This window comes from Rhyacophila brunnea, unplaced genomic scaffold (assembly GCF_057557595.1).
Source record: "Rhyacophila brunnea isolate RB1 unplaced genomic scaffold, BYU_Rbru_1.0 scaffold_1, whole genome shotgun sequence".
NCBI lineage: Eukaryota > Metazoa > Arthropoda > Insecta > Trichoptera > Rhyacophilidae > Rhyacophila > Rhyacophila brunnea.
The window spans coordinates 52,384,493-53,464,492 of record NW_028232751.1 but is presented as its reverse complement, the minus strand read 5'-3'; the positions used below and the strand labels follow the sequence as shown (position 1 = coordinate 53,464,492).

The window sequence follows — 1,080,000 nt, the reverse complement described above, 5'->3', positions numbered from 1 at the left end:
GAAGAATATTTTTCATAAAAAGCTATTATTGTTTTACTTCCGTTTTCTACAACCTATTTATGCGAAGCTCAATTTTATTATTATGATGCAACGAAGTCAAAGTGTAGGAACAGACACGACAGACCAGATATTATAATGCAACTTACCAATATTGTGCCTGATATCAAGAAGATATTATGCAATTCAAGGACTCAAAAGTGCTTTTTTTGGTTTATAGTACATTGTTTTGTATTTAAAAATAAATTAATAATGTGTTTTAATAACATTTTTTTTTAATTTTTACTAGTAGGAAGTACCTACCCAAGTACCCAACCTAAAAAATAAGCTAAGTGTTAAAATGTCCGGGTTTGCGAAGTGTTCCATTGCAGAAAAAGTTTGGGAAACCCTGTGGTAGGCAATCAACAATGGTGCAATATAAATTACAGAATCTTTCAATAGGTCGACACGTCATAGTGCACTAACCATGGCCGTTGCTCATTTCATGCTTTGTCGATCCATGTGTATAAAAAACGATAACATAATATTACCTACATTGAATTGATTTTCCGGTAATTGCTGGTACCTAAATCATAATATTATAACATAATTTTATATTGTACCTATGACAAATTTATTCATTTTATCAGAGTCCGTTACTGTTTTTGGGCCAACATTTCACTCGATATAATTATTATGTACATATATTATGTACACACAATTTTATTTTATACACTTGATTCTGGATATATTTACACTACATAATAATATGTAAGTACTCTAATATAATAATAAAACACACATTCTTACCATAATTATTATAAAATATGTGTTACTAATTGGCTGAATCAAAAGCTATCTACTCAAATCATGCCGGTCAGCAACTACATCTATCTCGGAGAACGTATTAAGTCAATTGACGTATGTATGGCAAGATTGCTCGCAGAATTAAACTGGCGTAAAGCGAATTTGGACAACTGAATAGTATCTTAAAAAGTGACCTCCCTTTGGGTTTTAAGTGTAAAGTGTGTGTAGGTGGTCATGATGTTGTGGATGACCAGGAGGTGTAGATGGAAAGTCTATATTTGGTGGTTGCTCCGATGGATGGAGGAGCGAGTTTTATTTGCAGCGTAAACAGTCAGTACCAGAGTATGTTACAGTAGTTATGTTACAATACTTATGATACTGTTCCGAGGTCCGATCTTGGTAGAATGGATGTTGTGCGGAGTTGTGCGATGTTGTGCGGAGCGATTCCGAGACTGAGATACTAACAGACCTGAAACTTATATTCGAGTGACGTGTCCAATGAATTATGATCCGCTATTTATTGATGTAAGTTATCATAATCAAAATAATATTATATTGAAAATAATATTTAGGAAATAATTATTGTAATTGAGTCAGCTAATATGGAGGAGAATCATTAGGTATATATAGAAATAGGTACCCAAACTTAGTAATAACGGAAATATATTTCCATTAAAAAAATCAGCTCACTGCTTGGAAATAAAATGTATTAATAATTAACATATTATAAGGATTAACAGGACTGCTTTTTTTTAGGGTTTGCGATATCTAGTTTACTTCCGTTGTCCTTGGACGTCACGTGCTTGATAACCAGAAATGACACGTGCAGATTTGCGAATTATATTTGAATTATAGATTGGTACATACTTACCTAATTAATTTATCCAAATATTTTTGCCGGTCACTCGCGACTTTTAAAAGTTGTCAGGTGTATTTTTAAATGTATCTGAAACCGTGGACTCGTAATACTGTCTATTGAAGTGGAGATGGCATTTCAATTAGTTTTAGTTGTATATATATTTTTAGTAATGTATCCATACAACACATTTCTTAGATAATGGAGTTATGAAATGATAATAAAAAATATTGTATTAAAAAAAATGGGGCTGTATTTTGGCGCTGCCTATGGGCGGCATTTTGTCTAGGGACGTCACTGGACATCACTTAAATATTGTATGTAACATTTAATTTAATGCCAAGTTAGGTCAGTATTTAAAGCAACTATGGTGTAATATTCCAGCGTTTTTACGAGAATTTTAAAGCTGTTTGCGGTGTCTAAAAATACCATATTTAATGTCATATGCCAGATCCGTATTTTGCAAGCTAGCTATGCCTGTTTAAAAATGCTAGATATGGCTAAAAAAAAAACGCAAAGTTGGCAACGATGATGCCAACTACCGCGGAAAATAAATAATGAATTCACAATCACATACCTACTGTTTCATACTGTTTATCGGAGTTATTTTAACAACATTTTCAATCGGCAGTTTTAATTAAATAATTAATCATACCTACTGCATTACGGAAAGCGACAATCACCACAGGAGCTCCGGCAGATCAGTGATGCCAACCGTACTATAATTATAGTACAATACCATAATTTTAGTTCCGCGAAAAATGTAAAATACTATAATTTTACCCCAAATATACCAAAATACTATAATTTTAAAGAATTCAAGACGAAAAATGTTCCTGTCCTATATATTTTTCAGAAATACTATAACTTTTACGCCTTTGAACTATAATCAGCATAAAAAAAGATGGCAACACTGCGGCAGACAGACGGTCCCGCCTTCACCATCCGGATATCAGGACTCAACATATTTTTATAATCTAATCACAATTTACATTATTGAAGTTATACTTTTTTTTGGCGCGTTTAGGAATAGAGATCAGAGTGTTTTTTTCGGGTGTAACCAGACGCGATGTAACACATATTTTTTTATAATTTATATTGCATTCGGGTTGCGTAATACTTTGAAATAGTTATCGTTATGTTACCCGGATTCAAATTTGTTTTTAACTTTCCTAACGTTATTCATAAAACTTTATTTATATTGGAGTGTATATTTATTTTTCATTGTAAAGATTGTGTATCAATATTTGAGGCTATATTTATAGTATTATTTATGAGTAAAATTATATATCAATAAGTAAATAAATTTTGTGAATGTTGAGTTGGTAAATAATTATTATTATGTTATATTCATTTCGGTCTCAAGGATACATGTTAAACCAGCGGCGCTCCAATAAGCGGCTCTTTTCCTGAGTGTGTAAGTTAACAAGATAATTAAAATAGTAATAATAAATAACATTAATAATTACGGAATGAAGCAATAAAATAATTTTAAACCAGCGACGCTCCATTAAGCGGCGCATTTTCTGAGTGTGTAACTTGACAAGATAATTAAAATAGTACTTACATAATATTAAATAATATTAACAATTACGGAATGAAGAAATAAATTAATTTTAAACCAGCGGAGCTCCAATAAGCGGCCCTTATTCTGAGGTGTAGTTTAACAAGATAATTAAAATAGTAATAGTAAATAATATTAATAAATACGGAATGAAGCAACAGGATAATTTTATTATGTACGTATCAAGTATTATTTATGAATAAAATTATACATCAATAAATAAATAAATTTTGTGAATATTGAGTTGGTAAACAATTTTAATTCATAATGGGCACTTCTGAATCGATTATAACCGCTGTATGGCAAAGATGAATTTTTGGTCCAATACAATAATTAAATTACAATAATTATCATGAGACACAGATGAATCGCGTACGTTTTCATCAACCGAATCCACTGTAATATTAATAGACTCAGATAACGGCTTATTTTATTTTGTTACGCCAAAGAAGTATAACTTCTAACGCGCGTGCATAAGTACAAACACCGATTTTTTTAACTGTCTGGCGTGCCGAGTAGTTTTTCATGGGGAAAATGGTTTTAAAGAATTCTATTAAAAATGATGATCTAGATACCGCTCACAGAACGTCGCACGCATATAGCTTTATCACCTTTGTAATTACGTCATACATTTCGTTCCACAATTTTGAAACGACTTGCCATAATTAGTACTAGGTACTGGCTTCTTCAAGTTTTTGTTTCTTATTTGGTGCAGGGATTTTTTTGGATAGAAATGAAATCAGATGAGGCATTCTCTCGATACAGTGGTGTCAAACATTGTAAATCGGTCAAAATCAGAGGTTCGCGGTGCGGCTTCCCCCCCGCCTGATGAGGTTAGTGCAATAATACTATTATATGTGACGCATAAAACCTAAGGACCATTATATGCAAATATATATTTACATTAAACGTAATGCTTATTCTTTAAGAGTATTTGTCTGCTATTTTTTTTACACAATGCTTTATGTCATTTATTATTATTATAGGTCTTTTTTCTCTTCAAACGCGTTTCATGGAAAATCTTCTCTCACGCCACTTGTGGTACGCGTGCTATATGCTCGCGACCACTGCTATATAATATCGTTTGTCGCAGCCTTTATTAATATCTACATTAAATTAATTACATATACAAATTAATTAGTATTGACTATAATCCATGGCCCTCACAAAGGGGGGGCTGACAGGGCTCTAGTGTACCGACCTCAGGAAGGGCCCGGCGTGGCGAGTCGACCAGACAAGTGATATAAACATACATCACAAATTTTCTCTAATAGTAAAGAAAAGTCGCTTGTGACGCTATTTTTCTTCAAGTTATTATTTAAAATTATGTGGTTGTACGATGCAAATTTTAATTGCGTATCGATACTCGCCAACTCCATAATTTAAATGGATGTATTAAAATATGCAAAAAAACACTAAATATACACATTAATTTTACCGCGAACACCATTTGGAATACGCTATTGTATCACACTGCCTTTATCTTTAGTGATAGGTTGGGGGGCGCCAAAGATCCTAGCCTGGGGGCCCGCTTCAGGATGAGGGGTCCATGCTATAATCTATAATATTGCACAACAATATTTCATAAGATAAGAGAGTCCCGACGAATAAATTGATAATATTATGGTCCTTCTTTAGTTTTTTCTTCTAAAGAATTTTTATTTTAAAAAGACAGGATCCTTAATTATAAATTTCTATCTTTATTATCAGTCATTGATACTTTTTCTTTCAATAACTAACTGTGCTTTATAAGTAGGTTATCCTTATCTTTTCCAAAGTAATCTTTGGTTTATTTTAGTTCAAGGCCGCGTCCATCCGCTGAGGGATTAGATATAATTGATTTAAAGTGGGCGAATGAAACGTTTGACGTTCACTTCTCGTTTAGTCTACGTGTCTTTTTGTTTTTCAAAATTCAATAGATTTCTTCAAAATATCGTTAGAATAACAAAAATGTACGAAATTCAACGATTGTGTTTAGTGAAAGCGTGTATATTGACATAATCTCACAAGTGTCTTTTAAAAAATCATGTAAAAAGTGACTTTTATTCATAACAAATAAACAAATATCATAATTTCTTCTTTTCCTGACCAAAATTTCAGTAGATCTACTGAAATTTCAGTAGACATGGCAACACTAAGTCGCGAGACTTTTCAAGAGAATAATTATCTACGTACTTACAAACCAAATCGTGTAAATTTTATTACATAATATACTATTGTAATATTATAGTGATTACGACTGTGTGTGTGTGTGTGCATGGTGTGCCGCGACTGATATTGCAAACTCTTCGAGTCACAATTATCATCGTTCCTTTTTTCGGGTCATTGACTTCGGTGACTCGCTTATTTAGTATGTGTGTGTTGCCATTCAATTAAATTACACTCTTCTACTAATTTACAATAGTTACATACATCGCCTCTCACACCGATCAATGAATAAACGCATAATCATTTAACAAAGTACTTATATAATTTTGAAAAACACTTTTGATAAAATATATTATAACAACCAATTGAAAAAATCTTTTTGAAAAAAGTAAGCCACCCGGCTGTCGCAATAATTAGTATGTCGCCTTGTAGCATAGAGGATAATTTGCGGACGGGGCGTAAACCCAAGAGATGCTGGTTTGATCCAGCCGGGGTGGCTTACTTTTTTAAAAAAAAAAAAATTCTATTGGTTATAATATATTTTCTAAGAATTGTTTTTCAAAATGATGTATGTTCAATAATTAGAATGGTACATTCTTAAATCTTGTGAATTATTCGTTGAATAAAAGAAATAGTTGCATAATCATTTATTTTACGTAGCTTAGACTGCTTAGCCTTAGCGAAGGCAACACCATTTTCCTCGGCTTGTAGGATCTCGGCGAAGTTACAGCTTACTTGGCAAGCCTTGCATGAAAATAGGTGTTCCATACTTTGCATTTTACCGCATTCCCAGGTTTGGTCATCAGAGAACCCCCACTTCACCATGTTGTCTCGGCCCTCGGGTGCGCCCTACCATGGTTTAGGGCTTTCCTTGTACGGTAGTACCTGAGTCTGGCTGCGGGCTTGGCTCATGGCTTTACCCAATCTTCGCGACCCTCACGTTCAACAAAATTACAAAGCTGTGACCCTGTGACGTCCCCCGAGGATATAAAACCATGTCCTGCTTATAAATAGTCGGCAGATAATGTAAGGAAATATATTAATATACAGCATATTGTGTAAAAAATAGTTTTATTTTATTTTGTCACTCCCACAAAATAAGGTTCCGTATGCGCTGCCTCTTCCCGTGGACTGGGTTTTAGTGAAACTTTGATCTTTCAATACGTTTCAAATGACACGTGGATAGATTTATTAAAATAACCCGATTTTCGGATTTGCCGCATTTCCGCAAAAAAGCAGTGTCTGCCGTGGCTCTCAACATAGGCCCGTTTCAGACGGGACACCGGTGTCGCGCTCGATATTATATAGGAGGCCTTTGTATTCGAATAAAGAGGCCTTTGTATTATGTTTATGAACGCGAATAAATTAGAACATAAAACTGGCTGCGGTAATAAAAACAAGGGTTTCGGCGGCTTGAGAATGTAGTGGCCGGCGGAAAAGAGTACCGGGCGCGCGTTGACTCATTCGCTCTGGAGCGTTCATAAACAAAATACAAAGGTCCCTTTATTCGAATACAAAGGCCTCCTTTGTTAATACGAGGGCGACACCGGTGTCCCGTCTGAAACGGGCCTTAAAGTGGGGCCACACCGGCAACAAGTCGCGCGACAACTCGTTAAATTTTACGATAATTATCATAATTGCTTAAGAAATTTTACGATAATTATCATGCTTATCGTAAAATTTAACGAGTTGTCGCGACTTGTTTTAGGTGTGGACCAGGCATTAGGTTCATATTATTACGAAAGCGAAAGAAGACGCAGGCAGGGCCTTTGACCGTTGCTAAGGCGGTGATTTTGATACAAATAATATCTAAAAGAGAGAATGTGAATATGCATCATATCAGCGCCGCATTTACTCTTGAAGGCATCCTGGGCTAATAGATATTGGGGCCCCAGAAAAATAAATAGCCTTCTTGCTTTTTTGCTGTATACATCTTTCAACCATGAATGATGCAAAAAGTAACACAGAAGTAACGTTTCCGATCCACATCTAACGGTAACGTGGAAAAATGTTACGATTGCTAATGTATATGAAAATATTTAAAATAGACAGAAAAGGTGTGATGATTGATTTAAATAATAAATTACCTTCTCCTCTGTATGTGTTAATGTGACGGTTGGGGGGGGGAGGGTAGCAGGTCGAATTCGCGACTTGCAAAAGTTTTGGAGCCATACACCACCTATAGTAACACGGAATACTGAAATGTCAACGTACCAGTTCCAGTTACATAATATATGATATAATAAAATGAGTTTATTGTTATGTGAGTATTGTGTTAAGTATGGATATTGTGTTTTGTTATAATATGAACCATGACGTCTTGTACATATGAGTAATTATTAGCGATGGTGCCCACAGAACGCGTCGAGCGGGTGAAGTCCGCGCATGCAGTGTTTATTCATAACCATAATCACACGTCTCTCGCCGCGCATTACCCTTCACCTATGTAATAAGCGGCCCATGGCGCACAAAACAATTACTTTTACAGCGTCTCTCATAACAAAGCAATAAAAATATTATATTATTTCGGGGTTGTAATAAATATTTACGACGACATTGTTCAACCAGCGAAATATAATGACACGGAATAAAATAAAACAATGACTTCTCTGTAATTAAATAATTGCTTTTCGCCCGTCAATCGATGACGCCTCGCGCCCGCCGCGCCTGTACGACAACGCTCACAACAGCCGAGTAAATTAGAGACCGTCGCGCCCCATTCACTGGTCACATCCAATGTATTTTCATATTATTGTCGTGCTATGACGTCAAAAGACGCCACACTGAACCCTGTGTGCGTTGAAATATAAGGCGCGCGAGGCGTTATGTTCTTCATACGCTGTGTATGCTCTATTGTATTCCTTGGTGATTCATCGCCCAAACTGAAGAAATGCGCGAGCGCGTCGCGCGCTCGATTGTATATGCTCGGCGCCTTATACATACTTATCTTAGACATTCTTCGTATCATTTTCCTCTTATCGCAGAGACTGTGTCAGATTATAAGACAGATTCAGAGCATATGTCTGGCTGAGTAATATTAGCGAATATATTATTAATATTATCTTGTCAACTTAATGCCAGACTAGCATTTTTAATAAACGCCTAGCTTGCAAAAGATGCATCTGGCACATGACATTAAATCTGGCATTGCTTGGTACCATATGCCAAATAAGAGGGGGACTGACAAGGCTCTAGCTCTGGGGCCCGGGCTTATGAGGTGCCCGGCGGGGCAGGTCAAGCAGTTAAGTGAAATAAACACACACCAAAAAATTTGCTCTAAGGCGTCGTGCACATAGAATCGGGCTTGCGGGGCGCTCGCGCATATTCAATGTGAATCATCGAAAATACAACGTAATCAAATACGCCAGCGCACACTGGATTTGACGACGCATTGTGCCCGCTCATGATTAATCGTTTTTCGGCTTCTCAACGATACGAATTAACGAAAATACAACGTAGTCCATTCATTGAACACGGCAAGTAAAATCACGCTTCGGAAGCGTCGTCGATAGACGGGCGAGAAGGCATTATTTAATAACAGTGAACTCTTTGTTTAGTTATTGCGTGTCCGATATTTCGCTGGTAGAATGATGTCATCGTGAATATTAATTACAAGCCCCGAGAAATTTAATAATATTTTTATTGCTTTGTTATGAGAGACGCTGGTGATAATAATTATGTTGTGCTTCTTGAGCCCCTTCTTACATAGGTGAAGGGTAATGCGCGGGTGGGAGGGGGCCTACTTCGTAGAGAGCGCACCGAGCGCCACTTTGGTGGGCTTTATGCCTAATAGTTAAAAAAAAAACACTTATTTGACGAGTAGAATTTTATTTTATAATTACTTTAAGTGTGTTTTTGACTATTAAAAATGACTTTTTATCCAATATAGCGAAGGGTCGCATGTTACTTGGCTATCACAAAAGGGTCGCGATCGGTGCTTCATAATATGATCCTGAGTGCCAACAAGTCAAGCGGATTTATTTAAAAATACCAAAATTTACTAAAAAAAAAATACATGGAATATGTACACGGAACCCTGGAGATCAACCATAGCGATACGTTGGGGGGCCCGCTTCTGGGTGTGGGGTCCTTGCTTGGTACCGTACAAATTTCTCATAATAAAGGAGGAATGTTACACCAGATTTGTTTGAAAATCGTTATGCTGGCATTTTGCATATTATCACTAGGGCCCGGATTTATAATGCTAGTGTATGTTTTATTAAGGTGTATGCACAGCCATGAGTTCCACAGAAATCCGTTTTGAAAGACGCAGAATCCAAAAATAAAATTTTATTGTGCATAAATGCATATTTGAGACGTTACGTTAGAGCATATTTGAGACATTAGTGCATATTTCATAAATAAATGCATATTTAGGGCTTTTGCATTTATAATTTTAGTTTTTTATCGAAATATTACTAAATTAGGTAGGTATATAGTTTAGATGCACTTGCATTTTTAATGGCATCCCCGAGCTGTGGATTTATCAGTAGTGAAGTCTACTCGGGCGGGCACATTTATTTAAATTTTGCGCAATCACCTTTGTGGACGTTGAAAGGTTTTTTTCCGCATATAAACAAAATACTGACAGATATGCGGAAAATTTTAATGCCAGAGCACAATATTGTAACTTTTTTTCGGAGAAAAAAAAAACAGTAAATATGTAGTATTTAGGAATAGTACCTACCTACCTAGTTAAGTGTGTCGTTTTAGTTTTAAAGTTGTGTATAGTTTAGGTACATTGCATTTCTTATTCAATTATGTGTACTTACTTGTAAACGAATTATTTTGAAAATTGTAATTGACTAACATATTGATTATTTGTGTTTTTTGTTATTGTATTATATTGATTGAGATTATTAATTTGTTATTCGATTTTTTATCAGTAATATTGGGTGAAGTGGGTACCTTTATAATTTTTAACTGCATATTTCTTTGGTTTTAGTGCATATTTTAATGATTTTAAGTGCATATGTGCATGCATATAATCATGTTTTTTCTTGCATATAAATCCGCTCCCTAATTATCACGTTTAACAAATAAATAATATTAACATATCATATAACCATGATATGTCGTTGAACAAGGGCAGTTCTTTCTGAATGTGATACTTGTATTACTATTATATAATAATATAATACTTAAAACCAATCTAATACTAGGAATGAGTAAAATGACACGTACCGTTAAATACAAATTTTAAACAATTAAAACTGTCAGAACAAATCCATTTAAACATGACGTGTTTTACACGAAAAAAATAAATCAACAATTTATTAAAACACATAAAATAATTTAAGTCAATATTAATTGTAAGCACATGCCTAGATTGCATTTTATAGAATTCATCCCCTGTGTAAATTCTAATTTTGATTTTCTACGCTTTAAATTTCAAAGAGCCAAATAAATTAAAGACAAAAATGGTTGTTGAAAATAAAATTAATTTAAAAGTTCTAAATTTAAAAAAAAAAGTTGTCCTCAACAATAAAAGACGAATGGCCACCCAGGGATTGTAATACCGGTATTCAATTATTTATCGATACCAAAATACCGGTTTCAAAAATCCAAAATATCGGTATTTCAGTGTTAAGAAAGCATACACGTTTAAAAATGATTATAATGTTTTTTTTTTCATTACTATTACTACGATTGTATATGTAATTTAGTCTAAGGATTGATGCTGCCAAAATGCAAATAATATAAGTATTGACTGAAACCAACAAAAGTTAAAAACAATAAAACAAAATCCCTCAAATATACTATAATTGTCGCGATGAATTAATATATTTCGAAAAAGAAAACATTCGTGGGAATTATTTCCATTTTTTTATAACTGTTGATCCAACGTTGATAGTACATCCAACAAACATTGAATTTGATAGAAATTTTCCTGTGCCTGGACTTTTAAAGACTTAAAAATTATCAGTTCTAAAATATTAAAGATCAACATAATAAATGTAGGTACGTTCCTTAGGTTGCTATAAAATAGAGTTTTAATAGATTTTAATAGCTATATTTATTGATAGGTATTTCTTTTATTTACTATATAATATGTTTTGACGAATATCGGTATTCAATAAGAAATGCCGAAATACCGGTATTGATAATATATTCATTCGGTATTGCAATCCCTAGCCACCGTATAATAATTAATTATATGCCTAAAATCTGTTATTACTTTATTAGTGTTATTCATTACTGTTGACAACTGAAAACTTGGTGTTGCGGTATCACACTGGTCGCTCCATTAGCAGGCCTTTAGACTCCATGGCCCAAATAGATAACACCAATACTCATACTTAAATGAATAAATACTTAAATTACATACTCTGATTACGACTACCAATGCTGTGCTCTTGTGCAGGATCCCATAGACTTCTCGTATACATAATATGCGGAACGCATTCTGACAATTGGAATGGGTTTTAGGGGTCACCAAGATATATAATGTCGATGTTGCCAGGCGATATTAGTGGTCAATTTTTTTTATTGAGGTTTTAATTTTTTTTCTTATAATCCACCAAAAATTGTTCTGAATTCTTCAATAAAACCAAGACCGAATCAGGGATTGATTGAAAATGCAATAATTGTATCATGCCATCGGCATGGTCGTAGAACGGTTCGTCCCATTTGAAAAAATAAAAATAGCGGGTAGTGCAATGTGATCAAAATTATCGATTCTTAGGATCCTCCTTGGCTTAAATTATTTTATTTAGTAGCATTTTTGTATAAAATCACCCAGATTGGTTTCTTTACTATATCTATGCATATGACATTAGTTTTAGTATTATGGTTAATCCAGAAACAGTGTAGGTTGTATATAGAGATAGGTGAATAAATTAAATAACGACAACCACTAACCACACGATGTACATATTTTTATTAAAAAAAAGAAACAACAAGTCAAGTGTTCAAACTGCTTTAAGTAAAGTATCATGATCACAGTTTTTACAAACACTACTTACACATTTGCACAATGATATACATGTCAAAGCCGATCTCTTATAACTACATGATAATATACGGCAGTTAGAATTATATTTGCATGGTTTAACTAAATAATTTGTTAAAGGTTCATTCGTGATTAATTGTCTTGGATACAAATTATTTTCTCGTAACTCATAGCCAAGTTGTAGGAAATTAATAGGCTCAAATAGTGGATCAGGTGAGTTTTTCCATAAATAAACTTGTGCTGAAGCCTTTAAATATTGTAAATACAATGAATCATATGTGCATATCACTCTAGACAAATTTAAACTAAATCCAATTAAGAAATAAATTTAAATCGAAGTTCATCCACTGTTGTTTTTTTGTTTATAAATTTTAAAGTTTGTAGTTTTAGTTTGTAGTAGTGTTTGTAAAAACTGTGATCATGATACTTTACTTAAAGCAGTTTGAACACTTGACTTGTTGTTTCTTTTTTTAATAAAAATATGTACATCGTGTGGTTAGTGGTTGTCGTTATTTAATTTATTCACCCATCTATATATGCAACCTACACTGTTTCTGGATTAACCATAATACTAAAACTAATGTCATATGCATAGATATAGTAAAGAAACCAATCTGGGTGATTTTATACAAAAATGCTACTAAATAAAATAATTTAAGCCAAGGAGGATCCTAAGAATCGATAATTTTGATCACATTGCACCACCCGCTATTTTTATTTTTTCAAATGGGACGAACCGTTCTACGACCATGCCGATGGCATGGTACAATTATTGCATTTTCAATCAATCCCTGATTCGGTCTTGGTTTTATTGAAGAATTCAGAACAATTTTTGGTGGGTTATAAGAAAAAAAATTAAAACCTCAATAAAAAAAAATTGACCACTAATATCGCCTGGCAACATCGACATTATATATCTTGGTGACCCCTAAAACCCATTCCAATTGTCAGAATGCGTTCCGCATATTATGTATACGAGAAGTCTATGGGATCCTTCACTATCTGTGAATAGGTGTAGTCAGTTTTATTAATATTATTATACTCAAAATTACAATAAAATAACATTATATTATTAAATAGGTACCTACCTCATAGATATAGTTTATAAAACCAATCTAATATTTTATGATAAGATATAATTTTATAAACTAACCCTCACATAGAAGCATAGATCCCCGATACACTTTAGCCGTGAATCGGCTTTCTGACGAATTTCCAAAAAAAGTGTTGCGTGGAAAAAGATGCGCACATTATCGTGCTGTGACTATTCACGAAAAACATTCAAAAATCCTTGCAGAGATTTGAAATATTTTACAACTACGAATACAGTACATATTAAAATACGTTTAGGCAGGGCTTTTTTTTCTAAATATAGGCGCCGGAACTTACTTGTCAAACTTTTTACCTGCTAAAGAAAATTATATTCAAATATTAATTAAAGCAACTTTTCCTATTGTCACCGACAGGTTTTTTCTGCCCCTGTGGGGGGCGCTCCCATAAGGAGTAGTGCCACCCAGCCGCTCGGTCTGACCCTGGTAGTCAATGCGCCACCGATGAAATGATGATGACCCTTGGCAAAGCTGAACAAAATATTTCATATGTTAAGTCCCGCAGTTTGCTCTGACAGGCTCCACGGCTTCTCAGAGTGAACTGTGGATGGTTAAGTCGGTCGCCACAGACCATGTAAATAAAGGTAATAGGTAATAGGTAATATGGTATAAGATTGAATTTTTTTTTTGTAATATAATATGTGAAGGGTAATTAAATTAAATATGATTTGTTGTAATGATAATGTATAGTGTAAATTGTAATATAATATTCATATGTAATGCAAAGGATAAAACAGTAATAAAGGGGGACTTATGGATGGGCGTTAATGGTATGTAATAATTTAGGTAGTTAAGATGTACGTAATATTAAGGTATATAGTTCGATGTCGCTACGCGTCGCACGTACACGGCACAATAATTGTTAACATATGCTCATAGGCCTGTTGCGAAAGCTCCCATTTGTACGTATGTGCAATCACAAAGCATAGCAACACGTAGGGCAATCATCGATCCGATTATAATCACGATCCCGCGTAATTAATTTTTCATATTAAATCCGATTTTAATATTCGCGGCCATTCCGCGCGCGGCGTTTCCGAATCGGTATTCTGGCAGCTTTTCTGCTCTCACATACGACGGCGTCTCTGTCGTATGTGTAGAAATCGATTTCGCGATACAAATTCGCTCGCTTTGCAGTGACAGAGCCCCTCTCGCTCGCGTGTATGACGGCATCACGCTCACGCGCGACGGGAGAATCGGATCAATGATTTTGGTCGATCAAGGAGACCACGTACTGGAATAAAGTGCGGGAAATCTTTGATCGGCTAGGTATGAGTATGTACTAAGCAATTATTACTGCCTATATGTTTGGTTGACGGAATAACATCCGTCAACTAGTCGTAAGTATGTGCCTGTGGCGACACCGAGCTATATTAGTTGTCAATGTAAGAAAGATTGCGCGACCAGTACATTTATATATTAGAATCAAGTAACTTCCCCGCTTGATATTGTTTAATATCAAGCTTTTATTTTGTAGTTAAATTAACAATCAACCGAGTTCATGTTTTTAGACTAACGTCAAGTAGGTATTCAGGCCGTCGGGGCGCCTCAAAGTTGAGCCCCCCAACGGTAGTTGGCCGAAGGATTGGTATGCGCTGTCGTAGGCCTGGTGCCGCAAATATGTCAATTAACCACTGGCATATGACGCCTTATCATCCAGGCTAACTTTGTGGTACTCTTGTTTCTGAGTGAGAGGTACCTTCGCGCCGCTAGGGCCCGTAAAGCCGGCCGCCGCGGGAACGCCCCTCCCTCAGCCATGAAGAGCGCCACCACGCGGGGGGTGTGCTGTATCGATAGGTAATTCAACCACAAATCCGTCGATGCCGCGCACGCCTTCGTAGGTGCGTTTTTCGTGGGGCTGGCCCAGAAACAATGCGGTACTGCTACATCAATTACGCGCTCTCGGTACTACTAGGTACTCGAAGTACGTACGTGACGCGTGAGCGACGCCGCCCACCGGCGAGCGTCGACTCGCGCCCATAATTTTACTTAGTCGGCCCTTACGTAGATGTCGCGGGTAATTAGTCATTGTACAATTTCCGCCACTCTCGTAAGGAAACCGTTAATTAATTTTGTCACCCGAAAAACGTTGAGCTAAGGGATGAAATCGGCCAGATTTGCATATAAACCCACTATTTTTAACTTCATTATCAGTCTTCGCTCGCATTTACGACCCTGAACCTGCGAAGGTCAGCGGCGTAATTTTATCCGCATTTTTATATACAAGTCGCCGAGACTTGTGAAGAGGTATTCGCCAAGGTACAAATACCTACTGGTCGGTACCCATACCTCGATACCTACTGTCACTTTGACAGATCGCGGGCGAAACGTCAATCATCGACTTAGCCGTTTTTCGCGTATTTTTTTTCCTTGATCATTGGACCCGGTCCTCAACCTTTCTTAACAAGGTCCCGTGCTCGCGCAATCTCGCTGGCGTTAGCGTAGTGTTAATAATAAGATATTAAATCCTAAGTTATAATAATAAGTGTTCTACTGACTTTCTTTTAATTAATTAAATTAGACATTTGATAAATATTGTGGTTATGGTTCTAATAAATTAGTATATAATATAGAACTTGGTGTTTCAATAACTATAATAAGTGCCTACCTGCTCTCCAAGAAATTGTATGTACCTCCACTCCAGGCCCGGAGCTAGCCGAGGATTCGGAGGCCTACACTATGCTACGAAGCACTTAAAAAATTAAACAAACAATTAAAGTTGTAAAAAATAAAATTGTAAAAACATCATATATTTTAATAAAGGTATATAGTGATTTCCATGGTCCCCACATTCCTAAAGGGGACCCCAGTCCAGGATCTTTGGCTGGCCCTCTACCTATCGCTAAAGTTAAAGGCAGAGTGACGCTCTATAGTATCGTTTTTCAAATGGTGTTCGAGGTAAAATTAAGGGTATTCAGTGTATCAACAAACATGAATTAAAAATGCAATTACACAACCACATATTTTAAAATGTTAATACGCCTGAAGGAAATTAGCACCACAGGCGATTTTTTTTACTATTAAAGCAAATTTGTAATTTGCTTTTATCTCACTTATCTGGTCAATTCTCCAAGCTAGAGCCCTGTCAGCCCCCCCTTTGTGGGGGTCATGGTAATTTCCAAAGTTCAGTCCAATTTTAGTCAGGCAAATCGTCTTGATTCCTGGTGTTAGAGTTTATGGCCCAATGTCTTCCACTGAGTTACCACAGATTAACGTATTTTGAAGGATCAAAAAGTGTCAAAGCTGGTCCGACGAGTTTGATGAACAAAAGTTCCGAAACAGGTTTGGTCTTCAACGAAGCTCTTGTTGAGGTAATAATTAGATTCATTTGCGAAAATTCGCGTTCACATTCACCTGAAAAAAAATGGTAGAAATAGAATTCAATCCATATACCTACCTATCAAACGCGATAGTTTTTCAGATGAAATGTCTTTTCATATTATTATGAGATGATTCAGGAAAAATAAACTCGTACTATAGAAGCGCGAACATTTTTTCGTCTAATTGCTTTTGAAACGTTAAAAATACTATGGAAAAAGGTGCCGGAACGCCGTTCCACCGCGTTACATTACAAAAAAGCCCTGCGTTTAGGTATATATTATTTTTATTTCACTGTGGCGTGTAAAACATAAATGCACTGTTTTGAAATCAACTAATTTTATTGCCATATTTGTAAAACTGTAGTATGGTAAAATGATAACGAAAAAAGTATTTTACAAAAAAAAAAGTACGTATTTATTTCATAATATATTGTCATAATATAATGACAATGATACTTTTTGTTAATCAGTTTTACCAAAGTATGTACATACCTACTTACTTTTCACTTATTTCTAAAAAAGATTTTTTTATTCGATGTAACAGTGTAGGAATCTTATCAGTTATTTACTTCACAATGGGTACACTATCAGTGACTTACATGTTTATTTTTTTTCCGCGGTGACAGCGGTTCTGAGTTCACTATCACTAATCTTAAATTAATAATTAATTTATATAAATAATTTCATCATTGAGTTAGATTTTTTTAAACAGACATAGAAACTGTTATCATTTGGTACATTATGCCGGTGATAGTGCAAATTATTCTTACTTAATGACTTTTCATATACTTACCAACTTAGGAAAAAATTTCTATCCTTGTTGTATGAGCTGTCAGTGTATTTATTAAGAGCGTACTTCAGTGAAACGGCAAATAATTTTCAACAGTAGGTGCGACGAAATTTCTCACTAGTCGCCAATCGGAGACCCACTGTCGAGGTGTCCGCACGTCGATTTGTTTTGTCATGGCGTCGGATGAAAATATTCTTAAATCGTGTAAAGATGACTAAAAAACTTTACGTATGTAATACAAAAGAAAACATGTCAATGAATATACTATTATTATTAGTAATATAACAATAAACATAACATTAAATGAACGCATGTTGGATTTTTATGACAAATTATATTTCGTTCGGCACGCGTCATTTGCACAATCCGCGCATCGCCTTGCCACGATCTTTTTAGACCATGCCTCAACTGAAGTATAGCCTTAATAAGTACATAATATGTTAGTTAAACAGTGTTATTATATGCATAGTGTACCTATTGTTGTACCTAACACAAATTGAATGATGTTCCAGTGGTTACATATAAATTGTACGTAAAACATTTCACCGTAGCACAGTTCTTTTATTAGATTCAATACGATTATTAATTCAACCTTCATGCGCTTTTAGCAAATTCATGAATTCAAGAATGAAAACCTAACCTAACAAATAATCCAGTAAGTATATCGGCTTTTTTCATAATTTGTTTCCTGCTGGCTACCTGTAAACCAGTGTTTCCCAAAGTGTGGTATGCGTACTACCCCCTGGGGTACACGAAGAGTTTGGTGGGAGTACGCGCTGCACCGGGCTTTGGCTGCGCCTGGTGGAACAAGCATTAATACGATATCAATACAACATCCATGCTGGAAGGTTTATCGCATGCGGAAGAAGAGCAATTGTTGGAATTAGCTTCAGACTGATTCTTGAAAGATGAATAGTGTGAGGAGTGTACTTTAACATCATTTTGGTTGCATTTCTAACTTCATATCTATATGAAGCTACTTTTTCAGCATTGTAGACATTAAGTCAAAAAAAAGGAACAGGCTTTTGGATGTGGACCGCATCTCAGATTAAAATTAACAAACAGGGAACCAAATTATGTATAATGATCTATCTCAACACAAACAATGTCATTCTTCTCATTGATTATAACGAATGTTATTTATAATATAACTCTTATGTACTTATTTATTTTATTTATATTTTATTATGAATGAACTTCATTTTTCGTTTATTATTATTTTGTTTATGTACTAAAAAAGTAAAAATAAATATATTTTGATTGTTATTAAAGTATATGCAGTTTTTTTTTGACGAGGGGTACTCAGTGTAACGAAAATTATAGAAGGGGTACACAGATGTCGAAAGTTTGGGACACACTGCTGTAAGCCGACAAGAACCGTATTTTATTTAGACATGAATTTTTATCTCAGTACTATACGGCCCAAAGTGGTTGGACGGTCTTTAATATACGGCCATATATTTCCGTTAAATATTTCACGGGGAAGTGTGATACGGCGAACTGCATACGTACAAGTTTCTGGACACAGTCATGTTCCAGTAATTATGTTTGCACTTATAATTTCATAACATTAGTTGACACCAAAATTTTAAGATTAATTGGCTTGGGTATAATTAGTTCCAAAATAACACAGCAGAGTTATCAGAATAAAAGAACCTTCACGTAGGAATAATTTATATTGTGCAGCAGTACGGAGAGTTTCAAGGTTTAATCGATTTCGGCAAAGTTATAGCGTGAACGAGAAGGCTGACAGTACATATTGCTTACCTCCTTTCAACAGGCACTATTTGTCATACTCAGTGCTGCCAACTGTCATTCTTAAAAATATGCCATACGGGGTAAGAAAATGAGCTAGTTGGCAGAAAAAATTCTTGATTTTCGAAAAATTAAAAAAAAACTAACATTTCAAAAAGTAAGTCATAATATTATTATGGACGTTGTTTCTATGACACCAAAAATATTGAAGAACTTTCGACAGTGATCTGACAATAGTATATATCTGCAGTTTTGGTGAATTCTGGGTTATTGGTGTATTTTGTACGAAATTTGGTGACGGATCGAATGGAAATATTATTTTTCTACGAAAAAAATCCTAAAGCGCTCAAATTTGACGCGGAAAATAGTGTCTATCTGCTCATTTATGAGGTGGAAGAAGTGTCTAGAAACTAAAAAAAATACTATCTGCATGATTTCCTTTATTATATGACATTACAATTTCCATAAATCTTCTTTAAATCACTGTTTTATTACTAATATTAAATCATTTCACTTGAAAAATAAAAATAATACTGATACCGACAAACACAGTTTTCTGTACTCCCTGGAAACTTGACTATATGTCAGATAGATACTATTGTCAGATCATCGTCGTTATTGTTTCTTATAACAAGTATAAATACAATTGAAAATGAATGCAAGTACCTACGAAATATGGACATCACTTAATTTGTGTATGTAACATTATTATTTGAACGTTACGTCAGGTCAGCTTGTTGATTTTAAAGCAACTATGGCAAGGGTAGCCAACCTTTTGTATACCATGCGCCAATTTTTTCACAGATGAGTTCAGTTGCGCTATACAACTCAAGCACATTTTCTACCTTCTTACGTTCACGGTTGGGGTTGGAAAATAGGGATAGGGGTAGGATCTGCTTCGGTTAGGGAAGGAAAAGGAATGACTCAATCACGCAATTAAATTAATTAATTTATGTCAGTTCAAAAAAAACACGTTTATTGGAGCACCAATCTACAATAGTCAGAAATGCAATGGCTCAGTGCTTAAAGGTCCAATGTCATAAATTGATCAAAGTGAGTTAATGCCAAGGTTGGTCTTAAAATCTTCCATAATAATATGTCGTAAAGACCTAAAAGGTCCAATGTCTACTAAGCATCAATAAGGAGATATTAAAAATCTATGGACCAAAGTCATTTTGAATCCTTAATAAAATTGTGTTGTAAAATGACCAATGTCTACATCAGTCCTTTTTGCATGGAACACATTTCTTTCTGGTAATCGATTTAAACGGAGAAGGTACATACTGTCTATGACCAATGTCACTTGTCAAAAGTTTCAAAAAATTTGTAAGGTGTTTGAAATCGACTTTGTTGTTTATTATCTCCATAAACGTCGAGATTTGTGCATCATGTCTTCCAGATCAAGACATTTAGTGGAACTATTAAGCAGAGATGGCACGTTCATATCTTATAAAAGTAATTGACAAAACTATTCAGGAAGTTAACATGTTCAATTTATATCTTAAATTTTCAAGCACTGCTTTCAAATGAATATGTCCACCGTAAGCAAAATATCATTGGCGAACCCGTTCCATGGCTTCGAATAAAGTGGATACAATACCGAAAAAATGATGCTGGCTGGATTTTTTTTATACATAATACTCATTCAATGATAAGTCATTTAAGGTCCTGAATGTTATGAGGTCGCGTACGGGCCGTAACCGGCAGACTAATATTTTGTCTCTTCACAATAAATCAATTTCTCTGCCGGCTTTAAAAGTAAGAGACCTGCTGTCTCTGTTGCCTTTCATTCATCCATGTAGTCACTATTTCTAAGAAGAAAATGTTGCTGAATTTTTGCCTAACAAAGATGAAGCTGATAGAGATGAAAATAAAGATTAATGTAGTTTTGTTCAGTGTTTAAGTATATTAGTATAACATCATACTACCTACCTGATTTTTTATTTCACAATAATTTTAATATTAATTGTACGGCATACATGATAGTCGATTTTTTCTTCTTGTTTATAAATTGGTTAATAAACCTCCTTAACGATTTTTTAAAAATATAATATAAAAGTCACTTTCATGTTTAATTTTCCTTTCCAAATAGAATTTTAACTGACATTGGACCTTTTAGTTTTATTTATATCCACTGTAGTTCACTGTCCTTCAAAAACTAGCTGTATACAAAAACGTCCAATGTCAATTCTAACGTTTTAACGGCCCACGTGCTCGTCGTGGGTCAAAATTGAGTTTTTATTGTATTTTCAAACCATGATCCTGGACACTCCTTAAATGTTGTAGATAATCTATTTATATAATTTTGAAGCCTTATTATCCTTTATAATTATTTTAAACATTTAATGACTGCATAAAGTATTTTTGTTACACAAAATAGTATTCTTTTAAACCTCTCGCTCTAATGTTTTAGAATATAGTCATATTTCGGTACATAACTGTGCAGTGGTGTTAAGATTTTTTAGGTTTAATAATTTTTAAACGCATTTATGAAACCATTAGTATAATTTATTATGAGATAATTTTTGTAAAATATTCACGATAAAAAATTATATTGATAATCTCTGTGATCCCAAATTTGACAAGAATTAGGCATTTTATTATTCAAAAAATCGGCAAAATTAACACATTTGAAGATGATTCTAAAGATACGTATTATAAGCTATGTCTTTGACCATTCAAGTGTGACAAACATTTTATGAATAATGATTGCTTTATAATAATTATTGCCCTAAGAATAAGGTAGTGTTTTTTTGAAAAACGCCATTTCTTTTGTCATTCCCCAGTGGTTAAACTACAACATACGGCCGTAGCCATAAATTGACAAACTATAATTGAAGTAGGGAGTAAAATGATATTGACGCGCGTGTTTGAACATGTACCGTTTAAAAAAAAAAAATCGGTTAGGTACATGTTCAAACACGCGCGTTACCATAATTTTACTCCCTACCTTAATTATAGTTTGTCAATTTATGGCTACGGCCATATGTTGTAGCTTAACCACTGGGGAATGACAAAAGAAATGGCGTATTTCAAAAAAACACTACCTTATTCTTAGGTCAATAATTATTATAAATCAAACAATATTCATAAGATGTTTATCACAATTGAATGTTCAAAAACATAGCTTATAATAAATATCTTTAGAATTATCTTCAAATGTGTTAATCTTGCCGATTTTTTGAATAATAAAATGCCTAATTCTTGTCAAATTTGGGATCACAGAGATTATCAATATAATTTTTTATCGTGAATATTTTACAAAAATTATCTCCTAATAAATTATACTAATGGTTTTATAAATGCGTTTAAAAATTAATAAACGTAAAAAATCTTAACACAACTGCACAGTTATGTACCGAAATATGACTATATTCTAAAACATTAGAGCGAGAGGTTTAAAAGAATACTATTTTATGTAACAAAAATACTTTATGCAGTCATCAAATGCTTAAAATAACTATAAAGGATAATAAGGCTTTAAAATAATATAAATAGATTATCTACAATGTTTAAGGAGTATCCAGGATCATGGTTTGAACATTCAATAAAAACTCAATTTTGACCTTCGACGAGCATGTCCCCCCTTAAATATAAAAAGTGCTCTAAACTGTTCACAAGATTGAAATGGAATACTTAAAAATGATACGTATAAAGTTTTTGTTTATTGTCAACAAAAAAAATATTTTCACAATCGGAGAAACTTTAAACTGCATTTGCCAATAATTGAGAATTATGACATTGGACCTTTAAGTATTGAGCCACTGAATGATCTCTTGGACAAGAGGGTGATCGCTGTCGTAGACCCCACCCCGCTGATGGTGCTACAGCTGCCGGAGAGTCTCGTTTGGTGAAGATAACTCTGGACCACAGTTGTAGGATGTGATGAGAGAGAGAGAGAGAGAGAGAGAGAGAGAGCTCTAAGCGAGGAGCGTTTGGATTTCGCCAGTCTTTCAATGTTTGGTATTAAATTTGCTACTGAGAGCAGCAAAGAATTCTTCAAATGTGAATCAGTTATTGTGACCTTGTTTTGCTTTTAATCAACATCATGGATGAAAATGCTTGTTCATATCTGTATGTCGATCCAAATCGACATATATAACTTTTTGAAAATTTTCTTAGCTCTGGGAAATGTTCACAGGGTAATGAACGCTAGAAATTAATTATGTCAGAAGCATTTTGATCTGGAAAAAGCTCTCTCTCTATCTCTCACACACACACACACTGTCCACATCCTACAATAATATGACGTGAACTAAGGACACTCAGGTGTTGAAAATATGAAGATGGATTCAGTTATGGTGCCTACTTCAAAAAAATAAATAGGCGCAAAGATGCAATGCGCCACTTGTCTACATCCAATGCAACAAGGTTTGGCCACCACTGAACTGTGGTGTAATATTCCAGCCTTTTTTACGAGAAAAATACTAAGTATATTTAACGCCGTATGCCAGATCCGTATTTTGTAAGCTATACGTGTTCAAAAATGCTAGATCTGGCAAGAAAAACGCTATAACATACAGTATATTATTATGGTGTGTAAATAATTAAACTGTTAAGTTGTCCTACCTCTCAAAATAGACACAGAAAATACATTAAGAAATATTGCCATCCATTAGAATTTATATTTGTGTTTAGTGGATGTAGCTCCGGTAGACATTGTGTGAATGAGGAAAATACCAGCCACGGCTGCTGCATAACAATTAAGCTAGACGACTCAATAAAACAAATTCCCGGAAGTGCTCGCATCATCATCGTTGGATGGTAAAAAAACAACGCTGATATTCGCGGCTCTGCGAGAAACCAACAAGAGAATCGATTTGCTAATCTACAACAAGGCATTGCGAGTATACATAATATTATGATCATACAACATAGTAAATATTAAAAATGTCTAGGCAAGTACATACAACATGTACAACTATATTATATTAACGACTATTGAGAACTGAACGAATATTCTACAATCGACAAATTTTAATAACAACGCACATCGAAGGAATATAATATATAAATACATAATTTTGAAAACACTTCTGAGGAAATATATTATAACTAGGCTTAGAATTTTTAGGTGGTAAAAAATGAATAATAGGTACCTTAAATATGTAGATATAATTGGAAAATATGTTATTAAAATTTCATAATTATGTGCTAGAAATTTAAGTAAGTATTACAATAAATCATATATATTTCAACAGTTCAATTTATTATTTATTCACAAAAAGAAAACGCTTTATTACAATAAATAATAAAATAATGCTTCAAATTTTCGAAAGTGAATCTTTGATCCTAGAAAAATTTTATCCATGGAACTTGGTTCTACAGATGTTATTATTGCGTATGTAAATAAAACTATTTCTGAAGTAGAAAAAATTGAAATATCTGAGGCATCTGATGGATTTTCCAAAACAGCTTTAATTATTCTGCAACGTTTGAAGTTCAGTATTTTTATTTAAAACACTGTTTAATTTTGTACTTATTTTTATTCCAATTGGTCCAGGAAAATTTTCTTATTTTAGCAGCAGTATTGTTTAAAATATTAATTTGATCCACTACTTAGTGACTTTGTAGATGTTTCTAACATTTATATTGTGTTTACTAGTGTTATTTTATTTATGTGAAAATATGTGCTTAAACCTAAAATATGTAAAAATATGTAATTATCCATAAATATTTAAAAATAGGTGCTAACAAATAGGGCTTAAATGCTTAAAATTGTCTGAAACAGATAGATATTTTTGATATTTTGTTGTGGGTCAACTCAAAAAAAAATTATTATAACCAAAAGAAAAAATCTTTTTAAAAAAAGTAAGACACCCCGCAGGAATAGAACCTGCATAAAGCCTTAAAAGCCCTAAATTGTAGGACGAATTGCAAAAATATATTTCATAAGAAATAAATATTAACTAGGCCGTTTTCGTTAAATATCCCTTATTTATTCGTCGTTTTGTAAAAAAACGTATAAATTGTATTCCCAAAATCCAAATTCCGATACTAACATTTTACGATACAACCTACTGGGACTTTGAGATCAAGAAATCGAGTCCCGGGATTGCATAAGTTCTCAATTTCAATATATATAATTTAGACATATTATTGAAAAAGTGATGAAGGCGCTCTCAATGTATTGTTTGAAAATCTAATCACATTATGTCAGATATGAACGAATATAATTATATATAGTTATATATTTTTATTTAATGGCAAACTCATTTTCAATTTGCATATTAAACTGCAGCCCTTTGGAGCGAAGGCTTTCAAGTAATTTGATTTTGTAATGTTCTTCGTCGCAGCTGATTGAAAGTGACATTCGCGATTGAAATTAACTACTACATACCTTCCTTCGCAAGGGAATTGAATTTACATTGTATTGATTTTTATATACATGCACATCAGTGGTTTTCTTGTGATATGTAATTTTCCACCACTCTAATAACTACCATTATGGGTGGAATGAAAATGCTCTCTGCACACAGATGTAGGTATAGGTATAGCGATGCAAAGAAGTGAAGAACACAACGTCGGTGTTTTGTAAAAAGGGCGAATTAACCAAAATGCTACTTTACAGGAGGAGGATTTTTAACTTTTGACATTTATTTCTTTTTTACCTGTAGATGATTATAAATATCTAACAAGTTTATAATAAAGCTTAGAAAGAATACTGTCATTATAATAGGTATTATTATATAATATTTTAAAAGGCCTAATATGTCACATTTGCTTTTTATTTTGTAATTTTAATTAATTTAATTTTAGTCGATTATCGTTTTTAAGTACTTTCATATGGAGATAAAAATTCGCCGTGTTTACACAACAAAGCTAGTGGGGTACATATTGTATTTTCATTAAAATCTCGATTTCGCCAAAATGGTTGATTCGCCCTTTTTACAAAACACCGACGACAAGTGATGCGCTTAAACTTGGAAGAAATTCTACAGGAAAACATTTAATAAGTAATGTTCTTGTAATTTAACGATTCTGTGGATTACACGGATATTGCACAACTATGCGTTTGTATTCGATTAGTTTTTGACGATATGCCTGCTTCAGAAGAATTATTAAGAGCATACATAAGTGAAACGGCAAATAATTTTCAACAATAGGTGAACGAAATTTCGCATTCATCACCAATCGCCGAGCGGCACTCGATGTGGGAATATGTCGATTTTTTTGTGAGTAAGAATATATTCTTATATCGTGGAAAGATGACTAAAAAACGTTATGAATGTACTCGAAAAAGAAAACTTGACAATGAATATATTATTATTATTACTAATATAACGATAAACATAACACTAAATGGACGCATGTTGAATTAGTATGGCAAATTATGTTCCGTTCGGCACGCGTCATTAGCACAATCCGCGCGTCGCATAGTTACGATCTTTTTAGACCATGCCTCAGCTGAGGTATAAGCCTTAACAGTTTTACCACTGAAGGAACGAACCAGAGGTGAACTTATATTAAATATTTTATACGACTTAAATGCATTAAATTTTAATGCATTTAAGTCGTATAAATCGTAGGTACTCGATTTCATAAACTAGTATCAGTAACGACTGACGGAGCTCCTGCTATGATTGGGCATCATGTTGAGTTAATTACTTTATGTAAAAATGATGAATCAATACCGACTTTTAACAGTTATCATTGCATTATACACCAGCAGGCGTTATGTTGAAAAGCGTTCACATGGATCACGTGACGGATGTTTCTTTTAAAAATGAATTCAATCCGTGGTAAAGCTTTATAAAGAAGGCAATTTCTATCAATATTAGAAGATTGTGAATCGGAAAATGGCGAACTTAGTCGGGCTAAGTTTTTGAAAAAATATGTTACCTGAAATTAAACAGTATTTAACAAAAAGGGGAACAGAATATTATCAATTAGATTACAAAACGTAGTTTCTTGATTTTGCTTTTCTCTGTGACATTACAGAATGATGGAAATATGGATTCGGATGAAAATAAAAAAAATAATCTAATATTTCTAATATTCGATATAGAAGTCAATTGTGAAACTATGTCGAAATTACAGTTAATGCGTACTTAATTTTTTTTTATAAGTGAAATATATAATAATTATATTATTGTCGTTTTAGATTTTTCTGCATCATTATTTTTCATATGTATAAAATAGCTGTTATCAAAATACATATTTCAATTATAAAAATTGGGTCTTTATTTGTTCTCGGGTGATATAATTACAAGCGATATCAGTCGATCGCCATACATAATTTTATCAACTAGTCGATCCTAGAAAAAAAGTGTGGCAACCCCTGGATAGTAGTTTAATGAATATCGGTGCGAGATAAATGAATTAATTACTTAGATGAAAGATTAGCAATGCCACTATATATTATTATATTATATTATGTAGAAACCTTCCAACCCACCCATGTTTTCTATAAGTACATAGGTACATGATATTTTAAAGTTTATACAATATACTAATTATTGTTGGGTAACAACTTTACACCGTGACATGTTTGCACAACAATCTTCGTTGTGCAAATTGTTTGATTTGAACTGATGTCATACGTATCTACCTATCCCAGCGATTTCCAAACTGGGGGGCGCGCCTCCCTGGGGAGGCGCGGACTGTTGCAAGGGGATGCGCTAAAAGTTTAACACAATAATGTAGCCACAGGTTTGCAGTTTGCAAGTGCATAGTTCATAAAACGGCAGCTAGTTATAAACTCTATAAAAACAGTCCTATAAAATTTAGGTTGTTTGCAAACCTGTATGAAGATATGGAAACTAATTTTATTAAACCTCATTTCTATACTATTGCGCATGCCCCCCACAAGAGGGGGGCTGACAGGGCTCCAGCCTCGCGTCCCGGTGTTGCGGATCGACCAGTTAAGTTAGATAAACGCATACCACAAATTTGTTCTATTAGTAAAAAAGGCGCTGTTTCAGTTATAAATTATTAACATTTTATAATATATGTGTCTGTGTGATACAATTTTATGTGATTGTGTGATGTGTGTGATTGATGATAATTCACATGTAAAATTTTATTTTATCATTATTTGTAGTGTATCTCTTGACTAATAAAAGTGGATATATGGAAACAAAAACCTTTGTTCAATTTTGGTTGAATCGAACTGAAGAATAATATAATACTTTGTCAAGGAAAGCAATGCAAGTAGGTAGGTACCTACTGCTACCATTCTTAACATACTTATGTGAAACGGAATTTTCTGCATTAGATGCAATGAAATCTATATATCGAGCCCGTTTAGTAGAAAAAAACACTGTGTAAAAATGTATTTAAGGGGGGACATGCTCGTCGAAGGTCAAAATTGAGTTTTTATTGTATTTTCAAACCATGATCCTGGACACTCCTTAAACGTTGTAGATAATCTATTTATATAATTTTGAAGCCTTATTATCCTTTATAGTTATTTTAAACATTTGATGACTGCATTAAGTATTTTTGTTACATAAAATAGTATTCTTTTAAACCTCTCGCTCTAATTTTTTAGAATATAGTCATATTTCGGTACATAACTGTGCAGTGGTGTTAAGATTTTTTACATTTATTAATTTTTAAACGCATTTATAAAACCATTAGTATAATTTATAACGACATAATTTTTGTAAAATATTCACGATAAAAAATTATATTGATAATCTCTGTGATCCCAAATTTGACAAGAATTAGGCATTTTATTATTCAAAAAATCGGCAAGATTAACACATTTGAAAATGATTCTAAAGATACTTATTATAAGCTATGTTTTTGACCATTCAAGTGTGATAAACATCTTATGAATAATGATTGCTTTATCATAATTATTGACCTAAGAATAAGGTAGTACATGTTCAAACACGCGCGTCAATATCATTTTACTCCCTACTTTAATTATAGTTTGTCAATTTATGGCTACGGCCGTATGTTGTAGCTTAACCACTGGGGAATGACAAAAGAAATGGCGTATTTCAAAAAAACACTACCTTATTCTTAGGTCAATAATTATTATAAAGCAATCATTATTCATAAGATTTTTATCAAACTTGAATGGTCAAAAACATAGCTTATAATAAGTATCTTTAGAATCATCTTCAAATGTGTTAATCTTGCCGATTTTTTGAATAATAAAATGCCTAATTCTTGTCAAATTTGGGATCACAGAGATTATCAATATAATTTTTTATCGTGAATATTTTACAAAAATTATGTCGTTATAAATTATACTAATGGTTTTATAAATGCGTTTAAAAATTAATAAATGTAAAAAATCTTAACACCACTGCACAGTTATGTACCGAAATATGACTATATTCTAAAAAATTAGAGCGAGAGGTTTAAAAGAATACTATTTTATGTAACAAAAAAACTTTATGCAGTCATCAAATGTTTAAATTAACTATAAAGGATAATAAGGCTTCAAAATAATTTAAATAGATTATCTACAACGTTTAAGGAGTGTCCAGGATCATGGTTTGAAAATACAATAAAAACTCAATTTTGACCTACGACGAGCACGTGGGCCGTTAATGAAATAAAAGGGGGGGGGGAGGCGCCAAGATTAGAGTTTTTTTAAAAAGGGAGGCGTAGTAACGTAAAGTTTGGAAACCACTGACCTATCCAATTAAACCCACACATTCATCCATGCCAATATTTCAGTGTGAATCAGTATTCGTAAGTAACGCTATGTTGCCATGCTCGGGAATTTTTCCAATAAAATATGGAATTTTCGATTGAATATAAATAATTCGGAACACCCCAATAATACCGGTATTCCAGTACCTATTTATCAATACCGAAATACCGGTTTTAAAAATCCAAAATACCGGAATTTTTGGTATTAAAAACCACACTCGTTTACGTTTTTGAAAATGAATTGTGTGTTATTTCTACATTACTTTATACTGTATTGCCTATTAAATTTAGTGTGTATGTTATGTGCTGCTAAAATGAAAATTTATATTGACTGAACCCAACAAAGTTGAAATGGTAATAAAAACAACAATTGATGGTAGACAATTGGAAGTATTGATATTTTCATTCGGTATTGCAATCCATAGTAGCAGGTAGCATGCATGCATAATGTGATATTCACAAACGCCATTTTTGAAAAATTATGTCAGCACTTTTCATATAGGTACTGCGTACAATTATGAAAGTATTAGGTGCATTCATAATACTTATATTTAAATAATGAACTATTCTTATTTATTCAACGAATAATTCAGTATATTTAAAAATGTAACTTTTTTTTATTGAACATACATATTTTGAAAACAAAGTAAAGTACATGGGTGCGAATCTCACAGGGGCGGGCTCGATTTCTGCTTTTTCAAAACGATCGTTTCTAATAGTTATGTTAAATATACAAGTAGTATATTTCTCTGTGGTGTTTTCAAATTATGTTTTTAAATATTTATTTTTTTCGACCATGTCCGATCCTAATAGGATCATATGGGCCTCCACAGATGAGAGGTTTGTATTAACAGATTTTGTTTTTACGAGAAATGGATATCAGCCACATGCTCAACCTATTAGGTCCATACCCTGACTCACACACAAATTGAAAAACAATATGTGTACTTGCCAGACCCAGGATTCGAACCTGAGACCCACGGCGTGATAGTCCAACGCTTAAACCGCGCTGCCACCTTGGGTATTTTAATATTATTGCACTGGAAATGATTGTATCAAAATAAGAAGGCCTGGAAAATTAAGGGTAGGAGGTTGCCAAACACCCCCCGTAATATAGCGGCGAAGATTTAATTTTATAAATAATCAGGAAAAATAATTATTAAATAGTGTTTTTAGGGAATAACTGTCGGCAATATTCCGCAACATTTTATTAATACTTATTTCGCAACGAGTCTAGTTATGTTGTCATAGAGTATAGACTATATCCGAGTAATTCCGAATAATAGCGAATACTACCCGAACTCATACTGCATAACATTTTTCAAGTTGCCATGCACGGTGCACCTATCTATAATGCTAGACCTCAGTTCTAGTCGGATCATACCGCGTTTGATAAAATGGGGTTAGCACCTGCAAATAATCAGGGACGGTTTAAGCAATTGCGAGGCCCAATTGGATTTCAGCCTTATATAATTATGGACCACGATTACTTAAGTATAATTTTATAATTTAAAAACGGCAATATTGACATTTTGATAATATAATAATTATTTTATCAGCAAATTAGGCATTATTATATAAAATTATAACTTCATTGCCTCTTCAGAAATCATTCATAAAATAACAGTGAGATTGTAAAAATGTTGGCTAAAAAACTGCTTCCCCTCGTAAAAGAAAGCATTGTGATCGATTATAAATGTATCCCAGCATGAGGATAACGATAAAAAACTACGAATAATTTGGATATAACATCTACCTACACGAAAATTAATTATTATTGACACACTATAATATGACGAGAAGTTTACTGACACAACCAACCGTAGTGGCGAATTTAGTGACCCGGATTCACCGACTGATTTTGAGAATCCCATAAATAATTAACAATTGAAGCTCATAGTTTCAAAAGCTCATAAAACGGTTTTTGAAAATGTTTGAGTTAGATATTTATTTAGATGGATATGTTTGTTAGGTACCTATATGATGGCCAAAGATTTAACTTTAAAAAATGCCAAAAACCGTCAATACTCAATGATCAAAAATTAGGGTAAATTTCAAAATCCTCTAAAATGGTTGGGTGTGCTTTTCAAATACCCCTAAAATCGATAAGCCAAAATACTCTTTAGAATGTATGAATTAAATAATAAATACATAAAGTTCACAGATTTAATAGACTAGGTAACTAAAATCGTTTTTCTTATTTTTCTCAGAACTACCTAAAATCGTTTTAGGGGGTTTTGAAACTAGGCGCTTCAATTATGTACATATGCGGATTCGATCCAGCACCTTGCTAATAATATTTTAGTTTAAATTAGCTTTGCGAAGAATTTCATCGGGCAGTATTTTATGTTCGTAAAACTCTGTTTTCGTTTTGGCTTTGAAAATCAATTTTATTATTATTAGTATTTTTCGTGAATCGTAAACCGTATTGATATAGTGTGCACTAAAATATGAAATGAAGTCCCGAGACGGCGACTAGCGTCCTGTGACGTCATGCGGTCCGTCTACGACTCGCAGGGCCTCAGAATTTATGTATTATCTATAATAAAGAATCTAACATTCTTAATTATTGTGTAAGTATATTCAATATTGAATAAATCACGCACACTCTAGTGCACGCCAAACAAGATCTAGGAAAGTTGTTCCTGGGACACTTTCGACACAACTTTTAAGAGCGTCTAACGTTCGTTACGCTACGACAGTTTCCCAAAGTGTGATAAGAGTTTGGTGGGGGTACGCGTTGCACTCGGCTTTGGCTGCGCCTGGTGCAACAAGCATTAATACTACATCAATACAACATCCATGCTAGAAGGTTTATCGCATGCGGAAGAAAGCAATTTTCTTGAAAAATAAATATAAGGAGTCTACTTTAACATTATTCTGGTTGCAAATGCAACATGTGTATCCAGTTTTAACAGAGGAAGTCCTGAAATTCATCTTGCCTTTTCCAACTTCATATCTATGTGAAGTTGCCTTTTCGGCATTATTTGTAGACACCAAGTCAAAAAAAAGGAACAGGCTTTTGGATGTGGAACCGCATCTCAAATTAAAATTAACAATCATGGAACCAAATTATGATAATCTGTCTCAACATAAACAATTTCATCCTTGTCATTGATTATAATAAATATTTATAATACAACTTTTATTTATATTTTATTATGAATGATATTTTTTTCGTTTATTATTATTTTGTTTATGTATTAAAAGGGAAAAAATAAATAAATTTTGATTGTTATTAAAGTATACATTTACATTTTTTTGACGAGGGGTCTCAATGTTACGAAAATTATAGAAGGGGTACACATATGTCGAAAGTTTGGGAAACACTGCGCTACGGTATACGCCTGCATAACGGGTGTGAAGACTTGACGAGTGGTGGAGGAAAAAGTAACTATTGAATAGAAATATATTATTTAAAAGTACAATATCGACCACAATAAAATTTGGCTAACGCCAGGTGACGGTTACTTTGCCTTATAATTTTATTTAGGCAGGTACGTTTATATTAATCGAATATAAAGCCGATCGACTTTCGATTGGTGAGATCAGTCAGATAAACGTAGAAAGGCATGGCCCCCATATCCTGAAACGGGCCCCCATGCTAGGATCTTTGGCGAGCCTCCCTACCTATCGCTAAAGATAAAGCCAGTGTGACGCTCTACAGTAGGTGTATCAAATCGTGTACTAGACAAAATTAATGTGTATATTTATTTAGTGTTTTTTTTTTTGATTTTAGTACATCAATTTGAATAATTATGGGGATGTCGAGTATCGATACGCAATTAAAAAGTAAATCGTACAACCACATAATTTTAAATAATAACAATATTTAGAACGGTATCGCCTTTTTTAATATTAGAGAGAATTTGTGATGTGTGTTTATATCAATTATCTGGCGACTCACGATGCCGGGCCCTTCCTGATCCCGGGCCCCCAGGCTAGAGCCCTGCCAGCCCCCCCTTTATGGGGGCCATGTAAGATAGGTATCAGAAATAATTCGAATGGGTAATTTATTTATTTAAAAAAGGCACATTGAGCACATAAATAATTATTAATTCTAGACGTTCACAACATGACATTCAGAATAAAAAGTACAAGTAAATAAAGTAAGTAGAGAAAAACAAGATAGAGAAAAAAACAAAGGAAAAAATAATTTTATAGAAGAAAACAAAATAATTCAAAAAAAAAAATACAAATTAAACAATAAAATAGAATTTTGAAAACATAATACATCGCTAAAAATGTCTACATCTCTAGGGAGTGCATTGACCAGGCGCACAGCCCTCGTTATTGGTGCCTGGTGAACCTGACATAAGGAATCAGCTTTCAGCCAAAATAGGCCATGGCTGCTGCGACCACGCATGTAATTGACGATTGAAATTAATCATTTTTTTATTAAATATAAAGTCTGTGTTCATTATTTTTAGTTAATTTAGTATAAAATATGGTTAACTATAATATTTTGTTTAAATTTGGTAGCCTTACTGAGAAGCAGCATGATGGTATAGCATAACGTTTCATAGTTAAGTTAATAATAATAAAATTGAGGTTTTACTGTGCGCTATACGCAAAAAACACGGCTTCATTTTGCCGAACAATACACACTCTTTTTACATTATTATTCTGAGCTTCCATACATGTTTCGAAAAAGGGGTAGTCCGTCATATGAAAAACTTTAGTGTAAGAATATTTTTTTTACTTATGAGTCCCCCCCCCCCCAGATTGGACAATGCATGACGTTCTTGGTCTCGTGAAGATTCCATTTCATCCAGTGATAGCCCTAGGTAAATTGCCGCCCTTCAGTAAACGTAGAATGCAACCGCCTATCATTTTTAGCCGCCCCCTATCATTTATCAAATTGTCTGAAAAATCGTCAGGTACTTACGTATTTTATTATTTATTTTTTAAACAGACAAATAACTCCCTTCACCAAATACATTTAAATTGACATACACCATCTACTGTAAATTATTATCAGACTATTTCCACTAAACCTTCTTTCAAACAGTGGTAGTTGTAGGCAGTGGCGGCTCGTCCATATGCACTGCGGAACTGCAGCACCCCCAAGCAAATTGAGAAACATGTAATATTATAATATACATAAATTTATGTATATTATATGAAAATATCAATATCATTTAAGCGTGAATTATGCTCGCCCGTGCACCGATACATCCAATTATTATCATACACCGTGGTACTGCGGTACTGTTTTCAAACGAATATGCTCGAATGGGCGCAGGAGGGGTGCGGGGAGCGGGTCACACAGCTGGAAGCTTAGTCGGTACTGCCGGCCTGACAGTATTTCGCCGTTTCTGCGTTCGTATGGGAGCACGCGCGCGACAGCGGAGGAAAGAAATATAGTTTTAATGATGTATTAACATTGTTAAAATTTATTTCTGCAAGCAATTTATGCAAAGTTCTTTATTTTAAGTACTTATTAATATAATTAATAACTTATATTTATTTTTGATGTTAATAGTAAAATATCTTTATCTTTAATCAACCACAGCACCCCCAGATATCTTATTCACGAGTCGCCACTGGTTGTAGGTATGTGGAGGTCTGTGGCACTGACAGGTTTGGTGGCACCCTTGTGAAAAATTCGCCTGTGCGATAAACCGCCATTAGAATATATGTAGGTATTAGGTATAATGGGTATTTCAATATAATCATAGTCATGTTGTCATGATTTTTATGGAGCGATATTTTTAAATTTAGATATCGGTACTTCCCAATGCAGACTTCCCAAACTGTTCTCAAAAAATTGTGATATTAATAATTGTATTCATTTGCCATCCCTAAGCAATACATCCTAACCCCACGGTACGTCACTGATTCCATTTGAAATACCTTCCTGTAAATATCATCCATTCATCGTCTGAGGATAATGCCATGTTTCTTATGTCATCATTTTTCTTCACTCCAAGTGATACGATAATAAATATGAATATTAATTGAAATCAATCGATAAACCTCGAGTCCCTAGTCGATCGGTAAAATCGCAAAGCTAGCGGCTGGACAAAGTGGTCCGAAAATAGGTGTGGCAATTTGCCCACGAGGCGCAGCGAGCACGCCGTTTTACTTCTTTCCGAGTTCCTGTTCTGCTCTGCTCTTTAACTCGGTGACTGGACCAGCTCGACTATACTCATGCCGGAGATGAGCAATTTCGTAGTATTTAGCTGCCTAGAATAACTGGGCGCCCGGCCACTTTTTATGTTACCTAGTTCACTACACACCAGTCTTTCGTTGATATTACATTTTTAGAATATTAATCATAATTCGATGTAAGCAGGGCTTTTTTTTTGAAAAATAAAGGTGCCGGAACGCACTTATTGCCAAACTTTTTAAGTGCTAAAGAAAATTATGTTCAAATATTATTTAAAGGAACTTTTCCTATGCCACGAAGCGGACGAAAAATTAAACAAACAAAAATTAATACACATAAACAAATAAAGTTGTAAAAAATTAAATTGTAAATACGTCATCATATATTTGAATAAACGTATATGGTGATTTCCATGGCCCCCACATACTGAAACGGTCCTCCAGTCCAGGATCTTTGGCGGACCCCCTACCTATCACTAAATTTAAAGGCAGTGTGACGCTATATAGTAGCGTTTTTCAAATGCTGTTCGAGATAAAATTAAGGGAATTCAGTGTATTAACAATCATTAACTAAAAAATACAATTACACACCCACATATTTAATGTTTATACGCATGAAGGCGTAATACTGATTTTTTCACGATTAGAGCAAATTTGTGATGTGCGTTTATCTCACTTATCTAGTCGATCTAGGCTAGAGCCCTGTCACCCCCCCCCCCCTTTGTGGTGGCAATGGTGATTTCCAAAGTTCAGTCCAATTCTCGTCTGGTAAATTGTCTCAATTCCTTTTATTAGTGATAGAGTATATGGCCGAATGTCTTCCACTGAGTAACCACCGATCAACGCATTTTGATAGGATCGAAAAGTGTCAAAGGTGGTCCGACGAGTTTGATGAACAAAAGTACCGAAACATTTGCGATACATTTGCGAAAATTCGCGTTCACATTCACTTGAAGAAATGATAATAGAATTCAATGCATATTTCAAACGAGATAATTTCTCAGGATGTTTTTTCATATGAGATGATTCAGAAAAATTAACTTGTACTATGTAAGCGCGAACATTGTTTCGTCTAATTGCTTTTGAAACATTGAAAATACCGTGAAAAAAGGTGCCGGAACGCCGTTCCACCGCGTTACATTACAAAAAAAGCCCTGGATGTAAGTATACAATGAAAAAAGTATCTAAGTACATCCTACATTTTTAGGTGCGGAAATATCTTTAATAATATATGCTAAGATAATATACTACAGCGATGGCGAACCGTTTTATGCTTACGTGCCAAAATATTCGTAATAATGGATGGCGTGATAATGGCTAATATTGGAGTTAATTATCAATTAGAAATTTACGGAAATACATTTTTTTTATTCCCGAAGTGCCGTCTCCATAAAGTGGCATAAAATAATAGTAAAAATAAAATTTCAAAAAAATTAAATGCCATGTTTATTATTATGCATTAATATGACACATATTGGCGAAACCTTCATTCAATGCGATGTTTGTTCGTTTACAAGCAGAAGATTTGACCAGTTAAAAGTTAAATACACAATATATTCATTAGAAAAACAATAATTTTCTTAACGGCCCACATGCTCAGCGTACGTCAAAATGGAGCTTTTATGCTATTTTCAAAGCATGATCCTGGACATTCCTTAAACGTTGTAGATAATCTATTTACATAACTTTGAAGCCTTATTATACTTTATATATATATATATATATATATATATTAAACATTTGATGACTGCGTAAAGTATTTTTATTACATAAAATAGTATTCTTTTAAACCTCTCGCTCATAGTATTTACAATAAAAAATTATAATGGTAATCTCTGTGATCCCAAATTTGACAAGAATTAGGCATTTTATTATTCAAAAAATGGGCAAGATTTACACATTTAAAGATAATTTTAAAGATACTCGTACTGATTAAGCTATGTCTTTGACCATTCAGATGTGATATCAAAGTTATTAGAGCTGTTTCACACGGACGACTTTATTCGCCGACGATCGATCGACAGCTATTTAAAGACGCCGTTGAAATCGCCCCGGGTGAAAGACATTTCCATATTTTGTTTTTTGTTATATTTTTATTAATTTGCGTTGGGTTCGGCGATACGATTTACGTAAATAAACAATGAACTAAATTGGTAAAATATTTTTCTTTTCGGAAATAATTAATATTCAGTGAACACATTTTTTTTTCAAAGTAAATTGAAGATCTTGGCATAAAAACATCAAATGTCCACTTTTTTCCATTTTCATTTTATTGCATTTCTATATTCCCTGTGTATGATTACATACAACTGTGCAAAGATATATTTTTAAAAAAAATCCTAAGTCCCTCAAATCTGCTCTCCAAAATATGCCACTTTTCTAAAAACAGCAATAGTCCAGGCATTTTTGTGTAAAAACAGCAAAGGTCCAGTAGTTCTACACTTTTATCACCAGGCGGCGTTAATAATGTTAGTATACATTCCATACAATTTAGTGTCTGAGCTGTCAAATTATCCTTGATTCTTTTAATTATTGATTTTTATAACGTTTTCTTATGATTTTTTTAATATTTTATCATGGATATTACTAGCATAGACATCTGAAACGTCTCGAAAGAGAAAAATTAACAACACCAAGCAACGTTTTTACCAAAACGGTGACTTTCATTATTGTTCAGTTGATAGTTCGGATCAGTTGAATAGGGTGGTATTGGATGCAATAAGTAAAATTCTAGGCCCTTCATTATAAAATCTAAAAAGACCGGAAAAGAGATTTTTTTAATATCAAATATAGGTTAAAACTTTGGCATTTTTCGGTAAAAATTTGTAGGCTAGTTAAAATGTACGGAATAGACCAGGATAGTAAGGGAGCAAGGGTGTAAGGGTGCTTTGCGAACATTTCAGTTTCTCTCTGGGCTGTGGGATAGATTTAATGTACCTAGTGAAGAAAAATCAAATGCAAGTCACGATTGCATTTAAAACAACATAATGGTGGATTAATTCCATTGAAAGGAGCTAAAAAAAATATATTTTAAAATGAGCTAAATATTTACAAAACTCAATAAATGCATCGTTTAATTTGTTGATAGTAAAGGTGTCAGACGAAGCTAATCGGTTTTCTTTTCATGGTGGAAATCCATTGTGTTAATGATTTATTTTAATAAAACACATTTTTTTAGTACTTATTCCACTTTTAATAAATAAATCTGGACAGGTTTCGTCCGCCTTATAGGGACATTTTCAACTGTTGAAAACAGTTGACAGAAAAACAGAGACGGACGAAACCGGTCCACATTTATTTATTTAAAGTGGAATAAGTAGATAATAAAAAATGTGTTTTATTAAATTAAATCAATAATAATAATATGAAACTAATCATTATTAACTCGCACATAATTAAAACATTTTTTTAAATATTTAATTCTTGATTTTTTACATACATTGAAGTCGTTTGTTAATAGGTAAATAATATGTTCAAACCTTATTAAAAGTTGTATTATGATTAAAAAATAACAGAAATATATATTCTTTATTTTATTTAATAAAATTATAGTTTTAGTCATACTATTTACATTTCGATCTTTTCAATTTTGCAATAAAAACAACAAATGTCCATAAATTGTGTAAAAACAGCAAATGTCACACTCATTCTTTTTTAAATATCTATTTAACCGAAATAAATTTAATAATTTTTTTACATTCATATAGTGCATATAAGGTTTCTCTATAATTCCTCATTGTTCAATTAATAAAATTTCTCTTGACAACCAAGATATTATGTTTTTACCCTCTCCTGAAAAAAAAGTGTTTTGTGACATTTGCTGTTTTTATGCCAAGATCTTCAATTGTAAACTGATTTATATACCTTGTAGAATAAAAAAAACAAAACTCTTAGGCCCGGAAATGGTAGGTAGGCACGTGATATCTTTGGTGTGACAGAGATTCTGTTTTAATTAAACAACAAACAAAGAAACACTAACGTTTTTCACCACAAAACATTATACTGCTTTCAATAACCAAACTTTATAAATGCCACAAACGCAAGCCATGAAATAATGAATTTTAAAAATGTATGGTAAGTGTATATAAAAATAATTACAAGATAAAAAGAACTTTTTATATACTTACCACGTTTTTAAATTTTCTGTTGAATCATATTAAACTTGACAATTCAATGTATTAATAAATACTTTTTTTGTCCTTGACAGAAATACTGAATAAATATAGAATACTGAAATGTCATTTTAACAGTTCATATTGATTTCCATAGTAACGCACGTATATATTAATAATTTAGTTGCTAGGACCCCCTTAGCAATAGTAGTGTTTTACTTTTTACGAATTTTTTTCCGAAATAACTTTCATACAAAACAGAATTAACTGAAAATGAATTCAATTCTGCTTAAAGATGGCTAAAAGTATTAAAAGAATGCATTGTCATCGTGTTCTGATATATTCTAAAAGTTTCAAATGTCTAGAAAGTTAGTTAAAAATCGATTGCAAGATTTGTATTGGACAAACAAGAAAAGATTTGTACTGGACAAACAAGAATACGAGTTAATAAAAACGTGGTAAAAATACAATAGCAATAGATTTTTGAGAAGAAGAGTTCTCCTTTAGATTTCGAATAAACGGATCGGATCTGATTTTACAATATGTAACAGATATGAAACAACTAAATTTAGTATAAAAAGGTAAGTACAACCCACTTCACATTATCAGGAAATTATTATCCTTAAATCACGTGAATAACACACTAATTTCTTATCTAGACCCCACTTTGTTGATTTTTTAACACTTTCATTTCGCTTTATGCATTCCCGAAAAGTCTTATTATCTTATTTGAATTAAGTATAATCTTATAATTGCTTTTTCAAAGATACCTATATATTTTTCAAAATCGTGTTTCGTATCCGACACCATACTTTTCCAAATCTTTATTTTTGTCTCAATATACATAGAAAACGTACATAATTCTGAAAACACTCATGATAAAATATAGCCAATAGAAAGAATTTTTAAGAAAAAGGAAGACACCCGGCAGTAATTGAACATGCGTCTCTCCGGTAACGCGCCCTGTGCATTACCACTATGCTACGACTGCCATGCTTAATTGCGACAAATTTTAACTATTCGGTTTTTGTATTCTAAATTAAAGAATTTATTACTTTAATTACTAACCGACGTCACGGATCTTTCCAATATTTTCTGTTGTAACTTACTTGAACTTGCTAATAATTTTAATTAACTATTTCTTTTACATAGTACTTATTATTAATTAGTATGAGTTGGTGCATCATTGAGGATCCATCATCCTGTGAAGTTTAACTAAGACTACCTGCCTAATCCGTGTAATAGTACACCATTGACTTATTGTCCAATCCAGTGCAATCGAAACAGCCGAAACAAGAAGTTTGAAATAGTTACAACAGTGACGTCCGGTTGGGGTAGGCAGATTGAGCGTCGCTTGGGGCAGCAGTTACTCGAAGGGCGACAAATTGAGGAGAATCATTAATTGTTATATATAGAAATAGCTACATAAACTTAGTACCTAATAACGAAAATATCTTTCCATAAAAAAATTCAGCTCACTGGTTGGAAACAAAATGTATTAATTAACATAAAATTTTAACTGGGCTGTATTTGTTTTGTAGGGTTCGCGATGTTTAGTTTACTTCCGTTACCCTGTGACGTCCATGGTGACCAGAAACGACACTTTCACGGGTGATAAAAAATACTGTATAAAAAGTGGGGCGTTATTTTGGCGTTGCCCAGGGGCGGCATTTTGTCTAGGGACGTCACTGGTTACAACGGTCACGAATAATTATGGTCTGAACTACAACGCTGCATCCAAATTGTACAAGTATAATAAAATACTATGTGTATAACAGGAGGTTAACAATAGATATACCTACATGACTGTTCGACTCAATAATCTCAACCCCTTTACTTATGGATTGCAATACCGAATGAAAATGTCAATACCGGTTTTTCGGTATTTTTAATTGAATACCGGTATTTCTTAAACATTAAAAAAAACAGTAGTAGGTACTTATCAATAAATATAGCTATTAAAATATTTTTTAAATATTATTTTATAGCAAAAACCTACATACCTACACATTGTATTATGTTGACATTTATATATATATATATTGATCATAATTATTGTAGAACTAGTGATTTTTTACAAATAATTTGAATATATTGATACTTTTAACTAAAGCCCTCAAAAGTTTATTAAGTGCAAATAAGTCCGGCTGCAGGAAAAGCTTCTTAAATTCAACGTTTGTACAGTCATCAATAATTATAGAATAATTAAACATTTTTTGTCACGGATATTTTATATTTCGAAATAATATTATGATAATTCATCGCGACAATTACGTATAGGTACTTATAAATATATTTGATGAAATTTGTTTTATTATTTTTTCACCTCTGTTGGATTCACTCTATATATTTGCATTTTAGCAGCACATAACTTATAATTCATTTTCAAAAAATTAAACGAGTGTGCTTTCTTAATACCGAAAATTCAAGTATTTTGGATTTTTAAAACCGGCATTTCGGTATTGATAAATACTGGAATACCGGTATTGCAATCCCTACCTTTACTAAGAAAAAAACAAAAGTAGAACTGTTACCAATATGCCGTATCCAAGAATCCAATTTATGTACACAGCTAATTAAACTTTAAATGAATATTTACAATTTACTTTACATTTACTATTAGTTTGTAACATTCTCTCAGCGAATAAATAATATTATTTTAATTGGTGTGCTTTATTCACTGTTAATTGGTTAGTATCTACACTCTACAGTCTACTTACCCGGCACAAATAAAAGAGAATTTATTGGAATAGTTCCAAGAAAGCTCCCGTTCTGTTCTCATAATTTACGTAAAATCAATAAGAATAGTTCATAATGTGTCGAATTTGTAGACCTATCCACACTGTGTACACTGGAATCATTCTACAGTGGCGCCAAGGGTACGGCAAAAGCGATAAGCAGTAATTTGTATTGGCATTGTTTGCTAAAACTTCTCTTCCAATGCTAGCAAATAATACCATGAATTCATTTTGTGTTCTTTTCATTCCTGAGGGGTCCGACTCCAAGGATATTCCCTTGTGTGCACGTCTAGTTGCAATGATAGAAATAATAAATTGAACAGCTAATATTTAATATATAATTTAATAATTATTCATATTGCGTCGGCTAGTGGTTGCGTTTTAGGCATACCCCTCGGACTGGATTCTACCTCTCCTACACGGCGAAGGATCGACAAGCGAGCAGTGGATTAATCACTGCTTTCAGACTCTAAATCAGGCATGCCAAACCCGCGGCCCAAATGAAGACTTTTTGCAGCCCAAGCCCCAATTGAAGTTTTCAGTTTTCTATATTTTGCATTTTGGTATTCATACAATAAAAAAAATCTCTTAAACTGACCATATATATATTCTATTTTGTGAAATTAGAAATTTCTTGTCTTGAATTTATTGTACTGCGTGGTAGGTAGGTACCTGTTTTTATGCTTATGCCGACTTCACACATACCGTACTTAATAGTGAAAATAAAGATTTTGTTAAATATTCGAATGAAGTCACAAAATTAATTAAAGAATTCGATACCAGATTCACATTTATGCAAAAGTGAGTAAATGTTCAAAATATTTTTAACTCCAGTTAACTCCACTTGGAACTACATATCGCTGCGAATCGTTCTTTTCGAAATTAAATGTAGTGAAAATGAAGTGTCGTAGCAGGTTGCTCGATGAAATCACGACCAATCAACTTCGATGCGCGTGGGCTAAATTACCAGTCAATATGAAAAAGATATCTAACTATACACAAAATATTTTGAATAAGTTCTTCGTTTTTTTTTTATATATGTGGCCCACCTAAGCTCAGTAATATTTTTTGGCCCACCAAACGATTTGGGTTGGGCACCCCTGCTCTAAATCTTACCTTTACTTCCAAATTACCGAGTAGATAAGCTTATTATGTCATTCAAATAATGCCCAGTTTTGATTTTCAATCGATTTCAATATCCCAAATTAGATTTTATCAAAACTAACAAAATTGGATATAATACATCATATTATTACACATATTTACTAGCCCATCGATGTGTAGGTACTACTCAAATATAGCCGACAGACACGAGTGAGTAGGAATGATACAGTCCTGAGTCATTATGCATCGCAAATCGATCTGTCATGTTGAAATGCAGGTCGCCCATCCCATTGCAATAATACTCCGGCTGGGGAGAGACGCCGCTCGTCAAAATTAACCTAGCTGGACAGCAAGCAATATTGTGTCATCGGACAATTATTCCGTAAAATTAATATGTCGTATCCACTGTGACTGATGTTTGGTTTATTATTGGTACCTACACACTTTATGTGGAAATGTAGACACGCTACGGCAGTGTTTCCAGATCCTTTTTTAACAGCGTTCCACTCAGTATTACCATATTTTTCACACAATTATTTATAGTGCATTTGAGAAACAAATATAATATAACGTGTTGTCTGCGGCATATTTATGGATTTTTGAAGTTATACTTCTTTTGGCGCGTTTAGTAGAGGGTAAAATTGAGAGCTGCGCGCGCACACCGTTACGAAAGTGCGACATGATGAAGTTAGCCGTGATCGGGGTATACCCAACGCGCGTGTGCGAAGCAGTCAGCTAGATGTATACAGACGCAAGGTAGTCAGCAATCAGCATAATACGTGGTTTTTTATTTTGTTTAATTGTGTAAAAATAATTTAACTGTATAAATAAATATCAATTTAATTTGATTATGCTTTTTTATCAAAACTTTATTCATTGCATTAAATATCTTTCTTCGATTATTTTATCGTAGTTTCTACTTATTTGTTTTTTTTTGGTTTGTTACGCCAAAAAAGTATAACTTCTAACGCGTGTACATAAGTAGGTACAAGCACTGATTTTTTTCTATGCTGACGCTGACTATTTCATTTGAGCGGATTGTAAAAATGTTATCTTCGAAGCCAGATCGATACTTACATACTTATTTACCGAGCGTCAAATTCCATCAAAACCTTATTTCAGAGCTTTATATTTTAGCTTTTGCTTTTACGCCGATCAAAAGTAAAATTGTGCTTTCAGACGTAGGTACTTCATAGCATTTTTCCGAAGTTCAAAATAAAAGTGTTTTTTGGCGCAAGTCACGAACGAAGACGAAGACCAATATACAAAAAATATAGTTTATATTATATTTTTATATTTTTTATTATATATTTTTATATTTATAGTTTACCACGTTTTTATTAGCTCGAATTTTCGTTTGTCCGGTTCAGATTTTTTCTTGTGTGTCCAGTATATTTTTTCCCCTTTTGTCCAAGATTTGTATTGGACGATTTTTAACTAACTTCCCGACTAGCTAGAAATTTGAAACTTTTAGAATATATCAGAACACGACGACAATGCATTCTTTTAATACTTTTAGCCATTTTTAAACAGAATTAAATTAATTTTCAGTTAATTAATTCTGTTTTGTATGGAAAGTTATTATTGTTGGTTGCTAAGGGGGTCCTAGCAACTAAATTATTAATATATACGTGCGTTACTATGGAAATCAATATGAAATGTCAAAATTACATTTCAGTATTCTATATTTATTCAGTATTTCTATTAAGTATAATAAAAAGTTTTTATTAATACATAAATTGTCAAGTTTATATGATTCAACAGAAAATTTAAAAACGTGGTACATAAAAAGTTCTTTTTATCTTGTAATTATTTATTAATATTTTTACTAAAAAACGTTTTGAAATTTTAATTTGTTTATTAATTCTTAAAATTTTCTCCCAAGCAACTATTACAGAAAAATATAAGATGCAGAATGGGACTAGAGGATTTAAAAAGGATTTAAAAAAATACTGGCATAAGTAACAGTTTACCATTTTCTATCAGGACATTGTAAACATCTTTCTGAAACGCTTTTAGTACAATTTTGAAAGGCGCTTTTCTTCGGTATGACATGAAAGACGCCCGTAAGGGTGTTTGTAATAATATTATGTGACAGGTGGTGAATAAAAACATGTGTACGTAACAGTATTATAAAGTCATAACAAAATTGCGTACTAAATAAGGGAAATGTCTTAAGATGTGGCTGTATATATATATCCACGAAATTGTTTTGACTGATATGGTGACTTATTTGATGTCTTTATGCTTAAACAAATAGGGAAGAACCGAGAACTTATGTGTAAAACCAAAAACTCTACAACTACAGAGTAGGTACCTGGTCCCTGCTGGGAACATTCTGAGCGTGTCCGGAAACTTGTACGTATTCAGTTCGCCGTATCACACGTCACCGTGCCATATTGTTTCGGAAATATATGGCCGTATAAAAGACCGTCCAACCGTCGTATAGTACTGACATAAAATTCATGTATAAATAAAACACGGTTCTTGTCGGTTTACACTTTACAGGACGCCAGCAGCAAACAAATTTTGAAAATAGCCGATATACTGGATTATTTGTTAGTTTAGATCGGGTTAGGTTAGGTTTTAATTCTTGAATTCATGAATGTTGACAAAATCAGCTATGAAAATTGAATTAATGTTCACATTGAATCTAATAAAATTAGAGACCGTGTAGTGTACGCCATACGGTCATCTCTTTTCGATAAGAAAGCTCACGGCCAACTGTGCTACGGTGAAATGTTTCATGTACAATTTACATGTAACCCATTCTGAGAGACCAGAACTATATTAAACCTATTAAATATTTACATTATCCAAGGAGATATCGTCAGTACCTTTATTATTTAGCAGGGGCCTTATGTTAGTACTTACGAGTTGTAGTCGCCCGGTCGACATGACGTCATATGACATCATTATGACGTACTACCGGAGTGATAATAGCATTCGAGAAAATAACGCTACTAAAATAGTGGCGTTATCCATTGTCCCCATACACAAATAGGTGTTTCAGCATAATAATATCTATGGTGAGCCGTGTGCGTTGGACGGCTTGCCTCGAGCGTGTATTGGCTGACGTCACAATTACGTCATGTCGTCGGGTGACTTCATATCACTAGTTAGAACATAGGGCTGCAGAGCAAGAATCCACGTCATGCTTTAAGAACCTGGGATTGCACAAGAGAAATAGCAGCTGATCTTCTATATTTTTATAAACTAATTATACTCATTGTGCACGTGTCCATTGCTCATGAGTGCAATTACTACAAATATAAACTATTTCCAATTATACACAGCATTTCAAGCCCCTCCTAAACAGAAAATATAAACATGCGTAGAATAATTCAATGAAATTGGCGTAAGTAATTTGTTTTGACGCGATTTAAAATAAATGCACGTGCATAAATAATATTGTTTCAAACTCATTGCACGACCACACCTGCAAACAGCGATTTCAAATTAAAATGGACAGAATAAAATTTACAAGTCATTAAAAATACAATTCCACTAGACTAGACCACACGTATCTATTTTCGACATTGACATTATAACGTAGTGTAGAGTTGTGTGCAATGCTTATTTGTTTACGGGCAAATGTATGTTGGTTGGAAAATAACGGACAGGTAGATATTAAAAATAGTTACGGATTGAAGTACGTGGGGCATTTCGAGCCTCCGCGATAGAAAATATATAAAATTTTAGTCAAACGATACCTTCAATATAGGTAACTTATCATGGCGTGCGGTGTCTTCTGAGATTAGGCATGCTCTTCCAAAGCATATTATTATATTCCAATTTTGAAATTCATTATTTCTAATGAAACTCGATGACAGATAATCAAAACAAATAGATGTAATACTCGTAGTACTGGCGTTCTTATTGAATTTATAAGTTGACAACGCTATATCAAACTAATGATGAACTGCTTTCAAAGCATGAAAAATATTCTACCAAATAGCAAGTCCCACACCATAGCACATTTGCTCCCATAGGAAGTACATAGTACTTCTAGTATTAATCGGGCGTATCACGGAACCTTACGTTTGGATGTGAAGCATCATTTTTTTATGACTGAGAATGTCTCAGAAGCAGTAACCCAAGACTAGGACCGCCATGCACTCAAATATGCTTTGACTGAATTTACATGACTTTAAGTTAAGGTACCCATGGGAGAGATGAGCACGTAGAGGCAATATTGAAAATTGTAGTAAGTAACAAATTAAAGCTAACACAAAACTGCCGAACATAGGGAGTAGTACAGGTCAGAGAGTACGTCATTAAATTACTATCAATACTTTGGAATAAATAATGCATCCTCTGCATCCACAGGAATATATACACCACACGACACTGGTAAGTACTGGTAGGTGAACAAACGACAAAATTTCGCAAACAACAGTCGTCATATATTCTAACAAAACGTCAAAACGATGACTAAATGACTACAAACTAAAAAAAACTATATGGAATCATCAAGTTCAGTGTTGATATATAAAAATTGTATATATTATGTAGGTATATTATAATAACTAATTCTAATAATTTTACATTCAAATTGAAGTCCTGAGAATGAAAACTGGACAAAGGCCAATTTTTTTTAAACTATTTCACTATTTAATAGTGAATTTTACAGGAGAGCCTATAAACTGATTTTTAAAAGATGTGTGATTCTATCATTCAAAAAGTGAATGTAACATGATAGTTAAAGTGGTTTTGAACAGTGGTTTTTTTTATATAAATTACCGAAAAATCGTTTTTAGACTTTTTAGTTTTTATCCAGTTTTCATTCTCAGGTCTTCAATTACTATTGGTACATATAAGTAACTGTCACCTATGTATAACTTTCTTATAATTAATAATACTTATATGTGATAAGATGTTTATTACCTACGTTTTTTGTATCCATCACTTAATTTAATGTGTATAATGTTGACATTGTTAATTCAAAAGGGAATGATATAAATTCGAATGAATTATTTTTATAAGTGTCCAAAAACACAAGTAAGTATTTACAGTACAACTTCATCACAGGACACTTAATCAAAGTGGACAAATCATATATTTTTGGGATTAGATTCCTTTGACTTTGATCGTCAACGTCACAAAAAAATCAGTAAAAGTTGTTATTTGACGAAATTTTACCCGAATATTTTTTTGGTTAGAGCGAGTGAGTCTAATTTCTCACATGATTAGTGAAGGCTCTAACTGAACTCAATATTATTTGTATCGTATACGTTATATACGACGTGTTAGAATTTCAAGCGTAAATAGTTGGTTTTAACGTCCGTTTTTTTTTCCATCGAATCGTACTTTCATCCTGGATACCAGACCTGATGGTTGGAGGTCGATTGGAGGACACGGACTCCGGTGGTTGGAGCGTCCGGTGCAGATACCCGGAGGCAAGGACTCCACAAGGGGGGGCTGACAGCGCTCTAGTCTGGCGTGGCCCGGCGTGGCGAGTCTACCAGATCGACCAAATAAGCGAGATAAACACATATCACAAACTTCCTTGAATAGCAAAAAAAGTCGCTTGTTCCGAACTCGTTATTTTACTATAACATTTAAATAAATAAAAAAATAAATCGCTAAAATTACACTGAATACCCTCAATTTTACCTCAATCACCATTTGGAAAATACTAATCCAGAGCATCACACCGCCTTTATGCTTAGCGATAGGTAGGGGGGCTGCAAAAGATACTAGCCTGGGGGCCCGCTTCAGGATGTGAGGGCCATGCCCGAAGGACAAGATAGGGGAAGGTGGACAAAGTTCTTGGAGGAAGCTAGGACCCGCACCTGGGTTGTTGGTCCACTTATGATGACGATGATGATTGTACTTTCAAATTAGAACAGCATTCTCATTTTGGTCCGCCGATAAAACAGTTATGTTCATTACAAATAAATACTAGCAATATAATTATGGATTATCGACTTTTATGTAGTAAGTATATCATTTTAATTTTGTAATTACAATTAGACATGGTAAAACACTTTTTAAATGTTTTATTATAGTTTTATTTATAGGTACATAATTCCACGATAATCATTATCAACCTATCCAATGCTGGATGAAAGCCTCCCCTAGCTACATCCACACTTCTCAGTCTCCAGTTCTTTGCTGCCATGTGCATCCACCGAACTCTATCCAGCGGGTTTTAAGAGCGTACTTCAGTGAAAAGGCAAATAATTTTCAACAGTAGGCGCGACGAAATTTCGCACTCGTCGCCAATCGGAGACAGACAGTCGAGCTGTGCGCACGTCGATTTGTTTTGTCATGGAGTCGGATGAAAATATTCTTAAATCGTGTAAAGATGACTAAAAAACTTTACGTATGTACTTGAAAAAGAAAACATGTCAATGAATATACTATTATTATTAGTAATATTACAATAAACATAACATTAAATGGACGCATGTTGGATTTATATGACAAATTATATTTCTTTCGGCAAGCGACATTTGCACAATCCGCGCATCGCCTAGCCACGATCTTTTTAGTTTTAGACCATGCCTCAACAACTGAGTATAGCCTTAAGGTCTTTATGTGGGCGTTTAGTGTACCTCGGTTACCACTGTATGACGACATTTGTGCACAGGTTGACCACTCGCCGAGCGACATTTCCAGTCCAAATTCCACAATATATAAATATAAATCTAACACAATATGTATAAATACAAAATTGGTGGTGGTGGTTTGGTTTTCTTTAAAACCCAATCGTGTTGTATGTTTTTCGCGGGTTTGAAAGTTGTAAATCATTACATATTGAATGAAAATATCTATACAATAATATGATATACGCATTTATGTTGTTAATTTTAGACGATAATATTATTGAAATACAGTCGAACTTGGTTATTACGATCACGGAAACAGCGAGATCTCGGATGTAATGAGTAAAAATTCGTTAACATTTTAGTTTATGATTTTCTGCATACATTTATTCACTTTTAAACGAGCTACTTCTTGGGTATACCGAGCAAAACTGTGAATGTGTCGATTGTTTTAAAACAACATTTTAAAACCTAAGCAATAAAATCCAACCGGGAAGTTAACCAGACCGATGCCGCCGGTATCGGATTACGGTTATGACACTAGTTAAGTGTCTAAGTACCAAATTGGTGTTTTCGCCGACAACGTTGAAAAAGTATCCACGCATATGGTTTAAAGTGCATTTAAAAAATCCAAGCCTTGTGAAATTAGCAGCTACCTACCAGCGCCGAAGACTCAGTTTTTCATTACAATAAACAACTTCTTTTGTAGTTTATGAATGCCATGCTTATTTCGGGATTTTTACGATGGTTTTCAGATTTTTTATGTTCTATGTTTAAATAGAACGTGGCGCGAAAAATGTTATATAACGATATTACGAGTAATGCTTATAACGAGAAAATTCATTCGGTCCCATCTTCCTCATAATAATCAAGTTCGAATGTATAAAAGTTTTTGTAAAAAGATGACTCACATATAAAATTGACAATCTCACCTATGGAATATAAATACATTTGTAAAACCTACATACATGCTTTTGGCTTTGCAGTTTCGATGTATATATTCCACGTCAGTCGGGAAATTCGATGGATAAATCCTTTGATGAACGTCATGTCTGTTTGTGACGTTGATGAGAAACTGATTACAATCCGAACGAGTGACGTAAATTGAACAAGCTCCCTTCATATAGAGCTAGCGGCGGAATAGTTTGGAAACATTATCTATTTTATTTGATCGTTTATTATGACATGGATAAGTGCTTAAACTTGATGAGCGTAAATTAGTTAAATAATTAAGTATACTACCTACTAGTGGCGAGGGGTGGAAGTAGGCTGTTAAGATTCGACATATATAGTGCACATTAAACTTTGTCAGCCACACGTATTTGTTTTAATAGAAATAATACTACTTACTATGTGTAGCTGTAGTTAGTGTTTGTTAGTTTTTTTCAATTCAATTAAACCCTGCCCAATCCAAGCCATAGTAGATAATAGTAAAAAAATATTCGGTTATCTATAAAATATCTAAAATTATGACACTAAACCATACGTAATTTTAGATGTTTTATAGATAGAATAATATTTTTTATCAATAGTATTACAGTTTGGAATATGCAGGGCTTAATGAATTAAAAAAAAAACTAACCAACACCAACCTTCTGTAATATATTGTATTCTTAACTCCCGAAATGTCTTCAGATTGATTTGAGCATATTATGTTTAAACGAACTGACAAATACATTATATTGTCATGTTTAAGAACCATTTTCAAAAAAGGACACTTACGAAATAAAAGTAGATAGTGAATTTTCGCAAAACATTTTTTTTTAATTCTTTTTACCATACGGAAAATTGTCCGCTTACAGTTACACAAACCACCAGACGCAGTGTTTGCCGTGCCGAAATATAGAAACCAGCCGGCGGGGTACTCCTACGTGGGGCATAACTATTCAAGGTAGTGTACTAAAACCTTCTCTGTATATCATTATAGTATCAGTAGTGTAGCAAGATTGTGGAAAAGTCGATTAAGCACTGAGTATAATAAATTGTACCTCCACAAAAATAACTTATTTTTATAAGTCTTCACCAGGTAAAAGCATATTCTGCCAAATACACCTTCACTACCCGTGCGCTCCTTGCCACGACAAAGCTATCTATTTAGTCACACTACAACAAATTTTAGGGCCGTATGTATGAGATTTTTTTTTTTTTTTTTATAAGCTATTTAACCGATTTTCCACCATATAGCGTATAGCACTATTTGTGACGTAAGCAATCTGACGTCACACGTCATTCAATATGGCTGCTTACTGTCACTTTCAAATGTCATTTTAATAATGCATTCATTACAACAAACGTTTGCTTGATGCCCTCATTCATTTTGTAGACTCTGTAAAAAATTTGCGAACCTTAAAAACAGTTCCTAGTCGTACTGTTTACAAAATACGTATAATTTTGATCCATAGTCTTTAATCTAGATAGTAGGATGGTATATAGATAGATAGTAGGATAAGATGGATTTACGTAAGATTACGATAAAATACGTCCGCTAAACGACCGCAAAGATATGTACCTACTGCTGTATCTGTATAATATTATACAGAGTTCATTACATTACATTCTAAACTAAATCCATTTCTGTCATTTCTTATTCAGTTTTGACATCTCATAATATAAGTGATTGAAGTGAAGTTAGTCATAATATAACTATGTATTGCCATCGAATGGAAATGTTTACCGGGAATACTCTATCGTTTCGTACAGTAAAATTATAAAATAAATGTGATAAAATAACTGATTTAGTATTTGGGAATCTCATTTTAAGTTCATAATAATTATTCATATAAAATTTATATGGTACCGTTCGCACACTTTCAGACACATTTACAATTTCAAATCAATGATCGGGGAATGAAATTTTATAAGTTTGCCATTATATGGACGCCATGACACATTATGATGTCACATCGTGACGTCGCTAACCAACAGATTACATTTGCACTCATGCATACAAATGAGCAGTATTTAGCCTATAAAGTATCTGGGAATCTCATGCATACGACCCTTAGTTAACAACGACTACTTACATAAAAATCAAACTTTTTTAATAATATTAGCGGTGCAATTAAGTAATATGGACTGCCGAGGAGGGTTGTTCCAAACAACGTTACGGAATACTACAATTTTATTCAGAGAAAACTATAAAATAATATGTAATATTATAATTTTACGCTCCTATGCCAAAAATACTATAATTTTGAATTCGAATTGAAATTCTTCCCTCGTAGCCCAGTGCATAAGGCGCTGGTATTTCACCCGGAAGCTCCGGGCTCGATTTCCTCAAGCCTGGAAGTTTTGCCACTGTAATTGGGCTTCGTGACCTGTTGTGGTGCTATAGAGATGGTGTTAGAGATGCTATATTTTTTATTCGTACTATAATCAGTATTAGTGCCAAATTTCGTTTTTCTACTATGTCCATATGAATTCTTTCTAATATTGGAGCATAAATAGATAATAATTTGTTATTGAGTCGTCCAAGCGTTAATATTATATTACGTTGTGATGAAAGATGGACGCCTGTCCTTGGGTAATCAATAATTACATTAATAACTCACTAGTGAGTACGTAGTCACGAAAACATAACGGAAAAACAAAACATCGAACTCATCCATTAGGAAAATTAAAACTGATGCAAAACAAACAGAATAACACCATTTAGATACGTTGGTATCTAGATAGTAAGAAAATTGTGAAAACACTGTTTTTCCACTTTATTTTTTGCAGCTTTAGTCCCTACTTATTTACTTACATTTACTTATTAAGCGAACTTGCACATAGCAACTCGACAGAACACGGGCAATACAGACAGTGACCCTTACTTTATACCAGCGATTTCCAAACTAAGGGGCGCGCCTCCCTGGGGATGCATGAAAAGTTTAACACAATAATATAGTCACAGGTTTGCAATTTGCAAGTGAATAGTTCATAAAACGGCAGCTAGTTATAAACTATATACAAAAACAGTCCTAAGGTTAGGTTGTTTGCAAAACCTGTATGAAGATATGGAGACTAATTGTATTATACCTCATTACTATACTATTGTGCGTTGCGGTTCGACTAGTTAAGTGAGATAAACACACACTACAAATTCGTTCTATTAGTAAAAAAAGTCGTCTGCGGCGCAGTTTTGGTTACACATTATTAACATTTTATAATCATGTGTCTGTATGATACAATTTGATGTGATTGTGTGATGTGTGTGATTGATGATAATTCAAATGTAGAGTTTTATTTTATAATTATTTGTAGTGTATTTCCTGACCAATAAAAATGGCTATATGGAAAGAAAAACGTTTGTTCAATTTTGGTTGAATCAAACTGAAGAATAATAATACTTTGTCAAGAAAAGCAATGCAAGTAGGTACTAACTGCTACCATTCGTAACATCATATTTATGCGAAACGGAAATTTCTGCATTCGATGCAATGAAATCCATATATCGAACCCGTTTAGTGGAAAAAAGCACATCCATCACATGAAAAATAAGTTAATTTAAAAATGAATACATATAGTAAAACCTTGTTTATGTTTTTAATTAAGTTTTATTTTCATTTTTTGAATTATTGACTATTTAAAATTGTGTGACTAAAAATGTATTTAATGAAATAAAGGGGGGGAGGCGCCAAGATAAGATTTTTTTAAGGGAGTAACGTAAGGTTTGGAAACCACTGCTTTATACCCCGCGGAGTCTCAGATTTTTCAGTAATCACAAAGACCGTAGAGTTTGCAATTAAATCGGCGCCGCCATACTTAATTTTGACTAAATGGGCCAAGAATTTCTCAGAATATTCTGCTTTCAATCAGTGGCGCAAAGGGGTTGGATTTCAGTCTCGCATAACAGCCTAGCCATTAAGTTACATGTAAATAATTGTACGCAAAAACATTTCACCGTAGCACAATTCGCCGTGAGCTTCCGTATCGGAAAAAAAAACATTAATTTAATTTCCATAGCTGATTTTGCCAAAATAATGAATTCATGAATGAAAACCTAACCCGACTTAACAAATAATCCAGTATATCTGCTATTTCCAAAATTTGTGTGCTGCTGACTTCCTGTAAAGTGTAAAACTAAAAAAAAACGTGTTTTATTTAGACATGAATTTATGTCAGTACTATAATTACGACCCAAAGAGATTGGGTGGTGTTCAGTATACGGCCATATATTTCCTATACAACATTTCACGGTGAAGTGTGATACGGCGAACTGCATACGTACAAGTTTCCGGACACGTAGCCATCACGGGTGTTTTGTACAATAGTATATTTGTTTTTCTGTACAACTGTTTTCATTGAATTTGCTTTAGCCAACCATATCAGCGATGATTATTGATTACGCTCCGTATAATTTCATCGCTCACTTTATTTTCAACTTTTACTTAGGTAACTACACAAATTCATTCTCATCTTCAAGAATACGACAGTCAAAATGTTTGGAAAATTTGGTTGTGGCTTTGGTTTTGTGTCTGGATTTTGAACTGTAGGTACTGCTAAAGACATTGCCTAACTCTGACTCTGCTTCAGATGATGTAGGTATGTCATTCATTTAAGAGCATACTTCAGTAAAACGGCAAATAATTTCCAACTATAGGTGCGACGAAATTTCGGACTCGCTGCCAGTCGGAGAGCGAAAGTAAGTCGAAAGGCTTCGGAGGAATTAATTCTTAAATTGTGTTAAGATGACTAAAAACTTTACCCATTTACTTGAAAAAGAAAACATGTCAATGAAAATAGTATTATTATTACTAATACGAGAAATAAGAAAAATTAATAAATTTCTATACAAAAAAATATTTCAATTAAACTAAGCAATTTCATATATTCGAATTCTCTTATTTATCTTACTTAGCCGAGGGTAGTCCCAGAAGTATCCGATATAACAAAGAAAACACAAACAAATTAGGAAAAAATATTTTTATTTCTCTACGTAGTCTCCTTTTGGGTCGATACACTTTTCCCAGCGATGTTTAATAGCTTCAATACCCTGTATATAGTGAAAATCGTCGAGCTCCTCAAAATAGCCACCAACCGCAGACTCCACCTCGTCATTGTTTGCAAATCTTTTACCACCGAGCCATTTTTTCAAGTTTGGAAACAGAAAATAATCCGAGAGGGCTAAATCTGGCGAATAGGGTGCGTGAGGAAGCAATTCGAAATTTAACTCATTGGTTTTGGCCATCGCGATAACGGATGTGTGAACTGATGAATTGTCCTGATGAAACGAAACTTTCTTTTTCGCCAAATGCGGTTGTTTTTTCTTGATTTCATCAATCAAACGCTGCAATAAGTTTGCATAATACACGCCGTTGATTGATTTTCCTTTCTGAAGATAATCAATGAAAATTACCCCACGCGCATTCCAAAAAACTGACGCTACGACCTTGCCTGCAGATGGAACTGTCTTCGCCTTCTTTGGAGCCGATCTCCCTTTTCAGTCGATCGTTTTAACTGTTCTTTCATCTCAGGTGTGAAGTGATGGACTCATGTTTTATCCATGTTTATGAATATACGTAAAAACTCTGCTTTATTGCTGTGAAACTTCGCCAAACACTCGATTGAAACTCCCCACGATACTGTTTTTGTTCCATTGTGAGTAATCGCGGCACCCACATTGCGCACAGCTTTCTCGTGTCCAAATTTTCAGTCAATATGTGATGTACAGCACTTTTTGAAATGCCTACCATGTCTACTAGCTCGCGCAATTTCAATCGACATTCATCCAATACCATTTTGTGGATCTTCGTCACCATTTCTCGCGTGGTCACCTCATTTGGTCGATCACTGCGATGTTCGTCTTGGTACGAGTAGCTCGTACAGCCTCGTTTAAACTCAGCCACCCAACATGTTACTGTTGTAAACAAATGAGCAGACACCCCCAGAGTAGAATCTAGCGCCGCTTTGATATTGGTTGGACTGAAGCCTTTCAAATGAAAGTATTGTATCACATAACTATGACCAATTGTTGTGTTTCCAAATGTTTCCAAATTCACTGAGAGCGTTCACTGTTGATGGCTGACAAATAATTACTGAACAACGTAGAGTCGTTAAACTCCAAAATTATGCTTTATATGGTTGGTACTTTCTATCATGGTCATTATTTTCAAACAACAACTGCTATCTATACGTCAGGTCGGGTACTTAAATAACATTAAATGGACGCATGTTGAATTTTTATGACAAATTATGTTTTTTTCTGCACGCGTCGTTTGCACAATCTTCGCGTCGCGTAGTCACGATCGTTTTAGACCGTGCCCCAGCTGAAGTATAGCTTTAAGGAAGCCAATGTAAAATAATAAAATTATATATTCAATGATGAGTAAGGAATTTGAATAAATTTTAGGACTTAAAAATGTTACCTTTTAAATCTGTTTGTGGGCGGTATTTTGCAATATCATCACCTCAGTACTACAACTAGATAACTCTGATTTAGTCATTGTAGGGAAAATGTAAACTTTACTTGATTAACATAAATCTAGGCTATAATTATTATTTAAAGTAATAATGGAAAGTTGTACTTGTCTAATTGGGAACAATAATTAAAGAATGTTCAATTATTAAAATGTATGAAAAATATTGTAGACATATTTATTTAATGCATGTATAGTTTTAAAGTTATCTAATATTTTCAAATACAAAATTAATACAGTTCCCATTAACTTCTGACTTACCTAGTTTTATCATTTTGTAGAGAAGGAAATAATGTACAATCATTCAAGTTATCTAGTTATAGTATTGAGGTGACGATATGGATACGGGTTGATTTAGTTAACCATACAGGGGAAGATAGTGAAGGCAAAATAAGTACAGGAAAATATTTATCTCTTGACTGACAAATCTGTTTCAGTGGTGTGCTATGTAATCTCTGTGTATGATCAAATCACGTCACCTTTCAAATCCTCAATAAATAGAGGGAAATTCAAATAGAGTTAATGATAACCAACCTTCGTGTAAAAGACAGTAGGTACCTATAAGAAGAAAGAACAATTAATACTGTTATATACATTATTACATTCTTGTCCGTGATAGTGATGACAACTGATAACTTTATTAAAACATACGATGGATAATTGACAGAATATGACAGACATACTTACCATGGAATGTCGCAATTAGATGTGATATCATTACCTCAATATCTATCATTTAATGTGGGAAATTTAATTAAAATTTCAAGTTGATATTGCACTAATTCCTGTGTGTTTGACATAATACTGAGAAATGTTTAGTCATCACTATACTATGTCTCCGAATAATTCTTGGTATAATTTGCGTAATTTCTCGCACGAGATTGTTGAAATTTTCATCATCCAGTTACAATCCTAGTTTATTGTTCATTCAGATATTTTCTTCTATTTGAAAGTTTGGAAAAACGAAAGAAAAAAAACACGGCACTTCGCGCCTCACATTAACCAATTGCATTAATTTTGGTAAATATGCATTTAGCGTTGATATTTCATACATTGATTTGTCAACGTTTAATGTTATCGTTGTCATAATATCCCAAAACTCTTCCTCAGAAAACCAAACACCTTCGTTTTTTATTGAATTAATAAACGAAGAATATACATATAATAATCGTTCTTTATTAGATAAAGGGCTCCGCAACCTTGGGCCCCTCAGGTGATGGTTACTTAAGCCCTGATGGCTAAAATTATTAAACATGGAACATGCTTTGCCTACTGATTCTCTGAATGCTGGTTGTCCAAATTCGAAAAATAATTTATTTGTCTAAGTAACCGAATCCAAAGGATTCAAACAATTTTCCTTTTCTGAAAATTAAAATTTTCAATTTAAATAGACAATATGGGTTTATGATAGCTGAAATAAGTTATGTAATTTTTAGAATGAATTTTGTCGATGTGACGAGCGAAGATCAAATCGATGCACGACCCACCACGAGTAGTTGAGATAGCTGGATTCGTTATCAGCAGAATTCCGAACGTTTCCTCCATGAAAGTGATGAAATGTTGATTTTCCTTTTTTAGGTTGTGTTTAAGGGCGGACGTGCTCAGCGTGGGTCAAAATGGAACTTTTTTTCTATTTTCAAAGCATGATCCTGGACATACCTTAAATGTTGTAGATTATCTATTTATATAATTTTGAAGCCTTATTATCCTTTATATTTATTTTAAACATTTGATGACTGCATACAGTATTTTTATTACATAAAATAGTATTCTTTTAAACCTCTCGCTCTAATGTTTTAGAATATACTCATATTTCAGTACATAAATGTGCAGTGGTGTTAAGATTTTTTACATTTATTAATTTTTAAACGCATTTATAAAACCATCAGTATAATTTATATTGACATTATTATAGTGAAATATTTACGATAAAAAATGATATTGATAATCTCTGTGATCCCAAATTTGACTAGAATTAGGCATTTTATTATTCAAAAAATGGGCAAGATTAACATATTTGAAGATAATTCTAAAGATACTAAGTATAAGCTATGTTTTTTACCATTCAAGTGTGATAAACATCCTATGAATAATGAGTGATTTATAATAATTATTGACCTAAGAATAAGGTAGTGTTTTTTTGAAATACGCCATTTCTTTTGGCATTCCCCAGTGGTTAAGCTAAAACATACGGCCGTAGCCATAAATTGACAAACTATAATTGAAGTAGGGAGGAAAATTATGTTAACGCGCGTGTTTGAACATGTACCGTTTTAAAAAAATTGGTTAGGTAGAGCTCCTTCTTGCATATGCAAGAAGGAGCTCTCCGCTATTTCTTCGGCGATATATCTTCCATTAATTATTTTCAACAGATGTAGGACTCAATGTCGAAGTACACACAGAAGTAGATGCTTTATCAGAATGAAGAGTGCATTTACGAGAAGAAGTTGAAGGAGGACAATGAGGACCGGGACAGTGGAACATTATGTTGCACTGTAAGCGAACTAGTTACTAGTGAACAATAATAAAATTAATGAAGTAAAGTAATAAAATAACAGACAAACAGTACGTCGCGCAGTATGCAGGTAACTGAACGATAAAATGAAAATAATAATAAAACAAAAATAAAATAGGTTTAGCGCGAGCAGGAGGGAAGAGCGTGACTTGCCGGCGTAAATTTTTGTAACGAATTTGCGTTGGAGATCATGAGTAAAACATGTTCCATGTTAAAAGTATAATCAAGGGGTTTCAAGATGATATTACTTGGCATAACCTGAAAAATAAAAGCGAAAATCTAAACTAATGTTTCTCAGCTGCAAAGTTAGTGAGTTAGATTAGAAGTAAGTATCAACATTTTACACAACGGGGTTAATTTGAGTTGGATTTTAATGCATTTCCCACATCTTATCTTGTTAAATATGAATTTAGCAGGGCTATTCAAAACCTGAGGGCTGGAGCCAAAACTTTTATCAGTTGCTCCGCTCCAGGGTCTGCTCCACTCCGGGTAAAAAGTTTTAATATGTATTATATGTATACAAATGTTAAAAAAAATAAAAAATAAGTAGTTTTGAAGTAAGGTTTATTATTCGTCCTTTTCATTATTAATTCTATCAAACAACATTTCTGACAGCAAATCGTTCTTTTATTATCTGCCTCTTCTCTCAAAAAATGTGAAGTTATTTATCACTCGGCAGTGTTGCCGTATATGAAATAATTCCAGTGTTGCAAAGTGTCAAATATAATATTTTCATTGGGTTTTCGGATTAAAATTTAATAATGAAAACGGAGCAAGGGAACACTACAAATTTTCGGTGCTCCGGGAAAAATCAAATTGCTTCATTGCTCCGTGCTCCTGCTCCGAGCTTCACTCCAACGCTTTGATAGTAATATAGATCAGGGCTGGGCAACCTTTTGCAAAACATGCGCCATTTTTTTCACAGACGAGTTCAGATGCGCCATACAACTCAAGCACCTTTTCTACCCTCTTACAAGACCGAGTGTGGTGCGGGGCGGATTTCGGTGGAGCGCGCTTAACTTCAATGTTCACGGTTGGGGTTGGAAAATAATTATGTCAGAAGCATTTTGATTCGTAAAAACTCATCAAATTTTATGTTCAATAATGAATTTGTTTTTAAATTAATCAGTTCCATTTGTATGTCAAAACATTTCACAGTGGCACAGTTCACCTTGAGCTTTCTTATCGGAAAAGGATGACCGTATACCTACTATACGGTCTCCAATTTATAAGATTGAATATGAACATTAATTCAATTTTCATAGCTGATTTTGGAAAAATTCATGAATTGAAGAATGAAAATCTATCCTGACAAATAATCCAGTATAACGGCTATTTTCATAATTTGTTTGCTGCTAACTTCCTGTAAAGTGTAAACCGACAAGAACCGTGTTTTCAATTAGTAAATATTTAGTAAAAATACATACACAATATGTGGTTAGGTACATGTAAATTGTACGTATTACATTTCACCGTAGCACTGTTCGCCGTAAGCTTTCTTATCGGAAAGAGATGACCGAATACAATACGGTCATCTCTATTTTCATTGCCGATTTTGGCAAAATTCATGAATTCAAGAATAAAAACCTAACTCAACAAATAATCCAGTATATCGGTTATTTTCAAAATGTGTATGCTGCTGGCTTCCTGTAAAGTGTAAACCGACAAAAACCGTGTTTTATTTAGACATGAATTTTATGTCAGTACCTACTATACGACCCTAAGAGGTTGGACGGTCTTTAATATGCGGTCTTATAATTCCGATACAACGTTTCACGGTGAAGTGTGATACGGCGAACTGCATACGTCCAAGTGTCCGGACACGAAAATCTACGGCTCTTGAAAAAAAAATATCATTGCTCTACTCATATTTGACTCTTCTGTGTCAAAAGTTTTCTGACCCCTCTGACCAATGTTTTCTTGAAGGTTGCCAATTTCTTAATTGGAAACAGAAAAAAATATTGTATGCCTTTCTTTTAATTTTCTCTACTCCTAATCCTGAACTCTTTGTTAAGTTATAAACCAAACACAATGTTTAGTACAATAGGTAGTAGATAATCTAGTAGGTACGAAAAACTGTAATGTTTGACAGTAAATAAACAAAATAAACAAAAATGTGGTGATTGATACACTTATGAAAAAAGGAACATGAAAGAATATTTCGGTGTTGTTTGAGCATAGGCTGATAACTGCTTTTTTGATAATTTAGAGTAAAAATTAGGTCACTATAGTATTATCTTCCATTTGGTAATAACCCGATAACTTATTTCATTTGAAATGGACAAAATGCTATGGTAATAATATGACGATATGTGAAGAAACGCAACGGTTAGTTTGGTCAAAACATAACCAAAGACCTTACCATAGTTTATAAGATTTATAAGCTATAGTTTATAAGAAGATAAGATAAGAAGTTATAGATAAGTGACATTATTTTACTAATTAGTAGAATAATTCACAATCTAATCATTGTGAGATTCTTCTTCAGTTATTTAATTTAAAATGTTTTCTCAACGTTAGATAAAAAAATGAATCGAGATTTATTTGGGCAATCAAAGCTAAAATTGCTCTCATGTAAACTCAACATTTTGCAGTTAACAGGTGATGTCCAAACAACTCCGATTTGATCAAAACGAGTTCTTATGTAAAGAGACAATTTGTGAGAAAGTGCGATGAATGATAATAATGTTATTTTTAATTACGTAAGTAATTTATTATTCAAAATACATCATTTTGAAAAACGTCAAATACCTATTAGAAAAAATCATAGAAAAACGATTGGACCAACTTTCACATCTTTTAATTTCCGTTCGAGTGCTCTAGTTTTAAAGCTATCGATCCGTCTATGATTCTTATAACTTCGTTTATCTGAGGTTCTTCAAATTCACATTACCGTTCCATTTTTAGCTTTGTCCATCGAAAAACGGTTTATTTCTGATGTTATGCGGCAGTACTATTCAGAAACGTGTCGATTTCATTTAGTTCAGTAGAGTGTGTAGTGTAGTGCTAGTTAACTCTGTAGGGAATCCAATCCCGGGATCCCGGACAATTTTTGATACCTAAGAATCCCGGGATTAGTAAACATAATCCCGAAACCTTCGGGATTGATTTTTTTATCAATCGCAATCAATTAGTATGTGTACAAAATGATTTTAGTGAAGTGTATGTACCTGCACATGTCACAGGGGGAATCACCGGATGCTCACGGATAATAAATAACCATTTTTTGTTGTCATCCGCAATCGTAAGAACATCAGAAAAATAATAAATTCGCCACTGACGTTCTGTCACGCGACGAGCGTCTAACCGATAGCGCCACGGACGTGCCGGCAGGCACTTGTTTCTACGCCGAATTTTATGAATGTTATTTTTTCTTAAATATTTTTTTTAAAAAATCTGTTATTTTTACATTATTATCAATATTACAATATTATTTAATCCATTAAGCCCATGTATTTCCAAGATTGAACGTAGACAATATTAACATTAAATGTCTTAAATAGTATAAATTATACAATACATTTTTGACCGATTTTATCAAGGCTATTTGTATAAATAAAAAAAATATTAACCATCGAAAAAAACGCCAATCCCGGGACCAGTCCCGGGATCGTCAAATTGTAATCCCGGGATCAATCTTTTGGCTCAGGATTGGATTCCCTAGTCGAGTGTAAGTACTGATACCGCCATTTTGCATGCATCGATGACGTATATGTGCGACGTAGAATAATAATTATCACTGTCCGAGATGCAAGCGGTTGCTTTGAGCTTGAACAGTTATAGTCAACTATTGCAACAGACCAAACATTATCGTTAAATCGTTAATCTGGGTCAAGCACAGAGCAAAGCCAAAGCAAGAGCAAAAGAGATATCTTAATAATATGCTGGTTTCTGCATTTATTGGAAAACTCTCTGTAAATTACCTTCAGCTAGTCATCCGGTAACATGACGCTGAACAAATAATACAAACTCCGAGAAACTGTACAAATAATTTTATGAAGGTTAAAAAAGCCGATGAGGTTTTAATTACCATTCATTATGTATTGAATTATTTTTATTCTATACATTCATTTTGAATGATCTGACATATTTGTCGCGTACTCAGTCGATCAGTAAGCCAAACAGTGATTGGCTAATATTATAAAGTCCATTTTACCATCCCTACGTTCGGTGCCCTAGTTTGTAGAGTCTCCTTTGAATAGAAATGAGCTTAAACTGATACTGAGGCTAAGAACAGGACACACAGTGGGTAAAAGATTTGATGTCCTCATGGGGAGAAGCGATTCGCAGCTCTGCGATGAATGTGATGTTTTGGAGGACATTATACATATAGCAGTACAATGCCCTACATATGAACGACACAGAGTAGAGTTGCGAATTGCAGGTATCTTTGAGAATTTCGACGAATTGAAAGGTGCCCTGGCGATGGGTAGGTTGGAAGAGCTTGGCAGAATTGTAAAGTTCTTTAACAGAGTTGGAGTGAGGGCCTGATCAGCGGATCCTCTTCTAGATAAGAAGAATCGATATGACAGCGGGTCGCAGTCAAAGCCTCGGTAAAATCGTAAATAAATATATATACATATAAATATGGTGTATCCACATTCCAATAATGTATGCAGCGTGAGTACGCGAGATAGCACGGGGTCAAGGAAAAAGCGAGTCGGAAACGTGTTATTTCCTGTCCCAATGCACAACGTCACTCCATCTGTTACTATGTATTATTATTTTATCTATTATCTGGATATACCATTATGATTTAAAATATGATAGCTAGTTGTGGGTACGATAAATCACGGGAAAATACGGAAATCCTGCATCCGTGCCACTCCAACAAAATGCATGTACATACAAGAAAATTTTGCGGTGAAGCAAACCACAAACTACGGGAAATTAGTACCCCTAAATCCTCTCATATTAAGGGAATCAATATTGGCTGCATGGGAGGAGCTTTACAGAAACCATGGGTTTGAATCTCTGAATAGATATCGCATCCACCCGTCTGATATTATACCTGACATGCATTTCTCTCCAATACCTATAAATATTTCGCTTTTAGACGTCTTCTTCGGCCATATCCGCCCCTTAGTTGGAACATATGGACACCACGCGGCACCTCCAATAATCCATGTCGCTCGCCAGTCTTCTTGCATCGATCCAAGTCAAACCAGAATCCCGTAGCTTCGCTGTATACACTCTATAGATGATATTTAGGAATACAATAGTAATATACCGGAATCCGGTCGACTTGAAGAACAGGCAAGCCAGGTTGAGGTTCTCTTCTGGCATCCGCATCACGTGGCCGAGCCAGGTCCAACGTCGCCTCTTCACTCAGCGTGATGAAAAGCTGCTTATTGCGTTCTCTTATCTCCTCGTTGCTCCTAAAGTCATACCACACCTAGTATCCGTCGTAAACATCTGCTTTCGAAGCTATAGTAGCTAAGTATACGGTTGCTCTGAGCTTTCGTAAGGTGCCATGTTTCGCTACCGTAAAGCAGCACCGTCATTATGCAAGCGTCGAATAGGTGGCACTTGGGTTTGACCGAGTACAATCGTACAACTGCCTTTAGTACCTATGCATAAAATATGTGAATGGAATCCACCGTATGATCAGAATAGTATATTCAAACCACTGGTATATTGATGAATGTCCTTTGCCAGTGAAACAGTACCTTTTGTTGATTATTAGTTAAGAATATTAGCTGCTACAGTTAATCATAAAAAAGACACAAATCAAAATAAGATGCCTTCTAATCTCCGTCAGTGGTTCAACAAAAGCACAACGTTACTTTTCAAGCTTTCAGAATTTCTATGGATAAAGACCAAACGATACAAATGGATGATCAAACAATGACGAAAATCCTCACGTTAAGTGGACCAAAAGTACGAGAAGACCACAACTGGTGGCAGCTAAATGATATCAAGGAAAACTGGTGAGTTCTGGGAGTCAATAACTAGGGAAGAGATCCAGACCGAGTAGAAAGAAAGACTGTTTGCGGGGGGGAGCTAACTCCAGACTAAGCTAGACTTTTCTAGTGTTGATATATCTTGTCCCTGATAATTATTTAAGATAACGCGAGCAACGTTTGTTAGTTTTCCCAAGGTGCTTTACTGACAAAGATGATACAAATTGGAAAGACAGTAATTGTGTTCAATAAAATTACTTGGGATATACTTGTAGATTCAATACAGATATTCCATTGTCTAGTGTGTGAAGGTGACTTTATATGGACGATCTTTTATAACTTCTTAAAATATTATATCATAGGAGAAATTCTAGGGGAGGTTCTGCAACAAAATGGATAATAAAAAACAAATTAGGATTTTACAATGGAATGCCAGAAGTATGAAGCAAAAAAAGAATGATATAGAACTTTACTCAATAAGACAAAAAATAACAATAACATTAATCTTGGGACTTGGCTGAGGTCTGAATTAGACTATCTGAAATTCAATGATTACACGATGTATCGAAAATACAGAGAAGATGGATACGGAGGAGTAGCGATTCTGGTGCATAAAACACTGGCGTCTAAAGAAGAAAGAAAGAAAGATGGAAGAGCTAGGCAAAATAATTATAAAGCTATTTAACAGAATAGGAGTGAGGACCTGATCGACGGATCCCCTTCTAGAAGAGAAGAGGCGATATGACAGTGAGTCGCAGTGAAAGCCTCGGTAAAATCACAAAAAAAAAAAAAATATTATATCATAATATAATATTATGATATATTTATTTACCTCACTCTGTAGGATACGTCCTTATACTTTTTGTATTGGTGTACCTATATTTAGTACTGTGATATATTTAAATATTGCTTTACTTATATGAAATCATTTAAATAGTACATATTTTTTGTCATTTCATAAATTTTAAATTATTCATGATCGCTTTTGACACAAATTCTGTGGGTATGTTGAGTAGGTACTTATATTCATATATTCTTAAAACAATAATGTCATAATTACATATTAAGGACGTGAATGTTTATAAATTGCGTTTTTCCGAAAGTGTTATGCAAAAGACAAAGCATTTAGGTACAGCTTTGAATTTGAAAAACAAAAACAAAAACAAAAACTTACGATTAGTTTAGAAGTCTGAAGAACGGTGATAAATAAATATATTAACAAATGTATGGTTAAATATTTCGCTTTAAGATCGATAACCACCGGTTTGCAATTTCAGACCTCTATCGAGAATTTGACGTCAAGCTGCATTCAGTTCTAATAATGTAATAACGTCAACAACAAAGCACTATAGCAGTACAGCATCGGCTACAATCTCCAATCTACATTGCCATTGATGAGGTGAATTTGTAATCCGCTCGGCCCTGTCCACGCTCCGCGCTGTCAAAGGCTGGCTGCACCGCCATTTAATGGAGTCCAAGGCTGGTTACATAGTGCGGAAGCGACACGCCAATCAAGAGATTAAATTATATTAAATTCGGCGCTAAATGAACGCAATTGACTTTGCCCACAATACATGGCCATGCGATCACCGTTCAATGCTTTACTAGGGATTGCAATACCGAAGGAATATATCAATACCGGTATTCCTCAATACATATTATAGAAAAAAACAGCTATCAATAAATATAACTAGGTATAAAAATCTATTTAAAACACTATTTTATAGCAACATACCTACATTTATTATGTTAACCTTTACGGATATGTGTTGATCATGTATTTTAGAACTGCTAATTTTTACAAATACTTCATAAGTCCGGGTGCAGGACAATCGCTCTCAAATTCGGTCTTGGTCTTTTAAACCTATCGCTCTAATGTTTTAGAATATAGTCATATTTCAGTACGTCCATGTGAAGTGGTGTCAAGATTTTTTATATTCATTAATTTTTAAAAGCATTTATAAAACCATTAGTAAAATTTATGTCGACATTATTATAGTGAAATATTTACAATAAAAAATTATATTGATAATCTCTGTGATCCCAAATTTGACAAGAATTAGGCATTTTATTATTCAAAAAATGGGCAAGATTTACACATTTAAAGATACTGATTATAAGCTATGTCTTTGACACATTCAAATGTGATAAACATTCTACAAATAATCTTTGCTTTATAATAATTATTGACCTAAGAAAAAGGTAGTATTTTTTTGAAATACACCATTTCTATTGGCATTTCCCAGTGGCTAAGCTACAACATACGGTCGTAGCCATAAATTGACAAACGATAAATAATTCGAAAATTCGATAAATAAAAACGAGTTGGTAAATAATTCAAACAATGATATGTTGTAAATTTACAATACGAGTAGACACTTCATACACAAAAATACATATTTTACGGTTTAGGATAATATTTGTCGTATATCCCATGTCAATTTATTTATTAGTGGTTTATAATAATTAAAGACAATAATAATTAATATGTTACATCACAAAAGCCAATATCATGTTTCAGTTAAACCATTAAATAGGATATGTTTTACTTTTGATTTGTAATAAATTATTATTGTTAACGAAAATAGTTGTACAGTCATCTGTTTAAGCAAAGATGGTCGAAATAGCGGTTTGCAAATTTTTTTCAAACAGGTTTTGAGATTTTTTTCTTCCAAAGTAGGTACATTCTGCAATAATATTTTGTTTTGTTATTTTTTGTTTTGTTACGCCAAAGAAGTATAACTTCTAACGCGCGTACATAAGTACACACACCGATTTTTTCTATTGGTTATATTTATATATGTTCTCAAAAGCGTTTTCAAAATTATATATTATGTTCAAGTACCTAAGTAATAAGTAGTTGAATTGGTAGGAAAACGCAGAAAAAATTTGTGGCCACTCTGTTAGAGTAAAAAATCATTTTGAAATGAAAAAAAAAATAATGACCGAAAAAAATTTTGAAATACCTAGTCTGTTAGATTAGGAAATTGTCTTTGTCTTACACCGAGTAAAAAGTTACACGATATAAGCATTTGAATTATAATCAATTTATTGACCGGAAAAACTCATTTCGTTTCTTTCGAATGTTGTTCTATATTTAAAGCCAGTGGTTACTATTTTCATAGTTGTTTACATCAGAATCAAACATTTCCTCGCATGTCATGCTGCTCTATTATTTATTCATATTTCTGACAACTTTTGGTATTGTATTCATTTTCTTTAGTCGATTTTATATTTCTTCTGCAAAATAAATTTTACTTCAGGTAGACACTGCCCGCCCACTGGGCGGCACAAATGTCAATTCTTTGTGGAAAGATATTGTATTAACTAAACTACATTCTATACTACCTATTCCAAATAATTTAATAATAACCAGAGCCAGTTTCGTTTCGGTTTAGAATTTAAACAATTTATTGTTTAGATCTTTTATTTGCCACATATATGTTCATTTAACATTAACTACTAACAAACGTGCATGTTTAAATATTATCCCTTGAGGGTAGGGTTACCATATCGTATTGAAATGGAGGAATTTTCCAGTTGTCCTGTTTTCAATTGAAATATATAATGTCCCTTACCTCGTTAACAATGAATCCGACCATGTCCGATCGTAATAGGATCATATGGGCCTCCACAGAGTGGAGGTTTGAATTATTAAGAGATTTTGTTTTTACGAGAAATGGATGTCAGCCTCTTACTCAACCTATTAGGTCCATACTCGACTCATACACAAATTGAAAAATAATACGTGTACTTGCCAGACCCAGGATTCTAACGTGGAAACCACGCTGCCATAGGCCAGTGATCGCGAACATCGCAGTGGCAGGCGAATTAATTTTGCATAGCAGGCAATCGTTTTGTTAAAAAAAAGATAATTATAATAATTTAAAAAATATTTTACAAATAAATAATATATTATATCTACATATTACATACTTAATATTTAAAAATAATGCCGACATAGCCATACATACGTATTTTCTTCAGTTTTTAATAATATTTTTGCCAATAATAGTTTACCAATCGATGCGCAAACGGAAACGACGAAATTCATGCATCAATGAAAGATCACATTGTATAAAAAATAGCAGGCAGATAAGAATAAGCATTAAGTTTAATTTAAATTCCATGGATCGGTCCTTAGGTTTTATGCATCACACATAATATTATTGCACTGACCGCATCAGGCGGCATGGGGAAGCCCCGATCGATTGATTGATTTAAAATCATTTTATAATCTTTGACGCCACTGTAATGAGAAAATTCCTCATCTGATTGGAGAAATTTGTACGTAAAGAGCCCAGTACAGTAATACTCAAGAACTCAAATCATGATTTTTTAGCTTTTTAATACAAACTACTTTTTCATCTTTTACCTATGAAAAACTGCTCGGCACGTCAGACAGTCAAAAAATAATATTTGGGAAAATTTGGCACGCGTATGTAAAAAGGTTCGCTAACCCTGCTATCGGCCGACGTTTAAGCCGCGCGGCCATCATGAGTGTTAACAGACACATTAATAAGTATTCATATTTTGTTCGTGGTGAGCACATAAATCGGAAGGAAAACCTACGTTGAAATTTTTTAAATTGAATCATATTTTTTTATTCAATGAAGAATAACTACATAATATTTAAGAATGTAGCATTCTTGTTCAAAACATATAATTTAGGATACCATAGAAACATAGCTTTTTAGGAATGCAACATTCAAACTTGTGTGTGTAAATAACAATAGTACTTGTAATTAAAAAAAATATAAATCAACAAGAACAAGTAGGTAGGTACGTTAATTTTTTTTTTAATCTTGACATTGTCTATGAATGTGAGAAGGTCATTTAGCAGTGGCGAAGGGTGGAGGTAGGCTGTTAAGTTCTGAGATAAATAGTGCATACTAAACTTTGTCAGTCAAACGTATTTGTTTTCATTGAACTAAGACTACAACGTGTAGATAGTGTTTGTTAGTTTTTAAAATCCAATTAAACCTTGCCAAATCTAAGCCATTGTAGATAATAATCTAAAAATATTCGTTCATTCATAAAATATCTAAAACTATATGTGCCATTAAACCATACATAATTTGAGATATTTTAAAGATAGAAGAATATTTTTAGAAGAATTTTAAAAAACTAACCAACACCATCGGTAATATGTATTCTTAATTCAACGTAAACAAATAAGTATGAATGAAAAAATGTGCACTGTTTTGTCCGATCGCCCATAAACTAGTATGGTTTAGTTTAGGCAGGGTTGAATTTTAAAAACTTATCAGCACCATCTGCAAATTGTATTCTTAGTTCAATGAAAATAAATAATGACAAAATTTAGTCTGTACTATTATGTCGAATCTTAACAGCCTACCTCCACACATCGCCATTGTTATTTAGTACTTAATGTTAATATCTTGATTCAAAATTAGAAACGATGGTTTTATCTAGACGACTTTATGGATGGATACCTCGCTTTTACTATCAAGGTTTCTACGACTTTGACATGCAAACTACTCTACTTGACGATCAGTCAAAGGAAATTTGTACCGGCTGAAAAAAATGCCGTATTGAAAACAATTCGTCTACCCGCATCGGGTGTTGCTAATTTGAAGTCGGCCAGGGCCTGTGACACCACCTTGAAAACCCCTGAAAATCTCTTTGTACCGTAAGGCGATGGCGATTCTGATGAATACTTAATTGTATTTATTAAGAAATGAGATCTGAAATTTATGGCCACATTTTTTATAAATTTCCCGTGGCAAAAGAAATGTCACATAGGACTGAGCTTCTGAGCATATACTTCTTCTTCACCGTGTCGGGCATGGCCCCCACAAGGAGCTGACAGGGCTCTAGCCTAGGGGCCCGGGCTCAGGAAGGGCCCGGCGTGACGAGTCGACGATAAGTGAGATAAACACAGACCACAAATTTGCGCTACGCTAACGCATATTGCTGAGATATAATCGTGCCGATTGCTTTCTCACTCGTACTTATGGTTCGTTTTTTTCCGGCCATGGTACCTATAATATGTATTCTTTGTTGTTTTAAGGGGGGACATGCTCGTCGAAGGTCAAAATTGAGTTTTTATTGTATATTCAAACCATGATCCTGGACACTCCTTAAACGTTGTAGGTGATCTATTTATATAATTTTGAAGCCTTATTATCCTTTATAGTTATTTTAAACATTTGATGACTGCATGAAGTATTTTTGTTACATAAAATAGTATTCTTTTAAACCTCTCGCTCTAATGTTTTAGAATATAGTCATATTTCGGTACATAACTGTGCAGTGGTGTTAAGATTTTTTACATTTATTAATTTTTAAACGCATTTATAAAACTATTAGCATAATTTATTACGAGATAATTTTTGTAAAATATTCACGATAAAAATTATATTGATAATCTCTGTGATCCCAAATTTGACAAGAATTAGGCATTTTATTATTCAAAAAATCGGCAAGATTAACACATTTCAAGATGATTCTAAAGATATTTATTATAAGCTATGTCTTTGACCATTCAAGTGTGATAAACATCTTATGAATAATGATTGCTTTATAATAATTATTGACCTAAGAATAAGGTAGTGTTTTTTTGAAATACGCCATTTCTTTTGTCATTCCCTAGTGGTTAAGCTACAACATACGGCCGTAGCCATAAATTGACAAACTATAATTGAAGTAGGGAGTAAAATGATATTGACGCGCGTGTTTGAACATGTACCGTTTAAAAAAAAATAAAAAAAAATTCGGTTAGGTACATGTTCAAACACGCGCGTTAACATAATTTTACTCCCTACTTTAATTATAGTTTGTCAATTTATGGCTACGGCCGTATGTTGTAGCTTAACCACTAGGGAATGACAAAAGAAATGGCGTATTTCAAAAAAACACTACCTTCTTCTTAGGTCAATAATTATTATAAAGCAATCATTATTCATAAGATGTTTATGACACTTGAATGGTCAAAGACATAGCTTATAATAAATATCTTTAAAATCATCTTCAAATGTGTTAATCTTGCCGATTTTTTGAATAATAAAATGCCTAATTCTTGTCAAATTTGGGATCACAGAGATTATCAAAATAATTTTTTATCGTGAATATTTTACAAAAATTATTTCGTAATAAATTATACTAATGGTTTTATAAATGCGTTTAAAAATTAATAAATGTAAAAAATCTTAACACTACTGCACAGTTCTGTACCGAAATATGACTATATTCTAAAACATTAGAGCGAGAGGTTTAAAAGAATACTATTTTATGTAACAAAAATACTTCATGCAGTCATCAAATGTTTAAAATAACTATAAAGGATAATAAGGCTTCAAAATTATATAAATAGATTATCTACAACGTTTAAGGAGTGTCCAGGATCATGGTTTGAAAATACAATAAAAACTCAATTTTGACCTTCGACGAGCATGTCCCCCCTTAATAATCATTAATACTTATTAAATATATAGGTACATGTAATAATAGTGTATACTTTTAATATACAGCTAAATAAACCTCAACAGGGACTTTGTAGGCTGAAATTGAAATCACATAACATTTCAACTGATTTAAATCATTTTTCTATCCATCTGGCAACCTTACTATCTAGTAATGTAATACGGAGTGGTATACTGAGCCTGTTAAAGGGCGACAGTTTGCCTGGTATGTCACTGTAGAGGTAGACTTTAGAGTGCATGTTATTTGACGCCACAATACGTCTGGACAGAGTAATATACTTAACCCGATTCCTCCCCCGCCCCTAGCCCAAGGGTGATAGTAGCGGGGGGGGTGAGGAGACTACCGGCCGTAGTCTAGATAGAGTAGCTAAGGTTGATTATGGTGACTACATTAATCGCGTGTCTAGTTCTTTAGCTAGTCACAAAGTAATGCGCTGCATGTTCTCAACGTACGTACTAACTGATTCCCCACACAATATCATGCGATATGTTATTATTATTTTGTGGTGATTGAATAAAATTGTCGTTTACCTTCGTGTTACAGCTCAATTGTGGTGGACGTCTTACTCTTCGTCAATAACTTATGACGCCGGATCGTGACTCAGATGAATTTAGACATGCCTCGTTCATGTATAAGTAATGTGACCAGACCAGAAAAGAAAGAAATTTGTGACCAAGATACAGAAATATTTGATGGGTATGTAGGAAGGTCAATACCCTACCATCCACATGACTCGGCAGGAAACCATTAATTTATAATTACAATGTATCTTGCAACATAATATTGTTGAAATAGAAAAATAAGCGATTTATGTGAATCAATCAATTTTTAACAGAAAGCTAATTTAGAAAAATAATTCAATAATTATATTAATCAATTATTTATAATTTACAAAACGATTTATCATGATATGCACAAAAATTGTTTATATGAAAATCAATTTTGCCTAATTATTAAAAACTGCTTAATTGTTCAAATAAAAATCAATTATTTATAAACGAGCCATGCATTACACAATAAACCTAATAAGCATGATTATCAAAATATTCAAGTAGTGATAACAGCATTTTCTATTGTATCGAATCACTATAAAAACACCCAGTACATGAAAACAATATTGTCAGTCAGTTATCAAAGATATAACCGTAAGGTTATCGTTGCGCTTTGCCCGATCGATCTCGCAATTCGTCAGAACGCATAACCGTGATTTCACTCATCAAAATTATAATCTGTAAATGTACCTGTAATAATTAAATTAATATTTATTTGGAAGGAGATAACAAAACCAGGGTTCATTTCATTCACGCATCACTCTTCTTATTATTGGAGTCAAACAAACCTACCCTGCCTGTTCCTTATATCATCTCCTAACAAAAAGTACATATTCACTTTTTTCTAATTACTTACATTACACCTCAAAAAGTGTCTGAATGGAACACTGGTAATGTTTCAACTGAGAGTCGTTGGGTGGAGTTGTTCAAACACTTTCGCGCCAATAATTTGGATCACAAAAATTTTCGTATAATAATTATTGAATATATTTTATGTCTGCCCGGCACTAATGCAACAGTAGAAAGGGTCTTCTCTCTTATGAATAAGTTGTAGACGATTGAAAAAACACAGTTGAAAGTAGATATCCTTAAAGCAACATTAATTATAAAAGTAAATTCGAAAAAATCCTGCCTAGAATTTCATTCGATTTTGAAATCAACACCAGATATATCTACTTAATAAACTTGTTCTTCAGAAAAATATAACATCAGATAAATTATCATGTATTCATACCTGTGTGTACTTTTCATTAATAAATAAAATAATATGTACTTATTATTAAAAAATATGCACGAACTCGAGCGTTGTATGCGCCTACTCAAACATACCTACCGATAATCTTCACATAAATAAATAAAATAGGTAGCCTTATATGACATGAAAAAACATTACTATCTTGTCAATTGTTGTATTGTATAAAAGTGTGAGGCGCCTAATATGGATAAGTACCTACCTTTTTTTAGGTGTCCCGGTTTGGGCGAAAAAATAAATGGTCACGTTATGTATAAGTGACTTGAAACAAAGCAAATTGTTAGAATTAACTATTTTTTCTTTTATTAAACGAATAATTCACAAGATTCAAGAATGTACCATTCCAATTATTGAACATACATAATTCTGAAAACACTCATGAGAAAATATAGCCAATAGAAAAAATCTTTTTCGAAATAAGTAAGACACTCGGCAGGAATCGAGCCTACGTCTCTTGGGTTTCGCGCCCTGTGCATTACCACTATGCTACGATTGCCATGCTTAATTGCGACAAATTTTAACCATTGGCCTGCTCATAAGCTCTCTCTAAATAGAGTTACGGTAGGCAATCGATTTTTGTATTCTAAATTACTAACCGACGTCACGGATCACTCCAATATTTTCTGTTGTAACTTACTTGAACTTGCTAATAATTTTGAATTAACTATTTCTTTTATTCAACGAATAATTCACTAGATTTAAGAATGTGACATTCCAATTATTGAACACACATAATTCTGAAAACACTTACCGTAACTCAATTTAGAGAGCGCTTATGAGCAGGTATCAATACGGCCAATAGTTAACATTTTTCTCAATTAAGTATGACAATCGTAGCATAGTGATAATGCACAGGGCGCGAAACCAAAGAGACGTAGGTTTCCTGCCAAGTGGCCTAATTTTTTTCGAAAAAGATTTTTTCTATTGGCTATATTTTCTCATGAGTGTTTTCAGAATTATGTTATATGTTAAATTATTAGAACTTAAAATAAATCTGCGACATCTATTCTATTGTATCCATTGATATACTACTGGATGAATCATATGCTTCTTAAAATGACGCCCGATTTTCAGCGACTCGGCCAGTGTTAAAACTTACTGTTTTAATATCAGCGGACTTAACTCGATATAAGCTCACTTAATATTTGTCTCGAAAACGACCTGGCAATAATTATGAGTAAGCCCGGTCTAGCTTGCATCTTACTCTAACTTGAGTCTAACTAATAGTCAGCGCATGACGACTTGCTCTGTCCGCTCAGACATGAATTTTTGGTTGCTTGCAAGCTTTGGGTTGCAGTACCCTTAGGGTCACTATTCCAAGAACGCAAATTTAGTTTTACAGCCAGGGCAATACGGGTGAAATTCGGGAATCCATGTTAACGGTCTTAACGCATTATACCTACAAGGAAATATTATAAGACGATATTCGTAATATCTTCTTTTGTGGTACATTTTTAAAATGACACTTGTATGGGAACTCCTCATCTAGTAGTATATCAATGATTGTATCTAATACACATTACAGCCAGCATTCTGCATGAATGATCTGACATAAGCAAATCAGTCAGATACAGTCGTGGACGTGGAGGTGAGGAAAGGACTTGAAAAAGGTGAAGGGGTGAATGGAATTCGTTCTTCCTGACTTAAGATTCAGATGTAGAGGCATAATTGCAGAAGAGACTCATAAGAGTCATAAGGTGTAGAAGCGGGACTTAAAATAGTAGGCGTATTCTTAACACAAATTTAACGCAGACACATTTTTGTTAGTTCTCTTAGTCCTCTTTCTTATGGACACATTTTATTAACGAAGTCAATTTTAACTTAGTTAGAGAACATGGGTAACTGTTCCTGATGCTTCACCTTCAAACGTAAGGCTTCGTAAAACGCTCAATTAAGAGTGTCGCGCAAGGAAGTTAATTTGGTGGTCCATGTTTATACTATCCCTGATGCGATCGCGTGTCCAAGAATTAATAGACGGTACCCACTACCAAGTATTCAGTTTTTTTCACAACAGGCATGAGTTGTGTGTTGATGCTGTCACCAGAGCTCGTGGTCGAAATTCCTCGTCTCGAGAATTCTAAAGACATAATGGAAAATTTTAATTATCGCTTCTCGAGATTTTTTTTCAGAATTTTCGAGATTCTCATTTCTCGAAAAATCATAAATAAGAATCTCCAGAATTCGAACTACCTTGAATATATGAAAAAATATGAAATTCGGAAACTGCGTTGCGTACAAAAAAACCTTAGGCATTGTTTCGGAACAGCAGGCCTAGGTAATAAAAGATTTCGTAGGGAAAAAATAAGCTTATTCATAAAAAAAAAATGCAATGACGAATTTTTGAAAATCAAATATTCTAGAATTCAAAAATTCAAAAATTCTCGAAAGTCCTGAGAAATCAAAGGCGCTGGCTGTCACCTAAATATAATCTTTTTTAACACTCTGGGTGTACCCAGTCCCGTCTTGGACAAAAAGTTACCTACAAAATAATTATAATAAAAATGTTAGCTAAAGCGAAGAATATGTTTTCAAAACGTTGAGTCTACTAACATGAAAAGCTAAAATATATAAAATATAAGTTCCAAGCTGCATAATACTTAAGAAGCACAGCAATAAATCCACTGCCGATACATTGATACAATGTATGAGCCTCCCCTCCTCTCTACAACGGGAGGAAAATTAAACCAATTGCCCCACCCTGATCACCGGGCAAACCTTTTAGCATTTTAATGGGAATTTTCTCACCCCTGTCTGGCCAAAGTAATAGCCTAAATTTGCAATACAAAATTCGCCATATTATTTGAAAATATACAGAACCGAACCCTACAGTACAAAAATGGTCTAGGGTTAGTCAATTTCAAAAAATATCTGTATTCAATACAATATTACGACGACACTCATCTGCGGGTTTCCAGTCTGCCCGTCGAGCTGGTTTCCAGGTTCAAATACTTGGGTGCCACGGTTGCCAACGATGATGGTATTTCTAGTGAGCTTGGAATCCGCGTGGGTATGGCAGGGAATGCATTCAACCAACTTGGAGTCGCATGGAGGTCAAGGATGTATTATGTGAGGACCAAATGTCGTTTGTTGATATCTGTGCTCCTGTATAGCTGTGAGACATGGCTAAGCTTCAAGAGTCTCGGCTTTTGAGCTTTGAGAATCGATGTCTCCGCCGAATCTTAGGGGTACACTGGTACGACCGCGTTACCCGAGCTCGTGAGCAGACACAGTAACCTTCGGTGATTCATGTTATCACGAAGAGACGCTTTACGTGGCTGGGACACGTGTTCCGGATGCCGCCAAAGAGTGCGACACTTCGTACCCTGTGGCACAGCCTCAAGGGTTCCATCGCCGTGGCCGGCCCTCCCTCACCCTTTTGCCTCACCAATTTGAGAAACCTATCCAAACACAAATGCCTGAACACAATTAATTATTTAAACCCAAGCCTGCATTACTATCGAGTGAAGTGCAGTTTTCATAGCAAAGTAGAACTCTTTAATCGTCGCCATTTTCTAAGAAATCGAAAAAAATACATAGTAACTACAGTTTTTTGTACAATGTTTATTATTTATTGTTTAACGGCATATTACGTATATTTGACTGTACTAGACTGTATGATTAATATCCAACATTCCACGGAATCAAGAATATGATAAAAATTACTTTTTTGCACAAATTGATTATTTTATGTTAATATGATAATAATAATTTTATATTTATATTATATTATCAGCCTTAGATAGTATGGAGGAAGCGACTTCCTGGAATCCGAATTACATTTAAGCAAATTAAAGAAACATGTTGGGTACAATGAAGGACAGTCTTTTATAATCAGTTATCTCCGTAGACCTCTTGCCGCTCCCTACTATGCCCATAGATACAATGTAAATTTCCAAAAAACATCCACTAAGTGACAATTTAAGTTCGCATCCACGTTAGCACTTCAGTCGAAAAGAAATGAAATGTCCATGGAATATACCTAATACTTATTGTAAAAAATTATAATATTCATGTTTTTTTTATTTTTCCGCCCCTTAGCAATGCCTACCCCCACAGGATGTCACTGTTTATAATATATAACGTTTGGGCACTGCAATTATTAGGTATATACCGAGTCCACGAACCCTTGCACCTATATAAGTACAATGTTATTATTATCATAGCAACATATTTATTTTATTTAAAATATTTTTTAATTAATGAAAAATACACACGATTGAAGAATGTATCATTCGTTATTGAACATAAGAAATTTAAAAATATATAAATATAGGTGCCAAACGGGACAAGAACCTGTATCCAATATCCTGACGTCGTGACTAGAAAAATCAGAAAAAAATGGTCGCCAATATTAACGAAATTTTAAAACATCCCGGACGAGTCTTTGGTTGACTGGTTGGTTGGTTGATTTTATTAGGTATGGTTCATGTGGCTTAATTGGTAAAGTATATTGGCTGGAATCCGATGGATGCTGGTTCGAGTCACGCTCGGTACAGATATTTTACCACGTTTTTATTAGCTCGTTTTCTTGTTTGCTCAGTACAAATTTTTCTTGTTTGACCAATATAAATCTTGTTTAACTAACTTCCCTACTAGCTAGACATTTTAAACTTTTATAATATACCAGAACACGATGACAATGCATTATTTTAATACTTTTAGCCATCTTTAAGCAGAATTAAATTCATTTTCAGTTAATTCTGTTTTGTATGGAAAGTTATTTCGGAAAAAAATCGTAAAAAGTAAAACACTATTATTCGTTGCTAAGGGGGTCCTAGCAACTAAATTATTAATATATACGTACGTTACTATAGAAATCAATGTGAAGTGTCAAAATTACATTTCAATATTCTATATTTATTCAGTATTTTTATCAAGTACAAAAAAAAGTATTTATTTACATAGAGTTGTCAAGTTTATATGATTCAACAGAAAATTTAAAAACGTGGTATATAAAAAGTTCTTTTTATCTTGTAATTATTTTTAAATAGGTATGTCTCTGAGGTGTTCCGAATTATGTATGTGGTGCCCCTTTTCTATCTCTAAAGGTCCTATGACTGGGGATCGTGGCTACCTTGAAATTTCATCATCTTGTGAGCGACCAAAACTTTCCATCCCTCTCGGTCCTCCGCTTCTTTAGAAAAGAGTGAAGTAAGCTCATTCACTTGGTCGCTTCAGAGCGCCAACGCTCTTCATCTGCTTCGCCTTTCTCGTAGGCTATCCAAAACCACCTCCGAGCTATCTCCCTAGTGTGCCACTTTAAATACTAATATGTGGAGACCGGATTATATGCATTTGCATATTTAGCCCATTCTCACCGGTTATTGCATCTTTTACTTAAAATCTAGTGGTGATGCATAGTTTTGCTATATTTTATACTTCGACGCCATCAAAGGTGTAGTAAATGACTTCGATAGTGCAGAAGCTGTGGCAGTTTGTCAGTCCAAGGAAGCATTTAAGGCTATACTTCAGCTGAGGCACGGTCTAAAACGGTCGTGACTATGCGACGCGAAGATTGTGCAAATGACGCGTGCAGAACAAAACATAATTTGTCATAAAAAGTCAACATGCGTCCATTTAATGTTATGTTTATTGTTCTATTACTAATAATAATAATAATAATATATTCATTGACATGTTTTCTTTTTCAAGTAAATGGGTAACGTTTTTTAAGTCATCCTTACACGATTTAAGTATTAATTCCACCGTCGCCATCACAAAATAAATTGACGTGTTCACAGCTCGACTTTCGCTCTCCGATTGCCAGCCAGTCCGAAATTTCGTCGCACCTATAGTTGAAAATTATTTGCCGTTTCACTAAAGTACCTACCGTCTTAATGTTTATAATGTCGACACTGTTAATTCAAAAGGGAATGATGTAATTTCGAATGAATTATTTTTACAAGTATCCAAAAACACTTAAGTATGTACAACTTTATCACATATATTTTTGGGATTAGATTGATTAGATTAGCACCTATAGTAGAAAAATATTTGCCGTTTCACTGAAGTACCGTCTTAACGATTCTAGTATTTTAACCTTTGTGTCAATTGATAGTTTTATTAATGGGACGGGTGAACTTTTGCCAGAAATAATAAGTGCTAACATAGCACCCAAATTCAAATACTGCCCGTTACTTCAGTGGATGTGGAACGGTCTTTTTCCACTTAATATTTTGAGTGATCGAACACACAATCTTACTACCGAACATTTGGAACGTTTACAAGAGTAACAAAATGTTAAATAATTGTTAATTAATAGGTAATTAATAATTATCGTCGATTTGATTTTGAAATTAAAAAAAACTAAAACTTAGTAAGTAGGTATCTCTTTATTATTTAATGTTGCATATTTTGACACTTTTCATGCATATTTTAAGCATTTTTCATGCATATTTCAAACTTTTTATGTTGCATAATATTATCCGGTCTCTACTAATATGCATACATGAAGAAATGTCATTTTTTTGTATAATTTATCTTTTGTATATTATTGTGTCTGTTCCATAATATAATATTATTTATAAAGTTGATTTACTCAACTTAGTTACGTGTGTACCTACTTGAATCTATGCAATCCTCATCTCCTCAATAAAATGTCATTCATTCATTGTATTTTAATTTTAATACGAATATACTCCCATATCTTTACGCGCAATTTGCGTCAAGGAAATGGCCAAAAGATAACCAGAAAAAAACAATTCTTATCGCGATTATTGTAACGGTATTCTAAATTTAAATAAAACACTACATCATTCATAATAATATAATGTTTTAATTTAAACTTTGCAGATAGTGAAGCAAAGTTTGTAAATGTATGTAATATTAATATATTGTTGTGGAAGAAATTGTAGGATTTTTGGACAAAGTGAATAATATATTATGTAGATACGATCTTATTTAATTATTCTCGTAAAACTAGTTTAGTTGCACATTTATGTTTCTAACGTGTCCACACACACAAGTTTTGTATAAAGTACCTAGATACATTAAAAATAAGTACTGAATAGAGTGAGAATAGACTGAGTTAAGATATATTGTGTAAATTTAAGAACTATCTATATTCCCACAATAACGTTATATTGTTACATTATTTTATGATGGTTCCATTGTCGAAATAGACGATCTAGAATCTAGATATTCTCACAGTGACCCTTGCCCATAGGGATTGCAATGCCGGTATTTCCTATTGAATACCGGTATTCGTGAAATATATGAAAAAAATAAAAATATAATAATTTCTTTAAAATATTAATGTTTTATAGCAAAATTATCTAAATAGGTACCTACATATAATTATTTAAACCTTTAAAATGATGTAAAGGTAATATACGGTAGAGATACCGATATTTAGAAATACCTAGTAGTTGAACTATTGGTACTTTCTTCTTCGAATGATCTTTCAATAACTTTATATTATAAAGTTGTTCTTCGACGCGTAGGTATATTGTGTCCCACTGATAACTTGCAATTTCTTTACTTTTATCCAGAAATAAGTAAAACTAAATACAATTTTGCTCACCGTTTCCACAAAATTATATTTTTTCATTATTTTATAAGCTACTCTTTAGTAGATAAACGTAAAAAAATTAGGCACAGACAAGTCCATTATAGAGCATAATTATTTTTCAATCATGAAATATTCGCCACTGATAATACAAATTAACGACGTAACCAGACAAAAATAATACAGTCTTCTTAAACCTTAAATGTTAATTAATACATTTTTTCCACTTTTAATACCGATTATATCGGTATTGTCTGATTTTTAAAATCGGTATTTCGGTATCGAAAAATACTGGAATACCGGTTTGGAAATACCGGTAATGCAATCCCTGTTCACTATTCAACCTATATATTGGACATGTAGTCAATATAAGGAGGACTTTTCTAGCAGACTCCATAGCGCTAAATTATGTTAAATACCTGATTTACAATATTGTTAATTAATTAAATCCAATAAAGTATTTTAATAATATAAACTCGTAAATTACTAATTTTAGATAATTATAACAACCTGGTTAAACCGTGCTATAACACTATGGCCGCCACAAGCAAAGTCGTCCACTCAGTCTGATAATCCGCACTTCTTCTCTAGTCGATCACTCCTGCGTTCGTAAGTCTCTTCGTGAGTCCATCAATCAAGCCATCGTCGTTTTGGATCATTAAATGTGAGACCCTCTGTCGATACTCTTTCATCCACGTGTCACGCGGCCGGCCCATCGCAGACGGGTTTTGATAATTTTGACAACGTCAGACTACCCAGACTTGTCGAAAAGTGTGTAGACCAAGGTATGCACAAAAACGAACCATAAGTGCGAGTGAGATAATATTTGGCACGCTCATATCTCCGTAATATGCGTTAGAGTAAGATAGAATTTCTACGGCTGAATTAAATATTTTTTGCACAAATTTATTGTTTTTGTGTTAAATATAAAGTTAGTGGTAATTATTTTCCGTTAATTTAGAAGACAATATGGTTAACTATGTTGTGCTTAAATTTGGTAGCCGTACTAAGAAGCAACATGATGGTATAATGTTTCATAGTTAAGTTATATAATAATAATGATATTGAGGTTATACTGTGCGTTTTACTCAAGAAACACGGCTTAATTTTGGCGAACAATACCCACTCTCTTTATATTATTACTCTTGAGGTGTAGACCTATTATTATAGCATTGACAGATGCCATTTCACAGATGGTAGATTTCAACAAGCATTTGCGTGATTATGTAGGTACTCAATCACACTAGTTGTGGGAATCACAATCAGTAACGTCTCGTGTGGCAGATTGAGCGTCACTTGGGGGCGGCAGTTACACAAAGGGCGGCAAATCGCGGAGAATTATTAGGTATACATAGAAAGCTACATAAACTTAGTAATAACGGAAATATCTTTCCATTAAAAAATTCAGCTCACTGGTTGGAAACAAAATATATTAATTAGGTACCTACTATAAAAGTCTTAACAGGGATTTTTTGTCGGATTCGCGATGTCTAGTTCACTTCCGTTGTCCTTGGACGTCACGTTCTTGGTGAACAGCAATGACACGTGCACACTTAATTTAAAAGTTATCTAAATATGTTTGCCAGTCACTCGCGAGTTTAGTCACACCTATCTAAAATCGTAGACTCGCAATATTATCTATTGAATCAGAGATGGTATTTAGGTACATTAGATTTAGTGGTCTAGGTACCTATTTCTTGTGAGTAATTTACCCATACATCACATTTCTTAGATATTGGAGTCATGAAAGGATGATAAAAGTACTGTATAAAAAAAATGTGGCGGCATTTTGTCTAGGGACGTCACTACACAATACGTCAGTGGTTCTAAACCTTTTTGAAGTCACGGTGCACTTTTGATCATAAGAAAAAATTGCGGTGCTCCAAAATCAAATGGTCAGAAAACAAAGAAAAATATATGGACATATCTTTTATTACAAAACAGATAACAATTATAACAGTCAAAGGAAAAAAATATTAAAGAAAAGATATAAACATATATGGAAAACTGTAACTAAAATGACCCTTAAGGTGATAGGTACATCAGTGAAACGGCAAATAATTTTCAACTATAGGCGCGACGAAATTTTGGACTCGCTGCCATTCGGAGAGAGAACGTCGAGCTGGAAACACGTCATTTTGTTTCGTGATGGCGACGGGCGTATTAATTCTTAAATCGTGTAAAGATGACTAAAAACGTTACCCATTAAAAAGAAAACATGTCAATGAATATATTATTATTGTTACTGATAGAACAATAAACCGAACATTAAATGGACACATATTGGATTTATATGACAAATTATATTTCGTTTGACATGCGTCATTTGCCGCACATCGCCTAGCCACGATCTTTTTAGACCGTGCCTCAACTGAGGTACCTTAACAAAATGGAATTTATTTGATGTGAAAATCAATTAATGTAAATACCTGAGCTTGTCGGATTTTGCAGATTTCAGAAATATTAGGTCGAATGTTTGATATAGCTACCCTCAATTTTTTGTTTAAATTCGTAATTTCTCATTTTTTAGTTTTTATATTAGTTATTGTTTAGAAACTGAGCTCACACAAATATGATGTTGAAAACTCTAACAAGATTTTCAGTGCCCTCGTGTAAAGAGCTGGATATTTCTCTTGGACAGAAATCCAAAATTCCTTCATAGTTATTTCAGACAATTTAATTTTTGGAGTAGGTACCTACGATCCGTTGACAAGGTGACCAATTCTTCTTCTCTTGGTATGAAAATTCACAACTCGATGTAGCAATCGTAGCAAATCGATTTCATATCCAGTCATAATTCTCTTTTTCTTTCAGGAAGGAAAGTAATATGCAATCTTTCCTTCCAATAAAGTTAAATGTTCTGTTATAGCCGAAATAATTCCATACGATCAATTCGGAAAAATCGAAATCACATTAGATCTCTCGTCGGCTTTCATAATTTCGCGAAGGACTTTTTCGGTTTTCACCATTTTGCGGATTTTTCTACTTTTGTCATTTTTTTCGCGGTGCACCGGCTAAGAACCACTGCAATACGTACTGATCTTTGTGTTTCTTGGCAATCTGGATGATTTAACTAATAAACAATAAGCACTGCAGTATATTTAGCTATCACTGTCTTTATGTCTACCAGATCAGATCTGGTTTACGATACAATATGAAATAATAGTAATTATGCGAATTTGCACTGATGTGAGGACACGTGTAGAATTGAATTTAGCAACACGCTCAGAATATATTTCTCTGGGCTGGCATTTAGTTATTTTGGGAGTAGTTGCTAGGTGGCGAAGTTGTAATGAATTCACCAGTTCAGTTTGTTAATCCAGCCTGCGGTCGTGAGACTATTTTTTTGTTGTCTCGATGCGGACTCATAACGGCGGTTTTAATGTTACATTGTGATATCACGGGAAGCCCTCAATCTTTTTTTGGCATTTACCCAAATTGTTTTGGACGGCTTATATTCTCGGGTCGGTGAAATCTCTGATGCTCGCTTACAAAATAATCCAATTAAGCCGAATTCTACTTACACGCTACACGCCGATATAAAAAGCGTGATAAATTATTCACCTTTAACAAACTGGGTGTCTATGTTGTAACTTGTGACATGAAGTCACCCGACGACATGACGTAATCGTGACGTAAGCTCAATACACGCATCGAGGCGAGCCGTCCAGGCACACGGCTCACCAGAGATATTATTATGCTGAAACACCTATTTGTGTATGGGGACAATAAATAACGCCAGTATTAGAGTAGCGTTAATTTCTCGAATGCTATTGACTCACTCCGGTAGTACGTCACAATGATGTCATATGACGTCATGTCGACCGCAACTCGCAAGTTACAACATAAGGCCCCTGGTCGCAAAATGATCCGTAATCCACCAGTGACCTAAACATACGACCGTATAATATGGTTTCTTAAGGCTATACTTCAGCTGAGGCATGGTCTCAAAAGATCGTGACTAGGCGATGCGCGGATTGTGCAAATGACGCGAGCCGAACGAAATATAATTTGTCATAAAAATTCAACATGCGTCCTTTTAATGTTATGTTTATTATTATATTCGTAATAATAATAGTATATTCATTGACATGTTTTCTTTTTCAAGTTGGTACATGCGGAACGTTTTTTAGTCATCTTTACACGATTTAAGAATATATTCCTCCGACGCCATCAGAAAACAAATTGACGTGCAAACAGGTCGACTATCGCTCTCCGACTGGCAACGCGGCCGAAATTACGTCCCAGTGTCCCACATACTGTTAAAAATTATTTTCTGTTTCACTTATGTACGCTCTTAACATTATTCATGTGGGTGCTACATTTAAGGCTATACCTCAGCTGAGGCATGGTCTAAAAAGATCGTAACTATGCGACGCGCGGATTGAGCTAATGACGCGTGCCGCAAGGAACATAATTTGTCACAAACATTCAACATGCGTCCATTTAGTTTTATGTTTTTTGTTATATGAGTAATAATAATAGGTAATAATATATTCATTGTCATGTTTTTTTCGAGTAAGTACAGGTTTAACGTTTTTAGTCATCGTTACACGATATAAGAATATATTGTTACGACGCCATCACAAAAAAAATCGAGGTACTGCCACCTCGAATGCCGCTCGGCGATTGGCGCCGAATGCGAAATTTCGTCTCACCTATTGTTGAAAATACTCACCCGCGCGCGTATTGTAATATTTTGATCCGATCTTATTCGAAAAAATAATTAACTCATGGAATTTTATACGTTATAAGGAAATACCTAGTAGGAATAAAAAATATATGATTAAGTATCGTTTTCATATCTTTACAACAAGAGGATTTAAAATATGCCGATTATTTGGTGTAAACAGTCATTTCGAAAAACGCTGAAGATTTGTTGATTAAATTAAAATTCTATGTACTTAGTTATTTTTCAAGAACATAGTTCAATCTTTCCAAATGATCATAGTTTATTGCATTCATTAGAGTATATTATTGTCTTCGTTTGGTGCATGTATATTTGTGATATGAATTGCGATTATTTGCCGTTTCACTTATGTATGCTCTAAATAGTCTAAATTGATCGCTGTTTTTTAGCATTATGTGCCAATAATATTAATTGGAATGCTTACATTTTTAAGTCATATTTTTGTTCATTTTACTATTATAATAAAACGAAACGAATGTGGGCGGATGTTTTTATAGCATTTTTTTTTTCATTAAATTTGTCCCAGAAAATACTAACTAAAAATACATTTTTATAATATACTTACCAACCTACCTATATAAGTAGTATAATGTTATTATGTGTGTTAGAAATTTATTAAAATTTATACATATGATTAATCTAAAATAGGACAGAAAAATATAATAATAAGGAAAGGGAAAAGATAAATGTATACATTTGAAATTAGATTAGTGTCAATTACTTTGGAGATAGCATGTTTAAATGGATCATGTGAATTGTTGAATGGACCAACGGTGGAGAAATACATATAATATAAATACGAGCGTCGAATTTCAATAGACTCAGTGACGTCCCGTGGGGGTAGGCAGATTGAGCGTCGCTTGGGGACGGCAGTTACCCAAAGGGCGGCAAACCGAGGAGAATTATTAGGTAAATATAGAAATAGCTACCTAAACTTAGTAATAACGGAAACAACTTTCCATTAAAAAATTCAGCTCACTGGTTTGAAACCAAATGTATTAATTAGGCACCTACTTACTATAAAAGTTTTAACAGGACTTTATTTTTTTTTGTCGGATTCGCGATGTCTAGGTTACTTCCGTTGTCCATGGACGTCACGTTCTTGGTGAACAGCAATGACACGACGTCCATACCTAATTTAAAAATTATCCAAACATGTTTGCCGGTCACTCGCCTATCTCTAATACCCTAATACTCCCCCTAATACACTAATACTTAATATTGTCTACAGATATGGGCTATTAAATTAAATTTAGTGGTATATATCTATTTTGTTAGTAATGTATCCATACAATACATTTCTTAGATATTGGACACATGAAAGGATGATAAAAAGTACTGTAAGTATAAAAAAATGTGGCGGCATTTTGGCACTGCCTAGGGGCAAATAGACTCAATGTGTAAATTGGCCCTGACAGATAATAATTATGATACTGTGGTAGGTACAAATTCTGTCCCTACTTAACACATTTTAGGCAATATTGCTTTGATGTAATGATATCTATATTGGTCTGGACTCTGGGCTAACAAGACTTGATGAACAATGACAGCTAATGATTCAGTATTTGGTTGACATCCTTATAATCGAAAAAAAACTGGGTGGTGTTCTCACACGGTCATGGTTACTGATCATGTTGAGAATCGCAGGTTTCGACAGTTAAAAGAGGCGTCCATCGAGCGCACCTCGCCTCCCACCTTCTTTCTGCGCTACTTTTTATCTATTTGGAATTTCAATTTGCTGAGAAAAAAAAAACCTTTCGCACATTCCAAACTACAATCTACTTCTACACGGAGGCAAGTAAACTTAAAGCAATGGTTGTGTGTGCTGCGTCTTGTGCACCTACCTCAGTAACTATAATAAGTAGCAGATAGTTCTTAATTATTCTTTCTGAAATACAATGTCAAAGAACATAGTATTAATAATTATATCATTCGTAATACATTACAATTATTAGTATTAAATGGCTTAGAATGAATGAGTCGTAAACGAAATCAAACCTTTAAAATATACTTTGGTGCTCTGTTGCAGTTTAAGGTACGTGGAGGCCACATGCGCTGACTGATTTCGAGAAACCTAAGTCAAAACTTATAGTAAAAACTTATAGTAAAAACAAAAACGTATTTTTTTTTCGTAAACATAGTCCCGCGTGATTTTTACAACGTTTTTATTAGCTCGTATTCTTGTTTGTCCGATGGTTGTTTGTCCAGTACAAATCTTGCAATAGATTTTTAACTAACTTCCCGGCTAGCTAGACATTTGAAACTTTTAGAATATATACTTTTAGCCATCTTTAAGCAATTGAATTCATTTTCAGTTAATTCTGTTTTGTATGGAAAGTTATTTCAGAAAAATCCGTAAAAAGTAAAAAATTATTAATTGGTTGCTAAGGGGGCGGTCCTAGCAACTAAATTATTAATATATACGTGCGTTACTATGGAAATCGAAATGAAATATCAAAATGACATTTCAGTATTCTATATTTGCTTGTTTTTTATTTACTTCATATCAAGTACGAGTTTGAGCATATTGAGCATAATAATTCAACAGAAAATTTAAAAACGTTATATATAAAAAGTTCTTTTTATCTTGTAATTATTACATACTTAAGTAATAAAATGTATTTATTTTATTTTAAAAATAAAGGACTAACATGACGGATGAGTTTGTTTTAATCGTGCTTAGAAGACTCACGTTTTATTCAAGACCCCGAAAAAAATATTGAAAATTCGATGAAAGTCAAAATATCGCATGTTTTAAGATACATACTGTCTAAGCAAACGTCAAATGGCTAAAACAAAATATGACTATTATAATTATAAAGACATTAAGTAGACGATTAATTTATTTTATTTTTTATGGTATGTAACAACATATTTTTTAGAATCGTCGATTAGTTGTCAAATAAATGTTGAGAGGCCGGTTGATAAAAGCGTTTAATAGTGTTTTAAAAAAAAGAATGACAATGTTGTAAAAGTAAAATCGATAATCTTTGTTTTTTATTGTGGACACAATTAATTTAATTACAATCTGACCGCACCGCACCTACTATTTTCTCCTCCGTAGAATTATTGCGTGATAGGTACTGATCGATCACACAGTCGGAACTAGGCACGTCATATGGAAAGATAAAGTATTGATACCTGATACCGATGTTATATCTAAAGAAAGTATCGATACTCGTATAATATCGGAAGAAAAATAGGTATCGAGTGGTTGCAGTTGCAAACAGCAATTGTCTCTTCTGTTGAAAATGAAGTTATTTATCACTCGGCAGTGTTACCATCAGCAAGGATTAACCTACTGCTGAATTAACGCTTTTCCAACTTGATTTAATTTTTCTTGATTTCGTGTGTTGTACTTGCATAACTTCACTATTCCCGATCTCATGGCTACCACTGAATGACTAGATTTCCATTTGTATAATATTATAATAAAATCAATTAATGTTTCTCAATAGAAATATTTTGCAAAATTATTACTATTAATTTTCATAATATAGATCAGTACTCCTCAAACAGGGGGGCACGGCCCCCTAAGGGGCTCTGGAGCTCCTGCTAGGGAGCCGCGAAATATTTAAGTATTTGAAAACGAAATCATAAAAACGTGATCACTGGACGATAATATTTCCCAAACTTAAATGAAGACCAAAGTACAATCGGTTAAGAACACAATTTGCTAAATCCTTAAAATATGATTATATATCTCAATAAGAATTCATTGATAGTAGATCAGATAATTCCCTTGAAGTCGAATTTTATGAAAGAAGTCTTGCAGAATTTTGGATGAGGCAACAGCAAGAATATCCATCAATCGCAAAATCAGCATTGTCAATCATAATTCCTTTTGCGACAACATACCTATGCAAAACACCATTTTTATCATTACTGGTAATAAAAAAATAAACATAGGTCGTGTTTTCGAACGGATACTTTGGAGCAACCCTGCGAATTAACATGTCACTGGATATTGATGTATTATGGTAAAACATGCAATCACACCCCTTTCATTAAATTGTTAGTAAAAATGTACCTATAATAATCATTATTGGTAAATAAAGTACTGTTGGTCACTAAAGACTAAAACTTTTGGGAAGGGGAGTCTTGGATTTTTTTCTGATTTTGGGGGCCGTGATATGAAAAAGTTTGAGAAGCACTGATATAGATCATTAATTGCGACATGTGATATTGATCTCTAACAACAATATCGATATTTCTTGAAATAGTGTTATGGTGATTTATTTCATTAGGAAGTCGAATTTATTTTATTGTTATTAGTTAGTATTGTACGAAAACTCTATAGATGTAAAAAAAACGTATCCTGAGTCACAGTATAAGGGAATAATATATACTTATACCAGTGGCGAAGGGTGGAGGTAGGCTATTAAGATTCGAAATAAATAGTGCACACTAAACTTTGTCAGTCAAACGTACTTGTTTCCATTGAACTAAGACTACAATGTGTAGATAGTTTTTGTTATTTTTAAATTTCAATTCAACCCTGCCTAATCCAATCCATAGTACCGGTAGACCCAGAAGTACCCGACCTGACGTATAGATAGCAGTGTTGTTTGAAAATAATAACCATGATAGAAAGTACCAACCTTATAAAGCCTAAGTTTGAAGTTTGACGACACTAAGTTGTTCAGTAATTATTTGTTAGCCATCAACGGTGAACGCTCTCAGTGAATTTGGAAACATGGAAAAAATTGGTCATAGTTATGTGATACAATACTTTCATTTGAAAGGCTTCAGTCCAACCAATATCAAAGCGGCGCTAGATTCTACTCTGGGGGTGTCTGCTCATTTGTTTACAACAGTAACATGTTGGGTGGCTGAGTTTAAACGAGGCTGTACGAGCTACCAAGACGAACATCGCAGTGGTCGACCAAATGAGGTGACCACGCCAGAAATGGTGACGAAGATCCACAAAATGGTATTGGATGAATGTTGATTGAAATTGCGCGAGCTAGTAGACATGGTAGGCATTTCAAAAAGTGCTGCATATTGACTGAAAATTTGGACATGAGAAAGCTGTGCGCAAGGTGGGTGCCGCAATTACTCACAATGGAACAAAAACAACATCGTGAGGAGTTTCAATCGAGTGTTTGGCGAAGTTTCACAGCAATAAAGCAGAGTTTTGCGTCTATTCATAACCATGGATGAAACATGGGTCTATCACTTCACACCTGAGACGAAAGAACAGTCAAAACAATCGACTGAAAGGGGAGAATCGGCGCTAAAGAAGGCGAAGACAGTTCCATCTGCAGGCAAGGTCATGGCGTCAGTTTTTTGGGATGCGCGTGGGGTAATTTTCATTGATTGTCTTCAGAAAGGAAAATCAATCGACGGCTTGAATTATGCAAACTTATTGCAGCATTTGAGAGATGAAATCAAGAAAAAATAACCGCAGTTGGCGAAAAATAAAGTTTCGTTTCATCAGGACAATCATCAGTTCACACATCCGTTATCGCGATGGCCAAAATCAATGAGTTAAAGTTCGAATTGCTTCTATTGCCCTATTCGCCAGATTTAGCCCCCTCGGATTATTTTCTGTTTCCAAACTTGAAAAAAGGGCTCGGTGGTAAAAGATTTGCCAACAATGAAGAGGTGGAGTCAGCGGTTGATGGCTATTTTGAGGAGCTTGACGATTCTCACTATAAACAGGGTATAGAAGCTATTGAACATTGCTGGGAAAAGTGTATCGACCTAAAAGGAGACTACGTAGAGAAATAAAAATATTTTTTCCTAAATTTTTTGTGTTTTCTTTGTTAGGTCGGTTACTTCTGGGACTACCCTCGTAGATGTATAGTCAAAAAATATTCGTTTATCTATAAAAAATCTAAAAATATGCCAATAAACGATTAAACCATACATCATTTTAGATATTTTGTAAAGAATATTTTTTATCGATTATGGTTTGGTAAGATAGGGCTTCATGTATTTAAAAAAAAACTAACCAACATTACTAAACATATGTATTCTAAAAGTGTACACTATGTATGTCGGATAACCTATAGCAGAGGGGGGCAAACTGCAGCCCGCGGGCCGCATGTGGCCCGCCGGGTATATTTTTGCGGCCCGCCATCATTAACTGTACTTCTGATTACGAATAACTTTTTAATAATTTAAAAAAAAAAATATTGACAATAGATTAAAATTTGTTTAGCAATAGTACGCGATCCATTTTCAATAGATATTATTAGTGTCCGACAGAGCTACAACTTGAGATTATTGATCTGCAGTGTGATACTGATTTAAGAGAATTGCATCGCCGTGAAGAAATCTCAAAATTTTACAATGCCCTTAATTCAGATAAATTCGACCAACTTAAAGATTATGCAAGAATCATCCTATCAACCCGGATCATCCTATCATGCAGAATCATCCTATCAACCTATATATAAGAACAAACATTTTCGATCATGAACCTCAATAAAAATTCTTTACGATCAAATATCTCCGATGCCCATTTACAAGCAGTTTTGAGAATATCAACTACAAAATTAACAACTGAATTTTAAAAAATGTACAACAGTTTCATTCTTCTCATTAATTTTTTTGTAATGTTTATTTTTCGTGATAATAAATAGTGTATATCTAAAAATGATATTTTACTTGCGGCCCGCCGCTCATTTTGAATTCTTGAATTTGGCCCTCCATCCAAAAAGTTTGCCCCCCCCCCCTGACCTATAGCATAGGTACCTAAACCTATTATGGTTATCTTGGGTAGGGTATAATTGAATTTTAAAAACTAACCAGCACCATCTGAAAATTGTATTATTAGTTCAATGAAAACAAATAAGTATGACTGACCCCTAGTGTGTCCTATTTATGTCGAATCTTAACAGCGCACAGCCATCCCTCGCCACTGGCAATTAAAGCAATATTTTAAAAGACAATAAATATAGGTGCAATAATTGATTTTTGGTGCCTACGTATTGTAGGTAAATGTTTATGGGTCTTGGCAAGATTTTTCCTTATCCGATCCAGCTTAGACACTACAGGAATTATTTTTATCGTCAAATAAAACTTGTAGAAAGTGAGGCGACATAAGGGGCCCAAGAAGCACAAAATAATTATTATTATCAGCGTCTCTCATAACAAAGCAATAAAAATATTATATTATTTCTCGGGGCTTGTAATTAATATTCACGATGACATCATTCTACCAGCAAAATATTGGACACGCAGCAAACTAAACAATGGGTACACTGTTATTAAATAATGCCTTCTCGCCCGTCTATCGACGACGTTTCCAGGAGCGTGATTTTGCTTGCCGTGTTCAATGAATGGACTACGTTGTATATTCGTTAATTCGTATCGCTGAGAAGCCAAAAAACGATGAATCATGGGGCAGGCGGACACAATGCGGCGTCAAATCCAGTGTGGGCTGGCGTATTTGATTACGTTGTATTTTCGATGATTTACGCGCCACTTGTGAAATTTTGCGCGAGAGCCCCACTCGCTGCGTTAAGTGGGTTTTACGCCTAAAACTCGCTGGATAGACGAACTCATAATATTCGGTGGCAATACGTGGCAGGAAAGAACTAGGGATCGAGAAAAGTGGAGGGAGTAGTGGATCGACCCCGGCTAATGATGATGATGAAATAAATAAATAATACCTCTCAATCTACATTATAATATTAGAAATGACTTAAACGACAAAATCTTGATTTTTAGATGAAACCTGTGGAATAAGTGTCAAAAATTAATGTCTATTAAAATACTATACAAAAATGGAATATTTTTTATTATACGGCTGATACTCGACATTTAAAGTATTTTAATTAACAATTCTAACGTAGAAGAATTTCATTGTTTCTGGTTCATTTAAATTCAACTGGTTCTGAAGTGACCGTCTTTGTCTACCGGTTCAGGAAAACTAGGTTACCTACGCTAGTTTCAAAGTATTTCGCTAGCAGCTAACTCACAGCCGAAAATTTTTGTTAAGCCTTTCACTTATTCGAACCAGCAGGGCATAGTGTTAGCGGCCTCGCACATATAAACCCAGGCAACCGCAATTCGTCAATTTATTATTACTACCTCCGTTGATATCCACAAAACACACATCTAATCACTTTATCACCCACTTTTACTTCAAGTTTTAAATTCTGGTTTTACACTGATAAGTTGTGTGCATGCGTCAAGCAGAGGCATTCGTTTCGCTGTCTACATGGTTCATCAAAGCATTCACTTCGTCAAGACTCAAGTCTAGTCTATGGTCAAATCATAGATAATACACGTAAGTGTACTTTGCATTACACAAATGATAAATATTCAGTGTTCCTATATGAATCTATAAACCATATGTCGAAATAAATACTGATATAAAACTGATTAGATCAACTTAAGTTAAAGCGATTTAAATTTAATATAATATTAGTGACTACTATCAAATTGCAATGGAAGTAACCGATACTGCTATGTTTCGTTAACTTTGTGATGTTCTTTGGAACAATATGACTAGACTAGCAAAGTAGGATTTTTTTACACCTAGTAGTGTCATGACGTACTTTCTGGTCTAAACTATGTATGCATCATTCGTTTTTAATTTGTTTGTATAATCTCTCTACGCATTTTTTAAATAATAATCCAACTATCTAATCTAATTGACTATTACTATAGACTTAAAGATTTTTTTTTCGACCATGTCCGATCCTAATAAGATCATAATATGGGCCTCCACGGAATGGAGGTTTGTTATAACAGATTTTGTTTTTACGAGAAATGGATGTCAGCCACTTGCGCAACCTATTAGATCCATACTCTAACTCATACACAAATTGAAAAACAATATGTGTACTTGCCAGACATAGGATTCGAACCTGGGACTCACGGCGATATTCTTTATTCACGTATAGGTAAATCATTCTACAATGGCACCATGTATTGAATTGCTTGCGACAATGCCTGTTTCAATGATAGCAAACAAAACCACTACAACTGCAAGCCGCATTTGCCGTACCCATGGTGCCACTGTAAAACGATTTACCTATATCTGAAAACTGTTTCGGTAACATAATATTGATGTAAACTGTCTGGAGAAGTGCCAGAGCATCTACCTGGGGTGCCCCTGCACTACCTACTTGTCATATCAAGGCCCCTATACCTATCGCTAAGGTTAATGGCAGTGTGATGCTCTGCAGCTACACAGTCTACAATTTGGAAACATTTGAAGAATATAACAGGCTCGTTAACTATGAAATGTTGCTGGTTGTCTGCGGGATTAGTATAATTTAATTGGATTTAAGTTACATATTGTATATTTGAGTAGGTACAGAAGCTTACGACAGATATATGACCCCATCTTCGAAAAGGGTATGTGGCGGTGTTGATGTAATCATGAACTCGATAAGGTGTTTGATGATTTTTTTTAGTCATGGCCTCCATATCCTGAAGCGGACCCCCAGGCCAGGATGTTTGGTTCCCCCACCCCCACCCATTGCTAAGGTTGAGGGATGTTCTACTACAATGTTCTTCAAGGGTATTCCATGTATTTTAGCTATTTTTTTATATTTATCTATAAATAATTATAAATAATAAGAAGCACTAATCGTGACCCCATTATGTGGTAGCCAAGTAACATGCGACCCTTCGCCATATTTGATAAGAAGCCATTTTTATTAGTTAGGAAACACAAAAATAATTTAGTATAAAATAAAATTCTACATTTAAATATATCAATCATTATATCACATCAAATTGCATCGTATATATAGCTACATATTTTTAAATGTTAATATTCTCCAAGAAAAACAGCGCCGCATGCGACTTTTTTACTATTAGAGTATATTTGTTGTGGTATGTGTTTATCACATTTAACTGCTCGACCCCACAAGCTAGAGACCTGTCAGCACCCCATATGGGAGCCATGGTTTTAGACGATATAGTAGACAAAGAAAACAAAATTCGAGCCACGACTTGGACACTGGTTTGATGATTGATTGTGAACGCTGTGACGGAGACCACAGGAATCAGCTTAAGGCGGCCAAGGTTCACCCCGAGCTGTAGCGTCATAAAATGATGAGAAGAATAGTTATTTACTGCGTGTAAACGATGATATTATTAGAGTTTTTAGGCGGTGTTACGTTGACTTTAAATGTGCGTGACCACTCAGTGATAGTTAGCAATCGCTATGTTGGTGATAGTACGAGTTAATGCAGTGAAATAGAGTTAAACCTAAAACCGGTGAATGGAGAGTCGTCGCCGGTTAGGTTATTCCACTGTTGCGAGTTCATCGTCACACTTTTTGGCTATTCGGTTACTGTCCGTGTTGTTAGTTAGTTTGTACAGGTATAGGTAACCAGTTACAGTCGAACTGTGCCCTTCCAAATCGACCTTGTGGCCAAGATTGTTTGATAAACCAAAACCGTCATTTCAAAATGTAATATTCTTTATTTTATAAAATAATATAATTTAAAAAAAATATAAATACATAATAGAAAAATCATAGTTTTTTATAGACCTTGTAGAATTCGTTACGGTAATGGGACGACTGGACTCCGGACAATTGGACGCCGCACTGTCGTTGACACGTATACAGAACGTAGCCGAGGTATTTTAATCAGTTTCTATCTACTACTTAGTAGTTTTAATTCATTTTACTCTTAACATAATGTATTCTTTATTGCGGATTGAGAATTACCATGCCTAAGGCTTTATATAAAATAAAAAACTTTTTTTTCGTTGGAACTTAAACATATGCACGATTAAATCATTATTTACGTCTGCATATTTACATTTCACCAACTATTACATCATAATATAATCATATAAGAGGCGATATGACAGCGAGTCGCAGTCAAAGCCTCGGTAAAATCACAAAAAAAAAAAAAAAATAATCATATAAATATAAATAATAATATTAAATATTTTTTTAAGTACCTATAAGTACCTAACGTCTATTTATTTTCAAATTCCGTGGCGTCCAGTTGTCCCGGTGCCAAATCGTCCTAGACCCTTCGTTACACACAACGTATACCTCTCCAAAACGAGTGCTCTGCTCTATCAATAAAATTAAGCAGCTGTATCAGTATATACCTAGATATATGTTCAGTTAATTTTTTCACTTTTATTTTCTGTGTTTCTGGAGTTTTTCAAAATTATGTTTTTTCTTCGTATCTAAAAAAAATACCATTGCCATTCCAAAAAGAAGCGTATTATGTGTCTCCCCAAATTCGAGTAATCTTAATATAGGTACTATAATAATAAATATGTAGTATGTACCTATTATACTTGAAAGTGTTAGCCATTCGCTCAATCCATCGGTCTCGTGCTTTAAATCCAAACAAACATTGGAAATAATAATATATTTATTTATGTAGAAATGAAGAAAGAAAAAAGAGTATTATGACATTACAGAGATTGGCCAATGCGCCATAACACGTAATAAATACAAAATATAAAAATGATTTAATTACAAATAACAATAAAGTAGAAAAGAAAGTATGTTGTAAATATTAAAGTAAAATGATAAAAATAATTACAAGTTTAACACATCCACGAATATTATATTATAAGCATAGTTCAGAAATGAATGTTCAGTTATGAATTTGATCCTGCAACAGTAAGTACATTTATTAAGCATATAAATATTAGATCTCATCGCCAGGTAGTAGCAGTCGCTGCCAAGGATTAATATTATACGCTTTTTGATTTAGAGCACTTCAAGTTGTTTCCAGTCTGGGGTTTTCTCTACCCTCCTAGCACTACCCTCTTAAACCACTAGCGGCTACCTCTTTCACACCATTCAATAAATGGAAAAAAAAACTTATTCAACAAGTAGCGACATAGCATTATAAGGATCTGTCCACCAAAAAAAATTGTAACCAGTTGTCAAAACAAGTTAAGTTACTAAAACTATCAGTCTGCCAAATTCCCAAATACCACCGTACGTTAGGGCGTTTTTGTGACATCTTGAGATGCTTATGGGACCTTAATCTTCCTTGTTTCGATATAAACCCTATTTCCCTTTCGATAATTCGTCAAATGATTATTTTCCGACTGCTTTCCTACAAGGCATGCTTACTTTTCACTCTCTTTAACCTCGCAGGTCTCGTCTGCTCTAGAAGCACTTTTGCCTGTTATCGCGAAGGATGGTTCCCAATCCTGGTGTCCTAATTAATTTGAATTTACATGCGCCTGACAATTACCTACGTGGTCGTAGCCATGATCTATTCTGGATCGGAACCGTTTCCTCGTGCCAAGCCTATCAGGCACCATTAGCGAGGGGTGCAAGACTAGTCAATGCGCTCCCCAAAGACATAGACATTTTCGGTGACGTGCTATGTAGTTTGTATTCGAAATTTTATTTTTCTGTATAAAATTGTATGTTTTTGGTTTTCAAAATTTTATTTTTCTCTATAAAATTGTACTTAAGTATGTTTTTATTATTATTATTATGTTATATAATATTCTCTTCTACTCTCTTATAAGGGTATTATTTGTTATAATGTAAATCTCATGCTGTGTACGTCTTGAATTTAGATTTGTTATGACCACAATGTTTTGTTTTCTTAAATAAATAAATACCAATATACAAAAATAGTTATGTATAATTAGTGCCAACGAACTGATTTATGTAATTTATATAAACATTCTGTTAGGGGAGGCTATAATGATAATAATGACATCTGTTTTTCATTGTAAATACGCCTGGTATCTGTAGAAGGTACATGAAACCATGAATATTTATTATATCATCATACATTATTCACCTGTGCCAGCTAGGTAAAACATAATATGAAAGTAGGTATATGTATTATGTAAAATAGTTGACTGAGTTGGCAGTTGGCCAATTTTAATCGTTTGAATAATTAGTTTTTTTTTAATGACGCATTCCTCCATTTCCTGCGTCAACTGTCACTTTTTCGCGAACTTATATGAAAATTTGACAGTCTATGTTCATCATCAGAATCAGCCGCAGACGATCGTGTTATTGGGTTACCAACCAGGACGCATAATGTCTAAAATTTTAGGAAGATTAAAAAAAACGTAGCCCTTGGTAAAATTTGATAGGAAAGATAAATTAATAAGAAAATTAAAAAAAACCGCCCTTTGACTCAGGATGAATACGGGGAATTTCAGGAGAGAAAATGGAATATACTTTGGCACAGTAAAAATGATAAAGATGAGCATAATATATTATGTTATTACAGTTCATAAATCAAAAAATGCTGAAAAGTTGCTTTTATTAACTAATATTTTTAACTGAATTGCTAATTACGATGATAGTGTTAGTTATTAGTTATCTTCGTATTCAATGCGGTATGTCGTTCAGTTATTACTATTTATTTCAATTAGCAACAATCATCATTTTCTACAAATAATTTACTATACTTATTGTAATCGAAGTAGGTATTAGAAATAACAAGCACTACGATCGAAGTTTGTAATGTCACGGTCTGCTTATAGTGGGCCTTGGATTTAATCTGAAATGTCAATAACAATAACAGACAAAATAAATTAATATCACTTGTTATTCATTCAACAATAAATATTTACACACTTTTGTAAAACACTACTCAGTATCAAACATGATAAGAGCACGATATCAATTCTCTATAGTTTCCCAAACTTTCGACACCTGTGTACCCCTTCTATAATTTTCGTAACACTGAGTACCCTTGACAAAAAAAATGCATATAGGTACCTACTTTAATAACAATCAAAATATATTTATTTTCTTTCCTTTTTTTTTTTTTTTTTTTTTTTTTTTCGACCATGTCCGATCCTGATAGGATCATATGGGCCTCCACAGAGTGGAGGTTTGTATTGACAGATTTTGTTTTTTTTACGAGAAATGGATGTCAGCCACTTGCTCAACCTATTAGGTCCATTCTCTCACTCATACACAAATTGAAAAATAATATGTGTACTTGTTAGATCCAGGATTCGAACCTGGAACCCACGACGCTACAGGCCGATGCTTAAGTCGCGCGGCCATCGTGGGGTTCGTATATTTCATGTGGGCCCAATCTCAATACTTACATAAATATGATAATATCGATAGCCGCCTTGTATATAGAATAGACCCACAATTTTTGTACTTGCCAGACCCAGGATTCGAACCTGGGACCCACGCCTTTGTAATCCAACGCTTATGCCGCGCAAACAATATAATAAGCGAAAAATAAAATTCATTCATATTAAAATATAACATTCATTATAATCAATGAGAAGGACGAAATCGTTTATGTTGAGAGGACAGGTAGATCATCGTAGTTTGGTTCCCTGTTTATTAATTTTAATCTGAGATGCGGTTCCACATTCAAAAGCCTGTTTCTTTTTTTGACTTAATATCTACAAATGCTGAAAAAGACACTTCACATAGATAATATGAAGTTGGAAAAGGCAAGATAAGATGTATTTCAGGACTTTATCTGTTAAAACTGTATATCTACATACACATGTTGCATTTGCAACCAGAATGAGTTTTCATATTATTTATTTATTTTTCAAGAATCCGTCTGAAGCTAATTCCAACAATTGCTCTTCTTCCGCATGCGATAAACCTTCTAGCATGAATGTTTTATTGGTGTCGTATTAACGCTTGTTGAACCAGGCGCATCCAAAGCCCGGTGCAGCGCGTACCCCCACCAATCTCTTCCCGTACCACACTTTGGGAAACACTGTTGAGTCTATACAAAAGTTGGTAACTGCCTAACGGTAAAAATTAGGTTTTTTTCTCAATTTGCTGATTAAATAATAATATTACCTACCGTCTCTCAACTTTTCGAAAGTTGGCCACTAGCTAAAAATGTACACGGAATTGAGAAAGGTGCGCGATGAAAACTAAATCAAAATGTACGCAAATCTAACCGTGTCATAAATTACCAACCAATATACAGAAATCGAAAACATTTATAATTATGCTCACGGCTTACTGTGTGAGTATGAGTCTAAAGCGCAAAATACATTATGGTGCATGTCGCAGACTATCACGTGACGTCACAGTAAGCTGCCGTTACGGGAAAAGAGTGTGTAATGTCGTTTTTCTTGGTGTTTAAAATGACTGATGTGACAGTCTGAATAATCAGACTGATGGTCCCATCCCGTAGCATATTTTGAACCTTTAAATTAAACGGAAATTGTCAGTTGGCAGAATCTGCCGAAATCACCAAAACAAAAATGAGGTCACGTCACGTTGAACCGCACTGCATTGACACCTGCATGACGTATAGAACGTTTTGAATCATTTTCTAGATGTCTACACTTTTTCAAATCATGTCAAAATCACGTTTTTTGTTTTTAGTGGTTGGCACTATGTATAAAAATATTGTCTATATCTATGGTCTGCAGGTTGAGCTCTGTTCAAAATATTATCTATGGATATAATATTGCAAGTAATTTTAACGTACGCACACGTAGAAACTGTTAAAATTAATTGAAATTAGCATGAATAATAATTCAAAATACTAATACATTAGAGTTGGCACTCTCTATAATTGAATTTAGAGAGGTGGTGATCGTTCAAAATATTCTACAAAATGACGAAATCATATACTAAATTTGTCGCCGTAACAGCATGACAGTGACGTGACATGCATCTCAATTTGATCACCACTTAAAAGTAACAAGGTTATGAGAGAGCGGAACATGCAGTTTCTCATTACTGAAAATGCAACATGCACCTCAGCGGTAATTTTATTTAACGCAGACGACGCAATTGATTCGTCAGACGACTTAAAAGAGGGCCTCGAAAAACGTAGATTCGGCATTAGTTATTTTGTAAAATATCTATTTTAGTGCACGTTGTTATTTTAAGCGAAATACATGTTATAAAAAAATAATGAAGGTGAAACAAAATTAAAAAGTCCTGAAAATATGGCTATCCAATGACCTTTTTTGTTACCTATCACAGCCTACTTTTCGTCAACAGGCGCTCTTCGCCATTTATTATTCTTCCTTTTCTTTTACCATGTCACGCCCCAGCGTTGAGGCATAAGGCAAGCACAAGTTTGCGCCACTTTTCTCGGTCCATTGCCAACTCTCACGCTTCCCGCCAAAACACACCTGCAGCGCTGTGAGGGGTGGGCAGGACGCGGACCATTGAGGCTATGCCACAAGGGTACAAAGTGTCGCATTCTCTGGCCACAAAGCGTCGCTTCGTGATTACCTCAATCACCAAGGGCTGCCGTTTCCGCCCACGAACTCGAATGTTTGTAACGCGGTCGTACCAATGTACCCTAAGATTCAGCGAAGACATCGATTCTCAAAACTTAAAAGTCGAGACTTTTGAAGCTTAGTAAGATGCCACGTCTCCCAGCCATACAGTAGCACAGGTAGCAAATGACATTTGTCCCTCACAAAATACAGCCTTGACCACCAAGTTGGTTGAATAAATACATACCCATGCGGATTCCAAATTCACTGGAAATATCACCATCGTCGGCAACTGAGGCACCTAAGTATTTGAACTTGGTTACCAGCACGATGGGCAGACTGAAAACACGCAGAGGAGTGTCAGCGTTTGGATAGGTAAGGATTTGGTCGTCGCCGCATTCAGATGAAGACCTACAGGTGTCTTCATATTATTACAATATCTAAAATTCATTCACCTTTCTGAAATTTTGTTATAGCACACGACTTCGCTTAGGACACAATACAATAAAATCAGATATACACTACACATTGGAAAAGTTTCAAATAGAAATGTTTTCTCGAAACAAAAAAATTACCAAACAGGTATGTACACTATCTCCGAACAAATTGCGAAACACCTCGTAACCGTCCATTTTGGTCGAGTGTAAAATGTTTTAACTGAAAAAAATATCCCACTTGAGTAGGCTTACAATAATTATGAAACTCTAAACCGGGACAGGAACGGGAGATGGGACAAAGAAGCAAATTTAACCACCTAAAATTATTTTATTATTAATAATATGTACAAAAGATGAATGTAGAAGGTCTGCAGCAGCACAAATTTAAATTATTTTATTTATTTATTGTACCAGTCGTACTCCTCGCTGGAATAAACTTATTTCTCACCCTTCCCCGCCAACTCATCACATATTACGCTACTACGGTCAATCATGACAATTTAAATTATTGAAAATTATTCATATGCAAAACTTCTTCTTCTTCGATGGCGCTACAGCTCAAGTCGAGCCCTAGCCTCCTTCACCGCCGTCCTCCAGCCGGAACGGTCCTCCGCACGTCTTTTCCAGTTCCTGATTTTGGCATCTTTTGTAATGTTATCACCACATCGTGTGCGTGGCTAACCCACTGGGTTTCCTTCGAGGATCTTCTTCTGTATCTGTGACTCTCATATAGTTATTAGACATTCTGGCAGTCATACGCGAAACAGTCGGGATAAAATGCCAAACCGGCCGGGACGTCGGGACCAATGTGTGAAACCGGGGCGTATGGTAAGCCTATACATGAGTAAACTTTATAATTTTATCACATTGGGCATTTTACATATTTTGCAGTCTTCATATTATGTGGATCAGAAGCAGTATTTAATAGCGAAGGGTGGAGGTATACTATTAAGACCCGATATAAATATTGTACCTACACTAAATTTTGTCAGTCATACGTATTTGTTTTCATTGAGCTAAGATTACAATGTGTAGATAGTGTTTGTTAGTTTTTAAAACTCAACTCAGCCTAACTAATGCAAACCGTAGTAGATAGATAATAGTAAAAAAAATCCTTTAGGTATCCATAAAATATTTAAAATTATGCCATTAAACCATTGATTTTAAATACTTTATAGATAGAAGAAAATGGTTTGGTTGACGTTTAGAGAGACGTAGAGTTTAATGAATTTTAACAAACTAACTAACAACATAAATATGTAATATGTACCTATTCTTAGTTCAACTAAAACAAATATGTATCTATGCACTATTTTAGTCGGATCGCCCATACCAAACCTAAACTATTATTTGGTTAGACAGGGTTTTATTGAATTTTTAAAATTAAACAGCATTATCTGAAATTTCTATTCTTAGTTCAATGAAAACAAATAATTATGACTGATAAAATATAGTGTGCACTGTTTATATCGAATCTTAACAGCCTACCTCCACCCCTCGCCATTGAGTGTTACCAACGGCCAGTAGGGAGAAAGGAGGGGTGGGGTAATTATCGTTTAATGCAAACATTTTTTGGGTCATACATAAAAATGCTTCTCAAACTTTTTCTTACCACGGCTCCCGAAATCAGAAAATAAAAATCCAAGGCTCCCGTCACCAAAAATTTTAGTAACCAACATAATTTACCATTAATTATTATAGGTATATTTTTATTAAATATAATAGAAAATTTCATTTACTAGCTTGTAAAGCAAAAATTTAAAAAAAAAACAACTTAAAATGTATTTCAGCTACAGCCTACAAACAATTTAATGAGAGGGGAATGATTGCATATTTTTACATAATAAATCAATATCCGGTACAATGTTTGAAATGATAATTCGAAGGTGTGACGATAAGAATGTTGTCGCAATTAGGTCAATATACGTTGTGTATTTTGTTTAACTTAAAAATCTAAGTAATTTATAAATATTAGTTTTTATTAGTATTTATCCATATCGGATAAAGTATTGCGATCGCGTGAAAATTCGACCTCGAGATTTTGACTGATTTGTATCAGGTATCGCCCAGTGATCACATTTTTATGATTATTTTTTCAAATACTGAAATATTTCGTAGCTCCCTGGCAGGAGCTCCAGGGCTCCATGGGGGGCCGCGCCTCCCAGTCTGACAAGTACTGCGTTAGAGCACATTAAATTATTTAAAACAACCACACTATGTGAATTTGTCCACAGTAGGTATGCTTGTCGCATGTTTGTTCTGGGTGAAAGGTGCTAACACATCTTATTATGTATGACAGTTACGAAGCCAAAACTATGACATGAATACGCATGGGAAAATATGTGATTCCTGGTAACAAACAGAATACCAAACTAACAATATAGATGGCTAATATTGAAGCTAGAGAATGCCGTGCGCTTGGTAAGTATGGCGTTTTCCTCGGTTACAATATGTAAATTGTACGTAAAACATTTCACCGTGGCACAGTTCGCCGTGAGCTTTCTTATCGGAAAGTGATGACTATACAGTATACTGTCTACAATTGATTATATTCAATGTGTAATTCAATTTTCATAGCTAATTTTGGCAAAATTCAAGAATGAAAACCTAACCTAACCTAACAAATTAATAATCTAGTATATCGGCTATTTTCAAAATTTGTTTGCTGCTGGCTTCCTGTAAAGTGTAACCGATCAGAACCGTGTTTTATTTAGACATGAATTTTATGTCAGTAGGTAGTTACTATACGACCCAAAGAGGTTGGACGGTCTTTAATATACGGCCATATATTTCCGATACAACATTTCACGGTGAAGTGTAATACGGCGAATTGCATACGTACAAGTTTCCGGACACCGTTTTCCTCGGCCACAGTTTTACCAAAACCGTGAAAATTTTAAGCCTTTTTCCTTTTCTGTCTTAACCGCTGCCAAGAAAACCTCTCTGGGTAACTTCTACCCGTTTTCTATCTTGCTGGCATGCTCAACGTTATCTTTACATCTCACTTCTGAAATGTCACATCTGAAGTGTCATCCTGTGTACACTGAAATGACCACCCGAAATGGGATATCTCACTGGTTTGCATATTGTTTGCTAGTTAAAAGGTTCCTGTTGTACCTATCTGAAAAGTCTGTTGTGGCTGAGATCTACATCTTCCATTCTCGATCAATGTGAAGTGTCGAATGATGACCGCAATCGACCAAAACTAAATGACCAACGCGCCTAACCACGAAAACTATCAATCATTGAATGATTCTAATATATATTCAAATTATTACCTGAATTACCTACATTAAAAACATATGAATTTTAAACATACATAACTTGAAAACACCTCAGATATTTACCGACTAGAAAAAATCATATATTTGAATAAAAATACGATGCTCGACGGGATATGACCCCGTATAACGACTGGTATCGCGCCAACTATGCATTAACCAATTATGCTATGAGCCTCCTATCCAATTACGATAATTTAAACTAGTAGATCATACATGACATGCTTATCTAATTGCGTTATTATTGACTATTGGTTTTTGTATATTAAATCAAGATTAATTACCTTAATTACTAACCGACGCCCGGCTCTCGCTAAATATTTTAGTTATAACTTCTACTTGAACTTGCTAACGTTCAAGTAGGCAGTGGCGGCTCGACGACTTTCTATGTGGTGGGGTTTAATCATTAATCATTAAATATACATACGTAACTACTTTCTCATAATATTGTACATTATGTATCAATCTACTTATAATAATATGATTTTATTAATAAGGAAATGAGTAATTTTTCAGAGTCAGTAATATGATTATCTGAGTCGTTATTTAATCACATCTAAAAAGCGTGCTTAAAAATATTAACGTAATTAATAATAATAATTATTATAGACTTTTTATAGACCATTATCAGTTTTGAACAACGACATACAGCGATCATTTTTACTCACCTATCGGTTATTTGATTTGCTCCCCAGTATGCTTCAGCTGGGGCACGGTCTAAAACGATCGTGACTACGCGACGCGAAGATTGTGCAAACGACACGTGCAGAACAAAACATAATTTATCATACAAATCCAACATGCGTTCATTTAATGTTATGTTTATTGTTCTATTACATGACTATGACATGTTTTCTTTTTCAAGTAAATGGGTAACGTTTTTTAGTCATCTTTACACGATTTAAGAATTAATTCCCTCTTCGCCATCACAAAACAAATTGACGTGTTCACAGATCGACTTTCGCTCTCCAATTGCCAGCGAGTCCGAAATTTCATCGCACCTATAGTTGAAAATTATTTGCCGTTTCACTGAAGTATGCTCTTAATGCATTCACATCCTTTGGAGAACGAGATTAGATTTGTATCGCAGTGATGGGATGGGACTGAGTCATCCATCCCGGTCAGCGAAAAATAAGCGCCATTGCTTTATTAATTTATATATAATGATAAAAATATCGGACGTGTATTTTTGACATGATAGCGATGTGGGGATGGTCCCTACGAACACTTAAGGTAAAGCCTACCCTGCAAGTAGGTATATAATTTTTTTAGTGGGTGATCTGAAGTGTTTTCTAGTAGGTACCAAATGTATGTTCAATATATATGGAATGTTTCATTCTCAAAATCTTGTGAATTATTCGTTAAATAAAAGAAATGGTTTATTAAAAATATGTAAGATATAAAAGGATTTTATTTTTTTATCAAGCAACAATTTTCATTACTGCTGATATTTTAAATTATTTTATAATTACATAATTACAATTAAACATTTCCATTATTACCAAAAGGAGTATCTATCTATATTCTATACGGAGTGAACGACCAGCATCTTTATGTGAAACTATCTTTAAACCGTATTGTAGAGCTTGTCGACCCGACTTCTTAACCTGGGGGTCGTGGCCCACTTTCGGGTCGCACACACTCAGCAGTTGTTCCCCGATTAGCTTTACTATCTCTGCTCTACTAAAAGAGAGCGATAACGACAACTTATCATAATATTATCTGCACATTGGTGTAGACATTTTCTGTCTATCGAAAAAAAACAACTTACTAATTATTTATAACATTGTAATGTCGAACTCGTTTATTGCGATCACGGAAATAGCGAAATCTCGGATGTAATGAGGAAATATTCGTTGATATTTTAGTTTATGATTTTTTTCTTTTATAACGAGCTATTTATCGGGTAAACCGAGCAAAAATATCGTCAAAAAACTGTTAATGTGTCGATCGTTTAAAAACATTTTCGACCCTAACAAATAAAATCCAACCGTGCAGGATGCCGCCGGGATCGGATTACGTTTATGACACTAGTTAAGTGGTGTTTTCGTCGACAACATTGAAAAAGTATCCACGCATATGGTTGAAATTGGATGTAAAAAATCCATGTTTTGTGAACAACTAAACAACTTCTTTTGTAGTTTATGAATGCCATGCTTGTTTCGGGGATTTTTATGATGGAACGAATGGAATAGAACGTGTCGCGAAAAATGTTATACATATAACGATATAACGAGTAGGTAATGTTAATAACGAGCAAATCCAGTCGGTCCCATCTTCCTCGTAATAACCAAGTTCGATTTTTTAAAACTATTTTTTTTAAGTAAGAAAGAAACGTTTGTTTGAACAGATAAAAAAATCATCTTATTAAGTTTGGAAAATAATACGGCATTATTACAATATTCACAGTGAAGACAAATTGAATTTTAGCAACCATAAGAAGAAAGCGACTAACCTTTTTTGATCGATGCATACAACGTTAAAATTTACACGACAGTGCATCTCATTTGTTACTGACTCCAGTGGATATTACCTACGGTTACATGATGTAAGACATTTCACTGTGGCATAGTTCGCCGTGAGCTTTCTATCGAAAAGAGATGATTGTATATTATACGGTCTCCAATTTTTATTAGATTCTATATGAACATTAATTCAATTTTCAAAGCTGATTTTGGCAAAGTTCATGAATTCATGAAAACCTAACCTAACTAATAATCCAATATATCGGCTATTTTAAAAATTTGTTTGGTGCTGGCTTCCTGTAAAGTGTAAACCGACAAGACCGTGTTTTATTTAGACATGAATTGTATGTCAGTACCTACTATACGACCGAATGGGACCAATCTCAGGAAATAAAAACAAGAATTGAGATCGCAAGGAGTGCCTTTCTCAAAATGTGACGCTTCCTTAGCAAACGAGACTTTACTAGGTCTGAGACTGCGTATGGTACGTGGTTATGTTCTCTCGATTCTTTTCTATGGTGTGGAAGAATAGATGCTAAACTAAGAAATGTCACGGAAGCTTTCGAGATATGGTTGTATTGACGCATCCTCAAAATTCCTTGGACTGACCGGGTGACAAATGTTAGCTAAGTTCTCAATCGAATAGGAAAGGACCGAGAAGTTCTGCGTAGTATCAAAACCAGAAAACTACAGTACCTCGGCCACATTATGAAAGGACAAAAGTACAGCATTCCCCAACTTGCCATTCAAGGAAAGATCAATCGTAAGCATAGCAGAGGACGACGCCGCGTTTTGTGGCTTAAGAACTTCCGTGATTGGTACAAGTGCAGCTCCACTGAACTGTTCTGGGTAGCAGACGGCAAATCTAAGATCGCCTTGATGGTGGCCGACCTCCGCTAGGGGATGGCACAATAAGAAGAAGACTACACGACACAGACATTTCATGGTGAAGTGTGATACGGCGAACTGCATACGTACAAGTTTCCGGACACGATTATCTACAGCAAAGCTATACAACTGTAAAGTCACCATAACACTGGCTGTAAAAACTGAATTGTTGCCGTACTGCTGTCAATCACAACTATATATACCTACTCATTGCAATACACTACCAGCTCCCGAAAGCTTTTACACAAAAATCACGTAAGTACAATATTATTATGAATAACATATTTTTTAGACCCCCAGAGAACATCCCGCAATTGGTGACGATTGGGGGGGGGTGTGACAATACATTCCTGGTAAAATTGTAGTAGTGTGAGGGTGTAACTGCTGCATATTAATATTTTTTATTAATTTAAATATCTCCTATTTATTACCACCTACATTTGATGGTAAACAGATCTCTTGCATTTGCTTTTTCTAAAACTGATTAATTAACCATGGACCTAATTATGTATCTTGTTCTATACAGATATGGCCAACAGGTAGAACGCAGCCGTATTCCTCGTTTACTATATTATTATAGCGTGCAATTGCGCAATGTTACGTGAAGAGTTACGTCGTAGGACAGGGATGGCGAGCCTATGACACGCGTGCGACTACTGGCACGCGAATGTTTTAAAAAGAAAAAGAAAAGTTTGAAAAAATAGATATAATTAAAATATATTTTTTTACACAAAGTTTTACAAATATCAACCTAATATATATTAAGTATATATGTAATATTAAAAATTCGCATTTTCTTCTGTTTTTAATAATATGTTTATCAATAACATTTATGAATCGACGCGCAAACGGAAACGACGAAATTCGTGCGTAAAAATGAGAGATTACATTGTCTAAAAATAAGCACTATAATTAATTTAAATTGCATAGATGGGTCCTTAGCGTTTATGCATCACATGTAATAATATTATAGCACTGACATCACCAGGCGGCAGGGGAAGCCGTGTCGCTAACCTCTGATTTTGATCGATTTACAATCATTTTACAATGCTTGAGACTACTGTAGCGAGAGGACGCCCCATCTGACCCGAGTAATTTTGACGTCAATTTGTGCGTAAATAACCAAACTAAGTAGGTATAGTAATACTCAACAACTCATGTACTTATAATTTTTGAACTCTTTTAATAGAATAACTATGTTTTCTTATTTTTCCTGCTCAAACTACTCGAAAAACTGCTCGGCACGTCAGACAGTTAAAAAATAATATTTGGGAAATTTTGGCACATGTACGTAAAAAGGTTCGCCAACCCTGTCGTAGGACGTACGTTGATATAATATTATGAGTATGTTTTTCTATAAAAAAAATATGAATCGACACTCGTGTTATACTCAACATATTATACCTACACGGCTGTTATACACAGCTCAAGTGCTTGTTTTCATTCGTATGGCTTTTAAAAAGTTTCCCACTAAATAAGAAATGTTGGATATGATTTCTATATACCTACAAAAGGACCAGAGGAGAGATATGGATATATTCAACGCTTATAATATTTGTATTTTTAATTTGAAATTTCCCTTCTTTTTGCTAGTACATTCATCTATTTACTATTACAACGGATGGAGCGGGGGAAAAGATTGGTCACGTAAATGTATTTATAGAGCTGTATGGATGAATTCTCATTTTTTTTATTTGTTATTACGTTATCACTGTTTAACAGCGGTTTCCAAACTTTATGTTAATACGCCTCCCCCCCTTTATTTCATTAATAATACAGACACCTTTTTAAATAGTCAACAATGTATCTACTAATACAAAAATGAAAAAAATACAAATAAACAACTTTTTTCTACTTACATTATAGGTACCTATTCATTTTTAAATTAATTTATTTTTCATGCGACGAATTTGCTTGTTTATTAGCACAATCAATTTCAATAGTAGTCAATCCAAATTCATCATCTCTCATTGACACATGGATTCTATCATAGACGCCACATCCTGAACTTTTTTTACTATTAATAAAATAATGTGAAAAGTGCATTAGCAAACTAACCAAGAACTCAGGAAATAGGTTTTTGTTTTCTTCAATATATCTGGCGTAGAAATCATTTAAAAGTGGAGACATTGCGAACTTATATTTTTTTTGTAATTTTGATTTCCAAATCTCCATTTTTTTATGAATGCCTTCACCTTGTCTTTAAAATCAGTGAATGCATTAGTTGTCCTTGCATTGATATATTCACTCATTTTTTTAAAGTTTTAAGTTTAACAAAATTATCGTTCCTAAACAAATTTGCCTCAAATTTAAACATTATGATTTGACCCTTTTATTTCATTTTTTTCACGAGATAGCCAGCGCGCTTCACAATAGTAGGTATAGAAGTCAGGTATTATAAAATTAGTATCCATATTTTCAGACAGGTTTGCAAACAACCGTTTATTTTGTAGGACTGTTTTTGTGTAGTTTATAACTAACGGCCATTTTATAAACTATGCATTTGCAAACTGCTGTGGCTACATTGATTGTGTTAAACTTTTCGCGCCTCCCAGTTTGGAAACCGCTGCTGTATAATTCACCAGCAAGTTTTAACCAGTAAGAAATTAAATACAAAAGAACTCATGGATATAACGTTCCAAATTCAATTCGAGGAAAATTTCTCCAAATGCATCTTTTTTCAATCTGAACTCTATAAAGAACACCCAGAACTATTATTGGACACACAATATGTGTACATTATGTAAGATGGCTACGTAAAAAGTGTGATAATAATTTTCTCAAACAACGATAATTATGATAAATGCAAAAGTTTGTATGATGAAAATTAGCTTTATGATCTTGTATGTCGAATAGATTTAACTAATCGTTTTGAATTTAGAACAAGACAACACGTCGTGGTGCAGTGCGTAATGCGCTGGCCTTCCATCCAGGAGCTCTAGGCTCGATTCCCATTGAGGATACAATATGTTTAGGTATGAGTTAAGTTTAAGGATTTTCTCAAAACCTGGGTTTTTGTGATTGTTCAAAATTACTAACAATCACCCTGTACTAATTTAATAAACAAGGACATGGCTATTTAATACTCGTAATAATTTAAAACAAAAACTTTAATGCTCATAATCAAATCATAAATCAATTCTCAGCCCAGTGTTAGCGAACCTTTTTACGTACGCATGCCAAAAATTCCCATATATTATTTTTCGACTGTCTGGCGTGCCGAGCAGTTTTTTCTGGGGAAAAAAATTAAAAAAAAGTTGTAATTTTTAAGAATTCTATTAAAAAAGTTTAAAAATTACAATTGAGTTCTTGAGATTCTATATTTCAATGTCTATCCGAAGGCATATCTCTTATTCTTTGAATATTTTTTCCCTTGTTTTGAAAATTTGATGAAACTTGAAATGAAAAAGAGATTGTGGGAGTATTTTAACCATGCTTCTTTTATAAATATTCCCCATAACTGAACGGTTTTCCATTTTTACTATCTGCTAGAATTGCTACTACTAGATCCGCCAAGTTTTTGTTTCTTATTTCGTTCAGCCATTTTTGTGGGTAGCAATGAAATTGTTTGTTACTGTATTACTTAGCTTGGTTTTTTACGCATAAATTGATACCATAATTGCTATAGTAGTCTCAAGCATTGTAAATCGAACAAAATCAGAGGTTCACGGTGCAGCTTCCTCCACCACCTGATGAGGTCAGTGCGATAATATTATGTGTGACGTATAAAGCCTAAGAACCGACCTATGCGATTTATATATTTACATTAAACGTAATGCTTATTGTTGCAGAGTATTTGCCTCTTATTTTTTATACAATGCGATCTGTCATTTATGCATGAGTTAAATGTTACTTGTTATGTACCTATTATTTTTTTTAATAATATTAAAAACCGACAAAAATACTTATGGCTATGCCGCCATTATTTTTTAATATTACTTATACATAAATATATTTATTTGTAAAACTTTTTTGTAAAAAAAATATTTTTTAAATTATCAGGTATTTTTTCCCTTCAATATAAAACATTCGCGTGTCATAGGCTCTCCACCACTGACTTAGCCACTGTTCATCTTCCCACCCTTCACTCTCGTATTCGTCCGGAGCCTCTAAACCTAAACGGTTTGTTGCGGTCTACATAGGTATCTAAAATGTTATCATGCCAACTATAATCGATTATTCCTGATCACAGCATTGGCCGCAGAGCACACATCAGAAGACGAAATAATCATCATAAAATTCTCGTCATAAAACAAAGAAACGCATGTCATCAGTCATCAAATTTAATTGACGAGGACTGATATAGTAGACTTCAGTGGCGTGCGGTCCATAATTTCTGTAAAAGCTTTGTATCCCAAAAATACTCAATACTGTACATATAGTATGTAATAATATTATGTAGGTTGTGCAAACGTATAATGGAATTTTACTTAAATTTATTTCTAATTGTATAATATTAATATTAAGTAATCATTTAAACAATATATCGGAATTTGTGTCGGAAAACCACACACTATACCTACCTACTGAATACTCCATCATCGGCTACCCGCCAAGATTCAATAAAATATTTCGACAAGTAATATAATAATTAATAATAATCGCAGAGAGAACTCACTATCCGAATGGGAATGGCTAGAGCAACATTTAACTCGATGCGGAGTGTCTGGGACTCACGATTGTACTCAGTCAAAACCAAATGCCACCTATTCGACGCTTGCATTCTGACTGTGCTGCTTTACGGTAGCGAATCATGGCACCTTACTAACTCTCAGGGAAAACGTATACTGAGCTTCGAAAATAGATGTTTGCGACGGATACTGGGTGTGCGGTGGTATGACTTTAGGAGCAATGAGGAGATAAGAGAACGCATCAAGCAGCCTCTCATCACGCTGCGAGTGAAGAGACGACGTTGGACCTGGCTCGGCCACGTGCTACGGATGCCAGAAGAGTATTTCAACTTGGCTTGCCTATTCTTCAAGCTAACCAGATTCCGGCGTCCTAGAAGGCCCCAAAATACTATCTATAGATTGCACACGGCGGAGCTACATGATGCTGGTTTGATCATGGAACGATGCAACAAGACTGGCGAGCGACAGGGATTCTTGGAGGCGCCTTATGGTGTCCATATGCTCCAACTAAGGGACGGATATGGCCGAAGAAGATATTTTTTCTAACAGCATCTATCTATATAGTATGCGAACCTGTTTTTATTGACGACAAAATTCAATTAGGTACCACAAGCAATGTTGTCAAATGCCACTGAGAAAAATATGCCAGATAGAGTAAGAAAATAAGCTAGTTGACAGAAAAAAAACATCTTGAAAATCGCACAATTTTGAACACTATTTTGCGTATATAATTAATTATTTCGTAACTAATAATTAATTTAAAATTTATCCAAATATGTTTGCTAGTTACTCGTTTTAGAAGTTGTCAGGCGTATTTTTAAATCTACCTATCTGAAATCGCAATATTGTCTATCGAGGCAGAAATGGCATGTAAATTAGATTAATTAGTGATATTGTTAGTAATGTATCCATACAACATACAACACATTTCTTAGATATTGGAGTCATGAAAGGGTGATAAAAAGTACTGTAAGTATAAAAAAAATGTGGCGGCAATTTGGCACTGCCTAGGGGCGGCATTTTGTCTCGGGCCGTAACTGGACCAGCATGTTGATTTCAATCAAATTAGTATAACATTCTTGTGAGAATTATCAAGCTCTTTGCGGTATCAAAAAACCCTAGATTTAAAGCTATACGCCAGATGCGTATTTTGAAAGATAGATCTAGCAAGAAAAACGCTAACTTGGCAACCATAGAGGTATTAAATTGAAAGAGGGGCAAGTAATCGGCTTTCTCATACAGCTGAATGAAGCAGGCCAACAATAGCCGATAACTTACGAAAAATAGCGACGCGATAAAAAAAATTCAGGGCATCACAGAGGATTTACTTTGGTCATTATAACGTACCCATATAATACAATGTTAACGTTCAAATGTTGCCACAAATTGATTACCAGCCCGCCCCACCATACTTTTTCGCCATACTAGCCGGCATCACCATACTTTCATATAACCTGCCGCCCCTAGTTGGCAACGATGAACAAAGTTCCACAGATTATACAAATTCAAAATGGCGATATTTATAAAATTTCAACAATGACAAGTACACATACATATTAACATAGATTATTAGACTATAATTTAAGCGTTTAAAGCAGCGATACTCAACCTGCGGCCCGCGGGGCACATGCGGCCCTTTAAGCTTTTATGTGCGGCCCGAAACACATTTATTATCATGAATTTCGTATATCTTGAGATTCGTTTCGACTTTGACGCACAGATCTGGTATAAGAGTTTTGCTATTGCACACGATTAATTTAAAAAACACGCATATTTTTTTAAATCTCAATAACGATTTGTAAAAAGGGGGGTTCATGATTTTTTTCGTCACACCAGTAGTGATGCGGCCCGCGTTACTTTACAAATATATGTATTTGGCCCGAAGAAAAAAAAGGTTGAGTATCATTGGTTTAAAGTGTACGAAAATCGATGGCGATGTCGGATAAAATAAACACAATATTGATAGTTCATTTGTAAATAACTTCAGTAGAGAACAAACAGATTTTTTTTAAACAACCGACATCGATTTCGCCTTAAGTCACGTAATATATTTTATAATATACTAAAAAAAACAGAATTTTATATTGTCTGTGAGCTTTTAAAATTATGTAGTTTTACATTTACTTAGTAATTACTAAGCTTAGGATTCTTTGGTATTTAAATATTTTTTTTAAGTGGCCCCACAACAAAATATCAAAAATATCTATGTTTCAGACAATTTTGAAACATTTAAAAACTATATTTAAACTCTATTTGTTAACAACTATTTTAAAGATGTATGGATAATTACATATTTTTACATATTTTAAGCACATATTATTTTCACATAAACACAAAATTAATTAACACGATAACACCAGTAACACACAATTGAAATGTTAGAATCATCTACAACGTCACTAGTAGAGCAAATTAATATTTTCAACAATACTGCTGCTAAAATAAGAAAATGTTCCTGGACCAATTGTAATAAAAATAAGTAGAAAATTAAATAGTGTTTTAAATAAAAATACTGGACTTCAAACGCTGCAGAATATTAAAGCTGTTTTGGAAAATCCATCAGATGCCTCAGATGTTTAAATTTTTTATATTTCAGAAATAGTTTCATTTACATACGCAATAATAACATTTGTAGAAGTGGAAAGAAGTTTTTCCACGTATAAAAATTTGCTAGGATCAAATCGTCAAAGATTCACTTTTCGAAAATTTGAAGCATTATTTTATTATTTATTGTAATAAAGCGTTTTCTGTTTGTGAATAAATAATAAATTAAACTGTTGAAATACGAGTATATATAATTTATTGTAATACTTACATAAATTTTTAGCACCTAAAAATCCTAAGCCTAGTAATTACCCATAACTCTACTATCCATGTAGGTATGTACTTTTATTTCCGGGTACGAATCGTTCAACTCCCTCCAACAGGCACTTCGTTACTGTATGATGTCCAAAACATTAATAATAATTCCCTCCAGGCCCCTTCGTTCAGTCGCCGGTACATCTTTATTAGAATTTTGTTCTATCGTTCACTACAGAAGTCTTCTTCGACGCGGATTGACTTTTTTGTTGGAGTCGAGTGTGGCCAGCCCACAGCCACGCGAGATTGTAATCCGCACTGCTTCGGTGACCTTGGCATCACTTCGTAGCAGAATGATTGATGAGCAACGACGGCATCGCTTTGTTAGAATAGCCCAGTGGTCTTCAAACTGTGTTCCGCAAAACACCAGGGTTCCATGGCACCTCTCTGGGGGTTCCGCGAGTCAAAAAAAAATCGTCAAATAGATCTAGACTTCGACTAATTGTGTAAAAAAATGTACTTAATTATTTTCAGATATATTTTTCTAAGGATGGGGTGGGGTTCCCCGAAAACAACTTATAATTCTAAGGGTTCCGTGAGTCGACAAAGTTTGAAGACCCCTGGAATAGCCGAACCGATAGAATCTGATAATTTAATTTTGCTACAAGCAGCGCTCCAACAAAACGAATAAAATAATACTGATAATGACGTCCACTGCATGATACTTAATTATATAAGTACTAACAAATACTCCCAGGTGGCAGTACCACCTGTCAACATTTCCATAAGTCTTCTCCATGTCTTCCTTTCTCTCATACGTTTCATCATCATCATCAGCCTGAATCTATCCACTGCTGGATGAAGGCCTTTCCAAGCTGATTCCACTTCTATCGGTCCTGTGCGTTGCGTTTCCACGTACTTCCGTAGAACTTTATCATTTCATCGATCTCTACCTTGCGAACGTTTTGTACCTCTTGGGTACCTCTGGATGACTAGATTTGTCCAACAATTGTCCTTTCTATGTGTACGTCTCATACGTTTACATGTATGCTTTGTCTTACTGTCTTTCTTCTAGTGTTGCAGACTCAATTTTTTGTCTGTGAGCTTCTGCATCAACCTTACGAAGTCTCCTGGGTTTTTCGCATATCATCGCTGAACTCGTTCATTTGTGAGGCTGCGACGCTGATATGTTTGATTGATTGTGTATATCGCCTAAGGATACAGTAGGGAACAGTTACCAATAAATCTCTTGGATAACACACTGATTTCTCGATGTACACTGGACATGCTATCACTGTACTGTAAGCATTTATCAAACTATTATGAGAGTGAAATTGGTTTTCTTTCACGACCCGATCAAAATAAACGATTCCAACGATTTTTCAAATTTTGAATTTGCGTTTTCTCTCCGTCTCGCCCTCTCTTACATATTTACATATGTTTCTCTCATACGGTACAAATAATTTAAGACAAATGTGTCGCTGCATTTCAAAATCAGCCAAATCCACCTTTAGGTATTTTTGACTTTTTTGTGAATTGTTGAAAAACTACTGCTTTCTAACATTTCTGCATTATCAAAATGTGGAATTTATTAATTTTAAATATTCTATACTCGAAATACTATAAACTTTCACCCTTGTGACTGTGTATTTGAGAAAACAAAAAGCTGTTTTCCTCCTATTCATCTATTATGGACTTAGCTGATTTTGAAATCTAGCGATACAAATATGGTTGGTTCACAATAATTATGGATCAAGTCCATCAAAATTGAGACATTTGGACCTAAAGTTAAAACTCCTTTTGTAAAATTCAGGAATGTTTTCACTGTATAAACATACCATATGTTGATAGTACATGTATCAATTTAAATAAATAGTCGAATCATAAAGTATATTCAGGCTTCATTAATATTAGCAAATACCTCTTTATACTGCTGAAGAAACTGTCGTAATGGACATGATTCACATTCAATGTTGATGTCTTATCAATACTAGTATTGCCATTTATGAGGAAAATTGTAGAGCTACGATTGTGACATTAACATACAATATTATAGAAATATGAAGGGGTGGACAAGTTCACGTATCTCGGATCCAGCCTAAATACCCAAAATAAGACAGCAGAGGAGATAAAAATCCACCTTATCTCCGGGAATAAATGCTGGCATGCCTGCAAGCGACTGGTGGGGTCGAAAATTCTAGGCCGAAGAAGTAAACTTCTAATTTATAAAACAATTATAAGGCCAGTGGTCACTTATGGCTGTAAGACTTGGTGCTTAACTCAAAACGAGGAAAACAAATTAGCTGTCTTCGAGCGCAAAATACTCCGCAAAATCTTTGGACCCACGTTGGAAAATGGGAACTACAGAATAAAAATGAACCACGAGTTGGAACAGCTGATTGAACAGCAAACAATCATAAGATACTGTAAGTCCCAAAGACTACGATGGGCGGGACATGTGGAGAGAATGCCTGAAGTTAGAGCGCCAAGAATCATGACGAAGTGGCTACCCCAACGGAAGAGACCCAGAAGCCGTCCAAGAAGGAGATGGGCTGACGCCGTAGAAGCGGACTGGGTTCATATAGGAAGACCCGGTAACTGGAGAAGTGTGGCGAGAGACCGGAGTGAGTGGAGAGCGGTTGTGGAGGAGGCCAAATCCCACCCCGGGATGTGGCGCCGTGGAAGAATTATAGAAATCTGTTTTATCTAGCCACTTAAAAAAATAAAATTCTTATTTTATGAAAATTGGACTTTATCCATAATTATTGTGAATCACCCATTTCACCCAATCCAAATCCAATAACAACCAATCATCCATAATTATTGTGAATAAGGCAATTTTTGATATACGAAACCGCCTTATAGGTGATCCATTTTTGTTAAAGTAAGAAGAGGAATGATAAAAATACAAAATATTTACCTGAATAGAATAACACTGCTTCTTCGAGCTCCACTCTTCTCTTCACGCAATGTCCGTGTTAGTGGAAAACCCGTGACACTAAATGAATATGTGCAATTATCAAGGGCATTGTAATGTTTTCTTCAATATTCTTGCGGACGACACAAACGGGTTTCTTCTTATCGTGCATTCCTTTAGCTGAGGTCAGCCATCCTCTGCTCATATATTCTATACACAATCCTCACAAAACTACTATTGGCCGCTACGGCAGCTATCGAAGGTAGTTTTGGATCGAAGTATTAGCACTAATTGTAACAATCGCAATAAGTTAGTTGTGAATGTTACAATAAGTGCTATGTTTCAACAGCACCTCTCTTAGGTGTGCTAAATTTTAGATCAAGATAGACAGTTTTGACTTTTTAGACGGCTAACTTATTGTAACAATTATACTTCAATACAAACATATGAAAAACTACCCTCGATAGCTGCCGATAGCAGTCTTGTGTATAGAATAAATGCGCTGCTACCCTTACCGTTGATCTTTTCTTGTATGACAAGTTGGAGAATGCTGTAGTTTTGTCGTCTCGTAATGTGGCCGAGGTACTGTAGTTTTTTTGGTTTTGACTCTACGCGGACTAAAAGGACACGTCGATCGACATGACGATCTTAATAATTACAACCGTCATGCCACGCGCATTCGATAACCACTTGTGGATGCGACAGATCGCAATAACTAGTAGCAATATCTGCATGCCAGTGGGTATGGATATGGGCTATGTACCCCGAAAAGTATGGAGGTTTGCGGAGTGAATAAGGCAGTCAGTTTTCCTGTAACTTACTACTGTAGGCTCGCCTAAAAAAATTAGCCAGGTCTCAAGTACCTAACTATTTTACTATAATATTATTACATGTATTAACAAATAAATATAAGAAGAGAAGTTATGTATGTTGACTTCGATATTATACCTTAAACATATTAACCATAAAGTCTAAAATAAAATTCTCATTTTCCTGGAAAAGACCTTTTTGCCCAATGATGTAATGTTGCAATCAGAGTTTTAATTCCGATCAGAACTTTAGATTCCAAAAATTTTCCTAAAACGTGACGCCGACAGGCTTGAGCAATATTTTGTTGCAGGTGTTAAAATGTTTTAGCTGCTTGCGTGAGGGTAGGGCCGCTAGGGTGAAAGAAAGAAAGAATTTGACTGTAGTAGAGATTTAATTTTTTCAGATGTTTTTTTCTGGCGTTTACTGGTGAACCTTCCTCTGGCTCTTTTCATTTTGGTAGTTTTCTTGCGTTTTGTGTGGCAGTAGTCTCGGCATCGTAAACCTATAATATAAGATTTGTTAGGATTATATTAGGCATTGTTAGAGTGTATTTCGTCATTGTTCTGGCAGAAGACACTGATTCGAAAAAATGACATATTGAGTTCTAAAGTACCAAAATGTTCCTTATTTCAAACTTTACCGTCTGGAAACCTTCTTAATAAATAAACAGTCTTTACTTTAAAGTCATCCTTTTTACGATTACTTAATAAACTCACATGATAGACCATTAGTTCAAACATTTTAACAACTTCAAAGTCAAATTACTCAATACTAGTATTCTCCAGTTAGTGTGTTCTGCCAGAACAGAGTTCGTTTATTCGTTGAATGTAAATGTTTTAGTTGGTGAGGGTGTAAAAATTGTATATGGTTTTCAAGATTTTTCGATGATTTTTTTATTAGCGTGTTAGTATATTCATTACCTTTCAAACGATATATCGCTGACCACTATGATGGTTGTAGGTAGTAGGCCCGGTGAACATAATGTATATTGTAGATTGTAGGTAGGTAATGCGAAGGTTACATAATATTATGACGATCGCTGCGCTAATAATATCTACTAAAAAGCTCACTCTATTGATCGAAAATATAGCTTTTAGGTGCATAATAAGTTTTATAATTATTATTTTGTTGTACCTGACAGAAAAAAGGGATGCCTCCACCAAAGGCAGACACACATATATGTTTTTTTTTTTCAAATATCAAATGGCGAATGGAGATAACCGCTTTAACTCCAGATCATTACACCAGTCAATTCTTGGCTGGACATGGTGGCTTCGCCGGCAGGCTCCTTGAGCTTGGTCTTGTTACTCTTACAACATGTCCATATGGCGGAGAAATACAGGATGCAAACCACCTCCTCTGGGAATGTCATAAAACGTATACGGAAAGGGAAGGGCTGCTCAAGTTGGCTTAACCAACTGTTGGGCCCATCGGTCCATGCGACCTGGTCGCCACAAAAAACCAAGTTTGTTGCATTTAGAAAATTTGCGTCATCAGACTGTCAACGTGAAGAAGTCTTCAGTTAGAATGTTCGGCACTTTTGTATTAGCTTTTGTTACGTACTACAATTTTTAGCATTGTCTCTACATGCTCATCTCCCCCATAGGTACTCTTAACTTACTTAAAGTCATGTAAATTCGGTCAAAGCACATTTGAGTGCATGGGGACTTCAGTCTTGGGTAACTGCTCCTGAGACATCCCCAGTCATAAAAAAAATGATGATTCACATCCAAACGTAGGTTTCCGTGATACGCCCGATTAAGACCGGGTGTGGTGCGGGGCGGATGTGGTTTGGGGGGCATCAACTTACATTATTATTTTGTTTTATTGAGATGAATAATATTCCAATATGTTTTTTATTTACATTCAAATCAGACTCTTTCGTTAAGTTATCATCATCAATGTGATTGACATCAATTAACAAATAGGTACCTACATGTTTTATTGCCAAAAAACCCATAAAAGGGGGTTAAATCTCGGGACTCCTTCATTTTCAGTCCAGAATTTCGGAATCAATAAATCGACAGGTATCATATTAATGCAAACCCTGAATGAAAGGCGTAATTGTCGTCGATCATGCATAGAAAAAAACCATAGACTTATACTGCGTACGAAACGTTAAGGCCCATATCTCAGCTGAGGCAAGGTCGAAAATAATTTGTCATACACATTCAACATGCGTCCATTTAATGTTATGGTTATTGTTATATTAGTAATGCTAATAACATATTCATTGACATGTTTCCTTTTTCGAGTACAGGCATAACGTTTTTTAGTCATCTTTACACGATATAAGAATATGTTCTTACGACGCCATCACAAAAAAATCAACACACTGCCACCTCGAATGCCGCTCGGCGATTGGCGACGAATGCGAAATTTCGTCTCACCTATTGTTGAAATTACTCACCCGCGCGCGTATTGTAATATTTTGATGTAACCGATCTTATTCCAAAAAAATAATTCGTTCATGGAATTCTATAATATGACGTAAGGAAATAGTAGGAATAAAAAATATATGATAACCGTTTTCATATCTTTACAACAAGATGTTTTAAAATATGCCATTTATTGTTATTTAGTGTAAACGATTGACATTTATGATTAAATTAAAATTCTAAAAAAATATATAAATAGTTATTTTGCAATAACCATAGTTCAATCTTTCCAAATGATCATTGCATTCATTAGACTTATAGTAGAGTATTGTCTTCATTTGGTGCATGTATATTTGTGATATGAATTGCGATTATTTGCCGTTTCAATTATGTATGCTCTTAACTCATACCTTCCGTAATTAAACCTTAACTGATAGTTACCTACCTATCTGTAATAGCGGTTTTCATTATTGAAATACGTCGATGAGTTATGTACGAAGTATTATTTATAGTTCGTTGGTAAAACACACCCCTTGTTTAGCATCAACCCCTTTATCCGCGGCATGTGGAAAGCGGAGTCAAGCCTCGCTGAACGTGCAATTATTTGCCTGTCCCTAAAAGCAAATAATTACATTCAACTCTGACGCAGTGTGCTCGCAAAACTTTATCCCATATCGAGAGAAATTTTGCAGAGGAAAATTATTATAGCGAAGCAATATTATTTATGTACTTTCCAATAAAATAATAAATGGGATTTTTTCAGTCTTTTCCATAACTTACGAAGAGGTGGTACTACAAGTCAGTGGCGAAGGGTGGAGGTAGGCTGTTAACATCCGACATAAATAGTGCACACTAAACTTTGTCAATCAAACGTATTTATTTTCATTGAACTAAGACAATATGTTGTACTACAATGTGTTGATAGTGTTTGTTAGTTTTTCAAATTCAATTAAACCTTGCATAATCCTAGCCATGGTAGATAATTGTCAAAAAATATAATGGGTTGGTTCGGCAGAACTAACCAATACTATCTGTAAAATATAATATTAATTCAACGAAAACAAATATGTATAATTGAAAAAGTAGGGACTATTTCTGTCGGATCGCCCATAGCATACCTAAACTACAGGTTCGGTTTAGGCAGGAGTTAATTGAATTTTAATAACTAACCAGCATCATCTGCAAATTGTATGCTTAGTTCAATAATTTGTATTCTTAGATCAATGAAAACAATTAAGTAAGACTGACCAGTGACGTCCCTAGATAAAATGCCGCCCCTAGGCAGCGCCAAAAGCCGCCTCATTTTTTATAATGTATTTTTATCATCCTTTCATGAGTCCAATAAATATCTAAGAAAAGTGTTGTATGGGGACATTATTAACAAAATATCAGACTAATTATTCGCAATCTGTACGTGTCGTTTCTGGTCACCAAGGAGGTCGAAAGGCAACGGAAGTAAACTAGATATCGCGAAACCGACAAAACCAGTGAGCTGAATTTTTTAATGGAAAGATTTTTTCGTTATTACTAAGTTTAAGTAGCTATTTTTATACATTTCAAATGATTATGCTCGATTTGCCGCCCTTCGAGTAACTGCCGCCCCCAAGCGACGCTTAATTTGCCTACCCCCACGGGACGTCACTGAGACTGACACAGTTGAATGTGCCCTATTTATGTCGGATGTTAACAGCCTACCTCGGAATGGGACAACTGGACGGTCTTTTTTCTTGAGTGTGTAATTTAACAAGATAATTAAGAGCTAGTCAAAGAATCTAGTTTATCACAAGTTTGGTTTTTGTTTTGTTACGCCAAAGAGTTATAACTTCTAACGCGCGTACATAAATAAGAACACACACCGATTTTACCAAGTACCTATAAGTACCTAACGTCTATTTATTTTCGAATTGCGTGGCGTCCAGTTGTCCCGGCGCCAAATTGTCCTAGACCCCCTACCTCCATCCTTCGTCACTGCTACAATCACATGGGATAAACTTAACTTGACTTTGGATCTTCCTTAATGTTTTGGGGCTCATCTACGCTAGGCATCATCCCCTTCGTCTCTATTTTTGGTCTCTGTTGAAGGTTTCTCTTGCTTCTACGTGGTGATGTGATTTATCCGGTCCTTGATGAGGGCCGGGAGATGCTCTGCCTCCAGGATCAGGTGTTGTTTTCTATTCGAATCCATTCTGTGGCGATGTGAGTTTCCCGGTTCTTGAGGAGGACCGGGAGAGGCTGCTGTCTTCAAGTTCAAGTGTTGTTTGTAGTAATAATTTTCAAATAATAAGCTTGACGCATTCTTCATTCGGCCACCGCACCTCTTCTTTGCTTCGCGACAGGAATCTTTTATCTTCTCTTCCGTTCCGTAGATGGCTCACGATGGATTATCGTCGGCGATGGTGGTTCTTCTTTCTTGGTTTTCTATTTTTAACTGAGTGAAAGTACATTTTTATTGTAGAAATGAAAACACTGAAAATGACACAGTTAATAATTAGATAATAACAAATAAACGTTATTATTATCTATCAATAATAATAATTTCTTTTCCTATCCCTACTTGGGGAATGGATGGTCAAAATAAATTTACAACTTCACCTACTAATTGGACAGGGGCTGATTTACATGTACTCTGTAAATCGCAAGATACGCAAGATACTACGCAAGAGTAGGAATCCGCGTTGACAAGGGGTCCCAAATTTAATGCATCATGTATTATATAATATAATATACTCGCATTAGACAAAAATAGTCGTCCCACAAATATTTCACTTTCTTTACAAATTTACATTTGAAACAATCTCACGAAGTTTTTGTGACTAGGTACGTAATTCGAAGTAACAAGATTTTTGTTACAAGTCGGTTCACAGGAAGCAAGCACCGCAATTTCCTAACTATCGACTCGTGTGGCACCAGACGACATGACGTAATTGTGACGTCAGCCAATACACGCTCGAGGCACAGTGCTCGCCGTAGATATTATTACGATGAAACACCTATATGTGTATGGTGACAATGAATAGCGCCGCTGCTGAGTAGCGTTATTTTCTCGAATGCTATTATCACTCCGGTAGTACGTCACAATGATGTCATATGACGTCATGTCGACCGGGCAGCTGGCACTCGCAAGTTCTAACATAGGGCCCCAGGTGGGAACCGCGATAATTTTCATAGCCCATCTTGGTAAAATACATGATTCAAGTAACCTAACCTGTACCTAACCGATTTTTTTTTTATTTTTTTTAAACGGTACATGTTCAAACACGCGCGTTAATATAATTTTACTCCCTACTTCAATTAAAGTTTGTCAATTTATGGCTACGGCCGTATGTTGTAACTTAACCACTGGGGGATGACAAAAGAAATGGCGTATTTCAAAAAAACACTACCTTATTCTTAGTTCAATAATTATTATAAAGCAATCATTATTCGTAAAATATTTATCACACTTGAATGGTCAAAAACATAGCTTATAATAAGTATCTTTAGAAATATCTTCAAATGTGTTAATCTTGCCAATTTTTTGAATAATAAAATGCCTAATTCTTGTAAAATTTGGGATCACAGAGATTATCAATATAATTTTTTATCGTAAATATTTTACTAAAATTATCTCGTCATTAATTATACTAATGGTTTTATAAATGCGTTTAATAATTAATAAATGTAAAAAAATCTTAACACCACTGCACATTCATGTACCGAAATATGACTATAATCTAAAACATTAGAGCGAGAGGTTTAAAAGAATACTATTTTATGTAATAAAAATACTGAATGCAGTCATCAAATACTTAAAATAAATATAAAGGATAATAAGGCTTCAAAATTATATAAATAGATTATCTACAACGTTTAAGGAATGTCCAGGATCATGGTTTGAAAATACAAAAAAACTCAATTTTAACCTACGACGAGCATGTCCCCCCTTAAAGAATTATTTGATTTATAAAATCTATTTTTATTTAAAGTTGTCAAAATAATGATCAGTTTGGTAGGTATGAAGTGTTTGAGACAGTAAAAAACATTTAATGGCTTTCTGTCTTCTAAATATCTCGAAGAGTATTAAATTTAGCTTCAATATATCTTTCTTTTGTCATTTACTTCTATCATGGACTTTTTATCTATGTCATTTTGTATTAAAAAAAGGCTCAAAAAAACACAAAAATCTATATTTGACATATTTTCTTGATTCCACTGATACACAAAATTAACTTAAAATATAAATGAGTAATAGAAGAATTATTCAATACCTAAATTTTTTTTAAAGATTCAGTTGAATTAAATGAATAATAAATGAGTTATATCAATTTTAGTAATCAGTGTGCTTTTTTAAGTGATGATGAAAAATTCACCGTCTCCAATGGGTTAAGATCTCCTGGAATAGGTATTGTATCATTTAAAACCAGACATCATTTACGTTATGATGAAAAGAGAATAACTATATATAATTTATATTCGCATATTAAATTTTGAAGCCAATTTACTTAACTTGGTTACCTATGCACTCTTTCAATCCAATCCAATCCAAAATCCAATTTCAATAATTTAATCAACAATCTTGATGAATTTTTGAAATGAAATTTCGATAATACCTAATACTACTTAACGTATTTATACAATAAAGTTAAAAAACTGAAAAATAGCCTCATAATATTCTTAATTGCTTGCTGTTTTAATGATATTTGAATGCACTCAATTGGAAATAATAAGTGTGTAGATTGAGTGAAAAGTGGAATAATTTAAATTATTAATTCGAGGAACCTATTAATAGGCTATCAACACCGGTTTGACGTCACGGCGGGGTCCCCACTCTTAATAATAATTAGTTATGTAATATAAGGCTTTTTATTTTCAATTTGTGTATTGTAAAAGCAAACAATTACAGTGTTATAAACGCACAAAACATAGACAACAACAGAAATACGTAGGTAATCGGTACATAGATAATCGGTAGGTATCCACCTTTTTTTTCGACCATGTCCGATCCTAATAGGATCATATGGGCCTCCACAGAGTAGAGGTTTGTATTAACAGATTTTGTTTTTTACGAGAAATGGATGTCAGCCACTTGCTCAACCTATTAGGTCCATACCCTGACTCACACACAAATTGAAAAACAATATGTGTACTTGCCAGACCCAGGATTCGAACCTGAGACCCGCGGCGTGATAGTCCAACGCTCAAGCCGTGCGACCACCGTGGGTGGCGCTACCAGTGGCGAAAGGTGACTTATGGAAAGATGTAAACTGTGTAAATCTGAGAAAAAGAGCACACTTGTCAAGCATACTTACGACGAATAAGAAGATAATACGATATTACTAGGTACTAATTAATAGGTACAAACTAATGACAACGACACACTAATTCAATGAAACTTCAAAAACTTACTGACGACATAAAATTGAGCGATGAGTTTAAATTACGTATTTTCAAAACATTTATACACATCAAAAATCATTAGATAATTTATTTTTTATTTTTAAAAACAGTCTATATGTATTTATTATCTAATTGTTAATTGTTTTGTAGAAATGTTTTTTTTAAATTATCTAAAATTATTGATTATTTTGGACAGTCGTCACAATATTATGCGCGAAGATTTTAGGCTCTGCGATAGGAGCCTACCATATTTCATACAATTCGATAGACTGACTGAGGTTACGTGACGTAAAGTCCATAGGAAAAAATATCACAATTCCTTCACACATAATCCGACATTTATTTACGTTAAGGCAGAAGATGGCGAGCTGTGGTATATATTTTTTTAAACCTTTGTAGATTGTTTTGTAATCTGTGTAATACATTCCTACATATACGACATCTCTCGTTGGCAAATAAAATTATTTTTATAGAATATTAAATACTCTTAATGATTATATAAATATGTCAATATGCAATTAAAAATATTTTTCTTAAGAAGGTAGGATTTAAATAATCGCCTAGTATGGAATCTTGGCCGTCTGGAGTCAGTAGCCCTATGTTACAACTTGTGATATGAAGTCACCCGACGACATGACGTAATTATGACGTAAGCCAATACACGCTCGAGGCAAGCCGCCCAACGCACACGGTTCACCATAGATATTATTATGCTAAAACACCTATTTGTGTATGGGGCCAATGGATAACGCCAGTATTTGAGTAGCGTTAATTTCTCGAATGCTATTATCACTCCGGTAGTACGTCACAATGATGTCATATGACATCATGTCGACCGGGCGACTTCAACTCGCAAGTTACAACATAAGGCCCCTGGAGCCGCTGCTACCTACCTACATAATAATATTAATACTTATAACTTCAATTAATAGTGTGTCTAATTGAAATATAAGTAAGTATTTATTTATTTACTTAATGAATATGTATGATTTAAGAATGTAGCATTTTTACTGAACATACATAATTCGGAAACATAGTTTTTAGTAAATATTGTACCTACCTACCTACTATAATGTCGAATCGGTATAAAATGTAATAAGTATAGTTAGTACCTACTTATATAAATTTCACTATAATTTTAAATTGAATATACAAAAATTCTATATCTTTTATTGATTGATACCACATAACAAATTAATAAATAGATTTCAGATAGTCTATAGGTTCAACACCACATTTTGACGCATGGTTTTGAATGTGTGAGAGTCCTACGAAAATGAAACAAACATTACAGACGTGCAATAGTGTGTGTTGCAACCTTCAAATACACCAATATTGAATGAATGTCAGTGCATAAACAGAGAGCAGTTGTCAGAACTAAGGACAAGTTTAGAATGACATATTCTTGACACGTGTTTAAGTTTATCCCATATTCTTCCACACTCGAGATCGGTTGCCTCTTCAAAGGCCCCTTTATTCGCATACAAAGGCCTCCTTATTATATACGAGTGCGACACCGGTGTCCCGTCTGAAACGGCCCTAATACAAGCCATACCAAGTTGAGACTCTCTATAGCAGTGTCTGCCAAATTGCGTGCCGCAAGAAGTCTCAGGGTGTGCCACGAAAGAAGAAGCCTCAAAACTGTTCATTTTAAATAATGCCTATTCATTTAAGTTTTCGTCAATTTTAAATAAATTCAACGTCCACATAGGTTTTCAAATAAATATTTGTCGCGTTCGTACAAAGTGGTCGATACGTCGTCTTTGAGAAATTAAACATTTTAAATTTAAGCCTGCAAGGAGCGAACGAAAATATCATTACAATTACAGGAAAATTAAAATCGTTCGCTGACAAGTCTTATTTAGACCTGTCCTGTGGACCAGAAGAGTTAAAAACTCACAGCTTGATTGTTTCCCAGGTATACGCTTCTTCAAACAAATTTTAATTTTTGCAAGTGCAGAGGACATTAGAACTCCTTTCTGCATCATTTTCCAAGTATTTTCCATCACTTGATTATCAAATTAATGTACCAGTGGGTAATCAATTCTTCAGATTCGCGGTACACACCTGACACAAACAAATGAGGAAATTTTAATATATCGAAAAACATTTCATGAGCTGTCAGTATTTTGGATATCGCTTTGGAGTCAACATTCTTGATTGGCTACAAAAGCAATTAAATCTCTGTCGCCGTTTGGATCGCCGTATCTTTGCGAATTTGGTTTTTCAACGCCCGTGGAAATGAAATTAAAAAAAAAACGACAGCGGTTACATAGATGAGGAGCTTAGATTATAGAAAAATATAGATGGAGCTATTGCATGTGTTTGTCCTTCAAAAGATGACGAACTTTTTCATACACTTGCCTCGCCCCCTTGACACTTCCTCCGCGACCTTTCCCCGGGTTATTCGAAAATATGTGTGACAGTGTGCGTGTCGTAGTGTTGCCAGATATCGAATATGTATTCCAATGTTATAATTTTACAAGCGATGTTTTTATAAATTATATTATGGCAACACTGGCGTGTTGGCTATGCACTTGGTAAAACATTACTCACTAAAATCGACTCATGCGGAGGGCTTGATGAGGAGTTACGTGTTTGTTTATCTAATTTAGAGTCGCATTTTGACAGAATTCTTTCTAAAAAACAATTGCATCCTTCTCACTAATAAAATTATTACCACCTATTATGTTATATAAAATATTTAAAAAAATATCACCAACACTATGATTTTCTTTATTCATATTAATAAGGTACATTTCCTTTTTATCGGCATTTTTATTTTGTGTGCCGCGGTATAGAATCTATAGCACGTGCCTGAGCTGAGTCTTACCCGTTGGGTATTTCAGTTCCCATTAATTCTGTCTTCCCTGTTCAATACCGTAGTAAAAGTGGTTACATGTAATGTGAACTTTCTTATCGGAAAGATATGACCGTATACTATACGGTTTCCAATTTTATTAGATTCAATATGAACATTAATTCAGTTTTCATAGATAATTTTGGCAAAATTCATGAATTCAAGAATGAAAACTTAACCTAATCTAATAAATAATCCAGTATACCGGATATTTTAAAAATTCGTTTGCTGCTGGCTCCCTGTAAGTATAAACCGACAAGATCCGTATTTTATTTAGACATGAATTTTATGTGAGTACTATACGACCAAAAGAGGTTGGACGGTCTTTAATATACGGCCATATATTTTCGATGCAACATAACGATACGGTGTGATACGGCTCTAAGAATCTGACTTCAAGAATCCCTCTCGTGGATAGCTTCTACCGTTTTCCGTTTAACGTTTTCTATCTTGATGTCATGCTCATCATTATCTTTACATCTGACTTCTGAAATGTCACCTTTGAAGTGTCCAACTGACATGACCACTACAGACATCCCATCTTAATATTTTGCATGTGCAATATTTCCATAAAACATAATATTATCACGGTGAAGTGTGATACGACGAACTCAGAACTGCATACGTACAACTTTCCGGACACGAGTAAAAGTATATCAATCTGAAAATATAACAGAAAAATATACCTACATATACCTAAAAATACTTATATAATATACACATATTGGTTACCATCAAGGTCGATTAGGCAATAATGCCAACCTAATTAAATTACTGGCAACTCAGGCAATAAATTGAAATGTGTGATTCATCGTATCATCTCCATAGTGTAAAGGAGCATGTGAAAATGTCGCGTAAAATAAGTTTTTCATGTTAAATTACTGCGTCATGTTCGTGTATGAAGGAGAGAGAACATGTCGGTGTGTCGCTTATTTCGTAACAATGAATGTCGAGTGAGTACCAGTCTTTCCCAAGCTTTTTTATACGGAGGAACCCTTGAAATGAATGGAAATCTAGCTGACTCATTGGGTCAAGGTAAAAAATCCGAAAACGATATACTTACCTATTTTTATTTCAGAATGTTTCCTATTGTTTACTTTATAATATCATAGTTATATTTATCATTCATAATACTTGTATAAATAAATATCCACTTATAGAGAAAAGATGACTGAAAATCTTAAAAAAGATTCATTTTCCCCACGCAGAATAGTACTATAAAAAGGTTACGTTACATGTTTATATAAATTTTTAGATTATATATTTCCCGAAAGGACCATTTTTTCGCCCCCGGCTTGATAAAGGGTGATGTGGGGTATAAGTAGTACGTACCTACCAATTGCACACACACAAAATAAATTCCTACATGGATACAATATTACTTAACTATAATAATGTCGTAATAGTAATAGTATTTTAGAATAATTATCAATGGCATATACCTATTCTCAACAGGCGTGCTACAAGCGATTGAGAATAAAAATAAAACGAAAATAATATAAGTACTAACATTACACCTATAAAGATAATTAATTTAAATCATTTAGAATAAAAAGTTAATAATGAATGACTATGTTCAATATATACTTAGTCAGAGTTTTAATTCTAACACTGGAAAAGAATTATTAATAATAGTAAGTAAGTGAAAACTTCAATTTGATTCGAAATCTATTGCATCAATATCACAAAATATTCTTTCATTACAGTTTTACAAATAATTATGTTTCGTCTTTAGCATTAGAACTCTAATAGTACCTAAATATCCCTAAGAAATCCTACTGTTTATTACAGCGGCGATTAGACGCGACAGCGCGGCGCAGATTACACAAACGGTCTAAACAATTAGGATGCTTAGGCCACGCGCACACTTTAACCACTTATGGGTAAGACATGATTGCATTTTGCGTTGAAAGCTTATTGATGTTCGATTCAAACGAACAGAAAATTTCTTCAATATGACGTCGAGGTCTTTCGGACATAAAAAAAAACTAATAAGTAAATATGACTATGCTTGTTTGCCGATTAACTAAGTACTTACATAATTCTTTCTCCATATTTTCCTTGATATAAAGTAGTTTTTGAGTCGAGATTCCGATATTTAGAGTGGCCAACGTGTATGTTGTTGTGATCGATTTTTTGCATAGAAGTATACGATGTACCTACCAAATTCGCATATTAAATTATCAAATGATAATTTTGAACCAATAGGCGTGTCATTTTATGTGTTTTGTGAGTATTTGTGTACATTTTTACTAGATACTGACAATTTTAACATTCTTTTTGATGTAACATTATTTAGTATTTAAATGAGCATACATCGCATTGACATGGTTTTTAACCAATAGGAATGTTTAATTTTATGTGTTTAAAACAAACAAATCTCATTATGGTGTGACTAAATATTGAAAAAAATCACAATTTGGTCACGTACGAGTAATATGTTTTAGATTTTGTAGGAATAGGTGGTTTAAAAGAGACTTACCTAGATAGAAAATTTTATTTATTAATATATATTAATAAATAAGGGTTTTAATACTATCGACCGAAGGTAATAATTGATGGGATTTTTATTTAAATTCTAATGGATTTAAGTTTTGTACTATTCCATTTGAGTCGTTTGTGCCCCGGGTTTCGCCTTTTGGCATCTTCAGGCACTGTGTACACTTGACTGTGTACTTTTAATCTTGTAAAATCCCCCATAACTCTTCAATTTCTACAGCGTATTATTGAACTGGGGGTGGTTATGTAATCATCCACGTTTATATTATTTCTACTCAATTTGATAAAACACTCATTTAGTGCAAACAACAGGACTGGCGCGTTTGCATTACCTGGCCATTAGATATAATTAACATGATATTTAAATATGGTAATTAAATATTAATTAACAGGTCAGCAGTGATTGTGTTAAAGTTACAAAGTCATATTCATGTTTCTCATTGTATCATTATGTCTTCGTTGCAGTTTTAATTTTTTTTAAACTTTTAATTTATGTAAAATCTGTTTAATTTATTAAAAATGTAAATCACGGAGCATACAAAAATAGATTGTTGTATAAAATTATTAATACTGCCGTGATCAATTTGTTAGTGCCATAACAGTGCAATAATTCTTTTAAGCATTAATTTTCTAAAAAATATTTAGTAACCCCACAGTATGAAAGTGAAATATTATATTATATTTATTAAAAAAAAAAAAAAAAAAAATTAACAACATTGCTGTGTTAAAATTTAAACCCAGTTTCGATAGTGGTTCTAATCCAAACGTATACGTTTTTTAAATTTCTATTATACTTCTGTAGCAGTCTTACTGATTCTTATTAGCCGCCGTAACGTAACCGTACTACGTGGAGAAGATTTTCACGTTAAAAAATATTCAACACAATAATTTCGGGCCAATATTAGAGAAGAACCGATAGCATTTTTTTATCATTTAAAAAAGTTGTCTCACTATAAAATTTCATACTGAATAATATTTTATAGCAATGTAATAATTGTTATAAATGGCTATAAATACTGTTTAAATTCAGATAAATATATAAGTAAGTACTTAACAGTTACTTATACCTATATATCAGTAGCGAAGGGTGGAGGTAGGCTGTTAATATCCGCCAAAATAGTGCACATTAAACTTTGTTGGGCATGCGTATTTGTTTTTATTGAACTAAGGCTACAATAATTTACAGATGATATTGGTTAGTTTTTAAAAATCAATTAAACCATGCTTAAACCAAAATAGTTTTGGAATATTTTGGGCGATACGACAAATTGTGCACACTTTTTCATTCATACTTATTGGGTTAAGTTGGATTAAGAATAAGTACATATTACACAATATTGATGGTTAATTTATTAAGCCCTGCCTTCTTATCTTTAATGGAAAGCGCCAACGCTCGAAATGGACCGGAGCGCACCGGAGCGCCGTTCCGGTTCGTGAAAAAATCGTGTAAAATTATCGCTCCGTCTCGTGGAAAAAAAATATGTTGACCGTCTGAGCTAGATAGGCCATATAATAAAAAAATCGAACACTTATTTTTTTTTAAATAGGTACACATAAAACTATGTACCTACTTACTTAAATATTTTCAGAAAATTTTACGATAAACTTTTCCATTTCGAGCACTGATGAAAACAAATACGTATGATTGACAAATTTTAGTGTGCACTAATTATGCGGATCTTAACAGCCTACCTCCACTCAGTGAGTGTACGTATGTCATTTTCGATTCTTGAATTCTTGATTATTGCTTCGTTTGTCACATGATAAAGTTAAAGCATACTTTTTACTTTCATGTAGTAAAAGTAGAGGTTATGTGCGAGTGAAAAGATATGAAGAGTCGAAAATTATGCCAAGATCGTTCGCCTCAGATTGACGCTTTGATGAAATTTTTGACATTATATTTAATCGGGTACCTAGAAAAAGTAATACAGAAACATTTTCCAATATTCAATTGAAGTTTATTCTTTATTCACCAAATTTAAAGGGAACAGAGATTTCGTTACAATATGTACTCGGTATGTGTGACAATCCAGTTCAATGCGAATCGGTGCATATAATTTTTAATTTTATGCAGAAGGTTAAAATTCAATTCTATCCATGGCATTCGCAATATCATTTATACTGAATAGGCGCTGACAGTTTTGGAGACCCGCTCACGAAATACAGCAAATTATGCATGTTGGCAGGATTTTTTTTTTTGTTGAATTTAATGCTGTTTACTTGTTTTTTTTCGTTGTCTTAAATAAAACGTGTATATAACAAACTAATCAACTTTAATAGACCTTGTAACTATTTTACACTTAAGTATTTGCAATTATATATAACTCCTAAATATTCGTATTACACATCAAACCATTTTAATTTAGTTTAAGAGGTACGTATAATCGGTATACTGTTTTAAGAATGAAAATATTTAATTGAATTTTGTCATCAACCAATAGGTATAACCTAGGCTCGAAATTGACCGGAGCGCACCGGAGCGCCGTTCCTGTTCGTGAAATCGGTAAAATTATCGCTCCGTCTTGTGGAAAAAATAATTTGACCGTCAGAGCTAGATAGGCCATATAATAGAAAATCTAACACACTTATTTTTATGAAATACACACAAAATTTGATAACTATGTCTTCTAACTATGATAACTACAGTTCATCAGAAAACTGTCGAGCGCTCCGGTTCGTAAACTTTTCCATTTCGAGCACTGGGTATAACCTATAATAAATAATTTGGGTTTAACTTTCTATTAAATTTCATCTTCAATGTATCCTATTATTATATTATTGTATAACGTTATTAAATTAACTAATTAAACAAAACAGTAAACATACAATGCTTTGCTTGTGGGTGGCAGATAAAGGAAAAATATAGAATTATACGATGCGGCGATGAAATACTTTGCCTGCCCAATTTTCAGACCTAATATGTTTAAAGACTGTTTGCATTTCATAGTCCAAGGTAGATATATATATATTAAACGAGTACATTTTAATATTTTCGCAAAATTATCGAGCGCTCCGGTTCGTAAAATTTTATATTTCGAGCTTTGACTTGTATTTATATTTTAACATAGCAGGATAGATATAAAAGGTTAGTCGCATTCTAAATTCTTACTATCCCGAAAGATCAATTTGTCGACAGCAAACCTAAACACGTGAAAAGGCCCCATTAGGATTTCCGGAAATAGAATTTGACAGGTCGGACTATCGTAACCGCCGGGAAAATGTTGACGTGTCGCTGTCATCGCAGAGAGAGAGCGAACTCATGTGCGGTAATTTGTACGAAAATATGTGTAGTACGAAAGCAAATTGGACGAAACCGCTAGCTAACCCGATTCAAAAATAATAGAAAAGTATTCAGACGAATTTATTAATTTAAGTATATTTTTTTGCACTATATTTTCGATATGCAAAAAGGTAATTAGTATTGAAATTTTATTTTCAAAAAATCTAGCGTTTCTTCTTGCCAATTAGCTTACTTTCGTACCCCGTCTGGCATGTTTTTGTCAACGACAGTTGGCAACACTATTAACGACTGCTGTCTGTCCCGAATTTGGACAATGTACGAATGTGCCGCATTCAACTGACGCACTGCAGAAGCCGATCGCACCAGATCTGTAGGTACTTTTATTCATATACAAATATATCAGAAAGACATTTATTATGTTTTTATTTTCAATTGTCTTTAAATAATTTAATGAAATTGTCTGATGGTTTTAGGTAACGTGGGTAACAAACACATTCTACGATATTTAGATGAAAGTTAAAGAAAAGATTTTTATGTTTTATGTTTTGTACCTAATTATTGTACGCTGCCAATAATATAAGCAACATTTCTCAACCCCATGTGACCTCCCACAGAACATGTCAACGGGCCACGAGTCCAGAATAAACTTTTCGGGAGTCATAAAATATTTAAAGTATGTATGTATATATATTATGAAAACCAATTCAAAAAGTAAATATAATTACAACAGAAAAATAAATTCATAAAACACGGCATTCATTTTTGGCATAAACTGCGTAAGTTATCCATCGTCAATATTTGTTTGCAAACAATTATTACAATATAATTACAAGTAAATAAATAAACAAATTTCTGCTTTTCCCGGACCTGAAGTTTTACAACAGAAATATTGAACATTGCGCATTAAGGTAATTTTCCATTTCACTGGTCACTATTATTGTTCTGGGCTGGAAGTTAGATGTAAACCAAATTAAAATAGATTTCTGAGTAGGTACTGAAATGGCGGGTACATTTCTACAACTCTAAGAAAGGGCTAATTTATGTTTTATTTCATATCCTACATATTATTGTTGAATCTAGATTGGATAATAATTGGGTTATTCATCTGCCGACGCATACAAACATCTACGAATTGGTCATTCCTATACCGGCTCGCCGATCGTCGCATCCAAATAACTATACGTTTCGAAGGTTACGCGCGGCTGTCGCTGGGTAGATGTGCGCGATCTTCATATGCATATTAATTTACGTTTAAACTGGGGTACCTAGTTCAAAGCTTATTGATGCTAGGCGGCCGAAGAAGCCGTTTGTGACTGATGCCGCCATATTTAGTGGCGTATTGAAAAATTAAAGTTGCAGCTGCTGTTAAAATCACAGAACAGTTAATAACATAGAAACGCGAAAAGTAGTCGCCAAGACCAAGACATTGGCGGCAGTTTTGGTTTATGACTATATGAGGGGAGAGCTGTTAAAAGCAAGAAATTCCAAGAGTCAATGAATATCCTCATATATTACCAATGCGTGTTGGCTTTACATAACAGACTTAAATGCATATTATTTATGATACATACGTAAATATTGAAAATAACATAAGTAATCACGTGTTTAAGTTTATCCCACATTCTTCCATATTTGAGAATCATAACTTCTTAAAATCATAATATTCAAATCCAATCATAACGCACTTTCCCTGTATTGCTTTGTTCCCTGGTATAATTATTATAATACTTATTGACCGGCAGACACAGCATTGCTGTCGACGTGCGTCGATGCAGGTCTTATTTGATTCAAAATGCATCGGATTAGAATCTCAAATTGATTTTATTTATCCAATTGGAGATTCTAATCGGATGCATTTGGAATCCAATAAGACCTGAGTCGACGCGGTCTAACTGCAATGCCGTGTGTCTGAACACTTTATTGAATTGCGAAATTTCTGCATTATTGTATCGTTATATTAGATACATAGGTACCAGTGGCGAAGGGCGGAGGTAGGCTGTTAATAAATGTATAACGTTGCCCAGCATGATAGAATGTAATGTTGACAGGGCTTCAGTTATCAGGTATTTGATTGGCATATTACCTACTTACCTATCACCAATATAAGTAGTTGTAGGTTCCAGTGGCGAAGGATGGAGGAAGGCTGTTAAGATCCACCATAAATGATGCACACTGAAATTTAACTACTAAGTAGTAGATAGAAACTGATTAAAATACCTCGTCTACGTTCCGTATAGGTACGTGGCTACGACAGTGCGGCGTCCAATTGTCCGGAGTCCAGTCGTCTCATTCCCGGTTAAACTTACACACGCGTCAAGAATACGTTTTACGTCGAATACTGAAAACTGCTCTCGGTTTATGCATTTACGCTCATTTAATGTTGGTGTATTACACACACTATTGCACGTGCATAATGCGTGCTTCATTTTCGTAGGACACTCACACATTCAAAACCCTGCATCTTAAGATACGGCGTATTGAATATAGCCTATCGGTATTCTATTTATTATCTGTTCTGTGAGTGTGACGTTATGTATTTATCAGTAGTAATATCGTATTGTCTTCTTATTTCTAGTAAGTATACCTGACAATTATGCTCTTTTTCTCCATATCCACAACCTATCTACCTTTTTTCAAAATTCACCCTTAGCCACTGGTACTTAGATGCATAATTAATATTCTTGCGATTTAATTACTTTGCATCGCAATCGCGTTGTATAGATACCTACACACTATTTAAAATTAGTTATTAATAGGAAATATTGAATTATTGATTCGTATGAGTTACTCAGGGTTGCACTGTATACCCCACCTATTGGTCGAATAGTGTGAGATAGTCCACTGCCGCTTTAGCATAGAGGACTGACAGGGTTTCATAAAACACAGTAACATTTAGTACTTAGATGAATATATTTTAATAAAAAGTGTCGCTAAAATAAATTCTATCAATTTTGTTTTTAAATCGATAGTTATTTTTTTCTATAGGAAACAGAACATGAGAATGAATGTGTCAAAAATTACTTACAAAAACTATATAATATAATATTATGTAGTGGTCGATGACTTCGGGCCTTGTCAGCATTAGTTCGACAGAGTAAGAATTAGCAAGTCATTTAAACTGTCGCACAATCGTCGTATCTACAGTCAGCATATTCTACACGCATGACATTATTCGACAGGCCAGCAGATTTCTCAATTGCAAATTTCATCAACAATGCCTCGCAATTTATCGAATATTCATGCATATAATTAGCGGGTTATAGTTGATGGGTTAGTCAGTCCAAATACCTATTAGCTCATTACGTGCGTCCAACGCATCTATTGCGTTGCCCATTAGATGGCCATTAGATATAATTAGCGTGTTATTTAAATGTGGTAATTAATTAGAATTAACCGGTCCGCAGTAAATGAGTATGAATCAATCATAATCTACGTCCGATCAGTAAGCTTTGTGTCGGTCGGTCCGCACAGCATTCTATTCCACCGAGTTCGGACATCGGAACAGTATCATAAGTATTGTAATATAACGCTCTTGTAACATACACTTGTATCGACTGTTACGCTACAAATAAAACTTGCGCCTCCATCCATCGGAGCAACCACCAAATCTCGACTTCTCATCTTTCCTCCTGACGACTCTCCAACACCTCCTGGTCATCCCCAATCACAGTGGCCTCGTCCCTCAACCACAAGACCTGCAATACATATTATTACAGAATTTAATAATAATCTTCCTAGACTAAATTTAATGTCCAATGATTAAAGTCTAGACTCTAGACCATTGTTTCTCAACCGGTGGTCCACAGAAACTTTCTGGCAGTACGCGAATTTTTGACGTCCAAACGATTATGCTAAACAATCTAATAAAATCTTTAAAACCTTGTGTTTTTGTTCTTAAAATAGATTAATGATTTTACGTAACGAAATCAACCGCGATTAGACGTTTCATTTGTGTTTATTGATTTTTTTTTATTTTGCACTAAATCGAAATTATCATCGTTATAAGCGTCATTGAAAATGTAGCCCAAGGCTGCAGACACACGGCATGGCAGTAGACGTGCGTCTACGCAGGGTTTTATTTGATTCCAATGCATGCAATTTGCATTCGGTTAGAATCACCAGTTGGATGTGTGTTATCCAATTGGTGATTCTAATCGGATGCAATTAGAATCAAATAGTACCTGCGCCGACGCACGTCGACTGCACTGCTGTGTGTCTGCGCCCTAAGTTGTATTTAACGCAGTGACGTCCCTATGCAATATTGCGCCCTTGTGCAGACTTAGAATGCCATCCCCTTTCTTTTTTAGTCTCAAAATGTATACAAAATTTCTCCATACCTACCTATTGAACTGTTCAACAGACAAATGCGACAAAAACAATTGTACATATCGTCTACTGAGATTTAGAGTATTTCTATGAAACCTACTCTCAAAAAACGGTGCTTTTAAGTAGGTACGTGGAGGTCTGAAGAGCTGAGAAGTATGGAGGCCATCTTTTGATTTTTTATAACTAAGACCGCGACCGCATCTTTCACTTCATGGAAACCGTCATTAATTTCAAAAGTACATAGTATCTAATGTTTACATAATAATGGATAGTTCAAATATCCTACATCCACTAAGCAACATTTTATCTTCGCTCGTAATCGGCGCTGCTGGTGAAAAAATGCCATCTTCACGGAGTCTATTGTGAAAAATTGTAAAATTTGTGTTATTTTATTTTGTTGTCCCCAAGCAACGAGCGACCTGCTTTCTCTCATGAGACGTCGCTGGTTTATTAAGGCTATACTTCAGTTGAGACCAGTGGCGGCCGGTGACAAGAATATGAGGGAGTGCAAAAAAGACTCACCTATTTATGCAAGAAGTCCATCCTCCGATCCTTGGATTTTGAAAACACGTCAATAACACGAATATTAAAGTCCGGTATTGACGATATCAATTGTTTTTCTATACTTAGCATCGCAAGAGCATTTAGCCTGCCTTGAGACATGGTATTTCTCAAAAATGACTTAACTCTCTTTAAAGTTGAGAAACAACGCTCACTTTCCACTGAAGTCATCGGAATTGTACAAATTATTTTTAATAGGGTAACACTTTCACTAAATACTTCCAGTAAATTATTATTAGTGAAAAGTTGAAGTATCGACAATGCTCCATCAGTAACGTAGAAATCTTCTCTACTGTATAAGACTATTAGTTCATTTTTAAGTTTAAATTTGTCAATAATGTCGTATAATGATGTTACCGTATTAAAATCTGTAGTTGGAAAATTTGTATGATAATCCCGGAACTTTTCACTAAAAAACAATTTGGCTATTACTAAATGACTTTTATATTCGAAACGATCTTTCGCTTGGTTCACTATAATGTCGCATACTTCATTGCATATCACAGAATGAGGTAAATCATTGGGACGACGTTTTTTCGATGGTTGAATTTGTGACATATGATTATTTTGACGAATACATTGTATAGCACGCGTAAAGTGTTCAATGTCCATATTTATCTCCAACACGTCCTTTGACCTCGATTGAAGTTGTTTAAAAAGTATATCACAGTTTGGCATAATTTTGGCAAAGAAATCTAACCAATAGTTAAAATTGTCTTCGTTTAAATACCGTAACAACATTCCAGCTTGATTAATGGTATCGGCGTCTAAATTTTCAGATTCTAAAATGTCTTCCATGCACTCTTTTAACTGATCTCGATAAGTATGGACAACAGTAACTGTTCTTATATTAAAATTCCACCTCGTTGTTGGTGCTGCTGGTATTTTTCTATGAACTATTTCTTTCAAGATATCAGTTCGCTTCGCAGACCTCGAAAAAAAAATTGGAAACGCTCGTAAATTAGCAAAAAAGTTTCGGACTATGGTGTTAGCTGAAACACTTCTTTCCATTATCAAATTCAATTGATGTGCATAGCAATGTATGAAGTGTGCGTGTGGATACGAAGCTTTTATCAAAGCCTGTACACCACCTAATCGGCCACTCATCACGGATGCGCCGTCATAACTCTGGCCAATTAGTTGTGCTTGTTTAATGTCGAGAAGTTCTAGTTCTTTCAAAATTTAAGATGCAATACCTGCCGCAGTGTGGTTTTTCGGCGTCATAAATTTCCAGAATCGTTCATGGATCTGTCCGCGTAGTTCATACCTTATGACCAAAACAAGTTGTTCTGTAGTAGATACGTCCGTTGTTTCATCTGCTTGTATAGCTACAAACTTGCTTTGTGATATTTCATTTTTAATTTCGTTACGGCACACCTCTAGAATCGAATCTAAAATGTCATTTTGAATCGTTTTTGATGTACCCTTAAAAACACTATTGCTCTCCAAATGCTGTTTCATGGCTATGTCAATTTCCGAGACAAAGTCAATAAGCCCTCGGTAAACACCTGGATTATTTGAATCTGCAGATTCATCATGTCCTCTAAGAGCTAATTCAAATGCACCACAGAACTTCACACAGTCAATCAATCTGGATAAAATATAACGATTTTTGTCGACACGTTTGTTAAATTTTTCACAGATAAACGGTACCCTGCATCCAATTGTGAACGTATATCTATTTCTCCCAAGACTGCAAATTGCATTTCATTTAAAATATGTTTTTCTGAACCACTGTGTTTTTTGATTTTTACTGACAGGTGGACCAAGTCTTGAATCCCATGGACCGTCCAGTTAACATCTCCGCCGAACAACAGACACGGAAAACAAAATAGGGTATTAAGAATATTACATCCGCAAAGCCATTGTGTTTTTGAGTACATTTGCACATTAAATTTCCGATTAACAATCTTCGTTTTCACTGTACACTTTTGAATTAAATTTATAGATGGCAAAGGACGGCCTGCCACTTTAATATCAATTTGTTTGGAAAAATCGTGACGATTGTCTTTAATATATGCAACCGAATACACGGTACTCATTGTAAATACTATTAAATCTATATTATAAACCCAACTGTCGAACGATCAACCCATAGACTATATCAACCAAACTAACAGTCGTGAATATGATTATATTTTTGACACAATATGCATCGACATGAAGTTCGTCATTTCATTATAATAATTAGGCTTCCAACTGTACCTCGACGCGTCGCCTGAGTTATATGTAGGAATATTCATATTGGTTAGTGAGGTTTGTGTATAAAAGTCCACATGACTAGTTTATGTGTGTGTGCTTTCGACCGGTACACTGTACTTGAAATGAAAAAAAGATGAAAAACATCGTTTCCAACTAAGACTCATGTAGTCTTATATAACTTTGGTGATTTTGATTCTACAAGCTTCATTTCTTTTGTCGTTGTGGTTGTCCGCTATAAATGTGTGCGTGTAAAATGTGCGTAAATTCAAGGAACACTTCGAATAATGCTCCTGGCGTGTCACATCGATGGAATTATTACGTGTGTATTGGTCGCGTCTCATCGACATTGTTTTTTCGACATTTGTGTGTATGGGTGACTGAGGCGAAGTGTTGAAGCGCTTGCGTTACCATTGTTCGAAAACGCACGGAATTTAAAATGAGTGATTTCGCATAAGTTTTCGATATCGCATTTTTCTGAATACATGGGGGTTTTATATTATATATTTGTATTTAATCTATGATGGGAGTGCACTGCACACTTTGCTCCTTTACTAGAGCCGTCCCTGGTTGAGACATGGTCTAAAAAGATCCTGGCTGGGCGATGCGCGGATTGTGCAGATGACGCGTGCCGAACGAAATATAATTTGTCATAAAAATCCAACATGCGTCCATTTAATGTTATGTTTATTGTTATATTACTAATAATAATAGTATATTCATTGACATGTTTTCTTTTTTAAGTACATACGTAAAGTTTTTTAGTCATATTTACACGATTTAAGAATATATTCATCCGACGCCATGACAAAACAAATCTACGTGCGGTCACCTCAACTGTCTCGGAAATTTCGTCGCACCTACTGTTGAAAATTATTTGCCGTTTCACTGACGTACGCTCTTAAATTATTGATGAGAAAAAAATATAAATTATTAGTTATAAACGATTATTTAACGGTGGAAGTAAAAATAGTAATAATAATTGGCAACCCTGCAGTTGGCGTGTGTACGCGTAGGCCCGGCCCGCTGGTTGGCAACAGAAAATATCTAACCACCACACACTCGAGCAGATGGTGTTTTCGGAACCACACAGACGATGATGTCTGTAGTGGTGCAAAATAGTAATCGCACGACACTATTCAAACCAGCACCACGCCCAACCATCGCGCTATTGGACGAACAGTTTAAAAATATATCTCCACCCTAACCTAAAAAAAGTTAACAACAATTTGACAATCAATATCTGCATTCCCCCAAACCAACTAACCAAGTGTGTTTCTACAAAATCTTTAATTATACAATCATACCTATTCATGTGAGGAATTTTATATACTTAGGTGTATCTATTTTTATCACAATAATGAACTTTCATACTTTTTGTAAGTACCTATACCTAATAATTGTTAAAAACACTAATACAAATTTAGGTACAAGCAGGGAACTCAGAAATAATGGGAACTGAAATACACAACGGGTAAGGCGATAGCAGGTAACCGACTCGAGTAAGGATGAATCCGGGTTGAACTTTCACACGTGTTAAGAATACGTTTTACGTCGAATACTAAAAACTGCTCTCGGTTTATGCATTTACACTCATTTAATCTTGGTGTATTACACACACTATTGCACGTGCATAATGCGTGCTTCATTTTCGTAGGGCACCCACACATTCAAAATCCTGCTTCACCATGCGGCGTATTGAATATTGCATATCGGTATTCTATTTATTTTCTGTTCTGTGTGTACAAGTCTGTTTACTGGAAGCCAGACGGGAACAGCGGCAATTTCATAGCCAATTTCGGCAAGAATTCACGATTTCAAGAATTTTAACTCAACCTAACCTAACAAAAAATCCAGTATATCGGCTATTTTCAAAATTTGTTTGCCGCTGGTAAGCCCTAAGGCCTAAACGGACAAGAACCCAAATGTTTAGTCAATGTATTTCGCCATGGATGGAAAACATGTGCAAACAACTTTCGGACAAGCAAGTGTGACCATATTTCGTGTTTCATCGGAAATAACGACGCATACCTAGTCTCGCGTTTTTATGTTTTAATCAAATTATAAATTTAGGTACATATTATTCTGTCCAAACTACATTTAGTTTGATAGCAATGTTTGCAATCGCAGACGTGTGATATACCCCGTTTACACTAGGGATTGCAATACCGGTATTTCAAAACCGGTATTAAATTATTAATCGATACCAAAATACCGGTTTCAGAAATCCAATATACCGGTATTTTTGGTATTAAAAAAAGCATACACATTTATGTTTTTCGAAATTGAAATTAATGTAATTTTGACATTACTTACTAGTTACTACTATATTGTTTTTTATATTTTATTTATAACTGTAATGCTGTCAAAATGCAAATATATTGACTGAAACTAAAAAAGGTTAAATAATATTGAAACAAAATCCGTCAAAAAATATACTCATAGACTAATAATTGTCGCGATGAATTAACATATTTCGAAAAAGATAACATTCGTGGCTAATATTTCCAATTATTTTATAACTATTTTTTTCTATAATATGTTTTGACGAATACCGGTATTGATATATTCATTTGGTATTGCAATCCCTAGTTTACACGTGCATGGATTTACTGTTGACAGTAAGAAAATGTATGGGTAAACATGTAGGTATCTATTATCGTGCAGTTGGCAAGATTGCGTGCATGAATCAAACGAGTTTGGAAGCTTCTGGTTTTTAACGCGTAAGTTAACCGTAAGTAGCCATAGTAACGTTTAACCTGCGCAGTAGATCGATAATGGCGAACCTGCCGGTAGAGAAACGAACTATGTTGGTACTTACTCATTTAGAGGTTAACCGATTTTCAATACGTCCTGTCAAATAGTACTATAAAATGACAACATCGCGCCTCGCTTACTCTTGAAGAATAAGATTAGAGAAACAGTCAGCACTTTTGCGTGTAAACAGTTATTGTTACGATAGTTTAAAATTAATAAGCACTATTGCCGACAGTAAATCCATGCACGTGTACAGGTGCTATTAGTCTCAAATAAATGATTGTGTTTAAGTTGGTACCTACATGTTTGATGTTTACAAACATTTTTACAATTCATTCACAGATAGATGTATCTACCTATTGTGGGCTGGATTAAGTTTACTATAAAATAGTGAATATCGGTATTGATGTCTGACAAGTATTTCGGGAAAAAAACTATACTTAAGTAGTAGGTACCTTCCCCATGGCCCCCCACACCCTGAGCGGACCCCCCTACCTATCACTAAGGTTAAGGGCAGAGTGATTTTTGACAATAGTGTTCCTCAAATGGTTTCCGCGTAAACCCAGAATTAGGGTGATTGTGTATTTTCAGCATTTTTTTAAATAAATCCAGTTGATTTATTGAGTTTTCGGCACCCATCATCATATTATTATGAAGCACTGATCGCGACCTCCTTTTGTAGTACCTACCTACCTAGCCAAGGAACATGCAACCCTATACCAGGAAATACACTTAAAATAAAATTCTACACGTGAATAATAATTATCATTTAATTACATCAATAACAATAATATGATTATAGGTATATATATATAAATCCAGCTATCATTGTTGCGTCCTTTTACAGAACCCACAGTATAGCGTCCATCTGAAAGACTTGATTTTTCGTAAATTTGAACAAAGTATATTCTTTTTGTCATTCATCTGACAACCGTGAGGTATTTAAATTTTTGAAAAACGTTTATATAAAAATATACAAAAATAAAAAACTACCTTTCAATGACCCGCTTATCGGAACTCCTTTCATATTAATACATTGGGGGGTCCTTCATATATTTTTTCATAGTGGGTAGCATGTCGTGCGTCCCACTTGTATATTTGGTTTGATTGTCCCAACAATCGGACGTCTTGCGATGTTGCCACTATTTCTCTACGTTTTTGTTTAATAGATTTAATAGGTATGTAGATAGGTTGATATTGAATGTTAAAGCGTTCTGGGAAGAGCGCTATGATCATGGCGCGTTATTATGAGTTTTCGGAGACTATTATTTAGAATAGAAAAATTGGAATGGTACTCTTTATTATGGTAAGTGATATGAGATATATTATGTATTGTTGGGTAGGTACTTTCCAACCTTTTTCAGTTCATTCTCCCGCCTCAATTTTCTTCCGTCTTTGCTGGAATACTTATTTTTAGGTCTCGTAGATCTTGATATTTTCTATATAGTATGTGGCAGTATCGAAGGATGGAGGTAGGCTGTAAGATTCGACATAAATTGTGTGCACTAAACTTTGTCAGTCATACGTATTTGTTTTCATTGAAATAAAACTAGAGATCGGTTGGTTTGTTTTTAAAATTCAATTAAACCCTGCGAAAACCAAGCCATAATAGATAATAGTCAATAAATACTAGTAAGTATATCTATAAAATATCTAAAATTATGCAATTAAGTCATACATAACTTTGGACATTTTATAGATATAAAAATATTTTTTTATCTATTATAATTTGGCTTAGGAAGGGCTTCATTAATTTTAACTAACATTAATTTTAACAATTAACCAACAGTATGTGTAATATGTATTCTGAATCCAACGAAAATAAATAAGTATGAATGAAAAAGTGTACACAGTATTATCGTATCGTCCAAAATATACCAAAACTATTTTGGTTTGGTTAGGCAGGGTTTAATTAATTTTTTAAACTAACCAACACCATCTGCAAATTGTAGCTTAGTTCAATAAAAACAAATACGTGTGACTAACAAAGTTTAATGTGGATTATTTATGGCAGGTCTTCACAGCCTACCTCCACACTTCGCTGCTGGAAGGTGGTAATTAAAATCCATAATTCTCTGATTCCCTTTACTGCTATACTTTGTGGATCCATAAAATTGTATAAGCAAATAGAAAGGGGAAGAAAGATAAGCAACAAAATTATTTTGAATAAATTCATATTATAACAACTGTTATAGTATTATAGTTACTACTTTAAATAATAACTATACCTAAATGAAGTTAGCTTGGTAGTTAGTAGAAATATTAGTTGATAAAAATAATAGGCACCCAATACGTACTTCAAAATAGTTACACAATTTAATAATTTAAAAAAAACAAGAACAATGTCTAAATAAAGTTAGGTTTTTGGTAGAAACACAATTATGACATTGTATAAGAAAAAAGTAACCCTATATATAATGGAAAATAGGTTAACAAAAACAAAAAACAAGAATTACCTATAAGTAACAAAATAAAGTTAAGATGGTTGATAAAAACATACGAGAATCAATAAAATAGCTGGTAATAACCTTTTGCAAAAAATTGCTAAACTCAATAAAGCATCTTTCCCTACCAACAATAAAAATAAAGATATTATATAATACTGTACAAAAACCTAATACTAAGTAGGTAGGAAAGGTTACCAAAATTCCAAAACAGTAAGTATCCGAAACAATAACGGGAATGCGATAAAATACTAATACTCACCTACCTACTTTACCATACATCGCGTCTGTCCCGAAGGTCACACATAGGAATGAGTAATGAATAAAAAATAATAATCATTGTTATTGCATCACCCGTACTGACATAAAAAGCTGGAATACAGCGTTGCCAACCGTAGGACGTACGACATGCGACACATTGTAAGCAAAATATTCAGGCACAAATATACACTCATGGCTAGTAGCGCCGTCAGCGACAAAACTGCAAACTACAAATACATATTTTGTTCCTATGAGGTAACAAAACTGCGTCTGGGCTATTTTCGTTTTTAGACTCTATGAGCGGTTGGGAGATGAGATAACGTAAAATTACATGAATTCAATTCTGCGTCCGTATATCGGACGCCGTATTACAGTTGGACGCAAGATTGAATGAAAGTGTCCTATTAGATGACGCAGTAATGATAGCGGGATATATATATATATATATAAATAATTGCATCGCACAGCATGTATTTTAAAATAAAAAATATTCCATGAGGAAAATATCACCGCAGGCGACTTTTTTTAATATTCGAGTAAATTTGTGATTTGTGTTTTTCTCACTTAACTGGTCGACCCGTCACACCAGCCCCCCCCCCCTTATGGGGTCCATGACCTATACATTTTTCGCTTTTAATTCTTCAAAATTATCGTATTTTGCGTATTGCTAAAAAATCTAAATTACAGTCAGTCTGATGGAAATAAAAAATCAGATAGGTATGTAGGTAGGTAATTTTTTTTTAAATTTAAATTAGATACTCACTTTTTAAATACCTTGGTAGTCGCTGACGAAACTGCCGGATCACCTGCTTCGTAGAAAATCGCCATTATAGGTAGGTAGGTAATAGGTATACTGTTCAGAAACTTCTCGTATAGGTATTAGGTTATTATTTTTACGAATCAAGATAAACGACAAGTAATCGCTCAGTAACGAGTCGTTGCCACAGCTGAATTCCATAACGTTTTTTAACCATGGATGACGAGCGATAAGCCTTATCGCAACATCTTTGTGAAAAAACAAGAAAGATAAAATTTATCCACATTTACCTCTACCTATATGAGTAGATATTTAGTATATATTTTATCCATTTGTAAACTGTATCTGCAGGCGACTAAATGTTAGCTTGTAGTCTACTATCGCTACTTGTCACAAAAGGTGTATCCAAACCAGTTAGTACCTAAATAATTATTGAGCCTCTTCACACCCACATCTAGAGTATCGTATCCGGAAACTTGTATCACACTTCACCGTGAAATGTTCTATCGGAAATATATGGCCGTATATTAAAGACCGTCCATCAGTGATGCCAACCGTACTATAATAGTACAATACTATCATTTTAATTCCGCGAAAAATGTAAAATACTATAATTTTACGCCAAATATACCAAAATATATAAAGGATTCAAGACGAAAAATGTTCCTGTACTATATATTTTTTTGAAATTCTATAATTTTTAAGCCATTGTACTATAATCAGCATTGCAAAAGATGGCAACACTACCGTCCATCCTCCTTGGGTCGTATAGTAGATACTGACATAAAATTTAGGTATTCTTCTTCTCTTTTCTTCTTCTTTTTCTTCTTCTTCTTCTTTTGCCATGTCCGCCCCTTAACTGGAGCATATAGACACCACGCGACGCCTCCAAGAATCCCTGTCGCTCGCCAGTCTTCTTGCTTCGTTCCAGGTCAAACCAGCATCCCGTAGCTCCGCCGTATACACTCTGTAGATTGTATTTAGCGGCCTTCCAGGACGCCGGAATCCGGTCGGCTTGAAGAACAGGCAAGCCAGGTTGAAGTTCTCTTCTGGCATCCGCAGCACGTGGCCGAGCCAGGTCCAACGTCGCCTCTTCACTTTCAGCGTGATGAGAGGCTGCTTGGTGCGTTCTCTTATCTCCTCGTTGCTCCTAAAGTCATACCACCGCACACCCAGTATTCGTCGCAAACATCTGTTTTCGAAGCTCAGTATACGGTTGCTCTGAGCCTTCGTAAGGTGCCATGATTCGCTACCGTTTCATTCATAAACTCAGGTATAATTAACAAAATAAGGTTCTTGTCGGTTTACTTACACTTTACGGTTTACAGTTTATCTGAAGCCAGCAGCAAACAAATTAATTTTGAAAATAGCCGATATAGGTACTGAATTATTTGTTAGGTTAGGTGTTCATTCATGAATTGTTGAATTTTGGCAAATCAGCTATTAAAATTGAATTAATGTTCATATTGAATCTAATAAAATTGGAGATCGTATAATAATATACGGTCATCTCTTTTCGATAAGAAAGCTCACGGCGAACTGTGGCACAGTGAAATATTTTACGTACAATTTACATGTAACCTAGCGTAGGTATCTATACGTTTTATAACTTTGCACTTATTTGCACTTTTTATTACACTGACACGTACCTACACCTCTTTGCCTGATTACCTCGCATACAATTAGATCAAATTATTTTGACTTGTATTAATATGATTATGCAGTAATAAATAAATAAATAGATAATTAATATTACTACTTATGTAAAAAAAAAAATATTTTTAGAATATATTTCAATATTAGATACATCATTCTCATCCTAGAGCCGGAGTGCAATGTTATGAAGCGTAGACCTACTCTACCACTGCACATAGAAACTTGGGCTGGGCTTAGCCTGTGTTACAGAGAAATAGATACAGGATGCGAATCACACCCTCTGAGAATGTCCCGAAGTCTGTACGGAAAGGGAAGAAATACTTGAGTCGGTCCAACCAGCTGCTGGACCGATCGGGCCGATTCAGTTGCCCGTTACAAAGGCCTTTTTTTAATATGTTAATGGTCTTCTTACTGCAGACGTGACTATCTCGTCACAAAGAATGTTCGTCAGATTTGAATTAGATATGTTTGCAATGTTTTCAATTATACGGAGTGCGGTCTCCATGTGGTTATCCTTACCCACCAGCCGTTATGACGGGTTCAGCGACTAACCATTGTAGTGGGCGTGAGCTCAAAAATATAATGCAGACGGGCGTTTTGTGCCTCTAAGTCTATAAGTCTCTAATAACTGAATTTTGGACAAAACTGTACACACATGTAGGTACGTGGTGGTGTTATCTACCTGTATTATTGTCACCAACTCTTATTCTTTTTCGTCCATATCCGCCCCTTAGTTGGAGCATATGGATACCACGCGGCGCCTCCAGGAATCCCTGTCGCTCGCCAGTCTTCTTGCTTCGTTCCAGGTCAAACCAGCATCCCGTAGCTCCGCCGTATACACTCTATAGATAGTATTTAATGTATTCCAGGACGCCGGAATCCGGTCGGCTTGAACAACAGGCTAGCCAGATTGAGGTTCTCTTCTGGGATCCGCAGCACGTGGCCGAGTCAGGTCCAACTTCGCATTTTTACTCTCAGCGTAATAAGAGGCTGCTTGGTGCGTTCTCTTATCTCCTCGTTGCTCCTAAATTCATACGACACCCAGTATCCGTCGCAAACATCTGTTTTCGAAGCTTGCGTAAGGTGCCATGATTCGCTACCGTAATGCAGCACCGTAAGAATGCAGCGTCGAATATGCGGCATTTGGTTTTGATAAACCACCCTACTTAAAATAGTTTTAACTTCATGACGAAAATATCTCTGGTTGTCCCATTTTTTTTTATGCTGAAGAGGACACTCTAAACCTACAAATCTTTAACCCCATAAATAACTATTTTTACACAAAATGTCTGAAATATGAATAGTCAATAGCACTGATTATTCATATTGTCGTCGTAGTATGTCAGCAGTGTGTGCTTACGTCCCATAAACCCAGTACGGAAATTGAAGTCCGCGGCTTATGGTTATCTATAACAGCGGCCCCCAACCCGTGGTCCGCAGAGTAATTTGAATATATTTGCAATTGCAAAGTTTCAGTATATTCTTATATTATTTTTTTGCAATTTTAGCCTTATTACGTCGTCAGTCTATATTCAATGTGAGAAGAAATAAATTGAATCGAGTGTTTAGTGAAAAGAACTTAAAATTTTTGATTCCATTTACAACCATATATTTGTGTGAAAAGACATTCTCATCAGTTACGGCAATTAAAGCCAAGTACCGCAGTCGGCTTGAAATACAAACAGCTCTCCGTGTTGCAGTAACGTCATTGGAACCAAGAATCCAACAGCTTGTTTCAAACAAGCAGCAACAAAGTTCACACTGATTATCTTTCTATTACCTGTAATCAATCTTTTATGCACCTCTATGTCGACATAGAATTCATATTAATTTCATAATTATTGTAGTGATTCTTTTTTAATAAAATTAAATTTTAAACGTTTTTTTACATTTGTCGTTAAGGACTTCAAATGTGCTAATTTTGCCCATTTTTTGAATAATAAAATGCCTAATTCTTGTCAAATTTGGGATCACAGAGATTATCAATATAATTTTTTATTGTAAATATTTCACTATAATAATGTCGACATAAATTATACTGATGGTTTTATAAATGTGTTTAAAAATTAATAAATATAAAAAATCTTAACACCACTGCACATTCATGTACTGAAATATGACTATATTCTAAAACATTAGAGCGAGAGGTTTAAAATAATACTATTTTATGTAATAAAAATACTTAATGCAGACATCAAATGTTTAAAATAAATATAAAGGTTTAATAAGGCTTCAAAATTATATAAATAGATTATCTACAACGTTTAAGGAATGTCCAGGATCATGATTTGAAAATGCAATTAAAGCTCCATTTTGACCTACGCTGAGCATGTCTCCCCTTAATAAGTTTATTTATTATAATTATTTTATCATTATATTTTTTTTTCTAGATGCCTTTATGGATACCTCGCATTTACTATCAAATGAAAATTGTGCCGGCTGAGAGAATATGCATTATTGAAAACTATTCTTCTACCCGCATCGGGTATTGCTAATTTGAATTCGGCCAGGGCCTATGAAACCGCCTTGCAAAACCCCGGAAAATTCTTTGACATATCGAATTTTTAACAAGTGTGGAAAAAATACGTGGTAGTGGTCCTCGGGATTCAAGATGTTGAGTTTAGTGGTCCGCGAGGTCCAAAAGGTTGTGGACCGCTGATATACTGCCTTAGAGCTATACCTAATGAGAACATACCTATGCCAAGTAGAAAACTTACATACAGTGATCGTAATTTGTTTCTCTCTGTACTTTGGGATGAAATTAACTACGATTATTTGGATTTAATAATACGTCGAAATATTTGGTATTTATTTGTCAATATAAATAATCAATACAGTTGAACGTTGTGAATAATAATTAAAGTCGACATATTTTGCCATTAATTATATTGATTCAGCGCTCAGTTCAATAAATTTGCTTTACTTGTGCCAACACAAGAGTTACCTATTTAACCTAGATATTCCATGCGAACTGAATGCAGCATTCGGAACCGCATTATAGGTAGGTTAGGTAGGTAAGATATGTAGCTATCGATAAGTAGGTATACCTACTCGGAATGCTACATTACTGTGGCTCGGTTGGAAATGTTGACTTAGCTGTCACACTCAACGTCTTACGACCAATGGCAGAAGATTCAAACTTCATATTATAAGTCCGTAAAATCAAACTTCTTTTCATAAGTGGAAACTATTACTTATCGGCTTATATTTTAATGCAAGCAGGTTTATTAAGCCAAGTTCAGATGACGAGCGTTGAACGCGCGTTTAGATAATTGCCGCCATACACCAGTAGCAAAGGCTGGAGGTAGGCTGTTAAGATCCGCCACAAATAATGCACATTAAAATCCTTTCAGCGCTGACGGCACAGCGTTTGTGTCCTCATTAGTTGGGCATTAAATATAATTAGCATGTTATTTAAATGTGGTAATTAAATAGTAATAAAATTCTCTGCGGTGAAGAAGTTGAACTTTGTTAGTCATACGTATTTGTTTTTATTGAACTAAGACTACAATATTATTTACAGATGGTTTTGGTTAGTTTTTAAAAATCAATTAAACCCTGCCTAAACCAAGCCATAATAGTTTTAGTATATTTTAGGCGATACAAATAAATTGTAGGTAGGTACACACTTTTTCATTCATACTCATTTGTTTTTGTTAGATTAAGAATACATACCTATTACACACAATTATTGTTGGTTCATTTTATTAAATTCATTAAACCCTGTCTCAACCAAACTATAATAGATGAAAAATAATATTATCTATATCTATCTATAAAATATTCAAAGTTATGCATGTATGATTTAATTGCATAATTTTAGATATTTTATAGATATCTATAGTATTGTTTTACTATTATCCATTACAGCTTCGTTTCGCAGGGTTTGATTGAATTTTAAAAACTAACCAGCACCATCTGTAAATTGTAGTCATATTTCTATGAAAACAAATACTGCTAAAACTTAGTGTACACTATTTGTGACGGATCTTAATAGCCTACCTCTACCCTTCGCCACTGCTGTACACATAGCGAACGATTTCCTTTGTCATAGTCTCAGTCAAATGGATGGAGAAAAATTGAAAACATTGTCATGTATCAACCCACTAAAGAGAAATGGATACCTACTTATAAATTTCACAGATCTTGACTTTCATTCTAGACGGGAAAAAGCTAAATTTCAATTCATAAAAACAGACTCTCATTCTGAATGCACGCTGAAAGAGAATTATTGTAAAAAATCACTCATATAACATAGAAGATTTTATTCTTATATTCCTCTTGTTAAACTTTAAATCTCACAAATAACTTCAAATTCTCGGGAATCGTATCCAATAACTTGAGAAATCACAACCTCTAACTCGGCTATACACATATATTCTATACACAAGACTGCTATCGGCAGCTATCGAGGGTAGTTTTTATTATGTTTGTATCGAAGTATTATAATTGTTACAATAAGTTAGCCGTCTAACCAGTCAAAAATGTAGGTAATATCTCGCTCTAAAATTTACCACACCCAAGAGAGGTGCTGTTAAAACATAGAACTTATTGTACCAATTAGGTACAACTAAATTATTGTAATAATGTTACAATAAGTGCCAATACTTCGATACAAAACTACCCTCGATAGCTGCCGATAGCAGTCTTATGTATAGAATAGATGCGCTCAAGTGCTTCAATCATAAAGGCATATAATTATTCTCTTGATCCAATTCCTCATGTTCTTTGTAGAAAACATACCGTTCGGCTTGCATATGAAAATAGTACTTATGGCAGACACACTGACAACTTACTAATTACTTCTAGGTAGAAGCAGTATTTTTGAAGTTATACTACTTTAGGCGCATTTGGAAATTCAGATCAGAGTGTATTTTGGCGTGCGACATAATAATAACACATTCGATTGGATTCGAACCAACGATTGTTCGATTATCAGCCGAACGCACAACCATTACGCCACAGAATGATACTGCAATCGTGACGATTATACAGTATAGTATTATGGTTTAGAATTGTTCCGTTGGCTAGGCAGCGAATCTATTATTGTCGGCCATTTGCGATTCCTTACGTAAACAAACTATTGAACGTCATAGTGGCAGTTGTTACTTTAAAAATAAAAACAACGATAAATAATTCTATAATTTAGTAGGTAATATAAGTTAAAGTGTATAGAAATAAACCAACAGCGTTCCAATAAGCAGTCATTTTTCTTGAGTGTGTAATTTAACAAGATAATTAAGAGCTAGTCGAGGAATCTAGTTTATCACAAGTTTTGTTTTTGTTTTGTTACGCCAAAGAAGTACAACTTCCAACGCGCGTACATAAGTACACATACCGATTTTTTTAACATCTTTGGAATAAATTCTTTTTTTAAATTGCTTTTCTGTAAAGTTACAAATTAAAATTGACTTAGCTTAGTCGATATTGTGAAAAAAATATTATTATGGATTATTTATACCTACACACGTGTAACGATCAATATTTACTCCTCAAGGTAGTACCTAAGTATTGTGTATTTACACAATAATAATAAATAATGACATGACACATAACATTAACGTAACTAACAATGTGACATCAGGACATCACTGTCAAACACCGCAATGACATCACACATGGTCACCACTATCACCCACAGTCGTTTGAGTGAAGACGACTGCAAAGTGCAAAAACGTATAGATACCTAATGTTCTTATTGGGTCATCGTCATCATGCTATTTCTTTCGACTGACAACGTTGTTGCAGCAAGTTGGTATAACCACTATAACCAATCATAATAATATTATAAATTATAACACGATCGGATTTGCACCACACTTATACATTAGGGGTCCAATAATTATTAAAACTCACATAATTATATGCATTATCATAGGTACATACCAGTAGCAAAGGGTGGAGGTAGACTGTTAATATATACGCCATAAATAGTACACATTACACTAGTCATACGTAGGATTTGTTTTGATTGAACTAAGCTACAATTTACAGATGGTATTGGTTAGGTTTTAAAAATCAATTAAAACCTGACTAAACCAAACCATAATGGTTTTGGTATATTTTGGGCGATACGACAAAATTGTGCACACTTTTTCATTCATACTTTTGTTTTTGTTGGTTCATTTTTTTTTAATCCATTAAGCCCTGCCTCACTAAACTATCTTCTTCTTCTTCCACCCTGTCACGACCCAGCATTGGGGCATAGGGCAAGCACAAGTTCGCCCCACTTCCCTCGGTCCATCGCCAGCTCCTGCGCCTCCTGCCATGTCTGACCCGCAGCACGTAGGTCAACACTATAATAGATAAAAAAATATTATTCTATCTATAAACTATTGAAAGTTATGTATGATTTAATTGCATAATTTTAGATATTTTATACATAGATAGGCGAATATTTATTGGCTATTATCTATTATGGCTTGGTTTTCGCATGGTTTAATTGAATTTTAAAAACTCCAACTCTTCTAATTTTAAAAACTCTTAAAATCAACACCATAATAATATGCAAATTGTAGTCTTATTTCAATGAAAACAAATACGTATGACTGACAAATTTTAGTGTGCACCATTTGTGGCGGATCCAGCCTACCTCCACCATTCGCCACTGATAGGTGTATATACTTATGTTATTTTGTTAAGAATAGCATAGGCAATAGATATTTTTAATTATTTTTTCATTTAATAAATACTGTATGAATTATCAGAAAGATTAAAGAATGTTTGATTATCGAAATTAAATACTTAGGTAATTTTGAAATACTATACCTACCTATTGTTTGATTGTTTAATTCAGAAATTTACCTATTAGAAATAATGTTGGACGCGTGGGTCTAACGATCCGTCTATGATAGGTGCGAATTTATTTCGGATGACGTTATCTATGGTACGAGTATTACCTTACTTACGATATTAAAATATTAAACTTTTCGATTGGCTGAAAATACCTCAGATAGGTATACGGAGTTATTACAAATGATTATCTATCAATGGGTTACGTAAAAGGATAGAAAACTCACCCGGGAAGCGAAAGATGTGTCAAGTTCGAGTCCCACTCGGTCCAATTTTTATCTATTATTCTTATTAACGAGAGGCAAAGCATCGAGGGCGTCGACAGCTTCAAATACCTGGGGGTACACATTACGGGAAATGGCATTTTTCAGAGAGAGCTCGCTATCCGAATAGGAATGACTGGCGCAACATTCAACTCAATGCGGAGTGTCTGGGACTCACGATTGTACTCGGTCAAAACCAAATGCCGCCTATTCGACGTTTGAATTCTGGCGGTGCTGCTTTACGGTAGCGAATTATGGCACCTTACGAAGGCTCAGAGCAACCGTATAGTTAGCTTCGAAAACAGATGTTTGCGACTTATACTGGGTGTACGGTGGTATGACTTTAGGAGCAACGAGGAGATAATAGAGCGCACCAAGCAGCCTCTCATCGCGCTGAGAGTGAAGAGGCGACGTTGGGCCTGGCTCGGCCTCGTGCTGAGGATGCCAGAAGAGAACCTCAACTTGGCTTGCCTGTTATTCAAGCCAACCGGAATCAGGGGTCCTGAAGGGCCGCTGAATACTATCTATACGGTGTATACGGCGGAGCTACGGGATGCTGGTTTGACATGGAACGATTCAAGAAGGCTGGCGAGCGACAGGGATTCTTAGAGGCGCCTCGTGGTGTCCATATGCTCCAACTAACGGGCGGATATGGCCAAAGAAGAAGAAGTATTATAGGTACTTAGTTTTCTGACGTTTTTCAAAATTATCTATTTTCAATTGTTATATTATAACATTCAACATCTAATACCTACAATTAACATCTTCTATTATTGACATTGAACGAAGTACGTATACTTATTAGATGTTGACATTGATATACTACGATGTTGATGCATAAAATGATTTTTAATTCGTTGCAATCCGTAAAAACAGTTTTCCCCTCGTCAAATAATTTATATTTCAGGCTACAGCGCTTCACCAATAATTAGTGGGCACTAGGCCATAACCCTTTTAGCCCTATTGTAAACCCATTATTTACACCCCCGTTTATAAAATATAAGCAGTCAATGTATAGTAGGCATATTATGTACTATTGTTTTATTAATTTGCATTTCTGCTTATTTAGTCACCCCATGACACATGTAGAGTATAATCCAATCCATTATTTCTCAATTCTTAACATTTCAGGTTCGTTGAAGGATATTAGGAGAATAAAGAGAGACTGGTAGATTTTTGGGTTTCCACCGTGTCCTTTCTCCTTCTTTCCTCGACGTTTCGGGCTCGTTGTAGAGGCCATTATCAAGAGTGATATTAAATTGTATGAAGAAGGACACACGGTGGAAACCCAAAAATCTACTACGATAAAAAACAACCGTAAAAGTCTCGAACATTATATAAAGAGAGACTGGTTGTAGCCTTCGACACACCAGAGCGGCCAGGTGAAAGAGCTTGCTGGGACAGCCTTCAATCTGCGACGAGAGAAGCCGATGACCGTAAGGAGTGGATTGTCTTGGTCGCTCAGAAATTTGCTGCATTTCGGAGTAGTCACGATCCTCAGTAACGCAAAGGTTTAGGTATTGTTAGATGCAGTAATGCGAAGGTAAATGCAATTGAGAAGGGGTTATGTAATTAACTCGAAAATCTGAGAACCAAATAAGAAGAAAGTAGGCACCTACACACCAGTGACGAGGAGTGGAGGTAGGCTGTTAAGATTCGACCTAAATATTGCACACTAAACTTTGTCAGTCATCGTTATTTATTGTCATTGCAGTATGAATACAATTTGCAGATAATACTGGTTAGTTTTCAAAATTAAATTAAACCCTGCCTAAACCAAACCATAATACTTTAGGTATGCTATGGGCAATTCGACAAAATAGTGCACACTTTTTCAGTCATAGTTATTTGTTTTCGTTGAATTAAGAATACATAACACATGTTATTATACCCTGCCTATCCAAACCATAACCGATAAAAATATTCTTGTATCTATAAAAAAACTAAAATAATGAATGATTCAATGGCATTATTTTATATATTTTATGAATAAACGAATATTTTTTTGAGTATTATCTATTATGCCTTGGATTAGGCAGGGTTTAATTAAACCATACTCTAAGTTCAATGAAAAACTATAAAAAGTTTAATGTGTAATATTTATGTCAGATCTTAACAGCGTACCTCCACCCTTCGCCACTGGTACACACGGTGATAATGCAATTAGGTACGTCTACCAGAGAATATAAGAAATATGTGGGAGTGTTTCAAGAAATATTTCACCAGTTTCTTTACGATATAAAATGATTGTAGGACTGAAATCGTCAACCTCACACAACCACCTTCTTATAATCATCATCTTATGTATGTTTTCCGGCATATTAAGAATGGTACCTAAAAAAATTGAAACACACAATTTCCATTCAGATTTCGAAATATTAGACACAGTAAAGTTGAACAGTACAATGAGTAACAGGCTAAAAGGTCTGGAACGGAGCATACATCCAGATCGAGCATCAGCCTTCGAAGTGTCTAATATAAAAGGATATTATGTCATTGGGTCACTGGATCCGAACAGACAAACATCTGAAACATCTTGATTTTAAAAAAAATGTCAACTTGTAGCTAGCCAAGATGTCGATTTCCGGGTGTATTTATAGCGGTGACAGGACAATAACCCCCCCGGATATAAACCCGTATCAATAATCCCCCGGACAAACTCCAGACAATTCCCCCATTTGAAAATATGTCGATATGTTAATAATAAAATATGATAAAGAAATCGTAAAGTAAATAAAATGAAAAAAATCGATTAGAAGTAAAATTCTGCTACGCTTTTCCATAGTGCTGGTGAACTTTTGTCTCTTGATAATTAGATGTTAATTTTTTTTTTTTTTGTCAAATTTATTTTAAAGCATTCTTGTGTCAAATAAACATTGATATTATAACTTATCCAGTATTTTTGTTGTGTCAATGAAATTTTGTTTAGAAATGGCCAATTCGTAGGTGTGTGTATGCGTTCTGGAGAAGCATGCAGCTTGTCGATTGCAACAGTAGATTTTTTTTCAAACTAAAAAGTCGCATTCGTCCAATCTGCGGAGCTCCATTTTTAGCAATCTGTGTTTTGTGTGAAGTATTCGACTCGTTGCAGGCGGACGAGTTTTGATGTGAGAGCCGGCTAAGAAGAAGAATTTTTAAGCAGAATTCTTTATATAATATAGAGGGTCTGGGCGTCGGTTCCGGAAACATTTTTCACCGTCATTCGGTTCGGAAAATAAATTTATATGCCTTTGGCGATTTTCAAATGTTGTATCCATGGAAGGTGCGGTGCATCCATGGGGACAATATTGCCGACCTCTATAAGTAGAGGTTAGAACAAATATAAATCAAAATCCAATTAAGTAAATGCTTAGTTAATTATATTTTGATAATAAAATACAACTTGGATAACAGTAGACCGTATTAATATCTAATATCTACCTATGCAATTTTATTATCTTTGACTTGAATAACAGCGGATTTTTGGAATGGCAATAAAACGTGAGACTGAATTATAATAATCCTTACGGAGAATCATATAAGATTTCGCCGCCCACATTTTGTTTAGTGGCCGACAAAACAGATTTATGTGTCCTCCATAACAGAGCTTCCCAATCGGTGAGTCGAGCGGTTGGGAAGTGTGCCGCAAGGTATTGCTGTACCGTTTGCGCCATTTTTATGGGAATCGCGGCTTATGCCGCCAGTGCTTGGTGCCCGCGGATTCCCAAAAGTGTCAAACTTAGAATCTCTCTTTTAAGAGGACAGCGCATCGCGCTTCTGTCCATTACCAAGGCCTACCGTACTACCTCAACTGACGCGCTCCCGGTCCTGGCCGGCATTCTCCCTCTTGACCTGCATATTCAGGTAAGCGGCGCTTCAATATTGCTCCTCAGGGGCGAGGAGGCCGAAGTTGGTGATTTTCACCTCGTCCCCCCCCCCTCGGCTAGCTGGCGAAGGAGTAGCATTATTGAGGCGCAGAATTAGACTCATGTCGCTCAATGCGGCCATTAAGACCTGGCAGCGAAAGTGGGACGAATCGACCAAGGGCCGGCACACATATACGTTTTTTCCAGACATTCAGTGGCGAATGGAGATAACCAAGTATTTGACTCCAGACCATTACACCAGTCAATTCGTGACTGGTCATGGTGGTTTCGCTGGCAGGCTCTTTGAGCTTGGACTTGTAAGCCATCTGACATGTCCATGCGGATGGGAGGTACAGGATGCCAATCACATCCTATGGGAGTGTCTGAGTATGTGCTCCGAACGGGAGGAAATGCTCAGGTCGGTCCAACCAGCTGTTGGACCCATCAGCCCGTCCGACCTGGATGCTACTAAGGCCAACTATCTTGCATTCAAAAAATTTGCGGCGTCTTACTACGGGCGTGAAGATCTCTTCACATAAATTTTGCTGCCTGTATGATTAGCTTCGTTCTTTGTTATATTAAAATAGTAGCTTCTTTTTCTTTAAAGTAAATTCCATGTGCTTTTTCTCTCCCTGGCACTTTGCATTAGAGTAAACTCAGTAAACTCAGTCAGAGCTCACTTTGAGCGTAGCAACCTAAGTCTTGGGCATCTTCTCCCAGGACACTCCCAGGCCAATTTTTAGATGCTTCACATCACCAATTGATGGGTCCCGTGATACTCTCGATTAAGACCGAGGGTGGTACGGGGCGGGTTTTGGTGGAGGGAATTTAACTTCAATTTACCGTTTGCCGTCCTAAGGCCAATTATGTTGCATTTAAAAAAATTGCGGCGTCTTACTGCGGGCGTTAAGATCTCTTCACATTTGCTGTTCGTATGATTAGCTTCATTATTTTTGTTATATTATATACACTAGAATCATTTTTATTTTTTAATTTCCCTGTGCTCTTCTCTCTCCGGCTCTTTGCATTAGAAAGTAACTTTAAACTCAGTCAGAGCTCACTTTGAGCGTAGCAACCTTAGTCCTGGGTATCTTCTCCTAGAGCATTCCCGGCCTAAAACTGAAATACATGCTTCACATTGCCAATGTAGGGCCACGTGATATGCTCGATTAAGACCGGGTGTGGTGCGTGGCGGGTTTTGGTTTGGAGGGATTAGCTTCAATGTACCCTTTGCCCCGCCTCCATGCTTGTTGCTGAAAAAGTAACCACGTTGAAGCGGACAAAACGTATGATGCTTGACGCCGCGTGAAAGACCTGGCAGCGAAGGTGGGACGAAACGACCAATGGCCGGTACACATATTTGTTTTTCCCTAATGTTAAATGGCGATTGTAGATAACCATGTTGACTCCAGTCCAGACCACAACACCAGTCAATTTTTGACAGGCCATGGTGGATGCGATGCCAAGCTCTTTGAGCTCGGACTTGTTATCCGTCCGACATGTCCATGCGGCGGAGAAAAACAGGTTGCGTTTCACATCCTCTGGGAATGTCCGAGAACGTGCTCCGAGAGGGAAGAGATGCTCAAGTCGGTCCAACCAGCTGTTGGGCCCATCAGACCATCCTAATTGGTTAGCACAAAGGCCAATTATGTTGCTTTTCATAAATTTGCGGCATCGTACTGCGGGCGTAAAGATCTCTTCACATAATTTTTACCGTCCGTTTTGCTAGATCCGTTTATTGCTACACTTAAACTAAATTCATTTTATCTACTTATCTAATTTCCATGTGCCTTTCTCTCCCTGGCACTTTGCTTTAGTTACAGTAACGAGTAACGCCAGAAGTACATCGGAAGACTATATTTTGAATAAAAATGGCGTCAGAATAGTGTGCACGCCTTCATACAAAATATAGGCTTCCGATGTGTTTCTGATGCATCACGACACGACACGTCAGTCTAGTGTGGTTGCGTCATAACTCATTAAACTCAGTCAAAGCTCACTAAGGCTAGGCCCACACTACGCGGAACGCCAATTTGCCGGCATGATGATCGATTGTATTGATCTGGTGGATTTGCGTTCCGCCCGCGACGGAATTTCCACGTAGTGTGGGCCTAGCCTTAGAGCGTAGCAACCTCGGTCTTGGGTATCTGCTCCCAGGACATTTCCAGGCAAAAAAACTGTACAGATGCCTCACATCGCTAACATAATGTACATCGTGATACGCTCGACTAAGCCCGATTGTGGTGCGGGGCGGTTGGTTTAAAGGGTCCTTATTTTTTTTTGTACCTACGTAGTAGTAAAATATACGTAAAATAAAAAAAAACTTTGATTGATATTGATTTATTAATAGAGAGGTTATCATTATTAAGATTTTGACACCAGCTTAAAATATAAGTAGGTATCTATATTCTACATTAAACATATTAAATGTTTCCCAAAGTCTGGCAATACTAGAGTCTATCTTCTAAAAGCTGGCGTTCACGTCACGTCGTTTGCGGACGGAAAAGATTGTGCCATCGCGTTCGACTGTTGCAAGTTTTCAATGGGAGGGAACGAGAGGGAATGCAGTGTTAAGATGCTGAAGCGGGGTGAAACCGCACGCCAGTTTATAGAAAGCAGACTCTAGGTAGGAACTAAATACTTTTATTTTAATTTAATTTATTTTATTTTATTTTATTTGTTTCTTTGTTAACCACCACAACAGGCCGTGCAGCCCAATTAATGTGGCAAAACTCCCAGGCTTGAGGAATTTACATACCTATTAGATTATGTAAATATTCTTTGACCTTACTAGGAATCGAACCCAGAGCTCCCGGATGGAAGGCCAGCGCCTTACGCACTGCACCAGCAGAGAGTGTAAGACTTAAGTAAGTACCTAATTAAAATTGCAAGAAACGATAATGCTGAATAAATTGTGCAACCATCGATTCGCGTTTTCATTTTTTTTTCGAAGCGGACGGACCATACATACAACGATCGTGCGAAAGGTTACATGTAAATTGTACGTAAAACATTTCACCGCGGCACAGTTCGCCGTGAGCTTTCTTATCGAAAAGAGATGACCGTATATCATACGGTCTCCAATTTTATTATATTCAATATAAACACTAATTCCATTTTCATAGCTGATTTTGGCAAAATTCATGAATTCAACAATGAAATTAGGTTAATCCAGTATATCGGCTATTTTCAAAATTTGTTCGCTGTAAAGTGTAAACCGACAAGAACCGTGTTTTATTTAGATATGAATTTTATTTTTATGTCAGTACTATACGACCCGAAGAGGTTGGACGGTCTTTAATATACGGTCATATATTTCTAATACAACATTTCACGGTGAAGTGTGATACGGCGAACTGCATACGTACAAGTTTCCAGACACGCGTGCGAATGGCATTGTAAGAGTTACCTCATTTTCAATAAATATATGTAGGTAGGTACCCATCAAATTTGATGATATTGTAAAATGTTTTAACTAATTCAAATCTACACCTTTACAACAGTTTGCAGTCATTGTTTGAGGAAATGGCCTCAGAGCATCACAGTGGATCACGCGTGCTAACATGAAATACCTATTACGTTGTTTTTGCTGTATTTTCGTATTAAGAGAAACATTTTTTTAACTACAAAGAATTGAATCTTGTTATTAGTTTGTGTACCTACCTAAAATACATATATTAATTTAAGGATTTGAAAAAGTTATTGTTTAGTTATTAAAGTGTTATACCCTAAGCGGGCCTAAACTAAGTTATTCTACAGCGTGCCTTAAAAATTTATAATTTGCTCTGTGCGTGGCGCGGAACAAGTTGGGAAGGACTGTTCAATGACACAAAACATGCTTTTTTCCAATATGCAAAATGATAAAAAAATATTCTTTATAAACAGACTTGAATGAGGAAGCCTTGCATAACCGCTTCAAGTATTATATTATGACCAAGGGGCACATCTGATACCTACTTATATCACATAAAAACATAACGTAAGTTCCTACGCCGTATTTTATAACTTATAACTTATAACACTTTATATATTTATATTTATAATAGGATAGTACCTAAGTGGTAATGCACAGGGCGCAAAACTGAGTGTTTTCAGAATTATGTATGCTCATTAATTAGAATAGTACATTCTTTAATCTTGTGAATTATTCCTTGAATACAAGAAATAGTTAACTAAGGATTTTTAATGTTTCGATTATGTTTTTAAACTAAGATGTCGATACTTTCTAATGAAGCGGTCACATCGTTTGCTTCGTGGAAAACTGCCACTGTGCTCAAAATATATCATCATCATCAGCCTGAATCTATCCACTGCTGGATGAAGGCCTCTTCAAGTTGCTTCCACTTCTCTCGGTCCTGTGCATTGCGTTGCCACGTACTTCCGCAGAACTTTATCATTTCATCGATCCAGCGGCCTCTAGGTCTACCTTGTGGACGTTTTGTACTTCTTGGATACCACTGGATGACTAGATTTGTCCAACGATTGTCTCTTCTTCGAGCTATGTGTCCAGCCCATCTCCATTTAAGGCTTTTAATAAACTCTATTACATCGCAAACCCTTGTCTGCTTCCTTATCCACTAATTCCTCTTTTTGTCCTTTCGCGTTATGCCCAGCATGCACCTCTCCATACCACGTTGTGCTACTCTAAGTTTCTGGATCTCTCTTTTACTTAGGGTCCATGTTTCACACGCATATGTCATCACGGGAAGCACACACTGGTTGAACACTTTGCGCTTTAGGCACAGTGGAAGGTCACTTTTGAAGACATTATTCAGGCGGCCAAAAGCACTCCAGCCTAGCTTTACTCTGCGAAAAATTTCATCAAATATACATCCATCTATAGATACTTGTTGTCCCAGATAGATGTAGCTTTTCACCTGTTCGAGCTGAGTGCCATTGATGAGGATCTCTTTTTGGCCTGCAAAGCAGTTGAACATGACTTTCGTCTTTGTTACATTTATTTTCAAACCTACTTTGTTGCTTACTTCAGCGAGTTCCTGCATTCTGCTTTGGAGGTCTTCTGAGTCTTGCGAGAAAATTACTATGTCATCGGCAAAGCGCAGATGACTCAGAGGTATGGAAAAATGCCAGCATTATCATTCTTCACAAAAAAGGTGACAGAGAAGACCTAGCAAATTATCATTCAATAAGTCTACTCCCTATTCTCTACAAGACGTTCACAAAAATTCTCTCAAACCGTCTGCAAAATGTACTAGACGAGAACCAACCGAGAGAACAAGCCGGATTTAGAGGAGGATACAGCACTATGGACCATATCCAAGTCGTCAGAGAAATCATAGAGCGGTACCAGGAATACAAACTGCCACTATGCATGGGTTTTATAGACTATGAGAAGGCGTTTGATTCGATAAAGAAATGTTCAATACTCGACGCACTCAGAAAACAAGGAATCCCTGGACGCTATATAAATATTTTCAATAATATATACAGTAGCGCAACAGCATCTGTAAATCTCCATAAACCATCGCGCAGATTTCCTATCAGCAAAGGAGTCCGACAAGGTGATACAATCTCACCTAAACTATTTACAGCTACCCTTGAAGACTTATTCAGGCAACTTGACTGGAATGACAAAGGGATCCCCATAAATGGAGAATACCTGAGTCAAAATATATAAAATGTTATATTCATCCCCTTTATTATGTGCCGGCCTTTGCAACCTGCCTTCCCCCACAATACGTCAATGGATACAACGCTGGCTTAATCTATGTCCTGTAGGGAGATATCAACTTAGTTATTACCACGTTTTTATTAGCTCGTATTCTTGTTTCTCCAGTACAAATCTTGCAATCGATTTTTAGCTAACTTCCCGACTAGCTAGACATTGGAAACTTTAAGAATATATCAGAACACGGTGACAATGCATTCTTTTAATACTTTTAGCCATCTTTAAGCAGAATTGAATTCATTTTCAGTTAATTCTGTTTTGTATAGAAGGTTATTTCGGAAAAAAATCGTAAAAAGTAAAACACTATTATTGGTTGCTAAGGGGGCCTAGCAACTAAATTATTAATATTTACGTGCGTTACTATGAAAATCAATATGAAATGTCAAAATGACAATTCAGTATTCTATATTTATTCAGTATTTCTATCAAGTACAAAAAAAGTACTTATTAATACATAGAATTGTCAAGTTTATATGATTCAACAGAAAATTTAAAAACGTGGTATGTAAAAAGTTCTTTATATCTTGTAATTATCGATCAATTCAATAATAGGCAAAAAAGACAACCCAAAAATTAGATGGGTAGATATTAATTATCTCCTTCTTGTGGTTGCGAGCTAAAAAGCGATGGAGAAAAGGATGAAGAGAATTTGTGGAAGAAGTCAGGCTCAGGGTATAATTATAAGTTATAACTAGGCTTAGGATTTTTAGGTGCCAAAAAATGAATAATAGATACGTAAAATATGTAGATATAATTGGAAAATATGTTATTATAATTTCATAATATGTGGTAAAAAACAAAAATAGGTGCTAAAAATTTAGGAAAGAGTATTCTACGATCAACCATATATATTTGAACAGTTTGATTTATTATTTATTGACAAATAGAAAACGCTTTATTACAATAAATAATAAAATAACGCTTCAAATTTTCGAAGGTTAATCTTTGACGATTTGATCCTAGCAAATTTTTATACATGGAAAAACTTCTTTCCACTTGGTTCGGCGTTCTAGAGATGTTATTATTGCGTATGTAAATGAAACTATTTCTGAAGTAATAAAAATTGAAACATCTGAGGCATCTGATGGATTTTCCAAAACAGCTTTAATATTCAGCAGCGTTTGAAGACCAGTATTTTTATTTAAAACACTATTTAATTTTGTACTTATTTTTATTTCAATTGGTCCGGAAGATTTTCATATTTTAGCAGCAGTATTATTGTTTAAAATATTAATTTGCTCCACTACTTAGTGACTTTGTAGATGATTCTACATTTCAATTGTGTTTACTACTTTACTAGAGTGTTATTGTGTAAATTAATTTTGTGTTTATGTGAAAATATGTGCTTAAACTTAAAATATGTAATTATTCAAAAATATAACAAAAATTGTCTGAAACAGATAGATATTTTTGATATTTTGTTGTGGGGCCACTCAAAAAAAATATTTAAATACCTAAGAATCCTAAACCTAGTTATAACATTTAAATGGGTGCTAGAACTACTAGGATTCATAAAATTCACGATCGGACCGAACAGTCCGCAATGAGTTCAATAAAATTAAAAATTTAGACCGAGAGCTTCCCCCCTTTCGTGTGTAGATTGACGTACTATGCGAACTAGCGCTCGACCTACTTCTGTTTGGTAACTAGGCAACATTAATTATTTACCTACCTATGTTTATTTTGAGGCGTAGGTAGGCTGAATGATGCGATGTCGCTTGTCCAATGACGTAAAACTTTTAGTAACTAATTTAATAATTTTTATCTTCCAATGTTTGCTTATTTGTATGCTAGAGTATCGGTACCTAGGGCGGCAGGTTATATGAAAATATGGTGAAGCAGGCAAGTATGGTGAAAATGTATGGTGAGGCAGGCTGGTAATCAATTTGCGGCAAAATTTCCACGTTAACATTATATTATATGGGTACGTTATAATGACCAAAGTAAGTTGTCGGCTATTGTTGGCCTGCTTCATTCAGTCGTATGAGAAAGCCGATTCTTTGCCCTCTTTCTATTTAATACCTCTATGATTGGTACTCATTAAACATAATAACAGATACTTAATGAGGAAACCGCATATCAATTCGATTGATGCTCATTTAAATTGTCACTACTTTTTCATTTAAAACACATCAAATTATTACATATTATTATCATGGCCCCCACAAGGGGGGGCTGACAGGGCTCAAGCCTAGGGGCCCGGACACAGGAAAGGCCCGGCGTGACGAGTCGACCGATAAGCGACAGATACCGACATAAACACAGACCACAAATTTGCTCTAATAGTAAAAAAAGTCGCCTGCGGCGCTATTTTAATTCGATAATTATTAATAATTAAAATATTTGATTGTAGGATGTAACTTTTAACTGTGTGCCGATACTCGACAACTTCACAATTCAAATAGATGTACATATTAAAAATACAAAAAATCGCTAAAAATACACCTTAGTTTTACCGCGTACCTACACCATGGAAAACGCTACTGTAGCGCGTCACACTGTCTTTACCCTTAGCGATAGGTAGGGGGGCCCGCCAAACTTCCTAGCCTGGGGGCCCGCTTCAGGATGTGGGGGCCATGATTATTATATTTAGGTAGATACATGAAAAACTCAAAATACTTAAAACGACGCATACTTTCTAGTACCTAGCAATCCGATTTTTACTCACTTAAATGCTCGCATTTCCCAAACAATAAATAACACTGGTAGGTTCAACACTGGTCAAAAACGATTTGATTTTTTGGTCATTCAGTGAATTTAGTAGATAATTCATGACTATATTTTGATACAATAAAGTCGATCACAACAACAAACACATGGTCCGATGCAGGAAACTCAGAAATAATGGGAACTGAAATACCTAACGGGTAAGGAGAAACAGGCAACCGATCTCGAGGTATGGAGGAATACGGGATAAATTTAAACACGTGTCAAGAATACGTCATACGTCGAATACTGACAACTGATCTCGGTTTATGCATTGACGCTCATTTAATATTGGTGTATTACACACACTATTGCACGTCTATAATGCGTGGTTCATTTTCGTAGGACACTCACACATTCAAAACCCTGCGTCAAAATTTACTGTATTGGTATATAGCCTATCGGAATTATATTTATTACCTGTTCTGTGGTCTGATGACTTTAAAATATGCAAGTACCTACATGAAAAGACACATACCTACTGGATTATACACGCAGAAGGTTGCTTAAAAATATAAATTTTTTAAATAAATTAGTACAGAAGTAAAGTGCGATACTTGTTCATATATTATTGTTTGGCCACTTTAAATGACATAAATGTACAAACAAACATCAATGTCAATAATTTTAATGACATAAGCAAAAATTATTTCAATAATTATACCTACATGCAAAACGTAGGTATCACAATTCCAAAACACAAATAATTGCTCACAGGAACTGGTGAAAAACAATTTCAAAATCTTCATAGAACTTTTAGCAATAGGTAAATCTTTAATTGTTTATGTGATGTTTTCTGGTTTTTTAAATCTTCAAATATAAAATGGAGAACCCTAAAATTGTCAATGATACTTATTTTATATACCTATTCGTCATCACTAACAGCTTCCATTCTCTAGTAGGTACCTAATAAAAGCATCTGAGTAGGTACTGGAAGCAGAAGCATATGAATAACTTAAAATTTTTTATCTACCTTCCTATTTTAATAAGCGTCGAATGTTTTTTTCTTCCTAGGTATATACTTAGGTACCTACCTAGTATATTAAAAAAATATACATTATAGGTACATGATACAATAATTTATTTCATGTATAAATCTTTTGCATGCCAACAGAATTTTCTCAAATAGGTACCATAGGTAGGTACTTGGCACGCATGCTATAGGTTCGCCACTATTATTTATAGTTGCCATTATGGCCCGACAATTTGTGAATTTTAAATGACAAATTTTCTATCTTCATGCACTAGTCCGAAACTTTATTCAAACGACAAAACCAAACACCAAACAGATCAACCACATTAACAAGATAGAAATGCGAAAGCCAGTCGCCATAGAGCCATAGGCCAATAGTTTGACGGCAGTTTTGGTTGACAATGAAAGGCAAGCCATTAAACTCAGGAAGTCCTTAAGCCCTCCGAATGTCCTCAAATATTAGATGAATAGGTGACAATATTGAATGTGAATTTCGTATTTATATCATATCAGTTATGCCGTATCAACGACTTATACCTAAGTAACTGTTTTTATTAAATTGTAATATAGTTTTTATTGTAATTATGTGTAAGTACTTATTAATAAGCCCATTCACAAATTTCGTAGCATTCGTCCTCATTTTAAATTTTGAATTATTTGTAGGTTAAGCAGATAGCTACCTACCAGTGGAGAAAGGTGGAGGTAGGCTGGTAAGATCCGCCATAAATAGTGTACATTTAACTTTGTCAGTCATAATCCTATTTATTATCATGGAACAAGACTACAATCAACAGATAGTGTTGGTTAGTTTTTAAAATTCAATTAAACCATAATAGATAATAATCAAAAAATACACGTAGGTGGGTACATCTATAAAATATCTAAAATTATGCAATTAAATCATGCATAACTTTGGGTATTTTATGGATAGAATAATATTTTTTTATATACATATTATAGTTTTGTTTAGCCACGGCTTAATGAATTTAACAAAAAAATAACCGACAATATGTCTACCTAATATGTATTCTTAATCAAACGAAAACAAATAAATATAAATGAAAAAGTGTGCACAATTTTGTCGTATCGCCCAAAATATACCAAAACTATTATGGTTTGGTTTAGGCAGGGTTAAATTTATTTTTAAAAACTAACCAACACCGTGATACGAGTGGTTCACAGGCATAGTGAACCAAGTCCATTCAGGTTATTTTTGAGTAAGCTATGATCAAACATAATAGTTGAGTATTTCTAATACTGTAAGGGCATGATTGCAATTCTGAAGTGTTATTTTGAGTACATTTAATTTGTTAGTGAGGGAAATCATACCCTTACAGAATAAGAAATACTCGAATATTATGTTTGAACCTAGCTTACTCAAAAATAACCAAAATGGACTTAGTTAAAATTGCTTGTGGAACAATCATTTATGTAAAATATTGTAGTCTTAGTTACATAAAAACAAACACGTATGACTAACAAAGTTTAATGTGCACTATTTATGGCGGATCTTAACAGCCTACTTCCACCCTTTCTTTACTGCTACCTATAACTACTTACATTGGTGATAGGTATGTGATAATATTATGCCAATCAAATACCTAATAACCGAAACTGAAGCCCTATTAACATTAAAAGCTTACAATATCATGCTGAGCAACGTCATACATTTCTCAAAAGTCCGCCAATTAATAAATGCTAGGAGATGGATGTCACAAGAATCTCGTTCACCGTGTTACAAAGGCAATCTTTTTGCATAACATTAAATGCTCTGAATTGATGAAAATACCCTCGCTCCAAACGCGGGCCGCTAGAACCGGTTTTCGCGCCGAAAAAAAATTGCAGCAACTCTTTGCCAACTCGATAGAATACCAATCCACCTAGATTCCACTGCGCAGCTTTGACTCCCAAAATATAAGATCAAGCCGCAGTGCAGCGGTCGCCAACAGACGGCGCACGCGTACATTTGCCGCCCAAAAAATGTTAATATTATAAATAATATAGTAAATGCACACATGGAGTGTTTCCATACATAAATGATGTAAAATTGGCCATGAAATTTAAACTTATCCGATTCGTCGGAACATGTCATCGTGGGTTTTTTTCATATCTATGACTCCATGCTTGGTTACTAGCTAAGAAAATCCACACCATATTTTTAGTATATAAATACATATTGTAACAAATGCACTTGCACAAATGTCTGCTTGAATCTCAACGCATATTACTGTCTATATAGTTTGTATGTCGTACTAATAGATTTTTGGGTTTCCACCGTCTGTACTTCTTCCTTCTTTCCTCGACGTTTCGGGCTCGTTGCAGAGGCCATTATCAAGAGATGGTATGATATTGATAATTGCCTCTGCAACGAGTCCGAAATGTCGAGGAAAGAAGGAAGAAGTACACATGGTGGAAATCCAAAAATCTATTACGATAAAAAACAACCGTGAAAGTCTCAAACATTATAGGTATAGCTTGGATGGTCCGGATCGCAAAAATTAGCGCGCTTTAATCAAAACATAAAACAAACTTCACGCGACTACCCGTCGCTACTTAGTAGGTATTTCCGATGAACGAATAAAAAATCCCGTACAGCCAAACATGTTTGTTTGTGAGCGCATTTGCAAATGTTTTGAATACAAAAAAACATGTCCCTTTTTGCAAAAATATTCCAATGTTTGAAAACAACGAACGAGTAGGTTGTACAATATGTAAGCAGTTTTAATACTTAAGGGCCCGCTGAAGAGCCCGCCGTTCAAATATAATTCAGTATAAAAAGGACCTCGGCGTCGTAACTACGTCAATTTAAATCGATCTTTTCGCAAAAATCACTAATCATCGGAGATTTTATTTCAAGAAATATTATTATTATTACTGATAATTTCTGCCGCGCGGAGAATTATTATTATTTTATGAACACCTGCGAGATGAAGCCGATCAGAAAACAGGGCTGTCAAAATAATATTAAGCATTCATATTTTTTAAATGTTAATTTCATCATGGTTTTTAATCAAACCTGTGCAAGTACGTACTGATAACTTGGGTGGATTTTGTAGCAAACATACTATTGATATATATACGGGTATATTATTATTATAACCCAATTCAAATTGAACACAGGTTGATACTCAAATACTATTATAGTATGTTTATGATTTCGAGAAAATAATACGATGGTATAATTAATCCATATCAATTATTTGAAAACATTACATTCGCACTTTGCACAAAATTACAAACACATTCGAAGTTTGCCGCACACGTACAGACCACGTGATATTTGTTTACGCAAAATCGTCGCTTTTCAAAATGGCGAATTTGATTACCAGATTTTACTGCGATGAATCAGTATGTTCCTTTTTGTCTTTTTTTATTCGTAGGTTTGTTTACTATGTACACCGAGAAATTTCCATTTATAAACTCGGAAACGATTTTTACAGAAGAGTTTTGGAATATAATGCAACCAAAACTGGAAAAAATTCTATCATGGGTGTTGACTTCCTGAATTAGCTAACCCCAGGATGCCACTACGTGAACCACAGTGGATATTAAGCCATTTCCACACTGGCAACCTCATTAAATTTTACGATACTTACCATAATTGCTTAATACTTTGGACGCGGAAGACGCACACGGTGCGTAATGACCAGGCGGCCGATCGATGTAATTAACGTGCATTTTAAAGGGGGCAATTAAAATCTCATTATCTAATCAGCAGCGAAAGCGTTAAGAAATTTTACAATAATTATCGTAAAATCTAACGAGGTTGCCAGCAAATTAACTTGTTGTCAGTGTGGACCCGGCATTAGATGCACAAAACTTAAATAATATATATTATAAATAAAAATTTAAAATTATAAATATATATTATGATTTATGTCTTCGACAGCCCTGATGAAATAAATGTGAAATATGAGTCGGATCTGTCACAGAGCAAATTTATTAACACAAACAACTTTGACACGACCTTTTTATATTAACTAGTAGACCAGATATTATGGACCACATGTTAAAAAATCATATTTTCAATTCTCAAGGCCAATTCTGTAGAACGTCCTCTTAAGGGCCCGCTGAAGAGGCCGCCGTTCAAATATAATTCAGTATAAAAAGGACTTCGGCGTCGTAACTACGTCAATTTAAATCGATCTTTTCGCAAAAATCACTAATCATCGGAGATTTTATTTCAAGAAATATTATTATTATTACTGATAATTTCTGCCGCGCGGAGAATTATTATTATTTTATGAACACCTGCGAGATGAAGCCGATCAGAAAACAGGGCTGTCAAAATAATATTAAGCATTCATATTTTTTAAATGTTAATTTCAGCAAGTACGTACTGATAACTTGGGTGGATTTTGTAGCAAACATACTATTGATATATATACGGGTATATTATTATTATAACCCAATTCAAATTGAACATAGGTTGATACTCAAATACTATTATAGTATGTTTATGATTTCGAGAAAATAATACGATGGTATAATTAATCCATATCAATTATTTGAAAACATTACATTCGCACTTTGCACAAAACTACAAACACATTCGAAGTTTGCCGCACACGTACAGACCACGTGATATTTGTTTACGCAAAATCGTCGCTTTTCAAAATGGCGAATTTGATTACCAGATTTTACTGCGATGAATCAGTATGTTCCTTTTTGTCTTTTTTTATTCGTAGGTTTGTTTACTATGTACACCGAGAAATTTCCATTTATAAACTCGGAAACGATTTTTACAGAAGAGTTTTGGAATATAATGCAACCAAAACTGGAAAAAATTCTATCATGGGTGTTGACTTCCTGAATTAGCTAACCCCAGGTCCATGCCAGTACGTGAACCACAGTGGATATTAAGCCATTTCCACACTGGCAACAAGTTGCTGGCAACCTCATTAAATTTTACGATACTTACCATAATTGCTTAAGAAATTTTACAATAATTATCGTAAAATCTAACGAGGTTGCCAGCAAATCAACTTGTTGCCAGTGTGGACCCGGCATTAGATGCACAAAACTTAAATAATATATATTATAAATAAAAATTTAAAATTATAAATATATATTATGATTTATGTCTTCGACAGCCCTGATGAAATAAATGTGAAATATGAGTCGGATCAGTCACAGAGCAAATTTATTAACACAAACAACTTTGACACGACCTTTTTATATTAGCTAGTAGACCAGATATTATGGACCACATGTTAAAAAATCATATTTTCAATTCTCAAGGCCAATTCTGTAGAACGTCCTCTTAAGTACGTACAGTGTTTATTCTTTTGATGGCAGGTGTACGTAGGATGGTTAGGTTTTTTAACTGTGGGCCAAAAAACTTATTTTCAGCAGTTTTAGTAATTCGGCGATTTTTTTTAATCTGACATTTTTGCTTAGTAAATAAGTGGTTGCTTTTTCATAAATTATGAAATCATTATGCATCATGGATAAGCACTTAATTCCGGGACGACCCGGCCACGGGCCAAGCCAGGACACTTGGCCACCTTTTTGTATCAGAGCATATTAAATCTACGTAAATGTTCGGATAGAATTTTTCTTAGAAATATTTTGGTACAACTTGGAACGGTTTGTATACCTACCTACAGTGTTTAATGTTCACCAAAGCGATGTCTATTATTGGTCTGGCTGAACTATGCATTAAAATATTAGGTTAATTATCATTCTTTTTCCTTTTACATCCCTGTAATTTGCGGTACCTAGTCATATGAGGTGCAAACCCCCCCTCCCCCTAACTCAGAATAGTAGATCGAATTAAAGGTAAAAGCAGGGAACATAGATTTTTCTGTGGGTAAAAGAGAATAGTGTCTCGGATGTACCCTATGGTAAGTTGTGTCTGTTTTAATGGAACTCACTAAATTTGTTATTTTAACCGAAGAATAACAACTGTGTTGTTAGTTCGTGACAATGCCAGTGCGTTTGCAATGAGAACAGGTTCTTCATTTATTTTCAACAGATGTGCAAAAAATCTCGGGGTGAATATCAATACCTACAAAAAAAAATACTCCTCACCTCTTACTTACATCAATTATTAATAACTGTCTCATTTTTTATTTACCTTTTTATGCAATATTATTTTACAATCCCGGGATTCCGGAACCCCATATTTTTTTTTAAACTAAATATGATATGACTAAACTTGACATGAGTAATAGGTACCTATCTGGTATATGGCGGCCGACCCTTCCTCAGACTGGGGCGGTGCTACAAAGACGATTTACACGAAGCACGAGTCACGAGGAGTCACGAGACGTGGCATGGACCGAGGAAAATGGCTCGACTTTGTGCTTGCACTATGCCCTAACACTGGGGTGCGACAGTGTAAAATAGTAAGTAAAAGTAATAATACCCATGTATAAAGAGAAGGTTCATATAAAATATATATATAGGTACGTACACAACTTTTAATAATGTTGAATTCTTATTATGATATTATAAGAAGGTACATTTGAAAAACGTCATAAACATAGGTCCTCGAAATCCTAGAAAAAAAACTTGGGCTGAGTGGGATTCGAGCTGACATCTTTTAATGTCCGGGTGAATACTCTTATTTATTAAGTTACCGATCCATCTATGACATTTTCAGAACCGATTGACGGGTGGATTGGAGGGGGTTTGCGAGGTCACGGCGCACTTGAAAATTGCGTCTTGCATCCTTTCATTTACTACTTATATTGAAATATCAAAATTCGCCGGTCAATTTTTGTTGTTGATAAAAATTAATGAAGGGGCCACAAAACGTTGATTTTCTTATCCGTAATTCCTGGTAATTCCCCCTCACACCAGAAAAACTAAATTATCTCGTCTCGAACCTACGATGTCCCTGTGAATGTTTATGACGAACCAACTCATTAAAGGACTCATACATACATCCGATTATTAGATCAGGGGTTATCTCTGTTAGAAGTAAATTTTTCTAACCGCCACTCGGTTCCACAGTAATGGTGATTTACAAAGTAGGGAAGTAACTTTACTTTAAGTACCTATATATTTTTTTTAAGTTACAGCAAGTCTTAAGCATATAATAATAATTACTTACCAAATACTTTATGTCAGACTTTTGCTAAGTTTGGCAGAACAAATCTTTATAAAACAACTTACTGTAGGCAAATCTATATGTTTATTTATACTTTGCATACCTACATAGAAGCATGAAGTCTGATGAAATTATATTTAATTAATTAAATTATTAAAATCCCCTACCGCCCACCATGTAAGCTGGAATGGCCCCGAGTAGGCAGTAGGGACCAGGTTGACCTGGATTAGATAGTTTAATTGTATTATTTGTATATCCAATTAAAGATTCCAATCGGTTGCATTTGGAATCAAGTAAGACATGTGTCGACGCACGCTAACTGCAGTGTCGTAATCACAGAACAGATAATAAATAGAATACCGATAGGCAATATTCAATACGCCGCATGGTGAAGCAGGCTTTTGAATGTGTGAGTGTCCTACGAAAATGAAGCACGCATTATGCACGTGCAATAGTGTGTGTAATACACCAACATTAAATGAGCGTAACTGCATAAACCGAGAGCAGTTTTTAGTATTCGACGTAAAACGTATTCTTAACACGTGTGAAAGTTTAACCCGGATTCTTCCTTACTCGAGTCGGTTACCTGCTATCGCCTTATCCGTTGTGTACCTATTTCAGTTCCCATTATTTCTGAGTTCCCTGGTCGTAATATTATGTCTGAGTCCTTAAATTGTGTTTTCCCAAAAGTGTTATTTATTGACATAGGTCAATATGGCTCTCAGATACAGGCATATGAGAAAAGAGTTAATTATTACAATATTCTTACCGGTCTGCGCCCATCCAAATAATTTATTGTGAGCTCGCGGAAACAGGATGACGCTAAAAATGTGCTCATTCGTGATGACCGTGAAAAGGTGCGAGTTTACAGCACTAGTATGACGTGTTCATTTCTCTCTCTCGGACATATTCTATTCTCTATTACTTCTTTGTCAATTAAAAAACCGGCGTATGTCGTTTCGTATCTTTTTCGTGTTTTTTAACCTTTTTACATTCGGGTTTAAAAAAACGCTATAAAAATATTATTTGTAAATTAATTCTTAACAACGAGGTATCGCAGAATACTTTTTTGATACACACAAGCAAGTGCCAAGTAGCAATAGTTTCTTTGATTCGATACATAATAATATAGATACCAAATACCTATGTAATAATACTTTCTTTAGATAGGTACTATAACAATACCAAGAATCGAAACTTTTTTATTAAAGACAAATAAGTAGGTGTTTTCCCAGTAATGATGCTTTATTTCGATACTACACCAATACGGCAGGGCTATTCTAACTAGGTAACTAGTTAACACGGTATCTTCTTCTTCTTCATTATACTTATCTACTTTTATTCGTACGGTTCCTATACCATTCATCCGAATGCGATGAAACTGTTGTGAGTTGTTGTGCGCACACCCGCGAAGGTTTCTGAATTTGTATCTACAACCATCTTCTTCTTATATTTGTATGCGTTACTATACCATTCATCCGATTGCGATGAAACTTTGGTGAATTGTTGTCCGCACACCCGCGAAGATTTCTGAATTAGTACAACCACCATCTTCTTCTTTTATTCGTATGCGTATGTCATTGAGCAGTTGAGGAGAGTGCTAATTGTAGCTATTTTTCTACTACTAAACGGGCTCGATATTTGGATTTCATTGCAGCTTATACAGAAAATCTCGTTTCGCATAAAAATGATGTTACGAATTCTAGTAGTAGTACTTGCATTGTTTTGCTTGACAAAGTATTATAGATACATATTCTTCACTTGGATTCAACCAAAAAATTTTTTTTTGTTTCAACAAAGTGATTATTCTATCAAAATTTTCCTCATCAATAAGTAGTCAATCCAAATTCATCATCTTATTCATCGACGAATGTGTTCTGTAGTCGGTGCTATGCCGTTTTAACACCCACTACACTTGCACTTACAATATTATGCACTTGCAAACTGTAAACGAGTGGTTACATTATTTTCTGTCCCACTTTTCGCGCCTCTTTTGAACAAATCCGCGCCTCAAAGTTTGAAAATCACAGCATTCTAAAGTAAAACATTAATTAAATTTTTATTATAAACTGTTTTTCGAAGTAAATGCAATATATACCGATATAATTATTTTATTATTATAATTTATATACCTAAGTAAGTAATAACTAAATCAATCCATTCCTTTCACAGTTTGTTAATCCCGCCCAGACTGACTATTCTACTAACGTTTACTGTAGCATTGAGATTTTCTATGTAGGAGTGTCCTGTAAAAAAATAGCATACAATAACATATTGCGTCTCACAAATAATTAACTACGCATATTCATGAACTCAGTAACATATTTAGATAATGGTCGCTGACCGCTGTGGCAGCGCATCTAATCAAGCCGTTAACCTACATTTTACAAAATTATCGCGCAATAGTCTAATTTCAGTAAAAAATACAGATCTGAACAATCCCTGTGAAATTATATTCTTATTAAGGCTATATATATACTACAGCTGAGGCATGGTCTAAAAAGATTGTGACTAGGCGATGCGCGGATTGTGCAAAAGACGCGAGCCGAACGAAATATAATTTGTCATAAAAATTCAACATGCGTCCTTTTAATGTTATGTTTATTATTATATTCGTAATAATAATACTTAGTATATTCATTGACATGTTTTCTTTTTCAAGTACATGCGGAACGTTTTTAGCACAGAACAGAAAATAAATAGAATACCGATAGGCTATATTCAATACGCCGTATCTTAAGATGCAGGGTTTTGAAGGTGTGAGTGTCCCTACGAAAATGAAGCACGCATTATGCACGTGCAATAGTGTGTGTAATACACCAACATTAAATGAGCGTAAATGCATAAACCGAGAACAGTTTTCAGTATTCGACGGAAAACGTATTCTTGACACGAGTGTAAGTTTAGCCCGAATTCTTCCTTACTCGAGTCGGTTACCTGCTATCGCCTTACCCGTTATGTATTATTTCTGAGTTCCCTGGTTTTTAGTCATCTTTACACGATTTAAGAATATATTCCTCCGACGCCATCACAAAACAAATTGACGTACTCACAGCTCGACTGTCAGTCAGTCTCCGATTGGCGACGACTGCGAAATTTCGTTCAACATACAACAACAACATACTGTTGAAAATTATTTGCCGTTTCGCTTCTGTACCTACGCTCTTAAGTATACATTTTTATTTATTTTTATCTTGCAATTACGTAACAATCTCGAAATAAATAGCAGCGGTAATTTATTCAATTATTGTAAAATAAAGTGAATCACAATAATTAATATCTCTGTTCCATATGAGTCTCCACTAGCAGTGACGTCCCTAGATAAAATGCCGCCCCTACGCAGCGCCAAAATTCCGCCTCATTTCTTTATACATTATTTCATACTTTCACGAGTCCAATATCCAAACTGAATACCACAACTCAGATATTATGTTTGATTCCAAATACCTATATTCAATCGGACCCAAGCAAGAATCACCTGGTGTACCTACGTCAATTTCTGATAGAATTTATAAATGTAGTTATATAAATGAAAAGGGAGTAAAGAGAAAAAGTAGATATCTAGTTATTTATTATCAATGGAAAATTATCAAAATTTTAAAGTAGGTAGGTAATCATATTATTGTTTTTGTAGAAGAAATTTGCTATGCGGAAACTGCAGCGTCGCGTATCTTAGCCCTTATTAATACGATGTCGCCTCCATGAATCTCATCCTGTCGTTTGCCAGTCTTCTTGTGTTGTGTCTACCCAGATCATGCCAGCTAGGGATTGCAATACCGGTATTTCAAAACCGGTACTTCAGTATTTATCAATACCGAAATACCGGTTTTAAAAATCCAAAATACCGCAATTTTCAGCACACTCGTTTACGTTTTTGAAAATTAATAATAAGTTATGTGCTGCTAAAATGCAAATATATCTACAGAGTGAATCCAAAAGAGGTGAAAAAATATTAAAACAAATTTCACCAAATATATTTATATAAGTAATTGTCGCGATGAATTATCATAATATTATTTCGAAATAGAAAACATCCGTGACAAAAATGTTCAATTATTCTATAATTATTGATAACTGTAGATATAAGCGTTGAATGTAAGAATCTTTTCCTGCAGCCGGATTTTGCACTTGATATTTTGAGAGTTTTTGTTAAAATTATCAATATATTCAAATTATTTCTAAAAAATCACTAGATCTACAATTATGATCAATACACATTTTAAATGTCAACATAATAAATGTAGGTTTTTGCCATAAAATAATATTTTTAAAGATTTTAATAGCTATATTTTTATTGATAAACACCTATTTCTGTTTTTTTAATGTTTAAGAAATACCGATATTAATACCGGTATTCAATAAGAAATACCGAAAAACCGGTACTCACATTTTCATTCGGTATTGTAATCCCTACTCACGACTGAAGATCGTGACAGGGATAATTTGGGGTCATCCGATAGATATAAATATATAGAACATCTCCATAAAGCACACAAAATAATGAATTACCTACCATTATGCCTGATTTTAGAGGTCATGTCAAACTTCAAATTGCAATTATTAGGTATACTTACCATGATTTCGAGACTTATGATATGATACGATATTATTTTCTCTGATTTTCTTTGCAACTATCTTCTTTTTTTTTTTCGACTATGTCCGATCCTAATTGGATCATATGGGCCTCCACAGAGTAGAGGCTTGTATTAACAGATTTTGTTTTTTTACAAGAAATGGATGTCAGCCACTTGCTCAACCTATTAGGTCCATACCCTGACTCACACACAAATTGAAAAACAATATGTGTACTTGCCAGACCCAGGATTCGAACCTGAGACCCACGGCGTGATAGTGTTATCACGATAATATCTATTACCTTACTCCTCGGGTTCAAACACAATAATTATTATTTTAACAGCTGCTACATTTACAAATAATTCATATCATAAAAGTAAAACCCAGCCATTTAACTCATATAGGTAGGTATATTTCAATTTTAATATTATGTAAGTTTATTGCTACATAGTGCTTTGTAAAATCTATCACGAGACTATTTATTTAAGAAAACAAAACATTGTGGACATAACAAATCTAAATTCAAGACGTACACAACAAGAGATTTTCATTATTTATCATGGCTGCGACCACATAGGTAATTGACAGGCGCATACCTTCCCTTACCCTATGGTCTATCTATAGGTATCTACATAACTAAATAAATGACGTTTCTCAGTCAACAATCAACGTTTTCTTTCTTGCCATTTCGTAATGTATTGATTTTTTTACAACTAGCGACAACAATGTCATCCAGTTCTATTTTGTATCTAAAGTTTTTTGATGAAAATCAATTCCAGGAATTAATACAATTTTATTCCAACAAAATAAATATGTTCGCATACTACACGTCATTCTCTATCGATTGCTATCGCGCTTGCGCAGCTCTTTGAAAATAGGGTTAGGTACAAAGCAAAATTGCTATCACTTCCATTCTGAAGATAACAATGAACACGATATAGCCTTAGCCGAATCGTTGTTCAATGTGGCGTAATATGATTGAATGACGTCACGCTTACGTAAAATAGTTTACAGTTAGTAGTTCGTGGTTATTGACAGTTGATCTCGACAACAATAAAAAATCTACCAAAAAGCTTGCTAACTTAGCGATACACTTGACCGCATGTTAGAACCCATTTTGTTTTTAAAAAATGTGACAATCTTTAGACGTAAATCGACTACCGACCTACATAGGTACATCTACCCGCAAACAAGGAATGACCAAACACATGGTAATGCCGACAGTGTTGGCAGTAATTTTGCAAATAATGTATTCGATTGGAATCAAGCAAAACCATTCCAATTCGATACAATTGGAATCAAGTAAGACCTGTGTATGTTGGTTCTAAGTAGACAAAGCTGATGTAGGTAGGTAGCTTATCTACTTATAGAGAAGTTACGGTCACAGAACAGGTAATAAATAGAATGTATGTAGACGTATGACGTATTCTTGTCACGCGTTTTTATCCCGTATTCTTCCTTACTTGACATCGGCTGCCTGCGTCTACTTACCCGTTAGGTATTTCAGTTCCCATTAACTACTTTAAGCGTTTTTGTTATATTTTTATTTAAAAAAATAAAGATTTGTTTCACGTATCAGAGAATTCTGTTCCCTTACTCACCCATTGGATCTGGAATTATAAATACGTCACTGATCATAGAGCAAAATGTATCATATAAACATTCACATATTATTAAGTAGTATATTATCATTTAGGTATTTTTAAAACTTACATTCGTAAAACATATGTAGATAATGATAATCTTGAATAAATATTATATTATGCAATTACCTAAATAAACGTTGGACATGTGGTGTTCCGTTCCAAGGTGAACCAAGTCCACTTTGAGTACTGTCACAGAATACGTATATAATATTTTTTTTCTATTAATTTATGACAATGCCTATGTAACAATTTTGCATTATACTTTTACAAGTGTATTCAGTTTTTTTTTAATAAGTTAGTGAAATATCGGAAAATCAATATTAGGTATGAAATATAATATTCCTTCCAAAATGTTGAAGAAAAACTTTATGATTAAGTACCTACCTATTTATTTTTATGGAATAATTAAATATTACTTACTAGGTAAGTGGCATTTACTAACTCAAAAGTTTCAAAAACCGGGCATAGTTCGTTTTAGAACTTAACACCCCAAATGTAGTTTTAACAGCAGCTGTCATTTTTAGAACGTTTTCTGGTCGTTGACATATTATTCAGTTCTGTGAACTGAACTCATATAGATAAGTAGGTATATAATATTTAAATAAATAAAATATATCGCGATAAATTTTATTTAGTCAGCAGTGGCCGGCAATCTACACTATACACTAAAGTTGAACAAAGTGTCACATAATTTTATAAGTATTGTACATTGCGTGGTGATGCATTAAAAATACTTTCTTTTATAGTGTTAACTGTCAATTCATGGTGGAACTGGATTGTATTATTTGATTAATTATTTGTAATTAAATAAAACACATTTTTTTTAGTACTTATTCCACTTTTTTATTCAATTTTTGTACCGGTTTCGTCCTCTTCATGGGACATTATCAATGTTGTTACTTTAAATGTCATTTATCAATTAATAATATCCCCTTGAAGAGGACGAAACCTTTACAAAAAATTAATTAAAAAGTGGCAACAAGTACTAAAAAATTGTGTTTTATTTAATTAATAATAATTAATCAAATAAGACTAAAATAGATTAATTTAAAACGTTGTTGGAAATCCATGTGACGAGATATCCGACATAGTGACCAAAATGACTGCTGTGTAATAATTATCATGAGTGTTTAATTATAGCATTATATGTATAGTTGTAATCTTGCATTGATTCCCAACCTTTTTACTTGGCAGATCCCCAAGACATTTTGTAAAATCTTTGAGTTACCTAGCTACCTACTCTACCTGTTTCGACAGTTAAATTACAAAATAAGTACCTATTACTTATACCTACTTATGTAAGGGCACACACAGCATTGCAGTGGATAAAAACGAATCCAATTGTTGATTCTAATCTGATGCAATTGGACTCAAATACGACCCTGCGTCGACACACGTCCACTGCAATGAATGTCGTGTGTCTGCGTGCAGCCTTACCCCACATGTGAACAAAATCTACAAAAATTGGTACCATCGCATGCGAAAAATTTCATCCACACGGAAGCTAATCTCATAAATTGTATGTTCGCAATCCTTTCTAAATGTTCCGCTCTTACAGGACAATGTACACGAAACAACACTGTCGATTATTGGGAAATGAGGAAATGAAGAAAAGACCTCAAAAGAAACCAATCGATTAGGAAGCATAGGTACAAGACAGATTTAGCTATAATACATGTCGTTAAACCAGTTGTGTCAGATAAGATATATAGAAGAAACCCTCAAGGGGACCAAAACTTTTCGGTTTCGATAAAAAAATCGGTACCCGGTTCAGAACCATCGTATACTTCAAAACATAAACAATAGGTATTAAGCTGGTTAAAAGTGGTTAACTATCGATATGTAATAATCAAAATTTGTACCTAATCAAGCAGTTAAATATTTTAAAATGTAAACAAGATAACTATACCTAGGTAGCTAATTAGTAATTACATAACGGATTTGCAAAAAGTGTATTAAATAAAATTGTTACTTGTCATCAAAATTGGCCACCGCTTCAAGTCTAGGCCGTGTCACCCAGTGGTTATGAATGATTTGTTAAGGGGGGCTGCTACAATAGGTTCGCATTTATACAAATGCCCTCAACCATTGGCAAAATAATACTAGGTATTACTTTATCGTCATAAGCACAGTTAGGTATAATTTTTTAAAGGAAAGCATTTATAGGTACATTAAATAAAATAATTAAAAAATATATATTTAAGAATGACTAGGAAAACTAACTTTATAACAATCAGGTAGGTACCTACTTACTTAAATGATTTTAGAATGTACCTAAGTATCATTATTTAGGTACTAAAAATATTAGATACTTAATTGAGGGAAATGTATAAAATGCATAGTGCAGTAAGTAGTTATAATACATGATAAGTCATGCTGTATCTCTTTAGCTATGTAATTATTACTTGTACGGTTTCTGCTAGCTAGACGAATCGAGTTGCAGCGCATACGTGATGCATGCGCAAAGGTTTGCCACCCATCAGAGGATTTCTGTTCAACATTCCATGCAAGTTCATGTCAGTACCATGAAGACTTGTCTGACTATATTCATTATTTGTATACAAACAGAATAATAATGTACCGACATCAAAACTTAATATTGAAGTAAATACAATTAGCAACTTGTTACCTACTTGTCGAAGATGTAATCTCCAATGGTTTCCTCGATTCACATTTAAAGTAACAACATAATTATTAATTTTTATAAAAACGCTAGGTAATATAATAATTAATAATAGGTACATTGCATTTACACCGTGGATGAATTATTGACAGTTAACACAATAAAATAAAATAAAGTTATATACCTAGGTAAGTAGTTATGAGGAAAGACTGTTCAATGTTGCCACCAAACTGGCCAATATAATATTTTATATTTATAATTTTTAACACTAGCAACTATTATCATGAACCAATGGTTATGAGGAAAGACTGTTCAATGTTGCCACCAAACTGGCCAATATAATATTTTATATTTATAATTTTTAACACTAGCAACTATTATCATGAACCAATGGTAACACTGATTTAGTAGCTGAATTATTCGAGTACCTAATTGCTATTCAAACTCGACGATTCCTCACGATGATCGTTGAATCTGGTAGATACGATATTTACCTTTAGAACAATAATATTAATTCAATTCAGATCGTCTTCGGGAAAGTAATTTAGATTTCCATTACTCGCGGCTTCATTTTTCTGATTCTAACAAACTGCTCTTCCCTTATCGTTACGGTGACCATTATTTTTTGTCCTTTAGGTAATTATATAGTACCTAACCTGCCAACCTACTGTAACCCAAAAATAAATAGGTTGTGTTAGGGTTATAGATCTCAAAACACCTTAAACAAAATAACGATATGGAGTAGGTAGGTTCAATATTATTACCGTCCTTTATTCTAGTCTAGGGGCGTCATTTGGATTTTAATTTCTTTCAAAAACTGGTAAGTGGTTATGTAGGTGGGTAGGTACCTACCTACCTATTTGGCATAATCGTAAAAATACTCAACTGAATTGAACTGAACACTATACTGAATTTACACATACCTACATAGACACAGAAAGAAAAGTTATAGCGACAAATTATTTTGATATGGATAGGTAGGTAGATACTGAAGACAAGCTAAAAATGACAAATAGAAGAATAAATCTGATGTGATTTCCGTCCAGATCGATATATTTTGTTTGGTTTAATTTCTATAGGTACTATAAGGATCAAGCCATACCATAACGACGCTACAATTCAATATCGTGCGTGTGCCTTGGTCCTAATAAAATTATCCCCACTACGGTGACGATCTATAAGGATCAAGCCATAGCATAACGACGCTACAATTCAACATCGTGCGTGTGCCTTGGCCCTAATAAAATTATCCCCACTACGGTGACGATAAGATAGCTTAAAAGAGGGGTTTTTTTTCAAATAAAACCTAAAATATTCCATGCTTAAATAAAGGACAGTCCTAATAAATTTAGAACGAATGGCCACCGTACATATACATAATTTGATCACGTCATTTTTGGAGGGAAATTCTCACTGGTAAAGACATGGTGACTGGATGCGATGACTCAGCATTAAATATGATATGCACTGATGCACTCTTCACTACCGCACTACCGTGATGCGGTGATGTCACACTATGTTATAATATGTAGGTACTTAGGTGGCCACTACCGAAGAAACTTTTGAACATCACTGTAAAAACTTATATCCAAGGAGGGACGGGACACTCACATCCGAATATTATTTAAAAAGATAATAATCCGAAATTCAAAAACATTTCTTGTTTGCACTGTACGGTCAGAAGATATCCGAAATTAGGCCAATCTGTTTGTTCACTTCACTAACAGAAAAACACGCATTGACGCAATCATTGTTGGTTTTGTAATCGCAAAAAAACTGCAGTAAGGAAACACTGTTTCATTATTTAATTATTAGCAGTAATATTTACAATTAATTAATACTGATCATTGTATTAAATTATTAATTTACAGTCAAGGACTGAATTAAAATACTACTTAATTGAAAACAATTATCATATAAATTATAAAAGTCGATTTATCTTCACACTTCTTTTTAAATCATGCACATTTTTTATTACATATGTATTTATTCATGCATTGTGGATCACTTCACGAGAGAATTTTTTGATGGTCTGACAAAATGGTAGGTAATTGCAACGCTATCACACAGCAGAGCCGGAATGATGGATTCAGCTTGGAGGTGCCTTTATCACGGTGTGGTTTGATGGAAGGCCGATGCCGATGATGATTGATGAATAGAAAGTGGCTCATCTTTTAGGCTGTCACGAATCTCCCGATATGATATAGAATTGACTAAAATGACAATTGATAATGCAGCGAATGGGTTAAATTATTAATTTGTCCAAGAAAAACAAAGGCTTCGCGACAATTCTACAAACAATTTATTCAAAAACAGAATATGGGCAAGTATAATATAGGTAGGTAGGTAACTACAAATTAATGTACGTTTACCCAACTTTATGTGTTTTAAATGAACAAAAAATACGATCATTAAAAAAATATATTTTTTAAAGCTGTCGTAGGCATAAACTCCTAAATAGACAAAACTACTCGCATACTGCGGCAAAATTGTTGGCCTTGAGCGAATATTTAACAAAAACTTGTCCGCGCATTTTAAATGCATAAAACTTCCTTATAATTCCCTAATATTCAATAATGATGAACATGATTCAAAGAATAATGTATCTTTCGTAGCAGTATTCTAATTTATTTTATATTGTGTTGTTAAAATGCATTTAAACGATTAGCAATTAATAACAGTCGACAATAATTACTAAATTTACAATTTCTGACAGCATAATAGGTAAGTACCTACCTTCACATTGACGATCCGGTCAATGCGTGGGTACGATTTTTACGCAATTGCGAAAATTCAGTAGGTAAGGAATAAATATAGAATAGGTACCTATTTTATTTTCGTATAGGTTAGGTACCTATAATAGTAAAGTTAAATCATCCAACGGTTATTTTTCTTAGAATTTTGCGGAAGGCTTCAGTGTGTAGTGTGAGGGAGAGAGCATGAACGGAAACGAGCTCGGTTTCTATTGGCTGAAAACGGACAGGGGTGGGGCTAGATAGTGCGACGGCGCAGAATGGCCGCGTCGTACGAACCTAAATTTTTTGAAACTAATTTTACCGACAAGCTTCAAGGTAAAGTGATGCAATCGTTAATTTTATCATTTAGTTTAGCCTATTTAGAAATGAAAACAAAGCGATCTCATTCTAACATACGGCAGCAATTTTTTTAAATTATCAAAGGTCTGCCCCATTGCGACAGCCAAGGAAACAAAATTAATGAGATGTATTGGCTGTACCTACCTAGGATAAGAATTTTTTCTTTAGGAAGTTGGCATTGATAACCGCCAGCGCGATATAATTATTGAAATTACCTATTTTATCCTTAAATTTCACAGCACGCCATACTTTTCGGATTGTTATAGGTAATATATTAGTATGCCAGAGGTAGGTACTTTATAGGCAGTTTAGTTGGATGCAATGTTTCATTAGCATTAACTATATTTTAATCAGCTGAATAATCCAGTGATTCGTAATGCATGTGTAAGGATTGTGATATCATGTTTAAAAATGTGGTTTGCGATAATTGAAAAATCACAATTAATAGAACTTCAATTACTTTAAAAGTATGGATAAAATGGCCAGTCGCAGGATGTATGTGGCTAGTACAAAATCAACTGTCAAAAATATTACTTCAGGAAGTGAGCATGTTGGGATATGGGTGGTACAAAAGATGCAGGTTTACTGAAAAATGCAGATAAAAAATCAATTCGCTTTTATTGAATAAATAATTCGCTACAAACGCAATACACAAACAGCAAAAAAGACCTTAAAATTAGTTATACACTATAAAATTCTGACAGGAAAAATTTATAAAATACATTGCTAGCAATACAATGTACCGCACTAATAAATTCGGTAGTTTATAGGGTCTCGCACGACATATAACTAAATCTAGAAGCCACGTTTTGTAGCCGAGTTCCACCGATGAAAAAAAACTTATAAAATATGAAACGAGGAAAACTGAGATCCAAGAAAAAAAGCGGCGGTCCAAGGTCAGAGCGCGAATACCGCCGAATTGTGGCGCGGCAGGCACTGTTGCTATGCCGGTGCGGCGCTGCCAGTATCGCTTCGAGGCCGCCGCAACGGTGAAGGGGCCCCATCAGGAGAGCTCCCCGCACTATCCGTTTGCTGCTGCATCTGAAAACTGAAAGAACATTTCGCATACAAGCGCGAAAGTAAAAAAAATCACAAGGCAATCGAATCATAGGCACCATTTAAATAGAAACAGTATTACAGCTATCACATGATCCGTACCATCCATAACGGCCAGCGAAACTTTGGACTAATTTCACTGCTGGTCCTTTACTACTACCGATGGAAGATGATGAGGCATCAATTGGGCGTGGTGTGGTGGTTGGTGGTAATTACTCGAGCCGTCCATATAGGAGAGAGAAAAAGACTGACTGGTCAAATCACAGTCAAGCCTAATTTTCTCTTTCCTACGCGAACGACTCTGGTCGAACGGCTTCCTGGCTGCACATCTTCAAAAGCACGCTGGAATGACTGCACTGGAACCAAATTTGCAATTATTTAAACGCACAGCAAAAATAAGCGTCAAATTTCATAAAAGCTTATCGAAGTAACTCGCGGATGCCCGCGAATGGTGTTGGTAACGACTGGCCGCGCCGATGAAAATTCCCGCTCAACGCGTCCAACTCGCACAGTTACGTAACTCGTGGAAGTCAAAAATAAAAACCGCGTGTGCGCGAAAACTATAACGAAACAATTCAATTCTAATGCAAATTAAAATCTAGTTAGTTTAATCCTGTTTCAGTACCAGAATAAATCAATATAAAGTACGAGAAAAAACTTTTTAAACAAGATGGCCGCTTTGGAACAATGCGGAAGTTGCAAAATTAGGTCGCGATTAAAATAACCGAAATAGTTATTTGATAATTCCAAATAAGCTTGAAAATGATTGCACTTGTTTTTCCGAAAAAGAAAACTTTGCAAAATATTCCGAGAACAGAATTATTGAGGATTGAAACAACTTTGTAAGAAGACTGGACTTCTATAGAATGCGAAGGCGGAGGTAGCGTGCGTTCGCGTCGGACTTTGCAATTTAAATGACGTCGCTTCGCAGAAACGGAAACGTTTCAAGCTGAAAGTGCTCCCTCCCCGCGCCACGGTCTTCCGCCCCGCGCAACTGCGCGCGCACTCATGGCCCTCATCGCACTCCGCAGTAGCGCGCGCCGCCCGACCCCCCGCCTCAACGCCGCGGCACTCCACATGCGGTGATGTAACCTCCGATCGATCCCCGCACCCCGCCAGATTTCTCGATGAAATTATTTGCCGACCGTACGCCTATGCGTTTGCCGCGGATTGTATTTACCAAAACATACAAATATTTCAATGCACACACATAGCGGCGTAATATACGATAGTATTAGAATAAAAGGCGTACGCGGGTTCTATTATTTTAGAAAGGGTACTTTTTACCAATTAAATTACGAGAAATTGTCACATTGCACAATGATAACGCTTTTATTTTGTTGTAATTAGTATGATGTTTTTATCAAAATGAAACATACACAAATACTTGCAACAAAGGATTTTAATATTACGATTATATTATGAATGTTTTAATAATTTTATATTATTGTGCTAGCACTTTTTTTCAATAAGTACTTGAAATTAACTTTACTGCACGTAATTTTGGTAATTTTTTAAAGATGTGTAATTATTAAAGTATGTAAGTATGTATCATTATTTTTTTTCAGTTTTATGTTGTATTAAAAATTATTATTATACTGATAAAACAAGTAAACTAAGCACTCCCGATGGACAGTTGTATAATTGAAAATAATGTTGGCCGTCTCTCGGTCTTGCGCTGCGCTACGACCAGTGCGACAAGAACTGAAACAAATTGTAAACTGGCCGAAGCGCTGAGATCAAAGTTGTTGGAGCCCCAGAAGCCGCGAGCGGAGTCGCCGAGTGGCGGAGGTGGCAAGCCAGAGGCAGGCGCACTTGCCATCGTTGCCGCAAGAGAAGGGACTCTCAAACCAACTAAATGCTCCACATTGTCGCCGCTATTTTTTCTATTCAAATAGACGTATGTACATTTAATTAATAAAACTTATTACTAATGCCGAATGACACCAAATAAGTATAATAATATATTAATATATCTATCAAACTGATGATAGTGGCAAAAAATATATTTTTCTAAAAAAAATCACTGATAAACAATTTTTTCAAAGCATTTTAATATTAAAATATGAATACGAATGATATGGTGATATTGCATTTTTTTTACATACATTACTTGGCACTGCAGACAATTTTATTATTCAGGTCCATGGCTGACTGCACAACTGTCATCCAGTTCTCTATCCCAAGCTCTCTCTCTCTCGCCAATCGGTCACACTCAGCCTCCATGCGTCGCTCTTGAAGTTCCTTAAAATGTCGTGACAAATATTAATTTTAAACATCTAAGGCGCGGCGCGCACACAAAGAAATGGTTTGGGGGGATCAATTTGGAAAAAAATAATAATATTTTTATCGATTTTTCAAGGGATTGGGTTAACAAAATCTACGAGGTGTTACTGCTTATAACTTCTCGTCGTTACAAACACTGAATACCGCACTTTTCCAGTTACCTACATTCCCCGTACTCAGACACTCCACACGGAGTGTATCGATAAACACCCAGTCTGCAGGTATGTGTAATGGTGTTCACGAATGGTGGTTATCGAATGGTGAGCAAACGGTGGATGCCATAGGGCCTAGATAATCGCACCCATTTATGGCTGTTGGCACTCAAGTCTTCCAGGTAACGATCTTCATCATCAGGTCCTGACGAAAACTAAGAAAACTGATATTCCATTTAGGTACCTACCTCAATAATTTGTATTTTTTTCGTTTCTAAGGGTACGGACCCGACCCCCCCTCCCGCCCCTCATGTGCGTGGAAAATAATAGACAAATCATAAAGCAATGCATCTATAGATATAATAATGATGCTTTTGCCAAGTACGTAGGTACCTAGTTGTCATTCAAAACTTAGTTAAAATAAAATAACATAAGCACAACAATATTTTTGTTGGTTTTCAAGCTAATTACGACTTATTTGATTTGTAGGTAAATATACAAACAGTTTTTCTTCAATATTTTGCCTGGTCTCTTAATAGGTTTGTACATGACGTAGTCCAATTTAATTTGTGTCAAAAATGGTGAGTGGGTGAATGTTTAATAATCAACAAGCTATTACTCAACTGCTGTTGATAATTATTTTCAAAAAGAATATTAAAAATATTATTGTGTAAGTATTATAAAACATCGCGAGCTGCAATTTCTAAACCAGAGTAAGTTGCGAGTTCTCTTTGTCACTTTGAAGCATGGTGGCACCGAATTTAGATGGCCTGTGTAAAAGAGAGGGGTGGAGAGAGGGGGGGCGATGGGCACGTGCGACGGTCGCTGACCCCCCCACGTGCCGCGGCCCTCGCCACGTGGAGCACCCGGCCCTTTCTCTGAACTCTACTCGACTCGCAGCTTTCTCCTCGAACCAATCGCACACTTTCATTTTCATCTCTCATTCCTGCGCAGTCCTAATACAGCGTCTTCCTCTAACCATCACAGATCAAATAAAATCTATTACTAATTTAATCCGCTGTTTCAAAAAACCGATGGCCAGCCATGGTATCGATAGTACCTATTATCAATTATTGATCAGCAATATTCGGAAAAAAAACACTTGAAGAGAATAGAAGAAATTGCTGTTCAAACAAAGTGGGTATCTCGTAAGCAATGTCAATATTGGTGTAATCATCATCATCATCAGCTGGGGTCATCCACTGCTGGATAAAGGCCTTCCCCAACTCCTCCTACTCTTCTCAGTCTCTAATTTTTCACGAGTTCGCTTATCCATCGGGCTGTAGGGCTTTTTTGTGGTCGTTTGGTGGCCCTTGTGTACCACTGCATTTGTCCAACGGTTGTTCACTCACTGAGCGATTTGTCCAGCCCATTGCCATTTCACCTACTTATCTACCTCTACCACATCAAGTATTCTTGTCTGCTTTATTATCCATTGGTGTATTTTGTGATCTTTCTACGTTATGCCAATTTCCATACCACGTTGCGCTACTCGTAATTGTTCATTATCTCTTATATGCATAGTCCATGTTTCACATACACACGGTGGCACAAATTGGTCCAACATTTTACGCTTAATAGCTACACTAATGATGATACTATTCAGGCGACGAAATGGCAAATGCACTCCATGCCAGTTTGGAACAATCTCCTTATACTTATATAAATATACCACTGTCAATTGACATTAATTTGTTGTCTGAAATAGACGTAGTTGTTGACCCACTCAACGAATGCCGTCGATAATGAATGGCACTCAATATTGGCAGAGTGAAGATAAATTAAAATAAAGAACTTTACATTGAAATTAAATATAATTAAATTAAATACTTTTTAAATAAATACTTACTTAGATACCCAAGTAGTAGATTGTGCAATAAGTAAGTAATAAGAAATAATTCAACGTAGGATATTTTGTGAGTCGCACAAATTTAATAATAGGTTATTTACATATTTTGTCATTAGTTCTAAATCTAGACAGACTGTACCTACTAAACTACATACTTTAGTATCAAAACATGATCAAAACCCATCAATGTAATAAATATAGCCTAAAATGCATGTTCTGTTGAAGAGATAATAGGGAATTAAATTTCCATAAATTATAAATATGGGAATTTTGTACAAAACATGTAAATTCTCAAATTAATAGCTGACGTAATTATATCAAAGTTTGGTATTGTTTGTTCACGGTTATTAGTTATATCGGAATCATAAATAAGTAAACTTGAACGCGAATGGTAAGATTCTGATGTCACTTTGGAGTCGATGTGTGCCACTCAAAGACACGACGCTGAAAAAACTTGAAACTGCGGATGTACTGACGCACAATAAGTAGATACCAGCTGGAAGATAAAGCTGCGGACGTCGGCGCGTTGTGGGGGATAAAAAAGGCAAAAGAAATATTAAAATACCTAATCAAATCTAGAAATGGGTGGTTCACAATAATTATGGATCAAGTCCATCAAAATCAATCCTGAGATATTTGGACCTAAAGTTAAAACTCCTTTTGTAAAATTCAGGAATGTTTTCACTGTACCTATATAAATACTTACTTACCATATTTTGATAGTACATGGATCAATTTAAATACATGATCAAAACATAAAGTATATTCAGGCTTAATTAATATTAGCAAATTAATGTTAGCAAATACCTCTTTAAACTGCTGAAGGAACTGTCAAAATGGACATGATTCACGTTCAATTTGATGTCTTATCAATACTAGTATTGCCAGTTATGCAGGAAATTATAGAGCTACTACAATTGTGATATTAACTCACTATATTATGGAAATCTGTTTTATCTATCCACTGAAACAAAAAAATCGAATTTTATGAAAATTGGACTTGATCCATAATTATTGTGACCAACCTGAATCATACGTAGTCTAACCACAATATGACGCGACTAATACATGAATAATTATCAACACAATATATTATTATTAAAGGGAAGATTTCCGGTAAATAAAGCCTTGTAAAAAGAAGAACGTCTTCGCCAAAGCCAGAGAAAGAAAACTAGGCGTGTGGAAGAATGACGAAAAATGCTTAAACCTACATATTATTCGCGAAATTACATCACGTATCCTCCTACATTTACTCCACCGAAGGCACAATATTCAAAGATTTAAAAATAATGTACTATTATTTTTTATAGTGTCTATACTTATCTAATTTTATTTAATGTCGTATATTTTTATGGCAATTCAGAAGTCCTGCTATTTTATAATAATTACTAAAGTACGTTATACGCTTAGGCTTCGGCCACATAGGCAGGTGCTTCGCTAGGCGCTATACTTGTCTACTAAAAACACTACTGCCACATTGCACGCTACGTGCTTAGGTACAAATTCATTTGACATTTGGGAGCGCTCAAGTCAACAACGATATTTGACTCTCAAAACTAACCAGAAAGCTACTTCTAACAGAGAATTTAAGTTTAAAATTTCAAAAGTCTCGAATTCGAACTTGCTACGTGCATACTGTCAATTCATCTCATGCGTCATTATTCATAACCTCAAAATATACGGTGTTTGACGTTTGTCATACTGAAGAAACATCCGCCATCTTGCAAAATCCATAGACAATGGCAAAATCACTAGGTGACACAATAAAAATAACCAACACGTTTGTTCGCCGGGAGACTCACGAGGTGATTCATATTCACGTAGCGAGGCGCGAAGCGTGCAGTGTGGCCATTGCGATAGTATAGTGTGCGTCCGTTCGCTAGGATTTGTCACCGTCACCTAGCACGTAGCCACCAAGCAAGGCACCTGCCTATGTGGTCTTAGCCTAAGAATCTATAATTATACCCAATTCTAATTTATAACTAATTACGAAATAAATTTTGCGACCCTACAGTCAAAATGCATCGTTCAAAATCAGGTTGGTATACGTATATTTTCGTAGGACAAGTTTTGGCATTAGTAAATTTATGTTTCAATATATTATCTAGTAACAAAAATATCCCTTGAGAAATTACCCCGGTTTCCCTAAAGGGGGCCCCAAATGTTAGAAGTGTCTGGCGAGAACGATCAAGGTCACGCGTAGCCGCTGGCAGGAGAAGGGGGAGGGGCGAGGGATTCCTTTACTCTAATGAATTTCGACACCCACCAAATAATTCCACAACAAAAATTAGATTTAGATGGCTATCCATAGCCGAAATTACGCGCGAAATTTTAATAATATCCGTCTGTTTTGTAGGTTTTTTTAAAATATCTTCAGGGTTGACAGCTCCACCAAAAGAAAACAGGGAACTTCAATAATTTGATTACGAATACGACATGGTCAAGCGCGCACACAATACAAAGGTTTGGGGGTCCATTTTTTTATCGCGGCGGTAGAGGGAAGGAGTTACAAATCTAACAGGTACCACTACATTTACCTCACCTACTATGTATAACTTCCCACCACTTCGACCACAGAATAGCCCACTTTTACAGGTACATTCCCCATACCCAGACACTCCGCCTTTTAGTCTAACGATGAACACTTGGCCTACGGGTACCATGGGTGTTCACTTACTACTAGTTTTTACGAAACGTGGTTAGTGTTTATTTGTGTCGACCGCACTTTCTTACAATTTAGATATTCCGCATCAGGATATTAAAGCAAACATTGGATGCAACAGACACTTTCACCAATTTATGAGGGTCCTAGCGAAAATATGAAGTAATAGTCCATTCACCACAGTAATTTGTATTTTTCCTGCCCCTTGTGTGCGCGTCTGAGTATGGTAGGTACCTACCTAGTCCATTGTAAATTTTGATTGGTAGGTACAGTAAAAACGAAACAATGATGCGGTTCGTCGATTGTATATGTACGTATACGTACGAATACGCGGTCATCGGATGCCAGGCATTTATCACGACTCCCCATACGCACTCACACTATCGACCGACCGCGTTATTGTTTCATTTTTACTGTACCTACTTGATAGTAAAAAAATGACCTAATTATTGTAGTCGGTCATGTCTGGTATAATATGTGAATATTAACAAGAAAACTGGTGGATACTATGACCGATCACCGCTGGCGGTTTAAGGTAAGTGGAAGTCCCAGGCGCTAACAGATTTCGAGCCCTTTAAAATATAAATTAAATCAGCTTTCATTAACTAAAAAAATAAACAATTGTGCTGGAAGGATTTTTTTACGCTTCATAGTGTAAAAAACTCTGTTTTGGATTTTTATTACGAAGCGAACGTCAATGGAAGATTTTTTATAAGTAGGTAGGTATTGCATGATACTGATTTCATAACAAAATGATCTTTAAATATTAATACTATATTGCATCGACTGAGGGCACCCACTGAGATCCTGCAAAGTGAATTAGAATTACCACATTGACTAGATATTTATTTTTTAATTCCCACATTTAAATAGCATGCTAATTATATCGTTAATGTCCAATGACATAAATATAATAATTTATTAGTTTTTGTATTAAATTTGTTCAAATTAGCAAACTGATGTATTAGTTTACATACGTATGTACCTACTCATATAGTTTTATTATTAATACTAGGTAATACACTGGTACGACCGCGTTACAAACACCCGAGTTCGTGAGCAGACACAGCAGCCTTCGGTGATTGAGGTTATCACGAGGAGACGCTATACGTGGCTGGGACACGATTCCGGATGCCGCCAAAGAGTGCGACACTTCGTACCCTTGTAGCACAGCCTCAAGGGTTCCGTCGCCGTGGCCGGCTCTCCCTAACCCTGCAGCGGTGCTACAGGAGCGACCTACGTGCTGCAGGTCTGACATGGCGGGAGGCGCAAGAGCTGGCGATGGACGGAGGGAAGTGGCGCGAACTTGTGCTTGCCCTGTGCCCCAATGTTGGGACGTGACAGGGTGGAAGAAGAATAAGAAGCATAATGCATATTATGCAACTGTCGTATTTTTTTAACAACTCATGATTTCCCACAAGCGGTATTTTTGAAAATAGAACGAAACAAAACGCTGTTCACTTTTGTACATAATATAAATTTTTGTCCGGCTGAATGTGTCGTTATTTGATTTCTCGCGCTAAACCTGCCGAGCATTCAAACAAAGAACAAAGTTTCAAATCGGTCGAGTTTTCCCGCGCATAGGCTTGTACCGCGCGTATTGATTTGCGGAGTGCGCGGGCGCAGTGTATCTGGGTCACACGTGCGGCTCTTCCCCCACTACCCGGCCTTGGCTTACTTCCCCCCGTTCCTTACCGCACCCTTCTACTAACCCCCCCCCCGCCATGGCTTCTCGCCTCTTCAACTCAGTATAGGCTTTGTGTGAAATCGGAAAATGTGGATAGAGGAAAGACGACTGACTACTTGCCCACCTTTCTAGCTTTGGGAAAATCCGAAAAACGGCGATATGAATATATCTACGAGTGTTGCCATCTGTTTTTATGTTGACTATACTTAGGGTCGCCATAAATGTCGATTGTTGTTATGGGAAAGTCGTGAATAATTAATTGAGAATATGGTTTTGATTTGGTTAGGGCAGTGGTTCTTAACCTTTTCGAAGTCACGGTGCACTTTTGATCATAAGAAAAAAATGCGGTGCACCAAAATCAAACGGTCAGAGAACAATGAAAAGTATGCGGACATAACTTACAAAATAATCAGATTACACACAGTCAAAGAAAAACATTTTAAGTAAGTAAATAAAAGACATACCTATACATTCGTTAGTTTTTCTCGTTTTTTAATTTTTTATATTAGTTATTGTTGAGAAACCGAGCTCACACAAATGTAATGTTGAAAACTGTAACAAGATTTTCAGTGCCCTCATGTAGAGAGCTGAGTGTCTAGCTTTAGTCTTGGACAGAAATCCAAAATTCCTCCATAGTTATGTATTTCAGAAAATTCAATTTTTAGTAGGTACGCTCCCGTTGACAATGTGACACGTTCTTCTTCTTCTTGGTACAAAAATTCACAACTCAATGTATCAATCGTAGCAAATGGATTTCGTGTCCAGTCATAATTTTCTATATGTCATCATCATCAGCCTGAATCTATCCACTGCTGGATGAAGGCCTCTTCAAGTTGCTTCCACTTCTCTCGGTCCTGTGCATTGCGTTGCCACGTACTTCCGCAGAACTTTATCATTTCATCGATCCAGCGGCCTCTAGGTCTACCTTGTGGACGTTTTGTACTTCTTGGATACCACTGGATGACTAGATTTGTCCAACGATTGTCTCTTCTTCGAGCTATGTGTCCAGCCCATCTCTATTTAAGGCTTTTAATAAACTCTATTACATCGCAAACCCTTGTCTGCTTCCTTATCCACTCATTCCTCTTTTTGTCCTTTCGCGTTATGCCCAGCATACACCTCTCCATACCACGTTGTGCTACTCTAAGTTTCTGGATCTCTCGTTTACTTAGGGTCCATGTTTCACACGCATATGTCATCACGGGAAGCACACACTGGTTGAACACTTTGCGCTTTAGGCACAGTGGAAGGTCACTTTTGAAGACATTATTCAGGCGGCCAAAAGCACTCCAGCCTAGCTTTACTCTGCGAACAATTTCATCAAATATACATCCATCTATAGATACTTGTTGTCCGAGATAGATGTAGCTTTTCACCTGTTCGAGCTGAGTGCCATTGATGAGGATCTCTTTTTGGCCTGCAAAGCAGTTGAACATGACTTTCGTCTTTATGTAATATGCCACATTTTTTCCCAATAAAGTTAAATGTTCTGTTATAGCGGAAATAATTCCCTCGGAAATGTTTTCGTTAAAGTCGATTCGGCAAAATCGCAATCATATTAGATCTTTCGTCGGCTTTCATAATTTCGCGAAGAACTTTTTCGTTTTTCATTATTTCGAAGATTTTCCTGTTTTTAACATTTTTTTTGCGGTGCACTTGCAACAAGCTAGCGGTGCACCAGTGCTGGATTAGTATGAGGCCTCAGTGCCAGCGTTCGGCGTAGCGTTGAGCGTTCTGCGCAACTCAAACGTATAATCGTATAAATGTATAACCAAAAAAAGACATTGTCTACGAACATTTTCACACACGGTTATACGTTTGAGTTGCGCAAAACGCTCAACGCTGCTCCGAACGCTGCCACTCAGGACGCACACTTAAGAGTTAAACGTTAAACAGATAAAAACTGCAAAACATATACTCATCGATTTGGTTATAAGTTAGTAAGTACCTATATAATAATTATAATCCTTGTAAGAATCGTGTAAAAAATAAATTTTAATTGAAAAGCATCAAATTGTGATAATTATGAACCCAACTAGTACTAATAACCTAGTATATATTTTTAATCTATGGTATACCAGTCGTATTTAAGGTACGCCACGAGGTAACTTGGGCTAGTTTTCGCTTGCATTTGGCGTTTGATATAAAAAAAATCAAAACGAGGAAAATTTTAGTATGCCAATAATTGCATTTTGTCGCGCTACTATAGTGTAAAGAATCGACAATAGGTAATTATGAAAAAATAACACAATCACGTTTTCCGATGTTCTCAGCGTTTAGGACTCTCAGATTAGCTTAAATTTCATGACCAACTATTTTGTAGTATTTTTGTATATAAACACTCCATCTGTTTATTTACGTACTAGGTACATTTATAACATTACTTTATGACGGTGTGTACAAATTTTTATAGTATTTTTGGTATAAAACAATGAAATCACTGCCATTTTATAGGCAGTGCTAGTGTAAAATATAGACGCGGGGAAAGGGGTGTTGTTCAGCAGATCATCCCTTAGTCCGGGAGCAAGGACATCAGCTGTAAGTGAACATACACACATTTGACATTAATAATTGTATCAGAACATGTCGGAAAGGAAATGTTCGTACTTACATATTTGATACAAGTTTCAAACAGTATTATTACAAGTACCTATACAACATACATTTTTTCGCCGCTGGAGTCTTTAGCAGGCTCAAGCAATATAGGTATGGCATAAATATTTATAAAATACACTTCAGATTTAAATCGATTGCTTAGTATAGTAGTTATCATTATGTTTTTAGATGGTCAAACTTTCCGCTTAAGGGTAAGCTCTACAGAACTGCCCTTGAGAATTGAAAATATGATTTTTTTGTATGTGGTCCGGAATTGTTGGTCTACTAGCAATATACAAAGGTCGCCGACAATGCTTGTGTCAAATGTAAATGGTCTCTAAATTAAATTTAAATCATAAACACGGTCGACGTGAAGACAGAATGGGGTGACCAAAAAATAATATCTTCTAATATAGGTAGGTACGTAAATGTTACTAAATTCAATTTGTTAATCAACTGTTTGGGAGAAAGTATTGCAACCAATATGATGGTGACATTTTCAATTATGTGGTTGCCACAATATAAACTTAATAATATATTAATAACTTTTTAACCTGAAATTGTCCGAGAATTAAACATACGAAGGATGTTGAAATGCATATCTACCTACATTTTTATTTCATGTGCTATCCAAAAAACATTAATAATGAATAGTGTTTATTTGTAATGTTTAGGACCTACGTATTAAAAATAATAGGTATTGTTTAATTCTAATGCATATTTTTTAAAACGTAGAATTTAGTGTCTGCCTATTATAAAAAGAAAGTGACTTTTTATTGACTGCGCAACTTCACTTTTATACTAGTGAAACAAGTGGTAGGTAGAACCATTATTGCATGTAAAGGCAATGGGCGAAATAATTTATATCATGAGTGCCTAAAAATAATTATTAACATACAGTCACTAAATATATTATTTTTTTATTAGACCATCCGACTGGCGGGCGACGCCAGGGCTGTCGACGCAATTAATTATATTGTACTTTTTAAATTTTATTTATAATATATTTTATTCAAGTTTTGTGCATCTAATGCCGGGTCCACACTGGCAACATGTCGCGCGACAACCTAGATAAATTTTACGATAATTATCATAATGGCTTAAGAAATTTTACGATAATTATCATACTTATCGTAAAATTTAACGAGGTTGCCGGCGACATGTTGCCAATGTGGACCCTGCATAATATCCACTGTGGTTCACGTAGTGGAATGGACCTGTTGTTTCTGGGGTCAACTAATTCAAGAAGTAAACACCCATGATAGAATTTTTCTAGTTTTAGTTGCATTATATTCCAAAACTCATTTTGGATTTTATAAATGGAAATTTCTTGGTGTACATAGTAAACAAACCTACGAATAAAAAAAGACAGGAAGGAACATACTGATTCATCGCCATAAAAACTGGCAACCAAATTCGCCATTTTGGAAAGCGATGACTTTGCGAAAACAAATATCGTGTGGTCTGCACGTGTGCGGTAAACTTAAATAGGTAATTTTGTGTATTTTATGTTTGTGTATCATGCATTGTTGGCCATATTTTCCGGTCTTTCTTGATTGCCGTGACACAATATGTTCCTTCCAGTCTTTTTTATTCATAGAAAAAAACAGTAAGTATGTTGTATTAGTTATATAACGTATTATGAATCTGTAATAAAATAATACACAATTAAAATATTTTCAAATTGAAAAAAACACATTTTCATAGCTTTGAGCCGTGCTCACTCATGAATGTCGGATATTCTTCATTTAGGTAAGTATATACAAATTTTGATGTTATCTTGAAAATTAAACAGGTATCTGACCTTTTCACTATATTATACATGTACCTACATGCAAATGTATTGTTTTCAAATAATTGATATGGATTATATATCATCGTATTATTTTCTCGAAATCATAAACATACTATAATAGTATTTGAGTATCAACCTACGCTCAATTTGAATTAGGTAATAATAATACTATGACGAAATTAACATTTTAAAAATATTAATGGATATAATATTTTGACAGCCCTGTTTTCTGATCGGCGGACACGTGCAGTTGTTTATCAAATAATAATGTGTAAGACGGCCGACAATGCCAATAATATATTTTTTTTTTTAAATAAAATCTCCGATGATTAGTGGTTTTTGCGAAAATATCGATTTAAATTAACGTCCTAACGACGCCGATGTCCTTTTGATACTAGATTATATTTCAATCTCCTCCTCTTGAGCCCCCTCTTAATATGTAAGTATGGACCATCATTATATTTAAATGGGTATTTATATCAATAAGTATGTCTAATTTTATGTGTTTCATTGGTTGAACGTTTTGTTGGTAAAGCCTCAATTACATTGAGCTTCTTTATGAGCTGTTTATTGGCGAATTTACAGTCTGCTTGTAAAGTCGCCCAGTGTAATCATCGAATAAGCTAATAAGCAGGTTGTAAACACTCTACCGAGAAACGCCCGCTTTTAAATTCGCCAATAAACAGCTCGTAAAGAAGCTCAATGTAATTGAGGCTTAAGTATGAAAAACATCGCGTGTGAAGACAAACTTTCTACACATATAAGAGGAAACATCACGTTTAAATGGTTATTCACCAGTTGTTTACATTTTAAGTGGTCAATGTTTCTGTTTTTAAGCTCCTATTTACACAAGTAATAATAGTTGATAGTTTTTTGAACTAGGTTTCTATGAATATTTACGTTTTCATTATTTATCATCTATCATCATAGATTATCATCAGTCATAACTTGTGTGCCTCATACTACGATAAGATGCTTGTATAGAAACAAACGTCGCATGTAAAATATTTCTCACCATTAAGTATTTTTACAAGATATTTTAAAATGGTTAAACCTTTTGCGTATTTAAGTAGGTACCTAGCATAAAAATATACAAGGGAATTAAATGTCAAGAATATATACATAGTGTGTTTTATTTTTTCCAAGAAAATATGGTCACCCATAAAGCGTGTCCGGAAAGTTGTTCGTGTGCAGTTCGCCGTATCACACTTCGCCGTGAAATGTTGTATCGGAAATATATGGCCGTATATTAATGACCGTCCAACCTCTTTGGGTCGTATAGTATAATTTATACCTACTGACATAAAATTCATGTCTAAATAAAATATGGTTCTTGTCGGTTTACACTTTACAGGAAACCAGCAGCAAACAATTTTTGAAAATAGCCGATATACTGGATTATTTGTCAGGTTATGTTGGGTTTTCATTTTTGAATTCATGAATTTTGCCAAAATCAGCTATGAAAATTGAATAATTAACGTTCATAATTGAATCTAATAAAATTGGAGACCGTATAGTAGGTATACGGTCATCTATTTCCGATAAGAAAGCTCACGGCGAACTGTGCCACGGTGAATTAATGTTTCACGTACAATTTACATTTTGTAACCAATATAAAGAGCGTGCTACAAGAGACAATCATTTTAGCCTCTAGCAGTGGTTCTCACGTGAAATTTAACTGTGGCCGCACAGTTGACATTGACAGTTTTATGGAAACGTCTGGTGGCCGGACCAAATTTCACTTTTATTGTGCTAAATTTTATTTACTAAAAACATGGATCAAAGACATTTGAACGTTTTTGTACATAGGTATCTATTTATTTAAAAATAATGCAAAATGGTAATTCCTCAATACTCCTTTTTTCCAATGCGAGCCGAATGGCTACTTTTAAGTTTCCAGCTGTCAACTGGCTTCGATATTTGTTTTTTATGAAGTGCATTACACTGAATGATCTTGATTCTTGGTCAACGTATAAATTCGACCACAATTTTTCAACCGTGGTATTATTAAAATGGTTTTTAAGTACTTGGTCATGACTCATTTCTGATAACGCATATATTTAACGTTAGCCCGTTAAATTAAATACCGAAAATGATGTTGGTGGCCGCAGAAAAATCCTCTGGTGGCCTCACATGAGAACCACAGCTAGAGCGAACCTGGCAATAATGGGGGCCCTAGAAGTGGACATCAAAACCTATCAGTACCTTTGGCCCACACTTATCGAAAACAGCTACTGCTATCAAAAGATAATAGGTAAGTTTAACATTTCAGATCACATTGGATTCAGATAGATGCCACAAACATAATTTATTGTTGGTATGTGTTACACCGAATGTGTGAAATTGCGTATTACATAAAATCGACAAAATTTTGCCTATTTCATTAAAAATGCAAGCCCGTTGCCTTATTCATGAATTAGGCAAAATATCTATCGAGTGCGTGAATTCGGCAGTAAATTTTCTGCCTAGTTCATGCATTAGGCGTAACATATGCACCATTTTCAATGTGATTGATAATATTATTACTATAATTACAAAGATTGTATAATAATACCACTACCAGGTAATTTCTTATAATATTATGTAAATATGTATGGCCTTGTGTACAAAATTATTGCTAACCAATTAAATGCCCGCGAAGATTGAAGATCAAACAAATTCTGCAATCTTATAATAATACATAATTGTAAATAATATAATATTAGCTGCCCGGAACTACTCCGTATGGGAGCAAATGTGTTGAGGTGTGGGATTCGCTATTTGGTAGTGGAAAAAAATGGTATGTAAGTATAATATTTCCTTTTAATAGTACTTACATAAACGTGGAATAATATGCTGTCCTAACCTACTCCACACGCTTGTTATAATATGAGCAATTTTTAAAAATATATATTATCTTGGGAAAAAATGTGAATGAAAATTGAAAATAAATTTAAAAAAAATTGAGGGCTATCAAGTTGTTCTGATATCATTATAGTCCGATCACTTCGATGTAGTCACAATATACGCAAGAAGTAAATATCTTCGAAGCAACTTTTCTTGAAATGTTGCTAGTGTCTGCAAGATGATCTGAGTCCTGGCTATGTCGCTGCTATTGGACTGCCGAGGACTCCCGTATGCGTGTTGCTTTTTGTTGTAACGTCTCCAGCTATCACCTTTTGTTGTTGTTCAACAGTTCCCGTTAGCTGTTGTTGTTGAGGTCTTACTGGTGCTATTGGTCTACTGGACACGAAAGCAGATCTTCTTCGTCGCTGTCGGGCATCAGCAGCAGCAGCTTGTGCATGCAAATTCATGTAGGAGAGTTGGGCCACATGTTTTATTTTGATGCAATTTAACGCACGAATAGAAAACTTGAGTTTTGGCTAAATATAATATATCGAATTTGATCAGATCAGTGATTTACTTTTCAACATTTTTGGTTTTGAAATCAACAAGCAATAGTGGAAATACGTTTTATGAATAACACTTTCTATTATACCTACCTAGGTACCTACACTTATGTCGAGTGATGTTACGTGTTTACTTACGAGTTTAATATATTTGATAATAGTTTGAAATATACTTACTTATTGTATAGTAAATAATACATGTTTTTGTTTTTATTTATACGGTATTGAAGAGGTAATACAATTTAATATAGACGTGCGATTTGAGTAATATATGAAAGTAATATTAATGTAATTAAGTATGACATAAAATTTATCACCTACGTCAGTTTGGCCAATCAGTAGCCATTATCAACTAAGTACATCCAACACTTGTATGTTTGATTAAAGTTACAAATTACCTAAATAATTTGAAACTCTGTGATTGAATTTGTCATGTCGTCCATGTGAATAAGTAACTGATAACTAGCTAGAATAGATATAATGAGCACTATTTTATTGTGGTTAATTATTTCGTAGCATTTAAACGAACCCTTGAAACAAACCATTTTTGGCTAATGTTGAAATAGCATTATCTATAGTAGGTACCTATGGAATTATTTAGGATTAATGAAAATTAATTAATGGAACTTAAACAGGGGATATTTCTACATGAAATATTTAAAAAAAACTATGCAGATCGATAAAGGGACAATAGTGATAAAAACAGATTTGCTCACGTTGCAATAATTGTACGATTTTGTTGAGAATTATTACAATTTACAGTTATTGAGACTTTCGCGTTCAATAAAATAAGGAAAACAAATGTTTGAATTTTAATTGGGCACTTACGTTAGCCGTATAAACATTATTTTTGTTCCTATTTTAAACTTAGTAGGTGGTACTAATGGAGGGTTCTCACAGCCCAGGGGCATAGAAAGTTTCAATCCGATCCTGGTTGTTAATACATACCGTAGGACGAATTGAATTTCTTTTTAAGTACCTACCCAAGTATTAACATTTCAGTGGATAATAAAGTGTTAGGTGAATTGTCTATGTTAATAAGCAAGGTAACAATGAAAGATAAAACTGCTAACAACCAATGTAACCAAAATAACAATGCAGACGCGGTCAGCGTAACCGACAAAATTCAAGGTTATGTCTGTTCAACAAAGCAATTAAACAATATTCATCCAAGTTACCAGAATGTACCTTTCTATAAGTATAGGTATTAGGTAGGTAGATGTAATATTTGTGTATAGTGGGTATCTCTCGACTTCTCCAACTGTGTTACGTGTGATGCGACAAGAAGTTACTGCCATTATAACTAATAATGTAATAACACCAGTGTTGCCATATTTTTAAAGTGGAATTATAGTACTTTGCCTCCAAAGTTATAGTATTTCGGCAAAAAATATAGTACGCATTGAATGACCAAAAAATTCCGCGTAAAGTGATTAAGGAGACCTTTTTTTTAGACAGAATACGGATGTAAAGTAATTAACGTCTCGTTTTTTTAGACGAAATTCAAATGTAAGGTGATTAACTTCACCTCTTTTTTTTAGACAAAAGGACTTTTGACAAAAAAACGCTTACCGATGAATTCAAGATATTTCATTTTAAACCAAATTTAACGGATTTTTTTACGTTTTTCAAGCATTTTTTCCAGGTTCTCCTTATTTTCTTATATTCCGAAATTATAGTCCTTTGCACCAATTTATGGTACGGATATATCGGAATTGTAGTATTTATTTGTATTTTTTCCCATATTCAAAATTATAGTATTTTGGGCGTACTATACCTGTTTTATATCGTACATAGTACGCGGGCCAAAATTATAGTACAGATACTATAATTATGGTACGGTTGGCAACACTGAATAACACTAATAACTAATTCCACACACACACAGTTCAACAACATGGCGCTGCGATCAGGTATTTTGTTGCAGCTCCCCTGAATTTGTAAATTTCATCATTGAATTTTGATAATATGGAAAAACGAACTTATTTAAAGTGTTATCCTATTTCCCTTGTAAGTCTATTGAAAATTCTTTAAAATTAGGTAAGTAAGTACATATTATGTTCTTATATTTTTCTTACACATTTGTTGAAATTTGTACTTCCCTAACTTATCTACGGTATATGCACACTTTTGTTAGAACGTTTTATCAACAATTAAAAAAACTGTGCTTGTGCAATAACAAAAAACATTCACCATTTCTGTGCAATAAAGAATTTTGGTAAGAAAGGGAAAATTAGAGCTCGGTCTCTGAATTTATGTACCTATACATAAACCGTGTGTGTACGCTCATTGCAAGAGAGGTCCGACAACTTGTAGGAGCACAGTGCAGGAGAGAAATATGCAAAAAGACGAAAAACAAATGAATGACGAAATGTACACCAGCAATAATGTTTGCAAAAAATGGTAATGGCATATCGTAAGATGAAACACTCAATCGCTAAATAAAGTCAGACATTCAGTGGTACCCAAGATGTACAAAAAATAACCAAAGAGCCACTCTAAATACCACTAGATTGATGAAATAATAAAGTTTACACAAATTATTATGATCCATGCTCAGGATGGGTGCAAAAAAAATGAAACACTTCATATCTTTTTTGTGAAGTCGTAAATCTTATGGAGAAATATGTTTTAATATTCTTTTGTTTTTTCAGAACGATTCAACAATATTTTATGAGCTGTACGGCCAAGCAGCTTAGAAGAAACGATGGTGGAAAGTGTTTTCCCTCAGGGAACAGCGTCCCTGGTGGAAACATGCTAGATTATTTTACTTACATCGTGGGGTTTATTATGTAGTAACGTGGTGTGTAGGTAAATGACGCAGGTCAAGCGTGTGTCTAAAATACATTGTTGTTTTCGATATTTTAACAAAATTACGTTGCTATTACCGTCACAATAAATATAAAACATCCCGGTACAATCATCATTTCGTACAAACATTATTATTGATGAACAAGATTAGTTGAAAACTAACGTAGACTGGCAATCATAAAATCGTTGAAGAAGATAAATATTTGAAATATATATTTTTTTTATATTTCAGTGTGTTACAGTTCCTTATCTTATCTGTGAATGTTACATTATTACAATATATTAATATAGAAGACATTCATCTGATCTTATCTTTATAAATTCTTCCATTATATGAAAATGTCATACTATCACCTAGGTAGGTAGGTACCTATCAACGATAGGTGATTTCAAAATTGCTGTGCGGGATTCTACACAGAAAAAGAATTTTTTACTTGCCACCTTACAATATCTATATTAACAAAAAATAAATCGGTGTGTGTACTTATGTACGCGAGTTAGAAGTTATACTTCTTTCGCGTAACAAAACAAAAACAAAACTTGTGATAAACTAGATTCTTTGACTAGCTCTTAATTATCTTGTTAAATTACACATTCAAGAAAAAGGACCGCTTATTGGAACGCCGTTGGTTTATTTCTATACACTTTAACTTACATTACTAAATTATATAATGGTTTCTCGTTGTTTTTAATTTTAAAGTACCAACTCTCACTCTGACGCTTAATAGTTTGTTTATGTAAGGAATTGCAAGTGGCCGACAATAATAAATTCGCTGCCTAGGCAACGGGAACAATTCTAAACTATAATATTGTCTCTGTTCTGGCAGAACACACTAACTGAAGAATACTAGTTTTGAGTAATTTGACTTTGAAGTTGTTAAAATGTTTGAAATGGTCTATCATGTGAGTTTATTAAGTAATCGTAAAAAGGATGACTTTAAAATAATGACTGTTTATTTATTAAGAAGGTTTCCCAGACGGTAAAGTTTTAAATAAGGAACATTTTGGTATAACTAACTCAATATGTCATTTTTTCGAATTAGTGTCTTCTGCCAGAACAGTGACGATATTATACTGTATAATCGTCACGATTGCAGTATCATACTGTGGCGTAAAGGTAGTGCGTTCGGCTGATAACCGAACAATCGGTGGTTCGAATCCAATCGAGTGCGTTTTTTTCGTGTGAAAAAATAAATTATGTGTTACATGTTACACGCCAAAAATACACACTGATTAGATTTCCCAAACGCGCCTAAAGAAGTATAACTTCAAAAATATAGTTTTCAAAAGGATAACTTTGTTTCTTTGTAACCGACAGTTTTTGTCAAATCGCAATTACGGACACATTTAAAAAATACTATTGTAATAAAATAATGGATATGTTTATACGGTATTTATTATACCTTTTCACAGATATTAACATAATGATTATACCAGTTAGATACGCACCTAAGTTGATTATTGAAAATGAAATTTATGGGGCCGAAAACATTGATCAAGAAAAATTCGGTCCTGACCCCAGAATATAAATAAATTAATACTCATATAGCTACAGACTGCGTCTTCGTAAGTTCACGAAAATAATAAGTAAGTAATTCATTAATATTTTACACAAAAGTCGTTCACAAGAATTCGTCAGAAAAATGTCTTATTTCTGTTACATAATAAAATTATTATTGTATAATACCGAATATCAAGGTAATCAATAACTATTCAGGTAATATTGGTGGTCTCTTAAATGAAAAGTAACCGAATCGTATTGTGCTAAAAGCATCGGTTAGTAAAGTTGTCCATAAAAAAATTGAGAACCACTTTAACTACATGTCATGATTAAAATTGGCAGTTTTGACATGGCAACAGTGTCTGTACAAGTGTATAGTAAAAAATATTCGCTAGCGCATTTTTAATTTCAAAAAGTCTATGTAGCCCACCTACGAGTGTGTTAAACTCGTAGGCATGTGTGTAGACTCAGCTCAGGTGTTTCCCAAACTGTAGAAAATATTAAATATTAGATAAAAAAACCTAATCCATTATTTTTATTCACACTGTTTAGGATATTTGAATAATATTTCGCAAAAGAATCTTATATATGATTTGGTTAATTTATTACTTAGTAACGCCGTAGCTACTTCATCGCAAATTAAGACATAGGTAACCTAACAGCCTAACCTCGTAATCCAGTACGTAAGGCGTTGGCCTTTAATCCAGGGGCCCTGAGGGGGCACAATATATTTATGCGATTTTCTCACAGCTTCAGTATTCGCGATTGTTTCTCTTCTATTACTAAATACGTTTCACTACACTACTATCATTGGGCCTCATGGCCGTTGTAATGTTAATGTCCAAAACGTTTGAATTAAAAATTAATGTTTTTGTAACCTACTTAACATTATTATAACGACAACAGTGCATACCTACCTACTTAGTTAACGATATTTACCTATAAAGAACATAATAATTGTGCAAATAATTGTGCAAAAAAAAACACAAGTATATATAGCTAGCGATAAACTACAAGAACGTAAGATGATCATAACTAGGCTTAGGATTTTTAGATGCTATAAATGAATAATAGGTACATAAAATATGTAGATATAATTGAAAAATATCTTACTTATTAAAATTTCATAATTAGGTGCTAAAAAATTAAATAAGTAAGTATTACAATAAACCATATACCCATATTTCAACAGTTTAATTTATTATTTATTCATAAATAGAAAATGCTTTATTACAATAAATAATAAAATAATGCTTCCAATTTTCGAAAGTGAATCTTTGACGATTTGATCTTAGCAAATTTTTATACATGGAAAAACTTCTTTCCACTTGGTTTTACAGATGTTATTATTGCGTATGTAAATTTAAATAAAAAAATATTTTTATTTAAAACACTATTTAATTTTGTACTTATTTTTATTCCAATTGGTTATAACAATTCTATGCATTAATAAAAACTTTTTATTGTACTTGATAGAAATACTGAATAAATATAGAATACTGAAATTTCATATTGATTTCCATAGTAATACGTGTATTAGTAATTTAGTTGCTAGGACCCGCTTAGCAACCAACAATAATAACTTTCCATACAAAACAGAATTCTGCTTTAAAATGGCTAAAAGTATTAAAAGAATGCATTTCCGTCGTGTTATGATATTATATTCTAAAAGTTTCAAATGTCTAGTTAGTCGGGAAATTAGTTAAAAATCTTCAATCGTCCAATACAAATCTTGGACAAACAAGAAAAAAAATGTACTGGAAACCAAGAAAAAATTTGTACCGGATAAACAAGAATACGAGCTAATAAAAACGTGGTAAAATGGACAAGTTGACAAAAAGCTACCATGTAGGTTTTATTTAGATTGTCGTTTTTCTTGCGTGATTTTTGTGTATCATACTTGTGTATCATGCTACTCGCGTGGATTTATAAACTTACCCTATTATTATAATTACCTACCTTTATCTCATCTATAAAAATATAAAATGTTAGACTATTTATACCTTCATTATATGACAATTGTTATTTGTCAAAAAATGATTGGGAAACGCTTCATTTTTACCAGAAGTTCGCATTATTGTCAAAATGAACTAGGTGGTCCAGAAAGAGTAAGTGTTTGGTTATTCTATATTTCTCATACATACATAGACCTATATATTGATACAAAATATTTATATGTGTATCTACCAGCTTAAATTACGACAATAATTTAGGAAGAAATTAGATAGAAATAAGGACACCAGGCATCCAGATATCTACGAATAAGATATGCTAATCATTTGAACAATACTGATTAAAATACAAAAGAGAAACCAACCACTAACGAACGCATAGCACATAAAAATTGTTGACGGTTTTTGAAAATAGACATCATATTTTAAGAATGCAACGAAAAAACAATCATTGGAAATATTTTAAATCTTGTCATCTCTGATGGTCTGATGGTCTCTGAGGTTTAACTAAAAATCTATTTAAAATATTTATGTTAGTTTAAACCACAAAGTAAAATTGAAAAACATACCTACGCAAAGCAATAAAATAGATTCATGGAAAGTACAAACCACTCTGAAACCCAATATTACGCCAGAAGGTATTCAAATAAAATACAATAGGTAGGGAAATAACAATCCTTGCGCAAAAATTCATAGAAATAAATAACCGTCCGGAAATTATCCTGTACTCAAACGAACGAAACCGATGCTAAATAAGTATAATATATGTATGTATGTGTAATATAATACTATAGTATTATGTTTTATTTAAATTAATATTCACAAATAATTTATTTAGTACAAATTGAATTGATTGATAAGTAAGTAGGTATTAGATAATTTACACATATTTAGACAGAAACAGTTTTATAGATAATGTCAATTAATAACTGACCCTATGATTATAATAGACAGCGTTATTTTAAAATATTGATAACGATGACGTTGTACGATAATAATAAGAATAACTAAGTGTTCTTTTGATAAAAGTATATATTTTATACCATTTATTTATCAGTTTTAGTTAAGTATTAATGTAAATATTTTAAAAATAGTTATTGAATCTCCATCAGCTATATTTTCACTAGGATATCAGGTACCAAATTGTAGATTTTCTTACGCAAACATGTACAGGACCTAGTTTTTATTATGTCGACTTTGTTAAACCAAGAACTTAAGTTGTAACGTTACGGGAGAGTAATTCACTAACCACTATATCAAAAATAGTTGTAAATTCTTCATAGAATAACTCTTGCTAACACACTTTTGGGACGCTGAAGATGAAGATTAGCAATATAATCAGACAAATAAATAACTCATTTTCAACAAAACTCCTCTGTCGGCCTTTTGGCTTAGGAGCCTCGATATATTAATTTAAATTATTAATAACCTCAACAGTAATCAAATACATTTTTGCAGAGACTTAATGGATAAATTGACATGACAGCAGAAAAGAAATACTTAACCATACATTTATTAATGTTATAGTAAGTACGCAACCGCTACAAAATTCTTACCTGTCAGTTGTAAGTTGTCGGAATACTCACGAGTGGCGCTGACTGTGGCAGAAAATCAGCTGAGTTTCAAACGCCCAAAAAGTCAAAGTTCTAATTTGAACTTTGATGAAGTCGAAATCTAAGAAGTGTGTGGATTGTAGAATAGCAGGTGATGATGACTACTGGTGGGTCCGAAGTCTGATGAGAAATGAGAAAACCGAATAAGCCGAGATCAGTTGAAGCGTTTCCTTGCGAATAAAATAAAATATACTACACAGTGCAAAGTGCCCAAGCCGCAGCGCAGAGTTTCACACAAGTACACATCGCGGAACGATTCGCGAGACGTGATATCTGAACCACACTGTATCGATAGAAAAAACTGTTTAATTTTACATACATGCATTCATCAAACAAACCAACACACTAAATACACACTGTAGATATGCCTTTTTTATAGTGTTTAATATTATCGATGTGTGGTGATGAATGCAAGCGAAAGTCATCTCAGATCTTTTGAGAAGTGTTCTATAGCAGTGCTCAGAACTCTACAGCGCAGGGGCTTTGAATTAAATGCGCAGAACATCTTCAGAGCCAAGTACATATTTCAGCGAAATTGTACCTTAAGCAGAAGTATTTTATGGTTAAGTTTCCCTGTATGTAATTCGTATTGCAATGCGGTAGTGATTCAACTCATTCGATAGCAACGATGTTTCAAATTTATAAAAGTTCGTAGGTACAGTAAAAGCAGCTACCTACCAACTACGAATAGTGTGAAATTATTATTAATTTAAAACGAATTAATATAATCTCAATAATAATAATAATATGTTAATTTGAACATTACGGTTATGAAAATATTTTTTCTAAACCTTAAATTAGGTACCCCACTAAACATTGTCCCCTGTTGAATAAGTTGGTACTTATGTTAGAAAATATTAGATACCTAGGGGACGTCCATATATGACGTCACAATAAAAAAATCTAAAAACACAATATTGGAGATCGGAGAGGGAATATAACAGTTCCAAGGGATTTTTTAAGAAAATTAATCAATATCTGTGTCGTTGAAAAGCAAGAAAGCATTTTACGAGCATGTTGCTGAATGCGTTGGTATTCTACGGCATTTTTCTATATGTCAATTGGATCTTTTAGCATCTAACAATGACTTGAAAATATCTACTGAGAGCTCTATCAATTCCATCTGAAAAAAACGACAGCGGGACTTATCATGTGTAAAGTACGCTCTATATCCCGATGGTTGCGCATCACCCCATTGATACTCTACGGGATTTTATTTTATTATAAATGTGTATGTAAAAACGCACTAAAATGCTGTAAAAATAATCTAACATTTTTTTATACTTAGATACCTACCTAATAAATAAAAATGTATAAGTATAATAATAAAAGGATTTTTTTTGTAAAATTTAGATTCAGTCAAAAGGTCGCATTTGAGAGCCTAAAAGGCCGCAGGTACGTCGCCCGTAGTCTAGACCCTAGAACATTGATGGCGAACCTATGGCACGCGTGTGATGATTTTGCATGTCACGCCAATGTTTTATTTTGAAGAAAAAACTTACCTATTAAAAAAAATACAAAATTTTTTATAAATAAATATATAAGTACATAATATTAAAAAATAATGGCGACATAGCGGTGTGTATTTTCTTCGATTTTTAATAAGTATTATTTTTAAGAAACAAACGATACGCAAACGGAAACGACGTAATGCAAATGGAGATCGAATTGTATAAAAAATAGTAGGCAAATACTAAAATAATTCAAGAATAAACATTCCGTTAGTAAAATTAAAGTAAATATATAATTTTATAGGTCGGTCTTTAGGCTTTGTACGTCACACATGATATTATCGCACTGACCTCATCAGGCGGTGGAAGAAGTCGCGTCATTAGCCTCCGATTTTGATCGATTTACAATCCTTGAGACCAATCAGGCAATTAAAATTAAAAATATTCAATCAACAAACCTGATGAAGTTTATCGGCAGTCATTCAAATACAAGCAGCTGATTGTTATTTTGCCTCAAACATAATCGCTAAAAATGGAAGAAGAATAGATATATAGAGGAACCTTGGTTAAAATGCTTCCAAAATCTCCTTGAACATGGAAAAAATTATTAAAAGATTATAAGATATATCTATACCTAAAGGCTAGAAACACGGGGAATAACATAATTATAACTTTTTCAATAGAACTTAAAAAAATATATGTTTTTCCCCATGAAAGACTGCTCGGCACGTCAGACAGTCGAAAAATAATATTTGGGAATTTTTGGCACGCGTACATAAAAAGGTTCGCCAACCCTGCCCGAAAGTGTGACATTATAATATGGACCCTAAGTATATTTTTTCATTTTATCGATTAATACGTAATACGACTAAATTTTTCAATTGAATTAAACTTACGTGGTACTACTTAATGAGTTCCATTAGGTAGGTGTTTTAAAAGTATATTTAAATCTCTATACATATATATAAAAATCTCGTGTCACGATGTTTGTGGTCACACTCCTCCGAAATGGCTCGACCGATTTTTATGAAAATTTTTATGTATATTTGTTAGGTATGAGAATAGGTCAACAAGTATATTTCATACCGCTAGGTGATTAGGGTATCTCTATCCAGAAAAAATTTTCTTTTATTTTTTTGAAAATTTCTTTTTGTATTTTTTTTATTATTTTGCATGAAAAAATGCCTATAACCCCAAATTTTTACCCTCCTACCCCCACCAACCCATTTTTAATCGCGATTTTATTATTTTTCTATGAACAAATTTTACCGTCGTTCGTATTTCAAACAGAATGAAATTATTTACGTTGTTGAATGACAGATGGCGCTACGTCCGAGAAGAATTCAAGAGAAGCGTCACGTCATGTTGACATTTCATTCGGCATATCACAACGCAGTGCGTGCAAAATTTTGTATGATTTATTTTAATTTATCTATTTTTGTGTGCGTGTATTACAGTGCACAATGCCAGCAAGACGCAAGGGGGGCCATTTGGGCCGTCGAACGAATAAAGCAACAAACATGCGAAATAGTAGAGCAGAAAGAACAGACGAACAAATCCAACAAGATAACAAAAACGTGCGTGTGAGCATGTCGCAATTGCGTGCACCTCAATCACAAGAGGCACGAGCTGAACGAAATCAACAACGACAATTGAAACGGAGCCAAGCGCGCCGGTTCGTAGTTAACACACGCAGAGCAAATGACCGACAACACCAACAAGTACATCGAGCATTTACATCCGCTTCGTTCCTTCATCTCGCATTCGAGTACGAGCCAGATATTGAATATTCCGCTCATCAGAAAGTGCTTATTGGTGCTATGGACAAAGAATGTCCCCATTGTTATGCTCTCAAATTCAAACATGAGTCAGCCGGGATGTGTTGCGCATCAGGAAAAGTGCAACTACCAGAAATTGAGATACCACCAGAATCATTGAACGGCTTGCTCATCGGCACGGTTCCAGGTTCAAACCTGTTTCTGAAGTCCATTCGCACATTCAATTCATACTTCCAAATGACTTCGTTCGGAGCAACAGAAATAGTTCACAATACTGCGGCAAATGGTCAACAATTCCATTCTACGTTCAAAATCAAAGGCCAAGTATACCATAAAGTAGGCTCATTGCTGCCAATGCCAAACGAACCACATAAATTTTTACAAATCTACTTCATGGACGGTGAGGACATCAATCGTGTGGATGCACGTTGCGGCTACAATAACCTCAATTCGCCTAATGCCAGGCGCATCGTCGGCAAACTGGACGCCCTATTGAATGAGCACAATGAATTATTGAAATTCTTCAAAGCACACATGCACGAATTGCAAAGTGACAATCACGCTATTGTCATCAATCCTGATAAAACACCAGCTGGAGAGCACGTGCGTCGATTCAATGTGCCTGTTGTTGACGACATTGCTGGAATCATGGTTGGCGACCGCACATCGACGCAAGAAATCGTGATTCGAAAAAGAAACAATAATCTGGAGTTCATCGCTGACACACACCGTTTATACGACGCTCTCCAATATCCGCTAATTTTCTGGAAAGGACAAGACGGTTATTGCATAAACATTAAACAACGAGATCCTATCACAGGTAATTCATTCATTATGAACATAATTACTCATTTTGAATTGAGAAAATGAATGGTTGGTGTTTTTTTGTTTTTATCGGCGGTTATCGTCTACAGCGCTCCATTCCTCCTTCTGTCATAGATCCCATCTCCACACACTTACGATACATTCGTTATTTTTTATTTAACAACCAAAATATTCACTAGAAATAATTTATATGGCAGAACAACGTTTGCCGGGTCAGCTAGTATATATATAATATGTAATCATATTACATTATACCTACCAACATTGTTAAACTGTCCGAGCACCAAAAAATAAACCTGTGTTGCCAGATGAAGTATTTTGTTTATTCAGCAGATTTAAAATACATTAATTAGGTAGGTTTATATTTCAAAATACTGAACCTTTACATACATAATTCGAATATTGCTTATGTGTCACGTAAATGGTCCGCGTGTCTTTAGTTCGCAATCCCTGGGTTAGATTGAAGTAGGTACTTACATCTACAGAAATATACATAGGTACAGACGTCCACGTTGAATGTAATAAATGACTAAAAAGTAATAAAAAAGCATTACGTAATAAAAAAAAAAGTTTTTGGTTACCTGTACCTACAAAAGTTGCTACCCACATGGCATGGCACTCCCTTTATTGATAATACCTAATATGTACCAACAGCTGTGACAGGCTGACAATGGCGTTTGGAGTAAAGTTGTTCAACTTACGAACTTATCATATAATTAGAATTGTATAATAATACTATACATTGTTGTTTCCACCCTCGCAGTCGTTATAATTATTTGGGGGCAGAAACTAGAATGCTAGCCAAGCCCCTATAACAAAAATGCACACACCCCAGGGTGTTTACCGTTTTTATATTAATGTTTGTTCATAAAGTTGTCTCCTCCTACCAGTGTTACCAACCGTACTAATTATTATAAAACCGTTAACAATGTTCCGTGTAATTTTTACATATTTGTACTTACTACGTCATCATACAAAAGATGGCAGCACTGCCTCCAACATTATTGTAACTACATATTATGCTTATGGGTGTCTGAATTTAAAGAAAGAACCCAGAATATTATTAACCTTTTTATTTCGTGTCAATCGTGCCACCTCTATCGGAGGAAGGCTGGTCACCATCTTTGCTCTATCATCTGCTACCCGGCACACTTGAGCTACACTCATACCAATCATGGACATAGTCTTCCGTTTACCGTTGATGTTTCCTTAAATAACTATTTGGAGAATGTCATACTTTTGTACTTTCATAATGGCTCAAATAGACTCTATGACGATCGGTCATATAAATGCCTAAAAACTCGTTTCTTATGTTGGCGTCCTGTGTCACAGGGTGTCATAGAGTGTAAATACAATGTCATTGCTATCATACAATATGTATGTATAATATGTCGGAATGTCATAGATATGATCATAGACACTAAATCGCTCTTAGCATATAATACTATGTGCCCGATCGTCATTATAGTCTATTTTGAACCTTAATGTGGCCGAGGTATTGTAGTTTTCTGGATTTTTTCATAAAAACGAAAAATCGGCCCGTAAAATCGTGGAAAAGTACGTAGGTATGCGTTTTAGCATTTTGCGTTGTTTCAGGGTTGATCCTTACCCAAATCATTAATAATAACAACAGAATTTTTTGTTTTGTTCCTGTTTGTTGTCAGTTCCCTCTAATTTGTCTATTGTGTGTGCGGATTATCAACGCATCTGAGCAGTGGCGTAACTAGGGTTGGTGTCAGTGATGGGCCGTCACCCGGTGCGTTAAATTTACACCCCACCACCCACAAACACACACATACAATTTGTCATTAAAACTTATATATTTTTGATTATAAAACTTCTAACAATTGATTATTAGATATTTACTTTTGTATTATAAATATTTTAATTAAAAATAAAAGAAACACTGCTTTTTGGCACGAACACTTTTACCGTTTAAAAAATATTGTAAGAACTGTGATGTTTTCACAACAAAGACTACTATGAGACTGTACTGGTCTAGGTCTATAGGTGGTCATTTATAAACACTAAAATAGGTACGTTTCTTCTTTTCGTATACTTTGGCGTGCGATATAACGGGACGGATATAATGATCCCGCTTGACGTCGAATTTCACTTGCGAGCTCGCGTTAGTCGCACTTGACCTTCACTTTCCGAGAAATGAGTCGAAGAATTGTGCATGTGATGGTTTCGCGCATTTGAGCAAAACTAAAATCTGGCAAAGGAAACTTTGTTTTACAATATTTTTGTGTGAGGACTGTGCGGGGGATGAAAACACGAGTGCGGACACATTGTGGCAGGTGTGCGCGCGCACACGCGCACACCTTACATCTTACAGGGAACATTGGTCATAATTAAAATCGCCATGACTACTTCAAATAGTCTAGGTAAAGTAATCAGGTTTCTCAAAATTTTCCTGCGATGGAACAATTCGCAAATCCCGAAATTTTAATTTTATTTTGTTGGGTAATACATATTATTTAATGAATATTTTAATTTAAATGGGAAAAACGATCTTAATTTGTTTATTAGCTTAATTATTTTTAAAATATAACACATAACAATAGAAGTGAGTGAAGTTCTTAATGACATATATGATTTTGGGTCTTGAATTGCAATCTTGATATCAGTCACAATATTATAAGCTTGTATATCGTCACTGTTCTGGAAGAAGACGCTAATTCGAAAAAATTACATATTGAGTTAGTTATACCAAAATGTTCCTTATTTCAAACTTTACCGTCTGGAAACCTTCTTAATAAATAAACCGTCTTTATTTTAAAGTCATCCTTTTTAATAGACCATTTCAAACATTTTAACAACTTCAAAGTCAAATTACTCAAAACTAGTATTCTCCAGTTAGTGTGTTCTGCCAGAACAGAGACGATATTATCTGTTGTGGCGTCGAGCCTGTTCCTGGACTTTGACTTCGTTGTAGCATAATAAGAAAATCCTGCTTCTAAATATGTTGTAGTAAACGGAAGTAAAACAATAATACCTATAGCTTGTTTTGACACACTGGGCTACTCCTTACAGATTCGCCCAGACATAATTTAATGGCTGATCTTTATATCTCTGTGTTAAACCAAGTCACTGATTAAATCAATTAGATTATACCATGTTTTTATTAGCTCGTATTCTTGTTTGTCCGGTAAAGATTTTTCTTGTTTGTCCAAGATTCTTCCCGACTACCTAGACAATTGAAACTTTTAGAATATACCAGAACACGACGGGAATGCATTCTTTTAATACTTTTGGCCACCTTTAAGCAGAATTGAATTCATTTTCAGTTAATTCTGTTTGGTATGTTTCGGGAAAAAATCGTTAAAAGTAATATTTACTACTCACTATTATTGGGTCCTAGCAACTAAATTATTAATATATACGTGCGTTACTATGGAAATCAATATGATATGTCAAAATGACATTTCAGTATTCTATATTTATTAATACACATAATTGTCAAGTTTATGATTCAACAGAAAAATTAAAAACGTGGTAAGTATATGAAAAGTTCTTTTTATCTTTAATTATTTATTTTATAATCACGTGCACTAAGCCTTCTGGCTTATCTGTTACGGAAAATGTAAGTATCCGAACGCAGGAATCGTCCTTACTAGTTTTCAAAAAATATTGCTCGAGTTGTTTTTAAGCTATGTAAGTATTCTTCAGTCAGAGATGCACGTAACTGGGAAAGAATCAAAATTATTCTTTCTGTTCAACTGTAGACATCCAAAACTGTAACTTTCTATCAAAAGCTGCAATTATACTTTTTAAATCGCTTTCCTTTTAATGATAACTTAATTTCATTGCACCCTGTAAAAATATCTGCCAGATACACAAGATTTATTAACCACAAAGGATTTGTTACAAGTTCAATACAATTTGGTTTTGAATTATTTCGTGGCTCCAAGAAGAACAATAATACTCATTAAGTCTCAATAATGCTTTTCCTCTGAATAGCTATCTCACTTCAATAGGTAGGTAGGTTACCTATGTGATAAATTTTCCGCGAAAATCATTCCAGGTTTTCGCGGAATACTTATTCATTTTCCGCGGAATATATTTAGGGAAACCCCGAGGTAGATATTGTACTACGTAGGTTTACCTACCTTTGTTTAATTACAATAGGTAGGTACGTACTCACGTATAGGGCCAATACGATCAATGGTGAATGGGCTGTCTATTTGTAGGCGACACAACATTAAATTCAATATCATATATCATTTGACAGGTATGTTTTTCGTATGTACCTACATTAATTTCAGGTATGTATTGGATAAAATTCCATTTATTGCGTTAATAGCAATATCTACTGTTTAAGAATCTACTTTAATTAACTAGGTAGGTACGTTAGGTAGGTATCTACAGTTGTGATTTTTTATGAAGTACCTACTGTCCGACAACAAGATCTCATCGATAACCGGAAGTCGCTGTAGTCGCATATGGAAAACTTCTCAGTGACGTACCTGTCATGGCGGCGAAGCGTATTTAAAATAATGTATCGTATAAATAAAAAAAAATAATCACACAACAAACACAGCACACGGAATCAAATTGTGAAAAAGATCTGGGCAAGTAATGTTAGGTACCCTTCAATGTTGTGTTATGTGTCCCAGGTGCAACCTTCCAATAGGTACCTTGGTTGGCGTGTACGCGCACTACACTGTACCTACTTTATGTTTGATTTAATCTATTATGGTCTAGCCTTGATGTCAAGGACCTTCTCGCTCCGCAGCACCCAGCGCCGAAAATTTTTTGGAAGCTAAACAATTTTTCCTCAATTCCATGCAATTTCGACAACATTTTCGCGAGAGGGTCTGCAAACCTATTCCCACCTGGGGCCTGCGCGTAAGTATTTGATTCCAATTACATCCGATTAGCATCTCCAACTGGATACAAACAAATCCAATTGGTGATTATTATAGGATGCAATTGGAATCAAATAGTATGGAACTGCGTCGACGCACGTCTACGAACGTCTACTACAATGATGTGTGTCACGCCGTTTGCATTATCATAATATTGTGTCTTGGCACACGACGCAGACTGCAGTGGCACAAAGTAGGGTGATCTAATCGGAATCAAGTAAGATCCACTATAGTACGTGTGGCGAACCTATGGCACGAGTTTGAAAAGAAAAAAATACCTAAAATAATAATAATAAATGACAGGTCGCATTGTATAAAAATAGCAGGCAAATACTCTTCAAGAATAAGCATTACGCTTAATTTAAATATATAATTGCATAGGCATTAATTGCATTAATTATCAGAATGATTTTAAACATTGAAATTGAAAGTCAATAAACTATACCTTAGGCTTAGACAAATAAAAGCACGGCAAAAAAAATGATTTGTAATTCTCCAGCACCCATTTTAGAAAAATTTCTTAGATTTTAATTTCTAACACAAAAATTTCGAAACACTACCTAGAAACCCAATCCCTAATGGAACTGTCAAACAATTCTCGGTGTCCATCCGAATTCCGGAGTGATGTAGGTCATGGCTGGGGAGAGCTGACAGGGCTCTAGCCTTGGGGCCCGGACTGAGGGGCGCCCGGCGTGTCGAGTTGACCAGATAAGTGAGATAAACACACATCATAAATTAGCTTTAATAGTAAAAAAAAGTTGCCTGCGGTGCTATTATACTTCATGGCCATGAACAATTAAAATCATATACTCGACATCTCCATTATTAAAGTAGATTAAGTACCCTTAATTTGAACTAAAACACAATTCGAAAAACGTTAATGTAGTGTTTCACACTGCCTTTAATGTTGGCGGTAGGTAGGGGGCCAGCCAAATATCCTAGCCTGAGGGCCCGTTTCAGGATGTGGGGGGCAGAAATTAGGCTGTGTTGTGTTGAGTCGGTTTGTGTATAAGTTAAATACTAATAATACTTTTTTTTGTCCATTTTCAATTAATATTTTGGAACCTTAATATTAAAAAACCAAAAATTGACGATAAACGTTCGGCAAAAAGAACGACTACACCCACTACAGTCGGTGGTGGTGTAAATCAAAAGAACAAGAAGAAAATTCATTCATAATAAAATATAAATAAAAGTTATATTATAAAAAAAACATTCATTATAATCAATGAGAAGGATGAAATTGTTTATGCTGAAACGACAGATCATCGTAATTTGGTTCCTTGGTTATTAATTTTAATCTGAGATGCGGTTCCACACTCAAAAGGCCGTTCTTTTTTTTTACTTAATGTCTACAAATGCTGAAAAAGCAACTTCACATAGATATGAAGTTGGAAAAAGAAAGATGTATTTCAGGAATTTCTCTGTTAAAACTGGATACACATGTTGCATTTGCAACCTGAATGATGTTAAAGTACACTCCTTATATTTATTTTGCAAGAATCCGTTTGAAGCTAATTCCAACAATTGCTCTTCTTCCCCATGCGATAAACCTTCTAGCATGGAAATAATTAAGTATATGAAGAATAAAAAGAGCCTATGGGACTAATTTACATTCTCCTCCATGGGTCCCCCCAATATTAAATCCTGGGTGCGCCACTGGTATAGACGCATCCTCAAAATTCCTTGGACTGACCGGGTGACAAATGTCGTAGCTCTCAATCGAATGGGGAAGGACCGAGAAGTTCTGCGTAGTATCAAAACCAGGAAACTACAGTACCTCGGCCACATTATGAGAGGACAAAAGTATAGCATTCCCCAACTTGTCATTCAAGGAAAGATCAATGGTAAGCGTAGCAGATGACGGCGCCGCATTTCGCAGCTTCACTGAACTGTTCCGAGTAGCAGACGACAAACCTAAGATCGCCTTGATGGTGGCTGACTCCGCTAGGGGATGGCACAATAAGAAGAAGAAGGTACCGTAACGACGATCTTGCCAGATTCCAATTGAGATCAGGCAAGATAGGATTAATATGTGGAGCGTCAAGACGTATGTCTTGGCAACTAAAGGCTGCAGACACACGGCATCGCAGTTGACGTGCGTCGACGCAGGTCTTATTATTGATTCCAACTACATCCGATTAAAATCACCAATTAGATAAAAAAATCTAAATGGTGATTCTAATCGGATGCAATTGGAATCGAATAAAACCCTTCGTCGACGCACCCTGTGTCTGAGGATTAGGCCATGGCCTCCACATCCTAAAGTGGGCCCCCAGTCCACGATCTTTAGCCTCCTTTAAGTTTAACAGTAGTGTGATGCTCTACAACAGCGTTTCCCAAATGGTATTCTGCGAAACCCAATGGTTTCGCAATGTAAAATTATTAAGGGTATTTCGTGTTTTTTTCCACTTGAATTATTGAGTTGTTGGCACTCGGTATGAAGCACTGATCGCGACCTCTTTTTGTGGTAGCCAAGTAACATGTCACCCCTTACCATATTGGACAAATTCTACAATATAATCATTTAAGTAGGTTTGTATATCAGTCATCAAATTATATCGCACAACCAGATATTTTATAATGTTACCTAATATTCTTTAAGTAAAATAAATTTCCATTGTTTTTTTTCCCAAATAAATGGAGACTCAAAGCAACTTAAGTATAAGTAGGTAGAAACTTTACTGTTTGTTTCCGAACATTATTTAATACCTATGCGCACCAATGGCGAAGGGTGGAAAAAGGCTGTTAAGATCCGACATAAATAGTCCACACCATGACCCCCACAAGAGGCGGCTGACAGGGCTCTAGCCTGGGGGCCCCCGACTTGGCTGGTTAAGTGAGATATATATACATAACAAATTTGCTTTAATAATAAAAAAGGCGCATGCGGCGCTATTATATATAAAGAACATTTAGGTACATGATGTGCGATGCAATATGATGTGATATGAAGATTGTTATAGTTTAATAATTATTATTCATGTGTAGAATTTTATTTTATAATTATTTTTAGTATGTTTCTTGACTATAAAAATAGCTATTAATCCAATATGTCGAAGGGTTGCATGTTATAGTAGTTTCGTTCTACATCGGCACTGTTGTACGCTAAAATTGCTTCGCATCTGTGTTGGTATTATTTGTGTGTATGCATTAAGCCCTGTAATAAAACCTTACTTAGAACCGCCTGCAATTATTACCTTATCGCCAATTGGTTATCCGTGCAGTTTAGGGGAATAAAGGCGGAGTTTCTATTATTAATGACAGTTGCTGGTAATAAACATACCATAAACTCATTCTTTGCAATCGTCTACAGTGTGTTCATATAGTGATTGTTATCGAAACGATACGCATACTGAATTATAATGTCCCGTTTAATTAGTCATACTATTAATGCCCAAACGAAGGAAGTTATATATAACTAGCTGACCCGGCAAACGTTGTTCTGCCATATAAATTATTTCTAGTGATATTTTGGTTGTTAAATAAAAAATAACAAATGTATCGTGTGTGGGGATGGAATCTATGACAGAAAGAGGAATAGAGCGCTGTAGACGATGACCGCCGATAAAAACAAAAAAACATCAACCATTCATTTTCTCAATTCAAAATGACTAATGATGTTCATAATGAATGAATTACCTATGACAGGATCTCGTTGTTTAATGTTTATGCAATATCCGTCTTGTCCCTTCCAGAAAATTAGCGGATATTGGAGAGCGTCGTATGAACGGTGTGTGTCAGCGATGAACTCCAGATTATTGTTTTTTCTTCGAATCACAATTTCTCGCGTCGATGTGCGGTCGCCAATCATGATTCCAGCAATGTCGTCAACAACAGGTGCATTGAATCGACGCACGTGCTCTCCAGCTGGTGTTTTATCAGGATCGATGACAATAGCGTGATTGTCACTTTGCAATTCGTGCATGTGTGCTTTGAAGAATTTCAATAATTCATTGTGCTCATTCAACAGGGCGTCCAGTTCGCCGACGATGCGCCTGGAAATAGGCGAATTGAGGCCATTTTAGCCGCAACGTGCATCCACATGATTGATGTCCTCACCGCCCATGAAGTAGATTTGTAAAAAATTATGTGGTTTGTTTGGCATTGGCAGCAATGAGCCTACTTTGTGGTATACTTGGCCTTTGATTTTGAACGTAGAATGGAATTGTTGACCATTTGCCGCAGTATTGTGAACTATTTCTGTTGCTCCGAACGAAGTCATTTGGAAGCATGAATTGAATGTGCGAATGGACTTCAGGAACAGGTTTGAATCTGGAACCGTGCCGATGAGCAAGGCGTTCAATGGTTCTGGTGGTATCTCAATTTCTGGTAGTTGCACTTTTCCTGATGCGCAACACATCCCGGCTGACTCATGTTTGAATTTGAGCGCATGACAATGGAGACATTCTTTGTCCATAGCACCAATCAGCACTTTTGGATGAGCGAAATATTCAATATCTGGCTCGTACTCGAATGCGAGACGAAGGAACGAAGCGGATGTAAATGTTCGATATACTGGTTGGCGTTGTCGGTCATTTACTCTGCGTGTGTTAACTACGAACCGGCGCGCTTGGCTCCGTTCCAATTGTCGTTGTTGATTTCATTCAGCTCGTGCCACTTATGATTGAGATGCACGCAATTGCGACATGCTTACACGCACGTTTTTGTTCTCTTGTTTGATTTGTTCGTCGGTTCTTTCTGCTCTACTATTTCGCATGTTTGTTGCTTTATTCGTTCGACGGCGTAAATGGCCCCCCTTGCGTCTTGCTGGCATTGTGCACTGTAATACACGCACATAAAAATAAATAAATTAAAATAAATCGTACAAAATTTTGCACGCACTGCGTTGTGATATGCCGAATAAAATGTCAAAATGACGCAACGCTTCTCTTGAATTCTTCTCGGACGTAGTGCCATCTGTCATTCAACAACATAAATAATTTCGTTCTGTTTGAAATACGAACGACGGTTAAATTTGTTCATACAAAAATAATAAAATCGCGATTAAAAAATGGGAGGGTGGGGGTAGGAGATTTAAAACTTGGGGTTATAGGTATTTTTTTATGCCAAATAATAAAAAAAAATACAAAAAAAAAATTGTCAAAAAAATAAAAGAAAATTTTTCTGGATAGAGATACCCTAATCACCTAGCGGTATGAAATATACTTGTTGACCTATTCTCATACCTAACAAATATACATAAAAATTTTCATAAAAATCGGTCGAGCCATTTCGGAGGAGTTCGACCACAAACATCGTGACACGAGATTTTTATATATATAGAGATAGAGATATATTATATACATACGTAAAAAATTAAAACCAAATGTTTAGTGAAAGTAGTAGTTGGTTTAAGAACGGTTTGGCGTGTTTTAAGTTAAATAACAATAGTGATATCGTTAAGGCTAATTCATAAATTCCAAAACATTGTATATTCCCAATCCTAACTAAATAAATAATAATACACGATTAAATTATGTTCTTCCTATTATTTATTTTACTTTAACAGCATTATACTTATAGTTAAAAATGCCATTTGTAATTGTTCTCCGAAGTCCTAATGATTGTAATACATTTAATTGTAATATAATTAAATGACATTGCCAACAAAATTATGTCTTTACGGTATTATAATTGTCTTAATTTGCTTAGTTCTCTATAAATGTATAACTAATCTTTTAAATAATGATAATGATATCGTTAAGGCTAATTTATAAATTCCAAAACATTGTATATTCCTAATCCCAACTAAATAAATAATAAAACAGGATGTTTTCATTGAATTGTAACTATCGGTATAAGTAAATAATATATAGGTACCTATGTTCTAATGTACGCATTTTTATTCTATATTTTATTAAAACAATAAGTCATAAAAATATGCTTATTTACCGTAATTCTTCATGCACACCCTGTGTCAATACTACCAAAGAACACCAACACAACTGCAAATCGTTTTTAGCGTACAACAATGCCGATGTAGAACGAAACTACTATACTTAGCTACCACAAAGGGGGTCGCGATTAGTGCTTCATAATATGATGCTGGGTGCTGACAACTCAATAAATCAACTGGATTTATTTAAAAACACTTGAATCACCTTTAATTTGACCTCAAAAAACCCTGGGGTTTCGCGGAATACCATTTGGGGAATACTAATCGTCGCTATAGGATTTGTTTCCCGAATAGACCAAATGTCAATTTTTCAGGAGACGAAAAACAAATTTCATTGTCGTATATTGAAATATCAGTAGATGTATCAATCATTCTTTCTACACTGTATGATTGCAACATTATCTAAGAATAGATTCCAAGAATAATATACTAGTATAAATCAGTAAATGCACAGAAAATGCGTTTTATTTACAAGTACTCGTTGTGGATATTCGGGAAATTTTTAGCGCTCTCTCAGAATAATGGATATTCGGGACAAATCATGGACGTTCGGGACTTAAAACCGTAGCGTATTGCTGCACGGCCCACGGATTACTGAGTGGTTAAAAAGTACGCACCTCAAATGTTATATTTATTTACACGATAATTGGTAATGATTACTTTTACTATTTAAATACCTAATTATCGTAATAACCCAAGTTCGTAGGTAATAATAACATGCGGCATTCGCTTTTTTCGGTTTTTTTCGTAATAAGTAATAAAATAGTTTTTAATAATCTTTTTTTTTTATTCAACGAATAATTCACAAGATTTAAGAATGTACCATTCTAATTATTGAACATACATAATTTTGAAAATCACTTCTGAGAAAATATATTAAAACCAATAGAAAAAATCTTTTTGAAAAAAGTAAGACACCCGGCAGGAATCGTCCCTGCATCTCCTGGGTTTACGACCAAGTCCACGAATTATCCACTATGCTACGAGGTGACATACTTATGACGACAAACTTTAACTATCGGCCTGTTAATACCTGCTCATCAGTATTCTTCAAAATCAAGCGACTATTGGCGATCGGTTTTTGTTTATTAAATAAAAGTAGGTATCTACTACTTCAATTACTAACCGAAGTCACGGATTTCTCCAATATTTTATGATGGTACTTACTCGTACTTGCTAACAATTTTATATTAATACTTTTTCAAAAAAAAAAAAAATACTATGTATATATATCTGTATATTATTATACCTATATATTTCTATAATTAACAATTAAACTTATTACAAACCACCAAATAAATATTATATATTTACTATTGGAATGACAACACAAAATAATAGCATCTATAAATTAATTACCATTGGCTGCTAATATTAGGTAGGTACCAATATCCTAAGTATATAATATTCACCAAATAAATAGTTACTAACATACATATTAAATTAAATTAACTATCAGCGCATTCAAAAATAAATCATAGCATCGCCTTTATTTTCATAGAAATACCTAGATTAAAAGTAAAATAAAGACAAACAATGTTTGATTAATAATAATTTGAAATAATAATTATTTTTTACGTCATAGTAGTTGCCGGGTCATCCTGTAGAATTCATATAACCGTTGGGATTTTGTGTCATTTATCAAAACAAAATGCAGTTATTTAGGTTAAAATACTCACTTCCATAACTTTACTATAAGTTCAGGGCAAACTGGTGATGTATCAGCTATAAACGATCTCTTCAAATTAGATGAATTCACTATTAAAACAATAGTAACTTTAAAAACAATATCAATAAGACGAAATTTGAAAGAGGATTCCAGACGGCCGAAAAATATGAAAGTGGGCGTGATTGTTTTAGAGCTAGACAGCGTGAATGTGGGAGCGAGATGCACGACGTCAGCGCGGTTTGATTGGCTAAAAGTCATATTCGGGAAATAAAAACTCAGCCAGAGATTTATTTCGACCGAAATTAACTTGGATATTCAGGTACGAATAGTTGGACATTCGGGAGAACAACACGGAGTAATTGTAACTTAACATGGCGTATTCGGGTTTTTCAAAAAAATATCTCTGTTCCTAGATAAAAAAATATTTTTTTTATAAATGATTTCGGTAGAGTTCGATAAAAGAAATTGAACTGCATTAAAATGTCGATTTCGACAAAAATGGATATTCGGGAAACAAATCCTATAGCGACGTAATGTAAAAAAATCATACTGCCTTTCACCTTAGCGATATGTAGGGGGGAGGGGGGCACCAAGCATCCTGGTCTGGGGGCCCGCTTCCGGATGTGGGGGCTATGGTCCAAATTAAATTTTGTCAGTCAAACATATTTATTTTCATTGAATTAATACTACAATGTGTAGATAGTGTTTGTAAGTTTTTAAAATTCAATTAAATCAATTAAAATTCAATTAAAATTCAATTAAATCATGCCTAATCCAAGCCTTAGTACATAATTGATAGTAATACAATATTCGTTTATCTACGAAATATATCTAAAAGTATGCCATTAAACCAGAGCGTTGGAGCGAGCTCGTCGCAGGAGCAGTGAGCAGTGGAGCAGTTGTGTTTTACTCGGAGCTACGAAAATTTGTAGTCCCCCACTGCTCCGGATGTTTTTTTTATTATTAAATTTTCGTTCTAAAATCCAATGAAAATATTATATTTGACACTTTGCAACACTGGAATTATTTGAAATACTGCAATAATAATAGTGATGAATATTAAATAACCTCATATTTTTTGACAGAAGAGGCAGATAATCAAAGACGATTTGCTGTCAGAATTTTGTTAAATATAATTAATAATGAAAAGGACGAATAATAATCCATATTTCGAAACTACTTATTGTTTAACATTTGTATACTTACCAACATAATATAATACATATTTTATCCGGAGCGGAGCAGACCCTGGAGCGGAGCTAGAGCAAGTAGGTACCTATTAGGTCTTGGAGCGGAGCTAGAGAGGAACTAAAAAGAAGATCCGCTCCAACCCTCTGCTTCAAACCATACATAAGTTTAGATATTTTATACTAGATAGAAGAATATTTTTTATCGATTATGGTTAGTTTTAGGCAGGATTTAATGAATTAAAAAAAAACTAACCAACTCCACCTGTAATATAATTAACGAAAACATTTATAAGTTTGACTGAAAAAGTGTGAAAACTTTTTGTCGAATCGCTCATTAGTAGGTACCTAAGAACCTAAGCTATTGTGGTTTGGTTTAGGCAGGGTTTAATTAAATTTTAAAAACTAACTAGCATCATCAGCAAATGATAAACAAAGTTTAGTGTTTAATATTTATATCGAAACTTAACAGCCTACCTCGCCACTGATACGCACACAGTTGTGATACAAACCTCCTTGTATTTCTGTTTTCCGACGCTGGTGGAAAACATTATTCAGATATTTTTGGTCAGCATTAAATTTGAGTTTCGTTAGGTGACCATATTTATTTTTTACCTTTGTTTTTTTTTGGCTTTTCCGCTTTGCTAATTGAATGGGTATTTTCGACCCAAAATCGGATTGACTGCTTTTCAGATTTTCTGAGCTGACATTTACTGTTGGCGAGAGATTTTTACTTTGTGTCAATCAATGCCCAGTAAGTACATTTTGGGTTTTTGTTGATTCCTTGAAAATTATTTAATAAAAAAAGATGACAGCACCAAGGTGCATAAGTAGTCTATTTTCCCATATTATTTTAATTTCTACGACAGTTTCGATACAGTAGGCATGGCTCCCACATCATAAAGCGGTCCCTCAGGCTAGAATCTTTTGCGGCCCCCCCTACCTATCGCTAAGGATAAAGGCAGTGTGACGCTCTACAGTAGCGTTTTCCAAATAATGCTGCTGTACGCGGTAAAATTAATGTGAATATTTAGTATTTTTTGTATATTTTAATATCTACACCCATTTGAATTATGGAGTTGTCGAGTAGGTACCTATCGATACACAATTAAAAATTGTATCGTACAATCACATCATTTTAAATAACAACATTAATGAAGGAAAATAGCGCCGCCGTTGACTTTTTTCACTATAAGAACAAATTTATCTTATATGTTTATCTCACTTACCTAGTCGACTCGCCACGCCGGGCCCCAAAACTGGGGCCCTGTCAGCCCCCAATTTTGGCCGTCCAGATCTTCTCTTGCCATAGAGCAGCGATTTCCCCGTACAGCATAATATTTATCACTTTTTTATTGAATGTTGGAATCAACCGACCAACAAAAAAAAATCTGGATCAAAATTTATTTAATTATTATGGTTGGCAACACTGACAATAATTAACATACCTCCATATTTACCTACATTAAATTTATTGATAACGGCTAATGAGAATGTTATCGATAGGTATCTAAGTTTTATACACAAAGAAAAGGAAGATAGACAATTATTCCTGTAGGTTTTGGGTAGGCATGTAATTAGGGATTGAAATACCGAATGAAAATGTCTATACCGGTTTTTCGGTATTTCTTATTGAATACCGGTATTCGTTAAAACATTGAAAAAAAACAGAAGTACTACTTATATTTATTAAAATTTCTTTAAAACAATATTTTATAGCAAAAACCGATAAACCTACAGTTATTATGTTGAAATTTAAAAATATCTATTGTTCATAATATTGTAGATCTGGTGATTTTTACAAATAAATTGAATATATTGATGATTTTATTTAAAGCCCTCAAAAAGGCTAGTTCATCAAGTGCAAATAAGTGCGGCTGCAGGAAAAGCTTCTTAAATTCAACGCTTGTACAGTCATCAATAATTATAGAATAATTGAACATTTGTCATTTGTTTACTATTTCGAAATTACATTAAGATAATTTATCGCGACAATTATATAGTTAATTAATATTATATTTGATATTTTTTTATTATTTCACATCTGTTGCGTTTGCATTTTAGCAGCACATAACTTTAATTTTAATTAATTTTCAATAACGTAAACTAGTGTGCTTTCTTAATACCGAAAATTCCGGTATTTTGTAATTTTTAAAACCGATATTTCGGTATTGATAAACACTGGAATACCGGTTTTTAAATATCGGTATTGCAATCCCTACATGTAATGACGAGATGCAAATAAAATAAATTGAGTTAACGTTGAGTTAACGAGTAAGTTAACAGGTACCTATGTATGTATGCCGTGCTTATCGAAAGAGGTATCTAATAATTTAGTCGGGCCAAAATGGGTCAAAATATCTGCTGAGAACGGGCTGAGTGGAAATAAGAGCGGGTCGTGACCCAATTCTGGTACCCTGGGGGTGGAATTCCGACGAAGCGGAGGGGGGTTGACCTGGCGGAAGGTGTTATGTAGATATTTATATGAGCTCGTGGCGACCATGACACGGGACCGGTGCACTATCGCAGATTTCAAATTCGGTTAAAAATATTCTCATTCAATTCTATATAAGTAGGTAGTATGGCTGAACCTAGCTTATATAATTATTAATTATATTATACTTATAGGTTCCTAGCTTGCATTTTCTAAATGAGTAATATTCATCATTCAGCCACGTCAATCCAGTGCTGTGGTGTTCGGTTTAGGGACTTGGAAGGCCCGAAGCACTGACTGATTTTGAATCCCCCCCACCATAAATAATAAAATAAAACAACATTTCAACTACCAAATTACCTAGTAGAAATAACACTGCAGGTATCTCTTGGCTATCGTTTTTTTTTTATTGAAGATGCCAATGTTGATGTAACTATACATATCAACTATATCAGCCTGAATCTATCCACTGCTGGATGAAGTGCTGGATGCCTCTCCAAGCTGATTCCAATTATCTCGGTCTTGTACGTTGCGTTGCCACGTACTTCCGTAGAACTTTATCATTTCATCGATTCAGCGGCCTCTAGGTCTACCTTGTGGACAATGTTCACTGTAAGGTGTGCGCGTGTTCGCGCGTACATCTAGCAAAATGTGTCCGCACACATGTTTTAATCCCCCGCACAATCCTCACACAAAAATATTGTAAAAGAAAGTTTCCTTTGCCACATTTTAGTTTTGCTGGTAAGTATTTATACCTGATTATATTGTTGTGTGTATTGCACAAGAAGTACGCATATGTTTGGATGCTTGTGTTATATATAATATAAGGCATTTTGATGATAGTTTCACTTATAGGGATATTATTATATTTCATACATAACTACTCAATTTCTGAGAAATGTTCACACTTTTTCGAGGTCCCTTTTCAAATAAAGCTTCTCTTATAATGGCAATGTAGTCATCACACCTTTCCATAAATATATACACCGTTGTGATTAATCTCAATAAACTATATCAAAAGATCGCTGTTTTTACATTGCTAGGATATGCTATAGCGAAAACCTGACACGTGCACGGACGCTTCTGTTTATACGTCAATTTAACTGACAACTATAATAACTGACACTGTAACTGAATTGATGACAAACCCATCGAGACACGTCCCAGTGTTTTAGATGGCCACTTCAGTTTTTGCGTTTACACACCAGTTTAATTGACAACTCAATTGAAACCCTAGCTGCCTAGCTAGAGTAAACAGATAGCGCAAATAGATTTCTTTATATTTAGTATGATACCATTTGGTGTAAAAACTCAATGTATCTGCTTGATTTTGATAATCGTGCAAAACTATTGCTAAGGACCTCATACATTTTTTTAACTTCAGGATGATCTGTATGGACATTGGTTAATAATAACCGCTGGTAAGTTATATCACGTCTTAATACATCTAATAGACTCCAAATGCTTGAGTGATTACAATGAAATAATGAGTTTAGTTTAAGGCGTTGTAAAAATCTTCACAATGTAAATGTAAATTTGTAATTTTAGGACATCTCTCAGCAGCAGCCTTAAAATGATTTCATGTTCTAATTGGAAAGTGAGATGATCTTCCTGTTTTTTTTTATATTCACTGATTTATTTAACTCATTATTTCGTTGTTCCTACTCACCCAAGCACTTTGAATATAAGTACATAAAAGACTGCAGACACGCGTTATTGCAGTAGACGTGCGTCGACGCAGGGTCTTATTTGATTCGAATTGTATCCGATTAGAATCGCCAGTTAGATTTGTTTTTATCTAATTGGTGATTCTAATCTGATGTAATTGGAATTAAATAAGAAATGCGTCGGCGCACGTCAACCGCAATGCAGTGTGTCTGCAGCCTTAGATTGATTTGGACGAGATATAGGTACCTATCTAGCTAGCTTGTCGGCAACACCGAGTTGAGTCCCGTTTAATTGAGGCTTTCCTGCGATTAGGAATGCACAAATTATATAATATGATTTTTTACGGCGTATTGGAAACCTGTGTTATTAAAAGTCTACAAGCAGGTACAACATATTATATATATCTAGGCATACCTACGACAATTTCGATATTAAATGTTATATTATTTTTCCTGGAATCTCATTCTGTTTCTGTTCTGTTTATCACTGTTTTGTTTTGTCACCGTTCTGTTTCTTCGTGTTCTGTATATTCATGTTCTGTTTATCCATGGAACCGTATAGAATAGTTCTGTTATTTTATTAGTCATGTCCGGCCCGGGCTCAGGAAGGGCCCGGCGTGGCGAATCAACCAGATAAGTGATTTAAACACACACCACAAATTCTTTCGAATAGTAAAAAAAAGTCGCCTGCTTATCTTCAATATTATTATTATTTAAAATTATGTGGTTGTACTATACAATTTTTAATTGTGTATCGATAACTCCATAATTCAAATACTATTAAATAGATAGACAAAAACACTAAATATATAAGTACATTAATTTTACCGCGTAGGTACACCATTTGGAAAACGCTACTGTACACTGCCTTTATCTTTAGCGATAGGTAGGGGGCCCGTCAAAGATCCCAGCCTGAGGGCCCGCTTCAGGATGTGGGGGCCATGGTCATGTCATGTTATTAATGCAAGACTTTTGTTGAAAGATAACAAAGCCTTTGTTTGATCGACTTATTTGTTTTTTTCCTTTATAAGTCATGTAATGTGCGACTTGAGAGATGAGATCATTGCTATATCCGGTATATCGTGTTTTGAGGTCGCCCGAAATTATTTCGTTCCCTAAACGTTTTGTAATATCTAATAATAAAAAATAAAATAATAATTCCAGCTGTATAGGTCGCTACGCCAGTGTATACCAAAGTAGGGCTCGCGTTTCCCGAATTGTATGAGCTGCCAATTTCGTTTAAGTCCACGGAAGAGTTAACCATTCCTATTATTTCCTTTCCGTTTATGTAAAAATCGTATGCAAAAGTCCGGTACTTAAAGTAATAATATAAAGATTGTGGCTATTGTTCGGCAAAACGAAGCCGTGTTTCTCACGTATAACGCACAGTAGAACCTTAATTTTATTATTATTAACTTAACTATGAAACGTTATACCATCATGTTACTTCTCAGTACGGCTACAAAATTTAAACACAACATACTTAGTTAAATATATTTTCTACTAAATTAACTGAAATAATCACCATTAACATTATATTTAACAGAAAAACAATAAATTTCAGCAACACGTGCACGCAGTTTTTAAATGAATGCAATCATTCAAATCAATAATTTTACCGGTGACGTTTCCAAAAAATATTTAATTCAGCCGTAGAAATTCTATCGTACTCTGATCCATATTGCGGAGATATGAGCTTGCAAATGCTTTCCCGTTCGCACTTATAGTTCGTTTTCGTTCAGGACTCTGTCCGTTGACCTATCGTAGGAGTGAGAGAAACAGAAAATGCCTACAAATCCCCACGATTTAAACTGAGGCGTAGAATGTCCTAAAATCTGTACGGAAAGAGAAGAGCTCCTAAGTCAGTTCAATCAACTGTCGGACCGTCCGACCTAGTCGCCACACAGGCCAATTTTGTTGCATTTAGAAAATTTGATGTATTATACGTGAAAACTTCTTCACTTTGAATGTTTGGCAGTTTTATATTAGATTTTATTAATTACTACTATTATTAATTTCCTCTACGTGCTCTTCTCTCGCATGGGTACTCTTAACTTAAAGTCACGTACTTTCAGTCAAAGCACGTTTGAGTGCATGGCGACCCCGGTCTTGGGTAACTGCTCCTAAGATATTCACACACAATGATGCTACACATCAAACGTAGGGTCACGTGAACGCCTGATTAAGACTGGGTGTGGTTTGATGAGGGCATGACGTCCAGTGATGCGTAATCCTCTTACCGTCGCGCAGTAGGCTCATCCTAGAAATCACAGGGACATTGATGTTCTGAACATTTCAGGATGGTGTCATTGATGGAACAAGAAGTATTGAGCCCTTTAAGTGTATGGTTGGCATTATTTCATATTATAGAGTTTTCCACACAAATAATATTGATTTCTTGTCATATTAATTGTGTGACTTCAGGAAAAAACCGCTTATAGTCACAATAGGGACCTATAATTACCAATGGCGATTTTATGAAGGCTCGAGGCTCTGACAGGTTTGGAGTCCTCCTGAGAAAATTTTGTATTGCGCCGGCTAGAAGGCAGCGACTTGTCTGCGCGGTATAGTTTGTGCAAACTAGGTTTGTCTTCTATAAGCTGGCGTTTACGTCACGTCATTTGCGGACGGAAAGTATTATGCCATCGCGTTCGACTGTTACAAGTTTTCAATGGGAGGGAACGAGAGGGAATGCAGTGTTAAGTGCTGAAGCGGGGGGAAAACGCACGCCAGCTTATAGAAGACAGACTCTACTTTTACAGCGCTTTTCGGTTTGCTCGAGCTACTGTTTTCCCGTCCATACACACGGGTTTCCCGATACAAACCGGTCTGGGCAGGTAAGCTTGTGCTAAAGATGAGCGTCTAGCCGGCACTTTACTAAGTAAATGATAATCATCATACTATTATTGAAAGAGTCTTTTAAAGTATATACCTATGTTAGAGGATAGAGAGCAGTAAAGTAAAAACAATGTTAACGTTAAGTCGGTACCTACTTAATTCAATGTATCTACATAATTTATAATACTATATATAGTTTAAAAAAAAAACACCCAGACACATAGTTTCAGAAAATATATAAATGTTTAGAATAACAATATGCGAGCAGATCGTTACTACATAGCGAATCGTCAGTGGCTCAGAAGTAGACATTGACGTTGAGTGGTAGCCGTCAACCTACATTCGTAATGTTCGTATGCGAGTGAAAAGAGCAGCGGCAGGCAAACTCTACTCGAACATGCGACAGAAACAGCAATGAACCTGCATCGAACAGTGGCTCTCAACCTTTTCGAATTTATCCAAGACTATCGCCCAGAGTCACTGGACGCATAGGGTGTACATCAGTATCGAAGGGTGGAGGTAGGCTTTTAGGATCCGTCATAAATATTGCACACCAAACTTTGTAAGTCATACGTATTTGTTTTTATTAAACTAAGACTACAATTTACAGATGGTATTGGTTAGTTTTTAAAAATCAATTAAACCCTGCCTAATCCAAACCATAATAGTTTTGGTATATTTTGGGCGATACGACAAAATTGTGCACACTTTTTCATTGATATCTACATATTTGTTTTCGTTACATTAAGATTATTAAGAATACATAGGTATTATACACGTCATATTGTTGGTTAATTTTGTTAAATTCATTAAGCCCTGCCAAAACCAAACTATAATAGATAAAAAATATTATTATATTAGACATATCTATAAAATATTCAAAGTTATGTATGATTTAATTGCATATTTTTAGATATTTTATAGATAGATGAGTATTTTTTGGGTTTCGCAGGCTTTAATTAAATTTTAAAAACTAACCATCTCCATCTTTAAATTGTAGTCTTATTTCAATAAAACAAATACGTATGACTGACAAAGTTTAGTGTGCATTATTTATGGCGGATCTAAACAGCCTAACTCCACCCTTTGCCACTGGTGAACATCGAGGGCAGAGTGGGGGAAATATTTGTGGAGGGCGATTATATCAGGATGAACTAATAAGGAAAATTTCTACAATCCCCCACCCCTCCCACCTTGCGGCAACAAACGTAACTTTTGTAAGTTGATGAGTTTTGGCTATTAAAATATACGTGTTCACCTACACGTTGTTGTGACCTGTTGCATCCACAAGTGGCTACCTAATATTTCCCTCCAAACCAACCCGCCCCGCACCACACTCTATCTTAATCGAGCGAATCACGAGGTCCTAAGTTTGATGTGAAGCATCTTTTTTTTTTTCGGCCATGCCCGATCCTAATAAAATCATATGGGTCTCGACAGAGTGGAGTTTTGTATTGACAGATTTTGTTTTTACGAGAAATGGATGTCAACCACTTGCACAACCTATTAGGTCCATACTCCGACTCATAGCTTGTGCCTGGAAAAGTCTCAGGAGCAGATTCCCAAGACTAAGGTCGCCACCTACTCCAGTGTGCTATGACTGAGTTTAAAGAGACTTTCTAATAAAAGTGTCCATGGGAGAGAGGAGCACGGAGAACTAACAAAATTAAATGACTCTAATTAATTTACATGTAATATGTAAAAACAAAGCTAAAACAATACATACGGATAATAATATACTAAACTGGTGGCTATCGAATACGCACTAAAATGGATCCCCACAAACCATTGTTTGTGTGCGCGCCTGTGAACCAGCATTCTGCATGAACGATCTGGATCTGAAGTCAGATAGAAGTTAGAAGAGAGTCAGTCAGACAGTAGGTAGGTATGAGATATGCAAGTGAGGTGTCGATAAGGAGAGAATTTGTTTCTTGTGGTTCGGGAACGTAATAGCTACTCAAATATTCTGTCATGATTGGGAATAGGAGGAGAAAGGATTTCGGTCTACTGAGCGCTGACTCAATTCCAAACCATTTTTTAAGCCATTTGTAACTTGACAAAAAATATTCCAGCCAAATGCTGTAAGCCTCTAGACAGACTAAACGTAATCCACTAGTATGTCTCAGTAATCCGCCGATCGATTATCCGACAGCTACTATAATCCGCCGTTATTTTTACTAGTTAAAAATCAAGCTCTATAATTCGCCGGTATTCGATTGTCAAATTCAATAGTCCGCCGCGTACAAGTATACAACGCAGATGAGGTTTATTTAGAAAGCCAGGAATCCTAAGCCATTCACGAATATCTGCCTCACTGTACAACTGGTTGTGTCAAGTAATTTACTGTTTAATATTCAGTTAATAAACTTAATTTATAAATATGTATAATTTAGTAAATAATACTTACTTGATTTTGATCATAAATATAACAGTAATTTGCTAGTACAAATTTCCTAAAAAAAATATATTTTTACGAAATACCTGTTTTATTTTTTTACCATATTTTGTATGTGCATACATACAATCAGCCGCTTTAATTAATTGGACATTCGTCTGGTTATTGGGGTGGCGGATTACTGAGAGAGTACTGTATACAATTTGTGTAAAATGGCTTCAAAAATTCAAGTACGCCAAACACTCTATAATCTATATAATATCTCAAATACTAGTATATATTTTGGGAAAAGTTTCGATACTTACTAAGTATTTTTTTATACAGGTAGTAAATATATTTATTCTTCAAAATCGACCAGTTTTCCCACCTCTAGTAGGTACTTATCTAATAATATATAAAAATCAATATTTGTTTGTTTGTTTGTTTGTTCGTATTTTATGCGCTGCCATACCGTTCATCCGATTGCGATAAAACTTTGTGAACTTATTGCTTGCACTTGCGCGAAGAGTATAGGTTATATCTTATGTAGAAAAATGAATGTCCGTCTGTCTGTTTGTCTGTCTGTCTGGCTGTCTGTCTGTCTGTCTGTATGTCCCGTATGCGTTCCTATACCATTCATCCGATTGCGATGAAATTTTGGTAAGTGGTTGTATGCACACCCGCGAAGGTTTCTGAATTAGAAAAATCATCATCTTCTTCTTCTGCTTCATTTTATTTTCTTTTATTCGTATGGTTCCTATACCATTCATCCGATTGCGACGAACCTTTCGTCAGTTATTGTACGCACACCCGCAAAGGTTTCTAAATAAGAAAAACCATCTTCTTCTTCTTCATTATATCATCTTTTATTCGTATGGTTCCTAATACCATCCATCCGATTGTGATGAAACTTTCGTCAGTGGTTGTGCCAACACTCGCAAAGGTTTCTGAATTAGTACAAGCATCTTCTTCTTCTTCTTCTTCTATTCTTTATTCTTCTATTCGTATGCGTTCCTATGCCATTCATCAGATTGCAATAAAATTTTAGTCAGTAATTGTGCCAACACCCGCGAAGGTTTCTAAATTAGTTCAACCATCTTCTTCTTTTATTCTATCTTCTTCTATTCGTATGCGTTCCTATACCATTCATCCGATTGCATTGAAATTTTGATCAAGTGTTGTGCTCACGCCCGCAAAGGTTTCTGAATTGATACAAACATTTTCTTCTTCTTTTTCTTCTATTCTATCTTCTTCTATTCGTATGCGTTCCTATACCATTAATCCGATTGCGATGAAAATTTTGTCAGTTGTTGTGCGCACACCTGCGAAGGTTTCTCAATTAGTATTATATAAAATACAAAGTTAGTTGTTTGATTGTTCCATTCAATTTTGATTTTTTTTACTACATATTAATAACATTAATAACGTTTTCATATTTTGGATTCGATTTTGATTTAGTGTTATTTTGTTTGGCCTTTACTCATTATTATTAGAATTATTTTCATATTGTCATATTGTATTATACAGATATTTTAATATTAAAAAAATAATTATCTCTTATTATTTTTTAAATATCTAAGATAAATATAACCACGAAGCGACCCTGTGCGAAGCCGGGTACTTCAGCTAGTATAAAATAATAACTAAATCCAATGCCCACAGTTTTTTCACTTCCTGTACAATTTGGGAGGGTTACGACAATTGGCTTGCAGAGTGACGATATTATTTCGAATGTTTAGAGTAGACTGTCGTTAAAAAAATGATTGAAAATGAAAACAAAAAAAAATGTCATAAATCAAATGAAAATTGTGCAGTAGCTCTGTGAAAATAATATGTCATATTATTAAGTATAGTAGGTACTTAGCAAGTGACCTAGTTAGTAACAAAGGCCTCAACACGTGGCTCTTCGCAAACTACGGGTCGTGTACTAACATATAATTTTATAGTAGGTATATAAAATTATTATATATGAGTTATGATGACATATCTCTGTCTTTCAAATAAATAAATATCTACACATATTATGAGCGCTACCAATGATAGCTAGGTAGTAAGTATACCAGCTGGTTTCCTTCACTTTGAAATCACATAGGTATAAGCTGAATGCACACTGAACTCACGTTTGAAATATTTTAGAAGGGAGTTCTTTGATTCAACCTACTTCAATTATTTATTTGTGTAAAATAAATTTATACCTATATCATATTATTTTAGTAGGACTATTGATGAAAAAATGATGCATAAATGTATCTACTTATAGGTATGACCCCCACATCCTGAAGCGGGCCCCTTTACCTATCGCTAAGGTTTAGAGAAGTGCGATGCTCGACAATAGTGTTTTCCAAATTCTACATTTGAATTATCATTGAAGAAAGTATTTCAATCACGTTAAGCTGTATCGCACAACCATATATCTAAACAAAAAATTATTCATCGAAGTAAAATAGCGCCGCAGGTGACTTTTTTTAAAATTATTAGAGCAAGTTTGTGATATGTGTCTATCTCACTTAACTGGTCGACCCGCCACGCCGGGTCCCCTCTAAGCCCAGGCCCCAAGGCTAGAGCCCTGTCAGCCCCCCTTCTTGTGGGGGCCATGCAGGTAACGTATATAAATAATAAATAAGCTTAAATAAGCTGTTTCAAAGAACAGTTATATAAAATATTTCAAATGTGAGTGGGAATGTCTGTTCTGCATTCAGCTGACGTAATTGTCTAAATATATTAAATTTATTAAGCCCTGACTAAACCAAACTATAATAGATGAAAAAAATATAGTATTCTATTTATAAAATATGCTAAGTTATGTATGATTTTATAGATATACGAGTATTTTTTGACTATTATCTATTATGGCATGGTATTCGTAGGGTTTAATTGAATTTAAAAAAAATAACTAACACCATGTAAATTGTAGTGTTTTTTCAATGAAAACAAATACGTATGACTGAAAAAGTTTAGTGTGCACTATTTACGTCAAATCTTAACAGCATGCATCCACCCTTCGTCACTGCATGACAATAAATGTAGGTACATTATTTCAAAATAATTATTTATTGGATTGCTGCATCGATGGAGTTTTGCTGCGATCGTTTGTTATAATTTTATTGGTACCTACAGTTATTAAGGCGACGCGAAATTAGGTCACTGGCCAAACTGTGCCAGCGTGGCAGTAGGTATAGCGGGCAGGGGCTATGGATCGGCCCTACCTACTTTGGGGGGAACGCCATCTGGAAAATTCAGTTGATAAAATAGGAAATTCCTGCGAAACCACGCGTAGCTGAGAGGATTGTATTTTTTTTATATTCAACTATTTTAAATTATATTTCGATTTAAAAAGCAGTTGAAATTGCTGGGTAAAATTTGTAGTTATTATTTTATGATTGTACATTTACGATGGGTTGATAGATAGATACCTATAGTTTTTGAGAATTACTGGATTAAGTAAGTACCTATTAAAATCGATTTAAATTTACAATTTAAATTCTCCAGGTATTGTTATCAATGTGTTAAGCAAAGAAAATGTGGTAATTCTGTGTTAATATAATATAGGTACCTACAGAACATAGTATTACGCAAAATATATTTTTTATAAAACAAGGTAGCCGTCCTAAAGATATATTTTAAAAGACAAATTTAATATTGTATTGCTTAATAATGTTACAAAATATGTAAATTCAAAAATAACCGCCAACCATAGATTATTAATTAGATTAGGATGATTAAGATTACGATTAGATGAACAGACTTGACATTTCATTCCAGTGCCCATGAGGCACACGGTTTACTAAATTGGCCGCTAGGGTACAGTTTCAGCATTTGAATTACGTTTAAGTAGGTACATTACCATTATAAATACTTAAATTATTACAAGAATGGAGTGTGACTGGCTGGAGAGAGAGCGAGAGAGAGCTTGAAGTAAAGATTCATAGAGGCTGGTTGTGCAGATGGTCATGGATCTTAGGGCGTAGGCCGTAGACACACGGCATTGCAGTGAAACTGCGTCGACACAGGTGTTATTTTTTGATTCCAATTGCATCCAATTAGAATCACCAATTCAATAAAACAAATCGAACTGGTGATTCTAATCGGATGCAATTGGAATCAAATAAGGCCTGCGTCGACGCACATCCACTAGAATGCCGTGTTTCTGCAGCCTTATTGGTCGATAGCGCCAGGTTAACTCTTAGGCCCGTTTCAGAGGTGACACCGGTGTCGCGCTCGTATCAATATTGTAGGCCTTTGTATTCGAATAAAGGGGCCTTTGTATTATGTTTATGAACGCCCCAGAACTAATGAACCAACGCGTGTCCGGTACACTTTTCCGTCGGCCGCTACATTCTCAAGCCGCCGATACACTTGTTTTTATTACCGCAGCCAGTTTTATGTTCTAATTTATAACACGAAATTATGCGTTGACTCATTAGCTCTGGGGCGTTCATAAAAATAATACAAAGGCCCATTTATTCGAATACAAAGGTCTTCTATATTACATCGATCGCGACACCGGTATCCCGTCTGAAACGGGCGTTAGGCTAAAACAAACGGCAATGTATCCAATTGGAATGGTCTTCCTTGATTCCTATTGGATACATTTGGAATCAAGTAATCGCTTAGTTGTCTTATGTGTTGGCCCTTAGCACTTTGCAGGTCATAGAGTTTTTCCCGAAAGATTCTTAGAAAGAATCTTATTAAAAAGACATAACACCTAGAATCTAGTAGGAAAGTGACACTGCCCAAAATCTAATGAAGCATTTGTTTATATTTTGATTAAAAAAGATTTTTTAAGTTGTGCATTATTTTATAAATACGTCTCCAATATGCCACTATAAATTTTGTGCCAGAATCTGATCGGAGTATTTAATTATTAATTATTATTGGGAAAAGTGATCACTGATCACTGATCAGAATGCAAAAGGGTTTTATAATAATAATTGATCTCAGGTCATTACCTAGATCATTTTTACTTATTTCTAGACTTTTTTGTACTGTTATCATTATAAATATTATAAGATGGTTATTTATAAATTATATTCAAATCAGAAGCAGCTGCGATTATTGGTATTGTTTTTATTAGTTATATTTTGTGAATAATTATTATCGAATAATAAATTAATTATATGGGTAAGCGCCTAGTTTCGATAGGTACATGCAATTTTTGTACAGATGTGTACATAAAATTGCATAACCATACAATTGCCAGGCGTATAGAGTCACTTTTCATAAAAGCATCAGACTGAAATAATATAAGTACCTGCTTTTTCGAGTTTGAATTATAAATGGAATAAATTCAGCGCTCGAAATAGACAATTTTACGAACCGGAGCTCTCGATAATTTTCCGAAAATATGAACATAGCTGTTATATACTTTCATGTAAATTTTATAAAAGTAAAAATGTTAGATTTTTTGTTACATGACTTATCTAGATCAGACGACATCAAAAATTTGACCGATTTCATGAACCGGAACGGCGCTCCGGTCCATTTCAAGCCTTGAATAAATTTACCATCAAAATAAAAAAGTGTGAGCGTTTAATTTGTGTTAACCTAACAGAGTTGGGTTGAAATTAATGTTTGTGCTATATGGAGTAGAGGGCTCTAAATGGACCCGAGCGCACCGGAGCGCTCGGAAGCGCACACGGAACTGGTTAATGAAATTCCCAAAACTATCGCTCTGTCTCGTGGAAAAAATAATTTCACAATCTCAGCTAGATTGGTCATAGGTATAAGAAAAAAATATTTGAATTATTTAAATTATTGAAAAAATATTTTTATAAAATATACATAAAATTGATAACCACGTTAAAATTTTCTTAAAATTATTAAGCGGTCCGGTCCTTAAAATTTTCTATTTCGAGCGCTGATTTTATGGCAAACTATTTCGTAGATAGCATTTTTGTATAGAAACAATCCATCTGATAATTTTATTTAACTTAATCTGAGACAGGGATAGATTGTTTGGAATGCCAAAGTTGTATCAGCAAGAGTTATTCCGTGACTGAGTTATAGCTATCTTCTAGTTCAGCGCCCGGCAACCTATGCCACGGGTGCCACTAGATGGAACGCAAAAGGATTTTTGGTGGCACGCCTCGAAAATGACGATTTATTAAAATTAAACTTCAAAACTGCCAGAGATGAAATTATGAAAAACGAAGACAATTATCTTGTGATAACCAAAACGTGAAATGGAATAAGATTTTATTGTATGAAAAAAGTCGCATTCGCTATTTTAAGTGTTTTCGGTAGGTTACAACGTACTACTAACTGTGAGCAAATCAATGACATTAATATGGACGAAGCATCTGGAAAAAAAATGACACTCACTTTTTTGTCGGGTCTGCCGAATGTCATAATCTGTTCTAACGCCATTACAATAAAGGTGATATTGTTATAAATTCTCGATGCTTCTTGTCGGGTCTGCCGAATGGTTCGGTTCGAACGGGTTCGCTCAAACGAACATTGATACGAGAAACACTGTTCTAACGCCATTACAATAAAGGTGATATCGCATAATGAATATTGCGTGACGTCTACCTATGCACGTGCGAATGTTACGTTTGAATTTACTTACTAGCTACTGTACTGAGTGCGTCGTCCATTAATAATGTCGTTGGAGCAAATATTCTCAATTATGAAATATATTATAAACCCGTAAAATTCGGAAATGTGCATGAAATTGAAAACTTCAAACTATGAACCAAATATTGAGGTGTTAGCTGCCAAAATTGAATCTCACGGGAGTCACTAATGTTTAAGTATTTTAATTTTTAGGATGTCTTTATGTAGCGTGTATTATTATAGTCAAATTAAATTGTCTTACAATAGATTTACTTGTTTTATTTCAATGGCACGCTGAGTGTCCAGTATTTTGAATTACCTGTTTTGCGGCAAGCCAATGCATTTGAGTTGCCGGCCGCTGTTCTAGTTTAATATGTCGACTAATAATATATTTTATACCTAGATAGTAATATAATTTATTTTGAATTAAGGTATAAATTGCCGTTTACTAACCGGCTTTAGGATCTCTCAAAATTTTAGTTACGGACAAACAAGATAAAAATAACTTTTTATATATAACGTTTTTAAATTTTCTGTTGAATTATTATGCTGAATATGCTGAAACTTGTACTTGATATGAAGTAAATAAAGAACAAACAAACAAATATAGAATACTGAAATGTCTTTTTCACATTTCATTTTGATTTCCATAGTAACGCACGTATATACCTATTAATAATTTAGTTGCTAGGACCACCCCCTTAGCAACCAATTATTATTGGTTGCTAAGAGGGGTGGTCCTAGCAACTAAACGTCTTTTACTTTTTACGGATTTTTCTGAAATAACTTTCCATACAAAACAGAATTAACTGAAAATGAATTCAATTCTGCCTAAAGATGGCTAAAAGTATTAAAAGAATGCATTGGCATCGTGTTCTGATATATTCTAAAAGTTTCAAATGTCTAGCTAGTCGGGAAGTTAGTTAAAAATCGATTGCAAGATTTGTACTGGACAAACAACCACCGGACAAACAAGCATACGAACTAATAAAAACATTGTAAAAAATTAACGCAATTTGTTAATCACAACATTTCGTAGTAATTAGACAGTATGCACGTTGCTCAATTTTATTGGTAAAGCATATTGGAGAGAATCCAGTGGATATGGGTCTAAGTCTGAGTTTATTTTCAAATGTAATATTTATGAGTTTTTGACGAACCTTGCCCGCGTACAAAAGAGCCACATGCGGGTTTCATACCGCGGTTTGGTATCCCTGGCTTAGTCCACAGGTGTTACATAATAATAAAGTTTTCTATGTTTTTAAGAAATATCGATTTTAAACGATTCTAACCCATTGCAAATTGAAGGCGAAATGATATGGTACTATTATTAAGGGGGACATGCTCAGCGTGGGTCAAAATGGAGCTTTTTTTCTATTTTAAAAGCATGATCCTGGACATACCTTAAATGTTGTAGATAATCTATTTATATAATTTTGAAGCTTTATTATCCTTTATATTTATTTTAAATATTTGATGACTGCATAAAGTATTTTTATTACATAAAATAGTATTCTTTTAAACCTCTCGCTCTAATGTTTTTGAATATAGTCATATTTCAGTACATAACTGTGCAGTGGTGTTAAGATTTTTTACATTCATTAATTTTTAAACGCATTTATAAAACCATCAGTATAATTTATATTGACGTTATTATAGTGAAATATTTACGATAAAAAATTATATTGATAATCTCTGTGATCCCAAATTTGACAAGAATTAGGCATTTTATTATTCAAAAAATGGGCAAGATTAACACAGTTGAAGATAATTCTAAAGATACTCATTATAAGCTATGTCTTTGACCATTCAAGTGTGATAAACATCTTACGAATAATGATTGCTTTATAATAATTATTGACCTAAGAATAAGGTAGTGTTTTTTTGAAATACGCCATTTCTTTTGGCATTCCCCAGTGGTTAAGCTACAACATACGGCCGTAGCCATAAATTAATAAACTATAATTGAAGTAGGGAGTAAAATGATGTTAACGCGCGTGTTTGAACATGTACCTAACGGATTTTTAACGCGTTAACTTCATTTTACTCCCTGCTTCAATTATAGTTTGTAAATTTATGGCTACGGCCGTATGTTCTAGCTTAACTACTGGGGAATGCCAAGAGAAATGGTCCGCCCTTAAGTATTTGACTGAGACAATGATGAATAGGATGTTCTCAATTTTGCTATTTGAATATACGATATTTTTACAGCATAAAGATACTCTTCTTTTAATAGAAAATAGTATTATGGCATTACATCTATGTGCCAATGCGCCATAATACGTAATAAAATACAATGGAAAAATAGAAACATTATTCAATTAAGTCACGATATTAATGAAATAACTTAATTATTAATAACAAACAATATACTTACCTAAAACACGAAAGAAGAAGCGAAAATAAGTTCTTATGTAAATATTAAAATAAAATAATAAAAACAACAAGTTTTGGTTTCTTATTTTCGTACCGTTATTATGATTGAACATCTAAATATTTTAAATGCCTAATTCTTTTGCAAGAAAACTTCTTTTAGGCATACTAATACAAGGAGTTTATATTCCAGTGCGACCCTGGTCAATAAATATCAGATGATAAATGTGATGCTTACTACAAACGAATCTGTTATACGAAATGTCTTGCGAATAATTTAATATTTTTTTGACACTACATAATATTAAATTTAAACAAAACATGTAGGTACAGAATACTAATTATAATATCGGCTGTGCAGTATGAAGTAATACATCTATATAATATGTCGAGTTTTCCAATCAGGATTTCGTGGGAAAATTTTCAGTTGGCGGAAAGCAGACGGAAGAAAACCGGAGAAAGAGAAAAGTGTCCCCTCTGACTTGGAAAAACCTCCGTTGGAGTTTTCGGTGATCCCAGAATGCAGCTCTCTCGCAAGTGAGCGGGTGGCAGAACGCCGAGGCCGAATCTGGGTCGAGTCTATCGATCGCGGGAACGAGTTCACAAGGGGGGCGCAGCGCAGGCCTAAGGTGGGGTGGAATCCGACCCGCTGCCCAAAATCACATAACGCCCCTCTGCCCCCAAGACAGTGGCGTGTTACGCTTTTGCTGCAGTGTACACGCTAGCCCGAAAGACATACACACTTATATCAGCTGCAGAAAATAGAGATATACCTAACTTATCCGTAAATATGGTGACTAAAGAATTACATAATAATATATTGTATTGGCAAATATCACCAGATGTGTGTATTTTTCTTTAATTATACAGGAGAGCTGTTTAAGGCGATACATCAGTGAAATGGCAAATAATTTTCAATTATAGGCGCGACGAAATTTTGGACTCGCTGCCATTCGGAGAGAGAACGTCGAGCTGGGAACACGTCAATTTGTTTCGTGATGGCGACGGGGTATTAATTCTTAAATCGTGTAAAGATTACTAAAAACGTTACCCATTTACTTGAAAAAGAAAACATATCAATGACTACATTATTATTGTTACTACTAGAACAAAAAAAAAAGTGCCCACCACCACCCGTCATATTATATGCACAACCGTGGATATGCACGGCCGCTTTTTATGACGCTTTAAACGTGTCTGAAAGAAGTGATTTTAAGTGCTCATTCCGTCCCGAGACGGAGCCGCACGGGACTGATGCTGCAACCATGCACCGTAGTGCTTAAAGACGAAAGTTAAGAAAGAAATTGTCTGTTTTTGGACTGGCTCTGCTGTCCGCTGACGTTAAGCGCTTTGTGTACCCGCATACTGAGTGTCACGAATTGAAATGGATGAGTCTACAGAAAAGTCGGGACTATCCCGCTCCCCATACGACGCTGCAAATTTCTCAAATGCCGCAAAGTTGGCTTCGGTTGCTACCAGATCTCCATGACCGATTGGGCCCGTGTGAGGACGGACCCTGGCAAACAGCTCCGCTCGTTCGAATTACAACAATAGACAGAACATTAAATGGACGCATGTTGGATTTATATGACAAATTAATTATATTTTGTTTGGCATGCGTCAATTGCACCCGCGACCCGCAATCCGCGCATCGCCTAGCCACGATCTTTTTAGACCATGCCTCAACTGAGGTATGTAGCCTTAAGACTTTGAAATTGTTTGATTCTTTCTTGCAAATATGTATTTTGAAAAAAAAATATTATTGTATATTTAAAATAAATTTAGACACAGGATATGTAAGTATTTAAAAGTTTTGTTAGTCCACGTTTAATAGGATGAAAGATTTTTCAGATTTTCCAAGATGTACCTAATAAGATGTTTACCATCTTATGTTGAAGTACGTCGTAATTCATACTACTTACGGTAAGATGGAATAACATGACAGGTAAGTTAAAACCCTTTCAGGGGCAAATTATGGAATACGTTAGAAAATATTTTTGTCATGACTTTTTCTATATGCTTGGATAATGAATTGGCTATGAATAGGACAAAAATATTTTTTTATTGTTTTTTCAACATTCGATAATCTGGAAAAAGATCTGTCCTCATATGGGGACTCAGAGCATCTGAGGTTGTTATTGTTTTTGTATGTAAAAAAGTTATATCCAATTAAAATAGTAAAAAACGTTGATGGATTATATTTATTTTTAAAGAATACTCTCTAATCTTTATAAAACATATATGTTTGGAACGAAATAAAGAGTCTACTCTGTCTGAAAAGGTTACAAATTCTGAGCAGAAAGTTACCTTGTATTTTTTCCCATTGTACCTAGTCTTCTTCTTGCAATTTTTCTCAAAGCATCTTGATGCAAAATTTACAGTTGATTTCCCAGGGTAATTGCCTCTATCATCATACCTTAAATCAAATGGTGTTTTCAATACATGACAACGCCTTATAGGCAGAGGAGTGGTTGAACTTGAACGTCCCCGATTACTTCTCAGTATGTGCTTGACCTTGGTAAATAAGAAACATGGGTAGGTACTTCACTTCGAAATTCCAACAAATATGTCTACTATCATGTTATGCAAAGCGCCATTAGACAAGCATTTGCAATAGTGGTATTTAGCATATGATACAAAATGTGCAAGTACCATCTTTTACTTATATGGCGTAGGTATGTACAGTACAAGATAATGAAGAAATCAAAAAGGTCTACCCTCCCATATTTTTATTGTATTTTACAATACTCGGTCGTGATACTCTATCTATCACTGTCATCTGTGTGAGGCCCGCTTCAGGATGTGGGGGGCATGGGCTCCATTCCACAGTACGTCGATACAATATAAAACCACATAACGTCTCCACATAACGTAATGCTCCTTTTCTTCTATCAATACTTCCTCATTGGGATCAATATTAGCATAATATTACAACTTTCCAGTCATGATCAATGATATACCTAGTCGTCATTAGACACATTGTCATCCTCATAGTTCACAGGGTTACAATCTCTTCATCCTCACTCTATGTTAGAGGTCTATATCTACAATATACTTTTTAACTCTACAGCACAATGACATATACTTATCCTATCTTATATGACTGCAATCACTGGATCTGAAAGGCATGAATCATCATTACATGTCACCATTTATTGCTTTGATTCTTTTTATTACATCAATACAGAAATTAAAAAGTGTATCTCTTCCGGCCTCGTTTGCCATGGTCCCCGGAAGGTTTCGAACGTCCGCATCTGCCGTCTGTAATAAAAAGTTCAGGTTGTGCCGCTCCTTGCTAAAAATTGGACAATTTAGGAGTAATTTTAGATATTATACTGTATGACTGGGAAAACAAATAGTTTTCTTGGAAGAGCATTGTGCGAGAATCATTTTCTCAGTAATTCACATACCTAGAACCTAGTAAAACCCATCGAATTCACAAATCCACGTAAACCGCAAATGGTTTAGGTAGATAGGTAGTAATACCTTGAACGAAGTCCTCCGTTTCAGGTACTTGGGGATGAGAGAGACATGGGTGAATTGAAATCGCACATAAATCATATTGAGAACACAGTATTTAGGTTGTATCGTGGTCTGCGCAGACGCTTTTATTCATTGAAGAACACAGTTAACAAAGGGATAAACACGATTATTTTAGAAAACATTTTTATATGCTAAAAGCATTAGATTGGCGTGAGTTATTCAGTGTCACCGTACACCCACAGTGGTCGCGCGGCATAAGCGTTGGACTATCGCGCCGTGGGTCTCAGGTTCGAATCCTGGGTCTGGCAAGTACACATATTGTTTTTCAATTTGTGTGTGAGTCAGGGTATGGACCTAATAGGTTGAGCAAGTGGCTGACATCCATTTCTCGTAAAAAAACAAAATCTGTTAATACATACAAACCTCTACTCTGTGGAGGCCCATATGATCCTATTAGGATCGGACATGGTCGGGAAAAGAAAAAAAAAATCAGTGTAGTTCAGGGAAGGTTGATTGACGATGAGCACATGATAATTAGGTTGGCACTGCACTTTCATGTTTTTTATCGCATGTGAAATTCAGCTAACATTCTACACGATATCATGAACGATTTGAGAACAGAAGCGGAAAGAGGTACTGAGAGAGTGACTGAAACTAGTGAATACTTAAATAACTTCAGAGTCAAATCATCGAATTAGTTTGAACGAATCTTCGTTCATTTGACGCAGTTCTGTTCATAGTTAAGTTTTCATTTCGCATAATTACCTATATAGGTACATAGTGCCACAAAACCGGTATGAGTGGAAGTGGGGTAGACTAACTTATAAAGATGTAAACATAGATCCAGATACATCTTTACAACGTTCTATTGTTAATATCACGTTATTAAATTTATGAGACACAAGTACATAAATAATTGATACAGCAATGTTGGAACATAGATGGATGATACCTTCTCGGTTACCGCAATACGAAATAGGCCATACATAACTAAGTAACTGCACGCCATTGGGTAGGCACTCGCCCCTACCGTCAATCAGGAAACTCAAACTTATGCGAAAAGGGTGGGTGGAACATCTTCTTTGTTAATTTATTAAGCCTCATTACCGATATTATTTATAATTAGGTTTCTAATACATAATAATTATTATTATAATATTAATACTATCGACCGAAGGTACTTGATGGAATTTGGATTCAAGCTCTGTACTATTCCATTTCCTAAGTCGTTTTTGCCAACCAGGTTTCGCCTTTATGGATGAGGATTTAGGTATGTATAGGTGTGTATATACATATATATTATATTAGATGAGTTATATAATATATTAAATTAAGCGAGTTTATATGTATAGTTTTTTTAAATAATGTTATAAAAGTAGGTATGATTTAAGAGTATTATTAAAGACTAATATCTCATTAGTAAACTCCATTAATTATTTTTCTTAGAATTAACGATTTACACCTCTTGAGTGTAGTATTTTTATTGTATATAAAGAATAATTATCTATTATTAGGTTGACGATTATTGTAATAATATGCTATCGAGGGTATTGTTATTAATATGATAGGGTTTTTACTAATTAGGTTTTTTACTGACACTTCAACTATTCATAATTTGTTTATTCTATTTTTGTGACCACTGACTAGATAGGTTGGTAATGGAGTTTTTACCTACTTTATTGTATTGTTTTACTATATAAGGTAGAGTTAAGATTGTTCGTTGTCAGTGTGTGTTTACCTTTGGTGAGCGTACACGACGCCCGAAGATGCCGAAAAGCGAAACCCGGCCAAAAAACGACTTAAATGGAATAGTACAGAGCTTGAATCCATTAGAATTATTATTATATATAAACGACACTGCTACACTCACCTAAATACAGTATTTGTTTATGTTATTGTGTATGCCATTTGGGATTACAATACCGGAGAGATTTTTATGTTCCGGGATTGGCAATCTTTCAATCCTGGGATTTAAAGATTTTTTCAGTGTTTCCACCATTGATGCACAAAATTCATATATACTCAAATATATCGATTGACCTTATTTGTTTATATAAAAATAATTACAAGATAAAAAGAACTTTTTATATACTTACCACGTTTTTTAACTTTCTGTTGAATCATATAAAATTGTCAATTCTATGTATTAATAAATACTTTTTTTCGTACTTGATAGAAATACTGAATAAATATAGAATACTGAAATGTCATTTTGACATTTCCTATTGATTTCCATAGTAACGCAGGTATATATTAATAATTTAGTTGCTAGGACCCTCTTAGCAACCAACAATAATAACTTTCCATGCAAAACAAAATTAACTGAAAATGAATTCAATTCTGCTTAAAGATAGCTAAAAGTATTTAAAAAATGCATTCTCATTGTGTTCTGATATATTCTAAAAGTTTCAAATGTCTAGATAGTCGGGAAGTTAGTTAAAAATCGATTGCAAGATTTGGGCAAGCAAGAAAAAAATTGTACTGGACAAACAAGAATACGAGCTAATAAAAACGTGGTAAAAATAATTGTTCTTCTTCTATTGAAGGTTGGGGACCAAATTGCAGTAGGCACATCTGATACATCTCCCTATTCTAATCAGACCATCAACGACATGGACCACTTACTGGGGTAGCGTAGCCAAGACAATCTCTTTCTTACTACATTTATTTAAATGCCTAAATTTAGCTGTACCTATTATGATCTGGAATATACAGGAAACACAAAGTAAGGAGAGTAGGTTAACTTCTGAATGTGGCTGCAAGAAGGTACAATTCTCGACTGTGGAGAAACACGCCGTGTCAAAGAATATTTTATTTTAATAGTTACGTTTGTTTCATAATATACATAAAAGTTTGTCAGTAAATGAAACGCGTTTTCAATATTGGTGATATTATTGAGCACATTCAGGGGGCTTTGGATTTGTCACGTTTAATTGTCTGACTGTTAATAAGTCTTCAACCAAAACTGCTTTCAAGGTCTTGATCTATGGCGACTTATCAACCGATTAATCATACATTGGCGAAAGTATGGTCGAAGAGTGCAGTCTTCATCTACTTGGTGGTTGCTAAAAGTTATTTTTGCTTACTGGCTCGTCTTAAATCTTTCGGATTGGTAATGTGATGTGAACATCCTGAAATCCTTCAGTCTGCTGATGGTCCGTTCATTTAACGTTCATATTTTATTCTTTAAACAATATTTTGGAAATTTTGGTAACTTCGAGGGAGGTCGCCTACACGATGGTCCGATCAAGTGAAGGTTACCAGATGTCTTTCTACTAAGCTACAATAATTTACAGATGGTATTGGTTAGTTGTTAAAAATCAATTAAACGACAAAATTGTGCACACTTTTTAATTCATACTTATTTGTTTTCGTTGGATTAAGACTACATATACACGTCATATTGTTGGTTTTTTTTAAACTCATTACGCCATGCCTAAACCAAACTATAATAGATAGCAAATATTATTCTATGTATAAAATATTTAAAGTTATGTATGATTTAATTGCATAATTTTAGATTTTTTATAGATATACGAGTATTTTTTTACTATTATCTATTATGGTCTGGTTTTCGCAGGGTTTAAATGAATTTTAAAAACTAACCAACACCATCTGTAAATTGCAGTCTTGTTTCAATGATAACAAGTACGTATGACTGACAAAGTTTAGTATGCACTATTTATAGCGGATCTTAACAAGCCTACCTCCACCCTTCGCATACTGATTTCTGTACTATAGGCTTATAGAGTTTGGGATATTTGTAATATATATTACCTATACAGTATGCCATTTCCAGTAGAGTATTCTTCTTCCTGTGTTACTAAAACCCGTAGTGAGTGTTGGCGTCCTTCAGAATACGCCTCCAATAATCCCTATCCTGGATAGCTTCTTGCCAGTGTTGTCAACGTCTTGAAATCTCGCTCAACATTATACATCTATCTCGCGGTGAAAATCGTCAATTATATGCAATGGTAGCATTGTAGATCAATAATTATTGGCTAGTCATTGTTGTCATCTTTAGATAGACAACGTCGAATCAAAGATGTTGGACTATAATAAAGTTGTATGAAAATTTTGATTATATTTTTAGTGTGGTAGATTTGTGTAGAAGTGAATTGATTATAAAAGATATTATTCTGTACGTTAATGCATTGAAACATGGCATTGAATAAACTTTTGTTTATAACTGCCATCTTTCGTCAGTGTGCGGTGTTATTTGCTGCAAACCTATGTAAATTGTACGTAAAACATTTCAGCGTGGCAAAGTTCGCCGTGAGCTTTATTACCGGAACGAGATGACCGTATACTATATGGTCTCAAATGTTATTAGTTTCAATATGAACATTAATTCAATTTCTATAGCTGATTTTGGCAAAATTCATGAATTCAAGAATGAAAACCTAACCTAACCTAACCTTACCTAACAAATAACTCGTCATATCGTCTATTTTACAAGAACCGTGTTCTATTTAGAGATTAATTTTATGTCAGTACTATATGACCCAAAGGGGTTGGACGGTCTTTAATATACGGCCATATATTTGTGAATTATGGGATACAGCGAACTGCATACGTACAAGTTTCCGGACACGATGTACAAGGTAATCGACACGGTTTGTCATTTCAAAGCAGTTATAGGCGACATATTGTGGATAACGATGTACCTACCTATATGATTCGGTTCTAGTATAAGTCGAACATGTTTCTTGTTCGAAATGGTTGAAGCATGTCTGTCATACGGTGCGTCACAGCGCACAGGCTACGCACAACATCATGTCCATATCCTATGTCCATCGGTACGTGCTATGGGTCTTCTATACATATGCAGTGCGTAGATCGCCTTTCAGCGGTCAGCCACGGCAATGGAATCCGTGCGGTTATGCCACATGTTGTATGGGTGTAATAAAACAATACCATCGATTCTAATAAAACTTCGTTTAAAGGTTTGTCTTGGCAGTATCATCATTATCATCATCATCAGTAGCGCCACAACCGGAGTCACGTCCACGTATGCTGCTTCAATTGTACTACTGCTCGTAATTAAAAACAGCTGACATTCTGTTTAATAAATGATTTCCGATTCGTGAATTATTAAACAGTTATAAAATTAATTTACTTTTAATTTACACGCAGCTTGTCAGTATCATAATAAAAAAGTAATATTTATGAACAGACGTAAACCTCGATTTTCGCCCGTGGCGCTGCCAACACTATGCCACAAGTTCAAAGACTGCTGGTACATTTGACCGTCTGAGCTTATCATGTGTATTTTTCTAATCTAATACTTTTTTATTTTCTTTTTTCTTTTAACCATGTCCGATCCTTGGTTGGTGTACGTCCTGAGTGGCAGCGTTCGGCGCAGCGTTGAGCGTTTTGCGCAACTCAAACGTATAACCGTGTGTGAAAATGTTCGTAGACAATGTCTTTTTTTGGTTATACATTTATACGGTTGTACGTTAGAGTTGCGCACAACGCTCAACGCTGCGCCGAACGCTGTCACTGAGGCCTCGGATCATAATATGGGCCTCCAAAGAGTGGAGGTTTGTATTAACAGATTTTGTGAACGTCTTGAATTAATAATTTGTAATGTTCACTATATGTTAAAAAAAAAAAAAATTTAAATCCTTATTATCTAAATGCAGTTGTATTATTTTAGCCACGTATTTGGTGGTGGGACGATTCACAACTCCTGCAGTGAAGTAGTCAGTAACCATCCGACACCCACGTGTCCCCACGACACCCCTCCACTCGACACCCTCTTACGCCCAAAAGCGAATGCCGGGAAACAAAGAGAAGAGTAAAATTAACCGAGCAAACGCCTCGGAAGGCCGATCGATATCCTACCTTACGACGGCCTCGCAGTCGAAATAATGAATGGCATGATTGGAAATAGACACACTTTAAGTTGCAGGCCGATTTCCGAACGTATCATAAGCCGACGGAGGGATTGTGAAATCAGGTTACCCATTTAAAACTAGGGCGTGGAATGCTCTTTTCATATCCAGCTATTATAGATATGCCAACATAAATTGTTCGGGGTTCAATTTTGAAATTACTTCATCTCACACAATAAAAAAATAACATTAGAGACTTATTTATTCATATATTTATTAAAAATAAAAACATATTGAGGACATAACTATATTGTAATAATACCGAAATTAGAATTGATATACATATAAAGGATTTCATATTATACCTAAACATTTTTTTTAATAACATCGATGTTTTTTAAAACTATGAATTTATCAAAAATCTTTTCTGTTCATTAGACTAAATTCTAATAATAAACGTGACCACATTATAATCGTGGCGCAATCAGTTCCCCGTATCACAATTCACCGTGAAATGTTGTATCGGAAATATATAGCAGTATATTTAAGACCGTCCAACCTCTTTAGGTCGTATAGTACTGACATAAAATTCATATCTAAATAAAACACGGTTCTTGTCGGTGTACACTTCATAGGAAACCAGCAGCAAACAAATTTTGAAAATAGCCGATATACTGGATTATTTGTTAGGTTAGTTTAGGTTTTAATTCTTGAATTCATGAATTTTGCCGAAATAAGCCATGGAAATTGAATTAATGTTCATATTGAATCTAATAAAATTGGAGACAGTGAGTACACTGTCATCTCTTTCCGATAACAAAGCTCACGGAGAACTATGCTACGGTGAAATGTTTTACGTATAATTTACATGTAATCCATTATAATATGTAATTTATTTATTATATTTGGATCCTTGTTACATCCCAGCATAAGAACATAAAGCAAGTATAATGTCGCGCTTCTTCCTTCGGTTCATTGCCACGTTTTATGTCTCCCACCATGTAAGACTTGCATCGCGTAGATTTATAGCATCATTGCAAGGTGAAATACTTAAAAAAAATGTATTATTCCCATTCCTTCCTTAACACAATCACTGTTTACCTTTTAATTAATTTTTAATTACCACATAGCATTTAATGGCCGTTTAACGGGGACCCGGCAGCCGTGTCGTCCGCGTCTATGGCTCCTACTCATATCCATACCGGATGCTACTGCAGTTATCCTAATTTATTTCAGATATTAAATTCAAGAGTGTGATGATTGATGAGATAAGTGATTTTAAAAAACAGTTTTATATCGTAAGAGGAAACATTGGAGATCACAATGAGACGCTGGTCCAATAATGTGAAAATCACAGTTTGCTGCACTTTGAATACCACTAGGGTAGTGTAAAAGCCATGATTTTTAATGTTTTCTGAATTACAAAAAGGTACCAACCTGCAGCTTTTTCTTAAAATTTTACAAATTCTCGCTGAGCTCTAGGAATCTTGCTTGGGAACCGAAACCATGGGGTTCCTACATTGTAAATCCTCCCAATTTGCTAGATATGTAGTTATCGGGGACCAGTGGCGAAGGGTGAGGGTAGGCTGTTAATATGTGACACAAATAGTGCACACTAAACTTTGTCAGTCATGTTTATTTGTTTTCATTGAACTGAGGCAACAGGCAACAATGTTTAGATAGTGTTTGTTGGTTTTGAAAAACCCTGCCTAATCCAAGCCATAGTTCATAATAGTCAAAAAATATTCGTTTATCTACAAAATATAATTAAATCATACATAACTATGAATATTTTATAGATAGTACAATATTTTTATCTATTATATGGTTAAGGCAGAGCTTAATGAATTAAAAAAAAATAACCAACAATATGCGTAATATCTATTCTTAATCCAACGAAAACAAATAATTATGAATGAAAAAGTGTACACAATTTTGTCGTATCGCCCAAAGTATACCAAAACTATTTTGGTTTGGCTTAGGCAGGGTTTAATTGATTTTTAAAAACCAACCAACACCATCTGTAAATTGTAGTATTAATTCAATAAAAACAAATACGAATGACTAACAAAGTTTAATGTGCACTATTTATGGCGGATCTTAACAGCCTACCTCTACCCTTCGTCACTATCGTGGACACACATATCAATATTAGCCAGAATGGTTCGAAGACGGGGATCATACTTATCCTAATTTCCAAGGTTTCTGATAAGTGCAAAGAGGTAGCTTCCAGTGATAGGAGACAACGTGGAAAATGGAGATAGATTCGCATTATTTGTATCAGGAGATAAAATTTCATATTACGTACATCTTCTCATACGACTGTACTTATCAGGTTGAAAGTGTATCTACTAAAAACTTACTATCTACGTCGTACCGTAGCAGTGTCTACGGTGTAGAATAGTTTACTTACTCACGTATTGCTTTGTCATGTTGTGAGTCATGCCCTCTCTAAAATATACATCAGGGGTAGTCAACTTTTTTATACCTACCGCCCACTTTTGAATCTCTACTAGTAAAAAATTCTAACCGCTCACCGGTTCCACAGTGATGGTGATTTATAAAGTAGGGAAGTAACTTTACTTTATAAAATTTATAAGAGTTACAGCAAGTTAAAGCATATAATAATAATTACTTACCAAATACTTTATGTCAGACTTTCGCTAAGTTTGGTAGAATAAATCTTTATAAAGCAACTTACTAATTATTAATTATTAATATTATGCCCTCTAAATGAGACCAACTTATCTTGAGCTCATATCAGGATAGAGAAAGTTTTTGAAGGAGGCCAAGACCCGCCAAGGGTGTAGGTGCCATAAATGAGGAATTTTATAAACATTTAAAGCGTTTTATTATTCGGCAGTGTCTAATTCTTGCACAGAAAATTTAAAAACATCAATAATTGATTATTGATGTAGGTACAGTGTTACTAGAGATGTCTAGCCACAAAATAATTTAAATATTTATTGATTCCATGGGGGGGGGGAGGATGTATGGTTTGGGATGCCACTTTGGTGGATACACTCGCGGCATCTCAGCTCAATATATCAGTTGAATCGTCAGGTTCCGCAGCTCTTTTAGTCGAGTCTAACAGAGCCAAAAATACGACTGTATGTCACCAAATTATATCGTCCGTCCCAGCTCTCGAAATGGAACGAAGCGCAGCTTCAAGACTACCGATGCATCTCGCGAAGATTTTAAAATAGTGCTCCGGGTCGGGAATTATTATGAAAATTATATTTTTTTTATTCAACGAATAATTCACAATATTCAAGAAAGTAACACTCTTTTATAGAACATCATATAATTTGAAAAGACATTTTTTGTCGTATTTATTTTCAAAAGATTTATTTTATTGGTTACTTATATATTTCTCTTTTATGATATTATTAAAAAATATAACATAAAATGAACATCTATGAAAAATCAATTCTCTTCCAAGTCATTACATTTAGGTATATGCATCCATGCTTCATCGATACATATAATTCAGAATGTTATATTAAGTATTTAATATGTAAAATACGTAAATATTTTGATGACGATAAAATAGTTGTTTCAACTTTTCTTTGATTTATGTAATATTTTCAATGAAATAGATTTTATTTGTGGGAGAGGGCGGCAGCCACTTTTGGTACGTCCCTGGGTAGGTATATAAGGTACATACATAAAAAATATTGAGCGCTGCTGTTCATGATTTTTTTCTATCTCTGTCCTATGGGTTTCGACACATTTGGTATAATGTGGACTCTCTGATTTGAAAACAGTGGCTGAGACTGCAAAACTGATAAATCAGGTGACTGCCATTTAACTGGGTACCCGAGACTGCAAATAAGCATATAAATCTAAAGAGGTAATGCGGTCACTGTTTCGGGTAATTTTGAGATATCTAGAGTAGGGTTTCCAAAACTATGTTCCGCGGAATGTGAATAGGTGTTCCGCGAATTTATCAAAAGAGTACACCAGTGTGTCAAAGCTAGCTATAATTGTTTTACTTCTGTTTACTACGACATATTCATGCGAAGCAGGATGTTCTTATTCTGCAATGGCCAACTTTCTAATATTGTGTCTGATAGCAAGAATATTTGCAATTCAAAGACTCAAAATCATCGAAGTCATTAAGAACTTCATTCACATAATATTTTTATGTGTTATATTATTTTAAAAATAATTACTTAATAAGTAATTATTGTTTTTGAAGTTATACTTCTTTTGGCGCGTTTGGGAAAACAGATCAGAGTGTATTCTTGGCGTGTCAAAAAATATATTAAAATTTGATTTTTTATTAATTCATCATGGGCACTTCTGAATCGATTATAACCGCTGTATGGCGAAGATGAGTTTTGGTCCAATACAATAATTAAAATATAATTATCATGTGCTATATGAGACACAGATGAATCGCGTACGTTTTCATCAACCTAATCCACTTTAATAGACTCAGGTAACGGCTTATTTTGTTTTGTTACGCCAAAAAAGTATAACTTCTAACGCGCGTACATTATTTTTTATTTATTGATTAAGTAGATGCCTATGTTTTATTTTATTTAGTAGCCCTACAAAATAAACAATGTGTTCGATTTCTGGATTTGCGAAGTGTTCAATCACAGGAAAAGTTTGAGAAACCCTACTAGAGGACTGGAGGAGATATTCTATATAATATATGGGGTATTTAGTTTAATAAATATTAATTTATTATTTAATATATCTATCTATTACACATTTTGTCACATTTATTTTGTATTACTTACTTATTACTTATTTGATTTTCGAGTTTTACGTCATTATAAAGTATGTACATTAAAACTATGAATTATTCAACAAAATTTTTCCACCATAAGAGAATTTTTATAAACCAATTTATATATCTATGCATTTACATTTTATAAAACAAATTAGGTAGGTATCTACTTATAGTTTATCTTCGATTTAAAAATGTCTTTTTATCTTAAAAATCTTTCTTTTTATTTGTAATAATTACTATGATAGAAAAATACTAAAATGCAAATTATCGTCAATAAGTTGTCACAAACTGCAAGCATATATTCCCGCTAGGTGTCCTCTGGCAGGCGGAAAATTAATTGTAACAAAAAATGACTATCATTCCTAGAAAGAGAATAAGAAAAACTTTTTATTTATTTCCAAAAAAGTTTACTCTACTCTTTGTGCTAAAATATAAATTAGTTTACTGCTATCTATTTTTAGGTAATAAAAACAATGTAGTTCACGACATCTAGTTGAAAATTTATCAACAAATACTAATACAATTTTACTGCCATCTATTAGACGATAGTAAACACTTTGCTTATAATTCCAATAATGGTTAGTAATTTAGTTAGTTAGTTTTTAAACAGATGTCTATAATAAAATTTAACGACCGATAGAACATTTCAGAGAAAATTCAAAAGTATGACAAAGAAAATATAAAATGCTAGGTTTTGTTCATAGTATTTAATATTATTTATTTATTTACAATTTTTACCAGCAAATGTTAATCCAAAGTAATCTCACCGGATTATTAGTCACTCTTGTTTTTAAGCTACAGTCTCTAAATTTTCAGATTGTAAAAATCAATCAAACGATAAAAAAACATAATGGCAATCTATGCTTGTCAATGCCAACACCACTGGTTGGACGGCAGGTTATATGAAGGTATGGTGAGGCAGGCTGTTAATCACTTCCCACCATACCTATAATAACCCCCCGCCACGTCCCTTCAACGTGCGTAGCATTGACGCTCAGTTCGCATTGGCAAATCAACGTTAAAGGTTCACCTGGGCTATATGATATTCTGTACCATTCGTATGACCGTTGGGATATTATCTCTGTTTCTCAGTACAAAATACAGTAATTTAGGTTAAAATACTTACTTCCATAACTCTGCTGTAAGTTCAGGGCGAACTGCTGATGTTCCTTGATTGATATCTTTAAATTTGATAAATTCACTATTTAAACAATAGAAACTTAAAAAAACACAATAGTAGTCAAAACCGCGCGCTTTGAAAGACGACAAACAGACACATATGAACTGAGCGACATTAGAAGTAGACAGCGCTATACGAGAGTGAGACCGAGATATTCCATTTTACGTTCGGAAAATAAGCACAAAGCAATCGTTGCGAAATATGGCATATTTGGAATTTTTAAAAAAATATCTCCGTTTCTACATAAAAATATACAATTTTTATAAATGATTTAGGTGTAGTTAGACAAAAGAAATATAACTGCATTAAAATGTTGATTTTGACAAAAATCGATATTTGGAAAAGAAGTACTATAGAGACGAAACATTGTTTCATAATCAAAAAATGAAAGTAAAGCTCGCCAGCCAACTATTCAGTAACAGTGTAGCAGACTCGATGCTTTTATGTTAAGAATTTTTAAAATTAAGAGATTTCAAAAATGTTTCGGGTACTATCCTTTTTTTAAGGCTAATTAATGTTTGATATTTTAAATTCGTGAAATATGTTGTAATATAGCTATAAAAAACCATTGAATATTAGAAATCAACTAAAAATATTTGAGTTTTTGGAAATGGCTAAAAATTATCTAACTTGTTTAACCTATGTATTAGATGGTACGACAATTATTGTTACGTCCAATTGAAAAACAGGATTTGCAGGATTTTGTATTTGTACAGAAAGTACAAAAAGCCTTTTCGGGCAACTAGTAGAAGAAGAAAAAACTCCTTTGTTCCTACCTTTATATAAATGTAGTCAGGATCACCTGGAACTTTTTTTTGGGAATATTGTACTTTTAAATAATGATGTGGTGATGTTATTAACTCGAAAATTACCTATTAACTTTTTAATTTTTTTAATGTTTATCATAAAATATTGAAAAGTTAGTTGAAACCTAAAAAAAACCTTAACTAATTACAAATATGTAAGTTAAACCTAATTCTTTTCTTTCGACCATGTCCGATTCTAATAGGATCATATGGGCATCCCAGAGCGGAGGTTTGTATTAACAGATTTTTTATTTTTAAGAGAAATGGATGTCAGCCACTTGCTCAACCTATTAGGTCCATACTCTGACTCATACTCAAATTGAAAAACAATGTGTACTTGCCAGACCCAGGATTCGAACCTAGGCTCCTCGACACTAGACCGGCGCTTGAGCCACGTGGCCATCGTGGGCTGATTAATTACGGTTATTGGATATTTGCAAGAATTTCATGTGTATAGCTTTATGTAAACTTTCTTCTTGATTAATATAAGATTACCTATATCCTTTCATAATTTACATTTTATATATTACTTTTGGAAAACATAAGTATGTGCCTAAATACCTACCAATCTTTTCATGAATTCCCTACTGTCAAATATAATTAAAAATCCCAACAGTGTTGTTATTTTAATCCTTCCTTCATTGAACATTATCATAGTATGAGTACATTATTACGACGGTCAATGGGGCAAAGTAAATCTGCCATAAGGCCCTGCATTTTTTTATCATGTCGCCATTTCTCGTGAGTTATCGGCTGGTGTCGGCATGCTTCATTCAGTTCTATGAGGAAGCCAAATTGATACCCATCTCTACTTTTAATACATCTATGGTTCAAACACATTATCTCAAGACTATCAAAATGTTGTTTTATCTTCAAACCAGCTATATATCGTCGGTGTTTTGTAAAAAGGGCGAATTAACCAATATGCTACTTTACAGGAGGATTTTTAACTTTTGACATTTATTTGTTTTTTACCTGTAGATGATTATAAATATCTAACAAGTTTATAATAAAGCTTAGAAAGAATACTGTCATTATAATAGGTATTATTATATAATATTTTAAAAGGCCTAATATGTCACATTTGCTTTTTATTTTGTAATTTTAATTAATTTAATTTTAGTCGATTATCGTTTTTAAGTACTTTCATATGGAGATAAAAATTCGCCGTGTTTACACAACAAAGCTAGTGGGGTACATATTGTATTTTCATTAAAATCTCGATTTCGCCAAAATGGTTGATTCAACCTTTTTTCAAAACAACGACGATATGATTAATTCATTTGTCTTTTTGCCATCGAAAACCTGGTGGAAATGATTAAAAAAAATAAAACATATTTTACAGAAAATATAAAATGTATTTAGACGATAATTTATTATCAAAGGCACATAAAAATTATTGTGTTATTAATAACTAGATACATACTTAATGAATACTAAAATATTAATTGAAAGATAATCTTATATTCAGTAATCTATTAATGAAAATAGCAAAGATGTAAAAGCTTTATAAAAATTAATAACATTAATTGTTTAAAATTATTTAATGGTTAACATATTGACATCCCAATTGTAACCTGTTGCAATTGCTAATTATAAGTAATAATAGTAATGGCTTAATTAACTTTGAAGATTAAAATTAAATGTACGGCAAAGTAAAATGTCAGGCAGCAAGGACTTATACCGATTGATATAATAATATGATGCCTACTGAGGTGGCCGAAACCACACATCAGTGATATCTGGCACAGGTAAGTTTACCCTTACAGCATGTTACACGGAAAGATATTTCCAAACCTGAGAAGTAAACAGAGTTATTCGAAATTTGCAACTTTTTCATACGCGCTTGTCTTATACTATTAATCAGTGGCGTGCAGTAACTTGCTTGTAGAAAAGCTGTTACTTACAAAATACGCATACATGCATAATATTTACTACCTACAGATTATCTGCTTAGAGTTTAAAGACAAATTGAATTACGCCATGTAGTATGTTATGTGCCATTGTAGGATTCGTGGTTCCGATATACTCTTGTATTTAATTGAATATTTCTGGGGATGCTCCACATTAACAGCATCTATGGACCACACGCCACTGGTATTAATATAAATTACTTCTAACACATGTATAAACAAATTAATTAAGTTTGTAAGTAAAACAAAATAACTTCATATAATATAAGAACTTGTGCATCTAGGTCACTCACCTCACCAATGAATCTAATAACTGATTGAAGTTAATTACTCAATATTAAACAGTTTTCAAATCACTTACAATTATTACAAAAGTGAGGACTCAATACTCACTTATAATTAATTTACATAGTAATTTTATCGAATGATTTATAAACAGAGCATGCATCTATGAAAGAAACCATCATTATTTGTATAGGTAGTGCATAAAATGTAGAGAGGATTTAGTAACTTGTTATTAATCCTTAGAGCTTTTGGAGATTCGACTCAATATTCACTTTTGATATTTTGACGAAACCGAGCGGAATTTAAAACTAGCAGCTAGAAAGCTGATCGATGTAGCACCTACGTACTTACATTCAAAATGAATTTTATAAAAAAAATCGGCCAGAGCAAGTTTGTCGATTGGGGAATCCGTTACAGGAAGAGATAAAATCTCCAACCCATGTGTCGTTGTTAATAGATTTCATCGCATCTTCAAGTTGGTCAGATACAAGAGCGTGGAGAGTATTGTTTGGAGTGACGAAATCCATGTCCAATTTTTCGTGTTTAGCACCCATGAATAACATCAATGACGGCAGTATAATCAGTTTGTAGGTGACAAATGCGAGCACCGGGTTTCCGGGAAGGCCGAATATAAACTTGGGTTTTCCGTTAAAAATGCATGTGGCAAAGATGGTTGGCGCATTTTGATTAATCTGCAATCGGGTAAAATGGATTGAAGCGTGGAAGTCTTCAAGAATATATTTGTCCATTGAAAGTGGTAGTTTCTGAGTGGCTACAATAATGACATCACTTTTTATGAAGGCATTCACCAATGTGACCCTAATTTGATCAAGATCCATTTCTATTACGCCCATGTCCTGTAGCATTATATTCAATTCCCTGTAATACAGACAAAAAAAATATTGAATGAAACTACACTAGTGGGAAATATTAATAAATTTTTGGTAGGGAGACATCAAGTACATAGAATTAAATACAATAAACCAAAATCGACTAAATACGTATTTCTTTTACTCATTTAATAATTCAGAAGATTTGAGAATGTAACATTTTGGTACTTTACGTTTTAACCGGATACACCCGGGATGTAGCCCTCAACTTCTCAAAAAAGCCAGCTATGGACGTGTCGTTGTTCAATGCAGCCAATCAGTAAGTAGGTGGGTACCTACTGATCACCTAATAATAAATCACCATCGGGTACTGTATTAAATCTGTGACTTGGAGCAGTGATGCCAACCGCGGTTTCGCAAGCAGTGACTCGGAGATTTCGCAAACATTTTTGTGACCACTGTTAAAATTGAAGTAGATTTATGAATTTTTGTTGCGATATCGCGTTACATAATATCTATATATCAACAAGGTGCAGGAAGGAAAATTAAAAGGGAAAAAAGTATTTGAAACGTGTACGCTGACTGCTTTAATCATAGTATTAATTCATTTATATAGTACAAGCTGAAATACCTGGCTTCGCACAGGGTCGCGTCGTGGATACATTTATCTTAGATATTTAAAAAATAATAATAAGTAATTATCTTTTTAATATTAAAATATCTGTGTAATACAATATGGCAATATGAAAATAATTCTAATAGGAGTAAAGGTCAAACAAAAGAACACTAAATTAAAATCGAATCCAAAATATGCAAACGTCATCAATAGTATTAATAAGATTGTACTAATTCAGAAACCTTCGCGGGTGTTGGCACAATAACTGACAAAAGTTTCATTGCAATCGGATGAATGGTATAAGAACTATACGAATAAAAGAAGATAGAATGAAAAAGAGGAAGATGGTTGTACTAATTCAGAAACCTTCACGGGTGTTGCCACAACAACTGACGAAGGTTTCATCGCAATCAGATGAATGGTATAGGAATCAATCATACAAATAAAAGAAGATAGAATGAAGAAGAAGAAGAAACCGAGGGTTGTACTAATTCAGAAACCTTCGCGGGTGTTGCCACAACACCTGACAAAGGTTTCATCGCAATCAGATGAATGGTATAGGAACCATACAAATAAAAGATTGAAAGAAGATGGTTTTTCTAATTCAGAAATCTTCGCAGGTGTGCACACAACAACTCACCAAAGTTATTGCAATCGGATGAATAGTATAGGAACGCATATGGGATAGACCGACAGACATTCATTTTTATATATAAGACCTACTGTAAGTTACTATGCCTATAACCTTCGCGCAAGTGCAAGCAATGGGTTGACAAAGTTTTATCGGATGAACGGTATGGCAGCGCATAAAATACGAACAAACATTGATTTTTTTATTTATTAGATAATTTAGAAACCTTCGCGGATGTGCGCACAGCAACTGACAAAAGTTTCATGGCAATCGGGTGAATGGTATATGATCGCATATGGGACAGACCGACAGACATTCATTTTTATATATAAGACCTACTAACTGTAAGTTACTATGCCTATAACCTTCGCGCAAGTGCAAGCAATAAGTTGACCAAGTTTTATTGCAATCGGATTAACGGTATGGCAGCGCATAAAATACGAAATATAACAAACATTGATTTTATATTAGATTATTAATATTAGCATTATTTATTGTGTGTTTATAGTATGTTTAATAATTTTCAATCATTACTTTCTTATTCATTGTTTTATTAAACATTTTGAAAAATAGGGCGTCCATGCGTCTATAGCCAATTCTATCGTCCACCCTTTCGATACATACCTACCTATCAACAATTTGAAATAACAATCTCATGGTACCTATACATTGTTGTATTTAAGAATGATACTTAATAGTCTATACATACTAGGTAAGTATATTATAAGACTTTTTGTTTGAAAATAGAGTGACCAATAATTATTATAATACATAGTTATTGAGATACCCGGGGTTCCAGCGGCTAGCTCAGGTGTCCATCGAACCCCGGATTCACAAAAAAAGATATTTTAAATTGAGGAGAAATTAAATGAAACCACGTCTGTCTCGTGCGTAACTTGGTATTATCTTATATTTTACATTTTCTTTACACGTTTACATATTTTGTTTTAACAATAAGTTTCGCAGGTCCGTACATGTTGGAAAAGGGACGCTCACTAACTTTTTTTTCTTTTTCAAACTTCGCGTTCCCACGCCGTCCAACAAAAAGGACTCTCGTGATTGGCCAAATTTTATCGCGTGATGTTTTTTGATTTGACGAATTACGAGGACCACCCTGGCGCAGGCGCGTGGAAATTTGAACGTTGCCGGCAAGCGCGGCAAAATTTATTATATATGAATAAGTACTTATATTTAATCTTAAAATTATCTCTTTCATCCATCATCATTTATACTTTAAAATCTATCTTAATTACACCTCCGCCCAATAAGTGATTTTCACGCACCGGACGAAGGCCTTTACTCATGAATAAAAAAAAATTAAATTATGTAGTTGAGCAAGGAATCAGATTAGATGTTTTATGAAGCCGTTTCTAGAGGTCAGGGTTACGTTTCGACTTATGACTACTAAATGATTATTTTACACCGGGAGAAGCCCGCCTGTAACAGGGGTGTATCATTATGTAATCTTGTTTTATTTTTATAACTTTTTTAACCATACTAAAGATATGTAGGTACTGTTACCGTATCGGGGAAAAAACGCAGGGTTCTAAAATCACAATTGCGCAGACATTAAATTATTTAAATTAAATATGAATTGTGTATTTATAGTTATTGAATTTATTTTGTAGTTTGTCATCGTTTAACAATTACAAAATAATTTACCCAACTATAGGGAAGAGAAATTTTAAATATGGTATTATTTTCAATAGAAAAAGCGAACAAAGCTTCTAAGACGAGGTGAACCATAGACAACATGATTATAACCAAGGACGGTGTTTCTGCATAGTGTATTGTGCTAAGGAAATTTTAGTAATGACAGATGGGCATTCCGCTAAAAGTAATTATTAAATATATCCTACTTGCAAATCCACAAAAATAAGATAATTCATGAAAAATATAACAACCAATATGGTGCAATCAAATAGGTTAATTGCACGATGCACAGCATTATTTTCGACACACTCAGAATGATGTTTGCATTCAAACACCTAATAGCACACTTCAATACATTATGTTTTGAAAATGGCCTCTGCAACGGCCCGAAACGTTGAAGAAAGATGGGGGAGAATAAACAATATAGAAAAAGCTTTTAGAAATTAATTTCATTCACTTACCCAAGTAAACTAAGTTGCGTTTCTCTGGTGGTAACAGAATCCAGCAGAGATTCAACTTCACCCTCTTGGCATCGTTCTATTGAAAGAAAGGTGACTCTTGGCTTGGAGTAGACAGGAAATAATTTTATATTCAGATGGGCGAGCAATCCTTTTTCAAATGCTCCGATCAAAGTGCCTCTGGATATAATGATATGATTTTTCTGAACACCAACACCTGCATTCTTTATATTATTGTTCGTATTGTACGTATTAAGAACATTTTTACATCCTATGTGTTTATCATTTACAGTACATTCTTCCTTCTGAAAAAGAGGAGGGAGGAAAATTATAGTAAGTAAAATAAATAGTTACTGTAAGTCAGCGATTTCCAAACTGGGAGGTGCAGAGTGTTGTAAAGGGAGGCGCAAAAAGTTAAACACAATTAATGTAGCCACGAGTTTGCAAATGCATAGTTTATAAAACGGCCGCTAGTTATAAACCTAATAAAAAAACAGTCCTTACAAAAGGTTGTTTGCAAACCTGTCTGAAAATATAGAGACTAATTTTATAATACCTCACTTCTATACTACTGTGAACCGCGCTGGCTATCTCGCGAAAATGAAATAAACGGTTCAAATCATAATGTTTAAATTTAAGGCAGATTTGGTTAGGAACTATAATTTTGCTGTTAAACTTGTCTATTTGGTTGAAATTTAAAAAAAAAGACATACGCATTATATTCAAGCATAAGGGAAAAACAATTGAAGGCAGATGGAAGAAAGATCATTGCCCACAAAATTGCAAAATAAGTTAATGATGCCATCTTGTGGAAAATAATTTTGTACACAATTCGATGGCACACCTACTTAGGAAAAAATTATTGCTTAAACATTTATTTGACCACAGAAAGTGAACATTGTAATTCAAAAGAAACATCAATGTCACAAATATTTGACAAAGAATATTTATATAATATATTTATTTTTCTTTTCAAAACTATATGATATTTAACTAGAGTGAATTGTGATTGAAATTAATATTAAACTGATAGGATGGAAGATAAATTTTAATTTTGAGGTTAATAATTAATAATATAACAAGGAAGTTTACTTTATCTCAAAAGTGAATAAACGTGACAATGATCTTTCTTTCCGCCTGCCCTTCAATTATTGGTAACCATCTTTTCACTACCACATTTTTGTACCCCATTTATAGAAATGGGCCCTGAAAAGGTCCGACAGGCCCAAGGATGATTTTAGGCAGCCCCTGAGTAATAATACTTCGGCTACATTATAACAAAAATGCTGACGGTATATACACAGCCCCATATTGCCCAGATATATTGTTTCAACAGCATTGCCAGAAATGTTGCCATAGTTTTCACAAATGTTTCCGCCAATGTGCAATTTATATTGCCTGTTCATAGACCCTTTTGAACACTAGAAATCAGTGTTGCCAATATTGTCATTGAGAAAAATATGGCAGATAGGGTAAGAAAATATACTAGTTAATGCATATAAAAATGCAAATATCTCAATTTCCTTTCTTCCTAGAAATCATTTTTTGGAATAAGTTAAAATAAATTATGAGCATTATTTTCATGAGAATAAAAAAATAACCTGTTTAGACGTGCATGGATTTACTGCTGGCACTACATAATATTATCATTGCAAAATCCAAGTGTAAATACGTATTATCGTGCAAGTTGCAAGACTGCATGCATGGACCAAAAAAGTTCAGTGGCCTTTCATTTCTCACGTCATAGTTGGAAATAATACCATATATGTGCAGTAAAAATATGGTGATAAACCTGACAGAAAAAATACAAACAACACTGCGCAGAGCTTTTCGATGTTTACCGGTTTTCATTACCTGTCTGAACCTGTCAAATAGCACCATACAATGACAACGAACGCGTTCGCAAACGCTTGAAGAATGAGATTGGCGAGACAGTCAGCACTTTAGTGTGTTTGTCGTGATAGTTTAATTTACACGCTATTGTTGGCAGTAAACCCACGCTTGTGTACAGGCGCTATTAAGAAAAATTCAGTTCACAAATAATAAATAAGTCATTCAACCAAAAAATAATCCAGGTATGAAATGTGATCAGACCAAAGATGTTGAAAACCGCCTTCTATAGAGATAGAACCTAAATGTATGAAGTTGAAGCAAAAAAAAGAACCACTGGTCCACATAATATAATGAAATTGGCTCCAAGTGACTTCGCATTGCAAGCTCATTTGAAGGGAACTTCAAACTATGACATGTATTTGCCAATTTGCAGGGCTTGTAAAAAAAATCCATCATCATGGCTGTCAATAATACTATACTTCGGCACCATTATTTAATTGAAAAATCCTGTAAGATTATTGTAAAACCATTTATAACTGCAGTCGGGTAAGTAATCACAATGAACATTATAAATGGCAGCCATTTTGATATTTTTTGTGGAGTTGACCAACTTGCGTTCGCTAAATAATTTCAAATGTCAAAACACATCACACTTATATATTATTATAGTCCAAATTCTTTGAATCAAGTAAGATATTAGGTACAAAAGGCGAGCATGTTGATTTTCAAGCAAATCTGATGTAATATTACAGCCTTTTATAAGAATTTAAAGCTGTTTGCAGTTTTCAAAAGATGCGAGATTCAATGCTATTTTACGCAAATACGTATTTCGAAAGTAATACCCCGTTTACATCGCGCCTCGCTTACTCTTGAAGAATGAGACAGTCAGCATTTTTATGTGTAAACAGTACATCCATGCACGTGTACATGCGCTATTATGCTATGTCTGGTAAGAAAAACGGTTAGTTCGCAATGATGCTTGTGGCCCATTATTAAAACAAAAAGTTGATTGCACCCTATAAATCTGAAAGGTTGCCGACCTCTGCTCAAAAGGTTTCCCCCCCTATTTATATACACAAATACAACCATTGCGAACCTAGGCATAAACTTTTTACACGGCACGCAATGAAAAACTTGGAATGTCGCTGCGATAGGCTAAACATGCAAAGATCAAAAGTGTAATTGTGGGCTATATCACAATTATATCTTTTCGGTATAACGCTAATTTTTGAGCTACCCACCTTTACTACTCTGTTGGCACCAGAAGGAATGGTGTCTCCGATGCTGACACTTACAAATGTAGATACAGGACACGCTTCTTTGCCGGGTTTCAATTCAATCGAAGGCCAGTTCACTACACCATTACTAGAAGTAGCAATGTAAGCATATCCATTAACATTGGATATCGGAAGTGAAGGAAAATCATTTGATGCAATTACATTATCAGCCAATACTGCTCCTAAAATATTTTCAATCGAACAATATTCGATTTGGCGGTGACCTTCAATGCAGCCTCGAGTTCCAAATTATCATCAAGTGTACTGTTTTGACTGATATCAACTTTACTTTTCAATTGATTCCGTTCGTGGTTTATAGTGTCTTCTTTATTTGGGGCCAATTCTTGAGTAAATTTCAATGATTTCTTCACTAATGTGAGTAATTGTGGCAACACTGTTTTAGACGCAGTATAATATTCAGTCAAATAATCAAGACAACCAGGAAAGTTGAAGATAAGTGTGCCATCCAGGATACCGTAGTTAAATCGATGGAATGTGTCAGGTAGCAAAGCATCCAAACATTGTAAAAGAAAATCATTAGGTTCTTTGACGACTCCTTGCATGGCCTCCATAGCAGTACACTCTGATTCTAATTCGAAACCACCTACGGTAATGATGAAATCAATCATCAGAGTATTTGAAAACAATATAAGCGTTTTTCGAAAGAGTTCTTCATCTCTGACAATGTACAGAATGTTAATTTCAGCTCCATGAAATGTCACTTGGAGACTGGATTCCAGAAACGTGACTGACTCTGTGATACCTTTTTTGTCCTTGTCATTTTTCAACGCCAACACTAAGCACTTCATTTTCTGAAAATGAAAGAGACCAATTAGATAATAATTATTTACAGCTAGAAACTATTAAGATGACAGCGTCACCTGTCAACATTCTTGGAAGCGACTTAGTTCTGCATCCATCAAACTATCATGTGAGTAACCTAGAATTTGTTTTCTTTCACAACTCAGTTAAATGATTCCTTTATTCTCCTTTCAGTGGATACATTATCTTAGATATTTAAAAAATAGTAAGTAATTATTTTTTTAATATTAAAATAATCGTGTAATACCATATGCCAATATGAAAATAATTCTAATAGGAGTAAAGGTCAAATAAAGTGCGGATGTGCAAACAACAACAACAACGAATGACAAAAGTTTCATCGCAATCGGATGAATGGTATAGGAACGCATACGGGACAGACAGATATTCATTTTTATATATAAGATATAGCCTATAACCTTCGCGCAAGTGCAAGCAATAAGTTGACAAAGTTTTATCGCAATCGGATGAACGGTATGGCAGCGCATAAAATACTAACAAACATTGATTTTTATATATTAGAAGATAGATGACAACTAAATGTTGTTAGTGTTTCCAAACATTTCACTAGACCGCTCATACGTTATGTTTGCGGTTATGGTATTTTCATATCATGAAAAGCCTTATTATTTGACAATGTCCACTTGAAATAATGAATTTTAATACTATGAAATGATTAATGCATACTACCGTTGCTATCAATTATATTGCTCTCAAGGGTTTTTATGATTTACTTACATGTTTAAAAAATTACATTTCGAAGCTGTCTGATAAATTTCATAGATTAATTTATAATCATATTATTATCATAATTATAATTAGTTCCACCGCGTTACATGACAAAAAAGCCCTGTTTGTACATATTGGATCAATGACATTAATACCTATGGACAAAGCATCTGGAAAAAAATGACACTCACTTTTTTGTCGGGTCTACCGTATGGCATAATCTGTTCCAACGCCTTTACAATAAAGGTGATATTGCTATAAATTCCCGATGCTTTTTGTCGGGTCTGCCGAATGGCATAATTCATATTTTAATATCAATATCGCTCGCTCTCGCTCAAATGAATATTGTCACTAGAAACACTGTTCCAACGCCATTACAATAAAGGTGATATTGCTATAAATTCCCGATGCGTGATAATATCGCATAATGGAAATTGCGTGATGTCTACCTATGCATGTGCAGACTATGCGCGAATTTACTTGCTTGCTACTGTACTGAGTGCGTTGTCCATTAATAATGTCATTGTATTGGATATAGGTACCTACTCAATAATATTATTTGTAAGATTTAATATGTGTATGTTCATATTTTAATTAATAACCGCTACTTACTACACTTGTTAATTTTTAATTATATATATTTTAAATAAATGTATGTAATTTATATAAACGCCTTTAATTTTTTTCGTTTCCCATTTCTGCATATTATGAAAATAAATTTAAATTTGGAGGGCTTTTCCATTTGATTCAAAAGCCTGGTATTTAAGTTAGAATAATTATTTTGTTAAGTCTCTTTCGAATCTAATACACTGCCACATGGTACACTTATACATCACTGCCAAAAAATAGGTATGCAGATGTGTAAACTTACGGTTTGCCGATTCATTAATCTTCTTATTCACTGAATCCACAACACGAGAAAATTTTCAAAAGGATAGGTTCGGTAGGTATTTGGGCGAACAATTACTATGAATGAATAATATATTTACGAATATATTGAAATGAATTTGAATGAAATGTTACACCGTCCGGTGTAGAACACCAGATTCTTGCAGAATTCACAGAACACAGTAGCAAGCAGAAGAAATTTGGAGAAGCAATGAATGAACCATAGACTAATATACTTCTAGAATGAACGAATGAGGTCAGAGGTCGTGAAAGTAAATCCCCTGACTTCCTGAGGAGTGAAGGAGAATATTGTAAAGACCCGCGGTTACAGTGTTGCCATCTTTTTCTCATCGAACTATAGAACATTTTTAAAACTATTGTAATTATTTCATTAAAGTTGTACACAATATTGTCTTTGTGATAAATAATGTGATAGATAAATAGTGATAAATACGACGGCTAACTAGGGTAGGTTTGTATCAAAGTATTAGCACTTATTGTAACAATAACAATAAGTTGGTTATAATTGTTGCAATGAGTGCTATATTATAACACCACCAGCTATCTGGGCCGTGATGAAATTTAGAGCAAGATAAACCGTTTTGTCTGTTTAGACGGCTAACTTATTGTAACAATTATAATATCTCAATACAAATATGTAATAAATACTATCACTTTAGCGGTCGATGGTCGCCTTGTGTATAGAATAGACCCGCTGAAAGTGTTAAAGTAAAAAAATCAGATATTCAATATATTCCACCCTGAATCAAAGTCAACACTCCCGGCAGAGATTCTCAAACTTATTCAGACACTGTCCCCTTTTAGAAAAAAAAATAAGCAGGTACTCAACGCCCATGTGTAAATCTAGGTAGGTACCTACTTACATTATTTTATGTATCTCTATTTATACCCACGAATAGTAAAGATAGATGTACCCGGATTATAAACTTATTTATTAAAATCAACAATCCTACAAACATTCGCATTAAGCACGGAAAAGTGAAGAAAACTTCTTGCTCTCATTAAAGAGGTCAGTACCTCTTTAATGAGTGAATTTACAAACGTTGCTAAACTACATCCCTCCGTCTGGGGCTGATCTTGTTGCTTCAATTATTGTTTATTCAGTTGCTTTCTTGATAATGTCGTTCCGCCTAGAAAGCGCACAATCTCCTTTAGGTAGGTATTCGCAATTTTCCCCATCTTCCCCTACTTCTACCCCCTGGATTGCCCAATGTAAGAAACACTGGTCTAGATATACTTTCTACTTGTTCCGATTAATTATAATATAACCCAGATTTTTTAAAATGTCCAGTATCAGGGTCAACAGCTTTTTTCAGCTCTTCTGGCTTCAATATCAAAATTAATGTAAATACTTACATATATAGGAATAATTATAGTACCGATATAGTGAAATAATAATTATTATATTTTTTGTATAGGTACTATACTGCCCCCATAAGCAAAAAAACAGCTGTTTCCCAAAGTCTCAATTTGAGATAGGTATGTACCTAGGTATTGAGACATTCACGTTTTTTCAACTTTTTTTGAGAAAATTTTCAATAATGTGGTGAATTTTTTGATTTATGGTATTAGCAAAAACCAGTACGTATAATATATTCAATTAATGATGTGTTTTCATTTGAATTTCTTAAAACTACTGTCCTCTTGTTTAGAATATACTTACGTACACCGTTTTCGAAAAAAAGGAAAACAATATTTTGATTTTTGTATCTACCTACCTACTTACTGAAATAAATTTTATACTGCTTTTGATTTTATGTCAAATGGAATAGAATTTGAAGTAGAACATTATCCGTACACTAAATACTTCACGATATTCCTATCCTATAGGTCCATTTACCTGGAACACCCAATGTTAAAACTCCAACTTTTTTGCGTGCATTTGTTTGTGCACGATTTTTTTTCGTTTGTGCACCTATAATAACCGAAAAATTCCAATTTCAAATTAGGTGTTCAGGCTAAACGTTGGGTCACCCAATGTTGAAATTTCAACTTTTTTTGAGTGCATCGTTAGTGCACGCGTTTTTTTCGGTTGTGCATGCATATTAAGGGGGTTATTCGCATTTCAATTTGGGTGACCCAGCGAAATGCTGGATACTTATGTCACTAAACATATGTTTTTCCTTAAATTTAAATTGTAAACACTTGCGCATTGGTAGTGAACGTTAGTACACGATTTTGTTTTGCTTTTTCACCTATATTCAGCGCACTATTTAATTTTAAAGTGTGTATGCAAAACCTAACTGGGTGGGTTTAAAAAAATATTTTGTAGTGAAATCTCTTGTCGCATAGCTAGTGCGCAATTCTGCATACTTTTTAATTTTTTTTTCGCATATAGTGCGTGAGTTATTCGATATGAAATATTTGATGAACGTTAAGTAGAACCACCCAACAAACTTTTTTAACTTTTTATTAAGTCATCAATTTGTCTATTATTGGTTTACGTTTGTGCACGTGCTTTTTTTGTTTTCTCGATTATATCGTGAGAGATATTATTTTTTAAAATTTAGTGACTGATAGTTGAACCAAATTTTCAAATTTTTATCTTTAACATTAAGCTAATAATTTGATTTTGAGTGGCCGTCAAGTTTTAACACCAAACATTTTTTTCCCTCATTTTTTAAATGCACACCTTTGAGTAATTTAATTACATGATTTTTCATGAAGTTTTTATTGTTTTTCCATTTAAATTACGCGAAAAAATCGCATTTTTCCATTTTCACCAAGTAACCCTTCAAAATATCCCGAACAAAAACAACCGCATCCGTTTGGAACATCCAGTCAAAAGAGTCTACACAAAATAGCCAAAACGGTGTAATAGCTCACTAAATATGTCGGTTTATAATAGACACCTTAAAATTGTCATTTTGATTACACAAAAGTGTCAAAATTACAAAAATATTCAACATGCATTACATTTATCTTTTTATTTATGGTTTTGAATGTATCAATGTCAGTTTCATAAGGAAAAAAAAGTAAATAATACCTAATTATACTTACCTACTGTTTTTTAAAATGATCCGTAATAAAAAATAAATAAGTTATTAGAATACAATTATTAGGTATGCATACTTTTGGAAAATGCAATATGTTTTTATGCAACGATTTTACTTATTATGAATGGGATAGTGCAAATAAAAGCGACTAAAACCAAATAAGTTTCCGATTTTATTTATTTATATATAAAATATAATACTTATTATTACTAAATACAGTTATTAACTAAGCTATCGTCATACTCAGCAGGTTGGTACCTTCCACTTGTTAAACGGCTAAAAATGTTGGGTTCATTCATTCAAAACAAAAACTAGGTCCATTTACCTGGAACACCCAATGTTAAAACTCCAACTTTTTTTTGCGTGCATTTGTTTGTGCATCGTTAGTGCACGTTTGTGCACGATTTTTTTTCGTTTGTGCACCTATAATAACCGAAAAAATTCCAATTTCAAATTGGGTGTTCCAGCTAAACGTTGGGTCACCCAATGTTGAAATTTCAACTTTTTTCGAGTGCATTCGTTTGTGCATCGTTAGTGCACGTTTGTGCACGCGTTTTTTTCGTTTGTGCACGCACATTAAGGGGGTTATTCGCATTTCAATTTGGGTGACCCAGCTAAATGCTGGATACTTGTGTCACTAAACATGTGTTTTTCCTTAAATTTAAATTGTAAACACTTGTGCGTTGGTAGTGAACGTTAGTGCACGATTTTGTTTTGCTTTTTCACCTATATTCAGCGCGCTATTTAATTTTAAAGTTTGTATGCAAAACCTGACTGGGTAGGTTTAAAAAAATATTTTTTAGTTAAATCTCTTGTAGCATAGCTAGTGCGCAATTCTGCATACTTTTTAATTTTTTTTTCGCATATAGTGCGTGAGTTATTCGATATGAAATATTTGATGAACGTTAAGTAGAACCACCCAACAAACTTTTTTAACTTTTTATTAAATCATCGATTTGTCTATTATTGGCTTACGTTTGTGCACGTACTTTTTTTGTTTTATCGATTATATCGTGAGAGATATTATTTTTTAAAATTTAGTGACTTGATACTTGAACCATTAAATTTGCGTTAAAATTTTTTTGTTTAGTGCATCCGATTAAGTTTATTTATGTAAACTTTTAACACGATTTTTAAAATTTTTATCTCTTATATTAAGCTAGTAATTAGATTTTGAGTGGCCGTCAAGTTTTAAAACCAAACATTTTTTTTCCACATTTTTTAAATGCACACCATTGAGTAATTTAATAACATGATTTTTCATGAAGTTTTTATTGTTTTTCCATTTAAATTACGCGAAAAATTCGCATTTTTCCATTTTCACTAAGTAACCCGTCAAAATGTCCCGAACAAAAACAACCGCATCCGTTTGGAACATCTAGTCAAAAGAGTCTCCTCAAAATAGCCAAAAGGCTCACTAAATATGTCGTTTTATAATAGACTACCTCAAAATTGACAATTTGATTACACAAAAGTGTCCAAATTACAAAATCATTCAACTTTCTTAACATTTATCTATTTATTTTTGATTTTGAATGGATCAATGTCAGTTTCATAAGGAAAAATGCAGTAAATTATATAATTATACTTACCTGCTGTTTTTTAAAATGATCTGTAATAAAAATAAATACCGTTAAGTTATTAGAATACATTTAGGTATGCATACTTTTGAAAAATGCAATATGTTTTTATCCAACGATATGTTCTTCAATAGATAATATTGGAATGACATTTATATATTTTTTATATAAAGGGGTTAACTTGCAGGCACTTAACTCTTCCTAATAATATTTGCATCTTCTTTATCTCTGTTTCTCCAGGTAGTGCAACGTATGCTTGTAGTTCTGGTAGGTGTTATGTTAGGAGAGAAGTGTTAGTCACTTCATATTATGCTATTCAGAATCGATATCAAATAAAGTTTTGTAGGTTCTTTAAAAAGTTATTGCCTCTGACGGCTTCGACAATTGTTTCACGCAAATGGTTTTCTTTTGAATGTGTGTGTTTATTAGTTCTTAAACAACGTACCTACTTACATATCTGTTAACATTTATATTTAAACTCATCACGATTATGAGTTTTTAAATGACATATTTGTTTAGGTACTACTTTCAAAATAAAATTCATCACACGCAAATGGTTTTTCTCCTGTTTCGTTTTATGAGCGTTAAGATAATTTTGTGCCGAGCCTCCGTATAAGTAGTCAATTTATTTAAAAGGTTTTTCACCATTTTGTATCTTTACATATGTTTGAAGATTACTCCGTCGCGAGCATCCAAATGAACATACATTGTTAGCATTAGATCAACTTTGTGATGTGTGTTTATCTTATTTATAAGGTAGTTGAGCCACGCGGAGCCCAGGTCCCCAGGCTAGAGCCCTGTCAGTCCAGATCAACTTTGTGATGTGTGTTTATCTTATTTATAAGGTAGTTGAGCCACGCGGAGCCCAGGTCCCCAGGCTAGAGCCCTGTCAGTCCCCCCCATTGTGGGGGCCATGATTTAGAATATATATATACAAGATTATGAATAATATCTTGTACAGAAAGCGTAGAAGCTTTTATTTTTATTGCCAATAGTACATACCTACTGTGACACCCCCGTATGGTCCCCATTTGGGTGTGTCTTTGTGTACCTGGAGACGCCCGAATCGGTATCAAAGCCAACAAATAATAACGGCTGATTGCGAAAATAATTATATAATGTATAATACCACTAATAAATAATATCTGACCGGCAACATTGTCCAAAAAAAAAAACACGTATGGCAACGTCGCATTGTGCACAGCTCGCGAGTCCAACGGTTTTTTTTTTGGCGCTCAGAACGCTGCAAGCAGCTAAATCGAGGACGCGTACATTTCGCCCTCCGTAGAATAAAATTATTAAAAAATGTAACCATATAGTATATTAACGTAAATAAACTCGCCGCTTTCCATCATAATTCCGGTGTATCAATTATTTACCTCCAAATCCTAAAACGCAGACGATAAACCAGAAAACAAAATAAAAAGTGACAGTTGAAAAATTCACACACACACGCAAAATGGAGGGAAGTGATAAGTGGCCCCAGTCAACGTGGGACTACGCTTCTTGATTTTGATCGTCTGGAATCAAGAAGCAGGTGGAATTTCTTTCACCCGGACACACAACCCTGAGATCCAAACACCGGAATAGGAAACGGCGAGGAAGAAACATCCAGAGGCTTGCCTCTGGTGGCGCTCAACAAAGTATAATAATAAGCAGTAGAAAGAGGATGCTGCCAAAGCCAAGCCAGTGAAGAAAAGAGCAGAAACACCCGGATTGCGAAGTCATGGCTCCCGATGTACTCCCGACCAACTGCATCCGCCAGCGAACTTGGCCCACGGACGAGTGTATCGGGCAAGACCCTGGCTCCAACGAGGGAAAACGGCGTCAAATGCCCTGCATCATCAGCCGCTTGAGCCCTCTTCGTCAACAGCAGCGTGTCTGTGAGCCTTGCAATCAGCCCTGGCCCAGATGCACCAGGATGAAGAGAGCTACAAAGCGGCCTTCTTCAGCTGAGCAAAGCAGCCTCCATCATCGGAAAGCAGCCAAGCAGCATCCTCAGCCATTAGCATCATAGATTAGTTAGTTTTAAGTGTTTTGTGTTTGGAAGCGATGTATAATAAGTTATTTTAGTGCTCGAAGTGGAAAATTTTACAACCCGGAGCGGTTGTATGAGGCAGAATGGCGTTCCGGTCCATTTCGGGCCCTGATATATTTTTAAAAATTATTTTTATAAACTCTAAAGCCATTTTAAGTATAAAATTAAGTTTTCGCATATTATATTAGTATAATATCAGTGCAGTGCGTGTAATTCGATAGCCGCGGCAGGGCAAGCGAGCAAAAAAGGGGGTCAAGTAATGCGCCGGTATGCACTTTTGTGAGGGATCGACTGATTTTCGGACGGTCGCTGTTAGGAAAGCTGGGTGCGACGTCCTCTGTCAGCATCCGCCCGTACGGTAGGCCTGGGAGCCGCGAACCACTACGCCCACAAAGCGGCGTAGTGCTGCATCCGAAACTCTCTGGTTGCCGACGGTCCGAGGGTGTTGAGAGGGCTGGGCGCGACGCCCTCCTCTCTCAGCAGCTTTACGGTGGGCCCGGGAACCGCGAACCACTATGCTACAGTGCTGCATCCGAGTCTCTCCGGCCGCCGACGTACCGGTGGGGCTTCGATCCTTCAACGTCTAGAGACGCAACCACCCCTTATCAAGCCACCGCACTGTCCAGTTACACACGCTATCGTAATCAGCCCTTAGTTGGCCCGGCCCCATTCGGGCCTTTCCAGAGAGGTGCGCTTGTGACACCCCCGTATGGTGCCCATTTGGGTGTGTCTTTGTGTACCTGGAGACGCCCGAATCGGTATCAAAGCCAACAAATAATAACGGCTGATTGCGAAAATAATTAAATAATGTATAATACCACTAATAAATAATATCTGACCGGCAACATTGTCCAAAATAAAAAACACGTATGGCAACGTCGCATTGTGCACAGCTCGCGAGTCCAACGGTTTTTTTTTTTTTGGCGCTCAGAACGCTGCAAGCAGCTAAATCGAGGACGCGTACATTTCGCCCTCCGTAGAATAAAATTATTAAAAAATGTAACCATATAGTATATTAACGTAAATAAACTCGCCGCTTTCCATCATAATTCCGGTGTATCAATTATTTACCTCCAAATCCTAAAACGCAGACGATAAACCAGAAAACAAAACAAAAAGTGACAGTTGAAAAATTCACACACACACGCAAAATGGAGGGAAGTGATACTACATTATCGATTAACACTTTGACTAAATCGCAACCAGATTTTTTGCGCTCTTTTCGTTCTTCGTTCTTCGGGTGTACTTTTTGACTTAAATGCCTTTTAAGTTTAATATACATCCTCCATTCAATCCACTTCTTTCCATACGTGAATTCTCCTTGCATATATTTTGCTGCGGAGCAAATGATGCGCTTGACACAATCATCTGTTTCCGAATAAACAAAATATCACCAATTTTTACTTTTTGTTAATGCATTAAAAATGGTATTTCTGTTTCGACGATTTCAGAGAGCCATTCCAATTTCAATATATCGCAGGATTTCTTCTTAATGATCGCATTTTAAATATCACATCCACTCCTTTTTGACGTTTTAGGCTGCGCGCACACGGCAAAGCGACTGCGCGCAGACGGCAAAGCGAAGTTTCGGATTCATCCGCCAAACGTCGTTTGCGGGTCGAATGCGTTTTGTTTGCGTTTCGTTTACGGCGATATATCGACGATGCTGTCCAAACATCTGGACAGAGAAAACACAGTTTTCAAGGAGATTCATAAACGCCTTTTTTTGAAACTGCACCCTGCTGCGAGAGTATTTATCTCTCATTACAGTGGTGTACAAGGGTAAATAAATCAATATAAAATCAGTACATAATATTGCATTATACCTACATTTATTTTCCCACTATTGCTTCTTTTGGAGCTGGACTGTTTTATATCGAAAGCGTTTTGAAAATTACCTATTATTGTGCCTATTATGTATCATCATAAACTTTGTCTGATCAATACTATCGACCGAGGGTACTTGATGGAGTTTGAATTTAAATTCTAATTGATTTAAGTTTTGTACTATTATTATTTATTAATACAATAAAAAAAAAGATTATAAGTTAATACACGAAGAAAGGGTAAAAACCTTATTACCTAGATACCCACTAAGTAAAGGATGAAGTATAAAAACATAATATTGTGAATAATTTGAATACTTGCATTGTTTCTAAAAACTTGTTGTAAATACTATTAATACATTCGGTAGGTAAGCAGTTTTACAAAATAAAATAAAAAGTTTTGACACAGCACAGCTATGAGAAGAAGTATTTCATCAGAAGAAAGGCTCGCCATAGCTAGAAGTAAACTAAACTAAACTAAAAAATATACATATATCTATACAAGTACATAGGCACACACCTATCAATAGTAGTAGGTAGGTATTCATTATTCTCACTACAATATATTATTATTGGTACCCGTTTACATTTTAGTGTATATATATATATATATATAGATCATCTAGATGAACAGATTTTAAGGGAGATATTTCAAATGTTTATTTATAATAATATGTTTTAAATATTTATTTGATAAAAGATACAATAGGTATAATAATATAATACATTGTTCTAACAAATTATATACAAAACATCTATAAAATATTTTAATTAAATTATATCTGTTTTTTTCCCCATTGCATAAACGCCACTGTGAAATTCTTGATGACACTAATTATTAAGAAAGAAGGATTTTTTCAAATTTTTCGGACTAAAGTAATAAATTATGTCAAACAATATGTTCCTTATTGTGTTCTGCAAACTGATAGTAGTAGTCTTTGTTTTCACCCCTAGTGTTATTATGGAAGAATTTATTTATTGCACTATCCGAAGAATTTAAAAAAAACCTTTTTTTGTCTCAGAGGCCAGTGGCGAACTAAGATGTAAACATTACCTACATATTATTAAGTATTTCTTTTTTACCGTTTTACCTAGATATTTTCATAGTGTAGAAATTATTTCAAATGACTTTCATGCGGATTTTTGTTAGCTATATGCAAATGCAGACATAGTCCAAATAAGCATTAAGCATTCAAGTGAATCTTTCTGGTTGCAAACAATTCATCATGATTGGGTTTTATTTTTACACTGCCCAGACACGTGGACAAAACAGGACATGACAAAACAAAACAATAACAATACAGAACATGATAAAACAGAACAGCCAGGTTTTTTCCGGGTGTTCTGTTTTGTCACATATTATAAATAAACATTTGAAATATCTCCCTTAAAATCCGTTCATCTAGATCAGTGGTCGGCAAACCGCGGCTCGCGAGCCACATGTGGCTCTTTGGCCTATTACGTGTGGTTCTGCCACAAATGACCACGTACGGGCTAAATCAGTGAAAGATAGAACAGTCAAAATGTCTTCGAATATAACCAACCAGCAAGTCGATGATCTGAAATTGGTTTCAGCTTTATCAATAGCAGTTGACGAGTCTTGTGACATAAATGATAAAGCACATTTGTACGATTTATTTCATCTACACGTCCTAAAGAAGAACTTTTAGGATTATTGCCACTCAAAGCTCAAACACGTGTAGAGGATATTGCAAATGCTGTAATTGAGTACATGGAAAAACATTATAATATTCCACATGATAAAATTGTGTCAATTTCAACCGACAGAGCGAAAATTATGACCGGCGTAAGAAAAGGGTTTGTTACAATTTTGAAAGAAAAAAATAATCACTAGATACCATTTTAAAACGTTTCGCTTCTTTATTAACAGCAATTATTAAAGAATAGAAAGGTGTTCACTATCCAAAAACAACGGACGATCAGTTAATCCAAAAATTTTATTTCATGGTAGACGTTACGGGGAAGGAAACACAATTTTTTCGATGTAAGAAGTTATTTCATTCGAAAACAAATTATCCCTTTTTCCTTAAAATTTGGAAAGAGAATCTTCGATTCACTTTTTAAGCCTGCTGAAACATCGCCAAGAACATAATTCTGATATTGACATTTGCTATTTCAAAACAACAAATCTAAATATAAGGGAAGCTCTTCTCAACAGGTTTCAGGAATTCAGAAACAGTAAAGTGACGTTAGTATTTGTTAAAAAGCCTCTTAATGCTACGGTAACAGAATTAATTTTTTCTTCCTTTAATGTTAACATTGGCAACTTTGAAATGCAATTGCTGAATTTAAAAACAATAAAGAATTATGGAGCTCTAAATTTGAACGTATCTGTGCTGATATGGACATATTGGATAAAAACAAATATGAACATGGTTCACAGCACAAGTAGTCTGCTTTAAAAGACCTGGAGAAGGATGGCATGATGATTTTTAATACCTGTAATAGTATTCCTGACTCGTATAATCAGTTAAAAAAAACTAGCGTTTCCTGTTCTTTCCTCTTCCGGTTCTAAATATTCATGCGAACAATCTTTTTCAAGCATGAACCTTATCAAGAGTAAATTCAGAAGTCGTCTTATTATGAGAACCTGGAATCGTGCCTAATATTAAAAACAATAACATACAAACCTGACTTACCCAAACTTTTCGAGGAGATGAAAGGCCATTATCCATATTAAGTGTTTGTCATGATTTAATTTTATGAATACCTTACTAACAATTTAATTTTTATCAATAAATAAGATCATTATTAAGTATGATATCAAGTTTTATTCAGTGTACCTATATTTTAATTAAAGTTTATTAAGTTTAAGCAGTGTACCTACATATATAATTTAAGTTTAAGAAATTTGGCTCTCAAAAGAAATGCCAATCGTTGTACTGTCGATATTTGGCTCTATTGACTAATGAGTTTGCCGACCACTGATCTAGATGATCTATATATATATATACACTAAAATGTAAACGGGTACCAATAATAATATATTGTAGTGAGAATAATGAATACCTACCTACTACTATTGATAGGTATGTGCCTATGTACTTGTATAGGTATATGTATATTTTTTAGTTTAGTTTAGTTTACCTTCTAGTTATGGCGAGCCTTTCTTCTGATGAAATACTTTTTCTCATAGCTGTGCTGTGTCAAAACTTTTTATTTTATTTTGTAAAACTGCTTACCTACCGAATGTATTAATAGTATTTACAACAAGTTTTTAGAAACAATGCAAGTATTCAAATTATTCACAATATTATGTTTTTATACTTCATCCTTTACTTAGTGGGTATCTAGGTAATAAGGTTTTTACCCTTTCTTCGTGTATTAACTTATAATCTTTTTTTTTATTGTATTAATAAATAATAATAGTACAAAACTTAAATCAATTAGAATTTAAATTCAAACTCCATCAAGTACCCTCGGTCGATAGTGTTGATCAGACAAAGTTTATGATGATACATAATAGGCACAATAATAGGTAATTTTCAAAACGCTATCAATATAAAACAGTCCAGCTCCAAAAGAAGTAATAGTGGGAAAATAAATGTAGGTATAATGCAATATTATGTACTGATTTTATATTGATTTATTTACCCTTGTACACCACTGTAATGAGAGATAAATACTCTCGCAGGAGGGTGCAGTTTCAAAAAAAGGCGTTTATGAATCTCCTTGAAAACTGTGTTTTCTCTGTCCAGATGTTTGGACAGCATCGTCGATATATCGCCGTAAACGAAACGCAAACAAAACGCATTCGACCCGCAAACGACGTTTGGCGGATGAATCCGAAACTTCGCTTTGCCGTGTGCGCGCAGCCTAACAAAAACTTAGACTGCTTTTTATTCGAAAAAAAACTTTAACTGCGATTATTAACAGTCTCGATGAGGGTTACCAACCTTCTACACCACACCCCTCAAATATAACCTTAGGAACATCATTATTTAGAAATACCTTTATTAAAAGTACAGCGTAATTGAAACGGCAAATAATTATCAACTGTAGGTATGCATAACGAAATTACGGCCGCGTTGTCATTCTAGCGAGTTTTGAAAGTTGTCAGGTGTATTTTTAAATGTATCTGAAACAGTGGACTCGCAATATTGTCTATTGAAGTAGAGATGGCATTAAAATTAGATTTAGCGGTATATATATACCTACATATATTTATATATATATAAATATATATTTAGTAATGTATCCATAGAACACATTTCTTAGACATTGGAGTCATGAAAGGATGGTAAAAAATACCGTATAAAAAAATGGGGCGGCATTTTGTCTAGGGACGTCACCGCAGGGTGCCAATCACATCCTCTGGTAGTATTCCCATTCATCGGTTGAAAGGGAATGCTCCCAGCACAATTTTGAAGGATGCTTCTCTATTACGCAAATCGTTTGTTTTCTTCACGTTGATTTTCAAACCAACGCGAGATGAGTTGTTATGCAACCTGTCGATTGTCTCTTGAATGCCCTCGATTGAGTTGTCGAATAGGACAGCGTCATCGGCGTATTTCAGGTCGCATAGCTTCACCGTGGGGGTAACAGCTATGCCTCAGTTGGGTGGTATTGACTTCCGTAGTATGAAGTCAAAGAGGATGATGAAGAGAAACGGTGCAATGACACAACCCTGTCTGACTCCGGACGTAACCCCGTACCATTCAATGACAGTATCTCCAATTCTGACACAGCATTCGCTATTATCGTGCAGACATTTGATTAGAAAAGGTTGTTCAGTGAAATTGTTGAAGTTCACTGCAATTATGAAAATGATATTTAAAATATCATCGAAGAGATTAGCCTTATAGCCATAACCGGAGGCATCGAAATGTTGATGTGGATGATATTCAGACTTTGTTAAATTAAAATCACACGGCTAACGCTTAACTACTAATGAAGAGCTGCAGGAAATGGACTGCCATAATATGTCCCTAGAAAATTACGTCTCCGAACCTGTTCCCGTGTGAAAGTTAAGTGTTAAAACCATTGAAAAGGCCATTTCTCTTCACAATCAATGCATGTAGTTATTGTAGTTGATAGAAGAGAACGACAAAGATTACGAGCGAGTGAGCGCTGTAATGTAATGACAAAATATTTATTATAACTAAAAAATAATTACAAGATAAAAAGTACTTTTTATATACCTACAACGTTTTAAAATTTTCTGTTAAATCATATAAACTTGACTTGACTAGCATAAACGATCAAAAAAATGTATTTGATAGAAATAATACTGAAATGTCATTTTGACACTCATATTGATTTCCATAGTAACGCACGTATATATTAATAAGTTAGTTCTTAGGCATAAAGCTCACCAAGACGGACAAGCGGGTGCAGTCGGCGTGAGAAGCGCATATTCTATGTGAATCATCGAAAATACAACGTAATCAAATACGCCAGCGCACACTGGATTTGACGACGCATTATGCGCGCCCGCCTCATGAGTCATCGTTTTTTGGCTTCTCGGCGATATGAATGAACGAAAATACAACATAGTCCATTCATTGAACGCGGCGAGCAAAATCACGCTCTGGAAGCGTCGTCGATCGACGGGCGAGAAGCCATTATTTAATAACAGAGAACTCATTGCTTAATTTTATTTCGTCTCCTATATTTCGCTGGCAGAATGATGTCATCGTGAATATTAATTACAAGCCCCGAGAAATAATATAATATTTTTATTGCTTTGTTATGAGAGACGCTGATAATAAAAATTATTTTGTGCTTCTTGGGCCGCTTATTACATAGGTGCAGGGTAATGCGCGGGTGGGAGGGGGCCTACTCAGTAGTGAGCGCATCGAGCGCCTGCTTTAGTATGCTTTATGCCTTAGGACCCTAGCAACCAATAATAGTGGATTGGATTACGGATTTCTTCCGAAATAACTTTTCATACAAAACAGAATTAACTAAACAGAATTAACTGAAAATGATTTTAATTCTACTTAAAAATGGCAAAAAGAGGCAGATGGATAAAAATGCAGTGGCATCATGTTCTGATATATTTCTAAAAGTTTCAAATATGTAGCTAGTCGGGAAGTTAGTAAAAAGTCGATTGCAAGATTTGTACCGGACAAACAACCACCGGAGAAATAAGAATACGACCTAATAAAAACGTTGTAAAATCATGTGATCGAGGCACAGAATAGATAAGTACTTAAATATAATTCAGATAGGCTATACCCAATACGCTACAGTTTCAAGCAGCCCTACAAAAATGAAACACACATTATAGATGTGCAATAATTGTGTATGTTGCATCCTTGAAATAAACCAATATTGAATGAGCTGCAGTGCATAAACCGAGAGCAATTTATTGTCAGAACAAAGGACAAGCTCAGATGGTGTATTCTTGACACGTGTTTTAGTTTATGCCTTATTCTTCCACACTCGGGATCGGTTGCTTGTTAACCCACGCCCGTTAGGTATTTCAGTTCCTATTAATTCTGTGTTCCCTGATTACTCAGACAATGGAATATTGTACCTAATCATTCATCATTAGGAATTCCAATCCCGGGCTATTTTCGATACCTATGAATCCCGGGATTGATAAACTTAATCCCGGGATTTTCGGGATTGATTTTTTTTATCAATTTTTATGGAACATAAAATAAAAGCGAAAATATAACAGAAAAAATACTTTTAATAAAAAATAACTAGGTACATTAGAAATAATCTGAGTTTGAATGAAGTTTGATTTATACCCATGTGTAAGTTGCCGATTCATTTTATTTTTTCACATAAATTATTAAAAATGAGAAAGATTGGAAAAAAACAATGCTTCGCAGTTTTAACAAAGTAATTCCACCATGATCTCATACGTTTTACGGCAGTTTCATATTTGGCTGACTAATTAGATTTATGAAGCGGAAAGGCCATAAGTACACCATGATTATTTGGTTTACTATATTAAATCTCGCTAATCCATTCATTAAGTCTTTACTATCAGAAACAGCAATCTCATATTAAATTCACATTATTATTTTTATATATATATATATAAATATATATATTTAATATTATGTACTCCATTAAACTTATGCATTTCCAAGATTGAACGTAGATATACAATATTAACAATAAATAGGATCTTAAATAGTATAAATTATACTAGATTTATTTTTGACCGATTTTATCAATGTTGTGTATATATAAAAAAATTATATTAACAATGGAAAAAAATACCAATCCCGGGATTGTCAAATTGTAATCCCGAAATCCCGGGATCAGAATTTTGGCTCGGGATTGGATTCCCTATTCATCATATGCCTATATACTGCAGTCTGCAATTTATAAGAGATCTTTATTTAGATACGTATTTTTTTCGACCCATACGAGGTATAAATGAGAGCTCTGCCATTCTGGGCAGTGTTGACCTGTGTGTCCCTGATTACTATCTTATAAATAGAGAGCATTAGTTGTTTATTCTCCCAAGGTGCAGAATCAACCTGCCACTGCTAATGCCAATTGGGAGGGCGATAACTATGTTTAACCAAATTGCTTCGGGTGTTGATATATTCCACTTGGGTGAGGTGAGTTTAGGTGGACGCTATTTTATAAATTCTTAAAATAGGGTATCCTTAGCAAACTCGGTGTACTTTTTTGAACTTCTATAGATGTATAATTCTGTTTTCACTGCTTTTGTATGTTAATATTATGTTCTCTTTTTATATCTTCATTTTTATCGTTTTTATTACATTTCTTCTTTATAATAATCTTTCATGTTATGTTGTGAACGTCTTAAACTTATAATTTGTAATGTCCACAATATGTTAAAAAATAAATTGAATTGCATTGAATTGAATCATCGGCATGACAACCTAGACAATATTATAATATGTATTGGTCGCCTCCAGGAATCTATGGATGAAAATGATGTGTATGTTTAATATGAAATGATAGACACAATAATATGTTTTTAGAATTTTTTTATTTGATACTTTTTTCAAAAATAAGACAATAAGAAAAATGCGATTTATATATTGTGGCAAAGACGTCAGACAAAAAAAAAATCGCCTGGTTTTTCGAGGAAGGCATATCAGGCTGTTTTTTCACACTACATATTGATACAGTGCTATGACGTTCGGCCACAATATATTATCTAGTATTCTACTAGAAGTAGACGAACCTACTGTATTTCATTCCGTCATAGTCAATTAATATAATATGTAAGTATAGCAATAAGTAGATACTAAATGTAAAATAAGTAACATTTATACATAGATATTATATAGTTAAATTTTATTAATCTCATAACTTATAAATGTTATTTCATTTTTAAAATGATTAAATATGTAGATTATGATATATGATATGGTAGCAATAAGTATTTATGTATACGTGGAATTTCTATAAATGCCTAAATAATCATGTGTAGGTAGGTATACTTAGTGTATTCGTATTACAAAGGCTCACCTCAAATCTGGTATAAAGCATAATATTCAGCATACAGCATTCGAGAGATAAGTGCAGTACCTATACCCACCAGTAGCGAAGGGTGGAGGCAGGCTGTTAAGATCCACCATAAATAGTGCACATTAAACTTTGTTAGTCATACGTATTTGTTTTTAGTGAACAATTACTACAATTATTTACAGATGGTGTTGGTTAGTTTTTAAAAATCAATTAAACCCTGCCTTTAATAAACCATAATAGTTTTGGTATACTTTGGGCGATACGACAAATTGTGCACACTTGTTCATTCATAATTATTTGTTTTTGTTGGATTAAGAATACATATTACAAATATTGTTGGTTTATTTTTTTAAATTTATTAAATTAAGCCTTGCCTAAACCAAACTGAAATCGATAAAAAATATTATTCTATCACTATAAAATATCAAAAGTTATTTATGATTTAATTGCATAGTTTTAGATATTTTTTTTTATTTTATACTATTATCTATTATGCCTTGGTTTTCGCAGGGTTTCATTGAATTTTAAAAACTAACCGACACCATCTATAAATTGTAACCTTATTTCAATGAAAACAAATACGTATGACTAACAAAGTTGAATGTTTTCTATTTTTGGCGGATCTTAACAGCCTACCTTCACCCTTCGCCACTGATTACCTACATTATATTAAATAAAAAATTACATAAACCAGCCAAGCTATCAAGTTTTATTTAAATATTATTTTAGTTTACTGCTACTTTACAATCATCGAATTACATAACATATTATATTTACCATGTTATGAAAAATATATATTGGCAATCGGAAAAACTTTTATCCATTTTGGATATCCGGATACGTACCCACAGACTGTCAGAGGGAGTAGTCTAAAAAACAAAATTAAACATTGAATGAATCATTTTAAATGATTATATTAAAAGTTTATAAAGATAAATCTACATCATTAAAAATAAACATATCATGCATAACCACCAACTAAATGAAGAATGTTGACTACGTTGGAAAGAACAGATACCGTCGTGTTACATTAATAACTGTGTGTAAAATAAAATGATGACAATTGCTAAGGTTCCATATTAAAAATTAAAAAATACAGAATACAGTTTTTAAAGTAAATCTGGTGTATTGCCTGGTATCTGGTGCCTATTAAAATATTATATACCTACAAGATATGGCGATAAAAAGAAATGCTTTTGAGCGAGAAGATGCATAGTCCAGGAGAAAAATTGACAAATTCAACACTATTCCTTTGCGTCTAAGATGCTCCATTACGCAATATCTAGTGGCGTATGCGAGTAGGTATATCAAGCCTTTCTAAAGTCAGGCTGCGGCAATAAATGGCGGGTTCCGATTGTAGTGCTAGTTATTGCGTAACTTCGAATGCAATGTGGTAACCTGTTTGCAGTAGATAACGATTTTTGCTTGCATATTTAGTTTATTAAAGTATTTTTTCAAATGAAACAAATATCACTTTTTACAATCAAGTAACGGTATTGAATTCGAAATGAAGGGCAAAGATCGTTATCCACAGAAATCTAAAAATGAGTTAATGATGCCATCTTGTGGATAATTTTGTAAGCTCTGTCCAAACACTGACCTCAAAAAGAAAACATTGAAATTCAAAAGAAAGATCACTATCACAAACTTGACAAAAAAATATATTATTATATTTAGTTTTCTTTCCAAAACTATATTTTTAACTAACGTGAATTGTGGTTGTAATTAATATTAAACTGACAAGTAAGAACTTGTAATTTTGAGTTTAATAAATAATATAACAAGGGATTTATTAATTGTTTTCACTTTATCTGAAACTGGATTAATATGACATTGCTCTTTCTCTCCGCCTGCTCTTCAAATATAAACAATAACTAGCACTGCGATTGAAATTCAAAGTTTCGTGCCGCGGCCTGAATATAGTAGGCTTTGAAGTATATACGTGTGATGCAGGAATAAGTTTCACATTTCATCAGTTTTGATTAGGTAATTTATTATGTGTTTTGGTCACGACCGATGATGTTGCATTTTTTATGATAGTTTATACTTAAAATTTTGACTTTAGGCTTGTGATTAAGATTTATATGTCCCAATGAAGGCATTGCAACGTGGACAGTAGTGGTTTCCGTTCCTGCACGAGTCCATGCAATACGGCAGACAAGCGCACGGCCAGCAACTGAAATAAAATAATGCACATTGTTATGTTAAATTCTTATTCACATCTTCACTACACTGAGCCCCATCTTTAACCCACTGAGATCGAGTGAATTTTTGAGGATCACTTCAAAAGACACTGATTACTAAAATTGATATAAAATTCAAATAAATCCATTAAATATTAAATTTTTAGGTATCGAATTCTTCTATTATTTATTTATATTTTAAGTTAATTTTGTGTATCAGTGGAATCAAGAAAACTTGTCAAATATAGGGTTTTGTGTTTTTTTAGCCACTCAAACACCTCATTACCTACCTACTAAATTTAAATAAAAATATATGTTATAAATCAAATAATTCATAAAAAAATATATCGGACTCCATATAACTAATGCCATAGCTACATATAATATTAAGTAACTTCAACTTTAAATAAAATTACAATATGATTAAAAATATTTGATTTTCACCATGTCCCGCACCCTGTAACAGCGGGAACGGGACGATTCGGCACCGCGAACTGGCCTCGGAAGATTGGCCTCCGGTAATTGGCCGCCGGTACAATTAGCCGCCGGGACGATCGGACGCCGGTCCAATTTGACGCCGGCCCAATTGGCCGGCGCCGATTGTCTCCAATGGGTTAAATGTTGATTGCAGGGGCATAGCGAGGTGTTTCAGCTCACGGGTCAGTTAGAAAAATTGCCTTGAAATTTTGAATATTTGAATTATGTCCTAGATTTTCCAATAATTTCCGATTTAGAAAGAACCGCCATTTAACAAATACTTGTTCATTCTTTCGGTGCATATTATCTTTATGTCGATTATCAGAAAACTACTATCAGGCATTATGTAGAACAAGATAACATACTTTGAGATAAAATACTCAGAAATTATTATTTAATACATGCAAATTATCTTAGTAATTTAATCATCGAGTTTTATATTTGACAAACAATGATAGCATTGTACAGTTTATAATTCAATATATCTATAGGTGACGGAAATAATATACCTAGGTAGGTACCAAAAAGATCAGTATCAATATAATTATAAAAAAATGATAGGGTTCATAGAATAGATAATTTGCCTTAGAACCAGTGTACTTAAGTCCAATTTTACGTAAAATTAGGTAAGTAGGTATGTCATGGGCCCCCCTACGTATCGCTAAGGATAAAGGCTGTGTGACGCTCTACAGTAGCGTTTTCCAAATGGTGTACCCGGTAAAATTGATATGTATGTTTAGTGTTTTATTGTATATTTTAATACATCCATTTGAATTATGGAGATGTCGAGTATTGATACACAATTGAATATTGTATTGTTCAACTACATAACTTTAAATAATATTATTGAAGGAAAATAGCGCCACAGGTGACTTTTTTTACTATTAAAGCAAATTTTTGATGTGTGATTATCTCACTTACCTGGTCGTCTCGCCTCGCCGGGCCCCTCATGAGCCCGGGCCCCAGGCTAGAGCCCTGTCAGCCCCCCCTTGTGGGGGGCATGATGTAGGTACATATTGTATATTATAAATAAAGTATCGTATCAATCCGTGTCCGGAAAATTGTACGTATGCAGTTCGCCGTATCACACTTCACCGTAAAATGTTGTATCGGAAATATATGGCTGTATATTAAAGACCGTCTAACCTCTTTGGGTCGTATTATAGTAGAGTATCCTCCAGATAACCTTGCCATTGTACACAGTGACAATGATTTGTGTGTATACGCAACCGTATAATTGCGTTAGTAAAAGCCAATCCCTTGATTGGTTTATGCACGTACGCCGTATAATTGTATTAGTAAATTCCAAGCACTTGATTGGTTTACTCACGTTTTAATTCAAAAAAATCTATTCCAAATGGCAAGGTTAGGTGGCGGCCACTCTACTGACATAAAATTCATGTCTGAATAAAACATGTTTCTTGTCGGTTTACACTTTACAGGAAGCCAGCAGCAAAAAATTGAAAATAGCCGATCTACTGGATTATTTGTTAGGTTAGGTTAGGTTTTTATTCTAGAATTCATGAATTTTGCCAAAATCAACTATGAAAATTGAATTAATGTTCATATTGAATCTAATAAAATTGGAGACCGTATATAGTATACGGTCATCTCTTTCCGATAAGAAAGCTCACGGCGAACTGTGCCACGAAGAAATGTTTTACGTACAATTTACATGTAACCGTATCAATCAGAGCAGAGCCAGTTTACTTTTAGGGTAGTACCTACTTATATGCATGACAGAAACTTGAAATATTTAAACCTAAAATGCGCAGGCTAGACGTCAGCGACTTGCCTGTGCGGTATAACTAGGTAACAGTTTTACAGCGCTTTTTGGATTGCGCGTACAGTTTTCCCATCCACACACACGGGCTTCCCGAGACAAACCGATTTGCGCAAGTAAGCTTGTGGTGAGCGTATAGCCGGCGCTTTAATATATTATTATGAAGTGGTAAGCCCATTGAGATAAAACGGCCGAAAAAAAATAATTGCGACAGTGAGGTGAATTAATGACACTTGTTGATAATTTTATTACATAACGTAGGTTCTTAAAATGTAATATAATAATAATCAGGGCCGGAATAAGGCCTACTTAGATTAGAGCACATATTTCCAACCCTTTTCGAGTAGTGACCCGCGACCCCGATACATTGTAAAAAGCCTTTTTAATAGGGTAAAGAAAACGTATCGAAAATAGAATCTCGCTCTAAAAGTTAACACAGCTAAGTCAGGTCCTGTTAAAACATAGCACTTCTTGACAGTTCAGACACTGGGTAAGCCAATTCCTGACCTGCCATGGTGACTTCGCAGCCAAGCTGCATGGTTTTCGTTTGATAGGTCATGGGCCATATTGCACATGCGGGTACGACCATCAAGACGCTGAACACGTCCTCTGGGACTGCCCGTTGATGGGATCCGACCGAGCAGAGCTGTTTGCCAGGGTCAGTCCTCAGACGGGCCCGATTGGCCACGCCGACTTGATGAGGCATTTGAAAAATTTGCTGTGTCATATGGAGGACGGAATAATTCCGATCCCTCCTTAGATTCATCACTTTCAACAACTAACTCCTCTGTTTTGGCAGAGTTACAGAGGACAGTTCATGTCATTAAAGATAAATGACGGCAGAGCAAGTCAAGGTTCTTTTTATTTTCAAAAACTCTTTCTTTAAGTACTAAGGTGCATGGTTGCTACATTAGTTCCGTGCAGCATCGGTTCGGGATAAAGAAGTGTGGCACTAAAATGTTTACACAAACCGTGGCTGCATATACATGGCGGGTGGAGATGGAGCAACACAAACACGCTCTCCAAACCAAATCCGCCCCGCACCACACTAGGTCTTAATCGAGCGATCACGACGCACTACGTTTGGCAACTCAAATCATTAGTTCAGACAGTTAAATTATTCTAACAATTAACCACCTCAATACATAAATATGATAAACTAGCCTCGATAGCCGTCGATAGCAGCCTTGTGTATAGAAGAGATGCGCTGATAATAACAGCGAATATGTAATTTTTGACAATCAGAGAGATTGAAATAAAATCACGTACGAATCACGTATCAAATAACTGTATGCGCGAATGTCGAGTACAGTGATAATACGAGTAGTTTACGAGCTTACCAAAATATGCACATGAGCAAAGCGTTGCGATGGGTGTTGGAGTGGCTCTCGTATCTCATGATGGTTTTCCCATGCTGTCCACAGCTCGGGCACGTGATCTGCTGGGGATGAGGACCCACTGCACTCACCATCACAGCTGAAAATTACAACAATACCATTTAGCGATTACAATATTTCATCAGCCATGGGTGAGAGATAATTGGTGGACTTGGAAACTGTCAGCGAGAAGTCATTCAATTCTAAATTCAGATCATTTAACACCGGCATTCTAGAATTCCGATTTGTCATGTATGTGTGGTTGTGAATAGATATAGCATGATGGTAACTACATATTCTGGGAATGTCCTGAAATATGTACAGAAAGGGAGACGTCAGCCCAACCAGCTGTTTTACGTCTTTCTCAATCTCCCAAATATTATTTTTTGACAAAATCATCTCGCGTTCCACTAGTAGCATGCGTGATATAGGTTCGCCACCACTGACCTAGAATATGAATAATACCTAATCTGATTTAATCTATTGCTGTATACACCTAGCCCTGACGAGAAGGGTTTTCGTTCGCGGTAATGTGCCTAAAAGTTTTTTTACTACTATACCTAACTAGACAATATAAGCATGACATTTTTGAAGTTCGGGTAGTTTCGCAAGTTTTCGGTCAGTTACGAAAACGGCATCCCGTATTACACGTAGCAAATCGTTTAAATTACTTACAATATAATTCGCGCATTACTATGACATCTCATCTTATTCACTGGTCTGTTCTGAAAATAATAATCATCGCTGTCATCCAGTGTTGCCATATTTTTCTATGCTGATTATAGTACAAAGGCGTAAAAATTATAGTATTTCTAAAAAATATATAGTACAGGAACATTTTTCGTCTTGAATCCTTTAAAATTATAGTATTTTCGTATATTTGGCATAAAATTATAGTATTTTACATTTTTCGCGAAATCAAAATTATAGTATTGTACTATAATTATAGTACGGTTGGCATCACTGCTGTCAACCGACTCCACACCAATGTCTATTATCAAGTTTTCCATAATGTGTGTCTATTCCTAAATCACTTGCCCTATAAGAATCTTCGATTTTTATATCGTGCTCACAGCATTTTCTTCTATTTATTCGGAGTGTAATAATTAAGAAATAACCGATCAAAAAAAATGTTTTATGTCACATCCATTACTTTCTGAATGGTGCTAATATGTAGGTACACCAGTTGCTTCGTTTGCCGATTTAACAATATTATATCATTTTCAAATTGTACTGTTTTTTTATCAATTTTAAATATTCAGTCATATTAAAAACAATAGTTTTTCGTGCTTGTCTTTGTAAAGGTTTACGTAATACCCCGATGGAGATGGGGTATTCATTCTAAAACTATAGATATATTACTGTCGTGTAAAACAGACTTTTCACATCCATGCGCAGCGTTTACACACCTACTCTATGCGCACGAAAGTAAGTATGCTTCTGTGCAGGTCCGTTCTTAAGTTGTTTAGTCATACCACCCATTCATATACTACTGGATGAATCATATGCTTCTTAAAATGATGCCCAATTTTCAGCGACTCGGCCAGTGTTAAAACTTACTGTTTTAATATCAGCGGACTTAACTCGATATAAGCTCACTTAATATTTGTCTCGAAAACGACCTGGAAATAATTATGAGTAAGCCCGATCTAGCTTGCATCTTACTCTAACTGATAGTCAGCGCATGACAACTTGCTCTGTCCGCTCAGACATTAATTTTTGGTAGCTTGCAAGCTTTGGGTTGCAGACACCCTTAGTGTTACTATTCCAAGAACGCAAATTTAGTTTTACAACCACGGCAATACGGGTGAAATTCGGGAATCCATGTTAACGGTTTTAACGCATTATACCCACAAGGAAATATTATAAGACGATATTCGTAATATCTTATATTGTGGTACATTTTTAAAATGACACTTGTATGGGAACTCCTCATCTAGTAGTATATCAATGGTCATACCCGAGATATTTTCCCTTGTAGAAATCAAGTCGCAATAACCGACATGTCCGATTGAAGGACGGACCGACTTGAGACTTCCAGATCATTGTGTAATTGTAATACCATATTGTGTTGTTTTTACTTACGTGCTGCAACAATGTTGGTCTGGTGATGATGCACAGGCTGTGGTTGCTGGTACTGCGGCATGTTGGGGGCCGGGTATATAGGCTGCTGCTCGTGCGTGGGGTAGGGTGGCAAGTTTGGGTATTGCTGGCTCTTCTCGTATGTTGGCAACTGTTGATTATCCATTTATGATCCTCCGAATCGAATTTTCCAGAAGCAGTCAAACAATCCTGCCGAAATATATTGCAATGAAACAACCCATGTATTTTAGCTACCGTGTCATAATTTAAATGACTGCTATTGACTGGTATTTCCACCCAACAGAATTAGTATTATTTGTATTTCGTGGGTGAAAGATGGATACTACAGGACGTCAGCGCATTTTTTTTACATAGGTTGTTTGTATTATAATCAGTATATAAAAAGATGACAACACTGCTTCCCGTGAAAAAGATTAAAACTATTTGACATAGAAGATACAAGTGTAGACAGGTGACAGAGTGCGTACAACAAATAATTCAATATAAGACATGCGCAAAACTACTCGGTATAAAAATGCAGAATTATTATAGTTGAAGCGTTGAACAAGACGCGTAGATATAGCCAGTGACGTACCGTGGGGTAGGCAGGTCACGCGTTGCTTAGGGGCGGCACATTAAGAATCGAATACAAATTCGTGTAGGCGCTTCATAAGAAGGTATCGATATCTTAATTTAAAAAAATAATCGAAATATAAAAAGGCCTGACCCATTGTAATACATATTGTAATGGCGGTTTATCGTACGGGGAAAATTGAGTGCATCCAAACCTGCCAGCAATATAGACCTCCACATAAGTACCTACTTAAAATCACAGCTTTTTGAGAGTAGGTTTCGTGAAAATGCTTTAATTCTCAATATAGCCAAAAATAAATAATATGATAAGTTGGTCATCTAAAGAATTTGCAGACAATTTCAAATTAAGAATGAAAGGGACAACACAAACATAGACCCCTCCAAATCAACCCGCCCCGCACCACACTCGGTCTTCATCGAGCGTATCACGAGACCCTACGTTTGGATGATCAGCAGTTTTTTACGCCTGGGAATGTCTCAGGAGCAGATGCCCAAGCAGATGAACCACGCATTATAGACGTGCAATAGCGTGTGTAATACACCAATATTAAATGAGCGTTAATGCATAAACCGAGAGCGGTTGTCAGTATTCGACGTATGGCGTATTCTTGTCATGTGTTTAAATGTATCCCGTATTCTTCCTTACTCGAGATCGGTTGCCTGCTTCTATTTACCCGTTAGGTATTTCAGTTCCCATTTCTGAGTTCCCAGATCATAATGTAAATATACATTAAAGTTTGCCACGTATAATAAACGCGTATTCAATATTAGTAAAACGTGAGGACATTCAGGAGGCGTTGAATATCTTGGGTTGTATAACTGTTATTAAGTAAATTTCAAATCTCAGGAGGTCAAAGACATGAACGCAAATTTGCAATATGCACCTTTATTGAAAAGTAGGTAGAATTTTCAACCACATGTTATGATATTATTACAATGTTAAAGTGAACGTGTTAGCATAAAATATGAACATAAGCCAAATAAAAACATGAACGCGAATTTGGAATATGCGACCTCGTATGGTCCATATTATGCACATATTATTTGGAGTGAATATGGTATAGGTATATCTAGTTAGTTTATATAATAAGTATTATCACATATAGAATAATCATAATATGATCACTCGCATTGCCACTATTGACGTACATAGGCAATTGTCAGTATCAATAGGTAAGTAAAACATACACACACAACAAGATTTGCTAATGATTTCGCACGAACATATTCATGGCAAAACACAGAAATAATGAGAAATTATAGAATTATTCGACAAATTAAATAGGTACTTAACTGCTATAAATGATGTAAGTACCTATATCAGGCAGAAATTTTCAATGTAAATATGCATAAATAAATTGTATAACTGTTAATATATTATATTATACTGAGTATTGGTTCTTATGATATTAAAACAACATACCTAACATTATTATGTAGAATTCGTGAGATAAAAGAATGTGTTTAAAAGGCATGTATCGGTGACAATCATTAATACTCGTTCTTAAACGATTGTTTTACGTTTACCTTGAAAATGTCATTTAATTACGAGCATTCGACATAGTACCCAAGTGCCACAACTAGCGCAGATTGATTTGGTCGTGTTCGCCGTATCACACTTCACCGTGGAGTGTTGTATCGGAAATATATAGTTGTAAGTATATGAAAGACCGTCCAACCTCTCTTCGTCGTATATTACTGAGATAAAAGTCATGTCTAAATAAAACACGGTTCTTGTCGGTTTACTTTACAGAAAGCCACGGCAAACAAATTTTGAAAATAGCCGATATACTGGATTATTTGTTAGGTCAGGTTAGGTTTTCATTCTTGATTCATGAATTTTGTCAAAATGAGAAATGACCGTATGGTATACGGTATACGGTCATCTCTTTCCGATATGAAAGCTCGCGGCGAACTGTGCTACAGTGAAATGTAATACGTACGATTTATATGTAACCTGATTTAGTATATAGGTAGGTAGTAATTATATAATAATATGTACACACATGTATTTTACCGTGATGGCCAGCTATATGAATAGGTACACTATTATAATTACAGACGTTGCCAATCGAACCAGTATTTTTTATCAATTTTACAAACTTATTGAAGAGCACCTAGCAGATAATTTAAATTATATTTTATAATCATTTTTTAATTTAAGTACGTTTGAGATTAAATTAATACATATTGTACAATATAGACTACCTATTTACTTATAGAGTTTTCATAATGTAAATAATTTTCACCCACGATGGCTGAGCGGCTTAAGCGTCGACTTATAATATCGTCACTGTTCTGGCAGAAGACACTAATTCGAAAAAATGACGTATTGAGTTAGTTATACCGAAATGTTCCTTATTTCTAACTTTACCGTCTGGAAACCTTCTTAATAAATAAACAGTCTTTATTTTAAAGTCATCCTTTTTACGATTAGTTAATAAACTCACATGATAGAAGATTTCAAACATTTTAACAACTTCATAGTCAAATTACTCAAAACTAGTATTCTCCATTTATTGTGTTCTGCCAGAACAGAGACGATATATTTAACATATTATTGTTTTTCAATTTGTGTTTGAGTATGGACCTAATAGGTCGAGCAAGTGACTAACAAAAATCTGTTAATCAAACGCCACTCTGTGGAGGACCATATTATTATGATTTTATTAGGATCGGGCATTTTTTTTTAAAATTACTAATTCATGATTGTTTTCACATTATTTACATTATAGTTTAGTAATTTATTGATTATCTCCATATACGTTCACTCTTCGGTCACTGCTTTGTACGATTTATTGAATATTTTAAAGGAAAACATGATTTTTTCTGAATACAATTAATAATTCTGCAATACCCCACGTACCTAATGCAAATCATACTACAGTAATTTAACATTTATCTACCATTAAAAGCAAAAATTGTATTCTATAGTATTAGGTTGAGTATTAAACATATTATATTACTTCCGAATGAATCAATATTGTAATATAATATGAATCTACCAGTTATCCGACATAAACAGTACACACTAAACCAATGATACTCGACCTTTTTTTTCTTCGGGCCAAATACATATATTTGTAAAGTAACGCGGGCCGCATCACTACTGGTGTGACGAAAAAAATCATGAAACCCCCCCCTTTTTTACAAAATATTTTGGAGATTTAAAAAATTATGCGTGTTTTTTAAATTAATCGTGGGCAATAGCAACACTCTTATACCAGATCTGATGTGGACCATAATGACAATCCTCTTCGGGTGTCACTATCTGTGCGTCAAAGTCGAAACGAATCTCAAGGTATACGAAATTCCTGATAATAAATAATGTGTTTCGGGCCGCACATAAAATCTTAAAGGGCCGCAGGTTGAGTATCGCTGCACTAAACTTTGGCAGTCATAAGTACAATGAAATAATTATCTAACGACGTCGTAGAAAATAATATTATAATTTTCTAAATATAGCTATATAATTTGATAAAATATTAGCGGTATAAGTAATGTAGATTCCAGTGGCGAAGGGTGGAGGTAGGCTGCGAAGAACCGCCATAAATAGTACACTTTAAACTTTGTTAGTCATACGTATTGGTTTTGATTGAACTAATACTACAATTTACAGATGGTGTTGGTTAGTTTTTAAAAATCAATTATACTCTCCCTCAACCAAGCCATAATAGTTTTTGTATACTTTCGCCACTGGAATCTACATTACTTATACCGCTAATATTTTATCAAATTATATAGCTATATTTAGATAATTATAATATTATTTTCTACGTAGTCGTTAGATAATTATTTCATTGTACTTATGTACCTACATTATATCTAATCTATTCAATGTAAGATATAACACAAGATTATAAGATAAGAAGTTTTTAATTCAAATTTATAAAATAATACGATGAAATGTAATTAATTATAATGAGACTTAATGGCAAGATAATCATTTATTATTTATCAGAAGATATTATTTGCAAATGTAATCATGAATAATTAATCAACTCAAAAGTGATATATTTTTCTTATTAATTGCGATAACATTTAGGGTTGATACTTACCTATCGTCAGAATAGCATTTTAGAAAAAAATATAATATAACTATAAATTCTACAAATTATTTTTCTAGTCGATAGAAATTTCGGTTACAAAACACTATCGATACTAAACAGTTTGCTTCGTTGATGGCGAGAACACCGAAATAGCTATCGAATTAAAAATTGTATATTGATTATTAGTGATTCGTATTATTCATTGTTAGATTTCTAGGCGTGCGCTTTTATATCAGTACCTCATATCAAATTGTTGAAATTATTAACACAGACTTTATTCTTACCCTTGTGATTATCCGTTACTTATTCCTATTTATTATTATCCGCACCTCACCTAATATTGTTCCAAGTGGGTTGTTTTAGGAAAGGTTATTTTGATATATCGAGATTAGCGTGTGAATGGATGAATAAACTACAGAGAAAATTGTACGAATAACGTAGTCTAGAGTCCAGTGATTCGTAACATTTTCGGTATCGTGGACCACTTGGAAGGTGTATGAAGTTTCACGGAACCCTCGTTATAAAAATGTGTTATTTTAACCACTCTTTTCAAAATTTAACCATATTCCTCAAATTTTAACTTAAAAAAATAAAGGGATATAAAAATATATAAAAAATAATACATAAAGCAATGTAAATTTTTCGTACTTGATTGTCCAAAGACTCGTGCACACATCCACCATCATATTATTGTAAAGACATTCTTACTCAAATGATGATTTCACAATTATTGAGGAATTAGATTCATTCGGAGTTTGCAATACCCTTTTTGTGCGTTTAATGATGTTAATTGTCTTTCAAAAATAAAATTAATATGTTTGTTTTTAACGGTTGAATGCTTTGATTCCATATGACGAATTTATTTTGCAGGCTTTAATGAATCATTTGCCAAAACTTCACCACAAATTACATATCGGGGTCTTTGAATTTCATCGATTGTAACACAAGAAATTAATCATATTTTCGTAATTTACATTCAGACACATTTATAGTAAAATTGTACCTTATTGGCTCTTTTTAACATATGGCTTGATTATTTCAATGTTTGAAAATCTTCATTTGACCTCTCGAAGTAGAATTGGGATTCTTAGAAGATAAAAAGAACTTTTTATATACCACGTTATTTAAATTTCTGTTGAATCATATAAACTTGACAATTCCATATATTAATAATTTAGGACAAATAAAGCAATTGTCAACAAATCATTTTTTTGCTATTTTGCAACAAACAAACAAATATAGAACACTGAAATGTCATTTTGATTTCCATAGTAACGCATGTATATATTAATAATTTAGTTACTAGTCGGGAAGTTAGTCAAAAATCGATTCCAAGATTTGGACTGGATAAACAACCACCGGACAAACAAGAAAACGAGCTAAGAAAAACGTGGTAAAATTATTGTTTTCTGTTTACTAATTGTTTTGTGGGCTGTGTAACTATTATACAATATTTTTTAAAACAGTTGGAAAATTTCATAAAATTTCTAACGCAAAGATACCTCTGAATTTTTACGAATGAAAATCATAAATACAATCTTTTTGAAGGATTTGAAATCCGTAAATCGCTATAAATCAAAGAGACTGGACGGGTGCGTAAATGTTATAAATCGAAATTTATAACAAATTATTTTTAACTCAAATAAATTGTAATTTACCACCACTGTGTACAATGAGCAGTTACAAATATTTTAATAAAAAAATATAACACCAAACAATAACAAACTAATAACCTTTCAAATCTCGCGATATGAAAAAATGTTTAGACACACCGTCTACCGCAAAATTTACTAGCACACTGTTTTCTTTAATTTTAAGTAAATAAACAAAGTCAGTGTTGCAGATTATTCATCGCATACTGGGTAACAGAGCAACACGCTCTTTTAAAACTTTTTTTTACTTCCTAGTCCCGTCCACATTTAAATACATAGATTTCAATCGTAAACATTCGTCTTTTGAAAAATAGGAGACAGCTTCGTAACTTTGCAAATTGCAATTTTTTTTGTACCTATACCTATGTATGATTGATTAGGCAGACCACCGGTTGAGGAACACTGGACTCTGGACGCTGTATAAGTTTAATCAATATTGGTCCAGTGGTTATTAAGCTATAATCGAACATATTATGTACGAACAGATAGACGGAAAATCCGATATTATTGTTAGTACTTACCTATGTATCTAATATAATTCTTGTCAAATAAATGGTTACATGTAAATTGTACGTAAAACGTTTCACCCTGGCACAGTTCGCCGTGAGCTTTCTATCGGAAAGAGATGACCGTATACTATACGGACTCCAATATTATTAGATTCAATATTAACATTAATTCAATTTTTATGGCTGATTTTGGTAACAATTCACCAAAGTTTCATCACAATCGGATGCATGGTATAAGAACGCATGCGGGACAGACAAACAAACATTCATTTATATATATGTATATATATAGACACAACATTAGATACATTATCAAGCGCTCCGGTTCGTAAATATTTCCATGTCAAGTGCTACAGTTTGCGACAGTTGGTGAACGATAAGATCAGTTCGCGCGAACCGTATCCATGAAACAACATAATATTATAAAAAATAAGCGATTGATAGATTGTATCAGATTTTAAATGGAAAATATAAATTCAATTCTGAAGGAATAAAATTCAAAGTTTTTCCTATTGCAATTTTTTGGCCAATCAGTCGTAATCAGTATTACGATAAAAGCCAATAAGCCGTATTACGCTTTTGAAAAAATATCCATTATCTATTTGATAATAAACTTAAAAAAACATAAATGTGAAGGTAATCAATAATCATACATAAGACTGTCTTCGTTAAAAGGCAGATAATGCACGATAAAATCATTTATAAATGTAGAAGAAATCCATGAATTAATGCAAAGAATAATATTGTGTATAGTTTTAGATTCGCATCAATTAAAAATATAAGGCGAAATAAATTTATTATCATGTATTTCAACGAGTTTTTTTTATCTTTACAAAATGTGGGTAGGTACATACTTTATTTTGAGTAGATATTTGGACGTAAGTACAATATATTTTTTTCCGACCATGTTCGATCCTAATAAGATCATTTATTATGGGTCTCCACAGAGTGGAGGTTTGTATTAACAGATTTTGTTTTTATGAGAGATGGTATCAGCCACTTGCTCAACCTATTAGGTCCATACTCTGACTCAAACACAAATTGAAAAAAACAATATGTGTATTTTTGCCAGACCCAGGGTTCTAACCTAGGACCCACGACGCTATCGGCCGACGCTTAAACAGCGCGACCATCGTGGGGTAAATATTTTTTACAACATAAAATTCATGCGGTCGTTTAGTGTTTAAGTTAGTTAGTGACAAAAACTGGACAAAATATTATAATCGATCGAAATTATATTGTGTTATCATTAGGGGTTGCTGAAATATTGAAAATAAACGTTATAATCAGTGGATACAATAGGACGACGAACTTTTCATATTCGTGTTTCACAAGCATAGTGAACCAAGTCTTTTCTGGTTTTTTTTGGTAAGCTAGGTTCAAACATAATATTTGAGTATTTCTAATTCTGTAAGGGTATAATTAGAATTCTAAAGTGTTAGTTTGAATACTTTTTAGTTATTATGTAATGGAAATCATACCCTTACAGAATAAGAAATACTCAAATATTATGTTTGAACCTAGCTTACTCAAAAAAAAACGAGAATGGACTTGGTTCACTATGCTTGTGAACCACTCATATGCAATTGAAAAAAATCATAAAAAATATTTCACGCTTAGAGACATGTTTTATTATGGATTTAGGGCGCACAAAAACATAAATTCTGATCCAGCAATCCCAACAATTATTGCAATATTTTATGTCACAATTTCCTATCAATGAATCATGTTTTGTGAGAACCAGAGTAGGTGGACACAATACAAAATTTAAAAATCGCAAAGGCATATACATAATTATATTTTTTGACATATTGAAAGCTTAAAAACTTATGTAGGTACATAATATTATGTAGTATCGCGCAAGTACAATTTTGAAATATACACAGTTAATAAATATAATTGCATCGCTGGCTTTTTTTTAAAAATGTATATAGAATAATATTATGTAAGTATAGCTTTTTATCAGAATTATATGGCATATTTTTGTTGACGAGAGTTGTATTAAGGTCAAGCAACAGGACAAATCACAGAAGTAGAGGTGACCGTGTCCTGAAGTTTACACGTATACAGTTGGACATATCACAGTTCACCTTGAGATGTCGTATCAGAAATAGAAGACCGTATAGTATAGAGATCAAATTCATGACTAAAAAGTACACTTAAAAATACCTAATAAAAACAAGGAAGAGAAAGAAGAAAATAGGTAGGGTAGGTAAGCTAATTACAATCACGATGGCCGAGCGGTTGCACATCAGGCTTATAATGTCGTGGGTCTCGGGTTCGAATCCCGGGTCTGGGAAATTCACATGCTTCAATATGTGTTTGGACCCAGAGTATTGTAGTATAGTGTACGTATACATCAGGGTATTAGTACCTAACTGGCTGAGCAAGTGGCTACCATGCGTCATAATCTGTTAATACAGTCTCCACTCTGAAGAGGCCGATATGATCTTCTTAGGATCGAACATGGCTTAAAGAAAGTAAATTAGAAATACAATCATATTGTATTATTTATATAAAATTATGGTAGGTGGTCGTAAATATTAAGTCGTACTTATCAAATATACTGTGATACTGATAATAGTGATAATAGTGATAAACTGATAATAATGATAGCATTATTAACAGGTATTTGATACAAATAAAATATATTAAATTATTGTTCTGGTTGAATGTAATAAATTGACAACAATATTGTCTTCAATGCTCTATGAACGCGTATTTTTTTGATCTCAATGCTATATATTATATAAGTAAATATAATCAGAAATGACCATTATTATTTATAAGTGTATAACTATAATAAGAAGGTTGCCAATTTTCCTCTTTGTGCCCATGGAAGTTACGGTATTATAATATTAATATAATAATAGGTTTAGTTAGATAGAACTTACAATATCTGGATGTTCCACATAGTAAACTTGTGATAATATAATGATTCATTAATGGACATAAAAATGATGCGTCCTCATAAACGACCCTACTCATGCATATAATATAATATAGCTTGTTATCATTTTATAATATTTCAAACATAAATAATATGGTAGACAATAATGATTTCTACTTATTTACGAGCATTGACATGTTCTTTGAATGTGTCAACTTAAACACGCTATTCTCTATTAGGTTGTGTTTAAACATCAATGTGATGGATGATGTTAGAATGATTTATAATAATATTAACAAAATTAAATTCCACAAATTTAATAAAAATAATTTTTACACTTTAACATTATAAATAATATTTTATTATTGTAAAACGGAATTCTCGAAATAAAATGATATCTTAATCAAACTAATAATGGTGAACTAAAAAGGTCATCAAATGGCAAACGCCCAACAGTGAGTAAATTGCACGTAAAATACATAGGAGATAAGAAAACATATTAATATTATGTACTTTTATTTTACTTCAACTGTATTTTTAATCAATACATATGAACCGGTGTTATACCAATGTCTACCTAAATCAATGTTAAGCTTATAGGATATTCTAAATTTATTTACACAATTGTTATAATATAAATATACATACATTTGATGTAAATTCTCTTGGACTAAATATTAGAACTTCTCTCTGTATATAAACAGCTATGACTGAACAGAAAGAATATGAAACATGCCTATCTGCAAGTGCCAAAGCTGTTATCTATCATTATTGACCAGTGACAGCTACACTGGGAACTCATATTATTATGTGTAAAAAAGTAAATTCTATGTTGTTGTTCTGGAATTGAAACGATTCCTTATTTTTGGTCACGATCATGTCGAAGATTACCGAAAACGTGCGAAAATAACGGAATTAATCTTCTTCGGAAGAGCTTCTTGCATTTACCATAACAACACAAATTTTACATAATGAAGGTTGTCTGACTTTATAATAATTATTTTAACAGACAATAAGAATGCAAAATAAAAATAATATCCTAGTTCCAAAATACAACCAGGAACTCGTTATTTGTGTAAATTTCATTTGTTGTTTTATCTATAATTGTTAACACTAGCAACATAGCATATATTATGAACCAATCAAATCAAGCGTTTACACCATCGAGTTGGTAGCTGAATCGTTCCATGTAATTGCTATTAAAAGTCGACGATTGCAAGTTATACTTCTTTGGCGTAACAAAATAAAAACAAAACTTGTGATAACCTAGATTCTTCGACTAGCTCTGGTGTGGTGATTTAGAATCAGGTTCACAAAATAAATAAAGGTGTTTCTTTGGTTCATCGAACTATCCAAATTTTTTATTTTTCTTATTGGTGGGAAGTTGAAATGGAGTGCCGCTGGTTTAAAATTATCTTGTTGCTTCATTCCGTATTTATTAATATTATTTATTATTACTATTTTAATTATCTTGTTAAATTACACCTCAGAATAAGGGCCGCTTATTGGAGCTCCGCTGGTTTAAAATTAGTTTATTGCTTTATTCGGTTATTATTAATATTATATAATATTACTATTTTAATTATCTTGTCAAATTACACACTCAGAAAAATGGCCGCTTATTAGAGCGCCGCTGGTTTAAAATTATTTTATTGCTTCATTCCGTAATAAATTATTAATATTATTTAATATTACTACTTCAATTGTCTTGTTAAATTACACACTCAGAAAAAGGGCCGCTTATTGGAGCGCCGCTGGTTTAAACCTATTTTATAGCTTCATTTCGTAATTATTAATATTATTTACTATTTTAATTATCTTGTTAAATTACACACTCAGGAAAAGAGCCGCTTGTTGGGGCGCCGCTGATTTAACATGAGCCGTTGAGACCGAAATGAATATAATCTTAATAATAATTATTTACCAACTCAACATTCACAAAATTTATTTATTTATTGATATATTATTTTACTCATAAATAATACTTACATAAATGTAACCTCAAATCTTGATACACAATCTTTATAATGAAAAATAAAATATACACTCCAATATTAATATATATAACATTTTATGAATAACGTTAGGAAAGTTAACAGAAACAAATTTGAATCCGCCCAACACAACGATAAATATTTCAAAGTATTACGCAACCCGAATGCAATATAAATTATAATAATTACAAGATAAAAAGAACTTTTTTATATACAATGTTTTTAAAATTTTCTGTTGAATTATTATGCTCAATATGCTTAAACTTGTACTTCATATGAAGTTAATAAAGAACAAACAAACAAATATAGAATACTGAAATGTCATTTTGATTTCCATAGTGACGCACGTATATATTAATAATTTAGTTGCTAGGACCACCACCTTAGCAACCAATAATAGTCTTTTACTTTTTACGGATTTTCCTGAAATAACTTCCCATACAAAATAGAATTAACTGAAAATGAAAATGAACGTTTCAAATGTCTAGCTAGTCGGGAAGTTAGTTAAAAATTGATTGCAAGATTTGTACTGGACAAACAACCACCGGACAAACAAGAATACGAGCTAATAAAAACGTTGTAAAAATTATGTGTTACATCGGCACGTCACACGCGAAAAAATCTGTTATCCCAAAAGCGCCGAAAGAAGTAGAACTTAAAAAATCGCCTGCGGCGCTGTTTTACTTCACAGGCATTAACATTTTAAAACATATGGTTATACGATACAATTTTTGATTATTGTGTGCTAATATTCGACAACTCCATAATTCAAGGAAGTAGATGTTCTATTTTTTTTTATAAATTTGTAGGTATTAAATATATATTTTATATATAATATATTTTATTTATATGTATTAAAAATATATTTTATATACTTATACCAGTGGCGAAGAATGAAGGTAGGCTGTTGATCCGACATCAATTGTGCGTATTAAGCTTTGGCAGTCAAACGTATTTTTTCCATTGAACTAAGACCACAATGTGTATTATAGTGTTTGTTAGTTTTTTTAATTCAATTTAACCCTGCCTATTCCAAGCCATAATAAATAGTCAAAAAAATATTCTTTTATCCATAAAGCATTTCAAATGATGCCATTGAGCCCTACACAATTTTACATATAGAAGGATATTTTTTATCTATCATGGTTTGTATTAGGCAGGGCTTAATGCTTTAAAAAAAAACTAACCAACACCATCTGTAATACAACGAAATCCAATAAGTATGACTGAAAAAATGTGCACAATGTTTGTCGAATCACCCATAGCATACCTAAATTATTATGGTTTGATTTAGGCAGAGTTTAATTAAATTTTAAAAACTAACTAGAACTATCTGCAATTTTTTTTGTATTCTCAGTTAAATGAAAACAAATAAGTATGACTGTCAAAGTTTAATGTGCACTATTTATGTCGATTCGTAACAGCCTACATTCACCCTTCGGCACTGATATATACCTACCCAGGGAAATAATGGGAACTCAAATACCAAATGGATGTGGAGGCACAGTGAACAGGCAACCGATCTTGAGTGTGGAAGAATATGGGATAAACTTAAACACGGTTTATGCATTAACGCTCATTCAATATTGGTATATTTGAAGGTTGCAATACACACCTTTGCACATGTATAATGTGCGGTTCATTTTCGCAGAATATTTATACATTCAAAACCCTGCGTAAAAAAGTATTGTCTTGGGGTATATATTATAACCTCTCTATTTATTTACCTGTTCTGTTTACCTACCACTATGAGTGACTATGTTTTTATTAGGTATCAGTCTCTAATATTTGACAATAATGATGGAAATATGTATTTTTTTTTGTAATAATATCGTCACCTAAATATTACAACTAGATAACTCTGATTTGGTCATTGCTGGGAAAATGAAATTTAAACTTTACTTGATTAACATAAATATAGATTATAGTTATTATTTAAAATAAAAATGGAAAATTGTGCTTGCCTAATTGGGAACAATTAAATAATGTTTAATTGTATGAAAAAATATTGTACAAATATTATTTTATTTATTTCGTGCATTTATGGTTTTAAAGTTATCTAATATTATAAAACACAAAATTAAAATAGTTCCCATTAACTTCTGACTTAGGTACCTAGTTGTATCATTTTGTAGAGAAGGAAATGTATAATCATTTTCAATAGCTATCTCAAAAACAGCGAAAATCAAGTTATCTAGTTGTAGTATTGAGGTGTCGATAATAATATATAGTCAATGTTTTATATTGTGTATTGATTATTTCACTTTTATTTAATTTTTAGTTAAGTTCTAATATGGTTTACATTATTATGACATATGGCAGAGGGGCAAAGAATTTGATATGCCACCGGCCACCACTGTTATAATTATCATATCAAGTACCTATTACTTTGTATCGTCTGCTATCTGTTTACAATGTAGGTACTTACCATAAATATAATATATATTTTAATGAAACGGCCATTTTGCTTGCATCGAAAAAAGTAAGTACTAAAAATATCAATTGTGTCGGTTATCGGCTAATCGGGAAGTATTTTTCCTCCCGTTTTGAAAGCCCTAGCTACTATACTAATACACGGTTAGTTTTCAATATTTTTCCTTAGTTTCTTACGGTGAATAATACTAAATAAATGCTGTTATCGACTGAGTCACCGGCAAATAAAAGTATTTAGGTACGGATAAAAGAAAATGTTTGTACTGCCATCTTGCTCAATCTGATGACGTCACGAGTGATAAAACGCAATGTTTAAGTTCAGTAAACAACAAACGAAGTTTTACGATAAAGTGAAATCCATTTGATTCACTCTTCCTAATAATACGTACTTGTACCTACGTAGAACATTTAGGTCGATTGTTAATTTTTTAATTTAGCAATAATGTATTGATAACGTATTAGCTTGGGAAATGTTAAACACACTATTATACCCTGTAATGCAGTAGTGGTTTTCAAACTTTTCGTTATCGGCGCCCTTGGGTTATAAATATTTTTTCACGATACCCTGAAACAATGTATCTACATACTTATATAATATATATGAGCAGTCAATCAAGTAGCATTTTCAAAAAAATTATGACAATATAGTACCTACAGATTTTGAAATGTAGGACAAATATGAATTTTTAAAATACAATAGAATATAAAAAAAGCAAAATAACGACTGGCGGTAGCTGAAGTGATACGGGAAGCAGTTAGCATTTCGATGGCCTAGTATTGAACGGTAACAAGTCAAAAATTCGACATTTCGCGATATTAGTATCAAAATATTCGTAAATAATTACAAGATAAAACGATGTTTTTATATATACCACGTTTTTAAAATTTCTGTTGAATCATAATAACTTGACAATTTTATGTAAGTATTAATAAATACTTTTTTTTGTACTTGATAGAAATACTGAATAAATATAGAATACTGAAATGTCATTATGACATTTCATATTGATTTCCATAGTAACGCACGTATATATTAATAATTTAGTTGCTATGACCCCCTTAGTGTTTTACTTTTTACGATGTTTTTCCGAAATAACCTTCCATACAAAACAGAATTAACTGAAAATGAATTCAATTCTGCTTAAAGATGGCTACGTTGAGAACCAAAAAACCTATATAAAATTTGACAAACTTTCAAACAAAATCAGTTTCGTATAGATCCATTTCGAATTGTTTTCCTTTAAAACTGGCGATTGACCATACCTTTCAATTTTGTCATTCGGGACTCATTCATTCCCAAGTACAGAATGGAAATTTCCAACAGTACCAGGTCACTTAATTATGCGTATTAGGTACTTTGTGTTTGAAAAAGAATAAGTATATAATATGTAAAATATTTTTCTATGAAAATATTGATGATGATACTTACCATACAACCGATACAACATATTATAATTGTAATACTTTTACTATTTTTTTGAGGACTTTATAATATTATATTATCTTGATTGTTAACGTTTATAATAAATATGTTTGTTTTTTATGTTTTTTTCATTTATAATAGATACTTTATCCACTCAATGTCATATTTAAAGTAATAATTTAGTATCAATATCAATTTCTAATGGATTTAAGTTACTATTCCATTTGAGTCGTTTATTCATTATTGCGACCCGGGTTTCGAAATTCGTCATCTTCATACACTGTGTACACTCACCAAAAAGCACTGACTGTTTATTAATTAATTAATTTTCAAATGGATTAGTACAAAACTTAACTCCATTAGAATTTAAATCCAAATTCAATCAATTACCTTCGGTCGATAGTATTAATATTATAAATTTTAATGTTTTTTGGAATAGATATAATATAAGATATAACTCAAAAAGTGTTTACAATATTATAACTTTAACCAGTTTTAAACAGCAATAAATTATAAAATGGTTTAAAATATATATTTTTTGTATAAAATATATATTTTTTGCAATTGATTTAAAAATAAGGTCTAAATAGATAAATGACCTAAAATTATTATTTTTTGTATTAAATAATATTTTTTTTGCAATTGATTTAAAAAGAAGGGTAAGTATTTATTATAATGCGAAAAAATTATAGACAAATATAAGCACCCACGATGGCCGCGCGGCTTAAGCATCGGGCTATAGTGTCATGGGTCCCAGGTTCGAATCCTGGGTCTGGCAAGTACACAATATAGTTTTTCAATTTGAGTATGAGTCAGAGTATGGACCTGGTAGGTTGAGCAAGTGGCTGACACCCATTTCTCGTAAAAACAAAAACCTGTTAATACAAACCTCCACTCCGTGGAGACCCATATGATCCTATTAGGATCGGACATGGTCGAAAAAAAAAATTTGACATTTTTAAACGATATTCAAATATTAAAACATGTTTTTTTCAAAACAACGTTTTTTGAGTTGTTACTATTCAATATTAGGACATCGTTATGTTATAACCCGGAATCTATAAAATTATTGCACTGTGATCTTGTTTTATAGTAGGTACCTACCTATTGAATTAAGATTGTTTGAAACTGTTCGAACAAACTGCGGCGCACAAGTTGATTACCACTGCTTTAGTGGATAGGGTAACTAAACACACAATGAAAAATAAAAATCTCTGGGACTATGTATGAAAGCCATTTGATCGAATATATCGTGATAAAATTGTAGTTATCGTGATAACGGTTTATAATAATCATCGTCGCAATTGCATGTTCGCATTACCTGTTGGCAGAAAGTGAAACTTTTACTTGATCACTGTGTTTTTAAGTGTGTCAGCCGAAACTGGATTGGTAAACTTCCGCATACAGAACAAAATTCAGAGCTTGATACTTATAATTTGTATTGAGTACTTACCTACTTTATAATATTTTGTAAGTGGTCCGTGGAGTCAACATGTACAAAAAAATAATAACATCGATTCTATTGTTGTAAAGTTATGTCATTTAAGACTTGAGTTGTTTAGAATCGTTTAGTGATCAATAGTTTGATGTTTAAAGCCAGTGACGTCCCTAGACAAAATACCGCTCCTAGGCAGCGTCAAAATGCCGCCCCATTTTTTATAAAAAATTATTTTTCATTATCCTTTCATGTCTAAAATATCTAAGAAATGCGTTATAGATAGATACATTACCGGCAAAATATATACTACTAAGTTTAATTTAAATGCTGTCTCTGCTTCAATAGGCATATATTGCGAGTCCACGGTTTCAGATACATCTAAAAATACACCTGGCAACTTCCAAAACTCGCGAGTGACTGCCAAAAATATTTGGATACATTTTAAATGTGGCAAGTATGTACACCGAATTCAAAAATCTGCACGTGTCATTGCTGGTCATCAAGGACGTGACATCCAAGGACAACGGGAGTAAACTAGACATCGCGAACCCAACAAAAAATACAGTACTGTTAAACATTGTATGTTAATTAATACATTTTGTTTCCAACCAGTGAGCCGATTTTTTAATGGAAAGATATTTTCGTTAATACTAAGTTTAGGTAGCTATTTCTATATAATACCTACTTAATAATTCTCCTCGATTTGCCGCCCTACGAGAAACTACCGCCCCCAAGCGACGCTCAATCTGCTTACCCACACGGGACGTCACGGTTTAAAGCTACTGATGAAAAATTAATGTCGTTGCGAAAACGGAAAAACACTCCGTACCTATGTATATTTTTAGTAGTTATTTATTTTCATGATTTTTTTTGTTGAAAAAGTCATATTATGTGATCCCGATTTGCGAATATAAAAAATATATCATGGAAATAATTTATTAAGTTACAAAAGATTAATAAGGTGCCTAATTATCAGGCTTCGAACTGAAACTGAACCGTAATTCGAAATCCAGAAAAACCGTTATTTTTTTCGGAACCAAAACCGAATCGATATATATGAAAACCGAAACAAAAAAATAACGGTTCGAAACCTTGCTAATTACAGAGTTTAAAGCACTTTTCATCCAAATAATGATATTTCTACATTTATTTTTATACAAATTATCCATGAAGATGCCTGGAATTTGGGTTGAACGAATCCAAAACGAAAATCTTGATAATACATGGAAGCATTCAGTTGCTCAATGACGACGTTTTATAGTTGACTTGGGTATTGGCTCTTGCACTACAAACACGAAAAGCCATCAAAAATATTGATCACTGAATAGATAGGGCTTGAAATGAACAATCTTTGTGTTTCGTGGTGTTTTGATTCATGAATTTTGAGAAAATAATTAAATTTATTTACTTTACACATTATTTGTGACATTATACGAAACTTATCGGACTTATGGTAAAAAATAATGTTTATGACATGTACCATCCCCTATTTCTACAATCATTAATAGAATTTTGTATTATTTTGCTACGCTACAATTTTTTTTAGTAGCTTTCAATTTTTATTACATTTCGACCATCAGAAAACAATAATTTGAAGTCTAATTGACAACCAAAACATCGGGAGTCCATACGGAAGAAGGAGGTCGCCTATGTGATGTCCAACCAAGTGAAAGACGTTAGGGGGCTTTCAATACCTTCAGCTATCGGGAAGGCAGAAATCCGGGATCGATATAAAGACTAGAGATTTGAAAGGTTGCACTATGTTCAACAGTGAGGTACACAAAAATGAATAAGTATTAGAAGTAGATTCATATTTTATAGCTGTATGCTGCACAATTAACTAAATAGTATTTTTAATGGTTATCATTTTATGTAGGCACACCTTCTCAGGTTGCATGACAACTCATATCGCGTTGGTTTGAAAATCAATGCGAAGAAAACCAACGTTTTGTGTAATAGCACCTATCCTGATCCAGATTTCTCTCTGATTAGCGACGGGCAAAACATCGAGAGTGTCGACAGTTAGGGGCGGCAGGTTATATGAAAGTATGGTGAAGCAGGCTAGTATGGCGAAAAAGTATGGTGGGGCGGGCTGGTAATCAATTTGTGGAAAAATTTGAACGTTAACATTATATTATATGGGTACGTTATAATGACCAAAGTAAATCCTCTGTGATGCCCTGAATTTTTTTATCGGGTCGCTATTTCTCGTAAGTTATCGGCTATTGTTGGCCTGTTTCATTCAGCTGTATGAGAAAGCCTATTCCTTGCCCCTCTTTTAATTTAATACCTCTATGGTCGACAGCTTCAAATACATGGGGGTACACATCACGGGAGATGGCATTTCGCAGAAAGAGCTCGCTATCTGAATGGAAATGGCTGGAGCAATATTCAACTCGATGCGGAGTGTCTGGGACTGGGAAAACCAAATGCCGCCTATTCGATGCTTGCATTCTGACGATGCTGCTTTACGCTAGAGAATCATGGCACCTTACGAAGGCTTATGAAGGCACCGTATACTGAGATTCGGAAACAGGTGGATACTGGGTGTGCGATGTATGACTTTAGGAGCAACGAGGAGATAAGATAACGCACCAAGCAGCCTCTCATTACGCTGAAAGTGAAGAGGCGATGTTGAACCTGGCTCGGCCACGTGCTGCGAATGCCAGAAGAGAACCTCAACCTGGCTTGCTTGTTCTTCAAACCGACCGGCATCCTGGAAGGTCGCTAAATACTATCTATAGAGTGTGTACGGCGGAGCTGCGTTAAACTGGTTTAACCTGGAACGAAGCAAGAAGATTGGCGAGGGACACGGATTCTTGGAAGCGCCGCGTGGTGTCCATATACTCCAACTAAGGGGCGGATATGGCCGAAGAACAAGAATTTGCTTTTCCGCTCGAGAATTAAGATGCTATCTAAATACTTGTATATTCTCTTTGTCGTGTGATTACCAATGATAACACTGTATCCATGAGCGAACCAATTTATTACTTATTGTAATTGGTACCTACAACGTTCATATTTATTCCACCACTTTTTAAATAATATTTCTCCCCTTCAACCCCTCATTGGTCTGAAGAGCAGGGGAGTAGTTGTTAGTTGGTTAAATCATAAAACTAAAAGATTCGAACTAGGATTTGTTGTCACATTAATTGGTGATTCACTAAGTAAAATATACATTTTTTTTGTTTATTATTTAAAAAACGGGAAACATGTTTTATCAAAGCGATATGACTATTATGTTACATGTTATTGCATGAGTTTTATGACATGTGATTGGCGTTATTTCAGTGACGTTCACAAACATAGCAACGCATTGTGGTGAATTTGTGTGTGGCCTCCACGTTCAGCAGAAAATAAAGTGTGAAATGAACCATTCGAAACGAGTTACAATAACTAAAGAAAAAGGCGAGGTATAGAACCTATTTGAGTTAAGTATTTTTGGAAAAGTAAATTAGTCTTGTTTTAAATTAATATAAACATTCATTCATTGTTCTGGTAAGAAAAAAACCACTTGGATCGAGTGTACTATATAAAATTTGAATTGTTTTATTAATTGTTTACCTCTGAATCGAATACCCCTATTACATAATACTTAGAGATTGCAATACCGAATGAATATTTCAATACCGGTATATCGGTATTTATTATTGAATACCGGTATTCGTCAAAATATATAATAGAAAATAAGAAGTAAGTACCTATCAATACATATGGCTTTTCAAATATATTTAAAACACTATTTATAGCAACCTAAAGAACATACCTACATTTATTATGTTGAGCTTTATAAATATGTATATATAATAGTATTTTAGAACTGCTGGAATTTTACAAATATCTAATATTAGTCCAGGTAGAGGAAAATCTTTCTAAAATTCAACTTTTGTTGAATGTTCTATCAACGTTGGATCAACAGTTATAAATATTTAAGGGGGGACATGCTCAGCGTAGGTCAAAATGGAGCTTTTATTGCATTTTAAAAGCATGATCCTGGACATGCCTTAAACGTTGTAGATAATCTATTTATATAATTTTGAAGCCTTATTATCCTCTTTATTTATTTTAAACATTTGATGACTGCATAAAGTATTTTTATTACATAAAATAGTATTCTTTTAAACCTCTCGCTCTAATGTTTTTGAATATAGTCATATTTCAGTACATACATGTGCAGTTGTGTTAAGATTTTTTATGTTTATTAATTTTTAAACGCATTTATAAAACCATTAGTATAATTTATGTTGACATTATTATAATGAAATATTTACGATAAAAAATTATATGGATAATCTCTGTGATCCCAAATTTGACAAGAATTAGGCATTTTAGTATTCAAAAAATGGGCAAGATTAACACATTCGAAGATAATTCTAAAGATACTAATTATAAGCTATATTTTTGACCATTCAAGTGTAATTAACATCCTACGAATAATGATTGCTTTATAATAATTATTGACCTAAGAATAAGGTAGTGTTTTTTTGAAATACGCCATTTCTTTTGGCATTCCCCAGTGGTTAAACTACAACATACGGCCGTAGCCATAAATTGATAAACTATAATTGAAGTAGGGAGTAAAATGATGTTAACGCGCGTGTTTGAACATGTACCTAACCGATTTTTTTTTTTAAACGGTACATGTTCAAATACGCGCGTTAACTTCATTTTACAGTCGGAAGCCAACAGCGGTGGAGTGAGGTTGTACAACTTCGCTTGCGTATTCGTGTCGCTATTCGCCTGGTTACTCGCGAACGGTTATAAATACGGGATACAACAAAAATAATATTGTTTGTAAATGAATTTGACAATAAACTCAACATGTGTGATCCCATGTGATTTTGACAATCAGTGCCAGTGCTTGAGAAAAAGTGAAAAATATTTATTGTTGCACGGATAGTGCACTTTGTGCGGGGAGTGCGTCAAACGCTGTGAAGCGAGGGGTTGTCCACACTGTTTTTTGTTCACACTGTTGCGCGAATTCCAAGACCGCGTGAACGGCAAAAACAATAAAATGGAAAACACCACAATGGAAGTGAATGAAACCAAAAAATCGAAGAAGAAAAGAAACGATGATGAAGAGGAAGTGGTTGGAGAAAAAGAAGAAGAATGGCAGACGGTGACCTCTGGAAAAAAACCCAGAAGAGACTCTGGGGTCACTCCAAAGGGAAACCAAAACATCGTCATGATAGCGACGGGAAGTAAAATTCCATTAAAGTTAAAAATAGCGCAGATGCTGCATAAGGCAGGAGTAAAAGTACAGAAAATTTACAATAAAAATTTAAAGACGTACATCCAAGTAGAAGACGAAAAAGAAGCAGATAAAGTGAAACAAGCTGGAGAACTCAAAGATCTCGGTTTTGTGACCAAAGAGAATGACTCCTGCTCTTATGGAGTAATAAGAAAAGTCGATATTGATATGGACCTCCAAGAACTGCAAATGGAAATCAAAAGTGATGCAAAAGTAATCAACCTTAAGAGGTTGACAAGAAAAGGTGACACAGGAGAGCTGACAAAGACCTCGTCAGTCAGTATTAAATTTGGGGAGAAAATATTGCCGAGAACAATTTACATATATGGAGTCTCTTTTGCTGTAGAACCGTATGTATTCAGGGTTATGCAATGCTACAAATGCTGGCGATATGGGCATATCGCGAACAATTGCGGACGTACAGTAGAAACGTGCCCTAAGTGTGGTGAAAACCACAAAACCTGCGAAAAAAATGAGGAAATTACGTGCATCAATTGCAAAGGTAACCACGCGGCAAACAGCCAAAAATGCCCAAAGTGGCAAGAGGAAAATAATTGCAAAGAAGCAATGAAAAAAATGAACATACCTTTCAAGGAAGCAAAAAAAAATATGTTAAATAATAGCTATGCTGACATATTAAAACAAAAAAAAATCGTAGGAAGAGATGAAAGCGAAACAATTCAAAAAACTAAGGAAATCAAAAAGAAAGAAGAAGCGGTGGTAGAAGCTTCAGGCTCAACAATAATAGCTACAGGTAGTAGCGTAAAGCCTACAAAAAATAAGAAAAATTCAAAGGGGAAGACAGAGGTTAACGCGATGGGAGAAATTATGAAAGTCTTGCTGAAAGGGGGAGACTGGCAGCAGATCATTAAACAACTAATAATTAAAGCAGTGGACTGGGTATGCAAAAAATTCAAAGATAAGGAGACGTTCTGGAGCAAAATGGATAGTAAAAAACAAATTAGGATTTTACAATGGAATGCCAGAAGTATGAAGCAAAAAAAGGATGATATAGAACTCTACTTAATAAGACAAAAAATTTCTGTAGCATTAATCTCAGAGACTTGGCTGAGGTCTGAATTAGACTATCTGAAATTCAATGATTACACGATGTATAGAAAAGACAGAGGGGATGGTTACGGAGGAATAGCGATTCTGGTGCATAAATCACTGGCGTCTAAAGAAAAGACCCTACAAGGCCTTCCAACTGAACTGAAGGCATGTCAAGTCGAAATCAGAGGGACACAAAAACTAAAAACAGTGACAGCAATATATTGTAAACCCAATGTTACCATTCGGAAAAACGCATGGAGCAGGCTCTTCGATCAAATGGGAGAGGGATCAATTATGGGTGGGGATTTCAATGCACACCACCCAATGTGGGATCATATACTTCGAGACGCAAGAGGAGAGGATGTCGCTGACGTATGCCTTGACTCTGACTAAGTAGCGATTAACAATGGACAAAGTACCAGGGTCGCCCCTCCAAATCAGAGAGGAGCGGCACCGGATATAACATTTATCTCCAACGAGCTGGTACTGGAAACCGATTGGAAAATAGACTCCGATACGATGGGCAGTGACCACTTACCCATTATCATCGAGTTTGTGGAAAATCAATGCCAAACAGAAATCATCCCAAGAAGAAATTACCCTAAAGCAAACTGGGAACAATATCGAGAAATAATCTCAAATGACATAGACAGACTTACAGAACCTACCAGAGATGCACAAGTAGAGTATGATAAATTGGAGGCAATATTGAATAATGGGGCAAATTCAAGCATTCCGAGACTCAAAGTATGCAGTCACCCAAACTTTAGACCAAAACCATGGTGGAACTCCGAAGTATCAAAGGCAATCGCTGAGAGAAGGCTTGCCTATACTCGCTTCAAAAAAATCAGTTCCACAGAAAACTACCTAGAACTAAAGAAAAAGCAAGCCACGACTCGAAAAGTAATCCTAAAAGCCAAAAGAGAAAGTTGGAAAACATTTTGTGACTCCGTCAACTCGGAAACTTCCTACTCAGAAATGTGGAGAAAAATGAGTTGGATGAAGGGCAAATCGGGAAACAAATTCAAAAATCAACTGGATGAAAGCATGGCGTCACTCCTCCTTCAACAACTAGCAAGTAAAAGTGACGAAACGAATGAAGAAATCGCAGAACAGGAAACATATAATCCTAATGATACAATGAATGAAATTCTTACAGTGGCGGAACTAAGATCAGTAACCAAAAATAAAGACACTGCCCCCGGCATGGACGAAGTTTCATATTCCATGATCGCTCAGCTGCCAGAGATCGGAAAAAATAAACTAGTGGAGATATTCAACTTAATCATGGAAACCGGCAAAGTCCCTAGGCAATGGAAGGAAACGATGATTATCCCAATCTTAAAACCAGGGCGAGACCCTACCCTAGTGTCGCCAGTCAGACCAATTGCACTCATATCATGCATGTGCAAAACGTTCAACCAGATGATTGCAAGAAGAATCGAATGGTTTGCAGAGAAAAAACAACTATTTCATCACAATACTACGGGATTCAGAAGGCAAAAGTCGACTCTGGAGAACATAGGCAACCTAGTACTAGACATCAATGCAGCACAGGTCAAAAACGAAGTAACCCTGACAACATTCCTGGACATCCAGGATGCGTATAATAATGTGCATGTGAAAGAAGTGTCAAGGGTGTTGAATGAATGGGGAATCGGTGGGAAGATCACTAAATATCTTAAGCAGTATTTAAATGAAAGAAAAATCACCATGTGCATTAATAATGAAAAGAAGAGTACGGTATGCTCAAGAGGCCTTCCGCAAGGAGACCCCCTATCCCCATTACTATTCAACATTCTTACAACTGACATATTAAAGTTAATGACGAGGGTCAACATTGTACAATATGCAGATGATTTTGCACTTTTTTGTTCGGGAAAAAGAGTAGATGAATGTCAAAGGTTAATGCAGAAGAGTCTTGACGAAATGAAGGTCGTTCTTTTTGCCAGAGGCAAGAGACAAAACCAGCTTAACTTAAAAATCGACGGCACTATAATAGAAAGAGTAGACACTTATAAATTTTTAGGTATGAACCTGGACTATAGACTAACGTGGAAGCATCATATTAGTCATTGCGCGAATAGCCTGACACAACCTCTGATCATACTCAAAGTACTGGCGGGAGGTGGGTGGGGCGTACACCCCATTCATATGAGAAGGTTATACACGGCACTCATTAGAAGCCGATTAGATTACGGGAGCATGTTTTACCACTCCGCTGCCGAAACTAATTCGGTGAGGCTAGACCGCATCCAGTCCAAAGCATTAAGAATATGTGGAGGATTTATCAGGACAACACCCATTCACGTGCTCCAAGCGGAACTCAGCGTACCTCCACTGAATGTCAGGAGATGGGCACTGGCTACCAAGACATGGATGAAGTGGAAATCTATAATAGATAACCCCATATTGGCAAAGGTGAAACTCCTATACGAGCTTGTTGAAAGCAATACATACTATGAGAAAAGAAAGCTCCCTCTACTGGTAGGAATCCTAAAAGCCACAGAAAGTTGGGAGGTATTAAATACAAAATGCCTAGGTATGTATTCGCTGAGGAGGCCAGTTGGTACCTACGACCTCAGCTCTGTTATCCAACTAGAGGTCAAAGGAATAGACAAACCAAAACGGAGCATAGTATCCGATAAAGGAAGAGAGCGTGTCGAAAAAATGCCGACAGAGAGGTACGCAGGATGGAGCCACCTTTATACAGATGGATCCAAAGATCAGAATAGAGCAGGAGCAGCTCTTGTGATACCAGAAGTAGGTATAAACAAGAGCTGGAAGCTAAACCCAGCAATACCAATAATGACAGCGGAACTCATCGCGATAAACGAAGCAATTAAATACACTTTAAGCGATGATTTCTCGGCGCAATCCGCTGTCATTTTAACAGACTCCAAAAGCGCTTTACAACATCTTGCCGCAGCAACTCGCTCACATAACAGTAAAACCATAGCATACCACATCCTTGACCAGATCGACGCCAAGAAAAATAGAGGAGGAGATCTATGCCTTCAATGGATCCCATCGCACATGGGCATTGAGGGAAATGAAAGGGCAGATGAGCTGGCAAAGGTAGCCGGCCATTCAGGGGTACCATATCAGTGGATACCAGAAAACCTGGACTGGAATGAGGCTATAAAGAAAATGTGCCATAGTATGTGGATAGATTTTCACCATAGGGCATCATTAGAAAAGGGGAAATGGAGTAAGTCGATTCTACCAACACCACGAGAGGTGCCCTGGTTTGTAGAGTCTTCTTTGACGAGGAATGAGCTTAAGTTAATACTGAGGCTAAGAACAGGGCACACCATGGGCAAAAGATTTGATGTCCTCATGGGAAGAAGCGAATCGCAGCTCTGCGATGAATGTCATGTTTTAGAGGACATTGTACATATAGCACTGCAATGCCCCAAATATGAGCACAGCTGCGAATTGCAGATATCTATGAGAATGTCGACGAATTGAAGGGTGTCCTGGCGGTGGGTAAGACGGAAGAGCTAGGCAAAATTGTAAAGTTATTTAACAGAATAGCAGTGAGGACCTGATCGACGGATCCCCTTCTAGAAGAGAAGAGGCGATATGACAGCGAGTCGCAGTCAAAGCCTCGGTAAAATCACAAAAAAAAAAAAAAAACTTCATTTTACTCCCTACTTCAATTATAGTTTGTAAATTTATGGCTACGGCCGTATGTTATAGCTTAGCCACTGGGGAATGCCAAAAAAAATGGTGAATAGGATGTTCTCAATTTTGCTATTTGAATATACGATATTTTTACAGCATAAACATACTCTTTATTTAATAGAAAATCGTATTATGGCATTACATCTATGTCCCAATACGCCATAATACATAATAAAATACAATGGAAAAATAGAAACATTATTCAGTCAAGTCACGAAATTAGTGAAATAACTTAATTATTAATGACAAACAATATACTTACCTAAAACACGAAAGAAGAAGAGAAAATAGGTTCTTATGTAAATATTAAAATAAAATAATAAAAATAACAAAATTGACAAACTAAAACTGAAGTAGGGAGTAAGATCATGTTAACGCGCGTGTTTGAACATGTACCGTTTATAAAAACGGTTAGGTAATAGTTAGGTAGACGAATGTAATTTCAAAAAGGAAAGTATAATTTCACCATTGACTGATATATTAGTCAAATGGGTTGCCATGGCAGTTTGTTGGTGTGTGTGTCATTTTTTTGGTTATTTGTCTGTTGTCTGTCGTGTACAAACGAAAATAAACGATATGACAGGTAAGTAGGTAAACTAATGAATTTTCAGTTAATTTGTAATTAAAAATGAAAGAGGACGACATTCCAAGTGTGCTGGGCGGTATAGGGACATCAGTATCACTGACTGCTATAAATAATGCAAATGGATTTGACATTTATTACTTTATTAGATTGACATTATTTATTGACATAGATTAGACGTAATACGAGAAGACAGTGTCATCTACATTTTTTGTGTAAGTATATGCTTTCAATTATCATTCTTAGAAGATTTATTCCATTGAAATAATAAAAAAAAACGGTGTGTGTACTTATGTACGCGTGTTAGAAGTTATACTTCTTTGGCGTAACAAAATTAAAACAAAACCTGTGATAACCTAGATTCTTCGACTAGCTCTGGTGTGGTGATTTAGAATCAGGTTCACAAAATAAATAAAAGTGTTTCTTTGGTTCATCGAACTATCCAAATTATTTGTTTTTCTTATTGGTGGGAAGTTGAAATTGAGTGTTTATTAATATTATTTACTATTACTATTTTAATTATCTTGTCAAATTACACCTCAGAATAAGGGCCGATTATTGAAGCTCCGCTGGTTTAAAATTATTTTATTGCTTCATTCCGTAATAAATTATTAATATTATTTAATATTACTACTTCAATTGTCTTGTTAAATTACACACTCAAAAAAAGGGCCGCTTATTGGAGCGCCGCTGGTTTAAACCTATTTTATTGCTTCATTCCGTAATTAATAATATTATTTACTATTACTATTTTAATTATCATGTTAAATTACACACTCAGGAAAAGAGCCGCTTATTAGAGCGCCGCTCGTTTAACATGTACCCTTGAGACCGAAATGAATATAACCATAATAATATTTATTTACCAACTTTACCAACAAAAATTATTGAAAGTATGCAGAATGCAATATAAATTATAATAAGTATGTGTTACATCGCGGTCACCCTCACTCACCAAAGGTTAACACACAGGTGAGTGTACACGGCGCATGAAGATGCCGAAAGGCGAAACCCGGGTCGCAAAAAAACGACTTAAATGGAATAGGACAAAACTTAAATCCATTAGAATATAAATTCAAATTCCATCAAGTACCTTCAGTTGATAGTATTAATATTACAAACCATAATAGTTTAGATATGCTATGGGCGGTTCGACAAAAATAGTGCACACCTTTTCAGTCATGGTTATTTGTTTTTGTCGAATTAAGAATACATACATTACAGATGATAGTTAAATCATTAAGCCCTTCCTAACCAAGTCGTAATCGATAAAAATATTCTTCTATCTATAAAATATCTGAAATTATTCATTGTTTAATGGCATAATTTTAAATATTTTATAGATAAAAAAATATTTTTTAACTATTACAGTTTAGTAAGGCAGGGCTTAATGAATTTGAAAAAAATAACCAACTATTTTAATATATCTACACATTGTAGGCTTAGTTAAATGAAAACAAATATGTTTGACTGACAAAGTTTAGTGTGCAATATTTATGTCGTATCTTAACAGCCTACCTCCACTTTTCGCCACTAATATATACACATTACACACACAGAGAGTTCTAATCACTGGCCACGTAACTGACGTAACAACTCTTCCTAATTCATTGTTTTATAACTCATATAATGTTATTGTAATACCAACCACAGAAACAGTTCAAGAAGCTAATTCTAAGGGAATTAATTCCTTGTTCAATGGTACCGACCATTTCGTCAGTCCAGTCCATTGATAATCAATGGTCCAGTCACCCCGTGTCAACCATATTAATATTAGAGCAGCGTTACACGGTTATAAGTTCGCCGTGAGCTTTCTTATCGGAAAGAGATGAGCGCATACTATACGGTCTCCAATTTTGTTAGATTCAATATGAACATTAATTCAATTTTCAAAGCTGATTTTGGCAAAATTCATGAATTCAAGAATGAAAACCTAACCTTACCTAACAAATGATCCAGTATATCGGCCATTTTCAAAATTTGTTTGCTGCTGGCTTCCTGTAAAATGTAAACCGACAAGAACCGTGTTTTATTTAGACATGAATTTTATGAGATTGGACAGAAAGAGGTTGGCCGGTCTTTAATATACGACCATATATTTCCGACACAATATTTCACGGTTAAAAGTGTGATACGGCGAACTGCATACGTACAAGTTTCCAGACACGGCGTTACACAGTTATTAATTTTAGTCATGCTATTGTAACTAAGATGAAAATTGATTCGATATAAACAAAAAAAAAACAATTCAGGTTACAGATACAATTTTTTAATGGATGTTCTTTAAATTAAATATAAAATACATTAAAACTGTGCGAACTTCGAAAAAACCATATTTTTTTAATTGCAAGGCTTGAATTTAAAAATACGTATTGCTTAATTCATATACTTTCAAATGTAAATTATCAGACAATGTTGTTGCTGTCAAAGCTGCATTCCGTCGACATTGCTGGTAGCATTACGCTCCCCCTTAAAGTGACGCATCAGTGAAACGCCAAATAATTTTCAACTGTACGCGCGACGAAATTTTGGACTCGCTGCCATTCACTGAGAGAATGTTGACCCAGGAACACGTCACTTTGCTGCGTGATGGCGACGGGTCAATTAATTCTAAAATCGTGTAAAGATGACTAAAAACGTTACCCATTTACTTTAAAAAGAAAACATGTCAATGAATATATTATTATTGTTACTAATAGAATAATAAACAGAACATAAAATGGACGTATGTTTGGATTTATATGACAATTAATATTTCGTTTGACAGGCGTCATTTTCACCCGCCACCCGCAATCCGCGCATCGCCTAGCGACGATCTTTTTAGACCGTGCCTCAACTAATGCATGGCCTTAATCAAGATTCGCAGATGATACCACGTTAATCGCTGCTGATGAAAAATAACTCACAGAGCTGCTACATCTGATAGAGGAAGACAGTCACAAATATGGCTGTCTTATTAATAGAAATAAGATAAATTATCGCTATCGGTCGGGCTAACCTTATACCAGCAGTAAGTATGCTCCAAAACCTAAAAACAGTGGGCGAGTCTGTATAATATCTGGAAACGACCATTAGTTGAAAGGCGAATGTGAAGCAGAGATAAGAAGGCGCACACAGTTGCGAGAAATGCGATGACTCGTCACTGACCACTGGGTATATATAGGGATTGCAATACCGGTATGCCAGTATTTAACAATACCGAAATACCGGTTTTAAAAATCCAAAATACCGAAATTTTCGGTATTGAGAAAGCACACTCGTTTACGTTTTTGAAAATGAATTAAGTATTAGTTATGTGCTGCTAAAAATATGCAAACATATCGAGTGAATCCAACAGAAGTGAACAAATAATAAAACAAATTTCATAAAATATATTTATGTAAGTAATTGTAGGGATGAATTATCATAATATTATTTCGAAATAAAAAACATCCGTGACAAAAATGTTCAATTATTCTATAATTATTGATGACTGTAGAAATGTGTAAATGTGTAAAATGTGGAAATGTGTAAAAGACTGTCTAAATGAAGCTTTTCATGCAGCCGGACTTATATGCACTTGATGAAATTTTGAGGGCTTTAGTTTAAATTATCAATATATTCAAATTATTTGTAAAAATCACTAGTTCTACAATTATGATCAATACATGTTTTTAAATGTCAACATAATAAATGTAGGTATGTAGTTAATAATAATAAATACCGAAAAACCGGTATTGACATTTTCATTCGGTATTGCAATCCCTAGGTATATGGAAGGATCGGGGAATTACAATTGCCACAAAAATGACGACTGTGCAAACATTAGTGCTCTCCATTTGTTATACGGTGTCAAGCCATGGACCCTGAAGGTAAAGGAGTGGAAGGAAATTGATGCTTTTGAAATTAATTCTTGGAGTGAGCATATGACGAACCAGTCAATCATCCCATTATCACATAATATAAAAGAACGGCTCTCTACAATATGCTTGAAACGCATTCTGCAGTTTTTTTTTGACATATTGTTTGGCGCGGACCGAATTACCTGGAGAAATTGACGGTTTTGGGTATCATCTAGGTAAGGCAAAGTAGAGGAATACAACTTGGTTGTGGTCTGGCGGCAGCCTACCCTCTGCCCTAAGAGAAGCAGAGGATCGAAAAGGGTGGAAAGTCTCGGTCGCTCAAAAGATGTTACTCACTCCTCCCTCACTCGGAATGATTGTTATCCATTCGTTGGGATTCTGCACTGATACAAAAACCTATTGAAACAACAGCGTGTATTTGTGCCTGCCACGGGATCGAACCCATGATTCACGATTTCACAGACGACCACTCTACCAGCCACACTACCTTTGAAATTACCATATTTTCACATATAAATTTAAATTGTGACTGTTGTGTAACACTGAATAACCTGGACATTTAAACTATGATTGAAATATTTTAGCTACTATCTACATCTACAATATAACTAACAATATAAATTATCCTTTTTTGACCATGTCCGATTCCAATAAAATCATGATTGCATGTAAACGTAAAAAATTTCACCGTGTCACAGCTCGCCGTGAGCTTTCTTGCCAGAAAGAGATGAGCGCATACTATACGGTCTCCAATTTTATTAGATTCAATATGAACATTAATTCAATTTTCAAAGCTGATTTTGGCAAAATTCATGAATAATTCAAGAATGAAAACCAAACTTAACCTAACAAATAATTCAGTATATCGGCTGATTTCAAAATTTGTTTGCTGTTGGCTTCCTATAAAGTGTAAACCGACGAGAACCGTGTTTTCTTTAGACATGAATTTTATGTCAGTATTATACGACCCAAAGAGGTTGGACGGTCTTATATTTCCGATACAACATTTCACGGTGATGTTTGATACGGCGAACTGCATACGCACAAGTTTCCGGACACGTAAAACATATGGGTTTCCACAGAGTGGAGGTTTGTATTAACAGAATTGTTTTTACGATAAATGAATGTTACCCATTTGCCCAACCTATTAGGTCCATACTCTAACCTAAACACAAATTGAAAAACGATGTGTGTATTTGCCAGACCCAGGATTCGAACCTGGGACCAACGACGTTATAGGCAGACGCTTAAGCCGCTCGGCCACTGTCGGTGTAAAGTAAACCTTTGTCAAAATCCTTATCTTACAAAAACCAGCAACTCTCACAGAACTCATTTGGGAGACGCTGCACTAGAGTAGGTACCTATAGTAGTGAACATAGCAGGTAACTCAGAAATAATGGGAACTGAAATACCTAACGGGTAAGGAGTAGCAGATAAACAATCTCGAGTAATATTGACAAACTGCTCTCGGTTTATGCATTGACGCTCGTTTAATATTGGTGTAGTACACATACTATTGCACGTGCATAATGCGTGTTTCATTTTCATAGGACACACACATTCAAAACCCTGCGTCAAAATGTAGTGTATTGAATATTGCCTATCGGAATTATATTTATTATCTGTTCTGCGGTACCGGCGCTCACAGTTTATGAAGCATTGTACCAAGTAGTATCTATTTAATTACTCTTCACCATTTGTAATCCTAATCACTAATCAGGGTATTGCAGCTGTTTTTACTTGTTGACTAGTGAGCGTGAAGGTCATGTGTATTGTTTTGGAAGGCTGATTATTTTGCTGCGTTCGTTTTTTTTAATTGGCAGACTATGTACCTTAAATTATTGATATTAGTTTTGTTATTGCCGGCAATTACCACCGACAAGGTCGGCTGTATGTAGTGAACAGGATAGCAAAAAATGACACAGGTTCGTTATTTTATAAAAGAGAAATCGCTAGCCAATGAAATATTAATTTTTTCCAATGATATTTATTATGTATAATTTTGTAATCAGAAGTGTCAGCCGACGTTATTCATCGTATACAATTAGTAATTACAATGATTATTATGTGCATGTGTGGCAGTGATTCCCAACCGTTTTCTTTTAAAAGGGTCGGGTGGTTACCCGCATGGCCCCCACAACCTGAAGCGGACCTCCAGACCAGGATGTTTAGCGGCTCCCCTACCTATCGCTTAGGTTAAGCGCAGTGTTGTGTTCTACAATACTGTTCCTTAAATAGCGTTCCTCTGATCCCCGGGGTGTCATATATGATAAAATTAAGACCATTCCGTGTATTTTCAGCGATTTTTTGTATTTTTAAATAAATCTTTTAAATAAATTTAAAAAAATAAAGTAAAATTTTAAATAAATATTGAGTTGTCGGCACTCAGCATCATATTATGAAGCACTGATCTTGACCTCTTTTGTGGTAGCCAAGAAGCCAAGTAACATGTGACCCGTCGCCATATTTGATAAATAACCATGTTTATTAGTCAGGATACACAATTGTCATTTAATTACATCAATAATTATAACATCACAAAACCACATATTTAATGATAATATGCTTCAATTGAAATAGCGACGCAGGTGACTTTTTTTTTTACTACTAGAGCAAATTTGTGATGTGTGTTTATCTCGCTTAACTGGTTGACCCGTCAGGCCCGGCCCCCAGGCTAGAGCTCTGTTAGCCCCCACTTTGTGGGGGTCATGGGTTACCGTATTCATCATGTACATACCAAAGAATAACACTCGGTCTCCATCGCCTCGGGAAAGTGTCGCCGAGTGGCTCAGCGAAACTTTCTTGGGATGGAAATCCTTTCTCGTTAACACATTAAGTCTTTCAGTGCTAAAGTAACCATTAGTTGGCTATTAGATATAATTAGTATGATATTTAAATGTGGTATTTAATTACTAATTATCTGGTCAGCATTTTTAATGTTTTTGAAACAAAGTTTTATGTTTAATTCTACGCAGCGCTCGAAATGGAAAAGTTTACGAACCGGAGCGCTCGGAAATTTTCTGAAGATATTAACATAGTTATTAAATGTTATGTGTATTTCATAAAAATAAGTTTGTTAGATTTTTGTTATATGGCCTATCTAGCTCAAACGGTCAAATATTTTTTCCACGAGACGGAGCAATAACTTTACCGATTTCACGAAAAGGAATGGCGCTCCGGTGCGTTCCGGTCCATTTCGAGCCCTGATTCTACGTTTTGTTCGTCTTACTTGAATACAAGCAAACATTGTGTAGAGGAGGAGGATAATAAAAATCTATCGAATATTTTATCAAATTTACAAGGAAGTTGATGGAGTCATATTTTTTTCAAGTTTGTAATTTGTGGATCTCTGATTGGGTTTCACTGACATAATGCACTGGTTAAGTGTCAAATACACGAAGATAGTTGAATTATAATAATTATTGTACTAAACACTTAGTTGAATATCTACTTCATACGTCATTAAATTTGTAGGCGTGTACAAGATTTCCTTCAAAATAACAACTACGGCAATTATTATTGAACTGAATTTTAAAATTAAAACGATTGCGAAATTCCCGCATCTGTAGTTATTTTAACAAAAATGATACAGCCATTTTAGTAATTTCCCGTATCTCAAAAATGTAGAAAAATCCCTGTACGCTTGCCTCTAAGCCAGGGGGGGGGGGCAAACTTCTTGGATGGAGGGCCAAATTCAAGAATTCAAAATGAGCGGCGGGCCGCAAGTAAAATACCACTTTTAGATATACACTATTTATTATCACGAATAATAAACATTACAAAAAAATTAAGAAGAATGAAACTGTTGTACATTTTTGAACATTTTTTTAAATTCAGGTGTTAATTTTGTAGTTGATATTCTCAAAACTGCTTGTAAATGGGCATCGGAGATATTTTGATCGTAAATTTTTTTTATTGAGGTTCATGATCGAAAATGTTTGTTCACATATATAGATTAATCCAAAAATAGCGAACATTTTTCTTGCATAATCTTTAAGTTGGTCGAATTTGTCTGAATTAAGGGCATTGTAAAATTTGGAGATTTCTTCACGACGATGCAATTCTCTTAAATCAGTGTCACACTACAGATCAATAATCTCAAGTTGCAGCTCTGTCGGTACACTATCAATATCTATTGAAATCGATGTTCAACGTAGAAAATAGTGCTTACATAGTGCGAGACGAGACGCAAGGAAGATGTAGGTACTGAGATAATACATTTACGAAACAACAAATTCTTCAAATTTTAATCTATTGTCAATATTTTTTTAAAAATTATAAAAAAAGTTATTCGTAATCAAAAGTACAATTAATGATGGCGGGCCTCAAAAAAATACCCGGCGGGCCACATGCGGCCCGCGGGCCGCAGTTTGCCCTCCCCTGCTCTAAGCCGTCAAGCGTGTTACATGACGTATGTTGAATTCAGCTTCAAAATATCACTTTTTAATTATTTAAAAGGTAAAACAGTAAGTAATATCTACAACAAATTTGGATTTTATATTAATTATATAATATATATCATATTATGTTGGATGTTATCATTATATTAGGCGTTATGTGCTTTGCTTTACCATTGTTTACTTTACGGGTTATTGGCATGATATATAATAGTTACAACATGTGTGTGCAATTAACTGTCAGATACGGGATATTACATATTTAGTTTTTGTTAGCTTCCTGCACAATTTGTAAATATTCACTTACGGGATATTGACATTAGGCCATCGATATCGCATTTACATACACGAATTAAAATAATATATTATTATACTTAATTTTTTTGGTTAAAAATCTTATTCATATTTACGTACGTACAGTACGTAACAATATTTACAAAGGTTTAACTTTATTTGAAAATATTCTTTTACGATAATTAAGTACCTATTATTCCGTTAGATGTCGAAATGTTATGTTACATTTTTTAAAATTTGGATTAATATACTTAATCATTTTTTTTTTGATTCACTGTCAAGTTTTCCCCATAAGATCTGACTGAATAATGGCCAAATTGTCAGCGAAAAACGATAGCTGTGATATTTTTTTTAGCTTCTTTTCTTGTCTCATTTGCATATTTTTGCTGCCGTGAGTTGGCAATACTGAGTGGGTGATCAGTCTGGAATATTTTATTCAGACATCCTAATGCAATCCATCCAAGCTTTGATCTCCGGACAGTTTCTTCAAAAAATTACATGTTATAAATTATGTTATAATATATACTATCATATTATATATATATAATTATATATATCAGTGGTGGCGAACCTATGGCACGCGAGATGATTTTGCATAGCACGCGAATGTTTTATTTTGAAGAGAAAAATGCATACACTTACCTAACAATTAAAAAAATATTTGTTTTACAAATAAATCGCATACTTACTTATATTATATGTTAGTAATATTAAAACATATTGACTACATAGCCATGCGTAGTTTCGTCGGTTTTGAATAATATTTAGTATTATTTAAATCCGTTTCCACATCAATTGGTAAATAATTTATTTACCAATCGATGCGGAAATGGAAACGACTAAATTCATGCATAAATGACAGATTGCTTTGTAGCAGTAAAAATAGCAGGCAAATACTCTTCAAGATTGCCTACGTTTAAATGCGTAGATCAGTCCTTTATGCATCACAACGTAATATTATTGCACTGACGGCGGGGAAGCATGAAAGAAGCGTGGTTAAAATCACGATCTATTTGATAATTTTTAAAACGAGTAAAAAAATAAAAGACACCTATGCATTCGGCTAGAAACACTGTGAAAGACAGAACTCAATTATAATTTTAAACTTTTTTAATGGAATTCCTAAAAACATTCAGTCGAAAAATAATATTTGGGATATTTTGGCACGCCTACGTAAAAAGGTTCGCCAACCCTGATATATACTGTCGAAGATACATAACTTTCGACATTACTGCGACAAGTATGAATAAATTATTCTCAAACGACCTGCCAGAGGACATAATTAAAAAATGGCTAATTAAAAAGAATTACCCACTTAATCGAAAATAAAATATTAAGTATAAAATTTAAAATTAATAAAAACGTTCGCTATATTACCTATTTATACCTATTTATCATTTTTTTATTCAGTAAATTATGTTTTAAATGGTGTCCTCTAGCAGGGCATTTGATATTAAATAAATTAATGAAGGATAAGATTTGACACTATTAAAAGACGTAACAGCGAATAATACTACTTGGTCTTTTCGACTCTTCGAGCAAATTTTTTTCTTAAATACGTTGTTAGTATTATTTCAATTCGTGAATCCCGGGATTAGACAAAGACAAGAGAAAAACCAAAAAACATACAGTAAGTTCTCGACTTACGACTACCTTGACTTACGATCATTTGCACTTATGACGAACAAAAGAAATCAATGATGCAATTCAAAATTTTTGAAAATATGGACTCAGACACCGATAGATCTCTCTACAGTACACCGCCACATTCAGTAACCACTAACTTGTATTTTATAATGAAATTCAACTTACGACCATTTCGACTTACGGTCTTGGTGGCAGAACGGAACCCCGTCGTAAGGAGCCTCGGACGATTCGGCGCCGGGACAACTACTGGGCGCCACGCAATCAAATGGAATTCGTAAATAAATAGACATTCGTGTATGACAGAACTTTTCAAAGTGCATATTTAGTATTATTATTTACACACACGTAAATAACGATTTAATTGTGCATGTTTAAGTTCCAACGAGAAGAGACATGACAATAATTGTCAATAAACAATAAAAAAAACATTATGTTAAGAGAAAAATTAATTAAAACTACTAATTAGTAGTAGATAGAAACTGATTAAAATTCTTCGACTAATTGCTGTATAAGACCCGCTTCAGACGGGACACCGGTGTCGCGCTCGATACAATATAGGGGGCCTTTGTATTTCAATAAAGTGGCCTTTGTATTATGTTTATAAACGCACCAGAGCTAATGGGTCAACGCATAATTTCGCGTTATAAATTATAACATAAAACTGGCTGCTGTAATAAAAACAAGTGTATCGGCGGCTTGATAATGTAGCGGCCGATGGAAAAGTGTATCGGGCACGCGTTGACTCATTAGCTCTGGGGCGTTCATAAACATAATACAAAGACTCCTTTATTCGAATACAAAGGCCTCATATATTATATCGAGCGCGACACCGGTGTCCCTTCTGAAACGGGCCTAAAATCGTAACGAACGTCTATTTATTTCATTCGAAAGTGCGGCGCCCATTTTATTGTCTTGGCGTTCAGCTGTTTCATTTTCCGTCGAAAGCCGAGAACTCACTGAACAAGAATTTTCACACTTTCTTGCCTGATAATTTAGTTTACGATCACAAAATATGTTTAATAAAGAATAAGGTACATTTAGATATCAAATATTAAACTATTATAATACATTAAGGGCGGGCATGCTCAGCGTAGGTCAAAATGAAGCTTTTATTGTATTTTAAAAGCATGATCCTGGACATTCCTTAAACGTTGTAGATAATCTATTTATAAATTTATAAGCCTTATTATCTTTTATATTTATTTTAAGCATTTGATGACTGTATAAAGTATTTTTATTACATAAAATAGCATTCTTATAAACCTCTCGCTCTAATGTTTTAGAATATAGTAATTTTTCAGTACATGCATGTGCAGTGGTGTTAAGATTTTTTACATTTATTAATTTTTAAACGCATTTATAAAACCATTAGTATAATTTATGTTGATATTATTATAATGAAATATTTACGATAAAAATTATATTGATAATCTATGTGATCCCAAGTTTGACAAGAATTAGGCATTTTATTATTCAAAAATGGGTAAGATTAACACAGTCATTTTGTAGCTTAACTATTGGGGAATGCCAAAAGAAATGGCGTATTTAAAAAAAACACTACCTTATTCTTAGGTCAATAATTATTATAAAGCAATCATTATTCGTAGGATGTTAATCACACTTGAATGGTCAAAAATATAGCTTATAATTAGTATCTTTAGAATTATCTTCGAATGTGTTAATCTTGCCCATTTTTTGAATACTAAAATGCCTAATTCTTGTCAAATTTGGGATCACAGAGATTATCCATATAATTTTTTATCGTAAATATTTCATTATAATAATGTCAACATAAATTATACTAATGGTTTTATAAATGCGTTTAAAAATTAATAAACATAAAAAATCTTAACACAACTGCACATGTATGTACTGAAATATGACTATATTCAAAAACATTAGAGCGAGAGGTTTAAAAGAATACTATTTTATGTAATAAAAATACTTTATGCAGTCATCAAATGTTTAAAATAAATAAAAAGGATAATAAGGCTTCAAAATTATATAAATAGATTATCTACAACGTTTAAGGAATGGCCAGGATAATGCTTTGAAAATGCAATAAAAGCTCCATTTTGACCTACGCTGAGCATGTCCCCCCTTAAATGATATCAACCATTCAATTAGACCTCTAGTTCAACATTAGCCCGTTTTTCTAGCGTTTTTACGCTTTTATTTTTTATTAAAGTCAGTGTGTTCAAAACATCTTTATGTTTTGGGTACTGTTTTTAACAGCTTTGTTCTTGCTGTAAAAATAATATTGTATTTTAAAATATTTATTTACCTTAATTTATTTCACAGTATATTTTTTACTTTGTATTAAATTCACTTTGATTTGATGAAAATATTTTTTTTATAATTTCAAAACAGTCACAATAATTTATTCACCACACTTCACTTTATTTACTGAATTTTAACAATTCGTTAACACAGACTATATCAAAATCATGAAACATGTAATTGATTACTATTATTTTTCAGATATTGTTGTTAGTTGTTGAAAGAAATGAAGTGCTTTTGTTATTAAAATAAAAACCTCTTTGCAATGCTGTACTGTCTACTCTACGTGCTAGCAGTCTCTGTACAGTTTGCAATGCATTTCGTATTCAATAAATAAAAATAATCGAATTTACCTGCATAGTGGTGTGCCGACGCTGATATATCAACCTGTACGCAAAAACTGTATGAAACGCTAACATTAAGAAAATCTACGAATAAAAAAAGACAGGAAGGAACATATTGATTCATCGCAGTATAAAAACTGGAAAACGAATTCGCCATTTTGGAAAGCGACGATTTCGCCTAAACAAATAGAGAAGATAAAAAAACTGCACGACTTTGGCTTCAAATGGATAAAAATGGGTCGCATGAGTTAATAAAAGAAATTGTGAATGGCTAAAATCCTGAAGGTAGCTGTAAGGAGATATTTTCGGAGAAAATTAATTTCAAATTCTCGAGTTTTTTTTTTTTTTGTAAGTATTTGAATCTCAAGATACGAAAAATTCAAATCACAAGCTCTCGACTCAGAGGCATATACGAGGGTAGCCGTTTATATTTCGGGAATAATAAACAAAAACGATTTTTTTATAAATGAAAACTGTTTTATTGTTTTTAAAAATATTCTTCACGAAAATTTATACACTTTTCCATGCGTTTGAACCAATCTGGAAAGCATTTTTCACACTTTCCAGAAGGTAACTCTAAAACATGGTTTTTGAATGCATCAATCGCCTCTTCTAGTGTAGAAAATCATTGACAACGCAATGTATCTTTGACTGTCGGGAATAAAAATAAATCATTAGGTGCCAAATCGGGGCTGTACGGCGGATGGCCCATCAATTTAATGTTTTGAGTGCTCAAATTGGCGCTTGTTTGAGCCGATTTGTGAGAGTTCGCATTGTCTTGATGAAGGATGATTTGTCGCCGATGGTTGCTTTTCCTTATTTTAACAAAAACTTCTGGCAAGCAAATAGTTTTTTTGCCATTTAGAATTGACTGTTCTACAATTCTCTAAAGGCACAGTTGCGGTAAGGCCCGTTTTTCCGAAAAAACAGGTGACCATTTACTTCGAAGTGCTTCGAGCGCGAGCAACTTTTGTTAGTTTAAGCTCATTTTGGAAGACCCATACGGTCGACTGCTGTTTACTTTCGGGCTCATATGTATAGATATAAGATTCGTCATGTGTAACAATCTTATAAACGTTTTTTGAAGCACTTCAATCGTATTTTTTGAGCATTTCCTTGCACCAATCGACACGCGCCTTTTTTGTGCGATTGTCACATTATGCAAGATCCAACGCGAACATAGCTTCTTCACGTCTAAATTTTCATGCAATATCGTATACACGCTGGTGTTATTAATGCCCAGGGATGCCTCAATCTCACGGTATGTCACATGATGATCTTGCATTATTAGTTCACGCACAGCATCGATGTTTTCTGAAGAAACAACCGATATTGGACAACCTTCACGCGGCTCGTCTGTGAGCAAACGACGACCACGATAAAATTCGTTAAACCAATGATATACCGTAGTTTTTAATGGTGCTTCATAGACATATAAAGCATTAAGTTCAGCGATGCATTGTTCCTGCAATAATTCATATCGAAAGTTGTGAAAAATAATCACACGAAAATTTTCACAAGTTAATTCCATTTTTTGATCGAGATAAATTTTTCAAATGAATTTAAAAAAAAAACAAAAAGCGTTCGTTTGTTAAAACTTTCTAAGTACATTTGCCGTTAAAAATGTCAAAATTCAAAATACAGAAGTCAAATTGCACCTAGCAACACCAGTGTTGCCAATTCCCGAAATATAAACGGCTACCTATGTAATATACAGATTAGGACGCATTTTATTCACTTTAGTAATATGACGATTAGGAAATCAATTGAACGTTTTTGACAGTAGAGATCATTGGTTGATGAGAAATGCTATAGGATTTTACATACAAAATTATAATAGGTTCATCAACGTGATGGTACTGCAATCGATCGATATCGGTTTATGAACGAAAAAGAATTTAATGAGACTGTTGAAGACGATACATTGATGGAATGTAGATAATTCACACTGCCTGTGCGTCAATCTACCATTAGTACTTTATGGTCGAGAGGGTTCATAAGAAGAGACTTCTTTACTTGAGGTCTTTACTTGAATTCTCGAGACTCCTTTACTTGAGGTTGTATGGATACTATCCGTGGCTTTAACCAACTGCATTTCTTTTAGGTATGCTTACATACTGCAGTTTGAAATTTAGAAGAGATCTTTATTTGGCTACGTATTTTTTTCGACTTGGGCAGTGTTGATCTGTGTGTCCCTGATTATAACTATATTAGAAATAATAGAGAGCATCAGTTGTTTATTCTCCCAAGGTGCAGAACCAGCCTGCCACTGGTAATGCCAATTGGGAGGGCGATAACTATATTCAACCAAATTACTTCGGGTGTTGATATATTCCAATTGCGTGAGAGTGACTTTATGTGGACGCTATTTTATAAATTCTTAAAATAGGCTCTCCTTAGCAAACTCGGCGTACTTCTTTGAACTTCTATAGATGTATAATTGTATTTTCACTGCTTTTGTATGTTTATATTATGTTCTCTCTTTATGATTTAATTTTTACGACTTTTATTACTGTTTTATTCTTCTTTATAATAATGTTCCATGTCATGTTGTGAACGTCTTAAACTTATAATTTGTAATTGTAAAATTCCAAAATATGTTAAAAAATAAATTGACTTGAATTGAATTAGCTATAATCATTTTTGGAGAGTGAGTAATTTAAAGATATTTCAAGTTTTCTTAACCACTACTAGGTACCTATCTACTTTCAATAAACTATTTCTTATATTCAACGAATACTTTACAAGATTTTGAGAATGTAACATTCCATATATTGAATATATATACTTGAAAACATCTCAGACATACTATTTTAAATTGTCGCAATTAGACAGGACGCTCGTAGCAAAATTATTGGTTAATGCAACAGTTGGCGCGATACCAGTGGTTATACGGGCTCAAACCCGTCGAGCTTCGTATTTTTTTTAATATGATTTTTTCTAGTGGGTATATTTGAACGCGCCAGGTTTCATTCTTTGTGGATAGCGTCAATACAAACAAGCAACCAAACAATACAATAACTAAAAAATATCATTCAACAAGAAAATCGAGCAATTGAACGGCCCGAGCCGATAGACAACGAAGTGAATGGAGACGTTTCTGCATGACTGAAAATGAGGCCACCTAAACAACATAACATAACGTAGGTACACTTGATTTAAAAAAAAAATATATATATATATTTAAAAAAAACTTCAGTCAACTTATTGCCTTCTTAGAATTTCCTGCGGTTCGTCCGATACAGTGCAAATATAATATGAATGGACATCTCTACACCTAGCTTTAGAATGTCTTGTATGTAGTTGTAATGCCAGTGTGGTGTAAGTAACTACCAGTAGTTATGTTAGAATTTACGTCGCGATAGGTAATAAAATAACATGCCAATTTTAGATTCAGACAACGAGTTGCAAAAATATTGTTGGAACAATAATACTTATACCTATATTAAGTTAAAAGATCAACAAATAAAAAAAAATCGAAGCGAATATTTATATTTTATTTATTATAATTCTACTAACATTAAATTTAAGACTATTCTACGTCTATACTAACTCTACTAAGAAATCTATAATCGGTGAAATAAGTATTTTTGAAATTAGTTTTTAGGTTGAACATTCAACTGCGATCCATACACTCGAATTCAAATTTATTTATTTTTACATACCGTGAGCATTACAAATTCTAAATTTAATACGTTTACAACATTACATTTAAAAACAAAGAAACAGTGTAAAGAAGAAATAAATATATGCAGTATCACAAAAACAGTATGAAAAGTAAAGTAAAGGGTACAAAATTATAAAGCATGAAAGCACACCGAATGAGCTAAGTGGACCCTATTATAAGAATTTATATAACAACTTCCACCTACACTCATCCTCACGTAGGTGGAATATATCAACATCCGAAGCGATTTTGTTGAACAGAGTTATTGGCCTCCCAATTGGCATCACCAATAGGAGGTTAGTTGTGCTCCTCGGGAGAACAAACAACTGATGCTCCCGATTTCTAAGATAGTTATTAGGGACACACAAGTCAATACCTACTGCCAAGAATGACAGAGTTCTCATTTATACCACGTATAAGTCGATAAAAATACGTGCCAAATATTGATATCTTCTAGCATTTAAACTACAGTATGTAAGCATACCTAATAGAAAGCCAGTTGGATAAAGCCACGGATAGTATCGATATAACCTCAAATAAAATATATTTTGATAGACTAGGTTGAAATTGTATTGAAATTTAATGAAGCCAAAGATTTTGAATAAAATATAGTTCTATAACAAAAACTTTTCTGATTCAAAAGACCGTAATTGCTTACTAAGGTAGTCTTGGCAACGAAATAGTATAGAAACATATTGTGTGTTACTATGGAAATCAAAATGAAATGTCACTGATATTTCAGTTTTTCGATGAAAATTAGTGGCAGTCAATTTATCAACATTTATTATTTGCACTGATGTTAGTCAGACATGGTTGTGTCCTTGCTCCGTTTCTCTTCATCATCCTCTTTGACTTCATACTACGGAAATCAATACCACCTGACCGAGGCATCTCTGTTACCCCCACGGTGAACCTATGCGACCTGCAATACGCCGATGACGCTTTCGTATTCGACAATTTAATCAAGGGCATTCAAGAGACAATCGATAGGTTGCATGACAGCTCATCTTGCGTTGGTTTGAAAATCAACGCGAAAAAAACTTTTGTGCAACAGCACTTGTCCTAATCCAGATTTCCCTCTGATTAGCGACGGCCAAAAGACCGAGAGCGTCGACAGCTTCAAATACCTGGGGGTACATATCACGGGAGATGGCTAATGCAGAGAGAACACGTTATCCGAATGGGAATGGCTGGAGCAACATTCAACTCGATGCGGAGTGTCTGGGACTCACGATTGTAATCGGTCAAAACCAAATGCCGCCTATACAACGCTTGCATTTTGACGGTATTGCTTTACGGTAGCGAATCATGGTAAGGCTCAGAGCAACCGTATACTGGGCTTTATGACTTTGGGAGCAACGAGGAGATAAGAAAACGCACCAAGCAGCCTTTCATCATTCTGATAGTGAAAAGGCGACGTTGGACCGTTGGAAATACGTATATTTTTCTAGATTTTGATATAATTTTATATTTCTATGACTGGTAGAAGGTCCCATTTAAAATGTTCTTGCGAGTTAATTGCGTCATTCGCGTTAAATAAAATCACTGCTGGCGATGCACTAATTGCTGACGTTCGGATGATATAGGCCGTGCGGCCATCATGGGACTGTTAAATAATTATACTTCTTATAATAATTAATACACATCTTACATACAAAATGACGACAAAATTTCTTACCAGCAATCATTTTAAATTGTATGACCTAATTCTATTTGTTGTAAAATACTAAATTCTTTTTCGATCTTTGTTCTTGTGAAAACTATGTTTATAATATTGTTGTATTTACATTTTTTTAGTTTCTAGACACCTTTTCAGTTTAAAAAATACAGCATTTTATTCGGCCATCTAGCTTATTTTATTACCCGATCTGACATATTGTTGTGAATGACAGTTGAAAATACTGCACGTCCCATAGCCATACAGGAGCATGGCTGGCACGAACGCAATAACGGATAAACAAACCGTCGCTGTAGGATTGGTTACCCGAATAGACCAAATGTTCAGGAGACGGAAAACAAATTTCATAATCCTATATTTAAATACATGGAGATATTTAAATTGTTATTTTTACAGCATATGAATGATGTATTCATTACCATTACAAAGTAATTTAAAGAAAGGGATGGTTCTCGTCCAATTAGATATTAAAAAAAACATTCTGCATTAAGAGGTCGATTTAGACAAAACGGATATTCGGGAAACCAATCATATAGCAACGAAACGGCATTTGGTAAACAAAGACATTTTAATCGCAGAGTTGACTTCCACGCGATTCTAAGTTGACTGAATGCAGTCAGTGGAAAGTTAATGAAAATCACAAAAAATCTTGCACTATTTATATTATTTTGATTATCGATGAAGTCGCCGGTCTAGAACCGAGATTGTAACCCGAAACTATTTCTCGATTGTGCCGCGAGATACGCGTAACATCGTCGGCAAGTAGTGAGATTCATAAAATATAATATACGTACCTATCTACATATTTACTTTCACTTACAGAGGCTCCATTTTATTTCGAAATTTATTTAAGAATGTATTGGGAGTGTACTTTCATTCATTCAAGTGATTGGTATTAAAATATAATTGAACACATTCTCTATGTCAGTTATTTTCAACCGGGATTCTACGGAAACGGGGCTCCGTGAGCTGTCAGGGTTCCACGAGAATTTGCAGTCTTGCGAAAAAAGTACGGCTTAAATTACTACTTATAGCTTAGAGTCTAAACCTAAACTCTCTTTACCAAATTACAATTTCATATAATATAAGACATATTACTTAATACTTACTTAAAATTGTATTCAATTATATTATACTGAAAAAACTATTTTCGATGCATTTTTATTAATTTTTCAAATTTATCGGGGTCGCGGGTCACTTGATTTTTATAAAATGGGGTCACGACTTGAAAAAGGTTGGGAAAGTGTGCTAGACATAATATTGTGACTTTTAAGGCTGTACCTCAGTTGAGGCACGGTCTAAAAAGATCGTGGCTAGGCGATGCGCGGTTGCGGGTCGCGGGTGCAAATGACGCATGCCAAACGAAATATAATCTGTCATATAAATCCAACATAGTCCATTTTATGTTCTGTTTATTGTTCTATTAGTAACAATAATAATATATTCATTGACATGTTTTCTTTTTAAAGTAAATGGGTAACGTTTTTAGTCATCTTTACACGATTTAAGAATTAATACGCCCGTCGCCATCACGAAACAAAGTGACGTGTTTCCAGCTCGACGTTCTCTCTCAGAATGCGAGCGAGTCCAAAATTTCATATAGTATTGCCTATAGTTGAAAATTATATGCCGTTTCACTGATGTATCACCTTAACGGTTAAATATATTTTCTAAATGGTTTAATATTCTTTAGACACTTAGCTCTGTCGCACACACGAACTTATCTCGACTGCAACACGTCGAATTTTTCGAAGTGACTTTTTTGTCATTCACAAAATACATGCAACTTAATGTACTGCCGCACATAGCGTCGGTACGAAATTTCTGGTGAAAAAAAACATGTGCTTGTCGCGTGTAGCAAATTTAATTTGATATGGGCTATGGGTAGATTAGAAAAATGTTGAATCGACACATTTTCAGATGCTGCTTTTTTATTCGTTTCGGCTAGCCTCGTGGTGTCGCTCATGTCCCAGTCGACATGGTTTTGTATGTGCGACCGGGCTTGGAGTATTATTTTTAGTTCCCAAGCTTTTCCTGCGATGGAACACTTCGCAAATCCTGAAATTTTAACGAAACACCTTGTTTATTTTGTAGGGTAGATAAATAATACATTATCTATAATTTTTACAAAAAATGAAAAAAAAACTACTTATAATTATTTATTTAGTAATTATTTTCAAAACATAACACATAATAATTACAAGATAAAAAGAACTATTTATATACCACGTTTTTAAAGTTTCTGTTGAATCATATAAACTTGATAATTCTATGTATTAATGAATACTTTTTTTGTACTTAATAGAAATACTGAATAAATATAGAATACTGAAATGTCATTTTGACATTTTATATTGATTTCCATAGTAACGCACGTATATATTAATAATTTAGTTGCAGGACCCCCTTAGCAACCAATAATAGTGTTTTACTCTTTACGAATTTTTTTCCGAAATAGCTTTCAATACAAAACAGAATTAACTGTAAATGAATTCTAAAGGAAGTAGGTGCTTATCAATAAATATAGCTATTAAAATCTTTTTGAAACATTATTTTATAGCAAAAACCTACATTTATTATGTTGACATTTAAAAATATGTATTGATCATAATTGTAGAACTAGTGATTTTTTTACAAATAATTTGAATATATTGATAATTTTAACTAAAGCCTTCAAAAGTTCATCAAGTGCAAATAAGACCCGGCTGCAGAAAAAGCTTCTTAAATTCAACGCTTGTACAGTCATCAATAATAATTATAGAATAATTGAACATTTTTGTCACGGATGTTTTCTATTTCGAAATAATTTTATGATTATTCATCGCGACAATTACTTATATAAATATATTTGATGAAATTATTTTTTTACCTCTTTTGGATTCACTCAATATATTTGCATTTTAGCAGCACAAAACTTATAATAAATTCATTTTCAAAAACGTAAACGTGTGTGCTTTCTTAATACCGAAAAGTCCGGTATTTTGGATTTTTAAAAGCGGTATTTTGGTATTGATAAATACTGGAATACCGGTTTTGAAATACCGGTATTGCAATCCCTAATAGGTTCACGGTACAACCTTCGGAAGTAAGTAACAACGAAATGCACATGACTGAGAGGAATAGCATAAGAATGGAGAGACTGTCATCCTGTAGTGGATTAACCTACGCCCTAGGGCAAGGATGACGATGATATTATTAATCATGATGGTAGTTAAGCCCATATCTTATGCTCAAATCAAAGACATCTGACCTTTGGCCCATGATGTAGTCTGTCTACTGAAAATCCATAAATAAAATAAGATCACAACCTCACGTAAGAAAGAATCATACCCATAGATGTACTAAATATCATACCCGACGTTTTATTTTTATTACACTACATTTTAATGTTGGTAGAATATCAGGGTAAGGTGCGGATAGGTGCACTGCATCAATTGGTATAACATCAACAATAAACCGGGGTCGATCCACATATGGATGACGGCCTTCTTTAGCTCCTTCCACTCTTTTCAATCATTCGTCTTTCCTGCTATTTACCTACATTTACAGAACTTTATAAGTTCAACCATCCTTTGGGTTTAGGGCGTCATTGTGGTCGTTTAGTGTCCTCTAGGTTCCACCATGGATTAGACTGCTCGGTGGCCAAATCTTCCAGGTCACGGTTCTCAGCCATGTGGTGCTGATGAAGAAGAACAAGTATTATTTTATTAAGCTTAATAACTTGTGATTTTCTCTCATGAGAGAGGGAGAGGTGCTCGAACCCGAGGACCCCATGTCGTGTGCGGTGCCTATGTGATTATAATATAATCATATTATATTATCTTAAAATAATACGGGAGATTTACAGATATATAGTTACACATAACTGACATAACCATTCCAAATTAATAACGCATTATTATTATATCCAATCATTTTATACAAGATTAGAAAAACGAATCAAAAGAACGTCACATCTACAGTCAGAGGTGTCATTTAAAATGTATTTTACCACGTTTTTCTTAGCTCGTATTCTTGTTTGTCCGGTGGTTGTTTATCCAGTACAAATATTGGAATCGATTTTTAACTAATTTCCCGACTAGCTAGACATTTGAAACATTTAGAATATATCAGAACACGATGCCAATGCATTATTTTAGGCATCTTTACGTAGAATTGAATTCATTTTCAGCTAATTCTGTTTTGTATGAAAAGTTATTTCGGAAGAAATCCATAATCCAATCCACTATTATTGGTTGCTAAGGAGGTGGTCCTAGCAACTAAATTATTAATATATAGGTACGTACGTTACTGTGTAAATCAAAATGACATTTCAGTATTCTATATTTGTTTGTTTGTTGCAAAACAGCAAAAAAATGATTAGTTGACAATTGCCTTATTTGTCCTAAATTATTAATACATAAAATTGTCAAGTTTATATGATTCAACAGAAAATTAAGAAACGTGGTGTATAAAAAGTTCTTTTTATCTTGTAATTATTTGATTATTGATTGCTATGAATTTTAAAATCAAAGATGTTGAAAAAGTATTTTTTGTACTGACCTAGGTACCTATTTATAATAGATTTAGATTTTTTAGATGTGACTATATCGAAGTGGTCCGACCTATCTACAAGGCATATTGTTATACTTTTATTGAAATTCAGAAAAAAAACAACTTGATGCCATTAGTATTTTTAAAATGTATTTTTTCCGTCGACTTGTGATAATTAATTTTCATTGAGTTTTTCCCATGCATAGATTTAAGAATTCTATTCAAAACGTCTAAGAAAATTGCGCGTGGAGTGGGCAAGCTAAACGTTTACTTGTTTACAAATTATTTTAAGTAAGTATACTTAACCAACATTAGAAAATTCAACAACAATTTTATTTTTCACTATCAAATAGCAAATATCACACCACTCTACATTTGCTCCCATATGGAGTAGTTATGGGGAGCTAGTATAATAATATTGTTGTACCACTTTTTAAAATTATTATTTTATTAATACGTGCACTATATATTTAATTCGAATGATAAAAATATATTTATATATTGTAAAATACATCGTCCATTCGTTTCCATTCAATAAATAATGCTAAAATTAAAATATCACTTTATATTATGTTATAAATTATAAAATATGTGAAAGGAAGAGATACGTTGGAACACCGAAACTTCGCGTACCTATGTAGATAATGTACTACATTATTATTGTGTAATTTAATATCTTTCTTCTTCTTCTTCGGCCATATCCGCCCCTTAATTGGAGCGTATGGACACCACGCGGCGCCTCCAAGAATCCCTGTCCCTCGCCAGTCTTCTTGCTTCGTTCCAGGTCAAACCAGCATCTCGTAGCTACGCCGTATACACTCTATAGATAGTATTTAACGGCCTTACAGGACGCCGGAATCCGGTCGGCTTGAAGGTTGGTTGGTTGTTTGAGGTTCTCTTCTGGCATCCGCAGCACGTGGCCGAGCCAGGTCCAACGTCGTCTTTTCACTGTCAGCGTGGTGAGAGGCTGCTTGGTACGTTCTATTATCTCCTCGTTGCTCCTAAAGTCATACCACCCCACACCCAGTATCCTTGGCAAACATCTGTTTTCGAATCTGTTCTGATCTGAGCCTTCGTAAGGTGCCATAATTCGCTACCGTAAAGCAGCACCGTCAGAATGCAAACGTCGAGTAGGCGGCATTTGATTTTGACCGAGTACAATCGTGAGTCCCAGACACTCCGCATCGAGTTGAATGTTGCTCCAGCCATTCCCATTCGGATAGCATGCTCTCTAGCGTGCAAAATGCCATCTCCCGTGATATATACCCACAGGTATTTGAAGCTGTCGACGCTCTCGATCTTTTGCCCGTCGCTAATCATAGGGAAATCTGGATTAGGACAGGTGCGATTCAAACCAACACAATATGAGTTGTCATGCAACCTATCGATTGTCTCTTGAATGCCCTCGATTGAGTTGTCGAATAGGACGGCGTCATCGGCGTATTCCAGGTCGCATAGCTTCACCGTGGGGGTAACAGGTAAGCCTCGGTCGGGTGGTATTGACTTCCGTAATATGAAGTCAAAGAGGACGATGAAGAGAAACGTTGCAAGGACACAACCCTGTCTGACTCCGGTCGTGACTCCGAACCATTCCGTGACATTGTTTCTAATTCTGACACAGCATTCACTATTCTCGTGCAGGGATTTGATTAGGGCAATTATCTTGGGAGGGATCCCGTATACTCCCAGTATCCTCCAGAGGGAGGGGCGGTGCGGACTGTCGAAAACCTTCTCATAATCCACAAGACATCGGATTGTTCAGATCATGGCTCTGCTGGAGAAGACATCGAAGGTTGTGGATTTGGTCTGCACACGCTCGACCAGGTAGAAACCCGGCCTGGTTTTTCCTGATGACGTGCATTGGATTAGCACAATATTACTAAGAAAACATATTGGTGGGTATTTATTAATGTTGTTGGCATATGGAGGAGGAAAAATCATGCAAAAACATTCAATTTACATTTGCAAGTTACTATAAAATTAATAACAGCATTTTACTAGCACGAGTAATGACGTCTTCAAAAGTGACCTCCCACTGTGCCTAAAGCGCAAAGTGTTCAAACAGTGTGTGCTTCCCGTAATCACATTGTGAAACATAGACCCAAAGTAAAAGAGAGATCCAGAAACTTAGAGTAGCACACTGTGGTATGGAGAGGTGCATGCTGGGCATAACGCGAAAGGACAAAAAGAGGAATGAGTCGATGAGGAAATATACAAGGGTTTGCGATGTAATAGAGTTTGCTAAAAACCTCAAATGGAAATGGGCTGGACACATAGCTCGAAGAAGGGACAGTCGTTGGACAAATTAAGTCATCCAGTGGTACTCGATAGGTACAAAAAATCCGCAAGGTGAACCTAGAGGCCACCGGATCAATGAAAAAATAAAGTTCTGCGGAAATACGTGGCAACGCAACGCACAGAACCGAGAAAAGTGTAATCAGCTTGGAGAGGCCTTCATACAACAGTGGATAGATTCAGACTGATGATGATAACTAGCACGAGTTTATAGAGTATAATATTACGTAGTCGAATGATAGCACTGAAAACTTTGACAACTTTGACAACTTAGTACAAGGACTTACAAACGTACATGTTTGAATCCTATATCAAACATAAGTCCTACATAATATTGTGTATGGGGTGATTTTATTAGAAACGTTCCTAAGTATTTTTTTTTAAAATCATATGAGTAAGTATACTATTTGTACTCACTTGTATATATTATCTTATATATTATATATATTCAGTCTGTCTATTAGGTACAATACTCTCTAAATAGATATTAAGATTTCTCTGTAAAAGAACTTTAAATTTTTTTTTCAACACTGGTTACTTTTTCATATTAACATAGTATCTATACAAATTATTATAGTATGACAATGGGATTGGGTATAATGTTCTATTGTGTCGCAAGTTCGTCGTTAATCTTGGCGTAATTTGAATTGTAAATTTCTTTCAAAAATAACTTACCCATGATATTATAAATACCGCATCTCTCTTAAGAGTAGGTCTTAGTGGAAGGTCTTCTTTGCACGCAAGTTATTAAAAAAAAAAACAGAGTAATCATGATAGGATTATTTATATTTCTTGGGTGTATTTTAATTTCAGTTTTGTGGTCTAGGACACCTATTGGATATCCACCGGGTAAGCAATATGAACTAAAACCATGTAATAACTATTTATTTTCCTAACTATTTTACAACGTTTTTCTTAGCTCGTATTATTATTTGTCCCGTGGTTCTTTGTCCGGTACAAATCTTGCAATATTTTTTTTCTTGTTTGTCCAAGACTTTTATCTAACTTCCCGACTAGCTAGACATTTGAAACTTTTAGAATATATCAGAACACGATGCCAAAGCATTTTTTTAATACTTTTAGCCATCTTTAAGTAGAATTGAATTAATTTTCAGTTAATTCTGTTTTGTATGAAAAGTTATTTCGACACCATTATTGGTTGCTAGGGGTCTGGGGTCCTAGCAACTAAATTATTAATATATACGTGCGTTACTATGGAAATCAATATGACATGTCAAGTACATTTTTTTTGATCGTTTATGCTAGTCAAGTCAAGTTTATATGATTCAACAGAAAATTTAAAAACGTTGCAAGTACTTATATAAAAAGTTCTTTTTATTTTTATTTTGTAATTATTTATAATTTTCAATATACTCGTCGTCAATGTAATTATAGAAACTGTTCATGGAATTCTCATTATTATTACTGTAAGTCATTCCATATTTACTTAGGGCTAACATAATGGCCCCCAAAAGGAGAGGGGGCTGACGGGGCTCTAGCCTGGGGGCCCGGGGGTCTGGGGAGGCCCGGCGTGACGGGTCGATAGATAGATCATAAATTTGCTCCAATGGTAAAAAAGTCGTTAAGAATATTAACATTTAAAAAAAAGTGGTAGTGTGTTTATTAAAAATTTCAAGTGGATTTATTAAAAAATACAAAAAATTGCTAAAAATACACTACATACCCTTAATTTTACCTGGAACACCATTTGGAAAACGCTTCTGTAGAGCGTCACACTGCCTTTAACCCTAGCAATAGGTAGGGGGCACGCTTCAGGATGTTGGGGCCATTGCTAACACACATAGCGCTGCAAGCTTCCACGTTCGTCCCGCGTTGACATGGTTATAATATTATATAGGGTTGGTTTGCCAGATGTGAATTGCATTATCTATCCGCGCCGATGGACAGATTGTCAATGCAATGTACATGGGTTTTAGCCCCAAGTTTTCAGCACTTTCACAAAGTTACTCGCTTAGTTTTTACACCAAAGTTAAAAGAGCAAAAATAGGTACCTAATACGTATTATTATGACTTATTTATATTATCGAATGCATTATGATTATGTAGTAAATTTAAGTGGCAGGCGGTGTTTTGTTGTGCTATGTAAGCCATACAATGTTAGAAGCGGACATACGACTAAGTCGGCTACGATGCAGTGGCGAAGGGTGGAGGTAGGCTGTTAAGATCCGACATAAATACATAACGAAGACTAAACGTTGTCAGCAGCGCTCGAAATGGAAAATTTTACGAACCGGAGCGCTCGATAATTTTACGTAAATATTAACACTATTACTTATCTAATTCTATACATAATATATGTATTTAAAAAATGATTGTGTTAGATTTTTTTTATTATATGACATATCTCGCCTAGATGGACAAATTAATATTTACACGAGACGGAGCGATACTTTTGGGGATTTTATGATACGGAATGGCGCTTCGGTGCGTTTCGGTCCATTTTGAGCACTGGTTGTCAGTCATACGTATTTGTTTTCATAGAACTTGACTACACTTTGCAGATGGTGTTAGTTTTAAACCCAGTCCTTAATGGAATTGTCAAAAAAATCTCGGTGTCCACCCGAATTCCGGAGTGGTGTAGGTCGACTAACGACTACACCCACTGCCACTAGTCCAGCGATATTCAACCTGCGGCCCTTTAAGCTTTTATGTGCCGCCCGAAACACATTTATTATCAGGAATTTCGTATATCTTGAGATTCGTTTCGACTTTGACGCACAGATAGTGCACAACAGCACACGATTAATTTAAAAAACACGCATAATTTTTAAAATCTCAAAAATGTTTTGTAAAAAAGGGGGGTTTCATGATTTTTTTCGTCACACCAGTAGTGATGCGGCCCGCGTTACTTTAAAAACTATGTATTTGGCCCGAAGAAAAAAAAGGTTGAGTATCATTGCATTAGTCGGTGGTAGTGTAAGTCAAAAGAACATTTCTTTTCAGTGGAATTCGGCATAAATATTGTAGCTCTCTAGACCAAGCGGGTAGCACAGCCGATAATATTTGAGTCATGTTTTAGCATACTAGGCGCACATGTCCAGCATGGTCGCCGTTAGTCACTTCCAATCCGCCAGTCGCTGATGACACGCTCAACGGTTACCGCCGTTATGCCTCTAATTTAATAAAAACTAGAAGAAACTGTACAAATATACCGCCGTGTATCGTGAAAATATGTAAAAATAATTATATGAAGAAGAAAAAGAGCCTATGGTACTAATTTACATTCTCTTCCTTGTCCCCCCCCGATATTAAATCCTGGGTGCACCACTGCGTCAAGTGACATATTGTTATAAAAAAAATTACGATAACAGAATAAATTATATCAATTATCAATTGCGATTTTGCAGGTCCTAAGCCGTGGCCAATTATCGGAAATATTTTTCAAATAAAAAAGATATTTGAGAAGGTCGGATTCCACTATCTCGTCTGGTGCGATCTGGTAGAGAAGTACGGACCAGTCGTCGGCATCAAGCTCGGCAAGGAAGACATTATCCTCGTCGCCGGAATGGATCTCATCAAGGAAGTATCCTTGAGGGAGGAGTTTGACGGAAGACCGGATGGATTCTTCTGGAAATTGAGGTCACGTGGCGAAAGATTAGGTATATAGTATCATCATATTGTAGTAACTATGAAGAAATACCTGGAAAACAATTGTGATTTTTGTTGTTGTCGTTGCTAATGCTTTTAGTTCTAGAACTCATACTTAAGTGTGAAAAATTATATTACCTCCAGAATGCAATCAATGAATATGTGGTATGTAGGTATTTGGTTTTGATTGAGTAGGTGCAACTAGACATACCGAATTGGGTTAGATGTTGTTCACGCCATCTTCATCAGATAGAAAGCTTTCTTTGCGTTGTTCTATCTTCCATCTTCTGTAATGTCCGATACGGTACTCTTGATTGATAACGTCAAAACTCTTTCGTGATTGGGCCCAACTGAATAGTCAAATAAGACAGCATCATCTGTAACCGGACAAAACAGAACAGCCAGGGGAAAAATGAAACATTAATTTTTGTGGAATCTATTAAGGTTAGGTTAGGTTATTATTTCGTTGTACCCTTTGTCACCCATTGTCACCCAATCATTTTGAACATATTGTATTGATTAAGATGAGATATCCTAAGCTTGCCAGCAAAGTCCCGTTTATTTGAAGCTTTCTAGCGATTAGGAATGCAGAAATTTGGTAAGTATATAATTTGATTTATTATGGCGTATTGAAAATCTGTGCTATTAAAAATCTATCAACAAAATATAGATAGGACAATTTCAATATTAAATTTATATTTTTCCTGAAAGGTCATAGTTATATTCATCGTTGTTCTGTTTTGTCATGTTCTGTTTTGTTATGTTCTGTTTTGTCACTGTTCTGTTTTGCCATGGAACCGCATCATCATGGGGTAAATCGGTAAACGCAGTGGTAATTTGTAAGTGAAAAGGTTAACTAAAGCAAATAAACCTAAATCGTTATTTGAATATAATAATTCTACCACTTTACTGGACAGTGTCAACTGGCAATCCTTGGTGTTTTTTTTGCTTTATATAACAACCAATAAATAACAATTATTACTTTGAAAATAATTATAGAGTTCGGTTCAAACATGTCCGTGCATATTGGGAATTATCTTGAGTTAATGCATTGTTTCAGGTCAGTGCGATTCTGAAATTTAAAGTAACAACATGACTAGTGACTTTTTGTATGAGCCTACCAAGAAATTGATTGAGTTAGTATACCTCACCGTGATTAAATCAAAAATTGGTCGCTGATCAGACGATGACAACGCCAATACTGTTAGGGTTGGCAGTTGTTGACCGATACTTCGATATTTTGGCATTGATACTTTTCTTCTGATACGAAATCAGGTATCGATATTTAGCCCTAGTCCGAGGCAAGTAATGTCGCGTGTCGCACTCGGCAGATACTGCATGACCTTTTTGAGGTTAGGAGCTATTTTTTATCTAAAGTTTCATGGCGATCGACTTTTATTAAGAATCTCATAAGCATTTTTGCTGTTGCTTTTTTTAGTTCTTCGATGTTAAAAATATTCATTTTAAAAAGAAAAATATCGCTAAATATCTGAAAAAAAAATCAAAAAAAAATTAAAAAAAATATATTTTTATAGATATTTCGAATCAAGGAAGAATGAAAAAAATCTTCATGCAGTTTTTTATTAATTCAAATAGGGACTTACTTATATTTTATTAATTTTTATAATTAGTTAAATATTTGACATTGTATATCAATTCGGCTTACAAAACGCAGTCATCAAGGTGATTATCTGTCAAACGTGTATAATATTTTAATTTAATAAATTTCAAATGAGAAAATGAAGATTCACATAAATATGTAGGTACTTGATTCGAAGAACGATTTCCTTTAAAGATGAGTATTTTTCTGGATGGAGTAGGTACCTACTTTCCATATATTAGAAGATTTCAATTGTGTCAACGTAACGTCATTTTGCAATTTGTAGCGATCATGCTACTCTGCATTAAATTAATGACACACTTTAATAATATGTAGGTTTTGTTATTAAAACAAACATTAGCAACAATAATTGTCAGCGTTTCTTCAATCATAACTAGACCAGTAGTATTTGTTTTGATTGAGAATTACGACAATATCTATGGTAATACATACGTACTGCATTAATATAGGTTCATAAGAAGAACAATCTATAAACTCACACTCAACTCATCGAGTCCATCGCGAGACGAGCTGCTATTGCCACTCGAATCAAGTCTCTCAGTGCATTATTATAATTAATCTCTTGATCATGTCGATCTCACCAGTATATCATAACTTCGCGATTATAATCTCACGTCATCATCCTTATTATTGTATTCAGTGTATCCTTTTATCAACCAATAAACTATCATCTCAACAACCAAGCAACGACGACTCTTCACCTATCACCACTTAATCACACCGCTAACAATTCAAAACTGTAATTTGGAATTCGCAACATCCATTGGAATAATCATTGCGATGGAGTTGGATTTTGGACATTATTTTCGGTCACATTTGTAGGTGATGATAAGAAACCCCACATTTTGTGAAGCTCATAAAATTCAGTATACTTTGTTAAATTGATCCAATATCTAATATAGTGATATAATTTTTGTAATTATTATAAAAATCTTTATTTTTACTGATCATAATTATTTTAACAAGCTTTAAGCTTCAATAACAGATAAGTACGAATCAAGCAAAGTCCGACGACCGGGATATTATTTTTTTCGTCCAAGTTTAAAATATTGAAATCATTATCACTGTCAAAATTCACAATCGCAATTGGGATCGACCGAATTTTGCTTCAAAATCGACCGGTTGGGAACCCGTATGCGATACCCGATGCATCTCAAACTAGTCATACTCAATTTCCTACATACGTCAGATCGATTATAGGACTGTCATATCGAAAGAAACAGTAGCGATACCTGAATCGGTATTGTAACGAAATAAAATATCGGTAACGGTATCATATCGGAAGAAAAATAACGATTCTATTTTGACGGAAAAATTAGGTAAAGGTGGTACTTGATATCACAAGATATCACGTTCTCAAGAATGGTTGAAAATTATAATAATCTTATTTCACATTCTTTCAGGCTTGGTTTTTACTGACGGTGCTCTGTGGTCAGAGCACAGGCGCTTCAGTGTGATGCACCTGAAAAATCTTGGCTTCGGACGCAGCTCTATGGAGGATATGACCGTCGAAGAAGTCACTTCCATGATTGACTGGCTCAAGGGTTATAACAGCCAACCGGTGCTGATGGATAATGTTTTTGACATTCCCGTTCTCAATATACTTTGGGCACTCATATCGGGAAAAAGGTAATGTTTGAATATGTTAAATATTCCTTGTAATGTGAGCTATAAGCACCTACTTACCATATTATTATAGTGAAATTAAGCAGTTGTCTTACTTGCAAAAACACAGTTACCCAAAAGTGTGACTACAATAAGATACCTTATGAAAATACATATCGTCATTAATAGGGAATCCAATCCCGAGCCAAAATTCTGATCCCGGGATTGGCATGTTTTTCCATTGTTAATATAAAATTTTTATATTTACAAATAACATTGATAAAATCGGTCAAAAATAAATCTAGTAAGTATAATTTATACTATTTAAGACATTTATTGATAATATTGTATATCTACGTTCAATATTGGAAATACATAAGTTTAATGGAGTACATAATATCTATATATATAAAAGAAAGTCGGGTTAGTTACACCATTTATAACTCGAGAACGGCTGGACCGATTTTTACGATCTTTACATTGTTGGATTTGTCTCAGCCCCGAATAGCAGAATAACTATTAAAACATCGGAAAAATTCACGGAAAAAAAATTATGAAGAAAATTAATTTTCTCATACATTTTGACATTTTGAACAATGAACGCGCAATCGAAAATAAAAGAAAATCACAAACAAATTAAATCCATATACAACGATACATGACAGAAAGAATAAACAAGAAACAAACAAACAAATGAAAGGCGTTGTGTGCATTATCTATCCTTTGACAGTTGATTCAGTTCAGCCTCGGATAATCCCGAAAGATTGTTGTATACTCCGGCGAATTTTGGAGGAAGTTGTCCTGCCTGAATCTTTTTTACTTCTTCGACAGCGTCCAAAAATAAAGCCAAGGATAAAATTACATGATCTCATTGCTGGTATTGCTCATTATTTACCTACCAATTTCATAAACCATCATTCTAACTTCATTCGACAATCGATCTACGTGAATAATCGAGCCGATTACCAGCTAGGTGCGCAAATAGCTATTTCGATCGTGATTTTCAAACGGTAAGTTGCCTTCGAAGATGTTCACTTTGTGAGGTTATCAAATTTGTGATTGTGTGTGCATCGATAACTGATTCATTATGTGATTAATTCTCCAGTGTTTATCATTTGATGATTCTTCAAAATGCTGACAACTATTTGCTGCGATTTGTCGATTGCTTAAAATCGAGACGGATCGCCTCACTTTCATTCGGTTGAACCAAGCCAAACTGCGATCGGAGGAGTATATTCATTTACGCGATGCAATCAGCACCGTAGGAGATGCAGCTAATGTTGGTCGAATGACTATTCTATCGGCGATGTACATTGGCAGCCCACGTCATATGCATGAATATGCGCAAGATGCAATGACATATGTTCGTCATTACGGTCGTCTAGATCTATTCATCACCTTTACATGAAATCCGAAATGAATAGAAATTGTTCAACTGCTACTCCCCGGACAAACATCAAGTGATTGGCACGACATCACCGCACGTGTGTTTAAACAAAAAATCCTGTCGCTGATGAACTACATTGTTAATCATCGCGTCTTTGGGGATACTCGATGCTGGATGTATTCGATTGAATGACAAAAACGAAGCTTGCCGCATGCACACATTCTTATTTGGTGAGTCGAAAGAATTCGACCAGACCAAAAAGATGACATCATATGTGCCGAGATTCCTGATCCCGAAACCGATCCAGACCTGCATGATGTTGTAATTACTTACATGATTCATGGACAGTGTGGCGCCATCAACCCCCAATCACCATGCATGGTCGACGGCAAGTGTTCCAAGCGTTATCCATGAAGTTTAACGGCGAAGACTATCACTGCCAATGATGGTTATCTACTGTATCGGCGTCGATCGCCCAATGATAACCGTAGAACTATCACAACGAAAATGAAGTGAAACGATATCGTGGTCGACAACACTTGGATTGTTCCGTATTCGCCACTTTTTTCCAAAACATTCAAGGCGCATTGCAACGTGGAGTTTTGCAATTCAGTGAAGTCCATAAAATACATCTGCAAATATGTCACCAAAGGCAGCGATATTGTAGTTTTTGGCGTTCAAACTCCCAATACCAACGATGAAATCACGCACTACCAAGTTGGTCGATATGTGAGCTGCAATGAAGCAATTTGGCGTATTCTCTCATTCCCCATTCATGAACGTCATCCCACTGCTGTACATTTGGCGGTGCATCTAGAGAATAGTCAACAAGTTTATTTCAACGCATCGAATGTTGCTCAACGTGCTGAAATATCTCCAGCGCCAACATTGGCCAGTTTCTTTTCGATTTGCCAAAGCGATCCGTTTGCACGAACGTTGTTCTACTCTAAGATGCCACGTTATTACACTTGAAACGCTTCATCGAAGAAATTTCAACGTCGGAAGCAAGGCGATGCGGTTCCTGATCATCTGGATGTGCATTCTACTGATGCTCTTGGTCGCATTTACACAGTTCATCCGAAGAATGGCGAATGATTTTACTTGCGGTTGTTGCTGGTAAATGTTCGTGGGCCGACATCATTTGAATCACTTCGAACTGTCAATGGTGTAGTGTGCCCAACATTTTGTGCTGCATGTCAAAAGCTCAATTCGCTTGAAAATGATACTCATTGGGACATGACAATCGCTAAAGCATTTGTTTCTGCATCTCCAAGTCAGATACGCACATTATTTGCTATCATTATTTCGACATGCTTCCCATCAAATCCACCTGAACTGTGGAACAAGTACAAGGATGACATGTCAGAAGACATTTTACATCGGATTCGTGTCAGTTCAGAGAATCCCGATCTCGAAGTGAATGAGGAAATACATAACCAGGCTTTGCTTTTGATCGAAGACATGTGTTATCTCATGTGCGGCAGTTTGTTAGTCAAGTTAGGAATGCCAACGCCTGATCGTGGAATGAATGACGCTTTTAATCGAGAATTGGTACGTGAACGTGAATATGATCAAGATGCATTGAACCTATCGGTTTGATCGAATGTACCAATGTTGAACCCCAAACAGAAGGAAGTGTACGATACGTTAATGAAGGCAATTGATGATGGAAATGGTGGTTTATTTTTCCTCGATGCGCCTGGTGGAACTGGGAAGACATTTCTCATGACATTGATTTTGGCCACTGTTCGTGCGAGATCCGAAATTTCTGTAGCAGTTGCTTCTTCTGGGATACATGGTGTGTAAAATTCCCACCTCCGCTCCCGTTATGTATATGCAGCCACGTCATACGCGGCCGGCTAACATAACCCTTACGTGTGCCAGATCAAAGAATTTAAGCCCTCATTTTGTCCCGAGCAGAGCCGCACGGGACTGGTGATGCAACCTTGCACCGAAGTGCGAATGCATGATGTTAATTTATATGGCAACTATCAGAGTGACTTTAGTTTGAAGAGTCGCAAGGGGAGTCAAGAGTGTCCCGCCCCCCGTACGCTCTGGCGAATTTAGTAAAGGCAGCAAAATTGGCCTCGGTTGCCACCATATCCGCGTGTCCTATTGGGCCCGAATGGGGTCGGACCCGGGCAAACAACTCCGCTCGTTCGGGGCCCATAAGTGGACAGTCCCACAGGACGTGCTCAGCGTCCTGCTGGTCGTGTCCACATGAGCAACCCGACCCATGTCCTGCCAAACCAAACCCCTGCAGTTTGGCCGCAAAGTTTCCATGGCCAGTCATGAATTGACTAGTCCAGTGGGTAGGCACCAGTCTCCTCGTCATGTGTCTCACCGAGACATCTGGAAAGTATAGAAAAGTCTGGCGGCCCTTAGAGGAGGCCACCCATCTCGCCTGCCATGCCGCATATGCGGTCTTGTAGACCAGCTCAGATACAGTTTTTCTGTAGCTCACGCCCTCCACTCTCGATGGCGGTGTCAGAGGGACACCGGCGAGAGTTGTATTGATTCTCCTCATAAGGAGAGTGATCGATCCTCTAATTTGAACGTGCAAGTCGAGGGGAAAGACCCCCGCAAGGACCGCCAGGGCATCCGAAGATGTGGTCCTATAGGCCTTAGTAAGGCCAATCAGAGCAGCCCTCTGTCCGCTAAGCAGAGCCCTCTTCACAATTGTCAGCGAGGCTTTGGTGTGCCACACGCTGGAGGCATAGCCAGCGATGCCCATGAATATAGCCTCGTAGGCGATTCTCAGGGCCCGAGGCTTTAGGCCCCAATTGTTGCCCGCCAGGCGAGCAACCCTCTGATAGGCTGAGTTGGCCTTAGCCACAATTACTTTAGCATGCTTCAAAAAGGTCTGCTTCTCGTCCAGAACGACCCCCAAATAGGTCACCTCTCGAGAAAACCTTATAGCAGAGTCGCCGAAGCGCACTGCGGGTGATCGCTTATTTATGTTTATCCTTGAGCTGCCCTTTAGGAGGATAGCTTCCGTTTTGCCAGGTGTAAATGCAAGCTTATTAAGCTTACCCCAGTTAAGGATTCTCGATAATGCGTCCTTAGCTACGCGCTCGAGTGTCGGACGGTTCGACGAGCCAACTAAAAAAAGAAGGTCATCAGCGTACGCGACGAGCGCGCAGCCCGGTGGCAGAGGTAACGTCAAAACATCGTCAAAAAGTATATTCCATAGCAAGGGGCCAAGCACGGAACCCTTCGGACACCCCATGGTGGTCTCCCTGTAAATCAATTCAGTGCTAGAGTCGTATATAACTTCCCTTTTATTAAAATAGCTTTGCACTAGGGCAAAGAGGTCCCCCGGGATCTGTCGGAGCCGAAGCTTAGATAGAATTAATGGCCACCATGCGGTGTCGAAGGCACCGGCTATGTCCAAAAAGAAGCCTGCCACAATATCTCCTTCTGAGTCCTCAACAAATTTCTGTGCAAATCTGATAGCGTCCTCAGTAGACTTGCCGGGTCTAAAGCCAAATTGCCTCTCCGAGAAAGGGTAGATTCTCTCAAGGTGGTCCTCCAGTCTTCTGCTGATTAACCGCTCCAATATCTTACCCAGCACTGGCAGAAGAGTGATTGGACGGTACGCTTTTGGGTCATGCGGTGGTCGTGTGCTCATCTTAGGTATAATCCTAAGGAGACCCTTCTTCCAACAGTCCGGGAAGATACCCCTGCTCATGCAGTCAGCATACAGCCCGACTATCTCATGAGGTGCTCGAAGCCACGCCCTTCTGGCAATCACATTGCTGATCCCATCAGGTCCGGGGGCTTTGCCCGCCCTGAGGCCATCAAAAATTAATCCCACCTCCGACTGGGTAAGCTCAGGAGAATGGTGAGTTTCCAACGGCAAGATTGCAGATAGTCTTAGTTGACAGGTTCTGTCATCTTCATGTGCCGTAGGTATGTCCTGTGGAATTAGAGCTTCCAGCAGTATGGATGCAGACTCTGCGCTGTCCATCGCAAAGGTGCCATCGGGGCGCCGCATAGCCGCCATGACTTTACCAGGCCTTGAGCCCAGCTTTATCACGCGGAAAGGCGGTCCCCACGGATCATAGCCCCCTATTTCAGAGACAAAATCCCGCCAGTGCTTTTTCTTGGCTTTATTTAACTCTTTTTTGAATTTTGCCCTTGCGGATTTATAAGCAATCTCCGTAGGTTCGTCATTTCTGGGTAAGTCGTTCTGAGATCTTCTAGCTCTTTTCAATTTTCTTTGGGCAAGTCTCATGGTCCTTCTCAAAGACGTCAATTTTGGTATCCACCATGGCGCAAGGTTGGGTGGCCTCAGATAGGTTCTACCCAGCGTGGACTCCGCAGTTTGAGTAATGAACGCAGTCAAGTCATTGGCTCTTTGGTGGAGATCGTCAGCCGACATGGCAGAGGCCAGTCCACCAATTTTGACGTCAAAAGCATCCCAATTGACACCGCTCGTCCGAAAGCGCCTGGGAAGTAGTAGGCTCTCGGTTTGGCTCAATGGGGCCGCATCTCCCGCAACTCTGAACGAAAATGTGATCAGACGGTGATCGCTAGCCACCGCGTCCGTGTGGACCTGCCAGTCCACGGCGCGTCTGGCAACGCCACTGGATGTCAGAGTGACATCAATATGTGACTCACCATTTCTGGTGGAGAAAGTGGCCGGCCCGTTAGGGTCATTTAGCACCGTCAAATCAAAGGCGGCCAAGAGCTCCTCGAGTGGCTCAGGTTTGTCCTTGTTACGTCTGGGCCCAGAGGGGGCCCAGAGCAAGGACTGGACGTTAAAGTCCGCCCCAACAATTATCTGCTTGCCTCTGCAAGCATATACGATTTTCTCCAGTTGTTTTGTGCAATACAGGGTAGAAGAACTGTACTGAAAATACGCAGATATAACTACAATGGAGAGCCCCCTGTTATTGGCAATCTCCGCCACCGCGAAGAGCTCATTGGATAGATGCGAGAGATGCAACACAGTCAGTGCGGTGTCAATTACAAATATGCAAGCTAAAGATTTCGGGGTAGCTTGTATGATACGGCCACCGCTTAGGCCCCGATTGGGACCAAAGGCGTATGGCTCTTGTATCATAATTATGTCCGTATTCTGATCCCGAGCAACCTCAAGCAACTCGGCAGATGTGGCTCGACCTCTGCCCACGTTTATCTGAGCGAAGGAGATCATTGCGGACAGTAATCAGTGCGGCTTCTTTCCTCCTCAATAGCGTGTAGGCGCGCGGGACAGTCGGGATCGGTGGCCAAGTGGCCGTTCGGCTTCTTGTAGCGCGTGCACGCAGGGCACTTGCCCGGTTCGTCAGCGGTGGGGCAGTCTGCTCTGTCATGCCCTTCTTTAGTGCAGTGGCCGCACGTTGTAACCTTAGCGTTGCAACCCTTAGCCATGTGTCCGTATAAGTGGCACTTTGCACACTTGACAACTCCGCAAAAGTCACGCACAGGGAACGAATTCCACCCCATGAAAAGTCTGCCATCATTAAGCAGCGCCTCTCGAGCCTTTCCAGGGATCGACATTATCATATGACAACGTTCGGTCTTCGGTCCCGCCTTGTGGCTCAGTTTAGTTCCAGCGTAACCCTCAGATGCAAGGCCAGACGCCTCCTGGGTATTGTTTATGATTGCCTCCTTGAGCTGCTCTTCTGTCGTCTCAATGGGTACATTAAATATTATGACGCGGGGAAGCTTTCTCCCCGCGACTTGGGCCTATAAGCCGGCATCAGTCAGCCCAGGGGCAGCCATGAGCCGCTTAGCCTCGTCGTCACTTTTGGGATGCACGATGATCCCGCCTCCCCGGATCTTGCGTACCCCGGTGATGTGCACTCCCAAAGTTTCAGGCACAATAGTTTTCATGACCGCTTCCTTTGTGGCAGTCGATTCTTGGCCCTCCTTAGTCGGATAAAACATCACCCCTGGTCTGGCGACAGTTTTCGGAGGAACTGGTGGCCATTCGGAGACTCTAGTTGGTTGAGCCTCTCTACGGGTTACGTCACTCCAAAGAGCCCTGGGAGGAGCATTAGAAGGAGCCTGGATGATGGCTCTCGTTAAGGAGGCACAATCCTTCACAATTGCCTTGTGTGCCTCCAGCTCTATCGCCATGGCCCACGTTTCAGTGATTGCCATCTCAAGCTCCTCGGCAACTGCGTTCACAGTTGCTCTGGCAATACGACTGTCCTTCTCGAGGGTGGCAAGCGCCCTTTTGATGGCAATCGTCACCCTGGACGCACTCTCCTGAGACTCAGAGAGAATACTCAAAGCCACGGGACTGATCTCCTCGCAAGATGCTGAGGTTGAACCAGCCCTTGACTTAACGCCCTTGCCCTTTGAAGTGGTGGAAGCGCTCTGCTTGTCTTTCTCTTTTTCTTTCTCAGGCCTTTTATCCTTGACCTTGGGGGCCTGCTTTGGGTCACCAATACCCTCAGCCACGTCCGACTTCCGCTTCCTAGTGGACATTCCTTCCACTTGCATGGGGTCCCCTTTGTGGTTGACCATGGCGCTAGGTAACACTCGTCACACGTCACTCACTCAACCACAATTTATCGCACAATAAATATTATTGTTACAATAATTACGTAACTATTATTAAACGAATTAAAAGTCACAATTCCCGGGAAAGTCCAAGGGGAAAACACACAAAAGTTTCACAAATCGTATTCCAAGGGCAGGCGAAGGTATTAGTATAGAAACGGGATCAAAAACTTGTGAATAGCAGGGTCAAAATTGAAGATAACGAAAGCAAAATAATAGCGATGCAAAAACACGTCCGCACGGCTCGACAGTTCAGTCGCAACTCTTCTTCTGGGATAGCGGCCACGTTGTTAGAAGGATGCCGAACGGCTCATTCAGCGTTGAAATTGCCGTTAAACCTTCAAATGACTGAAACACCGACAAGCAGTATTGCGAAACATTCAGCAATGGCCAAAGTTTTGATAGCAAGTAAAATCATCACCTGGGATGAATGCACAATCGCGCACAAATGCGAATTGGCAGCACTCAATCGAACTATGAAAGATTTGCGCAATTACTCAAGATGTTTTGGTGGCGCAATGATTCTACTATCTGGCAATTTCTGCCAAACACTACCAGTCATTCCAAGATCGACCGCTGCCGATGAAATGAACGCTTGCCTCAAATCATAGACTCTGTGGCACTATGTGAAGAAACTTCGGCTGACGACGAACATGCGAGTTGCATTGCTAAACGATCCATCTGCCGACGATTTCTCTAAGCAATTGCTGACTATCGGTAACTGCCGTGTTCCTGTCGACGAATCGAATGGATTGATTTCGTTTCCGCCGAATTTTTTAAATTTCGTCTCAGCGAAGGACGACCTCATCAACAAAGTGTTCCCGAACGTCATTGCTAACCACAAAAATCACAATTGGGTGAGTGAACGAGCAATTTTTGCGGCAAAGAACAAAGATGTGGATCACTTAAACTCCACAATTCAAAATCGAATCTTTGGTCCAATGCATTCCTTCAAATCTATTGACTGTATAATAAACGAAGAAGAAGCAACCAACTATCTAACTGAATTTTTAAACTTATTGGATCTGCCTGGCTTGCCACCGCACAATTTACAACTGAAGATTAACTTGGTAGTTATCATGCTTCGAAATCTGAACCAACCAAAACTATGTAATCTATTTCATTTTGATTTGATTTTTGCACATTTATTGAACCTAATTCATTTTGAGTATTTTAATTCAGCTAATAAGTTAACACAATATTATTGATTCTGAGGCGGTACGAAGTTCGCCGGGTCAGCTAGTAAATAATAATGTGAATTTAATATGAGATTGCTGTTTCTGATAGTAAAGACTTAATGAATGGGTTAGCGAGATTTAAAATAGTAAAGCAAATCATGGTGTACTTATGGCCTTTCCACTTCATAAATCTAATTAGTCAGCCAAATATGAAACTGCCTTAAAACGTATGAGATAATGGTGGAATTACTTTGTTAAAAGTGCGAAGCATTGTTTTTTTCCAATCTTTCTCATTTTAATTAATTTATGTGAAAAAATAAAATGAATTGGCAACTTACAGATGGGTATAAATTAAACTTCATTCAAACTCAGTTTATTTCTAATGTAGTGATTTGTTATTAAAAGTACTTATTTTTTCTGTTATATTTTCGTTTTTATTTTCCATAAAAATTGATAAAAAAATCAAGTTTCGAGATTATGTTTATCAATCCCGGGATTCATAGGTATCGAAAATAGCTCGGGATCCTGGGATTCGGGATCCCGGGATTGGAATCCCTAGTCGTTAAGATATGAAAACCTCGTATCAAAAAATGTTAAAATGTTCAGGATGAAAAAACAATTTTATTCAAAATTTTCTTTAAAATCATGATCAAAGTTGTTTTAGAAGATGATTAATTAATCAAGTGGGGAATTTTGTACAGTTTGGATTTGGCTTGTGGCTTATATATTTGGCAGTATTTAGCTTAGAGATGAGTTACGAGTTGTTGATATTTCAATGTAAGATTTTTATTGAGTTACGAGGTTTCAATGTTTATAATAAATACATGTGTTTGTGTGGCTTTTCTGTATCGTTTATGGAACGCCATTGCATCAAGTTGTGATATTATTATTCGTTCCTTCATTCGCCGCCCTTTACAATGTGCCGCCCCTATGCAAAGCATGACCTGCCCACGCCCGTGGGACGTCACTGAAAATAATACTCTTTTATGGTGTAAATAATATTATAGGTATGTATGTAATTTAATGTCGATTCCCAGCCTGAGAAAAGACAGAGCATCACAATGACAAAATATACATATCTCGTAAAACCGATTGTTCAGGTTAAGCTCTCAAAAATACCCACTTTCGACCTTAAATTTAATAACCGCATGCATTGGACCATTGCCCACTGAAGAAGGAAGCGGATACATTACACGACTGGTCCTACTTTTCGCCCCTCCCGTTGTCTATGGATGACCTGTCATTGTCTATAGAGTGCTCACACTGACGCGTCTGTCGTATTCACTTGTCGGAGTATTCTTAGTTTCAGATTTCTTTCAGATTATTTTAACGTATCTTGGAGACCTTGGAGTTCATCTGATTTAGTGGTTATGTGTTATTAATAATTGGAAGTGACGATCAAAGTAAATAAACGTCTTCTGGGTATAATAATATCGTAATACACTAGTACGTTTATCAATGTGACAGTCGATTCTAAACGACATTAACTAATAACTTATTTATACTCTTCAGTCATTATAGAATACAAAACTCTGCTTGCAAGTACGTTATCAATAAATAGTATGGCAGTGGACCACTCGTTGCTTGTGCAAAAAGTTATGCTTAGGCTTTATTAATCTAAAGATGGCGGTGATTGGACGAATGGTCTGGATTCCAGGTACGACCGCAACGATGCGAAGTTGCGCCAGGTGTGTGACTCAATCCACGCATCTTTCAAGGCAGTCGACATGTCAGGAGGAATCCTGAGCCAGATTCCTGCACTGAGGCATATTATACCCAAACTTTCCGGCTATGAAACGATGCAAAATGAACTCACAAAGATGTACGGATTCCTTACTGTAAGTAGGTACTATAGTGGGACCTGCGTAACTATTCTATACACACGACTGATTTCAGCCGCTACGGCAGCTATCTAGGGTAGGTTTGTATCGAAGTATTAGCACTTATTGTAACAATTACAATAAGTTAGTTATAATTATTACAATAAGTGCAATGTTTTAAGAGCACCTCTCCTGACTATGCTAAATTTTAGAGCGAGATAGACAGTTTTGACTGTTTAGACGGCTTACTTATTGTAATTGTTACAACAAGTGCTAATACTTCGATACAAACCTACCCTAGATAGCTGTTGTATCGGGCGAAAGCAGTCTTGTGTATAGAATAGATGCGCTGGTAAGGAAATAAATAAATGTTTCAAAGCAACGTGTTAAGAATGAACTGAATGTATCCTTTTGTTGAATATTGAAAGGCTCGAAGGGCGATAAAATGTTATAAACGTATTACAAAACACCGGGAATAATTATTGCATATGATCTCATTCGTTAGTTTACCCATGGCCATAATATTTGGAATGTATAAATTCCATTTTCACAATTTGCAATAATTAATATGTAATATTTTTTAACTTAAGATTCATCGGGCTACCTATCCCGCCTACAGTAGTGAAGGTTTGAGGTAGGCTGTTAAGATTTGACATCAAAAGTGAACATCAAGCTTTGTTAGTCATACGTATTTGTTTTTATTTAAGGGCCCACGTGCGCCACGTAAAATCAAAGTGGAGTTTTATGGTTTTTTCAGAGCATAATCCTGGGCATTCCTTAAACGTTGTAGATAATCTATTTATATAATTTTTAAGCCTTATTATTCTTTATATTTATTTTAAACATTTGATGACTGCATAAAGAATTTTTATTACATAAAATAGTATTCTTTTAAACCTCTCGATCTAATGTCTTAGAATATAGTCATATTGCAGTACATCCATGTGCAGTGGTGTTAAGATTTTTTAGGTTTATTAATTTTTAAACGCATTTATAAAACGCGCTATATAAAAATATAAAATAAATTACCTTGCTAGTGTCCAGTGACGTCCCGTGGGGGTAGGCAGATTGAGCGTCGCTTGGCTGCAGCAGCTACTCGAAGGGCGGCAAATCGAGGAGAATCATTTGTTATATTATATAGAAATAGGTACCTGAACTTAGCAATAACGAAAAAAAAATCTTTCTATTAAAAAAATCAGCTCACTATTTGGAAACAAAATGTATTAATTGATATAAAAGATTTAACAGTACTTTAATTTTATTATTTTGTCTTTTACTTCCGTTGCCCTTCGACGTCCTTGGTGAACAGGAATGACAAGCTCACGGATGATAAAAAATTCTGTACAAAAAATGGGGTGGCATTTTAGCGCTGCCCAGTGGCGGCATTTTGTCTGGGGACGTCACTGACGCAGGGCCCCTTCTGAAGTCGGGCCCCCAGGCCAGAGCCTTGTCAGTAGGGGCCATGACTTTGACAACTATTATCTAATCCAGAATAATTAAAAATTTATATCCAGGAAACTATTGAAGAGCACAAGAAAACGATCAAGAAAGGAGACGACAGAGACTTCATTGATGTCTTCCTTCATGAAATGGAGAACCAAAAAGGAAAAGATTCTACGTTTACAGGTAAACATAAAATCTACCGTGGCTGTCCATTCGCCATATATTATGTTCAGTTGTGGTGTCCGTGTCCGGAAACTTGTACGTATGCAGTTCGCCGTATCACACTTCACCGTTAAATGTTGTATCGGAAATATATGGCTGTATATTAAAGACCGTCTAACCTCTTTGGGTCGTATTCATGGCCCCCACAAGGAAGGGCTGACAGGGCTCTAGCCTGGGGGCACGGGCTTAGAAAGGGTCCGGCATGGCAAGTCATACACACACCACAAATTTTCTCTTATAGCGAAAAAAGTCGCAATTTTCTTGAATGATTATTAACATTTAAAAATATAAGACTGCGATATGATATGATGATTGATATAAGAATTAAATGCTAATTCACGCGTAAAATTTTATTTTATAATTATTTAAAGTGTGTTTCCTGACTTCGACTTACAAAATGGCTTTTATCCAATATAGCGAAGGGTTCCATGCTACGTGGGTAGGGGGAGGCGGGGCTTGTTGTTACAAAAAAAAGAAAAAGTTAAATGTCTGAAATCCGTTAATCTTAAGACACATCATATTAATTATTACTAATTCTACATATTATATTTAGGTATTATAATAGGGTTTATTTGTACATACCTTGCAAAAATTACAATACCATTAAAAACAAAAAATGAAAACTGTAACAAAGTGCCCCAGCCGGGGGCAAGTTGTTACAGGGTAGGGGCATATTTTTACCAACTAAAACTAATATTGAAAATGTACTTATGTAAAAGTAAGTTTTTTGCTTGTGATTTACTTTGCATTTATATTTAGTCACTAAAATCATAATTGAACGTAGTTATGCAGAATGTAGCCAGTCCACAATAATGTCGAGCTGAGATAATGGCACTTTAGTAACAATATGATTATTAAAAATGTATGTAAAAATGTTAAATGTCAAATTGTAAATAGTATTTTATTTCAAGAATATTTTTTTTGCGGCCTGGCTATTTGTTAATGTAGAGAAAACCTTCGCATCTAATTTATATGAAATATGATTTTTTTATTTTTTGTGGACTGGCTACTTTCTGCATAACTATGTCCAATTCTGACACATGAAATTAACGTTATCCCCACGAATACAGGAAATGTGAGCCCAATTTTTGCATGTTGTGCATTGGATCCACTATTGCCCAGGTTTAGAGCAAGTATAATTTTCCAAACAGAAGCATTCTTCATTCTCTGAGTCCGAAGAAAATAACACCACTTTGAATATTTACATCTGATATGCGACACATAAGCCAGAGGACCTTAGGGTTGGAAAGTTAACTACGATGTAACAATGTGCCCCCGCAACAACTAGCCCCGCCTCCTCCTACCACAAAAGGAAGTCGTGATCAGTACTTGGTAATATGCTGACAACTCAATAAGTCAACTGGATTTAATTAAAAATCGCTAAAAATACACGGAATACCCTTAACCCTGGGGTTCCGTGGAAACCACTTGGGGAATACTAATGTAGAAAATCACACTGCCCTTAAGCTTAGTGATAGGTAGGGGGTCGCCATAGATCCTGGCCTGGATCGCCATAGATTCAAGATGTGGGAGCCATGGTCGTATTATAGTACTGACATAAAATTCATGTCTAAATAAAATACGTTTCTTGTCGGTTTACACTTTAGAGGAAGACAGCAGCAAACAAATTTGGAAAATAGTCGATATACTGGATTATTGAATAGGTTAGGTTTTCATACTTGAATTCATGAATTTTGCTAAAATCATTCTTGAAAATTGTATTAATGTTGATATTGAATCTAATAAAATTGGAGACCGTATAGTTTACGGTCATCTCTTTCTGATAGAAAGCTCACGGTGAAATGTTTTACGTACATTAACAATTTACATGTAACCGGTTTGAACACATCCACCTTCAGAAACGTATCAGAATGGAAAGACTCGTATGCTTCCTTTCCATATCCCGAAACCATCAACAATGCTCCGCTTTGCTTGACGACAAAATTTTGAAATGAAGAAGATCCGTTTGATATGTGTTACAATGAGTGTTTTCAATATGTTTGCAAACTTGACTTTGATCATTGCCGACACAAGTAGAAAGCCGATACATTCACAACGACTGGTCTTACTTTTTCCTCCCCTCCCATTGTTGTCTATTGATGATCTGTCATTGTTCTATAGAGTGCTCATACTGACGCGTCTATCGTGTTCACACAGGGAATGGTTTGATTAGGATAGATGAGTTACATGATAAATAATACACAAGCATTAACACGCCTTCTACAAATGTAATGCATAATAATTATATCAATGCTACATATTTTTTGGAAATCGATATTACCACCGGTTTTTGTGTGAAGGACTAGTCTGACTTTGACAGCTGATGAATAACAGGAATGTATATTATTTATAAATAACACTGATAGTTAATACATTTGATTTGAGAATTTTTTATAATTCAATTTGAAACGAGAAAGGGCGAATCAATATGTCAAGCAATTTTGGATCTGATTTTGACAGCTGAACAGTGGACCACTCGTTGCTTGTGCAAAAAGATATGCTCAGGCTTTATTATTTACTTAAGTTGATACATCAGTGAAACGGCAAATAATTTTCAAATATAGGCGCGACGAAATTTTGGACTCGCTCGCATTCTGAGAGAGAACGTCGAGCTGAAAACACCTCACTTTGTTTCGTGATGGCGACGGGCGTATTAATTCTTAAATCGTGTAAAGATGACTAAAAACGTTACCCATTTACTTTAAAAAGAAAACATGACAATGAATATATTATTATTGTTACTTCTTCTTATTGTGCCATCCCCTAGCGGAGGTCGGCCACCATCAAGGCGATCTTATCTTTGTCGTCTGCTACCCGGGACAGTTCGGTGGAACTGCACTCGTACCAATCACGGAGGTTCTTAAGCCACGAAATTCGGCGCCGTCCTCTGCTATGCTTCCCATTGATCTTTCCTTGAATGACGAGTTGGGGAATGCTGTATTTTTGTCCTCTCATAATGTGGCCGAGGTATTGTAGTTTCTTGGTTTTGATACTACGTAGAACTTCTCGGTCCTTCCCCATTCGATTGAGAACTTCAACATTTGTCACCCGGTCAGTCCAAGGAATTTTGAGGATGCGTCTATACAGCCACATCTCCAAAGCTTCAAGTCTCCGTGACATCTCTTGGTTTAGCGTCCATACTTCCATACCATATAAAAGAATTGAGAGCACATAACAACGTACCATACGCAGTCTCAGACCTAGGTTAAGATCTCGATTGCTAAGGAGGCGTCTCATTTTGAGAAAAGCGCTCCTTGAGATCTCAATTCTAGTTTTTATTTCCTGAGACTGGTCCCATTTCTCATTGACCCATGTACCTAAATATTTATAATGGGTCACACGTTCGATTGGTTCGCTGTTAATGACAACATTTGTGTTGGTGTCTGGTGTCGCTGTTTTTGATACTAGTAATAGTTTTGTTTTCTTGAGGTTAATTTTTAAACCATAAGAATTACTGACCTCATTATCCTTTTCTACCAGTTGATGTAAACTCTTTAAACTATCAGCAATCAGCACAGTATCATCGGCATATCGTATATTGTTAATATGTGTGCACCGGAGCGCCGTTCCTGTTCGTGAAATCGGTAAAATATCGCTCCGTCTCGTGGAATAAATGATTTGACCGTCTGAGCTGGATAGGCCATATTATAGAAAATTTAACACAATTATTTTTATGAAAAAAAAACACATAAACTTTGATAACTTTACTATGTCAAAATCTTCAGAAAACTGTCGAGCGCTCCGGTTCGTAAATTTATCCATTTCGAGCGGTGATAATACCCACCGATTCACCTTGTAAGGCTTCCTTGAAAATAGCTTCCGAGTACATGTTAAATAGCAAAGGTGACAATATATACCCCTGTCTTACACCGTGACGAATTTTTACCTCTCCACTGATTTCGTTTTCAATCTTAATATTCGCTGTTTGATTCCAATATAAGTTAGCTATCAGTTGAATGTCTCTTGCATCGATGCCTTTCTCCTGTAAGAGCTCGAGAAGTTTAGGCTAACTGTTTACTAATAGAACAATAAACAGAACATAAAATGGACATATGTTGGATTTATATGACAAATTATATTTCGTTTGGCATGCGTCATTTGCACCCGCGACCCGCGATCCGCACATCGCCTAGCTACGATTTTCTTAGACCGTGCCTCAACTGAGGTACAGCCTTTAGATGGCGCTGCTATGATCCATTGTGCGCTTGGTGTCCAGCCAAACCAGCCTCGTGCTTTCGTCATGTGTGATTCATGTTATCTGCACACGTCTAACCGACATAACTTGCCACGTTTCATAAAAAGGCTGAAAATAACACATATTATCTCATTTCATGTGAATTCGTAATCAACACATTAAATAAAGGTATTTCATCAGCTGTCTCTTCAAGAAAATTAATGTTTGTTGTCCACCGGCAACTGGCTGTTTTGTTTGTGGGCATAATATTCGTTTAACTTTTACCAACTTTAAGGTGAACCTGTTTCTTTTCATTTTCAGCAAAATTATCATGATAGGTACCTAACATAAATATGACGTCATATTTTTTACAAGATTTTTTCTAATATAGGTACTCTATGTTTCTGAGGTATTTATGTATGTTTAATAAAGAATGCTACATTATAAAATATTGTGAATTATTTCGTTGAATAATAAAAATATTGTATTAAAAATTATAAGGATTGAGCGTGCTATATAAAAATATAAAATAAATTACCTTGCTAGTGTCCAGTGACGTCCCGTGGGGGTAAAGCGTCGCAGATTGAGCGTCGCTTGGGGGCGGCAGTTACTCGAAGGGCGGCAAATCGAGGAGAATCACTAGGCACATATAGAAATAGCTACATAAACACATTAATAATGGATATATCTTTCCATTTAAAAATCATCTCACTGGTTGGAAACAAAATGTATTAATTAACATACCTACAAGGTTTAACAGGAGTGTATTTTTTGTCGGGTTCGCGATGTCTAGTTTACTTCCGTTGTCGTTGGAGATCACGTTCTTGATGACCAGCAATGACACGTGCACATTTTTTAATTATAGGTAGGTACTTACATACTTGCCTAATTTAAAATTCATTCAAATATTTTTGTATTTTAAATGTATTTGAAACCGTGGACAATATTTCTATTGAAGCAGAGATAGCATTTAAATTTAATACATATGTATTATATATTTTGTCGATAATGTATCTATACAATAAATCTCTTAGAAATTTTAGTCATGAAAGGATAATGAAAAATACTGTATAAAAATGGGGCGGCCTTTTTTCGCTGCCTAGGGGCGGCATTTTGTTTCGGGACGTCACTGCTAGTGTCACATAAATACAAATATATACGTATTTTAGATCACTATTTCCTAATTGGTGACCCCCTAGAAAACTCATGGGTTCCCATGCCATGCCCAAACCATTTAGTTGGTTCAATTTATTCAAATGATGTTTGGGGTTTCAGAAGAGCAGCTCCACGTGGTATGCTTGGATTTTTTGCAAGCTGGTGCAGACACAACCAGTAGCACCCTATCTTTCTTGATAATGTACATGATCAACTATCCTGAAGTCCAGAAGAAAATGCAGGAAGAGATCGACGCGGTAGTCGGCAGATCAAGGAAGCCATGTCTTCTGGACAGAATAAGGTATACGAGTATCCTAAATTCCATAACCAAGTGGTGAAATGTAATGTTCTACGTTATTTTGGTATGCCTATCTCCATCCTTGGAAAATTTACGTGTACTTTCTATATATTATCACAACGGGTGTTCCACTACCGGCAATGTCTTCGCGCATGACCACCAAAATAATATAATATAGAAAACAGTGGGTGCTCCACACCATTTAGGCCATTTAAGGTGATGTCTTTACCTACCAGAGGCACCCAGCGGAAAAATACGAAGCTTGCGATTTGAGACATTTTTTGATTATTTACAATAATAAATATGTATCTGAAAACATTAAAAAGATTTTTTTTTTTAAGTCAAAGATAAACTTACAATTGTAAAATAATGTGAATTTGTCACATATTTGATACATAGGTTACGTTATTATTACATTATTTTTATGGTAATACTTAGTTTATTAAGTTTTAAAATTTTCAGTTTTAGATTTTTGACTAATTCATAGTTTTAATATGTTTTATATTTATTTTAAAAAACATCGATTTTTATAAAAAAATATAAATGTGTATAACTTGAAATCCTTTTTATTTATATGAAATCTTATTTAGGTATGGTAATATTGAAGCTCGATTTGATATAAATAAAAAGGATTTCAAATTATACACATTTATATTTTTGATAAAAATCGATGTTTTTTAAAATAGATATAAAAAATATTAAAACTATGAATTAGTCAAAAATCTAAACACGGAAAATTTGAAAACTTAATAAACTAAATTTTAGAATTAAATATAATGATGCATATAATATGATCCCCCTTAAAATTTAAATTATCAATAAATGATTTCAAATTGCAACCATCATAATATTTGACTCGCTAGGTGCCTCTGGTAGGTGGAGCATTTACCTAAAAACCCAAAATTGTAGCGTGTTCTGAACGAATCAGCGAAGAGCTGGATGCACCCTGGACAGGACTTCTCAATAGGTACCTAAATTGTGAATGACGTGCACTAGATTGTCCAATGATTTCCTGTTTGACTTGATGCATGTCGCGTGGATTGTCCATATACCCTGTGCACGCTTGATTGTTTTCATACTATTGGGTTTCTCGAATTTGATGTACAGTTACTGATTGAAACGTGTGCAGCTAAGATAATGTCGCCGATAGAATTCTACACTATATGGTTCATTTTTTTGATTAAGCACTTAGATTTCGTATATACAGATAATAACTAATATCCTCATATGTGATGGTAATGTTTTTTAGGATGCCGTATGTGTGCGCTGTGCTAAACGAACTGCAAAGGAGAGCCAACGTAACACCAATTTCTGTCCCACACAGAGCCATGAAGGATACCAAACTGAATGGCCATTTAATACCAAAAGTAAGATTAACTTCCTACGGTATGGGAAATTTGCGAGTAAGAAACTAGGTCTATTAGAGGGTTACATATAAATTCTACGTAAAACATTTCACCGTGGCACAGTTCGCCGTAAGCTTTCTATCGGAAAGATATGACCGTATACCAGGGATGGCGAACCTATGACATGTGCCACTGGTGGCACGCGAGATGATTTTGCATGGCACGCGAATGTTTCATTTTGAATATTACTATTTTATATATATTTAAAAAAAGTTTTACAAATAAATATATAGGTACATGCTTAAGTAAGTACTTACTTTTTTTATAATATTAAAAAAATATGACGACATTGCCATTCGTGTTTTCTTCGGTTTTTCATAATATGTTTAGTTACTTACGACGAAATTCAGGCATAAATAATGACAAGTCACATAGTATAAAAAAAAGAATCATTACGTGTAATGTAAATATACGATTGCATGGGTCGGTCTTTAGGATCGGGGAATTAAAAATAAAAAAAATATACAATCAACAAACCTTATGAAATTAATTATCGGCAGTCATTCAAATAATATACCTAATAACCGCTTATTATTTTACCTCAAATATAATCTCTAAAAATGGAAAACCGCTCAGTGATGGAGAATATTCTGAATATTAATATTATGGAGTGGTTCAAATGCTTCCATGATCTCTTTGAGTAATTTGAAAACAAGGAGAAAAATATTCAAAGAATAAAAGATATGCCTTCGGCTAGAAATATGATGAAAGAAAATTTCGCAATAAAAAAACTGTTTGGCACGTCGGACAGTTGAAAAATATTATTTGGGAAATGTTGGCACGTGTACGTAAAAAGGTTCGCCATCCCTGCCGTATACTATACGGTTTCCAATTTTATTAGATTCAATATGAACATTAATTCAATTATCATAGCCGATTTTGGCAAAATTCATTAATTCAAGAATGAAAACCCAACCAAACTTATACAATATATATAACTTATAAGGTTATTTTCAAAAATTGTTTGCTGCTGGCTTCTTGTAAAGTGTAAACCGACAAGAACCGTGTTTTATTTAGATACAAATTTTATGTCAGTACTATACGACCCAAAGACGTTGGACGGTCTTTAAAATACGGCCATATATTTCCGATGCAACATTTCACGGTGAAGTGTGATACGGCGAACTGTATACGTACACGTTTCCGGACACGCTATTAGAGGTCTATGAACCAGTCCACCTCGTATCGACATCCGGTCTTAATCGGGGATATAAAGTTTAGATCTACGAATAATACGAATGTCGCAAGCCAGCAAACAAATTACACAATTATTATTTGTAAACTTTTGCCACTAGGTACCTATTCAAATGCACATGAATAGTTATTTGTATTCGACACATAACACGTAAACACCTGGTATTTTATTGCCATTAAATTAAATGTAGTTTGGACAATTCACATCAAACAAATTCGAAAATAACGCGTGTCGCTACTTCAGATAGCAGTCCGTTGCTTTTAATACCCTCAATTGAATATGATCATATTCTAAATACATAGTATTATTTATATTTTTATACTGGACTGGTCAAATCAATAATGCGACAGGATATCCATTGATGTCCAGACAACTGGAGGAAAATCATGAGTAGGTACATAAGGTCCCTATAAACTGCTCATGAAGACCATGATTCTTAGTAATGAAGCAATGACTGATAAAAATACCTATAAGTTACAGCGTCCATGTATTTTTACAATAATTGAAGCCACCCGCATTGATATAACCACTTGCTGATGTGACACGCAGCAAGACAGTATACAATCTTGGCTGTCCACCAGGCGCAGACCTATATTCCTCATTATGTCATTACCCGTTTTTTAACGGCCATTTTGATTCCCTCTAAGGCTAAGGTAAACAATTTTTTCCGCGTAAATGTTTTCAACCTCCACACAAAGAAATGTTGTAAACAGTAGGGTTTAAGAATCTTGTGCAATTAAGTAAATGTAAATTACAAATTGTAGATGATATGGATCTCCACAGAGTGGATGTTGACAAACAGTTCGAAACAGATTTTAATTTACGAGAAATAATTGTTAACTATTCGCCCAACCCATTGGGTCCTTGCAATAGATCAAATACCTACACATCATTTATTTTTTGATTCGATTTGGACTCGACATTTTTTGAGAAATTCGACAAGGAGACTTTGAAAATGGATCACGCAAAATATTGTGAATATTTGCACACATATTTTTTATGTCCGCACTCCAGTGGCGAAGGGTAGAGGTAGGCTGTTAAGATCCACCATAAATATTGAACACTAAACTTTGTCAGTCATACATATTTTGTTTTCATTGAAATAAGACTCCAATAAATTTACAGATGGTGTTGGTTAGTTTTTAAAATCCAATTAAACCCTGCGAAACCAATCCATAATATATAATAGTAAAAAAAATACTCGTCTATCTATAAAATATCTAAAATTTTGTAATTTAATCATACATAACTTTGGATATTTTATAGATAGAATAATATTTTTTATCTATTATACTTTGGCTAAAAAACAAAATCTGTTAATACAAGCCCAGGAGGCCCATATGATCCTATGAGGATCGGACATGGTCGAAAAAAAATACTTTGGCTTAGGCAGGACTTAATGAATTTGAAATAATAAACCAACAATATGTGTAATATGTATTCTTCATCCAACGAAAACAAATAAGTATGAATGAAAAAGTGTGCACAATTTTGTCGTATCGCCCAAAGTATACGAAGACTATTAATTGTGGTTATGTTAGGCAGGGATTAATTGATTTTTGGAAACTAACCAACACCACCTGTAAATTGTAGTCTTAGTTCAATAAAAACAAGTGCGTATGACTAGCAAAGTTTAATTTGTACTATTTATGGCAGATCTAAACAGCTTACCTCCACCCTTCACCACTGCCGCACACACAACATAAAAATTAGAGCGAATGTTTGTTGGTGGCGTTATTGCGAAAAGAAATTAAACTAATTATGCCTACCTATTGATATAATATGGGGTAATTAAAAATAGTAAAATTGTTCACAATATATTTCTACAATCAAAGACATGGTGGCGAATTTTTAATATGTTTTATGATGATGTACAGGGGTCAACTATTTTGATGCTTCTGCACAGCATGCACATGGACAAGAAGTGGGGAGACCCGGAAGCCTTTCGACCTGAACGATTTCTGGATAAAGAGGGAAAGGTCATTCGCCATGAGCTGTTGGCGCCATTTGGTTATGGTAAGTAGTGAATAATGGGTGTAGCATACCAACCTAATGTTTTAAAATAAGTGATGCACGATGGATTTTTAGGATTGTAGAAGTATGTCATAGATGGCCCCCACAAGGAGGGGCTGATAAGTCTCTTGCCTGGGGACTCGGCATGGCGAGTCAACGAAATAAGTAAGATAAACACACATCACAAATTTGCTCTAATTGTAAAAAAAAGTCTACTGCGGCGCTATTTTCCTTTAATAATGATTATATTTTAAAATATCTGATAGTGCGATGTAATTTTGAATTGTGTCATTACTTGTTAATTAACTCCATACTTAGAGTGGATGTAAGTATTGAAAATACACTAAATACCCTTAATTTGACCGAGGATGCCATTTTTTCGCCGGCGTTTTCCACTACTGTAGAGCGTCATACCGCCTTTAACTTTGGTGATAGGTAGGGGGGCCGACAAAGATCCTAACCTTGGGTCCCGCTTCAGGATGTGGGGGCCATGATGTCATACTAACAACTTTTCCCTCGCCATCCGCTTGGGAATGAGGGTATGTACCACGTCCAATGACATTCATATGGACGAATCATCTGGAAAAGAAAATGACACTCACTTTATTGTCGGGTCTGCCGAATGGCATAATCTGTTCTAACGCCATTACAATAAAGGTGATATTGCTATAAATTCCTGATGCTTTTTGTTGGGTCTGCCGAATGGTTCGGTTCGAACGGGTTCGCTCAAATGAACATTGACATTAGAAACACTGCTCTAACGCCATTACAATAAAGGTCATATTGCTATAAATTCCCGATGCGTGATATCGCATAATGGAAATTGCGTGACGTCTACCTATACATGCGAATGCGCGAATTTACTTGCTAGCTACTGTATTGAGTGCGTCGTCCATTAATAATGTCATTGACTACGTCATACCCAACGTTATGTGGCCTTTAACATTGTGTTGTAAGTTGGAGCTCGTGTGTCGTGAAAAGTGTCTCGATGTCATTGTTTGGTGAGGTGACCCGTTTCAAGTTTCACACGGGACACCTGTGGCAAGCCACTGGCGTGGCGAGATTCCGCATTTATGAAATGAACGTGACACTCGTGTGTCTCCGTCTGACCGCACCCATTCATTTATATGTAAATGCGGCCTCTCGAACACCGGTGTCTCGTGTGAAACGGCCCTAACTAGGCTCTTTTAACCATGTCACACGTGACACCTGTGTCAAGCCAGCGGTGTATCGAGTGGCTACATTTACACATAAATGCGTTGCGCGAAAGTATGCGTTGACTCATTTGCTACTGAGGCGTTCATATAAATAAAACTATAAAGAAAATCTGACATGTAATTTTGGTTCTGACGCCAGAGACAAAATAGCTATTCGGTGGCGGGATACATCGGTGTCTAGATACCGGTGTCACGTGTGAAACGGGCCTAAGATACGTAGCTGGCTTATTCTTTATTGTCTTTACTGTGGTAGCATAGATGGTAAAACCGGCGACGTATCGATCGGAAAATATAAGAGTAGAAAACCAAAGCAACCAAAATCAACAACCATATATATACAAGACCATTGATATACTACTGGATGAATCATATGCTTCTTAAAATGACGCCCGATTTTCAGCGACTCGGCCAGTGTTAAAACTTACTGTTTTAATATCAGCGGACTTAACTCGATATAAGCTCACTTAATATTTGTCTCGAGAACGACCTGGCAATAATTATGAGTAAGCCCGATCTAGCTTGCATCTTACTCTAACTAATAGTCAGCGCATGACGACTTGCTCTGTCCGCTCAGACATGAATTTTTGGTAGCTTGCAAGCTTTGGGTTGCACACCCTTAGGGTCACTATTCCAAGAACGCAAATTTAATTTTACAGCCAGGGCAATACGGGTGAAATTCGGGAATCCATGTTAACGGTCTTAACGTATTATACCTACAAGGAAATATTATAAGACGATATTCGTAATATCTTCTTTTGTGGTACATTTTTAAAATGACACTTGTATGGGAACTCCTCATCTAGTAGTATATCAATGTACAAGACCGATCGCAACGAACACGAAACGAATTATTACTGTTATGTTATAATTATTTTATACAATCAAATATAAATACATTGAGCATTAGAATGATTATTCTAAATTACAAATGACATTTACATTATGTTTAATGAGTAGAATGTGGCTACATTGTGGCGTGCGGTGATTTTTGCTAGTTGGCATGGCGTTGAAAAAAAATACTATCGATGGCCTAATGTTAATATTCCGTAAGTGAATTTTTACAAATTGAGCAGAAAGCTAAAAAAACTAAAGATTTAATATCACTATTAGAATGCTCGCACATGTATGAATGTGAGGAAAGGAATGAGGGTGTTGCGTATATCCTACTGCGGAAGCAACGGGGCATAGTAAGGTAATCTGTGGGGCGTAAGCGACAGACACTCACGTTATTCGGGTCACACACTGACTACTATGCATTTCATGCAGCGGGTTGTTGGAGTATCGCTTTCACCCAGCATTACTTACCGTTCTCCACCAGCATTTTCTCATGTCTGTTCCTCATGTAAAGACACTCCGTGCAATGAACACCTGCGAATCTATTCTATACCCAAGACAGCTATCGAGGGTAGTTTTTCATATGTTTTTATCGAAGTATTATAATTGTTGAACACAGTTGTTGTAACCAGTCAAAACTGTCTATCTCGCTTTAAAATTTAGCACAGCCAAGAGAGGTGCTGTTAAAACATAGCACTTATTGTAACAATTACCCTAGATAGCTGCTGATAGTAGTCTTGTGTATAGAATAGATGCGTTGGTCTGCAAACCTTTGCGTCGTATGCGAACAGCGTTGTATGTAACTAAATTTTATTGTATTTAATTATTGATTTTCTCCTCCTCCCTGCTGCGTATATTTAAATGTTTAATTGTCTATTTAAATAATGCTTTTGCGAATGTAGTGCTTGTAATTTTTGTTTGCATAATTCTTCATTTGTAAGAGGTAGATTTAGGAATTTTCTATCCTATCGGTCCAATTGAACAGCTCGGATGATGATCAAACCTGAACTTAAAAACACGACAAATCACCATTAATTATTGCATATTATTATGATTACATTTAACAAATTTAAATTTCTGTAATATTATAGGTTTTTTTGTTGTTGAAAATTTTCAATAAAAATGTTTAGTATTTTTTGTTCTCTTGGGATTCCACTGGTTCAATTCATCCAGTAAGTAACATGCTGTTACTTGTAATTGAAAATAATCATAAAATAATCATTTATGTTTTTTTTTAGGACATAGAAAATGTATCGGAGAGATTCTAGCAAAATCAAATTTGTTTCTCTTTTGCACTCATCTCTTCCAAGCCTTTGATGTGTCGCGAGCTCCTGGCAGCAAAAGAAATTTTGATTTATTCGACGGTGTGGTACTGACACCGAAGCCTTTCAAAGTAATCTGGAAGCCAAGGATATTAAATTGAATGTTTGTCCAATCAATGTCATTGTAGTAATTATAATTTACTTTAGTTGGGTGCGTTAGCGGCAGTAGCGAAGGGTGGAGGTAGGCTGTTAAGATCAGCCATAAATAGTGCACACTAAACTTTATCAGTCATACTTATTTGGTTTCATTGAAATAAGACTATAATTTACAGATGGTATTAGCTAGTTTTTAAAAATCAATTACACCCTGCCGAAACCAAACTTTAATAGTTTTGGTATATTTTGGGTGATACAACAAAATTGTGCACACTTTTTCATTCATACTTATTTGTTTTCGCTGGATTAAGAATACATATTACACATAATATTGTTATTCGGATCTCTAAACCATTCAGATCACCTGATGTTCTGAAGGTTCTTTACTTCTCTTATGTTAGATCCTTAGTTGAGTATGCCTCTGTCGTGTGGAATCCACAGTACGTTACTTATATAAATCGGCTCGAAGCGGTGCAAAAGCGATTTCGCAAGCACGTTAATTTTAAAGCCTACTGTTATGATTTATCTAATTCTACTTCGACCGCTGCAACTTTTATGGTACCATCTTTGGAAAGTCGACGTTCTATATCTGATCAATATTTTCTTTTTAAAATTATCAATGGTTTTGTTGACTCGCCAAACCTACTCGAAAGGGTGGGTTTCCATAGATTGTCCATCAAGATTTACGCGAAACCAAACTTTGTACCATATCAGTCCGCTACGGTTCTAATTATGCACAAAACTCCTTTATTCGGCGCTCTTGTTTAAATAATAATATGTATTTCTCCACCGTTGACCCTTTTAATAATTCACCTGTTTCATTTAAACATGCTATCTCAAAAAATTTGTATAAATAGATATATAATGTATTTACTTATACATATATATTAATTCTTTTATTTTTTATGTTACTTTTTTATTTTTCTTTTTTATATTATTTAATTATTCATTATTCTTCCTCATTTTTCTCATTTTTCTCACTTTTCTCATGTAATGTTCTTATGTAATTTCTTTATATTTATGTTATTTTACTCTCTATCTTGTTAGGCTTAACTATAATATTATAATGTATATATGGAAACTTTGCTGGTTGCATTAACTTTTTATTATTATATTATAAATTTCTGTAATCAATATGTAACTGTTTGTTTTCCTTAATAAATAAAATAAAAATAAAAAATATTGTTGGTTCATTTTTTTAAATTCATTAAGCCCTGCCTAAACCAAACTATAATAGATAAAAAATATTATTCTATCTACAAAATATTTAAAGTTATGTATGGTTTAATTCTTTAATAGCATAATTTTAGATACCTATTTTATAGATAGACGAGTATTTTTTACTATTATCTATTATGGGTTGGCTTTCGCAGGGTTTAATTGAATTTTAAAAACTAACTAACACCTATAAACTAGTCTTATTTCAATGAAACCAAATACGTATGAATGACAAAGTTTAGTGTGCATCCTTTATTGCGCATCTTAACAGCAGACCTTCACCCTTCGCCACTGGTTAGTGGTGTTGGTAAAGCAATGGGCAATCGATGAATTACGATTTCTCAGTTATTCAGTTGTGTTCCTAGGTTTCTCCACTGTGCTTTAGCTGGTTGTGGAATTAATAATCAAGATGAATAATATGCTTTTGCAAATTCTCCAAATTGCATCTACCATAAATGATGTCACACGATTTTCCATATTTTTGTGTCCACCTTCTACCATCACAAAATATTTTATACACAATTCGTAAAAAATCAAATTTATTGAAAGTGATTGATTCTAGTGTAATGCTTGCAGGAATTTTAAATTAAAAATTAGTATATATCCTGTTGGTATTGTGATGTAAAATTTTCTTCAACCCTCACCCACCCAAACATCACATTATAACAAACCCCCCTGCCTATTTAAGCATAAAGTTCTTATGCAGTACTACCAAAGATTTTGACGAAAACCGGAATTTTTATAGAAAAATCACAGAAAGTTCCATCAGGAAGAAGATTCAACATCTTTGGGCACCTAATACAGACAGACATGGAAAAAGCCAGAATTGATATAATTTTTCAAACATGGTTGTATACAGAAAAGATTAATAGTGCCTGTACATGTGCATGGATTTACCAGCAATAATGCGTATTTTAAACTATTGTGACAATTACTGTTTACAGTAAAAGTGCTGACTGTCTCTCCAATCTCATTCTTCAAGAGTCATTTTATGACAGGTAGTGAAAATCGGTCAACCTCAAAATAGTAGTTAATTTTTTTGCCGGCAGGTTCGCCACAATCGTTCTACTGCGCAGGCGCAGATCGAAATCGCACATGAAAATTCAGAAGCTTCCAAACTTTTTTGATCCATGCATGCAAGCTTGCTACTGCATAATAACACATGTTTACCCATACATTTTCTTGTTATGGAGGCCATAATATTTACTGTCAACAGTAAATCCATGCAAGTGTAAACAGGGTATAATCAATGACATTAATATGGACGAAGCATCTGGAAAATAAAATGACACTCACTTTGTGTCGGGTCTGCCGGATGGCGAAATTCATATTTTAATATCGGTATCCTACGCTCAAGTGAACATTCTGCTTGCAAGCGGTCTGGCGACACCGCTGGGTCTGCCCATACAAAATTTCTGACTGTCTGGCTTCGACTCCGCCGTTATTGTTGTGTTACAAAATGCCAATGTGCCTAGTTAAAAATTGTAAAAAAAATCTACTAAGCACTCCAAGAAAGATGGGATATCACTTTTCATGTGTTAGTATTATTTATTATTGATAAAATGCCATGTTAAGATATTGATGAATGTTTATTCATTGCAATTGAATGACAGAAACCATTGGACAGACGCCTGTGATGCGCTGGGCTCACATGCGTCTAATCTCCGAGAAGTCGTAAGTAACCTAGAATCTGTTTCTAACGTAATGGGTAATGACACTAATACGCCATTACAATAAAGGTTATATTACTATAAATTCTCGAAGCTTGTATCGCATAATGGAAATGGATACGTCATATGGTCACGTGACATCTACCTATACATCTGTGAATGACTTTCGTGCACAATTTCTCGTGCGCGCCGATATGAAGTGAGTTGTCCATTTAATATGTCATTGGGTATAATAGTGAATTACCTACTGATTTATTTTTCAATTCACCAATTTAATTTAATTTTATTAATTTAATAATTTCTCACAAGCACTCACTTAAAAGCTTGTAAACAGTTATCACCGGCCTTCCGCGCGCTCTTAAGCGGAGATGGCAGGCCGTGATAACGTCAAGGCCAAAGCGGGGGTGGGAGACAGAAACGCACGGGGTATTTTGTCAAGGCTGGTATATTTTAAGTGGGTACAGGTTATTGTCGTGGCGGTGGGTTGGTCATGGCGATGCAGTCTTTTTGGCTGGCTGTCCGGAATGCTTTAGCCTGGTATCTTGCTTGGCGCCGACACGGTCTTTTTGGCTGGAGAATAGGGGATGCTGGCTTGGCTTCGCGTCCGAGGCGAGCAGAGATCCTGGTTGGTCGACGTCTGATACGAGAGAGAGCTTTTGCGGGCGATGCTGTTGGTTCGGCGTCACGGGAAAGAGAGAGCTTTTCGCGCGCGTCCCACTGTCAGATTGCCGGCATTAACGCGCTCTCTGTTTTACCGACGAATCGACTAGTGGCGGTGCGAGCGACCGTTTTTGACAGGACGCGTCTGTGTTTGGCGGGATTCTGAAGAATTTGAATTTACGATTCTTTGAGGCGGGCTTCGCTCGGCAGAGGGTTGCGAGAACCGCGTAGAGTGGACGTAGGCTGTGGTATTTTGGGAAATATGATGGTTCGGTCTGCCCTTTGAGGTGGTCTCCTGTGGGAGACCTTCATCTGGTATCACAGTTTATAACAGAATATTGGTTTATACGTCATATAATGCTGAAAGTTGATCCACTTTTAATTGATCTTTTGTAGGAAGAAGAGATGTCGAAAATATATTATAAATAGAAATAGATAATCCATCAATTTTGAGGTTTTATATGATTCCACCTTATATGAGTCTGTGTGATTGCTAAACTCCACAAAGAAACTAGAATCATATAAGCTGTTCAAGAAAAAAATGTAAAAAAACACAAATAAATGATTAATGATTTATTTATTGTCAGAAGTAATTGATGTTTTGTCATACAATATTTTTCATTGTTTAAGATCTGTTTCTTTAAATATATAGGAAAAATATAAACAATTTAATTATTAGACTTCACAGATTTCATTATATAATAAATTAAAATTTATAAATGCATAACAATTCAGAGAATGCATGAAAATAAATTTTTAATCATTAAAGTGAGATAGTAAATAAAAATGCATGCTTAAAATTAAATTCAACACACAGTTATTTAAGTAGGCCTTATTATTGATTTAAGTAAGTCATGACAAATATTACTTTTAGTTTACGATGAGAATACAAAAAAAATAAATGCATTTACTTTATGATTGATTGTTGACATAAAATAACATAGGACTGCACACGAAATGATATTTCAAGTCTTTGGATTGATATGCTTCATAATAAAAAGATTACGATAAGTAATACTTAATACAACATTATGTAGAAACAGATGAATTTAGTTATGTCTAAAAGATGCTTAGTTTTACACATTTATTTTGAAAACACTTACAGATAAAATTTCAGGTCATAAATAGTAATATCTTTATAGTAATAATTATGTTGTTGAATTTTGTTGTATACATTAAGTTCCATTAGATAAGCACATTGTTTTTCACTACGAAATATTATGAATAGGTGAGAAAATATAATTGTACCAAGGAAAACGTTGGCCACAGGATCGTTCTTACGTTAAGTGCTAACATTATCATCACCATCATTCGATATGTAACAATTGTCTTAATTATTAAGTATTTCAAATACAAGTTAGAAAATATTTATAACTGCAGAATCCTACGATAGTATATTTCACCCATATCAAAAAAACCTCCCTTTAAAAAAAAAAGACAGTTCATAGAACTCTCCTTCCGAGTAGTGACATCTATCTTCATACTTGTCATATTTGTACCAATAAAAAGCAAACTTAAATAGTTGATAACTACAAAATTACATAAAGCATAGTAAATTGTAAAAAAAGTAGTAAAAAAATGGCAGCTGGTTTGAAGCTGGCTAAGTAAGAGATAGAATATAAAAATGAACACTCAAATGAGACTTGCAGTGTCAAGTGAGATAATATGATTTACGATTATGAGAGACATCTTAATATTACTTTTAAATTTCTAAATTGCGGCATGGCACAGACAACTCAACAACGTCATACTTATATATTAGTAATTGTTTCAGGCTCATCAGGCTCAAAAGCATCTGTAACAATGTTTCATATATATTTTTGATCAGTATTTTTTCCTAACAATATCTTCATTCTTCAAGTTGTGAGTTTATTAATTAGATCTGAAAATAAAATAAAACAAAATAATTAGTTATATATAATAATTATTGACGATAATATACAGTCGAACTCGGTTATTACGATCACTGATATAGCGAGATTTCGAATGTAATGAGGAAACATTCGTTGACATTTTAGTTTATGATTTTCTCCATACGTTATTTACTTTTATAACGAGCTACTTATTGGTTATACTGAGCTAAAATATCGTCAAAATTTTTATTAAAACTGTTAATGTGTCGATCGTTTAAAAACATTTCGATCCTAAGCAATAAAATCTGACTGGACAGGATGCCGCTGGAATCGGATTCCGTTTATGACACTAGTTAAGTGTCTAAGTACCTACCTAATTGGTGTTTTCGCTGACAATATTGAAAAAGTATACTTTGGTTGAAATTGCATGTAAAAAATCCAAGGTTTGTGAAGTCACTAGGTACCTACCAGCGTTCATTACAATAAACAACTTCTTTTGTAGTTTATGATTGCCATGCTTGTTTCGGGGAAAAATTCTAATTGTGTATTTTTGTTTGAATTGCGACTTATTGTGTTATGTGACCGCTTATTTAAAAATACTTATTCTCTGATATAACGAGTAACGCTTATAACGAGCAAATTCAGTCGGTCCCATCTTCCTCGTTATAAACAAGTTCGACTGTATTTATTATTTAAATTGCTTATCGACTGCTTAATCTGTAAACTGTCTGACTCCGTTTGGGAAAATTGTTCCGGAAAGAGAAAAAACTTAATAATTTAACACGTTTGCGGACACGACATCTCTAAATGTCGTATTCTGTGAGATGTGATATGACAGGACGTCCATTGATGTCCTCTACTGTGGAACGGAATACGACACAACATTTATAGAAGTCGTATTTTGGATTAAAACAATATGTTCCCTGTCTACTTGTGTCACATTGTGAACATATTTCTATTAGATAATGTTGTATCTTAAGACTTCATTTCTATATATGTATCTAATCGAAAATTTTTAAAAAGTAAGTAATAATTTCAAAGTTTCATATCACTAACATGTAATAACTAATACGTGTCTACGAATGTGTTAATTATCGAGCAGAATTTAACAATTCCAAAAATACACTTGCAATTTTATTTTTACAAATAAGCTGCACTATTTTAGCTTCCCTTTTATATATAAAGAAAATTTATATAAAGAGCGGTGTTGTTCCATTTACAATATTGGAAATTTGGCACCTGCAGTTGACTGTTTTGTGTGAAGAACCATCACGGATTTTATTTATATGTTTAGGAGTTTATACCATTATAACAAAATTCCATCAAAATCTCATTATTGGTCAAAAGTACAGTTAGCTGGTTTGTAGATTAAGCAGTCGTTATGTCACTTAGATTATTCATTCATACTTTCTTTACAAACATTCTATGTCACAATTAACAATTTTTTGTCGACATAAGTTTTATAAATTTTATTGTACCATTAATTTGGGAGTCATATTGTATTCTCAAACCAATCAATAAATATTTTTATACTGACATCTATAAAGGTTTGTAAAATAATTATTTCCAATGTGAAATGTTTATTTATATGGCAAACAATTATTAGGTACGATAATATAACGTCACCATACAGGTAAAAATCGTAAGCATTAATAAATTTTAATATTTCAGTATGATACGAATTTCAATATGGAGTAAAATAAAATTCATTCAGTTATCTATTAGTAAGATCTCGCACAATTTTGATCACAAAAAAATAAATCAAACCCAAGAAAAAAATGTATGTTTTATATGAAGCAATAAAAGATTGAAGGTTAAACTTTTCGCGCCCCCCAGTTTGGAAACCGCTAATCGAAGGAGTTAACTACAAGTTAGTAACTAATTCATAAATAACAATATATTGAAATATCACCAGAATAACATTAATATCCTAACTTTCATGAGAATACTTCACATAGAATGTTCACATAGAGTAAACTTTAATATTACTAAATCATCGATATGAAAAATATTTTTTTGTTCACATTAATTTATTCATACTATGTCGGTACAAAATATTTTTTTTTTCCGGCAAAACTTCAATTGTTTTGTTCTCCTTTGAAGTTCTCCCAGGGTTTGAAAACTTCAAGTGTACGGCCTGAGTGGACAGCGTTCAGCGGGGCGTGAATGGTGTGTGCAACTTAAATGTATAAACGTATAACCAAAAAAAGACATTGTCTATGAACATTGCACACACGGTTATACGTTTAAGTTGCGCATACCGCTCACGCCCTTCCGAATGCTGTCCACTCAGGCCTTACACTTATGCACACAGTCTATCTATTGAAAGATTTTTTAAATAAGGAAATACAAATTGTTTCCTGTCTCCGAATTTTTTAAAATGAAGTCAGAATGAGCATGCTAAAAAATGATCTACATAACGTAAATGAAAATAACTTACTGATAGTGTTGACTGTTTCGATCAGTCTCAGTTCATCATTAAGTATAAAAATATAACTTAAAACTAATAACGGTAAACCAAATTGAACAGGGAATAAATAAATTAATTGATGCCTGCTCGGGGCAGAGCTTGGGCGGGGTAAGTGGTGGGGGTGGGGAATGTAAACAGGGGGAGGGTATTCCACTGCGTCAAACTGTTCCCAGAATGTGAGAGAACCGGGCGATATCCTGCTGCATTCCAAGGGAAAGTAATAATACAGAAGATAATAATTTGAGATTCAGACATCTGATCAATTAGACTGCTATTTTACGATTCATCACAGTCTGTCACAATGCAGTCAAAAAATTGTCATTATCATAAAATAGTTAAAAGTAAATATGTGAATTTAAATTTTATAGCTAATCGTAAAGCTAAATTGAAACATGTACTCCGATAAAATTTAAATTCAGCATAGTTTGCTTTTTTTGATAACTTGATAATAATTGTAGACACGATGGTCGAGTGGCAATGTATCCTGATAATAATATCGTTGATCTTAGATTCGAATTCTGGGTCTAACAAAATTCACATGTTGTTTTTCAAATATGTATTTGGAGTTTTACTAGTGGGTGTTCCAGCTTTCATGGTGGGCGGTAGGGGTTTTAAAAGCATTTTTATTATGTTTTCATAAAATTCCTCGTGACAATTTAAATTTCAGAAAATATACTATTTGTATAGCCCTCGCATAAGTAGGTTGTTTTATAAAAATTTATTCTACCAAACTTAGCTAAAGTCTGACCTTACTTATCTTCTTACCTTATCTTACCTAAAGTATTTGGTAAGTAATTATTATTATATGCTTTAACTTGCTGTAACTCTGTAAATTTTATAAAGTAAAGTTACTTCCCTACTTTATAAATCACCATTACTGTGGAACCGGTAAGCGGTTAGAAAATTTTACTACTAACATATATACAAAAGTGGGCGGAAGGTATAAAAAGGTTGACTACCCCTGAGTTAGAGTATGGACCCAACAGGTTGAGCAAGTGGTTGATATCCATCACTCTGTGGAGATCCATATAATCATCGCAGGATCGATTGAATATGGTGATGTAACGTAATAATAACCTATCCTACTTAACAATATTCAAATATAAAATTCTCTGATAGAAGTAACCAATTAAGTAATATTTATGTCTTCTTGATATGTTTTTTATGAAATTACCTTGAACACGGGTTTGCATTTCGGGACGCAAATGCGTTGATGCCCAGGTGAATGGCTCCAGAATCCTGGAACTCAATCTGGTGGATGCATCCGTTGAAGCCGATTAGGCCAGATTCTGTCATATTGCTTGGAGTACCTCCTGTAAATATAGCAAAAATATGTCATTAAAATAATTAATTCTTACACTCGTTCATCAGTACAGGATCTAGTATACAGTAGAATGTCGATTATTAGGATTAATTTTGAAAGAAGAAAGTTTTGACAATGATAATTACAAGATAAAAAGAACTTTTAATATACCACATTTTAAAATTTTCTGTTGTATCATATAAACTTCAATTCTATGTATTAATAAATACTTTTTTGTGTATTTGATAGAAATACTGAATAAATATAGAATACTGAAATGTCATTTTGACATTTCATATTGATTTCATATATATTAATAATTTAGTTGGTAAGACCTCCTTAGCCACCAATAATAGTGAGTAGTAAATATTACATTTAACGAATTTCTTCCGAAACATACAAAACAGAATTAACTGAAAATTAATTCAATTCTGCTTAAAGATGGCCAAAAGTATTAAAAGAATGCATTGTCGTCGTGTTCTGATATATTCTAAAAGTTTCAAATCTCTAGCTAGTCGGGAAGTTAGTTAAAAATCTTGGAGAAACAAGAAAAAATTTGTACTACAAATGAAAAAATCTGTACCGGACAAACAAGAATACGAGGTAATAAAAACGTGGTAAAAAAGGGTTTGTAATGCATGTAATAATAGTAGTTGTTCTTACCAATATAAATGTTTGAATCTGCGTTAAGTGTTTGAGTCATTCCGGTAGCCTTGCCGAACTCTTCAGTCCCGTCGACCTCCAGGATGGCTTCCGAGGCCGTCCTCTTAACAACGACTTGATGGCGCTGTCCATCGCTCACCTGGACTCGGTTATTCGTTACTGTGTTAATACCATCTCCCAGCTCCCATTGCAACTCTACGTACCCTCCGGCAACTGAAATTATAATACCACATTTTAGTCTCAATAAGGAATACAAGCACAGCAGTGACCAAGTTGACAATATCAACTTCAAACTTAAATATGCAATTGCAATTCTGCGCAACTATTTTCAACATTCTGTTAACAAAATCTCATTCTCAAACATCTCATTAATACTAATTCCATGAAAAACAACTTATTATAAAATGAATTAAAATAATTACAAGACAAAAAGAACTTTTCATAAACCACATTTTTAAATTATCAGTTGAATCATATAAACTTGACAATTCTATGTATTAATAAATACTTTTTTTTGTACTTGATAGAAATACTGAATAAATATAGAATACTGAAATGTCATATTGATTTCCATAGTAACGCACGTATATATTAATAATTTAGTTGCTAGGACCCCCTTAGCAACCAATAATAGTGTTTTACTTTTTACAATTTTTTTCCGAAATAACTTTCCATACAAAACAGAATTAATGAATTCAATTCTGCTTAATGATGACTAAAAGTATTAAAAGAATGCATTTTTATTGTGTTCTGATATATTCTAAAAGTTTCAAATATCTAGCTAGTCGGGAAGTTAGTTGAAAATCGATTGCAAGATTTGTATTGGACAAACAAAAAAAAAATTGTACTGGACAAACAAGAATACGAGCTAATAAAAATGTCGTAAAATATATAAATTTTTTCAATAATACTTAATATATTATATACAATTTATTTTTGCTTTTTGTTTGAAAGATCACTTATAATCAAATTGTTACATATTTAACATTTCAAGCTATATAAATATTAGACGTGAACAGTAAACATGGTCGATAATAACCAGTTTTAATTCATGCGAACCTACAAATAGACTATTTCTCTCAGGGCTTAATGTATTTTTCAGTCCCCGGGGCCCTCTGGCAATTTAGACACCTTGGGCTACAGCTCTTTTAACCCCATGATAAATCCAACCCTATCTCCATGGGACCTTATTGGAAATTAACATTAAATATAACAAGTGTGAAACTTACTACTCAGCATGATGAAGTCTCCGTCTCGGCCACTTCCACCCTTCTCTCCTTGGAAGACCAGCAGACCATCAGGTTCGGATGTGGTAAAGGCCAAAGCTATCACTTCTGTTGCAGAGGGATTGTCATGGGGCAAAAAATATTCTGGCAACTCCACGTACCCTTCTCCAGTCAGAGAAAGGTTATCGATGAGATCAACACCTGTTGATTAACGCAGTAAAGGTAATATAAGATACAGTATAGATAATTATTAAACATCAGGCACATACTGACCAACAGAGCCATTTCAAAAATGGATAAAATGAAACCGAATATTTATGAAAAGAAACTATTGAGAAGGCTCTTTGAAGCCGTGATTGTTGACCAATTGATATTATAAGCAACGTTCCCTCTAATTTTTCTATTGTGTGTGCAGATCATGCTGTGTGTGATCATGTGTGCTGTCACTCGGTGCGGTAAATTTATACCCCCCCCCCCACAAACACTGAAATATTTAAAGTAAAAAACACTGCTTTTTTGGCACGAACACTTTTACCGTTTAAAAAATAGTGTAAGAACTGTGATGTTTTCACAATAAGGAGTACTACTAAACTGTACTGACAATGTTTCTTACAAGTTGAAACATGTCAAAAACTAAGAAATGTAGAGGAGTGGTCATTGATAAACACTAAAATACGTATCTTATTTTCGTATACGTTGGCACGCGATAGAACGGGACGGATATAGTGATCCCGCTCAATGTAAAATTGCACTTGCGTAGTGTTAGTGGCACAAATGAGTCGAAGAATTGTGTATGCAATGGTTTCGTGCATTCAAGTAAAACTAAAATCTGGCAAAGGAAACTTTCTATTACAATATTTTTGTGTGAGGAATGTGCGGGGGATGAAAACGTGTGTGTGGACACATTTTGGTAGGTGTGTGCGCACTTACAGGGGACATTGATTATAAATACATTTCAAGAGTACTGTTGTACTAAGTGTGCAAGAATGATTAAACAATCAGCCAATCAGTAATAGGGTTATATGTAGAAATGCACATTTTAAAATCTGTGTACAGTCACGATTGCGATCAATCAAGTACTAATGCAGCGGTATTTCCAACTTTATCTGTCTCCATACCCAGACAGTACACAATCTACATGAACTGTATGTGGTTTTTGGTATGGTGGTTTTCAAGGTACGTTTCTCTGCCTTTGTATATCTGTTAATGATATATCTGAGCAATATGTCAAATTTATGAAGACTTCTCTTACGGTCTTGGCAGTTGTATCCTCCAGTTCCCAGGGGGCAATCACATTTGAAGAGTCCGCTACGTTCTGGGCGGCAAGTTCCACCCCTTTGACACGGGGAGGTATCACACGGACTGCCGAAATCCCTTGCACTTTCTTCGCAATATCTTCCGTGGAATTCAGGTGAGCATTCACACTCTGTGTCAGTGGCTGGATCGCGACAGAAACCACCGTTGCGGCATGCTGCGCATACACTGTTAACCTAAGGAGAAAATCAGGATCATTAATAAATCATAATACAGTAGAATCTTATTAATATCGTACTATATAAGACCTTATGGTGTCGGATTACTGATTTTACCAGATCTATGAAAAATTGGAAAATAAAAAAACATAATATTTTCTACAGTTTTATGGGTAGCAGCAAAACATAATGTTTTTCTATTGTTTACCTCTTATCGACGATTGTTTTCTTTCAAACTTATTTAAAAATTCTTTTGATTAAAGAATAAATATAAATAGTACATCAACCGAGATTTTGAAAAAGAGGATTTTTTACACATTCATAAAGCAGATCAGTTTTTGGAAGACTGTATTTTTCATTTTGGTTTTATTATGAACACCGACGATGGTCTTAAGTGTTGGCCTATAACGTCGTTTGAGTCAAAGTATGGATCTAATAGGTTGAGCAAGTGGCCAACATCCATTTCTCGTAAAAACAGATATCTTTTAATACACACCTCCACTCAGTGGAAAGCCCATACGATCTTATTAGAATCGAACATGGTCTCTTTATTATGAAACAGAAATGCATTTGTGGTGACATTTTTCATAAAAATTCTTGACGTTTAAATCATGGGATGAGATATATTGAAAGTAGCTTATTTACCCTTTGTCCTTGTGCGGGAGCTTCGTCAATATCGGGGATATCACCTCGGTGTCTAGTTTCCGGAACATCAGTACCACACTCGTAAACATTTGAAGAATCAAGCAACGATGTCATAATGTCCAATGGGATATTGTTTACTTTTACCTAAGAATAATTTTATCCAAAGTTATTGAATTTGTTCTAAAGTTTCAATAATCACATATAATTAATACATTGTATAACATTTTAACTTTATTTTATACAAAAATAAGATAGATTGGTGATTTAAAAAATCAAAATATGTTGTTATATGTAATAAATTAATTACTTATGACTGTAAGTATAATATAAGTATGTATATATATAGCCGATTTAAGTAATATATATATATATTTAATAGGTGTTTACATTGTTAGGAATTTAATGTGTAAAACGTTTCATAAAAAGCAATTATTACAATATGTTTGAATTCTGTTTTTTTCCCTGAGTTTAGAAACTTTGTAATTTCTAATAATAATTATTTTTCAAATTTCGAATTAACAAGGTTTTACAGTGTTATTGACAAATCTTAAATAATTGTGTAAGATTACTTACATCTGTGATGCAGCCTCTGAATCCATTTTCAACTCCGGCTCCCTTGTTGATTCTAAGCCTTTCACTATCGTAGCCTCCTACATAAAATGGTGTCTTCAGGTCGAAATTCACCTGAAAAAAGATATAATTTTGTCAAGTGCAACAGCAGTGATTAACTACCATATCGCAAGAATGTGCAATACATTGGGTCCTAAGCAGGAGAAGAGGCTCTCTACATCTCAATGTGACAGTTGTTAATGAATTTTCTATTTCATAATATGTATACAAATTAATAATAAATTTCACAAGAATCTGAATCGGAACGAAGAGCTAAAAAAAGCTGTCGACTTCCGAAGAAACACCAAATAATGATTTTGTATGATTTTTGTGTAGGGGCCAAATATTTCTAACTACCCCACTAATGGCCCGTGTCTGGAAACTTGTATGTATCCAGTTCGACGTATAACACTTCACCATGAAATATTGTATCGGAAAAAAATGCCCGTACATTAAAGACCGTCCAACCTCTTTTGGTCGTATAGTACTGACATAAAATTCATTTCTAAATAAAACACGGTTCTTGTTGGCTTACACTTTACAGGAAGTCAGCAGCAAACAAATTTGGAAAATAGCCGATATACTGGATTATTTGTTTGGTTAGGTTAGGTTAGGTTTTCATTCTTGAATTCATGAATTTTGGAATTAATGTTCATATTGAATCTAATAAAATTGGAGACCGTATAGTATACGGACATCTCTTTCCGATAGAAAACTCACAGCGATCTGTGCCACAGTGAAATGTTTTATGTACAATTTACATGTAACCCTGATGGGCATGTGAGATGAGGAGCTGAGAGAGTGAAAAACAATATTAATCTATAGAGGTAATAGAGGAACTTGAAGAAGTGTTCTTTATAAGGTGAAACACAGTGTCGGTTTTGCATAAAGCTGTTAAGACGGTCATTTCGTCGTAAAATACAAGTACCCTTTTAAATGATATTTGTTTTTTCACAACCTAAATATTTTAAGTTTTAACATTAAATGGCAGTATATCAATAGGCAAAATTTTGGTGGCCTCCAAACCTGTCAGTACCTTGGACTTCAATGTACTTAAAACCAAAAATGTATTTGATTTTTAATAATCGTTTTGAATTGTCGATCCGTGAATAATATACTTAGGTATACCAGTTTATTACCCTGAATGAAAATTTATTAACAATTTGTGTTTTTTAATTATCATTATAAATCATTATATGGCTGAGGAAATGAAAATTAGTAAATAAATGGGTAAAAAAAGTGTTTAGGTAAGTATTTAAAAATGTATAGAAAAAATACTTGTTTGTAGTTATGGTTTTTTACTCAGCCCGTTGATATGGAAATTACATACCTTGCCATTTCTGAAAATATTGGTAACTGGGTCTTGTCCCTCGACCTGGAGTTTGGCTATGGTTAATACTCTTGAGATAGAAACATTGACAGACTGGTTGGGATTCAATGGCTGTTTGCTTCTCAGTATGGCGGTTCCTGAAATGGGAAAGATCACATGATGAAATATTCTTTTGATGGATATCACTGACTGATAAAAGATAAGTTAGATTGATGACGCCCAAGAACGGATAAGATAGATTAATAATGGGAGTATGAGAGGATGGTACCTGTGCCTGTGTCATATCTGTACTCCAAGAAATTATCCTTCAGTGCCAGAGATGTAAAGTCTCCATGTCCATGTCTTGACTCTGCCCAGTAGATGATGAGTCCATCTTCTAACCGGTCAGGTGTCTTCAGTCTCAGACTTACTTCGAGATGCCTCATGGCTTTTGGCGGGGGAAATGCCAAGTATGCTCCTCCTCCGAATGCAGGATATTCGATCTCTAGCTTTGTTTCGCATCTGATAAATAAAATTGGATGTGGTAAGAGTTGGCAAAAAAAAGATTTCGTAAACCAAATGTAACCTATTCTATTGACAACATGTTTATATCCGAGTGTAATAAATGCATGAGTCATTCATGTTCTTTGACTTATACAATCTGCGAATAATCATTTTATTGAACATACATAATTTTGAAAACACTTCTGAGTAAATATATAATATAAACAATAGAAAAAAGTAAGACCCCGCAGGAGTCGAACTTGCATCTCTCGGGTATCGCGCCCACGTACATAGACCATTATGCTAAAGGAGTCATACTTAATTGCGACAAATTTTAACTAATGGCTTTTAATACTCACTGAAGCGCTTTCCAAATCTTGTGAATTATTCGTTCAATAAAAAAATAGTTAATTAAAAATCATTTGATTGTTTTCATAGCAGCTGTCATTGGTTTCAGCCAAAATGTTTTGACTAAACAAGTGTGGGAGACCTATGGCATTTTTGTATTACAACACTTAATGGCAATTCCTCAATCTTTTATGGTGTAGTTGAAATAGTAGCCATTGGAAAATTAATAATTTGTACGTTGGTGCAATGAAATATGGAAAAAAATAAATATTCTAAATATGTCGGAAGAACTTGCTTATTAAAGTAGGTACCCTGTGTGTGTGTGTGTAACTCGGTACTGTGATGGCAAACGGTTATAACTGCTGTTTACACAATTTTAGAGGAGAGCAAAAACAAAGTTTTGAAATCAGTCTGACAAGAGTTAGTTTATAAAGATGTTTTGAAATATTTTATATCTAAATAAGCGAAATTAGCCCCAGCACAAATCTCACATCATTTCTTTTAAACAAATTGAAGTTTTTCATATTTGGTCAGATGCAGATATCTTTTAACAATACTTTGTGGCCAATAAAGTTGCAGCTCTAATATTTTGCACACATCAAAGAATATACAATTTGGAACATATTATGGAAAAAACTGTAAAAGTGAAAAAAAAACAGCATTTATAACTGTCTGCCTTCATAGTACCGAACTATGGATAATGAAAAGTGTCATATCCTGATAAAAATTGCTTAGTTCAAAGAATTATTGTGGGACAGGGTATCACAATAATTAATAGCTTAGAGAAAATGTATGGAAGAGCATGTGTAAGTTCTAAAATGGGCCCATTCCTGACTTAAAATAGAAATCGTATAGAAACATGCTATAGAGAAAAAACTGGATCAGGAAAAGGCCTCATCACCGGCTGCTAGATAATGCATTATAATGAAAACGGTAGCCGTCCAACCCTATGAAATGCTCAATAAGAACACTGGATCGAACGCCGCGCTTCATCAAAACACTGTTCAAATTCACGATTGAACATGGCGCACACGGAAAGTCGATACACATCTTAATAATTAGCAGAATAAACTCATTGAGTAAATCTGAAATTATGGATGATTGATGCAGGTGATAACAATGTCAAGTTTGCAAGAAACGATTCTATTTGTTGGGAATATCATATCAATGAGAAACCAAGTATATTTTTAAAACTATATCATTTTACCTGTTGCCAGCATAACCGATTGGGCATGAGCATTGATAGCTGTCAGATGTATCAGAGCACTTTCCGGGTCCACAGAGGCCGGGTACGCAGGCATCTCCTGTGCTACTACAGTCCAGTCCAGAGTAACCTTCAGGGCACAAGCACGAATAACCGCGTTCATTTAGGGCTTCCTGAAAAATTATAATGTTTCAAATTTTTTTTTCACACAATTTAATATATCGGAATCAAATAGTTTGACCCTATGGAATTTTAGTTTTTATAACACTTGATGGCATCTCTGGACCATTTTTATTGTGGTAAATTTAGTAGTGCCAAGTCCGACTTACACGTCGGCTTATAATGTGGTGGGTCCCAAGTTTGAATCCTGAGTCTGGCAAATACACATATTGTTTTTCAATGATGTATGAGTCAGAGTATGGACCAAATAGTTTGAGCAAGTGGCTAACATACATTTCTCGTAAAAACAAAAATACTGTTAATATAAAACTCCACTTTGTGAAGGCCCATATGATCTTATTAGGATCGGACATGGTCATAAGAAAAGAAAATAAACTTGGTAGTGAGAGCAAATTATTCGCAGATTGTAATTGAAACTAATTGATGATTCATCTTTCACCCAATTTTAATCAGGATAGTCTGATCATCACCGTACATCATCATATTGTATGATTAAAGTTAAAGCTACATGGAATTGGCCACTTCAAGAATAAAACGTAACAATAATTTACAAATTTGATTGTTTCTGTGAAACTAAAGCAGGCAAAATTATTCTATAATGAAGTTTCCTACAAATTAATCCACTCATTAGAAGACAATAATTCCATTTTTTAGCTTATATATTTAGGATCCTCTGCCTAGTAAAAAAAGTTGTTGTCAACGTTTTACACCAAAATATAGTTAATTATCATTCAAGAAAAGCCATGTAGAAGAGGTCCTTATTCAAAACCTAAGTGGAAGTCAGGGGAGAAACTTTTGCTGTGTAGGAATAAATGCTGGGGAAATACCATAAAAAACTTGAATTTAGGTGTTTCAAATAGGGAAAGTTGACTTGAGGAATACGGCTAAAGACTCTCCAAGCAATTGCTACTCTATTAAAGATATTAATTTATTGTTTCATTGATGTGTCTCACTGTAAATCCTGACTCCTATTGAATGTACTAGTTAAATCTATCCAGTGATCCCTACATTTCACCATCTGCATAGCTGAAGATATTGTTGACAGACCCAAAGTTTCTAAATTATTGTTTTGTCTTACTATGTGGCCAAAGAACTGCAAAACTATTTGAAGATATATTTTAGAGAGCCCAGCCCGTCTTTCACATTTAGTTTAGTTTTATTCATACGCACATAAAAATTGAAAATGTATTAGAATAATATGAGACCTGGCAAACGGCTCGATTCTGGCAGGAGTTTGGCGAACAAGAGTCACACTCCTGGACATCATTCTTGAATTGAGCTTCCTTCATCAGTGGCACATCAACGTTTTCGAGGACCAGTTTACCAATGCAGCCGACGAATCTGAATATAAGATTGTTATTTGTTGATTATTTAACACACTCAGGTAAGTAAATAAAAAATAATATTTGTTTCTCCATTTTATGAAGTTAATATATGTTATGTATAATTACCCATTTCTTGGGGTGAAATCATCTGGGTATTGGTTTCGTGGTACTCCTCCAATGTAGAGTGGTCCTTCCAAGTCCAGCCCAAGTCCTTTTCCACCTACAGAGCTCGAGAATGGTCCTTTGCCATCCACATAGAGGTAGCCTGGAATATTAAAATAAAAAAATAGTAACATGTTATCATATAAAATATTTATATAAAATTTCATTCCAGTTAGGTCTGGTGTGATCAGCGTTTGGACCAATGACATATTAAATGGACAACTCACTTCATACCGGCGCGCACGAGAAATTGTGCATGAAAGTCATTCACAGATGTATAGGTAGATGTCACGTGACCATATGACGTATCCATTTCCATTATGCGATACAAGCTTCGAGAATTTATAGTAATATAACCTTTATTGTAATGGCGTATTAGTGTCATGACTCATTGCGTTAGAAACAGATTCTCGGTAACTTACGACTTCTCTGAGATTAGACGCAAGTGAGCCCAGCGCATCACAGCGACTGTCCAATGGTTTCTGTCATTCAATTGCATTGAATAAACATTATCTTAAAATGGCATTTTATAAATAATAAATAATACTAACACATGAAAAGTGATACCCCATCTTTCTTGGAGTGTTTAGTAGATTTTTTTTACAATTTTTAACTAGGCACATTGGCATTTTGTAACACAATAATAACGGTGGAGTCGAAACCTGACAGTCAGAAATTTTGTATGGGCAGACCCAGCGGTGTCGCCAGACCGCTTGCAAGCAGAATGTTCATTTGAGCGTAGGATACCGATATTAAAATATGAATTTCGCCATCCGGCAGACCCGACACAAAGTGAGTGTCATTTTATTTTCTAGATGCTTCGTCCATATTAATGTCATTGGTTTGGACTTGTGGGAACACTTCAAACTGGAAATGCTCATTTATATTAAATGTCAGTAAATCATCCAATACACTTTCTGGAACAAATCTATTGATAACGTAAACGCAATAGAGCTGCATTCCTTGCCTATATATTCCATGTGAGACTTATGAAATAAGGCAGTAAATGTATAATAGAGAAATGTGTAATTTATGGTTGAGGGTTGAAGAGATACTTCAATATAGGGAAGTTGGTGAAGGAAAAAAGAAGGTCAGAAAAAATGTACAAACCGTCTCTTCTGCTTCTGCTAATTTTAATGTTGTGCCATTCGTTGAGTGAAAGAGGCCTATCTCCTCGGATCAGAACTGAGGAACCGGAGCCAAGAGCGAAACGGAACTCAGGATAACCATCGAGTAGGGCGAGAGAAATCATATCACCAGAACTGTCGGGCTTTTCAGACGTGAACAGGATAACGCCATTGTTATCTGAAAAGTTTTCACATATAGTTGGTTTATTTTGTCCAGCAAAAACTTACCAGTAGTAGCAATCACATGGAATTATGTTATAAAAAATAATTACAAGTGTTTTTAATCACGAGTCATATGAATGTTTTAAAGTAAAATATTTTTTTGCTAAACTATGGCAATTGCCACAATCCAAATTTTAATATTTACAGGTGATTGAATAGACGAGATGTGCCCAACAGCTGGTTGGACCGTTGGAATCCTTGGCTTTCTTACCTTGTGGTTTGATTGAGATTTCAATGTCGAAATACAAATAGGAGTCTTCTAGTTTCTTCAGGCTGATGAAGCTGTTTCCGCCAAATCTCGGGACAACGTTTGTAACCTTGAGGATGAGACGGGTCTCCATCTTCAATGCACCCTTGCTCACTCTGCAGATGTATGGTCCGGCGTCATTTTCAGTCAGCGATGTCAGGGTAAGAGTGGGCTGTGATTAATCAAAATACAATAACTTTAGAAAAATAATTGTGTGGTGTTTGTGTAAAGCATTATAATAATATGTAACTACAAATCCACACATCGGTGGTAAACTGATGAACTAAAAAGATTGCAAGCAATATGTTCTATCTACAAAATATCTAACTTTACAGAAAATATGGTTGATTAGCATTGAGTTTATGTTTTGCAGTTTAAATCTTATTCTTTGATCTTCAATAAATGCTATCTATCCATGTAAAATATGAATTTCGACAAAATTTCAGATAAGACATCTTATATTCAATGTAATATTATATTACATTGAATATAAAATGGTTTTATTTGACTAGTGATCTAAACTATGACTAGTATCCAATGAGTTGATAACAAGTTAGTTTAACATAACATCGACAACTTTGTATTTATCCCTATGTCTATACTCACATCGTTGGTGAGAAGGCTTCTGGAAAGCCTAGCGTAGGGTCTCTCCCAGTGGAAAGTGACAGGCGGTGTTAAGTTAGTGTTGCAAGGCATTTGAACAGTGGCTCCCAAGGATGCGGAGTGGACTGCAGGGGCGTCATTGTACATATTCTCTCTTGTTGGAGGCCAATTTGGTTGTGGCTCATTTGGGACTGATGGCTCATATGGAGCCGGTGGCTGTGGCCAATCTCCTTCTGAGGTTGAAAGAAAAAAAGCATTATTGTAAAATTTTATCTTATATATTTTATTACTCATGAGTAAAAATGGTAGGTAATTTACCTTATTTTTAAAAAAATTTTACTACTGTTCATCCTGCCAAAACCAGATTTAAATTTATTATTCTTATGAAAATCTTTTTTGGAAAGCAAAAATGTATGTAATTTGAAGTTGTTTTTATTTATATTGAATTGAGCTTCAGTATGACGATCATACCTTTTCAACAATCATTTCGTAGTATATAAAATCGACACCTTCTACGTAAAAGGTTGTAACTTCGTTTTTGGCTATTTTGATTTGATTGCCTTTTATTAAATAATTTTTAAGAATTATTATTAAAATCATACTATCTACTGAAAAGTACCATTTTGCAGTTACCGACTTATACGTAGGTGTCGAAATATCAGAAGGTTAATTACCTGGGTTGACATCTAGAATAAACTCATCGAAGGTTGGCCCTCCTATTTCATTGGCGTCACTGCAGCGATAAACTCCTGCATCATCCACGGAGATATCAGTCAGCTTAAGAGTTATGCGACCAGGAACTCCCTGAAAAGGTAATACATTACAATGGACACGGTCAGTATAGAAAAAATTTTAAGTAGCCATATTTCATCAGTCATTTTTTAATAACTAGTCCTTTATTTAGACAGGATTATTTGCATGGCATGGAAAGGAGAGCAAGACACTAATTGTAAAGCCTGTGTTTACCTAATGAAATGAATGAACCCTGAATATTTTTGAAAGAAAAATTCCTTGTCGTATTTATGGGCCAGTTAGGGACGGCAATAATTTGTGGAGAAGATACAATGATAACATCTACGGTCTATAATTATGAAGATTACAGTTTAACTCAATCAGTTAAGATTGGGAAATTATACGGCGTATGAAGGACAATGAACAGCCAAAGAGAATGATGTCAAGGAATCTAATAAGATGTGAAAAACCCTGAAAGTTCCTGTTCCCTAAAAGTAACTAGTATTAATATATAAAAAAAATTTGAAGTGATTTTGACATTTTTTAATGTTTTGATATAGTAAAAATCATTGAAATTTACTTACGCTGAATGTCATATGTTCGGTGGGATTGTCTTTTATCCACGTGAGTCTTTGATTGACGTTGGATCCGGAACATTCCACTTTCAATGAATCACCAGTATTGGCAGTCATGTGTTTCGGAGAATTAATCCTGACATTGTATTCATTTGAGGGTGATCCTCCTCCGCCTGCAATATCTCCACGGACTGGGCCAGTGTCGATTTCGTTATCAACGAGTGTCAGTCGCACAGATTCATTTGTCTCTCCAGCATCATTGCGAGCCGAGCAGGAATACTCTCCCTCCATTGAACTGTCAAAGTTGGCCAGTGTTAGCGTAGATGTTCCTCTATTTGGGTAATCAATCTGGCGGTTCTGTGGTGATACTGCAACAACAAATAATGTATTAATTAACTTTACACCTCCACGCCAGACTTTTTTATCGAATATAGTGCATCAAGCCTTCAGTCCATAGTCCTTGGTAACAGATGTAATCACAGAATTGATTCACATGCCACCTGAGTGTGGGCTTCACACTTTTATGGGACAGCGCCACAGATTCTGTTGTCATAGCTGACCTTCTCTCATCTTGCTATGGTGCTACAAGTGTGATATGTATACTGCATCAGCGGGTCTATTCTATACAAAAGGCGACTATCGTCCGCTAAGGATAATGTGTAACGTGATAATGTGTTAGTATTTATTACATACATTTTGTATTGAAATATTATAATTTCAACACTCAGCCGTTTAATCAGTCGAAACTGTCTCTCTCTCTCTCTATCGCTCATGCTCTAAATTTTAGCACAGCCAAGGGGCATGCCGTTAAAATATAGCATTTATTGCAACAATTAATACCAACTAATTGTAATTGTTACAATAAGTGCTAATAATTCGATACAAACATACCCTAGTTAGCGGTTTTAGCGGACGAAATTTTATATAGAATAGACCCGCAGGGATTTACACAAGTAAAATTATAAAATATTTGAAAAAGTGATAAGAAAAGGTGTGAATTTGTGGCTCTGATAAAGGAATGTAATATGGAGAAATAGGTAACTAAATGAAAATCATATATTTCTTACCCATCGACCATTGAACGGATGGCTCGGGATATCCTGAAGCCCTGCACTCAACGACGACATCCTTGCCTGCATTAACTTCAATGTATGTATCGGGGTAGATGGAGATGGTGGGCAAAGACTGTATTACAATTGTAGCATTGACTGAGCCCTCTCCGGCGACATTGGATGCAGTACAAGTGTAAGTTCCGTCTTCGTTCACGCTCACTGATGAGACACTGTAAATTTCACAAGTTATTTTAGTCCAATTGAGAATTGGTCGGGTAATGGGCTCAATGGGAAGAAAAGGTTCAATGACACCAAATGTAAATTATCATTTACTCTTCAAAGTGGAGCATATGGACTTCCTCAGAATTGAGATTATTTAAACGACCTTTTTGAATGATTATTAGCTATTTACTCAACCCATTGAGTGCTTGCTTTGAATTCAAACATGCATTGAAAAAATTACATTGTCAACCGTAGGATTAGAGCCCGCAACCCATCCTATCGGTTAGAATATTTTGTTAGAAGGTGGTAAATTATATTATAGTAATCGATTATGTTACCTGAGAACTCCGTCAGGTAGAAGGCGGGTGTTGGCAGAGAGAGGTCTTCCCGAAGGTCTGGACCAGGTGATTGCGGGGTCAGGAATGCCTTGTGTTACGCGGCACTGGAAACGCACGCTATTTCCTAGCGCTACTGATTGAACTTCCTGTGGCCATACTTGAACTACTGGGATTTCACGACCTGGAGAAAAATAGCTATTAGTATAAAAATTGTACATACGCCTAAAATTTACTTATTTTTAAAATATTCATACTTGAATACTGTTACTATTAATTTTAGTCTTACGTTCAACACCAACGATGGAAGAAGCTTGAGTTACTGATCCATCACTAGAGGAACCGATGCAGACGTAGATTCCTCGATCTGATAGTCTGGCACGAGAAATCACGAGAGCATTTCCTCGCTGGCTGACTCCTGGACCGAAGCCGGAATCACCGTCCTAAAATAAAGCATTTATAATATCATAAATTGAAATATTTTGATATGAAATTTTTATGGAAACATTGTAATGGATATGCATCTAGGCTCTTGTGTCAAAATGGCTATGAGACACATCATATTTCTGTCTCTCTCTCATTGTCAAGGCCAGATAGATTACGAATTCATATGTTTCCATGGCTGTTTTCTTTAAGTGATTATAAAATATAAGCTGCTCTTCTTTTATCCGATTATAGAATAAAGTTCAACCGTATAGAACCATAATAAATAATAGAATTGATTGTTTGTACCTTTGTCCAGTGGATGACGGGTAATGGGTATCCACTGGGTTCACACTTGATGGTGAGAGACTGTCCTTCCGGTACGTTTGCTCTGGTCCTATCCACGGTGACACCTACAGGTCGCGAAGGATAAATGTCCTCCCTCTCCACAGTGATTGTCACGATGACTGGAGTTATCCTTTCATTTGCATAGTCTGCAGTACACTTGTATACGCCAGCGTCTTCTGGCTGAATGTGGTCAATCCAGAGCTTACCATTTGAGGACTGGAAGTTTGAGGGAAGATAATCATTTTCCCTGTAAATACATTAAAATAAATTATTATTTGTTCATTACATATAAAAAAAACATAAGTTGGGATTGTTGACAGTGGTGACGACTAATAAAGAATTATTCATTATTGATGTTTACCTTGTCTTATAAAAAATAATCAATGGAGAGATTTTGTTTCACACAATAAAATGTAATTGCTACAATTGGTTGATTCTTTCACCTGCAAGTATTGAAAATACAGCATAAGAAACTAATGATGTATATGTTACGCCGAATGTGCGAAATTGGCTATTACATGAAATGGGCTAAATTTTGCCTAAATCATGAAAAATGCAAGCCCGTTGCCTTATTCATGAATTAGACAAAATATCTGGTGAGTGCATGAATTTGGCAGTAATTTTTCTGCCTTGTTCATGCATTGGACAAATTAGATAGTAGCGCTACGGTGGTATTTTTTGCAACTAAACTAAATGTGTGAAATGCTCGTGGATTGGTCAAAATATACGTATATTATCTATGGTCAAAATAGGTGGTCGCGCTCCGGTGGTATTTTTTGCAACTAATCAAACTAACCAAATGTGTCAAATGTCATTGATTATAATATAAAAATATACCAATCAATAACTAAAATGACGTTCATATCCATTTACTATGCGCAAAAAAACTAGAACTATAATATGATAACGGATGAATTTTATTAAAAGGTATTTTCACGATTTGATTCGTGCTTGGGTATCGTACATGCAATGGTCGATTGTATGTTTTTGATAGTTTGTTGACACTTGTTAGCTAACCTCAAAATGGACATTCAGTTGAATAATTCAGAATTTCAAAACCTAACCTAACCTAACCTAACCTAACCCAACCCAACCTAACCTAATAATATTATATTATGTCCAATTATAACTAATAAAATCATCTGTATTAAATTTACTTTTTCTGCTGTCATGTTGACAGTTTAAGAATTCCATGCCCTGGTGAATTCATGTACTAGGCAGAAAATTTATCTAATTCATGAATAAGGCAACAGGCTTGACTATTACATGAATTAGCCAAAATTTAGCCCATTTCATGTAATAGTCAATTTCGCACATTTGGCGTAACATATATAAATACTATGAAGTTATTCATTCAATGATACTAAATAAAGAAGTATATGACAAGAAACATATTACTGCTGCCAATAAATAGAAGAATATTAGAAGTTTTCTGGTAGACTGTAAATGCACATCATAAGTGTAGATATATTTTCACAAAGTATGTTATAAGCATCTGATCGTATCCGTTTATGTTTATACCATACACTTACACTGACAAACTTGAAGTGAAAATAGGTATATTTTATTGAACATAAATCATCAGTTTAGTATGGCACACTCTAAACCGCATACGGTTTCAGTCTATGGATGGCCTCTTAGCCGGTTCTCACATCAGAACTCGTCTTATTAGCAACATGTCAAAAACGTCAATGTGATGTCATCGTTATTCACAAAACACATGTTGCCAAATGGAGCTCGGCAGATTGGTCACATGCGACTGTTTGTTTGAAAAATTATCTTACTGTTACAAATCGACATGTCGCATGCGACTTTCCTACTTGTCGAGATTGGCTCTGCCAATATGAGCTAGCCTGTGCGCTTGCACAAACCGCTCTCGTCGGCCATTTTATCTAGACGTCAGGATGCACTGTACATTGATATATGCCTAATTGACGGATGAATCCAATATTTTCGCCTTCTACTTAAATTTCTGCAGTACCAATACATAATAATCGCTGTGTCCGCAACTGATGACATATTTGCATAATGGTGTTTGACGTCTAGCTAGAGTATATTTTGACGTTTCGAGAGATTACGCACGAGTGTCGCTAGGTAGATATGCAAAATCGTGACATGCAGCACTGGGTCGCTGGTCTCGGAAGGTTTGATTTATGGTTGTGCGGCACACGAGGCGAGTTCTGATGTGAGAGCCATCTTATACTCGGGTACACAAATAACTTTGAAAACAGCTGATATGCATTGGTATTATTGTCATTTTTATATGAGATGATATAATTTTGATTGTACGTATGTTACGTGAATTTATTTTAATATAAGTATATGAATATACAAAATTTTATACTTCAGTATTATTAAAATATTATTGTTAACATAATATTTACGTCAACCTCATAGTCTCATAGTCTTTTCTATGCGGCTTTTGTCCTACCTTGTCCAGGTGAGTAAGTTCGCTGGTACGCTTGGATCGACTGAGCAAGAGATGGTGAGGGACTCTCCTTTTTTGAGGATAGGATCTACTGGGCTGATGATGAGGGCAGGCGGCCTTGACGGTCTGTCATTTCGTGGCGCGACCTGAACAACGGCTGTCTTCTGATCACGGCCAGCTGAATTGATGGCCAGACATCTGCGGAAGAAGGTTTAATATTTTAATCGTCAGATTATATTTTTATTATGTTGGTAAAAATAATGTGACCTACAATGACTCTGAAATGAATCTTCATTTTTACTTATTTTTATGGCGACAGTTTGTCATTTGCAAAATGAAAACACTGTGGGAGAAAATACTATTATATCGATCAAACTTGGTGTGACCCTATATTTGAAATATTGTCATATTTTTTATTCATTAAGTGTATGGCCTCAGTTGACAGCATTCGGCAGCATACGTTTGAGTTGCACACGCCGCTCACGCTCCGCCGAATGCTGTCCACTCAGGCCACATACTTACGCTTGCATTCCTTGTTACACTTCATAATCTAAAAACCTACTTTTAGGCTCATGTCTGGATGACCATATTGGTAACCACTCTCAAATCGGGAAAAAAAGCACCATTTTAGGAAAAATACTCTCAAAGTGAACCATGTTGTCAACAGTGATGGGTTAAAGTGAACCATGTTGTCAACAGTGATGGGTTAAGAACTTAATAGAAAATTTTATAAATAGCCGTTAATTACCTGTACTCTCCCTTGTCAGATTCCCTAGCCGAGCTGATTCTGAATATTCCATCGGTGAAGGTGTATTCAGGATTGAGGGGACGGCGGCTGGTGCGCACCCATGTGAGAGTGGGAGTAGGATTTCCGGTGGCTTCGCACAATATTTCAATCGGTTCTCCCTCGTTCACACTTGCGTAGTCGTTGGTCAGTGTCACAACAGGGGGTGTTGCGTCATTTGCTGAAAATTGATTAATATTATATTAACATCATGTTGCATAACCAGTTTTTATTTCATAACACATAGTATTTAACATCTCATCAGATGCAAAACTCATTAAGTGCAATAGTACTATTTTACAATTAATGAATTTTATCTCTGATACGACAATATATAGGGACATCATATTCATCTAATCTACATACAAATACTTTTTTTAATAGGTATCTTTCTGAGGTTACTTCAACAAATTATGTATGATCAATAAAGAATGTCGATTTCTTAAACTTTTTAAAGTTATACTTCTTTAGGCGCGTTTGGGAAAATAGATCAGAGTGTATTTTTGGCGTGTGATAAAGTTGCGCGCGCAAATGTAACGCATTAATTTGGCATGAGACGGAAGTTTTGCCCGCCGATGCGACATAATTTATTTTGCGCGGTGATGTTCGGGTGTTCTAAATGCTGGAGGTTTGTAATTTTCAGCTGTGGCTTGGGCAGGTGTCATAATAAAAATAAATATTTATAAACAAATTTCTGGAGACTAAGAGCGGAATGCACAATCTAAGATTTCGTTCCTAAGGATAAGTCGCCGAAAAGCATGACTTAACTATAGACAATCCTGAGTATAGAGTTAAGGAATCCTTAACCATAGACTACTTTTGTTATGAACACGCCCCCTTCTGTATTACCATTTACCACTGACAGCTGCTGTCAAAATAAATTCGCATGTCTATAACACAGTCCATACACTCAAATTCATTTGACAATGTATCTCAATATGGATATTGATATTGTTAATTCGTTTGGCATGTACTTGCAGAATATTATTTTATTTTTATACGCCAGCCCGCAGAAATACAAAATACCAGATGAAGAATGACACTTGATGCTAGTGTTACCATGTTAAAAAAAAATATTGTGGTGCCTGTGGAATCACGTATAATGACTTATAACGGAAACATAAGAGTATTATAATTAAATATTAATATGTATTTATAGTTATTGCATTTATAAAATGCAGTTGTCATATTTTTGTCATCGTTTAACGATTATAAAATAATTTACCTAATTTACCTAACGAGAATTTTTAAATATGGTATTATTTTCAATAAAAATGATCTTAACTAAGGACAGTGTTTCTGCATAGTGTTTTCTGCTAAGGAAATTTTAGTTATGACAAATGTTTCTGCATTCCGCTCTAACATTCTACACTGTTAAGTTATATTCATAAAACTTTATTTATATTGGAGTGTATATTTATTTTTCAATGTAAAGGTTTTGTATCAAGATTTGAGGCTATATTTATGTAAGTATTATTTATGAGTAAAATTATATATCAATAAATAAATAAATTTTGTGAATGTTGAGTTGGTAAATAATTAAAAAATGGTATGTTGTAAATTTACAATATTTAGACACAACATGTGAAATATTTGATTCAGCTGGTAATTGGTGCAATTACTATATGGTAACCTGAAAGACACTATAGATGACGTTAATTAACAAGAAAAAATATGACATCTTACCGGGAGCATAAATCACATTGTCAGGAAAAACTGCAGCATTAGTAGAAAGAAATGTATCGATAAGAAAGCTATGTATATAATGAATTACAAAGCTACTATATAGGTACAACATTATAATAATATATTAACATAACAATTCAAATAAACAGAGTTAATAAAAAAAGTTTGAAGTCTCGATCCACAACATAATGATCTTCAAAGCGCAACTAGGTATTGGGAACGTTTAAACTGATTAATTTTAAGAAAATTATAAAAAAATCCTTTTGTGTTTTTTCAAGACTAGATAATCATCTCCAAGAGGAATGCTGAGAGGCCGAATGTGACCGATTGGAGAGAGAGAGAGCTCAGGATAGAGATCCTGGGGACAGTTGTGCCATAAGCCATCAACCTAAAAGGCCTGGCCTGTCTCTCGACCATGTCCGATCCTAATAAGGCCTCCACATAGGACGTTTGTTTGTTTTTACGAGAAACGGATGTCAGCCACTTGCTCAACCTATTAGGTCCATACTCTGACTGATACACAAATTGAAAAACAATATGTATACTTGCCAGACCCAGGATTCGAACCTGAGACCCACGACACTATAGGTCGATGCTTAAGCCGTGCGGCCATCGTGAGGTCTGTAGCGCCAGCTTAATTAAGTAGTGAGTGTTTAAGTATTGGAAATTGTGATGACCTAATGCTTTATGATATTTCGTGGTGAATGGCAGTTTTAAATTCCTGTCCTTTAGACGATTTTACACTACTTAAAGAAGATGTTTTGGTCAAAAACTACTTTTCGATTACACGATTTCAATATTCACCACCATTATAAGATTTTTTTTACCTGGTACAATGAGTGTAGCAATCACACTCTTGGATGAGTATCCGTCACTGGCCTGGCATACGTAGGTTCCTGAATCTGTGACCTTGAGGTCTTGAATCATGAGAACACCACGGTTAGAGTCTTCGATGAATCTTCCTAAAGGCATGGAGCCTCCTTCCTTGCTCCACGTGACCTTAAGTGGGTATTGAGAGTATCGGCTGCGAGCTGAGCATCTGAAGGTTGCTGTATCACCGACCGGAAGGTTATTGAACTTGGGGGCATCGATTTCTACTTCAAGTGACTCCTCTTCGACGGGAATTGTATTGGTAACCTCTTCTTCCTGGGAGCCTGTGAAATTGAAACATAGAATTAATATACAATTTATACAATACTGGTTTTACTGAGAACTGTCGCTATAATATATTGTCTTCTGCTGATCATTAGCTAATTATTCATAATATGTAATTGAAGGGACCTGATTTTTAGACACAATTTAAATCATAAAATATTGAATGTATACGATTTTATGGGATATTTCATAATTACTTACAGAAAATTCGAATTACTAAAAAGATGAAATATGGGTGGTTGAATTAATTAATAAAGATTTACATAAACATGTAAATTTGATTTATATATCGTCACCTCAATACTACGACAACTCTGATTTGGTCATTGTTGCGAAAATGAAATTTAAAATTTATTTGATTAACATAAATCTAGGCTATAATTATTATTTAAAATAAAAGTAGAAAATAGTGCTTGTCTAATTGGAAACAATTAAATAATCTTCAATTGTATGAAAAAATATTGTAGATATATTATTTTATTTATTTAATGCATTTATGGCTTTAAAGTTATCTAATATTTTCAAACACAAAATTCATACAGTTCTCATTAACTTCTGACTTATCTAATATTACCATTTTGTAGATAAGGAAATGTAGAATTATATTCAATAGCTATCTCAAAAACAGTGAAAATCACGTTATTTAGTTGTAGTATTGAGGTGACGATATAAATACACTAAAATTGATATTCTATTTTTATTGGCATATTTTCAATGCACAAAAATTTATAATATTTGAAAACTTACTTTTCTGTTTTACCTAAGTACATATTATTTTTCTAAATCATTCAAAATAGTTTACCACAAAATTCCTTCCTTAATATGCAAAATTCCTTAAAATGACAATGTATTTTATTAATTATGCTTTTTAACATCATTAAAATAAAAAAAAAGGCAGATAATATTATATTGTCATTGAAATTTTAATGTGGATAAATAAGAAAAAATAATAACAATGTTATAAGATATTAAGACATGACAACATAGAACATTTATTGACTAATAACAATAATTATTTTATTAGTCAAAAAATAGTAGGTATTATCATAGATTCAACAAAACTTTGGTTATAATAATTAGTTAAGAAGCTGGGTACATAAATAACAATTGCAACCTTCTCCGGAAAAAAAGCATTTGTAAATTAGTTGAAATGACATTTAGATACCGGTAGAGAAGGGTGAAGGTAGGCTGTTAAGATCCGCCATAAATAGCGAACATTAAATTTTGTTAGTCAATCGTATTTGTTTTTATTGAACTAAGACTACAATTTACAGATGGTATTGGTTAGTTTTTAAAAATAAAATTAACCCTGCCTAAACCAAACCATAATAGTTTTGGTATCTTTTGGGCGATACGACAAAATTGTGCACACTTTTTCATTGATACTTATTTGTTTTTGTTGGATTAAAAATATGTATTACACATATTACTGGCTCATTTTTTTAAATTCATTGAACTGCCTAAGCCACACTATAATAGATAAAAAATATTATTCTATCCATAAAATATCCAAAATTATGTATGATTTAGTTAATTGCATAAGTTTAAATATTTTAAAGATAAACGAATATCTATTATAGCTTGGGTTTTGCAGGGTTTAATTGAATAATTTTAAAAACTAACTAACACCACCTGTAAATTGTAGTCTTATTTCAATGACAACAAATAATAAGTATGACTGACAAAGTTGGCGGATCTTAACAGCCTACCCCCCCCCCCCCCCACCCTTCGCCAGTGCTAGATACCAGTCAAAAATCATTCTTTAATCTTGACAACCAATGGGAATAGAATTATTATAGTGCGAATTGCGCATAAATCATAATATGCCTTTTAAACTAGTGTTTTGTGTTTGAATGTCATTAACTCAAAACAAGGATTTCAAGATAACTCGAGTAAACTGGTGTTGGTGACAATACATTCGAAAGAGCGGGTGAATGTGAAATACTTACATATTATATCAGAACGGTTCGTTGATAATAATATATATGTATAACAGTAAATACAAAATGATTGGTGGCCAGATTACTGAATAATAGACGTTGATTTTTCAAAACCGATAATCCACAATTCAACACTTGTGGTAAACAATGTTTTTGTGTTTGAAGCCAGAGTGTATGGTTTTAAAGTCAGTTTCTTTTTTCATTATATTGTATTTATAAATTAAAACGATTTGCCCTTTTTATTAACTAATAGACCATTTAATGCAATATACGTCTATTCAATTATAAACTATCCTAAATGCCAAACAGAAAATAGATAAAAATTTAGAAATTACGAACCTATACTTAATTCGATTTTAGTTCTGTAATATCGAAATTATAAAAAAACATTTTTTGTGTTTCAAAATTACAATTAATTTCGGGGATTTTTCTCCAATTTCAAATTTATGAAAAATGTAATACATTGACAAATAATGTCACTTAGGATACTTGAGAAGTAGCATGAAAATAATTGTTTCTTAAATTCAATATAATTATATGAATTTAGGTTTATTCAGAAATGTTGGAAATTTCATAGAGAATCGATTGATGTAAAAAACGTATTTCGAGAAATTGGCGTTTAGGATAGATGATAATATATAGAAGAAATTAAATTTGACTTATTGGTTTTTGTTATTGTTATTGTTAACAAATCGGTTTCATCAAGTTATCGAGTTTTTAACATATTTTAAATATTATGCTTTTGGTTGGTTATATAAGTTATAGATCATTACATGGGTATCACGGAGAATTAAAGAATAATATGTAAGAATGTATTTTTGTGAGGTTTCAACCCTTATGTGAAATTATCGGTTTTAGGACATAGAAGTTTTAATTGTTTCATGGTTTAGTTCATTAGAATTAAGAACAAAGATGAAATGTATGTTTCTGGATATTAGTTTTTCAATTTAAATTGAATTCAAGTTAGATAATTAAGAATTAAAGGGTTGTACGAGAGAAATCAATATTATTAAAAAAAAAGTATAACTCTGAATATAATAGAATTAGGGCTTTAACTTTTGTGATTGAAAGTAATATGAAGTTACGTAGGTATAAGGTTTAATGTTGGTAATAAGTATGACAGAAGATACAAGAGCAAAGTGAGCACATTTGACGCAAACGGCGAGAATGCCCTGCCCGACAGAAATACTAAGCACAAATGGCACGTGTATTCATCGCTATGTATACGCCCTTATAAATTTCACAGACAAAATTATATACATAGATGTTCCCACCAGAGTCCAGGACAAAGTCATTCTGCACAGCTACCTGATTCTGATGAAGCCAGCATTCCGACAATTTTTTTAAATTTGTTTATGATCAAACAGTCAACATGCTTAATTGCAGTTGTGAGGCTCAGAGTTGCCTCATTTTTACGAAGAATGAGAGTGTTCTGGTCTCCCGGGATCATCACTCCACTAATTGATGGGTACAATGGTCGCTTCTGGAATGCTATCTGAAAGTCCTCCATGGATCGATAGGAACACGTGTATTTGTAGAAGCAGTTTCGAAGAGTTTCTCGATTCATCCTAATTTCACCTTAATTTTATGTGCCAACGGTCAATTGAATGTTACCACAATAATTTTGTTAATAAAAAACATCAAATACGATAAATAATTACATCAATTTTGAAATTAAAAAATATGAAGGTACACATTTAATTTTAAATAAATTAGACTCTACATTATATTTACTGATCTTTGAAATATTTTTCTGTATACCTATAAAATACATTAAGTAATTAATTTTAATTCTATTTAAAACATTATAATATAAATTTTAATAAACCTGTCCATATTTATTTCAGTTGATCATGGCATTATCAAGACAACTAGTCTTTATAATGTTATGGCAACCAAAATAGATGTCAACTATTAAACAAACCTGAATTGAATACAATTTATACCTACAATATTTATAATATTAATATAAAATACCAACCCTTGAATTATTGAGAGTAATAGTTATTTCTATTTTAAAATGTCATTTAATTATCAATTATTTCTAATTATATACCACACCCAATACTGTTAATAACTAAAGGTTGTCAATTACTTTTATAAAATCTAAAATAACTATTCAGCCTCCAAATAACAAAACCAAATTGATAAGAGACAAATTAACGTTAATAACAAAACTCTTAATCCAATTATTAATACTGGAATTTCTAACTTCCACCCAGTGAATTTAATGGATTTTGTATTTATTAAAAAATATCAAACCACGCTCCAAAAATCTTAATTAATAGAGGATTAAAAAACCACAAACAAGTGGCATTCAACTATAGAATGTCATTATGATTTAAAACTGTTTAAAATAATCTTTTAAAAAACCTCTAAAATATTATAGTTTCTCCCCACAAAAAGATTTATGTGACAAGTAGAGGTTTTAAAATTATGTGTTGTAACAAGGATAAAAAAACCAAAATGTTGTGTTTACAATATTTGGTTCATTCAATTTAAAAACAGTAGGTATACCAAAAAATGGTTTCACATATTATGTAATTGAATATAATATAATATTAATAATACACAATATAAATATGGAATGTTAAAAACTGTAATCAATGTCCAAATAGTTTAACAAGTTTATTATTATTTATTATTCGATCGTTTCCGATCCTAATAAGATCATATGGGCCTTCCACAGAGTGGAGGTTTGTATTAACAGATTACGAGAAATTGGTGTCAGTCACTTGCTCAACCTATTAGGTCATATCCTGACTGATATACAAATTGAAAAACAATTTGTGTACTTGTCAGACCCAGGATTACCTAGTTAGTATCCACGACGTTTTAGGCCGACGCTTAAGCCGCGCAGCAATTGTGGATAGTTTAACTGATCCATTATTATGGGCAGATTCTATCTAAAATAATTCAATATATTGCACTTATAATTATCATTAATTTAATTTTTTCGAATATAGGTGTTGTTTATTTCCAAATACCTACTGATAATGTCCACATCTGTGTCCATTTTCATTAGCGGACAAACTTTTAAATGCAATAAACATAAGCCAAATATAATTGATGATATCAGCATTAGTCGATATTTTTAAATTTATTGGTTTCATAAAGTTATTACTTAAGATTTTAACATTTTTTTTGTATATTTTCAGCGGTTTTGGAAGTTTTAAATTGTTGCATAGTACCAGTTCCAAACGATCTCTAATTTGTTTACCATGTTTTTATTAGCTCGTATTCTTGTTTGTCCAGTACAAATTTTTTTCTTTTGTGTCCAGTCCTAGCAACTAAATTATTAATATATTTGTGCGTTACTATGGAAATCAATATGAAATGTCAAAATGACATTTCAGTATTCTATATTTATTCAGTATTTCTATCAAGTACAAAAAAAAAATATTTATCAATACATAGAGTTGTCAAGTTTATATGACTCAACAGAAAATTTAGAAATGTGGTATATAAAAAGGTCTTTTTATCTTGTAATTATTGTTACATCATTTCAGTTTTTAGCATCCCATATATATATTTCAGTAAATACCTACATATAGCAAGCATAAAAACTTAGTTGAAAAATGCAAGTAAATACATGTTTTTTATTCATTAGGCCAAATCTATTTTGTTTGAATATTTATTTATTGAAAGTGAGGTTAGACTTACTGATGCTAGCGCAATTGAGTCCAAAGTAAGATGGCTTGCAGTTGCAGATGACACGGTTTCCTGGTCCTAGTTTACAGGACTCCTCGTTGCCGGAGCATGGACACCTTTCACATACCTGGTGACTGTTGTGGTAATATCCCGATCTGCAAGTTTCGCAACTGCTTCCACCATAGTTGGCAGGACAATTACACAGCTACAAAGAGAGTAACACAATTAATTTTTTAACTGCATACATACAAATTTCCAGACAAGACTGATTTTTAGTTATGTATTATGGATAAAAATAAAGATTACAAACTAAAAAACTCCCCAAAGAGATGGGTACCTTCTTTTACCTGGTTGAAAAAGAAAGTGAATTGATCAGTCTAATGATAAATATATCTAATTCGATACTGTTCTAATAGAGCATAACGTCGGTAATTTTCTACAAACACGTATCTCAAAAAACACAACTTTTCAGGAGAGACAAATAACAGCTTTATTCTCTCAGTTTTAAATTCAGAAAAAAAATTTCTTCTATGAAATATCCATTTAGAATAGTTATGTTTCTTCTATCTATCGCACTATACTTTCGACCGATCAGTCATATTTTCGGAGATACGAGAATGCGTTGCAACTTTACTGTGAATCATTCCATAATATTACTGCAGTAAACACGTATCTTGACTTACGAGAAATTACTTCAGTGTAATCATCTCGCACCGTGAGTGTAAAACCAACGTATGTGCAAATTACATAGTTTGGAGATATAAGGGTTGGAAGTTTTCATTTGGTCAGGATAAATAGAGTTTCTAAAATAAAACGATAATATTTGGTGTATGTATACATTATGACATGTTCTTTTATTAATTTTATTTTTTTTCATATAAATCCATCAAGATTACAAGTTTTAGCAGTTGCTATGGTTTTACACTTTCATGATGCATAGAAAATGTTGATATTTCGCAGTTACCTGAATTGCAGTAAGATTTTTATTGGGAACTTTGGTAATACCATTATAATATAATATATTATATTATTATTAAATAAATCAAGAATGATATTTACCTATAATATTTTGATATTTTAAGCTTACTAACTATAATTTATTAAAATAGATGCATACAATTTTAAACCAAAATAAAAATAGCAAATTACAATAATTGTAATGTTTTTATAATTAATTTTATCGACGTCAATTATTATCTGAATCTGTATTTAAATGTGTAGATGAAAGTTTTTTTTATAAAAATTATGGTGTATTTCTGGTATCACTTTTGATGAACATAGGGAAATCAAGTCATTTAATTTTGCTTCGGAGATCCGAGGTGGTTTTATAAATGCTTTGTGTAGTTGAGGTTGTACTGATTGACGTCCGCCCTGACGTTTTCTAATATTTATTACATCAAACACTTCTGTTTCATACTTATTTTTATAGAACAGGCAATAAGGATTGTTTTTCCTCACTTCAATAACGCAAATGTCTACCCAACTAACCTTTTTACTATTTTCGTTGAGTTGAAAAATATTGCCCATTTCATTTGCTAACTTGTGAAAATCAAAAATCTCATCAGTGCCAATTTCCAGTGAATCACTGGAATCCACTGTATTGGTATATAAATTGGACCTGACTTCAAGACTATTTTTTTGTTTCTCTATGCAAGAGTGTTATAGAGTCACCCTCATTCTAGGTGTGTCCTACGACCAAAAAGTTGTGTGTGATTTTTGGGATATTAAAATTCTGGACGGCGTATAAATACATTGCTGTAATAAATTTATTTTTATTCTGTCCGGCACAATTATCCGAATAAAAAATTACTTCCTTCCCAATTGATTTATCTTCCAAAAAATTTACAACACAAGAACCAATTGCATTGGCCCCTTTGTTTGTAGTCCCTTTATGCTAAACAAAACAGTAACCATTTTTATTATTAATGTGTGTAAGATGGTAAAATTATAGGTTGAAAGCTTTCTTTTATAATATAGCACTGATATCTGGGCATTTGGTGTTGATAATACGGCCTGCAGATTATAGCAACATACTATTTTATTCGTCTTTCGCCTTCTGTGTTCTCGATAATTGTTTATTTTTTTTGATGAATGTCATATATTATTTAACTTGAATTATATTTTTCTCTTCGCTACTGCAATTTTTATATTTTTCACAAAAGTCACATAGGTCCTTGTTTGGTTGAAAAAAGCCTATATTATAATGGGTATTGTTCCTCTTGCAAACCAGCAGCATCCTTATCTATATCCAACATGGGTTCTTCAGCATCAGGAAATGTACTTGTCACATTTTTGAAAATCTGTAACATTGCAAAAACAAAAATATCATAGATCTGATTGATATACTGTTGTGTTAATTGAAAGAGTTTATTATTGTAGGTGCATAAAATAAATACATAGGTACATAAGATAAGTCGATAATAATAAGTTTCATAACAATAATAATATTTAGGTTAGTTTTGTATATCATTTTAGTATAATATTTATCACAAAGTCTTACCTTTTTAGAATTTTTTCAGCTTTTAAAGCTAACTCCACCATCATTCGAATCCTTAAACTTATATTTGATAAAAACAAAATACACTGCACTACATTACTTGAATCAAAGGAAACAATAATGTGTTGTAGAATACGTCTGGATGCGTTATCAAAGTCTTAACACTGAATCATTTCAATAATTGCCTGCTATCACAATAATAAAAACAATGCCACATTGCATTCACCAAAAGAATGCGTCTGATGCTCGGGTTTCACAATTAGTCATGGATAATCATTTGCAGATACTATGGTTTTACATTAACAATGGAAGTAAATCTTTGTATTGTAAAACCCAAATATCTGTCTTTTTTAATGAAAATTTTTAAGTTTGCAGTAACTTCAATTTTACATTATCAAGTTTATGACTTTTGCAGTTGTTTTGCATTTAAATCTCGAAATTGAAAAACTTGCACTTGCTATGGTTTTACACTCACGGTGCGATCTGTCAGAGTTCAGTATTCTGTATACTTACAAACACGTAACTCAAGATACGTGTTTATAATATTTAAAAAAGTCTTTTATTGTGATACAAGTTTTTTGTCATTGCTTAAATCTTATGTTATAAAGTATGTTTTGAGATACGTGTTAGTAGAAAATGTGCGTATTCAAATTCTGAATTCATTGCATTAAACAACTCAAAACTGACAAAAATTGAGATACGTGTTTGTAGAAAATTAGCGACGAAAGTAACTATATTGTGCAACAGAGTCTCCTGCTGAAAGACACATATGTGGTTAGTGAAAATATTTATTTCAAGTCCAGGATATCTGCTGAAGATGACTGACATCAAAACATTATAACGACAATAATGGCAAAAAATGCTATGTCAAATCTGCAACCCATTTGGAAGAGCAAAAACATTACAAAAGCAACTAAAATACGTCTCGACCAGTGCGAACCTATGGCATGCGAATGTTTTATTTTGAAGAGAAAAAAAAACCTAGGATAATTTAAAATAATACAAAAAGTTTAACAAACAAATGTATATATGATATTAAAAAATAATGACGACATAGCCATGGATATTTTCTTCGGCTTTCAATATTATTTTTACCAATCGATGGGCTACATAAATAATGACAGATGGCTTTGAATAAAAAATACCAGGCAAATACTCTTTATTACGTTTAATGTAAGATATAAATAATTACATAGGTCAGTCCTTAGGATTTATGCGTCACATAATATTATTGCACTGACTTCATCAGGTGATGGGGGAAACCGCCTCGTGACACTCTGATTTTGATCGATTTACAATGCTTGAGACCAATCGGGCAATAGACGACTAAAAACCTGATGAAATTTATCGGTAGTCATTCAAATATAAACAGCTGCTTGTTATTTTGCCTCAAACATAACCGCTAAAAATTGAAAATCGTTCAAAGATAGGGAATATAATATGAAAGAAGCGTGGTTAAAATGCTTCCACAATCTCTTGAAATATTGAAAGAATAAAAGGCTCCGGCTAGAAACACGATGAAAACTGTTTTTTCTTTATGAAAAACTGCTCGGTAAGTCAGTCGAAAAATAATATTTGGAAAATTTTGGCACGCGTATGTAAAAAGGTTCGCCAACACTGGTCTAGACTCTAGTAGATTTGTTGTCATTTCAATTTCTATATCTTATGAGAGGTAAAACTAAATAAGTGAAATAAAAAACTATTGCACTTTGCACTAAACATATTAACGTATAAAGTGGGTGCTGGAGTTCTTGTGGGTGAGTTTACTGTAACGAGTTGATCATCAGCATACTACACATTTGAAACAGACTATAACAGAATGTGAAAGGTTATGAAGGCATGTAAAATGAATAAATAAAATCAATGCTTACTTCAATGTCTTCAGCTAAGGACAGTGATTCAACAGGCTCTGCGGTATCCATGGCAACGTCGGCAATGGCAGTGCTGGACATGGATTCAGAGAGAGTGGCTTTCACGAGAATCGCTTTCAGATTGCCAAGGGTAGCCAAGAAGTCGAAGCGGGATACGGGCCTTCCAGAGCCAAAGATGTACCAGTTTTCTTCCGTCAACGGGACCATGTATGACTATAAGTATAAGAAAATTAGTCAAATACATATCATAATATAAGTACAGATTTCACAGTTTGAGTGGTGTACCTATAGACAAATCATGATTGTTGAATATTGAACATCTAATGCCAGGGTAATCTATTTTGTCTGTAGGTTTGATGGTATCAATTCTAACCAAAGAAGTTGGAGAAGGTGTTCTTATGTAGATGGAGCAAAAACTATGAAAAGTGAATCTGAGAAAAGGTTATTAAGGCTAAATAAAGAATGGCTCCAAATAATAATTAGTTTATTAGCCACAAATTTATTAAAATTCTTATAAAGAAGACTCTTCTAACTTTTTCTTTGACCATATCCGATCCTAAGATCATAAACATGGGCCTCCACAGAGTGGAGGTTTATAAACAGATTTTTGTTTTTATGAGAAATGGATGTTAGCCACTTGCTTAACCTATTAGAACTGTACTCTGACTCCAAGCACTCAACGCATTAGTCAATCAAACTTACGACTGCATTTTTTCACATATGGCTGTATCCCTTGAAGTGGGCCCTGGTTATGGAATTAAAAGATGTGTATAACTGATGCAATTGTTACCATAGGTGTTCCTGATTGAAGTCGTTCTGGATTTGTCCAGTAGATTGTATGCTTGTCGCCCTCGAGTAAGACATTCATATCTGGAGAGGAATATTCAGTTCTCTGAGAATTGGTGTCAAACTTCTGTGTGATGTAAATGTTGCCTCCATAAGACTTAATTCTGTTGCCTGTAAAATAAATATAAAACAAATCATCAGTAACAAATTCTATAGTATTTGTGCAACAAAGTCCATCTGTTTTTTTTGGTGTATATAATGGTGATATAGAAATATATAGATGTTCATATAAATATTAAAACAAATTAATGTTGTATAATATTATAACAGTGATATAGAAATCAGTGGCGAAGGGTGGGGGTAGGCTGTTAAGATCCGACATAAATAGTCCACAATAATCTTTGTCAGTCATAAGTATTTGTTTTGATTGAACTAAGTGTACAATTATTTACAAATGGTGTTGGTTAGTTTTTTAAAATTCAATTAAACACTGCGAAACCAAGCCATGATAGATAATAGTCAAAAAATGATCGTCTATCTATAAAATATCTAAATTCATGCAATTAAACCATACATAATTTTGGATATTTTATAGTTAGAATAATATTTTTTATCTACTATGGTTTGGTTTAGACAGGGTTTCATGAATTTTAAAAAACTAACCAACATGCCTAATATGTATTATTAATTCAACGAAAACAATAAAAAAATGTGCACTATTTTGTCGAATCGCCCATAAAATACGAAAACTATTATGGTTTGGTTTAGGCAAGGTTTAATTGATTTTTAAAAACTAACCAACACAATCTGTAAATTATAATCTTAGTTCAATAAGAACAAATACAAATGACTTATAAAGTTTAATGTGTACTATTTATGTCGGATCTGAAGAGCCTACCTCCACCCTTCACCACTGATAGAAATATATAGTGATTTTGATATAAAAACTGGTTGAGTGCAAGTTGACCTGTGAATGCAGCTGGTAGCGACCAGAAGTATGTGTGGTCGAATGACTGCGGTCCAAAGTCGTAGCTCAATTCATTGCGAGGAACATTGAGTTCAAAGTTGGCATTGATAACGTTGATGTGGGTGACGGTAGTCAACACAAAACCGTGCGAATTATCAACTATTCCAGTCGGGATTTGCTGACGGAACAGATGTTTGGCCTGTAAAAATATAAGACAAATTTAAGTATTATGTTATAATTTTTATGATATAACTAGTTAATTAGTGTGGAAAATTTTTCTACATCAGTGTTTCCCTAATTGGCTTTCGTGATAGAACCGATTATCACCAGGTGAAGCCCTCGCTAGAATCTTTGAATTGAAGCAAGAATTGGAATATTTTCTGCATCATAAATTTCGATTATCTTTCCTAATTCTCGGTTTCCCAAGCTATGTTCTGTGAATTTATCAGAAAAGTATCCCAGTGTGCCAAAACAAACTATTATTGTTTAACCTCCATTTACTACAACATATTCATGCAAGGCAGGATTTTCTTATTATGCTGCAAGTCCAGGAACAGGTTAGACGCCACATCAGATATAAGAATTCAACTTTCTAATATTGTTCCGGATATCAAGAAGATTTGCAATTTAAGGACCCAAAATCATCGAAGTCATTAAGAACTTCATTCACTTATATTGTTGTGTTATATTTTTAAAATACTTACTAAATAAATAGGTAATTATTGTTTTTTCTCATTTTTTACAACGTTTTTATTAGCTCGTATTCTTGTTTGTCTAGTACAAATTTTTTCTTGTTTGTCGAAATCTTGCAATCGATTTTTAACTCACTTCCCGACTAGATAGACATTTGAAACTTTTAGAATATATCAGAAGACGATGACAATGTATTCTTTTAATACTTTTAGCCATCTTTAAGCAGAATTGAATTCATTTTCAGTTAATTCTGTTTTGTGTGGAAAGTTATTTCGGAAAAAATTCGTAAAAAGTAAAACACTATTATTGGTTACTAAGGGGGTCCTAGCAACTAAATTATTAATATATACGTATATGGAAATCAATATGAAATGTCAAAATGACATTTCTTCTTTATTATTTTCTTTATTTCTTATTTATTTATTCAGTATTTCTATCAAGTACAAAAAAGTATTTATTAATACATAGAATTGTCAAGTTTATGTGATTCAAGAGAAAATTTTAATATGTGGTATATAAAAAGTTCTTTTTATCTTATAATTATTGTTAATTTATTGATTATGTATATTATTGACCAACCCTACAAAATATACCAGGCGTTTTGTTAAAATTTCAGAATTTATGAAGTGCTCCATCGCAAAAACAGTTTGGGAAACCCTGATCTAATCGATTAGCAAATATTTCATGGTTATTCAAAATTGCTTATGCTGACATTTTCACACATTTATATGAAACATGTTTTAATGTGAACGTCAAAATATTTTTACATCAGTTGCAATCTTAAATCTCAGCTGCAGCCAAATAATTTGAACTGAATCTGAAAGTAAATTACTGAAGTCCTAATTAAATTCAAATTGTCTTTAATTTGGACTAAGTCTAGCTTCGTTCAAGACGGCTAAATAAATATACCTGCACCATAATATGTATTCCTGTAATATTGAGACATGATTTGGATGACGTAAAGAAGTAAGAAATTGGCTAAATGCCTTACTTAGGTGATGGACATGGTAAATAAGAGAAAATATAAAATTACCTCACTACAGGTTGAGTTTGTGTTAGAACAATAGCATGGAGAGCATCCTTGGGAATCGTCCTCGGACAGTTTGAAGTAGCCGTCCTTGCACTGGTTGCAAGATGCACCTTCAACATTGGCCTTGCAACGGCAAATGTTTGAGGAACTGCTGCATACGGGAGACAAGGTTCCGCGACGATCACACCTGCAAAAAATTTATAAATCCATAATTTAATTCAATATAAGATATTCACATGACATTTAGTTATTAAAGAATATAATAGAAACCAAAATGCAGTGGGAACCCAGAGTCAGAATACTAGGAATCTACTGAGCGAGTTAAAAATACCCGTAATAAACTAATTAGACTGAATGAAATGAGTTTTAGAATGAGAATTGAGAAAGTTTTAGAATGAATGAAAATGGTATTAAACAAAAAAACTAGAAAACTATCATTACTGAATTTTTGTCCACGTGTTAAAACTGTGAACCAACAATCCCCTCCACTGCAGCTAATCACACTTCCGTTTTCAAATGAGGAACGCCCCCAAATGTATGATTTCAATTTACGCTTCCTTGGTGTACGGGATCTGTCAATTTATGTAATTTGAAGCTTTTTCTAATAAAAATATGTCTAAAACGATCTAAAAGGAGAGCCGATACATTATTTAAACACACCTCTAGCACGCGTTGCCGCCATGACAGGTATGTCACTAGTCACATTCTACATGCGATTACAGCGACTTCCTGTTATCGCCAATTTCTTATTGTCAGACAATACAGAATATTATCAAATCGTGGTCTTAGAAAGATGTTTTCAATTCGAGAATAGAAAATTTATAATTTTTTTTCACGCGGTATATGTAGTGTCTAATTATTGGCAAATTTCAGTTTAGTTCCGTTTGACATAGGTATCTTATACCGATTGGTATGTTGACTATTTAAAGTACTTTCTTAGGACTTAAAGTAAACCATGTTTTAGAACATTCAGATTTATTTTGTATTCTGGAGTATAATTTTTTTTATAATCTAGTAAGTCCTTGTAAAAGCATGTGTATATGGAAAAATATTTTAATATTGATTCGTATATTTACGAGCATCTTGGTGTTTCTCCGGCACTTTGACCGCAATCATTCGGTGAACCGACGGTAGCATCTCCTTCATAACCATCCTGGCACTCTTCGCAATCATTTCCCATGGTGTTGTGCTCGCAATTCTACAGAGAGAAAACAGTATTTTATTATACATTTTCAAAGTAAGTCCTGTATGACACATTGCATTATTGTGAGCTTATAATAAATGTGCGAGTGAAAGTAATTTATTCGAGTTCTTACAAAGCATTCTCCAGTTTCTGGATGGCATTGATCGGAGTGTCCATTGCATTTGCAGAGTTCACAGAATCCGAGGTACAGACCACCAAGACTCCTGTAAATTAAAACAAGTTAGTATTGTTTATGTCTAGCATAGATATCAGTAGCGAAGAGTGGAGGAAGGCTGCTAATATCCGCAATAAAAAGCGCACATTAAACTTTGTTAGTCATACGTATTTGTTTTTATTGAACTAAGAACTATAATTTACAGATGGTATTGGTTAGTTTTTTAAAGTTAACTAAAACCTGCCTAAACCAAACCATAATAGTTTTGTGTATATTTTGGGCAATACGACAAAATTGTGCACACTTTTTCATTAATATTCATTTGTTTTCGTTGGATTAAGAATACATATTACACATATTGTTGGTTAATTTTTTTTTAAATTCATTAAACCCTGCCTAAACCAAACTATAATAGATAAAATATATTATACTATCTATAAAATATTCAGAGTTATGTATGGATTTAATTGCATAATTTTAGATAGTTTTTTAATATTCACCAGTGGTTCTCATGTGCGGCTACCAGAGGAATTTGCTGCAGCCACCACATCATTCTCAGTATTTAATTTAATTTTCTGGACTAACGTTAAATATGCGTTAATCGAAATGAATAATGCATGACCACTACTTAAAAACCATTTTAATAATACCATGGTTAGAAATTTTTGGTCGAAGTTATACGTTGACCAAGAATTAAGCCAATTCAAAAAACTGGCAAATAATTGCTTTATTATTATTGTCGCTTTTCCTACTAGTACTGTATACTTTGAAAGATCATTCAGTGTAATGCACTTCATAAAAAACAAATTATCGAAGCCAGTTGAAGCAATATGTAAACTTAGAAGCAGCCATGCAGCTCAAATTGGAAAAAAGGAGGTATTGACGAATTTCCATTTGCACTATTTTGTGCACACTGTACTAAAATGTTTAAATGTCTTTTAATAAATGGACTTGTCTATAAACAAATTGATCCATTTTTTAGTAAATAAAATTTAGCTTTAATTTTTTCAATCACAACAAACGTGGAATTTGGTGCGGCCACAGTTAAATTTCACGTGAGAACCACTGTTATAGATAGACGAGTATTTTTTGACTATTATCTATAATGGCTTGGTTTTCGCAGGGTTTAATTGAATTTTAAAAACTAACCAACACCATCTGTAAATAATTGTAGTCTTATTTCAATGAAAATAAATACGTTTAGTGTGCACTATTTATGGCAGATTTTAACAGCCTCCCTCCACCCTTCGCCATTACGATACGGTGTATACAATGATATAATAGCTCTTAGGAAAATTCTAACTGGTATTAGAGAATCATTAAAAGATTTTTGCAAACAAACCAAGCTCACAGATTTTCTTAATACACAGTGTTAGAAACATGTTAAAATAATTGTCTATTTTATTATGTAAACCATAGTTTGGATTATCCGTATTTTCGTTTATCTGTGCCGCCCTCCTCACCATTAGACCGGATAATTGGGAGTCTATTGTACATTTTAAATTAAATCTACTATATTCTTCTAATTGTAAATCTGCAGTGTACAAAAATAGTTCAAATCATCATTTAATATAATTCTCCTGTGTTCCAGTCAATATTAAAACACTAGAACAATAGAATCAACTGTAACACTGTTAAAACAATACATAAAAAAACAGGCACCTATGTCTGTTACTTGCGTAGGGTGGTTGTCATTGTAATTTTTTTATTACTATAGAATTTTAAATACTCTCGTCATGAGATCTTTATTTTAAATTTATAGGTCATTTAGAACTGACAGAAAAATACTGTAGAAGAGATTCGATTTTGTTTAATGTATATATACAAGTTTATTTACCTTGTGTAACCAGGGGCACAATCCTCACAAGACGGTCCCAAGTATCCTTGCGGACATTGGCACTGTTCCACTTCTACGGCCCGTCCTCCGTTTCCTCTCTCATCGGCGACTTCCAAGGAAGCGCTGACCAGAGAAGCTTGCTCTGTTCTCGTAGTGTATGTGGCTTTGATGAGGACATTCTCAAGGTCGGCAAGGGCCATCAGAATGTGTTCGCGGTCAGCTGGTTTACCATCACTCCTGGAAATTACATGAGTCATTAATGATTAATAATGATCTTAAACTTAATATAATGAACCCTGGAGTTATGTAGTTATACTTATTTTAATGGGAATTGGTTTAATCATTTCAGAAAGCAGAACAAGGGAGAATAGAGGTCATTATTTATTACACATATATAAAAAATCGGTGCGTGTACTTATGTACGCTTATACATTTATGTTATGTTATGTAAGTTTGTACATTCATGTCAATTTTGAATTTTTGTGAAAAGTGGCATTTTTGCTTTTATACAACTCATTTTATTGTTTAGATAAGTGTTTAATTTATAATAGTTTTTAAACACTGTGGTAAATTTCTTGGTGTGTGATTAATTTATAATAGAGTTATTATAAATTATTAAAATTTGTAATTCATTGTTCAATGTATTTACCTTTGCCAGTGTTGTTCTAGAATTGGTACAGATCCTACAATAACGCCATCATAACCAGGCATTACTCTGCTGTAGTGAACAAGTGTTATGTCGTTTTTCTAAAACAAAAAGAAAATATATTGTTTAGACTTAACTGTTCCATACTTCATTATAATTACATAATATAATAGATGTCAGCTTATATATGTCAGTGACAATAACGTCATTATGTCAATGGAGATTGTTAATTTAAATTAAAACATTGGTTAATATCCATCATGGAGAGGACATAGCTCCATATAGATCATGACACAAATCTAGAGTACACTAGTTATGCACTGCATGCAATTGATAAACATCTTTTTTCTTGTCTGCTACTTAGGTGGAGCATATCGTTGTCTTACTATGCAAACCTTCTGTGTCTGTTTTATGTAAATGTTCTTTTATAAATAAAAAGTTTTAAATTTATGATACATCGAAAGAGAATGAACTTTAAATAATATCGCAGAAAAAACTCTTTAATTTATAAACGTTTTAACTCTCTCCTGAACATTTACATAAAACAGACATAGAAGGTTTGCATAGTAGGCGACAATATAGACATCACATAGCATCTCTATGAATCCGTGTTATTCGTCAATTTGGTAAAAATACAGTACTCCATATCATTTTTGTGATTAAGGTCTTTTAAGACGAAATACCAAATCTTCTTCTTCTTCTTCAGCCATATACGCCCTTAGTTGGAGCATATGGACACCATGCGGCGCCTCCAAGAATCATCGCTAGCAGGTTTCTTACATCATTCCACGTCATGCCAGCATCCTGTAGCTCCGCCATATACACTTCAGATGCCGGAATCCAGTTGGATTGAAGAACAGGCAAGTCGAACAACGTTGGCTCTTCACTCTCAGCATGATGAGAGGCTGCTTGGTGCGTTCTCTTATCTCCCCGTTACTCCTAAAGTCATACCATCGTACACCCAGTATCTATTCCCGAAGCTGAGTATACAGTTGCTCTGAGTTTTCATAAGGTGTCATGATTTGCTACCGTAAAGCAACACCATAAGCATCGAATACGCGGCATTTGGTTTTGACCGAGTATGATCGTCAGTCTCAGACACTCCTCTTCCCATTCGGATAGCGAGCTTTCTCTGCATAAGAGTATCTCCCGTGATGTGTACCTCCAGATATTTGAAGCTGTCGCGGCTCTCGATGTTTTTCCCAATACCTGATGCAACCTATTTATTATTGGGTTATGGTAGGTTTTGGTTTGTTTTTAGGTCTCCTGTAGTATTGCTGTACAGACAATGTGGATGGTATTTAGTGGGAATCCATTAAAGAAAATGTAAGTTAGAGTGAGACTTTTGAGGTATCTGTAATACATGTCTGAGCCAGGTCTAACATTGCATCTTCACTTTAGATGTAAGGAGAAGCTGCATGGCCTGCTCACTTATAACATTGTTTCTGAGAAATCCAACCTACTTTGACGGCTGCAAACATTGATTTAAGTAGGTACTATTTTTTTACTTACGCTGATGAGTTGAAGATCTGGGGCGTTGTTCTTTGAACTGGAACCACCTGGTGAAGGAACGTGACGCACTGTGTAATTCAGATTGCCGCCGTATGATGTAATTTTATCACCATTGAACCTGAAATTTAATATTACAGTTATTATATTTATTGTAACATCTGTGGTTTTTACATGTCAATTCCAATTCAACATAATATGAGTAAAACAATACAATTTTTTCTGAACTTCACCTTCAAATTTTTGACCTATAAAATTTATCTATGAGCAATTTATTTTTAGTCTCAGAGTAATGATTATAGAGAGCGTCTATTTTTCGGCAAAATGAAGCCATGTTTCTTGCGTATAATGCACAGTAGAACCTCAAATTTATTATTATCAACATAACTATGAAACGTTATACCACCATGTTGCCAAATTTAAACACAACATAGTTAACAATATGTTATACTAAAATAAATAAAAATAATTACCACTAACTTTATATTTAACACAAAAACAATAAATTTCAGCAACACATGCTCGCACTGTTTAAATGAATGTAATCAGTCTAATTCATTTTTACCGGCGACGTTTTGAAATAATATTTAATTCAGCCGTAAAAATTCTATCTTACTCTAACGCTTGGTGCGGAGATAAACGCGTGCCGAATGCTTACTCACTCGCACTTATGGTTCGTTTTTGTTCAGGCCTTGCTTTTAGTCATTAGCTTAAACTACACTTTTGGTGTTAATTTGAATACACATGGTGATTGAATGACCAACTTGTCATATTTGAGAATTGGATACCAGAATCTTCCACACGACAGATTCAAAGAGCAATAACCGAAGAGTCTTGGTTTAATAAAAAATTTCACACGATTTTTCATGTAGGTATATTTTGATCCAAAGTATTTGTAAGGTCCTCCCTTTCATTCCATCTTTAAATTGATCGAATAGTTTACAACCAATCCTTTTTTTACCTATTACAAAGCTCCAATATTTTGGTTTTCACATAGTACTAAATATGGATGAAAAATTAATTACCTATCGGGCAGACTCCAGTAGTATGCATTTGTTTTGGAGCGGTCAAAGTCCTGGAATGTAATCTCATGTTGTTGTGGATCCGTGCGAAGACTATTGACTGGAATAGGAGACAAGGTGTCTTTGTCTGATTCCCATTCCAATAAATTGACTCCGTTGACTGAGGATGGAGAGCCAAATCTTGCAGTGACTGGGGACCTCATCATGGAAGAGCTGGTGCAAGCTCTCGTAACTCCCATGCAGAAGCACTGAGAGCAGCCGAAGCTGAAATTAAAGAAGGAATGGTTATCGAAGAATATTTATCTATTAGGTTCAGTATATGTTTAAAAAAATTCTTTGATTTTAATCGAAGAGCATGATTTTGTCATTGTCAAATTTGAATGTTTGTAAAAAAATAATCAACATTACTACTTACATGTTATCGTTTGACAGATGGAATGATTCACTGGCACATTCAGAGCAGTAGGTGCCGACAGCGTTGGCTTTGCACCGACATACGCCGTTTCTCTCGGATGTGGTTCCTCGAGGATCGCATCGAGAAACTGGTGGGGAGTATGGTCGGCAAGAGTCACCAGGAACGAGGGGATTTCCAACATATCCTGCAGCACATGCCTCACATTGTCTACCTTGATATCTATGAAAAGGAAGAAAGCATTATAAATTACATACAATTTACACAACACTTTGTTAGGTAACTGTTAAAAAAGAAAATTCCATGAAACTCAATGATATTATAAATTTAAGCTACTAATACAATGGTTTTTCTCATAAATAATTATTAATAACCACAAAATCTGACATGTTTTAAATTCACAATAAAAATGGTTAAAATCTTTGTAATTTAAATATTTTTAATCAAGGTTACTAACATGATTTAGAGATACACAAATTTTAGTTTTAATATCCTTGTTCTTCTTGCTAATAATTTTTGAAAAAAAATATTTTTTATTCAGGACTTAATGAATATGCTTACAAAAGATTTAAGAATATTGAATGATGTATTTTGAATGTATTTTTAAGTCTTATGTATCCATGTCTATATTATGCCTTCAATAAAAATTAATTTAAATAACATTGAAGAAATATGTACTTTTAAAGTACCTAATAATTATATCTCTGTTAATGTCAATCGAGTAGCTATCCGTAGACCTTTACCCAACAGTGGATCCATCAAGGTTGACGATGATAACCATGTGCTGAGTACACTGAAACTTTATTCTAATGGATTTAAATTCAAAATTCAAGTACCATTGGTCGATAGTATTAATATATGAAACTGTATTAATTTAAACATCCATACTGCGAATTTTGTTGCAGGTAATAGAAATTTTTATTTATATTAGATCTGATAAAGTTCATAATTAATATTCTTACCCAACAGGACAGTCACATGTGACTTGTCCATCAGATTCAAGCGAGCAAGTCCTGGAGAATTGGTTTGCGGGATTGGTGAGTGGGCAGGGGCACAGTTTGCAAGTCTCTCCGACTGATGGGTTTCCATAATAACCGGGAGGACATGGGGGCTCATCCTTGGTACAGCGACCCAGCCATGGGCCACTTGATAGTCGCACGTATCCTGGGCTGCATTTCTAGAAAACATTTTAAGCACAACAATGAAGTGACTGCATTCAATGATAGGAGTCATATAAGGGCCTAATATAAATATTAAGACATAGGATGTCTATAAAAAAAATATTTACAATATGTAATAACTAGAGACCCATTTTACCTAAAATCTAGTGATGATGCATATTTTCGCTATAAGAAATTCTGACATCAATCGCGAACACACCGCAAAAGAGTCCGAGGAAGTATTTAACGATTCTAGTATTAAAAAAAACATAGCTGTGATTAGCACTAATTTTTCCCACATACCTGCGAGTATTAAAAAGCTTGAAATTCAAGGTTTGGCATTGACTGAATCTATTTAGTTACTGAATAAAATGCGCCAAATGAACTCCGCATTGCCAGAGGTATTCCCACGTAAACTTAGAGAAAAGTTTGAAAATATTTTCAATAATAACCCAGGCTTTGAACCTTTGTGTCAACTTGATAGTTTTATTAATGGGACGGGTGAATTTTTGCCAGAAACAATAAGTGCTAACATAGCACCCAAATTCAAATACTTCCCAGTTACCTCAGTGGATGTGGAACGGTCCTTTTCCACTTATAAAAATATGATCGAAGACATAATCTTACTACTGAACATTTGGAACAGTACCTGATTGTTAACGTTTACAAGAGTAACAAAATGCTAAATAATTGTTAATCAATAATTAATAATTATCGTGGATACTTACTAATTGTATGCTGATTTTGAGATAAAAAAAAACTAAAAATCATTATTTTTTTATTATTTAATGTTGCATATTTTGACACTTTTTATGCATATTTTAAGGATTTTTCATACATATTTCAAGCTTTATATGTTGCATATAATCTGGTCTCTAGTAATAACTACTAAAGATCTTCAAGAAACCTTTTTCTAAACACGCAAAAGTGAAGCAAAAAAAATGGTCTTCATTGGGAAATCATTTTTAAACTCCGTTTTTCTTGCAGTATGGTATGTATTGAGTGTTATAATTGTTAAAATAGTAATTATACCTGGCAAGAGAGTCCGGAGTAACCTTCTGGGCATGAACACTCTTCAACGAACGGTGCTGGTCCCTGGCCGATGTTGAGGCTTCCTGCAGAGTCCATCTGGAAGTTCTTTACCATAACTCCTGATCCTCCAACTTCACCTCTGATCAAAATGGCATTGATTTGCGCCAACCTATTTACAAAATACAAATGTACATCAAAATCTAATTGCAATATTAGTCAGAGAAGCTAATTGACTTGCTTTTTTCTCCACCACCCACCATATTCTCAAACCCATTATGTGAATGTATACTATAGCATAATGAATGCTAGGTATCTTCATAAATGAGTTGAGAGTATCCCGGGAGCAATCTCCTAACGCATTGTTTGGTGTGCATTAGAGTGAGCGTGTTTCCTATTTTGTCAAACTTTGGAAAAAGTTGAGAAATTTTCTCTTGTTAATATCACATTGTCATAGCCGATCGATCCAACCAGGGGTTGAACTGATTTGAGAAGTTCTTTCCTGTCATTCGTCATAATATGGGGACACTCCCAGACAATATGATCGATATCCCCAATTAGCAACATAAGCTAGTAGGAGATTCAATTACGCCAAGGTGACAGAGCTTGGAGGAAAAACCACCATGCCCAGTTAAGAAGATTTATATGCGCCATTATCAAAACGAATAGACTACTAACATTATAAACTATGCTTGCCAAATTAATGAGTTTTAAAATTATGATATATAGGTATAAGACATCTAGCATAGGAACAAACATTTTTTTATTAATATAAAAAATAATAAGAATAAATTAAGAAGTCGAAAAGTGAATTATAAAGTTACATATTAACCGTAATGTTACCTAATTAAAAAGTTAACTAGAAAGTCAATTAAAAAGTGAATTAAGGTGATAAATCGAGGTTGATAACTTCAGTTAACATACTATAGTTAAAAATTAATTCAGAAAATAAGTAAAGTAGGCGCTCGGTAATCCGGCACCCATATTTTTTCACCTATGTCGGATTGTTGGTAATGCCGGATTATTAGATTTATATAGGAAATAATAAATAATCTGTCGGTCGGGCACCGAACTGTCGAGCAAACGGTTCTCCGCTCTGTAATCCGGTAGTTTAATATAAAACCTGCCGAATTATAGAGCAGGAGAGCTGAGTTGCAAAATTCCGGACAATTGGACGTGCCGGATTGGTGAACTCCGGATTCCCGAGCGCCTACTGTAGGTATGTAACTATGGAGTAGTTTTAGGTTTACATAAAAACAGAAATGCCAATAATTCAAGAAAAATTTTTGAGGTTTCGTGTAAAACATTGAATTTTGTAATATACTTACACCATCATAATATCTTCTCTGGAGGCCGGTTCGAGTCCATAACGAGTTACTTTCTGCCAATCTCCTTGGAACAATCGCACGGATACTGAGGCTTCTTGGTTAATTCTTACGCCTCTTGAAACACTGTGTACTAAAAGAGTGTCTCCACCCTGTTGAGAGAAAAACATTACCATAATTATTAATTCATCGTGGCTTAGCACCGAAGATATTGAACAAATACCTTCTTCTGTGTAAAAAAGGAAAACTAAGGCTAACTATTAAATTAGCTTCTAGTCATTTTGCATTACAGGTTCAAATTGAGCTTCAATATTGTGACTGTACTGAAAATAGATTCGATATAAATAAAAATAGAAATTATAGCAATCATGCAATCATAATCAATTTAATTTTTAGCCAAATCAAAATTTTTTGTGCCTTAAGAAAGAGTAATGAGACATCAATGGATTCATAACACTTACACAATATTTACAAATTTAATAATGTATACAATTGACTAATTAAGTGAATCAAAATATTTGTCTTTTATTTTTTTATTTTCATGTTTCTCACCATATGATTCTAATTTTTTAAAAATCTCCTAGTTATATCTTTCTATCGATCCTTACATCTAACCTATTTGGACATAGCTAAAGGAATTGAATGACCAGTGGTCTCCTGAACTATCGTGTAAGGGACCTCTCTCTTGTACGGCGACCATGGCACCCACATCCTGAAGCGGGCCCCCAGCCTAGGATCTTTGGCGGGTCCTCCTACCTATCGCTAAGTTAACCAGCCAACAGTAGCGATTGCCAAATAGTGTTTGAGGTAAAATTAAGGGTATTTAGTATATTTTTAGCGGTTTTTTAATACATCTACATGAATTATAGAGTTTTCGAGTATCAACACAAAACAATTAAAAGGTGCATTGCACAACCATAATATATTTAAAAATATTAATATTCTTCTATTAGAGCAAATTTGTGATGTGCGTTTATCTCATTTATCTGGTCGACCCGCCACGCCAGGCCCCAAGGCTAGAGCTCTGTCAGCCCCCCTTGTGGTGGCTATGACATCGACCATCGATGTTTTCACTGTATTGAAATAAAACCAATAAAATTTGGTGTCTGTTACCTTGATAATGATGTCAGGCAATGGGTTGTATCCTGCGGGTGTAGAGTGGGTTCGGACGGATCTAATAGTGTACTTGATGTATCCTCCATAGGATGTCAGTTGACTTCCATAGTAAGTCTCAGGAAGACCGACATATGGGTAAATGTTACGTGGTGACCACTTTCCAACTCGAGTAACCTGTGAAAAAAATAAATCGACATATTCAAATATATGTTACTTTGGTAATGGTGTTATGTTACGGCAGAGAAATGATCACAGAGAAATGATCACAGATATATAATATGTATATGGAATGCAATACTTACGATTACACCATCATAGTCGGGATTGAAGCTGAATATATCTGAGATAGGTTCATCGGTAATTTGGATTTGCTGGCCTTCTGGCTTGACAACTCCGGCAAGGTACGAGCCTTGGACATCACTTGGCGATGGAATCTGGTAGATGAAGAGTTCGGCGCTTGTACACTTTGTGGTGGCTCCGAAACAGAAGCACGAGATGCAGTCATCTGGCACGCGAGCCTCACTGTAAGTTCAATTAATAGTTGATTTTTAAAATGAGTATTTTTTGAAAAAACATCAAATATTTGATACATTTATACAATACATTATACATTTTATAGAAAGAAATTTAAAGGATTTATAAAACTGAGATAATTCTTCATAGTCTATGTCTGTTCTTTGGTTGGAGAAAATGGTCACCATGCAGCGCCTCCAAAATATCTGTCGCTCGCCAGTCTTCTTGCATCTTTCCAAGTCATGCCAGTATCCCAGATCGCCGCTGTATTACACCCTGTGGATGGTATTTAGTGGCTTTCCAGAATGCTGGAATCCGACTGACTTGAAGAAAAGGCAGGCCCGGCCCAATGTTGTTTCTTCATTTTTGATATGACGAGTGGCTGAATGAGTTTCTCGCCTTCTTATCTCCTCATTAATCTTCCCGACCATGTCCGATCCCAATAAGATCATACGGGCATCCACAGAGTGGAAGTTTGTATTAACAGATTTTGTTTTTACGAGAAATGGATGTCAGCCACTTGCTCAACCTATTAGGTCCATACCCTGACTCATACACAAATTAAACAAAATGTATACTTGCCAGACCCAGGATTCGAACCTGGGACCCATGACTCTATAGTCCAACGATTAAGCCGCGCGGCTATCGTGGGACTGTGGTTAAAGCCAGATAATTACCAAATTTTAATGTTTCAACATCTGATAACTAACCTATTGAAGTATCCAGCTGAGCAGACATTGCCAGTTTGCGTTTTGTTGACAACCAGAATGGTGTCTGGAACCGCAAACACTGATCCGCGGTTGTTGATTGCTTCACAAGAGTATGCTCCTTGGTCTCCAGTCTGAAACGAGATATGCCAATAAGATCCAACAATACACTTAACTTTAAAAGATAGCTTTGTAAATGAGACATCTATTGTCAAACACGCATTTTACCAATGTTCACTTTTTGTTTACACTTTTTAGGTAATTTAAATACCTACAATTCTATATTGTATCATTATGTTTCAATATAAAATTTCGACTAAAAATGTATTAAACCTATTTTAAATTATACACTTACTATCAAAAGTGGACATACGTATTTTGCTATCATAGTTGCTAAGTCATTGAGAGTCAATCAGATAGCATTATATGCATCAGCTATCTGAATACCGTTCAGTACAGGTACCCCTGTTCATCGCGACCTCGGAGAGTGCGGACTTGTTATATCGCAATCTTTTTTTAAAACTGGAATTTGTGGAAAGGGGAAATTATCCACTAAATTTAATTTGTAATGTGGATGAAATGGGACTCTATTGGAAACAAATGCCAACACGTATGTTTATTTTCATAGAGGAGAAGACTGCTTCTGGAATTAAAGCATCCAAGAGCCGATCGTCTAACTCTTCTTCTCTCAACTTATTAAAGAAACTGATGGAGGTGATAGAGATGCTATGCGGGTTTGGTGGAAACAATTTAATATTATGGTTTAATACTATCAAAAACATTGACTAAGCGTCGAGTGAAGTCAACCAGACGTGGATGAAGGGCGTTTGGAAAAAGTTGTTCAGTGAAATTGTTGAAGTTCACTGCAATTATGAAAATGATATTCAAAATATCATCGTAGAGATTAGTCTTATAGCTATATCTGGAGGCATCGAAGGTGTTGATGTAGATAATATTCAGACTTTGTTAAAATCACACGGCGAACCATTAACTAATGAAGAGCTGCAGGAAATGGACTGCCATACGTCCCTAAAAAATTACGTCTCCGAACCTGTTCTGTGCGAAAGTTAAGTGTTAAAACAATTGAAAAGGTCCTTCCTCTTCACAATCAATGCATAGAGTTGTTAAAAGAGAACTACGAAGATTACGAGCGAGTGAGGGCTCTAAAACGTGACTTTAATACATTACTTGACAGTATGTAATCGCAAATTTTGCACAATATGTAAACGTAGAGAGGCCAAATAAGGGAATCGCGACCATGTCCAGAACGTATCCCCTGCGATGAACGAGGGTTACCTGTATTGAGTTATTCTTGCCTTACTATGAATTATAGTTTAATGCCTGCGTTTTTCATATTGATTATTAAAAGCTAACCAGCATTAAAATGGAACAAGATATTATGAAGGTTACTCCCAATAAACTAAGAAAGTTAAAACGTGAAATAACTGAGAACACCTAAAATAGTGTGGTTATTAAAAATAATTTGTGCGAGTCATATGAGTACTTACTTGGATATCGGGGCAGGTAAGAGTGCCGAATCCGTTCACGCTGGTATAGGAGCACTTGGGAGGAATGTGGCCCCAGTTGAGACGCCAGATGACCTCGGGAGTCGGTACTCCCTTGGCGATACAGGTCACGGTGAAGGTAGCATGTTCTTCCAGGACTATCATCGCGGGTGGAGGACTTGAGATGTATACTTTCGCTGAAATAGATTAACCGAGAATACATTTAACGGCATACTATCACAATGTTATATTTTATTAGTTGTTTCTTTCTAGATTCATATTAAAAGTCTACTACAAAGTGATCTCCCTACCATTTCATACTGTAGTAACTTTGCTAAAGTGCAATTTTTGAATGAAGCAGTACACAAATAAGAAGCAAAACGCGACAGTATAAATAAAGGAAGAATAGTGATTCGAATAGTGTCCAATAATGCAACGAAAATATTGAACAGACATTTATGGTCGCGTAACAGTTTGCATTATATTTATGTCTATGATGTTCACATGACAGCTAGTTGGGGTTGACATTCGAACTTCCAACCAGGAAATTAATATATCTGCCAATGGTTTCGATAACCGGAATCGTTTCACAAAGGCCTTGTCTGTCATTTTGAACGGATCAGTCCGGTTACCAAAGTTTGACAACAAAATTTCAGCGTGAATCACTTCCATTTTGGGGACGTGTAAAATGACCTAAAATGTGGTAATGACATTATCATATTTAATCAGTACTTTTCCGTTATCGCCAAATTCTTAAAACGATTGATTGTTAAAGTATGTAGCTAATTAATCCTTAAAGAGGCTACTTACTTCTTCAATATTTACCACATAATAGTGATATTACCATATTCAATACGATAATGTGAACGGAACTTTCGATGTATTTCACAAACCTAATATTCATAAAATATGTATTTTTCTGTGTTGCAAAATCACAATAAATACTTAAATGAGAATTTAAACACAAAACAACACCTCCAACAGTAATATGTAAAAGACAAAAAACAATAAATAAAGAGCCTTTCGGCATTACGTTCCGACATTTAATATGTTTACCAACTGTCAAAATTTAAACCGATGACAGCGCTTCTAGCGTCGAAGCATATGAAACTCAAAAATCTCCGCCACTTTTAGACGCGCTTGTCAAAATATAATTAGAAATAAAATTTTTCATACTTTCTAATCATTGTTTCATACAGTGACTTCGATACAAAAATTGCTGTTCTGGCCTAGGTTATACATAATTTATGCTCTAGTAAAAAGTCCTTTTTCACATAGCTCTCGCTTGTAGCCATAATATTTGTATTGTTAACTTTAAAATAGAAAGACATGTATACTTACAGCATCCTATTTCATCAGATTTATCAGCGCAATCCATTTCCCCGTCACAGTGGAAGTTCCTTGGCACGCACTGTCCGGAACGGCACTGGAACTCATGGGGGGAGCATGCAGCTCCAGGAATACCCACGGCGCAGTTGGCTTCATCAGAACCGTCTTTGCAATCATCTTCAGAGTCACACAGCCAGGTCTTGAGGACACAGCGCTTGTTGTTACAACGGAACTCATTCGGCTCACACAAACCTTGGATGTCTGGTGACGAGAGAAACATTTATAGTAGGTATAATTATTCAAATAATAGTAGAAAAATATAAGTTTTTTTTAAATAAAATAAATGAACACATACTTAATAATAATATAATCTATGAATTTTTCAAAAATCTCTTGAACATATTCGATACAAAAAAATATGTAATAACATAAATAATGTAGGTATTCAACAAATGCACATTTGATAAAAGTTTTTTCTTCCATAATGTTTTTCGGTGGGTATGTATCGACTATTATTAGTAAATTGTATTAAATTGCATTTTTTCATATTCTATTGCTAAAATTTTACCCACGAAAACAGCAACCAAATGAAACCTGTAAAACATTGCTATCTTCGGTATCCTGCTGATGAGTGGAGCTGTAATGGGAGGAAGGATGGGAATCAAGGCATTTGGAAAAAAGAATTTCTGTGGAATGTGTGTTGAAAAGAAAAGAGTGAATGACTTACTGCATGCTAACTCATCAGAACCATCACTGCAGTCAAAGTTTCCGTTGCAGACAGAGTTCTTGGGAATACAGTCTCCGTTTGAGCAAGTTGCTTCATTCAGCTTGCATGATTGCACCGGGCGGTTGAAGTCAGTCTTATCTGGAAGTTGATCACAAAAATGTTAACTATTTTGAAACTTTTTAGTATTCCCAATCATTGCACTTCAATATAAGTAATATCTACATACCTATATGTAATGGTAAATATTTCTGTGGTCTTTACTCAATTTACAATTTAAATTACTAATTTTGTACTTATTATAAATTTACCAAAGACCACGTGGATTTTAGACTTGGGCTATAAAATTCTATCAGTGCTGAAAAAAACAATATCAGCATCGAAGTGTTGAAATTTTACAGATAAAAAAAAACTTCTTTTTAAGCACTAAAATGGAAGTAGATTTTCCGTGAGGAGGGGGGTTTATCATCAAATGTTTATAATAGCTCTGATTGACGAGTTAGTAGAGGTATTATACCTCGGTTATATTAAAATGAGACATGTGTCCGAGACATCCGAGTTTCTATAATAATTAATTAACTTAATTTTGGTAGTATATAGAACAATGAGGGTTTTACTAAGTTATGCAATGATATAAATGAATGGAGAAGCTTAAAAAACCGATTTTATATAATGATTGTTACAATGGAGGTATTAACGGCTCAAAAATATGTCTGAATGAAAAAATACTGTATAATTCACAGTATTAGAGTATTTTTCAGTTACTTTATTATGTATTTATTTAAGATATAGTAAATTAAAGGTATGGCACAGATACTTACGAGGTTCAACAGTCAGTCTCACGGAGAGTTCAGCTCCAGGAGTGTTTTTATTATGTTCTGTAGCGTGGCAGATGTAGGTTCCACTGTCGGTAACCTATAACATTATTACAAACATTATGATTGAAACATTGTGATAAATGCAAAATCCCTATAGTTATGTCTACATTTGATCGCTTCCATCTTCAACTTTTTATTCTGGTTTTAACACCGTGTAGTTTTGTGCATTCTTTGTACCCCGTTTACACGAGCATGGATTTACTGCTGACAGTAAGTATTATCGCGGCCATAAGAAGAACGCACGCGTAAATACGTATTGTCATGTTGTCAATTTGCAAGATTGCATGCATGAATCAAAAAAGTTCGGAAGTTTCTGAATTTTCATACAACAGTTGAGATTTTTTTGATTTGAAAAAACGAACTACACTGAGGAGAGACTCATTTTGAGGTTAACCGATTTTTACGACCCGTCAAATAGTACCATAAAATGACAACATGGCATCTCGTGTACTCTTGAAGAATGAGACTGGAGAGACAGCACTTTTACATGTAAATAATTAGTGTCACAATAGTTTAAAATACACACTATTACTGCCAGTAAATCCATGCACGCGTACAGGTGCTATTAGGTTGAATGTGTGGAACGCATTGCGCCAACTGTCTACAATTGTATGTTAAATTTTTATGGGAAGCAGTGTTTTCATCTTTTTATAATGCTGATTATAATACAAAGATGTAAAAATTGTAGTATTTTTGGCTTATTTGGTGTATAATTATAGTAATATTTACTATTATACATTTTCCGTGGAATTCTTTCAGTTGACAACACTGACGTGATGTTGAAAAGAAATTCACAGGAGCTACTTACGGTAGCGCTTTCATCATGAAAAATGGCCATTTTGAAACCAGTTTAAGGCAGGCAATGTGCACGCAATGCTCTCACTGCAATGCGTTCATCTAGCGAACGAAAAAGTGCCTGGATGAGCTATGAAACACATACTTCCAAAAACCGATAACTTCTAATATATAGTTAAAATCTTAGAAAAATATATACATATTCTATATTTCAGACATTATCTAATAATTTATAACTTCCAAAATTCGCCAATAGCATACGAAATACACATTTCAAAAACTGGGTTCATCAATAAATAAAATTGGACATTTTGTTTTAATTTCAAATTACAGTAGGTTAATGAAAAAAAAAATCATTTTCGCCTTTTCCACAAATATATTGAATAAATTGTGGACATGTCAATTTTTGGAAATATTCGTATCATATTACTGATTTACAGATTAAAATCACACGTAAATAAATTTAGTTTTATTTTACCTGAATGTTTGGCATCTCAAGACGTCCATTTCTGTCAATGGATCCGGCAGGCAGAGGGCGTCCACCTTCTCTTTTCCAAGCAACACGAGCTCTGAGGGGACCTTCATCTCTGCATTGGAATACCACCTCTCCACCTACATAGAACGATGAGCATTAATACACAAATAAAAATAAAAGTTAATTTCTCTGTATGACAATAAAATTCTATATACAGAAGTTTCTAGGAATTTAAAAAAATACCACTGTGGCCGCGCGGCTTAAGCGTCGGCCTATACCATCGTGGGTCCAAGGTTCGAATCCAGGGTCTGGCAAGTACACATATTGTTTTTCAATTTGTGTATGTCAGAGTATGGACCAAATAGGTTGAGCAAGTGGCTGACATACATTTCTAATAAAAACAAAATCTGTTAATACAAACCTCCATTCTATGGATACACATATGATCTTATTAGGATCGGACATGGTAGGAATCGAAATCAATGGAAAAATAATTCACTATTAACTGAATCAACTCAACTAAGTTTATTCATTCTGTGAAAATTATTATTGTGTAATACAATTTCAGGTTCAGTTTGGTAACTATTTAAAAATGAATGAAAGTAAATTACGTGATTATTCATTTTAATTGTGCATGTATTGTATATAATGTAAATATAAAATAATAATATTGTAAAATCAAAAATGTGATGAAACTTTGATGTAGGTAGGTAATAAGATTGATAAAGTATTTGAGTGCCATATTTCGAAATAAAATTGTTTTTTGATGAAAGACTTAGTTTTTCATTTATTTAAAAAAAAAACTGCTTTAGACAATAACTAGACTGCGAAAATTATAACTTGAAGTGTCATGGCCGCCGTCGAGGCGCTGCGATATATTGTGAAAAGGTTGCCAGTAGAGGTGAGTTAGAAATACTGTCACCAGTTTGCGTACTTAAGTCTCGGCATGTACTACCCATACTCAGTACATGTGGCCCAATATACTTATTACAAAATACTTAGAAGTTTGAATGCGTGCAACGAGTATGAGATCTCGCCGTCCTCGATACTAGCGGGTCCGCTAGCTAGTTGGTTTTGTTGCTACCTATGACATCATCGCCGTGGACGCCGCGACTAGCTTATGTATAAACAATAGGTGATAATTTTTTTGTAATTATTGGACCACATTCCCACAAGCTTGTTATGACAGCTCAAAACATGTTTGAAATAAAAAAATCTTCATATATTCATTCAAGAATGTTATTATCTAACATAAAAACAGCTCATAAATTTAAAATGTGTTTAAAATCGACTCAGCTCTCAGTGTATTTTTTAGCGATTCTATTGAAGCCGATATTTCTAATCATCATTCTCTCTCTTTCTCCCCAATTGTAAAGTTGGTATAGTGAAGGACAGAAATGGTGACTATACTGTAATAATATGAAGTTAGTTTTAGGTCCAGTTGAGTATGTATTACTTGTAAGTATTTTGGAACAAGCTTCGATACTAAGTATTTTTTTATACTGGTAATAAGTATAATTAGTCTTCAAAATCGACCAGTTTTCCCACCTCTAGTTGCCAGTATTAGGAGATTTTTTCCCCTACTTTGGTTCAGAATGTGAATATCGAATACAAAACCAGACGTCAATATTTTTCCCAATGTCGGGATATTTTTAGTTATATGGTAACATTGAAATGTCAAAGAATATCTACCTGTTATTGCATCGACTCTATCATCGATTTTATTTATAAGCCCAGTGAGCTCATTTTATTCTTTTTCTTCTTCGCAGTAGGTTATAACACGACTTATAATCTTCCTGCTACCACTTTTCAATACTGTGTGCATTATTAATTCGTTTAAGCACTTTACACGAACTTGCAGCACGCACAAATAACGAACGTCAAATGATTGCAGGGGGCGAGCAGAACGAAGAGGAAAGGGCTAGGGGATTGTAGTTCTCGAAACGGCTACACTTCACGTTATACATGCCGCAGTCTAGAAACATTAACTTCTGATATTGGAAATAGACAACTCACTAAATATTACTAATTGAATATTTAAAAATAAAATGTGAGAATTTGAAAGAGTAATGTTGTTATGTGCATCTCTGATTACATAAATTTAATTGGTATGATAGTAACTAGTGAATATAAAAATACGAAATTATGTAATTGACTACTCAACATACACAATGTAAAAAAATCTTTGCATAATGCCTTTTAATTACATAATTTAAGCATAACACACACACCTGTAAACACATCGGAGAGACGAAAAATTAAACTTGAATAAACTGGTACTATGTAATAACAGGATAAAAATAATATGATATTATAATATATACAATGTGATGAAGGGTTGATGTAAATATGAAGAGATTGATAAAGTGCGGAGGGTTATTACAATAAGCTTCTAAGAACTTACCTTTTGGATATGGACCTTTGGGTACAGCACCAGGAAGTAGTTTGAAAAATGTTCAAGAAAAATCACAAACACAGTAATAATTAGTGGTTATTAAGTATATCTAAAGAATAATTGAGAGGCTGAGGATTAAAGGAGGACAATTTAAAACATATAGCATATTTTGTGTTGCTTTAGATTAGATTTTTGTAGCAACATATTATAAACTTTGAGTGAACATGTATCAATATTTTATCTTGGAATAATAATCTAATACTAAATTATATTTGAGAATAAGACCACATTTACAGAATGTTGAAAATACAGTATAACCCCTATTTTACGTTTTTTAAGGGACTGAAGAAAAAAAACCTAATTGGAGGGAAAATGTAAAAGGGAGGTATTGTAAAAAAGAACATTTAAATATTATGTTTCTAAAAAAATAACGTTTTATTAAAAAACAACAGTCAATTAAAAAAATTATTGAAATTTTTTTTATTTTTTATAAAAAAAATCATGTAAGTATATTAGTTTGTTGCATTTTTGTTTTTTTGTTATGTAAAGACCAATCATCGTGCGCCATTCTAAGGACACGGAGTTTTCCCTCCAAACACCTTACGCCGTTCGAATGTCATGACCCAATCATTGTCAAGCGCGCGTAACTCGCATATTTTGAATATTTCCGACGTAAATCGCGAGAAAGAAAAACGTAAATGCGGGTATTAAATGTACTGAAATACATCGGGACTGAAAAAATTACACGCAATTGCCGGGAAAACGTGATATCCGGGCACGTAAAAACGAGGTTATACTGTAGTTATTTAGAATTTTAATTGCACATTTAATTTCTAAGTCAATTTAGTTAACTTGGTTACATATGCAGTTGGAAATTTTTTATCATCAGCTCCTCAAATATTAGTAGAGTGTTAGTATAAAAAATAAAGAAAAAATAAGGTACATAATATATACAAATTTATCTACATAGTATTATCTCACTAGAGGAGTAATGGGTTTAGTTTTCTATATTGCCATTTGTTCAATAATATGACACTAAATTAGTTTTCAATAGTTGGATAACAAATAGTCAGCTATTCAGCTTCAGTCAGTTAGAGAACTATTCTAACTTACAATTGAAATTTTTAAGGAGAGAATTTTTTGAAACAACTTACTGAAATTATTTATTATCTTTATGGATACGCATCATATTTTAGATTTAGGATTATTGGTGAAAAAAATGATGCATACACTTGTCTATATAAATAATAAATAAAACTGAAGTAGGCTGTTACAAAATACTCTTCTGTAAAACATTTCAAATATGATTTAGAATAGTTCTGCATTCAGTGTTTTCAATAAAATATTAATATGTACACATCTACTATCATATATATTGAATCAATGAAAGATATATTAAAAAAAATAGTCATTTCACAAAATTTTAATTAAGTCAAGGAATTATTGAATACTTATACACTGTGTCAGATAATTAATTTTAATCAAAATACCTGTGGTTTACAGTGTGGTTTAAGTAGCATATTAAACAAAGACATGTTGAGGTGTTATTATATTCATTAACACCTGAACTTTCTACGTATTTCATTAAAGAAGGGGAGGATTTTAAAATGTGGAGAAGACACAAACCAAAACCAGTTTTGTTTTATAATTATTAATCCAGCCTCCAAATAAATTACAGTTTTGTTATAAGTAACTATGTTAAGTTTGTAATTAAATTAAAAAAGGAGAGTTGAGTATTTATACCAAAATCTCCTGTCATACTTTTATATTTACATTTTTTTACAGTTTTTGCTTACGTGTAAATTCGCTGTCTAATATAAAATTCAATTCGACATAAGAGTGTGTAAACCAGTGGCGAAGGGTGGAGGTAGGCTGGATACGCCATAAATAGTGCAAATTAAACTTTGTTGGTCATACTTATTTTTTTTTATTGAACTAAGACCACAATTTACAGATGGTGTTGGTTAGTTTTTAAAAATCAATTAAGCCCTGCCTAAACCAAATCATAATAGTTTTGGGCGATACGACAACATTGTGCACACTTTTTCATTCATACTTATTTGTTTTCGTTGGATTAAGAGTACATGTTACACATATTGCTGGTTCATTTTTTAAAATTCATTTAGCCTTGCCTAAACCAAACCATAAAGATAAAAGATGAAAAGATAAAAACATCATTCTATCTATAAAATATCTATTGATTTATCTATAAATTAATTGCATAATTTTACATATTTTATATATAGACGAGTATTTTTTGACTATTACCTACACCATCTATAAATTGTAGTCTTATTTCAATGAAAACAAATACGTATGACTGACAAAGTTTTTATTTGACTTAAGTATTTATGGTGAATCTTAACAGCCTACCTCCACCCTTTACCACTGGTGTAAGCAATATCGTCCCAATGTAGCCAAAGGCATGGATGTGCCTTTTTGGTTGATTTGACTGAAGTGCATGGATATGCTAGAAATCAACCAAATTTTATTATGCCAAAGACCTGAAGTGCTACTGATTCTAGAAATGGGTGAAATAATGACCTTACTTTTCACTAAACTGCGCACCTAAATATGGAATATGAATTACCCAAAGGCACTAATGTGGCACATTCATGTAAAAAAAATAAACAACATTACTTTTCGTTGTCTCAAAGAGAGTATTATAATAGACAGCAAGTTTATTATATAAATCAAAATTGTAAAGCTCATGTTAATGAGTTCCCGAAAATGTTTAAACTTGATTATCTCAGAAGTGTTTTTTTGCACATTGGTTACTTAGGCATGGTTGGGACGATATAATATCTAATCCAGCTAGACATATGACTTTTAACAGTTAAAAAAAAAGTAACTTGTGAATTAAAATATCAGTTAAAATTGAGTTTAAATATTATAATCTCTACCAGTCATTGAGTAAGGAAAAAATATGTTATTAAAATTAAACACAGGAGGTTTAAAATAGAAATATGCAATATGGGGTTTTATGAATAGGAAAAGCTGTAAGTATAGTATATTTATCTATGTACAAGTGAGTGAATTTTATAGGCATTAGAGGAGTAGTTGTAGTTAAAGATTAATAAAATCAACAAGTTAATTGACAACTTTATAGATATGTTATTGATTTTAGGGAACATTTAAATTATACGAAGAAACTTACTTTGACGGATGATTTGCTCGTTGGGGTAAGTTTTCAGATTCAATCGTGCATTCGTTCCAGCTGTAAATAATAAAAAATACATTTCAGTAATTTTCCATACAAATGTATTGTTATAATCTTCAATATGCATAAAATTGGAATTACATATCGCATGATTAAAAATATTTTTAACCACCAATTTATTTTAACTATAATATATAATATTTTTTATGGTGAATTTACCAGAATTAGTAATTTTATCCAAAAACCCATTTTTTTAAATATCTAACAGATTATAATTACAATATTTAAATAAAAAATATCTAGATAAAATAATTTTTTTATAATGGCCATCTAGGTAAGGGGTTGTTTTAATTATTTTTTTATTATTTTCAGGCAAATGCAATATAATATTGTATATGTGTAAAAAAAATAATTCAATGTTTAAAACTTTTTTAACATGCAATAAAATAAGTTTTTTTATATCAAGGCCAAGGATTCATGTGTTGTAATTATTTTTTAATAATATTTATAATAAATTGATGTGCAATATTAACATAGGGCATACTTGTAATATGGTTTTAAAGTCAGTGATTATAATAATATTAATATTAAAAATTAGAGAATATATTTATAGATTACATCTAAATAAAGATCATAAATTTATTACACTTTTTGGGAATTTCAATTAGGTTTATTTTATAACAATCGCATTGTTTTTTTTATTAAATTTATGTGTGAAACATTAAAATGAATTAGTGTATTTTTTATCGAGCCAAATATATTTTGCTTACAAATGAATTTTAAAAGCAATATTTGCCATGAGTGGTAAAAATGTAAACATAATATAACCCTTGTTTTTGTTAATTATGAAAATCTATAATAACAAATTTTCTTAAAAAATAATTAAACACTTAAGTAGTTTTCTGCTGAGTTCATCAATAATTATTAATAGATTTACCGATTTAGGTAAGTACCTATTAAGTAAAATAAACACAATAATTTATGTCCCATAAAGAGTACTAAAATATAATAGGTATTAAAATCATGTCTTGCATATTATAGGTATATACTTACATAAAAAGCTAATTTGATAACATTCTGTGCTAAGAATAAATTATTAAAAATTGTTTATTTTTGGTAATTTTTAGAAGCATTAGATTGTTATATTCTCCACGAAATCCAAGATGGCAGAGTTTAATAATATATATATTCAAAGATATATCGCTTAACAGCTGTCAAATGTATGTCAAATAATTTTAATGATATTCTCTACTTCAATTTTCTGCCGGTTGCTCATCTTGTATTTCTCAACTGTCCGATGCTTCGAAATAGTGTAACCTTATTTTATTGTCTTTCCACCAGTATCAGCTGTTAATTTTATTATTTTGAATGAGTTGCGGTTTATGGTGGTTTCTTACTGGAGGGACAGTCCAGTTCATCACTGCCATCGTACGGACAGTCGTGGACTCCATTGCAGCGAAGGTAAGTGGCAATGCAGGGACCATTTTCGCACCGCCACTCATCATAGCGGCATCTTCGGTCCTCCACTTGGGTTTCAATAAAAAATCCATGTTCACTAACCGATAAAATTTCGTTCATTCATCACCTGGATCAACGCAACCTCCCTCAATGGGGTACAAAATTATGCAGCGATAAAGTGCCAATAAACTCGAGCATTCCATCAAATGGAGAGCTAAGTTGTGTACACAGAGAGAAAATTAACAACCTCATAAAATATTTATTTTAATTATCATTACCATAAATTGTTCTAATGGGTTCTTGTGGTAATAATAGCTTCATTTTTATCACTTTATTAAAAGATTTAATGGGCGAGTAAATACAAACTAAATTGCCTTTTTTATGATGTCGCGAACTTCAATGTGTACACAACTATTATAGGTTAGACATTAACATTATAAAATCTTACTTAAATATAATATTATCTATAATGTTTTACGTAGTTGTTGTGTACAAGTTGTGGAAATAACTTTTCAGTTTTAGTAATGACATAATTTTCAACAATTCAGCGGTAGAAGTTTAAACATTGTGTTGTATTTACAATTCTTGATTGTAATAGCGTAATCCCAATTGGAAATGTTCTCCTGAAAAGTTACTATTGTTAACAATATTATTAATGATAACATGGAGTAGGTACCAACAAAGCGCGATAGATGATAATTGAGCATGATTTAATATTAAATGAAAACCATAATCTTAAATATTGAAATAGACTAAAAACGAAATTGTCAAAATAAACCTAAAAAAATTAGTTGCCTTTTATTGATAAATAATTATGGAGTATAATATTACCGGGTGACCACGTTGGTCTTGGGGTGACTTGTGGTGGTGGTGTGTAGTACGGGCGAGACGTGGTACCTCCGTAAGGTGGGCTGCAAGAAGATTCATCTGAGCCATCGGCACAGTCACGGTCGCCGTTGCAGCGTTTTGACTTGCTGATGCAGTCTCCTGAGGAACAGCTCCATTCGTCTGGTCTGCAGCCTTTAGGAAAAGTAAAAATAGTTATAGTTTCAAGTACAACTTGATGTTAATCAAACCAAACAGTTCATGTTATTTGTTTTATGTCTTATTTACCGATAGAACATTTTTGACAACACTTTTTTCTATATTGAATTGTTTCAAATACCTATGTGAATGATTTTGCCAAAGATACTTAGGAAAAATAAAACAGAATGGTGTTTAATATAATATAATATCAATGGGTTAATGTAGGTACATATTATATTATTGTACATCCACTTACTTAAACTGGGTACCAAATTATACACATAAGCCTGTAGCATACCTTTACATTGTAAAAATATTGTATGTCCAAATAGGGTAGATGTATATTTGAGAAGATATTGACTAATTCAAATATACAATACATAATAGTATGCCCATTTAACATTCAATTTCTAATCAAATCAATTTTTTTGAAATTCGATTTTCTCCAAACATAAAACTGAACATTTATCTACCGCATATTCTCATCATTAAAATTTAGAAATCTCCGATGTAACAAAATTCAAAATTTATGGTTACATGTATATTGTATGTATTACATTTCACCGTGGCACAGTTCGCCGTGAGATTTCTTGTCGGAAAGAGATGACCGTATACTATACAGTCTCAGATTTTATTAGATTCAATATGAACATTAATTCAATTTTCATAGCCGATTTTGGCAAAATTCATGAATTCAAGAATTAAAACCTAACCTAACCTAATTTAACAAATAATCCAGTATATCGGCTATTTTCAAAATTTGTTTGTTGCTGTAAATCAACAAGAACCGTGTTTTATTTAGATATGAATTTTATGTTACTACTATACGACCATAAGAAGTTGGACGGTCTTTAATACACGGCCATATTTTCCGATACAACATTTCACGGTGAAGTGTGATACGGCGAACTGCATACGTAAAAGTTTCCAGACACGATAATATACACTAACCCATTGATAATATCTTGATTATTAATATTATGTTATTGTGAAAAATGTTTATTATTGGTTAACATAATCCTTTTGATGTAGATTAATTTTTTTTTGATGTTTAACAGATTAAAATATCACTTTATAAAAAACAGCATTCCACATAATAAAACATGTATATTATGTATTACTGTTTGTTACTTTTAGTAGAATTTACAGATAGGTAATAGAATAAAAAGATAATACAGTGGAGTGACAATATCTTTCATCATAATAGATTTTTGCGGTTTCACCGTGTGTACTTTTCCTTCTTTCGTTGACGTTCTCAACATCGACAGAGGTCCGGAATATGTTAAAGCCAGTAAAGGATTCGCAGCCTTTGAACTCGGCAGGTGTATACCAGTTAAGATGTCGCGGATGCCCGAAAAAGTATATAGGCCAAACTTCTCGAACGGTAAAGATGAGTGTGAATGAACACGAGAGGGCATACCGACTTAAACACTATACAGTGTCAGCAATTGCTGAGCACTCAATGGATACAGGACACAAATTTGACTTTAAAACCAAGATACTGAGTCGGAATAAGGGATATTTCTCACGATTGGTAAAGGAGGCCACCGAAATCCATCGGAATCCGAAACCCTGAAAATATTAATAGGGATGATGGGTTACAGTTAAAAACGTCATGGCTTCCGACACTGTCAGCAAAATCCAATATTCGATCCGGTATCTCTGGTCGTAACGAGTGACACATAACTCTGAGCAACGTTTGCTCTTAGCTAATCGGATTCCTTTAGGCATTCTTAGAGTGACGTTTGCATTCATACACCAACACTACACTTCATCATAACACATATCTCTTGATAATGGCCTCTGCAATGAGCCTGAAACGTCGAGGAAAGAAGGGAGAAGTACACGCGGTGGAAACCCAAGAATCTATTACGATAAAAAACAACCGTGAAAGTCTCAAACATTAAATATCTTTCATGTTGAATAATTTCATTTATGAAAGAAGAAGTAGGTTATGATAAAAGAGATTTAGTAAAATAAATTGAATAAAAATATTTTTAATCATATTAATTTGAAACTATTCAGAAAGAATCACAATAATAATATGTTTTTGTTATTGTGAGTTATCTAGATTATATGTAAAAATAAGTATTCCATAGTAAAAAGAGATGATTATTCTAAACAGTTTTTCTTACACATTTTCCATGCCATCTCATTGACAGGTCAACGAATCAAATATAAAGATGCATTGAAATAAACATTTAATAAGTATCATTTTTTTTTTTAAATATTTCAGTAAATCAAATTATAAAAAAAATACAATATATTCATCAAGAAACAGTATAATGGTTTCTCAATATTATAGGATAACTGGTTATCAGTCAATGCAGCATTTCGACGATTTACGAAGACCATGCTTCTAGTCATGCCATAATTATGCTTGATCGATGAGTCCATGTACCAAGTTTGTTTCCATTATCGCAACTAAAAAAATTCCATAACATTGGGAACGTCTCTATTATTAAAGTATTCTATGGATATAGTCAAATTGTTTGGACTATACTAGAGGGAGCCTTATAAAATTTTAGCATTACAACGCACAATTGTATTTCTGGAATGTTTGTGGTTGGATTGGTACCCATAGAAAAATTAATATATTGTAAGTTGGCTTGGCGGCATTGTTTATAACTATAATAAATAAATATTGTTCAGTGTATTTCGCTGCCATATATGTACAATAATTGACACGGCCAGCTGCCCTTTCACAGACAGTTATAAACTATATTTGTAATATAATGTGAATTCTTTAGTTCTGGTACAGGTCAAAGATGTTTTGTATTCAAAATAGTCAATGTATGTACTTAGTAATAAAATATAATAAATCCATTCGTAATAATTGGCGATAGAAGGTGAGTAATTGACTGTTTGAGTGAATCTAATATTAGGTTGAAACCTTGAAGGTCCATTTCCTCCATTTTTCAGCTTCACTTTTATGCATTTAGGCTCCGTCTAGAATAGAAGCTTTTTTTCAATGTCTTTGGATATAGTATTATAAATCATATGGCATGTTAATTATTACAAAAAAAAAAAAAAAAACACCAGCTAATTTGGATTTACATGTTTTTATTTCTAATTTAGTATCTGATGTGGCTGCTGAAATAAAATTAATATTGCTTAGGTTCTACAGTATTTGTATCCTGTCAGATTTTTTAAAGAAAGAAAAGTAAGAAAAAGGAAGAAAGTTTTTAAAATGGTTGGTTGATGACTGAAGAATGATGTAATTTTTTTCACATGGCTTAATTCTCAGTGTAACCCAGGCCATTGGCAAACAGAATTAAAAAATATAAAGTTTTATTAACTAAAGGAAAAAAGATATAATGTGTGTGTGTGTAGAACACGCACGGTAGAAGTGAAACTTCTGGTGGATATATTTTGCCCACACACAAAACTAAACAATGGATTATTAACTTTTTTAGCGTTTATTTGTTTTACACTCAATGTATGTCCAACGTTGCTGTCAAATTAAACATAGTTTGGACAGTTGAAATGTTTACATTTGATTTTCATCCACGCCGGCATACACAAAAAAAAGATTTTTATTCAATTTTGACAGTTTTTATCCAATGTTTATTTGTTTGCAGCCAGATGTGTGTTAGTTGGTCTGGACAAGGCATTAGTAATCTATAAAATAGTCATAGTAAATGCTCTGTAATTTTAAGACTTACACATAGGCACGGTAAAAGAAACATACATATATTTGGTCTCACTCTTTAATGCATAGTGATACAATTTTATGCGTGTGACTTAGAGACATATTCATTAAAAACGACCGAAGTTTCACTTCAAAAAGTAGATGTTCATTCAACTACTAATATTAGTTTCAATGTCGGTTACCTTGATATTCACCATTTTGAGATACTTTAATCACAAAAACCTTCAAGCACATTTAGGACTGAAAGTAGAATAATTTGTAATAAAAACACACAAAAATAATTGTACTTAATTAATAAAAAAATCATGTTTGAAATTGGTCGAAAAATGGTAGCTGATGAATATAACCAACTTTGGAATTAATCTTCAGTTTAATACAATTTTCTTAAAAATGGAGCTAGATTTGATCGTTTGTTAAAAGTACTTGGAGATCAAGAAAAATATTTTTATAAAATGGAGGTAACCAACTTTGAAACTAATATCCTTACTTCTAATGAGGGAACAACAAATTATAATTAACATCAATACCTATGCGTACAATTGACATTTAGAATAGTTGTTCAGTTAGAATGTCAATTTACGAACGTAACTGATGGGAAGATGCACCAACCTCTTATAAAACACCATCAGGACTAAATATAAAAAATAAATAAACACCACAAAGTAAAGTCGCATGCCATTGTCATTCTGAAAATATGATGTTGATAACATAGAGAAAAGTATTAAAAGACTTTTGCATGCCTAGATTGTATACCAGAATAGAAACAGTTCTGTTCGTCAGAAAAATCACGGCAATCATAAACATTGTCGCATCGTTGGATGTGAGGGATGCACCCCCCGTTGTCGCACTCAAACTCAGATTCCTTGCACTGCGAAGCCGGCGGCAGCCCTAGCGACAAACACCACAAACAACTCACCTACCAATCGACTACCTCTAATATCGGAGCTTCCTTTATCTTTTTTTCAACACTACAACCGGCCATGTGGGCGCCGATTATAGTAGTGAAACAATCACAGAAATATTCTGGCTTGAGAAAATCACATAAATATATTGTGACGTCACCGGGAATCGAACCCGGAAACCCTGGTGTGAGAAGCCGGTACCTTATGCATTGGACTACAAGAGCCGTCAAAGAAAACCCTCGGTAACTGTTATAACCAATTAATAAGCAAATAATGTGAAGATACAAAGCTCGTATTAGTTATATCATCTCGGTTTCTATACCATCGTAATGTCTCACCCTACAATGACAGTCACAGTAGTAAAAAGTGCCTGTTGATTAGGCATTAGTCAATTTCATACATTTCTGAATTAAGATTCCTGGACAATAATTCGACTGTTACTATTTATAAATATTGCTTTAAATCATACGAATACAATATTTTTGGCGATTGAACAGATTCTTGTAATTAAATGATTTTTTAAATCTCAAGGTGAACGTTAATAAATCGTTTAAAACAGACTCTTCACGACCACTATGAATGCTTGATGGCCAAGATTCTCTTCATGATCCTCCAAGTCTTGTCTTTTGTTTTAAAAAAAAATTTAATTCAGATTACACTGATTATTTTTACTGCAATTGTGGAGGAATCTAAAACCAAAAACCGATATGTCCACATTGCAATCATAGTAAATGACATTTTTCTGTTTCACGCTGAAATTATTAGTTTTAACGATAGTTTATTTATATTATTTCCAATATTAAGAATTATTTGCCTATTTTTATTAGTCAGTCAACCGATAATTGCAATAAATATAGGATAAATATAAATGGACATATCGGCATTTGCCTGTAACTATTTAATTTGTCGGTTTCTGCATGTCATTAAGGTTGTGATTATATTGAGATGCACGTCACATACTATCATGTGAGGTCATAGTAAGCTGACACTACGGTAATGTCGTTTTTCTTGGTGTTAAAAATGTTATCAGACTGATGCTCCCATCCTGTAACGCATTTTGAACCTTTAAACGAACAATGTCAGTTAGCAAAATCTGCCAAAATCACCAGAACAATAATGAGGTCACCTCACGTTGTACCGCACTACACCTGCATGACTCAATGAAAGTTTTTTATCATTTTCTACATGCCTACACATTTTCGATTCATGTCATAATCGCGTTTTTTGTTTTTAGCGGTTGGCACTATGTATTTTCTATAAGAATGTTGTCTATTATATATGGTCTGCAGAATGCGTTCTGTTCAAAATATTATCTATGGATATAATATCACAAGTAATTTTAACATACGCACACGTCGAAACTGTTAAAATTAATTGAAATCAGCTTAAATGATGAATAATAATTCAAAATATTAATACATTAGAGTTGGCACTCTCCATCATTGAAATTACAGAGGTGGTGATCGTTCAAAAAATTCTGCAAAATGACAAAACCATTTACTAAATTTATCGCCGTGACAACGTGACAGTACACGACGTGCATCTCAATATAATTACAACTTAAGAGTCTAAACATTTTTTTCATATGCTTTTGTCGGGTTTTGCAAGTTATTGTCTTTATATATATTATGTGAAATGATTTATAGTATATGTACGTATTTTTTCTTTGATTGTTGTCACAAAATCTATTATAAATTTAATTTATTTAAATTTACAGCAGACACATAATCCATAGATTAGATAAAATTCATAATTTTACCATCAAATTTTCCTAGTGGAAGGTCATTTAAGAATTATAATTTTATTTTTATATTAATAATATAACAAGTTTCAATGTAGAGTTTCTATATCAATTCATTTCATGAATTATATTTCAAGAAGTAAATAATTAGTGAGTAGGTATATTATACAACAACAATTATAATATATTTCTTTATATAAAAGAAGACACCTGCTTGGTAATTCTGAAAACCATAGTAAAAAAGGAATTATTTACTCTCTGATACAATAGATAAGATTACTTATAATATTCAATTCACAACATGCCTTAAAACAGTGCGGATAAATTGAAAACAAGTACTCTAGTCTGAAGAATCTACTTAAGAAAAGTTTGTGCATGAACTTACAAGATTATCCTATAGGTTGACCAAGAAGAATAATAATTAATTCATGATGATGTAATGACTAGAAGAATCAGATAGAGTATGTAATAAATTCATTAGTATTTACAGAGGAAATTTCAAAGTGAGTGACTTACATTATATTATTACAAGTCTAAATTTTTTAAGTGGGTGATTCACACATTAATTACAAGTCTATTATGAAAATGTTAATGGAACGTTTGTATCAATGTATAGTTTTTTTTACCTGTGTCGCAGTATCTTTCATCGCTTCCATCACTGCAGTCAGGGTTTCCGTCGCACACTAATTCGTAATCGAAGCAAGTTCCATCGGGGCAAGTGTGTTTCCCTTCGCAGTCAGACTGTAAAATTAAATATTAGGGACTTTATAATCAAGGGAAGAATAGAAGGCTTTCATTGCTAAGAAGTAAAACGGGTAGAATGAGATGCCACAAACTTAATTTATGTCATTCGCAAAATTAGAACCTCTCACAGTCAAAAATTAATGCACCGAGACTATTGATGAGTTCGTCTACCATGGACCACAGGTTAGTTGTCATTCATATATGATGGATGTTTTTCTTATAATATGGTGTAGGATAAAAAACTCTGAGAATAAAACATTCTGTGAGAACATTATATTGAAATTGATAATTTTCAACAAATTAATTGTTTTTAATGAATGGGGCGGTTTCTCTCCTTAATATCTATAACAATTTAATATGAGTGACAAGATTAAATAAAAAATATCCTAAATGGTAATAGCTAGATACAGTAATGATCTTTATAGGCAATCCTTTAGAATATCAAGAAATACAAAAGCTGATCTTTATAAAATATTGTTGGCACAAGTATTTTGTTACAGAGACTTAACTGTGAGTGGTCCTTCGTTACAGATGTACGAGTGAGGACTCTTGTGAAAGATAGTTGCTGCTGTGCGCGAGGATGACATCTGGCAACATCGCTACAATCCTAAACTCTACAAGCTCATTGACCAGCCTGATATGTAAATAACTTATTTGGTAGACTAAATACTTACTGTAATTATGTCCTTAATGTTGTGAATGTCTTGAATTAATAATAATTTATAACATCCACAATATGTTAAAAATGAAATACAGTCGAACTTAGTTATTACGAGGAAGATGGGACCGACTGAATTTGCTCGTTATAAGCGTTACTCGTAATATCAGAGAATAGGTATTTTTAAATGAGCGGTCACATAACACAAAAAGTCGCAATTCAAACAAAAAAACACAATTAGAATTTTTCCCCGAAACAAGCATGGCATTCATAAACTACAAAAGAAGTTGTTTATTGTAATGAACGCTGGTTGGTATTTACTGACTTTACAAAGCTTGGACTTTTTACATGCAATATCAACCATATGTGTGGATACTTTTTCAATATTGTCGGTGAAAACACCAATTAGGTAGGTACTTAGACACTTAACTAGTGTCATAAACGTAATCCGATTCCGGCGGCATCCTGTCCAATCGGATTTTATTGCTTAGGGTTGAAATGTTTTTAAACGATCGAAACATTAACAGTTTCATGAAAATTTTTGATCATATTTTAGCTCAGTATAACTGATAAGTAGCTCGTTATTTTTATAACGATTTATATATAATTCACTTTTGTGAATAAATGTATGGAGAAAATCATAAACTAAAATGTCAACGAATGTTTCTTCATTACATCCGAGATCTCGCTATATCCGTGATCGTAATAACCGAGTTCGACTGTATAAAATATGTAGTATTAAGATGTCACTTACGTCAGAGCAGTTAATTTCGTCTTCTCCGTTACTGCAATCGCTGGTACCATCACACTTGTATTTTGGGTCAACGCATTTACCATCACACGACACGCTTCCAGGGCCACAGACTGTAATTATAACAAGCATAATATGAATAATGGATAAGACTAGACTATAGGCTTTCTGGATGTGATTTGTGTCCTGTATCCATCGAGTGCTCGGCTGTAGTATGCTCTCTCGTGTTTACTCACAAGCTTCTTTACCGTTCGAGAAGTATATAGGCCAAGCTTCTCGAACGAGCCCGAAACGTTGAGGAAAGAAGGAAGAAGTACACAAAGTGGAAACCCAAAAATCTATTATGATAAAAAACAACCGTGACAGTCTTAAACATTATAACACATTAATGCTATGAAAAGACTCAAAAATATTTAAATGCCGATGGGATTATCTTAAAAGACTAATTTTATTAGGGTTGATAGTTAGTGAAAAAAAATGAGACGGGTGGAATTTTCAGTTTTCCTAAGGCGGCACATTATTTTTTAAATTTTAAAAACCTATTATGCGAGAAAATTTTTAAGACAGTTCAACCACCTACGTTCAACGGTGAAGAAAGAAATAAGAATTATAATTATTAATTATTGATGCTCATTATTAATGATTTAATAATATAATATGTTAGTGAATTTTACCTGGCGGTGTTGGACAGTTAAATTCATCACTAAGGTCGGGACAGTCAGCCACGCCATCGCAACGAGTTCTGACATTGACGCAATGGCCTGTTGTACATCTACAAAATAATTAAAATAAAATGAGTAAAAACGTTACCTACCAAGATAGATATAAGGTGCTTCATACGCTGGCGCATTAAATGCATTACATAAAAGTCGATTTTATTAATTAACTATTCAAACAACCATTTTTGGAATAATGAATTACATAAATACAATTTGTAAATTCAAATTCAAACTAAAAACAGCAATAACAAGAAGTCATATTGATAAATAGATACAAATTAGTAATTCAACTAATGAATATGAGTTTGGGTCAAAGATCTTGAAAAAACCTTTTGCCTTCTGTGATTTCAATATCAAAACTGCTGAAACAAGTTTCACTTTCTTTTAAGTGTAATTATTTTTCTAACATCATCCCCTTCTTTACATTTCGTATGAAAATCAATAAACCAGGGCTCAGTTTTTTCGCTTCAATGTCATACATTAAATTTGGGTTCAATTTCTATAGAAGAAGGTTTTCTTCAACAACTTTGGTTTTGAAGAAATTGGTTAGAGACTTTCATGAATCTATAATTTTTTGTTATGAAGATCTCACATAATAATATGTTGCAGGTTCAATCTTAATAGGTACATAGTGAGATAATTTTATTATATGGATAATGGAATCTGCAGTGGATGCAAAAATGAAAAATTCCTTTGAAAGTTCATACTAATAAAATTTAAAAAACAAAATACCTATTTAGTTTATCAAGAATTAAAAAAATCAAAATTTGTATGATGGGTTTCAGCAATTTTAATTTTAGCTTCAGCGGGTAAGTTTAGTTTAATAATTATTAGCAAAATATGTTTTTTTTTCGCTCAACGTCGTTGGGTACCTGAATTCTCCCGGTTGGCAAACGCCGCAGTCGCGCTCGTCCGTTCCGTCGGGGCAATCGAAAATGCCATTGCATCGCTTTGAGTTGTCAACGCATGCGCCATTGCCGCATCGGATGTCGCAATTGCCAGGGGGCACTGCAACAACAACACATTAGTGGGTCAGTTAGGCAATGCTTTCGGGGCGGCCCGTCAACTGGCAAACTGACAACTGTCACGTTTGACATCTGACGGGCTTAAAGGCGACATCCAATCGACAAGAAATATTCTTTGACCCAATCCATGTCATAAAATAAATGTTAAAACTGTCATGCATTAGTACGGATTAGTCAAGTAATTTAGTAACTAAACGTGTATGAACAGAAAAATTTAGTCGAGTAATTTAGTAAAATCATTTAGTCGAGTCAGTCCATTTCGTCCTATTTTTTCGGTCGAGTAGCAACCCTCACCACTTCTCACTAACTACTAAACAAGCCACGAGACAAGTCTGAACACGTTTTCTTTAGTCAAGTTCATTAGTTGTCGTGGAATTTCTTCCTCCAAGCCTTCTAATATAGCTATTATAAATGAAGTTATTAACTTATTTATTTTATGAACATACATAATTTGAAAACACTTCGAATCTGGTTCATCACGCAGGTTCAAATTCTACTGGGTGTCATATTTTTATAAAAAAAAAAATTTTAAGTGTTTTTAAATTAGTATGTACAATAAAAAGAATGTTACATTTTTAAATTTTGTGAATTATTCGTTGAATAAAAAAAATAGTTAATTATCTATTTTTGCTTTGTTACATTGTGCTCTGTTCATTTTGACACGTCACTAACTAATGTACTGTGTTCGGATACTTTTCAGTTACTAAATCATTTAGTGGTAACTAAATCACTCGCCACTCGACTAATCCGAACTGGCCTTAAGGCACTGGGTTAGGTAAAGTAAGGTTAAGTATATCTTTAGGCCACTTAACTACCTAAGTATCACTATATGAATTTGGCCCTAGGCATATAAATATACCCAGTTTGTGTTTGATGCATAGTTTCTAACTGTTCAAATTATTGTGCATCGTCACCAATAGTTAAATTAGCCTTGCTAATCAAACTTAAATGATTCTCTGCGTAGCTTTACAATATTTACTAAACAAAATATGTACTTGTAGAGTCATTTAGATAAAATTCGTATGTTTAGTAAGTAATAATACTTACATAACATGCTATTGAGAAGATATTTAATTTATTAACCATGTAATCATTAGATTTAATTTGACAAGGAAATAAGTATATTGTAAATTACCTATTGAATTTTGATTAATTTCAAAATGAAATAGGCAAGTAAAGATAGAAGAGTAGAGGTCTCATAAAGACAAAAAATACTGTAAATAAAAAAGAAATATTATTATATAAAAATTCATGTCACAATAATTTTATTACACATGGAGTGGGTTCAATCTGTGAATTACAAATAAACAGAATCTGTTTGTGATTCACATAAATATGATGATAATTTTGTTAGCTAGTATAAATGTGTGAAAAGGGATTATTAGTTTGATAATTAATTATTATGTCCTTAAAACAGAAAGTAATGCAACAATCGCGCATATAAATTATATCAGTGGCTTTTTTGTAGAAAAAACTGTAATTATATTGTATTGTATTCTTCATAAAGCTCTTTGGCTGAAAGTGTAGTCAATATAACTCATTTCTTAGTGTGGAAAATCTTTTTTTATGTATGCATGAAACGAAACTTATTACTTAAATGTATTTTTTTTAAAGTAGCGACAAGGCATTTTCCCACTTATCCTTATAAAACAGTACTGATTATTATGATTAATTCTGAACACCGTTTGTGAACATTTAGATCTGGTAGAATTTATTGAACATTGAATTAATTAAACGAAAAATGTGTGTGAGAATTTCCAAGATTATGTAATTTTTTAACCGGTTCTATGCTTTCAGCGAGTTTTCTCGCTCTATGAGGTCGTGATCGACAGGCCGCACATACAAATTTCGCGAGTTATCCATCCGACTTTAAACTCAAATTACTAGCCACTGTTGATTGATTTGCATAATCTAAAAAATTAAACACACAGTGACATCTGTTTGAATAATTATGAAATACTAAGCCAAAAATTATCGGTATTACAGCGATTTTAATAAGAGGTTCACTCTACATTCAACGTGTATCGTTAAAAATTTGTGGCGTGTCAGTTACTCCCATAGTAATATCGTGAGGCATAGAAAAGGTTAAAGCTTTGCGCAAACACTATTTATAAATTTAATAATCATTAAGTATCTAAAAATTGCTTGATGTCTCTCTTTAATTATTGATAATAAACATTCGCACCAATAAAAGGAAATCAAAATATAATTTAAAAGACTGCTGCATGCGCAAACAAAATATTTTTTAACATTAATATAATTGAGAAATGAAATATGTATAGTATTTTAATCTCACAAAGACACATAGATGTTCTCCACCGACCAGAACAACTTCTCAATTAAATATTCCTACAGTTCATCCTGACAAGCCCAGTGAGGGTCAGTCTTTGTGAGATAATATTACATCTATGAAAGCTCTGATGAAAAAATGATGGCAAATCAATAAAAATGAATCATTTTTAACTTCTGACAGAAGTAAGTATTCCAAAATATTATTTGTATACTAATCACATCATTATTGATTTTTCCATCTTTTACATGCCTGGAAACTGCTGTTTGTTTCCAGAGCTCTCATATATTAAAAATATATTTTTTAAATCAACCACAGTGAAATTGAATAACATAATGGTTATTTCGCTCTGCGCATTTATCATATAAAAAACAGGAATTAATATGATATCAAGACAAAAATGTATAAATGTGCTTATAATAATGTAGAATATGATTGATTTGAGATTCATAGTTCAAAATTTTAGAAATCAATATGTTTATGTCAATACCTGAAAGCCATATGCATTGTCATATTTATGTAAAGAAGTAGGTTTATATGTTATGCATTTGTCGGAATGGGTATTTTTATGAAATGTTATTTAGACCTGTTCCCATTCCAAGTAACACACATTATGTCTACTCATTTACATATTATATTATAAGCATAACTATGCATAGGGCCCTTAGTGATTTGATAGTGTAATAATTTATTCATAATTTGGAAACTTAGTACTTTGACATAATTATTCAAAACATAATGTACCTACTTAAGTATCTTTTATCGGTATACATGTTTAAAACGCATAGACAATTTTACATGCATATTTCTGCAAACGCAAGCGCATTTTTTACTGCATTGAAATAAATATCTTAAATTGATGTATATAATGAAATAAATATGTGAGAAGAAAAAATACGATAAACGTAATGAATAGGGGTCTTATGAATAGACTTATATATAAGCATAAATATAATATAGGCTTATAGATTACGCGTTACTTGAAATGGGAATTATTATGGAATGTTATTTAGATGCATTCTTATTTATTTGGGTAAGTATAACTATGCATAAAGCCCTTAGTTATTAATATATCATCACTGTGAAGCAGTGGCGAAGGGTAGAGGTAGGCTGTTAAGATTCAACATCAATAGTGCATACTAAACTTTGTCACACTTATTTGTATTCACTAAACTAAGAATACAAATTGCAGATGGTGCTGGTTAGTTTTTAAAATTCAATTAAACTGCCTAATCAAACCATAATAGTTTAGGTTGTGCTATGGGCGATTCGACAATAATAGTGAATACTTTTTCAGTGATTGATTGAAGTGACAGTTATTTGTTTTCGTTGAATTAAGAATACATATTACAGACGGTGCTGGTAAGTTTTTTAAAATTCAGACTCCATAATCAATAAAAAATATTCTTCTATCTATCAAACATCTAAAATTATGTATGGTTTAATGACATAATTTGAGATATTTTACAAATAAACCAACATTTTTTGACTATTATCTACTATGGCTTGGATTAGGCAGGGTTTAATTGATTTTTAAAAACTACAAACACCATCTACACATTGTAGTATTAGTCCAATGAAAACAAATACATTTGACTGACAAAGTGTAGTGTTTACTATTTATGTCAGATCTTAACAGTCTACCTCCACCCTTCGCCATTGCTGTGAAGACAAAACTATTTGAGTAGGTAACAGTAAATATGTCCAGTGTAATTTTTATATCAAACTTAAACATCATGAATAAAAAATTTATAATTAAGATTGATTTAATTACTGCTGTTTATCATACTTCAGTTATAATGTCTATAGTAATATGTAGGTCATTATGTACTGTGAATATTATTAGTAACTATTGATGAATGATCTTATCTAAAAAATTACCGATGAAAACGGTTGATCGAATTGGTGCGACAAAGTGACATCTGACAGCGTAATTTTCATCAACTACTGCTGTCCACGCATCGCTTTGGCGCGTCATTACGTTCATTGTGATTTAACTTGAGAGATATACTAACCGACTGAGCATCCGTCTTCGTCTGAGGAGTCAGGGCAGTCTGATTTTCCGTCACAACGGTATTTGTTCGGAACGCAAGCGCCATCCGAGCAGGCAAAGGAATACCGGTCACATCGGTCGTTTTCTGGAATTTTTTTATGAATTCATGAGTAAAAAGTAAAATACACCCTCTTAACCAAGCCAATGTAGATACATAAATGAGACATGGCTGCAAATATTTTTTTCAATTTAAAATTGAATACAGAATAAAAATTTCCAATTTTGAGACCCATTATTAATAGTTTTGTTACATAAATTAATTTACTTAATCATAATATTCTTTCAGATGTACTTTTATTTATTTTGTAGAGGGACTATTGTATATATTTGGTCATGTAGCCATAGGAACCAACATCAACTTTTTAGGCAAACTTAAAGGCCATCCATAGACTGAAACCGTATGCGGTTTAGAACTGTGTGCCGTTCTAAACTTATGATTTCTGTTTATGGAAATATTTTTTTATAAAGTAAATTATAAGCATCTGATCGTATCCGCTTATATCATACACTTACACTTACGAACTCAGTGAAAATGTATTAATTTCATGAACAGAAATCATAAGTTTAGTATGGCACACAGTCCTAAACTGCATACGGTTTCAGTCTATGGATGGCCTCTTAGACAATGCATAGAGTCATACATTTGAAAGAATTAAATGAACAGCAAAGAAGATAGGTTTGATAATTTAGGATATTTTTATTATTCACAATGTATTACAAAAAAAACCTATGTGTATTTCTACTTTGGCCACTCTTTTCAAATATTTTAGATTTGGTTGCTGTTAATTGAGTAACGTTAAATATCTAAAAATAATAAGAATCATGCCCAAATTAAACATGGGTTTCTGTTGTATGTATTAAATTGTTAATATTAAAAATATCTGAAATAAAGAAACATAACTCTTCACTGGTGATTGTCAATAACTGTTTCAAATGTATAATTGTTGTATATTGTTTAATATTCACTTGTTCGTCCTTTTATAAAAAAGTGTAGATTGGTTCCTACAGTTACATGACCAGATATATCTAAATTTTTAGAAAATAAACCAAAAACTATTTTTTAATACCAGAAAAAAATGATATCAAAAATTAAATTTCTATTATTTTTTTAGTTACAGATTGATGTATTGTTAAATAAAATACACTAAATCATATTAACACAATTCGCTTATATAAAAATAAGAAATAGGTACCTGTCTGTATATTACATAATGTGATAATTCATTACTAACAGATTGACATTAAAGTTATTTTAAAGCCCTATAGGATAATTAAAAACAGACACAAGATTAATCAAGAAGGTTATAAATTTATTTTTATAACCAGATTAATTTCAATACAATATATTACATAAATAGTTAGAAGTGCTTTGATTTAACTGTTTGCATATGTTATTGTCTATCCAAACTATACAATCTTGTGTATTTGTATTTTTAATTTATCCTGTACATAATATGCGAGAAAAATTATGTAAGAATTATATTTTGAGAGGTGGCTATTGAGAATTAAATAATTAAGGTTATTTTTAGAATTTGAGCTCTTTTCTTTCTCATTTCATTCTTTTTCCTTCAATAACACTTTGGGCTTGTGGAATGCGTCCAGACAGAATCCATTCTTCAGAGATAAAGTGGTAACACGTACTGTTGGGTGTATAAATGCGAACATTGGTCAGAGATATCTGTGTTGAAAATTCAAGTACACCGAAACCCCAACAGTATTAATATTGATGGTGAGATATGTTTTATAAAGTCATCGCTTTTTGCTCTTTTAGAAAAAAATCTGGTCTGACATGTAATTTATATATCAATACGAATAACATCCAATGTCACAAACTCTAATATTATTTGATACACACATCTCTTTGAGTAACATTCACATTCATACACTTAACCACAATTGTATCTCTTAAGGCGAAGTCTTCACTGAGCCTTTTTTAAAGAGGCACCTAGCGGAAAAATACGAAGCTTGCAATTTGAGACATTTTTTTGATAATTTACAATTTCAACTTATGTATCTGAAAACATGACCATAAAATATATGTAATAATAGGGTGCGGTCCGATAGAACAAATTCACATTTTATTACATTTTTTACAATTGTAAGTTTGTCTTTGACTTAAAATAAAAAATATTTTTATTTTTAATGTTTTCAGATACATAAGTTGAAATTGTAAATTATCAAAAAAATGTCTCAAATTGCAAGCTTCGTATTTTTCCGCTAGATGCCTCTTTAAAAAAGGCTCAGTGAAGACTTCGCCTTAAGATGAAGAATGAGGAAGAAAGGAGACGGAAGAATACAACATGTTGACAACAATAATACAAGAAAAGAAAAATAATGTAAAAATTATTTCACAAAAGTATCAAGTACCATGATAACATTGGTCTTTCAAAGAGATAATGACTATCTCAGAATCTGTCAAACTATAATACTATCATAATTTCTCGTAAACTCCCATGTGGCATGCTTGACATAAAATGATATTAAAACTAATATTAGTCACATTTTTTTGGTAATAATGTATAAAAGAAATTTATCTAAACTACTATAAAAAAGATTAGAAATTTTTTCAACAATTATTACATACAGGTCATAGATTTATCATGAAAAACTCAAATAGAATACCTACATTTATATTGTTATAATATAGAAGTATCTCATGATAGATCTAAAGCCCGTAATAACTTGGAATTAGCCAATTTATATGTTAATTACATTCTTAGCTCTACTTAAAACGTAAAAATTATTTTAATATTGTATTCAACACATAACAGAATAGAGGTTTGTATTAGTAGATTTTGTTTTTACGAGAAATGGATGTCAGCCACTTGCTCAACCTATTAGGTCCATACTCTGGCTCATACCTACACAGGTTGAAAAACAATATATGTACTTGCCAGACCTAGGATTCGAACCTGGGGCGCTTAAACCAATATTATTCAGCGTTAAACATTAAAACATTAATTCTACAGTAAATAGCATGTAGTTGAAACTAGAAAATTGTGTAACTACAAAAATACTACTTTACAGGAGAGACAAAAAACGTTTTGGTTTCGTATACAAATATATACCTAGTTATGGAGCTAAATCATCCATCATTTAACAAAGTTACAATTTTTTTGGAATCACATAATTTATTTTGCAAGGCGGGAAGACATTAACAATAGCCACAAGATGGCATTTAAAGTCAATTTTCAATTAAAACGGAGTTACACATTTTTCTAGTTTCAACGATGATATTGAATGTTAAAAAACTTAATATTATCTATTATATGAAAATTTTATTTAAATGTTTATCGAAACTAAGTACAGGTATTTCTCGGAAAGTCGAGTTTCATACTAAATACGTATGCACTTTTTTTGTATATTTCCAGTATAGGAGCTCACTCTTTTCACCAGGTAAGAATTTGTTCAGCCACACACCTTTGTGAATCATTCTGCATTTAGGTCTTTTTACATCTTACGTTTTTTTATTTTTCCCATGCTCATGTATTGTTTTAATGCCTGTGTGTATTGCAATAGTAAAAGAAATTTGAGGAGGTTGTAACTCGAGGAATACCTGTGCACCTTATAAGAATATTATGGTCCCACGTAAATAATTATTACAATAAAATAATATAACTAACTTTTAGTTACATCATTTGAAATGCTCATCCAAATGGATTTTCTATCAGTTTTCGTATCCATTTTTAGAGTTTCCAGTTAAATTGATGTGTAAATTAGTATATTGCCATATTTATTTTTTAATACTACTTTTCTAATTTTTATTGAAACACCAACCAATATGTTTAGAAAGTAATTATAAAAATAATATTCATTTTTAGTGGATAAAAACTATGTAAATATACAACGCCGAATCCGAACGGACAACCGATCGTCTAAACACACCGCCGTTTCAAAACTTTCAAAGTTGGCATTTAAAACTCAGTTGTGAAACTGAAAATGGATAAACAAACATATTATTTCCATTGATGTCACAATTAAAACAAATTGAAACAATATTTATATTATTTTGTTTTTTCTGCAATAATTGATGGACACTATTTTTATGGACCACTATTTAAAATGCTCTGTTCAGACGACAATGCAGGTGATATAAAATGTTTAATACGATTTAAATAATGTTTCAATACTGCTTGATTCTGACACAATTTTTCTAATGAATTAACACAATGTAATAGAAATATTGAAGTATATAAAATTTAAAACATATTAATTTTTTTTACTTACATGTTGTTTTAAAACTTACACTAGTGAAAAAATGTATTGAATTTTATTAAAAATGTGTTGAAGCGTCAGCGTTGTTTTTATTCCTAGCGAATGCCAAAATATTTGAAAGCCTTAAAATAAGAAACATAGAAATGATGTTATATGGTTTGTTATGAAAGAATTCTGGCGAAAAACATAGAAGGCTCAGTAAAGTTGCAGCAGTCATGCGAATCCCCTGTGGCCGCTAATTGTTTTGGACTTACCGCATGCCTCTTCGTCCGAATTGTCTTTGCAATCTTTTATTCCATTGCATTTCAGCGAGCCGTGAATGCATTTGCCGTTACTACATTGCCATTCATATATCTTACAACCTAGAAGTAATATGGTAACATGCTCATGCTATGGGATTAGAGTATATATGCTCCGAACCATCACCGTGTAGTTCAGTTTGTCAATAAATAATTATAAACCCTTAAGCAATAATAATCTCTTGACCTGCCAAACTTTCAAATTTACCTACAAACATTCTTTTCAACAAAATATTGTATTCACTTTCACCATGAATTGATACTAGAGAGCTTCTATCTAGAATGAGTCATGTTATATATTATGAAGGGTCAATATAAATATAATAAAATTAATTGTAAGTATACATATTTATTTTTTAACTTCAGATGAATTTTCACTAATAAAATAGCTTCAATTTCTTTCGATGATGTAACAATTATAATATTATGTAAGAAAATCATTAATTTAAAATTAAAAACCCATGAAAAGTATAAAATATTGACTTTTCTAAATGTAGAAATATAAAAAAATATCGAGTTTAAAAATAGATATAGATAATAATAATATAATGTAGCAGTCAAAAGATTAATAAAACTTCACCATTGCCATATTTTAATAAAATTATGCAGAGAATAAGTAGTCAGGGTATTGGTTGCAAAGTCAGTTACCTCCATATATATATTAAATATTTCATAAATCCAACTCCTAATTGGGTTTAAATCCTAATTAAGTTGCAATGTCGGTAACATCCATCAGCCAATATTGATTTGATCAATAGCAAAATATAATTTTCTAATAATTACAATGCTTTTTTGTCAAAGCAAATAATATTAGCGCCTGTACGCATGCATGGATTTACTGGCAGCAATAGTGCGTATTTTAAACTAGTGTGACACGTAATAGTGCTGACTGTCTTTCCAATCTCATTCTTCAAGAGTAAGCGAGACACGATGTTGTCATTTTATAGTACTATTTGACAGGTCGTAAAAATCGGTTAACCTCAAAATGAGTTTAGTTTGTTTTTTTACCGTCACTATCATTCTACTACGCAGGTGCAGATTAAAAAATCTCTACTGTCGCGTGAAGATTCAGAACCTTCCAAACTTTTTTGATTCATGCATACAAGCATGCAACTGCAGGATAATATATGTTTACCCATACATTTTCTTGTTATGGCGGCGATAAGGCGATAATACTGACTGTCAACAGTAAATCCATGGATGGTAATATCAATTCTTAGATTCTTGTGAATATTACGGAATAAAAAATATGTTGGTAGCTGACTGCTACTAATGGCCTCAACTAGATATTTTCCATTGGTATAAAAAGAATGGGTTTCATAAAATATAAACGTTGTGATTATCGAAAGCCTTAGTAATAAAAAAAGATGCGCAAACCTCAGCAACCATTTTAAACACATTTCTCACAATTAAAATGCTAAAGAACATCGATTTATTTTCAGCTGAATAGACAGAGGATTTCACAATGTATTGAAGAAGACCAAGTATGTTCAATAGAATAAAGAGAATATGTTTGTTGATCACCGAGTAAGCTCCTCTATGACCTGGTCATTGAACAATAAATTGTCAAATTGGTCATAAAACGTTATATAGTAAACATTAAGATGTTATTATTTGTTAAGATTTTTTTTATTTGTCTCTTGACTTATTATGGATCGCATGAAGTTCATACATGGTATTATTAGAAAGGCTGCCGTTAATAATTATGAAGAAGCATTTTTGTTTACCCTTCTGACCGCCCTGGCCTGTTTTTATAAACTAAAGCATGAATATACATAATATAGCAGTGGCGATGGGTGGAGGTAGGCTGTTAAGTTTCGCCATAAATAGTGCACATTAAACTTTGTCAGTCTCATACGTATTTGTTTTCAATGAAATAAGACTACAATGTACAGATAGAGTTGGTTAGTTTTTAAAATTCAATTAAACCCTGCAAAAACCAAGCTATACTAGATAAAATTATGCAATAAAATCATACATAACTTTGAATATTTTATAGATAGAATAATATTTTTTATCTATTATAGTTTGGTTTAGTCTAGGCTTAATGAATTTAAAAAAATGAACTAACAATATGTGTAATATGTATTCTTAATCCAACAAAAACAAATAAATATGAATGTACAAGTGTGCACAATTTGTCGTATCGCCCAAAGTATACCAAAACTACTATGGTTTGGTTAGGCAGGTTTTAATTTTTTGAACACTAACCAATACCATCTGTAAATTATAGTCTTAGTTCAATAAAAACAAATGCGTATAAATAACAAAGTTTAATGTGCACTATTTATGGCAGATCTTAATAGCCTACCTCCACCCTTCGCTACTGCTATGTATGTGCTTTAACTAATTTGTATATGTACCTATTTATTTATTTTTTCAAGTTAAATATTATAGACTTTAAAAGATTTGAAGGCCTTTTTAATGGATAAAACACCCCTGATAACATAACGCTATGAGTGTAATTAATTTTATAGTAACGGGGGCAGTCAAATGGTTAGTACAAAGAATTAATCCAACTCCACAAATCGACAAGTTTAAAATTGATCGTAAGTACTTTACTCACCACAATTTCTTTCATCTTCTCTATATTGGCAATCAAAAATGCCGTCACACAATCGCTCTCTACTGAGACAAGTTCCGTTGTTGCATTTGAACTCGTCGCGCTCACAGCAGTGATTCTCGTCAGAGCGATCTTGGCAGTCAAATTGGCCGTTGCAACGTAACATTTTGTCTATGCAGCCACCGGACAAGCATTGAAATTCGTGATGCATGCAAACTCGAGGCTCTAAAGCATCCACAACCAAAACCAATTCTACGGATTAGATTCAATTCTCGTACAAATACAATAACAGAAGATACTAAAATACTTCAATTTAAACATAACAAAGAGTGCTAAAATTTAATAATTTCTTTCGTCTATGGAAAAGTAACAAATTAATTATATTTTTTTAAATTTACACTACATACTATTTAAAAAGGATTTAGATTTATCTAAACTAAACAATAACAGGGGGTGGTTAAACAATTATGTAGGTTCAACAGCTTGTAAATAAAGAGTAAGAGATGGTAATATAATATTTTAATATTAAATTTATTTGTTTATACTTGTTCATAAGCTATAGTTAAAAATATAAGAAATCTACTGATAATATGCCATAGAGAAATGATTTAATCTCTAAAGCATTTTTATAAGAAGAATGTTTTTATATAATTATGAGATCATAAAAATAAATCATGTCTTTCTTTAGGTACCCTAACCTTAAAATGAGTTTTTACACCTTATATCTTTTTACTGCTATATTAATTTAAATTGCAAAACTTCATGGCGTTCAACAAGACACTTGAAAAAGTGGAATTATCCTGCAAATTTTTAAAGCTTGTTGAAGCATACCATATATGGCAGATAAAGTTACATACAATTAATATTGTTGTATTTTGGTTTGTTTTGCCAATATATTAGAATTAGACTCTATGTTTAAGATTTTGAAGGGTGTAGGATGAGTTGGTTGAGGTAATGAGAATCAGAAAGAAAAAGATATCGCACCGTCACAATTATCCTCATCTGAACGATCATTGCAATTACGGACACCATTACACTTCAGCTTAAGTGGGATGCTGACATTATTGCTTCTGCATATGAAGAATTCTGATGACCTGTTGGCTATATGGCAACAAAACAATTTCAATTATTATTTTTTACCGTCACACTTATGAAAGGCATAAGCGAACAGAGAAGAAAATAATTAAATATATTAATGCCTTCAAGGCATTATTAGCCACCACAAGTAGTACAGAAGAGTCCCAGAAGAAAGAAAGAACAAAAAGAAACCAATAGGATATTGTTAACTTTAGCCGAAAGACCTGAATTAAAAGACAATATAAAGATTACTAAGAAAGCATTCTCTACATAGAATAAGAATAGAAGAACAGATTGTAGAAACAATAGAAATTTATATTGTAACATGAAACAGAAATAATATATTATATACATAATAGTATGATATTGTTATTCACATAGATTGTTGTATACCATTATCAGTTGAATCTTTTACTGAAAGAAGACTGGCAGAATAATTACAACAAAATAGCCCTCATAAGTATGAATAAGTATTATAAAGAAAGTGGAAGTAATAAATTTGAACCCACAGAGATTCATATAGTTATGAACAATATTGATACCCAGGATTGGAAAGGGGATGTTATATAAAAAAAGTATTGATGATTTACCTATATCTAATGTAAATTAATCGTTATGTATGTAGCAAGTGTCATTAATAAATTTGCAATAAAGCTGTTTGTAATGTCACAATGTATGATAGAAATGAGATTAATGCATAAAAAGAATTCATAAACACAAGCATGTTACAAAACACTAGAAAACTTAAATAATATATTAAGTACTTAATTGTTAAGAGTGAATACAATAAGGAATTCAATCACATTAAAAATCAAAATATCTACTAAATAAATACTACTTTTTAAAGGGTTGATATGATAAGACTAGAATATATGTCAATAACAGCAACTTTTCAATAGAGCAATTTCAAATTTATATACAAGACTTTAATTATATTATGATTTAAAATAGGTGTAATGAAATTAACTTTGTATTTTTGAAATTGGATTGAATATTTCTTTAAATGAAAAAAAAATACTGTCCACTTAAATGAATTCCAATTTGATTTATTTTCTATATACTGTCAAAATCAATAAATAATTAACAAATTTTTTGTAATAATATAATATAATGCTGAGAGATTGCTATTGAAAAATATTTGGTTAAAGAATGGTCTTCGTAGAGACCATCTTGCCTGAAGTAACATGTAAGCGAAATAAAATTTAAAAAGCATGCTAGTTTCAAGCAAGTCACATCTAAAATTTAGGGACTCTACCACAAGCACTTACCAAAGCAATTTCTTTCATCCGATTTGTCGGTCGGACAGTCAACATGGCCATCGCACCTTTTCGTTTGTGCAATGCAAGTGCCAAAATCACACTGCCACTGGTTGGATGTGCACGCTACAATTCAATATAGTACTCAGATTAATCCCGCGGTGGAATAGTAGACAGAGCACATACATCTAAAATTTCGTTCAGATCCCGCGGCCGGATGAAATCTACATGGTCAAACAATGTGTTTGTTAACCAGGCAATGACAATTAATATTTATTTTTCTGTATTTAATTGTACTTAAGTATGTTTTGATTATTATTATTGTTATTATATTTTTTTTCTATATTCTCTTCGTCTCTCTTGTGAGGGTAATGTTTGACTTATAATGTAAATCTCATGTTGTGTTCGTCTTGAATTTAGATTTGTTATGTCCACAATGTTTTGTATTCTTAAATAAATAAATAAGTTGATACTTGATTGGCACTAGGCACGTGCCTCGAATTTCGTCCACATAATATGACAAACAGACGCAGATTTTTTTGTGAGGAGTTTAACTGAGACCAGGTATATATGTTACGCCGAATGTGCGAAATTGAATATTACATGAAATGGGAAAAATTTTGCCTAAATCATGAAAAATGCAAGCCCGTTGCCTTATTCATGAATTAGACAAAATATCTGGAGAGTGCATGAAATCGGCAGTAATTTTTCTGCCTACTTCATGTCTTGGACAAATTAGATAGAAGCGCTACGGTGGTATTTTTTGGAACTAAACTAAACGTATCAAATGCTCATGGATTGGTCAAAATGTACATTTATATTATCTATGGTCAAAATAGATGATCGCGCTCCGTGGTGTTTTTTGCAACTAAACAAATGTGTCAAATGTCATTGATTTGAATGACGTTCATATCCATTTACTATGCGCAAAAAAATTCTAGAACTATAATATGATAACGGAAGAATTTTATTGAAAAGTATTTTCGCGATTTGATTCGTGCTTGGGTATCAATTGTGCAATGGTCGATTGAATGTTTGTGATAGTTTGTTGACACTTGATAGCTAACCTCAAAATGGACATTCAGTTGAATAATTTAATTCAGAATTACAAAACCTAACCTAACCTAACCTAATAATAATAATATTATATTATGTCCAATTATAACTAATAAAACCATCCGTATTAAATTTACTTTTTCTTCTGTCATGTTGACAGTTCAAGAATTCCATACCGTGGCGAATTCATGTACTCAGCAGAAAAATTACCTAATTCATGAATAAGGCAACAGGCTTTACTATTACATGAATTAGCCAAAATTTTGCCCATTTCATGTAATAGTCAATTTCGCACATTCGGTGTAACATATTCAACAAATCCAGGAAATAGTTGTGACTCCCACTCAACACCTCCATAACTTGGTACTTGAAGGACACCGCATGCGCGTTTTGGATTTACCTGTATAGCGTGATATACCTACACGGTTTATTTTGTGATTTGTCTACCTCAGATGATAGTATACACGAAAAATCATGGTGGCAGCTCTGGAAGTGGTTGTGGATAAAACTCCTCACCTCCAAAGTTGGAATTACAATGACACTGTGCGAGCGCTTTAGTTTCGTATAAAATATCAATACACTGACTGAAATATACTGAAAGTTAGGTCTTGGTCTGTCCACCTTTGAAAAATTGTTAACGCTAGGGTCAAAAAAAATTGGAGACTTCTGCTCTAATTCATGCACAGTGCCTATGGATTACAAAAAGATTTTGTAAACTATAATTATATAGGGAGTGCGAGGCATATAAAAGGTTGGAAGACCTGGTCCAGCCAAATAGAGATTGAAAACATAGATGCCTGGAATTTGGATGAAGATAAGTAACAATATTTTTTATTGACAATCGTAAATGAGGATTGACCTCTTATATTTATTGAATTTTGTTTGTGTGCTGCCACATAATTATTTATTATTATTATTTTATGGTATGTCTAATGGTCCTACCCGGGCCGATAGATTCACAAATTTAAAAAAAAAACTATTACTTACTCACTGTGATATTGAAGAATAAATAATAAATTTGTATTGACAGAGAGGCATGCCAGCAAAGAACCTAGCGGAAAAATACGAAACTTGCAAGTTGAGATTTTTTTGGATAATTTACAATTTCAATTGTATTAATTAAGTATATATATATTTTTTTTTAATTCAAAGATAAACTTACAATAATTGTAAGAAAATGTGAATTCATTGCAGGGTCCCATCTTATTATTACATTATATTTTATGGTCATATTTATTATTAAAATTTAGTTTATTAAGTTTATTTATTAATTAATACAGTTGAAATTGTAAATTATCAAAAAAAATCTTATGTTTCAAGCTTCGTATTTTTCCGCTAGGTTCTCTGCTGGCATGCAGGTACTAATTTATTGGAGTTATTCAATCCATTTATTTAATAATTTTGAAGAAGTATATAGTTTACAGTCAATTAAATTGAACCTAAAGATGTTGAATCTCCTTCCAGGTGGAGCAGTAACAATAAAGTAAACAAAGAAAATTAAAAATATTATTGTCCGTGCGGTCAATTTTCCGTGAACTATTAATAGGTGTTATTATTATACATACGGCAATCTATCTCATCTGCCATGTCGTTTGGGCAATCGACTGAACCATCGCAGCGAAAGAGGACCGATAGACAAGTCCCGTCCGAGCACTTGAATTGGCCACTCATCTCGCAAACGTGCACTCCCAACCAGCTTGCATTTACTACTTACCATTTTATTTTGTCATTACCATTGCATAATTTCGATTAACATCATTAAAAGCAGCATTTTTGGGAAAGGATACATACAATGTTATTATTGAAAGAGATGAATAAACTGTATGTCAACTAAGCAGCAATTAATAGTACAGTAACAACGAAACAATAATGCGGTCGGTCGATAGTGTGCGTGCGTATGGGGAGCCGTGATAAATGCCTGGCAGCCGATTACCACGCATTCGTACGTATACGTATACAATCGAAGAACCGCATCATTGTTTCGTTTTTACTGTACATAATATTATATAAGAAATGATAGCAATTAGTATGTAATTAATTATGGTAGGTATATGAAAATTTAGTAACTAAGAGGTACTATTATTATCATGAAGTATTATTTATTTAACATTACCTACTTATAAGATTCATCATACAATAAAAAAAATATGTTTAATATTAATCTTAGATTAGTTTAGTAAAATAATGATACCTACACAAATGTCTGTAAGTATATTGTTAACAACTTTATAAATATAATTTAGAGACAGTTTCGAGTTAACAGTCAGTGGTGGTTTTAGGTACGTGAAGGTCCGAAGCGTTAACGTATTTTGAGGCCCCCTTACAAAAAAATAGGTATGTGTATATCGGTCATGCCCCACACATCCTGAAGCGAGCCCTCAGGCCAGGATGTATGGCGGCTCCCCCTACCTATCGCTATGATAAGAGTATTGTGATTTTCGACAGTAGTGTTTCTCAAATGGTTTCCGCGGCACCCCAAAGTTAAGATTATTCCGTGTATTTTAACATTTTTTTAAAATAAATCCAGTTGATTTATTGAGTTGTCAGCACTCAGTCATTATTATGAAGCACTGATCGCGACCTCCTTTTGTGGTAGGTAGCCTAGTATCATGCAACCCTTAGATAAATAGCCATTGTGTAAGTCAGGAAACACACTTAAAATAATTATAAAATAAATTTCTATAAGAATTAGCATTAAATTAAGTAGGTTCATCAATGATCATACTGCATCAAATTGCATCGGAAAGCCACATATTTTAAAATCTTAATGACTTTCTTTACTATTAGATTAAATTTGTGGTGTAGGTATTGTTCTCACTTAACTGGTCAAACCGCCACGCCGAGCCCCTAGGCTAGAGCCCTGTCACCTCCCTTATGGGGACCATGGTCCATACTCTGACTCCAAATACGCAAATATGTGTATTTGCCAGACCCAGGATTCGAACCTGGGACCCACGACAATCCTATTGGAGAAAAATATGCCTAGTACGCCTTGTAATTTGTTGAAAATGTATAGTTTTTTGATTCTCACAGAAAAAAAAATAACGGAAAATACGAGAAATTCCGAGTCCCCTTTTCTTTAGGTAGGTACCTCTCCGACCTAAAATGCTTACCGACGAATTCGATAATCAAGGGTTTTTTTTACGTACAAATCGTACAATACAATATACCTACATACCTACAATATTTTCCAGGTTCTCCAAAATTTTATACATTGCGAGATTATAGTACCTAGTTTGCACCAATTATTTATAGCACGGAAATATCGAAAATTTAGTATCACTTTTTGGGTATTTTTCCGATATTCAAAATTATAGTATTTTGGGCGTACTATACATGTTTTATATCGTACATAGTACGCAGACGAAAATTATAGTACGGTTGGCAACATTGCCGCCGACCAGTGTTGCCAACTAAAATTTTCAAAATTTAGTAGATTTTTTGATTTTTTCTTCAAAATATCAGTAGATTGACAAAAATGTATGAAATTCAACGATTGTGTTTGGTGAAAGCGTGCGTATTGACATAATCTCACAAGTGTCTTTTAAAAAATCATGTAAAAAGTGACATTTATTCATGACAAATATCATAATTTCTTCTTTTCCTGACCAAAATTTCAGGAGATCTACTGAAATTTCAGTAGACGTGGCAACACTGCCGCCGACTGCGACGCAAAGGACCAACAGAACAATAACAACCAATAATGCAGGATCCCATAGACTTTTCGTATACATAATATGCCGAACGCATTCTGACAATTGGAATAGGTTTTTGGGGTCACAAAGATATATAATGTCGATGTTGCCAGGCGATATTAGTGGTCAATTTTTTTTATTGAGGTTTTAATTTTTTTTTCTTATAACCCACCAAAAATTGTTCTATGTTCTTCAATAAAACCAAGACCATTTGAAAAAATAAAAATAGCGGGTAGTGCAATGTGTTCAAAATTATCGATTCTTAGGATCCTCCTTGGCTTAAATTATTTTATTTAGTAATATTTTTGTATAGAATCACTCAGATTGGTTTCTTTACCACATATATGCATATGACATTAGTTTTAGTATAATGGCCAATCCAGAAACAGTGTAGGTTGCACATATAGGTAAGTGAATAAATGAAATAACGACAACCACTAACCACACTAAGTACATATTTATTTAAAAAAAAAAAAAAAAAAAACAAGTCACTAAGTGTTAGTTGGAAAAGCTCATCTGATCCACTATTTGAGCATGCATGTTGATTTCCTACAACTTCTTGTCTCTACCAAATTATTTAGTTAAACCATGCAAATGTAATTCTAACTGCCGTACATTATCATGTAGTTATAAGTTATAAGAAATCGGCTTTGGCATCTATGTCATTGTGCAAATCTGTAAGTAGTGTTTGTAAAAACCGTGATCATGATACTTATAGCAGTTTAAACACTTGACTTGTTTCTTTTTTTTATTACAGTGCACCTAGTGTGGTTAGTGGTTATCGTTATTTAATTTATTCACCTACCTATATGTGCAACCTACACTGTTTCTGGATTGGCCATTATACTAAAACTAATGTCATATGCATATATATGGTAAAGAAACCAATCTGGGTGATTCTATACAAAAATATTACTAAATAAAATAATTTAAGCCAAGGAGGATCCTAAGAATCGATAATTTTGAACACATTGCACTACCCGCTATTTTTATTTTTTTTAAATGGGACGAACTGTTCTACGACCATACCGATGGCATGGTATAATTATTGCATTTTCAATCAATCCCTGATTCGGTCTTGGTTTTATTGAAGAACACAGAACAATTTTTGGTGGGTTATAAGAAAAAAAATTAAAACATCAATAAAAAAAAATTTACCATTAATATCGCCTGGCAACATCGACATTATATATCTTTGTGACCCCAAAAACCTATTCCAATTGTCAGAATGCGTTCCGCATATTATGTATACGAAAAGTCTATGGGATCCTGCACTACAAAGCAAAGGTTTGATTTTGCGAATCCGTTGGAATATTAATTTGACACTTGCACATTATATATATAACAATATAACTAACAAAGTGATAAAGGTTAAAATGTCTATTGTTAGCTCGTCTCGGGCTGGTCTTGCTTACCGAGGTAGGTGTTCGATTTTCAAAACAATCAACCATTACAATGCAAGTTATTTATTACATAGGCTAATCACAATCAGTAATAAATTGTTGGGCATTATTTTGTATTGGAAATACATGGCTGTATGAAATCAATTCCTTGCCTAAATAAACAATTCAAAAATATGTAATAAGACCCACCGGAAATGGTCGAAGACGAATACAAAGGAAAGTCGAAAGAAATATGTTAGAAATACAATCATAAAGTATACTTCTGATAAGGTTCTCGAATCAAGTCGTACATATCAAAAATATCTGATTATAATGACGGCGTTATTAGCAAACATTTTGATACCAATAAAATATATCAAAAATGTTCTTTAATTATTATTGAATCTAATAAAATTGCGAAAGTACTGTCTGCAATGCTTTACGAAAAACACGTATTTTTTAAAATCTCAATGCTATACGGGAACCTCTTTCCGGTAAGACAGCTCACGGTAAACTGTGCTACTGCGAAATGAAAATAACTACAATTTACATGACGTGACAACTACATTACAACTAAGTACCTGAAACATCATTTTAATCATTGTCAAATAATATCTTACAAAAAGGACCTTTGCTGTTTGCTGATAGGTATACCCTCACATGAGCCAAAAATTTGTTCGTATATTTTATATTCGTCCCTTTAAAACCGCGTAAGAATGTATAGAGACGTTTGTTATTCATTCGGTAGGTACCTACTCATAATCGTTGCCTCCATATTCTGAAATGGCCCCCCCGGCCAGGATCTTTGGCGGCCTCCCTACCTATCGCTGAGTTTAAAGGCATGTATGACGCACAACAGAAGCTATTTCAAAATTATGTTAGAGATAAAAGTAAGAGCCTTTGATTTATTTTTAGCGATTTTATGTAGTTTTAATACATCTACTTGAATTATGGAGTTGTCAAGAATCAACACAAAACACTCAAATTACATCTTAAAACCTCATTTTTTAAATGTTAATGTCCCTTTCGTGAAAAAGTAATTTGTGATGTGTGTTTATCTCACGTATCTGATCGACCCGCCACACGCCGGCTCCCCCTGAGCCCAGCCTTCTAGGCTAGAGCCAGTCACCCCCCCCCTTGTGGGGCCTTGCTCATAATAAAAAAATAAGCACAAAGCATGTCTTTGAACGAAGACTGTAAAATTCCCTGCGAATTACCATTTCTAACATTTCATTTGATATCGATTTGTTATGTAAAAACATAACCATATCAGACTATCTCGTACCTAGGTCAGTTCGTAAGCCGCTGACCTATATAACCATGATCCCCACAAAGAGGCTGGCAGGGCTCTAGCCTGGGGGCCCGGGCTCAGGAAGACATACGAAGTGATATAAACATACATCACAAATTCTCGCTAATAGTAAAAAAAATCGCTATTGTTCTTCGATATTGTTATTATTTAAAATTATGTGGTTGTCCAATTTAATTTTTAATTGTGTATCGGTACTCGACAACTCCATAATTCAAATGGATGTATTAAAATATACAAAAAAACAATAAATATAAACATTAATTTTACCGCGTACACCAACTACTGTATAGCGTCACACTGCCTTTATCTTTAGCGATAGGTAGGGAGGCCCGCCAAAAATCCTAGCCTGGGGGCCCGCTTTAGGATTTGGGGGCCATGCCTATATAACCTATAATATATTTATGTGGTTTTCTCAAAGCCTGGGAGTTTGTGATTGTTTCTCTTATATTATTATTATTACTAAATACCTACATCACCGTTCCACTACACTACTTCCATTGTGCCTCGTGGCCTGTTGAAAGTGTTAAAAATAATATAATATTATGTCCCCCATCGAACTTATGAGTAGGCGGCAGTATGCACTATTTTATGTCGAATCTTAACAGACCTACCTCCACCATTCGCCACTGATACACAATATATATACAATATAATATGTATTATATAACATGGTCGATCGGTTGCTGTATAACAGTTTCTCCTAGCTCCCTCCATTCTTATCGGTCCCTAATTCTTAGCTGCCGCCTACTCATAAGTTCGATGGGGGACATAATAATTATTCTTTTTAACACTTTAAACAGGCCACTACGCCTAATGGAAGCAGTGTAGTGAAACAGTGATGTAGGTATTTAGTAATATATAGTAAGCTATATAAATATAATATGAATACGTGTATTAATTAAGGCTCTAAGTACCAAAAACAAAAAAACTGACATTTTTATAGAAAAGTGTTCTACATACTAACGCCAATAACTTCAGCTATGGTTTAAGTGCCTCAAGCAAGTCAAAAAAATACAGCAAAATATTTAAACCTGTCGACGTTGTAAGTCCGTTGGTCTGTTTTATTTATAATGGTGTAAATAGCACTACAGTGGTCAACTTCATTCAATATAAAATGGCTGACGATGGTGTGTTGACACTTGCGAGTTCTTAATACCTAAAATTATAGAAGCTGCCGTGATTGCTTCACACTGTAAAACCACGTTTTTCAAAAGGTCTGCTTCATGAAATTTTACTGCAATGACTCGGTATTTTGTATCTACAGGCAATACTACTTTTTGGTACTTAGAGCCTTAATTAATACACGTATTCATATTACTAATTAATTAGTTACCAGTAAAAATGCCTATATGTGTGGCGCGTCGCCGGCGACAGTAATCTTACCTGCTTTCGGTTAACAATGATTTTATAACAAAACAAACACAATTTGCACGTGGCATTTGTTTTGATATTATTTGCATTACTGCGACGTGCGAACTTTCTTTCGCAATACAATATAAGTAATAAATGACTCAATATTTTTTTTTATCAGTGACACCGTCTGGGCCCCTTGTTAGTTCTAATTTTATTCTACGCACTGATTGGTATGCTTTTATTTTATAATGGTTCGGTTACAATAAATATTGAATCATTGAAGCTTGCCGACTATGGTAGATTACTAAATAATATTATTAATACGAATCGGCGGATGTAGGGCACATAGGCTGTTATAAATAGTAGGTACAGACTAAACTTTGTCACATTGTCAGTTATTTATACCATATCGGTGATGAGCAATAGTATTCATAATATGGACAACGGGATGATCATCAATCAAAGAACCAGAAAGGATTTAAACAAATATTTAATTAGTAGGTATCTACTTGCGGTCTTATGTCGAAGTGTGAATAAGATTTTATTGTTTTGTAAATAATTATAATATAATTATATTATGTAAGTGTCTATTGTGCAAAGTGTTTGGAAAGGTAAACAATCGCTGTTCAAGATTGCAAAGAATACTCATATTTTAACATTTAAATACAAACGCCACATTTGCTTTATGGAACCCCAGTAAACTATCACTGCCATATTATCTCTTAACCGTGGCGCATTAGATGATTAATTATATGGCGCATTGCATCTTTGAATTAATTGATTGGGATAGGATGGAACGCATCGAATTATGGAGTTGTAGAGTATTATTCAATACGTCCCAACAACCATATATTTTAAAATGGTGAAAACCGCAGGCGACTTTTTTTGCTATTAGAGCAAATTTGAGATGTGTATTTATCTCATTTATCTGGTCGCCGAGCACAGTAAACAGAAAAATAAATACGGTAAGTCAGGCATAACTTTATTAAGAAATTTAGATCATGCACAATAGTTTGTCATTGTAGTCGGCGACAAAAAAACTTATATTCACAAAATCTATATAGGTACTCAGAAGTTGCATTATTCTCCTTTATTTACCGTCTTTTAATGTGTTCCTCCGTTAGGTTACATGTAGGTATCTAAATTGTACGTAAAACATTTCACCGTGGCACAGTTCCACGTGAGCTTTCTTATCAGAAAGAGATGACCTTATACTATACGGCAGTGGTGGCCAAACCGTGGCGCATGCACCAAGCGTGGCGCATTGGATGATTACAAGTGGCGCATTGCATCTTTGCGCCTACTTATTCTTCTGAAGTAGCCTTTATAAACCCATTTTCACTAAGTGAGCAAAATATAATGCAGATGCCTAGTAACATACAAATGGAACTGATTGATTTAAAAACAAATTCATTATTGAAAATGAAATTTGATGAGCTTTTTCCTGATCAAAATGCTTCAGACATAATTAATTTCTGGTGTTCATTACCCTGTGAACATTTCCCAGAGCTAAGAAAATTTGCAAAAAGTTATATATGTCGCTTTGGATCGACTTACAGATGTGAACAAGCATTTTCATCCATGAAATTGATTAAAAGCAAAACAAAGTCGCGAATAACTGATTCAAATTTGAAGAATTCTCTGCTGCTCTCAGTAACAAATTTGACATTATTGAAGGACTAGCGGAATCCAAACACTCAAAAGCTCTCAGTGCTCCATCCCGCTCAGAGCTCTCTCTCTCTCTCTCTCTCTCTCTCTATCATCACATCCAACAACTGTGGTCCAGAGTTATCTTCACCTAACGAGACTCTCTGGCAGCTGTAGCACCATCAGCGGTGTCCACGGCAGCGATCACCCTCTCGTCCAAGAGATCATTTTCTGACTATTGTAGATTGGTGCTCCAATAAACATGTGTTTTTTTGAACTGGCATAGATTAATTAATTTAATTGCGTGATTGAGTTATTCATTTTCCTCCCCTAAGTGAAGCAGATGCTACCCCTATCCCTATTTTTATAACCCCAACCGTGAACGTAAGAAGGTAGAAAAGGTGCTTGAGTTGTATGGCGCATCTGAACTCGTATATGAAAAAATTGGCGCATGCTATGCAAAAGGTTGGCAACCCCTGTCTTAAATCCACTCTGACCGTACACTAAGAGTTTTAGACGAAACTAGTCTCAAAAATATTAATAAAGAAATGCTAAAAATACAGTAAGTAGGTATAGGTAAGTAATTTATCATTATTTTATTCAGTGTTGTACTCGGTAAACAATGCAATAGTTATTAATACGTATTCAAGAGAAAGTTAATTTTACTTCAATCATTAGATATTAGGTACTTTAAATTATGTCTGTAAAATCAAAAATAGGTACCCATTCAAATCGTTATGTACCTATTGTCTAATTAATATTAATGATTTTATTATAAAAATGTGGTAATAAAGTATAACTGGGGAATTACCTGGTACTCCGGCGCAACCGATTTCGTCGGACAAGTCATTGCAGTCAGGATTGTCATCGCAGTGCCTTGACGCGTCGATGCATTTTCCATCACCACACCTGAAGTCTCCTTCCGGGCAAGCTGAAAAAATCGTCGGAAATATGTTTAATAAGATTAAGAACTAAACATGAACGAACAAACAAATTTAGTCGAGTAATTTAGTAAAATCATTTAGTTGAGTCGATCCATTTTGTTCTAATTTTTCGGTCGAGTAGCGACGTTTGGTTTGGAGGGATTAACTTCAATGACTGCTTCGTCCTGTGCTCCGTCCAAGAAATACGAAGCGTTCGGCGCCAACACCACATCCCAAAGGCATCAATTGCCTTCCATTCCCCTGCCTTCAGGGTCCACGACTCGACTCGACACTAATGTTTGCACAAGCATCATTTTTGTGGCAATCTAAATTGCCCGATCCTTCCATATAGTGGTAAGACATGTCATCGCATCATATTTCCGCTTCACATCCGCCCTTTCCACTGATGTTCGATCCCAGATATACAAACTCGTCGACTATTTCTAGGGTTTGGAACGTACTTGCTATTGGTAGAAGGTTAGCCGGGTTAGCCCGATCGACAACCATAGTGGTAGGTACCTAACTAAATCATTCGCCACTAACTACGTCTACTCGACTAATCCAAACCGGCCTTAAGTGCTCGACTGCAAAAAAGCCAGTTTACATAGTTTGTTGTCGGGGTTAATTTTATTAAATAATTGCCCATCAGCTGTCGGGATAGTATCATATATTATATAGGTATAGCGGGAACGTGGGCTGTCTAGTTTCAAAATTACCGAGCAAGGTCTTGATGAGTCGGTATTTTTTTGCTACTTTAAAACAGGATTTAATGTCATTGTCCTTAATATTGAATGTGCTTGTAGGTAGTGCCCAGTAAAGCCCACCTTTGAGGGTAGGCATGTCATGCGTTGCTTAGGGGTGGCAAAATATAAAGAGTGGCAAATGAAGGTACGACTTCGATCGTTACGAAGTAGACGATGCGGTCTATTCATTAGAAAGTATCGTCATCTTAGTTTTAAAACATAACAATGGGACCTCCATACTCGAATACCTAAAACCACCGCTGTTTGGGAATAGTTTTCGTGGGAATGATCTAATCCTCTGTAGAGTATGTGTATGTCATTTGTCTCAATGTTTTTGTTACATTTGCTGTTTAGGATGATAAAAGATAGTAGCGAAGGGTAGAGGTAGGCTTTGAAGATCCGCCATAAATAGTGCACGTTAAACATTATTAGTCATACGTATTTGTTTTTATTGAACTAAGACTACTATTTACAGATGGTGTTGGTTAGGTTTTTAAAATCCATTAAACCCTGTCTAAACTAAAGCATAATAGTTTTGGTATACTTTGGGCGATACGATAAAATTGTGTGAACTTTTTCATTCATACTTATTCGAATTCATTGGATTAAGTACAACTATAAGTACATAATATTATTAGACATATTATTGTTGGTTAATTTTTTAAAATTCATTGCCCTGCCTAACCAAACTAAAAATATTATGCTGTCTATAAAATATCCAAAGTTATGTAAGTATGCTTTAATCGCATAATTTTAGATATTGTATAGATAGACGAGTATTTTGTAACTATTATCTATTATGGCTCGGTTTTCGCAGGGTTTAATAATTGAATTTTAAAACTAACCAACACTATTTGTAAATTGAAGTCTTATTTCAATGAAGACAAAATAATACGTGTGACTGACAAAGTTAATGTGCATTCTATGGCGGTCCTTAAAAGCCTACCTACATCCTTCGCCACTGATAAAAGATGGTACTGTAATTGTATAGACCTAACCACAGAACAGATACTATTATTTCTGAGTTCCCTGGACCTAACAATTATAAATGAAAGGGGTCGGCATTCTAATTATTCTGCCTAAGGGCGGAGTGACGAGCGATAAAATGAATCTTCCGTATGATAATAGTGCGAAGCGATAATTGATCTAACTACGCCTTTAGTCCGGAAATTATTGATATTATAATAATTAGTGTTAAGTATAGAGATTTAATTAAAATATATTTAAGTATAACCTAATAGAGCCTGTACACGTGCATGGATTTAGGTACTGGCAGCAATAGTGAATATTTTAAACTATCGTGACAGTAACTGTTTACACGTAATAGTGCTGACTGTCTCTCCAATGAGTGAGCGAGATCCAGATCGAGATGTTGTCATGTTATAGTAATATTTTGTACTAAGAGATAGTGAAAATCGGTCAACCTGAAAATTCGTTAGTAGTTCGTTTTTGCCGGAAGGTTTGCCACTATCGTTCTACTGCGCAGGCGCAGATCGAAAAAAATCAAACTGTCGCACAGTAGCGAAGGGTGGAGGTAGGGTGTTAAGATCCGCCATAAATAGTGCACACTCAATAGTCAAGTCACACATATTTGTTATTATTGAACCAATACTACAATTATTTACAGATCGTGTCGGTTAGTTTTTAAAAATCAATAAAACCCTGGCTAACCAAACCATTATAGTTTTCTTATAGTACTTCGGCGATAGCTGGTGCTACAAAATTGTGCAAACTTTTCCATTCACACTTATTTGTTTTCAATTCAATGAAGTAGGCCAAGTAGGGAGTAAGATCATGTTAACCCGCGTATTTGAACAAGTACCGTTTAAAAAAAACATTTTTTCCGGTTAGGTACATGTTCAAACACGCGCGTTAACATGATTTTACTTCCTATTTGAGTTATAGTTTGTCAATTTATGGCTACGGCCGTATCTTGTCGCTTAACCACTGGGAAATACTAATAGAAATGGTGTATTTCAAAAAAATACTACCTTATTCTTAGGTCAATAATTATTATAAAGCAATCTTATTCGTAGGATGTTTATCACTCTTATCAGTATCACATTTGAATGGTCAAAGACATAGTTTATAGTCAATAGCTTTATAATTATCTTCAAATGTGTTAATCGTCCCCATGTTGTTGAATAATAAAATGCATAATTCTTGTCAAATTTGGGATCACAGAGATTATAAAATATATTTTTTGATCGTAAATATTTCACTATACCTACATGTTAACATAAATTGTACTAATGGTTTTATTAATGCGTTTAAAAATTAATAAAACTAAAAAATCTTAACACCACTGCACATGGATGTAGGTACTGAAATATTACAATATTCTAAAACATTATGCCGAGTCCATACTGGCAACATGTCGCCGGCAACCTCGTTAAATTTTACGATAATTATAATACTTATCGTAAAATTTAACGAGGTTGCCGGCGACATGTTGCCAGTGCGGACACGGCATTAGATCGAAAGAAAAGAGAGAGAGAGAGAGACAGAGAGAGAGAGAAAAGAATACTATTTTATGTAATAAAAATACTTTATGCAGTCATAAAATTAATTAAAATAAATATAAAGGATAATAAGGCTTCAAAATTATATAAATATATTATCTACAACGATAAAGGAATGTACAGGATTATGCTCTGAAAATACCATAAAATCTCCATTTTGACCTAAGTGGCGCACGTGGGCCGTTAGTATACTTATTAGATAATTTATAGATAGACGAGTATTTTTGACTGTTATTTATTATGGCCATTGATATACTACGGCTGACCGTCAGCAAATTGTAGTCTTATTTCAATGTAAACAAAATAATACATTTGATTGACAAAGTTTAGTGTGCATGGTTGATCTTAACAGCCTACATTCACACTTCGCCACTATTGTCGCATGACAATTACGAAGCTTCCAAACTTTTTTGATTCATGCATGCAAGCTTGCAACTGTAAGATAATACATGTTTACCCATACGGGGTATAATGTTTTATATTTAATGACGTACTTAAGGACTTTATAGCAATATTATAATCAATTAAAAAAATGTATTTAATGTTCTCACGCAGTGGCGCGCCCAGGGGGGGAGGGGCAAGGGGCCCTGGCACCCCCGAAAATTATCAGAATGATTTTAAACATTGAAATTGAAAGCCTATAAACTATACATTTGGGGTTGACCAGATAAGTAAGATAAACACACATCATAAATTAGCTGTAATAGTAAAAAAAAGTCACCTGCGGCGCTATTATACTTCGTGACCATGAACTGTTTAAATTATATAATTGTGCAATATATTTTCTGATTATTGTGTCGATACTCGACGGCTCCATTATTAAAGTAGATGTATTAAAAATCACCAATAATTCACTGTACTTATAAGTTATAAGTAAGTTTCACACTGCCTTCTAAGCGGTAGGTAGGGGCCCCGCCACATATCCTAGCCTGAGAGCCCGTTTCAGGATGTGAGGGCCATGGTGTAGGTACACTGAGTGCAATAGATAAAACGAGAAATTAGGCTGTGTTGTGCTGAGTAGGTTTGCGTATAAATTAAAAGCAATAATAATTTTTTTGTCCGTTTCCAATAATTAATATTTTGGAACCTCAATATTAAAAACCAAAAATCGACGATAAACATTCGGCGAAAAGAACGACTTCGACCAGGATAAACTGTACAAATATACCGCCGTGTATTGTGAAAATATATAAAAAATAATTAAGTATATGAAGAAGAAAAAGAGCCTATGGGACTAATTTACATTCTCTTCCTTGGGCCCCCCAATATTAAATCCTGGGTGCGCCACTGTTCTCACGAATGCAGTGACAAGCAGGTGAGTAGACCGCCAGTGGTTATAACTGCAGATGCGATATGCATCGTTACTGTCTGGAGGAATATACCTGGGAAACTTCCCCGAGGAAAGTGCAAGTAGAAATGGCGGAGCGCGGTTAGGTAGATAGAAATATATAGTTACCTATTCAAATTTCGCTTTTCTGCCATAAAAATTTTCCGACCTCTGGCCTAGGAACATTACCGGTAAATTACGCTCTGACGCCGTGTCCGGAAGCTTGTATGAATACAGTTCGCCGTATCACACTTCACCGTGAAATGTTGTATCGGAAATATATGGCCGTAAATTAAAGACTGTCCATCCTCTTTGGGTCGTATAGTACTGACATCAAATTCATATCTAAATAAAACACGGTTCTTGTCGGCTTACAGGAAGCCAGCGGCAAACAAATTTTGAAAATAACCTATTAAATAGATTATTTGTTAGGTAAGGTTAGGTTTTCATTCTTGCATTCATGTTTTTGCCAAAATCAGCTATGAAAATTGAATTAATGTTCATATTGAATCTAATGCAATTGGAGACCGTACAGTAAACGGAAGTGGCGAAGGGTGGAGGTAGGCTGTTGAGATCAGCCATAAATAGTGCACAACTAACTACAATTCACAGACGGTGTTGGTTAGTTTTAAAAATTCAATAAGCCCTTGCAAAACCAAGCCATAATGAATACCTAATAGTCAAAAAATACTTTATCTACTAATATCTAAAATTATGCAATTCAATCATACATAACTTTGGATATTTCATAGATAATTATATTTTGTATCTCTTATAGTTTGGTTTAGGCAGGGCTTATTGAATTAAAAAAAAATGAACCAACAATATAATATGTAATATGTTTTTGTTGGATTAAGTTCCAACGAAAATAAATAAGTAGATATGAATGCAAAAGTGTGCACAATTTTGTCGTATCGCCCAAAATATACGAAAACTATTAGGTATGGTTTGGTTTAGGCAGGGTTTAATTGATTTTTAAAAACTAACCATTACCATCTGTAAATTGTATTCTTAGTTCAATAAAAACAAATACTTACGTATGACTAACGAAGTTTATTGCGCACTATTTATGGTGGATTTTAACAGCCTACGTCCTCCCTTCGAAACTGGTATACGGTCATCTCTTTCCGATAAGAAAGCTCACGGCGAACTGTGCCACGGTGAAATGTTTTACGTACAATTTACACGCAATCAGTGAACGCGGGCGCTAAAATTGACTCACTGGTCTTGTAATGGACAGAGTTAACTGGTAAAGTACAATGTCGCGATAATTAGTGATTTGCAAATAACTTACGGCAATTCTCTTCGTCTTCACCGCCACTGCAGTCTACGTATGTGTCGCATCTCCTGAAGCCCTCTATGCACTTTCTATCGTTGCACGCGTATTGATCACTCGAGCAAGCACCTGGAAGGAAAAATAAATTTTTATTAGTTATTTCTGTCATATTCGATGGCAGCGGAATCGTGGGAGAATTCTGGTTGGAAGATTATTTTAATAAAGTTTTAGTGAATGGCTCAATGTCCAAAGCATCGGTGATCTGATACGACCGGTCTGGGTAAGTCAGTTTCTGACCGCCCGTGGTGACTTCGCAGCCAAAATTGGCCGAATTGATATCAACCAAGGGCAACTTTGAAGCAATTTGAAAAGTTTGCTGCATTGTATCGAAGACGGGATAATTGCTATCCCTCCTTAGATTCATTACTTTCAACTCCTGACTCCTGTTTCGGCAGAGTTTCAGTAGGTACACAGGTACAAAGGACGCTATATTATGTCACTAAAGATAAATGACGGCAAAGCAAGTCCAAGATTATATATATATTTTCTAAACTCTTTCTTTAAGCACCAAGTTGCATGGTTGCTACATCAGTCCCGTGCAGCTTCGTTTCGGAACTAAGAAGTGTGGCACTGAAATCGTTTCATTCTGACACGTTTATAGCGTCATGGACTCAATCATTGGTCCAGTATAAGAGATAAATTTGTACTACAATTTGGTCACCAACCTTCAATATAAAATGTCATCAAAGGAAGAAGTTATTTCGACAAAAATCTACGCATAGCTTTACGTTTTATGCAGATACAATCACAGTTGATAACACATATGGCGGAATGTATTTCCCACACTATTTGTATGGGACGCGTCCACACATGTGCGACACGATACTACTCGTTATAGAGTTCGGAAAGTCCGTAGCTAGCCAGCACGACTGACCATCACTCGTGCATTGCCTACTACTTTACCGAGCCTCGTCGGACCCCGGCACTATCCAGCATAAATTTCCCGAATATCTGACCTATAGCTATAACCACTGGTGGTATGCTCACATACAGGTGCACATTAGATGTTCAGATTTCATCGGGTGTAAAAATGTATTAGGTATGTATCCACATGTACCTTGCCAACCCTGGCACTGAAGTTTAAACCCAAGTGATATCTTACCTAGGAGTTTATGGAAACCACTCAACAACGCTATAGGTAGAATGGTGTCAGATTCTTCTGGCAGTACATATAGGCAACTCATTTAAGTGTTGGAATCGTTACTTTCAAATCACACTAACACCGTTGCAAAGTGATTTCGTTGTGGCCGTAATGCCAGAAGAATATTTCTTCCTCTACCTATAAGCGTGTCTCTCAGTGACGTCCCTAGACAAAATGCCGCCCTATATTATATACAATATTTTTTTATCATCCGTGCTCGTGTCGTTTCTGGTCACCAAGGACATCAACAAGGGGAGTAAACTAGACATCGCAAACCCGACAAAAAATACAGTCCTGTTAAACCTTTTATGTTAATTAATACATTTTGTTTCCAACTAGTGAGCTGATTTTTTAAAAGGAAAGATATCTTCGTTATTAAGTAGGAACTCAGTTTACGTAGCTATTTCTATATATACCAAATGATTCTTCTCGATTTGCCGCCCTTCGAGTAACTGCCGCCCCCAAGCGACGCTCAATCTGCCTACCCCCACGGGACGTCAGTGGACTGTCTCGATTTGGTTTGTCGCATTAAAATTGAGTGTTTGACAGTCGGATAGATTGGCTATCCAATAATATTGGTATAATAACGGGTTATAATACATATACCATACCCGATAATAATACATACCTATACCTTACCTACCCGACCCAATATATATACCCGAAAGCGGCTTACCGAAACCTACTTATCAGAAAGCACGGTAGAGGCAATTTACGCAACTACATCGATGAAACTTTTTGCGATTGTACCTATTTCAACATCGCCTATACAAAATACTCCTCCAAACCCTACTTATTGGAACTCAGTACAGTACATACATCGCAGTAGCCTTTGGAGAAACTTTGTGGCTGTGCAATGTAATTTGATTTAATTGTAACTGATATAATTAAATGATAATTCACGCGTAGAATTTTATTTTAAAATTAGGTACTTTTTAAGTGTGTCTCCTGACTTAGACTTACAAAATGGTTTTTTATCCAATATGGCGAAGAGTTCCATATTTTTTAGGTAGGTACCTTCCACAAAAGGAGGTCACGATCAATGCTTCATAATATTATGCTGAGTTCCGACAACTCAATACCTAAATCAACTTGGTTTATTTAAAAATTGCTAAAAATACACGGAATACCCTTAACCCTGGGGTTCCGTGGAAACCACTTGCGGAACACTACTGTAGAATATCACACTGCCCTTAACCTTGGCGATAGGTAGGGGGCCCGCCATAGATTCTGACCTGGAGGCTCGCTATAGGATGTGGGGGCCATGGTTAGAAAAATACGCACCTATATTATCTTATAATCTATTTTTTATACTTAATATTTATATTTTTACTTGTACTTATGTGATGTTTAGTTACAGCCCTAGATTGAAGTAGGTATATACCTACCTAGCTACAGCATTATTTGGTTAAAATGTGAATAAATAGGTACCACTCACTATCAAGGTTATAAAATTGATGAATTTTGCTTCGAAAAATAAATATACCTTGGTTACTGACTGCTATGTAATATAACGTAATCATTTATTTTTTTCCTCAAAAGGGACTATTTTATAGGTAGGTAATAAATAGTAAGTACCTATGTGTATTCAAGAATTACCTATTTTTTATTTATTAAATGAAAACAACAGGAATGAACATGTGAAAATAAAATAATTTAGGTATGTGGTCTTATAGGTACCTAACTACTTATATTTTTTCTGAAGAACAAAGTAAGTAGGTATATTTGGTTTTGATTTCAAATAAGAATGAATTTCTTGGCAGGACTTCTTAAAATTTACTTTGGTGATTAAAAGAACTGCGACTTGCAACTGTGTTTTTTCTACCGATTTTTTGATTTTTCGCGCCTTTTTTAAAATTGTTATTGACATATCTAGGAGTGTCTGGGCTAGCTCAGACGGTAATGTTTAGAACTCCTGATAGTACAAAATAAATATAAAAGTTTGCAGAGGAGAGGTCCAAGCATTAATTGAAATGAAACACTTTGAAAGTTAAAGTGTCTTTCTTTTTATTTTCTCCCACAGTTACACTTAATCTTATTGTAGGTAATTTATTACTATGGGTTACTCCCTTCCTGAAAACGGGACGTATGGTCACGTTAGGTAAGTATAATAATTATAATTATCTACATTTTTACAAGATAATTCTGTAACTAGGTGTATGTAAATATAAGTTAAAACAAAATAATATAATACCTAGGTATGTATATTATAGTTTTTAAATAAATAGTATGTTTGTATGTAGGCGCGTTGCTTTTAGATTCAGTTTCATGTTAAAGTTATTTAGACCCAAATTTAAGTGTCGACGACTTTTTTACTTCTTCGTAAATGCGTCGAAGGAAGTCGGGGAATGCACAGTTACACATTACACTTTGTTTTGAAAACAATTAATCACATTTTAATATTATTTGAAACTGATTTGGGTGCATTTTTATAGCTTGAAGTGAGCTGAGTTCGTCACGTTTATTATTTTCTATTTGGCTTGAAACTTATTTGTTACTTATAATTTATTGCAAATAACAAAAAAAGTTCGGTCCGATAGGTTCCTCCAGGATTAGCGAACCTTTTTACGCGTGCGTGCCAAGAATTGCCAAATGTAATATTATTTTTCGACTGTCTTGTGTGCCGAATAGTTTTTCATAGGGAAAAATTGATATTCTATCTTTTACCGTGTTTCTAGCGAATACGCATCTTTTATTGTTTGAAGATTTTTTTAGTAGCAGGGACCGACAAAGAGGACTTACAATGCAAAATGTAGGTATGTTTGTTCTGATTTTTGGGCATGTTTTATAGTTTGTAGTGTCCTAATAAAAATTTCAAGTTTTCGAACTTGGCGCACGCCGGCTAGCGCCGCCATCTTAGAAAATGGCGCACAAAAACGGTTTTCTCACAATATCTCTTCACCGATAGGTAATTACAACCTTAAAAATAATAATTACTTACCATTTTATTTGAAAGCATGATTGTCTAAAAATTTGTCCGAAATATTTTGTTATACCTAATATCGAATAGATAACGCGCTATAATAGCGCTGCAAAGAGGTGTAAAATTAAAAAAAAATACCAAACGATCCGTTTTGCGCATATTGTACCTATAGGTAGTAATTATTATTTATTAATTATGAAATTAAATGAAACGCACTGTGTAGTATTGTCCACGTGTCGTTAAAATGTTATGGGTCCTAGGTTAAAATCTTGGGTCTGGCAAATATACATATTGTTTTTCAATTTGTGTTTGGAGTCAGAGTATGGACCTAAATCCTAAGACTTCTAATCCATTGTTGCTTGTGAAGACCGCGCAAATCTATCTAGCGACAGTCGCGCGTAGCCTTCGAAATGTATAGATATTTGAATGCGGCGATCGTCGAGCCTGTATAGGAATGACCAATTCGTAGGTGTTGGTATGCGGCCTTGCGTCTTCGACTTTGAGCCCGAGAACATGTATCTTGTCGTTTGCAACAGCAGATGTTTTTTTCAAACTAAATAGTCGTATTCGACCAATCTGCGGATCTCCATTTGGCAAAGTGTGTTTTGTGAATAACTATGACGTCACATCAACGTATTCGACACGTTGTAGGCGGACGAGATTTGATGTGACAGCCGGCTAATAGGTTGAGCAAGTGGCTAACATCCATTTCTCGTAAAAACATAATATGTTAATGCAACCTGCACTCTATGGAGGCACATAATATTATGATCTTAGGATCGGATATGGTCAACAAAAAGTTAAAATAGTCTATAAGAATTTTCAGAAATTTGTACCTAATAGTTTAATTAGTCTTTGGAGCCATTCTTTAATTACCCTTCGTAACTTGTTTTCAGCTTCACTTTTCATAGTTTTTTTGCTCAATCTTCATAAGAAGGCCTTCTCCGACTTCTTTGGTTTACTTATTTAGTGCGGTTTCGTCCGCTTCAATGTGATATTGCCAACTGATATAAAATATGTATGTTATATTACCATACAAACAAATTTTAAAGACAAAGTTATTACAAAATAAAAATGATTACATATTATATTGAATATAAAATTCAAAGATTCTTTATTTAACGAAAGTCAACGAAATTTACCAACCTATTCAGAATATATATTATATTAACGTAGTTTGGTACTATTAATTTAATTAAAAAAAACCCCAAATTTTTATACTTAGAAGTTTTTCCACTTTTATTAATTATATTTGGACCGGTTTCGTCCGCCTCAGAAAAACATTTTCAACTAAATTTTGGTAGGTACCTCAGTCTGCATAAATTGATTAATATTAATACTGGAATATCGATTTGTAATGTAGGTAAGTTATGATTATCAGTGTCCGAAAAAACCGATTAAGGAAAAACTTACAATGAAGCCGCAGAATTTAATTGTTCATTTGTCCCAATTCGTACAGTATTTTTTTTATTATTTTTATTCAAATTTGTCAGCCTCGTGAATTTGCTCGATAATGGACAACGTTTTTTTTCTTCGACTTTACTGTCAACCAGAAGCTCTGGCACATTTTTGCACGATCGTTCATTGCAAAGCTCACAGATTATGGAACGCTTTCATCCAGATTGTTTGCAGTCACAGTTACGGACATCATTTTTTAGGTTTTCATGATATTATTACATAATTACATAATTTCTGGCACCCAACTCGAGCAAGTCAGCAGCTACGTCTATATCGGACAGCAGGTGTCCATAGACGGAAGCATGCACGATGAAATTGCTCGAAGAACAAGGCTGGGATGGAGTGCTTTCGGACGTCTGAATAGTATCTTCAAGAGTGACCTACCATTATGTCTTAAGCGTAGGGTGTTCAACCAATGTGTGCTACCCGTGCTCACGTATGGCTGCGAGACGTGGACCCTCAACACGAGAGATGTCCAAAGGCTAAGAGTCACACAGCGAGGCATGGAGAGGTGTATGTTGGGCATCACGCGAAAGGACCGTAAGAGAAATGAATGGATTAGGAAGCAGACAAGAGTACGCGATGTAATAGACGTTGCCAAACAGCTGAAATAGAGATGGGCGGGGCACATTGCTCGCCGAAAAGACGGCCGCTGGACAAATGCCGTCATCCAGTGGTACCCAAGGGACACGAAACGGCCACAGGGTCGCCCAAAAAGCCGCTGGATTGACGAACTGGTAAAGTTCGGCGGAAATACGTGGCAGCGAACGACACAGGACCGAGAGAGTTGAAGAACGCTTGGGGAGGCCTTTATCCAGCAGTGGATTGACCCCGGCTGATGATGATGATGATGATTATATAATTAAGGTCTAGTGAGTTGAATCCTTTGTAGTTTTGACTGGAGTGATCCATTATTGCTACCTACATTTCCAGCCCCACTCATGTGGATTAGTGAGATTAGTCATGGCCCCCACAAGGCGGGGCTGACAGGGCTCTAATCTGGAGGCCCGGCGTGGCGGATTGACCAGATATTTGCACATATCACATATTTGCTCTAATAATAAAAAGAAACGCCGCCTGCGGCACTAATTTACATGAAGGGTTTTAATGTTTAAAAATATTATAAAGGTATGCAATGTAATTTATTAGATATCGTGTATCGATGCAACTTTACAATTTAAATGTATTTATTTAACGATATAAAAAAATCGCTAAAATACACTGAATACCTACTCTTAATTTTACCTGGAACATCATTTTGTAAAATGCTACTGGAAACCGTCACACTAGGTACCTTTAATCCTAGCAATAGATAGGGGGGTCCGCCAAAGATCCTGGCCTGGGGGTCTGCTTCAGGATGTGGGGACCATGGAATTAGTTCAATTCCATATCATTTGCACTTGATGAATGAATGGATGGATGCATGCATTGCATCGTGCAGCATCTCTTGTTGGTGGCAGAGTAGCGATATCAAATTGGTTTTTATTAATTGACGTACCTAGTAAAACGTTGGTAGCGTACTGCAATGTGTCGTTTATTATATTGTTACCACCATAGAATTCGTTCTATGGTTTGAAAAATTTCTCCTGCCTCGGTGTCCACTTCTTTAAATGAATTTTGGAAATTCATTTAAGAGGAGGTACATCTAGAATCTAGAAAATGGTACTCAATTTGATTTTTTCTTGTTTGAAAAGAGCAGACGTTGTATGCCAACCACATAATCTAAGGAGAAACAAAATGTTATCGCCAGCTTTGACATATTTCCGCAGTTTTACCTCTCGATTGTTTTAATTTTGTTTTCATGAGATGGTGCTGATCCTGTCAGCAGAACTAGACTAGCGATACTGACAACGGCATCAAATGCTGAAGCCATGGAAATAGCAGTGTTAACTGTGTAAGAGTGTCTCACTAACATATTTGAATGTGCGAATTAATTGTTAGCATTGAAATTATACTTAGGTCATTTTCCAAAAATCTCACTTGCGAAACCATTACTAAACTTCATCAAAGTCAACATCTGTGGAACTATGTTTACTAAATAGAAAAATTCTTTATAATGCTCTTTGTGTCTTTTTGTGCAGCATCAGCTGGATATCCTCTGTCATCCTCTGAAACAGTATAAGGGGTGGTAAATTGTCGCGTTTTTTTTTCTTTTTTTTTCGACCATGTCCGATCCTAATAGGATCATATGGGCCTCCACAGGGTAGAGGTTTGTATTAACAGATTTTGTTTTTTTTACAAGAAATGGATGTCAGCCACTTGCTCAACCTATTAGGTCCATACCCTGACATCTCACACAAATTGAAAAACAATATGTGTACTTGCCAGACCCAGGATTCGAACCTGAGACCCTCGGCGTGATAGTCCAACGCTTAAGCCGGCCTTAACGCGGCCACCGTGGGTGCAATTGTCGCGTTACCCAATTTTATAGTATTGTTGACAGCTGGAAATGAAACCATACTGTCTACTCCTTCTCATTTACCATTCTCAATTATTATTGATCCAGGGCTCGAAATGGACCGGAGCGCACGGAGCGCCGTTCCTGTTCGTGAAATCGGTAAAATTATCGCTCCGTCTCGTGGAAGAAAAAATTGACCGTCCGAGCTAGATAGGCCATACAATAGAAAATCTAACATACTTATTTTTATGAAATACACATAAAATTTGATAACTATGTCTTCTAACTATGTATTGTTCTTCAGAAAACTGTCGAGCGCTCCGGTTCGTGAACTTTTCCATTTCGAGCGCTGTGTTGATCTATTTATCTCCAATAATTGCAATATTTATCGACATTACTGCATCAATTGTTGGAAAGGGATGACGTTGAGAAAACCAATCCATTAATTTCTTCAAGTCTTGATCTTCTACTACCTACTAGACACTGTACAACAACCACAATACCTGTACACTGTTATCCATATTCTCCGTAATGATTTGATCTTCTAATTTCATTAGATATCTACCTACATACAATACATACTATATAGTTGTATGGATATATTATTGGAAAGATAACAATGTCGGTTACATGTAAATTGTACGTAAAAGATTTCACCGTGGCACAGTTCGCCGTGAGCTTTTTTATCGGAAAGTGATGACCGTATGCTATACGATCTCCAATTGTATTAGATCCAATATGAACGTTAATTCAGTTTTCATAGCCGATTTTGGCATAATTCATGAATTCATGAATGAAAAATACGTAGAATAAGTACTACATAGGGCTACTACATACATTTATTAAATTAAATAAAATGCATGCACTTTTCTTCACTGAGAAAGTGTCACTACAGGGAACATCAGCTGTATCTATTAATAAATTATTGTAACCAATAGCAAACATAAGTTAAATTATAACAAAAGCTTAAAATATAATATATTATGTGTACGGAAAGATGAAATATAAATGAAGAGTCCGGAAATACTTGTAAATCGTTCACATACTACCCATGGCACGCGTGCCATAGGTTCGCAAACCCTGGTTTTTCTCACGTCTTACTGCGTTGTACCGTAATATGTATATGTATTTATGCTAATGTGGGTGGCATAATATAGGGTTGTCAAATATTTTTGAGACACTTTCGGGATATTCGAAACATAAATAAATGTAATGTAATTATCAACGATGGCACTAAAATCCAATGTGGGCCTTTGTTATTTCCCTCTGCCTGTCTATGTACTATGTCTCTTTCTACACAGCATCCAGTTTTCATTCCATAATAATATTCTCGAGTTACATATAGTGTGCTACAAAAATATCTCATTAGTTTATTGTAGAATTAATAAACTCATTAAACAAATAGTAGGTACGTACCTAACAAATTATCTGATTTATATAAAATGTTATGTATTTATCTTTCATATATAATAACGTACCTAATTTAAATAAAATCGATCGTCGGACAGATAAATTATTAATCTTACACCCCACCCCGTTTACACGTGCATGAATTAATTTATTGCTGACATCGCAGCCATAACAATAAAATACACCTGTAAACATGTATTATCATGAAAGTTGCAAGATTCCATGCATGAATCAAAACAGTTTGGAAGCTTCTGAATTTTCACGCGACAGTTGGGATTTCTTTTATATATGCACTTGCGCAGCAGAACGATAGTGGCGGGTTAACCGATTTTCACGACCTGTCAAATAGTACTATAAAATCACAACATCACGTCTCGCTTACTATTGAAGAATTAGATTACCCAGACAGTCAACACATTTAGGTGTAAACAGTTATTTAAAATACGCACTATGGCTAGTAAATCCACACAACTGTACAGGCGCTATTATGCTCAATACGTTAATGAATGAATTATTGCCAACCTTTTTTTATAAAGTAATTATTCTCGTAATCCCATACTTAAATTTGGTGTGTCAATTATTATTGTAGGATAAACCAAACCAAAGAAGATTACGCCAGACGAATGTTAGACAATTAGTTGCATTTACCATTATTTATGAGAGCGCATAGTGCATGCAGGTGTCCAAATGCAAAACTCGAGTCGCAAAAAAATATTCAAATGGAACAGTACAAAAATTAAATCAATACGAATTTAAATTCAAATTCCACCAAGTCACTTCAATTGATAATATTAATTTTCTAACGATATAGATTACCTATAGCCGAAACGAAATAACAGTATTCTGCAATGAATATTAAATATCCAGGACATAGCACAAAAATAATCCCGGGTTTAAAGTTGCAAACCCTAATCCCTAATTCATCGCATAATATGCAACGTCGTTTTAGGAAAACCATGTATGTGCAATTCCCTAAATTTTACAGGAGAAGGATGAATAAAAAATAACACAACAATTATGAAGACTGCTTTATTATAAATATAATAATGGTCTAACTCTAAAGATCATGATTTAGTTTACAAAAATCTTTTAATTTTCATTTTCCGTGTCTGAACTTGGTCCAAATTTAATTTTATTACTATTATTGGAAAATTCAAAATCAATGACGTTAATTTTATAAAGTCCATTTGGTCTTACCAGCCACATACATTATATAAATAAATATATAATCGGACGGGGCATTCATCGAAGTCTTAAAATATTTCTCCAAGGTGGCATGGATGCTAACGGCTTCTATCATCGCGAGTCCCTTTCCTAGAAATATAGGTAGGTACAAGTCGGTTTACTTTACAGGAAGCCAGGCGGGAACCGCGACAATTTTCATATCCGATGTTGGCATAATACATGAATTATTCAAGAATGAAAACCTAGCTCAACCTAACCTGACTTAACATAACCTAACCTAACAAATATCTAGCATGTTTGCATGCATGTTTGCCGCTGTCTTCCTATAAACCAACAAGAACCGAAATATCTGTTGAACCTCAATTTTTTCTCTGGAAATAGCACTTCCATCCGATATTAGAATTATTTCTTTGTATTCTTCTGCTTTAGATGAAATACAATTAATAAAATAGACGAGTATTTGTTGACTATTATATATATGGTTTAATTTTTGCTGGGTATAAATAATTGAATTTTAAAAGTGTAGTGTAGGTACACCATCTGTAAATTGTATTCACAGTTCAATGAAATCAAATACGTATGACTGACAAAGTTTAGTATGCATCATTTATGGCGGAAATTAACAGCCTACCTCCACCCTTCACCACTGCCTCATGCCATACACAATATAACTCTACATCATCAATAGGTATGTAGATATATTGTGAAATTGTGTAGTTGCAAATTCTATTTACAATACATCTTTGATGTTCCAGTTTATGGGTCTCATTAATTCATCTCAAAGACATCAATGTTAAACCATTCTTTTATGGTTCATGTTTAGACACGATCAAATCAAATCAGCATCTTGGAAATTGAGCCTTTTCTGAAGTTCCATATTATTTTATTTGATTCTACCATAGGCTTACAATAAGCTTTGAGTATTCAACTTTCTGGAGTTTCATATTGGCAATAATCCTAAATGTGCCTGTCCGACCAGAGTGATTTGATAACTATGGAAGCTTTGGAGATCTATTGTGACGATTAACCGGACTAACCATCCAGTAATACTTACTACTCTCCTTTATTAGGTACATGTTCACCAATTAATTATTGCATCATATTTTTTAATGATGTGGCTATTTATTGTATTTTATTTCTGAAATGTTATCCATTTTATAACCACATAATAATATATCACACATATCTTTTTGTTGTAAGTGAATACTATGGAACTCAGAAAATCATGGGAACTGAAATCTCTAACGGGTGTGGAAAAGCAGGCAATTGATCTCGAGTGTGAAAGACTGCGGGATAAACTTAAACACGTGTCAAGAATCTGAATACGTCGTCGGTGTTTTGTAAAAAGGGCGAATTAACAAAAATGCTATTTTACAGGAGGATGATTTTTAGCTTTTGACATTTATTTATTAATTACCTGCGGATCAATGTCCCCTCTAAGATGTGCGCGTGTGCGCGCGCATACCTACCAAAATATGTCCGCACACATGTTTTCATTCCCCGCACAGTCCTCACACGAAAATATTGTAAAATAACGTTTCAAGAAGGGATCACCATATCCGTCCCGTTCTATTGCATATCAAAGTATACGAAAAAATTCGTAGGACTCTCGCACATTCAAAACTCTGCGTCGAAATGTACTTTATTGTACTGTAAATGTACGGAATTCTATTTATTAATCTGTTACGTGGTGAATACTGATTTTTTGGTGTTTGAGAATTTAAAAAAAAGGATTGTTCTTCTGATTTCTGTATTCACGCATTATTTCGTGATTTCACATATACCATGAAGGTATTTGCACTGCAATAATGACTGGGAGTTTTGGAAATTAAGTCATCAATTACAATTCAACATTTTCCACATAATCTCTCCATATTTAATTTTTGATTGCATAATTATTAATATTTTTCTTCTGTCAGATTCTTATTACCTTTTCATTCTTTTGAACCTTATACATAACTGATTTAATTTTTTGAAATATTTTTTGAGTTGGTTTGCATAACACATACATGTTTTTACCAGCGAAGAAAATTATCAGCAATAGAGAAGAATAATGAATGAAATTTTATTAAAAAGTCTATTACGATAAAAGCGTTACATACATGGTTTTGCCAAAACGATGACAGTATTTTGCTTATTTTTCCCACAAGTTCGTTACCATTAATAATTTGAGGTTTTCTAAATAAATATTCAACATAAGTTTATTACAGTCGCAGAACATAGCACTGGGTATTGTATTACATAGTTCTTTATCAGTAATGATAGAGTTAGGGTTGCCACCTTTTTTCGTCGAATTATAGTACGCGTATTTAACAACAGTTATTATAGTACAGGTTGTCTTCTGTTGGAGATGTATAGTTTTTTTTGTTACTCAAAAAATACGGAGAATTTGAGAAATTTTGAAGCCCTTTTTTGTTTAGGTAAAGATGCTTACCTGTGAATTCAAGATACTTATTCTATTTTAAGTATTTCAAGTTTTCTTTTCCTCTTTCAATCAACTTTTTTTCTCGGCTCGCCAAGTTTTCATTTATTATGCAAATTATAGTACGGGCATTCTACTTAATTACGACGATTTTAACTAGTAGTTCTTATATGAAATGCTTATTGTAACACAATTTGTAGCTTAATTGGAAAAGCACACTAGTGCGAAACCTGCGCTTACAGGTTCAACCCCGTCGAGTGTCGTATTTTTTTCTAAAAATATTTTTTTAATAGTGCGTGCCTATATATGCATACTTTTTCAGAATATTATTATTTTTTAAATATAACAAATCCATAGTTCGACATTCATAGCGCTCACTAAGCTTTGTCAGTCATACTTATTTGTTTTCATTGAACTAAAAATACAATTTGCAGATTGTGCTGGTTGGTTTATAAAATTTAATTAATCCTCGTGTAAACCAAACCATAATAGTTTAATATGTATGCTATGGGCGATCCGACAAAAATAGTGCATACTGTTTCAGTAATACTTACTGATTGGTTGCATTTGAATACATATTACAGATGGTGGTGGTTGGTTTTTTAAAATTCATTTAGCCCTGCCTAGACCAAACCATAATCAATAAAAAATATTATTCTATATATAAACTATCTAATATGACTTATGGTTTAATGGCATAATTTTAGATATTTTATAGATGAACAAATATTTTGTTTACTATTTATTATCTATTATGGCTTGAATCAGGTATGGTTTCATTTCAGCCACTGTTCAAGCCAATAAAATTTTAATTTGATCTTGTCTAAAATTTCCTGATTTACTACTACATACTCATTTTAATTGTCTATTCTATCCAGATATGCATCTGCTGATTGAAGTGCAAAGGTGTAAAAATATAGTTTTTCTGAAAAAAAAAACTATAAGTAGGTACTTACATCAAAATTTGTCACCTGAAACTCATCAAAGTAGTATTTTTTTTATACATATTTGGCATACAATTACAGAATAGTTGACTATTTTACATTTTTGCGGTATCGGAAATGCTGTACTATATTATTGCGATACGGTTGACAGAGTGGCATCCTTGTTTTTTAAGAAAACTATTGAGCCCTCCAAACTCCTGTTAAATCAAAATCATTTACGTTTGTTCCTTTGAAAGTGTAACATGTCATCGAGTGATTTAGAACGGGCTTCTTCTTCGGAAAGTGACGCAGAGTTTGTTGAAAGTAAGTTATTCGTTTTCAATTAATCGCAATTAATTTAATTAAGTAATTATCATATCCGGTTCGCAGAAAATTTCTAAAATTGATTTATCTCAAGTGATTCAATATTTTCGATTATAGTTTTAGTTATTTTGTATACACGTATCTGGGCTTTAATACAAGAGTGTCTTTCGTATTTATTTTCATTGAAATAAGACTACAATAATAATTATTGTAGTTACTATCTACATATTATGCAGATTATAGATAGTATTTGTTAGTCTTTAAAATTCAATTAAACCATGCCTAAAAGAAGGCATACTAGTTTTGATCTAATTTGGGTGATACGACGTAGGTAATTGTGCACACTTTTTCATTCATACTTATTTGTTTTCGTTGGATTAAAAATACATAAGTATTACATTATTGTTGATTCATTTTAATAATTATTCATTACACCCTGCCTAAGCCAAACTATAATAAATAAAAAATATTATTCTATCTATAAAATATTCAAAGTTATGTGTGATTTAATTGCATGATTTTAGATATTTTACAGGTAGGTAGACGAGTCTTTTTTGACTATTATCTGTTATGAGTTGGCTTTCGCAGGGTTTAATTGATTTAAAAAAACTAACCATCACCATTTCGAAATTGTAATCTGCAATCTTCAATTCGAGTTCGATTCAAACTGAGGACAACGTTTAGTGTGCACTAATTATCTCAGATCTTAACAGCCTACCTCCACCCTTCGCTAATGGTACCTACACATAAGAAAGATGTGCATGGCATTACATTTCATTGTATTTTCGTACCCTATCAATCTGAAGACGTTGGTTCTGCAAAAAAAAATCAAAAGTTTTTAAACGTGTTTTGAATGTGAGAAAAAAATCATTGAGCCCATAAATTACTTTGGTAAACAATATTATAAAACACCATACAACTTTATGTTGTTATGTACTGACTTTTGAAATTCATAAGGCTTTTTTATTTTACATGCTGTTTCCGCATATTCCTGTAAGACAGCACATTAGGTTTTATAGTTACAGATGAGTGAGATTCTACTGTGCCAGTTCAGTGGCGAAGGGTGAAGGTAGGCTGGTAAGATCCGCCATAAATAGTGCACATTAAACTTTGTCAGTCATACGTATTTCTTTTCATTGAACTAAGTCTACAATTTACAGATGGTATCGTTTAGTTTTTAAAATTCAATTAAACCCTTCCCAGACCAAACCATAATAGTTTTGATATAGGTACTTTGGGAGATACGACAAAATTATGCACACTTTTTCATTCATAGGTACTTATTTGTTTTCGTTGGATTAATAATAGGTACATAATATTACACATATTGTTGGTTCATTTTTTTTTTTTAATTCAATAAGACCTGCCTAAACCAAAATATAATTCTATCTATGAAATATCCTAAGTTATATATTATGATTGAATTGTATAATTTTAGATATTTTTTGACTAATACTCATCATGGCTTGGTTTCGCAAGATCTAATTGCATTTTAAAAACCAACCAACACCGTCTGCTAAACCAAACTTTAATAAATGTAGATAAAATATTATTCTATCTATAAAATATCCAAATTTATGAATAACTTAGTTGCATAATTTTAGATATTTTAAAGTAAGTATTTTTGACTATTATTTATTACGGCTTAGTTACGCAGAGTTTAATTGAATTTCAAAAACTAACCAACACCATCTGTAAATTATTGTAGTCTCATTTCAATGAAAACAAATATGTATGACTATCAAAGTTTAATAATGTACACTATTAAATTTATGTCGGATAATTATTCTTTTATTTATGGTCGGATATTAACAGCCTACCTCTGCCCTTCGCCACTACCTGTAAAATACATAATATTATATAGGTAATTCTGTGTGGGTTGGAACTTTAAATTATGCTAAAGCTATTTTAGTGTTTGATGGTGAATGTAAGACCTGGGTCCCAAGAAGGTCACAAAAAAAAACATGGTAAAGATACAGAGTTAGTACGGGAAGACCAAAAACCAAATCAAAACCCAACTCAACCTACTGTAACCCATAAATAAGTAGGATGTGTTATCTCTACTGTATCTAAACAAAGACCTGACAAGCAATAAAGGCCCCCTAGACTGGGGCCTTTTGCGAATGTCTCGTATTTTTTTTCTTCGTATTTTCTCGTATTTTAATATCCTATTTCTACTTTTATTTTATTTTATAATGATACTTATGGCATTTACTTTTGTTATAAATATTTTCATAATACCTATTTGTTTTTTTTAAACTTGCGAAGGCACCTAGCGGAAAATTACGAAGCTTGCAATTTGAGACATTTTTTAATAATTTTCAATTTCAACTGTATTACTGAGCATTTTTTAAAGGGGCACCTAGCGGAAAAATATGAAGCTTGCAATTTGAGACATTTTTTCATAAATTACAATTTCAACTGTAAAATGTATCTGAAAACATTAAAAAGAAAAATATTTTTTATTTTAAGTCAAAGATAAACCTACAATTTACGAAAAATGTTATAAAATGTGGATTTGGTGCAGGGTCTCATGTTATTATTACATATTATTTTATAGTCATATTTATTATTAAATTTAGTTTATTAAGTTTTCTATTTTTAAGAGTAAAGATTTTTGGCTAATTCATAGTTTTAATATTTTTTATTTTCATTTTAAAAAACATCGATTTTTATAAAAATATAAATGTGTATAACTTGAAATCCTTTTTATTTATATCAAATCTTATTTAGGTATGGTCCCAATATTGAAGCTCGATTTGATATAAATAAAAAGGATTTCAAGTTACCTATACAGATTTATATTTTTATAAAAATCGATGTTTTTTAAAATTAATATAAAAAATATTAATACTATTAATTAGTCAAACAAAATCCAAAGCGACAGAAATAATATAATTAATATTATAATAATTATAATTATTTAAATAATTTAATATTAATATAATTCATATATCATATTATCAAAAAAATGTCTCAAATTGCAAGCTTCGTATTTTTCCACTAGGTGCCTCATTAACAAAGGCTCAGTAAAGGCTTCACCTTAACGTAAAATGCTTGAAATAACTGAAAAAGTATTTTTGATATTATATAAATAAAATATTGTTTTTATATGGATTTTTAACATGCGTCATCCAATTGTTTCAGATCAAACGGTGATAATTGAAGACCGTTCTGTATTATATAAGGGAACCGTGATAAGGAAGCAACAAGATGGCACTGAAGAAATGATAAATGTGCATTATCAGGGATGGAGCAGTAGGTAAGTAATTTATATAAGATAGGTACTTACTAAGAGATAAAAATTGAATGAAATACCAATTTGGTTATTTAATTATGGCCATTTTTGTTAACTATTTAAACTTGTATAGTTTGACTTGCCGTTACACAGCATAGCATATAGCCAATGTTCCCTGTAAGGTGGGCATGCGGACACCTACCAAAATGTGTCTGCACACACGTTTTCATCCTCCGCACAGTCCTCACAAAAATATTATAAAAGAAAGTTTACTTTGCCAGATTTTAGTTTTGCTCGAATGCACGAAACCATCACAATATGCACAATTCTTCGACTCGTTTCTCGGAAGGCAAAGGTCAAGCGCGACTAACGTGAAATTTAAAATTGAGCGGGATCACTCAGCACTATCAGTCCCGTTCTATCGCGTGCCAAACTATATGAAAAGAAGATGCGTATTTTAGTGTTTATCAATGACCACCTATATGCCGGGTTTTCTACATTTCTTAGTCTTTGACATGTTTCAACTTGTAAGAAACATTGTCAGTATAGTCTCATAGTAGTCCTTACTGTGAAAATGTCACAGTTCTTACAATATTTTTTAAACGGCAAAGTGTATGTGCGAAAAAGCAGCGTTTTCTTCTTAAAATATTTATAAAACAAAACTGATATACAATTTTTCTAATAAATAACTACAGGTAATTATTCTCTATCGTCTATTAAGTCTATAATGATGAAATAAAAATATACTAAAACTCGAGCCAAATATAATAGGTACTCTTCAAGATATTTAGAGGATGGAGTGCCATTATATATTTTTTACTCACTCAAACACATCATACCTACAAAACTGATCACTATTTTGACAAATTTAAATAAAAATAGGTTTTTTAAATCAAATAATCCTTAAAAAATATATAGAAATCTATACAACTAATTCCATAACCATAAAATGATGACTATCTACATATATAATTATTAATTTCAACTTTAAAAAAAATCCAAAATATGATTAAAAATATTTGATTTTCACCATATCCTGCATCCTGTACCAGTGGCGCCAAATTGGCGCCGATTGTCTCCAATGGGAAACAAATTTAAAATTTTATGAAGATAATAAAAATCTTATTTCGTCTTCTATTTGTGTATCTCGACATTTCCATTGTGTCATGATGGTAATATTCTGCATCGAGGTGCTTCATTTTAGTAAATTTTATTGCTTTGAAAAAAATACTGTCAAGTTTACATTTATTATATGATATAGGGTCTGGATATTTATTCTATTAAATCAATTACTGTTTTTTACTGTACAGTGAGGGTGTGGTTATGTGATGTAACAATTTTTAAGATATAACAAATTGTTATTTTTCAGACATGACACGGTCACCCATAAGCGCGAGGTGTTACAGGACACCTCTAGAAATAGAAAAAAACTAAAATTTATGGAAACGGTGACATCGACCAGCAGATGCGGTATGTTATGTTCTTACTACACTTATCATCCATGTTTGATTATATCCAATTTACCTTACACTTTTTATCATTTTATTGAAAATTTGAGCCATTGGTTCCGTCATTAGCATTGAATGGCGAAATAAAATACAGTATAACCTCTATTTTACGTTTTTTAAGGGACTGAAAAAAAAAACCTAATTGGAGGGAAAATGTAAAAGGGGGATGTAAAAGTAAATGTAAAAAATGTAAAAGAACATTTAAATTTTATGTTTCTAAAAAAATAACGTTTTATTAAAAAACTACATTCAATTAAAATTTTTATTGAAAAATCGTTCAAATGTCACGACCCAATCATTGTCAAGTGCGCGTAACTCGCATATTTTGAATATTTCGGGCGTAAATCGTGGGAAAGAAAAACGTAAATGCGGGTATTAAATGTACTGAAATACATCGTGACTGAAAAAAATACACGCAATTGCCGGGAAAACGTGAATTCCGGGCACGTAAAAACGAGGTTATACTGTATAACTAACTATCTTCTCAAGAAGTGCTTCCCAACCAGTGTTTCACAAAAATTTTCGAATGTCCCCATCTATGACGATGATGTATAACTTATTCTGAGATCGTAATCATACTTATGGGCTCATTTGTTAAATACACATCGCGACACACTGATGTGAACTTTAATTATTACTATTGCCTTAGAATAAGAATATAGACATACATCCATAACTATGAAAAATAACTTGAAGAAATCCAATGCCAAAGATCCCACTTTAAAAAAAAAAAAATATTTAAAATTTATTTTATTTGACCACTTACGAACCTAATAAGAATATATGGGCCTCTACAGAGTAGAGGTTTTTGTTAACAGGTTCTTGTTTTTAAGAGAAATGAATGTTAGCCACTTGCTCAACCTATTAGGTCCATTAATACTCCAAACATAACTTGAAAAACAAAATGTGTATTTGCCAGACCCAGGATTTGAACCTGGGACCCACAACGTTATAGGCCGACGCTTAAACCAATATTATTCAGGGTTAAACATTAAAACATTAATTCTAATTAATTCTAATAGTAAATATCAATATTTTAAACACCTCTCTTATCGATGAATCTGCCAACACTGGTTGTGAAATACGAGGCTTTAATTCCATGTTTGAAACCATAGTCTCGCTCTAGAGAACCGAGGTTTTGGTATGATTTAAAATGTTTGTCCAATAAACTTAATTTTTCCATAATGTCTGACTTACGAGATCTTAATAGTAAGGCGACGTTATGTAAGTTTCATTGGAAACAAAATATGCCCAGCATTCCATTTTTGGCTATGAATATTCTTCTCTTGATGAAAAAAGTATAAGGAACCCCTGTTCTAATGAATCGATTGCATCTTTTGCATCAAAGAAAATCACCGCTGGTGTCTATGATATATATCTATCTTTAATCATAATAAAGTTTAAGTATTGATCTCTGATTTCAAAATATTTGTCCTTTATATTTGACTACTATTTCTATGATACATGAACATATAATAATATTAGTTATTTTTAAATTTAATGCCTGTTCAGTTATTACCCAAAAACTTACTCCACGAATTTTGATGAAACTTACAAAGCTTATAGAATAATAGAATACATTATTAGTACAAAGTATATTCAATACAAGAAAATACGAAACTCGAAAATAGGGCACTAAAATGGTCAAATAGCAGAGGTGGAGGGGTGAGGTGCGGATAGAGAGGTGCACAGCTATATTCAACGATTGTCGAATAGCACACTTACAATAGTGATCAGATAGCAGAAAGAGTGGTGAGGTAAAGGTCGAGAGCCTAGATCTAATTGCTGTCAATCTCTCAATGTCAAAAAATACAAATCAAATCAGTCTATTCATTCCTTATGTCTGTATTTCACGCAGATGTAATCACAGACTACTGCTAGTTTAGGTATAATATAGTATTGTTGATGAAAGAAATGAATGAAATCCTCCGGCACACTTCTAAATCGCCTGTGGCACACTGGTTTGGAAGCACTGTTTTGACCATTCACTTATAATAATAATTTTTATTTCATATTATGTAGTAATTGTAGGTAGAGAGAAAAAGGGTAGATCATTTTAGTATGTATTATTGTGCCATAAGCATCAAGTATGGCCCACAGGTAGATGTGTGTCGATCATAGTCATATTTGCAATTAAGCTATTACATGCGATGTTGACAAATTTGAAAATTTACACTCACGGTGCGATGACCGTGACCTCTAGGCCGGCATCCAAAATTCACATGTTTATATGTTCGACAATAAACTATGTTGCACAGAACAGCTTAATAAATAGAATTCCAATAGGTTATATTCAATACACTACATTTTGACCTAGGGTTTTTGAATGTGTGAGTGTCCTAGGAAAATGAACCACGCATTATGGACGTGCAATAGTGTGTGTAATATACCAACGTTAAGTGAGCGTCAATGCCTACACATAAAAAGCTGTCAGTATTCGACGTATTCTTGACACGTGTTTAACGGCCCACATGCTCAGCGCAGGTCAAAATGGAGGTTTTATGGTATTTTCAGAGCATAACCCTGGACATTCCTTAAACATTGTAGATAATCTATTTATACAATTTTGAAGCCTTATTATCCTTTATATTTATTTTAAACATTTGATGACTGCATAAAGTATTTTTATTACATAAAATAGTATTCTTTTAAACCTCTCGCTCTAATGTTTTAGAATATAGTCATATTTCAGTACGTCCATGTGCATTGGTGTTAAGATTTTTTTGATTTATTAATTTTTAAACGCATTTACAAAGCCATTAGTAAAATTAATTTTAACATTATATAGTGACATATTTACAATTTCAATAATTATTTACCTACGAATAAGGTAGTATTTTAGGTTAATTGCAAATGGCCGACAATAATAAATTCGCTGCCTAGGCAACGGAACAATTCTAAACTATAATATTATACTGTATAATCGTCATGATTGCAGTATCATACTGTGGCATAAAGGTAGTGCGTTCGGCTGATAACCAAACAATCGGTGGTTCAAATCCAATCGAGTGCGTTTTTTTTCTTGTGAAAAATAAATCATGTGTTACATGTTACACGCCAAAAACACACTCTGATCTGATTTCCCAACCGCGCGAAATTTCCCAAAAGAAGTATAAATTCAAAAAGAGCTTTATTTGACTTTCAGTATGTACCTATTATTGGTGAAGGGAAGAAATTTACAGCCTGTTTGGTATTGCCATAGTAATGTAGTATTGTGTCACTTATTTTAACTGACTGTCTATGATGATTGAGTTAATGGTAAAAATATTTTTTATCACAGAAACGAGGGTTAAGTTTGCCACTTGGCGATGCCAACCTTACGATGACGATGAAGACAATGACAATGAAGCCGGAGATATTGGTCTGCCGCCAACGGTGCAGGCTTTTGCGGCAACGTCGGAAGACAATGACAATGAAGCCGCAGATATCTGTCTGCCGCCAACGGTGCAGGCTGTTGCGGCAACATCGGAAGACAATGACAATGAAGCCGCAGATATCGGTCTGCCGCCAACGGTGCAGGATGTTGCGGCAACGTCGGAAGACAATGACAATGAAGCCGCAGATATCGGTCTGCCGCCAACGGTGCAGGCTGTTGCGGCAACGTCGGAAGACAATGACAATGAAGCCGCAGATATCGGTCTGCCGCCAACGGTGCAGGCTGTTGCGTCAACGTCGGAAGAACAGACTACAAATCGACCAAAACCAGATGATTCTGTCATAGTTATATCCGATGACGAAGATTGAATTGTGTATAGATGCTTATTTAAGATGAAGCCTTTACTGAGCCTTTTAATAAATTACGAATCTTTTTTTAATTACATTTAATGACATTTTTTTAATATTATTGAGTCTTTTTTAAAGAGGCACCTAGCGGAAAAATACGAAGCTTGCAATTTCAGATTTTTTTTTGATAATTTACTATTTCAACTGTATTAATTAAAAATATGTACCTGAAAATATTAAAAAGAAAAATATTTTTTATTTTAAGTCAAAGATAAACTTACAAAAATGTAATAAAATGTGAATTTGTTACCCACCCCCTACCTATTATTAGATATATTTTATGGTCATATTTATTATTAAAATTTAGTTTATTAAGTTTTCTAAGCATCACCTAAGAGATTTTTGACTAATTCATAGTTTTAATATTTTTTATATCTATTTTAAAAAACATCGATTTATATAAAAAATATAAATGTGTATAACTTAAAATCCTATTTATTTTAAAACAATTTAAGAAAAATGTTATAAAATGTGAATTTTGTTTACATCCCCATTTTATAATAACATATATATTTTGTCATATTTATAATTAAAATTTAGTTTTTTAAGTTTTCTATTTTTTGACCAAGAGATTTTTGACTAATTCATAGTTTTAATATGTGTTATAATGTGTATAACTTGAAATTCTTTTTATTTATATAAAATCAAACTTTTTATCAATATATTTTTTGTATCAAATAATCAAGCTTCAATATTGGGACTATACCTAAAATAAAATTTGATATAATTAAATGAAAATTATTTCAAGTTATACACATTTATATTTTTATCAAAATCGATTTTTTAAATTGGATATAAAAATATTAAAATGATGAATTAGTCAATAAATATTATGTAATAATAACGTTATTTGTGACATAAATATTCACTTTTTTTAACAATAATTGTTGTAAGTTTATCTTTGACTTTTAAAAAAATGTTTTCAGATACATATTTATTAATTAATATTGTTGAAATTGTAAATTTTAATAATAAATATGACCATAAAATATAATGTAATAATAAGATGTAAGCAACGAATCTAAAATTTATTAAGTACATTTTTTTACAATTATAAGTTTATCTATTAAAAATTTAAAATCTTTTTAATGTTTTCAGATACATATTAATTAATTAATACAGTTGAAATTGTAAATTATCAAAAAATGTCTCAAATTCCAAGCTTCGTATTTTTCTGCTAGATGCCTCTTTAAAAAAGGCTCACTAAAGACTTCACCTTAATGTAAAATGCTTGAAATAACTGAAAAAGTATTTTTGATAATTAATATAAATAAAATATTGTTTGATGGTAAAAGATAAGGTATCATAATTACATACTTATATGTTTTTTCTATAACGTCTGCAGATTATCTAGGCCAGGGTTGGCGAACCTTTTTACGTATGTGTGCAAAAATTTCCCAAATAATATTTTTCGACTACGACGTGCCAAGTAGTTTCTCATAGTGTAAAAAAAGTTTTCTAAAAAAATATCTTTTATTCTTTGAATATTTTTACTTTATTTTCAAAATTCTCAAAGAGATTGTGGAAGCTTTTAAATTTTAAACCACTATTCTTTCATGTTATATTTTCCATACAATTGTATATTTACATTAATCATAATGATTATTCTTGAAAAGCATTTGCCGGCTATTTTTTATACAATGCAATTTGTCATTTAAGCATTTCAGTTTACACATCAATTGGTAAATATAATATGAAAAACCGAAGAACCTGGTGTGTCGTTATTATTTTTTAATATTATATATACTTAAGTAAGTACTTATAGGTAGGTACCTATATGTATTTGTAATTTTTTTATAAAAAAAAACGTCTTTTTAAATATATACAAAAATCAAAATCATCTCGTGTGCCACTTTCGCCACCCCTGATCTAGGTTAAGCTTGCAAATATATTCCAAATTCTTAATTTTCGACCTTCTCTTACCTAAATCTTGCCAATTTATATAATACTTTTTATTACATTTTTTTAAAATAAAATATAGTATTCTATGTTATTTGTTTTTTTTTTACTTCAACTCATAATCCCTTATAGAATAGGAAATTATTGGAAAAAATAATGATATCACTGACAATGGATAATAATATTATTATTATAATATAATAATGATATATTAAAAACATTTAGAGCCATCTATGAACAGTTAATATTTACAAACATTACAGGCATTACAAAAACTTTACATTATGATTGCACAGAGGACTGAGATATTTAATAAACAGGGTATTTTTGCAAAGATGTTGAATCTTCCGGATAGGGCCCCGCCTTATGTAGTTTCTTTGCAAAGCAATTTGAGTTTGACATAAATCTGATTTATGTTTCGAAGAAAAAATCTTGAGGATTTGTGTGTCCTTTTTCCCATCACTTACATATGTTGAGGCTCCGTATCTATACAAGAAAATTTTCTTCAACATCTTTGGTAGTCAGGATCACAACTATGTACTAATATTATATTATCTATTGATATTTTGAAAGGTGTATGTTTATTTACCATGTCGGTGGAAAATGTCTAAGCTGACAAATCTGGTATTGGTATTACAGAAACGTTTGATTTGTAAGAAACTTATTTATACCTATTAATTGTTTACTATTGACACAATTAATAACATTTTTGAAAAACAATTAATATCGGAAATTAAATGATATAATTCTATGTATATTATATTTTGGTACCGTCTTAACTATTTACTGTCATCAAGCATACTGCCGCCCGTGCCTTGCCGATGAAACTATTGATTATATGTAGAACTCACTTTAAATTATACCAAAGTGTATCCTAATATGTAATGAGTACAGGACACGAGAGTAGCTGCTAGCCACATGTTCAACTTGTCTCAATACACCCGCCGTTCCTAGACTCAATGGTCTTTATTAGTGATTCATTCATTAATCTCAGATATGTTCCAATCTCTTAAGGGTGAGAGGCATGCCAATTTGCATTGCAATTTGAGATTTTTTTTTTTGATAATTTACAATTTCAACTGTATTAATTAATAAATATGTATCTGAAAACATTAATAAGATTTTTTTTTCTAACTTTCTTTCTAAAAAAATCTAAACTTAATAAACTAAATTTTAACAATAAATATGACCATAATATGAATACGTGTATTAATTAAGGCGCTAAGTACCAAATTAATAAAAACTGACATATTTATAGAAAAATATTCTACATACCAACGCCAATAACTTCAACTATAGTCTAAGTGCCTCAAGCAAATCAAAAAAACACAGCAAAATAATTAAACTTGTCGACGTTGTAAGTCCGTTGGCGTGTTTTATTTATAATGGTGTAAGTAGCACTGCAGTGGTTAACGGCATTCAATATAAAATAGCTGACGATGGTGTGTTGACACTTGCGAGTTCTTAATACCTAAAATTATAGAATCTGCCATGATTGATTCACACTGTAAAACTACATTTTTCAAAAGGTCTTCTTCATGAAATTTTACTGCAATGACTCGGTATTTTGTAACTACAGGCAATACTACTTTTTGGTACTTAGAGCCTTATTTAATACACGTATTCATATTATATAATGTAATAAGATAATATGACCCTGCAACGAATTCACATTTATTACAATTGTAAGTTTATCTTTGATAAGTTCTGTAATTTTGATGAGTTCAGACACATATTTATTAATTAATACAATTGAAATTGTAAATTATCAAAAAAAAAAATCTCAAATTGCAAGCTTCGTATTTTTCCGCTATGTTCTCTGGTGGCATGCCTCTCCCCCTTAAGTATTTATCGTCGTTGTGCCTTCAAAATCGGCTATGTGCATAAATTTCACAAAACAGGTTTTTTGCACCAAACATTTTATAATAATTCCTCTAGTCTATACCAAGGGAAAAATATAATGATTTTGATAAAATAATGTATTCTGGAGTTGCTTTAAAAAATATTTCGATGTTGTAAACGACAGGTATTGTAATTCGCATTGATTTTAGTCTCTCCTGTAAAGTTTTGAAAAATACACATGCGTTATGCAACATGGAGTCTTAATACACTTAAAAGAATAAAATTATGTTGCACTTAAGTGTATGTGACTTAAACAATCGGGTAAGGATAGTGTGCGATTTACAAAAAAAATCCTTATTATGAATTGCGAGTAGTTTTACTGGAGGAGTGTGAATGTCATCTGGTTTGGTGTTCAAATCCAAAGTGGCGTATATGGTCAATATTTTCTTTCATATAAATTTAGTAATAAAAATACTTTTTTGGAACCAAAGGATTGGAATATGCTCCAATTAAGGGGCGGATATGGTCGAAGAAGAAGAAGAAGATGTATGATTTAATTGCATAATTTAAAATATTTTATAAATAGACGAGTATTTTTTTTTTTATTATTATCTACTATGGCTTTGTTTCGCAGGGTATCATTGAACTTTAAAAACTAACCAACTCTATCTGTACATTGTAGTCTTATTTCAATGAAAACAAATACATATGACTGACAAAGTTAAGTGTGCACTATTTATGGCGGATTTTGACAACCTACCTCCACCCTTTGCCACTGGTGTATATGTCAGTGGCGCACCCAGGATTTAATATTGGGGGGGGGGGGGCAAGAAGGAGAATGTAAATTAGTCCCATAGGCTCTTTTTATTCTTCATATAATTATTTTTACATATTTTCACAATACACGGCGGTATATTTTGTACAGTTTCTTCTAGTTTTTATTAAATTGGAGGCATACTGACAGACTAACAGCGACCATGCTGGACATGTGCGCCTATGCTAAAATATTACTCAAATATTATCGGCTGTGCTAACTGCTTGGTCTAAAGAGCTACAATATTTATGCCGAATTCCACTGAAAAAAATGTTCTTTTGACTTACACTACCACCGACTAGTGGGTGTAGTCATTCTTTTCGCTGAATGTTTATTGTCGATGTTTGGTTTTTTAATATTGAGCCTCCAAAATGTTAATTGAAAATGGACAAAAAAAAGTATTAGTGCCTTTAAATTATACACAAACCTACTCAACACAACACTCACTAATTTCTCGTTTATCGGTCTTTTGTCTATTGCACTCGGTGTACCTACACCATGGCCCCCATATCCTGAAACGGGCCCTCAGGCTAGGATATTTGGCGGGCCCCCTACTTACCGCTAAGATAAAAGGCAGTGTGAAATACTACATTAACGCTTTTGAAATTGTGTTTTAGTTCAAATTAAGGGTTCTTATACAGTGAATTATTGGCGATTTTTAATACATCCACTTTTTTTACTATAAAAGCTAATTTATGATGTGTGTTTATCTCACTTATCTGGTCAACCCAACACGCCGGCCCCCCCACAGCCCGGGCCCACAGGCTAGAGCCCTGTCAGCCCTCCCCAGCCATGACCTACAGGGAATGGGATAACTGGACTCCGGACAATTGGACGCCGCACTATCGTAGACACATATACAGAGAGTAGACGAGGTATTTTAATCAGTTTCTATCTACTACTTAGTAGTTTTCATTCATTTTACTCTTAACATAATGTATTCTTTATTGCGGATTGAGAATAATTATTTTAATGATTTATAATGATTTGATAATGATAATAATGATTTATATGGCATTATATAAAATAAAAAAAACTCTTTTTTCATTGGAAGTACCTATATGTACCTAACGTCTATTTATTTTCGAATTCCGTGGCGTCCAGTTGTCCCGGTGCCAAATCGTCCTAGACCCGACCTACACCACTCCGGTATTCGGGAGGGACATTAGGATTCATTAAGGGGGGACATGCTCAGCGTAGGTCAAAATGGAGCTTTTGTTCTATTTTCAAAGCATGATCCTGGACATACCTTAAACGTTGTAGATAATCTGTTTATATAATTTTGAAGCCTTATTATCCGTTATATTTATTTTAAACATTTGATGACTGCATAAAGTATTTTTATTACATAAAATAGTATTCTTTTAAACCTCTTGCTCTAATGGTTTAGAATATAGTCATATTTCAGTACATAAATGTGCAGTGGTGTTAAGATTTTTTACATTTATTAATTTTTAAACGCATTTATAAAACCATCAGTATAATTTATATCGACATTATTATAGTGAAATATTTACGATAAAAAATTATATTGATAATCTCTGTGATCCCAAATTTGACAAGAATTAGGCATTTTATTATTGAAAAAATGGGCAAGATTAACACATTTGAAGATAAATCTCAAGATACTCATTATAAGCTATGTCTTTGACCATTCAAGTGTGATAAACATCATACGAATAATGATTGCTTTATAACAATTATTGACCTATGAATAAGGTAGTGTTTTTTTGAAATACGCCATTTCTTTTGGCATTCCCCAGTGGTTAAGCTACAACATACGGCCGTAGCCATAAATTGACAAACTATAATTGAAGTAGGGAGTAAAATGATGTTAACGCGCGTGTTTGAACATGTACCGTTTAAAAAAAAAATCGGTTAGGTACATGTTCAAACACGCGCGTTAACATCATTTTACTCCCTACTTCAATTAGTTATTCTTAAAATTCTTCCGTTATCATATTATAGTTCTAGATTTTTTTGCGCATAGTACATGGGAATGAACGTCATTGTAGTTAATGATTGGTATATTTTTAAACAATCAATGACATTTGGTTAGTTTGATTAGTTGCAAAAAACACCATCGGAGCCGCCACTATCTATTTTGGCCAATTCATGAGCATTTGACACATTTGGTTTAGTTGCAAAACACACCAACGGAGCGCTAGCGGAGCGGAGATCTAGTTTGCCCAATGCATGAACTAGGCAGAAAAATTACTGACGAATTCATGCACTCGGCAGATAATTTACCTAATTCATGAATAAGGCAACGGGCTTGCATTTTTCATGATTTAGGCAAAATTTTGCCCATTTCATGTAATAGTCAATTTCGCACAATCGGCATAACATATACACATTTATTTATAAACTGAGGCATACACAGAAATATATAAAAAAAACTCTAAAACAGACCACACCAAACAATAATGATAATAATTAGTAATTATTACAAAATAAAAATAACTTTTTATAGGTATACAACGTTTCTAAATTTTCTGTAGAACCATATAAACTTGACTTGACTAGCTTAAACGATCAAAAAAAATTGTACTTGACATGTCATATGGATTTCCATAGTTACGCACGTTTATATTAATAATTTAGTTGCTAGGACCCCAGACCTCCTAGCAACCAATAATGGTGTCGAAATAACTTTTCATACAAAACCGAATTAACTGAAAATGAATTCAATTCTACTTAAAGATGACTAAAGGTATTAAAAATGCATTGGCATCGTGTTCTGATATATTCTAAAAGTTTAAAATGTCTAGCTAGTCGGGAAGTTAGTTAAAAATCGATTGCAAGATTTGTACCGGACAAAGAACCACCGGACAAATAAGAATACGAGCTAAGAAAAACGTTGTAAAAATGCAAAATCTTACTAGAAAAATGCCAAATTGGCAACGCTGATTAGACGCTACTTTACGTATAATTATAATATATTAGGTATCCCGGAATATATAAGGACGATGTTATAAATATGTGATTTGTGGAAATTGGAAATAACCTTTGTTGATTTTTCATTAGGCGAAATTGTAACAATGCAATGATTGACACAATCGAATACCCTCACCCCACATTATTTAAATCAGTTACTACCAAACTGTGTCACGCGGTGGGAATCGCCGCGAAACGTTAACAACAATGATAATTATTATAATCTCGAATCTGGATAGTAATAATAATTTATAATAAATATAGCGTAGCCATCTTCAGTTTCTTGATTTCTCACAATAGGTATACACATAGGGTAACAAATCAAATGGGCAGCAATTTTTACTTCATTATTTTGTAGTTTTAAAATACATTATTTTTTCACTGCCAGGTCTCATCGTCGACACCAAATTAAGATCATGATAATGTTCCAAAAAACATTTAACTGACGGTGAGTAAATGTTACTGCCAAAAGCATGGCCCCCACATCTTGAAGCGGGCCCCCAGGCCAGGATCTTGGGCGGCCCCCATATCTATTGTTATGGTTAAAGGCATTCTGACGCTCTCCAGTATTGTTTTTCAAATGGTGTTCGAGGTCAAATAAAATTCAGTGTAAGTTAGGGATTTTTTATTATATCGAATTATGGAGTTGTCGAGTTCACGTCCCAACAACCATATATTTTAAGACTTTTTTTGCTATTAGAGCAAATTTAAGATGTGTTTAAGATCTCATTTATCTGGTCGACCCGTCACGCCGGGGACTCTAGGCTAGAACCGTGTCAGCCCCCCCTTCTGGGGTCAAAATCGAAAATCTCGAAATCATGTAATGGTGGAATTGCATTTTGAAAGTTTAACATGCCCTCTAAAACAAGCATAATGGTAATTTCTTTGTGCTTTATGTAAGTACGTATTTTATATATAGGATGACCTTGAATTTTAGTTCTAGCATACGAATTTATGTATAGACATATTCTCCGGTTAACTCTAAATACCTAAATTATCGACTTACCAATTTTTGGCAGCACAGTAAACGGAAATATAAATACGGTAAGTCAGGCATAACTTTAATAAGAAATTTAGATCATGCACAATAATTTGTCATTGTAGTCGGCGATAAAAAACTTATATTCACAAAATCTATATAGGTACTCAGAAGTTGCATTATTCTCCTTTATTTATCGTCTTTTAATGTGTTCCTCCGTTAGGTTACATGTAGGTATCTAAATTGTACGTAAAACATTTCACCGTGGCACAGTTCCACGTGAGCTTTCTTATCAGAAAGAGATGACCTTATACTATACGGCAGTGGTGGCCAAACCGTGGCGCATGCACCAAGCGTGGCGCATTGGATGATTACAAGTGGCGCATTGCATCTTTGCGCCTACTTATTCTTCTGAAGTAGCCTTTATAAACCCATTTTAACTAAGTGAGCAAAATATAATGCAGATGCCTAGTAACATACAAATGGAACTGATTGATTTAAAAACAAATTCATTATTGAAAATGAAATTTGATGAGCTTTTTCCAGATCAAAATGCTTCTGACATAATTAATTTCTGGTGTTCATTACCCTGTGAACATTTCCCAGAGCTACGGTGGCCGCGCGGACTACGAAGCCGTGGGTCCCAGGCTCGAATCCTGGGTCTGGCAAGTACACATATTGTTTTTCAATTTGTGTGTGTCAGGGTATGGACCTAATAGGTTGAGCAAGTGGCTGACATCCATTTCTCGTAAAAAAACAAAATCTGTCAATACAAACCTCCACTCTGTGGAGGCCCACATGATCCTATCGGGATCGGACATGGTCGGAAAAGAAAATTTGCAAAAAGTTATGTGGATAATATCGCTTTGGATCGACATACAGATGTGACCAAGCATTTCCATCCATGAAAATGATTAAAAGCAAAACAAGGTCGCGAATAACTGATTCAAATTTGAAGAATTCTCTGCTGCTCTCAGTAACAAATTTAACACCAAACAATGAAAGACTAGCGAAATCCAAACGCTCAAAAGCTCTCAGTACTCCATCCCGCTCAGAGCTCTCTCTCTCTCTCATCACATCCAACAACTGTTGTCCAGAGTTATCTTCACCAAACGAGACAGCACCATCAGCGGGGTCCACGCAAGCGATCACCCTCTCGTCGAAGACATCATTTCTGACTATCGTAGATTGGTGCTCCAATAAACGTGTGTTTTTTGAACTGGCATAAATTAATTAAATTAATTGCGTGATTGAGTTATTCCTTTTCCTCCCCTAAGCGAAGCAGATCCTACCCATATCTCTATTTTCCAACCCCAACCGTGAACGTAAGAAGGTAGATAAGGTGCTTGATGGCATCTGAACTCGTCTGTGAAAAAAACGGCGAATGGTATATATAGTATAAGGTCTCCAATTTTATTAGATTCAATATGAACATTAATTCAATTTTATTTTCATAGCTGATTTTGGCAAAATTCATGAATTTAAGAATGAAAACCTAACCTAACCTAACAAATAATCCAGTATACCAGCTATTTTCAATTTTTTTTTGCTGCTGGCTTCCTGTAAAGTGTAAACCGACAAAAACCGTGTTGTATTTAGACATGAATTTTATGTCATTACTACACGACCCAAAGATGTTAGACGGTCTTTAATATACGACCATATATTTCCGATACGGCATTTCACAGTGAAGTGTGATATGGCGAACTGCATATGTACAAATTTCCGGAAACGCCTCCGTTAAGCAGTAGGGAGTAAGTATTTGACCTGTCTACCCTGACAGGTCATCACTGCTATTCCTATAGAGAATGCGACATTTAAGAAGTTTAATATGTAGTCGACCTATGTATGGTTTAAATATATAGGTACCTAAATTATCCGTTTTATGTATGGGTTATTACTAAAGTAGAATTATTACCAGTGCAAATAAATGCATTCTTTCTATCAAGACACGAACTGTAAGTAGCCTAAATGACTAACCATACATTGGTGCCCTACTACAATATGATATCATACCTGCAATTTTATTGTAGCTAAAACCCTGCATCAAGAGCCAGGGCATCAAACTAAGGACTAGACGTGTGATATTTTAGTTTTATAAAATCTTTTCTGAGACTAAGCAAAAACCATATTCTCATTTTTTTTTTTTAAACTGATAGCTTTCAATGTTATTGTTTTTTTTATTGTGTTATAAATAAGTGGTGCGAAGGCAGCAAAATTGAAAAAAAATATCAGTAAATTGAAGCATATCTTAATCTACCCATCTAGTTTTTTTTTAAATTTCTTGGGCTTTCTTAAAAATCTCAATTTCAGGTTGTGAACGTTCCGAATGATAAGTACTATTCATTATTATTTGTTAAAAATAAAGATATTGAATAAGAAAAAAAATTAATGCTGAATCGACGAACACAATTATTAAGAGAATACATAAGTGAAACGGCAAATAATTTTCAACAATAGGTGGGACGAAATTTCGCATTTGTCGCCAATCGCCGAGCGGCATTCGACGCGTCGATTCTTTGTGATGGCGTCGTAAGAATATATTTTTATATCGTGTAAATATGACTAAAAAACGTTATGCCCATACTCGAAAAAGAAAACATGCAAGAATATACAGTCGAACTTAGTTATTACGAGAAAGATGGGACCGACTGAATTTGCTCGTTATAGCCGATACACGTTATATCAGAGAATAGGTATTTTTAAATGAGCGGTCACATAACACAAAAAGTCGCAATTCAAACAAAAATACACAATTAGAATTTTTCCCAGAAACAGGCATGGCATTCATAAACTACAAAAGAAGTTGTTTATTGTAATGAGCGCTGGTAGGTAGGTACCTAGTGACTTCAATAGCAATTTCAACCATATGCGTGTATACATTTTCAATATATTCGGCGAAAACACCAATTAGGTAGGTACTTAGACACTTAACTAATGTCATAAACGTAATCCGACTCCGGCGGCATCCTGCCCGGTCGGATTTTATTGCTTAGGGTCGAAATGTTTTTAAACGATTGACAGATTAACAGTGTTAAGAAAATTTTCGACCATATTTTAGCTCGGTATAACCGATAAGTAGCTCGTTAGAAAAGTGATTAAATGTATGGAGAAAATCATAAACTAAAATGTCAACGAGTGTTTCTTCGTTACATCCGAGATCTCGCTATTTTCGTGATCGTAATAACCGAGTGCTAACTACTAAATGGACGCATGTTGAATTTTTATGACAAATTATGTTCCGTTCGGCATGCGTCATTAGCACAATCTGCGCGTCGCATAGTTACGATCTTTTTACACCATGCCTCAGCCTCAGCCTTAACGTTTGAGAGCTACTGGTTTCAAATATTGTAGTTACAATCAAAACAAAAAAGTTTATTTGATAGTGGCATAAAATATTTACCAACAATTAACTTAAACGCGACATTCTTTTATCTGGGGGAAAATCAAAATTCCTACATTGTAAACAAATATTCCTACCAAACAAATACCGAAATATCGCTCATTTTTATATTCAAAATTGTAATGGGTATGTGATTGTTTTAACGGCTAATAAAAAAAGATGTTTGAAAAAGTTAATCGTTGACAGGTCGGCAGATTATAATCTACATTTAAGTAATAGCTACGTTGTATGCTGGATGGACTGGCAACGATACAAACAATAATACTATGCGTTGTGAGTACAGTGCGACTTCTATATTTTGTGACCGACAGTGTTGCCACCGTTTCAAAGGGGAATTATAATACAGAGCCTCCAAAATTATATTATTTGGGAAAAAAATATAGTACGCGTTATTATCTGTTGACAATCATGACGTATCGGATTTTTTGTTTCTCAGAATAAATAATTACAAGATAAGAAGAACTTTTTAAATACAACGTTTTTAAATTTTCTTTTGAATCGATATGCTCAATATGCTCAAACTTGTACTTGATATGAAGTAAATAAAAAACAAACAAACGAATATAGAATACTGAAATGCAACATTTTGACATTTCATTTTGATTTCCATAGTAACGCACGTATATATTAATAATTTATTTGCTAGGACCACCCCCTTAGCAGCCAACAATATAGTCTTTTACTTTATACGGATTTTTCTGAAATAACTTTCCATACAAAACAGAAGTAACTGAAAATGAATTGAATTCTGCTTAAAGATGGCTAAAAGTAATAAAAGAATGCATTGGCATCGTGTCAGAATATATTCTAAAAGTTTTAAATGTCTAGCTAGTCGGGAAGTTAGTTAAAAATCGATTGCAAGATTTTTACTGGACAAACAAGAATACGAGCAATAAAAACATTGTAAAATACAAGAGAATTTGAGAAATTCCAATGCCTTTTTTATTTAAGTAAGTACCTCTTCCGACAAAAAATGCTTAGCGACAGATTCAAAAATTCCAAAAAGTCAAGGACCTTTTTTACTTTGAACAACTTTTTTCTCGGCTCGCCAAATTTTCTCATAATTATAATGAAATTATAGTAGTTTACACTAATTTATAGCACGGAAATTAGAAAATGTTTTAAAAAAAAAAATTTTTTTAATGTCAAACTTCAATATTTAAAATGATAATACATTTTTCCGATATTCAACATTATAGTATTTTTTGCGTATTATACCTTTTTTATATCGTACATAGTACAAATACTATAATTATTATAGTACGGTTGGCAACACTCACCAAGACGCAATATTGTGCTGTATAAACATAATAATATGTAGTAAGCCCCCAATAGTATAATTATAATAATCAAATAACGTCATTTTGCATGAGAGGCATTCCGGTAAATACAGGAAAAATCTAGTACCTACATAGGTACCTACTTATTTTTATTAAAAATACGCATAATAAAATTGAGATATTAAAATATTATAGTAATTATGACAATGTTTTACTAAAACATTTGATATTTTAAAAACATTGTTTTAGTTTTTTGCATAAGCTAGTTTACAGTTAACAGTGTTCAATCATTTCAGACTTACGACAGTATTTTATTGGGGATGCGATATGCGTAATGTAAAATGACGTAAACGTGGGGTAGGAGACATACCCATACGTCATGTACGCGAAAGATCGAGGGAGTGATTTTTAGTTCCCTGGATGGCCGTTATGACGTTAACATATAAATCGTAACATAGACCAAATGTCGTTTGTTCAACGCGTGCGTGCTACCTGTGCCCCTGTATGGCTGTGAGACGTGGCATCTTATAAAGCTTCTATGGTCTAGGCTTTTAGGGGGAAACTGGCACGACCACGTTACAACACTTGAGTTTGTGGCACAGTCTTGAACACCCAGGCCGGCCCTCACGCACCCTGCAGCGATGCTACAAAACTGATTTGCGCGAGAGTTGGCGATGGATCAAGGGAAGTGGCGCAAACTTGTGCTTGCACTATGCTCCAATGCTGGTGCGTGACAGGATGAAAGAAGAAAGGTCCGTAGCAGTTCTATCTAACATATAGGTTTTTTAGAAATAAAGTACCTACAATGCTGATACATTTTGGATTCTAAAAGAATTTTGAGGACGCTTTTATACAGCCAAATCTCGAAAGCCTCAACTCTCCGTGACATCTTTTGGTTTAGCGTCCATACCTCCCCTCCATATTGGAGAAAATAATTGAGAGAACATCACAACGAACCATACGCAGTCTAAAACCCAGGTTAAAGTCTCGATTGCTAAGGAGGCGTCCAATGACGTCCCTAGACAAAATGCCGCACCTAGGCAGCGCCAAAATGTCGCCCAATTTTTTTTATCATCCTATCATGATTCCGATATAAAAGAAATGTGTTGTATGGATACATTATATTATATAATAATACAAATATTATATAAAGCCCCTTTTATGTTAATTAATACATTTTGTTTCCAACCAGCTAGCTGATTTTTTTAATTGAAGGATATTTTCGTTATTACTAAGTTTATGTAGCTATTTCTAAATATACCAAATGATTCTCCTCGATTTGCCGCCCTTCGAGTAACTACCGCCACCAAGCGACGCTCAACCTGCCTACCCCCACGGGATGTCACTGGAGGCGTCTCATTTTGAGAAAGGCACTACGTGCAATTTCAATTCTAGTTTATATTTCATGAGACTGGTCCCACTTCAGATTGGTCACACGTTCAATCCGTTTGCTGTTAATAACAAAATTTGTGTTGGTGTTTGCTGTAGCTATTTTTGATACAGTTAATAATTATTCCGTTTTCTTGAAGCTCATTTTTAAACCATAAGAATTGCTCACATTAAGCCTTTCTGCCATTTCATGTTACCTTTTAAATCTATCAGCAATCAACACTGTGCCATCGGCATACAGTATATTGTTAATAGGTGTGCACTGAACTACCATTAATAAGTATTAGTAATATGATATAAATATTTAAAATATAATTGTAAGTATGTATTTTTTGAGAATGGTTAATGTTATTTTACGGTAACGAAACCCGTATCATCAGGAAAGAAGTATTAAAAAAATACTTCCCTGTAAAATAAAATCGTGTCCGGAAACTTGTACGTATGCAGTTCGCCGTATCACACTTAACCGTGAAATATTGAATCGGAAATAATATATGGCCATATATTAAAGACCGTCCAACCTCTTTGGGTCGTATAGTAGAGACATAAAATTCATGTCTAAATAAAACACGGTTCTTATCGGTTTACACTTTATAGGAAGCCGGCAGCAAATAAATTTTAAATTTTAAAATAGCCAATATACTGGACTATTTGTTAGGTTAGGTTAGGTTAGGTTTTCATTTTTGAATTCATGAATTTTGCCAAAATCAGCTATGAAAATTGAATTAATGTTCATATTGAAACTAACAAAATTGGAGACCGTATAGTATATGGTCATCTCTTTCCGATAAGAAAGCTCACGGTGAACTGTGCCATGGTGAAATGTTTTACGTATAATTTACATGTAACCAAATAAAACACATCGATACCATATCATGGATTACCACACTGTAAATGCCGTATCTATAATAAAATAACGTTTGAAAGACTATGTTTTGTGGTATGTAGTGGGAGGGAATGCTGTGGTGGGGTCGTAGGGTCCCTGGTTTCCGGGCACGTCGTGTGCGAGGCGATGAAATGTATCAATTACTATTGGATGCCAGTCCTGTGTAGTTCCGATTCCCCCCACAAGACCGCAGTGATGCCCCGCGAAATAATAAACAACTGGTTCGCAACGCGAGAATAACTTGGGTAGATGTATACATACTTTGGTTGCCAACAATATACTAGTGCCGAAGGGTGGAGGTAGGCTGTTAAGATCCGCAATAAATAGTGCACATTAAACTATGTCAGTCGTACATATTTGTTTTCATATAACTAAGAATATAATTAAGAGGTGGTGTATGTTAGTAATTTATAAAATTCAATTAAATCCTGCGAAAACCAAACCATTATTGATAATAGCCAATACTCGTCAATACCTCAGCCAATACCTAAAATGATGCCATTACATCATACATAATTTTGGATATTTTATAAATAGAATAATATATTTTATCTATTGTAGTTTGGTTTAGGCAGGGCTTAATTAATTAAAAAAATAACCAACAACGTATAGTGTATTTGGATATGTATTTCTAATTCAATGAAAACAAATAAGTATGAATGAAAAAGTGTGCACAATCTTGTCGGATCGCCCGAAATATACCAAAACCATTATGGTTTGGTTGAGGCAGGATTTAATAGATTTTTTAAAACTAACCAACACCATCTGTAAATTGTAGTCTTAGTTAATAAAACCAAATACGTATGACTGACAAAGTTTAATATGCACTATTTAAGTCAGATCTTAACAGCCTACGAACGTTAGAATTTTTTCGAGAGCCCGGCTTTAGGAGAAACAATCGCTCTCAGACTTATACATGTTCCAATGTACTTACGTGTAGCGGAGGTACTCAACATCAGGCTCCTGATGCATTTTTTCTATAATAGCTGTGTTTCTAGGGTTATTTAAAATTATATGTTTGTTCGATAAAGAATGTTTCATTTTTATTTTTTGTATATTATTTGTATTTTTAGTTATAACTTGATTGCTAAAAATAGGGACTCATTGAATTTTCATTTGCCAAAATTCAGTATAGGAAGATGGTACCTATGCCGGCAATAAAATAATATATCAAACGGTTCGGTACACCATTGGCGTGCATCAATGCTTCGACCCCCCTCTTTCACAGGAACGTGCTATTGTTTAGAAAAGAAAACACCTCGCCGCACGGCTGAGCGGTATGTCGGCTAATAAATTGTAAATCGGCGTATAAATCATTCCCAAATACAACAAGGCATTGAAAAAATGGCGGGGGGCAGTACATCCGACTTCCGGCGTGGTGCGATGCTTTCCCGACGTTATAAATACGAGCGGGAAACCAGGAGTCTCAACTGACGGCGCGGGGGGCGCGAATTTTTCTTTCTGACACGTGTTTTACGCCTTTGATATCTTTCTAACACTACGCACTATTGTGGAAATGAAATTAAAAATGTTTCCACGTTTTTTTTTCATTACCGCTTATTAAATGTCTACATGTAAAAATAACGATGAAAATAATATGTATATTGAAATATTATAACTTGTTATTCAAAATAAACTATTTAATTTAAATTAACTTAATGTTGTTACGTGAGTAGTTTTGATCTCTACAGGCTATAGGTATACTTAATTAAAAAATAATGATAATGATTGTCGTCACATATGACGTGAGAAATAATAAATAAAAAAGAAAGTCTAAATATATTGTAAGTATTCTATTTTGCAGCACTATAGGTTTTATTTAGTTTGATATTCTGGAATTGAAAAGAGTCTAGCTAAGGGGGTATATAATATAATATTATGTAAATATATCACAAACATTTTGTAAGTAAATGTGCATCACCATTTGTCGCGGATCATTATCCAATGTTTTCATTACAATTTGGAGCATTAACGAGAAGATTTTCTTTGGAAAATGGTCTGTAAATATCGTAGCTATTTAAATAAAAAAAGCTTGAGTAATTATGTATATAAAATAAAATACATAGGCATTATAAATACTGTGTATAAATAAATTTATTGCTAGATATTATTTTCTAATGAAAAATAATATGAACGTAGGTATATTAATTGAGTAGGTAGCATAAACAAAGGCACTTCTCCCCATCACATACACATTGAGATATATGCATAAAAAGAATGACATATGTACTCGTAGTTCTGAGAGGTTTTAAGGTACATATGTTATATTATCATAATATATATTAAATTTGTTATGGATATTTTCCGATAAGTATATGTTTATATCATATATGTAACTAGTTCAAATTAAAAATGCATTATTATGATATCCGCTCAATGAGGTTGGATTATTTCGCTGCGCTCATGGAGATACCCTTACATCTGAAAATCGTACTTGCCCACCTTCAATTTGGGCAAACCTGTATCATAAACCTCATTGGGTGAAAATCACTTCATACTAATCAGTTGATGACTGCATACCATATTATTATTAGTATAGTATTATGACTTTAGCTAAAGGCCTATACTAAATGGTAAATCAATCTATACTATATTATCCACTGTATACAAGATTCAAAATACCTATTCCACCTTCTGTTATTTGCATAAAAACTATTTTTATACAAAAATTTATTCTCTAATGTCAGAAAGTGTAATTTTTTATCTTTGTTTATTGATTGCTACGAATTTTAGAATCTATCGAAACAGCTTGGGTCCTCTTAGAATTTTAAAATGTCTTTACTCTGTCTACTTATGATAAATTTTCATCCGAGTTTTCCGAGTTCAGTTAGATCTAAGAATTATTGGTTATCTAACAAAAATGCATGAGAAGCGGGCAATGTAGGTACACAAGGTGAAAATTCAATTAAAAATTCCAATGCACTACAGCAACAGAATATGCAATTAAATTTAAGTGATTACACCTACCTGCAGGTAAGTGATGGTATTATTGGTTCAGCAGAATCACTTGGGTACCCTTCAGTAATTTTTTAATGTATTTTATATATTACAACTTTTTATACGTCATTTATATTGGGGTTTTTTGGCCAGTATAGATCTAAGAATTGTCACCCAACAAAAATACGTATGATGTGGGCAAGATAAACGTTATTACCTTATTTAAAAAATATTTTTTAACAGATTATTTCACTTTTATGTAATATTTAAACTTCAAATTTTCACTACACTAATTTCATACCAGATCTCATATCACACCATATTTGCTCCCGTAGAGAGTTGTTCCGGGCAGCTAGTATTATATTAATATTAATAGAGTATGAATATACCGAGTTATTCTGACTATTGATTAAATTAAAAATAAATTTGTTATTTAGTCTAATTTGACCATTCCAGAGAGCAACTGTTGAGTTTCAAAAATGGAGAGAAGTGCTTTTGCTTTTAATCTAGATACTCAATTGTGCTGGTAGGTACTCTATGGTAGTTTTTTTTTTTGTTTGAAAGTAGTTACGTATCGTACTTATAACTAGGAAAGGTTCGCGTATTACGATGTATTTTGGTGTAAGTAGGTACGCATCGGTGGTTGGATATAGTTATAGCTGACAAAGCCAATGTCTATTTTACATGATACAATATTTTGAAAAAGATTAAGTAACCATTTACTGCATACTGCGACATTTCAAACTATTTCGATATAGCCAATGCCATCTGTGTAAATCATGAGTGATCACATCAAATAATGAGTGTACATTAGTTTTTTTATAATTGTTATCATTTAGTTTTGTATTTTGTCATACTGAAATGTAAGATTTCCTAATGTCGTAAATCTGCGACAACACGCAGTAACATACAAAATTTATTGGAATTTTCGAAAACAATTTTTTTATTATTTTTCCTTCATTCACAAGGCATTTTGACACCAAGAAAAAAAAAATTCAAAAAAAAATCATGCAGTAATGGGGTAATGCCAATGATGTAAAATGAAAAACATGGAGGATAGAATATGATACGTCTCGTTACTAGGGTCTGGAACCCCGGGATTTCTAATTTAAATACTCCAGTATCTGACGTATATGACGAAAATGTCAACAATGATTCGCAATTTACCGAATATTCACGTATATAATTAGATGAGGGGCTCAGTCTAAATACCTGTTAGTATAATTCATAATCTCCATCTACACCTCTTGGTCATCCCCAAACACCAAGGGCTCGTCCCCTCAACCACGAGACCCAGCAGAAGTGGTGACACCTGACACCTGACACCTGACACCCGACCCGACCATGCATCCATCGGAGCAACCACCACCAAATATTGACTTCTCATCCCTCCTGACGACTCTCCATCTACACCTTCTGGTCATATCCAATCAAATGGGTCTCGTCCCTCAACCACGAGACCCGCGAAACATTCATATTACACCTGGAAAACTTAACTACGTCATATTTTGTAACTAGACCTAGTTACATATTTTCAAACAAGCAATAGTTCACCAGCGAATGAAGCTATTAGCACTACTCTATACCTACCGCGGCAACAGGTATACACTGGACCATACACCATACCATATTATAGCGGTCAATCCCATTTCAGTATGTATCAAATCCGATAAAAAAGTTAAACAACTTCACCTGAAATCAAGAATAATAAACGCCTATATTAAATTTCATACTTACTGTGGTCTTTAGGAAATTATGATTATTATATTTTTTTGAGTTCTTCCGTTAATTTAATCAGTGTAAACTTGGTACCTGTTACATATTGATAGTAATAGACAGTCACACCCACGATGGCCTAGCAGCTTAAGCGTAGGATTATAATATCGTGGGTCCCAGGTTCGAATCTTGGGTCTGGCAAGCACACATATTAGAAGAGGCAAATTATGAGAGACGATTTGCTGTCGGTTTGTTTAATAGAATTCATAAAAAATAATTACAAGATAAAAATAACTTTTTTATATACTTAGAAACTTTTTAAATTTTCTGTTGAATCATATAAACTTGACGTGATTAGCTTAAACGATGAAAAAATTTATACTTGATAGAAATAATACTGAAATGTCATTTTGACATGTCATATTGATTTCCATAGTAATGCACGTATATATTAATAATTTAGTTGCTAGGACCCCAGAGCCCTAGCAACCAATAATGGTGTCGAAATAAATTTTCATACAAAACAGAATTAACTGAAAATGAATTCAATTATACTTAAAGATGGCTAAAAGTATTAAAAAAATGCATTGGCATCGTGTTCTGATATATTCTAAAAGTTTCAATGTCTAGCTAGTTGGGAAGTTAGTTAAAAATCGATTGCAAGATTTGTACCGGACAAAGAACCACTGGACAAATAAGAATACGAGCTAAGAAAAACGTTGTAAAATGACGATTATTATAAAACTACTTATTTTTTAAACATTTGTATACATAATATAATACTTATTAAAACTTTTTACCCGGAGAGCCGGAGCAAGTATTAGGTTCCGGAGCGGAGCTGGAGCGGACATGGCCACAAAGGGGGGGCTAATAGGGCTCTAGCCTGGGGGCTCGGGCTCAGGAAGGGCGCGGCGTGGCGAATCGACCAGATAAATGATTTAAACACACATCACAAATTCTCTCGAATAGTAAAAAAGTCGGCGCTATTTATCTTCAATATTATTATTATTATTATTTAAAATTATGTGGTTGTACGATACAATTTTTAATTGTGTATCCATACTCAACAACTCCATAATTCAAATAGATTAATTCTAATATACAAAAAACACTAAATAATATACACATTAATTTTACCGCGTACACCATTTAGAAAATGCTACTGTAGAGCGTCACACTGCCTTTATCTTTAGCGATAGATAGGGGGCCCGTCAAAGATCCTAGCCTGGAGGCGCGATTCAGGATGTGGGGGCCATGGGAGCGGAGCAACTCAAAAATGGGTACGTTCCAACGCTCTGGTTAGGATAAGTAAGTCCAATCAATACACTATAATCTATATCATTGCGTATATTCTCTCGGACCAAAAACCACAATAGGAATCAAATTGTATGTTAGTGAAGATTATCATTTCCTTGGCTTGAAACCATAAAAACTGAGCCTATAGAGTTTACCTGCCCATCAGGGTTGCGAAAAGAATTATAAAGATTCTTTCAAAAAAACTTTTGTGATTAAGCGGGTTAAGCCGATACGACCGCGCAGCAAATCAGTCAGTCGGTCACTGTGATCTTTATTTACATCACTCATTATACTATGTAGCGCTGGCGAAGGGTGGAGGTAGGCTGTTAAGATCCGACATAAATAGTGCACACGAAACATTGTCAATCGTACGTATATGTTTTCATTGAACTAAGCTAACACGACCATAATGCGGATTGTGCTAGTAAATTAAAAAAAATATATTAAAACCTGCGTAAACCAAGCCATAATAAATAGTAGTCAAAAAATGGTTGTATATCCATATAATATGTAAAATTACGTCATTAAATTAAACATAGTTTTATATATTTTATAGATAAAAGAATATTTTTTATCTCTTATGGTTTGGTTAGACGGGGCTTAGTGAATTTAAAAAAAAACTAACCAGCTCCATCTGTTATATGCATTCTTAATTCAACGAAAACAAATGACTGATATAGCGACTGATAAAGCGTGCACTATTTTTGTCAGATTGGCCATAGCGTACCTAAACTATCATGGTTTGGTTTAGGCAGAGTTTAGTTGATTTTAAGAACTAACCAACACTATTATTTGTAAAATGTTGTCTTATTTCAATGAAAACAAGTACGTATGAATGACAAAGTTTAGTGTGCACTAAATTATGTCGGATCATAACAGCCGACCTCCACCCTTCGCCACTGAATTTTACACACAGTCACAGTCATATATATATTATTTTTTATTTATTTAAGTTTACTAATTGGACCAATCACAGAAGTAAACACCATTGGTGAATATTAGACATAGGTACAATAAATTAGTAAGCGATTGTTTTAATCATGTATGTACACAGAAAGCCAAATTAAATTAAATTATATAGCGTGGGGGAGAAATTATTAAAAATAACCTAGAAAAAAAACAACTGGTATAAATGACAAAAAACATATTAGTATGTAAAAAACACCTAAGGCATGTTCAGTTGAGGCATGGTCTAAAAATCGTGGATAGGCGATGCGCGGATTGTGCAAATGACGCGTGCCGAACCAAATATATTTTGTCATAAAAATCCAACATGCGTCAACTCAATGTTATGTTTATTGTTATATTACTAATAATAATAGTATATTCATTGACATGTTTTCTTTTCATTCGGAACATTTTTTAGTCATCTTTACACGATTTAAGAATATATTCCTCCGACGTCATCACAAAACAAATTGAGGTGCTCACACCTCGACTGTCAGTCTCCGATTGGTTACGACTGCGAAATTGCTCACGATGACCGAGCAATTACCGTCGTTATAATGTCAGGTTTGAATCCTGGGTCTGGTAAATACACATATTGTTTTAAAATGTGTTTGGGGTCGGAGTATGGACCTAATAGATTGAGAAGTGACTAACATCCATTTCTTGTTAAAACAAAAATCTGTTAATACATACCTCCCACACTGTGGAGGCCCATAATATGATCTTCCCAGGATCGGACATGGTGAAAAAAATGCAATTTGTTGATAAATAAGAAGGTCTCTAAATATGTGTATCTACCATAATAGACTGATTCACACAACTTATTTTTAATATTCACCAAACCCACAAAACTTTAGCCTATGTAGAAAAATAATATACTAAATAAGTTTATGAGTATGTACTAATTTAAACAGCGGCGATTTTAAAAATATCGATATAGATTTCACAGAAACGACGTGACGAACTAAAGAGAAGGCAGATTATGCGTTGCTGAGAGACAGCAAATTAAGCCAGAAATTGTAATAATATTATATAACTACTGTTTTATAGCAGATTTTTTTGGACTCGAAAAGGCGAAAACTGCTTGCTGGAAGTATATAGCAGTGGCAAAGGGTCGAGGTAGGCTGTGGAGATTCGACATAAGCAGAACAGAACTAAGAATACAATTTGAAGATGGTGCTGGTTAGTTTAAAAAAAAATTAAATTGAAGCCTGTCTAAACCAAACCATAATAGTTTAGGTATGCTATGGGCGATCCGACAAAATAGTGGATACTTTTTCACACTTATTTGTTTTCGTTTCAATAAGAATACATATTAAAAATGGTGTTGGTTAGTTTTGTAAAAATCACTAAGCCCTGCCAAAACATAATCGATACATATGTATGGTTTAATGGCATAATTTTAGATATTTTGTAGCTAAACGAATATGTTTTGACTATTATCGACTTGGAATGTCATGTTGTGAACGTCTTAAACTTATAATTTGTAATGTCCAAAATATGTTAAAAAAATAAATAAATTGAAATTAAATTGAAATAGACAGAGTTTAATTGAATTTTAAAAACTAACAAATACTATCTACACATTGTAGTCTTCGTTCAATGAAAACAAATAAGTTTGACTGACAAAATTTAATGTGCTCTATTTATGTCGGATATTAACGGCCTACCTCCATACTTCGCCACTTGAAGATACATGTTTATAACAAGCAATAACTTAAATATAGTTGAACGTATTATATTATAATAGTATAGGTACCTATAGTATGTTCAGTTTACTTAAAAATATGTTTTTTGTAAGTACGAGTGTATAAATATATTTTTCACAAAAGAGTAGCATTCTATAAATATGTATTGGATGCTATCACAGATCAATAAATTCACCCTATTTACAAGTGTCGCTAGTTTATCGCATTGTATTTTATATGTTACATAGAAGTACATACACATTTCAGATATCGCATAATTTAATTGAAAAAAAATATTATCAGTATTCATCAATAATTGGCATTATCAACAACCTTTTCATTTTTAATAATTAGTCAAACAATATTTTTAAAAGCACGATAAAATAATTTAATGAATAATTATCATCAACTTAGAGAATTATATAATATATCAACGATATATTTCTAATAATATAATGCAAGACGTAAGCAGAGGTTACCCTGATATAAACGGTATGCTTATTATAAAACTACTGTCAACATAAAAGTACATAGGTAAGTCAATACACTAATAAGCAAGTGATACATGCAAGTAGTAGTAACTAGTAACCGACTTAGAAAAGTCATTACATAATCTTTATGTTAAATTCGAGCATTGCATATTTACAGTCTTCTATTTACCCACTTGGTAAAAACTTGAATATAAGATAAGAAAATTGAATGTCGAATGAATTCTACTTCTATATAATAAAATATTCTTTTATAAAAATTGTGCTTCCGTGCTCCATCGATACATAATAATTATATTTATATCGATTTAAGACGCTTTACAATATCGTCACTGTATAGGCCAATTGTTGTGAAATTTTGAAGGCAATTGACTTATTGCATACTCTTACACGAACTGGCCAAGTATCATAAATCCCAAAAAAATATTTCTTATTATCAAAATAATTCAAAACTATTTTTTTCGCCATTTGTAACTTGACAAAAAATATTCCAGCTTAATATATAAATATTATGTAAATCCAATGCCCACAGTTTTTGATATTTTGATGGTTACGCCAATTGGCTTGTACAGTGACGATATAATTCAGATTTAAAAAAAAACTATTTCTTTTTATTCAACGAATAAGATACAAGATTTGAGAATGTAGCATTCTATATATTGAATATACATCATTTAAAAAAAAATGAGAAAAATCCGATGTGTGTGTAGATAGTGTTCATTAATTTTTTTAAATTTAATTATACGCTGCTTAAACATTAATTATATATAATATATTGGTATGATATGAAAGATCCGACCAAAATAGTGCATATTTTTCAGTCAAATTTATTTGTTTTCGTTGAGTTAAGAATACATAATATTACAGATGGAGTTGGTTAGTTTTTTTTGTTAATTCATTAAGGGGGGACATGCTCGTCGAAGGTCAAAATTGAGTTTTTATTGTATTTTCAAACCACGATCCTGGACACTCCTTAAACGTTGTAGATAAGCTATTTATATAATTTTGAAGCCTTATTATCCTTTATAATTATTTTAAACATTTGATGACTGCATGAAGTATTTTTGTTACATAAAATAGTATTCTTTTAAACCTCTCGTTCTAATGTTTTAGAATATAGTCATATTTCAGTACATAACTGTGCAGTGGTGTTAAGATTTTTTACATTTATTAATTTTTAAACGCATTTATAAAACCATTAGTATAATTTATTACGAGATAATTTTTGTAAAATATTCACGATAAAAAATTATTTTGATAATCTCTGTGATCCCAAATTTGACAAGAATTAGGCATTTTATTATTCAAAAAATCGGCAAGATTAGCACATTTGAAGATAATTCTAAAGATACTTATTATAAGCTATGTTTTTGACCATTCCAGTGTGATAAACATCTTATGAATAATGATTGCTTTATAATAATTATTGACCTAAGAATAAGGTAGTGTTTTTTTGAAATACGCCATTTCTTTTGTCATTCCCCAGTGGTTAAGCTACAACATACGGCCGTAGCCATAAATTGACAAACTATAATTGAAGTAGGGAGTAAAATGATATTGATGCGTGTGTTTGAACATGTACCATTTAAAAAAAAATTAAAAAAAATTCGGTTAGGTACATGTTCAAACACGCGCGTTAACATAATTTTACTTCCTACTTTAATTATAGTTTGTCATTTTATGGCTACGGCCGTATATTGTAGCTTAACCACTGGGGAATGACAAAAGAAATTGCGTATTTCAAAAAAACACTACCTTATTCTTAGGTCAATAATTATTATAAAGCAATCATTATTCATAAGATGTTTATCACACTTGAATGGTCAAAAACATAGCTTATAATAAATATCTTTAGAATCATCTTCAAATGTGTTAATCTTGCCGATTTTTTGAATAATAAAATGCTAAATTCTTGTCAAATTTGGGATCACAGAGATTAGCAATATAATTTTTTATCGTGAATATTTTACAAAAATTATCTCGTAATAAATTATGCTAATGGTTTATTAAATGCGTTTAAAAATTAATTAATGTAAAAAATCTTAACACCACTGCACAGTTATGTACCGAAATATGACTATATTCTAAAATATTAGAGCGAGAGGTTTAAAAGAATACTATTTTATGTAACAAAAATACTTCATGCAGTCATCAAATGTTTAAAATAACTATAAAGGATAATAAGGCTTCAAAATTCTATAAATAGATCATCTACAACGTTTAAGGAGTGTCCAGGAACATGGTTTGAAAATACAATAAAAACTCAATTTTGACCTTCGACGAGCATGTCCCCCCTTAAGCTCTGCCGAAGCCCTACCCTAGACCAAACTATAATCGATAAAAAATATTCTTCTAAAATATTTAAAATCATATATGGTTTAATGGTGTAATTTTAGATATTTTATAGATAAACTAATATGTTTTGACTATTATCTACTATCTACTTATTAATTGAATTTTAAAAACTAACCAACACCATCTGTAAGTTCAGTTGTAGTCATAGTTCAATGAAAACAAATACCTACGTATGGCTGACAAAGTTTAGTATGCACTATTTATGGCGGATCTTAGCAGCCTATAAGCGCTAACATGCCTCATGCGGCATACCATACATAATCAATATTAGGTATGTAATATTGTAAAATTGTGTAGTTGCAATGTTTATAATACATCTTTGATGTTTCATTTTTTGGGCCACATTACCTCATCTCAAAGACATCAATGTTATACCACGATCAAATCAAATCTTGGAAAATGAATCTTTTCTGAAGTAGCATATTATTTTACTTGATTCTACCATAGGTTTACAATCTATACATTCAATGAAATCAAATACTTTACTAAAGTTTATTTTACAGAATTTATGTGGGATCTGAACAGTCTACTTCCATCCTTCGCCAATAGATGTCACCGATAACACCTCATGGTGAAGTATTTTTGGGATACTTAGATAATTATGATATTCTAAATAATCTTACTATATAAATAGATCTTTTTCAACCACTGGTTTCGCAACCTCCATAGTGTAATATTTTTTTGTATAATGCAATTTCTACAAAGTAAACGTTAATTTAATAAATTATACAATTGCATTGTGGCATAACATAGAAATGTTTATACATTTGACATCCGCATAGGCATGCAGGCGATATCAAAGAGATCTCAATTGACTGGCACATTCCTATGTCAATTAAGTGACTTAGCCGCCATAGAGACAGTGGCATCAACTCGTATTATTGAGTGAGATGAGGTCTGTATAAACATAAACAAATGGAATATTGTACTTTCCTTGGGGTTATGCTACCACAGACCTTTGACAGCGTTAACCATGGCGGACGCCACAATGTAATTGATAGTAATTGAACAAACCAAACATTTGTAATCATTGATGTTTCTCTTACAAAGTCGACCACTCAAATGCGCAGGGCCGGTTAAGTTAACCAGGATACCAGCAACGATTTTTTTCACGTTTATGACGCAATTGATTTGTCAGAAGATTTTGAAAGGAGCCTCGAAACAATTCAAATCAGCCATACAATTATTAAATTATCTATACTAAAATCTTAATATGTCAGTGTATTGGGATGTACGTTTGATGATGACTACGATGTGTATTTTAGTGTATGTAATTCGCCCCCTTAGAACAGAACAAGCTTAACTGATATTTTGTGAAAATACTTTTATTGTACTTAATGAAAATTTTTTTTGATTCTATTTATAAGAACACGCATATCTGAATTATGAACATAAAAAAGGTTATCATATTAGATATTTCCAAGCTTAACTTTAATCTTAAAAACATTTTGCAAATGACTGATAGACGAAATGTGTAACAGAATATACTTTTTAATGCTTTGTTTCACATAAATAATGCTTTTAACTAATGCATTATCGTATATTTAAATCAATCTATAATTCGAATTTGTATCTCCACAGGAAAGTACTTAAAAACGATAATCGTAAGGGCGAATACAAATAAAAAGCGAATGTGACATTAGGCCTTTAAAAATATCATATTATAAAGCCTCTTTTAAAGCTTTACTATAAACTTGTTAGACATTTATCCACGGGTAATTAATAAATAAATGTCAATAGTAAAAATTCTCCTCCTGTAAAATAGCATTTTGGTTAATTCGCCCTCTTTACAAAACACCAACGACATTATCGACTCCTAATTTGACAGTAAATGAAATTGAAAAAGATCACTGTTTTAATGGAAGAGTGCTTTTTACATGCTTGCTTCGTGGGGATATAAATACGTTTTAGTCATTACTATGACAATATTTTTGCACTAAAATAACCTTAACTTAACTTAACCTAACCTAACCTAACCTAACCTAATAAATTTGTTTGCCGCTGGCTTCCTGTAAACCGACAAGAACCGTGTTTTATTTAGACATGAATTTTATCTCAGTACTATACGACCCAAAGAGGTTGGACAGTCTTTAGTATACGACCATATATTTCCGATACATGTCACGGTGAAGTGTGATACGGCGAACTGCATAAGTATAAATTTCCGGACACGTGGTTTGACTATTGTTATCAATTCACTCATAATTAAAGCAATATGGAATCTTCACCAAGTATTGTGATACAACACGTTCAAATGACTATCTATGGCTATTGTGTAGGTATATTCTTTGAATGAAAAGTATATATTTTTTTAATAATGGTCATTTAAGGATCCACGTGCAGAATGTATGTTAAACTAATAGCCGAATCTAACAGTAAAGCAATCATAATAATATAACTGAGCAAATGCCACTGATCTGGGCCGTAACGAGACTGGAGTAGGCCTTCATAATTGCCAACTCTTAGCAGAAAAGAAAATCGTCGCCTACTAACAGGGAATGTAATTTCCAATAACACCCTGAGTCAGGGGTTGCAACCCTTTCAGACGTATGTGCCATAGTTTTTGTAAATGCTTAAGAGAAGTAAGGGAGTGTAAAAAGACATAAGTATCAATTTTTCAATAATATAAAGAAATATTTTAAGTAAGTAGGTAAAAATAGGTAAAAATAATACAGTGTATGCATCACTACTTCGTCAGCTAAATTTTCACATTTGAAATATTTCGGAAGGGAGTTCTTTGATACAACCTACTTCAATTATATATTATTTGTATAGATAAATGTACCTAAACATCATATTTTAGTAGGACTATTGATGAAAATAATAAACTTAAATAGGATAATTCAAAGAACACCTCTGTAAAATATTTCAAATGTGAGTTAGAATGGTTCTGCATTCAGCTGACGATTTGTCTATGTGTTAAAATCTAGCTTTTGTGGTTGTTTTACATTAGCCGAAATATTTATAGATATAATTGAAATACAATTCCTTAGTCTAGCTAGAAGAAAATGTGTTCTTTCTAAAAATTATAGCAGAACATGCTAGATAAAAAATATAGTATTATTTTTTATCCACAGGTATATCATTTGTTATTGAAGTAATTCAACATATCTGCCGCATGTTATGCTAGTATAGAAACATAATATAATTAAACAATGTATGGAGCGCAAACGATACATGTGTGGTTTCATGCGGCCCGCGGCACACCGGTTGCCGATTTCTGTTTTAGGCTAGGATGTACAATGGCGTATTCTGTAACTATTAGCAATATGCATTGTTCAGAAATAATACAAAAATAATAATTGTATACAGTATACATCATCGGTAGTATAATCCAATGTGGACCTTGGTCAGGATTAAGAATACATAATATTGCACTTATTGTTGGTTTTTTTTTTTTTTTCATTAAGTCCTGCCTAAACCAAACTATAATAAATAAAAAGTATTCTATCTATAAAATATCAAAAATCATGTATGAATTAATTGCATAATTTTAGATATTTTATAGACGAATATTTTTTTTACTATTATCTCGCTCGATTTTCGCAGGGATTAATTGAATTTAAAAAACTAACCAACACCATCTGTAAATTGTAGTCATATTTCAATGAAAACAAATACGTATGACTGATAAAGTCTAGTGAGCACTATTTATGGTGGATATTAACAGCCTACCTCCACCCTTCGCCACTGGCATCTAGTCCTTGTATTTAATTAAGATGATTATAATATTTAGTTAGATTATAGTTATAGTATACCATTATTATAGTTTACTACCTATGGTACAAGATAGACTAGTTTAAATGAACTTATTACTTACATTTTTTAGAGTAACCTCTCACAGTTAATTTGCGCACGACTCTGGCACAATGAAAATCGTAACGGTCGCTTCATTTTCCTTCTAGTTTCATATAAACGATTTACTACTTCTGATTCCTCGAAAGGTGTCGTACATAACCTATATTATATAATAATTGAGGAGTGTTTCTATAAATGGATATAAGTGCCTAATCTATTATTCTTAGGGAATAAAATATACCTACCCTTCTCTACAAGCAAGCGTACCTTTTCAGTGACATGTACTTAAAGAAGAACTTATTTTGATTATTTACTCTCGTTCTCCTTTCTATATAATGGGCTAGTGGCGAAGCAAGTTCCTAATTGAAAAGTGTTTATAGAATTGGGTCCAAACACCGAAAAGTGTTTTTTTACGTCCATAATATGTACCTACCAGTGCCCATGGCAGTATCGAAGGTTGGAGGTAGGCTGTTAAGATTCGCCATACATAGTGCGTACTAAACTGTGTCAGTCATACGTATTTGTTTTCATTGATATAAGACTACATTGAATTTTATAGAGGGTGTTGGTTAATTATTAAAATTCAATTAAACCCTGCGAAAGCCAAGACATAATAGATAATAGTCAAAAAATACTCGTCTACCTATACCTAATATATCTAAAATTATGCAATTAAATAATACATAACTTTGAATATTTTATAGATAGAATAATATTTTTTTATCTATAATAGTTTGGTTTAAGCAGAGCTTAATGAATTAAAAAAAAACAGCAAACAATAAGTATGTGTAATATCCAACGAAAACAAATAAGTATGATTGAAAACATGTGCTCAGTTTTGTCGTATCGCTCAAAATATACCAAAACTATAACGGTTTAGTCAGGCAGGATTTAATATATTTTTAAAAACTAACCAAAAGCATCTGTAAATTGTAGTTTTAGTTCAATAAAAACAAATACGTATGACTAACAAAGTTTAATATGCAGTATTTATGGCGGATGTTAACAGCCTACCTCCACAGTTCGATACTGCCATAGGCACTGGTAGGTACATAGAATGGATGTAAAAAAACAATTCTTGTTGTTTAGACCCAACCCTATAAACACTTTTCAATTAGGAACTTGTTTCCAGTTTGGCGTTTGAAGAATATGTGACCATTATAAATTATACATTAACAATCCAAAAATTGAAGAATTAACAAGAACATTGTTCATAAAAGATCAGATATTTTGTATCAGTTGAGAATGTCCCACAGAAGCGGACGAAACTCATCCTGATTATTAATAAATTAAGTGGGATAAGTATTACGTCATATAGTTTTATTTTATTTATTACAATGTCTTTCCACCAAGAACTGACAGTTAATACCACTGAAGAGAAAAAAATGAAAAAGAATTGTAAAAGGACACACAAAACTTAGTGTTTAAAGCACATGGGTGTGGATCCAAGGGGGCGCAGGTTTGAATCCTGTTGGGTGTCGTATTTATAAAAGAATCCAATATTTATAAACTTATCTTAGGTGTTTTCAAATTATGCTAATTAATTATGTTTAACTGATGATGGTTATAATGATAATATCATTCGTGAGTTGCAGGCTTTAAATTAAAATCAAAAGAAAAATATTTTTGCATCATTATTCATTATGTAAATAGACAAATAGTAAAATGACTACGTTTGCTCACAAAGGGTGAGTTATAATTTTATTTATGAGAGAGTATTGTAGAAATATTTTATAAATTCCGTCGGACAGGTCATGTCTCAAGGATGACAGACACCCAACCACAAAGGGGGCTTGTATTGAATCGACCAGAAGCGAAAATGAGGGTTAGAAGGCCCAAACTGTGGTGATTGAACTGTATAGAAACAATCAGCAGACGAAAAAGAATAGCGACGTTTCCTGGAGTCGGTCAAGATCCACACTGGATTGTAGTGTCTCGATGATGATGATGGTTAATTATTAAGCTATTAAATCGGGTGACTGTATGCCAGTGGCGAAGGATGGAGGTAGGCTGTTAAGATCCGCCATAAATGGTGCACACTGAACTTTGTCAGTCATACGTATTTGTTTTCATTGAAATAAGACTACAATTTACAGATGGTGTTGGTTAGGTTTTAAAAATCAATTAAACCCTGCGAAAACCAACTCATAATAGATAATAGTAAAATAAAAATACTCGTCTATCTATAAAATATCTAAAATTATGAAATTAAACCATACAAAACTTTGAATATTTTATAGATATACAAATATTTTATATCTATTGTAGTTTGGCTTAGGCAGAGTTTAATGAATTTAAGAAAATTAACCAACAATATGTGTAATGTATTTTTAATTCACTGAAAGAAAATAAGTATAAATGAAAAAGTGTCCATAATTTTGTCGTATCGCCCAAAATATACCAAAACTATAATGGTTCGATTTAGGCAGGGTTTAATTGATTTTCAAAAACTAACCATACCATCTGTAAATTGTAGTCTTAGTTGAATAAAAACAAAAATACGTATGACTAACAAAGTATAATGTGCACTATTTATGGCGGATCTTAACAGCCTACCACCACCCTTCGCTACTGTTGTGTGTGCTTGATGGAAATTAACTTAAAACTATAATTGATTCAAAATGTATACTAAACTATACATAGTTATTTACGGCCTATATTTGAATAAAATTGAATTGACACAGTTATTGTACACGTAACTTCACTCTACCACTATGGTGTGAAGACACGAAAAGATCGCTTCCGGAAACTTGTTTGTATGCAGTTCACCGTATCACACTTCACCGTGAAATGTTGTATTGGAAATATATGGCCGTATATTAAAGACCGTTCAACCTCTTTGGTCGTATAGTACAAACATTAAATTCATGTCTAAATAAAAAACGGTTCTTCTCGGTTCACAGAAAGCCAGCAACAAAACAAAAAAAAATGAAAATAGTTGATATGATGGATTATTTGTTAGGTTAGGTTTTCATTCTTGAATTCATGAATTTTGCATAAATCAGCTATGAAAATTAAATTAATTTTCATATTGAATCTAATAAAATTGGAGACCGTATAGTATACGGTCATCTCTTTCCGATAAGAAAGCGCACGGCGAACCAAACAGGGGAGCGTAACCAAAAGTAGCAAGTGAAATGTATTCTCAGAAGTGTCGTGCGATCTCTACATGTTTTTAGGAAGTGGGTATGTACGAAAAATAAAATGAAGCTGTTATATATAAATACAATATAGGTAGCTCATCTTTCGTGATTAAGCCTATATTTAGCATGCGTGCAAGTTATTGTCAAAATGACTAACGACTTATAAATTATTGTTTTAAATTCGCTTTATTCGTATTTGTCTGTCTGTCTGTAACGAATTCTCATTAATTCAATATAACGGTATGCCATGTGATATCTATGGACATATGCTATTTGTTATTTTTTTAAAAAGATAATTTATAAACCAAAGGCATCTCAAAAAGAAAATTTTGCCAAGTAGATTATAAAGGGATCATTTATAAAGCCCAAGTCTCACTTAGCAATGCATTGTGATTTTTACAGATGTTTTAGACTGAAAAAGTTTGAAGCTTTGTTAAGGTTAGGTACGTACTGTAAATTGTATGCAAAACAATTCACCGTGGCACAGTTCACCGTGAGCTCTCTTATTGGAAAGACATGACCGTATGCTAGACGGTCTCCAATTTTATTAGATTCAATATGAACATTAATTAAATTTTCATTGATGATTTTGGTAAAATTCGTGAATTCAAGAATGAATACCTAACCTAACCTAACAAATAATCCAGTATATCTGCTATTTTCAAAATTTGTTTGCTGCTGACCCTCCTGTAAAGTGTAAACCAACAAGTACCGTGTTTTATTTAGACATGAATTTTATGTCAGTACTGTACGACCCAAAAAGATTGGACGGTCTTTAATATACGGCCATATTATGTTTCCGATACAACATTTTTACGGCGAACTGCATACGTGTAAGTTTCCGGACACGCCTTGTTACAGGTTAGAATTGAATACGAAAGCTATTTTAATAAACGGAAGTGGATGTAAAATATATTAGTACTATTTGTCATCAAAATCATTTTCATAACGCAGGTTATTAGAAACGGTTTTGTGCCAAATTGTAATAAAACAGGCAGAATATATTTTTTTAAATTTAAAAGTATTTTGTAAAATAATAAATTTTATGAGTAAAATGAAAATAAATATTATTAATAAATAATATCAAATTTATTTATATCAGTGTACTCCATAAAATCTTGTGTGTAAAGTATTGCTATTCTATTAAGTGTAACGTACCTACCTATATAATTTGAATGATTTTTATTGACATGTACCTTTTAAAATACTAAACACGCGAATACAAACAAATAATTATCAATTAAATATTTTCTTTATTCAACGAATAATTCACAGGATTAAGAATGTAACATTATAATTATTGAACATACCTACATAATTAAAAAAAACACTGGTAATTAAATTAATACCTACTATGATTTAAAATATAAAAGCCGATCGCCAATAGTAACTCAATTTTGAAAGTGCTTCTGAGAGTATTAAGAACCATTAGATAAAATTAGTCGCAATTAAGTATGGCGTCTATAGCATAGTAGTCTATGAGCATGGGCGCGAAACCCGAGAGATGCAGGTTCGATTCCTGCTGGGTGTCTTACTTTCCTTTACTTACTTTTCTATTGGTTATAATATACTATTTTCTCAAAAGTGTTTCAAAATTATGTATGCTAAATAATCATCAATAGGAATAATACTAATAATAAATCATTTGAAAACCAGACATGATATACAGAATTTCAATAAACAGTTAATTAGAATTTACAATGGCATATTATTTTTTAACCTTCAAGTCGATTTACTCAACATGGTTAACTGGTTAACCTCTAGCATCTTTTTATTCCTCAGTTTCTAAATTGATGCTTGATACTAATTGCCGAAATACCGGTTTTATGAAAATGCAAACATAGTTAAAACCTTATTTTACCTTTAACCGTGATTACTGTATGATATTGATACATACAAGTTGAACTGAACGTATATTTTACAACAATGTGATGATAGCTCTGAGACGAGTATTGCAAAAGGTAACTGAGTAAATTTAATTCAATACTATTCTTTATGAAAACCTTGTACCAATAATACCTACGCCATTTTATGTTTATAATTTAGCAAGTTTTTCAAAATTCTTCCCATAAAAAATTCTTGGAGAAAAATTATGTGTTATAATATAATAATACCAGATTATTTAAGGAATTGATATAAAAATATGAATTTTGAAACTATTCGATACCAGTCGTATTCTGAAAATTGATTTATTGGATGCAAGCAATTCGACTTTTTATCTATGTAAACATTGCTAATTCCACACTCTCTGACTTTCGAATGATATAATGCGAACATCATTTGTTGCAATGTGTAACGCTTAGGATCTCAGACATTTGTTGAATATTCCAACATAAAAATTATACCAGAATACCATAAAAGGTTGGTCGATTGTTTGGGTCTCACGCTGACTCATGTACCTATTCAGGTTGTAGTAGCAGAAGAAAGAAAGCAGTCTGTACTTACCTATAATATAATTTATGCTGTCTAACTAAAGTACATAGTACCTACACCTACATATATAATGTACTTATAATAGTTGATATGTAAAATAATAAATAATTGAAAGATCTTACTTTAGTTTGTAGGTACCTATTCCACGTTTTAGTAGGTGCGGTGTATTAGAAATGTGACATCACTTACCTGGAAAAAAGAGAAAAATACATTAGAATATTTAAAAACTAGTAAACGTTTGAACGATATGAACAATTATTACAATACACTATGGTGGGGTGGTATCACCATACTTTTTACGCCATCGATGTATTATCGACGTAGGTATCCATTATAAAAGTGGAAGCTATTCTACAACCAAAACGTCATAGCAGCGATTTTATAGCGTTGTATTTTAGAGCCTGTCCACATAGTGCGAGTCTCACTGCGATTTTATAGCGTTGTATTTTAGAGCTTGTCTACATAGTGCGAGTCTCACTGCGATTTTATAGCGTTGTATTTTAGAGCTTGTCCACATAGTGCGAGTCTCACTGCGACTTACGCTCGAGTACCAAAAATGTCTTGCGTCCAGACAACGCGTTTAATTTGGCAGTGAACCAGCTAGGTAACGTAATGCATTGTTGAATCGGCATAAAAAACAAACACGAGTGTAGAACAAAAGCTCGACAACTCAGTTGTGTTACTCGGTTTCTATGAGATTTTCCATTTTGGGATAACATGTAATATGTATTCTTGGTACTTTATAAGCTAGGCGGTCGTAATTCATTTTGGAATGGCTGTAAATGCCGCGATCTCGAAAGCCTAGCGATCGCGGGCGCTTGTCGCGCGATAGTCGTCGCGGCGCGAGTCCATGTGGACGGCTCAATGAAATAACATGTACTACATGGAGAATGCGCAACTTGTTACGCGCAATGTGGACATGGTCTTGGTGTCATAGATCACGGCGGATTCGGAGTATGAATTTGTACGCGAAAGACTGGGGAATTTAGATTCCTGCGAAGGCATCCGCAACCATTCTATAATAGTGAGTCTATAAAAACATTTTATTGTTCTTAGATAGTACATTAGTTAATGGAGAGAGTTGATTCAGAGTCGCACGGCCTTACAGACTTTTTGTGAAATTGTTGAAACGAAGAAGATTAACTCATTTAGTGCTAACACGCGACTGGCGCGTTTGGAGTACTTGGCCATTAGATATAATTAGCGTGTTATTTAAATGTGGTAATTAAAAGGTCAGCAGTGATTGTGTTTAGTAAATAAGATCAGGTTTAGTTATTTGATTTCCACTGAGAAAATTTGTGAGGCGTTCGTAACTATTTAAGCCATTGTAAGCCAATAATCACTGGATAAGATTACTTTTAGAGAAACATTTTTTTAAATTTTAAATTAAAATTTTCTTTTAATAAACAACTATCTTAGTTATTGTTTTCAGATAATATATCGAATGCATGTTCATTGAAGTCCCGGTCGGTCACTTTCATTGCGATATAAATTAGACAAAATGAAAAAAATAATTTTATATTCTTAAAGCTTAAAAAATATACCCAATATAATATAATATGGTTATTTAATCCAGCTCAATGGTATGGGCGGACGATGGTATTGAATAGATATTAACTTTGAATTGAATTAGTATTTCCGTAACACCCCTTCGTAGTTCCTTACAACAGCAATATAAAAAAATGTATGATTATGAATGAAAGGTAAATAATATGTGAGTTTCCCTATGTTGTTCCTTATTACGATTCAAATTTATCTGTCACGATTACTCAAATTCTATTTGCTGTACGTAAAAACTTCACGAAAAACGCACCCATTTAATTTGGTTCTGCAAACAACGGACAAAAACGATTAATATAAATTTGATTATTATTCGTGTTGTTACCAGTTGTTACCAGACATCGATTGGTTACACTTAGGTCAGTGGTGCACAAACGTGGCCCGAAATGACATTTGTTGCGGCCCCAAAATAACAAGTATTTCATCACCAAATTTTTCATTGAATATGATAAAAATCCGTGTTCGATATGTGAACAAATTATGCAGTAGCAACGGTATATAATCTTAATCGTCACTGATAGAAAACTTAAGGCTATATATAACCTCAGCTGAGGCATGGTCTAAAACTCTAAAACGATCGTGACTAGGCGGTGCGCGGAATGCGGGTCGCGGGTGCAAATGACGGAAGCCGAACGAAATATAATTTGTAATAAAAGTTCAACATGCGTCCTTTTTATGTTCTGTTTATTATTATATTCGTAATAATAATAGTATATTCATTGACATGTTTTCTTTTTTAAGTACATACATAAAGTTTTTAGTCATGTTTACACGATTTAAGAATATTTTCACCGACGCCATGACAAAACGAATCGACGTGCAGACGCCTCGGTTATCGCTCTCCGAATGACAACGCGGCCGTAATTTCGTTCTACATACAGTTGAAAATTATTTGCCGTTTCACTTATGTACGCTCTTAATGCTATTTTTTATTATTTAATATGATTATATTTTCACGCATATAGATTTGCGACCGAAATTCATCTTTTTACAATGAGTCACACCGTCTGTGGTGCAGGTGCAGTCTATTTTACGCCTTTTTTCTTAGCTCGTATTCTTATTTGTCCGGTACAAATCTTGCAATCTATTTTTAACTAGCTCCCGACTAGCTAGACATTTGAAACTTTTAGAATATATCAGAGCACGATGCCAATGCATTTTTAATACTTTTAGCCATCTTTAAGTAGAATTGAATTCATTTACGTTTATTCTGTTTTGTATGAAAAGTTATTTCGACACCATTATTGGTTGCTAGGGGTCTGGGGTCCTAGCAACCAAATTATTAATATATACGTGCGTTACTATGGAAATCAATATGACATTTCAGTATTATTTCTATCAAATACATTTTTTTTGATCGTTTAAACTAGTCAAGTCAAGTTTATATGATTCAACAGAAAATTTAAAAACGTTGTATATCTTGTAATTATTTAGATTATTGTTTTCAAAACGCGCATTTTAGTGCTGGTTCTCCAGGAATTTTGTCAGTGCACGACGTTTGTGAAGCGATATTAAAAAATCGTCTGTCTTAACAGAAAATTTAGTTCGATCATGAAACATTTGTTTGTGTAACTACATATTATTATGTATGTATAGTGCGTGTATAAAATTCTCTATATAGTTTTATTGTTTTCTGATAAATTAATCGTGTCTGAACTAATTTAAACATTAAAAAAAGCAAATATGTACGTAATGCGGAGTGGAGAGTGATTGAAGTTGCTGATAAAATTATGTAACTATTAAATTAAAAATAAAATATAAAATGCATATCTCTTCTAGTACAATATATCATTATTTTTCAACACTTTTACCCTATGCGGCCCGTGAAAAATTAGAAAATGGATATATTGGCCCTTCTTTCAAAAAGCTTGTGTACCACTGCACTAGGTTCTATGAATGTATGATAAGATACTTTCAGCCAGACTTGTTTAACAAGTTGATAACATACGAGTGTGTGCTTACTACCAATTAAAGCATCATTCTGAAATAATAATCCTTGCTTCAAGCGGTATTTTGAACAACGAATTGCAGAATACATTCTTCTTGAAAAGCTTATATTGCGAAAAATGAGAAAAAATACATTGCAACCAAATGGAAGTAATTTTTGACCACTACTTCAATTATTGATATTGTGATTTAGGCGGCGAAGGCAGGGAATCCCAATCATATTTTCATTTGGCGTGCATTTAGAACATGGGTGGCAAACCTTTTCAGCAGCCGGGTCAGATTCTAAAAATGAGATTTCTTGCCGGGCCGCACAACCGATTTTTTTTATTCTACAAAACGAAAAAGAAATATATATCATATATTAATAAAATAAAACAAATCAAACATAATTATTAGATTAGATTTTTTTTAAATAATAAAAATTAAACAAAATAGGTAATATGAAAATAATAAATTTTAGTGATAAGTTTGATTTTGTGTGGCAGAACTAAGTGCATCAATATCGATATCGGGTGAGGTTGTTCCTACACGCAAACAGTTTTCCAAATGCACATGTTCATGTTCTCACTCGGGATTTGATATGCTTCATCCGACTAAAAAGCTGTTCACACGTGTAAGTCGTAGTGTAGTCTGCAAATAGCGAAGTCATTATTAGAGCATGTTTGTAAAATGCAGGATATTTCTCCTTGTCCAAATATGTTTTGTAAAACTCTTCCAAACCAACCTGATGGAATTTCTCCTTTAACTGTTCATCGCAACATATTTCACAATGTTCCATTTGTAAATTTCCCGGTAATAAATTCACGTATACGGAGAATGGCGTTGCAAATGCAGCAAAAAACACCGTGCTTTTAAAATCTTGAGCCAATATCGAATATCAATTTGCGAAATTAGCACATCTAGCGCAGCATTTAATATTATTTATATTTTCTCACTGCTCCACGGGCCGCGGGTTGGCCACCCATGATTTAGAACGAAAAATAGAATGGCGGATATTTTTTCCAATATAACTTATATTACTTAGTTATTTTTTTAACGATTTCCTAGTATGAAGTTATAAATATTAATTATTAAAAATAATGAAACAGATAATACTATGTTTGATATTATTAAAAATACATATAAACTAGGGATTTCAATACCGGTATTTCCAAACCGGTATCCCAGTATTTTACGATACTGAAATACCGGTTTTAAAAATCAGACAATACCGATATATTCGGTGGATATTTTGGAAAGTGGATATTTTTTTTCGGCCATGTCCGATCCTAATAAAATCATATGGGCCTGATTGTAAGTTTGTATTAACAGATATTGTTTACTTAACCTATTAGGTTCATACTCTGACTCATACACACATTGAAAAACAATATGTGTACTTGCCAGACCCAGAATTCGAACCTGGGACTCACGACGCCATAAGCCGACGCTTAAGCCGCGCGGCCATCGTGGGGAAAGTGGATATATAATGTATTAATTATTAATGTAAAAAGTTTAACAGGACTGTATTTTTTTCATGGGTTATGCGTATCTGGTTTATTTCCGTTGTTCTTCGACCTTGGTGACCAGTAAGGAGAGGTGCAGATTTGCGAAATACATTAATATTATAGGTATGTACCTACATACATACCCAATTTTAAATTTATCCAGATATTTTCTCTAGTCGCCCGCGGGTTTTAAAAGATGTGAGGTTTTTTTATATATTATATTTTTATTGGTTTCTGTTTTTTATATTTTCCACGAATACCGGAAAAAAACCGAAGTACCGGTATTGGCATTTCATTCGATATTGCAATCACTAATAGAAACGTCTTAATAGAAATAAAGAATGACAATTTAATTAATCGTATCGGTGACATTTGATTTCTTCAATCAATATAGTTAGTAATGTATGTAGATATTGCAGAATTCTTAAATAGTCGTTTAGATTCGCATCGGTGAATCGCAAATTTTATCTGTATTCAGATTTTATTATGTTTATCGTTGAAAATGATGACAAATTTAATAAGTATATCTAATCAACCAACACAAAAATACAGTGGCAATTATTTTTATTAATCGATTTAAAATACTATCGCAATTATATTTTTTTCCTTTTTTAAAAATAAATAAAATACACAAATGAGTCCTTGAGCGCACGTAAATGTGGCTCGCGGGCGCAGGGTTAGAAATCCCCGCTCCAATGTATCCACGTATGCGTTATTGTAAACATATTTCCGCACAAATATTTCCAATCTCCGCACGTAGATACCAGTCTTTTAGGTTGTCTAAATAACCTAAACAATGAATGACCAATATTTTATTATGCACAGAAAATTATCGTGTCCAGAAACTTGTACGTATGCAGTTTGCCGTATCACACTTCACCGTGAAATATTCTATTGGAAATAATAATATGGTCGTATATTAAAGACCGTCCAACCTCTTTGGGTCGTATAGTACTGACATAAAATTCATGTCTAAATAAAAAACGGTTCTTGTTGGTTTACACTTTACATGAAGCCATCAGCAAACAAATTTTGAAAATAGCCGATATACTGGTTATTTGTTAGGTTAGGTTAAGTTTTCATTCTTGAATTCATCAATTTTGCCAAATCAGCTATGAAAACTGAATTATTGTTCATATTGAATCTAATAAAATCTTACTCTATCTACATAATAATTTGATGAGTTCATTTATTTACGTAAAAATTTACCGCCAAGTTTTATGATTCACATAATATACATAATGTAACAAATATAATATGGAACATTGCTTATAAGCCAAATGAATTCTTTAAAAAATGATTCAATTATTATGATACAGATGATAACATTGAAAAGATATAACATGTCCTGATCATCATCAACATTATGAAAGCTATATTTTGCAGCCATGTAATATAATAAACAATACATAATATCTACAATATACGAGTACCTACACAATATACATACGTATTTTTTTTGATAATTAATGATACGTCCTGTCATAATAATTATTAAAAGAAAACGGAAAATAGTCATAGTAATTGAATTTCAGTTGAGGAATACCAATCATTTAACTTTTGCTGTCATTACTACAATACCGTTGCGAAGGGTGGAGGTAGGCTGTTAAGATCCGCCGTAAATAGTGCACATTAAACTTTGTTAGTCATACGTATTTGTTTTTATTGAACTAAGACTACAATTTACGGATGGTATTGGTTAGTTTTTAAAAATCAATTAAGCCCTGCCTAACCAAACCATACTATTTATGGTATATTTTGGACGATACGACAAAATTGTGCACACTTTTTCATTCATAGTTATTTGTTTTCATTGGATTAAGAATACATATTACAGATATCGATGGTTCACTTTTAAAAAAATCATTAAGTCCTGCCTAAACCAAATTATATTAGATAAACATATTATTCTATTTTTAAAATATCGAAAGTTATGTATGATTTAATTGCATATTTTTGGATATTTTATAGATAAACGAGTATTTTTTTACTAATATCTATCATGGCTTGGTTTAGCAGGGTTGATTTAATTGATTTTTAAAAACTGACTAACACTATCTGTTAATTGTAGTTTTATTTCAATGAAAACAAATACGTATGGTTGACCAAGTTTTGTGTACACTATATCCATCTCCATCCTTCGCCACTGCTATAATATATATTTTATATATCTATATATTATCATCACACAGAACGTCGTCTTCACGTGACCATATTTGTAATAAAAAAATAGATTTATAACGATTGGCACTGGCACATAAATAAATAACATTGTAAACGGTTCAAATTCCAAATATGTGGATAATTAATTGGAAATTGGTCTCATAAAAAAATACCACAATGTTTCCAATAATCTGCAATGTATATTTAATGGAAAATAAATCTACTTAGGTTTAAGTACAGATAAGAGAAGATGAACTTACCCACTGAACAATTTTCGAGAATGATTCGCTTACAATATCATTGTAATGAAATATATTTAATATATAATTAATATAGAAGAAGAATTTTATATGAATAATATTTAATATAGAATCTATGTTGAAGTTGCAAATTTTGATTCCAATAGCATTATTACTGTGGTTTTGAATTGATTTGTTTCGAGTTCAATGTCTTTTTCAGTACGTAATGTTCATGACACCGTTAAATAGATATACTGAGGAAAATTTTTAAATGTTGACAAAGTGATTGTTTACCGAGCTGATGGTTTTATAAAATAAAATGTTATTTAAAGGGTTAAGTTATCGAATAAACGACATTGGAGTTGCGGTTTCGTGCGGTCTAAAACATCTCGTGTCATCAAAGCATTTAAATGTTAAATCATTAATATGCCAGTGGCATGACACAAATAGTTTTACAAAGGGGGTGAGCTGGCTGCGTCTGGAACGGCACTGAAACTTTCAACTCGGAAGACCATACATATCTTTTAAAATAAGCGAGTTGAGGAGTCAGAATTTTTTAATTTTATAGATACCTACTGTCATTTAAGGGGACATACGTATTATGTATTCTTCAATATGTACAATATATTATATTATATTACTATACACAGAATTAAATTCTATATATTATAAAAACCACTTGTTCACCGCGTGTGTGCTACCCGTGCCACTGTATGGCTGTGAGACGTTGTATCTTACCATATCCGAGTTTTGATCTTTGAGAACCGACGTACTTCGCCGAGTTTTAGGGGTAGACTGGTACGACCGTGTTACACACACTTCGCGAGTTCGCGAGCTAACAAATCAGTCTTTGGTGACGTGTACAATTATTACACAGACATGTGTTTTAGATACCGCCAGAAATACTTGTGGCACAGACGTGTAGATTCCTTCTCATTCAGCCTGAACTGGTGATACACTAGCGATTTACGGATTATGCGAGAGGCATTTGACGTAGCGATGGACTGGCAAAACGAAGGGAGTGGGATGATTGTTCGTATAATGAAATAATTAATTATTAGATATTATGTATACCTTAGTATAAATTATAAAATATTGATAACTTAATAATAATTCCTCTACGCTGCGCGCATCAGCTAAGAACTCGACCAGACACCGGCGTCTCGAGACGCTGCATTTAGACATAAATGAATGGTCGTGTTCATTTGACATTTATAATATGTATATGCAGTGTCCAGAGACACCTGTGTCTAGACACCAGTGGGTCGTGTGAAATGGTACTAAAATATAGCTACACAGTCTACTACATCATAAATTAAAAAAAATATTGATATTATTAATTCATTAATTATTATTCAAGTTGATCAGAACAGGGCATTTTTATTCTTACACAAAGCCACGTAAAAAACTCTGTTTTGATGTTTTCTTTTGATTGTTTAGTTTTTTTTAGCTTAAACTGTTCACCAACATTTATTTCATTCCATATATTATAATAATATTGGCAGAAATAATCTGGATTATATAATATATCGTGGCGTGGTATGCAGCACAATATGATTTGATATGCTGCAGAAATGTTAGCGTCCTCACAAAGTGTAAGTCGTATTATTAATTAGTTGGTCGTAATATAATACAAATCGTGCAATACAATGAGTATGTAATAGGGGATTAAGTGGGATGCAATTAAGCCCTGCACAGTACTTGGGTGAGCATTTCATATATATTGTATATTAATCGATATAATAGAGCCTGCATATGCTTTCAATCGGAACCCGGGTCATTAAAACCGATTTATATGAAATAGTACAAGCTTCCATCATTTTTACCGCGTTTTTATTAGCTCGTATTCTTGTTTGTCCAGTACAATTTTTTTATTGTTTATCCAAATCTTGCAATCGATTTTTAACTAACTTCCCGACTAGATAGACATTTGAAACTTTTAGAATACATCAGAACACGATGACAATGCATTCTTTAATTTTTTTAGCCATCTTTATGCAGAATTGAATTCATTTTCAGTTAATTCTGTTCTGTATGGAAAGTTATTTCCGAAAAAAATCTTAAAAAGTAAAACACTATTATTGGTTGCTAAAGGGGTCCTAGCAACTAAATTGTTAATATATACGTGCGTTACTATGGAAATCAATATGAAATGTCAAAATGATATTTCAGTATTCTATATTTATTCAGTATTTCTATCAAGTACAAAAAAAAGTATTTTTGAAAAGAATTGTCAAGTTTATATGATTCAACAGAAAATTTAAAAACGTGGTGTATAAAAAGTTATTTTATCTTGTAGATATTATAATTTGCTTCAGAATCTACTGAACAACTTTGCCACCGCGTGAGGACTGTGCTCTGGGTTGAAAAGCGATTAAAATTTTAATTCGAAATCAAAGACGTGATAATACTTAATTTATTGTTTATTATTTTCTATTTATTTGAAGAAAGCATTACAATTATATACCTACATATTTTTAGTGTACATAAACACTAAAGTTCCTTGCGATAGATTCTATTAGAAAGGAAATTAAATCATATTAGATTACTAAAACACGTAATATTAAGTATATTGTACTATATATATGTATAAGTATATAATATTATATCGAGAGCTTTTGCATTATAGAGAAAAAGCTTTTTTATTCGACAGCTCCTTATTTATCACTGAATCTACCGGGCATACGTTTGGAATCAAAAAAAAAGACTAATTATTGCGACTCCAGCTAGGAACTATTAATTTTTATTGCATCTTGAATATCACGGTATTGTGATAATTTGATAATAATGAATTATTTAGTTTATCAGTTCACATTTTGTTATTTTATTTATTAAGTTAGCCATATCCCAGTGACATGACTATAATTTTAAAATCTCATTTACTATCAGATGTCGTACATACCGTAAATGCATTTTTAATTAATAACAAACTATTGTGTTGCTCGTAGCAATACGTAATTATAGAAATAAATTCAATCTTAGATTAATGCATATAAAAATAAGATGCTGCTATGCATTTCTGTTTTCTAATTTTGTTTTTCTAAATCCAATTTCTGTAGTTCAATAAGAGTAATAACACAATAAGAGAAACAAATTTAAAATTGATTTGAAAATGATTAAAGAATGAGACAATGGAGATGAGCCGGCAACAGGAGTTATCCAAGTAGGTACATAATAATATGATATTGACATTTTAGATGAAAGCGTCTGGTCGGTATAATAATATAAGTTATATTATTAATTATTATGCTAAATATAATTATTATTGATTGACAGTGGGTCCAATTATTGGTTGGAAATGTCAACCAATCGTAAGGTTATCAGTTTGTGACTGGGTATAAGTAAAACAATGATATCAATGAGTATATTAAAAAAATATAACGATAACACTTATTATGAAAGAAAAAATTATCTGCAACAATAAAAAAATTATTTAATATTATATACTTCACTATAAACATTGGAAGATGAACACATAAATGTGAACAGTACGTTTACCACTTTTTTATGGTAAACTGAGTTTGAATGAAGTTTGATTTAGTACCCATGTGTTGCCAATTCATTTTATTTTTTCACGTAAATTAATAAAAATGAGAAAGATTCGGAAAAAAACAATGCTTCGCACTTTTAACAAAGTGATTCCACATGATCTTATACGTTTTACGATAGTTTCATATTTGGCTGACTAATTGGATTTATGAAGCAGAAAGGCCATTTTAAGGCCAGATTTACTTTACTATTTTAAATCTCGCTAACCCATTCATTAAGTGTTTACTATCAGAAACAGCAGTCTCGTATAACATATGTAAACACTAAACACAATATTGATTCTACGAATTTTTATAAATGAAAATCGTTTATAGTTTAATATAAATTTAAAAAAATCACATATGTACGATGCAGGTAACATACGTGAAGTGAATTTGAGAAATAGAATAAATAAATCGAGAAACATTTAGTGAGACGTTTCTCCCATTTACTTACACCTAATCTGTCTTCTTTTTATAGATAGAAAACCATTGCGCACTAACAGAAAATGCTATTCTGGAGCCCCGCTGGTCACGGGGGGGGGGGGAATCACCGGATAATAAATAACCATTTTTACTGCCTTATACAATCGTAACAGAAAAATAATTAATCCGTTTATTTAAATGAATTTAGAGGGGGGAAAGTAGACCTAGCAAGAGAGTAGAGAGTAAAAAATAGAGCCAGATTTATTTTTGACCGATTTTATTAATGTTATTTGTACATAAAAAAATTCAATATTAACTATCGAAAAAAATGCCAATCCCGGGACCAGTCCCGGGATCGTCAAATTGTAATCCCGAAATCCCGGGATCAAATATTTGGGTCGGGATTGAATTCCCTACACATGGCTATAAGATATAACTACCTACTTACTGAAATTCCAGATAATATAAGTAACTACCTAGTACCTACCATAGTTAGTAGTGGGAGCATAATATTATTATAGTTAACATGGTATTAAGTTACTTGCAATTAGATGTTTTGTGTCCGGAAATATGTACGTATGCAGTTCGCCGTATCACACTTCACCGTGCAATGTTGTATCCGAAATATAAGGTCGTATATGATAAAATTCATGTCTAAATAAAACACGGTTCTTGTCGGTTTACAGGAAGCCAGCGACAAACAAATTTTGAAAATAGCCAATATACTGGATTAATTGTTAGGTTAGGTTGGGTTAAGTTAGGTTAGGTTAGGTTTTCATTCTTGAATTCATGAATTTTGCCAAAATCGGTTATGAGAATGCTCCACGAACAACGGGTAATTTTTGTATCTTTGTGCTATAGAGATGACCGCATAGAATACGGTCATCTCTTTCCGACAAGAAAGCTCACGGCGCACTGTGCTACGGTGAAATGTAATATGTACGTAAAATTTACCCAGTTATTTTGGTTAGGTCAAATTGCATTGTAATCTATGATTTATTTTCTTTAGAATTATAATTTTTCACGTAGGTAGATTATTTGTAAAGTCGCAAAAATATTATATTAATATTACCATATCAACAGTAGGTTGATAAATAACTGATAGTTGATGACATTCATTTCGTCGAAAATTTTACAGTAAACAAGTGAAAACGAAAAGATGTTATTTTTAAATGTATCTACCAAGAAACTTACTATTAATTGTATAGGTACATATATACCTTAAAGGCATTTAATATATTATTTTATCTTATCTACAAGGGATATGACAGATATGCATATTTTTAGAACCATCTATATCCAAGGAATATATTATTAATTATAATTATACTAGTGATATTAAATTACTGTAGGTATGTCGATCTGTTGTTATTATAATATGTATTACATCTATAATATAGAATACAATAATATTATAGTAGGTATGTTATTAGTGGTTATTTATATGAACAATATTTATTGCAGTTTATATGACAATAATAACAATGGTTCTCAAATATGAAGGTGAATTGCTGGATTGATAGGTACTATATAAAAAAGTTTCCACCACCACCCGTCATATATACACAGCCATGGATATGCACGGCTACTTTCCATGACGCTTTAAACATGTCTGAAAGAAGTGATTTTAAGAGCTCATTCCGTCCCGAGACGGAGCCACACGGGACTGATGTTGCAACCATGCACCGTAGTGCTTAAAGAAGAAAGTTAAGAAAGATTGTTTTTGTTTTTTGGACTGGCTCTAATAAATAATATTAAAATCCATCAATAATATAGACCCACATCGTGTAAATGTGAGTCGCAGACTCATAGCTTACATTTTGCAATTTTGTTATATTTGGGTTAAATATACCAAGTGACATATATAAAGAAAAATAGTTGTTATCAAAAGTCACTTAAAACCGTGTGAAAGTAAGTTCTGTCTTCAAAGGCCTTTCTAAACAAACGGCGAGCTCTATTTCGATTTCTGTGTTGTGTTCCTGCAGCCTTAGGAGTATTACATTTAAAAAAATAATGTACTCGGTCATTAATATTCAAGGGAGTTCAATAATTTACTTCTAATTACAAAAAACAGTGCTCTGGTGGTTTCTTGTGATTATCTCAAAACTCGATTTTTGGAATATGAGAGTTATGACTCTAGGCAACTCATATTATGTGATTATAATAACAACGAACGTATGTTTTCAATTAGGAAGATTTTAATTATTTACAATATAAGTAATTTTTGTTCCTAATAATTTATCTGTCTCGGAGAAACTGTCTGTGCATCACTATGCATAAGACACGTGCTTGTCTACAAAAAAGTACAATGTGTATCTATGACATACTTACATAGTTAATTGAAGTATTACATGTGTTATAAGTATTTAGCGATAAGTTGCAATATTATGTATAACTATATTAGATTTAGTTAGTAGTTAAGTCCTGAATAGGGTTGGACTAATTCAAACAGTTTTATCTTGTGAGATTTGGGCTTCGCGAAATCCCAGATGATGGGATGGGATGACCGTTGTTCTGGATATGGACATTGCTGGTGATGCAATAGTTTATTTTGTATTAATTCCGGGTGGAAATGAGCTTGACTTTTAGCGGATGCACTTGGCAGGCCAAAGTTGAGTTTTCTAATTAAACCAAAACAGAAGAGAAACTGCAGGGTGGCCGTGTTATTAGAACATGATGTACACAGTCATATGACATAATATACAATATACGACGCCTGACACACAACCGACCGAGATACACACCTCTCTTTTTCTCACCCAAGGGCTGGTCTAAGGCTTTAAAGCGCCAAAACATAGTTACATAATTCAATGTTAATAAAACGACGTTGGCCAACAAAGGCGTTGATACTTTAAATCCTAATTACCTTCTCATTTACTTCTCACAATTTTCTTATAAAAAATACCACAACCTAAATCGCATTATACCTATGTGCAAACGTAAATTTTTGCTACTTATACTTGGTAACAGCGTTGCCAATTTAGCGTTTTTCTTACCAGATTAAGCATTTTTTGATAAGCATCTAGCTTGCAAAAAACGCATATAGCTTGTGGCATTTTTACTAGCATTTTTGATCTCGTCAACAGTTTTAAATAATATGTTGAAAATACAATAGATATTTAGTTTATTTATTTTCATGCGCATCAAATTTATTACTATCAGTTATATACTTAACACTGGTTGGTGGTTGGTAGGTACCTATTTTAGTAGAGTAAGAAATAAAATAACATAATTTAACACGTTGAAACAATATGAGCATTCATGGCCTTATAGTGAAATGCAATTTTATTTTTTTCCAGTCAAATAGCTTGTTTTCGTACCCCAACTGGCATGTTTTTGTCAACGATAGTTGGCAACACTGTTTGGTAAAACTTATTATGTGAGCGAAACACTTGTCATATTAAATTATATTTTATACTTAGGTACGTTGCAAATAAATGACAGATATTTTTGGTAAGCTTATCCCATTACCATAAATTTGGAATAATATGTTTAAAATTCACAAATAAATAAATTAAAAATTTAAACGTTAAAAAAAATTAAACTACGGGCATCTTAATTAATTACGACAATTTTAACTAGTAGTTATTGTATGAAATGCTTATCGAATTGTGTTATAATGTTAACTAGCGAATCCAACAGATACTGGTTCAAGTCCCGTGGGGTGTCGTATTTTTTTCTACAAAATAATATTTTCTAGATGGATGAGATGTTTTCAAATTATCTATATTCAGTATATAGAATGTTATGTGGACACCGGTGTCGCGCTCGTATATAATAAGGAGGTCTTTGTATTCGAATAAAGGGGCCTTTGTGTTATGTTTATGAATGCCCCAGAGCTAATGAGTCAACGCGTGTCCGGTCCACTTTTCCGTCGGCCGCTACATTCTCAAGTCGCCGATACACTTGCTTTTATTACCGCAGCCAGTTTTATGTTCTAATTTATAACGCAAAATTATGCATTGACTCATTAGCTCTGGGGCGTTCATAAATATAATACGAAGGCCTCCTATATTATATCGAGCCCAACATCGGTGTACCGTCTGAAACGGGCCTTACATTCTGAAATTTTGTGTCTTATCGTTGAGTAAAAGAAATAGTTTATTAAACGTTATTAATTATTACCAATTAATAATAAGGGTTTCGCAATAATATTAATTTTCCATTTAACTAATGATAATATAAACACAACACAATTCTTTCTATAAGAGGTATCATAAATGTAAAACAGGAGCTGTGAATAACGATCTAGGACTAGGTAGACATAAGTGTAAAAAAATGTCTTTTGAATATATAATTAAAATATTTTTTTTTGATTTTGTTTTAATGAGTGGAGATATGACAGTAAGTGTCCGATTTCATTAAATAATTATGTATTATCTCTCTTAGATATTTTGCGGTTGGTGTGGTGTGGTAACAGTACCTACTTATAGGTATAGAGTGTTCCCAAAATCAATAGATTTTATTATTATATTTAATGTTGTAGGTAAACGGACTGCGATTCTTGAAAGACAAAACGGCAAATGATTTTTTTGTAGCACACTAATTGACAATTTTATTTACGTTTTTACATGGGGTTTGAATAGCCGGGACATCAAAAAATGACTCCTTCCAGCACACGTCAACTTTAGATTGGTAATTCATTGTTTATGGCAGGGATGGGGAACGCGGCGCCCGCGGGCGCCAGTGCGCTCTCGGAGAATATTTGATTCGCCCACAAGATACCATCAAATTGTAATACTGCCACTCCACTAACAAGTTGAAATACTTAAAATCAAAATAGCGATCAAGATTCACAGACCCTCACTTGGACAATTATTGCTTGAGGGCAGGTAATTCTAATTATGTACAGATAATGTTGTAATTATGTCAGCTGGAGATTTACAGTGCCAAGTGTCGCATTGATTTTTTTGCATTAGATATATTCGTATATAAAATATATGTATGTATATTTAAATATAACACCCATTTTAAAATACTTATTAACAATTTAAATTTATAATAATGTTAAAAATTTGAATCTTGGTTTATTGTTTAACTTTTTTAGTCTTTGTATTTTTTATTTTAAAGCTTGAAATATTAGTTATCTAACTATAGCTTGTGATTGCTGTTGATTCCTGTTGATTTATGTTGATATGTATTTATCTTCTGTTTTAAATAAATATGAATCGATTGATTAATATGGTGCTTAATTTAAAGAACTCCAAATTTGCACATTTCTTTGATTTTAGGGGTTATATAAAGATTTTCTATTGGGATTTTTAATAGTTATCAGCCTTATAATGTATATATTATTATGCGCCCCGGCTATGTTCAAAACTTGTATTCCGCCCTTCGTGGCAACAAGGTTGCCGACCCCTGGCTTATGGTCTTCTGAAAAGTTAGTAATAGTGTGGTTTTACCTTTCGATAGTCGACGTGTAATGATTACACGACTACTTTAGATTGGGAATTCATTGTTAATGATATTCTGAAAAGTTTATACTAGTTACTTGTGTGGTTTTACATTTCGATAGTCGACGTGTAATGATCGTATTGGTAATAAATATCATAGGGGCACAAAGTTTAGTTAATGTCCGATCCAGACCTGTCCCACAGCGAGCGATATTAAATTTATTAATAATAATTTCGTCTTTAGTTCAAGTGGTGCCTACACATTTTGTGTATTTGGTAAAAGAGCAAAGGGGAAGATTCTCGTATGCTATATTATGTCTCCATAAATGGGGAAAGTCATGGCATACGCACCATGGGGTCTGTGTACAATTTAGTTATCGGGTTAACACAATCATATATAATATTATTATTAATACGGTGCTCTGTAAAATAAACCGAAAAAACATCTGTTATTGTCCACTTTCATATATGAGTGGTTCACAAGCATAGTGAACCACGTCCATTCTGGTTATTTTTGAATAAGCTAGGTTCAAACACAATATTAGAGTATTTCTAGTTCTGTAAGGGTATTATTGCCATTCTGAAGTGTTATTTTGAGGAAATTTAAGTTTTAATTATGCGAGGGAAATCATACCCCTTACAGAATAAGAAATACTCAAATATTATATTTGAACCTAGCTTACTCAAAAATAACCGGAATGGACTTGGTTCACTATGCTTGTGAACCACTCATATATCAGTAGCGAAGGGTGGAGGTAGGCCGCCATAAATAGTGCACATTAAACTTTGTTAGTCATACGTATTTGTTTTTTATTGAACTAAGACTACACTTTACAGATTGTGTTGGTTAGTTTTTAAAAGTCAATTAAACCCTGCCTAAACCAAACCATAATAGTTTTAGCATATTTTGGGCAATATAACAGAATGGTGCATACTTTTTCATTCATATTTACTTGTTTTCGTTGGATGAAGAATACATATTACACATACGTATTGTTGGTTGTATTATATGGTATTGTTGGTAAAATATCCAACATTATGTACGACTTAATTGCATAACTTTAGATATTTTATATTTAGATGAGTATTTTTTGACTATTATCTATTAATTATGGCATAGTTTTCGCAGTTGAATTTTAAAAACTAACCGACAGTATCTGTAAATTGTAGTATTATTTCAATGAAAACAAATACGTATGACTGACAAAGTTTAGTGTGCACTATTTATGGCGGATCTTAACAGCCTATCTCCACCCTTCGCCACTGATATATAAAATATACTTACTTACCTATGGTTACATAGTTTTCATTAACATTATCAGTTCATAATTAACCATTTCTTTTATTAAACGAATAATTAAAAAAAAAAGATTTTGAGAATGTAACAATACATATCGTCTCTGTTCTGGCAGAACACACTAACTGGAGAATACTAGTTTTGAATAATATGACTTTGAAGTTGTTAAAATGTTTGAAATGGTCTATCATGTGAGTTTATTAAGTAACTGTAAAAAGGATGACTTTAAAATAAAGACTGTTTATATATTAAGAAGGTTTCCAGACGGTAAAGTTTGAAATAAGAAACATTTTGGTATAACTAACTCAATATGTAATTTTTTCGAATTAGTGTCTTCTGCCAGAACAGTGACGATATATTGAATATATATAACTTGAACACCACTAGAAAAAAGTACGATGCTCGACGGGCTTTGAACCCGTATAACCACTGGTATCGCGCCAACTGTACATTTACCAACTATGCTACGAGCATCCTATCTAATTGCGACAATTTAAACTAGTTGGTGATGCATGAAATGCTTATAAAACTGAGTTCAACTTCAAAGTTAATTGACGTATTAAGTGGAGGTCCCTAACATCTTATCTAAAACAGATAAAATACACATGAATGCAGTTGAAAAATGATTTTGGCAGCGGGGATTTTCTTTGATGGAGATGACGCAATTGATGCGTCAGAAGATTCAAGAGGGGGCATCGAAACAGTTCAGACCTGTCATATAATTATTAAATTATACTAAAATATTAAAAGATGCGTACTTTTCACAAATTAAGTAGATGTGCAATAATACACAAAGCGGCCTTTAACATAGATAGTATAAAAATAAACCACCAATATTATTTTGTGACATTAGTCATTACTATCTTCAATAATAATTATTTTTAATTAAAGGAAATGGATTGTGGTTTATATTTTATTTTTTCATTGCGGGCAGCGTAAAAATCAGTTAGTTCGTTGGACCTCCACGTCTCTAAACCGGCCGATGAATAAGGATCATTATTGGAAACCTTCAAGTAGTATCATAATTGTTGTACTATTCTATAGTGGCTACGATGTCGCGTCAAATGATTACCAAGTGCATTAAATGAACAATGAGTGAGTATATCAGATGGGTTTGATCTATTCCGCAAATTATATATCCACGTTAATATTGATATATTGAATTGTCATATTATCAATGAATATTAAATCCGTGATTTATGTCAAAAAAACCGTAGAAATTTCCTGTACAAGTGTTTTTATAATCGAAGATGAAAAAGGTTGATTTTCAAAATATATCAAAATCAAATAGTGTTATATCCTACTAAGTATGAAGACTTATTTTTATAGTACTCAAATTCTCGTCGTCTACAAGAGCGATCTACGCGCTGTTGAGATGTGGCCCTTCCGCCCTTGTCATAATATGCTCCTATACTGGAGCGTGACAAGGTGAATTACCTAAGTGAAATGCAAAACTTGTCAATAAATAGTAAGCACAACAACAAATTTACGTAATATTACATTTCCATAAAAACAATTTTATGAGTTATCATCCGCCACAATGATTGAATATTATGCTAGGAGAAGACGAAGAAAGCCGCTTCTTATTCAGGTAATATTTCAGAGTGATTACGACCCTCAGTTACCAGGATAACAACGAAGAAGAGGAAGAATTGATTTATTTACATATTATTATATAAACAATTCGATTTTTCGTAGTCAGGGTGTCACTGTGTTTGACACATTTATTTCAGTTCGGTTTATATAAATATGGGTATAGTATTTAAATACATAATTTTCTATTTAAGAAGCGTCATTTTTAGATACAGAGATAATAACATGGAACACTGGGAAGTGGTTAGCCATACTGAACAGTTGATTCACTTATCACGATAGCCTTGCTTTACAATCATTTTGTAATTGTATGCAATGAATAATTGTATTACATTGTACGGTATTTAAAGATTGGAGGATGTAATATTGTATTGAAAAGAATACTTACCATATAGTGAATAAAGATGAGTTGTTAATTAGATTTAAAAGAAAAATATTGAATCATATCATTCAGGTCATTCATCCCAAATCAAGTATTAGACACAACCAAATCGAAAAATTAGACATCTAAACACGTAGAGCTTTTGCGTACCTATCGATGTTTTAAAGCACAAAAAATGCGCAATGTAAAAATCGAGCTTTTGCTTAACGTTAATTTAACGTTTACATGAGTGACAAAATGAATACATACCGTCACCTCAATACTACAACTAGATCGTTAACTCGATTTTCATTGTTTTTAAGTTAGCTACTGAATCTAAAGATGCAGGTACCTATGATTCTACATTTCCTTCTCTACAAAATGATAAAAATAGGTAAGTCAGAAATTAATGTTAATTAATTTTGTGTTTGAAAATATTCGTAACTTAAAAACCATAAATGCATTAAATAAATAAAATAATATATCTTTAATATTTTTTCATACAATTGAACATTATTTAAGCATAATTTTCTATTTTCTATTTTAATTTTAAATACTAATTTTAGCCTAGCTAGATTTATGATAATCAAGTCAAGTTTAAATTTCATTTTCCCAACAATGACTAAATCAGAGTTATCTAGTTGTAATAGGTATTAATGTGACGACACATAAAGCAACAATTCTCAGATTTGAAATTCAGATTACTCACGGCCTTCACAAACTTACAACATTTGAACACACTAAAAAGATCCACTAAATATCTAGAGTCTAGACGAAACTACATTATTAACCAAAAATATTGACTGAAATGGACATAAGTACTAAGCATGTGATTTTAATCAGTGACGAGCAACGCGCTGTTCGAGAGCCGCATGGCGATTAAATGATTTTCTACGGCTACTTTAATAGCTTGACGAAGAACGAATAAGATTCTAGTGTTTAGTATCAAAAAAAAAAATCATATTGTGCCATTTTAGTAAATCTTTTTGGACTAGAAATATTATAGTTTCTATATTCAGTACTTAAGACTTATGCATACAATATATTCTATATTAGCGTAACGAATGAATTAATTCAAAGATGTGAAGTGTTCAAACTTCTACAGGATACTGTAATGCAAAGAAGAAAATTTTGGTCTTACCGAACTTGGGTCTTCTCTGCGCTGATGCCTGCTGAAGGAGGACGATGAGGCAGCAGACCAGCACTGCTTTGCCAAGTGACGCCATTTTGCGATCGATCGCTCCACTCCAACTAAATTTATCTGTCTCTCACTATGGTTAATTTGTTTTTTGTTTTTGTTTTTGTTTCAAACTTTTAATTTCATTTGGTCACAACGCCTGTCAGAGGAAAAAACGATTTAGTTTTAAACGTTTAATTTGATTTTACATAATGTAATAATTATTTAAATATATATTTTAATTTTTTTTAAAACGGTAGTATTAAAATAAGTACATTTAGAATATCCGATCATTAAAATTTACCGAGTAATTTAATATCATTATTAAGCAATCAACTCGATTTTGGTAAATAAAAAGTTTGACTCTTCGTTCATTTAAAAAAATGAGAGACGTCACCATCAAATTTAATATAATCGGAGTACCTAATTAATTATGGTGTCACATTGAGTTTGAGGCAGAGAGCCAAATAAGTTTGGGAATCTAACATATAAAAATCGAATATATCAGTTGGCTAGGTCATATAACATCCAATCCCCTAAGACCATGCACACCAATGTCTCCAATAGACTGAAAGGAAATTTGGGTCTGGAAACTGTAAGACTAGAGATCAACAACGCCTGCAGCCGTGGGTGCCAGTGAGCCTTCGCCAACCCTAATCGATAAATAGCGGCTCTCGTTGTGCAGTGCGCAAGGCGCTGGCCTTCCATCACGGAATTCTGGGTTCGATTCCCAGTGAGGTCAAAATATATTTACATACCTAATCTATTATGTAAATTCCTCAAGCCTGGGAGTTTTACCACTATTATTGGGCTTTACGTCCTGTTGTGGTGTTTAATAAAGAAACAACAAAAAAATATGACAGACGAGGTAAGACAAGAAGCTTAGACCTGAAGAATACTAGATTTCTAGTAAACTTTATGAGATCTGATAAACCATTCTATTTTTTTATACTTTTCTCATACATTTTTGTCACATATTAAAATAAAAAATTCGCCTGTGCTGTGATTTTATTCAGTGATTTAAATTGTTCAAAGTTTTGAAAATTTTGCTTTGCAATACTGTATATTTTTAAGTTTTCATTTTTCGATTCCTCTTCCCTCTGGCACATTGGAGATTTTGAAATGTTGTATTGCGCCCTTCGTGTAGAAAATATTGCCGATCACTGCTCTGAACTATGGTAGTTTTAATGCACATATCATAGGGTGAAACCATTGGTCAAGCCGACGTTTCTCACCAATAAACCAAAAGTAAAAAAGACGGTGAGGAGAGTTTGACTTATGTAGTTAGACTGTATAAAAAATACACAGCATTTTCTAGGATAAGTTAATGTATTGAGACTTGTCTTAAATACTGTCAAGATTCGTTTTGGATGTTGTGTCGATGGCAATAAACGATTGCACACTAGTATCCGATCACCTATCACTCTGTTAAAAACATAAACAGATGAGAAAAATTTATGCTAATTGATTCCGCCATTTTTCATAATAATATGTGTATATCTCATATGTGTATAACTCATATAAGAGATATAAGCAAGAAAAATATATTAAGCTTCTCGTTTACGTTTTAATTACTACAAAATAAGATACAAGGTTAAATTCCAAACAAGTATGCAAAAGAATATTTCAATGTGAAATAATATCAATTTCTATTTTAACATAGACCATCAACTAATCGGTAAAGCTCTCTTATTTAAAACAATTTCAAGTACAGATTAATAATTGTTTAATAATATTGGTTTTGTATAGCATTTATGATGGAATTTATATACTAATAATAAAATAGAAATTAATACATAAATATTGTTGCAGTATTTGTAGAGGCCATATGGGAATTATGATTTTCATTTCAGTTTATTTAGTAACGTAATTAGACGATGATTAAAAATTGCAGTTCGCCAAATTGATTTATGAGTATCACTGATTACGGATAACTAATTTACAAATATGTTTTAATCGAATGCCGAATCGCGCATACCAGCTAAAATTAATATTACGCAACGCAATGATATTGTATTAATTCAAAATATTGTTAGGTTTAGTATAAAATATAATATTATAAAATCCATTATTTTTTTTAATAAAAACAAGCACTAAAATGTTGCTATAATTTCGTACTAACAAATCCTATTTATTAATTGCACTGAATTTACAATAAATTATAACATCGACATTAAAGTTGTCAAAAGAGGAGATGTCACGGAGAGTTGAAGTCTGTATAGAAGTATTATCAAAATTCCATGAACCGATAGGATGCAAAATAAACATGCTACCGTTAAATGAATGGGAAAGGAAGTTCTGCGTACCACTAAGACCTCAGTCAAATTATGAGAGAATAAAATACGTAAGATAGAATTTTGCAGCTCATTTTCAAAGGAATTTAATAAGCAGATGAAGAATAATTTACATTTCTTGGTACCTCTGTGAATGTTACGAATGCAACTCCGAGCTGTTTCGGTTAGCAGACGACAAAAAGAATATCTCCCTGACGGTGGCTGACTTTCGATGGACATAAGAAGAAGACAGTCGCACAAAGTTTCCTTTTTAACTCGATAACTAACTATAGGAAGAGTAGGTAGCTGATTTCAGTTGCGGATTTCATGTTAAGTTTCAACAGCTCTTTGTCAACATTCAATATTTCCCCCGAACAATAAATCCGCTCTCCCATAATCTACGAATGTATATGAAAACTTTTCAATAACAAGCAGAAATTGCAAAGCAAATATTTTTTTGAACGAAATAAACTGTCATCCAAAAAGTTGATCCAACTTCCAACGCTTTAATTAGCACTGTTCAAATAAAACCAAAAATAAATTTTCAATACAAGAGTGAATATTTCGTTTTTAAATATTTCAGATTGTGCCCACTGAAGTTTGTTGTGTTTGACTTCTTTAATTAGTTATTAATAAGGTATAACGGTGTTAGTAAGTTATCTTGCGAATTAATAAGTAAGTTTTCTATTAAATTATTTTTTTTTCACCTCGGTAATAATATATAAGAATATTATAACTTATAACAATATAACATTCTTAAGTAGTGCGTTTTATTCAGTCCGAAGATATGCAAGGACGTCAAAACAAAAGTGTAAGTATATAATTCCTGCACATCTATCTGCTATCGGTCACTATCGGCGGCAATCGAGGGTAGTTTTTCATATTTTTGTATTGAAGTATTATAATTTTTACAATAAGTTAGTTGCAATTGTTACAATAAGTGCTATGTTTTAACAACACTTCTCTTGGCGTTGCTAAATTTTAGAGCGAGATAGTCAATTTTGACTATTTAGACGGTTAACTTATTGTAACAGTTATAGCACCTCAATACAAACATATCATAAACTACTCTTGATAACCGCCGATAGCGTCCAATAACAGTATTGTGTATAGAATAGAAGTGCAGATGTTGTTATCATTACTACATAATGTGTATACATTTTATTAAAAAAATACTAGTGTCATTATTGACAGAATCTGAAAACAACCCAGATGTGGAGTTACAATATATTTGCATGGACAGTACCTACTTGAATCGGAAGTTTAATTTGTAAAGTTTTCACCAGTTTCTGATGCATTGTTTGGGTTTATATTATCTAATATCCAAAAGAGGTAAATAAGAACGGCTCAATGTATAAGTTTAGTAATATCAGCCGCGGTTTAATGGTTACACGTAAATTTTACGTAAAATATTTCACCGTGGCACAGTTCGCCGTGAGCTTTTGTATACGGTCTCCAATTTTAATAGATTCAATATTATGAACATTAATTCAATTTATTTTCATAGGTGATTTTGAAAAAATTCATGAATTAAATAATGAAAACCTAATCTACCCAACAAATAATCCAGTATATCGGCTATTTTCAATATTTGTTTGCTGCTATCTTCCTGTAAAGTGTAAACCGACAAGAAGTGTGTTTTATTTAGACATGAATTGTATGTCAGTACTATACGACCCACAGAGGTTGTACGGTCTTTAATATACAGCCATGTATTTTCGATACAAAATTTCACGGTGAAGTGTGATATGGAGAAATGCATACGTACATGTTTCAGGACACGTGGTTGAATAGCATCGAAATAGTAAATTTCAATAATTAATACGGCATTAAGGAAAACATAATATTATGTATTGCTACCAAACTTTTCTAAGTAGGTAGGTATCTACTTACTTATTTGGTAAATCCATTTATTATTTTAACCGAAATTTATGTAAACTGCATTATACTACACAGAGTTGAGATTAAAAACATATTTTGATTATTTTACATAATATGGGTAAGTAAGAAGTACATACAATTTTATCAGTTGTATATTTACCATGAGAGGACAAACCCGAATAGCTAGCTGACTCCTATAGAATATTATAAAATAATTATCAAAGATAATTAAAATTCATTACTTAGTACTCGTAATCGATTGTATTATTTAAAAAAAAGTAAGTATATTATTGTCGATATGTATTGATACATCATTATGAAATAATAATGAAGTAACAAGTACACATATATATATATATATATATATATATATATAGATACATTCGGTTACATTAAGACAGCGGACGCGCCTAGGCTTGTTAAAGCGAAGCCGTCGTTAACTACAGAGCAATTCCTGATTGCTTAACATCCTGAACTTTTCATCATCATTTAGCCCAAAACAAAAGTGAAACCGTGAGAGAGACATTCCGACCGTCCGTTTACCAGAGCGTGAGTGCGTGATCACCGAACCCTCTCAACCTAAAAAGTCAGTGTCTGGTACCCTGTTAAACCCCCCTCCCCTAGATTCGTAATCCACCAACCAGTACCTTCAAATTACAGTCCAATTGAAAAGCGCAATCAGTTAGTTTTTCTGGAGGGAAATGTTACGGATCTCATCGAAATTTAAACATGATATAGGTACACATCTTGCGCTGTACTCTCATTCTTTGGTAATATAGCTCACACGGAGGATCCTAAAAAATCTCGTGTATTTAGTGAAATTGATAGGGTAGATGTGACGAGAAAGAGGTCCATCCAGATGAACAGATCAAAAATGATAAGTACCAACGATACTGTCATGCTATGTAAACCGCAGACAATTGAAAGTTTAGTCATGAGGTTCCGGTCCAGATGAAGTATATTTTATTATCAGTAATAAATAATATGGACGCAATTCAATACTATTATTTACCAATAAATAATTAACTAATCAATCACTAATTATAATCAAATAATTTGTTTTTAGCTCATTTGAGAGTTGTGGCACATAAATTCTAATGGCTGATTAATTATTTGATTTCTCAAAACATGATATCATAATATTCATAATCATTAATACATAATATATTTGTTTTGCAATAGTAAATACAATTATTATGAATCATGTATATATAATATAATTTGAAATTTTATTCATATAGTTTTCTAAAAATAACTAATTTTGAGTCCTCTCCCATTATAGAATATAGTACAACTATTTCATTGTGAAAACTAATGGTTGAAGAAAAAAGTGTTCTTTATAAAAAAATTAACTTTAAAGTAATGACTGATTTACCCTGAATATTTGACATGGCTTAGTAAATTACAATTTATTTCCAATAATTTATCAGTTTGATCTAAATCATTTTAGTATCGTATTATAGTTCAAGCGATATGAAATTTAGACTGATGGAACCAAAGAAAAGCGGTTCGAAAAATATTGAAGTTTATATTCATACTTCTCTTAAAATTCACTGCAATGTCTAGATTTGTGAGAATCTATATAGACGCTTTCAGCAAAAGGCGTTGGAAGTGTTGGCAATGATGACAAAAAATGATCAAAGAGTAAAAAATCTTACAAACACTACAATTACGAAATTGTGTTTTTTCCTCAAATTATGTTGATTCAGGGTCACCGTTTGATTTCAAGATTATGTTGAATGAACCTCGTCTAGTCTCCGTCAACTTAGAGTAGGTAGTGGTAGTTGAAATATTATGTATTTGCCAAAACAGGACCGAATTCAGATAATTGAAAAGTGTAAGAAGTGATAAGCGATGAATATCATAAAGAAAATTTAATGTAGATATTAATTCTCTTTAAACTGAAAGCATGTATAATCATTGGCATAATAAATCAAAAACATGCGTAGTAATTAATAGCAAAACAACACTGTATTATTTCATTTTATATAATGATGTATTTATAATTAATAAAATACGTCATTTTAAAGTTAGAGCATTTAATAAAGTACCGACGTATTGGTAAACTAATTTATGGCCACTACATATTATTATACAAATAAGATATTATCCGTTTTCAGCTTAAGGCGTTTTGAGACATTTTTTTGATAATTTACAATTTCAACTGTATTAATTAATAAATATGTATCTGAAAACATTTAAAAGAAAAATATTTTTTATTTGAAGTCAAAGATAAACTTACAATTGTAAAAAATGTAATAAAAAGTGAATTTGTCGCAGGACCCCATCTTATTATTACATATATTTTTATGGTCATACTTATTATTAAAATTTAGTTTATTAAGTTTTCTAAGCTTAACCCAAGAGATTTTTGACTAATTCATAATTTTAATATTTTTTATATTTACTTTAAAAAACATCGATTTTTATAAAATATAAATGTGTCATGAAATCCTTTTTAGACGGTTAAATTATTTTTTCCACGATAATTTTGGGGATTTTATGAATCGGAACGGCGCTCCGGTACGTTTCGAGCCCTGCTATAGCAACTACTATCAAATGCTGTGACACGAAATATTTAACATCAAATAATAACTCATAATTTTTACCAAGATATTTTTTAATAATATACAAGAATAATTTGGTTGTTTTTGTATCATACTTATTCAAGTTTGTGTTTGTGTTTTATTTTTATTTTTTTATTTGTCTTCGAGCGAAAAATACTCTATTATACATTACAGGGAACTACAGAATAAAAATGAACCACGAGTTGGAAGAGCTGACTGAACAACAAACAATCATACGATACTGTAAGTCCCAAAGAGCCCAGAGGCCGACCAAGAAGGAGATGGGCTGACGCCGTAGAAGAGGACTGGCTTCATATAGGAAGACCCGGTAACTGGAGAAGTGTGGCGAGAGACCGGAGTGAGTGGAGAGCGGTTGTGGATGAGGCCAAATCTCACCCCGGGATGTAGCGCCGTGGAAGAAGAAGATTCAAGTTTGCGGGAATAGCGAAGTGGGTGAAATTAATTTCAGTGATAAGTATAAATTATGTCGCTGTTAAAAATGGGTTGAAAACGCCTTTGCTAGAGATTATCAATATATTATAATATATAGCTGACTTGACTGTTAAGAGAAAATAGTTACTTGGATCGCGTTGACTATAAAGTGTAGTAATTTGGTATAAAATACACTAATAAGTTTGGTTGTATTAATATACCAATTTTAATGATTATCGATGATTCTAAATAAGTCCTTGCTCCTCTCCTGTGCAGTTTATATTAGCCTAGGCATGGTTGCACAAGTATAATATGATATCTCTCTAGATTCCTGAATCTAGTCTACCTATCTCCTCTCCAAAGGCAAGATCAGTCGATTTTATTACAAAAATCCCGACGCCATTTTTTACAAACATAGGTATTTTAAAACCGGTCTCAACGACTGCAAACATTGTTGAGCGCAAGACGCCTTTTTCCATTACAAATTGAGATGCCATTTACTCCATACAGTTATTTAAATTTATTGTTTCAAGAAAATAATCGATAGGTAATAAATAAACATACTCCTTAAGCACAGTACATATTATTATAATCATATCATGTAACATGAATGACCAATAATTAGTTAGTAAATAATAAAATGATTTATATGTGTACCTATATAATTAATGTTATATTCTACTTTCGTTATCTTAACCATAAATTATAATTAACTCTTCATTTAATGTTGTTTAATTTTAATAATAATAAGTAGAATGAAATTAAATATAACATGAATGCTCTAAATCTAAATATTGTAAATAACTACAAGTAATCGATGTACTTTTTCAACCTAGTCCACGACGCAAAGTAAAAATAAAAAATGTCACCAGTAAGGGGGCGTAAATTGTAAAACCTACCATTTGATATATAACAATTTATACACATAGTAGGTATTATGAATAAAATGCTTTTACATTTTCATACATATTTGAATGCTGTTTCATGTATAAATAGATATAAACTGGTCCTATTTTTTTTTATTTATGTCACTTGTATTCGATTTATTTTCAGCACCTCAATTATCGGCTCGAACTTTATTGCATAATATGTGAGGGCAGTCATGTAGTAGTTTAAGTGACAGTCATTGGAGTCGGATGCCAATTTAACTTTTAAAACTAACATTCACAAATCAGCTACTATTATCAAAAGTAATACAGGAAACTATCAGAGCAATAAAGGCGTACACGAGTAGGAAGCTGAATAAACATATTTTATAGGTGAGATTCATTTCTGATAAGTGGCCACACCGCTTATATATCTGGTTGTGATCTTGTATATTACAAGTATGCAATTTATTTATTTGTTTTTGGTCAATTTATGGCAAGTTATTGATATAGCAATAAAAATACACTTCAAGCATAAACTGACGTATGCTTGCCGAGTGGGCCATGCGCCGCAGGCGATATATTGGGCATTGTGACTGTGTGTAACTATGTATCAATCTACCATAAGCATTATTTGTAAAAGCGAAAGGTTAAGGCCAATAAGTTTTTCAGATGAAACATTAATAAAAATAGAAAATTACATAAATAATTTAAAAAAAATCATGATAATTTATGTGTATTGTGTGCAAATTGTATTAAAGATTATTTTTATCCTTAAATAATAATTATAACCACATTTTCGGTCATATACTTACAGACGTCATGATTTGATGCGTGTTCGGAAGCTTGTACGTATGCAGTTCGCCGGATCACACTTCACCGTGAAATGTTCTATCGGAAATATATGGCCGAATATTAAAGACTGTCCAACCTCTTTGAACACCCACGATGGTCACGCGGCTTAAGCGTTGGCCTATTGCGTCGTGGGTCCCAGTTTCGAATCCTGGATCTCACAAGTACAGATATTGTTTTTCAATTTGTTTATGAGTCAGAGTATGGACCTAATAGGTTGAGCAAGTGGCTGACATCCATTTCTCGTAAAAACAAAAATTATGTCAATAACCTTCACTCTGTGGAGGCCCAAATGATCCTATTAAGATCGAACATGGTCGAAAGTAAAAGAAACCTCTTTTGGTCGTATAGTATTGACATAAAATTCATATTCAGTCTAAATAAAACACGGTTCTTATCGGTTTACACTTTACAAGTAACCAGCACGCAAACGAATTTTGAAAATTGCCGATATACTGGATTATTAATTGTTAGGTTAGGTTAGGTTTTCAATCTTGTATTCATGAATTTAGCCAAAATCAGCTATGAAAATTGAATTAATGCCCATATTTTAATCTAATACTGGAGACCGCATTATACGGTCATCTCTTTCCAATAAGAAAGCTCACGGCGAACTATGCCACATACACCTTTTTAGCATAACCGATTTGACGCGTTACGATTTGAATTTTTTTAAGAAAAACAAGACTATTATTTTTTGTTGTAGCATTTTTTTCAATTTATAACCTCTCTAAATAGTGGACCCGTTGATAATTAAATCACCCGGTTTTGATAGCATAACTATAAATAATTATAGTACAAAAACGTGGCACCCTGACGACAACGATCGCATACAGTTTTGTGTCATATTAATTTTCAAATGAAATTCTATTTCATTTGTCATCGGAACATTAGGTACCATTTGCGAAGACTGAATATCGTAACCAAACAAGAGCAGTAAAGTCATCGGTGACATTGAAAAGGGGCAAATAAGTTCACTTACTTATGGAGGATATTTTATTTAAATTTTAAAGTGGTGATTACAGTTGAATAATTTAATTTTAGAAGGACTTTTGACTATTGAAATCGCTATAGTAATCAAGGAAAGATCAATGGGAAGCGTATCAGAGGACGGCGTCGCATTTCGTGGCTTAAGAACCCCCGTGATTGGTACGAGTGCAGCTCCACCGAACTGTTCCGGGTAGCAGACGACAAAGATAAGATCGCCTTGATGGTGGCCGACCTCCGCTAGGGGATGGCACAATAAGAATAAGATAGGAATATAGTGTAACTAATGATATTTTATAACAATATCAAAAAATAATTTAGCGAATGGACTACATACGAGACCTGTAGAATACATATGTTAACACCAAGTAGGATGCGGACGCTGGAATAGGTCAACATACTGACAATAGTAGGTACAACTAGTATTAATGATGATAGTATTTTTATAAATAGTTATTATGTAGTATTATAACAATTTAGGCAACGTTACTTAAGATTCTGAGCCCACGCTATTTTTTTTATAAATCAGTAATAAAATATATTTTACTAAAATAGAATTTGCAAAGTAAACATATTATATCATAACAGATTATTATTATTTATAAAATCTAGAACCGAATTTGTAAGTAGATTTCATATACTATTTTGTGTAATACATTATATATAATACTTAATAGTTATAACTTGATAATCTGCATTATTACTCATTAAACAGTTGTCATAATACATAAAGGGACAAATTAAAATGTATTCACTTTTATTCGTTTTAGTTTTAAGTATGAAAATATGTAACATGAATGAACAGCAAACAATCATAAGATACTGTAAGTCCCAAAGACTACGATGGGCGGGACATGTGGAGAGAATGCCTGAAGTTAGAGCGCCAAGGATCATGACTAAGTGGCTACCCCAATGGAAGAGACCCAGAGACCGACCAAGAAGGAAATGGGCTGATGCCGTAGAAGAGGACTGGCCTCATATAGGAAGACCCGGTAACTGGAGAAGTGTGGCGAGAGACCGGAGTGAGTGGAGAGCGGTTGTGGAGGAGGCCAAATCCCACCCCGGGATGTAACGCCGTGGAGAAGAAGATGATGAAAATATGTACATATCTCTTATGCATTTTAATGCATGTAAAATCAGATAATTAATTATTATCATAATATAAATATTGTCAATTAAAAAAGCGACAGTACGCTTTGTTATTGTGTAGGTACATACAACGTAATTAAATAGTCAGTCAATCAGTGTTCCTAACCGTACTACAATAATTATAACATTATAATATCAAATTCTAAAATAAGTTCACACCAAATATACCAAAATTTAGATATTTATTTCATAAGAATTCAAGATGAGAACTATAATTAATATAGTTAATGTTAAAAATTATTAGTGGAACGACATATTACTAGAAATAACAAACAACTTTCAACAATATGTTTAGTTATACATATGTGTATAATAATTAATGTATTCCGTAAAACTGAACATGGATCCATGATCGGATTGATACTATAAGATCCTATGTTAATATTTTTTTGAATTGGTAGAATTAAAAGAAAATTATAACAAAACATTTTAAAACGTTTGTCATTTCTTATTACGAATAAAATACGTGTTCCCCAAATTAAATTATAGTTTTTTTATAGATATTTTTTACCCCCTTTTCGTCAAATGTTAGCAATATATATTTATGTGAGAGGAAGATCATTCAAGATTTAGTAGGTAATATAGCCGAAAATAAAATATAAAATAATATTATTGTACTTGTGTTCAAAATGAAAAATAGCGAAATAAAGTTTGAAGGGATAATTATTATTATAATGGTGTACCTACATGTCTGTCTGAATCGATCTAAGATCAGTTACTTAATGGTACGTGCTAACGCGGGTAGGTACTAATAATTGCACATAGTATGTACTATCTACTCAGTAACCTGGCGTAGAATTTAATAGAAACTTACCTATATATATGTAAAGCAACGAACCAATCTTGCTCAGTCGGTTGCATATAATAAGCTTAGCTAGTGACGGCCAATGAAGCCAATTATTATCGCTCCATAATGAAATAGAAATTTCATTGTCTCGTCAACAAGACACCCGTGTTATTGACAACAAAATATTTTTCATATAATATATATTATATTATGAAGCAAAGTCTAAAAATATAACCATTCCATGATTATATTTTTAGAAGCTAGAATTTTAATAGAGACATTACAAAATATATTAATATCGCCAATCGAATTTGTTTTCACCAGACAAGCTCAGGATAAATCAAAACATTGCGGAGTTGATATGATAAGATAATATTTTAAAATTGTTATACCCAATAGTAGAGTTGGGTTTCGGGAATTTCCCGACGGGAATTCTCGAGAAATTTTCGCGATTTTCCATCCCGAATCTCGAGAATTGAAATTATTAACATTTCGGGAAATCCCGGATCTCGAGAATCTTTTCTCGCAAAACATTTTTTTTTGCAAAGCTATTTGCAAAGCAATTTCTCACAAAACGTTCAAAGACTGATCGGGACATTTAACACAAGCCAACGTCGACTCAAAATGAGCGCAATTTTTGCAACATTAGGGGATTTTGTGTCTCAAAAGCGTACGCGATTGTCAGACGCAGCGATGTTTTTTGAAATCCTATTTTAATAAGCGATGTTTTCAATTATTATTGTTTTCCTAATTCTATTTTGTTTGTCTTCTTACATAAATAAAAAAAATCATATTTTTTGGAATTTGTCTGTTTTTACACAGATTTTAGGATTTTTACAGGTTTTTTTTAAATCTCCCGATATCTCGAGAACTCTCGAAAATTCTTTTCTGGAAATCCCAAATCTTAAGAATTCAAAATTTCATCATTTCGGGAAATCTCGAATCTCGAGATTGAGATTTTCTCGGGAAATAATCCACTCTACCCAGTAGTAAGTATTATATTTTATATAGCTATATAAATTATTTGTTCATTTGACAAGTGGATTTAAATACCGTACAATCAAAGATGATTGGCAATATCCGATCCACGTGTGTGATTTTAGGCTAAAAATATGATTTACGAGATTCTCGGAAAACAGAACGGAAATAAAGATATCTCAAAATAAGTTTTTATATTTTTTTTAAATTTAATATTTACAAAGCAGAAAATAGTTCGCAATGCGTTGCCAATTTTTTTTAAAGTGAAATATTTTGGGACACTTAGGCGCCTACGAAAAAAAATACTATGTGCAAGATTATATTTTTCTAATTTATTATCGTTGGACACTATTTCAACAGTGCTAGACGAAGGTCTTTCCTAAGTTATTTGGTTTTAAAAGATCACAATATTAGATTGAAAAATAAAAAACAAGTTTCTCGTCAAAATAACGATTGTTAATAGTGAGTACAAAAAATAGAATTATTTTTAAATGATCTGCTTACATATTACTTACTATTTTAACATTTAATATAATTATTGAGTTTTATGGTGTTTTTACATATCTGTTAGCAAATTACTTCACATGGGGTAGTTTTTACCAGAGTCTAGAATCGAATAAAAATATTTTTCTATAGGACCTGATAATGCATAGGTGTATTTATAAAAAATATATTTTAATATGTACTTTCACTAAGTAAGTCCTAACTCAATTAAGATCATTAGTTATTACAAAATTAGTCATGGGTAATTTTGGGTTGATTTCGCATGCGAGAAATACTAGAATATGTTAGTATGTTATGAAATAAATTTATTCGGGTTTTCATCTTGTTTAACAAGTTATTTTTCCACTATTATTAAGCAAGATTGGAAAACATTAAAAAAAATAAAGATATAACTGTAGAAAATCCAATGTATTAAGTTTGCTATAATTTTGAAAAGATTAAATTGGGGTTCATACAAATCTATAGAATATATCATTTCAATTATTCCAACCATACTTCTTGACTCTTGATAATCGAACAATTCGAATTCAAGGTGCCGGAAGAATAGTTTTCATAATGAATTGAAATCAAAATTATATTAAAATAATTACAAGATAAAAAAAACTTTTTATATACCACGTTTTAAAATTTTCTGTTGAATCATATAAACTTGACAATCCTATGTATTAATAAATACTTTTTTTTGTACTTGATAGAAATACTGAATAAATATAGAATACTGAAATGTCATTTTGACATTTCATATTGATTTCCATAGTAACGCACGTATATATTAATAATTTAGTTGCTAGGACCCTCTTTAAACCAATAATAGTGTTTTACTTTCTACAGAATTAACTGAAAATGAATTTAATTCTGCTTAAAATGGCTAAAAGAATGCATTGTCATCGTGTTCTGATATATTCTAAAAGTTTGAAATGTCTACCTAGTCGGGAAGTTAGTTAAAAATCGATTGCAAGATTTGTATTGGACAAACAAGAAAAAAATTGTACTGGACAAACAAGAATACGAGCTAATAAAAACGTGGTATAATAATGAAATCCGTTCCTTTTCTACGAATAACCAGTCAGTAACTCGACTGAGAGTTTGAGCGATCTCGCATGATCGACAACGATTGTATGTATATGCGTGACCCTCACTTCACCTCACCACCCCACCGCTGCTATTTGACCATTCTGCCGACTCGTGATGAATTGCTTCAAGTGCATTATTTTCGAAAAGTTTTATTCTGTAACTTCTTAACTATGTGTCCGGAACCATCGAAAATCAACTAGGTCCCTATAAAACAAGTATATATATTTTTGGTGAGGTGTCTTGAAATCTATAAGTAGTCAAAACGATGATTAAAATGCAAATATTTTTAATTCAAATACAGACACTTGTCTATTTTTAGTATTCTAGATTTATGATTAAGTATTAAATTTTACTCTATCAATCTCTTATTATAAATAATAATGATAATTGTACAAAATATTAAAAATGTAATTATTGGCCAAGCAGTTAGTTAGTTACAAAAATATTTCCTACATAAATCATTACAATACAATATTAAAAACAACTGGTTTTTTTACTCGGCCACGCCAGTAGATGATTCTACAGATCTATTTTTAGAATTGTTATCAGAGATAACTAATATTAATACTTTTAAAGCGAAGAACCGAAACTTGAAAATGCCAAGATGATATTGTAAGTATTAACAATACGCAGTAATTAGATACACTAGATACCTATGCGATACAAATCGAGGAGATAGAATGATAGATGGTTGGATACTACTTATGAAATTAAGATGTAGGCAGGTGGGTACTTACCCGGTTTCCGAAATGAAAATAAGTAGTTATTAACAGTTAAAAGTCGTATGTCTAGCTGGACTAGACATCGTATTGCTGACGTGCTCTCTTATGTCGAGTTGGAATTGAAATTATAGAGAACACTTTGAAAATGAATTTATTTATAAAATTAACGGTCCTTGTCGGTTCAAGGGAAGCCAGCGACAAACAAATTTTGAAAATAGTCGATATACTGGATTATTTGTTAGGTTAGGTTAGGTTGCCGAGCACTCGATGGTTACAAGACACAAATTTGACATCAAAACCAAGATACTGGGCCGGAATATAGGATATTTCGCACGATTGGTAAAGGAGGCCATCGAAATCCATAGAAACACTGAAAATATTAATAGGGATGATAGGTTACGGTTAAAAATGTCATCTCTTTCGGCACTGTCAGCAGAATCCAATATTCGATCGGGTATCTCTGGTCGTAACGATTGACACATTGCTCTTAGCTAATCGAATCCCTTTTGGCATTCTAAGAGCGACGTTTTCATTCATATACCTACACTACACTTCATCATAACACATATCTCCTGATAATGGCCTCTGCAACGAGCACGTTGAGGAAAAAAGGAAGAAGTACACGCGGTGGAAACCCAAGAATCTATTACCATAAAAACAACCGTGAAAGTCTGAAACATTATAGATAGGTATAACGACTTGTACCAAATTGACTCAATAATGTAATTACGTATGTTTTTTCTTTAATTATAGAGTTGGTACAAAGAAAACAAAATATTATAGAGGGGTTAAATCACTATAAATTTAATACAATATAACACGTAGCCTCAGTGAAAGAGAATTTCAAAAAAATATAGTAATAAAGCGTAGTACGTGGAGTTAAAAATAACGTGTGAAAAAAAACTGAATCATCGAATAAAGCAACAAGCAAAGGCAAGTATGCTTTGTAATAGACTTTGCCAAAAACTTCAAAAGAAATGAATTCGGAACTTAGCTAAGAGAAGACACATCTAGACATCCGTAAAATATCTCGTAACAGAGGTGGAAAGCATCCGAACTTATGAAATATGTAGTAAATATCTGCGCAAGTATGTCGCATGATCAGTTTGGATTGGCCCCTCATCCAACTCCAACAGTCAATTGTTCCAGACTGATATTAAATGAAATAATATCAGTATCTATTAGTACTCTATTTTGACTAGTTTTTATTAAAATCAATTATAGACGAAATCTGTTGTGGTAGTAATATCATCAAATTTATGGAAGTTATTAATAATCCGCCCCCCCCCCCCCGTGCCCCCCACAAAGGTGGGCTGACAGGGCTCTAGCCTGGGGGCCCAGCGTGGCGAGTCCACCAAATAAATGAGATAAACACACATCAGAAATTTGCTCTAATAGTAAAAAAAAGTTGCTATTTTCTTTAATAATCGTTATATTTTGAAATATGTGGTTGTGTTCTGCGATATAATTTTTAATTGTGTCGTTTATTTTGATAACTACATAATTCAAGTGGATATACCTACTAGTATAAAAAATACACTGAATAGGTATCCTTAATTTTACCGTGAACACCATTTGGAAAACGCTACTGTAGAGCGTCATACTGCCTTTAAATTTGGCGACAGGTAGGGGGGCCCACCAAAGATCATAGCCTTGGGGCCCGCTTCAGGATGTGGGGGCCATGTTCTCCCCTATTAATATTGTCAAACAATCATAACTGTAGGTACATATAAATTATCAAGGATTATACTATAATGTTAATAATATATAATTGACAGAGTACTATATTATAAGTAATTATTGACGGAAAAAAGAAATATACCTACAGATTATTTGAATAGTTAATAATATAGTCTAAGTATAAAATGAATAATAAGAACAAGACCATTATACGCACAATTTAGTTTCCAGTAATCGTGGCGATTTTGGTAAATGATGACTGACGGTTATGTTACATATGAGCTCTGATTTAAGATTGAGTGTACCACAGTAATAAACACACAAACCATGTGAATTTAACAACCGGTCAAGATGTGAATATATTACCCCCTGCTTCACGATGGGTGTTATTCTTTAAATGTTTAAGTTGAGAAGTGACGTCCGTCAATAGCTTTAATTGAATGATATTTAGCTTTTTTATCGTTGACAAAAACATGCCAGACTTGGTACGAAAACAAACTGTTTGGCAGGAGAAAACGCTACATTTACTGAAAATAAAATTGCAAGTAAATTTACTTATCCCACCGATTCGATAATCGTCAAACTAATGTCACATACCTAAGCACACATTGAATTATATGATACCATTTCACATAAGGCAATGAATGCTCCTATTTATTTATCTTGCTACTAAAATAGATACATACCGACCTAAAAGCATTAAGTATATATATATATATTAGTCAGAAATTTGATGCGCATGAAAATAAAACAAACTAAATATCTAGCGTATTTTCAGAATATTTAATGCTGTTGAAGGGATTAAAAAATACTAGTAAAAATGCCACAAACCATATGCGTTTTTTGCAAGCTAGATTCCTATTGAAAAATTCTAGATCTGGTATGAAAAACGGTAAATTGGTAACGCTGCTTTATGAAAAATCATCAATAAACATTTTGTTAGTCGAAAGTAAGCATATTAAATATTTACATATTACACATACGTAGGTACATAATATTCATTGGGAGAAGATAGCATAAAATTCAAAGTTTGTAAAATGCATCATTACATTATTATAACAATAAAATTAAGCCCAAAGTTGTGTAATGTACTCACAAAAAGAGTGCAACAAAACGGAAACAGATTATTAATGATTTAAATTTAAAAGTTAAATAAACTTGATAATATTTTTTTATCTTGCAGGATGTTGATTTAACAGCTAATTTAAGCTGTACTAAAGTCATCGTCAAGACAGCATTCAATATTATTTTAGTATTAAATAATGTGCATAAAAATATATAATTTAACTTATGTAATAAATCATACAAGATAATAATTGATAAGTAATAAAACACTTTATAAATTTTAATTGCATACCACCCAAGATTCACTTTCAATAATAATTATTCTATGTCTATAAATATATAAATAAAACGTAACTACATAATAATTGATTTGTGTCTACATACATATAAATGTAAGATTTTTTTTAAGTTGTGCATATATTATTGAAAATTGATTTGAATAAATATGACACATTATTCGAAGACGAGATAATCGCTATATAAATCTAGTTGTCCGTAAGTATTTATAACTGAGTTAAGAAATACCTGAAAGGAACCCAAATACCTACTAGTTATTTTTTGACATGTCTGGATTTGTACGTATGCAGTTCGCCGTATCACACTTCACCGTGAAATGTTGTTTCGGAAATAATATGGTAGTATATTAAAGACCGTCCAACCTGTTGGGTCATAATAGTACCGAGATAAAATTCATGTTTAAATAAAACACGGTTCTTGTCAGTTTACAGGAAGTCAGTGGCAAACAAATTTTGAAAATAGCCGATATATTAGATTATTTGTTAGGTTACGTTAGGATCTAATAAAATTGGAACATTTTGTCTGCAATGCTCCACGAACAAGGGGTATTTTTTTCGTCTCGGTACTATATTAAACGGTCATCTCGTTCCGATAAGAAATCTCACGGCGAACTGTGTTACGGTGAAATGTAATTCGTACAATTTACTTGTAACCATTTTTTGAGTAGGTATGTGACATTGAAAAGCATAGAATATATGAAGCCATGATGGTAATATAGAATATTGTTACGTAGGTACTGACACCACCCTAAAACAAGTGATATTAAATTCCGATAAATTATTTTCTTCTCTTCAATGAAAATAAGTATTCCGGTGAAGTACTGTTTTTTTTTTAATTTATCCATTTTTTTCAATTCAGATATTATGCACCTGCTTTGCGATACTTATACTAATTAAGCGGTTTGATTTTTGTTATCTTGTGTTTTAATTTGGGATGCAACAGCAAGAAGATGCTTTAATAACTTAAATTACTTCGTACATGTTACGGCAAGGTCACTTTATTGAAGATAACAGCCAAATCTTGTTTATTTTTATAATATGTAGACGCATAACGCATGTAATAGGTACTCCCAAAGAATAAATAAAACATCTGAAAAAGTACCAAAGAAGATAGTGTGTATTTACCAATTTATCACATTTTAAAAATTACGGTTTCTATAATAACCAAATACTAGTATAAATCAAAGATATTGAAAATTCTACCAGATAGAACCTTCTGTAGTTTCCTTAAAAATCACTATACCAAATTTGATGTAATTCCCATTATTACATAAAAAATGGTGCATCCTCATTCAGAGTTTGTATGAAAATTGGTGATCCCATAGGATTTTTTTAATGCTTCATTGCGGTATGGTTAAGCTGCATGTTTGTACAGAAAGTTTCTTCACTATCTTTGTACAAAGCTCTATTTATAATATATCTATAACATAATAACTGTATAAAATGTAAAGTGTATTTGTTCCTTTCAAATATAAATGTATTATTAAATCGACAAAAGTTAAATATACTATTGTAATTTCTGGGTAACTCGTAAATAATAAGGTCTTATAAAAAATAAATGAAGTATATTTGTTTAGAAATACTCAAAGTGGTCATAGGCCAATTTTTCCAACAATCGCTGGAAAAATCTAGTCATGCAGTAGCCGGTAGATCTAGATGCCGCTGGATCGGCGAAATAGTTAAGTTCTAGGGAAGTATGTAGAAACGTAACATTTAAAGAATCAGCTTAGAGAGAAATTCGTCATTAATTGGATTCATCCAAGCTGGTGATAATGGTGACGACTAACGAGTTTAGACCAACTCAAAATAGCAACCAAGTAAAAACTATGCAAGATATTTGTGTATTTGGCAATTATTAATATTTATAGTACTCCTGTTTATTGTTACACACGTATATAATGATTACAACCAGTTTCGTCTATTTAAATGGACATTATAGGCAGAAAATTTTGCTTATTTATAGGTTTCAGACAATAATTTCAAAATTTTTCGTTTCGGGCAAGGCAATACAATAAGACACTGATGAACTTGTCTTGAAATTTTTAAACAAATGTTAATTGAATAAAAACACATTTTTAGCGTCCAAACATTTCTGGTTGATAAAGATAGCGACGGGAGAAAAACATTTGGAATCAGTAACATGATTTTGTTTGCAGAACGTTTTCTCAATCGAATAAAATCACTTTTTAAATCTTTCTCTGCGTTTCAATTCAATAAAATAGTAATACGTCAAAAATCAGAGACACGGGAGATATTTACAATAAAGTTAAACTCTATAAATAAGTTTTAACTAAACTATTTAAACATCTTAGTGGACATACAGCCCGACGGATGTTGGTAAAAATTTTGTTGAAAAATTAACTATTTGCCGTATTCATACATTAAGTAAACTAACTGTATAACAAAGATAATAAAAATATTAAGGTAACCAACATATTAGAACAATAGCTAAATTTTTCGTAATCTTTGTACCCTTTTTGTAACTTTATAATTATAACTGGTTTCACAATCAGATAGCCATTGCAAACTAGGTGCCTAATTTTATTATAATTAAAAATACTGATATTGCAGTTACCAATAACGGTTAAAAAAACTGACAAAAGTATTCCTCTTATTAAATGCATGAAAAGTAAATGTAATAGTTTACAACACTTTTAACTATGTTTTGAATATTTTAATAAAGTGAACGCATATAATTTCGTAAACTATAAATAATTGATATTTGTTATTATTAAGTTATGATATTATACATGGTTTGTATCTATATTAATTTAGGAATAAAAACGGTTATGAAGAATATAAAGCAGATTATAAAATTAATTAATATTGTAGTTTTATTTATTTTATTGGACAAATTTTACATTTTATATAAGTATTTTTATTAATTTATAGTTAATTTTATCACATTTATTTTACAAGACGTTTTAATTTTATATACAGTTATTATTTCCGTTCTCGTATTTTTAAAAAACAAAGATGATTTATAGATAGTTCTAATTTTGAAATAAAGTTCAAACCGCGGGAAAATGTTTTAAAAAATGTATAACTATAGAAAATTGGTCGTATTTTTGACGATTCTCGTGAATTTATTCGCGAATGTTGTGGATTTTTATTCATTTAAATATTGTTTTGCGAACCTCCAGAAGCGTTGCGATATCGTTAGAAGCACAGGCGAAGCACTTGCGAATCCACCGACCACTAGACTAGACTGACAAGCTGAGGCCACAATGTCCGTCGGAAGACTGACTACTGAATGTCGACATTCCGCCAGCCAGCCAACTTTTGTGTTCCCGCCGAACTTGCCTCGCCGTGCGGTGCATCCCCATATGCATCCCGATGCAAGCATGCGCTGGAAAAACACCGCCGTGGAAATTAAATATTCGAAACGAAGCCTCCGAATGGGGGATATTAAATTGACGGTCTGATACTTCTGACTGAATTGAAAATGTCACAATTCCATTATAAAAAAGCTTATTTTCGATAATAGTAAAATTAAGCTGGGAAAAAATACTATGTTTTCTCTCATAATAGAAAAATCTCTTTGAGATAGTAACATTAATTATAATCTTCATCTTTAAAAAATAATTCATGTAGAAAGTAAAGACAGAAGTTTCTTTAGTTAGTGAATTGATTTCAAGTTGCGAATTGAAACGGTAAATAATTAAAAAAAAATAGGTGGGACGAAATTTCGCATTAGTCGCCATTCGCCGAGCGGTATTCGAGGTGGGAGCAGGTCGTTTTTTTGTGATGGCGTTGTAAGAATATATTATTATATCGTGTAAAGATGACTAAAAAACGTTATCCCTGTATTCGAAAAAGAAAACATGTCAATGAATATATTATTATTATTTTTATGACAAAATACGTTCCGTTCGGCACGCGTCATTAGCACAATCCGCGCGTCACGTAGTTACGATCTTTTTAGACCATGCCTCAGCTGAGGTATAGCCTTAACTATTGAGACGTGTTACATAGAAAATTACAAATTCAACGAAATTAATTTTGACTTTTTTAAGGACTAAGAAATCGTCATATGTAATATATTATGAGACACTGTGTTATACAATCAATTCATAGAAGTCACATGAAAGGTGTTTTGTTGTTTTACGTTCGTTTGCCAGAGCCGATAGTCACATATCGTGTTGGTCTCACTTCATTTTTTCAGGCAATTATCGCGGGTAAATAAGATCGATTTAAAAATAAAGCAAAACAATCACAATTATTCCATAAAATAAATCGTCAATTGAATATCGAAACATCATTGGCGTCCTAAGTTTTCTTCGTGCGATGTAAATTTACTCTTCCGATTTGAATGAAAAAATATAAACGTGTAGGAAATACTTTCGCAAATTAAATTTGCAAATGCAGCGCTGAAAGAAAAAAAAGGTACACACGCTGGCGGTATAAAAATCGACAGCTTCTCCGCGCTTTGCAACTTTCAAAACACTGAGTAAGTAAAAGCTTCCAGAAATGTCATCTTGTATCGAACATTATTTACTATTTAAAGGGGGTGTAGACCTACCGGATACCTCTAACAACACAATACAAAAGATGAAATTTCCTAATAATTTAAATTTAAAGTGTTTTATTAAAGCCATTATGTTTAAAAAGATTTTTATATATTATTATATAAATCACCATGAATCTCCCTTAGAAACAAAACATATTTCAATTCGATACGATAATCAATTCATTAATTGTTTTTAGCAATTAGAAATTCATTAATCATCTAAAAAATACACAATAAATTAATCACCTAATTCCATCTTGTAAATTTGGTTTTAAAAGATTTTAAATTTTTCTTTTCATATATTAAGTAGGCTGAAAATAGCAACACTTATTCACTAGAGATTGCAATCTCAAACACAATTTTTGATCACGGGATCGTAAAAACAAATGATATTATACTGGAACTCCTGAGAACACAATAGAAATATTATTACTTCCAAGACTTGTACTCGCATCCATGTTCCAAATTATGTAAATTCGGTGATAAATGCGACTTTATTAAATGATGTGTATTATTTATTAAATAAAAAATGTAGTATTTTTTTTTTATTTTCATAATTAGTACGACAGTAAAATAAGCCATGCTTGTAGAAGAAAATGCATAGGTACACAATATTCACATTTCCGTGTTTTTATGTTATGATAATTTAAGAAGTTTTGAAACGTATGTATGATTCATTTTTTGTTTTTATAAATCTTAAAATCACAATTATAAAATGCATACTTAATAATACAATGTTACTTTAATTTTACAATTAAACAATGTATTCGTCAGTAATTCTTATGGCTTAAAAATGAACATTAAGAAATCAAAACTATTACTAGTATCAAAAATATCAACACCAGATACCAACACAAATTTTGTCATTAACAGCGAACCAATCGAACGTGTGACCCATTATAAATATTTAGGTACATGGGTCAATGAGAAATGGGACCAGTCTCAGGAAATAAAAACTAGAATTGAAATCGCAAGGAGTGCCTTTCTCAAAATGAGACGCCTCCTTAGCAATCGAGACCCCTAAGTCTGAGACTGTGTATGGTACGTTGTTATGTTCTCTTAATTCTTTTCTATTGTATGGAAGTATGGACGCTAAACTAAGAGATGTCACGGAGACTTGAAGCTTTCGAGATGTGGCTGTATAGACGCATCCTCAAAATTCCTTGGACTGACCGGGTGACAAATTTTGAAGTTCTCAATCGAATGGGGAAGGACCGAGAAGTTCTACGTAGTATCAAAACCAGGAAACTACAGTACCTCAGCCACATTATGAGAGGACAAAAATACAGCATTCCCCAACTTGTCAGTCAAGGAAAGATCAATGGTGGGCGTAGCAGAGGACGGCGCCGCATTTCGTGGCTTAAGAACCTCCGTGATTGGTACGAGTGCAGCTCCATTGAACTGTTCTAAGATCGTCTTGATGGTGACCGACCTCTGCTAGGGGATGGCACAATAATAAGAAGAATGTATTCGTAAAATTTTAAGACACGTTTTTTATCATAAATATTAAAAATTACAAAAAATCAATATACCTACTTAAATTTGAATATCCATAGATTAAAAAAAATATAGTTAGAAAATGCCCATATTTTAAACCTCGTAAAAAGTCGTATAAAAAGACTAAATCAGAAATCGATTCGAATCCCGTGTAGTCTCACTGCCAGCTGAAACTCCCAAGCAGGCCGAGACAGCGTAATCAATTATGATATCTTACTATCATAATATAATCATAATATCTTTAACAAATAATTATAGATAAAATAATAAGATATAGTTTGAGAATCACTGCATTGCAGTGTGTGTGTGAAGCCATCAGTAGCAGAATTGCATTTACTTGAGCGAAATTTAATACGCGCTTTTTTTCTCGGAAAACAGTCATTTTCATTTATGTTATAGTTTTCCCAGTATGTTTAAATTGGCGGAACTTTATAACCATTTAAAAATCATAAATTAATATAAAAGATCAGGTATGGCCAACAGATAGATCGCGATCTAACCCCTAGATCGTAAAGCAATTTTCGTGTTCGTATTTTAAGATCCTTTTATTTAAAACGATTAATTTAAAAAAAATCTGAGACTTTACACGTCTCTAAGAACTACTAAGAACCTACTAAAAATGTAAATAAGTACTCTTCCAGTAATCCGCCACCCCAAAAACCAAGTGTCCAATTAGTGAAAGCGGCGGATAGTGCATACATACAAAATATGGTAAAAATTATTATAACAGGTATTTCGTAAAAATAGTTTTTTTTGGGAAATTTGTATTAGCAAATCACAGTTTTATTTATAATCAAAATCAAGTAGGTATTTACAAATTATACATATAACATATAACTAAGTTTATTAACTAAATATTGAACAGTAAATCATTTGACACAACCAGTTGTTCAGTGAGGCAGATATTTTGAATGGCTTATGATTCCTGGTTTTCCCTATGACCAAAAGCATCAGTTTGTGTGTCCCGGTTGCAATGGAGCACGGCATAATTGTGATCTTTGGGCACTTTCCTCCCTGGTACATTACTTTCTTCGCGATGAACGTACGTTTTATGAAGGAGAAGTTTCCAAAATAAACCTGTCTCATCTGCGTTATATACTTGTACGCGGCGGACTACTGAATTTGACAATCGAATACCGACAAATTATACAGCTTGATTTTGTGCTTTCAACTAGTAAAAATAACGGCGGATTATAGTAGTTGTCGAATAATCGAGCGGCGGATTACTGAGAGTACTGTATTTTTTATAAGATGTGTATAAATTTTATTCATATCCATTTACTTAAATATTATTTAGGTAAAAGATGTTGAAAAAACTTTATTATATTGAGAGGAGCCTAAACGTATGAAACTGAAGCAACAAAAAAAAGACTACTGGTCAACTGATTAAAATAGTTACACAGTTAAAAATCAATTTCTTATATTTATTTCTTGATTTAACTTATTTTTTTAAATGTAATCGCATCTGACTATCGTTTCAATGAAACTTTTTAATTGATTTAACTTTTTGATACCTTAGTATTCCATACTTATGAGATAATTAGGGCAACTAAATTAAGCAAAATGTTAATTATTATAATATTAAAACATATTTTAAATATTTGGACGCACCTATAGTTATTTATATTATAAATAGAAGATTATAACTCAGTTATGTGTATTAAAAACGAGAAAAAGACATAGCTTATAAAAAAAACTCTGTATAATGAACTGATTTGCATACAATATGTACATTATTCTATGTATTGTAGAAAGAAACTTGAAGTCTGCTTATTAGATAGACATTACGTCATCTTTTATCATTAAATACAATAAGTTCTATCTGAGGTTTTGATACGATTTCTTAAAATAGCTTTAAAATATTTAATTAGAATATATAACCGTTGAATCAGAACTACCTGCCAGAAAAACTGTCAAATTGACAAAAACTGGGCACACGGAAATAACTTTACTAAGAATAATGATTATCGACAGCATCAAATAAAACTCATATTTAAATCCGACTGCACATTTATATCGGAAATGCAAATCGTTAAAATATATCACTGTACCTTTGAGATATCAGATTGTAGAAATTAAAGTGATTTATTTATTAGTCGGCTCAATACACGGTTAATCTTGATATTGACTCTAAAATAATTATTCTCTCAGGATAGCTGCTGCATTGTGAGTTGTTTGAAGTCTTGGATTGAAATTTGTACGCATGCAGTTCGCCGTATCACACTTCACTGTGAAATGTTGTATCGGAGTTATATGGTCGTATATTAAAGACCGTCCAAACTCTTTGGGTCGTAGGTATAGTGATATAGGTATAAGTACTGTGATAAATTTCATGTCAAAATAAAACACGGTTCTTATCATTTTACAGGTAGCCAGCAATAAAAAAAAATGAAAATAGCCGATATACTGGATTATTTGTTAGGTTAGGTAAGGTTGGGTTTCAATCTTGGATTCATCAATTTTGTCAAAATCAGCTATGAAAATTGGCGTGGTTCCTGCCTGGCGTGATATAAATCGACTTGTATTTAAAACACTTACAAAATACGTAATAAAAACTATCGAAATACAAGGGAAAGACAATAGAAAATATGTAATTAAATTAGAAATACATACAAACGCGTAATTTTTTCATGTGATATAGAAAAGACCGCATAGTATACGGTGAAATGTTATACATACAATTTACATGTAACCGTGAGAAGTATAAAGCTTTACACCAGTCACAAAATATTCCGCAATCTCCCGGTAATGCATTATGTAAGACTTGCACAATACATGATTTCTGAAATCTTGATTTTTCGTATATTAAATTGAAACTTATTGTGGTTTATAAAGTTATTTTGTACTTCAACCAATATTCATTGAAACGTTATTTTATTTTGGTAATTATAATATTGTAATAATTACAATCAGATGCATGACTGTGTGTGTGATGTGTGATGACTGTGAGTCATGTTAAACGTAGCCCATCTGACGAATCTGACAGACTTCTTAAAATGTTATGTAGTCCTGAAAAATAGCAATATTTTATATAATCACCAATCTAATATTTAAGGAAATTAATATACCATATAGGTACTTACAAGAACATAATATGATTACCGTTTAAATTTCTTTCATTATTTCGACGTACACTTTTGGTGTTTACGCTTTTTTTAACATTAAGTGGGCTCGCATATCAGAACTCGCCGCATGCGTCTTACGACGAATTCATCGATGTGACGTCATCGTAAACCAAGAAACAAACGTTATCAAATGGAGCTTCGCAGATTGGCCGATGCAACTGCGACTCTGCGATCCTGCGACATGCCTCGAGTTGCATTGGCCAAAGCCTGCATGTCGATCTCGAAAAATGTCGGCTCCACGCAAGCGGTCATCGGCCATTTCTGTCTCTGTCTACACTGTCATTGCTCGCTCATCGCTGGTCACCGCGTTTGACGTTTGTTCATACAATCAACACAATAAAAATGGCAGACGAGAGACTTCTCCTTTTTCGCGTTTGACGTTTGCCGCTAGGCAGATGTGCGAGGTTGTAGCATGCAACATTCGTTGGCGGTCTCATAAGTTTTGATTTATGGCCGTCAGGCACACAAGGCGAGTTTTTATGTGTTACTACTTACATAATTCACAACCGAAACAATCATGAATATTTTTTTAAGAATTGAAACAAGTTATCAATAAACTATGAGAAAATGTAACTTTATCAAGTAAATACACTAACTCAATAATTAAAGGACTAATTTCGCTGGTATTATCACCTTACTACTACGTACTAGATTATGAATTAGGTAAATATTGATCTTGAGGCACTGGATCTTGGGTGAAGTAAACCATAGTGTAGGTATCTAATAAATATTTTTATAAAAGATAAATATTAAAAGTAAAACTCGGTTAGAACCATGCGTATGTGATGCACAACGTGGCCGCCAACACCAACGCATCCATAAATTCAATTAACGCACCGGTGTTCAAGTTTTCTTAGCAAGAATTTGCATTTACTTGTAGCATATAATATAATATACTATTAAATTTACTAGAATAAATCATAAGTGGTCGCTGACCCGCCCGGTCCACTGCAATAGCTCATATAATATGTCAAAATAAGTACTGAATGCATACATAGTATAATATATAGTTATTTAAGATTTTATTAGACTGAAGAATGTATCTAGTATATATTATTTTAACGCCTTTTTGTGTAAATATATACTTAATACTTAGTAGAAAGCGTTAATGAGATCAGTAATTCTTATGGTTTAAAAATGAACCTCAAGAAAACAAAATTATTACGAATATTAAAAATAGAAACACCAATACAATTTTTGTCATTAACAGAGAACCAATCATTGAACGTATGACCCATTATAAATATTTTGGTAAATGGGCCAATGAGAAATGAAACCAGTCTCAGGAAATAAAAAAACTAGAATTGAGATCGCAAGGGGTGCTTTTTTCAAAATGGGACTCCTTAGCAATCGAGACCTTAACATAGGTCTGAGACTGCGTATGGTATGTTGTTATGTTTTCTCAATTATTTACTATGGTATGGAAGTATGGACGGTTAAACCAAGAGATGACACGGAGAGTTGAAGCTTTCGGGCTGTATAGACGCAGCTTCAAAATTTTTTGGACTGACCAGGTGACAAATGTTGAAGTTCTCAATCGAATGGGAATGGACCAAGAAGTTCTGCGTAGTATCAAAACTAGGAAACTACATTACCTCGGCCACATTATGATCCTCTAAATCATAAATCATGAGTGCCATGGGGTCCTCTAACGTGGGGAGTTGCATGCTGCTGAAAGCCAATAGCCATGTTGAAAGCAGACCGACATTTATATTGTCGAAATTATCAGAGAAAAAAATATTGTAGATAGTGATCTATTTAAATTGTTGAGCTTATTGTGTAATTTATAGAATATCTGTTTCATTTGGATTGTGCTCACTATGGGTCGGGTGAATCGATTATAATCATTTCTCGTAAATGTATTTTTTAATATAAAATCCACCTTGGTCCCTTAGAATGTCCATATCTACATAATATAATAATATGCTCCTTTTAGAAATGCATAATAAACATTAATATTTTTACATGTCAGACATTGGGCTTAGATTTTTTTTAAATTAATTTGAAAGTTCTTCGAAGTTAAACTATAATTTATTAAAAATATTATAAAACAATGTTTTTGTCTCTTTCTTCCATGTAAACGTAGTTTCATCATAATAATGGGTTGTACCTTAAACAATCCTATTAAAATCAAAACACAACTAATGAGCTTAATTGAGATGATATTCTTATCTGATTATTAAGATTCATAGTGCAATCAAAAACACAGCTGGCGTCTATTTTAAAACTGTACCAGAATGAGTTTTCATTTGATATTCTCATCAGTATTATATAATACAATATTAATACACTTTATAGTGACTGGTTATCTAGCTAAAGTGTATTGTTTACTAGTACCCAGCAACTAAAGTTTAACACTTAAAGCACGTTGATAATGTATTGTAATATATTCTTCTTATTTAGACAAATACATTGTGGCAAGGCTTATCGTTGATTGTGCAGGGAAAAACAACGTATATAAGTAGTACATAACACTGCTAACAATTTATTTGATTTTCAATTGTTGTTGATCAATACTAAATATCGATTGGTATGACTGTATCAAAGTCACGATTAAACACCCACAACTTGGGATACATGATCACACTATTGTGATACGTATTTATAATATTACGGCATGTATTATTTTTATATTATTCTATGCATAAGTGATAACATCTGTTATTAATTATAAAAAAAAATGATTGATAATGTAGTAATGAGTCAACTCTGATGGAATTAAAATACTAATTTTCAAGGTTAATGGTAACATTTAATCTTCTTCTATATCAGCGGCTTTCAAACTGAGGTCCGCGATCGAACACATATTTATACTATTTATATTTTTATAATTATAGCATGTAACATTCGGCGCTTCAAGGAAAAGATATCACAGTGCTCTATTGTCACGAAAAATTAACAGCTTTCAAAATGAAGCTTGAACTATGGATTGTAAAGTTAGAGAGGAAGAATTTTGCCCCATTCCCACAGCTGAACAAATATTATATTGATGAAAATGGTTTTAATGTCGATGGCAATATCCTTGAGGTGATGAAACAGAATATTGCCTTCATTCTTAGCGAAGAAATTTCTTACTATTTTCCTGACCTACGAGAATTTGAAAAATACCATCGTTTTATCAATAACCCATTTGTACTCTCCATTAATGATCTGCCTTCGGAGACAATTTAATTCAGGAACAGTTTATTGATTTGATAAATGGTGAGGGTGCAAAACATGTTTTCCGTGAAACGTGTTGTAGTGGTTTATGGATTGAAATGACACAATCCTATCCTGATGTTGCAAAGATGGCTCTAAGAGTGCTGATTCCATTCGCAACCACCTATGAGTATGAGACGGCTTTATTACTTTTACTTACTTTTATACCCGACAAATGACATACGAGTTCCATTGGCCAAAACAAAGCCAAGCATAAAAGAACTGGTTCAGGCAAACCAGATGCATCCATCCCATTAAAATTATCATTTAAACTTAATGAGTACATACCATGTAATATTTTCTGAATACATAACAGTTTGTAAAAAATGTTTTATTCTCAACGGCCTATAAGCAGTGCCGCGCCACAGGTATGTGGCACCTACAATTTCTTTAAAATAATATAGATTTAATTTTTTTATTAAAGCGGTCCGCGAGCCATCAAATAAATATAAAAGGGACCGCTATGAAGGAAATTTTAAAAAGTTAGAGAACCACTGTTATATATCTATCTTGCCCTATTACTAATTTTACGTTTCATTTATTACGACAAGGTAAAATTTTTTGGGAAGTGGCCTCTGTTACGGATGCGTAAAATAGCTCTTCAAACGGACTAATTAATTATATTTTAGTTACCTATCTATTCATCGTAATATAAAACTATAAGATAGCGTTCGCTAAAGAAATAGGCTGGACACATAGCTCGAAGACCCAAGAGGTACAAAAAGTTCGCCAGGTACACCTAGAGGCCGCTGGATCGACGAAATGATTAAGTTATGCGGAAGTACGTGGCAGAACTACGCACATACCTACCACGTTTTTAAATTTACTGATAAATCATATAAACTTTACAATTCTATGTATTAATAAATACTTTTTTTGTACTTGATAGAAATACTGAATAAATATAGAATACTGAAATGTCATTTTGACATGTCATATTGATTTCCATAGTAACGTATTAATACTTTAGTTACAAGGACCCCCTTAGCAACCAATGATAATGTTTTACTTTTTACGAATTTTTTCCGAAATAACTTTCCATACAAAACAGAATTAACTGAAAATAAATTCAATTCTGCTTAAAGATGGCTAAAAGTATTAAAAAAATGCATTGTCGTCGTGTTCTGATATAATCTAAAAGTTTCAAATGTCTAACTAGTCGGGAAGTTAGTTAAAAATCTTCAATCGTCCAATACAAATCTTGGACAAACAAGTAAAAATTTGTACTGGACAAACAAGAATACAAGCTAATAAAAACGTGGTAATAAAATACAAAGTATTATCATGTTATTTTTATTATTTTTTATACTTAAATAAATACGATTGGCGGACATGGCCCACTTTGCTTTTATAGGAAAAACATTCTGAAATATTTTATAAATCTATAATTGGTACCAAATGTTGTTCAGGGCGTGCGTGCTACCTGTGCTTCTGTATAGCCGTGAGACATGGCATCTTACTAAGCTTCAAAGGTCTCGGCTTTTGAGCTTTGATAATTGATGTCTCCACCGAATCTTAGGGGTACATTGGTACGACCGCATTACAAACACTCGAGTTCATGAGCGGACACAGCAGCCGTCGGTGTATGAGGTAAACATGAAGAGACGCTTAACGTGACTGGGACATGTGTTCCGGATGCCGCCAGAGAGTGCAACACTTCGTACCCTTATGGCACAGGCCCAAGGGTTCCGTCGCCGTGGCCGGCCCTTCCTCCTCCTTCGATGCTACAAAAATGATCTACGCACTGCAGGTCTGGCATGGCGGGAGGCGCGAAAGCTGACGATGGACCGAGGAAAGTGGCGTTAACTTGTCCTTGTCCTATGCCCCAACGCTGCGGCGTGTCAGGGAGATAGAAGACCAATTGGTAAAATAATATCTATTTACGTCTTCATTTTTTTATACACGCTGATTGAATTAAAAATTATATAATTCTCATATTTAAATGTATTGGAATTTTGCCAAGTGATTAACATAATATTAATACCCACATAAAAAAAAATTCAAAACAACTGTTAATCCGTGGAAAAAACAAAGTTTTATGATCTCATTGAACTTGAATTCCAAGCTACAATAAAAAATTGCTCGTATCACTGATATAAATACATTTCATTCAATTTTCAGTTGAAATTACTTGCTTACACACAGTCAAAATATATCGCTACAACGGTTTTCGCTTATATCACTTTCAAAAGATATTTATTGCAGAAAGCATGATTGATATTGCGTAATAATATGACTTCAATGGTTGGTTATTATTGTCTTTGCTTGTAGGGTTACTACAGTGCATTTTTCCATCATCTTTCCTCGACGTTTCGGGCTAGTTGCGACTTGTGAACGAACGTCTGAGAGTATCAACGATTGGACAGCACTCAATTAATGCAGGTAACAAATAATTGTACTGCGAGACAAATATACTGAGAATAAATTGTACCTTTTCACCTTGTAAAGGTATCAAAGAAACCATAACAATGTTAACAGGGACAACAGTTTGAAAACGTCATGACTTCCTGATCTTATCTTTTGACTGGCATCTCCCGATGTACGTAGAAAACTTTCTTGTTTTAATAACGTTTAATAACTTTAACATTTTCAATACCTACCTAATAGTACGCCCCAACTATTGCAAAATAACTTGAAAATTATTACTCTATGCACCAACGTTGCCAATTTAGCATTTTTATTGTAAGCATTTTTGAATTAGTGTTTTTATGACAAAACAAACAGCTTACAAGCTATCGGTGTATACTTATGTACGCGCGTTAGAAGTTATACTTCTTTGGCGTAACAAAACAAAGACAAAACTTGTGATAACCTAGATTCTTCGACGAGCTCTTAAATTACACACTCAAGAAAAAAGGCCGCTTATTGGAACGCCGCTGGTTTATTTCTATACACTTTAACTTATATTACTAAATTATATAATTATTTATCGTTGTTTTTATTTTTAAAGTAACAACTGCCACTATGAGGTTTAATAGTTTGTTGACGTAAGGAATTGCAAATGGCCGACAATAATAAATTCGCTGCCTAGGCAACGAAACAATTCTAAACTTTAATAATATACTATATAATCGTCACGATTGGAGTATCATACTGTGGCGTAATGGTATTGCGTTCGGCTGATAACCGAACAATCGGTGGCTCGAATCCAATCGATTTATTTTTGTGTGAAAAAATAAATTATGTGTCACGCCAAAAATACTCTCTGATCTGATTTTCCAAACGCGCCTAAAGATGTATAACTTCAAAAAACTAGTATACCCCAGATTTGCTTGAATATCAACATAACTGTCCCTTTATCGGTTGGCTAGTAGGTATTGCGAATAAAATAAATATTATAAAATATAATATATTATTATAATGAATTGTTATAGGTAAAAGTGACATATTTGTTAGTTTCGACGTAATAAAATCTTCTTCAATCTTCGTTCTTGTAACAACAATGTTCATAATGAGTTATTTGGACTTGTTTTATGATTTTGAGAAAATACAAAATTTTTCTACCTTATTGTTCCATCGAAAGATAAAAGAATGAATACACCTTGACATTACAAAAAAACTAATCATAATAAAATGCTAGATCGATTCATAATTAATTCAAGGAATATATACCTAAGTCAATTCCAAATTTAGATAGATATGTTAAAATGAGCCTTTCACCATTTCAGCTATTCAATTTAATACAAACACTAAGCCAACAAAATTATTTTATCATCGTCGGATGCTATTTAGGTTAGCTTAAATAAATTATTATTTTCATATAATAAGTATATCAGCAAATTGCATTCAAAGCCGCTTGCCTCTTTCATACAGGATTACCTACAGAATGGGCAGCTAGTCAAGTCACATTTTAGTATTTTAGACATTAAAGGCTGCAAAACAATAGTTCGACGACCATAGTATAAAATAGGTTTTCCGTCACCCTCAAATTTGAAAACACAGTTTACCAAAATTTAAAACAAGTTTATTTTTACCACGTTTTTATTAGCTCGTATTCTTGTTTGTCCTACAAATCTTGCAATCGATTTTTAACTAACTTCCCGACTAGCTAGACATTTGAAACTTTTAGATTATATCAGAACACGACGACAATGCATTTTTTTAATACTTTTAGCCATCTTTAAGCAGAATTGAATTTATTTTCAGTTAATTCTGTTTTGTATGGAAAGTTATTTCGGAAAAAAGTCGTAAAAAGTAAAACACTATCATTGGTTGCTAAGGGGGTCCTAGTAACTAAAGTATTAATATATACGTACGTTACTATGGAAATCAATATGACATGTCAAAATGACATTTCAGTATTCTATATTTATTCAGCATTTCTATCAAGTACAAAAAAAGTCTTTGACAATGCAGTCTTTTAATACTTTTAGCCATCTTTAAGCAGAATTTTCAGTTAATTCTGTTTTGTATGGAAAGTTATTTCGGAAAAAAATCGTAAAAAGTCAAATACTATTATTGGTTGCTAAGGAGGTCCTAGCAACTAAATTATTAATATATACGTGCGTTACTATGGACATCAATATGAAATGTCATAATGAAATTTCAGTATTCCAAATGGTGTTCACGGTAAAATTATGGGTATTTAGTGTATTTTAATAGGTACTTAAGTCCACTTGAATTATGGAGTTGTCGAGTATTGACACACAATTAAAAATTGCATCGCATCACCAGATACTTTAAAATATTAACAACATTGACGTAAAATATACTTTTTTTACTGTTAGAGCAAATGTGTGTTTATCTCAATTATCTGGTAGACTCGCCACGCCGGGCCCTCCACGAGATCGGGCCCCTAGGCTAGAGCCCTGTCAGCCCCCCCCCCCCCCCTTGTAGGGACCATGCCGTATATGCATTCTTATAACATGCTTTATATGACCAATCAAAATCTTGAAAACTAACAAATGCGTAGTAAACAAAGTAGTGCATTATAAAATATTTTTTACTGTAGGCTCAAAAAAAAACTAAAAGAAATGTCCAATGTCGGTAGAAAGTTCCGATACGGCACTCGGCTCCCGAATTTATCCGATGACACACATGTGAAATGTACCTAATTCAGATAAAATACGCGAATATATTATATGCGAAATAATATTTTTCGTTGATTGTCGAAGCTTTCCATCTCAATTATGGCGAAATTAGCCGCACAACAATGGAAATAAAACGTGTAAATGCAAATTATAAGATTTATAAAACTGGCAGAATGTGTATTGGACGACGACCTACGAGATGAACGGATGCATGGATGAATGGCTATAATTGGATCAAATCTTCTCAGGATAAAGATTCTTGTATACGGATTTTGAATGAAACTTAGACCTACTACACTGGATTGTTTTGCCAAAGGAGAATACGATTTATGTATGAACAAATATTTGTAGCAGTCTGTACAATATAATTTAAGCCATCTAAGTAAAGTATGCATAGTGCTACAGAAATAAATACAGATACATAAATAAAGAAGCAATAAATACTTAAATAATCTTACTTTAGAATTCCGTGTTTTGGTGTATGTATTAGAAGTGTGACATCACTTACCTGTAAAAAAAGAGAAAATTCATTAGAACATTAAAAATAGTTAACAAGTATAAAATGAATATATTGTATGGCAAGCACACGCGAGAAAAGTAAACTTTTGGGTTTGTAAATTTGAAGAAAGTATTCTCGCAGAAAGATCTACTTTAAGTAATAAATATGAGCATTTGTGTTATAATTAGGCTTAGGATTCTTAGGTATTTAAATATTTTTTTGAGCGGCCCCACATCCAAATATCAAAAATATCTATATGTTTCAGACAATTTTGAAACATTTAAGCCCTATTTGTTAGCACCTATTTTTAAATATTTTTGGATAATTACATATATTTACATATTCTAGGTTTAAGCACATATTTTAACATAAACACTAAATTTCAATATTCCTGGACCAATGAAATAGTGCTTTAAATAAAAATACTGGACTTCAAACGCTGCAGAATATGAAAGCTCTTTTGGAAAATCCATCAGATTCCTCAGATGTTTCAATTTTTCCTACTTCAGAAATAGTTTCATTTACATTACGCAATAATAAAATCTATATAAGTGGAAAGAAATTTTTCGGTGTACAAAAATTTGCTAAAATCAAATCGACAAAGATTCACTTTTGAAATTTTGAAGCATTATTTTAATATTTATTGTAATAAAGCGTTTTCTGTTTGTGAATAAATAATAAATTAAACTGTTTAAATATATATGGTTTATTGTAATAGGTACTTATTTCAATTTTTAACACTATTTTTGGTTTTTTAGGACATATTTATGAAAATTTAATAACATATTTTCTGATTATATCTAAGTACATATTTTAGGTACCTATTATTCATTTTTTAGCACCTAAAAATCCTAATCTTAGCTATAATCAATTGGTTTAACCAGAAAAATCATTTCACCTGTTTCGAATGTCTTATATTTAAATTTTATCTTTGGTATAATCACAATCGCTTATCCTCGCATATGATGCTGCCCTTACACTATTTATAGTTTTAGGTACTTGAAAATATGTTTTAAAAATATTAACCCGAAAAGACACTTAAGTTAGAAAAATAATACAAAGTTCTTTTTATATTAGATATAACTAGGGTTCATTGAAACAACTTGTAATAGGTACTTATTTCAATTTTTAACACTATTTTTGGTTTTTTAGGACATATTTATGAAAATTTAATAACATATTTTCTGATTATATCTAAGTACATATTTTAGGTACCTATTATTCATTTTTTAGCACCTAAAAATCCTAATCTTAGCTATAATCAATTGGTTTAACCAGAAAAATCATTTCACCTGTTTCGAATGTCTTATATTTAAATTTTATCTTTGGTATAATCACAATCGCTTATCCTCGCATATGATGCTGCCCTTACACTATTTATAGTTTTAGGTACTTGAAAATATGTTTTAAAAATATTAACCCGAAAAGACACTTAAGTTAGAAAAATAATACAAAGTTCTTTTTATATTAGATATAACTAGGGTTCATTGAAACAACTTGTATAATATATAACGATATGAGAATAAATTAAATAAAGATGAAGGTTTATACAAACACCTACAGTTTATACAAAAATCAATGATTACATAGAAAATACATTGATGTCATAACTTAACGTTTCTTTACTAATTGTATTGTATCACTGTGGACTCGACACAATATACCGTTGAGGCATTTTTGATATCACACAATGCAATGAAAAGTAAATACTTACAATTAGCTAAGTAATAATTATTCTAGTCAAAAATAATTACGTAATAATAATGTTCTTCACTGGACTCTTTACAGTGCCCGACTGTATAGAACTGAATGCATTTCATGATATACCTAGTAGTTGAAAAGCGTATTTGCGAATTTTAGGAATTTGTGTAAACAACACAAAAGTATTTTCCTCTGTGTATTGATGTCCACCATGACTGCATTCAAAGCTGCTTTACAATTCGAATTCATTAAATTTTATCAAAGTAATACACGTTAGGAATCCAGGTAACAATGCTTTAGGAAAATTATTCACAATACTCTCTGCCATCCACCAAGGCAACGGCAAAGGCGCGGTAGTATTGACAGTGTGATTTTGTGTTACTATGATAATGTACCTCATGGGGGGGCTAATAGGGCTCTAGCCTGGGGGCATGGGCTTAATCGGGGGCCCGGATTGGCCAGTTAAGTGAGATATACATACACCACAAAATAAATTTGCTTTAATAGTAAAAAAGTCTAAAGTCTAAGTAAAAACTATTATAGTGTATACAATAATTATATTATTATAATGTGCGATATAATTGGATGTTGTATGAAGATTCATTTAGTTAAATGATAAATCATATTGTGTAGAATTATATTTTATAATTATTTTTAGTGTTTCCTGACTATAAAAATGGCTATTTATCCGATATACCGAAGGGTCGGATGTTACTTGGCCACCACACAAGGGGTCACGATTAGTGCTTCATAATAAATACGATGCTGTCTGTTGACGACTCAATAAATCAACTGGATTTATTTAAAAATACAAAGATCGCTAAAAATACACGAAACACCCTTAATTTGACCTCAAAGAACCCTGGGGTCACATTTCTCTTCACTTTATCGATAGTTAGAGGGGGCCGCTTCCGGATGTGGAAGGCATGATGTACCTACACAATATCTATATGACGTTGCCGATACCCTGCCGCCATACGAGTGAATTAATAGCAGTACGTAAGACTTATTATTGAGATTAAATCTACAACCCTATGACATAAGATTTTTCTAAAAGAATTCAACTTATATCCCCCAGTTGGCATTAATTTAGGTACATGTTATTTTAATCGAAGGGTTGAAGCAATCCAGCGTAAGAAACAACCGGAAGGCAAATGGCTAACAAACAGCTAATAAAAACTATTAAAGAAAACTCCACATAGTAGGTTCATATGATGAACATTACAATGGCGAAGGGTGGAGGTAGGCTGTGATTGGTAATTGAAAAAAAAAAATTGAATTCGATTTTTTTTTTATCATCGTTATTTTATTGATACAATGTTATTGAACGTAAAATATTATATTTTACCTTTTTATAAAAAAATATTTCACTAAAAAGACAACAAAAAACAATGCCCTATAATTCTTATTCGGTTTGTCTACTGTACGCAAAATAGCATAGCCAATATGCAAAGGTAGGGCATTGTTTTGAAAGCATTACCCGTTTCATATAATAAAGTAGACAAATGTCATACAAAAAATGGATACGTTAGTAGAAGATTCGATAGACTTGGATACGGTATATCAAATTATACGTGTATGTGAATTCTAAATTAGAGACGGATAGCTATGTTGCTTAGAAAATAAATATATTAACTTTATTGATATTTTTATACTTTTTTTTTTTTTTTTAATTTTATTCGTTTTAAATGATAGCCTAGTATAGAGTAATTGTCACTGCTACATTATAGGATACATTGTAATTTAACTTTTTTTTATTATATACTTACTTATTCTACAGATTTCGGTGTTTTTCATTAAATTAGTTAATCTATTTTGTCTACGGTAGACATTCTTTTCAATGAGTTTATTCTGTATCAGTTTAGAGAGGATAAAGCATCAGGATAGCATTATATCGTTTGATTCAATAGTTTGTAAACATGCTATGTAAAAATGTATACATGCAAACTATCTTCATACATACCCCGATGTGTATGAAACAGGTATGTGAGGATAAATTTCTATTTATGTGACTTTGGAGAAATACTAAGCTCTGACCACATCGTTCAACGCTGCGACGTGAATGCTTTCATTGAGAGACTTTCTGCCATCTATGAAGATAGTGAATGGATTATAGCTCTACTGATGACTCTTTAGTGAGAATTGTTGACGTATAATGTTTTGTTTCTATGTTTATTTCCTTATACAACCTGCCTATACAGTAGCGGTGGCAAAATTGGTCGATTTTGAAGACTAATTAGTATACTTACTACCAGTATATAAAAATACTTAAGTAGTATATAATATAAATAGTATCGAAACTTATTCCAAAATACTTACTAGTTGGGATATTATATAGAGCGTGAGCGAGAGACTAACGTAAACCGACATAAGTCTAAACTAACTAAAACTAACTCCATATTATTACTATAAAACGAACTTGTCACCATTTCTGTCCTTCACTATACTCACTTTACAACTGGGGAGAAAGAGAGAGCAATGGCAGTTGAGTGTGACAAATTACGAGAAATAGCGACACGATAAACAAATGCAGGGCATCACGGAGGATTAACTATGGTCATTATAACGTACCCATATGCCGTAAATTGATTACCAGCCTGCCACACCATATTTTTTTTATATAACCTGCCTGCTTCACCATACTTTCATATAACCTGCCGCCCTTAGGTATGTACACATGACAGCACATAAAACCGACTCGAATCGCCCATTTCATCTAAAAAAGTAGTATAAACGAAGATGAATAAGGAAGCGAAACAACCCATTGTTTGTGTAATAACATATGTTAATTATGATATTTTGTTTGTGAAATGACATGTGTCAACTTTTTCCCCGTGTCTATACGGCTTAACATTTGATGGAAGACAGCACCATCAGAAGAAGAGACCTTAGTTTTTAAATGATTTATTTTTGTCTTAATCTTAAATAATGATAACACGTAATAAAAAGTTTTTGAAAAGCACAGGCCCGTACTGAGCAAGTGGGTGGAATGTGACGCAAGCAGTGGGAGTTTTGAAAGATCCCGATCCTGAGCCACTCATTCCAGCTACTGTCCGAACATGTACTACGGCCCAGGCCTAGGCCAGAGATTGTCAACTTTCTTGTAATAATTACAGACATGATATAATATAATAATATACGATCCATCCATGAAATAAACCTGGGAATTAGGTGTTATGTCTTTTCGTCGTTGTATACTTAGTTATGTCACACGAATAACGCTCAAAAACATGAAAATCTCGACATGCTGATGTATGGACTATAGATATCTACAGAACAGATGATAAATAGAATTCAGATAGGCAATACTACATTTTCATGTAGGGTTTTGAATGTGTGAGTGACCTACGAAAATGAAACAGGCATTATGCACTTGCAATAGTGTGTATAATACACCAATATTAAATGGGCGTATTGACGCTGCATGCATTGGCATAAACCGAGAGCAGTTGTCAGTATCATATTCATTATTATATATATATATATATATATAATATATAATATTCATTAATTCAATTTTAATATCTGATTTTGGCAAGAATCCCTTTCCTTTTTTGGTAAGAATTTCCTGAATTCAAGAATGAAAACCAAACCTAACCTATTATCCAGTATATCGGCTATATTCGAAATTTGTTTGCTGCTGGCTTCATGTAAATTGTAAACTGACAAGAACCGTGTTTTATTTAGACATGAATTTTATGTCAGTACTATACGACGCAAATAGGTTGAACGGTTTTTAATATACGGCCATATATTTCCAATAGAACATTATTTCACAACTGAAGTGTGATACGGCGAACTGCATACATACGAGTTTCTGGACACAATAATTTTGTGTGTTTCATCGGAACAAACGACGTGTGACCTCGTGGAATATTGTTTTTTATTAAAGCGTACAAATTTGTATGACGTAAACTTTCCAATCTACATTTTTTTACTTTGATAGCAATTCTAGTACGCTAATTTTCAAAACTTTCAAAAAGTGGACTATGTACGAACATGTGTGTTGGAATATATGTTTACAGAATATTTATATAATAATGTTCATGTTCCGTTGTCCAACCAAGACGCAACGGTACGCTATGTATCTTGAACAATTAGTTGTACATTCAATCGTATCAAGTTACCACCGCAGACAATGTGTTTATTTAAATTTCAGGATTTGTTTACAATTTGTTTCTTTAATGTATAAACGAGGCCGCTTTAACAACAGAGTGACTCAAAACGCATATGTTTGACCTTCGTAGCGCTAAATCTGATATGGTTTAAGCGAACGTCGCGTCTATCATCTATCCTAAACTTGACATTACGAACCGTCCGATTACCAGTGCGTGAGTGCGTGAACACCGAACTGGCTTAAGCGCGCGCCAGCCCTCTCAACATAAAAATATCAGTGCCTGGCATCCTGTTAACCCCCCCACCTAGATCCGTAATCCACCAGCATCCTGAAATTACAGTCCACTGCAAAAGTGCCATAATGTTTAATCATAATTTCTTATGATGATCATCAACTTCCACTAAGTGATACTTGACAAAAATAAAGTAATTTAGAGTCTCATTCTATCTAGATAGCTATTTATTATAAGGGTTGAGTTTTACCATCTCTGGGGTACGATTCGTGATGTGCCTACCGTGTGCCTGGCATTGCAAATCCGGCATACCCCATGACTTGTGAATATCACGATCTGTAAGATAAAGTTGACAAATGCCGCGAAGACATTTCGCATATTTCAACACGCTAAAAACAAACTCGGCAAACTACTGCGAAATCATTCGGTACATAGCCGTTTTCGTTTAAAACACATTTACCATTTACCCAAAAACAAAGATGGCAAACTTCAATAGAATTAAATATAAAATATACGTTTTTGTTTTGAATGTATTTATTTTACTAGGTAACAAGTTGATGTATAAAGGTGGGCGCGTAGTTTATTATTGTGTAAAAAATGCCTTTGTTTCACTGTGAATTTTGATTTTTTAAAACAACTAACTCCTTGGAGCACTAGTAAAATAATCTGAACCCGTCGTTGTTATGTTATATTATTATTTTTGACTTATAACCCGTAAATGCACGTTGATGGCTTACGGCAAAAACTATATTATTATTCATTACCTATAATTGGGGAGGCGGGAGGCGCAAGAGTTGGCGATGGACCGAGAGAAGTGGCGCGAACTTGTGCTTGCCCTATGCCTCAATGCTGGGTCGTGGCAGGGTGGAAGAAGAAGATAATTTTTTTCGTTGATGCAATTTTATTTCAAAACTTACAGATTTCTACAGTGGACACAGTGTGCTTATAAAATAGTTTAAGTTTATATTCTTTATTACTGTTAATTTATAAATAATTACAAGATAAAAAGAACATTTTATATACGTTTTTAAATTTTCTGTTGAATCATATAAACTTGACTTGACTAGCTTAAACGATCAAAAAAAATTGTACTTGATAGAAATAATACTGAAATGTCATTTTGACATTTCATATTTATTTCCATAGTAACGCACGTATATATTAATAATTTAGTTGCAAGGACCCCAGACCCCAACAACCAATAATAGTGGATTGGATTACGGATTTCTTCCGAAATAACTTTCCATACAAAACAGAATTAACTGAAAATGAATTCAATTCTACTTAAAGATAGCTAAACGTATTAAAAGAATGCATTGGGTGCGTGTTCTGATATATTCTAAAAGTTTCAAATGTCTAGCTATTCGGGAAGTTAGTTAAAAATCGATTGCAAGATTTGTACCCGATAGACAACCACCGGACAAATAAGAATACGAGCTAATAGAAAACGTTGTAAAATATTAAAATTTATCGGTTATTACGACTATCAGATGTTTGATTAAACATTTCTGTATCAAATTGCCCTAAAATCACTCAGAAATCTATGAATTATTTACTCTGTAGGATTTAATTATTATATATTATTACATTTAATTATGTCGTGCATAACGCGGATAGACGCGATGTCATATAGGTCGTAAAGTAGATGAAATGGCAATAGTCAATGGGAAAGGCGAAACTGCACAAGTGATTTTTTGTACTCTTCATATGATAAAAATGTCTTCAATGCATTTGTCATGTCTTCGACACCAGATCATCGGTCTATATAGTTTCATAAATTCTATTCTATTCATACCCGGTAGGGATATGTCTAATTATTTATGTCAAAAACCAATCCAAACTACCTCTTAAACCGTGTCCATAGAACGGAAAAAATACAGATTTCCTAAATACCGGAAATCGTTGTAATTTAGTATGTTCTATATTTAAAATCTTTTAAAAAATTAGACTGTCACTTGAAAAAAGAGTTATTTTGGATTTGTAATGTTTACAATATAGAACAACGATATCCAAATACAGATTGTATTGTGATTGTGAATTCTTTACGCAGGTAGATACCTACTGCAAATATAGCAATGGTCACTTGTGTAGTTTTGTCTTTGAGAAGTACACATGATCATTTTTAGTATATTCAGTACCTAAATATTATGACTGATTATATTTCAATCAATAATTTCCGGCCCTGGCACTTAAGACTATTTTGGAATGATGATTTTATAAAACAGCTATGATGTACGGAAACTAATCAATATTAATTAAGCATGTGGTATCAGCACAAAGCCATTTTAAAATTCGTAAATAATAAAAATCAAACATCAATAATTATTGTTCAGTACGGAAAAATTGCTTAACTCATTCGCATCCGGGTTAAAAGGGAGAAAGATTTTTATTTTTAAATTTGCAAAAGAAAGCCTAATTGGCAGACAATATTTTTTTTTAAACAAGGTTAGATATGAAACAAAATTGATTAATTAGGGTCAATTTTTTATATGATCTCTATTGAACTGAATGAAAAAAAATAAGATTGCAGAACCAATCCGTTATTAACGAATAAAATAATATATATTTAAAAAAAGTGTATATTATTCTGAACTTCAGCGAAAATCTATGGACCGAGAAGAGTGGATGAAGCCAGGGGAGACCTTCATCCAGCACTGGATCGTTCCGGCTGATGATGATGAAATAAAAAAAAAATAACGTAATACAATATGTATCAAAGAGTACTTAAATCTATTTTGATACTCATGCTTGATAAAGTTTACTATTTATTGAACATGCGTCGTGTTAAATATTTTTTGGTAGTGGTGATTATATATAAATAATAATTGATATGCACATTTAAAAAATATATATGTCTATATCTAAATCCCTAAAACTAATAAAATATAGTGGGTTAATATTATCTTTTATCATAAAGATATGAATGAATTTAAAATAAACATAATATTACAGAACGTGCTCCGCTTAAATTATTTTATAATGATCGGTACCAGTTTCGTCCACTTAGAGACGGATGAAAATATCCCATATAACGGGGCGAAATCTTAATTAATCGATATTTCATTTTAAATTTAATTCCTAGGTATAAAGATACAAGTAGCAGTGGCGTGTGGTGACTATTACTAGTGTTGGAAATATATATATATATACATACATAGAGTTTATAACAACTTTAATATTGAAACGCGATCTATGTTTTATATTTTAAATATATTATATTTCTTATATTATATTATTTCTGGGGATTCTGCGTATCTAGAATATTTATGAAATGACAAGTATGTATTATATATTTTATTATATTAATTTTAACAGACAATCATAACAATGGCGTAGTTTTTTTTGTCAAATTTTCAATATACTAGCACAGCCGTACCGTTATTGCAACTTTACGTGTAAATACTCGGTAACATTCGTAATAATCAGAGCGTTAGAGCAGACCCTTTTTTGAGTTGCTCCGCGTCAGTGCCGCTCCGGGACCTAATACTTGCTGCAGCTCCGAAAGCCTCCGAAACCTCCAGGTTCTGCTTCGCCCCGGATTAAAAGTTTTAATAGGTGTTATATGTATACAAATGCTAAAATTTAAAAAATGAGGTTTATTTTTCGTACTTTTCATTATTGATTCTATTAAACAAAAGCACCGCCAGCAAATCGTCTTTCATTATCTGCCTCATCTGTCAAAAAAGTGAGGTTATTTATCACTCGGCAGTGTTGCAAAGTGTCAAATATAATATTTTCATCGGATTATAGGACGAAAATTTAATAATAAAAAAAACATCCGGAGCGAGCAGTGAAGCACAACAAATTTTCGGTGCTCCGGCTCCGCTCCTGCTCCAGGTAAAACCCCATTGCTCCACTGCTCCGTAGTCACGGTCCTAACTCCGCTCCAATGCTCTGGTAATAATATTGTTATGTCGCAATACATTTACAGATTGCCGAGTAAACCTGAGCACAAGAATGTGCATGCATTTCCAACCTCCGTCGTGTATCAAATGGTAACATGTAAATTGTACGTTAAACATTTCACCGTGGGTGGTAAATATATTTTATATAAGTAATTGTCGCGATGAATTATCATAATATTATTTCGAAATAGAAAACATCCGTGACAAAAATGTTCAATTATTCTATAATTATTGATGACTGTGCAAGCGTTGAATTTAAGAAGCTTTTCCTGCAGCGGGACTTATTTTGACTTGATGAACTTCTGAGAGCTTTAGATAAAATTATCAATATATTGAAATTATTTATAAAACGTCATTAATTCTACAATTATTATCATAATACATATTTTTAAATGTCAACATAATAAATGCAGGTATGTAGGTTTTTGCTATAAAATAATATTTTAAACATTTGAATAGCTATATTTATTGATAAGCACATAATTCTGTTTTTTTTTAATGTTTAAGAAATACCGAAAACTGGTATTGACATTTTCATTCGGTATTGCAATCCTTAGGCCCACTGTACGACCTTGATTGCCTAGTACCTAGCCAATGGTATAACAACCGACTGGTCACTCATCTCCAATACTATTATTATGCTACATAGATTATTAATTAATTGTAAAACCGTGGACGGATTTAAACGACACGCAATGTCCTGACTATGTGCATTGCTACACAATGCATTTATTTATGCAAGCACTTAATATACAAAGTATTTTTTGGCACAAAAGATATATTTTATTATCGACCTTCAATGTGTAATAAACTATAAAGTGCTTCTAAATTGCTAATGAAATATTAAATCTGCAAACATACTTCGTGGGGTACTTAATCGAAATAATATTTCATAAAATCTTGGTAGTATGTAAGCTGAGAACATAACATTACAATAATAATAATATTATTATAGGCACTACAAAAACACAGTGCTAATTTATTGTTGTATTACCTAGTGCGGGCATGATTACGTGCCTTTTAGTTGTTTTAAGAGTATGATGCTTTGTAAAATGTACTAAATAAAATAAAAATATTTTAATAAATTAATATTTAAAAATACCCCACACTACTGTTGTATTATATATATAGTATACATGTGATACATGTGATAAACCTCACATATCTACTATTTAATTTAGATATGACGTACCTCCGATAGCATAGAAATGCAGCAACATATTACATGGGATTTTGCGTACTGATAATAATTAATAAGGCCATCTCAACGAAATCCCAAAGTAAGTCCCAAAGACTACTATGGGCGGGACATGTGAAGAGAATGCCTGAAGTTAGAGCGCCAAGGATCATGACGAAGTGGCTACCCCAACGGAAGAGACCCAGAGGCCGTCCAAGAAAGAGATGGGCTGACGCCGTAGAAGTGGACTGGATTCATATAGGAAGACCCGGTAACTGGAGAAGTGTGGCGAGAGACCGGAGTGAGTGGAGAGCGGTTGTGTAGGAAGGCCAAATCCCACCCCGGGATGTAGCGCCGTGGAAGAAGAAGAAGATCTCAACGAAATCATTCTCAGACCAATTAAGAAAAAGCATGACAATTATTGTGTTTATTGTTTACATTAGATAATTTTCTGGAACGAGTACCTAGCTCCTTATATTCTTCTCGGTCCCTAATTATTAGTCACATAGATACCATGTAATTTCGCCGAAATTAAAGTGTCCTCCCTAAATCTATGAATTTTAATACCCAACCACTGTATGACTGCATTTATAGAATTATAATAATATCTGCGTTTATTTGATAAATTATTGGAGCTTTAATCGTAACTATTATTTGTATGAACATTTTTTTTAAACCATGCCGATCATAAGATCATATGGGCATCCACAGAGTGGAAGTTGCATTAACAGATTTTTTTACGAGAAATGGGCGTTAGCCACTTACTCACCCTATTAGGTAAACGCTCTGGGTTCAAAGATATTTTGAAATACAACATGTAAATTTACCGAACCTCGGCCGAACCGAACGACATTATAGGCTTGACACGTGAGCGCTCAGCCATCGTAGGCGGCAATAACAATACAAAAATATAATTTTAAATAAACTGTACATATTATTCTCTTCATAACATCTCATGTACATATTATGAAGACATCATAAATCTAAAACATCCCTTTTCAGGATTCCATAAGATGTGTCTAATTTTCATTTTAAATTGTAGTAGTTCGAAATTCAACACATAGAATAAACCGTATATAAAATGACAATGTCTAGCATTCGACTGGTTAATCTGCAAACCATCTAACTGCACCTTTGACCAAAAATGAGATTTTGATAGCATTTTATTATAAAACATATTTTCTATGCTCACACAAAATTTCAAATTCGTAAATCTGTAAATAAATGCGTTATCGTTCTCACACAAAACAGCCAACTGCAGGTACCAGATTTTCCAATATCATAAATGGAACAATTCTGCTCTTTATTTAAATTGTCTTTATATATAAAAGGGAAGCTAAAATACTGTATTAATATATAGTGCAGCTTATTTGTAAAAAAATAATTTCCAAGTGTGTTTTTGGAATTGTTAAATTCCGCTCGATAGTTAAAATATTTATTTATTCCTTCTTCCTGAACAATTTGCCCAAATGGAGTTAGCCGGTTTGCAGATTAAGCAGTCGATATTGAGTTTTATTTTAATAAAATATACATCTTTCCAACAAGTGTGTACATATTGACAGCATGTCCGGATCATAGATCGATTGAAAACACATTAATTTTTAGTTAATTTTCGTAGAATGCATTCATTGTCAGCTAATTTGTTAAAGGAGAAATTCCACGTTTGTTTTTGGAATTCTTAAATTCCACTCGATAGTTAAAGTATTCAGTCTTTTCTCCTTCCAGAACAATTTTCCCAAGTGGAGTTAGCCGGTTTGCAGATTGAGCATTCGCATTGTAGGTTTATACATTTTTGATGTTGTATGGAGACAATTTAGCAGGTTAATGGATTACTTTTTAAATTATTACACATTATAATATTATGGGTGTAAGAATTTTACAGATAGGAAGATAATTATTCAACTTTATAAAGTAGACCAACGATATTCTGTTAATTCTGTATATATACATATATCAGTGGCGAAGGGTCACTTTTTGAAAGAGGTAGGCTGTGAGAGTAACCATGCTTGTCAGATATATTTACGGGAAATAAGAAGATAACCCAATATTACTGATGAATAGGTACGCTAAATCGATGAAATTTCAAAAGCTTAATTGGTTTGTTATAATTAGTTTATAAAAATAAGCAATTGGTTTTAATTACTTATGTATTTTCCTAAACATTTATAAACGTAACATATGCTCAAAATATATTACATATCATCTTTGTTGTTGTGTATATATTATGTTCCATAACAATTTATAATTTAACCCCTAAAACTAGACATTTTAAAATACTTCTATAATTATTTAAAACACAGACTTAGGTAGGTACAATATCAGATATATAATTTTTTTAATGAGTGAACTAATAAATAAATAAAACACGAGATAAATTATTTTATATTTTTAAAAACAATCAATACATATTTATGTGATTGAATCCCATAGAAATTATTTTTTTAAATTAATAATTATTAACAGTTCCATCTTATAAGTCTTCTTATCAATTATTTTGAATAAATGTGCTCTAGCGATGTAAGCGCTAATGAAACAACTTGTAGATTTGTATGCGGGACGCCAGACATTTTGAAATTATGAGAAAAAACTTCATATTGAAAAACCCGACGATTCACGTCAAAATAATCCTGTACAATATGTGAAGCGGAAGGTGGTGTTTTATTTTTTTTTCTCTTTCGAGAGATGCTATAGATGGTGCTTATTAAAATATGGGAAAATATCGTAAAATTATGACAATTATACGATGGGTGACTTTGGGCATATTGAATATATTATTATTTGTGATTATTTAAATACGTTAATATGAAAATAAATATTATTTTTCTTAAGAAGGTAGGCTTTAAATAATCGCCTAGTATGGAGTCTTCGCCACTGATATATATAATATAATGTAATTGATTCAATCCATAATGACGGTAGCCTATAGGTAGTTTAACACATTAATTACTGTATTATTATTTCAGTATCTTATAATAAGCAGTCTTCACCACTGGACGATAATATCACCTATGTATTTTTGATCATCTTCTGAGATTATAGTGTACGTGATATTCCTCCTCGCATGAAGAAAGCAAACTGGGGTAAGCCACTGAGAAAATGTGTCAGCTGTCGAGCATTATAAACATTACGACGGTGTGTATATTAACGAAACGAAGAGTTCACAATAGAACCCACTGCACTTCCATGCAATGCCTTGCTTTCCTGATTCTCAACACTGCTCAAATAAACTGTAAACACACTTATTTTTTTTGTAAATAATAATAAGTTTTTTCTTCACTCTCGTCATATTATCATGTCCTATCTACTAAATTCTAAATTGACTTCAATCGGACAATATCCGTTCCCAATATGTAGAGTATCCGCGGTCCAAAGAAAAGCCTTGCCATGCAAATGGTACGGTTGTTCTGATTTTTTACCACGTTTTTATTAGCTCGTATTCTTGTTTGTCCGGTACAGATTTTTTCTTGAGTGTCCAGTATAATTTGTTTCCTTATTTGTCCAAGATATGTATTGGACGATTGAAGATTTTTAACTAACTTCCCGACTAGCTAGACATTTGAAACTTTTAGAATATATCAGAACACGACGACAAAGCATTCTTTTAATACTTTTAGCGATTTTTAAGCAGAATTGAATTCATTTTCAGGTAATTCTGTTTTGTATGGAAAGTTATTATTGTTGGTTTGCTAAGGGGGTTCTAGCAAGTAAATTATTAATATATACGTGCGTTACTACGGAAATCAATATGAAATGTCAAAATGACATTTCAGTATTCTATGTTTATTCAGTATTTATATCAAGCACAAAAAAATATTAATACATAGAATTGTCAAGTTTATATGATTCAAGAGAAAATTTAAAAACGTGGTATTTAAAAAGTACTTTTTATCTTGTAATTATTTATACTATATTTTCTAGTTTGTGGTCCTAATAAAAAATCAAGTTTTCGACGTTGGTGCACGTCGGAAAATGCAGCCATCTTAGAAAAATGGCGCACAAAACTGTTTTTTTTCACAATATTTCTTCAGCAGTAGGAACAACTATAAAATAGTTAGTATCAATTTTGTAGATACCATAATTAAGTATCTACAACCTTTGCCTAGAATATTTTTTCTTATATATATTAGAAAGCGCGCTACAGCCAAAATTAGAACAATCATACCTTTTGCATGGTTAAACTAACCCGCTACTAGCTTAGAACATATCGACACAAGACGTCTCCTAGAACCTCTATCTCTTGTGTCTTGATAGGTCATGTCAGCACTAGTTAAAGCTTTACCTAGGTCTCTAATATATACTATAATCATCAGCTGAGATCTACTTAAGACTTAATTAGTATTGTATTGAATTTATCTGTAGGTGTATCTTTAAGACTACCTATCGACGTTTCTCTGGCTCAGTTTTTTTGTATCAGCAGGTCTATTCTTAACGGTTATCACTTTAGCACGTTTCCGTTATTTTCATTCTTCCAGATTAGAACGAAAGGTATTCTTTACACTAAACGGTTAGCGGCGGCTATCTCTAATTCGTAATACGGCGAAAATGTATATGTCGATCAAATTCGGATATGTTCGTACTGCCGAACCCAAGCGGATAAGACCGAACACAAGCAGATAAAGCCGAATCAGCGCCATCTAGTCAGTAATGAGCCGAACACAAGATTACAATTTTATTAGTCATGTCATTGCGATTGCAGCAAAACAAAACAGTCGGATTTTGCGTTTCAAATGTAAAATTGACATACTCTGTCTCGTTCTCAAAGTTAGCAGTACCAAGTGAGGAGCTGTTAAAAGATATCATCTTTTGACAGTTCAGCTGGTTAACTTTTTTACATAATTAACTGCCAGCATACGTAAAGTGATAAATGTGATATATTCATCACGATTAGCTCTTTTTTGGTGTTAAGTGATATGTTAGAATACCAGAATAGACCTGCAGAGACGTAAAACCATGCGGATTTTAATGCGATAAAAGTTCTTAAAAATTGGGGCGGTCCAGTTATTTAAATAAAGAATATCATCGGAATAATATAATAAATATATTAATATACATAATACAAATTTAATCGACACTAACACAATGAGTAACGGCAAAACCTTCATATAAATGTGATTACGTATTGACGACAGTTAAAGCATCCGTTTACTTCGAATTCATTTAGTACCTTGCTTAATTTGCGATCAAAAATAGGTAAAGTTTTTATTTCATAACTGTTTAATGATTTTTCTAATGATCTGCTTAACGGTGATTAGCCAAATGTTCGTTAATGACAATTTACAACTTTACAGGTCAGCAATTTATAAAAATAATTATTTAGGTTTCGTTATTTGTAACCTCACTGAATAAATCTTGCCGCATTTTGGGATGTTGAAGATGGCATTCTAAATAATCCACAATCATAAATAATTTATATTATTATTACTACTACCATAAGAAAATATCATGTACTTAATCACAATATCTAGTGAATCGAATTCATGTAAAAAAAACTTTTAGAATCTTTAATCGACTACGAAGGGAGCGGCGCTGCATGGAAAATTTGGGAAGCGCTAGACTGCTAGAGTAACGAAACTATTTTTCCTAAAACCGCAACAGTGTGATTACTTAACGACGGTGGCGCTGTCTGCAAGACCAAAAAAGCGCGGCAAAACTATTTTGTACACTTAGTACAAACATACAAGATGAACAGAATCTATGGAATATCTTGTAGATTTCAATATTTTATGTTATTTGAATGAATACAATTTTGTAGGCTAACTTCAAAAGTGCCATAAAGTTTTAAAATGGATTTAGTTCACAGCATATTTTTAAGATTGTTTTGAATGAAAAGTTATAGTAATAATATTATAATACCTAACGTTGGATTAGAATCCATGAAAGTGTGTAAAATAATATAATTTCATAGCAACGTATTGATTCTATGTAATTGAATTTTCAATTTATTTATTTTTTAACATATTGTAGACATTACAAATTATAAGTTTAAGACGTTCACAACATGACATTTAGAAACAAAGATATATAAATATAACAGTATTACATTAAAAAAAGAGATAGATGAGTAGATAAATTAGATAGGTATAAGGAAGTACACCGGATGAGTTAAGCATACCCTATTTTAAGAATTTATAAAACAACGTCCACCTTAACTCATTCTCACGTAGGTGGAATATATCAACACCCGAAGCGACTTCGTTTAACATAGTTATCGCCCTCCCATTCGGCATTGCCAGTGGCAGGTTGGTTCTGCACCTTGGGAGAATAAACAACTGATGGTCTCTATTTCTAAGACAGTTATCAGGAACACATAGGTCAACACTGCCCAGAATGGCAGAGTTCTCATTTATACCTCGTATAAGTCGAAAAAAATACGTAGCTAAATACAGATTTCTTCTAAATTGCAGACTGCAGTATGTAAGCATGCCTAAGAGAAAGTCAGTTGGATAAAACCACCGATAGTATCCATACAACCTCAAGTAAAGAAGTCTCAAGAATTTCTTCTGTACCCTCTCCACCATAAGGCTATAATTTAATTAAATTATAATTTGAATAGGTATTTTGATGTTGACTTTAACCCATTCAAATACGAAAAACATATAACTTACTCGTAATTACGATACTGAATCATAGAATACAATTATTTCTTCAACTTATTTGCGTTTGAATCTTTTTAATCATGAACTCCTAAATTTACTTATTTATGTTCAATTACATCATCATCATAAGGCTGAATAGCGCAGAAAAGGTGTTTTCTAGTGTTTTATAAAATATCTAAATAATTCGATGTATAATTACTGCAGTATTTAACATAAAACTTCAACGCAATATATGTTAATAACCTGTGTTTTTTGTTGCTTATTGCTTAAGGCACTTCACCTGAGGCATGGTCTAACTAAAAAGATCGTGACTACGTGACGCGCAGATTGTTCAAACGACGCGTGACGAACAAAACGACATGTTTTCTTTTTCGAGTAAATGCGTTACGTTTTTTAGTCATCTTTCCACGATTTAAGAATATATTCCTCCGACGCCTTCACAAAACAAATTGACGTGCTCACAGCTCGACTATCGCTCTCCGATTGGCAACGAGTACGAAATTTCGTCCCACCTATTATTGAAAATTATTTGCCGTTTCACTGATGTGTGCTCATAATTATAATATATAATTTACGAAAGGATTAAATGTCAAACCGATCTGTTATACTCTCCTCACTTTTTGATATTTATGATTAGTACACTCAGGAAAATCATTATGTATAGAGTCACGCCTGGAAAACGCTACCAAATTATCCAAATTTACTTTGAAAACAAGTGGTCAATTCGCGCAACTTATATACGACTTCGTGATTTTTATGGCGCACATATTCGTCTATTTGAGCAAGTCATCCATCGAACTGTGGATTGCTTTCGTACCACATACCTATTCTCTAAATAGTCTAAATCAGTGTTTCTCAAACTTTTTTATATCACGGCCCCCGAAATAAGAAAAAGAAAAATTCAAGGCTCCCTCCCCAAAAATTTTAGTCTTTAGTGACCAACAGTACTTAATTTACCATTATTTATGCATTTATTATTATATGTACATTTTTATCATTAATTTCTAGATTATGATGGATCTATTCCTTTTTGGTGTCGCCAAAAGTTCCCTACAGGAAAGCAAATCGTCATGAATTTGGGAATCAGTGATATCTTATAAAAACCATTAACTGTGCGTAGTTTGTAATATTAGAAGATTCATCGAGTTGTATTGTAAAAAATTGCTCTGTAATGCGAGATGTTAATCACATTTTTATGATTTTTTTTTCTCCAAATACTGAAATATTTCGCGGCTCCCTGGCAGGAGGTCCATGGCTCTCTAGGGGGCCGCGCCACCAGTTTGAGAAGTACTGGTCTAAGCTAAATGATGACACTGAAGAGAATGGCACCGCTGTAAATGAAAGTGTAGAAGAAGATCAAAATGTATCAATTCGTGGTCGGTCGCAGCAATTGGGGTTCTGCCCGTTCACTATGTGGAAAATTTTGTCCAAAAATCTTGACCAACTGTGCGATTATTGGCCTACGGGTGTAAGTCCAGTAAGATCCAGCTGTTGCAGGGATTATAACCGCGAGACCATCATCATTTATGATATTTTGTGGTTGTTTTGTTTGTGTACGTATACGTGTGTATTTTGGTCTATTCATGAGATATTTACGTTATTTCGATTTAACGTAACTCGACATTCTATGCATCTCATAACAATTTTATTTAGCTATCGTAAATGAGAATGTCTCAATAAAGATTTATAATAACTTTTATTCAATTGAATTATGGTAAAACGTCTTGAAATTCTGGGGTTTTGTAGGATTCTAACTCACATTTGAAATATTTCAGAAGGGAGTTCTTTAAAACAACTTAATTCAAAAATTTGTTTAGATAAATGTATAATCATATTATTATAGTAGGACTATTGATGAAAATAATGATGCATAAAATATATGTAATACATAAATAATAAATGACTTAAATACGATGATTCAAAAAACACTTCTGTACAATATTATTTGAAATGTGAGTTAGAATAGTTCTGCATTCAGCTGTCAACAAATGAAAATTATTAGATTTTAACATGCTCATAGTCCTGTTTGGCGACCAGCGATTGGAGGAAGAAAAATATAATAAAGTCATCTGAATAACTGTTATTAATCTTATTTATTATTACACCATGGTATTTATTGCAATGCTAGAATATAATATCTGTAGTATTGTAGGTATGACTTATTGAATGTATCTGAAAAACGACAAGCCACATCCACATACATACAACTCTGCTGCAAAGATCTTTCGTATAATATAATTATGGTGTGTATACAATAAAATTTATATGCGTGCGTTTGTGTATTTCACAATTTATATCGAGAAGGCCGTGAGTTCACGGACACTTTGTAGGTAACCAATACTTTTGATTTCTTACTAGCGATTCTGTTGCGGACGTATTTTTTTTTTGATGCTGTGACTTTGTGTTAATTTATAGAAGCAGATTATTGCTATATACATATTATTGTGTTCTTGTATTCACATGAAAATTTATAATTTTAATGAATTATATTATCTATATTCTAAACCAGTGATGGCGAACCTATGACACGCGTGCCACCAGCGCACGCGAAATGATTTTGCATGGCACACGTTTGAAGAGAAAAAAATACTTATAATATTAATAAATGGCAGATCGCATTGTATAAAAAAATAGTAGGAAAATACTCTTAAAGAGTAAGCATTACGTTTAATTTAAATATATAATTAAATAGGTCGGTCCTTAGACTTTGTGCGTCACATATAATATTATCGCACTAACCTCATCAGGCGGCGGGGAATGCCGCGCCGCGATCCTTTAATTTTGATCGATTGACAATACTTGAGACCACTGTACCGAGAGAATGCCTCATCTGATCGGAGCAATTCTGGTGTCAATTTGTGCGTTATGAACCAAACTACGTAATACAGTAAGAAAAAAATTTCATTTATACCCACAAAAATGGCTTTACCAAATAAGAAAAAAAAACTTCTGGTACAGGCTCAATATTGATGGACTGAAATTTATGGCGTAATTGAAAAAAAAATGATAAAAGTATGTGTGTGCTAGAACATCATCGTTTTTAATGAGATTCTTAAAAACTATTTTTTCCTCATGAAAAACTGCTCGGCACGTCAGATAGTCGAAAAATAATATTTGGGAAATTTTGGCAAGCGTAGGTACGTAAAAAGGTTCGCCAACCCTATTCTATTCGATATATTACCTAACGCTATCATCAAGGTTGGAATAACTAAGTACTAGAGTACGTAAATTGATATGTGGCGTATATGGAAAATCGTAGGATGTTAATCATATTGTCTGGGAGTGCTCCCATATTATGTGGGTAGAAAGAGAAGAACTGCTCTAGTCTATCCGATCTTTGCGAAATAGCTACTTGCCAGTTTCCATCTAGGCTCGATCGAAGTGAGAAATTCAAACAGATCTCGAGTAGTTCAGTGCACGACGTTAACATTAGTCTTGAGAGGTTATTCCGGAGACGTCTCAACCCGACAATTATGAAAGTCGCTTCTTATTCGTTATGCCACGGTCATGGCCCCCACAAGGGGGTGACTGACAGGGCTCTAGCCTAGGAGCCCGGGCATAGAAGGGGGCCGGCATGGAGGGTCGACGAGCTAAGTGAGATTAACACACATAGCAAATTTACTCTAATAGTAAATAAAGTCGTCTGCGGCGCTACTTTACGTCTTCAGGATTATTAAATATGTGGTTGCGCGTTGCAATTTAATGTGATATGATGATTGATGTACTTAAATGATATGTGTAAAATTTGGGAAATAGTGCTGTAAAGCATTAGACTGCCCTTAACCTTAGCGATAGGTATGTTGGCCCGCCAAAGATCCTGGCCTGGGGGACTGCTTGAAGATGTGGGGGCCATGGCCACGGTATATAACACAAAATATTTTAGAGACGTGGCAAATGATGAAGATAAAGGGTGTGTGGGTAGTTTAAATTATGTACGCGCGTTAGAAGTTATACTTCTTTGGCATAACAAAACAATTACATGAGTCTATTAATATTACAGTGGATTAGGTTGATGATAACGTACGCGATTCATCCGTGTCTCATATAGGACATGATAATTGTAATTTAATTATTGTATTGGACAAAAAATCATCTTTGCCATACAGCGGTTATAATCGATTCAGAAGTGCCCAAGATAAATTAATAAAACACATAAAAATTGTGGTAATGGACATGTTATTGGCTTTATTCGAAAGATAATTTTATGCCATTAGTCTTTAAATATGATTTCGGGAATATTGGCACCGGCCGCGGCTGGCTCGAAGAAAGCGCAATCTGGAAGTCCAATTTTATCCGTATATCGGCAATAACGCGGCGAATGTTGGCTTCCAAGTCGTGTATCTCTGGTTTATCGGCGTAGACTAACGACTTCATAATTATATCCCCACAGAAAACAATCTAAAGGTGTTAAATCACACGATCTTGGAGGACAATTCACAGGTCCATAACGCGAAATTATGTGCTCATCGAATGTTTCCTTCAATAAATAATTGAATGCGGCGCGCGCTGTGTGGCATGTTGCGCTGTCTTTTTGAAACCACAGCTCTTCCACATTAATGCCATTCAATTGGGGAAAGAAAAAGTCAGTAATCATCTATCTATATGTCACGTTCTGGCCGGCATCATTTTTGAAGAAATATGGACCAATGATTCCACCGGCCCATAAAGCACACAATATAGTGACTTACTGTAGATGTAACGGCGTCTCAATAATGGCTTGTAGATTTTCTTTACTGCAAATGTAGCAATTTTGCTTATTGACGGCCATTCAACCAAAAATGAGCCTAATCGCTGAACAAAATGTTGTGGTGAAAATGAACTGAACTGAACCACGGTTTTCGAAATAAATTTGCACAATTTTCAACCGTTGTTCTGGCGTAAGTCTATTCATGGTAAAATGGCAAACCAAATTGACCACAAACCAGCTATCAGCTGTCAAATAGGCTGTTTCTGGAAAAAGTGTTGCCAATTTTAAAAACAAACCTTTAAAAAACACCGGTTATATATAGATGGAGCAAATATTTTACGAAAAAAAAGTTTTACCGCGTAGGTACATCAAATCTTTCTTACATGTATCACCATAGATATACCTATTGCATAGACGACAGAAATAAAATAGGTACCTACTAATTTTAAGAATAGGCTGACAAAAAAAAACATAAAATTCTTTCAGTGTTTGAAAAGATTAACAGGAACAAGGAGAACATACAATATCAACACACAGCGTTCATTCACGGTCACAATAAGACATCCAATAATTGTTGCACAATTTTATGACCTGATGGGTCATCTTACGATATAAAATTATTTTTGAAAAGCATCTATCTCACCTTAGCAACTGACTTCAAAAATACTTTTAGGGGGATACTATTGGCAGTAGCGCTGATTAGGGACTGCAACACCGATATTTCAAAACCGGTATTCAATTATTTATCGATAGGTAGGTACCGATATACCAGTTTAAAAAATCCAAAATACCGGTATTAAGAAAATATACACGTACTTACATGTTTTTCAAAAATGAATTTAATGTTATTTTTTCATCACTAACTACTATTTATAGTGTGTATTATTAAATTTATTAAATCAGTTTTATGCTACCAAATCGCAAATATATGGACTGATCAACAAAAAAGGTTAAATAATAATAAAACAAAATCCCTCAAATATACTTTTGTCGCGATGAATTAACATATTTCGAAAAAGAAAATATTCATTGCAAATATTTCCAATTTTTTTATTCTATAACTATTGATCTAACGTTGATTATATATCCAACAAACGTTGAATTTCAGAGACAATTTTCTGTACCCGGACATAGAGTATTTTGTAAAAATTACCAGTATTAAATCATTATCATCTATACATATTAACAAAAGTCAACATAATAAATGTAGGTAGGTACTTCAGGTTGCTATAAAATAGTGTTTTAAATAGATTTAATTTTATGTTTATTGATAGGTTTTTTTCTATAATATGTTTTGATGAATATCGGTGTTCAATGAGAAATACCAAAATACCGGTAACGATATATTCATTCGGTATTGTAATCCCTAGCGGTGATGTCGGGGGTGGTAAGTTAAGAAAAGCATGTGAATAATACAACTTTTGAGAATAGATTACGTGTAATCGATTGAATTCTAAAGTCTGTGTAAATCAGAATTTTAATAATCCTTGCGTAAATCCGTTTAGCGTTTAGCATAGCGAAATACTGATTTAGATATTTGATAAAAAAAATATTTATTTAAGAAAACAAAACATTGTGGACATAACAAATCAAAATTCAGTACGTTCACAACATGATATTTACATTCTAACAAATATTACACTCACAAGAGAGAAAAATAACAAAATAATACAGTAAAATAAAGTTTCTAATAAAACAAAATGCACAGCACATCATTGAAAATGTATATGTCTTTAGGGAGCGCATTGACCCCTCGCTAATGAAAATAATATGAAAGACATGATAAGTTAATGGTGGCATATAACTGGGTAGCTTTCTTTAGTTAGATTTCAAGATTTGAGAAACTGTGTTGAGCTGAGAATTTTATGAGCCTGGTCTTTTGACACGAAAGGCGCCGCAAAATGACAATGTTTGATGATCACTGAAGTATACAATAGTGCAGGGATGGCGAACCAATAGCACGCGTGCCACTAGTGGCACGCGAGATGATTTTGCATGGCACGCGAATGTTTCACTTTGAAGAAAAAAGAAATTACTATTATATATATTTAAAAAATGTTATTTTAAAAAAAATAAAAAGATTTTACAAATAAATATATAAGTACTTACTTATATCATATTTAAAAATAATAATCACATAACCATACGTATTTTCTTCGGTTTTTCATTTTCATTCATTCATAACATGACAAATTTTGACAAGTTTTGTATTAAAAATTGCAGACAAATCCGTTTCAAGAATAATCATTACGTTTAATGTAAATATACAATTGCATAGGTGTGTCCTTATGGTTAGGGTATTAGAAATAATAATATTCAATCAATAAGCCTAATGAAATTAATTATTGGCAGTCATTCAAATATAATAACTGCTTGTTATTTTGCCTCTAATGGAGATGGAGAATATAATATGAAAGAAGAGTCAAGTGGTTTAAATTCTTCCACGATCTCTTTGACTAATTTGAAAACAAGGGAAAAAAACAAAAATAAAAGATATGCCTTCGGCTAGAAATACGGTGAAAGATGGAATATCAAGAACTCAATTGTAATTTTTAAACTTTTTTGATAGAATTCATAAAAACAATTTTTTTTAGAAAACTTTTTTTTTCGCCATGAGAAAGAGTTTCGCACGGCAGACAGTCGAAAGATATTATCTGGGAAATTTTGGCACGTGTACGTGAAAAGGTTCGCCAACCCTGCAATGGTGGTACCTGGGTAGGTGGATATTTATTTAATATTTTCTATAAAACATGCACACATAGTATCAGCTATTAATTTCATTAGCATATTTCGCGAGTGCTGCTACGCCAACAAGCAATTATTTGAAATCACTTTTTAGGCGCTGGAGATGATTTTCTAAAACAGTGTTTCTCAACCAGGTGGCATAGAATATGTCAAGGGAGCCACAGCTCCTTAAGCTTCTTAGATACATCACTTTGGCTTAGAAACTAGATGTATTAAATTTCAAATAAAAATAAAATACCTTTTAATAAACTTTTTTTCTATTCAACGAATAAGAAACAAGATTTGAGAATATACATTCTATACATTAAATATACTTACATAATTTGAAAACATCTCATGCACATATACACACTAGAAAAAAATACGGCACCCGACGGAACTTGAAACCGTATCTGCTGGATTCACGTCAGTAAGCTTTTCCAATTAAGCTACGCGCATCTTAATTAATTACGACGATTTTAACTATTAGTTATGCTTATAGATTTACGTTCTAATGTTGACTATCGGTTTTAGTATATTAAATTAAGGTAGGTGTCCATTAATTCCTTAATTACTAACCGACATCGCGGATTACTCAAATATTTAGTTTTAATAACGTCGGGTGTCATATTTTTTTCTAGAAAATGATTGTTTCTAGTGTGTGTATGAATGAGATGTTTTCAAATTATGTACACCCGATCCTCTTTTTGCACGAGGGATATGTTCCAAAAACTACCGTCCAAAACAAAACCGTGTAAAAAAAGATAAGGTGCCCATACAAAAATGGTAGATGGGTTCCATTACTTAAAATCAACTCAAAATACGAAATTCTTGAACACAAAAATAAATCGAATTTATTTATTATTTATGCTTACATAAAAATATGTACACATGAAAATACATAGTTTTCGATTTAAATTAAATTTAGCATAGAGAAATATATTCATTCTACGCTACTTGACAAAAAACGTGCCCGCTTACTGCTGTTTTTCGCTGGCGTAAAATCACTCTCATCGCTAGAAATATTTAATGAACGCCGAAGCACGCGGCACGTCTCTCGTATCAAACCCAAAGTGACTGACTAGTGGCGCCATGTATGTACGTATGTGTTGGCGACATCCAGTGACAACATATATATGCACCAGTGGCATGCGGTCCATTACAATGCAATTTTATGATAAATATGTACATACACACGTATTTTTATTCTTTTTAGTTTTTTAAGCCGTGTTAAAGCAAAAAAAAAACGGTATAAATAAAAAATAATCAGTACTCTTTTTAAACCGTGTTATTTCGAAACCGTACGAAAAGAGGATCGGGTGTATATTCAATATACCTCATAAATGTATCACAAAAAGTTTAGATATTAGCAATCTCGATTTGATTTCATGAAATTCAGTGCTAAGTATAAAGTATAATAACAAACGACAGTAGTAGAGATGTAGCTAATACCTAGTTATCGTAGATCCGTTATTCCAGAGCTAAAACTGGTTCGTTCAATGTACTGAGTGAAAGAAATATATAGCCACGAGTTCGATCATTGGAAATTATTGTTTTAATTAAATCGACGCTTCAAAAAAGTGTCTGCACTGTTACCAAGCATGCTTTTTAGACTGAGTGAAGAAGGAAAAGTAATTAACATTTACAGTTTTTGCTGCAAATCAAATCACTGTGTACTTATCTAAATTACAAGCGATACGTACGCATTTATTAATTGAGATTGCATCTTGATAAGTACTTAAGTTAGTAAGTATATGCAATTCTACTTATTAGGTTTTAGTCAATATCTTTTTCGGTCCAGACTCCAGACTACAAGTCTAATCATCCCGTCAAATTAGTTAAATAAGTAAATTAGTTAGGCAGAACTCGGCAACACATCACACAAGACCGAGATTTATTTATTTTTTTATTTAAGAAAACAACACATTGTGGACATAACAAATCAAAATTCAGGACGTTGACACCATGAGATTTATATTACAACAAATATAACTTTCATAAGAGAGAAGAAGAAAATAATAATAATACTTAATAATAAAAAAAACATATACAATTTTCTACAATAAAGTAAAGTTTCATCATTGAAAATGTCTATGTCTTTAGGGAGCGCATTTACTAGTCTTGCACCCATCGCTAATTGTGCCTGATAGGCTTGACTCGAGGAAACAGTTCTTGCCCAGAATATGTCATGGCTGATTGACAGGCGCATATAAATTTAAATTCTTTAGGACGCCAAGATTGGAAACCATCCCTCATGATAGCCGGCAACAATGTTTCAAGAGCAAAAGTGACCTACGAGGTACAAGAGACTGAAAAGTGATCATGCCTTGTAAGAAAGGCAGTCGGAAAGTAATCGTTTGACGAATTATTAAGAGCCTTCAGTAAAACGGCAAATAATTTTCAGCAATAGGTGAGACGTAATTTTGCATGCGTTGCCAGTCGGAGAGTGATAGTCGACCTGTTTGCACGTCAATTTGTTTTGTGATGGCGTCGGCGGAATTAATTCTTAAATCGTGTAAAGATGACTAAAAATGTTACGTATTTACTCGAAAAACAAAACATGTCAATGAATATATTATTATTATTATTGCTTAAATAATAATAAACATAACATTAAATGGACGCATGTTGAATTTTTATGACAAATTATGTTTTGTTCGTCACGCGTCGTTTGCACAATATGTGCGTTGCATAGTCACGATCGTTTTAGACCGTGCCTCAGCTGAAATATAGCCTTAAAAGGAAAATAGTTAGAGATGCCTTTATCCAGCTGTATATCTACTAATTTGTCAACTGATAGTCATCACAATCACATTTAATCCGTGGCGCCGTTCGACACACAGATAACACAACATAAATGCCAATACATGATGAGTATCAGCGTTGTATAATTAATGTAAATGTGACAAAACCGCCCGGACAAATCCCCCTAGACATAACCACCCGCAAAAACTACAAAACTATATAAAACGAGTGCTCTTTTGGTTTTTCGAATTGCGTACCTATCGATAAAAATTTACATAATATTTACGATAATCAGTGTAATTTTAAGATTTAATCCGTCGTAGCTGTTAGTAGAGTAATAACTTAAAATCATTTTTTTGCTTTTAACACTTAGTACTTACTAAAAAAAAAATGTCGATAGTAAATACGTGTTTAATCCGATGCAACTGAGCTGATACCTGAGTTTCCTAATTGAATACCTGGAATATCTACTAAGTATTTTTTTATATCTTTATTTGTGTACCTATCTAAAATATAGTATTATGTAAAAATAAAAATTGTCTCATTTCTAAATTCGTTTTGGCGGCGATGTACGGGCCGTTTTGGATTCGGGAGATTTTTTCGGGACCCCACTTTTGAGTTGTATGGGAACAAACAGACAGAAAACAAAATATTTTGTTCTAAGTGCATTGACGTCCCTAGACAAAATGCCGCCCTTAGGCAGCGCCATAATGTCGCCCCATTTTTGTATACAATATATATTTTTATCATCCGTGTTCGTGTCGTTTCTGGTCACCAAGGATGTCGAAAGGCAACGAAAGTAAACTAGACATCGCGAACCCGACAAAAAAATACAGTCCTGTTAAACCCTTTATGTTGATTAATGCATTTTTTTCGAACCAGTGAACTAATTTTTTTAAAGGAAAAATATTTTCCTTAGTATGTACTCAGTTTAGGTAGCTATTTATATATATATATACCAAATAATTCTCCTCGATTTGCCGCTCTTCGAGTAAATCCCGCCCCCAAGCGATGCTTAATCTGCCTACCCCCACGGGACATCACTGCTTAAGTGTCATGAAATATTTTAAAATCACAGAAATACATTTCAATGGTATTATTAACGCGTGTCAAAAGATGATGTTCATCACGTAAATTCATTTCCTAGACTCGGTCACTCATTGTCTGATAATTATTATTAATAATTAATTAATATTAATAGTTGGTCAATGCGTTCACCACACTTGCTTAGATTACATCACATTTATAAATACGTATATAGTAATCACTAATCAGTAATATCGCTATATAGATAAGTACATAATATTATATGTTGATCTCACACTTTCTGTGAATATACTTTTGTCACATTTGGTATTAATAGATTATTACATAGTATTATGTATACCAGCGGCTCCAAACCTATGGCACGCGAATGTTTTATTGTAGGAAAAATACCCATAATACTAATAAATGACACATCGGATTGTATAAAAAATAGCAGGCAAATACTCTTCAAGAATAAGCATTACGTTTAATGTAAATATATAATTGCATAGGTAGGTTCTTAGGCTTTATGCGTCACATATAATAATATTATCGCACTAACCTCACCAGGCGGCGGGGGAAGCCGCACCGCGAACCTCTGATTTTGATCGATTTACTATGACCACTGTAGCCAGAGAATGCCTGATCTGGTCAGACCGGTCAGACCAATTCTGCTGTCAATTTGTGCATAAAGAACCTACATAAGTCATACAGTAACAAACAATTTCATTTCTACCCGCAAAAATGGCTGTACCACATCAGAAACAAAAACTTGGTGTAGCTAGTAGCAGTAATTTTTTACAGTTTCATAACTGGTGGACCGAAATGTATGGCATAATTGAAAAAAAATGATAGAACTATAATATGTGTGCTATGTTTTGTGAGTGGGCACCTAGAACATCATGGTTTTTTAATAGGAATCCTAAAAACTGTGTATTCCCATGAAAAATTACTCAGCACTTCAGGCAGTCGAAAAATAATGTCAAATTTTGGCACGCGTACGTAAAAAGGTTCGTTAACCACGGTGTACACGAATACCCAGTTATAAATAAATTAAATAATAACATAGCTATGAACTATATTTAGAATGTTATATATTACTAGCTGACCCGGCAAACGTTGTTCTGCCATATAAATTATTTCTAGTCAGGGCTCGAAATGAACCGGAACGCACCAGAGCGCCGTTCATATTCGTGAAATCGGTAAAATTTTCGCTCCGTCTCGTGGAATAGATAATTTGACCGTCTGAGCTGGATAGGCCATATAATAGAAAATCTAACACTTATTTTTATGAAAAAAACACATAAACTTTGATAACTTTACTATGTAAAAATCTTCAGAAAACTGTCGAGCGGTCCGGTTCGTAAATTTTTCCATTTCGAGCGCTGTTTCTAGTGAATATTTTGGTTGTTAAATAAAAAATAACGAATGTATCGTAAGTGTGTGGGGATGGGATCTATCACAGAAAGAGGAATAGAGCGCTGTAGACGATGACCGCCGATAAAAACAAAAATACATCAACCATTCATTTTCTCAATTCAAAATTAGTAATGATATTCATAATGAATGTATGACCTGTGACAGGATCTCGTTGTTTAATGTTTATGCAATATCCGTCTTGTCCCTTCCAGAAAATTAGCGGATATTGGAGAGCGTCGTATGAACGGTGTGTGTCAGCGATGAACTCCAGATTATTGTTTCTTCTTCGAATCACGATTTCTCGCGTCGATGTGCGGTCGCCAAACCATGATTCCAGCAATGTCGTCAACAACAGTCGCACTGAATCGACGTACGTGCTCTCCAGCTGGTGTTTTATCAGGATTGATGACAATAGCGTGATTGTCACTTTGCAATTCGTGCATGTGTGCTTTGAAGAATTTCAATAATTCATGGTGCTTATTCAACAGGGCGTCCAGTTCGCCGACGATGCGCCTGGTATTAGGCGAATTGAGGCTATTGTAGCCGCAACGTGCATCCACATGATTGATGTCCTCACCGCCGCGCCCATGAAGTAGATTTGTAAAAATGTATGTGGTTCGTTTGGCATTGGCAGCAATGAGCCTACTTTGTGGTATACTTGGCCTTTGATTTTGAATGTAGAATAGAATTGTTGACCATTTGCCGCAGTATTGTGAACTATTTCTGTTGCTCTGGACGAAGTCATTTGGAAGCATGAATTGAATGTGCGAATGAACTTCAGGAACAGGTTTGAATCTGGAACCGTGCCGATGAGCAAGCCGTTCAATGGTTCTGGTGGTATCTCAATTTCTGGTAGTTGCACTTTTCCTGATGCGCAACACATCCCGGCTGACTCATGTTTGAATTTGAGCGCATGACAATGGGGATATTCTTTGTCCATAGCACCAATCGGCACTTTCGGATGAGCGGAATATTCAATATCTGGCTCGTACTCGAATGCGAGACGAAGGAACGAAGCGGATGTAAATGTTCGATGTACTTGTTGGCGTTGTCGGTCATTTGGTCATTCTGCGTGTGTTAACTACAAACCGGCGCGTTTGGCTCCGTTCCAATTGTCGTTGTTGATTTCGTTCAGCTCGTGCCTCTTGTAATTGAGATGCACGCAATTGCGACATGCTTACACGCACGTTTTTGTTATCTTGTTGGATTTGTTCGTCTGTTTTTTATGCTCTACTATTTCGCATGTTTGTTGCTTTATTCGTTCGACGGCCCAAATGGCCCCCCTTGCGTCTTGCTGGCATTGTGCACTGTAATACACGCACATAAAAATAGATAAATTAAAATAAATCGTACAAAATTTTGCACGCACTGCGTTGTGATATGCCGAATGAAATGTCAGAATGACGCGACGCTTTTCTTGAATTCTTCTCGGACGTAGCGCCATCTGTCATTCAACAACATAAATAATTTCGTTCTGTTTGAAATACGAACGACGGTTAAATTTGTTCATACAAAAATAATAAAATCGCGATTAAAAAATGGGAAGGTGGGGGTAGGAGGGTGAAAATTTGGGGTTATAAGTATTTTTTTATGCCAAATAATAAAAAAAATACAAAAAAAAAATTGTCAAAAAAATAAAAGAAAATTTTTCTGGATAGAGATACCCTAATCACCTAGTGGTATGAAATATACTTGTTGACCTATTCTCATACCTAACAAATATACATAAAAAAATTCATAAAAATCGGTCGAGCCATTTCGGAGGAGTTCGACCACAAACATCGTGACACGAGATTTTTATATATATAGAGATGTATACTATCTACTGTAACAGTTATTTTTTAACCATTGTTGTATCAATATTTAAGGATTGTTTCAAACACGTGTATATAATAATAATTATAATAATAATATCTCATTGTGGCAAATAAAATCTCTTTTTTGATAAAGTAGGTACGCTCAATTTTCTAAGAACATGACATCATAATTTGTATTATTTTCTCGTCCCTAATTATGCAAGATGATTTTTATGTTATCTAATGGAAATTCTTGTTTTTATACCTGGTTCGAGTTATTATTATATTGATGGTGATTGGTGTTTACTGGACGGTAATAAAACTTTGAATCACTTAAATTTTTGGCAACGCCATATTGGATACTCAATACTATGATAATGGGTTTATAGTTCAGGACAAATAAAACAGCTATGAAATACTAAATCGATCTTTTTTTAATTTAAAGAACTTACTTATTATTTAATAATATTATTATTTTATATCGTCGTGTTTGGGCACACATTTTAATGTGTCGTGAGACAAAAATGTCTGATCCTGCCTCACGAAGAGGTAAGGCATCACGCAATCGATCCCAGTTCTGCCCTGCATTATTGTAATAGATAATATCGATCTGTTATGACGCTAGTAGGTTTATTACAACCCACGCAGATCACGTGGATGTATTTTTTACTTGCTATTTCTGTTGCATATTCAGTTATCAACCCATTGCAGGTCGCACTCAAGCAGTTGTAGGGACGCAGGATTTTTCGTTTTATTGGAAACTTTGGTACGGTCAGCGCCATCTTAAGAGCGTACTTCAGTGAAACGGCAAATAATTTTCAAGAGTAGGTGCGACGAAATTTCTCACCAGTCGCCAATCGGAGACCGACAGTCGAGGTGTCCGTACGTCGATTTATTTTGTCATGGCGTCGGATGAAAATATTTTTAAATCGTGTAAAGATGACTAAAAAACTTTACGTATGTACTTAAAAAAGAAAACATGTCAATGAATATACTGTTATTATTAGTAATATAACAAGAAACATGACATTAAATGGACGCATGTTGGATTTTTATGACAAATTATATTTCGTTTGGCACGCGTCATTTGCATAACCCGCGCATCGCCTAGCCATGATCTTTTTAGACCATGCCTCAACTTAAGTATAGCCTTAAGATACTTGAGTCGGCTTTGGTATGGTGCATTTGGGTCAAGCCATACAATTGGTTAATCGTCTAATTGGCCGTTTTAAAAACTAGAACTCGATGTGAAGATTATCAAAATTGTACGTCTCAGGTGAACTAAGCTGGCTCTCACATCAAAACTCGTCTCGGCTGGAACGTTTCGAATAGGTCGATGTGACGTCATCGCAATTCACAAAAAACATGTTGCCAAAATGGAGCTCCGCAGATTGGTAGAATTCGATTTTTTGGTTTGAAAAAACATACTATTGCAATCGACAAGTTGGATGCACCTCGGGCTGCGAGTTGAAGACGCCAGAACACATACGAACACCTACGAATTGGTCATTCCTATACCGGGTATCTAGGTAGATGTGCGCGGTCTTCGTATGCAACACCGGATCGACGTTATTGGATGGTTTGATTTATGGATGTGCGGCTAACGGACGACTTTACATGTGAGAGCCGGCTAAACGTAAAAGTCGTCCCTGTTCTTGGTAATAATTAAAATCTAATTTTAATCTCTTATCTCTTTTGTATTCAATACTCTTTTATTACGAGTAAGTTGGGTACTGATTCAACTGTTATTCTTTTTAATTACATAATTTTAAAAATTAAAAATATTTTCAATAAAAATACTTATAGTAATATGTTAATATGCTTTTAAAAACATAACGACGCGTTATTATTCTGTTATGCCTTTTTAACTGGTCAGCTTGCAGTATTGACATTAGAAATGTAGATTAGATACAACAATTATTTATTATATATTTATATACTTATGTAAGTATTATAATTATTATTACACGAATGATTGGCCGTTACACTCCGACCTTACGGTTTGGAAATGTCACTTCAAAAATGTCAGAACATACTTGACAAATGTCTCAAATGAGATAAACACTTTCATCTTACTACATACACATAATATTATAATCATAGATACTGTATGTAATAATTTTATATTTTATTTCAATGTCCAATTAGCACAAAAAATAACGCTATTTCAGCTTAGTTTTTCAAGATTTTGATACACCAAATTTAAAAATGCAACTCTCTATTGATTATATTACTATGTACCTACATAGACATCAGAAACATACGTTAGGTACATATTAGAAAGAATTGTATAAAAAATAACATATAACAATATGTAAAGAAGGAGGGACAATCGCTGGACAAATCTAGTCATCCAGTGGTACCCAAAAAGTACAAAACGTCCGAAAGGTAGACCTTATGATTAAAATCTGCGGAAGTATGTGGCAACGCAACGCACAGGACTGAGAGAAGTGGATTCAGCTTGGAGAGGCCTTCATCTAGCAGTGGATAAAATTAGGCTGATGATGAAATATGATTAACAATTATGATGGTAGGTGGTTTAATCGGTAAAGCTCATTTTACTCAAAAATCATTTTCCATGTAGTATAAATATTTAGTTTCTGAGGAAGTAACTAAATATTATTAAATATTAATATTAAATTTTATATTAAATACCTATTATTAAGTTAGGTATTTATACTTATATTTATTTTAGTTTACGAAAATATAATTTTTCCACATTAAAAAAAAAGATTGAAAACCAATCTCTAAATTTCAACATTTTAAATCCCGGTATTTCGGGTTCGATGAATTGAACAGGATCCGGGATTGTAACCCTTATTTGCTATATTAGTGTGCAGCGCACTGGTTTTCAGGAGAACTTTACGATTATTTCAATTCTCAAGTACTGCAGTGGACTGACAATGCAAACTAAATGTGTAAAGGAAACGTTTTGTTGGCGGGAAAAAACTTCTTTTCCTACCATTAACTGTCAAGCAACGCAACTAACTCCGAGACCGAAATACCTATGCCATGCCGGCAAGTTTAATCAATACACACAACTTTAAGTAAACACGACAATAAAATTTTAACTGCGGGAAAAGATATCAAATTAGAGTTATCGTAATTTTTATCGTATTTGGCTAGTGTTTTAAAAATATGTTTTGGATTTGTTTCTATATTTACACTTAAATATATGTAATTAAAAACTAACAGTTATATTAAAAAAAAAAAACGATAATATTCAATTTTATGTTGATAGATATGAATGATCTAAATTCTAAAGCTTTAACCGTATGTAATAAAATAGTCCCCCATGTCCCATGGCCTTCCTCGTTGGAGATGGGCGTGAAATAACCCAAGGCCTGAACAAAAACAAACCATAAGTGCGGGTGAGAAAGCATTTGGCACGTGTATCTCCGCAATATGGGTTAGAGCAGCGATTTCCAAACTGCGAGACGCGAAAAGTACACAAAACACAATAATTAATGTAGCCACAGGTTTGCAGTTTGCAAATGCATAGTTTATAAAACGACCGCTAGTTATAAACTACATAAAAAACCGGTCCTATAAAAGGTTGTTTTCATTTTTGTATTAGTAGTACATTGTTGACTATTTAAAAATGTGTCTGCATTATTAAATGAAATAAAAGAGGGGGGGAGGCGCCAAGATCAATTTTTTTAAAGGGAGTAAATCGAAGTTTGGAATCCACTGGGTTAGGGTAAGATAGAATTTCTACGGCTTAATTAAATATTTTTTTACGCGTCCCCGGTAAATATTGATTTCAATGATTATATTCATTTAAAAACTGCGATCACGTGTTTTTGTGCTAAACATAAAATTAGTGGTGATTATTTTTAGTTAATTTAGTAGAAAATATGGTTAACTATGATGTGTTTAATTTTGGTAGTCGTACTGAGAAGCAACATGATGGTATGTATAGCGTTTAATAGATAGGTTAATAATAATAAAATTGAGGTTATACTGTGCGTTATAGGTACACAAGAAACACGGCATCTTTCCGAACAATACCCACTCTCTATATAATTACTCGTGAGAGAGAAAGTGATTATGACCGATTTAAGGGAGAGTATGGTATATAGACAGTCCAGTGGCGAAGGGTGGAGGTAGGCTGTTAAAATCCGCCATAAATAGTGCACACTAAACTTTGTCAGTCAAACGTATATGTTTTTATTGAAATAAGACTACAATTTACAGATGGTATTGGTTAGTTTTTAAAATTCAATTAAACCCTGCGAAAACCAAGCCATAATATACAATAGTAAAAAATACTCATCTATCTATAAAATATCTAAAATTATAAAATTAAATCATACATAACTTTGGATATTTTATAGATAGAATAATAATTCGTATCTATTATAGTATGGCGTATGCAGGGCTTAATGAATTAAAAAAATTAACCAACAATATGTGTAATATTTATTCTTAATCCAACGAAAACAAATAAGCATGAATGAAAAAGTGTGCACAATTTTGTCGTATCGCCTAAAATATACAAATACTATTATAGTTTAATTTTGGCAGGGCTTAATTGATTTTTAAAAACTAACCAATACCATCTGTAAATTGTTGTCTTATTTCAATAAAAACATATACGTTTGACTGACTCAATTTAATGTGCACTATTTATGGCGGATCTTAACAGCCTACCTCCACCCTTCGCCATTGATAGACACACCTAGACAACAGTTGTGAAATATGTCCTGGACATAAACGGTATGTATCGCCAATTTCCTAGTGTCTCATTCAATTTACGATATATAAAAAAATATGACACGAGTACCTAACACGTACATAATTCACGACGGGTAACCATTTCCATTTTACTGGAGCTTCTTCATGATAAGTATTTTTCACTAACTCTCTTACCATATAATAGGAAGTAAATTTAAATAATCTGACCTCATAAATTGTAACTCATATTCGCCGATACACATAATATTATTACTTATGCTCTTTTGGCTTAGCTACTATTTTATGTTGATAATATTATGTAAATTACATTTGGTGGTGAACTGACCTATTCCAGTGTAAATTTCTGAGATAAGTATATGCGCTTGAAAAAATGTCTTACTAAACATATATTTTTAATAAACCATTTCTTTATTCAAACAAATAATTCACAAGATTTTGAGAATGTAACATTCCATATATTGAACATACATAACTTGAAAGCACTTCAGATAATATATATGATGCTCGATGGGATTTGAACCCGTATAACCACTGGTATCGCGCCAACTATTCATTAACCAAGTATACTACGAGTATTCTATCTAATTACGACAATTTAAACTAGTAGGTCATACATGAAATTTTCATAAAATTTTTGTATTATTGACTATCGGTTTTTGTATATTAAATCAAAGAATATTAATTACCTTAATTACTAACCGACGCCCGGCGCGAAATCTCGTCGAACATAGTATTTCTTTCAAATATGTTTTTTTCTAGTAGGTGTTTTCGTGTTATTTATGTTAAATATATTTTTACGTAGCAACGTATACAATATTAGTATTTTTAACAACATTAATTAAAACATCGCTTAGATCTCTTTAGGTAAGTAGTAATATCAAATTTGGTATCAATTTTCAATTTTTTTTTTAAATATATTATATTATGGAGTACTTATTATTTAAAATTTTAAAAAAATCAGAGAAATCGCACTATTAATCAGCGTGCGTCCACCCGGAAAATGTTAGTTTGAGTCCCACTCGGTGGACTTTTTCTAATATTTTTTTCTAACAGTAAATTTCAAAAAAATGTATCTAATATAGGTGTGGCTGTCATCGGATTCCCAGATCTCAATTATAATATTATTTATTAAGGTGATGTCTTTACCTACCAGAGGCACCTAGCGAAAAAATACGAAGCTTGCAATTTGAGACATTTTGATAATTTACAATTTCAACTGTGTTAATCAATAAATATGTATCTGAAAACATTAAAAAGAAAAATATTTTTTATTTTCAGTCAAAGGTAAACTGATAATTGTTAAAAATGTAATAACATATGAATTAGTTGAATCGGACCCCACCTTATTATTATATATATTTTATGGTGATATTTATTATAAAATTTTTCTAAGCATCACTTAAGTGATTTTTGACTAACTCATAGTTTTAATACTTTTTATATTTATTTAAAAAAAAACATCGATTTTTTATAAAAATATAAATGTGTACTTATAACTTGAAATCCTCTTTATTTCCATTCTCATATTGAGTTAAAAATTTCTAAAATCTAACGAATTAGCTCAACAGAGCAGATTATACAGGTTGACATATTATCATTTTGTATTATTTACTCAGAATTATGAGAGTTGTGTATACATATTTTTTTAATTTCTGGTATAGTTTACTACATTTCAAACTAGATGGCGATCAGTCTGTGGAACTACCGCACGGTAAATAATAATTTGATAGCAGAGATAAGAGTCAGCCAGCAAACACGAACCTGAACCTGAGTTTCTCAACATCGTGCAATTAGCAACATCGCCAACAGCTGATCAAAATAGGCATGTTTTTTGAAGTCTTAAAATCTAATTAAAAAATCAGCATTTACATTGTAGTACTTTATGATCTATTATTTCATTATGACTGAGAATCATGGTCCGGATGATTTGATTGTCGGACAGCCTCCTCGATGATGACTTGGCACCCATTTCTGGATGCAGTGACCAAAAGCAAGGGGCATGTGTCAGTGGAAAATCCGTAACATTCTTGATTTAATCCGTTCACGCCTTTTACGACCGACAAAATAACCAAACACTAAGGCCATTCGCTCATGCAGAAACTAAAATCTGACGAACTGGTTGGTGATGGAACTTATAAACTGGCTATAGACTGATGCGTCGTACACGGCGCTACTGAAACCTAATAATCTCATAACCTCAAACTGTCAAACCCTTTTGTCTTTCCTACTTCAATCTAAGCTTGTCCGTAATATTTTTACGGGAGTATTCTGGCAGCCTGTAATTCTCAACATCTGCTACATATTTTAAATTAAAAATCGGTTCGCCCATCTTTATCTTTTGATGTCTTGACTTATTACTGCTTGTTTAGTTCAGTTCAGTGCTACCAAGTTTGGTAAGAAAATATGATTTTTCATAAAATCTACTGATATTGGTATCACTGTTTTATGGGTGACTGGAAACCTAGAGACTGGGAGACTAGCATGTCGCATTTCTTCGGTTTCGGTGGCGGACGTTTTGAAACTGAGAGATTCTAGTCTTGTCGTTAGCGAGCCGCAATTGAAATACATTAGCTAGTTTCAGTCTCGTCTTTTTTGAGTATTCACGTGAGCGGATGGCCTAAGAGTTTTTCGAAGTTGGATCATAACTTGCCCCGTGGGTTAAAATTTTTTTTTTAATCTAAAGTTTGCTGATGATGGAATAATTCATCCATGTGGCCGTCTACAAGATTCTCAGTAACTGCCGCCATCACCACCTTTCAATTAATATTATGTCTAGCCTGTCTTTCAGCACCTACCTCTGCAGTTCATGTCTCGGAGGCATATATGTATAGGCAGCTACAACCTACAACTTCTGTTTATTACTCAGGAAAATATGTGATTCTTACTAGATACATTTTATTCGCTTTAGCTTATTTTTATTTTTCATTTTTGCCGTTATTTATTAAAAGAAAAATATATTACGATTCGAGGAATTTTGTGTAATTTAACGGTTTATTTTTTAACATTCAATATAATATCAGATTTGAATCATGTTAAGTATATACATGCTATCATGCTAATAGGGACATTTAATATTACTGATAATAAAGGTGTTTCAAATAATAAAAAGGTACGTAATAAATTTAGTGCAACTGCCAATTTTATTCTTGTTGAAAAGACAGCGTATAAATTAAAAGACAATACATTGATATCTCGAACCTGTTTATTCCACATAATTTAATAGTCATTGAAGGCTGGATTACTGCTTCAATAAGGGTTGCATGTAAACTGTACCTGCGTAAAACGTTTCATCGTGGCACAGTTCGCCGTGAGTTTTTTTATCGGAAAGAGATCACCGTTTACTATAGGTTTCCAACTTTATTAGATTCAATATGAACATTAATTCAATTTTAATTGCTGATTTCGGCAAAATTCAAAAATGAAAACCTAACCTGACATAACAAATAATCCAGTATATCGGCAATTTTCAAAATTTGTTTGCTACTGGCTTCCTGTAATTTAAAGTGTAAACCGACAAGAAACGTGTTCTATTTAGACATTAATTTTATGTCAGTACTATACGACCGAAAGAGGTTGGACGGTCTTTACTATACGGCCATATATTTCCGATACAACATTTCACGGTGAAGTGCGATACGGCGAATTACATGCGTACAAGTTTCGGACACGTTTAATAAGATATACCTACTCAACTGATCAGTCGGGAATATTCTATAGAAGCAGATGAAATCGGTTCTGATTATTACCACTTAAATTTTGTGATATTAGTACTAGGTAAATATTGTGTTTTATTTAAATTTCAATAAATGTATAGCTACATAATACATTTCAAAAAGGCCATGCTATTATGCCGTGTCCACATTGGCACAAGTTACTGGCAACCTCATTAAATTTCACGACAATTACATAATTTATATGACCATACATTATTTTAATCGAAATTTAATGAGGTTGCCAGCAACTTGTTGCCAATGTGGACACCGCTTTACTGAGTGGTGTCATGAGGGGAGTTGTGGGTGAAATTGTTGAGAAGTTGTGCGCTAAACAGCGCCACCGTTTTAAACTGGTACAAAGACACGGAATGGCCTGGCTGGCGAGCAAGAGATGATATCGTGTCACCGTTCACCCCATGCCATTCTCATCAATCCAAAATAAACAAATGCCACATTATTATTTTATCCATGTACCAGGTTTATATGTAGATATTTTATATAATACCATTTAACTAGTTGGCCCACTGCGATTGGATCGTTAGAATGACTTTCATGCAAAGAAACTTGCAGCAATAGGTTAATTCAGATCAGTTCAGTGTTAACTGTCAAAGTTTGGTGGAAAACAATAATAATAATAAATAGATACATGCATCTACACAATTTAATAACGATCAGGGTATAATATTGATACTCATTTGATATAGCCTCAATTAGGTCCTTATTAATTATTAGTTATTTACTTCGGGATATTAACCCATCTTCAGAACGATCCTAAAATATCGTCACTGTACAGGCCAATTGTCGTAGCCCCCACTTTTCACCAAAGTGACATTTTGAAGGTAATGGGCTTATTGTATACTCGTACAGGAACTGGCTAAGTATCATAAATCCCGAAAAAATATTTCATATCAAATTAATTCAAAACTATTTTTTAAGCCATCTGTAACTTGACAAAAAATATTCCAGCCAAATGCTGTAACCCTTTAAACGTAAGCCAATAAAAGAAAGTTCTCAATTTGTAATAAAATAATAAATAAATAAATAGTAGGTATATAAAAATCCAATGCCCACAGTTTTTTTCACTTCCTGAACAATTTGATATTTGAGGATTATAATTGGATTGGCCAGTGACGATAATATCTGTCAAAAACTCATGCTTAAATAATATAATAATTATTTAGTTATCGCACGAAATAGAAAAAAAAATATCCGGAGCGCTCGATAGGTACACATCCATACACCATCATGACGATGTCGCAAGGCGAAGCTGCCAGTGCTATATATTTATAATAGTTTATATATTTATAAAAACAATTACCTATTAATTATTACATACATATTACTACAGTAGGTAACACGCTGGTTATTGTAGGAATATGTACCACATAAAAACCAAATTTAATAGAAATTGAAATCGTTTTAAAGAAAATATAACGAAGTAAAATAAAAGCTCAATATTGCTTGTAGAAATAGGGTTTTATGACGTTTCATAATTTTTCCGTCAAGCTACACATTTAGATTAAAAAAAATAGTTAATAATATTAATACATCAGTTTTTTCTTCAACTTCACAACGTAGTTATATCAAATAATCCCCATTTTGATCAACTTTATAACAATTAATAAAAATAACGAGATGGTTCAAGATTGACATAAATACGTATATTAAAAATGTCGGTAATAAGGTCTAAATCCGCTACATTTTCGTCGATGGTAGAGTTCTTTCGGAAAGTTTCTACCGTACGCGCTTTCGGGCTGGTTTGTCTTTCGCGGGAGTTGAAAAACTTCCTTTTAAAAACCGAGCTTTCGACAAGTTTAATAATTGGCGCGGCGGCCTGTCGAAGTAAAGTTTATCCGCTGCCTGGATTTGTCGCGTCACCTCATACTACAAACTCCGTTCGGCGAGAAAATGTATGATATTAATACTTCATCGGTAATATTAAATTTTAATGAAAGTAAAAGATAGTTACGATACTCGACTGTTTTGAAAAATCAATAGTATTTTTTTTATATAAAAAAAAACTTTACGTTGAAAACAGATAATAAACGATAATAACATTGAGAAGTGTCAGTTATAGTTTGGTTCAGGCAGGGCCTAATGAATTTAAAAAAAAATGAGCCAATAATACGTGTACTATGTATTTTTAATCCAACGAAAACAAATAAGTACGAATGAAAAAGTGTGCACAATTTTGTCGTATCGCCCAAAGTATACCAAAACTATTGTGGTTTGGTTTAGGCAGGGTTTGATTTATTTTTAAAAACTGACCAACACCACTTGTAAATTGTAGTCTTAGTCCAATAAAAACACATACGTGCGACTGGCCATGTTTAATGTGCACTATTTATGGCTTAACAGCCTACCTCCACCTTTCTCCACTGACCAGCAGTACCTATAGGTAGGTATAGAAACATGCGGTAATTTGTTATATCATAGATATTTGGCTTAACTCAAATATCTGAATATGTTCAGTTTTTAGACATTAGTATTGTATGGAAATAATTATTCATCAAAGTGTATCGATAATAACACAATAATATGTTGGTTATAATTTGACAGTATTTAAAAGTGGCGCCGGTTTTTAACCATGTATTTGCACTATTTAAGGGTATAATAATAAATATAATTAGGTATGTTTACAAAAATATTGTACTTGTAATGTGTCAATGTAAACATTGAACAGTTGGTTTGTATTGAATCTTCGCTAATGGAATACATATATGTGAATAAACTGTATTATAATGGCTTTAAATCGATCAATTATTTGTCGATCAAAAATTTTAATGAGTAAGTACTTAAAAGTACTTAATTACTTTGAATGCCGACTTTCATCAAGGAAACTCGTTTACTAGCACTGCAAATATTACTAAAATCGCTTGTGATGATTGATTGGTATACGTGTTGTCGTATCTCAAAGTAACATTCGGTACCTATATGATGTGATATTAAAACATTTCATACAATATAAAGTTATTAATTTATTGCAGTGTGGATTTAGGTACCTGGTAGATTTAATTAATCCCACCCATATTCCTACGAGTATCTCCACCAACTAGATAGAAATTTAAATATAATTAATGTGTTAACTTCACTGTCCGAATATTAGCCTAATTGTAAGGTACAAAATATGTGTCTTGGGTTTTACTGAACTGAGTATGCATGCTTATTATCGCACATTGCATACACGGTGGTGAAAAAGTCTAAATGAAAAGCTTTACGTTGGTAATAATAGAGACATCTATTTCACAACTAAAAGAGTTATTCAAAACGTGGTAAAAGTTACTATAAAAGTAACAAATGGTATTAATATTATTTCAAATGTAAAATGGAAGCAAGGCATAGGGATGTATGTACCTACCTAATTAAAAAGTTACACACATATGGGATTATAATTATAAGCATTTCAAAAGCAACACGTTATGGAATTGGTGTGATTAAAAACTAACACACGGGGTGGGGTTAATACTGTTGTAAAAATAAAAATAAATGAAAGTATGTGACTGTAAAAGTAACAGAGAATGAATTTAATTGTAGAGGTAAAATAAACCATGGAATTAGTATTGTTATTTCAAAAGTATCACCTGTGTTATATTTAATTTAAAAGAGTCTATGTTTAGTAACCGTACCTCATTACTAATCTAAAAATTACTACTATTACTAAGTATATTAGTTTCAAAATTGAAATAGACACACCGTGTGAACTAAAACCTAACTATTTGGTTGAAAGACAACCCCAAGTAAAATATGCAGCCAATTAGTAAATACTTCTCGCCACTCTATTTTCCAACAAAAGCGGACGTCCAGCAAACAATTAATTAGAATAGAGTGAAGCAATAACGAGCCTTGACGGATCCAAATTTAGAGAAAGCTAACTAACTAACTTCACTACTGATATATTCTGCCATCTAACAATACTGTGCATGGTGACAACGGAGCAGCGGCTGGAAAGTTTGTTTTTCCTCTCCGGTCAGTGAATGAACTACCACTCTTCTTCGATGGAACAGTCACTTAGATATGATAATTAGCATGAACAACTGACTGTACATTTCGTTAAAAATAAGTCTTTATTAGGTTATCATAATATTTATTAACAGAATATCAATCGCATGTATAAATATATCAATATAATATAGCCGACATTCGGTATAGTAATTATAGGCTGGTCAATCTATATGCGGAATGGGCGGCCTAACCAAGGGGCGACTACATAATATTATCTTTTATTTTACTTTATTTACTTATTTAAGAAAACAAAACATTGTGGGCATAACAAATCTAAATGTAAGACGGCCACAACATGAGATTTACATTATAATAATTATTACCCTCACACGAGAATAATTATAATAATAAAAAACACATAAGTACAATTTTATGCAGATAAATAAAATTTCGAATACAAAATACAAAGCACGTCACTGAAAATAAATGTCTTCGTCTTTGGGGAGCGCATTGACTAGTCTTGCACCCCTCGCTAATTCTGCACAGACCGCCCTCGGTGGCCTTCGCAAGTAATTTATAATTAATTATTAAAATCAGATAACTTATCATGTACAAAGTATACTTAATGATTGATTAATTAATCTAACTGTCATTTACGTAGTAAAACTATATTATAATGATTTTTTTTATTTAAATACAATAATCTTTCAAAATTACTAACATAAAAAGCTATTTTACTGTTACATTTTTTTTGGTAGGGAGGGAGATGATGAATCTAAAATTAACAAAAATTAAATAAAAAAAACTTTGTTTCAAATGTTTTTAATTATTTTGTGTTTAAGAAAAAAGATATTACCCTTTAGTTGTTATACTGTGAAATACTTATTAATTTGCTTTGTTCATAAGCATAAGTTTTGCGAGAAATTGTACTTGGCCAATTGCCCAATAGATTGGGTTTTGTAGTACACTAGATTGACTAGTCACTAGATGAAACACCCATTTAACAGTAATCAGATTTTTAGCGAACGCGCAAACCACGATATTTAATACCTCATATTATATGAAAAGGTATATGACAACAAGGTGATTAAATTCTCCCAGCCCAATTAATAGCCCCAGGGTAAAGAGATATAACAACCACAAACTTTTTGGCAACCTTAATTTATTTAATTTGATTAAGAATATTGGTCATGGGTACTTAGATATGTAATTTTTATGATATAGCAAGAATATTAATTTAATTTAATACAACGCAATTTTTTATCTTACTTATTCCACTTTTATTAATTATATCTGGACCGATTTCGTCCGTCTCAGAGGGACATTTTCAACTGGTTTAATAAAAGTGGAATAATTACGATAAAAATTGCGTTTTACCAAATTAAATTAATAATACAATGCATTGCCACCATGAATTGACAGTTAACACAATAAAATAAAAAAATATAGCAAGATATTGGTATCTATATTAGTATTATCTTGTAGTCTTTATCGTTGGGTACCCACCCAAAAGTTGCTTTTTCAAATAAATCACATTACCTCTCGGAACCAAAAATAATTAGATTAATTTAAAACATACACTTTTTTATATTATAAATTTATAAATGTATTAATCGGTTGTCGTATTATTAATTTTACATCTTGAATACCTACAAGTTTCTATTAAAAATACATTTTCTTGTATGTACAGCAGTGGCGAAAGGTGGATGTGTTAAAAGCCACCATAAATAGTGCACACTTAACTTTATCAGTCATACGTATTTGTTTTCATTGAAATAAGACTACACTTTTTAGATGGTCTTGGTTAGTTTTTAAAATTCAATTAAACCCTGCGAAACCAAGCCGTAATAGATAATAGTCAAAAAAATCTATAAAATATCTAAAATTATGCAATGAAATCATATATAGCTTTGTATATTTTATAGATAGAATAATATGATTATTTATTATAGTTTGTTTTAGGGAGGGCTTAATTAAATTAAATAAAATGAACTAACAATATGTGTAATATGTATTCTTAATCCAACGATAACAAATTTGATTGATTTTTAAAAACTAAGCAATACCATCTGTAAAATTGTAGTCGTAGTTCAATAGAAACAAATACGTATGACTAACAAAGTTTAATATGCACTATTTATTGCGGATCTTAACAGCCTACATCCACCCTTCGCTACTGGTATGTAGGTAATTAAACATTTTTCGCCAGCATTGCAGTTAAAATTTTATTATATTTATTTTATTAAAGTGATTCCTTACCATTGCGTGTTCTTATTCATGTATAAAGAATTATTATAATACTACCCATTAATGTAAATACCTAAACTTCCTTGCGAAGATCGTAAGTTGGAATTATCATCATTTTAATAATTCGATAATAATAAATAATAGCCGGAGCTTTGCATAAAAACTGACATCGAACGTAATAGAGAGGGGTAGAGAATTAAAAACGAGGGGTAATAAATTACGCACCGCGGTCCTGTCGTGTTTTTTGAGAAATATGTAGTTACCTGCTATATAAAGTCTCAGTATAATATAAGTCACGATCATCTCCACCGGCCCGGGAATTTAATGCCGGCATAACTTGATTATACAAGTTTAGTTATTTCTCGGGCTCATTTGTTTTGTGTCATCGTTTTTGGCGACCGGGAAACACGGATAGCGTGCGCCACGGCCCGGATACCGAACCGGTGGCTATTGGGTATGTCGCCAATGTAGGGCGACCATGCGCTTGATCTAGCTAGACTAAGCTGGCGACTGAATAATTAATACAATTAAATTTCGCGAAAATTCGCAATAGCCGACTCTCACAACACAACTCGTCTCGCCTAAAACGTGTCGAATACGTCAATGTGACGTCATCGTTATTCCCACGACACATGTTGCCAAATGGGCTCCGTATATTGGTCGAATGCGACTGTTTCGTTTAAAAAAACATCTGTTGTTGCAATCGACAAGTTGCATCTTTCTCGGGCTCCGAGTCAAAGTCACATACAAACACCTACGAATTGGTCATTCTTATACCAGCTCGCCGATCATTGCATTCAAATATCTATACGTTTCGAAGTTAGATAATATGCGCGATCTTCACAAGCAACACTGGATATCAGTTCTCGGAAGGTTTGTTTTATGGCTGTGCGGCACACGGACGAGTTTTGATGTGAGAGCCGGCATACTGTTAGATGACGCAACAATATCATCAACTGAATTCTAATATGCGGTCTATAACTATTACCTATTCTTGATTTCACTTAGTATATATAAAATAGTATAAAACCGAATATACGTTCAATATTAATCGAAACTTAAAACAAGTCCTTACTTTGTGGATGTCTATATCATTATGCAGTGTTCAGTAGCATAAATGACCATGTACGAGAAACAGAACGGATAATATATCAACTAGCCAATAAAAGGTGGATGAAATTAATCCATTGTGCACTGATATAGTATAATGTCTTTTCGTTGTATATATAACATAAAATCTATACATTCATAATGAAAAATGCTTCCTCTTCGAAAAATTTACACCATAATAACAACACAAATTACTCACCAGTGCCGGCGACTAATATAATTGAGTTGATGATTCATGTTGTATATAAAACTTACCTGCAAAAAAGAAGAAAACAATATTGGAAAAAATATTTATGTACAACTTATTGAGTCAAACAGAAAACACAATTTCTAATATACCTACCTAACAAGTATCTTTTTAATTAAAAGAAAATATAATATATACCAAGTACTTATTCCACATATTTTAATAACAACTAGGATCGTTTTTGTTCACTTCAGTAGGAATAATTTGTTACTGATAATGTATTAAATACTGTGTATATTAAAAATAACTTAATTATCGACCCAAGTAAATAATATATAACGACTGCTTAATCTGCAAACCAGCTAACTGCAATTTTTAGCAAAAATGAGATTTTGATGGTATTTTGTTTAAAAACATATTTTCTATGCTCAGACAAAATTTTAAACTCCTAAACCTATGAATAAATGCGTTCTTCACACAAAACGGTCAATTGCAGGGGCCAAATTTCCAATAACGTAAATGGAACAACTCTGCTCTTTTTTTATATATAACAGGGAGGCTAAAATAGTGTATTAATAATTCATAGTGCAGCTTATTTGTAAAAAAAGTCCAAGTGTATTTTTGGAAATGTTTTTTCTCCTTCCTGAACAATTCGCCCAAATGGAGTTAGCCGGTTTGCAGATGAAGCAGTCGATATTGAGTTTTATTTTAATGCAATATACATCTTTCCAACAAGTCGGGATTTTTGAAAGTTGCATTGTCTATTATGAAAAAATAGTACCATACCGTGTTCAGTATTTACGTTCCTCGGACTCACCTTGAATTCCCTGCCATCGTATTTCGTAGTATTTCCGTATAGAAACACTCAATCTCTTTATTAACTTGAGATTGACAGCACCATATTACTGTTTGGAAGTTTTGGGAGAAGCATGTCACTATAACTAAAATGTGATTATAATAATAAACTCGAATGTTATTAGCCGATATGTTTGTCTTATTCTTATAAAAAACTAAGAGTATATTATTTTATTACCTATCTATACCATAATAATTCATTCAATGGCATTTAACAGCTCATTTAAAAAAAATGTTGTTAGATTCAGTTAATTATAAAAAAAACATAGACACATAAATTATAAATTATTCTGAAATATACCTACCCATTAATTTAAATTATTGTCACCCGGAAGATTTCGCAGAAATGAGAATCAATTTTATTCGTTCTGAATGCCTCCGGAGTTAACTATCACTAGTACATCAATCAAAATTTGACATTTTGAAATATAATATCTCAATTATTATTATTTCCTATACTTAAATATTTCGTCATTTGTAGGTTAATAGCCATGACATCTAAAAATAATTTTATCCATAAGTAATGATGAAAAATCGCCATTATACTTTCTCAAGCCATTAAATTAATACATAGTTTTTTTTTATATATACCTACATCGGTTGATAGGATAAACGTTTTAATACTCACAAACGATTATTTAAATATTAATATATATAGAACCATATAAATATACTTACATCCAGATATTAGGTTTATGGATTAAACTACTTATAATTATTAGTAATCACGCAAAAAATACATGCAAAAACAACTTGCATACTTATCAATCTTAACCATGCGTTCTCTCATATAACAAATATTTATTTAATTGATTACGTTTAATAGGTATATCATTTGTATCTCAATGTCTCACTTTCACTTAATAATTAAATAATCTACTATTTTTTTATACAATTACTAATAACGTAATAACACATTTTTTGATGTATTTTATAATATTTATTATATTATATATATATTAAATAAATATTTTTTAAGAATAAACCTATTATAATTCTATTGTGTTTTAATATTTTTTTAAATATCGGAAACGTTTTCGAAAAATATGTGAAAAAACCTTGGACCTAACTTGCCAATAAATAATTAAGCTACTTGCCATATCCCCACATGTACATAATATTTAGGTTTAGGTAAGTACTATCCATGCGTATATTTTCTAATAGAGGTAGAGTGGCCGACACCTCACCTTGCCACTTTGAATAGATTTTTTTTTAATAAAAACGTGTCCAGAAATTTCCCGTTTTAACAGACCATTACAACATATAATATTTATTTATTTTACAAGAAAAACTTAACAACCAGTTTAGCGATTTGTTTGTGTGATGATTTAAAGTTAAAGGGAAATAAAGCCCAAGTGAAAAGTTACAACATGCAAATAAAAGTGTTTCCGACTTAAAAAGTCTTCCCAGTGGCGGTGCATTGAATGTTATTAATACATGGGTATTTACTTTGGCTTGACAATACAGTTAATATTCCCAAAATAGATTAAACTACTATTACACTAGAAGGAGTAATACGAACTTTTTGTATTAGAATACTCTACAAAAAAATTATAAAGTTTTTACTAAGTAGGCACCAAAAGTTGGTACGTCTCGAAATCATGTTATAGAGTAATTATTGTAATTTGAAAGTTTGACACTCCCTATAAAATCAAGCATTTTGCTAATTTCTATGTGCTTTATGTGCATATCGGATGGGCTTGATTTTTTTTTCTAGAGTACATATTTGTATATAGAAACATAAGCTGTTGTTACCTCTAAATACCTAAACTATCGACTTACCAACTTTTTGCAGCAATCCCACGAATGATTAAATGGGAAACTATTATAGAGAATAATTTCAAGGGCGTCAATTATTCTTGATAAAAAGATATTGTAATAATTATTTTAAAAAAATCCCCGTCGTGGAAGTAGAAAAAAAATAGAGATCTGTTGTAAATGTGATGCTTTGGTTACGTACGTACTATTATTTGCTAAGTTATGTGTTTTTTTTTTATAAATAATGATTTATTGAAAAACTTCTATTAGTTTTTTGTTACCAGTTCTCAGAGCACTCAATAAATTTAAGATTAACATGACGTATGTAACCGGTTATCAATGAATATGCATTACGAAATGACTTGCAGCAAACAATTAAACATTTGTTGTTGCATTTTAATTTGATAACCTTTTTTTACATTTCATCGATACATAATACGATTCTCTTACCTACAATTATTATAATTAGGTACCTACTTAGGTACATAATACAAAAAAATATTATAATAAATAATGAACGTATGCCGCTGCTACATCTCAACCTCACTCTGCGCTCAACACGGAAAATTACTCCAATACTGGATTCCATCGTGAGTATATCTATATAGGTATCTACTGAATCTATTCATAACCCTAAAGTTTATGACATTTATTCAAGAACTGAATGATCGTTTCTTCAACGTTTTCATTCGAAAAATATTGTTATAGTTTCACTACCTTGGTCATGCCCCCAAAGGGATGGGGACTGACAAGGCTCTAGCCTGGAGCCCTGGTTTAGGTATGCCCGACGTGACGGGTCGACAATTTAAGGAAGATAGACAAACACCACAATTTGTCTATAAAAGTCGCCTGCGGCGCTATTTTACTTAAAGAATATTACATTTCAAAATATGTGTCTGTGCGATGCAATTTGATTTGGTATGATGATTGATATATTTTAAATGATAATTCGCGTGCAGAAACTTATTTTATAATTATATCTAATGTGTTTCCTTACTAATAAAAAGGCTATTTATCCAATATGGCGAAGGGTCGTATGTTACTCGGTTACCACAAAAGGGGGTCGCGTTCAGTACATCTTAATACAACGAAGAGTGCCAACAACTCAATAATTCAAGAGGATTAATTAAAAAAAAAAATACAAAAAAATCGTTAAAAATTCACGCTCATTAATAATCTCGCGTCGTCCATGGGTTATACGGAATACCACTATAGAACATCACACTGCCCTTAACCTTAGCGATAGGTAGAGGGGCCCGTCAAAGTCTGGGGGCCCGTATTAAGATGTGGGAGCCATGATCTTGGTTGACATGAAATTCCTTGTTCCTGTAAGAATCTGTCAGCAGATTAATCATCGCGCACTGTACGAAATAAAGTTTCTAAGTTCATGGTTATCATCAATATGAGTAAACCGGCGCTTATAAGTAGAGCTGCAAATAAAGCGAAGTTGACAGCTGCATTGAAACACAATCGCTTAAGCTTAACCCGTACATTTATTAAAGTAAGTACCATATTTTTAATCCATTGAGTCCTTGCTGGTTAATAGTTTAGGTAGACGTGGTTGTATTACACGATCGACGAGCCGCTTAAGCGTCGGCTTATAATGTCGTGGGTCCCAGGTTCGAATCCTAGGTTTCTCAAAAATACACATATTGTTTTTCAATTTGCGTTTGGAGTCAGAGTATGGACCTAATAGGTTAAGCAAGTGGCTGACATCCATTTATCGTAAAAACAAAAATCTGGTTATACAAACCTCCACTCTGTGGAGGCCCATATGATCCTATTAGGATTGGACATGGTCAAAAGAAAAAAGAAAAAGTTTTATTATTAAAATTCTTAGTTAGAATCAACGCCTTAAATTTTTGACGATGTCTACTGGATGCAAATAATATGCGAACAAAATTTTAATATTTACGTAGCCAAGCATGTTATATTAATACTTCTCCAAGTGTGTAGGTACCGCATTCAATTCGCATTTATATAAGAGGGCATAATATACATACATCGTATGTTCGTAACTAAATAGCTAACATTGTTTACTCCACCTGAACTAGTTTTATTTTTGTTTTATTGCTCGCACATACTTTTGCACATTGCCGGCTAAAGTTGCTTCCGCGATACACGAATGTACGACTTTATATTATTATACCTATACCCGCACGTGTATTTAACGTTTTTCATACATACACTATTGTTATTTATTAAAATCGATCTGTAACAAAATGCACGCGTTCTAAGCAGTATCAGTGAACAAGTTCCAGTTTAATTGTTGTATGAATGTCAATTAATCAGAAGGGGAAGTTTTTTTTTAACCGCAATAAAACTTTAATGTTTTTCTATGCCCTCATTAATAATATCACTGTGCTTTAGCGGCAGTGGTTCAATATTGAAGTAATAACTCAAAGGAAACTATTAGAAATCATAATTGTGGGGTATAATATTATTATAAATTGTGAAACATTAAAAATAAAATAAAAATAACTTAACCCAATTTGTATCTATAGATGTAACCAAGGCATGGAAGATTAAAACCAGTGTTGTCAACTGTCGTTGACAAAAACATACTAGACTGGGTACGAAAACAAGCTATTTAGCAGGAAAAAACGCTAGATTTTGATAAAATAAAGTTTCATCACCTACCCTTTATTGTTGATCGAAAAAAAGTGCAAAAATTGGGTATACCTACGTGTAAAAATCACACCACATTTTCCCAGAAACTCATTTCAAAATTGACAAAAATAATTATTTACCTAATCTAACAGCCTACTGTCCAACAAGAAGATTTAGGCATAAGCCGGAAGGCGCTGTTGTCGACTAAATGGGAGGAGTTTGTTAGTTTATAATGGAAATGCGGTTAAAAATGGGAAGAGCATGTTAGTTCACAGTTTTAACACGTAGCCAAGAAGGTGTTGTTGATGAGTACGTTAAGTAATAATTAGGTAGGTAATACTAGAGAGTGGAATCCCCGATAATCGTCAATCCGATGCCACATGCCTAAGCACACATTAAATTATAATATTTGATACCAATATATCACTATAACGCCAAGAATGCTCCTATTGTTTCGTTGTCTTGTTTTATTTATCAAGTATCGACCTACCTTCATTAAATAACTGAATACATTAAATATCTAGTTTATTTTCAGCACATTTAAGGCTATACTTCAGCTGAGGCATGGTCTAAAAAGATCGTGACTAGGCGATGCGCAGATTGTGCAAATAACGCGAGCCGAACGAAATATAATTTGTCATAAAAATTCAACATGCGTCTTTTTAAGGTTATGTTTATTTATTATATTCGTATAATAGTATATTCATTGACATGTTTTCTTTTTCAAGTACATGCGAAACGTTTTTAGTCATCTTTACGCGATTTAAGAATATATTCCTCCGACGCCATTACAAAACAAATTGACGTGCTCACACCCCGACTATCAGTCTCCGATTGGCGACGACTGCGTGATTTCGTTCCACATACTGTTAAAAATTATTTGCTGTTTCACTTATGTACGCCCTTAAAGCTGTTTAAGGCATCAAAAAACGCTAACAAAAACGCCATACGCTAGATGCGTTTTTTGCAAGCTCTGCCTATCGAAAAATGCTAGATCTGGCAGGAAAAACGCTAAGTTGGCAACGCTGATTAAAACGCAATTAAAATCTGATACTGCAGACAGACGCTGAAAGTCGCATGGACGGCCAATGGATGAATGAGACTTATAAAATATTATTAATACATTTCTGTTCGAGTATAATATCTTCATTACCTGTTGAAACTCAACTCAACGTCGTTGTATTTATGGCTCACCAGAGATGTTCGATTGTTGCAAAATTATTGATTCCTTGAAATCGCCTCTATGCTTGAAATATTTATATTAAGCTCGTATAATTTTATCACAAAAACATCTTATTCTTGAATTCTGGTTTATATTTTTCACACCTGTCTAAGACAATACCAAATAATTACAAGATAAAAAGAACTTTTTATATACCACGTTTTTAAATTTCCTGTTGAATCATATAAACTTGTCAATTCTATGTATTAATAATTAAGGAGAAATAAGTCAATTTTCAACAAATCATTTTTTTACTATTTTGCAACAAACAAACAAATATAGAATACTGAAATGTCATTTTGATTTCCATAGTAACGCACGTATATATTAATAATTTAGTTGCTAGGACCACCCCCTTAGCAACCAATAACAGTGGATCGGATTACGAATTTCTTCCGAAATAACTTTTCATACAAAACAGAATTAACTGAAAATGAATTCAATTCAACTTAAAGATGGCTAAAAGTATTAAAAGAATGCATTGACATCGTGTTCTGATATATTCTAAAAGTTTCAAATGTCTAGCTAGTCGGGAAATTAGTTAAAAATCGATTGGAAGACTTTTAATGGACAAACAAGAATACGAGCTAATAAAAACGTTGTAATAACTAAACCTTAAAATGAAGACGTACAATATACAATAATATTAATACATCTTACTAAGTAACCAAGGAGTTCTCTAAAGAGGTCATTTCGAGGTAATCGATCGATTTGGAAAATATGATTAAAAAATCGATCGAATCGATTTTCTATAGCAGTGGTACCTAAACTTTGTGCTGCTGCGTCCTGGGGCACTGCAAAATAGTTTAAAAATCGTAATAAATTTGGACAATATTGATAATTATAATGTGTTTGTGCACGATCACAATAATAAATACCATTGTTACAGCAGTGACCTTTGTGACCTTCAATGCTTTTTCTTGCGATAAAATCTTGTTTTTGAAAAACTCTTACCTCATCTGAGCAATTGGTTTTAAAAATACTTTTAGGAAGGTCACGTGGATTCAAGATATGGGAGAAGATAATGGTAACTAAAGTAATGTCCCGTGTCCCTTAGTCATGCGTTGATCGGAGGCGGCAAATGAGGGAAGGATTGCTAATAATAAAACTGTTGATAGTACTGTACTACGACGAATTTATGGCCTGTGTATTTTTAAGACGCAATTAGAAAATATTTCAGTACTACGGGCGCCACGAGGAAAAAACTTTGAAAACCACTGATACAGGTCCTCTATTTTGAGATTCGTTTCTAGTGATAAGTGTGGTATCTAGTTGTCAAATGTGATACCTACCTGAACTGAACTAATCCTTTGGCAAGCTCATCTGGTTATTTGGTCGAGCGAGTCATCTTGTTTATCTCTTTTCGTATACCATTTGAAGTATTCTCTGTTATTATTGATTAATCTATGTGTACTGGAATAAATACTAAACCGTAAGTGTTTCTATTTTATAAATACTATAAACATACTATAACTGGCGACCAACGTGGGTGCAAAGTGTTTCTATGTTATAAATAAAAAAAACCATCCCAATAAAACATAGTCAGACTTAAATACAGTCGCATTAGACTAAAGCAGGGTTTCCCAAACTATGTTCCGCCGAACCTGAATAGGTGTTCCGCGACCATTTGGAAAGGTTTTATACACTGCTACACATTTAAAAATCTTCTACTATGTAGAAATAAAATAAGTAAAACTAAAATAATTAAAGTATCTACTTCATATTGAACGGCGAGTGATGATAAATCTCCACTGGTGTTTACGACGTCAAGTATCTAGAGAGGTCATGGCTCGCACAAGAGGGGGCTGACAGGCATCTAGCCTGGGGGGCTTGGCTTACGGGGGGCCCGGCGTGAGAGATCGACCAGCCAAGTGAGATAAACACACATCACAAACATGCACTAATAGTAAAAAAATGTTTTGCCATACTTACAATTTTTGATTATTGTCGATATTTGACATGTCCATAATTGTGCATATCAACATAAAAGTGGGTGTATTAAAAAATACAAAAAATCGCTAAAAATGAATGTAGACAGTCACAGTGCCTTTAAACTTAGCGATAAGTAGGGGGCCCGCCAAAGATCCTAGCCTGGGGGCTCGTTTCAGGATGTGGGGGCCATGATCTAGGTTCAGGCGGAGGACCATCTTTTCTCACACCATGCGCATGTAAAAGATGGGGCACCTATATTGTTTTTAACTGACCGGCTGACAAGTCTTGTCAGTTTAACGACAGTTGCCAAAATTGGCAGTGGATTGGAGTGGAATTGGAGTATTCCGTTAAAATTTCCGGGTTTGCGAAGTGTTCCATTGCAGATAAAGTTTGGGAAACCCTGGACTAAAGAATCAACATTAATCACTATGGCCCGGATTTATATGCTAGTGCATGTTTTTAGGGTGTACGTACAGCTATGAGAGTTGCACAGAAATCCATTTTGAAACACACAGAATCCAAAAATAAAATTTTATTGTGCATATAAATGCATATTTGAGACGTTAGAGCATATTTCGGACATTAGTGCATATTTCATAAATAAATGCATATTTTAGGGCTTTTGTATTTATATTTTTAGTTTCTTTAAATTATTATTGTAGAAATATAGCTTAACTAGGTAGGTAGGTAGGTAGTTTAGATGCACTTGAATTTTTTTAAATGGCATCCCCGAGCTTGTTCATTGTCTATGCCAAAGACAATAGAATCCATGGAATTAAATTGGTAGCCGACAACATCGTCATAATAATCACACATCCTTATTATCAACGTTTTAGTTATTGTTACTACTATTAATGTACAACTTATTAATACATAATTAAGTTAGTTTTAAGCAGTAAATAAACCTAAAATCATCTACGTTGATGGACCAATCAGTCCAATATAATAGTAATTTCGTAAATGTTCGCATTACTAATAATTTAAAACACAATTAAGGTTTACCTGGCCTTATAATAATTATTGTGATACAGATTCCTACTTTAAATTTTAGAGTGAACCAGGCTAACATCAAACGTTCTATTATCGCTGTGATGTACCATAACGTGTACGAGTGTGAGTAAAAGTTTATATGTATACGTAAGTTTCCTCTATTCTCACGACGCATAGGAAAATTCAAAGGGACGCCAATCCAAAGTCAGTCGCTACAGTCGCAATAATTCGACACTATGAATGCACAAACACAAAAAATATTTTTATCGTATTTTTCATTTTAAAGTTACGAGATGAGAGATTATTAAATTCATACCATTATTCATAACATAAAAAATGTATAAGTACTGAAATAAACACTATTTATATAAAGTTTTAAAATAGTGTATAAAAGCTTTCATATAAAGATTGTTAGCCTTTGAAAAAATATTATGTATCATCTACTGCTGATTTTTTTTTTGCAGCTTTCGTAGTCCAATGCGTTATGGATGACGAAGGATTCCGTGTTAGATTTCCGATGGTAACATTTTTTCTTTCGACCATGTCCTATCTTAATAGGATAATATGAGTAGAGGTTTGTATTAACAGATTTTGTTTTTTACGAGAAATGGATGTCAGCCACTTGCTCAACCTATTAGGTCCATACCCTAACAGACAGAAATTGAAAAACAATATGTGTATTTGCCAGACCTAGGATTCGAACCTGGGACCCACAGCGTTATAGTCCAACGCTTAAGCCGCGCGGCCACCGTGGGTGTTGACATAAGACTACAAAAAAAATGTAATTTTCTGAAGCCCGAGTGATTTTGTGATTTTTTCGATAGTATTTAGCGGCCTTCCAGGATGCCGGAATCCGATTGTAAAAAACAGGCAAGCCAAGGTGTAAATTCTCTTTTGGCATCCGCAGCACGTGGCCGAGCCGAGAGAGGCTGCTTGGTGCGTTCTCTTATCTCCTCGTTGCTCCCAAAGTCATACTACCGCACACCCAGTATCCAACGCAAACATCTGTTTTCGAAACTCAGTATACGGTTGCTCTGAGCCTTTGTAAGGTGCCATGATTAGCTATTGTAAAGCAGTACCGTCAGAATGCAAGCTTCGAATAGGCTGCATTTGTTTTTTTTTTTTATATTAATTAAAATAGTTACATAATTATTACACTCCTAACATAATATTATTTTAGTTCAATCTCTTTCGTTCACTGCTACGTGGATTTAAAAAAAAATTAACGATCTTGACATACGAGATCCCATACTTTAGCGTATATAATAAAGAACATTTTTGTGCAGAGATTTGTAGGTCGCAAGTCGCTTGAAATAGCTCCCTTTACTAAGACTTATCCTGTCACTCAAATCACTACATTCTACTTTTAGTTGTGTTTAGTACTCAGTAGCATCGTAATATATTTTACTTAACTTTACGTAACACCGTGTGTTCCATCTCTCCGACCTATTTTGCAGCACTAGCCGAAAGAAATGTTAATTAAATTTGTATAAAATAAAAAAAATGTATGTTTTCAGTTTTGATTTTTACAAGATAAACTTAAAATAAATCTTACTAAGAATTATAATAAAGGAAATAATACGAATTTCTTGAATTCAAACTTGATACAGAATTAATGCAGATTTTCGATTGTTTTAGTTTCATCATCGCTTGGGTAGCATCCAAATATGATGAAATCCAAATATCGAGCCAGTTTAGTAGAAAAAGAGCACTTTGTGCTAATTAACAAGCACATCCATCATTATTAAAAACAAATATATTTAAAAATGAATATAATATAAGTAGTAAAACCTTGTTTATTTTTATAATTATTTTTTTTTTATTTGTACATTTTGTATTATTTAATGAAATAAAGAAGGGGAGGCGCCAAGATTTGATTTTTTAAAGGGAGGCGTAGTAAAAAAGCAAACTTTAGTTTGGAAACCACTAGGTTAGGTTTTCATTCTTGAATATGAATTTTGCCTAAATCAGCCATGAAAATTGAATAAATGTTCATATTGAATCTAATAAGAATGGAGACTTATAGAAAATACATAATGTCAACCGCTAAAAACAAAAAACACGCGATTTTGACATGAGTCGAAAATGAGTAGGCATATAGAAAATGATAAAAAAACGTCCATTGAGTCATGCGGGTGTCGATACAGTGCAGTACGCGTGAGGTGACCTCATTTTTGTTCTGGTGATGTCGTCAGATTTTGCTAACTGAAAATGATCATTAATTTATAGGTTCAAAATGTGCTACGGGATGGGAGCATCAGTCTGATAACATTTAAAACACCAAGAAAAACGAAATTACACACTTTTCCCGTAGCGACGGCTTACTGTGACGTCACGTGATGGTACGCGACGTGCATCTCAATATACGGTTTAACTCTGTCGCACGTACGTTAGTCGGTAAAATATAATGAAATTCTAATGAACACTGTCAATTTCCCAATAAAACTAAACATATGAGGAATAGAAGAATAAATTTGATAAAAATGAGAAAATATTTATAGCACGAGTTTGAAATATGTGTTCTATTTGGGTGGGTACGTATGCATATGACAAAGAGCTTAAAAAATAGGTGATGTTCCTAACACAAAATCTAACATTACATAATGCGTCAGTCAAAACCAGAAAGCACTTCTGATAGATGATATTAACGTTGTATTGGTCGTGGTCCAGTTTCGTAAAGTAGGTTTGCAAATACCTACTCACACTCTGCTAATAACCTGTAGGTGGTAGACCACGTTTCACACAGCAATTCCGTTGATTATACGAAAGGGGAATTATATATTTTTTTATTGTTAAGTAAATAGGTAAAATCACAGTGGCGATAAGTAGAAGATTACACGTGACAATAATGTGTGAGAAATACCCATATAGATACTTATTTACTGTTTTGTAGAAAATGTTTTTATATAAACATATTATCAAATTATGTTATGATCTGACTTTTCCTCCTTCAAACAATAAAAATAATAATACATATATAAATATCACTTTTTTCTTTATTAAAATCGTAATACTTGAACATTTGCGAACAATTCCTTATAGTCGGGGTCGATCCTAGCAAATGCGAGACGCCTAGGACGAGTATATTTTCCTCCAAAAACCTTATCTTAATAACTGTTTCTTCTTAAGCTCAAAGTACGAAAGTTACATTTAAGCTATAGCACAATTGCAAAAGTGCGGAAGTCCAACATACTGAGTTTTAGTCCGAACGCTAGTGAGTATTTTAACTAGATTAGATTAACTATGTTAAAACCGCTCTCCTGCAAAATATTGAATATTACGTGACTTCCAGACTTTCAGCTCGAAATTATTAATATGAATAATTTTTGAAAGTCTTCGTTATTTATTTGATAACATTTGGATAACGACGTACTTATCTAATCAAGTTGATATTTTCTAGTCCTTATATCGGTAAAATCATTAATTTTTTTTCAAAATTTCAGTAAACAGAGTAAGTCGGAGTCGGTTAAAATTTAACGAATATACTACTAATTACTATGCTTGGATAAGTGGCTCCTGAAGATGTGGGTACCAAGCGCGGGGCGTTGGATCTGAGGGAGGGTAGTAGCTTTACCATTTCTTTGTGAATGTTGCAGCATGGTGTAAATAAGTAGTTGAAAAGATATATATATATATATATATATATATATATATATATATAGCGGTAAACAACTCATTACCTGTGTCAGCAGATTGATCCATTCCCATTGTATCAAATTATATGACTGCAATAATAAATTCCCACTACTCGGATGTCTATTGACGCAAATGCCATTTAGTCGCTGACTCGATCAATATAATTAATTATTTACTAAGTTATAATAAAAAGAATATTATTTTGACTGTATAAATTGCGAATAATTCATCGAAATATCACTCGAATATAAGTTCCCGGGCAGTTAGAATTACAAGCAATTTTACAGAAAATTAATTAAATCGCTGATATTGTTTCACGCGTGTTTAACCGGAATTTTTATGGGGAACGGACTGTAGTGATGTGGTCATACGGCGGGCGGACAGACGCCACCTGGTGGGTAGACGCCGATCGACGCTCTTTTCAACTATGCCAATAGAAAGAGCTTTACGCATATATCACCAAACTTAGATTGTCGTAATTGATTTTATTTTTAAGCTAATGGAATAGTTTTACATAATTATAAAATAATAATAATAAGTTAACTATTTTTCTTATTCAAATAATAATTCACAAGAATTTAAGAATGTACCATTCTAATTATTGAACATACATAATTCTGAAATCATTCATGAGAAAATATATCTAAAAAGACCAAATTGGTGCTCTCAATTTGGAGAGCACTTATGAGCAGGTATTAAAAAAGCCAATAGTTAAAATTTATCGCAATTAAGCATGGCAGTCGTATCATAGTGTTAATACACAGGGCGCGATACCCAAGACACGCAGGTTCGATTCCTGCCGGGTGTCTTTCTTTTTTCGAAAAAGATTTTTTCTATAGGCTGTATTTTCTGATGAGTGTTTTCAGAATTATGTATGTTCAATATAAGTATGAAATAATAAATTAAGCACACTAAATTTATGGAGGAGAGGCTTGATCGCTCGGCTTTGTTTCATGAGTCGGGTGTTCGATTACTGTGGCTATTTCAAATTCACATGTTATTTATTTTTACCGTGTATATTTTATTCAAGAAAGGATTAACAGAAAAAAAATGGTGGTGTAAATCACTGTTGGTCTTACTAGACATATAACATGGATTGAAAGTGTGGATACTCGCTGGATACACTTTACACTTTCGAAATATGGTTGTACAAACGAAGGGTTCATATAAAACAAAGTTACGAATGCCAACGGCAAATAAATAATCATAGTATGTGAACTAGAAAGATGGTATAATTTAGCCATATGATTCGGCATAACGAGAGATAATGAATTCTGTATCTTATAATTTATTCAAAGAAAGATACCTGGAAATATATACCTGATAGAAGAAGAACGTTTTCAAGAATCTCAGAGACGGATTTTCGCTCAATTTCTCTATCCATGTTTAGAGAAGCTACATACTACATTGAAAAGATGACCAAAATCAGCGACGACGACTTATCACGGACATGGCAAATAATTACAGTAGGAATTGTTTTTAAATTTGAAAAACATTGAATTGAGGAATTGGGTCCCTGCGTCGTTATTAATTTTTTATTTTTTTCAGATTTTCCGATAAAAGGATTTGAAAGAAAGCTTTCAGGATATAACGGTTTGTTTAAATATGAATTACTTAACTTATCGATACTACTTCAAACCTTGGTGAATGATCAAGTCTATCACGAATAGGAATATTATGCTCTGGTGGCCGAACCTCCGTCACTGTGCAGCGATACTACAACAGCTATCTACGCGGTTCCAGTCTCCCATGTGTCGATGGATCAAGTAAAATCTGTTTTGTGCTTGCCCTAAAATTCGTTTTACCACAAAATTTCATTATTTTCGTTTAATCTATTATAGGGAGGTAGGTATAGTACCTACGACTTCATTTGTTTGGTAGGTTTAAAATACATACACACACAAATTGCAAAAAATGCGATGACACGTCTTACCACTATATGGAAAGGTCGGGGAACTTCGATTGCCACAAAAATAGTGCTTGTGCAAACATTAGTGTTATCTGTATTTTTATACGGAGTCGAGTCATGGACCCTGGAGGCAGCGGAAGGCAATTGGACGGAGCACAGGACGAACCAGTCAATCATCCAGAGACTGCAGATAAAGGAAAGGCTCCCGACAATATTTCTGAGACGAATTATTCTGCAGTTTTTTGGACATATTGTTCAATGCGGACCGGACAACCTGGAGAGACTGGTGGTTTTGGGTGGCCTCTAGGTAAAGCGAAGCAGAGGAAGAGCGTCTACGCGCTGGAGCGACCTAGCGAAAGAGCTGACTGGGGACACCATTCATTCTGCCCTGAGAGAAGCGGAAGATCGATAAGGATGGAAAGTCTTGGTCGCTCAAAGGATGGCAAAATTAAAAAGTGGTCACGATCCTCAGCCACGAGCGTACGACCAAGAAGAGAATAATTTATATTATTTCAAAATAAATGTTTAGTATTAACATTAATATAAATTACATAGTTTTTATGTATTTAAAACCAGTAGAGTATAAAATGAAGTCGTACGTACTATACCTACTCCCTATAACAATAAGTTGGAAAAAAGTGACAACTAAGTAAGTAATAATAGCGTATAAAGTAGATAAACACGCCTGTTTTACGAAACATCGCTAAAAAAACTTATTGTCAAACACAATAAAATATATTGACTGCTTTATTGAAATATTATCTTTGATGTGTGTGCGTATGATGGAATAATTGCCGATCCCCGCCTTGCGCCGCCGAAAGCAGGGGCGAAATAGGATATGATCCTCCCCCGGATCGGCGTAAGATGCCGCCCGCTTTCAAAGAGGCAGACACTCGTGATCCTGCCGAATATCTCTCCTCACCTGCGCGCTTTGGTAACACGAGAATATACCCGGTAAATATTTTACCAGTTCCCGGTAACTAAGCAAACGCTATCTCTACTACACAATGTTATACGATAAATTCGGCACTGGTAAAATGATATACCCAATTATTAAAGTAGGTTTAACTTCAGTTTATAACTAAAACGTTAATAATAAATTCTATATTTGAAGCATTGAAAGTATTTGACACCTGAATACGTGCAAACAAAATAATATATTACCATACCAACTATTCATCAATATAATATATAATACTTATACAATGTAAAACCAGGGCTCGAAATGGAACGGAACTCACCGGAGCGCCGTTCTGGCTCGTGAAATTTGTAAAATTATCGCTCCGTCTCGTGGAAGAAATATGTTGACCATCTGAGCTAGATAGGCCATAGAATAGAAAATCTGACACACTTATTTTTATAAAATACACATACAATTTGATGACTATGTAAATATCTTCAGAAAATTTGTCGAGCGCTCCGGTTCGTAAACTTTTCCATTTTGAGCGCTATGTAAAACCAAATATTATGTAGTTATTTCGCATAATATTAACTACTTACATCGATCACGACCGATTTCGCCCACGACATGGACAAATTACATTGTCAATATCATTGATAGCAATGAAAACTAAGTGGACCAAAAAAAATCATAGGTGGTTAATATTTAAGACGGTAGGTACTTCAATGAAACGGCAAATAATTTTCAACTATAGGTGCGACGAAATTTCGGACTGGCTGGCAATCGGAGAGCGAATGACGACCTGTGAACACGTCAATTTCTTTTGTGATGGCGACTTAACTCTTAAATCGTGTAAAGATGACTAAAAAACGTTACCCATTTACTTGAAAAAGAAAACATGTCAATGAATATATTATTATTATTAGAAATAGAACAATAAACATAACATTAAAAGGACGCATTTTGACTTTTTATGACAAATTATGTTTTGTTCTGCACGCGTCATTTGCACAATCTTCGCGTCGCGTAGTCACGATCGTTTTAGACCGTGCCCTAGATGAAGTATAGCCTTAAGTAATACATACACGATGGCCGCGCGGGTTAAGCGCCGGCATATAGCGTCGTGGGTCCCAGGTTCAAATCCTAGGTCTGGCAAGTACCTACACCTATTGTTTTTTCAATTTGAGTCAGAGTATAGACGTAATAGGTTGAGCAAGTGGCTGACACCCATTCCTCGTAAAAACAAAATCTGTTAATACAAACCACTCCGTGGAGGCCCATATGATCTTATTAGGATCGGACATGGTCGGGATATATTTAAGTACCTAATTAATATCGAAATACATAATCACTTCATTCTTCGATGAGATGAGATGACGTGACTGAGTGAAGGAATTTATTGAAAAACTGATAGAATCCAATACAAGGCTTGCAGAAGATGATAAAGATATCCTTCTTCTTTTTGTGCAGTATTCTATTAAGCAGTACACCAGCTCCCAATCCTGGGCCATTCTATAAGATCCCCAACGCGTTGGACATTGAGCCTTTTACGAAGGTTGTATATCCAAGAGAATCTCTTTCTACCTACGCATATGTTGCCTTCTACCTTCCCCTGCATTATGAGTTGGAGTAAATCATACATCTCATTGCGGAAAATATGACCGAAGAATGTAGCTTTTCTGCGCTTGATAGTTATGTTTTTATTAAATAGTTAAGAAAGTAATATATATCTATGTTATAATATATATAAAAATAAATAGCAAATATTATGTATCATTGAGTAAGCTTTCGCTATGTAGGTACGTAATACGTATTGGGGTATTGTTGGGAATAGGGTGAGGTTACTCATGGAGTTTCTCGAAAGTAGCGCCTCATCAAACAAGTCCACTCGTTGAGGAGATTACGGCCCCCGCTTGAGAACCACTCGACCGCCGAGACACAAAATATGCCATAATATCAGGCATCATGAGATTCTCTCGCGAGGCAGGAGTTCGCAAAGTATTTCGGCAAGGGTGTCCCACCATAAAGTAATTCAATGCAAGTTGACAATGCGTCGCTTTTCTCGCGCAATGTAGTTCTACGACATACGTCATAAAATGTAGTCAAATATACTGATAATAATTATTGTAATACATGCCTAAATCTCCTATCAAAAATCGTGCAAACAATAGAGTTAACAAATTTAATATTGAACTCTGGAAATGCTGAACCCATAAGTACATCCTTGTCCATCACAACATAATAAATAATCCGCGAATGTTACCCCTGAGCGACTTGATGAGAAAGACTGAAAGATGATAGTCAGTTGCAAGTCTCAAAAAAAAAAAAACAAAGAGACACCAATATTCATGCCAATATACGTGTAGGTACCGGCTGAACGATATTTTAATAAAAACTCTTAATTCAAACGTAAAGTTCTTAGTTAAAGTTAGTACATAAAGTAAATATTATAATATAGTGTATCCATTTACCTTCAACGACAAAGTGCCAATGAAATCTTGACAATAAATAATTACATAAACTTTCACTTATGTTTTTGTTACTTCCATAAACATGTTTATTATCTCGTGTGAAAAGGAATATGTGTATACCTAATATTCAATTGCTCCGAATCTATTGTTTAAATTAAAGTCAAAACTAACCCCCCGATATACACCCTTGCATAACAGTCATATTATATACACGGTGAATCACTACAGAGGCGTATTTATACCCTTGAAAGTTTCTGAATCTGAAATTCCTAAAAGTCCGTAGACAACAAGCGTAGGTACTTGAAAAATCTTGAATATTGCGTTTTACCGAAAGTGTTATTTGGTACAATACAATGTCTCTCAGGTAAGTACTATATAAATAATTTAATAACGATTAAGACCGGTTTTAAGCCTCATAGAGGAATATTGCCAATTTAGTCAAAATTAAACGAAATATAATATATTAGTTAGATACTTTCGCCTGGTTAGAAGGATATTGTAAATAACTAAATACATTGATTGTCAATAAATGCCACAGTTCGCATAGCGATGGATGCGGGTTAAAGTCCCGTTTGGTACATTTAAAAATGACGATACTCCTACAGTGAAATGTTTGGAAGCATCTGCATGAAGGATGGGGGTGTTGTCAGACACTTATCGCATTTTAAAGGGACGCGCGGATTTGCCACCCTTTTGGAGACGTGCCTCCAACGCACTGTCGTTTCATTTTGAAATATTCAAAACTGAGCAATAAAATCGAGTATACTGTGCAAGGCCTGAACAAAAACGATGCATGAGTGCGAGTGAGAAAGTATTCGGCACCCTTACGATCTCTTTGACACGCGCTAGAGTAAGATAAAAGGTCTACATTTGTGTAAGCTATTTTCCAAAAATATCGCCATCAAATCGGGGCAAAACGCTTCACACAGCGTCGATAACTTGCGAGCTCGTGTTGCTAAAATTGATATTTTTGTGTTAAACATAAAGTCAGTGGTAAATATTTTTAGTTAATTAAGTAGAAAAGATGGTTCTGTGTGTTGTCTTAAAATGTGGTAGCCGTACTGATAAGCAAGAAGATGGTATAACGTTTCATAGGTAAGTTGATACATGTTCGTGATAATTTATTTGTATTTTATTATATATTTTAATATCAGTGACCTAGTGTTTTTTTGAAATAACTTAAATTATAGATATCTTTATCTAATGGTTGCATTTTGACCGCTTAAAAATACTATATAACGTAAAAAAATTGAAAATTATATTTTAATTCTGAGCGTCTAGTGCGAGCACTTTGGGCGAGCACTAGCGAAATGGTCTATGGTCTCGAACATTTGTAGACGAATGCGTTTGCTCGCTCACAAACCAAACGCAAGGCAAGCGGCTTCATTTAGCAATGCAACGGGTGGCGTCTAGATGTATCTATAGTCTAAGATACTGTGCGACTGAATAGGCTGGCTAGTATTTTCTTATTAAACCTGTGTTGTCATTTTTCAGAAGGTGTCTCTGAACAAATAATAGGTAAATAAGTTAATGATTTAATTGACGGAAGGGAGGAAGTGTACCTATCATTAATTTATTTAAGTCAACCAACAGGAGCAATCACAGAGGATAAATATGAATATAATATAAAAAAAATATGTGATGGTCCCAATAACAGGCGGTCACAAAACGCATAATAAATCAATTTAAATTAAATTCTAATGGATTTGGAACCTTCGGTCGATAGTATTAATATTCAAATTAAATTAGATCAAATATTATGTACAGCTGTAATGAATATAATTGGAGAGTTATTAAAAAAAGTTAAAGAATAATACAGCGAACAAAAAAATACAATAAAAATAAGCAGTCGTCCAGATACAATTAGTCGTGGATTTTGGAGCAACTTAATTTGAAAGAGGCAAGAGAACAAAGCAGATTCACTCGATCACTGTAAAGATTCAAGGTTCTGCAGAATCGAGCTACCGGACAATTGTAACCTTAATTGGTTTTATATGTATGAATGTATAAAAGTGAGAAAATGTGAATATTAATTCTTGTTAAATATAATAACATAATGTTATTATGTATCTATTTGTCTACACCAAATCAGTCAATGAGACACCAATAAATTATTACAGTAATACCCACACCTAAGAATATCACATATTATTATGTACTGCGACGATGGCCCCCACATCCAGAAGCGGACCCCAGGCTAAGACATTTGGCGTGCCTCCCTACGTATCGCTAATGTTAACCTTTTTCAAATGGTGTTCAAGGTAAAATTGAGTATTCAGTATATTTTAGCGATTTTTTGTATTTTTGAATTATTGATTATACCTACCACATATTTTAAAATATTAATATTCTTGAAGTGGAATAGCCCCTGGCGTTTTTTTTTTTTTTTTTTACTATTAGAGCAAATTTGTGATGTGTGTTTATCTCACTTATCTGGGCGACCCGCCACACCAGGTCCCTCTGAGCCAGGGCTCCAGGCTATATCCCTATCAGTTTCCCCCTTGTGGGGGCCATAACTGTGATTTCACCGTGAATCAAGCACGGACTGCCTTATACATCGCCGCCAGGGAACTCAGAAATAATGGGAACTGAAATACCTATCTCAACCATATTTCGAGTAAGGAAGAATACGGGATAAATTTAAACACGTGTCAAGAATACGTCATACGTCGAATAGGTACTAATAACTGCTCTCAGTTTATGCATTGATGCTCATTTAATATTCAATATTGTGTGCAATACACCAAATTGGTGTATTGCACACACTATTGCATGTCTATAATGCGTGGTTTATTTTCGTAGGACACTCACACATTTAAAATCCTGCGTACAAATTTACTGTATTGGTATATAGCCTGTCGGAATTCTATTTATTATCTGTTCTGTGATCGCCGGCTACACCAATTGGTCACAAAAGCTAACACCGAAGCTAAATCCTATATAGAAAGCTTATTAAACTATATTTTAATGATACTATAATTAAACGAATGCCTTCAACTAACATTTACATTTACGAGCTTTTTAAAGTACATTTCTTACCGTTGAATTTAAAATACATTTATTTTTCCATTAATTATTGCACATGTATTGATTGATTACAATAGTTCATAATGCGAATTATGAGTGAACTGTATACCATTGTATGCTTTGACTTCACTTGGTAGATATCCTTAGTACCACTATAGTACTACTGCATTATATTTGGCCAAATACTGCTCGATAAAGGTATCCATCCACACGTCATCTGAAAATGTATTTTGCTTGCCGCGTATCGTTTTTTAAATTTAAATTGTCATTATATCGATTTTTCATTAATTGAATCAAGGTCATAGTAGTGTAGAATAAAGTAGGGTAAGTTAATAATAAATTTGTTAAATTACCTATTTTATTCTAGATTTAATTAGCAAATGGGATATTGGCTACAAATCCATACGAAACTTTTTTGATATTCATTGTACGGAAAAAAATTGCGCAATTCAGCCACATGTTTAATTTTGTAATGGAACATTATCTATAGGTGGTATGGATCACGTAAAGTGAGCGGTGATTATATAATTAATAATATGTGTAATGAATATTGCATTATGCATGTAATTTTCAGTTCTTTGAAATCAATGTTGGACAGAACATGGAGAGTATCGTTAATTCGAATGGGAATAGCCAAGGAAAAAATCAATCAACTCGATGCGGAATGTACCTATGGGTCTCTCAATTGTACCTACTCTGTCAGCATAAAAGTCACATGTTTGCAATGACATTATTAATGGACATCGCACTCAATACATACAATATAATACAGCTAGCAAGTAAATTCGCGCATAGCGACATTCGCACATGTATAGGTAGACGTCACGCAATTTCCATTATGCGATATCACGCATCGAGAATTTATAGCAATATCACCTTTATTGTAATGGCGTTAGAACAGTGTTTCTAGTGTCAATGTTCATTTGAGCGAACCAGTTCGAACCGAACCATTCGGCAGACCCGACAAAAAGCATCGGGAATTTATAGCAATATCACCTTTATTATAATGGCTTTAGAACAGATTATGCCATTCGGCAGACCCGACAAAAAATTGAGTGTCATTTTTTTTCCAGATGCTTCGTCCATATTAATGTCATTGCATGTTTATTCTTCTTCGTGGTAGCGATTTATGACAGCTTACCAGAGCAGATGCTTTGTTTAAAAAAAAAAGAAAAAAAAACATATTTTATTGTTCAGCGGTAAGGATCGTAAACGTTGATCGAATATCAATACACTGACTGGATCATTCGTCTAGAATAGATACTTATTATTATATAATGTGCAAAAGAAAGAATAATAAATTTGAAGAATATAAATCGCGTTTGAATGGGTTTTCATAAGTATGTGCCGTTTTACGTGGTTTTGTCGTAATATGTTATGGTCGTGTATGAAAAACATTGCATTTAAATTTTTTCTCATAACCGTGTCATACGATGCATTTTAATTAACGCTTTCGCTGCTGAATAGATAATGAGATTTTAATTGCCCCCTTTAAAATGCACGTTAATTACATCGATCGGCCGCCTGGTCATTACGCACCGTGTGCGTCTTCCGCGTCCAAAGTATTAATCTTATTCTCGTGTGAACCTTTTTCAGAATTATTATCATTTAAGTATATATTTTTACCAAGAAAAGATGGTCACTATAGTACAGTAGTTAATGTCAGCAAAAAAAATATTGTCAGTACCTACAAAATAATAATGTATTGTATATTTTCGAGCACACACGATGTAAGTATACATGTGTATAAATTGTTTTTAGATTGATTTTTTTAATTAAGACCGTGTGATCTGTAAAAGAAATACGCAATTAATTTTTTAGGTCACTCCTCTGGGAAACTGGGTCAAAGGCAATTGAGCGTTCAGCTTTCGTTGATAGTGCAATTATACACCATTGGTAGAAACGTCTTACGATGTGTAGGTATATAAATACATTGTGATGTTTTGTTATTTATGTATGTTAGGTCTTATGGACATGTGTTTTTGACATCAAAGAGTATTTTCGATTCGGCATTGTTCGACATAACGATCGTGACCTTTAGCAGATGAACATAATTCCATTGAAGAAAAAAACTATTTGTCACTTAGCTGTCGGGTATTAAAAAAAACGACTTAATTAGAATAGACTGTGTCGCCAAGTGATTTTTTGATGTGATACATATTTATTTTTTGAACTGTCTTTCAAACAGCTTAAATCAAATGTCATGTGACACGTTTCATGTTTGACATGTTCCCAAATCATCGTGACATCGAGCAGATATTATGAAGTCACCATTCTCCCGATTTTCCATTTTTTGTGTGAAAATTAATCGTAAAAACATGCGGATTGCTCACAAAATGAGTATAAAGCATGTGGGTGTCATGGTGTTGTGGATGAGGAAGTAGAGATTCGGTGGTTGCTCCGGTGGATGAAGGAGCGAGTTTTATTTGCAGCGGTCGGGACAAGAGTATGTTACAGTAGTTGTGTTACAATACTTATGATACTGTTCCGAGGTACGAGTCTCGGTAGAATGAGATGTTGTGCGGAGTGATACAGAGACTGAGATACTAACAGGGGCCCGATTTCCTAACTATCGTCTCGTGTGGCACCAGACGACATGACGTAATTGTGACGTCAGCCAATACATGCCACCCGCTCGAGCGTGTATTGGCTGACGTCACAATTACGTCATGTCGTCTGGTGCCACACGAGACGATAGTTAGGAAATCGCGGTGCAGACCGGGAACTTATATTCGAGTGATATGTGCAATGAATTATGATCCGCTATTTATTGACGTCCAACTCACAATCGAAATAATATTATCTTGAAAATAATATTTAGGAAATAATTATTATAATTGTGTCAGCTACTCTGTACGGAGTTTACGTCATCGGATATGGCTGACTATGTGGAAAAATGGATATTGCGGAAATTATAATTGCAGTAAGGAATTTATAATATGCTGACACTGATTGGGTTGTTTATCACCTTAAGCATAACAAAATCCCCGCAACTGACATCAAAAAATAAAATAACATAAACATAACCACTGATAGATTTATGTTTTATTATGGTCACCTTCAAAAATATATATATTTTTAGTTAAAAGATGTGATTTTTGTTTTTTCCCTGTATGGGCTGCAACATAGATCGTCCACCCTTCACGTACCTAAACCCGGCACTGGATATTTCATGTTCTCTGGTAGTGTTAAAAGGAATATTATGTCATTGGCACTAGCGTGTTTATGTCGATGTGAGTTGTTTCAATTCAACAATTAAGAGGTGAATCGATCAATTGAAATTTCAGTAGGCTTCAGCGCGTTGGAAAATAATTTCTTTTTGCATGTTTCCGGCTTTCCATCGCGCAGTTTTGCGCGTATAATATAAAAATACCACACAATGTGGAAAGCTGATTCCATTCAACAATTTTCTACGAATTTTCTACATTGACGGAAAAAAAACAACAAACAATAGCAGTGCTCATTTTATTTGCGATATTGTACTCCCCGGGGTAACTCACTACACTAACTGGAAAATAATAAAATTATAGTAACAATTACAATGGTCGACAATATTAGAAACAAAATAATAAAATATTGATTTTAAATAAAGCTTTATATGGTCATATCGAAAAATCTATTTCGATTAAACTAAAAATATAAATTGTTGTCAGTTACGTCAACTTTTTGGTGACAATTTTTTTTTAAAGAAAATTCATAGAATAGTAAAAATCACAGAATTTCCAGACACTTCTTCGTAGAGTGTATAAACCTATCTTTAAAAGAAGATAATTAATAATTACAAGATAAAAATAACTTTTTATAAACAACGTTTTTAAATTTTCTGTTGAATTATTATGCTCAAACTTGAAGTAAATAAAAAACAAACAAACAAACAAATATAGAATACTGAAATGTCATTTTGACTTCCATAGTAACGCACGTATATATTAATAATTTAGTTGCTAGGACCACCCACTTAGCAACCAATAATAGTGGATTGGATTACGGATTTCTTCCGAAATAACTTTTCATACAAAACAGAATTAACTGAAAATGAGTTCAATTCTACTTAAAGATGGATAGTTAAAAATCGATTGCAAGATTGCAGACAAACAAAACGCCTTGTTTTGTTTATCAAGACTTTCTTGCGGGTTGAAATTTCCTGGTGAGTTAATTCCGCTAATATGTATTCATAATGATTTATTCGACAACCGAAACAAAAGCAAAAGGCAGTGGGCGAGATCAATCAATATACTTTTTGATTAGCTAGTAAGCTCGCTGCCGATTGAGCCAATTAATTGCGAAGGTTATCGGTCAAATTTACTATGGATAATAATTAAATGATTTTCCTTTATCGATATATTATAATATTGATTATTGTAGACGTAGATCATTAGATTATTGATTTTGTGTTATTATTAAAGGACGGAATAGTAGCAGGGCTTCGAAATGTTATTTTTTTCGTTTCGGTTTTCGTTACGGTTCAAGTAAAAAAAAATATATCGGTTCGGTTCCGGTTTTCGTTCCGTCAGAAATAACGGTTTTTCCGGTTTTCGGTTCAGTTCCGGTTCGAAATCCTTGATGGTATGGTAGTACAGGTGCAATTATTGTTATATTGATTTGAAAATTTAATAGTTGTGTATTAATATACATCCCAATATTTTGATTAGTTAAATATGTTTGCGATATATGCGAAGAAAGACTGTGCGACTTGGAGTATGCAGATGACGCAGTCGTGTTTGACTCGACGATCGAACGGTTGGAGGTAACCGTGAACAGGCTCGCCGCGAGCTCGAAACGTGTGGGTCTTCACCTGAATGCGGCTAAGACCAAATCCATGTGCAGTGCTGCATGCATCGGCGCCGAGACTCCTCTGCGGGTTTCCGGTCTGCCCGTCGAACTGGTGTCCAGGTTCAAATACTTGGGTGCCACGGTTGCCGACGATGGTGGTATTTCTAGTGAGCTTGGAATCCGCATGGGTGTGGCGGGTCCGCATTCAACCAACTTAGAGTCGCATGGAGGTCAAGGCTATTCTGTGAGGACCAAATGTCGTTTGTTGCGTGCGTGCTACCTGTGCTCCTGTATGGCTGTGAGACATGGCATCTTACTAAGCTTCGAGAGTCTTTTGTGCTTTGAGAATCGATGTCTCCGCCGAATCTTAGGGGTACATTGGTACGACCGCGTTACAAACACCCGAGTTCGTGAGCAGACACAACAGCCTTCGGTGATTGAAGTTATCACGAAGAGACGCTTTACACGGCTGGGGCACGTATTCCGGATGCCGCCAAAGAGTGCGGCGCTTCGGACCCTTGTGGCACAGCGTCAAGGGTTCCGTCGCCGTGGCCAGCCCTCCCTCATCCTGCAGCGGTGTTACAAGAGCGACCTAAGTGCTGCAGGTCTGACATGGCGGGAGGCGCAAGAGTTGGCGATTGACCGAGGGAAGTGGCGCCAACTTGTGCTTGCCCTATGCCCCAATGTTGGGACGTGACAGGGTGGAAGATGAAGAAGAAGAAGAAATATGTTTTAGAAAAATAGTAAAACAATTTTAAATAAAGTGTTTTGTTTAAAATAAAAATACTAATCATAATTATACTTAGGAGTACCTATATTATACAATATGCAAATAACCTCCGTGTTTCACTTCTGTCGCGTGTGCTTGTCGCTCATTTTTAATAAATCATATTTTATAGTATACAAACAGAATCGATCAACCGTATCCTATCAAGGACCTACCTACCTAATACCTAACCTACCTAATAAAAATAGAATTTTAAGACAAAATATTGAAACAGCCTAGTAAAGTTGAATGTCATTATTTATGAATATGACTTCCCACCTAGGTAATCCGTCTCTCTACTATGTTTGTAGTATTTGTTATTTTTATTATGAGATTTCGTAATATGTAGGTACCGTAGGGCAGATTAACAGCGGCTTAACATTTGATAGTAGTTATTAATTAATTATATTTAATGTTTTTAGGGAGCACGTTTCCATGACTTCATCTGTGTGTAATTATCAATTAATTAATTACTCAATGACTCATACAAACTCAGTGAATGGAGTTAATAATTTAAAACACATTCATACAATATTATTGTAAATACGATTATAATTACATCACATAATATTATGTTGTCATCAATGATGAAAGACAAACACCCACGTGGGATACACAAACACTAACTATACCAGGGTTTGCGAACCTTTTTGACGTACACGTGCTAAAATTTCCCAAATATTATTTTTTGGCTGTCTGACGTGCCGAGCAGTTTTTCATGGGGAAAAATAGTTGTCAAGAATCCTGCTAAAAAAATGATGATGTTAAAGATACCACTTACAGAACATAGCACACATATAGCTTTATCACGTTTTTTCGATTAAGTACGCCATACTACTATTACTACTAATAGCTGCACAAAAATGTTGTTTCTTATTTGGTACAGTCATTTTTGTGGGTAGAAATATTTTTTGTTTGTTAATATATTGATTAGTCTGGTTCTTTAAGCTTAAATTGACACCAGAATTGCCCATCTGATGATGAGGCATTCTCTTGCTACAGAGGTCTCAAGCATTGTAAATCGATCAAAATTAAAGGTTCGCGGCGCTGCATCCCCCGCCGCCTCATAAGGTTAGTGCGATAATATTATATGTGACGAATAAAGCCGAAGGACCGACCTATGCAGTTATATATTTACATTAAACGTAATGCTTATTCTTGAATAGTATTTGCCTGCTATTTTTTATAGAATGCGATCTGTCATTTATTATTTATATGGACGAAAATAATGTACTTAAGGGGCCACATGCCCAACGTATGTCAAAATCTAGATTTTATGGTATTTTCAGAGCATAACGGACATTCCTCAAACGTTGTAGATAATCTATTTATATAATTTTGAAGCATTACTATCCTTTATATTTATTTTAAACATTTGATGACTGCATAAAGTATTTTTATTACATAAAATAGTATTCTTTTAAGCCTCTCGATCTAATGTTTTAGAATATAGTCATATTTCAGTACATCCATGTGCAGTGGTGTTAAGATTTTTTAGATTTACTTTTTTTTAAACGCATTTACAAAACCATTAGTAAAATTATTGTTAACATTATATAGTGAAATATTTTCGATAAAAAAATATATTTTATAATCTCTGTGATCCCAAATTTGACAAGAATTGGGCATTTTATTATTCAAAAATGGGCGCGATTAACACATTTGAAGATAATTCTAAAGATACTGATAATAAGCTATGTTTTTGACCATTTAAATATGATAAACATCCGACAAATAATGATTGTTTTATAATAAGTATTGACATACGAATAAGGTAGTATTTTTTTTTAAATAAGCCATTTCTACTGGCATTCCCTAGTGGTTAAGCTACAACATACAGCCGTAGCCATAAATTGACAATCGATAAATGAAGTAGGGAGTAAGATCGTGCACACTAAACTTTGCCAGTCATTTGTTTTCATTAAACTAAGTCTACAAATAATTGCAGAAGTTGGTTAGTTTATAAAATTCAATTAAGCCATCCGTAAACCAAACCACTTACTCGTCCCGGTGATGATTACGATAATGAATGAATAACTCTGGTTGGTAATACTATACTAATGAATCGTAATGATTAATTAGTCCTACCACGATTTAATTTCTTAGTAAGTAATTAACTAGTAAATAATTATATTTATATTGTAATGAAAATTGCAGTTTGTAATAGGCACTTGGAAAATATTAATATTGCAATTATTACATATTACTGAAGGGAATATAATTTGATTCTAAACTAGGCCAATAAATGCGATTCTTATGAGCGAAAAGATACAACTCGAGATGGCTGGATTCTCTCTAGCCCCGGCGGAAATTTCTCGCGGTTCCAAAGAAAGAAAATATCATCTGGCTTTTGGCCTCGCTAAAAAGCGGTGACAAAGAAAAAGCATGAATAATCTCAACATGGGCTGATCTGAATGAACCCGCCAACAGAGAGCCGCGAAGGCAGTACGCGCCCAGCCTCGCTAGCCCTTCAGTCGTCGCTTACGCTTACCACGCACAGGAGAGCACTCAGTACAGGGCGTCACGGATAAGCAACAGCTACATTAATGTAGATCTCGCCCAACTAGCAAATTGCTAACTGTCCAGGAGAGCGCTTCAAAATATTTTTTTCTGCCATTATTACTTCTTAGTCACTCGTATGGCGGCAGGGTATAGGCATCGGCATGGTGGTTGCGAAGGGTGGAGGTAGGCTGTTAAGATCCGCCATAAAAAGTGCACATGAAACTTAGTCAGCCATACATATTTATTTGTATTGAACTAAGACTACAATTATTTACAGATGGTATTTGTTAGTTTTTAAAAATCAATTATTAAACCCTGCCCAAACCAAGCTATAATAGTTTAGGTATATTTTGGGCGATACGACAAAATTGTGCACACTTTTTCATTAATACTTTTTCGTTTTCGTTGGATTTAAGAATACGCATTACATGCATTGTTGGTTATTTTTTAAAATTCATTAAGCTCTGCCTAAACCAAATTATAAAATATACAAAATATTATTTTTCTTTAAAATATTCAAAGCTATGTATGATTTAATTGCATAATTTTAGATATTGTATAGATAGACGGGTATTTTTTGACTATTATCTATTATAGCTTGGTTTTCGCAGGGATTATTAAATTGAATTTTAAAAACAAACCAACACCATCTGTAAATTGTAGTCGTATGTCAATGAAAATAAATACGTATGAATGGCAAAGTTTAGCGTGCACTGTTTGTGGCGGATTAGCCTACCTCCACCCTCCGCCACTGCCGCATGGTTATCAAGTGATGTCTCATTGGGGTAGGCAACGTTCAGAGGCGAATGAAGGACCGAATACAAATATTACAACTATTGAGAGTAGTAGCGGTTTTCTATGAAGCAAACGATGTGGTCACTTTAATAGAAAGAATCGACATATTTGTTTAAAAAAAAATAATCGAAACATAAAAAAAGTCTGACAACATAACTATTGTTGTATTTTAATTCCCATTTCAACACATATATAGTATGCGCCGCAGCATCTACGTAAATAAAACTAACAGTGTTTGAGAAATGGTTTCGTGGTACTGCTATAATCCTCAATATATATGATGTCCAACGTTCCCTCTAATTTTTCTATTGTGTGTACGGATCATCAACGCATCTGTGCAGGGTTGGTGTCATCCGGTGCGGTAAATTTACACATTTTTTAATAACTATGTCAAAAAATTATTTTTTAATGACTGTATTAATGCATTCGACGAATTTTGTACGCATAATTTTCGCATATTGATGAGCATTTATTTGTATAGCCAATAGTACATTATCGATTAACACTTTGACTAGATCGCAACTAGATTTTATGCGCTTAGCGATCTTACTCCTATTCTTTCGTTATTCGGGTGTTTCCGTCATTATTTTCAAAAGTCCACCTCTTTTCAATTATTTTAAATTTCTTAACATCTCGGTGTACTTTTTGACTTCAATGCCTTTTAGATACAACCTCCATTCAATCCACTTCTTTCCAGAAGTGAATTATTCTTGCATATTTTCTGCGGAGCATGTTATGATGCATTTGACACAATCATCTGTTTCCGAATAAACAAAAATATATCACCAATAATTCTTACTATATAATTCTTATTATATTTTATAATAGATATGATTTAATTTGGTATCAGATGTTTTGGTCAATTAAAAAATTCTACAGATTAGAAATGACACTTTGAAAGAATATCGAAAATGTTATATATTATATCGTGTAAGGTGGATTCATTAGGGTTTTATAATAATATCACAAGTTCTGTCCTGATCACGTGGCGCTTACATCTTTTGTCGTATGCGTCGCTTAGTGCTCTTCGCCACTTGCGACATTTTATTGAATGAATATTCATACGATGAGACCGCAATCGTCCGCGCTTTAACCGTTTCGCTGCCTTAAGGCTTTATGCGTTACAGCAAAATGTCCAACTTTACTGTCGTTTGTATGGATATTATGTTTAAACGTGTAAAAGTCTCACCTTCCCAAAATGGATAGATTGAATTCTCCGTGGAGTGATTGAATTCCGAATGACCTACGTCCTACGTCATGTGTATGCTTGAATAAAGGCACCTTTTCATGTGTCGCTACATATTACATTGTTTTTCTATACTATTGACTACACACGGGGCTATGAAGTATCGTGAAAAATCATTCTTTATTATTGACAACAATATTAAATGAGAAGAAAACCAACTTTCTCTGTATATTATGATAGCATACTTTTTTTTTCGACCATGTCCGATCCTAATAGGATCATATGGGCCCCCACAGAGTGAATGTTTGTATTAACAGATTTTATTTTTACGAGAAATGGATGTCAGCCACTTGCTCAACCTATTAGGTCCATACTCTGACTCATACACAAATTGTAAAACAATATGTCTACTTGCCGATGCATACTTACGCGATATTTACGCATAACCGAGAAAAAACTATTTTGTCTCATTTTTCTGGCGAAAAAAAAGTTTAACGATTTTTGCCATAAAATAGTTTTCATTAAAATACAAGAGAATTAAAATTTACTTTTAAGTTGATAACAATTTAGGCTGTTAGACCATTGGCAATACTATTTTAATGTAAAAGCTTAAACAGTTATTGACTAAAAAACAAATTTACAGAATAAAATTTATTTAAATTATTGTAGAATGGAATTGTAACAATCTGACAACACATTTTGTTTAAGCATCTTTTAAATAGCTATTAAAACGTTGATAGAATAAAATCAAGACCTTTTTCGTTGGTTAAAATAAACTATGGCGCCTTTCCACTAATGCATACCAGTACAATAAAAAAATATATATATAACAATAAAATGCAACAAGCCTCTCATAACTTTGTATGACAGTCGTACACTATTTCAACGATAAAAGGTATTTTATACATTGAGCTTAATTATTCTGTGTCAGTTATGTCGTTTAACACAAGGTTATATGTAATTGTGAATGTCAACTGAATTAATTAACCAATTTTTAATGCACTCACGTAACAACGCTATTATGTACATACATAATAAATTTATTTATAAAACTGTCAAATAGAAAAAAAATCATCTTCATATTATAGTAACACAATCTATTGAGTTACCAGCAGAGTTTAATAGTGACATATAATTACAATTAAATAAAATAAGATACACATATTATACCTACTGTCATTTTTTCATGTGTGATAAGATAAACAAACTATAAACCTTGTAACATTCTCATAGTAAAAAATGAGGAGGATACCAGTAATGAATGACTTATTCATTCAACTTTATTTCATGTAAATTAACATTTTCGCGGCGTTTTTTTTTTTTTAGGGCGGCTCTCGTGGTGCAGTGGGTAAGGCGCTGGCCTTCCACCCGAGAGTTCTGGGTTCGATTCCCGGTCATGACAAAAACGTTTATGTGTTTTTCTCAAAGCCTGGGTGATTGTGATTGTTCAAAATTACTAACAACCACCTTGTACGAAAAAGCAAGGACATGGTTATTAATAATTCTAAAAAAAAAAAAAACATTTTCGCTCCTACACGAAAATATGAGTTTAATGTTTAATCCATTATTTGAGTATTCTTGTTAGCTTATTGCTTAATCGATTAGATCATTCTTCTGGGGCAAATAAACGTTGAAAGAAAAATAATATAATTTTTGCCAGATGCGGAATTCGAACTTGTACCTACAATTTCAGAGACGAAGACTCTGATATTAGCCCACCATGATACTATAACCATGACACTACGCACCATACTATTATATTTTTTGTAAAAGTGGTTTAAGTACTGTAAGGATAAATCCATTTTAATTTAAAAAAATGTTGTACTACTTTAAACTAAAAACTTACTTACTAAAGTTAACCCACGGTGGCCGCGCGGTTTAAGCGTCGGCCTCTAGCATCGTGGATCCCAGGTTCGAATTCTGGGTCTGGCAAGTACACATATTGTTTTTCAATTTGTGTATGCATCAGAGTATGGACCTAATAGGTTGAGCTAGTGGCTGACATCCATTTCTCGTAAAAACACAATCTGTTAATACAAACCTCCACTCTGTGGAGGCCCATTTATGATCTTATTAGGATCGGACATGGTCGAAAAAAATACTACTGAATATAGACAAGATTTAAGAAAGTTAAATTCTTTATTATAAAAAATATCTACATTAAAATAGCGGAATTTGAAATATCTAACCTACATAAACGTATTTGTTAGGATTGATAGCTTAACGGATGGTCTACTTACATGGAAAGTGAAAAATGTGAGTTCGACTCCCACTCGGTCCAACTTTTCTTTCTAGGATATTTTTAAATATTATGTAGATACATGTATATTCTACGGGTGTCTAATTGAGTTTTTATGTGTATAAGTTTTTAGTCATTCGGTATAAGTATATTCTTTATTCAAATACGACATATTTATTGAATTTAAAAAAAGTACTTTTATGTGATTGATTGTTCAATGTTTGGTTTGTATGATTAAGAGCAAAGGGTATTATAGTAGATGCATTTAAAGGGTTAACTCCGGTTAGCCTTCCGCCGCCAGACGTTAAATGTACTGGAAACATTTCAAACAAAATAAAATAGAAACGCTTATAAAAAATAAACATTAAAATACCGGTCATGTCATATAAAATGTTCAAGAAAAAAATTGTCTTCTTTACGAATAATAAATAATGATAATTATTATTAAGTAGGTACATATTTAAAGGTTTTTAAGATCATAAAAATATGTTATTTTAGAACGGTATTTTAGATATTGGAACCAAAGATATAAACTTATTAACAAAGCTAATTTATTTATAATTAATTTTTAACCGGCGTTCGGATAATCGGAATTCTACTGTATTATACAGGTGTGTGACCTCACACTTTTTTGAGTATTTCCATAATGTTCCCTTTCTAGGACTACCTATAATTAGTACTTATACCGATGTTTTAAGTCTATATTATATAATTAATACCAGTGGCGTAGGATAGTGGTAGGCTGTTTCGCCATAAATAGTAGGTAGACACTAAACTTTGTTAGTCATATTAAATTCAATTAAACCGTGTGAAACCAAACCATAAAAGATAATAGAAAAAAATACTTTTCTATCAATAACATATATAAAAATTTTCCATTAAATTATTCATAATTTTGGATACTTTGGAAACCGTATTTCTTGCGTATAATGCACAGTAGAGCCTCAATTTTATTATTATTAACTTAACAATGAAACATTATAAAATCATCTTGCTTCTTAGTATGCCTATCAAATTTAAACACAACCTAGGTAATCATATTTTCTACTAAATTAGCAAAAAATAATTACCATTACTTTTATATTTCACACAAGAACAATAAATTTCCGCAACACGTGCTCGCAGTTTTTAAATGAATGTGATCATTCAAATCAATATTTACCGGCAACGTTTACAAAAAATATTCAATTCAGCCGTATAAATTCTATCTTACTCTAACACACACTGCGAAGATATAAGCGTTCCGAATGCTTTCTCATTCGCACTTATGGTTAGTTTACCAGCACTTAAAATATGTTTCCAGAGACTTCTAGAGTTATTTGGCCATATAGCAAGAAAGGAAAACGAAAATTTGGAGAGGTTCAACGTCCGCGAAAATATCGAGGGTTGTGAGGCTATAATTAAATCCCTACACGCTGGTTCAACCAGATGAAAGACGCTGCGCTGTCAATATCTTCAATTATTATGCAAACGGCAGAGAAAACTGAGATTTATGATAGATATAACAAAATAATAAATACTATTTGTCAGCAAAGTGGACAATGCGCACGGGGCGCGTAAAGCCAAGAGATTCAGGTTCGATTCCTGCCGGGTGTCTTACTTTTTTCAAAAAAGATTTTTTCTTTTGGTTATAATATATTTTCTGAGTAGTGTTTTTCAAAATTATGTATGTTCAATTATTGTAGGACTTTTTTATCATACTATTTCAGTAAGAATACAATTTTGTAGCAGTCTGTACATACCTACAATATAATTTATGTGGTTTAACTGAGTAAGTACGTAAGGGTGTATAGTACATACATATTATAATACATTTAATTATGAATGCATATAAAACAATAAATATATGAACGACCTTACTTTTAGCATGCGTTTTGATTCAGTGTATTCTGATGTCACTTACCTGTAAAAAAAGAGAAAAATACATTAAAAAAAATTAAAAATACTTTAATGTTAGAAAAAAATCAATAGTTTATACGCCATGAGTGATGCTCATTGCTGCATTGATATTTGGTATACGTTTTAACTTAATAATATTGTTAGAAACCAATAACTCATCAAAAATGAGTTTCTTGGTAAACAACTTAAAAATTGTAATCAATTGGACAAATAGTTTTATTGGATTAAAAAAATCATTGGATAAAAAAACCAAGCTTGTGTATATTTATATGCATACTTTCAGCCATCTTTAGATTAATAAAGCCTGAGCATATCTTTTTGCAGAAGCAACGAGTGCTCCACTGTTCAGCTGTCAAAATCAGATCCCAGATTGCTTGACATATTGATTCGCCCTTTCTCGTTTCAAAATGAATTATAAAAAATTCTCAAATCAAATATATTAACTATCGGTGTTATTAATAAATAATATACATTAATAATAATATACAATAACATACAATGTACCCACGGTGGCCGCGCGGCATAAGCGTTGGACTATAAAGCCGTGGGTCCCAGGTTCGAATCCTGGGTCTGGCAAGTGCACATATTGTTTTTCAATTTGTGTGTGTCAGGGTATGGACCTAATAGGTTGAGCAAGTGGCTGACATCCATTTCTCGTAAAAAACAAAATCTGTCAATACAAACCTCCACTCTGTGGAGGCCCATATGATCTTATCAGGATCGGACATGGTCGGAATATACATTCCAGTTATTCATCAGCTGTCAAAGTCAGACTAGTCCTTCAGACAAAAACCGGTGGTAATATCAATTTCCAAAAAATATGTAACATTTATCTATGCATTATATTTATAGAAGGTGTGTTAATGCTAGTGTATTATTTATCATGTGACTTATTTATTCAAATCAAACCATTCCCTGTGTGAACACGACAGACGCGTCAGTATGAGCACTCTATAGAACAATGACAGGCAATGACAGTTCATACATAGACAACAACGGGAGGTTCGGAAAAAGTAGGACCAGTCGTTGTAAATGTATCGGCTTTCTACTTGAGTCGGCAATGATACTTTTCATAAAATTAGATTTAATGACTGACATAAACGTAAATTCTTGGAAGATACATACGATTGTAGACAATTTTATTATTTAACGCTTCATGTTTCTCTCTCCATTCTATGCATCTTTGTGCCTGTTTTATGTGGTTTTTCCACGTGCGATATTCTTTGCATCGTTGTGCATTTTGCTTTGGCATGATTAATAAATATTAATTTATAATCAACCATTGATAAAATGAAATCAATTATTGAATCGAATAATTTGTTACAAATATTTTTTTGGCATGGTGATTTAAAATGGTATCTTGCTTAACGGGCCAGGTTAAGTAGGAATGCTCGTTTCGTATACTTACATAACAAACTTTAATACATACTTTATGATAAAGACGAAAATATAAAAAAATATTCTTTAACAAATTTAAGTTTATCCCATATTCATCCACACTTGAGAATTTTACCGTCCAACAGCCACGCCCAGAAGGTAACCCACTTTCCTTAATTTGATTTCCCTACTATGTGCGAATGATACACTACACAGATGTAGTGCGATTATAAGCATAAGTGGGGTGAACGGAGTCACCCTAAAGACAGTCGTACCCATAGAACAGATTATTAAAAATAATAATTCTGATAAGCTATATTTGACGCAGGGTTTTAAATGTGTGAGTGTCCTGCGAAAATTAACCGCACAACGTGCAATAGTGTGTTATTTGCAACCTTCAAATACATCAATATTGAATGAGCGTCAGTGCATAAGCCGAGATGAGTTGTCAGAATGAATAACAAGCGCATTCTAGACACGTGTTTTTCCACACTCAATATTGGTTGCCTTTACTCCACACCCGTTAGGTATTTCAGTTCCCATTATTTCCGAGTTCCCTGGTCGTACCTATTAGAAGTTGTACATATACTCCAAAAAAATAAGTAACGGTTGAAAAAAGTTTATAGAATACTGGTATATGGTAAATAATATGGATACCACATACTCACTCTTATTTCAAAGTGTGTTAGGAATTTTATTATGGTATTTTGCCAGGAGCTAAGTGCAGTAACGACCGTGCAAAACAGCGTGAAAAGGTTGACGATATCTGGCCTGACTACATTATTGTATGTAAGATTATATAAGAAACGCATACGCAAAAGTGACTTGAGTGACTTGAGTTCAAACGCTAACTTAACAAGAAAGCATTTTTAAATGTGAATAATTATAATTTACTATTTTAATCCACCAGGGAGTCTACTGTTATTTGTATTTTTATTATAGCTTCTTGCCATATGTGTGTGATTTTAGAAACATATTAATTGTTATTTTAATTTCCTACCTGGTAATATTATAAGAGAGTAAATATTTATAAATCAAATTGTACCAATAAATATGTAAATAGCAAATTGATACATTAAATTAATTTGGAGAGCAACCTAAGGCAAAAAGTAAGCTAATTTGAAACATATAACATATGAAGATATGTGTTACTATGTAACAAACGTATTATGAATTTAACAAAATACGATTATTTTTCGAAATATATCATATTATCTATATCTGATACCTACTATATTAGTTACTTAAATATTTTTTTGAGTTTCCGTTTATTTATTATAAGTACATACGTTTTTTTAAGAAGCGTCAAAAAAAGTATCAATATTATTATTTCGTCAGCGCAATACTACAACTAGATAACTCTAATTTGGTCATTGTTGGGAAAATAAAATTTAAATTTTACTTGATTAACATAAATCTAGGCTATAATTATTATTTTAAATAAAAATGAAAAATTGTGCTTGCCTAATTGGGAACAATAATTAAACAGTGTTCAATTCTATGAAAAGATATTGTAGATATATTATTTTATTTATTTAATGCATTTATGGTTTTAAAGTTATCTACTATTTTTAAACACAAAATAAATACAGTTCCCATTAAATTCTGACTTACCTAGTTTTATCATTTTGTAAACGAAATGTAGAATCATATTCAATAACTATCTCAAAAACAGTGAAAACCACGTTATCTAGTTATAGTATTGAGGTGACGATTTAGTCTAAATATCTAATATATAAACGATTTTTTTGTATGTTTTCATATATATGTACCTACCAGTGGCGTACGGTCCATGGATGCCCTAAATACGGAGCATCGCCAGAGATAATAAATTGATATAAGTAGTATGATATTATATTTCATTATGCAAGGTGGTTGTTAGTAAATTTGAACAATCTCAAACACCCAGGTTTTGAGGAAATCACATAAATATGTTGTGTTATCACCGGGTATCGAACTCACAGTCCCCAGATGGAAGGCCAGCGCCTTACGCTCTACACCATGAGAGCCGCCAAGGGTTATATATTCTTATTAATGTTTCGTTAGTAGAGCTACCGATCCATAATAATACACAGTATTTTACTTCGTAGGCAGGTCGCCAATATTCAACTAGTGAGAATATCCTACGTATATTTTGTAACACGGTGTAGGTGAGTAAGTATATAAACAGAATCCCTACAAGCAAAACCCTTTGGTACCTACCTACTTATTATATGATTCAATTTGAAATTTGTTCGCTGAACTGAGACATTATTATTGCAGTCTGACCTGACATGTTTTCCATTCAGTATTTTTTGAAAATTTTGTTTGAAGTTACCAGCTTTGTGTGTTTTCATTCGTTTTAACTTTATTAACTGAAAATTAACTAAAAATAATTGCTTAAATAAATCTTTATGCTAGTATAGAACTAACGATTCCAAATCAATATTTGAGTCGCCTAGTAGCATCGCCTCACATTCTCAAAAAATCCAGTTTTGAATAAATCGCAAAAAATACTAGAGCAATAATTTACGTAATCGCAAAATAATAATAAAATATCATGAATATATTAATAAATGTCATTGTTGATTTGATTTTGAAAAAGTATATAATATGAATATAATATCATTATTTCTCCTTCTTAAAATGTTAAATTATCCATGACAGTGTGAGAAAAAATACATAATAATGGTTGTTTAGAAAGACCTTACGGCCAAAATATAAATTACTAAAGTGTGATCTTTGTAAACGGTTTTATATAATTAAAGTGATGTTTGATAATAACCTTTTCCGATATATTTTTTTTTACATATTGATATATTATTTAGAATCACTTGGCACATTATTAACCATAAACGATTGCAAAATGAGAGTTATGTTATGAATCTAGACAACTTATTTGTCCCAAAACGAACATATCGATATGAAACGACGATTAGTTTAGATATAGATAGAACATACTGTACCAAATGTCATATCTGACACGCTACGTCATTATTCCATTCATTCGTATATTCGGGTTAATGAATATTAATATTTTCCCGAGTAGAGGATATTATCATTCATTCATATCAGTGATTACATTATTGGAACTTGGAAGAAATGTATTAATTTGTGATTATAGTATTGTGATTAAATAAGAAACCGTATTTGTGTATCGCTAGCCCATAATAGGGTAAATATGAAATTGCAGATCGTCACCTCAATACTACAACTAGATAACTTGATTTTCACTGTTTTTGAGTTAGCTATTGATTATGATTCGACATTTCCTTCTCTACACAGTGATAAAATCAGGTAAAAGTCAGAAGTTAATGGAAACTGTATTAATTTTGTGTTTGAAAATATTAGATAACTTTAAAACCATAAATGCATTAAATAAATACAATAATATATCTACATTATTTAAGTTTTGCCAATTAGACACGCACATAATTTTAGCCTAGATTTATAATAATCAAGTAAAGTTTAAATTTCATTTTCCCAACAATGACCAAATCAGAGTTATCTAGTTGTAGTATTGAGGTGATGAGGTAATTGGTAGAATAATACAATAAATTGATGTAGGTAATCGTTGAATTAACTCCGGGATCAGTCATCTGAATGGAAGATGTTGATGACAAAGGTAACTCTGTCGGCACAGTCACGCGCAATGCATGCTTATTCGCGGATCCAGCAGGTCGGTGGATAATATGCAAATAACCTGACGATGAGCCAGTCACGATCACCAAGTTTACTGCTGCTCCTCAACTCTTCAAAAATACCAGCGCGCCGGTAAAACGTGACAGCATTAAAAGTAACAGCCGTGACTTCTTCTTTGCGCGGGGAGAGCCCGCGATAAATAACAAAACATAACTAAATCTCCTCACGCCTGTTATTCTCATGTCAACCGTTCATAGGTATAACCGGTTGCGGCGCTTCGCGGGTTAACAAGAAATCATTCGGTTGTACATCGGCTTGCTTTGAAGTGGCTAGCCGTCAATAAAGCCAACTCATTAATTGAGTTTAATTATACTGGAAATCACTACAATTAGCTAGCAGTAATCTACACTAAGTAAACCTCAATTTCATATCTCCATTTGTATCATCAATCATCATTCATCATTTAAATGCATACGCAATGCAATGTTCTTTGGATAATGTATCTGAAATCACTAAAATTCACATCGATTCTGAAGAACCAATTATTTTGAAGTATTGAATATAATATAAATATAATATGTAAGTAGATTATATAAAAATATTATCCGTATTTAATATATACACTTCACAGCCAACCGTTCAAAAATCACGAAAATATTTAGGCTAAAGAACATCACACAAATATGTAGGTATAGTATGGTTACACCGTAGCACAGTTCGCCGTGAGCTTTCTTATCGGAAAGAGATAACCGTACACTATACGGTCTCCAATTTTATTAGATTCAATATGAACATTAATTCAATTCTCATAGCTGATTTTGGCAAAATTCATGAATTCAAGAATGAAAACCTAACCTAACCTAACAAATAATTCAGTATAGCGGCTATTTGCAAAATTTATTTGCTGCTGGCTTCCTGTCAAGTGTAAACCATCAAAAACCGTTTTATTTATACATGAATTGTATGTCAGTACTATATGAACCAAAGAGGTTGGACGGTCTTTTATATACGGCCATATATTTCATATACAAGCCGTGATGAATTCCTGGCAGCCGATGACCGCGTATTCGTACGTTTTCGTACATATATAATCGACGAACCGCATCATTGTTTCGTTTTTATTGTACTATATTGTATATAAAATTTAATGTATACCTAAGTTTTATGCTGCCAAAACGCAAATACATTGACTTAGAAACACAAAAGTTAAATAATATTAAAACAAAATCCCTCAAATATACTTATAGAATTGTCGCGATGAATAATTAACATATTTCGGAAAAAAAAACATTCGTGGCAAAAATTTTCAATTATTTTATAACTACTGATCCAACATTGATAGTATACGTACCTATCTGTAAAAATTAGCAGTTTTAAAATATTATGACTATACAATATATTTACAAACTAGGTCAACATACTAAACTTTAGGTATTGCTATAAAATAGTGTTGAATAGTTATCTTTATTATTATTGGTACGTTGTTTTTCTATAATTCAACTGTAGAAAGTAAAAAGGACTTAAACCACACAAATAAAGTTTTACAGGAGGCACAGAAACGTTTTTGTTATGGTTTTCGGACAAATTAAAATACAAAAAAGACATAACCTTAAAGTACATGATAATTTATAATTTGGTTTTTATATTCCCAATCTCATATCAATTATTGGGATATTCAAAGGAAAACGAAAAAATATGATGGTTAAGTCGTTTTTCCCACTTCATTTCTTTCTTTTTCTTCAATTGATAGCTAAATTTAGATAATGAATTGGCGTTTGCAGCTTACATCCTTTGGACATGGCGTCCTTTTTCCATTCTACAGTCAATATTTTTTGATGAATACCGGTATGGTTACCGGTATTCGATAAGAAATACCGGTATTGATATATGCATTCGGTATTGCAATCCTTACTTAAAATATATTGGAATGTAAGAAAATGAACGGTATTACATAGAATGCGAAGTGAACTACTACAGTTATCGTTATCACACATCAAAAAGCGTATCTTGAACACGTGATGTAGGTATAGTTAAAAATACTACTTCTGTAACTCATTATTTAGGAACAACTCCTGTAAACAGATGCGTGGTGAGGAATCTAAGGACTTGGTTTCAAACAAGCGCAACGTTATTGTTCTGAGATGCGGTCTCAAACGATATTAGTGGAGATCGCTTTGAAAAATGCCAACCTTCACATAAAGAGACGGCATTCAAAGAAGAAGAATAATAAATGTTTAACTAGCGAGACAGAATGGCGAGAGCCAGCTGGTTCTGCTAGTATATTTAATTGTGTTTAAAATTCATTTACAAATCTTCCGTCGTCATGTTTGGTACCTAAAACCAAACCAACCCAGTTAATTATTACTTCTACATACTACGATTGGCATGCACAATCTAAGATTTCGATCCTAAGGATAAGTCGCCGAAAAGCATGACTTACCTATAGATAATCCTGACTATAGAGTTAAGGAATCCTTAACCATAGACTACTTTTGTTATGAACACGCTCCTTTCTGTATTACCATTTACCACTGACAACTACTGTCAAAATAAATTCGCATGTCTATAAAACAGTCCATACACTCAAATTCATTTAACAGTGTATCTCAATATGGATATTGATAGTGTTAATTCGTTTGGCATATACTTGCAGAATATTATTTTACTTTTATACGCCAGCCCGCAGAAATACAAGATGCCAGGTGATAGAATGACACTTGACGCTAGTGTTACCATGTTAAAAAAATATCTTGCGGTGCCTGTGGAATCACGTATAATGACTTATAACAGAAACATAAGAGTATTATAATTAAATATTAATATGTATTTATAGTTATTGCATTTATAAAATGCAGTTGTCATATTTTTGTCATCGTTTAACAATTATAAAATAATTTACCTAAACTATAGGAAAGAGAATTTTTAAATATGGTATTATTTTCAATAGAAATGATCTTAATTAACTAAGGGCAATGTTTCTGCATAGTGTTTTCCGTTAAGGAAATTTTAGTTATGACAAATGTTTCTGCATTCCGCTCTAGGAGGGTAGCCGTTTATTTCGGGAATAACAAACAAAAACGATTTTTTTATCAGTGAAAACAGTTTTATTGTTTTTCAAAATATTCTCCACGATAATTTATACACTTTTCCATGCGTTTGAACCAATCTGAAAAACGTCTTTTCTTTTTGCCACCAGAAGGTAACTCCAAAACATGGTTTTTGAAAGCATCAACCGCCTCTTATGGTGTAGAAAATCGTTCTTTTTATTGTGCCATCCCCTAGCGGAGGTCAGCCACCATCAAGGCGATCTTAGATTTGTCGTTTACTACCCGGAACAGTTCAGTGGAGCTGCACTCATACCAATCACGGAGATTTTTAAGCTACGAAATGCGACGCCGTCCTCTACTACGCTTACCATTGATCTTTTCTTGAATGACAAATTGGGAAATGCTTTACTTTTGTCCTCTCATAATGTGGTCGAGGTACTGTAGTTTTCTGGTTTTGATACTACGCAGAACTTCTCGGTCCTTCCTCATTCGATTGAGAACTTCAATATTTGTCATCCGGTTAGTCCAAGAAATTTTGAGGATGCGTCTATACAGCCACATCTCGAAAGCTTCAAGTCACCGTGACATCTCTTGGTTAGCGTCCATGGCATAGAAAATCGTTTGACTGTCGGGAATCAAAAGAAATCATTTGGTGGCAAATCGGGGCAGTTGGCGGATGACCCATCAATTTGATGTTTTGAGTGTTCAAATAGGCGCTTGTTTGAGCCAATGTGTGAGAGCTCGCATTGGTTTGTTTGATGAAGGATGATTTGACGCCAATGGTTGCTTTTCCTTATTTCACCAAAAACTTCTGGCAAACAAATGGTTGTGTACCATTCAAAATTGATTGTTCTACGATTCTCTAAAGGCACAGTTGCGACATGGCCCATTTTTCCGAAAAACAGGTGACCGTGCGTGCTGTGCTTCGAGCGCGAGCAGCTTTTGTTGGTTTAAGCTCATTTTGGAAGACCCATGCGGTCCAACCAGCGATACACCGTAGTTTTTGATGGTGCTTCATCACTTCATAAACACTTGTTCAGCGATGCACTATTCCCGCGATAATCCACGCCGAAACCTTTTGAGTACTTTTGCCGTTAAAAATCGTCGCTATAAGATTGGTTTGTCGAATATCCGTTTTTGTCGAAATCGACCTTTGAATGCAGAATGATTTTTTGTATCTAAATGGACCAGAACCATCCTCTTCTTTAAATTGCTTTGTAATGAAAATAGCATTCATATGCTGTAAAAACAAGAACAAAGAATCAAATTTGTTTTTCGTAACATTTGACATTTGGTCTATACGACAAACCAATCCTACAGCGACGAAATGTCAAACATCAAAATACAAAAGTCAAATAATTGCACTTAGCAACAACAGTGTTTCCAATTCCTGAAATATAAACGGCTACCTAATGGTTTTTGTAACCTAAACTATTTGACGTTAAATTCTAATGGATTTAAGTTTTGGACTCCATTTGATCTTCTATTCCATTTGATAAATTTAAATTGCATCAAGTACCTTCGGTCGATAGCATTTTGCGTTATGTATATAATATTATTACGTTATATTATAGTACCGATGTTATTCATTAGCTGGCGAATACGGAAGTTGCAAATAGTTGGTTTGTTCCATGATTATGATATCGTGCTCTCCACTACGGTGTAACGGTTATTAAGTGGAGACTGTAAACCTATATTGATCACAGGATTGCTATTTCGAATTGTTTGTTCTTAATCAGATTCACTTGTATACCAAGAACTCAACTATTAGGTACTTATCAAGGATGCCACTACTAATAATTAGTGAACTACAATATTTTATATTTGCATAACATAATAATTAATATAGGTACTATAGATTTCGTTTTATTTTTATGACAGCAATACAATTCGAGTTATACAAAACATATCTATATTTATTGATATATTGGCCTTAGGATCGGAATTAGGGGCCTAATCAGATTAAGACACTTAAGCCGCGCGGCCATCGTAGGCGATAGGATAATACCTCAGACCATTTCTGTCGAGAAATCGAGAATTGAGAATGGAACATGTTATAATATATTGATTATATCTGGAGATATACAGAAACTTAGAGAAGCACAGCGTGGTAGTGAGAGGTGCATGCTGGGTACAACGCGAAACGACAAAAACTGGAATGATTGGATAAGGCAAGGGTTTGCGATGTAATAGAGTTCACTAAAAACTTCAAATGGAAACGGGCTAGACACACTCGAAGAAAGGACAATCGCTGGACAAATCTAGTCATCCATTGGTATCCAAGAGGTACAAAACGTCCACAAAATAGACCTAGAAGCCGCTGGATCGATGAAATAGTTAAGTTCTGTGAAAGTACGTGGCAACGCAACGTACAGGACCGAGAGAAGTGGAGTCAGCTTGTAGAGGCCTTCATCCGGCAGTGGATAGTTTCAGGCTGATGATGATAATTATTATTATATAATTTTAAAACACCTCAGATATATATAATAGACCTACTAACTAGAAAAAATCTTTTTGAAAAAAATACGACGCCCGACTTTAACATATAACCACTGGATTCGCGCCAATGTGCTTTGCTAATTAAATTACGGGCACCCTACTTAATTACGACGAATTTAACTATGTACTCAGTAGTTCTTACATGAAATGCTTATCAAATTGCATAAATGTTGGCTAGCGGTTTTTGTGTTTTAAATCAATGTATCAATAATTAGGTGCTCTAATTACTAATCGACGCCCGGATTACTCCAAATTTTAGTTACGTACTTGCACTTGCTAATAATTTAATAAACCATTTCTTTTATTCAAAGAATAAGTCAATCTTGTAAATTAATAAAAAAGAAAAAAAAACCTGGAAGGAATCGACTTGTGACAAACTTGGATGGAGGCAGATTCAAGAAGACCAAATACTCATATAAAGTTGTATCGCCAAAAAGACGAATAATAAGCATAAATATATATTATTTACTACGGCGTTATTTTGCAAACTGTTCGCTTCAAATGAATGGGCAATCCCCATAAGATGGACGAATCACGCCTGACAAAGAAACTGGCATTCGAAAGGCGGAAGACTAACAAAGACCAGTTGACCTCGTACAAGATGGAGGAATAGGGTTGAGTTGGATTTAAGGACAGTAGGCATCCATAATTGTAAGGAAGCGAATTTGGACAAACCTGTATAGAGGTCGATACTGGAGAAGGTAGGCTTGTGGTGATAGTAAAATTTATTATAATTTATTTCGATAATATTTCCAAAATATATACAACACCAGTGAACGAATACATGTGTTAGGAAATGGAAAATATACGAAGAAGAAGAATATAGATATACCTCCGTGGCGAAGGGTGGAGGTAGGCTGTGAAGGTCCGCTATAAATAGTGCACACTAAACTTTCTCAGACATACGTATTTGTTTTCATTGACATAGAGTAAAAGTACACTTTAAATATAGTATTGTATAGTTTTTAAAATTCAATTAACTCTACGAAAACCAAGCCATAATAAATAATAGACAAAAAATACTTGTATATCTATAATATCTAAATGTATGCCATTAAACCATATTTAAATTTGGAAATTTTATGGATAGAATAATATTTTCTATCTATTATGGTGTGGTTGAGTAGGGTTTAATGAATTTAAAAAAACTATCCAACAAGTTGTGTAATCTGTATTCTTATTTCAACGAAAACAAATAAATATGAATGAAAAAGTGTGCACAATTTTGTCTGATCGCCAAAAGCATACCAAAACTGTTTTGGTTTGGATTAGGCAGGGTTTAATTGATTTTTAAAAACTAACCAATACTATCTGTAAATTGTAGTCTTAGTTCAATAAAAACATATACGTATGACTAACAAAGTTTAATTTGCACTATATATAGCGGATCTTAACAGTCTAAGTTTAAAAAAATATGACGTTGTAAAAGAATTCAAGTAGGGGTGTAAATGTAACGTGTGGATTGAGTTAAGGGAGGTCTTCACCCAGTTGTGAATCGATCCTGGTTGATGACGTTCAGATATACCCTATAATAAAATAAGTGACTATTATAAATGTGGTATTTTATTGTGTTGATATAATATAAAACATTGTAAACAAGACGAAAATATCTCGTAAACACAAGGCCGGATCAGAGGCAACGATGATAAATTTTTAATTTGGTATATCTTCATTAGGGTTTATATTTTTTGTCTACTGCCTTTTTGCTCTCGATTTATTTTGCGCATCATTGGAATTTCATGTTGCAAAACTTTCTATTAAACCATTCACTAAACACGCGTTTTCCAGACTGCGGTATGCGTACCTCTGGCGTGAACTCTTTTCTTATATTTGGTTAATTTTACACAAATAAAAACGTTAATTTGATTCGTAAAAATAAATAAAAAATTATCTTTTTATGACATTACGTAATTAAGTATCTACAGTTATTTATTATTCCTCTCGTAAATACTACGATTATATCGTGAAAAACTAGCGTCATCTGTGAATACAATGAAATTATTGTGCCTGTAATCATAACTATTTAATACACGTTATTAATGCCGAGCATGATAGAATTTTTTCTATAAAATTTAATATTATTCTGTTTATTCTGAAAATAATTAGTTATTCCGAATTTAATGGAATGAATAATTGCCGCGTGTTACTTTATAAGTACCAATGACAAAAGGGTGGAGGTAGGCTATAGAGATCCGACAAAAATAATACTTACACACTTTTTCACTCATACTCTTTTGTTTATACTGTTATATACTGCAGTAATAAGTACACGCACACTATCTGAGTGTGTATTGTTATTATTTTAGTATGTGAAAATCGACCAGCAGTTTTCATCACTGTTACAATTGTATAAAGGGGTCTACAATGTTTTGGTTGAGTGAAATATTTATGTATAATAAACACGTAACGGAAACGACATCATTCGACAAACTTCTCTCCTACTGTTTTTTATCTAGACTCTGGACTATATCTAGATTCTAGAGATTCTGAATAAATGAATTTGGGTGCCCCGAACAACGATAAGGAGAACATTTCAATAAATTTGAGGAATGAAGAAAAACGTTTAACCAAATATTTTTACATGGTAATAATATTTTTTTTTTATTGATATTATATTATTAATATAGAAAGCATAGACTTCTATACGTCATAGAATCATCCCTGTTCTGCCTTTATTTATGCCACTAGATGACAAGCTCACACCACTAACATCCGTCATCTTTGTTCTGCGTATCGTTGTTCTTGGATTAAGCAATTTTCAAAACCTTACAGCACCGTCTAGGAGTGAATGATAAACCTTTTCGATACAACAAAACGTTCACAGGGATTTACATATCAATATTCTATACATACTTAACTCAATATGTCACCATAATTGGATGTGAAGATATTTAAATATTCTGATTTCCGTATAGTTAATAATAATAATATACATATTGCGTTTTATAGAATGGTGGCGTAATTTTTAGTGATTCAGACGATAAAAATATATTTTAAGAAAATATAGTAGTCGGTTTTGCATTTTTACACCTCGGTCCTCATTGTTGGTATGGAGTTTTTCGTATTTGTTTGCGTGGAGAATTCAATTTCTCACTGCGAGTGTAGCGACAGTCGCTTGTGCGGCGACCCGATTTACCATCATCCACTTTTGGAGTTTGGCCTGTAGAAGTGTAAGGAATAAGGATGATACATTAATAAAGGTTATATTTGAAAGCGGTCCGCACTTTTTGCCACACTGTACTATTTATATTTAGACTTTCTCGCTTGTGCTTTATTTCGGTTTCAATTTAATACTACTGCTTGCTCTAAATGTCGGTTTTGTAACATCTGACAATTGATCACAAATAAAAGATCTCTTGTTTAAATCGTAGGCGACTTCAATCTTATGTCGACACATAACAATATAATTCAGGTGCACAGATATTGCCGTTAAATCAACCAAAATTAATCAAATTGAAGAAATCTTTGAACATACATACTTTTGAAAACACTTCTGGGAAAGTATATTATAACCAACCCCGCAGGAATCAAACCTGTAACTCTCGGGTATCGCGCCCACGCTTATTGGCGACAATGCTAAAGGAGTCATACTTAATTACGACAAATTTTAACTAATGGCTTTTAATACTCACTGAAGCGCTTTCTAAATTGAGCTACATTGGCGATCGGTTTTTGTATTTTAAATCAAAGTAGGTATTACTTTAACTACTAACCAGTGTCACAGATCACTCTAAGATTTTTTTCTTATAACTTACTTGAACTTGCTAATAATTTTTATATTCAACGAATAATTCACAAGACTTAAGAATGTACCTATATAAGAAATCATTGTTCTGCTAGATGGATCCATTCAAAATTTATTCAATGCATTCAAGCCATTATTCAATGCAACTAACAAATTATGCCTTTCGACTCTTTTTTTCAAGAAAATTAAGAGACTCGAATTTCTTTTTAAGCTTCACTTTCATATATTTAGATTTTAGATCGATATAAAACAAAGGCTTCTTCACCGTATTTGGACAAACTTGAGAAAAGCGCTTGGCATAAGCTTGGCATAATCATGCATAACCTGGAGTAGGTACCTCACAAACATACTTAAAAATATTTTTGAAATTTATTGAACGGGACTCAAACCTGTATCCATACACCAGATTCCGGCAAGTGTGCTTTATCAATTAAGCAATCTACACCATACTAGTCACGCCAAAAATTACTAACAACTATGCGTCCGAGATCTTTTCTCAAATTACATTAACATTGACGACTATTTTCGATGTTATATATTTTTGGAAAATATGTTTTCTAATATTAGTGTCTTTTAAATTATGTATTGTATTTCGTTTATCCGTGCTCAAGATAGAACCAACCTGATTTTTTATTAAATTTAATACTAAGTAAATATAATACTTGAATGATGGTATACCGATGGTGATGGTATTTCTAGTGAGCTTGGAATCCGCATGGGTGTGGCGGGCTCTGCGTTCAACAAAATTGGAGTCGCATGGAGGTCAAGGCTGTATTCTGTGAGGACCAAATGTTGTTTGTTTAACGCGTGCGTGCTACCTGTGCTCCTGTATGGCTGTGAGACATGGCATCTTACTAAGCTTCAAGAGTCTCGGCTTTTGAGCTTTGAGAATCGATGTCTCCGCCGAATCTTAGGGGTACATTGGTACGACCGCTTTACAAACATCCGAGTTCGTGAGCAGACACAACAGCCTTCGGTGATTGAAGTTATCACGAAGAGACGATTTACGTGGCTGGGACACGGATTCCGGATGCCGCTAAAGAGTGCGGCACTTCGTACCCTTGTGGCACAGCCTCAAGGGTTCCGTGGCCGGCCCTCCCTCACCCTGCAGAGGTGCTACAAAAGCGACCTACGTGCTACAGGTCTGACATGGCGCAGGAGTTGGCGATGGATCGAGGGAAGTGGCGCCAACTTGTGCTTGCCCAATGCCCCAATATTGGGACGTGACAGGGTGGAAGAAGAAGAAATATAATACTTAGGTACTATAATTGCTTGAATTCTGCGTCCGATATATTCAATTTTGTTTGTGGCTGTCAATTGTTTCTCAATGTTGCAACGAACAGTGATATCGCTAGTCACTAAATGGTCACTATTTCCATTTCTTGAGATTCGATAAATCTCGAAATAAAGTTTATTTGTCGATAAGTTTAAGAAATTCCATTCTAAATTAAAGTCTAGAGCTTTTTTAGTTTAAGACCTAAAAAAAATATATTTACCGGAATATTTCACAAATACAGAATCAGCAGTAAAGGTTTTTGTTTATTGATAAATACAGTCGAACTTGGTTATTACGATCACAGAAGTAGCGAGATCTTGGATGTAATGAAGAAACATTCGCTGACATTTTCGGTTATGATTTTCTCCATAAATTTATTCACTTTTATTACGAGCTACTTCTCGGGTATACCGAGCAAAACTGTTAATGCGTCGATCGTTTAAAAACAACATCTTCGACCCTAAGCAATAAAATCCGACCGGACAGTTAACTAGACCGATACCGCCGGGATCGGATCACGTTTATGACACTAGTTAAGTGTCTAAGTACCTAATTGGTGTTTTCGCCGACAAAATTGAAAAAGCATGTAAAAAATCATAGCTTTGTGAAGTCAGTAAGAACCGGCGGCTCAGCACTTCACTACAATAAACAACTTTTTTTGTAGTTACGAATGCCATGCTTGTTTTGGGGATTTTTACGATGATTTTCAGATTTTTTATGTTCTATGCTTAAATAGAACGTGGCGCGAAAAATGTTATATAACGAAAAACGAGTAATGCTTATAACGAGAAAATTCAGTCGGTCCCATCTTCCTCGTAATAACCAAGTTCGACTGTAAGCGATAGTGCCCATAGAACGCGTCGAGCGGGCGTCTCTTGCTGCGCATTACCCTTCACCTATGTAATAAGCGGCCCAAGCAGCACAAAATAATTATTATTACAGCGTCTCTCATAACAAAGCAATAAAAATATTATATTATTTCGGGGCTTGTAATTAATATTTACGACGACATTATTCAACCAGCGAAATATAGGACACGGAATAAAATTAAACAAAGAGTTCTCTGTTATTAAATAATGACTTCTCGCCCGTCGAACGACGACGCTTCCAGAGCGTGATTTCGCTCGCTGTGTTCAATGAATGGACTCCATTGTATTTTCTTTCATTCGTATCGCCGAGAAGCCAAAAACGATGATTCATGCGGCGGGCCCTCATAATGCGTCGTCAAATCCTGTGGGCGCTGGCGTATTTGATTACGTTGTATTTTCGTTGATTTACGCGCCACTTGTGAAATTTTGCGCGAGAGCCACACTTGCTGCGTTAAGTGGGTTTTACGCCTAAATCAAATTTAATTAGGCAGCTTAACCTAGTGACTCGAGAATTCTCGATCACTAACTACCTCTAGTTGAAGATTTTCGTGTACCTAGTCAAGTGTATTTAAAACTGATGTACCTGTGTAAATAAATAAACGTACATGTAGAAGCAAACAAATAAATAAATAAACTATAAATCACCAAAAATATTAAACATATGCCGGAAAATTCTCAGTGGGAAGCCCTCTGCTACGAGCAATGACAGTACATTAGGAGGGGGGGCATTATTTTGCAGGGGCGTGCGATTACACTCTGTGGGGGTTCTCGGTGGTGATATTGCGTACGCGTGGGTACATAAATCTTTCTATAAAAAATATTAAAATCTTTACAGATTTCAAATTAATTTGTTTCGCAATCAACAACGTTACAGTAAACATAAATACACTTTGAATACAATTCGGAGGAAAACAAAGAATATGAGATGTGCTGGTTATTATATTTTCAATGACGCTTCCTTATACATAGTGGGTTTTTTTCAGAAAAAATATACTTAGCTATAATTATTATTGAAGCTATACTTCTTTTGGGGCGTTTGGTAGAGAGTGAAATTGAGAGCCGTTACGAAAGTAATTGACAGTATGAAGTTAGCTGCGAATCAGTCAGCTGTGTACAAACGCAAGTTTGATAGTAGAATTGTTCCGTTGCCTAGGCAATGAATTTATTATTGTTGACCAAAATAAAAAAAGAGAAATAATTATATAAGTAATTTATTTAGTGATATAAGTTAAACTTTATATAAATAAACAAGCGGCACTCCAATAAGCAGCGATCCTTTATTCTATTTTTAATTGATATGGGCTATTAAAACGTAAATTATATCTAATACCATACTTTGTTTGACAGATCTGAAACATGACGTCTCGCGCAATGATGTTTTCATAGCCGACCATAATGGTCTTAGACTAAGGAGTATGGATTATTTTGATTGGTGAAAAATATTGTTTCACTTTGTGAATTGTACTCCTTTTTCTGTCATTTGCTATCAAAACTATCTTATTTATATTGTTAAGTGTGATGGGTACGTTACTTTTGATTGTTATTATTTAGTTTATGTGAAAACTATTATCTAAATGTTTGAATAATTTTGACTAACTCGGTGTGCGATTATTTGTTTTGTTACGCCAAAGAAGTATAACTTCTAACGTGTGTACATAAGTAGGTACACGCACCATTTTTTTGTTAAATGTACGTCGTCTACTTAACAAAAATAAAACTACAATTTTCGAGTTATTTGATGTTCCCTTTTAAACACATCTTTACAATCATATATCGATTGCTGCACTTTTTCGCTGAATCGAAATGCTGAATTGAGAAGGCCATGGTTGCTTTTGCACGACTGAGAAAAATATTATGTAGCCACGATCTAATCCTGGGAATTAAAACGAGAAGTCGCAAGACTTTGCGATAGGTACTTGTCTGTTATACCAGTAGCGAAGGGTGATGTAGGCTTTTAAGATCCGCCATAAACAGTGCACACTAAACTCTGTTAGTCATACGTATTTGTTTTCACTGAAATAAGACGAAAATTTACAGATGTTATTGGTTAGTTTTTAAAAATCAATTAAACTCTGCCTAAACTAAACTATAATAGTTTTAGTATATTTTGGGGCATACGACAAAATTGTACACACTTTGTCATTCATACTTATTTGTTTTCCCTGGATAACGATTACATATTACACAAATCGTTGGTTCATGTTTTTTAATTCATTAAGCCCTGCCTAAACTAAACTATAATAAATAAAAAAAATATTATTCTGCTATAAAATATTAAAAGGTATGAATGATTTAATTGCATGATTTTAGATATTTTATAGATGGACGAGTATTTTTTGACTATTATATAATACTAGCTGAGCCAGCTGGCTCTCGCCAGTCTGTCTCGCTAGGTCTTGCAGACAGCTTAGCGTCCTAATGTATGGTATTGAATTTTAATAAAATTGTGAGGTATGCAGAGACGGCGCCGTTTGACATTTCGCTGATTTTTCACTTTTACAATTTGCAAGTCGTTACTTTCGATATAAATTTGGCGTCATATGCAGAGTCTATTCTGGATTCACCATCCCAGGCTGCTAGACCTAGCAGAATAGCAGGTAATTTGATTGCGATTCAATAATATAACGTTTATATTAATCTCACGCGTATCCCCTTGAGGTAATAGATGAAGATTAGCCATATAACTATTAAATTATTTTGTTTAATTGTCTAAAAAAATGCTTGCAGCTATAGAATAATATTTAAAAAAACAAATTTTGAATTAACATTTTATATAATGTTTCCCGGTGCGGGACGTTCATATCGAAACAAATGTTGATAAAAGAAGGAACTCGTAGATCTGAGAGGAAGTAATTGGGTTAGAAAGGACTTCGTCTATATATGTATTGATCCAAACTGATTATGATAATGGCATTATAAATATTTAGATAGATATATGTATGTATATGTTACGCCTACGTGTGAAATTGCGTATTACCTACATGAAATCGGCTAAATTTTGCCTATTTCATAAAAATGCAAACCCATTGCCTTATTCATGAAATAGGCAAAACATATGTCGAGTGCGTGAATTTGGCAGTAATTTTTCTGCCTAGTTCATGCATAGGGAAAATTAGATATTGGCGCTCCGCTCCGGTGGTGTTTTTTCCAAGTAAATCAAATTTGTCAAATGCTCATGCATTGGTCAATATAGATAGTGGCGCTCCGGTGGAGTTTTTTGCAAATAATCAAACTAACCAGATGTCAAATGTTATTGATTATATAAAAATATGCCTATTAATAACTACAATGACGTTCATTTCCAATTAATATGCCCAAAAAAATCTAGAACTATAATATGATAACGGGAGAATTTTATTAAAAGGTATTTTCGCGATTTGATTTGAGCTTTGGTATCAGGCAATAGTCGATTGTTTGTTTGTGATAGTATGATTAAATTTGATAGTTTGTTGACAGGTGTTAGGTAACCTTAAAATGGATATTCAGTTGAATTCAGAATTACAAAACCTAACCGAACCTAATAATATTATAATATTATGTCCAATTATAACTAATAAAACCATCCGTATTAAATTTACTTTTTCTACTGTCATGTTGACAGTTTAAGAATTCTATACCCTGCCGAATTCACGTACTTGGCAGATAATTTGCCTAATTCATGAATAAGGCAACGGGCTTGAATTTTTCATGAATTTGACAAAATTTTGCCGATTTCATGTAATACGCAATTTCACAAATTCGGTTCAGTTCAATTCATAGAACAAAAAATAGTGGACTCAGCTTAGAGAGGCCTTCATCGAGCAGTGTATTGATCCGGTGTAATTATGATAACGACGAAATGAATATATTATTATTATTTAAAAATGTTTGATAAATGCAGCAATGTATATAAGAGGAATGGAATTAGTTCTGAGACGGCTATATCGAGTAGTGGGTTGATCCTGGTTCATGGTGATAATGAGGATATAAATGGGTAGGTACATCAATTTTGATAGATATAGCAATTCATATTATGACCAAGAGGATTATTGGAATAACCTTCACCCAGCATGGAATCCTAATAAGCATAGTGACACACATTGATTCTTCTATATAGTAACCACATGGATGCAAATAGTGGATAATAATATGACGTAGGTACTTCATAGTGCGATTATGGGATGAAATGATCATAATTGACTTTTTTAGTTGTCTATAAAGCATGAATTTTTCTTATATTGTGTAATAAAACGTTTAATTCAAGATTATATAAATACTATCTATTAATAAAATTGTAAAAACCTTGTGTATTTATTACGTATAGTAAACGTCATTTTTAATTTACCTACCTACGTTTTCTATGAATATGACAGCTAAAATAAAAGTATTTTGTCTATGGTTCAAAATAAATAAAAATGCATGCGTAAATGATGCTCCGTCAATATTTTTTTAGGATAATTTGATTAATCAACGTAGTTTTATGTGTAGTTTTAATCTTTGATCATGATGATAATCGTTGAAATGTGGCCTTATTATTAAATTTAAATAAACTCATCGAATATTGTGAAGAGGCAAGGCAATGACGTATCTATTAATACATTGTTGTGTGATTTGTGACAGCTAGGAATTTTCGGATTAAATATGGGCAAAAATATATCTACTTATAGGAAACGTATTTCTGAAAGTGATTGACTATTGTTTTTTTATGCTCGTTTATAGAGACATTAAAATATTATATTTATTATGCAATTAACGTAAACATTAACAATAAATGTCTTGATTGAAGTTGATTATTTAATATGCTAATAGAAATGTCACATTTTTCGATTATTTCTGCAAATTCTAAATTTGAATTTTGACACGTCAAATGAACTTGTTTATATCACAAAAGAAAACAATTGAAAATCAATCATCTATTATTTCAGTTTGACAGATAAATAGCAGTGACGTGGTTTTAGATTATATTTTCGTAGTAATTAGTGAGGAAATATGTATTTATTTCTTGTTCGTACGCCAATGTGCTACTTACAGATTTGAATAATTTTGTGGAATATTAATTTAGATATTTTGCAATATTGATTATATAGAAAGAATTAAGCGACATTATAATCGATTTGCGGTAGACGAAAGGCAAGATGCGAAAATGTATGGTGACGGATGTAAAACGCGATTTAAAAACGATAGTATCTGTGATTGTGTCGAGTTTTATCAGATTGTGCCCGATTCAAATGGAAGTAGATTCGGGACTCCAAAAATTGAAGTGAATTCCTTTAATAATCAACAAAGTGGTATTTAAATAAAAAAGTTGACGTATTTTCCAAAATCTCTTAGGATAATAATATATAGGAGATTATGGCTTGGTTTCGCAGGGTTTATTGAATTTAAAAAACTAACCAACACCATCTATCTATAAATTGTAGTCTTATTTCAATGAAATGACTGACAAAGTTTAATGTGCAATTTTTATGGCGGATTTTAACAGCCTACCTCCACCCTTCGCCGCCGTGTTATACTATAGAGCGCATATGTGGATATTCATAGAGACAACGCTAAAGCTTTCGAAATGAAGTAAATACGCATTTTCTGTACCAGGTGGAAATACTAAATTATGAATGTCGATGATTAAACTAAAAAGTTTGCATACTTCTCCCATGTCACGCGCCATCACGAGAATTTCCAGTAAGTAAGGTCCTGGCTCTATAATTCTCAGACTGGTGTGAGCTCAGCACTTGTCACAATCATCATTTACATCCGATAACGGATATGGTACATAAATAAGAAGAACGGTTATTTACTAAAGCTTCAACTCAATGTTATGTCAGAGTACAAATGGTGTTTATAGAAATAGATTTGTTTAGTCTCTTGTGAGAACATGTTAAACGCGAATTATAATACGGTGTATGTCGCTGACTATCACGTGACGTCACAGTAAGCTGCCGCTACGGGAAAAAAGTATAGAATGTCGTTTTTCTTGGTGTTTAAAATGTTATCAGACCGATGCTCCCATCCCGTATCACATTTTGAAACTTTAAACTAACATTGCCAGTTAGAAAAATCTGCCGAAATCACAGAACAACAATGAGGTCACAAAACGTTGAACTGCACTGCATCAACACCTGCATGACTCAATGAATGTTTTTATCATCTTCTACATGCCTACACTTTTCGACTGTCATGTCAAATTCATATTTTTTTTGTTTTTATCAGATGGCACTATGTATTTTCTATAAGAATGTTTTCTTTTATCTATGGTCTGCAGGTGGGGTTCTGTTCAAAATATTATCTATGTATGTCATTACGCAAGTAATTTTAACGTACGCACACGTAGTAACTGTTAAAATTAATTGAAATTAGGATGAATAATCAATAATAATACAAATTACTAATACATTATATTCAGTGAATTTACAGAGATGGTGATCGTTCAAAATATTCTGCAAAATGACGAAACCATAGACTTAATTTGTCGCCGCGACAGGGTGACAGTAGACGACATGTAGGCGGCATGCACCTCAATTTGATCAGATTTGGCATAGTGAATTTTAAACTTTCGAAGAAGGATGGAGGGATTAAAAACATTATTTGGGACATACGTGAAGTGTGTATTAAAACATTTTTTAGACAAGTTAATTATCTATATAAATTAGGATGTTTCTGGACATTTTTTACGGTATTTATTTAGGCATCTCAACTTGCTCTACGGGGTTGTCAAGGTTAATGGTTATTTACAAATGTTTATAAATAGATACCTAAGTAATTCATAAGTTGAATCCGAAGTACGTATGACTATATTATTTTCAACAGGGTGCCTAACGAATAGTATTTTTTAATTGCTGATGAAGAGTTGAATTAGCCTTACTGGTGACAATTTAAAATTCTCAACTTTTGTTTTACAATTTAATTTAGTGAATAGTTTTACATTTGCAACGATGCTAATAATATAGTTTTCCCAATCGGGATACATGTGCAACATGTTATAGGTAATACTCAGCTTTATTACGGCTAATATAAAACTGGTTACTTAAAAAATGTTTTATTAAGATTTTTGCTTTTATGTATTCATGTATGTCTTACAGATATGGTCCAATGTTACATAATAACTAATTTTTAAATTAAATTAAAGTATGTAAATAGATTGGCTTAATTTATTATGACAATGCATTTTTGTATTTCTGTTAACATTTTAAACGCTGTCAAAGTAACCCTACGTTGAAGTACGTCGCATTATCCGCGATTTCGAGCGAAACGCAAGTTTGTAAATTTTATTATGTGTACATCGCATTTTTGTTGGAAGTTGATGGATAAAAAGATTTCCCGCCCTACCCCCTCCCCTCTGCACTCGGAGCTTCGTCACTCGTTCTATCAACGCATACACCATGGTTCAAAGAATCGCTCACTAAATTTTACGAAATTTCAATAATTTATACTACTCGTATTATATTTCGTTTTTGACTTACTAACGCTATCCTAGTCTAGCACTACAGATAGGCATCAATAATAGCAAAATTGATATGTAAACATTGGAACATGTCTATGTCTGAGAGCGATTGAAGACACATATTTACATTCCAATGTACTTCCATGGAGCGGAGGTAATCAGCATTAACCCACTAACCAAATATTTTTTTCAAAATTCATTTTTTTACCCAGTCTCTCAAAAGGTTACCGACCACTGATGTAGATAGTGTTTGTCACTTTTTAAAATCAAATGAAACCCTAAATCCAAGTCATATTAGATAATAGTCAACAAATATTCATTTATTTATTAAATATCTAAAAGTATGCCATAAAACCATATACAATTTTATTTTAGATATTTTATAAATAGAAAAATATTTTTACCGTCAATTTGTTTAATCTAGTATTCACTTATTAACGTATATTCGTGTTACTAAGGTTAAAAATAAAAATTAATAATTTATATATAAAAATATTTGTATTCGAACCCACACCCACAGAACTTCAATTTAATTTTTATACAATTACTGCAGCCTTAGACCGCTAGGCCACCGTGCTCGTCGCGATAAATTGTGAAAAATTGTAATAAAATGAGTATCACGGTAACATTTTGCGTTACACTCGAATTTGGTGCACACAATTTTAAGATCATGGCGAGCGGTAAAACATATGTTAAAATTAATAAAATAATATCAGGTTAGAAAAGTGTGTCAGCATTAGTTATTTCGCGTCGAAGATACAACTATTTTATGGAAGGGTTCTTATTAAATTAAATTCTTATTTCAACTTTCCCTTCTAGAATTTGACATCTGAATTCGCATTTAGACCAAGCGAGCGAATGTTTGTTCTTCCCCCACTCCACCGATATTCTCTTGACTTAAACGCTTTTTGTTTTGAGCGAGCATAAGAATTTCGCTGGAGTGTTGTTAGAAAATATTATATTTTACACATTGACGGCATTATCGATAGGTAGGTATAGCATACCGGTTGTCGTTTTATGTGATTGGTTATGTAAATATTATGATTAATAATACAATTTTTCATTGAAAGTCTTGTTTTATTCTTGCAGCAAGCAAAGCGTTTTATATCGGTGAAGAACTGGAAAATAAAAATCTTTTTTCAGAAAAGATTATTAATTAATTTACAATAAATAATAATATACTGCCAATTCACGTTTCAAATTGTACATTTTAATTTTGTTTCCTATTGTGAAAGAATGCATGAAACTTGTAAAGTTGTGAATCGCGGGTTCGAATTTCACATCTGGCATATTCACATTATATTTTTTCAATGTCTGTATGAATCCAGGTTATCGTAGTAATGGGATAAAAAAACTATTTCTCTTAAAAATCTATAAGGTATCAATCAGTTTCAGATCACCTTGTATGATACAATAAAACCCCCCTGGGACGACAGCTTTGGAGTATGAACAAATTTTATGGGAATAATTCACTTGGTCTCGCAATTTTAATGTCCTTGCATAATGTTGACATAAACGTTAACTTGCGGTACTACAACAACGAAATAGCGTTACCTAATACGGCAGTCAACATGACAGAAAATAAATTAATGAATTCTCGTCGCAGATATCGCGATTCTTTTTTTACTTTACTTACGTCGTTATATTCTCCAGACGTCATACCTATATAATACATGCAACATGCCATGTGGTTATGATGATCCGTAAGGCTTCGGCTACATAGGCAGGTGCTTCGCTAGTTCTGATGCTATGCTTGTCTACTAAAAACACTACTGCAACATTGCACGCTACGTGCTTAGGTACAAATTCATTTGACATTTGGGACAACAACGATGTCACTCTCAAAACTAACCAGAAAGCTACTTCTCGCAGAGAATTTAAGTTTAAAATTTTCAAAGTCTCAAATTCGAACTTGTTGGATGCATTCATCCCATGCGTCATTATTCATAACCTCAAAATATACGGTGTTTGACGTTTGTCATACTGAAGAAACATCCGCCATCTTGTAAAATCGATAGATACAATGGCAAAATCACTAGGTGACACAATAAAAATAACCAACACGTTTGTTCGCCGGGAGACTCACGAGGTGACTCACAATCACGTAGCGAGGCGCGAAGCGTGCAATGTGGCCATTGCGATAGAATAGTGTGCGTTCGTTTGCTAGGATATGTCACCTAGCACGTAGCCACCAAGCAAGGCACCTGCCTATGTAGCCGAAGCCTAAGTAGATTATTATTATTGAATCTGACCCTTTCAATTTCAATTCAAACCCTGTCACCTACCCTGGCAATGGGGCCATGTTGAAATGAGTATGTCACCTATTGAGAATGGTTATATTTTATTGTTAATGTCAACGGTTATCCTCATATAATTTTACGTAGACACCTAATATAAAGTTTCAATAAATTAAACTTGGTGAGCTTTGATAAAAAATATCGGGAGAGTAGGTATATAAAACATGAATGGTCAATTTTTTAGCCCATTTCATTTGTCCCTGAGTGTCAGTCGTCTATTTAACACGTCGGGTCAAACGAATCGCATGCGCTTATTTAAAATATTTAAATGAAAGTATTATTTGATGATGGTGACGGCCGAAGATGATGGAGAGGCTATTCCTGGATGTGATGGCATAGTATTTGCGGTAGCTGATGGCATGCACAATCGGTCGGCAGATTAGTTGGCCGGGGTCGAAATGCCAACGGGTGCCCCGCTTTGTCATTTTAATAAGTACTTGTTAATAATTATGTAGCTCAGATATTTATTGCACACTATGGTCGAGAACTTTTGCGATCTTTGATGATATAGGTACTTAGGGATTTTGTTAAATCAACGAATTCACAAGGTTTAAGGCTATACCTCAGCTGAGGCATGGTCTAAAAAGATCGTGACTAGGCGATGCGCTGATTGTGCAAATGACACGAGCCGAATGAAATATAATTTATCATAAATATTCAACATGCGTCCTTTTTTATGTTATGTTTGTTATTATTATTATATTCGTAATGTAATAATAATAGTATATTCATTGACATGTTTTCTTTTTCCGAGTACATGCGGAACGTTTTTTAGTCATCTTTACACGATTTAAGAATATATTCCTCCGACGCCATCACAAAACAAATTGACGTGCTCACAGGTCGACTATCACTCTTCGACTGGCAACTTTTTATATACCACGTTTTTAAATTTTCTGTTGAACCGTATAAACTTGACAATTCTATGTATTAATAAATACTATTTTTTGTACTTACTAAAATGTCATTTTGACATTTCATATTGATATCCATAGTAACGCACGTATATATTAATAATTTAGTTGCTAGGATTGGACACACAAGAAAAAATGTGTACTGGACAAACACGAATACGAGCTAATATAAACGTGGTAAAATATCCCGACAAATTGGAAAAATATTGTCGTCTGGTATTGTATTCGATATTCACATTCTGAAGCAAAGTAGGGAAAAAAGTTTACTAATACTGGCAATCCTTTCATAATAATATATCGCCGCGCCATGACGGCGGCCATGACACTTCAAGTTATAATTTTCGCAGTCTATGAGGGTTTATTTTGCTGTTATCTTCTCTTGGTCAGAACGTATAATGTTCAACCACAGTATTCTTTCCCCAATACACATATTATTATTATTATGCGTGTGAAACGTGTTTCCACAATAAGCGTAGAGATACAGAAATTTGAACATAATAACTCAATTTCATCAATGGTAAACTTAGGTCGAATAGTTTATCTCTCGCATACATATGTATTATTTATCAAATACATTATGTAAATACCTATACATAATATTTGTCCTGATTTATCCGTATAATTATTTGTTTGTAACGTAATCATATACGAAACTGTGCAGGAAAGAGTGAATTAAAATATCAAGCGAGGGAGAAAGAGTATAATAATTCAATGGTAATTTAAGGCACAGCATACACGTAAACATATGAGGGAGTGGAAGAGAAAGAGAATATGCATTAAAATGGGTAGGGTAAGAGAAAACATACATAAATGCGTGTGAGAATGGGATAAAGAAAGAATATAAGTATTAAAAATGGCAAGGCTAGAGATAGGAAACGTAACGTATTTAAAAAGCTTAATTGAAGGGTCACAATAAATTTAAATGTGTAGCAGACAGCGAGACAGGGAGAAGAAATATTAAAAGGGATAAGGTAAGAGACATGTTGTGTTCGGAAAGGTTTTCCAGTAACAAAGTATAAATGCGAATGAATTGTGTTGCAAAAATAAGCCACATCTAAGAATGATGACAGGTGGTACTGTCACATGTTAATTTGCTAAATAAATAACTCATTGTTAATACCTACCAGCGGAGCCAGTAAACGATGGCTAGCCGTCTCGCTATTTATATTAGACCCCTTGTTCGCTAGGCCATGCAGAACAGTCGGCAAAAATGCTGATTGTTCCTACCTTGCTGATATATTTTGATAAATATACAGTAGGTAATGAAATACATAGGACCGAGATAAATTGAATCGGCTTGGACAGGTTTTTACGCAGCAGTAAATTGATCCAGGCTAATGATGATATAAATATGTATCTATAATATAATACCGCTAATTGTTAAATGACGTCGTTTTCGATTGATAGGTTATTCATTTTGAATGAAAATTCGATTATAAACCAATAATAATAATTGTGACATGGAGTCTTTCGTATCTTGTTTTAATATTTTATGTAATGTTACTTCAACATAATATTTTTTTTCATTATATCCGAAACAGTAGATTGTGTATAGGCAAACATGTTTTAAAAAATCAAATTTGAAATATTTCGTAGTTTATGGAAATTGTGTGCTGTCATTAGGGTTTGAAGTTTGCATTAATATTTCTCTAGTGCAGTGTACATTGCTAAAACAACGTGCAGATTTGTAGTCGGCAAAAAAATAGTATGCACGTATTTCCTTTTCAAAGATTTTATAAGAATATAGAGAAATTGTCATTGACCATTTCTTTTAGACATCGATAGTAATTTTCAGAATAACTTATTCATGAAAAATTCGATTTATAAATATTTTTAAATGTCAATTTTAAGATCTTTAGGAGTGTATAAATCGAAATGAAAGTGTTGAAAAATCAACAAGTTAACGTTTATACGATAAATTAACTAATTTGTTAGCATACCCAAATAGTTCACATGATTAATGCATATATGTATAGTCTAATATATAGGCCCTAGGGAACAAACTAGGGTACGCAATTTAATAAAGTTTGATAAAAAAAAACCTTAAAAGAAAAAGGGTCACTGGTCACTGGAAAAGTTCTAGTCATCAAGTGCTATGTCAGTGATACAAAACATCCGAAAAGTAGAGTTGCCACTTCATAACTTTACACTCCGGCTCTAGGATGAAAATGATGTAGGTACTGTTTTAAAAATATTTTGTTTACATATCCTATCTATTAATTTCTTTATTTACTATACATTAATACAAGCGAATATCATTTGATCTAATTTTATGCGAGATAATCAGACAAAGAGGCGAATCAGTGTAGTAAAAAGTGCAAAGTTATAAAACGTCTAGAGTCCAGACATAGCCCTAGAGGCCCGCTAGATCGAGGAAATAATGTTCTACGGAAGTGGCAGGCAATACAACGCAACGCACGTGAATGAATGAATGAATGTAATTAGACGGGAGAGGCCGTAATCCAGCAATGGATATATCCATACTAATTTTACAATTATTAATATACTGTTCGTAAAACGAAATTCTACCTAGTATGGTGATGAAGTAGGTACTGTAGTTATGGTGCATTGTGTATCTATATTGTTATAGTTAGTTAGTAGGTATTTATAATTTAAAGTTGTCGCCAACACATAGGTAGGTACAAGTCAAAATGAGTAAACAGAAGGGGGCTGATCAGAGCAAGGCTGGTGTACGGTACGTCAATCAAAATTATTATCAGACAACTTCACCAAATTTCGACTTGCCCCCATTCATTATTCGAGCCAATTGACAAAAGTCAAGGCATATAATAACTGTATGAAATATTTAATAAATAAAAATTACCGTCATATAAATTAGATAAACAGTTGATATATTATCATTAACATGATTCCAGCGCAATCGAGAAAAATCATAGAGCTTTATTCATACTAAAGCACATAATATTATTGAATAAGTACCTACCATTGATATACTACTAGATGAGCAGTTCCCATACAAGTGTCATTTTAAAAATGTACCACAAAAGATATTACGAATATCGTCTTATAATATTTCCTTGTAGGTATAATGCGTTAAGACCGTTAACATGGATTCCCGAATTTCACCCGTATTGCCCTGGCTGTAAAACTAAATTTGCGTTCTTGGAATAGTGAACCTAAAGCCGCGTTGACACGGTCCAAGTACGATCCAAGTCTACTTGGATAGGAATAATTAGTATGAAGATGTCTCATCCAAGTGACAGCTTCATACTATTTATTCCTATCCAAGTGCACTTGTATGTGACATCTTCATACTAATTATTCCTATCCAAGCTACTTGGACCGCGTCCTACTCATCCAAGTTAACTTGGATATGAATAAATAGTATGGAGCTGTCACTTGGATAGGAATAAATAATATGAAGCTGTCACTTGGATGAGACATCTTCATACTAATCATTCCTATCCAAGTCTACTTGGATCGTACTTGGACCGTGTCAACGCGGCTTAAGGGTGACTGCAACGCAAAACAGACAGAGCAAGTCGTCATGCGCTGACTATTAGTTAGAGTAAGATGCAAGCTAGATTGGGCTTACTCAATAAGTTTTAACAAAGGCCGAGACGCTGAAAATCGGGCGTCATTTTAAGAATCATATGATTCATCCAGTAGTATATCAATGGTACCTACTGAATAAAAATATTACACTGCCCTGTTTAATGAATGAATGTTGAATAAAAAGTTATGTATTTGTACATGTTTCATTATTTTAAAACTCACATACACATTCTTCGCAAAACTCGTTAATCAAAGATATTTTTCAATAAAACTGCATTGGTCAATGATTTTTTTAAAGGGATCGAAAACATTCATATTTTAGTGTTTTCAGGGCTAGAAATGACCGGAGCGTCGTTTCTGTAAAATTGTCGCTCCGTCTCTTGGAAAAAATAATTTGACTATCTGAGCTACGAGTAGATAGGCTATAATTATATAATAGAAAATACACGTTTTTTATGAAATACACATAAAATTTGATAACTATGTATTGTTCTTCAGAAAACTGTCGAGCGTTCCGAGCGAGCTTTTATTTTTTTTACGAAAATCACGAATCGAATCGAAAATTATGTTTGTAATAACAAGGATAACATAATAACAAGGAATGTGCCTTTTTGTGTTTGTCATCAACTGCATAACAATATGATTGGCAGCAATATACAATTACTAGTTACTTAACTTTTCTTTGAATTATATGTTTTGCAACACAGTTTGGATTCAAAAGATTTTATGTCAAAGACATTCAACATTCGGACCGTATGTCACATTAGCATGGTCGACCATGTATGGGCCGCCGGTTGCCGTCCGCTGTTTTATAATATATATCTAACCAAATATAATGGGCATCTAGGTATTTTTAAAAAATGCAACATTAACCGTAAATTTCTTTTAAATTCTACGAGATAAGCATAATTATTACATAATACTATAGGCCAGTGGTGCTGAACCTATGGCACGCGTGTCACTAGTGGCACGCGAGATAGTTTTACATGGCTCGCGAATGTTTTATTTTGGATAGAGAAAAAAATACCTATAATAATAAATGACAGATCGCATCGTATAAAAATAGCAGGCAAATAACCTTCAAGAATTAGCATTACGCTTAATGTAAATAATATACAATTTATATATGTCGGCACTTAGGCTTTATGCGTCGCATATAATATTAATCCACTAACCTCATCAAGAGGCGGGGGACGCTGCGACGTGAAGCTCTGATGTAGATCGATTTACAATACTTGAGACCACTGTAGGCACTGAGAGAATGCCTCATCTGATCGGAGCAATTTTGATGACAATTTTTCGCGTAAAGAAACAAACTAAGTAAAATAGTAACAAAATTTTTTATTTCTACCCATAAAAATGGCTGTACCAAATAAGAAACAAAAACTTGGTGGAGCTTGTGGTAGGTAGTAATTCTAACCGACAGTTTCAAAATTGGTGTACCGAAATGTATGACGTAATTGAAATAAAGTGATAAAGCTATATGTGTGCTATATTCTGTGAGTCATCATCATTTTTTAATAGAATTCCTTAAAACTATTTTTTCTCCATGAAAAACTGCTCGGCACGTCAGACAGTCGAAAAATAATATTTGGGAAATTTTGGCACGCGTACCTAAAAAGGTTCACCAGCCCTGCTATAGACTGACTGTACTTTAATTTTGAATGGTAATTGATAATAGTTCTGTACCATTTTTATAAATGTCAGACAACTGTTAAATTTAAATTAAATAATAATAATTACAAGATAAAAAGAACTTTTTATATACTTACCACGTTTTTATATTTTCTGTTGAATCATATAAATTTGACAATTGTATGTATTAATAAATACTTTTTTTGTCCTTGATAGAAATACTCAATAAATATAGAATACTTAAATGTCATTTTGACATTTCATATTGATACCCATAGTAACGCACGTATATATTAATAATTTTATTGCTAGGACCCCCTTAGCAACCAATAATAGTGTTTTACTTTTTACGATTTTTTTCCGCAATAACTTTCCATATAAAACAGAATTAACTGAAAATGAATTCAATTCTGCTTAAAGATGGCTAAAAGTATTTAAAAAAATGCATTGGCATAGTGTTCTGATATATTCTAAAAGTTTCAAATGTCTATCTAGTCGGGAAGTTAGTTAAAAATCGATCGGAAGATTTTTATTGGACGAGCAAGAAAAAAATTGTACTGGACAAACAAGAAAAGATTTGTACTGTACAAACAAGAATACGAGCTAATATAAACGTGGTAAAATATAGAATTTTATTCCACTACTGGGCATTATGTATCTCTCATTTCTCTACATTCCGTCCGGTCATGTGCTTTGCGCACCCGCAGTATCCTAATACTCCTACCATTTACTTACAGGCATCGTATCTAAACCTTTCTTTCCCACCAGTCATCCCCTCTACTTACGTGACAGACTCACTGTCATTTAGGATGCGATGGACGATGTCTGTGTTTTATTAATTTGGTGGCGGACATATTGATTTCTGTTTTTTTCCCTAAATGGAATTTTTAATATTGATCACTCCATCGCTGCTCGCGCCACTCTTAATTTGTATACTAGGGCGACTAGTCCACTTTAGTTACGAAACAACAATTAATTATTCTCATCTTCAAAATTTTTAATAACAATTTTAACTAGTTATTAAAATGTTCCCCCTAGCGCATCTATTCTATACACAAGGCTGCTTTCGGCCTTTACGGCAGCTATCTAGGGTAGGAAAGTATCGAAATATTAACACTTATTGTAACAATTACAATAAGTTAGCCATCTGAACTGCCTAAACTGTCTATCTCACTTTAAAATTTATCACAGCCAAGAGAGATGCTGTCGAAACATAGCACTTATTGTAACAATTACAATAATTAACAATTACAATAAGTATTCTAATACTTGGATACTTTCCTACACTAGCTAGCGGCCGAAAGCAGTCATGTGTACAGAATAGAATCGGTTTTAGTTACAAAAGGGTAGCATGTTGTTTGTCAATGAAGTTAATGCCCCCACAAAACCACATCGCCCCGCAATCGGGCGTATTACGGGACCCTTCGTTTGATGTGAAGTATCTTTTTTATGACTGGAAATGTCTCAGGAGCAGTTACCCAAGACTGCGGTCTCCATGCACTCAAATGTGCTTTGATTGAATTTACATGACTTTAAGTAAAGTTAAGAGTAGAGTATACGTTTCATAATTTTGCACTCAGGCTCTAGGGTGAAAATGACGTAATATATTTCAAACATATTTTTTTAACTTATATATTATCTAGTTAATCTAGTTATTCATTTATTACTACATATTATATTAATGTGAATATCATTTGATCTCGTTTTTGCGAGGTAATCAGGCAAAGACGCGTATCATTGTAGTAAAAAGTGCAAAAGAGTGCAAAAAAGTGCAAAGTTATACAATGTATATTCTACCCATGGGAGAGAAGAGCACGTAGAGGCATAATTAAAAATTGTGGTAAGTAACAAAAGCTAATACAAAACTGTCAAACAATCTAAGTGACGAGATCGTTGGCAATATGAAATTTTCTAAATGCAACCAAATTGGCCTTTGTGGCGACCATATCGGGCGGTCTGATGGGCCCAACAGCTGGTTGGACCGACTTGAGCTGCTCTACCTTTCCATACACATTTTAGGACAGTCCCAAAGAATGTGTGTGCATTCTTTAATTCTCCCTGTTGAATGGGTAACAAGAGCCTCATAGATGTTGTTTGTCAAGCTAATATCGTGCAACTTTGTAGTTTCTACCACGTTTTTATTAGCTCGTATTCTTGTTTGTCCGGTACAGATTTTTTCTTGTGCATTAATTTTTTTTTCTTGTTTGTCCAAGATTTTTAACTATCTTCCCAACTAGCTAAACATTTGAAACTTTTAAAATACATCAGAACACGACGACAATGCATTCTTTTAACACTTTTGGCCATCTTTAAGCAGAATTGAATTCATTTTCAGTTAATTCTGTTTTGTATGTTTCGGAAAAAATTCGTTTAAAGTAATATTTAGTACTCACTATTATTGGTTGCTAAGTGGGTCCTAGCAACTAAATTATTAATATATACGTGCGTTACTATGGAAATCAATATGAAATATCAAAATGACATTTCTGTAAGTATTCTATAATATTTATTCAGTATTTCTATCAAGTACAATAAAAAGTTTTTATTAATATATAGAATTGTCAAGTTTAAATGATTCAACGGAAAATTAAAAAAAACGTGGTATAGGTATAAAAAGTTCTTTTTATCTTGTAATTATTTTTATGAGAATCATTAAATTTAACGCCATTCACCAGATTCATATTTTCTAGGCTAAATACTAAATTAAAAATGTTAGATCTGGCAAGAATAACCATAAATTGGTATTGCTGATGGAGTATTTTTTTTCTCAACTTTATTTTTTTATTCGTTTTTTGATACAACTAAATTGGATGTTATTATTAGTGATCGCTCTTCTAGCAAAATCAATTGTTGAACAAACAGATAATTTATTATCACAGTTAATGAACCAAGAGCCGTAGCAATGAATATCACTTACTAATAAAAACAAACATATGCATATTATTATACTTTACAAACAATAATTTAATTTATCTAGAGGCTGTGAGTTTTTTGCCACCCATGACGGGTTTAAGTTATAATTGAGACGTCCAGATGCAAAGCCTGCTAAACGTGTTTGAACCAGAGCATTGGAGCGGAGCTCGGAGCACTGGAGCAATTACCCGGAGCAGGAGTGGAATCGAAGCACCAAAAATTTGTAGTACTCCACTGCTCCGGATGTTTTTTTTTATTATTAAACATTCGTCCTAAAATCCAATGAAAATAATTTTGACACTTTACAACACTGGAATTATTTGAAACATGGCAACACTGCCGAGTGATAAATAACCTAACCTTTTGACAGAAGAGGCAAATAATGAGAGACGATTTGCTGTCGGTTTTGTTTAATAGAATAATTAACAATGAAAATGAAGATTATTTCAAAACTAGTTATTTTTTGAACATTTATTTTGTATACATATAATACTTATTAAAACTTTTACTTGGAGCGGAGCAGACCCCGCAGCGGAGCCGGAGCAAGTATTAGGTCCCGGAGCGGAGCTGGAGCGAAGCAACTAGCTCTAACGCTCTGGTTTGAACAGATTTTTGGCAAAATGATAAAAACTGTTTTTGACACTTCCAGGCAAGATATCATTATGCTTTTATTTAGAAAATTTAAAAATATATATCTTTCGTTGGTACACAAAAGCATTTTGTAATCAGGCTTTAAAATAAATACTTAAATATTATGGTTTACAATCTGAATATGACAGGTTTTGCACCCTAACTGCAACCGAGATCATCAGAAATATAGCAGGTTTTGCAACCGACTGGATTTTTCAAACATAATTTTTTGCAGGTTTATGCAGTGGTTAGCAGCTCGTCTCATATGTGTTTGGCCTGAGACGAGTAGAATCCAGGGGTATCAAAACCTCAAAATCGAAAAATTATGTAGATAGCAGGTTTTGTACCTGGGCAACTCAATTATAAATATCTACATATTATGATATAAGTAGTAGGTACAACTTGATATTAATATTATGTATGTTGTAATCAGTATAATAATTTATTAATTTCAACAAATCATAAGGCATTGATCCTGTTGGCAAAAAATCTAATTAATAAAGATAAGAAAGTAATTATCGATCAGAATAATAATCATTACTTAATGAAAACGCCTATATCTGTAAGTATAATATTAAACATTTAAATATAATTATTAATATTAAAGAGAATCCAGATTGTTATTGAATAAGACAGGCCAGGCCTCACACGATGCAGAAAGATTAATGAATATGGTTATTATATTATTATTTATGATAGACCAGTGTTTCCAACTGCCATTGACAATAATATGCCGGATAATTTAAGAAAATACAATGACAATTTAATTTAAAAAAAAACAAGTGATATTATTTTAACATTGTTTTGTAAGAACAAAATATATTGAAGAATAATTAATTATTACGCAACTAAAGTCATATTCAGGTACAGAATTTGGCAACCACTACCTAATAATCGTATTATATTATGTTACATTAATTTAATATATTAGTAAAATATTACGTCAACATAATATGCTGATTTTCAAGGAAATTAGTGTAATATTCTAGCTTTTTAATGAGAAATTTTGCGTTGTCGAAAACGCTACATTAAACACTATACGCCAGATGCGTATTTTGCAAGTTAGATGTAAGTAGGTACCTATATTAAAAAATGCTAGATCTCTCAAGAAAAATGCTATGTTGGCAACGCTAGTCAAGACATGGCGAATCAAGGAGGAAAGCGATCAAACAGGTCACAGTCACAGTGGGTAGATAATTGACGCAAAAATGAAACTGTGGGTTGCCGATAACAGCGGCTGGCAAAAAATACATGTCGTGTTTTTAAATGTGTGTTCATTCTGTGTCGATTCAGCGCCAGTGGCTAACAATTATTTCTCGTGAAGAAAAGTATGCTAATCCTAAAGGTATTCACAGGGCCTAATTTAGTTAGTATTAATTTACATTCAATAATTAATTAACTACACCTACGGTGGCCGTGCGGCTTAAGCATTGGACTATAACGCCGTGGGTCCCAGGTTCGAATACTGGGTCTGGCAAGTACACATATTGTTTTTTAACTTTGTGTCTGTCAGGGTAAGGACCTAATAGGTTGAGCAAGTGGCTGATATCAATTTCTCGTAAAAAACAAAAATCTGTTAATACAAACCTCTACTCTGTGGAGGCCCATATGACCCCATTAGGATCGGACATGGTCGAAAGAAGAAAAGAAAGAATTAACTAGAAACACCACGCTAAGAAAGGCGCAAACGAAAAAAGTACCTGTAAGATTTCTATTTATACCACTTGATAATAATAATTATTAAATAAATTAAAAAAAAAAAATAGCTGGGTACCTATATCAATTCTTACAATTATTTATATTATTTTATAATTCTTCAATACTTGAATTGGTAGACGTATCTACAAAATTTCATTATTTTTTGTTGTTAATTATAAAATATTTGACTTATTTATGTTGTCAGCTCAGAACGACAATAAGATTTTTTTATACCCACACAAAATTTGGGAATGTGAGGTTTAAAAAAATAGATAATCTTGAAAAGTGTCAGAATACATTAGAAAAAAATCTTGAGAAAATTTGGACCGAATGGCGTTCTTTCATTTGCCTTGCAAAAAATTTGAGTTCGAATCTCACTCACCCAAAAAATAATAACCATCCATAAAATCGGTATTGATTTAAAAAAAAAAACAAAAAAAAACAATCCATGAGACTTATTACAAATTATGTACGTGGATACACGTTAAATAGTAAGTACTTATATATTTTATTGATTTAGTGCAAAACTTGCTTTTCCATCCACCGCCCGTCACGTCTCCACACCCGTTATGCAGGCGTATACTGTGGCCTAACGAACGTAATGCGCTTTTCAAAATTGTGCCGAAAGTGTCCCTGGAGCAACTTCCCAAGATCTTAGTTGACGTGCACTAGAGTGTGCGTGATCCCTACTTTTAATATTATTACGGTCAATTCTCGATGAGAAAAGACCTTCTCGCTCGCCGTAATTTGCCGCAAACTTTTTAAAAGCTGAGAAATTTTCCTTCGTATTTTCGTCTTGGCATTACGTTTGACAGTAAGCTGTCATTTAGTGGTCATATAGCTATCATTTGTAAAAAGGCGCTACAAATGTTGGGCTTCGTCTTGCGTACTTCCCGGGTCTTTTCGGATGTTACTGTATTAAAAATTCTTTATAATTCCTTAGTGAGAAGCCGGCTTGAGAGTGGGTCGATTGTTTGGGCCCCGCTCAGTTGAAATATGACCTTATGGTGGAGCGAGTTCAAAAGAAATTTTTGAGACTCCTTTATTTGAGGTTATATGGATACTATCCGTGGCTTTATCCAACTGACTTTCTCTTAGGTATGCTAACATACTGTAGTTTAAGTGCTAGAAGATATCAATATTTGGCCACGTATTTTTTTCGACTAATACGTGGTGTGAATGAGAACTCTGCCATTCTTGGTAATATTGACTTGTGTGTCCCTGATAACTATCTTAGAAATCGGGAGCATCAGTTGTTTGTTCGCCCGAGGAGCAGAACTAACCTGCCATTGGTGATGCCAATTGGTAGAGCAATAACTCTGTTCAACCAAATTGCTTCGGATGTTGATATATTCCATCTACGTGAGAATGAGTATAGGTGGACGTTATTTTATAAATTCTTAAAATAGGGTCTGCTTAACTCATCCGGTGTACTTCCTTGTACCTATATTGTCATGTTATTTTATAACATAACACACTAAGCCAAGGAAGTCTTTACGAGGGCAACACTACGCAAAAGTACGACCGGATCACGCCTGCGCACGGGATAGTTTGTACGGAGTTCGTGACACTATTTCCGGCGCTATACGAGATAGCGGGCTTTTTACACGAAGGTGAAGCAGGAGTCGATCTCTCTCAGTCTTAATCGTTCGAAGGAAGCAGACGTCTTGGCCAGTTCCGAGCCTCGGACCCGGGGGCACAGGGCTTTCGATTTCCTGACGTTTTGGAGACGAGGACGATGGCCATCCGAAGGACGTCCCCCCCACGCCAGGAGATCGGAGGAACTCCACGGTCCCCACACGTTTGAAGACGCACTCCTCGATTCCGTCCTGGAAGGAATCGAGGGCAGCGAAGAGGCTGAAGAGCCTTTTGTGTAATTGGTATTTATTGTTCTTTTATGTTACGGTCCACCGAATTAGTCTTTGTTTCGAATTAGCTTTTGGGTTTTTGTTCTAATTTGTTTAAATATTATATCGCATTAGGTGCTCGTGATTCACTTGTGTAATTATACACTGCAGCCCGCAAGTTATCTCATTTATTAATTATACAATTGTTGAAATTTCTCTACTTGCTTTTCATTTAATTTTCCTTATCACTATTGTCTCTATGCATCAACATAGAGTGGCGCTCAATCCGAGATATTTATATTTATTCCATCTTTATGTACTTTATTATTATACAGGAACATCCAACGAATGAGTATAGTAACCGGACAGGTAACTGAGGTCCTAGAGGTAATTGTCAAACCATCCACGACCCTGCCTCCTATTTCCCCGAGTCTCATGCTTATCCCTATCCTACATCCCCATCCCATCCTTCCAAAATCCCCTGTCAAAAATCTTAATATGACAATATACTTCATATTTTTTGTATTTACACATTTATACTATAGAATAACTTAATATTGCATAATTACAATATTACATAATACTTTTTTAATAATATTTATTTGTTTCTAAATGTCATGTTGTGAACGTCTTAAACTTATAATTTGTAATGTCCACAATATGTAAAATAAATTAAAATTAAAAATTGAAATTGAAACAAGTTGCAATGGCCGACCGGTCCAACTGAAGGTCGGACCGACTTGAGAAGCTCTTCCCTTTCAACCGACATATGGGGACACTCACAGAGGATGTGATCGGCATCATGCAATTCGCCACATAAGCAAGTCGGAGATTCTATTAGACCAAGCTGACAGAGCTTGGAGGCAAAATCACCGGGTTACATGATTGTACAATGTACGTAAAACATTTAATCGTGGCACAGTTCGCCGTGACCTTTCTTATCGGAAAGAGATGACCGTATACTATACGGTCTCCAATTTTATTGGATTCAAAATTAATATTAATTCAATTTTCATAGCTGATTTTGGCAAAATTCATGACTTCAAGAATGGAAACCCAACCTAACAAATAATCCAGTATATCGGCTATTTAAAAAAAATGTTTCCTGCTGGCTTCCTGTAAAGTGTAAACCGACAAGAATCGTGTTTTATTTAGACATTAATTGTATGTCAGTACTATACGATCCAAAGAGGTTGGACGGTCAATTATATTTCTGATACAAAATTTCACAAATTTCTGGACATGAAGCCACCGTGTCCGGTTAAGAACTAAGAAGTAAAAACCAGCAATTATCTTAAGGCTCTTCAGTTGAGGCATGGTCTCAAAAGATCGTGCCTAGGCGATGCGCGGATTGTGCAAATGACATGTGCCGAACGAAATATAATTTGTCATAAAAATTCAACATGCGTCCATTTTATGTTATATTTATTGTTATATTACTAATAATAATAGTTACATTCATCGACATGTTTTCTTTTTCAAGTACATACGTAAAGTTTTTTGGTCATCTTTACACGATTTAAGAATATATTCATCCGACGCCATGACAAAATAAATCGACTATTGTTGAAAATTATTTGCCGTTTCACTGAAGTACGCTCTTAATGTAACTCTTTTTTAGTTGACAAAAATAGATTATTTCAAGTGAAAATCACGTGAAAACTAATTCCGAATTCGGGGTTCGGGATTGTGGGATTGCAACCCTGATTGGTACCTTCTCAGTTTAATTCCGGCTCGTCGGCCTCCGTCTATCCTCCAAAATTTGTCGAAATCCGACTGCGCGTGTGGATTTGTAAAAAGAAAAACCGACACGACGGTACAAACAAACATCCAAATATATTATCGAAACTATAGTAACTTTAATACAATACATTGATATTTGGACATATTCCGGTGATGTCGGCTATATTGTTATCTTTTTGTGTGGATAATAATTAATACCTTAGGTATGTTAGTATGCAGCTTTCCAACGTGATGACCCCGTAACAAATTCCAACGAGTTGAGACAATCACCTTATGTCATGTTTTGACCTACCAAAGTAATTACCACGCATTATGACCAAATCGATCGTTAAGATAAAAACAATTTTAATCCATAGTTTAACATGATTTTACGTACTTTCATTTTGACATTTCTGAGGATCATGACTTCATTCAAAAGTCTCCCTCTCCACTCTATCTCTGTAGCAATATTTGCATTCCGCTGTCCGCATTGCTGAAGGTTTTAATAGATTTGTATCATCCGTCACGTTGCCTCAAACGCAGTGGCGAAGGGTGGAGGTAGGCTGTTAAGATCCGCCATAAATACTCCACACTAAACTTAGTCAGTCATTACGTATTTATTTAGGTACATTGAAAAAAGGCTACAATTTACAGATGGTGTTGGTAAGTTTTTGTCTTTTTTAACTTAGAATCTTTTATAGATAGAATAATATTTTTATCTATTATAGTTTGGTTTAGGCAAGGCTTAATGAATCTTAAAAAATAAACCAACAATGTGTGTAATATTATGTATTCTTAATCCAATGAAAACAAATAAATAGATATTAATGAAAAAATGTGCACAATTTCGTCGTATCGCCCAAAATATACCAAAACTATTGTGGTTTGGTTGGGCAAGGTTTAATTGATTTTTAAAAACTAGCCAATAACATCTGTAAATTGTAGTCTTAGTTCAATAAAAACGTATGACTTTTAAAGCTTAATGTGCACTTTTTATGACGGATCTTAACAGCCTACCTCCACCCTTAGTACCTGCGTCTGAGAGAACGTAGTCCCTCGATACTTCCGCAAAATTCTTTTGAGACACACTTCAAAGAGCTTTTATTTGTTTCTTCCAGTATTTTTGTAGTATCTATAATAATTTATTTGGCATTTTGATAACTATAACAAAGCTACTCTCGTAATTGAAATGATATTTTATCGCCATTTTTCTGACCTATACTGTAACAAGTAATTAATATATAGAATTGCAAGACATCTAAGTATTCGGCTGTTTGTATTCGCTAAACAATATTGTTTTATACTGTATTTTCCATGAAGCCGATAAGTTATTATATTAATACAAAAACTTTAAATGTTGTAATATAAAATATTTGATAAAATAATTCAATTGATGTAGATTGTACGTAAAACATTTCACCGTGGCACAGTTCGCCATGAGTTTTCTATCGGAAAGGGATGACCGTATACTATACGGTATCCAATTTTTTAAATTCAATATGAACACTAATTCAATTTTCGTAGCTGATTTTAGCAAAATTAATGAATTAAATAATGAAAACCTAACCTAACAAATAATCCAGTATATCGCCTATTTTCAAAATTTGTTTGCTGCTGGCTTCCTGTAAGTAAAGTGTAAACCGACAAGAACCGTGTTTATTTAGACATGAATTTTAATAATTATGTCAGTGCCATACGACCCAAATAGGTTGGACGGTCTTTAATATACGGCCATATATTTCCGATACAACATTTCACGGTGAAGTGTGATACGGCGTACTGCATACGTACGAGTTTCAGGACACGACATAATATAATATGAAGTATGACAATAAAAATTAGGAAGGTATGAATATCTTACCTATAGCTACAATTACAATTACAACCATGGCCCCTACATCCCGAAGCGGGCCCCCAGGCTAGGAACTTTGGCGGCCCCCCTACCTATCGCTAAGGTTAAAGGCAATGTGATGATCTACAGTTGCATATTCCAAATGGTGTTTTAGGAAAAATTAAGGGTATTTTTAGCGATTTGTTGTAGTTTGAATACGCCCACTTTTGCGTTGCTATGCACAAATTATAGACTTGTCGAATATCGACAATAATCAAAAATTGCATCGCACAACAATATATTATTATAACAATATGTTGGAACTGAAACAGCACCGCAGGCGACATTTTTTAATATTAGTGCAATTTTGTGTTGTGTTTATCTCACTTGGCTGGTCGATCTACCACGCTGGGCCCCCAGGCTAGAGCCCTGTCAGCCCCCCCCCCCCCCCCCTTGTGGGAGCCATGATTACAGCTATAACTAACTAGAAGTACAATGATTGTAGCATGCTCAGATAAATATTCAATATAATAATATATAATTTTAATACCTACTCCCACAGTTTTTGGTTTTATTTTTGCCTCGATGACTAAGCAGGGAAATTATAAATATTGTCTGTTGTGCCAAAGTTGTTGAAAGTCGGTGAATGTAAAAGCAAACGCACATAATAGCAATCTCTTAACCTAATTGGCAACATACCAAAACATTGTATACCTACCCAAATAGCTTTACCTACATAATATACAGTGACAATAATAAATATGTTAAGTATAGGTATGTACACGAATTCCACGAATTAATTTGCCAACCAAAGAAGCGGGAAATTAAGCAACCACTTTATTGTACAGAGATGCTTATGTCTTAATTTCAATTTTATTACCCATGTATCCTTATGAGTCTTATGAGTCTTATGACTCTTATGAGCTTCGTCTAATTTATTACGCAGGTACTAAGTATATTAAAATAAGCAATAACCTAACTTTGTTAATGTATATATTTTATTATATTACACTTTACGAGTAGGTTACGGGTGTAATAATGGTTTTAAAGAACCCCTGAATTTACTAGATATATTAATAATTACAAAGCAAATAAATCTTGTAAAATTATATCAAGACGAAATTTAATTACGTTATCAATTAAGAATGTTGAAAATTATATAATTATTGTTGTATAATAGTATATGTTGTTTTGTGTGGTTACATGTATATTGTACGTAAAACATTTCACAGTGGCACAGTTCGCAGTGAGCTTTCTAACGGAAAGAGATGATCGTATACTATACGGCCTCCAATTTTTTAAATTCAATATGAACACTAATTCAATTTTCGTAGCTGATTTTAGCAAAATTAATGAATTAAATAATGAAAACCTAACCTAACAAATAATCCAGTATATCGCCTATTTTCAAAATTTGTTTGCTGCTGGCTTCCTGTAAGTAAAGTGTAAACCGACAAGAACCGTGTTTATTTAGACATGAATTTTAATAATTATGTCAGTGCCATACGACCCAAATAGGTTGGACGGTCTTTAATATACGGCCATATATTTCCGATACAACATTTCACGGTGAAGTGTGATATGGCGAACTGCATACGTACAAGTTTCCGGACACGATGTAATCTATGTATTATTTAGTGGCTAGGTTATTTACTTGTATGTCCCTGATAAATATCTTAGAATTCGGGTGAATCAGTAAGCGGTTTGTTCTCCCAATCTGCAGAATTAACTTGCTATTGTATATTGACAATTATGAGGGCAATTAATACGTAGGTAGCTCTCTTCAACCAAATCGGATATTGATATAGGAATTCCACTAATATGAGGATGAGTTTACATGGACGTTGTTTAATTAATTCATAAATTCGGGTTATAGGAACACATTAATTTTAAGAAAGGTGTAAGATACATTTTATCATAATTTGAAAATTAAAGGTGAGAAGGTCGGTTTTCCCAAGTTAAGTTCCCATGTTACTACGCCTCCTTTTAAAAAAAATCCAATGTTGGCGCCCCCCCTCCCTTTATTTCATAGTACAGACACCTTTTTAATAGTTAAAAATGTACTAATACAAAAAATGAAAAAACTAAATTAGAAAAATAAACAAGGTTTTACTAAATTATATTAATTTTTAAATTAATTTGTTTTTTTATGCGATGGATCTGCATGTTTAATTGCTCTTTTTCTACTAAACGGGATCGATATTTGGATTTCATTGCAGCTAATGCAAAAAATCCGGTTTCGCATCAATATGATGTTACGAATGGTAGCAGTACTTTACTTACAACTTGCATTGCTTTTCCGGACAAATTATTATTTTTTGTTTCAATGAATTATTATCGCATGATAATTCTATCAATTTTTCATTTTCAATAGTTATCAATCCAAATTTATCATCGTTCATTGACAAATGGATGTCATATGCACGCGAACTTTGTAAAATCGAGATCTTATAAATAAATAATGTGAAAAGTACATTAGCAATCTAACCAAGTGCTCAGGAAATGATATATTTTCGTTTGCTTCAATGTATCTGGCAAATCATTTAAAAGTGAAAACATGACAGACTTATTTTTTGTAATTTTGATTTCCAAAGCTCCATTTTTTATAAATCACTTTGTTTTTTTTAATTAGTGAATACATCGGTCCTTGCATTAATTTATTCACTCATTTTTTTTTTAATTTGAATCAAACAGACAAGTTTAACAACATATATCGTTCCTAAACAAATTTGCCTCAAATTTCAATATTATGATTAAATTTGAGCCTTTCATATTATTTTTTCACGGGATAGCCAAAGCGCTTCACAACAGAACCTATAGAAGTGAGGTATAATAAAATTAGTCCTCATACCTTCAGAAAGGTTTGCAAGCAACCTTTTATAGGACTGTTTTTTATGTAGTTTATAACTAGCGGCCGTTTTATAAACTATGCATTAGCAAACTGCAAACCTGTGGCTACATTTGTGTTAAACTTTTCGCGCCTCCCTTTGCAACACTCCGCGCCTCCTAGTTTGGAAATCGTTGGTAGGGCATTTTTATTGCAATATAATGTAGTTTTCGAGTTACTCTCAATGTATTTTTCAGCAAACCGTAATACTTATGATGAAGTAGATATATGGATTTTAATCAATTTTATTTTAAATAATTACAAGATAAAGAGAACTTTTTGTATACCACGTTTTTAAATTTTCTGTTGAATCATATAATCTTGACAATTCTATGTATTAATAAATACTTTTTTTGTACTCGATAGAAATACTGAATAAATATATAATACTGAAATGTCATTTTGACATTTCATATTGATTTCCATAGTAACGCACGTGTATATAAATAATTTAGGTGGTAGGACCACCCCCTTAGCAACCAATAATAGTATTTTACTTTTTACGGATTTCTTCCGAAATAACTTTTCATACAAAACAGAATTAACTGAAAATGAATTCAATTCTACTTAAAGATGGCTTAAAGTATTAAAAGAATGCATTGGCATCGTGTTCTGATATATTCTAAAAGTTTCAAATGTCTAGCTAGTCGGGAAGTTAGTAAAAATTGATTGCAAGATTTTTACTGGATAAACAACCACCGGACAAACAAGAATACGAGCTAAGAAAAACGTGGTAATAAAATGGATCCATCGGAATTTAGTTCCGCCACTGAATTAAAAATAAATCGCAAGGAAATCTATCATTTTTTCTTTTGGAAGGAAAATTTAAATAAAAAAGCTCTCGACGATAGATTGTGGGCGGATTTTTTTTTAGTCCGAAAAGTCTATTGGATCGAAGGGAAAAATGCAATTAAAAGGAGAGAAAAGAGCTGCCCGTTTTGATTTTGAACGAATTATATTTTTTAGAAACACTGAGGGAGGCCTTTGTATATTTTTTGGACAGGAATTGTACTAAGATAGTACAGGTAAGCTCATCGCGACCCCGGCGACTGCGGATTCGTTTTATCGCGATCTTTTTTTAAAACTGGAAATTGCAGAAAGAGGAAATTATCCACCAAATTTAATTTTTAATGAGGATGAGACGGGACTCTATTGAAAACAAATGCCAACATGTACGTTTATTTTTATAGAGGACTGCTTCTGGATTTAAAGCATCCAAGGATCGTCTAACTCTCATTCTCTCAACTCATTGAAGAAACTGATGGAGGTGATAGACATGCCATGCAGGTTTGGTAGAAACAATTTAATATTAGGAAAGCTATCAGAAACATCGACGAAGCGTGGAATGAAGCCACCCAGTCGTGTATGAAAGGTGTTTGGAAAAGGTTGTTCAGTGAAATTGTTGAAGTTCACCGCAATTATGAAAATGATCAAAATAGCATTGAAGAGATTAGTCTTATAGCCATATCCGGAGGCATCGAAGATGTTGAACGGTGAACGCTTAAGAGCATACATACTTCAGTGAAACGGCAAATAATTTTCAATTATAGGTGCGACGAAATTTCGGACTCATTGCCAATCGGAGAGCGATAATCGAGCTGTGAACACGTAAATTTGTTTTGTGATGGCGTCGGGGGAATTAATTCTTAAATCGTGTAAAGATGACTAAAAAACGTTATTTATTTACTTGAAAAAGAAAACATGTCAATGAATATATTACTATTTTTACTAATAGAACAATAAACATAACATTAAATGAACGCATGTTGAATTTTTATGACAAATTATGTTTTGTTTTACACGCGTCGTTTGCACAATCTTCGCGTCGCGTAGTCACGAGTTTAGACCGTGCCCCAGCTGAAATATAGCCGTAACTAATGAAGACCTGAAGGAAATGGACTGGCATATGTCCCTAGAAAATAATGTCTCCGAACCTGTTCCCGTGCGAAAATTAAGTGTTAATATTGCACAATAAACGTAGAGGCCAAACAATTGAATCCCCCCCCCGTTGATCGCGAAATTTCTCTTATCGTGACCAAGTCCAGAACGTATCCCCCGCGATGAACGGGGTCGTTACCTGTACTGATATTATTAGCAACTAGTTTTCAATCACATTCTGTTTCAATTCTCACAAATATAATAATGTTTAATAATACGGACTGTCCCCTTAAAAAAATCTATAATTCAGGGCGGTCCGGACTCGTGACTGATTGATACTTGACATTCAAATAGTATGCCTATGTTTCGATAAATATCTCGTAATCTCATCATCTCATAGGACATAATTAAAAATAAAAAAACTCCACTAAAATGTATTGAGAATGTTTAGTAGAGGAGAGGTGCGTGTAGGATCGGAATCAGATATATTCCCTTAAAAACGTCAAGTGTTTACAAACAGGGGTAGTATGATGAAGATGGGGTGTGTTGACGGGGTAAGTCACAAGTGGGCAGGGGTAAGCGCCGCGGCGCTCTCGACGCTTTGTCACTCGATTAGAGCCGCTTTTCCGCCACTCGGCATTGTGACGGCGACGCCCCCACATTGCCCCCCTTGCGCCGACGACCCGCGCGATACAAAACCGGTTATCAAAAAAACTAGGGCTGGCAATTTTATTTTGAGTCGGAAAATGAATACGTATACGGAATACGTATTTTGAATAATTATTCAGTATTCTAGTATGGTTTATGAGCGTTGTAAATTTATTCATAGTATGGTTTGGTTATCTTTATATGGGAGCTTAGAGAATCAGCTGTCATTAACGTTTATCCATATAACATACGTATTAACAATGTATTATTTTTTTTATTCTTATATCGTGTTATATACACAGAATTTAAAATATATAACCATTTGTTCATATACACAGAATTTATAAGATATAACTATTTGTTCGCGTAACGTGAAGAATTGACTCTTTAAAATATATAACTGTTTGTTCATATACACGTATATTGCGTATATGTACGTACATTGTTCGCGTAACGTGAAGAATTGACTCTTTAAAATAATATCAACCACAGCCAGAAATTAAACCAATGATAATATATTCTAAGAATCTCTTCATGAAGTTTTATTGAAGTTGAAGTAAAGAAGTTGAATTAATTATCCTTTAATTTTATCCTACGATTTGAGAATCTGTTTGGTGAAAAACATCACCAACACATGTCACAAATAACTGGTGTATTATTATTTTTTCGTGTCCTTGTACGTATTCAGGTTGCCGTAACATAGTTCTTCGTGACATGTTCTATCAGAAATAGATGACCGCATAAAATAACGAAATCAATTCCTCACCTAAATAAACCACTTAAAAATACGTAAAAACCACTGGAATACAAGGGAAATCATAATATCGTATAAACTATAATTTATGTAAAATTCTGGTAGGTTCTTGTATCAAGGCGTGCCTTTCAAATATCTGATTATAATTACTATTATTGATATTATCAAACAAGCATCAATATCAAAATAATGTTCTTACTGAATCTAATAAAATCTAATAAAACCTGTCTGCAATGTTCCACGAACAACGGGGTTTTTTTATCGAAATGGTATACGGGAATTATTTCTTTCCGTTAAAATAACTCATGGTAAACTGTGCTACGGCAAAATGTAATACGTAGAATTTACATGTAACCATTATATTATGTACATAAACTTGATACTAAATATACTTAATAATGCAAAGGTAAGGTAAGATATACCAATGATTTTTTTAAATTTACGCGAAAAAGGGGAAAAAATGCACCCTTTTATGATTTTATCATATTTCTTTCACTATTATAAAGTCATACTTCGACATTTTTATTATAAACGTTTTCGAAAAAGTAACCTGTGGCGAAATTTTGTAAATATATATTTATGTGTGTGCACCATAGTTTAGTGGTTTTTCTCTTCATATAGGTACTTAAAAAAAATTATTGCACCCTCCATGATAAAACAGTCTGCATGAAAGGCGCCATGAAACGAAATAGTTTGAAGAACACTCAATTATCTATTCACTTATAAGAAATTATAATCGTTTACCCGATTTACCGGTTAAAAAACGGTAAGACCTATAAATACTGCGCAGCCCTACGCCGTATTTCATACGACATATGAGAATCATCTTCACACACGTCATCTTCAATATTATAAACTCCGGATTATTATTAAAAAATTCTCGTATTGGGAATATATGAGCAGACTGTTAAAAATTTGAAAAGGATAATGAAATTTCATTAAATTATGTTCAATTCTTGTATATAGATCGATTATCTGTAATCGTAGGTAATCTAAATAATATGGACTCAGTGACGTCACTAGGCAAAGTGCCGCCCTGAAGTAGGCTTCGAATGCTGTCCGCTTTAATTTTTACTTTAAAATTATCTGCATATTCCTTAGGTACCTACAGCATCGCCCCCACATCCTGAAACGGGCCCCCAGGCTAGGATCTTTGACGGGCCCGCTTACCTATCGCTTGGTATAAAGGCTGTGTGACGCTCTATAGTAGCGCTTTCCAAATGGTGTAGGTATGCGGTAAAATTGATCTGTATATTTAGTTTTTTTTGTAAGTGTATTTTAATACATCTATTAGAATTATGGAGTTGTCGAGTATTGATACGCAATTAAAAATTGTATCGAACAACCACATAATTTAAAATAATAATATTATTGAAGGAAAATAGCGTTTTACTAGTGAAACAAATTTGTGATGTGTGTTCATCTCCCTTATCTGGTCGACTCGCCTCGCCGGGCCCCTCCTGAGCCCAGGCCCTCAGGCTAGGGCCCTGTCAGCCCCTCCCCATGGCCATGCCCTACATTATTACCTATTTTATTATTTATCTTCGGCAATCTTAAACATACGAATACACCACAAATCTTTACCATCTACTGATAATTAAAGAATTTTCCACAAAACTTTCTCTCAAACACTGATAGTTTTAGGTACGTGGAGGTTAGTGGCGCTAACAGGTTTGGAGGCACCCTCGAAAAATGCCCGTGTGGTAAACCGACATTAAAATATGTATTACATTGATTTTTACAATACAATAATAGTTACGCTGCCAAGATTTTTTATGCTTCCGATTATTTTTTTAAACCGAGATGTCCATATTTTTTAATGATGCGACAGCAACGTTTGCTTTCCGGAAAACCGTCACTGCTTTCAAAAGTCATATTGGTTGTATTCGTTCCTTCATTCGCCGCCTTTTATAATATGCCGCTCTTACGGTGACCGCGTGGCTTAAGCGTTGGACTATCATGCCGTGGGTCTCAGGTTCGAATCCTGGGTCTGGCAAGTACACATATTGTTTTTCAATTTGTGTGTGAGTCAGGGTATGGACCTAATAGGTTGAGCAAGTGGCTGACATCCATTTCTCGTAAAAAAACAAAATCTGTTAATACAAACCTCTACTCTGTGGAGGCCCATATGATCCTATTAGGATCGGACATGGTCGAAAAAAAAAAAAAAAAAAAAAAAAATGCAACGCATGACCTGCCTACCCCCACGGGACGTTACTGTATGGGCCCTTTGAAATATCTTTTTTTTAAATACTTCAATTCATGAATTTTGCCAAAATCAGCTATGAAAATTGAATTAATGTTCATATTGAATCTAATAAAATTGGAGACAGTATAGTGTACGGTACGGTCATCTCTTTCCGATAAGAAAGCTCACGGCGAACTGTGCCACGGTGAAATGTTTTACGTACAATTGACATGCAACCTAAAATTGCTTGTCTTCATTTATTTAGTTCGCCACTGTGAGAAAACACTGATCTTTTCAATTAATTTTGTTTATGTTGTATTCTGCTGTAACAAAAGCGCCACGTTCCCCGAGGCTCTGGGTTACTTAAGGTAATCCCCAAAGCCGGCAGTCGTACCACATTGGGCCCCAAAGCCTTCCACCTTCTAACACTCTTTCTGAGTCTCAGCAAAAAGGAGAAGCTTTTATGGATCATGATTGGGACCTACCTGGCAGAAACGGCACCTCTTTCAATTAATAATAAATAAGGATTCAGAAGAGACAAATATAATGTCAACAGACGACGCCATAAGGAAGGTGCTTTCCATCGATGCAAATGTTGCGTACATTATCAATATTTACCAACCCTTACAATCACACATTGATTGCGTGAAAAAAGATCACAATCCGCAAAATTCGATTATTGATGGTTTTACATTTTGGTGTTTTTCTGTTGTAAGCGTCTTACCAAAGAAACCTTCCGGAAAAATGCAAAGCATGTAATTTGAGACAGTTTATTGGTATTTTAACGATATAAGAAGAATGTCCTGGCTAACAAATCTTAGACTGGTTTGAACTCCACCCTCCATCCCTATTTAAAGCAGTGAAAGACTGGAGAAAATGGCCGAACTCATCGCCGGCGTCCGATAGCAAATATAGCACAAAATGAAGAAAAATTGATAATTCGCGCTGGAGCAACCAGGTAAAGAAATTTACTCAGCTCTTATTGAAGCAGAGGACCGAAAGGGGTGGAAAGTCTCGGTCGCTCAGATTATGACGGAATTTCAAAGTGGTCACGATCCTTAGCCACGAGGGAACGACCGAGAAGAAGAGAATAATCTATACATACATATTATTATTCATATTATTATCTAAAAATAAGGTGAATATTGCAGCTACCAGAGGCACCTAGCGGAAAAATAGGAAGCTAACAATTTGCGGTATTTTTTTTTGTATCTAAGTAGGTATCTAAAATCATTAAAAAGAAAAATAGTCAAAGTTAAGTTCACAATTAAAATAAAATTTTTCTATATAAATTCATTTAATTTTACCATTAAATAATTTTCTCCGATGAACATAAGTTTAGTATTGAAAAGATTTTTGTTTTGATATTATTTTCATTAAAAAAAATCATCGATTTTTATAAAAAAAAGTGTATATTATGTACATGAAATCTTTTTTAATAATATATTATTGTATTGAATTAAATTTCGGTATAGTCACAATTCACAATATTGAAGCGGCTCGATTCACCTAATTGATTTAAAAAAAACACGCATAGACCGTAACTGGGTAAGCAAAGGGTAATAAAATAATTACTAAACATATTTGGTAATAAAATAAAAAAAATAGACAATAATGTTATTATAAAACAAAAAAAAACTACTTACTATCTAAGCTGCAATCACGTTCGTCAGCGCCATCTGTGCAGTCGGGAACTCCATCGCACCTCCTCTCCAAAGAAACACACCTTCTTCCGTCACAAGAGAAGTCGTCCGAGGTACACTCTGTTGACAGCACAATTAACGATATAGCGAAGAAACACACCCTAAATATTAAAAAAATGTTATTTTGTTAGCAAAGCCGTATATTTTTGCATCCCAACAACCAATTAGCAAAAATCTTGGTATTTTGTAACTAAAAACGGGGAATGATAATATTATACTTCTGTGGACTTACTGATTGCATCTAACGAGAAAATACGAAAGATATTATATAAAAAACACTATTATCTAAAATCACAAATAAGTTACCTAGTGATATAGTAATATCACACTTTAAAAAGACCATAAATTATAAGAAAATAAACATCAATAAGTTATTGTTCTAAAATATGTGTGAAGCAAACTCCATTCGATTTAAAATTAAATATGAAATAGGTAGGTACATTTATTAAAAGTATTAGTTCTTTTATAATTATATTCATCGACAAGAATTAAAAAAATATTTATCATTATGCTGATTGTCTATGATGTTATTATGCTGATATTAGAAAATTGCATGCTTCGTATTCTGTCGCTAGGTACTGCTTTGTCGCTAGTACTTAATGCTCCCCTTTAAAACTAAAAAAATCTTCATTTATCCCTTCAAAGTGTTTTTTTTTATTGATTTATCAATTATGTACCTATGTAATCAATTACATTTCACATATATTTTAGAAGAATAAATATAATTTTTTAATATTTCTATATGTGCGAACCTATGATTATTTATTAAAAGTTATATATGTTTTAACCCAAGTTCTTAACCATGTCATGAGTTTGTCAATAGATGGCAATATTCAACAACCGACTCGACGTATTTTTGCGTAGATACATAATCCTCTACCTACCAGAGAAAAAAGTGGAACAATACGAAGCTTGCGATTTGAGACATTTTTTTGATAATTTACAATTTAAACTGTATTAATTAATACAGTTTAAATAATTTAAACTTTATACACTCTGTACATAGAATTATTGTAAATTATCCAAAAAATGTAGTCAAACTGTAAGCTTCGTGTTTTCCCACTAGGTGTCTCTGGTAGGTAGTGGATTCGCATTTTAATATGAAAGCCGTAGGGTGGCCATATGATTTTAAAATAATTTAGTATTATTTCATAAATTATCGGGTAAGGAGAGCGCGCAGTCTACATCTAGCAATAGAATACGAAAGATGGAATTTTGGAATACAATGTTGATAAAATTTATATTTAAATTTGTTCAATATGTACCTATATACCTTTCTTAACAGATTGAAAATAATAATAAATGTTCTTTAATCTTGAATACGTACATAATTAATTATTTTATTAATGTGTTTATCAGTGAAATTTATTTTAATTTTTAATATTTTTTTCAAATATACTCATATCAATATTAGATGCATGCTTTGTATTTTTTCGAAAGATGTTCCTAGTATCATTATCCATTTGTCTTAACAATCAGAGTTAGTTGTGAATGTGAATTAAAGAAATGGTATCCTTTTTTATGACAGTCGATGATAATTAGTTTAGGTTAAATTATATTAGCGAGTATTTTTTTCAAGTTCTTCATATATTATAATGTTACCGATAATAAATTGATAAAATATTTCGAAAAATTGGAAAGAGCATTGAAAACAAAATATGCACAACGAAAAAATTAGTAACCTGAAGAAATGGTTATATAGAAAGTTTTTCAAAAAGTAGTGGTTACATGACAAAAAAAACAAAAAGACAAAGCTCAAGACAAATCCAAATCCAAATAGCAAAAACAAAATATTAATTAAAAAGACAGCAAAATGGTGTGTAGTCCTGAAAGAAATTGTGATGAGATATTCGGCATAAAGAAAGCAATGATTAGTGATAATGTCGAGGTCAATGATTGGCGCATATGACATATGGTTTGTATAGATCATGGAAGTAGAAGTAATTAATGGGCAGATTCACAAGCGATGACGGAGGTGATGGTGAGGTCAATGCAATCGCAATCAAAGAAGAGAGAAATCCTTTGACCTGAATCAGTTGGCGGGCAGTCCACTTCGTCTTCACCATAAGGACAGTCATAGATTCCGTCGCACATTTGTTGACTGCAATAATAGGAGGAGGTATCTCCACATCTTTGTTGGTCATCTGCTCTGCAACGGGTTGGCTCTGGTCGTCTGTCTTCATCTGTCGAGTCAGTTGCTGATTCTGGGTCTCGTCCTGATTCTGGCCTTTCATAATCAGGTCTTGATCCCGGCCTTTCATATTCTGGGCGCGATTCAGGCCTTTCGTAGTCTGGTCGGGATTCAGGACGTTCATATTCAGTTTGTGTCTCTGGCCTTTCGTAGTCATATTCAGTTCGTGACTCTGGGTTTTCATAGTCAGGACGTTCATAATCAGGTCTGGATTCTGGTCTTCCATATTCAGGTCGTGACTCTGGCCTTTCGTAGTCAGGTTGTGATTCAGGACGTTCATAGTCAGGTCTCGATTCCGGTCTGTCATATTCGGTACGTGATTCTGGTCTTTCGTAATCAGGTCGTGATTCAGGGCGTTCATAGTCGGGTCTTGATTCTGGCCTTTCATATTCGGGTCTGGATTCTGGTCTTTCATAATCAGGTCGTGACTCTGGCCTTTCGTAGTCAGGTCTCGATTCTGGCCTGTCATATTCGGTACGTGATTCTGGCCTTTCGTAGTCAGGTCGTGATTCAGGGTGATCATAGTCAGGTCTTGATTCTGGCCTTTCATATTCGGGTCTGGATTCTGGTCTTTCATATTCAGGTCTCGATTCAGGCCTAGGTCTCGATTGCCTATCATGTTCTGGAATCGGTTCAGGTCTTTCTTGGTCGGGTCGTGAATCTCGTCTTTCGTCATATTCATTGGGATATGGTTGCCTTGGTGGGTATTCGGGCCTCTCATCTGGTTGTTCTGTGTTTTCATCAATAATGGGAACTGATGTTGCACTGTTGTCACCTCCGGGGTATTCAGTACCTGACCTGTCATAATCTGTTGACTCATCATAATTCGGAATGTTGACTTCCGGGGGAACTGGGATGAACTCGTCTAAGCCAGACATGGTTCTATGTGTCACACCTAGCGAGACAAGAGTTATTTCGAAGATGTTATTCACACCCATTATAATTATAATTCTACTAGCAATCTAAAAAGTCGGCAAAGGTAAGTATCAAATTTAAAATACCTATAACTACATAATATATAAAAACAATAACCTGGTCTTTCTGCATTTAATTTTTAATTCACTGATGTACCAGATTCGCACGAGGTCGTTTTATTGATCGATAGATATACATTTAACATACTTAACAAAATAATATTAATTACAACAAAATAATGTAAATATTACAAAAAAAAACTGTGAATAGTGACTGAAAAAATGGATATTAGAGAACTAAATTTGTCCAGAAGTTTTGATAACTATCATGAAATATATCATAATAGCCAGTGGTGATTTTCTACACGCGAAAGTCCAAGGCGCTAAAAGGTCTGAAGGGCCTCTTTCGCAACAAAAAATTAAAACCAAAATTGAGTGGTAGAGTAGTAGAATCTATAAAAACTCTTTCTCGATATAAAAACTAATCTAGAAATAACATCAGACCAGTGACGAGGGCAGGCAGGCCACGCTTTAATTAGGGGCGGCAAACGATGGAACTAATATAGGGCGGGGCGTAAGCCCAGGAGATGCAGGTTCGATTCCTGCCGGGTGTCTTACTTTATTCAAAAAAGATTTTTTTCTATTGGAAATAATATATTTTCTCAGAAGTGTTTTTCAAAATTATATATTATGTTCAATAATTAGAATGGTACATTCTTAAGTCTTGTGAATTATTCGTTGAATAAAAGAAATAGTTAAAAATCCGATTTAAAATAAAACACACGAAAACCTTGTTATTGTTATTAATTGTATAATTGCGATAGGCACTTTTGATTCGATACTTACTTTTTCCTAACGTTAATAATGTATTCATTACTCTGACAAATAGTTAGTTAAAAATAATTAAAAATGACAATTTAATATTATGTATACAATAATATAATATATAATTTATAGTGAAATAGTAAATCTTATATACGTTATACCTATGGCACACTTCAATAAAATTCCATAAGATTCCATATTTTTAAAAAAGTAGAACTTAATTGTAATCTTGTAATAATGTGTAGACAATAGTCGACTAAAAGAAGTTAAAGTAAAAGTACTTATTTATTATTGATCATGTCAGCCTGACTTGAAATTGACAAAACAATAATTTTGTCAGCCACTACACCGTAAAAAATACTATAAGTTTAATATTATGTAGTTTTTATAAGCTCAGTTATAAACAAAATGTTAGAATCAATATAGTTATGTTACCTATCACTATAATAAAACGCAGTGGTGTCCTTAAGATCAGTCACGCATATTCTAAATATCATCACAATATTGCGAATAAATATTTCCGTATTCTTCACGAATAAGTTAATCTTCACACACTCGATTACTATACAGTTAAAGTTTTGAATTATCTTTCAGAATGATTTGAGGCCCTTCTGGAAATATAACACATATAAACAAATGGACGTAGGTGCCGTGAACTTGAACTTGCGGGGTTTATTTATTGTATTATGTTATTATTGTGTTTCCATTCAATATGTGTGTTTGGCTCAAATTGAAAAACAAGTATTTGCCAGAACCAGGATTGGAACCTGGAACCCACGACATTGTAATCCGACACGTAAGTCACTCGGCCATCGTGGGGCCATAAAATATGGACCTAATAAGTTGAGCAAGTGGCTAACATCCATTTCTCAGAAAAACAGCAATCTGTTGATACAAACCTCCACTCTATGGAGGCCCATATGATCTTATTAGGATCGGACATGGTCAAAAAATGTGTGTTTGAATTCAGGAGACGGAAGCAATCGATTGAGTGAACGGCTGACAATCTATCCTCGTAGGATTCTGTTTAAATACACCCATTCTTTAACTAAAGACTTTTTTGCTCTATCAGTACTTAAATGGTATACCTAACCACCAAAACAAAACAACAACAATACAATATTTTACTCTTATTTACGAGAAATAATCAATCTTTTCTGCTTATTTCTTTAGTTATCTTAATGTATGATTATGATATTTGCATAATCTGGAGTCCAACAAAAAATCCTCCTTATATCATATCCAAAGTAAATTTCAGATAAGTTAATCAAACGGGCAAATAAGTGGACACCACTGGTATACTTTGGACGGATATGTGGCATCCACGCAAATCGTAATCTTAATGCTAATGACTGTTCAAATAAGAATGCACGTTGGATTGTGCGGACGACACTATTAGAACATTTAAATCAGTGCTTCCCAACCTATTTGTGTCACGATACGTTATTCTAATTATAAAAAATATTGACAAACACTTACGTACCACTTATAACATATATCAAACTCGTAATTTATCAAATTTTGCATATTTAAAAATAAAAAATAACTGAATTCAATTAATTGTTACATTTAGTGGCTTTTTTATAATGTATTATAACAAAACCTCAGAAACGTATGGAAATCGAATGTCAATGGGTATATTCCATAACAATTAAATACTTTGATGTTCTGCGCGCGTATCCTGAGCTGCGAAAGTCAGGTTTGCATTACACATAAAACGACATTGTAAAATTACAATTTTTATAATATCGAAACATTTTAGATTTTGATACTTTAAGCCAAGCCACTATTATAATTACTGCATTTGGTACATGCTTGGCAAAGTGTAACCAATCTCGTGATATTTATTTAGACCTAGACGCTTGATTTTTATTATAACCAACTACATGTTCTTACTAGAGGTGAGTTGGAAATACTGTCACCAGTTTGTGAACTCAAGTCTCGGATGCAACTATCAGTACGTGTGGCCCAATAAACTTGTTCCAAAATACTAGATGGTGGACTTTCAAGTAGGTATATTTTAATTCATTAGTATATGCACTAGAATGACATAACCTTTTGTATGAACAATAGGTCATACATTTTGTGTAATTGGCAGCACATTCCCTCAGGAATGTGGTGACGGCACAAGCTTGTTATAAAAGCTCAAATCAGATTTAAAATAAAAAAATAAATCTTTGTATATTAATAATTGTAAGTTAACTAGAATATTATAACCTAACATAAAATTATAAACAACTTATAAATTTAAAATCTTTAAATTTATAAGTTGCTATTCTATTCTATTTTTAGCGATTCTATTAAAGCCGATATTTCAATAGTATCTAAGTATTTTGGAACAAGATTCGATACTAGGTATTTTTATACTGGTATTAAGTACCTATACTTAGTCTTCAAAATCGACCAGTTTTTCCACCTACAGTTCTTACCGGACACTGGTTGGGATGCTCTGATTTAAAAAAAAAATACCTACAATTTTTATAATTTAAACCGACGCATGCCGTATGTTATATTGTCGTCATAAACACAAAATTATTAACAACAGCGCCTTCTGTCACAATAGTTGGAAGTATTAGTATTTCATAAATGTTTTGTACCACTAGATTCGGTGGGGCACTCAGCCTCATCAGAGCCGTCGATACAGTCCCTGTGGCCATCGCATCTCTTGGAGACGTCCACGCAGTCTCCCGAGCGGCAGGCCAGTTCAGACTTGCCGCAGGTCACCCTGGGTCCGACCACTTGGAGAGGATCCGATCCGTTACCATACAGATCAGCAGGAATTGAAGGTGCCACGATCGATGAAAAAAATGCGAAATAAAAGAAACGAAATAAAAAAAACAGCAATAAAACAAAAATCGTGTGTTATAAATTTAAGGCTTTCGGCAATTAAAAAAATGCATGACTTAAAAATAATTAAATAAAAAAATAATAAATTATCCATACAATTATGGGCTGTCATGAGACTCATAAGCAAAATAAAATACCTACCTGTGACATATTATGTTAATAGGTCTTCCACTATAAAAATATCTACCTACCTAGTTAATGGAAAATTCGATATAACTAACTACTTAACATTTTATACAGTTATTACTAGTGCATTTAAACCAATTTTTAATACAATTTAATAATTTTAATCTTATTAATACAAGATATTATCAGCCATAGTGATTATCCAATAAGATATCTCAAATATTATTATTGTTTACTTAGGATAGGCCCATACTCATCGCAAGCTGCCTGAAAAAAACGCGATACATTGCGGTATCCGCACTGAAGGTACAGGTACCGCGGTTTTATGACACCCTGCGATGAGTCCCTAAATTTTACCGTAAACCCTTACCTGAGAATCGCTGCATCTCAAACTCCCTATCGTCGACTGTGACTGAGCCCAATCTGCGGTTATCCCTGATGTGGTCGCGGAGGGTGTTGATGATTTTGTCTGTGTCGTAGAAGTTCAGCGTCTGCAGTTCTAGCGTCACTTTGCAAGTGAAGTCGTCAGCAGGTCGAGATCTACAATTAAACCACAACAAGCATTGATAACATTCAATTTAAGTACTTATTTACAAGAGCGACGCCCACGATGGCCGCGTGGCTTAAACGCCGGACCGCCGGCCTATAGAGTCGAGGGTCACAGGTTCGAATCCTGAGTCTGGCAAGTGCACATATTGTTTTTCAATTTGTGTATGAGTCAGAGTATGGACCTAATAGGTTGAGCAAGTGGCTGACATCCATTTCTCGTTAAAATAAAATCTGTTAATACAAACCTCCACTCTGTGGAGGCCAAATGACCCTATTAGGATCGGACATGGTCGAAAGAAAGAAAAGTTCAATTCAAGACATTCACAACAATAGCATGATATAATATATTTAAGACAATAAACACAATGTATTTTTGGTTTGAATTAGGGATTATCGGTCTAAGCCAGTGGTCGGCAACCTACTACTCACGGGTAATTGAATTACTCACTACAACACTTTCACTTACCCGCCAAGAAAATATGATAATATTTTTTTCAAATTATTATTTTTATAAAATTATTTATTTATTGATAACGGAATTTGGCGCGAGATTTGAGGATTTAAAGACGTATGGTCCAATGTTTAGCTTTGTTATAAAACCGGATGAGATGGATTTAAACGAGCTTGAGCTAAAATATTTTGAATATCTTGGATGAAATAATCTGGAATTAGAATACTTGAATTCAAATGTTCAGTTATATGGAAAAATAAATTTAAAGATTTTCGCCAGCATCATGCTGGGCGTCACTACCATAAATTTTTTCAGGCATAAAAAAAATTTGCTCTATTATCGGCATTTGGTTCAACATATTCTTGTGAGAAAATATTTTCTCAAATGTATTGTGTCCAGAATACTCTGCGAAATAGATTAACACCAGAGAATCGATGTTCGATGTTCGACTTATTTGTATTTGCCGTATTTGCCAAATGTTGAAAAACTTACTCACCAAATAAATTTTTCAAAATTGAATTTTTTACCAAGTCTCGCAAAAGGTGCCGACCATTGGTCTAAGTCAGTGGTTCTTAACCTTTTCGAAGTCACGGTGCACTTTTGATTATAAGAATAAATTGCGGTGCACCAAAATCAAACGGTCAGAAAACAAAGAAAAATATGCGGTCATAACTTTTATAACAAATTACATAGATTACAATATAACTGTCAAAGAAAAAAAATATCAAAGAATAGATATAAGTAAGCACCTATACATATATGGAAAAACTGTAAGTAACTAAAATTACCCTTAACAAAAAGAAATTTATCTGATGTGAAAATCAATAAAATTAATGTAATACCTGAGCTTGTCGGATTTTGCAGATTTCAGATATATTAGGTCGAATATCTGATATAGCTACCCTCAATAATTCTTCGTCTAAATTCGTAAGTCTTTCTCGTTTTTACAACGTTTTCCTTAGCTCGTATTCTTATTTGTCCGGTGGTTCTTTGTTCGGTACAAATCTTGCAATCGATTTTTACCTAACTTCCCGACTAGCTAGACGTTTGAAACTTTTAGAATATATCAGAACACAATGCCAATGAATTTTTTTAATACTTTTAGCCATCTTTAAGTAGAATTGAATTCATTTTCAGTTAATTCTGTTTTGTATGAAAAGTTATTTCGACACCATTATTGGTTGCTAGGGTTCTGGGGTCCTAGTAACTAAATTATTAATATGTACGTGCGTTACTATGGAAATTAATATGACATGTCAAAATGACATTTCAGTATTATTTCTATCAAGTACAAGTTTATATGATTCAACAGAAAATTTGAAAACGTTGTATATAAAAAGTTTTTTTTATCTTGTAATTATTTAGTTTTTATATTAGTTATTGTTGAGAAACCGAGCTCACACAAATATGATATTGAAAACTGTAACAAGATTTTCAGTACCCAGTGTACAGAGCTGGATATTCGTCTTGACAGAAATCCAAAATTGCTCCATAGTTATTTCAGACACTTCAATTAATAATTTAGAGTAGGTACGATCCGTTGACAAGGTGACCAATTCTTCTTAGGAGAGTAATATGCAATCTTTTCTTCCAATAAAGTTAAATTTTCTGTTATAACGGAAATAATTCCCTCGACAATGTTTTACACTATTTCACGGATTTTTCTCCTATTATGATTTTTTTCGCGGTGCACCGGTTAAGAACCACTGGTCTAATTAGTTGATTGTACCGATATGAATACCCTTTCAGTGTACATTTCAGGACATTGCAAGAGGATATGGTTAGCATCCTGTTATTTAGAGAAAATGTAGGCCGGAAAAGTTTGGCGGCGAAATCAACATAATCAGTCACAAGTTGATAACTTGTATAACAACCAACGGGCCAGGGATATACATTAATATAATTTATAGTCGCCGTTATACTACAAATGATTAGTAGGTAACTTACTGAATTCTGACAAGCCTGGCGTGTTGTTCGCCCTGCACGCTGTCGAAGAGTGAGGTGACAGCGTCTCCGAGAGTTCTGGACAGATCCTGGAACAGCTTCGAATCCCTGTTAGAGAACTCGCTTCTGTATGGCTCGTGGACCGTGAAAGTCACACGGATGGTCACTAAAACAACGATGTACGATTATTTTATCAAATTTGCAACATTAATAATTATTGACTAAGGCTACACGCTAACACGAACATCAACCATAACTACGTATAGTTGACACAGGTCGCTGTGGATCGCATTAATCCAGGGGAGGCCAACCTTTTGCATACGCGCATTTCCGCCATACAACTCAAGCACCTTTTTTATCTTCTTACGTTCATGGTTGGGGTTGGAAAATAGGGATAGGGGTAGGATCTGTTAACCTGATAATCTTGGTTATCCCATCAGATTATCAGCAATTGGCTTGGACAGTGTCACTGTGATAGATGAACTATTATAGGGTCTAGGTCTAGGACAATTTGGCACCGGACCAACTGGGAGCCACGCAATCGAATGAAATTCGAAAACAAATAGACGTTCATGAATTATATTTAATATTATTATTTTTATTTAAATATATTTAAATAAAAAAACATTATGTTAAGAGCAAAATGAATTAAAAATACTTTATAGTAGACAGAAACTGATTAAAATGCATCGTCTACTTTCTGTATAAAATCGCGACGAACGGCTATTTATGTCATTCGAGAGTGCGGCATGACAATTGTCCTCGCGCCCAATTGTCATGGCGCCCATTTGTCCCATTCCCATATTATAAATACGACTTGGTGAATATGTTCAGCTACACGTTATCGTATCTGCGCAATATCTAAATCGAACGAAGACAATAGGATGGCAATATTTACAGACAATTAGTAAAGTTATTTGAAATCCCTAAGTTGTGTTCTACTCTGTTAGAACACATTTCTAATCTGTTTCCCTTTAAAATCAAGAAAATTGTGACATATTGTATTACATCATTATTCGTATATTATGGTTTTTCTACACAAAAATTACGTGCGACGCACCTTTGCATTTTTACGCTATTAGTAGTTCATATTTTAAAAAAAATGACTTCAGTAAAAATATTTTGGGAGAGCCTTTTCTGTAAATATGTAGGTACAAGTTTCGGAAGTAAGGATTTAAGATGTAGGTACATACTTACTAAATAGGTATGTTGTATGTATAACAAGTATAACGTAAAGTTGTCAAACAGAATTAAATAACAGTGAAATATTTTGAGTAGATATAAGACATACTTTCTCTTCCAGGGGTGTGAGGCGGTGACTCGTGGTGATCTCCAGATCCATTTGATGATCCCCATTCCTCGTCCTCGTCATCTTCGGAACGTGAGAGTCGCGACCGTCTTCCGATAAAAAAATAAGATTTAAAAAATCAATATTGTTTCATTAACCATTGCAATAATAATATTGGGTAAAAGTTTCAGAAAGACTTTCGTATATGTATATTGAGATGGAGACTTTTGAGTATATAAACGTGGAATTGAAAAAAATGGATTATTATTTATTAAGGCCAATTATTGCAAAATTTAGTCATTTTGATTTGTATCGACATTCATACTCGTGCTTTGAAATTTATTTCGCGGTTAAATGTAAATTGTACGTAAAATATTTCACCGTTGCACAGTTCGCCGTGAGCTTTCTTGTCGAAAAGAGATGACCGTTTACTATACGGTCTCCAATTTTATTAGATTCAATATGAACATTATTTCAATTTTCATGGCTGATTTTGGCAAAAGTCATGAATTCAAGAATGATAACTTAACTTAACCTAACGAATAATCCAGTATATCGGCTATTTTCAAAATTTGTTTGCTGCTGGCTTCCTGTTAAGTGTAAGCCGATAATAACCGTGTTTTATTTAGACATGAATTTTAAGTACTATACGACCCAAAGAGGTTGGACGAACGGCCATATATTTCCGATACAAATGAAAATTGAATTAATGTTCATATTGAATCTACTATAATTGGAGAGAGTATAGTATACGGTCATCTCTTTCCGATAAAAAAGCTCACGGTGATATGTTTTACGTACAATTTACATGTAACCCTACTAACCAGGCGTCCGCGGGTGCTTATGACGGTGGGTAAGAGTCAATGTTGAAAAAAATACTCTGTCCAGCATTTTCAATCTTAACATTTCGAGAATTTTTCGACCGAGATATCTAACTGTAGTATGTAAACTGTGATCTGACAATAGTATCTATCTGACATGTAAATTTTTCAGGGGGTACAGAAAATTGTTTTTGTCGGTATCAGTATTATTTTTATTTTTCAAGTGAAATGATTTAATATTAGTACTAAAACAGTGATTTAAAGAAGATGTATGGAAATTGTAATGTCATATTATAAAAGAAACCATGCATATAGTATTTTTTAGTTTCTAGACACTTCTTCCACCTCATAAATGAGTTGACGCAGATAGACATTTTTTTCCGCGTCAAATTTGAGCTTTTTAAGAATTTTTTTCGTAGAACAATAATATTTGCATTCGATCCGTCACCAAATTTTGTACAAAATACACCAATAATCCAGAATTCGACAAAACTGCAGATAGATACTATTATCAGCACAACGTCGATGTAATAAAAATGCGTTAAATGGTTAAATCGATAATTTAATGAGGTTTTGACGGATCAGAAGTGTGGGCCATAAAATAAAGAGTCAATAGACTCACGAGTGGTGCACCTGAAACCTATAAAGCGGTTTTATTAACATTCGCAGAAAAGCTAATTTTGGTCTTCCTGTTCCAAAGCTTAGCAGTAAGTATCAAACTAAATACCTACTTACATAAATACTTAGGTACTACCTATAACATTCTACTTACTATATTATTTTCATGAACCAATTCATTATTGTACGACTTTCAGGCATATTAGATGATAGTATATTATTTTATAAATAGTAACCAGTGGCGGAAACTGTGCATTAAAATATTATTTAACCTTTACCTCAGCACATACAAATAATTTAAATGTGAGAACTTACGATTTATTATTCCATTCAAAATACGTCATGTAATAATAATTACAATATTACAACAGAAGAAACTAGCGACACCTGGTCATCATTTCGATTGAAAGTAATGTTTGTATGAGAGTCACTCTTAAAAAAATAGATTGAAAAGAAAAAATAATAATAAAAAAAACATATTTAGTGCACTCTGAACTTTTTGGAGTCTTATGGTACGTTTACATTTGACACTAATATCGTCATATTTATGTATGACACCATATTCACTTAAGTGTAAACAGTAAGTATATTTGTATCTGCCACTTATTTTGCGTGTGTCGACTCTCACCTACCACTTATTCAATCTACTTATATACGCAAATGTAAACACCGCGTATTCGACAAGTTCGAACTTGGAGCGATATATCACCGAAGTTGGACCACCGTCTACTTTTATGTCAAGTACCTGACACATTATTCGTAGTTTGACAGATACCTAGTGAATTGCATATGTATATTTCTAAAACAACGGACAATCAATTATCATAGGTACACCATGAATGTATGCCCAACGTTTACGTTAATAAATGTACTGTAGCGATCTGTCAAAAATCATAGACAATGAGAAATAAATCGGATGTGCCGTGTTCTATGGATTTTGTTCGAAAATAAAATATCGCTTGTTCTCGGCACATACGATTAATTCTGATGCACTCTGTGAAGAAAAAATGCGCTTCAAATGGTATTACCTAATTCATTTTGGCCCACACCTGCACTCGTATTAGGTACGATAATATTATATTGAATATGCAATGATGATCAAGTGCTAGATATCGCAATGTTACTGTTAATCGTTCTTCTACGCATTTCTGAATTGTGTGTCTTGTTTTTTGGCAAAAGGTCCAATCTTGCAAACTAAAGTTCACAAATTGAGTTGGATCTTCGATTTTAAACTCTGACATTAAACGGAAGGCACATAGTTCTTCTCGTCGCTGAATCCATTCCCGCACCCATCTAGACCATTTTTTCCTCCTTTTTGTTGCCAAAAGACTTAAAATAATAACACTCGCTGCTTTCTTTTTTAACATTCCCATATTGACAACTGACATAACGTTTTTGAGAAGTATACAAAATAAGTGTCCGAATAAATTACAATTCCATATGTAAACACCGCATATATTTATTCCAATGTTGCCATTGAATAAAGTGTCGAGACTTTATTTCAACGAGAAGTATACCAGAATTTTATGTCAGATCCATGCAGGTGTAAACAGTAAGTGAATTTTTATGTCAGACACATAAAATAAGTATATCGGTATAAGTGTCAGATGTAAACGTACCATTAGACCCGTTTCACACGGGACACTTGTGTGGCGTGATTTCGCATTTACATACAAATGAACGCGACACTCTTGTCTCCCCGTCTAAACACGCCCATTCAGGTGTCCCGTGTGAAACGATTCTTAATCAATATTCACCCTTTCGGGCATTTATTATAATGTAACAAATTAGAAGCGGTCGACAAAGTTCCAATGAAAACTATTCATGATACTGGATATGAATGATGTGCATTAGATTAGTCTTTCCCAACCTTTCTACACCTACTGCCCGGTAAAACTAGGAGGAATATTTCGCGGAACACTGATTCCTTGCCGACTCACAAAAAAACATTGTTTATATTATGGTATTTCATGTACTTATTAATTTGTAAATGATATATTGTAACATGTGGAAATAGGTAAGTCTGAATCCTAATTCAAAAAAATATAATATGAAGATTCTATTGTTAATTTAAATAATCATTTATTGTTAATAATAACTTCTCGAATTTTGAGAAACCGATGCATAGTTTAAAAAAAATACTATGAAATCTGCAGCTTCACCTTTGCTAGAATAGTTGATAACCATGGTTTCAGTATTGTTTTGGAGAACTGCATTGATATCCATTTGGTTTCTCTGTTTCGTTTTTATTAAGTACTAACTAGACCATTTTTTTTTTGACTGGCGATTTTCTAGGAATTTTTGGCAAAAGAATTTTTAAATAGGCGGCATTTATTTGCGCACCGGTAGAAAAATTCCGCGAACCGGCGGTTGGGAAACACTGCGACTACACTAGAGGGTTACATTTAAATTGTACGTTGTAGGCTTGGGGTAGATTAACTAGACTATCATTCGCACCTTCCAAGACAGAAGCCATTGTCCTTAAAGGACCGAGACGACTTAGCTGTTCGAGACTACCCACAGTCCGATTCGGTGACACGAGAGTGAAAGTGTCGAAGATCGTCACCTATCTAGGCGTCAAAATGGACACAATGTTAAATTTCCTACACCATGCCGAAACCCAAGTCCACAAGGCTGGGGTGGCCTTCCAAAGGATCGGCCGCATGGCTGGTGAAGGATGGGGCTTAAAAGTAAGGGCGCTCAAGATCGCCTACGGCGCCATTTTTATGGGAATAGCGGCTTATGGCGCCAGTGCCTGGTGCCCGCGCATTCCCAAGAGTGTCAAACTTAGAATCTCTCTTTTAAGAGGACAGCGCAGCGCGCTCCTGTCCATTACCAAGGCCTACCGTACGACATCAACCGACGCGCTCCCGGTCCTGGCCGGTATTCTCCCACTTGACCTGCACATTCAGGTCAGCGGCGCTTCAGTGTTGCTCCTCAAAGGCCGACGTTGGTGATTTTCATCTCGTCCCCCCCCCTCGACGAGCCGGCGAGGGATTAGCACTACTGAAGCGCAAAATTAGACTCATGTCGCTAGATGCGGCCATTAAGACCTGGCAGCGAAAGTGGGACGAATCCACCAAGGGCCGGCACACATACAGCTTTTTTCCAGACATTCAGTGGCGAATGGAGATAACCAAGTATTTGACTCCAGACCATTACACCAGTCAATTTGTGACTGGTCATGGTGGTTTCGCTGGCAGGCTCTTTGAGCTTGGACTTGTAAGCCATCCGACATGTCCATGCGGATGGGAGGTACAGGATGCCAATCACATCCTATGGGAGTGTCTGAGTATGTGCTCCGAACGGGAGGAAATGCTCAGGTCGGTCCAACCAGCTGTTGGACCCATCGGCCCGTCCGACCTGGTTGCTACTAAGGCCAACTATCTTGCATTCAAAAAATTTGCGGCGTCTTACTACGGGCGTGAAGATCTCTTCACATAAATTTTGCTGCCTGTATGATTAGCTTCGTTCTTTGTTATATTAAAATAGTAGCTTCTTTTTCTTTAAAGTAAATTCCATGTGCTTTTTCTCTCCCTGGCACTTTGCATTAGAGTAAACTCAGTAAACTCAGTCAGAGCTCACTTTGAGCGTAGCAACCTAAGTCTTGGGCATCTTCTCCCAGGACACTCCCAGGCCAATTTTTAGATGCTTCACATCACCAATTGATGGGTCCCGTGATACTCTCGATTAAGACCGAGGGTGGTACGGGGCGGGTTTTGGTGGAGGGAATTTAACTTCAATGTACGTAAAACACATAAACGTGGAATTGAAAAAAAATGGATTATTATTTATTAAGGCCAATTATTGCAAAATTTAGTCATTTTGATTTGTATCGACATTCATACTCGTGCTTTGAAATTTATTTCGCGGTTAAATGTAAATTGTACGTAAAATATTTCACCGTGGCACATTTCGCCGTGAGCTTTCTATCGGAAAGAGATGACCGTATACCATACGGTCTCCAATTTTATTAGATTCAATATGAACATTAATTCAATTTTCATAGCTGATTTTGGCAAAATTCATCAATTCAAGAATGAAAACCTAACCTAACGTAACAAATAATCCAGTATTTCGGTAATTTTCAAAATTTGTTTGCTCCTGGCTTCCTGTAAAGTGTAAACCGACATGAACCGTGTGTTATTTAAACATGAATTTTATGTCAGTAGGTACTATACGACCCTAAGAGGTTGGACGGTCTCTAATATACGGCCATATATTTCCAATACAACATTTTACGGTGATGTGTGATACGGCGAACTGTATACGTACAAGTTTCCGGATACGGCACTAGAGTATGCAAGATTCCTATTTTGATTTATGTCGTCAGTTTGGTGGTAACGTAACGTAAATGAGAAGAGATATTCTCTCTCACCGTATGACGTCGCAAATTTACTAAAAGCTAAATAAATGACTCTGTTACTCAAACATAATAGCTTAGTCCTGTTAACGGATGCAACAATTACTGCAATAAACAGATAATGGCAACACGGTAGTATTAATACTGTCACTTTAATTAGGACTCCAATGACCGCTTTTATATTACGAGGGTTGTCCAAGAAATGAAGACCTTTATTATTTCAAAAATCAGGAACATTTTAGGTACAAATCCCCACTGTTTTTCGACGTAGTCCCCGTTACGGTCGATGTATTTGGTGAGCCGTGGTACTAGTTCCTTGATTCCCTAGTCGTAGAACTCCGGCGCCGCCGTCCTCAAAAATGTTTGAACCTCTTCCTCCACGTCCTGGTCGGTCTTGAAGCGTTTTCCGGCCAAAGATGTTAATAACTCGGCGCCATGTCGGGGCATGAGCAGGATGACATAGGACATCCCATTTGAATAAGTCAAAAAGGTTCAAAAATACCTAAGCGCTTTTCACACGATTTTGTTTGTGCGCTTCCGTCAGCATTTTGGACGCCCAACGAGCAAACCTTTGCATACCCCAATTTTCCCCTCAATTTTTTTTGTATGGCGAGCACACGGACTTTCAGACGGCAATCTTCACGAACTTTATAACTCCCCTCCTCATCATGAACACTCGTCTACCACTCGAAAACTCAGTACACCACTTCCTGACATTTCGCTGGTTCATCATATTACCATAATTGGATTTGAGACGATGATGAGTTTTAGCAGCGTGGACTCCCTTCTGGTTGAGAAATCAAATCGAATTAATGAACGCACCTCGCAGGCGGCAAGATTCGACAGCGGAGCGTCCATCTCAAACGGAAGCAAAGGTCATAATAAAGCAGCTACCGAGCCGGCTCACCACTCAGTATACATGCCAGTGCTTCCATCTTTTGAGAAATAACATCCGCGTCGCCAAAAATGAATAAAGGTCTTTAATTCTTCGACAACCCTCGTATATTAGGTAGACTTTTATCCGAATGGAAATGCTGTTTATGTCATCAGTCATCAGTGTCATTACTCATCACGAATGTCAGAGGTTTTCAAATTTCTTCGTCTCGCGGCGCCTAAAGATTTTTTTCAGGGCTTCGAACCGGAACTGAACCGGAAACCGGAAGGTCGTTTTTTAAATGGGATAGAGATATAATATATTTTTATACAACAATAATTTAACTACACGATACACCACAGAACAGATAATAAATAGAATACCGATAGGCTATTTATTCAATACGCCGCATCTTGATGCAAGGTTTTGAATATGTGAGTGTCCTACGAAAATGAAGCACGCATTATGCACGTGCAATAGTGTGTGTAATACACCAACATTAAATGAGCGTAAATGCATAAACCGAGAGCAGTTTTCAGTATTAGACGTAAAACGTATTCTTGACACGTGTGTAAGTTTAACCCGGATTCTTCCTTACTCGAGTCGATTACCTGCTATCGCCTTACCCGTTATGTATTTCAGTTCCCATTATTTCTGAGTTCCCTGCGATACACCGTCTCAAAATGTTTTGTCTCAGTATACATGTAAATAAGTCAAGAACAGTATTATCATTCTGTAAAATTTATAACAAAATGACTTTTGACATAAGGACGATGGTTTATTTATTGTATTACCTGAGTCGTATGTATGTATATAGGGTTTTCCCAAGGACGGAAATTACATCAATACGACGGATTTTAAACATGTCTCGTCAGCTGACCTGGACAACATAAGCAACGTAGACGTAGGCGATAACTTTTTTTAAATTTATGAATATATCATACCTATAAAAATCTTGATTTTTTTTATGGTTGCGCCATATTCACAGCATCGAACCGAATGCCATTAAAATTCAGGTATCAATATTTAAAATTTTTCACGTACCAAGAATTAAAAATACGAAGTTAACTTTTTATCATTCCATGAAGCTAATCTAAGTGGACTGGATTCATTTTAGAAATGGGTACACCATATGATAAGTTTAATATATCACCTTATGTATTTATCTTGGTTTATCTGTAATGTATACGAGAAATCATACATGTAGGTACATGTGTATTAGAGAGCTAGACAGGCAGAATAATATGTATTAAATGGAGTATTGTAAAATACAAGATACACGTCAGAATAAATTCTAAATTTGAAAAATAAACTTACACGAAAATAAAGTAATCGCTTATTTTAATAGGGTCGTGAAAGAAAACAAATGATTTGGTACTCTCATAATAGTTTGGGAAATGCAGAGCTAGGCCACATCCAAAAATGTCGATATTATGTTGGCTGGCACTGACACTAGGTAATTTTTCTAGTGTAGGTATATAATAAGTTAAAACAATATGAAGGTAGGCGTATAGGTAGTTAATATTCAAATAATATGTTATTAATTACCTGCGAGAATCTCGCCTTTCAGGGTAATCATCTTCTTCCTGAAACAAAAAAAAACAATTAACATTTCAATAAAATCAAATCAATTAACAACAAGTTTAAATATTTACTAATATTTTTTTTTATTCAATGAATAATACGATTTAAGAATACATCATTCAATATTTAGAATTAATTATGTATGTTCAGTATGTAGAATGCTACAGCAGGAATTAATCTATGTACATATTGTTATTCAAAATTACAAAATATGGTTCCAAATATTAACGAAATGACGCATAGTGATTATCTATTGTGCCGGTGACTTAGTTGGTGAAGTACATTTGCCGGAATCAGATGGACGCATGTTCGAGGACCGCTTGGCGTCAATATTTTTCTAATATGTATGTATCAGAAGTTTCTGAACTACGTATATTATTAATAATTCAACCCATCACCACTGCTAACAAACATATACCGTGACGTATCGAACGAAAAGTGCCAGTAAAAAGGTGGGTGGGTTCCCTGGTGTTGTGGAAGTGTTCTAAGAAGAACTTTCCGAAGGACTGGTTATGAACGGAATACAAGTAGCACTGATTTCCAAACTGGGAGGCGCGAGATTAGTGCAAAAATAGGCGCGAACAAGATGATGAATTTTTAATTAACTACTAATGAACTAAGGAAAAAAATATCAAATTATCATGCGATACTTCATTGAAATAAAAATTTCAGGGTGAAACCCTAGTTCAATTTTGGTTGAAACAGTCCATGTCACGCACACATCCGCAACCTTTTTTTAGTATTTTAACACATTTAACAATGTGTTTGTATTATTTTATGAAATAAAGAGGAGGGAGATGTCAAGATTAGATTTTAAAGGGGCGTAGTAACATAAATTCATTTCAATTCAAGATTCGTAGTTTCTCCACTCGTTCTATTCATTAGAGATAACATAATGAGAAGAAATACCCTCTCTCGCCGTATGACGCTGCAATTTGCTAAATCTGGTGACACTCGTACTTACTATCTTGAATTAGGTATGAAATTGTAAAATTATTAACTATTTTTTTTTAACAAGTGTTAAAAAGTTCAAGTAAGTTACAACAAAAAATCTTGGAGTGATCCGTGACGACGGTTAGTAATTAAAGTAATACCTACCTACTTAGATTTAAAATACAAAAGCCTATCGCCAATAGTAGCTCAATTTGGAAAGCGCTTCAGTGAGTATTAAATGCCATTAGTTAAAATTTGTCCCGATTTAGTATGACTCTTACAATAGTCGTCTATGTGCGTGGGCGCGATAACCGAGAGATGCAGGTTCGATTCCCGCGTGGTTGTCTTACTTTTTTCAAAAAGATTTTTTCTATTGGTTGTAATATAATATTATAAGTGTTTTCAAAATTACAGTAATTCTTTCATTTTGCACGATCCTATTTTGTTAGGCTTATTTTTTAAATTATTGCCGGGTATTTTCGTTTACTCATTCGTTTTCTATCTGGATTAGTGTGAACCCTTAGGGGATACGCATACAAACTATACCGATTTAGGATAATTACATTCTAGTATTATGAATTAATAAACATTTTTAATATGGTATACGTAAAAAATATTTTGGGGTAGCATCCCATTGATGTGGGTTCAAGTTCTGTTCGGTACAAGCTTTGTTTCAAGAATATTTTTGGAAAAGTAAAGAGCTTGTTTATAAGAATATTATTTACACTTTTTTACGATTTTCGATACGATGTCAGCCGTAACCAAAGGTTAAATCACTATAGTCTGGGGAGTGTAACAAAATGAGTTTAAATTATAATGTGAGGCAATATAAGGTAGCATGCGTTAAGGTCTTGTGATGAGATTATATAATAATATATAATATTTCATTGGATTAGGTCAATACTATAATTAATCGATATTACCTATTGCAGAATAACGCGTCTCTCACACTAGACGTGTGAGGGATCTGTATACCCGAGATCTCAGATCGACATTGCGAGTGACAAAATAATAAGTCGATTCATATTGCCTAATGGAAAAGATACTGAAACCAAAAATAAAATAAAAACTGGGCCCATGGAATATGCTTTGCTTACTGATTCTCTGATACTGGTTGTCTAAATTCGAAAGAAAAATTATTTGTCAAAGTTACCGAATCCAAAGGATTCAAATAGTTTTACTTTTCTGAAAATTATGTTATTACAATAATAAAACTAAAGAAGTAATAATAACAGATGAACAATACGTCGCACACAATGTAGGCTACTGAACGTAAAATGAAAATAATCGGCGTGCGTAAGTAATCGAGGAGGGCCGCGGGTGGGTTGCGCGTCTATAGTTATTCTCCGTCTATTTTTCGTAACGCTTTTGCGTCGGAGATCATGGGTTAAACATGTTCCGTGTTAAAAAGATGTTGAAAAACACCTGTTCCTACTCTCTATATATAGTGTAAATGTATGAAATTGACAGATAAAAACATTACACTATTATTTCAGATTCACCCAATTAGTTAAATACATATGTATAATATCGATTTTCGATCCATACAACGTACTATATTCACTGAATAATATGTGGCGCATTGGCCGAAAACTATAATGCCACAATATTAGTTAATCAATTTTTACTAAACCACAGCTATATTGTGGATAGTTTCGATAAATGACAAAAATGAATAATTCTTTGGCAGCTAAGCCTAAAATTTTTGTGGACTTTGTAGGAAAGTTATAGACCAACTTCTATATATATGAGACATTTCTATATGTGGCCGTTCGCTCATGGAGTAACTAAAATCCGGCAAACTGGCTGCTGATGGATCTCATAAGCTGGCCAATGACTGATGCTTCACACATGGCGCTATTGAAACCCACTTGCAATAATAATCTCATAACCTCAAACTGTCAAACCCATTGTCTTCCCTACTCCATTCTCAGCCTTTTCCGTAATATCTTTACGGGAATATTCTGGCAGCCTGTAATTATACAAGCAGGAGTATTTTTCAACTTCTGCCACAATTTTAGAATTAAAAATCAAATCGCCCATCTTTAACTTTTGACGTCTTGACTTGTTATTGCTTGTTCGGTTCAGTTCAGTGCTACCGATTTAGGTAAGAAAATATGATTTTTCATCGAATCTACGGATATTGGTACCAATGTTTTATGGGTGACTGGAAACTGAGAATGGGAGACCAGCATGTCGCGTCTCTTCGGTTTCGGTTGCGAACGTTTTGAAACTGAGTGATTCCAGTCTTGCCGCCAGCGAGCCGTTCTGGGCGATTTTTCAATAAAATTAGTTTTGAATGTACGTATGTGATATATTGATAGGTCTATCAGACTATCGAGGTGCGAGTTATAAATTCCGCCCCGTTTCGTCAAAAAAATTAAATGAATTTGACTTGAGTCAGCAAACCCGCTCTAGGATAAATAACAGGTTACTAAACCCGCTCTACATAGCAGACAAATCAGAGGTCGCGATTTAAACCATGATTCTTAACACACGTTCAAATTACTATACAAATTTTGTATAGATTTAATGTCACCACTACTGGCATCAACATGATCGTAAATGCACAAAACAAACACAATGCAGTTTTTCGTGATTTACTCGACACTCAAAAAAACCTACAGAGTGGGTTTAGCGACTAAGCGACTCGTATCAAGTGCTCAACGTCACAGCGCTGCATGCGCTAACACGTTTACACCACGTGCTCTTTGCGTGTTGACTTATAATAGCAGATACTCCATCTCTGGTACTATTGAGAGGATAAACTTACATATGGTGGCTGAGCGCCGTCGTGTCTGGAACCTCGCCCTGCCTGGCGTTTGACTCGACTTGGCGAGGAGTCAATCACTTCGGGAGGGGTTTCAGTCGATGATGCATCTGAAAAAAACAAAATTCAGTCAGCTGATACTCGTCCCCTTTGGCTAATGCTAATGTAACAGACCAACAAACTTATCTGAAGAATGGATGGGGGAGCCACAATCGAAAACTACCCAATCAAGCCTCGCAACTGAACAGACGCTTCCAAAATGGCGTCCATATGCTAGTTCGTAGTTCACTTTTGGACCGTTCTTCAGATAAGTTTGTTGTACTGTGATAATCATTAAATTCTCTCAAATTGCAAGCTTCGTATGTTTCCGCTAGGTGCCCTGCGGGTCTATTCTATACACAAGACTGCTTTTTTTAGATCCGCTACGGCAGCTAAATAAGGTAGGAAAGTATCGAATTATTAACACTTATGTAACAATTACATCAAGTTAGTCGTCTGAACTGTCAAATTTATCACAGCCAAGAGAGTTGCTGTTGAAACATATATGATCCTATTAGGATCGGACATAGTCAAAAGAAAGAAAAAGAATTGTAACAATTATAACGAAATTATCGCTGGTAGGTCTAACTAGGATTATTCTTTTTGTTTGTATACCGTATCTCTCTCTCTCGCATGGACACTTTTTATTATAAAGTGTCTGTAAAATCAATCAAAGCACACTTGAATGTTTGGCGATCGCAGTCTTGGGTATCTGCTCCAGAAACATTCCGAGACGTAAAAACCTTTGATGCTTCACATCCATACGTAAAGCTTCGTGATACGCTCGATTAAGTTATTATTAAGTGTAGTGCGGGGCGGGTTGGTTTGGTGGGGTTTATGTTTGTGTTGCCTCGAGAGAGCATTTAAGTGAGACAAGTAAAATGATAAAAAGAACATGATTATTTAACTTACATCCAAACATAGCGAAGAAATCATCTTTGATTTTCATGATGGTATTTCCAAGTCCGTAACCTTCGGGTTGTTGGTCTTGCAGATTCTGGTCATCTTGTTTAGCTGATAGGTCTTTGTCGAACACCAAGTCTATGTCTTCGGCCTAGAAGTAAAAAAAATCACATTATAATAAAAATTGATTTAGTTAGTAAAAGTAGGTTCCTTACCTACATATTATGATATAAAATCCTCAATATGTAACAACGACGAAAAATAAGACTGTGTTTAACTTTTATTAAAAGAATTATTATTTTTAAAAATTCAAACACTTCCGGTTTAATATTTATTCAGAGTTCACAGAGATTTAATCAATAATAACAGAGAATACTTTAAACGGTGCACGGAAAGATAAGATAACTCGCTCGACCACATAACCAAATGAACTTGACAAAGAATTAGTTCAGTTCAGGTAGGTATCACATTTAACAACTAGAAACCACACTTATCACTAGAAACAAATCTCGACAGTGTACGGTGCTTAGTTTCAAAATGAAGACCAGTATGATCAAAAGGGTCAGAGCTAAGCAGGCTAAGGCTGTAAAACTGTTAGCATGGCATAGAAATTAAGCATAGAACATAAAAAATCTGAAAACCATCGTAAAAATCCCCGAAACAAGCATGGCATTCATAAACTACAAAAGAAGTGGTTTATTGTAATGAAGTGCTGAGCCGCCGGCGCTGGTAGGTATCTGCTGACTTCACAAAACTTTTTTACATGCAATTTCAATCATATTATGCGTGGATACTTTTTCAATGTTGTCCGCGAAAACACCAATTAGGTACTTAGACTCATAACTAGTGACAACGTAATCCCGTCCCGGAGGCATCGATCTAGTTCACTGCCCGGTCGGATTTTATTGATTAGGGTCGAAAATATTGTTTTTAAACGATTGACACATTAACCGCTTTGCTAGGTATACCCGAGAAGTAGCTCGTTATAAAAGTGAATAAATGTATGGAGATAATCATAAACTAAAATTTCAACGAATTTTTCCTCATTACATCCAAGATCTCGCTATTTCCGTGATCGTAATAACTAAGTTTGACTGTATATAAGTTAAATAAGGCATATAACACTAAACTTACAGATAAAACTGTAATAAAACACATACTCAGCAAGCGAACTGTATGTATATTGTATAATGTTCATATTTAGCGTCCAGCCCAGCTTCTAAAGCGTCGGTAGTGTCGCAAGTAGGCGCCGATAGAATGCATTGGCGTCCCGGCGCCCTCACCGCAAACCCAATATAAATTTAAAACATCTTCTTAGAGGCAATGCTCGGCGCTCGCTAAGATGTCACGTCCCGCCAAGTATGGACAACAAATCCCCATTACATGATTGCCGAGTTGTTTTTTTCGCGCCGAGAGGAATTCGCGTTACCCTTGTTACCCGTTCGCAGCGGAACCCCCGGAATTTTCTCCCTTGGAGTGGGACGGGGAGAAGTATCGAGGGGGCATTTCAACTGCTTGAGAACAGGACAGCGGGAGGCTTTCGGCGGTGTACCTGGCGGTGGTCAACCTTTTTAGTTATACCAATGTTCTCTCTTTCTTTGTATTTCTTCATCCAGACTTTCGAAATAAAGTGACGAATAGTCACCCTAGTAATGGTTTGTCCAAAGCGACAATATGTGAAATGTTCAGGAGACGAAAAACAAAGTTCATTACACTATATTTCAATGCTTGAAGATCTTTCATATTTATTTATTTGGCATAGTGAGAGATACATTATATTAGAATATAATAAAAGAGTAATCCAGCAATATTACTCATTTAATTAAGAAAAATTTGTATCTATTTAACAGCAGATACTGCACTTTAGCAGCGATTGCTTAGAATTCTCACAAAATTCATATACAAATTATAATGTATTCAAATATCTAATGAGGACATAGTCAGTAAAGGCTAGACAACGCTAATATTAGAAAAAAATAAACGATCCGTTGACCACTCACGTAGTAGAGGGGGAGGTATCCTCATAACAACCCTCGGCGCCATTTGGTCCCCACATTGGACAAACCAATACCGAACAATTGTTTTGTACCGTGGTTTCTTGGACGTTTTTGAAAAAATATCTCTGTTCTTAATGAAAAATATAATATTTTTTAACGATTTCGATGCATTTATATAAAAGAAGAAGAACCGCATTAAAGACCCAATTTCGCCAAAAATGGAGCTAACCAAAACCAATACTAGGGCGACGGAATGTTAACAATATACCTCAAATATATACATACTATTTGTCGAGGATTGGACAATCTGAAGTTAATCACAATCATCAGCCATCAGAGAAAGTAATAAGGAAAAGAAAATATGTCCGATAATAACTCTATTTGCAGTGTGAAAAAAGATTATGGGGTAATACAAACCGACATAGAAAAGTGCGACAATCGATTTATCACGTATTATGCATTATAATAATATGAAGTCAGGTGTTTCAACAATATATTTTTTTATATTTGACAATATTTGCGGTTTCTTGTAGGTATATGGAAATTAAATCAAACTGGACCTATGTATGTGTATGTAGTATAAATTTAGTTACTATTTCATCCGGAAAATATTATGTAGTTATAATTTATAATATTTAATATAATGGTGGCATCAATGCGTCAATAAAAATATAATTGTTATTAGTTTTAACGGAGACCAATCTATCGATTTACAATACAGTTATTTCGCATGTTCAGAATTAACTGTACATACTATGCAACTCTTTTTACAAGCTTAAGTCGGCGAAAAAACGTAACTGTACATACTATGTAACTCTTTTTACTAACTAAATTAAGTCCACGAAAAAACGTTTGTAATATCATTTGTACATTCATCACTAATCTGACGCTTGACGATTTAACTTTAAACACCAACGTTCGTTTAGTAGTGGAGGTTTGCCACTAAATACGAAAGTCGTGGGTTCGGACCCTCATACAGATGCTGTTTTTTCAATGTTTGTTGGAATTCAATTAAAAAGCAATCTCGTCTAACACACACAACAATTCGACAGTATAGGATGGTCATTATAACAAGTTTAAAATTATCTGATTTGATTTACAGTCAGCAGTGGAGAAGTCTGCATATACTTATGTTTCAACAGCAACCATTCAGTAGTAGATCGTAATAGCCAGAATCACTGGAACTCACAGCCTTTGTTGATACATCTGCAATTGCAATCGGCTAAGCAATTGAAAATATTTATTTATACCTAGCGTATTTATTAGCAATGAGTGACGATGATTGACATTTGGATAGATAACTTAATGGACAAGAGCACTGACCGAACGAATTCCACTCCGATCTTCTTTTCTGGCATTCTTTTCTGATTTGGCTCGCGTGTTTGATGTCTAGCGTCCCTGTAATATAGACAGCGTTCAAGGTGGAATTTTGTTCTGTGGCTTACTAGCAGTGCATTTCAGGGCTTTCCCCTAATTAACTTTTCAACTTTACTTTTGAGCGGGCTGTATTGAGTTTGCACAAAAGTGGGTACATAATGTTACACCTACACAAGGGTGCCTTGCTCTTCCCGCCAAAACAATGTGTCTATTATAATGGGTAAAATGATACTTTAGAAATATTATTATTGTCAGAATTTTAATGAGTTGTTATACTACGCAACAGGGGTTCTCACAATGGTGTAATATATTACGTGGTTAATTCCTTCAATCACTCGTATGGCGGTAGGACGTAGAAGACAACAACTTGATAGGACTATAATTATTTATACCGGCAATGGGATTATTTTCTAATACTGAATACACGATCTCATCTAGGAAAAAGTTTAAACAACGCTAACTACTTGGTAGATGGGTAACTAGCACGCCTTGGCAAAATCGATATTACTGTCCTGATCGACAGGAGACTATTTAAAAGCAAATTTTCATCTACAATATAATAATTAAAATAATTACAAGATAAAAAGAACTTTTTATGTACCACGTTTTTAAATTTTCTGTTGAATCATGTAAACTTGACAATTCTATGTATTAATATATACTTTTTTTGTACTTAATAGAAATACTGAATAAATATAGAATATCTACTGAAATGTCATTTTGACATTTCATATTGATTTCCATAGTAACGCACGTACATATTAATAATTTAGTTGCTAGCGACCAATAATAGTGTTTTACTTTTTACGATTTTTTTTCCGAAATAACTTTCCATACAAAACAGAATTAACTGAAAATGAATTCAATTCTGCTTAAAGATGGCTAAAAGTATTAAAAGAATGCATTGTCGTCGTGTTCTGATACATTGTAAAAGTTTCAAATGTCTAGCTAGTCGGGAAGTTAGTTAAAAATCTTCAATCGTCCAATACAAATCTTGGACAAACAAGAAAAAATTTGTACTGAACAAACAAGAATACGAGCTAATATAAACGTGGTAAAAATAGTGGCTTTTCCATAAAATTACGTAACTATATCAGACACCCTATTGTTTATATATTTTTTGCTAAAAAATGTGATTGATTCTTTCAATCAACCATATCATGGCAGGCAGTAGGTTAAAGGCTCGTTACCGATCGATTGTGAATTATCCCTCATTAGTTATTTGAATGATACAAATAAAAACCAAACCAATATAAATAATGATGACATTTTCTTTAATTATGATTCTATAGTGTTTTTAAAATATAAATCGGCAGCCCTCGGTGATTGAAGTAATCACGTGGTTGGGACATATCTTCTGAATACCGCCAGAGAGTGACACTCCGTACCCTTGTGGCACAACCTCAAGGGTTCCGTCGCCGTGGCCGAACCTCCATCGCCTTACAGCGGTGCCACAAAAGCGAAGCAGGTCTCACATGGCGGGAGGCGCGAGACGTGGCGATGGACCGAGGGAAGTGGCTGTTCCCCAACACCGAGGCGTGACAGTGTGAAGTAAGTGAAAAAGTAAAAATCACTTAGTAATAGATTTTTATTATTATTATTATTATTTAATTTATATTTTATTTAATAATATTTAATAATAAATTTATACAACATTTAAGAATGTAGCAATCGTTATTGGACATACCTACATGTTTCTGACGTGTTCCAAATAATGCATGTTGAACATAGTAGGTAGGTACATTGTTAAATTAATGGATGATGAAGTACTGTAAAAACGAAATCATAATGTACTGCAGTGACGATGATTTGATACTAAACGATTATTTAACATTTAAAATTAATTTGTAAAAAAGAAAATACCATGTACTTATGTAAATTTTGTAATGTATTAGTATTCCACCTGTAAATATGCAATTATAACACGAGAAACTAGTCCCGCCTTTAAATAAATACTAGAATCAAACAAACCTCCATTTTGTAGAGGCCCATATTATGATCTTAGTAGCATCGAACATGGTTGAGATATTGTAGATATAAAATTATTTAGTCTGTAATTATTGTAAATAATATTTATATGAATATGTAATGAAATTAGCACTACACTTTACATTATATGTAAATATGACATCATTTTCCATAAAAAATTTACTTAAAATGTAAGATAAAAGTCATGCCGAATGTAATTTTTACCACGCGTTTCTATATTTATACTGCAGGTATACCGTATATACTGTTTATGTAATAGAACTCTATTATAATGGTTGATTAATTAAAAAAGCTATTGTAGTATACAACACTGATATAAGTGTGTATAGTTATTCTTTTACATTGTTACAACCTTTTTTCCGTCATACAGGTGCAAGTCCCGTCGGGTGTCGTATTTTTTTTTCTACAAAATGATTTTTTTCTAGTGTGTATATGCATGAGCGTGTCCGGAAACTTGTACGTATGCAGTTCGCCGTATCACACTTCACCGTGAAGTATTGTATCGGAAATATATGGTCGTATACCGTCGAACCTCTTTGGGTCGTATAGTACTGACATACAATTCATGTCTAAATAAAACACGGTTCTTGTCGGTTTACACTTTACAGCAGTATTTCCCAACCTTATTTCTGCCACGCCTCACTTCAATGCTTCAAAAATCTCCATGCACCCCCCCCCCCCCCCCCCTATCAAAATTGTATAGTATCTCATTACCAAACTAATACTGAAAACAAAATTAATTGTTTCAAATAAAAAATGCACATAGGTAATACTATTATTAATTTAACTTTCGTAAGTAAATAATGTATATTACGTTACATGTACAACTCGGAAGAAAATTGCTAATCCTTGTGCTATGCTTCGTCTTCAAATGATTTTAAAGATGACCTTTTTGTCCACCGGTGGGGCGTACGCCCCACGTTCGGAATCACTGCTTTACAGGAAGCCAGCAGCGAATATTTTTTTAAATACCCGATATACTATATCATTTGTTAGGTTAGGTTTTCATTTTTAAGGTTGAATTCATGAATTTTGCCAAAATCAACTACGAAAATTGAATTAATGTTCATATTACTGAATCTAATAAAATTGGTATTAAATAATACGGTATTTATTAATCTGTTCTGGGGTCATCTCTTTCCTATAAGAAACCTCATAGCAAACTGAGCCACTGTGAAATGTTTTACGTACAATTTACATATAACCATACATGAGATGTTTTCAAATTATGTATGTTCAATATAATAGAATGTTATTTTCTTAAACTTTGTGTCTTATTCATTGAATAAAATAAATAGTTTATTAACAGTTCGTCTTCGTCACTACTGGATGTCAATACTCTCCTCTATTGATCGGAATTACCTAGTATTTTACTTTTTTGTTAAAGCTACAAATTTAATACAATATCATTTAAGTACAGCATTAAATGTTTCTTATGTCTGTCTTCAAAATATCTTTATAGATACAGCAGATAAACTTATGATGTACCTATAGGTAGGTATATAAAAATAAGAACGAAGATTCATTCTCCAAAACAATAATTGATTAGAAATATAATCCTATTCGGATTTGAATGAAGTGATATACTTGAAATACGTACAGTACATTTAATGGCTGGGCCATGTACACAGGACGATCGAGTCACGAATAACAAAGAAGCCGGATGCAAATGAAGACCTGGTCGACTTCGTACAAGATGAAGGGATAGTGTTGAATTGGATTTAATGGCCATGGGCAGGGTTGGCGAACCATTTTACATACGCGTGCCAAAATTTCCCAAATATTGTTTTTCGACTGTCTGATGTGCCGAGCAGTTTTTCAAAGAGAAAATTTTGTTTTTTAAGAATTCCATTAAAAACTGGTGATGTTATAGATACCATTCACAGAACATAGCACACATATCACTTCTATCAATTATTACACTGCACATTTAGGTCCACCAATTTTGAAACTGTCTGCCAGAATTACTACTAGGTACTTAATGTTTTTGTTTCTTATATGGTACAGCCATTTTTGTGGGTAGAAATTGTTTGTATTACTTAGTTCGGTTCTTTACGCACAGACACCAGAATTGCGTATATATCGTAAATCGCAAATTGTAGGTAAATCTATTAAAATCAGAGGTTCGTGGCGCGGCTTCCCCTGCCCCTTGATGAGGTTAGAGCGATGATATTATTATATTATGTGAAGCATAACGTCTAAGAGCCGACCTATGCAAGTATAATATAGTTACATTAAACGTAATGCTTAGATATTCTTGAAGAGTATTTGCCTACCATTTTACCACGTTTTTATTAGCTCGTATTCTTGTTTGTCCTGTACAATTTTTTTCTTGTTTCTCCAATACAAATCTTGCAATCGATTTTTAAATGACTTCCCGACAAGATAGACATTTGAAACTTTTAGAATATATCAGAACACGATGACAATGCATTCTTTTAATACTTTTAGCCATCTAATTGAAAATGAATTGAATTTATTTTCAGTTAATTCTGTTTTGTATGGAAAGTTATTTCGGAAAAAAATCGTAAAAAGTAAAACACTATTATTGGTTGCTAAGGGGGTCCTAGCAACTAAATTATTAATATATATACGTGCGTTACTATGGAAATCAATATGAAATGTCAAAATGACATTTCAGTATTCTATATTTATTCAGTATTTCTCAGTACAAAAAAAGTATTTATTAATACATAGAATTGTCAAGTTTATATGATTCAACAGAAAATTTAAAAACGTGGTATATAAAAAAGTTCTGTTTATCTTGTAATTATTTTATACAATGCGATCTGTCATTTATTATTATTATAGGTATTTTTACGATTCATAATAAAACATTCGCGTGCCATAGGCTCGCCACCAACTGGCCTAGGGCGTTCTGAAGCAGGAAGGAGCAGTTTTGAACAAACCTCGATGGAGGTAGATGCTAGAGGATATCGAAGATTTACCATTTTCGTACTATGATTTTATGATGTTTATGCATTGTGCGGTGAAGAGATTAATTGTATTAAATAGTATATTTTGAACTGACGATAAGTCAAAAAATACGCGCGAAATATTTGACAGGTAACAAATGACAGGTTTGTGAAAGTCATACTTACTACAAATTGGATGGCCCTTAAAATTACTATCGAAAAAAATGCGATATCGGAAATAGTATCATGGTCATTGTAAAAATGCTAGCTAAACTTACATATTTTAAAAATATAATAATCTTATATCAATGTGAAGGCTCAATCACGAAGGAAATTTTAATGATTCGAAATAGTATTATGTACTAACCGAGCCAATAACGAATAACACATAAACCAAATACTATGTAGATATCTAAACAATAAATATTAAAATTCTAATTGATCCCTTGGTCGATAATTATTAAATTCTGAATTATATCTTCATATTATTTAGTCGATATTGATGCAATGGCCAAAAATAAACAATTCTCGTCTATAACACTATGAAGCATTTACGTTTTGTATCATTGATTTATTTACATTTAAAATATATCAGCGATGTACAATAATTATTATTCTAATACAGTAATAATATACATTGAGTTAATAAGTAAATATATCTTTACAAAAATGTTTTGTATGTCATGATAAGCCATATATATATGAAGATTTTTTTATATAAACATATAAACCTATGGGTCTCGCCTCCAAATGGGGTCGCCGGCTGAAACAGTAAATTTCTTAATCAATAATTCTGGTATGCTATGTATCAGTCATATCCAAATGTCACCATTCTAGTTTAACTGCAATTTGCTTCTATGTATTTCTGTGAAAGTGGATTTTCAATACTTATTCATTTGAAAACCAAAACAAGAAACAGATTAAATTGTGAGAATGACGTGAGGTTGGCATTAACGAAAATTCAACCACGAATTTTGAATTCAACGATCGCATTGAATATGTCTTCAGTTAAAATTATACTGGAAAATCTACATATACATTTTATTTATCTTATTAAAAAGACTTTTCGCGGGTGTATGTATTTTGGCTTCTATAAAATGGGGTCACAACCCGAAAAAGGTTGGGAATGTGTGCTTTAAGCAGATTCTATACCGCTACAATTTAATAGTGTACGTTTGAAATATATGCACCTGTCATATTTTTATAGGCACCTGTGTACGTGTAATGTTTGAGACTTTCCCGGTTGTTTCTTATCGAATATTTTTTTGGGTTGCCACTTGCAACCATGTGTTCTTCTTCCTTCTTTCCTCAAAAATTCTGACTCACTGCAGAGGCAATGTATTTAAGTATACTGTAAAGTGTAAGGTGTATCAATGCGAACCTCGCCCTAAGTCTGGGGGTATATTTAAAAGAACTCTTAGCTAAACAGACATCTAACAATCCATTACCTCTGCAACGAGTCTAAAACGTTATGGAAATAAGAGGAAGAACAAGCGATGACATTAAATTTTATCTAATAGTAATAACTCAATCTAATACAAATATTCTACTTACGGGTCAATAATGTAATAATATTTAAAGATGTCGCTGTTTCTAAGATTCTAACTTCATTACATAAGGACGCATGGCATTATACTAATAATAGAAAGATCTAATACATCTTGCATTGTAGGTATTAGATTTAGCAAATTCTTATATTCAAAGTATTTTTTTTACAAATTAAGTTTAACGTTTTGTATAGAGTATTCGCCACGGATGGATAACTGATTACTAACTGTTACGGTACTGGCTGTTCGAATAAGCCACGTTGCACATATATCACGTGATCTACCCGTAACACGAATAAATTGACACCCAGGCCGATTTGAGGGACATCATAACGCCATAACACACAGCGGTAATGTCCACCAAGGTGGTGCTCTGGTAAGTACAGGGTCGGGGCGAAGCAGGCGGCGGCCCGCGAGGGTGGCAGAGTGCGGGCGCGCCGGAATAGTTGTTGAAGACGCGGCGAGCGCCCTCTACGGAATACTAAACGCCGCGGCGGCGGGGTATTAGCGAACCAAAAAACACAGGGCGCGAGACAGGTCCGAAATGGGGCGAATAAATACAATATTTATTATTATATTATGCCAAGCTCAGGCAAGAATACCACCACTATAAAAAAACCATGTCTTTTAGTAACGAGGGATAATTGCTACAGAAAAGAGACTAAATTAAATTAAACTAAGTTTGATTTTTAATCCGTAAGTAATGGTTATAAAATAGTAAAAATCCATAAATTTGTCATTAAGCTTATATTAATTACCTAGATATTGGCATATAACATTTTTGTATATCGTTTCAATTTAACGAACATAAGTTCAGGACAACAATAATATGATTTATATATTATCATAAGTAGGTAATCAATTTGAATATTTTATATGTATTTATCATAGTTTGTTGTAACCGGTATCAAGATATCATATAATTGAATTGGATAAAAATATGCCGACTATACAATTAGTTACTTATATTTATATTATATGCCTATAAGTATTCTTAGGTATTATCATACCGTGTCTGTTTTATTCATAAAAAAGATGACTTGACGAGATAGGTATTCGTGATTATATGGTAACAATAAAATATTCGTCATCTACAGTTTATTATACACAATTTTATGTACACATAATAATTATTTAACATGTGTATGTTAATCGTCCGTCACACATTATTTAATAACATATATTTAAAAAATAGTATTGAAAACGATCTAAGTGAGTATTCTGAACCAGAAGGTTACATACCTATCAAATAATATTACTTCTGCATAATACAATCGTCATGAATGTTTTCAATGTAAGTAAACTACACATGTTATCTCTGCACTGTTAAAGCAGCCATTTAATGAAATACCTGGCTCAATATATACATAAAATAAATAAACAAGTTCAAGTAATGGATAAATAACGCCTTTATTAATTCAATACTTTTTTTACCGTATACATATAATATCTTAGAAATAAATCTTTTATCGTGCAATGAAAATTATAGAAGCTTACTTTTTGCAAATAAGCACGGACCTTTAGTTAGAGTAGTTAGACGGTAGACGTGCATGTTGTGCATTACCCAAACTTTCCATGGAAAACAGCACAATGTAAGAAAGCAGACGTGAAAATGTCATAGGATGTAAGTTAACCCGTGGGCAAATACCATCATATTATGGTGATATACTAGACACACTATATGACAAAACGCCCTCTTTAAAACTCACTGAATCGAAGAGTTGACTATGCATGGTGTTTACAGATAAGTAGTATCGAAAAACTAATAAACAATAGGAACAACGAGAGGCCTTCATCCAGCCGATAGATTAAAACCTTGACAGTATAAAATTATAAATCCAGGACTAGCCCGGATATTCAAATCGACGGGCAACATTACATAACTACAGAGACAGCAGCGGGCCTATTTTATACACAAGGTTGCTTTCGGTCCGCTACGGCAGCTAAATAGGTTAGGAAGGTATCGAATTATTAACACTTATTGTATATAATTGTGGGGGGGTTTAGGTATCTATTCATGTAGATGTTTTATGAAATAACAGTATTATTATGTTTAACGGTAACGTAATATATGTGTGCACACCATGTTATTAGTTGTGTACAATGAAATGGTTGGTAGTAAAATTTTACACCGTATAAATCAGTAATTTTCAATTTATGTTACCCACCTTCAGGCTGTAATAAATTGTGCATTTTATAGATTGTAACAAAATACATCTCGATGATGCAACATATTTATCTATGTACTTGAAAGTGGGTAGTAATAATTTAAAATGTATGCACATTTTGCCATTGTTCGTTGACATTAATATTATGAACTCTATTAGGTACCTATTCTCTACATAGCTTTTAAGAATCGCTTGAGTTGAAACTCCGCAATTATTTTACATATAAGAAAAATGACATGAATACGGACTTTGAACTTAGGTAAACAATGATTTATGTTTGTAATATAAAAAATACAATGTGGAAAATCTTTTGAAAAGATTTGTATATGTACATACATGTAATGAGAGAGAGACTGAAGATAAAGGAACGGCTCTCGACGATATGTCTGAGAAGAATTCTGCAGTTTTTTGGACATATTGTCAGGCGCGGACCGGACAACCTGGAGAGACTGGTAGTTTTGGGTAGCCTCCAGGGAAGGCGAAGCAGAGGAAGAGCGTCTGCGCGATGGAGCGACCAAGTGAAAGAGCTGACTGGGGGCACCATCCATTCTGCCCTGAGAGAAGCGGAAGATCGAGAAGGATGGAAAGTCTTGGGCGCTCAAAGGATGGCGAAATTTAAATGTGGTCACGATCCTCAGCCATGAGTGCACGACCAAGAAGAAGAGATACATGTAATAAAATTTACGAGAAGAAAGGTTTTTCAACAAATCCTGCCGTAGCAGGTGATATATAGGACTGGTGGGCCTATTAGGCTTAAATACCTACAGCCTCATATCACGTGATAGTATTATACTGATTTTGACATTATGTGTGTTTTTGACAATACGTATGTATTATTTGTGTGAAATGTACCAAATAAGCTGGATTGTGGTGGTGACATTGGTGTAATAGCGGCATCGTATCATTTTTGTATCAATAGCTGCATGTGCATTTAGTTAAGCAAACCGACAGTCATTTTATAATACATACCTACAGACAGATGTCGTTGGCAAATTAAAGCATTTTTGTGGAAAATAAAATAATGAAATTATTATTTAAATACGGTGAGGGGCAATTAAAAAAAAATAGGTTTGGAGTTCTGGCCACTCAAATCAATACATGGTGGAATTGCATTGTACTATTGATTTATAATTAATAAAACGCAAAATTTGTTTTGTACTTATTCCACTTTTTTTCAAATTCAAAAAGTGGAATAAGTACAAAAAATGCGTTTTATTATAAATCAATAATATAATCCATTATTAACTGAAGGAACAAGGAAGGTTAAATAAGTGCTACTTAGTTGTTTAATAATAATTTAGTAATAATTACATATTGGACCGGTGAAAATATGAGAAATATATCGAAGACCGCTAAGAAATAGATAAACTATTAGGTATTTATATAGTCTTTTGTTATTTTTTTTGTTTATTATATATTAAATCATATATTATTATAATAGATATAACAGTCTGATTGTGAATAAAAAAATTATCACATGAAAATTATATTGTTAAAATAATTAGACAACGATCAATAAATAAATTCTTAATAATAGATCTAGATACTGAAATTTTGAAAAACCTATTATATATTAAATATTGCGAAATCTACTTCTACGGCATCGCTAGAATAGTTATTTCAGAGGAACAGGGTACTGCGTTGACTTCCATTTAGTTGCTCTGTTTCGTTCTTATTAATGGCATTAATGACCGAAAAAGTCTTCTTACATAAACAGTTAGTTCCGGAAAATCCGGACGATAATATTTAATGGATTTATAATTTTTAAAATGGATGGACAATTTTTTCGGTTGGTTTCGGCGGTTGAGAAACACTGAATATAGATACTATAGTTAATACAATGCAGTTATACAATTACGAAAAAATCTTTTATTTACTTTTATCCAACAGTAAAGAATATCTGCGAAGATAGAATATGTATAATAAGTGAATGTAATTATAGCATTTGTGTCCCATTTGTGAACCATCGTGGAGTCATAAATTTACAAAACTGAAGCACATGACTCCGTGGCAGAGGACAGAGTGGAAAGGAGCTTCAGTCTCACGAGGATCTAACATTACTGTCAATCTAAGACTGTGATGGTGATCAATATTGGATACGCCCGGGAACAAGAATTACACACGAACACCAAAAGCCATTTAATGTAAATTATGACGGGTAAAATACCAGAATAAAGAAGAGTTCTGAAGGTCGTGGTCTGTTCATCTCAGGTGAATTTATTGGTATTATTCATTAGTTCACTACCTATACTGGTGCATAAGAGGGATGAAAACGTTTAAATACTTAATAATAATTGAGTTCTACAATGGAAAAATAATTTAAGAATCTGAAAGTTGTCATTTTTTCATCAATATCTATGAATTTTATGACAATATATCAATGAAACATGGATCCTAAGTAAGAAAGATTCAGAAACTTAGAGTAGCACAGCATTGTATGGAGAGGTGCATGCTGGGCGTAACGCGAAATGACAAAAAGACGAATAAGTGGATAAGGAAACGGGTCTGCGATGTAATAGAGTATGCTAAAGGCCTCAAATGGAAAAAGGCTGGACATATAGCTGGAAGATCTAATCATCCAGTGGTACCCAAAAGGTACAAAACGTCCGCAAGGTAGACCTACAGGCCGCTGGATCGATTAAATGATACAGTTTTGCGGAAGTACGTGGCAACGCAACGCACAAGACCGAGAAAAGTGGAAGCAGCTTGGAGAAACCTTCATCCAGCAGTGGATTTATACAGACTGATTATGATGATGACGATGATGATATCAATGAATAATTACACATTATTTGTTTTCTTTATTATATAGTCCGCAGAGGAGGGACAGCCTGGAAAAAGTAGTGGTATTTGGTCAGGTTGAGAGTAGGAGAGAACAGGAAAGAGCTCACTTTAGATGGACGGACAAAATCAAGAGTGCGTTCTGTGTGTCGCTAAATGACAAAAGGGATGAAGCCAAGCTGCGGATAAGGCTGTTGGATGGCAAAACTATCCATGCCATGATCCTCAGTTATGAGTTTCCGACTAGGAATACAATCTAAAATTTATATGAAATGAATTTAATTAGGTAACGATTTACCTAGGTACTACATTACAGTCGAACAAATTATAAGATAGAATAAGTATAATATGCTCAGAATATCAGTCCTATGAGACATTTCTTTTACCACGGGAAAAACTCGGCTATAAATTGCAGTTCTCAGTTCCCAATGAATACGACAAAATATTCATCAGGCGCTACAAAGAATTTTCCAGGGTTTTTGCAAGGCGGTTTTATATGCCCTGGCCGAATTCAAATTAGCAATACCCGATGCGGATAGAAGAATATAGTTTTCAATAAGGCATATTTCTCAGCCGGCACAATTTCCATTTGACTAGCATCAAGTAGAATAGTTTGCGTGCCAAAGTCACGATAGTAAATGCGAGGTATCCATAAAGGCATCTAGAAAAAAACGTACATACTATAATAAATACGATGTAGGTACATACTGATAAGTATAATAAGATTAATAAGAATGGTTCAGATTTTTTGGGAGTTTTTTTAAAGTAGGTAAGTATATGATACGAGAAGCTCATTCATAATGACAAGTTAATAATTCCATTTAGTAGATGTAAAATAATAAATAATGTTATCACGGAGGCGCCTGTCAAACGCAAATGGAGAAAATGCGATCAAATTGATTAGTGAGGTTCTGTAACTCACACACTGGAAATTAAAATTGAAAACATAAATGGCTGTCACGAATTATTTGAATTATTTCATCACTCATCTAGCAGTTAGAGCACTGTCATCGTCATCCCGTATGTACGGCGGAGATTTGACGGGAACTGGTTTCTTTTCCCATACAATGTTGTCAATTAAATCATCACTGCTATCAATTATAATTGCTCTATTTACCATATAACGTATGCGTATAATTTATACCTATATAAAGATTTCATCTCAGATTCATTAATATGTTAAGAGGACCATTCATGACATTCTATTTTTTTTAATAAATTATTCATGTTGACACTTTTACGTGAACATTGCAATACTGTCTGAAGGATGTACGTATAAACTGTTAAAACTGTTCATACTTTATTAAATCAATACTACAAAGATTCACCAAGATTATTATCTATGGTACAAATTAAAATATATCTACTATTGATTATAAACACTCACAATTAATAACACTTAAGATTAAAGCATTATAATAAATGTTAAAATTGTTGAGTTTTTGTTACAAAAGAACTATCAACACCCCGAATCTTAAATTGAAGACTTAATAAATAATTTTTGCTTTTCAATATTTTTCCACAAATAATTCCCAAATCACAATTGCGATAAAATAAGTTATGATGTGGTTAAATTAATTCACATGATTTGATATTGATCTAGATCAGTTTCCTCCGTTAGGCCTTTTAAACAGATTGCCTGATAATGTCCGGCTAATAAAAGAAAACCAATTCAAATCGATGCTATTTTTTTTATTAAACGAATAATTCACAAGATTTAAGAATGTAACATTCTTTTTTTTATTGAACATTTATATAATTTGAAAACACTGAGAAATCTGAGAAAGTAACTCAATTAATCTAGAAAGCGCTTCAGAGAGTATCGTAATAGCCATTAGTTAAAATTTGTCACAATTAAATAAGATGCATAATTATAGCATTGTGGTCAATGTGATGTGTGGTAGTATTTTTTTTCAAAAAAAGAATTTATGTATTGGTTATATATTTTCTCATATGTGTTTTTGTTTAATTTTATTAAATATACACATATAAATGATTGTGATTGTGAAGATTTTTAGTGGTAAAATAACAGGGGGTGCATAATATCGTTTACACTTACGGGAAGGCTCTTCCAAAAGACGTGAGCTACCATGCCATCAGTCATCATAGGCTTATAGGTAGGATAGCTGGCAACATAAAAGTCCCCCATATAAAAGGGAGAGGTAATCCAGCGACGTATCGAACACAGTAATTGACGGCATCCAATAAAAGACGAGCTATGATGTATCAACATGACAGAGTTTAAGAAGTCAGAGAAATTTATGACCAGCATCTTGGCATGGAAAAAAGTGTTCCATGTCTCCATTCGATACTTTTGCCGCCAACTAATTGAAACGTACAGTTTAACAAGAGATGCTAATCATTGGAATTTATAGTACTGCAATATTGATTTTAATTCAACTAAATGTATTGATTGATAAAATTTTTACTTAGTATAATATAAAAAAATATTTTTACTATTTTTTTTTTGTAAGTTGCTCACTATTTTCATATAAAACACTGTTTATGAGAGAGGCGAATAGTGACTTAAAAAGTAGGCTACGGGGATCCGAATAAAATAATGCACACTAATTATTGTCAGTCATAATAAAAATTAAATTAAGCATAGGTATATAATTTTGAAAACACTTCTGCAAAAATATATGATATCCAATTGAAAAAAAGTAAGACACCCCACCCCGCAGGATTCAAACCTGCATCTCTTGGGTTTCGCGCCCATGCACATAGACCATTATGCTAAAGGCGTCATACATAATTGTGACAAATTTTAACTAATGCGAAGCGCTTTCCAAATTGAGCTACTATTGGCGATCAGCTTTTGTATTTTAAATCAAAGTAGGTATTAGTTTAATTACTAACCGACGTCACGGATCACTCCAAGATTTTTTGTTGTAACTTACTTGAACTTGCTAATACTTTTTAACTAACCATTTTTTTATTCAACGAACAATTCACAAGATTTAAGAATATAACATTCTAATAATTGAACATATATAATTTATATATAATTATAATGTTACATCCTTAAATCTTATGAATTATTCGTTGAATAAAAATAATAGTTAATTAAAAATATTTTTAAAGATAATAAAAATAATATGTCATTCGATAGTAATATTATTAGCTAGATTTAAAAAATAATACATCTTGCAGATAAAAACATAAGTGAGAGATATTTTTTTAAATCATTTTATGGGATTTAATGACGTACTTATAAGAAAATGTTTAAATTTTAAATATTCGTTTGAAGGCTCAAAATACAACCCTTGTTCTATACAATTTGCTGATCTACGACGATCTTCAGCAGATGGCACGTCACATTGTTTTTTAAAACTTATATATATATGTCTATAATTTCTTTTATTAACGTAGGGTATAGATAATCGCTTAGCAATGAGTCTTCGACAAAGGTATATGGGGACTGGGCAGGTTTGATTACAGGTAGTATTTTATTTTTCAAAAAACTATGTTAATTAGTAAGTAACTAAATTACTAAATGCTTCACGATGAAACGATTTTTGTAAATGCCTGAGACATGATCCAATAGCGAATATATTGACATAATATCAAGGGCAAAAAGAGTCAAACCTTCAATGTATTATTAACAGAATCATTCCAATTAAAGATTTGATATGTCATGGTCGTTTGACGTCACCGACTATAGATGAAGTAAAAATTACCACACATAATCACTAATAATGGTGAACGAAGTACGAAAATTGACAATAATTTAACTCGGCGCCTGAGAGATGTCATTCCAGAATTAACGACCCATTCACAAGTTTGCTTATTAAAATTATCTGTCCTCAAGAAGTCAGATCGTGAGATGCTGAACTCTAGTGGGAACGACGAAAAATGATATGTGGAATACTTCAGGTCATGCGCACACTATAACCACGTGTAGGCGCGACGCAACGACACGCAGTTTGGCGGGTTCACCAGAAGTTATGCATAGCTGCAAGCATGGCCTCCACATCCTGAAGCGGGCTATGATCTTTGATGGATCCCCTACCTATCGCTAAGGTTAAAGACAGTGTGACACACTACATTGACATTTTTCAAATTGTGTTTCAGCTCAAATTAAGGGCACCTATTCAGTGTATTATTAATGATTTTTTTCCTATTTTTAATACATCTACTTTAATCATGGAGTTGTTGAGTATCGACAAACAATAATCAAAAATTACATCGTTGAATTATGTAATTTAAAATGTTAATGGTCATGGGCCATGAAATATAATAGCACTGCAGGCGACTTTTTTAAAAATCTATTAACGCAAATTTGTGATGTGTTTATCTTACATATCGGATTAACCCGCCACGCCGTGCCTCAGAGACCTGTCAGTCCCCCCTTTATGGGGGCCATGGCTGCAAGTGTCTAATACGAGGTGTATAACAGCGAGGTCAGTTGTTGTAGGTGAATTATTACCGAACATTTATTAGTAGAAATCGCTAGTTGGCTTTCTGAACTCCGTAGTGTGTTGCACCCGGTTAACACACGCTTGTATCGGCTAAGGTTTAGTACACAGGGTTAGTTTACTTAGTTATCAGATCTAATATAATCCATGTCTAATATAATTCAACAGCCATGCCATCATGCATCGATGTCTAACGGTTAGGATTGCAAAAGCTAGTTAAAGCTCATTACATTGACTGCTGGTTTTCGGCGGTAACCCAAGACAAGTGGTATGAAAGAATGTCAACACTCTGTTGTTCTATTTCTACTTATTCTACATAGACGAGATAGATTTCCTGAAGTATTAGAGATCGACATGTTTAATATTAGTGTTCATTAAATATGTATCCAATTCCCACTACTCAATGGTTTGACCAACCGAAGTTGTGGAGCTTTTATATACAAATTAATGCAAATATGGACTGGAAAATTGCTAAGAAAGGATAGCCTTTTGAATGTACGATCATTAGTGATTATGAATATAAAAGTCTATAATAAATAGTCCATTCGTTTATAAATACGTTATACTGTTTTCATTAGATATCATGGTAATATAGTCTCATACTTACACATAGAAATGTCAAGAAAACATTCAATTACAATAATGAATTGTATTATTATATTTAGGCAGAGGGATATAAGTTACTATGATCTAAATTTGAACCTGGGGAATTGATTGGCCACATGTTATGTTTTATCTACCCTCTTTAATGCAAAAGAGTATATACCCATACGTACTGGCACTAGATACTAGGCACTACATATTTTAAAATGTTTGAAATAGCCAAACAATAGCATGTTGACTAAACTGTTCCCCATTCGAACACCGAAGATGAGCAAACTTGACCGCAGATTGGATGCTTGACTCAAGTTTGTCATTGCCTCTGGAGAAGAGAATACATTTCTACCAGTCCTCGATTTAGGTAGATGATGGATGGAAACTTATTGGTTTAGTACCAGATACTCTCAAGAGAAGTTGCAACGGCAATGCTGCGAACTTTTTGCATAATGCCACAAACTAGACATCAAAAATATTCTTTTACATCATGTCTGTCGTCTCATCATCACCAGAATCTGCTATGATAATGTACTCGAAGAATGTGATGAGATTTCAAAGAGGTAGTGACTTCGAGTTTCTTCAATATGTAGGATATTTAACCGTATGTATTCCTAATATAGGGATGGAGTACAGACCTACAAACTTATCTGGAGAATGAGATGGGGAGCCACTGTCGAAAACTACCCAATCACGACTCATAACTGGCAAAATCTGACATTTGAATGACGTTTTTCAATATGGCGTCCTATGGTAGTTCGTGGTTCCATTTTTGGCCATTCTCCAGATAAGTTTGTAAGTCTGTACCTTTTATGGTATGAGGCACAGACACATGTATTGGAGAGTCATAGTTTAAGACATAGAGACCGACAAGTTTAACGTGAGGCTCCGCTGCATAGCTTCCGCGTTGCCGGTCTCTAGTAGGTACTACAAGACAATCTAAAAAACGAATTCCGTAATCGGCGAACTACATAATCGAAAGAGAATCTCGTCGGATTCTATATTTATATTAGTGGATTTTTTTTTGCACAATAATAAGAGAATATAAGACTTTTTGAACGCTAATTGTTTTTGTTTTTCAATCAAGCTTTAAGACATCAATTCTTGATTATATAACCCGCAGGAAGGATGGAAATTAGGAAAATTTGTGGTACCTAAGTAATTAGTTAACTAGTGAAGAGTACGAGGAAGAACTCACTTAAGATAAACAGATCAAACGAAGAATGCGACGGGGTTTCCTCTGACATGTGAGATGCGTGCTTCTGAATGGTGTGAGCCCAGTTGTAAAAAAAGACTAGCCATCGGAAAAAACATCCGGATTACAATCGTCAGTCACCTAGTCAATTCAAATAAGTCTCGATATAAATTACCAATTATAAACAACTATAGATTATAATAATAAGAATAAGACACGGGTGACATAGAGAATTACATCGGCTTTCTTACTAAGGATGTGTTCAAATTGAATACTAAAAAGACTTGATAATTGATTGACTTTAATGACCGTTGTTTACCCTTTGATAATTGTGTCGCTGTGTGAAACATGGCCATTTGAGGAATAGCTATTTATTACATTACTCATCTTGGTCAATTTGCGAAACAGATATACGAGTGCTGACAACTCTGCAATAAATAACAATATTTTAATTTATCGTGCATTAATAAGTTCTGGAATAAATGTTTAGTATTTAAAAACACATTTCGAGCAGCGACGACAGTAAAACAAAAACTGACAGGTCATAAAATATGAATTATAATAACATTATTCATCCCGAAAGATGTGCCTAATTTCTCGTCTCGGCGTGTTATTCTATTTATTTATTTTTTATAATTTTATCCAGACGAACTGTATACAATGCGTCATACTTATATCACGACTTCCTCTATTTTTCTACAAGAGATTTTCCCAATAGTTACTCGTTATTTCCTTTTTATTCGTCTTCTCCAATCACCTATCCTGTTTAGCTGTTAAATGTTTAATAAAGCTACTACGCCAATTAAAAACGCTTTATGGCTCATCATCGATGCTTTAAGCGCCAGTTAGACACTCATGCTTTACCTCAAGCTTACCTGTGCAAACTGGTTTATATCGGGAAGCCCGTGTGTATGGATATAAACTGAAGCTCGTGCAAACCGAAAAGCGCTGTAAAAGTCTATACCGCGCAGGCAATTCGCTGCCGTCTAGCCGACGAATTAAGATTTTTACATTTTCATGTCCCTTTTTCTTATATAGGTACGACAGTATATTTAATAAGTTTCTTCTTATTTAGATATCTACTCATTGAATTCATTTAAAACGCAACTTTCACTCTAAAAATCGATTTCCGGAGCATTTGGTTTAAGTTCATTCCTCCATAGGAACAAAGAGTTTCAGATCAGTATCGTCCTGCTTCCCTTAAAAGTTAGACGCGTTTTAAATACTCCGAAGTTTCTGCCATGCACACGCGATGTATAATTAAAATATTGTTATACTTAATTGTGTTGTTTCCAATGTCTGTCACAATAAATCCGTTTGGCAAAATCAATATTCAGCCCTTTCACCAAAAACATTTCACCCCTTCTCTCTCGCGATTCCCAACCGTATTCGTCCGGAGTCAGCGAGCTGTTTGTTACTATCTATACCTATGTCAATATTAAATATTATTAACTAGGCTGACAGTCATCTATAATATTAGTATCTACTAATGTTTTTATTTATAATTAGGTTGTCACATAATACACATATATATTCACTTGTTAAAGAATACGTAATGTTCTTAGATATCATATATCTACTGTTCGGCTTCAAAAAACGTCCATGTAATCTAGTTTAAATAAAAATTACAATAGTAAATATATTTAAAATAAAATAAAAGAGATAATATTATTATATCGCCCCAGTCCGTGCCTCGGCGGTTTGTATGTACGGCTCGTCCCCGCTGGATGGCCCACTTATAGGCCAAATATTACAAGTTATTGCTCGGATGTGATACGAGAGGGCTCGCAGACTTCCCCAACAGGAATACACCCCCATTTCCGGTACAACTTACTCCGTAAAAAATGCACTTTTCACTGTTTACATTTTGTCATTCATGTTTTTATATAATCGGACTATGCTTTATTTTTTATTCTTGATATTATTGGTTCACGTTTTTCATTCGATGCCGATATATAAGTAAATAGAAACATTTCCATGCATTCTACGATCCACTAACAATTTCAATCTAATTAACTGTTCAATAATATTTTAGGACAATTTCAGTTTCATAAATAAACACTTTAACCTTAAATTAAATAAATGAAAACGCGTAATATAAGATACCTACTTATTCCACGTAAATTGTAATTAAGAGTTATAAGACCAATACTAAAATACTTACATATAATTTAAATATTTAAATAAAGATTTGAACTTTAATAACAATACAGTAATTAAATGTTATATTTTTATTGCTGATAATATTATACTGTATGTTTACGTTATTTATTTTTATACTAAATAGGTACATATTATAATATAAACTGTGACCCGCCTGACACTTACATAATAATATATTATGTAAAGATCGTAATATCTCAAAAAATAAATTAAATAATATAAATGACTATAGATTTACCAGCATATAAATCGCCCGGTGTTCGAATTTAGAACTAAGCTCATCACAGTATAACAAGTGTTGAATGACATGTCAAATGCTAGCATGTGGCGCCCTCACTCAGCGGACAACTTATGTGAATATATAGTGACCTTTCTATTTCATGTATACTGTAGAACCCAGAACATTACGAGCCAACTGGTAGAAAATAATCGACGTATTCTAGATGTGGTGCTGGCGAAAACTACTGATGGTATATACATATATAAATATGTTTGACATCCGAATGGTTTGGTTGGGTTATTAACTTAAATGTGTGCCTAGGTCTTTGATTCTTCGGAGAGGTAAGTACCTACGTAATATCGATTTTTTTATTTGTCTGATATACCTACGGTTAAAATACCATATTGTAGTGCTAAGTGATATAGTAATACTAGCAATGGCGAAGCCTTGTTAGGTACTATACGATTATTTAACGTTCACCTTGATTCATAAAAATAATTTCAATACTAGTATTTTCAAATAATAATCCATACACCGTCAACTGGTCAACCTAATATCTTGGCCATGTTCAGGGAACGTATTCACTTCTCCCGAAAGCTCCCTCTACCTCCTTAACGGGGATAATGTGTCTCTTTCTACATAATACCTACAACCACCGTAGCCTAGGTATCCCGTCTTTTCCCCTTCTGTTATATTGAAACGAGTCTATTTGGTGGTTGGGTGTCTTCGATTGTTGATACATGGTCTGCGCAATGGAGACGACCGAATTTTACGCGGGAGGCATTTAAAATAGTTTTATCCAAATGCCCATAAATTTGTTTTGTTTTCCGTCGTAGATGTAAAACATTTGAAAATGCGCCGACAGACAAGTAAGTTTGCGGATTTTCTTGTATTTGTTTCATCGGAAGTAGCGACATATGGTCTTGCGGAATCTTCTTTTGATTAAAATGCGCACATTTGTAAGGTGTTGACTATTAAAAATTATATTAATTCGATAGCGATGCTTGCAGATGTGGACAGGCGTTATGTTTATAACAAACGTTTGTGCAAGTGTATCGGGAAATGTTTGCGAAAAATTATATGATTTGAAGGGTAGGCGGAAAGAAAGATCATTGTCACACTAATTCAGTTTTGAGATAAACTGAAAAAACTTGATTACTTCTTTATTATATTATTTATTAAACTCTAAATTATAAGTTCTTACATGTCAATTTAATATTAATTACAATCACAATTCGCTCTAGTTAAATATTATATAGTTTTGGAAAGAAAGAAAATATACAAATATTCTTTGTCAAATGTTTGTGATAATGATTTTTCTTTTGAATTTCAATGTTTTTTTCTGAGGTCAGTGTTTGAACAATGATTTTTACTAGTTTTTTTTAAGTATGCCATCTAATAGCATACAAAATTCTCCACAAGATGGCATCGTTGCGATTTTAGATTTTTGTGGACAATGATCATTCTTTCCGCCTGCCCTTCATTTGTTTCCGGAAAAATGTATGTTGATCTGGTAAAGGCCTAACTTATACAAGTCACCTTCTAATATTTTTTTAAATGGGGTAATTTGTGAGTGAGTTTTTGAAAATGCAATGAATTACAAGAACCGGCGTAACAGCTCCACGAGCTACCATCGTCGGAGGCGCCGCGGCGTTCTGATGCGATCAAAACCCGATCTTGTCAATATGAAGGGGGCGAGATGGGCGCCTGCCGACCGCCGCCACCCCACTGCAAACAGAGTTATCAACCTCCCGCTGCCCCGCTCAGATACCCACCCCTCCCAGGCAGCGTGCTCCAACAGAAGATGCCACAAGTCATTGTTTTGATCGCGAGGAATTCATCGCGGCGCGGTTACATTACCGAATGATTTGAGGAACGAATGGAAAGGAAAGAATATCCTGTATGAGTGGTCGATGATGTGGTAGATGAAAGACGATCGTGGTTGTTCGTGATGATGGAGAAGTGAGAGTTTATTTATGGTTACATCAGTACAAGGGTACAATCATCGGTACAATATAACAGAGGTAAGTGTTATTTTCCGAGGCACTAAGTTCTCTAGCAAGATACAAGTTTATCAAGTGAATATTACGGAGATACTGACTTGTTTCCTCCCGACAGCTTTTGATTGAACCTGTCACGATGTAAAATGCTCACCTCAGTATCTCACCCATTTGGTGAGAAAATATAAGTAGTAATTCGATTGTGTTAAAAGGGTATACAAAGAAATTACACATACTAACAAATAATCAATTTAACAAATTAATTAATAAACATTAATTTGAAAGCAATTTAAATGTCATGGATTCTACTGACACTGCTTGGTTCTCACAGAACCATTGATAGCCACAGTCCCATGTTTCGATTACAAGGGACGAGCTACTCAAGTCTACCCAGCATTTGGACTGATCGGTTATTACGACTAGGTTTACACGAGGACTAACTGATTCCGTAGTATGTAGTGATTTTAGCGAAAGCGAGGTGTCTTCTCATCTAGACCAAGGCAGGCCAAGAAGCTGTAAATTTGCCGCATTGCATTTGAAGATAATCAATAACTAACACTACCATCGTAACTTGCTATTCAGTGCTCGGTTATAATAATTTAAATAATAATTATTGGCTATAATAATAAGCCTTTATTGACCGAAATACATTAGGAATATTCAAAATAAAAATCCTGCACGCTACAACCACATTTTTTGAAATGTTGCTCTGGGATACTCACAGGACAACTTTGTGGCACGCTTATCGTTTGTTACATCACGATATGCACCCGAAGGATAAACTGTTTAAATTATCAATTCATTTATTTAACCCGTGTTTAATATTTTAAAAATTATGTGGAATAAGTAGTTTCAAATAAATTATTGTATTTATTTAAATTAAAATATTTATATGACGTTCCGCTATCTATAGTCTATTTTAATCTCATTACAGACAACCTCTACCTATTGTCAAATTTTATTACTATAATGTTTTTTACAGAACGAAATAATCTGATTTTTCTTATATATTTCAGTAGGTATTTACAGTCAGTTTTTTTGCCATTATCACTGTTTGGAATATTCAAGTGTCATAATTGATATTCTTAGTTACAATTACACTGCAATTTTAAATACTTTTCGCTTTATTAGGATTCCGCTTTCTAAAAATAGTATTATATATTTATTCCAAGTTAAAAGAAAATTTAGCTTCAACTATTCAACAGACAATCTATTGAGATAATCGATTCCGCGATCAATCCACTTTCACCACGATCAATCCACTTTCACCACGATCAATAAACTGATCGCCCTGTTCGCGGAGGCGATGTCGCGATTGCCTCACGCGGTCAGGTATCGCCGGTCTCCATAATCGCGAGAAGTTTCTCCTCCGCCCGCTAATGCCACAGACGTGAATCTCATATTTTTTAAAATGTCCCTTTTACAGCACCCCCACACCCCACTCCCGATTTGGGGGGTTTGTACTATTACGCCGGTACCCTGATCCCCGGTATTGCCTCCCTGGTATTTCCTCCCAGGTCCCATGCCCCGATTTCAGATCGCTCCACCCTGTATTGGTGAACGCATATAACTTTACTAAGGCACCCTCAATAAAGTATCCCAAGACAAGAGTTCTGCGTTTATTACATATTATTTATTTTGTCATGGATAAACTTTAAATCAATCGTACAGGCCTTAGCAAAATATTTAAAAGCATAGATAATCTATATTATTATTTGTATTTACGAGTAGGTACATAAATACTGTAGTAATTAATTATTACGCAAACTCACAAAGAACACGATTTTATATATATTCCGATGTGATGGGTACCTAATGAGATTGCTAGACCAGTTAATTATTAAAAAAAAATACGTTCTAATTAAAAATTATATTAAAAACATAGATTGCAAATAGAATTATTTGGGGAATTGATATATACATACACATTGATAACAACAACAATAAAAGTATAAAACAAAACAAAAGTGAGAAAATAAATTATTTAAGTAAAAATTTATATAAACTAATATTTAAAAAAACTTTTGATTTTCTAGGTTTCACCTAGTATATTAATTATCTCCTCTGGATATCTCCAGAGTAATTTTCATAATAAACAATACTAGAGATTTAATAATTATTATTGTTTTATCATATTGTAAATTTTCTACATTTCATTGTTTACAGATTCATCCGATATGAGATTTTCAATTGATGACAAATAGTTGTAAAGTCGCATTTTCTTTCTTAGCTAATTCACTATCAATATGTACCTATATTTCGGACAATTTCAAGAAAATATACAAAAGAAGTTATTTTTGGGGGTTAGATTATTAAAAATATTATGTTCTACAGCGTCATAAAACAGCGCCAGCAAGAGTAATTCCGTGATGAAGTTATTATAATAATATTAGAGAAATTTATTAAAAAATTAAATTCCTCTTGAAAATTTTCAAACTATTAATAATGGTATATTGAACAATCAGTGTTGATATAATAATTAATAGTTTGCAAATTTTCAAGAGAAATTTGATTTTTTAATAAATTTCTCTAATATGATAACTTCATCACGGAATAACTCTAGCTGGCGCTGTTTTATGACGCTGTCGAACATAATATTTTAAATAATCTAACCCCCAAAAATAACTTCTTCTCGGCATAACGCCACGCCACAAAGATTTTTTGACTTTGTAATTTCGAATTAAAAGCCTTAATAATTAATTAAATAATAGTGACCATTATATTGCGCCAATAATTGCCTATTTAACATACCAATCACTAGATACTTATAATAACGATTTTTATTTACAAAAGCAGAGCAGAAGAGTCTCCACAACAAAGTTATATTCAAATCATTTTTACATGAAACGGTAGTTAGCCTTATGCCATAACTGATTGGGTCTCGTACTGAATGAAAAAAAAATATTGGAATAAAACACATTTAAAAATATACAAATAACATTTGTATATTATTGCCTGCTGGCTCTACCGACTAGGTAACTGTGGGTGGAATATAAAATTTATAACCGATTACAATACCTGCGGATTTTATTCCATTTTTCAGAATTTTATTAAATACGTAATATTTTAAAACGTATTCCACTAAAGAGAATTAAAAACAATCTACGTGGAATAGAGTGGTGATTGGGAAATGTATACTGCATCAGTATAGTACCAAATAATTGTTTTGTTGTTACTCGAATTGACGAATCGGTTATACGAAAATTCTCGGATTTCGCGAATCCATTTATTTGGGAAAATAAATAACTAGCTTTTACATTTACTAGTCCAATAGAATGTAGGTACATATTAAAAAATTCACTTCAAATATAGCAATTATACTTACTGACATAATAATATAATATATAATAAATTACAATAAGTATTAATATGAAACCCGTAAAAAATCTTTATTCTATTAAACATAATCCAATATAATATAAAAAAAGAAAGCGTGATACTTTTTATCTTATTGATTTATTATCCAAGCATTCAATATGCTCCTATTAGAACTTGACTGTCATGTTTGAACTGTTTAGAAAGAAGTGCAACATCCTTGAAACTAATACAGTAGGTAATGATAGTTTTGAGTAGATAGAAAGGAGCTGAGATATTTTTGTAGGAAACTGCTATAATTCGTATTGGGTTGTAGTGCCCATGATGAATGAATGTATAGATATATCTACTAACTTTAAAACATAATAATATGTATGAATATATATTATAATATAAAATTAATCAATATCGACACACTCGTTCACCAGTGTCTATAAATAAAATTTACGTTGTTGTTAACAATAGTTTTTAATTTGGTATAATTGTTTTATTATTATCTCTTCTACTTCGACAATATTTAAGGCGTATACCGTAGCGTAACTAACAAACATCGATCTTCAAACTTGCGCTCAGAATGTCAAAAGACTGTCGAGAGCTTGGCAGTCAATGATCTAAACATGTCAGGGTTTAATATACCTATTGTTATTTCCTTCCAGGTTATATTTGAAAAGACCTTCTTTCTCGTCATATGACGACGTAAGTTTACTAAATTCTGACGAAAATTGCAAAACTGAAAAGAGTCTGGAATTTATTAGTGTAGGTTATTTTACGTTTTACAAATTGAGTTCGTATTTTATACCATGTTTAATTTTATTTTACACACGGTGATTAAACATAGTAGAAAGTTTTAAATAAGTATACCTATATATGTTTTTACAAATATACAGGGGTTGAATCGTTTGGCGCGTACAAATAGGGCGATTTTGATTTCCGGTAAACTGATACTACAGATGACGTGTGGAAAATTTAAAATTGCCGGTAAGGTACGGTTTAAAATTTCACAAAAAAACTCTCCCTCGTAACAAAGAGGCCATAGTGGACGTTACTCTGAAACCTATTTCTGGATAGTTTCGAAAATGTGTGATTTTGACATCATAACAATATCAACATGGTTGTTTTCTAAGTTTAAACTTTGAAGTAGGCATACAAAATTACATTAGCACATGGTCGTCATGTTAATTTGAATTTATAAAATCGATATTGTCAAATTATTTATTTATGATGACACAAATGTTTATTTTTTTTGCATTTTGATGGTGCCTACTTCCAGACGGAGCATATGGACTCGATAATATGGAGCTGTGTTAACAGATTAAATTGAATGAATTGAGTTACATAGATATTGTAGGTGTACTCACTTTAATCTAAACTAAAGGTTAGAAGAAACCTTTATTTGGCTGAATCAATAACTTGTGACTAAGCCAGTCTTGTTCAGTAGTTTTCTCAATCTGCTGAAGTATTATAATTAATAATGAAAATTAGGAAGGCATTAATTGTGTTCAACCAAATCTCGTCGATTATCGGGCATATTCAAACATTGACACTAAAAACAGGAAAGTGTGACGGTTTTGAGATCCGATGCTGGATAAATCGAATCTAATAAAATTGATGACCGTATAGTAGGTATACTTGCTTTTCCCTCCACCACCCTCCACCACCCACCACGTCTCCACACCCGTTATGCTGGCGTATACCGTAACGAACCTGGCGTAACGAACGATAGGCGCTTTTCAAATGTATACCGAAAGTGTCCCGTGAAAGTGAAAGTGTTGGCGTCCACTAGAGTATGCGTGATCCCTACTCCTACATAGATGTCATCTCTTTCCGATAAGAAAGCTCACGGTGAACTGTGCCACGGTGAAATTTTTTACGAACAATTTATATGTAACCAAGCTGCATGTTATCGAGCATGAATGCTTGTTGTGCATGAGACGTATAGTTCGATTATTTCGCCAAGTTTCACGGAGGAGTGACAATGGTTTGAACTGGAAAAAGAAAAATAACGCAAAAGGATTTGATTCCTACTCACTTTAATGATCAGATGACGGACGTCACATGCCTTTCTCTACCAATATCCATCGAAAATGAGAAGTACAGAGAATAATGATGATCGTTTACGGGGTTGTTCTACTCAATTACGATCGGTTCCCTAAGCAGTGAGGACAAAATATTATGAAGAAGAAAAGATAACTTTTGACATCGGATTCACCCAAATTGTTGCAAACTAGGTGAACAAGACCACTGAAAATACGCGTGATTGAAATGTAACCTTGAGATAGCATTCACTTGGTAGAATTTTTGGTACTGTTCGGTTATACCGGAGCCAGCGGAAAACGCATTTTGAAAATAGCCGATAAACTGGATTATTTGTTAGTTTGGGTTAGTTTAGGTTCGGTTAGGTTGGGTTAGGTTAGGTTAGGTTAGGTTAGGTTAGGTTAGGTTTGGTTAGGTTAACCTAACAAATAATCCAGTTTATCGGCTATTTTCAAAATGCGTTTTCCGCTGGCTCCGGTATAACCGAACAGTACCGAATTTTTCTTAGTCTTAGTCGAAGATCGGCGACCAAATTTCAATCACATACTAGTTACTAGTACCTACTCAGATCACAAACGCCTTTGATATTAAGCTATGGAAATCTCTTTTTAACTACGCGTAGGTAGCTATGCCTTTGCTGCTCTCTATATTTCTCTGTATCATAAACGGGACTAAACATACTTCTCGTTGGAATATCAAATTTTACAAATCGGTCTTAATAATGGCTTCACAGCCGAAATAACTATCGACCACACACCACAAGATGATAAGACAGACATGCGAAAACCAGTCGCCATATACCAAGATATTGCATGCAGTTTTGGTTTATGACTTAATGACGGTCAAGCCATAAAACGCAAGAAATACAAAGCTTCCGGAATGCATTCCAATATCACCAGTATTGAATGCGCGTTTCGTTTACGTGACAAACTTTAATACGTATAACGATACATGCATACATATTGAAAATAGCTTAATCTTTAGTTTACGCCATATTTCTCCACTCGTATTTCAATACAGCCACGCCCGGAAGGTAACCCACTTCCTTTATTTTTCTGTTCCTTACACCTACTACTAATTTATGTAACTTAAGTTAAAACTGAAATAATATACCTTATACAACGTTAAAATATTTGTGGAAGAAAAACCGAGAAATAATGTAATGGTCTTTTATAGTACCTACTCATTTCAATCTGGATCTACCCCAACACGAAGAAAAACTAGTAAGTGCTCACTAAGTGAAATTCAATTTTTTTTTACAGAAATATTTTAATTCATAATGGTTGGCACAAAATGAACGTGCCATTTTTTTAAGTGTTGATTGGTATAGGTACCCACCAACGTAAGTGGAGTTGCTCTGGGTATTTTTTCCCACCTAATAATATTTCCGACGTTGATGGTTGACAAATTTTAGCCGCGTCTCGAATTTTCCGTCCCGCAGAAGGGTTTTGCAATAGGGTGACCGTCCCCATGACACCCCATTACGGTAATTTTCACCCCCTATTATATTTTCAGTGGCGTCCGAAAATGCATAAATAAATTATTTTATGTGTTCGACTATTTTAAGCATATTTACATAAAAGTAATCGGTACGATTTATTCCTCTTGCGTGAGCGATAGTTTAAGTGAAAATTTCTTAAAATTCCTCAAAATAGGGTATGGTTACTTCACGCAGTATACTTATTTACTCACTAAAGCGTCAATTACATTGAGCTACTTTACGAACTGTTTGTTGGCGAATTTACAATCTGCCTGTAAAGTCGCCCAATGTAATCATCGAACAAGCTAACAAGCAGATTGTAAACACTGTACCGAGAAAAGTTGAAAGCCTATCAACTTTACACGCTACACGCCGGCGTGTGGGCTTACTGCGTCTGCGCAGTAGATGCGCAGTAGCAACCTCCCGGTAAAAAAACGAACTACGTTCTGTCAAAATAGTCGCTGGCTTGTGGCTTCTCAGCGAATGGAAAGTTTTGTGTGTCATCATCATAATCGCAGTAGCTGAATCACCCGCTATTAAATTCGCCAACAAACAGCTCGTAAAGTAGCTCAATGTAATTGACGCTTAATGTCAATAATAATAGACAATTACAATAATTATTATAATAAGAAAGAGCTCTTTAATATTGCGTCACATTTTGTGACTGGTACCTGTATACGTAAGACTAAACTATATTACAAAAAAAATTGTATTTAAAAAACAAGATAATATAATATTCATTTGATCCATTTAATCATTAAATATCTGCGTTTACTTAGCATCGGTAAGCACTGTTCGACACATCAACACACTACTTGAAGATATAGATTATAGACATTAAATTTGGTAACTTGTGCGTACGTAGACGCTCATGCTTTACGACAAGCTTACCTACCCAAACCGGTTTGTATCGAGAAGCACGTGTGTATGGACGGGAAAACTGTACGCGAAAACCGAAAAGTGCTGTAAAAGTGTTCCGTATTATTATACCGCGCAGGCGAGTCGCTGCCATCTAGCCGGCGCCTAATGTTTACTTTATTATTATTATTTCATATTGCAGTTAATTGCACTTCGCCCGCTAGATATTGCACTATTCCTAGAATCATGATGAAGGAATATTTATAAATTTTCTTGGAGGTCTTTCGGGTCTTGTGAGAGTATAACAATATCATCTGCAAAGCGCGGGTGACTGAGGTGCTCCCCATTAATTGGAACACTTTTTTCCTCCCAATCAAGTTTCCTAAATAAGTCCTCAAGAGTAGCGGTGAATAGTTTAGGTGAAATGGTATCACCTTGCCGGACACCTTTGTTAATGGGGAATTTACACGACCGTTTGTGGAGTTTCACGCATGCTGTGGCATCACTGTATATACTGTTCAATATGTTTATATAGCGTCTGTTCATATGAATTGGCCAAATTTAATATTATAATCAACCATATTAATTTATTTATGTCCGTAAGTTATTTATTTATTTATTTTGAGGACGCCACTGCCTCCCCATCTCCATTAGAAAACACCAGACGCCCCATTCGAAGTAACTGAGATTCTTTTTTAAGAGTTCAAACTGCAAAACTTTTTAACAACCCTCACTATGCAAAATTAAACATCTCCACATACATGGAATAACAAAACATCGCTAATTGCACACACGTCGTTGTTAATTTAACGACATAGATGATTTTTGTTTATGAAAGTATGTTTTGTTTTAAAAAATGTGCCATTTCTATAGAAATAAAACATATTGTTTTAATTAATAACACAATGCACTTTCACCATTAATTGACAGATATCACCATAAAAGATATATATGAAAATGAGACGCTTCCTTAGCAATCGAGACCATAACCTAAGTGTGAGACTGCGTATGGTGGTTACATGTAAATTTTAGGTAAAACATTTCACCGTAGCACAGTTCGCCGTGAGCTAACTTATCGGAAAGAGATGACAGTATACTATATGGTCTCCAATTTTCAATATGAATATTAATTCAACTCTCATAGCTGATTTTGGCAAAATTCATGAATTCAAGAATGAAACCCTAACCTTACATAACCTAACAAATAATCCAGCATATCGGTTATTTTCAAAATTTGTTTGCTGCCGGCTTCTTGTAAAGTGAAACCGACAAGAACCGTGTTTTATTTAGACATGAATTTTATGTCGATCCAAAGGGGTTAGTTAGGTTAGACGGTCTTTAATATACGGCCACATACTTCCGATACAAAATTTCATGGTGAAGTGTGATACGGCGAACTACATACGTACAAGTTTCCGGACACGCTATGAACCACGGCCGTGGTATGAAAATTTTAATTTCGATCTTAGTCTAGTTATTGCTTATACTTTGAATGCAATAACTATAGTCAATTTTTTGTAGAAAATTATAATTGTTCCATATTGAATTAAATCGTACAATGTTATATTTAATCTGATGCTTCATTTACTGCGAATAGGTTACCGCATTGCATTCGCAGACAATTTTAATAACTACCACTACCATCGTAACTCGCAATGCAGTGCCGCGCCCTGACAAGTCGGCCTGGTAATTACCTATAAATAGCTGTAGCTAATAATGTATTTTTCATACCGGTTAGAGATTATATTATTAAGTGGACTAAGCGAGTCTGTACATCTATTCTGTACACAAGACTGCTATTGGTAGCTATCGAAGGTAGTTTTACATATGTTTGTATCGAAGTATTAGCACTTATTATAACAATTACAATAAATTAGCTGTAAGTGCTATGTTTTAACAGCACCTCGCTTGGCTGTGCTAAATTTTAGATAGAGATAGACAGTTTTGACTGTTTAGACGGCTTACGTATTGTAACAATTACAAAACTTCGATACAAACATATGACATACTACCCTTGATAGCTGCCGATAGCAGTCTTGTGTATAGAATAGACGCACAGATCTTGCTAAATTACATAGAAAAAGTATACCTATAGTGTTTTAAGTAACAATGCAGACCATGGCACCTGAATATTGTTTTCTATTCACGAGAATAAGATAATAAAAAAATACAAGATAAAAAGAACTTTCTTTCTTTCTTTCACGTCTTTAAATTTTCTGTTGAATCATATAAACTTGACAATTCTATGTATTTATAATTACTTTTTTTGTACTTGATAGAAATACTGAATAGATATAGAATACTGAAATGTCATTTTGACATTTCTTATTGATTTCCATAGTAACGCACGTATATATTAATAATGTAGTTGCTAGGACCCCCTTAGCAACCAATAATAGTGTTTTACTTTTTACGATTTTTTTCCGAAATAACTTTCCATACAAAACAGAATTAACTGAAAATGAATTCAATTCTGCTTAAAGATGGCTAAAAGTAAAAAGAATGCACTGTAATCGTGTCCTGATATATTCTAAAAGTTTCAAATGTCTAGCTAGTCGGGAAGTTAGTTAAAAATCTATTGCAAGATTTGAACTGGACAAACAAGAATACGAGCTAATAAAAACGTGGTAAAATGAACATTTTGTAACTACAACATTTTAAATGTTTGTATCAATTTTGTACAATGTTCATTTTGTTCACGTTCAGATGAATCTCGGTCTTGAGACTATTGAGTAGGCATCGGGTATTTTCAATGTTGGGGATGACAAATATTTGAATAACATATTTAAATAAAAAATATTAAAGTTGCATTGAATATGTTCACGTTAGAATTTTATTATATTTAACAGCTGATATTTGTATTTGTTCCGGTTTAAATATTAATACTATGATTGTATCTATGTAGGTAGGAGAGATGCTTTTTTATAATGTGGCTTATCTCTAAAAGAAAGGTTGTTCACCCGCCTTTCCGGCCTGCATACTTTATTAATCTCCTTGTTTCCAGTCACTTCTGTCTGTTATCAGCGGCCATTATAGTTTACTGTATTTAGTTAAATAGGTTAAAACGTTTATACTATTACGCTGACAGCATGGCCTGAAGATCCGTAAACTTTTTAGTCCTGTACAATTCATGTAGGTACATATTGAGAAACACTGCATCTTCAGTTTTCAACTTTTAAAACGTATGATTAATCTCCTATTTTTCATGGGTTTGCGATATTAGAAAAATAATTATAATATACTCGGTTAATTAACCATAACCCTTATAATGGGGGAGACTATTGAAGTTTATCCATCCAAATCAAACACGCCAGGCACCACACTCGGTCTTAATCGAGCGTATCACGGGACATTACAGTGGCGATGTGAGGGATCTATTTAATGTATGACTGGGAATGTCCTGGGAGCAGATGTCCAAGACTGAGGTTACCACGTTCTAAGTGAGTACTGACTAACTTTAAAGAATTTACTCTAATGCAAAGTGCCGGGGAGAGAAGAGCGCATGGAAATTACAAAAATAAAAATAATTCATCATAAGGACAGCAAAACTTATTGGGTGACTGACAGGGTTATAGCCTGGTGGCCCGGGCTTAAGGGGGGCCTGGCGTGACGTGTCGACCAGCCAAGTGAGATAAACCCACAACATTGCAGAACAAGTAAAAAAATTCGCCAGGTGAATTAACATTTAAAAATATTGTGCGATGCAATTTTTTTATTATTGTTGGTCATATTCGACAACTCCATAATTCAAGTGAGTGCATTTAAAAATACAAAAAATCGCTAAAAATACAGTGAATATCCTCAATTTTATCTCGAACACCATTTGTAATACGCTAATGTAGATCGTTGCACTGTTTTTAATTAACCTTTGTGATAGGTATGGGGCCCGCTTCAGGATGTTGGGGCCATGTTCTTATGTACCTACATCTTTGCAAGGCGGCCAAGATCTACAATGGTTTGTAGGACCAATGAAAAAACAATAGTTTCATATCTATCACAAGTAGGTAGGTGCTTGTAATAAAACAACCTTTTAATTCTACTTCACCGTTAAATTATAGTTTTTTTTAAATTAAATAATAATTTTGTAAAATTGTGTTTCAGCGTTTTTTTTCGATACATAAAATGTGTTATTTCGAGCTGTCATTACCCGGTGTGCATTTTACTATCGAAAGGTATTTTACCGTCCACAGTTCGTCGACGGTTAAAATTTAAAAACTTGTTGGATTATACAACTTTTCACACCTGCTAAATTCATCGTGATATGTGAAGTCGACGTTTATGCGGACTTCGTGCTGAATTTTCTTTTATGTCAGACAATAGACAGCTTGTAAGTGGACGGTAATCAATTTGCGTCGAAAAAACTAAAAAATAATTGTCATGTAAATGACATTTACAAAAAATTCAGGAATACTCTCACATTACCTAATTAACTTCAATGAATTATTATTATAATCTTACTGTACAGCTGATACGCGTAGTATGTCGCCAATTTGTTTAATATAGTCTCAAGATGGCTCTTACCTGGAAAAAGAGAAAAACATTTTCTTTAATAATCGAATAATATAATAAAATAAATAATCTCTTCAGAACCAGGTCCTATTAAACATTCTTAGAATAAATTCTAATGGATTATAGTTTTGTACTATTCCATTTGAGTCGTTTTTTTACGACCCGGGTTTCGCCTTTCGGCATCTACTGACACTATGTGCACTCACCAAAAGGCAGCGGAAACGACTCAAATGGAATAATACAAAACTTAATTTCATTAGAATTTAAATTCAAATTCCATCAAGTACCTTGGGTCGATAATCTTAATATTCTTACAATAAATATTGTAAGAATATTAAGACTATCGACCCAAGGTACTTGATAAGAAAAGGGAGGGTATTACAGTTGAAATTGGAACACTAAAAAGTTGGGAGATTTTGATATGCTATTCAGACCAAGACTCGTTAGATTATTATGACTTATGACACTTATTATTATTACTTACAATCGGAAACATACATCAACACTTTATAACTCTTATTTATAAATTAAAAAAACTTTAATTTCCAAACCAAAATTATGTTAAATCGATACACGGTATAACACTTAAAATTATTAGTAGCATAGGCGAAAATAACAGCTCCTACCGGTACTTGGAAAAGACCTGAAGTGTCTGATGTTCACAAGCGTGGTTGAAATTACTTGGCGGATTTCAGCTACATTAAGAAAGACAACGGATTACCATCGCAATAATTAGTTATATGACTAATATAATATTATTCATTTTAGTCCATGGTCTGATAATCTTCAGTCTCTATTATGATGATATTGAGGCGAAGAAGAAAATTACGATTAAAAATAAGATGTAATTGACTATTTCTTTTATTCAACGAATAATTCAGAAGGCCTAAAAATGTACCATTCTAATTATTGAACATTTGATTGCCTACCGTAACTCAATTTAGAGAGCGCTTATGAGCAGATATTAATTAATAAGGCCAATAGTTAAAGTTTATCGCAATTAAGCATGGCAGTCGTAGCATAGTAGTAATGCACAGGGCGCGAAACCCAAGAGACGCAGGTTCGATGCCTGCCGGATGTCTTTTTATATTTTATATTTTATTATTTTTATTTTTTCACGAGTGTTTTCAGAATTATGTATGTTAAAAATAATATATTTTGAAACAAAAATTAAAGGAACTACGACATTATCAATGAATACTATTTACACATTTAAAGATAACGAATGTGAACCAGAAAATATAAAATCATCGATATTTGTATTGATAGAAATAATTTCTAAATTCTTCCCACTATTTTCACAATTACTATTAATTTGTATACAGTGTCTGAGAGTTGTTGGATATCACTATATTTATGGTTTTCCTTGGTTTTCCAACGTCATATAATCTTTCTTTAATGTTTTCTGTAACGTAATTGGAGATGTCTGGAAAGGATTAAGAAGATAGTATACATGGTAATAACCATAATAGAATCTGCTATGTAGAAGAAATAGAGACGATGAACAAAATAGTCAAAATTGATAAATTACGAAAACAATGACAGTATCAGGATTAATTGCGTCAGTTTTATATTATCAAATATGTTTATCGCAATGATTCTGTTTATTTAGGCATTGACAACCTGTCACGATATGACCTATTATGCCAGGTCCACACTGGCAACATGTCGCGCGACAACCTCGTTAAATTTTACGATAATTATCATAATTCCTTAAGAAATTTTACGATAATTATCATACTTATCGTAAAATTTAACGAGGTTGTCGCGCGACATGTTGCCAGTGTGGACCCGGCATTAGGTACGCTCCATAAAGTAACCAAATTACCAGACAAAGTAATAATTATTATTTAATATCGACGGCGAGTTGTTATTCCGCGAATAAAATCCAGTGCACGAAATGTGTCTGGCAGATTTTCCGAATCACGCGCATCTGTGTAAACAGAACGGAATATTTCTGTATTCCGGATAAATAATTGAAAAAAATAAATAAACAGCGGCGCGCGATGAGCGATTATGAAATTTAGACAAAAAATGCGTTTCTTAGGCGGGAATTTATTTCACTTTTAGCAAGTTGCCTATTAAATCTATTTATAACAGCTGATGGAGTAAACAATTTGCTGTCTTACAGAACTGAGACGTTATATTATTTTTGACTGGCCTTCATGTGAATTATTATTAATGCACATGAAATATTTTGCAAGTGATACCAAGACTCGTACTTAATAAGCAGACTTCATATTAATTACCACTCATTTCTAACCTGTCCAATTTATCAATTTTAAATTGACTACATTTTAATATTAAATCGATATAGGTACAATGTTGTGTTGGAATCTATAACTTATCGATGATAAGTGTGTATCGTCACTGTACAGGCCAAGTAGCGTATCCCTCAAATATGAAATTGTTCAGGAAGTGAAAAAAACTGTTGGCATTGGATTTACATGGTATTATTCCATATAATATTTATTCACAATTTTATATAAGTATATTATGTTATTACAAATTGTGTTGCTTACTCTGTACATACCCTGTAGTTTACTTTTGGAGAGCGTTACAGCATTTGGCTGGAATATTTTTTATTAAGTTACAAATGGCTTAAAAATAGTTTTGAATTATTTTGATTTGAAATATTTTTTTGGGATTTATGATACTTGGCCAGTTCGTGTAATAGTATACAATAAGTCCATTAGCATCAAAATGTCACAACTGGCCTTTACCTACACTGTACAGTGACGGTATAATAATATAACAATGTGGACAGCTAAATTCACGATCAATCAACAAATAATACAAATAAGACGTTTATTTTAAGAATTAGGTAAATTATTGATGATTTTTAAATATGTATGTATATAAGCTATACGATTTTTCGCGTGAAAACATTTTTGCAAAGCTATGTTTCATAACCATGAAGAACGAAATAATTTTCGAAAGTATAGAGAATGCGGTGTCTATATTTTTAATTTGACTGGATAAGTATATATGGATATGATGTATGAATAATTAACTTGCTGAAACCTTCTATTGATGTGATTGTGAAAAATTCGAAAGACTCAGCTGCACAAAAATGTCATCAGTTATTCAAGTTATCGAAAAAAGAGATTAAAATATATAGGAATTAAAACCTATTTTATTTTAAGTATATATTTTAAGTATATTAAGAATGAATTGCTATACCGAACGAGTATTTTCTGAGATGAATTTAAAATGGCAAGAAACAGGTGTTCTATTGAGTTAATAAACTTTGAATTACCTGTTTAATTAAACATGATATATATATATATATATATATAGACCTACTCATGTGAATGTGCAGAATTTTACCAATACTTTAAGCAGCAGAAAGAAACTCATCAGGAAGTAAAATCTTTAGCCAAGTAATTACAGATAGGTGAGTGTCGAGAAAAATATTGTTTAATATTATTATTTTGATAGTTAAAGAGTTATGTAGTTTATGTTGTGTCATTTATGATTGATATTATAAAAAACATACATCAGAAATATTGAACCATGCGTTTTTTAGGTTATCCCACTTTTTGCTCCGAAATCCCGATTTTTTTTTATTTCACATGGTAACAATCCCGATTTGGTAAAATAATTATCTGGCAATGCTGCCCTGGAGGCATATCATACTGTGAACATATCATACGTCAAATTCAAATGACGGATTCGTATGCCTGTGTGGCTATTTGCTTCGGGAGATAAACTGCTGCAAAGTGCCTATTTTGTTCATGCTTTTATAGGACGGTCTTTTATTTCAGTTTTGTGGTTTTATTTTTACTTTATAATGAATTAAATTTAAAAAAAAAAGTACTTAGTCAATACCCAGAAAAAATAAAGGGAGAAAAAAACCTCTTACTTCTGATTGTAGTTTTATAAGGCGCCAAAAAGAATCTTTATACATTGAAGGTACCAACCTACCAACTATGAAGCCGAAAATAATTTTAAAACAAAGAACTGATTTAGGCGATTGATACCTGCGTTTGAAACTTAGAAGAGTCCAACACCACATAAATTGTATTTATGATAATTGTGACTTTATCGTGACAATTTAAAAATAATTAATTTTATAGAGAATTTTTTATAGAAATTTTAATTGAGTGAAAAAATCACATATTTTGTCCAACACTCTAACATAATATGGTTGTAGTCGGAGTGGTATGGAGAGGTGCATGCTGGGTATAACGCGAAAGTAAAAAAGCTGAATGATTGGATAAAAGAGTTTGCGATGTAATAGAGTTCGCTAAAAACCTCAAATGGAAATGGGCTGGACACATAGCTCGAAGAAGGAAAACCATACCATAAGGACACGCGTGTCCGGAAATCTGTACGTATACAGTTCGCCGTATCACACTTCACCGTAAAATGTTGTATCGGAAATATATGGTCGTATATTAAAGACCGTCCAACCTCTTTGGGTACTGAGATAAAATTTATGTCTAAATAAAAGACGGTTCTTATCGGTCTACACTTTACATGAAGTCAGGAGCAAACAAATTTAAAAAATACCCGATATATTAGATTATTTGTTAGGTTAGGTTAGGTTTTCATTCATGAATTCATGAATTTTGCCAAAATCGGCTATGAAGACCGTATAGTATACGGTCATCTATTTCCGATAAGAAAGCTCACGGCGAACTACGGTGAAATGTAAAAGGAAACAACCAGGAAGAGAATAGAATTAATCATGAACCCTTAATGAAACAGATTATGAAGAATATATAACTTATTATTTACATATCGTTAGTATTCATTTATCCCATCAACCCAAACCTCAATTGGGTTTAGGGTATATCGCAAATCGTAAAGTAGTTTATGAAGATGGTAAATATGCGTAATGATTGTCACTGATACTAGCAAGATTAGCCGATGCAATCAGTAGATACATATTTATGACATTAATAATAAATATCACAACAGTTCGTAGAAAACATAAAAAGGATGTTTTTCTTAAACTGACATCATTTTCTTATCATTTGTTTTATTTTTGCAATCGCAGCATGCTATTTTAGTTTACGTGTCATTTTTTAATCATCATTCTTATAAATACACTGACCACAGTAGGTTAACGAAAAAATTAAAATGCATCGTCGGTCAAAAGGTTACGATGATCTAATTAATAGTGAATAATAACAAATTATATTTATTTAAATATTACTCACAAATTTATGTAATTATGTAATCATTTGTTATGCGATTTGATGGTTTTTAATGAGTCATTAAATTTAGCAAAAATCAACACAATTAATATGAAATTTACACATAGGTTTTTAAGTGTTTAACGTTTACAATATCATACGGAGGATATTATAAAGAGGGCTGTGACTTGTGAAACCGCACCGACAATTTATATGTTTTAAATCGTCAAAATGCATCAGGTAAAGGTACCAAGTTGCAAGCAAAATGTATATTTTAAGTTTCCATCGGTCTTTAATCACAGTTTGTAAAAAAAAGCAAATAAAAACATCTACTTACGAATATCCTAGGTTTCCTTAGTGTAGAAAGCGACTACATAAGATATTAATGATGTACTTATTTTTAGCCATTTTCTTTTTTTATATTATTTACAAAAAATGCATTCAGCAGTGTTAAGGGATTGTATTTATATATGACTTACCATTAACAGATTAATAAATAGAATTCAGATATCAGCTATAAATATATAAGTATAGGCCTAAAGTGAAAATGGGCTGGACACATAGCTCGAAGAAGGGACAATCGTTGGAAAAATCTATTCATCCAGTGGTAACCAAGAGGTACAAAACGTCCGCAAGGTAGAGCTGGAGGACGCTTTATCAATGAAATGATGAAGTTTTGCGGAAGTACGTGGCAACGCAACGCACGGGACCGAGAGAAGCGGATTCAGCATAGAGAGGCCTTCATCGATAGATTCAGGCTGATGATGATGATAAATACACTACATTTTGAAGCAGGGTTTTGAAGGGTGCACCAGTGTGTGTTGCAACCTTCAAATACACCAATATCGAACGAGCGTCAGTGCATAAACTGAGAGCAGTTGTCAGAACGACGAAGCTTAGAATGGCGTATTCTTGACACGTGTTTAAATTTATCCCATATTCTTCCACACTCGAGATCGGTTGCCTGTTACTCCACGCCCGTTAGGTATTTCAGTTCCCATTAATTCTGTGTTCCCTGATTACAATCATAACTACATACTAAAACATGCTGTAATCAATGTAAGTGTTTGAATCTAAAAAGTGCGTATTATTGCTACTAATATTGTTAGGTTAGGTTAGATTATAAAAATCAAAATGTATCTATTTTGCATATAAGTAGTAAACTTTAGAAATTATTGTATATATAATAACATGTTCACAACATGACAATATTTAAATACAAATAAATAGTATTAAAACAGGTCTATATAAAAAAAGAAATAGATGCAGTATTATTTTATTAAACAGTAGAAGGAGTAAACACAAAAATTATAAATTAGATACTATTAGATAAGGAAATACACATAATGAAAGTTTTCATTTGCAAAGTTAACCGTATTTTAAATCTTGACCAGTGTTAACACATTCAAGATAATGGGAAGATAAAGAATGTGGGAATATAATAAATCTTATATTAGTTATGGAGGTTGAGTCTAAATCAAAACAAAACTGAAACACGCGGTCAAACAAAACAGTCTAAACATTTTTGTTTTGATGTAGCATCTCTACAAATAACTCGTCTACAATATGTATTATATTTACGTCAACTGAACGTAAGTGATATGAGAATTGTATATAATGAAGTCAGACATATTATATTATGTATGTACATACATACATACTTGGGATTGAAATCTCGGTATTCTGGGATTAGGCAAAAATATTCGTAAGCAGTAGCGATTTTCTATGAAGCAGACGGACGAGAAAATCTTAGAAAGATGCATATCCTGTGCGAAATAAAATCAATCAAAGAATACCTATTAATATTGATTAATTTAATAAAAAGCAATTATTTTTTAGTAGTTATTCCACCTTTAATAAATAAATTTGGACCGGTTTCGTCCGCCTTAGAGGGACATTTTCAACTGTTCTTCACTGTCATTCAGTTGAAAATGTCCACTTAGGCGGATGAAATCGGTCTGAATTTATTTATTAAAAGTGGAATAACTACTAAAAAAAATTGCGTTTTATTAAATTAATCAATAATACAATGCAGTTCCACCATGAATTGACAGTTTACACAATAAAATACATTATTATTATATTTTTAATAGGTACTAAAAGGAAAAATATCGCTAGGGGGTTTCCAAACCTATCGAAAACTCAGGTATTCACCTACCTAATACCACCATTGGTATATAATATAAATTTTGATCAACAAAATTGCATACAATTTCACATTTTGACATCCCATAATTATTGTGCAAAATTTGTTTCAAAAAATCCCGTTAATGCAAAGATGTTCCATTTTTATCCAGACAGGGCCTTCTGTGATTTCCCTATAAAAATCTCTTAAATAAGTAACAGATTGACGTAAGAGCCATTTCTAAATGTAACAAAGGAAAATCTGTCTTTTTTGAGAGTTTCTATGAACTAATTTTTATACGATTAGTTTCCACAAATACAGAAAAACATTTTCTTCAAAAACTTTGGATTCATAATTAATTGTATTTTTTTTATTAATGGAATTAAATATATTTTTATTTACCTTATTTTCTTATTTTCTTTAAATAACAGTTATTTTTTTCATTGTTTCTACAATATTGACCGCTTCACGAAGAGGTTTATTAACAGAATATGTTAGACACTTACAAAATCCATCAAGTCCACGCCATCGGTCAAATAAAGATTGAAAAACAACATATGTATTATGAATTTGTCAGTTCCGTGATTCTAACCAGAGACACATGATTTCAAAAGCAGGCACGTTACCACTTGTCCAGCGTGAAATTACATTTATATAGTTGGCAAAAATAGTTTTTAAAAATCCGGTACGACAACACGTTCAATTCCGGGACCAAGAAATCGAGCGGGATTGCAAACCCTATTACAAACATTTGCCCGTACGTGTTGTTAGATATTGTTTAACTATGTAAGTAGGTACACAGTCATAATGCACAGAAATAATGTACTGAGCCAGACGACCTATTAACAGAAAAAGTTTGAATCATAGGCAACTATATACCGTATGACCGCATGACCTAGATAGGTACAAATAAATTTTAAATTTTGCAAAGTTTTTTTGCAATATGATCATACTTTTGTTTCAGTACTGTTTGTTAAATTTGTACATATTATTGGTTGAGGATTGTTACCACTCAGCAATGTTGCTATCTTCCGAGGTAAAAGGTTCAGAACCTCCCTCTCATTGTATATACAGTGCCTGTGACAAGGGGTTAAAAATCTTCAAAATACGATATGTTCACTCCGTAGTGTTCATTACTCACTTTATTTTCATTGTCCAATGGACATGTTAAAGGTGAATGAATGGAGAATTAAAATGATTGAAATAAGAAAGTGCTTTTGAATATTGCGTCACACTTTGTGACTGGCAGTGGCGAAGGTTGGAGGTACGCTGCTAAGACAAGACATAAATAATGCACACTCAACTTTCGGTCATACTAACTTATTTGTTTTCGTTGAACTAATAATACAAATTCCAGATGGTGCTGCTTAGTTTTTAAAACTCGATTAATCCCTGCCTAAACCAAATCCCTATTAGTTTAGATATGCTATGATGGATCAACACAAACATAGGCCCCTCCAAACCAACCCATCCCCCACCACACTCGATCTTAATCGAGTGTATCACGAGACCCTACGTTTGGTGTGAAGCATCAGTAGTTTTTTACGCCTGAGAATGCCTCAGGAGCATGCCCAAGACTAAGATCGCCACGCTCACAAGTGAGCTTTGACTGAGTATTCTGAAAGGAGTAATTTAATAAAAAGTGCCATGGGAGAGAAAAGCACGGAGACAACAGAAATAAATGAATTTAAAGATATATAAGCTACACAAAACAAAGCTAAAACGATATGGACAAACAAAATTATGTGAAGAGATCTTCACGTCCGCAATAATACGCTGCAATTTTTTTAATGCAATATAATTGGCCTTTGTGGCGACCAAGTCAGACACCCGATGGGCCCAACAGGTTATTGGACCGAATTAAGCATATCTTCCCTCTCGGAGCACATTCACGGACATTCCCAGAGGATGTTGTGTGCATCCTGTTTTTCTCCGCCGCATGGACTCGTAGCTCATAGCTCATAGCTCCAAAAACTTGGCAGCGAACCCACCATGGCCAGTCAAAAATTCACTGACTTGGGTAGTGGTCAGCAGTCAACTCCATATAGAGTATCTCCAATCGCCAATCCCACTTTCGCTGACAGATCTTCGACGCTATGGGTTATGGGCGATCAGACAATAGTGCACACTTTTTCAGTCATACTTATTTTTTTTCGTAGATTTAAGAATACATATTATTACAGATTGTGTTGGTTATACACTTCAGTTCAAATTGTATTGTTTTCTCAAATACCCTATTTCAAAATTTCAATTAAAACTGAGCATACAATATCATTTCCTAACCTTACATAAGTCCTCGAATAAACCTTTGTCTTATGTAATAAATATATAGGTAGACATTATAAATAGATATGTATTATAACATGACATGTAGATATGATACGTGACTTATAAACGCACATTTCAATGAAATGACCTGAGAGTTTTCTCAAAACTTTAGTAAATAATATTACAAGATAATATTATGGCGAGTCGTTTCTCAGACGGTGTGTTGTACCTACCCATTGAAAAGGTATCTTGTATTTACATTCATAAAATCCTGTGCACTGTTCAAAAGTCTAATAAAAAGCGAACATTGAAGAAAAAAAGAAAAAAATGTTTCACGGTTGTTCGTTGGACTTTGCATTCACAATATCATACGAGTATCTAGGGATTGCAATACCGGTATTTCAAACCCGGTATTCCAGTATTTATCAATACCGAAATACCGGTGTTAAAAATCCAAAATACCGGTATTTTCAGTATTAAGAAAGCACACTCGTTTACGTTTTTGTAAATGAATATTTATAAGTTATGTGCTGCTAAAATGCAAATTATTGAGTGAATCCAGCAGAGGTGAAAAAATAATTTTAAAAAAAATCGTCAAATATATTTATATAAGTAATGTCGGGATGAATTATCATAATATTATTTCGAACTAGACAAAAATGTTCAATTATTCTATAAGCGTTGATTTTAAGAATCTTTTCCTGCAGCCGGCCTTTTTTGCACTTGATGAACTTTTGAGGGCTTTAGTTATAAAATTATCAATATATTCAAATTATTTGTAAAAAATCACTAGTTCTACAATTATAATCAATACATATTTTACAACGTTTTTATTAGGTCGTATTCATATTTGTCCGGTCGTTGTTTATCCAATACAAATCTTGCAATCAATTTTTAACTAACTTCCCGACTAGCTAGACATTTGAAACTTTTAGAATATATCAGAACACGATGCCGATGCATTCTTTTAATACTTTTAGCCATCTTTAAGTAGAATTTATTTTCAGTTAATTCTGTTTTGTATGAAAAGTTATTTCGGAAGAAATCCGTAATCCAATCCACTATTATTGGTTGCTAGGGGTCTGGGGTCATAGCAACTAAATTATTAATATATACGTGCCTTACTATGGAAATCAATATGACATTTCAGAATTATTTCTATCAAGTACAATTTTTTTGATAGTTTACGCTAGTCAAGTCAAGTTTATATGATTCAACAGAAAATTTAATAACGTTGTATATAAAAAGTTCTTTTTATCTTGTAATTATTTAAATGTCAACATAATAAATGTAGGTGTGTAGGTTTTTGCTATAAAATAATATTTTAAAAAGATTTTGATAGCTATATTTATTGATAAGCACCTACTTCTATTTTTTTAATGTTTAAGAAATACCGGTATTCAATAAGAAATACCGAAAAACCAGTATTGATATTTTCATTCGGTATTGCAATCCCTAATCATATCCAAAGAGATTGGTCCAATCCTACAGTCAGCGTTGTCGTTTTGACCACATCACACCCTAATATTTATTGAGCGACGATATAGACAACATTTTAAATACTCTATATCTATAAAATATAGAGGTCTCGCGAGTCTCTGTTTTCAAACAAATATTTAAAATCAAAATATCTATCAAGACTCACACACTCTCACTTAGATAATTGCTCAAAAGCACTAATTATTTACCTGACAATAATAATTTAGCTGAACATTTACAGTGCCAAGTGTCACATTTTTTTATGCATGGTATATACACATGTACACATATATATGTAGTCACTTATTTTTATGTTCCCTGCACGTACTCCTATATAATTAAAAATAGGATTACTCAATTATAAATACATACATACCTACTACAATCTTAATTTATAACAAAGTTGATGATTTGAACCTTAATTGCGTTAAATTTAGTAGTTAATTATGTCGTAATTAAGTAGGGTACAGCTGACTAAATTGAAACCCGGGTTCGAATTCCTCCCGGCACCATATTCGAGTATTGTCTAACAAGAACTTCTTGCCTACCTGTTAAAACTGTGAACGAACAAGCCACCTCCTATGCAGTTAATCGTAATTCCGTTTCAAATGAGGAACGCCCAAAATTTATCATTTCATGTTATGCTTCCGTGGTGTATAGATATATCAATTTACGTAATTTGATGCTTTTTATAATAAAATTGTATGTGAAATGATCAGGAGTGATATTAAAATTATTATTAGTAAGCTTTTGGTTGATTGCGAATAAGAAGAGGATCGAATCAAAAAAGAGAGCTGATACATTATTTAAACATGCGTTGCCGCCATGACAGGTACGTCAATTAGAAGTCTTCCATGTGCGACTAAAGCGACTTCCGGTTATCGACGAGATCTTGTTGTCGGACAGTAGTTATGTATCTGATGGAATACCTACGATGGCCGAGCGGCTGACGAAATACACCTGTTGTTTTTCAATGTGTGTTTGGAGTTAGGGTATGGATATAATAGGTTGAGCAAGTAGCTAATATACATTTCTCGTAAATACAAAAATCTGCTAAAACATACATCCATTTTGTGATAATAATTATGATCTTAGGATCGGACATGGTCAAAAAAATGTGTCTGAGGTGTTTCCAAATTATGTATACTAGATATTATTTCCATTGTTTATGCAGAATAATTGGCATCAAATCATCAATATGGGTATATGAAAATCAAAATATATTTATTTGTTTGATTTTCTTTTCCTACTTAGTCCCATCGCTCAATGTGTGTTGAAATTAAATTTCTATTACTTTCATTTTGACATGTTGTATGCCTAGCTACATACAGATATTTTTATTTTGAAGAATATTATTATTACTGTTGGGTATGTTAAATAAAATATTTTCGATTGCCACAAAAATGAAGCTTGTGCAAACATTAGTGTTCCCTATATTTTTATACGGAGTCGAGTCATGGACCCTGAAGACATGGGAGCGGAAGACAATTGATGCTTTTGAGATGTGGTGTTAGCACCGAATGCTTCGTATTGCTTGGACATAACACAGGACGAACCAGTCAATCATCCAGAGACTGCAGATAAAAGAACGACTCTCGACAATAATTATGTCTGAGACGCATTGTGCAGTTTTTTTGGACATATTGCCCTGCGCGGACCGGACAACCTGGAGAGACTGGTAGTTTTGGGTGGCCTCCAGAGAAGGCGACGCAGAAGAAGAGCGTCTGCGCGCTGAAGCGACCGAGTGAAAGAGCTGACTGGGGGGGGGGCACCATTCATTCTGCCATGAGAGAAGAGGAATATCAAGAAGGATGGAAAGTCTTGGTCGCTCAAAGGATGGCAAAATTAAAAAGTGGTCACGATCCTCAGCCATGAGTGTGCGACCAAGAAGAGAGAAGTAAAATAAATGTATATCGACCTCGTGCGCAGCCTTGTACTTCAGCTAGTAAATGATAAAATGGAAAACGTTCTAGATGATCGGCATCCTACATAATAAGTATGTAATTCAGGTTGAATTCTGTAGTTGCGGTCCAATGGGCATTAAGAAATGAAGTCAATAAGACAGGTTGTGTCCTATAAACACCTTCATCGTCAGCCTGAATCTATCCACTGCTGGATGAAGGCATCTTCAAGCTGCTTCCACTTCTCTATGTTATATACCCACCAGTTTAAATAAGGACAATGATGCAAGCGATTGGTGTGCTTATCTAACCTGGATTGCGATATATGTGGGTTGATGTCATATTCGGTCAGTTTTATCGAATATATATATTTCTGAGGCTTTTCCAAACTATGTAGATATTTTATATTGTAGTGAATAATCAAGAAGATTCAGAGTTGGCTTTGCGGGTTTAATTGAGTACAATATTTGGTTGTAATGCGGTCTGTTTAACTACTGGCGATGTCTTCCTCAGATACTATGCAGACGGACATGATTCAACCGACGTGTATCACAAAACTTCACTATTTTCTTATAATGGGGATTGGATATTAGGAATGAATGAATGAATAGGGAATATAATTTAACACAAAATGTATTAGTAGTATTGAACATACACAACTTGAAAACATTTTTGAAAAAAATACGAAGCTCAACGGGATTTTAACCCGTATAACCACTGGTATCGCGCCAACTGTTGCATTAACCAATTATGCTACGAACGTCCTGTCTAATTGCGACAATTTAAACTAGTAGGTCATACAAGAAATGCTTATCAAATTGCTGAGATGTTTTCAAGTTATGTATGTTCAATATATGGAATGTTACAATTTCAAAATCTTGTGAATTATTCGTTGAATATAAGAAATAGTCTATGTTGATTATGATTATATTATTTGTTTACAACGGTGGTCACGATCATCAGCCACGAGGGAACGACCATAAAGAGTGGTTTATTTGTTAAGGCTATAATTCAGCTGAGGCATGGTCTAAAAAGATCGTGACTATGCGACACGCAGATTGCGCAAACGACGCGTGCGAAGCAAAACATAATTTGTCATAAAAATTCAATATGCGTCCATTTAATGTTATGTTTATTGTTATATTAGTAATAATAATAATATATTCATTGACCTTATTTTCTTTTCGAGTAAATGCGTAACGTTTTTTAGTCATCTTTACAATATATTCCTCCGACGCCATCACAAAATAAATTGACGTGCTCACAGCTCGACTATCGCTCTCCGATAGGCAACGCGTGCGAAATTTCGTCCCACCTATTGTTGAAAATTATTTGCCGTTTCACTGATGTATGCACTTGATACATAATAATAACCTAATAAAGTAAAAAGTCTATTTTAAACATTTCAATCAATATTGCACTTTGTAATCATAAATTTTAGTGTAGTTTGGTTGAAAATTAACTCCTCAATAATTATCAGTGGGTAACCAACACTTAATATCCATAGACATACATAGTTCATAAAGTTAATAAGCAACAGCTTTGGTTTGATTGATCATTGGTTATTAAAAATTCAGATGAACGGATCAATCGATGAGTGATGATTTTTTTACGATCGTATTCGAAATTCGTGATTTTATTTTAAAGTTTATTTTACCACCAAAGACGACTTACTTTTTATCTTTAAAAATTAGGTCAGCTAATCCTTAACTTTGCGGCTCGGTAAATAAAAATAACACTCTATTGAATCACCAGATAAAAATAGATCTGCAGACAAACAAAAATCCTGGAAGTCCCATAAATTATTGAGAATTTTGAATAAACTGATAGACAATTAATTATTACCCAAGCGCAAAGTGTCTGCTATTTTTATTAAATTTATTGCGACATATTTATAAAATATCTATGTACCTATATATTTTATTTTATATATTTAAGATTAGTTTCAGTAAATGAGACCATGTTAATTTAATACAATGTCATCGCTTAACAATTATTATTCATGAGAGAGAAAAGGTTAATTTAATCCACATACTGAAAACCGATTAAAAATAAAATTCATCGCAAATGATTTCTATGTAAATCACTCTCTTATTTTATACCTATAACCTCAGAGTAATGCTATATAGAGAGCGCTTATTTTTCGGCAAAATGAAGCCGTGTTTCTTGCATATAACGGACAGTAGAACCTCGATTTTATTATTATCAACTTAACTATGAAACGTTATACCATCGTGTTGCTTCCCAGTACGGCTACACAACATAGTTAACAATATGCTCTAATAATATAACTAAAAATAATCACCACTTACTTTATATTTTAACACAAAAACAATAAATTTCAGCAACACGTGCTCGCAGTTTTTAAATGAATGTAATCAGTCTAATCCATTTTTACCGGCGACGTTTTGAAAAAATATTTAATTCAGCCGTAAAAATTCTATCTTACTCGCATAGTGCGGAGATATAAGCATGCCGAATGTTTACTCACTCGCACTGATGGTTCGTTTTTGTTCAGGCCTTGCCTATAACCTATTTTATTTCACTCATGCCACGTAGAAATAATATAACACTATTAATATATAAGAATGAAGTCAATAATAGCAACTTTTCGTTGTCACCTCGGAGAGAATCGAACTCGGGGTCCCGGATTAAAGCCCAGCGCTATACCTACGCATTGGACTACGAGGGCCGATGATAAGTTTAATGATGTTAACTATCAATTCTTGGTGGAGAAACATTGTAGTACTTACTTAATTAAAAGAAAACACACTACGTAATGTTGTTTTCAACGTTTGTAAATTAATGGTAACTCAATTATTAATACACTACGATGCACTTATTCAAATAGTAGATAGTAATTAGTGGATAATAATATATGGTCGCATATTGAATTGACTATGAAATGTCCATCTCTGAATTATTTACTACTAGTTTTCAAATAGTTGGAGTACCTACTGAGATTTCGTGATCTACATTGGAAATCACACCCTGAGAATGGCAGAGAACTTTATCTATATATGTGGACTCGCTCGTAACCAGCAGATACGATAAAGACTCAGAGATTCATACGTATCAGTGTCAGTTTGAAATTTAAAGATGCAGGTTTCGCTTGTCCACCCTGAAAAGTTCGTATATATTTTTTCAGATGTTTTTTTTATGGATATTGCAATTTTTTTCCTCGACGACAAACGATAGCAGTAATATATCTTTTATTTTCAGGAAATCTAGCTTTTTTTCCTGCCAAAAAGATTGTTTTCCAGACTTCTTGCATATTTTTGTCGACGAAAATTGGCACAACCGGTGATCTCTGATAACTTTTATTAAGTACCGGTATGTGTGCTGCAAGTTGGTTCTTGCATAACGTCATACATCATTCGATTCTTCAGTTTCACTTTTTCTTACATAACATTATTATTCGTGTTAGCAAACCACTGATACTTGGGCAGAGGCGGTACGTGTATGCGCAGTGCTAATATCAAAATTTGTTTTAAAAATTAGGATAGTTTAGTGACCCAGTGCTAGTTCAACATCGCGTTCATACTCGGACACTTTGTAATATTAACATCAAAATCGCTTATAAGGGGACAGCCCGTATACCTATTAGCGAGAGCGATAGTATATATTCAAATTATATTTATTTTACATAACATTATAGTAAACTTTATAAATTATAAATTCAAGACGTTCACAATTACTATAAGACAGTAATAAAAAGAATAGAAAAAACCTATAAATTATAATATGCCGGTATGTCCACTGAATGAATTAAGTAAGTAACACATATTTTAATAATTATAAAAAATTCCCACATACACTCACCCATAGACTATAGATACATATAGACGCCACCCGTTGCATTGCTAAATGAAGCTACGTGCCGTGCGTTTGGTTTGTGGGCGAGCGAACGCATTCGCCTATAAATGTTCGAGGCCATAGACCATTTCGCTAGTGCTCGCCCAAAGTGCTCGCACTAGACGCTCAGAATTAAAATATAATTTACTGTTTTTTTACGTTATATAGTATTTATAAGCGGTCAAAATGCAACCAATTAGGTAAATATATCCATAATTTAAGTTATTTTAAAGAAACACTAGGTCACTGATATTAAAATAAATAATAATATACAAATAAATTGTCACGAACATGTATCAACTTACCTATGAAACGTAATACCATCTTCTTGCTTATCAGTACGGCTACCATATTTTAATACAACATGCAGAACCACCTTTCCTACTTAATTAACTAAAAATATTTACTACTGACTTTATGTTTAACACAAAAAATAGCAAATTTAGCAACACGAACAACACGCTACGTGAAGCGATTCAGCACAATTTGCCGGCGATATTTTTGGAAACCAACTTAAAAATATGTAGACCTTTTATATTACTCTAGCGCGTGTCGCAGAGATTATAAGGGTGCCGAATACTTTCTCACTCGCACTCATGCATCGTTTTTGTTCAGGCCTCATTTACTCGTAAGTGAAATACATATCAATATCTGGGGCATTTTGAATGAGCACAGGATATTGCCGTCCCAAGTAACATTGAAAATGTGTTAGTTAATATCTATGCACCTTGGTAGAACAAAAAATGGATGCTCCTTCTGATTTCCAAAACAGGGACACACATACCCCGTTGATTTACTGCTGACAGTACGTATTATCGCAGCCGTAACAAGAAAACGTACGTGTAAAAATGTATTATCCCGCAGTTGTAAGATTGCACGTGTGAATTAAAAAAGTTCGGAAGCTTCTGAATTTTCATTTTAAAAAACGAACTACACCGCGGCCGATTTTTACGTTACGTTATAGTACCATTAAATGACAACATCACGTGTCGTTTACTATTGAAGAATGAGATTGTAGAGACAGTCAGCACTGTTACGTGTAAATAGTTATTGTCATGATGGTTTAAAATACACACTATTGCTGCCAATAAATCTATGCACGCGTACTACCAAAAATAGTAGAGTTCTCATTTACACTGCGCAAACGGCGGGAAAATACGTACTTAGCCTAAATAAACATATAATATTATATAACTTCTTATTTTAAGACTACAGTATGCAAGCATACATAACAGAAAGCAAATCGGATAATGGCACGAAAAGTATCTATACAACCTCAAGTAAAGGAGTCTTAAAAAAATTGAATCCTGTCCACCATAAGGCCGTACTTCAACTGATGCGAGTACAAACCATAGACTCACTTTCTTTGAACTAAGTAATTAGGTAGATATAATTAATCTTTAATATGGTAACATTCGAAGAGTCGTTAAATAGTTACCCACGCAAAACAAAACCAATTTTTGTAGGATATGGAAATGGCTGTAATTTCAGTTTGGTCACCATCCATAGTAGGTAATAGGATAGAAAACAGCGTGTCCGGAGTCACGCTGTATCACAAAATAAAAATATAATATGGTAGTATACTAAAGACCGTCCAACCTCTTTGGGTCGTATAGTACTGAGATAAAATTCATGTCTAAATAAAACACGGTTATTGTCGGTTTACAGGAAGCCAGCGGCAAACAAATTTTAAAAAGAGCCGATATACTCGTCTATTTGTTAGGTTAGGTTAGGTTTTCATTCTTGAATTCATGAATTTTGCCAAAATCGGCTATGAAAATTGAATTAATGTTCATATTGAATCTAATAAAATTGGAGACCGGATCTATAGTATACGGTCATCTCTTTCCGACAAAAAGCTCGTGGCGAAATTTGCTACGGTGAAATGTTTTACGTACAATTTACATGTAACCAGAAAACAGATACTTGGTAATATTAACTTTAAAAAAACATGCATTCTTTATTAAATTGGATTTGCACAAAGTAGACACTGATTCTTTTAAGAAAATCAAAAAATTAAAACAATTCTTCTGTTTATATTAGGTTGTTAGTTTAAAAGTCGGTAATCTTCATATTTTGCCATGTTGAGAAAATCGCGAAAAACCACTTTAAGACAGTAAATAGATTATTTTATTTTTGCATGTTCATAACGTCATTAAAATTAATTTAAAAAAAATCACTTTTAAAGTTACTCATACATTATAAAAATTGGCGTAAAGTTAATATAAACGACTGTGCAATCAACCTCTGATTTAAATATAATTAACTCACAAATGGAGCTTAATTTGATATTTTATGATGAAATACTACTTACTTACATAATTATGATCAAAAAAAAATATTAAAATAAGTCAAAATGGAGGTTACCGACTTTGAAACTAATAACCTCATATACGAATGCCGAAAGAGAGAGAGAGAGAGATAGAGAGTTTTAAGCCCGGTCTGCCATCTGTGCCAACATATTACAGAAAAGGTTTCCAGCTGCGTTTTCTGGCAATCTTTTGAAAATCCTTACGGAGTTCTTGACACAGTTCCAGTAACCTAGTTGATAATCACTGTCCTAGTGGTTTTGAAACAAAGTTATTTTTCATTAATTGTACTTTGATTGAGTCAATTTAAGTTGATAGTTATTTCGGGCTATAAACCCATCTTCGGAATACTCAACTATAACTAAATGTTCCGGCGTATGCAGATACCTCACCAGATAACTTACAATCCAGTTTCTTTTCGCTCTTATCTTGCTACCTAGGTCTTTCTTTGAAACCACTTAAACAGAGCTACAGTGGTTTTCGTGTATTTCGAGTAATATATAGATAATATAAGATTATAATATATATTATGTACCTAGATAGAATGTGACAAAATATACAATAATAAACTTAATAAATTATACTTAAATTTATTATAAGCTGACTACAATAGAACTGGCAAAGCTAGGAAAAATAATAATATGTGACGTGGAGCCGATGAAAGGAAAACGGCTCTTATTAATTGCCCCCAGACAGACACGTTTGAGGAAAATTGAGTAAAATATTAAAATAATATATTTTTAAGCGCAGCTATTTTTAAAGCACAATACTTTTATATCATTTAAACCGTAACTAACCGGATTTTATCATGACGATTTAATAGTTTACTACCTGTTTTATTATTTGGGAATATTAATTCTTTTGTGAAGTTATTTTAACGATCGCTTTGGCGAAGATTTCTATGTCATAGTGAGCTTTTTTGTTTGGATAAACTCTTCAGATTTATTATAACGTAAAATCTCTGAAACCCCCTAAATGTCCGACAGATTACGAAAATGTTCGTTGTTGTGATAAATGATAGATAATTCAAATTAATTTTATTATAATTGAAAAAAATAGTGGCAATAAGCTTTGTTCTTGCATACATTCTTATCTTTATTCAATAAACTATAGTTCAATCATGATTTTTTTTGAACCAGAATGAACGTTCGCTTTCTTCGTGTCCGGAAACTTGTACGTATGCAGTTCGCCGTATCATACTTCACCGTGAAATGTTGTGTCGGAAATATATGGCCTATATTAAAGACCATCCAACCCCTTTGGGTCGTATAGTACTGACACACAATCCATGTCTAAATAAAACACGGTTATTGTCGGTTTCAACTTTACAGGAAGCGAGCAGCAAACAAATTTTGATAAAAGCCGATATACTGGATTTTTTTGTAGGTTAAGTTAGGTTTTCAGTCATGAATTCATGAATTTTGCCAAAATCAGCTATGAAGATTGAATTAATGTTCATATTGAATCTAATAAAATTGGAGACCGTATTACTATACGTCATCTCAAATGTAGTGTTGTGAACGTCTTAAACTTATATTTTGTAATGTCCACAATATGTAAAATAAATAAATTGAAATTGAATTGAAATTGAATCTCTTTCCAATAAGAAAACTCATGGGGAACTGTGCCACGGTGAAATGTTTTACGTACAATTTGCATATATAAATGTGTATATATTTTCCTAATAGAATTACATGAATGAAGCAGCTAGCAACTCAACTTGATATAATTATTATTATCTTAAAAATATTATATTCCAATAACATTTATATACTTTAGGCTACCTACTTAATCCATTTTTAATATTTTTTTTGAACTAATTATTAAATCCTAATATATTGTTTCTGGTGATATCAAATTAATATTTAACTAAGTACAAAAAATGCCATAAAAAGTTCGGCCATATTCTCAACTATTGATTGGAAAACCGTGTCTAGTATATTCCTTTAGAAAAGTGATGTAACATCATTAATATGCCTATACTAGATAATCTTTACAATAAAAAAAGAGAGGGACTATCCAATTGTCGAAATAAGAAAAAAGACAATTGTCTCTTTCTTAGGCAGGATCCTCTTGGTTTCTGTCAACAAGATGACAAGCGGCTTGGTGGTATCACGAAGATTCCATGTTTTGTGATGCCACTGTGGTAGCATCTCATCTGAATAAATCATGTCCATCGTCAGGCTCAGCAGCTCTTTTAGCTGAATCTAACACTATTTCAACTTTTCCACTTCATCAAAACTAATTAATAAAGTAATGATTAACGATGTTGCATTGCTTTAGTATAATAATTACAAGATAAAAAGAACTTTTTATATACCACGTTTTTAAATTTCCTGTGGAATCATATAAACTTGACAATTCTATGTATTAATAAAAACTTTTTATTGTACTTGATAGAAATACTGAATAAATATTATAGAATACAGAAATGTCATTTTGACATTTTATATTGATTTCCATAGTAACGCACGTATATATTAATAATTTAGTTGCTAGGACCCCCTTAGCAACCAATAATAGTGAGTAGTAAATATTACTTTTAACGAATTTTTTCCGAAACATACAAAACAGAATTAACTGAAAATGAATTCAATTCTGCTTAAAGATGGCCAAAAGTATTAAAAGAATGCATTGTCGTCGTGTTCTGATATATTCTAAAAGTTTCAAATGTCTAGCTAGTCGGGAAGGGAACAAACATGAAAAAAATTGTACTGCATAAGAAAAAATCTGTACTGGACAAACAAGAATACGAGCTAATAAAGACGTGGTAAAATACCATATTGTGCAGAAAAATACAAATATTATATTACTACCATCGATAGACGATAATTTATATTAAGTAATAAAAGAAATATAATTCAACTTTGTTGCATTGGTAATATAATTAATTCTAAATGATATTATATTGCAGCATATAATCATATCTTCTTTAGGTAAAAAAAAATAAGTTGTGTGATCGGCAAACGATTGGCTAATCATAATATTATTATCAAGATATTCTATTTATCCAATATCGCTTCATCACTTTCGTTAGGTAGTGAAAATAAATTATACTCGGCGTCAGTTCTAAATTTTGACTTAGTAGTAAACACTGAGAAAATAATATATTTCCGTCTTAAATTGAGAGCATTATCTGCGTTAGATGCTTTACTACAAAATAAATAAATATGCACGGTGTTTAGAAAAAAGCACACAGATTGCGAAAAATGACACATCTTACAACTATATGGAAGGAACGGGGAGTTTCAATTGCCACAAAAATGATGCTTGTGCAAACATTAATGTTCTCCATATTTTTATACAGTGTTGATTCATGGACCCTGAAGACAAGTGAGCGGAAGGCAATCGATGCCTTTGAGATGTGGTGTTGGCGCTGAATGCTTCGTATTTCTTGGACGGAGCACAGGACGAACCAGTCAATCATCCAGAGACTGGAGATAAAGGAACGGCTCTCGACAATATGTCTGAGACGCATTGTGCAGTTTTTTGTACATATAGAGTGGTGGTTTTTGGTGGCTTCCACGGGAAAACGAAACAGAGGAAGAGCGTCGGTGCGCTGGAGCGACTAAATCAAGGAGCTTCGAGAGGGATGGAGAGTCTTATAGCTCAAAGGATGGCAAAATTCAAAGGTAGCCACGATTCTCAGCCATGAGGACACGTCCAAGAAGAAGGAAAAATTGAAAAATCAACTACGGATCTGACATTTCTACTATAATAATAATATACTAATCGCATAATAATACCTCGTTGCATTCGAAGTACACTGGAATTTATATATTTTTTTTCCACCATATGGACCTCAACAAGGTGGAGGTTTCTATTAACAGATTTTTTGTTTTTCGAGAAATAGATGTCAGCCTCTGTCTGTTCGAACCTGGGATCCACGACTTTATAAGCCATCACTGATAGAATTAGCCACCTAGATACATTTGAATTATATATTATATTATTCAAGTATACATATTCTTTCTCATTTCTTTAAGTAGGATCAACGATAACGGTTGTCACAAGCTTATATTATGTAAAATAGAGAAGTAATGTAATACATTGTCTTATTTTATGAATTTTAATTATTGGGTAATATTAATCTTTGGCTGCCAATGAGGTAGCAAAAAACAGTAGAATTGAGGCTAAAAAGTGAAAAGCAATCGCAACAGATATAAACAGCTAATACCTATATCCCCATAGATATTATATTATGTGAATGTGAACTATGACGTTACTAATTATTTAGAAGTATTAATATTAGTTGTATTAATATCGCAGAAAGTATGAAAAATTGCACTTTTCTTATAGACGACACGATAATTTCATTTTTTACAGTACCTACATACCTACTTAAGGCTTCCTACTTCGGTTGAGGTATGGTCTAAAAAAGATCGTGGTTAGGCGATGCGCGGAATGTGCAAATGACGCGTGCCGAACGAAATATAAATTGTCATAAAAATTCAACATTTAATGTTATGTTTATTGTTATATTACTAATAATAATAGTATATTCATTGACATGTTTTCTTTTTCAAGTGCATACGTAAAGTTTTTTAGTCATCTCTACACGATTTAAGAATATATTCATCCAACGCTATGACAAAACAAATCGACCTGCGCACACCTCGACTGTCGGTCTCCGATTGGCGACGAGTGCCAAATTTCATCGCACCTACTGTTGAAAATTATTTGCCGTTTCACTGAAGTACGCTCTTAATATAATATGAGTGTTCGTAAGATACGTAGTTTCTGGGCACCGTGTGTTCAATTCAGATATACTGACCAACAACCACATGGCTTACTTGAAATCTGTGCAGTTTCTCGGAAATTAGGCCGCGAAATCAGAATCGTGGTTTTTTTAATAATTCTTCTTGCACAAAACATCAAAGCATGGCAAAAAGTACTCGTATTAGTGCATACTATAACTTTCCAAAATAAAACTAAATAGTACATCTTCAAACATTTCGAAGAGCAATAATAATTTGTGAGCACCGAATTAAAAAAAAGCTTTATTACGTTGAAGGGGACACACACATGGAAGAAGGAAGTCTAGCCGTTGTAGACAATAAAGATTCAATAGTTTATAAGACGTAGACGAATGTATTCGCGTATGAAGGCGCTGCTCCTGGTTAGGGCATATCGTCAGTGTGCAACAACACTACTTCACGCAGCATCGATACTACAAGAGCAATCTACGCGATTCAGGGTTTACAGGGCTGGAACATCGGAAATTATGCGTCTTTATGCATACCATCTCCTGCATCGTAGCAAAGAGTAAACAAACGATCGGACTATTTCGCATATTTACACCCCCACACACGAGCAAACCATTTCTTAGTGATAATGTCGCACCCCCAGACCTACACTGACGTAGGTCCAAATCAGCCATTTTCCAGGAGAGCCGAAACAAACTTTAATATTATATAATGCACTTTATAAAAAAACAAATATCGAAGCCAGTTGACAGTTAGAAGTAGCCATGCGACTCGCATTGGATAAAAGGAGTATGTATTGAGGAATTTCCATTTAAATAGAAATGTACTAAAATGTTTAAAATTTAAAAATTTTTGATAGATAAAATTTGGCGTTAATTTCTTCAATCACAACAAAAGTAAAATTTGGTGCGGCCACCAGACGTTTCCATAGAACTGTCAATGTCAATTGTGCGGCCACAGTTAAATTTCACGTGATAACCACCGGTATAGAGCATGGACCAAATATTTACTTGCAGAAAGTAACGCAATTAAACGAGTTATTTTTAGAGCACCGCATTCCCGAGACACGTAAAGTGCTCCTCTGATAACAACTTATCTTATCGACAAGAATTGACGATCCTCTCTCGATATAAAATTATTTATAAAAAGTAAGTTTTGAATGCGATGACCCCAAGAGAAAACCAGGCGCCATTCCACCCGAGTTGAAAGCAAAAGGAAAGGGATATCATCATCATGCGCACACATGTGCAAGAATCACTTGAAACCAAACTAAATGCAATTTTATTTGTTTCCTCGTCCGCGATGACACATTTTTAAACAGGCGTGCATTTTTATTTTTAGTGCAGCTTTCAGAAGCACCAATCTTGCGGTGAGTTGTTTTTTTGTAATTAGGTACAAAATAACGGTTATTTTTTTAAGTGTTTTGAAAATAAATCGTGCAGATTCATTGACTACTAGGTATGTAGTAGAATGCACTTATATAAAATTATGTGAGGCATATCCCACTTTAAGTAGGCTGTGATCAGGGACGCGCCTAGTGGGGCGCGATACACCCGGTCGGCAGCATCCAGGGGGCAGCAAATGTCCGAAAAAAATACATTTTAAATAATTTTAGTATGCAATATACCTATTTATTCAATTACATAAACTGAATCTTACGATAAAATATATTATAAAATATATATTATGTAGGTTGACAACTTAACTGTCAAAGGGCGGCGCTTACCACAGGGCGGCAAATAAAAGAGATAAAATAAAAATATATCTACAAACAGTAGGTATCTAAGTATATTCTTAAGCCGTTTAAAATCGCCGATTTTTTGATAATTTACAACTATGAATTAGTCAAAAGTCTGTACGAGAAAAAATAGAAAATATAATAAACTAAATTTAATAATAAATATCACCATAAAATATATTATAATAATAAGATGTGGTCCTGTGACAAATTTAAAAAAAGTAAGTTCATCTTTGACTTAAAAAAAAATAATCTTTTTAACGTTTTCAGATGCATATTTATTAAGTAATTAGTACAGTTTAAATTGTACATTATGAAAAAATGTCTCAAATTGCAAGCTTCGTATTTTTCCTCTAGGTGCCTCTGCTGGTATGCCTCTCATCCTTAAAAAATAGTTTTGAATTATTTTGATATACCTATATGAAATATTGTTTTGGGATTTATGTTCAAAATGTCACTTAAGTGAAAAGTGAGGGTTACGCCAATTATTGGCTTGTACATGACGAATCTGTGTCTTTATAAAAATAAATAATCATCGACAATATTATGATATCATCTACACAAAATATCGAGACACTCTTTTTATGACGGGCACACATAAATTAATGAAAAGTATATCCCCGGCAGCTGAATTGATATTTTTACGATGTAAAATCATTGTTAACGCCAATTAAAACATATGGTCATAAATATTTGAAAACGGCCCAGACAACGCGCACCCAATTGAAACAGTCGCTTATTTACTTGCCGTTTTCAATTTGCTCGTGGTCTTCCCATACTAATTGTACCAAATCACTTAAATTTTAATACATTAACCGATGTTCGCCGGTCTTTGCAGCTTAAAGGCAAGACGAAAATATTTAATACATTTCTAAGGATCCCAATGAACAGCTTCACAAATAAATTTATTTTGTAAATACTCAAATACAGAGCTTCCAAACCAGTGTGCCGTGAGCGGTTACATGTAACTGTATGTACGTAAAACATTTCACCGTGGCACAGATCGCCGTGATCTTTCTTATCGGAAAGAGATGACCGTATACTATACGGTCCCCAATTTTATTAGATTTATTATGAACATTAATTCAATTTTCATAGCTGATTTTGGCAAAATTCATGAATTATTCAAGAATGAAAACCTAACCTAACCTAACAAATAAACGAGTATATCGGCTATTTTTAAAATTTGTTTGCCGCTGGCTTCCTGTAAACCGAAAAGAACTTTTGTTTTATTTACACATGAATTTTATGTCAGTACTATACGACCCAAAGAGGTTGGAGGGTCTTTAATATAGGCCATATTATTATATTTTCGATACAACATTTCACGATGAACTGTGATACGGCGAACTGCATACGTACAAGTTTCCGGACACGATGGTCATCACCTGCCTTCCGTCAACACTAGAAATTTGACATTGACGGTACCTATAAGATAATAATGGCCTTTTATCTTTTATGATACAGAGAAACGAGGTGAAACTTTACTGCAGGTAAGAAGGTAATAACATTGTAGCATATTATAATATGTGCAAGTTTCATCAATATATCGTTTCAGTCTTAGACTATAGATACATTGTTTCAGTACTTTTAGAATGATAATATATAAGTTATAACTAAACCATCAAACAGACATTCCAATTTTATAGAGTATTACTGACATTCTTAATCATGAACAAATCGTGGATTATAAATTTGATTTTCAATAGAAAAAAATGATTAATACGAATAAGGAGAGGCTGCAATACCCATGATGGCCGTCGTGGCACTATAGCGTCGTGAATCTTAGGTTCAAATCCTGGTTCTGGCAAGTACACATATTGTTTTTCAATTTTTGAATGAGTCAGAGTATGGACCTAATAGGTTTAGCAAGTGGCTGACATCCATTTCTCGTAAAAACAAAATCTGTTAAGACAAACTCTGTGAAGGCCCATATGATCCTATTAGGATCGGATATGGTCGAAAGAAGAAAAGAAAAGTCTCTAGTCTTCACCCACCAGTGGAAGTTGTATTAAAAGATTTTTGTTTTTATAAGAAATTGATGTTGGCCACTTGTTCAACTTTTTAGTTCCACATCAACGAAACCTGCCGGATCGTAACGGGGTGCTTGAAACCCACGCAGGTCATCAAAATTCGCGTGCTTTCAGGAATCGCCCCCACACCCCTAACCCGACGCGAAACTGGAGCCTGAGTTGATAAGGCAGCCCAAGAGAGGAACCCGCGACACGTCATGCATGGGTATCAAATGTGAAAAACAAGGCTAAAATCCAGAAGAAGCTTTATGGTGAAACCCATACTTCTGACCGTCCCACCCGAAGAAGATAGACTATCCGTATGGGAGGCGAACCTAGCCTCTGAGGGTCTCGAAGCTTGGGTAAAAGCAGCAGAGCATATCCCACCCGGAGCCAGTCTCGGGTATCGTACATGGAAGGCCCTAAATAGACTGAGAATCATGGTAGGGCGCACTCGAGACAACATGGTGAAGTGGGGGTTCTCCGATGACCAAACCTGTGAGTGTGGTGAAATGCAAAACATTGAGTACCTTTTTCCATGCAATGCTTCCCCAGTAAGCTGCAGTTTCGACGAGATCTTACGAGCTGAAGAAAATGGTGTTGCCTTCGCCAACTTCTGGAGTGACACATTGTAGCTATTGAAAACCCGACACGACGAAGAAGAAGGTCCATATTCTGCGTCCAAACACATGTGAATTTTGACAGACCCGGGATTCAAACACAGAACCCACGACATTATAAGCCAACATGTTACCGCTCGGCTATCGCGAGCAAAATTTATTACTGTTTATAGTACATACTATTAACTATCGCAATTTCATTTTACAAATATATTATAAAATAAAAAGCTCATTGAGAAGCTTTTCAAATATCGTGTTATTATCTGCAATGGACAGCTACAAAACTGTAGCATGAATTATACACGCAATATCATTATATTATGAATGATACTTATTTAAAATTATAGTTTAATAATACCGCGTTGATCTCAATTGTAAGCTTTATTTTTTATCTTCAGTTGTTTTGTTGCGCTGTCAATGATGTGCAAGCAATTTACGATAAGAATAAAAATGATATAAAATTATTTACTGGCCTGAACCAATTGAAATGTACAGTAGGTATTAATGACCGCTTTATTGGGTGGGTGGCACATAGTCATCGTCATCTTAATAATAATCAAGATAAAAAAATACAATATAATATTTAACATTGCATTTAAAGTTATATTCAGTTGGTTGGGTGCAGAGAACTCTCAATAAGAAGCCGACCTGAGGAAAGTTAAGAATTAAACAATATAATAATTAAGGTAGGATAAACTAAGCAATAATAATTACAAAATAAAGTATACAACGTTTTACTTAAATACTATTTCGATTTGTATTACATGGATGGTGAAGACTGGACAAACAACCACCGGACAAACAAGAATACGAGCTAATAAAAAAGTTGTAAAATAGTGTATGCGACGATTTTTCCCTTATTGAGTTGGAGTACCTACATACTTTAATCATAGAAAGAGACGAGAACATATTTTATATTATCTCTCAAAAAGATTATTTCTAGTGGTTATATATTTCTTAGAAGTGTTTTCAATTTATGTAAGTATAATGAATTCAGCGTTGCCAATGTAACGTTCTTCTTGTCAGATCTAGCATTTAGCATCGTTTTTTCTAGCATTTTGTATGCCTCCAGCAGCTTTAAAATCTGCGGAAGATACGCTAGATATTCAGTGTATTTAGTTAATTTATTTTCATGCGCATCAAATTTCTGACTATCAGATACCTATTTAATGCAGGTAGGTCGTTACCTATTTTAGTATGTAACGTGAGAAATAAAACAACATAATATTAACATGTGTTAACTGTGTAACTGTTAAAATGTGTGATTTTTACATTTACATGTAGGTACCTATATACATTTTTTTGATGTTTGCACTTTTTTCGATTGGTACGTGAAAATAAAGGAATTGATTTCGTTTTTGGTAGAATAAGTAAATTTATTTGAAACTTTATTTTCGCAAAATCTAGCGTTTTTTCCTGCCAAATAGCTTATTTTCGTATCCCGTCTGGCATGTTTCTGTCAACGACAGTTGGCAACACTGATAATGATTATCATAATATAATATTAATTTCCAGCTGTTCGAGTATATAGAATTCGTTAAGAATGACAGGTACTATGCTACCTGTTTTAGCAAAGTAAATGATGATGAGTGTTGAGAATACATACTTATGTAAAGTGACCCTCTCAGACGAAATGACTAATTGCATTATTTTTACAGGTGTGCCGTGCGGAGTATTTTAGAGAAGAAAGCTTAAAGTAGAAGGTGTTTAGGATATAAAAGAATGCGGCTGATTGGTGAGTTGGGGTAAAGGGTTGACGCTTGCAACTTGAGACCACTGAGACCGCGTTTTGACGGATGACCCTTCAACTGGCGCAGATCAGAACTGCCCTGTTATTTTCTTATTTTTTTTACCACTAATATTCTTAAAAACGGTGAAAACTACGGGTTAAAAGCTATATTTTAAAGCACGATTTTTACATTCACTAAATATCTATTTTTTTTTGCAATTCGTGTGACAATTCTGAAAAAAACTTTTTGTAATAATAATAATTATCGCCAAAAAGTTTGGAGGAAAATAAATAATGAAATAACGATTTTCTAAAGGAACATGTGCGCAAAATACTTCAAAATAATAACAACATAAGAAGGCATAAAAGTTAGTGAAAAACTTTCGCTTGAAGCACTAAAACATTATATAACGATAAAATGTTTGGGAAACCAATTATGTAATAATTTCACCGTCAGACTGTCATAATATAAATGGTACAGTTTTCCAAATGAGACAATTCTTCCTGCGATATTTTACACATAAAGTTGTCGGTCTATTATATACAATCAATTAGTTAAGTATATCATTTGTATCAGGAGTCAGAGCTTTTTCTGAATATTACTCCTAGTCTACCAAGATATACGATTACATTTTCAGGATCAATGAGGACTTTTAGGTTTGTTTGTTTGTAGGTTTGTTTTGTGGTGTCGAAAATTAAATATTTTATTTACCAGGAAAAGAAACGTTTTGAATATAACTTTTCATTATGATTACAATTATGGTACCCACAAGAGGGGGGGTAACAGGGCTCTAGCCTAGAGGACGGCGTGGCGGGTCGAACAGATGTGTGAGATAAATACACTACAAATTCGCAATGTAGAATTATATTTTAGAATTAATTTTAGTGTTTCCTGGCTAATAAAAATGAATTTTCCAATATGGCGAAGGGTCGCATGTTACTTGGCTATCACGAGAGGTGGTCGTGATCAGTGCTTTATAATAATGATGTGAGTGCTGCCAATTCAAGAGATAAACACACATCACAATTTTGCTCTAATGGTGAAAAATTTCACGAAAGGGACATTAAAAAAATGAAGTTGCAAGATGCGATTTGTGTTGTTACTCAACAATTCCATAATTCAAGTACATAATGTATTAAAACTACATAAAATAGCTAAAAATAAACCCCATGCCGTTGAACTTAGCTATAGGCAAAAATATTCCATCCACCTTGTTTATGCATTCAAATAGTTATATAATATGTGAGGGAAGAACCATAATCTATATGCGCGTGCAATTTGATTAGTAACTATTTTTTTAGTGACTAATACATTTTGAATTAGTAGCGGTGTGACTTCGGAAGGAGACCCATAGATGGCGCGGCCCATTGACTGGACGCCGCAAGCGCTATGTAGACGGATTAGGATTTAACTCTATATTAACTCTCTAACTATTTTTATCTCTCACAGTCTTACAGCCAGTCAGCTTAGTCTGATTAGGTCCTCTATTTTGAAACAAAGTCCCTTACACTATCGACATTCGTTTCTAGTAATAAGTGTAGTTTGTAGTTGTCAAATGTGATACCTACCCGAACTGAACTAATTAATCCCTTTGGCAAGTTCATCTGGTTATTTGGTCGAGCGAGTCATCTTATATTGTTAATCTGTTTTCGTGTACCATTTAAAGTATTCTCTGTTATTATTGATTAATCTCTGTGAACTATGAATAAATACAAAAACCGGAAGTGTTTCTATTTTATAAATAAATTATATCGTGGCTAGTCACACGCGAAAAACACACTCTGGTCTGTTTTCCCAAATGCGCCAAAAGAAGTATAACTTCAAAAAACATACCTACTATAAATTTAAATAAGAGCGACACTATTTTCAACTGTTTCCATTAGTTATTTAAATATAATGTATCCAGTATAAATATAGTAATTCAGAAATGGAACTGGTGCGTAGTTTTTACTTCAATAGGGTAAATTTAAAAGTATATATTTAAATAACATTAACTGCTTATTAGGAAAATTATATTATAATATTACACCAATACGTCCCTTTGCAACATATCTACTTAACTATTATAAGAATAAAAAAAATATATGACAGTGTAGGTAGGCATCCACGTTAAGTTGACTTAATAGCGGAGAAACTGTAAGCACCTTTACGTACCCAATATAAAATATGTCGTCGCCAGTAAACAAAGAAAATGTTTGACGTGAAAATGCCGGGGATTTTCCTTCGAGAAAAATTTATTACCACCATCGAGATATCATAGAATAGCAGATAATTTAGATAGTAATGTACTTATTTGTGTTTTTTTAAATCTCTAGAACAATTTCTGAGTGCGAAAAGAAAAATGAAATAAGTATAAATAATTACAAGATAAAAAGAACTTTTTATATACCACGCTTTTAAATTTTCTGTTGAATCATATAAACTTGACAATTCTATGTATTAATAAATATTTTTTTGTACTTGATGGAAATACTGAATAAATATAGAATACTTACTGAAATGTCATTTTGACATTTCATATTGATTTCCATAGTCACGCACGTATAATATAATAATAATTTAGTTGCTAGGACCCCCTTAACAACCAATAATAGCGTTTTACTTTTTACAATTTTTTCCGAAATAACTTTACATACAAAACAGAATTAACTGAAAATGAATTCAATTCTGCTTAAAGATGGCTAAAGGTATTAAAAGAATGCATTGTTGTCGTGTTCTGATATATTCTAAAACTTTCAAATGTCTAGCTAGTTATTTAAAAATCTTCAATCGTCCAATACAAATCTTGGACAGAAGAAAAAATGTGTACTGGACAAACAAGAATACGAGCTAATAAAAACGTGGTAAAATAAAAAAAATAAAGTATCCTTACTATATTATTCTGTTCTTATGTCGCCAATTTGTATACAGTCTTTCAACGTCGTGATCATCCGTTATATTAATATGCCACTTACCTGGAAAAAAAAGAAAAACATTATTATTAGTAATATAATTAATTAGTTACATAAAATACTTAGTAATTACATATAAACGGTAATATTAATAATTACTGATGTTATTAATTTTTTTACCGTTAATTATTTGTGGAACGATTTATTAGTTATAATTTAAATACTTATTCGACAATAAATTATGACGCCAGTGACGTCCCTAGCCAAAAGGCCACCCCATTTTTTTTATACAGTATTTTTTATCATCCTTCCATGACTCCAATATCTAAGAAATGTGTTGTATGGATACATTACTAACAAAATATATACCACTAACTAATTTAAATGCCATCTCTACTTCAATAGACAATATTGCGAGTCCACGGTTTTCAGATACATTTAAATAAACACCTGACAACTTTCAAAACTCGCGAGTGACAATAATATCCAAATATTTGGATAAATTAATTAGGTAAGTATGCACCTACCGATAATTCAAAAATAATTCTCAAATCTGCACGTATCATTTATGATTCTTCTCGATTTGCCGGTCCTGAGTATAATATATTAATAACTAGGGATTGCAATACCGAATGAAAATGTCAATACCGGTTTTCCGGTATTCCTTATTGAATAACGGTATTTCTTCAACATAAAAAAACAGAAGTAGATGCTTATCAATAAATATAGCTATAAAATCTTTTAAAAATATTATGTTCCTATTGTATAGCAAAAACCTACATAAAAACATGTATTGATCATAATTGTAGAACTTAGATTTCTTACAAATAATTTGAATATATAGATAATTTCCACTAAAACCCTCAAAAGTTCGTCAAGTGCAAATAAGTCCGGCTGCAGGAAAAGCTTCTTAACTAATTCAATGCTTGTACAGTCAGTCATCAATAACTATAGAATAATTGAACATTTTTCACTCAATACATTTGCATTTTAGCAGCACATAACTTATAATTCTTTTTCAAATACGTAAACGAGTGTGCTTTCTTAATACCGAAAATTCCGGTATTTTGGATTCTTAAAACCGATATTTTGGTATCTATAAATACTGGAATACCGGTATTGCAATCCCTAATAATAACTGAATTAGTCACATGAAAACAATCGATAAGTTTGGTTACATAATAACCTATATGTATAATTTACATTGACTTCATTAGCCTATAGAAAATAAATTGTAACAATTGACCGCCATTTTATAGAAAAATACTTTGAATAAAACCTTCTCTATGTCTAGCTAGATGGAGACGAACTATATGAAAATAAGCTGAATAATAAAGGACTAACAATGTTGAAATTAGGTATAATTCATTTAATATTACAGATTTAATTTTAGAAATCTACATTATTTTCGCACGCACAAATTATTATTATTATTATTTTATGCAACTGCCACCTGGTTTTAGGCCTTGTGCAGATGGCGCGATATGACTCGCGCGTGAAAACTCACGCGCATTCTACATACATGTGATCTCATTGATCCGTCCACATGCAGTCGCGAATCGCGGCGAGACATGCTCTGGACAAGCTCTAAACCTTAAATGGCATAATCTGCGAGAAAATGAGAAAAAGACTACCCTGAAACGACTGAGTATGGAATTCACGAATTAGGCAAGTTTTCAGATTCAGCAAATAATATTGTGCAAATGTTGCCAACACATTTAAAAAAAATATTTGGACGAACACTCCCAAATATGTCAAACGAGTGTCATTTGTATCTAAAACTGAAAACAAACGACAAACAGCCATTATTTGATTGCAATCCACCAACATACAACATATTAATTTGTATCTGCTTAAGTCTACCAAACTAAAAATCTTGTGAAAAAAATAATAATGATTAATGTCTTTCAGATCCAGCGATTGCCAGTCATATAAGTTAGGATGGGTATATTAAACGTAAATTATGGTACAATGTATGCTCAGAAGTCCAGTAGCATGCCACATTTATTTTTCCACGGGATAACTACAAAATGCGGTTATAAATCTCAGTTATCATTTTCCAATAATATATACTACAAAATTTAGTTGCATAAGTCCTGGCCGAATTCAAATTAGCAATACTCAATGCGGGTAGACGAATTATTGTTTTCAACAAGCCATTTTTCTTAGTTGGCACGAAAATTTTCTTCGACTTAGCAACAAGTAGAGTAGTTTATGTGCCAAAGTCCTTAAAAACCTTGACAGTGAATGCGAGGAAGGTATACGTAAAAGCATCTAGAAAAAAAAATCGGTGTGTGTACTTATGTACGCGCGTTAGAAGTTATACTTATTCGGCGTAACAAAACTTGTGATAACCTAGATTCTTCGACTAGCTCTTAATTATCTTGTTAAATTACACACTCAAGAAAAGGGACCGCTTATTGGAATGCCGTTGGTTTATTTCTAAACACTTTAACTTATATTACTAAATAATATAATTATTTATCGTTGTTTTTATTTTTAAAGTAACAACTGCCACTATGACGTTTAATAGTTTGTTTGTTTAATTAATAATAGTTTTTAATAGGAATTGCAAATGGCCGATAATAATAAATTCGCTGCCTAGGCAACGGAACAATTCTAAAATATAATATTATACTGTATAATCGTCACGATTGCATAAAAAGAATTCTAAAATTCTATATGATTCTTTCCTGTTTTAGTCAATTCTGTTTAGAGCAGTCACTTCCATCCAATATATTTTTTTTCAATTTCTCATTTCGCAACTTACCCCACATTATTGCAAGTCTGTTATTTTTGAAAAGTTTCTTTTATGATACAGAGAAACGAGATGAAACTTTACTGCAGGTAAGAAGGTAATAATAACATTGTAGCATATTATAATATGTGCAAGTTTCAGCAATACATCGTTTCAGTACTTTTAGAATGATAGGTATATAAGTTATAACTAAACCATCAAACAGACATTCAAATTTTATTGAGTATTACTGAAACTCTTAATCATGAACAAACCGTGGATTATAGATTTAAAAAATATATTAATACGAGGAATAATAATAGGAGAGGCTGCAACACCCACGATGACCGAGCGACCTAAGCGTCGGCCTATAACGTCATGGGTCACAGGTTCGAATCCTGGATTTGGCAAATACACATGTTTTTTTTAAATTTGTGTTTGGAGTTTGAAGGGACCTAATAGGTTGATCAAGTGGCTCGTAGTCTCGTAAAAACAAAAATCTGTTAATACAAACCTATACTCTGTGGAGGCCCTTATTATGTTCCTACTTATTATTAGAATTTCTTCGTATATTTAAGCCGCCGAACGCTGGTTCTGGCTCGTTATAGGGGGCTTTCGAAAATGTTGGTGTAACTACCTACAAGACGTAATGTATTGAAAATGGAAGACACTGAAGATACTTTAATTAGGTAATATTAAATTATTAAACGGCCCACGATGGCCAAACGGCTTACTCATCGGCCTATAACGTCATGGGACCCAGGTTCGAATCCTGGATTTCGCAAATACACATATTGTTTTTTTTTTAATTTGTGTTTGTACTTAATAGGTTGAGCAAGTGGCTAAAATCCATTTCTCGTAAAAACAAAAATCTATTAATACAAACCAGCACTCTGTCGAGGCCCATAAATGATCTTATTAGGATCGGACATGGTTTAAATAAGAAAAATAAATAACGCTGGATCCAAACAAAAAATGTGCATAGGTATTTCCAATAATCAACGAACGGTAGAATTCTTTCGCGATTAATGTACAGGTACATAAAAAATGAGGCATCTATACCTATTATATAATGAATGTTGTATGTATATATTTAACTAGTTGATTTTTAATTTTGTAATTTAGAAAAATAAATATCATCAGTGACGTTTTATTAACGAGGAACCTATTTAGTGAAATTTTATCTCAATTTCGTTACAAAAAAACTGTGGCCGCGGAATTCTATTTCTGGACTAATGAATGACTCAAGACTAGAGTCGTAAAATTTAATCAGATGTACAAAATCGTAACATATAACTACTTTGATGTGAGTGGGACGATTGCTATTTGAGACATACAGTGTTATGTTTTCAGATGAAATCATGCAGAAAAAATCTGTAGGTACTACGATCCCATTTGAGGTTATTATTCTAATTTGAGTAGGTATATCTATGTACTTGGCTTATATAAGCGATAAGATAAGATATATTTCCTTACATTGTTTGCAAAAGTAATAAAATATCACGTTTTATATCTTTTAGATCGTGTAAAAATTCTTCCTAAAGAATTTTGGAATGCTAAAATTTCAATGTTAAAATATGTAAGATAGAATAATATGGTAGATTTTAAAAATAAATTACCGTTATCGGTCATAGCATAACTATATCGTCACTGTACAGGCCAATTGCCGTAACCCTCACTTTTCACCAAAGTGACATTTTGATGGCAATAGACTTACACAAACTGTACATAGATGCTATTGTCACACCCCCTAATTGTCACACATTGTGCTGTCCTCTGGGTGTCTAGAGAAGCCGGAACCATTTTCTAGTTGACGTCATAAGTAATGGTCGATTACGACAAAAAATAAATAAATATCCGCCAACGATATAAATCCCGGCCATTAAAAAAAATATCTGCAACGCTGCAATTGTACACTGCTTTCAGCGGAAGAGGTAACCCTAAGGTTAAGGTAAGGGTTAAGCACAAAAACGCTCGAAAGCGCAACATGATTTTGCCGCGCAGACGCTCCTAGATATCCAAATTGTAAACATATACATTTCGTCCTCCGCAAAAATTATTAAAAATTATATATTGTAGTTACCAAATAGTATTTTCTAATTAAAAAATCGCCGTTGAGCATTCCGAGGTGTTATTTGTTCACTCCCAAGTCCCAATGACAGACGATAACCAGCAACCAGCATACTGAGCAAGGAGAGGAATACATCTTCTCGCTCTCGACTTGACAGGAGATGATACTATGTATGTTTATATACAAGCAGAAAGCTTGACTACTTCAACAAAATAGTTCCTGAAGAAAAATCTTAAAATTGTTCATAGTGACAATAAAGTTGTGATTATATTATGCTGCACGTCACGTACCATCACGTGACGTCACAGTAAGCTCCCGCTAAGGAGAAAAAAAGTGTGTAATGTCGTTTTTCTTGGTATTAAAAAATGTTGTTAGACTGATTCTTACATCCCGTAGCACATTTTGAACCTTTAAACAAACGAACAATGTCAGTTAGCAAAATCTGCCGAAATCAGCAGAACAACAATGAGGTCACCTCACGTTGTACCGCACTGCATCGACACCAGCAATTATTATTGTCATAATATTATGTAAAATGAAAACCGTAAATGTTACTATAATGTACTATTATGTACTTATAAAAATAAGTTTCCATTGATAGACATGGCTGTCAATTATTACTCTGTTAATTAACGGGTGATTTAAATGCTGTCAGGCATCATGGTGATCATAAAGACAATCTAAAAATATGATGGAGGCTATCCAGCTGGGGGAGACCAGGGGCTCTAGCCGTTCAAGCTTTATACTACATCCTGTGATAGATTCTCAATATAAAACGGGTGGCCGTAAACTTTCCATGATATATTCATATAACACTATTATAAAATATGAACCCCGTTTAATTTTGAATTAATCGTCTGCCTATATTATATAACAGGGTTGGCGAACCTTTTTATGTATTACGCGTGCCAAAATTTCCCAAATAATATTTTTCGACTGTCTGACGTGCCAAGCAGTTTTTCATGGCGAAAAAAAGTTTTTGATAATAAAAGTTTTCTAAAAGTTTTAAATAATTATTCTATTGAAAAAAATTACAATTGAGTTCTTGATATTCTATCTTTCACAGTATTTCTAGCCAATCTTTTATTCTTTGAATATTTTTTCCTTGTTTTCGAAATTCTGAAAGAGATCGTGAAAGTATTTAAACCACTCTTCTTTCATAAATATTCTCCATCACTGAACGGTTTTCCGTTTTTAAAGTTTATGTTTGAGGCAAAATAAGAAGTAGTTTTTATATTTGAATGACTGCCGATAATTATTAATTTCGTAAGGTTTGTTGATTAATATTTTTATTTATAATTGTCTGATCCTAAGAACTGACCTATGCAATTGTATATTTACATAAAATATAATGATTATTCTTGAAAAGGATTTGCCTGCTATTTTTTATACAATGTGATTCGTCATTTATGCGTGAATATCGTCATTTCCGTTTGCGCATTGATTGGTAAACATAATAATATAAATAATAATAATTTCTTTTCTATTCAAAATGAAACATTCGCCTGCCATAAGTTCGCCATCCCTGTTATATACTATTGTTTTATTATGAATTTGGTATACTACAATCGTAAAACTATACAATCTACAGCAGAGAGTACAGCAGAGATTGCCAAATTTATTTGGCCCCCGTTTCAGAAAAAAATACTCAAAGTAGGGTTTCTACCTTCTTTAGGCGAACAAACAAAGAAATGCAGTGACAAATTGACTTTTTTTTATATACCTACATAAATATTTTAAAGAAAGGTGTTGTATTAATGCTTAAATAAATTATAAACGTGTTTATTAAAATCAAGCATAGTAACATTTGCATTAATTGTTTTCACAGTTTTTTGTTAGCTTCCATCGCCTCCTTATTTATATTCAATGCTCCTCGTTTGCTTCCAACTTGTAATAACAGCCCCCAGGATCGCTTTGCTAAGGGGCGGTATTATTGCTCGTTTTGGGAAACACTGATCTACAATTTTCTGTATATGGGTTATGTTATGTTATGAAGTTAGGACTGTTATGAATATGAGTTCATGATGTCATTAATACTTATGAATGTAGTTTATTTGTCGCACGATAAAATGATACCTATTTTATAAACACTCAATTGAATGCAAATGGTCTGCGAAAGGAATCTAGGTAGGTGATGCCACCAGACTTAATGGAATTCCATAAGTGGATAAAGTATCACTTTTCAAGGAAATCCTTTCGAAGTGTTTTATTGTAATAATTTATAGTTATCTTATCATTTATTGTTGTTAATTAAAAGTGTCTGCATAGTATTTCGATGCATATTGGTGATTTCACTGATTAACCATTTAGTCCAGGATCCCATAGACTTTTCGTATACATAATATGCGGAACGCATTCTGACAATTTGAATAGGTTCTAGGGGTCACAAAGGTGTATAATGTCGATGTTGCCAGGCAATATTAGAGGTCATTTTTTTTATTGAGGTTTTGAACACTTGACTTTTTGTTTCTTTTTTTAATAAATGTGTACTTAGCGTGGTGAGTGGTTATCGTTATTTCATTTATTCACCTACTTATATGCGCAACCTACACTGTTTCTGGATTAACCATAATATTAAAACTAATGTCATATCTATATATATGGCAAAGAAACCAATCAGGGTGATTTCATACAAAAATGCTACTAAATAAAATATTTAAACCAAGGAGGATCCTAAGAATCGATAATTTTGAACACATTGCACTACCCGCTATTTTAATTTTTTTTAAATAGGACGAACCGTTCTACGACCATGCCGATGGCATGGTAAAATTATTGCATTTTCAATCAATCCCTGATTCGGTCATGGGTTTATTGAAGAACTCAGAACAATTTTTGGTGGGTTATAAGAAAAAAAATTAAAACCTCAATAAAAAAAAAATTACCACTAATATCGCCTGGCAACATCGACATTATAATATATCTTTGTATACCCTAGAACCTATTCCAATTGTTAGAATGCGTTCCGCATATTATGTATACGAAAAGTCTATGGGATCCTGCACTAATTGGAAATGGTGACTGAAATATTCACCTACCTACCGTTTAAAGATTTTTATCTCCTCAGTTATTCAATATATATGGAGAGCATATAATGCGAAGAGCCATAGATCATTGGGAAGGCGGAATAACAATTGGTGGCCAGAAAATAAACAACTTAAGATTCGCAGATGATACCACACTAATCGCTGCTGATGAAAGAGAACTCAAAGAGCTGCTACACCGAGTAGAGGAAGATAGTCGCAAATACGGCCTCCTTATTAATAGGAATAAGACCAAGTTAATGGTTGTTGATCGGGCTAACCTACCAACAGCAAGTACACTCCAAAACCTCGAAACAGTCGACGAGTTTGTATATCTGTGATCGACCATCAGTGGCAAGGGCGGATGTAAAGCGGAAATAAGAAGGCGCACACAGATTGCAAAAAATACGATGACACGTCTTACCACTATATGGAAGGATCGGGGGAATTTTGATTGCCACAAAAATGATGCTTGTGCAAACATTATTGTTCTCGATATCTCTATACGCAGTCGAGTCGTGGACCCTGAAGGCAAGGAAACGGAAGGCAATTGATGCCTTTAAGATGTGGTGTTAGCGCCGAATGCTTCGTATTGCTTGGACAGAATACAGGAAGAACCAGTCAATCATCCAGAGACTGAAGATAAAGGAACGGCTCTCGACAATAATTGTCGCTTCGCATTCCCTGGAGGCCACCCAAAACTACTAGTCTATCCAGGTTTTCAGGCGCAGACCGAACAACCTGGAGAGACTAGTAGTTTTGGGTGGCCTCCAGGGAATGCGAAGCAGAGGAAGAGCGTCTGCGCGCTCGAGCGACCAAGTGAAAGAGCTGACTGGGGGCACCATCCATTCTGCCCTGAGAGAAGCGGAAGATCGAGAAGGATGGAAAGTCTTGGTCGCTCAAAGGATGGCGAAATTCAAATGTGGTCACGATTCTCAGCCATGAGTGCACGACCAAGAAGAGAAGAAGAGAGCATAGTATTTCTAATTCAGCGTTTTTTGTGAAGTTTGCTAAATTATATTAACGTTATTATTCGAATTAACGTAATTCGACATTTTATACGTATACATAATACATATGATACCATTTTTAGCATAATTGTTAAATAATTTTCTGTTTTACGTTAAATTTTGTCTGGTCGCCAGCTTATACAAACATAGAATGACCTGGTAATATTGACGAACAAAAGGTTTTTGAATTAAGAATCTGGCATCTGCTGGCAAACAACGCCATTTTGGAATAATGACGACCAATAACGGTGTTGGGAATATTTCATAACCGTTAACCCTACAGAAATATCATTCTGAGATGAAAGAAATACAACACATAATATCGTTAAATTCTATACAAAGAAAGTATTTTATAAGTACATTTATAAACAATTATTTGAAAAAATAATGTTACCATTTAGCAGTCTTCTCGTTTTTTCGACTTTTACGTGTTATTTCTAAAATAAAGCAAACACTCCAATTCTTTGTATTATCATCAGTCCACTGATGTTTCAATACACTGATAATTCCAAGTCAAATCAACGTATCTCGGGGCGACGTTTATACCCTCGGGCATGGCCCCCACAAAGGGGGGACTGACAGGGCTCTAGCCTGGCGGCCCGGACTCAGGAGAGACCCGGCGTGGCGAGTCGACCAGATAAGTGAGATAAACACACAACAAATTTGCTCTAACAGTAAAAAAAGTCGCCTGCGCTATTTTCCTTCAATAATGCTATTATTTAAAAATGTGCTTGTACGATACAATTTTAAATTGTGTATCGATACTCGACAACTCTATGATTCAAATGGATGTATTATACAAAAAAACATACATACATATACACATTAATTTAACCATTTGAAAAACGCTACTGCAGAGCATCACAGTGCCTTTATCTTTAGCGGTAATTAGGGGGAGCTGCAAAGATCCTAGCCTGCGGGCCCGCTTCATAATGTGGGGGCCATGCCCTCGGTTACGACTGGATAATCGAATTCATCCAGCGACTACCTGATCTACGAGTTATATGTCCGGCCCATCTCCATTTAAGGATTTTGGCGTAGGTACTTAATTAGGTACGAGATATATTCTCTGTATACCCCTTCTAAACATTTTTATTTAAAACTTTACTAAATTACATAGAATTTTGTTAATACAATGCAATTGGCAGTTAATACCGAAAATATGACATGAATGGATGTCCTGCCAGATTAATGCTCTACCGATACTTACTACCTGCATGAGAACTATTTTCTATTCATGCCTTTGTGTATGTCCGTATTTCTCGTGTCCGGAAACTTGTACGTATGCAGTTCACCGTATCACACTTCACTGTCAAATGTTATATTGGAAATACATAGCCGTATATTAAAGACCGTCCAACCTCTTTGGGTCGTATAGTACTGACATAAAATTCATGTCTAAATAAAACACGGTTCTTGTCGGCTTGCACTTTACTGTTTATAGTAAGCCAGCAGCAAACAAATTTTGAAAATAACCGATATACCTACTGGATTACTTGTTAAGTTAGGTTAGGTTAGGTTTTCATTCTTGAATTCATGAATTTTGTCAAAATCAGCCATGAAAATTGAATTAATGTTCATATTAAATCTAATAAAATTGGAGACCATTTATAGTATACGGTCATTTCTTTCCAATAAGAAAGCTCACGGCGAACTGTGCCATGGTGAAATGTACGTACAATTTACATGTAACCCGTATTTCTATGGTGTTTTCCACTATTTCGGTACACTTTACGCCACACGAGAAAACAAATAGATTTGATCTCATTGAAATTGTAATATATCATAGCGCTTGTTTACACACAAGAATAAAATGGTGATGAGTGTGATGAACTGATGGGTGATAAATGAGAATATATTATTATGAGTGATAATTTAAACTTGCTGCCTTCTGAGCAAATTCTCGTTCAGTGATGAAGACACCCGTTGAAAAATAGACTAAGTGCTAGAGAGAAACAACTGAATATATATTAACCCGGTTAATAAACCCACAAAGTTGCATATTATTGTATTTAATACAAAATCATAATAAACAATAAATTCCACGTCGCTCATACAAAGACTATACTGAGGTTGTGTTTCTTCATTTACCTATCGAAATTATGTTAAGGACCACTGTAAGGATCCGAGCCTACAGTGCAAGTCCGAACCAGTGACGACCCGTGGGGGTAGGCAGATTGAGCGTCGCTTGGGGGCGGCATTTACTCGAAGGGCAGCAAAGTAATTAACATACAAGGTTTAACAGGACTGTATTTTTTTCGGGTTCGTGATGTCTAGTTTACTTCCGTTGTCCTTGGAGGTTACGTTATTGATGACCAGCAATGACACGTGCAGATTTTCGAATTATAGGTAGGTACATACTTACCTAATTTAAAATTCATTCAAATATTTTTGCCTTATAAGTTGTCAGGTGAATTTTTCTGTATGTATCTGAAACCGTGGACTCGCAAATTCTCTATTGAAACAGAGATGTCATTTAAATTAGACTTAGTGGTATATATTTTGTTAGTAATGTATCTATAAAACATATTTCTTAGATATGTAGTCATGGAAGGATGATAAAAAATACTGTATAAAAATGGGACGGCATTTTAGCGCTGCCTAGGGGCGGCATTTTGTCAAGGGGCGTCACTGGTCCGAACAATCTGTAGATCTTGCAAGAAAGATTTCTCATCTTTCCTAAGCATTAACATTTCACCATCATAAACCGTCAAGTGTTTGACTTTAGAACTAAGCGTATTACGGTAGAAAAAGTATTAAATTATATGTAAAACATTAGCATGTGCCGCCCTCACTCTGCGAACAACTTATACTGGTGGATCTATAGTACCTCTTCATTAATATTGGAGAAATTGTAATATTTTGCGTTCTGTATTTTCTTACACAATATAAGTATATTTTTAAGGTGGTTTGATAATTATTTATTATTATTATAGGATAATTCATTCACATTATTATTATAACTATGTTATAACGTTAAAAATACATAAATAATTATCATTGCGCATCTATCTATCTGTAAAGAAACCTCTTCAAGAGATGGCCCATATTCCATATGCCATATAGCAGTGCTCCGCAACCGGTGTGCCGTGAGACGATGCTAGGTGTGCCGCGGAGCATTGCTTCAAAAAAAAAAACACGAATAATTTTGTATATTATACAATACTTACTTAATAGCCAAGTTTGCGTACATGGCTGGTAATAAATACATTTGATAACCTGCATGAACTTAATAAAACAATGCAACGTCAGATTGAAAATATTTTGACGTGATCTGATAAATTAGAAAGATTTAAGACAATGATCTCTACAAATGTACCAAAGGATCTACCAGACCACCAATGAAAACAAGCAATTAATTTTGGATCCGTCTCAAAAACATTTAACTTTGCTTCAAAAGAAATTTCATCAGTACTTTCATACAATCAATACGACTGGATTCGAAGCCCTTTTGCAACCAATGCCAAAAATTCTATAGAACCTCTTATGGTATTTTATGCATTTCGATTAATAAAGAATATCCACTATTTCTGACAAGGCTACCAAACTAACTAAGTAAGGCTAAAAACTTGTACGATCATTGAAACAAGCTATTTATTGATAATGCCAATACATGGGAATAATAATCTTCACTTGGTTCTTCGTCGTGTGTTATGTTTATTTAATTATCTATCAAATAAGTAGGTATGTAATGTAATTGCCATGGGGACCCAAGCTCAGGGGGGTTGGCGTGGCAGGTCAAGCAGATAGGTGAGATAAACACAAATTACAAATGTGCTCTAATTGCAAAAAAAGTCGCTGAAAAAAGCTGTTTTACTTCGCTGGCATTAATATTTTAACACATACGATTGTGTCAATACTCGACAAATAATTATTGTTCACCGACAGCTAACCATAGTTCAAGTGGATGAATTAATAAATACGAAAAATCGCTAAACATAGAATCAATACGATTTATTTTACTTCTAACATCATTTGAAAAACGCTATTTTAAAGTATCACACTGTATTTAACCTTAGCGATAGGTAGGGGGACGCCGAAGATTCTGGCGTGGGGTCCATGTTTTGGTGTATAAATTGTTTTACGTGTGGTGTGCCGCGGAATTTTGGGAAGACCTTTTGTGTGCCGTGGGTGAGAAAAGGTTGCGGAGCACTGCCATATAGGACCGTAGACATTAAAAAAATCTAAATTAAAGACCAGAAAGATTAGTCACAACATTTTTGTCTCGGTTATTGCTCTTGTAATTAATTTATTAATTAACTTGGTCAAATAAAGAAGATTTCAGTGATGTCATTGAAATTATTAAAAAAATTCAACTCAACTTATAATTTGGTTTGCGAAAGGGAAAGGGAGATAAGTCTAAAATCACAACTATTCAGCCGAGATTGAGTTTTGAGAGTTACTATTTTACCACGTTTTTATTAGCTCGTATTCTTGTTTGTCCAGTACATTGTTTTTCTTGTTTGTCCAATACAAATCTTGCTATCGATTTTTAACTAACTTCTCAACCAGATAGACATTTGAAACTTTTAGAATATATCAGAACACGATGACAATGCATTCTTTTAATACTTTTAGCCATTTTTAAGCAGAATTGAATTCATTTTCAGTTAATTCTGTTTTGTGTGGAAAGTTATTACGGAAAAAATTCGTAAAAAGTAAAACACTATTATTGGTTGCTAAGGGGGTCCTAGCAACTAAATTATTATTACATACGTGCGTTACTATGGAAATCAATATGAAATGTCAAAATGACATTTCAGTATTCTATATTTATTCAGTATTTCTATTAAGTACAAAAAAAAGTATTTATTAATAAGTACATGGAATTGTCAAGTTTATATGATTCAACAGAAAATTTAAAAACGTGGTATATAAAAAGTTCTTTTTATCTTGTAATTATTCTTTGTTAAATTTACTAATATAATAGCATGATACGACTGTATGCATTGAGTTTAAGTTGGCAAATTCAACAATATTTTTTTAGACTTGGGGCGACCAGTATCAAAGTGGGCCAAAGGTACCTTGATGTTTTTTTACACTTCGACAATGTACTTATATTTAAGTATTATATTTATCTTAATATACTATAACCTTTCCTGAATATAGTAAATTTCAGTGTAACTTTATTAACAAAGCTCAATTTGACAATATCTAAAATATTCTCTCGGCCACTTTTGATACTGACTATTCAGTTTAGCCGTTTTTGATAATAAGTGATTTGAGATAGAATAAGTGAAGTGGATTTTGGCTGAGTTTGAAACTAATTATGCAGATGGCCGTATTTTTTTACCGAAACTTATTAGAGTATTAATATTTGTTTTTATTAAAACTTGAATAAAACACGGTTAAAAATATTCATTATTCATTTTCAATTATTGAAACATGACAGGTATTGCAGACGAAATGCGTGTTATGGCGGTCATATTAGATTTTGTATATTTTAAGCCTGTGATTGCCTCGTCAAACTTTGGCCGTTTTTGATATTCATGCACATTTAAAAAATCGATTTAACATAGGTTCTGACCGTTTTTGATGCACGAAAATTATAAGAGTGGTATATATTGATATAAAGAATTTTTTGGCATTAAAATGTAAAAAAAACGCTGAAAAGTGCATTTGGCCTCACTTATCTTCGTTTTCCTTTCGTACACAGAATTATAATTGGTTTATATTTGTATACTTTCGCTTTAATGTAGTATTATTAAATTGGGTGACACACTGTGTGAACTTCACATTTTCACTTCGACTGCACAGAGAGATGAAGTTAAATTTTATAATTATATAGAACTGCAGTATTCAATTTTCCGGCAATTTGGTTGCGTCAGTGTCAACTCGGCTCAACTTTGACACATTATTATTAAGGCGTGTGTACACAATGTACACACTATGATCTGAACGCATCGTTTGAGCATTTATACATTCGGATGACCACACATCGTGTTGACAGATAATTAAGTACATATATATCGTCGTATATGTCGTCATAAGATAGGATGCTCGTGGCATTGGTTATACGGGTTCAAACCTGTCGAGTTTCGTATTTTTTTTTCAAATATATTTTTTTGTAGTGGGTATGTATCTGAGGTGCTTTCAAGTTATGTATGTTCAATATACGGAATGTTACATTCTGAAAATCTTGTGAATTATTCATTTGAATAATAATATTCAAATATTATAAGAAATGGTTTATTAATTATATACCTAATTACAATAATACTAGCTGCACGAATCAACTTCTTATATGAGCAAAATATGTGGAGTGGTATGAGATTTGCTACTTTCCATTGAAAAATAAAATTGGTATTGTGGAAATTTTAAATTTTTGTTTAATATAATACATAAAAGTGGGATTATAATAAGTATTTGTCGAGAATTTCTCTGATACTATTTGGTACACGAGGGGACCCGAGTACCCTACTAGACTCTCGGCTCGGCCTTTCTCAGATAGTGTTAGTGAGAGTGTGATACGGCATTAGAATTTCCTTGTTTATTTTTTTATTTTTTCTTTGGTACAACAATGGCACTACTACTAACATCAAACCAACACATGGAAAAAACAAGGATTCCATCTGTAAGATGATTTAAAATATTTGGGGAAAACGAAATTTAAGAGTTTTCATATGCATTACGTGTAAATACACCAACAGCTTTGCGGTTTTAGGAAAATACATATTATAGCGATGAGATTATATTGCTGTGAAAAAGCTACGGTGCTAACATCAAAAAATTCAAAGATAAAATGTATATATGTATTTTATAATATATATACGAATAATGTATACGAATGAATATTATATTGAAATGTTTGGTTGCCGCACCAGAGTGCGCCGCTTCATGCAAATATAGCATCCAAGCGCCACTTGCTCAGGGGTCATAACCGTTTGACCCGCACCACGCTTCAAGTATGGGAACTAAACATACAAAATCACATGTGGATATGTGATTAAAACATTACTCACTCAATCTCACAATCCAAGCCAGTATAAATATTGTACGCGTGCACTTTTGAAATAACACCCAAGGAAAATGCATATAAGTGCATGCTGATTCATTCGTCTTGTACCACCAATCCTAGAACAATCAGTATTGCTCAGTTATTTCTTATTGTCCCGTTCTTTGAACAATGACGTTATGTACCTAATCTCATTTATATTGTTATGTTTCAGTCTGAATTCTCGTTAGGTAGACTTAGTTATGTAAGTATTATATAATAGGTCAGTAGTCATTAACATATTGCATGCATACAACGAAAGATGAATAAAAATAGAAAAGGAATGATGGACTATGAATTGAATTTCTAAAATTAAATTAAAAAACAGACAGATTATTAATTTAATCATTTACAAAAACACTCACCTATGTTTAGATAATATATATACTATTATACAGCTCGACTTTAAATGCATTAAGTACAATGAACATTAAGTACATAGGTATATGGATTTAGAATTAATTGAATTTAACAATTCGTAAATATGGAAATTTAAATTTAAAAAAGAATTGACATACCTACCTACTAGGTAAAATATGTAATAAACTCCCAGGCAGATTTTAATATATGAAAATGTTGCGTTTGCACTTTCAACTGTTTTCGTTACAACGAACGCTATTTTCAATGATGAAATAAATATTATAAACTAACAAAGAGTCGTTTAACTGTAGAATCTTCAGAAATGTGTATAAAGTTGAAAATTTCAAACTATAAACCAAATGTGTTAGCTTTAACCTCAAGTCACCAATATGTATGACTGATAAAGTTTAGTGTGCACTATTTATGGCGGAAATTAACAGCCTACCTCCAACCTTCGCCACTGTTAGGTATATATATAGTAAGTATATGTAAGAATTAATAGCTCCTGTTTGTATTTGCAGTTAATATACCAATAGATATATAGCAAGCTATTTTGCCAATTTAATGTGCAGCTACTTCTTCGACCTTGATCTTTTTTCGTAGATATGTTTTATTCACAAAAGTCATTAATTAAATAAAAACAATATTCAGATAATACCAACATTATAAGTCGACCGAAATTGGTGACAAAATACATACCTGGTTTGGCATTAACGCCGACGCCACTATTGAAACGAGTGGCACATTTTGGCATTAAAATTGCATCTGACGCGTGGGCTGCAAAACTCGCTAATCATATTCCGATTTCATATGTTATATACGTATAACATACGGGTACAATGATCTTTTGCAATCTGGTGACATCATGTCGACGGCAGGACCGTATTGGAGATTGAGTGATGAGTCAATAATTTATGTATCATTAATTGACAACAACAAACAAGCTCTGATTTCTACTTAATATTATTATTTGTCAATTACATAGCAATGCATATTTTCACTACTATAAATTTACTTTGACAATTTCCATAGCCAATTCATAATTTAGTTGATTACTGCATATTTGAAGAGTCATTCGAAAATTCAAATTCAAATTAATTTAGTAAAGCAAATTATGTGGTTATTTAATACAGAGAAACCATTTACTAGGTATAATTCAATCTCACAATTTTATAATCATACTTAAGTACAATATTAATAACAGCGAATTTGTTTTTTGGTCGATAGGTACATATTTCGGTTGTGACACCATTTTCAATAAATGTTTGATTTTACCAAATTTGATTTTAATAATATAATACAAAACATACCTATCTGAGAAAAGAAACCTTGTCTCTTTCTGTAAGAAAAATACTAAACAAGGACAAAGCATTCTAGATAATGATAATATAACAATCAATATATTATTATAATCAGTATACGTATATATATAAAAAAAACGAATTTGTAGAATTTAACATAGGTAAGTAACTATGTAGGTAGGTACTAAGTAATTATTTGTATGTCATGAGCTCTTTCGTGTTTATTATATTTTATTTGTGATGTAGCAAGTCGGTCGAACTAACCGACCAAATTATCGAAAACATTGTGTCGTGATTTTAGAATTACAAAGTTATTAATCCGCCTGAGATTCCTAATTCGGCTCTGTTCAATGATTTCAAGTTGAACACGGTTAGTCTTCTGGTAATATTTCAGCCGCCGCCCCATAAGGCGTCTGATGTTTTTTGGTCTTGTTAGGAATCCTTGATGCAAATCCACTTCGCATGATACAATCAACAAGAGAGGAAAGGACATCATACCAACAACTAGCTACAAAATATTAAATATCATTTCTAAGTGTGACTGTAGTTTTACTTATTCGTTCGTTATAATGATTTACCCATAAAACGTCATCAAATGTAAGCCGGCTCTCACATCAAAATTCGTCTCGTGTGCCAAACAAACCTTCCGAGAACTGAGATCCAGTGTTGTTTGTGAATACCGCGCACATCTACCTAGCGACAGTCGCTCGTAGCCTTCGAAACGTAATATAATTTATGTTTGAATGCGGTAGGTAATCGGCGATCCGGTATAGTAATATCTCTATGCGGTATAGGAATGACCAATTCGTAGGTGTTTGCATGTGACTTTGTCGATTGCAACAGCCAGATGTTTTTTTCAAACGAAACAGTCGTATTCGACCAATATCTGGAGCTCCATTTGGCAGCGTGTGTTTTGTTATTTGTGTTGAATAACGAGACGTCACATAGACGTATTCGACACGTTTTAAGGCGAGACGAGTGTTGATGTGAGAGCCGGCTTAAGAAAATAGCTTTACTAATCGTATAAGAGTAGATATTTACAATTAAAATCTTTTTGGTCAGTAAAAAGGAAGTTGTTTCGTAAACGGCGAGAATAATGCGACTGAGGATATCTAGTGCAGCGTTGACAATTTAGCGTTTTTCTAGCATTTTTCGATAGGCATCTAGCTTTCAAAAAACGCATCTGGGTTGTGGCGTTTTTACCAGCGTTTTTTGATGCCTCCAACAACTTTAAATGTGTTGAAAAAACGCTAGATATTTAGTTTATTTATTCTCATGCGTATCATATTTCTGACTATGAGATACTTAATGCAGGTAGGTCGGTACCTTAGGCTATAGATAGTACATCTAGACGCCACCCGTTGCATTGCTAAATGAAGCCGCGTGCCTTGCGTTTGGTTTGTGCGCGAGCGAACGCATTCGTCTACAAATTTTCGAGACCATAGACCATTTCGCTAGTGCTCGCACTAGACGCTCAGAATTAAAATATAATGTTCTATTTTTTCACGTTATATAGTATTTTTAAGCGGTCAAAATGCAACCATTAGGTAAAGATATCCATAATTTAAGTTATTTTAAAGAAACACTAGGTCACTGATATTAAAATATATAATAAAATACAAATAAATTATCACGAACATGTATCAACTTACCTATGAAACGTAATACCATCTTCTTGCTTATCAGTACGGCTACCACATTTTAAGACAACACACAGAACCACCTTTTCTACTTAATTAACTAAAAATATTTAACATTGACTTTATGTTTAACACAAAAAATATCAATTTTAGCAACTCGAGCTCGCAAGTTATCGACGCTATGTGAAGCGTTTCGCCCCGATTTGATGGCGATAGTTTCGGAAACTAGCTCACAGATATGTAGACCTTTATCTTACTCTAGCGCGTGTCGCAGAGATTGTAAGGATGCCGAATACTTTCTCACTCGCACTCATGCATCGTTTTTGTTCAGGCCTTGGTCGGTACCTATTTTAGTAAGAGATATAACACGCATTTCATGCATTATTTAATGTTTTTGTATATTACTCCGAATTTCCGCGTAGGTACCTATATAAAAGAATAATTAAACAATAAATTAGTCATCTAAAACACCGCTGTCCAACTGGTGGCCCGCGGGCCACATGCGGCCAGCCAATTTTTTTTGCGGCCCGCGAGCTGTACAGCAAATTTTTCATCAAACATTGGGGAGAAAATTGTTGAAGTTAAATTTACAGGAAAATAATTTATTTCATTTTGAATCTTGCAGAGTTCTATGAAGGAATGTAATATAGAAGTGAATTTCTATTTTTATTACCTAAATTAGATACCCCGATTGAAGATTTTAATACAAGATTTTCTCAATTTGATGACCTTAAGCGGAGTATTAATTTATTCAGTGATCCATTCAATATCGATATTAGCTCTGTTGATCCTAAATATCGATTGGAATTGTGCGACCTTCAGGCTGACCCATTTATTGCATCTAGTGCAACTGGAATAGAAGTGTTCAAACTTATAGAAAAATACTCAAAAACGAGAGATTTTGGACTTCAAATCATTTCTATGCTCGGAAGTACATATACCTATCTGCGAGCGTGCCTTCTCTGACATGAAATACATAAAATCAAAATATAGAAACAGCTTAGAGGACTCCACGCTTGAAAATATAATTAGACTTGCCACAACAAATGTTGATATTGACATAAAAGAAATTGTTGCTCAACAACTAAGGCCACAATGCTCCCATTAAATAACTATAAGTACGTATAAGTTTAGTATAATCTTTGTTTTGTAAACGTAATTAATTTATGAGGTATAAAAAATCTTACAAAAAAAAATAACTTAATAATATTATTGTTTTTATTATTTATAGTTAAGTGTGTGTTATTTTTGATTTTTTTTTGTTTAAAAAAATATCTTTTGAATTGACATTAACTCACTTTTCATTTACCTATCCTCTTTGGCCCCGAAATGTTTGCTAAAGAAAAAATGGCCCGCGGCCCAAAAGAAGTTGGACAGCGATGATCTAAAAGGTATGTTCTTTAATTCTCTACGACTGCCCCACAAGAAAGAAGCTCTCTGCCGCTTAAAGATTAATGCCGTAGACACAATATAGGTAGGTATTTGTTGTTAATTTTGAAATATATTTTTGTTAAAATGTGTGGTTTTTACACATATCGACATTTTTTCGATTTTTGCACATTTTTTCGATACGCGAAAGCAAAGGTATTGACTTCATTCTTGGTAGAATAAGTAAATTTACTTTTTATTATTTTATTTTCACAAAATATAGCGTTTTTCATTCCAAATAGCTTGTTTTCATACCCCGTATGGCATGCTTATGTCAACCACAGTTGGCAATACTGATATAGTGACGTAATTAGGAAACATGCAATTTAATACAATATACCTACTGGAATTTGTAATAAAAAGTATTTTTATTACTTAATTGGTATGTACGTTTCTAAAAACCTAAGTAGATTGGTTTTAATTACACTACACTTCGACTTACAGTGTCGGATACGGTCAAAAATCTACAATTTTAGCCATCTTCAGGAGCTAGGTTTGAACATTCATTTCTCGTAAAAACATACAATCCGTCCTAGGCCCATATGATCCTATTAGGATCGCACATGGTTTGAAAAAAAATGTGTAAATGATAAAACTAATAAGTATATATATTTATTTATTTAAAGATCAGTAAGATATATTTAATTAGGATGCTTTGCTATATACCTACCTAGTATATTTATACAATAAGCATGGCCCACAGAAGGGGGAGGGCTGACAGGGCTCTAGCCTGGGGGCCCGGCGTGGCGAGTCAACCAGAAAAATGAGATAAACTTATTTTTCTTTCTTTTGACCATGTCCGATCCTAATATGATCATATGGGCCTCCACAGAGTGGAGGTTTGTATAACCAGAAGTTTGTTTTTACGAGAAATGGATGTCAGCCACTTGCTCAACCTGTTGGGCCCATACTCTGACTCCAAACACAAATAGAATTTTTGCCAGACCCAGGATTCGAGCCTGGGACCCACGACATTAGAAGCCGACGCATCTTACACAGATCACAAATTTGCTCTAATAGTAAAAAAGTCGCCTTCAATAATATTAACAATTAAAAATATTTGGTTGTACGATGCAATTTTTAACTTTGTGCAACTCCATAATTCAAATGGATGTAAGTACCTACATATTAAAAATACAAAAAATCGCTAAATACTCATTAATTTTACCGCGTACACCATTTAGAAAACTCTACTGCAGCCCGTAACACTCCCTTTATCCTTAGCGATAGGTAGGGGGGGGGCGGCAAACATCCTAGTCTGGGGACCCGCTTCAGGATGTGGGCCATAACCATAAGATAGCAGCAGGTGGAGAAATTGATGCTTCGGATGGGTCTTTCGGGATTCACTAATCTCAAAAGCAAAAACGGTTAATATTCATTAAAATTTGTAACAAAAGGAGAAAAATATTATCTCGTTGTAAATTGCATACAATGATATCATAGTTCAGTCTGGACGTAAGTACTTAGAAATAGTTTATTACTATTTACATTATATACTATATAACGATCACATGTTAACGGGCCATAAAATATGGTTTATTGGTATAGCACCGCTGGGTATTTTTATTATATATTGTACATAAATAATCTCAGTTTGAAAAAATAATTAGGCATAGAAAAACATTATGAGGCGTAAGCAATTCATCATTAATACAATATCATCAACTATACTTTATTTCACATTACAATGAAGGCATTGAAGATACTACGTTGTTGCTACATTGCGCTAAGACACGACGACTTAAGCCGGTTTCAGATGGGACACCGGTGTCGCGCTCGATATAATATAGGAGGCCTTTGTATTCGAATAAAGGGGCATTTGTATTATATTTATGAACGCCCCAGAGCTAATGAGTCATCGCGTATCCGGTACACTTTTCCGTCGGCCGCTACATTCTCAAGCCGCCGATACACTTGTTTTTATTACCGTAGCCAGTTTTATGTTCTAATTTATAACGCGAAATTATGCGTTGATACATTAGCTCTGGGGCGTTCATAAACATAATACAAAGGCACCTTTATTCGAATACAAAGGCCTCCTATATTATATCGAGCACGACATCGGTGTCCCGTCTGAAACGGACCTACGACAAGACGACTTATAGAAGAATACATTTTTAAATCTTCTCAATTATTCATTGAATAAAACTAATTCAAATAAAATCATTAGCAAGAGAAAGAAAGTTAAGACAATACTTTCGAGAGATCCAGACGTCGACTAGGAATCAAGCGCCAATATTCGCGAAATTTCGTAACGTAAAGCGTATTGGCCGGAAACTGGTAAATGCTGGTTTAAATCCCGCCTGACACCATAGGTATTTATTTCAAGATTTTTCTTATACATAGCAATAATTATAGTTCTGAGGCGTTTCCGAAAAATTTATTTAATTCATTCTATGGCGTTACTTTATAGTACCAGTAGGTATATTCTATATGATGATAACTTATATTTTATTATACATTAATCAGTATCACTATCTTCGTGTGTTTTGTTTTATTTTTCTTTGTTATGTTATAATATTATAATCATTTACTCCATCGAAGAGGCAGTCATCTCCACTAATAATAATTAAAGCTTATATTGCCAACACAGACTTAACGTTACGAGGAATGCATTTTGCATCTTAGTGATTTAATAGTTTTCTTCGTGGGGAGCATTGTCATACTAGTGCATAGTAAATTAATTGATATTTAGTAACTGGAACGATTGTGACATTTTATACATGTCAGTTTGGCTGTATAATATTATTTTATTACAGACATTCCTTATTGCACTCTGCTCAGAATAGATTAGTCTTCGTGCTATTGTTGCCGGGAATCAGAGGCGCCCAGATACAAATCTGAACAGATAAAAGTAAAATGTCGTTTCTGGCAAATTTGGGTTGTCGAGTTATATAGTAAGTAGATATATTATTTTATAATTCTATCGAATACAATCAAAAAAAAAATTCCGACCATGTCCGATCCTAATAGGAGAATATGGGCCTTCGCACAGTGGATGTTTGTAGTAACAGATTTTGTTTTTACGAGAAATGGATGTCGGCCACTTGTTCAACCAATTAGGTCCATACTCTGACTCATGCACAAATTGAAAAACAATATAATATTGTGTACTTGCCAGATCCAGGATTCCATCCTGGGACCCACGACAATATAGGCCGACGCTTAAGCCGCTTGATTCTTCATTGTTTTCGGAATATATTTAAATACAGTTTAATACACTTTACTGTTACCCTTATTTCACACTATACGGGTTTAACCGTACGGACATAAATCGAACGGTACAAGTTTTCCAATATGAGTGTATTATGAATTTGATATTTTTCAAACTTGTCGTGAAATCGTTTAAGCTTAAATGTGGTCCTAGTACCACATTCAAGCTTAAACGATTTCACAAGTGTGAAAAATATTAAATTCATACACTCATATTGGCAAACATGTGACTGTTACGGTTTCATCTACTTCATGGAAAACCACTATTGATTAATGAGAAATATATTAACAATCTATAAGACATGTAGGCAGTATACCATATATGCCAAATAACAGGTGATGTCCTCCAAGATTACCGAACAATTTTAAAATATGGTTTGTAGGTAAAGTGAATAAAATTATATTTTACCATTAAGATACGTATTCTTTGCATAAATTGTGATATTTATTTCTCCACTGCTGACCCATTCAATAATTCACCTGCTTCATTTAAACGTGGTATCTCCAAAAGTTTGTATAATTAACACTAATCGAATATAAAATGTACCTGTGTCGTTTCTCTCTCCGTATTATTTATTCTCCTTTTCTGTTCTATCTTAGATTACTCATATGTATAAATTTCAATAATTCTTAACACACATAATATATTATATAAGTACCTATATAATATAAAAATATTACCCTTTCGTCTATATATAATTCAACATTATTTTTTTTATTTTTCTAATGTAATTTCTTTCTGTTATAATTTATATATGGAAACTTTGCTGGTTGCAATATCGTTTCTCTAATCTATTTTTATACATATAATTAAAGTAATTGTTTGTTTTCCTTAATAAGTTTGAAAATGATTTAAAAAATATATATGTAGGTACTTACCTATTAGGTATTCTATGGTAATTGTGATGTCAAATGCAAACTATGTTCTTATTATCTCAACGTTTTAGACTTGATTCAGAGTCCATTCACAAGAGATATTGTGAGAAAGTGTATTATTAGGTGTATGAAAGCAAGCGATAGTTAAATAAGAAAAATGTCAGGACAAAGTGCAAGCGAAAATTGATCAAAATAAATAATATTGGTTGACGTCTTTATCAAGAGCTGTTTAATCAGGAGTTTTGAAAGTGTCAGAACCAATGATGTTTTCAGCCATAACCGTTATCATATACGTTATGAGAATGGTTCCCATCCGGGGTTTATGGTAATAAATTATTGAGCTTTAATATTGTGACCATGCCGAAATTAGATTTGATATAAAAATACAGAGGATTTCAAGTTATACACATTTTTTTTTTTATAAAAATCGATGTTTTTTAAAATGAATATAAAAAAGTATTATATCTATGAATTAGTCAAAAATCTTTTGCATCGATTTTAAAAAGCTTAAAAAACTAAATTTTAATAATAAACATTACCATAAAATTATTTGTAATAATGAGATGGGACTCTTCAACGAATTTACATTTTATAACGCTTTTATTTAAAATTGTAAGTTTGTCTTTAGATAATAAATATGTATATTTTTACTGTTTTAATTAATTAAACACTTTCAAATGAACATACATTATCAAAAAATATGTGAAATCCCGTGCTTCATATTTTTCCGCCATGTTCCTCTGGTAGGCAGAGTATTCACCTTAATGTGTGTTTCAAGGGTTATTCCAACAAATGATTTGAATGATGAAACCGATTTATGAATCCAAAATTTAAAAAAAGGAATACCCAACTATAAAACTCGCACAATAACAATTTAACTGGTTCTATTTGTCTAGTTACTAGTAGTAAGACATTCATTTTTAATTAGTTCATTCAACTGATACGATGAAAATATAGCCCAAAAATAGTAACAGCCCATTTACTAGACAGAATTCGTTTTTATAATAGCACAATGAATTAAATTCTACACATTTATTTTGGTTTCGATAGCTACTTTGGTATTTACACCATTATCAAGACTATAAAAATTAACGATACGTCGTCGCTTAAATATCTGTCACTATGCCACCTCATAAGAGTCGATGAAGATGGCTTCCGATGTTTCGTAGGCAAATGCTGGTTAAAAAAACGAATGATAGAATAGATTAGACTAATTAGAGGAATTTCGAAGTAGCTTATATTTTTTAGCATCCGACGGTGAATAAAAAAACTGACCAGAGTGAACGTAGAAATTTTTCGCATTTACCTAGTTAGGAATATTTTTTTTTCTAAAATCCAGTTATAAATTATGTTGTTTATGGTTGATAGACGAAAACAATTAACGTCGGACGTAATCCAGCGACAAATTGAATGAAACCAAGGTTATGTGAAAATGATAAAATGCAGTTATATTATGACATCACAACATATTTCAAAAATCATCATAAAACAAAATGTCAACCTCGCTTGTCTACCGCTGGTTTTATGAGCCAAGAGGAAATATTAAAATAGGGAACGAGCACATTGTTTTACGTGGGACTAAAAATATCTAACATTACTATTATACTACAATATATCTACACATATGTATAGTTCGTTCTGCAATTACCATAAAACTATGTTAATGATTACCAATAGTAATTCCAATTATTACGAACAATAGAAATAAGTGCTAGTGAAGCCAATAAAGCGGAGGAACGAATATAACTATTAATTTGTAATAAATAATAATATTACCTATGTGATGTATGACATAATAAAGAAATACTTACATTATTCATATAATATAATGTAACTATTCGACTAAAAGTGGTAGGTACATCCATTTTTCAAACTTGTAATATATTATTTAAAAGGTTTAGGTACAATAGATCGATAGATACATCCAGGGAACTGAAATACCTAACAGGTAATCAGGGAGAAGCAGATAACCGATCATGAGTGCGGAAGAATACGAGATAAACTTAAACACGTATCAAGAATACGTCATACGTCTAATACTGACAACTGCTCTCGGTTTATGCAATGACGCTCATTTTATATTGGTGAATTGAAGGTTGCAACACACACTATTGCACGTCTATAATTAGAGGTTCATTTTCGTAGGACACTCACACATTCAAAACCCTGCGTCAAAATGTAGTGTATTGAGATATAGCCTATCGGAATTCTATTTATTAATCTGTTATGTATGTGTACATCAACCCGAGTCGGTTTTTGCAAACAGTCACAGTCAAGTTTTAAATATCGAATAATCATTTTTCATAGTACGTAGATACATTGAAAATGCTCCAAGTCAAATTTTATGTTACATAAATAATTCACCTCACGCGATTACCAAAATAATATTGTACGAAATTTAGTTTTCAATCGAAATAAATTCTGATCGCAATAAATTTGGTACAATACGGTTTACGTGAAGCCAGCAGGCAACCATTGGGTAGCTCCGAATAGTTTTTAATTAATTATATTTTTAATAAACCATTTCTTATATTGAACGAATAATTGACAAGATTTTGAGAATGTAACATTCTATATTTTGATCATACATAACTTAAAAACACCTCACATACATACCCACTAGAAAAAATCATATTTGAATAAAATACTATGCTCGACGGGATTTGAACACAATTTTTTTACACAAAAATCGATAGTCAATAATAACGCCATTTGATAAGCATTTCATGTATGACCTACTAGTTTAAATTGTCGCAATTAGATAGGAGGCTCGTAGCATAATTGCTGCAGTTAGCGTGATATCAGTGGCTGTCAATGACATTAATATGGACGAATCATCTGTGAATAAAAATGACACTCACTTTTTTGTCGGGTCTGCCGAATGGCATAATCTGTTCTAACGCCATTACAATAAAGGTGATATTGCTATAAATTCCCGATGCTTTTAGTCGGGTCTGCCGAACGGTTCGGTTCGAACGGGTTCGCTCAAATGAACATTGACAGTAGAAATACTATTCTAACGCCATTACAATAAAGGTGATATTGCTATAAATTCCCGATGGGTGATATCGCATCGCATAATGGAAATTGCGTGACGTCTACCTATACATGTGCGAATGTCGCTGTGCGTGAATTTAACTGCTACTGTATTGAGTGCGTTGTCCATTAATAATGCCATTGGTGGCTGTACGGGTTCAAATCCCATCAAGCATCGTATTTTTTTCAAATATCATTTTTTCTAGTTGTTATATAGGTATCTGAGGCGTTTTCAAGTTATATATGTTTAATTATATTTTATTTTATATACTTTTTTTTAGACCATGTCCGATCCTAATAGGATCATATAGGCCTCGACATAGTGGAGGTTTGTATTAACAGATTGTTTTTTGGAGAAATGAATGTCAACCACTTGCTCAACCTAATCTAATATGTCCATACTCTGACTCAAACACAAATTGAAAAACAATATGTGTATTTGTCAGACCCACGATTCGAACCTGGGACCCACGACACTATTGGCTAGCGCTTAAACCGCGCGGCCATCGTGGGTGTTAATTTAATGTTTAATTACTTACCCAATTTAAACTATTTACAGTATGGAACTGACCGAAAAAATCATTCGCACAAAAGCTCTACGACATCATAAAATGCGGCCAGGACCTGTTTTGGTTGACAAAAGCGTTTGCAAATTTATGAGCGCGGTTAGGTTACCCTCGTTTCCTCCCAACTTCTGAGCAATCCGCTTTGATTTCGTTTCATATGAGAAATTCGATGAATTTATAAACATGACTAATGCTTTGCTTTTCTGACTGTTCGTCTATTCACAAATCGAAACCGGGTATAATCTCACGCGCCGTTCCTGAAACTTTGAATCGCGAAATTGTCCTACCTACTTATATCAACTAATTACGGAGCACACCTATTTTGATAATTAAATTACAGTCGAACTTGGTTATTACGATCGCGAAAATAGCGAGATCTCGGATGTAAAATGAGAAAAAATTCGTTGATATTTTAATTTATGATTTTCTCAATACATTTATTCACTTTTATAACGAGCTACTTCTCGGGTATACCGCGCAAAACTGTTAATGTGTCGATCGTTTAAAAACAACATTTTCGACCCTAAGCAATAAAATCCGACCGGGTAGTTAACTAGACCGATGCCGCCGGGATCGGATTACGTTTATGTCAGTAGTTAAGTGTCTAAGTATCTATTTGTTGTTTTCGCCGACAACATTGAAAAAGTATCCACGCATATGGTTGAAATAGCATGTAAAAAATTCAATCTTTGTGAAGTCAGTAGGTTCCTACCAGCGCCGGTGGCTCAGCACTTCATTACAATAAACAACGTATTTTGTAGTTTATGAATGCCATGCTTGTTTCGGGGATTTTTACGATGGTTTTCAGATTTTTTATGTCCTATGCTTAAATAGAACGTGGCGTGAAAAATGTTATATAACTATATGACGAGTAATGGTTATAACGAGCAAATTCAGTCGGTCCCATCTTCCTCGTAATAACCAAGTTCGACTGTATATGCATTGTAAGAAGATTGTTTTATAGACTTGACTTACAATACTAAAAAATTGCCACACATTTTTCAATGCGAAGAATACATTCTCCATCGAATAGTTCAATACCTAGGACACTGCATTTTTTTGAACTCAAAACTCAAAAGGTCTTTCATTTATTTACAATGTTACTGCAACATAAATTTTATTATGTGTTATTTCTATTAATTACAATGTTTTCCACCGACAATTAAAAGTTGACACCATTACGTCAGCTTGCATAATTTTAAAACACTTCAGATATAATATTATGCCTACATACTAGGGACTTGAATCCGTATCCACTGGATTCACGCCAATGTGGTTTTACAATTGAACCATATATATATGTATAATTAACCAGTTTTTTTACATTTTTCAATGTGGAACGGTTAGAATAGCAGACGCTTAATGAATTAATAAGTAAATTTTAACCAATAGTGCACAGACCGTGTTATAATTATTGTACAATAATAATTCTGTTTCCGTAAAAAGGGTAGAATATTACTTATAGAATAAATTTACGCCAAAAACAGAAATACGATGTATTTTAAGGATGCAATACAAATAATATTCTACATCATGTACTACAGCGATTTTGAGAAAAACTATAGTTATCACACATTTGTACAGTGACTTCCTATGGGGGTAGGCAGGGCATGCATATGAATGGTTCACAAGCCAAGTGAACCAACCAAGTCCATTCTGGTTAGGTTTGAGTAAACTAGGTCCAAACATAATAATTGAGTATTTATAATTCTGCAAGGGTATGATTGCAATTCTGAAGTGTTATGTTGAGTACCTACATTTATTCTGTTTGGGCAATCATACCCTTACTGAATTATAAATACTCAAATATTATGTTTGAACCTAGTCTACTCAAAACTAACCAGAGTGGACATGGTTCACTTGGCTTGTGAACCACACATATACAAATTTTGAGAGCAGTGGCAATTTTCCAATGAAGTAGACGATGCGGTCGCAACATTAGGAACTATCGACATCTTAGTTTAATCAATAATCGAAGCATAAAAAAAAACTATTATTGTATCGTAATATGTACCCACTGAACTAGACATTGCAATCGTAGTTTATCACACAGGCAAAAGTTCAAATGGGTGCCTCCCAAACCTGTCAGCGCCACATACCTACACGTACCTAACACCACCACTGTTAGAGAGCAGGTTTATGGTGTGTATGTAAATTTAAAGATTTTTTATTTATTTGTCTGTTGAAAATAAGTACCTATAGGCTAAAATAAATAGTAAAAAGAGGTAAATAGGTAACTAACAAATTTTGCAGACAATTTCAAATTAAAAATTGAAAAGGGACCGGCTTTTTTAGTCTGCTTTAGGACGGCACTTTTTCTAGGTACGTAAAATGTTATACTATAAATCAACATAATAAAATATTATTACAAATACGTATGTTTGTTTGCGATGTGTATATAGATATTTTATTGCAATAATGAAAGATAGGTAACTATGCTTTTTTTAACCATAGTTAACGCCAAAAAGGGATAGTATTACATATTTATATCTTTAATATCAATCAAAGTGGTAAGACTGTATATAATTAGGCTTACCAAACGTCCCGGATTCACACATTGATCCGGGCGTCCCAGCCGGTACACGCGTGCGTGCTACCTGTGCTCATGTATGGCTGTGAGACATGGCATCTTACTAAGCTTTAAGAGTCTCGGCTTTTGAGCTTTGAGAATCGATGTCTCCGCCGAATCTTAGGGGTACATTGGTACGACCGCGTTTACAAACACCCGAGTTCGTGAGCAGACACAACAGCCTTCGGTGATTGAAGTTATCACGAAGAGACGATTTACGTGGCTGGGGACATGTATTCCGGATGCCGCCAAAGAGTGCGGCACTTCGTACCCTTTTGGCACAGCCTCAAGGGTTCCGTCGCCGTGGCCGGCCCCTCCCTCACCCTGCAGCGATGCTACAAAAGCCGACCTACGTGGCTGCAGGTTTGACATGGCGGGAGGCGCAGGAGTTAGCGATGGACCGAGGGAAGTGGCGCCAACTTGTGCTTGCCCTATGCCCCAATGTTGGGACGCGACAGGGTGAAAGAAGAAGAAGAAGATATATATATAATATATATAATAGTTATACATAGATACACAGTTGTCAATAATAAATTGTCATGATTGGCAGTAGTAGCTTATATGTGATGAGACAGCGGGGAAGAGTGCGACAAGTTCATTTCCAGCGAGAAGTACAAACTGGTACCATAAATAAATAAAATAATTTCAATTTTCTGTTGCAACAGACCTTCTGCATTCTTCTTTTGTACATACTTTGTAATAGGTAATAAAACTATTGTTGGTCGATTTGTTTCTTTGTCCTATACCCCGTTCCTGTCCCGGTTTAGAGTTTCATAATTATGGTACAGGCCTATATATAAATAGTATTTCAAATTGAAATATATGTGTGATATTATATTACACTTACCGTAACTGTTTAAGAATCTCGGGGTTAAACGCTGAAATGTCCGCGACCCGGCCAAAATTTAGAAAGAGCAGTTAATTGTGTGGACGCAATAAAGTTTGTTCGTTGATTCCACAGTGCAAGTTTTAAGTGGCTGGCCGTAACGCATGCGATTATTCTATTACTAGGTATAAACACTTTACTAAGTAGGTAAGCTACATGCACAAATAAACTTCAGAACTCCACGTCACCGCGGCGTAAAATGTTTTATAGATAACTTTTGTTCGCAGTAAAAAAAAAAATACGAGAGCTTTCGATTTTTGATTCGACGATTCAAAAAATAAAAATAATACAATTATTTATGCACTTTATTAACACGTTCCCTGACAAACAACAAAGTGGCTTAATTAGTTACCTAGCTAATTTATATAATTTTGACTGCCGGTGGCGAATATCTTCATTATGAAAAATTAAAAAATTAACGTTGAAGATCGGCTTTCGAATTCTCTCCAAGAGTTCAGCAGTTATTTAGCCACATAGCCAGAAGGACAAATGATGGTTTGGAAAGACCCATCATCAGCGAAACACGTAAGAGATCACTTAAGTATATCAATGTTTCCTAACGAGGGACCGTGCCACAATCAGAATAAAAAAAATATTCAACGAATTATTCACAAGGTTTAAGAATGTAACATTTCTTTTATTGAACATTGCGTCACCGTTCAGGCAAAAGTCACCAACCCTAAAAACATAGTTTTGAGATATCGCAATTTGAAAGTTTGAAAATGCAGGAAAAATCAGATTTTAATGTTTTTAAGGTTTTATCTACATTAAATTATTTTCTCATGTCTTCTTAATAATTTCTTTAAGGTACTTTTACTTTTTGATGCTAATTAAAACATCTGGAAGGTTTTAAAGGAGGCAAGGTAGCTCAAATTATGGTTTGGTGACTTTTGCTTGTTAATAATCTGAACAATGTTAGCCAAAAGAAGCATCAGTAAAACTCACCATCCATAGTATAGTGACTTTTGCTTGTATATTTATAACGAAGGATTTTTTTTTATAGAGTCAATAATGTCTTTGTCTATCCACCTATATTGACTTTTGCTTGTTAAGATTTTATCGAAAGTCATTTAGTGAAAAACAAATAATTCGGATTTAAGCAAAATTTTACTAACTAATGCACCGAGGTGAGTTTTGCATCTTAAAGAACATAATTTTACGCTTCGGGTGACATACTCAACTCAAAACTGCCATTTTCAGGGTTGGTGACTTTTGCCTGAACGGTGACGATTGGAACATTGGAAAGTGCTTCAGAGAGTATTGTAAGGACCATTAGTTAAAATTTGTTGCAATTAGATAGAATCGTATCCGGAAATTTGTACGTAAACAGTTCACCGCATTACACTTGTATTCGTGCGCCGCAGTACGCGAAACATGAGTTCGTGTAACATTTAATCAAATAACGAGTTCATCGTTGAACATTTCACCGTGGAGTACATTTGTACGTATGCTACAACATGTTGCGAATTTTATGAGATGTCTTTACTAGGTTAGGTTAGGTTCGGGTTAATCTAATTGGAACAGTACTATTTGCAAACTATCGCCGCATTTTGTAAGATACGTACAAATGTATTCCACGGTGAAATGTTCAACGTAGAACTCGTCATTTGATAAAGTGTTATACGAACTCATGTTTCACGTACTGAAAATAAGTGCCCCACGATGAACTGCATACGTACAACTTAAATGTAACTAGATAGAATAGCTATAGCATTGTGATCAATGTGCGAGAGACGCAGGTTCGATCTTGCTGGTTGTCGTATTTAAAAAAAGGTTTTTTCTATTGGTAATAATTATTTTCTCAAAAGTGTTACAAAATTGCAATAATTGCAAGTGTATTTATATATTATTTAAGTATCTGAAACGTCTTATTTAATAAATATATAGACAGCTGTTGCAATATCTTTTTTTCTCTCAACCACATAAAATTAAAACACTAGCTTGAATGCTAAATTCCAACACTAGAACTATCCAGTTATTGGTGCAGTTCATTTACCTAAATAGGTATATAGTAAAAAACAAACTGAATATTTGTAAATACATTTTCGTTGGATCCCACGATCTAGATTGATATTGAGAAATATTATCTTTGATGTCGAAACGTCTTCAAAATTAAAGAGGTCACTTAACAGTCCAAAAAAATATTATTCGATGACATTTTTGACCTGTTTAATACATTATAAATTATTTCGTCCAGCCAGTATCGTTTGGCCTCATTATATATTTTTTGAAACAGAATAAATTATCATCATGCAAGTGGTAGTTAATTTTTACATTCATTATCATGTACTGCTTAATTAAACAGCATACGACACTTCTATTCGGATAGCGTTAATCAAGTTTTAAGAGTAGGTACATTATATACGAATGTACCTAATAATTATCTGTCACAATGAAGTCGATATTATCTTATGTATTTTTTTTAATTAGCTCTAAATTCCGATATAAATCTTTGCTACCCCATGAAGAAGTTTGTTGATATATTTTACTGTAGGTACCTATGAGAAATTGTTACTTTCTACTAACTCAATGTATTATATCCATGCTCTGATTCCAAACATACATAACAAACAACATGCGAATTTGTTAGTCGCGAGATTTGAACCTGCCACTCACGATTTCTATCAAAATTAGCAGCGAAGGGTGGAGGTATGCTGTTAACATCCGCCAAAAATAGTGCACACTAAACTCTCTCAATCATGCGTACCCATTCATTGAAGTAAGACTACAATTTACAGATGAGATGGTTAGTTTTTTAAAATTCAATTAAACCCTAAGAAAACCAAGTCATAATAGATAATAGTCAAAAAAATACTTATCTATCAATAAAATATCTAAAAGTATGCAATTAAAGCATATTACATAACTTAAGTTCATAAGAACATAAGTTCGGTTTAAGCAGGGCTTAATGAATTTAAAAAAAATAACAATTAATATGTGTAATAGGTAGGTATATTGTATTCTTAATCCAACGAAAACAAATAATTATGAATGAAAAAGTGTGCACAATTTTGTCGCGTCGGCCAAAAAATACCAAAACTATTATGGTTTGGGTAGGCAGAGTTTAATTGATTTTTAAAAACCATCCAACACCATCTGCAAATTGTAGTATTAGTTGAATAAAAACAAGTACGTATGACTGACAAAGTTTAATGTGCACTATTTATCGCGGATCTTAACATTTTACCTCCACCCTTCGCTACTGATAAATACAGTCGTATAGTAAAACGTACATGATAAGGAATTATTTCGTTTATATCTATATAAATTTATTCTTTACAATCCAAATGCTTTGTTCTCTAAATCAAAGAGACATTGGAAATACTCAATAATATGTTGCCAGTTGCGGGATTCAAACCCGCAACACGTCTTTGAAGCAGGCGCTCTATCATTATGCCACAGTGGATTACGAACACCCGCAATTTTAGAAAAGTAACCTAAACACTATGTACTTACTGTATTCCAATTTAGTAAACAGTCATCGTTTTTATTGGTAGTGACACTTACCTGAAAGAAAACAAGAAAATTACATTTAAAATAATGAAAATTAAAAAAAAGTTACAGCCTAGCATTGATCAATTATTAAAACATGACACATTATATACTTATATTAACAGGAGTGAATTATCGCAATAAATAATTAAAAGTTGTGAGATGCACCGCCTCTTGAATTCGAACGCACATGAGCCTCGCATTAACACAAAATGTCAACACTGCTTAAAAAAAATGTTGTATTAAAACAAACAAGAACTAATTTACATAACTAAGATAAGGAATGTTTATTAGAAAATATACACAAATTCTTGCCAGCCAATAAACGGGTCTCCAGATTATATATTATAATAATTTTACCCATATTTTACTATGGTGACTCAAATTCAGTTTACGAATTTCAACTGAAGTAACTACCTTAATCTGTCCCTGTATTTAAGTGTTACGAGTTATTAGTATTTTCCATTAAAAAAACACTTAAGATAAAAATCTCTATGACATGTAAAAATAACAATTATTTTAATATGACATGCTACTAATAAAAATGCACTTGACTTCAATTACGTTAACTACAATTTAGTAACCCATCAATATACACGTTATATTAACATTAACATCATTTTCCATAACGAGAATGAGAAAGACCCTTCATTGCACATTCATTTGATCTGGAGTTTTTATTGAATTTACGTATTTAATATTGGTGTAAGCATTTATCACAGTGGGTACCTACGCCATAGTCTATGACCAACGTGATATCACGAAACTATACTTGGTCATTTATTCTATGAGTCGCTTGCTCTGTACAGAGGTTTTGCATACTTTTAAAGCGCAGGTGTCCGTAGTAACGAAATATTTCACAAAAACAGTATTATCAAACTTTCAAGATAACTTCAAAAGCTGTCAAATTGGGTTCCATGAATAAACGGAACATTATAAAACAGAACACGGAGAAACAGAACAAGAAAAAACATAACAGTGACAAAACAGAACATAAATAGCACTATCAACTTTCAGGAAAAATATAACATTTAACATTGAAATTGTATATCTACTCTACTTGTACTCTATATTATATTATGTTGTATACTTAGATTTTTAATAACACAGGTTTTCAATACGCCGCAAACCCATTGTTTCATTGTAGTTACACTAGTAAGTTACCCAAGCATTTGGAACCTATTAGATGGATTAAGGCGAGATTTAGCTTACCAGGGATTATTATTAGCCAATACCCATATAGGTCACATTGAAGTTAAAAAGAAAAGGTATGCGACCGTTAGTAATCGAGTGGCAATAGTAAAGTTGTGCATGATTATCAATATCAAGCAGATGAGGTTTTTACGCCGAATGGCCAACATGCAGTGATTATTATTATTAAATATAAGCATTTAATTAATACATACAGATAGGTACGACAAAAATTAATGTTTTATTTTTCACCCGGCTGTTATGTTATGTCACTGTTCTGTTTTTTCATGTTCTATTTTGTCACCGTTCTGTTTCTTCATGTTCTGTTTTGTCCGGTTACCGTCAAAGATTTTTCAACGTTTAGTTCATCAAAATATTAGATACTAACGACTAACGAACATTTGGAGAATGAAGCAATTTATTTTTTTATTTACAATTGCTTTTATTTTGTAAAATAAGTACCTAGTTATCTATCAAACTCATAATTACGAGTATATAAGTTAAATATATTTTCATAAAGTGAATATTGCAAATTATAAATTCAAGACGTTCACAACATCACGTGAAAATCAAAGGCAACAAATAACATTATTAGCCCGCTGGGCACGTAAACGTGCTCTATCGAATGGAAACTATGCTGTAATTGGATTGCCTCATTAAATTTTAAACAAAAAAAAAATGATTCGTATCGAAACGATTGAGCAGTTTTAAGCAAAAACACCCACGATGGCCGCGCGGCTTAAGCATCGACCTATAGCGTCGTGGCTTCCAGGTTCGAATCCTGGGTCCGGCAAGTACACATATTGTTTTTCAATTTGCGTACGAATCAGAATATAGACCTAGTAATAGGTTGAGCAAGTGGCTGACATCCATTTCTCGTAAAAACAAAATCTGTTAATACAAACCTTCACTCTGTGGAGGCCCATATGATCCTATGAGGATCGGACATGGTCGAAAAAATATAAATAATTACAAGATAAAAAGAACTTTTTATATACCACGTTTTTCCTGTTAATTAATTAATTATTTAAGTAATTTTCTGTTGAATCATATAAAGTTGACAATTCTATGTATTAATAAATACTTTTTATGTACTTGATAGAAATACTGAATAAATATAGAATACTGAAAAGTCATTTTGACATTTCATATTGATTTCCATAGTAACGCACGTATATATTAATAATATAGTTGCTAGGACCCTCTTAGCAACCAATAATAGTGTTTTACTTTTTACGATTTTTTTCCCGAAATAACTTTCCATACAAAACAGAATTAACTGAAAATGAATTCAATTCTGCTTAAATATGGCTAAAAGTATTAAAATAATGCATCGTCATCGTGTTCTGATATATTCTAAATGTTTCAAATGTCTAGCTGGTCGGGAAGTTAGTTAAAAGGAGACTTGTATTGGACAAACAAGAATATGAACTAATAAAAACGTGGTAAAATACAAACAAACCATAAAAATACTCTAAGAACAAACGTCCAACTAAAACAACCGTCCACCTAAACTCACCTCACGTTAGTGGAATATATTAATAAGAATACGGGATTTAGCGGGTTAAAATCATTGTCCATATTTATAATCTAATAACAGACAATAATTCTTTCAACAAAACGATAAGTTGCTCAAAACGAAAAGAATCATTGGAATACGAATTGAACATTTCGTTATTATGATAACTTGCATGCAATACCCCGTAACTACGCTAAGCTTTTCCACATTCGATAATATCAAAACTATTTTATGTTAAATTGTATTATTGCAGAGAGAACTTTCAATTTTTACCGGATGTATTTTTAGTATTATAGTTTTTAGTGATTTAATTTACGTTGTATAGAAGTGTTTGATACGTATTTTTCAACAATTCGTTTTGTAAGTTTAAAATCAGTTACGTGTTGTTGCGTGCTTGTCGTGTCCTATTTAGTGTACAATGTACTGCTGTGATATCGTAATATGGCGTTATATTTTTTATGATTTTTATGATGATGGGTAGATCGATCGAAAGCGACCGACTGAACTCTTCAAATTATCAGATTATATTCGTTTGTGGTGTTTTGGTGTGGTGACCATGTATTAAACACTTAAACTAACATGTAAGACTGACAAATAAAAATAAAATATTAAACCAAAAATGACTTAAGTATTTTGTCATGTAGTCTAGTGTTTCTCAAACTTTTTCTTACCACGGCCCCCGAAATCAGAAAAAATAATTACAAGATAAAAAGAACGTTTTATATACCACGTTTTTAAATTTTCTGTTGAATCATATAAACTTGACATTTAAATGTTTTAATAAATACTTTTTTTTGTACTTGATAGAAATACTGAATGAATATAGAATACTGAAATGTCATTTTGACATTTCATATTGATTTCCATAGTAATGCACGTATATATTAATAATTTAGTTGCTAGGGCTGGACACACAAGAAAAAATGTGTACTGGACAAACAAGAATACGAGCTAATAAAAACGTGGTAAAAATTCAAGGCTCCTCAAAAATTTTGACTTTAGTGACCAACAGTACTTTATTTATCATTAATTATTATTATAGGTACATTTTTGTTAAACAATTTAATGAGAGGGGTGTGATAGTATATTTTTTACATAATACATCTATATCCGGTACAATGTGTTAAATATTAATTCGCAGGATTGGCTCCAAAGTCTCTGTTGAAAAACACGACTTGTGTTTATTTTTTATTACCAGTAATTATTAAAATGCTGTTTCATATAGGTATGTTGTCGCAAAAGGAACTAGGATAACAATGCTGCTTCCGCGATTGACGGATATTCTTGCTGCCGCCTTATCCAAAATTCTGCAAGACGGAATTATCTTATCTAATATCAATCAATTCTTCTCGAGCTGCCCGCGTTATATAATCATATAAGTAGTTTAGTAAATATTATCGTCCAGTTATCATGTTTTTACGATGTCGTTTTCAAATACTGAAATATTTCGCGACTCCCTGGCAGGAGCACCAGGCCCCCCTAGGCAGCCGCGCCCCCCAGTTTGAGAAGTACTGATGTAGTCTATCGAGTGTGTGGTGTATCTGTCAATACGGTTTAAAAATATATTATATGAATTCATCAATCAGTATAGTTTTGGAAAACCAATTGGTGTCATGTAGTAGATAGGGATTGCAGTACAGAATGAATATATAAAAACTACCATTCCGGTATTTCTCATTATATACCGGTATTAATGCCAGTATCAATAAATGTAACTTCTTCTTCTTCTTCTTCTTTCACCCTGTCACGTCCCAACATTGGGGAATAGGGCAAGCACAAGTTGGCGCCACTTCCCTCGGTCCATCGCCAACTCCTGTGCCTCCCGCCATGTCAAACCTGCAGCACGTAGGTCGCTTTTGTAGCATCGCTGCAGGGTGAGGGAGGGCCGGCCACGGCGACGGAACCCTTGAGGCTATGCCACAAGGGTACGAAGTGCCGCACTCTTTGGCGGCATCCGGAATACATGTCCCAGCCACGTAATTCGTCTCTTCGTGATAACTTCAATCACCGAAGGCTGTTGTGTCTGCTCACGAACTCGGGTGTTTGTAACGCGGTCGTACCAATGTACCCCTAAGATTCTGCGGAGACATCGATTCTCAAAGCTCAAAAGCCGAGACTCTTGAAGCTTAGTAAGATGCCATGTCTCACAGCCATACAGGAGCACAGGTAGCACGCACGCGTTAAACAAACGACATTTGGTCCTCACAGAATACAGCCTTGACCTCCATGCGACTCCAAGTTGGTTGAACGCAGAGCCCGCCACACCCATGCGGATTCCAAGCTCACTATAAATACCACCATCATCGGCAACCGTGGCACCCAAGTATTTGAATCTGGACACCAGCTCGACGGGCAGACCAGAAACCCGCAGAGGAGTATCAGCGTCGATGCAAGCAGCACTGCACATGGATTTGGTCTTAGCGGCATTCAGATGAAGACCCACACGCATAGAGTTCGCGGCTAGCCTGTTCACGGTCACCTCCAACCTTTCGATCGTCGAGTCAAACACGACTGCGTCGTCTGCATACTCCAAGTTGCACAGTATTTCTTCGCATAGATCGCTTGTGTCATCATGATGTAGGCGTATCCCACTGTCGGGGCAAACCGTCTAAATGTAACTAAATCTATTGAAAACACTATTTTATAGCAAACTAAATTACCTACCTACATTTATTATGTTGACCTTTGTAATTGTGTATAGATCATAAAATTTAGAACTGTTAAGTCCCAGGTACAGAAAAATCTCTCTGAAATTAAACGATTGTTGGATGTACTATCAGTGTTCGAACAATATGTTTTAGAATAATTATTAGAAATATTTCCCACGAATGTTTTCTTTTTCGAAATATGTTAATTAAAGGGATTTTATTTTAATATTATTCAAATTTTGTTGGTTTCAGTCAATATATTTGCATTTTGGCAACATAAAACTTATACCTACACTAAATTGAATATTTATACAATATAGTAATAAGTAATGAAAACATAACATTCAATTCATTTTTTTAAAACATATACACGTATGCATAATCCCATTCGCTGCGGACCTTTTAATTAATAATTAATTACCACATTTAAATAACATGCTACTTATATCTAATGGCCACCTGATGGGCAACGCCAATAGTTGCGTTGGACGCACGTAATGAGTTAATATACGACCATATATTTCCGAGACAACATTTCACGGTGAAGTGTGATACGGCGAACTGCATACATACAAATTTCAGGACACGACAAACTTTACCATTCGCGTCGAAATACAAAAATAACATGGAAATTTGTATCAGAACACATTAAATGTTCTTATAATTATAATTTTTCGTAAACAGTTTTAAGAACGTATAAAATAATGTGCATTTGTTCACGCATATGGTTGCGTTGTGTGGGGTTACCCTAGTGTTTGTCGTATAACCATAATGTGTGGTAGAAGGTAGAGTTGAGCTATTTCACATTGTTTGTGAGTAAAGTATCAATAACACCAGACAGCGTTCGCCCTTTAAAAAAATATTTCAGGGCTGCCAACAGAGAATGCAGTAAGTAATAATAATTGAATTATTTATATTTTAAATATAATGAAAAGGTTTATATTACATATCATAACGGTAGGGAAAACTCGATAGTAAGCTATAATAATTATTGAATGTTTACTTGTAAAACAGAATACCTACTAATCAAGGAGTATCAGCACTAACCGGCAACTCTCCAGATATCCACTTTTTTACACAACACAAGAAGACTTATTATTAGATTTTCTTCGTATATTTAAACCGTCGAACGCTAGTTCTGGCTCGTTATAGGGGGCTTTCGAAAATTTTGGTGTAACTACCTACAAGGCAGTTACCATGAATTTATTGATTTATTATTATTCCATGACATGTAAGGAAAACGTGAGAAACTGGTGATACTTTAATCAGGTACTATTAAAATATTAAACGCCCAAGATGTCTTATAATGTCGTGGGTCCCAGGTTCGAATCTCGGGTCTCCCAAATAAACATATTGTTTTTCAATTTGTCAGAGTATGGACCTAATAGGTTGAGCAAGTGGCTAACATCCATTTCTCGTACAAACAAAAATCTGTTAATATTTACAAACCTCCACTCTGTGGAGACCCATAATATAATCCCTTTAGGGTCGGACATGGTCAAAATAAAAAAAGAAAAGAAAACTCTTGTGTCTGTAATCGTAATTAATATTTCTATGAAAATAATTGTGTATTGGTATTCGTTTCGTTTATTTTAATTATTCACATCTTTCTTTCGTAAAACATTCTCTCTCTTTGAATTTACCGATGTGAAAATTATTTGACAGTTAAATAACACAAAATAAAATATGGCGATATTTAGTTAAAAGGGTTGAAAATTTTTCAAAGATTCTTTGTATTTTGATAATAATACAATTGACAAGTTAGTTGTAAAACGTTCTGAAGGTTGCTTTATGGCACGAAACAGAATAGGTATATGCTAATTGGCACAGTGAATTCGGGATATTCTTATAATTAATTTATATTTAATACTCGCAGTTCAAACGTCGAATTGTCAATCATTACTTTTCAAGTAAATATAAATATTTGTCTATTCTAGTATAGTGGACAGCCAAGGCCAGGAAGATCGCCAAAGCAAACTTAAAGGCAGCATTGGACAAAGCAGAGTGGGAGTCAAATGCAATAGAGCTATTTCCAGCAGTGGGTGAAGCTTTTGGAGATTTTCACTATCGCATTTTCATATGTCTTATCGGAAAGCAATTCAGATGCTTTTATTGTGTCTACATCGACGTAGCCTTTGACGACCGCATTTCAACGTCGCCCATGCCCATGCAAACTACATCTCTAAACCCTACTTAACGAAAAACAGTAGTTACATCACAGCAACATTTGGCGCGAACGCTCCCAGGTCCGGATCGTCAGAAATTCAGTACGTACTTACTTAATAAAGACAAAACTTAAAAATATTGTATAACATATGACAAATGAAACTAGATCAATTATGTTTTAAGTCTTTTTTACCAGTGGATGATGGAGACAAATAAGTAAATAAGACACAGATATATTCTTTTTAACCAAACAACAGCCCTAATGACAGTAGTGTAGTTAATAATAGAAATGAAACAATCACATACACCCTGACTATAAGAAAATCACATAAATATATTGTGACCTCACCGGAAATCGAACCCAGAGCCTTCGGATGAAAGGCTAGCGCTGCGCTTTGGATAACGTCCATATAATATGACCTCACGCCCTCGGAGGGAAGGGAGTCTGATACAATTTGATGGTTTGTGACGAAGGGGTTTGGGGGGCTATAGAAATGTGACGTAATTTTGACAGGGTTGTAAAAGTTTTACCGACGAAGGGGGATTGAATATCACTATCGTATGACTTAATTTATGGACATATGTAAAAACTTGTTGCAAATGTGGCCACGGCTTTTACATTGCATTTAATGTTTTAATATGAATTAAAATGAAATACGTACATGAAGTAATCTAAAATTTAAATATGTAAATGTACATTCTGAGATCGGTTGACATTGATTGTACTGATTGTGTCAAGTTAACTTGATCCATTTATAACATGTCACGTTTCAAGTGATCTTGTATTGTAAGTAAAGTTGTAAACAAACTAGTATCTTTCTGTAGCAAGTCAAGTGTGAAACTTTCAACTAATTATCACCCCGAGTTCAAACAAATGGCATTAATCGTTGACGCCGAAATGAAGCGAGGGGAAGATATATTTGTCATCGCTCCCACTCATGCTACTTAATGCGACGTGACGAAGTCGATCAATTATATTTTTTCGCCTGACTTGCTCCAGTCAGACATTAGGAATGAAATAAAATTAGTTAAAATTTTGACTACTTCCGAAAATGCAGTCTAGATGTAATAGATCAAAATATATATTTTTAATTTATTCAATAAAATAAGTAAATAAACTGGACACTCCCAGTAATCCGAGCTATTATTATAAATCCTTGAATATTTTATTTCACAGTAGGTACACAAAAACCACAATTGAATGCATCATAACTTTCATTTTATTTGATGAATTTTCTGATACCGAAACAGCATAAAACGTATAAAAGAAAATAGATTGTACAGTTGTACACCTAACATAAACATATTTCTCGAGATTAAAACAATTCCATTTGATTAACTACCCACTAGTTAAATGTTATAAAAGTATGCTTTAATTTGGCACACCTACTAATATAGTGGGGAACAGTTCAGTACTGTGATGGCAAATGGGTATAATTGCAGTTTTTTTTCACTTTTTAAGTTTTCTTCCATAATATTTTACAAATTGTATATTCTTTGATGTGGCAAAATATTACAGCTGCAAAATTATTGGTCACAAAGTAACGTTAAAAGATATCTGCATCTGACCAAATGTGAAACAAGTTGATATGGCAAAAAGATATTATGTATCTGCTTAAAATGCAAGATAAATAAAACTTCAATCTTTTTAAAAGAAATGATTTATGAGAAGAAAGGAATGATGAAGTTTTGTGTTGGGATGCTAATTCTGATTATTTTGATATCTCTTCTTGGTCGTGTACTCATGGCTGAGGATCGTGACCACATTTGAATTTTGTCATCCATTGAGCGACCAAGACTTTCCATCCTTCTCAATCTTCCGCTTCTCTCAGGGCAGAATGGATGGTGCCCCCAGTCAGCTCTTTCACTTGGTCGCTCCAGCGCGCAGACGCTCTTCCTCTGCTTCGCCTTCCCTGGAGGCCACCCAAAACTACCAGTCTCTCCAGGTTGTCCGGTCCGCGCCTGACAATATGTCCAAAAAACTGCAGAATCTTCTCAGACATATTGTCGAGAGCCGTTCCTTTATCTTCAGTGTCTGGATGATTGACTGGTTTGTCCTGTGCTCCGTCCAAGAAATACCAAGCATTCGGCGCAAACACCACATCTCAAAGGCATCAATTGCCTTCCGTTCCCTTGCCTTCAGGATCCACGACTCGACTCCGTATAGATGATATAGAATACTTCAAAATATCTTATAAACTAACTCTTGGCAGACTGATTTCAAAACTTTGTTTTTGCTCTCCTGTAAAATTGTGTAAACAGTAGTTAAAACCGTTTGCCATCACAGTACCGCAGTTCATATAAAACGATTATTATTTACGACATTTACCTCGATTTGTAATAAATAAATATAATAGGTTAAAAATATATTATATAATTGCCACAATTGTCACATGATTTATTCTCCGTTCCATATATTAATATAAGCACCCGAAAAACTAGCTATATCTATACTATTACTATTTAATATTTTATGAAAAGAATCTGTCATCCATCACTGTGTATATACTGATGTATTATTTTTTATTATTCTTTTTTTTTGTTCATCGCTTACGTTCGGTTCGTCCAAATAGGACCTCTTCACATTGTCAGATAAAACTATGATATTAATCATGTTAATGAAGGAATCTCACATTATATCTATTCACAAGTGCAAGTTTGTTCCGGTGACTTCATAATCTCGAACAGCTGGTATTACCAAGACATGTGTAATCTTGTGACAACGGATTCCACAATCTTTCCAGCTTGTATACATACGATGCTGCATAGAACTGCATTTTTCCAATATAAATTAAGCTATCTATATATAAAATATACGCATCGCATATTAATGGTGTGAAAATTTCGGAGAACGTTTAAAATTCTCATGTCTATCGACGGCTTTATTGCCTTCACAAAATAAATAATCACTAATTATTTATTTTCTATAATTTTACAATATTGTTTTAAAAAAATACGTAAACTATTCATATTAAGTACAGCCGAACTTGGTTATTACGATCACAGAAATAGCGAGATCTCAGATGTATTGAGGAAATATTTGTTGACATTTTAGTTTATGATTTTAACCATACATATATTCACTTTTATAACGAGTTACTTCTCGGGTGTACCGAGCAAAACTGTTGATGTGTCGATCGTTTAAAAACAACATTTTCGACCCTAAGCAATACAATCCGACCTTAACTAGATCGATGCCGCCTGGATCGGATTAGGTTTATGACACCAGTTAAGTGTATAAGTACCTAATTGGTGTTTTCGCCGACAACATTGAAAAAGTATCCACGCATGTGGTTGAAATTGCATGTAAAAAATCCCAGCTTTGTGAAGTCAGAAGGTACCTACCGTGACCGGTGGATCAGTACTCAATTACAATAAACAACTTATTTTGTAGTTTATAAATGCCATGCTTGTTTCGGGAATTTTTACGATGGTTTTCAGATGTTTTATGTTATATGCTTAAATAGAACGTGGTGCGAAAAATATTATATAACTATAAATGACGAGTAATGCTTACAACGAGCAAATTCAGTCGGTCCCATCTTCCTCGTAAGAACCAAATTCGACTGAATATAGATATCTGTTAGATGTTGCCACTGTCGTTTTGTCAAAAAGGCATTGAACAGGTGTCCCCGAAGTTAACCCGAAAGAACTGGAGCATCTTAACCGGCAGGGACATCCAGTGCGAGGTGAAAAATCCGGGTATCCGGGTCATATGCAATGAAGGTTCTGCGCATTATTATTATTTATTTAAGTTTAAAATTAAGTATTATGCGAAGGGTGGAAGTAGGCTGTTAAGATCCGCCATAAATAGTGCGCATTACACTAGGTAGTCAGCTAGTCATGCGTATTTGTTTTTATTGAACTAAGACTAAAATTTACACAAGATGGTATTGGTAAGTTTTTAAAAAATAATTAAACCCTTACCAAACCAAACCATAATAGTTTTGGTATATTTTGGGCAATATGACAAAATTGTGTACACTTTTTCATTCATACTTATTTGTTTGCGTTAGATTAAGAATACAATAGATATATTACACATATTGTTGGTTCATTTTTTTTTTAATTTATTAAGCCCTGCATAAACCAAACTATGTATTATGTATATATTATTTTATAATATGTATAAAATATTCAAAGTTATGTATGATTTAATTTCATGATTTTAGATATTTTATAGATATACGAGTATTTTTTTTTAACTATTATCTATTATCTATATTTCAATGAAAACGAATACGTATGACTGACTAATTTTAGTATGCACCATTTATGGCGGATCTTATCAGCCTACCTCCACACTTCGCCACTGGATTCTGTATGTGTGTTTTGTTTGAATGTTTAAAACGTTTATTTATATTTTATTCCATCATTGTGCATGTATTTTCAAAAATATTATTATTTTTATGTATACACCTTTTGCAACTGTGTCTGCATAAACCTCGCCTGTTGACCCTTCCGCCTTAGTAAATTTAGAAGCCGGTAGACGCAGTATGCCTGCGCGGGGTTTAGCAGTGGTATATAACGTAAAAACACACCCACAGAAAGCGTTAATAGGTGAGCAGGCTGAAAGTATTTTTAGTTTTAGTGTCAAGTTTTGATATAACATACAGGACAATCATTGTCAATTCATGATACACTATAGATTATTTCAACCGTGTGCGTTGTTAGTTGGAATTTATGTGTTTTCTTTTATTTTACCACGTTTTTATTAGCTCGTATTCTTGTTTGTCAAGTACAAATTTTTTCTTGTTTGTCCAAGATTTGTATTGGACGATTGAAGATTTATAACTAACTTCCCGACTAGCTAGACATTTGAAACATTTAAAATATATCAGAACACGTCGACAATGCATTCTTTTAATACTTTTAGCCATCTTTAAGCAGAATTGAATTCATTTTCAGTTAATTCTGTTTTGCATGGAAAGTTATTTCGGAAAAAAAATCGTAAAAAGTAAAACACTATTATTGGTTGCTAAGGGGTCCTAGCAACTAGATTATTAATATATACGTGCGTTATTATGGAAATCAATATGAAATGTCAAAATGACATTTCAGTATTCTATATTTATTCGGTATTTCTATCAAGTACAAAAAAAGTATTTATTAATACATAGAATTGTCAAGTTTATATGATTCAACAGAAAATTTAAAAACGTGGTAAGTATATAAAAAGTTCTTTTTATCTTGTAATTATTTTATTGGGGGTCTCAAATTCAGTCAGTTACTTAATAAAAGTTTTCAATTATTGATTTATGTATCGGACGTAACCACATAAGTATTTTTTTAAATATTTGATGTAAGTTTTTGTCAATATTATAGAAGAGCAAAGTGGAAGTAGAAAAAATTGCATCATACTTCATATGAACAATAGTATCAATCAATAATGTGCTACCATAGATGTAGGTATCTACCGCAGTCTCGTATTTTTTCGGCAATTCGATATTCTCAGGATTTAAAATTCTTAGAGAGTTTTCAATCAAAATTAAAATGATATTGAAAACGTTACACTATTTTTGATGTAAATTTAAAATATGCTCTGATGTCGGATTCGTAGTTTGGTAGGATTCGCGATTGACACCCCCGCCCTCACTAATTGAGGAAATAATCGCCGGCTGATGTTTACGGAGGGTAGGTACCTGTTTTACCATACGCGGCCGCTGATTAATACGAGCGTCTACATTTCAGCGTGCGAGTCGATCTACCCCCACACCCCACACCCCGCGCACTATTGCCACCCTCCTGCAAATATTCACACGCCCTGTAATGGGACAGCGGGGAAGGAAAAAATGATTGAGACTATCAAAAAGTTTCTAAGCTAGGATAAATCTTTGCTATTCGAACCAAACGGTACACGATCTAAGAATAATATGTATTATGTAAAATAAATCCAGTCCAAATCCAAAATAACAGTAGATTGGTGTTATTTCTTCACTAATTTCACATGTGTCGACCAGTACTAGCGGAGGGTGGAGGTAGGCTGTTAAGATCCGCCATAAATAGTGCACATTAAACTTTGTTAGTCATACGTATTTGTTCTTATTAAACTAAGACTACAATTTTCAGATGGTGTTGACTGTTGGTTAGCTTTGCCTAAACCAAACCATAATAGTTTTAGTATATTTTGGGCGATACGACAAAACTACGCACACTTTTTTATTCATACTTATCTGTTTTCGTTGGGTTAACAATACATATTATAAATATTATTGGTTCATAAAAAAATATTATTATATCTATAAAATATCCAAAGTTATATATGATTTAATCGCATAATTTTAGATATTTTATAGATAAACGAGTATTTTTTTACTATTTTCTATTAATTATGGCATGGTTTTAGCAAGGTTTAATAGAATTTTAAAAACTAACCAACACCATCAGCTGTAAACTGTAGTCTTATTTCAACGAAAACAAATGTGCACTATTTATGGCGGATCTTCACAGCCTACCTCCACCCTTCGCCCCTGGTGTCGACTTAATTTTAAACGAAATAATTCATAGATCAATTTGATTGATTGATTAAATAAAATAGATAAGGCTTATATTTTTAAATATCGGCAAGTCTAAAATTCAGTATGTGTAAGAATAGGGTTTAGTTTTGTTTCCATCGCATTATAAGCAAAAGAAAATTGGACATATATCGACATTTATTTGGATCATTTTAATCACTGAATCGATTTTTGTTATTAAGTTTTCAATATTTTAGAGGCCTTAGGAAACTATATATCGTTACATACGAGAAATACGGCGGAAATACGTGGCAGCGAACGACACAGGACCGATGGAGTTGGAAGAAGCTTGGGGAGGCCTTCTTCCAGCAGTGGATTGACCCCGGCTGATGATGATGATGACATATTGAGTGAAATTATGTACAAAAAGTATGTATATATTGGCACTATGTACACCATGGCGATTTTTATATTAAATGCAACACAAATGCGCACATAGTCGGTTTTAAAAGTGGAACGTCGATTTAGTCCCTATAGCAATGCAGGGCAATTGGTTATAACTATATTCAGCATTTCAGAAATATTGGAATATAAAATTATGTCCAGTTTATTCTATATAATATATTGTCTGTATAGATATAGAACGTGTGTTGCAAATATGTTTGTTGTAGTGATCGACTTTTTTCATACAATTTTAATGTCGCGAGCTATCTACAAAAATACATAAGTAGAACGCATTGATATGAGATGTCATCGGTAAGTATTATTTTATATCTTAAAATCAGCGATATAATATTATGTACTCGCATTTAAATGATTGAACGTCGCATTTCATATAGTTTTTCACCAACATGTGTCATTTTTCGTGAGATCACTGTGAACAAACATTGCACAGATATGATTTTTTTTGGGTACTGTTCGGTTAAAGCGGATACAGCGGAAAACGCATTTTGAAAATAGCCGATAAACTGGATTATTTGTTAGGTTAACCTAACCAAACCTAGCCTAACCTAACCTAATCCAACCTAACTTAACCTAAACTAACCCAAACTAACAAATAATCCAGTTTATCGGCTATTTTCAAAATGCGTTTTCCGCTGTATCCGCTTTAACCGAACAGTACCTTTTTTTGTTTCATGTATTTTAAAATTATATATTTTTGTATAAGTACTTATTTAAAAAAGCAAACATTGTTTTTTTTATGAGTTTTCACCAACATGGGATGGACATAACCCGAGAATACCTCTAAAGAAACCAATCGACAATAATTGAGAAGTATTCAATCTCGTAAAGTTTTCTTCAAGGTATGTTTCTATTTCTTGAATAGTTATAGTAGGTATGTCTCTGTTGAGATCCGCTATAAATAGTGCACACTAAACTCTGTCAGTCATACGTATTTGTTTTCATTGAAATAATACTACAATTTACAGATGGTGTTGGTTAGTTTATAAAATTCAATTAAACCCTGCGAAACCAAGCCATAATAGTCAAAAAATACCAGACTATCTATAAAATATCTAAAATTATGCAATTAAATCATACATAACTTTGGATATTTTATAAATAAAATAATATTATTTATCTATTAGAGTTTGGGTTAGGCATGGCTTATTGAAATAAAAAAATAAACCAGCAATATGTGAAATATGCATTCTTAATCCAACGAAAACAATTGAGTATGAATGAAAAAGTGTGCACAATTTTGTCGTATCGCCCAAAGTATACAAAAGTCCAAAGGTTTGGTTTAGGTAAGGTTTAATTGATTTTATTGATTTTTTTCACACCATCTGTAAATCGTCGTCTTAGTTCAATAAAAACAAATACGTATGACTGACAAAGTTTAATGTGCACTATTTATGGTGGATATCAACAGTCTACCTCCACTCTTCGCCACTGGTATGAAGGTAGACAATATTAAAGCTTCCAGTTATCCAGATTAAAGTTAGTATAATATGTCGAGTCTAGATGAATCTATCATTCATTCAATATTGTGCGTTAAAACAGGTGATAATGACGACGCTGACAGACAAAAAGATGCTTTTCTATTTCGGGTACGTCAGCGGCCATCAGCCTCAGACAGAATGTCATTCTGTTGTCGCGTCTTGTTGCTTTTATTGCACTTTATAGCAGAAATGTGACCCAGTTGACAGAAATAATCAGTTGGCTGATTAGTGATCAAAAAAGTTTTATATACTAAAAACTAGTATGGGTGGAGTTACAATAATGTCAATGTAAATTTCAGATATTATTAGTACCCAAGTGCTATTACTACCAATTCATTTGTAAATTCGTTACCTTATTTTGAAAAGGTTCTAATTGCACTTAACCATGTTTTGAGCTATGGGCGTTTGAAATTTGGAATGGTCATATTTTCAATATAAAAAGACAATATGTAGATATAACTTCGGCATACCTACTGCTAATTCCCATATTTGACAATAGATGACTCTGAAATGTACTATATTATGATAGAATATGGCTAATGGAACCTTTTCACACCAAAAAGTCATTTTAGTCCAAAATGTCAGTTAGAACCTTTTCAAAGTAAGGTAACGAATTGTAGTTGATCAATTGCACCGGATTAATAAGAATCCCAAATAATATGGTTTTAATTTTGAAATTAGTCTAGAAAATACTATTCTGTAATCAAGTAAAATTACTTATAAATAGGCAATTCGTATATTAATTTTATAAAACTAAAAATATTAATGCCCAGTCAAGGTTAAGTACACCCCTGTGTGAATAAATCAAAAATGTATAAATGTTGTGATATTGTATAAGAACATTTAAAATGCAGAAGAAAAGCATGTGCAAAAATAACTGCAATTGTAGCCATTTTTGGAGTATTTTTTTGTGTATCATCGGAAGTAGCGATATGTGGTCTCATACTATGTTGTTTTGATTAAAGGCCGCAAAATTGTGTTACGTAAACTATCCAAACTACATTTATTTTGATGTCAATATTTTCAGGCGGTGATATGCGTTGAGTGGAAAGTGCACGTACATTTGTTTTGGGATAGGTGTTTACAAAACATTTGTATAGTATTTAGCGAGAGGTGGTGGGGATCGCTACTCGACCGAAAAATTAGAACAAAATGGATTGACTCGACTAAATGATTTTACCAAATTACCTGACTAAATTTGTCTGTTCGTTACATGTTTAGTTACTAAATTACTCGCCACTCGACTAATCCGAATCGGCCTTTACCCTTAGCAACCATGACTGAAATATATAAGAAGAACTATCATGGTTACACTAAAGACATTTTGAGGAGGCATACAGTCTTCTCAATGGAGCCAGATAAAAAGCTTTCGCCTAGGTTCTGAGTGTCTATACAGGACTTTGAAGTTTGGTAGACGATATAGTAGGTACATCGTGGTTCCCATACCCTAAAGCGGAACCACGGGCCAGGATCTTTGGTAGGCCCCCCTACCTATCACTAAGATTAAAAGCAGTATGTCGCTCTACAGTAACTTTTTCCAAATGGTGTTCGAGGTCAAATTAAGAGTATTATTAAATTTAGTATATATTTTAGCGATTTTTAGCATTTTTTAATACATCTACTTGAATTATTGAATTGTTGAGTATCGACACACATTAAATATTGCATCGCATAACAACATGTTTTAAAACCATAATCAACATTAACATTTGAAGTAAATTAGCGCGACGTTTTTACTATTCTGCCCTTCCAAGGAAGAAGGCAGTAACTCGCAAAATTTGTGAAATTAAGTTATGAATGCCATCCGTTAGGTAATTTTGAAAGGTGTACATTCTGTTCACTTTAAAATCAGAATTATAAATACAAAAAAAAAATATCGTTAAAATCCTTAGTGAAAAAATGGACATCTGCTAAAATAATACAAATTTCTTAGCAAAAAGCCGGTAATTGCAACTATTTATTGCAGTTACTGTTTGTTTATTATTACTTTATTTGTATTTTAACATCCTACTAATAAAAATTATCACCGTTTTTTTTATTAATTAACAGTAATAAAGTTTGAAAAAAAAACACATTATGTCATTTATCTCGAAAGTGTGAGAGAGTCAGTTACTGCCTTCTTCATTAGAAGGGCAGTATTAGAGTCAATTTGTGATGTGTGTTTATCTCAATTATCTGGTTGACCTACCACGCCGGGCCTCCAGCCTAGAGCCCTGACAGCTACGCTCCCCCTTGTGGGGGCCGTGGATATACCACATTCGGACCGATAGTTATGTAATCGGCAACAAAAACGGACATCTAATAATAATAATAAAAGAACTTATCAATACTTCTACCTATATAGAATACTTTGCAAGTTTTGCTCAATGAAACATTTTAATTGTAGTAGGTATCTCATAAAAAGATATATGTCTGAAATCAAACCTGACAAGTTGTTTTTATTTAATTTCTCATAAGATAAGATAATGCTTTGGATGTAAAAAGCATTGCAGTGGCGAAGTGTGACTTTTAGAAAGAGGGAGGCTGTGGAGATCTAAGAAAGCACACTTGTCAGGTATACGTACGGTAAATAAGAAGATAATACGAAATTACTTCTAATGGATAGGTACACACTAATCACAACGACACACTAATTCGATGACATTTCAATAGCTCACTGACGACATAAAATGAAGCGTAATTTCCTATAGGTACACATCAAAAATCATTAGAAAAACATTTTTAAAAACAATCTATATTATTTATTTATGTGATTAAATGCCATATAAATTATGCGCAAAGGTTTTAGGCTTGGTGATCGGAGCCTACCATATTGCATACAATGCAATAGACAGACTGAGGTCACGTGACGTAAAGTCCATATATGAAAACATCAGGATTTCTAGACGAATAATCCGATAAATACGATATGCCAATAGAGAACCTAGCGGAAAATCGATGTTTTTCAAAATAAATATAAAAAAATATTAAAACGATGAATTAGACAAAACCTAAACGTCAAATAATTGAAAACCTAATAAACTAAATTTTAATAATAAATATGACCATAAAATATAAAGTAAGTAACAATAAGATGTGACCTTGCAACGAATTGTTTTATTACATTTTTTTTACAGTTGTAAGTTTATCTTTGAATTTTAAAAAAATCTTTTTTATGTTTTCAGATAAATATTTATTAATTAGGCAATACAGTTGAAATTGTAAATTATCAGAAAAAAATCTCAAATTGCAAGCTTTGTATTTTTCCGCTAGGTCCTTCTGCTGGCATATAGGATCCCCCTTAAAGACAGATTTATTCTGTAATCACTATTTCTTTGTAATATATTCATATACTCGTATATACGAAATTGGCAAATAAAATTATTTTTATAGAATATAAAATAACCAAATTATTATTTATAAATACGGTAGAAATAGAAGGTAGGCTTTAAATAATCCCCTATTATGGAGTCTTTGCCACTGAAGCATTATAACGTTCTTATTTTTATACATAATTTAAAAACATCTCATGCACACCCAATACGATAAGCATTTCATGGAATTACAGTTTAATCGGTAAAATATACTGGCGCGAATCCAGCAGATACAGGTTTAAGTCCCGCCGGGTATCGTATTTTTTTTTTTACAAAACGATTTTTCTGGTGTGTGTATGCATGATAGTTTTCAAATTATGTATATTCAGTACTTATATAGAATGTTACATTCTGAAATCTTGTGTCTTATTCGTTGAATAAAAGACATAGTTCTTATTTTTATTGAAGGTTGTTTTCACTCCGCCCTATATACTACATAGTAAATGCTTGTCTACTGTGTATATGTATATCATTTGGCATTTATGCTTCCGTCGCAGATTACAAAGAACTTGTTTGAAAACTTTGAGGGCTAATAAATATTTTATTTTGCTCTTCCGATCGCGCAAGAACTTTTGTAGACACTTATTGGACAACAGCCAACTCATTCAACAGTTAATAACTTACTTATTCTATGAGCCACGTGCACCGATTGATAATTAATATCACTACGGATTAAAAGAAAACGTTAATATTTTTATTTTCGTCTTCCGGGCGCAATTGCATACTTACTTCTTATTCGTTCATTATGAGGATATTATGTAAAGAATTGAGCGACCGACCCGCCAAAGGTTACAATATGTAAATTGTACGCAAAACATTTTACAGTGGCACGCAAGCTTTCTATCGGAAAGAGATGCCCGTATACTATACTATACGGTCTCCAATTTTATTAGATTCGATATGAATATTAATTCAATTTTCACATCTGATTTTGGCTAAATTCATGAATTCAAGAATGAAAACCTAACCTAACCTAACAAATAATCCAGTATATCGGCTATTTTCAACATATGTTTAATGCTGGCTTCCTAAACATATCATATCATAATCATAATAACACATTATATCTTGAGTCTTGATAATGGCCTCTGCAACGAACCTGAAACGTCGAATTAAGAAGGAAGAAGAACACGCGGTGGATACCCAAAAATCTACTATGATAAAAACAACAACCGTGAAAGTCTCAAACATTATATGACTCCCATGTGTTTTCTTACAAAAACATAATATGCCATAAGAATTCTCATAGTTCCAAGCAGGGAACTCAGACGTCATTATTTTAAAATATTTTTAGCTTTAAATGATTGACCAATATATTTTTTTAATTTTTATTAGCCTAAAAATAGATTTTTTTTACTAATATATTTTTTGTAATCAAGTTGTCAATATTCAATGTGAATTATGGTAAACGATGACTGTGTTTCAAACGTAAATGGTTTGTTTTAAATTGAGATAATATGACTGTTTTTATAAACCGGAAAACCGTTTATAGCAATAAATATTAGCAAAATAAAATTGGACATATGCGATGGTATTTTTATAATTTTAATCCCTTTCTGTAAATCATTTAGTTACATATTTTTATTAATACTATCGACCGAAGGTACTTGATGGAATTTGAATTTAAATTCTAATGGTTTTAAGTTTTGTACTACCTACACAAATGGAATATGTAGTACAAAACTTTAGAATTTACATATTTTTGTTGAAGTTGCGAATACATAGTTATTGCTAAATGTTAACTGTATGTATAGGTATATTATTGTAAAATTGTATTTAAATTAATATTATTTGTATTTGTATATTATATAATGTTAATACTATCGACCGAAGGTAATTAATGGAATTTGAATTTAAATTCTAATGGATTTAAGTAAATATTATAGTAGGTAGTAGTAGAATTTAGTAAGACAGTGTTTTGCCTTTTGGTGATTGTACACAGTGCCAGAGGATGCCGAAAGGCGAAACCCAGGTCGCAAAATGGAATAGTACAAAGCTTAAATCAATTAGAATGTATAGGTATATTGTAAAATAGTCGATATTAATAAATATTCTCTTGAATTGATAATCCGTGAATAGATTCGTAGTATTGAAAGAGGTAGGTACAATATGATTTCTTTATTAGTCATGTGACAGAAGTGGATAGCTATTTGCGAAAAAAATACCTGCAGGTTTATTATTTAGACAAGAATTTTGGGATTTAAATCCGAACCAAAACGTGACCAAACTTTGTTGTTTTGTAGACGCTAAGTCCTGTGCTTTTTATGGGACATTTTTACAAGCTTTGACTTGGTACGAATGCAAGATGAGATGAATTTTTTGTTTGACTTTATTTTATATGTCGTAAACATGTCTAGCTTTCGCACGTTTATCGCCAACTATTGATACAAATCTAAATTTTAAATTTCAGTACAGATTAAAAAAACAGTATTATTAGTTTTTTTTCTGTGAAATTATTTTTTTGAAGCTATACTTCTTTTGGCGCATTTGGGAAAACAGGTCAGAGTGTATTTTTGGCGTGTGACGAACTTGCGCGCCCCGATGTAACACATAATTTATTATTATGATTATATTCATTTTGGTCTCAAGGGTACATGACCATGCGCATAGTGTCGTTTAATTAGTCGTTCAATACAACCAAGTAAAGAGCACATTTATGTAAGTATTATTATTATGATTAAAATTATATAAGTATCAATAAATAAATAAATTTTGTGAATATTGAGTTGGTAAATAATTAAAAAATATATTAAAATTTGATTTTTTATTAATTCATCATGGGCACTTCTGAATCGATTATAACTACTGTATGGCAAAGATGAGTTTTGGTCCAATACAATAATTAAATTACAATTATCATGTGCTATATGAGACAGATGAATCGCGTACGTTTTCATCAATCTAATCCACTGAAATATTAATAGACTCAGGTAACGGCTTATTTTGTTTTGTTACGCTAAAGAAGTATAACTTCTAAAGTGCGTACATAAGTGTACATAAGTACTCACACCGATTTTTTTTCAATATCTCACTGCTAGTCGTGAAAATAATATATACAAATCGTTTATCATAAAAGAAAGATAAAATTATTATTATATACCTATATGTATATGTAATTAACGAGAGCTTTAATATACATTGACATCTCCCGTCAAGTCGGAGAGCGCGTAGATGCTTCCACTTCTCGCTCAGTATGCTAGTGTTTCGTCATCGTCTGTCATTTGGGGGTGCCGGACGAAATCCCGAAGGCCGAAATCTCGAATGGTCGAAATCCCGAAAGCCTACATCCCGAAAGCCTACATCCCGAAAGCCGAAATCCCGAAGGCCGAAATCCCGAATGCCGACATCCCGAATGCTGAAATACCGAATGATTTCGACCCAAACCCGTCATTTGGGACTTGGGAGTGAACAAAATAATACCGGATTGGTCGAAAACGGCGATTTTTATTTAAAAAATACTATTTGGTTTCTACATTATTTAATTGTTGCGGATGGCGAAATCTATATGTTTACAATTTGGATATCTAAGAGAATCTGCTGCGCGGAAAATCGTTCGCTGTCAGTGGGTACAAAATGCGGCGCTGCCATTCATATATATATTTTAACGGCATTTGGACAATGTTGGCGGTTATATATTTATCACTATTTTTTTTTATTCTCGCAATCAACCATTACTATGCGTCGCCTTGATAATGGTTCAGGCCTCTTTAGATCCACAGAGGAGACATCCCCAAGTGGGGATCATACGGGTGTATAACAACATGTATCTGCCTAATGAAAAAACTATGAAAACAATAATTCACGGCGACTATTATGTTGTTGTCAAGTTTTCACAATTGATTATATTTCACCTGTTTTTCATGTCAGGATGATAAAAACTAAGTACCATTGTTCGTTGCATCGTTTATTTTTTAGTACATAGGTACTACATAGTATCTATATATGCCATAGTTTTCCTACTAACTACGAAATAGCACGTATATATTTATGTATATATACGTAATGCTTACACAACATTTGAGTACAGTTACTGTGAGTAAATATAATTTTGAATTGAAAGATATGTTTATTATTATTATTATTATTACAAATTACAGGCATACGGGAGTAAAAGGTTGTCAACGCATAGGTACTTCGGCAGGTTGTTACCTATCAACGCCACACCATGGGGATTCGATAAACCTGGAAACACATTTCGTATTGACAGAAGACAGGGATGCTCAACATTATAATATTTATCATACGCGATATATTAATGTAAAAGATCGAAGCTGCGATAGCGGGTGACCATGGCTACAGTAAATAAAACTATTAGCAAATATTTCCAGAAGATTTTACAAACTATGCAGTGATATTTCAAAATACCATTTCATACAAAATCTGCTGATTGCAATTATGTATTTGCACATTTGTTTAAATACTTAAAAAGTAGCATAACATTGCCAAAGTTTATCAAAGACAATCATCATAATATTAAATCGAGTGTCTACTTCCTTAAAAGAATATATTTTAAGTAGTTATAATATAAAAAAATCAGTATCACAATTTATTACAGTGTAAATTAACAAAATACACATTATCAGCAGGAAAAAATATAGGTAGTAAATTAAAATAGAATTATCATTAGATAAAAAAAGATATAGCAATTAGGTAAATAAACATTTAACACGTTTGGTAATCATCACATGTATTTTTAGAATTATTATTATAAATTAATATGATAAATATCAAACTTACATATTATATAAACAAAATTTCTTAATAATTTTAAATAGAAGCGTAATATTATAATATAGTTTATGCGGTTTATAGTTCATTCTTAATTTGACTAATGTGTATTTTTTAATAATATCACTCGTGGTTATTTTTAAAATACAAAAATAGGCATATTTTTTCGAGAGTTTTATAAATTGTATTCAGTTATCTCAACAAATCATTTATAGTTGTATGTTGATAAAATAAATCGATTTCACTATTTATAAAAGCTGGACTCAGATAGGGCTATTTTATAAAGCACATTTAAAAATTAAATTAACGATTGATGATCATTGATATACTACTGGATGAATCATATTATGCTTCTTAAAATGACGCCCGATTTTCAGCCAGTCGGCCTTTGTTAAAACTTACTGAGTAAGCCCGGTCTAGCTTGCATCTTACTCTAACTATTAGTCAGCGCATGACGACTTGCTCTGTCTGTTTTGCGTTGCAGCCACCCTTAGGTTCACTATTCCAAGAACGCAAATTTAGTTTTACAGCCAGGGCAATACGGGTGAAATTCGGGAATCCATGTTAACGGTCTTAACGCATTATACCTACAAGGAAATATTATAAGACGATATTCGTTATATCTTTTGTGGTACATTTTTAAAATGACACTTGTATGGGAACTGCTCATCTAGTAGTATACCAATATTGATGATATAACTAGAAATGCATAATATATTAAACACGCCTATACACTTAATTCTGGATAAAGCATTTAGGTACAATTATTACGCTTGGATCGTACTTTTTATCACAATATAAAAAGTTATTTTCTATAGGACAGCAGTGGAGAAGGGTGGAGGTAGCTGTTAAGATCCGTCGTACATAGTGAACACTAAACTTTATCAGTCATACGTATTTTTTTCATTGCAGTAAGACTATAATTTACAGACGGCGTTAGTTCATTTTTAGAATTCCATCAAACCCTGAGAAATTAAGCAATAATAAATAATAGTCAAAAAATACTATAAAATATTTAAAATTATGCAATTAAACCATATATTAATTTGGATATTTTATAGATGAAATAATATTTTATATCTATAATGTAGTTTGCTTTTTGCTCGATTTAATGAATTTAAAAAAAATGAACTAGCAATATGTGCACCTACTATGTATTCTTAATTCCACGAAAACAAATAAGTATGAATGAAAAAGTGTGCACAATTTTGTCGTGTCGCCCAAAGTATACCAACACTATTATGGTTTGGCTTAGGCAGGGTTTAATTGATTTTTAAAAACTAACCAATACCATCTGTAAATTATAGTCTTAGTTCAATAAAAAAAATACGTATGACTAACAAAGTTAAATATGCACTATTTATGGCGGATCTTAACAGCCTACATTCACCCTCCGCTACTGGTGTATATTTATATTATTATCAAAACAATTGTATGAGAACTTTTTCTGTAGTCACCCTATTGCGCTGACATTCTGTTTCGTAAAGCAGATTATCAGGATTATGATCATAGTTTCTCGTCGACATCTGAAGCTAATCGGGTAGATAGATAAGCTGCTTTATTTGTCATACTATTCAATCGTATCAAAAATTATTTTTCTGGAAACTGTGGTAAGAAGATCGTCCTGACTCGCCGGTGAGGGGAGAATTATTATTAGGTACCTACTATTAATACGACATAAAACTCCACAAATATATATTATAATATTAAATTATAACTAGGGGTCACAATCCCGAACAGAAAATTCAATCCAGGAGTTACGGAATTAATTCTTTTCAAACCCAATTCAAAAACAAATTGAGTTTTGCAAGTGTATATTTTATTGTAGCTACAAGTCGGTTATGGGAAAGCCAGGCGGAAGCCGCGCTAATGATTGTCATAGCCGATTTGGGCAAAATTCATGAATTATTCAAAAATGAAAACCTAACCGAACCTAACCGAACCTAAGTTAACCTAACCTAACATAACCTAACCTAAACTAACCCAACCTAACAAATACTCCAGTATATCGGCTATTTTCGTCACTGATGATGGCAATATAATAAATATCATTTAAACAAATAAATAAATGTCGTTATATTATGTATAATATTTATAATATGAATGATTATGGTTCTAAGTAAAACGCTAACCTACTCTACTTCACAACTGGGTTAAATAAATATTGTTAACATAATATTACGTTATGGATGTAAAGTCGTATTCTATTAATTAGTATCCAGTTAATATTTTTAAATTAAAGGATGCCAATTTATATCAATTTGTCAATGTACAATAATTTAAAAAATATCATTAATTTCAATTGAGAGGAATATTCACGATCTTTCCGTTAAGATAACCATCGTTTGCTTATAATGACAATTAAAATACATGGTAAATAGTGGTGACTAAACCTAATACCGAAAGCTGTGTATGTGTGTTGCCATAGTATGGTAATTTTGATCCCACTATGGCCAAGCGATTACGCGTCAGGTTGGAATATCGTGGGTCCCGGATTCGAATCCTGGTTCTGGCAAAAATTCACATATAATTTTTCAACGTGTTTTGGAACCAGAGTAAAAACCTAATAGGTCGAGCCAGTGGTTAACATCAATTTCCCGTAAAAAATCCGTTATTACCACCTTCACTCAATGGAGGCCTATATGGATCGAACATGACTAGAAAAAAAATATTTGATTCCGCTAAAAACGTAAAATAATATAATTTTGAAGAATGTAGAAGAATATTTTATTGTGAAAATCAGTGGCACCTTCTAGATTTTCACTCACTATTAGCGAAAAGTGGAGGTAGGCCGTTAAGACCCACCATAAATAGTGCACATTACGCTTTGTTAGTCATACGTATTTGGTTTTATCTAAGGCTACAATTATTAGTTAGTTATAAGTATTAATAGTTAGTTTTTAAAAATCAATTAAACCCTGCCTTAACCAAACTATAATAGTTTTGGCATATTTTAGGCGATACGACAAAATTGTGCAGACTTTTTCATTCATACTTTTATTTTTTTTCTTTGGATTTAGAATAAGTACATAATATTACACATATTGTTGGCTCATTTTATTAAGATTCATTAAGCCCTGTTTAAACCGAATTATTATAGATAACAATATTATTCTATCTATACAATATTCAAAGATACGTATGATTTAATTGCATAATTTTAGATATTTTATAGATAGACGAGTTTTTTTGAGTATATTCTATTATGGCTTGGTTTTCGCCGGGTTTAATTGAATTTTAAAAACTAACCAACACCATCTGTAAATTGTAGTCGTATTTCAATGAAACCAAATACGTATGACTGACAAAGTTTAGTGTGCACCATTTATGCCAGATCTTAACAACCTACCTCCACCCTTCGACACTGAGATTTTGTTAACGCCATCCCCTCCCGCCGTAAAAATAATAAATTACAATGGATATTTTTTCGAAATGGATTTCCAAATCATTTTTTGTGTGCGCATATTCTATCCCGGAGATCTTTTGCAAAGGCAATAATATTCTCTGTAAAGGGTAGGGATACTATATTATTATGATTGTGTATATAAGTCAGTATTGCTTATTGAAATATTATCATCCCTCGCAATATTAAAAATTATAATCCTGTATCGTACTATTCGAAGAATATTGAATGGTGTTTTATTGAATTCACGTGATTTTTCCTGCTCCGCAATATTCAGTCGCATTGCCGACCCGAGTCTGTCATAATAATTTTAGCTCGGGGTATAAAACATTAAAGTCACAAAATACGCCATGTATCCTTCGCCAGAATCATAGACTATCGGCTACCCCTAGGGCACCATACATATAAACAATCGACGCAACCTCGACTTAATCTGAACTCAGAAAAGCTAACAAAATTGTTGGGTATCCCGATTTCGCAGTCATGGGTACGCGATTTTCTGACGAGTGATGAGTAAGTAGTATCCTATAGAACAGGCCTAGGCAAAAGCTGCCAAGCATTTCTATGGGGTTTCCTTTTTTCTACATGTAATTTAAAAAAATAAAACTTGAATATACATGAATTGCACCGTTGAGAATAAATCTGCAAATTTTACAACTTCAAAATTCTGTTCGAAAAATTTTGATTATTTTTTAATCAACCTACATATTATGTGAACAAACATTTTCAATTATGAAGATCAATAAAATCTTTTTATAATCAACCATCACCGATGACAGTTACAAGCAGTTTTGAGAAACTCTACTACAAAAGTAACACTTGAAATTAAGAAAAATGCAAAACAGTTTCATTTTTCTCATTAAATTGTTGGCCATTAGAGAATCATTTATTTTTTTATGTTGAAATTCCTTTTCATGATAATAAATAATGTATATCTAAAAATAGTATTTTACTTGCGGCCCACCATTCATTTTATATTCCTAATGTGGCCCTTCGTCCAAAAAGTTAGCCCAGGCCTGCCATAGAATAAAAATGTTAATACCAATTAAACGTCATTAGCAACAATAAATACTACATATTTAATATCGATTTAACAAAAGAAGAAGTTAACCAAAATATTGGATGCATTCGTTATGTAGAGATTATGATATCACCCAAAATGCACATATTGCAGAATTCGATGAAGAAGATACTATCGTCTGCAATTATTGTATGGTGCCTTGACAACTGTTGGAAGTGACTTCAGCCGAAAACAATATGCACATGCGATAATTTCAATTATGATACAAGCGTAAAATCCTTTTTTTCCGACCAAAAATATTAATTCAAGTCTGTGTGTTTCAGAAAACTACATAAAAATGAAACATATTTCCTGCAATCGATTTTTTGGACTGATTATACTCCCAATGAGAAGTATGTTCAGATAAGACAAAGTACTTATAACTACCAGATCACGCTGACTATACTTCTGCAATGAAAAGTATAATAATTGACCCCCTTTCGTACTGCAAAAAAGGTAGAGGGCAGCAGAGGAGAAGGCAAATACAACCTCCATAAGTGGCTCTATCTAAGCCGTTGGTTAGATTAAGTTAGGTTAGGTTTGTATATGACTGGTCCATGATAAGAAAATGTGTTATAATTTCTTCGCCAACTTTCGATATAATACGGCAACAAGACAAGAATAATAGATACGACATTAATTACATACAGGTAAAAATCGATATAAAAAAAATGATAAAATTGACTGTGCTGTTTTTGCTTGGAAACCTGATATTTAAATAGAATTGTATGCGATTCTTTTCATGCATTTACAGACTATTTCTGCGTGCACTTTGATCAAAACTCAGCGTCTGATATTTTTTAAGATGTATTTCCAGGAACCGATGAGACGTAGGTTGTTTGTCAAAGCAAATCCTATTAGTATGTACCTCAGTCAGTGGGTATATTACAGAAACACGTATATTGGAAAACACGTAGGTTTTATGAATTCTAGGATAGTTACATCTCGCATAGTGTAGGTAACAATAACATGATATGACGGAAAATTTATGAGAAATATTTTACAGAAAAATCTTTTTCTATGCCAGCGGTGCGCATTGTTTTCGACCAAGGGCTACGTATCAATAGAAAATGATATCCAAAATGTTACTGGAGAATGATACTCATACTCACAGTAAACTATTTTGGACTAATTTAAAAAATTACAAGAAAAAAAGAACTTTTTATATACAGCGTTTTTCAGTTTTCTGTTGTATTATTATGCTCAATATGCTCAAACTTGTACTTCATATGAAGTAAATAAAAAACAAACAAATATAGAATACTGGAATGTCATTTTGATTTCCATAGTAACGCATGTATATATTAATAATTTAGTTGCTAGGACCACCCCCTTAGCAACCAATAATAGTCTTACTTTTTACGGATTTTTCTGAAATAACTTTCCATACAAAATAGAATTAACTGAAAATTAATTCAAATCTGCTTCAAGATAGCTTAAAGTATTAAAATAATGCATTGGTATTGTGTTCTGATATATTATAAAAGTTTCAAATGTATAGCTAGTCGGGAAGTTAGTTAAAAATCGATTTCAAGATTTGTACCGGACAAACAACCACCGGAAAAACTAGAATACGAGCTAATAAAATCGTTGTAAAAATATGATCTAATTTAATAGAATAATCGTGGAATAGTTTGCGTGATTTCCAATTTCGGTGGTCTCGAATTTCACACCCCATAGATACTAAATAATACAACACGTCTCACTTTTTGGAATGCAAAAATGTTACGTACAATGAATACATGAAAACGGCAAAACACACGTACGATTGATACCTAAGTAGTTTTTTTTTATCAACGACGTTTATGAACATTTAGCAACACTGGCTATGATTTTTGTAAAATTCGTAGCAGTCGATAAGTTGTTGATTTAAAAAAGAACCTTTGCCATTTTTTTTTAAATTCTTTAAAAGCTTTATTGCCATAAAATATCACGATAGCATCAACTGTTCTACACTGATAAGGCTTTATGTATAGAAGTGATATCTAGTAAATATATTATATTATATAAGTAATTTTGCAATGCAAATACAATTAATTTTATTTGTCTCTTGGTTACATTATGTTTCATAATGTACTTAGGTAATATACGTTAGCAATGGTAACGCGCAATGGTTGAAAAGGCGTCGTCGTGGTGCAGTGCGTAAGGCGCTGTCCTTTTATCCGAGAGCTACGGGCTCGACTGGGTGAGGTCACAATATATTTATGTAATTTTTCTCAAAGCCTGACGCTTGTGATTGTTTTACTTTTATTACTAAATACACAACTGTTTCACTATACTATCATCATTGGGCGGGCGTCTTGGCTTGTTATAGTGTTTATAAAGAATATATAAAATTATAATATTATATTATATTTTTTATATTTCCATTAAAATTTAATTTAATTAAAAACTTTAGTAAGACGCAACGTGGTAAATAAAGGTGAATGTTGGGCATATCACAGGGAGTCCACAAAATATACAAATAGTAAATAGATAAAAGAGTAGACAAGAGTACGCGATGTGAAACAATCTGTCGCCAAAATATAAAAGTGCAATGGGCTGATTACAGGGAACACACAACTAATGGGAACCGAAATACTTAACGGGTGTGGAGTAACAGGCAACCGATCTCGAGTGTGGAAGAATGCGGGATACACTTAAACAGTGACGTCCCGTGGGGGTAGGCAGATTGAGCGTCGCTTGGGGGAGGAAGTTTCCCGAAGGGCGGCAAATCGAGGATAATAATTAGATATATATAGAAATAGCTACCTTAACTTAGCAATAACGGAAATATCTTTTCATTAAAAAATAGGCTCTCTGGTTGGAAACAAAATGTAAAGTTTAAAAGGACTGTATTGTCTAGCGATGCCTAGTTTACTTCCGTTGTCCTTGGACGTAATGTCCTTGGTGACCAGCAATGACATGTGCAGATTTGCGAATTACATTTGAATTATATGTAGGTACCTACATACTAACCTAATTTAAATTTATCCAAATATTTTTGCCGGTCACTCGCGAGTTTTGGAAGGTGTATTTTTAAATGTATCTGAAACAGTGGACTCGCAATATTGTATATTGAAGGCAATGACATGATTGAAGCAGAGATGGCATTTAAATTAGATTTAGTGGTATATTATATCTTGATAGTAATGTATCCATACAAAACATTTATTATATATTGGTGTCATGAAAGGATGATAAAAAATACGGTAAAAAATGGGGCGGAATTTTGTCTTGGGACGTCACTGCACTTAAACAGATGCCAAGAATACTTCATTCTAAGCTTCTCCTTTGTTCTGACAACTGCTCTCAGCTTATGCACTGGTGCTGATTCAATAGTTGTGTATTTGAAGGTGGCAATACACACTTAGGGATTGCAATACATAATGAAAATACCAATACCGGTATTTCGGTATTCCTTTTTAAATACCGGTATTAAATAACATAAGTATCTACCAATATACATAAATGATTTAAAAATATACGTGTCACTGCTGGTCACTAAGGACAATGAAGTGCCACGGAGGTAAACTAGACATCGCGTAACCCAACACAAAATTACAGTTGCACGTCTATAATGTGTGTTTCATTTTCGTAAGACATTTACACATTCAAAACCCTGCTTCAAAATATAGTGTATTGGGGTATAGCATATCTGAATTACATGTATTAATCTATTCTGTGGCTGAACAGGTCATCCATGCGAGAGTATAACCGATAAACATATATGCACTTATGCAGTCATATAGTGATACCCGAGGGTATACACATCAAACAAGTATCGATACATTTTTTTCGGAAATGATACCGTAGTGTAGATCCTGATTTTACGATTTTTTTAGAAATAAATTACTAGCGGACAAATATCATTTAACTCAAGATAGGGTGCCTACAAAAAATAACTAGATATGCGTGTACCATTTTATGAAAGAAAACATCTTACCTACGTTAACAGCAATGGACATGTCTTTGAGCCAAATTGTAGCCTCACAAAATATTGTAATAATTGATCCACTTACCTGAAAGATAAAAGAAACAATTTTTTATTAAAAATTCTTCAATTTTTATGCTTGATACAATATACTGAATATACCAACAAATCGATAAGTGTGCTACACACAATGACATTATTAATGGACAATTCACTCAATACAGTAGTTAGCAAATAAATTCACGCATAGCGACATTCGCACATGTATAGGTAGATGTCACGCAATTTCCATTATGCGACATCACACATCGGAAATTTATAGATATATCACCTTTATTGTATTGGCGTTAGAACAGTGTTTCTAGTGACAATCATCATTTGAGCGAACCCGTTCGAACCGAACCATTCGGCAGACACGACACAAAGCATCGGGAATTTATAGCAATATCACCTTTATTGTAATGGCGTGAGAACAGATTATGCCATTCGGCAGACCCGACAAAAAAATGAGTGTCATTTTTCTTTCCAGATGCGTCGTCCATATTAATGTCATTGGCTACACAAGATAATCCGGTAATTATAGTTAGTAATCATTAGTTAGTTACTCGTATATAATGAAGAGAACAGATGTTGAAGATAGGAAATATGCATTAAGATTATTGAGGTCATACGTGGATCAAAAAAACTTGCAATTCATTATCCCGTAAAGTTCTATTATAGGAAGTCAGTTGAATAAATCTGTTAATGTACACATTTAATGATTGTGAGATTCCCATAAATGATAACTGAATTTGGGAGTTTTCATGTAATACCTACGATTGATTCAAATTCAGGTAATCGAAAATAAATTGTACATTATGAACCGATTGAGAATGTCGGATCTAGGACGATTCGGCGCCGCGACAACGGGGCGCTACGCAATCGAATGAAATTCGAAAATAAATAAAAATTTCGTGAATTATAGGTTCTTTTAAAATATATTTTACCTTACTTTAGTACTTGGTGAAGATTTAAATATGCACACGTAAATAATGATGTAATTGTGCATATTGTTCAAGTTCCAACGAGAAGAGAGTTCTTTTATTTTTATATAAAGCGTCAGTCATAACAATTCTCAATCCGCAATAAAAATACTTTTAATAGTTAAAATACTATCCAAGTAGTCGATAGAAACTTATTAAACTTCCTCATCTACTTTCTGTATCAAATCGTAACCGTATTATTTCATTCAATAGTGTGCAGCGCCCATTTGTCTTGGCGTCTAGTTGTCTTATCTACCAAACCGATATTGGGGTAAATAAAATTGTGTACTTACTTACAAAAAAACATTATTAAATATTTACAAGAAATGAAAATATAATAATAATACTGTATGTACCTATGTAATAATTTGGAACTCAAGTAGATACTTAATAAGAAAATAAAGCGGGTATTTTAACTGTTCTTTGGCTTTTTTAATTTACTTCAGAATAAATTATAATAATATAATGGTTATCATCAGTAGCGCATGTTTCGCCTGGTTGTTCAAGGTTCGTTTATGCTCATTCGTGAGCTTGGGTATGCATAAGATGGTTGTATATGTGCTAAATTATCGTAATTTCACTTCAAATTATTTGATATCTTACAATCTCAATTTCTCAGTATTTGAAAAAAATGAATTGAAGGAATTATGGAAACATAAATAAAGGTTAAAACTACGATAATTTGAGTATATACAATACCATACAAACTTATGTTGGCTCAGTTGTACAGTACAGCAATGCTACAAAAGCGATCTACGTGCTGTAAGTAATACGTCACGTCAGAATACACAGGACGTGTCAATAGACCGAAGAAACTGGACCGTCTGTATGCTTGCCATGTGAGGGTGATTACTTGTATTTTAAGTATTTCTTGCGTAGTAAAACAACCCTAATAAGCCTAGGTATAACTATCATCGATTTTTTTAATATCATCGGGTACGTATCCGTTTTCAAAAGTGTAAATAATAATATAAAGAGACATGTTAATTCATAAATTGCTCAAAGCCAATTCTAACTAATATGAGTAATGACATCAAAGAAATATGTATCTAGGTATATATGTGCACATTATTTCTTTTTTTGACTTCAAATGAAAACATCAATATGTCGTTGTATTTTACGTTAGATACTTACTAAAAATGTATATTTTGAGTAATAAATGGCTATCTAATTAATTAAAAATTAAAAGCAAAGCCAAATACTTACATATTATTATCTCATATTAATTACTAATATTTTTTTCTGTCTCATTTCGGGCACTGTAAAGTGTAAACAAAAATTTCTACTAAGGATCTTGGCAGTCTCATGAGGAAGTTTTTTTTAAACTGAAAAACTATTAGATGAATGCACCAAGACATCTGTTTTACGTACGTACCATTCACAAAATTCACAGACATACGAGTAGGTTCTTAATTTAAATAATTATCTAGGATTTTTTTAAAGTTTTATGTTCCAATTTTAAACTGTCATGGAGGGGTAGGATAGATCGCGACAGGCTTGATTTTCTGAACTTAATCACAGTAAGTATTTGAAATACACTCCTCAGTATGGTGTTACTATTGATGACTGTCAGTGGTCAGCGGTTGTATCTACACGTGTCCAATGCAGTCCGTATGCAGTTCGCCGTATCACACTTCACTGTGAAATGTTGTATCCGAAATATATGGCCGAATATTAAAGACCTTCCAATATCTTTAGGTCGTATAGTACTGACATAAAATTCATTTCTAAATAAAACACAGTCATTTTCAGTTTATACTTTACAGGAAGCCAGCAGCAAACAAATTTAAAATAATAATTACAAGATAATAAAAAAAAATTTATATACAACATTTTTTAATTTTTTGTTGAACCATATAAACTTGACTTGATTAGCTTAAACGATCAAAAAAATGTGTACTTGACAATATGTCATATTGGTTTCTATAATAACGCACGTATATATTAACAATTTAGTTGCTAGGACCCCAGACACCTAGCAACCAATAATGGTGTCGAAATAACTTTTCATACAAAACAGAATTAACTGAAAATGAATTCAATTATACTTAAAAAATGGCTAAAAGTATTAAAAAAATGCATTGCCATCGTGTTCTGATATATTCTAAAAGTTTCAAATGTCTAGCTAGTCGGGAAGTTAGTTAAAAATCGATTGCAAGATTTGTACTGGACAAAGAACCACCGGACAAATAAGAATACGAGCTAAGAAAACTTTGTAAAATAGCCGATATAACTACTGGATTATTTTGGTTGGGTTCGGTTAGGTTAGGTTTTCATTCTTGAATTCATTAATTTTGCCAAAACGGTCATCTCATTCCTCGAAATCATCAAATAGCTAACGGCAAACTGTGCCACGGTAAAATGTTTTACGTATACCTACAAGCACTGTAATATGGAACTGGTCAAAGTTGACGATAGCGAACCAAATTTCTTCACGAAATTTAGCAATAAGTTATATAACGATAGTAATGGTTGATCGTTGTGTTCTGTACTCTTTATTTCAAATCTTGCATCAAACAATGGCGGTCCGAAAAAGGAAAAAGCAAGCTGTGGTGTATAGCCGCTCGATTGGGTCCTGATATTCCAGATATAGTCGAATGGCGGTGACTTGAACCCAGGGTCAAGAGTCCAATACTCCGCGACGACCAAACTGCGCGACTTAGTACAATAGGCATTCTATAAACCGTGAAACCATTACGCAGCATCTCAATCAAGTTACGATATTTTTTTCAAATTTTCAAATAACCAGCCAACATCGATAATATATTATGAGCCATTGACAATAAAACCAGATCTATGTAAATATTAGGTAAGTAGGTACACTAGTATTTTTAAAAGGCTTGAAATGTCGAAATTAAGGCGAATACTCTACCTACCAGGGGAACCTAGCGAAAGTGTTTTATTTAATATTTTTTTTGACAATGTCCGATCGTAATAAGATCATATGGGCATAGCCTCTTGCCCAACCTATTAGACCCATACTCTGACTCCAAACGCAAATTGAAAAACAATATGTGTATTCGCCAGACCCAGGGTTCGAACCTGGGACCCAAGACATTCTAAGCTATCGTGGGCGTTTAATTTTTGAAAAAATTAAAGTATCGCTAGTTTCTAACATTTTCCTTACATGACATGGAATAATAATAAATCAATAAATTCATGGTAACTGCCTTGTAGGTAGTTACACGTTACATTAACATTTTTGAAAGTCCCCTATAATGAGCCAGAATCAGCGTTCGGCGGCTTAAATATATGAAGAAAATATAATAATAAGTCTTATTGTGTTGTGTAAAAAAAGTGGTTATCTGGAGAGACCCAGGGTTCTAACCTGGAACTCCACAACATTATAAGCCGACGCGCAAGCCGCTCGGCCACCGTGGAGTCGAATTAATCAATACGTATAATAATAACATTAAAACGAAAAATATTTTTATGAAATTTTGTGGAATAAAAATTGCATCTTATTTCATGAATTGGTTTCCTCGTTATTGTCTCTTCAACAGAGTGACGACACTGATATTAGATTTGATAAATAATATAAAAAGTACTTCAAGTTATACACATTTTCATTTTATTTTTTAAATAAAAGCATTAAATTATAAATTAGTAAAAGAAATACTGTACTTATGTACATCTAGAGAAAACTTTTAAGTTTTAATAATAAATATAACCATAAAATAATAATTATGTTATAACAACATGACGTGATCCTTTCACAAATTCACATTTAGTAATTGTTTCATTTAATTTTTACATGTTCCATCTGAAATGAAATTAAAATAAATGAAAATAGTCGCTAAAATATTGCAATAATATCATAATGCGATTTAACTTTAAATATGCCAACTAGGGGAGAAGTATCGATTGAACGATGTATTGACGGCCTTGACTACATGTCATATACCTACATAGTACCTATATTACAACCTTATAACGCACTGACAACGCAAAAGGTATGATTTAGGTATATTATAATATAAATTCCGCATATGTAATCGATACTTGGTATATAATATAATAAACTTATGCTCGGATAGGTGGTAGGTACATTACTACGAATCTAAAATGTATGTTATACATATGTTTTATAATAGATATAATACGTGTCAACAAAGTTTAGCGTGGGTGTAAGTGAGTATCTGTTGCACAGCCACGGGTGGATGTTGTTTTTTTTTTGTTTCCCTTGTCAAGTGCATGTATACAAAATGCAGAGGCGGACTTGCAAACGGAATTTCCACTGCGTTCCCGCAGAATATTCTCCGTACTATTTTTATACTGTTCAAACATTCTTATGTTATATTAGTAAAGCTTCGTTTACTAAGTAAAAGTTGTATGACTTGTTTTCATTGTGATAAACAATATTCATTAGCTAAAACTAGACACATAACTAAGTTTTTCTTCCTGCATTGAAAATCTTAACATAAAACTCACTTGTATGTTATTATTTCACCGGTAAATAATGAAATTATGACATGGGGAATTAGCACGACTTAAGAAACAAACATTTTTGCGAATAGCGTTTATTAGTGTAGGGCGTAGGTAATTCTATCTTGTCCTCTCTGACCTTCAACCTAAAAAATATCACGAGTTTTTTTAGATTGTCACTCTCCCTGCGGACAATATAACTAAATCTCGAATACGGAGCTCGCTGATTATGGAAACGTTGACACGTTTGGTCATCCACGAGACTCTCAGCATCCGCCTCCAGCACCAAATTTTAATTGCGTTTAACCGCTGACTTTCTTAAGTATATTATACCATATAAGTCATATTATATCAAAATAGACATCACGCACATTTAGGGATTACAATACCGAATGAAAATATCTATACCGGTTTTCAGATACAAATAATTTGAATATATTGATAATTTTAACTAAAGCCCTCAAAAGTTCACGAAGTGCAAATAAGTCCGGCTGCAGGAAAAACTTCTTAAGTTCAACGCTTATAGAATAATTGAACATTTTTGTCACGGATGTTTTCTATTTCGAAATAATATTATAATTCATCGCAACAATTACTTATGTAATTATTATTAATAACTACTTAAGTATATAATTACATTTGATAAAAAACGTAAACGAGTGTGCTTTCTTAATACCGAAAATTCCGGTATTTTGGATTTTTAAAACCGGTATTTCGGTATTGATAAATTAAATACTGGAATACCGGTATTGCAATCCCTACGCACACTCTATTGCACGCCAATCAAGATCTTGCGAATATGCTCCTGGGATACTCTCAACACAACATTGAAGGGTGCCGGGTCTAAGACGATTCGGCGCCGGACAACTGGGCGCCACGCAATCGAATGAAATTTGGAAATAATAATTAGACGTTTGTGAATTATAGGTACCTACTTTCAAAATATACATTTTATACTATTATTTATATTTAAATTATTATATTACTATTTAATACGTTGTGAGAATTGAAATATGCATACGATGATTAATTAAATGTGCATGTGTGAAAGTTCCAACGAGAAGAGAGCCTCAGGCATAATAATTCTCAATCCGTAATAAAAAGTAGTAGATAAATATTACTCGTCTACTTTCTGTATAAAATCGTAACGAACGTATATTTATTTCATTCGACAGTGCGACACCCAATTGTCTTAGTCCCAAGGGTGCCTAACGTTATGCCTGCATAACGGGTGTGAAGACATGGTGGAGGGAAAAGCAAAATCTAGAGGTATATATTATATTAATTGGGAAGACAGGAGACCTTAGTAAGCCATCTCTTGGGGTAATTGTCCAATTATCAGTGTGTCGTTCATATATTATTATCAAATTGAAAAGCTTAGTACCTCCAATAGGGAGATCTATTTCTAAATTATCGAGTGCTCTTTTCATAATTTGTTCGCCGGATACATTGAAAAATCTGCGGATCCCTGGCGATCTCCATTTCGCACGTGGAATTTTTTATTTTACATCAGTCGAACTTTATTAATTCAGATCTATGGTTTTGAATATTTATCATGAGGGATAGTTACACGTGTGCTTGAACTCCCATCAGAATATTAAATTTGATAATCAAAAAAGAGTAAATTATGTACAGTTTTACATAATTTAGTAGTACAGAGCGTCCACTGAATGGATGATGTATTGACAGACTTTTTTACGAGAAGTATATCCATTCGTTCAATCCATTGCATTGAGCCATTGCGTTGGGATCAAAGACACATCTCTGGAATATAATATATGTAAAAATATTAACGTTATAACGCTGCGGGATATTATACCCTTTAAGAAGGATATGAAGATGGAACGAAATTGTGACTATACCCGACTATACTGTGCAAATCTGTAACAAGGAAAACTCAAAGAAAGATGCCAAAATTCTTTTTATTTATGACTGATGAAGTAACACAGGACGTCCCGTGGGGGTAGGCAGATTGAGCGTCGCTTGGGGGCGGAAATTATCCAAAGGGCGGCAAATCGAGGAAAATCATTAGGTTTATAGAAATAGCTACCTAAACTTAATAATAACGGAAATAATTTAAAAAAAATCAGCTTACTGGTTGGAAACAAAATGTATTAATTAGGCACTATAATAGTTTTAACAGGATTTTCTTGTCGGGTTCTTGATGTCTAGTTTACTTCCGTTGTCCTTGGACGTCACGTTCTTGGTGAACAGCAATGACACGTGTATACCTAATTTTAAGTGTACCCAAATATGTTTGCCAGTCACTCACGAGTTTTGAAAGTATTGTCAAGTGTATTTTTCAATGTACCTAACTATCTGAAACCGGAGACTCGCAATATTGTCTATTGAAGCAGAGATGGCATTTAAATTAGATTTAATATATAATATTAATAAATAACTACTGCAACTGCTAAGCATAAAAATCAATAAGTATGTTACTCCTAAGAATGGGTTAAATTCGGTGGATTACTATGTATAAATAGGTCGTTGTTATTTTCATAGCGACGTACTTATATCCTTTCAAACAATAAATAAAATCGCTGTGTGTACTTATGTATGCGCGTTAGAAGTTATACTTCTTTGGCGTAACAAAACAAAATAAGCTGTTAAACTCATCTTTGCCATACAGCGGTTATAATCGATTAAGAAATGGCCACGATGAATTAATGAAAAATCAAATTTTATTGGCGTGTTATTATGATTATATTCATTTCGGTCTCAAGGGTATTTTATCGATATAGGTACCGTCAGCAATAATATTATATATGCGAATAAATAATATTATTGCAGAATGTAGCTACTTTGGAAGAAAAAAATCTCAAAACCTGTGTTTGAAAAATTTAGCAAACCGCTATTTCGACCATCTTTGCTTAAACAGATGACTATACAACTATTTTCGTTAACAATAATAATTTATTACAACTTAAAAGTAAAACATAGATTATTTATTGGTTTAACTAATACGTGATATTGGCTTTTGTGATGAAACATAATAATAATTGTTACTATTATTATAATTATTATAAACCGCTAATAAATAAATTGACAAGGGATATACGACAAATATTATCCTAAACTGTAAAAATATGTATTATTGTGTATGAACTGTCAAAATATTGTAAATTTACAAAATACAATTTTTTGAATTATTTACCAACTCAACATTCACAAAATTTATTTATATACAATTTTACTCATACATAATACTTACATGCATATAGCCTCAAATCTTAATGAATAATCATAATAATAAATTGTGTTGCATCGGCGCGCGCAACTTCCGTCACGCCAAATGCGTTACATCGGCATCACACGCGAAAAATACACTCTGATTTCCCAAACGCGCCAAAAGAAGTATAACTTCAAAAATAAAAATAAATATTCAAATACGCTTCTTGGAATAGTAATGATACATAAGTTAGATCTTGCACTTGGATCCTTTTAATCTTTAGCTCTTCAATTATTTTATTTACTAATTCGGCCCTGATAGGATGTAGTAGTATTATTATATTATGAATAATGAAATTCACGTAGGGAAAATATACACATAACCATAGCGTTGTGTTCGCAATGCAAAAAAATACATGATTTAAAATCAAAACAGCATGGAAATCGACACAGTTCCAAAGCAGATCATTTCATAGAAATGCTCGGAAATACTTTTTTCGCGTATGTACCTACTTACTTAATTTTACATTATATATTCATATTTATTATCATTGGTTTGCTTGATTATAAAATGTGACTTTATCCAGTAACTACCTAATTAAATTTAGTACATAATATATACTTATAGAGTGGCGAATACTCGATATTAAATGATGATTAATCAATTTTTTTAACTACTATTTTTTGGTGGAAAGACATTGTATTTAATTAAAATAAAACGCAATACGTTATAGGTAGTTTAAGAGTAGGTACCTAAATACAATTAAGTACATTAATATTTTATGAAAAGCTAGGTAAATTTAATAGGTTTAACATGGATTAACTAAACGATCGCCCCTCACAACTCCCGGTCTTAATCGATTGTATCACGAGGCCCTACGTTTGAATGTGAAGCATCATAGCATATCAGTTTTTTACGCCTGGGAATGTCTCATGGGCAGTTACTCCCAAGACTGAGGTCATCACGCACTCAGGTGTTTTCTAACTCAAACTTTGACTTTGGTTTATAGTTTATTAAATAGCAATGGGCTCTTCTTGCCGGTTTTTTTTCCTCCGGCCAAAAAAAATTGACCAAATTTTTTTTTCTGCGGTAAACAAATTTTGAAAATAGTCGATATACTGGATTATTTGTTAGGTTAGGTTAGGTTTTCATTCGTGAATTCACCAATTTTGCTAAAATCGGCTATGAAAGTTAGCGCGGTTCCCGCCTGGCTTCCCATAAACGGTGTAAACCGACTTGTACACCATTTCTACCGGCCAAAAACTTTTCCCGTACATATTAAAAGTCACAAGCTTTTTTTAGCTTTTTTATCGATAAGTTGGACCGACGTCTTTAGGACATTCCCAGATGTTACGGTTTGCATCCTATATTTCTTCGCCTCATGAACACGTTGATCGGGTACAATTATTCAAGTTCAGTTATTTTTGAACGGAGAATTTCTTAGATTTTCATTTAAATATCGCCCAAATCTTCAATAAATAATTTAGTCTTTAACATTTGTATAGTATTGTATTTATGTATCAGTTGGCTATATCCAATTGAAACGGACAAAACTGGTTCTGATTATTATTTAATATGGAATAAATTCTTAATATATATTGAGTATCATATTAATTGACCATTCATCGTTTACCTTGACTAGTAAATAAGATAATCTTCTAAATATAATGTCAAAGAGGAGATTGGCAGTTACTAATAACGCGAATCGATTTATTATTCCATTCGCGAGAAAGTGAAAAATTAGCGGCACCTTTAAATAAAATTATTAAAATTATAAATGAAATTAGTTGGCCTGTAATTTTATTTTAACTAATATGTTATGAGCATTATATTATGCAATTTTAATATCACATTATGAAGAAATAGGAAATATTCAGTTGTTGTACAAAAATATTATTTACAATAAATACCTTAAACTAAAGTTGAATTAACTTAAAGTTGAACTAATTAACCAAGAGATATCACGAAGAGTTGAAGCTGTCGAGATTTTGTGACTGTATAGACGCATCCTCAAAATTCCCTGGACTGACCGGGTGACAAATGTTGAAGTTATCATTCGAATGGGAAAGGACCGAGAAGTTCTGCGTAGTATCAAAACCAGGAAACTACAGTACCTCGGCCACATTATGATAGGACAAAAGTACATCATTTCCCAACTTGTCATTCAAGGAAAGATCAATGCTAAGCGTAGCAGAGGACGACGCCGCATTTCTTGGCTTAAGAACCTCCGTGATTGGTACGAGTGCAGCTCTACTGAACTGTTCCGGGTAGTAGATGACAAAGTTAAGATCGCCTTGATGGTGGCCAAACTCCGCTAGCGGATAGCACAATAAGAAGAAAGATGTTAAAGTGTGATCTGTAAACACATGTACCGTTTAAAAAAAAAAGTTTTTTTCCGGTTAGGTACATGGTCAAATACGCGCGTTAACATGATCTTACTCCCTACTTCAGTTTTAGTTTGTCAATTTATGGCTACGGCCGTATGTTGTAGCTTGACCACTGGGGAATGCCAAAAGAAATGGCGTATTTCAAAAAAACACTACCTTATTCTTAGGTCAATAATTATTATAAAGCAATCATTATTCGTAAGATGTTTATCACACTTGAATGGTCAAAGACATGGCTTATAATTAGTATCTTTAGAATTATCTTCAAATGTGTAAGTCTTGCCCATTTTTTGAATAATAAAATGTCTAATTCTTGTCAAATTTGGGATCACAGAGATTATCAATATAATTTTTTATCGTACATATTTCACTATAATAATGTCGACATAAATTATACCTACTAATGGTTTTATAAATGCGTTTAAAAATTAATAAATGTAAAAAATCTTAACACCACTGCACATGCATGTACTGAAATATGACTATATTCTAAAGCATTAGAGCGAGAGGTTTAAAAGAATACTATTTTATATAATAAAAATACTTTATGCAGTCATCAAATGTTTAAAATAAATATAAAGGATGATAAGGCTTCAAAATTATATAAATAGATTATCTACAACGTTTAATGAATGTCCAGGATCATGCTTTGAAAATACAATAAAAGCTCCATTTTGACCTACGCTGAGCATGTCCGCCCTTAAGGGTGGCACTTTGCCTTGGGACGTTACTGCCAAAAATGCTATTATTTTAAAGGTTTCAGGACGAAAAATATGCATGTAGGTAGGTGCCTAGTATAGTTTTTTTTTTTATCAGATAAACCAAATGGCAACACTGCCGTGCACCTAAATACGTTTTTGCTAAATACATAGTCAGTAAATACACGAATAATAATTAACGAAAATGATAAACGAATTAATAATTGTTTTGTTACCACGAAGTTCGCAATACTGCTCTGTTACGTAAAAAACAGTGTTTTTGGTTTGGGCGAAATGAGAACCCAAGTTTTAAAATAACGTTTTTTTATATTAATGTAAAATTATTAGATTGTTCTGACATAATCTCTAAATACATTTCACTAAAACTCTTTTCACTTAGCAGGGCAGAATACTCACGTACTGGGTGCTCCCAAAACTTAACAATAGAGGTTTTTTTTAATTCATAGAATTTAGTGTAAAGGTTACGGGTAGTATTATTGTTCTTTGGATACAAATATGTTATCCAAAATTGAGTAGGTATAGGATTGTTAGTGTGTTAGTACATATTGCAAGATATAGTGGGACGGGAAAGACGGGGTAAGATCAGTCGAATGGAAACAAAATGCACATTATTCTCTATTTTGAATGGACGATGACGTCACTAAGAGACACCATGTGCATTTGTGAACGTCGCCACACATGGTTTACGCGCAACTCACCACCGACGTTTAATTTTTATTTTTTTGAACTGAAACTTTTTTACGCGAAACTTCGCGTGAGAGTGAATATCGCTAATATGTGACGAAAAATCACCCTGATTGAACAAACGAAATAAAAATCAAAGGTATATAATATTATAATACCATATATGGCAGGGCTTCCCAAACTTTTTCTGCAATGGAACACTTTGCAAACCCGGAAATTTTAACGGAAAGCTTAGCTTATTTTTTAGGTTGGGTAATTCCTACTAGTAAAAATTAAAAACAATGGCATTAAAACACATTATTTATTTAGTAACAATTTTTGGTACTGTTCGGTTATACGGAATACAGCGGAAAACGCATTTTGAAAATAGCCGATAAACTGGATTATATGTTAGTTTGGGTTAGTTTAGGTTAGGTTGGGTTAGGTTAGGTTAGGTTAGGTTAAACTAACAAATAATCCAGTTTATCGGCTATTTTCAAAATGCGTTTTCCCCTGTATTCCGTACAACCGAACAGTACCCAATTTTTAAATATAAAACTATAATATAATATAAACATAAAAAAAATATGAACAAATAAAGCACTTATGACTTTGATGATTTTGAGTTCTTGAATTGCATAGCTTCATGATAACAGGCATTGGTAAGTTGCATTCTAATATCTGGGGTGGCGTCGGCGTCGAGCCTGTTCCTGCACTTTGACTTCGTTGCAGCATAAAAAGAATACCCTGCTTCGCATAATAGGCTTGAGAAAACGGAAATAAAACAATAATAGCTTGTTTTGAAAAATTGTGGTACTCTTCTGATAAACTCGCCCAGAAATCATAAGGCTGATGTTTGTATTATTGTTTTAAATCAGAGTCACTAATTAAATCAATGAGATTTTCATAGTCACTTGCGCTTAAGCCTACTTGTTTAGCTGTCACGTAAAATGGATTCCGAACCCAGGAATCGTCCTTACTAGTTTTCGGAAAATATTGAAAAAGTAGATTCTTTACTTATTTTGGTTTTACTATTTTACTTCTACTTAGTAGAAGATCTTTAAAAATGTGTTGCAGTGTATAGAACCTTTCCAAATTGTCGCGGAACACCTATTCAGGTTCGGCGGAACACTAGTGTTCCGCGGAAGATAGTTTGGGAAACCCTGTATGGTATCGATACATAGACCTTTCGATTAGCGGCCAATTCCGTTTTTGCAGACAAGGGTAGAGTACCTATACGTTTTATAACTTTCCTTTTGTTTTGCACCTTTTAATATACTCATGCTATGCCTCTTTGCCTGATTACCTCGCATAAAATTATATCATTGAATAAGTGTATTAAATAAGGCTCTAAGTACCAAAAAGTAGTATTGCCTGTAGTTACAAAATACCGAGTCATTGCAGTAAAATTTCATGAAGAAGACCTTTTGAAAAATGTAGTTTTACAGTGTGAAGCAATCATGGCAGATTCTATAATATTAGGTATTAAGAACTCGCAAGTGTCAACATACCATCGTCAGCTATTTTATATTGAATGCCGTTAACCACTGCAGTGCTACTTACACCATTATAAATAAAACACGCCAACGGACTTACAACGTCGACAAGTTTAATTATTTTGCTGTGTTTTTTTGACTTGCTTGAGGCACTTAGACTATAGTTGAAGTTATTGGCGTTGGTATGTAGAATATTTTTCTATAAATATGTCAGTTTTTATTAATTTGGTACTTAGCGCCTTAATTAATACACGTATTCATATGATATTCACTTGTATTAATATATTATGTAGAAATAAATAAATAGATACATAATATATGTAAATATTTAATATTTTTAAATATATACACTTATATATATATATATATATATATATATATATATATATATATTCAAAAAATTGTCGACGTGAACCAATAAATTATCGAGTTTAAGTATTGGTTAGTGCTAGTATTAACAGGCGGCAATATCAAATGGTTATTATTAGTTATAATTGTTTGAAAATTTAAAAGGTGGCATTGTTATCCAATTTGAAACAGGTGTCTTATTTCGAATAAAAATACCAATTATAGTGAAGTAGGTATTTCAAAAAATATAGGCTATTTATTATGGCTGGTGGGTGCTAAAAAATCTACCGATCCCAGAATGGGGGCAAAACAAAACATTTGTGCTGCATACTCATTTTTACTAATAATTGTGATTATAGGGCGAAAGATTTGGCAGATTTAATTTTTGAATTTGTGATTTCTGATTTTATAACAGTGACATGTATGTATGAACTTTGTACGCTAGTTGCGATACCGATCGTGAATAAGCGATGAACAACCTTTCTTTTCACGAGGGGAAAATTAAATACCATAAACTTTTTAGGGATCGCAAAATGTACATATCTACTTTTATATATTTTTCATTAAATTATCCAAAACAATATTCATCGATCAATATATTATTATTAAAAAAAAATATGGATAGCCCACAAAAGTCACGGTTGGCGTAAAATGGTTCACGAGCCGCAGCTCGCTCATCACTGACGTAAACAAATATAAAAAATAAGATATTATAATATAATCGTGACATAATAGTGTAATTTTACTAAATCGACGCCCACAACATGAAACAAACAACGATCAATCAATATAGTTCAAATATTAATAGATGATGCAACATGACATACCAATTGGTAGCTGGGGACCAATATTTTAAGTTAAGGAAGGTTGATTTTTTCGCTGCGTTGGTTGAGACGCCCATACGCACAAAAATCAGTGACGTCCCGTGGGGATAAACAGGCCATGCGTTACTTAAGGGCAGCAAATTATATAGATCACCAACTTAAGGAATGAATACGATACAATGCAACTTTTGAAAACGGTAGCTGTTCTCCGTGTCGCTTCGTCAGAAAGAAACAAAATCTCGTTTAAAAATATATAAGGGTCCTTCAAACCTGTCAGCGCCTTAAGCCTCCACTTACCGAAGACATCGCTATTTGAGAGTAGGTTTTGTATAAATGCGGTGGTTGCCAGTAGATGGTACCTAATAATAATGTGCACCTAATAATTTACGTACTAAAAATGAAAGAATACTGCATTCTTAAGTCCCGTTTACATGATTCACTTTTGACGATCATCGCGGAGGAATCATCCGCAGTGACCCGTGTAAACGCACATTCATCAACGAATCATCGAAAGTGATCACCCGGAATCAAAAGTGAATCATGTTCAACTTGTTCTACTTTTGGGTCATTTTTGAGTATTGTCATCATATTTACATAGGTACGTAAGCTGTCATTTTGAATAAGTGAAAACAAACCGGTTAAATAGATGTTCCTGCAGTCCACATAATATTTGATTGTACATACTGATTGTAAAAAACTGTTGGTTTGAATTCGAACCTGGACCGCTATTTCAATTGACACCATTTTGGAATGAATTGAGTATTTCACTTTCGGTGACACGTGTAAACAAAAAGTGAATGCCTGAATGCAATTCCCTGCGGATGATCATCCGCATTGACTCGTCTAAATGAGCCATAAGTCTGCCTAAGGACGTCACTTTGCATTGGGACATCACTACATAAAATTGACACCTCATTGGCTGCATAATAACGAATGAGTGAATGAATATCAAAAACTATGAATGCATCAAATTTACCACACCGTAGCAAATAAACACCACATCTCTGAATTGGGTTGATTTTCTACTTTCAAACTAACAATACGCGACTGCCTTGAGCTTTATCCCGGAAATCGATTTACTGTTTGTAACTTTTAAAACAATGTTATGCAAATAATAAGTGGCCGGCGGCGAAACGTCGGCGTGATGCAAGGTGTCGCCCACACCCCACAGCGTTCGTCCTCGGCCCTAAGGAATTCATAACTTATTCTTTGTAAAAACAGTATTCGGGGAATAAAATTGGATGAAGCTGAATGGATGCTGAGTTGAGAGTTGGGCGCCGGAATAAAAGACGAAAGGTTTTGCATAATATCGGACCATTTATGCGACTAGATAAGCCCCTCTGCTGCGATGCCCAACTAATGGCACGAGAGCACATATTTTTAATCGGCTAGTGATTATAATAAGACGGTAACTTTTACCATGGCGTTTGCACGGTTAGCGTAATTAGCATTATCGTAACAGATTTTTGGTTTTCCACCGTGTGTACCAACTCCTTTCTTCCTTTTTTCTCAACGTTTCAGGCTCGTTGCAGAGGCCATTATCAAGAGATGATAATTAGATTAATTAGAAGTGTAATTATCAAGTGTAGTGTAAGTGTATGAATACAAACATCGCTCTAAGAATGACAAAAGGAATCCGATTAACTCAGAGCAAACGTTGCTCACTATGGTAAAATATGTATTACCTTTAATTTTGTTCTATAAATCAAACAATGACTGAATTAAATCAATTTTATTAAATATAAGTGTAAAAGAATATGAATTTAGAGTTACCCAATAGGAAACTATTCTTTTCAATGTGAGAACACACTCAAAATCCCGATCATGTAGGTACATACATACCGACAGAAATCATAGTTTTCCTTGGTAATAAATAATAATAATGTATTTCAAATAAATAGACAGTAAAATCATTCATATTATAATATTCATATTATAATATTCACATATATATAATAATTAATTATATATTAAAAAGATTTTTTTTCAAATACGCACGACTCTAAAATAATTAACATTCAAAACAGCATCTCTACTTTTCATATTCATACTATATATGACGCTATGTCACATTCTCTAGGTCACATATAAAATATACATATTGTATATTACAGTAGGTATAATACATATCGACAGCAGAGGCGTACTAATAAAAAAGACGCCAATTTTGGCATGGGTTGGATTTTAATAAAACAATATTTATTAAAATATCAAATAGTTAACATTAAACCAATTTAAAACTTAGTTAAAATATTAAACTTTGTCAGTCATATTGCGTTCATCGAATTAATAGTAAAAATTGCAGATGACGTTGGTTAGTTTTTAAAATTCGTGATAACTGAACCAAACCATAATACATAAAAAATATTGTTCTATCTATAAAATATGGGTACTGTTCGGTTATACGGAATACAGCGGAAAACGCATTTTGAAAATAACCGATAAACTGGATTATTTGTTAGGTTAACCTAACCAAACCTAACCTAACCCAAACTAACAAATAATCCAGTTTATCGGCTATTTTCAAAATGCGTTTTCCGCTGTATTCCGTATAACCGAACAGTACCAAAATATGATTATAATATGTATGATTTAATGGCATAATTTTAGATATTTTATAGGTGAATATTGTTTTATTATTATCTATCATGGCTTGGTTTACGCAAGGTTTAAATGAATATAAAACACTAACCATTATTATCTGCTATTTGTAGTCGTAGTTCAATGCAAATAAATACGTATGACCGACAAAGTTTAGAGTGCACTGTTAATGTACGACCTTAACAGCCTACCTCCACCATTCGCCACTGCTGGATACCGGTATAGTCCACAGCAGTGGCGAATAATAGAGGTATCTATGGATATCCGACATAAATAGTGAACACTATCTGACAAAGTTTAGTAACTTTGTCAGATATACTTTTTTTTTTCATTGAACTAATACAAATTGCATTTTTATTAATTTCAATTAAACGCCACTGGGTCCACAGAGTGGATGTTATATTAATAAAATTAAGAATACCAATCAAATAAAATAGTACCTACCTATAATTGACATTGAATTTATAATATATCCCTGCAAATATCTTATTAGATTTGAATAGCATAATTATGAATTCTATAGATAATAAAATAATAAATGATATGTAATTAAAAGAGCGCATTGCAAATAAAATGGTATGACTGAAAATGATAATCGATCTTCAAACCAGGTTTTATATAGTAATATTGTATAGTAGATATACCTACATAATTTGTTTATATACCTAGCTTACATACTGATGATAAAGTACTCACATAAAGGTACTTTTTTCGATGACTCTCGTGGAAATTAAAGTAAAATGGCACCGTCACTGTTTCAAATTGTAATATAAATAAAACCAACTTACATTGTTCACGAAAGAATACATTTTCTGCATGAACTGTACAAACACAGATAAGGTATCAAAAAACATATTGTAGTATCTTAGTATAACTAGTAGGTTGTAGTACCTACATAATACATTAATAATTGCAGGTAAAAAGTACGGGAAAAATAAAATTACAAAAAATCTCTGCTGGTCCATTTTATAAATAAATTTGGTATCTAAGTACTACAAGAAAATCATACTAAATGGGAATGGGAAAACTGGCCGCCAGGACAATTGGGCGCCGCACTGTCAAATGAAATAAATAGATGTTCGTTACGATTTTATACAGAAAGTAGACGAGGATTTTTAATCAGTTTCTGTCTACTACTACTTAGTAGTTTTAATTCATTTTACTATTAACATAATGTTTTTTTAAGTATTGCGGATTGAGAATTATCCAGCCTGAGGCCCTATATAAAAATAAAAGAACTCTCTTCTCGTTGGAACTTAAACATATACGCAATTAAATCATTATATACGTGTGCATATTTAAATTCTCACTTTTCATTCAAAATTCAGCTAAAACCATATTTATTTATTTGATCGAGATAGAGGAAGGAGTCTGTGATGTTAAATACATTTTTGGAAACGGAAGATTTACAATCAATTTTCGTACACTCATAGCCCTGTCGTATATTAAAAATCGTCCCGACTGGGATATAGCCAAAAATCAAAACTAAGCGCAGTGTTTCAACTTCCATCCGTACGCATAGGCGAGGTCAGGCAAACATCTGTTTTTGTCCAAACTAAAATGTCGCGTTCGAGCTGTGTACGGATGTATATTAGCCGGCTCTCACATCTAAACTCGCCTCGTCTGCCGCACAACCATAAATCAAACCTTCCAAGAACGGCGATCCGGTGTAGCATGTGAAGACCGCGCAGATCTACCTAGCGACAGTCGCACGTAGCCTTCGAAGCGTATTGATATTTGAATGCGGTGATCGGCAAGCCGGTATAGGGATAACCAATTCGTAGGTGTTTGTATGCGACCTGACGTCTTCGATTCGGAGCCCGAGAAGCACGCAACTTGTTGATTGCAACAGCAGATGTTTTTTTCAAATTAAACAGTCGCAATCGACCAATCTGCGGAGCTCCATTTGGCAACGTGTGTTTTGTGAATAAAGATGACGTTACATCGACGTATTCGACACGTTGAGTAGGCGAGACTAGTTTTGATGTGAGAGCCGGCTTAAATAACATGTGTTTTATAAATACCAACAAAATCACATAGACAAATTAAACGAGTTTAGATGTGCGGCATGGCTTAGGACATTTCTAATATGCAAACCGTCTTCCTCACTTAAGGAACCATCACAAAACATTTCAACGAAGGCTAAAGAAGGGGGAGAAACGGAAAGTTTCTATCAACCACCAAGCATGGGATATTTGTTAGCTGCAAATGCAGGTCTCCCTAAATTGCCTTCAGAGAAGGATTCATCTTCTGAGACCATACAAATAAAATAATTCAGAAAGAACAGTTAACTTATAATAAAAATGCAACATTAGTTTATGGTTGACGACCTCTCCTATCGGGATCGGCATACGAACAAAAGAGTTCCAACTGAGTGACCGCTTCGAAGTCGACGCTGCCTATATTGCCCACGCCTGCCTTTGAGGTATGACATTGGCACCAAATATGTACCTACCAAATACTACCAATTTACTCCCTACGACACCCTGCATACATACGTTAGGAATGAGGACCTTAGTAGTAATAACAATAACACCTTACTGGTTACATTGCTTACAAACCGTGAGCTTTAGTAGTAGCTTAGTGAGTATACGGTCATCTCTATATTACCGAGATAAAAAAAATACGCGTTTTTCGTGGAGCATTGCAGACAATAATGTACCTAACTTAACCTAACAAATAATCCAGTACATCGGCAATTATCAAAATTTGTTTGCGCCGCTGGTTTCCTGTATAGTGTAAACCGACAAGAACCGTGTTTCATTTAGACGACAATTTTATCTCAGTACTATACAACCCAAAGATATTGGACGGTATCTAATATATGGCGAACTGCATACGTAGAAATTTCCGGACACGCTGCGGACTCTATGTATAAATGATTGTTAGGCATTCATCAGAATCCGTCAAATTTAACTAATGTGGAGATACATTTTTCTTGGAGAAAGATTTAAAGATCCAGGTTTAGCCGTAAGTATATAATATTCAGAGTTTCCAACTCTCTTCGACAAAATATATATGCCAGAAACAGAGAATATGTTTAAATAACTGTCAATTCTTGGAGGAAATGCATTGTATTAATTAAAATTAGTTATTAAAGAAATGCATCAGTACCCTGATGCTGAGTGCCTCCACTACACAGAAGTATATTGGAACATGTATATGTCTGAGAGCAATTGAAGACACATATCCACATTCCAATGTACTTCCGTGTAGCGGAGGTACTCAGCATTTACCCACTAACCAAATATTTATGTTCAAAATTGATTTTTTTACACAGTCTCTCAAAAGGTTACCCCGACCACTGATCTAGATAGTGTTTGTTACTTTTTAAAATTAAATTTAACCATAAATTCAAGTAATCCATCTAATAGTCAAAAAATATTCATTTATTTATTAAATATCTAAAACTATGCTATTAAACCATACACAATTTTAAATATTTTATAGATAGAAGAATATTTTTTATCGTCACTGTCTAAGCAGGTCTTAACGAATTATATCGTTTAAAATATTGATAATAAAATGTCAAAATGTAATTTTGCATATTACAATACGTATTCACTGACGTATATTTGTCTTACTAAGGTTAAAATATAAATAAAAATAATTTAATTAATAATAATATAAAAATATTTTTCAGTTGTGGGATTCGAACGTTCGCAGTTAATATGTATACCGTAAACAACCGGCCACCCATCCAACAAGTATCCGCGCGCAATGTTGCTTAATTTCAGTGATCGGACGAGAAACGTCAGGCGCTCGGCTGATAACATTCTTCGTTACATTTGAAATTTGTGAACAGAATTTTATTTTAATAGTCATGCGAGCGGTAAAACATATACATGTTAAAAATAAAGATGAACAAAAGAAAAAAAGTACTTTCAAACAATAATATTACAGTTCTGAAACGAAACCGTGGTATACCAATAAAATGCTCAATAGGGAAACAATTGTCACAATTAATCGCTGTAGAGCAGATCATTATAATCTTGCCGCATCCCTGGCTCACTTGGGTACAATAAATGACCCTAGGCGCCAGTGTGGAAGTGAGATTGAAGATATCAATCACGTTCTTTGGTAATGTCCTCTGTATGATACCCAGAGACAGAGGCTTCTTGAAGAACTAAGTACCACAACAAACAAAAGTACCAATTGCCACTGGTTTTTGCGATATGTTTGGCTCGGCCGAATATCAAGACGTCCAAGTATCAGTTTGTCCAAGTGTTTCTTAGGGAGTGTGGTTTTCAAGTGTAAATTGTATTTTTTTCATCTGTAAATTGGAATTGTAATACTGCATGAGTAATTGTAATATGTAATAATATGTATTAACAGTGTATATAATAATGTAACCGTAAAGGTAAATAAGACACAGTTGAGACTTCGTGGCTTAATAAAGAAAAAACTTGGAGCGAAAGAATCTATTATATTGGAATAAAAAAAATATCGATAAAATGACTTCCGGTGAAAAAATCAATTAATCTCGAGACAAAGTGTGAAAGAGTTTTTTTTTATCTCGTCCGGTGAAAAATTGGATTTTTTCTTATTCAATTCCTACCACGGCCGGATCGGACGCGAGCTTTTAAGAAAACTGATATTATACACCTACTACGTTTAAAATTTATTGCGTTGTGAAAAAAAAATAGATTTAATGCCGTATTAGAGATGCGACGTTTGTAAGCTAGACAAATACTTACTTAAAAATGATCAGGCAAGAAAAATGCTAACTTGGCAACGATGAATTAACATTAATTGTGTCATTTTAGTATGGGCCCTTATTCTATTCACTCAAACACATCGAGCTCACGCTCATCGACCTTAGTGTGAGTCCAATACTTTACGTGTTTTTTTCTATTAGGCCCTTCGCTCACGTAGACACTAAAATCCGACAAACTGGTTGTTGATGGAACTCATAAACTAGCCAATAATAATCGCATAACCTCAAACTGTCAAACCCATCGTCTTTCCTACTTCATTCTAAGCTTTCTCCATAATATATTTACGGGAATATTCTGGCAGCCTGTAATTATACAGGCAGGAAGGAGTATTTCTCAACATCTGCTACATATTTTAAATTAAAAATTGGTTCGCCCATCTTTAAATTTTGAGGTCTTGACTTGTTATTGCTTTTTCAGTTTAGTTCAGTGCTACCAATTTTGGTAATAAAATATGATTTTTCATCGAATCTACTGACATTGGTACCACTGTTTTATGGGTGACTGGAAACTGATAGACTGGGAGACTAGCATGACGCGTCTCTTCGGTTTCGGTCGCGAACGTTTTGAAACTGAGAGATTCCAGTCTTGCCGTCAGCGAGTCGCCATTGAAATACATTAACTAGATACTGGCTGGAATTTTAGTTTCAGTCGCGTTTTTTTTAGTATTCTCATGAGCGGAAGGCCTTAATCTTTCTGTGTTTCTTTCTCTAAATCCACGACAAAAATAGTTTTTCTTAAATATTTTATTCTTCGTGCTGTCTTTCATTTCCCTCAAATAAACGCTGCATGAAAGCTTTACATCAAACTGTCGTTAAAATCCTTGTTAGATACTCACATATCTAAATGCTGCTCTGAATAAATGAACAAGTGTTTAATAAGTATAGAATAGTAACTACATGTCTATATTATAACTGTTCATTAAAAAAAACCGATTATTGGAAAGGCAGAATTGCCCTCGATGGTTCGGTTGTGGTAGAATATCTGTAATAAGTTCCGGCGCCTGGAAATTTAAGGATAAGCGGAGCATGGAAACATAATTAAAATCAGTTTGACTCACCTACCCGCACTATAAAATATCTCAATACAATAAAGTTTATGATAAAATCGACAGTTAGTGGCCGAACACACGGCTTCCGCGACTATTCCTATCAGTGACGAAGGGTGGAGGTAGGCTGTTAACATCCGGCATAAATAGTGCACACTAAGCTTTGTCAGTCATACGTATTTGTTTCCATTAAACTAAGACTACAATTTACAGATCGTGTTGGTTAGTTTTTAAAATTCAATTAATCCCTGCGAAAACCAAGCCATAATAGATATTTAATAATTTCAGATATTTTATAGATGAAATAATATTTTTATCTATTATAGTTTGGTTAGGCAGGGCTTAATGAATTGAAAAAAATGAACCAACGATATATTGTGTAAGTAATATGTATTCTTAATCCAACGAAAACTAATAAGTATGAATGAAAAAGTGTGCAAAATTTTGTCGTATCGCCCAAAGTATACCAAAAATATTATGGTTTGGTTTAGGCAAGGTTTATTTGATTTTTAAAAACTAACCAACATCATCTTTAAATTTTACTTTTATTTCAATAAAAACAAATACTTACGACTAACAAAGTTAAATGTGCACTCTTTATGGCAGATATTAACAGCCTTCCTTAACCCTTCGCTACTGATTCCTATAAGCCCTACCTCCTACAAAATAATCACTTTCAAGGTTTGAAATATTTAGCTATGACGTTATGTGATTTATTTATTGTCTTTAACACATTAGATACAATAAATGGAGAGCTTTATAACAATTTAGTTGTTATAAAAATAGTAGAAAACTAGTTACACTTTTAAATATATTGAATAAATACAGAAAGTTAAGGTTACTAAAAAATAAGCTCTATATCACGTTTTAGGCGTCGATGGCTTGATGGCCTATAGAGAGACAGGATATCTATGATTATCGACATGAGGAGGATAGCGGAGGACCGGGCACAGTGGAGGAGGCTGGTTGAGTTGGTCAAGGTCCACCGCCACCCCATGCTGCAGTGCGAGAGGAGATAATATAAATAGTCATAAAAATATAGTAGTCGACTAAGTGACTTCGATATAACATAATATCATTGTTAGTATCTGGATTAACACTGTGTGTTTTTTCCCTTCTTCGTTGTCGTTTCAGAGTCAGTGTTCTTTTGAGCGTAAAGTCTGTAAAAACTCGGAACGTCAATGAAGGAAAGCTAAGAAACACACGGTGATAACCCACAAAGATGACTATTAATCGTTTCAAAAATATTATCATTTATTGACACCACATATTATTTTGATCATTTATAACTCCATTTATATCACACTCTCATGAGGATTTTTTGAAAACCGAAATGGTTTTATTGAGTGTACCTACCTATGTAGCGAAAGAAACCAATGATGTCTCAAAAAATTACTATAAGTAAGAGGAAGTAGACGATTTTGAAGTAATAAAATATTAAATAATGATGACATAACCGAATGCGGTTAAAAGCAATTAATATGTTCTATTTTCGGTTTCGCAAACATATCTGCGATGTGTACTTAAATTAAATATAATTAGTACGTTTCGTAGAATTATTAGATAGGTAATAAAATGATAATTCATATGACGTAATTAGGCTTTGACATTTTAAAGATTCATTATTCACGAAAACGCATTGTGTGTTGACTTCATGACGTAAACTTCGAAGTATTAAATGCGTTGCGGTGATCGCTGCAGGCTAATTCAGTGGTGGCCGCAGATATTTAGAATAAGGGATTTATTATAATATAATTATTATGTTCAAACAATAGGATCAATTATAGAAGATTGATGTATATATAAGATACAAAATAAATGTATAAATAACGAGTCCAATAACAGACTGACATATAAAATATTATTAATACAAACAGTGAAGGTAGAATTAATTAAAAATGAAAACAACAAAAAAATAGGTAAGCAGGATAGGAAAAATAAAAAAATAAATGCACAGGAGGTATAAGGATTAATAATTAAATAATTACAAGATAAAAGAACTTTGTATATACAACGTTTTAAAATTTTCTGTTGAATTATTATGCTCAATATGGTTAAACTTGTACTTGATATGAAGTAAATAAAAAACAAACAAACAAACAAATATAGAATACTGAAATGTCATTTTGACATTTTATTTCGATTTCCATAGAAACGCACGTATATATTAATAATTTAGTTGCTAGGACCACCCCCTTAGCAACCAATAATAGTCTTTTAGTTTTTACGGATTTTTCTGAAATAACTTTCCATACAAAAAAGAATTAACTGAAAATCTTCAATTTTGCTTAAAGATGGCTAAAAGTATTAAAAGAATGCATTGGCATCGTGTTCTTATATATTCTAAAAGTTTCAAATGTCTAGCTAGTCGGGAAGTTAGTTAAAAATCGATTGCAAGATTTGTACTGGACAAACAACCACAGGACAAACAAGAATACGAGCTGATAAAAACGTTGTAAAAATACAATTGACTGTGAAGTTGTTGTGAATAATGATACGTATGTTACTTTAGTGCAAATTACTTTGAAGGAGGAATGAGAATAAAACAGTTCCACTTGATTATCATGAAGAGTTATAAAAAGGGAATTAAAACCCTTTTGTGCTCTCTGGGTTGCCTTTAATGTTCGCTACTTTGTGTTCTTTGGGTTGGATCATAAAATAATAAAAATAACCCGGCTTCAAAACCTTGATCCAGAGTAACTGACTTTCACGTCGTGTATAATCTTATTAATCTGTTATGTGGTATCCTTATTATTTGACCATATACCATAATAAATATAATAAAACTTTCATTTAGCGACTAAGCCATTTTGATTTGAAAATCTACCCTCCATGAGAGATACAATAAAATACGTGTATGTCACAAAAGAGCAAATGTCATATTTATGTCATATATGTTACAAAATATTGCATAAATATCACAAATGTCACATTATTTATCATTGATACGAAATAGTCATTTCCCTGTCACCTATTAGATTCCTACATTAGATAATTATATTAGATATATTAGAATTATTTCAAATTATATTATATTATGTTATTAGGTAAAAATAAATAAATATGTTTATTTGGTGACAGAAGTTCTCTTTGTGAAGAACAATAAAATTGCCGAACACGTAGGTTTAAAAAAAAATATGCGTCATCTCGTTTGGAGTAAATATTTGTTTTCGCTCGACATTTTTTCTGTAAATTTTAACCATACAAATCAGGCACATTGATATAAAATGATAAAAAATAATTATCATAATATGTTGATGATGACGTATAAAGTAAATTTTAGGTATATCAGGTCTAGGTAATATTTCAAATTTTGAATTTAGATATGTTGAACTTTACAAATTATAAATTTAAGACGTTCACAACGAAATAGTATTAAAACAGTATACGAAGAAAATAATTATAAAAATTATAAAGTGGATAGGTACATGAAAGTACACCGAATGAGCTACTGCTAAGTGTTAATTTGAAGATTTGTTTTTTTGAGAAAAATGTCATCAAATAAAATATATGGTCATCGTAATTAGGGATTCCAATCCCGGGATCCCGAGCTATTTTCGATACTTATGAATCCCGGGATCGATAAACATAATCCCGGGATTTCGGGATTGATTTTTTATCAATTTTTATGGAAAATAAAATAAAAGCGAAAATATAACATAAAAAATACTTGTAATAAAAAGTAACTACATAAAAATAAACTGAGTTTGAATGAAGTTTGATTTATACCCATGTGTAGGTTGCCGATTCATTTTATTTTTTCACGTGAATTATTAAAAATGGAAAGATTAGAAAAAACAATGCTTTGCACTTTTAATAAAGTAATTCCACCATGATATCATACGTTTTACGGCAGTTTCATATTTGTCTGACTAATTAGATTTATGAAGCGGAAAGGCCATAAGTACGCCATGATTATTTGCTTTAATATTTTAAATCTCGCTAATCCATTCATTAAGTCTTTACTATCAGAAACAGCAATCTCCTATTAAATTCACATTATTATTTAAATTACAATATTATTTACTCCGTTAAACTTGTGTATTTCCAAGATTGAACGTATACAATATTAACATTAAATGTCTTAAATTGTATAAATTATACTAGATTTATTTTTGATCGATTTTATCAATGATATTTGTAATTATAAAAATTTTATATTAACAATGGAAGAAATGCCAATCCCGGGACCAGTCCCGGGATCCCGGGATTGTCGAATTGTAATCCCGAAATCCCGGGATCAGAATTTTGGCTCGGGATTGGATTCCCTAATCGTAATTACGAGTATGTAAACATTGCTGTTAAGTCATTCGACCCATAGTATTTGCTGACCCAGTAAAAAGCACACCATTTACATAAAAACCTGAATCCAAGTGAAATTTAAGAAGATCTCTATGATCTGTAATATGCGGTGGATTTATCGATGTCGAAACAATAAGAGCGGAATGCAGAAACATTTGTCATAACTAAAATTTCCTTAGCAGAAAACACTATGCAGAAACACTGTCCTTAGTTAAGATCATTTTTATTGAAAATAATACCATATTTAAAAATTCTCGTTAGGTAAATTAGGTAAATTATTTTATAATCGTTAAACAATGACAAAAATATGACAACTGCATTTTATAAATGCAATAACTATAAATACATATTAATATTTAATTATAATACTCTTATGTTTCCGTTATAAGTCATTATACGTGATTCCACAGGCACCACAAGATTTTTTTTTAACATGGTAACACTAGCATCAAGTGTCATTCTTCATCTGGTATTTTGTATTTCTGCGGGCTGGCGTATAAAAATAAAATAATATTCTGCAAGTACATGCCAAACGAATTAACACTATCAATATCCATATTGAGATACATTGTCAAATGAATTTGAGTGAATGGACTGTGTTATAGACATGCAAATTTATTTTGACAGCAGCTGTCAGTGGTAAATGGTAATACAGAAGGGGGCGTGTTCATAACAAAAGTAGTCTATGGTTAAGGATTCCTTAACTCTATACTCAGGATTGTCTATAGTTAAGTCATGCTTTTCGGCGACTTATCCTTAGGAACGAAATCTTAGATTGTGCATTCCGCTCTAAGACTTTACTTATAAATAATAAGTAGGTATTACATCAATGACTCATCATAGAGTGGTGCGTTGCCAAATGTTAGCGTTTGCATTTATCCATACATACATGACGCAATATCTTCAACACATTGGATTGTTTTATACGCACACCAGTGGCGAAAGGTGGAGGTAGGCTGTTAAGATTCGCCATAAATATTTGTTCTCATTGAAATAAGACTACAATTTACAGATGTGTTGGTTTGTTTTTGAAATTCAATTAAACCCTGCAAAAATACAGCCATAATAGATAATAGTCAAAAAATACTCGTCTATCTATAAAATATATAAAATTTTGCAATTAAATCATACATAACTTTCGATATTTTATAGATAGAATAATATTTTTTATCTATTATAGTTGGTTTAGGCAGGGCTTAGTGAATTTAGAAAAATCCACCTACAAAATGTGTAAGTAAGTATTCTTACAAATAAGTATGAATGAAAAAGTCTGCATAATTTCGTAGTATCGTCCAAAATATATATCTACCAAAACTATTATGGTTTGGTTGAGGCAGGTTTTAATTGATTTTTAAAAACTTACCAACACCATCTGTAAATTGTAGTTTTAGTTCAATAAAAACAAATACGTATGACTAACGAGCACTTTATGGCGGATCTTAACAGCCTATCTTCACTCTTCGCCACTGACGCACACTTACACTGTCACAATTATTTATATAATTTTTCAATTATACCTTATTTTTTAACAAGATATAAATACAACATTCTAAGTTTTTCTTATTTTGATTAAAAAAAAATTATGAACGTGATTGTTGATCTCATTTTATTAATTAAATTCTCATCGTAAGGACAAACGGTTAATATTCATATAGTCTTGATAGTGGTATTAGAACTGAAACATATATCAAGTAAAAATAACCAAATTTGTTGAATTTAATAACAATTAATATTACACTATTGTAAAACAAATTCCACCATGTAAATATTTACTCAATTAATATACTTAAAATAATTTATTTAAATCTTGACAATTTTACTAACTTGATAATTTAGTGTAAAGGCACTGTTATCTAATTAAATGAGTATATATATTATTTTTTTGCTTTCTCTCCACCGCCTGCCACGTCTCAATACCCATTATTCAAGCGTATACCGTGTCGTAAAGAATGTTAGGCGCCATTCAAATTTGTGCCGACAGTATCACAAGAGCAACCACCAAATACCTTGGTATAAATATATAATTTTATTAAATACCACAGAACAGATAATAAATAGAATTCAATACTCAATACACTACATTTTGAAGAAGGGCTTTGAATGTGTGAGCGTCCTACGAAAATGAAACACGTATTATGCACGTGCAATAGTGTGTGTAATACACCAATATTAAATGAGCGTCAATGCATAAACCGAGAGCAGTTGTCAGTATTCGACATAATGACGTATTCTTGTTTAAGTTTATCCCGGATTATTCTTTACCCAAAGTCGGATACCTGCTACTCCTTACCCGTTAGGTACCTATTTCAGTTCCCATTATTTCTGAGTTCGCTGTTTTAAATAATATAAAGTCTTTTATATAACAGTTATCCGGAGCTCATCATTTCTCTTCATTCATTTACTGCAACTCATCTGCACATGAGCATTACATAACGTGATGATAATTTTTATTGACACGTGCTACTTTAAATAAATATTTGCTAACAAGAATTTTCTCTTTACCTCGCACTTAAAAATATTTCAGATTTTATGTTAGGTTACAAGTGTATGTTATTCTTTTTGCAATGTGTGGAGAAAGTGACGAAAATTATGCGATAAGCCAGATTAAGTTAAGTGAAACAAGAAGTAAAAAAAGTATTATACCTACTCGAGTGAACACAAGATAAAGTTTCTTCATCGAAACTTGTCTCAGACCTCCACAATTAATGCAGTTTACGTAACTACATCAGTCAGTAGCTACATGTATAATATTGGAAATATTTGCAGTACCTACCTCAGTGGCGAAGGGTGGATATAGACTGTTAAGATCCGCCATAAATAGTGCACACTAAACTTTGTCAATCATACGTATTTGTTTTCATTGAAATAAGACTACAAATACTACAATTTACAGATGTTAATTAGTTTTTAAAATTCAATCAAACCCTGCGAAACAAAGTCATAATAGATAATAGTCAACAAATACTCGATCTATCTATAGAATATCTAAAAGTATGCAATTAAATCATACATAACTTTAAATAATTTATACTTATTTTATATCTATAATAATATTTTTTATCCATTATAGTTTGGCTTAGGCAGAAAAAAATGAACCAGCAATATGTGTAATAATATGTATTCTTAATTCAACGAAAACAAATAAGTATGAATGAAAAAGTGTGTACAATTTTGTCTTATCGCCCAAAATATACCAAAATTATTATGGTTTGGTGGCAGGGTTTAATTGAGTTTTAAAAACTAACTATACCATCTGTAAATTATTGTAGTCTTCGTTCAATAAAAACAAATACGAATGACTGACAAGGTTTAATAATATGCACTATTTATGACTGTTGTGAAATTACATTTTCTATGTATAGGTATTTCTCAAACTAAGTATATATAAAATATATAATATAAGGATATTTTATGTGTTCAAATCGATATTAGACTTTATTTTGGTATCCTGATTTTATGCAGTCAAAGATTAAAGAAACAGTCCCCATTGCATAAATTTCGGATATTTTTATACATGCCCAAGTGTAACATAACCTAAAATATATTTTGTTGATGTAAACAAAAAATTCTCAGTTAGCACTAACCTTAAATTTGTAATAAATTATGATTCGGTGATCTTCCGAAACTATTACCGATTGGTTAATTCATTTATCTCATTGGATATTTACATTGTCATATATAAAAAACAACCGTTAACGAATATTAAAAGTTTTTACAGTTACAGACAGAAACAGGCATAAGTAATTAATCCACAACAAAATTTTCAGCCTTCCACACCTCTATAATCTTATATTTGGATTTTCACCAGGTCCTGAGATTTTTAATTGATGTCTGAATACTTTTATTTAGAATTCAGTAGAATCTCATACAAGTAGGGCACTTATATATGAAATTTGAAAGACTGAATGGTGATGGTGGTACAGGTATTCCACACGTCGTTGTTTTCCCTGTATGTAAGATACTCATGACAGTAGTAGGTAGACAGGTAGACTGGCAGGTTTGGCGCGGAAACACTATTCTAATCAGTGCCTATTCACAGTCTGTTGCGGTACGTAGTCAAGAAATTCCTTTTCATATCTTACTTCTAAATACAAAATGAATTCAGTTAAATTACCTACTTTACGGAAATACTGAGACAAATAAACGACAGAGCTCAGGTGATTATTTGCTGATGCCAAATTGAGAGCATGAGTGTTACAAGCGTAAAATATTATCACATACTAAGGTAAAAAGAAAACATTAATATCTATATATAGCAAGTGCATCGACAGCAGGTCACCATTTAAAAATAAAACATTCAATTCCAACAATATATTTATATTTTTTATGTAAGTAGTTACTGATCTAAGCATTCTAGAATCGCTGTTACATATTTAGCACTACCTAAATTATAGTCAGTGACGTCTCGTGGTGGTAAGCATGCCATGTGTTGCACAGGGGCGGCGCATTATAAAGGACGTCGAATGAAGGATCGAATACAAATATTACAACATATTGAAAGCAGTAGCAGTTTTCTATGGAGCAGACGATGTGACCGCTTTATTTAAAAAATCGTCATTTTTTTTTTAAATAATCGAAGCATAAAAAATCCTGACAACATAACTATTTCAGTTAGTTCATAACTATTTTCTTTTAAGACCCATTTCAAGATCTGTGAGGGATCTTGGCGTTACGTTTGACAGTAAGCTATCATTTAGTGGCCATATATTATCATCCTTTTCTTAATTGATACCTACCTTAATTTATAAATATAAAAAAAAGCCTTTTTATTTCTTACAAACAAAAAAAATAAGTGACAATGAATTGACTAAGTATATCTAATATATATATATAACAATATAACCAATGATTATATCTATTATGTATATATATCTATCTATCTATGATTGTATTATCTACTTATTGTCTAGTTTATATAATATTAATTATTATTATTTTTATATTTTTGTATAATACATACCTACCTATATGTATTAAGATTTTGTTTTGAATATAATACTAATAAATAATGTTTATATATTAAACCCTGCTATGTAACGTTTATATTAGTATATAATATTTTTTTATTTGTAACTTAAATAATATAATATTTTTAATGCTAAGAAACCTTAATTTAATATACTAAAACCGATAGCCAACATTACAACGCAATTGGCGCGAATCCAGCAGCTACCGGTTCGAGTCCCGTCGGGTGTCGTATTTTTTCCCTAGTGTATAGGTATATGTTTACAAATTTTAAACAAGTATAATTTATTAAGTATAATTAAGTGGTTCATTTATACATATTATTAATTCGCTAATGTTCACGAAATCAGAAACAATATGCATACAATAAGACCTATTACAGTACAAACTAAATCACCAAAGCGCTACTTAAAGTGAGATTTCTGAAATGTCTTTTTTTACATGCAATGTTGGTAAGTACTTACTTTTTTTGTTACGTGGAAATTTTATGTGAAACATTTCATCGTGAGCTTTCTTTTCGGAAAGAGATGACCGTATACTATACGGTCTGCAATTTTATTAGATTCAATTCAATTTTCATAGCTGATTTTGGCAAAATTTCTGAATTCATGAATAAAAACCTAACCTAACCTAACCCAACAATTAATCCATTATATCGGCTATGTACAAATTTTGTTTGCTGCTGGCTTCATGCAAAGTGTAAACCGACAAGAACCGTGTTTTATTTAGACATGAATTTTATGTCAGTACTATATACCTACGACCCAAAGAGGTTGAACGGTCTTTAATATACGGCCATATATTTCAAGTGTGATACGGCAAACTGGATACGCACAAGTTTCCTGACACGGTGGTATACATAGCCTAAGTGAAGATAACATAACCTAAAACATATTTTGTTGATGTAAACAAAAAATTCTCAGTGCTATTTATAGATTTTTAATAAATTATGATATCACACGATACGGTGAACTGCATAGTTACGAGTTTCCGGACACAACTTTTTTTTACTAGGTAAAATTTCACTTGTTTTTCCCAGGGAACTCAGATCTGTGGTTTTGCCTAATCCCACAGTTAAAAATTATATCCGAGTTTGCAATACCTAATAACAATCTAAGTAGGTACTTACCTGTCATAAGATTCAGCCAGATGATAGGTCGAGAGATTTTTACAATACATAATAGGAATTTTAAATCCGTTAACAAATATTTATTTTGCAACGCTTGTTTTTGGTTTACCTCAATGATTCATGGTTTTAGGTGCTAAACAGCTTGGCAATGAAAACACTCTTATATCATTATCTTTTGAGTAAATGTTAATATTAATATAGTTAGTTTGTAGATCGGTGGGAGTTATGTTTGTATTTCATGAGTGAATGCTCATTATATAGTGGATGCAAAAACATTTTTACATATATTTGCTTTTATGTTACGCTTATTTCAGTAAATACTATTACTAAGGAGTAGGACAAATTGCATAAGAATTTACTTTGTAAAATATAGGCAGGTGAGTAATATTTAAGAGTAGGCTTATTTTTATATACAATGCCTATTTATAGAAGTTATTTATTACACAGGTAGGTACATATCTACTCGTGTCCGGAAACTTGTACGTATGCAGTTCGCCGTATCACACTTCAGCGTGAAATGTTGTATCGGAAATATATGGCCGTATATTAAAGACCGCCCAACCTCTTTCGGTCGTATAAGTACTGACATAAAATTCATATCTAAATAAAACACGGTTCTTGTCGGTTTACACTTTACAGGAAGCCAGCAGCAATTAAGTTTTCATTATTGAATTCATGAATTTTGCCAAAATCAGCTATGAAAATAGAATTAATGTTCATATTGAATCTAATAAAATTTTAGACCGTATAGTATACGGTCATCTCTTTCCGATAAGAAAGCTCACGGCGAACTGTGCCACGGTGAAATGTTTTACGTACAATTTACATGTAACCCTATCTACTATTAATATACTTATACGAACATTTTTTTCTTTTTTTCGACCATGTTCGATCCTAATAGGATCATAATATGGGCCTCCACAGGGTGGAGGTTTGTTGACAGATTCTCTTTTTATGAGAAATGGATGTCAGCCACTTGCTCAACCTATTAGGTCCATACTAATACATACATTGAAAAAAAAACAATATGTGTACTTGCCAGACCCATGAATCGAACCTGGGACCCACGACGCAATAGTCCAACGCTTAACGGCCCACATACCCAACGTAGGTCAAAATGGGGCTTTTATGGTATTTTCAGAGCATAAGCCTGGACATTCCTTAAACGTTGTAGATAATCTCTATATATATAAAAATCTCGTGTCACGATGTTTGTGGTCGAACTCCTCCGAAATGGCTTGACCGATTTTTATGAATTTTTTTATGTATATTTGTTAGGTATGAGAATAGGTCAACAAGTATATTTCATACCGCTAGGTGATTAGGGTATCTCTATCCAGAAAATTTTTTCTTTTATTTTTTTGAAAATTTCTTTTTGTATTTTTTTTATTATTTTGCATCAAAAAATAGCTATAACCCCAAATTTTCACCCTCCTACCCCCACCCTCCCATTTTTTAATCGCGACTATATATATAAAAATCTCGTGTCACCATGTTTGTGGTCGAACTCCTCCGAAATGGCTCGACCGATTTTTATGATTTTTTTTATGTATATTTGTTAGATATGAGAATAGGTCAACAAGTATATTTCATACCGCTAGGTGATTAGGGTATCTCTATCCAGAAAAAAATTCTTTTATTTTTTTGAAAATTTCTTTTTGTATTTTTTTTATTATTTTGCATCAAAAAATACCTATAACCCAAATATCACAACGCAGTGCGTGCAAAATTTTGTACGATTTATTTTAATTTATCTATTTTTATGTGCGTGTATTACAGTGCACAATGCCAGCAAGACGCAAGGGGGGCCATTTGGGCCGTCGAACGAATAAAGCAACAAACATGCAAAATAGTAGAGCAGAAAGAACAGACGAACAAATCCAACAAGATAACAAAAACGTGCGTGTAAGCATGTCGCAATTGCGTCCATCCCAATCACAAGAGGCACGAGCTGAACGAAATCAACAACGACAATTGGAACGGAGCCAAGCGCGCCGGTTCGTAGTTAATACACGCAGAGCAAATGACTGACAACGCCAACAAGTACATCGAACATTTACATCCATTTCGTTCCTTCGTCTCGCATTCGAGTACGAGCCAGATATTGAATATTCCGCTCATCCAAAAGTGCTGATTGGTGCTATGGACAAAGAATGTCCCCATTGTCATGCGCTCAAATTCAAACATGAGTCAGCTGGGATGTGTTGCGCATCAGGAAAAGTGCAACTACCAGAAATTGAGATACCACCAGAATCATTGAACGGCTTGCTCATCGGCACGGTTCCAGATTCAAACCTGTTCCTGAAGTCCATTCGCACATTCAATTCATGCTTCCAAATGACTTCGTTCGGAGCAACAGAAATAGTTCACAATACTGCGGCAAATGGTCAACAATTCCATTCTACGTTCAAAATCAAAGGCCAAGTATACCACAAAGTAGGCTCATTGCTGCCAATGCCAAACGAACCACATAAATTTTTACAAATCTACTTCATGGGCGGTGAGTACATCAATCATGTGGATGCACGTTGCGGCTACAATAGCCTCAATTCGCCTAATGCCAGGCGCATCGTCGGCGAACTGGACACCCTGTTGAATGAGCACAATGAATTATTGAAATTCTTCAAAGCACACATGCACGAATTGCAAAGTGACAATCACGCTATTGTCATCAATCCTGATAAAACACCAGCTGGAGAGCACATGCGTCGATTCAATGCGCCTGTTGTTGACGACATTGCTGGAATCATGGTTGGCGACCGCACATCGACACGAGAAATCGTGATTCGAAGAAGAAACAATAATCTGGAGTTCATCGCTGACACACACCGTTCATACGACGCTATCCAATATCCGCTAATTTTCTGGAAGGGACAAGACGGATATTGCATAAACATTAAACAACGAGATCCTGTCACAGGTAATTCATTCATTATGAACATCATTACTCATTTTGAATTGAGAAAATGAATGGTTGATGTTTTTTTGTTTTTATCGGCGGTCATCGTCAGCAGCGCTCTATTCCTCTTTCTGTCATATATCCCATCCCCACACACTTACGATACATTCGTTATTTTTTATTTAACAACCAAAATATTCACTAGAAATAATTTATATGGCAGAACAACGTTTGCCGGGTCAGCTAGTATATTTATATAATTTGGAAGCCTTATTATCCTTTATATTTATTTTAAACATTTGGTGACTGCATAAAGTATTTTTATTACATAAAATAGTATTGTTTTAAACATCTCGATCTAATGTTTTAGAATATAGTCATATTTCAGTACATCCATGTGCAGTTTTACAAATCATTACATTATTATTTAATAGTTGATGAGAATTTAAATAATATGCATACGTAAATAATGATTTAATTGTGCATATGTTTAAGCTCCAACGAGAAGAGAGTTATTATATTTTTATATAAAGCGTCTTAAGAATTGTCATGCCATGGCATGATAATTATCAATCCGCAATAAAAAACATTATGTTAAGAGAAAAATGAATTAAAACTATTAAGCAGTAGATCGGAACTGATTAAAATTCCTCATCTACTTTCTGTATAAAATCGTAACGAACGTCTATTTATTTCATTCGCCCAGTTGTCCCATTCCCGGTAGCATCAAACGCGAAATAACTGTACCTATACTTTGGCCATATTTTTCACAATGAGAAATATGATTTGTCATTCATATTGCAAATCCAATACACTGTGTTTAAATCGAAAGTACTCAACCATCTTCTTGTGATCACGTCATATTGTACGTGCGTAATATGGGCTAAGGAAACAGAATAGCACGGTGTGGAATGGAGAGGCGACGGATAACGGAATAAAACAAAATAATTCGATACATAAATAAACAAGGGTACGCGATATAATAGAGTTAGAGGAAAAAATAGGATACATAACTCGAAGACGAGATAGAGTCATTCAGTAGTAAAGACTACTGGATTGACGAAATAGTTAAGTTTTGTGTAAGTCGAGATAGCGGCGATAGCGCAATACAATGGAATTAAAATTCCATTGTATTGCAATTGTTGGATTTAAGTTTTTTACTACTCCATTTGAATCGTTTTTTGCGACATTATTATTGATAAGGTAGGGGGTTTTTTACATACACTTCAACTATTCATAATTTGTTTGTTATATTTTTTTATTGTGATCCTTGACTTAAAAGGTAAGTGATAAAGTTTCTACCTACTTTTACTTTATTGTATTGATTTGATATACAAGTTAGAGTTAATTATATTCGTTGTCAGTGTGTATTTACCGTTTGGTGAGTGTACACAGTGCCTTAAGATGCCAAAGGGCGAATTCCGGGTCGCAAAAAACGACTCAAATGTAATAGCACAAAACTTAAATCCATTAGAATTTAAATGCAAATTCCATCAAGTACCTTCGGTCGATAGTATTAATACAATGGAATTAACTTAAAGAGGACTGACAGTCAACTGTATTAGCATAACTAAAACAAAGCTTGGTCTATAAAAATGTACGATTACGTCGATTACATAATATAAAGTGTTGTTTATACATCGCGGTATAATTAAAAAATCAGTTTTTTTATTTATAGGCCCCAGGGCTTCATATAGTGTATATATAATAAATAATAATATATACAATATACCTACCGCGAAAGAATAAAAATAATGTTTACGTTTATATAAATATTTAAATCATATTGTTGGTTTCTTTACCTGTCGCCCTTCTCCTCAGATCAATTTGATTTCCAAATACGGTGATAAAATGCACTTACCTGCAAAGAAAAAAATACAACGCCTTTAGAATTATTTATGACTATGTAATCAGTAATCACTGTTTACAAATTTATAATGGGTACAGTTTATCTACGCATTAATCATAAAATGATGTAGGAAAGAAATTTATTAGTTAACTAAATAGGTGGGTACCTAAATACATTTTGTACACAAAAGGTACTCAAATTAAGTATCATCTTTTTAACTTGTTACCTTGTACAGTCGATGATTTAAAATATATATATGTACACGCCATTCGCTATAAACATAAACCATAGTTATATTGAATAAGTATCAAAGGTCAATATTCTTTCTGATGGAGCCTTTTGTGGTTTCCTATAAAAGTCGCTGAAGCGAATTCCGATTCTATGTAAGCCCTCACGAGAATACTCAAAAAAGGCGAGACTGAAACTAAAATTCTAGCCAGTATCTAGCTAATGTATTTCAATGGCGGCTCGCTCACAGCAATACTGGAATCTCTCAGTTTCAAAATATTCGCGACTAAACTGAAGAGATGCGACATGCTAATCTCCCAGTCTCAGTTTCCAGTCCCCCATAAAACAGAGGTTTTTAAGGAAATCGTATTTCCTTACCAAAATTGATAGCACCGAACTGAACAAGCAATAACAAGTCAAGACGTCAAAAGTTAAAGATGGTCGAACCGATGTTTAATTTAAAATTTGTGGCAGAAGTTGAGAAATACGTATAATTACTGGCTGCCAGAATATTCCCGTAAAGATATTACGGAAAAGGCTTGGAATGAAGTAGCTGATGCTCCAGCTTTACAGTTTGAGGTTAGTTTATTATGTCAAGTGGGTTTCAGTTGCGCTGTGTGCGAAGCATCAGTCATTGGCCAGTTTATGAGTTCCATGGTGGTGTACAACACTCCGATCTTATTTACCAGAAGTCTGTAATCAAAGCATCTACCCTGAAAAATGTATGTACCTATGCTACACACTCACAGAGAGATGAATGTACCGCAGCGTCGAAATTAAATTTTAACACAGATATATTTACTGAGTCCAAGATAACATTATAAGTGTAAAAACGAAACACAATTTGACCAAGATGTGTTATCTTACCACCGAATAATCCTTCGACTAGATCCCTCAAGAGTTTCCGGAAATCTTAGCCAAGGGCTAGGCTTGACCCCACAGGCCGCCAGTCAGAGGTTACATAAAAATACTTAACTCCTATTACCATATGGGTTTTACTATGGTCTGTTATTGTTATTACTATGATATAGCATGTGCGTTATGGTGACATCAGAATCGTGATAGATGTTATATTGTGTAAACGTACAATGGAAAGGCTTCGCTTGTCAAACTGTCATTTTATTAAAATTCTACAACTAAAAAAAATCGTCGAATATACCACCACGGCATTTCTTAACCTTTTTACATCCGCGGACCACAAAAAAAATCAAAAAAAATGTTTTGCGGACCATCAATATAAGAATAAAATAATAAATATTTATGTTTACACTATTTTTTTTAAAAATAATTGTCGAAATATAATACAACCCTACTTCAAATCTTGGGTTTCTAGGTAACTATTTTTGGACTGCAGAACATTTTTGCAGCCCACCCAAAAATCTTCGCTGTTATCACCGGTTAAGAAACTATGGTGTAGAATATAGAACCTCCTAGAAAATTCATGTGTTTTTTAAGCAATCTGTTGAGTTAGATCCGTCTACTTGAACGAGTGCGGAGAAATCGAACACACAGAGCATGTTGTTGAGAACCATGTATGTCTTACATAACAGATTGCAGATTCAATAATTTGATAGTTTTTTTGAAGTTATACTTCTTTAGGCGCTTTTGGGAAAACAGATCATAGTGCATTTTTGGCGTGTGACGAAGTTGCGCGCACAAATGTAACGCATTTATTTGGCATGGGACGGAAGGTTTGCCCGCCGATGCAACATAATTTATTTTGCGCGGCGATGTTCGGGTGTTCTAAATGCTGGAGGTTTGTATTTTTCAGCTGTGTTGGGTAAAGACGGAATTTTACAACTTTTATTATGATTATTAATTTTTCATTTCGGTCTCAAGCGTACATGCGCATGCGCATAATCGTCCAATACAAGCAAGTAAACAGCACGTTTTGTAAACATAACCAATATTGTATCATAAAATATATATGTATATAAACAAATTTCTTGAGACTAACATTCCACACTGTTAATTTATATTCATAAAACTTTATTTATATTGGAGTGTATATTTATTTTTCATTGTAAAGGTTGTGTATCAAGATTTGAGGCTATATCTATGTAAGTATTATTTATGAGTAAAATTATATATCAATGTCATATACTATATCAATGTTTAAAGTCAATAAAATCATTTTACAAGTCAATGTAGATAATCGTTTAGTATAGTCTTCGCCACTGGTATATATATATATTTATATAGATTTGACATTGATCCTTTTTGTCAATTTCTTAATATTTAAATTTGTTTGAATTTAAAATCAATTTCTATTATACACCTTCAGTGTTGGTTTTCTTTGGATTGATATTTATTCGGAGATTAGATGAATGTCGTTTTTCTGTCATGTTTTTTACAACATTCCCAGATGGAGCACATAGCCTTCATCATGTGGCGGTGGCCAAGACTCGACACTAAGCAATCATTTAACAAGAATTCTCTTAAACAAAATAACTAAATTTATTTACTATTCCACCTGTAAACAGCGGTGGTGAAGACTCCACGTTAGGCGATTATGTAAAGCCGACCTTCATAATAAAAATAATTGTAATTGCCTATTAATGTATTTAAATAATAATAATTTCATTATTTTCTATTCTACAAAAATATAGCTTGCCAATAAAATGTGTATTATAAATTGATTGTTGACTCGGTGATATAGACGGCACATAGCATACTAATACGTAACCAGCTAAAGGCTTCAACTAATTTGGTACATTTCACGCATGCAACACATAAACGATTGTAGAAAACACACACAATGTCAAAACATGAGGTTATAAGTATAAAAGCCTTATTTTTCCATTAGATTCGGTGCAAAACGGTCCCTTTGACAAAACGGTGAACTATCGAGATGGCTGAACTCGAATAACTCGAGTTCGAATCGTCGTTGGACATTACTATGTACCTATCTCTATTTTAGTGTATGTTGCCTTTTTTCACTATTACAAAAAAAGTTAAATATAATAATTTTTGTTCAGTAAAATACTTAAGATGAACAAAATTAAAATTCAATTCCTGTAAATGCTGCCCTTGGACGTTCTTTCAGTTATCTATGACAGCCTACGTTCAACAGGCATCCTTCGCTACTGGTAAACAGTGAGATTACATCGTGAGAGACTGATAAATGACACCTTTAAATAGTATGAATTTATTAGGTTTGTAGTTGATAAGATTATTTTATAAAAATATGTGATTAGATCCTCACTTCGAAGAAATAAGAGAAGTCAGTTTATATAGGTACGACAATATTAAACTAAACATATTCAGTTCTTCAGACAAAGGTATTGGAAATAAATAATAGCCACGCATATTTAGCGTTCATTACTGTGCTTATTGACAATGTGGAAACATATTTTCAAGTGTTAAGTAAGTTTGAATATCCGTATACAGTCTGATTTAATAAGTGTATACACTCGAACTCGGTTATTACGATCACGGATATAGTGAGATCTCGGGTGTAACGAGGAAACATTTGTTGAAATTTTAGTTTATGATTTTCTCCATACATTTATTCACTTTTATAACGAACTACTTATCGGGTATACCGAGCTAAAATATCGTCAATTTTTTTCTTAAAACTGTTAATGTGTCGATCGTTTAAAAACTTTTCGACCCTAAACAATAAAATCCGACCGGGTGCCACCGGGAGAGGATTACGTTTATGATACCAGTTAAGTGTCTAAGTACCTACCAACATTGTGTTTTCACCAATAATATTGAAAAGTATCTACGCATATGGTTGAAATTGCGTGTAAAAAATCCAAGGTTTGTGAAGTCAGTAGGTACCTAACAGCGTTCATTACAATAAACAACTTCTTTTGTAATTTATAAATATGCCATGCTTGTTTCGGGGAAAAATTCCAATTGTGTATTTTTGTTTGAATTGCGACTTTTTGTGTTATGTGACCGCTCATTTAAAAAATACCTATTCTCTGATATAACGAGTAACGCTTATAACGAGCAAATTCAGTCGGTCCCATCTTCCTCGTAGTAACCAAGTTCGACTGTACTTTCGCATTACACCATTATTTTCAAATAAATGTAGCTATCAGAAAATATGACCTGTTTATTATTTTTTTATTCGTACAAGTTTTCATTCGGTATTAGGTACTGTTTTTCTGCTACTTGTGAATCGATCTGAAGCTTTCGGCCAAATTTCCACAGTACAAATAAATTATCGGACACCGGATTTATTGCGATTGCTTTGCACATTAGTTGTGAAGTCAATAAATGAAAAATTTGTATGTGCGGTGCAGAAGGGAAGACAATTGTCGCCTGCTGCTTATTTTGATATGAGATTTGGGGGGCCGGGACCCCTAGTAATATAATAACGTCCGCTATTATTTCGCTCTCACGCCTTTATATTCAGCTCCCGTTATATGGGGAAGGATGGGGGGCATGTTTTATTCATTGGATGAGGCGATGCTCGAGTTTGGATCCTTACATTGATATGATATTCCGTAAAGATTTTTTTTTTTACTTCAAAACTGTTCAAATTAAAGCACATTTTGTATCAATACAGCTTTTACGCATTATCTCAACGAGCCAATAATAATAAAAATAGAAACTAAATGTTTGAATTTAAACGGGAAATTTTATAAAATCTATACTTAAATCGCTTTCGGCTAATAATTTCGGAATTATAGGTACTGGCCCTATGCTTAAAGTATTGATAAAATAAATACTTATTCTAATGGATTTAAGTTTTTTCTATTCCATTTGAGTCGTTTTTTGCGACCCGGGTTTCGCCTTTCGGCATCTTAAGGCACTGTGTACACTCACCACAAGGCAAACACACACTGACTACGAACACTATTAACTCTAACTAATATAACAAATCAATACAATTAAAGTAGGTAATTTACTTTTGTTGTTATTCTACGTTTACCATCACACTCTGTTCAAGAATTGAACTTAATTTTTGCAAATGTTTTTTCATAATTTACCTACACTTTGCCAAGCTTTAGGCGTTTTGAATTAAGGTTATACTTCAGCTGAGGCATGGTCAAAACAATCGTGACTACGCGACGCGCAGATTGTTCAAACGACGCGTGACGAACAAAACATAATTTGTCATAAAAATTCAACATGCGTCCATTTAATGTGATGTTCATTGTTATTAATATATTTAAGTTATTAATAATAATATATTCATTGACATGTTTTGTTTTTCGAGTAAATACATAACGTTTTTTAGTCATCTTTATGCGATGTAAAAATTAATTCCTCCGACGCCATTGACATGTTTTGTTTTTCGAGTAAATACATAACGTGTTTTAGTCATCTTTATACGATGTAAAAATTAATTCCTCCGACGCCATCACAAAACAAATTGACGTGCTCACAGGTCGACTATCGCTCTCCGACAATGGCAACGCAAGCGAAATTACGTCCCACCTATTGCTAAAAATTATTTGCCGTTTCACTGAAGTGTGCTCTTAAGCAGCATTGCGCCAATCATATACCATCTTACACAATTAAAAAATAATAATAATCAGATAATACTACAAAAATGAATTATGCAAACTATTTCTATAATCTAAGTATGCAAATAACTTAAATAACCATATTATGTTGTACCTTAAAATATTAATAATGGATAATGTGGTGTGACATTACAATAGCAGTAATTATTACCTAATATTGAACGAATAAAATCTATGTAGGTACTTACCTCTGTGACAAAGGTGCTATGTATTTGGTTAAGTATTTGTTTAGGTAATGCGGAAGAAAATACTAATAAGATTATTTACTAAACGAATAAATAAATTTATACTTATTTGTTTTGTTAGATAAAAGAAACTACGAGGAACGAGAGAAAAAACTTAAAAGCCCGGCCGACGCTCCGATTTGGTCAGATTCGATGTACCTACCTAATAGTAGGTCGGGTGATAATATAATTTTATTCTAACGAAATTATATGGGGTAATTGATATCTGGTGGCCGCGTCAACTAACGACAAAATCGGGCCATAGGTAGGATGTATGTAGCATTCTAGAGTTTTCTAAATTCACATTCACTATATAGCAGGATAGTACCTACCGATGCAATTATATTGAAGTGATTCGACCGACCTGCAGGCATGTGATGGTATTATTAGTTCAGCAGAATAACTTGGGTGCCGTCAGAAATTAAAAAAAAATGTTTTCTCTTTCGACTTATCATAAATTATTATTTAGTTTATCGGCCACTAAGATTTGCCATTTAACAAAATGTGTGAGAAGTCGGCAAACTAGGCGTTATTAACTTATTTAAAAAATAGTTCGGTGGTGATTGGGAATAACATGTTAACTGTAATATGTTTAATGTACGCGAAATCAATTTTAAGCTTTGAATTGCACGCATACACCTCAGTTCATTTTTTTGTCTAACATTGAGAAAACGTTTTAAATTGAATAATAATTAGATTTTCAATAACTATTCCACTAATTACGAAGATAATGTCACTTATCAGTGATGTGATCAAACTATGATAAGGTCTTTAGTCATGTTTTGACCAAACTAACCGCTGTCTTGTTACCATAGCGTTTTGAGCATTTCAAATGAAATATAGATATCGGGTTATTACTAAATGGAAGATAATTCTATAGTGACCCATTTTTTACTCTTAACATAAAATGACCAAAAAAAGCGGTTATCAGGTTATGCCCAAACAAAACCGAATTAAACATATACCTATAGGTATATTATTTCACTTGTATGTAATATTAAAACTAAACTTAAAATTTTCACTAAAACCAATTTTATTTTTCATTAGACATTAGAATAGCACATATCACACATTAGGGAGTTATTCCGAACAGCTAGTATCTTATTAATATAGAATAATATATTAATTCAGTGTATTCGAAAAATATATTAGGTATATTAGAAACTTTAATACTATTTATTTCCTAATCATCTAATCTAATATGAAGTTTACGTTATTTATTTTAAGATCGCGTCGTAGGTACTAAAGTATTTATTACTATAAAAAAAGAATACAATACAATACATGAAATATTAATATGCATTCACGATCATCAATATTCACCTGACAAGTGGTGCTGAATGTATACATTATATTCATAGACAGTAGTTTATCTACGGCTCGATCATAAATATTATGATTCTCGGAAACACATAAAATTGAGTGAATACCTTTGAGTTAAAAGCTAAAAGAGAATGAGTGATATCGTCGCGGTGATGCAACCAGCGAGATGTGCTGGGATGGGCATTTCTTATCACAGGGGTCCTACACTTGCAAAAAAAAACTAATTTAACGTTATCATCTTCAGAAGTGTATATTTTTTAAAGTACAATTTTACTAATAGGTATTATGTCATGACCTGACTAAGGCCATCCGCTCACGTGAATACTCAAAAAAGACAAGACTGAAACTCCAGTATCTAGCGTGTGTTTCAATAGCGGCTCGTTGACGGCAAGACTGGAATCTCTCAGTTTCAAAACGTTCGCAACCGACACCGAAGAGACGCGACATATTAGGCCATCCTCCCACGGCGCAACTTATGTCCGTCGGAACTGAAACTAAAATTCCAGCCAGTATCTAGCTAATGTATTTCAATGGCGGCTCGCTGACGGCGAGACTGGAATCTCTCAGCTTCAAAACGGTCGCGAAGAGATGCGACATGCTAGTCGCGCGGTCTCTGAAGTTTCCAGTCACCGTAAAACAGTGGTACCAACATCATTAGATTTCGGTGAAAAATTATATTTTCTTACCAAAATTGGTTAAATATTAATTGGAAAATCAAAATAACCGTATGTAAACGCTGCAGCGCGCGTGTTGTCAGTTTTTGTACAACACGGTTGATAGTTGAGTTTGACAGTTTGAGGTTATGTGATTATTATTTCAACTGGGTTTCAGTAGCGCCGTGTGCGAAGCATCACATTGGTCAGTTTATGAGTTCCTTCACAAACTAGTTCCATCAGATTTCAGTTGCGCCGTGGGAGGATGGCCTTAGTCTCCCAGTCTCTCAGTTTCCAGTCACCCATAAAACAGTATCAATCATCAAGTACCAATATCAGTAGATTCGATAAAAAATCATATTTTCTTACCAAAATTGGTAGCACTGAACTGAACCAAACAAGCAATAAAAAGTCAAAACGCCAAAATTTTTATTCGATTTTTAATCTAAAATATGTTGCAGATGTTGGCTGCCAGAATATTCCCGTAAAGATATTACGGAAAAGGCTTAGAATGAAGTAAGAACGACAATGGGATTGACAGTTTGAGGTTATGAAATTATTCGGTTTCAGTAGCGCCGTGTGCGAAGCATCAGTCACTGGCCAGTTTATGAGTTCCATCACCAACCAGTTCGTCAGATTTTAGTTTCTACGTGAGCGGATGGCCTAATCCTCACTTGCAAGATTCTTCCCAAGACGGCAAAGTCTTTGCGCACAATGCTATTCTCTTCATCACTTGAAAAAGACAATGATGTTAATCGATTTCATTGGTGCAAATAAGTTTTTTTCCAAGAAAAGAGTACACAATAAATTATAGAAATGAATACCGCAGACGATTTTTACTATTATGATTAATGATAAAATAAGCTGCAAGTCGGAATCATTTCATTCCTTACGCCTGCTAAAAATGTAAACACAATTATAGATTCACTCAATCAATAAATTCCATAAATCATTAAATGTGCAGGCAAACATTGCCAAGATGAAGCCAGAAAATCCAATGAGATGTATTCAATGTACGATATTTTTATATTGACCATTTCGAACACCAAACATGGTCGACTTGTACAGAAGCCGGTGGCCGCGCGGCATAAGCGTTGGACTATAAAGCCGTGGGTCCCAGGTTCAAATCCTGGGTCTGGCAAGTACACATATTGTTTTTCAATTTGTGTGTGTCAGGGTATGGACCTAATAGGTTGAGCAAGTGGCTGACATCCATTTCTCGTAAAAAACAAAATCTGTCAATACAAACCTCCACTCTGTGGAGGACCATATGATCCTATCAGGATCGGACATGGTCGGAGTGGTTGCTTCATCAGAAATCATTAAAATTGTGTACATTATACCGAAACGTCAACACAGCTGTTAAAGCTAACCGCAATTATTACGGAATCACCATCAAGTGTATAATATGTAATATAAAAACTTCAAAAGATTCTTTCTACTTATAGCTCAATTATTAATCGTTGCACATAATATCTAGTATGAAAACTGGCTAATAATCATCATTGTGTTGATGAACACCGTAACCATATTATATATATTTTAATATGTGTATTAAATTATAAATATTCTAAAAAGCGACATAAATACTTAGTTCATTTTTTTTTCCGTTATATTTTTGCGGTTATCCTCAGTATAAATGTGGTAAGTTCACATCTGAAAATAACAAAGTATATCTAAATATTCTTATAAAATGCATGCGATAATTACTTTCACTTATATTATAGTATGTATACCAAAGTTAAATTAAAACGACATAAATAAAACTGTTGAAATATAATAGATTATAAAGTCTAAAATGGTTAAAAGAAATATTATCTTATTTTTTCTATTTACTGTGAAACAGGAGAAGTGACGACTTTCCCAATGGTATGCTAATTCTAGTTCAAATAATACAGCAATGTCTCGTCGACTACAGGTTGTCGAAGTCTGTGACAGTGAGAAGACACCGCGATGAGGTATATAGATACAGGTAAGCGAGTGCAAGAAAGGCCCAGGTCGCTCGGTCAAACCTGTAAATATGTCAAACAACACAATGTCCTGAGTCCCCCCTGCCCTATACCCTCACTCCGCCCCTGGCTGACGTCACCACTAGCCACACAGTAAATTTCATAAAGCATTACATACTTATCTCAGATTCAATAATATTACTTTACTTCACAGACTATATCACGTCATAGTTAGTCTCTTTTAATATAAAGGTGAAGTCAAATATGTAAAGTGGTTTGGTTCATTGATCTCACTATTATCATCATTCCGTTGCTGAATTAAGGCTCCTTTAAACTGCTTAAATTATTCTAGGCCCCCGAAATTATAGGGTATCCCCGGGCTAAAACCCTGTATACACGAATATGTATATATGCATTTTTACTGAAAGAGAAAACCACGAAAATATTGGTTGATTTAAAGACGTGACTTCATCGAAGAACCGTAATCTATTATGTGGCTATAATTACGAACAAATATTTCTTATGTGCCCTGATACAAACACGTTTTTATCTTACTTCAAATATTTGCACAATTTTCAGACGACATTTTTTAATTCCTTCCGCAAGGTGTTCGTTGCACCAATTCTGGGTATGAAAACATATTGTAATGTCTGTTATAGATACATTTAATATATAATAATTATACTTATATACACAGAAACACGTGTGTCTTCATTTCTATAAATAAATACATTTTATTTACCATAATTCACCACAGCTGGGTATGAAAGGTTATATAAATAAATATATTAAAAAATGCTGTATTATCGTCATATCATAAAGTATTTATTTCTAAAACCATTTTAATTAATTAACTCAAAAGAAGTTAGCCAACACAATAATTTAATAAGAATCAGGAACGATTCAATTCGATGACACTGTCAGCTGAAGCTTTACTATTCAGTGGATGGAACCAATTCCATTTAGTGGATGGAATTCAGCTAGACTCACGGTTTCCCAACCTTTTCACGCTACGGTATACTATTCAACTTATATTTTCTTTGCGGTATACTGAAAAATATTTACGTCTCCCGCTCACTTTTTCAAATTCTTAAATACTTAAACATATTATTATGTCGCGCATTTTCAAAAAAAAAAACAGATCGAAGAATTTAGAATATCACTAACCGGTATATTATAAAAAAATGTATCCACAATAAATACTTGATATCGATTCCGCAAGGTTTTTAGTGTTGCCAAATAAAGTTTACAGAATTTCTCACATAAAGATCTAAAATCTCTTTTCAGACCTAAAATTCTCATACCAACAGTAATTTATCAACATAAATGATAAAATATAATAACCAGACAAAGGTATTGAAAAGTAAATTATTGATAAAGAATAATGGTCTACTTAAAAATATATAATAGGTATCGTTGAACTATATTCTTAGCTATATTTAGAAAAATCTAGTCCCGAGAATTCTCGAGAAATAATCAGAAAAGGTACGCACTCTCGACAAAATTTCGAAAATTCTCATTTTTAGAGATATCATCATGAGAATTCGGGAAATTGTTACTAGGAAAAAATAACAAAGGGAATTTGAAACAGAAAAATAAAACTGCCGATGTTGATCTGAAATGAACACTGAAAGTCCTGGGGGTCAAAATCATAAACTGAACGGAATTTCTTATTCGCAGGTAAACAGATATTGGGTAAGTATCTCTTCTATATTAAATTTGAACAAAATAATTACACGATAAAAAAGAACTTTTTATATAAGTACAACGTTTTTAAATTTTCTGTTGAATCATATAAACTTGACTTGACTAGCTTAAACGATCAAAAAAATTTTACTTGATAGAAATAATACTGAAATATCATATTGATTTCCATAGTAACGCACGTATATATTAATATTTTTAATAATTTAGTTGCTCGGACTCACTTAGCAACCAATAATAGTTTTACTTTTTACGGATTTCTTCCGAAATAACTTTTCATACAAAACAGAATTAACCGAAAATGAAATCAATTCTACTTAAATAAATTCTAACTAAAAGTATTTGCATTGGCAATATTGGCATCGTGTTCTGATATATTCTAAAAGTTTCAAATGTCTAGCTAGTCGGGAAGTTAGTTAAAAATCGATTGCAATATTTGTACCGGACAAATAAGAATACGAGCTAAGAAAAACGTTGTAATGTAATAAAAGTAAAAATAAAAAAATATAAAAAAGCTCTCGATTTTCAAACAGACTTTTTTTTTAATTTTTTTCAGAGAAGCTAAGAGTTTTGAATTTGATCTTAAAAACAGAAAATTTAGACTGGATTTTAGGTTGAAAAAAGAAATATAAATATTTCTTAGAATTCTCGAGATGATCGAAAACAAAAAAAGACACAAGCTCTATTTGACAAGTACCTACCTACTGCACATTTTATAATAATTTTTGTCGGATGTTGAATAGTAAGCCTTGTGGCAACGTCATTAGGTATAAAAGTTAAGAAGGCATCTTTATTTAGCTACATATTTTTTACGACTTATACGCGGCGTAAATGGAAACTCTGCCATTCTTGGTGGTATTGGCTTGTGTGTCTCTGATAATTATCTTAGGAATCGAGGGCATCCGTTGCTTGTTCTCATAAGGTACAGAACTAACCTTCCATTGGTAATGCCAATTGGGAGCGCAATAACTCTGTTCAACCAAATCACTTCAGATATTGACATATCCCACCTGCGTGAGGATGAGTATAGGTGGGCATTATTTTATAAACTCTTAAAATAGGAATTGCTTAGCTCATTCGGTGTAGGTACGTCTTTGTATATAATTTATAGATTTTTGTGTTCACACTTTTCTACTGTTTAATGCTGATCTATTTCTTTTTTTATATAATAAAGTTTTATTAATATTTTTTTACTTATGTTGTGAACATCTTAAATTAATATTAATTATGTAAAAATAAATAAAATTTTAAAAATTTTAAATTTGATAAAAAATAAAATAAAGAGGAATATACCAACATAACCATTTTTCTAAAGACTCTTATTATGTTTGGTTTTTTAACAACAACCGTATATTCTCCACCCTTGTTTCTTCAACAGGCTTATTGCAGGTGCAGTTCTCGAGAGATACTTAATAGTCAATTTCATTCCTCATGTACCTATGTCCGTAACGACTAGGACAGAAATAAGAAGACTAGTACCTTAGACTATAGATTTGGCGGCGACACCATATCAAATCATCTCACACATCTGTAAACCTTGTCTCTTACTCTATCTAGCGCGTGTCGCAGATATTATAAGGGTGCCAAATACTTTCTCACTCGCACTTATACATCGTTTTTGTTCAGGCCTTGACTATTAGTACCGTTCTATTAGTTCTTTTGGATGGTCCGTAAGACCCCTGATTGAAATCGTGGAGAATGTTGTATAATCGGGCTCGTGGTTAAAAGGTGGTAACTCTCTGAAAAGACAATTAATGTCCAAGAACGTCCTACATTACAAAATAAAACAGGCCTTCCTACATTTTGGGAGACAAGTCTTGTATATACAACAGCATATTGAGTTGGTATCATATCTCTATGTAAGAATTATTATGTAGTAAGCATTACTGCATAAAAAAAACACAGTAACGTCACGCGGTAGAAAATTTAAAAAAAATGGAGGAATATAATATGTAATAATATTATGTATTTTTTAATGCAATTTGTAATATTAGATTTTTTGTTATTCAAGACTTAATACTATTAATAGTATAAAAGATTTTAGGCTATAACATTATTGATTGAACACAAATAATTTAGATCAAATCTTAAAACACTTTGTAAAAAATGACCAAATGTTATGGGTATCCATATTGACGGAATTTGAAATAATACCATATGCATAACTGTTTGTAACATGGATAGTATTTGAGTCGATAACTTAATTGGTAAAATTGGTGTGGATTCGTTTCCCATTCAGTAAAAAAAATCAAAATTTTTGTATGTTTCTTGTTGCTTAACATAATGTGTTATGTTATTCCCACCATGGCTTTTTTGCTACTCATGGCTTACTCGAAGTTGGCTAAGATATAATATTAGAATACGTCAACACCGCATCCGTGATGTGCAATTTCGTGTCCAGAATGCAGTTCGCCGTATCATACTTCACCGTGAAATGTTGAATCGGAAATATATTGCCGTACTTATATTAAAGAGCAGCTAACTTCTTTGGGTCGTATAGTACTGACATAAAATTCATGTCTAAATAAAACACGGTTCTTGTTGGTTTACACTTTACAGGAAGCCAGCACCAAAGAATTTTTGAGATTAAGTTATTATTCTTGAATTCATGAATTTTGCCAAAAAATTTGAAAATTGAATTAATTAAATTGGAGACCGTATAGTATACCTACATCTCTTTCCGATAAGAAAGCTCACGGCGAACTGTGTCACGGTGAAATGTTTTACGAACAATTTACATGTAACCGTGCAATTTTGCACGCGGCCACCTTCCACGGAGTTATAAATGTGTCAGAATGAAAATATTTAGTGCCATAATATTGCAGGGAGTAGATACTTACCCTCACGGGACCGACGTGTTTACCATGCGATGTACTCTCAACCAAAATACAGAGAGACAACAAGACATATTATTGGAATCCATACCATAACATAGAAGCACAATATCAACGTTGAAATAAATTAGTTTAGTTATAATAAGTAGGTAAATAAAAAAATACACTGATCTGTTTTTCCAAACGCGCCAAAAGAAGTATAAGTTCAAAAATATATTTAATCCCGTCACTCGACGTCTCTGGTATTTTCATTTGATAAAGAGGGTTATGTAAAATCTGACAGATCGAAACATCGGACCAAGAAATATCATACCTACTTCTTTAAAGGTCTTCGGTGATTCTTACCATATATGGATCAATTTTTAATTTATTGTTTAATTCTCGAGTATCAGCTATCGTGCTATTCATACTATATCGATCTTGAACCGGACTTTGTTTTCATTTAAACACGTTACCTAACATAGTAACATAATATATAAAACAATAATACTCCCTCACGCAGGACCGGTTGGTTATGCAGAATTGATTTCAATTCGGCTGTTTTGAACATTTTTGGTAAGAGATTTCAACTCATATTGATGACTCCATGCTCGATAACTAAACAACAACTCAAACCGTCACTGTACAGGCCAAGTAGCGTAACCCTCAAATATCAAATTCTTCAGGAAGTGAAAAAAACTGTGGGCATTGGATTTACTTATTATTGTATATATATTATTTTATTACAAATTGAGTAGCTTACTCTGTACGTACCCTGTGGCTTACGTTTCAACGCAATCCATATTTGTGAGATTTTACAAATTTAAAAAAAAAATTTAAACATAATAAACAATCAGTAGGTAAATTTGTTTAAACCACAGAACAGATTAATAAAATACTAAACATAGACTTTAATGGCAGATTTAGTTATTATTTAATGATAAAAGCCATTAAGGTAAATGCTCCGCCTACCAGATTCACCAAGCGTTAAAATACGAAGCTTGCAATTTGAGACAATGTATTGCCGATCTAAGGTGTTTTCATCAATACATATCTAAAGACATTAAAAAGAAAAATATTTCAAAGTAAACTTCCAAATAAAAAACGTTATAAAATGTGAACAGATCAGTGGCGAGCTTAAGGAAGTGGAGGCCCAAATCACTAACTGATTTACTTTTAATACGCAATCTTTTTTAAGATTATGGCATACCTACATTAATAATTATTTGACTGGTTTTTACTATTTCGAGCCCCCCTTTTAAATCATCTTGACAAATCGATTGCGTCAAAAAATATCCGCTTGTTTATTTAATTTTATCTAATTTACTTACCTAATCTATTTAATAATTTTCTTAAAAACATCGAATTTTCTAAAAAACAAATGTGTATAACTATGAATCCTTTTTATTTACATCTTGGTAATCTAATTTCGGTTTGGTCACAATATTTCAAGTGTTTACATTAAACGCAAGAAATAGAAAGTTCTCTAAATGTCCTGAAATGTATTACGAATATTGAATGCGCGTAGCGTTTACGTGGCAAACTTTAATGCATTTTAACATGCGTTAATATTGAAAACATCATATTCTTTAACACTCAAGAATCGTGCCTTCTTACAACCACACCCAGAAGGTAATGCACTTCCCATTATTGTTGTGTTCTAACTAATACTAAACTAATACCTACACGTTCTTATAATGATTTTTTCGGCGAAATTAATCCTAAAACACACGGAAGTAATACATTCATTTTTTATGTAGGAGTATGCATCTATTATTATTTTCTAAAATAATTTATTTGGTATCTAAATGGCTGTTTCCGCTTATGTATGAAATATAGGCTATGCAAAGTAAGTCAATGGTCAAAATAGATAAACCCTATCAAAAGCGAAACCGCTAGACAGGACCGCATCAGTGAACGATACAAATATTAAATACCTACTTATATTATCACCCACAAATTTTATTTCAAAGGTTTCTGAAGAATTCTAATTACGATCAGGACAAATTAAGATGGTAGGCGCAATACACAGCTTTAAAGGCCATCCATAGACTGAAACTGTATGCGGGTTAGAACCGTGTGCCATACTAACTTATAATTTCTGTTCATGAAAATATATTTTCACTAAGTTTGTGAGTTTAAGTGTATGGTATCAACGGATACGATCAGATGCTTATAATATACTTTGTGAATATATAGTTCCATGAACAGAAAGTATAAGTTTAGTCAGCGCTCGAAATGGAAAATTTTACGAACCGGAGCACTAGATCATTTTACGAAAATATTTACGTAGATAATTAATATATAAAGAACATGGGGTACTGTTTGGTTATTAGAAATACAGCGGAAAACACATTTTGAAAATAGCCGATAAACTGGATTAATTTTTAGGTTAACCTAACCTAACCTAACCCAAACTAACAAATAATCCAGTATATCGGGTATTTTCAAAATGTGTTTTCCGCTTTATTCCTGATAACCGAACAGTACCGAACATGGTTATCCAATAATCTGTGTATTTTATAAAAATAAGACTATTATTTTATGTTATGGCTTATTTTGGCCTATCTAGCTTAGTTGGTTAAATTAGTTTTGCAACGAGACGGAATTTTGGGGATTTTATGAACTAGAACGGCGCCCCAGTGCGCTTCGGTCTATTTCGAGTCTAACCGCATACGGTTTCAGTCTATGGATGGCCTCTTACTCCGTCCATTATCTAAAATCAAATATCCCTATTTTTTTCTTTACACACGACTATAATAATAAATTATTAACTACTAATACCTATGTGAGAGTAATACTTACTAGTAATATATAGCAATATGTATCTACTTAAAAGATACCAAAATGCACTGATGTCAAAATAGTGTTACAGCTTATCCAACGACGGCAATTTGGAAATGCATGTTAGCCACTTGCTCAACCTATTAGGTCTATACTCTGGGCCCAAATACACAACATGTATTTTTTTGCTAAGCCCGGGGTTCACGGCATTATATAGGCCGACACTTTACCGCTCGGTTATCGTGGGCATATAAAATATTACTCAAAGCATAACCTGCAACTAACATTATATGAATCAACAACACTTTGAGCGCGATGCAGAAGCATATTTAGGCATGTAGGTAAGTCCCTAAGATATGCGCCTGACGATGCCTAACGGCCGATGTCGACGATGCAAGTTCAATGAGAAAAACATATATAATTCTTATTAGAACGGCTGCTTAACGTCAACGATTCTGCATCGCACTCTTAACAATATTATGTACTTATGTATACAAAAAATAAACCACTAATGTTTTTAACGTTAAAGGGTGTGATTTTAGGAAAAAGATACTTTGATATTTTTTATTTGGTATTTAACTATGTAAATGGGTAAAATCATATATTGCATAGGTAGTTGTAATGTACGGTTTTTATTTTTTATCGTGGGAACTCAAAATCGATCAGCGCGTCGGGTCTCCACGTAACAAAAGCGTCCATTTGCTTCCCAGCTTAACAGTTTCCCATAGAGAAATGAATATTAGCATTATACTTACAGAAGTTAGGTATAGTACAGACGTGGGCAAATGCGGCTCTTCGTTGGGAATTCTCAATATCTCTTGATAAAATATAGGTAATTTCTTTCCCAATTATACTTGTATTTTCGTGAGCTTTCCTTTCTAAATGTCACTATGATATGGCTCTTCATACATGCCCATCCCTGTATTATATTTTAGAATTACATTTTCAATTAAGTTGTTTTATTAAATTAACCACGTTTTATTTAATATTTACTTAATTCACTCCTATCCTTCGTTACAGCAATTGTGGTCAAGGAACTAACCATATTGATAACAGAATTTAATCTTTCAGATAATAAATGGAAGTCTAATACGAGTGGGTTGCTCATGACACCATAGACCGCCGACCACTGCGACTCCAGTCACCACATCATTGTCAATTTAATTCGTATGACGTGACATGTTGTGAAACGGTTTTTGGTCCCATAAGAGAAGGTCCGTAGAATTAAAAAGATACATAGCTAAGATGCATAGACACATAGCTAGCAATGACGAAGGGTGGAGGTAGGCTGTTAAGATCCGACATAAATAGTGCATACCAAACTTTGTCAGTCATATGTATTTGTTTTCATTCAACTTACAGATGGTCTTGATTAGTGTTTAAAATTCAATTAAACGCTGCTAAAACTAAGCCATTAAATAGATAGATAATAGTCTAAAAATACTCGTCTATCTATAAAATAACTAAAATTATGCCATTAAATCATACATAATTTTGGATATTTTATAGAGAGAATAATATTTTTTATCTATTATGATTTGGTTTAGGTAGGGTTTAATTAATTAAAAAAAAACTAAACAACAACATTAGTAATATGTATTCTTAATTCAACGAAAACAAATAAGTATGAATGAAAAAGTGTGCACAATTTTGTCTGATCGCCCAAAGCGTACCAAAACTATGTTGGTTTTGTTTAGGCAGGGTTTAATACATTTAAAAAAAAAATTAACCAATACCACATGTAAATTGTAGTCTTAGTTCAATAAAAATAATTACTTATGACTGACAAAGTTTAATGTACACTATTTATGTCGGATATTAACAGTCTACCTCCACCCTTCACCATTGATAGCTAGTACATCCGTTGATAGATTCAGACTACATTCTATAATATAGCAATTTCAAATAACGCGCGACAATCTATGCTATCACAATCTCTTTGACTGTTTACTAAAAATCGTGATATTTGGTCGGAGAGGACTGGAAAGAGCTCCCTCCAGATGGACAAACCAAGTTAAGAATGCCACGGGTTTTCCACTGAATGCAAGCTAGAAAGAAGACTGTCAGACGGTCAGATCATCCGTATCACGATCCTCAGTAATGAGGTCCCAACAAAGAAGAAGTTATAATAAGCAGGATCCACAATACAACTGTTCGTGTTTTATTCATTCCAAAATGTGAATGACTTATGTAGGTACCTATATAATAATATTAAATAATGTTTAAAATATATTCAGTTTTTACAACGAAGCGGGAACATAGGGAATATTGATATTTAATAATCGGCTGTTATTGTATTGTACATAATACCTATTTAGAATTATGTTTTTTTTTGTCTTAGCAAGGTTAAAACACACATCATTTAAAAATTATAAGGGGTGACTTTGAAATGAAAAACGTTATAACCGCAAAATAATTCTAACCTATTAGTAATTGCAATCACGGGCAAAGTTTTCAATCCCGGGATTCCGAGATTAGTATTCTCGATCCCGGTAAAAAATACAAATTTTTGACCATAGTGTTTATAGCATGCAACTAGCATTACTTACATGAATTTCAACGATTTACTACAAGTTGAGGATAATTTCTAAGTTGAGGTTCATTTTACTCACTTTTGAAACATTACCGTGTGTCCATATAAAATACCACAATATACGAGTACATACATTTTCACATTTAGAGACATTTTTTTAAAATTATAATGGCATAGGTAGGAAAGCGGAAAACGTTTTATAGTCATATGAAAAAGTAACTGATACCGTAATCCCTAGAAAATAAATACGTACTATTAGATATGCCAGAGGAAAATCTTAAAACAGTCTTCAAGCTGAATAATTTTAATTGCATAGTATGAAATAACAACGTTAATTACAACTCTCGTATACTCTTGTATAATATTGTCGATGGTATTTTGAAATTCATATTGAATTATAAGAAATTTAGTCTCAATTTCCATATACTTTATTTTCATTTATTTTATCTTTAATTTACAAAATCATATAAAACTAATCACAACATTCAAGAATTCTAGAATTACGATACCCAATTTGTATAAGAAAACAACTCAAAATTTCATGATTTTGAATTAATAATGCCATTCAATCTATAATTTATGTATATTTTTTCTTTATAATTCAATAAAAAAAAAATCTAAAGTTTCTTCAACGAGTCATAAAATCGAATAATCATTTCTGGGATTAATTATTAATTTAATTCGTCACCTCAATACTACAACTAGATAACTTGATTTCCACTGTTTTTGAGATAACTATTGAATAAATGAATCTACATTTACTTCTCTACAAAATGATAAAACTAGGTACTTAATTCAGAAGTTAATGGGAACTGTATTAATTTTGTGTTTGAAAATATTAGACAACTTTAAAACAGTAAATGCATTAATTAAATTAAATAATATATCTACAATATTTGTTCATATACTTGAACATTATTTAATTAATTTAATTAAATTAATAATAATTATAGCCTAGATTTATGTTAATCAAGTAAAGTTTGAATTTTATTTTTCCAACAATGACCAAATCAGAGTTATCTAGTTGTAGTATTGAGGTGACGAATAATAAATGGCAATTTCCGGGTTGATTATTTGTTAAACTGTAAAATTTCAGTGTCTTGCTAAAAAACTAAATAATATATTTTTTTTTTCAAAAATCAAGTCTCTAACATTGAAATGAGAATTCCTGCAAAATGTTCATACACCTTTATCTTAGAACAAGGTATTTGAGTTGTTTCCCTAAATCATGTCCCTATGTCAATTCCAGGATTACGGCATCAAAAAATTGAGTGGGACCCCGGAAATGCAAGCTATATATATACCTATTTACTATTGCAATAATTATTATTCTACTAACGTTGAAAATAATAATCGAAAACAAATGTCAGTTAGGTTACAGAACCGCAGACCACAATATTACATAATATCTACCAATGTGAGACACTCCTCGCATATTAAATAATAAAATATATTCTTGATTTATATATGTTTCTTGTACGTATTATTTACCTTATAATATTATATTTTTTTAAACACCTGATGCAGGCCCCCAGGCCAGGATCTTTGGCGGGCGCCCCCATCTTCGGTGAGGAGAAAAAGGGGCATTCCGTATGTTTTATTTCTAAATTAAATTCACTCGTTTAATTGAATTTGTTCGTATAAACATCTGTTTATTGTATTGTAGAAGTACTGTGTATTTACCAGTTAACGGTGTCTGTCCGAAGCGGACGAAAACGATCCTGATTATTATTTAACAGATTAAACGTAGTTAAATATTAACAGACAATAATAAAAAATACAGGTTCATTAAATAAGATTGCACCACAGGCGAAATTTTTTAATCTTCACGAGTCTATAATAAAAGCGCATGTAAATTGATAAAACAAAAGTCGCTATTTATCTTCTGTTCATATCATTTAGCTGGCTAATCCGCCACGCCGGACCCCCAGGCTGGAGCCTTGTCAGCCTCCACACCTCACTTGTAGTGGCCATGCTTGCAATAAATAATTATAGCGCATTTAATTGATAAGTGTGTAGAATTAGTAGAGTTTATGTAATTTGGCACTCCAGCTCTAGGATAAAAATGATGTAGGTAAGTAGGTACCTAATATATTCTAAAAATATATATTTTTACATATTATCTATTTATTTTTTATTACTGCATGTATTATATTAATACAAGTGAATATCATTTAATGTAATTTGATGCGAATTAACCAGACAAAGAGGCGTATCAGTGTAGAAAAAATGCAAAGTTATAAAATGTTTACTCTAATATACATTCACAGGGCGGCTCTCGTGACGCTGGCCTTCCATCCGGTAGCTCTGGCTTCGATCCGGTGAGGACACAATATATTTATCTGATTTTCTCAAAGCCTGGGTGTTTATGATTGTTCAACATTACTAACAACCACCTTGTACGAAAAACCGAGGACATACAAAATACGAGTATAATAATATCGCAAAAGATCCAACAATAAATACAAAATGATTATTAGCATTATATTATGATTTATATATATATATATGTACAAAACACTGCAAATTTGTCTAATATAAATATTAAGTAATCCACAACTTGGAAGGTAATGTGTCGTAACTGTAATAAAAAGATAAAAAAATGTTACCAATTTTACAGCTTCTCAATAATATTATGTTATGGTAAGTAGCCATCCGCTGTAACACAGAATTGCGCTAGTGAGATAGGAGTCTACGGTTCGAATATAGTTGACTCAATATGTGTATCTGGATCCAGGGCATGCGTGTCGCCGTATAGGCATGTAATTATATCTTTTCCCCACTCTATTATCTGAATCTGAATCCCCACTGAATCGAATTATTGTATTTGCTTTTTGTACTGTCTCTTTTTTACAAGTCTTACGATCATTACTGAAATTATTCTCGAGTGATAATGTAATTATGACCCAATAGGATTTAATGATATTGTACCTACCTAAATTAGTATTTAGGTACTAATACAAATTGACGTATATTTTATAAAATATAATGCACATTGGACGTACATATTATAATATTATAAGAAGTAACTATATTATACGGACGAATAATATATTTACGGAAATATAATTTACTTATTATTATTATGTGATTGTAGTAGATATTTTAAATAAACATTAAATGTATTGATTATAATCTGTTTCCACTTTTCAGGATATACAGATTATTCCTTGTGTATGAATAAACTCTGTTCGGTGACTCAACAATTCGTCGATGTGTACAACGTATTATAATTCTGTCTGCCCAGTAGTGGTACACAGCATTTGAGCATTAAAATAACAATAAATGAATAATTATTAGTTAAGTATAAGGAAGTGATATACATACCTGCTTTATCTTACGCTCACTTTAAAATTTTGTAAAACACTTCAAAAATTGAGATGATAAAAGCATAAGATGAATGAAACTTCTTACCACTATAACTACCATTATTACAACAATAACGAGTGTTATATTGGGACCATTATTAGAGAAGGTCAAACTTAAAAAAGATCGTAAGGCCATCCGCTCACGTGAATACTCAAAAAAGACGAGACTGAAACTTCAGTATCTAGCTAATGTATTTTCATTGGCGGCTTGCTAACGGCAAGACTGGAATCTCTCAGTTTCAAAACGTCCGCGACCGAAACCGAAGAGACGCGATATGCTAGTCTCCCAGTCTCTCAGTTTCCAGTCACCCATACAACAGTGGTACCAATATCAGTAGATTCGACGAAAAATCATATTTTCTTACCAAAATTGGCCAACCAATACCAAAACACACGAATTTGCCTTAACCCAATGCTTACGGGCCCTTTTAATTAATTTTGTAATTAACGTGTTAATTTGCATTTGAAAAGCAATTAGCAACAACACAATTTTATGCGGCCCGTATCAAAAATGTATCAAAGAAAATATTTTAAAATCTCATCATAGTTAAACTAACATTAATAATTTATTATTGGTTCAAACCAAATCTCAATATCGATAATATGTAATAACAGAAGCACCTTGTAAGAAAAACCAATATGTTCATAACAATTTAATAAAAAATCTGTATACATGTATTCATAATAAAAATAATACACGTATCTGACGTATCCTAATCGCTTTAAAAAATAAAATTAATATCCTACTCTCAAATCCATCGTATTGATAACTTCTCAATTTCACATTTAAAAATAAAATTCTAATCATGATGATATATGACTCTACAGAGTGGACGTTATATTAGCAGAACGTTTATGCAGATTTGGTGGTTAGCCATTCACATAACCAATTAAACCCATGCTCTGGATCCAAACGTACATTGGGTGGCCACTTGCGAATACGATTTTCATGAGTTAGTAAACTTAAGACGTTCACAACATGATGTGATAAATTTAATATAACAAAAAAATACACTATCAAAATAATAATCAATTATTGAATAACATGTACAATATTAATACCATGGACCGTGGGTACTTAGTGAATTTTGAATTTAAATTCTAATGGATTTAAGTTTTGTACTATTCCATTTGAGTCGGTTTTGTACATTCACCGATGCCTCTAAATACCCAAGTCCCCGAGGATGCATAAAGTAGAAACTTGGGTCGCAGGAAACTACTTAAATGGAATAGTACAAAACATAAATCCATCAAGTACAAAGTTATAATAAAGTATAAGGAAGTACACATAGGGAGATAAATATTCCTTATTTTTATAAATCGAATTTAAGACATACTGACCCTTACATAGGTAAAACATATCGATATCCAAATCAATTTAGTTTAAAATAGCTTTTGGCTACCCAATTGACATCACCAATGGCAGGTTAATTCTGCACTTAGGGAGAATAAATAACTGATGATGCTGATATTTTAGATAGTTATCAGGGACAGACAGATCAATACTAGTATGACTGTTATTGATGAAACGCTCTGCATACTGTTCCCCTGTTGAAGACACCGACGAGGTATTCAAATTTAATGTGAAATGGTTCGAGCGCCATTGTAACCGACCACTGCGTTACTGCATGAGCCATTTGGCTGAATGACGCCTCTTCCTCTAAAAATACCCGGAGAATAAATCCCGAACCGGTTTTACAATCCTGCAGATTCCTACACTCCTTCACGGCCGCAATCCAAATCCACACGACCACGTATTTATAATAAGGACACAAATTTCTTGGATTTCTGAATACCTTTTCACGAATTAATTATAAATTGATGCTGGAAACAAAGAACGATCCGAATGCAGTGAACAGCTGGGTGATTGAAAGGATTGCGAATCATCGATTCAAGTATTGTCACTATCGTCGACAAAAATGTGCCAAAAATTTAAATGGATTAATTTAATAAAGAAGCTAGTTTGCAAGTATTTGGTCAATTAATCAAAACATGTTGGGCATCACGCGAAAGAACCGTAAGAAAAACGAATGGATTAAGAAGCAGACAGGAGTAAGCGATGTAATAGACGTTGCCTAATAGCAGAAATGGAGATGGGCGGGGCACATTGGTCGCCGAAAAGACGGCCGCTGGACAAATGCCGTCATCTAGTGGTACCCAAGGGGCACGAAACGGCCACAGGGTCGCCCTAAAAGCCGCTGGATTGACGAACTGATAAAGTTCGGCGGAAATACGTGGCAGCGAACGACACAGGACCAAGAGAGTTGGAAGAAGCTTGGGGAGGCCTTCATCCAGTGGATTGACCCCGGCTGATGATGATGATGAATCAAAACATTGCATCGATAAAACTCCTTCGGCAAACGCGGTCGAATCATTTTTTAAAGGTGTTCTCGTTCGACAAAAATATTAAATACATTTTTAAATTACTGGAAACTTTAAAACTAGTGACAGTATACGAAAATTTGAACGTATGCAGTTCGCCGTATCACACTGTACCATAAAATGTTGTATCGGAAATATATGGTCGTAAATTAAAGACAGTCCAACCTCTTTGGGTCGTATAGTACTGAAGTATAATTCATGTCTAAATAAAACATGGTTCTTACCGGTTTATAGGAAATTAGCGGTAAACAAATTTTGAAAATAGCCGATATACTGGATTATTTTTGGGTATGGTTAGGTTTTCATTCTTGAATTATTAATGATTTTTGCCAAAATCGGCTATGAAAATAGAGATGACCTTATAGTATACGGCAGTGGCGAAGGCTGGACGTAGGCTATTAAGATCCGCCTTAAATAGTGCACACTAAGCTTTGTCAGTCATACGTATTTATTTTCATTGAAATAAGACTACAATTTACAGAAGATGTTGGTTAGTTTTTAAAATTCAATTAAGCCCCGCGAAAAACCATGCCATAATAGATAATTGTCAAAAAATACACGTTTATCTATAAAATATCTAAAATTATGCAATCACAATAAAAGAATATATTATAACAAACAAAATTATGAATAGTTGAAGTGTTTGTAGAAAAACCATTACCTTATCAATAATAATACAATCGATAAGCTTATATAAATCGGCAAAACCTAATAAAATAATATACCATTATTGTTATATCAATGATCAACTTAGCTTTCCTAATAGCCCATTGCTATATCCTATATAATGGTTTGCATTGTTGTACCCACTTTGAGTTAATTATTGTATTCGTTGTCAGTGTGTATTTTCCTTTTGGTGAGTGTATACAGTGCTGAAGATGCCGAAAGGCGAAACTCGGGTAGCAAAAAATGACTCAAATGGAATAAAACAAAACTTAAATATGTACAAGTCGGTTATGGGGAAGCCAGCGGCAAACACATTTTGAAAGTAGCCGATATACTAGATTATTTGTTAGGTTGGGTTAGTTTAGGTTAGGTTAAGTTAGGTTAGGTTTTCATTCTTGTAATTATTCATGAATTTTGCAAAAATCGGCTATGAGAATTAGCGCGGTTCCCGCCTGGCTTCTCTATAACCAACTTGTACCCTTAAAACCATTAGAATTTAAATAGATAGAGAATGCGAAGGGCAAATTTAAGTTAATAGGAAAGTTATCTAGATTCATAATGCATAATTGTCTTAACTGTCCAAAGTTCTGTGTAAAGAGAATCGTTTTAGCAGTCGAAATAGATTTGTTGTCCTCCCATTCGACCGTAGTAGGCAGAACAGAGAAGAAAACTCATTTTAGGTCACAAATTATTGGTCCTTTTGTGGAATTTACGAGGCGAGACAGAGCGGCAGTGGCGCTTGGGCGGATGAGGCGCACAGGTGGTTACCGCCCTTGGCTGAAGCCACAGGTGGCTAGGCGGATACCGCCCCCTCTCGCACGCCGCCCATTATTTCACCACTCGAATTGTATCGCCCGATAATTTTATCAACGCTGCAACATTTCCTTACAATGTTTTAGAATTGACATAAATCTTAATTAGTGTTTTTACATATTATTACAGTCGAACTTGATTATTACGAGGAAGATGGGACCGACTAAATTTGCTTGTTATAAGCATTATGTACTTGTTATATCGTTATGTGACATTTTTCACGCCATGTTCTATTTTTTAAGCATAGAACATTTAAAAAAATCTGAAAACCATCGTAAAAATTCCCGAAACAAGCTTGGCATTCATAAACTACAAAATAAGTTGTTTATTGTAATGAAGTGCTGAGCCGCCGGCGCTGATAGGTACCTACTGACTTCACAAAGCTTGGATTTTTACATGCAATTTCAAACATATGCGTGGATACTTTTTCAATGTTGTCGGCGAAAACACCAATTAGGTACTTAGACACTTAACTAGTGTCATAAACGTAATCCGATCCCGGCGACATCGGTCCAGTTAACTGCCCGATCGGATTTTATTGCTTAGGATCGAAAATATTGTTTTTAACCGTTCGACACATTAACAGTTTTGCTCAGTATACCCGAGAAGTAGCTCTTTATAAAAGTGAATAAATGTATGGAGAAAATCATAAACTAAAATGTCAACGAATGTTTCCTCACTACATCCGAGATCTCGCTATTTCCGTGACCGTAATAACCAAGTTTGACTGTATTATTTATTAATTATTATCATCAATCTTGAAAATACAATACAGAGACTTATATCGCTATATACATGACATGATACTAGACTAGAGCAGAGGTCGGTAAACTGCGGCTCGCGAGCCACATGTGGCTCTTTGGGTATTGGCGTGTGGCTTTTTGCCAAATTCCCAATTCACAATTTTTACAAAAACTTTTGCAAAATTCACAATTTTTATTTTTGGCATTGATTTGTACACTTATTATAAAATTATATAATGACATTATCGCGAGCCTAATTTTCCCTCCGTGATGGTTGATGGAAAAAGGTATGATTGTTGTTGTTATAAATCCGCCCATTGCAAAAGTCGACAAATTAAATTTTTCTCCGTTTGATATTGACACTAGCACTTTTGAAATCCAATTTTATTGCTGGATTTAACAAGCAAAGAGTTATGGAGCTCCAAATTTGTAGGTCTTGCCACCAAAATTGATGATTTGGGGAGAGAAAAATGCAATTAATCTCACAACACAAGTGGAGCGCTCTAAAAGATCTACATAAGGTACTACGATGTTTAATACATGGAATAGCTTTCCGAACTCATATTCTAGTCTACACAATATGTATGTGTAGAATCATTTTCAAACATAAACAATATAAATAACATTTAGAGAAGCTAAATGACCAATGAGAATTTTGAGTCGCGCCCGAAATTTAAACTACAAGTTACATACCGAACATACAGAAACTCTCCAAAGAAATGCAAGGAAGGTCATTGTTCACTAGTTTAAAGGAATGCGTGAAATTATAAGTAAATCAAAGTCTGTAAAAAATATATTTACTTATAATTTCAACAATAAAAACATATATTTACATATATTTATTCGGTAAATCTTCTTCACTTAATAAATAAACAATAATTATAAATGCAATTAATTCATTTAAATAAATCATATTTATAAAAATATACGTATGGCTCCGGAATTTTTTTTTTTACCATTGTGCCACCAATTTGGCTCTTTTGGTCAAAAAGTTTGCCGACCCCTGGACTAGAGGCATCGAGAAATCTTGTCTCAAGATTCTTCGAGAGAATTCTCGAGAAATAACCAGAAAATAATTCTCATTTCACGAGAACCATCAACGAGATTCTTGAGAAATAAAGTAATTGTCGCTAGGCTAAGCTGCCGACCGCAACAGAAATTAAAAAAAATGGAATTTCTTATTAAAATTTAATTCCTCGGTTAAAAAAAGGGCTTGACTTTGATTCTGTTGCACTCCACTCCTTCGGCCGAAGAGCTAAGAAATGGGGGAAAATCGGCAAGAGGTAACATCGTATTAATGCCGAATTCTCGAATCACGAGAAACGAAGAAAAAAGGAATCATAAGCTCTAGTTTAGGCTTAGAAACTGGAGCAGAACTTGAACGTAATGTAATGAGTAATGCTGTATAGTAAGTATTGCCACTCAATATATAAAATCGCTCAGCAACTAAAATGAAATTCACAAAACACACATTTTTTCATGTGTTAATCACACAATGACACGTCAAGCCTTGTTACAAATTTAATTATGTTGTAAAAAAGGCGACGGAATATAATAGTACTAATAGATATCCATATGTGGTATTTATTAAATCTTAGTTATAAGGTGTTAAAATTTAGACCGGAAAAAATCAAATTTGAAAAAAAAACGCTTATCAAATTGCGTTATTATTGACTATCGGTTGTAAGCATTTCATGTATGACCTACACTTTAAATTATTGCAATTAGGTAGGAGGCTCGTAGTCAGGTAGTAGGCTAGCAGTCATTCGCTGCTGACTAGATAATGATTTTTTAATTACCACCTTTAGAAAACAAGTTAATTACATCGATCGGCCGCCTGGTCATTACGCACCTGGTGCATCTTCAGCGTCCAAAGTAATAATTGGTTAAAGCATATTGACGCGATACCAGTTGATATACGGGTTCAAATCCATCGTAAAAATTGTTAGCAAGTAGACGTTATAACTAAAAAAAAGGCGAGAGCCGGACGTCGGTTAGTAATTATTAAGGTAATTAGTATTCGTTGATTTAAAACACAAAAACCGATAGTCAATATTAACGCAATTTGTTAAGCATTTCACGTAGGACCTACTAGTTTAAATTATTGCAATTAGGTAGGAGGCTTGTAGCTTAATTAATAATGGCGCGATACCAGTGGATATAGGTACGGGTTCAAATCCCGTCGAGCATTGTATTTTTTTCATTATGTATTTTTTTCTAGTGCGTACCTATATATCTGAGGTGTTCTCAAGTTATGTATGCTCAATATATGGAATGGTACATTTTCAAATCTTGTGAATTATTCGTTGAATAAAAGAAATGGTTTATAAACAATTCAAATTAATTCACTTGTTTTTAGAATGATTTAACAAATAATTAGATTAGTAGATTAATAGTGATGTATTCGTATACTATAATTCCCTGGAATTCCAAAAGATTCCAAAGCATGTTAAAAACTTAGATACGAGTACTATCAATGAAGTTTATTTTAGAAATCGTTAAGCCATCGTACCCAATATAATGATGAAAATAAATAAAGTAAGTATATGATAGAATTTAAAATACATATATAGTACAACATTATTTATTAAAATAATTACAATATAAAAAGAACTTTTTATTTACCACGTTTTAAAATTTTCTGTTGAATCTTGACAATTCTATGTATTATTAAAAACTTTTTATTGTACTTGATAGAAATACTGAATAAATATAGAATATTGAAATGTCATTTTGACATTTTATATTGATTTCCATAGTAACGCACGTATATATTAATAATTTAGTTGCTAGGACCCCCTTAGCAACCAACAATAATAACTTTCCATACAAAACAGAATTAACTGAAAATGAATTCAATTCTGCTTAAAATGGCTAAAAGTATTAAAAGAATGTATTGTCGTCGTGTTCTGATATATTCTAAAAGTTTCAAATGTCTAGCTAGTCGGAAAGTTAGTTAAAAATCTTCAATCGTCCAATACAGATCTTGGACAAACAAGAAAAAAATGTGTACTGGACAGACAAGAATACGAGCTAATAAAAAGTGGTAATAACTGATTACTGGTTATGGAGAAATATCAAATATTAAATTAATTTCATAAAACTTGATTGGTTATACAGATTAAAATCTTGTACCTACATAAGCATAATATCTAGAATGCTATATATAGATAAATTCTAACGTTGACACCTCATATCTGACATTCAACATTATGCTAGAAGGTTACTAGGTGTCAATCTTAGACGATATATATTTTAAATTTAAATTATATTGAGAGCGGAGGTTAATTTCAATTGAAAAAGTTTAGAGCCATCTCAACTGAAAAACTTTTATTTTGTGATTTTAGCCGCAATGTATTATTTTTTAACACCTTGTTTATTATGAAAGAAATTTTTTCTCACCGCAGATAATATAATATAATTATGCGATAACAAATTCTTAATAATTATTTTAATATGTGCATAAGCTTGGTGATAGAGCGCATATTATATGATATTAATAATAAGTCCATAAATAGGTAAATATTTTAAACTGCGAGTACCAAGCATAGAATTGTGATGAATACTAAATAATAATATTTTTTACCTAATTAAATATATTATAGCAACATTAATAGCATCTGTCCAATCGATTTTTAATTTGACCTTTGAAAAATTGATTATTTATTTAATTAATTAATATTTTGGTCTTCCACCACGGATAAAAAGTAAATAAAATGAATTATATTAGTAATTAATATAGGCCACGTAAATCTGGCTTAGAAGGAAATGATGCGACCATGGGCTTTTCCTATCCTCCGAGGTTGGAGAACGGTAGATGTCACGGTGAAGTACTCAGGATGTTTTTAAAAAACTTCACATGACAGACGACGACAACGCTAATTTAAATAACTGCATTCTAGAATACGTAAATATTTATGTAAGTAAACAAAATTTACAATATTTTTAATGACACTTCTTCCATTGATTCTCTATCAACAGGTTTGATATTTTTAGGTAAATTTTTTTCGGTATTAACAAATAAATTTAATATTAGTCGTCCATATTAGGGTCCCAGGTTAGAATCCTGGGTCTGGCAAATACACATATTGTTTTTCAATTTGTGAGTATGGACCTAATAGGCTGAGCAAGTGGCTGACATCCATTTCCCGTAAAAACAAAATCTGTTAATACAAACCTCTACTCTGTGGAGACCCATATGATCTTATTAGGATCGGATATGGTCGAATAATAAATAATAATAAACATTCAGTGTATTTAAGTATTTATGATTCAGTGTATCTATATTCTAAAACAACAATTGCAATATATGTTTAATGATAAAGATAAAATAAAATAATAAACACAATAGTACGTACCTTGCAATAAGGTATATCGCACGCCAATGAAAACGCAATGTAATATACTAATATATGAGTAGGTATATAAAGATAATTTGCATTGTATTTATTGACAATTAATTATATTGCATTTTAAAGTATACGTAATATCATGTTACATAAGTTTATAAAATGGAAAAAATGATGATATTATAAACTATAACAAATAAATTAAATGATAAGAATAATACAACTAATGTATGGTGTCTAGAACATTGAATGGAGTGGATGGTAAATAGTAAATAATAATAAAAAATATTGTCTGGGAAGCAAACAGTTTTTCCCATATTAATTATTTAATTTATTTATCAGCTTGTAAAATAATGTTTTGAATAATGTATAAATAAAACTGATATCTTCTTGATATAAGAATCCAATTATTTGTTTTTTTTTAACTTTGTATGGATACATAAGTAGGTTGACATTTGAAGGTTTTATTTGGACGCATGCGGTCTTAATAATATATATATATATATATATTATATGAATACATTACACAATTAATAGCTAATTAGATAATATTATGATACATGCAATTGCTATAACATATTATCAAAAATTATAAATGAATTGATGACGTTTTGCAAAGATGGTAAGAAACAATAATATTTTTATCTATATTACTATCTATTTAGTTTTCCTATGACTGGATAGTAGAATTGTTAGGTTAAACCTGTATGTATACAATATCTGATATAGTATATAATTTTAAAAATATATCATAAATATGTATCAAGAAGATTTTCAAATAAATATTATGTAGGTAACCAATTCGGTAATAATTTCTTTCCACTTGCGTACCATATACCTAACAGATTCTTCGGCAAGGAACATTATGGTACAAAGGATATCTTAAAAAGAGAAATGAAGTCAGTACTGGGCGAAACTAACTCCGATCACTAATTATAATAATGTGGTGTATAATTAATAGGTACATAATATTAATTTATTTACTAAATATTATTAAGTTCGGGTACATACAGTTCTGCTTATTTTGTATTAATAAAATATAAATTAAATTAATCGAACAGAAAAATTAGGTATGTAATAAAGTATCTAGCTAGAATCTAATTATTAAAATCTTGTGGGATGTATTTAGTATTGTATACAATAAAGTGTTTTCGATATTTTTGTAGCATAAAAATACTATGACTAAGTAAATAAATACGTAAGTATAAAAATATTGCTAAAAAGGATAAATTATTTACACAAGTTTCCGAGGATAAGTATAATTTGTGATGATACGAATTAAATTTCCGTACGCAAAATATAAAAATGTCATCAAGCAAATCCCAGATTTGTATCGTATTTCTTGTCTTATTTAGTTTTCCTATAAAAAATGTTGAAAACGAATTCACTTGAAGTCAATGCCATTTTTGTATGTATGAAAAAAACAAGGCGTAAAGTAAATATGAGAGTTCGTATGAACAATTAGTTCAGTATTCCCAGTTCTTGTTAATTCTTTTTTTGCCACTATATATATTATTATATTTATTATAATATAATATTATTATATATTATAATATTTATTATATATTATTATATATTCATATGCTAAACTCACGTGAAAGTTTTTTTCAACATCTGTGAGACAAACCTTTATTCAGACGCCGTACGCAAATATTTTTAATTGTGTTTTTTGTGGCAAAGTACGTAGGTATATGTAGATATTTCATTTATGGAACCCGTGAAAGATTAATAATTGTTGACTTCTTGAACTAAATGCAGTTTTCGCCACGATTCCTTGAGATTACTGTACCGTTGACCAGATAGCCTTTATGTACCTACTATTGAATGTATGCTATCGTAAAGAGTGCATAGACTGTAAAATTAGGATATACCTAGTTATGTTAATAATATAATATAGTAGGTATGCTTTAAACCAATCGCTCCAAAAATTAAATGTGTAAAGAAAAATAATTTACTGAAATAATTAAAAAGGTACGAGTATTAAGAAATTAACAACGGAAGTATGAAAGTGATATCGTATGTGAGAAATGTTCAGGTAATTTTAGAATCGCAAATAGTGACTGAAAATGTATTGCACAATACTTACTGAACTGATTGAAATTACCTGTAGGTATACGCCTTTCCCCCCTTATTAAACATTTATTGAAGTAAGTACATTATTTTAATAATAAATTATAATGTCACTATTCTACTGAGTTGATTCAACTTTCCGGAACTCGGACGACGAATAAAATATTGAATTGTGACATACGCAATATCTATAAAAGTGCATAGTTTAGTATAATCAATTTGATCTTCTGCTAGGTACTAACATACGGGCAAACACACACAGCGCTGCAAGTTGCCTGCCAGATCTGCATTGCATTGTCTATGAACATCTGGGAAAATCAAACTGACAGTATCTGCATCAATGCGGCGCGGCATCTTGCAACGCCGCGTATCTTAGCCCTTAAATACAAAATAAGTTTAAATAGCAAAGAGCAACACAACGCGGTATAAAGGGGTGCATATTGAGTATAACGCGCAATGATCAAGAAACAAAAAATGGGTAAGTGAGCAAACAATAGAATCCAAGATATACATATTAAAATAGCTAATGAGCGACCGTGAGGACACTGGAACGAAGAGATAAGAAGATTAGTGAAAGTACATGTATGTAAATGAATAATTAAGGCCCAATAAAGGTGGAGACTGTAAGAAGACCTCATCCAGCAATGGAGTGGCTCAAATGATGATTACTGATATATTATGTAATTATGTTGTCCATAATTCATTGTGTTACAATAAATAACTAATAGTATATTAATTTATTATGCAGTATTGAACAACTAAGCTCCTAATTAAAATTATTAAAATATCGTAATAATTTATCTAAAGTATAACATGACAGATATTGTCCATTATTTGGTACCTATATTACAAACAATTCATGGCCATAATTAAACAAATACACACCTAATTGACATATTTTTATCGACAATAAAATATGTGTTAAGTCAAAATATATTAAAATTATAATTATTACATTAATTTCCATTGGCTCCATTTATCTGTTTATGTAATTTTTTTATACACATAATTCGGTCGCGATTAACTCAATATAAAACACTATCTGTCAAAAAAAATGTGATAAACTTTGACAGTGCCAGTAAAGGCCACGGCCGAACCGCGATTGCCAGGCAAAAATACGTCAAAAATACATATTTTTATATAACTGTCAAAAATCGTGGGACCAAGGGTTGGCAACCTATTTTGTGCAGGTCAAAAAATGAGCACATTTTAATTACATATTACATTCGATAAAAGATTAAGAACTCGGACGTTTTTTTTCCGTGTGCTAGTAATATAATTATTATTAAATTAAAAATGATTTATAATAAAATTAATGTATTTTTTGGAAAATTTCTCGCACTGTTTGAAACTATGCTGCGCTTTTTGAAATCCACTTGTTTGTAAAATTTGCAAAATAAATGGGTTGAGTGAACTTCGCGGACGTATGAATCGTATTGCAATTTTTATAATATCTAGAGAATACTGCATACTTCGTTTAATAAGTTACATTCTTTAAAATCCACGGTGTCATGTTTAAACAAAAAAAAATGTTTGTGTAAATGTAAATCAACAAAGGTTACACAGTAACACTTAGAAATAAATATTTTATAAAAGACCATCGAAATTACAGAGTTTTTCGTTAAATAGAAAACATTTGAAATTATCACTTGGTAACATAATTCATCACGATCATCAAAATAGAAATTCGTACAAGTTGTAGGTACTACATGCCTTCATTATTCTATGGACAATTTTAATTGCATTGTATGCATGCACTTGAATTAGAATAAAGATTAAATAATGATAGAGCGATTACATAAAACACAATTTTTTTAATTAAAATACTTCCTTGAAGTTTTTGTACTCTTGGGTTTAATTATCAGTAGGTAAGTATGGAAAACATATTATCTTCTGCGTTGATTGCTTTATTGAATGAGATATTGAATATATTGATTGTAAAAATAAAAGTAATTGCAGAATGCCAATGACAACTTTGATTACTTGCATACAATTGTTTATCATTTTACGTATTTGTCAATCTAAATTTAGATTCTAAATCATAATGGTTTAGTCATTAGTGTACAAAAAATATTCTTTTACGCTATAACATGAAGGCATTTTTATTTTAGTAGCTACACCATCACCCCCACAGTGGGAAAAGGGGGGACTAACAGGCCTCTATCCTGGGGGCCCATAGTGGCGGGTCGACGAGCTAAGTGAGATAAACCTACATCATGAATTTTCTCCGATAGTACAAAAAATAGTAGTGTCATATATAAAAGCTTAATCTAAATGGTTAAAAATGTTTCTTCAAGATCTTTGGGTTGAACCGAAGATCTTGAAGAAAACATTCTTATATAGATGCGAACCTTAACATAATATGAAAAATTAGCAAAAAATGATCCTCGGTCCACAAGTCTCTTACAAACACTGAAAAGAGAAAAAGTTAATTGTTTGTTGCGAAATAGGGCTAAATATTATTCTTTTATCGATGTTGATAGGGAAACAACAGATGGCTCCATCGCTTATATGGCTTAAACATGTTTTTGGGAGTGTTAATTTTTTGCATAAAAAAAATCTTAATTTAGATTTCAATTCCCTAAGTATGAATATAACGAAACTTTATTTTTTAGGAAATATACGAAATAGTAAGTATAATAACAGAAACGTTAATTAGGTAATTTAATAATTATAATGGTTTACATTCTATATTATCTTCTCTATTCTCGTTAGACGGTAGAAGATAAACGAAGGCAAGAAAGGGGCGAATATCTTGGCTAAATAAATGTGCTGTTAGACCAAACCACTCATCACTGTATTGTATTATATAGATTATACGTTTCCCTGTTTCTTCAGTAAAATTATAAAGCCAATTACATAAATTTTTCGGTGGCACTCATTCAAAATGACCTCCCGTGGGTAGCTAATAAGCGATTTATAGTTAATTACACCACCAGTTTTTGAAACAGTATGTTCCGCAAAAAGTAGATTTGATTTCGCCTGTGTCGCTGACTGTGTCCTTAATCTAAGATGTTCGCTCTAAATGCTTTAGACTTTTAAAAGACGTCACTTTGCCTAGTAATAAGTATATCAACTTAACGATTTGCTAGCCATTTCAAAATATAGTTTAGCGTTGCGTGTCAATATAATATATATATATAGGAATATAAAAGATAACTATTTACAGTGGGTATAAGATAGAATTTATCATTAAGTATATAAAAAGAATGATTTAATATTTTTATAATAATTTTTAGGTACGAATTTTCACTAAATTATACTGCGGTATCCGAGAGATAACGTGTCGATTTATAAAGTCGTGGATTTCGGGGTGGGATCCTGGGTCTGACAAATGAGTAGGTAAGTTGTTTATTCAATGTGTGTTTGGACCCAGAGTATGGATCTAATAAGCTAAGCAAGTGGTTAACATCTATTTCTCATAAAAACAATCCTACACTCTGTGAATTCTCATATTATACTCCGCTTGGGATCGAAATGGATATTGGATAGGTGTTAAAAAAATAATAGCATTATCATTATTAAGCGGTTCATATAGACAACAGGGGGGGGGATGTTATATTAATATGATTTTTAATGAAGACTCAGCGTTAGCCATTCGCCCGACACGTTTAGCCATTGCGTGACATCACATCGCAAAAACAACAATAATTTTTATATCCAGCCACGGATTCTAATGGCATCAGACACTGCTACTCTATAAATTAGGAAATTGTGGATGCTAACTTTTACTTGAGTAGGTATATAAATAATTGCAAGATAGAAAGAACTTTTTATATACAACGTTTATAATTTTCTGTTGAACCATATAAACTTGACTTGACTAGCTTAAACGATAAAAAAAATGTACTTGATAGAAATAATACTGAAATGTCAATTTGACATATCATATTGATTTCCTTAGTAACGCACGTATATTATATTAATAATTTAGTTGCTAGGACCCCTTAGCAACCAATAATAGTGGATTGGATTACGGATTTCTTTCGAAATAACTTTTCATACAAAACAGAATTAACTGAAAATGAATTCAATTCTACTTAAAGGTGGCTAAAAGTATTAAAAAATGCATTGGCATTGTGTTCTGATATATTCTAAAAGTTTCAAATGTCTAACTAGTCGGGAAGTTAGTTAAAAATCGATTGCAAGATTTGTACCGGACAAAGAACCACCGGACAAATAAGAATACGAGCTAAGAAAAACGTTGTAAAATACATATATACATACATATATCACACAAACTATTGCTAAGTTGACAAGAATTGCCGGTTAATTGCAGATTCCTGTTTGTGTAAGTGTACAGTGACAATTAATACCTAATATGTAGTAATATGTCTAAGGTACCTATGTACAGTAATTTGACTCTCGAAATAGTAGGTACACCGTATACTGAAATATTGAATACATGTAGGATTCATGGAAAATACTCAATTTGATATTTTTCACTGTTTTTTTCTGCGGATTTTAATACTATTATTGCACTTATAATAATGTTAACCGGTAATGTAACACGAATCATTCGCGTAGGACGTAGGTAACTACGTTAATATCTTGTTATCAAACGCGCACACAAAGGGGGGTTTTCGGATCTGGACCCGCCAGAAACGAAAAAATATAAATTACTTAGGTAAACGGAATATGTATTACTTCTTCTTATTTTTCGTCAGGGTCTCATGACTGGAGATAGTGACCCGGATGAATTATTGCCTGTTTGAACAGGTTGGTCCCATTCCTCTCGGAATTGTACGACACGCAATGTCTATGGCCACTAAAAGACCGGTGGCACTCATAAATTGGCGCAAATATCTGGAGCTTCTAATGTCTGCTTTAATATTCCGATGCAGCATGTTTAAAATATAAGACAACGCGGACGACACAAACGGACACTAACGATACAAATATTTATTATGACCATTAAGCCAAGCGCATTTGATAACCACCTGTGGATGCAATAGTTCGTAGGTGAACAACATTCGATATACCGGTGTTTTTATCTTGTCTCAAATTGCGAGTGTCTGGGTATGGGGAATGCACCCGGAAAAGTGCGGGAATCGACGTTTGAAGTGACCAGAAATTATAAGTCGTCAGTGGGGTAATGTGGAAGTCAGTGGTATCTGCTAGATTTTGTTAACCCCGCCCACTCCCTCCGTTTTTAAAATCAATAGTTAATGATTATGAATATTTTTTTCGAAATGGACCCCCCCCCTCCTAAAACCATTTTTCTGTGTGCGCCGCTGTGTGTTACGTTTTCTAAAAATATGTTGCACTGAATTCATTCATATTCTTTTCCAGGTAATTTATCAAGAAGATATCTTAAAAAGACTACATACGATGCATTATTTGCTGTAGCGTTATCTTTTTTATATAACCGCATTCTAAGTAATGTTGCTAGATCAAGGTTTTTCAGAGCTTTCTTTGTCAGTATTTGAGAAGAATACGGGATTTAAGCATTACGGAAACGTGGGTGTAGTCAACAATTTATAGCATTGTCACAGGAGAAAAAAACTGATCTCCATCTCAGTTTAGATCGTATATTATATACAGGCGGATTGCATGTATATGGTAGAACTTATTCTGCCCTTAAGTAAAAATACAGTGTTTTTGATTTAAGTGAAATGAGAACCCAAGTTTTAAACTATCTTTTCTCTTATATTATCTAAAATTATTGAATTATTTTGACATAATCTCTAAATAGACAGTATATATTTAAGGTCTATGTCACAACAATCCAATAATTTTATACAGTATAAGAGAAAATTAAGTTTAAAACTAGGGTTCTCATTTTACTAAAACAAAAAAACTGTCTTTTTACTTAGCAGGACAGTATTATACTTTATATTAAGTATAATAAAATAGCTAAATATCACTTAAACTAGTTAATTGATCAAAACAAAAATAGGGCAAATTCATAAATTCGTAGTAATATTTTAATTATTGATATCACTGTCATGTATTTTTCTAGTACACGATACATAAAAATATATAATACAATACATACAAGAAAAAATCAACCATATTATAAAAATCAATGAACTATAAGAAAATTTTTCTACGTGTTTTCTTTTTTTTTTTTAATTTCGTCTATTAAAAAAAGTTTAATCTATGAGTATCATTCATTATTACCATGGAACACAGACTTAAAACTGTTTTGTGAGTATTACATAATATTATGAATTACTTACAAGTATTTACTAGTAATTAGCTGACAATGAAGAGTTACTCTCTTGACACAAGATTAATTAGGAAATCTGTCATCATCGCGATACAAATTACATTAAAAAATAAATGAAATAAGTCTATTAATAAGACACATTGTTCGAATTAGTGGAATTTAGTTTTTATTTCAGTTTGGTTAAGTCACTGATGTGAGGAGTCACAATAATTTCTATTCAGATATTAACTACCAAAATGTACTCCTCGTCATGAAAAAGAATTTATATAATATGTATATACCTACCTAATAATACATATTATGTCTTTAACATCGTGTTTTAATCCACTCGAATGGTGATATTAAAAAGTAAATGCCTGTTCAGTTAATTTATCACACAAATTTATGCAACAGACACAGATTGAAATAAAAAAATCATTAACTAAAATATCTAAGTATTTTATGAAAATATTCAGTGAATTGTGTAGTTTTATCAATAATTAACGAGATAGTTATGTTTTGGCTGTACACTATTCTCAAAATTTAAACTGAAAATATGCTGGAGTTTTGACCATTAATCCGCGAATTTAATATATTATTTAAACCGAATATATTGTGGAAATCGAACACCCTTGAATAATTATTTTTTCTGTTTATTTTACATTAAATTGGTAAGAAAATAAATATCACAAAACACATTTTATATCATTATGGTAGAATTTAATGTCATAAATTTATTTTACAGAAATTAATAAAAAAAATCTAATTTATCTCCGTGATATCTGAAGAAAATCTCAATAAATACTATTATGACACAAAATTACACTAAATTTTAAATTAATAATTGTAGTTATAGGCAAAAATTCACGATTAAAATCACAGATTGAAAAGAAATCACGTAAAAATATGTCTAGTTCTTTCAAGATGATTTTCACTAAGTATATAATAATATATATTTTTATGGAATGACAATGACAACAACTTTATTGGGGAAGCGTTTCGATAGGTTAAAGCATCATCTTCAGAGGTGTAAATATCAAGTGATGGACTTACTTTTGAGCCAGAAGCTGCAATCGTCGTGACGAGCAGCAGGAGCCACGTTATCTTCATGGTTGAGCCCTTCTCAGCTCCCAGGGTGGAAAAACAGAACCGAAAAAAAAATTGTCGTCCCTTGTCGAAGGAAGAATGGCCAGGCTTACTGATCGCGTATGGATGGATGTCTGTTGGACAATGGAGATCGGTACACGGCACAACCTGCCTGATCGGTCTCGCGGGACTTACTGAACGGCAGTCTCACTATTCGCCCGGCGCGGCTGCATGCCGGTCCGTTCGAAATTCGAAAAAGTTTGAAACGGCAAACGCGCGCGCGCCAATTAAAAAAACGGAAACGGGCATACTTCTCGCCGGATATCTTCGGATAGTTTTCAAACAAAGTTCCTGTAAAATCATTGCTGAACATGTCTCATAGGGAAACCTTCGAATCTTTTTAAAGCCATTTAGGTAACCGCATTAGCCAACGTGAACGGATCACTTATATTAGATGCAGTCAATGCAATTAAAGATCAATCGAAGCTTTTAATAAAGTTTTTAAGTTTAGTATTTTATTAAAAATAACAAAAAAATAGAAGTTATACTTCTTTGGCGTAACAAAACAAATAATTATTGTATTGGACCAAAACTCATCTTATCGGGAGACATTAGAGCATGGGTGGCCAACCAGCGGCCCAGTGGGTGTCAACTTGCGTGAGAAAAAATAAATAATATCAAATGCTGCGGCTAGATGTGCCAATTTCTCAAATTGAGATTCGATATTGGCTCGCTCGAATTTGAATTAAGAATTTAAATTAATTAAGAAATGCGAACACGCACGTACTCCCCCCCCCCCACCCCGCCTCTCCCCTCGCCGCGTCACTGAAAGGAGAAATTCCATCAGGTTGGTTTGAAAGAGTTTTACAAAACATATTTGGACAAGGAGAAATATCCTGCATTTTACAAACATGCTCTAATGATAACTTCGATATTTGGAAACACTTACACGTGTGAACAGCTTTTTAGTCGGATGAAACATAATATCAAATCCCGAGTGAGAACACGATCATTCATGTGCATTTGGAAAACTGTTTGCGTGTAGGAACAACCTCACTCGATATCGATATTCATACACTTAGTTCTGTCACACAAAATCAAACTTCTCACTAAAATTTATTATTTTTATAAGTATTATTTTTTATTATTTAAAAAAAGTCTAATCTAATAAATATGTTTGATTCTCATTTTTGTTTTATTTTATTAATATATATTATATAATATATATTTCTATTTGTTTTATATGTATAATAAAAAAAATCGGTTGTGCGGCCCGGTAGGAAATCTCATTTTTGGAATCTGGCCCGGCTGCTGAAAAGGTTGGCCACCCATGCAGAGTAAACATAAATTCGCAGGGCAGTTATTTGTAAGGTTGGTTGTCTGTGGTAAATCAGGGAAGTTTATAAATTTTAGTTTGTTAAGAATTTATTATTTATTGAGAACATTTTACTAAAATTTTAAAAATCCAAAACATGTAATCTGATTCACCACAGAAAGCCCGTGTCCGGAAACTTGTACGTATGCAGTTCGCCGTATCACACTTCACCGAGAAATGTTATATCGGAAATATTTGGCCGTATATTAAAACCTTTTTGGGTCGCATAGTACTGACATAAAATGCATGTCTAAATAAAACACAGGTCTTGTCGGTTTACACTTGACAAGAAGCGAGCAGCAATCAAATTTTGAAAATAGCCGATATACTGGATTATTTGTTAGGTTAGGTTAGGTCAGTGGTCGGCAAACTCATTAGTCATTAGAGCCAAATATCAACAGTACAATGTTTGAGATTTCTTTTGAGAGCCAAATTCCTAAACTTAAAGTATATAGGTAGGTACGCTGTTTATTAACTTAATAAACTTTAATTAAAGTTTTGAGTCTTAACATTAAACTATAGGTAGGTACACTGAATAAAACTTAATATCATATTTAATAATGATCTTATTTATAGATAAAAATTAAATTGTAAGTAAGATATCCATAAAATTAAATCATGACTTTGACTGACAAACATTTAAGGGGACGCTTACAGAAATGCCCTTGAGTATTGAAAATATGATATTTTTTAAGTGGTCCGAAATAGTTGGTCTACTAGTAATATTAAAAAGTTGCCGCCGATACGTGCCTCAAAAGTAATTGTCACTAAATTAAATTTAAAACGAACAAACTCTTTCCAACTAAGCAAATATGGGGTGACCAAAAAATAGTATCTTTTAATATACTTGAATGTTACTAAATTCAATATGTTAATCAGCTGTTTGGTGGGAAGTATTGCAACCAATATGGTGGATATTGTGACGTTTTTAAACTTAGAGGTTGTTTAGTAGTTTAGAAACTTAGAAATAGATTAATAACTTTTTAACCTGAAATTATGCGAGAACTAAACATACGAAGGATTTTGAAACACATATTATCTACCTACATTTTTATTTCATGTGCTATCCAAAAACATTATTTATGAATAGTAGTTATTTTTAATGTGTAAGACCTACATAATTATTAAAAAAAGGTAAATATTGTTTAATTCTAATGCATATTTAAAAAAAGGTAGAATATATCTATTGATGTACCCGAGTTTAGTCTGACACTTTTACAAACTAGTAAGCAATTTTACTTTTATAATATGTACTAATGAAACAGTATGTAGGTACCATTATTGTATTTTGTTGGTTTAGTAAAGCCAATGCTCGAAATAATTTATAACGCCTAAAAATAAATATTATCGTGCTGCACCCCATATACTTTTATTATGTTTCACATTGTTTTCATTCGGCCGGTCGGCGACAGCGTTGATGGTACCTAATAAATCATTGCAAAGAAATGCTCTACCGACAATAATTATTATTATGTTTTTAAAATAAAATCTTCAATGACCAGGTATTTCGTTGTAAATTTGATTTAAAATGACGTGCTGCTCGCTCTGTGGACTCTGCTCGACTAAAATATGAATCACATTGGTTCTGTTATGCCTACTCTTAATGTGAACAATAGCCTTGCATCTTCTTGAAACGTTTGGGTAGGTCAGGTATGTATGCTGTTTTTAATTTTAGGCACGATTCCAGGTTCTTATCAATAAGACAACTTTTTAATTTACTCTTGAAAAGGTTCATGCTTGAAAAAGATTGCTCGCATGAATTTGTAGAACCAAAAAGAGAAAGAATAGCAATCGCTAGTTTTTTCAACTGATCATATGAGTCAGGAATACTATTCCAGGTGTTAAAAATCATCACGTGTTCTTTCTCCAGATCTTTCAAAGCAGACTTCTTGTGCTGTGAAATATGATCACATTTCTTTTTCTCTAATATGTCCAAATTTAAAGCTCCATTATTTTTTAAATCACGCATTTGCATTTCAAAGTTGCCAATGTCAACATTAAAAGGAGAAAAAATGAATTCTGTTACCGTAGCATTAAGAGGTTTTTTTGACAGAAACTAACGTCGCTTTGCTGTTTCTGAATTCCTGAAACCTGCTGAGAAAAGCTTCCCTCATATTTAAAATTGTTGTTTTGAAATGGCACATGTCAATATCAGAATTATTTTCTTGGCGATGTTTCAGCAGGCTTAGAAAGTGAATCAAAGATTCTCTTTCGAAATCTTGAGCAAAATGGGATAATTTGTTTTCGAATGAAATAACTTCTTCTAACATCGAAAAAATTGTGTTTCCTTTCCCCTGCAGTTTAAGATGAAATTTTAAACTGATTTAGATGAGACGTAACATCTAACAAGAAATATTTTTTTTTGATCAACCGATCGTCTGTTATTTCTGGATAGTGAACACCCTTCTCAAGGAGAAATGCTTTAATTTCTGTTAAGCAGGAAGCGAAACGTTTTAAAACGTTGCCTCTTGATAACCAACGTACCTTGTTATGCAGCAGAAGATCTGCGCACTCACTCTCCATTTCAACTTAAAAGTCTTTAAATCGGCGATTATTAAGAACTTTAGCCTATAATGGAGTTGATAATCTTAATCACCAATGATGATTCTTGACGAATGATGCAATGGTAAGTATCTAGTGATTCAAAATACACACACATACACAATTGTATCTATTGTAATTGATACACAATTTTATCGAGTGGAATTGGAGATGTTTTTTCCATGCACTGAATTACAGCATTTGCAATATCCTCTCCTCGGTTTGACCTTTGAGTGGCAATAATCCTAAAAGTTCTTCTTTAGGACCTGTAGATAAAATAAATCGTACAAAAAGTAAAACTTGTGCTGTATCATTTATATCACAAGACTCGTCAACTGATATTGATAAAGTCGAAGTCAATTTAAAATATTTGACTTGCTGGTTGGTTATATTCGAAGACATTTTAACTGTTCTATCTTTCACTGTTTTAGCCCGTACGTGGTAATTTGTGGTAAACCCGCACTCAAGGGGCTCGCGAGCCTGTTTTAGTTTGTCATTTTTGAATTCATGAATTCTGCCAAAATCAGCTATGAAAATTGAATTAATATTCATATTATTGAATCTAATAAAATTGGAGACCGTATAATATACGGTCAACTCTTTCCGATAAGAAAGCTCATGGAGAACTGTGTCACGGTGAAACGTTTTACGTACAATTGACGTGTAACCCAGAAAGCCAAACGTACAAATAGCTGCCAAACGTACAAATAGTATCAACATATTCACGCTAAAAACGGATATTATGTTTAACCATCGCAAACCTCGACTTTTTACTCGTTGGTTGAACGTTCACTTGTCAGTAAGTAGCAGAGTATAGACAAATTGGACGACTTATTGTCCTCGGAATTTTGGCTCATCAATGGAGCTCCTGCATTAGGCTATTATGCAGACTTGGAAAGTCATCCCCTTTCATTTTTAGTATCAAATTGTAGCAACAGATTTCTTGAAAAAAAAATGCATAAGTACATGCAGTGACGTCCCTAAACAAAATGCCACCAATAGGCAGCGCCAAAATGCCGTCCCATTTTTTTTATACAGTATGTTTTATCATCCTTTCATGACTCCATGATATCTAATAAATGTGTTGTATGGATACAAATTTTTATGGATTACTAACAAAATATATACCACTACCAAATTAAATTTAGATATAAAAAGCAAATAAATAAGGTAAGTATGTTAGACACTTACCCAAAGCATCAGAGTCTGAGGTCCCAATTGGTTGCTATTTCTGACACATTTGGTTTGAACCATTTAGCAATACACAGATTTATTATTTTCACACCATTTTTACTATGCTATTATTGTACAACATGTAAACAAAATAAGTTTAGCTATTTCTATACATACCAAATGATTCTCCTCGATTTGCCGCCCCCAAGCGAAACTCAATCTGCCTACCCCCACGGGACGTCACTGAGTACATGTAATCTATTGAGTATTAGAGCATTTCTATGAAAACAGCGGTGTTTTTAGGTACATGTAGGTATGTGGAATCGACACATGTTTGGAGTCCCTATATGTTTTTTTAAACTAAGATGAAACTAATTTCTAACGAAGCGACCGCATCGTCTGCTTAATAAAAAAACTGCCACCGTTTCAAAAGTTGTAATGATCGTATTCGTCCCTTCAATTGCCGCCCCTAAGCAACGCATTGCTTGCCTACCCCTCCAGGATATCACTATCACGGGGACATTGAGTTCAAACATTATTACCATAAAGCTTGGAAGACTAACTACAATAGGCAGTGATAGTTAGTTTTTTTTAAATTAAATCCTGCGTAAACTAATAATATTTGATTATGCCTTGTTTAATTTTTAAACCTTAAACACACTAAATTGTAGTATAATTAATTAAGTAATAAAAAGTATAATTGAACTACCGTCGTTTTAGAAGTAAGTATTTTTAAAACCATGTGACATTGCACTCCCTAATTTTCAGCATTAACTGATCGTGAATACACAATATTTAAATCTGCATACTTAACTCAAAAACGATAAAAATGTGACTTCCGCACTCTCTTTTGCTTTTGTGTGAAAATTCTTTAAAACATCTGTTGCATTAATAATAATTTCCTTACTCTGTCGATTCAAAGGAATACCACGTCCATTTTTGATAACATCGTAAATAGAAATATGCAGATAAAGATATTACTCGTAACAATAAAAATAAACGTAGGTAGTTGAAAATTACATAAGAAAATGTCTTATGGCCACACTTTAATAACAATTTTGACGTCAGCCAATGAGGGGCTTGACTGCACATATTATTATGATGAATATCAAGCAAATTCTATCGGATAAAAAATATTATGATGGTGTTAGTGACCGTCTTAAATATAAAATGTACCTCTACCTACAATAATAGAATAGTAAAAATGGTGTGGAAATAATAAATCTATGTATTGCTAAATGGTACAAACCAACTGTGTCAGATGACGTGTCAGTGTTATAATATAACCACATAATATGTAGTTATATTATAACCTCAGACTTGAATAAATGTCTAACATAATTTCCGACCATGTCCGATCCTAATAGGATCATATGGGCCTCCACAGAGTAGAGGTTTGTATTAACAGATTTTGTTTTTTTACGAGAAATGGATGTCAGCCACTTGCTCAACCTATTAGGTCCATACCCTGACTCACACACAAATTGAAAAACAATATGTGTATTTACCAGACCCAGGATTCGAACCTGAGACCCACGGCGTGATTATCCAACGGTTAAGCCGCGCGGCCACCGTGGGTGTCAACCTTTACTTTAATAAATTACCTTATATTTATTCGCTGTTTATGTCTAAATTTAATTTTGTATGTTTTAGTGGTATATATTTTCTTAGTAATGTAGCCATATAACACATTTCTTAGATATTGGAGTTATGAAAGGATGATAGAAAATACTGTATAAAAAATGAGGCCTATGGGACGGCATTTTGTCTAGGGACCTAACTGATCTGGTACCTATCCTATGTCCCTGCATTTTAAGTAGGAATTACTGAATTATAGATGGTACCTATATTGTAGTAGGTACTGTGTTTCGTATGTGTAAACTAAAATAATCACAAGAGTTGATACGTGATGCGGCAAAAATTAGTTTAGTCAATATTATTAAATACTTTTTGTTATTAGGATTTACGAAACAACTAAGTATGTAGGTATGCAAAAACAGGTGTTTAACGTTTAGTCCATTCCTTTCTATAATAGTCTTAGCTGTGACGTCAATAGATAAAATGCCGCCCCTAAGCAGCGCCAAAATGTCGCCACATTTTTTAATACATTATTTTTATCATCCTTTCATGAGTCCAATATCTAAGAAATGTGTTGTATAGATATACATATTACTAAAAAAATATCAGTCAAATAAAGACGTCGAAGGGCACCGGAAGTAAACTAGGTATCGCGAACCCGACAAAACCATTGAACTGATTTTTTTAATGGAAAGATATTTTCGTTATTACTAAGTTTAGGTAGCTATTTCTATATATTCCAAATGATTTTCCTCGATTTGCCGCCCTTTGAGTAACTGCCGCCCCCAAACGACGCTCAATCTGCCTACCCCCACGGGACGTCACTGAGTATTAGAGTTAATTTTTGTTCTACTGGTAAGATTGCACTGCGAACCCAATTTTAAATATTTTAACATGCATCTACTTTACATAAAATTAAAACAAAACCTTTGGCCGCCCTCTAAATTCGACCGTCCGCGTGCAATTTCACACGGTTACATGTAAATTGTACGTAAAACATTTCACCGTGGCACAATTCGTCGACAGCTTTCTTATCGAAAAAGATGACCGTATACTATACAGTCTCCAATTTTATTAGATTAAATAATATAAACATTCAATTTTCATAGCTAATTTTGGCAAAATTCATGAATTCAAAAATCAAAACCTAACCTATCCTAACAAATAATTCAGTATATTGCCTATTTTCAAAATTTGATTGCTGCTGGCTTCCTGTAAAGTGTAAACCGACAAAAACCGTGTTTTATTTAGACATAAATTTTATGTCAGTACTATACGACCCAAAATGGTTGGACAGTCTTTAATATACGGCCATATATTATTTCCGATACAACATCTCACGGTGAAGTGTGATACGGCCAACCGCATACGTACAAGTTTCCGGACACCATTTCACACATATAAACGAGGCGGCCCTGCAGGTGTAGGTATAGTTGTATTAAAAATACCTAAAAATCGTGTATTGCAGAAGCATTCATTGAAAGGAAACATTTTCTCGTGATTTTTGTCCCGCGTACTTATAGTAATAAAAACCGACTTTAGCGCAATATTGCAATAATTATTATCATTCATAATAACCAACTTTAAAATATATATATTGTGCTTTAGTTTAATAACTTAATTTAAATCAGTACTAATAATACTAATAATATCTACTGCGTTATTCTCAGCGCTCGAAATGGAAAAGTTTTCGAACCGGAGCGCTCGACAATTTTTCTGAAGATATTTACATAGTCATCAAATCGTATGTGTATTTTATAAAAATAAGTGTGTCAGATTTTCTATTCTATGGCCCTATCTAGCTCAGACGGTAAACATATTTTTTCCACGAGACGGAGCGATAATTTTACAAATTTCACGAGCCGGAACGGCGCTCCGGTGCGTTCCGTTCCATTTCGAGCCCTGGTTATTCTGTTGTTTTTGGAGCTTCTTTAAACCGTTATATTGTAGTTTTCAATATTTTGTCATTAATTTGGAAGGGATTTTGTGTATATTTGAGTAACAAAACATATTATTTTATGTGTGTAGGTATCAGTGGCGAAGGTTGGAAGTAAGCTGTTAAGTTTCGACAAAAATAGTGCTCGCTAAACTTTTTCAGTCATTCTTATTCGTGTGCATTGAACTAAGAATACAATTTGCACATGGTGCTGGTTAGTTTTTAAAATTCAATTAAACCCTGCCTAACCAAACCATAATAGTTTAGGTATACTATGGGCGATTCGAGAAAAATAGTACACACCTTTTCAGTCGTATTTAATTGTTTGTCATATTACCGATGGCATTGGTTAGTTTTTCTAAAATTCATTAAGCCCTGCCTAACCAAATCATAATTGATAAAAATATTCTTCTATCTATAAAATATCTAAAATTATGCATGATTTTAATGGCATAATTTTATATACTTTATAGATACTTTTCTTTTACTATTATCTACTATGGCTTGGATTAGGCAGGGCTTAATTCAGGGCTCGAAATGGACCGGAACGCCGCTTCTGTTCGTGAAATCGGTAAAATTATCGCTCCGCTTCGTGGAATAAATAATTTGACCGTCTGAACTGAACAGACCATATAATAGAAAATCTAACACACTTATTTTTATGAAAAAAAACACATAAACTTTGATAACTTTACTATGTAAAAATCTTCAGAAAACTGTCGAGCGCTCCGGTTCGTAAATTTTTCCATTTCGAGCGCTGGCTTAATTGAATTTTAAAAACTAACCAACTCTATCTACACATTGTAGTCTTAGTTTAATGAAAAACAAATACATTTGACTGACAAAGTTTAGTATGCAACATTTATGTCAGATCTTAACAGCTTACCTTTACCCTTCGCCACTGGTAGGTATATAATATTACAGAACCTTAGATAAAAACTATAATTTATTAATATATTTTATGCTATTTCGACTCTTCATCGATAGTTGGGTTTGCACTACGGCAGCAAACACCCTTGGCACGGGCCCTGCAGAGCTATTCTATATATTTAACACGGTAACTAGTTTCCGTTATTTTTATTGCTCCAAATTAACACGGATATCACTCAGAGCAATTCCATAGATAAGGCGGTTATCTTTAATGAATGTTAGCGGTTAGCACGACTTATTTGATTCCAAATGCATCTCATTAGAATCTACAATTGGATAAAAAACGTCCAATGAAGATTCCAATGGAATATAATTGGAATCAAGTAAGATTTGTTAACTGTGTTACTCAACTACATTAATTTGGCAGCTCGTGGTTAACGCAGTGCAGTCATGGGTGATCGTGTAATTATCAGTTATATATATATCAGATAATTATCACTCCTGACAGTTAACTTCCCAGGTCAATTAATAGCCTGACTATGAGTACTACGACATCATATTGATCACTTTTTTTGTTGATATTGGAGTTAAGTATGTTAGAATAGCTGGGAGGACTGGCAAATAAAATATGGGAAGAGAATAATATTAATTTTAAGTGTAGGCCTCATGGAAAGCATTTTGTCTAAAATGTACGTAGGTGAGGTCTAACCCGGCGCGACGATTACTTACAGTACGTTAATGGAATATGTGGTGGACAGTGACCTCCCGTGGGGGTAGGCAGATTGAGCATCGCTTGGGGGCGGCAGTTACTCGAAGGGCGGCATATCGAGAAGAATCATTTGGTATATATAGAAATAGCTACCTACCTAAACTTAGTAATAACGGAAATAATTTTCCATTAAAAAAAATTACCTCACTAGTTGGAAACAAAATGTATTAATTAAGATAAAAGGTTTAAGAGGACTGAGTTAATTTTTTTGTCGAGTTTGCGATGTCTAGTTTAGTTCCGTTGTCCTTGGTAACGTCCTTGATGACCAGCAATGACACTTGCAGATTTGCGAATTATATTTGAATTACAGGTAGGTACATACTTACCTAGTTAATTTATCCGAATATTTTTTTGCCAGTCACTCGCGAGTTTTGAAAGTTGTCATGTGTATTTTTTAATGTAACCTACCTATCTAAAACCGTGGATTCGTAATAAATATTCTCTATTGAAGTAGAGATGGAATTTCAATTAGATTTAGTGGTATATATTTTGCTAGTAATGACAGAACACATTTCACACAAAAGGATGATAAAAAATGGGGCGGCATTTTGGCGCTGCCTAGGAGCGGCATTTTGTCTCGGGACGTCACTGGTGGTGGATCTTAGGTGGAGCTTTGCCCTAAGATGTTTATTGCATTTAAACGTTCAAGATAGCCAGTAATATATAATAAAATAGAGTAAGTAATGGATATATTCACCGGATTAAATCTTAATTTACACTGATTATCGTATGTATGTATATTTCTATCGAAACGCAATTCTAAAAACCAAAAAAGCACTAGTATTGTATATTTTGCGTGTGGTTTTGTCTAGACGGATTTGTCCGGGCGGTATTGACGAGCACTGGTACTGGCGGATTTGGTTTGGTGGCAATGTCTGGGCGGCAATGTCCGGGCGGTTTTGTCGGGATGCCGAATCCCATATATTGGTTGGTAGCCACTGGTTCCGAGCAAGGCCAATGTCTGCTATCAATGATTTGAAAACTTATTTTTACGAAGTGATAACCCCGTGCGTTTAAACGGCCCAGTTTTTCTCTATAAGACGAATGATTTCGATTAAATAATATGAGTATAGAGTAAAGATAGCAAACATCACAGACACCTAAGTCTCAGCGGTCGAAATGGAATGTTTTACGAACCGGAGTGCTCAATAATTATCAGAAAATATTAAAGTGTGTTCGATTTCTTGGTTATATAATAATTATTGTACCTAGGTGCCTACCATGTACGGAAAATAGCAGTATTTAAACTTCTAACATGCATTCGGACTCAGTGGCGGCTCGACGACTTACTAGGTGGTGGGATTTAGCCACTAAGTTATTATTAAATATACATACCTACCTACCTACCTACTTTCTCATATTATACATTATTTATACCAAGCTGCTTATAATAATATAATTTTATTAAGGGCCCACATGCTCAGCGTAGATCAAAATGGAGCTTTTATGGTATTTTCAGATCATAACCTTGGACATTCCTTAAACATTGTATTTAATCTATTTATATACTTTTGAAGCCTTATTATCCTTTATATTTATTTTAAACATTTGATGACTGCATAAAGTATGTTTATTACATAAAATGGTATTCTTTTGAACCTCTCGCTCTAGTCATATTTCAGTACGTCCATGTGCAGTGGTGTCAAGATTTGTGCGTTAGAAGTTATACTTCTTTTGCGTAACAAAACAAAAACAAAACTTGTGATAACCTAGATTCTTCGACTAGCTCTTAATTATCTTGTTAAATTATACACTCAAAAAAAGGACCGCTTATTGGCATGCCGTTGGTTTATTTCTATACACTTTAACTTACATTACTAAATTATATAATTATTTATGATTGTTTTTATTTTTAAAGTAACAACCTCCACTATGACGTTTAATAGTTTGTTTACGTAAGGAATTGCAAATGGCCGATAATAATAAATTTGCTGCCTAGGCAACGGAGCAATTCTAAACTATAATATTATACTGTATAATCGTCACGATTGGAGTATCATACTGTGGCGTAATGGTAGTGCGTTCGGCTGATAACCGAACAATCAGTGGTTCGAATCCAATCGAGTGCGTTTATTTTGTGTGAAAAAATAAATTATGTGTTACATGTCACACGCCAAAAATACAATCTGATCTGATTTCCCAAACGCGCCTAAATAAGTATAACTTCAAAAATTAAGTTGGAACAGCGCCATCTTTAAATTAATAAGGCCTGAGCATATCTTTTTGCACAAGCAACAAGTGGTCCACTGTTCAGTTGTCAACATCAGATCCCAGATTGCTTGACATATTGATTCGCCCTTTCTCGTTTCTAATTGAATTATAGAAAATTAAATCAAATATATTAACTATCAGTGCTATTTATAAATAATATACATTCATATTATTCATCAGCTATCAAAGTCAGACTAGTCCTTCACACAAAAACCGGTGGTAATATCGATTTCCAAAAAATATGTAGCATTGATCTATGCATTACATTTGTAGAAGGTGTGTTAATGCTAGTGTATTATTTATCATGTAACTCATCTATCCAAATCAAACCATTTCCTGTGTGAACACGACAGACGCGTCAGTATGAGCACTCTATATAACAATGACAGGCAATGACAGGTTATCCATAGACAACAACAGGAGGGGCGGGAAAAGTAGAACCAGTCGTTGTGAATGTATCGGCTTTCTACTTGAGTTGGCAATCAATGGTTGAAATCAAAAAATGAGGCATGCACTTGCTAAACAGCTAAACCTACCGTAGCTTTTCAAGGGCTGGCACATGTTATTTTTTTTATTAGTCAATATTTTTTTTTTAATTCATCGATAATGTTAATATACCTAGATACATACCTACTTTTAATTTTGAAATAGTTAAAATGTAGAATTATAAATTATAAATATAGAATTATAATTGTATTTTTATCAATCAATAATGTATCTATACCATAATTAGACGCTGATTTTTTTAATGGTAAATTATTAAATTTGGGTAATTTATAGGTATTACTATCAATTTTCAAAATTGTATCAAATTGTTTGTAAACATTTTTTTCTCTTTAATAATAGAGTTATTTATGTTGACCGCTGTTTTGGGCTATAAACCTGTTATCAGAACAACACTAATATTACTGATTACTAACTAAAGTGATTTTAGTGTCTTTCTGAATATGGGTTCTTGGCCCGTAACAGCTTTCAATATAAATAACTCAATTATCGTAGGATTAACAGAAAATTTTGTTTTAAAACCATTGTAATTAATTTCTACTACGTAAATGCCAGTTCAATAAATTAATACAAATGTTTCATCAAATAACATTGTTTGATTAATCGGTCACTATGTATTTAATTACGTAATTTCAATTTTTAATAAGACTTTATTATTCGGCATTATTTCTTTCACAAATACCATGTCAGTGACCTTACCACTTGTGTCATGTTCAAATTGTGTATTTTTCAATATAACCATCCCGTTTATATACTAGGGAAACAAAAGTACATTTTGTATGAAAAAATTTTATTGATGTAATTATCATATATATACTTACATAATATATTATAAGTTTGATTTAAAATTATTTTTTTAGTAAGAAATTCAATTACTTACTTGATTTTTGTTTAAAGGTAGCTGTCCTCTAGGAAGCTGAATACTTTTAAGGCGTATGGTTACCTACCATATTGTAGGCTCAAATTCAATGCAAATATTTAAAAAAAAATCTAAGATGTATGTTTCTTAGGTTTTCAAATATGTATATTAGGTATATAATTTTCCCACTGCAAATTAGGTGTGTATGACTACAAAAAACACGAAAAGTGTGAACAAATATAATTGTATTAATCTCATGAGCTAACATTACAAATTATAAGTTTAAAACATTCACAAGATGGCATAAAAAATTCTGTTATTATTGCGTTTTTATTAAATTATAAAAGAAAGCAATTAAATGAATATTTATAATATTATTACTATCGACTGAAGGTACTTGATGGAACTTGAATTTAAATTCTAATGGATTTAAGCTCTGTACTATTCCATTTAAGTCATTTTTGGCGACCCGGGTTTCGCCTTTCGGCATCTTCAGGCGCCGTGTACACTCACCCAAGGTAAACACACACTGACAACGAACTCTCTTTACTCTAGCTTATATAATAAATCAATACAATAAAGTAGGTAAAAACTCCATTACCTACCTATCAAGTCAAAGGTTACAAAAAATACAATAAACAAATTATGAATAGTTGAAGTGTCAGTAAATAAATAATAAGAAGTCACCTTCAAAGAATATGGTTTAGTATTAATTATCTTTTAAATTAACATGCACAAAAATCTAATAATACTATTTTTGATTTAAAGCAACTTATAAAATATGTGGCAACCTTGTGACTCGCTTATGTATTAATGTGGCTTGTTCAACAATATGTAGTTCTAAATATTATGTGAGTCAAATAATGTTCCCTAACTAAATTTTGTAAAAAAAAATACACATCCTCACCTCCTCAAAGTCAGGCCTATACTAACTATAATATTATATCTAAAGAATGAAAAAACTATATCAGTCAATTGATCAGATTGTCTTTTTTTGTTAATTTTGCAAAATAATTATATTTCTAAAACATCTGAAAATAGGATAACATACATGAAACTTACTACGTATTTTGGTAATATAGCGTCACTAATTATACAGAATTTATGGGGTTTATTTATTTTTTCATTGTTGATTATTATTTATAATATTAAATGAATGTTATATTATAATAAAAATATATTTTTATTGTGCAGTATATATTAGTCTGTGAGAAAAAATCATTCAAAATTGGCTAATTTATGCTCAAACTAAAATGGCTTTAAAATCTTTATTTTTCTGATATTAAAAAAGTGCGTGGATTAATCAATTAAAAGTATTATTCTACACATTTCTTAGACACAATCTACACCTCCAAAACTATTATTAAGTTCTACAGCCATTGTGGCGAGAGTCATTTTGGCCAATTTCGAAAACAGGACTGAGTATTTGTCATTTATTTTTAAAAGTAACGTGATTCGTAAAATTTAAATGACACTAATAGTTGCATTAGAATACTATTTATCAGATTTTAAATAAATAAAGAGTTAATTGTCTATCAATTCGTTTTAACCGTGCTTGGCATTTCCACGTTTCCGAGAAGACAGGAAAAAACGGGTCCAATGACCTAAAAATAAGAATTACAGTTTGTTTTGAAAACAACGTAAGTACATATAGTGAGGTTTACTCCTAAAACATGTGTTATTGACGACGGTGACGGTAGGACCTTAACTGACAATGCCTATGTTGTAGAGAAATGGATAGCGTATGGATAGTCACTGATCCGGATGATTTGGTCATCGAACAGCCTTCTGTTCGCTGGGTTGGCCCCACTAGACCCGAGTCACTCAAAAAATTAGTGCAACTATCTGGGATCTGGGACATCCACTGTTTACTTTAATAATCATATGCGGCATCTCTAAAAGACAAGAAAGCGCGGACGACAAAAACGGATGCTAGCGATCCGAATAATAAATTACGAAATGACTACCACCCATGTGTTTTACATTTGGTGCATTTCCAGTTATAGTATTGTTATGGTCGTCTTGGTTCGACCGGGAGGATATCTTCGTGAAGCGTGACTGTTACTAATTTATATACTTTATACACTTACAGAACACTCTCAGTAATCCGCCGCTCGATTATCCGACAACTACTATAATCCGCTGTTATTTTTACTAGTTGAAAGCACAAACTCAAGCTCTATAATTTGCTGGTATTCGATTGTCAAATTCAGTAGTCCACCGCGTACAAGTATACAACGCAGATGAGACGAGTTTATCTTGGAAACTTCTCCTTCGTAAAATGTACGTTCATCGCGAAGAAAGTAATGTACCAGGGAGGAAAGTGCCCAAGGACCGCATCACAATTATACCATGCTCCAATACAACTGGAACACACAAACTGAAGCTTTTGGTCATAGGGAAAGCCAGGAATCCTATGCCATTCAAGAATATCTGCCTCACCTGAACAACTGGTCGTGTCAAGTGATTTACTGTAATGTATAATTTAGTAAATACTTGATTTTGATTATAAATAAAATCATAATTTTCTAGTATAAATTTCTCAAAAAAACTATTTTACAAAATACTTGTTTTAATTTTGACCATATTTTGTATGTATGCACTATAATCCGCCACTTTCACTAATTGGACACTTGTCTGGTTTTTGGGGTGGCGGATTACTGAGAGAGTACTGTATATACATAATAAACTAGAAAATTGTGTTTATATGATATAAGACATTTTGAAGTGGTCGAATATTGATTCTCAATGGAAGTCTTCTTTATATATAATAAATTTGAATGCGGTGTTGAATAAATTTAAAGAAATCCCTATTAATTATTAATACTGTTTATTATTTATTTCTGATATTTGAAGGGCTTCTTCCATATTTAGTGTGTTGTAGTTGTCATTATTTCAGTTCGTTATCTGGCGCAATGCATAATATTATGAATTCTGCAGGACAAGGTCGCAGGACCACGTCGTATCATTTGGTCCTGTAGACTTTGTTATAAAGTTTTCATTATTAAAATCAGACATAAAACTGAAATATTTGAAAGTGTGAAAAATACTATAAGGTAGCTTTCAAAATTACCTGACGGATGGCATTCATAAATAAATTTCACAAATTTTACGAGTTACTGCCTTCTTCCTTGGAAGGGCAGTGTAATAGTATTTATTATATTCCACATTATCTGTAGACTTCAGAACAGCATAATAAGCATATTATGACACCATCATCAGGACAGCACTGTTTGAAGCGATGCACGTTCAAAATAGCAGACAAAATATGTAGTGCGTGTCCAGAATGAAGTCTATGTGATTTTAATAAAGGCTAGTTAAGACGAAGAATATCCGTATGTGAATAATGTTTTCCATTCGTACATTCGACATTTGTATCAAAATATTTAAAATGTTCGTAAACAGATATAATACAACTATCGAACAGTTTTGTCTACAATGTTCATTTGTTTATGCACATGAATATATTGGTAAAATAACTTATGGCAGTGAAACCGTATTCAATAAACCTGCACAACTGCTGGTTTATGAAAATGATATTAACATAATCGGAAGATCCAAGAGCCACAGTTCGAGGTTTATCAACGGGTTGAATCCCAAATGGAAGTGAACAATTTTGTGCACCTGTATAGATAGAACTGCTTGGAAGGTGTGCATGTTTATTTATTTATCCGAAAAAATAATACAACAGTGTATGCAAAATAATAGGTATATATTTCATATCAATTATACATTGGCAGCATAATGTGTACATCATCATGACTAACAAACCATATCACATTGGAAAACTTAATAATCATAACAAAAAAAATATATTTATTAACACAGACGATTTCCATATCACATAATATGTTGGATAAGTCTCGACTAAATTTATTCTAGTCTTACTTGAACAACGAAAATAAATGCCAAAAATATTCAACATAATCAAAGAAAATAACAAAATTTGAACATTCATAAGTGTAAATACTATTTACTTAGACATCGTCAATAGTATTTACGTATTTGTTTCTTCAATATTAAATTATCACAGAAGAATTACATATCATATATTTATTCCTCATAATCAATTAAGTAAATAGGATTCATATACAAAAACTAGACAATAAATACCACATTAACAATTCTGTGGATAAACTTAATTTCATTTCATTAATTAAGATTAGATTCCTTTGGTAGAATTCCATTCTACAATAATTATTGCATAATATTAAAATCCACAAATGAAGTTTTTTTAGTTAACGATAAATAACTATTTACCGGTAACCATTATCAAGACTATGGTAAGTTTAGAACAAAAGCAAGACACGTAATGATTATGGTGTTATGTATAACCAAAATAAATATCAACGAAAGAACTAAACTTGTGGAATTTAATATTATGTATTACCATTCTAACCATTGCGGGTTTCACATCTATCAACAGTAAATATATTAGCCAATCAACGGCTAGATCAAAAAATATCTTATACATTTCAACACTTCCTACGTTAAAGGTCGGAATTGCGTTTTTGGCTTTCGTTGCCTTAATTAATAAATAAATAATTTTAAAGATAATAAAACAATATCAAAAAAAAAAAAAACAGTAAATATTGTACCTATAGGCATAACTAAAAAATTATGATTCCAGCTTTTAAATTAACATTGTGAAGTCATTGAAATCGTAATACTGAAAAGTTTCCATTTTGCAGTTCCGACCTTATACGAAGGAGGTATCGATTTGATTAATTTTTAATTTTATAATTCTCATTTTTCGAAATGACTAGGCTCATTTGGCTATCTCAAAAATATGTTATTACTTATTAGTATCACAAATGGATTACAATCCTCATAGTACGTATTATTATACTTTATAGTTCAAGTAATACATAATAATTTAATAAGTTTCATTTCTATAGATAATAAAGATCTTAGTGTAAATACATTGATTCAAAAATGTTCAAAAAGCGAGACAAATAGATCGTAACATTGTAAATAGTAAATAGTAAATTTTAAATTGTAAATTGTAAGTATAAAAAGCTATCATTAATAATTGATAATAACAATATTTAATTCAAAAATGTCAACAAAAACGGGACAAATTGAATCTAATAACAACAATTAAATAAATATATTATATAAACAGTCTTTTCGTTCCGTCATCAGTCTTTGGTTTGCATCCGTTAGAGAATTACCTGGAAGAAAACCAAATGTCAGAATTACTATAAATCACATTGCCAATAACTAGTGTATTTAGAATCTAATCCAGTCTTTACACCACTCCAGGATGGCTCCCGCTGAGCGAGACGGATACAGCGTTGCAATGTTTAGCATAAAAGCTAAAATGTATTATAACATCACTAGTCATGGCGGCTTACGAAAGCTCAGAGCAACCGTATACTGTGCTTCAAGAACAGATGTTTGCGGTAGAAATCGTTTAGGGTGGTATGACTTTAGGAGTAACGAGGAGATAAGAGAACGGACCGAGTAGCCACCATCACACTGACAGTGTTAAGCCAACCAGACGTGCGGTGTCTTGAAAGGCTGACGAGCGACAGGGGTTCTTGGAGACGACATGCGGTGTCCATATGCTACAACTAAGAGGCGAACATGGTAAAATAATGAGAGATATTATGTGTGTTTGTTTATATGTTGTTTTATGCACCCTACTGACATACGAAAAGAAAAATTTTAATATATCTTGGCAGTGAATGACATTTTAAAATCTGAATTTACCATTAGTCATGTTCAACTATAACACAGCAAAATATGGTTAACTCACAATGTCCAAACGCTCACTAAAACATACACATACCAGTCCCATGTTTTACTGATTGAACCAATTCAGTAGATTAACCAACCATTGTAAGCAAATTCAATATATATTTGGCCTGTAGGTAGAGCGGCAAGGCAATAATTACCTTTGGGTCCATCATGACAATTTCCTTAATGAATGCGGCTCTGCTACGAGTATTGTAAGCCTGAAAAAACAATACTTAATTAAATATCTCGCAAGTAAGCTGTAAATGCTGGTAAGTGTGATTTATTTTCTCAGATCTAGCCGATGAATTGATTTCTCATTAAATTGCTCCATATTTGTATCAAGAATGTCAGACATCGCTTATAATCAGTATCTTTAGAATTATCTTCAAATGTGTTAATCGTGCCCATTTTTTGAATAATAAAATGCTTAGGCATTAGGCATTAGGCAAATTTGGGATCACAAAGATTATATATAAAATAATTTTTTTATCGTAAATATGTCACTATATAATGTCAACATTAATTTTACTAATGGTTTTGTAAATGCATTTAAAAATTAATGAATTTAAAAAATCTTAACACCACTGCACATGGACGTACTGAAATATGACTATATTCTCAAACATTAGAGCGAGAGGTTTAAAAGAATACTATTTTATGTAATAAAAATACTTTATGCAGTCATCAAATGTTTAAAATAAATATAAAGGATAATAAGACTTCAAAATTATATAAATAGATTATCTACAACGTTTGAGGAATGTCCAGGGATATGTTCTGAAAATACCATAAAAGCTCCATTTTGACCTACGCTGAGCATGTGGGCCGTTAAGAAACGATACCCCGGAAGTGACATTTTATAAAAATAAGTTTTTTGCATTATTGAATATACATAGTAGTAGTATCGGCATCTTCCGACGAAAGCTCAAAATATTTAGCTCCTAAAAATATTATTTGAAATGATATCTCGTATCTACTATAAAACTAATGATAACACGTAAATGCGTCATTATATTTGCCGCCAGCCACCTGTCAGATGCATGCAAGTAATCCTCATACTACATACATACATTCACAATTATAGATGACAAAGACATTGATTTGTAACATCAAATATCAAACACATAGTGTGCAGGCAAGATCTTTTCCTCTCCTGTAATGTTGTTATTTTGTCACTTATGAGTCTCGTTTCTTAACCATCGGTATATTATTTTAGTTGTATAATCTGAGTGATGAATTGCTATCAATGTTACTAGTAAATTACCATGCTCGGATCTTGATGCACCGGCTAGACAGCATCGACTTACCTGCGCGGTATAGTTTGTGCAAAATTTTTTTTTTCTTCTTTTTCTTTCGATCATGTCCGATCCAAATAGAATCATATGGGCCTCCACAGAGTAGAGGTTTGTATTGACAGATTTTGTTTTTTACGAGAAATGAATGATGTGAATGAGCGTCTAGCCGGCGCATAAGCAAAGAATATCGGCCTCCACAGAATGGAGATTATACTAATAGACGTTTCTACGGAGAATAATCTAAGCCATTTGCCCACCTCGTTGGGTCCTTCCACTGGATCAAATACATATTTTAAAAAACAATATGCATTTTTCCCACGGCTTCTTAATTAAAGATGGCCGTTCTATGAACTAGGTCAATGTAGATGCACTGTGGGTGTTATCATCATCACAACCACGTTACAAACTGAGATAAAAGAAAAATCAAAAATAAATATTACTTACTCCACCGTTTGTCGTGGCCTTTGCTTTCACCACTCTTCGACTAGGATTAGATTTCGAAACCTGAAAAATTTGAAAAACCTCATTTAATTTCGACCAGAATAATCAAAAATCAGCATTAATTTTGCATAGCTTAACTACTGGGAAATGCCAATAGAAATGACGTATGTCAAAAAAATACTACCTTATTCTTAGGTCAATAATTATTATAAAGCAATCATTATTCGTAGGGTGTTTACCACATTTGAATGGTCAAAGACAACGCTTATAATCAGTATCTTTAGAATTATCTTCAAATGTGTTAATCGTGCCCATTTTTTGAATAATAAAATGCCTAATTCTTGTCAAATTTAGGATCACAAAGATTATATATAAAATAAAATTTTTTATCGTAAATATGTCACTATATAATGTCAACATTAATTTTACTAATGGTTTTGTAAATGCGTTTAAAAATTAATAAATTTAAAAAATCTTAACACCACTGCACATGGACGTACTGAAATATGACTATATTCTAAAACATTAGAGCGAGAGGTTTAAAAAAACACTCTTTTATGTATTAAAAATACTTTATGCAGTCATCAAATGTTTAAAATAAATATAAAGGATAATAAGACTTCAAAATTATACAAATAGATTATCTACAACGTTTAAGGAATGTCCAGGGATATGTTCTGAAAATACCATAAAAGCTCCATTTTGACCTACGCTGAACATGTGGGCCGTTAAGAAACGATACCCCGGAAGTGACATTTTATAAAAATAAGTTTTTTGCATTATTGAATATACATAGTAGTAGTATCGGCATCTTCCGACGAAAGCTCAAAATATTTAGCTCCTAAAAATATTATTTGAAATGATATCTCGTATCTACTATAAAACTAATGATAACACGTAAATGCGTCATTATATTTGCCGCCAGCCACCTGTCAGATGCATGCAAGTAATCCTCATACTACATACATACATTCACAATTATAGATGACAAAGACATTGATTTGTAACATCAAATATCAAACACATAGTGTGCAGGCAAGATCTTTTCCTCTCCTGTAATGTTGTTATTTTGTCACTTATGAGGTCTCGTTTCTTAACCATCAGTATATTATTTTAGTTGTATAATCTGAGTGATGAATTGCTATCAATGTTACTAGTAAATTACCATGCTCGGATCTTGATGCACCGGCCAGACAGCATCGACTTGCCTGCGCGGTATAGTTTGTGCAAAAATTTTTTTTTCTTCTTTTTCTTTCGACCATGTCCGATCCAAATAGAATCATATGGGCCTCCACAGAGTAGAGGTTTGTATTGACAGATTTTGTTTTTTACGAGAAATGGATGTCAGCCACTTGCTCAACCTATTAGGTCCATACCCTGACACAAACAAATTGAAAAAACAATATGTGTACTTGTCAGACCCAGGATTCGAACCTGGGACCCACAGCGTTATAGTCCAACGCTTAAGCCGCGCGGCCACCGTGGGCGTTAGCGGAACACTTTTTGGTTTGCGCGACCTACAGTTTTCCCGTCCATACAAACCGGTTTGCGCAGGTTAGTTTGTGGTGTGATGTGAATGAGCGTCTAGCCGGCGCATAAGCAAAGAATATCGGCCTCCACAGAATGGAGATTTTACTAATAGACGTTTCTACGGAGAATAATCTAAGCCATTTGCCCACCTCGTTGGGTCCTTCCACTGGATCAAATACATATTTTAAAAAACAATATGCATTTTTCCCATGGCTTCTTAATTAAAGATGGCCGTTCTATGAACTAGGTCAATGTAGATGCACTGTGGGTGTTATCATCATCACAACCACGTTACAAACCGAGATAAAAGAAAAATCAAAAATAAATATTACTTACTCCACCGTTTGTCGTGGCCTTTGCTTTCACCACTCTTCGACTAGGATTAGATTTCGAAACCTGAAAAATTTGAAAAACCTCATTTAATTTCGACCAGAATAATCAAAATTCAGCATTAATTTTGCATCTCAATAAAGGAACATATACATAACAGTATCCCGCATTTATCACTTTTTTAGGGTCCCTTGAAAAACGTAGAATCGGGGTTTCACTGTAGTAACAATTTTTGATATATCTAGTGGGGATACGAAACTGGAGAATATTGTGTAATTCCTTGCATTTAAGTAACAATACATAATAAATCGGCCTAATAGGGTCAAAAAATGTATCTCATTGTCTTACTTTACAGTAGACCCCAAAAACAAATGAATTTACATTCCACTGACATTAACAAGAAAGTATTTTCACGAGATATGACGTATTGAACTATATTTTAACTGATGAACTTTTTGTCTCTCTTTCTCCCTTTCTCTTGTCTATTTGTGACTAAACGTAATATGTTATTTTATGTCCAGTACCATACGAAACTCAAAACTGCGAAAAATTTTGATACATTTGATACTTTTGACCCTAATGGCCCAAAATCATACATTGTATTATAAACACCATTAATTAAAACCTGATAAAATTTGGGCAATTTTCTTCAGCAATAATGACAATCTCTTATTCTCAACTGCGGTGACTTCTGGTTTAAGCCACGATATAGAAGTCAGTCAACAGTGGATAGACTCAAATGAATAGATTTACCAGGCATTATTATAATGAACGTGTGCGCATAAAAAAATCGCTTACCCGCTTCGGTGATTTCTCCGATGACAAGAGTTCATTTGCATTATCTTCCATGCATATTACTGTGGAAGGAACCGTGAAGGAGTTATCCGTGTAATCCATGAACATATATGGAAACTCCATGGAGTCATGACAGACATCTGAGACTGACACAATTTCTTCTATTACTGGTGTAGAAACAGTGAAAGGCTTATCGACATCATCCTTATATATGTAAGGTAAATTCACTGGGTCATTTGACGGGAGTTTACAAAATACAGACTGCGGGTCTTCAACACTGAAGGTTTTGCCGGCGTCAACAATTTCAGCGCTTGTCGTACCTTCTGAAGTTGTTACATAACCACTATCCAGATCTATTTCAATATCAGGGTAATGCTCAACCAAACCTAGATCATTATCATTTGTGGTTACCTGTGTATTAAATAATAAAAATTAATTTTAACAAGTTACTCATTAAGCCTTAAAGTCAATTTTTGAACTCACAATGTTCGGTTGATACAAGAATTTTGACAGTCATGAATTATTTAAATTATATCGAATAATTTATATGAAATTGCATAAATAACTCGCTTTGAAATATAAACTGAGAACGCATCCTAACGTTCATTAAATTTTCACTTTTGGGTATACTCATCCGTTCGGATATGCGTCTCCGTTGCCAGTTTGCACGGGAATAACTGTAAGCCGACTCTCACATCAAAACACGTCTCGCCTTAAAACGTGTCGAATACGTCAATGTGACGTCGTCGTTATTCAACACAAATAACAAAACACACATTGTCAAATGGAGCTCCGCAGATTGGTCGAATGCGACTGTTTCGCTTGAAAAAAACATCTGGTTGTTGCAATCGACAAGCTGCATCCTTCTCGGGCTCCGAGTCCAAGGGTCGAAGTCACATGCGAACACCCACGAATTGGTCATTCCTATACCGGCTCGCCGATTACTGCATTCAAATATCTATATGTTTCGAAGGCTACGGGCAACTGTCGCTAGGTAGATGTGCGCGGTATTCACCAGCAACACTGGATCTCAGTTCTCGGAAATTTTGTTCGGCAGTTTTGATGTGAGAGCCGGCTTATTTCTGTCAAATTGTTTTTTCTCTCAGTGTCGGTTCCCTGTCGCCAGTGTTGCCATCCGATGCTATATTGATAGTATATGAAATATATTGTTTATCGGGGTAATTACAATACCTAATCAATATGTATGATCAGATTGACAAGCACAAATTAGAGCTCAAATAATATATATCAAATATTTCCATAACTTACCCGCTTCGGTGACTCCTCAGGTAAAGTAAATGATGACAAGAGTTCCTTTGCATTATCATCTACGACTATAACCGTGGACGAAACTGCGAAGGAGTCATCTATACAATCCATGAACACATATGGCAATTTTGTTGAGTCGCGTAATACTGGAGGAATATAATCAATTGAGTGCAAATCTATCGCTTCTACGAGGGTTGGATATGTGTTGTCTAAAAATGAAATGTCAAAATCCAAATTTGGAATTTCTTCTTCATGTCGCGGTAAGTATGCATCTAATATTTCGTCAATCGCTGCGTCTGACCAATTCTCCATTGCGGTATTTGGTTATCTGCATATTAAACAAAACAGATTATTTTTTAAAGTTTCGCCATTCTAACCTTAAAGGAAAGTATAGAATTCACACCGTAGTTTAATACAAGAATGTTGAGGGTTAAGAATTATTTAATAATATGAACAAATAACAGTAATTGACTGGATGACTATAATCTCAGAGTTTATAGGAATTACATAAATAACTTGCGATTAAAAGACAAACTGACAGCCTATGCTATGGCATTGATTTTAATATCATTGACAATATATGAAATATCACTTTTTCAGGATAATTATATCACTGACAATGATGTTTTTATGGTAATCAATATATACAATCAAGTTAACCAAGTCTCCATTGCGGTATTTGGTTATCTGCATATTAAACAAAACAGATAATTTTATAACAGTTCTAACCTATAACCTAAAAGTAAAGTATAGAAACCACAGCATACCTACATATGAAAGAATGTTGACGGTTATGAATTATTTAATATTACATATAAGAGTAACCTACTGAAAGTCTATAACCTGATAATTTATATAAAATTGCATAAATAACTCGCTTTGAAATATAAACTGACAGCCGATGCAATTGTTTTTGAAGTCGTTCATAACGTATGATATATACTGTTTATCGGGCTAATGATGATATCGGAGATTGTCGGTGGGTATTTTTAATATAAACAATATAGAAAATCAAGTTGACAAGCACAAAATACTTACCGATGTTATAAAAACCAAACACAAAGAGGATTTAGATTTAGCGACGCCGGCGCGCTGTCAAATATTTTGACGAATGAACCATAGATAAGAATGAACTTCAAAGAGCTATTTTATTGCCATACGCCAAAACGCTCATGGCTTGTTTCTTTTAAATTATTTTCAAATTATTTCATTATAGTAATATTAAATTTATTAAAAAGATACATGTGTTTGATACAATCAATTAAATAAAATATTCATTTACAATAATTCTCAACATTTTGAAATTTAAATTAGGTATAGGAATTAGGATTTAAAAATAATGTAAAAGTGGTATAATTTTACCCCAGTTTATGTACGGTAACTTATTTTAATTTTAATCCACTAGGTATTTATTATTTTTTTAATTGATAATTAAGGTAGGTATACAAAATAAGACTTGTGAGTCAGCAATTAAAATTTTTATTTACAATAATTCTCAACATTTTTAAATTTAAATTAGGTATTATTGACGACGATGACGGCAGGACCTTAACTTACAATGCCTATGTTGTAGAGAAATGGATAGCGTATGGATAGTCACTAATCCGGATGATTTGGTCGTCGAACAGCCTTCTGTTCGCTGGATTGGCCCCACTAGACCCGAGTCACTCATAAAATTAATGCAACTATCTGGAACCAGTGGCGGCCGGTGGTCTTCAGAATAGCATTTTCTGGTAGTGTGCAATGGTTTACCTTCTATACCCAGCATTGGGGCATACTGCATGCACAAGTTCGCGCCACTTCCCTCGGTCCAACGCCAACTCTTGCGCCTCCCGCCATGTCAGACCTGCAGCACGTAGGTCGCTTTTTGCAGCACGTAGGTTGCTTTTGTAGCACCGCTGCAGGGTGAGGGAGGGCTGGCCATGGCAACGGAACCCTTGAGGCTGTGCCATAAGGGTATGAAGTGTCACACTCTTTGGCGGCATCAGGAACATTTGTCCTAGCCACGTAAAGGTCGTAAAGCGTCTCTTCATGATAACCTTAATCACCGAAGGCTGCCGTGTCAATAAGCTAAAATAATATCATAGCGTATCGTGCACTAATACGTATCTGAAACGTCGAACTTCTCAGAAGGTAAATTAAATATGTCTCTGTTTATTTATTCTATTTCTTAAAAAAGTTTTTAAACAGTTAAAATGATTTAATATCAATAAAGAAAAATAAATGTCACGGTTTATGGCTTTACGCTCGAACAATGAATGCGTCAGCCAAATATGAACCGTTCTAAAAACGGATGACGGACGTTTGGTCACTTTGTTAATAGTGAAAAGCAGTATGTTTTTTTCTTAAATTTTACATTATTATTAATTTAAATGAAATTATAAAATAAACTAACATTGCGTGGGTAATATTTATATTGTAAATCAGCGTTCCTTCAAACTCAGATTTATTTCTGATATATTTATATGTCATTAAAAGTATGTTTCTCTTATATTATCGTTCTTATTTATTATTCAGCTACGACCTACTACTCATGTAGTGCTGCTGTGTTTTTTTGAATTTTGATTGAATGTATTTGAGTGGTTTAGAAATAAATGCGGGAGTTAGTATTTTCGTAAAAGTTTGGCGATTCATTAAATCTTAAATGTGAAATTGTTAAAAATTAACTCGCCTACATTGTTATAAAACAGAAACTGGCGTTTTTTTTTCTAGAGTCCTAATTTCGTGCGCCGATCATAAAGTGTGTAAAAAATGCTACACAAAACGCTACCACAGGAACATTGGAGAACCGTTTAAGAAGTATACAATGGCCTCATTGTAATCCTGTGCAAACTGAAAATCCATTTGGATCGCAATCGCTTTGCGCACGGAGTATTGTTCATAATACTGCTACATGTTCTACTTCGCGAAGTGAGTGATACACATGAATAACAATGAAAAGTTGAGTGATGTCTTCAAAAATGCTGGCAGTGCATAGCACTTGGATGATATTAGAGGAGCCGCCGCTGTCTGGGACATCCACTGTTTACTTTAATAATCATATGCGGCATCTCTAAAAGACAAGAAAGCGCGGACGACAAAAACGGATGCTAGCGATCCGAATAATAAATTACGAAATGACTACCACCCATGTGTTTTACATTTGGTGCATTTCCAGTTATAGTATTGTTATGGTCGTCTTGGTTCGACCGGGAGGATATCTTCGTGAAGCGTGACTGTTACTAATTTATATACTTTATACACTTACAGAACACTCTCAGTAATCCGCCGCTCGATTATCCGACAACTACTATAATCCGCTGTTATTTTTACTAGTTGAAAGCACAAACTCAAGCTCTATAATTTGCTGGTATTCGATTGTCAAATTCAGTAGTCCACCGCGTACAAGTATACAACGCAGATGAGACGAGTTTATCTTGGAAACTTCTCCTTCGTAAAATGTACGTTCATCGCGAAGAAAGTAATGTACCAGGGAGGAAAGTGCCCAAGGACCGCATCACAATTATACCATGCTCCAATACAACTGGAACACACAAACTGAAGCTTTTGGTCATAGGGAAAGCCAGGAATCCTATGCCATTCAAGAATATCTGCCTCACCTGAACAACTGGTCGTGTCAAGTGATTTACTGTAATGTATAATTTAGTAAATACTTGATTTTGATTATAAATAAAATCATAATTTTCTAGTATAAATTTCTCAAAAAAACTATTTTACAAAATACTTGTTTTAATTTTGACCATATTTTGTATGTATGCACTATAATCCGCCACTTTCACTAATTGGACACTTGTCTGGTTTTTGGGGTGGCGGATTACTGAGAGAGTACTGTATATACATAATAAACTAGAAAATTGTGTTTATATGATATAAGACATTTTGAAGTGGTCGAATATTGATTCTCAATGGAAGTCTTCTTTATATATAATAAATTTGAATGCGGTGTTGAATAAATTTAAAGAAATCCCTATTAATTATTAATACTGTTTATTATTTATTTCTGATATTTGAAGGGCTTCTTCCATATTTAGTGTGTTGTAGTTGTCATTATTTCAGTTCGTTATCTGGCGCAATGCATAATATTATGAATTCTGCAGGACAAGGTCGCAGGACCACGTCGTATCATTTGGTCCTGTAGACTTTGTTATAAAGTTTTCATTATTAAAATCAGACATAAAACTGAAATATTTGAAAGTGTGAAAAATACTATAAGGTAGCTTTCAAAATTACCTGACGGATGGCATTCATAAATAAATTTCACAAATTTTACGAGTTACTGCCTTCTTCCTTGGAAGGGCAGTGTAATAGTATTTATTATATTCCACATTATCTGTAGACTTCAGAACAGCATAATAAGCATATTATGACACCATCATCAGGACAGCACTGTTTGAAGCGATGCACGTTCAAAATAGCAGACAAAATATGTAGTGCGTGTCCAGAATGAAGTCTATGTGATTTTAATAAAGGCTAGTTAAGACGAAGAATATCCGTATGTGAATAATGTTTTCCATTCGTACATTCGACATTTGTATCAAAATATTTAAAATGTTCGTAAACAGATATAATACAACTATCGAACAGTTTTGTCTACAATGTTCATTTGTTTATGCACATGAATATATTGGTAAAATAACTTATGGCAGTGAAACCGTATTCAATAAACCTGCACAACTGCTGGTTTATGAAAATGATATTAACATAATCGGAAGATCCAAGAGCCACAGTTCGAGGTTTATCAACGGGTTGAATCCCAAATGGAAGTGAACAATTTTGTGCACCTGTATAGATAGAACTGCTTGGAAGGTGTGCATGTTTATTTATTTATCCGAAAAAATAATACAACAGTGTATGCAAAATAATAGGTATATATTTCATATCAATTATACATTGGCAGCATAATGTGTACATCATCATGACTAACAAACCATATCACATTGGAAAACTTAATAATCATAACAAAAAAAATATATTTATTAACACAGACGATTTCCATATCACATAATATGTTGGATAAGTCTCGACTAAATTTATTCTAGTCTTACTTGAACAACGAAAATAAATGCCAAAAATATTCAACATAATCAAAGAAAATAACAAAATTTGAACATTCATAAGTGTAAATACTATTTACTTAGACATCGTCAATAGTATTTACGTATTTGTTTCTTCAATATTAAATTATCACAGAAGAATTACATATCATATATTTATTCCTCATAATCAATTAAGTAAATAGGATTCATATACAAAAACTAGACAATAAATACCACATTAACAATTCTGTGGATAAACTTAATTTCATTTCATTAATTAAGATTAGATTCCTTTGGTAGAATTCCATTCTACAATAATTATTGCATAATATTAAAATCCACAAATGAAGTTTTTTTAGTTAACGATAAATAACTATTTACCGGTAACCATTATCAAGACTATGGTAAGTTTAGAACAAAAGCAAGACACGTAATGATTATGGTGTTATGTATAACCAAAATAAATATCAACGAAAGAACTAAACTTGTGGAATTTAATATTATGTATTACCATTCTAACCATTGCGGGTTTCACATCTATCAACAGTAAATATATTAGCCAATCAACGGCTAGATCAAAAAATATCTTATACATTTCAACACTTCCTACGTTAAAGGTCGGAATTGCGTTTTTGGCTTTCGTTGCCTTAATTAATAAATAAATAATTTTAAAGATAATAAAACAATATCAAAAAAAAAAAAAAACAGTAAATATTGTACCTATAGGCATAACTAAAAAATTATGATTCCAGCTTTTAAATTAACATTGTGAAGTCATTGAAATCGTAATACTGAAAAGTTTCCATTTTGCAGTTCCGACCTTATACGAAGGAGGTATCGATTTGATTAATTTTTAATTTTATAATTCTCATTTTTCGAAATGACTAGGCTCATTTGGCTATCTCAAAAATATGTTATTACTTATTAGTATCACAAATGGATTACAATCCTCATAGTACGTATTATTATACTTTATAGTTCAAGTAATACATAATAATTTAATAAGTTTCATTTCTATAGATAATAAAGATCTTAGTGTAAATACATTGATTCAAAAATGTTCAAAAAGCGAGACAAATAGATCGTAACATTGTAAATAGTAAATAGTAAATTTTAAATTGTAAATTGTAAGTATAAAAAGCTATCATTAATAATTGATAATAACAATATTTAATTCAAAAATGTCAACAAAAACGGGACAAATTGAATCTAATAACAACAATTAAATAAATATATTATATAAACAGTCTTTTCGTTCCGTCATCAGTCTTTGGTTTGCATCCGTTAGAGAATTACCTGGAAGAAAACCAAATGTCAGAATTACTATAAATCACATTGCCAATAACTAGTGTATTTAGAATCTAATCCAGTCTTTACACCACTCCAGGATGGCTCCCGCTGAGCGAGACGGATACAGCGTTGCAATGTTTAGCATAAAAGCTAAAATGTATTATAACATCACTAGTCATGGCGGCTTACGAAAGCTCAGAGCAACCGTATACTGTGCTTCAAGAACAGATGTTTGCGGTAGAAATCGTTTAGGGTGGTATGACTTTAGGAGTAACGAGGAGATAAGAGAACGGACCGAGTAGCCACCATCACACTGACAGTGTTAAGCCAACCAGACGTGCGGTGTCTTGAAAGGCTGACGAGCGACAGGGGTTCTTGGAGACGACATGCGGTGTCCATATGCTACAACTAAGAGGCGAACATGGTAAAATAATGAGAGATATTATGTGTGTTTGTTTATATGTTGTTTTATGCACCCTACTGACATACGAAAAGAAAAATTTTAATATATCTTGGCAGTGAATGACATTTTAAAATCTGAATTTACCATTAGTCATGTTCAACTATAACACAGTAAAATATGGTTAACTCACAATGTCCAAACGCTCACTAAAACATACACATACCAGTCCCATGTTTTACTGATTGAACCAATTCAGTAGATTAACCAACCATTGTAAGCAAATTCAATATATATTTGGCCTGTAGGTAGAGCGGCAAGGCAATAATTACCTTTGGGTCCATCATGACAATTTCCTTAATGAATGCGGCTCTGCTACGAGTATTGTAAGCCTGAAAAAACAATACTTAATTAAATATCTCGCAAGTAAGCTGTAAATGCTGGTAAGTGTGATTTATTTTCTCAGATCTAGCCGATGAATTGATTTCTCATTAAATTGCTCCATATTTGTATCAAGAATGTCAGACATCGCTTATAATCAGTATCTTTAGAATTATCTTCAAATGTGTTAATCGTGCCCATTTTTTGAATAATAAAATGCTTAGGCATTAGGCATTAGGCAAATTTGGGATCACAAAGATTATATATAAAATAATTTTTTTATCGTAAATATGTCACTATATAATGTCAACATTAATTTTACTAATGGTTTTGTAAATGCATTTAAAAATTAATGAATTTAAAAAATCTTAACACCACTGCACATGGACGTACTGAAATATGACTATATTCTCAAACATTAGAGCGAGAGGTTTAAAAGAATACTATTTTATGTAATAAAAATACTTTATGCAGTCATCAAATGTTTAAAATAAATATAAAGGATAATAAGACTTCAAAATTATATAAATAGATTATCTACAACGTTTGAGGAATGTCCAGGGATATGTTCTGAAAATACCATAAAAGCTCCATTTTGACCTACGCTGAGCATGTGGGCCGTTAAGAAACGATACCCCGGAAGTGACATTTTATAAAAATAAGTTTTTTGCATTATTGAATATACATAGTAGTAGTATCGGCATCTTCCGACGAAAGCTCAAAATATTTAGCTCCTAAAAATATTATTTGAAATGATATCTCGTATCTACTATAAAACTAATGATAACACGTAAATGCGTCATTATATTTGCCGCCAGCCACCTGTCAGATGCATGCAAGTAATCCTCATACTACATACATACATTCACAATTATAGATGACAAAGACATTGATTTGTAACATCAAATATCAAACACATAGTGTGCAGGCAAGATCTTTTCCTCTCCTGTAATGTTGTTATTTTGTCACTTATGAGTCTCGTTTCTTAACCATCGGTATATTATTTTAGTTGTATAATCTGAGTGATGAATTGCTATCAATGTTACTAGTAAATTACCATGCTCGGATCTTGATGCACCGGCTAGACAGCATCGACTTACCTGCGCGGTATAGTTTGTGCAAAATTTTTTTTTTCTTCTTTTTCTTTCGATCATGTCCGATCCAAATAGAATCATATGGGCCTCCACAGAGTAGAGGTTTGTATTGACAGATTTTGTTTTTTACGAGAAATGAATGATGTGAATGAGCGTCTAGCCGGCGCATAAGCAAAGAATATCGGCCTCCACAGAATGGAGATTATACTAATAGACGTTTCTACGGAGAATAATCTAAGCCATTTGCCCACCTCGTTGGGTCCTTCCACTGGATCAAATACATATTTTAAAAAACAATATGCATTTTTCCCACGGCTTCTTAATTAAAGATGGCCGTTCTATGAACTAGGTCAATGTAGATGCACTGTGGGTGTTATCATCATCACAACCACGTTACAAACTGAGATAAAAGAAAAATCAAAAATAAATATTACTTACTCCACCGTTTGTCGTGGCCTTTGCTTTCACCACTCTTCGACTAGGATTAGATTTCGAAACCTGAAAAATTTGAAAAACCTCATTTAATTTCGACCAGAATAATCAAAAATCAGCATTAATTTTGCATAGCTTAACTACTGGGAAATGCCAATAGAAATGACGTATGTCAAAAAAATACTACCTTATTCTTAGGTCAATAATTATTATAAAGCAATCATTATTCGTAGGGTGTTTACCACATTTGAATGGTCAAAGACAACGCTTATAATCAGTATCTTTAGAATTATCTTCAAATGTGTTAATCGTGCCCATTTTTTGAATAATAAAATGCCTAATTCTTGTCAAATTTAGGATCACAAAGATTATATATAAAATAAAATTTTTTATCGTAAATATGTCACTATATAATGTCAACATTAATTTTACTAATGGTTTTGTAAATGCGTTTAAAAATTAATAAATTTAAAAAATCTTAACACCACTGCACATGGACGTACTGAAATATGACTATATTCTAAAACATTAGAGCGAGAGGTTTAAAAAAACACTCTTTTATGTATTAAAAATACTTTATGCAGTCATCAAATGTTTAAAATAAATATAAAGGATAATAAGACTTCAAAATTATACAAATAGATTATCTACAACGTTTAAGGAATGTCCAGGGATATGTTCTGAAAATACCATAAAAGCTCCATTTTGACCTACGCTGAACATGTGGGCCGTTAAGAAACGATACCCCGGAAGTGACATTTTATAAAAATAAGTTTTTTGCATTATTGAATATACATAGTAGTAGTATCGGCATCTTCCGACGAAAGCTCAAAATATTTAGCTCCTAAAAATATTATTTGAAATGATATCTCGTATCTACTATAAAACTAATGATAACACGTAAATGCGTCATTATATTTGCCGCCAGCCACCTGTCAGATGCATGCAAGTAATCCTCATACTACATACATACATTCACAATTATAGATGACAAAGACATTGATTTGTAACATCAAATATCAAACACATAGTGTGCAGGCAAGATCTTTTCCTCTCCTGTAATGTTGTTATTTTGTCACTTATGAGGTCTCGTTTCTTAACCATCAGTATATTATTTTAGTTGTATAATCTGAGTGATGAATTGCTATCAATGTTACTAGTAAATTACCATGCTCGGATCTTGATGCACCGGCCAGACAGCATCGACTTGCCTGCGCGGTATAGTTTGTGCAAAAATTTTTTTTTCTTCTTTTTCTTTCGACCATGTCCGATCCAAATAGAATCATATGGGCCTCCACAGAGTAGAGGTTTGTATTGACAGATTTTGTTTTTTACGAGAAATGGATGTCAGCCACTTGCTCAACCTATTAGGTCCATACCCTGACACAAACAAATTGAAAAAACAATATGTGTACTTGTCAGACCCAGGATTCGAACCTGGGACCCACAGCGTTATAGTCCAACGCTTAAGCCGCGCGGCCACCGTGGGCGTTAGCGGAACACTTTTTGGTTTGCGCGACCTACAGTTTTCCCGTCCATACAAACCGGTTTGCGCAGGTTAGTTTGTGGTGTGATGTGAATGAGCGTCTAGCCGGCGCATAAGCAAAGAATATCGGCCTCCACAGAATGGAGATTTTACTAATAGACGTTTCTACGGAGAATAATCTAAGCCATTTGCCCACCTCGTTGGGTCCTTCCACTGGATCAAATACATATTTTAAAAAACAATATGCATTTTTCCCATGGCTTCTTAATTAAAGATGGCCGTTCTATGAACTAGGTCAATGTAGATGCACTGTGGGTGTTATCATCATCACAACCACGTTACAAACCGAGATAAAAGAAAAATCAAAAATAAATATTACTTACTCCACCGTTTGTCGTGGCCTTTGCTTTCACCACTCTTCGACTAGGATTAGATTTCGAAACCTGAAAAATTTGAAAAACCTCATTTAATTTCGACCAGAATAATCAAAATTCAGCATTAATTTTGCATCTCAATAAAGGAACATATACATAACAGTATCCCGCATTTATCACTTTTTTAGGGTCCCTTGAAAAACGTAGAATCGGGGTTTCACTGTAGTAACAATTTTTGATATATCTAGTGGGGATACGAAACTGGAGAATATTGTGTAATTCCTTGCATTTAAGTAACAATACATAATAAATCGGCCTAATAGGGTCAAAAAATGTATCTCATTGTCTTACTTTACAGTAGACCCCAAAAACAAATGAATTTACATTCCACTGACATTAACAAGAAAGTATTTTCACGAGATATGACGTATTGAACTATATTTTAACTGATGAACTTTTTGTCTCTCTTTCTCCCTTTCTCTTGTCTATTTGTGACTAAACGTAATATGTTATTTTATGTCCAGTACCATACGAAACTCAAAACTGCGAAAAATTTTGATACATTTGATACTTTTGACCCTAATGGCCCAAAATCATACATTGTATTATAAACACCATTAATTAAAACCTGATAAAATTTGGGCAATTTTCTTCAGCAATAATGACAATCTCTTATTCTCAACTGCGGTGACTTCTGGTTTAAGCCACGATATAGAAGTCAGTCAACAGTGGATAGACTCAAATGAATAGATTTACCAGGCATTATTATAATGAACGTGTGCGCATAAAAAAATCGCTTACCCGCTTCGGTGATTTCTCCGATGACAAGAGTTCATTTGCATTATCTTCCATGCATATTACTGTGGAAGGAACCGTGAAGGAGTTATCCGTGTAATCCATGAACATATATGGAAACTCCATGGAGTCATGACAGACATCTGAGACTGACACAATTTCTTCTATTACTGGTGTAGAAACAGTGAAAGGCTTATCGACATCATCCTTATATATGTAAGGTAAATTCACTGGGTCATTTGACGGGAGTTTACAAAATACAGACTGCGGGTCTTCAACACTGAAGGTTTTGCCGGCGTCAACAATTTCAGCGCTTGTCGTACCTTCTGAAGTTGTTACATAACCACTATCCAGATCTATTTCAATATCAGGGTAATGCTCAACCAAACCTAGATCATTATCATTTGTGGTTACCTGTGTATTAAATAATAAAAATTAATTTTAACAAGTTACTCATTAAGCCTTAAAGTCAATTTTTGAACTCACAATGTTCGGTTGATACAAGAATTTTGACAGTCATGAATTATTTAAATTATATCGAATAATTTATATGAAATTGCATAAATAACTCGCTTTGAAATATAAACTGAGAACGCATCCTAACGTTCATTAAATTTTCACTTTTGGGTATACTCATCCGTTCGGATATGCGTCTCCGTTGCCAGTTTGCACGGGAATAACTGTAAGCCGACTCTCACATCAAAACACGTCTCGCCTTAAAACGTGTCGAATACGTCAATGTGACGTCGTCGTTATTCAACACAAATAACAAAACACACATTGTCAAATGGAGCTCCGCAGATTGGTCGAATGCGACTGTTTCGCTTGAAAAAAACATCTGGTTGTTGCAATCGACAAGCTGCATCCTTCTCGGGCTCCGAGTCCAAGGGTCGAAGTCACATGCGAACACCCACGAATTGGTCATTCCTATACCGGCTCGCCGATTACTGCATTCAAATATCTATATGTTTCGAAGGCTACGGGCAACTGTCGCTAGGTAGATGTGCGCGGTATTCACCAGCAACACTGGATCTCAGTTCTCGGAAATTTTGTTCGGCAGTTTTGATGTGAGAGCCGGCTTATTTCTGTCAAATTGTTTTTTCTCTCAGTGTCGGTTCCCTGTCGCCAGTGTTGCCATCCGATGCTATATTGATAGTATATGAAATATATTGTTTATCGGGGTAATTACAATACCTAATCAATATGTATGATCAGATTGACAAGCACAAATTAGAGCTCAAATAATATATATCAAATATTTCCATAACTTACCCGCTTCGGTGACTCCTCAGGTAAAGTAAATGATGACAAGAGTTCCTTTGCATTATCATCTACGACTATAACCGTGGACGAAACTGCGAAGGAGTCATCTATACAATCCATGAACACATATGGCAATTTTGTTGAGTCGCGTAATACTGGAGGAATATAATCAATTGAGTGCAAATCTATCGCTTCTACGAGGGTTGGATATGTGTTGTCTAAAAATGAAATGTCAAAATCCAAATTTGGAATTTCTTCTTCATGTCGCGGTAAGTATGCATCTAATATTTCGTCAATCGCTGCGTCTGACCAATTCTCCATTGCGGTATTTGGTTATCTGCATATTAAACAAAACAGATTATTTTTTAAAGTTTCGCCATTCTAACCTTAAAGGAAAGTATAGAATTCACACCGTAGTTTAATACAAGAATGTTGAGGGTTAAGAATTATTTAATAATATGAACAAATAACAGTAATTGACTGGATGACTATAATCTCAGAGTTTATAGGAATTACATAAATAACTTGGATTAAAAGACAAACTGACAGCCTATGCTATGGCATTGATTTTAATATCATTGACAATATATGAAATATCACTTTTTCAGGATAATTATATCACTGACAATGATGTTTTTATGGTAATCAATATATACAATCAAGTTAACCAAGTCTCCATTGCGGTATTTGGTTATCTGCATATTAAACAAAACAGATAATTTTATAACAGTTCTAACCTATAACCTAAAAGTAAAGTATAGAAACCACAGCATACCTACATATGAAAGAATGTTGACGGTTATGAATTATTTAATATTACATATAAGAGTAACCTACTGAAAGTCTATAACCTGATAATTTATATAAAATTGCATAAATAACTCGCTTTGAAATATAAACTGACAGCCGATGCAATTGTTTTTGAAGTCGTTCATAACGTATGATATATACTGTTTATCGGGCTAATGATGATATCGGAGATTGTCGGTGGGTATTTTTAATATAAACAATATAGAAAATCAAGTTGACAAGCACAAAATACTTACCGATGTTATAAAAACCAAACACAAAGAGGATTTAGATTTAGCGACGCCGGCGCGCTGTCAAATATTTTGACGAATGAACCATAGATAAGAATGAACTTCAAAGAGCTATTTTATTGCCATACGCCAAAACGCTCATGGCTTGTTTCTTTTAAATTATTTTCAAATTATTTCATTATAGTAATATTAAATTTATTAAAAAGATACATGTGTTTGATACAATCAATTAAATAAAATATTCATTTACAATAATTCTCAACATTTTGAAATTTAAATTAGGTATAGGAATTAGGATTTAAAAATAATGTAAAAGTGGTATAATTTTACCCCAGTTTATGTACGGTAACTTATTTTAATTTTAATCCACTAGGTATTTATTATTTTTTTAATTGATAATTAAGGTAGGTATACAAAATAAGACTTGTGAGTCAGCAATTAAAATTTTTATTTACAATAATTCTCAACATTTTTAAATTTAAATTAGGTATTATTGACGACGATGACGGCAGGACCTTAACTTACAATGCCTATGTTGTAGAGAAATGGATAGCGTATGGATAGTCACTAATCCGGATGATTTGGTCGTCGAACAGCCTTCTGTTCGCTGGATTGGCCCCACTAGACCCGAGTCACTCATAAAATTAATGCAACTATCTGGAACCAGTGGCGGCCGGTGGTCTTCAGAATAGCATTTTCTGGTAGTGTGCAATGGTTTACCTTCTATACCCAGCATTGGGGCATACTGCATGCACAAGTTCGCGCCACTTCCCTCGGTCCAACGCCAACTCTTGCGCCTCCCGCCATGTCAGACCTGCAGCACGTAGGTCGCTTTTTGCAGCACGTAGGTTGCTTTTGTAGCACCGCTGCAGGGTGAGGGAGGGCTGGCCATGGCAACGGAACCCTTGAGGCTGTGCCATAAGGGTATGAAGTGTCACACTCTTTGGCGGCATCAGGAACATTTGTCCTAGCCACGTAAAGGTCGTAAAGCGTCTCTTCATGATAACCTTAATCACCGAAGGCTGCCGTGTCAATAAGCTAAAATAATATCATAGCGTATCGTGCACTAATACGTATCTGAAACGTCGAACTTCTCAGAAGGTAAATTAAATATGCCTCTGTTTATTTATTCTATTTCTTAAAAAAGTTTTTAAACAGTTAAAATGATTTAATATCAATAAAGAAAAATAAATGTCACGGTTTATGGCTTTACGCTCGAACAATGAATGCGTCAGCCAAATATGAACCGTTCTAAAAACGGATGACGGACGTTTGGTCACTTTGTTAATAGTGAAAAGCAGTATGTTTTTTTCTTAAATTTTACATTATTATTAATTTAAATGAAATTATAAAATAAACTAACATTGCGTGGGTAATATTTATATTGTAAATCAGCGTTCCTTCAAACTCAGATTTATTTCTGATATATTTATATGTCATTAAAAGTATGTTTCTCTTATATTATCGTTCTTATTTATTATTCAGCTACGACCTACTACTCATGTAGTGCTGCTGTGTTTTTTTGAATTTTGATTGAATGTATTTGAGTGGTTTAGAAATAAATGCGGGAGTTAGTATTTTCGTAAAAGTTTGGCGATTCATTAAATCTTAAATGTGAAATTGTTAAAAATTAACTCGCCTACATTGTTATAAAACAGAAACTGGCGTTTTTTTTTCTAGAGTCCTAATTTCGTGCGCCGATCATAAAGTGTGTAAAAAATGCTACACAAAACGCTACCACAGGAACATTGGAGAACCGTTTAAGAAGTATACAATGGCCTCATTGTAATCCTGTGCAAACTGAAAATCCATTTGGATCGCAATCGCTTTGCGCACGGAGTATTGTTCATAATACTGCTACATGTTCTACTTCGCGAAGTGAGTGATACACATGAATAACAATGAAAAGTTGAGTGATGTCTTCAAAAATGCTGGCAGTGCGTAGCACTTGGATGGTATTAGAGGAGCCGCCGCTGTCTGGGACATCCACTGTTTACTTTAATAATCATATGCGGCATCTCTAAAAGACAAGAAAGCGCGGACGACAAAAACGGATGCTAGCGATCCGAATAATAAATTACGAAATGACTACCACCCATGTGTTTTACATTTGGTGCATTTCCAGTTATAGTATTGTTATGGTCGTCTTGGTTCGACCGGGAGGATATCTTCGTGAAGCGTGACTGTTACTAATTTATATACTTTATACACTTACAGAACACTCTCAGTAATCCGCCGCTCGATTATCCGACAACTACTATAATCCGCTGTTATTTTTACTAGTTGAAAGCACAAACTCAAGCTCTATAATTTGCTGGTATTCGATTGTCAAATTCAGTAGTCCGCCGCGTACAAGTATACAACGCAGATGAGACGAGTTTATCTTGGAAACTTCTCCTTCGTAAAATGTACGTTCATCGCGAAGAAAGTAATGTACCAGGGAGGAAAGTGCCCAAGGACCGCATCACAATTATACCATGCTCCAATACAACTGGAACACACAAACTGAAGCTTTTGGTCATAGGGAAAGCCAGGAATCCTATGCCATTCAAGAATATCTGCCTCACCTGAACAACTGGTCGTGTCAAGTGATTTACTGTAATGTATAATTTAGTAAATACTTGATTTTGATTATAAATAAAATCATAATTTTCTAGTATAAATTTCTCAAAAAAACTATTTTACAAAATACTTGTTTTAATTTTGACCATATTTTGTATGTATGCACTATAATCCGCCACTTTCACTAATTGGACACTTGTCTGGTTTTTGGGGTGGCGGATTACTGAGAGAGTACTGTATATACATAATAAACTAGAAAATTGTGTTTATATGATATAAGACATTTTGAAGTGGTCGAATATTGATTCTCAATGGAAGTCTTCTTTATATATAATAAATTTGAATGCGGTGTTGAATAAATTTAAAGAAATCCCTATTAATTATTAATACTGTTTATTATTTATTTCTGATATTTGAAGGGCTTCTTCCATATTTAGTGTGTTGTAGTTGTCATTATTTCAGTTCGTTATCTGGCGCAATGCATAATATTATGAATTCTGCAGGACAAGGTCGCAGGACCACGTCGTATCATTTGGTCCTGTAGACTTTGTTATAAAGTTTTCATTATTAAAATCAGACATAAAACTGAAATATTTGAAAGTGTGAAAAATACTATAAGGTAGCTTTCAAAATTACCTGACGGATGGCATTCATAAATAAATTTCACAAATTTTACGAGTTACTGCCTTCTTCCTTGGAAGGGCAGTGTAATAGTATTTATTATATTCCACATTATCTGTAGACTTCAGAACAGCATAATAAGCATATTATGACACCATCATCAGGACAGCACTGTTTGAAGCGATGCACGTTCAAAATAGCAGACAAAATATGTAGTGCGTGTCCAGAATGAAGTCTATGTGATTTTAATAAAGGCTAGTTAAGACGAAGAATATCCGTATGTGAATAATGTTTTCCATTCGTACATTTGTATTAAAATATTTAAAATGTTCGTAAACAGATATAATACAACTATCGAACAGTTTTGTCTACAATGTTCATTTGTTTATGCACATGAATATATTGGTAAAATAACTTATGGCATTGAAACCGTATTCAATAAACCTGCACAACTGCTGGTTTATGAAAATGATATTAACATAATCGGAAGATCCAAGAGCCACAGTTCGAGGTTTATCAACGGGTTGAATCCCAAATGGAAGTGAACAATTTTGTGCACCTGTATAGATAGAACTGCTTGGAAGGTGTGCATGTTTATTTATTTATCCGAAAAAATAATACAACAGTGTATGCAAAATAATAGGTATATATTTCATATCAATTATACATTGGCAGCATAATGTGTACATCATCATGACTAACAAACCATATCACATTGGAAAACTTAATAATCATAACAAAAAAAATATATTTATTAACACAGACGATTTCCATATCACATAATATGTTGGATAAGTCTCGACTAAATTTATTCTAGTCTTACTTGAACAACGAAAATAAATGCCAAAAATATTCAACATAATCAAAGAAAATAACAAAATTTGAACATTCATAAGTGTAAATACTATTTACTTAGACATCGTCAATAGTATTTACGTATTTGTTTCTTCAATATTAAATTATCACAGAAGAATTACATATCATATATTTATTCCTCATAATCAATTAAGTAAATAGGATTCATATACAAAAACTAGACAATAAATACCACATTAACAATTCTGTGGATAAACTTAATTTCATTTCATTAATTAAGATTAGATTCCTTTGGTAGAATTCCATTCTACAATAATTATTGCATAATATTAAAATCCACAAATGAAGTTTTTTTAGTTAACGATAAATAACTATTTACCGGTAACCATTATCAAGACTATGGTAAGTTTAGAACAAAAGCAAGACACGTAATGATTATGGTGTTATGTATAACCAAAATAAATATCAACGAAAGAACTAAACTTGTGGAATTTAATATTATGTATTACCATTCTAACCATTGCGGGTTTCACATCTATCAACAGTAAATATATTAGCCAATCAACGGCTAGATCAAAAAATATCTTATACATTTCAACACTTCCTACGTTAAAGGTCGGAATTGCGTTTTTGGCTTTCGTTGCCTTAATTAATAAATAAATAATTTTAAAGATAATAAAACAATATCAAAAAAAAAAAAACAGTAAATATTGTACCTATAGGCATAACTAAAAAATTATGATTCCAGCTTTTAAATTAACATTGTGAAGTCATTGAAATCGTAATACTGAAAAGTTTCCATTTTGCAGTTCCGACCTTATACGAAGGAGGTATCGATTTGATTAATTTTTAATTTTATAATTCTCATTTTTCGAAATGACTAGGCTCATTTGGCTATCTCAAAAATATGTTATTACTTATTAGTATCACAAATGGATTACAATCCTCATAGTACGTATTATTATACTTTATAGTTCAAGTAATACATAATAATTTAATAAGTTTCATTTCTATAGATAATAAAGATCTTAGTGTAAATACATTGATTCAAAAATGTTCAAAAAGCGAGACAAATAGATCGTAACATTGTAAATAGTAAATAGTAAATTTTAAATTGTAAATTGTAAGTATAAAAAGCTATCATTAATAATTGATAATAACAATATTTAATTCAAAAATGTCAACAAAAACGGGACAAATTGAATCTAATAACAACAATTAAATAAATATATTATATAAACAGTCTTTTCGTTCCGTCATCAGTCTTTGGTTTGCATCCGTTAGAGAATTACCTGGAAGAAAACCAAATGTCAGAATTACTATAAATCACATTGCCAATAACTAGTGTATTTAGAATCTAATCCAGTCTTTACACCACTCCAGGATGGCTCCCGCTGAGCGAGACGGATACAGCGTTGCAATGTTTAGCATAAAAGCTAAAATGTATTATAACATCACTAGTCATGGCGGCTTACGAAAGCTCAGAGCAACCGTATACTGTGCTTCAAGAACAGATGTTTGCGGTAGAAATCGTTTAGGGTGGTATGACTTTAGGAGTAACGAGGAGATAAGAGAACGGACCGAGTAGCCACCATCACACTGACAGTGTTAAGCCAACCAGACGTGCGGTGTCTTGAAAGGCTGACGAGCGACAGGGGTTCTTGGAGACGACATGCGGTGTCCATATGCTACAACTAAGAGGCGAACATGGTAAAATAATGAGAGATATTATGTGTGTTTGTTTATATGTTGTTTTATGCACCCTACTGACATACGAAAAGAAAAATTTTAATATATCTTGGCAGTGAATGACATTTTAAAATCTGAATTTACCATTAGTCATGTTCAACTATAACACAGCAAAATATGGTTAACTCACAATGTCCAAACGCTCACTAAAACATACACATACCAGTCCCATGTTTTACTGATTGAACCAATTCAGTAGATTAACCAACCATTGTAAGCAAATTCAATATATATTTGGCCTGTAGGTAGAGCGGCAAGGCAATAATTACCTTTGGGTCCATCATGACAATTTCCTTAATGAATGCGGCTCTGCTACGAGTATTGTAAGCCTGAAAAAACAATACTTAATTAAATATCTCGCAAGTAAGCTGTAAATGCTGGTAAGTGTGATTTATTTTCTCAGATCTAGCCGATGAATTGATTTCTCATTAAATTGCTCCATATTTGTATCAAGAATGTCAGACATCGCTTATAATCAGTATCTTTAGAATTATCTTCAAATGTGTTAATCGTGCCCATTTTTTGAATAATAAAATGCTTAGGCATTAGGCATTAGGCAAATTTGGGATCACAAAGATTATATATAAAATAATTTTTTTATCGTAAATATGTCACTATATAATGTCAACATTAATTTTACTAATGGTTTTGTAAATGCATTTAAAAATTAATGAATTTAAAAAATCTTAACACCACTGCACATGGACGTACTGAAATATGACTATATTCTCAAACATTAGAGCGAGAGGTTTAAAAGAATACTATTTTATGTAATAAAAATACTTTATGCAGTCATCAAATGTTTAAAATAAATATAAAGGATAATAAGACTTCAAAATTATATAAATAGATTATCTACAACGTTTAAGGAATGTCCAGGGATATGTTCTGAAAATACCATAAAAGCTCCATTTTGACCTACGCTGAGCATGTGGGCCGTTAAGAAACGATACCCCGGAAGTGACATTTTATAAAAATAAGTTTTTTGCATTATTGAATATACATAGTAGTAGTATCGGCATCTTCCGACGAAAGCTCAAAATATTTAGCTCCTAAAAATATTATTTGAAATGATATCTCGTATCTACTATAAAACTAATGATAACACGTAAATGCGTCATTATATTTGCCGCCAGCCACCTGTCAGATGCATGCAAGTAATCCTCATACTACATACATACATTCACAATTATAGATGACAAAGACATTGATTTGTAACATCAAATATCAAACACATAGTGTGCAGGCAAGATCTTTTCCTCTCCTGTAATGTTGTTATTTTGTCACTTATGAGTCTCGTTTCTTAACCATCGGTATATTATTTTAGTTGTATAATCTGAGTGATGAATTGCTATCAATGTTACTAGTAAATTACCATGCTCGGATCTTGATGCACCGGCTAGACAGCATCGACTTACCTGCGCGGTATAGTTTGTGCAAAATTTTTTTTTTCTTCTTTTTCTTTCGATCATGTCCGATCCAAATAGAATCATATGGGCCTCCACAGAGTAGAGGTTTGTATTGACAGATTTTGTTTTTTACGAGAAATGAATGATGTGAATGAGCGTCTAGCCGGCGCATAAGCAAAGAATATCGGCCTCCACAGAATGGAGATTATACTAATAGACGTTTCTACGGAGAATAATCTAAGCCATTTGCCCACCTCGTTGGGTCCTTCCACTGGATCAAATACATATTTTAAAAAACAATATGCATTTTTCCCACGGCTTCTTAATTAAAGATGGCCGTTCTATGAACTAGGTCAATGTAGATGCACTGTGGGTGTTATCATCATCACAACCACGTTACAAACTGAGATAAAAGAAAAATCAAAAATAAATATTACTTACTCCACCGTTTGTCGTGGCCTTTGCTTTCACCACTCTTCGACTAGGATTAGATTTCGAAACCTGAAAAATTTGAAAAACCTCATTTAATTTCGACCAGAATAATCAAAAATCAGCATTAATTTTGCATAGCTTAACTACTGGGAAATGCCAATAGAAATGACGTATGTCAAAAAAATACTACCTTATTCTTAGGTCAATAATTATTATAAAGCAATCATTATTCGTAGGGTGTTTACCACATTTGAATGGTCAAAGACAACGCTTATAATCAGTATCTTTAGAATTATCTTCAAATGTGTTAATCGTGCCCATTTTTTGAATAATAAAATGCCTAATTCTTGTCAAATTTAGGATCACAAAGATTATATATAAAATAAAATTTTTTATCGTAAATATGTCACTATATAATGTCAACATTAATTTTACTAATGGTTTTGTAAATGCATTTAAAAATTAATGAATTTAAAAAATCTTAACACCACTGCACATGGACGTACTGAAATATGACTATATTCTCAAACATTAGAGCGAGAGGTTTAAAAGAATACTATTTTATGTAATAAAAATACTTTATGCAGTCATCAAATGTTTAAAATAAATATAAAGGATAATAAGACTTCAAAATTATATAAATAGATTATCTACAACGTTTGAGGAATGTCCAGGGATATGTTCTGAAAATACCATAAAAGCTCCATTTTGACCTACGCTGAGCATGTGGGCCGTTAAGAAACGATACCCCGGAAGTGACATTTTATAAAAATAAGTTTTTTGCATTATTGAATATACATAGTAGTAGTATCGGCATCTTCCGACGAAAGCTCAAAATATTTAGCTCCTAAAAATATTATTTGAAATGATATCTCGTATCTACTATAAAACTAATGATAACACGTAAATGCGTCATTATATTTGCCGCCAGCCACCTGTCAGATGCATGCAAGTAATCCTCATACTACATACATACATTCACAATTATAGATGACAAAGACATTGATTTGTAACATCAAATATCAAACACATAGTGTGCAGGCAAGATCTTTTCCTCTCCTGTAATGTTGTTATTTTGTCACTTATGAGTCTCGTTTCTTAACCATCGGTATATTATTTTAGTTGTATAATCTGAGTGATGAATTGCTATCAATGTTACTAGTAAATTACCATGCTCGGATCTTGATGCACCGGCTAGACAGCATCGACTTACCTGCGCGGTATAGTTTGTGCAAAATTTTTTTTTTCTTCTTTTTCTTTCGATCATGTCCGATCCAAATAGAATCATATGGGCCTCCACAGAGTAGAGGTTTGTATTGACAGATTTTGTTTTTTACGAGAAATGAATGATGTGAATGAGCGTCTAGCCGGCGCATAAGCAAAGAATATCGGCCTCCACAGAATGGAGATTATACTAATAGACGTTTCTACGGAGAATAATCTAAGCCATTTGCCCACCTCGTTGGGTCCTTCCACTGGATCAAATACATATTTTAAAAAACAATATGCATTTTTCCCACGGCTTCTTAATTAAAGATGGCCGTTCTATGAACTAGGTCAATGTAGATGCACTGTGGGTGTTATCATCATCACAACCACGTTACAAACTGAGATAAAAGAAAAATCAAAAATAAATATTACTTACTCCACCGTTTGTCGTGGCCTTTGCTTTCACCACTCTTCGACTAGGATTAGATTTCGAAACCTGAAAAATTTGAAAAACCTCATTTAATTTCGACCAGAATAATCAAAAATCAGCATTAATTTTGCATAGCTTAACTACTGGGAAATGCCAATAGAAATGACGTATGTCAAAAAAATACTACCTTATTCTTAGGTCAATAATTATTATAAAGCAATCATTATTCGTAGGGTGTTTACCACATTTGAATGGTCAAAGACAACGCTTATAATCAGTATCTTTAGAATTATCTTCAAATGTGTTAATCGTGCCCATTTTTTGAATAATAAAATGCCTAATTCTTGTCAAATTTAGGATCACAAAGATTATATATAAAATAAAATTTTTTATCGTAAATATGTCACTATATAATGTCAACATTAATTTTACTAATGGTTTTGTAAATGCGTTTAAAAATTAATAAATTTAAAAAATCTTAACACCACTGCACATGGACGTACTGAAATATGACTATATTCTAAAACATTAGAGCGAGAGGTTTAAAAAAACACTCTTTTATGTATTAAAAATACTTTATGCAGTCATCAAATGTTTAAAATAAATATAAAGGATAATAAGACTTCAAAATTATACAAATAGATTATCTACAACGTTTAAGGAATGTCCAGGGATATGTTCTGAAAATACCATAAAAGCTCCATTTTGACCTACGCTGAACATGTGGGCCGTTAAGAAACGATACCCCGGAAGTGACATTTTATAAAAATAAGTTTTTTGCATTATTGAATATACATAGTAGTAGTATCGGCATCTTCCGACGAAAGCTCAAAATATTTAGCTCCTAAAAATATTATTTGAAATGATATCTCGTATCTACTATAAAACTAATGATAACACGTAAATGCGTCATTATATTTGCCGCCAGCCACCTGTCAGATGCATGCAAGTAATCCTCATACTACATACATACATTCACAATTATAGATGACAAAGACATTGATTTGTAACATCAAATATCAAACACATAGTGTGCAGGCAAGATCTTTTCCTCTCCTGTAATGTTGTTATTTTGTCACTTATGAGGTCTCGTTTCTTAACCATCAGTATATTATTTTAGTTGTATAATCTGAGTGATGAATTGCTATCAATGTTACTAGTAAATTACCATGCTCGGATCTTGATGCACCGGCCAGACAGCATCGACTTGCCTGCGCGGTATAGTTTGTGCAAAAATTTTTTTTTCTTCTTTTTCTTTCGACCATGTCCGATCCAAATAGAATCATATGGGCCTCCACAGAGTAGAGGTTTGTATTGACAGATTTTGTTTTTTACGAGAAATGGATGTCAGCCACTTGCTCAACCTATTAGGTCCATACCCTGACACAAACAAATTGAAAAAACAATATGTGTACTTGTCAGACCCAGGATTCGAACCTGGGACCCACAGCGTTATAGTCCAACGCTTAAGCCGCGCGGCCACCGTGGGCGTTAGCGGAACACTTTTTGGTTTGCGCGACCTACAGTTTTCCCGTCCATACAAACCGGTTTGCGCAGGTTAGTTTGTGGTGTGATGTGAATGAGCGTCTAGCCGGCGCATAAGCAAAGAATATCGGCCTCCACAGAATGGAGATTTTACTAATAGACGTTTCTACGGAGAATAATCTAAGCCATTTGCCCACCTCGTTGGGTCCTTCCACTGGATCAAATACATATTTTAAAAAACAATATGCATTTTTCCCATGGCTTCTTAATTAAAGATGGCCGTTCTATGAACTAGGTCAATGTAGATGCACTGTGGGTGTTATCATCATCACAACCACGTTACAAACCGAGATAAAAGAAAAATCAAAAATAAATATTACTTACTCCACCGTTTGTCGTGGCCTTTGCTTTCACCACTCTTCGACTAGGATTAGATTTCGAAACCTGAAAAATTTGAAAAACCTCATTTAATTTCGACCAGAATAATCAAAATTCAGCATTAATTTTGCATCTCAATAAAGGAACATATACATAACAGTATCCCGCATTTATCACTTTTTTAGGGTCCCTTGAAAAACGTAGAATCGGGGTTTCACTGTAGTAACATTTTTTGATATATCTAGTGGGGATACGAAACTGGAGAATATTGTGTAATTCCTTGCATTTAAGTAACAATACATAATAAATCGGCCTAATAGAGTCAAAAAATGTATCTCATTGTCTTACTTTACAGTAGACCCCAAAAACAAATGAATTTACATTCCACTGACATTAACAAGAAAGTATTTTCACGAGATATGACGTATTGAACTATATTTTAACTGATGAACTTTTTGTCTCTCTTTCTCCCTTTCTCTTGTCTATTTGTGACTAAACGTAATATGTTATTTTATGTCCAGTACCATACGAAACTCAAAACTGCGAAAAATTTTGATACATTTGATACTTTTGACCCTAATGGCCCAAAATCATACATTGTATTATAAACACCATTAATTAAAACCTGATAAAATTTGGGCAATTTTCTTCAGCAATAATGACAATCTCTTATTCTCAACTGCGGTGACTTCTGGTTTAAGCCACGATATAGAAGTCAGTCAACAGTGGATAGACTCAAATGAATGGATTTACCAGGCATTATTATAATGAACGTGTGCGCATAAAAAAATCGCTTACCCGCTTCGGTGATTTCTCCGATGACAAGAGTTCATTTGCATTATCTTCCATGCATATTACTGTGGAAGGAACCGTGAAGGAGTTATCCGTGTAATCCATGAACATATATGGAAACTCCATGGAGTCATGACAGACATCTGAGACTGACACAATTTCTTCTATTACTGGTGTAGAAACAGTGAAAGGCTTATCGACATCATCCTTATATATGTAAGGTAAATTCACTGGGTCATTTGACGGGAGTTTACAAAATACAGACTGCGGGTCTTCAACACTGAAGGTTTTGCCGGCGTCAACAATTTCAGCGCTTGTCGTACCTTCTGAAGTTGTTACATAACCACTATCCAGATCTATTTCAATATCAGGGTAATGCTCAACCAAACCTAGATCATTATCATTTGTGGTTACCTGTGTATTAAATAATAAAAATTAATTTTAACAAGTTACTCATTAAGCCTTAAAGTCAATTTTTGAACTCACAATGTTCGGTTGATACAAGAATTTTGACAGTCATGAATTATTTAAATTATATCGAATAATTTATATGAAATTGCATAAATAACTCGCTTTGAAATATAAACTGAGAACGCATCCTAACGTTCATTAAATTTTCACTTTTGGGTATACTCATCCGTTCGGATATGCGTCTCCGTTGCCAGTTTGCACGGGAATAACTGTAAGCCGACTCTCACATCAAAACACGTCTCGCCTTAAAACGTGTCGAATACGTCAATGTGACGTCGTCGTTATTCAACACAAATAACAAAACACACATTGTCAAATGGAGCTCCGCAGATTGGTCGAATGCGACTGTTTCGCTTGAAAAAAACATTTGGTTGTTGCAATCGACAAGCTGCATCCTTCTCGGGCTCCGAGTCCAAGGGTCGAAGTCACATGCGAACACCCACGAATTGGTCATTCCTATACCGGCTCGCCGATTACTGCATTCAAATATCTATATGTTTCGAAGGCTACGGGCAACTGTCGCTAGGTAGATGTGCGCGGTATTCACCAGCAACACTGGATCTCAGTTCTCGGAAATTTTGTTCGGCAGTTTTGATGTGAGAGCCGGCTTATTTCTGTCAAATTGTTTTTTCTCTCAGTGTCGGTTCCCTGTCGCCAGTGTTGCCATCCGATGCTATATTGATAGTATATGAAATATATTGTTTATCGGGGTAATTACAATACCTAATCAATATGTATGATCAGATTGACAAGCACAAATTAGAGCTCAAATAATATATATCAAATATTTCCATAACTTACCCGCTTCGGTGACTCCTCAGGTAAAGTAAATGATGACAAGAGTTCCTTTGCATTATCATCTACGACTATAACCGTGGACGAAACTGCGAAGGAGTCATCTATACAATCCATGAACACATATGGCAATTTTGTTGAGTCGCGTAATACTGGAGGAATATAATCAATTGAGTGCAAATCTATCGCTTCTACGAGGGTTGGATATGTGTTGTCTAAAAATGAAATGTCAAAATCCAAATTTGGAATTTCTTCTTCATGTCGCGGTAAGTATGCATCTAATATTTCGTCAATCGCTGCGTCTGACCAATTCTCCATTGCGGTATTTGGTTATCTGCATATTAAACAAAACAGATTATTTTTTAAAGTTTCGCCATTCTAACCTTAAAGGAAAGTATAGAATTCACACCGTAGTTTAATACAAGAATGTTGAGGGTTAAGAATTATTTAATAATATGAACAAATAACAGTAATTGACTGGATGACTATAATCTCAGAGTTTATAGGAATTACATAAATAACTTGCGATTAAAAGACAAACTGACAGCCTATGCTATGGCATTGATTTTAATATCATTGACAATATATGAAATATCACTTTTTCAGGATAATTATATCACTGACAATGATGTTTTTATGGTAATCAATATATACAATCAAGTTAACCAAGTCTCCATTGCGGTATTTGGTTATCTGCATATTAAACAAAACAGATAATTTTATAACAGTTCTAACCTATAACCTAAAAGTAAAGTATAGAAACCACAGCATACCTACATATGAAAGAATGTTGACGGTTATGAATTATTTAATATTACATATAAGAGTAACCTACTGAAAGTCTATAACCTGATAATTTATATAAAATTGCATAAATAACTCGCTTTGAAATATAAACTGACAGCCGATGCAATTGTTTTTGAAGTCGTTCATAACGTATGATATATACTGTTTATCGGGCTAATGATGATATCGGAGATTGTCGGTGGGTATTTTTAATATAAACAATATAGAAAATCAAGTTGACAAGCACAAAATACTTACCGATGTTATAAAAACCAAACACAAAGAGGATTTAGATTTAGCGACGCCGGCGCGCTGTCAAATATTTTGACGAATGAACCATAGATAAGAATGAACTTCAAAGAGCTATTTTATTGCCATACGCCAAAACGCTCATGGCTTGTTTCTTTTAAATTATTTTCAAATTATTTCATTATAGTAATATTAAATTTATTAAAAAGATACATGTGTTTGATACAATCAATTAAATAAAATATTCATTTACAATAATTCTCAACATTTTGAAATTTAAATTAGGTATAGGAATTAGGATTTAAAAATAATGTAAAAGTGGTATAATTTTACCCCAGTTTATGTACGGTAACTTATTTTAATTTTAATCCACTAGGTATTTATTATTTTTTTAATTGATAATTAAGGTAGGTATACAAAATAAGACTTGTGAGTCAGCAATTAAAATTTTTATTTACAATAATTCTCAACATTTTTAAATTTAAATTAGGTATTATTGACGACGATGACGGCAGGACCTTAACTTACAATGCCTATGTTGTAGAGAAATGGATAGCGTATGGATAGTCACTAATCCGGATGATTTGGTCGTCGAACAGCCTTCTGTTCGCTGGATTGGCCCCACTAGACCCGAGTCACTCATAAAATTAATGCAACTATCTGGAACCAGTGGCGGCCGGTGGTCTTCAGAATAGCATTTTCTGGTAGTGTGCAATGGTTTACCTTCTATACCCAGCATTGGGGCATACTGCATGCACAAGTTCGCGCCACTTCCCTCGGTCCAACGCCAACTCTTGCGCCTCCCGCCATGTCAGACCTGCAGCACGTAGGTCGCTTTTTGCAGCACGTAGGTTGCTTTTGTAGCACCGCTGCAGGGTGAGGGAGGGCTGGCCATGGCAACGGAACCCTTGAGGCTGTGCCATAAGGGTATGAAGTGTCACACTCTTTGGCGGCATCAGGAACATTTGTCCTAGCCACGTAAAGGTCGTAAAGCGTCTCTTCATGATAACCTTAATCACCGAAGGCTGCCGTGTCAATAAGCTAAAATAATATCATAGCGTATCGTGCACTAATACGTATCTGAAACGTCGAACTTCTCAGAAGGTAAATTAAATATGTCTCTGTTTATTTATTCTATTTCTTAAAAAAGTTTTTAAACAGTTAAAATGATTTAATATCAATAAAGAAAAATAAATGTCACGGTTTATGGCTTTACGCTCGAACAATGAATGCGTCAGCCAAATATGAACCGTTCTAAAAACGGATGACGGACGTTTGGTCACTTTGTTAATAGTGAAAAGCAGTATGTTTTTTTCTTAAATTTTACATTATTATTAATTTAAATGAAATTATAAAATAAACTAACATTGCGTGGGTAATATTTATATTGTAAATCAGCGTTCCTTCAAACTCAGATTTATTTCTGATATATTTATATGTCATTAAAAGTATGTTTCTCTTATATTATCGTTCTTATTTATTATTCAGCTACGACCTACTACTCATGTAGTGCTGCTGTGTTTTTTTGAATTTTGATTGAATGTATTTGAGTGGTTTAGAAATAAATGCGGGAGTTAGTATTTTCGTAAAAGTTTGGCGATTCATTAAATCTTAAATGTGAAATTGTTAAAAATTAACTCGCCTACATTGTTATAAAACAGAAACTGGCGTTTTTTTTTCTAGAGTCCTAATTTCGTGCGCCGATCATAAAGTGTGTAAAAAATGCTACACAAAACGCTACCACAGGAACATTGGAGAACCGTTTAAGAAGTATACAATGGCCTCATTGTAATCCTGTGCAAACTGAAAATCCATTTGGATCGCAATCGCTTTGCGCACGGAGTATTGTTCATAATACTGCTACATGTTCTACTTCGCGAAGTGAGTGATACACATGAATAACAATGAAAAGTTGAGTGATGTCTTCAAAAATGCTGGCAGTGCATAGCACTTGGATGATATTAGAGGAGCCGCCGCTGTCTGGGACATCCACTGTTTACTTTAATAATCATATGCGGCATCTCTAAAAGACAAGAAAGCGCGGACGACAAAAACGGATGCTAGCGATCCGAATAATAAATTACGAAATGACTACCACCCATGTGTTTTACATTTGGTGCATTTCCAGTTATAGTATTGTTATGGTCGTCTTGGTTCGACCGGGAGGATATCTTCGTGAAGCGTGACTGTTACTAATTTATATACTTTATACACTTACAGAACACTCTCAGTAATCCGCCGCTCGATTATCCGACAACTACTATAATCCGCTGTTATTTTTACTAGTTGAAAGCACAAACTCAAGCTCTATAATTTGCTGGTATTCGATTGTCAAATTCAGTAGTCCACCGCGTACAAGTATACAACGCAGATGAGACGAGTTTATCTTGGAAACTTCTCCTTCGTAAAATGTACGTTCATCGCGAAGAAAGTAATGTACCAGGGAGGAAAGTGCCCAAGGACCGCATCACAATTATACCATGCTCCAATACAACTGGAACACACAAACTGAAGCTTTTGGTCATAGGGAAAGCCAGGAATCCTATGCCATTCAAGAATATCTGCCTCACCTGAACAACTGGTCGTGTCAAGTGATTTACTGTAATGTATAATTTAGTAAATACTTGATTTTGATTATAAATAAAATCATAATTTTCTAGTATAAATTTCTCAAAAAAACTATTTTACAAAATACTTGTTTTAATTTTGACCATATTTTGTATGTATGCACTATAATCCGCCACTTTCACTAATTGGACACTTGTCTGGTTTTTGGGGTGGCGGATTACTGAGAGAGTACTGTATATACATAATAAACTAGAAAATTGTGTTTATATGATATAAGACATTTTGAAGTGGTCGAATATTGATTCTCAATGGAAGTCTTCTTTATATATAATAAATTTGAATGCGGTGTTGAATAAATTTAAAGAAATCCCTATTAATTATTAATACTGTTTATTATTTATTTCTGATATTTGAAGGGCTTCTTCCATATTTAGTGTGTTGTAGTTGTCATTATTTCAGTTCGTTATCTGGCGCAATGCATAATATTATGAATTCTGCAGGACAAGGTCGCAGGACCACGTCGTATCATTTGGTCCTGTAGACTTTGTTATAAAGTTTTCATTATTAAAATCAGACATAAAACTGAAATATTTGAAAGTGTGAAAAATACTATAAGGTAGCTTTCAAAATTACCTGACGGATGGCATTCATAAATAAATTTCACAAATTTTACGAGTTACTGCCTTCTTCCTTGGAAGGGCAGTGTAATAGTATTTATTATATTCCACATTATCTGTAGACTTCAGAACAGCATAATAAGCATATTATGACACCATCATCAGGACAGCACTGTTTGAAGCGATGCACGTTCAAAATAGCAGACAAAATATGTAGTGCGTGTCCAGAATGAAGTCTATGTGATTTTAATAAAGGCTAGTTAAGACGAAGAATATCCGTATGTGAATAATGTTTTCCATTCGTACATTCGACATTTGTATCAAAATATTTAAAATGTTCGTAAACAGATATAATACAACTATCGAACAGTTTTGTCTACAATGTTCATTTGTTTATGCACATGAATATATTGGTAAAATAACTTATGGCAGTGAAACCGTATTCAATAAACCTGCACAACTGCTGGTTTATGAAAATGATATTAACATAATCGGAAGATCCAAGAGCCACAGTTCGAGGTTTATCAACGGGTTGAATCCCAAATGGAAGTGAACAATTTTGTGCACCTGTATAGATAGAACTGCTTGGAAGGTGTGCATGTTTATTTATTTATCCGAAAAAATAATACAACAGTGTATGCAAAATAATAGGTATATATTTCATATCAATTATACATTGGCAGCATAATGTGTACATCATCATGACTAACAAACCATATCACATTGGAAAACTTAATAATCATAACAAAAAAAATATATTTATTAACACAGACGATTTCCATATCACATAATATGTTGGATAAGTCTCGACTAAATTTATTCTAGTCTTACTTGAACAACGAAAATAAATGCCAAAAATATTCAACATAATCAAAGAAAATAACAAAATTTGAACATTCATAAGTGTAAATACTATTTACTTAGACATCGTCAATAGTATTTACGTATTTGTTTCTTCAATATTAAATTATCACAGAAGAATTACATATCATATATTTATTCCTCATAATCAATTAAGTAAATAGGATTCATATACAAAAACTAGACAATAAATACCACATTAACAATTCTGTGGATAAACTTAATTTCATTTCATTAATTAAGATTAGATTCCTTTGGTAGAATTCCATTCTACAATAATTATTGCATAATATTAAAATCCACAAATGAAGTTTTTTTAGTTAACGATAAATAACTATTTACCGGTAACCATTATCAAGACTATGGTAAGTTTAGAACAAAAGCAAGACACGTAATGATTATGGTGTTATGTATAACCAAAATAAATATCAACGAAAGAACTAAACTTGTGGAATTTAATATTATGTATTACCATTCTAACCATTGCGGGTTTCACATCTATCAACAGTAAATATATTAGCCAATCAACGGCTAGATCAAAAAATATCTTATACATTTCAACACTTCCTACGTTAAAGGTCGGAATTGCGTTTTTGGCTTTCGTTGCCTTAATTAATAAATAAATAATTTTAAAGATAATAAAACAATATCAAAAAAAAAAAAAAACAGTAAATATTGTACCTATAGGCATAACTAAAAAATTATGATTCCAGCTTTTAAATTAACATTGTGAAGTCATTGAAATCGTAATACTGAAAAGTTTCCATTTTGCAGTTCCGACCTTATACGAAGGAGGTATCGATTTGATTAATTTTTAATTTTATAATTCTCATTTTTCGAAATGACTAGGCTCATTTGGCTATCTCAAAAATATGTTATTACTTATTAGTATCACAAATGGATTACAATCCTCATAGTACGTATTATTATACTTTATAGTTCAAGTAATACATAATAATTTAATAAGTTTCATTTCTATAGATAATAAAGATCTTAGTGTAAATACATTGATTCAAAAATGTTCAAAAAGCGAGACAAATAGATCGTAACATTGTAAATAGTAAATAGTAAATTTTAAATTGTAAATTGTAAGTATAAAAAGCTATCATTAATAATTGATAATAACAATATTTAATTCAAAAATGTCAACAAAAACGGGACAAATTGAATCTAATAACAACAATTAAATAAATATATTATATAAACAGTCTTTTCGTTCCGTCATCAGTCTTTGGTTTGCATCCGTTAGAGAATTACCTGGAAGAAAACCAAATGTCAGAATTACTATAAATCACATTGCCAATAACTAGTGTATTTAGAATCTAATCCAGTCTTTACACCACTCCAGGATGGCTCCCGCTGAGCGAGACGGATACAGCGTTGCAATGTTTAGCATAAAAGCTAAAATGTATTATAACATCACTAGTCATGGCGGCTTACGAAAGCTCAGAGCAACCGTATACTGTGCTTCAAGAACAGATGTTTGCGGTAGAAATCGTTTAGGGTGGTATGACTTTAGGAGTAACGAGGAGATAAGAGAACGGACCGAGTAGCCACCATCACACTGACAGTGTTAAGCCAACCAGACGTGCGGTGTCTTGAAAGGCTGACGAGCGACAGGGGTTCTTGGAGACGACATGCGGTGTCCATATGCTACAACTAAGAGGCGAACATGGTAAAATAATGAGAGATATTATGTGTGTTTGTTTATATGTTGTTTTATGCACCCTACTGACATACGAAAAGAAAAATTTTAATATATCTTGGCAGTGAATGACATTTTAAAATCTGAATTTACCATTAGTCATGTTCAACTATAACACAGTAAAATATGGTTAACTCACAATGTCCAAACGCTCACTAAAACATACACATACCAGTCCCATGTTTTACTGATTGAACCAATTCAGTAGATTAACCAACCATTGTAAGCAAATTCAATATATATTTGGCCTGTAGGTAGAGCGGCAAGGCAATAATTACCTTTGGGTCCATCATGACAATTTCCTTAATGAATGCGGCTCTGCTACGAGTATTGTAAGCCTGAAAAAACAATACTTAATTAAATATCTCGCAAGTAAGCTGTAAATGCTGGTAAGTGTGATTTATTTTCTCAGATCTAGCCGATGAATTGATTTCTCATTAAATTGCTCCATATTTGTATCAAGAATGTCAGACATCGCTTATAATCAGTATCTTTAGAATTATCTTCAAATGTGTTAATCGTGCCCATTTTTTGAATAATAAAATGCTTAGGCATTAGGCATTAGGCAAATTTGGGATCACAAAGATTATATATAAAATAATTTTTTTATCGTAAATATGTCACTATATAATGTCAACATTAATTTTACTAATGGTTTTGTAAATGCATTTAAAAATTAATGAATTTAAAAAATCTTAACACCACTGCACATGGACGTACTGAAATATGACTATATTCTCAAACATTAGAGCGAGAGGTTTAAAAGAATACTATTTTATGTAATAAAAATACTTTATGCAGTCATCAAATGTTTAAAATAAATATAAAGGATAATAAGACTTCAAAATTATATAAATAGATTATCTACAACGTTTGAGGAATGTCCAGGGATATGTTCTGAAAATACCATAAAAGCTCCATTTTGACCTACGCTGAGCATGTGGGCCGTTAAGAAACGATACCCCGGAAGTGACATTTTATAAAAATAAGTTTTTTGCATTATTGAATATACATAGTAGTAGTATCGGCATCTTCCGACGAAAGCTCAAAATATTTAGCTCCTAAAAATATTATTTGAAATGATATCTCGTATCTACTATAAAACTAATGATAACACGTAAATGCGTCATTATATTTGCCGCCAGCCACCTGTCAGATGCATGCAAGTAATCCTCATACTACATACATACATTCACAATTATAGATGACAAAGACATTGATTTGTAACATCAAATATCAAACACATAGTGTGCAGGCAAGATCTTTTCCTCTCCTGTAATGTTGTTATTTTGTCACTTATGAGTCTCGTTTCTTAACCATCGGTATATTATTTTAGTTGTATAATCTGAGTGATGAATTGCTATCAATGTTACTAGTAAATTACCATGCTCGGATCTTGATGCACCGGCTAGACAGCATCGACTTACCTGCGCGGTATAGTTTGTGCAAAATTTTTTTTTTCTTCTTTTTCTTTCGATCATGTCCGATCCAAATAGAATCATATGGGCCTCCACAGAGTAGAGGTTTGTATTGACAGATTTTGTTTTTTACGAGAAATGAATGATGTGAATGAGCGTCTAGCCGGCGCATAAGCAAAGAATATCGGCCTCCACAGAATGGAGATTATACTAATAGACGTTTCTACGGAGAATAATCTAAGCCATTTGCCCACCTCGTTGGGTCCTTCCACTGGATCAAATACATATTTTAAAAAACAATATGCATTTTTCCCACGGCTTCTTAATTAAAGATGGCCGTTCTATGAACTAGGTCAATGTAGATGCACTGTGGGTGTTATCATCATCACAACCACGTTACAAACTGAGATAAAAGAAAAATCAAAAATAAATATTACTTACTCCACCGTTTGTCGTGGCCTTTGCTTTCACCACTCTTCGACTAGGATTAGATTTCGAAACCTGAAAAATTTGAAAAACCTCATTTAATTTCGACCAGAATAATCAAAAATCAGCATTAATTTTGCATAGCTTAACTACTGGGAAATGCCAATAGAAATGACGTATGTCAAAAAAATACTACCTTATTCTTAGGTCAATAATTATTATAAAGCAATCATTATTCGTAGGGTGTTTACCACATTTGAATGGTCAAAGACAACGCTTATAATCAGTATCTTTAGAATTATCTTCAAATGTGTTAATCGTGCCCATTTTTTGAATAATAAAATGCCTAATTCTTGTCAAATTTAGGATCACAAAGATTATATATAAAATAAAATTTTTTATCGTAAATATGTCACTATATAATGTCAACATTAATTTTACTAATGGTTTTGTAAATGCGTTTAAAAATTAATAAATTTAAAAAATCTTAACACCACTGCACATGGACGTACTGAAATATGACTATATTCTAAAACATTAGAGCGAGAGGTTTAAAAAAACACTCTTTTATGTATTAAAAATACTTTATGCAGTCATCAAATGTTTAAAATAAATATAAAGGATAATAAGACTTCAAAATTATACAAATAGATTATCTACAACGTTTAAGGAATGTCCAGGGATATGTTCTGAAAATACCATAAAAGCTCCATTTTGACCTACGCTGAACATGTGGGCCGTTAAGAAACGATACCCCGGAAGTGACATTTTATAAAAATAAGTTTTTTGCATTATTGAATATACATAGTAGTAGTATCGGCATCTTCCGACGAAAGCTCAAAATATTTAGCTCCTAAAAATATTATTTGAAATGATATCTCGTATCTACTATAAAACTAATGATAACACGTAAATGCGTCATTATATTTGCCGCCAGCCACCTGTCAGATGCATGCAAGTAATCCTCATACTACATACATACATTCACAATTATAGATGACAAAGACATTGATTTGTAACATCAAATATCAAACACATAGTGTGCAGGCAAGATCTTTTCCTCTCCTGTAATGTTGTTATTTTGTCACTTATGAGGTCTCGTTTCTTAACCATCAGTATATTATTTTAGTTGTATAATCTGAGTGATGAATTGCTATCAATGTTACTAGTAAATTACCATGCTCGGATCTTGATGCACCGGCCAGACAGCATCGACTTGCCTGCGCGGTATAGTTTGTGCAAAAATTTTTTTTTCTTCTTTTTCTTTCGACCATGTCCGATCCAAATAGAATCATATGGGCCTCCACAGAGTAGAGGTTTGTATTGACAGATTTTGTTTTTTACGAGAAATGGATGTCAGCCACTTGCTCAACCTATTAGGTCCATACCCTGACACAAACAAATTGAAAAAACAATATGTGTACTTGTCAGACCCAGGATTCGAACCTGGGACCCACAGCGTTATAGTCCAACGCTTAAGCCGCGCGGCCACCGTGGGCGTTAGCGGAACACTTTTTGGTTTGCGCGACCTACAGTTTTCCCGTCCATACAAACCGGTTTGCGCAGGTTAGTTTGTGGTGTGATGTGAATGAGCGTCTAGCCGGCGCATAAGCAAAGAATATCGGCCTCCACAGAATGGAGATTTTACTAATAGACGTTTCTACGGAGAATAATCTAAGCCATTTGCCCACCTCGTTGGGTCCTTCCACTGGATCAAATACATATTTTAAAAAACAATATGCATTTTTCCCATGGCTTCTTAATTAAAGATGGCCGTTCTATGAACTAGGTCAATGTAGATGCACTGTGGGTGTTATCATCATCACAACCACGTTACAAACCGAGATAAAAGAAAAATCAAAAATAAATATTACTTACTCCACCGTTTGTCGTGGCCTTTGCTTTCACCACTCTTCGACTAGGATTAGATTTCGAAACCTGAAAAATTTGAAAAACCTCATTTAATTTCGACCAGAATAATCAAAATTCAGCATTAATTTTGCATCTCAATAAAGGAACATATACATAACAGTATCCCGCATTTATCACTTTTTTAGGGTCCCTTGAAAAACGTAGAATCGGGGTTTCACTGTAGTAACAATTTTTGATATATCTAGTGGGGATACGAAACTGGAGAATATTGTGTAATTCCTTGCATTTAAGTAACAATACATAATAAATCGGCCTAATAGGGTCAAAAAATGTATCTCATTGTCTTACTTTACAGTAGACCCCAAAAACAAATGAATTTACATTCCACTGACATTAACAAGAAAGTATTTTCACGAGATATGACGTATTGAACTATATTTTAACTGATGAACTTTTTGTCTCTCTTTCTCCCTTTCTCTTGTCTATTTGTGACTAAACGTAATATGTTATTTTATGTCCAGTACCATACGAAACTCAAAACTGCGAAAAATTTTGATACATTTGATACTTTTGACCCTAATGGCCCAAAATCATACATTGTATTATAAACACCATTAATTAAAACCTGATAAAATTTGGGCAATTTTCTTCAGCAATAATGACAATCTCTTATTCTCAACTGCGGTGACTTCTGGTTTAAGCCACGATATAGAAGTCAGTCAACAGTGGATAGACTCAAATGAATAGATTTACCAGGCATTATTATAATGAACGTGTGCGCATAAAAAAATCGCTTACCCGCTTCGGTGATTTCTCCGATGACAAGAGTTCATTTGCATTATCTTCCATGCATATTACTGTGGAAGGAACCGTGAAGGAGTTATCCGTGTAATCCATGAACATATATGGAAACTCCATGGAGTCATGACAGACATCTGAGACTGACACAATTTCTTCTATTACTGGTGTAGAAACAGTGAAAGGCTTATCGACATCATCCTTATATATGTAAGGTAAATTCACTGGGTCATTTGACGGGAGTTTACAAAATACAGACTGCGGGTCTTCAACACTGAAGGTTTTGCCGGCGTCAACAATTTCAGCGCTTGTCGTACCTTCTGAAGTTGTTACATAACCACTATCCAGATCTATTTCAATATCAGGGTAATGCTCAACCAAACCTAGATCATTATCATTTGTGGTTACCTGTGTATTAAATAATAAAAATTAATTTTAACAAGTTACTCATTAAGCCTTAAAGTCAATTTTTGAACTCACAATGTTCGGTTGATACAAGAATTTTGACAGTCATGAATTATTTAAATTATATCGAATAATTTATATGAAATTGCATAAATAACTCGCTTTGAAATATAAACTGAGAACGCATCCTAACGTTCATTAAATTTTCACTTTTGGGTATACTCATCCGTTCGGATATGCGTCTCCGTTGCCAGTTTGCACGGGAATAACTGTAAGCCGACTCTCACATCAAAACACGTCTCGCCTTAAAACGTGTCGAATACGTCAATGTGACGTCGTCGTTATTCAACACAAATAACAAAACACACATTGTCAAATGGAGCTCCGCAGATTGGTCGAATGCGACTGTTTCGCTTGAAAAAAACATCTGGTTGTTGCAATCGACAAGCTGCATCCTTCTCGGGCTCCGAGTCCAAGGGTCGAAGTCACATGCGAACACCCACGAATTGGTCATTCCTATACCGGCTCGCCGATTACTGCATTCAAATATCTATATGTTTCGAAGGCTACGGGCAACTGTCGCTAGGTAGATGTGCGCGGTATTCACCAGCAACACTGGATCTCAGTTCTCGGAAATTTTGTTCGGCAGTTTTGATGTGAGAGCCGGCTTATTTCTGTCAAATTGTTTTTTCTCTCAGTGTCGGTTCCCTGTCGCCAGTGTTGCCATCCGATGCTATATTGATAGTATATGAAATATATTGTTTATCGGGGTAATTACAATACCTAATCAATATGTATGATCAGATTGACAAGCACAAATTAGAGCTCAAATAATATATATCAAATATTTCCATAACTTACCCGCTTCGGTGACTCCTCAGGTAAAGTAAATGATGACAAGAGTTCCTTTGCATTATCATCTACGACTATAACCGTGGACGAAACTGCGAAGGAGTCATCTATACAATCCATGAACACATATGGCAATTTTGTTGAGTCGCGTAATACTGGAGGAATATAATCAATTGAGTGCAAATCTATCGCTTCTACGAGGGTTGGATATGTGTTGTCTAAAAATGAAATGTCAAAATCCAAATTTGGAATTTCTTCTTCATGTCGCGGTAAGTATGCATCTAATATTTCGTCAATCGCTGCGTCTGACCAATTCTCCATTGCGGTATTTGGTTATCTGCATATTAAACAAAACAGATTATTTTTTAAAGTTTCGCCATTCTAACCTTAAAGGAAAGTATAGAATTCACACCGTAGTTTAATACAAGAATGTTGAGGGTTAAGAATTATTTAATAATATGAACAAATAACAGTAATTGACTGGATGACTATAATCTCAGAGTTTATAGGAATTACATAAATAACTTGGATTAAAAGACAAACTGACAGCCTATGCTATGGCATTGATTTTAATATCATTGACAATATATGAAATATCACTTTTTCAGGATAATTATATCACTGACAATGATGTTTTTATGGTAATCAATATATACAATCAAGTTAACCAAGTCTCCATTGCGGTATTTGGTTATCTGCATATTAAACAAAACAGATAATTTTATAACAGTTCTAACCTATAACCTAAAAGTAAAGTATAGAAACCACAGCATACCTACATATGAAAGAATGTTGACGGTTATGAATTATTTAATATTACATATAAGAGTAACCTACTGAAAGTCTATAACCTGATAATTTATATAAAATTGCATAAATAACTCGCTTTGAAATATAAACTGACAGCCGATGCAATTGTTTTTGAAGTCGTTCATAACGTATGATATATACTGTTTATCGGGCTAATGATGATATCGGAGATTGTCGGTGGGTATTTTTAATATAAACAATATAGAAAATCAAGTTGACAAGCACAAAATACTTACCGATGTTATAAAAACCAAACACAAAGAGGATTTAGATTTAGCGACGCCGGCGCGCTGTCAAATATTTTGACGAATGAACCATAGATAAGAATGAACTTCAAAGAGCTATTTTATTGCCATACGCCAAAACGCTCATGGCTTGTTTCTTTTAAATTATTTTCAAATTATTTCATTATAGTAATATTAAATTTATTAAAAAGATACATGTGTTTGATACAATCAATTAAATAAAATATTCATTTACAATAATTCTCAACATTTTGAAATTTAAATTAGGTATAGGAATTAGGATTTAAAAATAATGTAAAAGTGGTATAATTTTACCCCAGTTTATGTACGGTAACTTATTTTAATTTTAATCCACTAGGTATTTATTATTTTTTTAATTGATAATTAAGGTAGGTATACAAAATAAGACTTGTGAGTCAGCAATTAAAATTTTTATTTACAATAATTCTCAACATTTTTAAATTTAAATTAGGTATTATTGACGACGATGACGGCAGGACCTTAACTTACAATGCCTATGTTGTAGAGAAATGGATAGCGTATGGATAGTCACTAATCCGGATGATTTGGTCGTCGAACAGCCTTCTGTTCGCTGGATTGGCCCCACTAGACCCGAGTCACTCATAAAATTAATGCAACTATCTGGAACCAGTGGCGGCCGGTGGTCTTCAGAATAGCATTTTCTGGTAGTGTGCAATGGTTTACCTTCTATACCCAGCATTGGGGCATACTGCATGCACAAGTTCGCGCCACTTCCCTCGGTCCAACGCCAACTCTTGCGCCTCCCGCCATGTCAGACCTGCAGCACGTAGGTCGCTTTTTGCAGCACGTAGGTTGCTTTTGTAGCACCGCTGCAGGGTGAGGGAGGGCTGGCCATGGCAACGGAACCCTTGAGGCTGTGCCATAAGGGTATGAAGTGTCACACTCTTTGGCGGCATCAGGAACATTTGTCCTAGCCACGTAAAGGTCGTAAAGCGTCTCTTCATGATAACCTTAATCACCGAAGGCTGCCGTGTCAATAAGCTAAAATAATATCATAGCGTATCGTGCACTAATACGTATCTGAAACGTCGAACTTCTCAGAAGGTAAATTAAATATGCCTCTGTTTATTTATTCTATTTCTTAAAAAAGTTTTTAAACAGTTAAAATGATTTAATATCAATAAAGAAAAATAAATGTCACGGTTTATGGCTTTACGCTCGAACAATGAATGCGTCAGCCAAATATGAACCGTTCTAAAAACGGATGACGGACGTTTGGTCACTTTGTTAATAGTGAAAAGCAGTATGTTTTTTTCTTAAATTTTACATTATTATTAATTTAAATGAAATTATAAAATAAACTAACATTGCGTGGGTAATATTTATATTGTAAATCAGCGTTCCTTCAAACTCAGATTTATTTCTGATATATTTATATGTCATTAAAAGTATGTTTCTCTTATATTATCGTTCTTATTTATTATTCAGCTACGACCTACTACTCATGTAGTGCTGCTGTGTTTTTTTGAATTTTGATTGAATGTATTTGAGTGGTTTAGAAATAAATGCGGGAGTTAGTATTTTCGTAAAAGTTTGGCGATTCATTAAATCTTAAATGTGAAATTGTTAAAAATTAACTCGCCTACATTGTTATAAAACAGAAACTGGCGTTTTTTTTTCTAGAGTCCTAATTTCGTGCGCCGATCATAAAGTGTGTAAAAAATGCTACACAAAACGCTACCACAGGAACATTGGAGAACCGTTTAAGAAGTATACAATGGCCTCATTGTAATCCTGTGCAAACTGAAAATCCATTTGGATCGCAATCGCTTTGCGCACGGAGTATTGTTCATAATACTGCTACATGTTCTACTTCGCGAAGTGAGTGATACACATGAATAACAATGAAAAGTTGAGTGATGTCTTCAAAAATGCTGGCAGTGCGTAGCACTTGGATGGTATTAGAGGAGCCGCCGCTGTCTGGGACATCCACTGTTTACTTTAATAATCATATGCGGCATCTCTAAAAGACAAGAAAGCGCGGACGACAAAAACGGATGCTAGCGATCCGAATAATAAATTACGAAATGACTACCACCCATGTGTTTTACATTTGGTGCATTTCCAGTTATAGTATTGTTATGGTCGTCTTGGTTCGACCGGGAGGATATCTTCGTGAAGCGTGACTGTTACTAATTTATATACTTTATACACTTACAGAACACTCTCAGTAATCCGCCGCTCGATTATCCGACAACTACTATAATCCGCTGTTATTTTTACTAGTTGAAAGCACAAACTCAAGCTCTATAATTTGCTGGTATTCGATTGTCAAATTCAGTAGTCCGCCGCGTACAAGTATACAACGCAGATGAGACGAGTTTATCTTGGAAACTTCTCCTTCGTAAAATGTACGTTCATCGCGAAGAAAGTAATGTACCAGGGAGGAAAGTGCCCAAGGACCGCATCACAATTATACCATGCTCCAATACAACTGGAACACACAAACTGAAGCTTTTGGTCATAGGGAAAGCCAGGAATCCTATGCCATTCAAGAATATCTGCCTCACCTGAACAACTGGTCGTGTCAAGTGATTTACTGTAATGTATAATTTAGTAAATACTTGATTTTGATTATAAATAAAATCATAATTTTCTAGTATAAATTTCTCAAAAAAACTATTTTACAAAATACTTGTTTTAATTTTGACCATATTTTGTATGTATGCACTATAATCCGCCACTTTCACTAATTGGACACTTGTCTGGTTTTTGGGGTGGCGGATTACTGAGAGAGTACTGTATATACATAATAAACTAGAAAATTGTGTTTATATGATATAAGACATTTTGAAGTGGTCGAATATTGATTCTCAATGGAAGTCTTCTTTATATATAATAAATTTGAATGCGGTGTTGAATAAATTTAAAGAAATCCCTATTAATTATTAATACTGTTTATTATTTATTTCTGATATTTGAAGGGCTTCTTCCATATTTAGTGTGTTGTAGTTGTCATTATTTCAGTTCGTTATCTGGCGCAATGCATAATATTATGAATTCTGCAGGACAAGGTCGCAGGACCACGTCGTATCATTTGGTCCTGTAGACTTTGTTATAAAGTTTTCATTATTAAAATCAGACATAAAACTGAAATATTTGAAAGTGTGAAAAATACTATAAGGTAGCTTTCAAAATTACCTGACGGATGGCATTCATAAATAAATTTCACAAATTTTACGAGTTACTGCCTTCTTCCTTGGAAGGGCAGTGTAATAGTATTTATTATATTCCACATTATCTGTAGACTTCAGAACAGCATAATAAGCATATTATGACACCATCATCAGGACAGCACTGTTTGAAGCGATGCACGTTCAAAATAGCAGACAAAATATGTAGTGCGTGTCCAGAATGAAGTCTATGTGATTTTAATAAAGGCTAGTTAAGACGAAGAATATCCGTATGTGAATAATGTTTTCCATTCGTACATTTGTATTAAAATATTTAAAATGTTCGTAAACAGATATAATACAACTATCGAACAGTTTTGTCTACAATGTTCATTTGTTTATGCACATGAATATATTGGTAAAATAACTTATGGCATTGAAACCGTATTCAATAAACCTGCACAACTGCTGGTTTATGAAAATGATATTAACATAATCGGAAGATCCAAGAGCCACAGTTCGAGGTTTATCAACGGGTTGAATCCCAAATGGAAGTGAACAATTTTGTGCACCTGTATAGATAGAACTGCTTGGAAGGTGTGCATGTTTATTTATTTATCCGAAAAAATAATACAACAGTGTATGCAAAATAATAGGTATATATTTCATATCAATTATACATTGGCAGCATAATGTGTACATCATCATGACTAACAAACCATATCACATTGGAAAACTTAATAATCATAACAAAAAAAATATATTTATTAACACAGACGATTTCCATATCACATAATATGTTGGATAAGTCTCGACTAAATTTATTCTAGTCTTACTTGAACAACGAAAATAAATGCCAAAAATATTCAACATAATCAAAGAAAATAACAAAATTTGAACATTCATAAGTGTAAATACTATTTACTTAGACATCGTCAATAGTATTTACGTATTTGTTTCTTCAATATTAAATTATCACAGAAGAATTACATATCATATATTTATTCCTCATAATCAATTAAGTAAATAGGATTCATATACAAAAACTAGACAATAAATACCACATTAACAATTCTGTGGATAAACTTAATTTCATTTCATTAATTAAGATTAGATTCCTTTGGTAGAATTCCATTCTACAATAATTATTGCATAATATTAAAATCCACAAATGAAGTTTTTTTAGTTAACGATAAATAACTATTTACCGGTAACCATTATCAAGACTATGGTAAGTTTAGAACAAAAGCAAGACACGTAATGATTATGGTGTTATGTATAACCAAAATAAATATCAACGAAAGAACTAAACTTGTGGAATTTAATATTATGTATTACCATTCTAACCATTGCGGGTTTCACATCTATCAACAGTAAATATATTAGCCAATCAACGGCTAGATCAAAAAATATCTTATACATTTCAACACTTCCTACGTTAAAGGTCGGAATTGCGTTTTTGGCTTTCGTTGCCTTAATTAATAAATAAATAATTTTAAAGATAATAAAACAATATCAAAAAAAAAAAAACAGTAAATATTGTACCTATAGGCATAACTAAAAAATTATGATTCCAGCTTTTAAATTAACATTGTGAAGTCATTGAAATCGTAATACTGAAAAGTTTCCATTTTGCAGTTCCGACCTTATACGAAGGAGGTATCGATTTGATTAATTTTTAATTTTATAATTCTCATTTTTCGAAATGACTAGGCTCATTTGGCTATCTCAAAAATATGTTATTACTTATTAGTATCACAAATGGATTACAATCCTCATAGTACGTATTATTATACTTTATAGTTCAAGTAATACATAATAATTTAATAAGTTTCATTTCTATAGATAATAAAGATCTTAGTGTAAATACATTGATTCAAAAATGTTCAAAAAGCGAGACAAATAGATCGTAACATTGTAAATAGTAAATAGTAAATTTTAAATTGTAAATTGTAAGTATAAAAAGCTATCATTAATAATTGATAATAACAATATTTAATTCAAAAATGTCAACAAAAACGGGACAAATTGAATCTAATAACAACAATTAAATAAATATATTATATAAACAGTCTTTTCGTTCCGTCATCAGTCTTTGGTTTGCATCCGTTAGAGAATTACCTGGAAGAAAACCAAATGTCAGAATTACTATAAATCACATTGCCAATAACTAGTGTATTTAGAATCTAATCCAGTCTTTACACCACTCCAGGATGGCTCCCGCTGAGCGAGACGGATACAGCGTTGCAATGTTTAGCATAAAAGCTAAAATGTATTATAACATCACTAGTCATGGCGGCTTACGAAAGCTCAGAGCAACCGTATACTGTGCTTCAAGAACAGATGTTTGCGGTAGAAATCGTTTAGGGTGGTATGACTTTAGGAGTAACGAGGAGATAAGAGAACGGACCGAGTAGCCACCATCACACTGACAGTGTTAAGCCAACCAGACGTGCGGTGTCTTGAAAGGCTGACGAGCGACAGGGGTTCTTGGAGACGACATGCGGTGTCCATATGCTACAACTAAGAGGCGAACATGGTAAAATAATGAGAGATATTATGTGTGTTTGTTTATATGTTGTTTTATGCACCCTACTGACATACGAAAAGAAAAATTTTAATATATCTTGGCAGTGAATGACATTTTAAAATCTGAATTTACCATTAGTCATGTTCAACTATAACACAGCAAAATATGGTTAACTCACAATGTCCAAACGCTCACTAAAACATACACATACCAGTCCCATGTTTTACTGATTGAACCAATTCAGTAGATTAACCAACCATTGTAAGCAAATTCAATATATATTTGGCCTGTAGGTAGAGCGGCAAGGCAATAATTACCTTTGGGTCCATCATGACAATTTCCTTAATGAATGCGGCTCTGCTACGAGTATTGTAAGCCTGAAAAAACAATACTTAATTAAATATCTCGCAAGTAAGCTGTAAATGCTGGTAAGTGTGATTTATTTTCTCAGATCTAGCCGATGAATTGATTTCTCATTAAATTGCTCCATATTTGTATCAAGAATGTCAGACATCGCTTATAATCAGTATCTTTAGAATTATCTTCAAATGTGTTAATCGTGCCCATTTTTTGAATAATAAAATGCTTAGGCATTAGGCATTAGGCAAATTTGGGATCACAAAGATTATATATAAAATAATTTTTTTATCGTAAATATGTCACTATATAATGTCAACATTAATTTTACTAATGGTTTTGTAAATGCATTTAAAAATTAATGAATTTAAAAAATCTTAACACCACTGCACATGGACGTACTGAAATATGACTATATTCTCAAACATTAGAGCGAGAGGTTTAAAAGAATACTATTTTATGTAATAAAAATACTTTATGCAGTCATCAAATGTTTAAAATAAATATAAAGGATAATAAGACTTCAAAATTATATAAATAGATTATCTACAACGTTTGAGGAATGTCCAGGGATATGTTCTGAAAATACCATAAAAGCTCCATTTTGACCTACGCTGAGCATGTGGGCCGTTAAGAAACGATACCCCGGAAGTGACATTTTATAAAAATAAGTTTTTTGCATTATTGAATATACATAGTAGTAGTATCGGCATCTTCCGACGAAAGCTCAAAATATTTAGCTCCTAAAAATATTATTTGAAATGATATCTCGTATCTACTATAAAACTAATGATAACACGTAAATGCGTCATTATATTTGCCGCCAGCCACCTGTCAGATGCATGCAAGTAATCCTCATACTACATACATACATTCACAATTATAGATGACAAAGACATTGATTTGTAACATCAAATATCAAACACATAGTGTGCAGGCAAGATCTTTTCCTCTCCTGTAATGTTGTTATTTTGTCACTTATGAGTCTCGTTTCTTAACCATCGGTATATTATTTTAGTTGTATAATCTGAGTGATGAATTGCTATCAATGTTACTAGTAAATTACCATGCTCGGATCTTGATGCACCGGCTAGACAGCATCGACTTACCTGCGCGGTATAGTTTGTGCAAAATTTTTTTTTTCTTCTTTTTCTTTCGATCATGTCCGATCCAAATAGAATCATATGGGCCTCCACAGAGTAGAGGTTTGTATTGACAGATTTTGTTTTTTACGAGAAATGAATGATGTGAATGAGCGTCTAGCCGGCGCATAAGCAAAGAATATCGGCCTCCACAGAATGGAGATTATACTAATAGACGTTTCTACGGAGAATAATCTAAGCCATTTGCCCACCTCGTTGGGTCCTTCCACTGGATCAAATACATATTTTAAAAAACAATATGCATTTTTCCCACGGCTTCTTAATTAAAGATGGCCGTTCTATGAACTAGGTCAATGTAGATGCACTGTGGGTGTTATCATCATCACAACCACGTTACAAACTGAGATAAAAGAAAAATCAAAAATAAATATTACTTACTCCACCGTTTGTCGTGGCCTTTGCTTTCACCACTCTTCGACTAGGATTAGATTTCGAAACCTGAAAAATTTGAAAAACCTCATTTAATTTCGACCAGAATAATCAAAAATCAGCATTAATTTTGCATAGCTTAACTACTGGGAAATGCCAATAGAAATGACGTATGTCAAAAAAATACTACCTTATTCTTAGGTCAATAATTATTATAAAGCAATCATTATTCGTAGGGTGTTTACCACATTTGAATGGTCAAAGACAACGCTTATAATCAGTATCTTTAGAATTATCTTCAAATGTGTTAATCGTGCCCATTTTTTGAATAATAAAATGCCTAATTCTTGTCAAATTTAGGATCACAAAGATTATATATAAAATAAAATTTTTTATCGTAAATATGTCACTATATAATGTCAACATTAATTTTACTAATGGTTTTGTAAATGCGTTTAAAAATTAATAAATTTAAAAAATCTTAACACCACTGCACATGGACGTACTGAAATATGACTATATTCTAAAACATTAGAGCGAGAGGTTTAAAAAAACACTCTTTTATGTATTAAAAATACTTTATGCAGTCATCAAATGTTTAAAATAAATATAAAGGATAATAAGACTTCAAAATTATACAAATAGATTATCTACAACGTTTAAGGAATGTCCAGGGATATGTTCTGAAAATACCATAAAAGCTCCATTTTGACCTACGCTGAACATGTGGGCCGTTAAGAAACGATACCCCGGAAGTGACATTTTATAAAAATAAGTTTTTTGCATTATTGAATATACATAGTAGTAGTATCGGCATCTTCCGACGAAAGCTCAAAATATTTAGCTCCTAAAAATATTATTTGAAATGATATCTCGTATCTACTATAAAACTAATGATAACACGTAAATGCGTCATTATATTTGCCGCCAGCCACCTGTCAGATGCATGCAAGTAATCCTCATACTACATACATACATTCACAATTATAGATGACAAAGACATTGATTTGTAACATCAAATATCAAACACATAGTGTGCAGGCAAGATCTTTTCCTCTCCTGTAATGTTGTTATTTTGTCACTTATGAGGTCTCGTTTCTTAACCATCAGTATATTATTTTAGTTGTATAATCTGAGTGATGAATTGCTATCAATGTTACTAGTAAATTACCATGCTCGGATCTTGATGCACCGGCCAGACAGCATCGACTTGCCTGCGCGGTATAGTTTGTGCAAAAATTTTTTTTTCTTCTTTTTCTTTCGACCATGTCCGATCCAAATAGAATCATATGGGCCTCCACAGAGTAGAGGTTTGTATTGACAGATTTTGTTTTTTACGAGAAATGGATGTCAGCCACTTGCTCAACCTATTAGGTCCATACCCTGACACAAACAAATTGAAAAAACAATATGTGTACTTGTCAGACCCAGGATTCGAACCTGGGACCCACAGCGTTATAGTCCAACGCTTAAGCCGCGCGGCCACCGTGGGCGTTAGCGGAACACTTTTTGGTTTGCGCGACCTACAGTTTTCCCGTCCATACAAACCGGTTTGCGCAGGTTAGTTTGTGGTGTGATGTGAATGAGCGTCTAGCCGGCGCATAAGCAAAGAATATCGGCCTCCACAGAATGGAGATTTTACTAATAGACGTTTCTACGGAGAATAATCTAAGCCATTTGCCCACCTCGTTGGGTCCTTCCACTGGATCAAATACATATTTTAAAAAACAATATGCATTTTTCCCATGGCTTCTTAATTAAAGATGGCCGTTCTATGAACTAGGTCAATGTAGATGCACTGTGGGTGTTATCATCATCACAACCACGTTACAAACCGAGATAAAAGAAAAATCAAAAATAAATATTACTTACTCCACCGTTTGTCGTGGCCTTTGCTTTCACCACTCTTCGACTAGGATTAGATTTCGAAACCTGAAAAATTTGAAAAACCTCATTTAATTTCGACCAGAATAATCAAAATTCAGCATTAATTTTGCATCTCAATAAAGGAACATATACATAACAGTATCCCGCATTTATCACTTTTTTAGGGTCCCTTGAAAAACGTAGAATCGGGGTTTCACTGTAGTAACAATTTTTGATATATCTAGTGGGGATACGAAACTGGAGAATATTGTGTAATTCCTTGCATTTAAGTAACAATACATAATAAATCGGCCTAATAGGGTCAAAAAATGTATCTCATTGTCTTACTTTACAGTAGACCCCAAAAACAAATGAATTTACATTCCACTGACATTAACAAGAAAGTATTTTCACGAGATATGACGTATTGAACTATATTTTAACTGATGAACTTTTTGTCTCTCTTTCTCCCTTTCTCTTGTCTATTTGTGACTAAACGTAATATGTTATTTTATGTCCAGTACCATACGAAACTCAAAACTGCGAAAAATTTTGATACATTTGATACTTTTGACCCTAATGGCCCAAAATCATACATTGTATTATAAACACCATTAATTAAAACCTGATAAAATTTGGGCAATTTTCTTCAGCAATAATGACAATCTCTTATTCTCAACTGCGGTGACTTCTGGTTTAAGCCACGATATAGAAGTCAGTCAACAGTGGATAGACTCAAATGAATAGATTTACCAGGCATTATTATAATGAACGTGTGCGCATAAAAAAATCGCTTACCCGCTTCGGTGATTTCTCCGATGACAAGAGTTCATTTGCATTATCTTCCATGCATATTACTGTGGAAGGAACCGTGAAGGAGTTATCCGTGTAATCCATGAACATATATGGAAACTCCATGGAGTCATGACAGACATCTGAGACTGACACAATTTCTTCTATTACTGGTGTAGAAACAGTGAAAGGCTTATCGACATCATCCTTATATATGTAAGGTAAATTCACTGGGTCATTTGACGGGAGTTTACAAAATACAGACTGCGGGTCTTCAACACTGAAGGTTTTGCCGGCGTCAACAATTTCAGCGCTTGTCGTACCTTCTGAAGTTGTTACATAACCACTATCCAGATCTATTTCAATATCAGGGTAATGCTCAACCAAACCTAGATCATTATCATTTGTGGTTACCTGTGTATTAAATAATAAAAATTAATTTTAACAAGTTACTCATTAAGCCTTAAAGTCAATTTTTGAACTCACAATGTTCGGTTGATACAAGAATTTTGACAGTCATGAATTATTTAAATTATATCGAATAATTTATATGAAATTGCATAAATAACTCGCTTTGAAATATAAACTGAGAACGCATCCTAACGTTCATTAAATTTTCACTTTTGGGTATACTCATCCGTTCGGATATGCGTCTCCGTTGCCAGTTTGCACGGGAATAACTGTAAGCCGACTCTCACATCAAAACACGTCTCGCCTTAAAACGTGTCGAATACGTCAATGTGACGTCGTCGTTATTCAACACAAATAACAAAACACACATTGTCAAATGGAGCTCCGCAGATTGGTCGAATGCGACTGTTTCGCTTGAAAAAAACATCTGGTTGTTGCAATCGACAAGCTGCATCCTTCTCGGGCTCCGAGTCCAAGGGTCGAAGTCACATGCGAACACCCACGAATTGGTCATTCCTATACCGGCTCGCCGATTACTGCATTCAAATATCTATATGTTTCGAAGGCTACGGGCAACTGTCGCTAGGTAGATGTGCGCGGTATTCACCAGCAACACTGGATCTCAGTTCTCGGAAATTTTGTTCGGCAGTTTTGATGTGAGAGCCGGCTTATTTCTGTCAAATTGTTTTTTCTCTCAGTGTCGGTTCCCTGTCGCCAGTGTTGCCATCCGATGCTATATTGATAGTATATGAAATATATTGTTTATCGGGGTAATTACAATACCTAATCAATATGTATGATCAGATTGACAAGCACAAATTAGAGCTCAAATAATATATATCAAATATTTCCATAACTTACCCGCTTCGGTGACTCCTCAGGTAAAGTAAATGATGACAAGAGTTCCTTTGCATTATCATCTACGACTATAACCGTGGACGAAACTGCGAAGGAGTCATCTATACAATCCATGAACACATATGGCAATTTTGTTGAGTCGCGTAATACTGGAGGAATATAATCAATTGAGTGCAAATCTATCGCTTCTACGAGGGTTGGATATGTGTTGTCTAAAAATGAAATGTCAAAATCCAAATTTGGAATTTCTTCTTCATGTCGCGGTAAGTATGCATCTAATATTTCGTCAATCGCTGCGTCTGACCAATTCTCCATTGCGGTATTTGGTTATCTGCATATTAAACAAAACAGATTATTTTTTAAAGTTTCGCCATTCTAACCTTAAAGGAAAGTATAGAATTCACACCGTAGTTTAATACAAGAATGTTGAGGGTTAAGAATTATTTAATAATATGAACAAATAACAGTAATTGACTGGATGACTATAATCTCAGAGTTTATAGGAATTACATAAATAACTTGCGATTAAAAGACAAACTGACAGCCTATGCTATGGCATTGATTTTAATATCATTGACAATATATGAAATATCACTTTTTCAGGATAATTATATCACTGACAATGATGTTTTTATGGTAATCAATATATACAATCAAGTTAACCAAGTCTCCATTGCGGTATTTGGTTATCTGCATATTAAACAAAACAGATAATTTTATAACAGTTCTAACCTATAACCTAAAAGTAAAGTATAGAAACCACAGCATACCTACATATGAAAGAATGTTGACGGTTATGAATTATTTAATATTACATATAAGAGTAACCTACTGAAAGTCTATAACCTGATAATTTATATAAAATTGCATAAATAACTCGCTTTGAAATATAAACTGACAGCCGATGCAATTGTTTTTGAAGTCGTTCATAACGTATGATATATACTGTTTATCGGGCTAATGATGATATCGGAGATTGTCGGTGGGTATTTTTAATATAAACAATATAGAAAATCAAGTTGACAAGCACAAAATACTTACCGATGTTATAAAAACCAAACACAAAGAGGATTTAGATTTAGCGACGCCGGCGCGCTGTCAAATATTTTGACGAATGAACCATAGATAAGAATGAACTTCAAAGAGCTATTTTATTGCCATACGCCAAAACGCTCATGGCTTGTTTCTTTTAAATTATTTTCAAATTATTTCATTATAGTAATATTAAATTTATTAAAAAGATACATGTGTTTGATACAATCAATTAAATAAAATATTCATTTACAATAATTCTCAACATTTTGAAATTTAAATTAGGTATAGGAATTAGGATTTAAAAATAATGTAAAAGTGGTATAATTTTACCCCAGTTTATGTACGGTAACTTATTTTAATTTTAATCCACTAGGTATTTATTATTTTTTTAATTGATAATTAAGGTAGGTATACAAAATAAGACTTGTGAGTCAGCAATTAAAATTTTTATTTACAATAATTCTCAACATTTTTAAATTTAAATTAGGTATTATTGACGACGATGACGGCAGGACCTTAACTTACAATGCCTATGTTGTAGAGAAATGGATAGCGTATGGATAGTCACTAATCCGGATGATTTGGTCGTCGAACAGCCTTCTGTTCGCTGGATTGGCCCCACTAGACCCGAGTCACTCATAAAATTAATGCAACTATCTGGAACCAGTGGCGGCCGGTGGTCTTCAGAATAGCATTTTCTGGTAGTGTGCAATGGTTTACCTTCTATACCCAGCATTGGGGCATACTGCATGCACAAGTTCGCGCCACTTCCCTCGGTCCAACGCCAACTCTTGCGCCTCCCGCCATGTCAGACCTGCAGCACGTAGGTCGCTTTTTGCAGCACGTAGGTTGCTTTTGTAGCACCGCTGCAGGGTGAGGGAGGGCTGGCCATGGCAACGGAACCCTTGAGGCTGTGCCATAAGGGTATGAAGTGTCACACTCTTTGGCGGCATCAGGAACATTTGTCCTAGCCACGTAAAGGTCGTAAAGCGTCTCTTCATGATAACCTTAATCACCGAAGGCTGCCGTGTCAATAAGCTAAAATAATATCATAGCGTATCGTGCACTAATACGTATCTGAAACGTCGAACTTCTCAGAAGGTAAATTAAATATGTCTCTGTTTATTTATTCTATTTCTTAAAAAAGTTTTTAAACAGTTAAAATGATTTAATATCAATAAAGAAAAATAAATGTCACGGTTTATGGCTTTACGCTCGAACAATGAATGCGTCAGCCAAATATGAACCGTTCTAAAAACGGATGACGGACGTTTGGTCACTTTGTTAATAGTGAAAAGCAGTATGTTTTTTTCTTAAATTTTACATTATTATTAATTTAAATGAAATTATAAAATAAACTAACATTGCGTGGGTAATATTTATATTGTAAATCAGCGTTCCTTCAAACTCAGATTTATTTCTGATATATTTATATGTCATTAAAAGTATGTTTCTCTTATATTATCGTTCTTATTTATTATTCAGCTACGACCTACTACTCATGTAGTGCTGCTGTGTTTTTTTGAATTTTGATTGAATGTATTTGAGTGGTTTAGAAATAAATGCGGGAGTTAGTATTTTCGTAAAAGTTTGGCGATTCATTAAATCTTAAATGTGAAATTGTTAAAAATTAACTCGCCTACATTGTTATAAAACAGAAACTGGCGTTTTTTTTTCTAGAGTCCTAATTTCGTGCGCCGATCATAAAGTGTGTAAAAAATGCTACACAAAACGCTACCACAGGAACATTGGAGAACCGTTTAAGAAGTATACAATGGCCTCATTGTAATCCTGTGCAAACTGAAAATCCATTTGGATCGCAATCGCTTTGCGCACGGAGTATTGTTCATAATACTGCTACATGTTCTACTTCGCGAAGTGAGTGATACACATGAATAACAATGAAAAGTTGAGTGATGTCTTCAAAAATGCTGGCAGTGCATAGCACTTGGATGATATTAGAGGAGCCGCCGCTGTCTGGGACATCCACTGTTTACTTTAATAATCATATGCGGCATCTCTAAAAGACAAGAAAGCGCGGACGACAAAAACGGATGCTAGCGATCCGAATAATAAATTACGAAATGACTACCACCCATGTGTTTTACATTTGGTGCATTTCCAGTTATAGTATTGTTATGGTCGTCTTGGTTCGACCGGGAGGATATCTTCGTGAAGCGTGACTGTTACTAATTTATATACTTTATACACTTACAGAACACTCTCAGTAATCCGCCGCTCGATTATCCGACAACTACTATAATCCGCTGTTATTTTTACTAGTTGAAAGCACAAACTCAAGCTCTATAATTTGCTGGTATTCGATTGTCAAATTCAGTAGTCCACCGCGTACAAGTATACAACGCAGATGAGACGAGTTTATCTTGGAAACTTCTCCTTCGTAAAATGTACGTTCATCGCGAAGAAAGTAATGTACCAGGGAGGAAAGTGCCCAAGGACCGCATCACAATTATACCATGCTCCAATACAACTGGAACACACAAACTGAAGCTTTTGGTCATAGGGAAAGCCAGGAATCCTATGCCATTCAAGAATATCTGCCTCACCTGAACAACTGGTCGTGTCAAGTGATTTACTGTAATGTATAATTTAGTAAATACTTGATTTTGATTATAAATAAAATCATAATTTTCTAGTATAAATTTCTCAAAAAAACTATTTTACAAAATACTTGTTTTAATTTTGACCATATTTTGTATGTATGCACTATAATCCGCCACTTTCACTAATTGGACACTTGTCTGGTTTTTGGGGTGGCGGATTACTGAGAGAGTACTGTATATACATAATAAACTAGAAAATTGTGTTTATATGATATAAGACATTTTGAAGTGGTCGAATATTGATTCTCAATGGAAGTCTTCTTTATATATAATAAATTTGAATGCGGTGTTGAATAAATTTAAAGAAATCCCTATTAATTATTAATACTGTTTATTATTTATTTCTGATATTTGAAGGGCTTCTTCCATATTTAGTGTGTTGTAGTTGTCATTATTTCAGTTCGTTATCTGGCGCAATGCATAATATTATGAATTCTGCAGGACAAGGTCGCAGGACCACGTCGTATCATTTGGTCCTGTAGACTTTGTTATAAAGTTTTCATTATTAAAATCAGACATAAAACTGAAATATTTGAAAGTGTGAAAAATACTATAAGGTAGCTTTCAAAATTACCTGACGGATGGCATTCATAAATAAATTTCACAAATTTTACGAGTTACTGCCTTCTTCCTTGGAAGGGCAGTGTAATAGTATTTATTATATTCCACATTATCTGTAGACTTCAGAACAGCATAATAAGCATATTATGACACCATCATCAGGACAGCACTGTTTGAAGC

At 33.6% G+C, this 1,080,000-nt stretch overlaps 8 protein-coding genes across 24 annotated transcripts; 1 reads left to right on the top strand and 7 right to left on the bottom strand.

Annotated features, from left to right (window-relative positions):
• Positions 1 to 299,307: 299,307 nt before the first annotated feature.
• LOC147079954 (lipopolysaccharide-induced tumor necrosis factor-alpha factor homolog) lies at positions 299,308 to 347,050 on the bottom strand. 2 transcript variants are annotated; one of them, XM_085947221.1, is made up of 4 exons: positions 346,752 to 347,050; positions 306,735 to 306,941; positions 304,614 to 304,749; positions 299,308 to 301,006 (listed from the first exon to the last, which is right to left on the bottom strand). In XM_085947221.1, exons 2-4 carry the CDS (start codon positions 306,895 to 306,897, stop codon positions 300,904 to 300,906), a joined length of 402 nt encoding a protein of 133 aa, XP_085803347.1. In that variant the 5' UTR covers positions 306,898 to 306,941; positions 346,752 to 347,050; the 3' UTR covers positions 299,308 to 300,903. The 2 variants fall into 2 exon arrangements, with proteins under 2 accessions (XP_085803347.1, XP_085803340.1); XM_085947214.1 differs by lacking the exon at positions 346,752 to 347,050 and adding an exon at positions 317,074 to 317,138.
• Positions 330,075 to 392,380, top strand: LOC147079953 (methyl farnesoate epoxidase-like). Its single transcript, XM_085945965.1, has 10 exons — positions 330,075 to 330,186; positions 331,177 to 331,677; positions 362,633 to 362,884; positions 365,898 to 366,123; positions 376,838 to 377,018; positions 378,515 to 378,626; positions 384,115 to 384,295; positions 385,542 to 385,659; positions 388,771 to 388,909; positions 392,196 to 392,380. Exons 1-10 carry the CDS (start codon positions 330,075 to 330,077, stop codon positions 392,378 to 392,380), a joined length of 2,007 nt encoding a protein of 668 aa, XP_085802091.1.
• Positions 392,381 to 396,481: 4,101 nt separating this feature from the next.
• trol (terribly reduced optic lobes) lies at positions 396,482 to 998,774 on the bottom strand. 4 transcript variants are annotated; one of them, XM_085947167.1, is made up of 67 exons: positions 998,497 to 998,774; positions 780,731 to 780,872; positions 779,783 to 779,889; positions 776,041 to 776,078; positions 767,820 to 767,926; positions 766,532 to 766,694; positions 763,955 to 764,124; positions 763,209 to 763,349; positions 758,709 to 759,767; positions 756,625 to 756,741; positions 504,149 to 504,259; positions 498,151 to 498,270; positions 477,447 to 477,569; positions 472,989 to 473,124; positions 472,072 to 472,169; positions 471,401 to 471,510; positions 469,871 to 469,985; positions 462,755 to 462,943; positions 460,463 to 460,522; positions 457,315 to 457,329; positions 454,914 to 455,047; positions 453,584 to 453,677; positions 452,766 to 452,903; positions 452,051 to 452,299; positions 450,713 to 450,906; positions 449,208 to 449,338; positions 448,287 to 448,506; positions 447,982 to 448,158; positions 446,872 to 447,020; positions 445,547 to 445,715; positions 444,317 to 444,531; positions 443,358 to 443,576; positions 442,946 to 443,206; positions 441,924 to 442,041; positions 440,415 to 440,512; positions 439,766 to 440,002; positions 437,887 to 437,977; positions 437,647 to 437,768; positions 436,574 to 436,757; positions 434,848 to 435,046; positions 433,885 to 434,051; positions 433,095 to 433,307; positions 428,739 to 428,931; positions 422,808 to 423,134; positions 420,259 to 420,475; positions 419,514 to 419,708; positions 417,044 to 417,329; positions 416,601 to 416,754; positions 416,315 to 416,495; positions 415,770 to 415,984; positions 414,712 to 415,070; positions 414,070 to 414,199; positions 413,399 to 413,628; positions 412,757 to 412,964; positions 412,307 to 412,501; positions 411,161 to 411,299; positions 410,915 to 411,050; positions 409,533 to 409,702; positions 407,763 to 407,995; positions 407,495 to 407,631; positions 406,129 to 406,239; positions 405,556 to 405,699; positions 404,691 to 404,928; positions 403,442 to 403,639; positions 402,213 to 402,425; positions 401,421 to 401,559; positions 396,482 to 397,805 (listed from the first exon to the last, which is right to left on the bottom strand). In XM_085947167.1, exons 1-67 carry the CDS (start codon positions 998,551 to 998,553, stop codon positions 397,796 to 397,798), a joined length of 11,715 nt encoding a protein of 3,904 aa, XP_085803293.1. In that variant the 5' UTR covers positions 998,554 to 998,774; the 3' UTR covers positions 396,482 to 397,795. The 4 variants fall into 4 exon arrangements, with proteins under 4 accessions (XP_085803293.1, XP_085803300.1, XP_085803309.1 ...); XM_085947174.1 differs by lacking the exon at positions 457,315 to 457,329; XM_085947183.1 differs by lacking the exons at positions 756,625 to 756,741; positions 758,709 to 759,767; positions 763,209 to 763,349; ... (5 more) ...; positions 780,731 to 780,872; positions 998,497 to 998,774 and adding exons at positions 584,269 to 584,464; positions 605,555 to 605,766.
• An 18,325-nt stretch (positions 998,775 to 1,017,099) lies between these two features.
• LOC147079951 (uncharacterized) lies at positions 1,017,100 to 1,024,864 on the bottom strand. 3 transcript variants are annotated; one of them, XM_085951622.1, is made up of 7 exons: positions 1,024,786 to 1,024,864; positions 1,023,748 to 1,024,075; positions 1,022,482 to 1,022,889; positions 1,021,690 to 1,021,749; positions 1,019,827 to 1,019,886; positions 1,018,246 to 1,018,305; positions 1,017,100 to 1,017,519 (listed from the first exon to the last, which is right to left on the bottom strand). In XM_085951622.1, the coding sequence occupies exons 2-7, from the start codon at positions 1,024,057 to 1,024,059 to the stop codon at positions 1,017,508 to 1,017,510; spliced, it is 912 nt and encodes a 303-aa protein (XP_085807748.1). In that variant the 5' UTR covers positions 1,024,060 to 1,024,075; positions 1,024,786 to 1,024,864; the 3' UTR covers positions 1,017,100 to 1,017,507. The 3 variants fall into 3 exon arrangements, with proteins under 3 accessions (XP_085807748.1, XP_085807824.1, XP_085807881.1); XM_085951698.1 differs by lacking the exons at positions 1,019,827 to 1,019,886; positions 1,021,690 to 1,021,749; XM_085951755.1 differs by lacking the exons at positions 1,018,246 to 1,018,305; positions 1,019,827 to 1,019,886; positions 1,021,690 to 1,021,749.
• A 3,736-nt stretch (positions 1,024,865 to 1,028,600) lies between these two features.
• LOC147079950 (uncharacterized) lies at positions 1,028,601 to 1,037,423 on the bottom strand. 3 transcript variants are annotated; one of them, XM_085951357.1, is made up of 7 exons: positions 1,037,345 to 1,037,423; positions 1,036,308 to 1,036,635; positions 1,035,042 to 1,035,449; positions 1,034,250 to 1,034,309; positions 1,032,387 to 1,032,446; positions 1,030,806 to 1,030,865; positions 1,028,601 to 1,030,079 (listed from the first exon to the last, which is right to left on the bottom strand). In XM_085951357.1, exons 2-7 carry the CDS (start codon positions 1,036,617 to 1,036,619, stop codon positions 1,030,068 to 1,030,070), a joined length of 912 nt encoding a protein of 303 aa, XP_085807483.1. In that variant the 5' UTR covers positions 1,036,620 to 1,036,635; positions 1,037,345 to 1,037,423; the 3' UTR covers positions 1,028,601 to 1,030,067. The 3 variants fall into 3 exon arrangements, with proteins under 3 accessions (XP_085807483.1, XP_085807567.1, XP_085807652.1); XM_085951441.1 differs by lacking the exons at positions 1,032,387 to 1,032,446; positions 1,034,250 to 1,034,309; XM_085951526.1 differs by lacking the exons at positions 1,030,806 to 1,030,865; positions 1,032,387 to 1,032,446; positions 1,034,250 to 1,034,309 and having other exon boundaries at positions 1,029,660 to 1,030,079.
• Positions 1,037,424 to 1,042,209: 4,786 nt separating this feature from the next.
• On the bottom strand, positions 1,042,210 to 1,051,610 carry LOC147079949 (uncharacterized). Of its 5 annotated transcripts, none has more exons than XM_085950984.1 (7): positions 1,051,532 to 1,051,610; positions 1,050,494 to 1,050,821; positions 1,049,228 to 1,049,635; positions 1,048,436 to 1,048,495; positions 1,044,937 to 1,044,996; positions 1,043,356 to 1,043,415; positions 1,042,210 to 1,042,629 (listed from the first exon to the last, which is right to left on the bottom strand). In XM_085950984.1, the coding sequence occupies exons 2-7, from the start codon at positions 1,050,803 to 1,050,805 to the stop codon at positions 1,042,618 to 1,042,620; spliced, it is 912 nt and encodes a 303-aa protein (XP_085807110.1). In that variant the 5' UTR covers positions 1,050,806 to 1,050,821; positions 1,051,532 to 1,051,610; the 3' UTR covers positions 1,042,210 to 1,042,617. The 5 variants fall into 5 exon arrangements, with proteins under 5 accessions (XP_085807110.1, XP_085807282.1, XP_085807359.1 ...); XM_085950901.1 differs by lacking the exon at positions 1,048,436 to 1,048,495 and adding an exon at positions 1,046,573 to 1,046,632 and having other exon boundaries at positions 1,042,211 to 1,042,629; XM_085951156.1 differs by lacking the exons at positions 1,044,937 to 1,044,996; positions 1,048,436 to 1,048,495.
• A 3,736-nt stretch (positions 1,051,611 to 1,055,346) lies between these two features.
• On the bottom strand, positions 1,055,347 to 1,064,169 carry LOC147079948 (uncharacterized). 3 transcript variants are annotated; one of them, XM_085950666.1, is made up of 7 exons: positions 1,064,091 to 1,064,169; positions 1,063,054 to 1,063,381; positions 1,061,788 to 1,062,195; positions 1,060,996 to 1,061,055; positions 1,059,133 to 1,059,192; positions 1,057,552 to 1,057,611; positions 1,055,347 to 1,056,825 (listed from the first exon to the last, which is right to left on the bottom strand). In XM_085950666.1, exons 2-7 carry the CDS (start codon positions 1,063,363 to 1,063,365, stop codon positions 1,056,814 to 1,056,816), a joined length of 912 nt encoding a protein of 303 aa, XP_085806792.1. In that variant the 5' UTR covers positions 1,063,366 to 1,063,381; positions 1,064,091 to 1,064,169; the 3' UTR covers positions 1,055,347 to 1,056,813. The 3 variants fall into 3 exon arrangements, with proteins under 3 accessions (XP_085806792.1, XP_085806862.1, XP_085806938.1); XM_085950736.1 differs by lacking the exons at positions 1,059,133 to 1,059,192; positions 1,060,996 to 1,061,055; XM_085950812.1 differs by lacking the exons at positions 1,057,552 to 1,057,611; positions 1,059,133 to 1,059,192; positions 1,060,996 to 1,061,055 and having other exon boundaries at positions 1,056,406 to 1,056,825.
• A 4,786-nt stretch (positions 1,064,170 to 1,068,955) lies between these two features.
• Positions 1,068,956 to 1,076,720, bottom strand: LOC147079947 (uncharacterized). Of its 3 annotated transcripts, XM_085950295.1 has the most exons (7): positions 1,076,642 to 1,076,720; positions 1,075,604 to 1,075,931; positions 1,074,338 to 1,074,745; positions 1,073,546 to 1,073,605; positions 1,071,683 to 1,071,742; positions 1,070,102 to 1,070,161; positions 1,068,956 to 1,069,375 (listed from the first exon to the last, which is right to left on the bottom strand). In XM_085950295.1, exons 2-7 carry the CDS (start codon positions 1,075,913 to 1,075,915, stop codon positions 1,069,364 to 1,069,366), a joined length of 912 nt encoding a protein of 303 aa, XP_085806421.1. In that variant the 5' UTR covers positions 1,075,916 to 1,075,931; positions 1,076,642 to 1,076,720; the 3' UTR covers positions 1,068,956 to 1,069,363. The 3 variants fall into 3 exon arrangements, with proteins under 3 accessions (XP_085806421.1, XP_085806488.1, XP_085806566.1); XM_085950362.1 differs by lacking the exons at positions 1,071,683 to 1,071,742; positions 1,073,546 to 1,073,605; XM_085950440.1 differs by lacking the exons at positions 1,070,102 to 1,070,161; positions 1,071,683 to 1,071,742; positions 1,073,546 to 1,073,605.
• Positions 1,076,721 to 1,080,000: the final 3,280 nt, after the last annotated feature.

Excerpts from the sequence above, each read along its gene's own strand:
- LOC147079947 (XM_085950295.1), bottom strand. The coding sequence starts at position 1,075,915 with ATGGAGAATTGGTCAGACGCAGCGATTGACGAAATATTAGATGCATAC. Across the intron at positions 1,073,606-1,074,337 it reads CGGAGAAATCACCGAAGCGG|GTTTCGAAATCTAATCCTAG; the intron begins GTAAGCGATTTT and ends CAAATTTTTCAG. Across the intron at positions 1,071,743-1,073,545 it reads AGGCCACGACAAACGGTGGA|GTTTCGAAATCTAATCCTAG; the intron begins GTAAGTAATATT and ends CAAATTTTTCAG.
- LOC147079953 (XM_085945965.1), top strand. The coding sequence starts at position 330,075 with ATGTATAGAAAAGACAGAGGGGATGGTTACGGAGGAATAGCGATTCTG. Across the intron at positions 330,187-331,176 it reads TCCAACTGAACTGAAGGCAT|TGGCGGAACTAAGATCAGTA; the intron begins GTCAAGTCGAAA and ends AAATTCTTACAG. Across the intron at positions 366,124-376,837 it reads GCACTCATATCGGGAAAAAG|GTACGACCGCAACGATGCGA; the intron begins GTAATGTTTGAA and ends TCTGGATTCCAG.
- LOC147079954 (XM_085947221.1), bottom strand. The coding sequence starts at position 306,897 with ATGGATAATCAACAGTTGCCAACATACGAGAAGAGCCAGCAATACCCA. Across the intron at positions 304,750-306,734 it reads GACCAACATTGTTGCAGCAC|CTGTGATGGTGAGTGCAGTG; the intron begins GTAAGTAAAAAC and ends TGTAATTTTCAG. Across the intron at positions 301,007-304,613 it reads TTGCTCATGTGCATATTTTG|TTGCTGGCCGTGCGCTTGTC; the intron begins GTAAGCTCGTAA and ends ATTTTATTTCAG.
- LOC147079949 (XM_085950984.1), bottom strand. The coding sequence starts at position 1,050,805 with ATGGAGAATTGGTCAGACGCAGCGATTGACGAAATATTAGATGCATAC. Across the intron at positions 1,049,636-1,050,493 it reads CTGAGGAGTCACCGAAGCGG|GTAACCACAAATGATAATGA; the intron begins GTAAGTTATGGA and ends TTTAATACACAG. Across the intron at positions 1,043,416-1,044,936 it reads AGGCCACGACAAACGGTGGA|GCTTACAATACTCGTAGCAG; the intron begins GTAAGTAATATT and ends TTGTTTTTTCAG.
- LOC147079950 (XM_085951357.1), bottom strand. The coding sequence starts at position 1,036,619 with ATGGAGAATTGGTCAGACGCAGCGATTGACGAAATATTAGATGCATAC. Across the intron at positions 1,035,450-1,036,307 it reads CTGAGGAGTCACCGAAGCGG|GTAACCACAAATGATAATGA; the intron begins GTAAGTTATGGA and ends TTTAATACACAG. Across the intron at positions 1,034,310-1,035,041 it reads CGGAGAAATCACCGAAGCGG|GTTTCGAAATCTAATCCTAG; the intron begins GTAAGCGATTTT and ends CAAATTTTTCAG.
- trol (XM_085947167.1), bottom strand. The coding sequence starts at position 998,553 with ATGAAGATAACGTGGCTCCTGCTGCTCGTCACGACGATTGCAGCTTCT. Across the intron at positions 469,986-471,400 it reads ACGAAATTAACTGCTCTGAC|TCTGACTGCGAAGGGAAACA; the intron begins GTAAGTGACATC and ends TTAATTTTACAG. Across the intron at positions 449,339-450,712 it reads TTACCTGCCCCGATATCCAA|ACTGGAGACCAAGGAGCATA; the intron begins GTAAGTACTCAT and ends ATCTCGTTTCAG.
- LOC147079948 (XM_085950666.1), bottom strand. The coding sequence starts at position 1,063,365 with ATGGAGAATTGGTCAGACGCAGCGATTGACGAAATATTAGATGCATAC. Across the intron at positions 1,062,196-1,063,053 it reads CTGAGGAGTCACCGAAGCGG|GTAACCACAAATGATAATGA; the intron begins GTAAGTTATGGA and ends TTTAATACACAG. Across the intron at positions 1,057,612-1,059,132 it reads AGGCCACGACAAACGGTGGA|GCTTACAATACTCGTAGCAG; the intron begins GTAAGTAATATT and ends TTGTTTTTTCAG.
- LOC147079951 (XM_085951622.1), bottom strand. The coding sequence starts at position 1,024,059 with ATGGAGAATTGGTCAGACGCAGCGATTGACGAAATATTAGATGCATAC. Across the intron at positions 1,022,890-1,023,747 it reads CTGAGGAGTCACCGAAGCGG|GTAACCACAAATGATAATGA; the intron begins GTAAGTTATGGA and ends TTTAATACACAG. Across the intron at positions 1,018,306-1,019,826 it reads AGGCCACGACAAACGGTGGA|GCTTACAATACTCGTAGCAG; the intron begins GTAAGTAATATT and ends TTGTTTTTTCAG.